Source organism: Anser cygnoides, chromosome 3, assembly GCF_040182565.1.
Source record: "Anser cygnoides isolate HZ-2024a breed goose chromosome 3, Taihu_goose_T2T_genome, whole genome shotgun sequence".
NCBI classification, from domain to species: Eukaryota; Metazoa; Chordata; class Aves; order Anseriformes; family Anatidae; genus Anser; species Anser cygnoides.
In genome coordinates, this window is record NC_089875.1 from 1,992,118 (window position 1) to 2,967,292 (window position 975,175).

General features: G+C 42.0%; 14 protein-coding genes and 9 long non-coding RNA genes across 66 annotated transcripts in view; 12 read left to right on the top strand and 11 right to left on the bottom strand.

The window, feature by feature from the left end:
• LOC106044706 (uncharacterized) overlaps positions 1–58,451 on the bottom strand; it is a 445,326-nt gene extending 386,875 nt beyond the window's left edge. The window contains exon 1 of the long non-coding RNA XR_010830788.1: positions 57,741–58,451. This is a non-coding gene — a long non-coding RNA (uncharacterized lncRNA). The remainder of the gene's footprint in view (positions 1–57,740) is intronic.
• An 80,515-nt stretch (positions 58,452–138,966) lies between these two features.
• Positions 138,967–169,870, bottom strand: LOC136790317 (uncharacterized). The gene is made up of 3 exons (XR_010829974.1): positions 168,666–169,870; positions 162,997–163,277; positions 138,967–141,648 (listed from the first exon to the last, which is right to left on the bottom strand). It is a non-coding gene; the product is annotated as an uncharacterized lncRNA (long non-coding RNA).
• A 14,840-nt stretch (positions 169,871–184,710) lies between these two features.
• C1D (C1D nuclear receptor corepressor) lies at positions 184,711–197,975 on the bottom strand. Of its 3 annotated transcripts, none has more exons than XM_048060734.2 (5): positions 197,842–197,975; positions 189,793–189,939; positions 188,413–188,479; positions 187,875–187,930; positions 184,711–185,290 (listed from the first exon to the last, which is right to left on the bottom strand). In XM_048060734.2, the coding sequence occupies exons 2-5, from the start codon at positions 189,937–189,939 to the stop codon at positions 185,114–185,116; spliced, it is 447 nt and encodes a 148-aa protein (XP_047916691.1). In that variant the 5' UTR covers positions 197,842–197,975; the 3' UTR covers positions 184,711–185,113. The 3 variants fall into 3 exon arrangements, with proteins under 3 accessions (XP_047916691.1, XP_013050351.2, XP_013050350.2); XM_013194897.3 differs by lacking the exon at positions 197,842–197,975 and adding an exon at positions 196,963–197,697; XM_013194896.3 differs by lacking the exon at positions 197,842–197,975 and adding an exon at positions 196,948–197,697.
• A 10,861-nt stretch (positions 197,976–208,836) lies between these two features.
• Positions 208,837–216,023, bottom strand: DNAAF10 (dynein axonemal assembly factor 10). The gene is made up of 8 exons (XM_066993399.1): positions 215,806–216,023; positions 215,525–215,625; positions 214,288–214,418; positions 213,731–213,832; positions 212,301–212,416; positions 211,976–212,110; positions 210,484–210,581; positions 208,837–209,727 (listed from the first exon to the last, which is right to left on the bottom strand). The coding sequence occupies exons 1-8, from the start codon at positions 215,998–216,000 to the stop codon at positions 209,520–209,522; spliced, it is 1,086 nt and encodes a 361-aa protein (XP_066849500.1). The 5' UTR covers positions 216,001–216,023; the 3' UTR covers positions 208,837–209,519.
• A 31-nt stretch (positions 216,024–216,054) lies between these two features.
• Positions 216,055–220,602, top strand: PNO1 (partner of NOB1 homolog). Its single transcript, XM_013194873.3, has 7 exons — positions 216,055–216,301; positions 216,390–216,539; positions 217,562–217,645; positions 218,243–218,303; positions 219,054–219,171; positions 219,682–219,752; positions 220,325–220,602. Exons 1-7 carry the CDS (start codon positions 216,140–216,142, stop codon positions 220,390–220,392), a joined length of 714 nt encoding a protein of 237 aa, XP_013050327.2. The 5' UTR covers positions 216,055–216,139; the 3' UTR covers positions 220,393–220,602.
• Positions 220,603–222,144: 1,542 nt separating this feature from the next.
• On the bottom strand, positions 222,145–260,201 carry PPP3R1 (protein phosphatase 3 regulatory subunit B, alpha). Of its 3 annotated transcripts, none has more exons than XM_048061016.2 (6): positions 259,963–260,201; positions 236,500–236,539; positions 228,847–229,023; positions 226,763–226,822; positions 225,616–225,800; positions 222,145–224,309 (listed from the first exon to the last, which is right to left on the bottom strand). In XM_048061016.2, exons 1-6 carry the CDS (start codon positions 259,963–259,965, stop codon positions 224,262–224,264), a joined length of 513 nt encoding a protein of 170 aa, XP_047916973.1. In that variant the 5' UTR covers positions 259,966–260,201; the 3' UTR covers positions 222,145–224,261. The 3 variants fall into 3 exon arrangements, with proteins under 3 accessions (XP_047916973.1, XP_047916972.1, XP_013050325.1); XM_048061015.1 differs by lacking the exon at positions 259,963–260,201 and adding an exon at positions 253,123–253,188; XM_013194871.3 differs by lacking the exons at positions 236,500–236,539; positions 259,963–260,201 and adding an exon at positions 234,656–234,885.
• Positions 260,202–260,240: 39 nt separating this feature from the next.
• Positions 260,241–319,506, top strand: PLEK (pleckstrin). Of its 6 annotated transcripts, XM_066993400.1 has the most exons (15): positions 260,241–263,877; positions 265,131–265,199; positions 265,478–265,607; positions 297,458–297,598; positions 298,088–298,159; positions 301,496–301,609; positions 301,974–302,085; positions 305,646–305,801; positions 310,917–311,098; positions 312,331–312,422; positions 312,718–312,902; positions 314,390–314,494; positions 316,043–316,126; positions 317,363–317,432; positions 318,317–319,506. In XM_066993400.1, exons 7-15 carry the CDS (start codon positions 302,038–302,040, stop codon positions 318,454–318,456), a joined length of 1,062 nt encoding a protein of 353 aa, XP_066849501.1. In that variant the 5' UTR covers positions 260,241–263,877; positions 265,131–265,199; positions 265,478–265,607; positions 297,458–297,598; positions 298,088–298,159; positions 301,496–301,609; positions 301,974–302,037; the 3' UTR covers positions 318,457–319,506. The 6 variants fall into 6 exon arrangements, with proteins under 6 accessions (XP_066849501.1, XP_047916956.1, XP_066849502.1 ...); XM_048060999.2 differs by lacking the exon at positions 297,458–297,598; XM_066993401.1 differs by lacking the exon at positions 265,131–265,199.
• CNRIP1 (cannabinoid receptor interacting protein 1) lies at positions 289,060–295,304 on the bottom strand. Its single transcript, XM_013194872.3, has 3 exons — positions 294,904–295,304; positions 294,146–294,290; positions 289,060–290,513 (listed from the first exon to the last, which is right to left on the bottom strand). The coding sequence occupies exons 1-3, from the start codon at positions 295,080–295,082 to the stop codon at positions 290,349–290,351; spliced, it is 489 nt and encodes a 162-aa protein (XP_013050326.1). The 5' UTR covers positions 295,083–295,304; the 3' UTR covers positions 289,060–290,348.
• Positions 319,507–330,945: 11,439 nt separating the features above from the next.
• Positions 330,946–333,611, bottom strand: FBXO48 (F-box protein 48). Of its 2 annotated transcripts, none has more exons than XM_048061017.2 (3): positions 333,476–333,611; positions 332,787–333,123; positions 330,946–331,404 (listed from the first exon to the last, which is right to left on the bottom strand). In XM_048061017.2, the coding sequence occupies exons 2-3, from the start codon at positions 333,087–333,089 to the stop codon at positions 331,243–331,245; spliced, it is 465 nt and encodes a 154-aa protein (XP_047916974.1). In that variant the 5' UTR covers positions 333,090–333,123; positions 333,476–333,611; the 3' UTR covers positions 330,946–331,242. The 2 variants fall into 2 exon arrangements, with proteins under 2 accessions (XP_047916974.1, XP_013050329.1); XM_013194875.3 differs by lacking the exon at positions 333,476–333,611 and adding an exon at positions 333,231–333,442.
• On the top strand, positions 333,609–378,049 carry APLF (aprataxin and PNKP like factor). Of its 5 annotated transcripts, XM_066993395.1 has the most exons (18): positions 333,609–333,784; positions 336,527–336,598; positions 337,806–337,969; positions 338,819–338,966; positions 339,803–339,929; positions 341,047–341,204; positions 343,926–344,314; positions 350,488–350,613; positions 352,987–353,033; positions 354,331–354,369; positions 359,305–361,083; positions 367,652–367,961; positions 368,945–369,092; positions 369,778–370,518; positions 374,436–374,582; positions 375,439–377,487; positions 377,561–377,724; positions 377,819–378,049. In XM_066993395.1, exons 1-11 carry the CDS (start codon positions 333,692–333,694, stop codon positions 359,508–359,510), a joined length of 1,569 nt encoding a protein of 522 aa, XP_066849496.1. In that variant the 5' UTR covers positions 333,609–333,691; the 3' UTR covers positions 359,511–361,083; positions 367,652–367,961; positions 368,945–369,092; positions 369,778–370,518; positions 374,436–374,582; positions 375,439–377,487; positions 377,561–377,724; positions 377,819–378,049. The 5 variants fall into 5 exon arrangements, with proteins under 5 accessions (XP_066849496.1, XP_066849494.1, XP_066849497.1 ...); XM_066993393.1 differs by having other exon boundaries at positions 375,439–377,724; XM_066993396.1 differs by having other exon boundaries at positions 336,527–336,583; positions 375,439–377,724.
• Positions 378,050–384,374: 6,325 nt separating this feature from the next.
• Positions 384,375–390,738, top strand: LOC136790316 (uncharacterized). Of its 2 annotated transcripts, XR_010829973.1 has the most exons (3): positions 384,796–385,581; positions 385,676–386,233; positions 390,151–390,738. It is a non-coding gene; the product is annotated as an uncharacterized lncRNA (long non-coding RNA). The 2 variants fall into 2 exon arrangements; XR_010829972.1 differs by lacking the exon at positions 390,151–390,738 and having other exon boundaries at positions 384,375–385,581; positions 385,676–385,906.
• Positions 390,739–393,378: 2,640 nt separating this feature from the next.
• LOC125182452 (uncharacterized) lies at positions 393,379–402,359 on the top strand. 2 transcript variants are annotated; one of them, XR_010829975.1, is made up of 4 exons: positions 393,379–394,751; positions 394,846–395,404; positions 399,322–399,468; positions 400,325–402,359. It is a non-coding gene; the product is annotated as an uncharacterized lncRNA (long non-coding RNA). The 2 variants fall into 2 exon arrangements; XR_010829976.1 differs by lacking the exon at positions 399,322–399,468.
• Positions 402,360–405,018: 2,659 nt separating this feature from the next.
• On the top strand, positions 405,019–406,164 carry LOC136790253 (uncharacterized). Its single transcript, XR_010829791.1, has 3 exons — positions 405,019–405,602; positions 405,676–405,839; positions 405,934–406,164. It is a non-coding gene; the product is annotated as an uncharacterized lncRNA (long non-coding RNA).
• Positions 406,165–414,477: 8,313 nt separating this feature from the next.
• Positions 414,478–416,544, top strand: LOC136790318 (uncharacterized). 2 transcript variants are annotated; one of them, XR_010829978.1, is made up of 3 exons: positions 415,381–415,982; positions 416,056–416,219; positions 416,314–416,544. It is a non-coding gene; the product is annotated as an uncharacterized lncRNA (long non-coding RNA). The 2 variants fall into 2 exon arrangements; XR_010829977.1 differs by having other exon boundaries at positions 414,478–416,219.
• A 7,968-nt stretch (positions 416,545–424,512) lies between these two features.
• LOC136790319 (uncharacterized) lies at positions 424,513–434,726 on the top strand. 2 transcript variants are annotated; one of them, XR_010829979.1, is made up of 5 exons: positions 424,513–425,291; positions 425,386–425,943; positions 429,861–430,007; positions 430,866–434,522; positions 434,596–434,726. It is a non-coding gene; the product is annotated as an uncharacterized lncRNA (long non-coding RNA). The 2 variants fall into 2 exon arrangements; XR_010829980.1 differs by lacking the exon at positions 429,861–430,007 and having other exon boundaries at positions 424,514–425,291.
• A 75-nt stretch (positions 434,727–434,801) lies between these two features.
• LOC106048675 (uncharacterized) lies at positions 434,802–510,983 on the top strand. Of its 14 annotated transcripts, none has more exons than XR_010829983.1 (14): positions 434,802–434,942; positions 435,048–435,825; positions 436,959–437,180; positions 442,786–442,943; positions 451,664–451,735; positions 451,865–451,977; positions 466,053–466,095; positions 468,167–468,371; positions 473,665–473,886; positions 500,602–500,779; positions 501,471–501,642; positions 502,982–503,100; positions 509,455–509,595; positions 510,375–510,983. It is a non-coding gene; the product is annotated as an uncharacterized lncRNA (long non-coding RNA). The 14 variants fall into 14 exon arrangements; XR_010829991.1 differs by having other exon boundaries at positions 434,805–434,942; positions 435,696–435,825; XR_010829985.1 differs by adding an exon at positions 467,238–467,390 and having other exon boundaries at positions 434,937–435,825.
• PROKR1 (prokineticin receptor 1) lies at positions 440,087–448,843 on the bottom strand. The gene is made up of 3 exons (XM_013200740.3): positions 448,573–448,843; positions 446,393–447,061; positions 440,087–442,409 (listed from the first exon to the last, which is right to left on the bottom strand). The coding sequence occupies exons 2-3, from the start codon at positions 446,881–446,883 to the stop codon at positions 441,713–441,715; spliced, it is 1,188 nt and encodes a 395-aa protein (XP_013056194.1). The 5' UTR covers positions 446,884–447,061; positions 448,573–448,843; the 3' UTR covers positions 440,087–441,712.
• A 399-nt stretch (positions 510,984–511,382) lies between the features above and the next one.
• Positions 511,383–558,017, top strand: BFSP1 (beaded filament structural protein 1). 5 transcript variants are annotated; one of them, XM_048060986.2, is made up of 15 exons: positions 511,383–511,458; positions 512,527–512,687; positions 514,548–514,652; positions 516,433–516,637; positions 522,631–522,768; positions 534,939–535,123; positions 537,672–537,857; positions 539,570–540,023; positions 545,322–545,382; positions 548,003–548,098; positions 548,952–549,044; positions 549,743–549,850; positions 552,381–552,601; positions 554,527–554,612; positions 556,619–558,017. In XM_048060986.2, the coding sequence occupies exons 8-15, from the start codon at positions 539,656–539,658 to the stop codon at positions 557,551–557,553; spliced, it is 1,968 nt and encodes a 655-aa protein (XP_047916943.2). In that variant the 5' UTR covers positions 511,383–511,458; positions 512,527–512,687; positions 514,548–514,652; positions 516,433–516,637; positions 522,631–522,768; positions 534,939–535,123; positions 537,672–537,857; positions 539,570–539,655; the 3' UTR covers positions 557,554–558,017. The 5 variants fall into 5 exon arrangements, with proteins under 5 accessions (XP_047916943.2, XP_066849510.1, XP_066849509.1 ...); XM_048060985.2 differs by lacking the exon at positions 511,383–511,458 and adding an exon at positions 511,538–512,068; XM_066993409.1 differs by lacking the exon at positions 534,939–535,123.
• Positions 558,018–560,643: 2,626 nt separating this feature from the next.
• On the bottom strand, positions 560,644–662,644 carry PCSK2 (proprotein convertase subtilisin/kexin type 2). The gene is made up of 12 exons (XM_048060992.2): positions 662,291–662,644; positions 643,440–643,544; positions 615,203–615,316; positions 613,419–613,527; positions 611,116–611,153; positions 592,573–592,649; positions 586,508–586,596; positions 583,507–583,682; positions 572,858–573,073; positions 571,454–571,554; positions 568,737–568,964; positions 560,644–564,148 (listed from the first exon to the last, which is right to left on the bottom strand). The coding sequence occupies exons 1-12, from the start codon at positions 662,483–662,485 to the stop codon at positions 563,662–563,664; spliced, it is 1,935 nt and encodes a 644-aa protein (XP_047916949.2). The 5' UTR covers positions 662,486–662,644; the 3' UTR covers positions 560,644–563,661.
• Positions 643,436–775,841, bottom strand: OTOR (otoraplin). The gene is made up of 9 exons (XM_066993411.1): positions 774,550–775,841; positions 773,942–774,081; positions 773,241–773,351; positions 768,763–770,095; positions 765,160–765,359; positions 717,136–717,347; positions 685,073–685,151; positions 667,517–667,633; positions 643,436–643,544 (listed from the first exon to the last, which is right to left on the bottom strand). Exons 1-4 carry the CDS (start codon positions 774,671–774,673, stop codon positions 770,048–770,050), a joined length of 423 nt encoding a protein of 140 aa, XP_066849512.1. The 5' UTR covers positions 774,674–775,841; the 3' UTR covers positions 643,436–643,544; positions 667,517–667,633; positions 685,073–685,151; positions 717,136–717,347; positions 765,160–765,359; positions 768,763–770,047.
• Positions 775,842–777,520: 1,679 nt separating this feature from the next.
• SNRPB2 (small nuclear ribonucleoprotein polypeptide B2) lies at positions 777,521–784,368 on the bottom strand. 2 transcript variants are annotated; one of them, XM_048061004.2, is made up of 7 exons: positions 784,218–784,368; positions 783,973–784,050; positions 782,218–782,390; positions 780,307–780,447; positions 779,125–779,178; positions 778,422–778,510; positions 777,521–777,908 (listed from the first exon to the last, which is right to left on the bottom strand). In XM_048061004.2, exons 1-7 carry the CDS (start codon positions 784,321–784,323, stop codon positions 777,749–777,751), a joined length of 801 nt encoding a protein of 266 aa, XP_047916961.2. In that variant the 5' UTR covers positions 784,324–784,368; the 3' UTR covers positions 777,521–777,748. The 2 variants fall into 2 exon arrangements, with proteins under 2 accessions (XP_047916961.2, XP_047916962.1); XM_048061005.2 differs by having other exon boundaries at positions 784,239–784,289.
• A 10,079-nt stretch (positions 784,369–794,447) lies between these two features.
• LOC125182453 (uncharacterized) lies at positions 794,448–812,084 on the top strand. Of its 2 annotated transcripts, none has more exons than XR_010829994.1 (3): positions 794,448–794,619; positions 810,068–810,102; positions 811,952–812,084. It is a non-coding gene; the product is annotated as an uncharacterized lncRNA (long non-coding RNA). The 2 variants fall into 2 exon arrangements; XR_007162277.2 differs by having other exon boundaries at positions 811,973–812,060.
• Positions 812,085–812,661: 577 nt separating this feature from the next.
• On the top strand, positions 812,662–952,718 carry KIF16B (kinesin family member 16B). Of its 7 annotated transcripts, XM_048060978.2 has the most exons (28): positions 812,679–812,879; positions 827,722–827,791; positions 828,773–828,886; positions 832,830–832,946; positions 837,092–837,189; positions 837,689–837,798; positions 838,441–838,583; positions 839,955–840,123; positions 840,281–840,412; positions 843,225–843,400; positions 846,236–846,301; positions 849,379–849,438; positions 874,678–874,797; positions 875,373–875,424; positions 876,658–876,795; positions 881,379–881,461; positions 881,656–881,744; positions 889,437–889,469; positions 889,804–889,857; positions 891,512–892,867; positions 896,389–896,547; positions 897,381–897,486; positions 898,020–898,070; positions 905,302–905,424; positions 912,326–912,415; positions 935,609–935,692; positions 950,492–950,629; positions 951,437–952,718. In XM_048060978.2, the coding sequence occupies exons 1-27, from the start codon at positions 812,833–812,835 to the stop codon at positions 950,591–950,593; spliced, it is 3,942 nt and encodes a 1,313-aa protein (XP_047916935.2). In that variant the 5' UTR covers positions 812,679–812,832; the 3' UTR covers positions 950,594–950,629; positions 951,437–952,718. The 7 variants fall into 7 exon arrangements, 6 of the variants coding, with proteins under 6 accessions (XP_047916929.2, XP_047916931.2, XP_047916935.2 ...); XM_048060975.2 differs by lacking the exon at positions 950,492–950,629 and having other exon boundaries at positions 812,681–812,879; XM_048060979.2 differs by lacking the exons at positions 935,609–935,692; positions 950,492–950,629 and having other exon boundaries at positions 812,680–812,879.
• Positions 952,719–975,175: the final 22,457 nt, after the last annotated feature.

The following is a 975,175-nucleotide window of genomic DNA, read 5'->3' on the forward strand; positions in this document are numbered from 1 at the left end:
CTTGTGTGTGTGGAAAAGTTGTCACAAGACACCTGCAAAGCCACATTCAACTTCACCACATTGTGGCTCAGCTCTGGAAGCAGCAATGAATGGTAGCACAAGCGGGTGGAGAGAGGCTCCTGGAGCCACCATCCCTCCTAGAAAGGCTGCTTTGCAGCAACAATTATTTGTGGTTTTGTTTGTTTGTTTGTTTTTCCAGGCCCTGATAAATGCACTGCATCTGCTTCTGTCATTCTGCTCTTCATCCCTGTTTTGTGTAGGATTTACAGTAAAAGTCCTCTTCACTTTTATTTCCTCTGTTCCTCACACATTATCACATACCCCAGACACAGATTTCTTCTACTGTGCCTGAATTCTTTCTCGTGTTTTTCCTGCAGTGCTTTATATTCCACTGGTCCACAACATTTGCCATTCTCAGCTGACAGGGAGAGGCAACTTTATAACCCAGGGGGGATATTATTTATCTGGAACTCATGAAATTACAGCTCAATACAATGGCTTTGTCACAGGTTTTCCATTCAGTTCTAGCAATATCACTCCAACCTTCTGGCCTTTAGACCTCCAGCAGCAGCAGCAGCAGCAAGACCCCTCCCTCAGCTCTTATTCCTGCTTCGTACCCAAAACCTTCAAAGAGCAGGGAGGCCTTTGATGAGATGCAAAAGAAGACTGACCTAAAGAGGGCTCCGTTTTCTGAGACGGTTTAATGGTAAAATTTAATACAATAAAACATAATCAGGGATACTCTGTAGCAGTCATCTTCCAACGATTTCAAGAAGCATTTTTGCCACTGATATAGCCAACGAGCAATGAACTGGGCTGTGAACCTTCCAGGCACTTTTCTAAGGACCAAAAAGCAAGCTGGCATGACTCAGGTTCTGTACAAATGTCCCCGCCCAAGTCCCACAGCAACGTTATGAAGCAGAGTGAGAAGAAACGTGCCGAGTGCTGTGCAGGCTGCTAAAGCCAGATGCTCAGAGGTGCTGAGTACGCTCAGCTTCCCATGACCCGAATGGGTGCAGGAGGTACTTGGATGCCTCGAGTACCGTGCAGAACAGAGCACCAAGTAAACCCCACTAACTCAACACCCTTGCATACATATGGTTTGCTGTTTAAACGTCCATTTCCATATTGCTTAATTAGCTGATTTTGAAAGCATTTTGTTAGAAGCTGTGCAAGGCACATTCCAGTAATGGGGATGTACTGCGGTTTCCAAGATTTAGTTCATAAAAGCACTGTGGTAATCCTAATATCCCAGAGACTGTTGACAGTACAGTAGTGTAATGTAGCATAACTGCCTAGTGGTTAAGGTAATGATCAGGTGGCATGTGACAGAGAGAAAGAGGGAGTGAGAACGAGCTACTGGCCAGGGAGGAAAACCACCATACCTCCTTTTTTCTCCTGGCACAGGTTTTGTCCTCAGGCCTGCCACTCCTATGCTTCAGACAACATCATTCTCTTTCTTTGTCTCCCTCCCACAACAGGACCTACATCCTCACATCTCCGCTGAGGCTTTACACCCTGCCCTGGCATTGCATGGCAGAAAGCTGGAGCCACTTTCCTATAGATCTAAGGAGACACCATCTCCGCAAGCACACGTTTTGACCCTCCTAACTCACGTTTCCCTTTAGACTACTAAATTCCCTTTACAAGCACGCTTATCCTTAGAATATGAACTTCCAGCTCCCTGTTCAGCACAGAGTAAGGGGGAGCCCTTGCCTTGTCTGAACTGACAAAACACCAGACATAACAGAGGAGGAAAGCAGGTGAGATAAATTAACATGCCCAATACTCGCATTAGAACAGCAACAGAAACTGTCAAAGTAGATCAGAGCACACCCTCACGTCCCTCAAGACCATATCAAAATTAACTCCTCTAAGAAACTATTCTAATGAGCGGATCAATTTATTTATTAACAAAAAATCCCGTTAGAGGTTAGGTTCTAGCCTGAAACACAATGATTCATATTCATTGTGCTATCTACTACTGATCTTCACACATTATATGGCAGCACACAACACACTCGTACTACCAGCAAGATTCCCTTTTCAGCACACTACTCACCGTCCACTCACAGTGGTAGTGTCTGGAGTGATGGATTGAGAGAGCACAGAGTCACAGACCATGGTGTTACAACTGCAGCAAGCTGTTTTCATCTTCCTTGCCATTTATGTCTGAAAACGGGATATTATTGCTGGGCCTGGACGTGGAAACTCAAAAGAAGTCTGGGGAATAGCAATAAGGAATGTTGTTTACTCAGCAAGATTTGGGAAGAAAGGAAATGATCTATTTTGTGAATTGAAATTATCCCCTTAATGAATTTGGCTCACTATTTCTAGTAAAAAAAATATCCATGCTTTATTTTTGTATTAAAAAAAAAAGTCAGCTGTCCAAAAGTACTGAACAGCTGTCCTGAAATAGCAGATTTTCCTGCATGTTTTTTTTATGATTCAGTCCATTCCGTAATTTTGCAGTGAGAACTGCAGACAGTTCTATTTTGCTTGCAAGAAATATGCACAATATGGCATGTGCCTTATAATCTTCTGTGATTAATGTATAAAAACACAGTCAGAACATATTTATACGAAGGCTTGTAGAATTATAGAGATTGATCTTGGTTTCCCTCACAGCCAATGGCTAAGGAGCACTTTAATCTGCTACAGGTGAAAAGGTAATGCAAACACTCTTGTGTTTACTTAGGACAGCGATTGGGAATATTTCATGCCATATTTCAAATACAAATACTCTTTGGCCGTCTCCGAGTCAAGGAAATATAAAGTCATTAGTATATGGTTTTCTACAATCTATTGTAAATATTAAAATTACACAGGTCATTTGACCCAAATTGAGATTTCTGCCTAGTTTCTTCACAATCTTGGCTTCCAAGGGACTGCGAGAGGAAGCAGTCTCCACCATGGCATCACAGTGCGAAAAAACCCACTCCATTATGAAGTGGGAATGGTGTTTCGGGATATTCTTGGCAGAGACTTCAAGCCACCAAAGGCTGAGAGCAAGAGTCTGCTGCCATTTGAGTCAATGGATAGCCCCCTTTGACTTTCAAGACTAAGAATGTTTTTATTGTTACATTAAAAAAAAAAAAAAAGCCGTATGAGAACAGTCTTGAATCTCTCATATTTGGTTAAGATCCTCACCTGCTGTCATCACGATTACCCGTTCAATTTTCACGAGATCCCTTACTAAGGGGTCTCTAAGGAAGAACTTGCCCATCCCAGCCACACTTGGTGTTCAGCAGCTTCATTATTTCACGTAGGCTTGGATACATTTTCATAGCAACAAAGAAAACCTCTTAGAAGGATCTAAGATGTTAGAGGCTTATGCAGATCCAGTCATTGCAGAGAGCATCTCTTTGGGAGGTTCACAATTTACTTCACACATTTCCTCTCAGGAGGCTTGAATTTCTTCTGCAATCTGAGCTCCCACGTCTACAACTACCCTGTGTACTACTTGTGGTTAATGTGTTACAGAATGAATCTCCATCCCCATCCCCTCATACAAAAATACTTTAATTTTATTCATATATTTAGAAAAAAATAGTCAAGGAATGCTTAAGCAATGAATGATGGGGTAAAACTCCAGCAGCAGCAATGTACTCATGCATCAAGAGGCATTCAGAGCCCTGACAGACACTTTCTCCTACTACTTCTCCCCCATCCAAACCTCACCATCCTTCCAGAATCCCCATCTGCTTAATCTCTTTTTTTTTTTGCCGAGTGCCTGGAAGGCCTCAAGTTTAGCAGCTTTTTACAGTTCTGCTCTGCAAAACCATGGAGAGAGACTGGAAAAAATGGAAATAAAATGAAACAGGAGAGATCAAAACAACCCCAAACACATTCTGGGTCAAACTGACATCGGATACAAGGGTTATGTCTTCACTGAAGTTAAGTACATCTTCACTTAGTTAGGTTTTAACTGCCTGGGCTCTTCCAGGCAAATTTGGCTCAGGATAAGACCTGAGATGAGATATTGCCCGAAGCCTAGAGTACCTTAGTTCAGCCTTGCAGTGATGAGGAAACTCTGTGCAACCAGAGTTACCTCCTGTCTACTTTGAATATTCAGTGACCCAAGTAGTCAGTCAGTCATGAACGGCATTATATGAAGCCTTGGGCATTTTTAATCTAACAGACTGAAAATATTGGGCAAAGTCTACACCCAGCAGCACAAGGTTACTGTGAGACATGAACTCCAGCTATTCATTCACGTAATGACTTGCCTCAGTCTCAGGTCAGTTGTATGAGAGTGGCCAGATACTAACGCACAGCAACGCAGGAGACCTGGGTGTAGTACCTGCCTTTAACAAGGACTGTGTGTATGCAATCTGCCCTCCAAAAAGTTACTACCTAATTAACTTGAGGTACCTGAGTTAGGAGCTAAGGATCCCCCCATGCTCAGTGAAGACAGACAAGTTTCCTGACGTAATCTGTCTGGCCCTTCAGCGAAAAACTGCTTTTCTCCCTTGATTACAGAGCAACTTTTATTCCTTCCTACTGTTGAGGGATAAGAACAACCCCATGGGTTTCTCTTGTCTACCTTGCAGCTGTTTAGAACAAAGAAGGATACAAACATCATTTATTCGTATCATCTGACAGACAGGGGACTTGAATCTTGATGGAGAAACATGAACACTAAAATACATGCTATCCTTAAGTGGGGGGAAAAACTGTCACTGGCAGTGGATTCAGCAAACTGCAAGTGTGGCGCTGGGCTGTGCAGCCACCCATCCTGTTCCAGCCTACATTACCTTAAAGACTTCACTAACTGGAGAATGATTGCTTGCTGGATAATCTTAATCTCCTCTGAGCAGGTAAAAGTAACAGCAGATATTGATAACCGGAATGCCTTCACTCCTTGCACCTCATGGCATTGTCTTTGCAGAGGGGGCAGAGATGAATGGGGCTATCCTTAAAACTATTTTTGTTCTTTGAAAGGTATCCCTGCTGCAAGAAGCTGGGGAGGACCAGAGACAGGCAGCACATGCCAGCTGAGGAAGTCACCACCTCCAAAAATCTCCAAACCCTCCAGTGTTCAAAAACAAACAAAAGCCATTATAAAAGTACCATTCGATACTGTTTCACGTAGGACTCTTTGCACAAGCATCCGCAGCGCTAGCCCACTTTGCCCTGAAAGAGCACACTTCTAGGCATTCAGACGTGGTGTTGGTATGCAGAGGGGTTAGGGAACAAAGTCAGATCAAAATATCATTTCATCCCTTGGGTCCACGAGCTATTGGCTGTGAATGTAAAGGAATTATCACACACGAGCTTACTTCTACAGGCAGCCTGGCAGGAGTGCATTCCCATTCAGTTAAAGATCCTTCACAGGGAGCAATAGAAATGTTCTTTTCCTTCAATATCTTTTCATTCTTTTTCAAGCATTTATACAAGTATTCAGGGGCTTAACCAGAAATGAAAGAAATTCATTATAGGTTATGTGTATTAAGAGGCTCTGGGACTCCTCTACCTGTCTGACTGTGCTAAAGATTTTGTTAGCTAACTTTTTTTCTTTTTTCAAAAACCTCTGGTTACTACCAGTAAATCCCAGGACTGGATTATTCTGTTCACCTGAAACAAATTCTGTTTTCACACTGCGAAGCATTCAAAGCATTTGAAGATGTATGGGATTCATTCAGCATATTTACCGAAGAATTTAGTTGTAATCACTTATAAACATCTGTTGCATTTTAGCTCAGTAAGTGTAAATAACAGAAATATAATGGCATCGGCATGTTGAATGCCATCTCTTGGAAAGGAAAAATCGAGTTACATTTCTCTTACCCAGCACTTGATCACCAAAAAAAAAAAGAAAGAAGTACAACATAGTGCTTGGAGAAGTGGAGTTGATTAATGGGCTAGCCTGTTAAACCATCTGCTCTTGAGGACCCAGTTGGAATCCCAGTGCCCCTAGCTGGGTCAGCACTTTTTCTGGTGCTGAGAAGAGACATTAACTCTGCTGGCCTTTGCTTTTAGGAAGGAAGAAATAGTCCATGGAATTTCATTTGCCTTGGAAAAACAGAAATACCTTCCCAGATTATGAACACCAATGTCAGCAAAGTTCAGTAAAAAGGAAGTGTTGGATCAGCATTGCCTAGGAAAAAAAAAAAAAAAAAAAGGAGATAATGCTACAACTCAAGAGGACTGAGTTCAAAATGTCTCTCTGGGAGCAGAGAATAACCTGATCGTCCTCAGAGTGGAGTGTCATAAAATTAAAAGGAGAAAAAAAGGGACCTGGGGCTTCTCTGAGGCACACTGAATAAATGTACTTCCTGACATTGTCTTTGATAGGGTCCGTATCAGCTTGTCACTTGGGCAAAAGGTAATGCTGGCCTAGCAATAAATGCTGTAATAATGTTCCAAACCCTTTGAACTAGATATCACAAAAGCTGGGGGCAGTCAAAATGCCAAATAAAGTTAAGTAAGCACAAGAGTGGAGGCCAGAGACAGATGCTGCGAGCTGAATGTCAGATCAAGGGATGAGATCAACAAGGTGCTTTAAGAAGGCATTTCCTGGTTAACTCAGGAATCCTCAGCAACCTTTGCAGTCTTTCATCCAAGCCATATTAAAAGAACAGAGCGTGGGTTTTATAAGGGACCCGGCGATGCAAATACATGTTCATTTGAACTCATCATACCTACTGGATTTGGTTTGGGTAGCTGCTCCCTCCCGTTCCATGTTTCAATTAAAGTTATAAATAGGTCACGGTGAAATCAGAGATTTCAGCTCTGAAAAACTGACCTAACATTTCGTTTCTTGTCGTCAGTGTTAAGTGCCTTACTAGATATACATTGCTAACAACTTCCTCTTTGCCCCCTACAGAACTTACTAAGTCTTTTCATCGGTAGCAACAATGAATTAGTAGCTCACTACTATTTTGCATGTGAGGAGTGCAGGAAGAATGGATGCAAATCGTACAAAATAGCGTTTGCTCCCATACAGAAATCAGCTTTACAGTCAAATATGGCCTGTATAAAATTGTGGTAATTCAGAGCTATGAACAACAAAAGCCCAGCAACTATAAGCAATGCAGGAACAACAGCTGTCTGGGGTACACTGCATCTTAAACATTGGCACAGGATGGGAAAGACTTGAGGAACCATGCCAGTAAGATTGCTAGCCCCCAAATCCCCAGCTCAGCGAGGAATCTCCCTGTGGCTTCCAGCAGGAACGTATTAATGCAGATTTTCCTCTAGCAGCCACCTGGGAACCGCATTTCCAAGGTGCCAGTGACATCCTACCAGTTTTAAACACGCTTTTTCAACTCCAGCTCTTTGACTGTCCTCCCTGCACTTTGCAAAAGGGTGAAAAAAAAAAATTGTAACTTTTGGGTAAAGCATTATTAGAAGGCCAGGATTCAGATGACGGCCCTACTGTCACCTTCTCAGGCTTAGTGTCTCTGGGCTGCGTGTAGTCCCTTACTGTAGATACCTCGCTTACACCATCATGATTGCTTCCACCTGCAGGCTGCAGAGGGAGCCAGGATCTGGTAACCTAGAAGATCAAGCAATATAAATGGCTTTTTCTTTTTATAGACATAAATACTATATGTGTGTTTGTATGTAAACACACCATGATTTTTCCTACTTGTTACTGACACACTGCCATACTGTACAATAGAGATGGTGGAGTTTTGATATTTCATTCTACATAGGCAGATATATGTGCATGTTTGTGTTAACATGATACATATGCCAGACAGATATTATGAATAAGGCAGCATTCTCCCAGATGGGAAACACCAAAAGTGGCAATTTTTTTCAACTTGAATGCAGTCATCAAGTACTCTTGCCTTGCCTTTCACAACACAGACAGAATCGTGATCCAGTGTTTTCAGACTTGAATGATTAGCCATATGTGTTTCACTGAGCACACTGAGCCAGATACCACCTCCAGCGCCCGCTGAAATCCATGCAGTTGCATCAGAGCAAAAGAAGAGAAAAATCTGCCTCTGTTTACTGAGAAGTATGCTATAGTGTTCTTACAATTGATAGTTTGTGCTGTTGGGAGCACAACATCTAACGCTGTTTTATGGTACATCTCTCCCCTAGTTCCTCTAGTCTTGAAAGCAGTGTAGGACATTACAGGAGAGAAGTACCAAAATCCGCTGCTCACCTCTCATCTTTCACATGCCTGCGTGTGTTGTGCTGCCTGTCACATGCATTGATCACTGTTCCCGTAGCAGCCCATGTACCAGCATTATTAGGTGAGTTATAGGGGAAATCTCAGTCCTGTTGTGCCAGGCTCTGTAGAAATACATTTCAAGAGACAGTCCCCAGCAATGAGCAATTCCAACAGATGAGATGAGAAATAGTGGGAAGGAGAAACAAAAGTAGAGACAAGATGAAATGATACATGCAAGAGTTAGAGGCAAGGAACCCAATTCATCTCGCCCAGTGCATTAATCTGAGGGCACTGCTCTTGCCTCCATTTATCTTTTGAAACCAGGGCAGAAGACAAGCCCTAGCAGGAAATTTTTTCACATTGAATGGACAGGAAATGTTAGAAACAAGCAGTAATGGGTGGCATCTGACTGAAATAGTCTTGACATACTGAACACTGTACAACATTAAAGTAATGTCAATATTTATTATACAGATATGTGTATTGATTGTGCAGTAAAATGATCCAAAGTAATATATGCTATAATAATAATTGAACTCCATTCAGAAAAAGAGCACTGACATGTAGAGAAGGAAAAAAAATTGCAAAAGACTATATCAATTTATTAAATTAGTTCATGTGGGCATCCGATTACCGAGCCAACAGGCATTAGTACACAGCACTAGCCATCTTGCATGACAAGAACAAAAAGAAACCAACGCCAAATTTTTAAAATACACCACTGCAACTCATTGGGATTGCCAGTTTAGAGCAGCTGAGAAATTGGCTGTGGCACTCAACAGTTCAAACTCTGTAAGGTGCCCTGTATCCTTTCTCACCCATTTGCCTTTTCTTACAAACGACTAATGAATTTAGAAATTGTTACCACATGACACATCAATGCAAAGACGGTGGTGTGGGTTAAGGAAAAGAATAGCTTGCTTTGGGATTTTCATTATCTCTGGTGACACTGGATTTATTTAACTAAGCTCGATGTATATTTAAGTCTACAAGTTCACAAGTTATCTGCGTAGTCTTCCTAGGCTCCATTTCGCCTAATTGCTGGTAACAATTCCAGCCATAAGACTGCTTATATAGCATATTTCCCACTGCTTCACCAGATGACTGATCCTTTCTTTCTTTTTCTTTTTGTTTTTCACAGAGGAATGATAATGTTCAGTATTGAATTAGTAATGAACTTCCAATTAAAGACTGTGAAACTGTTTGGACTTGCAAATATTTTTATGGGTACCCAGGTACACATTACCTGGGGTTGGACAAAGCCATCCAGCAGCAGTGAAACAAATTCAGCCTTTTACAAACCTGTCTGCAAATCCGACTTTGGTTATTCTCGTAACCCTTCAGTACGCACTAACCTTGTAAACATCTTCTGCCTTGCAGGAAAAGCAGCAGCGGGGTACCTGGGGAAGGGCCCTAGTTCTGACCCAGTTTGAAGCAGGAAGCAGCAGACTTGCCCTGCTAAATGTTTCCAAGCTGACTATAAGCTAGAAAAGCTTTTTATAACTCCCAAAAAGAACTGAGTGTTGTGCAGAGCCTCACACCCGTGCAGACATGCATCTCCGCACCACCCACACCTCTAGCTGTACCCTCCAGGCACACCTGACCTGCAGCCAGAGCAGCGACATGGGCTGTGGTTGACAACAGCAAACTCCACGCAAACAGCAGTTGACAGGAAGGGTCAAAAGGCATAAAAGTGATGCCAATGACATGCCTCAGAAACCTGCAAGCATACAGACTGGTTCAACTAACATTTAATTTTGGCCATCAGCCCACATCCAAAGACCGTATCTCTTTGCAATACGACAGTACAGAAGGACCCGGCTTACTCTGCCTATGCTCAGAGCTGGCTAGAGATACATCAGAAGCTGCACAGATGAGCCTTTAAAACAGTGCTGCGCCTAAACGCCTTGCTTCTCTGTGCCGTGCTTGTCCTGCCTCATGTCTGGATGGCACAGCCAAAACAAATCTGGCCTGGGCCAGCCAGATAAATCCTATGCTGCTTGAATTAACAAGACCCAATTCAACCTGTTTACTTAAGCTGCTTCTAGCAGTTCATACAAACTGCATTCAATACTAATACTAATATTTTTGCAATTGTCTCTAGATAAACCACTTCTTTGCTTTTTTTTTTTTTAAATTTCTGTCCTTTTCTCTTTTAGGAGCAGCTTTGTTGGGCTTGCCAACTGCTGTAAGCAATGCTTGAGAAAAGGTAATGTTGAACAGCCCACGGCAGATAAAAATTGCGAGGAACAAGACCATGGTCCATCTGTCTCTATCTACATGCCACATGAAGATGTGGGCAACAGTCAGCATCAAACAGAAGTAGCTCGCCCAACTTCACTGTCCACCTTTGTATGTTTTTCCTGTTTTATCCTCCAGGCAGAGGAGGAATTGGGCTCGGAGGCGGCAGCAACAACAGGAGCTCTGACACAGCCCTCCTGTCCCTGAAAAGGACAACGTTTCACTATTTTCTCCTCACCAGGGAAAAATGTTGGACTCTGTGACTCATAAAAATCTTACTGAATATCTGACTTTATAAAAGTATTTAATTACTGTCCCTTTATTTTTGTTGTATTTTCTAGTATGACAAATAGATAGCTAATGATTTCTTTTTGTCAAAATCTAGAGTAGATGATGGCCTTTGTGTTCAAAATACTTGGTTTTATTCTACTTTCTATTATCCACTGGGAGCTCTAAGCTATGTTTAAACTTCAGTCCCTGGACAACTTTTCCCAGCAAGAGGAAGAAAGCACTCTCCAAACACCACTAGCAAGACTCCTGGTGAAGCTGACCTACTGCAAAAGTTCCTGTTGACTCTATGCATTTCAGGCAAACTCCTGTTTCATGGCAATTTTTGCTTCAGTTACTGCAGCAGTCGCTGTAATAGACTCCTACAAACGTGTTCCCAAGGTTAGCTTCCTCGGGTGCCTGCAGCTGCAAAGAGCAGTGGGCCAGGCCACGGGGTGCAGGTGAGGAACGAAGCACCCTACACAGACAGGCAAAAAAGCCTCACACCAATGGGGTCTAGAGACAGCTCGGTATTTTGAGATTTCACTCGCTACACGGAATGGAAAAGAAGAACAGGAGGAGTGGGAAGAAAGCAGAATCCAGATGGAGAAAGGAAGCGGTTTGGTTTGGTTTTGAAAGAGCTTCCCTCCTCCCTGAACTGCAACGGGCTGCATTTAGCTCGCAGCCCTGTTTGCATGGTGCAGCTCCACTAATGATTAATGATGTGCCAAGTGGCTCACAGAAATTCAATTCAGGCCCACAGATACTTGTCAGTCCCCAAGGAATGAGAGCATTTCTTAAAACTGAGCCACTAATTACCCATGAAAAGATTCAGGTAGAAGAGCACACTTGACCTTAATATCAATGGCAGCAGTGGGTCTGGTTCCAGGGAGTTTCTTTTACTTCTTGAGCTTTCCTGCCTCAAAACTTGAAAGGCCACAGTCTAAGATCAGCTTCCACTCCTCAGTAGCTTCCTGAATTTTCCAGATGATATTTTGCACAATGACGTGTCATTTCACGTTGTATCAATCACATTACAGCATGTCACTTAATATAGCATGAGGCACCATGATTGACACAATCTGAGATGACTTGTCACAACACAGCACATCAAGTGGGACAGTTGGATGTTTCGGGTTTATGTACGTATACGCGCTGCCATCCAAGACGAGGGGGAGGCATGGGGACAGGCTCCCTCCTTTAAAAGTTTTATCAACACTTCCCATTGCGGGGATTGATAAACATCTATTCAATATATTGAAGTTTCTTCAGTTCTGTCTCTAGGCTGCCTCTACTACCAAGCCTGAGTTCGTTCCAACCCCTATTTATACTACCTACCTTCTCAAGACACAACGTACCCCGTTCTCAAGAACAGCCTTATTGTTAGGAAGTGGCAGAGCACAAAAACTCATTACAATTAACCACTTGTCCCTTGGTGGCATCTGACGTTAATTCAACTCCCAAACAATTAATTTAGAGTAACCTCACAAAGCAATCCCTAAGCAGCAGTAATTGGCTAATTCCCCTCTACTTATGGTTATGCTCATTATATTACAGACAACTTTAAATCAGGCTGTCATCGCTAGTCCTTGCTGTCACTGAGGCGATTCAGAAGGATGAGTTACTACACCCAGAATCCCTCATAATCTGTCTAAGGAACGCTCCGTCCAGGAGGGCTGGGAAGGTGGGAAATCCCGAGCCACGTCCTGCTGAGGTTTGCGAACATAAGCACAGCCACAAGGACAGCTGCAGAAATCACAGAACTGCAATTCCTAGTGAAGAATGAACCATTAAGAAAGGTGTTTGCCCTAAGATCCCTGGGCAGCACGAATAGGATTGGTTTGGCAAAGAGGTCCTTGACTGGGCACTGGGATTTGAGTTGTGTGTCTGTTTTCTGTGTTCCTACAGCTTGGCTGTGCAGCATGGCGCAGGCAGCTGCCAGCTAACTATGGCCACGAACAAAGTTGAGATGTGTCTGCACCTACCTGCAGGTAGCATGTTGTTCTGCCCCATGCTCCAAGTCCCCGTTTAATGAACAGAGATCGTACTTCACGGGGGGAGGGGGGGGGGTTGAAGCTAAAGCTCACAAATGGCTGAAAGATGCACTGAGGCTGTTGAAAGGCAGAGTACAGCAGGATTTCATGAGGCTGTTAAAGTAAACTGGATCTTGGATTGCTGCCACTTTTTGCATCTGGGGAGATAACTTAGAGTGGCAACGGTACGGCCAGATGTTGCAGAAGTCATACTTTAAGCTCTTTTCTGTGGCACGGTGTGGTGCTACATGGAGATAAGAGAACGTATTCTAAATACACCACCTCAGGTACCAGGAATGTATGTTCTATACAAGACAGTTCTGTCTTCAGTCAGAAGTTGTAACAAAAGCTCTGTGATTGACTTACCATCTCCAGCACGGAGATCAGGTGATTCTGCCATGGCACACAGTGTATCCTGACCTGACAAGCAGCTGTAGGGAAGCGAGACATGCAGGTATCTGCAGATATGCCATCTCAGATCACACCTGAACCGTGGTGCCCGGCCAGCATTGCAGTATCCTGTACTTGTTCTGAGGCTGCAGAACTACGCAGGTAAAGAAGGAAATAGCGGTTACAGTAGATTTGGATGAAACTTGCCCCTCAGAAATGATTCTTCATAATCTACATGCTTCAATTTTCCTTAATATGCCTCACCAAAATTTTCTGCAGCACAGCTGTCCAACTCACCTGTCAATATTGGGAGATATTTTTTGAAATTCAACATGCAAATAAATTCAGAAATGATTAACAATTTGTAAGAAACTATGTATCAAGAACTCCACTGTTCTGCCATTCTCATTTCTTCTAAGTACCCCATCTCTTCCTGCTTCTAAGCCTGTACATCCAGATGGGGTAGATGGCTCAGTGGCACAGGAAAAGAAAGTAAACTCTGCACAGATGAGACTGAGCAGGCCTCACGTTTCACTTGTAGCATTCCTAAACTGGGGAATCACAGAGCTCAGAAGCACAGACCGTGAAACGGGAGAAGAGACCACGTCCTTGGGTAGTTTTCACAACTCTCGTAATGTCCAGCTCAGTGTATCAGAAGCACCAGATACAAAAAACAGATGGAGCAGTAAGACTTTTTGTCTCCCTAGCTGTAGATTAATCAGAAGTTCAAAGGCAGAGAGGTCAACACAGAATTTTCTGACCTCTTCCCCAAAAGATCATCATCAGTCCTTTCTGTGGAGCAGTGCTCACCACTCCTGCTCTTGCCCCATCCCATACCACCTGGTCCTTGGCTCAAGGAAGCACTTGGTGCCACCCAGAGAGAGATGTGATGGCAAGATGGATGCTGCTTCCACGAGGAAATGCTCATCTTCCTTGTGTGGAGCCAAAGCTCTCAGTTTTATGCAATCCTTGCATGCTGCTTATTGCTAGGCTGCTTTGTATTGCGGGGAGAGGAGAATTGTTTTCAGAAATAGTTTATCCAAACCTCAAAGACATGAGGGAAGGAAATAAAGGGGAAAGGAATTGCATGTACCCTGAGAACAGCGAGTTAACAGCTGCATAAAGGCCATGCTGCTCTCCCTCTGCACCTCCAAGCTATTGCAGGTATATTAAGTCCCTTCTCCCCTAAGCTGCAGATTGATGAGAAACTCTCCAGTTTATAAAATGACCTTTTTAAGGAGTTGTGCCCCCCTGCCTCCCAGCTGCATCCGCTTCCTGCGACAATTCAGGAAGAAGCCCTGGATGAGGGTGGACAGGGGCAGCAGCAAGCAGAGACAAGGCGGCAGCTTTGGGAACACGTCAGCACCTCCCAACACGCCACCACGGTCTTCATTTGGCTAGGTGCACGTCACATTGCTTCTGGTGCTTACAGCAGTGACTGGAGGACACTCGGTGATCTTTCGCAGCAGCACTGGTCTGAGATAACTTGTTCCCCCACAGCTGTTACAGAGCTGGCCAAAGAATTTAGCAGGTTAAAAATAACGATGCAAACAAAAACAACGGTACCACCCCAGCCTCGGCAGTTGGATTAAATAAAATATGAACCTGTTATCACTACCAGGAGAACACTATATAGATTGTCACTCTCAGGGAAAGCACCTGAGCCCAAATCCCCCTGGAGCTCCAAGCCGGGTGTGGTGTGAAGGCCCCATCACGACAGGCGCTGACGAGCCATTGCCTTTCCCTGCTATCGCGTGAACTGAGAAGGGTGAGCCCATGCAGAGCTCATCTGCAGCATAAAACAATACTGATCCTCACTGTTACATGTAATCTGCACGTAAACATAGGCCAATACAAGATGACACACTTAAGAACCCAACGCTGTCCATCAGTGACATAATTCCCATTTATTTCAAAGGAGAACGCGGCCAGGTTTGGCCTTTTCAAATGTATCACCAGCCGAAGTGCAGCCAGCGCTGAGCACAACGCCTGCTGGTTGCTGAATTACTGCATAAGCCCCCAAATCGGCTCATGCGGTGCTGTAACCCAGTGCTGGAACACATCTGCTTGGTAGGTTGTTCCAAGCCAAGCCTTCTCCACCTGAAGTGTCGGCTCCCTGGGCCAGACAAGCAGTTACTTATTAAGGGCCATTCAGGTTTCGGATCAGAGAAACCCCCGAGCCAGAAAGCTCGTGGCAGAGCTGAGCTCCGGACCCTGCTCCAACGATCCTGTGAAACTTGATTTGAACTCGGCGTGAATGCTTCCTTCCATCCACACAGATTTGCAACCTGCGAGTTTCTACTTTGCATTTCTCGTCAGAACAAGCCCCAACTCTCCAAGCAATCTCTGGTCAGAACAGTCAAGTTTCACACCGGGTTCTCATTAAAGTATCACCCAGAACTCCTAATTTGGTGTGACTTTAATGCTCGCGGTTACTTGAAACCGATCTCATGCACATCAAAAGTGGGTCAAAGCTCCTTCAGCAGAAGAGTATTTAGAAAAGCAGAAGTAATGCCACAGTTTTTACTTAAGCACTGGATCATTTTTGAGTTGTTAATAACCTCTTTGCAAGTGCTTGCAGGTTTGATTGCCAGCATCTTGCACGGTTTTAGCTGAACTTAAGTGTGGCTCGTTATTCTATCCGTAAGTGCAAGTGCAGCTAATATCACACGTGGTCACAGGCTCCGCAGTGACCTCAGTAAAATTACAAATCGAGATTCAGCCTTCCATGAATTTTTCTACTTCTCCATATTAAAATGCTAACATCACTTCAAGGTCCTTCATATAGCTTAATTATGTACCTTCAGTCTGGCATAGATAATGAGTAAACGTATTGCTATTGATGAGCTACAATTATCACCGCTATTTCATTTATGTAATTTGATGGAATAATGGAACAATAAATTCTTCCTGGGGTAAACGTAATAAGGGACAGCTCTTGATGTTGCTCTAAAGGAAGGAAAAGACTCCTCTGCCAGCAGGAGCAGGATCTGCTCCACAGACAGCTTGCTGGCATGGAAAACTGACTTGAATTAAAACAGTTAACTTGAGCGATCAAAGTCATTCAGAGGGGAGCTGGCTGGAACAATTTTTAGCAAAATATTTTTTTGATCAAAATATGCTGTTTTTGTCAAAGCTGGAACGTTTCACAGAGATATCTATTTCAGAGAAGTTTTCAAAAGGAAGATCTCTGAGGCCTGGGCTAGACCGCTGCATCATGGGGAAGGAAAGAAATTGTAAACGCGCCTTCTTTCACAAAATTCCCTCCTGTGAAACGCTCGGGAGCCCTTGCCTCTGTTCTAATGATGCAGAAAAATATTTTAAGAGCTCAAAAGTTGTTGCAAACGCTGTCACTCTGGCTGGCTCCACACTGAAAAGCTATTGCTGGCTCTGTCTGCCAGCACTAAGTATTACAGAACTCGCAGTACGTTAAGTCGAGACCACCCAATGATACGAAATCCACATCTACAACACCAGCTTCGGTGAGAGCTTTAACATCATATCATGCACAAAGGGAGTGAGAAGGATAACATTTTCCTTTTTCAAATGTAAAATATTGTTACTCATTTCCTTTTTGATAGCAGCCCAACACAAGCAAATCAAACAGGTGTGGTACGATGCTTAACAGTGGACCAGCCGCAGAAGGAACCCTACTGATACAGTAACATCAGCCATGGCAAGGTACATATATGTATTAAAAAAGGCAAAACCTAATATGTAGTAATCATCTTTTAGTTTGTGCTGACATTTTAAGCACCTTTTTTTGAAGTGTACAAGAGTTGACACAAAGGACCTTGAAGGTTGAATGTAGGAAGCGACATTTGCATAATCAAAACATTTTTTTTGTGCTAAGAATTGCAGTGAACTTTCTCTTAACAAGGTCCTCAAGGGACCTTCCAAGGGATTCCTGGAGACAGCACCCATTCCTTCTCTCTTCTCCCTGCCTCACTGCTTCATTTTCCTACCATGCCTTCCTCGGCCTCTCCCAGCCCGCAGAGGAGCCCTCCAATCCTCCGGCACTTTCCAGTGACCTTTCAAGGATCGCCCCAGCGGTCTCCAGAGCTTGGTTCGCAGGCTTCACTGCTCCAAGTTTCCCAAGCTACAGCAATCACAGGGCACGATCTCATCTGCCACATTTCATCGCAAAACAATGAGCATTAACACTTTCATGAGCTTTTATGCATTATGCTTTTGCAAAAGGGTACACCGCAACAGCGGGGCACTCTGAGACAAGGCAAGAGGGGCAAACACGGGATTTGATGATCTACGTCGGCAACGAACAAAACTCCCAGATCCTTCTGGGGGAAAAAAAGCCCAGAAAATTTCAAAATGCTAAATGAAGTCATTTGCCTTGTATTGCATTCACCAAACCTGGACTTTTTCAGGACACAAGAGACACAGGTTTCAGAGGCACACCAGCTGCTTCGTTGACAAAGCCGTGTTGTTAGCTGCAGGGAGAATAATCACAGGAACCCAACAGATCATAACTCCCATGATAGGGGATGAAGTGGGGGTGGGAGGGAGAAGCAATTTTCTCGGCTAACCTTGTCCCAGGCCTTTAAGGGCTTAATAAGATCATAACCAACACCTTGAATTATATCCTGAAATAAACAGGTAGCCAGAACAGAACACAAAGCTCAAGATTTATGGGCTAATAGTAGGTGACCTTCAAGAGAAAGGTTGCTACAGGCTATACTCACTCAAGTCCTTTGCTCGAGCGGCCCCAAGCACGGAGCGCTAACCCCGAGGTGATGAAGGCGTGGAGCACATGCATCACTGGGAAGCCATCTCCGCTTCCAGAACAACCATAAATGAAAGAAATAGTACCAGGAGGATTGGAACTAATGAAGTCTGGTTTCTTTCTTATTTGGTTCTTGTGGTTGATTGACTTCTGTGTCTACGACAGCATTGAAGTCTGACTGAAGGCTTTCTGGCAGCAGGAGTATTATGAGATTCCTTCCTGTGTGGATTCTCTGGTGTTAAATAACATATGAACTCATACTGAAACCATGCTTTCAATAAACGCTCCAACAGTGCCTCTCTTCCCTATCCAGCTTCTTACTTTCCCCAACATTGTGGGAACTTGGTTACCTTTGAGCTTAAAACTCTTCTTTTATATGGGTGTAAAATGAACAACACTAGAGTTTTATACAAAGTGAGATAACGGGGGCACACAGACATCACAGAGTACAGGTAATCTTCATTCTCCTTCAAAGCTAAACTAAGATGATGACTGGATACATGGGAAAGATTTACATTCAGTGGCAGTGAGGGGAGCCAACTATGATGTTTTCTGAAGAGAGTAACAAGTTCATCTTTTAGACTCTTGTGAGTGACCAAGAGACACCAGACCCAAAGACAGATGATGGATTGTGGAAATATCATGAGCCAAAGGCAACGCAAAAAATTTGTTACGATGACCAAGCAAGACTTCCAATTGCCTGTGCAGAACTGAAGTACCTGCCTCGTGGCAGTCTGTGCAAGGCTAGCGAACAGATGCTAACGTTTCATTACTTCAGTGGGTTTCAACAACCCATGTTAGCAAACAGACTCAGACAAGGGCCATAAATGAACTTCCCAGCCCCCTCAGGCAGTGCACAGAGCCATGTCAGGAATGGGGCGCAAGAAGTATCAGGGCAGAGCAAAGAATTTGTGGCTTTCAGTTCTGTGATGAAGAACATCCTTCTAGTTTCCAGTCCCAGCTGTCTGCCACCTTTATTGAATAGGAGGGAAAGAAGAAGGCAAAAGGCATGCTGCAGACTAGGAAATGCTGGGCCAGACTGCTTCTCCCAGTGCTACTGAGCAGTATGCATCGGTGGCAGCAGCCTTTTCAGCAGTGCTGAGCTGAACCACAAACCTCTCAGCTCAGTTACAATCATGGACTTTACACAGAGCTAGGAGACAAGCTGCTCAATCCCAATCCCACTCTCCTTCTGCCTCGAGTCATCTGCAGATGTATCAGTCCCGAATGCCACTACGTGAAATCTCCATCAACTTTTCTGAAAAAGAAAAAAAGCTCAGGATGCAGCACCACGTTTTAAGAAACTGTGAGTAAATCCAGGGGTGCAGGGAGAAAAGCAACAGACATTGGTTAGGCAAGTGACTGAGTTTTATTTAATCTCAAACCTGTGCCGTAAGAAAGATGAAACAGCCTGTTCTGTGTTGCAATTAATCCCAAAGGTTAATTTTGTTGCAGGCACGCTGTAAACAAAAGGGATATTTATTTCAGAGCCCAAGTACATCACGACAGTGGGAACGCAAAGGGAAGGGCAGTTTGCACTGAGGATTAAGAGAAGGCTGCAAGACCCGGCGAAGCCAGCGCTGACAGATTCGCTTATTAAAAAGTGTAGCCTTGTGGAAGGGCTGCCATTGACGGCTCTGACACGGCTAAACTTCAGAAAAGCAGGCACAATTGGAAGACTGTGCTGTGGCAGGGACAGTGGGCTAAGGGGCACTTCTAATTTGTCAAAGTTGTATCTAATTCCACAGAACAAAGTTCGCAAAGAGAGATGAGCAGAATCCACAAATTATTGCTCATTCACCAAGCCCTGATGGAAAGATAGGCCAGCGCACAGATCGGGCTTTGTAGAGTAACCTGAGCCGCTCCAATCAACTTTGGATAATTCTGCCTTGTGGGCATAACAGTTTTCCTTGTTCCTTCTTTAATAGGATTATTCCTCGCAATATTAAAAAGATAACATCAGTGTCTTTCAGTGTTCCCATAAACTATTTCTAGGTATATGAGCGGATGCTTCAGGTGGTTTTGTTACTATTTCTGACATATATTTATGAGACGTAAAGATCTAAGAGAAGAATTTGATTCAAGTCTGACATTTGTTCTGTAAATAAACTAAAATCTCAAACTTCCTTTTAAGAAACAGAGATAGTTAAAGCTGATACAGTAAGAGCAAAGAAGAAGAAAAATTACCATATTGAGCATGACTGCGAGCCACTCCCTAAATTCATTCTACTTGCTTAGTCCTACAGCAATCCAGCTATGTTTGCAGTTGTAAGAGTTTTCCGTTTACACCAATGGATGGTGGATCAGGTGTTCAAACAGCAAATTCTCAGGCAAGAGAAGTAGTTAATGCATATAAATAAATGATTCCCCCAAATCAAAACAGAGGACATAGTATATGCTGTCACAGCTTAATGGCATTTTCAGAAGAACGAACACAAACGCCTTCACCTTTCTTTTCCTCTCCGAGGAAGAAGGAGAATTTATTATTATAAAATTCGCAATATCGTACTACATATTCATTTAGGGCTGAGCTCACTTCTGTCCTTATTTCAATGCAGCAGTCTACTGGTACTTTATGGAGGTAACACTGAACAGCATCAGTATGAATTCAATGAACTCAGCAACCAAAATCTGCACCTGCTTTGAAATCTTCAAAATCGGAATGGTTTGCAGCTACCTGACACTTTCACGAAATTAAGTGCTAGAGAGTTTAAAAAAAAAAAAAGAAAAAATAACCTTGCCCTAAAAGACTCTGTCTGGAGTGGTTTCAATTTATAAGGTACGCTATTTGAATGAGCTAATGCGTTATTCTTCACCTCATTTAAAGCCAAGCAACAGTGAGATGCCCATTTAACTTTGAATTTGTCTACACCTGGATCTCATACAGATTAATCTAACACAAATCTGGTGGTAGAAAATTACTGCTTACTGGGAGGCAGAACAAGTTTTGTCTGGCAATATGTTTCAGATCCCAGTGCTATTTACAGGTTTTCAGCAGCCTCAGAGGGCCCTGTATTCTCCCTACATCAAACAGACCACGGGCTGGATTCCTGGGATGCTATCCCCATGAGGATGACATATCAGCCTCTGCTTAATGCTATGATTGTGCTTAAAGGTGGTGCCCACATTTTGAAGTGTGACTAGTAACGCCAGGTGTCTCTTCACAGGCCCTTCAGCTTCGGATATTTCAAAGATATCTGAATTTCACTGTATATCACGCGACCAGTCTCACTTACGGAGCACCCACTGAACAACCTATAATTTAAGGGGACCAGATAAATCATAAATAAATGCATGTACACACACATTTCTTAAAAACAAAACAACAACAAAACTACAATGCCAGGAAGCCTCTGATAAAGTAACACAGCCTGTTTCACCTCTAAAATTGACCTCCCCCAAAACACACTCAATAAATTATTAAATTATTACTAGGTACACTTTTAGAGAGGCTCCAACCTCAGCCAAGCCTTATACACACACACACACCAACAAACTCCTGCTGTCTGAGAGGCAAGGACAGCCCTGCTCCTTTCCTCTACCACGAGACAATATATGGATCATGGTGCTGCCTTCCTTTCTTTCTCTTCACTAAAGTACCAGGGAAAATGAGGCTATAAATCTGTTTGGGTTTTGTTTATTTTTAATAAATACATGAATTTTAAGGCCAGACAGGACCATTTATCATCCAGATAATCATTTGACCTTCCCTCTAATGTAGACCAAAGAATCCACCTCAGGGACTTCTCTCATTCAGAAAGTCGTCATTTGAATATTCAATCTATCACATCTCTTGGGAAATTTTTCCACCGATGATTTAGCTTCGCTACTAAAAATGTGCATCTTTTCTTTAGCCTAAATTTATCTATTTTATACATCCAACTGTTTGGACCATGCCATACCGCTTTCTGCTAAATCAATGACTTTTATTGCGGGATACTGGGGGGGATACTGGGGACCAGGGACCACAACACAGCCACTTGGAGGCTTCCTCCTACGGAGGTGTGTGTGAACTCCTGAACTCCCCCTTGAATCAGATCACGCATTCTGCTCAACACATTACGAAACAACAAATGAAGCAGGTGAATTGGTTTTCCAAGGAATGAAGGCTCAGAACATCATCGCACGTAACTTCTTTCCCCTCCCCACCTTCCTTGCACTTTTTACAGGTTTGACTAAAACAACTCTATTCTTAATTGTGAAGATAATTAACCTTGTATTTCACCCTTTGGCACTTCATTGCTTGCACTCTTTGACTTGTCCCATGAGACAGCATCCTGAAAACATCGAGCACAATTCTCCATTGCACGTCAGTGCAGTTTTGGTGGAGATGACTGAGGACGTGGCTTGGGGCAGCTGAGGATCCTTTGGACTTCTGAGCACACTCACTATAGAGCAAGAGTGCCATTTGTGCAGGCTGGCACAAACCATCAACTACCAGACTTTTCAAAGTGTAAGTACAGGGAAATGAAGATCAGCACACCTTTTAAGGTTGTCCCTCCGTCCAGAGTCTGGATATAAAAATCCAGATGTTTGCTGCTGTACCTATGCACTTGAGAGCAGCCAGTACACTGAGTGCCTCCCGCAGGGCGCAGCCACTATCTGTTCACCACTCATGCATGCTGGCAGGTGGCAGGTACACTGCTCCATGTGTTTGGCTACATGGCAAAGCCCTTCTGGTAGAACTGCACTTACGAGGCCTCCAACCACCAGAAGAAAATTTGTCAGGCAGTGACTTGCTCCAACCAGTTCTCAAGAAACTTTCTGAAGGCAGCTCAGAGGTTATCAGTTGCGAGAGCAGGGTACAAGCTACGTAGCATCTCCTTAAATAAAAGGAGGAAATGAGAGGTTTTCACTTTAGGCTGATTCGAGTCTCAAGCTGGATTCGAGAGCTTAGCCACAACCTGTCCATATTTAAATAAGATTTTCATTTTCTCTCAAACTCTTTCCATAACTCCTAGGATCTTTTCAGAGAAGCCTTTCATGCCCTGGACTGACCAAAAGCTAAGCCTTCCGGGAGATGGGTTCAATCCCACATCCATATCACATTTTTAGGTGTGGGGAAGCTGCTGATTACAGCAATGGTTTTGGTATTGTTACGTCCTTTGTCCTCACCCCCATTAAGCTGCATTAAAAAAAAAAAAGCTCGTTAGTTTTTGTTTATAAATACACATTTTTGGCACACTGATTTTCAAGTTTTCAGAGTTTTATGGGTTTTTTTGTTTGTTTGTTTGTTTTCTGCAGCAAAGCTGAGGTTTGCTTTAGGTTTATTGTCTGTACTGCTTGTTAATCATTTGCAACCAAAACTTTTCATTAACTTTCCATTAACTATCATATTGCCCTTACAGTTTTTCAAAAAATCATTTTTTCATTACAGCTGCTTGAAAACCTGGCTGTTCTTCCGCTTTTACGTATGTAAACTACACAGACTGCCTCGAAAAGTGACCTCGATCTGCAAAAAATCCTATTTTCAATTTCAGCAAATGTTCCCAAGCATAGTCACAAGCCCTTTAATACTGCTTAAGGAATTTTGCTGTTTTGCTGCAACACATCTACAAAGAACAGCCATGCCATATTGATCTCTCAGACACCCATATCCCATGGGGCTTAAGTACCAGGAATGAAACATTCAACCTCATTCTGTATTCAAATGAAACAGGAAAAGAGAGCACAGGGGCAGCAGATGAACTCAGCCCACATGTGCAAAACCACACAATGCTGTGTTATTCCACTTTGGGTGTGGGTTTGGTTTGGTTTGTTGTTGTTTTTGTTTTCTTTCCAGGATGCAAGTAACTATGTTATCTGTCTCTCCTCCAACTTACTTTTTGCAAGAGCCACAAAAATGAAAATATTTTCTGTACTTTTGTTTCACAAATGACTTCTTGTTAAAAAAAATAAATTATAATTGCTCTGTGATAAAACCAAATTGATTTCTAATGTCCAAAATACTTCAGGTATTTTTAAAGCATTTTCTGAAAGCCTATTTTTTCCTGCTGCAAAAGGAAACACTTAAACGAAGACCAAAATGAGAAAGTCTCAACTGAGTAGGAGCAAGTGAGGGGGTTGTTTCCACTGCAGGATGGGGGCCATCTCTTCTGATCCAACAAACTGTTGGATCTGGGTAGAAGCATCACTGATGTCACGGTGTCTGCACCTAGCTGGAAAGAGCGCGGTCAGCTGCCCATGTTGCTGCCAAGAGACTGACAGCTCCCACCCTGCACCCTGTGCAGAGTTACTGGAGCTACTCACTCGTAGCTCAGGAGTGGCAGGGCCACGTTCATGTGGCACTTGGCCAGAACTTGTAAGCCATATGTCTCAGCAAAATTAACTACCACATCCACAGCACTTTACAGCGGTACTGCTTTTGCTTTGGAGCGATCTGCTAGCTCAGGAGTCTGCTTTCCATTACCCAGCATAGACATGCCCAGTGGGAAAAACAGAACTCTTCAAGGTGAAGAAGATGCCTTCTACGAAAACTGAAAAGCACCAGGTGCTTCCTTGGGTTCTGTGAAAGCAATCAAGTAGGAAAATGAATGAATCGTATTAAAGGTGCTGAAAATGTTACACTAGAAGACAAATCTCTGCTCTCTCTGCTCTCTCTTTGCACCATGAGCACCTCCAAGAAATTTCTGTGTTGTAGCTCAAGCGCAGAGACATCCTTTTTCTTTTAAGCACCATCCGCTTCAGAGAGAAGAATGAGGAATTCTGACATTTCTTGAAGACTCAGCAGCACTAGACAAAAGGGATGGTGATACAGAGAGACATTTATGGAAGTCACTGGTACAATCATAATTTCATAGGCTGGCTTCAAAAGCTCTTTTTGGGCAGACTTAAAGGGCCCACCGAGTCCTCTCAGAGGCTTTTACACAAAGAAACTCATCAGTTTGCTAGCATTGGAGGGAAATTAGAGCCCATATTGCTTCTGCTGAAATTTCTTTATAAACAGTTGTTGCCCATTTATTTATTGGTCTTTTGGAATTGACTTGGGAAATGCAGACCCTTGGGAGAGTTCACAATGAGGTAGAAGCATAGCAGCAGTAAGCATGGTAGTTTTTTAACATTATACGCAATATTTTCTTGATTTGAAGAGAATTCTGATTTTATGAGGGCTAGCCTTGTTTTTCCTCACGCTGAATAAAGTCATTTCAATGTGGAAATTTCTTTTTTATGCCTCTCCGCTACTTAATATGCATTAAATAGCTGTACTCTATGGTTTCTGATGAAAGAGAAGTCAAACATCATCTTAACACTTCTCAGCCAATATTGCTGCCATTGGAACAGAGCCCGAGCCTCTCACCTCTGCTCTCCTAAATAAACCTTGCTTCATGCATTAGGCGTTATGCAAAAGAGGCAGGAGCAAAGTCTCCTCGAGGTCACCAACATTACTCTGCAGAAAGAGGATTACTTGAAGAAGTGCTACACCGTGGAAGCCTCGACTCTTAATCCATGCACAATGCCAGATTTCATCGATTGAAGGCTGGAAGCATTTCATGTTGAAGATGAACACCGCACGCTGGGGATGGCTCAGCAAGCAGGTGTCTTTTTGCACAGTAGACAAGATGCGAGGCCTAAAAATCTCAGCTTCCACTTCAAGTAAAATAAAGCTTTTTGGCCTCTCAACTGCAAAAACTTGTAGCCTGAGCAGACACACAACTAACTTCACAGACATGATGGGCCCATAGGAGAGGTAAATCTGCTGGGAGCTGTGAGAGGTAGGAACTTACCGTGCTGCTGCGTTACCTCTAAAACCTAATTGTGCCCCTTTACGTGCCACTGTGGTCAACTCTCATTGCTGATGAAGTCCCTCAAAGGAGGAAAGACATCACTGCTCAGATTTGCACAGCCTGCCATCAGAAGCAGATCACTACAGTATTGACATAGCAGAACTTGGCAGAACACAGCTGCTTTTGCCCTCACAGGTTCCCAGCTCCACACACAGGGCAGGGTGGCATTTGCGTGATAATACAGAGGCAAATAACATCCTTGATTAAAACAACTTCACTGCCTCCATTCAAAAAAAGACATAACCTGACCCTCCCAGCTCCCATCTAATCAAGGAAGTCACCCAGGAGCAGAGGAATTTCTCATCCCTTAGAGTTATCCATGTTCTTGCAATGCAGAGGTCAGGCTGAGGCTTCACCCCACTGTGACCAGAGCAAAAAGCAGCTGCCAGCTTATTTTGGCGGTATTTCTCCGAAAGACTGTGCACTACCTTGTGACCTACAGCTCATGTCTGCTGTGTCAGTTCTGAACTCAGGAGGCTTCCATCCTGCCAAATGCCGCTGTCACCCTCCTTCATTAGTGCAGGGACAGTGATTACCTGAAGTGCTGGCTCTGACGACTAGGCTCGTGGATTTCTTTGGTGGGAGGAGCCCGAGGTGAGCTCAGGTTCCTCCCCATTTTCTTCTTCAGGACAAGCACCAGCTCTTCTTCGGTATCTGAATGGCCATTACATTTCTGGGGCTGAGATCTCAGTTGGGTCCTTAGTTATTTTAGTAATACAAATAAAGTATGTGAGTAGTGTGTGGTACTCTACAGATCGTTGTGGGTTTTGTTGTTGTTTTTTAAAAATATGTAACACGAACATGATGAATGAGGCTTGTATTATATAGGATAAATACACATATGAATTTACCATTTCATCACACATCTCTACTGTAACTATTAAACACAGCTGCTGTGAACATTTCCTATTGCCTTGCAGTATTTTGCAGTAAATCAAAGTAATCTGCATTACAGTACAAGGTTTCACTGCAATCGCAAGGAATTTTTCAATTGCTTCTCTTGCATTTCAACTGAGATCATTTAGCTGAAGTTATGAAACACGCATTAGCGATTAATGCTTCCAAGATTCCACATTACTGTCAAATCACTAATACATTACCTTTCATAATCTAATTTGTTCACACACTAAAATACACAGAACATGCAGAGCTTAGCAAATGGCCTTCTAAAATGTCACTTTTTTTTTTTTTTTGAATTATTCCTTAAAGGGAAAAGTAACACCCCTGCAAGCATCTAGAAAATTGTATCACTGCCCTCTGCTTTCGGCAACCTTCTTTCTGCCTTCTGTGCATCAGCTTCAGGGCCTGACAAGGCACAGAGCTGTGCACACTTTGCTCCGGTGAGACATCGTGAAACTTCCCCAGGCACTGACTGTGCCAACAGCATCCCCCACGGTGAAGCATGGAGAAATCTTAACAGACAGAACCAGTACACCAGGCATAAAAGGGCTGATCAGAACTGCCATACACCCCAAGTATTTCCTCTGACTTTTGGAGGGAAAAAGAAAAACCATCAGATGGTTCCTACCCTGCTTACACAGCAGTCAGCATTTCCAGTTTAAACTATGATACCTTTCGGTGTGCCAGGGTTCGGGCTATTGAACCGTTAGGAAGAAGGTGGATTGGGGAAAAGAATAGGATTTATTTAAAAAACTAAACATATGCACGCGTGCCCTGTGGAGCAAGCATTTAGGAAGCACTGGAAGAAAAGAGGTACGTGTCACAAACCAAGGCTGTCCTATTAAAAAAGTGCACAGCGGTACTACACAGTATGAAAAAAGCGAGAGAGCAGAGGTAAAAATTCAGGAAGAGCTGAGTTTTCAGCAGAATCAGAACTGCCCCTCTGAACCCATCATAACAGCTGATATTTCTTCATCGACTGGCCAAGGAAGAAAAAAAAATTGGGTTATGAAGTTGGCTGTAAAGAGGAGAAGGAGAGGAAGGGATGACCAAGCAGGCACTTCAGACATCCTCCTCCTCACGTCTCAGCTGCACGGAGGCAGGTGCGTCCTGGGCAGCTCTGGGAGCACAGAGGAGGGATGTCTGCTAGATGCATCAGGTTTGCTGGGACAAAGGAGACCCAGTAATGAGAAACGCGTTGACACCCACATAAGAGACATGAGAAACGAGCAGAAGACGGAAATAAGGTGGGATGAAGAATAGAGAGGAGGGAAAAGTATACGTATTGACCTAGAATGGAACAGGGAGAAAAAACAACCAGCCATTGTTGTTTGAAAGGGAAAGAAGGCCTGGGTATTCACAAGGAGATGGGCTGATGTAATAAAATGGTGGCAAAAGTGGTTACAGAAGATGAAATGAAGTACAGAGCTTGGGAATCGGAGGTTAACAGGGGCTCATGACTAACACAAAGCAAATTGCACAGACAAAGCATTTTCTCTCATCCAGCAGAGTTTTGATCAGCACTCTTATGTGTCCCCAGACAAGCAAAGATCTGCAGTCATCCTCAGCATAAAAAAAAAATAAAAATTAAAGCCACATTTGTGTAAAAGCTCTGACATAATTTGGTGAAAGCTCAAACCCTCTGCTTGAAATGCTCAAAGGTCTCCCAAAACCTCAGTGTCCTTAAGATCCTTCCCCCACCTTCTCTCTCCAGACAAAGTGCATGAGCAGTCCCAGCTCTTCCCAGGTCCTGCTGCTGACACCCGGGGATCAGCTTTCAGCCTGTGCTCAGAGAACAAAGTTAAGGGATGGCATTTCAGCAGCCCAGGCTGTACTGGCTTTGGGAAATCTGGGAGGGCATAGCTGGAGACACAGCACTGACTGGCACACGGGGCTGCCATACCCGAATTCGGAACTCTATGCATGAACAGGGGGGACATGCCTGTCTCTTCTATGAAATAGAGGTAAAGCCCTTGATGCCACTGCCCGCCGGCTTTTAGAGGCTCTTTATACACCTTTGGTGACTGAACGAGTGAAGCCAGACTTCTAGGTACAGATCGCTCGCTGTACATGGTACTCAATACAAAATCTTGCGCAGGAAGTTGGTCTTGAGCATGTAAGATTGCAACAGAGCTAAAAATAATAATAATAAAAAAAAAATTGGCTATATTCCTGCCTCTGCCACAGGCTGTTTTGACCTCGGCTCTCACCACCCACACAAGAAACAAGGTTTGACACCGCTCTGAAAACACAGCCATCGCTGCCGGGGCAGCGCTCTGACACTACGCTGCCGTGGTGCAATGGGATGGTTGGTTGGTTGTTTTTTTTGTGTTTTGTTGTGTGTGTGCTTTTTTTAACTGACTATTAAAGCTGTACATTCATATGGCATGTTTCATCACAGTGTAATTGCTTCATTTCTGTTAACAGTTCAGCCTGATCCAAGAGATGACTGCACTCAGCTGCTCTCGCAGCCCTGGCATGCTGCGGTGGCCTCTCTCCATGCATCGCCCAGCGTCCTCCCGCTAACGCGGCTCATCGCTTCAGCTGGTTCAAGTAGCAAGCATGAGATGGAGCCCCCAACACCCCTCATCTTCGTGCCTGCTCACCTTCAGTCTGTAATTGAACAGAAGGACTATAGATGACTCCTTAAATGACAAGTAGACAACATACAGCACAGAGAGACCTGCCCAGGCTGTCGGCTGGTGGGGATCGCTGCATACGGTGGCAGATCTGCGTGTAGGGTTGGGTCCTCGATCCTCTGCTTAATGGCTTCACTCGGTCTTTGACCTCAGCAGTACTGAGCACAAATAAAACCTGCACTAAAGACGGTGAAATATGGTGCCAAACTGACATTGCTGCAGGACAGCGAGGTAAATGACAGCAAGGGATAACACAAGACAGCCTGTAGGAAATAAGCAACTGTCAGCACTCATACGAGTGATAAAGATATATATTTTTAAGTGTGTATTTACACAATCTCAGATATCAGAAGCTGGAGCTAGCCACATCATGCTGGCTTCACAGTTGCTACAAGGGGGGAAAAAAAAAAACAAAATATTATTTCTTACAGAGAGGAGGCAGCAGTATAAAAATACACAGCCTTTTATTAGCTGCATCACCCTTGCTGTATCCCTGACCTAGGGATATTTGTACCTAATGTTTTCAGGGAGATAATTTTCACAGCATACCTCAGCTTCTTAGAATGCTCTCGGAGAGCAAAGTCAATCCTAGGTCACTATTCCAGTGTAGTTTCCTTTGTACTAAATCCTACTTTCAAGAAAATTCTCGCCATGGTTCAGTGGTATTTAACCTATCATATAATATCCAGGTTTACTGTGTTAGAAGAAGCAGAACAGTATTAAGCTTTTCCCACAAGCCTGTGATTGCATTTGACCCAGTAACCTGTATTAGATTAACATTTATTCTACAACTCCACAGCAAGCCTTGGACCTGGCTGAGCAGCAGTTTATAGAGGACACTAACCATTTTTACAAGTGGAGCAGGAAAAGGGAATTGAATCTGAGGGAGTAATTCCAAGCAAGTATGTTGCCGCAGCGGTTAAATTGTTTATACGAGGAGTTGGGGAATTACATCTGACTGACCTCTCTTTTTATCTGCTTAAAAGACAAAGTGCAGGTCTCCATGGCAAGTGCTAACTCCTGGGGAATGCAGTATAAAAATGCATCATGGCAATAGAGCCTCAATACCCACCAAGGAGGGAGACCTTCAAAGGAATGTAAGCAAGTTAAATTCACCAGGATTAGAAAGGTTTTCACGTTAGTCAGCCTACGAGCAGGTTCATAAGCATTCCTCCTAGACTTGCCAGACAAGTTGGGAGTGCAAGGTGGGGGGACAGGGGAGAGCATGTTGCTTTTTATTTATTTATTTTGCTTTGCATTAACCTTAACCTCATGCTAGTTTAGCCAGAATAGGATTGTTACTGTCAGCATTTAGAATAGAGAGGGCCAAATACTGCGCTCCATTGACTGATTAAATCCTCCGAGGACTTGAGTTCATACAGTTGAAACTGCTTCTAAACACTATTGAAAACAGGCTGTGTCTTAAAAAAAAAAAAAAAAAATCTGGCAGGAAAAGCACTAGGGCAGGTTAAGCTACAGCAGGAAATACACAGGTCCCTTCCATTTATGAACTCGGAGGGTCAGATGCTGGGCAGAAGAACTAGCATGACCAAACTTCATTGCACATGAAGCTCCCAACATACTTAAACATATTCTGCTTATTATCACCTTCATCTCATCTGCCTGTTATTCCACCAGTGCTACACAATTAGTAGTTGTGTTAAAAAAAAAAAAAAAAGTCACATTAGGAAAGGAATCAAGTGGATTTCCAATTACAACCCATTTCTCCAAGTCAAAAAACACTCAGCTGCTTGCAAAATGAAGTTTTCTCCCTGAAAATAGTGATGTATCTCAAGTGGTATAAACTCAGTCTGGGGTTTCAAAGGTTCAGCACTTAAAAATGAGACAAGAGGAGGGATGGGAAAAGAAAACCATCATCACCAGAATTTGCATTCAGGGGTGGCTTATAGATGCAATGAATGAACCCAACAAGGGGAATATATAAATAAAACCCCATATTCAGAAGTTCTAGCAAGCTAGACAAGAAGCTCAAAGAAACTGTGCCATCCATCACATCCCCTCATCTGCTGAAGACAAGTTTTCAGCTTGTGCAGGCTGCTTTGACTCACGTCGTTCTACTGCTTTGCAGCAAGGAGAAACTGCTGAGGGAGATCCTGTGAACAGACAGTGGTGAGCTTGTCTGGAGTCAGACTTGGCAGGATGTCACAGGGAAAGCTCCTAGCTTGGTGTAGGTTTGTGTATTTTACACAGGACACAGGCAGGCGCTCTTTGAAGTGCATAATTGTAAGTTAAAACAAATGAAATACCACTTAAAGGCAGGGAAAGGCACACGTGCTGGAACTGCACCCAAACCCTTACATCAGTTTTCTGTTCATCTAAGCCAGAGCACAAAACTTCCAGAAAGGCTGTAAATCCCAGATCCCAAGGAATTCAAAAAGGATATAAATTGTGACCTGTTTATGGGATATTTACCTCTGGTTGGTACGGCTGTTTAGGCTCAGCAGCACTGAGTTACTCTGACCCTATTCCATTCAGGAATCAGCCCAATTAAAAGCTGATGAAACTGTCTCTTTACACCGCAATCGATAGGTGTGATTCAGCAGCTGTCGGGGCCATGCTGTAACTTGGCACCGTGACAACTGTCCCTCCTGCACGGTCTCGTACCCGTATGACATCAAGGGCAGGTGGAACCTGGAGGCTTAAGCCTGTGAAGCTCCTGCTCCTTGCCCCAGAGAAATCGAGGATTTGGCCTGGGCTTTTCAAACTGCTTCACTCAGAACAAGGGAAGGGAAGAGGAGGGGGAAGAGGGGATTGGGAAAAAAGCAACGCCTAAGTGCACCTGGGCGCTGCTCCTAAAGGCGGTAATGAAACAGGCCTAGGTCTTGGATCAGAGTGGAATCTGCCCTCCGGATGCCACCTACAAACAGGCTCGAGCACATTGATGAAACTGTTCAGCTGAAGCGATTCCTGTCAATACGATGAGCGCTGGCTGGAAAGAACAGGCTATACAAATGCCCTACTTTAAAGCCTCCGCGCGAGGAGGAGAAAACAAAATATTTTTAAACAACAAAACCAGACAGTCAATCCTACGCAGTCTCCCTCCTTCCCTCAAAATAATCTCATCTTGCTCTCCCTCTTCCCATGCCTGGCACTCAGCACAGGTCAGCCTCCGTGGGCAGACGCGAGTGGAGGGAGCTGGTTTTAGGGAGCTATGTGGGGTTTGCATCCTTGCTTCTGCTTGGGCGCAGGACGGCTCTCAGGCCTTCTCCGCCTTCAGCTGCTTTTCATTTTTCACTGAGCAGCAACATTTGTCTGGACGCTGTAGAAAAGTGACTTTCCCAAAAAAATAAATTAAAAATTATGAGGGGAAGATGACAATAGAGAAAAGCCTCGCAGAGAGGGAGCTGCCTTTTTTCCACAGTACTTCCTGCTGGGGAGATGCTGCCTAAGTGGCAAAGTGTCATTATTCTTTCGCTACATGCATTCAAGGTCTGATCCTGCCCCCTGTGAAGCTGATGCCAAACTTGCCATTGCACCACTGGGCCCGGAGTGATGGATGCATTGTGGTGGTGACGGATGCAAATCACCATCTTGGAAACGAGTGGAAGAAATTGGTTCCGATTTAGCCTGTTCAGCATTAGTGGGAGTCGTAAAGCATCAGGAGAGTGCTCCTGTATACAGTGTGGGGGATTTAAAGTTCCTGTTAGAGAAAATGTGCTCAGGTAGAGCCATTTAGCAGTAGTCAGTAGCATTAATTACCTGTGTAAGACACAATATGGCATCAATGCAGCCTTTGGATTCTGTACCCCTCATTAACCGTTTCCCCATTAACCTTGACTGGAATCGCATTCTAAGCCTAAGTAGTAAGATTTTTCTTTTTATTTGTGAGCATCCCCATTTCATCCTTGAAGCTCCTCAAATTCTTATTCATTGTAAATGGTCCTGCTTGTAATAAAGTGCTACTGGAAGTATTTACTGTTTGCTGCTTAATTTTGTCCTCATGGAAGTCGACGGATGCCAGCTCCAACAGTAGTTAATATACCTTTGAGCACATGCTGTGACCTTTCTCCAACTCATGCCTGACTTCATTCTCAGATCTCATTAAACAGGAGAAATTATCCTCTGAAAGAGCAAAACCAGAAATGTGCAGATTTGCCGCAGAGCTACAGAGGACAGCTTGATTTAAAATGCACCGTGGTAAAGGGGAGGGAAGGCGGCGGGGGGAAAGCAAGATCCTTCTCATATTCACGCTCACAGTCATATAAAAATAAAGCTGCATTAAAAAGGAGCAGCTCAGAGAGCCGCTGTGTTTGAGTTCTTTTAGCCTCATTTCTTGGATGTTTTTAGTGTTTGCTCTCACTAATGCGAGCGATCTGAATGGAGGAGCCTGGCCAGTAGGATGCCAGGAATTTTCTACTTGTGCTCTGGCTCAAACACTGCACTGTTTGGAGATGCCTCTTGCATGTTTAGCACCGGAGGGCTTAAGTTCGCATGTGGGCACAATACACTACTCATATAGCTCCCCTCTTCTCCTATTGCAGAGCTTTATTCTCTATTGTCTGCTGTGGAAGCAAACACCCAAGCAATCCTGTTTTCTAAAACCCAACCAGGCAACTCTCCAAGATTTTCCCCTTTCAGTGAGTATACAGTGGTAGCAAGACACTATTTATGCATTGTCTCCCTAAAGCCTTCTAAACCAAAATTATGGTTTAGTTGCTGAAAGTCGAGTGTGCCTTGGCTGAGATACAACTCTGGGCATTCCAGCAAAAGAAAAAAAGCTGTTCCACAGTATGCTGGCCTGAGAGAGCCCACAGGAGAACAGCGAGAGCCATCAGGGATCCAGAAAATGTGGTCTTGGGCTGGGGGGACTGGACCGGGATGGGGGGGACATGACATGGAATGCAGAGTCTACAGAAGACCACAAGGACAGGCAGTGACTGCACTGCCTGAGATAAACCAAAAGCCTGCTGCAGAGAGGAAAAAACTCTTTTCTGTGTCCTCTGAGGATAAGGCAAGAAATCAAGGGGTTAAGTTACAGCAAGGGAGATGGGGCTTGTCCTTAGGAAAGGCTTTCAAGCAGTAAGAAGAGTCCCTGCTTTGGCAAAGACCGCCTGAGGAAGGGTGTCCAATTTCTGTTCCAGGAGGTTTTTAAGAACAGGTTTGCTGCATATCTGTCAAGGAGGGTTAGATCTAGTTGATCCTGCCTTGGGGAAAGAGACAAGGCTAAATAACTTATTGTCCTTTCTAGCCTCATTTGCTGGGGCTCAATGACACATCTTGCTATACTAATACCAACCAGTAAACTAGGGAGAATTAAAAAAGCACAAGCTTCTACTAGGGCAGCCCAGTAAACTCTTTGTATACAGAAAGAGTTTAATAGCACTTAAGTTAGAAACTTATTCTACAGATCCTGACCTGGAAGTCTGGAGGAGCCTTGATCCCTGTGAACCACACTGGGCTGCTTAGACCTGAGCAGAGCTGGGTGCTGATAATCGCTCCCCAGTTTCTGATTTCAGGCCCCAGGAATAGCACTGTAAGAAAAAATGGTGCTGTCCTTAGAAGACTTCCTATACAAAGAGCAATAATTGTCACTACCTGGTACATACAAGTGTAGCTCTACCATACAAAGCACGTAAGAACAAACGTTAAAAGCTAGAAAGTCCCAGCCTAGCTGGTAGCACTTACAGCGAGCAAAAAGAAAAATCTCAGCAGCTCTGACCAAATCCCGAATCAGCATAAATTCATTAGACCACTACTAGGATGGCGTTGTCACGTTTAAGCTAAATTTACCACATGTATCCACTGCAACAGTGAGTCAGTTATTCCTCCCTGTTTGCTGAGATTTTTGGTTGTTTTGTTGTTATTGTTTTTAATCACTTTTGCATCTTGCCAAATAAAAGCAGAAAGCTTTGGAGTATTTGCCAACCACTAGTACAGGTAGGTAAACAGATCTGAACACTTGTGGTCTCCTTCATTTGAAACTTGGCCCCTGGTTTTCCAAATAACAATGCCAAGGGAATAATTTGGTATTTTTAGCTGTCTTAGAAATATCCAGGCCTTGCATTTTTAAATACAGAAGGCAAGCTTCAGATTGTGCCCTTCTGATTCCATCAGCTTTTACTTATTATTTTAAAATGGCCTTTTGGGAGTGGGTTTTTTCCTCCCCCTTTATGATTCAACCTCTGTTTTCAGCACTGCTAGATCTGTTGCCTCTCCACAGAATACCTACAAAACAGATACACTCCCTCATGTTACCTCTGAAATACAAGTTTGCATTCAGCTGTGAAGAACATCTTTTGGGTACAAACTGCTAAATAAAGGCTGTAGCACCTCATCTTCCTTGAGATGCTTGCCACAAGAATGACCAAGTGTATTTTAATTTCCATACCATTAGGCCACTGCCAGCATTTGATCAACTTGTTCTTCTGTAACACTGGGACCTGACAGTTATACAGTTTGTACCACTTCTGGTTTTACTTAAGAGGTGAGCGCAGTTGTGAGCAGGTAACTATCTCATTATTAGAAGAATCACTGTAGTCCTGTGTCATCCTCATTGCTGCTAAGAAGAACATCCATGGAAAAAAAGGAGTATCAACATAAGAGACTTTGAAGAGAGCATATTCTAAGGAACACTGGAAAAAAAGAGCATATACACAGAATGAAAAAAAAAAAAAAAAAAAAGGAAGCCAGGGTTAGAAATAGCACATGAAAGTGACCTCTCTCAAGCCATCTCAAAAGAGCCAGAAAGGTGTCTCCTTGGCTCTACTTCTGTGAAGCAACAGCTACATCCAGTGGTCACTGGAGCTAATTGACACGGGGTCCTTGCCAATATCTTCAGAGACATGGGGTTTTGGGGGTGGGGGAATGTTATAGTTTTCAATGCAACAGCTCCTGTTTCTATTCTCAGGCCTGTCCTGTCCCCACGCAGTTCTGGTTTAACTACAGACGACAGCCCTAACTACCACGACCTGCAGTAATCATGTATTCTGCTTCTAATCACTCTTTCACACAGGAAAATCAATTCTGATTTTAACAGCCTCCCAGCATACCTTAAGGGAAGGTATTTGCCAGCGATGCATGTGCCAGTTCAGGGAAACCTTGTGGCTGCGTAAGGACAGCTTCCTGTTCTGCAGCGGAGTTTGCTCCATCCATCCAGTTCCATTGTCAAAACACCTCCCAAACGCAGCACTTCCAACACTCAACAGCCTGAAGAGGAAAGGACCGGAAAGGCTACTGCCAGCACAGCAGGGGCAGCCTCACCCTGGCAGAGATTGCCAGGTCAGAGCGGAGTCATCCCTGTGCAGCAACGCACCCAGCGCACAAAAGGAGAGGGCAAAGTGCCTCAGGGAATCCTTGTCTGAGCAGAGGCAAAACCAGTGACAAGGCAGCAGTGGTGTTCAAATACACAGCAAAGACAGGGAGAGACACTGCCTTGCTCCCCGTGCAGCATCTCCCCGAGTTGCCACTTCTGCATCCAGGCACAAGGCCGACAGCCCGTCCTTGGGTTGGGCGCCGCTGCTCTGCAGCACCCTAGCAGAAAGCCCAAGCAGCCCAGTGGTTACATCCTCCTGTCTTTCCCACAGCCGGCTTCGTATATTTAGTTTGCAAAGTTGAGAAAGGTATGCAAAGTGCCCATTTCAGGGTTTCCCAGCATGACAAACATAGAAGCTTTTTAGATTTGGCCTGCAGCACACATCAGAAAAGCTTAACAGCGTGTTTCAGAGCAGGAGCAGGCACTGCCTAACTAGTTCAAGAGAAGGAACCTTCTTCTCGTTGGTAATCATCATCACTCTTCCTCCAGGATTCTGCATGAGACAGAGAAAGATTAAGAAAATATTCTCCGTCTCATCACTACACCCCTCCAACTCCAGTGACACTCTAATTCGACTTGGATGGAAATTTCATCCTCCCTGCACACCACAAAACACTTTCGTAAGGAATGGAGCAAGTCTCATGCCTGTGAGGGAAACACTTTCCACTAACCTTCCAGGGAAAAAGGGGAAAAAAAGCTGTATCCTGTTACATTCCTTGCACACAGCTTTGTCTCCTACATGCTTTGATGCACCAGGAAAGGCAAATAGGCTTCAAGACCTTGTTAATTAAACTCTGAGCATCAACGGCAGCAGGGCTTTCTACGCAGTTTTGCTGGGGTGATGCAAAGTTCTGAGATGGTCGGAGGATCGAGATGCTGGACAAGAGGGAACAGAAAGCATGCTGTAAGAGGATGGACACGCACCAAGTACTGTTAAGGTACAGGCTGCTAACCAAACCCTGCCACATCAACTGGTATCAAAATCCTTTGGCTGTGTACCCGGGAGGGCAAGCGCTCACGTTTTGGAGGCTAACTGCATTCACTTGGTCCCTTTTCACAGTCATGCAGAAAAGTGGCTTTGGTCAGAGCCATTTTTTACCCCAAGGAGAGCACATCACATTCGGTGTGGGGGGGATGGCAGAGGGCAGGAAAAAGAACATGTAAGAACGGGGCAGGCAAAAAGCCCTACCTCAGCCTGTGGCCCCAGACAGCGTTATTGTTCCTTCCTGGCTTCTTCCACAGGAGCTCAGGTGTTTAGTGTTGCTCACCGCATTAACAGCAAAGTGCTGGAAGATTTTTAGGAGCTAAACACAGACTCGAAATGGATCAGAAGTATTTGTGGCTATTTCTGCTCAGTCACTCCATTGAAAATCGATTTTGTAACGTTAAGTATAAAAACATCCCTGTTGTGCAAAACTGTTACCTCCTCTCAGCTCGAGAAGCAGCAGCACATGATTTTCCAGTACCCAACGTGCAGGTGTAGCACACTGGAAATGTTTTGCCAAAGGGTGCTGTCTCCACATGCTCTTCACAAGACTTTTCCTCCCCCCAGAAAAGCCAAACAAAAAGAAAAAAAAAATCAATGGTGAGGCAGCAGGAGATAGGAATTTGTTGTGTGTGTACAAATCCAAACAGCACATAGCACAGGGACAGAAGAAAAGTACTTTGCTACCTGAGGGCGAAAGGCAAGCCAAGCCTTAGGAGCCAGCTTTCATGCTCGTACCTGATCTCCTGGGAATCGGCATTTAGGTACAGGCTCCAAATTTCACAGCTGCACTACCCCTTCCACCACTGCAAACCGCACTGGAGGAGGCACACAAAGCACCATCTTTCCTCCTCTATCCTCTCCCGAGGGAGGGGAAAAAATGTGGTCCCCATCTACCAGTTTCTATTATTATTTCTTTTTGTGCTCGGTCTGATTTGCCCACTTGGGGATACTTACAAGTCTGAAGAACAAAGCAAAGATGGCACTCTATTCCTACTCTGAGTGTTTCTATGCCTGCCTGCCCAGTGCTGTTAGGAATTGAAAAGGCTTCAAAAGTTTCAAAATACCCATGATACCATCAAGCCAAAACATTTAAGGAATCTAAATAAACCTCTAAGGTTCCCAAATTCAGCTTTGTAGTTGTGCCAGCCACAGGCTGCCAGCAAAGCCAGTCTTCATCAAAATCAGAAGAGCTGGAATCAACATTTCTTGTGAAAGGGGGGGGGAGAAAAAGAGAAATTAAACCCAGTGTTAACTGTTAATGTATCTGCCTTCAATAAATAATGTCAAAAGGATGCAGCTGAGTAGTTCTAGGAAAATTGAGAGATGTTTTGCCTATTAGAGAGTGCTCGAAACTAACAAAGAAATTTTTATACAAGCAGAAATCTGGAAAATGCAAGGGCTTAAGACCAAGGCATTGTTAACTCGAGAGAGGTGCATTCGCATAACTGGAGAATTTGCCTCAAAGTCACCTCTGCAGGGCAGCTGGGGGTGAGAAACAGAAATCGATCTCAGGGCTATAATTAGACTTCCCAAACGGGATGCCTTTTTGTTGCTGTAGTTGTTCTTTTGAAGAAAAGTAAGTTATTACTGGTCTAGAAGACATGAGCTTCTGGTGCAGTAATGGTCCCCCTTGTGTGGAGCAAGCAGTGGAGCCTCCTACAGCTGGAGCACAGCCACATTAACTCGACAGCAAGTGAGAAAGTGGCTGTGCCCAGCCAAAACACTCACGTCTTTAATGCCATACCCATTCCTGGCAGCAGACAAACACCCTGACGTTAGCTTTATCTGGATGCATTTATTTGAGAAAACAAGCAGGCAATGGTTAGTTTGTTGGTTTTTTAATACCTGATTTAGTCAGACATGAGGCTACAAAGGCAATGCAGGACTTTAAAAGGCTAAAAGTTCCTGCATTTGTTTGGCGTCACGGACTACAACGAAGGTTGCTCAGCTGTCAGGGTTTTGCCACTCCTGCTTTCAGACGGCACCCTCCTCAGGAGCATCATGGCTTTCATGCAAATGGAGACATCAGAAGAACATTCCCCTTAACAGAAGGGGCTGTTCTGGACAAAATGACTAACCTTGGCAGGTAGAAACTTCACCCAGTAGGACAAGGAGGGGAAGATTTAGGCTGGTCGATTTGCCAACTGATAGGATTCTTACAAAGAAGGAAGCTTTCAATACTTGGCAATTTTCCTGAAGCTTTAAATCACCGAAGTGAACTAGTTACATGACAACTTCACCTGCCATTTTAGAAGATGTGTTTCCAGCTGCCAACAACATGGGGACAAGGCTGAACACGGGAAGCAAGTGTTCCTGAAAGCACAACCCAAGGTTCAAGAGCATCATGACTTTCCTCACGGAGGAGCATCACCTCCTCACCTCACAATTTGCTGCAAGACAGCTCTGACTTCTGGCTGTACAAAGCTGAGAAATACCAACTATGTTTGATTTAACAATCCTGCAGTTTAAACATTTTTCAACGTTTTTCAAGTGCCTCAGGAACCAATCAAAAAAGCCAGTATTATACCTGAGAGGAGTTTTGAACCAAGCCATTTATACATTTTTCCGTATGAAGATGACTGACTTCCAACATTAACATACAATATTAATCAGGAAAAAAAAAAATTGAAGTCCTCTTTTAAAGTTGTCACAAAAAAGGAGTATGTCAAAAATTGTTTCCTAAAATTTCCTATGCAGACCGCTTTTTTCCCTGCAGTTAAAATGGAATTGAACTCCAAAGGTTTTAGACAGATCCAAAGGAGCTTTGCTTCCTCTCCAGGGGTTAATCCCCCAGCTCAGAGCTGTACTACCTGCAGACTCTTTGGCCTCACATCTCCCCTCACATCCTCCCTAGCACATTGGAGCAAGGATGAGCCTCACCAGGAAGCAGGTCACTGCTTCCCCCAGCCCCCTTCCCTGTTTTAATAGCATCCTTTTCTCCAGAGGAACAGCTTTCAAGTTTGATAGCTACTGAGGATTTCCAAGAACGGGGCTGTGCAGGAGAGATGCTAGGGCACCCGAATTCTGGAAGGTCTGATCCTCATGCAGGGGATGAAACCGAGACCTTCAGAATAATTAAGCAAAAGGAGGAAACTTAAACATGAGGAACTTTAGCACCAAGCACAGTCACCTCTTTGCTTAACATTAAGGTCAGTCACATCCTCTCAGAGTTAAGTGGCTCATTCAGATTCAAGTTCCTGATTATTTTGGAGCCTTCAATTGAAGAACAAAGGTTAGAGCACGCAGTCATGTCAGGACAAGAAACCATGGCATCTTTTTTCCTCTTGCTACTGCAGCGGCCAAGAATTTTTTTCGGTATAGTCTCTGGCAAGAGACAAGTAAACATGCAACCAGTTTTCATCCCTAGGGTTTACCTCGTTGACCCTCGTATGTGTAAATGAGCGTGACTATCTGGGCAAAGAAATCACACACATACTATTCTTACATGAGACTGAGGGATTTTGCACCAAGGTCTGGTAGCCCAGCAACTTGGTGGACTTACTTGCTATAATGGCCATGAATGTGCTGATGTTGAGATAATCCCTCCCCGGGCTACAACATCTTTTTCTTTACCTTCCCCTAATTCTTTTTTCCCTTTCCAGTTTTTTCCCAGCCTCGTTTTTTCCACTCTAGAAGACCATAGTCTTTGCCTAGAGCTGGACAACGCCTCCTTATTATTAATCCGTACTTTCATTTAGCTAATCTTCTAATTACCAGCATTAACATCTTGTCTAAACTTCAGTAGCTGAGCAATGTAACTTATGAGATTAAGTCCCATTTCTGCTTGAGAAGGGAAGAAAAAACCCCACCACCTTCTTGCATCAAAAGGGATTCCTAACCCCATGATTACCCTTGCCAACAGCTCAGAAGGGAAGTTTACACATCCTGAAGTACGCATCTGCCCAAACATACACACAGCCATCAGCACACAAGATAACGCAAGAGACAAGGAACACAGCTTGCGCCAAGGTCACTTCATGGTTGTTTTAGAGGGTGACGCTCCCTCTTAGGATTTTCTTACCAGAAGAAGAACAAAACTGATGTTAATTCTGAGGATGATTACAGCTGCTACCCTAAGGAATAAAGGGCAGTTTCTCAGCTTTACCCAATGTTCCTTTTTAATCTGCTTTATTAGTTGTATTAATGGCTCTGTATTTTTCCATTTAAAAAAAAATGAAATTAGTTTTTATCCCTGTCATACTTCAAGCCAGGCCCTCAATTCCCAGTCCTGGCTGCAGTAGAGAGCGCAGCAGAGATACAAGCCCTCTTTGGGCTTGTGTATCCTGCCTTGGGACCGAGCTGAAGATGTCCAACGCTAATGTGCGTGAGGCGTTACTGTTTGTACTAACACTCTCAGACAGAACCTGGAACAAATACCCCCTTGTGACAAAGGTGGGACACGTAATACACACTTACCATTGATTTACATGCATCCTGCAACCTACAGCAGCCCATCGGTGTGTGCACGAGGGCTTGTTTTACAGGCCTGGCTGAGCTATCTGCTGCAATCAGACACCAGCCTGCACTTCCAGCCCCGTGCTTTAGATTCCCTGTGCCCGGTCAGGCCTCTGAACCCAAGCAACATTCAGGCACTGTCAGCTTGACCTCCCTGGTACAGATGCTCATTGTTTAGGATCTTTATTTTGTGATGCTGAACCTATAGCCTATCCATTGTAAGCTGGAAGCTTGGTGTCAAATCCCCAGGTTCTCCAGCACTTCACAGAGCAATATTCTCATACAATACCTTGGTTCAGTGTTTAACTCTTCAGTGCCTTGCTGAAAAGGATTGTCTGAGCAGTAAGTTTTGCTCAGAAACAAAGCACTAGAGTCATGGACCAGGGCAAGAAATAACAAATGCTGACCTGTATCTTCAAGCGCCCATACTGCATATGGTCTCTTGGGTTGCATACAGTGTCCTTTAACTACCTTTCAATACCCCACGTCATTTTTTCAGTCAGACTCAAGCCTCTGGCCAAGGAGTTTGGCATGTCTTCCCCATCACGACGGCCTCCTGAGCAAAACAGACAGCATACAGTCAAATAACTACAGGAAAATACATTGGAGCTGGTGGACTCAAGTAGGCAGTTCAGATACGTATTAATTTAATCACAGCTTATAGCACAGAACAGTAAAAGCCCAGAGCTTCATGATGTGGCCTATATGCTCCCCTTGTGCACGTAAGTCTCATTAAAAGTTAATGGGAGCTGTGTGCCCATCGTATGGGAAGCATAAACTCTGAACAGCAAAATGCACCATACGTTTCCCAGCATTTCCCAAACAATTGATACTAGCTTCCCTCCTGCTGGAAAGCCATACCTGACAGGACAGCTGGACACAGGGCCTGTGGCACAGGACACACAGGCACTGAGAACTCCTCCTTATCCAGAGACTGACAAGATCAAGCAAGGCATGAATGGCTTACACTTTCTGAAAAACCTCCAGGAGTTTGCTATAGTTCAGAAAGAGATGGGAAAACACGTGATGTTTAACATCCTCTCCCCTCACACCCCATTTTTATTCTGTCCTACCCCCACTAAGAGAACCCTAAATCCTCCAGGCTTTGCATTAAAGCCCATAAAGCACTGCATTCCCTAAAGCCATTTCCACTCTGCTAGGAAAAAATAAAAATAAAAGTGACAAGACATGCAAAGCGAAAGATGTGGAGTTCCACCTGCTACTGACATGGCTCTGCTGGTAAAAGGAACGGCTCAGCTTTCAGAGCCAGCAGAACCTTTAATCCCAGGTGCTTGTAAAACAGGAAGGTTGGAAGAGACAATGGCGAGTCACTTTCTTGCAACTTTGTGGGTTTTTAAGCCCATTTAATCTACAGCATCACAGGACTGAAGATGCTGACTCAGCATTAGCCACACAACTTAAAGCCAGGCTCGCAGAGAGAAAGTCTGCTGGGAAAACATCTGCTGACCGCTTCCAGAACCCAAGATTCGAGCTACAAGCTGAGCCTTTGGTCTCCGAAAAGGTCAGCAGATATTCGCAATGCACGGTAGCTCTGCCTGCTCCTTCCTTGTGTTGTTTTTTTTTTTTGCTTCTTTACAGCACGCAGACTCCTACAGAATACAAAGTGCTCCCATTGTGCTGCAGTCTCTCTGAGCACTTTCTGCAGACATTGCTATGAATACAGTCAAGTGGTATTAAAGAAGTGTGAGGGAAGCTGGAAAGACGCCAGGCACGATGGAGAACTCAAAGTCAGCTTGCAGAGTTTGGGGAATAACTCTGTCAATTGCCACTTAGCAGAACACCAGGTATTTGTGCAGCATTTCGTTATTATTTTCAGGTTTGTCAGTCACGCTGTTCAGCACTCTGACTTGTCGTCAAATGAGTAGAAAAAGGTAAGTGGACAATAAGCATGTCAACTAAGTAAAGCCACCCCTCCTTTCAAAATAATAATAAATAGTTTGATCTGCTTCCAACTCCGATAAATAGCTTTCTCATTCTTATCCTGTCAACCAGACATATTGATCGTGAACCAATCTAGTAGGAGAATTCACCAAGAACCCCATTCAGAGCATGTAAGATATGCTGTCTCTTGCATAGAGCGCTAAGGAGAAATGAGCATTTTTATCTCTGAGCACATGTACTGCAAGAAAATGAAGTTTTGCGTTTATTCCCCAGGAAATATGGGAAACTCCATGTTTCTGTGCTGCATGCATAACATACCAGGTTTTCTGTATAACAGCTGGGTTTGGTACAGACCTTATTAAATACGACGCTGGCAGTCAACACGTGCTGCGTTCCCACATCAGCAGTAAATAGTGGCACAGAAGAAGCCTGCAAAATTGCATCCCCCTCCAATTCTCCCCTCCTTGTGGGCAATCCTGGGGACATCCACACAAACCAGCATTAACACCGGGAGAAGCCAAAGGAAGGTGACATGTTTATTGCTTTACCCTTAAGCTTATTCCAACTACTTGTTTTTAGGAGGTAAAAGCAGAGAAATTCCCCCCCTTATCTGCTCTCCTCGCTCTTCTGTCTAAAGCACTGCATGACCAGCTGGTAGAGAAGTCCCAAGTGAGCACGATGATTCCTTGCTGGATCAGATCTTCAACATCCCATTAGAGCAGACAGCCAGCACCTTCTCTGCCTTGAGTATGACCCTGCCAGAGGGTCCTATGCACCCAACGCATCAAGGTAGTTTGCAATACCTCCTCTGTGGCAGGAGCACAGCACATCACGGAGTGGGTAGAAGTGTGGTGCTGGGGCCTCAGCACTTGTGCGGGTCCTTTAACCAGCTGGAACCTATTTCACAAGTGCCTACAGAAGTTCCCAGAGCTGATGGGAAGCCAGTGCCATTATAAGCACACAGGTCAAACCTGCAAACCAAGCTGGTGATTTTTCATTTCATCTCAGCTTTACTGCACTGTGATTTATTACGATCTATTTTTTCCTTCTTCTGCCGGAGCTAGAGTCGGTCACCTGAAGCACGGGGATCACCCGACCACGGATGTTGGCCCTGGGGAACAGAACTGAGACAAGCCCACTTACGTTTGGGGAAAAAACAGTTTCATAAATGTAAAACACACACGAGGCAGAAGTGTGATCACACTTTTTCCATGTAAATAATGTCATACTTGTGAGGAGGGGGCCCTCAGTGATATTTCATGAATGGGCTCATTATGTTGCACCTGACCTACAGACATTTCAATTGCGTTTTTATTTTATTATTTTTCTTACTTACTTTTGCCTAATGAGTTGCTTATAATCAAATGCTTTATGATGCTAAATCTCATTAAAACACTTCATTCTGCAGGGGTGTAACATAAGTTTTAATCAATCTATAGGTGTTTGTACAGGAAGATCCCTCTGTGATATTTAAACATCAAGCAATGCCCCGAGTAGGGGAGAAGGGAGCTATCTGCAGGTATTTGCAGAGCCCCACATGGCCAGAGTCTTCAGAATAATTTAGGCTTTCCTTTTATCATCATCATCTCTTTACAAGTAGAAAAGCAAGAGCTGCGTTCGCAGGAGTGGGCCAGACTCCAGATGGAGGCCCTGTGGAAGAATTTGCACAGAGTCTAGGTTAGCTCAGATTCACGTTGGCCTCCAAGAAAAACATTCGGGAGAAACATTAAATCCTCTGAGGGGAAATATTAACAGATAGTCATGAATGGAAACTGATTATTAATTATTTTTTCTCTCTCTTTCTCTCAGTTTTATATTTTTAGTTTAAAATGTCATGTAAAGCCTGACTTTGATAAAAATGGCAGGAAATGTTCCTTGCTCAATTAAATTACCACAAAGACCAGCTTAACATCTGCTTGGCAAACCCTTCATAAATGCATGGCATTAATATTTAATAAAAATATCTATAGCTTTGGTTGGTACTGGAGACATTTCACACTTTGCTCACACATGGTGTTTCATATAATTATTCTCTAAAGGCTGTCACTTTAGTCCTTTAGCAAAAGGAAAGTTCCAAGGATGATTAAGTACATAAAGTGCATCTCCTAGGACATACTCTTCCTCCCAGAGGTCATTCCTCTTGACTCTTACATAAAAGGGAGAAGCACAGAAAGGAGAAAGGGGAGCCAGACTGGAGGAAAATAAGATAGATCTCAATAATTTCACCAGTATGATTTGAGTAAGTCAGTGTTGGTAGGTTTAAATGATTCTCTACAAAAGCAGAAAGCACTCATATGTAGGAAAAAAACACAATGTGATTCCTTACCACTGTTCAGTCAAAACATAACATACTCAGAGAGCTGCACCCAAAACCTGATTACTTATCAGCTTCATTTACATGAAGTATCATACACTGATGCATGCAAGACCACCATGCATCTGCCACACCACCTCAAAGCTACCCAAATCCTCTCAACTCCTTAGCTTCCAGCAGCCAAAAGCTGCAAAGTGTCCAACAATAAGAGCCTGCAAGACTTCCCAACCGCAGAGGCTACCCTGTGGCAAGGTCAGACTAAATCAAGACACTCAAAAGTGGGTGAGAAAATAGCAGCATTACCAGCACAGCTCAGTCCCCGCTTCTGGGATCGGAGCGCAGAAACAAACCCAGGCAGCCCCACCGCAGGGAGGCAGCAGCCAGCACTTCAGTGCACCAGAATATCCACACAAAGCCAACCTGCAACAAAGGGCAGCACAGGAGCCACATCAAGGATGAACAGAGGAGAAATGACACTGGACAGTAAGGCAAGCATTAGCCATCTGGTTTCAGGGTAACATTGAGGCCCACACAGTCCCAGGAGAAGACTGCACCATCTTCTTGCCCAGCAGCTGTATATAAATCCTACTGTGTTGTTCTCCATCTCCACCACCCCATTATAACTCTTGACACAGATGGTCACTCCACTAAATAACCCTAGATGATATACAAAGCAGACATCAGTATTGTGTTGAAAGCTGTTTGTATATTTGATATTCATAAGAGTTCTGGGAGGAAAAAAAAAAAAAAATCTACACAAAGCTTCCCCCCATGATCTTGGATATCTTGGGCACTGCCTGAAGATATCTCAACAGATCTGTGGTGTCTTATAGAAGTTTTCCAGCAATGAAAATAAAAACAAGCAGCTATATTTAAAACAAACAAAGATACACAGAACATCCCCTGTCTTGGTAGATTTCCTTCAAGGTGAGCTTTATTAACTAGTAGCTGCAAAATAATAATAATAAAAAGACAGCAGCCAATCACTCCCAGCAACAAAGTCTGAAATTGTAGCCAACTCAGTGCATTTCAGTGTTTGGCCAACACTCATTATTCTAAGACTAAAATCTCTGTGGAGGAAACGAGCACCCCTCGTACAGCAGGCTTTGCCCTGGGAGAGGACAAACTGCCCTGCATGCTGAAGGGGTACAACTGAATTCACATTCATCTTGTCCGGATGCTCAAGAGCATTTGGTAGAATACTCTAAAAAAAAAAAATCAGTGACTAATGAAATTAGGCTGGTGTCCATGGGCTTCCATTGCAGGACTGACAGAGATATAGATCAACCTTGCAAAAGGTTAAAGGGTGAAGACCTATTAAGGTACTGTCCAGGCTGTACTCATTACTGTTCTGTAACTACCTAATGGTACAGCAGAATCCCGTACGTACAGTAATCTACAGACATTATTCAGGAAGTTTGCATGAAGCATCTCCAGCTATTAACACTCCTCATCTCTTGCCAGAAAATGGGAAAGAAAAGAATTTCCTTACATACTTGGAAAGGGATAAGCCTCATCTTAAGTCAAGCGCTGCATTCTGCCTTCTAAAGAAGAAAGATTTTTTTTTTCCTGTGAATGGGAAAGATTTTCTATCAGGTGGCTCAAGGAAGTATAACTAACCAGAAGTGATGGGATGAAACTGAGCACAAGAGGGCGGGGGGAGAGATGGATATCTGGAAACATTTAGCAAAAGTAGGTATATTAGGCAGTGGAATAATCTCCCAAGGGAAATGGCTGAGCCCTATTGATCGAGTCTTTCTGAAATTACCTAGACAAAGAATGAAGAGAGAATTACAGCATGGTAGAGTCCCGCATCTGCGAGGAGCACAAGAGATGGTTTTCAGTAAGCCTCTTCCACCTCTCATTTCCGTGGCCCCCTATTTTGCCGAGTTCTCCGTTGATGGAAGTGAGTTCTGCCTGACAGTTTGTGGTTGGAGAAGGGCAGCCCAACAAAGCCCCCCGAGCCCCAACATGAAGTGCTCTGGCAGCCTGAAAGACTGAGCGCTCTCTCCGCCGGGTTGCCCAAAGAGGGGTACAGACTGCAAGGCAAAAAACGGATTTCAACGAGCAAGCACAATCTTTGCTATGAGTAAAGAGTCAAGAAGTTGAGACTGAGTTCAAAGAACAATGTGAAAGAATAATGTATTTTAAAGTGTTTGTGTCCCCTTTGAGTGACTCAGTTGTTTATTACCAAGTATGGACTTTACTGCCCCATAAGAAAGGCTACAGGGGAATTCAGAACTCAAAACCCATTAAAAAGGCTTATCAGATTGGAGCTTACCCTGAGGATCTGTGTAATTACAAAAACATTGCCATAAAACCCAACGAGGAGTAATAGAAAACTTAGATAAGCTGTAATGGCATAAAAGTTACAGGCTACATCCTTGACCCAAACAGATCAACACAGCTTTCTCCAGTCAGTGGAACCACAAGGATTTGTATCACTGAAAATCTGACCCTGGCTCGGGAGCCAATTCTGTCAATGCTACAGCCTTCACGAGCTGAGCATAATCAAAGCTGTCCTCAGCATGCTTCTTAGTACTGCCTTTATAAAATATGTGTGTGTGTGTATAAATAATAGTAAAACAGATAACAATTGCTCAAAACAAAGTTATGAATTCTGCTGTTTACTTTTTCATGGGATGTGCAGTTCAAGATTTATGCTCGATTCTTTTATTTCTTCACAGTTATCTGTCAAGGCCTGACACCAAATGCATAATTAGTTACACAAACCTTTGGGCCTGATTCAGTACGATCACTCTCGTCTTAGTTGTCACCGCTTTATGGCACTGAACAGCCTAATCCTTGGTTAGTATTACATACAGATGAACGAAGAAAAGATGTTAACAAACATCAAAAGTACTGGAGATGTACCCTAAACCCACCTTCCTTCCTAAAAAGGAGTTTGTCATGGTAAAACAAACACACAAAAAAAACAACAACTTTAATAAAAGTTAGGATCACTGAGTTATAGGACTAGTAGCGCATTCAGGTGCACTAATTTTGTTCACAATTTCTCTAGAGACCCTTCAACAGGGAGGCAACTTCCAATATTTACCATTCCTTAAAATGGCATTTTCTAAAGCTAAGTGCCCTGCTCAGCCTTATGGCTATTTTTCACTCAGCCTTTCTGCTTCCCCTACTGCATTTCCAGTGTTTTGCATATGGCTACATCAAAGCTAAGCATAAATAAAAGTTAACGTCCAAAGAGCTATTACATCCTATAACAGCACGCTTGTAAAGTGCATGTAAATAAAAAGTGACCTTTTATTTAAAGCTTATGATTTTGGCTCTGCAGCTTACAGATAAATACAAAAAGATTCTCAACCAAGCTGCATTGGAACAGAAATAAGTAGGAAAATGTACACAAGCAGGGCTGCAATTTCTGCAGACAGCCTCAGGCATGCATGCAGGAGAGGACTGGCAGAGATCCGTGTGGGCAAGGTGCAGACTTTCTCCTTCACCCTTCACCCCACTGACCAAACCAAAATCCGTTTCTTCCTTGCCTGGCGGGGAGCAGGGCTGGCCCACAGCTTTCCAGCAGCTGTAATAAAATTAGGCTTAGATCCACAACTGTTACTGCAAAGCCTGGCATACCTCATTTGCTCAAGGCAGTTGTTTTGGTGCTTTAAATGAGCATTCTCTGCTTCAAAGTTGCCTCAAAGCTGTTGTGTTCCCCAGGGATAAGGGTGCTACTTTTCCAAACACAGGGTCAGTTTGAGCAAAGCAAATTGTGAGGGACTCCACAATTCTGTGTTTTGCAACTCAGCTCATTCTCTATCTGTCCACACCAATTACTCAAAGTTTGGCCTTACCTGCTCCAAACTCATCTAAGTCACTCTACACTATTTTTCAGATGTGTCTGGCACCAACCAAAAAAAAAAATTTACTCAAGAGGGGCTGCCAGCTCTAGGGAGGGTAAAAACCACAGCATTTTTGTGTTAACTTAGCTTTGCATTTAGCCCTTCTTAGATATGTGAATCAGTCACTCTCTACATCACTGTCAAAACACCACGTGCCACTGGCAGCTCCAGCCGTGTTCGCACCATTTTCAGACCTTCAGCGGAGCCCAGGAAAGTGACATGCAACATAGCACGCTCTGCTGGACATCCCTCCCACAAATGTTTCCCCCAGTGTTCTGTCCCCCTAAACGTGGTAACGTTCTAATGATGTTATTGCTTCCTCACCTTTCCCCTCTGGCAGATTTTCAGTGTCTGACAACGTGCTGTTCTGCGAGACCTCCCCAGAGGAAGAAGTGCACCCTATTCTTATTCTCGTCAAAGTATTAAGGTATCAGCAATGACATCTTTTGTAGGACATTCCCCGTTAAGGTACTTAATGTTCACATTTTCAGTGAAATGATCAGACAGTAAGTCCAATATCAGCAGCATCTCCTCCTCAAGACTGCTGGTTGATTCCCCAGGATAACGTTAATGTAATTCTTTTGCTAATTAGAAGCCACAGCACATCAAGAAACGGACTAATGCGTTCCTGGTTCATAAAACACACAACAAATTCCTAATGCACTGTGATGTAAAAAGGCAAGTCACAGAAAGCTGACAAAGATGAAAGCAAGAAGAGATAGAAGCTAGTTTTCACTCCAGAATTTTCCTCAGGGAGGGGAAAACTGAATTTTACCACACAGAGCGCAACAGCTAAAATCCACACCACCCTGCCAAGAAAAAGTAACACAGCCACCTGGTAGACGGGACATGAGGTCCCTGTGGTCCTGGTCCCTGTGACGTTATTGCTTCTGCGCACTCCCACTGGTGGGACAGTCCTGGCAGCGTGACAGAGGAGGCAGACAGAGGGGCTACCCATGGCCAAGGGCCTCGCCAGGTCTCACAGTCTCCCTGGAGGACGTCATCTACAGCAACAGCTGTTGGCATCGCTGTCCCACTGCCCTGGAGACCTGTAGTGCTGAGCGGGCCTGGTGCCAGCCCTGGCTGTGCAAACTGCGAGGACCCAACACAACCACCACCCGTAACATCAGCACTGACGCGACGTGTCAAACACGCGTCTGTCCTGCAACGCCCCGTTGTGCTAACAGCGAGACACCCGGTGACTTGGAGCACAGGGCCTTCAGTCCCAAGAGCACTTGTTTTTTAGGTTTAGCACCACACATGGATTGAGTTGTGTAAAGCTTATTTTGGAAATAAAAGAGGGATGTAGCTACAGGGCCCTTGGACAATCAGCCCTTTATAAAGGGAAGGAGCTCACCTATAGATATTCAACTGTTAGGAAATGCTGGAGGAACTGCACTTCAGAGTCCTAGCTGTCAATACAACTTTGGAAGAAACCCTTGATTTCCTGCTCTTCCTGCCAACGAGAGGAAGACAAAGAAGTCTCTATCAAGACCTGAGGCAGCCAGGCTTACCAACAAGGTGCAGTAAAGCTGCAGCAGAGCAGCAAGGTGCCAGCGACACTCCTGCCTCTTTTGCCACAGCTCTTGCTGCAGAACCTGACCCAGAGAAATGAAGAGCTGCAAGCAGCAACGTGTGACATCCCAGGGGCACAGGGGACGTCAGCAGGGAGAGGCACCCTATAAAATCTCCTAACATGTAGCAGCAGAGCATGCTGAAAGGATAAAGCCAGGGCTGTCTGGGGCATCGTGCTTCTGTTTTCTAATGGTTATGGATTCCACAGAAATGCTAATGTTTACACTAAAGGCCCTCTCAGCAATATTCTGCAGCCTGAAAAACTCTTTATTTTCAGTTGTTTAATTAGTTAACGAGGTTGGGGAGAAGTCCATCTTAGGGATCGTTAGTTAAGACTTCAAAACGTGGAGATTGAAGACAATTACTGTCTGAGGGAGTAGCAGAACTTCCCCACTTGTTGGCCAAATGCATAATTACACCAAGCACAAGAGCTGCACCAGCATTTGTGGGACTCAAAGTCCAGTCCTGGACCAAGCAGGGTGCAAAAGTTCCTCAATTAAAGAAATTGTGAGGTGCACAGAACATTTGCGGTTTTAAACTATATTATGTTCAGCTAAAAGACAAATTGAAACATTAATATTGATTCTTCAAAGAATATTAATTAGGTGCTTCAGGCCTCTTAAAAAGTTAGAGGCTGTCTCTTTCAAATCTTTAACTTCTGCTGACTCTAATTAAGGCATTGTTTGCAACTTACTAAATTCCACTGAAATGGCGAGTCCTGCTCCTGAGAGGGAACAATTATTATAGACTATTGCCGTTTTCTTGCTCCTGTGCTACCAACAGTGTCACGTATATCCTTTTCATTTCCAGCGCCATAGCTACAGGCCAAAATCTAGGGTGAACATTTTTACAAGTCTGAATGACATGGGAGTCCCTCCAGTAGGTATTAGTGCAAACTTATTAACAAGGAAAAGAGCCTGATGGTTGTAAAGTAAGAGGAGATAAAGTCACCAGATCTATAGGGGAGAAAAAAGATGAAAGGCATACTTGCTGGTTTAATGGACTGATATAGGGTCTGCCTTGCAATGATTTGGAGGTTCCTTAAGTAGAGACAAACATGAGCATGGCACAGCAGAACCCATTTAGAAGGAAGAGTGAAGAACTGCCAGAGCAGAATTGGTGAGCCTGTGGTTGTCGTGTAGAAAATGAAGAAAGAGGCAGATGCCCAGCCTATCCCCGAGCAGCCGGTACCCCTCCCATCCCAGGGAAGTGGTGGCGTCACCGTACCTGGGGGGTGTTCAAGGAAAGGTTGGACGTGGTGCATAGGGACGTGGTTTAGTGGGTGACATCGGTAGCAGGGTCATGGTTGGACCAGATGATCTTGAAGGTCTTTTCCAACCCTAATGATTCTGTGTTACAGTGATCAGAGGCTAAAGCCTGAGCTGGAAAACATCATGTGGAATGTGTGGAACAAGGTAGATAAGGCTGCAGTTTGCCAGGTCCTGCATTTTTGCCACCTAACCTTACCCATAAAAGTGGCCTAGAAGAAAGCTGGAGAGGGACTCTATCAGGGGGTGTAGCCATGGAACCAGGAATAATGGCTTTGAACAAATGGAGGGGAGATTTAGATTAGATATGACGTGAGGAAGAAATTCTTCACTCGGAGCACAAAGCATACACGGGAGTTAGGGCTGAAGATGCACCCTGCTTCTGTTCTTTTCTGTTCTTGTAAATAATAGAATGAAATTACCTAAAAAAGAATAGAATGAAGTCACCTAAAAAAAACAGTGTTAAAAATAAACCCAGGGAAAAAAAGGATGGGAGGTGCAGGGCAGTCCCTGTGGCCGAGGGGCAGCCTTTCTCTCTGGCAAGCCAAAAGGCATGCGGGAGCCAGCCCCAGAAAAGTGGCCCTCAGCCCCCCCAGCCCTCCTCCTTGTCCACGTGAGTGCATCTTCCAGGCCAGTCCCAACACAGCCACCTTTGGCCGCTCCACCACAGAGGCTTGCTGAGGTCACCGTGGCCACCACTGCCCCGCCATTGCTGCGGGCCCTATAAAACAGGCCCCCTGCAGGTGGCCCACCATTCGCTGAGCATCTCGGCCCTCTGACTGCCGGCCTGTGCGGCAGGAGGAAGACTAGAAGAGCAAGGCGAGCAGCAGGCCTCCTTGGTGTGCGAGGACAGCAATGCCGTCTGGTGAAGCACCAAGAAGGAATGCACCTGAGCAGAAGGAGATGTGTCGTGGGCGGAGGGATAGCGCCGGTGGCACAAGAGACACCAGTGCCCAGGGGACTTCTGGCGCCCAGCCCACAGACAGATACAGGCAATACCATTGGCACCGCAACAATGCGGGGAACAGGCCGGCCCCTCAAACACCCAGCAACAGGGGGCCTGGGCCTTACCATAGGAGCAACGGTGATGTGGGGCGAAGGCGGGAGCATCGGGCAGACAGCCGCGGGGAGCAGAGGCATGCCAATAGTCCAGAGCACAGCGCAGGACCCAGTAATGGCCATAAGCCAGAGGGCAGCGTCAGACCCATGCATCAAGATCAACCTGACAGTGGCATAGGACCAAGGCGTGGGACTGGACGACCCCCTCGTTCGGCACCCTGGCCCGAGAACGTTCCGGACAGAAGGCATCCCGTTTGGGCAGTCCTGGGCAAAGACTGGCTTAGCCTTCTGCCCAACACCATGGAGCTGGATCCACCAGATGTGGAGGAACAGATGGAAGTGGATCCACCTCGGCCAGAACATACCTGGGACTACTGCGGCATGTCTTTGTGCTCTGCCATCCAAGAGCACCAGCAGCATTGCAGGAGTGTCTGGTGAGCCCCCTACTCATTGCTCAGGCTCCATCGCAAGCATTAGCTTGGAGCCACCCAACATCACGGACATCCCGCAGGCTTACCTGCAAGATGTCCTGGCAATAAACAACTCTTGCCAATTCTCAGGGGTTGTGTGAGTGCTTCTTTTTTTTGTTTTGTTCTGTTTGGGGGGGAGGGGGGAGGCGGGGAAATGGGTTAAAGTTGCACCAGGGGAGGTTTAGGTTGGATATTAGGAAGAACTTCTTTACTGAAAGGGTTGTTAGGCACTGGAATGGGCTGCCCAGGGAAGTGGTTGAGTCACCATCCTTGGAGGTCTTTAAAAGACATTTAGATGTAGAGCTTAGTGATATGGTTTAGTGAAGGACTTGTTAGTGTTAGGTCAGAGGTTGGACTCGGAGATCTTGGAGGTCTCTTCCAACCTAGGTGATTCTGTAATTGTTTGTGACTTCCCTCATCCAAATCCATGGAGTAGTTCCATAAGGGTTGTCAACACCATGCATAAGTGAGCGGATCTGATGAGTAGGTTGTTTTCTCATAATGACCCTGAACAGGCTGTAAAGGTGTTGAACCACTATAATGCATGCAACATGCCTAAGAGTCAGGCATGATTTTAACAGTACATGTTACATTTCCCTACTGGACATGACTCAGGTGAGAAAGTTCAGATTTAATTAAGCTCTGAGCTGAGTCTCTCTTGATAATTAAACTAATAGAAGTAAAAAAAAAATAAAACAAAAAAGCTGCTTGCCATGTCTGTCATCCACCTGGAGCAATTTGTCCATTATGGCCGTATGGCCACGTGTCAGTTTTTTGAAGAGGCATGGAAGGTAAGGCAGAGAGGTGAGTCAGTCCAAAACACGACGGCAAGCCATTCAAACGCAAGGTATGTCTGTGTAGATGGTTACTTCATTCTCAGATCTGTGTAGAGTTTATGCTGCAGGCCAGGCTGTTTATACCTGTAGCACTTTTTAATTATTAACTTTTTATAAACTATTTATGGGCAGAAATTTAAATTAAAGTACAAATCTAAACCCCACTACAGGAAGAAATGGAGTGTTCCAGGAGAACAGTTACTTTAAGAGTTTAATATGAACCTGCAGTTTCTCTGAAGCAGCTACTTTTAATACAGTCTGTACTTCCACCAACACACCCCACTGGTTTGCTTTTGCTACTATCAGCTACAGACACTCAATAGCATGTACAGAATCACAAAGCCGCTTGTACAAACAGACTCACACAGGTAGGTCTCTTGAGAGGATGTACGTATGAACCACATACTGTACAGAGGACAAAGCACAAAGCAGGAGTTAACTAAACTATGCTACTGTAAGGGCTGGGTAAGTAGGAGTGGTACTCAGCCAAAAACTCCAGTGAAAACACAATGAAACTCAGCTGGAAACAGACCCAAGAAAAAGAAGAAAGTGACTGGGGAAGAAAAATACTCACAGAGCAGTTTGAAAAAAGCACTGCTAACATCAGGGTTCTTGAACAGCAGAGCTGTAATAAGACTCAACAATGGGATTTCATTCAATTTCTCATTTTCCCAAAACAGAGCCGATGGGGGAATTAGGCTTTTGTCTAAGCCAGAATACAGAACTATTGCAATGAAGGTCAAAGAAGAACTAACAACCGTTTTGACACCTCTGGTTTCCTAAAGTGAGCTTAAAGAGTAGACTTTTACATGAATTTCAGCATGCTGTCTTTTCAAAGCCTCACTCTTATTTTGCAACCTGAGCTCTACATCTCACCATGAGCCTCTCGTCAAAAACTTGAAGATTTTCCAGCCTACCATTCACCCACTCCAACTAAGATGCATGCCACACAGAGTCGAGGCAGGGTTTTAAACTTCACAGGGGAAAACATTTCTAAAATAACGCTCGTATTAACCTCCTTTTTGTCTCTTTCTCTCTCAGTTCTATTCTGCATAGCTTAGAGAGACTCAAACTTCTCCCAGCTTTCTTATCTCCTTACCTGCAACTGAGGCCCCTGCTGTTTCTCTATTCCAATTCCTGGATTTCCTTTCTGACCTGTGATGTCATTTCTTGTGCTACCAGTTCTTCCCAGAAAGCTGCTTCCTTAATAAAGTGACTAAGAGACACACCTTTATGGTGCTGAAACAAAAGTGTAAATACAGTTTCTCAGGATTTTAGTTGTTTCCCCTCACCCTCCAGGTTTCAGGAACCTTTCAAGAAGATATCTCCTTGCAGACAGCAGAGGAAACAGCAAAGTAGTAAAATGGCAGCTCGTTATACTTGAGGAGATGAGAAGATGTAACAACTGCTACATTGCAAGGTTTTCTTAGCATTGTATTAAAGATCTGGAGAAACAAAGGTGTTTCTTGATTTTTCAACACCATCAGAAAAAACCCTCTGCGGTACTTACAGTAAGAAATGGGATTGCTAAACCAAAACCAAGTTTATTTGGAGGCAAGATCAACCAGCCTTGCTTGCACTGAAGTATCCTTTGGCTACAAAGGTACTGAAGTAATCAGGCTATTTGCAAAGGGAATTCTTACTCAAAATTAAAACTGGAAGTAAATTCAGCCCTTTAAGTGGATGGTTTTTTTGTTTGTTTGTTTTTGTTTTTTTTCCTCCATGTGACTTTTTCTGTAGATGCTTGGTACTCTTGTTTTGTTCTCTGGATCAAAATGTGATAATCAGAAAGATCAGTTGCCCTGAACAGGCTTCCACTTTGGTTTTGGAACACTTGCCAAACTTACCTTAAGTCAGAAGGCAGATTTTTTTTCCCTGCACTTTGACTGTCAGACCCAGTTCTCTTGAAAAGTTTTAATTACAATAGTTTTGTTCACTAATAACCATGGTTTTAAACAAACAAGACTTGATCTGTCCCCACAACTGAGCTGTGATTAAGTAGAACACACTTCATTTCCTATTACAGCAAACTGCATCACCCCAAGCACAGCACAGCAGAAACTGAATGACCTATTTAGCTGAAGTTTCAGGTAATCTATAATACAGAAACAGAAAATCCTGTTTACATTTTAACAACGTCATTATACTTTCAACGGCATTTGAGTCTGGGCATTTAGATCAGCACAGTGAGCTAATTAGGTAGTATGAGTAGCTACACCTACAGAGAAAATGTTACAGGATTTGGGATAAAACCTATTAAAATTACTGCCATCCTCCCAGAGTTTTCATTCAATTCTGGATGAAGTGTTTTGTCTTCCACAGAGCAAACCACAGTTCTTTTACAAAACACACTTTTGCATTTTTCAGAAGACTATTTCTCCAACAAGCTGTCAGGTAGTGCTGCGTGAATCATTTATTTTCAATTTGGCAACTGAATGAAAAGTAAAGTAAAAAAAGAAAAACCCTTCAGTTCAGGCTGAATTGAATTTGAATGGATTTAACTTTTATCTCACTGAGCCAACAAAACCAGACTTCCGAAAAACCCACACCATTTCACTTGACATTTCCCTTGAAGAAATGAAAGCAGGGCATAAAGAAGATCCAGACTCACCAGGGATGATTGTTCTTCTTTTGCAGCCCAGGACAACTAGCGAGGTGGCACCAGGTTGGGGTCACAGCCTCACTTTCACCCACGGAGATTTCAGCCCATCTCTCACTTCTCCATCTGCATCATAATAAAACAGAGAAAGGTAGAAAGATTATCCTCACTGTCCTCAAATGACATTATTAATGACAATAGTATAACATCAAAATTTAAATAGATCACAGAGAAGGACCTAAAAACAGGCCCCTCTACATACCTACCCTCAGCACACCCAGAGATATCCTTCTCTCTCTCTAGAAAAGCAAATCTCCTTTTTTTAAATATAGATGGAACTTCCCCAAGAAAGAGACCCAGGCCAAACAAAACCCCCAGCACAGTGTGAGCCTCCTAATTGCACTAAGGGGCCTTAACTGCCCTGGTGGGCCTCACCTGTGACTAGTAACCACCTGGCCCTGCTAGGGATGGACTGAGTGCATCTCTTCCCCTGGCCCTGCCCCATCGCTGTGTCCCATCTCACTGGCACCGGCCCCAGCCAGGTGCCCTGGGACTGAGCCCCACAGCTTTCCCCCAGCCAAGTGCCACGTGGAGTGACCCCACAGCTCCTCCCAGCCATGGGGCCATCCCCACAGCTCCAGGTCCTGCAGACCCTGCAGGATAGTACGGCCCAGGATGGCAGAGAAAAGAGTGCTTGATGCTATCGTGGAAAATTAAGTTATCTCATGCCAGAAATTGAAAAAAAAAAAAAAAAAAAAACAAAGAAGAAAAATAAAAGCCATGCTATTTTAAGTCTTCCACTCTACGGAGATTATATTCAGCAAGGTGCCTCTCTACAATTTGATTAGAAAAGTTTAAAAGGTCACAACAGACTGCAGAGTATTTGCAAACTGGAAACAAGCCGACTTTCAGAGCAAGGGCTAGAAATACCTTGTCGAAGCAGCCAGTCTTTCTTGCACCTAAGACATCAGAAACTATGGGCTGACGCATGGAGTTTTATGTCTGCAAAGCATTTTCTGAGCTAGCATAATTATATTTGAAGTTGCAGCATGATATAAACTGCTTTTAAGCCCCATAAAAAGCTTGTGGTGGTCTGCACAACAAATCTCTCTAGTGCTATAAGCCAGGTATTAGTCAAGAAAAAATGTTTTGTTTTAACCTTTCCCATCGAAGACTCAGAAATTTAATCAAAGTCACCCACTTTTTTCCATATGTATTTTTAATGTCGAGGACACATCACATGTCACGGGAAAAAATTTGCTGTCACAAATTTCAACTCGTTCTGGTTAAGAGCTATTTCTCTAGGAACAAGGGCCCCAACAGTGCTGAAAAAATACCTAAATATAGCCATGTGCAATAGTGAAATTTGCTCCTATTACTTCAGACTCCTGGGATCAAGACACCAGGTTAGTCATAAATGCTCTCTGACATTAAGTTTTCCAAAGACACCAAAGCTTTGACTACTAAACTATGAATTTATGAAGACCAGAAAACCCCAGCAGACAACACCAAATCTTTAGGTGAACGGAGGCAGTTCCTGTGATATCATTTTATTAGCCCCTGACTACTTTACAGCTCAGTTAGCAATGAGCATCCAAACTGAGGGAGCATCTCCACATTGGAAGGGATTTTGTCAAGAACTGTGTGAGCAATACAAAAAAGAAACATAGATTACACAAAGCTAAGTATGATAAACCAAATTATTCCACATCTTTCTGCAAATTTTCTTACTCAAAGACGAGACAATTTGCAAAGGTTTGTGTCATGACCTGGTGATCTGTTCAGCTTGAACAGGAGACGCATGAACGACGAAGGCAAAACACACGAAGCAAAAATACAGCCACAGAGACAGTGAAAAGCTCTACAAAGCTGGAGCTTGCTCTTGTGGACCACACCTATTGCTGCACATGTTCAGGGGCAAAGCCTGGAAGCCACTCTCTCTCTGCATCCTACTTGAGGCTTTCCATTTTGTGCCATCCTTGCTGCTGCCACAACACACTGCTGGTGCCAACAAGCAAGACATGCCAGGAAGCGTTTCTAGAAAGAGAAGACTTCTCTCAGTCCCAGCCAGCCAAGCCAAACGCCTGTGCTGGGGTGACCACAGCGCTGCTTGTGCTTGCAGGAGCCCCAGGGCCTGCCTGAGCCCCCCAGTGCTCTGCCACAGGCTGCTCCGCTTCATTTTGGGGAAAAGGCTTTCACCTGCAGGGGTAACGATGCTCCAGAGGAACTGGAGGACAGTTATAGGAAGATCAGCCTGAGGTTCCTGCCACTGCAACCCTGTAAGCACCTTGCCCAGGACATGCTCCACGCCTTTGACAGCCAGCCACCAAATAAAGATACTATCTGACCAGCAGTGAACAACCAGCTCGTTAGTTAATAGCCTGAGGGAATCTGAGGGCGTTTTATGCTCTAATACTCTGTTCATTAACTGTAGTAACAACCAATTTCAAGGTGATTATTGCTATTATAAGCTATGATCAATTTTTTAAACATGTTTCCATTTTTTTTCCCAGCCTAAAGCTGCAGCATTAGAGCTAGGGGAGCAGCTGTGTTGAGAATTAGACTTTTCCCCAGATTAATATCTGATTTTCCATCAAAGAGAATACAGGACACATTCTGTTAGGTTTCTAATTGTTTCTACCATAAACCTCCAGCATGCTGAAATATGATCTCTAATAATTTTTAGTTTGAACTTCCTATACATAATCCATCTGACTAGATGGTCCTCAGCAAAAGCCGTTAAAGCAATTTGTTTCACTTACGTAGAGGAATAAATCAGTGCTTAATTATCTGTGGTTTATTATTAACAGCACTGGTGAGCTGACCATATGCCATGACTTCATCTTTTCACACAGAAAAATGAGAATATACTGATTGTTTTTATTATGTCTTTCAACACCCAGTCAGCGTTCCAATGAAATGAAGACGGAGAGTTGTGCAATGTTACTCAATGATAAATAACAGTACGCTACCATTCTTTGCCCTTGCTTTTAAGATTCACCTTTATGTGCTCTATTAGTGGAAGTACCTACTAGCGTCTTTTACAGCAGCAGAAGGTTGTTTCCAGGAGATGTATGGTATGGAGCGTAGCACTTCTCTTCGTGGGCCTTCGAATACACTGGCTTCAAAACATGGCATATGTTCAACTCCAGAATACTTGAGACACGGTATGGATTTAATGTAAAGGCCAGAAAGACACACCTTCCTGATTTTTCAGACTTAATTGAGTCCATGCTGCAAACCCTTATGAAGTCAGTAGAGTACCAAATAACACAGGTTTTGATCCGCTGCCAGGGCAGCCTTCAACTCTTTAGTAGACACAGCGGCAAAATAAAACTTTCTTGAAAACATTACGGATTGATGAACTGCTTTGGCACGAGTCCAGCTGCACAGACTTTCCCTACTCCAGATAGACCCAGAATGAACCAAAGGTTCGTGGAGGCGCAGATCTCAGAACCAGGGCGGCAGGTAGGGGCACAAACCCAACCCAGCCAATAGCAGGTGTTACACACGCGTTGCAAAAGGAGCAGAGAGCCTTCAAGTTCAAAGCAAGCTAAGAAGTTGTTCCCTCTACGGAACAGGAAAAGACTCTCTTGCATCTGACACGCTTTTGGGAAAGGTAAAGATCTTTGAACATGCAGATGGAAGCAGACATTGCTCAAGAGCCAAGGAGACGCAATGTGACCATCAGCCAACAAGGCCAAGGAAATCAGGAAACACCCAGACAGGAGTCTGTCCCTTGGCCATCTGTGGTTTGGAGCCAGCCTCCCGAGCAGCACCTCCTGCCAGCTCCGCTCCAGGGGCTGTGAGATCCCGATGGGCTGTGGTGGGAGGTCTCCCACACAGGACAGGATGCGTCAGCCTCACTCCGACACGTACTGCTGTCATACACTGGGACACGAGCCCTGGGCTGCCTGTGGTTCACACTGGAACAGAGGTCAGCTGATACCCAACTCTTTTTTGGGTAAGAACAGTATTTCTGGACCATGAAAATACCCTGATCATCAACGGGCATTTCAGGGGGTCATGACCACCCAGATGTTATATCCTGTTTAGAGCACTACTTACCTAGGTCAAACTACAGATTGGGAAGGAAAACAAAAGTGCTGCAAATTCACTGGTTCATTTGTGATGATGGAGAGGGATGGGGGTTCATTTCAGCAGAGGAAATGGAAGCTTCCCACCTGAATCTTTCTCCAAACCTTGGAACTAAATTAGAACATCCCCAAATGTGGGACGAGGCTGTGACAAATCGTAGAATCATAGAATCACAGAATATCCCGAGTTAGAAGGGACCCGTAAGGATCATCAAGTCCAACTCCTGGCACCGCACAGGTCTGCCCAAAATTTTAGACCATGTGACTAAGTGCACAGTCCAATCGCTTCTTAAATTCAGACAGGCTTGGTGCAGTGACTACTTCACTGGGGAGCCTGTTCCAGTGTGCGACCACCCTCTCAGTGAAGAACCTCTTCCTGATACCCAGCCTAAACCTCCCCTGTCTCAGCTTAACACCATTCCTGTGGGTCCTATCACTGGTGACTAAAGAGAACAGGTCGGCACCTGCCTCTCCACTCCCCCTCGCGAAGAAGTTGTAGACCGCGATGAGGTTCCCCCCTCAGCCTCCTCTTCTCCAGGCTGAACAGGCCCAGTGACCTCAGACGCTCCTCATACGTCTTCCCCTCTAGGCCCTTCACCATCTTCATCGCCCTCCTCTGTACACTCTCCAACAGTTTCATGTCCTTTTTGTACTGTGGTGCCCAGAACTGCACACAGTACTCGAGGTGAGGCCGCACCAGCGCAGAGTAGAGCGGGACAACCACATCCCTCGAATTCCTATAGATTTGGGAAAAACATTTCCTTCCATGCATGCATTTTCTGTTTGTTCCCTTCAAAACTGGTTGCACCTTTGAAACAAATCGCATGTTTACCAACTCCCAAAACAGAGAGGAACGGGAACCACATCTCTTCTCTAACACCTTCAGGCTCCCCGTCCCACAGCGTCCCCATTGCAGCAGCGGCGAGCAACAAATTGCTGTTTCTGCAACATGATGGGGGCAGGAGACAGACAGGGCATTTATACTCTCCTCCCTGTTTTTCCCCACTCTGCATGGCCACCCTCAGATCAGGCACATTCAAGTTCTTCTCAACCTCAGGACAACAAAATTCAAATTAGCCCCCGCAGCCAAGAAGCCCTGAACCAGACACCTTAAATCAGTGCCCTAATCAGGATGCAGATGAACAGCCATGTGCATCACCATCTATAATCTCTGTACCTCCAGCCTGTTTGCTGTCACAAGTCATTCGTTTGAGGCTTCTGTGGAGACTTAAAGAACCATTTGCAACTTGTTTTGTTGCTTTTCTCCCCTTAATTGGCTCTGGATAAACTCTCAGCTGCCTGGGCAACTCCAGTCTTATGACAAGGGGAGGAACACGTTAGCCTTGCCTCCGGGCATGGCTTTATTTTCAGAGAGGAAGGCAAGAGGCTGCACAAACCCATGGCATGAGTAGCGATAGGCCTGACTTTGCAGGAGACTGGTAAATCTTCAGTTCTTTTCAGTGTGTTGAAGAGATTTCACCTGAAGTAAAGACACAACCCAACACCTGTAAGAAGTAATCTGAACAGTGTAGTTCATCCACAGAGCTCAAAGGGTGACATGAATGGAAATGGAATTCAGTACACCAAGGCACGATCCCATAGGAGGCACTGTAAACATGGGCAGACTGAACAATGAAGTCAGACAGGATCATCACATGGCTTACCTCAAGACATTTCAGCTCCAGAACAGCCAGCCGGTACACTGACCCCGCAAAGCATTTAAAACATGTGCACGTGTTTAAGCAATGGCACGCTGCAGTGGCAGTCTAAGTGAGACAACGCCAGGTTACGTGGGAGGCCACTCGCAGGACGAATACTCCCAAGCGCTTTGCTGGATCAAAGCCTGAGATGCCTGGCCCTCAGTACCTGTTCTAACCATCTTTCCTCTCTACACAGGCATTACGAATGAGATCTAGAGGAAGGATTTGTTCAGTAAATGGGAACAGGATTTACATGTGACACAAAGAGCTATTGCCCCAGCATCAGGTGTATGCAAGCTGTTTTTTCCTGGTGTTTTTTTTTTTTTTTTTAAGTATCAACCAAATGGAAAGGAAAAGGTTGTTTCTTCCAAAAACCGTCCGCTACCCATTTTTGTCAAATATTTTGCTGATCTCTTAATCATCACATTCATCAGTTGCTGGATTTCATCTCATTTTCCATGGCTCTTGGCACCTGTGTGTGGTACTACCGATTCATGGCAGCAGCATGTTCATCTCCAGCTTCCAAGCGCTGCTGGCCAGCACCCTGAACTTTTGGGTGGTTCTTCACTCGGGCAAAAAGAACAGTTTCCAGTGTAATCAGGTCATCCATGAGCAAGGGAAAAAGAGAAATGGAGATTTGTTAACACATACATGTAGAGGGGTGATATATCAGCAGAGATAGGGTGTCTAGGCCAGTTCCTCAGCTGGCGCAAATCACTGGATCATCAGTGAAGACCACAAGGCTGTGTGATTCATAGCAGCCTAAGACCTGGTCTTAATTTTCCTCAGCCCGGCGTCTCTGATTTACACTTGTGCTGAGCAAATGACACAGGGTGTCAAATGCTATCAAGCTGATTGATACTGTAAACCAGGAATAAACGTGCACAAAATACAGAGGCGGTGAAGAATCAGGCCCCGTGTATTCATTAACAGCCCTGCTTCCCACGGGACAGAGCTGATACACTGCTTCGCGCTTCCAAGTGATGGAGACAGCTTGGTGTCATTTCTGCTCCTGCTGAACACCCAAGGGAGTCTGAGTTTGTTCCTCCTCCTCCTTCTCGTACCCCACAAACTTCCTTGTTACACCGCTGCCCACAAGAAGATATTTTACAAGGGAATCTTCCAAATCTTCCCTTACATGCAACAGGCCAAGTCCTGCCCACAGCTAAGCCTTGCCAGCCCCATGTAATCAGATTTAGCCTTCCTCCCCGTACAGAGAGCGCACAGATGTGAAGATAAGTCTGTGCCGTATCCTCGCAGAGTGTGCCCTGTGGTTTGTGAAAGCATCTGCCAGCCAAAAAGAAAATCATCTCTGGTATTAGGCTAAAAATGCCTTATCTGGTGTAATTCAGTATGACGACACTTCAGTCAATGTAGATGGAGCCATTTCCTCCAGATGAGTATCTGGTCCACTACGTATAGATTCAGCTCTTAGCAGCCATGCATCCACTAATTCCCCTCCCATTTCCCAGCTATATTCTGATCAGCTTGCTTGGGGCTTTTTTTCCTCCTCTAGTAAAGCTTGCTGAAAGTGCCTCTGTTCCAGGGCACTCTCTTTGAAATATGTCTTAGCTTCCAAGGGTAATGAACTCTTTTATAATAAACGCCTAGCTATAATGTGAACAATACTTGGCTTCCAGGAACTGCCTTATAATTACACGGCTCAGTATTGCATGTCAGAGGTTTGCTTCATCTTTAATATTTTATGAAGAAATTCAGATTCTGACAGTAAAAGTATTTAACCCAGAGGACCTAGAACCCTGACTATTATTTTGTAAAGTAGCCATCCTGCTACACTTTCGTGGACCACCATTATCCCTGGTGCATACTCACACTCTTTGATACTCTCTAAGTAGACACAACCACATGCTGTCCAGATGGAAACCTGGCTGCATCATTACATTATATTGAAATAACCCAATACCACCTGTTTCTGCTGGGGTTTCTGCCAACGTTTTCCCATAAAACATTTATTTTGCTAATATTTTAGTTGGTCACCACAGAAGGACACTTGAAGCTAAAGATTTACCATGTGTGCAGCCACAAGGAAAACCCTTTAAAAAAAAAAAAACAGCAAAGCTCAAGAATAGCTAATGTCTATTGTTTAAAATGTGGATGATAGCCTAGGAACTAATAACACTCTGCAGGGACTGCAAACCAAACACAGGTTTTTGGCAGTGTACATCAAGTCAATTATCTTAACTGTGCTGATACTCACCTCTCATATAATTAAAGAAAAATTTTCATGCGTGGAGTGGGAATAATATATAATAACATTAATGAAAACCTGTCTGCTTTTTTTGTTGTTGGTTTTGTTATTGTTTCATATCGATCAGTAATGTTATAGAACTACCATTCTCCTTCACCTCCCTCCCCACCCCCCCCCCCCCCCAAATAAAACTGGTTATCCTCAGTTATTCTGTAGAAATCAGAGAGAGATTACAACTCCAAGCCTGCTTGGGATACTCAAATGAGATACTCTATAAAAGAGCATTAGGATTTCTGATCTGGAAATTATGTATTTACAGACATCTTACTATTTAAAAAAAAAAAAAGACAAGAACCACTTGACTTGCCAAAAGAATTTGATAAAAATATTCCTAGATTCAGGTCACTCAGGTACGTACCTTTTATTTTCCAATGTTGATCTCTACACATAAGTCCAAGCAGTAGCCGTACTTCATGCCAATACCTTTATCCCACTTACACAAAATTTTGTGGAAAGAACAAGAATTAACAATTCATCACTTCCAGTACATTATCTGGGGATCATTTCCTACTATCTTATTTTAATAGATTCAGTATTACAAAGGGAGAAGCAACAATGCCATGTAACTAGGATGACCAGTAGAATGCCACAAATAACAATCAGTAAATCAGCAATGGGAAATGCTTCTTAAAACGCAGTAGATCAGACACATGTGAGGTATTTGGCAAATGGCAGGCACATCACTAGAAATAAGGATTTGATCCAAAAAAAAAATATCCACAGAGCAAAAGTACCAGCTAATGTGGCAATTCACTTTTACAAATGAGAATTTCTTCAGCTGTAAGAAAGCTACTTTACAGGAGGGAAAAAGTACAAAGTGGAAGATATAGAAATGTGATAGTTTTGTTAGAAATTTTAATTGAATATATTTAATATAGCTCAACTATATTAAACTGGACAAGTAATTGATAAAACTCCACTGGAAAATAAAAATAAAAATAAAAGTAGTTAAAACCAGCTTCCAGTTCACTTGCTTGGATTAGTTCTAAATTTAGCCCTAGCCATTTTTATCACATCTGAGAAACGGAATATTTTTCTAGGTTGTAAAAGAACAGTGCAATTGAGGGGAAAGAAAAAGGGATCAGCTATGAGTTTGGCCCCGTTTTGTTTGTTCCTTTTTCCCTCTTTGTCTCTGTTACACATTCCTTTCCCCAATAAAATCCACCATTTATAACCAAATCACTGGCTGATGGCACAAAAGTAATTCAAATTTTTCCCTGTTTTTAAAAGCCAACTTATAATCTGCAGTCATTACCGTAATTGATTAAATATCACAAGCAAAGCAAAGTACCTATTTGACAGCTTCTATTCATGGCCACATACCTTCCCCGAAGACAGATAGATACATAATTAAGCGATCCATTTCTCTGCATATATGCTATATACAAAAGAAACTGACACACAATGAATCCTGCTAAGCTTTTGTTCAACATATGAAATACTGGATAATCACCTTTTTTATGAAAGCACTTGACCTTTAAATTGATATCCCCCCCCAAAAAGATGGTAATCACTGCTCAAAGAGATATTGAATGCACTGCTGCTAATCCAGAAGATCACTGCCCATTAGTCATTATTAGATTTTTTTCAATCTAAAGGTGAGCATTTGATTGTAACAAAGAGAAAAAGCAAATACTATTTAGGTTGCTGTGAATGCCTATACTCTTCTCTTTGTAAATCACAGTGACAATCAGAGTTATATGACTGACTGTAACATGAATATCATTTACGAATTTGATCCCTACTCAGAGAGCAGCTTTAAAAGCTTTGAATGACATAAAGCAAGATTATCAGTGACAGAGCTTTTAAATATTATACATGTTGTCTGTATCACAAGTGTTTTTCTTTAGCAGCTGATGAGTATTATGTTCTTCTGTATAATACATTGGAAATATATTTCTGTTCCTCTGTTCAGGAAAAAATATACGAAATATGTTTAAATGTAACAGATACACTGCACAGCCTTCTGGAAGGAAAAAAAAAAGCTATTTTTTCCTTTTATTGCATTTTAACTGTTTCCCTTTTTTTACTTTTTACATGGCATCACTAATCATATGCTGCATTCCAGAAATTCAATTTCACCTACAAGGACAACTAGATGGATAAAAACCTTGCTAGATGACCGTGCTCAGAAGGAACTTGTTATTGGGTCGTACTTTACCTGGAGGTCAGTGACAACTGGGTGCTACAGGAGCCTACCCTAGGACCTGACCTCTTTTACATCTTAGTCAGAGACCTGGAGGAGATGATGGAGAGCACCCTCAGCAAGTTCACCGACAGCAAAGTGGGGGGATCTCTTGATACACCCCCAGGCTGGGGCTGCTATCCAAAGGGACCCAGGCAGGCTGGAGGAAAGGGCAGGGAGGCACTTTGTGAAATTCAGTAAGGACAAAGGGAAAGCCCTGCCCCAGGAAGGAAGAGCCCCTGAATACGTTGCACACTGGGGACTGGCTCTACAGGTAAGAGATCCCTGGGGACAGCAAGCTGGGCACAGGCCAGCAGGGCACCTGGGCAGCATCCTGGTTGCATGAACATCAGCACTGTAGATTGGTCTTCCAAAGGAGACATCTCTTAAAGAACTCCTAGGTATGACCATCTGAAAGATGCAGGTAGTCTAAGTGTTGCTTTAAGACCTTAAATGCAAACACCTCATCCCAGATTTGTCCTACCTAATTACCTACAGGGCAAGTTTAACTGCTCAGGGTTCACCTATCTGCTACAGTCCCCTACCAGAGACAAGCACGTTCAGAGTGATCCAGTGCACGTAAGGGAGGAATCACCTTCTAAGAGCTGACTTCTATCCATCCACCGTGTGAGGATGAGGACTAATAAACCTTCCTGGGTTTTCTCAGACCAGAAGCTTATATCAGATGATTTTTTGGGCAAACAGATAGTAGCTGGAAAACAGTGAAACATTAAAGTATTTAAATTAGTCTTACTCACATACCAGTTTACACCAAGCACTATCTTCTGTATTCCTTCAGTATATAATGTTTCCTACACAAAATATATAACCAAGAGCAGATCAGAAACTGTCCAGTAAAAAGCTTCTCTGAGCACAAAATTGAAAAATCTTTATGAAGGGAAAAAAAACTACAGTCGGGTTTTATACTTGTTTATTTTAAGCCTTTTGAACTGCAGGGCTATTTCACAAAGGTATGTGTGACGGATTACCTATTGTTTTTTTGCATTAGAGCCTACATTTAACATTCTTGGGTTTGCAGTAAAAATAATTAGGAAATTCTTTTCATATAAGAAGACAACCTAGATAACCTTAAAGGTCTAGCCTTCATATCTGGTAATCTGACACTCCTCAAGCAGTCCCTTTCTAAGCAAATACTCCCAGGAGTCTTCATCACTGTTCTGCCAATGCCTGTGCCCAACCACACAGCCACCACACTCCGTTTGCTCAGGCCCTCTGCCACATTTATACGTGAAACCTGATACCTTCCCAGCTGTTGTTTGTAAACCAGAATGCAAGGCACAGCACATTCAAATTTGACACAGTTTTCCCCTGGGATATCTTTTGTTCCACCCTCCCAAACTCTGCTTTTAGGATGCACTGAAACGCTCCCCGCCAGCCAGTTCTCCTGGGTTGGCCATGGTAAGCATTTCCACAGCCATCTTCAGCCAGAAGCCAAATTCCTCAGGAGCTGGTGGAGCTGCAGGGGACCCCAACCTCCAAGCTGAGAGGAGGGTACCTGCCCGATCGCTTTCTCAGCTGAACAGAGGGAGGCAGGCTCTGACAGAGGGCCAGTATGTCTACCACAGGTGAGCTGCGTTACCCTACAGAAGCCTCCTGCCACTGAGCAAAGGTGGAGACCACAGAGCTCTGTCAGCTACACCTCCTTAAACAGCCAAAATTCAGTGACGCTACTTCTGTCCCACAGCTGGAGAAGTGACTGAGCTTGTGCTGCACGGGGCTGCTTGATGCTAACAGAATTTTCCTCCCTGCTCTTCACAAGAACTGGCACTCCTCATAGAAACACGTTTTCGCAATGAAGTTGATGCGCTATTACTATGTAAGAGCAAAATCTAGTGGATGATTTAGGTATAAGCTGCATGCCTGAAGACAAAATTGTGACTCCAAATCTTCCTAGGTATCTTCCCAGCAGAGCTGCAAGTTTCCCCTTGTATCTAAAGCTCTGACTCGGTGTGTGCAGGGCTTTCCCAGCCAGAACAGCTCAGAAACTCTCTGAAAGCAGTGGAAAAAAAAACACCAAACACATTTTTCTGGACTTGTAATGATAATTTGCTGCATGAGAGGTAATCAATATCTACAGATCCAAAGAGCACCTGGCACCATCGTGCTACAGCTGTTAAGAGTTCACCTTGAGGATAAAGCCTAAGGTGAAAGACCTCACCATCATTCGAAAATGATAAATATTCGTTGCATCGCCTCTTTCCAGAACTAATCATCATGCCTATAATTACTTTGCTTTGTCTCTTGTTGCTCTGTGCTGAGCAACAGAGCTCAGTCCACAGACTTGCCCAGGGCTTGCCCCTAATCTTGTAGGGATTCTTGCCTACCTCCTCCCTCCAAGTTACTCTTTTGTAACTTTTTGTGTGATGTTTCCATGGAAAATTGCTGCCATATAGACCCCCAAGCAGCTGATGAAGTGGTCTATGTGAGACATCCATAAATAAAGCTCTAATCTTATTTCATTTGTGACCCTATTGTACCAAGATCTCCATGATTAAAAATTTGCTTTAGCAAAGAGCATCATCGTTTATCTTCACTGAGGGCATAACCCCAAATGGGTACGGTTTGATTTCTCTCCTGTGAACAAAATATAAGCACCACTATTTTTATTGCATGTAATAGCCTGTGCTTCACCATGCTAGGTTTTACAAACATCAGGTCAGTTTTCACATAGAAGATGAGCAGAAGTTTCCATCTGCGGTATGAGAGAGATGGTAAAGGTGTTCTGAAAACTTCCACAGGAGAGAAAAAAGGAGAATCTGAAACAGATTTTTCATTTATGACTCCCTACAACAGATGATTCTGCATTTCATCATTTTATCCGTAACACTTCTTTAAGACTACCTTTACCTCTTTGTCTTTCTTCCCCCACAGACAGCTCTTGCTTAGATCCCACCTGAATTCCCCGCAGTCAGATCCCTTACAACTCACAGCCGCAAACATAAATTGAGTTATGCACAATGGAAACAAGAAACGCAGGCAAGCAAGCAGCCACAGTAAGGAGCACTCATTAAACTCTTCTGAGAGAGCAACTCAGATGTTGAAAGCACTCACAAACATGGTTTTGTTTGGAGAAATCAGCAGTACTGAGAGATAATGACGATGTTTTAAATGAGAACTACATATATCTATGCATACAGCTGGCTTCCTTTTTATTTTTTAACCGCACCTCACTCGGTTGAGATGTAAAATTATATGCAGCGATATGAAAAATGTAGTAATTTCCTGTTCAAAATCCCCAAAGAGCCCCTTTGCATTTAAGAGCAGAATGAAATCACCTTACCATGCTAATTTATTATTTACACCAGTTATTCAGATATTTGTCTATTCGCAGGAAAAAAATAAAATAAACATAGCTTTATTTTGATCCTAGAACACTTGTAAAACTTCCCTGGGAAAACATGGATGGAATCAGATGGAATAACATACTTGTCTACATTCTGATATCACTGTTGATTTTGTTTAAAATCAGATCTTCTGTGACCAAAAATGTCCCGTGTTTGCAGAAGGAGAGACTATGATGCTAAGGGGAGGTTTGCCAGGGTTAAAGAACAGTAGGTTTTCCACTCCAGATGTGTTAAGACTGTTTCATTTTCTTCCTAGGCCTAATGCATGATTCCAAAAACAAAACAACAACAGCAAAAAAAAAACAACAACAACAAAAACAATAAAAACTCCTTCCACAACCTTCATAGCCTAGGTGCTTGATTTTTAATGGGATTAATCCAGTTTTGGTGGTGCTTTTTCTCTTTACACTGCCTAGAGTGAGTCAAAACAATTATTCAGACAGCCTATCTTTTCAATAGCTAAGGCTGGAGCAATAAATCCCACCCAGAACTGAGGAAAAGGTCCAACCCAACTAGCAACCAAAGACAACAGCACCACCACTACTAATAAATGCTATTTGAAATATATATAGACAAATGGGCCACGTCACTGCTCTCCTCTTGTATAGCCCTCCAGCTACTGTCTCACAGCATCCAAACCTGAAAAGGATGGCAACAGGAAATCCTACTTTTGCATTTGGACAGAAGAAAAGAGCAAGCAGACCTTCTCAAAGGGACACAAGCAAAAATGAGCTAAACGCTTGGTTCCCACTGACTTTCAGCAAGAGCAGAACTTCTCGGTAGGACTGAGGGAAGCTTGACTGGAGGCAGCCAACAGAGTCACTGCAGGGTCCAGTTCCCCACGATACACACAAAAAAGAGCAGCAGAGATCAAGGGTATCCTTGTCCTCATGCGGACAACAGTGAACAAGTCCTCCTTTTGAATCCCTCCCAAAGCAGTCTGCAGAAAGAAACATTTAAGTCAGAGACAGAAAATAAATAGTTCTCCCCAGCCTCAAAACAAGGCTCTTTCCACCAGCTCATCACCCTTTATCCTCCTCACTGGATTACTTTTCCCATAACTATGTTGGCGATTTTAACTCCAACCTATGGGAACACCAAAGGGGTGTGTGTTTGTGTGTACACGTGCAGTGTATACACGCAATCCCATACCAAAAACCCAGCCAATGCCACGCTAGGATTAAGACTATCAAAAGGTACAGCTGCTTCAATGGTAAATAATGCTGCTAACGTTAACCCTAGCTCAGTGGCTCTGCTGATAAAACTCATTAGTCAGGCTCCAGTGATCCAGTCCACAGTTCCTTTAAGGTCACCAGCAAGAGAGAAACAAAAGTAAAAATGTAAAGGGCTCTAAAAACAGGCCTCTTAAAGGCCTGGAAGACACAGAAGATGCAACCTCAGGTCTCTTCTCACCATCAGATGAATCAAAGTTGGTAAAGAGATCCAGCTATTGAAATGTAAGTTTTACATAATGTTTTTGCGGAAGAATAATGCTTTGGGGGGAAAATGGATGCCACTCTTCCCATAAAACAAGTTAAAATAAATCCAGAGCCCATTTATTATTGTTGTTGTTGTTGTTACTGTTACTATTTGATACTGCCTGTAAGAACCAGCAGCTGAGCTAAGTACGGCACTGCTAACACCAGTGCCACTCTCACAGTGAGGAGCAGGTACCATGAGCTGAAGGATTTGGGATGCCACCGGGAACAGCCAGATGCTCAGGGCCACTCGGCAAAGGTTAATAGAATAAACGGGAAGCAAAGGCCAGTTGAGGGTAGAGAAAGACTGTAGGAAGTGGAGCAGGAAACAGAGCAATTACAGGAAATGCTCCGGATACAATATGAAATATTTATCTTTTCTGGTTCTTCTCATGTTTCCATATAGCCTCAGTAATCCAGACCAGGACCCTTTGCTTTAGATGCTATTTATTTCCAGTGATGAAAGCAGACGGTGTAAACTCTCCTGTAGCCTTGAAACACGGTTATCACATGGAAGCAGCTAAAAAATGTGACGCTTCAAAAAAGAGCTGTGCGGTAAGGCAGTTAAAGTCACGGTATAACTAGCCATGGATTGGAAATCACTTCACGTTAGCAATCTCACAGGGGATAATAATGCAGTAATGTTAATAATAGATCCATTAGGAATTCCCGGCTGCAAATGCGCAGCCACACATTCTGCTCCTGCCAGGGCAATCTCAGCTGAAGAAGGTCCCTCCCTGCTGCACGTACGGCCCCTCTGCGTAAAGGATGGGGAAGCAGCCACGCGGGACAGAGTTTGTGGGACCTTTCTGAAGCATTTTACAGATGACCTTTTCCAGGGCCTGATCCAGCTCCCACATGCTAGTAGATAGTAGGTAATAGATGTAACATTACTGGAAAATAGCAGGAAATAGAGCCCCCTAGATGTGTCCATAAATGCATTCTCATAAATGAAAACATGCTTTAAAACTCTTCTGTCCTTTAGCAAGTGCTTTGAACAAAGAGCCAAGACTTCCGCTCTCATCAGCGTGTTCGTATGTGCGGAATTTGGACTGATGTTACTACATACATGTGAACACACATACATAAGTCCTACTTCTGACCCCACTAAAATCTCCTTTATACTTACTGCAGGGCCAAGTTCTCCCCTTGGTTAGGCTGGTGTACCACCGAAGCACTCAGTCAACCTCAGTGGCCACATCCTGCCGTCATTACCAGTGCAACGCAGGAAGCATATACAGCGAAACACTGCTCTCCACTCCCCTTTTGGAGAATTTATTAGCTTATTTATTGATGTGCTGGCGATGGGGCCAAGACCATGGTGAATGCTTGTATGGAGTCAACACCTTTCTGTAACAGCAGGGTGAATGAGGAAATTCCTGGTTGTTAAACAGCCTCCATCTGTAATACCAGACTAAAACAATCTCTCAAGTAAATGTATTCCTTGATCTAAAAACACACATTTCAATTGTCTTCACTCTCCAAACACAAATGACTGTGTCCTACACTCATTTACAGTAGCGTTAATCCAAAATAACGCCACCAAGTCAGCTGAGGTACTCCAGATTTACACTGGTGTGAGTGAGAGCATTTGGCACCCAGTACCTATGGCTGTAGATCCTCAGCTGGTGGAGATCATTACAGTTCTTTCAAGTCAATGCCTCTGAAATTAATGTAGTTATGCTGATTTACACCAGGTGAGGATCTGCCTTGTGGTTTCTGGTTTTAAATTCTCTTCCTGTCAGCCGTCTCATTCCAAAATGGTTTCAATAGACAACTTCTAGCCAGAATTTCCTCTGCTATTTATAGGATTATCTCAAGAGTTTCTACGATAATCCCCATATTTCCATCTTTGTATCAGAGCCTATTCCAGCGTTGTATTACAGCCAAAATATTCACATATCCAGATGACACCGTTTCTTCCTCCTCTTTTCCCTTCCCTATTTGGGGTGATTATATGGAGGGGAAACAGCTCTCACGGCCAGATTCTCAGCTGGCATAAATCAGCATAAAATTGACATTAGTGATTTACATCATTTAGCAATATAGAAGAAAAGACAAAAAAGAAAAAAAAGAAAAAAAAGAAAAAAATGTTTTTACCAATGCAGTTTAAAATTAGTAACAGTTCTTTATAATAATATTGAAAGAATATTAAAATGTAACCCATATGTACACCTTTGATGTGTGTTTTATTGGCTCAGCTAGGCATCGTTTCCAGCTTGGAATGACAAAGCTTCTTGCTGTTTTGTTTAATAAAATCCTCAGTGATTCTGTCCCTAAATAGTCCATGCTTATTCAACATAATTCACCTCAAGTATACTTAAAATACAAAAACTAGGTCTTTCACAAACAAAACCTATTCTGTTGATTTCACGCTTCCTTTTCATACACCAAAATGTTAAATTCAACCTGTTGAAATAGGTCAGGTTTAACAGAATTTAAACTTGCTGTACAGAAGTGCCACAGGGGATCTATAGACATCAGTTCTCATTCACACTCCAGAAATCGTCTTACAGTAAATAATTTACTACCCGATTTCCTATCGATCCATCTAGTCCAGCTCTTATCTGTCATTTCCTAACGTCCACGTCCATATACAAACACTTTTATTCCTCTGCTGGAGAGCTAGACCTCCTCTATGCTGAGAGCAGGTCCTTGTAAACTAGCAGGCTCTGCTCAGCTATGATACCCTACACAAAGATCTTAATTAATAAAACAACCTGGATCAGAAGAAAGCTTCGCACACCGTGGAGAGAGTTGAAAAGTAGAACTCCCTGCAGGGACGGGCTCAGAGCCTGTGCAACCCTTCAGAGAATCAAAGCAATCTGCATCACAAGCACATTTACCCCGTACAGCAGCGCTTGCAGGAACTGCCACTATCTACAAGTATATAAGTAAAAACAAAAGAGGCAAAGCTGACGATTGTGATTTCCACTTGTTAGGCTTGACATCTTGACACAGTCTTTTGGGGGAGATCTGATAGCCAGTGGCAGAGACTAAGCATGTCGGAGAAGCTACGTATTACCAAAGGCAATACTGAGTACAGGCTCCTGCAGCTCTCACAGCTCAGCAAAATCAAAGCCTTCCCCCCCACCACACACATTTCCTTCCCCAGGGCCAAACGGGTTGCAGTAACATTAGGCACTCCTGGCCTGGAAATGAGTTGCTGTATGCTTGCCGGGAGCAGGGGGTTGGCGTAAGGGCAGATCTCGTTTCAAATAAATATGTTTCCTCCTTTCATTTCCCCTCACCTTCCACATTAGATAGCAAACCAGGATATCAGCATTCAAAGTCCACGTTAAAGGTTTAATTTTGTACAGTTTATACTACTTGAAATCAGGTTATTGCTTTATCTTTATGGAGATGAATCCAAATTGAAAACAGAAAACCTGGAAGAACTGTGTGGATGCCAGACTTACAAGAGCAGATACTTCAGTGCCAATAGTGTGGGTTCCCACTTGTAGTTTCTTACTCAGCCTAACGAGGGGTGAGCCACTACATGCAGAGAACTCCAGTGAGGCTGACGAGCAGTGGCCGATATGTTCCTACAGAAAAGACAACCATGGTCTTTCTGTTTCCTCTTTCTGCTGCTCCACCACAGGGTAAATTCATTTTCTTTTCACTTACTGGGACAAAGTCATTCATTCTGTTGGCCTGATTGGAGTGAGACCAGGGATAATTTGGCCAAAACCAAGCAATGACGCACAGCAGGATTATTTCAGGGTGTAACTTTTGGCTATGGTTGCTTTCTAAAAAATGTGTAATACTAGTCAATAACAAGACGAAGCCCAATATGCAAAATTCAATGTCATTTCAGATAAAGTAATGATATATAACACTGTATAAGATGTATATACTTCATTTATAAGCTGCTTCTCCTTAGAAACTGTTATGTAGCTAGATCATTATTATTAGGTAACGGGATATCAAGGATCAAAGGTTTGAAATCAGTAAAACTAATCCAATAAGGAAGATGGGGAAGACAAAGGGTAATATTGCTAGGCTGCTGTCTGAAGTGTGTGAGTCAAAACAGCTTGCCAGAAATGAGATCCTCAGAAATCCTTCTGAACTACAACTGAAGTAGCTTGGTAAAAGTCTAGTCTGGGATTTGCAAAGTGTATGTAGTTTTGGTATAATGCGTTATCTCTGAAAACACTGTGGGTAAAATCTTGATCCCACTTAAGTTCGACAGCCACTGACATCAGGGTAGCCAAGAATTCATCTCATGATAAAGGCCAAAGGGAGATCAGTCTGCAGTGTTGCTAAAATCCCATTCTTCATGTTCAAGAATCAAGTAAAAAGCTTTCTTTTCTCTGAATCTAAAATTAGTCTCTGGAAATACACATTCAAATGGCTGTGACGAGGTAGACTAAGAATTCATTTTCTAGTACTAGGTGAATAATTCATAGCAAATATCACCTCAAGTTTTAATGTTGGCTGTTTCTACCGACGAGTGATAAAGATTTGTCTGGAAGTGTTTAGTTGCTGCCACTTCTTCTAGGAGGAGGCAGCCACACAGAAATCATACGGCTTTTTTTTTTTTTTTCCTGCTCTCTGCCTGAATAAGAAGGTAAACATCTAAGCACAAAACTCAAACCTAAATTAGGTCATCGGGATTGACCTCTCCATTCATTACACAAGGAGCCTGGTCACTGGCCTTTCAGTTTTCGTATATGAGGAGGAGCTTCAAGGAGCTTCAAGGAGCTGCAGGAGCTTCAAGAAAATCTTACCATGTTTATAACGTTTCTAAGTGAACAGTGAAATTTGTTCAAAAATTTTGGACTACATGACCAAATCCATTTTTAGGTAGACTCACTCATTCTTCAACACATGTACACAAATGTAACACTGAGCAGCAGAGGGACACATTTTACAACTATCGTACGCAAAACATTTACAAGAATATTTACGCCATTTATTACAAGTGCACAGAAGAGATCACAGTGAACGAGGATGAACACAAACCTGCCTGTCTGGCTGGATCTTCCCTGTTATCATCCCACCTAACAACATGGTTGTGCCACAGGTATGCTACGATTCAGCAAGATCCAGCATAAATATTCATTTTTCCTCAACTTTGCACACTTACAGATTTAGCAACGAGCCCACAAAACCTACGTTTTTTTTGTTGTTGTTTGTTTGTTTTGTGGGGTTTTTGTTGCAGTTCCAAGACAGTGGCTTGGCTTATTGAGAGACTAATAGATTGCACCCAAGCTAAGGAAATGAGCCCACTAGCTGTGCAGTGAGTGTTTACGTGTGTCTAGGAGTACTTGGGATCCTCATCAGGCAGGCTTTGAAATGAGCACTGAAACCACCTCTCTTAGGCAGAGATTTCAGATTAATTCTCTCTAACAACTTGGTCAAGAAAAACCTCAGCCTATTCAGTTGCCTCTCCTCTCAGTTGCCCATAGCTACTATCCATGGTCAAACTACAATATTTTTCCTCAACCTTTCTCACCATAGGCAAGTAATTAATTCACAGAAGGTTCGTTAATTATGCAAACCAGATTTTTTAACTCTACAAACACGAGTGCCCTTTGAGAGAAATAACAATAATCCTAACCACTGAAACATCTGAAGAAAATCATACTGTATACGAAAGCATATTATTTCTAACAAAAATATGAGGGATTTCAGATTAAAGTACTTAAATAACTGTAAATATGCTGATCTGAAGAAGCAAAAGTGAAATTAAAATGAGTGCCTCGTATTTTACAGAAGCACAGACATTAACACCAGAAGCACGCAGACACTAAAAAAACATTCTCCAAATAACAGGGTCTGATACAAACTAGTTATCCTTAAGGCTTCTGGAAACTTGAAGTAAAAAGGATTCTCCTACTGATATGTAAAGTGCTACAAAAAAGAAAACAAAAACAACACCTGACAAAACCACATTGTCTCAACTAAGTGCCCAGAGGGATGGAAAGGACATTAATTCTGGTCCGACTGCTTCCTAAATGAGAAGGTTTAGGGTCTCTGGTGCTGCAGGCAGCAAAACCAGAGGGAGTGAAACAACAGCTCCGAACTGGCCGGAGGAGTGGGCTGGCTTGAACACCACCAATTTCTGCAGCCTATTTGTTAATCCTAATTACACTTGGATTTCCTTTGTGAGTTTCTTCTGGAGAGCTAACAAAGGGATCATTGTGTATGTCCAGCGATTGAACTTAATGTCCAGGGTGTATCGGCTAGTGCCACGGATCACACGGCATCGTTACGAGAACCTGCACAAAAGTGCCTTGCAAAGCTAGCAGCTATTCAAGGAGTCCTGCAAGGGAGGAATAGCACCGACATGCTAAGAAAAAGAACTTCTAAGCAGGACTGGTCAGGAAATATTTTTTTGTTCCAGCACACTTTTTTCTTTTTTTCCTTTTTAATTTTCCATGGAAAAGTAACATGTTGAATTATTTTTCATTTGGGTTTTTGTTTTTCACCACCGATTTGATGAAAAGTGTTTTACATTGAAGCAGCCATATCAGCTTTCCTGGAAAAAAACTGTCAAATTCTACTTCTAAGGCTGCATTTTTAACACGCTGCTATCTCATGACCTTCATAATATCTGATTGCAAGACTTAAATAATCAAACTACCATGGCATACATCTCAAATAATACAAACAAACATACAAAGTATGTATTCTGTCCTTCATGAATATTCCTGCAAATATCAGTCACTCAAATGCCGGTGGAACATGAGCACAAGAAGGCAGATTTTTGGCTGCTATAAATCAGCACAACTTCAGTAAGGTTTATGGAGTTACACACGTTTAGACTAGATTAAAATCTGCCCTCAAGATTGAATCACACATGAACACAGGCAAATCAAAATATGCTGTTTTTTAAAATTCGGTTACTCTGAAGAGAACAAGTATTTCCTCCCTTTGATCATGTTAAGTAAATGTGGTCCAACAGAACAGAATATTTTGTTCTTCAGCAGAAAATTTCACCCATTAAATAGCACTGGAGGCTGACTGAAATGCTCGGTGACTTTGCAACTCCAAAGTGGCCGGTTTTAACCTTTCGGGGTAGCTGCTGAGTTGCTGCTTCAATATGCCCTTGTTACCCCTGCATAATGCAACCGAAAAAGAGCAAACTAAAATAAACACAACATGGGCTGAAACAAAAGGCAATTAACCACTCACTCTTCAGTTCTTGGCGTTACTGGGCTGGTCAGGAAATGAAAGCATTGCTGTAGGAATTCGAAGTGGTGAATATACAGGGAAGGGGGTCAAGGTTTGGGGTGGCTTCCTCTCCCTTGGCACTGGGAAACCAGAACCTCGTATCACTGACCCAGCTCCGGATGCTGGCTAAGTGGCTGGTAATGGATGGAAACAAGAGAAAATGGCACTTCCTAAAGAACAACTAGAGAAAATACCACAAGAACACTACTTCTTAGGGTGATCCACAGCTGTATTTTGTAGAAAAATATCCAAGTGATGGAAAATGACCTCCTTATATTCAATTTTTTAACTATATGTAATCAAACACAAAATTGAGAAGCTTCTGGGGAAGTTAATGTTATAAGCCAACCTCAGAAAAATTCACATATGCGCACGTACAGCCCTAAACAAAACATACTTAATGCCACAGAAAGATGAAAAAAATATATCCTTATCTAGGATAAAATTATTCTTGTACAAATATGAGAAATTAGTCACATCATAATGAAAAAGACTGGAGGAAATCTGAAATAGATTTATGCGGCATCACACGCACCTGCTGAGCAGGGGCCCAGAAACCCAAGTTCACTTAGTTAGTCATTTCCTTGGCCCCGATCCCGCAGTGGGACTGTGTAGGACAGAGAGCTGCCAGCAGGCTGGGCTGGGTAAATCAGAGCTACACGAGGCAGCCACCACGATTCCCTCCTGCTCAGCCAGGTAAAGCATCTCCCTCTCAGCTGCCTCAAGAGGTTCCCTTACAAAAATGAGCCACGGCCTCACTTTAGGAGCTGCGATTAGCCTGCTGCATCTCCAGCTCTGTTCTCGGGGCTGGACACACACTGGCTTTGCGCGACCATTTCATCGGGGAGCTCAGAGCAGGGCTGGTATCCCAAGCAGGTACACGGTATGCCAACATACGCAGGGGGCTGGAGGAGCTGCAGAAGATGAACCCAACCATTTCATGTCAGCTGCCAGATTCCTATCAGATAACCCCCTGCTACTCCCCTTAAGCCCTTCAGCATGCTCAGAGTAATTTCTGTTTTGGACTCTCTCTGACCTTTTGGACAAAGGCAGGAGGAGACAGTGCGCTGCCCACCTGTCTTTTGCACAATAAAATGTTCATGGCTGGAGCTGGCCCTTTCATACCTCGGTGCCAGGGCCTAACTCACACCCTGGCCCCACCGTGGCCCCGTCTGGCACAAGGCAGGAGAGCTGACAAGCCTCACCGGGCTGAGATGATAATGTTTATCACGTCTGAAAGGTGACAGGATTTTGCTTTCTTCTGCGTGTGCAGCTCCTTGTCCTTGCAGGCTATGTCTGTTCACAGAGGATACTGACATGAAAACCAAGAACCCAGAAGTTTCTTTCTGCTGCTGGAGCATCGCAGGGTTTCAGATGCTTCCCACCACCACGCCTGGCCCAGGTCAGACCCCGTCTAGGGGCTGGGAGCCTGTTCCAGGTACACTCTGAGGTCAATGACATAACAGCAAGAGGATGCTTTTTGATGTAACATAAAAAAAAAAGAAAAATCTGTGTTTACCAACTCAAACTGGCATATCCCATCTCTAGGAACTGCCCATTTCTTCAGGAAGCATGTCCCATTTCCCCTGTGTTTCTGTGGAATAGCAGCAAATGAGTGCACAGTAAGCTATAATGGAAACGCTTCACAGACATCACAGATCCCAACAGAGGCACAGACAGCAAGAGATTGATTTAGCATTAGGTCATAGATGGTGGGAGAGAGGGAACACAGAAGGGTGGGAAGTCTTATTTCTGAGTTTCAAAAGGAGAAAAAAGGCGTTCTTGGACAGGACCCACAAGTGTACTGGGTTCAAATCCTTGCATTGCTCCAGCTAACCAAAACAGACTTCAGAAAAGTCATTTTATCACCCCCCATCTCAGTCCCCCTGCTGCTCCATGCAGATAACGATCCCTCCTATATCTGACCTTGTTGGAGACTTAGAAATGCTGCTATAATAAAGTCCAGACATCCCTCTCTGAGTGTCTTGCCTCATGTCCACAGTGTAATCTATTATCCCCAGTGAGAAGCCCTGGCCCTTTGGCAGAGCCTACCCCCAGCCTTCCTCTAGATACCAAATTCCCAACTGCAGCAGTCATCACTTATTTAAAGAGGGCCCTTCCTGCACCTTCCCGGGAAAAGGCTGTCTACCCCAAACAAGCTCCACTCAAAAATGCCCACCGCCGGCAGCAATAAGGAATTCCGTAGCATCAGGGCTTACCAGCTATAACATTTTGGCAAAATAAATGAAGACATCTCTATATTCAGGGATTTTTTTCTGCCCTGCTTGCTCTCATTTTCTGCGAAAAAGCGATTACAAACTAGAAGTCTCAATGATGATTTTGACCGATCAGCTGGAGAAATTTAGATAAATTTGGCTTTTCATGGACTGCAGCTGTTGTTCTTTTCAGTGCCTTAATGTAATTTATCATTCAAATGTGTTGGCTTAGGAATGCTGCTCCAGTTTTCCTCTACCTCCTATCATTAATCCTAACAGTATGAATCCAATTTCAAACGTTTGTTTCTTTTGTAATGTCCCACTTTTCTCCCCCTTGGTGTCTGCTGTGGTAGGGAGTTACGGTGTAGAGTCAGCTGCCATCTCTCTGCAGCTTTCATATACTTTCTACGATTAACGGAAGATCTTTCACAAACCCTGCCAAAAGGTTTCTCGGATGAACAGCGCCAAGGCAGGGCATCCAACTCACTGCAGACATGTTGGCTACGTGTTATGGATGACCCACAGCATAAGGGAAACAGACTAAAGCCAAATCAGGTAACAAAAATAACACCCCTACCCCTATAGAATAAGCAAAAAACAAGCAAAGCAGCAGTAAAATTTTAGGGCCCAATTAGAAAAAAGTGGGCTTAAAGTAAAACAGTAACTAACAAAATTCGTTCATTCAGTATGAACTTGTTCATAACCGACAGTTTTAAGGAGTAAACATACCTGGCAAAATGACACTGCCTGGTTGAAATTCAGAAGAATTTGATTATTAAAGATGACTATTTAAAGTTAAAAAGAATAAAGGCAAAAGCCCAACCATTTTACTTGCCATAATGCAATTCACTATGTGGGTAAATATGCATCACTACACGGTTTTATATCCACTTCAGAAGTTTGGTTATCATTCTTGCTACTTTATTTTTAATGCTGGGGAGAAAATGGGCTGTATTTTCTTTTCTGCATAACACGATACCTACAACTAGCTGCTTACCAAACTTTCACAGAATTGTTGTGTAATCACCAACCAAGTCACCGTAGACCTAGGCCATGTACCGAAGGGGGAATCAGGTCTCCGGTTTCTGTTTCACGCGTTGACTTGTTCAGCGCGAAGGCTTGAAAGGAAGCCAGTATCATCAGCCTGACTTTCAAAAGGCAGCTCCATTACAAGCGAATGAGATTTCTGTTCTCTGCATTTAAGTCATTTCACAATTCTAAGCTTAAAGCTCAAAATGTTGGTCTAGACTGAGACTGGAATACTTTGAAGACCGAGTATGTTTAGCCTCAAAGTCCCTTCCAAACTTCCCCATGAGAAGCAGAAAAAAAGCCCACTCTCTTTAGTGACTTTTCAAGTTTTCAATTTCAAGTTTTCAACTTGGAAAGAACTTCACTGAGATTTAAAAATATCTTTGTAACTCTTTTTGAATCGTTATCTTAAAGAACTCACACGCTAATTACCAAGCAGCAGCAATACAAACACGCCTAAGAAAGGTTCTTCTTGGGGTGTTACTGGTCCAGGCAGACGCATAAGGAAAAGGAAATTTCAGGAGAAAGTCTGAGGTTTTCAGAGCAGTTGTGAAAGCAGAAGTTCAGATAGTCTGGATGAGGTTCAGGTAAAATTAATTAGGTGAGCTGGAGAAGGAAAATTCTCTTAGCGCAAGCTGAGTGAAGGAAATTGCTCCTGTGCTTCAACAGAGCCTGGTCTGGGAAGTCCGCTTTCCCATCTATTCATCCCAGCTGGAGCTGAGCAGTGAGTGGAGGAATTTCTCAGTGCTCAACACAGAGCACTGGACTCTTTCAGAATTACCTATCTTTTTCTCATCTGAAACATGCTGCCACCAGCAAAAACATTATTTGTGAATGGGCCCATTCCAGGAAGTCTAGATCCAGCACCGATTTAAATCCTGAAGTCCACAGGTGTCCATGTGTGGATTTCATTCTTGAACCAGTCCTGTTATTAACATCAGCCACTGTACTCCCCCAAAAAAGAGAATAATTCTGCGCACAGCAGAGGGTGTGAAATCTGGTTTTCTATGGGTTTGCTCCCCATGGCAAGGTTCTTTCACATTCAGGAAGATATATGCTCTGATAAAAGCTTCTTCCAGGTTGGGGCATTTTCAAATGTTCTTTCATATGGACACTTTGGGATTTAATACAGCATGAGCTCAAACCACAGCCTTTTCCCCAGTGGAGATAACACCAAGGTCTCTCTCCTCTACCTGGCTGCCTTTATTTGACAAGACATGTTGGAATAATGCATCTTTGAGACTCCTTCTGCCACGTTTCATTGAAATTGTCCACTAGGTTGTTAACAGGAGGACAGAGAAAGATACATGCACTGAGAAAGCAGTATTGCTTAGTCTTAGATCTTCAAGTCAGGACTAAAGATGCATTCAGAGGAAAACTTAAAGCATTTTTCAGAAAAGTTTCCCTGAAGTCTACCCTGAGCCAGACAAACTGCTCTTGGGTTAGGAAAGATAGCAGAGACCATAGCTGCATCCTGGGGAGAGCACAAAGCCCATGCAAACAGACATCCAGAGCAAAAAGTGTTTGCTTAGCCCTAGACTGATCCAAACAATTCATTCCCACCACAAAGACTGCAGCAAGTGCACACACAGTTCAAAGCCCAGGCTGCAGCTTCCCAGAAAAACTGAAATGCTGCCAACAGTCCACTATTTCTTACCTTCCATTTGTATCAATAAAATGTTGGGCCAATTATTTTTATTAAAACCTCATCTCAAGTGTCCTCACATGGTATTAGGAGAACTTCCTGCTGCAAATTCTTGAAGACTGGGATTGCCCTTTCTAAGGCATGTCCTTTCCATACAGTGCTGATCTTAATGGCTCCGTTCATCTAATTTAGAGGTCTAAAAGTTCGTGCTACTAGTCCAAGATGCTGGCTGTAGTCAAAGCAAAGAAGCACCCACTCATGGGTAGATGGGATAAATATCTGTCAGAAATGCCACCTTCTGCAGAGGTTATGCACAATGGTCATGGGACACCTGTAAATAAAGCTAAGGTCAGCACTGTCTGTAACTCCCAATATGCTTGGGGAAATAAAAATTAAAAATAATTGGAAGTCTTTACCTGTGCCTTGGCTTCTATGGGGGCTGAAGATAGGTCCCCGCTCCCCAGTGGTACCTTACGAAATGATGATGGGGAACAAGCTGTGTGGCATTTCAGCTCCCACCTTTTTTCTCTTTCACCAACAGGGCACGATCACATTTGTCCTGGGGAGCAAACCCTGAAGCCCCTCAATGAAGCCCCCCTTTGCCTGAGCAAAGACTGCAGGCTTGGACCATGCCCTGTAGGTGAATGACCACATACCAGCCCCCCTCCAGCACTCCTGTTTTCAAGGCATGTGGGTACGAAATATGAAAACAAACCCTTGCAGCTGCTTTCTTCATGTCCCCACTGCAGCTGCAGGGAGTGGCTTTTCAGCTCTGTGTTGTTCTAAAAGCACTTCAAAAGGAGGCCAAAAACAACTAAATGCACTTTTGTTCATTTTAAATGTTCTCAGTTGTATTATCAATCACCAGCTGAGGATGTGTACAGACTGTCAGTCAAACTATGCGGCATAAGCCCTGTGCCTGCAACTTAAGTACACCCAGCGGCTCCGTGCTGGATGTCTTACCCCCGTGTGCTCTTATGCTAGAGTCCATATGCTACTTTTCCTCATTACTTAGAGTGAAATATTTCTATCCCTTGTTATTTAAAAATCTATATCTCCAGGTTAAGTTAGCTGATTGTTAATTGTACAAATGAAATGATCGATCCCTGCATGCAGGAGTTCGGCAGTAGAGAAACGCGTTAGCAGTAGGAATGTATGTCATTTACAGCTTGAGATTTTTTCATGTCACCACTTATATAAGGGGCCATAGTGTACATAAATATGAAAAGAATAAGAATCAGTCCCATGAAGTTCTTCCAGACACATTCTTGACCGATGGAGGGTCTCACTGGGACATACTGGAGAGAGGTAGGGATTTCTCCAAGTCCTCGTGTTAGCTTATTCCTCCACAGAATGCAAAAAAAACAGCGCTCAACAAACAGGAGGCTTCTCCAGAAACAGAAAATAAGCTCAGTTTTGAGCCTATGCTACTTATTTTTAGTTTCAACATTCACTCAAAACGTTAAGAAAGAATAAAACGCTGAGGGAGACAGTAGATAGACTCTCAGCTAGCCTCAATCAGCACTGAAGTCAATGCTAACCAAGGATCTTCGTGACATTGCCAAAACAAACTGCTCTGTGGCCAGAGAAGAAAGTGGTCAAGCATGCTTGATATGTCTAATAACCTCCCTAAACAATAGCACAAAAATGCTCTGCTAAGGGTATTTTTTATTCTCAGGGTAACTGAAATACACAACCTTTGTTCAGAAGTAATTGCGGAATGTTCTAAAAAGGACTTTTTAAAACTCAGGTGACTGCAGTGATTTGGGCTATTTTCTTCACTAGGGTGATGACTTGTATTACAAATGGCCTGAGCTTATTCCCCCAACTTTTTTTTATCTGAAGGAGAAAAAGCACAGGAGGCTGAGGAGAGCGCTAGAAAGAAGAAAGCTGAAGAAGCCTAACATCATGAAACAGCTGTTCTTTGTATGAACGTACACATTCACATGCAAATAAGGATAGTCAATACTCAGTTATGACTGCTGCAGACTTGGTATTAGTTAGTTCTGTCATCCACACAGGTGTAGATTAAGTATCACGCAACCTAGACAACCAAACCAAACACAAGTTCCAAAAAGCTACTCATCGGAGGGTGTATTCTGCATATAGCTCAAGATTTATTTCCTTAAATCATTGGGCAAGTATTTATAAACAAAGAACACATTTGCAATTGTCAAGACTAGCTAAGAAATAGGAAGGGATCACTAAATCAAATGATTCACCAGAAAGAAAAAAAAAAAAAGAAAAAAAAAAAGAAAAAAAAAACTGATTCACCAGCTCTGATAGTGCCAAAGATGACCTTTGCCTGTTCTTAGGTGGATTTGAGTTTTAAACCCTAAATAAAGACTGTTAAAACAGTTAAAACAGTTTTAAAAAACTGTTAAAACAGTTCCAATTGCTAGGAAAGAGGAGCACAAAGTCCCCTCTGGAAAGTGAAATTCACTCTGATTCTGTACATCTCTAGGAAGTCACTAGACCTTTGCATACGTAGCTACCTATGCATGGTTATAATAATGATTATTCAACGGGAATGGAGAGAGAGATGAGATTTATCTTGTTAGCATATGGAGATTGCTATGGGGAGCCCCTAATAAAGATATCTGCATAAATAAAAACTGCTGCTGTTTTCTATATTCAAGAATATCTTTAAGTTGCTAGATTAATGAATGGGGTATATAGTTCAATGTGGCTTTAGATGCCTCTGCTGAGATCTTGATGCAGCTTGATTCTTATCATCAACCTGTCTTCATCGTGCCGTGTTTCCTTTTGTATATGAAAAAAGGGAGGAATCTGCAGAAGCTATTAGGAACAGAGCTGACCAAGATCTTTGTCATGCCTAAGCGACTTAAGTTTTTTCTATTCCCAAAACAATTTAGGGTTAACACGGAGTTTGCTCCCCGAAGAACAGATGTGAAGATGCCTCAGCAAACATGATGCTTTTGAGGTGTTCATTTTGAGTGTCCTGCATTCAAGATCCGTCAAGTCTGACTTGCACACTGTACTCACATGGCCTGTAGACCCTGAACGAATGACCTAATTCTGGTTTTTAATTTCAGACAGAACAGCAATGAAATTGCTCTACCTACTAAGTTACTAACTATGACAGAACACGTCTGAAAGTGGTGTAGAGGAAAGGTACAATGCTGTGACTGCCTCCAACAGTCTTTCAGACATTGACTGTGCATGCAGGACTCCACTAGTTCTAGCTGGAAACACCAACATTAAGTACGTAGTTCCACATTATATGTTTCTGAGGGCTGTAAGAGATCCTAATGCACACAAATTAGATTCTTTCCTTCCCTTTTTTAGCTTTAAAAAACAATCAACCAATCTATCTTGTTCCTGCTGTAAATCAGCTTGAATCCCTTTCTCTCACTCCCTGTCACTTTACAGAAGCACATGGGATATGAAGGTATAACAGTGGACTGAAAAGTCTTTTAAACCAGCAGTGCATATACTTAAAACTTGTCCCTCGGCCAAAGCTCACTTTTAATAAGACAAGATCAAGCAGAAGTAGATGAGCCACATCTGAGTAACTCATAATGTTACATGCAGACTCTTCAGAAGTCTACACCCAGTGAAGGATGGAAAAAAAAAACAGAGTGGACCCTGTCAGAGTCCAGAAGTAAAAGGAATAGAAGAGAGGGTCTGCAGATGCTTTAACGCACCATAGGTTGGCACTGCAAAACTATGCCCTGTATCAGCAGTCTGCCTCAATTTAAAAGCAGGCATTTGCTTCTGCAAAGCCTTATGGCAGCTTTTTCACTCCGATATAAAATGTTCACATTACCAGAGCAGAAAATGTCCTTTTTCATGGGAAAAGCAATTGTTGATGCTGGCAATTGACTGAGGCTTCCAGCCAAGGGTTTAACATGGCAGCATTCTTTTGCCTTAAGTGGATTCTTGGACCCCTACTCTGTTGCAAAAGAGGTCCGCGTGGAATATGTGCTCTCCAGCCTAAAAATGGAGCTCTCCTCCCTCCTCCAACACAGGCGGTACCGCAGACTCTTGCTTAGCTGGTCTAACAGCTGGGATACAGCGTGGGTCCCCACCAGAATCTGATCACCTGAAATGAAAGTGTTAACATGTACTTGGAAGCAAGGCTGGTATTTTGTTATCTTTTTGCAAAGTGAATTCTTAGTTATGAACCGAAAGCATTACAGGGAAGGAAAAGGCCACTTGGCCTAATAAACTTTCCCCCTTTGGGGTTAGCTGAACACCACCTCCTTCAATCCCCCCCCTCTCTGTAGAAATAAAATATGTCTCCTTTCCTCCTGAACTCATTTATAAAAGCTTGATTTAAGGGCCTAACTTGGCAACATGTTCCATATGTCTGTTATTCTAGGAGCGTGCAGGCAGTGGGCCAAACGCCGAGCTCGTGCAATGGGCACAATTCTCCCTGCTTGCTATAGGAGTCGTACCCGCCTTTGCCTGGGTTTAATTTGCTCCAGCTTGCCTATGGTTACAGAAGAGGGCTGGGGACGAGGAAAGCTGAGTTGCATTCCCAGCTCTGCCAGAGGCTTGCCGTGAGACCTAAGGGAAAACAATCTCTTGGCTTTGTTCTGCCTCAGTTTACACAGGCTCTAAGCTACTCATCTACTCCAAGGGAGCTCTGTGAAGCTTAATTAATAATGGCAACTACTAAGTCCTTCAGAAGACAGGCAAGAAATACCATCCATACAGTTAGCAAAGGGACTGTCTCAAAACCAGGGCAGCTGCATACAAGCCCTGCCTTGCAGAGACTCCTAAATACAAATTCTTATTAAAAAGGAGGGCTATTTAAAAGCAAACCATGTTCTGGACTGAATTCTGCAGACTTTGAAGAGTACAGATAACTTTGCAAGCACAAACCGTTCCAAAGAAATCTGTATTATGATGAATAAGAATATGCATGGTGTTTACAGGGGCAGGTTCTGCATGACTGATCCTAACTCCATAGGAGAGTATTTACAGAAATCAAGCTGGTAGCATCAGATCCTGGAAAAAAAAACTGGGTAATAGCATTTACCGGTAGCTTTTTTTTCCTCCGACTATCGCAGGAAGCAAAGAGCGGCTAAAAACTTTACTGCCGTGAATTTCAGAATCAGATGAGATCAATCCTTCCCCCGGCTTATCAGTTCAGATGATGTTCTCTTATAAAGGACTTTAGGCACTGAAGTGAGACTGTTTTGCCATTCAGGTGTACCAGTGCCTGTTGCTTTTTCACCAGTGTGAGGCACCTCAGACGTGCCTCCCCCTCACCATAAAGAGGCCAACAGAATAGAGGAGCAACCGTGCTGAGCTGCACCCTTCCTGCCAACCCCGCTGCCATGAAGCACTTTGCCCCCTTTAACAGAGCTCCAACCACCCAAGCAAGCACTCAACATCACCACTATGGCCAGGCCACGTTTCCTTGGTGAGCCTGGCAGCGTAGAACCACCTAGGCTAGTAAGGAATTAGGGTCAAGCACCAAACCCCCATGCTTTGCAGATGGCCAAGAGCATGAAAAAAAAAAGAGGAGTTTCGTCCAGCTCTAAGTTTGCTTTGCACCCCCTGCCATAAGCCAAGGAATGTTTGCCAATGTCTAGCGCTGCTCCTTTTTGCACCCAGTGCCTTTGCAGGGGAATTGCATCCATCGCTCTGCTTGCTTTGGCAGCACCCTGCCTTGGGTTTCTGTGCCTACCTCTTGGCACAGGCGAGCAGCAAAGGCGCGTTTGGAGAACACAGCCCCACTCGCTGTCATGTTCATTCACTGTGCGGTGAAGGCAAACCCATTGTGAACGGACTAAAAATCATCTTAACTGTCAGCAGAAGGATTTACACAACTCTCTTCTCTCCCGTGAAGAGTGATTGCAGTGTGAAAACATGCTGTTCAGCCAGTAGTAGCGTTAGCTGTTTTCAAACAGAGCAAGCTGGGGGAAGAGGAGGGAGCTTAAAAAAAAAAAAAAAAAAAAAAAAACATAAAGAATTTCTTTTAGGCGAAGCCAAATAGACATTTACTGTAAATCCAACAGACCAGCTTTCCTATACTTTTTTTTTTTCTTTCACCCCCCTGGAAGTCCCTCCCCACAGGTGGCAGATATTAAACCCTGCGCACCTCCAGCAGGCGCAGCGTCCCATCTCTGGCGGTCTCAGACTGCCCTCTACAGTCTCCTCATCCCACCAGCTCGGCAGCTGATCCCCAAGCTAAAGACCTGCCAAATCTGTCAGAACTTGTGACATATTAAAGATACCAGAGTGTCACATATCAGGCAGATAAGCCAGTAATAGTGAGCCATCCGCTCAGGGAAACGGATAGCTCAGAGAGGGTCTCTCCACTTGGACTTCTCCGGCACAAGAGATGATCCTGCAATCATTATTCATTACTGTATCTTCTGCTGACTGATTCCTCCTTCATCCTTAGAACGGCTGGAGAAGAGAGTGCAGATCACAGCCAACCTCGGCGAGGGAAAACTCCCTGAGAAGAAATGAGTCACTGCCTCACCGCCCACTCCCCGCCCCAAGCACCTCTCACACATCCTCTTCCCCACCTGCCTTGGACACAAGCACAGCTCGCCTTTTTCTGGCCGGTGTTTCCATCCCTAATTACACTCCCAAACATCTTCGTGTTGAAGCTGGTGTTTAAGAGATGGCAAATGTTTGCCCTGGCCTCACGTGTTGGTGACTTTTGGAAGATACTGCTAAGTCCCTTGATATTCCCTCATTCCCTAGCATCGGGCTATTGCTAGGTGGCAAAGGGGGTGGGCAGATAGAGAGGAAAGATGCCTGATGATTTTTCATTTTTAAACAGAAGGAAAAAGGCCACACACCCTGCAACACAAACTTACTGCAGGAAGTGAAATGCCCCATAATTGGGACTCGTGGAAATGAGGTGAAAAGAAAAGCCTGTAAAACCATGCCCAGATACAACAGGCAACGGGCAAAAAGAAAGAAAAAAAAATACGCAGCACGCATGTGTGTGCGTATGTGTGTATAAATATACACACCATGTCTTCATTAAACCCAGTCAAAGTTTGTACACCTTCCCCATGGTGGCTGGCAAGAGCTCGTGTCCCAGAAGAATGGCTTTAATCTCATTTCAGACTCAATAATATAGTGCCAGATGTTCTTGGAAATCTATTTTGCCCCTGTACATTGTGCAATTAACCTTTCGGTTTCCCAGAGATCAAATTAGAGCTGTGGAAATGTTTCCAAACCTCTCTCTTAACGAGAGAAGCATGGGGTGTTTGAACCAACCGCTGAGCCATTTTCCCAGCCCTCTGCTCCTTTGGACGTGCCAGGAAGAATGTCAGGCCAGCTAGAGATGCCATTGTTTCACTTGCACCGAGGAAAAATATAAATAGTCCAGGCTAAAAGTATTTTATCAAGTTTCTGAGGCTAGAGCTTGATTATAAGCAGTGCAACTTGAAGGACTCTGTTTCTTTTGATTAGAGAAATTTCCTATGAATTACAGGCATATTTTTCCAGAAGGAAATATAAAGCACATTTCATCCAGAGGTATTTATTACACCCACAGCTCTGCGTTGCACTCTAACAAGCAAGGATGCTGGAAAGCCCGTGCCCAGTGAACTGACAACTTAAGGCCCTGGTCCAACAAGCAGCTTTTCTGGGGTAAGCTCATCTGTGTGTGAAAAGTGGTGCAAATGTGTGGTTATGCAGATTTGACTACAAGGATTTGCTCCTAAAACCAATGCCTACGTTTGGACGAGGCATTTATCACACCTGTGGCCTCAGCCAAGGTGCAGAGATGCAGCTTCTTACCTCTCTGGTGAACTCAGTGTCCACTCAGGGTTTGGGCAGACTTAGCTGAATTCTGATTTCAGTATTACCCAGACTTTTTTAAACTGTGGAGTGACTTAGCTGCTTTTCCATCCTATTTCTCAGCATAAAATTAAATGCAGGCTGATGAAAATTACAAAGAAAAGGGTGTTTATTTAATCAAAAAAACACCAAATGACTAAAAATTAACTACAAAAAATTTCCTACAGTGTCCAGGAGCAAAAATTGAACCTGAGATATTAGAGATTTAAAAGATCCCTGGCATGTACTTCTTATGAACCCAAGACATGAAATCTAGCAGCTACTTGATTCCATCACCTGGTATTTGCAGCCAGCCAGAGGAAAAGCAAGAGGGCAAACAGACAGGTAGCAACAGCTCAAGTGCACATAAAAGGCTGCTCAGTTTTAGGGTTTTATTTACTCACAGATACTGACAGGATGTTATTTCCATAGCTTGAGAGGGAAAAAAGTTTTTTGCTAGCAAATATCTGTTGTTTCTAAAATACTGACATAGCAGAACCTCAGTGTTTTCATTCAAAGCTTTCATTGTAGGCTATACCAATAGAATATGACCTAGGCATTAAGCAGAAAGACATGATTTTAATTGTAAATTAAGCTCAAAAATACAGGGAGGCAGATAAAATAGAAGAGCCTGAGCAGGAAAAATCTTTACCTTTTCAATTACAAGATGGATTTGAGGTATGTGTGCCCCTGTTTATTTATGAAGCCGCTACTATTGTTTTAACGTAAACAGGATTCAAAGTCCACTGGCAGCTAGGAGGGGCCAGTCAAAACAATTTCAAAGAAAGCTCCTTAGAACGGTGCTGTTCTATTCAGGGAAGTGGTTCCTGTATCATGACTGGAGCACTATTGAAAAAACAAACAAATATTTTTATTACAAGACGATAAAAGGGGCTGAATAGAAAAGCTGGCCAGATATGAAAACAAACTTTCACATATAAGGGCTTTTGATACACATGATTTACTCTGGTGACAGCAGGCCATGCTGAGAAGTGCTGAAAGCTTATTAATATTATACAAAAGACTTTTGTTTATCATTTGCTGGACTGCATGGGAGTTGCAATAAGCAAGCAGCAACATGGCTGGTGTCCTGTCTTCAGAGCTGCATAATGAGGGGAGATTTAGAAAACACTGCTGGAGCAAACCGTTGAAATAAAACCCACTTTCAAAGCCAAAGGATAGTGATGCTAATGTTACAAAGCACAGCTCTGAGGTTTGGAGCGTTGCAGGTTCAGCTCCGCACCCAAGAGATTCAATCTTCGTTTCAACCCCAGAGGAAATGCGGCATTTCCCAGGTAGGAGCTGAGCTGTATTGACTTGGTGATGCATACACCTTTTTGTTCCAATCACGCTTCTGAGGCAGAATTCAGTGCAGAGAGATTTTTTGGGGGATCCCAAAGGGCTGGGTGTTAACCGAGTGAGGATGGAGCCACGGCAGGGAGGCCATTACACGAGCCTCTCATGTCAGAAGTGGAAATAGGTCTCCAGGATTTCCACGTCCACCTGACATACATCCCACCCTGAGGTCTCGTGGTAAAATCCCAAATGGGTACAGAAAAAGAAGGTTAAGAGCCTCCGTGTGTGCCACCCTCACTCTGGCCTCAGGCTTGTTTGCATCAACCTTCTAAAAATACCATTTTCAGGAAGGATTGAGAATAGGTTCCTATTACGGGAAAAACCAACAACAATGTTTAGGATCAAGGGCCACTGTCTACATTTAGGTTACTCCACAGTTAATAGGACTTTACAAACTCCTTGGTTCCTATAGGACAATGACACCAGCCTACAGCACTGCAGTGGTCATAGTAAACCTCAAAGCCACTTGATATTAATTTAATTCACATTTGGTAAAGCGCTCGATAGGAATAGGAAGCCTTTTGTGATGAGATTTAAAATTCAACTGGGTGAACATATGCATTATTTTGTATGAGCACAAGACAACTCCTAGCTTTAAGAAAAGAATCATGCTAAAACGATCCAACTTCTTCTTATAACCTCACAAAAGCAGGTAGAAGTCTGCTGGAGTGGCTGAGTTAAGATTTCCATTTTCCTAAATCTCTGACCAGAGCACAGGTTAAAAAAATCCTGTAAATCCTTTTCAAAGTGTGGCCATTTTACTCAGCACTTCTAAAACACTGTAACAGGTAATTTTCATGGAAGAAATACTTTTTTAAAGGAGCTATGTCTGGGGATATCACACTGCAGATCAATTAGTAACATTAGTGTGGGTGACACAGCTCAGATCCACCTTTCCCAGAGGGACACAGGGACATCATTCAACTGGCAGTGTTGGGCACCGGATACCCTCGCAGGTACCAACCTGGCTTGTATCAGACAAGTAGGGAGGATCTTCACTGCCCTTCTTTTTTCCTGCCAAAGAGGATCCCTGGTTCAGGGCTTTCAGAGCACTTTCCCTGAGCTGAAGGACTCACAACGTTTAGTCACAGAGTATTAGTCACAGCAACAATTTAGTGACAGATTATTTCTTTTCCTGACAGATAAAGTCATGTGCAGGGCTTTAAAGGGAAAAAATATTCAGCATGTAAAAGTGATCTTCAAAAAGTCACCGTTTTCATTACAAGCTCTGGCTTCCACTTTTCAGCCGATCTTGATAAAAAGCCACCTGACACAAAACACGGGTTCCCCTACCCAGACCTCTGGTAGGTTCGGCACCTAATTCTGCCCCAGGCACCCGCAAGGCCACCAGCTGAAGCCAGCCCTTCAAACATCTCCCAGCTACAGCACTGGAACAGGGGGAAGATATTTGCTCGAGGCCATCCAGCCGGCCAGCACCGGCCACCCGCCACTCCGAAGTTCGGAGCCACATCTCAGAAACCGAGATGCCTCCAGCGTGACAACTGAGCCGTGCTCCTTCAAGTAAGAGCTGAGCCATGGTGAAATACTAGCAGGCCTTCACAAAGCTTTTCTGTTCACAGCCCATATAATTATGCTGTTCTGCGAATGAAGGGAGACTCCTTCTATAATGTAATAAATATGTCAATTTTTAAGAATATTATACCCGTTTCAAAGGGAGAGGAGGAAAACAAATCACTGGAAAAGACAGAAAATTGCCATCTTCTGTGTGAAATGTGAAATAATCTTGTGCCTATGGCCACTGCGATGCTCTGTCATGCAAGAAGCCCAAACTGGGTTTTGTAGGGGGTCTCCTTCTCTCTGCCCTGCAAGGGAAGCCATCTCTCTGCATGTCCTCCAGCTGGCACAGAAGCAGCAATTAAGGTACTCAGGAGAGATTCAAACCCTCTCATGAAGGTAGAGGGCTGATTTAACCAAGGAAGCAGAGCTCTAAATGGTATGCGAATAGTTATTAAAAAATGTCATGACAATAAGACTGTCAGGAGGAGTTGGCATATTTACAGCAAGAGCTATACCCCAAACCTACTGTCATTGAATAGAAATATTTACTTTACTTTCAGTGTTCTTCATATCATCTAAAAAAAAGGTGTTAATTAAGAAATAAAATGCAGGTGAGTTTATGTACAAGATTTCCTCACCTACTTAAGAAATATATATTTGCACAAGGATCCAAGGCACCCGACTGACTCCTCCCACCTTAGGATCTCCTAAGAATACAACTGTGGTTTTCAAAGCTTTAAAAAAAAATGAAAACAAATCCTATCAAGTTGATATACTCCTTGTATTAACAGATGTTGGGGTTTTTTTTGAGAAATCCCCATCTGAACCGATCAGATTCAACCCAGACAGTGTATGTACTGGAGATACATTTGCAGATACATTTGGTGCACAACAGAAAAGCCCCATGCTCTTCCTCCTTACACAGGAAATTATTAAAATGTGGAACAAATTATTTGTATGTAAATTATGTAAAACCTTAAAGGACAGCCTAGAGAGAAGAAAGGGGAAAAAGAACATGCATTTTCACATGCTTCAGTCCTGGGGCTGCTGGAAGGGAGCAAAGTTTAAGCCACACATGCATGACAAAAAGCAGATAGCAGTGGCTCCAAACATCTCAGTACAAACACTTGGGCTGTGTTTGAAAGTTCTGGATTCAGTGGGCTTTTACTGCTGCATCTGAGCCACGTAGCAGAGCAATCAGCACAACACGTCGGCGACCACACATGAGTATCTCTATTTCTGCTGCTTCCCGAGCAGGCCGTGCCCACACCACGCATCCCTCAGGTGTCTGGCAGCCAGGCTCTAGCAGACCTGAGGGCAGCAGCTTCGTCTCTGTCCCAGCCCCAGCCAGCGGCAAGTGCCCGTGCTGCAAAGACAGGAGCCCCAGATGCACGGGGGGGGGGGCTCAGCTGCTCCCTGCCACGGCCTGTCATGCCAGCTCGAATCCTGAAGGAGAAGAGGGTTTGTGCCACAGCACGAGGCTGCAAGCTGGGGCCATCTAAGTGGCATTAAACACCCCGTCTTACCACTCCGAAAAGGATGGGGACACCCAGTGGAGGGGATATATCCACTGCTGCTGAACCCACAGAGACACAGCCTGCAGACCTGTACATCTTAGTCACTATTTGTTCTCCCGCAGAATCCAACCTGTAATTAAAACTGTTATGCTTCATGAATTATGCCTCTTTTTTATTTGTCCACAGATGGATTACACAGACATCACTCATCATCACTGTTATTTATATGATGGTAATTCAAACAATTTCCGTCAAGATCCCTGACTGCAGCTGGTTAGTAGCATATCTTTGGAAATGTTTGACGTTGGAAGTCTGAACAATTTTGACTGGACACAGATACTCAGATTAAGGATTTGAAATTTCCTCCCTTTGAATAACCTCTGATATTCATTTAAACTTGCTGTTTCTGGGAGTATTTGGCCAAATTCATCTCCTGGTGGGAATATTCTTCTGTAGTGAATATAAAAGGGAAAAACTAATTTATTTTTAAAATTCAAATAAGCACGTGTGTATTATTTATCTGAGTTTATGCTGTTCCTCAGAATGCTCTTATTTCTCCTGGTTTGATCACAAAGAAGTCCTGAAATCTCAGAGCAAAAAGAAATGGGGAATAAAATACTTGCATCAACTTCAATTGTTCAGGCTCAAGTAGCAGGCTCAACAGGTATTTTATCAATTTACTGGGGTTTTCTTTGTTTTTTTACAACATCAACTGAAAATAAACTGTAATTTCATACAGAAGAAATGTTAAGTATGACCAACTCTTGGTTAACCACGGATAAAATATTCTGACGGAATTAACTGGGCTGTGAGAGTGGAGATGCTGCAGGTGGTTTCTCATTAGCCAAAATAAGACTGGAAGCACTCTCTGTGATCTCTTAGAGCTGGGTTAGGCAGACAGCTCAGGCCATATTGGACTTCTACACTGTTTCAAGGATATTTCTTTTCTCAGCTACATTGCTGCTGGAAGTATGTGCTGAGAGCTGAACTTACATGTATCTCTTGTTGCATCCAGTTTTCCTTCGTGCAGGTTATTCCAGCTCTTTACAGCATATTGCCCCTGGTAACCAAGAGCTGACTGCAAACTGATGGAGTGCTTTTGGCATTGCAGAATTTCATACACTTCAATTTGCATACAAAGAAATTATTTAACTATCGGGAATCAGCCTCGCTGCCAAGAGCATCCTAAACCAGAGCCCTCAGGGAGGGACAAAAATACACTGTGACACTGCTCTTGTTAGTCGTGGTTGGAAAATTCTGCCCAGGCTCCAGCTGCACGAGCACCACAACCTCTTCACATGTGACTGTAGCCTGCTGTAAGGCCCAGGAGAAAAATCAGCTCCAGCAGGAACACAGTTCAAGTCAGCTGAGTTTTGTCTGTCCTAAAAGCCATGGATCTGACTTAAATATGTTCTGGGCTCAAAGCATGAAGCCGGAAGCGCATCCTTTTGTGATTTTCTACTCCTTTCCAAAGAAGTGCTTAAATATTTGTTATGCTTCCTCTACATTTGTCCTGGGATGGCAGTTTACCAAATTCTCATCAACTTCCTAAGAGCATCCATTTCCTAATTAAGAGAAATGCAGTTTCCTGTTCTAAGCAACATGACCTCCTGGGGCATAATGGAGGACTTGGCACGGCCACCCCACGCTTGGCCCACCTGCAAGGCAGCATACCCATGCAATGGGGGAGCAGAGTCCAAAGCCCCTGCCCCAGACCCATCTAAACCCTGCACCTGAGCCAAGACTTGTGCCCAAGCCGTCTTGATGGTCCAGGCTCAAAAGAGAGGTTTAGACAGAACTGTAAGTTCATTAAGAATTATCACCCCTATCAGAGAGTAATTAACAGGAAGAAATCTGTCTTATCAGCACATTAAAAGAGTAAAAGCGATTAAGAAATTTAATTTTATTTCACTGTAAATTTCTATATATCAAAAGCAATGCCCAGACTTTCCACTAAGACACTCTGGTGTTAGCAACATGCTCTGGTACTGCATTAGTTACCAACTGCAGAATAGAAATCTCCTCCGAATTGAAATAAATAAATCAATAGATAAGCCTGCTTTTCTGAAGTGCCAAGTATTCACTCGGTGAAAATAAACAAACCCCCTTAAAAGAAGGGCCACGTGAAAGCTGAAACATAGTCACTGCTGAAAACGTAGGCCCTTATATCTAGCCTAATGTTAGGAGAGTTCCTGTTGCAGTGCTGTGAAGGACAGAGCCTTATCTGTCTGTGACAGCAGCATAACCTTTGTTTGACACGTTGACCTGACAGCAGCCGAGGGAAACACAGCAAGTTTAAGAAACTCACTCTGTCAGAAGTTGAGCAACAGACTGGACTTGGGAGACTTCGAATGCAAAGTGTTAATTATATCATCTCTGAGCATGCCATTATTAGGACTGCAGGGTACTCAATTAGCTCTTTTTGCCTTTTTATTTAATGGCATTACAGTATGATTGGTAACACAGACATCCCCACTGGCTGCATTGGTTGCACTTATCCCGCATGAAAACCAGAAAATTTGTAACATCAAATCTGGCCCTTTGCCAGATTTCTACAGGGCATTAGTAACAAACTGGTGAAGCTCATTAAAAAAAAAAAAAAAAAAAAGAGAGAGAGAGAAACCTATAACCATTAAAAGTCCATTAAGCAGCATGTCATTTTGTAAAGCTAAATAGCCCACAGTAATCAAAAGCATATGAACCCCAGCTGGGTTACCCGGCGAATTGTTTCGATTTAGGGGGGAGAATCCATCAAGAAAGATTGTTCCTAGGATTGGGTTGATTTTTCTCCTTCAGTTGCTGGCTCCATGTCCCATTATAATTACAGTGATTGATGCACCTTGCAGACAAAGGTGAAGAGTGACCAGAATAGCCCAAACATCTGCTCAATCCAAGCCGCCACTAGCGCGTAAACTGCAGAAAGGCGCATCACTTACAGTCATCCCACCACTGCTGACACAGGGAGCAACTTCTTTACTGTTCTCCTCCTCACCTGCGTCGCACATGGGTTATAAATTAGCTTTTCCCAAGCTCATGTCCTAAGTGAATTCAGAGGAGTCACAGTCATGACAGTGTGGCATGAAATCACTTGCTCGTGGATAGTCAACCAAGAAAACAAAAAAAAAAAAAAAAAAGGAAGAGGAAGATGGTAAGTCTTTAGTAACAGTACATGCACCTCCTCTTCCAATGACAAGGAGACATAGCCACCTTTTCCCAAAATCTGTGAGCAACGCCTATAACTCACTGCTTGGGGTAAGCCAGCACAAAGAGCATCGTAACACCGCAAACTAGGCATCCGTGTTCGCCCCTCTCTGCACCTGCTGTGCTTTGGTACCCTTAGAGTTATTTGTGCAACACTGGTCCTTAGGTGTCCACTCAGCATGGCACGGCAGCTTGCACCTAGGTGCATGTTCCAGTGAGACTGCTGAGATGCTTGAAATCCAGTATGAGCTAATAGCTTGCTGAAGGGGGACTTCTAGCTTTCTAATCCCAGCTGTTCAACAGAAGTAACTTCTCTCTACCTCATCGGAATGTAATTTAAAGCCTGATGAGTGCCCAAACCAAAAGGGAAGAAACTAATTTATCAAATGACACAGTTCTGCCACAACTTCCATTTTCAGATGGGTCTTTCAAGGGTTCTCTCAGGGCTTTTAACAGGGAGAACTTTTCAAAGCCACTCCATTTTCCATTTTTGGGGTGGGGGATGCAGAGAGATTAAAGGTCTCGTTGAATTGCAAAGTCCAGTTGACCTGAGTGCACCAGAGGAGCTCATTACTTTTTCATATGCAGGGTATTTTGGAGTAGCTGGACTCAGCCCTTCAATCTGTTCCAGGAACTTACAATTCGAACTCTCCTGGAAGCAGCAGCAGCTTGGAAATTTTTTACTTTATGGAATGTCCACAAAAGGTAGAGCCAGAACTCAGCCTCTTCATCCTGGAGAGTCGCAGTGTCCTTAAATGTTTTTACAAGACAGTTTTTTGGGTCTGCAATCATCCAAATGCATCATCTGTATCTAAAGATGAATTTGACAATCTGCAGCATAGGTTTCAAATCCATGGCTTCTCTGTAAAAGCATATGCAGCCCTCTAAGCACTATGTTTATTTCCACAAAACATCTCAGTTAAGCCGGACAGTTTATTTACACCAGGAGTCTGCTGCTGAAGAGCTTTAGACAGTACATGGCTGGACAGACAATACTCAAGTACAGCAGTAAATCATCCAACTGCTGAATTACTTCCAGTGCAATTCCCGTTGCAAGTAACAGGATGCAAATGGAAAAATCAAATGACATACTAAGATCAGGAGACTCGCATGGCATCTGTTTCAACCACTGGATGCTGTCATTGTAAAGCATAAGCAGGTATGTTTCATAAAAGTGCAGACATTAGCGGTTAAGAGTTGACAAGACATAAAGCAAGTCACTCACTCCTCTCTTCTTTGTGGCCTGATAGTGTGCAGAAAGAGCTGACTGAACTCAAAAGCTCTGACTATAAAAACCACGTTATAAGCTTAGAAGTGGTCATTTTTAGCCAACCGTTTCTATCCGTTGCAGGGCTACCCCAAATGAGTGCCCAGCACGGCTTTGCAGGGATGGCACAGCACCCAGCTATCTGGCCACCGCCTTGCAAGGGCCTTTCAATGCTTGAATAAAAAAAACAAACCCTTACAAGCAACCCTGGCTTTGATTTTTGTTTTGCAAAATCAATCTCAGGCAAAACAAATGGCTCCTTCAGCATGATCACTGCTTTGTTTCCAAGGGGCAACAGCCCTTGCCCCCCAGCCTATCATGATGACACCCTCCCTTTCCACTCCCCCAGCACCACTCTTGGACCCTTCCAGGCACGAGGCATGTGCCATGTGGCTGGTGCCCCTTAGGCAGGAGGGGAACAACATTGATTCCCTTTCCTCCACCCGCTCAGACATTTTCCCCAAACTCCTGGGTATGAGGCCTCTACCCCTAAGTCAAATTAATGGGGTAACAGGATCAAAAGTTATTAGGGAGGGACTTACACATAAACAAATGGAGGGACAGCTCAATCACAAACCTCATTTTCATAACAAAACAAAACAACAGAAGTATCCTCTATTTTGATCTACAGAACGTGAAGTTTTACAGTCTATTTTATTAGCTATTGAGGGAGGCAGTAACTGAGCTGTAAAAACTGCAATGAATGACACTAAACTGCTTAAAGACTGTTTGTTATAGGAAGCACACACATTTAAGCATGCATATCTGAATAACCCAGATCTTTTGCATCTGCAAAGTTGCAGTGGGAATTTCATGACTACAGGCCGCCTTATACCAACTTGACATACTGAAAAAGAGATGAAATTCAATAGGACAAGTCCAATATAGGCAGGAATAACTAACTGCGGGAATACAGGGTGGAGATCAACTGTTGGACAGCAGGTCTTCAAAGAAGCATCAGAGCGCTGCAGCTGATGTTAAGCAGGATGCGGTAATGTTCCTGGAAAAAGGAAAACTTCTTACTGGGGTTAATAAACAGAGCTAAAACGCCTAAGATACCTGCAGCAATGTGTTGCATCTCTGGTTAGTACTTAGCTGGACACTGGGTCCAGTTTTTAGCCCTGTATCTTAAGATACTGATCAACTGGACAGAAGCCAAAGACTGAGATTTGGGATAATTTAACCTGAAAAGCAGAAGATTCCGCGGAGATACAATAACATCTTCAAGTCCACAGCACGTTACTGCAATGAAGAAGGAATCATTTGTTGCTATGTGTTTGGCGCATGACAACAACCAGTGGGCTTAAACTGCTGCAAGAAAACTTCAGACTGGTATTTACAGTTGTAAGAATAGCAAAGCACAAGAGCTGAAGGCCCAAGAAAGCTGCAGAGCAGCTGCTCCTTGACATCTTTCAAGAAGATGAGACAGACATACCAGGTGTGACATGGGTTTAGTCGATCCTGCTCTGAGGTATGGAGAAATACTGATACTGCCTGAGGTCCTGCCCACCCCTGTTTACCAGTTTTATAATGGCATCAGCCAAAGAGAGGGAACACTATAAATACATTTTAAGTGTTGACTCTTTCCCTTCTCCACTCTTCTTTTTTTCCCCAACATGACTTGCCATCTCAAGATGAGATGGCTGCAACTTTGATTTGAATGTCAGCCAAAGTTTAAGATTTTATTTGAACTGAGCTGACTCTTCTCCCTTCCAGAGGATGAAGTCAACACAGCCAGCAGTATAAAACAAATGCTACAGCCAAATTAGGCCTATAATGCACAGAATCTAGTCCTGCAAATGTGATGCAACTTTACACCGAAGTCATCCTATTGGATTTGCAGAAAGCTATTTGTATTGTTGCAGGATTGTAGACATGATTTCTGCTTCTTCTAACAGCATACAAATGGGTTCCCCAAGCTCATTTGAATTCTGTACATAATCAGGATTTATCCCACAGCTCCACTGATTTGTGAGTTTTATGTTCCGTGGTTGTATTTACCTCTAGGGGTTTGTCACCTAATTCATTGAACAAGCGGAGATTTTAAGATAAATTTGGAAAAAATACAGGAGAAAATAAAACTCTGCTATCCTAGTGCACAAACAGTAAACACTAGCAGGGGAAAATGGAAAAATAAGAAGGAAAAAAAAAAGAATCAAACTGGATAACAAAGTTCTCAGCTAAAAAAAGAAAAAAAGGAAGCACTGGACAGAGATTTTACATGAGCACCCTAATACAAACAAGACTGATGTTAAAGGATTATTTAAACAAGACGGGAGAAGTTAGCACCAGTTAATGACAAGTTTGTTAGCTAACAGGCTGTTAACACTCAAACAAACTGGTCATTAAATGTGGTTACTACTTATTTTAATGGAAATTTATTAGAACCCTTATTTAGAGATTTAATGGGAGGGAGAGCCCCAGCATGCACACCTGGAGTCCTACAAATCTAAACAACGCAGGCTTCAAGCTGCTTTGCCTGGATGTGAAGCAGAAATTAGAAGTAAAACTTTCCCAGCATCGATGAGCGACTTTTCTCCAGCAATGTGATATTAGACAAGTTCCAATTCTCTGATAGCTTCCTATCTAACAAGGACCACTTGAATCTTCATTACTTTGTAGTGCCATTATGGTAAGTGGTTCTGATCTGTGTCCTTTAGAAGCCTATTGTAAATCTCATTATTATTAGACAGAACTTTGATAAAGCTCTTAACATTGCCTCTCATGTGTCTTCATCCCTTTGGAGTTTAGCAGAAGAAAAAAGGAGAAAAATAAAAACAGAAATTATAACGTATTAAAGGGGAAATTGAAGCAATGAAAACCTCCAGACCTCTTTGTTTCATTTCCACGATGAGTTAAAAAACACAACCTGTTCTGGAAAACACAGAAAGGGATCCCTAATGCAAAGCTGGCTACTGGTACACATTGTCAATAAAGCAAGTAGTTATAAGGAGAGAGCACACCATCTACTGGAAAAAAAGCACTGGACTAGGTCTGGTAGAACAATTATATTCCTAACTCTGCAACTGACTGACCATAAATTACTTGATCCTCTCCCCATCCCCTGTCATTTCACCTATCTCGATTAAACTGTCTTTTGCTGTATGGAGGGTACTACTGACCTGCCTGTATTCGTGTTCCCAACTTCCTCCGTGCTCACAGTCACAGAGAAAAGAGGACAGAGCAGGAGTAATAATACACTGCAAGCTGACGACAGACCAAGAAAGGATATGAGAAAGGGTTTAGGAGCTGTAAAAATTACCAGAAAAATCTGATTCAGATGAAGAGCCTCCCTTAAGTCACCAAATCACCCTCTGGAAGAGCATCCCTCCCCTCTGGCCACAGCAGGACCCACAGCAGGCTTGCCCTAAATGAGAAGCCTGAAATCAAACGGTGTGTGAACATCCGTTGTATGGCTATGCAGTGAGTCAAACCAAAGGACCTCCAAGCTCAGGTGAGGTCTCTAAACCGACTGTATCCTAAACATCCATCTCTTTAACACAGCTTTTTCACATATCTAACCCTCAGCTTCTACAGTCTCCCTTCTGATTAACAGCAAAGAAAAATGAAAGGGGTGGCATGTGGGGGGGAGAATTTTTAAGAAGCCCCCAAAGGCAAATACTTTCAATGCATCCACACACTTTCTGAGTAAGTAACCTGAGGCACTTTGGATCCAGTTTTCAGCAGAGTTGAGCATCCACAGTCCCTAGCTGCTCTGGGCACTCAGGACTTTGAAAAAAGGTGAAGACATTGGAGAGGACGGGATCCGATTACGGGACATCTACAGGGCTCGAGCCCTGCGAGACTCTTCAGGAATCCCTGGCTCAAGTCGAGCAGCGAGCCCATGGCAGAGCTGAGAACCGGCCCCAGGAGCTTGAAGCGCTCAGCCTGCAAAACTCCTTTTTCTCAACTTGCCATTTCTGTGATTTGCTCTTTGTCTTTCAAATATTTCTCACTTTCAACCTCACGGGATCTGACAGCCTCCTGTCTGAACACTCACATGTGCCAGACCCATTGTTAATATTATTTCATGAGGTATTAGGATTTCAGATGCATCTCCCTCGCCTCGTTTGCAAGAGCTTTTCAACAAAGACTACGGACATGTCTAAACTCCTAATATTTGCTTTGATAATACCATTTAAAGGCAAGTGGGTTGGGAATGGGAGAGAATAACTGATATTTTCATTTAGCTGCTGATGTGACTGGGATTTAGAGAACAGTCTGATTGATGTCTCGGCTTCATTTAAAATAAAATAATTAGGCTACTAAAATCTGAAAAGTATATTTTCATTTTAACTGGTCTGTGTGCTCAGCCCAGGCTCCAAGAAAGAACATGGAACGTTACAGGAATGGAAATGAGGGGTCGGAGAAGGAGAAATGATATACTGTAAATTAGAGGCAGACGAGGAAAGGATATGAAATAAGGTCTGGCAGAATTAAAATAATCAGGAACTAAGAGGAAAAACCAAGAGTTCAAAAAAAAAATGTAGAGTGTTCCATTTATCACCATTGGAGGAGGTAACAGAGGGTGGACAACAATATGAGAAGACAACCGAAGAAGCACAACTAAGAGACAGAAAGCAGTAGATATGAATAAAATGGGTACAATATTCATATTTTTTGCTCCTATGTCTAATAGCATTCAGGTCCCTGCTTAGTAGGAACGGTGAAAGATTGGCTGGGGGAACTGAAGACTCCCTGCTGCACAAAAGCAAGCTGTAGCATTCGACTTGCAAAAAAATATGCACAACTTCAACACCTTAAACCTCTAAATAGGTGCACTTTTTAGATACTGATCCTCTGCATCACCCTATCATTGTACAAAAGAAATCAAAATACTGGATATAAACAAAGTCAAAAGAATTTTGGATTTGGGTTTGATCTCTTAATTCCCTAAAATTCCAGACTGAGATCTCAACTGCGTACGAACTCAAAAAGGCAATCACATGCACCAGCTGGACTGTCCTAATTACACAATCACAGAGACTCTGACAGCAAGAAGTGCAACACAACACACTTTGTTGAGACAAAAAAGTCTTGTGTTTATGCGAAGCCAAGCTGCGGTACTTTACATCTGCACACACATGGACTACACAATCACAGCTAACAAGTTAATCATGTGGCTCAAGCCAGCCGCGGAGCAAGAGTTATAATTCCCGCTCCAGTGGCCAACAGCATCCTCGGGATTGCTAGGAAACATAACACAAAGTTTCCAGAAGCCAGGAATCTCAGCCAATGAGCTAAAAACAACCTGAAACAAATAAGTAATATCTCCTTTGGATCTTTACAATCACTCCCACAGTGTGAAAGCCTCATCTGACTGTGACAGGAAAGGGACTAAGCATTCCTTCTTCCCTGTAGTGATTACTCCATATAACTCAGTTTCATGGTTGCCTGCTCTTTCACACCTACCTTCCTCTGCAAGCCAGTCACCCATAAAACAGTATATGAACTGCACTACATTAGCTAGAGAAAAATGAGGCACTGGAAATCTGAGAGAAAGCTGAAAGAAATTTACACTAAGCAAATATTGCATACCCGAGGGACAGGGCTATTCAGAAGAAAATGCCTTTAAAAACAGATTGTCTTCCCCCTCCTCAGAGCTTAGGGTGGTTTTGTTGTTGTTGTTGTTTTTGTTTTTAAATAACTTTGCCATTCCCCATCCACCTTGTTCTCATCACAGAGAGGATGTTTTTTCCACATACTGTCTAGCACAGCTGGGTACACTGAAAAGGTCTGGAATAATTTTTCTGTTCTACTCATCGTAAGTGAAAGAAGTGAGGTTTGGGGTGTTTGGTTTTGGGTACTATTCCACAAGGCAGGTAAGGACCAGCTGGGGAAAAAACAGGAATTGCCTAAGAATGATCCTAGAAATAAGCCCAGAAAACATGCCTCAAAAAGAAAGATAAGATTTCTTGCCCTTGTATTCTTCTTTTTGTATTGCATATACCTTTTCCAGATAGTCACAAAACCAGAGCTACCACAGCGTGACTGGAGAGGAACAGGAAATCCATGCACCTGACAGTCATCTTCAGTTTGCTGCAAACATATCTACCCTGCTCAGCCTTACAACTGCACCAAGCACAGAGTGAGTTGGTAAGAGTTTTGTTCATGGAGGTCTCCAAATTCCTGTGCAGAATAACCTTTTGTGATCGTGCCATTAAGGTTCATCAGCTGAAAGGAATCGTAAGTACAAAAGGGATTAGAAGGTTTATGACAAAGCTTCCCTCTTTACCTTTTGCTTCTACCTGATGCACACACTTAAATCAATCGGTGTTTACAGCTATATCTCATGCAAGTGAAACAAAAGTCCACTTCCTCTCTGGCCTTACACATTTTGACTCTTAACACTATTCACTCAAAAACAATTCACAACAGTTTAAAAAACTGTAAGGGAGGTACATCAGGGAAATACAAAATAAAAGGAAGTACCACCCTAACCCCTATTCACATTAAAAAGACAGACTTTTGTTTCCGATTTGCTAACCATTAGTGGTGCATAAAAAATATGTGATTAGGAGCCTGAGAGTTCATATGGCTCAAATACTGTATATTGATGAACCACGCTGGAATGGAAATCAGATCAAAAGTATTCCTGTAGTGGCACTTTAACCTAACTGTTGACAGATGGAGAATGGAAGCAACATAAATGCTCTCTTTTTGTGTCAGCACTATAAAAATGTCTGACTAGCCCATGAAAGATGGAGATGAAAGCTTAGGCAGCCATTAGAAACTGTGCCTTACCTCAAGCAATAACTCATTCCCATGGTATTATGAAAATGGTTTTATTGCAGAGGATTACTTCTTCCCCTTCTGCAAAAATTACTGCTTATCAGCAGTGCAGAAATAAAGCCAGAAACTCCCAATCTTTTAAATTCTCCAATGCAATCTCCTTCCCAATGGTCAGGAATTTAATAAAATGTAACATTTGATTAAACCAGTTTGCATGCCTTTCTGAAGCTGACACCATTATCTGAAATACGGCACTTTCAAGTGTCCTGCCATTAGCTCACAGCAGCTTGATTGCCTGTTGCATTTATTTATCTGAGTATTAATGCTCTGCGAACGGTCTTGATTGGAATCCAAGCCTTTTGGCAGAACTGAATTGGAAATCAAAAGGAGGTTGTAAGGGCAGGAAGTAATTCAAAAGCAATGACGAATAAAGGGGGGTTGTTTGTTTCTGTTTTTTTTTTTGGGGGGGGGGGAAGGGGTAAAGGAGGAGGTGCATTTTTTATGCACAATGCATTTTGATTACTGCTTGTTCCTAAGCAGTCAAGCTCCAGTTAGGAAGCAAACCAAAACCAGGTGTATTTAAATTCAAACACTCAGGAAATCCCCAGGTTGCAGGATCTTCACCATCAACACAACTGGAAGCTGCATCAGTGTATCCCGAAGGAATCGCAGGCTCCCTGTGGTAAAGGAACTTAGCCTAATGCCTACACACTTGGAGTCAGTGCAAGGCAGCAGTAAGGTGTCAGTATCAGGTCCTACAATGCCCCCACAGTATCAGTGCCCATCAGAATGTGCAGCTGACATATCACGGTGGCTTTATCCAGATCTTGCTTGACACTCCAAAGCCGCTCTTTTGGCAGCTGCTTTCAGGAATCGCTCTCATAAACCTATGATGATGGACTGGCCAAACCTCATGGGATGGCTGCAATGAAAGAATGCATCCTCGCTTGGTTAAAATACACTTTTAGCTTTGCTTTCTTCTATATTTCAGGAACCTCTGCAGCCAAAAAAAATCTGAGCAAGTTTGGCCTCAAGTGGTGCTGACAGCATGTTGGCTAGGCTAGTAAGGCTATTCCCAACACTTTCTTCAGACAGCGGTGTGCGCGTGTGCACGAATGTGTGCATTCAGAGAGAAAAGCAGTGGCAAAAGAGGGAGATTCAACTCTTGTACATGACCACATGTGCAAGAGTACATGCTGCTGAGCAGCCCCAAATCACAAAATTAACAGAAAACTTGTTCTACAAACTTTGAGCAGCCCTGGCAGACTGAGAGAGCATATTTGCTCAGAGACTTACTCCAGGACTCAGAGGAAACCCTACCTCATAATTTTATGACTGCTGTCATCTTTCAAGTGACATACTACCAGAAGGTTTTGTGGGCTCTCTCAAGGCTTTTGGTAAGCCTCCCTCTACACAGCCAAAAGAAAGGCTGGAACAGCCCCCCAGCCCGTGGTGGGCCCCAGCATTTGCTCCTCAGATACTGACATGAACTTCTGCAAGAAGTTTATTCTGAAATTTCAGAGGAGACTTCTGAAAAAACAGATCGACTTTTTCTTCAGAGTATCGCTATTATCAAATGGTGCACGCTGGACATGATACTCTTTGCAAGGGCCAAATAGAAACCTTGCAAAGCAATTTAGCTTCCTGTATGCTTCTTTACCATTGATGTCTTTATCTAGAAGAGCAGCAGTGCTGCACTCCCTGTTTGGCAGGTATTGTTCTTATCAAGTGCTCAGGACGAGTACCCATCCATCCCTGTTTGTTTGTTTGTTTATTTATTTATTTATTTGCCTCAATGACACAGCTCTGAAGGCTTTCCTGAAGCTGTATTTTGGCCAGCCAGGTGACTCAGAGTGTTTGCACAGTAAAGGGGACGAGTTCATAATCCTGTAGCACCTGTACTGAAGTCTTTGCTGTCTTTTCGCATGAAAGCTCAGACAATGCCACTGTGATGCGCTCTCAGCAACTTAGCGAGGAAGGTGAGCACCAGCCCTGGAGCAGTTGTTTTCTCCAAAACTGTCTGGCCAGCTGAACTGACCACTCAGCTGTGGGGCTCCTGACTGATACAGAACTTCACACTCAGAGACCATTCACAGACAAATGTCATTTGCCTCTCTTACATATGCTTAAAGCTTGCCGGCACCTCCTTGTTAAAATGCAACCTGTCCCCCTTTTCAGCCATGTCTTAGCGATCTCAACATACAAAGTCAGTCTTAGAGACAAAGTTTTTCAGGGAGAGGGGAAAATATATTTTCATTTTCTATCTATCCATCCCACAAGGGTACTTGTTAGTTTAAGTTCAGCAAAGCAACATTAGTAGAAGTTTTATGTGCTAAATTATTTGTTTAAATCAGGAGGGACGTATATCCAGCATTTGCTGAGTCTGGCCCTTATTAGAGAGCTTTGCAGAGGCATTAGCCACATACACAGTCTGTGCATTTTAAATTTAAAATGACAGAGTCGCTGATGTTGAAAACTTGGTTACCTTGCTTGTACGGTAATGTTCTTACAAAAGTTTTTTAAATGTGCTTAATTTGCATAACACCATTATGAGTTACCCTGCCAGAGACTCATTTAATAACAATGCCATGCTATGGATTGACATGATAGCTTATTATGGCTTCAAATAATATGTAAATAATATTTAAATGGCTTCTCTCAAAGCCATTACTGTCAATCAAATAAATACCTATATTTTGGCTTCTCATTTTTATGTCCTTAACTAACATTAAGAAACAAAAAAGCAACTTATCCACAAAACCTGTAACAAACAGTGATTTTGCTAACAATCTACTTTAAACTGCCACAAAAACGAGACAGTTCGGTCACAGTGCCAAAGCTCTAATTTAGGTTGCCCTGTTGCATCTCAATCTTTTAAAGATTAATATTAATTTTGTGGGTTGGGATGACCACTATTAACATCTCTATTGGCCTGAGATCCATTATTGTCATTATATCAGCAAGAGAGGAATTCCAGCACTCTAAATAATCCTCATCGTTCACGTTTTACGTACTAGATCCCTCTGGCCAGAGTTCAAGGTGCCTTACAAAAATGGATGAGGGACCACAGTAGGGTTAGCTATCGTGGGGAACAGGCACCGAAGGGAGCTGAGCTTTCTGCCTGTTAGCAACTCATGGTACAGCAAGTGCCCTGCACAATTTTGGGGCAGAAGGAAACGCTACCCCTACGTACACCTTACTCACCTGACACTCCCTCCTTAGGCAAACCTTTGCTTCCACACCGATCACAGACACGTTGCAGATGGAAAGAACCATGTACACAAACCAAAAGGACAATTAAAAGAGGGCACAAAAGTCAGTACCAAAGCTAGGAATCCAGGTCTCCCACGGGTAAAGTCAGTGCTGTGTCCACCAAAGGGGAAAACCACTGAATGTATGAAACTTGCACCTACATAAAGTACAGTAACCCCAAATCTTGGTGGTGTATGTCAGCCCCAGTCCTGCCTCATGTGAAATCATGTTCTCACAGCTGTGTCCCTTTCTCTACCTTGGGCCAATGCACACAGGTGCTGAAAAAGTCCCAACAGCATGCATTTTATTACATTATGCCACAATTTTTTAATTCTGGCAAAAAAATAAAATAAAAAAATCACACACAACGATCCTCTGTAGTACAATTATGATGCTGTGAAGATTCAGTATCTTACCAGTGCCACATACCAGATCCTCGGCTTCATCCAGTTTGCCCGAAAACAGCTCAGTGTAAGCAGATGTGTCCAATCTAGGTGAAATTATTTTTAATAACTGGATTCAAATTAACATTGCAATAAAAACAGTCCTGTATTAGTCATGTTTACACTACATACATTCACTAACCACATACCTAATACTCTACAAAGATATGACTTTACCATATACTGAAGTAGAAAAAGTGCACAGGAAGTGCAAAACCTACGTCTATGCCTAATTTTAAGGGTAGGGAGCCTTTGGTCTTTCAGTTTCTCTGTTCTGGAGAAAGAAGCTATCTTACTCTTTTGTGAAGTTCAGCCACAGCTCCAGTTTCTCAGGGAGAAACTTGTCTTCTACCGTCACAAAAGATGGTTTTACTGACAAGCACACTCCTGGCGCATTCCCAGCCAGGAGAAAGCCCAAGCTCTTTAATGGCACCTGAGAGCTGCTCAATGTCTTTTCTGCCACTGAACTTTTTTCAAGTAACCTCGAGCAGAAACACTTGAAACATTGCATTTCATTTCTCCACCCAGGCAACGTGCTCCTCTACGCTATGAATAGGTTTTGAGGTTACATCACTGACCGTGACATGCGCCACTGCCATTCCATGAATGGTCCTATCAGTACCTTAGCTAGACAGTAACAATTAAGGCTAAAGCTGTAATTTTTCCAATGCTCTCTGTTCCTGAAATGCCTGCTGTAGCAATGCCAACTAGGCTGACCTTTCCTTACTGAAGGAGTAAAACCTGCAATTATCGTGCATGGACCAGCAAGACTAGAATGAAACAATTAGGAACCGCAGCACATCTCACATATGTCCTTACGTAGGAAAGCCAGCATTATTAGCATAATCACAGCCCGCTCTGTTAGCATTAGAGTTAAAACTGGAGAGGAGAAGCAGAGGGAGCCTGTTGTTAACGCAGACAATTCAGCCAGACAACAGTTGGCCTTAGTAATTAGCAAAACAGTGCCACTTTAAGAGCTCTCTTTGGGTACTCCCCAGGGAATTTCAGACATCAAGGCAGCTAATATGTTTTCCAAAAAAGCTGGCAAGAGCTAAAACCTGCAAAGCCAAATACCTTTGTGCAAGGAACCACTATCCTGAGCAAGTACCGTGCTGAGAAAAGCCTGGATTCACTCATTCATAAAAATGTTGCCAGCCTGCAGGTTTTACTGCAGGTCTATCTATCACTTGTGCTGTTTTGTTCTTCATTTCGAGCTCTGGGAAGCAGGTGATTATCAGAAATGACCATCTCACTCCTCTTTTTCTTTCTTTTTTTTTTTTTTTTTTGTCTTTTGGATGTGCATCTCCCACCCTTTTAAGGAAGAAAATCAAAAGTGTGAACTTTACAAGTCCAAGCACAAGAATAGAATCAAATAAACCTGCTTCATTCCTCTTAAGGAGCTTGAACAACGCAGGAAATTTTGGAGAGGAAAGGAAACTGAGATGTTGAAAAGACTTGAATCAGACCTAGAAATGTATTTGCTGGATAACAAAACTGCATCATTTCAGCAAATCCAGCTCCTTGCCTCCTCACACGTTTGAAGGGTGTCTCACTGCCTCGTGGTTCTCACGCCTGGCAGTCTGAAGCCAGCCCCAGCCCTGCCACGGTGCAGCTGCTGCGTGCTGCTCATTACAAGTCAGCATGCAAGCCAGGCCTACAGCAGGTCCCCAGCCTCTGCTTTTTAACTTAAAGGAGATGAAAGAATTCTTCTGGGAGAAGCTGTGTACTTCATACCGCATTACACTTACACTGGTCCACATTAGAATATTGAGAGCACTGTTGGTTACTTAGCATAACAATGCAATGAAGGCCGTTCATTATAAACCTGTCTTGGAAGACAGAAAGACCTGTTCTGCACGGGGCATTTTGGCTCCATGAAGTACATGATGGCTGCAGAGAAGATATGTCTGAAGTATAGCATACAAGAATAATAACCTTAAATGTTAAAAGCATATTAATATGTTACATCAGGGGAACTAGAGGAGCTGGAAAGCACTAGGAGCCTTATCACATGATAATCACTTGATAGGACACTACGTCCAGACACGGATAATTCACAGGGATTACGACTGCTCTATTTCCACTGTCAGGCCTGACAGGCAGCACAGGGCACACTGACAGGAGGAATCTGGTCGTGTGAACAACTCCTGAGTAATTAATCAGGGTCAGGGCAGGATCTGGTTTCAGAGAAGTCAGGCTTGTTACTGGCACTGCAGTTCAAGCTTCAGCCCAGCCCAGTTGTCCCATTTCTTCTGGTCATGCAAATCAAAGCACTGCTGCCTGATACAGAATACGGCAGATTTAAGTCATTTATTCTGTACACAGGCTGCTGTGCTTGTGTCTCCTTTTGGTCTAGCTCACCCATAAACAAATTGTCAAACTCTAAAATCTTCCCAGGATGTAGGACCAGTGTGAATCCAAGGATCAAGCACGAGGCTTGTACAGTAGTTTGGGGAAAGCCAGGTACAACCCAGAGTTTTCTCAGCCAGAAAATAGTTTCTCAAAAGAGGATGGAATATGATACATGCAGAGATCCCTGATCTCCAGGTTATGATGCCAAATGGTACCCAAAAAGCCTCAGAAGGTTACACTACAAGAGACACAATTGCAAAGAAGGTGTCAAAAGCCTAGTAAACCACATCGTGAAAAAAAGGCCTGAAGTTCCTGTCCTCGTTCTGCCTACTGACTCACAAGCAGAGGGAAAGGTCAGTGCATTAAAAGTGAGAAAATTCCAAAAAGAAAAGGAGCAGGATTTTTTTCAGCGCAACTTGTAATTGCACCAAATCCTCATTGTCACAGGATGTAAAAGCGGCCAAGAAGATTCAAAGCAGGGTTAGACATTTATATGGTTAATGAGAGTATCTACAGATATAACAGAGAAGACTAAGTGCTAACATATATTTTGGAAGGGAGACACAAAACCTCAGGCTTCAGGGTTTAAGCTAATCTAATTATTTAACACCATATCTTCATCTGCATTCTAGGTGCTAATGCAGTACATGCTGCATGATATTTAACTGCCTCAACAGAAATGTTTTCCTCAGCTTCTGGAGGTCCATAGTTCAGGCTTGGCTTGTTGCAGAATCGAAGCAAAGGCAGAGCAATCTCATTTTATCCCAAGCCTTTCTCTATACTGAGTGTGGCATTAAAAACGCCCTTTACATTTTTATGCAGAGCAGAAAACGCAGGCTTTGAAATTACTTTATATTTATCTGTTTTCTTCTTTCCTGGAACAGAGGATGGCTGCTCATTATACAATGTTTCTGTCTTGAATACTTCCATACTTACTCAACTTAAAAATCAAATAACTACCAAACAAGCAACCTGAAGGTTTTTCTTATTTCTTTGTCTTCATTGCATATGTTAGAACACACCAAAAACCAGGTGAACATCCACACTGTATAGTGTTAGCACTGCATTTTTTTTTAATATATATAAACACACACATTTATATAAATAAAAACTGCCTGTGAAGGTGTTCAGGCGTCAAAATTTCTGTGGTCAAGTGTCATAAATCTTGCATCACCAAAGAACAGCCTTCTGCCTCCTCTTTTCCCAATGCCACCAAAATACATTAATTTCAAATGTGTTTGTTCCCTCCTCACCCGTGTGAGCTCATCCCTTCATGACACCTTCTGACCTTCAGAAAATCAGCTGCTTCTCTGTCCCACTAGCCTGAAACGTAAAGCCCAGATCTCTGCAAAACTGTTTCCTAATTGCTCATCAATGATCACATTTATCTCCCAGGCAAGCCAGACTGCAGTGGTTAATGGTATAAATGGTATCTAGAGCAACAAGGACTGTGGTTCTGTTTATTTCAGAGCTATCTAAATGGAAGTCTACATTAGTATCAGTAACCTGAAGACGTTGTTCGCACAAGTTTTTAAGCCTGTTAAAACAATTTGTTAAACTTTTGGGCTCTGAAGTAACAATCTATTGAGACGAAGTGATAAAGAGAATAGCCATCACAGCCTAAATGAATTTTATACACAGTTAAAGCAACTGACATGATCAAGTGGGAGAAGGATAGCATAAGGCAAGAGTTGAAAAATAATTAAGGCTTTAACTTAATTCAATTACAGCAAAATGTATTCTTTAAAAAAAAATAAATCACATTTTCCAGTAATTCTGATTCAGTTAAATTTTTACAGTATATAAATAATTCTAATTATGCTCATATAAGGTTAGCTTTCCTGCATGCAGGCATTTAGAAAAATGTTAAATTAAATTATCTACATGCACTGGAAACGTAATACAAAGGATTAACTGAAAAGCCAGGAGCAGCAGGCCAACATGAGCAAATCTCTTATGTAATGTCTGACAAAGCCTAATACGAGCACAGAAATAGAGCTCACATTTTCCTGGGAACCATTCTTTTTTGTAGATGAACCATTTAATTATCAATCTGAGTCCATAAATAGACTCTTCATGTTGGAAGAGGGAAAGGAGGACCTGATGCAGATGCACCACTGTATGAAAAGAAGATCCTCAAAGAAATTTATCAATGTCACAGGTAATTAATTATAACTCCCCATCTACAGATGGGGATGGCTGTGTTTATCAGCCAGAATCTCCAGAATAGCAGGTGGTCAACAAAGACCCTAGTGAGTTCTCTGCTCATCTACCTATTTGTGACTTATCTGCATTACAAACACATGGCTTTAAATTATTCTCATTGGGTCAAAGAAATTCATTGTTGTCAAGTCTCATGTTTATTAGCGTAAGACTCGTGGTATCTGCTGGTCTTTTGTAAACCTCCTGTTTTGGCTGCCATGTGATTACACTTACGTTTAGGGAAGGCTGATTAACTTCTAATCCTCATTTCAAAGAGTAGTGTGAAAAAGATTAACTCCAAAGATTCAAACACATGAGAAGGCAAGTGCAGAGAATCCGAAAGGTAGTACTTTTAAACCTCCATGTTTGTTAAGCTTTTTGTGATATTTTGGGCATATAAATAACAGGGTGTAGAATCTTTATTTTAATCCAATCAAGTATACAATAGTACTTGCAGACCAACTGCAGCTTTACATACAAGTTTTAGAAAAGACAGTAAGCATACATGCACAAACACCAAATACTGAAACATATCTAGAGATCTCCCTAAAAACCTTAGCAAAGAAAAATTAGGCATTTTTAAGGTGTACAACCTTGAATTTCAAAAGAAACAGGCTAGGACTACAGTTTTCTTGATGTGAATGGACTCCTGTTCTCTTAGCATATAAACCATTGGGGTCTACTCCTGGGAACAGCTTTGAAAATATTGTGCCTCTCCTGTGGTCTTTTTTGAAACAAAGCATAGATCTCTTTCAGTTCTTTATGCATTACTCTAAAAATCAAAATAGTGTGATAGCTTGAAATGGAAAACTCTGGTCAGTACCTGTGTGTTCCCCAAATCATGTTTACAAATAACATGCAATTTCCTACTATCCGTGCTCTCAGCTATAAACATAGGCCAAATTCCTTGAATGCAACTCAGATCCACAACTTCCCAGGCAAAAATAGAAGTGTCAGTCACTGAGGCATCACAACATGCAAAGCACATTGTAAAGCACATTCTGAAATGGCTTCAAGGACCTCTTCTGCCATATGCTAAAATGATTTTCTCCATCAGCACGACAGAGGAGAGCTGATACCATGCAGTGTCTGGGAGGGTAGCGCTTGGCATCTTCCAGTATGCTGCACGGAATTGCTTCCTGAGAACTCGCAGAAATGCTCACGTAGGTAAGAGATGCATTGAGTTCAACGTGGGCACCTACATGAGGTAAGTTAAGCAAGAGCCTGTGCATTGGCAAAGTTAAGCTCCCAGTAACCCGACTGCCATTAGGAAAGCCTCAAGAGTAACTTGAAATACCATTCATCAAGTGGGAGCATAATGACAACTGGAGTGCTTACCTGGTCATTCAAGGCTCAATTTAATTAGCAGATACGGTCATTCACTTATAGCACTTGATGTCTGAAGCTGATTAAAAGAAAAAAAAGAAAACTCTGCACAAGAGCTTCATGACAGCAGAAACCTCTAAGACAGATGATAACAATACGTATGTATTTGGAGATTATCAGCATCTGAAATTAGTTTAGGTCCTTTAACTAATATGCTAGAAGTGTAATCAATATAAGAAACGTGTACCTAAGGGAAAAAGAAGCACAACCAAGCTTGTGTCAGCATGCGTCAGTGATAAGCATTCAAATTAAAAGACTTTAGGAACAAGATTTTGTGACTTTTACATGCAATGGACAGCATCTTTATCCTCAAACACTCTTATCTGTTACACCGTCAGTGTACCTGAGGTGGTCCTGGGAGCGACCTGATGTTGAAACAGCCCCTGAGATCTCATAACTAACGTCCATCTCATATTTGTAAGCACTTTGAAGTTACTCTCCAATTTCAAGCTCACCTGTCCATGCTGAAGATGAAAAAGGGTCCCATAACTCACCAGATGAAGGAGGCTAGCTCCAAAAATTTTGCAGAGCCAAACCTGGCACACCAGGGCTGGTCTGCACAGCAAGTAAGCCTGCTCTGGAAGAGCAGGATGCACCCCAGGCTCTCACCTGTCAGGTTTACCAGCTGGACAGCCCTAAACCCAGCCCTACTTCAGGAATCACGTACGTTGTTGGGTTAGTATCATTCTGACCCCAAGGCCAGGCTCAAAGACACACTGTGTGCAACAGTATAAAGGTAGTCACTGGGAACAGAATTCAGTATACAGCGTGGAAAAGGACACTTGGGAAATTTCAGCACAGGCTATGTGGGAACACCTTCATTTTTCAGGCAAGGCAAGGCTAAAACCACTGCCGTAACCTGCTGAACCTCACCGCATATGTCTCGGTCACAGATCCGTGGCAGGGAAGCCTGACTCAGCCATGGCATGGCTGCTTCACATTACGGAGACGCATGGTGGCTGAAAGTGCTCCTTTCTCCTCACCCAGAAAGGAAGAAGAACATAAGGATGTCTGTACCTGATGACCCACAGGATGCATCACACCTTGGGAGCTGAAACCCACTGAGATGGTTTTAGGGTGGCAAGGGCAGCCCCAGCACCCTACTGGGCTCCCAGTTCACCATCCAATCTCTTGTGAATCCATGGGTTCCCAACCATTTCCTTATTAAAACAGGAAACACAAGCGTGCCCAGATTTGAACATGAATGGACTTTAAAGGAACAAATGTGACTGAAAAAGCAATCACAGCAAAAAAGCATTTGCTTGCTCACCATTTCTGTTTTGTTAAATAAATAAGCAACATGCACTTGGGAGTGACATCAGAGCCAAGACCCCTGCCTAGAAGAGCTGCCAGTGTTACAGATTCTGCCCCGTTTCCTCCTCCACCCCCTCCTACTTTCAGGCCAAGTCTGCACCAGTGGGAACGACCACAAGTGCTGTTACAGTACAAGTGCAACCTTTCCTTTAACTAATAAGGCAGTACTAGAGCACTGTACGTCCCTCAGCTTCGAACATTAATTTGTATATTATTGTATAGAGAGGTCAACTCCAGGCAAGTATTAGATTATTTATAACTTCAAATAACTTATTTTGCAAGCTCATTTGCCAGATTTCCATGTGAGGCAGCATTTGATAGAAATATGGAAAATGGCCTGAACTTTAAATGACAAACAGATGAGAAGGTCCGACAAAAATCAAACACTTTTGAAGGCCATGTGTTTTCATAGGGAATATAAATGGGATTTTTAATTGATGTTGACTTCAGCTCATGGTAACATTTTGGGTGATCTCAATTAGTGGGGTTACAAAAAACAGTAAAGAAAGGAATTTGATTACAGCTAGCCCTGGAAAAAAAGAGATTTGGCAGAAGTACTCCCTCCATTTCTTAATTCAGGGAATAATCTCTTCTGCAACGTAACTGCCCACAGGCGACATATTCTTGCAGCCACCAGGCACAACGATGGCCTCCTAACCTGAAGATGCTGGAACAATCCCATTATCTTTTAATTACCGCTTCGCTGTTTGAGCTGTAGTGATTTCTCAATGGGTCTGAGTACAGGGCCAGCTCAGGACTCTGACGAGACAGGTTGAACTGGCAGTTCCCAGGAACACTTGCTATGTGATCTCACATCACTTGGATTTTCCGAGACGCAGCCCCCCAAACGCACAAGTGGGTATGTCCTCCTCTTACTGGGGTGAGATGAGGATAAATATATTGAAGTATGCGAGGTTCTCACGTAAAATGTTAATGAAGACACTATGAGTACAAAGGAGAGAGATTCAAACTTCCTTCCCAGCTGGCATCTGCCCGTACAGCAGTAAAGAAGGTTCACTGCTTCTCATTCAGAGCTTCACTCAGATCACCAAACTGTTTTTAACCTGGGGTTTTAAAGTATTTCCACTAACAAAAGTTAAATATGGTTTTTCCGGCTCAAGATGGATAGGCAAGATTGTTTTATTGCACTGTTAGAAAATCCTTTGTGCAGAAACAGTTTCTAAATGAAAACCATCTTACAAAAGTAACAGCTTGCACGCAAATGCACCACCAAAGAAAATTTTTTTTACCTATGTCAGGAAAGCCTTTTGCATCAGCTTTAACACATTTATCAGCTCCGCATTAAAAAGTACTTTTTCTTGGTTTGCACTGGGCAAGCAAATCACATTTAATCAGTTAAAAAGTACTTTTTCTTGGTTTGCACTGGGCAAGCAAATCATATTTAATCAGTCATAGTGCAAGTCATTTTTCTGAATCTCACTTTTCTAAGTAAGGCGTAGCACACCCACCAAAGAGTCTGATATTCCACAGGTGTGTAGAAAAAGTCAAGTCAGAGCCTTCGTCTGTGCTACTCATGAACCTGTGTTACTTATCACCTCCATTTGTGCCTTGGTGTAAAAGCTCTGAAAGCAGCAGAAATTACGGTGGTCTCAAAAAGTCAATTTGAACATGAGCAGAGTCATTCTTCACTTTAGTGTTCAACTCCCCCCTTCCCAACCAGGGCATCGCTTTGTGTTTCAACTCAGGGATGAGGATTCAAAAACAATGGAAAACAGTGAGAGAGGGAGAACAGGGCATCTAGTTTGACCAGCAGCAAGGCTTTCTTCACCTTTTCCCCCTTAGCATAACACCTTTCAGCTCATTCCACAGAACTTCAGCTTACCACAGCCTCCTAGACCTACACTCTGTCTTTCCAGGCAACAGTCCCAGCCCCAACTGGACACATTTCTCCTTGATGCTGTATTTTTGACAGGGTTCTTCTTACCAAGCCCCTGTTATAGCCATGACTTTAGACTTGAGGTTCTTCGCCAGGTTCTTCTGCTACTCGCATGGGCAGGAAGGCCTTTGCTCATTTGCAGCTGTAAAAGGGTAGCCACTTACATAGCATGCATGCAAATGTAAAATGAACAGAGATGCACTGCCTCCTTTGCTACAGGCCCTGCCAGCCACAGTTTATTTCAGTCTGGGGTGAATTCAGGCCTGTCACCAGCTTGCAAGGCCACAGAGACCTGCAGAGCCTCCCTACAGACTAGAGACCTGGGGATGAGATGTGCAATAGGGCACATGGATCAAAGCAGCTTGTTCCCCTCTTCCCCACTCAAGTCATTCTCGTATCACAGACATACCTGTGTTCCAGAGATTCTGAGGTACGTTCACTGTTAAACAAATTCAGCGGTTATTTATGACTCATAAATAATTATACCACTCCCTCTACTTCTTCCACAGAGATGGTAGCCAAAAAGCCTTTCAGGGTCTTTTAAAAGGGGGGTGGAAGCAACATTCTTTGCCTCTTGCAAACAGGGTGGATATTTACCATCTAAAGAAAGTGTCCAAAGAACTGATGAGAAATCCAGCAACAACTGAAGAGCCCCTGTTAAATGCAGTCCCACTTGGGAATATAAACTTTAGACTTGCTATTCATGCAGCTAATGCTTCATCACAGCGGATCTTTTGCTTTCCTTTTTTTTGTTGTTGTTTGAATTTGAAAGCTAGGAGATAGAATATCAGAACACCAAAGCATGATGTTCTGAAGTTATTTTTCTCATTAGGTTGTATGCTCCAGGATATAGTTAGATCCCCTAGAGATTTATCGTCTTTTGTACGACAATCAGAGGCCTTGAAAGGTGTGTAAGTATTAGTTTTGAAAACACATATGGCTTAGAACAAAGAGAAACAGACTGATCAAACAGCAGGGGCAATGTACAGGAGTTAATAATACAAAATAATTCTGAGCAGCGGCCAGTTTTCACAAAGCAAACATCTCAATGTGGATGCCATATTGTCAATTAGACTCAGTCATTTTCAGATGTAATGGGAAGTGGAATACAATATCTACATCTGATGTATGAACACAACTGTAAAGAATCAATACCATCTGGCTGCAAAGCATTTGGTCTTTTAGTCAGCAAAACCAGGCCATTCACACAATAAAGAACAGTTCAGACAATATGGGAACCTCAGACTTTTCAGCATATCATTTGCAGGGCAATTTTTAAAAGAGGAGACAAAGTTTCAGCAGTGCTTTACCAATAAATCTGAACAGAGGGAATAACCTCGACAAGGGCCAGAGGTTGAGGTGGAATCTGTGTTCCTTCAGGAAAGGTTTATGCCTTCACATGTGTTACATTACAGTCCAAATTCAGAGCCGTGTACGCGGGTCCAGCGCCAGGTCTGGGTTTGGCCCTGCATTTTCTCATTATGCTTGTCACAAGACATCAGAAGTAATCACACCGCACAGCAGTATGAATGTTAATAAAATAAACCTATGATTGATGAAGAACTTTATCCCAAAACATCAGCTATCTTAACTTGTATTTCATGGGGACAGTGGCATTAATTGTTTCCATATTGATTTAACTCTGTTTTGCCAGGAATTAGTACCACTTTTATTTACTAAAATTACTTTTCAGTGCCAATGCTTTTTATTTTTCCTTAATTTTTTCTTTCTCCCAAAGTCTTAGCTTCAATATTTACCTTCACTTTGAAAGGCTGGATAAAAAACTCTGCGCTTTACATTGCTTTCCCCAAGCTTTCCCACTGGCAAATTAGGCTGCGCTCTTAATGCTTTAAGAGAGCTAACAAGCTCTTGAAAACCTGGAAGCAGGTTTGGGTTTCTAATGATGTGTAAATCTAGGGGATGAAGGAACTGTGTCATCAAGCAGGAGATTTTCCACAGCGGGGAAGGAGTAGTTGGAACTTTGTTTGTCCAGTTTGGCGCCTACCGCTGCCCTAAGCTCTAGCTTGCGGCTCGCTCCCAAGAATTCACCTGGATCTTGGCTCTCACACAAGGCTGCCTCTGGAGACAAAGGGCAAAAATAACCACAATGGATAAAAAGCCAACCGGTTGAATTTAGGAAGGAATGTGTAAGTAATGCAGGACATGCTAATATAGAGCCAAATACCGACTAACTGTGAATTGGCTTAGCTCTGGGGAAGCTCATTCAGAAAGGACAATTACATAAGCTAAGGGTCTGAGCAGTACAGTTTTTTAAGCTTTTTTGTTGTTGTATGGAGAAAATAAATGAAGGGGTTCATACATTATGTCACATTCTACTGACACAAGTCTTAGAAGGACTCTCTAATCCCCGGGAAAATACAAAACTTAAAAATCTACACAGAGACCAAGAGCAGGCAGGAGTCAGGCCACCTGCCTTCAGGAAAACACAAAGAGAAAAAACAGTTTACCTGACTGCCTCCCCCAACTCCCAGGTGGCCTGACTGCATGTTAGCCACAGCGCTGTCCCCCCTCCTTCTTCCAGACCTCCATCACGCAGGCACTGAGCACCGCCAGGCTGCACCACGCAGCGAAGGCAGCAGACAAACAAACGCTCATACCTTTACGCTGGGCTGTATCCCACCCCACTGACTTCAAGAGGCTTCCACAATCTGTCCCATGAAACAAGCCTGGCTGCAATTCCTATTTTTAGTTACGCCTGACAAATCTTGAACTGCTGATATCAGAATTTAAAGAAATACATGAAAAACACTATTTTCCTTTTAAAAAATTGTTCTCCTGGGTCTCCTAGAGATAATAATTACTACTCTGCTCAGCTAGTGCTGTCATTATATCGCTCAATAAAATGGATCATTTTTAACTCTCAGGAGCATTGGGAGTGCCGCTACTTCCTTGTGTGAAAGTAGGAATGTGTCAGCTTTGTTTAGCAAATATAACATTTAATGTCTTTGTTCCTGGCATTCGGGATCAGCACTGAGCCAACAGCAAGGATGCAAAGTACACTGTGAACAGTCAGACTTTTAAAAGATACTAAATGTGTAAAAAAAAGAAAATCCCCCAGGTAAAAAGCAAACCTGAAAGATTTTCCCCAGAACACGCAAAACACAAAAGCCATAGCCAAAAACCCTTTATGCACCCCAATTCTGTGTTACGCCATCAGTCATTGTGCCTGACCCCAGAACGAGTGGCCCACATAGCTCTCACTGCAGGTGCCAGAAGACACTGCCAAACCTCTGACCATTTCTATCTTGGTTGTCAAGGAAATAGTCCATGCCCTACAGACAATTGATGGCAGTTCTCAGCAGCCCCCTTCTTCTAATAGCATTCATCATTTATCCCCCAACTTTATGAACTATACTGTATCACGTGCACACACGCACAAAGCCTCCTCAACGGCTCAAACGTGCAAACCATCAGTGAACAACCCCCAAGCCTGCTGACAGCTCCACAGAGGTGGCACCCAGACTCCACGCCAGGATAACCACAACCTTTACCCCATGCACAACAGCACCAGAAATACCCTGCTGATTTTCATGACTTTTTTTTCTAAAGTAATCCTTTAAGGTCTCTCGTCCTCCCAAAGAGTATGTCAGCCCTTAACTCACCTGTCCAGCTGCCAATATAAGCCAGAGTGGTTCCTTTTTTTCAGAGTCTGATGCCTGCTTCTCACCATCCCATTATATTACCTGTTGTTCCCCTGGACTCACTACCTTTTGCCTAGAAGTACATATGGAGTGTGACTACGAGTTCCGATGAGTCTTGGCCTTCTTGATGGTGGGGACCAACGTGGCTATGTGCTAAAAAGCTATTTGTGTACACAATCTGATCTCTTGAGTTCAAATTCAACTTGGTTGCTGTTTTAAACTACATTATTTGTAATACATGTCCAGGCAGAAAGAATTCAAAGGAAAAAAAAATGTTTTCTGAACATGTTAAAAAAATAAAAGAAAAGAATGAAATCCAAGAACAAACCTCTAGGATTCCCCCTGTGAATTTCTGCATATTTCTGTACAGAGGAACAAAGTTTCCTTCCTTCTGGAAAAAGGAAAGCCTTGGGCCCATAACTCTTCAGATTCCCCAGATCTGCATTAATCTTCAGCAAGCATACCCAGAAACTTGGGGCCTCCACGCAGTTTCTTCTCATGCTCTTCTTGGAGTCCATAGCAGCACAGCTTGGGGTAACTCTACTACTCAGCAGAGAAACAGGGCAAATGTTTGGTCTTCCCAGAGGAAATTCAGCACAGGTTTTTAAGGAACTCTGCAACATGCCACTAAAGTCTCCTCTCTGCTGGGGTTCGAGAGAGAGTCCTCTTTGGATGAAATGGAGTAAAACAAAACCCTGAGGATGAGGAAACCCCTCAGTTCCTCCCAGACTCTTCTTCCTCTGCTCAAACTTAGAGTGTGTAACTAAACCTCCTAACAAAACAAAAACAAACCTAGGAAAAAAAAAAAGAGGAAACACAGGAGACTGGCATATACCAGCTGCTTTATAGATCTTTTCTAACGTGCCCCATATTTATTCAAAACTGGTGTGCAACACCTGAATGCAATTCTTCAGCCTGACTATGATATAAGCAGAGCATTTTCATGCCATCAGTAACCTGATCCCACCCAGCTGGGCTGGCTCCCTGACAGCAGAGGCATTTCATCTTACTGCACAACCATGCTACATCTGCAAAGACAAAGAAGCTGCCATAAAGGGGTTCCCAACCACAGCAGAAGAGGGGCTGGAGGCGGGGGGGATAAGAGGGAAAAAATAAGACCGTATCTGCTGCACTCATGCTTAATATGAACACAGTCACAAAAATCCATCAAGAAGACGAAGAGGTTCTCAGATAGGGAAACTTGCTTGCTAACATCACACAGCCTGAACTTCTACCTGACTAAATGGCTGCCTGGCAACAGAGCACAGAGGGACTGAACTCAAGCTGCCAGCAGAAGCACGGAGCTGGCGAGCCCGCTCAGGCTCCGTGTCGTGAAGCCGCGTTTTCAAGATTAACAGGGCCAAAAATAGGCTTGGAATCATATTGCGCTTCACAGAAGGGTTTTACCAAACTCCTGAGCAAAAAGGGTCATATGAGCAGGCACCAGGGGATTTTATTAAGTCCCAAGAATGGCAAAGAGTAGGAAAAGAGGGTTTTGATTTTTCAAAAATCCTTTTTGTTGTCAGGAATTAAAAAAAAAAAAATTACTCTGATATATTTTTGCAGCTTCGAAAGCAGAAAAGGTATCCCATTTTACCATGCTTAGGCACCTATGGCAAAACTTTAGGCTTCATTTTGGCAGTTTGGAAACTTCCATCTTATTTTCAAAGTTGACTTAAGCAAATAATAATTAGTGATCTCATCTAAGTCAACAGCAAACTTTCAAGAATGCTCTCGTGTTCACAGAGAGATTTCTTCTTCATTAAAAAAAAATATGCGTTTTTTTTTAAACACTGTCTCATCTTACTTATTTTTTGCTGAGAACTCCAGTCCTGCAGATCCTCTAGTAAACCCCTGGGAGCCTGCCCTTGTCAGGGTACAAATGAGAGACCCGAGAGATTACAGAAGGGAAACACCCCAGTGCTCAGATACAAACAGGCATCCCCGCGCATCCAAGTCCCCCACTGACTTCAGGGCAAAGGAGACAGCAGATGAAAGATTGCATTAGCAATGATTTTCTGGATCTTCATATGCCAGGCTCTCTGGAGCTCATTGAAGTTAATGAGAGCACTGGGTGCACAAAACATGCAAGACATCCCCCTGCAGAAGGGAGGGAGGCTGTGGCCCACTCACTGCAGAGTTTCCTGTGTTCATTTGTTTATAGAGCAGAGTTGAGGTTAGTTCAGAAGAGAGTTCCTCATTTCCTCCTCCTCCTGCCCCTCTCCCTAACCAGATGTGACAATGTTACAATATTATTATCCTGTCAGCACCACAGGGGGAAATACAAATAAAACTCAGGGTGAAAGGAGAGCCAAAAGAAAAATAGATCCAAGGCAGCACCTTTCAGATTCACTAGCCCATCTCAGGGAATTGCAAACCTGTACAGCTGGGCTGCAGTTTCATTTGAAATGCCTGTGGGCAAATGCTTAACAACAACTTTTAGAGGTCCTGATGAATGCTATGGGTGATCCTACTGAAAACTGAGGAGCTACCTACAGCCAAGGGATGGGACGTGAACCACCGGGGCTGACAGGGTGAATCACATGCTACACTGAACAACCAGCCCCAGAGGGTTTCAGCATGCCGGTGCCCTTTGGCTCCTTACTGTCACTGGGAAAAGCAAACCCAGACTGGAGTTTGGCTATACAAACCACTGGCTTACTAGTTTCCCTTGCAAGTCTCCCACCACAGACAAGCCGGCTGGGCTTTCATCCAGCCATGGGAGCCACAAAAGAGTGCACAAGAGGAAATCTACCTAGCAAAGGAAACAGAGGAAGGAGACTGTTAAAATGAAATATGATTAAACATTCAAGATATGTAGAAGACTCCACTGAAAGGCTTTTGCGTCTGCTTACTATACTGAAAAAGTCAGAGATACCGTATTGAAAAAATCAGAGATACAACAGTTCTAGGGCTGTGTCTCGTGAAATTCAGAAGGTCACCCCTCCATTCCCTGCAGCCTTTCAAAGAGTTATAGTCACAAAATTAACCACCACCATCTCTGCTCGCTACATGCTGTAGCCAAAAGCACAGCATGGTCGATATTATTCTTCTACAATGCTATAAAGGTAGTCTACTGCTTTTCCCCCAGCTGGTAGACTGAAAGACACATGGTCATTGCAGAAAAAAAAAAAAAAAAAAAAAAAAAACTATTAGCTATCTGTAGATCATTTTTCTTCATTTTTTTTTCTCCTCCATAAAAAGACTGATAAATAGAAACTCTTGCCCGAATAAAGATTTGTCAAAATCTCTAACCCAAGAGGATAAAACTGCCTTCTAAAAAATAAAGACCTCACAAATATCTATCCTGCTCTACCCTTTGCCCTTTCACCCCCCAGATTCCCCAAGGCATGCTTCCACTCTGCTAAGGAGGAAAAGCTTCTTTCATCACTTCACATGGGACCAGGATTTGTCCCCACGTCCCTAGAAAGTACAGAAAGAGCTTTTAAAATGCTTATGCAACATACTGCTGAGAACTACAGGTCTGTCACCAGGTAGACAAAAATCTTTGAAATCTTCCAGCCAAACACGCAGGCTTTGGAGGACAAGTGTGTCTTAATATGGGGTCCCTACAAGAGCAGCATTACGTTCTTGCTTAGTAATGGTGTCTCCTGGCATACAGATGGATCTCTACTGGGGCTGATAAAGACGTAATTGAATTCTGAGTTCATGTTCATTCCAGCTCTCTGGGACTGAACTACAGAAACAGTTTCAAGCCCGAAGGTGGTTCGCATACCACTGCGGTCCTTTCATGTGTCAGCTCTGCTAAGCCACTGATTATGGATCTTGACAGACCCATTAATCCTCACGCAGGAAATTATCCTGTTTCTTCTAAGTTGTAAAATAAAGCATTACAGAATCACAGAATCGAAGGGGTTGGAAGGGACCTTGAAAGATTATCGGGTCCAACCCCCCTGCCAAAGCAGGCTCCTTAGAGCAGGCTGCCCAGGGAGGCGTCCAGACGGGCCTTGAATATCTCCAGAGAGGGAGACTCCACAACCTCCCCGGGCAGCCTGTTCCAGTGCTCCGACACCCTCACCGTGAAGAAGTTCTTTCACATGTTGGTGCGGAACTTCCTGTGCTCCATCTTGTGGCCATTGCCCCTTGTCCTGTCCCCACAAACCACTGAGAAGAGGTTGGCCAAATCCCTCTGTCTCCCACACCTCAGGTATTTATACACATTGATAAGATCCCCTCTCAGTCTTCTCTTCTCCAGGCTGAGCAGACCCAGGTCTCTCAGCCGTTCCTCATAGGGAAGATGCTCCAGGCCCCATATCATCTTTGTGGCCCTCCGCTGGACTCTCTCCAGGAGATCCCTGTCTTTTTTGTACCGGGGAGCCCAGAACTGGACACAGTGCTCCAGGTGAGGCCTGACCAGGGCAGAGTAGAGGGGGAGGATCATTCATAGAAATCATAGAAATCATTCATAGAATCATAGAAAGCATTCCCTTTCTAATGGAAAGAGCCTCACCGTGCACCTCTGCAGCTAAATGTGATGTAACCAGCAAAACATCTGCCTGGACTGACTTTGGTGGAGTGCAGTTTGAAACAAGAAAGACACCCACAGCTGTCAGCTGAGCTACTGGTTAGCAGGAGGGAGACGTGAGGGTCAGCTGACCTCTTGAAAATTAGACACTTGCTTTGACAATGTTAAAAAGGCCAGCCCAGATGATCTTTGAAGCCATTCCTACTTGTAGTAAGAATCTCCACAACAATCAGAGCCAAGCCTTAGAAGCCCCAAATTTCCAAGAGCTACGCCAAAATAGCAATATCTACGCACTGGTAACAAAATAACTGGAAAACATAGGTTGGGTTCATGCAGAAGGCTCAATTTTTTCTCATTGTGGACTCAATGCATTGCGAGTACTTTGAACACAAGCCCAGCAAAGCCAGCAGGAAGCTCTCCATTGCTCTCAACAAACAAGGGGACTGATTCCAGAGTAAGAGCTTGGAGCTCCTCTGCCCAAATGCACATTGCTACCCAATGCAGCATCTCCCCTCTCTCTTTTGCCTTAAGACAGAGGTAGCATAGACGCATCTCACCTTTCGGAAGGGACACATGCAATGTGCTGTACTTTACAGTGGTGCCAAGCTGCAATCCGATCACTTTCATTCTTCCACTTCCCCCCTAGCTTTCCAGTGTTGTTCTACAATTTGTGAAGAAAGCGTGTTGGTGAGGAGGCAGACAAGCACAGCTACCACCAAATGTTCAGTGTAGTTCTGTGAACAGCTGGCATGAACCAATGATCTCATGCAAAGTAAAGTTTAAGCTAGCCACAGAGAAGAAAGGACAATGTATCAAGTAGAAATCAGCAAAAATGAATAGGAGTGGATATATTCCCAGAGAAGAAAGTGCGTTGACTTTGCAAGGTGTTTAACAACCATGTTGGAAAGAGATGCCCTCTGGAGCACGCCCTGTACAGAGTTCCCTGCTGTAATCAACATGATTATTTGTCTGGTGTTAATACAGTAACATGTGGCTTTGCTGAAAAGTCCCTGGCTGCCTTTCAAGCTCTTGAAAAGACACCAAAGACTTTTGTTTTGATTGCAAACTATTTTTCAGCACCTCTGTGTTAGAGTGCCCACGGAGTCATTTGACAGGGCTGTGTGACTCAGGCACTTAAAGGAAAGAACTAATGTTAGATGCTAACACCCACGTAGGGACTTACAGACTTTTTAAAAAATGACTTCTCTTTTCCCCACCAAATTTTCCTGACACTTCCAACTTACTAAGTTACTGTTTATTTTATAAAAAGGCTGTCTTAACCTCAGTTTGGAATGAATGCATCACCAAGGAATCTAATGGTATGGTAGTGCAATACAATATCACTTCACAATACCCAACTAAAAGAAGCCACTAAATTATTTACAGTATGTATTCACAAAGTGGTCACATTTTCATGATTCATTTAAACCAGTACGATGTAACTTTTTTCAAAGGTGCAAGTTGTTCTCTCCAGGGTCATCCCCTCAAGATGAAACCATTCTTTTATTTTTAGAGTTTTATTGAGATAAGGTATTGAAAATTTGTCATTACACACTGAGCATGTGCAACCGGCGTCCCATGCTGACGACGCAAAGTGTTGACTGTTTGGCACCTAGAAAACTTACTCCTTCCATTTTAACAACAAATGTTGGGTACCTCTATAAGCATGATCCTTTTCCCATCAAATTCGGCAAAGTTTCTACAACACGTTATTATCAAGCATCTAGCAAACTGTTCAGATTAAATAATTCGAAGCTGAGATGGTAGCACAGAAAATATGGGAGGTGATTGAGAAAACCTGGATCTTTTCATGTGGCACTAAATCAAAATCACTGAAAAACAGTGTTGGTAAGGGTGAAAGCCTTATACAGCCACGGACACAGCAGAGCTTTCAGTGCTAAATGTGCTGGGAAAGGCAGAAGGTTTGAAAAATCAGCTCTTTGAACTCTCAGTGCAGATTTTTATCTCTGCAGAGAGTGCAGATTACCTGGCCAGGCCTGTAGCAGAGGAGCAGCATGTGCAAACAGACCCCTGTCAGCAGGAAATCAGGCCTGAGTTACCCAGCAGAGAGAACCCCCCTGCACTGTCCTGCCACATAATGGCAACGTGGCTTTTGTGGTTTTGTTTCCTGAGCTGGAACCTTAGCCTAAGATTTTCAGGGGAGTCTGAAGATCACCACCAAGTCCCACAGGAATTCAGCACTAAAGCACCCCTTTTATGCTTTTTGAAAAACTCAGCCACAGCTACATGGACAGTCCCTACACTGGAACAAGAAAATGGAGTCTAGGAGAGGAATTTTAACAAGGCACATTAAGCCTCAAGGAAAAGTGGTTATGTTTGGGATGGTCCACATCCTTTTATCAGAAAGAACGCTCATTATAAGCTGAAAGCAGCTTAAAAATCAGAAGTATCCAACGTACCAAACCAAATAAATGCATGAGATGCTCTGTCTATTCTCCAGTGCCTTGAAAAAGTTGGAAAAAGCGACAACATGCTTATGGTTTAAAAAATCTGACCATCTTCCTGTATTTAAACAAGGAAGTAACTGTGAGTAACTCTTGGTTTTGCTAGGGGCATTCACTGAGGGTATTCTGAGGTTTGCCTTACAGATGAGGAAACTGAGTCAGAGGGATTAAGTAGAGGGCCCAAAGCCACAGGCAGAATTCCCTGCCAGGACCAAGTTTATTAAAAGTCCCCTGCATCCACCTGACTTCCAGTCATATGATGAGGCCTCTGTTGTTTGTCACAACTACAACCATTTCGCCTGCTACTGTAAAACAAGAAGGATTAAACCTGTCAGCATTTACAGCTGGGATATTCCTGAGAATTCCTAACAAGAAATACCGATGAGGCAAACCATTTTATCCAAGTATATTTTTGTTTTGAAGCATTCACATGCTTGCACCAGTAAAAGCTATGAATCTACTGCAGGGAAGTAGTTTTCATGAAGTCCAACATGATTTCTCTGTATTGAAATCACATTGCTTAAAATATGAGCGTGCCATCTTTCAGCACCCAAATCCCTGCAGAATGGGACAGAGACACAGCTTTACAGAAGCATCATGTTTCCACTTCCAGCTTAACAATAGCTTAGAAGTGCTGGTATCCTGCAACGAAAGCCCGAAACTTAGTACAAGCAGAGAATCACAGACAAGAGGGTAAAGAGAGGCCACCTTATCTATCTGCTGGCTTCTCTCCAGGACCTAGGCCTGAAATGCCCTTTCTTCAAGACTCCCCCACTTAAATCTTCTTCCAGGCTCCTGCCACAAGAAGAAAATTAAACACCAGCTTCCCTCCCAAAACAATTGTAACGCAGTTTCGAAGGCCTGTATTGCAAACAGTGTAGCTCAACAGTAACAGAGAGAAAGTTTACAGGGATTCAAAAGCCCTAGGTAAAATGGACTTCAAATTGAAATTGCTTTCTGTTTACATAGACTCTGAAATCTAACTACTGAAATACTCACTTTCATTCGTTAGCTGAATAATCTTCCTTTATGAAAAGGAAAGGGGAAAAACCCTTGCCAAAATACTGAAGCCCGATGTATTTCCATTTCAATATATTTCAATGGTAAATTTCAGTCCTAAAAAGACTGACAGACAGGTTTATACCAAAACTGAGGCCAGGTCAGAGCTGCTTAGGGCCTGGTAGCTGACACAGCAAGCTTCTTCCCCTTACCGTCAGCAAACTTTCAGAGCTAAACACATTTGCTAGGGGCTGCAACAAGGCACAGTAGCGACCTGTGGGTTTAGCAAGAAGTTCTCTAGCACGTTTTACTTCATAAAATTACAGGAATGTAATGCTAAAGAAAAGAGTTAGTCCATGCCTGTGACTTGAAATATGACAAAAATACATTTAAACCATCCTTGACAATCTTTTGTCTTTTCAGCTCAGATAGTTACCTAACCTGATCCAACACCATTCCAGTAAAACCAGAGGAGTAATGCAATATGAGTAAGACGTATCTGCTTTTAAATGTCTAGAAAATATTCACAGGAAAACTGTCAAAGACAACTTAATCTAGCCTCCCAAGCAGACAAACAAGGAGGTTGATACTTGCTATAACTGCAAGTACTGAATAATGAAAATTAACCAGTAAAAAGAATCAGTCAAAATAAAGATTGCCCAGATAGGTAAGTTCATTTCCACCATGCAGAGCTCATTTCAGCACATTTCCTACTTATGCAGAGCTCATTCCAACACACTTCCTATTCAGGCAAGTACAAGCATTGTACTTCCTCAACTTGCCCTACTTGCCTAACCTAGACCAAACAGACTACACAGCTCTTTTTCCGTATTCTGTACTTTCTGCCTATAATTTCCAAGCAGGTGAAAACCACTTGGATTCTTTCAAAAGGCAGTTCTGGTTTCTACTTAAATTCCCCAGAACAGCCCAACATGATTTCATGGAAATTTCTGCATTTATTTTTCTCTGTTTTTGACTTTGCAGTTGAGATTTAACTCAACAGCAGAAACAAGCCTCTGACGTTTAAAATCCCAAAGCTGGGGCCTCCTCTTTTGTGCACAGCATTGCTCTGTATTAGTGAATATTTTTATGATCTATGTAAAGGGGCACTCACCACCTCCCTACTGATCCAGAACACCGCAGCCTCTGCAAAGCTCAGGGCAGGATTGCTAGGGAAGGAGAAAAAGTGAGAAAGCAATCTTGGTCTTTCACTGCTACTTAGTTTACAATCATGTATATGCAAATCCAGGCAGACCCACTTAAGGTAAGTCCTCATAAAATTCCAACAAGTCCCAAGTCTCCAACTGCTGCCTAATTCTCCCTAGCTCCCTGTTCTGTGCTCATAATGCTAGTTTTCCTCCCTGGAGGAGTTTATTTGACCATCCATTAGTACAAGAATGATCACACCAAGTCAGAGCAAGTAACTGCCTCCTACCCATCTCCACTAGTGGCCAGCAGAGAAAGCCCCCCGAAGAACATAAAAATGAGGCCCACATATAAATACTTCCCTACCGCATTCTCCCAGCCTCCAGAAATTTTCAGCTCAGGAACGTCTTGTGCCAGAGGTGGTTTTAGTTTTAAATGCTCTTATTGTTTTTTTTACCCATGAGTTGGTTCAGGAGAAGCTGCAACAATCTCAGTTTGTACCACCTCTACTGTGGTGGCTCGCAGAGGTCCCAGACCTTTCTTGCTTCCCCCAGTTTGCTGCAGTAGTGGTGATTAATGAAGCCAGCTGTGTAAGCTTCTCCCCCACACTGCAACTGAATATGACAGATGAACCTAAGGAGCCTGGCTGATGCCACACAGCATGGCTGACGACAGCACATCCGTATCAGCCAAGCACCATGCCCAGCTCTCCCCTAGCTCCTCTTACTACCTCTCAGCCACATGAAGAAATGCCACTTGAGTAGACAAATACTAGGGAAACTTGCATGCAAAACCCTGTTCTGCAGCTGGTTTGCTGCGTGAACATCAGCAAGGCAATTTGCGATCCTTTTTTCAACAGAGGGGCTCCTACACAGACTGAGTCAGAGCAGTTTGGCTCCCGCTTAAATTTCTCTGGAAAAATGTATTTCTCTTTGCTGAATTACAGCTGAAATCTCCTTTGAGTCCTCATCCCACAAAAGGAGATAATGCACTGAGCTGCCTCTCCAGAGGTGATGGGGAGGAAAGACATTAAAGTCTTCTTGTTCAAGTGTTCAAGTACAGTGTTGAAGGGGTCCGTATATGGCAAGAGCCCATTGTCTTTACAGACAGCAGCACCACTGTAACAGGCAAAGCTGGGTGGCGGGTGGCATCCTTGTTCTGTGAAAACAGCTGGATCTTTGTCACGCTCCCTCTGTGCTCCTACTTCTAACACGTGAGCAAATGGGCTCTCCCACTGTACACTTGAGACAAGAAACGTGTAAGTGCACAAGCACGCACATCTGATCACACCACAAGTGGCTGCCTCATGCTCAGACTCTCACATAACACAAAGCCCTGATTTTTCACACTTCCACCTGTGTGCTTTTTCTTAGGTATGGACAAAGTTGCAATGGATATGCCATTTGCCAAGCTGGGGTAGGCATGGGGAGGGAGAGGGCTGATGGAATGTGGGAGAAGGTACTTGCTTTAAGCTCATTTCTCCTCGTCCCTAGCGCTGATGGAATTGTATTCTGCACACACGCTGAAACATTAGCATCGGCTGATTTGGAAGGAATATTGGAAATGAAGTGATAGCAGAGTAAATGTCAATGCATTCAGTGTGACACAGTGAGCACCAGATCTTAAACAGCTTCATCATTGTGGCATTTACTGTATCCTGAAATAATATTAATCCCACTGTTGTCCTTCTTGATGGAATCATCCATGAATATGGTTTATGGGACTGGCCAAAGTGCTAATAGGTTAAAAGAACAACCTATCCAGTGTTCCACTAAATTAAGGTCGCTTCATGGGATTTAATGAAACAAGTACTGCGTGGGGTTTCAAAGGACGTTCCTGTAATTCATGTCTATTTAGGGCTCCTGCTAACCAGAAACCTAATTTCTTTGAGTAAAATAGGTTTTTGTGAAGCCTGGCCATGTGAAAAAAGCTTTAAAGGGCAATAATCAGAAGACCTCATCTGTAACACTTTGTTATTTCGGATCAGTGTTTTGAAAGTTTGGGGGATGGAGTTACTTCCAAAAAAAAAAAAAGTCAGTCTGCAAATCAATCAGAACAAATGCGTTACTGCTGCTTGTCTCTCAGAAATGCCTACATGGTTAGAGTGAGACCACGACACTATTAAGTCACAAATGGTATAGGGGCCTAATAGGGCACAGATCCTGCCTCACAGACTGAGCAAGTGAAATGGCTCCCGTTTGCCCAATGAGGAACTGATGCTGCTTGCCCACAGTTGGGCCACTGTCTCAGACAGAACTGTATTTTCTTCCCCAGTTGCGTATGTATCATATATAAGAAAACAAAGTCAGTATTTAGCATGAGTTAGTACAGATATCCACTATGGAACATAATAATAGTAAATTCAGATTAGTTCTTCTATTTTAAGGCCCTGCTTCCACTGTTTTTTTCTCGTGTCCCTGGCTCAAAGGAGCAGCTAAAGGACCTTCTACAAAATACTTTTGGAAGTCACCTTAAGCATGGATGAGGGCCTGCACCCAGCACTTAACATCACTGATCATCAAAAGAAAAAAATTTCATCTTAGCAATTTCTAGGTCTTTAAAGAGAAATACTATACATAGCAATTATTGCGGCTTGTGCCCGTGCTTTCAGGGTACCAAACTGAGGTTTGTAGAAACTAAAGAGCAGCCCCAGCCCCTAAGGATCTTACAGTCTGAGCAGTATTAAGTCATATCCTGACATTTCACCATGAAACAAAGACATGGTCAGAATTTAATAAATCTGACTACCTGTGCACTAATGACAATCCATGAAAAGGCTTCACTGGGAAGGGAAAGGAAGAATAGCTTTGTCAGTGGAGACAGCAGAAGGAATGAGAGACTGGCAAACTGTTTACCAGAAGCAAAATTAGGTCAAGACACCAGAGGTAATTCCCTGCTACTGTTCAAACTGGATCTGTAACAACCACCACAGGCCAAAAATTTGATCAAGGACATAAATTCACAGTTGCCTCGAGAAAAATTAGTCTTTCCATACTTTGGAATACCATAGTCAGTTAAGTACTCCTCGGAAGCCCGAAACAAGCCAAATACCAATAGCCACACTACATCTATGACTCGGATTCAGATCTTGTATCCAGTTTCTAGATTCTGGAAACAGACTGCTGATAACTTTACTTGAGCCAAGCACTAATGCTGACAGGTACTTGGCATTAATGTGTGCTGTCAGAAAAAGGAGGAGGCACAGTGTTTACATTTCCTACCTCAGTGATTCCTCTCAATGGCTTGAAAACTTCTACTGCTAGTGCAGGCTTCTTGCAAAGGCAAAGTCAGCAACTTTGACTATTGCATCAGACTTCTGCCAGCTGCAAAGGAGCTGGAGCTCTGCAGCCAAGCATGCCCACACCAGAACCTAGGGCCCCAAGCTGGGCTCCACTGATGCTGTGAGAGAAGCTATGGGGATGGCAGCTATTTCCAGGAAGAAACGCTAATCCTCCCCACACCAATCTTCCACCTGCAGCAGGGAAGGGGTGGCTTCTCTTTGACTTTCCAAAGATTTTATTCACAGCTTCACCCCATCACAGCACTGGTCCCCTCAGATAAAGCAAAACCTTCACACTGCCAAGAAGTCCTTTCCCTGCCTTGCCCACAACATTTAGGAGAGGCATGCACACAGATTTATGTTTATGGTTCACCAGTGTGCTTATGAGGCAAGGAAGATGAACCCCCAGGGAAAGATGAACCCTTCATTGCTTCCTGGAGGAAAAGGCTGCTACAGCACCTCACAGTGTTTTTAAGTCCTCAGAACACAGGGTTACAATTCAATGGGCTGCCCTACCTATAACAAATTCTTGAAATCTAATAGATACTGTAACTTTTAATTCCAGCAATCCAGTGCTCACCGAAAGCAAGCAACCTTGAATATCATGGTAGCCAAAGTCAGTGACCATACCTGAAAGAAGTCTCTAGACTCACTGCAAATATAGCGTGCTGTGCCTGCCACCCGAACTGTCTGTGCACACAGCTGCCTTGCAGGCAGGTTGTGTACTGACCTGTCAAGTGGGCCTGCACAGACGTGGAGACTTGAGGCAGCTGTTGGCTTCTTGCAGGAAAGTGACTTCTCTGCGTCTACTGAAGGGACAGCCTGCAAGCAAATGCTTTATTTGGTTTTCTCACCTTTGGAAGGAATAAGGTTCCTTCCTTCACATGGGCTCAACTTTTAAGAGCAGACAGGCTTAAGGGGTTAAGGAAAATAAAGTCAGAGATGGGTCAGATTGCAACAAAGGTTGTAACTTGAAAGAAGGTTGGAAAAAAATGCAACTCCAAATTATACTTTGTCATAGATCGTGTTTGTATTAGCCCTAATATCCACTACACAGAATCCTTCACCTTCACAGACATGATCCAGACCTTGGAGTTGTATCCTATGAGGCAGAGATTGACTGGAACTGAGACCAACATATATCTTGTCTGCATGACAGACTGAAACACACACCCAACACGAGAAGAATAAAACTCTCTCTTGACTCTGTCTGCATTGCAAAAGAGAGAGGGGGAAGATTGATTTATTTAAACAGTACTTAACTAACAATAAACACTATCAAACCAAAGCAAACTAATGCTCAGCCATTAAAGCATCCATTCAATGGACCATCTGTCATATTGTTAAGACCTTTAGAAGTTGTTTAACAAAATGTTAAATAAGATGACATTCAGCAGCACAAAATGCTTGACTGGCTAATGCAACAAAAAGGGGCTGGCCTGCTGGTGTTTGATATACTGCCCTGTGCTGCAGGCTGAAAGCTCTGGAGTGCACCAGGGGCTGCCAGGCTGTCGCTTTTTATCTCAGTGAATGGTGCCAGAAGAGCCCAGAACCCCCACAAGCTACAGGCCAGTGTCAGCAGCATCCCGCAGCAGAGAGGAAGAAAATCCCTGTAGATAGGAACAAATGTACTATGTAAGGAGAGAAAAAGCAAGCAGAAGAAAGAAACTGGCCTACAATAGTGAGAAGGAAGAAAGTCCTGTATTTTTGCTGACCCATGTCTGTTCCAAATCCAGATGGTTTTATTCCAGCCCACCTCATACGTTTATATTCTACATTTGAAAGTAAAGTTTGATCTACTTGCTGTGAAAATAGTTCAGATTGGGTATGACAGACCATCTTGTAAATATCTGACAGCTTTAAAGATGGATGCAGTCAATTCAGCAAAGATCCATGCAAGTTTTGTTTGTTTCTTTCTTACGTGAGAACAGATTTTTCTCATTCCTTTTTGGGAAAAGCTATTCTGATGCAATATGACTTTTTAGAAACTTATTCCATTGATGCCAGAGGCTTGTGCAGCTTCAAATCTACTATTAAGAGTTAAGGCAGTGCAATTGAGTAAGGCAGGAAATTAGTAGGAGCAGTTGAAGAATAGATAAAATGCTGCCCTGGAAAAGCCCATTTCCTAAGAAAAAGTCTTCCTTTCAGATTTGCAGATGGAAAAAGAAAAAAAAAAAGATGAGTATTTTAAGCTTAGACATCTATGAGTTTTCAGAAGACACTACTGTAGGACAGCTCCATTGCCAGAGGTGATGCTCCCCAGGCCAAAATGCCAGTAACAAAACCAAAAATCTGTGAGAAGCAAACAGCAGCATGTAAATGGCTGTTAAAAATAAGGTTACTCTACAATTTAAATCCTTCCCCTAGCATTACAAAACCTTTTTAAAGACTCAAGGCTTCACAGCATTACAAAATGTAACCCTTTTTCCACCGGGATGCTTTACTATACAAGGATTTTGTTTCCCATACACCCTACCAGCACATTTACCTAATCAGTGCAGAAAAGAGAGAACCCAGAACACCAGCCGGCAGGTTGAAACTTCCCAGCAGCTCATCACTGACAGTAAGTATGGAGGTCCTTGGAAAATCAGGCCCCGAGCATCACAAGCAGAGTTACCCCATACTACAGACTTCTGGGGTTTGTTTCAGCTTGGTGACAGCTAATAAAAGTGTGGTATTAGCAGGCAGTATGGAGCTGATATGCTAATGCCTAGATTAGCATCCACATAAAGACACCCTACTGTCACTTCAGTAGAGCAGGCAAACTCTAGAGGAGATTATAATCTAGAGAGCTTCCTCATGTTTTCATCAAGCTTCAGTGGTAGCCAAATATATATAAGGATGAATTACCATTAAAAGTAACCAAGATTTCTAGGTTAACTTACTGATTTGGCAAGTATTCCCTCTGAAAACATTCTTCTAATATAGTGTTATTTGATACATCAAAACTGAGACACAGCCAAGTCCTAGAAAGCAGGAATTCAGTATATGTTAGCAAGGCTAGATAAACACCAACTGACAAATGCATAGAGTTTACCTTGGCTCGTTAACGGATACTAACATTGTAAGCCTTGTTCATGCTGTGATTGATACACAGACTTATCTGTTACAACTAAAAATAAAGAACCAAAATCAGTGTTTTCTCTCCCTGAAGTATATTCTTAGAAAGAAAAAAAAAATGTTATTCCAAGCTGTCTCTAGAACCCAAATCGCCTGCCATAAAGGTGCTACTCTCACGTGGTGGCAGTGGCATGTTAAGTATGAGCCAGATGTGGACACAGTTTCAGCTTAATAGCAAGAGTGATGGGGAAACCACACAGCCCATTTTCCTCTCAAATGTCCTCCCACAGCCTTTTTCTGCCTCTGCAAGATCTATTCCAGATGAATAAGGGACCTGGGAAAAGCAAGCAAGATCACAACAGTGTTCTGGTGATGATGTGAGTAAATAACAAAATATATATTCACTCCTTTCTTGCTCAAGTTGAGCTGGCTGTGAGTAGAAAATACTTACAGGAACATCCCAGAATGATCATTTTCCAAACTAAGAGCTCTAAAGGTCAGTCTTCAGTAATACCAAATTCAAAACTACCGTAACTGTGTCACCTCTTGGGAAAGAGGGAGGACTCTTCAGCAAAACATATGGCAATAGCAGTTTATTTTATCACACCGCTGTGTTGTTTTGAAGTGAAGGAAGGCTTGTAGGAAGACACAGTACCTTTTATTAGACCATTTATTATTGTTCCTTCCCCGCCCTTTTAAAAGTAGTTTATTTTATGGGTTAGGAGTGACTAGAGCACAGAAAAGCGCTCTGCTGTAGTACTTACAGACAACAGAAGAGAACAGAGCAAGAGAAAAGAAAAAGGAAAAATAAAGAAGAAATAAAGTAAGACAGAGTGATCTATTCAAAAGATGGCGTATGAGTGTTTTATTAGAGACATACACTGTCAGTGTGCGGGGACAGGAGAAACAGTAAAAAGACTCCCTATGCAACTATCTGGCTACAGACTGATTCAAGGAGGCCACCCAGAACTCCAGCCATGTCAACAGAAAGATTCCCAGAGATGCCAGCCCAGCGGCTCCTGTACGCACCCTTTCAATCTACAGGGATGTGAATCTTCAAGCAAGAATGAGGAGGCTGTGACCAGTTTCAGACTTTCTAAGTCACAGTGCAAAGTATGTAGAGTTAATCACGTAGCTTTATTCTGCATGGTAAATATGCCAGCTTTTGACACAGAAGAGCAAGAAGAGCATTTTTTTCCCCTCCATTTTGAGAGTTATAAATTGTGCTGGCCTGCCCCCTTAGATATGTATGCCAATGAAAGCTTCCTACCTGCACGCTTACCTGAAAGACATCACACAAGGTAACGGAAGAGCGCCAGCATGTGGAAGCTGTGCTGCTACAACACCAGAGAGACCTGGCTCCCACTGCAGATTCTTTGCTCGCATGATCATTAGTTAACTTCAAAGAAGCATCTGACAACCTTCCACAGCGCATGAAAAAAGCTGAAAAGATCAATTACAAAAATGATTAGTATGCAAACTACACGCGGGGTTCTGGAGGCAGCTATTTCTCCGTAAGTGTATCAGAGGCCAAATAAAATCATCCTACCCTCTGTTTACAGCATAAACACCAGTTATAAAGACACCTTTAAGGATTTTAATTCTATTGGAAACACATTCCTCTTTTCATGCAATTATATTGTGTTGAAACATAAATGAAGCTTTTGAAACATGAAACTAAGGAACCTTATTATCCCATAAAAGGACAAATTTGCTTCCATGGTGAATTAGTCATCTAGCTAATCTACCTAATTCCTTTTCTTTAAAGCAATCTTGCTCTCATCAAAAGTTGTCATTAACTGTACCTGTGGTTTTTATTCCAGGGACAAAGTAGTACATTGTTAGAATTGTGTGTTAAATGCCTGTTTGAATAACATTCATATGATAGTTTTGCAGTTGTGGAACTAGGCAGGAACCCAGTACCTTCATTGTAAATACTATTTTCAGTGACCTATAAAGTGGATGTAACAGAACAAAACACTCCTTTATAAGAGCCAGGCTTACGGGTAGGATTGTGCCCTTTATAGCAATGGGTGGTTTTCCACCTTTAGAGAGAGAAAAAACATTTATCAGACTTAGCTCTTCTCTAAATAAATCAAGAAATCGGGTTTCTAAATGCATCAGGCAACAATATTCCTTACAAGTATGAACTAGAAGCAGCTGCACTGACATCCACAGAACTGCACCTATTAATAACAGCTAAGGATCTGGGCTATAATACCACGCTATTAAGGGCCAGTAGGTCTCATCAGTCCTCCCTTAAGGAAAAAAAAAAAAATAGAGATTGAAATACAAAAGCTGGAAACCAGCTACTGTGACTGTATCATCAGGTTCATCTTTCAGGCAAGTTATGTGTGATTATTTAACCTGGAGTGGCCTTGGATTAGCATGAGAGACTCACAAAACCTGCAAACTACATACCAGGTCATTCATCCATGAGCCTATTTGATTCACACTGTTTCAGAATTAGCAGAACACATGCTGACTTGGTACACTGCCTCACTGTAAAGGCATTAAACCAGATGTGCAGCAACCGATCGAGACTGCCTTTTCCCAAGCACATTCTTTCTTCCTGCTCAACTATTTGTTACAGAGCTAGGTCTGCTGAAAGGTTACTGAACCACGCAGCTAACGAAAATGCACAGAGATAGGAGCTGCATCGCTGACTGCAGGAGAATTCCTCGGGTCCACGATGAGCCACAGAGAAGCTGTGCTGCTGTTAAACGGCTGATTAGTTTATTCTGCCAAACATCTGAGAGCATCATTAGTTACACAAATGGCTTGAATTATGATCAAATGAGCTGAGTAACCTGCTGCCACGGAACTCCATGTGAATCCTGTTTTATCAGATCCCAACATGTGTTACGCAGTGCGAAGCCATGTCTCCTGCTCCACCTGAAGGCTCAGCCAGGCCAGGGCTTAAGAGTCCCCTTCTGATCTTGGGACCACCTCTCCTACTCAATTGTTTTACCTGAAGATTACCTCAGTATTTATTCCCAAGAGAATAAGAAGCATCAACACAATACTTTTTCAGACATCTTTTGCTGCTGCATTTTCACACACTGTTTGACAGCACATATGTGGATGCGTTGCTCTTTACCTTAGAAAAAAAAACACATCTACCTGATGCTGGAAAACTCAGTGGTGATGGAAAGGAATTAATGAGATCAGTTTATTATTTTGCTAAGACAGCACCAGGCTGTCTCTCTTAGACCACAGAAAGAGTACTCTGCACAATACCAGCCATAAGATTTACTCCCCTCCCTTACTTTTTGGCATCACCCTCGCAACCCAACCACTTACAGCAATGAGGCTCTGCCACAGATCAAGATACATCAGCTCAAACTAATTACAATGGCAAAAAATTAAATGCCAGTATTTTGAAGCATCAGTCCTCCAAGTGAGTAAATCCCTCTATTCCAGCAAATTAAAGTTTCTTGTATAAGCAGGACAGCCCTACCCTTCCTTTATAAGCCATCAGTTTCAAACGGTATTTCCTCTATGGGGTATATAAACTCTCTGCTCAGAGAGGAAAATATCCAGCTAGTATCACTCCCAAACGTGGGCATCTCCCATGTAGTTACTTTTGTTTTGTGAGACAGTTCACTAAACAGAAGATGGCCTGCACAAAATCAACAGAGAAAGCAAACTGCTGTTCTCAATCCAGGGACACCAAAACTTTTTTATCCTGCAATAGAGAATGGTGCTTCTATGCACAATTTCCTCCAAAATCATTGCCTAGACAGGTATCAAGAAATACAAAGAGGTACTGATGAAAGATTTCTAAGGATAGACATAAATCAGTGTTCTCTTCTTTCTTAGCTTTACAAGACTCAAAATTAATTGCTTCATTCCCACCTCCACGAGTAAATGGTTTCTAAAATCTGAAGGGAAGAAATGCATCACACAAAACCCACCGCTGCCACCAAGAACTGCTACACTCATTTAGCCATGACTGATCAATCAAGAAGCTCTGCAGACATTGGCATGCCAGCACTGTCAGACAAGAAAGAAGCATCCAGTTTCACTCCTGAGATCAGCAGAGAGCTAACCGGGCTTCACGCCATGCCCAAAACCCTGTCCAAAGACAAGCTGTTGGAGAAGGCACAGCACAGAGCAGCTTGGTCTTCGCATATCCTGGGACACGTGCACTGAGTGCACCGCAGAGTCGTGCTCTCTCACTCATACACATAAGAGGTGGGATGATCTGCACAACTCCAGCTTCAAGGGTTCTCCCCCTTCTTTTATTACCTCCTCCTGGTGCTGAAGAAGCTCTGCAGCAGTTTAGGAATGAGGGAGAAAGGAGAGCGTTCACCTCCATCCACAAGTACTTGGCTAACGGACACCATTTTGTATCTACTGCCTGTTTTTACACACAAATGTGTGAATCCCTGCAAGTGCACTGACAGAATTAGTGACCTGCCTCAGACTTATTGTTCCCTTTCTGTTTTCAAGCGGTTCATGCAGACAGCACCTGAACTATAAGCACAGCTACACTCGAGCTACAGCAAGCACCCAGTGAAATGTATGATGGTCGGATCATCAGATAAAATAAAATCACAACGAACACTGTTAGCTATAGTAACAATGAGCCCAAGATTTAATCACACTGCACTCATGTGACTGGGAATTTGCCAAGAGCTTCAAGTTAAACACATAGGTTCTGTAAAAATAAACTTTTTATTCAGGAAATTCCCATTTATTTCTTTTAGGATAATCAGAACAAAATTATCTTGTTTTAAGGTGGATCAACACTCGTTTGAGTTCACTTGACTTACTCCACTGCCTCATCACATCTCAGTTTTCAACTACTACATCACTGGTAGACCACGCATAAAGTGGTAACATATTACACTGGAAAATATACTAGTATATTAATAATAATGAACATGATAGAAAAGTATCAGTTTTCTTCTCCTGCCAGGAATATTTTTTGCTCAATAATATGCTCACAAATCATGTTTAAGTGCAATGGCCTTACATAACGTATGGTGAAAAATGTAAACCACAAATAAATCTCTTTTTTTTTCCTTAATTTTTTTTTTTATTATTTTTAACTCAATTCTTTCTGTATGAAGTTAAAAAAAATAGAGCCTCCATTGGATTTTCATGTCTAACAGCTGTAAGGGCTCCCAGCCCTTAGCAGTGAACTTACATGTCGTTAAATAAGCTGATTCATTTTCTGCCATGATACCTTTTCCTAGTGCTGACAAGGATGTACTTCACAAAAATAAAACCACGGACCTCCATATTCCAAACCACCACAGATCCCAAAATACTGGGTTTTGTCCCCACTAAGAGACAGGACTAGCAGGTAGAATTAGTCAACGGCTCCCTTTTGTACAGACTCACCCTTCTCAGATCTGCAGGATCACTTTCCTCACCTGGCTTGTACAATGCATTGCGAGTGAAATATGACTGCTTTCATTAATTAGAAAATATTAGCAGTGCTAAAGCCCCGATCTCCCCTCATGACAAAAGAAAAAGAGTGATCAACAGAATTATGTGCACATAAAGGTGGAGTAAAAGAACCACCATGCCTCGCGAATTTGGCACTAGCATATTTTGTGTTGTTGCTGCGTGTTATTTTATTTGGGGATTTACTACGATTTCTAAGGCGATCACTGCAACTCTGTGCTTTATGAAAGGACATCTGGATAAGGCACATATCCAGAATTAGTATTCCTCTTGTAGCAGAACTCCAGCATCTGTTCCATATGCTATTGTATCTTGTACACTGACTAATTTCCAGCAGCACTGGATTTTGCAGGGTTTACTACAGTGCTGTTAGATGGCTCATCAATATGTTCCTCCACTTAGAGTTCAAAAATCTACTCAGCATTATGACATATAAACTTACAGGTTTTTCTCTTCCAAGAAGCCTCTCCCTATTACAGTTCTGTGTACTGTTACTCCTGCCTGCGTTTGTATCCCTGTACTTACAGAGAGAGCAGCCATCAGTTCTTTTCCTGCAATGGTCTTAAAGAAGTCTTTGTTCCAAAGCTCCTTAATGGAGCCGTAAGATATGGAGGCATTTTACCATCAATAATTTGTTACTGCTTAAGGGCATATTTTTCCTGCATAGTGTTCTTTCGTGTTTTCTTTTTGATGCCTCTGAATGACCTGGAGTGGGAGCCCAGTTCTGAGCAACCTCTGATAAATTATCAGGGTCTAGATAGAGAACACAATGCTGGGGAGAGGTTTGCCAACAGAATCTCTGTGCCCATCATTTTTATGATTTCTTTTATATTCTTTTTGCCCTTATAAGAAAGTCTCATTAGATTTCCCAAACCTCAGGTGTTCTTTTCCAAGTATCTCCTTTTAGTTTGGCCAAGAACCAGAGACTTGCTTCCTTTTTACCTTCCACTTTCTTCAGCCTTTCCAGTTTAAGACCCTATGTTGTTTTTGACACATTTATAACTCTACCACGTATCTACGCTCATTTGACACCCACCAGTCTGTCCTATATGCAATCTTAGACACTTTGTTCTATCAAGTGTTCATCAACTCAACTTCTTGTCTTCATCACTCACTCTGTTGCACAAAAATTACAAGTAAGTACTCGTGGGTGTACTGAGATATTCAAACTGATCACTATCGCACCTACATCTTGTCTCTCCTGCTTGAAGACAAATCTTTCATTTACCATCCTTTTTCTTTTCTTTTTTCCTATAAGGTATTTTCAGAGGGATCTTTCAACTCCACCAGGGATTTTGCTGAGCAGTGAATCATAAATGACATTTACTTTCTCACCCACGTAGTATAACCTAAGTGCAGGTTGTCATTTTGCTCACCGGTTTCAAACTGCTGCCAAAAGATTTCTGAACCAGCTTGTCCACTGCTGCACCACTGTGAACGTGTGTTTCCCCCAGCCCTCCAAGGATGCCGTAACTATGACCGCACACAAGGAGAACACTGTACTCCATTTGGATTTTCAGTATATTTCTCCCTGTATTTCTCTCTGTATTTTTTTCTTACCAGTTCTTAGTCAAATTTATTTCCATTTGCTTCCCCCAACTGTTTTATGAAGCCTGTCTACTTCATGCTTTACGACTTCCTCCCCTTTTCACTGCAGACTTCTTCACCCTCTTGACAAACCCATTCTGGGAATGCAGCTTGTATCAAAACATGACCACTTCTTTTTTGCTAGTTTCTTTTGCCCTCAGGAAAAAAAAAAAAAGGCACTGTACATCCTGTATATTCATTCCTCTCACATCAAAACCTCCTAGGAAGTCTGGGAGTATCTTTACAACCCCACCTTGGGCTCTCTGGGTTGTGAGCCTATCCACAGCCAAAAAGTGATCTGTTGAAAACATGCACACGTGCATGCACACACGTGCACAAACCATCTGTGGAGAGAGTTAAAATGCCAACAAATTAGCAAGTAACTTCAGTACACCACCAGCAAGACTCCCAGTGACACACTGCCCTTCAGGATGCCGTCCGTTCTCAAGCTTTCACAGCCGCCCCACCTCACCCCGTGAAGAGGAAGGGTACCTGACAGCAATTCCTGCCAGCAGCAGCCACCTATGTTTCGCTCTCACCACTGCCGGGGGAAGCTGAAGTGCCTGACGTGTCTCACCAGCCTGAAGGCTCACACCTAATCTTGTTTTGCCTTCTAGCTTCCCTGAGGTCTGTGGCTGCATTTTCTTCAGTGTCTTTTTCCAACGTCTTGATCTTTGACTTGCTACTTCATTTCTAGATTACCATTAATTTTATTACTAAGGTAAAAGTGACACGGTTCACAGAAACTTAGAAGTCTTTCAGTTGCCTACTCAATTCCCCTCCAACCATGCATTCATAAAGCTGACGTTTAAATCTTATTTGTCAAGGTACGGGATGGTTTTATGGAGATCACCTGGGATTTTTTTTTATTATTATTACTGTTTTGAGTGCACCTGCTAAGGAAAAAAGTTCAGCAATGGAAGGGTTTTCACCTCAATATGGGGGGTGGAAGGATTATGTAAACAACTTGCCTGTCTGGAAAGAGGGGCTTTGACAGGTCCCGTGTTGTCAAATGACAATTGTGACTTCTTGCATTTCAAAAGTCACGCTCGGATGGTTTCATGTGAAACCCTCTGGGTAATAGTAGCCTTTTGAGGTTATGATATCTCTGGATGGAATTCAATAAAAGAAATTCGCTTTCAATTGAAGCACTGGAACACCGCCAGACAGCCCCAACAATGCGATACGTCTCCAAAGAAAATTGGACTGATCCCCCCCTCCTTTTTTCTCCTCCCCTTTCTATTTCTCTCTCCATCTTTATTTGTGCTTTTAACCTTGTTTGTGGGTTGCTTTTCTGATATATTTCCTCTCCCAATAAGCTTGGGATGCTGAAGCTTAAAAAAAAAATAAACACTTGGGACTGAAACAGTAGTAGCTAGTAATAGAGAGACACAGCCGCTCACAGCAGCAACGACAAGTCGCTCTCAATAGCTGACCTTTGCCATCTACGTGAAAGGAAATAGAATAGAAACCCCTGCTCTAGGTGAAGGGGGGATAATATTACAACCACCAGCTTCCTAGTCCTTGTTAATAAGGGCGGTTGATGTACTTAGTTAGTTAGTTAGTTTAAGGCCAAGGGATGGGAAAAAGCTCACAAAACCTGCCTGTCTGCCAGAGGCAAAAGCGTTGGCTTTTTGCTTGGGTTGTCACTCATTTTGCCATGGAATTGTATTATTTTTTTCCCCTTAGTTTGACAAGACTGTAATCGTCTTTCTTCTCATTTTTATCCTCCGAGCAAATTAACACGTGTGTAGTTGGGAAGCAGATGAAGAAGATGCATCAGCCTTGAATCAGCATTCATTTTCCCCAGTATTTTCTTAGTCAGTGATCCACCTCTCATATTGTTAATACTACACACGATTTTCTTTTGATTTCCTGTCAGGTCAAATGGGCATAGGAACTCCACAATGAAAAATAAAAAATAAAATAATACGAAGAAGAAAACACCCCACAGCTTGGAATCAGACTGCAGATCTGTTTGGCAGACTTTGTGCTGAAGTTCCTTGTGGTTTGCATTTGATTCACCTTGGGTTGTAAATCCCTTCTTTTGTCTAGGACCTACAGTGATTTATTCCTTCCATCAGGTAAAGATTTCAAAACCAGTAAAGTAAGAGCACTATTAAAGTTAAAAAATCTGACCTGGTTCCTCTCCCTACAGTGTTACTCATGCTTTTATCCCTCCAAAGCTCACAAGCTACACAGGTTCAGGTCTGGTCAAATGTCAGCTAAGAAAACAGGCATAGGAGAAAAAAAAATAAAAAATCAGAGAGTCACTCGTTCTCTAGGTTCTCTTTTCTGATCAGCCATGTCAAAAGAATGACAAGAGATGCATAGGCAGTCTTTGACAAGAGTTGTTGAACCAAATTCCTGCTTCAGAGTGGTCCTAGTGATCCACTTGCACTTTTAAGAGACTTGGCTGATTTCTGGCATTGAAGCTGTATCTAAAAGAAAAGCTTCTGGGCTACAAGGTTAGATCCCACTCTTTTCATATTACTAAATTGTTTAACTTTTTTTTTTTCTCTGTACATACTATTATTTAGCTGCGATAGGACTCATTTAAGAAATTTTCCAAGAGTGTTTGCAGACAGAGCTCCTTGCAAAGACTTTGCTTACACAAATCCAGAGTGTCAGCAATAACATTAACCATACCTGATCCCAGTTACCTGGAGAAAACAATTTAGGTACTGTAGAAGCAAGCAGATGGCAGCTCTGGATAAATTTGCATGAACAAATATTAAAGAGGGATTACAAGTCCCCTTCTAACACACAATATTTTCACGCAAAATTCTCAGAAGCACAAGGAAATTAAACAACTGTGCCAAGCTAACCAAACTACTCGGTGACAGAGCAAGGAACAGAAAGCAGGTCTCCTCACTTCCCCTCTCACACCCAGTCCTGAAAATACATCACCTCCGTAGAGCACAGTCTTGGTGTAACGGGCTTTCCCAGGGGCTGGGATATTAATGAGGTACTAAAATATTTAGGTGCGTTTACTGCATCTCATGATGTTAGATTAAAAGAAATCCTGCTAGCTAGCAGTCTTTATAGTCTCATTGTCTCAAGTTAATATGTAAATAAAATGTGCATGTACGTCTGAGGGCAATGAAAGTTCATGAAGTATATTCTGCTGCTCAGATATTTGACCTGTCTGAATTCAGAGCGCTAGGCTTGGGTATAGCATCCATTTGGACTCAGTTTTCTTGTTGTCACTATATTCAGGTTAAGGAAGGGCTTCAATTCCTTTCCTGGGTAGATTTACAAAAAACACCCATTTTTTTGTCCTTTATGGAAAAACTATCAGTTGTCCAGAACATCTTCTCCCTCTTTCGTCTTTGCAGGAAATACCATTTACTCACACGTGAAAACATGTTCTACCTGCCTCTATAATGCATTGGGGTGTTCAGTATACCACACGATATAAGAAAACAATAATAAATAAATAAATAAATAAATAAATAAATAAATAAATAAATGCAGACCTACATTTTAAAGCTTTTTAGTATTTGAAAGATTTTAACTTTGTTATGGAGTAAATCAAAGCTCTCTAGGCAGAGCAGTTCATGAGAAACTCATCTACATTCTCTCATTTACCCTCTCCGTTTGATTTTTTTTTTAAGAAAAGAAAAAACAAACACTTGTAATCAGCTTCTAAACACAGAATGCAACAGACTTCTGCTTTTGAAGCACTTCAGACGTCTACAATCTAATAATTATGCTTTCTTGTAGCATTAGCAGAAAAATATTCCTTGCAGAGTACAATGTAAGATCAAATCTGCAAAAAGCTACAGACAGTCTTCATTTAATTTTCGAAGATCCACCTCACTCCTACAGAAAGAGTTAAGAAGTTTCCATTATATCAAGGATATCAAGGCTGCTGATGTTCGTACTGACTTCAGAGGGAATACTCATGTTCGTGCACTTAGTGGCCATGCTGCAGTCACAGGTGTGGTGATCAGCTACATCTGTGCTAGCACAAAACTGGTCAGGTCTTATACCATTAAGGGCAAAGAGCAGCAATATGTTTTTTTTTAAGCTATCAAGTGAAAAACAGAATTCTGGCCTGGCTTACATAGATAAACAGACCAGCTGCACAGCTAGCAAAAGTATGCTAGTGCTGGTGCATCTACACACACTGATAATTCTTGGATGTAGGTACAGGATAAATCCTGAAGTATGGCATCAAGCAATAAATAGATGCAGTCTTACTGAGATGAGCATATTATCTTCTCTTGCCAACATGGATTTTATTAGGTCGGTTAATTGTATGGTAATAAGAGCTCCAACATCAACTCTACTATGTGACAATCCAAGCACTTTCCTCCAGTACAACTTACTTTTAACACGACAGAGTTTATTTTGATTGTCACCCAGGGTGTATTATAAATCAAAATAAACCACACATTTGCTTATCTGAAATAGCATCCACATTGCCAACTATTAAAATCACAACACACTGTAACATTAAAAGACCTTGAAGTCCAAGCCAAGAATTTCATTTTTACCTCCTTTTTTCCTTCCTTCCTTCCATACTTTAGGCTGTTAGCAAACAAGTTATTCTTGAAGCTGGGAAGAATAAAAAGCCTTGCCTAGAAAGTGTAACTTGTAATTTACTCCCTTAGACAAAGCCAAATTCCTTAGGAAATCAGAGCCATGAGTTCTAAGTTGTTCAGAAGTGAAAGGGTCCAGGAGAAAAACCTTTCCCTCTAGAGGAGAGAGTCCATACTAACCCAGAATCTTACACAGACATGTACTTACAGCATACAATAATAGTCTTAAAATATAAACATCTGGGAATTTTACAGTGAACAGAACTTAATGGGATATTAAGCTGGGTGTTTTGGCTGTGGTCTTAAGTCATTTCATGAGAAGAATTCAGATCCATCCCCTAAAACTTTGTGATTTAGGTGATTTTGCTCTAATGGACTGGATTACCACTTCATGATCCACTGGGATTTCTCATTCTTTTAAGATGGTCACCACAGCACAGCGCTAAGAAAATTATTTATTATTTGACAGTGATGCAGAACGTGCCCCAAGAGACCAATACTGGCACGGGGATAACAGGTCTGACTCCCATCAGCCTGAGGTGTGGGAGTTCCCGGGACCACTTCCAGCCCAGACCTCCTGCTCACAGTGTGAACGTTAAGGCTGACACAGTTCCAGAGTCTAACCTGAAAAGGAGTTTTTAAAAGACTATAATTACGTTTGTTCAGCCTTGCAAAGCCATTGTGAAAATTAACCGGGCCAGGCAAAAGTCTGCTCAAACCACACTCACAGACAGAACAGTGACAGTAAAAGACTAGAGAAGGAAAGGGAGATACCTACTCCTCAAAAATAAACAACGACAAAACAGCAAATCACTGCCTACGTAGCATAAGCATGTAAGACTTCCATGAGACCGTTCATTTTCCCTCAGATTTTGACAAGAGTATGATAAACCGTTAACTTTCACTTCTTGAGCCATGTTAAAGTCAACCTCCCCTTCTGAACAGGAAAATAATGCTCCCCCAGCAACACTGAGCTCCACATAAGGAGTCAAGTGCTTTTCAGTTGTCATTCCCACACTAAAAAGCTTGTAACTCATGCGAAGATCGCAAGAAACAGCAAACTCCTGCACAGGAGCATCCACGAAACAAAACGGAGAGCAGTCAAGAATCGTGTTTTGCAGAATAAGAGTACCCAGAAAAGAGGCAGGTTTTGTTTGGCTCTTAAAAGACCATCTGCAAAAATTACCACAAACCAAAACCTACCCTCTGTGTTGTACCGATACCCCTCTGAACGGTTTTACTGTCCTACACTGAAGGTTTTCCCGCTCCATCTAACAGCAGCTGGTCCTGCCCTAAGGTTATACTTCAGGTCTCTGGTACTGGAGGGCAGAAGAGACTGGAGCTACACCTGCCAGCAGCGCTGCCCCGCTGCGCTCTGCAGCCATGGACAAACAGCTTCTTCTTACCCAGCTCTGCCGAGGAAGAAGTTTCTGTTTCCAGACCCTCCTTCCCCCCCTCATGCCTCCACCACCATCCTCTGTTCAGTAGGCAGAGCAAGTAGCCACCAAACAGCAGTTCTACAAGGGCACATTATCACGCCTGTTTGCAAAAGCCAGCCAGAGAACCGCTCGTGTGCAACTCTGAAAGACTGGTGAAAGCCCTCATCTCCTCTACCAGCATCTTCTACTTCTGGAAAAAGGAGATCTCTCTACAGCCTGGAGTCCTCTGTGGTCAGAAGAGTCCAATTACAAGGTAGACATGCTCAGAAAAATAAAGAAGTAGTGACTTTCATTGGAAATCATGCTCTAAAAATCCCTTTGCACTTTTTAAATCTCTCTCCCGTAAGATGATTCATCTCACCACAAAACTCCTTTTTCATTTTAAAATTTATTCATCAATCCTCCCACTAAAAGCTGGAAGAAAGTTTTCCGTAAAAAGCTTTTTTTTTGTCATAATATTCTTTTCACAGAAAAGATCTCATTTTTGTTAAAAATGACAAGTTTGGGGGCTAAAGCAAACACGCACAACCCACCGGGATGGAAACCCAGTGAATCAGAGAAGAAAAAGCAACCAGCTACCAGCAAGAGTGGTTTTACTGATTACAGCCACTCCGCTCTTGACCTCTCAGCTCTGATCCTAGAGGACAGCCTACGAATGACCTCCAAAAAGATCAGCAAGAAAACTAAAACTTCTTCACACATTGGTTGCAGAAGACATAGAGATACCATTTATGTCTCTCTGAACTTCCTGTAAAGCCTCGCAGAGCCAACCTGCCTAGATAGCTGGCTCTTTCCCTCTTCCCAAAGTCTAATCACCTCACCATTTCTCCTACTTCACATCTCAGTTACTACATCAACCACCTTAGATTCACTAACATTAAAAAAAAAGGGTAAACCTAGTTGTCTTCCAAATGGTACTTTGCCTGAAGCTTGCTATTTCTAGATCTGCTTCAAAAAAAGGTGTTTTTTGTTTGTTTTTAACCCTTCCCAGAATCTATGCTGCTGTCCACCACCAACACCAGCTGTATAAGCCCATACTGGTACGAGATATTCCCTCTCCCCAGAATTTAACGTCAAATCAAGGTCTTAAAGCTTTCATCTAAAAAACAATCAAAAAAAAAAATCCCCCAAAGCAAAAGCAGACCCATCAGTCTGGGGATCCTGACTGTGCTCAGCAACTCTTGAGATAAAACTAGCCAGCTAAGGGATCTCCACCGAGATTTGCATACATCTGCTACCTTTTTAGACTTGGATGCCACAGACCAGCCAGTTACAAGGCCTAGTTACTAATTCCATTCTTGGGACACTCACCTACTCTGTTTCTCAGCATCAGTACGCTGGGTAAAGGTGTAAGCACAGGACAAGACAAGAGAAGGTGCTGCTCCCACTGACAAATATTTACATTAAGCCAGAGCATTTCACACTTATACCTCTAGGTATCTCTGGCTAAATACTTCTGTCAGAAATAGGTCTGCTGGTCACCTGATTAATAGCGCATTAACTCCACAATCTCTCTTCCATGCACCAGGACACCTAGTTAAGTAAGTCAGGCTGAATTAATTTCTGTTTCCATGAACATTGACTATTTTACTTATTTAGCTTCAGTGCTGAGCACAGAACTTCCAGCAAACCTTGTACACGAAGAACAGCCTTCCCTTGCCTTGTGCATTGAGGGCACATTAGGCAATCCTAAGGAACTAAGCAGGAAAACAACACTGCTGATTTTTGTTTTGTTTTCCTCTATCTTTCCCCATCTCCCTCCCAGCCCAAAATGCGAGCCGCAGGCATGATGCATCTGGCAGGGCAATTGTGGTCTGCAGTTCATGTGGATGACTTCAAACCAGGACTCATGAGGTTGTATCAGGGGGAAGGAAGAAGGAAAAAAAATTTAAAAAAAAAATATCACATGGACTTGGAACGTAAGCTGCAGATGAAAGGTTATCCTTCCCTATTTGTTATCGTGTTCCTTCAAGGGACCCTGACATTCAGTTTTTGGCCAGAAAACTCCCCAAGCTTAATTTTAGTGAACTCGTAAAACAGGGCCCTAGGGATTATACAATACTCGGTGCAACCTCTAAAAAGCATGAATGACTAACACAAAATGACAAATGAAAGGAAATTCCACCTACACTGTCTTCTTGTGACCAAATATTCCAGCTTGAAGGTTAAGTAATATCCCAAGCAGACCTGAGCTCTGGGCAAACGCTGTGACAGAGACATCATTTTCTTCCTGATCTTACTTCACTTGTTTTTAATCACTTTTGTTTCTAACAGAATCTGGGTCAAGAAAGGGGTCTGCATTGAATCTCACTAAGGTAACTCGTTGGTTTCACAGTTCAGATACAAACTACAAAGTATCACTTGGATCCCAATTCATTTATTGATAACTTTACTATCAAACCAGTTTGAAAGGGAGAGCCCTAGAACTCTTCAAGATACTTTTGTAATAACTCTTCTTAAAAAAACCAAAGTCCCCCAAATAACCTTTAAATGCAGAGCTCTTTTTACATGCAAACTCCACCATAAATATTGTTCTTGAACCAAGAACCAAAACCAGAGATCTCTTGAACTTCTACCACGAATCATTACGGAGCAGAAGGCAGCCACAGTATGCCACACACCCCTGAGATATTCTGGGGAGCTGTGAGAGAAGCAAGATTCAGAAGGTCCTAGGATTAGCGTTCTGGTTTTCCAGCTCAAAACACAAGCAGCCATCACTAGCTTGCTTCCTGTGCTCTTCGTTCAGGGTTCACCATCAGTTATGTGATGCTGGGGATAGACAGCTACAGGAGTTCTTGTAAACCCTGGGGCATGAAGTGGCTCTCTGTGGGCTTCCACTGTTGTTTTTGGCAACAAATGTCAAAATGGCACAAAGTCACCCAGGCTGGGCCCTATGCTAGAGAGATATCAATGTCAGCCCAAGAGATCTGGGCAACATGGAATACGTTTACTGTACACTCGTACATCCCCTACAACACAACTAGTGAGACAGAAGCAAGTGTTCATCAGGATATATCCACCAGCCACTGAGTTGCATGTTGTGTACTTTTCCTCTGGATCTAGGACTCAAACTGATTATTTTCTTGGCCTCAAAATGCTTCAACTTTGTTCAGCTGAAATCATCTCATGCAAATCTACAGTTCTTCATATTTCCTACCCACAGGTGGGTCAAAAAATTGATCTTGCTTTAAAAGAAACTTTATTGGGTTTTATTGACATTTTACTGGAAACTTTTCATTTTGAACAATTATTTACACACTCATTTTTGAAAGTCTATCTTGTCCTGCAAATACACGCACTCCCCCAAATATATAAATATTTAAGTGGAATCTGACCTTATCTATCCATTGTTTCAGCTACTAGAGCAAAGCCTGACTGAGAAGTTAGCTGAACAGTCATTACAAGAAAAAAGGCTCTTTGCTAGACAACAACTAGAGAGGAAGCAGCTTCACAAGCACCGAGGGCGCTTCCGATACAAACTGGGTGAAGAACACAATGGGCAGATCCTCGTCACAACCATTTTCCAACATTTCAAAATTCTTAGCATAGTCTAATGACTGGTAGGGCAAGGATTTTATTTGCTGATGAACCTCAAATGCCTAAGCTTATAAATAGGAAATTACCTACAAGCACTCCAGGTCTACAGAGAGGAAGGAGATGAGAAAATTGCTACAAATTACACCAGTGCTACTATGAGTGCATCACTTTGTTACAGCAGGCTGGGGAAAAAGCATCTGCATTGTCAAGGAAGAGCCTGCTTCTGGGAACTGTCTCTGCGCGACGTTGTGTCAGGGTGCAGGCTGAGGTACTGGTGCTCTCCAGGTACTTTCTCACTCAGAAAAAACAGAACAATGCTACCCCAGAAGGATAGGAGGATCACGCCCCAGTCTGTAATAGGTAAGAGTGAAGATTCAAAGACCAAAAATCACACTTCTTGGGGAGCACTGAAACCACCTTTGACAGGGGAGCACTCACCAGGGCTTCCCTGCACTGTAGCAAAAGCCAGAGAGGAGCAGCAGCTGCATGCTGCATGGGTTTGCTGTGTCCACTGGCACGCGGTACCCCTGGCACAGCCAGCACAGGGACCCCCTGTACAACAGCTTCGTGGAATCACAGAATCATTAAGGTTGGAAAAGCCCTCCAAGATCATCTGGTCCAACCATCTCCCTACCACCACTCTCACTCACTAAACCACAGCCCTAAGCACATCCAACCTTTCTTGAACACCCCCAGGGACGGTGACTTCACCGCTTCCCTGAGCAACCCGCCCCAACGCCTGACTGCTCTTTCCGAGCTTCGTGCTGTGCCAGTGTGTTAGACATTACTGCTGTTTTTCTTAAGAAGGCAAAGTATTTGAGAGTCACTCTGAAATTGTTCTGAACTCCTGGGAAGAATTTTATCTTTGTTAACCTGCCACCTGCACAGCGCAGGTATAACAACCCAGCTACCCCCAGACAGGAAAGGAAGCGAGGCAGTATTTTCCGGAGGATGGTTCCTCTTTAGGCACCTCAGCAGAAGAGCCAGACCCTCCACAACTCGCAGCATCCTGGTGCTCTAGCTGATAATGGCTTTTACAGCAAGGAAGTCCTCGGCTTTTGCTTGAAAAATACTGCTGCAAATGACACAGCAGAGAGAGCCAACAATAGTCCTCTGGGGACGTGCTGCCTACTGAACGCTGATGAAAATCCATCTGCCTGCATCCAGCACGGCCAGCTCTTTTTTCAATGAACGCTCTTCACTTAGCCAGAGAATGCGATAGGTGTGAAGGATGCCCTTCCTTCCAGGCCTTTCCTTCTATGCTTGGGCAAAAACCATAAGCAGACTTATTTAAGAAAAAAAGCTAATGGAAGCTATGCATCAACCGCAGCTCACCCAGGCTAACAGCCAAATGACTCTGTTTACTGTAACCTCTATGCCCAGAGAAGTTGCTTTTGTTCTTAAAATAGCATCAGTCACTGCAGAGTGGAGATGCAAGGAAATGGAAGACTACATATACGTATAGATTGTCACAGATCCTGGGGTTTGTACGTAATATACGTTTTAATTATACTTTTAATTGATTAGCATATTACTGTACTGCAGCTTCTGTAGATCAATGAATATATCAATATTAGGTGTTAAATAAGAATATTAAAAGGCTCCTCTAATGCATAATTTACTTCGTGGCAAAAAATCTCTTCCTCTCAGATCATTACTACTGCAAATTTGGAACCTTATCTGAAAGGGTTTCCCTAATGCATTTCCTAGAAATTAAATTATTCATACAAATATGATTTACATTATGATTTTTTAATTTGAGTTGAGTAGCACTGTGGGAATGTGCTATTTTCTTAACTGAATGAGAAGGAAAACTTCAGGGGAACACAGAAAGCTCTGAGTTAGAACGTATTTATTTTGATTTTGTTATTTGTATCCTGGTAACAGCACCAAAGTCCCAGCCCAGGCCAGGACCTCATGGGCCGGAAACTCTGCAGAGCCATCGTAAGAAAAAGGTCTCTGGCATAAAACAGCTTGTAAAATAAACATGATGGAAAAAGGGGAGGCAAGACATTGAGTATCATCATCCCCACTTTGAAGAACAGGGATGGAGATGTAGGCTGCTGCGAGGCACGATGACCTAAGCCAAGTGGTCTGAACGATGGCAGGAAAATGGAACTGGACTCCATTAAACCTTTAATAAGATATGATCATAGCTTACAAACGGAGTGTTTCAGGTACTAAAGGTCTCATTGATCTGGTGGAAAAGCCATGACAAGATCTAATGGCCAGATGCCAAAGCCAGGCAAATTCAAAGACACGAGGGTGACCGCTTCTAAAAACGGAAAGCAGGCCATTAGCTGCTACACCAGAACATCAGGACACGGTGACTTCTCTACCTCCTGGAGGCATTGAAACAGAGCTGAACGTCTACCTAAAAAGGCAGAGATGCCATACACCCTGCAAGCTGCAGGCCTCCTGCAAGAATCGCTACTCATATTGCACAGTCTGTGGTCATATTCAGTGTCAAACTCTTCTGGCTTTAACTGAGTCAAGAGCAAGGTCTTGATCTCCTCCAACCTTGGATCTCAGCTACTTCATCTCAGAGATCGCATAACCACTGAAAAGACACCAGAAGCTAGATGACAGAAAGGTGCCATCAACAGCCACAGGTGTGAAACCACAGTGTGGAAAAGGAAGCAGGAAGCAGGAAAGAGCGCAGGGGTCTATCTGTGAAAAACATTAGGCTAGTAGAACTTGACATTTCTAATACTGACAGCTGCTGACAAAAAAAAAAAAAAGCAAACAAACAAAACAAAACAAAACAAAAAAACACATGTAACCCACATTCCCTTCCTATGAGGTGGGAAGGAAGGAATTCCCTGTGCCATTCCCTGATTTTAAATTGTGAAGAAGGGAAAGGTCTGCAACAGCCCAGCACAGGTCTTGGGAATTCAAGACTGAAGTACAAATGAGGAATTAGCAGATGCAATCCATGTAAGTGGCAAATGATTTAAGCCTGCCTTACATATGGAACGGAGATGCCCACAGCGGGTCCCCAAACACTGTCAGGCAGTTCAATAAGCAAAACAATGTCCAGGGGAAAAATCCTGGCTTCAAGAAATTCAACAGGGGAGCTGCCATAGCAGCACAGTGTTCCCTCCCCATTTCCCTCCCAGAGGAATCACAAACCTGTTGCGTGACCTTGAACAGCCCTTTGCTGCCCCAGGTCTCTCCGTCAGCCTCTGCACGCCTTGGGGAGCATCGTGTGACTCTTGCTCTACATATGTGCAGTGCCTAGCATAGCAGGGCAAGAGGTCCTTGGCATTTCCAAAGTACAAATGCTGTGAGTAATACTATTCACAGACCAATCCTACTCCAGTAATCAGTCACTCGCCTCACTGTTCTACACAAATCCTGCTTTGGGAACAAAACTCACAGCAGTGCTGTACCAGAAAGACCTCCTCACATGCTGGTGACAGGTGTTGATCTCTTCTTTGTGCTGAACAGGGAACAACGTAACACCTCATGTGGTCTTCCATTACGCCACCCAACTCACAGGCATTGCATTCACAGAGTTTGGCCTCAAAACGGACAAGTTTCCTGCCCTATACAGAGCCCTTTTTTAAAGTAACTGTTGAGACACTAGAGGAAGGAGGGAAAAATAATATTGTAATAAGCAAAAAAACAATGTTGCAGATTGATTTGAGATCCAGCTTCCCATTAAATAGAAGCTTAGATACTTCCATTACAATAATATCACCACCTCAAAGGAAGTTTAAAAAAAAAGCACACACCAAAGCCTTGTCCTTTTTATCTGTCTCTATTATAACTGACCTTATTGGCAGAGAGAAATTACCTGCAAATGGCTTCGTGACCTGCCATTCATGCAGCCCACAGGAAAAAAGAGCGTGTAGTTTCTTTCAATACAAGGTTTTGAAAAGAGCTGGTCTTAAAATATTGAGAGTTAACTTTCCACTCCAGTACCTTGCAGCTCAGCTCTAAATAATGGCCACCAAACAGGAACAGGCGGGGAAGAAGAAACAAGTTTTAATTAGCTGTACAGTGAGGGTCTTTGTCCCACAGATAGATTTGATTATACTGCTGATAACCTTCTCAAGGCTTGTTATCACATTACACTACGCCATTCTTCTGAGCTGAAGAAATTTTCCACACACCCCAACTAGACGTAGCAGCACTGAAAGAATAATGTCAGAAGTCCCTTCCAGATATTTTGGTGGGATTTTTCTGTTTGACCGAGTTTGCTCAACTGGGATGGAGCCAGGAGAGCTCAGTGGAGCTTCAGAGCAGCGAGTGATATCAACACAAGCCTCTGCCAACTCCTTGCTTACTGCTTGTTTACAGGGCTTGTTTGTAAACCTCTTTCTGCTGTTTTCTTTACCCGGTACATGAAGTGCCTTAAATTAGCACCTGAAAATAGAATCTGATAGCAACAGTCCAACATACTCTGCATGAACTCAGAGAAGGAAGAAATTCCAGCACGGATATTACCAGACATGCTGTGACCATACCATCAACCTGCTATGATTACAAACCTCAAGCTTTCCACAGAACTGGGCAAGTTACGGAGGGGGAAAAAAAGAGGAAAAAGAATACAGCAACCTGTTCCCTCCATGGCCTCAGCCCTTCCACTACACTGTTGTGCACTTGTGAAAAATGTGCCTATCACTGTGCTTCACTCCCCATTGCTGCCGGCTCTCACATAGCACCAGGCAAGGAGAAAAATCAGAAAAGTGACATTGGAAAAAGAAAGGTTTTGGATCCAGCAGAAGGCTTTTGGTATGAAGACAAGTGATCCCGGAAATGAGCATACGCAACTTAGATCATTCATTTCCAGTTGCGGCACCAGCCAAGAACGAAGCCTTCCTGCTGTACTCAGATAAGTAGCTCTAATTTAGTAGGGCTCAGACAGCAGTCGTAAACAGCAGGATTCCTCCTCCCCTTCCAAAGCAGGGAAACCAGAAACCCCTTCACAAACTGTCTCCCTATAGGATACAGTAGATGTGATGCTCGTAGTCCATGCACTGAGGGATTAGTTCTAGCCCACAGCAGGACAGTTAAGCACAGGATCAAGCACTTCCATCTCTTCCTTTCACTACTACTAGGGTAGCTGGAGCCCTCAACGTGCTTGCGAGGGGGCTGGCTCCAGCATTTATGTCCTATCTGCTATAAAACTGATGGATGACAGGCTGCAAAATCTGGTAGGTTAGGTGATGAGCAGAGAACGAGCTCATATATAACAATTAACAAAAAATAAATTGTCGATAATATAAACATATCCTGAAGCACAGATGTAAGAGTCATCTTGTGTTTATACCCATGGCTTCACCACTCCATTGCCCTTGCCATGTCCCTGTGGGAAGAGGACACCACCGGGCAGAAACATCCCCGGACAAAGCACATACTGCTCGTGCTGACAGGTGTTGGTGCCCACTCATGTTCCTGAGTGGGATACAGGGAAAACTGTTTTCTCTTCTGTCCTCAGTTTGTCCAGATATGGATGTTCAAAGAAAGGAATTTAAAAAAAAAATAAAATAAAATACATCTTTGACTTTTTTCTTCATAGTTTGTGACAAGTTCCGGCTGCTGTTTAGCCCCGTGGCAGCAGACCTGTCACCACTGACCTTCCCCATACACCTGTTACAAGTCCAGATCCTTGCTGGTTCGCATACCTCAGCAGGAAAGTTGGGCACAAGTTTCCTCTCCTGGTCTCACCTCCCTGCTGGACACACTCCTATCTGCAGGCTTCCCACCCCACACTGCAAATGGCTTTTTTGCTAGAATTTAGTGGGGCACAAGCTCTTTGAAGGGAGGGCCCTGGGCTGCTGAACCAGCGGGGTTAGCACATGCCCCTCTCTTGTAAGGGGTGACCAGGACAGTTCTTGTGGGGACAAAGACAACACCGTGCTCCTCTCAGCTGGACTCTTCCTCTTGGGCAATGTGATGCCACATCTCTAACGGATGCCTGCTAGGCACAGCCTGCTGCTGACTGAACCCTGCTATTGTAGATAATACAGGGTGGTCTAACCTCAACAGCTGTGAGGGCCGGATTTGGGTTTACAATTCCCCCCCTCCCGCCTTCCCCACCGTGAGTTGCATCCTGCCTCTCCCTCCCCAGCAGTGGCTAGCCCTCTCCCGCCCCTGCCACTGCAGCGACTGCCGAGAGCAGCTTTGGGGCCAGTCACACGCTGCCTGCAACAAGGTGCTGCCACGGACCACAGCCTGATGGAGGCCCCGATGCTGGAAGAAACACATGGACATCTGCCCCTCCACTGCTTCCCTCTCCTCCCAAACGCACACACCTCCTGTCAACAGCAGCAGTGTTTTGCCTTTGTGTCGGAGGACAAGCTCGGCGGCTGGAGGGTGCAGTCATTGCTCCGAACAGCTGTTCTCCATCTCTTCCAGGGAAGAAGCTGGTGGGCCGGATGGATCAGTGCAGCAGCCTGGAGCTGGCCTGCAGGCTGCCAGTAGGACCACACGTAACACTTCCAGCAGTTGCGGCAAGCTGCTAGCGTCTCTGATGGCTCCCGAGCAATGCGCTGCTGCCCCTTCCACCAGGGGGCTTGTTACGAGGTACTCGCATCTGTAACACACACATAACATCTAGTCAGCCTTTATAAATTAAACCTTTATAATAAAGTCTTGTTTTCGCAGCTATTCTGAAGCATGAGCCTTCTCTTTAGGAAGAGGTTTTAAAGTTTTTTCTTTTCATGCAGAGAAAAAAGGAATCATCTCCCCCTTTTTCCTGCCCTTGCCTTTCCATTAATTCTTCTGCACAGCTCTGTCCATTTGTGTTAATTATTCCCTCAGTCTTCCCCTCTTCCTGAAGAATTAAAAAAAAAAAAAAACGTGTTTTGGAAAAAAACATAGATTTGAGCAGAATTCAACAGAAAAGCACTAGTCTCACTCAGATCATTCAGTTCCTGAAGCATCAGTTTGAAGTTGCCCTCCTCAGACCTATTTCAACTCCTTAGAGCAGAACTAGTGATGGCAAGTCCCATCATTCATTTTCACCCCAGTGCTATGCATATTTATTAATTTCTTTTAATAGAAATTGCTGAGATGAAAAAGCAAAGCATGCAGCTAAGATCACAATTACAGCAAATAATTAACCACTCAGGATTCAATGTACCTCTCCGCAAATGTTCCTTTCATATTAAGGCCTTTGGCAAATTGAGAAGTATAGTAAATCATACAGAAAAATAAGCCTGGTCATTGAGAGGTGAGGGAGAGAGTATTCAGCTGAAGCGTAAATTCCAGTTTCAAACTGAAGAATACTTTCTCTCAGCCTTGTAACACCACACAACACTTTCAATAAAAATAAAAATAAAAATAAAAATAAAAATAAATCAACTGAAACACCCCAAAAAGACACCATTTTGCAACATCACCTGTTGAGTGGATCTTCAGGTACCAACAACATTCCAAGATATCTTTAGGGACTCTGAATTCACCTATAAGAACTATGAACAAACTCCCAAACTACACTCCAGCTCAAGGTGTGAACCCTCATTCATGGGAAAAGTTACCAGGAATTCTCAGACTATTAGGAAATATTAAAGCCAATACTCTGAAACTGTTTCCAGTTATAGCCCCACTTCCACTCTTGCAGAAAAGTTCACCATCTGATATAATTTTGGTTAAAGGAAAAGAGAGCATTTTTTAGACTACTTCTTAACTATATAAAGCACTTTAAGATACCTTCCTCTCTCTCTTTTGCTCCAGTCCCAGTGGTTTTGCCTTTGTTTGCATTGCTGATTGAGCCTTTCTAAGAGACACTTTGACCACTCATTCAGTGCTTCACCTTCTCCTTACTTGCAGGATCTTTCTCTCCCATGTCAGAGGATGCTGCTTTGGCCTTCAGAAGAGGTTTGCTAGAAACTAAAACAATTTAAAAATATAAGTGACTGTCAAGCGTTAGATTAATACCAGAGTACTGGAAATCAGAATGTTGTATTCTAATTAGTTGGCAGGTAGTTCATGATCATGATAAATTTCATACTCTAGTTGACACATTTTCAAATGTTAATGTCCTCTAGAGGAATAAACTGTGTTGTAATGACTGGAATAATGGCTTCTGAGGTGAGCATTCAGCTTATTACAGCTTCAAGTCCTGGCACTCAGTGTACATAGGCGTTAGGTTATACACTCTACAAAAAGGAAATAATTGTGACTGTATAATGCAAAAAGAAGAGGTTTGCAGAAAAGTAGTTGTGAAGAGGATCTGAATCATGGGGAGAACAACTTCCTTCGTCAGTGTGAAACAATAGCTAATCAAGTGCTGCGTATAACATAGCAGACGACCGCTCACAGGCATCCCAAGAGCCATGATGCTCTGGATAACTGCAGCAAGTTTCTCAGTGGTTGTACAGTTTAAGCTGAAACCAAGGTTTCCTGGTGAAAGGAAGCTGAGGCAGATCGCACTAAGAAACAACAAGGAAGAGGGAAGTTGCGCTGGAAATTTGTCCCCGTGGCAGCCAAGAAGGGATCCATTCAGAAGCAACAAGGTCTGTTTTAAGAATTGCCATTTTTAAAATGTAACAAAGCATTGGTGAACTCTTGTCTTGTGAACGACATGCTCCTTATAAGCAAGGGTTTTAACTCCAGTTTCCTTCTCCTCTAATGCTCCCACTGTCTTGCCCCGCAAACGTGTGAGCAGACAAATACTAAAACTTGAAAGAGCTTAAATATTTACACAAACCATAACAGAGCTGGTGCAGAACCAGCATAACATCCTAGACTTCTTTCCTTCAGGTACAGAATTCCCCTGCAAGTACTCTCTCAATATCCAAATCTTCTCATGCAAAGCCACACAGTATTATTCCCATCTAACTGTCTACTTGCCATTGCAAGTGGAATTAACCCTACTTGCATCCACTGATGATCCCACGGCCATGGATATATCCCACTGTCCTTTTAACAGCGACTTGTGTTTCGATGCCAAGGACACCACAGTGATTTATGTTTTCTTACGACAAGCAGAAGCATCTGCTGAGCAGCAGTTGTGGCCTTATTTGCTCAAGTATTGCATAATCCTACCTTTGCCCCTGGAACGTCGCTTTAAAAATGTCCTCTGTCAAAAGCCACTCTGCAATCAACATTGCTGACCATGTGTTATTAATTAAGTAATTTTACAAAATTAGAAATACAAATCACATTGTTTTCAACCAAAATAACGATCTACCAATTATTCTGCCAAAAGAAATGACTTGTAGCTTTTGGCAGGTCTTTTCCCTTTGGCCATTGTTTTCTTAGTTATTAACAAGGTTACAGTTGGTCCTTTTGATTAAAAAGTTTTTTGGCCAGAATCACTGCTATGGGAAAACAAAACCTGAAATTCAATATCCTTCTAGAATTCTTTTGAAATTTGATCTCAGCACCAACGAGAGAGGAAGGTGAGGGGCCACAGGGGACACATTTTGTAACTTTTTAATTTTCTTTCCAGCTCAAGAGTCTTAAAGATGAGACAAACAGGACTGCAAAGCAAAAAGAAAATGTTTTTTGTTCACTTGTCTCCTTGTAAAGGTACTCACTGAATTACTTAGGAGCTGACTGTAACATAAAACCTTTAAAAATACAAATTAGACTTATGGAATATACAAAACAGAATAAGGCTACATGAGTGAGCTGTATCTCCGCCGTTCTTTCTAAGTAGAACATCCACATAGTCCTAGAAGGTCCTTTCAGCCCCCCTAAAGGAAAGTAAAACTCAGGACAACAGAATCCGTAACCTTCTCAAATTAGAAAAGAATCTTTAAAGAATATGTATAGTGAACAAAGAAATGTTAGAATAAAATGATAATTTTTGGTGTGACCAAAAAAACAACACAACAGATTGTAACACAACTAGATTCCAAGACAAGATGTGACACTGCTAAGCATCTTTCTAAAAGCAATCTTTGTCCTTCAGAACTTAGTACCACAGGTGATATGGAAGCAGTTTTGCGTTAGAAAGATTACTTAGAAGGTAACATATATGCAACAGGGCACTGCTGTACTCCCTCTGGGGGAAAGCATAGTCGCTATCCTTTGGCAAAATTAAACTTCCATGCATTTACATTACAAGGGACCTACAGAAATAGGGACTGGCTTTACCCCATGCGTAATACTGCAAGAGATAACACATTACGTTTTGATAAGAAGTATCAGGAAAAAAAAAAAAAAGACCTGCACTCATCTTGTCACTTCAAAAGAGGCTATCAAAACAAGCTGGTGAACTATTCCTGTCATATTTGTGAGTCAACATCATGCAGAGAGTCACAAGTCTGCAGTAGCAGAAACAAACAAAAGAGTAGAGTATTTCCAGGTTGCTCTACGAAGTGGCTTTTGCCAGGTTCCTCAGATTGCATGTTTGAACAAGCACGTTAAGCACTTCAAGCTTGGAAGATTAAGGCTCGAGTATAATTGACTAAACAATTGCAGAAAATGGCACACTGGGGTGTCAGCCCTGCATATCAGCAGCACCAAAGGATCAAACATACCCCTCTCCATTGTTTTGCTTTCTTGCTCCATCAGAGAGAGCAAATATAGATAATGAACCCAAACAGCAACCATGTGAAAACATCACTTTCAAGAAAAGACAGACTAGATCTTTCACAAGATAGACAAACTGAAGAGTTTGGGATTTTTTTTTTCCTCTTTTGCACATCTCTGACATTTACGGTCAATGATTTAGACTAATTAAACATCTGGCCCTAAAAGGAACACGATGTTAGTTGCAGTTGGAGCTCTGGCAAACAGCACACCGCTGTGTGGAAGTGACTTCAGCAGCTTTCACATTTCAACCTTTGCGATATCCCAGCAAAAGTCACGGCACAGCTACTGCTGGCCATCTGCAGACTTCTCCCTCCCCCAGTCACGCAGCTAGGGTAAATGCCACCTCTTCTACTCCCACGTGGTGCTTTGCCTGGCATGGGGGCAAACAAAAAAAGGTTCTTATTCAAGAAACCCTTTTCCAGAGCCAGTTCACTTTATACTTGGAAAAAAAGCAAACAAACAAACAGAAAAACAAGCCCTTCAAAATTAGTGCTTCGAAGGGGGACATTGAAAAACAAAGCCTCCTTGAATGTTCCCATTTGACTATAGAGATAGCAAGGCTAAAATTAAGTTGTGGAGTAGTCTTGCTTGACCTTAGAAGAGAAAGATCATGCATTTCAAGACTTCTCGCTATTAGTAAGATTTATGGAATGCTGCATCAGTGACGCTCACAGAATGTGCATTACATTTGGCAAGAGGCCTGCAATCCAGCCACTTACTTCCATCGTGTATTATAATGCAGAAACAGAGTCACACCTGCAAAGCCTATGACAAATGACATTTCATTAACTTTGAAGACTGCTGGATCGTTTTCCCAGGCTACATGTGAGCCGGGCCATTATAGTCCTTTCAACAGCCCATCATGAAAAGAAAGTCAGTATAATGTCCCAAATATTTCAGGGAGTAAATACTTCTCAATTTGTTAATGATAAAGTTCTGTGTCAATTAGATGTAATGGGATAAAAGCCTATCATTAGAGATCCTAGGCCACACAAATTTAGAATGGTATTTCCCACTGCTTGCTGTGTCACTTCCCTACCACCCTTTCTCCCTCTTTTACTTATTTAATTCTTTACTGTTTCAAGTGCCTAGCAGAGTGGTCCAGTACATTTCACACAACCCGCTTTCATGTCAAACAATCTTTCCAGGTATTTTAATTTCATTCCCTTGATGATTTCATGGGATCAACAAATCAAACTGCGAGGTTTTACAAACATGAAATGTCAACAGAAGAACATAGGATATAACACCTCGGCTGCCTTCTTTCCAGATAGAAGGATTCTCTTCTCCCCACCCTCCCTTAGCTTGGTTACAGCAACCAAACCCTACTTAAATCATACACGTTACAGATGTATTAGGACACCAATCCGTGCTGCTGATAGAGCAGGGCTTACAAAACAGCTCCTTGTACAGCACACGCCAGCGCTTTGCTCACCGTGACTTCTGTTCCCTGGAGTAACAGCACTTCTCTCTGCACCAGTGGAAGGAGAGGTGGGGATTACTCACATGTATAAAGCTAAGCACATTTTTAACAGCTTTACTACACCAGGGCTCAGGACTTCAGACAACACGGCTTCCATGTGAAATTTAATACAGCTAAGGCCTGCAACTGGATCCCACTAGTGTGTGAGGTGCTGTGGGCAACAGATCCGTGGGGTAATTCAGCCCCCGAGGGCATTAGCTGCGTCCCAGTGGCCTCACAAAAATCTTGGGAGCAGGACAGCATTTGCCCCAGCTCTCTGGTTGCTTCTCCAGGCTGTTTCAGAGGACCTCACAAACACAGGGGGAAAGTCCTGTGCTATTCCTGGCACAAGGAGAGAAATATTTGCCATCAACAGGCAGGTCCCCCTTCTGCCTGGCCAGAAGAGCTGCACACAGAGCGACAGCCTTGCTCTCCATGTGACTGGTCCATCAGTCTCCACTCCAGCTTATCCTGAGGGAGTCACCAGAACATCATGATTCCTCACAACAGAGTTAAACTGTAACTTCTGAAAAATACCAAGGTACACACAGATCACAGCTTATACAGATCACAGAGGGAAAACACCTGCACATCCTCCCTCAGAATCAGGGCCGGCCCTCTACACAATCTCGTTATACTTCTAGTTGCCAGAGCCACCTTCTTGCTCTGAGCCTTGCTCAGCCACGGAGGAATTCAATCGGGATTAAGCAACAAGAGCTGCAAAGTCTTAGAGCTGCGAGATCTCTGTCAGTGTTTGCTGGCTTCTCGAGGAATCAGACTGGCAACATTTGTAAGTGTACTGAAAAACTACACCTAGTTTGAAAGCAAACAGTACACACACACAAAAATGCACCGATTAGTATTGTTCTTCCTACTGCTGCACTTCACTTCCAGAGCTACAACCTCCGGAGCCAACTGGGGACCTACCTCTTAGGAGCACTTTAATCACAAAAATGCAAATGAGCTCAACAAAACGCAAAGCACCCATGAAGAGAAATAAAGAATCTCAGGTGGGAGTGTGGCAACACCACGCTGCTGTTCTCTAAGGAAAGCAAACTCCATGGGTAAAAGCACAGTTCGGCTATTGTAAACATGCCAAGAAAGTCCCATCCCGTAGTGTTCAGTACAGGAAGAAACACCTGAAGGAAGCCTGTCATGTCCAGCTGGCCTGTAATAATTAGTTCCTATTGTGTGATCCACTTAGAACAGCGTATGCTATTTTGGATTGATTCAGAAGCTGCTGAATCAAACACCACCACGATGATCTAAACCAGGTATTGACTGATTTGTGTCAGCATCCTGTTACATTGAAACTTATTATGGCAGGTTTCATCCATTTATTTTTCCTGTTTAGGAGGTTACGTTTGTATGTGTCTATATTACTATTGTATTTCAGCTACATACCCTACAGTAAATAATCTTAATGATCAAATGACAGGCTTCATCTCTCTCTGAGCAGAGTTCATCTGATTTATTAAAGTGACACTAGACATTTACTCAAGGAGTAAACAGAACTGACATTATAGGATGATCTCTGAGGGGAACACTCCAGGGTAAATACTGAGGAGAAGTAGTGGCTACGCATTCCGTTCCTTTGTATTTCTTGGCTAATTCTTTACTTTCTTCTTTTTAATCTCCCTATTAGTATTACAACATTATTTGTGATCTTTAGGCAACAGCCTCTGAAAGCGAGCCATGGTCAGTCTTTACAGAAAAGCAAGAATTGCTTTAATCCGGAGAAAAATCTGGAGAAGCCCAGGGACTTCTCGTCTGCAATACAGTCTTCTCAGGGAAACTGAATACCACCAACTCCACCGTGGGGTTCCCCACCTTGACATGCAGGAGTCATTGAGCTCTGGTCAAATCTCTGCACCTCATCTCTAGTGACACTACTTGACAACAGCAGTGCTGTCCTTCACCCCCAGTCCCCAGAAACATCACCCACATTTACCTTTTCTCATTAGGATCATGGTTTTGTAGCTGTTAAAAAAAAGCAAAGGGAAGCAGAAGAAAAGAAAGAAGAGGAACTATGTATCTGCAAGAGGATAACACTGGAAGATTTATCTTAAGAGCAGTGTTTTCTCTTACAACATACAGATAAAATGACACATGGATTGGAATGGCTCAGCCCAGCAAACCTGTCCCCCCTGTGAATGGCAGTAAGAAGCTGATTTGCTCACTCTGGGTAGCCAATTAAATTAAACTATAAGATAACTGTTCTGTCATTTGCACAGAAGAAAAGCACATCCTTCAAGTTTAGGACAACAAAATAGCCTGTTTCAAGACATGGCTCTGGTGACCATCCATCCCCACCTGTGTCAGTGCAGAAAACAAACCTTCCCAACGTACCGGAAGGACGAACTATTACGACAATAAGTAATTTGTAAGTTGGATACAAGATTTCACATTCAGAAGTAAATGGAAAAAAATCCTCTGAGATCCTGAAAGTCACACTCGTGGGCACAAAATGTTTTCAGTGCTCAGACTTCTGCAACCAAAATCAGCAGAAAAGGAACTGTGTTACTGTCATTTTTCAAATCACAACCAAGAGCCCAATGCAGTAACATGCATCTGAAGAGCAGAAACAAAATGTCAGCAGAGTGCCACTAGGGGCTTCTCCACAGTTCTCAGCTGGACACATAAGTCCTCTGATGGTCTGGTGACTGCTAGGGAGAAGACATCCCCTCAGAGGAGGAAACAATATCCACTGACATTACAGAAGGCCAGGTTAGGCAAGCAGTAGTAACACCTGCAAGGCAACTCTAGGTGGTCTACCAGCAAGCAAGCATTACCTCCTCTCACACCTTTTTTTGACAGATGTTTTGACAGTCCTTGAACAAAGCTGAAGCAGGGCCAAACAGCTCTCATTCCCTCAAAAAGGAAGTGCTTCTAACTTGTGCACAGTGAAGGAGAGAAGTTTGTAATGGACACCACTCAGATTACAGAAATTAAGAAATGCAGCGTAAATGAGACGTATCACTAAGGAAAATCCTTGCCTTGGCTACACCAGCCAACACAAGGATAAAGCCTGGATTACCTTGCTTGAAATCTCTCATTAAAACAAAAGTTTAGAAGAGCTCTGTCATGATACCAGTAACAGTGAAGCTGCCATAGCAGAAAGGCCACCTCTGGCACAACCATCATTTCCCCTCCCCTCACACCTAACCCCACTCCTTCTCATCCTCCCCTCAGACAACTGCGTGTCTGCCATTAAAACGGAACACAATAAGAAATGTTTTCTTCTGCTGTATGTGTAAGGAGATGCCTTGTCCTTGAGACCAGAAGGCTCGGGCTTCTCAAGCACCACTTTTAAGCTAAAACTTGGTTAAAATGCTGCAGAAAAACTGTAACTATTTAAAACAGTTCATCTGCAAACACTGCCTCACACGAGGGTCCACATCTGCGACTGGCATAATTCAACATAGTGCTCCTTCAGTCAGTAGTGATACAAGCAGAACTGATGGCTTCAAACTTAAGAGGCCTTTCTACCATAACCACTGAAGACAGCTGGAAAATTATATTTAGCTGCAACCAGCCATTTAACCTGGCATTGTCATTAAAAACGTCTGTTTCCTTGACTCATCCATCATCAAAGCATAATAAACTTGTAGTCAAAATGATATCACTTCTACTGTTGCTGCCAATCTTGCCTTAATGGATTTAATTTAGTAAAATTTGAAGAAAAAAAAAAGTTTCCATGTGCCTGCTGCAGACAGCAATAGTAACAATGGCTTCATAGGGACTGTGGAAAAAAAAAAACAATTCCACAATGGCAAAGTGTTCTGCCAACCGGATGTTGCTAGGGCACCGCAGGGTTGGAGGGACTTACCTTCACAGGGCAAAGCTGAACCTTCCTGCCCTTTCAAGGAAATGGAGCGAAAAGAGTTAATCTTTCCTTTTCCCGATTTCATTTTCTCTGCAACACATGCCACTGGCTGCAATCCAAGCCCAGGAGGGTTGTTTGCTGTAGTATCAGGAGGGTTTGTGGGGAGAGTTAGGAGGGTTAGGCCTCTGCACCTGTAGATAACATTGCAACATCTCACTTTGTAACGTTAATGAGATGGCATACTGATATTTATTCCCCTTTGGCTATTTGCCTCGTTCAAAAGTTTTGTTCTTTAATTTTCCCTTTCTTCCAATCACTCAGGATGACGGGCCCAAACTGAAGTTTTAGGCCTTTTCACCGAGCTTGACAAGTCCAATGGCTTCTTCCACTACGTGAAAATAGCACCCACTACAAAAGAGTTTATTTAAGCTCTGCGTTCAAGGCATGCACTCCACAGCTAAGATAGCGACTTTGAAAGCTCTGGTAGCAAAACCTATGCTGAAGTCACTGAGAACTCTGCTTGGGTCCTGACCGCAACAGATTGGTAAAATGGTATTTTCGGCACCTACAGACAGGTTTCTACTAGTGTTAGTCCTGGTGTCTCCATCACAAAGCAAAGCCAAGAACAGGAAAGACTGTAATAAATCAAATTTCACTCCAATGCGAGCAAGAGTGGCTTTCTATTTAAATTAAACCAGGACTATGACACATGAACAAATGGCTTTAAGTTGCTCAGGGACACCTTTTGACTTGAAATAAGAAAGAGGTTATTATACCAACAACTTAAATACAGAAATACAACTCTGTAACAGCCTTCTTGGGGCCAACAAGCCTAACCAGCTTTAAGGATGTTGAAAAGATTTTTTTTTAACCATTTTAACAATTTTTTTAGCAGAGGACTTAATGTCATGTCCTATTATTCCTTTCATTTTTACACTGATGCTCCTCCTGCATTACTCAGAAGTATTTTAGGAGGCAGCACAGGTATGGACAAATTGTTTATGAAGAAAAACAGAAGGGTGAAACGGAGGCAGGGTTAAAAAAAAAAAACCACCTTTTTCCTCAGTGGATGTGTATAATAATCTGTTTTCCCTCTTAAAATAAATAAATAAATAAAGAGCTAAAGGCTTTGGCAACTAGTATTCATTCTCTACTGGATTTCTTCTGGGAGCTGAGAATTTTGCATTCACACTCTGAGGTGCAAACAGGGAATTCATCTTGGGGCTCAGCCAGTGTAATATTATACCAATGGGTTGATTCAGGAGCAAAATCTTCAAAGAGACTCACACTGCTGAAATTCTGGAGAGGAAAAAAGGAATGACCAATATGCAAGTAACTACATGTGTCAATGGGTTGTGACTGAAGCTAAAGGACTTGACTTTGCATTCCTCCTAAATTCAGGGGGGAAACTGGGGCCGGAGGGGTGAACCACCAGAAGTTTTGTTCAAGGAATGTAAAACAGAACACAAGGTCTATTGCCCCCACTGGGATTTCACAACCACTTAATACTGGTTATTTCATTAGAGCCAAAGCAGAATCAAACCTCAGGTCTAAGGAAGCCCTTAAATAAGTCTTTACTAATGTCATATTATTTTAATGGTGTAAATCCACAGGAGTCAGTAGGGCTATCCAAGATTTACAGAGATATAAATGTAAGCAAGATTCAACACTTAAAATGTAAGTTTCTTAGACCTATGACATGTTCATTTGCTAGTCTAAGCAGAGGCATAAAAATCATCAGTGAACAGATGCTAAGCAGAGAATAACAGTGAGAATCAGATCTTGCCTCAAAAAGCTTCCCAAATCGATGTATAAAGAAAAGTATGTGTTTGGGGCTACTAATCCGTGCTGGTGAAAACCAGCATCATTCCAGTAACAGAGGAACATCCACTTTTGCTGGCCAAGGCTGTAGCCCTTGACTATCTTTTCCTTCCCACATGGAGGGACACAGCTCTAATCTGGATGGGGCTCTGCACAGATGTGCTCACCTCAAACAACACACCTGGCATGACACATCATGACACATCATGCCAGGTAGGACTGATAGGTGTTAACCAGGGAAGACAAGTCAACACATGCTTAGCCTTTCTGGTAAATCTGCATCACTTCATTCCTGAAGAAGAGCAAATCACCCTTTGGAGTCCACAGAGGAAGGCTTATTTCAGCAGCTGAGGTCCTTTTCTCCAGCCTACAGTTGAGAAATGCTGCCTTTTTCCAGTCAATATTTGCAATATATCAGGATCCTGAGGGGAAGAATAAGGACCTGATCTGCTTCTTGCTTACGCCAGGGTAAATTAGAAACAAACCCATCAGTGTTAACGGCCTTCCATGACTATAAAACAGGTGTAAGTGAGAGAAGAAACAGGTCTATAAACTCATCTGAATTTAAAAATCAATGTATTATTTTTCAATCATGCAAAGATTAGATTACATTACATACACACACGTATACAGTTTTTAAAGCCTCTCCAAGAAATCAGAGAGAAACTAAGCAGGGCATATGGAAATTTAACTGTGTGCTCATAAAAAGCTGCTAAAATCTGCCAAAGTTAAAAGACACTGTGCAGTCTACTATACAGCCTTGTTAAAAAGAAATAAATTTAAAAAGCTGCATTTTTAACTATGACTACCTGATGGGTGGAGCAGAAGCCTTACTTGTCTCAGATAAGCAGTATTTCTGTATTTTTAAATTAAGAGTTTGGGGGGAGTTGGATTTTTTTTTTCTTTTTTTGTTCCTGAATGTCAGGATCGGATTTCTACGGCTTTAAAAAAAGCGCTTCTTAGCGCTGCCTCAGGACTGTTTGATGTTCCTTTGCTGCCACCAAGTGGAAAAGAACCATTACGGCTAAAATTTTCACGAGGAGCCTAGAGTAGACACATGTGCCAAAAGCCTCGGCTAAATGTGCTTTCCTTTCCCGCTCTCCTCTCCCCGTTTTTACCTCAGCCTCTTCCTGGGCTGGAAAGGAAAGGGAAGAGGCACCTGCCGCCATCTTGGCCACATTGTCACCTCCGTCAAAAGCAACTGCGAGCACATGCTGGGCAAAGAGGCACTGATAAATATAAAAAGAGGAGCGGGGACGTAATAAGCACACGCTATCTCCACAAAACACCTCGAATGAAAGGCGTACGGAAGGGCCTCCTTGAGTATTCAATGTTTCCTCCGTAACATACCCTCCCTTTGCGTACTCACAGACCTGCTTTCCTCTGCTGGGTGACACGGGGACGCTTTGTGGGTATAAAAGGCGTAAGGGGGAGCAAATTCTCCTTTTTTCCTGTAGAGGGACCGAAGTACAGGGCGACACGCACCGGGAAGCAAACAGCGCCTCCCAGCCGCGCTGGCGTGAGTTCACAACTGGCCGCCATTTTAGGTCCCGGGCTGGGCGCTGACTGACCACAACATGGCGGCGAAGGGGCAGCTGCCAGGGCGGCCATGTGCCAGGAAATGGCCTCCCTTGAGCGCTGTGGTGATTGCTCAGCTGGGGCTTTTACTTATATCCATTTTGTTACACTAATAGAAAAAGAAAAAAAAAAATGTGTTTTTTTTTTTCAGTGAACCGTTTAATCTGCCTGTTGTGTTTGCCTATACCATGCATGATGCACCTATGTATTTAAACGAGATAGCTGATGCCAAAGCAGATACCATTGGGAATTATATTCCATGAAAGATAAAATCTGTCTATACTATTACACCACTGATGAATCAGCTTCTTTTTTGTTGAGATACATGAAGAGGAGTAAGGAAGAAACTTCTGTTTTATTGCTTTATGTCCAGGTGGATAGTTTGTGTCTAGGACTGCAGCCCCTGCTGGAGGGGCCTAGTGGAGAGAGCTGGGAGACATTTCTATGCAGGTGCTACAAAGGAATCAAGCAGTGCATGTTGGTTTCAAGGGATATATACACCGTTCACCTTTCCTTTTAATTTAAACTAATTTAACGTACTATAAGATGTTTTCCCTGTTTTAATAGATCTTGTTTTTGTTGCAATTACAGTCATTTAGGTAATATCACACAGATGTGCCCAAGGAAGCCAAACTTTTGAGAAGCCCTGAAGAATTTCTGGCAGTATTTCTTTCATTCAAAGTTAAGAGACAGGAGAGCCACCCAGTTGAATTATGTTGAAAGCAGACATAGGAAAAGCAGACAAAAGACTGAAAAAGAGATGAAATGGCCTTTAACCACAAAGGTAATTAAACAAAAGGATTTGCACACTGTTGTGGTGTAATCAAACTGAAAAATGTCTGCCTCTCTTTAATGTATATAAATAAGCTAACCTACTAAAGGTCTCAGATACACTAAATGTGGAAAAATGGCAAACTTCTAAGCTCATGGTTATCTGGTTCATTTTCCAGATGTCTTCCAAAACCTAAATTTTAAGATGCATTCTTCAGTTACGTCACAAAGAAATGCTCAGATAGCTTAAGAACATGGGGCCCACAGATGTGTTAACACACACAGTGCCAGCAAAGACACTCCAGTTAACACCAGCTGAGAATCAGCTCTTTTTTGTTTTATGTTGGTTGGTCTTTGGCTTAGATGCTTGAATAGAGGAAATCATTGCTAATCTTTGCCAGCTGAACTAGTAGCCACTGAGGTTTCTGAGGCCAGCAGTCTATCCAGTGCAGGCCTTGTCTTAAATGACTTTGAACCTCAAATTCTTTTTGGACAGAGATGAATTTACCACTGTGCTTTAACTTAAGGCTTGGCTTAGTTATATCTTGGCTTTTTGCTCAGAGAATGAAAGTTCCATGGGGTCAGAAGACTGCAGTTCAGAAGTCACTGTAGCTAATGGCAGAATCTAGTCTCTTTACCTTTTGAAAACCTGCACAAGCAAATCTGAGGGCAAAATCTGGTCCTTACTTTTTTTTCTGCTAGTACAACCTTACCTGGATGGCCAAAGGCAAAAAGGAAAACTGTTTCCAAGCTATTGTGTTCTTGTTAAACTTTTAAGTGGGCCAAATCATAATCTGGGCAGTTTGTCCTGGTTTCAGGAAGAAAAAAAAATCACTATAAGGAATGGGTACATCTAGAAATATTCACTTATGCCCAAAAATGACTCATCTGCCAAAATTCCTTTGTGTAATCCTGTATATAAGGGACGAGGTTGATTTCTTAGTCTTTAATGACCTCAGTGTCTTGTAAAAGAATGCCTGTAAAAAATAAAAAAATAAAAAGCACCACCACCAAAAAAAAAAAAAATTAAACGGACCAGAATTCAGTCTCCATTTTACCAGCTCAAACCTGGACTGGCTTCACAGTCTTTAAAAAAAAAAAAAGGCAAACAAAACAGTCTAACAACAGTAAAGTTTCTTTTCTTTTCGTTATTTTTCAAGTTGTGACAGAATACTTGTTTCAGATTTTTAATACATTTATCATAGTTAAACTTTGAAAAGAAGTAAACTTTCACTGGAGTTATATCTTAGGAAGGTGACACGTGAATGAATTCCATTTAGTTAAATTGATACGAACTCCAGTGTGATATTAATGTGAATTAAACAGATGCATAGGAAAGCATCGTTTGTCTACATTATTTTTTTTTTGAAATCTGAATAAAGCTACATTAATGCAGTGCTGTTGCAGAGTTGTTCAAGATCTGTAGTTCTTCAAATAAAGGATGTTACAGAGCCCTGTCATTATCTGAGATAAACTGGAATTTAACTGTAGAGCCCATATTCCTCTCAAAGCTGTTTGTGGCCTCAAAACTGTGCGGGGGGCTCATTAATGCCAGTGACCATGCATGGGAAAGCTGGAACACGTGTAAATTTAGAGCCAATTTCTACTATGTCATTTTCTGAGGTTTCTCTAGAGCCTTAATCTGGATAGATTTTCACGATTTTCACTGGGATAACTTTTCTCTTTAACCTCCTGACAATGTTTTTCTTTTTTTTTTTTTTTACCTCAAGGAAAGAAAGTTACAGCCTGTAGAAAAACACAGAAGTTTTAGCTAACCTTGGCAATGCAACCTATGCTTAAAGAACTACGTTTTTGAGCACAACTGTAAGAATAACTGTTCAACCTTTCCAGGAAAAAAAAAAAAGGCATACAAAACAGCCATGACAGAGACCAAACAATATAAGTAGTTAAAAGTTGGCTAAATTATACAAATCTGGGAAGAGATCATTATAATACAGAGTTAAGGCCCTTTGTGCAAGTATGAGTGGTAAGCCTTCTACATAATAAAAGACAAACAAGCTTAACAAACTCTGTCTCTGCATCAAGGAAGCCGCCTTTAACTAGCAGACAAACTTCACTGGAAATCAGAGACTTAAAATCAGCTAGATTTTAGTGCTGTTTTTGCTATACGATACATATAGACATGCATACCTACATAAAAACAAATTATGTTCTTTTGTGCTGGACTTTTACTGCTCTGTCTCTAACTAAATCGAGTTGAGGTGACTTACAGGAATAGAGCCTATGATGTTATACACAATCACCAACAGTAGCATTTCATTAATAATACACACTTTTGATTCTGATAAACACTGAGAGAACTGTCTGCCATTCAGGAGATGCATAACATGCAGGTGGATGTGTACTGTGTACATACACAGCAGCACCTCGTGAGATTTACTGCCTTGAGGAAATGTTCTCTCCATGGAAACATTGCACGAGAAAACATGTTTGGTCTTGTGTGTGAGTTGGGGAGTAGGTTTGTTAGCCCAGGGCAACAAATTAAAAAGATTGTTTATGCTGTCCAGCTTAATGATGTTTGTTACTAGGCATCTCTCCTTCTCACCGTTTAATAATAGGGACAGTAACTCTGTGCCTTCAAACAACAACAAATTTGTTGCCACAAGGCCAAAACCACTCAAATGATGAAGAAAAAATAAACATTCTAGAAGACAGAAGAAAATAAAATCTGAAACATCTTCATGAAAACGATCATTCATATCAAATGAGAGGATATCAAATACTACTGCTTTTCATGCAAGTTTACTTGTGTAACTCAGCAACTGCTTATTTACTGTAACAGACTGTGCTGGTAAAACACTGCTAAAATTTGTCCCTAGAATTGCTACTTTATAAGAGTTCATTTGCAAGCACAGCTAGACTCCATCTCTTTTTCTGCCTATTCTGAATTGTTGTTGTGCAAGATGTTTCACGAATTTCAGGTGATCCTTATCTTGGAAGTGATTTTGTTGATGTACTCTTCCGATAGCCACTCTAGGTACTTTAGAAATCAAGATTGGCTTGGTGTAAAGCTGGAACAGAATGAGACCCGTTTTCTATAACTTAATATGGTTTTAAATTCGTCCGTGGAATGTGTCCACACTAGACAGAGAAGAAGCCTCTTGGCAATACTGAATTATCATACTGAATTGCTTCCATCCATTTGCTGGGACTGCCAAATTGAAATGATGCATTTCAAGGCAACCCTACACTGAAAAGTAAAAGATAGCCTCTTAAATGTTCCATTTATAAAGCTTTTTATTCACAGTCAAATTTAGTATCCCCTCTGAAATATATCACTTTACAAAATTGATACCTTGCCATTACAAGATTTCCACGCCATATTCACTCAGCTTAGAAGTAAAAACAAGCCTTCTCTCTTTTCCCTTTGGTACAGCTGATGAAAACTGAGCCATTCAAGGTCTGCTTCTTAGATCACCAGCACTAAGTATTCCATAGGTCTGTAATCTTCTCCTAAAGGGAAGGTTAAAAGTCAGCAAAAAGGCAAGTTGTTAGGTCTATCAGTAAAATATTATGAATGCATCATATTGGAAAGCAGAAGTGGAAAAAAAGACAAACGCAAATGCTGAGGATGATAAGAGTGATCTGCAAGACAAAAGCATTCATATAGATTCTCCGGAACTCAATGCAAGGTATTAACACTCAAGCAAACAAGCAAAAAGAAAAATGGTGGTATCATGCTGCAGAACCTTAATGCGTTTTTTCCTAGTATGTGACAGATGATTCTAAAATGACAAATTGCATTATTTACTTTATATATCATTTCCCTTAAATTGCTGTAGCCTAACATTTTTTTTTAATCACTGCCCATTAAACTTCTAAGAAATGTGTACGTGTAGGGTTTTTTTTTAACAAATGCCCCGTTTCAGCACCTGTACATTATGGCAAAGGCATAACCTGTCCACATTTGGGCTGCAACCAGTTTAAATTATTTTGTCTCTAAATTGGAAAGTATCTCTTACTTTAAGTTTGCCAGACTTACTTTGCTGAACAAGCAGAACATCTCTGCAAAGTCTCATGATCACTTCTCCCATTATATTCTGATTTGCATATCACTAAAATGTTCGGCTGAAGTTAATTTTTTTCAACTTCCAATTTACATAAAAAATGGTGTGCTGTTGTTCCCTTACACCTCAGCTCTCTAAAGCAGCTGGTCAGCAGCTGACAGAAGCCTTGTTCCAGGTCAACTACATCTCTTCTGGGATTGCAGAACCAAATCCTCATCAACCCCTGGCCCATGTTATTTACTATGAAAACCAGGGTTTTTCTTTACATTTATAATGGCCCCAGCCCCAAAGTTTAAAAAATAGATTTTGGTCTCCCTCTTAATTCCAACGAAATACTTAAGCCTGAAGAATTAAGAAACTTACACTTAAGAATTGAGTTTATTTTTATAGCTAAGTTTCCAAGGTAATTTGATCCTTCTTCAGCTTTTATCATTCCATATAACTGTGTTCTGAGGAGATTTCCAATGAAACTGTAACATTAATACTTTTTGACAAGGCTTTATGCTAGTATTGATTTTTACAACCAGGAGAAATTAGGATGACATAAAACATTCGCTCTTGAGGATGTAGTTCTCCAGTAATAAAAATACTGAAGGAATAGAAATGAACACCAGTGATATGTTGACTTCCCAATTCATGACAAACATTTATAACAATGGGAATCAAATTTCTAGTAAGATTCCTCATTTGTGTGCAGTCACCGTAAGCTTTCTTACTGTCTTCGAGGAAGATCAAGAGATATTTTCTAGGAACAGATCTGCAGCAACTTCACACGGCTGGGAGCAGACAGTTTCTACAGTCAGCGACTTCTGTTTAGTTCTGGTAAAAATCTCTTTACATGGCTGTGACAGTTAATGACTTGGGAGTTTTCTCCATGCAATATTTTTCTGAGAAGCACAGGTGTGGTGGAGAGAGGAAGGGCTCTCTCATTAGTCATTTAAAGATAAGAAATAATAATAAGAAATAATAAGAAAAAGATAATTCAGGCTGAAAAAACACTTTGAGTAGGGGACCAGACACTTACTATGAAGTCCCAAGCCATAGATTTGATAACTGAATAATTTACTTTTCATGTCCAACTGCAGCAGTTCAATGAAGCCACACTTATTCAAGGACCGAAGTTCTTTAATGTCAGTGGAAATTCTCCCACTGACTTCAAAGCAGATTGAATCAATGACCATCTAATGACCTCCAAATTAGGTCACGCACAGAACTCCCATGGAAGCCCCCAAGTACTGTTTGTTACTTTAATGCAGTTATTTAATGCTAGCACTAGCGTGGCTTAAAATCTTGAGTTGCATTTTCATTTATCTTCTAGTTTTTCTTTGGTAAGCTTAGAAAATTCCCCAAGTGATCTTCTATCAAATTCTAGTCATAGCTGCTAACTTCTCATGCTCTTAGCAATATCACTGCTTTATTGTGGCAAAGACTAGAAAGCAAGAAAACTCCAAAGATTAGCAGCTAACGTATTAAATGCACATATCAAAACACATATGTAACTTTAAAAAGTAAATACTATTTTCACTTTTAACTTGAAACTTGAACACAAAACCATCTAAGTTTGACATCATTGATTATAGCCTCTGGTTCGTCCAACTACATACATATCTGTACCGTAAATTAAGATTTTTACAATTTTTTCTCATTGCATTGGTTAGAAACATTCCCAGAAGCAGCAATTTTAAGCCTTAATGTACTTGCAGTAGCAAAACCAAGATAGAGCAGGGAGGTGTCACATGTACCTTAATGCTCTCTTTAAATCCCTTAAGTTCGTTAATACTTAGTACCAGTAACTTATAATAGTAATGCTTTGCACTACATTTTTTTAACATTACATTTGCATTAACCAGTGCAGAATTGGCATTTCTGCACCATATTCTGCACATACAGCAATGGGACTAGAAATCTCCCAGATATTTTCCTAGACTTTCGGGCCTTTTCAGAACCATTCTACAAACTAAGATTTATATCCATTCATGCACACAGACTGTGTTCGGTCATTTCGTATTTGAGATGAAGCTAAAAGTATATCCTGAAGTTCAGATGTTCCTAAGAACACTTCAGTGATATATAAAAATACTTGGCATTCACGATCGTGTATTTCAAGCCTCTTTCTACTAAGGCCAAGAGTCAGTAACAGGACCACGGTGATGCTCCTCCATTTGAAGGGATTGTTTTCTTTGCATTGAAAAAGCCACAAACGCAGGCTTTGTCACCAGAACATCCATACAAGCCGAAAGCATTTGCAGAGTTACATTTGTAACACGTATATAAACTGGCTTATCACAAATGCCAGCTACCTGTAAAATAATTAATTATACTAGACAGATTTCTACCTCAGTAACTCTTAGCTAATATCCTTGCATTATTCTTGTTTAAACATTTACCAATGAAAGCTGTGTACTTCACTGGACACTGAATTACGATCCTTTTTAGAAATTAACCTTTTAAAAGAAAAGCTGTAATTGAGAAGCTTAAGAGGAAAATCATGTAATGGAAACGTCCTTCAATTCCCTTTTAATTAACAGCATTGTGCATAAATACAAGCTGATCTACCTGTTTCCTCAAGACAGCGTGCCAAAGTAGAAGACACCATCTCCCAGAAAATCTCTATATTATAGTGCTTGTGGCTTGTGCCACTTTATACCACTTCTATCCTATTTTATTACTAATTAGTTCATAGGAAACCTGTCCTCTAAATTAAAAAAAAAAATTAACTGTGTTTGAGATTGACGTTTTGAAACTCATGCTTTGCATATGAAAGTATCTACACCCACACAAGTTCAGAATTCTGATTATAATATTCTACAGGTACCATTTGCAGCAATAAGTTCAAAAGGGTTGCAGGACTGGACAGATTTCCAAATAAACTGCCCAAACCTAACTGAACACACCAAGAGGAGCTGCTTTACATGAGTATTGCTGTCTTTGGTGAGAACACACTTGGGATCTTTCATATTTTTAACTTCAATCGCAACAAAAGACTCATGAGTCTAATAGCACTTTTATTTTGCATAACTCTGACATTAACCTGTAGAAACAAAACAGTCTCAATTTTAGCTTTCAGCTGTCAAATGTTTACGGGTCTTTGACATGTATACGCACAAGTAGTCCTGTAGATTTGAGGCTGCAGTTAGGTACCTGCATGAGCATCTGTATAAGCAAGTTCTCTTTAGTTAGATTGCTTTAACTGGATTGAAGGAAGTGCTATTTATTCAAAGATTTTATTACAAACAAAAACGTGTAAATTCATACTAGTCACTGAAAAAGTTTCTAGAATACACAATTGAGTTTATTAAACTTGATAATCTTTTACCTTTAAATATTTATTATCGGACATTCAATGACAAGGGAACCTTCATTTTAGCACCTCATTCAAACTATTCCAGATTCTGCATTGCACGATGTAGTATGACTCTAAGGACCATAATCATCCCTTGTAAATCATTCAGCTTTCAGTACAATAGTAGGTGTACTGGATTTCTGGATTTATCTGAAGAAAACGAATATTTTGTAAGGCAGAAGAGTAGTTTGAACTGCACCAGAGAATGCTATCCCCAATGAAGATCTAAGAAATAGCAACGAATGACCACACTCCTATCACCTCACAGCACATTCTCTGTGTCAGCAGTAAGAGATGAGCACTGCAGACAAAATTCCAATCAAGTTCCTGCATGTGCTATTTCCTAATAGCTGTCCCCTGGCTGCTCCTTTGTTCAGCCCCTACAAAGAACCCTCTTGGGTTATGTGTTTTTTTTTCCATTGACTGACACAGGGGCTTAGAGAGGAATTCAGGCTGTTTACTCATAGCCCTTGAAGATCAGTTTCCTCAGAGGCAACTGAAGTAAGAGAATATGGCACAAATTCAAATCCAGAAGCCGAAAAGGAAACAGTTTAACACAGTGAATAAACCTTGCATACACTACAAATACAGCGTTTCACACAATGACAATGGGAAAGTAAACTTTTTTTTTTAAACGTAAACACCACAAACTGGACAGCATCATTTGAGACTGGTTTTAATATTCAGGATATTAAATACATATAAAAAGTGACAATCATTCAAGAGTAAAAAAAAAAATCTTAAGCATTATAACAAACAACACTAGTATCCATTAACAGCAAGTTTATGTCAGGTCATCATCATTTGAGTAATGAAATGTTACTTCTCTAGCGTCAAATGGCACATCTGATACATCAGATATACATATAATGGGATTACCTCAGTGATATGTTCTAGACAAAATACAATCCTGTATTTTTTTATTTTTTTTTAAGTATAACTTCATCAGGATGTTGCTATATAGCACTTCTGTTAAACTCATACAGCGTACAAACCACATTTTGGTAATTCTAGGCGTCTCTGATTATATGAGGATTTTTTCTATTATAAAAATTTAGTCCATCTTTCTCTTTTTTGCTTTAGCAGGAGTTTTGGAGGTACGTTCATTTTCAGGGCTTGGTTCCCACAGTGCATTTCTTACAAATCTGGAAGCTGCTCCTTTATCAAGTTTAGATGCCTTTTTCTTGTCTGCTATTTCTTTGACCTTGTTCATGTATGTTCTTATTCTCTCCTAGAAAAAAAAATACATTTCACACCATTCTTCCAAGTTTGCTGCTAAAGTGAAATCAATGAGTAGAAGCACTCTGCATGGCATACTTCTGTGACCATAATACACAGAAAAAAATCGCATCTTCTAAATACATATAAGGCTCTTTGCAAACTTCAGGCTTCCCTTTTAGCTGATTTTCCACCACAGATATCTACTGTACTAATATTTGCATGACATCCATCACCAAGTGTACATGAAATACTACAAATTTACAGTGAGACAATTTTATTTATCTTCCAAAGTGAAAACACAAGATACTGAACCTGATTAGGAATTTGGCCTAAGATTTCCAGCTGTACCAGAGGTTTCTTTCATGACCGTAAATAACTAAAAAGTCTGTTGTCTGTTTCCACTGTCGTTCCATAAAGCGAGGGAATACTTTCCTTTCTTGTCATCTTAGTCTATCATAACTATTTAATGCCTACACTTTTTTAAACAAAGCATGGCTCCGATTCAGCCGCATCCCAGTTTAATAATCTCATCTATGTACCCAATCATCCTCAGCCAGTTCTGCGATCAATAAACAAAGGTACTCTGAGGGTGTAATTAAAACCCTTTAAGATGGGAATCACCCTCTGAAGTGCCTGCTTCTCTCCACTAAGTAGAGGGGACACTGACACTAATTCTCTAAAATACATAACTTGGCTGACAGATTTCACATCTAGCTATTTAGTCCAATTATGGCCTTGAACCTCAGGGCCTTTAGGCGTTACTGTAATAAAAACAATAAACAGCAGTAATGTGTGTGTAAAGCACATCCAATTCATGTGTCAGGTAAAGCAACATATAAGTGTGGATTAATAGAACATTTATGGATACTGGTAACTAAATACATGCTGATAACCCACACAGCCACTGATAGCTTTTTTAATCAGGAACATAAGTTACAAAATCTACACTACAAAACTGATTTTCAGTTCTTCAGTGACCCATACAAGCAAATGATTTGTCAAAAAGTTGGGACGCTCTTTCCGTATCAAAAACCTAGCTTTAATGAAGACAGCCTTACAGAGCCCAAAATCATGACAGACTGCAGTATTTCTTTGGTGACTGAGATGGCTAATGAGAACAGGTGGCAAGCCTACATACATCGGCATGGGAAGAAGGAGCTGACAGATGTCAAAGTGGCAAAAGAAATGAACTCTGATAGCTTGAATGTGAGCTTTATTAATATCGTTTGAATTCCAGTGTACTCTCTGTATATACAGAAGGAGCAATTCTAAAAGCAAAACAATCATGACAGAACAGTCTTTTTTACTCCCTTTCCACACAAATAAGAACACCACAATGCTCCTGGAAGGAAGGAAAGCACATTCATTCACCTTCATACTTGTAGAAGGAAAAGAAACCTGGATAAGAATCTAGCCTATGATAATTCACTCATTCTTCAAGTTAAAATGACTGGCAATTGTGAAGTAAAATACCGGCATAAAATATCCACAGCAGAAGACTTACAATTTATTTTTAGTATAGCTAAATTAACACAACATTCAGACACTATATAATATAGGAGGAACAAGAAACTGATTGAAAGCTCGTGAAATATTAACTGATCCATTTTTTAATATGATACAGTCTAGACTACTGAAAATCTCACAAAATTAAAAATAGTATTGTTATTCAGCCTAGCTTTCCACATTTTTCAGTCCTATCTTCCATTGCCCAGGTTACGTAAGGATTACATTTTATCTAAGTATATGACAATTGCCCAGATTTAATGTTTTCATTTATACAGGAATTAAAATGTCTAGCTGTTAAGTTTTGATTTCCATTTTTTTCTTCAAGCTAAATGATTTTATTTTTTTTTCAAGTCAGCAGAATTTTCAAGATACCATGGTTTCTATACTGTACTCATGCATCTAAATGGAATATAGAGACAAACCTAAAAGATTTATTATAGGTTGTAAATATGTCACTAATGCAGAATTACTGGACAATACACATACAACTGGTGCCAAAAAAGCTTTTAGCTTTGTTGCTGAACTGGATTCTTTACTGCTGAGAAAATGAATTAATGGAGGACTTGGAAGGGGGGGGCTCTTTCCCGTCTCTGCTAGTAAATCAACCACACTATACTTTCAGAGTCATACAAAAGCAAGAAAAGGCAGCCTCAGAGATTAACATGATTCCAAGTATTTATAAAAAAAAATGCCATATTGGAAGTGATAAATTATTATCAGGCATGTAACATTTTTCCATTTAACAGATACAAGTGAAAAGCTATTCTGTTCTGAATTCAATTCTCAAAACAAAGGTGGGGAACAGGAAAGATAAGATGATGACACTGTTCATCGTGTTCTTATTTCAGCAGGCTCTACAGCAATGCTTTAAACTGTATTGTTGGGAACTGAAAATATGACTTCCTTAATTTAGAGAACCCAGCAGGGCATATGAACAGGCAATTATGTAACACTATGTAGCATGTGTGTGCTATTATGGCAATATACCAATTTTAAACATAGATTTAAATACACATTTATTTCTGTATGAGTTAACTGTCCTGGGAAAGTAAAGTATTGCAATGCATGCATTGCAAAAATCTTACCAGTTCTTGTTTCACTGGATGTTCCTTTGGATTGATTCCCTGAGTAGCCAAGTATACTACAAGAAAAAAACATTTTTTTTTGAAGTGGAAGGCTGTGATGACCAAGGGCACGGTCAATTGGTTATATAGGAAAGTGTAGTTTCCACATAAAATTATTAGCCTTGGTGCTAACTGTATGGTTAAGTATCTGATGCACTATAGTCATGAAATACTGCAGTTAAAAAATGCATATATATAATAAATAAATATACATAATGCGGTTAAACCTTGTCCTTTCAAGAAGGACTGAAAAGGTTGCCAACAACAGGAAAAAAAGGTACACAGATCTTCATGCATGTACAAAGTCAGCCTTTGTAATAAGCAATTTCTGATTTGGAATTTCAACATCATTTACCCCAAGAATGGCAGTAATTTGGGTCCTCAGGGTAATTACTAGTTTCTAATTATTTGGCTATGAAATATGGTTATTTAATGTTTGCAGCTGTCTAGAAAATGTTCAAATGGTGATCATTTGAACTATTTCCTATCATATACTTACCCCAAAACATTGAATTTAATGTGTATGCTGAAACCAAATCCAGCTTTACTTGCTCAAGAGGCTCTAACTAGAATAAAAAAAACATTTAAACATTAAGCAAGATGTGCACAGATTTTAGTAATATTCCCATTTTAGAATTGCCTATGAATGCATTCATATACACTGAATGAGCTTTTTTTTTTTTTTTAAACAACACAAGTTCACTGAGAACATATCCAAGCCTACTTTCCTGCCATCACAGAACCATTCCCTCCTCTTCAAGTATTCACATCATTTTTCCAGTTCGGTATTAAATGCCACAATCCCAGATAGCCAAAAGCACAAAATCGATTAGCACGTAACTCAGACTATTGTTCCCATAGTCAGGAAGATCCCTATTTTTTCCACAGAAACTTAAAATAGTTTCTGCTACCACTGGAATTAAAAAGAATGTCTTAAGATTGCAGAAGCTCAAATGCAAGTATGAACATTAACACTATACATGTTAGACTGTGTTCAACGCATGCTGGAATACTTAGGGCTGCACAGCAAAGGAAGAATAAAGGTAATGAGTTGGTTTATTTTTTCCCTTCAACTGTCAAAGTCAATTTACTGTTTTAGTCCTATAGGATTTCCAGAAACTCTGATAAGATCATTGTACAGCTCCCTAGTTCCAACATGGATACTGTCAAAAGATTGGTGTTGTCAAGACCATTTTCTTCATTTATTTATGTTAGAAATCCTCAGAGAATAAAGAAGTTCCCTCACATGTTAGCTTTTTCTTGCCTTAAAAAAAAAAAAAGGAAGTTACATGTTAGGTCTTAAATGTCAAAATACAGGCTTGTATGAGGTCTTCAAGCAGTACCTTCCTCTATCTTTATGTCCTGAAGAAAAACCACACATTTTACAGACTTGTGCTTAGAACACAGCTAGAGGAGAAAGCTCAGTTTTTCAAGCATCAAATTCTGCAAGTCTGGATTTCTAGAATCAGAAGATCAATTCTCAATGTTGCCAAATCATCTTTGCATCCTTCTGTATTAACCAAGTTCCATGAAGTTTATAGCGAAAAGGTCTCAGACAACTGTTAGTGAGCTCTTCAGTCCAGAAGAGCACTCAGCACGCACTTTCAGGAAGGTCAGGAATAAGGTGGAATGCCCTTTACCTAAACGATTTGCTGGTAGGATCATCACTTTCTACCTTAGAAGAACATGTATTTCATTGCTTCGTTTGTAACACCCTCTGGGTACCTTAGAAATGTAAGTTTCAAACATTAGGGTAGGGAGTGTCATATTTGTTATTTGTCTGTACAATGGCTAGCCAAACAGACCCTTTTATTCAATTCAGGTTCCAAACTACTCCTGTTTTAATAACAGAAAGGCTGTCAAAAGGAAAATGATTTACCTTTTGGAAAAGCTCACGTCTAGGAACAGACATCATCGTCTTCAGCATCTCATCTACAGAACTAAGAGATTTTTCAAATGTTTTAAGATAATCATGAATTTCAGTGGGGTATTCTTCTGTGTTAATATCATCTTCCGACATTTCCATCTGGAAAAAAGAAACAAAACTAAATAATCCTCCTTACAGACTCAAAAAGACTATTTTAAAATACAAAGTGTTAACATTTATTCATTAAACATTATAGAAAACATCTCCTGAAGAGTTCTCGCAAGTAACATCAGTGCTGACACAGTTAAAGGTCCTGTGGTTTCAGTGATATCTCTCAACTGATGTGCAGAACTGCATGAAGGAGCATTACAAATGACACGACCGTAGTACCTATTCTTGTACCAGCCCTAAACCAGTTTTTAACTTTTATGGTCTGTGATAGAAATTATTTGCTTGCGTAAAAGAAGTGCTCCATAAATCACAGTACACAGAGAGCTGCACCAAACAACAGGCAGAGCTCTAAGAAAGCAGATATAGGGCTTCAGCCCATCTTAGCAACAGACATTACTTCAGCCTCAAAGCGGTTATCCAGCACCAGTTATGTCAGGGTCAGTTACATCTTCCAATCCTAAATTTAGGATTTGGTCCAAGAAACTCTTCTTGTGGACCCTGTATCCAGTTTTTGGAATTCTCTACGGGGTATTATAATCTGCGATATAACTCTACCAGTAAACGATGCTGAGCTCATTTTGATTTCAGAATACTCTGCAAATCTTGAGGACGCATCTACGCAAAGCAACTGTGAGATCAACAAAGATGTGAAAAATCCCAGAGCTCTCCATTTTTGATCCCAGAATTCACGGTAACATGGCACGGCTACTGCCAAGCCATCTGGCTGCTGGCTTACGATCAAGATCTTTAATTCCTCTCTAATCATAAATCACTTATTATCTTGGGGAGTTGATGTTACTTAAAGCTATGTTATTTTCTACAGCTTCTACTGACTGAGCAATGATTTTTTTTTTTCAAATGTTATAAGGAAAGAAATGAAATACATCACTTTCCTGCCCATTTGTTGGGCTGCATCAGGAACAGTGTGAGCACCTGGAGCACCGCAGCCCCTTCTACGTAGGGTCAGTGTGATAATCTCACTCCCAGCTGCTGAGTACAGGGGGTGGGAGCATTAGTTGGAGAAACTGCACTTTGCAAGTTTGATCTATGAACACCAAGCCATACAGCCCGTGCAAACAGCAAGGAAACAGCAAACAGCTGTCACATCACTGGAGTTTGTTTTAGATAAAGATTTGATCTTTCCCTTTTCCTGGCAAGAGCTTGGTTTGTGTGAGAGAGGTTTCTTTTTATTTATGTTGTCGTCTGGAGGTCAAGCAGGACAAAGATTGGAAGGAAAAACAGTGTGGAGCTATTTTACTCAGGCTCGCCTACAACTTGTTTTTAACCACACCAGCGCGATGCCAAACATATGATCAGCCACTTAACAAGCCCATTTCCATTGCTGTTATTTTCATGGTTTAGAATTATAATCCTACTCGGCTGCATGACTTTTCATCCTGGTCAGAGTTTCAGAGTCAGTACAGCATTACAATATGAAGGTCCCCTCCCTACCCCAGCACATAACTCACTCCATCTAAACACCTTTTCAGTCACCTGCAGCTTATCTGAGCAAGAAAGCTGAGCTGAACTGACGAGATACTGTCACAGAAAGGCAAGATACCAATACAGTTATTTCTGCCCTTTATGACAATATTGTTTGCATTTCATTCTGTCCTGGCTAGCTGCACCCTTCTTAGGCTGACTGAGCGAGTCCACTGTCTCTGTTGCTATGTTGTAGTCTTAAAACGCAGCACAAAAACTACGCAAAGCTACAGAAGAAACTAGACTCTCCCAGCTGTTGATACAGTTAAGCCTGGTTAGAAGCTATCTGTCAGCGCACAGTTACTATACTTACGCATACAGGGACAGAGACGTAATCCAATCCATCAATATATGGGGCTTTACCATTCTCTCCAATCCTTTATCTACTATGGTCTAAATTTTATAGACATGCGTTGAAAACACTGACAAATTCCAACTTTTCTCTCTCCCTTTATCAGGACATCAGGCACCAGCAACTACAGAAAAAAAACCAGCAAACTCCTACAGCAGGAACATATCACCAAAACTAGTCCAAGCTTTTTTTTTTTTTTAACCACAGCTACATGGACGAAGAGGCACTGCAACATACATGACATTCTTCTCAATATCCCAAGCTAGACCTAAAGAATGAGGCAGAAAAACAACAGCAAGATAAAAGGAAAGAACAGATGCAGCCCAAAATACATTTTTCTGTGATTGCTGCCTCATGAATCAGAAAGAACTGCCCTCGTAACATGATGTATTTACTTGGCACTCAGCAAAGAAAGGGAAAAACCGCCTCAGCCTTCCATGGAAGAAGGCTGCACGTTACCATGAAGCCTACCACGCAGAGGCTAAGTCTACTGCTGCTGCCCTGGGAGAGGGAAGAGTCTGTTGGACTTGTGTTTTCTGTTCATTTCAACGGGAACTAGAGCCAGTTCCTACTCCTGCTGTGTAGGGACTTCTCTCTTTTCATTAGACTATTGTTTCAGCATTACTAATCTCTAAGCAGGATACATTACAGCGCTGGCACATGCCAACAATACAGCAGCAGTCAACAGCCTAAAATAGTTTTGAGAGCATTAAATCAACAAGAACAAACCTTACACTGCATCGGAAAACAAGTACACCAGAAAGTGTTTCTGCCAAAATCAACACACAGACTGCACAGTCACACCTGCTGAACGACAAAGCCAGGGATGCAAGGAACTGAGACCTATCAGTGGCTCTGTAAACACGCCTAAAGGCTACGCTGCCCTCAGTAGTTATGTTTCAGTGATTAAACCACAAACAAGATTTCCTCAAAGCTCTACAAGTGTTTCCCTATGCATTTTGAGCAAGCAGAATTTTAATTCAGTTGCTGAAGTGGATGTTTACTGCACAGGATTTCTTTGTTGGATTTCAATTGTATTTTATTTGCCACAGAGATCCGACTTCAAAAATTAGCCATAGTGCAAATATTAAGATAAGTGAAGATAATGAAAATATTTGCTGGATAAACATGTGAATAATGGAGAAAATTAGGGGAAATACGGATAAGAAAGCAGTTTCATTATCAAGTAATAACATAATGCAGAACACAAACTGCGGTTGTGTGATGGTAGTACTTTATAAGATCTTTAATTTTGAGAACAGAAAGGAAAGTTCACAACCCATAAGCATAAAATAGAAAAGGTCTACTTTGATTAAGGACACTGAAGTGTCCTCCTGTCCTTCATCACCAGAAGTGATGAAAAACATGGCATGACTTCATAACATCAACCCAAAATACCTTTCCCTTTTAACTCTGAGCTCAAAAATTCTCATGTAGTTTACAGGGAAAAAAAAATAGAAGAAAAGCCTAGAAGAAAAGAACTTTAAATCACAAAAGTAACAAGTTTTCTCATGAAGAGGGTTTAATTGCATTTAAGTCTGATTAAAAAGTGCCAAAAAATGAGTTTTCACAAGCGGTAATTCTCATTTATTCACCAACACAACTACATTTATGTAAAATTCTACTTAGAAAACAAGGAATATCTTGTTTTCTCTCCAGCTAACATAGTATAAACAGCAAGGAATACACTGAGCATTCAAAAGGGGAAGGGACGGAAATATTGGAAATGAAATGCATAAAAGAAGCATGAAAAGGGGAATGCAAGAGAGACGTCATCTTCTGCAGACTATATAGAAATGACTAAATGCAGTTTGCTGCAGTGCTAACATGGCTATTGATCTAAGATCTAACTGCATTAAATTCTGTGTTAAGGAATTTTATATTAAAAACCAGATGACTGCACACAAAGCAATTAGCAAAATTGTCTATGTCCATATTTATCTTCCAGGAGAATGAAGAGAACTCTGCAGACTCCTCCTTTCAAAAACGCACACCCATGGCTGGCATACAAAGGTAAGAAAAGGAAAAAGTAGAACTGTGGATAATTTGCAGGTGGCTTTTATGAATAATCTCTGAATTTACCTAGTGCTTTAGCACAAGCCTCAGAAATCAACTGCTGGATGGCTTTAAAAAAAAAAAAAAAGAAAAAAAAACATCACAAACATTCTCCCCTGCCCACCCCAACACCAAAATTGTATCTCTCATACTGAAAGACAAACTCTAATTAGGCCCTGGGTACACCTATGAGAGATTTCACTGAAGGTGCATGGTGAAGGTAATGGAAGCTACAGGCATATATCAAGGTGGCCACAGGAATCCACAAAAGGCAGAATTAAAATATGCTCTAAGTGTTAGTGTCACGCACATAGTTTTCACCTGCAATTAAAACTGCACGTTCAGGATAAAAATTACGTCTGAAATCGTTTCTAACAAGCAAACAAAAGACAGAAGTAATTCAGAATCCTTCTTCGCACTTACTATTGCATCTCAACACTTCATGTTAATTCTTGCCTTTTTTTTAAGCCCTAGGAGGCCTTATGTTCATATTGAGCTCAAATCTTTTACTTTTTTCAGATCATTCAGTTAACAAAAATCAGATGAGACTTTCCTCCTTTTCATTAATACCTGCAGGTTACATAAAGAAAACCAAAAGAAACCCAAACCCTTTCGATCAGGGTAGATAAAATGCTTTCAAACTTAATCAAATGCATTAGCAACATCAGTATGATCAAGCATCTCCACCAGCTCTCAGGATAATGACACTGTCCTCCCTCTCTTGAGTTCTGACTCACAACCTGCAGCAAATGTAGGTGATATACAAGCACAGCAGAGTCTGTCCCTTCTGCTCTAACTTTAGTTCACTGCCGCAGCTGTAGGACTGAGCAACAAGGAACAAGCACTTAGAATACAGAACAAGCATTTCAATTTAAATCTACCAGAGATGACAACAAAGTTCTTTGATTACAAACCTCTCTGGGGCAGAGAACGCCAGTTTATTTTGGACAGAGATACCCATTTTACTCCATGTTTGCAAAGCTGTAAGTACAATAGGCTCTGATCTGTGACAGGCTCTTCAGCATTATTGCAGCATAACAAGTCATTAGTTACCTGCTAGTCATCACTGTGTCCACAGATCTGTTTTGCTGCTGATGCCCTTCAAGCCAGCTTGGGGCAGCTGGAGAGCGCATCTAGTACAATTAGTCAGAGCACTCTTGAAACGCCAACTCACGGTCTTGTTTGCAAGAAAGATTTCCATTGCAAAAGCAACTAAGCCTACCATGAAATACCAAGTATGCACCAACAGGCTTATCTTGATCCCCTTAAGAATATCCCAACTCGAGCCATGGTAGCTCTCCAGCGTGCCCCTTGCACTACAATATGAATAGGCAACAACCAAGCAATCATTTTCAACCCCATCTCCAAAGCTAGGCTCCAGTCAGTGTCCCAGTGAGCACAGAAAAACCCTGCTAAACGACTCACAGCCATCAGGCTCTTGCTGATGGCACTGAGATCCAATTTCTTCAGCCTCAGAGGATCTGCAAAGTTTATTTTGCTCTGTCTTAAAAGACTATCAAAATTTCAAGGAAAGGAATATTGCAAGTGAGCCTTAACGCTTCAGCCCATGGGGGATATGATGTGAGAAATGGGGTATCTCATGCTGGCCCATATTGACTTCAGCCCCATTTATATACACAGAAACCGGCTTTGATATAAACCTTCAACTTGATCTGCGTGATTCCCAAAACATATTTATTCTCTGTGGAGTGTCATCAGCTGTCCTGGATTCCCCAAGGCCGATGACACAGTCATTTCCTCTGCTGGACAAATGCAACATACACTGGCCCTTGCTCAGCTCGAACCTGTCGGTACTCCCATCAGCAAGTACGACGATGACGACAGCTTTCTTTAGGTATGTCCAGAACACTTCCTTGTGAGAGGTTTTCTGAAGAGCTCTCACATTCAGGACTATTTTAGCACAGCTCAATTCAAGACTGGGACTTTAACGTGATGTTAAATTTGAGTGTCTAAAGTGGTCTCTAAAAAATACTTTTGGTCGCACTGAACCTCTGAAGAACTTCTACAGCAAACTGCTGTCCCCTTGCGTAGTCTGAACCACTCTGACAATTTATCTGTATTCCAATTTATTTGTTTGTGACAGCAATCGTCGCTTCTGTCCTATCAAACTCTCAGAAAATAACCAGCCTCCAGTCTGCAGCTGGTGTTGCACCAAGTGTAAACACCTCTAAGTCACGGTGTTTACTGCCACTTCCATCATTTGCTGCCACTTGTTTCCTCTAGACAGTAGTTCTACACTCTGTGAAAAAAGTACTTCCTTCCTTTCCTCAGAACTTAATTTCCTATATTTACACTCTATACATTACCTTCCACTACTGTTTAGGGCAGCGATCCTAAAATATTTTTGGCTGTTCATTACTTGACCACACTAACAAAACAGTTTGGTCAACTATTAGAAGCGTATTTACCCATTTTTGTTTGGCACAATGCAGTAACTGTGGGATGTTGTGTTATAAGCATTAGCTGACAATCTTATTGATGCAGCAGAAAACTAGAAAAAATCTTTTCTACCTATCCCCTAAACACAATTTAACAACTAATAAACTGACAAAAAGGAGACCACCTACTATCAGCAAAGAAAATGGATGTGCAGAAAATCACTAAAGTGAGTGAATAATACAGAAAACTAATCTGGGGACATGGAGTTTTCACAGGGAGAGAATTAAATAAGAAATCATTGTAGGATGGAGAAGAGATGCATGCTGGCCTGACACAGGAAGAAAGTGCATGGCAGTCACCATAGCCTGACACAGGAGGGAGAATAGAGAACTGGGAGAATAAAGGAAGTAGGGAAAAAGGAACCCAGCAAAACAATTTTCCAGCAGAGAAAAACTGAGCTCATACAAGTGAGTGAGGAGAACACTGCCTGTGTGAAGAGGTAACTAAATGTGGTGTGCACCCCAAGGCCCAGCAGGATGACACACAGCAGGCCTGCCTTAAGAATAGAGAAAAACAAATGCAGTGGGCAAAGGAAACTCAGACAAATGTAGTGAAATCTACAATCTCAAAGCTTTCCTAGTCCGTTACCACATCCCTTCGGCATCAGTTCTAGAGTTAACAATATAAAACTTCACCCTCGTTCTTACCCCTCAATCAGTCACCTTTATTTCTTCTTTCTGTGCTGCCTTCTCCAGCTCTGGTTCTGCAACCTGCAAACATGGTGACCAACACTATTCCAGCATCCTGTTTTATTTAAAGGACTTTATGCTTTTCTCTGTTCACCATTGCATTCCATACATATCCTACAGTTTTCTACCGGTGTTATTAAAAACAAAGAAAAACCTTTGCTAAGTGCTGGCATTTTATATAGAAATCAGATCATCTGTGCACATATGAAGAACCAATTAGAAATACGCTTATCAAAACGGCCTGTGGGATTTCTGCAAATTATCCAAATGCCTGCATTTCTGATAGGAAGCCTAAGAATGCTAACAAACACATTCATATTGTTAAAAATAAGGCATAAGCTAAAGTTTAGTTTGCAAGTTGAAGTCCCCTAGTAAGTCGCTAGTAGCAACTAAACTCCCAATCGTGATGCTGTGACACAGAAAGAGACCAGTTTCGCCTTCACAAGAGCAGGAGAGTTCTTTATTATAAATTACTCGCAGTTAACGATTCAAGCATAACCTGCCTGCCTACCAACGGGAAAAAGCGCTACTCAGCTATTTAAACCACGGCCTGCACGTGCAAAGCGTATCTTCCCTTTGAAAACCAGGCTTTTCCCACGGCAGTCACTAACTAACCACTAACTAACCACAGCTCCTCAAGCGGCGACGCTATTTTAGCGTTATTTAGCCTTGAAACGCCCTCCAAGCCCTAACACCCCACGAAGCCCCCCCCCCCCTCACGGCCGTTCCCTCACGGCCGTTCCCTCAGGGCCGTCCAACGGCCGCGCCCCGCGCCAGGCCCCGCGCGCGCCACGCCGCCCCGGGGGGGGGGGGGGGGGGGGGGGGTCCTCCAGGCGGGGCCGCCGCTCCTACCTCCGCGCTCCGCTCCGTCGCGCGGCTCTGACGTCACGCCGCTCTGACGTCACGCCGCGGCCGTTGGGCGGGACGGGCGGCCGTCAGGGCCCCGCCTGTGAGGGGAGCGGGGCGGGGCGGGGCGCGGGCAGCCCTCAGAGGGGCCGGGGGAAGCTCGCCTGGCTGCCTTGCCCTTCTCCGCTGGATACGGGCATCCTCTTAATTGTTTGACTTACCTCTCCGCGCTCTGATACGGCTGTTCTAGTTAAATCAGCGTGAGCCGCAAACGAGAGTCTTTCCCCTGGCCCCGTTGGAAGCGTATCTGAAGATCTTCAGATGTTGTTTACATCTTGTCATCGCCTTGTCCTCATGGAGATTGAGGTTTACGTTTGCGGTTTCTACCAAAAATGGCTGAAAAAGCAATTTTTTAAATATAACGTTAATTATGAAAGTAGCAAACGCAGGAATGCATTAAGAACCTTCTGATTGTATGGGGGATGCAAACATGGATAGACCCAGATACCACGGGGGTGAGGAGTGGTAGCCCTACTGACTGCAAATACGTCACCAGAAGAATATAACCCACTTCACTGAATTTTCATAACCATTTCTTAAAGAACACAGCCTAATTCCTTTACCTTGTCCAGTTTTCCAAGTACAACTACAGAACTGTGCACTCTGTGTAAAAGTAAATTGAAGAGAGATTCAGTTTATAAGGTTTAGAAATGCAACAGAATAAATGGGAACAAAACAAACAAACAAAACCAGCAAGACCTGAACTCCTAAATATAAAAAGTTTGCACTTCCAGACTGCCACGGTGTCTACAAGAACCAAAGAACACTTGCCATATGTTGAGTTAACTCCTACCTTTCTATTCACGTGTCAGGTTTGGAAACACAGAGAGGAAGTTGATCGATAGACTAATTGATTTACCAAATGTTAGGTAGGACATTTCTGCCAGAGTCATATTTCCTAAACCCTATATTTTCTTTCAATTAAAAGATGAAAGGAAAATGCAACACATGCTGATCAACGTCCAGATTCAACCGTTTGTAGATGATAACCACGTATAGCATTAATGCAGTACAGGTTGGAGCGTTTCAAATCATACAGTGTGGCTCTTTGTCGCCTTCTAGTGCTTTACACACGTTATAGACTTGCTACTGGCTCCAAATTGCTACAGATTTATGCTTTTGTTTGGGTAACGAGAGTTTGTATACTTAAGTGCCATAGATCTTGGAATTTCTAGAGGCAGTTCACTAAGAAGATTGCTAGGTATATATGTATTTGTTTTCTGCCTAAAATGGCTGCGATGCTTGTTTGTTTTTCAGAGCAGTGAATGAGGAGTTAAGGGTTTGTCTTTATCCCAGCCAAAATATGATTGAATACAGCTTATGTAATTCAGTTGTTTTATGTTGGTGTCACTGTGAAAGTATATTATGATTTTATGTGTGGATATCTATACAAAAATCTATCCAGGAAAAGCTATACAGCCATCCAGTACTTAATGGAAGCCATTTCATTTGAGAGGACTATGAATGATTATTGATTTTTCTCTATCATTCCCAAAATAACATAAAACAATCCTAAATATTTTCGCCAAAACAGTCAAAATGACAGGCATCTTTAACGTAATTACTCCTTTATTACGATTTATCTCATTCATTGCACACGCTATATATCGACCCCTTCAGAGTCAATGTTCTTTGCAGAGCAGACATGGAGGCCAAATCCTGTAGTCTCAACTTGGCTGGAACCATAATGCTTACGTGTAAGCAGAAGGATTTCTGTTCTGAGGTCACCTGCAGTATTCTCATCAGGACTATAATTCTTTAAGATAAACATGTTTGCTGTATTTAAGACATGCAGTAATATTTTATAAGCATTTCTTTCAAAATGCTGAACTGCCTTTTCACCTTGAGGGTGAGGCCCACAGATTTTGTGAAAAAGAAAGCTTTTTGTTGCCTTTCATGACAAGAATGAGGAACAATATCTGAGCTTTTTTAACAGAACATTTTTGGTAAACATATACCTAACGTGCATTTTCAATTAAAACGTGACAAATAAGAGTACCTACTCACCATATCAAGGATAGTGACATTGATGGGGTTATTTAAGTCACAGCCAAACGTCATCTTTCCAAGCATGACAGAAGCCATGTGTTTCAATATCAGCAGAAGCCCAGGGTGTCCAGTGACAACATAAAAAGACTTGCTGAGAATTACAAATAAATTGCCATTGTGCATTCGATTAAGCAGGCTTTTCACAGCTTAGGTGAAAATCAGAGCTCCAGAGAAACACAGATTTTGTACAGTCCTTATGTCAGACCACTGTGTTCAAGCTGCCCTAATGTCCTCGGACACCCCCAGTGCTAAATTCTAAGATTGTGTCAGCTTCAACAGTGCAAAAAAATGGTCTGCTGCAATCTGTTCATTTTTTTTTGTTCAAATTCTCTCCCTATTCTACTCTTTCTAATGTCTGTTGAGTCCTCAATTGTGTTCCTGTGGTTTGAATGATACAATTTACTAATTACGCTACTCCTCCTTTGGACATTATTGTATTTGAAAGCAAAATGAATCTCATTAAATTATACTACAATGATATTCTCCAGATTATCTGTAAACTTTATTGTCTTCTGAAACGTGCCTTATGATTAAAATCTCATAAAGCAGAAACAGTAACAGTGTTGCTCTGCATAGGTGGGAGCAGCTTTTAGTCACTTAGGGCAGCTGAGGCATCCCATGTTACTCTGAAGTGGATGAGAGGTGGTTACACCCACTCTCCCTTCTCAGCACCTTCCTCCAGGATCACTCAATAATCTGGATTGGCAGGCAGGCCATCCGTACTAAAAACCCTAGCTCAGCCAACCACGCGGAAAAGAGCACTGCACCCTTGCTGTTCACAAAAAGCTGGATGACATTGCAGCTTGGGAAATGATATCAATCCCGACACTGGCTCCATACTCCCGAGGAGGGACGGTGTGACAGCACAGAGCTTCACAGAACTCCAATCACTACAAGATGAACAGCAGAAGGCAGTAAGGAATGGCCCAATGCCATGGGCTGGGCAGGACGAAAGAGCCACCCAGGTGCAGCTCTGCCCACAACCATCAGGATTCCCAGCTTTGGCAAACCATCCTTCTGCCCTTTGTAGCTAACGCCACAAAACACAGCATTAGCAGTGGCTGTGCACACTGTGAAAGATCAGCAAGGTCATGGATGACCACCTTGTTCATGAAAATATTCACAAGGAATGAGATCTTCAGCCAGAGAGGCTGCACACAGACCTGCTTGTTGGACTGAGAGATGATTTTATGGACCCTGGCAGTGTTACACAAAGCCCCCACTTTGCACCCACAGCAACAGGAAAGCTGTAACAAAAAATCATCCAGGGTGCCTTGAAAATGGCTGGTGTAGCTGATGTCCAAATCAAGTTGTTTGTGCAGATGAGTTTAAAATTTCATTCCAACCAAAAATACACAGTTCTACTTCTGATCACTTAAGCCTGGGTCATGCTAAGCACCACAGCCTGAAGTACAAACCAACTGTGGCAACTCCAAGGCCCAGAAAAATAATGCCACTGAAAAAGCTCATACAGCATTTGAAGATGCTCATGTAGAAGACAAGATGAATACAAAAATAGTCAGTATCCTTCTGAGAATCTGGTGTAAATCCAAAGAAGGACGCTAGAAGCCACTTGTAACAAAAGGGCAATGAGTCACTGGCAGCATAAACATTCAAATAGTAAAAACAGACCAGAAACAAAGGGCAGTTACAACAGGCATCTACAGTCATCCTAACAAAGAAAAATAAAGGAATGGTATTACTTTGTCTTCAAGTCCAGCCTCTTCTGACACTAACTGCTCTTTCTGGCCTTTTAATGACTCTTAGCAAGAGCAGCAGAAATACTTCGTTAAATAATTTAGCCTAAGTGGATATTTTTATCAGGTGTCCACCACAAGCCCTTTCTATCAATTACTGGAAAGGCAGTACACGCCAGCACAGAGAGCATTCCCTTTTATTCTGGCAGTCCCTTAAACCTCCAGAGATTCACTAGCTGTGCTGAAAATGCCAAACTAATTCAGACTTAAAATGAGATTTAATTTGGTGAGGATACAGCTACAGTATTTTGAAACTAAACTGAGAAATGTTGTGCTACCTCTGGTCAGTCTGTAGCTTAGGTTTAAAAAAGAGTGTCTGTATAAAACTGTGCAACATCACATTTAAACTATTTAAAGAATGAGTTAGTCTGCACCTGGGTACCTGCCCTGCAAACCATTTCCCAACTGAAGTAAAGTTATGGCTCATGTCATTAAAAAGCAGAGTAGCAGAAGATATCTTTGAAAATTCCAGGTCAGGGCAAGCAGACCAGTTTGGGAGATCCTGGTCTTTGTACTGCACTAGTGTCTGAAGGCCTCAGCCATGTAAAGAAATTTCTGGGACAGGCATTTTGTGATTTTGAGGCCTGTTTCTCTACAATCTGTTCAGTGGTCAGACCAACAAATTACCAGAGGAGCGTGTAGCAGGAGTAAGCTCAAGCATCAGCATCCATCTGCTCACCGGTGCCTGCCTGCCTGCGCTTGCTGCTCAGCGGACGAGGGGTGAGTACCTGCTGTGTCCCTGGCACATCACAAGACAAACACTTGCAAAAGGGCAATTACAGGCAGCTCACTGGCACTTTTATGGTAATTTACGTCTCTGCCTGCGTTCTGCAGAGATCAGATGTATGCAGGGAGCAGGGAAGCAAGGCAGGAATAGAGAATTCAGTGATTTATTACAAGGCATACAGCGAGTTGAGGAAGATGCACCAAGATATCGGACCTGTCAGGTCTGTGCCCCAATCACTAGTGAGGAGTCTTGAGGCTAACCCCAGGGATGTCTCGCATCTTCAGGAGCTAAAAAACAACCAAACAAAAACACTGTAGCAGTGACACAGGACAATGGAAAAGAAGCGTGGCCTCAAAAATTTTCCCTGTTGTGATACAGCCTGCTGGACTTGGGGGTAGTGTATGTGGCACTCCAGGCCCAGGTGAACTTAGACTCACCTTTCAGTTAAAATGCTCTGGAAATGTCTTTTTTTTTTTTTTTTTCCTGCACTCAAATTAGATTAGAATGGCTTTAAACATACTAAACACAGACTCTTTTCCCTTTTGAAAACATAACATTTCTAATCAAAATACAGATGTAAAAGTACATGGAAAGAAGGAAACTGAGCTTGATGTAACTTTGTTTTAGGGAGGAAAAATAATATAATTCAATAAGACTAGCTTAAACTCTCTGATTAAAGCTTTTTGAACATAACAGATAGGGAGGCTGAGATCTCTGCTGAGATAAAGATAGTTAGCACAGATCAAAAGAGCTTGTGTTCATGCCAGCTAGATTAAATGACAGGATGTGGTGAAGTGCTGCGTACCGTATCTGGTTACTTCACGTATAAAGCTTTATTTGCTGAATGCAGATATATCTATTAGGTTACATGTATTTATATATGAAAACCAGAGAAATAAATGGAAGGCAATCTACCATGCGTGGAGTATTTGTTCTGATACTGTTCCAAGATTGCATTTTTTCCAATTAGTATGTAAAGCTATAATTTTTATAGCTGTCTCTCTCACTAAGATTGTAAAAGCAAATTGTATTAGAAATTGAGATACCTTTTCTAAAGGCATTAGCATTCCACCGTTCTCACTTCCTAGCTTCTGTGCATAAACTCAATAGAACCATATATTTCATTCTCCAACTTCATTTTAGCATGAAGCCTGGGACAATTTCAGGAGTAAATCAAAATTGGGACCCGAATTGCTGTTGTCATTTTAAAGGATTTTTTCCTTGGTATTTATTTACCTGCGCACGTCCCCCGAAGAGGCAGGACGCTGGGCTGGAAGGCTCTGGTTTAACCCGCTGTGGCTGCTTTTGTGTTTGTCACACGTTCTGCAACAGCAGATGTGTGAGGAAGAAAATGTGAATGTCAGGAAGGGAAAACGCTGATGGCTAGGAAGATGCCAGAGGCCTGTGCCACTGCGCGCTTCTGCGAGGCAGCAGGAGGGGTCTGTCTCCACATCTGCTGAGCAGGCAGCCCTGCCTGGTCGAGCTACACCAGCAAGAAACATGAAGGAGAAATTCTGTCAGCTCTGCAGGAAGATTGATGACTCAGAAAATGAAAGGTTTAGCATGGGATGCACCTGAACTGAGCAGATTTCATTAACTGCACCTACATTTTATTATTTTTCGGCAGTGCTGCCTAGAAACCTGAGCCTCGTGGTGCTCCAAGCTGGAAACCCTCAGGAAAAAATTGCCTTTGTTTCAGAAATCTTCCAATAGACAAAAAAATGAAGAGAGCAGGAGGGAAAAAGCCTCTCATAAACAGAGCGCATCACTAGCGTTGGAATATTTCTGATGGACAGATGCTGGAGCAACATCCCTGCAAAATCAGAGCCAGAAACAGCTACAGCTGCAGGAGAGGCGCACAGTCCCGTTATGCCCTAGGACATCGGGAAGGGGGTAAGAGGGCACAGCTTCCTTAGCCCCCAGCAAATCCACAAATAAGAATTTAAGGCTTTGCACCACACGTGGTCACTCTGTGCAAAGTGAGAACGAAGTCACGTTTACGCTGTGTTAATAGAAACTTTAACACACAAAAATAATAAAAATCGGGTCCTAAGTATTTTCTGAGACACAAACATAGCTAGCGGGGGGTTTTCATGTAGGCAGTCCCGACCTGTGAGAGGAAAAACTGGAAGCAGCTGGGACTCGGAGAACCTGTGCTTTACTTAAAGTACTGTGGGCCTTACTGCCATTCTACAAACTACACGTCCTCCAGCTTCAGAGTGTCTTCACTGTTTCATAACCTTAAAACCCCAAGCAACCTGGGAGAGCTTGCCTGTGTTCGTTTTATTTACGTTGCTGACGGGCTTTTTATAGTGATGAAAAACATTCAGGTTCACTGCCACGCTTAAGGTCAGGGTGTAATGTTCTGAGCAGGAAACATCCTGAGAGGCTGGCAACCTCGGGAGGCTTCTTGCACGCTGACGAGAGAGGAAGAAGCTGTTGTTGTGGGACGGGAAGCCCCGCGTGCGCGTTCCGGACAGGCTGTTCTTACTGACAGGCCCAGAGAGGGGAACTTGGAGTTACCGCCGTGTGGTTCTGTAGCCCCGCACACAGAGATGGTGACTGAGGGTGGGGAGAGAGTTCCTAACAGCCTGCGGGCCTGGGAGTACGGGCAGGCAGGAAGCAGACCTTTTGGAGGCAGAGAAAACTGGAGCAGACACATCTGTTCCGGGGACTGCAGCTGTACCCAGCTAACAGCGACGGGCTTGCTGTCTGGCTCAGAGAGCAGCCGGCGTAGCTTGCGATCCCGCTTAAAATCGAGCTGGTCTCCAAGGCAGGGCTGCCACGTGCCTGTTAGCAGTGGCCCCTGCTCACGCTGTAGTCCTGAATTACCCAGCACAATGGCTGCTTTATCGGGGTAACTCCTCAAATGCTGGCATGCTCCAGAAGTTTTCACAGAGTCCTTTTCTTTTATCTGATGGTTCTTTTGATGCTGGTTTTGAATACCTTCCATATCACGGGTGAACTTTGGAGAAGTCAGAGACAAGAGGTGATGTTTCATCTCCCTCACCAGCACACTGTACTGAGGCTTCCCCTACAGAGTTATCACTTGTGTTACTTTGCTTGAAATTCAACCCAAGGCATGGATAAGTCTTAATTTATTTTTTGGTGACAGAAAGTATATGCTATAAACCGCACATAGGCTACCTGCACAGAAAGCTTGGAGGGCTGTAATCTCCAAGAATCCGTATGAACGATGGAAGTCAAAGTAACTGATGTGAAAGAAGAGCCCCTGATTTGTAATAGCCAGGGATCTGGGTGGCACCTGATAAAAAACTGTGTAACACACACCTATGTTCTGTTTGCAGTCATGCCCATAAACAGGTTCTTCTCTGCCACGTGCGCATGGGGATGATTTGCACAGGAAGCAGGAGAGAGCTGCCAAGCAGGTATACTTAGTAAATGTGGTCGCTGATGGTAAAGCCAAACAACTCAGCAGCACATTCCATTCCCAGCCCCTGGACGAAGCAGGGGTTTTCCAGAGCATGCCGCGGTACTGCATCAGAGGGGACTCGTGCATTTCATCCCTGATGCGTTACGATTTTATTTAGAACACGCTTCAGCTCCCCAGCCTCCAGGCTGCGGAGGCAAGGTGCCAGTCTTCAGCAAGAGAGGGGGAGAGCTATAAATAGAACAGGCTAGGCCGCTATGGGCAGCTCTTGGTCTGCTTAAGTTTCTTGTTTAGCATGGGAGAAGCAGAAATTCAATCTGCTGAGGAGATGAAGCATAGTACAGGCACTGGCAGCAGCTCTTCTCTTCCAACCACTACCTTTCATTTTTTAGGTACACAGAAACAGCCACTCACCTTTCCTGAACAGGGGCAGCACTATCATTTGTCTACGTTTTCCTCTTAGTTTTTTGCAAACTCTCACCATGCAAGGCTGTCTCTTTTCCATGAAACAAGCAACTCAAGAGGGAAAACCATTCCTTCATTCTCAAAGTAACAAATAAAATGAATCCCATAATTAAGCACCTAGAGGTAGCACAAATTTAATCTTTGAGGCCCATGGAACACTAAGAAGTGTTTTTTAGGTTTTGTTCTTAATTACCGTTATCTAGGCTCACTAGGAGCTCTCCCTGAAGTTGCTTGTATAAGGAAGGAAAATTGCTGCTGCAGGCTAAGTATGTAACAGAAAATATCACCGAGAGCCTGGTCCTGCATTTGCAGTTGTTTGGTTTTGCTCACAGGTACCTACACTGAGAGCTTTTTCTTCCCTCACTCTGTACTTCACTCAGAATTGCTATTGAAGAGAAAAAACATTTTCCACAAACTTGTGCTGCCCAGTGTACCTTTCAGCGAGTACAAAGCATTTGCATGACAAAGCAAATGGAGCTCATCTTTAAACAATGCATTTTAACTCAAGTGCTTGAACTGATTCTTTGAAGTTCAGACCCCAGCTTTTCGAAGAAATCTGCAGCCAAGATTGCAGAGCAGTGGTTCCCCGTAATCCCTCCCACCCAAGATGCACACTAAAAGGGACAACATTTAAAATAATTTCAGGATACGCTCTCACTGTTATGCTATGTATGTAAGCAGATGGGATTACTTGTGTCAAAAAAAAAAATGTATGCTAAATATTACACTTGCAAGCAAACCATCAAGTCTCAGGAAGACAGCTGGATCTCATAAATCTTTGCTTTCTGCCAGAATCTTTAGCCTACATTGCTTGAAAGAGCGCTTGTGGGCCAATACACATCTCACGCTACGCAACCTGTCGCTTGCTTGCTGAGCCAGAATGAAACCTGTGTGTGTCCCTGCGCCACACCAGAGGTTAGAGCTGCATTTTTGACAGACGGACAGACCTCCTTAGCTCCTCCTCAGGGATCCTGAAACTCTGGACGCAACCTCAGCAGCTCCGGTGCCTGCCCACAGCACAGGGAACCTTCCTCGCTAGGCATCCCCACGGCTCTGGCCATGCAAGGCACCTTCCCACTGCCAACCCAAGCGAGCTGCCTCTTTCGTGGTGGGGCAGATCCCCACTGGCCAAATCTAATTGCTCTTTTACTAGAAGTAAACTTTTGTTCCAGTTAACATACCCAAGAGAACTCTGTCTCACTTGTATGTAGCTGGAATCTTCTAAGATCAGAGGCAAAGTGCAAATTTCTCAGTCCAAAGCTAGTCCCTTTCTGCCGCACATCTGCAAGACAGGGCTGACTGACAATGCACTGGCAATTCCGAGTCCTGTTTCTCTTAAATTTGTGATTTAGCTATCCCAATGCCAAGCCATTAGTGGGGGGGAGGGGAGGGATGTTTTTAGGTTTTGGAAAGCTGGTGAGACATGTAATTTATTATGAATACTTGCAAAACATACAAGCATACAAGTATAGCAAGGTCCAGCGTGGATCCATCAGCACATTTGGACCAACCTCGCCCTCTAGCATGTGACTCGCTGCAGCAGTGAACTCACCAGCCCCCCAGACAGAGGTAGCTTTGTAAGATTTCACGGCTATCCCCCAGCAGCTTGCGCACTCCTCACAGTGCAAGGTTTGTGAGTTTTCATCTCTCCCACTACCTCATCCTGGCTTTAGTGTCACCCTTCTGCCACAGCTCCTCACCTTTTGGGTCAGTTTCGGCTCACCTTTCCAATTTCAACAGCCTTTGGCTTCCACACGGCTTCCCCCACTGCCATTTCCTCTACTTTGATCTTCAGTATTTTGCTGTTCCCTTTTCTTCCTGCGTCTTGCCTGGAAACCAGCTGGTGGCAGGACCAGCACAGACACAGCCCTGGTGCCTCCACCCTCTGCCAAGCAGCCTCTAGTTGTCAGGAGCAGTCAGCAGAAAAAGGAAAAGCAGAGCAGACAGCTCACCTGGATTTGTCAGAGAGCAATTCCTCATTCCAAAGCCTGAGAAAACTGAACTTCTTCACAAATGGACACAAGGTCTCTTTCGCTGTTGGCATGGACAAAGTTTACATTTTTTTACCTGTCTGTTTTCAAAAACAGTTGAATACTTTTACCTGAAACTTGCATTTACACAAACAAGGCCAGACAACGAAAGCAACCAGTGAAATGACTAACGCTTGCTGAAATCAGGAAGCCCCCCACCACACACACACAGATAGAGGCTAAGTGGGTGTGCCTGTTAAAACGGCTGGCAGCAACATACACAGTTAAAATCAGAAACACACCGTGGATAAGAGGAATTACAGAGTTCAGGTGCAACTACAGCACAAAGCTACTGTGTCACAGCAGGTTTTGAAGAAATACTGAATGTTATAAAAAAAAAAAAAAGGTAGTGATTTGGCAAGCTTATAAATTTTCTTTCAAGAGGGAGGTTAAGTTTTAGTAACTTTTGCTGCAAAATGATGAACTTCTAAGTATTACAGGCTGTTCTTGTAAACCTACAGAAGTCTATTCCTTCCCTACATCTCCGAATGTTTGAATAACATATTTTGTTTATATCAAGACAACACTCCATATAATTTTATTTGTAGAATACAAAGTTAAAAACAGATATAAAATCAACAGAACATAAAAACTTGTTACAAAACCAAACTAAAATGGTAAAACAGTGCATTTTGCTCAATAGTTTAATTGCAATACGATCTTCAATAAGAAGTCTACTCAATTAAACCTGAATATTTTAGTATTCATTATAGTTTCTATCATGTATTAAAGAACTCTAAGTCACTTTAACAAATATTCTAATTACCAAGCACAAAGAGTTCCTATGGGGAGCACACAGTAGTTCCCATTGCACGAGTGCATATGGACAATACTATATGCAGAAGAGCCAGACCATTTAACAAGCACCAACAGATTTGCGCTGCAGTTAAAATGAACACAAGCAATTTCAAGTTATCGCTGAAGTTACAGGCTGCGTTAACACAAAGGCACATCTTGTTTTAACGTAAATTCACATTTCCAGAAGGTGAAAGTTGCGTGCCCAGGCCGCTTCAAGTCATCACAGCACAATCAGCCAAACAACTCTAAGTGCACGTATCTGAACTTTCAATAGAAAGATCTGGTTTCTATTTCTTTAATCCAGTTTTAATAAGGGAGAAATTAAATTAGAAACAGGAGGTCTCTCCCTCCCATATTTACAGACTGCAAACTATATTGCTTTCTCATCAGAGATACGAGTTTTCCTGTCAGACTTTGTTAAGCTTGGTAACTATCAGTACCCTCACAGTTTGGTCAAAGGCACCACAAACACACAGCCCCTTCTTGTCAGGGCTCCAGTCTAGGCTAGAGATCGGCTGCGTTGACAGGGTCACGTTCTGCAAGAGGCTGACAGAACCTGCCACCCCCATCTCTGCTCCTTCAGAATCCTTCTTTGAGCGCTGAGCAGGGTACTCGCTGGCAATAAGAAAAGTAAAACACGCACTTAACATTTACCGACACAAACACATCGTTATCATTTTGTTTGCAAAAGACCACACAAAAGAGGCTGTACTCAAGATAAGGCAAAGAAACATCTTCCAAATAATGAGCCATCATATCCAGCCATATCCATGCTACATCCTTAGCAAATATTTCATGACAAAACAATGAGGTAGGAAGTTCTGAATCCTGGCACGTCTCTCCTATAGCCCTTTATTTTTTAACAGTTTGGCTTTTGCCACGGGCAAGAAAATTTAATCTCAGAGCTACCCCTCTGAAACCTAATGCGCCTACTTCACATTCGGGACGATTAAATTATTTTGCTATAATAAGACATTAGGACAAGAATCATTACAAGTCCAGGTTTTCAATATTTTTCAAAGATGCAACTGCAACCATACAAAAACTTTAAGAAATCTATTTTCTTCCATTTATTACCATGTTAACTGAGGATATAATTAGATCTTGAACATGTTACGAAAATTGACAAGGGCAAAATTCACCTGTGCTGCTGTCAATCTCATTCTTTTAGGAATCAATTCAGGATTCCAGATTGAGTACTGACACCAAAATCACCATTTCTACTGTACTTGTAAGCAATAATTTTAACTTGATATTCTGAGCTTGGAAGCAGGACCCCGCTCATCATTTTCAGGAAGGTTCCTTCTTAAAACAAAAAAACGTTGTTTTGGTTTCTTATTCCCCGTTGTAGGCTGGAGAGTGATCACTTACTATTTCCAGAGATGAAGGCTCCCAGCTCCTCCGCTCGTCATAAATATATCTCTGTTCTGTGGTAGGTGCCGAACCTGCCATATGGTAGATTTGTGGGCCTAATAAAAAAAATAAATAAAAAAAAACAAAACAGCATTGTATAGAAGCCATTTACAGATGAGCTTCACAAGGACACAGACTCTTAAACAGGAGTCGCTTGTACGAGAAGACCCCATCCTTCTCACGGTGGACACTGGAACGTCCATTCTGAGGCCCCTTCCCCTCCTCCTGCCAGTCCCCACACAAAAAAGGCCGAGTCAGGTCCCCAGCGCGCCCCATTCCTCCGCAGAGATAAGGTGGCAGCGGCCCTACCAAGGCCACCAGGGATACTTCAGCTTCTTGAGCCATCTGAGCAGAGCTAAACAGAGGTGAAGTGGCGGCAGTTCCTCTGGAACCGTTCTAGAACTACTTGATTCCCAGGCTCTTAAGAGACATGGTCACCACAAGGGGAGTTTCAATGTCTGACATCTCTTAAAGTCATTATTGCAAGCGAACGTACTACAAACACTGTGCAAACACACAACACACACACCTACAATTCACATTTGTATTTCAGCCAGGGCACAGAAGATCACACAGCAACAGAAATCACCTGAAGAAAACCCCCAACACTCGTAGCCCAACCTTATGCGTATCTGCCTACAAGCATCCAAAAAGAAAAACTTAGATGCGGCTAAGGAAAGATAGGAAATTCCACTTTTATATTTTGATTATTACAAACGCTAATTCAGCAAATAATTGTGTTATCTAATCAAAGTACTTCCAACATCTGATCTGCTTTGCCTGGTGATGTGGAAAATAGGAATTTAAAGGTACTAAGTTGAAATTCAGATTTTTCTAATTTAGGCAGTCCTGGAGAACTTAAACTAATTTTATTTTATTTTTTTTTGTGGTTAAGTTCTCCACATTCAAGAGCCTCCAGGCCCCTACGGCTCCCCTATATATTCCTTTCACTCACCCTCAGTATACCAAGCCGAAAACATTTGGTTCTGAAGAAAAATAATGATTTCTGTGGCTCATACGAGGTCTTGTGACAGCAAGATAAAACAGCATTTGCAGTGGGCTCACGTTATTTTTGGATATATTTAAGATTTGAATCTGCACGCTCATCCTACTTTGATGTACTCCTCCACTACACAAGACTCCCAGACTAGGGGCACAGCAGCTGAGGGCACAAACTTGAAACTGCAACAGGACCCGAAGACAAGAGAAGCCCCTAAAATCCAGGTATAAGAGAGGACGCCTCGGTGAGCACTGGCAGGATGGACAGGAGCCCTTTTGCTGCTTGCACCTGGGCCACACCAGCCACGCCACTGCACAGCTTGTTCCCAGGAACCTGTGCACCTCTTACCTACCAAAGACAGTAATTTTAAACCTGCAGTGCTTCCAACAACTTTAGGAGCATATATTGCAAAAGTTTGTCTTGTTTAAGAAGTTATCTGTCTCCCCATACCTTCTCTGAAACAGAAGCAAAGCCTTTAGTTGGGTGCTGAGTCCTCATATCGAAAACGTGAAATTTTCCCTCGAGTGATGTAGCCACTAGCTTGTTCATATTTACATCTTTTCTGTCAAACTCCACACTGCAAACCTGGAAACGCATAAAAATAAATGTATTCAGCCTTCAAGTTAGCTACTGCTAAAAATAATATTTTTTGTGTGATTTCTAAATCTCTGGTTATCTTTACAACAACATCACCACCAACTTGGACTTAACGAGATCACCCAAAAACACGGATACACTGAAGCTGGAACGAAACCCTATTTTTATGGTACCTTACCCCATTCTTAATGTTGGTCTCCCATCGTAGTGACATGGTTTTTAAGTCAAACAGTTTAATGTCCCCATTGTCGTACCCAGCACAAACAACACGCTCCTCTTGAGTGTAAGCGTTACCTGGACACAGACAGAATTGGTTAGAATACAGAAACCCTCCTCAGGCTATAAATTTCAGATCTCGTAAGTCTGCAATTTCAGCTACATTTACGCCAGAAAAATATTACTATTGGAACAGTAAGATTGAACAAGCAGGCCAGTTTTCTAACCTGAAAGGTACAGAAAGCACAGCTTCAGAACTGGCAGTCTGTTTCTTTAAACAGCGTGAACAAATTCTTACTCCCCTGCTAAGCACTGCCTAAATTGCACAGACTGCTTCAGCTGCTGTAAACCACACTCCCCAGGCAGGACAATGGCACCACAGCACGGAGCAGTCCAGCTGATCACCAAACGGCCCCTCACGCGTGAAGTGTTTCAGGGACAAAACTCTTCTGCAGACACGGGCATTCAGGGAGGCCCTGAGTGTTACAGTAGCCCTCAGACGCACACCCACAGAAGCCTGCCTCCAAAACCTGACTCCCAGCAGACAGGCTCAAGGAGGCGCATCAGCGCCTGGGAGAAGTTAGCCTGCATGGACAGTGCGTAGCTCGGGATGGACCTGGCCTTGGCTCAACCACCAGGAACTCAAAAGCAAGCAGAAGAAAGTAAGAGGCCGCTTTTCTCTCCATTAGTCAAAGCAGAAGACAAAGGTCTCAATAGCAAGGAGCATTATAGCTGGACTTTCTTGCCAAGAAACGTCATCTCCCTACTATCAATTTTGTTATTATAACCCATGTACTTATTAGCAGTTTGTAAAACTTACTGCCTGAGTCTGGAGGCAGAAATGGAGCTAATCCAGAAATACCAGCCCGTGTACTACACAAACAGCTTGTTCTCTTCAAAGGAAAAATGCTGAGCCCAGGCGAAGCATCTCTGCTGTCTTTAATTAGCTCCTAGCTTCAAGGATTTTCTCTTAAATTAATGCCTTAATGCTTGACAGTTGGAATTACGCTACACCAGTGATCGGCTCTCCGAGCACTGCAACAGTTACAATGCATTAGGACAAGGTAGCTTCTCTGCTTTTACATTCCTAGACAAAAAAATTTTAAATTCCTACACCTAGGATTGTAAAAGTACCTAGGGATAAAGTGTGCACAGCTTACCTGTGAAGTGATTGACCAAAGACTGTGAGAAAATTAGGCCAAATCCAAATATCAAAAAACATACATCTTTGGAAAAACATATTAAAAACAGGTAATTTGATAATGTTGAAAAATAAAACCTGCTACTGACTCGTCCATACAAATAACTATTCCATAACACCTTGAAATAGTTTGATAATTGTCAAAGCACGGTCACTTTAGAGGGGGGAACAGTAATTATCTGGTATCTTACCAAATGCTACTGTCCAGCAGTCTCTCTTGCTCTCTCCCTGAACAGGCTCCATATTAGCCACAGGAGTGTCTTTCTGCCTTGGGTCCCACACCTTCACAGTCCCTGTAAAGCAAGAGAGGGGATTTTGTATTAAGGACACGCTGCACTCATTTTCCCAGGAAAGGCCTTTGCTCTTCGGCCTGGTCATTCAAAGCACAGGAGCATCTTTTTACATTCCAGAAAGCCAGACTGGTTTAGTGGATAGCAAAGCGAAACAAAACAGAAACAAACGAGAAGTATGCTAAGGATGTATGTTCTCTAGCTGGTATTTTGTGTTTATTCTGCTTTGCATTCCTTCTGTCCCACGCTCAGCGACAAGAGTATCTTTTGCTTCTCTATAGCTTCTAAAAGAATTAGAGATCACTTGTCCCAAACGAGATTCAAAAGACAGACTTCATACAAGAACCAGTTGCAACAGGTTTGTAACTAGTTCAGATGGCAGACTGTCCCCTGCCATCACAGCTTGCAGGCTGCTTTCTTGGAATAATTGAAAAGACTCGTAGAGGTCACTAACTCACCATCTCGACTGCCAGTCACAATTTCTGGTGCACCTTCCCCAATTCCTAAGCCACCTACACCATCTATACTGTTTATGATTTCCTTATGACCTTTCACAGAGTACACTGGTATTTCAGGAGCTTCTAAATTCCTAGGCAAGAAAGAAAAGAACAGACAATATGGCATTTACCTTAACAGTCAGGATCTGTATAAAAATTGAGAGGAAACATGAGCACAAAAGTATGTGAGCTCAATTCTGGGAACGAAAAACGGGTGTCAACGTTATGAACGCTTTTTTGATTCCTTTGGCTGCTTCTTTAGACAGGTCTGAAAGCTTTTGGTCAGGTCTGGATTTCTCCATTTGTAAAAAACAGTTGCGGATTCACCACAGCAACCCTCGGGAATGGGTTTTTATGCTGGGCTCAAAGCAAATCACGCTACAGATCAAAATGCTCCCATTAGCTTTACTTCCAGTAAGCATTTAGGGCGACCTCTCATCTATCCCCACCTAGCTCTGACAGCTGGCCTTCAGAGGACGTTTGCATCCACCTCTGGGTTTCGCCGCTCTTTCCCACTGATTCTCATCCTTGGAGAATCCCTCATGACGTTGTATTTTTAATCTCCTTTCAAGGAGGGACTAATCATAGAATATCCCGAGTTGGAAGGGACCCCTAAGGATCATGAAGTCCAACTCCTGGCACCGCGCAGGTCTGCCCAAAAGTTCAGACCATGGGACTCAGTGCACAGTCCAATCGCTTCTTAAATTCAGACAGGCTCGGTGCAGTGACTACGTCCCTGGGGAGCCTGTTCCAGTGTGCGACCACCCTCTCAGTGAAGAACCCCCTCCTGATGTCCTGCCTAAATCCACGCCATTCTCAGCATTCCATCAAAACAGAACCAACAGCTAGCTCTTTAGCAAATTAAATACAATAGTAATTTTTTTGAAGTGCTTTTTGGACCCTATTGCTTAATTGATGATTGACTTTATCTACAAAAGTTTATTATACAAACCACTGAGGGACCAGGAAAACCGATCAGGACCATAAAATGGACGCAGCACAGGCATAATGCTAAGGCCGAACGCAGCCTCTTACGGCCGTGCACCCACGCAGCAGCCTCTTTTACAGGACAAGGGCCTCGATGGGGTGCTTGTGAACGCAGGAGGGGCAGCACCGGCCGAACCGCTGCGCAGAACCCGTGTTTTTTGGGGAAAGCAGGCAGGTCGCCGTGCGGCCGGCGCGGACGAGGCTCGCTTACCACACGTTGAGGCTCCCCCCGAAGTCCCCGGTCGCCAGGTATCTCTGCTGCAGCGAGGCGGCGCCGAAGGTCCCGCATTTTATGGGCTTGGCCTTCTCGATCTTGCGAGGAAAGGACACGCTGCGCTCAGCGGGCTCCCCTCGGGGCCGCCGACCCGGCTCGGAGCGCGGCCGGAGGGGGGAAACGGGCGCCGGGACGCCGGGACCCCGCCGCCCCCCCGCCGCCCCCTCAGCGCCGAGGCGCGGCCGCCGCCGCCCCCCCGCCGCCTTCCCGCCGCTCACCTCGCGCAGCAGCTCCAGGCGCCCGGCGCGCAGCTCGTACAGCTGCACGACGCCGGTGCCGCGCGCGGCGCTGCCCAGGCAGAGGAGGCGCGCGCTGCGCGGCACCCACTTGCAGTCGAACAGCGTGTAGCTCAGCGCCTGCTGCACGTGCGCCACCACCTGCGGCCGCTCCGGCCCCGCCGCCGCCGCCGCCATAGCGCCCGGCGGGAAGGGGCGGGCCGGGCGGGGCGGGGCGGAAGCGGCCCCCTCGCGGCCCCTTTCCGGCGGCCGGCCGCGTGCGGGCGGGCGGGAGCTGCGGCGGTCGGGGCGCCGAGCGCGGCTAACGGCGGTCGCCATGGAGACCGAGGCGGCGGCGGGAGGGGACGGCTTCACCTCAGCCACCGGGCGGCGGCGGCGGCGGCGGGAGGCGGAGAAGAAGGGGGAGGACGAGGAGATGGCGGAGCCGCGGCCCCGCAAGAGGCCCGCCTTCCCGGCCCTGCCCGCCGAGGCCCTGGCGGTGAGCGGGGACGCGGGGCGGGCTCGGCCCCGGCCCCGGCGCGGCTTGAGGCGCCCTGCGCGGCGTCCTGACGGCTCTGTCGCGACAGGTCGGCGGCGGGGAGGTGCGGAAGGTGGCCGTGCCGGCCAACAGGTACACGCCGCTGAAGGAGAACTGGATGAAGATTTTCACGCCCGTCGTGGAGCACCTGCAGCTGCAGATCCGGTTTAACCTGAAGACGAGGAACGTGGAGATCAAGGTGAGGGGGTGCGGGGGGTCCCGGGGTGCTCCCGTGCGGAGCCCGGCGGTGGGCGCCGACATCCCGGCGTGTTCCGGGTGCTCAGCGGCTTCGCCTGGCTGGAAAACCCGCACCGGGGCTCAAAGTAAACTCGTTTAGAAGCAAGTAGTTTGTACAAGTAAAATCTAAAAGCGTTAAGGCTCTTCTAGAGGTGGCCTGTGTAAGCTGGCGGGTTTTTTGGGGGGACTTTTATAGAACATATACTTGAACATTAAGGAAGAGTCACAGTCTGGCACTGAACATGATTCGCAATGTGTGTGTTTCCCAGACATTGCACTGACTAAGTGCACATGTGGCGCTAAGGAGTCAGGTGACTTTTGAGGGGGCCACCAAAACTTTCAGTATCTTTGGCTTCTTACAGAAGATACAGGAATGTAGGTTAATAGTGTTTTTTTGTGAGTTATCCTGCCTTGCTTTTTCCAGTTTGTGACTACGCTTTTCTCACTTTTCCCTGCTGGAATCTGTAAATGTAGATGCATACACAATTTTTTCCCCTGGCAGAGGAAGACGTTGGCCAAGTTTTAGGACAAGAAGTGAAAGAATGCCACCTGACAGCAGATGCTGCTGCCTCTGCTAGGGTGAAAAAAAGTCTAAAACTTAAAAACAAAGCAAAACAAAAAATTTGATGCTTTGCCAGGTTGGTTTGTTCATGTTTCAAATATCTTGTTAATCTTTTTATTATCCCATATGTTTTATTGAACCTGTCCATGTTTTGTAATCTGCTAAAACATCTCAAGGCTACTGTCCTTAAAATAACTTCGCCTCAAGTTGTCTCCCACCATTGTCCATCTCTTCTCTCTGCTGTTCTGTGGTCTGGGTTTTGTTGGTTTTTTTTGTTTGTTTGTTTGTTTTTTGCAGACAACATAGAAGGGGCATTACCTCAGTGTGTCTTTTTTATGGTTAGCTTTCTTATCTTAAGAATTTTGAAGTCCCAATTCTGCTTGCATGTTCTTACTTTGCAAACTTAACTTTGTGTCTTGCAGACTTGTCAGGAGACAAAGGATCTCAGTGCTCTAACGAAAGCAGCCGATTTTGTGAAAGCATTTATACTTGGCTTCCAAGTAGAGGTGAGTCCCTAGCAGCTGGATTGGGAGGTTGGATGAACTTGCTTGAAATCTTTGGCTTCTCCAGAAATTGTATTAAGAAATGAAAATCTTCAGGGTGGTTTCCTATAAACAAGTTTGTTTGAAATTATGACTGAAGTGGAAGGCTAATTTCTGAAGCTAATTCAGAATAAAAAGGTAGTCTTCAAACAGCACACAAGTAAAATTGTGAAATGGAGGAAATACCTAGTAGTATATGAGCGTTCATTTTGCTTTAGTCCAAGCCAGTAGTCATTAATGTTCAAAACTCAAACTTTACTTCGAGAAAACAAAAACCTTTTGTAGTACAGAACAGTCAGGTTGTTGTCACAGGCTTGTACCGACGCTGGTGGTCAAGGTGGGTCTGGGTAAATGTGGTAGGGTCTAAGCACTTGCAGGGTTCTCTACACAGAATTTTTTATTTCTATTGAAAAGAAGCTGATCTAGCTTTAGCCAACTGTTGTTTGAGACATCAAATGGAGAAATATTGTTCACGTGATCTGTTGAGAAAGAAAACATAAGCTTGCCCTGTGTTGTGGTGCTGTAACACTCGTGCTGATAACAAATCTCTTAATATTCTAGGATGCTCTTGCTCTCATCAGATTAGATGATCTTTTTCTAGAGTCATTTGAAGTTACAGATGGTAAGTGGCTTCTGATGATGTTCCCGTAGTTGTGTGTACCATCTGCGAGTTCTTGCTGTCTCTTTCCCTGCTCCATTTGTGTCATTTATCCTTGCAGATCAGGAAAATCTTCATGTCAGTACATGAAATTGTCTAGGTACAGGAGGCTTGAAAGAATTGTCATTTTTTTAAATGATTTCCTAAGAAAATGCTCCAACTTTTCATCCTTAGAAGTATAGCACTTCGTCAAATTGTCCACTGATGTGACTCATTACAGGAATTATTTTTTTTTTTAACATAAAGGTCACATGGAGTGCTTTGGGGAATATATACGTTTTTTATTTTTTTAAACTGGAATGGGCTCTGTTCCTCCAAGTATTATGACAGAGAGGTAGGAAGTAGGCATCAAAGCTTTTGTTTTGCATATTACTGGGACTCCATGGAGCTGGCTCCAAGGAGAACAGCATCTAAACTTGATCTGCGTCACTTCTACTCACGTTAATCGTGTGCTCTTGCTTGGTTTCTTTCTTCAACGTTAATCGCCCTGTAAGACAGGGAATGCCTTCCATTGCAGATTTCTCTGACAGGCCTCACGGTCACGTATCACTGGATTTTTCCCTTCTAGTCACACAGGTGAACATAGGTAATATTTCACCAATAGTAAAATTGTCTTAGTATTACTTAAAGTGAGTTATTTCAGTCACTTGAACAAGGGAAGCGTTACAGAGGGATATGTACTACTGCTGTTTTACCGTTTTGTTCTCATTTTAGTCAAACCTTTGAAAGGAGATCATCTGTCAAGAGCAATAGGGAGAATAGCAGGGAAAGGTGGAAAAACAAAATTCACGATAGAAAATGTAACAAGGACACGAATAGTTCTTGCTGACTCGTAAGTATTGACTTCCTTCCTTCTAGACAGTATATTCCCTTAACTAATCTATCTTGTCTTCTAGGAACCACCATGGTTCAAGTTACTGTAAACTTTGGTAGACAATCAGTAAGACGAATGATTTAAGTAGCATTTTTAATGAATGCTAATTGAGTATTTGACCTTTTGTTATGGGAACAATGACACCAGCTCATCTAGTATTGCTTCCACAGTTGAAGAACTTCTTCCTCTGAGTAATCAAAGTTGAACCCACCAACCCTGCAACACTTTTTTCTCCTAAAGCTGCTATAGCGTTAAGCTTGCAAATTGTAAAAATCTATTTCTAAGAAGATTTAGAGGAGGACAGGTTCTATGGTGTAGTTTAATTACGGCTGTGGAAAAAGTAAGTAGTACACTGATCCAGAATTCTGTGCTGACTTCTGAACTCCTGCTTGAGCTATGTGCTATTAACTATGCAATCATGGAGAATCTTTTACCCCATTAACATTGCTCTAATTTTTTTTTTTTCAGGAAAATTCATATTTTAGGATCTTTTCAGAACATCAAAATGGCACGAACAGCAATTTGCAATCTAATTTTAGGTAAGTCCTGTTACTTAACCTTCTCCATTACAGGAAAACAGATTCTGCAGTTTCAGACTGCTTTCTGGGGGGCTCCTGGTGTGTCCACACCTGCTTTTGGGGGGTGGAGCTTGCTGAGAGTTGTCTGCTGCACTTGAGAAGGGTCAGGGGAAGATACTGGGAGGGGAGCTCTGCTCATTCTCAGTTTTCTTCCCCTTCCTTTGGCCAAGGGCTTGGTTTCTGGCTCCAAAGCCCTCTGCATGGTGCAGAAGGAAGATTTTTAGCTTTTTGCTACTGCCGGTGCATTCCCTGAAGGGTTCAGTGTCAGGGAGCAGTGCTGTTTTGAACGCACTGTCAAGGAGCATTTAACAGCCATAAAGTACAGTAAAGTGCTTGGTGCTGCTCTGCAGAACTGCTGCCAGCAGGACTGACGCAGAGCTCGCAGTAACCAACGAAGTAGCTAACCATGAGCATCCATCTTACCCCCTGGGCAGGTTCTCCCCACTAACGCAGACTTAAAGCATGCTGACAGGGGAGCTGTTTCTGTAACGTGTTACCATGTTTGCTGACTCAGTTTGTGCTTTCTTCTGCAGGAAGTCCTCCATCAAAAGTTTATGGCAATATCAGAGCTGTGGCCAGCAGAGCAGCTGAAAGGTTCTGAGGCGCAGTGCAGCTGCTTTACCAAGGACTGGGGCTGGGAAGTGTGCTCACCATACGCACAAGCTGCGCATTCATGGGGGCTGCAGAAGTGCTCAGCCTTGGAAGCCCAGAAGAGAAATGGGACTGTTTGTGCAGTCTGACTTTCTTCAGGCACACCATCTGATATGAACAGTCTTGGTGTTGAATAGCCATTAAACGCTGTTCTAAAACAGTTGTGTATCTAAAGTGGTATACTGCAGTGTGAGTGCCTGACTTTACTTTATCCTCAAACCAAACCACAGCTGACTCTCTTTATCCACATATTAAGAAACTGTTCACAGTACATCAGAAAGCCTTTGAGTTTTGAGCCAGAACTAATCAGCATAGTTGAGCATTCACAACCACACGTCATGGATCAGCATCTTCCTAAGGAAAGGTCAGCTAATACAAAGTTTAGCAACAGGCTGCTGGAAGACTGCTACTGCTGCAACACTGTCACAGAAAGAAACTGTATAAAGACTAAGAGGTAAAGAGCTTATTTGCACTTGATTCTAGAATCTGCACCTACCAGGATTCTTGTTCTGTTCTCACAAATGATGAGTGAGGGCAGCCTAGTGAGGCTGAGAACCTCCCGGTACGGATGCTGGGCAGTGCCCAGGACTGGAGCACCACCAGCTGTCAGTGCTGGACATCCTGCCTCTTAAAATGCTGCATGCAACAGAACAGGGAGCTGCAGTAACCATACTGAGTCGATTTATTACACAAGGGCCCTTTTCTCCTGCCTTCCACCAGCCAAACTTGTTACAGATCTTGCAAAATAACACTCAGCTTAGGTCTGTGAATCAAAACAGAAAGTGAAATGAGATTATCAAAAACATTAACGAGCAAGCATTTCTTTGTCCACATGAACAGTGCAGCATTTTATAGCCCAGCAATATCTTTACAGCTGAAATCATTCAAGCCTTCAGCTCCTGAGATTTAAGACTTGCTGAGTTACCTAAATCAGTTACCTCTGAAGTCCAAGCTATAGAGAAGAAAGAGCTTCCACTTCAAACAGCTCAAGGTAAAACAGTGCACTACCAACGTGGTTTGTTCAGTTGTTGCTTATGTCATTTATCTCAACTTGAAAGGTAAGAGGGGAGAGTGAGTCAAGGACACACAGAAGTGATAAGCCTTCCTCCTGAAGCAGGTACATGCTGATCCTGGCCGACCAAAAGCTGTGGAAGGCAACGGGGCAGCATGCAGAAGGCCCAGGTAACTTTGAGACTTTTTGAAGGCTGCCTTTTAGGACACATGAAGCAATGGAGGCAATGCAAAGAGCAAGAGCAAAGGACTCCCAGGCTGCTTCTGTAAAAGGAAATACCTGCCTACAGGGAGGGTTGGTTTCGCCAGCAGGGGTCTCAGACCTTTCCCTGAGAAAGAAGCTGCCTTTTGGTTTCTACCTATTTAGGTTAGGTTTTTTTGTTGTTGTTGTTTTGGTGTTAAACGGCTTAAAAAACAATCATTCCCAATTTAGTAAGATTTAAATAAGGTATTTTATCTCATTTGGGCATTTAACAAAGTTTCAGGTGTGCCCTTAAGAAAAACATTAAAGATTGGGCTCGAAACACGAAAAGCCTGGGAGTGTTCAGGGGACTGTCTGCACCCTGTGCCACTGACAGTAAGTCTTTAACAAGGAACAAAAAACTATGAACAACTTTTCTTTTTAGAGCAGGGTGCAGAGCTGCCCTAACTTTAACAAGAAGCATCTAGGTAAGTACTGAAGCACCCCAGCCAAGGTTCAAATATTTTATTTTATATTCATATAGTATGAAGGTTCTTATAGTTCCCACAACATATGATGTAGCATGCAGAGGAAAAACTAAACATTCAACGTAAATCATTTTTCCCCACACAAACTAAAAAACCTCATCCCTCCCCTTCCAATCCCCCTAAGGAAATAACGGTAGCACTAAATTTCTATAACGCCAGCCAAGATATGCACAAGCAAGTAAGAGAAAATCAAAAGCATTTGCTAAAATGTTTGTAACAAATACTTATGTACAAAAAATTCACAAAAGACTAGTTCCCCCTTGAAGCAGAGCACATGGCAGTTGACACTGGAACAGATACAACCACTGGCTGGGATTACAAGCCACGTACTGATCCAGAGGAAGAAAGTTACATGTAGTGGAGATTTTTGTTTTGAACATTAACATTTACCAAAGTTTGGCAACATTATCTTAAATTATGCAAATTATGTAAACAAGAGGAACATTTCAAATCGATCTACATGCAAAACTTCATGTCATGCAAGGACACCAAGCACCTGGATTTCTCTCTCACAGACAGAGCCCATGATGTGCAGCACTCAGTTGAAGGAACAGCTATGGCAGACAGGTGCTCAATAGAAGTAGGTTCAGACAACCTGCGCTTTCCACTGCTGATTATAAAACAATTGTTTTTAATAGAAAAACTACTATACAGGAAAGATGTACTGTCCTAAAAAATCTAGCAAATGTTTGTCTTCCAGCCAATAGTACCATTGCAGAAAAGGGAAGGGATGATATAAAGTTGTAAAACATGGCTCGCTACTTTTATATCACACAAATATATCAAGTTACCATCCATTACAAATTATGATATGGACAAATCTAGAAAAGAAAAAAATTCTCCAGGCAAAGGACTGGAGAACCGCAAGAGGTATAAATTTAGATAGTGTGAAGTTTTCCTCCTCTATGGCATAGGTTAACAAGATTTTCCCCCTGTATGAATCCTATATACATATATATATATTATATATAAAACATTACCAGTTATTTATGCTACCTGTAGTATTCTTTAAATGCAGAGGGGAAACTATCACTGTTGAAACAACAGAATTTAAATGGCAAGAACACTTTATAGTCTAAGAACTGTATAAAATAAGTAGATGGGAATCCTGCACACTTACGTAGGTCCTAATTTCATTAAGCTAAGCACAAGAGAAAATCATGAATGTGTCTAACACCTTGAGCAGCCGTATCTAAAATGAATCCAAAACAGCAGATGTGCACTAACCGTGGGACAGCTCTAACTGTTCCCGATCCCTAGGTGACAAAATCTAGTGGCCACCGAAGCGTTCTGCAGTTACTATACGCACATGAGGGCTAGTTCTTGGCAGTAGCATTAAACTATATTCTCATATTAAGTAGAATTGTACTAAGTTATTTAGCAAAGAGACACAGTCCCTGGTAATATATTAACAGGTATAAATAAACTTAGTCTCCTGTGTTACAAAAAATGTCATTAAGGTAAATTAATAAGAAGCAATGCTTTGTCAGCCAGTCAATATATAGAAACATCTGAACAGTCACAGGAAAAGGAAAAGAGTTGACCTAACACCCAGTTAAAATTTTACATTCTTCTACTATATATATAAAACTGTGTGAAATAAAAGTAAGGATGTATATCCATATATTGAACTGTTAATATTCTGCTTGGCACTTTGTACTCTAGTTTTGTTTCTGAATCAAGTATATTAAATTAAAGCCCACCTAGCTACTACATATAGAAAGCTACATATATATCTATATATAAATACACACACACATATATATATATAGATAGATATTTCCTTGTTATAAAAGATGAAGAAAAATAAATTAAAAAGCCAACCCCTTCCCTTTCTCCACCACACTGATATGCTCTTTCCATCTTTGCTGTCCTTCAGACTTTAAAGTGCTACACCGAGTTATTGAGAGAATAAAAGTTCAATAACACTTAGTTGGCTTCATGAGGCTCATGTTGGAAAATGTGGCTTCACAGAGAAAAATACTTCCATTTAAATACACAGAGAGCATTGCTGGACGTCTTGAGCAGATCTTCAGAGATGGAGAAGAAAGCAAAAGTGTTGGGTGGTGCCCTACAGAGTCACACATCTACCACCATCTTTTTGTGGATATCTAGGCCGCCTACAACCTGGGAGAAAAACAAGCACTCGTAAGTAGATAAGAATTGAAAATTGGCAAGACAACAAGCACACTTCATTCAAAAAGATGCATTTATCTCTATTATAATCACAATACTCCTGTCCTCTTCGATCTAATTTACATTTCACAAGCATTGCATGATACGCAAATTAATTAGGTATTACCCAAGGTAATTATATTATACAGGTTATACAATCATGTAAGTTACACCATCTCGGCTTTCTTCCCCCTCATCTCCTATTCTGACCTTGTATTATGCTGCTGCATGTTAACTGAAACGCTAACTTATTTCTAAAACATCCTATAAAACTGTGCAGCTTTACAAAGAGAAGCAAGGAGCAACAGCAAAGCAACACCCCCAGTTTTTAAGAGATGCCTTTCATCTGCTTGTCCTTTTTCAAGAGCAGCACTCAAGGGGTTACTCTCCCTGTAACTGACAAATCCCACTACCCTGGCCTCTGTAAAATCCCTGTGTGCTGCAGACCTGATAATCTCCCCAGGCTCTCTCCGCTCTGTGCAAAGATAAACCTTTCTCAAGAGTGATTTGGAGCAGACACCTAGTTTAGTGACAGGAGATTAACCTGAAGTTAACCTCTGCGGTACACACCTCTCCCCTCCAGCTACCACCTCTGAGAAAGAGGCTTTGTAAAACAGAGATCCGCTGTGAAGTACTCCTTTTACAGTTTACACATAATTTGAAGCATTTGTCTTCACTCAGACTTACATGCCTGCCCACTGTTCTTTGATTTTTCCAGTCTATTCTACTAAACAGCTAGAAACAGAACAACTGGAAGTGCTGTTTCTTTTTTAATCAAACTGTTGAAAACAAAGAAAACCAGGCTCCTACGACAAGCCAGTCACTTGCAAATCATCTTTAAATTTGCTATTTTCTACCAGCATAAGACCTGGAATCCAACACGTGTCTTCAAGCTAGCTAGCTTTGTCTCTATATTAAAGATTATTTAGGACTGGTCTTGCATTTAGTATGCCATAAAATAGCATAGAAAGTATTTTGCAAAAGTTGCTATTCTCTGAATGAAACCCTCCTCCCCTTCAGAGGCACTAGATTCAATGTGAAAATTGCATCCCCAATGAACCAATTCATGACTTACTCACACATCAGAAGACACGCTGCACTCTACTGAAAGCCAGAAGACAACGCCATCTATAATAAAGCTGTGTTGTGAGGATCTTTGGCCAGATCAGAAGAAACGTTCTGCTTTTACAACCTTACCCTTTATGCTGTTTACCCTCCTTTTATTTTAAATAAAAAGTTTTCCTTAGAGGTTACTTACAGCACAGAATTCTTCAAAAGATATTCTTCCATCACCATCCTTATCTGCATTAATTATGGTTTTATCTACAATTTGCTGTAACTGAGTGTCTTTGAGATTGTTCCCAACCATCATCTTCAGCACCTGGAAGAGCTCTCCATTTGAGATATACCCATCTTTGTCCATATCATAAATGCGAAAAGCAACTGCAGAAGTAAAACGTTAAAAAAATTTAAAAAACAACTTTCATCAACAAATGGGGTCAGAAAAGAGCAATAAGAATTTGTGTGCTTTGCAACAAGGCCGTGCAGGATTGTGTCATCACAAACAGAAAAACATACTGCAATTTAAGTGGGATGTACTTCTAACAGCTTTTCAGTTTCATTCTAAAAAAACATGAAACATCAGAAACAATAAAATGAACAGTATTACTACAGGACTTGGAAGAAAATATACTTTGGAAGTGTCAGCTAATACTGTTTTTAAGCCCCAACAGTAGAAGAATCCTATAAACACTAAATTGGAAAATCTTCACTATCAGAATTAAAGTACCCAGGTAGCAGTTCATTTGCAAGGAAGACAAAAAATTTACAACCTTCTAGGGAAGGAATGAATCAAAATCCCACCCTGTTACTTTGCTGCAGTTTGACATAGGACTGAATTTATTTTTAAACATTTAAATATAGCAGATTTCTTTCCTAAACCTCTATTGTCTCTTACGCTACTGAAAGCTACATCCACGACTGAGCCTCTCCCCTCCCCACACCAAAGTCTTAGGACGTGTTCCTGAGATGCAGTCCTCAAACAAGAAGAAATTAGTGCTGTTCTACTGAAGCATCCAAAAAGCCATCTTATTTTTATGCTCCCATAAAGCAAAGCACACTGCTAACAGTTTTCTGAAGTATACTTAAATATTATTTGCACTTCCCCCACCCCTGAAATGGGAAACAATTGAGGATACTCAAAAGGTACCCTCCTGAAACCTTCCATGAAGAAAAGAACACTGGCAAAATCCTCACACAAATTAAAGTGTGAACAAAAGCTTCCAAACTACCTTCATAATTTCCCACTTTCAAGAAGTATCTGGACTTACTGTTTTATCAATGTTAACTAACGAAAGTACATTTTTGAGGGCTCAGTTTTGTTAAGGAAAAATCAAAATACTTACACCTCAACTTCTGTTCCTTATCTCCTTTGACACTGAACTGGGAGACTCCTTCTATAAATTCTAAAGGACACAGCACAGAAAAACATTTACAAAAATAGTATGTTTTTAATAAACCAAAGGAAACAGTTCAGAAATGGAGAGATTTTAAGACTCTAAATTACTATAAAATCTTTAATACATTGCTTACACCCTGCAACACTTAAACTCACATACTTGGACACTGTTGATTAGCGGGAAGTACTTCAAACCCAATACTGCACTCACTGAACAGATTTTTCCACGTCAGTATTAAGTAATTCTGAACTATGTTTTCATGACAGTCTCATAAAAGCCCATCTACATCTCTACTAAAACTACTCTCCTGTGAGGATTCCAGTTGCAGAGCTCTTTTCAACAGTGGTTTCTTCACTTAAGGCAAGCATTACATGAAACTGAAAACTTCTCTATAACACATGCAAAACAATTTTAGATAAAAACAAGGTAAAAAAGAAAGTTTACATTATTTACCTATGAATTCATTATCCCAAGAACAAACTTTTGAGTTGCCAAAAAAAATAAAACTTTGAGATGTGATGCATCTGGATGAGTTCCCATAACTAGACTACCTAGAGCTTTGAATGGTGAAAGTGACAACTGTGTAAAACTGCAACTGTGGTACAGAAAAAACAGAGGTATGGCAATATAGCATTAGATTGAAAGGCCTACCGCAGCTTCAGCAGGTTTTGTGAAATTAAGTGAACAACTCAAATACTTGGCTAGTAATTTTTTCTTTCTTGAACCATTATGTTTCTGAAAGATTAAGAAAAACTCAGGTTTTTTAACAAAACAAGTTTCCTCACACTAGTAATTTTTTTTTTTGAGCTTCCATGAGACAGAAGTCAAGTGAGTCAAACTTGGCCAGATGACAACAGCAGAATTCATTACCGCCGATTGCAACAGCATGATTTTACTACACCGAAGTGATTTTGACAACTTCCTGTTCCCACCCAAGAGAAACAGCTCTTGGTAATTTTGCTAATCACAGCTCAATGTCACACACAATATAGCATCATCTTTCCTCACTGCCTGTTTTTCACATGGGATTTTTAACTGTAAAACAACACAGTTTTGGAAACAGATACAAAGGAAAAAGTCACAAAAATCAACATTCTGGTTACGCTGTAAGTCTCCCTACAGAAGTTTGAGGGGGTTTGTAAAGTCAAAATCTTTGTCATTAGTTTTTTCTGTGTTCGTTAACATGGATAATAATTTGAAAGGTCAGTCTGTCAGTATAAATGAGATTTATTAACTTTCAATTTAAAATAAAAAGCAAAAAATACCTGAACAACTTTTTCTAGTCATGATCTATAAGAGATCTGTAATAGCTTCAACACATGTTGGACACCATCACTTCCAAGAGTAAGATTGTTTTAACAAAGTAGAAATTAAGTTTTTTGACCTGCTGATTCTCTTAATCAGCAATGGTTAAGATAAATTAGCTAAAAGCTAAAGCTTTGGAAAAATCTATGTCAAAGCTCTTGGTTTTTGCCTTAAGTGTCTACCCAAAACCATTAAAAAAAACTCCTGTAAGGGAAGTATCAACAGAGAAATGTACATCACTTTCACAATTCGGAAAACTATTTTCAAAATACTTCAAAAGATATCTTGTAGCAAGTTTTGTGTAAAAAAGATATCTTGTAGCAAGTTTTGGGTAAGTACAATTCAAGCAGAAACACAGCATTTGCAATCTACCCCACCTTCTTTCATAATGTCTTTATACTTCAGATAGCACCATGACTGAAAGTCTGAATCAGTGCACGTAAGAGATACTTAATGAGTAGTCATAAATCAATAGGACCAGGAAAGCATATTACTAAAGACTTTGCTCTTTTAATCAATTTAGGCCGAACTGTTGCCCTAACACACCAGAGAATTTTTCTGGCTGGCACAGTTTTACTGGCACTCAATTTCATTAGGAATTAGTATCTATTTTGATTAAAAAGTTTTCTCCACCCATCCGTTCTCAACTGAAGTAAAATTTAATTTCCGAGTCTCCAGTTATTCTGATAAAATGCCACCACCTTTCAGAAAGCGCTGTATCTTACCTTTGAAGTCCACTTCTCCGTTGCCATCTGTGTCAAATATATCTATTACTCGCTGTACTAACGGGTTCTGTTGCAATTCAGGTAAAGACATGAACTCTTCCACACTCAAAGAACCAGAGTTGTCCAAATCAAGCTTCTTAAATCTCTTTCCTAGTCGTTTAATCTCATCAGCATCAACTGAAAGGAAAAAAAACACCTATTCTTAGTATTCTTAGCTTCACAGTAAACCCTTTGCCAGTTAAACCCAATGCATGTTTCTCCCTAGCTTTCTGATCAGCATTTCTCCTACAGTATTAGGGCCATCAAACACTTGCATGGAAGATTATAAAGATAATGTCAAACTCTGAAAACAAACACACGCCTTTTCATTTTATTTTAATTAAAACTTACCTTTTTTCCTCCCTGCACCAGCCATAATACAGTTAGCCTTGTGACTCACTGAACATCACATGCTGACACAACATTTTAAAGGATTGCGGATGCTTAGCTAGTTCTTAGTCAGAGAGCTCTTACAAATACCAGGTATAAAGAAATAATAAAAAAAAGACCAAATTTCCTTACAGGAAACTACCGTTAAGTTTACAGTAGACTAACATAGTAAGTTATGAAGACAGTTATATTAGTAAATATATTAGCACACCAAACACAAGACCTCCTGGCACACATGCCAAGTGAAGCAGGTTAGCAGTCTGGCTGCTGCCCAGCTACCACTCACCTACTCACTCATCACCCTGACAGATCTAAGATAATTTGTCTCTCCATCTCAAATGGGAAATAGACATGCATGTAGCCATAATATTCGTACACCTATTTTCTGTCACAGACTTAAAACAGGTTCAGGTTCTGCAGCAGTACCGCTTCACCTCCCTTCAAGTTTAAAGCAAACCCTTAGTTACAGCATATACCTCGTACCCTACTTCGCATCTGATTTCACCAGGACTAAAGCTGTGAGCATATAACCACTCCTTAAAAAAAAAAACACACCACTTGTCTCTCCCTGTCAGTGCTGAAAAGCTTGAAATTTTTTCTCCATAACAACCTAGAAATTTCCTATCAGCAGCTTGATTTAACTCACCGAAGTTAGTTCACAAATTACTCACCATGTTTGGGTATGAAGGAGGAACTGTGGTTCGTAGGAAGTACTAGAAAGTGACTAGCATACAACAAACCACAGCAAATATATCTTACAGCACCTGAAGGTTTCCAACTTGCCATACAAGTTTCTTTCCTAACATTAACAATCTCCTCAAAATTTCTTAGCTCTGTTTAATGCATTTCCTCTGATAGCAGAAGAAACTGTTTCGCAGCTTCTATGAGGCACAGACATACCACCTCACCCATTTCACATCACATTAATACCCTCTTAGGCTTTTGTAAAAGTGCAACATAAAAACAAATATCACTTAGACTTCCTGACATGTAAGGACTGCCAACATGCAGAGCTTTATGTTTAGAAATTGTAGCAGATTCAGAGACCAAAAGATTCCTCTACACCAAAGCAGTCAAACTTTCAATTAAGTTCCTTGGTATCAGTGTTTACAAATCAACCAATAAAGATATATGCATTATTTAGTAACAATATTTAACTTCACTTTAAAATATTTAAAAAGCAAATTCGAAGTATTATCTATTGTGTACATAATACTGTCCTTCTCTTACCAGATCAGTGAAGTGTCACTTCCAATCTTAATAAAAAAGGTAACACTGACTGAAATTGAACTATTGCTCCCTAAGCAACCTGAAATACTTTATAGTTCTGTAATTTCACAAAATCACAACAGAGAAAAATTAAAGAAGCAGTAATATACCTGATCTTACCTCCCCTGCCAAACAAATCAATGAGCTATGAATTGCAAGTTTTGAACCATTAAGTTACATTTAAGAAAACCACACGTATTCAAAAACAACTACAAAAAAAATACCAAACCAGAACACAAACAAAGATGTCTGAGCCAGGCCTGAAGACCGGCAGCCACAGCATCACTGCCTCAGAATGCCAAAGCAGCATTCAGTAGAGTCCTGTCTCATGACGACTCTAGTCCATTTCCTCGTTTGGAAGCTGAAGTCCATGGTATTTTTCCTCTTCAGTATATAAGCAAAGACCAAAAATGAAACCCAGAGTTCTGCCAATAGCCTGCCCTAAGTTGAGCTGATCACCTCATACACAAGTCAGTCCAACACAGCTTTACACTCGATTATTACACAAAAATGACACTAAAGTACTGGACCAGTTCTGCCATCACACTTACCTGCTTCAACAGATAGCAAAGAACTTCCACAAGATGTGCTAAGAAGGCAAACTACAAGGGTATTTTATCTTAAGCTAGTCTCTATCTTTTAGCAGGACCTACCAATATGAATTCAAAACCTACATTTTACTAGGACATTCAGAGACTGATCTACAGCACACAATCCTGACAACCAGTGCTATAACAGTGCTCTAACATCACCTGCTAAGCGTACAAACCGCTGTTAACCAGTCATGCATGAGACTTGAACTTACACAATCACAATACTTAAGAGGAGATGAAGCACTTTTCTTAAAATTTATTTTTTAAAATTTGAGGATCACAGTCAAGGATTTTAAGATTAAGGACAGTGAAGACGAGAATCAAAGATGCGAATACATTGGAAAGGTACCTAAGGAAACCACTCCAGAATGCTTTGTGTGTTTTGCTGAACACTGGCAAAGCAGCAACCACTCAAATCATGAAATCACAAGAGTCTCCTGACAGTTCAATTGCAGTTCAGAATGCAGATGCTGAGCAGAGAAAAGGGGTATTAGAAATTTCTCACCCCTGACTTTGACACATTGAAACAAGGGTTTGCCTGCACTGCAGAGCCAAGGAGGTTCTACCCTTGGGAGGGGCAGAGCAGGTCATGCAGGGACAGGGAGGTCAAAGAACAGGAGTAACGAAACTGAATCTCTGCCAAAGCTGGCCATGCGTAGGTTTTGTCCAAAGCTTTGTTTCTGGCAGCAGATACACCATGGATGAGCATACTGGGAGAAAAAATTTCACGGTAATCAGAGCAGTTATGGGAACAGGCATATTTCCTTTAACAGTTCACATGTATAAAAGCTGCTGTTCATCATGAACATATAGATAAAATCAGCACCTGCAGATCAGTTTCATGATTTTAATTTACTGAGCATTTCCCATCAGAACGATTTTTTCTTTAAACACACTGCAAGCATCACCTACATTTTCAAAAGACCTACCTTAAAGAGCTTATACACTTAAAATCATATTTCAGTAAATACTTGTCTTTATAAAATGGCTTTCAAAAAATCAAAAAATAATAAAACAGATTTTATTTTAATTTTTAAAGCCTTCTTTGAAATTTCAAGAGGTTTTGCCTATCCTTTTTCCTTCAGTTCAGTCAGCACCTGTGATAACTCTCTCTGGCTGAGCTGAAACATGTAGAGATTTTGTTTGGCTAGCTTTTAAGGAATAAAAGCAAACATTTATTGTAAGAGCAAATTCCAGTATTATCCTATGCATTTTTTGTTCAGACTTCCTCTACAAATACACACATACAACAGTCCTCACCTATGATGGACGTGCCCCCTTCTTACAAGGCTACTCTTTCCTTAGTATTTAGCAGCAGGTTGACTCTCCTAGAATTTCACATAGCTATCGCTGAAGGCCAGAGCAGTGAATTAAGTTATCAGAGGCTGAACAAAAATACTTCTTTCCTTCTTCTCTAAGGTCTCCTTACAGGCAACCTAATGCTGACACAAACATCCTGAAGCTCTACTGGAATGCAAGGCATAGGATAATCCTGATGAAGGTATTTGAGCCAGAAGGACTGATGGTGGCAGTAGCAGGCAGAATTTTACAAGACTCAAGCTCAGGAGACCAGGATAGAGATGAAAACACTGGGAAATCCAAGGAGGTCCAAGTCCACTGAAGTGTAAACAGGGTGATAACATCACTGAGCAGAATAAGGAGTATCAAGCTTTGTTTACATCATTTGAGGCAGAGCTTGCCTGTGACTCATCACAGTGGTCTGAGCTTCCTCGAGCTCTGGCTGCAGTGAGCGTTCCTCTAACCTCAAACTCAAGTTAGCCTTTTTTGTGCTCCACTCACCCGCTGACGTAAGGCTTCCTAAGCTTTTACACAGAAAAATATCCCATCAGCTTATCACTCGTGCCTGGCCTTACAGAAGATACTAACTAGCTAGAAATTATACCTAGTGATTCTTTTAAGAATGCTTTGCTCACAGCCCTGTAAAAAATAAAGTTATTCAAGTTTTTTCATAATCCAATTTGAATTTCTTTCACCTTTTAAAGAAATATCAGTATTTTCAAATGATTCCTCTTCCAGACAAGTATTACAATTCCAGAGGCAACAATACCTGCTTCATATTCTGAACTCATTTGCATACACCTAGGAATGCTATGAATCAGGTTAAAACACAAGACCTACATGCTTCCATGAAATGACATGCAAATAGATTTGCGTAACTCCATTTTAGTACAGCAGCTTTATCTTCTAGCTGGACACTCTCTAATATGCTGCTACAGACTATTGAATATACCACTCCTTTCCTTAACAGAGAACAACAGAGATAATGATTCATAAAGTATTTTTAAAAATAAGTTTGTTTCAAGCTGTTATTCACATCACTGATGCTCAAACAGTATTATAAAGGGCATTCAAGTGGCAACTCAAAAAGCCCCATTAAAAGCATATCTGAAGTGCATTGCACTCTACTTTGAAATAAGTTATTTCAGAAACATTGTTTTAGTGTTATTGCTTCCAGTCGAAGTAAAGGTGCACCTGCATGGTTAGTTTGCTATTAATGTGAAAGCCACAAGTAAAAGAATACCTTAAAATACACATCTCTTTAAAATCCACTAGATTTAGTGATATTTTAACAGGGTAACTGCTTGTGTCTTCAGAAGTGCTGGGCATTCATTGCTGCACAGTGCACTCCCCTGAGAAAAGCTGTACATCTCAGCAAAGAGGTGCACTTCTGAAATCTAAGTGTTTATCTAAATACTTAAAGATACACATAAAAGATTGGCTTTTCAGATACCCTTAAAATACTAACTCTAACTCATAACTAAAAAACTGAAGAGAAAATATGGTGACAGAAAGCCTATGTTACACTTTTTAAAATATCAGTAAAAATAATACTTTCCTAATGTTTCAATATCCTTGTAAAACATTCGAAAAAAGCTTTCTGTAAAGAGAACATTACTAAATTTGAAGTGTTTCCAGATAAAAAAATACACATTTTCCATAAGAATGGACTGCAGAGATCTCAAAATAAAACAGAGGTGAGAGCTTTTGCTGAAGGTCTAGCCACAGCCTTGTCTGGTGCAGGAATATAATGTTTCAGAGCAGCAACCAAGACAGCCATTTCAGTCTTGGAGATCAAATTTCAAAAAGATGACGCCCTTGAGAACACATTCAACCACTTGTCTTGTATATGCTTACACGCAGCTGGTCTAATCCTTTTCATGACTTCAGATGTGTCAATTACAATTTCTAAGTTAGAAAAGAGGTACTAGTCTCCTTAACCTAAAACCAAAACATAAATATAAAACTATTTTCTTCACAGTTTTTTGCTATGATATTTTTTTCTTGTGGATAATTTGACAATTTGGTTCAAATCAATTTTTTTCCATGTGAAACAGCAGTAGATTTTCAGTAATTTCTCAAACAGCACAGCTGAGAAAGTAACTTTTTTTTTTTTTAGGGAATCCAGCAATGCCAATTCACCTACAGAAAAATAATAGTATTCTAAAATGAAGGGTAGAGTAAAAGAAATATTGTAGCTTTGTTAATGGTATACATACCCTGCATAATATCCTGAATTTCCTTTCCATTACTGCAAACTTCAAAACAAAATTCTTATAACATGAGACACCAAGACAGCAGTGGCTGCAGGGCCAGGTAGGGGGTTATGACCCTGCCACCAGGAAGACAGCATAAATTTGTTACTGCTTTCAGTCACCCAGAAGTTTACCATTCAAAAATCCTTATCAAATGATCTTTAAAAACATTGTCCAGTCTGTACCCATGCCCCTCAATCCCTAGATCTTTCACTTTTACTCAGGCACGCGGAATCTTGAAGCACAGTGCAACCATTCCAGAGATCAGTCACAAACGAGAGGGACTTCTACACTAACTACATCTTCCCCACTGTTTGTAGTTGCGTTGCCCAGACAAGCAGTGACACGCTCTCTACCGTGAGAAGGTCCATCAGAGCAGAAAGTTTTAATTATGCAAAACCTCAGATTTACATGATATCCTCAAAATACTGTTTAACCACAGAATATAACAGAAATCATCTCCTCTGCAATAAAAGTGGGTAAACAAGCTCAGCAATGAACCTTTAGGTTAATAGTAGCTACGAATAAATAGAGCTTGTCCCAGAATTAAAAGTTTATAACAGCAACTTGCTGCTTACAACTCAGACAGAGATATGGCTAATAAAAAGTTATCTTCAAAGGTCAACTTGTCCCTAAGGAAAATCTGACCAGTAGAGCAGTAGCATAAAACCAGATGTAAGATTCAGAAAAAGACTGCTAATGTCTGCACTGCCTAGGAAGTTCTACCCACATATACGTACTTAACAAGATATATATTGAGAGCATAAGACCATAGTGCAGTGCTTTAGTGAAGTGGGTAAGATGCTCCTCATGTGCAAGTCTTTGCTAGCTGATGACAAACTAATTAACAAGGACATTCACTAGGCATTGAAGACTTGCAAGTTATTAGCAAAAGCCTCATTTCTCTGAAAAATGCTTAGAAAAAGATTCCTCTGCATATACTTACTTCACATTACTGTTTGACTTATGATGAGAGCTGGAATTCAGGTATGACTAGCATTGTGAAAGCAGTCTAGAAGTTAATTCCTAATTTGAAGGATTTTTTCTATTTAAAAACAAGAACTGATTAACCAAAGAATACTAATTCTATTAAGAGTTCAGACATATATGCACAGGCCTATGCATGGTTTAGTGCTGAACTAAAATGGTCAAGGAAAGAAAACAGTTAAAAATAAGTACATTCAGCATAACGCTGCCGGGACATTTCACAAGACGATCCTTTCTTTGGGCAGCTTTAGGCAAGAAATATTTTGGTATTTTTACAGGGTAGCCTAACCTCATGAGACAGAGCAATGAGTTTTATTGTCACATGGCCAAAAGCAAATAACACCAACTTAAGTGGCTTCTCACCTAAATGCCTGGCTGCAAGCGTACACAGGAAGGAGAGAAAAAAAATCCTCTTACAGCTTCAACCTCTCTTTCTCCAAGGGTGCCAAGACAGCCTAGGCAATATACTTAGCTCCTGAGATAGCACATACTGCACCACAAGCTGTTCCACAGCCCTGAGAAACTGGCATTGGGACCCACGGAAAAGCCTGACTGGTTGAACTACCAGTTAATGCTTCATTGTATGGACACCAGAATACAAAACAAACTTATGTTAGTTTCCATAGAAAAATAGAAAAAAGATCAGTCAAACAGCAAAAGCCTACATTTTTCAAAGGTAATCTTTCACCTTTTAATTTTTGCGCTTACTGTATAAACTGCATTAACTTTTCAAGCAGAAAATTCTGTAAATTCACATGAGAAGTTGTACATAAATAATATTAGCCTGTAACAATATAATGTAGTGGTTAAAAAAAACTTACAGTGCGAGCACATTTCCAAAGGGTAGCTTGCCTCATTTCCCTGCAACACAAAAAAGAACAAAGCCGCAATTATTCCCAGGTTCACTTAGAGGAACTATTGTAAGTTTCAGCACTGTAAATATCTTCAGTAATACAAGTTATCCATATTTATATATATATATATACACACACACACTAAACCAACAACAACTTATTTTATTTGGATAGTTCTATGTTACCAAAATATACAAAGTAATATAAAACCACTGAGGTTTCTCTCTCATGAGAGTTCCCATGAAAATATCATCAGTCCACATGATACAGAGTAGTAACTTCAACCCTATATTGTAAAAACCAAAACTGAAGTTGCCAATTACTTATAAATTATGCAAATGCTACTTTTCAAGCTAAGATAGGATTTAATTTCAAGACTTCACACACATGGAAGCTGCTTTACCATTTTATTTTAAGAACAAAATCATACATGTCCTTATGAATTGCCACGACAAACTTCGCCCAGTGAGCAAAAGAAAATCCCAGTATATGTTCTCCCCCTCCCCAAAATATTCACACAGGAAAAGTGATGGGAAAGTGAGGTTTACATGCCCAGAAATTAACTTTACATTTAAATATTATTTTGTAAGTAGTATCTTAATGTGTTCCTGCATTGTAGCTGAATGGAAAGTTAAACGCTAAGATTTAAAATCCTTGCTGTACTACAATATCCATAGCAACAAAAATTAAAACTTTATGGGGGTACAGTCACTTTGAACTTAAATCGTACAGAAACATACAGAACTTAAGAGGAAACCACAACTACTGTAACATGAACTCCAAAAGACAGTAGAAATAAATGCTGATATTTTTCCTCAAATGCCTTTGAGCCAGAGAAGATCGCAATGCACACATACTTAATATTTGTGGATTCAGTCAGCAAAGGAGTGACCATGTAGCTGAAGAGATTCACAACCAAACCTTATCAAAAATTATTTGAGGGAGTGTTTTACAGAAGAAAACATATTTAAGACGAGTATATAACACATTCTATTCATAAGTAGTTCTCTTTTGGTGTGGAGTGTAAGGGATTCCACAGCTGAGCTCTGGCGCAGAAAGAGTCCTTAAAATTATGCAAATTGTACACAAATTAAGAGATTACTTGACAGAAGAAAAAAGAGAACTACATTTAGCCTGGAAGCATGCGATTGCATTTCCTATTAAGGACAGAAAGGGGCAGAACAAACATCTCATGAATCTAAACATGTCTGAGAAGAGATGTGTTGGGTTGTGTGCGTTGTTTGCTTTTTTCTTTCTTTGCCTCCAGAACACACATTCATGATCCTTATGCCCCCATAACACACAAATCCTCTTGCTTCTTTAAAAAAGTTCATACCTTGCTTTATAAGTAGAGTAGCAGAAGAGAGCCTTAACATCTTCCCCAATGTCTACTTATAGCAAGTCAAAGAAGCAGAATAGGAACTGACAGGGTGGGAACAGTCAGGTCCCTAAACCTAAAAACCATGACTGAAATACTCTGCAAGAGCAACTTCTTTCACTGCAGCTGGGAATCAAAGAGAACGGTGCCACGTGGAAAATCTTGGACGGAACCCAACCAAAGTCTTAGAAAACCAGTGAAGACCAAAACAAGCAGTAAAAGCTTAGTGTATGTATGTGAATATAAAAAGGTGTAGGATTTAAAATCGAGGAAAGCAGAATTTTGAAATAAGAAGAAACAGGAACCAGGGGATCCAGCTAGGCTGCTCTTAAGACACGAGGCCATGAAGAGGCAAGAAAAACACCAGACTGGAAGGCTGCAAATTAAAGGAGAAAGTTGAATTAAAACCAGTGCACTTGTGCACATACACATACAATCAGAACTACATTAAAAGACTGTTCTGGGAACTTACATACTTGGTGAGATGTTGGGACAAAGTTAATTTCTAGTGCAGGCCACTGAAATCAATCTGGCTAAAACAGCGTAAAATGCTTCTAAAAATTGGGAAGGAATGGGAGTAACTTTCTTCAGTTAATTAACTAAGTATAATGTTTATAAGCAGTCTTACTATGAATCTAGATGCACATGCTAAGCCATAATCAAGTTATCTATGTGAAGTAGCCTACGAAGTGTTTGGAGAGTAGAGAAAAAAGTGATTCAACTTCAGCTTAGTTTTTCTGTGAAATAGTTAATGCTAACAAGAAATGTTATGAATACTTACCTATCCAGGACTGGAACTTGGATCTCTACAAAAAATTAGAAAAATCTAGTAAGCGGCAGTGCAAAGCATACATGACTATTCAGTATTTGCTGTATTTAAATAGGGTATTTTAAAAAGTAGTTACCTGTTTTTGATGTGCTGTGTTCACTTCACAGGAGAATCCAAAAATCCACTAGATTTTCAAAAATGTTTTAATCCCCCTTTTTTGGCGAGAATAGAGGCTCAACCTACTCATGCCACAGTTGAGATTCCTGTTTGCACACCTGTAAGCTGGACAAACACAAAGGTTTTCCTATGCACCAAAGACTTGTTCCTCACAGATGAGTTTAATGATTTGGTCTTGGGAGCTGGCATTTTTCACTGCATTTTGAAAAGCAGTAAAAAGATGTCCCTTATTTGTCTCCAGATACAATCAGTATGTGTTCAGACAGCACGGAGTGAAACGTAAGCCCTGAAACACACGTGCTAAAATAGGTCGAATATTTTCTTGCTGTTGAATGACAGATAGGTGGTGGGTAAGATTAAGGCCTACAACAACATCCACCTTAATGGCTTAAAACAAGCAGGCAAGTAAGCACAGCTACAGAACTTCATGAAGTATCAAATGAGCCCTTTAAGAAAAGGGAAAAAAATGGGTGTACATTGTTATTTATATGGTTTTAATGCAGAGTTAAGATTTAACACCACGTAGTATTCTAAAGAATGCTGGAAAATATTAGATTCCGCATACTAACAGAAAAATTGACGATTATCACATTTTATAATTATAAACCTTATTCAGCAAATGGACACTGCAGTGACTTTATTCCTAAAGTTTTAAGATGATACTCATTTATAAAGGCAAAAGTTATTGTAAAATCTCCGAACAGCAGCTGTCATTTATTCTCTGATGAAGTGATACTTGTATAATAATGTGTAGCGTAAAAGGTTCTGACAAAACTCCAAGATTGCCAATTAAAAAAACACATTATATTATTAGTTCTTGCTGCCAGATATATATTTAGCATACCTCACATAAGTGAGTATCCTGTCACGTACACCATATTAGCACATTTAGAGATGAGTGACGCAGCCTCTTGAAGAAACGCAGCTTGTACAGCATCAACACTCCCCAACAGATTTATTTGGCACCTACACCTAGTATAAAACATGCTTTCCCTAGCTGCATCTGGGTATTACTACCATACTGCTGGAGTTTAACTCTTTTCTCTTGAGTTACGTGATTAAAACAAGTGGCTGGAAAATGACTGATATTTTGAAATCCTTTTCTTTTTGAAACAGTCCTGAGACTTTCTTGAACGCTCTTAGATCCCTGCAAGTTCTTTCTTCGTTAACCACCAGCAAAATCATGACTCCTAGACCAAAAGAATTACCTATAAAGGAACAGTCCAGAGTCTAGTAACAAGAAAGCTGACCAAATTCTGAATGCTGCAGAAATATCAGTTCACTAAAGATGAATCAAAGCACACCACAGAAGTAACTTCAGAAGTTCGTATGACATGCAGTTTGCTCATTTAAGAAAAAAGCAAGCTTTGCAATTATATTCTCTACTAATCTCTCTTCTTTTGGCAGCTATGCCTTTTTATTGATTAAGGATAACCTAATGGCCTTTAGTCTTTATTTCTCCCATACATTATCCATTAAAAAAAATATGTTTCTTGATGTCTTTCTTCAGCAACTATTTCAAATAGTAATCATTCTCTCTTCTTGAGAACAATTTTGTACATGCTCCTCCACAGCAAGCTAGTTAAGGTCATTCTGTTCATGAAAGCTTCCTCTTAGTGAAAGACAAAAAGCTGTGGACAAAAAAAAGGAAAATTGCACTTTGCAAAATCAACAGCAGAAGCTAAACTTCACAGCTGAAGCTGTTCACACAGAAAAGCTTGTACACAGTAAAACATTAAATTGCATAACTGTTCTACATTAGCAACATTTCTAGACCTGTTTGTATGCAACTTGTCTGCACATCTTTTTGTCAAATGTTCAGGGGGTTAAGTGTCAGCCTTCAAATACTTTTCTGCTTTTATAAAAGCAGATTAAATGTATTTTAAATGCCAGCAAGCCAGTCCTAAAAAAAAAAAAGTCCTCAAAAAGTAAAGCATGAGTGCCTACCAGTACAAACACCTGCAAGAGGTGAGAAGCCAGGTTGTTTCAAAGCTTCTGTTTCCACAGCCAGACAACGAATGAATTCACTGAAATGTCGAGAATGAATTCAATGAAATGTCGAGAATGGTTTCTTCAAGGTTAGTTAAGTACATGCATAGGAGTAGCTGTCTGAGATCTGCTATTTCTTCAGCAAAGTACAAGTGCAATAGCTCATCCTTGCTGTGAATGGCCTTAAAACATGCCAACTGCCTTGATACTGCAGTTGACTGTTACACCTAAGTACCAAAGTCTCCCACAGCAACGTGTTCCTGCATTTTTTTTAATGCACAGGTACATCATGAGGTCTTGTCAACACTGCTATATGGTGAACTTCATTTGCTCCTGCATCTTCTAAATTACTAACTAGAATTTTTCACAAGGAAAAATACAGCCTGCAAATGCAACAGTTAACCAAGCCACACCACCTGGGAGTCAGAACTAGGGCTTAATCAAGATAATTAATTTCAATTATCAAATTACACAAAAAGCTGTTCTCCATCACTTACTACTACAAGTGAAGAGGAACAGGCACAGTGAGACTGCAGAGGCTTGTAGTCAGCATTTAAAAAAAACTATTCCTCCTTCACAAACAAGCAAAGTGCTTCTCTACCTCTTCCTCCTTATTCTCCATACCACCTAAATTAACGATTAATGAAAATTACCACCTGTTATAGAGAATTTTTCCTCCTCCAAGATCATCTTCCATATATTGCTGTTTTCCAAGCTTTAACAATGAAGAATTGCCAGCTTGGTGAAGAGTGGTTCTTTTTTTTGTTTTGTTTTGTTTTTTTAAATGACCATTATTTAACATGTTACTTGAGTTTTGGCTGTCATATAGATTGGCACTGTATTCTCCATTAACAACTAACAGGCAAGTTGGCAAGCTAATTTAAGACAGATGGTGTTTCTTATCAAGACCGCAAAAACTTTTGCCTGAAAAAAACATGCCATACATCCACAGTGGTTTAAACATATATTAAAAAAAGTTTCAGACAAAGCCCTAGAGACTTCAAGACACATTAATATTCAAGTATCTGAATTCATGATCAGAAAAGCATGCAAGATCTCACCTTTTATAATTTGTATATTTCATATGTGACTTATGAGAGCAATGAAAACCTACAAGGAGCTTACCAGAGCACAGAGGAAAGACACGCCCAAAGTTTCTGTAGACACCCCAACAAATCAGCAAGTATGGCTTAGAACAAGACAAGCAGGAATAAGGTACAACTGGAAAAAGCAGCAAGAACATCACCTAATAGAATATACTTTTTGGTTAAATTCAATGGATGAGGGTTTTTTTTGGTTTTGTTTTTAAACAAGTTACTCAACATATAGAAGTTGTCTTAGCCTGAGAGGAGCCTGTAATACCAGAAAGACCAACAGGTCAAGAAAAAGATCTTACTGATTATCACAAGCAAACTCGTAAAGATGATGTCACAGATAAGACTGCCAGCAAATTCAGCATTCGTGTTTGGTAATTAAGCCACCTTTTAAGGTGGCTTTTTCATTGCAGCCATTAAGAGTAAAAAAATCTACTTAAAATTGGGATATCACAGCATAGTTACTGGAAAACAATGACTAAAATTAAGAGCTGATAATAGGGCAGACTAACTGCCAAAATGTAGACATTAACATTTAACATAACTTGGTCGCTGCTACACAGTACTTGCTTCATATAAAAGTAACGTACTTGCTTTCCATAGAAGTCCCCCAGGCAGAGCCCTAACACTACCTCAGAATTAGAAGCTCTCTAGCACTTCTCCAAGAATATTGAAAGAATAAATCTACCCGAGGTCCTTTTAAAGCAATAATTTTGAGTTAGATGTTGTGATGCAAAAGAATTAAGTGAAGACAAGAAATCAGATGGCTTAAAAAGACACGTAAAAGTTGGAGCAACTCAAGAGCAGTGAGTTTCACTGTTTACTCCAAATTCTCAACCTCATTCCTGAGATTCTGAGCTACAGAAAGAATTAAACGCATAAAAATGCCTGACACCTGCCCCAATAAGTTTCCAAAATGAGGTATCACCTAGTGGTACTGCACTGGCAATCCTACGTTATTTTTCCAGGCCATCCACAAATCCTGTTACTCTTTTGAGGGGCAACTCATTTCCTTGCCCCTCTACTCATGGAACTAAAACAGTATGACAGAAGTTCAGGATGCATTACTTCCAAGCTGAACCCAACTCAGAACATGATTCACGGAACCTTCAAAAGAATTGGTATTTTCAGAGCCTCAGCTCTGCTTACACCTCTCATTTTTGTGCTCAAAGCTGTGGAAGAGTCCCTCCGCATATTTCATGGTCATCGTCTTCTCTGTCCAGAAGTCCAATATAGCACGTGGGAGTTGGCAACAATCTCATTTCTCTTCTGGCATTTGGACTGTCAGATCCGGCCTCCATGTTACATGTTGGTGTGAGCATTTAGTTTATCCACAGGAGCAACAGAAGGGATTAAGCAGCAAGGAAGTACAAGCAAGGAATTCTTACAGGGTATCCAGACAAGCAAGGAATTACAGAAAATAAACTTAGGGAGGGGAAAAAAAGGCAAGAAAGAAAATCATAAAAGCAACAGTATTGGTACCCAGTAAGTAGCACAGACCTCAAATGTGACAGTAAAGGACTGCATTCATCTGATACTTAAGAGTTGTGCTTTTCTGCTCTCCTCTGGGTAAAATTTCAATTAAAAAAAATAATGATTATTAACAAAAGCTGAACACCTGGAGTTACCATCAATGTTGAATTCACAGAATGGTATCAGTCATGGAAGAAACAGAATGTAGTCTTTACCAAAAAGATTTTGCAAGGTTTTGTTAGCAAGCTTTTTTTTTTTTTTAAACAGACTAGCATCCATCATTTGTTTCTTATTCTTTAGTAAACCAGAAATAAAGTATACAGAACTTACATCTACAGAAATAAACTATGAAGTTATGTATTGACCAAAATTCTCGGTACTGAGCAGTTCCTATGAAAAGTCATAAAAGGAAAAGTTTCCTAGGGATACAGAGATAAGGAACGGATTTAAAACCAATCAAGTTTTAGGATGTTCCCTAAGCGTTAAAAAACATAAACCAGACTTCAATAGTCATTTGCTTTTAAGTTCCTCCAACAAGTGCTTTTGGGATGCATTTGCTTTCCCAACTATGACTGCTGCCTATTAGGAAAATTGCATGAGAAATGGAAGTTACAGAAAGGCTATTTGTTCTAGTACAAAAATTTATTTTATTTAGGAATTTCTCTAATGATTCTTATTTCTTTGACTCAGCTACAACCCAAGTTCTTGAAGCTTCTCATGTTGAGGACACTACACCAAATGCATCCCACAATAAAGAAAAACAAACTGAAAACTGCTTTCACATAATGCTCGCATCTTAATGCAAAAAAGTACATATTTTTCAACTCTAAATTTGCCAAGGTACTGCTAATGTGTTCTCCTCTACTTTCTACTTAAACAACAGAAATATTCTCCAAATATTGATTCTACAATAGTTGAAAAAATTGTTAAGTATGTTCTTAACGGCCGAGATAAGAACTGACTTGTTAAATGCCTTAGAATGTAACATTTCCCCCCCCCACCACCACCACACACACACTGAATCTAAAAGAGAAAAAATGGAGGCATTTCATTTGGGATAAGAAAAATGAATATTCTCTTGCATTTGCTAGACTCCACTCTGAGACTACAGCATCAACTGTGACCTCTCAAATACCCACTGACAAGCATAACCATCATTCCTTGTAGCTGTGGTATTACTTCACTCAACACTTTCAGTTTAGCTGTTTGAATTCTGATAAACCTCTGAACTTTCTGCTCTCAGTTTTTAATCACCTTAATACAAATGAAATAATTATGAAGTTCCAAGGGACAGGTCTCACAGCTGTTGCTAACTCAGCATCTCATCTGAGCACTCATCAACAGCAAACATCAAGAAAATCTCAGGAGCATTTTGCAGTCAAAAAAGGGCACTACTAGGAAAAAAATGCAGCTTGTTTCAACTTACCTTTGGAAGAAGATTTCAGCTTTTAAATGTGTTATCTACAAAACAGCCAGAATTCATTAATCCTGCCTCTAAAGAAAACACTCAGTGACCTTCAGTACCAAAGGAATTCAAAAAAGATTAATACCTAATTCTTGAACATGGCATTTAAATTGCAGACATCAGAGATAATGAACCAAGGCAAAGGGGATTGCTGGATTTGGGATTACTGTAGGGATCAAGTCAGGTTAAAGCTGTTACAGTATTCTGGCATTGTTGTTCTTTGTACGAATGCAAATGAGGTGTGTTAGTTCACTTGGACGCATTTAAAAAATAAGTAGTATTATGAAAAACTTATTTCGGACACATTTTTTTAATTTGTTCACGATAAATCAGGTGATGTTTCTTTAGAAGATTGTCCTCTTGCTTGTACATCAGGTTCCACCACACACCCCCTCATTCCAAGGTGCAGCAGGCCAGGAAGATGGCACAGGTCTCAGGATAAGGCCACAGGTTACTCCTCAGTCACCACCAGCCGTGGCTGTGCTCAAGCTCTGCCAGTCATTTCAAGGGAAGCCACTTGTCCTCTGGCTGGCAGTTGGCCAGTCACTTCTGCTATGCTTTAAATCCTACGCTGTCCAGGGGTCTCCTCCAAAATGAGATATTAATGGCTTAAGGCCATCACAGGCAAGTAGCTATTCTAGGATATCACAGGGAAGCCCTAGACCAATGAAGCAAGAAGCGAACCCGATATTAGAGAGAGATGCTGTTGCCAAAACCTCTACCAGACAGGAAAACTGAAAGAATCAAGAGCAGAGTTAAAGAAGTTCAACCTTTAATATGCCCTTTTACTTTATTAGTGTCAAAGGGAAGATAGAAAAAATAAAGTATATATATTTTAAAATTTAAAACAAGTGGGTTTTTTCCTCTTTGAATTTGAAGCGTTCAGGACCAAAAAAGCAATCAAAAATCTGTCCAGTTATAGCAGGGACTACGATTTATATTCATATAAACATCGCGGCTTTTAAAATCTAAATATAATTACAACTTCACAGCTTTCAAAAAAAATCTAAGCTTTCATGATCTTGAAGGTAAAATAATATCTATACATGCACACACCACACTCATCTGCAGATAATCTAAAGGTGTCTCCAAGAAAAAACCCTGTCACCTAAGACATACCAATTCATAAAGACTCAGCAGAAATGCCAGAGAACAGTTCACAAAACCACTTATGCAGAACGCACAATCAGTGACAGAACAGTTCTACTGCAAAGTCCTTTTCCTAAGCCTGGAGGTAAAAATAATCCATCAGGTCTGAGGGTACAGTCAGCATCAATAATACACTGGGTTTGTGTCTACCCCCACAAGTATTCTTATGCAGGTTTGATATAGACATAAAAACCTAAAAAGGTAACCGGGTTGCTTTAAACTTAATATAACTCAACTGTTGTATCTTTGACGTGTTTAAGTTTTCTGGTCTACTTGAAGAACCCCCTGTAAGCATTTGTAAGATGTCTGGCAGGGAGATGATTAGCAGCACTGGATTCAAACATGCTGCTGTTTTTAAAACAAGGTAAGGCAGAGGCAAGATTGTACCATACATTAAGAAAAGTAACAAATAATCCTTGTTATTTGAAGTTGAAACCCCAATATGCATGAGTAATCAAACTCCCATACAAAACAACAAGATCTGTCATTGCAGAAACATACCTAAGTATCACAACCTGTAAATGAAGCTTGAGAGAAACACACTGACAGGAACACAAGTGGTAACTTCATGCCAAAAGTGAAATTTTCTCATAGCTCAGTTTCCAGCTACTACTCTTTAAAGGCAACAACCCAGTCTGCTTCGCAATCACTGCAGAGTTAGCATTTCTAAAGCTTGCATCAGTCTTGAAAATTCTCAAAAGCCTGTAATTTTCAGTACATAAATACTGAATCCTCCAAAAGACAAAGACAGGACATTTTCCCAGAAAGATGCTGAAGCAACTCAACCTTTTGTAGGGGAACAATAAGGTTCTGTCATTGCTACATCAAAGTTCTGATGCAATTAAGAGTTCACATTAGGAAATCTTTGGAGTAAGACAGGTTGGTCCTCCATAGCTTCTGGATAAGGCATAAAAAGTTTATGAGATGCCAATTTAATTGCTCTGATTACATTAACATATTGGTTGCACCCATAAAACTTCTTACAAGGTTTACTGCTGTAGCTGGGAACAGCAGAGACCTTCCAGGCACTCAAGTTCAAGCCACAGATCCAGAAGAGCTTGGCATGTTGTCCCTGGTTCTCCCCAAGTGACCACAATACAAGCCACTAGGAGGCTTGAAAACTTTTGGCAAACAGAGGCAATTGCTAGTGGCAAGCCAGATGTGCTCTCAAAAACATTAACGATTTTTCACAAGTTACAACTTCTGTTTTCAAACCACAAAATAAATCAGCTTTGCACTGTCCAAAAATTGTTAAGTGGTTGTATTCCAAACTGATACTCTGGATGAGGATATATACCCACATACCAAAACCTGGCTTTAACCACTCTTTCAGACACATTCACCATAACATCTTGAGAGAGGGTCCAAAAAAGACAGCACCAAAACAGCACCCCACTCTAGAAGATAGAAGAAATGATCAGAGTCAGAAAAAAAAAACTAGTGATAGATAACTGTGCTAACAATCCTTTCCATTTAGGAATGCTATCACAAAAACACAGGAAACAAACACATAAGGCTCTTCACTGAAGTTTACTCAATAACCATAGCTAAAGAGACCACAGCAGCCTTCTTTAGGGACTTAAACACAAGAAAGTTGCCCCACCAACCCACCCTAAGACACTGCCCTTACACAAGGATACCTTGTGCTACATGCCAGGGAAAACAAAAGCAAGACCCCACTGCCATACCAGAAAAGTTGTAATCCAAGTACAAAGCCTGGTAAAACACACAGAGAAGCCTACAAGGAAACAGATGTATCAATTACATGTTTGAAAACTACATAGATCTTCATGAATAACAAAGTTGTGTTGAAGAGTTTTATAGAGCATCTCAGGGAAGACTTTTTTTTTTTTTTAAGTTGGCAGAAGCTTGTAATTAACATCATGGGAGAAAGCAAAAAACACGACTGAAGATCACAAGTGACTGAAGTATCATTGGATTTTCACAGTTAAGGGTGAAGAAATGACAGTAAGGCACCAAATATGTCAAAAAATCCCTTCCAAAGCCAAGTACAACTTATACTTAATAGGATAATATATAACAAAAAAACAAAGCATAGCACATTGATCTTGTTCTTAGGGAAATTAGTGGATATAAATTGGCTATTAATAGTGATTTATAATCTTCTTTGCTTTAAAGCTTTGACTTATAAAAAAGACTGTTTTCTCTTCATTGGTGATTATGAACATAGGAAAACCAAGAAACTGCAAACAGTAAATTGCATGCACTTGTGATAGAATAACAACTTCCGATTTGGAAAAATTAAGTAACCTGTACAGCAAAGGAAACAAAACTTGATTCAACATTAGGCCAAAGTATGCGAGTATCGCTGAAAAACTGGACAGACTAGGAGAGAAGTCACACAGTTTTGACTAGTAATAAAAACCAGATCACACTTAAGCTATTATCTAGCATCTTACAGTCTGTCAAATGATGAAACAAAACTGAAGAGTCAAAACACCTGTTTTGCAGGTAAAATATTTAGTAGGTACTTAAAGCTCTTTCAGTGTCTCCCTTTCTCTGTAACAATCTGGAGACAAAAGTTTTTGTCCAAAGTAACCTCCCAGAAAACTGTCAGCATTCGAGACTTCCTCTCCAACTCAAAGCCATAAAAGAGTGGTCCAACAAAACTGAGAATTAATCACTGGCTGACCTACATAGAAAAATAGGAACAGAAGAATTACTTTTTATAAAGATATTAATTTGACCTAAAGCCATATTGAACTATAATTTGCTTTATAGAGATGCTCTCATGAGGCTGCTTTCAATTACGCCAGTTTAATTCTCAGCACTTCCAGGTACTATAAAAACAAGAAAAAGCCAGGGAGCTTTAGCAAACAGCTCCTCAAGAACCATCTGAGCAAAAACTCGGCCAAGTTAATTGGTATTTCAATACCTCCCTCCAAATTTACCAGAAATAGTAAAAAAAACACACCTTTAAAATGTTATATTACCTATAGTACTTCCAACCAAACTCTCTTGTCACTGGATCAATGAGAGCTGTACAAGTAGGTTTTTATCCTCTGAATTGTTTTTAAACATGCTCTAGTATGTTGTGGAAATCACTGTTATTTGTTACTATGCTTGGAAATTTAAAATTTTTAGAATAATTTTGAAAAAGTTATAGCTAAGCATTTTCAGTATCTGTAGAACCAAGAATTCTACCTCTTAAAAATATGACTTGTGACAATACAAATACAAAAAAAGCGAGCAAAGTTAACGGTGGTCCAGTCTTCTGAAGTTTCTGAACTACCTTAGTTTGCTTGTACCAAAGTCAGATATCAACACAAAGCCATAACTCTAAACATGCAGCAAGAAAACTGCTAATCATTAGATCAGTTTCACTAATACTCAAAGCTACAAGCATTAGGAAGGAGTAATAATACTTCTATTTGCAGAGGATTTTCCAAAAGCAGAGAGTGAGCTGTAGCAGTCAGAGAACTCCCAGGAGAGAAAACAAATCTTCCTAACTTTGGCAAGAAAAGGCTACAGGCCTGCTTGTGACTAATCAGATATATCTGAGGTACATATTAGACTGAGGCAAATATGAAAGATGAGAACCTAGCTGGAAATCAAGTGGAGCATGTTACCCTCTGACAGCAGACAAACATATAAATTAACTTATTTGTTCCCAAAACAAAGTTCCCTTGCCATAAACTTATCTGAACTGTGCAAGTGAAGACGGGATACTGGTATCAGAAGATCAGCTGTAAAGGCTTCATTTTTTTCATGTGGTTTAGACATAACAGATTCCTGTACTGCTGCAAGTTGTATTTGGAGAGCAAAAAGAAATAACAAAGATACATTCTATAACATAAACAAAAATAACATTATACTACATCTTGCAATAGCATACTGCTTGGTATTTAAGGTTCTACTTTGTATTACCATTTAATATAACTCCCTATTCAAGGAAATAGGTTAGAAATACTCAAAAACAACATGACCAAGGTATCTCTGTCTATGAACAGATCACTAAGTTTTTAGATTTCAACAGTTTATTCAGTAATGTGTTGACTGCAAAAGTTAAGGCTATGGGGCCAGTTGCATAGATATTTTGAAATTGATCAGAGAGGGCCTAGAAGAAAAAGAAAGCTGATGCAACTCTATAGCATAGGACAGCCTAGTAACAGTTTAACAGAGGCAAGTGTCCTTGAGCAGGGAGGTTTAAGTGTGAATTTGAGAGAATCATCAATTCACAAAGGCTATGCCACAAGAACTTAAAAGTTTCAAGAAAGTCACACAGGTCAATGCACAGTACTTAATCAATGGCAGTGAACGCACACAGGAACAAGCTGCATAAATAGATGCTGTCATCAGCCTTCCTTCTTGTTTAAGCAGCTTAGAAAGAGTTTGATACCACTTAGAGTGAAAAATGGAAGTCTGAGTTTGAAACGAGATGAGAGTCTTGTGGCTGGCCAGAAGGAGAGAGAGAAAATGGAAAGAGCACATCAAAAAAGATAAAGGAAAGTAGACAACTAATAAAATGTCCTTCACGATCTGTCACAAAAAGGGCTGAAGAACATTACGAAGAACTGAGTGAAGGACATGCATCTGAGAACAGAAAAGACACAGGATTTGATTCATGAACTGACAAGAAAACAATCAAGGAGGCAAAGACACAGAATTGGGCAAGATGTGCAAACCAAAGGAGAACCAGACTGTGCTGAAGAGGAACAGCTGCACACACAAAAAATCTGAAAAAGATTGTATTCCGGTATTCCTGTCTCTAATAGTTAAAACTCATCTTAATACTTATCTCTTCTTTCCAAAAAGAAAATAACTTCATCAGAACTTACAGCTGTCAGATACTGAGACATTTTAACAAGCTCTGGTTTGGTTTATGACACTCACGGATGCATGAAGAATTAATTCAGTAAAGAATAAAGATGAGTCATGGTTTGAAAACAGGCCCTACCAAGACAGTGATCCAATACAGAGGGATCAAAACCAGTATAATTAAAATAACAAGAATTTAACAAAACATTAAATAGGTCTTCGGGGGCATTACCATCTCACCTTCTAAGGGAATCTGCAGAATTTCTAGCACTGCTGCTCCAGCAAATTAAGAATTTATTTTCTGAAAGAGATGCACTGCAAATTTCCAAAGTCTTACAATTATGATTATTAGTCTTTCAGATCAAAGGAATGCAAACTGAAAAATAGTAAGACACAAAAATACCACACTGCTTTCAATTAAGGTTTTCGCAGCTAAGGAACATTTCAAAGCCTGACACAGTTTTCTTTGTATTACCCGAATGATGGATTAAATAATGATTTTTTCATATCATAATGGAGAGGTGATATCCATTCAGTAGTTACTTATGTGATACAATATTTGAGCACAATGAAAAGGAATATTTAAGGTTACGTTCCTCAGGGCAGTGACTGACTTGTTACACATTTTTATGCAAGGATATGCAAATATTTACCATTCAGTAGCAAATACAGACATCTAGCACCTTTAATACAAGCTAATAAAATGAGGGTACTCAACAGATTGAATGAGAGTTTAAACCCAGTTTCAGTAGTTTATAAACAATGATGGATATGTCAGATGTTTGGAGAATTATCCACAAATCTAACTTACTTTTGCTTGCATTTTTGTAAAGATTCATAGCACCCGGTGAAAAAAGATTCCTTCAACCTCTCAGAAATCAAAGCCCATTAATTGTTGTGACTAGCAGTAAGATTAAAAACAGCTGTCTCAAAAAAAAGAGTTGTAAACATTAAGTTGTAAACGCACATAAAAGCAAACATGAAAGTACGCACAAAGCGGCATTAAAAATTTACTGCTATTTATAGGGTCCACAGTCTCCCAAAATAAGCCAAGTAGACGCACCCCTGCAGAGCCCCAGTGACTTCCAGTAATAATTACCAGTTGCTCTGGAGGCTCACAATCAAGAATCTAGTCATCCTAGTCCAAAGCACAGTACAAATAATTGCATCCATCCCCCGAAGACTGACACAACTGTGCACGCATACACAATTTACCCACAGAACCACAAGCTACTGTGTTTCTGCTGCTTCCCATCTTCTCTCTTCAAAGGCTATGCTTTCTGAAGTTTACTGCTTGCAAACCTTAATGGAGGCATGTGATAAAACACTTCTAATTTTAAAATGAGTGTTTTCAGTGCTGTTTGAGAGATGTTGGGAAACATGGATTAATTGACTTTACAAAACAAACAACAGCACAGATGTTAAACAATACCCTTGAGAAAGAACCCAGAATAAAACCACTGCTAAAAATCCCTTGCTCAGACCAACTCTTCCAAATTCTCCTACAACCTTTAAGTGCTCTGCCCCCTACTAGAGAACAATCCAGCGCTGTCATTATATACAACACCTACATCTTAAAAACATCATCGGCTACATCCTGTCAATTTTAGTCCCTTTTACTCACATGACCTTTTGTTTTCTCATCAGTAAAGGGAATCTGACCACCTTCTAGCTAACTCAGGCCTCTCAAAAGAAAACTGTTCACAGCTGAGCTCCAGCAACTCAGTTTTAACATCAGAACTGCACTCTAATGTTCATGACTACAGAAGATTTAACTTACTAAACTTTCAAGTTTTACAAATCACTTTTGTCATTAACCTGATTTTTCAATACACTGTATGAAATATAACACCCCCCCCACGCGAATGCTTTAATCAGTTTCATTACTAAAAGAATCAAACTTTGTGTTCTGAGTAAAATACTTTGCCTTCCCAAGCAGGGAAAACTGCTGGCACTATAAACCCTAATCCATATAAGGAACAGATTTTTATCAGATACCCGTCTAATACAGTGACTGGAGTGCCAGTATAATCAACTGAAGACAATTATAGAAATCAAGTCTATTTAATTCACATGGATTTTTTCTTTTTGCTGTTTAAAAGTTAACAGACTACATATAATCAAGCTTTGATCTGTGAAATCTGCAAAGTGTCCTTCCAGCATTACCAACAAAACTGACGCATTACTGCTCAGACACCAAGGTGTTAAGCTTGTTAGGCAGTGGCCCAATACTGAATTAAAGTTCCCCAAGGGAACATCATTACACACTGAAAGTTTCATTACAACACTGAAAAAGCTGTTCAGTCATCATGCCTACCAAGCACGAATAGTTCTTCTTTGTAAATTCATGGGTCTGAAGTTGTATCATGGAGTTTGTTTCAACCCTGTGGAATTTGTTTCCAAAATGTTCCTTTTGAAGTTCTCTCTGCTAACCACAGTATCATTGAACTGAGGGAATTCAGGTGACTTGTTTCAGCTTCAGTGATGCTATCCAGAACCTATGCGGTCAGCAGTGAAACAACAGTTGATCTGGCTTTTACTACCTATTATGAAGAAAACAAAATACCTGATATATGCAGAGAAGCTGTTCACAAGAGGACATATGAGAAGACCTATAAGAAGACAGAAAAGGTACGAATACTGTAGCAGAGGTTTTCTTTCCCAAGGTTTCCAGCTACTTAAAATAAACAGTAAGAAGCCTCTGTATTTGTCATAGACATATTGAAGGAAGAAAGGATCATCTTTAAAAGCTGGGGAACTAAGATCATATTCTTGTGCAAATCACAGCTGAATTCCACTTTTCCAGTAGACTGGTTTCTTTCCAGAAACACATTATCCCTGGTTTTCATTTCTGGGCTTTCTATCTGTTTTCCTATCCCCCATCCCACCCGTTCGCCCCTTCCATCCTCATGCTCCCCCAAACTCTCCCTTAAGTTCTTTAGCTAAAAAAGTGGGAAGACATTTGTTAATGCCTAAGTTAGTTAAAGTAGGAAATGATCTAAAGTGCTTGTGAACTTCAAGCTGACTACATAAGCTTTTTAAAATAGACACAATATCAGCTTACTGGGGGAGTTCCGGTTCTTTGCCTTAACAGTTTGCTTTAGAATGTCCATCAACACAGACTTCACAAATATTCACCTGAGTATTAGCTGCCATAACCTGTTTACAGCTTGGAAGCCAAGATTTTTATTGGCACTTCCTGAGCAATGCTGTTCTTTAATCCAAAGCATCTAAATGACTTCTGAGACTTCTTAACATAGGTAAGAATTATTATTTCTATAACTGGGGGCTGCTCACTACTTGTGGAATAGAGTATCAATAGCAGGCTCAACTGATTGTGAAATCACAAGCAAGCCAGATACAGTCTCCAGCCTCTTTTGCACCACCTATGCAGTTTTCCCAAGCAGTTATAATAAAAAATGTGCTTGTGGCTCTGCTAGGTATAATCTAAAAGCAACATGAAACATTTTTATAGCCTTTCTGTATGTGCAAGAGGCCTAATAAGGTTAGGCACCAAACTAAAATTTTCTAGTTATGCATTTTGAAAGCTACTTAAAATGCCACCATTATTTTTCCCGATTTGCTTAAAAGAGCTTTCACCCCCAAAATGACTTCACTTGAAAGATGTGGGTTTTATTCTTAAAAAGACCCAAACACCCCCTCCACCTCCCACTCTAAAAAAACACTGCACAGACTTTTGCCATTCAACTTGTATATAACATCTGAACAGGAAGACAAGCCACAGTTTAACTCTGGTTAAACTTATCTTGATATTCAGCATTACTAAGGAAATAAGGTTTCACATGGTGACCAAAATAATCTAGTTACATTGTATGTCACAGCAGTATATAATGCTTCTAGCCTGTACTTAAATCATTATGAAATCGTGAATGTCTAGTCATTTAAGCTCACTGAGAACTAATCCAAGGAAACATCAGTGAAAATGCCCCCAGAATACTTGAACTCGTATACTAAAATATCTATCTATGCCAGATTAAAAGATGCTGGTCCATATCCAAGTCTGTCCCTCTTCATTCACCACAGCAAAGTAATCTTTGCAGCAGATCTTTTCTCGAACGGCTGGTGTTAAGATTACTTTACGCCATCGACATCTAGGCAACTGAATAGCTTCCACTGGATATAAAAGGTACATTTCCAGGTCTAATCTCTAAAAGAAAATGGCTAACACAATGTTACAAAGACACTTTAAGTGTATGACCGAAGTTTCAGGTACTGTGTACCATCAAATGCCTTAAACTAAATGGACAGTGTACTGCAAGATTCTTCGGGACTGCATGCAAACTAATCCACCAGCCCCAAGACCTCAAATTCTGAGCAGTTCATTTGATTTAGACTTAGCATTTTTTTCAGAACTACAAACACATTATCCACTTCCCAGATCACATATTACTGTTAACTTCTAAATAACAAAAAGGGCCTTGGATAAGTTATTACCCTGCTATTACCTCAACCTTTTGCATTTGTAGAACAAGGGCAATATTTACCAGCTTCGTGACAGCGCTGCAAGATAAGCTCTTACGGTCTTTGGGAAAGAAAGAACACGTGTAAGTAATTTATATAATCAAGTCAGCCAATAAAATTCTTACAGTTTCCAGAGGTAAGGAGTTCCAACTTTTTTCTGTTTTAATTAACAGACTTACATGCAAGTACAACAAGATACTTATTTTCTTGCGATACCCTGCACAGAAGGTTCCAGTTGCTTACCCTTTAAGCGCAAGCACTTTTCCCCTCCTCTCTTCTGATGTAGACCCATGCCTCTTCTCATCCCTTTCCCATCACTCCAATCTTTACTCCCCCATCCCTTCCAGTACTTGCTCCTCCAGAAGCAGAGGAGTTTGATCGTGACAAGGCCTTTGCACAGTAGCACCTTCCCTATTTCTGCTGATGATTCTGGGAAAGAACGAGCATGTAGGAAGCATGGGAACAAACAACTCCCTTTGCCTCTGTGGTCCTTCTGTAAGGAACACACAGCAATAATCAAGTTTAGGAGAAGAGGAAGAAAAATGTAAGCCAGATGAAAGAAAGGATGGAAAAATAGGGAGACGTGTTGCTAAATGAATTGGCTGCTAAACAACAAATAATAGTGCAGTGTAATTTTTCCCCCGATTAGCAATTTACAAAAGATACTACCCAGAGCAGGGAGAAAGAGAAGGGGCAAGGAAATCAAGAGCAAATGGCTTTCAAGAAATCATACATTAGCTCAAATTACAAAAAAAATAAGTTCTTCCACGAACACAACTTTTGGTCACCATTTCCTATAACTAAACCAAGGTCTTAATAACTTCATGCTCAGTCAAATCACCATTCAGACTTACATTTTAGGAAACGATACATTTTTCTTCAACAAAATTTAAAGAATCACAGGCAGTAAAAAAGGGAGGGAAAGGAATTATTTTACTAGCAGGGAAATCAAAGTAATGTTGAGAAATCTCACGCAACTTATGAATTATGGTAGCAGAACACCATAAAGCGTACCTACAGCTAAAAAAATTCCTCTATGATGCTGCCAGATAGGCACTGATATAACACCCAGCTAGAGGAAAACTGCAAAACCTTCACTGCTAGATTCATTTTTTCTTAACAGCATATATTATTACATCAACAAAAATTCGTAAGTATTTCTTAGTCTGACTACACCTCAGCAACTTTTTGCATGTCTACATGACACACAAAAATGAGAGAAACGATGAGGCAGAAGCAGACTGAAGAACAGTTTAGCATTAAAACACACATCTGCCTTGTTTCCCTAGAAATACCAGATTACTGACGCTGCTTTTTCTTGCAACACCAATGGGCAAAAGGCAGCCCCGTCTTTAACATACCAATAAAAAATCCTAATTTATATGTTATTCATCTCACTCCCTTAAAGCGTTAGTGCTAGCTCTGGTACCTTAGAAGATGAATAAAGTTCCTGAGGCATGCCCATCACACATCATTTTCCCTTAAACTACTCCATTTTCCCTCCTACGGAAGAGTTAAAGATTTAAATCTTAGATTTAAAGTTTGCACCTTGCACCATATAAAGACAGAATTCCACTTTGATTCCACTGGAATATTATAATTATTTTTAAAAGTCTTTCCTCCTCAATCAACAGTCTCTTCCTTAGCAGATCACAAAGCTAAGTAAACTCAAATATTCAAATTAGCCTCAAAAGGAAGCCCCTGAACACTTATTTACTGCCACAACAAATTCCTTTGTTAAGCAAAGTGGCTTAAATAAGCCTACCACATAATTTTTTCTTAAGACCTACATGTGAGCTTCCCATCTTGAATCCTAGATTATTCTACCTGTGGTAGTAGACCACCAGCAAGTCCAACACAATAGAGGGATTGCTTGATGGCCTCTCTGTTCCTACCATCCATGTCTGCACTCAGGCACAGACAGAACGATTACAAAACTAAAATGACTATCCAAATGCTTGTAATAATAGAAGTCAAATTGCGATTTGGCAGCAGAGTAGCTAGTTTTTTCTTCAAGAACTTATTTAGTACCTTTGCTGATAAGTAGTAAAGAAAGACTCAACTTGGTCTTCTGGTGTATTTTTGTTTCATTTCAGAGAAAAAACTTTTGGTGGTTCTTGGATTCCATAAATTAAAAACCCTGTTCTAGATCAGCCTCTGAATGAATCGCTTCATCTGGAGAAAATGCTCAAGTGCCAGAAGCACCACTACTCAAGTGAGTCACAACTAAGAAGAGTCTAGCACCAGCAGTGTCCAAATTTAAACTGGTCTCCTCAATTTCCCAAAGACTCTCTCGGCTTGCTAAAAAGATGTGTGCATTATGTAACATGGTTTGGGTGACTTCAGTACATTTCTGTCTTTTCTGTCCTACAAGTATAAAGCTCGAGAGCTAGATATGAACGAGGACCTACCAGAATACAGACGGTCCCAACAAAACATTTATCCAAATCCAAGATTGTTTATTAACATCTGCGCTATTTACCTTTTTCTAGTAAGTTTTGCTATGAGTAGTATTTTCTAAGCCAACTCTGACAGAAACAGCTCATCTGTATTACTTCTAGGATTACATAATGCATCATATTATGCTCTCTGCTTGATAGGTTATTTTAGAACTGGCTATCCCAAAACATCCAGAGCTATGTTCTTTTACTTACTAGGTGTTTATCTTAAGCTACCTACTATGAACACAACAATATGTTCACCTCTTGTTCTTCACTGTAACTGTCAGCTCCCTGGTGCCGCAAGAACACAAAAGAAAAGTTACTCCGAACTGCAAAAAGGGCTGCTCTATTGTAATTAACAGTTGAAACAAGATCTACTCTATTTCATCATTAAAAGTGAACTCCTTCAGTGCAAACATCCACAGGTAACAACAGTAGGAAGAACATGATTTTTTACAAGGCACCTAAGATCAGATGCTATTAGAAACAATGTACTGATACAGCTCTGGTCAAAACCTTCCACTTGTTGTTATTGCTTACTGTAGCAAAGAAACACCTTTACTGGTGGAGATAATATTCAGAACACCTTTTTCACGCATCTGTATTTACATGTGGTAATTGATCATATAGAAACACTGTTCAAGAAGTCAAAGTAATAACCAGCATGGCTATACCAGCAAGAGATGCTAATGCAGCTTCAGCTGAGGCAGAACAGAGGAAAAAAAAATGAAATTAATGATATATGAAAGTTAGTTTCATTACAGGTCACCAATACACACATGGACATCACCATTGAGCAACATTTTCTTTCCTTTTATGCATGTCGGCATGTCTCATCAGACAAGTCTTTGAGAGCAAAATTTTTACGAAAGACCCAACTAATTGCAGTATGAACCCAACCGTTGTGTGGAACATGATCACCGTTCATCTGTATATTCACAGCAGTACTAGCATTACTGCAACTATGGCATAATTTCTAATCATAACTTTTTTTCCAACGCTCAATCTCACTGATTCTTGCTCTCAAAATACAAACCTTCTTTTCTCGGCCTCATATTATTCTAAGTGTGTGTAAAGGTATTTGTTAAATACATTGCTTTAGTCCACAACTGAAAAGAAGCCCAACCTCTGCATATTTCAAAATATTTATTCAAATGTACATCTAAAAGACATTGAAGTGTACATTCAAAGAGTATGCCACCTCAGTTTTGGCTACAACTTTATTTTTTAAAGCAGAGACTGCAATCCCCTGCTTAAAAACAAAAGGAAACCCATTTCTGGCTCCTAGGCCCTGTGAGGTCTCATATGAAATGGTGATAAACAGCTGGCTTTGCTCTTTAAGAGTTCAGAATGGAAAAGCTTAAACCATCTGTATTTCTCCAGTTATAAAAACCCAAAATATTGCCAGAGCCTTCCTGAAGCCAGGGTACCGGATAATTTAGGCTAGGATAGATGTTTATTAAAAAAGGGCGTTGATTTCTTGGCAGTGGTGGCAAGCAGGAGACACCCCTAGTGTCGACGTAAAATACTACAGGACTCCATACTGTATCTCTGGATTAATTTTACGGCAGTAAAAGGGAAATTTAAATCGTCGTGATTAATAATAATAATAAAAAAACAGCAGAGCAGCTCAACACACACACACCGGGACATCCCACATTTCCCTCACCCGCAGGCTCCGAACACCACTGCCTACCGCATTTAAAGCTAAAAAGCCCCGTGTACATTATAAAGTGCCCGTCTCCTGCCATGGGCTACGTGCGTTGGAGCTTTCCGCCCTGCACATGAGGAGAAAAACGCCGCTGCAGCAACGGGGGCGGCTTGGGGGACTGCAAAACCAGCCCCACAGCACCCCAGGGGCTGAGGGGAGACCCCGGGGTGATGGTGGGGGACCCTGAAGCGAAGGGGAGAGGGACCCCAGGGCTGAGGGGGGCCGAGGGAAGGGCTGAGCCCCAGCCGGGGCGCAGCGGGGGCGAGGCGGCGGCGGCTGTGGGCGGCGGCGGGGGGGCCGCGCCCGCCCCCGGGGAAGGAGGGAGGGAAGGAGGGAGGGGAGGAAGGGGGAAGCCCGGCGGAGGACGTGGATGGCTCGGGGGCGGAGGAGCCGGCTCGGAGGCAGGGCAGCGGCCGCCGTCGCCCCCTTTCCCCCCCCTCTCTCCCCCACCCCGACCGCCGCCCTCCTCACACGCAGCCTGGAATATTCCGTCGGGGCGGGAGCGGGGGGCTCGGCTCCTCACCATGGCGGCGGCTGGGCGTCAGGCGCTTCCCCCCCCGCGGTCGCGAATCCACCGAGCCCCGGCCTCGCTGTCAGCCTGTTCGGCGTCGCCGCCGGGCCCGCTGCCGGCTCCCGCTGCCCCCTCACTGCGGCAGTAGCTGGCGCTGACCCGCAACAGCGGCGCAGGGAGAGGAGAGGAGGGAGAGCGAGGGCGGGGGCGAGCGGCGCTGAGGCTCGGCGGCGGGGGCGGCACCTCCCACATCCGGGCACCGCGCCGGGGAGCGCGGAACGGGGCGGGGCGCCGACATGGCGGCCGCGGCGGGAGGGGAGCACAAAATGGCGGCCGGGCTGAGGGGCGGGGAGGTGGGGGTGGTGCGGTACGCTGGGTTCATCCCCCTCCCCGCAAATAAAATAAAATGAAGTTTATATATATGCACGCATATGTAAATGATTATGGGGGAGAAGCTGGTAGCGGGGAGTCCAAGTGAAAGGTTGCTGTACTTCAAGGAAGGGGCTCGCACGAAGCCTTGTACTTCGGGTGTTGCCACAGGATGGGCTTGAGTGTGCTCCATGAGGCCCCTCGCTCAGGGAGCGGCCCTGTCTGTTTGATCAGGTGCTCTGTAAGGCCTCGCAGTTTCTCTTTGTACCAACATAACGCACCTCTATGGAGGCTCGTCCCCATCAGCTGCTGTGTAAACCTCCTTGCCAGGGCCCTCACTGCCCTAGCTTTCTTCCTTGTGGTACTCCTCTCCATAGAAAAGCAGGCAGGGACGTAGCCTCAGGTAGGCCTTCCTGACTGGGGCCTCCTCGTGTTCTGGCTGTTGCTCTCCTCAGGTTTTAGTGTAAACGTTGCGAGAGGTGCTCAGTATTTAACAGATTTTTAGGGAATTGTGTTTCTGTAAGACTAATATGTACTGAGACCAAATTAACAGAGATGCACTTTGATGAGGTAATTCTTAAGTGTTTACATATCTATCTGTGGTTTCCTTACCAGTAGTTAGGCTTTGTATCCTGGATAATTTACAAAATAAAATGTCTGATAATGTTGAATGCAAACTAAGATAAAAGATAGAGGTTTAATAACACCTTTGAGGCAAGATTTAGGGCAATGTAACTACTTGTGTAAGTAAGGCTGACCCACAGGGAATGATCTATCCATATTGTAAAGTTTCAAGTAGGCCAGAGGATGCCTTTAAAAATCTCTGTGAAGGGTAATATAAAATAGCAAATAAGGATGGGAGGATTTTACATTCTTATTGCTGCTTTTTGCTCTTCTCTCTGGCTCACTGTGTTGAATGTTTATTTTGGAGCACCATAACAGTGCATAGCACTGTGACAAATGAAGTGGTGATGTGAAAATAATAATTACATATAAAATATTACTGCGTTAATATTGCCAAAGAGTAGATTCAGTACCATGTTGATGTTATTTTTCAGGCATTTGATATTTGGCTCACGATAACCAAATGCCTTGCCAGGGAAAGACAAATCAATCTTGCCAAGTTCAAGGTGAATGGCAACCGTATTTGTGGGGAAAGGGGAAACTGGATTATTACTTTAAAACCAGGCTAATTTATTTGGACCATAGCTGAGCATGAGCTTCCCAGTCTAAAATAGTAATTTCCTCTTTCTTTAGCTTTATGGAAAAGGAACTGACTGTCTCATCACTCTTGCCGTGTTTGTGAGAGTTTGAGCTGGTCTAAGGCTAGCAAACATTACCTTAAAAGTTCCTGGACAAACCTAGAATCTTGAAATGCTGATGCGTAAATACTAAGAGGAACAGGGAATCTCCTGTACAAAAGCCTGTTCTAGAAGCTTAATAAATAATAAATAAAAGAATAAAAAAGAATAAAGAGTAAGCTAGGGAGATTGCAGAGAAAAACATAGCAAAGATGAGGAAATGAAGAACATGGCAATAAGTAAAACTAAATGGCTTCAAACACAAAGTAATTTGCACCAAAAGAAAGCAAAACAAACAGTAGTGCATAACTTGTAAGCTTTAAGTTAATAGGAAAACCAGAGAAAAGGCCTTGGTGATAAGAACCTGAGCCTTGCTGCAGTGAGAGGTTGCACAGTGTGAAATGGTCTGATCCAGGCAGGGAAGTTCCTGCCTCTCCTCAGACAGATAAAGGTGTGTAGGACAACCATTCTCCCGGGGAAAAAAAAAAATCTCGTTGCTAGGATGTCTTAAAATAAACATTTCTTAGATTTTTATGGAAAGCTAGACAAAAGTAATAATAATAAAAGTTTAAGAACTCCAAAAGAAAAATAAATTCTGGTGTCAAACAACCTTACTGCTTACATCTCTGTCAGTGCGGCCTTATCTAGCAGATGCAAATATGGAGTAAAATCAGCTAACTGAAGTTGGAAATGACTAGAATTTTTATTGCATACAGTAATGGGGCTAAAACAGAGATGAGGAATACAATACCTTAATTGTTACCTTTTTAGGTTTTGAGTAGAGACAGCCAAAAGCTTATGAAAATATAATTTTTATCTTGCTATGCAGTTAGGTTGTTGCTAGCAATTTTGAACCTCTAGATGCAGTACAAAGACATGCTAATTAATTTTTAATTCTTTTTTTTTCCTGTTGTCTTGACATGTCAAAATTACTTTTCTTTTATATCTGGCTTCTAAAAGATGTTAAAAATGCAAGATGGCATTTGTTAGTGTGTAGCTAAGAATCCATAGAAAGCCGTGACTTGCATTTAACACTTTACTATTCAGAAACGCAGACAACATAATGCATTCTTGCAAATAGCAATATTCAAATGTATTTTTAGAGTAAGTTCCAGGCAATGCTGTATTTTCTCACTTTCTGGCTTCTAATAAAGCTCCTTTGCAGAATAATTACAACCACTCAAACTAGGATAAGATGTATTTCCATGGGATGGAAAGCTGTTTTAGTTTCAGATAAATAAAGAAGTAAGTTAATTCTGTACCTGTTTAGGTTCTTCAGTGTCGTAAACAGTATTGATGTGGTTTGCATAGTGCTTGACCTGGAGAACAATTTGGTCTGGATAACAATTTCCATACCCCTTCTTATATGACTGGACTCTAGCTGCAGTTCTTTTCATAGCATGCTTTTAAAGTGCTGTTTGTGGTGCCTCATCTATCTAAGTTTGAAAAAAAAATAATAATATATGTATCTTTGATTGTTTGAGCATATCCTTTGTCTTGCCTCGTGCTGGTCTTCGTAAAAATATTCCTTACTTGCAGATGTCACAGGATGTATTTTGTATGGAGCATTCCTCTCTCTGCTAACCCAGGGTTAGGACTGCCACCTAATTAAATAATCTTCTGTCCTGACCCTTAAAAGGCCATAAGCAGCTTTTCCCAGCAAAGCAGGTGAACTCTTGGGACAGTGCAGTAAAGCTTGAAAATATGCCATTTTTAAGCATCTGCGTATTCTTATTGGCTCCAGTGGTGTTTTGTTTTGTTTTAAAATAATTTCTTATTCTCCTTTAATGATCTAGAAGGTAAAAAGGGAAGCTACCTTTTATGACCTGACTTGGAGGGAAAATACTTTGAGCTACCAGGGTTTGGGGGGAGGGCTATATTTTATCAGCAAAAGAGGAAGGCTATTTAGAGAGAAATAAAAACTACCCTTTCTCAGCATGTTTGAATTGCCCCAGTGCTGCAGATCCTGAATTGTTAAGTCTGTAAAACTGATGCACCATATTTATTCATCTCATTCCATTTGTAATAATGGATAGAATAATAAGCAAGTCTAAAGATATAATACTGACTGGAACTGACAAATAGATGGAAAGATAAAGTAGCTCTCTTGCTGTATTTCTCTTACACCTACATCTGTCTTTTCAGTTGAAAGAAATCAAAAGGAGTCTGCCCTTATTTTCTGGCATATTTGTGAGAGCGTATATAAATTGCTGAGATTTGGGAGGAGAGGAAGATAATACTTCTCAGATCAAGTAAGGTACAGTAGAAAAAAATGACCAAATAAAAGGGTTGGAGACACAGGGGAACACTGTTCTCTTTACCTAGAAAATGAAGAAGGGGACTTGCCTTAAAACCAGGAGAAAGGTGAGGGCCACAGAATCTTTGGGAAGCTGTGGGTTAAGGGTGCTTTTTGGTAACCTGTTGGGTCATTTTGCAGCACTGCAGGACAGTAGGTTTCAAATTGCTAGACCTGCCCTGTATGTGACGTTGTCTTGAGCACGTGTGCTTACTAAAACACTGAGTATTTCTGATCTGTGCATCTTGCTGCCCAAGGTGTTGTGGAATTAAATGTCCTGAGAGTAGGATTATTTCTTTAGGTATCCCTTTGAGCTCTTAGTGGTAATTAACGGCTCATGAGCAGTTGAAGTCACAGTTTGAAAATCACTGCATGTAATTTTTTTTCCTTTAATCCTAACTGGATTTTAAAGAGTGATCTTCTGATTTCCTAAACTTATTTGTGCTGCTGGCTAGGATAAGCTGGGGACAAAAATGCTTTCTGCATAGTTGCCCCTCTGCCTATGATTATATCACTGTATCAGATAGCTCTCTGCAGAACAAATATATGGAAACTATTTGCAAGGATGGCTGAGACTAAAAGCTTACATTTTTTTCTAGAGACTATACTGTTGGCATTATAATTTAATATGGTCATCTTATTTGTCTAGCAGTTGATAAGATTTCTTGATGGCATCAAGCTGTATCTGGGCTTGGTATAATTGACTTTTGCTTTTTTTTGTAGTTGTTCTGTTTTTTTGAGGGGAGTGGGTAGGGACATTTGTTCAGGGGAACTCTGATAAGAACAGTGAGCAGACTCCTCACAGCAAGTGGAGGTAAATGTTGCAAACACGAGTACACTATTTGATTTTTCACTGGTGTACTTGTCTCTCATGGGTGTAAAGAGTTGTTGCTTTTGTTCTAGGGATGTACATACACTGGTCTGTGTTGTGAAGGTGTTATCTTCCTGCAGTAACTGATTAGGAAGCAGATACTGGCCTGCACAGGATTTTAATGAACTATTAATGAACATAACTTCAATCTTGTGAAAACAATCACTTGAATTATCTTAAAGTGGTACCTGTTTTTATCACTGTCTGACTGATTCATATTCTGGCCAGTACAATTTCTGAAGGTGATGACTTAAATAACAAACAGACTGATAATTTAGTAGTGAAGCAATAGTCTGAACTGAAACAATACCCAAATGTCTCAATTTCCTTCTTTCTCTTGTAGCAGAGAGAAAACTGGGGAATTGCTTGCTTGTTGATCCCTTAATGAGTTGGGGACAACATTTAAATACCAGTAAGTCACATGACTCTTTCAAAACTAATCAAAGTAGATGTTACTGTCATATAGAACACCTTTTAGCATACCAGTTCGTGTTGTGGGGAGTTAAATTAATGTGGTATGGAGTTCTACATGTGTTAACTCTTTCTGTCATCGTGGAGGAATAAAAGAGTTGCATTAACAAACTCTGTAGTATCATACAGTAAATTGTGTCCGTTTTAGCTGTGTGTTTTTCTATAGCTTTGATTGCCACACGCATTCTCAGTTCTCATATAATCTGTTTTAATTTGCAGTGCCATCATCTGTGTGAAAAAAGAAGTTGCTGGAGTTTTCAAGAAAAAATGTGATGCAGCATGATCACATGAATTCATGCAAATGAATGCTTAAAGATCCCCTCAGCTGAGGAAATGAGACCACACTGTGGTAAGTAATATTCTCTCTTTTTCTGATCACTGTGCTTGTGTGATTCTTTACTGCATGCCTCAGTTCCATGCAGGGACTTTCTCAGGAGCATGTATCAAGGCCTGTGTGGTTTGTAGTTTCAATTTGAGAAACAGGAGGAAGTTAATCCTGTGTGCCAATTAACTCTGGCACAGGATGTGATTTTTTGTCATGGAAATTCAGAAGTGCATCTAAGAACTTGAGGAACTCATTTGGTGCTAATGTAGAATACCACCTATATTTTTATAGCTATGACAATTTTTACTACTTTAAACATGGCAAAACTGGTTTTGGAGATGCTCTTAAGGTTCAAAGCACCTGGTCTATCAACTGTGCCTGTCTGTCAGTGTTTTGATTGTCATTGGATACAACTTTTTTTTTTCAACTTTTTTTTTTTACAATTGTAATCTTCAGATACGGTGTCTGCAGCACTGGACTAAAAAATGTCCTCAGTTCCTCTTTGGTGGTGGGTGAAATTTCAGTCCTGCTCTGCTGCTTTCAATAGAAAAGTGAAGTTATTCTCTCTCTGAATGGGGTCTCCTTGTTTTGTTCCCATAAAGTAGGTTCAGGTTCTGAATCCAAAGTGTTTCAACATCCTTGTTTTCATCCTTTCACCCTGATGCTAGAAGGGATAGATTCAGTTGCTGAATACTTGGTGTTTGCATTTAGTATAAAACAGTCATTGAAGGAATAATTAAAAGATCTAGCTTCCCTGCATCATCCTCTTCCTTGAAGAAAAAGGAGTTATGAAACAACAACTGTTCTATGTGCAGTCATTATTGTTGCTGGGAGGTCTTGCTCTGCACAGAGGGTAAAGAATCCCTTTCAGGAATTATAACTTGTCTGGTCTCACTGTTAATCACTGTTAATCTGAAGATCTTGTGTGCTTTAAGTCTTTGGGCCTTCATGTTGCGAAAGATTGCCTAATGAAAAAGGGCACTGGTCAGGAGTGGGGTGCAGCTTTTCACTGTGGTACACTGTAAGTCATTGTGCCTCCTACCTGTTTGGCAAAGTACCATCCACTCTCTGGTTTGGAATGGATTTGTAACTTCAGTGGATTTAATGTCAGTTTCTGATCAGTCATGCTGTTGCTGAACTCTCCCACAAGAAGTTGCTAGAATGGAGATTTTCCTTTTCCAGAAGGACCTGCTGAAGTCAAAGACATTTGATCATATTTTCATATCAAACTTTCCTCAACTACTTCTCTCCCACTACAGACAAAAGATAGGCATAAGTTCCTAAGTAAATACCATGAAATTTTGGGTGTCTTAGTTATACAGTACTCTTTTTCTTCCGTCTGTCAATAGGGAAGAGTTCTGTTGTTTGCTTGGAAGTTGTGCTTTGTATTTTGCAGCCCGCTTCGCACACTGAGAACAACTTCAGGTTTTGTGCTGTAAAGACCCACCACTGGAATTTAACCACAACCTAAATAATTTCACCACTGGATGACAAACTCCTCAAATGTGCTGCCTCTATTGAGCTCTGTTGAGCAGCATATATAAGATACTCCAAGCAATACTTAATGTAAAATGTAGTTTCACTTAAAAAAGAAAAATGAAACAAAAAGCACCAAAACAGACAACAACAAAACCTCCTGTAAGTCTTGTCTGATGCAGGAAGAATAAGACCAGTAGCGGTTCTAGTACTTTTTAGCTGGTGGAAAACTCAACTGCATATTTTGTGGTGTAGATATATGTGTCTATAACCAAATGGATGTTTAAAAGAGCAATGTCACACAAAAAAGAACAGTGCATACTAATAATTATTTGTATAACTAAAGAGTATTGTCTCATTAGTATTGTGTTGGGAAAAAAAAGAAGAAAAAGTTATCTGGTAAAGAACTTCAGCTTCCTTATGCCTTTTCTCATTCATCTGAAGTTGCTGTGTGACCATTTGTGCAGACATAGGGATAGCTGGTAAAATTACCATGGAGAGTTGATGCACAGGTAGGTGAAGTACATAACTGTATTTCCCAGTGCTGTGAAGGCTCTGTAACGCATGTAAATCTCGGTATTTAAAAAAGCAAACTTGCTTAATGTTATAATAAGCATGTCACCTCTGAGTTATCCTACGACTGCACTGGACAAAGATTTACTGCAGTGTATCCAGTTCTGGTGGACCTGAAGGTAGTAGCAGCCTGTGGGTGAGACACTATCACCGCTCTGACGAGCCTTTCTAGTGACATTGCAGGTGTCCTTTCCCTTTTATGGCTCTCACCAATTTTGGACTAGGATAAACAACACTCTGTTGGCTTTTTGGTCAACATAATTTGCAGTTTTCTGGCTGATTTATGTTCACAGGAATATTTTGCTACCTTCCTGTTGCTACCCACCAGAGCTAAAAGTGTAGGCCATGTCTGGGAAATGTTTATGTTCTGGCCTTTTTTCAAATAGGAACAATTCTGAGAAACACCCCTCATGGCACAGTGAGGCAGCATGCTACGTAGTGATTTTGACATACATAGCTAAGAATAAATACAGATCATCAACACTACCTTGCCCTTCTAGATATGAACTCTGTAACTCTCGCAATACTTCAGGAGCTCAGCAGCAAGCTCCTGACAGCTTTCATTCCCTGTGCCTGGATACTGTAATCCTAGCCTGGGATGAAAGGGACTAATTAATGCCTCTCTACTAGGGAACACATGCTCAGTCTTCTACTGACTGAATGCAGTGGCAGTGGACTAGGTTTACCTTGGGGTGTGGGGGAAAAGAGAAAAGGACTGCTAGGGAGTAGTAGGAGGATGTATATAATCCTCTTGGGAGCAAACCCTGTGGTGCCTTTGCTGACCAGGATGGTCTTGATCAATAGCGTGGCAGATGCAGGTACATCTGATACAGAATTTGGCTGGCATGTATGGAGGCTTCCTCTTTTTCTTTCCACTCAGACACATAAATGGAAATCCACCTTTGCTGAACAACCTGCAGCCCTTCTTGTGTGGGCTGGTAGCTTTTTTTTTTTTTTTCTTAAGCACTGCGGTTCTGAATGCAATAAATAGAGCATGTTTTAGATGAATTCTCCAGGGAAGCCATTTTCATTATAAAATGGTTGTCAGCACTCAGAAACCTTTGAATATAGCCTAGAACTGTTTGTTTGTTGGAGATCTTGGGAGGTCAGAGCCTTTGAAATAGTTATGTGGAGTAAGCAGTGTTTTAAAAATAAAACCAAAGGCTTCCCTAGATCTGAGCTGTCCTGCTTTCAGAGCTTCCCAGTTGGTGGAAAGTCTGAGTGACCCTGTGCATGGTCTTTTAAAGAGGAAATGCTGCTAGCTGATCAAGGTCTATGAAAGTGCTAGAGAAAATCAGAGAATGTCTAAATCCAGTAAAGCTTTTGGTATTAAGGTAAAAAAAACATCCATCATCAAAGCAGTCAGAGCCAGAATCCTCTGAAGTGCTTGGGATCTGTGGATAAAGAACAGTGTGTCCTAATGTATCCTGTAGCAATATGTTCCTACCTGATGCTGTAGCAATGAAGACTACAGAACAGCTCTAGACATTCTTAATTGCATAGCCTTTAGTTTACACCCCATTAACTCTGTTCTGTTTTGTGGGATTACCAAGCACTAGAGTACAAAGTTTCATGTGGAGCTGGGTATTCCAAACCTTGATCAGGACTACAGTGATTCTTTACTTACAGCTATTAACAAACGAAGCATTTTAACTTCTGTGAGGTAGGTAAGCGTTGACCGTATGAATCCTGAGACAAGTTATTTAGTATACATGGTTTTCTGAATGTCACTTTAGGAACACCTCAACTAATGTTTTGTTCATGCCAGCAAGTTTAAATAGAGGATTTTTATCACCAGGTTTGTCACTCATTTGCTGTGTGACCTTATACATTAGGTATCTCAGGTGGGCACATAAACTTAACGGCCTCTTTTGCAATGGTAAGGCAATAGCAGTACTAGATGGAAGATTCAGAAATTCTTACACGAATATGTAGTGTATTTGTATATGTACCGATATTGACATAGTATAATTCACAATTATTTATATTTGAATGTCATGTACTTTATGTACCAACCATGGCATATTCAACATCACCTGATGTGTCTAGCCTAAATACTTTTCTGTGGGAAAAAAACAGAAGCGATTAAGGTTTCTTCTTGACTTAAAGCTTTTCCACAATATATTATTTCACAGTTTTAGGTTAATTTTTGTTCATCTGCAAAATCTTCATAAAAGATAAGCAGAATAGCTCACTAATAAAATTTCAGACATTAAAAAGTAGAAAAAGCTTAAGTTACATATTTTCTTTAATCCTACAGCCTGCATCTGTGGTGAATCCATTATTTTTAAGAAAATATACTCAGCTAAACTTTTAAAACTACTGTTCAGTGCTTAACTGCAAATAGGATCACTAGGGTTGTGTACCATAAAAGTTCAAAGACACAAAATATCAAAGACATTAGTAAGAAAACCCACTTCGAGGCTGTTGATCTGTACAATAAGCAGTTTACCTGCCTCTCAGCAAAACTGATAGCTTCTAGCATCAGTGTTCGGGGATGTCTGGTCCCTTGCTATGGATTATCCTGTAGACTTCAATGAATGCTTTGTGAGTTGAGGGTAATGCGAGTTTTCTAAGGATAAATGGAGATTGTTTGGCCTAGTTATTGTCCTTTGCAATGGCTCTCTGCTCCTTGTAGCTATCACTACTCAATTGATATGAGGATCTCTTCTATAAATATTTAAATATTTGTCACTTAAAAATCTTTGCACAGAAAGAGGCTAAACCATGCTGCTTGAGAAGGCTGTCTTTGATTCCAGTGGTCCCTGAAGAGACATTCAGATTCTAAGCTGAATTTCTTCACTCGAATACACACATTGTCTTCAGTAATAAATTTGCATACGAACTGGAGGAAGGAGCTTGGCCTATTCTTAGAGCAAGTCAAAATTACTCTGCTTCTTCATGAACAGCTGTACATCTTTGTATTATATCTTGCATATCAACAATGTATGCAAGGCAGAGAGGAAAGTCTTTGCCTTGGAGGAATTCACAGCCTAAATATGAAGGCTGAAATATTACTCAATGCCTTCATTAGGGTTAAGATCTCATTATTCTTCACTATGAGCTTATAATATGCAGGTAGATGCCAGGCTCCTGCTGGGCTTCAGGAAAAGAAGAGTATATGCTAGCTGTCATTGCTGCCCCTCTTACTGGAAGTTTCTCTGATACCATCTATTTGCATGAACTTGCATGTGTCTGCTTCCTAACTCAGTTCTTAAGATATTATCTGTGTTAGCTTACATACTTTATGTAGCTGAAGTTTGTCTAAAGTTACTTTGACAGTCATGTTGGGGAGTGAAAGCATATGAAGTTATGTTGGTGGACTGGGGAGAATAGAAAAAAAAAATCAGTGAAAGAAAAGAGTGATAGTAAGTGGCTGGGAGCAGAAGCCTCCTTACTTGCCCACTGTCACCAAAGCCCCACCTCCAACCACAGTTGTAGTTATTAACATCCATTGGGTGGGTAAAGCTGGATTTTATTCTCAGACTTCTGACACCAGTGTTGGATCTGGGTCAGGCTGAGATTCAGAGGGAGTTCAGCGCACATGGACAGGGAAGAGCTGGCAACAGATGGCATCATAGTGGAAAGAATGAGGCAGCTCATCAGCTGGCAACATTTCTACTGTGTTTTGCCAATCATTTGTTTTTCTTCAGGGAGGAATTCAGGGTTCGGTTAAATTTTGTCATTAGTTTTTATAGTCGTTAGTCCTAGGAAGCCATCTTGTCTACTCTGAATTTAGTATTCCTTAAGTTTAAAGCAATTTTAGATACCAGAGAATATAACTAATGATCAGATTTTAGGAGTGGATTTTCTTAATGAAAAAAAAAAGTCAGTTATACATAAATGATAAATGTGGCAAAGCATTTCCCAAAACCCAAGACAGAATGTTCATCTCTGTGGCAAATAGTTCTGCTGTAATTACTGATTCATAAGCTTTTGAAAAAGAAAGATACTCATGAGTTTAGGAACTAAGTATTTTAACTAGATTGATCTGTTTATATCAGCTTACTGCTTTTACAATAATCTGAGAGTTGGGAAACATTGCTTCTGTTTTGCAAGTAAGGGTGATTCAATTTAGTGGTTGCACAGAAGTAAACGACTCGTTCATTTTTGATTCAAATAAGAGTTACCGCTTAAGTTTTGTTAAACAATTAAATAAAGTTTTCTGTAATCATTCCCAGTTTTCGTAAGTGAGAAAGCACATAAAACCAAGCATTATCTTCCTCTCTAGGGAGTTAGGCAGTTTTCAGAAGAGCTGGGATCCTCTTTGTCCAATTTTTCACATGCTTTTTGTTAATTCTTGCTGTAGGTTTAAATTATTAATTTAGTGATCATTAAGCTTTAAAATGTTAATACATTTTCTTTTTACATCTGCTTTGTTAAAAAAAAAAAAAAGTAAATATGAATAGCTGCCTGTGAGAAGGACAACTATTTTCTTGAAGGGAGGATTTATCTAATTATACATAAACATTTATTCCATGCTCATCACCATAGTAACTGAGGCCTTAAGTCAGTGTGCTTTACTGAGCAGGGTTGCAAATACTGTCATGAGCCAAGGCCTGAACTTCTGTATGAAAGTGCAGTTCCTCAGCTGGTTGAGGCACAGCTAGTTCCTGCTACGCATTCTTGACCTCTTCCTTGTGCCAGTATTTGTACTCCTGTGGCTGCAAAAGCGGTGGGATCAGGCAGCTAATGGGACTGCAAAATAACCTCTCCAAAAATCAGCGCGTGCCGAACCAGCTTTCTGATCTGGCCGGCCGCACGGTTGCCTGAGCACTTGTGAGGCAGTGGGAAGGGACAAGAGCGAACAATTGTGAGAAGTGTGGGGAGAGACAGTGTCTTTCCCTGACAGCTACGAGTTAAGCTGATTACAAAGCTGCTGCTAGAGCTGCTTGTTTGGGGCCTGATGACGACGTAGCTGAAATCATTGGAAAACAGGTATTGGCTTGGGAGTTTGGTTAGTCTGAGTGAGGAAGTGATCTAACCCCTATTCGTTTTGAAGTGTTTTTGTGACTTCAGCAACACGTTCCTGAGCCAAGCATATCTTCTGCCTATATTGAAACGTTGCCTTGAGAAAGGAAAATGTTAAAGGGATGGAAATTCAATGTCTCACATGCTGACTTGTCTTCTGTTAATCTCTGAAAAGTGGCCACAGAATTTTAACAGGATGTTCACTTCAGGAGGTAGATCCTGCTCTGCTACAATCAACTTTATTTTCTTTTTTATCTTTTTATCTGTACCTAAACAATTGCTTTGAGGAAAGTCTCATCTTTTCACTGTAGCTTTCCCTGTAACAGCAGCAGAGGTAGTGTCTAGTTATTTCTGTAGCTTATTTGTAAATAAATCTCAGATGTATTAGTTTTTTGGCTGCTCACTCTGCCTTATAAAACATTGCAGTTGAATATGTCTTAGAACTACACTGTATTGAACAGAACTTTACAGACCAAGCTTTTAAAACATATTTATCCTAGAAACTTGGTGAGGGCTTTTATTTTTTATTTGCTACATTAACCAGGCCTTCATTTGGAGCCTTTGAAATCATGCTGCCATTTTATTTCCCTGCACGCTTCAGCTCACTTCACCATCCAAGGTCCTGATCCCATGGAGAGTTGCACACTCGCTTAACAATGTATGTTTCAAGTGCTACTGCTGATTTATTGCTCTTTGTGTGCTGTTGGCTGATTTGAGGACAGTCAGGTATTAGGCTATCTAAGTGACTTGTGCAGTATCTGCAAAAAGATAAATGATTTGCAGGTGTAACACAGCACTACAGTTAATCATGCTAGCAAACCACAGTGTGAAATGTGATCTTGTATAGCCATTTATAGTCTGAGTTTTTAAGAGCTGTAACTCTGCTTTTGGCTTGGTTAACTTCTGTGGCTGTTGTAGATTACATTTGCAATCACGTTGTTGCCAAACTTCCACTCTAACTTAAGGTCATGTTTACTACTGCGCAACTGCATAGTGAAGAGTTGCAGTAGAAGCAAAATAAACTTTAAGACTCTTGACAAAGCAGCTTAGTGTCGCTCTATGGGAGCCTGATAGCTAGTGGATGTTGGGCAGAAACTCAACTGACTGTAGACCAAAGCAGAATGTTGTTGGCAGCAGTTAAATTTTACTGCTTCATTATAGCTGATGTGTCCTTGACTGCAGCTCTAATAAAAACATTTTGTGCATGTTTTGAGTACTGTTTAAAAGAGAACATAGATATAAGAAAACAGGAGTCTACAGCTCTCCATATGTGGTGTTAGAACCGTGCAAGGTTTTCATCTCATAGCCAGATTGAGTGATCTGGTAGCCTCCTAGAAGATCTCTGCACTTTAAATTTCTGGCACTGCTGATGAAAAGAATGCTGTTGTTGGAACATTTGAGTTCCTTTTCCACTTCCAGAGAATGGATGCAAAGGCTAAATGTCTTTCTCGCAGATGAGGGTTAAGGTCTGTTAGCAGTGAGCTGCAATGGAGCTTACATTATGACTATAATAACTGTTGTGGGTTAGACATCCACACCCACACACTCCTTTTTGGTTAAAGTTTTATAGATAAAACTCAAATAGTTACTGGCATTCATTACAGCAAAGATGCATCTAAAAGAGAGAGAGAAAAAAAAGGAAAAACAAAACAAACAAACAAAAAAAGCCAGAGAAGGAATATCACTGCCACTGACATTTTGAGAAGCCTTCTTTAGCTGACTATAGTGAACGAGGTATACGCGATGACGGTGCATATGCCCTTCTAATAAACCTAAACGTGTTAGTCAATTTCAGCTGCATTTGACAAACAGATTTTTTTGGAGATAAAATTCTCCAAAATACTAAGTTCTGAGCAACCATGTGAAAACAGGCTGCAAAGCAGAGGAGACGGGGGTTTATTATTATCCCCAGTTAGGGGAAGAATGATGTAAAACCTAGTTTTCATTAGACAGCAAAAAAAATATGGAGAAGCAAGACCTTAATGTCCCCCTTGTAAGAAAATCTTCAACTGGAGATCTCAACATTTTAATGACCAGTCAACCAAGTATGGACTATTAATGTATGGGGAAACCAAACTTCTTTGTTTCCTGTACTGTGGACAGACTTTTTTTTTTCCAGTTTTTAGTTCCTGAAAAGTTGAGAGAACTGCTATTTCTGGGGGATGATTGTGCTAGCTTTTTGGTGTGTTGCGAATAAATGTGTAAAAGCTCACAAAACTATAGTAGAATTGGAGATATAATAGGATTTCTGGCCTGACTCAGTATGGTTTATGTACTGTCAAATCCCAGTGAACCCAACAGGGTCTGAAACCATTTATCACAACTGGACTGAGCCCTTTCTTCCACAGCAAATTACTTTCGCTTATCTATTTTTTAGTATTATTTTCCAGTATAGACGAGATTAAAGCTGTTTTAGTAACTCCGGTCCTCATGTGTATCAGGGAAGGACTAAACTACTAAAAAGGAATCAATTTTGGTCCTTCTGTTTTAATATGATACGTTTCAAATCTCAGGAAAGATTCCCATGTGCTTTCTAAGTATCTTAAATATCAGTATCTTTGGGGAAATTTTTAATGTTTAGTTCCCTATGCTTCTACTTTAATGCAGACACTTTTGCAGGCTCCTGCTCTTATTTAATTGTTGTGTTCAATGTATAGAAAGTAAGAACACTTTTGTCTCCACTGATGCTTCACAGATGCAAATTATTTAGAAATGGCAGCTCATTACAGAGAATGTTGCATATGCTTTCTTTCACCGGGCAGAGCAAATACCTTAAATAAAGCTGTTCTGGCTCGTAAAAAAGTTTAATAGGATTGAATGCCTTCTATAAAGCTTCGTACATGTTATGGTGATGTCCAAGCATCATGTGAGCATTTCGTGTTCTATACATGAGCTTCCAAATTCACGTATTGACTTTGCAGCTCCTGGGTGGGAGGCAATGTAGTTGCCCAAGTTCAAGTTTCACACTTGGACACCAGTCGAAGTCCTGGGAACTGTGATTTGTGCAGAAACTGAAGCAGAAAAGCCTTGATAACCATTCTGTTTCACTGTGCTTGCTTTCAGCACCTAGAGTGCAAGGCAGGAGTTAAATCATGCCCTCTGGAGACTGCAGTTGGATTCTCCAGTCATGTCCCTTTGCTTTAATTAAAATTGTGGTATGCCTCCTATGCAAGAGTAGCACAAAAAGGAACCATATTGGGATAAAAGATCTGGTAGTCATTATTGTTCAGGGTTTAGTAGATATGTAGTTTACAGGCATCATACCCAGCCATTTGTTTTTGCTAATTTGTAATGAGAGAAAGGGTTGAAGGCCATGAGAACCTTAGAGGGCCAAATGGTTATTTTAACCTTTCACCTTGTTAGAAAGCAATACTTAGAAGAGGAAAAAGTATTACTCTTCATGCTCGTGATGTTTATCAGTCTAATGCCTGTGAACCACGTTAATTTTACAAGAATGATACAGAGATAAGTCTACACTATTATTTAAAGTACAATCCTAATTACGAAATGCTTCTTAGAGAGAAATAGCTCTTTAGACCAAAATAGTTTTTGTAAAAAATTTTCTGTTATAAGAATGTCCAACTACTTGATCAAACAAGTTAAGCAGTCAATACTTCGGTTAACTTTTTTAAGGATTTCATTTCTGCTAAATATACTTGAAAACAAAAAGGTTTCAGTTGGCATGTGTTTTGCTAAACTTTATTTGAAAAATAACTAATTTTTTTCAGATATCTTTAATATTGGGAAACACTTTAAATAACAAGGGACAACTGCTCCCTTTTTGGAACTGAGACTCCTCTGATTCTTACATCTCCTCATGTCCCTTTTTTCTTTCAAGTCAACTAAAACAGATGGGTGCTTAGCAACTCTGAAATTCAAGCAATATATCTAAGTATCTGGCTTTGGCCAAAACATTTTGGATCTCTTTAAGAGTGATTACTAATATTGGAGTTAACCCAAGTAAGTCCTGTTTACTAGGCTCAAATTGTAATTGCCCACCTTGTACTCTGTCATTTGCCTTTTTATCTTAGAGTAAAATCTACACCAGTGTTTTGTGTTTCTCAGGTGCAGTTTCAAGTTGTAAGAGAATGATTCTTCTCAGGATCTTTAAAAGATCCATCGTTTCTCTTCAAAATGTGGAGAGGAAAAAAACAAATCATGAACGGGTGAAAATATTGATACCGTCTCTGTAAGCTGCAAGTCCTACTGAGCAATTTGATGTCAGGTTCACTTTAAGTTCTCATATTCAAGATGTGTCAAATGAATGCTGAAAATTCAGTGTTCCTCAGTAAGGATTTTTACTTGATATAAAGAGATGAATTACCCTTCCAAGATCATGTCTATGTTCCAAAATGTACCGCTGAGGATGCTTTTTTACTTGGTTTATATGTTCAGGCTTTATCAATATTCACATTGAACTTTCAGGAGGCTCTCTGGACAATTGATTTTATGAAACATCAGTAACAAGTAATTATGGTGGAAAAAAAATTGGACAACCAGGGTAGCTTTACACAGCTGTCCCTTTTCCCTCTGAGACTTATTAAGTGTTATACAAACAAGACTCTCTTTGATTGCGTTAGCTTGTATTGGGACTTGCAGTCTTTTCTCAAACTATGCCTGTTTTGTTTCATTATTAATAATCTGTTACCAATTTACATTCACTATATAGTATGATAATTTTGCAGGGTTAATCACCTGTGAGCAGGAGAAGTTTTGTTCTGAAAAATTACCCTGAGCACAGTGTGTGTGATCTGGGGGTCTGCAGATTGGATGTATTTTTTTCCAAAATGTTAGATAGGTCTTTGGTTAAAGAAGTTCGATTAACATCAGGTTATCAGACCAGAACTGTTTTCTGAGTTAACACCTAACCTTGTGTTTAGTTGACTGTTGCCTGTGACTGAATCTGCCTTTGCTGGTGTTGATTATGCATGAGCCAAAACACAGCACCCACGGTCATAGCATAGTTGTTTTTGAAGTAATAGCAAGTACTGGTGGCAGCGAAGACTTGCAATATTTTGGGGTGTTATTTCTTTGCGTGCCTGGAGGAGAGAGTTCTGAGCAGCAGGTGCTATTTTTTGTGTGCCTAGTCATAAATCAAGATGGTGAGACCTTTGGAGCAGAAGATGTATTTCACCTAATCCTTCCCACCGCATTTGGTTTCACGGAGCTTTGATCTGTGATTAGATCTGTGTGTATAGATCTGTATATATAGAACTGTATAAATAGCAGTTAGTTATTCATGGCAGAACTGTTTCTTAAAACACATACAAAACTGGGAGCTAGGTGACTAGGTTATCTCTAGTTTATAATGTGTTCTGAGTGCACAGCCTCATAATGCATTCTTTAACACAGAAACTGGTGCCCAGGCTTATTACCTATCTCATGCAAAATATGTTTACTCTGATATTTTGAAATTAGTACTGCAACAGGCCTCAAGGGCTCATTGTCCCCTCGGTGTGCTTGTGTTATTCCCACTCCTGACAGGGGGAATTAGCTATACACAAGAGGAGGAGGATATACCTACTGTTCTGTAACTTAGACAGCAGGGAATATGAAATTCTCTAGCTACTAGATGATGAGAACAGCACAGCTTAAGCATTGCTCCCTTTTGGCTTGTCACCTGTGATTTTCGTGATTTTTTTTTTCTTCTTTTTCGCTAAGGAAACAGTAGTGGAAGCAGCAACTGTGAAACCCGATGATAGCACAGTGCTACCTTGATAGAAACTGCAGCTCAGAGCTCCAAATCAAGTGTGAGACAGAATTCTGAGCAGTGGAAGCGAGCTGTTTATCTGCAGAAAAACTGCCACTGAGGTTAACCCTAGTGAAATCTGAATGTCACTTGAGGTTGGACTAGTAAGTGGTTTTCCAGAGAGAGGGTTGTTTTTGTTTGTTTCCTTTAAAATACATTTTCAAATTCGATTCAGTAATTTCAGTTATTAGGCCAAATGTCTTCTGAAGATGCTGTGTTCTTTGAGTTACTGAGACTTAGTGTTCCTCTTAGAGTGCACTGTCTGGTCAGCTGATAGCTTCAGTTGTTGTGTGTCAAGCTTGAGTCATTTGTCTGGACATAAACGGTGCCACTGGACTTGAAATTCTCATATATTCTCATATATTCTCATCTCTATATATTCTCCACTTTTTCTGTATTATGGAGAGGATGATGGGGTGGACTAATAGTGTGGCATAACACAGGGATCCAAGAAAGGGTTTAGCTTAGAAATGCTTGATTTTTAGTTTTTATTTTTTTTATTTTTTTTTTCCTCATCTTTTGAATCTGCTTTGCTAATCCTGCTTGGAAGCTGTCAGGCGTGGGGCCCTCCAGAGCTGTTTGGAGCTCCTACACATTTCCAAAATGAGAACTGCAAAAGAGCTCATCGTCTTTGCAAGAGAGAAGCTCCCTCCTGTGGAAGAGAGGAACCTCTGCACTGATTAGAAGCAGTGTTACAGCCTAATACCATGATTTTCAATTATTAGGGAGAAAAAAGGGGCACAATCTCTGTAGGTGTTTGCAGATGTTGGAATTCAGAATCCCCTTCCCTCTTATTATGTTTTCTCCAAAGCAAGTCCTTCAAGTTTTGTGTGAGCGTCTTTCTAAAAATGTTTATCAGTTATAGCTGGTTGCGTGTAGGCAGATCTGAATACTTTAAATGATATCTTGCAGCCACAGTGGAATCGTCAGTGTTAAAGGGAGCTAAAGCAGTAATTCTTATATCAAATTTTATGTATAAATACAAATTTATATTTTATATGCATACAAAAACCTCAGTATTTCTGAAACATCTGTGAATTCCAGTTCACAGAACTTGTGTTGTGTTTTGTGGGTTTTAACTTCTTTTTATTTTTCCCTTTCCTAAGTGTGATAATCTGTTCTGTATATCCCAAAATCTGTACCAAAGAGATTTTGGTTCTTGCTGCAATTGGGAGTCCCTGGTAGAAGACTCAGAGCTCCAAGCCCTATCTGACTTACAAAATACAGCTGTACCGCAAGCATAAAGATGAATTTGTGATGGAGGAGCTGGAACTAAAATTCATCTTGATACCAAATTTCTGTTAGACCCGGTATTTTACCTTTGAGATGAATAGGATTCATGCCTGTGATCCGAAGGTAGAAGGTTCTAACTCATTAGCAAAACCCTGAGGCATATGCTTCCATAAATGCTAATGTTATTCCCCTGAGAATGAAGCACTTTGGAGGGGGTGGGGAGAGACAGATCATTTAGCATTGCAGTGGAGGTTTACATTTATCATCTCAGTTTCATTGGCAGGTAGATGACTGAACCAGCACAGAGTGCTGATCCACTGCAAAAAAGGCTGCTGTCCTAAGATTGAGTATTGGGAGCCTGCTGACCAGCAAAATGATAAATTAGGGTTTTGTTCAAAGATAGCTGGGTTCCAGCTTGTGGCACATAGCTCTTAGGACATCACAGGCTTCTGACATTTTTTTTTCAACGTGCAATGGTGAAATGAAGTTTGGTTCTGTCTCTAGAAATTTCTGGTGCATCTGCTCATTTTGAGACAGTTTGGAGTTATCTGTGAAGTGGGGGATAGTAGCTCTTGTAAGAAACTAGTATCCTCTTTTATAAGAACTGTGAATGATGAGTAATTGGATGAGTAGTCCTCGTGGTCATGCTTGTCAAGAAATGCATGTGCCTGAACTTGCAGGAAAGCAGAAACTCCTCATGAGGCTGCACACAAGGAAGGCTAAAATCAGGGTAATGAGGGGTGCTGGGAGAAGTGCCAGGGACGAGGCTCAGTACTGCGTGAGCTCACTGGACCTCCGTCCAGCTGTGATCCACGGCTGTACCACGGAGCACTGCTGCTCCTCAGGTGTCAATTTGAATCCAGAGACACTCCACAGTAGCAAAGGGTTGCTTCTTTTGCATGCAGGTGCGCCTGCAAGATCGCAGGGTGTTTGAGTGGGCGGGGAGGCGGTCGATGCAGTCACGAGTGGGACGAGGAGTCTTTTTGATGTGCCCTACACCTTACATACAATTCCTGCGTTTTTCAAGATCCTTCGTGGTAGATACTTCCTCTTAGTAGCACCATCTAGCGGTATCCTGGAGTATTTTTTTTTTATTGCTGCTTTTTTCCTCCGGCAATTCTCGCCTGGCTTCTTAAACTGAAGCTTGTGTTGAGTACGCTTTGTCCTGCTCTTCCTCCTCCGCAGCCCTCCACTCACAACATTAAATGTTTTACATGAAAATGGAAAGAAAGGCTGAGATACCACACTGAGTTGCTTCGAGTTTTATGAAGTTACTTATCTGAAGAGAGTACGGTGGTTGAAACATTTATCCGTAATGCCAGAAGGGCTGCAGTATGAGTCAAACCATAAAATTAAAACACAAGAGAATCCACATGAGACGGACAAGAAATTAGATTGCATAAGTTCCACGATTCGTTCTGATATATTACTGAGAACAAAAGTCAATTTTTTTTTTGCTATGTTTTTAGTATTCACATGGCACTGATTTCTGTAAAGCAACTATGAGCTGAAAGAACACTGCTTCAAATCCCTAAATCCTCAGCAGTTAATTTTCTTTTACTGGAGCTGTGGGATTTGAAATAATGATTAAAAATACAGGGGAGAAAGCATAAGCAGAGCTGGGAGTTTATTCTTAGCTGTAATGACTAATAATTTGTAACTGCTCACACTAAATGAAGTCTTGTTTGAAAATGTGTGTATTGTGGATGAAACAATGTTACAGAGAAATGTTCTGAGATTTTACATTGATTACTTAAAGCATTGGTTTGGACTGCTTGATGTAGATCACAATCAAACCTTGTCCGTCCTCCAGGAATTCTGCATCAAAGGGGCTACACAGCAGGTAACTCATAACTGGTCTGAGATACGATAGTCAGCTTAGTTTTTTCACAGCTTCCATTGCGTCACTTAATTCTTCATTTCTATGATTTGTGTTAAAAGCCCAGCAGGTAAAAAAAGTAAATCGGCTAAAACTGATTCCAGCTTTTTTTCTCCTGGCTCTCTGGTATCAAGTAAAATGTTCAGTAAAACAAGCTTGAATCTCTTAGAGTGGGAGGTGTTTGCGTGGAGCTTGTAAAGAGCACATAAAGGAGAAAGGTTTCCTTTCCAACAAGACACTTGAACTTGTTGTTAACTTGTTTTTTGGCCCTGAATTTGTAAATGTCTTCAGAATTAGGGCTAATGTTCAGCACATCAAAACACTTCTTTACCTTGCTTGTGTGTGACCTGCATATCAGTATGTAAGTTCTTGCCATTTTTCTCTCCAGGTGAAAACTGTTTTGCTGGATGTATGGAAAAAGAGAAAATCAGGTGGCTATTTAAGTATTTGCTCTGTTTGTCCATGCATTCAAGGTTTGTAGCTTGTAGAAATGAAGAAGTTAAAAATAAAAGAAAACGAATATAGTCTTTAGAACAAGCAAATGAGAATAGTGATGGTGAAATTAGTCTCTGAATTATCCTGGGCTACCTCATGCTGTCTCCACAGAGAATACACTTCCTTTCTGTAGGGAGAGCGATGTAAAAAGGTGCTTCTGTGATCCTTGGACTTGCTTTAGTTGACATCACTGGCCATGAGAGGTTGTCCTGCTTCAGCAACATTGGTGTCTCATGTGACAAGAACAAAACAGTCTGGATCCTGGTTGGGTTACAGGAGTTCTCACTGTCAGGTCCATTAGAAGCCATAACCTAAGCCTCATCCTGGGATCTAATGAAGGTGGGAAGAATTCCCCTCATGTTGTAACGTCAAAGACAGGCTGCTACCCTCTGTACGATGCCTTCTGCAGGACTAACCACTTTGATTTTAGGACTCCAGTTTCTAGATTTTTCACAGCCAAGTGTAGGTTGTGTGAAGTACTTGTCAGAAGGTGGGTTGATTTGTCTTTTATTTGGAGCCAGAGATGTAAAAACAGGTATTGGGAGCTAACCAGGGAGAATCTGTGCCTTTTCTCCAGTACAAGGTTATTCTCTTCATAGTCTGTTCTGGAGAATCATCACAGCAGGGAAGAAGGCTGTGATGGTAACATGGCAAATGTCTAGATTTTGGTGTTCTGATGAGAATAAAGCTGGATGAGGTAGTTGGTAAGAGGTAAGCCTGGCCATGTTATAATATAGGTGAACATTGTGTTCTGTCCAATCTTCCTTATAAGAATATAGCAAGTCCCTCAGTCGTGTTGTACACATGGGTTGTTCACCAATGTTTCCTTTTTGTGGGAAAACAGGGTGGAGGAGGTGGAGGAAGGGAGCACGTCCAGACTTCACCCCGGTGTTGAATTTGGGTTCTACCCTGACCCAGGAGTTATACACACTCCCCAGTTTCCTTAGCTGCTTGTTCTTTTGGTTGTAGCTGTGCCTCATGGGAAGCTCAAAGGCTGCAGTGGTGCTGCCTGAACCAGAGCAGAAAGTGGGAGAAGGCTGGAGCACGGCACCCAGCCTGTCTGCGCTGTGCCAGCCTCACATGACACTCGTGCTCTGCGTACTTCCCGGTATTGCTGAGTGGTGCTGCCCCACAGGGTGTTTGTTGATGCACTCATTGGTATGCCCTTACATGCCTCTGTGGAGGATGTTCAAGGGCTCCCTTGCCCAACCCAAAATATGGTGCTTCTACACCCACCCCTCCGGATTATTCTAGTACAAGTCACTGAATGACTGGGGACCTTACAAGTTTCATAAATAGCTCCTTTCTGCAGAGCCTTTAAGGCAAATATGAGTAATAGATTGAACAGCAAATGGTAAGAGAAGAAAGCCTTCTCTCCCTCTCTTTCTCCTTTCTCTCCCCTTTCCCTCACTTCTCTCTTTCCCCATTACAGATAAAAGACAGACAGAACATTAGAGGGAGGTGAGTAAATTATGACAGTATTTACTAGCAACTACTGACTGCCTAGAGAACACTTTGGTGAGATGGGAGAAGTTACTCAGAATGACAAGTAATCAGTGGTGTAAGTGATTGAGCTTATCGAGCCAGAAGCTTACAGCTAGTTACTGGTGAAAGATGTGGGGAATTCTGTAGATTTTTGAGGTTAGCTGCAGCCCTAGCAGAATCTGGAAGGAGTATTGGAGGTGACTGAGATGGAGACTACTGAAAGAATTTTCTTCTGGTTCTCTTATATTGTTATATTTTTATATGAAGCCTCCTAGTGAGTGTGTCCCAACTGTCTGGGGGTTTACTGGAAGCAACATCTCAGTGTCTTTGTGCTCTGAGTCTCTGTCTGTCTGTCTCTCTGTTTCTGTAGTATCATGACTTCAAGTTCATGCTCCTCCACTGTTTTCCCTTTGGACATCTGGACAGAAGCTGGTGTCTAAGATAAGGCATGATCACACATAGATTTGTAGAATGGAGTGCATGGCAAGAATGTGTGCCTATCTGTCCTAGATGTGCTTTTTTTTTTCAGACTGAAAGCCACAGGAAGACCTGTGGGGGGCTAATACTCTCTCTTTGCTGTGCTGTTCAGATCATATGTCAGTCCTGGAGCTAAACATATTCCAGTGCTCCTCCTTTGCTTGCTTATTTGTGCCTGAGTGCCTCTGCTTCTGGCACTGGAGGGCTCAACTGGCAAGCCTAATGAAAGTTCTCAAAGTTATTTTTCCCAACTTCTCATTTTTACGGGAAGTTCGTGGAAAAAGATGCTTGGTTCATTTTTACTTGTAAGATTTTATTTTTAAAGCATGTAAGAATTGATAGCTGTTTTCATTAAAAAAAAACAAACTGCAAGAAGTTTTTCAGCTCTGCTAGTTCATTATGTAACTGATTTTTGTGCCAGAATGCAGGCACAAAATGTTAGTTGATCCCTAGAGGAAAGTAAAGATTTTATAAGATAGGGCAAATGATCTGTAGAGGAAATCTTTTCATGGTATTTAAAACAACCCCCTTGGAACTATTTCCTCAATGGATTATATTTCATTTGTATTAAGATGGTTAGGTCTGAGTTCTTACAGTTCTATTTTAAGCAAGGCCAGTATTAATCCACATTTTAGCCTGTTGGGACAAATTTGTCCCTTGTGTTAACTACATTCCTTACAGTGGAGCTCTGTACCTGGAGTGAATTTGGCACCTTTTCTTGGCTTCTTAACCATCTACCTCAAGAGTAGCAAAGTTGAGTGTAAGCGTGGTGCCTCTGAAAATAAGATCAGCATACTTATATATGACTGTTGCATTGTGCTGATAGACAAAACGTTGCCAGCCTCTTGAACATGGTTCAGTCTGTACCAGAACTAAAAGAGTCATGAAGCCATTTCTTCATTTTAATACCATTAAATCTTTGCAGTGCAGGCGCATAGTTGCCATACAGAACTGGGACAACTGCAGTTTTGTTTTCACACAGTGGTACTCTTTGCGTTATCTTCTCAGCTTGCTTATCGTGTAGTATTTAGGCAGAGAAATGTCTCTGAAGATAGAAGTAAAAATCATACAGATCGTTAGAAAGGGGGACACAACAACAAGCAAACAAACCCCACCAACTCAACATAGGATTGGCCAAGGCTCATTCTCTACAAAAAGACCCTGGAATTTGGAAGTACCTTAGGTTACTTGATTGGCCTAGCAACTTAGACTGAGTGGAAGATTGCCACCGTAGTCAAAATAGAATATGTTGTGATATTATAGAATCATACTGCCATTTCTCTGCAGACAAAGCCCTCTGGGGTTCACATTAAACTCATAATGATTTGTTTCCAGCTTCTGAGAACATCTCATCCCTATATGCCACAGTTTAACGTAGATATTATCACAGACATTATCACAGTCACTTCCTGACAGCAGAATGGCACCGGACCTTGCAGTAAGTGTGGAAAGAATTGGCAGAAGGTCCATCTTACCTCCAGGACAGTCATATGGTTCTTACTTGTGCTGTCTTAATTACCATCATCTGATAGTTTGTTATTGCTTCTCTATGAATTGTTCAAAGGCTGCAGAATTTACCTGATGGGGGCACTGGGTTATTCCTTACTATTTGGGATAAAAGGAGTAGCAGTGTTTGTTTTCTGTGGGGGAGAAACAAAGTGCATCAGGAGAACATGCAAAAGTTTCCAGCTCTTCACTTGTGTGTATCTTATTATAAAGAGGAGGTCAGTGATTGTGAGAGCACTGTGGTATGTAGTTGTCCGAGTTCTCCAGCAGCGTAATGGCAGGTGCTGCAGGACTTACACCAGTAACCATCAGCAGTGCTTTCTGTAGTCTAACTTCACTTTATTTTTCCGGTAGCTTGACATTCTCTTCCTATTCTACAGCTGGAATACGGTCTGTGAATTTCTTTGCCATGAAGAGGCAGAGAAGGTTATATGTAACCTATAAGGTCACTTACGTCACTCGTGGGATTATCCTCTGTGAGCAAATAGAAGTAATCTGTGTCCACTAGTTAGAGAAATAATCAAAAAATTCGAGGTAGGTACAGAGAAGGCAATGCAGGGAGAGTTGGCTTGGTTCTTACTGTGTTGGTGCAGCCTTGCCTTCCTAAGGCCAAAAGCCAGGTTTCACGGGGATTTGAAGCCTTAACTGCTGGCCTCAGGAAGAGGAGAAGAGGAAGCAGTCCAAAGAACACTGGTGAAAGCTGCCAAGCATGCAGCATGCATCCTGTGGGCAGGAGTGTCCATCTCTCCTAGTTCAAGACTAGGATTAGCTGCACTGCACAAACTTCCCAGTCCTTGCTTGTGAGCTTTGTAGAAGTAAGGGAAAACATAAATGCTCTAAGACTCGTTACACTACTGCTTTATGCTTCGGGCTTGACACAGTTACAGGGCAATAATTTGAATTCTGAAAGCCATGGCACTTATTTCAAACCTCAGAAAAAGATTTGCACTGACAACAGTGCCACGCTCTTATTTTTATGTGGAGGTTTCAGAAAAATTGAACTGTTCAAAATAGCACATACCTCAAAGTTTTACATAGCAAATCAGCCAGGTGCTCTTAAAGAAATGGAAACCAGTCTCTGCTGGCATGTGAAAACCTTGCATTAAAAAACTTACAGCTTCATTGTACAGCAGTTCCATTCACATCTTCTGTAGGAAGAATGTAACAAATGAGGCTTTCTGAAGCTGAAGCCAGTGAGACCTCACTAGCTTGTGTCAGTAAGGCTTGGAGACTTCGGCAGTATTATTTTTTTCAGCTATAGTGAGATGGTAGGAGATATCCAAAGCCTGTAGTAGTTGTGCTAAACAAAAAACAATGCACAGACTCTTATGATTTCGTGTAAGCCCTATGCCAGACTACAACCATAATAATCATGACTAATAACTTGCTCTTGGATCCTTTTACTCAGCTGTCTGCAAGTGCTAACAGCTACCTAAATATAGATGAAAAAGTAACTCTGGAAGGTTCAATATATTCATTTCAATCTTTCTTATGAAAATGAAAGCTGGAAACTTTCATGGAAACACAAGGGACAAAAGAGAAAAATCTTTAAGGCTTTCATGTAGAAAACCTTCAGGTATCAGTGCTTTGTGGTTTCAGCTGGATTGACACATTGTCAGCATTTTCTGACAGTGTGTTGGATAATTATAAAAAATATCTTTAAGCTTAGTATATTGTGTCCTGTTCTGAATTTTGGAGTTCTCTCAAGAAATGGAAATACTAATTAGAAAAAGGTGTGTAAAGAACAAACTTGTCTGGGGATTAAATGCTGCTGATTAAATAATGCATCAAACTGTCACAGCGACAGTTACTTTAGTTGATTACCCACAAACTTTATGAGATTACCCACCAGTTTTATGAATGTTTACCAGAGCTGTCCTGAATGTAAGATATTTCAGAACATTACTTTGAAGGAGTTTCTAAAGACATGGGTCTCTTTTACTAGGAGCAAATGTTTGTTGAGCAGGGGGAAGTCTGTGGGATTATGTTGCTTTACACGTGGAGAGTATCATTGCTGTCATCCTTAGCAGTATGAATACACAAGAAATACCCCACGAATAGTCTTTTTATTAGGCAGGAATAATGCAAGGCTATCAAGCCACATTTTTCCACACTTAAAAATCATGCAGGGGAGAAGGAAGTAACAGCTGATAAAAGCTATTTACCTTTCCCAATATAGCTGTTAAGCAGTCTTCTTCACCCCCCCCCCTTTTTTTTTTTAAATTATTTTACTTTAATCACTGCCACTGTCTCTAAAAGGGGGGCTTCAGTCTTGGACAGCAGTGTTCAGTCTCAGGATGTGGAGCCTGCAGGACACAGCTGGTCTGAGTGCTCTCTTCTTCCTTTTAAAAGCAGCTCCATCTGCCCTCCTTCTTGACCACCGTCTGAACTGAATTGCAGTCGACATGCTAGGGGCTTGCTGGGACATGAGAAAGAGCTGCCCTAATTGCCGTTAATGTAGACACGAGTATTTACCTTGGGAAAGGTGTGCTTTTGTTTAGCTGATGATAACATCCCTCCCATGTGAGCATAGGCTGGATTTGCTGTACCATTTCATAAATGCTGGAGGGCTCAGATACTGTAGGCCGAGGATTTCACAGAAGCTGAACTCAAGAGTTGTAGGCCTATCTTACACATTTTAATTGTAGTAGGACAAAAACATCTGCTAATTTATGTATCAAACACTGATGCTGATGTGCTTCTATGTACAAACAAAATATACCAAGTGTTGCAGAAGAAAATAATGCTTTAGTAGTGCAGAGGTGGAATTGATTGACAGCTGAACATTTGGTATTATTAACTATGTCTCTTGAAGTATTGTTTCAGAGAAAAAAAGGTTCTATAGAATCACAGAATATCCCGAGTTGGAAGGGACCCACAAGAATCACCGACTGAATCACCAACTCTTGGCTCCACACAGGACCCCACCCCCCCATCTCCAGGGTTGAAAGTGGCGGTTTTCCTCCTGTCATCGAAGATTTTAAACTGGACTACTTCATGGTGACTGTGGCCAAAATTCTTCTTTTCTGGGATGGAGGTGGTCGTGATACAGGGGTAGGCTGACTTGCTCTAGGTGACCCCTCCAATCTGGATGGGCCTTTGTCCACTTCATTTGCCTGTAGGCTAGGGAAAGTCCAGGACAGAAGTTAGCTTAGAAGACTTTCTAGAATTTCATAGCAATGAAATGTGCCTGTGTAATACTGCCTCAGAGCAGAGATGCAGCTGCCTAGCTTACTGCTCTGGTAATATATTACATCAATACTATGGTCAACCTTTTTTGTCTGTAGAAATTTACAAACAGTCAAGTTTTTTGATTAAGAATTCAATGGACGAAAAAAATTTATTTCACTTCTGTCCTAAATCTTGACTTGCCACACCATTAATGCAGCAAAATGCTGTTGATTTTGTTTCAGTTTCTACTGAGCACTATCACATTCACAACCTGCGTTCTAGCACATTGGATTTGTATTTCCTAGAAGGAGCAGCTTTGGGCACTGAACGTGAAGTGCCTCAGACTGAATTCTCAGAAAGCACTGAATAGGTACCTTCTGTCTGCTGTCTGACTTTTTAAAACCACTGCCATTTTTGATATAATATTTTCTGCTCATTTAGATGGTCACAGTAGAGAAAAATTTGTTTTAAGTCCTTTATTACAAAGATCAAAAGTCATGGTTACCATTTACATACACAATTTACAAATTATTCACAAAGGGAGTAACAGATATGCAAGAACTGACAGCTTACTTCAGCCCAAGTAGGGGATGGGACAGTATAGTTGTTTCCCTGGTTTATTTACTGAAAGAAAATATATATTTGTTTTCTTTGTTGTTGTTGCCTGTATATGTTAAACACTGACCTAGTGTTTACGTAGCACCTTTAGTCATAACTGTGCAATTGCTTACGTGCTTGTCCTTATGCGAATGAAGATACGCATTGGAATCTGCACTTCAGTCACAATAAGTGAGGAGTTTTTTTTGGCTGGAAATCCTGTAAATTTTGATATAATACAGCGGTCAGGCTTAAAAAAAAGTTGATTTGTGTGTTTTCACTGATTTGAGCAATATTTCATTAAAAGAAAACCAGAGATTACTATCAGAACTCTTACTGTGAGAACTAAATTAAGGATGGCTGCTGTATCTTTCAAGACTATATAACCTTGACATAGACACTAGCCATGTTGTTAGATGTCTTTAATACCACAACTAATTTATTGCTTTTCTTTCATTTAGGTTAGCATGTTTTATAGTGTTCTCTAAAGCTATTTCAGAGACTGGGAAAGTTAACATCAAAGAATGCTAATTTACCAAATCTCACAAAATAGGAAATTTATACCAGGGTATCTTACAGCACTTGACAAAAGAATTTCCAAATCCCTTGCTATGACATCCCTTGATACCAACAGTGCAGTAGCTGCCATTTATCTAAACCTACAGACATCCATAATTTGCACTTTTTTGCTGTCCACTGGGATGACATGGAAACAAAATTCCTGAAGGAGCACACTGATTTAGGAGCAAACAAATATAAATATGGAAATTTCCAACATGATAGATATCGCATCCAAATTCTAAGCAATAAAGCAAAACACTTCACAAAGGTTGTTACATCTAGTGGGCATAACCCAGATAGTTATGACACTATTATGATAGGATGACTTTCTACCCAGGAAAATATTCTTTACCATGATGCCTACAGTATTCCCAGGGTATAGATAAAGAATGTTGCGGATGCCATGGTAAACTTGAAATACAGTAATAGGCAAAGATTTCAGTGGCACCACCAGTACATACAACTGAGTTATTGGAACCTTACGGAACAAAGCGACGTTACAGTATGCCTTTGTTAAGGCTTCTTGCTGGTTTAAAAAGGTAGATTTTTTTTTTTTAAGGAGTTTGTCCAGCAGTATTGGTTGCACTTCTCTTCAGTGGAAGGTCTCTTTATTGATCCACATAAGACTGCGTGTTTCATTCGGTTTGCATTCGTACTCAATACTGCCAAAACTATTTCCCCATTGGCAGTGATCCCGTTTGTGGTAGTTGTAGAATTTGACTTGCCAGACTGTTTCAAAAACACCAATGTCGTTAAACTGTGAGGAAAAGGGAGCATCAGTGTTAGTAAATGAAAGGGGTGAAAATGTTCAAGTTCCCATATTCATAAACGTTACTAACAGCAAGAATCCAACCTATAATCCTTCTCAAGATGACACAGCAGTGGTGGCATGATGACCTCGAAGTGACTTTTATATACTACAGATCATGTAGCAGTGATCTGTAGTGAAATAGGCTATCACTTCAACCACACCTAGAGGCTGCAGTTAGGATAGGGAAGATTCCTTCTTTGTAGCCCTCTGTCTACAGTGCCATGTCTCAGTGTCATGGCTGAGACATGCTGCTATCAGATCACTTACTCCTCTGGGTTTTTGTTCCACGTTTTACATGAAACTTAAGCAAAAGTTCCTGTTCCTATGTTTCTGTAATTGCTAGTTGTACTGTGGTAGCACAGCTTTTCCAACTTAGATACAAGTACCAGAGGGCAGGAAGGAGATGATCAGCACACGTTAGTAGCTAAGAGTCTCTGTATTAGGAATAGTGAGACATTGACTGTAAGTTTTCTGTGCATGCAACTTAGTGAATAAGACTACAGCTATAGTAAGTTCTGTATAATAAGATCTTTAAAACATTTTTTTTCCTTTTAAAAATTTCCGTCACTCACTAATGACAGCCTCTTCACTTGACTCTTTTCCATTCTCATCATGTGCCTGGAAGCTGACCTTAGATCATCTACCTAGGATAATCACACTCACAAAGTCAGCATGAAAGCTCTATTTCGTAGTGACTCTTACTGAGTTGCAAGCAGAGCCTTTTGTACTCAGTTTTCTCAGAAGGGCATGGAGGTTTTCTTTTTGCTTGTTTTTTGTCTTTAATCCAAGATGTGGTTTGTAAGCTGCTGCTGCTCAATGGACATTGCTTTAAACCTCCCCCAGCCCACTGTGGTATCTTAAATTTAGCCTGACAATGGCAGGAGCTGCTGCGTGCTGACAGTGGAAGGTTTTTACTTGGCTCTAGTTGCAAGTGTTACCTTAAAGGAGTAGTTGAAATATTTCTGTCATTTCCTTTGATGAAGGCAAAATCAGACATACAAGCTATTTTACCCCTCTCAGCAATCAAAATCTTAATTAAGGATCCTTCATTATTGCCCTCTGATGGTAATCCTGAAACCAGCAGTAATACAAGATAGTAAAGGTGAAGCACATTGAATATTACTGGGCACAATCCACATGGAGAAATCCTCAGTAGAGAGGAGCACCAACCACCCTCGCCCGAAAGCTGAGGAAGAAAATGGATTGATCCAGAAGAAAAAAAGTGTTTCTTTACAAAAGTATTTGTAAAAGGTGATGTGATCAAGAGCAGTATTGCATTTCATTAATGTACAGAAAAATCTGAATTTCTAAAGAGATGAAGGAGGAAAACAAGTTGCTGAGCTACTCGGAGTAGTTTGTCTGACTGCTGTGGATTTCCAGGAGAGGGAAAGAATTAAATTGCAGAGCTTTTCTACTACCGTGTGCCTCCCCACAAGCCCAGTTCTTAGCACACGCAGCAACTCTGTGGCACAACGAACGTTCTGCATCCTCTGAGCTCCCCTGAATTCCTGTGGCTCCTGCGGCTGAATCCTGGCTCCTCCACTGGGCCAATATGTGGCCTTCCCCAGGGAAGAAGGATGTCCCTACCCTCGGGCAGGCTCAGCTTGGTGCTATAGGCAGGAGTAATTATTTAATTGCTCCCTCTGAATCTGTGTGCTAGGATGACTTGGTGGCTATTTGTTATGGGAAGAGAGATTTAGCTTCTTAATCAGTCTTGGTCTGATCTGACTAAGAATAAAATCAGACCAAAGAGAGGTATCTAACTTGGTTTACACCATTTGTTAGACAGTTTAGAGTTTTCTGGTTAGTGGGCACAAGTGAGCAGTCAGCTAACAGCAATGCATCCTCATTTTCTGGAATCCAGAAACAGGATTGTTGTTTTACATGTACATACTATGGCTGTAAGAGGTAAGACAAAGTAGGAGCACAAAAAAAGTTATGCATTTAGAATTTCAAAGCAGACAGGAAATAAATTTATCACTTTCATGGATATTCTGTCTTCTGGGCATTAAATTGGCAGTATCAGACCAGTTTCAGTCTATTCCTAATGTGAGTTCAGACTTTTAAGCTTTAAGTAGTCCTTTTCTCGCTAGGATATGTCAGGATCCTGCCTGTTACAGAAAAGGAAGTGGAGGCAGAACTTCCTCATAATTGAAAGAAATAGGAAAATGTAAAGCAAAGTACAATGAGCCTAGTTTTGAAGATTCAGGAAGTAGGTATTTGAAGCAGTTTTTGAACTGGGGTGCCTGAGGCTTGTTCCCTAAATCTGTCATAGCTCTGGCTAGCTAAGCAGCTAAATGAGGAGTTAAGCATGTAAATCCCTGTTGAGGTGCCTATATTTGATACTTAAAAGTATCAATTGTGGACTTCTAACTCTGTACTGAAGAACCAATCTGTCAAGATCAAACCCTAAAAGGGGTTGAGGACTTGCTTAACACTTGAAAATCCTATTAGTTTCATGGTTTAGTATATCAGGATTTGATTTGTAAAGCTACTGTTTGGATAGATATTGTGGCTGCTCGTTCTTATGTTGCAAGAAAACGGCCAGGAGCTTGTGTCTGAAAACCAGACCTACCTTCCATTATTTGGAATTCCTTCATTTGTGTTTTTTCGGTCTTAGTCTTCTCCATGAGAGAAGTTAAATTTCCAGATTTTTAAAGTTCATCTCAGTAATGCAGTTGAGGGTACAATCCACATAGGTATCAAAATAGAGCTGCCTCAATCAAAGCACGTGTGTTTTTGGGTCAGTGCCCTTTAACCTCCTGGTATAAACCCATTATGAAACAGAACTGCTATGCTGAACAAGTGGTTTCCAACAACCCTGCTCAGTGTCAGCGCTATACTGCTACAGCAACTCTCACCCTTCTCCTTCCCCCTTAGAAGAATATCACCAGCCTATAGTTTCTGTATTTGTTAGAGGTACAGGGAGTCTGCTGGTCAAAGTCATCCTAGGCGTTCTGTTTTCTTGGGTGTTAAAAGGAGACAAATGTATAGAGAAGAGATTAACATGGACAAATACTGCAGGGTAGCCTTATTAGGCTAAGATTATGGAGTGGTAACTGTTAATGGGACGTTGGTCCCCAAAGTTACACATTGTGTAATTGTCAGAAACTTTAAATTAAGCTGTTACAGTTCTTATCCAGAAGGGTATTGCCACGCCAAATGGCAGAAGATTCCAGAAGAAAAAACAACAACACAACTACAACAAACACAGTAAAGATAAAAGTTAAGAAGAAATCTTGAGTGCAGTGAACAAATGTGAGAAAAAGCTGAAATCTGAGAGGCTTGGAGACCTTGGTAGGGTCCTAAACTCGTAGAAATTAGAACAGGCCCTTAGGAGGGCATCAGCTGAAGATGACATACTGCTTCATTTCCTCTCTGTGGTACAGGAGCTGCAGAATAAACAGCACAAATCCCTCACAGCTGTAATCGGGGCGGGGAGAAGACTGATGGAAAGCAAAGAGGGCAGCAGCTGTGAGCAGGATTTGCCCTGAAATATTTCTCTGCCACGCCTTCCTCCATGGGCATCACGTCCCTGCAGGCCCCCCTCGTCGCTCTGTGCGCGGAGGACCACGTACCTGCATGTTGACCTGGATGGGCTGTCTCTCCCCGCTCTTGGTGTGGGGCACCCCTTCTGTGTCGTAGATCCCCGTGTAAGAGGCCACCTGAGCATCCCTCGATTTCTCCTCCAGTGGCACATTGACACCCCCAATGCCCATCGTCCTGCGAAGAGACAGGATCCGGCCTTTCAGCAGCCCTGCAGGCCCCTTGGAGCTGGCATGGGGGCTCACAGCCTGCGTGCCGGGGATGTGTCAGTGGTTTCAGCAGACCTGCAGGTGCTGCTGACTCACTGGGGCTCCCCGCCAAAAAATAATAAAATCAGGGCTCTGCAATCACCCAGGGAAGGTGAAAAAGGAATGTGAGGATCCCCAGGAGCTGGGGAGGGCTTGGGTGAATCCCTTCTCCGTGGATGGCTCTGACTGGAGGACATTTTCTCGTCTGCATCCTCCCCGGTGCCGGTCTCTGCTTTGGTGAGGTGCAGTGGGGCCGGGCTGGGAGCATCCCCAAGCTCCCATCCCCTTCTGCCCCTAGGGCAAACCACGGGGAATGAGGGAGAAAAGGAGCCAGGCCCTAATAAGCTACAGGGGGAGGGAAGGGGAAAGAAGCGACTCGCAAACTCAGGCTGTCTCTGGAGCCAGCAAGGGAACAGCTGCCCAGAGACCTAGAAACACGGCAGCGAGAGGGCGGAGAGGGAGAAATCACGGAAACCCCGCGCTGTCAGCCTGCCAGGAAACACTCTTAAACCTCTAAAAATAAAAGCCCTGGATGCACTTACGTGGCCTGGACGGTGCCGGGCCGGAGGGCCACGTCGATCTTGTACTTGGCCCCGGTGAGCAGCTTGATGGTGCGGTTCTGGCCGAAGCGCTGCCCGTCCACCTTGAAATACACGGCCCCGTCGTTGGGCTGGATCCGCAGCGACACGCTGATCTTCACCAGGCTGGGGATGTCGCCCATGGCGAGTGGCCGGGGGGGGGGGGGGGGGGCTGCCCTCGTCTCTCCCCCCTCCGCAGCAGGGCAGAGGAGACCGAGGCGGCGAGGGAGAGGAGGAGGAGGAGGGAGGAGGAAGAGGAGGGGCTGCCGGAGCCCAGCCGGCCCAGCCCTTCCCCAAAGCAGCGCACGATGGGTTTAGTTTGTCCTTCCCCTATAATCACGGCGCGGCGTCTGGGCGCCGGGTTCCCTCTCCCCCGCTGTCCCTCCCTGTCCCCTCTGTCCTGCCGTGTGTCCCCTCTGTCCCGTGTCCTGTCCCCCCCGTCCCCCCGCAGCCCCGTTCCCAGCCGGTGACCGCCGCCCCGGCCCGCCCCGTTCAGCACCGCGGCCCCGGACAGCGGCCCCGAGCCCCGGCTCCCCCGGCGCCTTCCCTCCCCGCCCCGTCCCACGCTTTCATTTCCACAGGAAAAAAAAACCACCAAAAAGGCGGTGTCAGACCGGCATGGCGATTCTTCATCTCCTTACCAATGGCTGCCACCATCCCTTCAAGGATCTGGTTCCAGCCTAATGCCCAGAGATTGCTTGTAGAGCAGCAGGAGGTTCAGGCACCCTTTCCATTCTTCTGCAAAGAATAATTTTTTTTTTTTGTCCTTTTTCATATTTGTTCTATTTACCGTTAAAACTGCAGCATTCTCAAAGCTGACACAGGATTTGGACCATAAATGTATTTTTTGTTTGATCGAATGTTACAACAGTTAATGATTTCATGAGGAGCATTGCACAGCTAGTTCACCTACATGTTGTGCTGGGCATGATATTTTCTTTGTTTTCCTAAAGCAAGGACGTACACGGGGTGGTAAAATGTAGTATTGTTAAGTCATATGGAAGATCTGGCATTACCCAGCTGCTTTTCGTTGTGTATGCAAGTTAGTTACTGAATTAATTTTTTTTTTTTTGTGTGACTAACGAGCAAAATAATACATACTGCTGAAAACTTAACTTCTACAACAAAAATCTTACTGTATTTGCTTTGATTAAGTATCCAGCTAAGAATAGGCTTCATAATTTGTTCAGTAAGCAGGGTTTCCACAAAAATAAGAGCAGGGTGTGATTCCTACATCCAAGAACTGTGTATATAGCAAGCTCTGTAACTAACATTCCACCTTTGATAGCAGTCATTGGTAGCAGGGATTATCCTATAGGAAAGTTGTTACATGATGCAGTCATTACTTCTCCCACTGAACAGTCAAGAGTGAAATAAATGCCGTTTCAAAACAAAGCAAAACCAAATCAAACCAAACAAAACCAGTTCTTTATGTATGATGAGGTAGCTGCATTATCAACATTAATATACGACAAGAATCTTATGGGCTTGGTGAGTCACCTAAGACTCTTGTATTGTCATAGGACAACTAATCAAAAAGTAGTTGCATTTAATCAAGTTCTAAGTTCCAGGAGCAACTCATCCCACAGTGGGGGCCTATGTTTCATCATAAGTCACTGAACTTCGTTGATTTATTGCCCAGATCTTTGCTGACTCTAAAGGTCCTCAAGAACAGACATCAAAAACTGAGTAAAATGAATCCCTCCAACACTCCAACCATTGTCTAGGTCAACAGTGAATGGTCTCGAAAATACCTTGGAAGTCATCAATCAAGTGGCGTGTACAGGTTTTCACATGAGGAAGCATCTGCGATATTTAGACAAATATAACTTTATGGCTCAAAAAAGACCAGGTGTGCATTTCTCCTTGGCTTGTTTGATCGTTGCAAGAGACTTCCCTTTTTTCATTATATTCTGCTGAGAATATAATTCTGCTGTGCTTTGTGGCTTGTTGAAAGTTTTGCTTGCAGCACTTCCCACTTCTGTAAGTTTAAATGTAATTCAGTAAGAAACCACGGAGGCCTTACACATGGGGAATCTGATAGCATCACTTAAAGCAGTGTGAAGAATAATGGTCATTGCCAGGGATCGGTTTCACTCCCCTCACAGGCCAGACATATCATGTTATAGTAAATTGTGTGTGGCTAAAGGCATTGATTGCAATTAGCTTCCCAAGTACATGAGAGGTCAGATCTATAACGAGTTTTTTTTCCCCTTATTATTTCTGCCTGCATGATCACCTTTCTCTGGGCACAGCTCAGGCTGTGATTTTATTCCAGACCACTATAGCAGAATAGCCAACACAAGGGAGAACTTAAAAAGCATTGTATTATGGATCATGTATACATAGGCTGAGTAACTGTTTTACTGTGTGAAAGTGAAATGTGGTGAGGGTGGAGCATTTATGCAGAAGCAGTTTTAAAAGTGAGCATTGTCTTTCTTTTTCTTGATCTGATAACTTCATGTGCCTTTAGTGCTTACATTTATATGATCCTACCAGATGTTCTTTATCATTGTAGATGACAGGGGAAAGGCTACCTTTCATAAGTCTTTCTGGGAGGTTATTTTTGTTGCTGCAGCATAACAACTGCCCTTAATAGTTGTGACCGGCTTCACCTGGAGTCTCCACCCCACGCCTCTATCTATGGACCCTATTTGAGGTCAGTCCTGAGCCTTCAGTCTTTGCCTAAGCTGTGTGCTGGTCTTAAGTTTTGCCACAGGCAATGCCCTGCCAGTTCTCATAGGGATTTTCTGTGGGTTTCAGGCCCTAGGGAGATGCTGGTCTGCATAGTTCCCTGGTATTACGTACTTGATTTTCTGTGTGGAGTAAGATAACTGCAGGAATAAGGAGGCAGTGTGCTTTTTGCTGCAAAAAAACATTTGCTCTGAGCACAGAGCAAATGTAGTGACCCTTACAAGGTTCAAAACTAAATATGTTGTTGTAGGACCTATGCCATGTTTTAAGTCATAACAGTATTTTTTTTCTAGAAGCAAATAGATAGGCATACGTGTCCTTCCCTTCATTATTATTATTATTCTTTTTTATTCTTTCAAGTCTGCTTTTTGTTTCTCTGGCATCTGAGACTTCATAGGCTATTATCCGGAGTCAGTAGGATACATTAAGCTAATTCCCTTTCCTTTGGGGACAGGAACACTGCAAAATTCCCATGTGCACTGATGAGCCCCTTAGTGCTCATGAAGAGGGTGGCGAGCTTCCTCAGGTGAGCAACTACCAACATGTTCATTCATCCTCATCTCTTTTCCTTCCAAGAGCTATGATGGTTGCATGCTGCAGCTTCATCTTTCTAGACATCTCTCTTGTGCCTAGGCCTTCTCTGCTTTGCCTGCATCGCTTACGTGTGTTGCTGATGGAGAAATACTCTAGGGAAGAGGTAAGTCACAGGTGAGGTTGGTGAGCATATGCTATGTGCCGGTCCAGTTTGCCTAGAAAACATTCTGGATAAGTCCATCTGGTGTCTTGAATCCACTCTAAATGGTCATTCTGAGTGTGACATGTCAAGTGCATGAACATTTCACTATCACTGTTTACATAGATCTCCCCATTTTCCATTTAATATATTAATCCTGCGGCATGGCTCTACAAGAATTAAATACGTGAAATGTGCCTTGAGGTCAGAATAAGATGGCTCCTTTATGACAGACAACACACAGCATTTAGGTCCCAAGGTGACAAGAACAATTCCTGCAATCTTTTCCTGCTTTCTTCTCTTCGATTCCTTTCTTAATACCATGCTAACTGTGAATGTTCTGGTTTGGGTTTTTTTTTTCGAGAAGTGGATGTAAAGCCACAATCTCTCGTTTGCTAAAAATAGCTGTGTGTGGTGCCACATGGAGTGAATTGTGCTGAGCCGTGCATCTGCCAGCTCTCAGTTTAATACTGTAATTCTTCTGAGATCTCTGCCTCTGAGTAGAAGTCAGAAAGGGTTTTACTTCTACTTGCAGCTGGACCTTTGCAAACCTTATGTTATCTTTTGCATGTAGACAATCATTTTGTTCACATAGCATTTGATTTAATTTCTCTGGGGAATCTGGCTTGATTTGCTGGAGAGATGAATGTTTCTGGAGAACTCAACCGTTCTGTAAGAGATGGAGTGGGCTTACAGCACTTAAAGAGCAGCAGGCAGATTTGAAATCCAGCCATGCAAGGGCTAGCACAGAGAGCAGCAAAGCTGATGTAACAAGCTGAAGAGCTGCCTGTATTCCTTGCAGACGACACATTTATTTGCAAAGGGATGGCTGGGTGTAAATGCCCATCAGTCTCTCAGCTAGATCCCTTGCTCACATAAATTCAAGTCATTGCTTGTTTTTAATGCTTGCAGGAGTGAGTCCTGAAGTGGCAGAAACATAATTTTCTGAGGAAGTATAGCAGCGAGATGTCTCTTACAGAAACGGTTCACTTGCCAATAAACTGAGCTAAGATATTCATCTGTGATCTCTGCTGCAGATTGTGTTGTTGTGGCAAATGTTTGTAATCTGCCATCACGCACCTTTACTTTAGGCAGAAATGGGGAGAACAGGGTAACTTACAGCAGATTTCCACAATTCAGGTTACAATCTTTTGCTGCCAGAAATCAGCCCTTCTGTGGAGAGCCAGAAGAATGCAGGCCTTCCTCTTCCTTAGGCCTGCTGCTGCTCTTTATGACCAGCTTGTTAAAGAAGATGTGCATCAGCACCGTGTCCTTCACACTGGCCGTGATCACTGCATGGTTAAGGACCATCTTGCTTTGCGCGAGTGATTTAGTTGATCAGCACATTTCTGCCTGGGGATGACAAAGCGTTGATTCCCCTGTGATGATGGGTGATAAATGTAACAAAGTCAGAAGGGCAAAAGGAATAGCTGAGCTTTGAAGATGAGAGAAACAATACAGAGAAATGTTATAAAAGTAGCTGCATCCAGCTAAAACTCAATGAAGATAATTTTATGCTTTGACAGTGAGTTGCTTAAGTAGCTAATGGTAAATTCTGGAGTCATTGGCTTGGTGCCACTGTATCTCTAATTTCATTTCACACATCTTCAAGGACTTTTCATGCAGGTAAAAGAGAAATTGAGCTTCCTTTGCTTAATGGTGGAGTCAGCATCCTTTTCTGTTCACAGTAAACCACTTTCTAGTATAAGGTCATACAGATGTTCTATCAAAGGACTGTCCCTGGGCATTTCATATTATCAGTTCATCACTGTAATCCTGACTAAGCATAAACACCAAACCAGCAGGAGCAGGTGGGCAGGGATGCCAAGGGGAAAATCTGTGCAAAAGCTGCCTGCAGAGAGAAAGACGCTGGCAGTTTCTTAGTCTTTGTTCCCATAAGCCCTTCCAGCTGGGGAAGGGGTTTCCTTTCCTCAGGACTAAAGGGCGGCAGCAAGGTAGACAAAGAAGTAAGAGCTAACTGAGAGCTACTTTGTGGTCTTTAAAGTTTACCCCCATGCTCTGTAGCCTTATGGGTGCGCTTTTTTTTTTTTTTTTTAATAGTCTACAAGCTTCTGAGTACATCAGGCATTACAATGGGCCTACAGAGATCATTTAAATAGCAGCTAGCAGAGAAAGGTTTGAGAAAATTAGAGCAGGCGGTTTGGCTGTGGAGCTTGTCTGGTAGGAGCCTTGTTGCAGCTTCACAAAGAGCTAAACAGATTGCTGACCTGATTCTGGGGCTCAGCAGAGCATGCCAGCTAGCAGGAGACTTCTTTACAGTGTATAAACTGTGCATCACTGCTAGCACAGAGAAGGGAGTAATCCAGTTTCCGTGCCCATGGTGGACAGGACAAGTTATAGCAAGTGGAAATCATTACAGGAAAATCTCAGTTCAGACAGCCAGGAGAAACATTTAGCAGTTGGGATAGTGAACGTTACAAAAGAGGGAGTGGACTCTTATCTGTGGGAAAACCAATAAATACGCATTGCTGAAGAATGGCTAGAGAAAGTCTCAGAGCTTTTTTTAATCCTCTGTTGTAGACCTTGTTGGACTTGCATACACTTCTAAGTAAAAGCTGGGACAAGACAGGAGCCAAATGGAGAACAGGAATTTGTCTGAGGAAAAAGTCACGTTTTTGGGGGGGGGGAATTTGGCAATGGAGCACTTCAGGACGCAGTGGCTATGGCCTGCACAATGCTGCTGTTGGGAGGAAGCTCCATGCCTTGTGCCTGTCAGGGTGAAAGACCTTTGCAAGTAGCAGGGGTGACAGATGAAGTAACACTGGGTTCATCTGTAAAGTGATACGGAGTCTTCCATGTGGGAGAGCACTTGGCAATGTGTCACTGCCTCCTGTGTCGCACCACCCTTCCTCCCGTATGGGAAAGAGGGAGCGTGACTGCTCTATACCAAATGCCGGAAAATGTTTTTGCCTTATCTTTTACCAAACATAGCCAAATGGGCTGTGTGACAAGTGAAAGATGCTCGTAGAAGGTGACCTTCAGTGGTGCTTCATACGATGTGCTCGTCTAATCCATTTGTGCTGCTTGACACCCAACCTCTGTGGGAAGCCTCAGCGTCAAGCCCCAAAACCTGACCACGTCTGATAAACAATTTTCTTGTATCAGCAGAGGGCGCAGCACGATTAACCAAGCGAAGGCTCTCCAGTTCACCGCCAAGCCCTACCTGCTCATGCACTGGGAGTCAGGCTTTAAAGATGGGATGAAGTAACGCTGGCAGAGCTGGTGAGTTAGAAACCTGTCTCTGAGATCCTTTTGGTGTGCGTCAGGCAGCCACATGGTACGCCACCCTCTGTTGTTTTCCTAGAGTTCATGTATTTACAGAGTGGGCTTGAGTCCTTGGGATTAGGCATTAAAATGCTTACTCAATTTCCCAGGACTCTGTCATCAAGGCTGGCAGTGTTTGATACAGTTGGGCGTTCTGTCATGCCGTTGCCTGTTCTGTCAGAGGCAGCCTATAAATACACACGTGCTTCTGCGTTTCCCTATCTCTCACCCTAAGAGGAAATGGGCTTGTTTTCATGTGATTAGCAGGCAGAGGAACTTGTGAAAGTGACACAGCTGTACTGTAAAAAACTCTACCCCACAGACTTTGTTGCCAGAGGAGCTTAACTGCCGTCTCTGATAGACCTGAGAGCAGGACCGTCCGAGCCATGGAGCGAGAACCAATGCGCATAAGAGAGGGCTACTTGGTAAAGAAGGTAAGGGGGTGGCTTTGGACAGAGGAGGAGGAAGCTGACTGAACGGGTTGTGGGACTATGGGAAAACGTACTTTGGTTTCAGTTACTTAAACAGAATAGTTTTTTTTTCCTATATTTCTAAAAAGAATGCAAATGAAAATAATTCCTTGAGCAATAAAACAGTGTGATGTTAGTGATTACAGAGGTACTTGCTAGCAGTTATATCTTGTTAGTGTCCTATGCGATAAGGTACTTTGCATTTATCGTAGATGTACCTCTGGGTCAAAAAGTCTTATTTTTATGAAGAATGCCTTTATTGGCAGCTTGGCAAAAGAGGTAACAGCTTGAAATGGCCACAGCCTACTGTACTGCACTTAATCAGAGTTAAACGTTGGGGATGTGTAGTGGTATCACAAGTCAGAGTCTGGCCTAGGGAGAGTTTGTGGGGCTGTGGGCACTCCTCTCCTCTGTGAAGGCAGTCACTGCCCCACTGCAACCTCTGCTCTGGAGTCTTTTGTGGTAGAGCCCACAGGATAAGGTCAAGATTTTTATGTAAATCTGTAGTGAGATCAGTCTGGGGTAAAGCAGTTCAAATTGCGTCAGTTCTGGGGCTCTGTGCAGCGGTGTCTGTGCTCATCAAATCTAGAATTTCACTCATTAGAGCTGCTGGCTGGAGGGGTCTCTAATCTGGGACCGCTGTTGCAAAAAGGTCATTCATCAGTCTTATTTCCACCGACACTGAAAGGAAGCAAGTTCATAAAGTAATCTCAAAGCTGCACCGATGCTGCCATGAGGAAGGAGACGACCAAATTCACGCACAGCAGGTTGCAGATCTCTACTTCTCATGGCCCAATTTGAGAGCAGGTGGCTCATGATCCATATTTCTCCATGGCAGGGGAGTGGCTGGAAACATAGACACTGGCGTGGACGATCCCGCGTTGTGTGCCTGGCTGGGTATGCCAGGGAAAAGATGCGTACAGACATGCCAGTATGAGTCCCTGCTGTTCCTCTGAGTTCTGGGTCCCCAAGAAGTTTTTCTGTAGGTGTTGCTAATGGAAAGTTGCAGCTGGGTGCTATTGCAATGGCAACGGGGAAGTGGAAAGTGTGCTCCTGTTCTCTAACAGCCTTGTAGTTGGCTCTGTCTTTGCAGAAGTGAGCTTATGCTGCTGGTGAGGAGCAGCAGTGTGCTTAGAGGGAGGCTGGTGGGCAAAAGGAGCAGAAGATGCAGATTGGAGTGGTACCAGCTAACATGGATCTGTCAGTGAGGCTGCTGTGAACTCCACAGCCAGAGCATCCAGCTAGGATGGGCATGTTCTCAGTTGCTCTTCTGTGCTAATTAAGTAGTCTCCTCCTCTTCTTTGTGCCTGTAAAGTGAAACTCTTGATCAGACCTGCCAGAGTAATCACCCGTGCAGCCACAATCATCTTCGAAAGGGGTGGAGGTGATTTTTCACGGATTTTCTTGTTATTTACATTAGGCTTAGGGGTTAGTGTTTTGGCTGGTACAACATGATCTCCGCTGAATATGGATTCAGATTTAAGAGTTGATCTTATGTCAGCTTAAGCCAATGTTTGTATATGTGGGGGACCTTGGGTCATCTGAGCAAGCACAGAAAACAACTCATTTTCTACTCATGTAGTGCTACAAATATTTAAAAAAAAATAAATAGGGAAGTTGCATGAGCTATTAACTTGGCTAATGATTTCAGAGGGCAGTTCAGGGAACACTCATCTTTATCTGCAGTCTTTGGAGCAAGGGAGATGATTTGTTTTTTAGTCCAGGAAAATCAAATCCAGCATCCTGCATTTGTCTTTCATGAGCTGTTTTATCTGAGACCGACATGACTATGTTCAGGCTTGCTGATTGTGTGGATCTGAGACTGCCAGTCTAACCCTGCTCCGCAGTGGCTTCCATTGACAGAGAATGTCAGAGTCTTCAGGAAGTACTGGACTTGTCTCTTTACAAGCAGAAGTATCGTAAGATGCAATAAACTGGCAAAAGGAAATTGCAGTGGTTCTTCTATTGGCTCACCATCTCGCTTGATTCCTTAGCAGAAAATCAACCTGTGGGTCAATTTGGGTTCTCCAAAAATGATAAATTCTTATGGCTCAAACAAAAGAAAACAGCATTCAATCCATATGTGGTATCCACATCAAGGTTGGACCGTTCTTTTAGTTCTCTGTTCATCTGGGTTTCCAGAGAGCCTCCAGCACAGCAGTTTACCTTCGGAAGGCAGCATTCACTTGTGGGGCACCTTCTGCTTGCAGTGAGTGCTGCAGAGGCTGGAAGCAGGTCCCATTCTCAGTAAGATCTTTGCTGACAGTTTTTCCTCTCCATCCTGTAATTGAACTTAAGGTCTGATTCAGAGTGCAAAAGGCCTTTCTTGAGAGCTAAGGCAGGAGAAAAAGGATGTGATGGTCAAAGGTTTCATCCTGGGGGGGAAGGAGGGAAAGACTCAGTGTTTCTGTCCTGTTCACTTCTGCAGAAATGCAAATAAAAATAACTCTGCCCATTTTAAAATCAAAACAATCCACTTGCACAGTGTGATAGTGGCCACCTCATTTCTGTCTGCAGCTTTAGCTCTGCTTAGCCACCATGGTAGGAGAGGGAGCATAAACCGAGGTCTCTCTTCGTGCCAGAAAGATAAAGAAATCAAATGTTTTTGGAGGATAGCCTCTGATTTGAGGCCTACAAATGTCGAGTGTGCATCAGTAACTCCTCAGAACTGTTGATTTTCAGCACATCTAAATGCTCATTTGGCTGAGCAGTAAGTCACTTGGGTGTCTGGGATTGTGACCGTTTTTGAAGCTGTCTGCAGGCTGGACCAGAGGTAAGCTAGCTAGGACACGACAGTCTTAATAATTCTAGCACTTAATTGTGCTCAGCACAGAGACAGGTTGTTCCTCTTTGAGGCCCTGTGAATTTTGCCATATGTTTCACTATACGTAGGATCTGGCCCTGGCTTTATTTCTGAATTTCTCACATCTAACTGCTGTGATTCAGAAACAGGAAGTAAAAGCTTTAAAAGATGAAACGAAGCACCTCAATTTCTCACCTCACCAGTTGGAGATCCGCAGCCCAAGGCCTATGAACTACTCCTTACCCTTACTGTTGCTTTCTCAAGTCTAGAAGTCCTCTGAGATATGTGCTTTCTTATCTGACAGCCAGGCCTCAAGAGCTGACTGTATTGTGGCATCAAGTCCTAAATACAGCACAGGAAGCCCAGAGTTAATGAGAGCGCCCTAATGGGTCAGTTCGCATCCGGAATTTTTGAGGATTGTTCCTAGTGTTGTCACTGGGTCATTTTGAAATCACAAACGTACGGAAAAGAAACATCATCTGGGGTCACGATGCAATTTTGGAAAAATTCACAGCAGAGGTGACTAGAAGGGGAAATAAACAGCTGTCAGAAGAATAACAACATTTTAACAGCATGGTGAGATGGGTGTGATTGTGGCTCATTATTTCCCTTGCGACCCTATAGTTATTTTAGAGTCAATCAGATGTTCCCTGGTCTTTGGTGGATATCATATGAACAGTGATTTATCAGACATAATGTACACCATGATTTATTGATGCAGGGCAGCATGTTTAATACCTGGAAGCCGATGTGGGTCGTGCTCTTAGAAGATGGAATTGAATTCTATAAGCGGAAGGCTGACAACAGCCCCAAAGGGATGGTCCCACTAAAAGGAAGCACTATTAACAGCCCATGCCAAGATTTTGGCAAAAGAACGGTAAGTATGTTTTTTTATAACAATGATTGACAGTATACTTGAACTCCTGGAGGCACTGAAGGGGCACAAGGCTGGTAGTTAGATTCTTTACATTTATCCTGGTGGTCACCTTCCCTTGTCTTAGAAGGTCGGAAGCAAGATTGGACTTGTGTAGAGTTTGAAAGGTGTGACTGTTTGAGTTAAAACTCAGGATATTTCAGGAAGAGCAATTCAGGCAGTGTTTTTTTTTTTTTTTTATTTCTAAATCTGTCAGAGCAGAGCTAAATTATATTGTCATGGGACACTTAGCAGCTGAATGGGACAACTTTTGTATTAAATATAAATTCAGCTGCTAAGAGCCACAGAATAAAATTGTGGAAAACTATTTCATGAGCAACAGAAAAAAATAATTATTAATTACTGAATAATAATTATCATGGCAAAGAGCCATGACTAGCCTATTTGAACAGGAGGGAGATAAATGCTGTGGTACAAATGCCCCCCAGAAAGCTGTGATTCCTGTTTCATTACCCTCTGGTAACTACCTGACCCCACGTATTTCGCATTCACATGATGTGTATTAATTGCACATTGCGTGGTTATGTGTAGAGCTTTTGTGTGTGACTAAGAGCTAGCTACGTGTATACTTGGGGAGAGAGAGGAAAATAATTGGGGGAAATGAGTTCGAATGATGTACACATTTGGGCTGTCTGTGGCTGAGCACAGCAAGCACATGGGTAAGGTCTAAGTTGGACGTATTAGAACAAGTACAGAGGAGGGCCATGAAGATGCCCAGGGGGCTGGGGCACCTCTCCTATGAAGACAAGCTGAGGGAGTTGGGGTTGCTCAGCCTGGAGAAGAGAAGGCTGTGAGGAGACCTTATAGCGGCCTTCCAGTACCTAAAGATATTTGTCAGGGAGTGTAGAGATAGTTTAAAGCCATTACTCCTTGTCCTAAAAAAGGTTAGATTAAGATTAGATATTCAGAAGAAAGTCTTTACTGTGTCGGTGGTGAGGCACTGGCACAGGTTGCTCAGAGAAGCTGTGGATGCCTCATCCTTCACAGTGTTCAAGGCCAGGCTGGATGGGGCTTTGGGCAACCTGGTCTGGTGGGAGGTGTCCCTGCCCATGGCAGGGGGTTTGGAATTAGATGATTGTTAGGTCCCTTCCAACCCAAAGCATTTTTTGATTCTAAGTTCTCAGTGAGACGCATAGATCATGATATTCATAAATTAAGAGTCTTATTTGAAAGAAAATAAAATGCAGGAAAATGCAAGCATGCATATTTGGTTACAGGGTTCCAGAAAAAAAAAATATCTGTTGGTGAAACAGGATTTCCATGAGCAAAGAATAATATATTTAGCCCTTTGATAACTTAACAACTCTCAATTTCAGTTTATTAAATAGGTGCTATAGACCCAGGAATTCCTCTCACAGAGAGTTTCCCCCAGAATCTGGGAGATCATCCAATTGCAATTCAAATAAACTTGCAGGCGGATGACTGAAAAACAAAACAAAACAAAAAAGAATCTCAGGGAGTGTTAGAAAAGTAGAAATAGTGTGAGAGAGTGCACTTCAGAGAGCACTTCATTCTCTCATATGTATAAACTGAGGAGAATTATCTGTCCTTCAGTTCTGTGGTGAGTGGAGTCAGGGTTTAGACCTGCTTGCTTTCTTTTCTTTCTTATTTTTTTTACTTCTCTTTTTTTTTTTTCTTTCTGTGCTCTGACCAATATTTATATGAAAAAATTATGTTGATTTTATGGAGTCTTTTTAGACTTCAATGTGTTAAGAGGCTCTTAACTTAAAAGCTCTGTTTGGGCCAGTACTCGCAGAGAAAAAGATTGCTGTTAATCCTGGGCTGAGTCAGGAAAGTGATGGATGTCTGCTGCTTCTGGGGACAAAAGGTTTTAGAGGACCATTACTGTGTAAATCCCACTGTGGGCAGGATCATCAAGAGCTGCCAGCTCTTCCGAGATCTCTGTAGGCACTGGGAGTTGTCCACGGAAGGAGACCATTATTGTGCCCAGACAGAATTTCATGACCATGCATCCCTAACCTGTCCCGCGCCTGTCATAGATGTTGCACTACCTGAACTGGCAAGGGAGAGCATCCAATTGATTCAGAAGCAGTTGAGATCAAACCCATTTACTCTTTCGTCTCCCCAACAGCACTGCCTGGCTCACCTGTAGGCATGGCTGGGCAATCCTTACTGTTTGACTCCTGCAGCTTTGCACCTGACCTTCTGCTTCAGCAGGCATGGCTTTGTGTCGGTGGATTGCCCGAGCACAAGGCAGGAGCTCTGCATTGTTGCACTTGACTCCACCTCTTTTGCAAACCGTGAATAATAAGGGTGCAGTATAATTATATCCAGGGCTAGAGCATGAGGTAGGACATTAAATAACCAAATAAAGGAACTCAGTTTATCTGCACACATTTAGTTCTAATTCAGCTAATTAAACTGTGTTCCTATATTATCTAAGTAACAATCTTCTGTACAGCTCTCCTTACTCTTTATGTGAGGTGTTACTCATGGGAAGGAGGGTACTGTGTTCAAGAGTGTTACAGGTCCTACAACATAATGCTAGAAGTAAAGCTTTTCTCATAAAGCATTTCTTTCCAGGCAGATTTTGCTAGTTTTTAGGTCCCACAAAGGCACTGAGATCAAATCAGTATTGTTCTGTAGTGGTTGCTTGGAAATGTCAGTAACAGTATCATCCTTAGCAATAATGAAAAGATAATTCACCAGCGTATGTGCACTCTACAAAATGGGCAGAGTCCGAAGTGTTCAGTGTCAGACCTGGGGGACAAGGCACCCAAAATGTCTTTTCATAAGTAAGATCTGCTGCAGAGTTTGAAGTCAGTAAAAGCGATACGAACGACTTCAGCAGGTGTTGGAGCAGATCCTCCTTGGGTCAGTGGGATGTTTATGCAAGCCCATAGACCAGCAGCCCTGGAGACATACTTTGTCTGAAAACTTGCACTGTTCAGACAGCCAAAACTGCAACATGCTCATCTGTACCAGCAATACTGTCACTGGGATTGTTCTGACAAGCAGTTACTGCCCAAAATGAGTGAAATTAATTTACTGCATGTATTCCTTGAAAATACACAATTTTTATCGTTGTATCTTAAATCTTACAGCTGTGTTTCACAGCTGAATTCAAAGCCTCTGCATTGCATACTACGTTCTAGTTGGTTATAAGGTAAAACGTACAGTTCTGCTTCTTATGTGAATTATTCTGGTTTGCAGTGGTTTGTGTACATTCATATCGACCTAAAACTAAACTTTCATTTCTAGCAAGACTTCTGTAGGGTAAGAAATGGGATCTTTCTCGTTACGTCAGTTGTAAGTTCAGTCTTACTCACTTAGTCCTTGCCCCAAATTGGACCCATCAAGCTGTGAGAAGACTTTTGTATTCATCTGATTTGATTTTGGCTTTTTGAATTGGAATGTGTCCCTGCCTTGAGGCCTATCTGAAACCTCACAGCACATCATCAGCACACTTGGTTTATTAAATCAATTGCAAAAAGCTGATGTTGGGGGGAAAGGAAGCGACCTTGGATTTGTTAAACAGATATATCCTGTTCACAAGAGGCTGTGACTGTATATTTAAAGATTTTATTGTAAAATGTATTCACCACTGTTCACTGTTGTCGATCTGTTTCATCACTACTTAATCTGATGTTAATTCTGCTCTATTCTTTTTCGCTTCTCCCTTGGCTTTCCTCTGGATAGCATTATCATGTATGGTTGCTCATAGTAGGATTCATTTCTCTTAATTTAGCTAAACTGTTGGGGTTTAGTGCAAGTTGATGCTCTAATTTTTCTCAAAAATACAAATAGATGTGCATCTCCAGAAAGAAGACTGGTCAGTTCTAGGATTGGAGACTTAGCCTTTCCACCAACTTCAGAGGAAGCCTGGATGCCCAGCCCAGTGGCCTAGGTTTCTGAAAGCTAGAGTTAAGAGAAGACTTGGAAAGCTCTTTCTCCTCATACTAGAAATAAAAACGCTAACTTTTCACTGTGTATCCAGTGCTTTGCAATTTTGAAATCTCCACAGTAGTCACTGGGACTTCTGTGTGGTTTCAGGACATCAGAATATTCTCCATTTACCAGTCTGGAAGATAGATATTTGGGATGTTCAGAACCATGCCATTTACAAAAGCAGGCTTCAGTAGACTTTGGTGTTTTGATGTCCATGTTTTAGATTCACTGCTTTCTGCCCTTTGATAATCTCTACTTGTCCTCATGAACCCATGCTGTTTGCTCCCTTATTAGCTTGATGTTTTTAGTTAGATGCCAGCTGAGTCTGTTTATTCCAGTACAACCAGAAACCTGGTTTGTTCCACAACTAGTGGAACAAATAACAGTTCCACTTACGGGGAGCTACATTTTAGAGGAAATGGAAGCCCTCTTGACTGAGTACTTAGATCTGTATTTTCCATCCAAAAGATCACTGGATGAAAATGAGATCAAACAGTCTAAACTTTTTTCTTCTTCAGGTTGGTGTTTTTTTCTGCCTAGACCTACCTTAAAAGATCTGTTCTCGCTTCTGGGGTTTTGGGGAATACACGCTTTCCATTGTGATCAATTTAGAAAAGCAGTGATCAGAAGGTGTACGTAAGGGTCAGATATTTCATCTACCTACCAAACCCTTAAAAGAATGCAAACGTGTTCAGTTACCCTCCAATGTGACTGTGTCCTTTTCTCCCTGTGTGAATCAGTACCTTAGCAGCATGATGCAGTTTGTTGTTTGTTTTAATGTTGTTGTTCTCCTCCGAACTGACGACATCTCTAAATATATTAAGACAAGTTTATGCCCGCTGTAAGCATGCAGGGACTGGGTATTTCAGTCTTTCAGCTGTTTTGAACTTCGCAAATCACCAGTTATAGCAGTGCCGCTCTCTTCTGCTGACAACATCAGGAATGCTCACTGGGAAGTAACAAAAGGAGTCAGTTACGTATACTGCCTGTCCGTGTTTTTTTTTCAGAATGTTTTTTATTCATCTGGCTCTAAAGCACTTTCTGTAGCCCCTTAGGCATAGGTAGGCGGTATGCCATGGTGATACCAAGTTAATCATATCCAACCAGCTACACCAAAGTAACGTTAAAAAACAATGTTTATCCTTCCAGTTTGTCTTCAAGCTCACTGCAGCCAAGCAGCAGGACCACTTTTTTCAAGCTGCCTACCTGGAAGAGAGAGATGCTTGGGTACGGGATATCAAGAAAGCAATTCAGTGCATAGATGGAGGCCAAAGGTTTGCCAGAAAATCCACAAGAAAATCTATCAGACTGCCTGAAACAATCAACCTGAGGTTTGTTCTTGTAGCTCTGCACCCCTATTTACTTCCACCTGCACCCAGTGTGGCATATGCATAACGTCGATGTGGAAGAGCTATAACCGTTTCTGCTACCTAGCTGGCTTCCCTTGGAGTCCTTTCTGTGTAACTGTTTTAGAGCATGCAGCATGATCGAAATGAGCTAGTGGTTAGAGCTCGGTAGATCATTTTAATACATTGACTTTCATCAAAGCATGTGTATTTGTCAAAGGATTCTACTTATGAGGAAGCTTCTGAGCACACTGCAGTGCAAAAGGAGACCCCAGCCGAAGTGTGATTCTTTCAGGAGAGGCATTTTTGTACAGTACAGAATTTATTTTAGAAATATTTTATACATTTGTTTGCTCTGCAGGCAAATGCTATTGTTAGCAATAGTTTTTGGATGGTGATGAGAGAGTGGTGCCTGCCAGAGGTCTTGGAATTTGTAAAGGGAAAAGAAGAGATAAAGAGCACATACAGAAAGCCATCTGCTTGTCAGTACTTAAAAAAAAATAAAAAATAAGGACAGTGTAACTTCTGTCTTCGCACAGTAAATACCAAAGTACAAGTGAGCCTACTGTGCTTCTTAAAGCACTGTATAAAACTGCACAGGACCAAGATCCAGCTAAATCTGTCTTCAATGGCTTCAGCAGCGGGATCACCCTGACTGAATAACGAACCAAAGGATTTAGCTTGTGACATTTAGTGTTTGTCCTACTCGTCATTTTAGAGCCCCAGGGGCAATTAGTTTTGAGCAAGTGAAAAGCAAGGGGGGAGAAGGGAAGTCAGACCAGGAGTCACTGAAGTTACTCAGGGCCTCTGAGAGCATGCGGGTTTTGGGGATGTCACAGTGTTTTTGCTCTGCTGAGGACCTTTGGGAGAACATAGCAAAGCACCAGGGCTGTGAAGCTCTGCAGAGGAGCCTCAGCAGTGGGTGTTCCTCTGTTCACACTGCAGTCATCACAAGCTGATACAGTCTTAAAATAGAGGTGTGGTGAGCCCTTTGTGCAGTTACTCTTCTGTTCCTACAGTTATGATAGGGAGGTGATGAGGCCTCTGTGCTTTGCACAGTAAACTTTTCAGGAGACTAAACTAAGTCATACTGTAGGTCTATAGAGATTGCTATGCTCATAAAATATGAAGACCCTGTGAAAGACAATGATATTACTGTACCAGCCGACTAAAGCTTTTTATTTGCTAACAGTTTCTGTGGTTCTTTTTATGCACAGTGCTTTGTACCTCTCAATGAAAGATCCTGAAAAGGGAATAAAGGAGTTGAAACTGGAAAAAGATAAGAAAGTGTTCAATCACTGCTTTACAGGTAAGAAGCTCTTGTTCATCTTTTCCATTCAATAAAAAGAGCACAGAGCTAAGAGTCTCAAGATAGATCAAAACAGCTCTAAGCTCTGTAGAGCATAGAGAAGTTTTAGGAAAAAACCTGGCAGAGGTCATCTTGACCAACAGGGGAGATGCTCAAAGGATGAAGCTTAAGAAAGTGTTCAGATATTGCCATGTTAAGCAAGAGAAGGAGGAAATTAAACCAGTGCCAGCAAGTATTTTTAGGTTTCTGCCCTGTCTTGGGTTGTGGCTGATAACGTTTATTTCTTTGTAACCAGGCACTTCTGTGATTGACTGGCTGGTGTCTAGCAACTCCATCCGAAATCGCAAAGAAGGACTCATGCTCGCCTCTTCCCTCTTGAGCGAAGGCTACCTACAGCCTGCAGGAGATACATCCAAGGCCGCAGCTGAGGGACTGTCAGACACCCCCTTCTTAGATCTCAGCGATGCCTATTACTACTTTGTGAGTGTTGTATTCTGGTTTTCCTTTGTCCCAGACTTGCAGATACTCTGCTCTTCTCAGGTTTGAGTTGGGATTCTTAAGTCCTGGAGGAAAGATTGTACAGAACTAGAGATCTATGTTAATTGTCTTTCTCTATGTGACACTCAGAATAAACTGTCTCACTTTAACATCTGTAACCAAGACAGTTCTTCTAGCGCTCTGTGTGAACCGAGTGCAGAGATTCTTCTTAACTTGGGTGTTATTCCCAGTAATTTCAGCACTGACGAGGACTTAGCCACCAGTTCCCCTGATGATTCAGTGGAGTGGAAGAGAGTAATTCATCATCATGGGGCTTCTCAGAGTGGCTCAAGCTGGAAACACATTTTTGTGCACTGAGCTGGCAGATCTGACTCAGAGCACAGGCATGCACGCACACACATAGAGCTTGCCTGTGAGCAAAAAAGCAAAAGTTGTTTTGTTTTTTTTATTATCTACCTGGTAACACCTGTGCTGGGTAGCTTACCCAACCTTTTCAAGTTGTTTCATATTCTGTGGATGGATTTGTAGAACTTGCAATACCACAATCGCAGCCAAACATTTTAAAAAATGTTTGGTTTATGAACTGATGCTAACAAAGGGTCTTCCTACTGTTAAGTAAAATGGCTTAAATATTACAGTTTTGTTTATACTTACCACATAGAATCACTCCATGAAAAAATGAATCTCCCCTTACTTCATTTGTTTTCCTAGAACACCTCTGTGGTAGGAAGACTCTACCTGTGCAGAAATGGAAGCACAGACGGTGCTGGTGAAGGCAGCCATGTGGCCATCACAGTTCCTGGCTACCAGGGACACTTCTCTTGATACCTCATGTGTAATTTGCTTGCTTTCAGCTTGCTTTTAGTTTGATTCAGTACCAATGTGGTGTGAGGAGGCTGCAGCAGGTCAATGTCTGACTTGGTGTCAGGTAAACAGTAAGCACAAAAGCTTACTACATGCAATACGTGTGGTTATTCATACCTTTATTCATACCATTTGAGCAGTGTAAGGCTTCAGTAACCAGCATCACAATTTATCTGGTGTGGAGAAGATGGCCTAGATGAGAGTTTCCTCTTCTTCTCAAACTGCAGGTGCTTGTGATGGATGTAGGGAACGGAAGGTTATATTGGGTTGGGGAATGGACAGCCTGGGATGTATTGGCTGTGCCAACATCGCTTCATGTGGCTTCGTATGAACTGAGGTAGATGTAGATGCTCCAGCTCTCTTCAGATGCCCTAAGACCTGGTGTAGTCCTATCTCATACTGAAATGCTTCCGTGGCAACTTGGAGAGGTCCTCAACTTTACAGGATGGTTTTCCAGTAGAAAAGTTGATTTTTTTTTTTTAATTTTTTTTTTTTTGGTAACAGAAACAGGGTGAAAGGATGCCAAAGAGAAGTCAGATTTGTATATATATATATAAACAGGCACCATTTGTGTAACTTCTGAATTTTCTCTTGTGGTCATGCAGCCAGACAGTGGTTTTTACTGCGAGGGGAATTCTAGTGACGATGATGTGGTCCTGAAAGAAGAATTCAGAGGCTTAGTAGTCAAACAAGGATGTTTACTGAAACAGGTCAGTATTGCACACCTTCTGTTCTCTCACTGGGATGATGATCAATGGATACAAAATTACTCTTCTACACCTAAAAGTTTTAAAGAAGAGAGAAAAATTAGCTTATGCCATGTCCGCATTTGACAGGTTTAATCTCTGTCCCTCCCCCTTTTTACTCAAAGAATCCATTTTGTAGCATGGCAGCAGGGCTTTTGTCCAGAGTTGCAAGGTTTATTGTTCTTAGTACAGAACAAGACAGCTTAGTGTTTTAATTAAACACGAGAGTGCTAAAGCAAGAGATGTGACAAGCAGGAGGTATTTTAGCAAGGTTATCTGCTTCCTCTGGAAGTTTGGTGCCATGAAGGAAACCAGAAAATATCTGTTGGGACCATAAGTACTTTCTGGTGGTGCTCACTTGTATTTCTCTTGTTCAACCACATTACTCAAAAGCAACAGAAGAAACTGGATGTGAGTCTTTCTGCTAACGTTTACCCTGTCACATCCACCTCTGTCTAGTTAGTAGGAACTTCTTGCAAACAGCAGTAGTTAATTGAGAAACTAATATTTTGAAATACTGAGAGGAAATGATTCACGACAGTCTCCAGCAGTTAATCTGGATTTGGTCACCTTCAGTGAACTATGGATCACTGCTAGAGAGTGTCACCGTTTCTGCAGATAATGTGTGTTCTCAAGACTGCAGCAAAGGATGGGGAAAACCTAGATCTGCTGGGAAGCGCTGTTACCCCAGTTACTTTGTGAATGCTGTAAAATTAGTAAGAAGGTTTCATCTTCCTTGGTCACAGGGGTTGATTTCCTGGGATGTCTCCCAGGCTGTCCTCCCTGCAACTTTTATGATTTCTCATCAGGCTCAGGCTATGAATGGCAGGATGTTTGCATTGGAGGGAAAATTTCCTGTCTTCTAGGAAGACAGGCCAGGACTAGATGAACTGGGTATAGTCCATGAGTGCTTAGGGTCCATGTGCCCAGTATGAGTCTGTGAGGCTGTGGGCTGGCCCAGACTGAGCTCTCCCAGAGCTTCCATGATGAGATCTCCCAGAGCTTGAAAGCACTTAAACAACACTGACTGGAGTTGGTGGACTATAAGCCAGGGCGTCTTGTTAATATGATTTGGATGTCTATACCACTTGGAGCTAAATCTATTTGCTGTCTTTCTGCTTGGTCTACACCTGTGTGAGAGGTCCTACAAAGGCTGGATGCCTCAGAACAGCATTGCTGGAAGGCAGCAAACTGGCAGGGAAGCTTCCTAAGCCAGCCAGCAAGGGATACTGTGGAGAAAGGTTAGGGTCTGAACCCTTCCTGCAGGACATATCGCAGCCATGTTTTGTGGCATTTAAACCTTGTTCTGACATCTCATGTGAATGTCATCTATGTTGAAGCTGTTGTACTTTGTGTATAAAAAAAAAAGAGAGAAGCCAGTGAATATTTCCTGTCCAAAATATTAATTTTTTCCCCTTTTGTATTCCCACGTTCTCTTGTGCATGGGTAAGCTGACTGCAAGCATTTGCAGGGAAAGCAGTTCATGACATGCCTCTTTTTTAATTTTTCTAGGGACATCGAAGGAAAAACTGGAAAGTGAGGAAGTTTGTTTTAAGAGAGGACCCTGCATATCTTCACTACTATGATCCTGCTGGAGTAAGATACATTTGTTCAACTTTGGTTTATTTCCCTGTTTATTTGGTGGTTTGTTTGTTTTTTTATTTTTTTAAAATTTATTTTTAAAGCTACATTCTTCTAGAAATATAAGTGGAGTATTTGCTTGGGGATGTGTGACGGAAAAGGTCAAGCAGGATAGTGGGGCTGTTTGTGCTCACACTACCTGGCTGCCTTCTGGAAAAGCAGAGGGAAGGATGGTTTCTGGGGCTGGCATGTGACATCCAGACCTGGGAACAGGCAGCACTGAACTGTTCTCTCACCTCTTCTTTGTGATTAATTAGAATTAATGTGTGGTCCCATTTGATTGAAGTGGATGAGGTTAGAAGAGCAAAATAAGACTATACCATCATTTTGCAGTTTGTAATCAAGGTGTTTTTTGTGTCAGACTGAAACATGGCATTTTGTTTCTCGTGTAATTCTTATGGATCAAGGCCTGCTCTGAGAAAGGAAGGGGCATCACCATAGACAAAACCTGACCCACAAAAGCTGGTTTCCAGATGAATTCAGCACATAGTATTTATTTATTTTGTCCAGCACTGCCACAGGAGCAGAGCTATTGTGGGTTTAGGTTCTCTAAGCTGTGTCTGTCCTGCTTGGCAGAAGCTGCCTAGATGCACTGGAGAATCAACGCTGAGGAGTGTGACTTCTGTTTCCAGCATCTTTCCTACTCCTGGCTTCTCCTCCCAAAAGGCTGAAGTGTGTCATCTCATAGGAACTGCTGGTTTCAGGCTTATGCCAACAAAAATGCTTCTTCACCCAATCTTTGGCTATTGCAATCCTTCTTCCTCAAGTGCAGAAAAAGACAAGATTGTAAATAAATGTATATCTGCTCCTGCTGCTTGTTTTTCAATAAACCACCACCACCACCAAAAACTTTTAAATATCTCTTCTTTATAACTAACCTGCTTTTCACTGTAACATCAAAGGAAAGCCTATAGCTGGCAAAAGGTTTATTATTTTTTTCACGCCTTTGCTCAGAGCATGGTAAATACTCTGCAGATCCTGAATTCCAAATTCTGAAAGATTTCCTATTTATTTGCAGATTTGCACACCCCCTACCCTCCATATCATACAGATTGAGGATACCCTGGTTTTCTCATGTAACATACAAAGTCACCAAATGTTTTTGTTTTCATTCTGGAGTTTTAGTCAGATATTGACATGTGAAGAGTTTCAGATGAGTTGTATTTCATTTTGATTTCTTATCTTTCCCAGGGAGAAGATCCTCTCGGAGCAATTCACTTGAGGGGCTGCGTGGTGACAGCAGTGGAAGATATGCCAGACTGTAAGGAACCTTACTGAAAGAGTTCTAAGTTTTGTGTTATAAGTTTCTAGTGCATTCTTTAAATCTGCCTGAAACCACAAGTGTTTTTTTTTTTTTAATTCAAAACCAATTTGGAATGATTCAGTAATTCTTCTAATTACTAGGCTCTCTTAATTACTGGAGGAGGGTACTGTGATAAAGGTAGCAAGTGGGAATCTTGTTCTTTGTCAGTTGTTCAGACTTGTCAAAATGATAACATGGTGTCCCTATGTTAGGATAACTGGCCTTACACAAAATAAGCTGAGTTCTCATTTTAATTCATGGATTTCATGTGGAAGCTTTACATTACAAATGGTTGTGCCAATTACTTGTTACTCTACATGTTCTGTTCCCTCCCAAAGCTAGAAATTGTGGGAACAGCAATGGTTAAGCATTGCTGCAAGGAACGAGAAGCATTCGTTCAATGCATTCTCTGCTCCACAGGAGAGGCAGGCTCTCATCCCCAGCCAGAAAGTCTGTTGGCATCTCAATGCCTGTGTAGGCTGTGCTACAGTACATGAAAAGAGCCAGAGATTTCTGACGTGACTTAAATGTCTTGGTTTTATACCTGGCAAAGCACTGGAGGGCTTGGGTAATATAAGCTCTCTGCAGGGCTGCAGATTCTTCCATGGTTGGACATCAATTGAACAGGGACTCCTGAAAGTGAAATGTGCAGAACTCACGTTTTTTTTTTCTCCAAGACAGTGACAGATCTCATGGATCCTATCTTGCAAATGGTTTCCAAAGGCATGATCAGGCACAGCTGTAGAAAGGAAGGCAATCTGTTTACAGAATGCAAAAGAAGAAACATTTTACATACAGGAGTTTATTCTCTCATAGCTGACTTCCTTATTTCTTCCCTGTAGCCAAGAAGTGTGATGTTGAAAACAACCTGTTTGAAATCATCACAGCAAATGATGTCCACTATTACTTGCAAGCAGCTTCATCCACAGAGCGTACAGAGTGGATCAAAGCAATTCAGGCAGTTTCTAGGACTGGGAAATGAAGATGATCCACCAGCCAGAAGACAGACAACTGAAATTAATTACTCCAAACAAAACAGGAATTTTAGCATTTCACTGAGAAAGCAGTATCATCTGGAAAGGCCTCCTGAGGCTTGTGGGTTGGGGGGGGAAGGGAGGGGTGGGTAGTAAGTTTCAATTCTATAGTGGGCACTAACAAGCTAACATTTTCCACTTCTGTTATGGTAATATCTTACTAAATTACAGCATAGAACATGTCACATTAGTGTGTGCTTCTTGTAAGAATTAGTCTACCTTGGGAAGGTTATACCTTAAGCCTTTCCCTGCTGCCACTGCAGACAGCAAGAATTTCACCATTACCAGGGGACAGAATCATGTTGCTGACTGTAAGGAGCTCCGCTAGTCACCTGTGATTCAGCCTGTGTTGTGCTTCAGTATCTTCTAATAATTCAAAGGCTTCTTCAGACAAACTTTACACTTTCTTCTTTACCAGCCAGTAGTTTTTCTACTGCCATGTTCTCCCATCCAAAGTAATATAATAGGTTTAAGGAAAGAAATTAACTAATTCAAAAACCTGAACCAAACCTTTAAAATCCTTTAGTGTTAAGGAAAGGGAGAATGCAGACAATTATGGAAATGAAACACCATGTGGAAAGCACTTACAAATCTGAAAGATGTAGAAGTTTCCCCACAGGAAAATTCTTCTCTTGTGGTATTTCAAACATGAAGCAATCCGTTTGTCTTCCATATCCACTTGATTTTGACCCTTGCTAAATTTCTCCATAAGAACCTGCTCCAGGACCATTGTTTTTCTTCATTTAGATCTCCAAAGCAGTTGCTAGGGTGTCATCTACTGCTGATATGACCTGTATTTGAATTCAGAATCGTGCAGGAGAAGGGAAAGGATCTATGCATTACTTGAACTACCAACTGAACTTCCAACTGAGGTGGTGGTGTTTAGGGTTTTTGTTTTTTAACCTACAGCAATATACTCAATGCTTGGCTCTGTGCCTGAGTTATATAAAAGAAACATTATTATTTTTGTAACTGAAATAAATGTTATAATTTGTTGATATCAGGTTACCTGAGCAATCTTTTTATTTTTTGTCTTACTGTATGCATCAAACTTTGAAGTCTTTAAACTTTAAGCAAGACCTGGAAGTCAAAGTAATACCAGATTCTGCATGTAGCCTGTTCCTGTTGCAGACGGATGTTCTGTGTGCAAGTAAACTTCACAACTTCAAAATTTTAAATAAGGTACCTTGAGAGTTCTTATTCAGATATCTTTAAAAATCAATGTGGAGCTAAAGCTTATCTTCACTTCTGTTTCATTATACCCTTATATGCGTGTATACAAGAAAAATAAGAAGCCAGAAGCTGCTGTCACTTCAGCCTAGGGTATTCTAATTGGTGTTCAAGGAGAAGCTCTCTCTGGTTCATTGAAGCTGTGGTGTCACACAACGTTTTTGGTTATTTTAGTTACACAGTATGAATATCTTTTGCTGTAGCTGAACTGTGCCTTGGTCCGCTGGACCAGCCTTGCGATACAAGCCTGTTGGGGCCTGGAGCTTAGGTTCAACGTGAAAACATAACTTTGGTGATCTACTTTATGCATTTAGGTCAATATAATTACCAGCACAATGGAAAGCTATAAATACAGTAACAGATCACTATGTAGTCTTACAATAAATTCAGGATGAATGCATTCATTTTTTATTGGGAGGAAAAAGGATATGAATGTATCATCTTCTAATTCACAACAGCAGCAAAAACAGTTCATACAGAGCAGGTCTAAAGAGATCTGAGCCTAATATGTCTGAAGGTCCTTTGCTTATTACTCTCAAACATACTAATGCAAGTACCTCTCCCTCTTGCCTAAGGAACTCCCTGTGGGTACATTCATGTCGTGGAGATCTAGTTTGACATTGGTCTCACATACTTGTGGAAGAACAGGCACCTCTTTTCTGCACCCCAGCACAGAGTTCCTCTGACACTGCTGAAACTCTGTACGTATCAGCTAGTGCAGTGTGATGAGATTTGGACCTCAGAGGACTTTACCAGCCCTAAAGGGAAATATCTTGGGTCTTAAACTAGGCTCACAGCTCAGGTGCCCTTTGTACTGTTTCTACCTCACCTGAATCCCCAATTTCTCTGTTTATGGAGACAATAGACAGTTTGGCCTTTATTGTTGTTTTTTTTTTTTTTAACCACAAAGTGCTTGGATTTTCAGAATTTACAGGCCTCGGCATATCTGTGACCTCAATGGTAGAGCACAGTGAATACTGGCAATTTGATTAATCCAGCAGAGTGTCCATTATCCTAAAGGAAACATGAATTTTGCTCAAGAAGCTTCTTGTCCTTGGGGTTGAATCTGGGTAGGTCTCTTGTAAGTGTGGTAGAGCACCCCGTGTGCCTCTCACTTGCTTGGATTACCTCAGGTAAATGATCAGATCCTGTTCTTTAATAAGCTGTGTTTCTCCTCAGAAATAACAAAGAAAATGCAGCCACACTGAGGCAGCAGGCTGGCACAGACAGCATCCGCACATCCATTTAGGACATCAGAGGAAATGGGCTTCTAGCAGGCATTTCCTGTATCTCACGCAAGCTGACAGGATCGCCGAAGCCTGGTCTGTCATTCTGAGGAAGGAAGCCTCATGGCGCAAAGATAGACTGTTTGCTCAGCCCTGCTTTCTTGATAATTGCTTTGTGGTTGCTGCTCATTTTTGCTTCAGAGCTCACTAACGCAAAAATACCCTACAGCACAGGAAAATGAAAAATAGAAACTCACCCAACTTAGCAAACAAGGGGTGTAACCGTCTATTAAAAAAAAAGAAGTTTTACTAGTTTTTGACCTTGTCACTTTTCTCTGGACCCAGTTAAGGGTACAGTTGCCCTCTTACTAGTGGTGCTTTCTCTGGTAGGCAATGGTAATGAGTATATTTGTTGAAGAGCTCTGGTGTTTGTACCAGACTATACCAATACGTTCTCTCAATATGGACCCTCAGGTGGTTCTTTTTAATATACGTCACAAGGGTTTAAACCTGTCTGTCTTTCTTGGAGAAAGATTGGAAGTTTATGTCTGATGCTACCCTACTCTCATTTCCTTCCCGTAAATGCTCTTATTTGCCTGAGACTGGTACTATAAATGACTCCAGACTGTTCTTTCTTTAAGTCAGGTTCTCACAAGTCTTCGCATGAATAATGAGCTTCATGTTCCAAGATGAATGTGTTCTGATGCGTTCTCAAAAAAATCACGATAAGAAAAAAAATACATTTCAGTAGGGCCTAGCCTTTTTTCTTTTTAGGGTTGAGGCACCTCTCTGATAAGCTTTTCACAAGGAATGAATTGGAGACACGTGTTAATATGGGGTAGTTTTCAAAGATGCTCCATTTTCAAACTCATGGCAGTGCTTTTGAAAATCAAAGTAGGTCTCTCAATGCCACCAGTAGTCTGACCTTAAGAATCGTGCATGATACAATGGGAATTGTCACAACCCTTGAACAGAATAAAGTCATTCAGAAGATAGCCACTGGAGTTGCAACAAGGTGACAAAGGCTACTCGAATAGATGTTTATGAGGAAAAAGGAATATTAGTTTTATGCCAGTACGATTTCCAGAGATATCAAAAAGATCTTGTCCAAGGGAATTAAAGGTTAAAAAGCAACTACAAGCATATAGATTATGAGGCCGGTCCAGTCACTCCGGAGATGTGGAAGGAAAGAGGCATATACTGAATACTTGCACTAGAGAAGAGAGAGCAGGCCTAGCACAAGGAATTAATAATTGCAAGAGAAAAAAAGGAGTAGACCTTCGTGTTCCATGCTTCCTCCACCTGTTTTCACCTTTTATTTAGATCATACTTCCACACACTCAGCAAATACTCTTTCAACACCAGTTCCTTTTCTCACTTTTGACATGAATTACTCTTGTGTCATAGACTAAAGGACAGCAAGAAAAAAGAACCAAACAAATATACAAACAAAAACATTGAGGAGAAGGACTATACTTATAACCTTCAATTACTGTAAGACATGTCTGATATCATCTACAATAAAGGTCCTCTTTTGCTAGTACTTGACTTGCCACAGTTTTCCCTCCCCAGGAATGCTGACCAAGCGTTTACTACAGCCAGGTTTTCAGGGATATTTATTAATTATGCATCCAAAAAACCACATGTAAACACAAATCTCCTTTTTCCATCTTTTAATAGAAAAATGAGTAAAGCAAACCACCTCTGCATACACTGAAAAAATAATATCCATAAGAACTGCAACAGCCTAAGAATCTTTCAGCCACAGGTGTTGCTTTTTCCCATAATCTGATAACCTCCCACCTCAGGTGGAGGTAGTTCTGTTTTAATGTGTTTATAGCAGTGGATTTCAAGAGCTTTTTACATCTTCTGTGCTGTGGCTTTCTCTTGAAAGATAAGGTTAGTATTATTTTGTTGTTAAATATCGTTAATCTTGTGTTTTTTTTACAGTGTATTGTCTTTTCTTCTGTGTGAAAGAATGAAAATGTATTTTTAGATGTATAACTGTTGTTTGTTCATGAGTCTTTAACATAAGTTTGTTCATAAGGAAGAGGGAAAAAATAGGTAAGGCTTCTGAGGTATAGCTTAGTACATACTATCAAGTTTTTCTTCTAGACGGGGTTTGTATTTGTGTTTGCCATGTTACAAATAATGCTTTAGTGCAGTAATACTGCTTGTGTTTTTATTTTTGTTTGTTTTTAGACTTTGTTTTATTACAAGCGTTAAACAACTGTTTGTTTTTTACTAATTTGTTCTCAAATGCTTTAGAAGGTTGTAGAGGTTATTTTAAGTTTAAACAACTTGCTGTAGAGGGGTCTGGGTAACTGTTGTCCTTTGTAATATGCCTCTATTTCTTCTGAGATTCAGGCTTGGATGATAACAAAATTCCTTAGATATCCTTTCTGGTGAAAACCAAAAACTTTTTTTTTTTTTGAATTATTATTTTGTTGTTGTTGTTCCTTTTAAACTGTAAAAGAACATAGGAGTGAACCTTAAAAAGCAAATGGAGTAGATAACAGTCCTATGCTGGCTTTTGTAGTCAGTATTTCTGCAAATGCCTTCAGTTTGCATTTCAAAAAGTGCAGATATTTTGCTTGTGAACTGTTGCGGTCTTGTTGATCTATAGAGGTTTGATTGTACTCCATATGAACTTCTGTGTGCAGCAGAAAGCTTGAAGCTGGGCTTCTAATTTTCCTCTCCTGTTTGGGTTTCTTGCTGCCTGAGAAGGGGGTATGTGCTGTAGTTTTTCCTTCTCATCAAACCGCTTCTCTTTTTGGAGTTAGGGGTTTGGTAGTTTTAGCAGTCTGAGAAAGCTGTGTTGAATTTGTCCTAGGTTAAATAAAAGTGGTATATATATGTGCTCTTACGTGTTAACAATATGCCACAATGTTCAAAGTGTTTATTTTCAAAACCTATAATAAAATAAAAAGCTTCTGTTTTGAACGACTGCTAGATTATATAAATAATTAATTACATACTTATATTACTTAGGCTGTATGCTGAGCATTTCTTAATTAAGTGCTAGATCTTCTCCCTTCAGCAGCAGGACATGGGGTGGAAAACTGTTCTGCTTCTTAGGGACTGATGTTGATAACGAATAAAGCCGCTTTCTCCGCTACCCAGCAGTGTGGCTGCTGAGCATCTATCTGCTATTCTTCTGGTTTTACTAGTGTGACAGTGTGGAGCACAAAGATGACTTAAAAAGCAAGCGATGGGGGCAGGATCAGTGTTCTGAATGCTAATGTGCCTGTGCCTTTCCAGATTTCTTTGCCTTCCAACCAGCTGTGGCTCAGCTGCTCAAGGAGAGCCTCCCTGTGTTGTGGAGCCCTTGTAATGCTCACACGTGGCCTCAGGAGTTGGTGGATTGGTGCCTGGAAGAGCACGTCTCTTGCCACCTCTTTGGAAACGTTCACTGGTAAAGAGGGAAATACCTTCAGTATGAGAATGAGACTTACTCCTGGTTGATATGCAAAAAGAATTTGAAAGGGAGCCAACACACAGCTATCTGTATCTGTCAGGCTTTTTTGTTGTTGTATGGGATGGTGAAGTGTGAATCTGACACGTGAAGATAATTTGAATGTGGTTACTTCATGACCCTTTGGCACTATACATCATTTTAGGATCTGCTTTATGCTTTAAAATGGTGGGTTGGTAACCTGAAGGCCAAGTAGACAAAAAACACCCTTGAAAATCTCTGACTGAAGGCAAGGTTTTTTTGTTGTTGTTCATTGTGGGACTTCACTTCTTGAAATAGAATTTCTGACTTGGCAACAAAATAAGTATTTTTCCTGGATTAGAACATAGAACTTCCTGCTTTGTGTTTAGAAATGGAACTGTGGCTTTCTCCACTGTGTTTCTGGCTCTGGTAGATCTCTAAGTTTTTTTTCTTGTTTTCCATTCTGTTTGGGAGAGTAACAGTGTATGAAGGCTGAGGGGAAAAAAAAAAAACACTTTTCATACTTCGGCTGGCTTCAATTTTAAGTGAAGTAAGGTATAGTAAAACTCTTCCCCTTCCCTACGTGTTCTGCGTCTAAGATGGCAAAACAATTTCCCTCTCATTTTCTATCCTGTTACAAGATGACTAAGAATGTGGGAGGAAAAGAATCAAAGGTAAATGCTGATGAAACTGATAGATTTTGCTAACAGTTGAAAGAGATGGAATTTATTATTATTATTTTTATTTGCCTTCTGTATGTTTTTCACCAAAATCTTTAATACGTCAGAGTTAAAGGAGAAGGGGAGAAAGAACTGGAGATCAAATAGTTTGATGATGATAATAAAAAAAATCCTAAACTTGATGCTCCAGTCTTTCCCAAACCCAGATATTAAAAGAACATAAAGAACTTAAGAGTATTACTGTTAGCCTCTTTATCAAGCATACAAGAATGACCTATTACAGACTATCAGAGAATTCACTACACAAATCAGAGTATAATCAGCTTTTTCATACACCACTTTCTACATAACAAGGAGAAGTTTGAAAATCCTGTAAGCACACAGATGTATAAAAAGCGAGGTAAGAAAACATCACTTTTGTCCTTCAGTGCTTCTGCTGCATGTTTACGGAGGTGTCCTGCCCTCAAATGCTTAAATTGCTACATCTCTCTAGATGCATTTTACATGATGGTAAAAGTATAATAACACACATTCATGAAATTTTTGAATAATATGAACTGTTGTTGTTATCAGATACTTACCACTCTTATGCAGTTTTCTGATTAATAAAAGAAAATACTTCATCTTTCTGTTTTATCAGTGGTAAAATAAGGTAATGCCTTTCTTCAAACTTAGTATTTAAGGAATGATTTTTTTTTTTCCCAGCTATGTTTACTGTTTCCCCTTTCTCCTCTTTCTTAGTTATTTTGAACTAAACTTCCTAGCCTAAAAAGGGTTAAGAGAGTTTGTGGCAATGAAACGCAATGAAATTCAGATACCTAAGCATAAACGTCTAGTAGTATTTTTAGATGTCCTACAATATACCACCAAATGGTCTTTAGTCACCCCTCCAGAGGAACAGAAACTTCCTCATCACCTCACATCTACTTACGGTATATAGATATTTGGTTGCCTCATGGGTCTCAAGTGTCGTCATAGTCTCCCTATTTAAGCATTTGAGTAATTCCCAGCATGATTATCTCTTAAGTACGTGTTGGTAGCAGATTTTCACATTAGTATGATTTTAACGAGCAGTATAACTGAAGGATAAAAATGTCTACAGAATAGTGGTCTTTAAGAATAAAGGTGCATTAGAAAAGCTGATTAGTTTGGTCAAAACTCTGTATGAAACTTGACAGTACAGCTGATAACAGCAATATGCCACAAATGGCTATATATAGTATCTTGGGAAGTGTTGTCATTGGATCTTCCTAGCTAACTTGTATAGAGTTCTTTTTTCTTTAGCATTGTCGTAGCTTCCACTATTTTTCTATTTAAAAAGTTCCTCAAATGAGCAGATGAGCAAAGCTTTTTTGGGAGCACTGTCACACTTCATTTTTTTTCAGCAGCATTATCTTACATAGCTGGTACATGTTTTCACCTTTCTCAGTTTTTTTCCCCCCTTTATTAGGATTAAAAGCTTAAGGTGGCTGGTTTGTTTGATGTTTTCCCTCTGTTTCCAACTTGTTCAATGTATACCTTCAATCCAGCCTTCCAGCTGAGTCTTCCAACAGGTAGCTGATAATGTTCTTTGATCTTCTGTATTTGGTATTCTGAGGTCACTGAGATGTTTAAAACAGCATTTAGTACCATGGCTAACAGATTATTGTGTGGCCCACTGTGTCTTGTGGCATCCCCATATTGGCAAACAGCAGTTCTTTCGGCTGCTATTTTTCTTCTTTTTTTTTTTTAAAAGAACTACACATGAAAACCAGCACATGTGGTTCTAACAGTTTTTTTTTAAATGTGGATCAAAAAAAAGCTTATGTTGCACCTGATTTGCATACTCCTGCAGGCTGGTTTTTATACACACAAACCTGCTTTGTAAATGTATGGCTGTTGAAAGTTGGTGGCAGTGATGAACAGGACAATTCTCAGGAGCTAGAAGGGACTGCAAGTAACTCTACTGGTATATAGAAATGTCCTCCCAGTTTTCATCTTGATACGTCCCTCTGAATTTTGCTGTCCCTGACCTCTCCCCTTCTCACCCTTCTACCCACAGTTGTAGCTTGTGTTTTTTTATGGCTTACCAGAATAATAGAAGTGGGACTGGCCACTTGCCCTGAGGCCTGAGAAAAAAACACCACAAAATAATTCTTAGGGTTGTTTAATGATCCGAAGCCCCTGCGAGCCTCAGCTTTAAGTACAGTGGGTGATTTTGTCCAAGCTTTTTGGGGCAGACTTCTCTGAACAAGCATTACCATGAGAAACAACGGCAAAGTGTCAGGACGCTCTTGAGAATCTGAAACCCCTCTATCCAAATCAACGTCAGGGATGGAAGGGTTCAGGACGGGGGTCAGCTGCTTCAGTGCATAAGATCTGTGAGAAATGCGATGAAGGCATAATGATGGGTGGATTTAAGCTTCGCTGCTCTGTCTTCAGGTGGGACAACTCATTTGGGACCTTCCAGAGGCGAACATGATAAAGATATGAAACGCTATTGCCTGCCTATTTGGAGAAACATTTTTCCTGACAAAATTCACTTAGAAATGTTATTGGTCTAATGAAGAAAAGTCCGTGTTAATTAAATGTAATGGTGCTTTCTTTTTCAATTAGTCTGAGTGTTAATGCCAGTGGCCCTAAGCCACATCCTGCACCATGATGAAATAAAGCCACACGTACGGCTCCTCCCTTCAGAAATGGAGCACTGCAGTAGTCAGTAGTTGCAGAGGAGGTTCTAAAACCACAGACATTTTGGAAATACAGAAATAAAGTATTTATCTCGGGGGACTTCAGGTTCAGCTTTGATGCTGGGTATTTTGATGTTAAGCTGCGTGCAGCAGCTGGAGACGTGTTGTGCAGCAGAGAACCTGTCTTTTCATCCTAGAAACCAGGCTGGTTTGAGTTGGGGTGCTGGGGGAGGATGTAGTATTTGCTCTGCACGCAGACTTCACGTACTCTCTCAGAAAGCCTCTTCTGCGGGAAAGATTGGAGGGCAGGGCGATGAAAAGGCGGTAAGGCCGTGTGGCTAAGAGGATGCCTGGGTGACGGGTGCCTGCGGCATCCTTCTGCAGCTGAAATCTCAGAGTAGCGGGGTGGTGTGAGTGGTGTGAGTATTTCAGGGAAGGTAGGTGGTGTATGCTAAAATACAACTTTCCACTTCCTCAGAAGCTATGGGTAAAAGAGTTTGGTAGTGAAGCAGAAAAAAGGCTTCACCAGCCACCTAAGTGTGAGGATAGCTGGTGCATGTCCAGCTGGCTTGTGCAGGAGTAGACTTAGCAGCTGAGAATGCCCTCTGGGGAGGGATACCTAAGCATTAGCACTAGTTTAAGCATTTTTGCTGGGAGCTAGGAGGGTGAAGAGGCAGGCAGGAATGACAGCTGGTGGTGTAGGAAGTGCTGCTGCTTGGAGCTATGGATGCTGCTGGGGTGTGTTTAAAGGAAAGGGTGTGTTCAGCCTCTAGTTGGGCTGAAAGCTGAGTAGGTGGTATGAGGGCAAGTAGGGGAAGACCAAAACTGATTGAAGAAGACCAAAACAGATTAAACAAAATCTCAGGAGGGAATTAAAACCTCCCTTAAGAGGGGAGAGGAAGCAAGCTTATTTTCATGAGAACTCATGCTTACTGAAAGAAAAGCATGTAGGAGATGTTCATGAGAAGTTTACGCTATTGCTGCTCCATGTTGAAAGATCTAGGCCTTGTCTAAGTGCATAGCTGAGTGCTTAACTCCTAACATGTTTAGAGAAGTACGGTCACCTGATTTGGACAGAGGTGGAGGCACGATGGATATTGGTAATTCCTGAGTTTGTAAGAGAATGGGGAAAAAGCTATAGCTAAGCGCATGCTCTGTGTTGGGGTTTGTACCAGAATAATTCTTCTATTTTAAAAATGTATATTTGTCTCAGGATACAAAAACTGATAGCTGATGTGTAGGGAAGGGACAGGAAGGAGGTGGTGATAAATAGCTGGGAGCTGAGGGGGCTGGGTGAGGAGAAAGGTGAGAGACTATTGTGCACTTCTGTATTACGATTAATAACTTGAGGTGATAAGAATGTACTGCTAGCATTATTCATAATTTATATGCACCTTTTTCATTTCTGGCTTTCTTGAAGTTAGGGACATGGTGAGCAGGGAGTAAGGCAGCAGTGTAAAAGTGTAAAAACTTTTTTTTTTAAACTGGGGTAACTAGCTATAGTCTTAGAGCAGAATAGCTAAAAATAAAGGAAGCAGTGTTCACAGTTCATTGAACTTTGCACTACACCCACCGTACTTAGCTCCAAATTACACTTTAGCCATGGTGGTAGTGTGAACTTTGAGTGTTGCACCCATTATGGTTAATGCTGCAGTCATCCCATGAGAACAGCGTCACCTCTTTAGGCAGAAAAGAGAGAGGCTATGCATCTTATAAAACTTGCAGCAACAGTGTCCACGGTTACATTACGTTATCCAGTCATCACATACCATGCAATGTTGTTGACAAGAACAGTGTCTCGGTTAGATTTTTTTTTTTACTGATGATTTAGAAAAGTCACTGCTTATGAACTGAAAAAGCTATTTTAATGGGGAAAATACAGGAAGCTGAGGGAAGTGGAACAGTTTTAGTGAATTCTGAATGTTCCAAACTAGAAAGGGTATCAAATAATATATTGTTCTTGGAAGCATTTTAAAACTACCCGCTTCACTTGGCTGTTCTGCTCTTCTTTGGCCTTGGTAAGGGCACCTACAAGAAATAGACTGTGAGCCTAGACTCTTACAAGAATGGGGGATAAAAATAAGTTTTCACTAGATAGCCTGCAGTGGTGAAATAACCGTGAGAAAATAAATACACGGAAATTGTAAACGGTTTTGAACTGTTGGGTTGTCTAAGTACCACCATTAAAAAACAGTATTGGATTTTAACCCAGAGGACGATGGCGTTTATTTTTCCCTGAGCTAAACTGCTCTACTGCTCCATCTAGTGTTACTGGGCCCTACTAATGGAAGAGTTGGACCTTGCTTCAGCAATCCTTGCATCTAGTGTAAGTGCTGGATCTAGAGCTAGTGAACCTCGAGTTCTCAGCAGGACGCTTGTTTGTGTGTTACCAGAAAGTCTTTTGCAGAAGTCTGCAGTAGTAAATTTGAATTTTTTCATATTAACTAAGTTTCATGAGCATGATAAAATTTTCTATGTAAAATTGGTCCTAGATCGGTCACTGAATTTTATAGGAATACCTGAAACCAATATGGACTCTTCCACTGTTTCCTAGTTACTCTTCAGTGCAAAATGTAGGTAGGGAAAGGTGACATGACATTTAAACCAAATTGTAATAAACTGCTTTTGTAGTTTTTTTTATGTTAAGTAATGTGATAGGCATATCTTTTCCTAGCAGCAATTTTTAAAGCCAGTGGCAAAAATCAGTGCTGGTAAAGCAGAATCGGTGTGGTGGGAGATCCTAATGCAGAACAAGATAAGTTTCTGAATGTTTTAACTATGTGAGATACCCTGACTACAAACAAAGTTGACTTACTATGTTTGAAGTCATAATTTTTTTTTATTCCCTATCACATTGTTATATAAGCGAAAAAAATGCATAGCTAATGACAGCAAGGCTGTTCATTAAGTGGCTGCTTCAGTCCTACCTGTTGCTTCAATCTTTGAGTCCTAATTCAGAAGTTCTACAGCTGGGTAATAGAAATGCAGTGCTGCGAAGCACCAATGCGTCAATGTGTGCAGGCTCAGAAAAGCTCTGTGAAGGCTCTGTCCCTTGATACAGACCCTGGGGATGTATCAGCTGAGGTGGCTGCCTACTCCTTTCCAATGTCTGGATTTGTCCTCCTCCCAGCCTTCCTTTATGGAATGCCATGTTGTGCTGCTGACATGATATACTGAGTGAAACACTTTTTTTAAAAAAAGTTTTTTTTTCCAAAAGAAGTGCAAACTGAAAGTACATTCAACATATTTTCAATAATACAGCAGAATATAAAACTAACAAACATAAAATTACGACTGAATAGTCTTATTTAGAATTTTACTTTTTGTATCAGTCCGTCTAATAAAGTGCAAATAAAAAGTATATCTCTCTTCTTCAGAGAAGTTTTCATCACATGCTTGCAAACAGAACTAATTTAAACACCAACATATTTACAGTTTGGCTGTCCATGAGTTGATGTAAGGTTCTTGAGTCGCAAGAAACTGCACTGGCTTCTCATCTCTCTAGTTCTGCTTCCAGGATTTCTCCCCACGTGTCAACATCCATCGGATACATGCTTTTCTCTGGCAAGTTGTTTTGTGAATGAATGTTACTGTATTTCCCACTCAGCCATTCTTGTTTTACTTTGCTTTTCCAGTAGTTTCTTAGTAATGTGATCTGATGGAAAAACAGACAGCAAAAATCTTGGAAGTAAACCAATTCAAGCTGCACTCAATATGAGTAAGTTTTACATTGGAAGAATAGTGCCAGCAAAAGGATTTGGAACATGTCTCTGGTACCTGGATGCTAAGCCCAGAAAGCTGTGCTGCTGCCAACAAGTAGACTTTGGTCTACTTCTATCTTTCTATCCTAAGTTAGGTAGAGAGTCACTTTTTGCCTCAATTCTTAGAGGGTGAAGATGATGGGGAAATGAAAACCCTAAACAAGAATTAATCTTCCTCCTTTCTCTTTAAAAGAAATGGCTTTCACTTTCTCTTCCTGTTTAGGTTGTTTATGACCTTTACCTCTTGCTTGGGCTATTAATGAAGGCTGGATTGGTTCTTCTACTCAGCCAGCCTTTTAGTGCAAGAAAATGCTAGCTCAGTGTATTTGTTGGAGGGGGATTTGTAATCGATGCAAAATAGAAAACCACAGGGGAGCCCTTTGGAAACTGTTGTGCAAGAGAGGAAAGATAGATACATTTGGAGGGCAACTGCTCCCTGCTCAAGACAGGGAGTGTTGAGAGTCCAGAATTTTTTTTTGCTCTTTTTCACAAATCCCCTGTTCCCCCACTTGAAAATGCCCCAGCTAAATTGAGGTGGGGATCACCCTTTAGCTAGCTCAGAGAAGTAGCCATTGCTTCCCTGATCTACTTCAGTTTGTAGGCTGGACTGAACAGTGACAGATCCTTCCAGTATGTTGAGCTCTTCTTGCTTCAGAGAAGCTGTAACTAGGAGCGCGTGTGTGTGGAGGAAGAATTCTAAACAAACTTCACCCAGCTCCTGCTAGCTCCTAGTTTCCTGTTTTCCTACCCTGGATTCTTTCTCCCGGTTGCACATTGCTCAAAATGTATTGAGGCAAAGCTATATGTAATGTATCTGCTTGTGAAGAATGATTTCCTGCAGACTTACTCTAATGAAATATAACTAGAGAATGTATACTGGCACACAGGCTATGTGCTTTTCTCTCCCTCTGCCCCTGTGTATTAGGATTTGGGCATTCTCCCATGTTAGGGCTACTCAGACTTTCTGATGGGATGAACAGACCCCAGTGTTGAGGTTATGCATACCTGCTGGGATGGGCAGCTTTGGGGCCTTGAGCAATAAACAGAATATGTTGAGTGGGCCAAGGGTGGTTCTGGGTAGCAAATAGGATAAAGGAAATGGGAAACTTATTTGTGTTTAACCAGGCTTCTAGTTGTTTGATTTCACTACTGAGCCACATTGGCGTTACAGGGGTTCCCCAAGCATCTTGGACAAATAAGAAATACTTATTTGTATGTCTCTATTATTAACCCCAGAGGCTTCTGAGTTGCCAGCACTGTCACTCATTAAATTTACCTTCCATGAGTATCCATTGCCTCGATCGCAATCAATCTCTCGCTGACAGACAGCTCTCACAGTCAAACAGTGATTTTTCCACAAACAGTCATTATTGTCAATAGCTTGATTCCAGCTCCTGCATGTCATCGCGGCGTTACACAGGCTGCAAATATCGAGCTCGCTGAATATCTGCAAGCTGACTTCGGGAGGCAGAAGGGCTACGAAGTCATCGGGACTTTCCCTTTTCCTCTTGTCAGGAGGAAGGCTGGCTGGCTCCCCACAAGGTAACGGCTGCTTGTTCCTCTTGGGCGTTTTCTGCATGCTTTTGACCTCTCGCCAAATCCAGCGGGTATGTCTGATAAGGAAAGCATAACAATGAACGAGCGGCCGCTGTGGAATGACCAATACTGCCCTGATGCCACAACAAACGCCACCAGCCCCCCCTGCGGGCCGCCTCGTCACCCTTCCAGCAGCCGCAGCGGGCAGGCAGGGGACCGGCCGGCCGCCCCGGCACGTTCCGGCCCATTTTGGCGATGGCGTCACGCTGGGGAGGCTTTCCGAGGGCAAACCGCCCGGCTGCTGCCGGTTTTTGCGGCCCTTCTTTGCCCCTCCTGCCCGCGGCGGCGCTGAGGGGCCGGTAACGCCCGCTGCCGACCGTTGGCTCCCCTCTGCCCGCGCGCCGCGGCTCCCCGGTTGTGTTTAAATACCTCCACCATCAGCCCCTTGCCGGTGCCCTCGCCAGGCGCTGCGCGCATGCGCGCGGCGCTTTACCCCCCCCCCCCGCGATGCATGCTGGGGATCGTAGTTCTCCCGCCGGCGGTGGGCGGAGCTCTGTGTGTGTCGAGGGGGGTGAAGCGCCAATATGGCGGCGCTCGGCCGTGGGGCGGGGCGGGGCGCGGCGCGCTGAGGGAGCGGCGCCTGCCATGGCGGGGGTGAGGCTGGCGCCGGCGGATGGGGGCTGCCCCGTGCCGCTGCCGCCCGGGGAGACGCTGCTGGGACGCGGTCCCTTGTTGGGAGTAAGTGAGGGGGCGAGGGAGGCTGAGGTGAAGGGAGAAGGGGGCAGCCCCGAGCGGGCGCAGCCTTCCACCGCTTGGGGTTGTTGTTGGGGGGCCGAGGCGAAGTGCTCTCCGTGCTGGTAGCAGCGCCCTTGGTTCGTACCTGAGGGGAAATGTTACTGCTGGGTGCTGCTGCTCTCCACGGGTGTGCTAAAAAGGACCCCCCCGGTCATCGTTTGGGGTATGGGGTAGGGAAACCCGAGGGTAGATCCCTCGGTTGTACATGGGAGTGAGGGGTGAGGTTGTCAGAGAGAAGGGCTCACTTGGGATGCTGAATATTAGGGAATTGAGGTGCTGGGATAACTTCTCAAGCTTTCTGTGGAGAGTCACTGTAGAATCAATAAAGCCACAGAGTCGCTTCTGCATCCCTAGGGGCTTCTCGTGGGCAGGTGCCTTGTAAATCTGTAAAGTGGGGTATTGCCACTCAGGTCCGGGTGCACTGCCCTAAATATCACACCTGTTACATCAAAATACCAAACTATGAGATTCTGGGTCTGTTCTCAGCCGGTCTGCTTCTCAAGTGCTTTCACTTTGTTTTCTGTGTAGTTGATGTTTAGAAAACTTGATTCAGGTTTTCACAAGCACCTTAAAAAGAAGAAAAATGTCTCTGCTTATTTCTAGCACAGTAGGGTAAGAAAAGGTCTTTGCAGCCTTCAGTAGTTTCTGTCATGGCAGTGGCATTATGTTTGATAGTTATGAGAGGATTTCAGCGCTATTTACATAACATAATTTGGTAATGTAAATTAATTAAGTAAAATCCTTTTAAAATCTGTTGCAGTTTATAGCCTTTTCTAAACAGAAGCTCCAAACCGCTGTACTGTTTCAGTGCTTTTTGGAGCATGAGTGTGACTGACTGTGGTGGACGCTCTTGCTGCTGTATAAGCAGCCTTGGCCTTTGCCAGGTCACAAAACCAACAGCTCCCCATGCTGTGTATGATGGAGATGTAATACTTCTGTGTGTTAGCGCTGACAAACAAAAGTACGTGGCTATTGCAGACTTAATATGTAGTACATCTTCTCCATATTCTGCCTGGAGGCAAAAGTGAAAGACTGCAGAGTAAGCAGATAACTCAGATGAGGACTTCAGGTCTTGTGAGATGTGCTTTTTCTTCCCTGGACAGAGATTTTTTTGATGCTGGTAGCCAAGCTGGCATCCCGCAGCATGTACTTGTGACTAGCTAAAGTTTGTATATGTAAGGATTGTTAAAAATGTTGGGTCAAATGCTCTAAGAGAATAAATACATGGGTAGTTGCAATATAGCCATTTTTGTGCTGCCTGATCTGTCAGATCCATAGCAAAATGATTATCTCTTGCGATGGCAGTTTGCTCTTTGGAACCTTATTTCCTTATTCAAAATGTGGCCAAGTATTACATTTTTGTGAATGAACCAGTGGTAAAATTACTGTGGTTGTTTTTGGGTCTGTAGTTTTAGCTGACTATTTTAAGTTGGTAGACTTTCTGGAAGTGGAGAATAACAAGAATTTCAGTTAAAAGCTACTGGTTCACTCCTCACATTTGAAGAACCAAGAGGTAACTGTTACTGAATGCTAATGCTTCTAAAGCATACTTTAAAGTTATTTAAACATCAGGCAAAACTTTTATGTGGCATAAATATATGTAGGTACAGGGTGTTCAACATGGGTCTGCATGGTCTAATAGGTAAAACTATTTGTATATGTAATCATCATGCTCCGGGCTATTAAGTTACAGAATACAGAGATGTTGACTGTTTATTTTACATGTTTTTTATTTTGTTTATCCACTTGAATATCTGTTTGCCTGTTGTTTAAATGTGTTTGTTAGAGATTGTAGTCTGAAGAGTGATCGCCTTTTCCGAAGTTGTTAAGATTTTCTTTGGGCCGTAGACTCTTATTTCTCAAAATTAGGTGATAATTTCTTTAGAAATAACTTTTGCTTTTAAACAATTTCCAGAGAGAACGTGTGTTTGGATAGCCAAAAAGTGTAAGTTCAGAGGAGCACGAACTGGTACCACAGGTTTACACTTGCCGGTGCTTTGTTCAAGTGCACTGAGAGCTCCGTTGCCTGTGGAAAGGGTGGAGGGAGCAAACACGGAACTGAAATTTCCTGAGAGGCACCTGAAAGGATCTGTTTGGGGCAGAGTTTGACCTCTAGTGTTTCTCTTTATGATGAAATGAAAAGTTCAGCTAGGCAGCTTGTGCCTTCTGTGTAATGCAAAACGCTGTGAAAGGGAGAACGATGACTCTGAAGTGGTCCTATGGTGGAATAGAACAGTAATTAGTGCCCCCCCCGCCCCCCAAATTAAAGAAAAGAGAGTGCAGTTTCAGTGTTCTCTCAGTTGAAAAGCATTTCAAGTCTGGTACATCTGAACTGAAGCTTGTAAAACCAGCTTCAAGCACCTGAGTGAGTAAACGGTCTCACTTCAGAGGTGCACATTTGTTGCCTTTGGTGAGAACTTGCTAAGAAGTGCTGGATTCCTTAGGCTTCTGATTCCAAAAATTGAATCTTAATGTTGTTATCCAGCTTTTAGCAGAGAGTCAAATTTTGGGAAGCTGCACTGATATCACTGTTTTAAAACAGTCTGGAGCAATAGAGTATATAAAAAGTGAATCCTGTTAAAACTCTGCTCAATTAGATCTGGGAACTTGCTCATTTTGATGCAAAAGGAATTTATATTGACTTTGAAGTACATGGTTCTCACAGCAGTTGTCTCTGCTTTTCAGATTACAGATAAGCGAGTATCCCGAAAACATGCCATATTGGAAGTGGTGGATGGCCAGGTTCGCATCAAACCGGTAACTTAAATCTCTCTGATTATGCGTATAGAGCCAACCTATAATTATACAATTTTAGATTTTCCTGTGATGTTATGCTTCATCTGAGAATAGCACTCAGTTCACCTTGCTCTCTTTTCGTAGTCCTTGTTTTCCCATTACTGCGTAATTCTGTCTGTAGGTAACGTTACTAACTTTCTCTTGCAGAAGAGTTGTTGGGTGAATTAAAAGAAAACAAAACACTGCAGAGGTTTGATCATTACTATGTAGTCCTGTTTACAATTTTGAGACAGGGATCCATTCTCTATACTGACTGCCTCTCTCTTCTTCAGAAATCTCTCTGAATTTACAGCTTTTGCGTCTTGATCAAAGCATGTCCTTTTTGCAAATAAACTCAGTTGTAATAAACCTAATCAAGCCGCCTTCTTTTTAAAAAATTGAAATGTTGGTACAATAGTTGACTTGTCAAATCTTTATATAGTTGCAGTTGATTCGGATGTTGTGCATAGGCTATACTGAGGTATGAGATATGATTGTGGTAGTTTCTGTTTTTTATAGATTAATGACTGTTTTGGTCACCAGTGCTGGGAGGGCTGAATCGAGCTGCTTTGGTATCACAAACCTGTTATTTGTGCTGTGGTTGGTGGTTCTCAGATTTGGGCATCACTTCGGTCCATGGCTTTTTCTCTGTGACTGCCTCATAGGATTTGAATGCAAATGGCAGTTCATATCCTTGTTCTCTAATCCATATAATGGTAGCCCTGCGAACTTGACCTGTGGCCCTCTCCTCTAGGGGAAACCTGCCAGGAGCTTGCTTACCTGTGGTGCAGGTAAACTTGAAAAGTAATAGGCAAAACACCAGTTCATGCAATCTTTTTTTTTTTTTTTTGTGGTGTTGTGCTCATCAGCTTGGATTGAAACTTTAGGGATCAATTGTAGATATTTAAAAACAAACCAAAAAAAAAAAAAAGCAGAACTATTTGAACTAGTTAGTGGTAACTCGTGTATCTGCCTTTTTTTGTCTTTAACGTTTCAACATTGCAGCATTGCTGTAGCTATTACTGTGGTATAAGGGCTTTGTTGTATATGACAGAACTGTGGGAGGGAGTTATAGAAACATAATGTACATGCTTTTTGTATTTTTGTATATTGTATATATGCTAAACATATGTACATGCTTTTTTAATCTTAAAAAAAAAAAATGCTGATTGTTCTTTCTATCTCACAGATTCATGTAAATCCATGCTTTTATCAGTCTCCTGAGAATGGTCGTCTTCTGCCGTTGGAAGCACATGAATGGCACTCATTGAAATTTGGTGATAGCTTTTCCCTACTGGTTGACAAATATATTTTCAAGGTCATTTCTGCTCATCCTGTGGAGAGCACAGTAAGGTATCAATACCTGCAAAAAATGACGCTGTTCTCACTAACGGCTTTTTCTTACCGTTAAGTAAAATCTTTCTCACTTAAGGTCTGAATAGGTATGCCCACAAACCATGAAGTCTAGGAGGTGAATTGACAAATGGTCTCAGTGCTAGAAATGTGGGGTTTTGGATTTGTTTTTAGTGTCCCTCCACTCAGTAAATTCTTTGAAGTGTTAAATTTGAGGATGAGTTGAACTTCTCTTGAAATGAAATATAATGGTTTTGAGTAATGCAAATGTTGCTTAACTTTAGCACACAGCAAACCGTTTTTTTCTAATATATGACCAATGGCAAATGTCTTAAATGCAGCATGAAATTGATCAAAGAATTTGAGTCGTTACGTCTGTAAAGTCAAATAACATTTTTGAATTCAAAGATGAAAGTGAGAAGTAAATGGAGGTAATTCGTACAAAAAAATCTGTGTTTCTTATTTCGTAAGAAGCACATAGCAATTCGTATTTAGGAGGGAGCTAATATAAGCAATTAAACTGATTTATAGTAAAAACAAATTCTAAGCTGTAACTTCAACTTCATCAAAGTTTTATCATGGCATTGACTATTACAAATTAGATACTCGGTCAACAGAAACACTACAGTAAGGATCAGCAATGATTGGAAAATTGTTCATTCAAAGTTCTTTCAATGGAAGTTAAACAAGAAGGTATCTTGATTTCCTTTGTTAGTTGATGCAAGAGTATGTTAGATTCTATTTAGAAGTGTATTCATGGTAAAAGTTCAGATCAGCCTCTGTTCAGGTTAAAAGTACGTGTTCATATTTATGATGAGTTTGTTCAACAAAATTACTTTGTTTTCTCAGAAACAATCCAGAGGTTGCAGAAGCAGCAGCAAGTGTTCATCCTGTTGAGATGTCCTGTAGTCTGTCATTAGTAGAGCCGTCGTGTTCCACCTCTGAGATGCAGGGAATTGCAAAAATAAGACAAAATGACTCTAATTCTATGCTTCTGGTGGGTCTTTAATTTTTTAAATATTTGCAAGCATGTGTTGAAAACGAAGCAAAGGTGTTTTCTAAATTCTTTTTCCTGAAAAGTGAATAAATTTCTATTGTGTATTTCTGTTTATGATGATTATGTTACGGCATTTTGTTCTCTGAAATACACAAAAATCATGTAGCTATTTCTACATGAAGATTTTGGCATAACAATATTAGAGCTGAACATAGTACTGCAAAACAGTCTTAAATTCTGGTCTGTGTATCAATAACTGCTCGCAAGTATGTTTGAAGGCCCAGGGTAACAAATGGCTCTTCTTCCAGCCAGGGTAAAAGACTCTGAAATTTATATCTGGAGATACTATAGTTAGACTGTAGATGCCTTGTACGGGCTGTGAGTGTACTAGCAGCCTGTTTCATTTGAATCATATATCTGTGATGGAGTGGTGGTGTCAAAATCCTAACAAATGCACAAGTAAACAGCCCTTCTGTTTTTCCCTGGCAGCCAGCATTTCGTCCAGCAAAATAGTGTTTTCAAAGCTAGCATTGTCTGTTGGTTTTATTGTTACTGAGTAAAAATGGCCTGCAGAAAGTCTGATAATCCCTCTGGCTCCGTACAGTATTCTTTTTCTTAAAGCTTCTGTTGTATATCCATCATCACTGTGCTAAAATAGGGATACGTTGGGCAACATCATTGTACAGTAGATAACAAGTAAGTCCAATAAATGTCAGCCCTTACTGTAGTAATCCAGGCTGTGTGTGAAGGACATAATCACGCACAAACTTGTGTTCTAGTTTTTATCTCCTCTTTTGTACCTAGTAAAAGGAACTAAACAGTAAATAATGTTTCAGGTTCCTCCTTGTGATGATGATGAAAATGAACAGTCAAAATCTATTCAAAGGAAGAGGGTGCTTCCGTCTTGGATGCTGGAAAGTGACCTCCTGGTTGAGAGGATTTCTAAGCCTGCAGTGAAAGGAGGTAGGTTTGCATGCCACTACACATTGATGCGCTTTGATCTCATTTTCTTAAATGATAATTGTGGTGGTAGAAAATACTAATTCATTACTTTATTTTTCCATGTTCTGTGCCTGGCAAGAGACAGAGACTTCAGAAACTTAATTCTGTTGTCCATATGATTAATGACAGAGGAGATGTAACAGGGCTCTTTCTGATTGTTGTTGTGTTTTTTTTTTTTTTTCCCCCTGGTAGTGTTTTTTTAATTATTATTATTATTTTTTGTTGTGTTTTTTTGTCTGTGCCAGGTAGTAGTACTCTTTCTGGACACCTGACAATGCGGTGTCCTGGTGGAGTCCTTTTCTATAAAATGTTTATGTTTTGCAAAGGGTGTAAATTCTACACAGTTTCTGTACTGTTAATTCCTGGCCTTTTCCACATACAAGTAACCAATTTATTCCATTGTAGTTTAGGTTCTCCTAATATCAGTTTCTTCTTTCTGAACGCGTTTTGCAGCAGATGGAAACGTAACAAAAATGGTATCATGGCCCTAGCTTTTTCCTGGCTGTATACGCAGAAGATACTTCAGCACAGAGACCTCCTTGTTTTCTAGGATATGAAGCGTTCCAAAGAGAGACACAACATTCACTTTCTCTGTCAGTTACTGGTTGATGAAATAATAAAGTATGATGTGATTCTCTAGGCAAGTAGGCATACCTTGATTCTACTATGTCATAATTAATTTGCTTGTATAAGCTGGTAATCTGAAGTGATATTTATATGAAAGGTCAGTAGTAAAAAGTCCTAGGGTATTTTGTTTACCATTTACACAGCAGGAGCTGATCAGGTTAATTGTCAGTCATACTGATACAGTTGGTCCAGAATATCCTTTGCCCCCTTTTTTCTCCAACAAGCTTTCTCTGAATTTTTTTCAATCTAAAAAGTAGTTTTTATTCCTGTAAGCAGAATTAAATTGGGAGTACAGGAAGTGGAAAAAATTGTGGAAGTTGCATGTGCAACTGCTGCTATTCCTCACACTTCTTGCCTGGTGTTCTACGCAGATATAAGTTTAGATTTCTACTGCAGTCAGGATTTCACTGTAGAAGTTGTGTTCCAAAAGTATTATTATTTTTTTTTTTAGGTACTAGAAAGATAAAATGCCAAGAAAGGAGAGAAAGCAATATGGAATCATTAAAATCAGATGTAAACATGCTGCAGAGAAAAAGATTAGCTTCTGAAATTGAAGAGAATTTGATAGATGAAGAGGAAAGGAGCTGTTTGTCCCCCCCTTCATCTGAGGTAACTTTTTGCTCACAGCAAAACCTGTATTTCAAAAATAAGAACCTAGTTGGCAATGTCATAGTGTAAGGTTGGGTTTGCAATGTTAATTATGTGTTCTGCTTGTGATTTGTTGTGTTTAACAGTTGTTTTTGAAATGCCAGTTCATTGGACAGCTCTGCTGCAAGGATTCTGGATGCCTTTGGAGACTTGGTAACAAGTGTTTTTCTGCGCTTCTTTCTTGGGACCTGGAATCTAGGTTGTGCATGTTCCATGGAAATCCCAGACTTTCTGCTTTACAGCAGGCGGCCTGAGGGGCATGGGCCAAATTACTGGTCTGCTAGCCATGCTAACTGGCTTGGAGTTTGGTTTGTTTTTATGGAGAACCCTTTTCAGCGGTAGGTGATAGTATGACACTGACGTAACGCAGTTGTGGACTTTTTCCCCAAAGTGGTGCCATTCTAACTGGTTAAGTTTTATGGCCAGAAAATTATGATACAAGCCTCATCAACTGCTAAATTTTGTAGAAAGGTGGCAGAATGTGTTTATGCTATTTCAACAGGAATCAAAAAAGGAAAGAAAGTTGTCTGAAATCCAGAATGGTCTGTGGTCATGAGCAAACAGACTTCAGTCCTACCGACTGGTTAATGAAGGCTGTATGTCTTCAAAGTAAAACTGCGTTTATGGACAGTTACATACTTACTGATAGTACACTGCTAATAATGAAAAGATGTTTGTCATTGATAATGATCCTCAAAACACCTTCTGGTGAGAACAAACTAAGGCTTTTACTGATTTTTAAGTGAACAACCTAGAGTTCCTAGCCTCTAGCTCTAGGATTGCCTTGATCTGTTATAGGATTTGATAGAATGCTATTCGTTTGTATGCTTTATCAGTTCTGACATGGACAAGTGGTGTGTTGTTGTTGTTATTATTATTATTATTTTAATCTTGAGGTTAATGAAATGATCTACTTGTGGAGAGTTTGAGCTTACCCGTCAAGGTAGTTTTAATATAACAGGATCTCTTAATCTGAAAAAGTGTTCTGAATGGTGAGCTTTGTTGGCGAGGAACATTTATACTAGCTGCAGTGCTGTTTTCTTTGTCAAATTGTAAGGTGAGTGACTATATAATTAATTGTTTTATTTAATAGGAGAAAATAAGTATGGCTTCATACTTAGAAACTGCAAAATTTCATAAATAGTTTTTATCTGAAGCATAGTGTAAGAAATTGCCTTCTGAGCTTTGTAGGAAAAATAATTATTACTTTTACTTGCACGAATAAGTCATAGAAAACTGAAACATTTAAATTTTATTATCAAAACCAAAATCACTCTTCTGCTGTCACATTTCAGCTGACTGAAGGAAATTTGCTGTAGGGCAAGAAGTGAAACGAATCCTAACACACAGTGCCAGCCATCCACAGATGGCAGTGCAGTCATAGACACGTTATAATGAGTGCAAGTAATGCTGTTTGTTTTTTCCATGATTACGAACAGTTTTTTAATGAGTCATTATAAGAACTCTGATAGTGTTGAATCATCTTCCTCTGTATGTCTAAGGAGAGTAAAGTATGTAGTAGTGAGAAGTCACTAGTGGGAGCAGCAAGTTAGAAAAAGCGTCGTTTTGCACCTGAAGGCTTACTTCCTAAATTGCAATTGTTTAAGCATTTAGTTTGGGAGCCTCATAAAAGTCATCTTTGTCCCTGAGTTGACTCACTAAATACACTGCAGTCAGGACCATTTGATATTAATGCTGAATTTGTACTTTCTTAATCACATTGCTGTTCATATATAATTGTCTTCAGTTGTGGTTTACATGTTGTCAGATTTGCATTGAAAGGGACAAGATCAAATAGAAAACTACCAGCTGACTTTCAGTCCCTGCCAAACACATCAGTGAAAACGAAGTATAAGTTTACTGGAGCTGGAACTTCAGAGAAGGAACTGTAGAGAGGATAAACCTTTGAATAGTTCCGTAGTGTATCAAAGTAGCTCAGCCTTCAATAGAGGTGTGCTTCCAGATAATGTCTTGGTTACTGGGACATTGTTTTTGTCTTGGTTATTTCTCCTCCTATTCTTTATTTGAAGCAAGTGTCTCTTACTTTCAGTGTTATATATACATATTTTTAATTTAAAATGCAGTATTTGTCAAAACTGTTATCTTTGCCCGACAAGCTTTTTTTATTATTTTGAAGTCATGAGCTGAAGTGTTGCAGATATCTTCGGGGAAGGATTAAGCTCAAGGTGTATATGTATTGGTTCCCATATATCTCTCATACACATTAAAAAAAATAATATTAATCTGTATATATATCTCCAGTATATTTTGGCACTTAATAATTAAAATTGATTCTCATACAGGAATGTTCTAGATTACTATATCCTCACATGTATAACCCACATTCATTTTTAAGGAACAGTACTTTTAATCTAGAGTTAAACTAAAATGCTTAGACTGTTTACAGGTTGAGGTGGTAAGAGAGGTGCTTATGCATGTTGTGAGGGAACCACAGCTGAGGATGGAAATTCTAGGATAAGTTTTTCTATATATTGTGTGTGTGATTTTTTAACCTAAACCTTCCATTTGGCAGCTGTGTGTAGCAGCTTTTTTGACTATGAAAAGTGGAGAAGAAGATTTTGAGAACTGGAATGACAACATGGGATAGAGTTTGACCTTAATGCTTTTAATTCTGAATAGTGTAAATTTTCAGGTTGTTCAAAATGTAACCTTGTTCCACAGAATGCATCTGGATTTCCTCTTGAGAGTACCATGGGAAACATGGAAGGAAATGGCAAGACTGAAACAAAAAAAACTGGAAGTGCTATGGAGAAAAATGATAGGCAGCTGCATAGTAAACGGTCTAAAACAACAGGTCAGATCTCCAATAAAACAAATAGAATTGAGGAATCAGAAAACAAAGAACAGATCACTGGTTCTACAAGCCAACAAGCTCTCTGGGGCAGGATTTCCCAATATTTTGGTGCCCAGGAAGGGACTCATGAGCCTGATGCAGATCTGGATTATGAGACTGAAATTTCTGATACAACCAGAACTGTAGATGCTTCAGAAAGCTCCAAACAGATCAAGCGTAAGAGGACACCTTGCATGTATGGAACAGGCTGTTACAGGTAAAACAAAATTAAAACTAGCTTAAGTTAGCATACTATTAAGAAGTAACTTATTAGCTGTGGAAGAGAAAACAAGAATGTCACTGCAAGGTTTGATTTGGGAAAAAAAAAGTCTTTCGGTAAGCATGGGACTGATAAGAAATAAATGGTGTAAATACAGCTTTAAAAGTGTAAAAGGAGGAGCCAGGAGGTCTTGTTAACTGCTAATAAAACCCAAAAGAGGGATGAAGTACTTCAGCAAATTACAAAACAAAGTGTTGTAGGAAATAAAAAAAAAAAAAAAAAAAAAGAGGTCCATTTTTAAAAAGAAAAGAAATAACAAACCTGCATGTACTAACCAAGTACAGGTACCAGCAGGGAAAAGAGGTGTAAATGGCTGCGGTGCCCAACATAGGACCTGTAGGCTTGTTTTATTAGCAGATAAAACTTTTACAGGAGAGAGTTGTATTTATTGAAGTAATTGCATGCTTTATGATTTGAATGTTTAAAATACTGTCTTATCATCCCCAAGTAATCAAAAATTATTTTTACTATAACTTCGCCAGTCAGGTTTTCTTGTTCAGCTTCTACTTGTCCCTGGGAATACAATAAGCATACTTGCATATTCCTTTTCAACCCCTACCTGGTCAGCTTCTTTGGTGTATTTCAAGTGGAAATCTTTTTTCTTCCCTGTCTAACACTCAATTTGTGGTGAAAGATCTGTCGTACATATCTTCCGTGTGACACAGATGTTCCAGGGGAATTCTAAAACATCGGAACTTAGTGTATGCACTCCTGCTAATTTCTTCTGCCTGGAAAAAGATTTGGAGCGCCACCTGTTGCTAAGTCAAACCTAGTGGTGGTTTTGAGGCCAGACCAATGGCCAGAGAACTGTTGTAGAAGGCAACTTCGAGCTCTGGATAAAACCACATAAATCAGAAGTACAAAAGATGAGGCTAATCCAGGAAGCGGCCAGTGGGCCCAGTGATTTTCAGGGGGCTTGAAGAGTAGGAAGACCAGTGACTAGCATAAGTAAATGTATTGTTGTATATGCTCAATGTGCAAATAACTTTGTAAATCAAAAGCTTAAAGCTGCTGTGTTAAGTCATGTCAAATTTCTAGTTTTCATGCATCTTTTTCATGTACCTCTATTTTTGCCTTTAATGAATATAATGAAAATGTTAGACAATTAAGCTGATCCAATAGTACAAATGCGTCATTTAGTTTGCCCAGCTACTTTTAATTCCTCTCAGGCTAGCTTTCCCACGTATGGGGGTTAAGCTGATTTAATGCTCTGATATACTGAATGATTTCTAACGTTTAAGAAAGGAAATTTTAGTTAAAGTTGTGTGGAATAGGAATCTGCATGTGCATGTTTGTTCTTAGGTCTTTATTCTAAAACTTTTGGCAGCAATACTTTCAGAAAGTACCACGTTATAAGAAAAAGCATGTCATGGAATAATACACAAGAAAATCTTACTCTGTAAGTATGAAGTACCAAAAACATCAGCTTTGACTTCGAGGAAACTTTATGAGATTAGCAAGTCATTTCAGTTACCTGTATTTTTAACAGAATGTGTACTTAAAGTGTATTGTGAATGGATGCTTTAAAGGAAATAATCTATAGCATATTCAATTTTTCATTGTGTAGCATTTTTCTTGAGCAAAAATAGTTTGAGTTCCTAAGGAAGAGGAGCTGCCTTGAGTGCTCTTTTGAGTACAATGGGTAGTTGGTTTCTGTCTCCATCGCTTAGCCCTGTGAAAAATATCTTTTAACACTATCTAACAAGCTGCTCTGCAGGGGCCAACATCTTATGTGAGTGTTGTTTTGGTAATTGTGGCATTTCCTTGAAGTTTTTTCTGGGTGAAGTAAATCTGTTTTAAAACAAACAAAAAAACCCCAGACCACCAACCCTCTTGAAATCCTTAGGCTTTGCAAATACTCTCCGGTCAGATATGTTTGTTGTTCGTAAAATGTTGTTTATTCATAGACTAAGTGCTCTTCAGAATTTGTCTTTATTTTATAAGCTCCTGTTAAGAGCACTTTTGGTAAGTGTGTAGTAAAACAGCCTGATCTGAAAGGGTTAAATGCTAGCTCTATTATTTTTATTGATTTCTCTAAGAAATACAAACATCTTGGAAATAGTTCTGAACCTGTGGCTCAGTTTACTAATTTATGGATTTGGAAACAATGCTTTTGAAAGAATTGAGGTTGATATCCACGTCTCATTCCAGAGATTCTTTTTTGTCATCGTATTTCAGTATTGGATTCTGCTTCTGAGATAGCCTGAAGCTTTACCAAACTGTAACAAACTGCTGTTACCGCTAGGAGGCGAAGTGCTCTGTGTACGTTGTACAAAACCGTATTTGTTGTCATGTGGCTAGCTTTTTGAATACTTTTCTTCTTTTTCCTGTCTGTTGCTTGCTTTTCCAAAGTTGGAAGAAGAAGGAATGTAAAACAAACAAGCAAAAGATCCAAAGCCAACCCCCTTTTTGAAGGGTCGCTTAGAAGGTGTGGTAGACCTTCATCACTGAAACTATAACCCACAATTCTCCATATTTTTATTCATTTGCTTGTTTGCACTACAGTGTTCTGACTAAATGTGTATAATTTTTTCCCATAGCTGTCAGAGCAGGGCACAATAAACCTTTGGATTTGTATGTGCATTGTTTCAAACATTTTGCTCTTTGTTTATGAAAACTTATTATTTTTCCTTTCACCTTAAACTTGTAAATCCAGCAGCTGAAAACTTGTATTTCTTTTTTTTTTTTGAGTTCTGTTTTCTAATAAAACTTGCAATTTGGAACTCAAAAATAGTACATGTGCACAGTTGTGGCATAACTTCAAGCTTGAATTCTATGGCTTTATAGCTAGTGCTGGCAATCCGTTACATCTTTTCTATCAGTTTCTGTAGTAGCTGAGAAAATAAACGTTAGGTGTGTCCTATGTGAATGGTGCCTCTGTGATTGTGAAAAGTGAGATATGGGAGAAACCCCATCTTCTGATTTTTAGGAATACTTTTAAGTTACTTTTGGTAGTTGCACAGATGAAAAGCTGTCCTAAATATTTCACTGAGCAATATTCGACTTGGGTTTGAGACAATTTCATTGATTCTTGTCATTTCTACTTGCATGGTTTTCTGCATTGCAACTTCAGAGCTCCTGTGAAGCATAGCAAAATTGCAGTAATTGTGGGGTGTGCTAATATGACTGTTTATGAGAATGCAAATCTGTCATAACTTTATTCTTAAAATATGCTTTTAGGCAGCATATAAACCTCAGCAACCTGGCTGCTGTTGGATCCACTCCAAAAGCTTTCTGGTTAGGCTGACATATTTGTACCTTCCAGCTTGGAAGTTTTTCTCTGCCATTTCCATAAGCTAGTGGATTCCAAAGAGGCTGCCAGACAATCAGTAGACAAGGGTGATGGCTGCAGGAGGCAGCGAGCTGCAGGTGATGACAGCTTCTTGGCCTTTAGCCCTTCTTGGCCGTTGTGTCCTCCCTACTTGTTGCTCTTGCTTTGACCTAATGCTGCTACTCCCAGCATACAGCAGGCCTTTCTCTAAACTGTTTTCCAAAATCTAAGCGTAAGTTGAGGGAGCAGTTATAGGAGCGCAACTCAAGTTGTAGCATATTTAGTTGTAATATCTAAATATTACAACAGGTTAAATATCTAGTGCCTAAAAATTCAAAACAAACGGAACGGAAGAGATGTGCACGTAAGCTTTAGATTTTTGCGAGATGGGATGCTGACTTTATACAAGCTATGCACATCTCTGCTTATATTTGTTTTGCTAGATATCATTGGACAACACATAGGAGTGGAATAAGCACAAGTTATCCAGGTAAAGGTAAGATAAAAGATGACGTTTGTACTAATCCTGAGCATCTGAAGTACAACATGTTTAAGATGCTCCATAGATAACACACATTTTGTGGAACATCATCTACCACCCCGAAGAATCGTAAGCCTAAGGATTTAGTAAGTGGGATGTACATATAAACCCCTTCATTTTTCTTCCTCCCTCTTCCCTTATTCTCTTGGGGTTTGTTTGGATTTGTTTTAATAAGGAGCAAAATAAGAACTTTGTTGCTCAAGTAGGTTTTGAAGAAATATTTTGAAAGGAAATGTGCATCTCCTAAAATACAGTAGTTTGTCTAAGTGGTAGCTATTAGGCCTTCTTTCCTCGGTGAATGCAATGAAATGTGTATCTTATCTTATTCTAGGAAAAAAAAAAAACACAAAAAATATTTCACAGAACATTAGTTGCTTCCATATTCCCTTGAGGAGATTAATTATGTCTCAGATGACTTTAAGTTCTTGCAAATTTTGCTATTAATTTAGCTTTATGCATTTAGAACTGAGAGCAAGTAAAACGATTTGGTTTCATCTCATTTATTTTTAAATGGGAAAAGAAATGAGCAGTCAGCTCCGTAAGGCCTGAATTTGGTATAAGAAGTGACATTTCCTGAGAACTCATGCTGGAATAAGTGGCAAGTAAATGCAACCTTGCAATGATTTCTAGTGAAACAGTATTTACTTATCCTGTAGGTTGCAGAAATTAACAGAAAAGACCATGATGAGAAAACTGTCACCTGTGTAAATATATCCAAGGGATGCTGTATTTTTTCATAATTAGTTCGTTGAAGAGTTCAGTTTGCTTTTTGTGTTCCTTGAGTGAAAGATACCAGGCAAATGGGGTCTAAAAGTATTGATATTAAATTTCTAATCCTATTCAAATGCCTAGAAGGAGGCCTGAATGGCTAGTAAAGCTCACAGTGCTTAACTAATCATTTTACAAAGCTGTAACAGAACAACTTTTTCTTGCGGTGGTAGTTGAAATGCTGAAATGAACATCAGCTGTTCCATATGAAGTTCGTAGCAGGTATTTGTGAATTTAAAGAAAAGAATACTTGTGAACAGTTGGGAAGCTCTATATGCAGCTAGCTTTTTCCCTGGCTTTGTTTATAAACGCAGCTGTAACAAGTATAAATTAAAACAGTAATTATCCTGCAATATTAAGTTGTCACTCGTCTTGCCTGAGGCAAGCAGTTCACTTTTATAATTTGCACAAACACATTGAAGATTATATACTCAGGGAGTTAGTATGGTAAATCACTGAAGTGTTTGTGGAAGTCTTTTGGAAAATCATTTTTTAAAATATCTCATATTCCCTGCTTTTAAAAGTTATGCTTGGAAAAGGTGTTCCTAAAAGAAATCATAGGGAAAAAGTAGGTTTGCTTGTAGTAACAGTATGTTAACTTTATAATTTTTGTAGTGTGTTCTGGTCTGTTACATGAATTTCTCATGAAGTCAGTTGTTTTTCTGTGTTCTTTTTATCATCACTTAAAGTTTTATAAAGCTAACTGTTCTCTAAGTGGCATTTACAGCTGCCTTGTCTTGTATGGTGTGCATGCAAACCTATTGACTAGAAGCAGTTAAAATGTTCTTTCAGTGATCTGTGTGTATTTACTACTTGCTCTTTGTGTAAGTGTTGTAGAACAAAAGGATGTGCTCTCATTGCTTACACTGTTGTGACTCAGCTTATGTGCAGAGCCCTTAGGTCCTAACCATACAAGTTCCTGTCCTTATTGCTCAGATTATAATTGGATACCTCAAAAAAAAGTCATCGTAGCCACGGCAGTCTTGACAACATGGTCAATGTACTGTCCAGTGGACATTAGGAGTAATGTGGTGGTGTTCAAGTGAGTAATAACTTGCATATGCAACAGAAGTAGTAGTTGAGACAGATTGTCTGAAGCTATACATAATCTCCCAAGTGTGCAGAGAGTCTACATTTCTGCAGTTACCATACATTGGCCCTTCTGACTCAAGTTGAGGCTTCGTTAGTAGCTTTATATAAAGCTTCTGTAGCTCCACAGTCAGCCACTGAGCAAGATTCATGCTGTATGATTACTTCAGTAGGTTGTGCATGTGTTGGAGATCTGAAAGGTAAAAACTGAAGGCAAATAGGAAAATTTCCATTTTAACTTCTTGTGGAGCATGTGCTGAGACAAAAATTAACTTCTGTTATCCTGAAAGTGGGTCTGCATAAAGTTAAACAGTAAAAGTTCCTATTTATGTAGTGATCAAAAAACGAGTTGCCACTTACTCAGTAATGCCATTCTTATTTCCACTTGTCATGTTTAAACAGAACAGTCAGTTCTCAATATACGTATTCATCTTTTTGCAGGAAGAATCCCATTCACTTTCAGCAGTTCAGTCACCCTAACGATGATGATTATCATGAAACAGATATTTTAACTGAAGGTAACGATGATAACCGTCCTGAATGTCCGTATGGAACCGCTTGTTATAGGTAAGAAGCAGTAAATAAATAATTTTCCATATTTTATAGAATAAGACTGTTCTCCCCTGGAGTTAGTGATGCTAGAGTAATGAATAATTCTTGATGTTAACTCGTGAGGGTAGTGTATTATTATGGCTCTTCTTAAATTCTTGCTGCTTTCCAAAGTTTACTGTGGATAGACTGCTACTTCCAGAGCAGCAAAATATTTGCAAAACATCTGGTAGTGATTTCAGCCTAGCAAACATGAATTCTTGACTTCTGTAAAGTATTCAGTAGCATAGAAATTGACCCTTTTCACTTCTCATTGTATAGCTAACCATTCTTTTACAAAAACAATTTATTCCTACGTGCTTTTCATGATCTATCATTTTTAGTTTAAAATTTGATAAAGCATGTAGAAACTATACAAAAGCTCTATTTTATTTTTATCAGTATTTGATAGAAAGCATAATTCAGGTAGCAGCAGTGTAGAATCCAGAATTCACTGTGTTGCACTTTCTTCTAAGCACTGCTGATTTTCTGAAAAATACAGTTTTACTATATTTTTTTCTTTACTGTCTAGATTTTACACCTTTATTTAGCAGATCTTAGAGCAGTTAGGTTGGAATGGACCTACAAAGATCATTGAGTCCAACTGCCTGACCCCTTCAGGGCTAACTAAAAGTTAAAGCGTATTATTCAGGGCATTGTCCAAATATCTCTTGAATACTGACAGGCTTGGGGCATCAACCACCTCTCTAGGAAGCCTGATTCACTGTTTGACCACCCTCATGGTAAAGAAATAGTTCTTAATATTCAATCTGAATCTTAATGGCTACTGTGTAGTTGGCACAATGGAGAAAAGCCTATTTTCTGAGGAAATAGCACTTCTGGGAGAGCATACTGAAACTTACAGCTGCTCTTAATAGAGATCATGTCTGAGCATTTTCTACAATCTCTTCCAGAAAGCATGATGATGATAATACTAAAGAGTGGCTTTATGAAAAGTAACAAAAAGAGGGTAGTTGTTTTTTTTAAAAAATACTATATTTAGCTAATGCAGAAAAAAAGTTTATGCCAGTAATGAAATTACCAATGTGCTTTTCAGCAGTGCAGTGGTTACTTATCCAAAAACAAAACACAGAGAAAAGACAACCTCTGTGCTGTATATAACTTCATGACTTCTTGATCTGTATTTAATTCTTTTGGGGTAGAGAATATGAGGCATTCATGAAACAATGCTAATTCTTTAAACTTACCAACAGATGAAGTTTGAAGAGTTTTCTTATATTTTTTGTTGTCTTTATTTATTGGCTACTATTTGAAGTGAGTGTAATTGAGAGAATGATCTAAACATGATGTCTTGATTTAGGATTGAATGGTCTGATACTGATGATAGTAATAAAACATTGAAATGGTGCAGAAAAAAACTGCCTATTTTTTTTTGTAGGAAGCAATATTTCCATTTTTCATTCAGATAAATATCAATGTGTACACAATATACTTCAGGTTGGCAGTACCGGTAGAATTATAAATCTGGTTGAAGTTTCTGAATTTGTTACAAGCAGTGATAAAAATAATTTTTTTTTTTTTTTAGCTGAAGAGTAACTTTATTCTGTTCTGTTGAAGAATAAAACACATAAGCAAATGGTTTTACAAAGGCAGTCTTTGTGGCAAAGGTATTTTGTGAAGTATATGCACACTGCAGTTATATAAATTCGTCTCAAGTTTCAGGGAGTGCCAAAGGGAGTGTCATTTTGGAATAGTGGTCTTTAATTGCTATTTATTTTCAGAAGCAGAAAATAACCTAACTGAACTGGTTTTCTTAAAGAGTTAGAAACATCTAAATTTTTGGAGCAAAAATAAATGGGATTGAAACTCTTTTAGCATGCAGTCCTGAGAAAAGCCTTGTAGTATGCTAACAAGGTAAGCACAACACAAGTTAAACTAAGTTAATTTCTTTTATCCAGCGTTGGATAAATGTTTTGGGAGGGGTGTGGGAGGGACGAATTAAATTGGTGCGTGTTGATTACCTGTGTTAGTCACAGTTTGAATGAGGGGAGCATATTTTGGAGGTCCAAGAGCATGTTGTCTTCAAATTTTCTTTCATTGCTCTGATGCTATTGTTTCTGTAGAAGACAATGCAAAGTTGCAATGGAACTTATTGGATTGCAGCAGCATACTGTAGAAAGGAGTAATTCTTCCTGTGGCCTTCCTGTGTGGTCCTTTAAGACAATCAATTCTTTATAAATGCTGCAATTTTCCCAAACTGTTTAATTTGCTGATGAGTTAATTTCTCGTTTCAGGACGTTCATTGCTTTCTGATCTATGACTATATGCACAAAATACCAAGGAGGTCTGGGCCTCCAGTGACAAATCATGCTTTTGCTGTTTTATTTGCAGGAAGAATCCACAGCATAAGCTGGAATACAAGCACACTGCACCTCCAGGTAATATCACACCTTGTTCAATAGAATTCAAAGTGCTTGTATGTGGGGGAACAAACCAGCAATGGATACAAAAATTTTGGATTACAATGCTGTAAGATACTGGAAACGAAAAACACTATTTGTAACTTACTCTGCATTGCATTGCACTCTTGCTGTTTTTAAGCTTGAGGTCTTGCCATTGTCTGTAATAAGGAAGGCTGCTTGGCCACTTCAGACTTGCGCTCACTTCAAGTGTTTATTGACTGAAGTGAGACAAGATAGGTCAGAGAATTGACATGGTTTGTATGCTCTTGTATCTTAGATATTGGGGGAAAAAAAACCAACGCCATGCGGCATCTAAATAGTTTCACGAATGGCTGTACATATACCATGTACATGGCATGCTGTGATATTACCAGATCTCTACCCTCTGTTCAGATCTGTAGAATAAGAATGAAAACTGGGAATATGCGTAGGTACTACTGAAGTGTTCAACATTTAGAATGGATACTGCAATAAATTATTTTTACAGCTTTTCTCCTGTTTTCTCCTGTCCCCATAGCAAAATATGTACACAGAAATGCTTCAGCTGCGAGGAGTGTTATATCTTGAGATTTCATTCTTGCTTTGTATTTTTATTTTGATAGGAATTTCTGGGGTAACACAATTTCTAAGTCTTGTGATGCTCTAAAGTAAAAATAGCAAGAATGCCTCCTTCCTTTAATATAACTAAAACTGAATTTGATTCCTTATTCTGAACTGTACTAGTCTTTCCTATTTCCGTAATTGTTGAAAAATATAGAGAGATTGTTTGTTTTGTGTGTTCTTAAAGAATTCAAATCGAAATTTGCATTTTTGTACTTTTTTTTGAGTATTGCACTTGGAGTTTTTTTCCATGTGAAATCCCAATGCAATAAAGAACAACTCATGGCAGTACAGTTATGGACACGTAATGATCATGTAGTTTACTTAAACAATTGGGATTATGACATTAGTAAGGAGAAATTGCATTTACTGAAGCAATGGTGTAAAATGCTTAAATACTTTGAAGTACTTGAATTTTTTGTTTAATAATACCAGTCTTAGTGAGATCGTTGTGGGGAGGGAATGGTTTATAATTGCAAGAAAAAGTTAATTTGGTGAATCTCTCAGGAATCATTCAATACAGAATAGTTTTTTGTTGGGGGGGGGGGCTCTTGTGAACATGGCATACTCATTGCAGTGTTCGTTTTAATAGATCGGTTGCTTATTCACAGTCTATGTGAATGACTGCTACTAGATTGTACTCTGTCCTCACTAGTAACTTTTATTTCATTAGGAACTGACAGACGAACCCGACAGCGAACTTCAAAGAATGGTTAGTATGTTCTAATTGTGTGAATGGGCGCATCCATGTCTACCCTGCTTTGTTTTTTGGGTCATTTAAAAGTCATGCAGATGATAATACTTACCTGAGGAAAAAACTATTATTTCGCTTCAGTGAAACCCTGCTTGCTTTTTTACAAATAGTAGTGCTGAAATTCAGTTTGTGCTAAGCTACCTGGATGAGCATACTTGTACTTCTCTGGAAGCAGACAGGAAATCAAACTGATGTTTCACCTTTGAAAAAGACATGGCTAAATTGTATGCTCTTTCCATACATACAAGGGTTGTAATTGGATAGAAGGACCTGATACTTCATATACAACTAGATAAGATTCTGTGAAGAGTGATTGCTTTTCAAACCATTATATATTCCTTCTGTGTTGCACTGTCCTTTAACTATCAAATAATATCTGTGCTAATGAGCTTTTCTTATATGTACTCTGAGGTATCTGTTTCAAGTGAGGTACTGTCTTGTTAGGGCTGAAGTGTAGAAGAAGGTTAATGCCTTCGAGTTGGGGGCAGCTTTTGCTGTAGACTACATACGTATCCTTCTTTCTTCAGTTTCAAGTCTTCAGTGGGGATTATGTAGTAGCACAGGCTCTCTTTATGATGTAAACTCTAAAACTCTATCCAAATATATCTTCTGTTTGCCAGCAGTGCACCTAGCTTGCTTTGCTGCTGTCAACAATGTTAATTTATGTGTTGCATGTGTACAGACTCCAGGTTTTTAAAACCTTCAGGTCTGTTTCCAGACTTCTTTTGTTTCAGCTTCCATGTGTGAAGCTTTCTAAAATAATTTAAAAGTGAGCTTTAAAGAGCAGTCTGAAAGTCTAATGATACTCACTCTTCACTTTCCTTACATGAATGGTAGATACCATGTGCACACCTCCCAGCAGGTGGCCAGTCAAGAATGGCTATATATAGAAAAGAGTTATCTTGTGAACTCATGAAGCTTGAACATGGAAGTGAAAATCAACTCTTCATACTAAATAAGAACCAGGAAAAAAATCATATTCTCCGCACAGGGAGCGAAAGGGAATTTGCTAATTAAAATACTGTTCTTAATGCTGACTCTTTTTTCCCCAAAGTCTTATTGACTAACTTGCTTAGTTCTCTTTAGGGCAAAGCTCTTAAAAGGTTAGACTCAGTAAGTTCTTATCTGAGGCAGCCACATTAAGCCATGCAAGGTCACACAGACAGACAGGGCTCCATTAACCTTTATTTCATGCTGTGTGGCACTGCTGCACTGTTGAGCACAGCAGAATTAATTTACATGCAAATATGTTTAAATTCCAGCAGACATGAAGAAAGGATACTGACTGTGACATTTGACATGTTTAGTTTTTAATGTCTTTAGGCTAATTGCCACCAAAGGGATTGCAAATTGCTTGTAGGGAATGAGATCTATGTTGTGAGATATAATCCAAGGGAGCTATAATGTAAGGGAGAAAGTAAGAAGAAAAAAGAGTTGGTGCTGTCACTAAATTGTTACTACTAAATTGACAGTACCTAGATGAATGACATGCTATTGCTGTGGATCGTGCAGCATTCTCTTGCACACTTCTTCCTAGTTTTTCCAGCAAGCTAAGCAACTAACTTCCAGATTTTTTTTTAAAGAGGTGGTCAGTAAGCTTGTCTCCCTATGGAGCCTATATTTCAAGAGAAAGTTTCAAGGTCATCTTTATAAATGTGGTATCAGAGAAAAGGCGGAATTGTGTTTAATGAGCTGCTTTGGGGGCTATAGGGCTGAATTAAACTGTAACAGAAAGAGGTGGAGTGTGAAGATATGGAAAGAAATGCATTATTCACTACAAGAACCTAAAAGCATTGACCTACAGGGAGGAAAAATATGGTATGCTCCTACGTTTTTAGGAAAACAGCAAAATACGTATTTTGATGGAAGTAATGAATACTTTGCCAGAATTCCTATTTCTATTGTAAAATACCACCTGAAGTGCTGTGAAAGTGAAGAATGGCTTTTCTTTGCTAAGTAGGTCTTGGGCTTATTTTTGTAAGTGTAATCTGAGAAGAGGGATTTTGTTCTTGCCATATTTAGCATCTTTGTTATGACCTTTCCCCCTCTGAGACGATTCATTCTGTAACACCATGGGCTGGGATTCCTATAAGAAATTCTGCTGGTATGGGTAAACATGGAAGCGATTAACTTCATCTGAAGACTGATGGACAACAAACCAGCAAGCATTATAGTGGATTGCAGCTCACATTGTCAGTTGGCATTTTCAGGATTTTCTGCTAGGTTGTGCACAGTCAATCGTTCAAAGAATGTAAATTTTAGGAATTTTTCTCAACTTCTATCTGTGGCTGTCACATGTACCCGACGTTATTCTAGGAGGTCATTCAGTGTCTCTATAACACAATTTACGCATAAAATAGTGCATCTTTGAGGGACTTGGCTAATGCTCTAAATGCTTTAGGAATCCTTGGATGAGAATTGCTAGAGATCATAAAACATTAATCAGACGATAACATAATTCTGGAATACTAATGTTCCCACTAGTGAAAAATGCAACTGATAGAGGATGGGATCTGACTACGCAAGATACTGGTGTTCTCTTTTGATCACCACATGCACACAGCTTGAGTATCTGGGGCTTTGACCTCAGGTTGCTAAGAAATACTTAGGGTTGACATAAAAATTAATCTGGACTGGGGTCTACAGCTGAGGAAAAATATGTATCTATAATTTCATATGACAGATAATGACAAAAATTGACAGAACGACAACAGACAAATTATCTTTATGAGATTGTTGACAGGTTATCTCTACGCAAGATAAAGGAAAACATACAGAGGCTGAGAAGAGGAATGAATATGGTTTTACTCAGGGATATGACTTAAGGACAGGATAACATGATCGGCATATTAATGCAGTGTGGTTAATGAGAAACTGTGCACACGTAATAAAATTGAAATAGTGAAAAAAGGGAGATAGTGTAAGCTTGTAGAACATGTTAATAAGCATGTCTATCAAAATCAGGAAGCAGTGGGAATAAACTTGTTGAAAGTTCACAGCTGCTGATAAATAAAAGGAGAATGCACTACTGCCATGGTAGTGTCTGTACAAAGCTGCTGCCAAATCAATGCTCCAAATAGCAGAATTGGTTTAAATGGGTGAATTTGCCAACATATTTGAACAATTAAAGAAATACTGCAAGACAAGCTGTCCAAAAAAAGCTTGGGAATGTGAAGCGAGCAGCATCCATTCCTTGTAAAGAGAGGTTTATTAGTCTTAGATTCCTGCCAATACAGAATATTGTGAAATAGTATGAAGGCAGAAGGCAAATGCACTGCAAAATGATAAGTTTTGAAGATAGAAGGTTAGAAGACTGTATAAGAAAATAGGCTAAGTGAACTGAGAAACAGGTAGGCTGCATTCAGCTTGGAAAAGAAGTGTTCAGTGTTTGGCATTTCCTTAACCCTTGTTCAGTAAGGAAGCACAAACTATCCAGTGTAGATCCAAGCTGAGAACTTAAGAGGTGAGGGGTCTAGCAGATTATTTTCTGTCACGAGAGCCTCAGGAAACACCAGGAAATAAAAGCTGTGTAAGATTCTCAGAGAATGAGAGTATAAAATAGCTTCTGTGTGTATGAATGAAGACAAAATGTAGGGGCAAAATAGCCATCTAGCAATAGTCAGACACCAAACAATACATCTTTCTTAACGTTTATATATAGAAGTAGGCTGCAATGTGTATTCCTTTTTTGTTGTCTTTTGCTTAGAAGGTAGATCTGATACCATTAATACCAGTGACAAAGGGTGTTTTCATTTCAAGATAAACAGAAGTTAAATAGTACTTAGAAACTTGCACACCCTGGGATCCAGTCTCGGGGTATATGTGGCTCTTGAAAATCATGAATAATGGGTGTGATCATAGAGACTAGAGAGAGAAGCCAGGAAGTTGTATGCTAATCAACTTAAACTCTGGTTTGGCAGTTAGGAGGCCATATACTGGTTTCAAAGTGGTAGTAGAAAATGTGGCCTCTGTTTACAGTTGTTTGAAACCAGCCTGGTTCTGTGACAGCTCTCAGAGAATTACGGTTAGAGACAACAGGTGAGTATTGTGTCTGATAGTGTTGCACAGGGAGCAGAGGATGGACATTATACTTGGACACAGTACATGGATGGGAGGACTTGCAGTCTGTGCCCTGGAGGGGACAGAGTAGGGACGCGGAATCGTTGTAAATTGGAGAGAGAAAATAAATGTAATTTGTAATATACTGTGTTCTGTGCAATGAAGGGTGATCAGCTACATCATTTCTTAGCTTTTAAGTAGTAGTTCTGCAGAAACAGGCCATGGGCTGTAATATGCGGTATCTTAATGCTCTTTTTCAATATTTTGAGAAACATAGCTATGAAAAGCGTTCATAGTGTTGATTCTTTTTTTTCTTATTAACCAGATGATTGTAGGTTAAGCACATAGTACCTTATGTCTGTCCAGAATGGTCAGTGCTTTACCTGGAGCTCTGTTTGGGCCGTGACATTGTGAAAAACACTTGTATTCCAGAAAAGAGTATCAAAGATCAGATGTACAGAAAGCATGACAGATAAGGGGAAAATCAAAGGTAGTGTAGCCTAGATTAAAAAAAAAAAAAAAAAAAAAGAAAAAGAAACATGAAATAAAACATGCTGCAAAGAGACAAGTAATAGGCTTCTGGCTTCACTGTGAAGAGAAATTTGGATTTAAGCCACTAGGGAAAGCTTTCTAGACAGATAAGCACTGCAGTAGGTGTCAGAGAGGTGGTAAAATGTTTCGTGAGTTTTGAAAATCTAACCGAAAATTGTCAGAATTGGTGCTTTAGTTGATTCTTTCCCTTTTAGAGACAGGTTAACTAGATAGTCTCTGGATGGTCTTTTTATTTCTACATTTGTGATTCATGAATATATTATTACTTTTCTGTCCCTACAGGAAAAAGGGCTTTGGAGGAAGACAGTGACAATGATGGTGAACCAAATGAATACGATCTTAATGACAGCTTCATAGACGATGAGGAAGAGGAGTGTGAACCTACTGATGAAGATTCTGATTGGGAACCAAGTTTAGAAGACAAGGATAATGAAGATGTCGAAACACTTGTGAAAGAAGCACATAGATTTGTTAAGACCAAAAAGTAGCTGCACTGAATAAAATTAAGAATGTCTGATCCAGTTATGTTAAAACTCAAATGTGCAAGGAGAGGAATTGCATTGAAAACTACTTTATTCTCAGTGATGTAGGCACTATAGGAAGATTTTAACAGGGCTAAGGGGATTCAGCAATACCATTCCTTTTGGGTGTATTTTGCGATATTTTTGTTTTATGAAGTGGTGGAGCCAAATGATTAAGCTCTGGGATTATATTGTGTGTCAGCTGCAGTAGGACTCTTTAAAAATAGAAATTTCTCAGTTATTTCTTCTCCAACACCATTAGGGTGTCAGTTTTAAACACAATTTTAAAGCTTTGTAATGCTTTGTCTTCCTGTGTTTGAAATAAATAGTGACATGAGGAAGTCTTTAGTTTTGCTGAAACACAATATATACTGGAATGAAGAGGAGCTAGACTTCATACCTGCCGTATTGCAGGCTGATTCTTGGCCATCACTGGGGAAATCTCTCTAAGCCATATTATGTGTCCTTTACAGTTAGTGTAACCTTAAATTTCATTAATCTGCTACTAGCTTTCATTTTAGATGTCTTTTATTTGATTGTCTTTATGTACGGTAGTTAAATACTGGTTATCTAAATAATTTCAGAACAGTATCTAAATGTACTGAACCTCTGCTCATGTCCCGGCACCAGTTATGGTGTATTTGCTCCACTTACAATACCAGTTTCAGTACATGTAAATCACTGTAACTGTGGTCAGTTAACAACAAAGCTGAAGTCTTAATGACTGTATTTTTGCACAATTAAACTTGTACTATACTGTGGGAAACGCTTGTAACTGTGTCTCTGTGATTTCTAAAGGCTGTGTTGGAAGATCTTGCCCTTTACAACTTTGCTGAGCTTGAGTTAAAACTTTTGTTTTTCAGGGCAGATGCCTGAAGCCTTGTTAATTTGGGGTGCTTTTTTGATGCATAATACTGAAATCCAGCATGGTTAGCATACTTGTTTGGCTCTGTGAATTTGCCTAATTATGATGGGATAATAGGCGTCCAAATATACCTGAACATATTAGTTGGATGATGAAATGCTTGTTGCAGGTGAACTTCAGGGAATATGTGTGTTCCAGCTGATCGGTTTTCTGCAGCCTGTCCCATGAAGCACTGCATGAAGAAAAATGCCATGGTCCATGGCTTCAGAAGAAGCAATGTTTGTAGTAATGTCCTACCTGTTTAATATGGCTTTGCAGTATTTTTAAAATACGTTTATGCAGTTACAGCAACATAGTTGGTTCTACCTAGTAGTTCTAGGTTCTATCTAGAAGTAGTTCTTGATGTTGCATGATAGGTAAAGATTTATCACTGATACCTAAGGACTGAAAAAATCATGGTGAAAGCTGTTGTATAAGGGTAACTGAAGTTAAGAGTATTTGCTGCTTTTGTATTTTCCTTAACAGCAGTATATATTTCTATCCTTCTAGATCAATGAACTGGTAACTGCAAGACATTTGAATATTGATCGAAACTACTCAGTTTGAGGTACAGATGAGACTGCTCAGACAATTACCAGACACTTAAATGTCAAGTTATCCAGTGTTGTCAGTCAGGTATGCACTACAATTTGGTGGACTGAGTCTAAAGCCACTCTGCCTATAGTTGATTCTGTAAGTATACTAGTACTGCTTTGGGAGGAATTTCAATCTGATTTGAATTAAAAACAAACAAAAAAGCAAGCTATGTCATCAAATGTTTTACTCCTTGGTTGTTAAAACAGAATGTGACAAATTAAGTTTAAAGCATTAGGTTAATGCTGTTATGGTTCCTTTGAAACCTCTTAAGTTATCCTGAGGCTTTGCTTGTTAGTCTGAGATGTAAGATAATTTGTAAGAAATGAAGCAGAAGCTTACCTTAATGAAAAATTCCTGTTTCTGAAAGAACATTTGAAGTAACAAAGAATGCAAAAGATAACACATACATTGACTCTGTATCTTTCTTTCTGCTTGTATTCCTGCCTCCATTCAAATTAAAAAATAATTTGCTGTATCCAGACTTAGTGAGGCAGAACTTAGTGCGGTGCAAAAAAGCTTTTGACTGGATATTGAGAAGTAATGATCCATGTCAGTAAAAGCCACTCAATCTGTAGAACTAGCAAAATTTTTCCGTAGCACAGATAAATCCTTTCTGGATATCAACTATAGTATTTTAGGGAACCATTGCGTTACTTCTCAGCTGGATGAAACTGCTTAGTCAAGGACCATAGTGTGATAGAAAATAGTATAGGTGGACAAGCAACAGGAAAAAATGGATGCAAAACTTTCTTCCTCCCCATCAACCCACCTGAAACCAAACCTAAAGTCACTGCACCTAGTTATAAGAAAGTAAAAGTAAAATGGTTAAAATGAAGCCCAGAAGAGACAAGCAGGAGAAATAAGATACAGTCAAACTTTAACAAGAAACCCATTAGCGATGCTTCTACAAATGTCATACTTTAAATAATACAGGTTGTTACTTCAGACTGATGTTAGTAAACATACATCCCTTTATAAAGTTAGTGCGTAGAACCCAATCTTTTACTGGATTAGACTGTCTTAGTCTGCACAAAATTACTACAGCCCAGTAACAGGAAAATGTTGTGACTTGTTATAAATGCCTTAGAGTAACATTGAAATAGCCGTGTTTTTTCCCCCCCTTTTTTTCTGTGGTTAAGTACTTTTATATTAATATACTTTCAATGACTTCTTTTTGAACTGTTTTAAGTTTTTTTCTAAGTTAAAGTTTTTTGCATGCCCACTGAAACCAACAGAGCTATGCAAGCCTGCCCTTGGAGAAGACATCGTCTGCAGTCTCACTCTGTGGGAGTGTTGCGTGATCACAGACTGGGAAAGTCTGGAGTGGAAGAATTCCTGCATTAGTAATAGATTGCGGGTGTCTTCTGTGTTCATGTATCATGTTCTTCTCAGAAATGGTCACCTTCACAGAAAACATCTTGCAATGTTCAGTACACTCAGCCATTAAAACACTTGTTAATTCCTAAGTTGAAACAAATTTGAAGATGATCAAATCATTAAGGGCAAATTTTCTGTTGCTGCTTTCTTCCAGCACACATGCTGTTAGAATTTGTGAAGAGGTGTTCTTAAGAATGCCTCTCTCCTCCTGTCTTGTGTTCAGCTGTTAAGTTCCTCCAAGTATGAATTGTCTTTGCATTTTTTTAAAGGAGCTGGATGAAATGGGCCTTCTCTTATGACTTTTGCAGTCCTTTCCTCTACAGTGCTCTTGCTCCACACTAGCATGATGCTTCCTAAAGTAGAAGAATCCTCCCTAACTGTATGGAGCCTGTTAGCATAATACAGATTTAAAAAAAAAAAAAAGAAAATTGCAGGCTGCGCCACTGGAGTAGTTTCACAGATTTTAGCTTTATACTGCTGCCAAGTGCTGTCCTTGGTCTCTTCCTGGCACAACTGCTTGTATGTTTGTGCTGCAAAGTGTTTGAGATGGAAGAAATCCTGCAAAAAATAGTTCATTTTAATCTGAATCATTAGCCCGATCCATTTTGCTGTGGGTGTGCAGTGGGAACAAGGCTGTATCCTGTAGTCTTGTGTTGGTTTACACCTATGAGCAATTTGTGAGGTGTGAGATGATAGTGAATTATTTGGTGTGTTCCTGTGCTCATTAGTTCAAACAACAGGCAAGTTTAAGAAAGTGAATGGTTATTGGAGAATTGTAGCTTACATAGAAGGATGTTGATACAAACCTTCTTGTAAGTATGGAAAGAAATCTCCACAATTACTTTGGTTCAGGGGCGGATTCCACCTATCGATAACTATGGGAAAACAACTGTTGTGATCGCACATCTGTTACAATTGTGCAATACAGGCTAAGTTTTTTTTCCAGGCAAAGGAAGCTCTCAGGATACACATTTTATTAAGCAGTGTTATGGGGTGATATTAACATTATTTTAATTGAAATTTCCAATAAATATACATTTCTAATCAGTAAGATAGCTGGTTATCTGCCCTTAGATGGAGATCCTAATAACTTTAACAAGGAACGTAAATCCTTGCTGTGGAATCTGATTACTAATGGCAGGATATTTCCCCAGACACTCTTAAGTATAGAGGAAAAGATAATTAGGAATTCAAGTATGTCTATCTGTACTTTAGGGGGGAATACATTATATGAAATAAGAAAAAAAAACTTTTAACTTTTAAAAATTGTCTGCTTCCATTGAAATTTTGTACTAAGTTTGCTGAAGAACACAGATTTGGCCTTTTCAGTTAATGCAGCTGGATATAGCAGCAGCCTGATACGGTAAGCTGACATGATGAGAAATACAGAAATCTGAAATGAATTGAATTAATTTTCACTAATGGATCCTGTTATTGCCTGAACTTCATAAGCGAATTGCTATTTGTATCTGATTCAATCAGTGACGTATTTTCTTTGGAAGCAGTACTGGTTCGTTTTCTTGAAATGATACAAAGAAGAGAAATGAATAAACTGTAAATTAATTTGAATGTTTAGATGGGCCTACACACATTAGGAAAGTGAATGAAGTTAACCTGTAATTGGCTGTAACAGTAGTAGCTTTAAAATGTCAATTGTAATCAGGCAGCAGTTTCAGTACTCTTAGGTATAATTTTGAAGTATTTCATTTCTCAGAGGTCATATGTGGTCTGATCAAGTTGATCTCTTACTCCTAATCTTCTTGCTGATAGAACAGCTGTTCTCTCCTCCAGTGGAAGTACTACCAACTTTTGATACCCAAGCCTCAACTCTTCCAGCAGCCTATATTTGGGATACCTCCGATTTTAAATTGCGTACCAGGGCTCCTGAGCAAAAATTCTGGCTTGGGTTTGCATCTTGCCTTCTTTTGTTGGAAAAAGATCATGGTTTTGTATTGACTTAAATCCCATCCAGTCTTTTCAGGTGAAGGAACAGCTTATTGAAACACAGTCTCTCAGTCTGTTCAGGATCTCTGAATTACTGCTTCTAATGAATTAACATATTTAAGTGAGCTCATTAAGTGAGGCCTTACATATTTTTTTTCTTTACTGATTTTTTTTTGGTACTTATACACGTCTAGTCAAGATGAATCTTGTAATTTTGAGACATAATATGGTTGCAATAGGTTTCCAGTCCCTAAAACTTCTCATGGCACTAGTATGAAAAGTACTGGGACAAAACACATTTTTTTTCCAAGCGATTCATTTAAGTACGACAAATTTAAGTGTACAACTCCATGGTTTTTTTGTTACCTTTTTCTCTCTGAAATGCAGACTCTATGCTGACCACCTCGTGCCACAAGTACCACTCAGTGGATTTGTGACTCTTATCCAAACACTGGAGAGTGATTTTGCTGTATCTACCTAATTTCCTACTTCTTTAGCCACAAGGTAGCCCAGGATCTGAGCCAAATATTGCATGTATGTATAAAAACTTACCTAAGTTGCAGATGTAAACTGGTCAGAAAACTGTGACTAGGTAAATAGCTGCAGAGATGGCAAGAGGGATTATGGCTGTCTCTAAAAGGGGTAGAACCAAAGCTACATAGTCCTCCCATTCTTAGGAAAATGGAACTGGATGAGATGGGCAGTGAGCAATTCTTTTCTGAGATACAAGGACACCAGTGCTAGATCTGGTTCAACAGGGCTTAGTAATTTAAATGTATCCGTGTATGTGTGTTTTACGTCTGTCTGTGCATCTGTTAATACCCTGCTTTCAGGTAAAATTCTCTCATTGAAACACATCTATCAGCATGGCGGCTCAAAATAGTTTTTCAGTTGCTTGTTTGTGTCAGTAAATACCAAGTAAATGCTACCTGAAATCAAACTCGCCTACAAAAGTGCATAAGTAGCCCCCCTACCACCACATAAATCTGGTGAAGAGCTAGTAGTATCATGCAGATGCAACTCCTGTAACATCATAGCAGCAAAGGACTGGTGCTGACATTGCAGCCTAAACACAGGGGCTGCTGCCCTGGAAACACTGATTCTCTGCTACTTAGGACAGCTACCTGTGCTGGTGGTGGCAGTCACCTCTCCAGCCATTGCAGGTGTCTAAAGCCTGTCTAATAAGTGCTCCCTTTGTTATGCAGAAGAAGAGTCTGTGGGCTGTATACCCATGCTGCCAGTTCAGGTGGAAAATACAGGGCAAGCCAGAAGAATATAGGTTGTTTCCTGTTTAATACCAACCTACCATAGTCATTCTAATAATTTATCTTGCTATGAACTCTGTTTTGGCACACTTTCCATTGTTAAAGTGTTCCAACCACTCAGGATAGAACTCTTCTGTTTTGAAAATACTTGACATTGTTTGTTTTGAAAGGCTGACAAGCTTTTAAAGAAAAAAGTTTTAACAATAGCAATTTTATCCCACACTACTTTTCATTTTGTTTAGCAGGAAGCCTTGAAGAGCCCATTCTTTGTTATTGGAATATAGTTATTGAAGTTAGGGCTTTTTTTTTTTTTCTGTCTTGCTCAGGGAACCAGCATATTGCTAAAATCAACTATCATAAATATTAGGAGTTGCCATGCCTTTGCAAACATCTGACCTGTTTTTGCTGATTGCTCTGAATACAAGAGAGAAATTTTTGTAGAATTAGGCAGTAGCAGTTTTCTTTCCTATTATAGAGCAGTTTACAACAGAACCAGTCAAACCATAGAAAAGTCTTTAATTTCTGCCAGGTGTCCCAGAGAGTTAACTTCATTGCCTTAACAGAAGATGTAGTTGAAGTGTGTGACCCATGTGACTTCAGCAGGCTTGAAATCTCATAGTTGTGTATTTCTGAAATGTACAGAAGGAAACAAGGAACTGTGTAACAATTACATGATTATCGCAATCTAAGCTGGAGATACTGTGAAGGATTTAATTATGAGAATGAGTGTGCAGATTTTAGGAATCAAATGTTTCTTTGGGGAAGAGTGTCTAAACCAACATCTTTGCTTTTAGTGGCACAAATGAAACAAAGTTTGGGTGCTTTTCATCTGGTTACTTAAAGCTCATTTTGGAGAATGATTGTTCTGTCAAAAAATTTGCATCTGATGAAAATACACTCTACAGCTTGAACATTTGACCATCATCTTCACAATGAATTGTCAGAGAACAAATGCCAGGCTGAGAATGAATGATACGTTTATTTCACAAATCATGTCTGAGCAGTGAACAGACTGAACCAAACCATTTGCAGACAACCAACAAGCAAATAATATAATGAATATGTACTCTACAATTTCTTTTGAATACTTTTCCTTCGTCTGTGTACACAAATAGAATTGCATTTCATCTTTACAACTAAAGCAGTTATCTTCTTGGATATTTGATAGATTTGTAACATTTGTGAGCTCAAAATTTGTGCAGCTGGTAGATAATTTAAAAGGTTCCTAACATTTTTAGACAAATTCAGAAGCACAAGTAACTTGAAAATAAATCCCCAGAGGTGTTTTGTCTGTTTCAGATTAGATTTTCAGAAAAACTCTTTACAAATTTGAGAAGGTGTGATTAGAGCAAATAGACCAGTATGTGCTGTTAATCTATGCTAATGAAAGCCGTCAGAAGATAAAAAGGAGATGTTACTGAACTCAGTATTGCACATAGTAGCGCACACACATTGTCAGTGTAACTCTTATACAATGATTACGGACTACATGCCAAACCATGCCTAACGCAAGCTATCACAACTGTGGCAGCAGTCCAACACATCTTAGCCATATGTCATGAAAATAGATGGGTACTTGCTAAGGTGACAGCTGAAGAAAAGCGCTTCTTATTAACTTCATTTAAAATACAGTATTTAATCATACTTTGTTGTTGTTGGAAGTGGATAAAGAATTTACCATTTTTTTTTTTCAGGCCTAAGGTGCATGAGTTACGGCGGTAGTTTGATGCAGAGATTACTTGGTGGAATCTTATAATCTGCCTATTGAAAGCAGTTAGTGTAGATGAGCAGAATCTTTCTTTTATTATTTCACTTGCTTCTGTCATAAACTCATTTTTGTTGTTCTTTGAAATTTAAATGAATGCACATGGAGATAAAATTGCTTAAAAAATTCCAAAGATGCCGGTTTCCCTAATAATGCTATGAGACAACATTTGTTACTGATCAACTCCTTTAAGTTTTGGAGTATTGTAATCCTGGTATTATCTTGCTTATCAAGCTTTTATTCTGTCTATTTAAAGGCTGAGGAAGTGCTCCTACAAAAACATTGTTCAGATGAAGTGAAGGCTTAATACTGTTATCTTTGCTAAAACCATCAGAAGACAAAAAGAAAAAAAAAAAAAAAAGAAAAAATCCTCAGATCTTTGTAGTCTCTACTGAATGGAAGGGTGCTGGGAGTCTTTCCCACTTGCGCAAACTTGGGCAAGATGCTTTTTTAAGGCAAAGGTGTGATGCTTTAGGAGGAGAATAGGAAAAAGCCAGTGTACCAAATACTGTGTTTCATATAGGGCAACAGTTCTCATTCCAAGTGCCATGGACAGAGCCCAACAGGTAATAACCTCTTCTCTTCATACTTCTTTTGCATTGGGTTATGTTTTGTACCATCTCACTAAGGGAAAGGGAAACCTGAAGGAAGAGCACTTCTGAAGTAATTGCCTAAAAGAAGTAAAAATCTTTTAAATAAGTGACTTTGATCTCTAGATCTAGCAAACTTACACTAGTATAAGCCTTAAATTCACACTGGCAGTTTACATGCAAAAAATGAATTGAAAGGAGTTGGAATCTTCGAAATACATTTGACCTTGGATAGAAGCAGCTTTTTCTCATATTCCACCAGGAGCAGGAACCAGCTGTCCTAATCAGCAAAATGGTGGGTAGAGTAAAATTGCTACCATTCCTTGTAGCTTGGAAATATATATCATTTTGGCAGTGGGTTGAACAAAAGCTTCAGTTATATTTTGTAGCAGTATATGGCTCCCCTGTGGAGCTAAGACCAGAAAGTACCAAGGTAACATCAGCTGTTCGACATCAGCAATAAATTTCACACAGTTGATTTTGCTTCTCTTTAGCTCCCCTGTGTTTCTTATTGAATAAAGTGTTTGGGATTCTTTACTAAAATAAACCAAGGACTTTGTTCAAGAACAGGTTAAAATTTTCCCCTTCACTTCCTCAGGATTGCAGCCTCATAGCTTCCAGTATTAGTAGTAAGCATGTCTACACAATTTAGTCTGATGGATAAAGCAGCTTTTTGTTAGCCTTTTCATATGCTTAATTAGAAGTGTTTTTTGTTTGTTTTTTGAACTGTACTTAATCTGAGAATTGTTATCTAATACAGCTATATACACTCCAGAACATAAATGCAAAGGCTTTTTCCAGCCAGTATATTGCCAAAACCCCATTTCCTTAGGAGTTCAGTCCTGCTGAAGAGACTGTGAATCCATAAATTCTTTTGAGGTTACAGGGAGGCTAGTAGGGATAGGAAGCAAGTTTATATTGATCTAAAATTGAAGGTAAAGACCTCTATTATTTCCTAGCTTACAGAATTTCATGATAACTGTGAAGTCCATAGCTGTGAAGACCAGAGCAAGAGAAGTGGACGTGTTATCATTAGGCTGTTGTGATCCCTGAGAGAGAGAGCAGCTATTCTAGAAGGGGACAGAGCACCTGAATTACATATTTTTGGTAAGTTGAAGAAAGAACACGTGCAAAGCATGTGCAGTTCATTCTTTTACTGGGGGCAAGAAATGGCAGAAGACCTTGGTCAAGCAGTATTGGGTTATGTGGGAACATAAATGCAAGAGGCTGATTTCATGGAGCTGTGAGTAGATAGATGTCTGCCTAAGTGGTACAAACAGATACTTGGAAACTTGAACTGAACATATCATCACCCAAAGTCTGGTACAAGTCTTCTGGTTGGTTGCCATCTCTCCTTTGTTGCGATCCTGTAACTACACCACCTGACTACAGTATTGGAGGTATTTTGACTTGCTCCTTTAGGAGCAAGATAATAGCACCAGTCTGACAGCAATGACAAAGGGCAAAGAGAAAAGTACCTTCAGACTTAAAATCAGTACTAAGCGTATTCTGATACTTTATTATTTTCTCCCTACTTTTGATATCTGTGTTTCTCCTGGTGTTGGCTGATAGTTGAAGCATGATGCCAGTGAGAGTACTCCAAGAGAGGATCATAAAAGTGGTCTGTTTGAGGAAACCTGAAATCTTGAAAAACGGGAGAAGTTTGCATCAAAAATCCTGTTTATGTTCCCTCTTCCTTCGGGTTATTTGAAAAGTAGCAGGAAGATCTATGACCCAGTTTCCCCCTACTTATTATTAGATCATTTATGTTGCTCCGATTTCTATAAACCAGGAAAAGCCATCCTTCTACTGATGCTCAAGTCAGAAAAACAGTTAAAATCACAGAAGGACTATGCAATCCAGACCAAAAATGGGGGTCTGAGACAACAGATAACCAGACACAACTGAAAGGACAGGGTAAGGACACAGTGATATTAAGTATTTTCTTCCTGCTTCCAGCTACCTGCAACTCAGGGAATGTGCAGGCTGAACTCTCACTTTGGTGTTCAATGCACTTTGTTATAGATGTTTTTTTTTTTCTCTGATTTCAATGAATAATTTCTTGGATTTCATGTTAATTTGTGGCATCTCCGATGTCTGCAGCCAGAGCGACAGATCAGCTGCATGAAGTGTGAAGAAGCACATTCGTCTGTTTGTTTTCAGTTTGCCAAGCGCTCATGTCAAATAGAGCTCGCTCTTTGTTGTACTAGGAGGTGCCAGGTGTCGTTTTTTCTTCTCCTCCTTTTCAGTCCTGCTGCTCCTTCAAACCGTTGAGGAGTTATCTTGCCTTTTGCAGTGGGTTTCCGTGGCAACGTTTAGGTAGCGGGGGAGCCATCGGGGTGGGTTCTGTGAGAAGAATCCAGAAGCTGCCCCATGTTAGGGAAGGGCCTTGCCGCTGGCCAGGGCTGGGCCAATAAGCGATATTGTTTGCGCCTCTGTGAGAGCAGACTGAAGAAAGGCAAAACAAAAAACCTGCTGCGGAACAGCAGCTGGGAGAGAGAGAGGAGTGAGAGACAGCCTTGCAGACGCCAAGGTCAGTGAAGAAGGAGGGGGAGAGGTGCTCCAGGCGCCGGAGCAGAAGTCCCCTGCGGCCTGTGGTGAGGCCCGTGGTGAAGCAGGCTGTCCCCCTGCTGCCTGTGGCGTACCACGGTGGAGCGGGGTTCCACGCTGCAGAGCACGGTGGAGCAGGGTCAGAGAGTGACCGAGAAGGAGCGGCGGAGCCAAAGTGCTCCAGACTGACCGCAGCCCCCATTGCCCCGTTCCCCTGCGCCGCTGGGGGGGAGGAGGTGGGAGGGGGCGGATGGGGGGGAAAAATCTTTCTCCCTCCCTACTCTGAGTCTGTTTTGCCCATCACGAGAACTGTTGAGTGATCTCCCCGTCCTCATCTGAGCCCTTGAGCCCTCTGCATCGTATTTTCTCCCCCTTTCCCCTTGAGGAGGGGGAGCGAGAGAGCGGCCGTGGTGGAACTCGGCTGCCCACCCGAGTCAAACCAGCACACCATAACACCTCAGCTAAATTCCCTTTGGTGCATCTGAAGCCCTTTCTTCCTTGTGCTAAATATATGGCCTGGGGAGAAGTTTGTTCACTTCTTCTTTGCAGCATCCTTCTGCGCATCTTGGTTCTGCCTTCTCTTGACATTAAAGAGTTTGTCCCTTAAGCCAACGGTTAACGTTTCCTTAGAGAGCATGTTTTCTAAAAGTCTGATCCCAAGAAGGATCCTTCTTGGCATCAGACTGACTGGGTTCTTTGGCTGCTTTCTGCTTGGTGGGTGTGTTCCTTGGAATATAATCCTCAGCAATAGACACAGTTTGAGTGGAAAATGTAAGAGTAGACCCCCCGCTCCGGCTGGAGCAGTTTTCCGTCAGCCGTTCCCTCTCTCCTTCTTCAAGCTGCTGATGGGAGCACGAGGTGGGAGGGTGTCGAAGGCTTTCTGAAGGCGATGCATGGGTGTCTTCCCTGAGCAAGGTGTTCCGCTGGCGGAGAAGGAAATGGCTTTGTTGTTTGTTTCTCACCATCTGCACTTTGTTGCAGTTTTGGTTGGGGTTGCCTAACTCCACGTAACCTATTGGATTCTTTCCTTGAGTATTTTTGCAGGAACGGAAATGTAACTCCTTAGTTCAAAGAGTGAGATAATTCTCCTGTCATTCGCTTAATTTTCAATGTCATGTAACTTTTCCTACAATTTGCTCTCACTGGAGGGCCCCAGCCATGAGCGCTCTCCTCTTAAGGCACCTCCAGCGTTAAGGAGAAGGGGAAAGACTTTGGGAGTGCCTTTTGTGTCTTCCCAGTGGGATGCTGATGCTCTAAACTTTTCTTTCACGGAGCGCGACCTGAATCTCCAAAAGCAAACACCACCAACAAAACAAAAACGAAACGAGCCCCACAGCTCTTAGTTTTCTTTATCGTCTATTTAAGCTATTGGAGAAGCAACTTTGTCAGTATGATGCTTGCATGGTCTTCTAACATTTGGGTTACCGTCCAGACTGACAGGAGGAAGACGCAGCCTTTCTAGATCCGGTTTGTATCGCTAAGAACCCCTGGTTTTGAAGATGACATCTAGCGGGAAGTTGCATAGTGGGGTCTTGTTCGACGTCTTCATCGACGACTTTGATGAGGGAATAGTGTCTGCCCTCCAGAGGTACGCTGGTGGTACAAAGCTGGGAGGAGTGGCCGGCACGCCAGAAGGCTGTGCTGCCTTTCAGTGAGACCTGGGCAGGCTGGAGAGCTGGGCAGGAAGAAACCAGCTGAGGTTTAACAAAAGCAATTGCACCTGGGAAGGGGAAGTGCATCTATTAGTCCAGGCTGGGGGATGAGCTGCTGGAGAGGAGCTGTGCGGAGAAGGACCTGGGGGTCCTGGTGGCCGACAGGTTTGCCATGATCCAGCAGTGTGCCCTGGTGGCCAAGAAGGCCAATGGGATCCAGGGGTGCATTAAAAGCAGCGTCGCCAGCAGGTCAAGGGAGGTGATCCTCCCCCTCTACTCTGCCCTGGTCAGGCCTCCCATGGAGTACTGTGTCCAGTTCTGGGCTCCCCAGTGTGAGAAACACAGTTGCAAGTTCTGAGATGTTTCTCACAATCTGGGGGCTTGTGCAGGATCTTGCCGCCTACCAGAGAGTTCTTGCCACCACAGAGAGGAAGGTGCACCCTGCTGATTTCAGCGGTTCCGTTGGGAACCGTGGGTTGTCTCGGGATGGCCGACAAAGGACCGAGACTGTTAATCTGAAGACAGGCTCTGTGAAGCACTGGGGAGAAGGGAGGCCACCGCAGACGTACCACAGACACATGTCAGACGCAGGACAGGCACAGGGCTAACAGCTGGAGGGAAAAATCAGCATTTCCAATTAATCCAGAACATCTCTCGAGTTCTATCTCGAAAGAATTGTTGGATTTGCACCCAGATGCCTAGAAAGACTGAAAGGGCCTTGTCCCTGATTGCTATTCTAGCAGCAACTGTGTCTGGATTGTCAAGATTACTAACAAGGACTGATCATACTCTGTCCTGGGAAGGAACAGATTTTGAAGTTGAGCTCCCTACACGTAATCCTGGCTACAATATAGTGTGTTATCAAAGGTGCCTTTTAAGCAACACTGATAGAAACCCAGGGGGCAAGAGGACTGACCCTGGGTGTGGAAATAGTATCCATGAAGTAAGGAATAATCCATACTGTATCGAATATGGTAGCTACGGGAATGCTAATATACATAATGCAGACCAGATACACCATGAGAATCCTGGAACCAGGTGGCCTGTCCCAAATGGCAAGGGGTGGTACTGGCTCTGTGGCCATAAAGCCAGGGAGGTGTTGCCCCTAGGACGGAAGGGAGCTTGCACCCTGAGGGCAGTAATTCCAAACGTAGCTAAGATTGAAGACTCTAAAAGCCAAAGCCCCCTTGAGACCCCACGCGGAATTAAGCGGACGCCAGATAATCCTCTAGTAAAAAGAAAGGAGGCATTTCGCAGTTTTGCAGGGTGGTTTTTACCTCGGTTAGGGGTGGGCGAATTAGAAAAAGCTATTGTAAATGTCCCAGTTATAACTGAAGAACTAGAAAATAACACTCTGGATGCAGTCCGGGCACTACAAAAAGAGGCAAGGAGTTTGCAAAAATAGTACTCCACAGTCGAATGCTATTAGATTTATTGCTAACCTCACAAGGAGGAGCATGCACTGTAATTAATGCTAGTTGCTGTATGTATGTAGATCAAATGGGAGAAATTTGACCGGTCTCAAAAACATTTGGGAAAAACAATAACACACTCAGAAAAACAAGATCCTGCATAGAGTGGCTCAAGATGACGCTTCCTGGGGATTTAGAAACGTTTGGGAGAAATTAACTTCGCGGTTACCTGAACGGAATTGGCTCAAACGACTACTTGTTGGTATTATAACAATAATGGCATTGTGTATCCGTCATCCCCCATGACATCGGAAGAAGAATATTGCGCCTTAATGTTGGAAAAACTCAAGAGTGGGGTATGTGAAGAGGTGCAAAAAGAACAATAGGAGTAAGAAAAGAAGAGGGGTGGAATTGTGAGAAACCAAGTAGTGTTTTTGCGACAGAAGGTGTTTTTGCAGTGGAAAATTGCACTAAGGTTGCGAATTCAAAAGCGATTGTGCGGCATAGCAGTGGGGAGTATGTTGAGCAGATAAAGGAAAGGTCCGCCTGTCCCAAAAGAAGGAGGATAGCTAAGAAAAACAGGATGAACAGTACAACATCAGGAAAAACCCAAATGACAGGCCCTCTAGTCACGAGAGAAGAAGGACAAATAAACAAAAAGGAAAAGGAGAAATGAACAGTCGGTCAAGTAAAATTGTGTATCTGTGGTACAGAAGTGCGTCGAGTAGGTTGTGAACCTGTAGTACTCAGCCAGTGAGGAAACAGGAGAAATCAGGTGTCGGGTAACAGGGAATATAAAGTTATAATAAACTTTTATTGTGTGCTTCCGCTTGCAGGACACCCGCCATTGCACTTGAGAATCACATAGCTTCACAGAAACTCATGTCTGCAGAAAATTATTGAGCTTTTTCATGCACCAGTGAAAAGGAGATGCAGTTCCGCAAGAAGCTGAAGCAAAAGCTCTGTGTCACTGGGGAGTTCTGGTGAGGAAGAAGGAGATTTGCGTTCTCACAGTGGATGGTTTGAACCGAGTTTAGTCCTGTGGGCTGTGTCAGCAGAACCGTCTTTGTTGTGTAGCCTTTGAGGAGTTTGAGGACTCCATTTCGTGTCTCTGGGCAGCACGGGGAAGCGGGCAGTGTACTGTGTGTCAGCGGGGATTCATTAGAGGAGGGACTTATTGACGGGCAATGTCAGTGTGCCCTGCACAATGCCGCTGCCGCCTTGCTGGAGCAGTTTGCGTGCTCCTGTGGTCAAAATGTGCCTCTCGGTGGGCCGGGGGGCAAGGCGAGGCAGAGCTGGAGGCGGTGTCAGGGAGGCCTCGTCGCCCCTGCGAGGCGCTGCGCCAGGCCTCAGCCCTGGGAGGCCGGCCATTGGGTGCCACAGCTCCATGCTGCCTAGCAACAAGCGCCAGCGGGCTCGCTATTGGCTGCGCCCAGAGGCGCCAAGGCAGGCGGCCAATGGGGCGGCGCCTGGCTGTGAGGGAGCGGAGGTGTCACAGCGCGGGGTGGGTGACGTGGTGCTGGGTGTGCTGGGGCTGCGGCACTCCGGCGATGGCGGCGCGCAGGCGAGGCGGGCTGCTTGTGGCCCCTGAGGAGAGCTTCTGCGTGCAGCTTTCGGTGTTTTCGTCACTGCGACCCCGGAGGAGTGCGTCACCGTGCAGCTTGTGGGGTTTTCTTCACCGTGGCCCTGAGGAGTTCTTCATCGTGCAGCTTTCGGGGTTCTCTTCACCACTTTTCCCCTGAGGAGAGCTTCGTTGTCCAGCTTTTGGTGTTGTTTTAACCTTGTTGCCCCTGAGAAGTGCTTCATCTTCCAACTTTGGGTGTTTTTTTCTTGTTCCAGGCCCTGAGGATTGCTTCATCGTGCAGCTTCTGTTGTTTTCTTCACTGCGGCCCCTGAGGAGTTCTTCGTCGCGCAGCTTTTGGTGTTTCTTCACTGTGGTTCCTGAGGAGTGGTTTATTGAGCAGCTTTTAGTGTCTCCTTCACGTTGCGGTACTTGAGGAGATCTGCATCGTCCAGCTTTTGGCGTTCCCCATGCCACATTTCCCCTGAGGAGTTCTTCATCTTGCAATCTTTGGTGTTTACTTCTCTGCGGCCCTGAGGAGTTCTTCGTCGTCCAGCTTTTGGGGTTTTCTTCACCACATTTCCCCTGAGGAGTTCTTCATCTTGCAACCTTTGGTGTTTACTTCTCTGCGGCCCTGAGGAATTCTTCGTCGTCCAGCTTTTGGGGTTCTCTTCGCCACATTTTCCCTGAGGAGAGCAATATCGTCTTTTTTGTTTTCTTCACCTTGTGGCCCCTGAGGAGTTCTTCATCGCGCAGCTTTTGGGGTTTCTTCAGTGCAGCCTCTGAGGAGTGCTTTCTTGAGCAGCATTTGGTGTGTTCTTCCCTGCGACTTGAGGAGTGCTTCTACGTCCACCTTTTGAGGTTCTCCACACCACGTTTCCCCTGAGGAGAGAGCTTCATCGTCCTACTTCAGGAGTTTTCTTCGCAGTGGCCCTTGAGGAGTAATTCTTCGTGGAGCATTTCATATTTCCTTCACGTTGTGGCCTCTGAGGAGTGCTTCTCTGTGCAGCGTTTGGTGTTTTCTTCAGTGTGCGACCACGAAGGAGTGCATCATCATGCAGGCTTTGGTGTTTTCTTCACAGCGGCCCTAAGGAGTTCGTCAAAGTGCAGGTTTTGGGGTTCTCGTCACCATGTTTTCCTGCAGGAGAGCTTCATCGTGCAACTTCTGGTACTGTTTTCATCTTGTTGCCCCTGAGAAGTGCTTCATCTTCCAACAATTGTTTTTTTTTTTCTCATTCCAGGCCCTGAGGATTGCTTCGTCGTGCAGCTTCTGGTGTTTTCTTCCGTGTGGCCCCTGAGGAGTTCTGCATCGTTCTGCTTTTGGGGTGCTCTTCACCACGTTTCCCATGAGGAGAGCTTCTTCGTTCAGCTTTTGGTGTTTCTGCACTGCAGCCTCGGAGGAGTGATTTGTTGAGCAGCTTTGGTTATTTTCTTCACTGCGCCTTGAGGAGTGCTTCTGCATCCAGCTTTTGGTATTTCTTCGCTGCAGTTCCTGAGGAGCGGTTTCTTGAGCAGCTCGTAGTGTCTCCTTCACGTTGCGATACTTGAGGAGATCTGCATCGTCCAGCTTTTGGCGTTCCCCATGCCACATTTCCCCTGAGGAGTTCTTCATCTTGCAATCTTTGGTGTTTACTTCTCTACGGCCCTGAGGAATTCTTCGTCGTCCAGCTTTTGGGGTTCTCTTCGCCACATTTCCCCTGAGGAGTTCTTCATCTTGAAATCTTTGGTGTTTACTTCTCTGCGGCCCTGAGGAATTCTTCGTCGTCCAGCTTTTGGTGTTCTCTTCGCCACATTTTCCCTGAGGAGAGCAATATCGTCTATCTTTTTTGTTTTCTTCACCTTGTGGCCCCTGAGGAGTTCTTCATCGCGCAGCTTTTGGGGTTTCTTCAGTGCAGCCTCTGAGGAGTGCTTTCTTGAGCAGCACTTGGTGTGTTCTTTCCCGCGACTTGAGGAGTGCTTCTACGTCCACGTTTGGAGGTTCTCTTCACCACGTTTCCCCTGAGGAGAGCTTCATCGTCCGGGTTTTGGAGTTTTCTTCGCAGTGGCCCTTGAGGAGTAATTCTTCGTGGAGCTTTTTGTGTTTTCTTCACCTTGTGGCCCCGAGGATTGCTTCTACATGTAGCTTGTGGTGTTTTCTTCACTACGCCCCTGAGGAGTTGTTCATCGTGAAGCTCTTTGTGTTTTCTTCACTACGGCCCTGAGGAGTTCTTCATCGTGCAGCTTCTGGTGTTTTCTACACTGCGGCCCTGAGGAATTCTGCATCGTCCAACCTTTGGGGTTCTCCTCACCGTGTTTTCCCTGAGGAGAACTTCTTCGTACAACTATTGGTATTGTTTTCACCTTGTTGCCCATGAGAAGTGCTTCATCATCCAACCTTTGGTGTTTCTTTTCTCGTTCCAGGTCCCGAGGAGTTCTTCATCGTGCAGGTTTTGGGGTTCTCTTCACTGCGGCCCCTGAGGAGTTCTGCATCGTGCAGGTTTTGCGGTTCTCCAGAGCACGTTGCCCCTGAGGAGAGCTTCATGGTGCAGCTTTCGGTGTTTTCATCTCTCTGCGACCCTGGAGGAGTACGTCATCGTGCAGCTTTCGGTGTTGTTTTCACCTTGTTTCCCCTGAGAAGTTCTTCATCTTCCAACATTTGGTGTTTTTCTCTCGTTGCAGGCCCAGAGGAGCTTTTCACCGTGCAGCTCTTCCTGTTTTCTTCACTGCGGCCCTTGAGGCCTTCTTCCTCGTGCAGCTTTTGGTGTTTTCTTCACCGAGGCCCTTTTTGGCATCTCCGATGTCTGCAGCCAGAGCGACGGATCAGCTGCATGAAGTGTGAAGAAGCACATTCGTCTGTTTGTTTTCAGTTTGCCAAGCGCTCATGTCAAATAGAGCTCTTTCTTTGTTGTACTAGGAGGTGCCAAGTGACGTTTTTTCTTCTCCTCCTTTTCAGTCCTGCTGCTCCTTCAAACCGTTGAGGAGTTATCTGGCCTTTTGCAGTGGGTTTCCGTGGCAACGTTTAGGTAGCGGGGGGGCCATCGGGGTGGGTTCTGTGAGAAGAATCCAGAAGCTGCCCCATGTTAGGGAAGGGCCTTGCCGCTGGCCAGGGCTGGGCCAATAAGCGATATTGTTTGCGCCTCTGTGAGAGCAGATTGAAGAAAGGCAAAACAAAAAACCTGCTGCGGAACAGCAGCTGGGAGAGAGAGAGGAGTGAGAGACAGCCTTGCAGACGCCAAGGTCAGTGAAGAAGGAGGGGGAGAGGTGCTCCAGGCGCCGGAGCAGAAGTCCCCTGCGGCCTGTGGTGAGGCCCGTGGTGAAGCAGGCTGTCCCCCTGCTGCCCGTGGCGTACCACGGTGGAGCGGGGTTCCACGCTGCAGAGCACGGTGGAGCAGGGTCAGAGAGTGACCGAGAAGGAGCGGCGGAGCCAAAGTGCTCCAGACTGACCGCAGCCCCCATTGCCCCGTTCCCCTGCGCCGCTGGGGGGGAGGAGGTGGGAGGGGGCGGATGGGGGGGAAAAATCTTTCTCCCTCCCTACTCTGAGTCTGTTTTGCCCATCACGAGAACTGTTGAGTGATCTCCCCGTCCTCATCTGAGCCCTTGAGCCCTCTGCATCGTATTTTCTCCCCCTTTCCCTTTGAGGAGGGGGAGCGAGAGAGCGGCCGTGGTGGAACTCGGCTGCCCACCCGAGTCAAACCAGCACACCATAACACCTCAGCTAAATTCCCTTTGGTGCATCCGAAGCCCTTTCTTCCTTGTGCTAAATATATGGCCTGGGGAGAAGTTTGTTCACTTCTTCTTTGCAGCATCCTTCTGCGCATCTTGGTTCTGCCTTCTCTTGACATTAAAGAGTTTGTCCCTTAAGCCAACGGTTAACGTTTCCTTAGAGAGCATGTTTTCTAAAAGTCTGATCCCAAGAAGGATCCTTCTTGGCATCAGACTGACTGGGTTCTTTGGCTGCTTTCTGCTTGGTGGGTGTGTTCCTTGGAATATAATCCTCAGCAATAGACACAGTTTGAGTGGAAAATGTAAGAGTAGACCCCCCGCTCCGGCTGGAGCAGTTTTCCGTCAGCCGTTCCCTCTCTCCTTCTTCAAGCTGCTGATGGGAGCACGAGGTGGGAGGGTGTCGAAGGCTTTCTGAAGGCGATGCATGGGTGTCTTCCCTGAGCAAGGTGTTCCGCTGGCGGAGAAGGAAATGGCTTTGTTGTTTGTTTCTCACCATCTGCACTTTGTTGCAGTTTTGGTTGGGGTTGCCCAACTCCACGTAACCTATTGGATTCTTTCCTTGAGTATTTTTGCAGGAACGGAAATGTAACTCCTTAGTTCAAAGAGTGAGATAATTCTCCTGTCATTCGCTTAATTTTCAATGTCATGTAACTTTTCCTACAATTTGCTCTCACTGGAGGGCCCCAGCCATGAGCGCTCTCCTCTTAAGGCACCTCCAGCGTTAAGGAGAAGGGGAAAGACTTTGGGAGTGCCTTTTGTGTCTTCCCAGTGGGATGCTGATGCTCTAAACTTTTCTTTCACGGAGCGCGACCTGAATCTCCAAAAGCAAACACCACCAACAAAACAAAAACGAAACGAGCCCCACAGCTCTTAGTTTTCTTTATCGTCTATTTAAGCTATTGGAGAAGCAACTTTGTCAGTATGATGCTTGCATGGTCTTCTAACATTTGGGTTACCGTCCAGACTGACAGTAGGAAGACGCAGCCTTTCTAGATCTGGTTTGTATCGCTAAGAACCCCTGGTTTTGAAGATGACATCTAGCGGGAAGTTGCATAGTGGGGTCTTGTTCGACATCTTCATCGACGACTTTGATGAGGGAATAGTGTCTGCCCTCCAGAGGTACGCTGGTGATGCAAAGCTGGGCGGAGTGGCCGGCACGCCAGAAGGCTGTGCTGCCTTTCAGTGAGACCTGGGCAGGCTGGAGAGCTGGGCAGGAAGAAACCAGCTGAGGTTTAACAAAAGCAATTGCACCTGGGAAGGGGAAGTGCATCTATTAGTCCAGGCTGGGGGATGAGCTGCTGGAGAGGAGCTGTGCGGAGAAGGACCTGGGGGTCCTGGTGGCCGACAGGTTTGCCATGATCCAGCAGTGTGCCCTGGTGGCCAAGAAGGCCAATGGGATCCAGGGGTGCGTTAAAAGCAGCGTGGTCAGCAGGTCAAGGGAGGTGATCCTCCCCCTCTCCTCTGCCCTGCTCAGGCCTCCCATGGAGTACTGTGTCCAGTTCTGGGCTCCCCGGTGTGAGAAACACAGTTGCAAGTTCTGAGATGTTTCTCACAATCTGGGGGCTTGTGCAGGATCTTGCCGCCTACCAGAGAGTTCTTGCCACCACAGAGAGGAAGGTGCACCCTGCTGATTTCAGCGGTTCCGTTGGGAACCGTGGGTTGTCTCGGGATGGCCGACAAAGGACCGAGACTGTTAATCTGAAGACAGGCTCTGTGAAGCACTGGGGAGAAGGGAGGCCACCGCAGACGTACCACAGACACATGTCAGACGCAGGACAGGCACAGGGCTAACAGCTGGAGGGAAAAATCAGCATTTCCAATTAATCCAGAACATCTCTCGAGTTCTATCTCGAAAGAATTGTTGGATTTGCACCCAGATGCCTAGAAAGACTGAAAGGGCCTTGTCCCTGATTGCTATTCTAGCAGCAACTGTGTCTGGATTGTCAAGATTACTAACAAGGGCTGATCATACTCTGTCCTGGGAAGGAACAGATTTTGAAGTTGAGCTCCCTACACGTAATCCTGGCTACAATATAGTGTGTTATCAAAGGTGCCTTTTAAGCAACACTGATAGAAACCCAGGGGGCAAGAGGACTGACCCTGGGTGTGGAAATAGTATCCATGAAGTAAGGAATAATCCATACTGTATCGAATATGGTAGCTACAGGAATGCTAATATACATAATGCAGACCAGATACACCATGAGAATCCTGGAACCGGGTGGCCTGTCCCAAATGGCAAGGGGTGGTACTGGCTCTGTGGCCATAAAGCCAGGGAGGTGTTGCCCCTAGGACGGAAGGGAGCTTGCACCCTGAGGGCAGTAATTCCAAACGTAGCTAAGATTGAAGACTCTAAAAGCCAAAGCCCCCTTGAGACCCCACGCGGAATTAAGCGGACGCCAGATAATCCTCTAGTAAAAAGAAAGGAGGCATTTCACAGTTTTGCAGGGTGGTTTTTACCTCGGTTAGGGGTGGGCGAATTAGAAAAAGCTATTGTAAATATCCCAGTTATAACTGAAGAACTAGAAAATAACACTCTGGATGCAGTCCGGGCACTACAAAAAGAGGCAAGGAGTTTGCAAAAATAGTACTCCACAGTCGAATGCTATTAGATTTATTGCTAACCTCACAAGGAGGAGCATGCACTGTAATTAATGCTAGTTGCTGTATGTATGTAGATCAAATGGGAGAAATTTGACCGGTCTCAAAAACATTTGGGAAAAACAATAACACACTCAGAAAAACAAGATCCTGCATAGAGTGGCTCAAGATGACGCTTCCTGGGGATTTAGAAACGTTTGGGAGAAATTAACTTCGCGGTTACCTGAACGGAATTGGCTCAAACGACTACTTGTTGGTATTATAACAATAATGGCATTGTGTATCCGTCATCCCCCATGACATCGGAAGAAGAATATTGCGCCTTAATGTTGGAAAAACTCAAGAGTGGGGTATGTGAAGAGGTGCAAAAAGAACAATAGGAGTAAGAAAAGAAGAGGGGTGGAATTGTGAGAAACCAAGTAGTGTTTTTGCGACAGAAGGTGTTTTTGCAGTGGAAAATTGCACTAAGGTTGCGAATTCAAAAGCGATTGTGCGGCATAGCAGTGGGGAGTATGTTGAGCAGATAAAGGAAAGGTCCGCCTGTCCCAAAAGAAGGAGGATAGCTAAGAAAAACAGGATGAACAGTACAACATCAGGAAAAACCCAAATGACAGGCCCTCTAGTCACGAGAGAAGAAGGACAAATAAACAAAAAGGAAAAGGAGAAATGAACAGTCGGTCAAGTAAAATTGTGTATCTGTGGTACAGAAGTGCGTCGAGTAGGTTGTGAACCTGTAGTACTCAGCCAGTGAGGAAACAGGAGAAATCAGGTGTCGGGTAACAGGGAATATAAAGTTATAATAAACTTTTATTGTGTGCTTCCGCTTGCAGGACACCCGCCATTGCACTTGAGAATCACATAGCTTCACAGAAACTCATGTCTGCAGAAAATTATTGAGCTTTTTCATGCACCAGTGAAAAGGAGATGCAGTTCCGCAAGAAGCTGAAGCAAAAGCTCTGTGTCACTGGGGAGTTCTGGTGAGGAAGAAGGAGATTTGCGTTCTCACAGTGGATGGTTTGAACCGAGTTTAGTCCTGTGGGCTGTGTCAGCAGAACCGTCTTTGTTGTGTAGCCTTTGAGGAGTTTGAGGACTCCATTTCGTGTCTCTGGGCAGCACGGGGAAGCGGGCAGTGTACTGTGTGTCAGCGGGGATTCATTAGAGGAGGGACTTATTGACGGGCAATGTCAGTGTGCCCTGCACAATGCCGCTGCCGCCTTGCTGGAGCAGTTTGCGTGCTCCTGTGGTCAAAATGTGCCTCTCGGTGGGCCGGGGGGCAAGGCGAGGCAGAGCTGGAGGCGGTGTCAGGGAGGCCTCGTCGCCCCTGCGAGGCGCTGCGCCAGGCCTCAGCCCTGGGAGGCCGGCCATTGGGTGCCACAGCTCCATGCTGCCTAGCAACAAGCGCCAGCGGGCTCGCTATTGGCTGCGCCCAGAGGCGCCAAGGCAGGCGGCCAATGGGGCGGCGCCTGGCTGTGAGGGAGCGGAGGTGTCACAGCGCGGGGTGGGTGACGTGGTGCTGGGTGTGCTGGGGCTGCGGCACTCCGGCGATGGCGGCGCGCAGGCGAGGCGGGCTGCTTGTGGCCCCTGAGGAGAGCTTCTGCGTGCAGCTTTCGGTGTTTTCGTCACTGCGACCCCGGAGGAGTGCGTCACCGTGCAGCTTGTGGGGTTTTCTTCACCGTGGCCCTGAGGAGTTCTTCATCGTGCAGCTTTCGGGGTTCTCTTCACCACTTTTCCCCTGAGGAGAGCTTCGTTGTCCAGCTTTTGGTGTTGTTTTAACCTTGTTGCCCCTGAGAAGTGCTTCATCTTCCAACTTTGGGTGTTTTTTTCTTGTTCCAGGCCCTGAGGATTGCTTCATCGTGCAGCTTCTGTTGTTTTCTTCACTGCGGCCCCTGAGGAGTTCTTCGTCGCGCAGCTTTTGGTGTTTCTTCACTGTGGTTCCTGAGGAGTGGTTTATTGAGCAGCTTTTAGTGTCTCCTTCACGTTGCGGTACTTGAGGAGATCTGCATCGTCCAGCTTTTGGCGTTCCCCATGCCACATTTCCCCTGAGGAGTTCTTCATCTTGCAATCTTTGGTGTTTACTTCTCTGCGGCCCTGAGGAGTTCTTCGTCGTCCAGCTTTTGGGGTTTTCTTCACCACATTTCCCCTGAGGAGTTCTTCATCTTGCAACCTTTGGTGTTTACTTCTCTGCGGCCCTGAGGAATTCTTCGTCGTCCAGCTTTTGGGGTTCTCTTCGCCACATTTTCCCTGAGGAGAGCAATATCGTCTTTTTTGTTTTCTTCACCTTGTGGCCCCTGAGGAGTTCTTCATCGCGCAGCTTTTGGAGTTTCTTCAGTGCAGCCTCTGAGGAGTGCTTTCTTGAGCAGCATTTGGTGTGTTCTTCCCTGCGACTTGAGGAGTGCTTCTACGTCCACCTTTTGAGGTTCTCCACACCACGTTTCCCCTGAGGAGAGAGCTTCATCGTCCTACTTCAGGAGTTTTCTTCGCAGTGGCCCTTGAGGAGTAATTCTTCGTGGAGCATTTCATATTTCCTTCACGTTGTGGCCTCTGAGGAGTGCTTCTCTGTGCAGCGTTTGGTGTTTTCTTCAGTGTGCGACCACGAAGGAGTGCATCATCATGCAGGCTTTGGTGTTTTCTTCACAGCGGCCCTAAGGAGTTCGTCAAAGTGCAGGTTTTGGGGTTCTCGTCACCATGTTTTCCTGCAGGAGAGCTTCATCGTGCAACTTCTGGTACTGTTTTCATCTTGTTGCCCCTGAGAAGTGCTTCATCTTCCAACAATTGTTTTTTTTTTCTCATTCCAGGCCCTGAGGATTGCTTCGTCGTGCAGCTTCTGGTGTTTTCTTCCGTGTGGCCCCTGAGGAGTTCTGCATCGTTCTGCTTTTGGGGTGCTCTTCACCACGTTTCCCATGAGGAGAGCTTCTTCGTTCAGCTTTTGGTGTTTCTGCACTGCAGCCTCGGAGGAGTGATTTGTTGAGCAGCTTTGGTTATTTTCTTCACTGCGCCTTGAGGAGTGCTTCTGCATCCAGCTTTTGGTATTTCTTCGCTGCAGTTCCTGAGGAGCGGTTTCTTGAGCAGCTCGTAGTGTCTCCTTCACGTTGCGATACTTGAGGAGATCTGCATCGTCCAGCTTTTGGCGTTCCCCATGCCACATTTCCCCTGAGGAGTTCTTCATCTTGCAATCTTTGGTGTTTACTTCTCTACGGCCCTGAGGAATTCTTCGTCGTCCAGCTTTTGGGGTTCTCTTCGCCACATTTCCCCTGAGGAGTTCTTCATCTTGAAATCTTTGGTGTTTACTTCTCTGCGGCCCTGAGGAATTCTTCGTCGTCCAGCTTTTGGTGTTCTCTTCGCCACATTTTCCCTGAGGAGAGCAATATCGTCTATCTTTTTTGTTTTCTTCACCTTGTGGCCCCTGAGGAGTTCTTCATCGCGCAGCTTTTGGGGTTTCTTCAGTGCAGCCTCTGAGGAGTGCTTTCTTGAGCAGCACTTGGTGTGTTCTTTCCCGCGACTTGAGGAGTGCTTCTACGTCCACGTTTGGAGGTTCTCTTCACCACGTTTCCCCTGAGGAGAGCTTCATCGTCCGGGTTTTGGAGTTTTCTTCGCAGTGGCCCTTGAGGAGTAATTCTTCGTGGAGCTTTTTGTGTTTTCTTCACCTTGTGGCCCCGAGGATTGCTTCTACATGTAGCTTGTGGTGTTTTCTTCACTACGCCCCTGAGGAGTTGTTCATCGTGAAGCTCTTTGTGTTTTCTTCACTACGGCCCTGAGGAGTTCTTCATCGTGCAGCTTCTGGTGTTTTCTACACTGCGGCCCTGAGGAATTCTGCATCGTCCAACCTTTGGGGTTCTCCTCACCGTGTTTTCCCTGAGGAGAACTTCTTCGTACAACTATTGGTATTGTTTTCACCTTGTTGCCCATGAGAAGTGCTTCATCATCCAACCTTTGGTGTTTCTTTTCTCGTTCCAGGTCCCGAGGAGTTCTTCATCGTGCAGGTTTTGGGGTTCTCTTCACTGCGGCCCCTGAGGAGTTCTGCATCGTGCAGGTTTTGCGGTTCTCCAGAGCACGTTGCCCCTGAGGAGAGCTTCATGGTGCAGCTTTCGGTGTTTTCATCTCTCTGCGACCCTGGAGGAGTACGTCATCGTGCAGCTTTCGGTGTTGTTTTCACCTTGTTTCCCCTGAGAAGTTCTTCATCTTCCAACATTTGGTGTTTTTCTCTCGTTGCAGGCCCAGAGGAGCTTTTCACCGTGCAGCTCTTCCTGTTTTCTTCACTGCGGCCCTTGAGGCCTTCTTCCTCGTGCAGCTTTTGGTGTTTTCTTCACCGAGGCCCTTTTTGGCATCTCCGATGTCTGCAGCCAGAGCGACGGATCAGCTGCATGAAGTGTGAAGAAGCACATTCGTCTGTTTGTTTTCAGTTTGCCAAGCGCTCATGTCAAATAGAGCTCTTTCTTTGTTGTACTAGGAGGTGCCAAGTGACGTTTTTTCTTCTCCTCCTTTTCAGTCCTGCTGCTCCTTCAAACCGTTGAGGAGTTATCTGGCCTTTTGCAGTGGGTTTCCGTGGCAACGTTTAGGTAGCGGGGGGGCCATCGGGGTGGGTTCTGTGAGAAGAATCCAGAAGCTGCCCCATGTTAGGGAAGGGCCTTGCCGCTGGCCAGGGCTGGGCCAATAAGCGATATTGTTTGCGCCTCTGTGAGAGCAGATTGAAGAAAGGCAAAACAAAAAACCTGCTGCGGAACAGCAGCTGGGAGAGAGAGAGGAGTGAGAGACAGCCTTGCAGACGCCAAGGTCAGTGAAGAAGGAGGGGGAGAGGTGCTCCAGGCGCCGGAGCAGAAGTCCCCTGCGGCCTGTGGTGAGGCCCGTGGTGAAGCAGGCTGTCCCCCTGCTGCCCGTGGCGTACCACGGTGGAGCGGGGTTCCACGCTGCAGAGCACGGTGGAGCAGGGTCAGAGAGTGACCGAGAAGGAGCGGCGGAGCCAAAGTGCTCCAGACTGACCGCAGCCCCCATTGCCCCGTTCCCCTGCGCCGCTGGGGGGGAGGAGGTGGGAGGGGGCGGATGGGGGGGAAAAATCTTTCTCCCTCCCTACTCTGAGTCTGTTTTGCCCATCACGAGAACTGTTGAGTGATCTCCCCGTCCTCATCTGAGCCCTTGAGCCCTCTGCATCGTATTTTCTCCCCCTTTCCCTTTGAGGAGGGGGAGCGAGAGAGCGGCCGTGGTGGAACTCGGCTGCCCACCCGAGTCAAACCAGCACACCATAACACCTCAGCTAAATTCCCTTTGGTGCATCCGAAGCCCTTTCTTCCTTGTGCTAAATATATGGCCTGGGGAGAAGTTTGTTCACTTCTTCTTTGCAGCATCCTTCTGCGCATCTTGGTTCTGCCTTCTCTTGACATTAAAGAGTTTGTCCCTTAAGCCAACGGTTAACGTTTCCTTAGAGAGCATGTTTTCTAAAAGTCTGATCCCAAGAAGGATCCTTCTTGGCATCAGACTGACTGGGTTCTTTGGCTGCTTTCTGCTTGGTGGGTGTGTTCCTTGGAATATAATCCTCAGCAATAGACACAGTTTGAGTGGAAAATGTAAGAGTAGACCCCCCGCTCCGGCTGGAGCAGTTTTCCGTCAGCCGTTCCCTCTCTCCTTCTTCAAGCTGCTGATGGGAGCACGAGGTGGGAGGGTGTCGAAGGCTTTCGGAAGGCGATGCATGGGTGTCTTCCCTGAGCAAGGTGTTCCGCTGGCGGAGAAGGAAATGGCTTTGTTGTTTGTTTCTCACCATCTGCACTTTGTTGCAGTTTTGGTTGGGGTTGCCCAACTCCACGTAACCTATTGGATTCTTTCCTTGAGTATTTTTGCAGGAACGGAAATGTAACTCCTTAGTTCAAAGAGTGAGATAATTCTCCTGTCATTCGCTTAATTTTCAATGTCATGTAACTTTTCCTACAATTTGCTCTCACTGGAGGGCCCCAGCCATGAGCGCTCTCCTCTTAAGGCACCTCCAGCGTTAAGGAGAAGGGGAAAGACTTTGGGAGTGCCTTTTGTGTCTTCCCAGTGGGATGCTGATGCTCTAAACTTTTCTTTCACGGAGCGCGACCTGAATCTCCAAAAGCAAACACCACCAACAAAACAAAAACGAAACGAGCCCCACAGCTCTTAGTTTTCTTTATCGTCTATTTAAGCTATTGGAGAAGCAACTTTGTCAGTATGATGCTTGCATGGTCTTCTAACATTTGGGTTACCGTCCAGACTGACAGTAGGAAGACGCAGCCTTTCTAGATCTGGTTTGTATCGCTAAGAACCCCTGGTTTTGAAGATGACATCTAGCGGGAAGTTGCATAGTGGGGTCTTGTTCGACATCTTCATCGACGACTTTGATGAGGGAATAGTGTCTGCCCTCCAGAGGTACGCTGGTGATGCAAAGCTGGGCGGAGTGGCCGGCACGCCAGAAGGCTGTGCTGCCTTTCAGTGAGACCTGGGCAGGCTGGAGAGCTGGGCAGGAAGAAACCAGCTGAGGTTTAACAAAAGCAATTGCACCTGGGAAGGGGAAGTGCATCTATTAGTCCAGGCTGGGGGATGAGCTGCTGGAGAGGAGCTGTGCGGAGAAGGACCTGGGGGTCCTGGTGGCCGACAGGTTTGCCATGATCCAGCAGTGTGCCCTGGTGGCCAAGAAGGCCAATGGGATCCAGGGGTGCGTTAAAAGCAGCGTGGTCAGCAGGTCAAGGGAGGTGATCCTCCCCCTCTCCTCTGCCCTGCTCAGGCCTCCCATGGAGTACTGTGTCCAGTTCTGGGCTCCCCGGTGTGAGAAACACAGTTGCAAGTTCTGAGATGTTTCTCACAATCTGGGGGCTTGTGCAGGATCTTGCCGCCTACCAGAGAGTTCTTGCCACCACAGAGAGGAAGGTGCACCCTGCTGATTTCAGCGGTTCCGTTGGGAACCGTGGGTTGTCTCGGGATGGCCGACAAAGGACCGAGACTGTTAATCTGAAGACAGGCTCTGTGAAGCACTGGGGAGAAGGGAGGCCACCGCAGACGTACCACAGACACATGTCAGACGCAGGACAGGCACAGGGCTAACAGCTGGAGGGAAAAATCAGCATTTCCAATTAATCCAGAACATCTCTCGAGTTCTATCTCGAAAGAATTGTTGGATTTGCACCCAGATGCCTAGAAAGACTGAAAGGGCCTTGTCCCTGATTGCTATTCTAGCAGCAACTGTGTCTGGATTGTCAAGATTACTAACAAGGGCTGATCATACTCTGTCCTGGGAAGGAACAGATTTTGAAGTTGAGCTCCCTACACGTAATCCTGGCTACAATATAGTGTGTTATCAAAGGTGCCTTTTAAGCAACACTGATAGAAACCCAGGGGGCAAGAGGACTGACCCTGGGTGTGGAAATAGTATCCATGAAGTAAGGAATAATCCATACTGTATCGAATATGGTAGCTACGGGAATGCTAATATACATAATGCAGACCAGATACACCATGAGAATCCTGGAACCGGGTGGCCTGTCCCAAATGGCAAGGGGTGGTACTGGCTCTGTGGCCATAAAGCCAGGGAGGTGTTGCCCCTAGGACGGAAGGGAGCTTGCACCCTGAGGGCAGTAATTCCAAACGTAGCTAAGATTGAAGACTCTAAAAGCCAAAGCCCCCTTGAGACCCCACGCGGAATTAAGCGGACGCCAGATAATCCTCTAGTAAAAAGAAAGGAGGCATTTCACAGTTTTGCAGGGTGGTTTTTACCTCGGTTAGGGGTGGGCGAATTAGAAAAAGCTATTGTAAATATCCCAGTTATAACTGAAGAACTAGAAAATAACACTCTGGATGCAGTCCGGGCACTACAAAAAGAGGCAAGGAGTTTGCAAAAATAGTACTCCACAGTCGAATGCTATTAGATTTATTGCTAACCTCACAAGGAGGAGCATGCACTGTAATTAATGCTAGTTGCTGTATGTATGTAGATCAAATGGGAGAAATTTGACCGGTCTCAAAAACATTTGGGAAAAACAATAACACACTCAGAAAAACAAGATCCTGCATAGAGTGGCTCAAGATGACGCTTCCTGGGGATTTAGAAACGTTTGGGAGAAATTAACTTCGCGGTTACCTGAACGGAATTGGCTCAAACGACTACTTGTTGGTATTATAACAATAATGGCATTGTGTATCCGTCATCCCCCATGACATCGGAAGAAGATCATTGCGCCTTAATGTTGGAAAGACTCAAGAGTGGGGTATGTGAAGAGGTGCAAAAAGAACAATAGGAGTAAGAAAAGAAGAGGGGTGGAATTGTGAGAAACCAAGTAGTGTTTTTGCGACAGAAGGTGTTTTTGCAGTGGAAAATTGCACTAAGGTTGCGAATTCAAAAGCGATTGTGCGGCATAGCAGTGGGGAGTATGTTGAGCAGATAAAGGAAAGGTCCGCCTGTCCCAAAAGAAGGAGGATAGCTAAGAAAAACAGGATGAACAGTACAACATCAGTAAAAACCCAAATGACAGGCCCTCTAGTCACGAGAGAAGAAGGACAAATAAACAAAAAGGAAAAGGAGAAATGAACAGTCGGTCAAGTAAAATTGTGTATCTGTGGTACAGAAGTGCGTCGAGTAGGTTGTGAACCTGTAGTACTCAGCCAGTGAGGAAACAGGAGAAATCAGGTGTCGGGTAACAGGGAATATAAAGTTATAATAAACTTTTATTGTGTGCTTCCGCTTGCAGGACACCCGCCATTGCACTTGAGAATCACATAGCTTCACAGAAACTCATGTCTGCAGAAAATTATTGAGCTTTTTCATGCACCAGTGAAAAGGAGATGCAGTTCCGCAAGAAGCTGAAGCAAAAGCTCTGTGTCACTGGGGAGTTCTGGTGAGGAAGAAGGAGATTTGCGTTCTCACAGTGGATGGTTTGAACCGAGTTTAGTCCTGTGGGCTGTGTCAGCAGAACCGTCTTTGTTGTGTAGCCTTTGAGGAGTTTGAGGACTCCATTTCGTGTCTCTGGGCAGCACGGGGAAGCGGGCAGTGTACTGTGTGTCAGCGGGGATTCATTAGAGGAGGGACTTATTGACGGGCAATGTCAGTGTGCCCTGCACAATGCCGCTGCCGCCTTGCTGGAGCAGTTTGCGTGCTCCTGTGGTCAAAATGTGCCTCTCGGTGGGCCGGGGGGCAAGGCGAGGCAGAGCTGGAGGCGGTGTCAGGGAGGCCTCGTCGCCCCTGCGAGGCGCTGCGCCAGGCCTCAGCCCTGGGAGGCCGGCCATTGGGTGCCACAGCTCCATGCTGCCTAGCAACAAGCGCCAGCGGGCTCGCTATTGGCTGCGCCCAGAGGCGCCAAGGCAGGCGGCCAATGGGGCGGCGCCTGGCTGTGAGGGAGCGGAGGTGTCACAGCGCGGGGTGGGTGACGTGGTGCTGGGTGTGCTGGGGCTGCGGCACTCCGGCGATGGCGGCGCGCAGGCGAGGCGGGCTGCTTGTGGCCCCTGAGGAGAGCTTCTGCGTGCAGCTTTCGGTGTTTTCGTCACTGCGACCCCGGAGGAGTGCGTCACCGTGCAGCTTGTGGGGTTTTCTTCACCGTGGCCCTGAGGAGTTCTTCATCGTGCAGCTTTCGGGGTTCTCTTCACCACTTTTCCCCTGAGGAGAGCTTCGTTGTCCAGCTTTTGGTGTTGTTTTAACCTTGTTGCCCCTGAGAAGTGCTTCATCTTCCAACTTTGGGTGTTTTTTTCTTGTTCCAGGCCCTGAGGATTGCTCCATCGTGCAGCTTCTCTTGTTTTCTTCACTGCGGCCCCTGAGGAGTTCTTCGTCGCGCAGCTTTTGGTGTTTCTTCACTGCAGTTCCTGAGGAGCGGTTTCTTGAGCAGCTTTTAGTGTCTCCTTCACGTTGCGGTACTTGAGGAGATCTGCATCGTCCAGCTTTTGGCGTTCCCCATGCCACATTTCCCCTGAGGAGTTCTTCATCTTGCAATCTTTGGTGTTTACTTCTCTGCGGCCCTGAGGACTTCTTCGTCGTCCAGCTTTCGGGGTTTTCTTCACCACATTTCCCCTGAGGAGTTCTTCATCTTGCAACCTTTGGTGTTTACTTCTCTGCGCCCCTTTGGAATTCTTCGTCGTCCAGCTTTTGGGGTTTTCTTCACCACATTTCCCCTGAGGAGTTCTTCATCTTGCAACCTTTGGTGTTTACTTCTCTGCGGCCCTGAGGAATTCTTCGTCGTCCAGCTTTTGGGGTTCTCTTCGCCACATTTTCCCTGAGGAGAGCAATATCGTCTTTTTTGTTTTCTTCACCTTGTGGCCCCTGAGGAGTTCTTCATCGCGCAGCTTTTGGGGTTTCTTCAGTGCAGCCTCTGAGGAGTGCTTTCTTGAGCAGCATTTGGTGTGTTCTTCCCTGCGACTTGAGGAGTGCTTCTACGTCCACCTTTTGAGGTTCTCCACACCACGTTTCCCCTGAGGAGAGAGCTTCATCGTCCAACTTCAGGAGTTTTCTTCGCAGTGGCCCTTGAGGAGTAATTCTTCATGGAGCTTTTCATATTTCCTTCACGTTGTGGCCTCTGAGGAGTGCTTCTCTGGGCAGCGTTTGGTGTTTTCTTCAGTGTGCGACCACGAAGGAGTGCATCATCATGCAGGCTTTGGTGTTTTCTTCACAGCGGCCCTAAGGAGTTCGTCAAAGTGCAGGTTTTGGGGTTCTCGTCACCATGTTTTCCTGGAGGAGAGCTTCATCGTGCAACTTCTGGTACTGTTTTCATCTTGTTGCCCCTGAGAAGTGCTTCATCTTCCAACAATTGTTTTTTTTTTCTCATTCCAGGCCCTGAGGATTGCTTCGTCGTGCAGCTTCTGGTGTTTTCTTCCGTGTGGCCCCTGAGGAGTTCTGCATCGTTCTGCTTTTGGGGTTCTCTTCACCACGTTTCCCATGAGGAGAGCTTCTTCGTTCAGCTTTTGGTGTTTCTGCACTGCAGCCTCGGAGGAGTGATTTGTTGAGCAGCTTTGGTTATTTTCTTCACTGCGCCTTGAGGAGTGCTTCTGCATCCAGCTTTTGGTATTTCTTCGCTGCAGTTCCTGAGGAGCGGTTTCTTGAGCAGCTCGTAGTGTCTCCTTCACGTTGCGGTACTCGAGGAGATCTGCATCGTCTAGCTTTTGGCGTTCCCCATGCCACATTTCCCCTGAGGAGTTCTTCATCTTGCAACCTTTGGTGTTTACTTCTCTGCGGCCCTGAGGAGTTCTTCGTCGTCCAGCTTTTGGGGTTTTCTTCACCACATTTCCCCTGAGGAGTTCTTCATCTTGCAACCTTTGGTGTTTACTTCTCTGCGGCCCTGAGGAATTCTTCGTCGTCCAGCTTTTGGTGTTCTCTTCACCACATTTTCCCTGAGGAGTTCTTCATCTTGCAACCTTTGGTGTTTACTTCTCTGCGGCCCTGAGGAATTCTTCGTCGTCCAGCTTTTGGGGTTCTCTTCGCCACATTTTCCCTGAGGAGTTCTTCATCTTGCAACCTTTGGTGTTTACTTCTCTGCGGCCCTGAGGAATTCTTCATCGTCCAGCTTTTGGGGTTCTCTTCGCCACATTTTCCCTGAGGAGAGCAATATCGTCTTTTTTGTTTTCTTCACCTTGTGGCCCCTGAGGAGTTCTTCATCGCGCAGCTTTTGGGGTTTCTTCAGTGCAGCCTCTGAGGAGTGCTTTCTTGAGCAGCATTTGGTGTGTTCTTCCCTGCGACTTGAGGAGTGCTTCTACGTCCACCTTTTGAGGTTCTCCACACCACGTTTCCCCTGAGGAGAGAGCTTCATCGTCCAACTTCAGGAGTTTTCTTCGCAGTGGCCCTTGAGGAGTAATTCTTCGTGGAGCTTTTCATATTTCCTTCACGTTGTGGCCTCTGAGGAGTGCTTCTCTGTGCAGCGTTTGGTGTTTTCTTCAGTGTGCGACCACGAAGGAGTGCATCATCATGCAGGCTTTGGTGTTTTCTTCACAGCGACCCTAAGGAGTTCGTCAAAGTGCAGGTTTTGGGGTTCTCGTCACCATGTTTTCCTGGAGGAGAGCTTCATCGTGCAACTTCTGGTACTGTTTTCATCTTGTTGCCCCTGAGAAGTGCTTCATCTTCCAACAATTGTTTTTTTTTTCTCATTCCAGGCCCTGAGGATTGCTTCGTCGTGCAGCTTCTGGTGTTTTCTTCCGTGTGGCCCCTGAGGAGTTCTGCATCGTTCTGCTTTTGGGGTTCTCTTCACCACGTTTCCCATGAGGAGAGCTTCTTTGTTCAGCTTTTGGTGTTTCTGCACTGCAGCCTCGGAGGAGTGATTTGTTGAGCAGCTTTGGTTATTTTCTTCACTGCGCCTTGAGGAGTGCTTCTGCATCCGGCTTTTGGTATTTCTTCGCTGCAGTTCCTGAGGAGCGGTTTCTTGAGCAGCTCGTAGTGTCTCCTTCACGTTGCGATACTTGAGGAGATCTGCATCGTCCAGCTTTTGGCGTTCCCCATGCCACATTTCCCCTGAGGAGTTCTTCATCTTGCAATCTTTGGTGTTTACTTCTCTGCAGCCCTGAGGAATTCTTCGTCGTCCAGCTTTTGGGGTTCTCTTCACCACATTTTCCCTGAGGAGAGCAATATCGTCTATCTTTTTTGTTTTCTTCTCCTTGTGGCCCCTGAGGAGTTCTTCATCGTGCAGCTTTTGGGGTTTCTTCAGTGCAGCCTCTGAGGAGTGCTTTCTTGAGCAGCGCTTGGTGTGTTCTTTCCCGCGTCTTGAGGAGTGCTTCTACGTCCACGTTTGGAGGTTCTCTTCACCACGTTTCCCCTGAGGAGAGCTTCATCGTCCGGGTTTTGGAGTTTTCTTCGCAGTGGCCCTTGAGGAGTAATTCTTCGTGGAGCTTTTTGTGTTTTCTTCACCTTGTGGCCCCGAGGATTGCTTCTACATGTAGCTTGTGGTGTTTTCTTCACTACGCCCCTGAGGAGTTGTTCATCGTGAAGCTCTTGGTGTTTTCTTCACTACGGCCCTGAGGAGTTCTTCATCGTGCAGCTTCTGGTGTTTTCTACACTGCGGCCCTGAGGAATTCTGCATCGTCCAACCTTTGGGGTTCTCCTCACCGTGTTTTCCCTGAGGAGAACTTCTTCGTACAACTATTGGTATTGTTTTCACCTTGTTGCCCATGAGAAGTGCTTCATCATCCAACCTTTGGTGTTTCTTTTCTCGTTCCAGGTCCCGAGGAGTTCTTCATCGTGCAGGTTTTGGGGTTCTCTTCACTGCGGCCCCTGAGGAGTTCTGCATCGTGCAGGTTTTGCGGTTCTCCAGAGCACGTTGCCCCTGAGGAGAGCTTCGTGGTGCAGCTTTCGGTGTTTTCATCTCTCTGCGACCCTGGAGGAGTACGCCATTGTGCAGCTTTTGGTGTTGTTTTCACCTTGTTTCCCCTGAGAAGTTCTTCATCTTCCAACATTTGGTGTTTTTCTCTCGTTGCAGGCCCAGAGGAGCTTTTCACCGTGCAGCTCTTCCTGTTTTCTTCACTGCGGCCCTTGAGGACTTCTTCCTCGTGCAGCTTTTGGTGTTTTCTTCACCGAGGCCCTTTTGGCATCTCCGATGTCTGCAGCCAGAGCGACAGATCAGCTGCATGAAGTGTGAAGAAGCACATTCGTCTGTTTGTTTTCAGTTTGCCAAGCGCTCATGTCAAATAGAGCTCGCTCTTTGTTGTACTAGGAGGTGCCAAGTGACGTTTTTTCTTCTCCTCCTTTTCAGTCCTGCTGCTCCTTCAAACCGTTGAGGAGTTATCTTGCCTTTTGCAGTGGGTTTCCGTGGCAACGTTTAGGTAGCGGGGGGGGGCCATCGGGGTGGGTTCTGTGAGAAGAATCCAGAAGCTGCCCCATGTTAGGGAAGGGCCTTGCCGCTGGCCAGGGCTGGGCCAATAAGCGATATTGTTTGCGCCTCTGTGAGAGCAGACTGAAGAAAGGCAAAACAAAAAACCTGCTGCGGAACAGCAGCTGGGAGAGAGAGAGGAGTGAGAGACAGCCTTGCAGACGCCAAGGTCAGTGAAGAAGGAGGGGGAGAGGTGCTCCAGGCGCCGGAGCAGAAGTCCCCTGCGGCCTGTGGTGAGGCCCGTGGTGAAGCAGGCTGTCCCCCTGCTGCCCGTGGCGTACCACGGTGGAGCGGGGTTCCACGCTGCAGAGCACGGTGGAGCAGGGTCAGAGAGTGACCGAGAAGGAGCGGCGGAGCCAAAGTGCTCCAGACTGACCGCAGCCCCCATTGCCCCGTTCCCCTGCGCCGCTGGGGGGGAGGAGGTGGGAGGGGGCGGATGGGGGGGAAAAATCTTTCTCCCTCCCTACTCTGAGTCTGTTTTGCCCATCACGAGAACTGTTGAGTGATCTCCCCGTCCTCATCTGAGCCCTTGAGCCCTCTGCATCGTATTTTCTCCCCCTTTCCCTTTGAGGAGGGGGAGCGAGAGAGCGGCCGTGGTGGAACTCGGCTGCCCACCCGAGTCAAACCAGCACACCATAACACCTCAGCTAAATTCCCTTTGGTGCATCTGAAGCCCTTTCTTCCTTGTGCTAAATATATGGCCTGGGGAGAAGTTTGTTCACTTCTTCTTTGCAGCATCCTTCTGCGCATCTTGGTTCTGCCTTCTCTTGACATTAAAGAGTTTGTCCCTTAAGCCAACGGTTAACGTTTCCTTAGAGAGCATGTTTTCTAAAAGTCTGATCCCAAGAAGGATCCTTCTTGGCATCAGACTGACTGGGTTCTTTGGCTGCTTTCTGCTTGGTGGGTGTGTTCCTTGGAATATAATCCTCAGCAATAGACACAGTTTGAGTGGAAAATGTAAGAGTAGACCCCCCGCTCCGGATGGAGCAGTTTTCCGTCAGCCGTTCCCTCTCTCCTTCTTCAAGCTGCTGATGGGAGCACGAGGTGGGAGGGTGTCGAAGGCTTTCGGAAGGCGATGCATGGGTGTCTTCCCTGAGCAAGGTGTTCCGCTGGCGGAGAAGGAAATGGCTTTGTTGTTTGTTTCTCACCATCTGCACTTTGTTGCAGTTTTGGTTGGGGTTGCCTAACTCCATGTAAGCTATTGGATTCTTTCCTTGAGTATTTTTGCAGGAATGGAAATGTACCTCCTTAGTTCAAAGAGTGAGATAATTCTCCTGTTATTCGCTTAATTTTCAATGTCATGTAACTTTTCCTACAATTTGCTCTCACTGGAGGGCCCCAGCCATGAGCGCTCTCCTCTTAAGGCACCTCCAGCGTTAAGGAGAAGGGGAAAGACTTTGGGAGTGCCTTTTGTGTCTTCCCAGTGGGATGCTGATGCTCTAAACTTTTCTTTCACGGAGCGCGACCTGAATCTCCAAAAGCAAACACCACCAACAAAACAAAAACGAAACGAGCCCCACAGCTCTTAGTTTTCTTTATCGTCTATTTAAGCTATTGGAGAAGCAACTTTGTCAGTATGATGCTTGCATGGTCTTCTAACATTTGGGTTACCGTCCAGACTGACAGGAGGAAGACGCAGCCTTTCTAGATCCGGTTTGTATCGCTAAGAACCCCTGGTTTTGAAGATGACATCTAGCGGGAAGTTGCATAGTGGGGTCTTGTTCGACATCTTCATCGACGACTTTGATGAGGGAATAGTGTCTGCCCTCCAGAGGTACGCTGGTGATACAAAGCTGGGAGGAGTGGCCGGCACGCCAGAAGGCTGTGCTGCCTTTCAGTGAGACCTGGGCAGGCTGGAGAGCTGGGCAGGAAGAAACCAGCTGAGGTTTAACAAAAGCAATTGCACCTGGGAAGGGGAAGTGCATCTATTAGTCCAGGCTGGGGGATGAGCTGCTGGAGAGGAGCTGTGCGGAGAAGGACCTGGGGGTCCTGGTGGCCGACAGGTTTGCCATGATCCAGCAGTGTGCCCTGGTGGCCAAGAAGGCCAATGGGATCCAGGGGTGCATTAAAAGTAGCGTGACCAGCAGGTCAAGGGAGGTGATCCTCCCCCTCTCCTCTGCCCTGGTCAGGCCTCCCATGGAGTACTGTGTCCAGTTCTGGGCTCCCCAGTGTGAGAAACACAGTTGCAAGTTCTGAGATCTTTCTCGCAATCTGGGGGCTTGTGCAGGATCTTGCCGCCTACCAGAGAGTTCTTGCCACCACAGAGAGGAAGGTGCACCCTGCTGATTTCAGCGGTTCCGTTGGGAACCGTGGGTTGTCTCGGGATGGCCGACAAAGGACCGAGACTGTTAATCTGAAGACAGGCTCTGTGAAGCACTGGGGAGAAGGGAGGCCACCGCAGACGTACCACAGACACGTGTCAGACGCAGGACAGGCACAGGGCTAACAGCTGGAGGGAAAAATCAGCATTTCCAATTAATCCAGAACATCTCTCGAGTTCTATCTCGAAAGAATTGTTGGATTTGCACCCAGAAGCCTAGAAAGACTGAAAGGGCCTTGTCCCTGATTGCTATTCTAGCAGCAACTGTGTCTGGATTGTCAAGATTACTAACAAGGACTGATCATACTCTGTCCTGGGAAGGAACAGATTTTGAAGTTGAGCTCCCTACACGTAATCCTGGCTACAATATAGTGTGTTATCAAAGGTGCCTTTTAAGCAACACTGATAGAAACTCAGGGGGCAAGAGGACTGACCCTGGGTGTGGAAATAGTATCCATGAAGTAAGGAATAATCCATACTGTATCGAATATGGTAGCTACGGGAATGCTAATATACATAATGCAGACCAGATACACCATGAGAATCCTGGAACCGGGTGGCCTGTCCCAAATGGCAAGGGGTGGTAGTGGCTCTGTGGCCATAAAGCCAGGGAGGTGTTGCCCCTAGGACGGAAGGGAGCTTGCACCCTGAGGGCAGTAATTCCAAACGTAGCTAAGATTGAAGACTCTAAAAGCCAAAGCCCCCTTGAGACCCCACGCGGAATTAAGCGGACGCCAGATAATCCTCTAGTAAAAAGAAAGGAGGCATTTCACAGTTTTGCAGGGTGGTTTTTACCTCGGTTAGGGGTGGGCGAATTAGAAAAAGCTATTGTAAATGTCCCAGTTATAACTGAAGAACTAGAAAATAACACTCTGGATGCAGTCCGGGCACTACAAAAAGAGGCAAGGAGTTTGCAAAAATAGTACTCCACAGTCGAATGCTATTAGATTTATTGCTAACCTCACAAGGAGGAGCATGCACTGTAATTAATGCTAGTTGCTGTATGTATGTAGATCAAATGGGAGAAATTTGACCAGTCTCAAAAACATTTGGGAAAAACAATAACACACTCAGAAAAACAAGATCCTGCATAGAGTGGCTCAAGATGACGCTTCCTGGGGATTTAGAAACGTTTGGGAGAAATTAACTTCGCGGTTACCTGAACGGAATTGGCTCAAACGACTACTTGTTGGTATTATAACAATAATGGCATTGTGTATCCGTCATCCCCCATGACATCGGAAGAAGATTATTGCGCCTTAATGTTGGAAAAACTCAAGAGTGGGGTATGTGAAGAGGCGCAAAAAGAACAATAGGAGTAAGAAAAGAAGAGGGGTGGAATTGTGAGAAACCAAGTAGTGTTTTTGCGACAGAAGGTGTTTTTGCAGTGGAAAATTGCACTAGGGTTGCATATTCAAAAGTGATTGTGCGGCATAGCAGTGGGGAGTATGTTGAGCAGATAAAGGAAAGGTCCGCCTGTCCCAAAAGAAGGAGGATAGCTAAGAAAAACAGGATGAACAGTACAACATCAGGAAAAACCCAAATGACAGGCCCTCTAGTCACGAGAGAAGAAGGACAAATAAACAAAAAGGAAAAGGAGAAATGAACAGTCGGTCAAGTAAAATTGTGTATCTGTGGTACAGAAGTGCGTCGAGTAGGTTGTGAACCTGTAGTACTCAGCCAATGAGGAAACAGGAGAAATCAGGTGTCGGGTAACAGGGAATATAAAGTTATAATAAACTTTTATTGTGTGCTTCCGCTTGCAGGACACCCGCCATTGCACTTGAGAATCACATAGCTTCACAGAAACTCATGTCTGCAGAAAATTATTGAGCTTTTTCATGCACCAGTGAAAAGGAGATGCAGTTCCGCAAGAAGCTGAAGCAAAAGCTCTGTGTCACTGGGGAGTTCTGGTGAGGAAGAAGGAGATTTGCGTTCTCACAGTGGATGGTTTGAACCGAGTTTAGTCCTGTGGGCTGTGTCAGCAGAACCGTCTTTGTTGTGTAGCCTTTGAGGAGTTTGAGGACTCCATTTCGTGTCTCTGGGCAGCACGGGGAAGCGGGCAGTGTACTGTGTGTCAGCGGGGATTCATTAGAGGAGGGACTTATTGACGGGCAATGTCAGTGTGCCCTGCACAATGCCGCTGCCGCCTTGCTGGAGCAGTTTGCGTGCTCCTGTGGTCAAAATGTGCCTCTCGGTGGGCCGGGGGGCAAGGCGAGGCAGAGCTGGAGGCGGTGTCAGGGAGGCCTCGTCGCCCCTGCGAGGCGCTGCGCCAGGCCTCAGCCCTGGGAGGCCGGCCATTGGGTGCCACAGCTCCACGCTGCCTAGCAACAAGCGCCAGCGGGCTCGCTATTGGCTGCGCCCAGAGGCGCCAAGGCAGGCGGCCAATGGGGCGGCGCCTGGCTGTGAGGGAGCGGAGGTGTCACAGCGCGGGGTGGGTGACGTGGTGCTGGGTGTGCTGGGGCTGCGGCACTCCGGCGATGGCGGCGCGCAGGCGAGGCGGGCTGCTTGTGGCCCCTGAGGAGAGCTTCTGCGTGCAGCTTTCGGTGTTTTCGTCACTGCGACCCCGGAGGAGTGCGTCACCGTGCAGCTTGTGGGGTTTTCTTCACCGTGGCCCTGAGGAGTTCTTCATCGTGCAGCTTTCGGGGTTCTCTTCACCACTTTTCCCCTGAGGAGAGCTTCGTTGTCCAGCTTTTGGTGTTGTTTTAACCTTGTTGCCCCTGAGAAGTGCTTCATCTTCCAACTTTGGGTGTTTTTTTCTTGTTCCAGGCCCTGAGGATTGCTTCATCGTGCAGCTTCTGTTGTTTTCTTCACTGCGGCCCCTGAGGAGTTCTTCGTCGCGCAGCTTTTGGTGTTTCTTCACTGCGGTTCCTGAGGAGTGGTTTATTGAGCAGCTTTCAGTGTCTCCTTCACGTTGCGGTACTTGAGGAGATCTGCATCGTCCAGCTTTTGGCGTTCCCCATGCCACATTTCCCCTGAGGAGTTCTTCATCTTGCAATCTTTGGTGTTTACTTCTCTGCGGCCCTGAGGAATTCTTCGTCGTCCAGCTTTTGGGGTTTTCTTCACCACATTTCCCCTGAGGAGTTCTTCATCTTGCAACCTTTGGTGTTTACTTCTCTGCGGCCCTGAGGAATTCTTCGTCGTCCAGCTTTTGGGGTTCTCTTCGCCACATTTTCCCTGAGGAGAGCAATATCGTCTATCTTTTTTGTTTTCTTCACCTTGTGGCCCCTGAGGAGTTCTTCATCGCGCAGCTTTTGGGGTTTCTTCAGTGCAGCCTCTGAGGAGTGCTTTCTTGAGCAGCATTTGGTGTGTTCTTCCCTGCGACTTGAGGAGTGCTTCTACGTCCACCTTTTGAGGTTCTCCACACCACGTTTCCCCTGAGGAGAGAGCTTCATCGTCCAACTTCAGGAGTTTTCTTCGCAGTGGCCCTTGAGGAGTAATTCTTCGCGGAGCTTTTCATATTTCCTTCACGTTGTGGCCTCTGAGGAGTGCTTCTCTGTGCAGCGTTTGGTGTTTTCTTCAGTGTGCGACCACAAAGGAGTGCATCATCATGCAGGCTTTGGTGTTTTCTTCACAGCGGCCCTAAGGAGTTCGTCAAAGTGCAGGTTTTGGGGTTCTCGTCACCATGTTTTCCTGGAGGAGAGCTTCATCGTGCAACTTCTGGTACTGTTTTCATCTTGTTGCCCCTGAGAAGTGCTTCATCTCCCAACAATTGTTTTTTTTTTCTCATTCCAGGCCCTGAGGATTGCTTCGTCGTGCAGCTTCTGGTGTTTTCTCCCGTGTGGCCCCTGAGGAGTTCTGCATCGTTCTGCTTTTGGGGTGCTCTTCACCACGTTTCCCATGAGGAGAGCTTCTTCGTTCAGCTTTTGGTGTTTCTGCACTGCAGCCTCGGAGGAGTGATTTGTTGAGCAGCTTTGGTTATTTTCTTCACTGCGCCTTGAGGAGTGCTTCTGCATCCAGCTTTTGGTATTTCTTCGCTGCAGTTCCTGAGGAGCGGTTTCTTGAGCAGCTCGTAGTGTCTCCTTCACGTTGCGATACTTGAGGAGATCTGCATCGTCCAGCTTTTGGCGTTCCCCATGCCACATTTCCCCTGAGGAGTTCTTCATCTTGCAATCTTTGGTGTTTACTTCTCTGCGGCCCTGAGGACTTCTTCGTCGTCCAGCTTTCGGGGTTTTCTTCACCACATTTCCCCTGAGGAGTTCTTCATCTTGCAACCTTTGGTGTTTACTTCTCTGCGGCCCTGAGGAATTCTTCGTCGTCCAGCTTTTGGGGTTCTCTTCGCCACATTTTCCCTGAGGAGAGCAATATCGTCTTTTTTGTTTTCTTCACCTTGTGGCCCCTGAGGAGTTCTTCATCGCGCAGCTTTTGGGGTTTCTTCAGTGCAGCCTCTGAGGAGTGCTTTCTTGAGCAGCATTTGGTGTGTTCTTCCCTGCGACTTGAGGAGTGCTTCTACGTCCACCTTTTGAGGTTCTCTTCACCACGTTTCCCCTGAGGAGAGAGCTTCATCATCCAACTTCAGGAGTTTTCTTCGCAGTGGCCCTTGAGGAGTAATTCTTCGTGGAGCTTTTTGTGTTTTCTTCACCTTGTGGCCCCGAGGATTGCTTCTACATGTAGCTTGTGGTGTTTTCTTCACTACGCCCCTGAGGAGTTGTTCATCGTGAAGCTCTTGGTGTTTTCTTCACTACGGCCCTGAGGAGTTCTTCATCGTGCAGCTTCTGTTGTTTTCTTCACTGCGGCCCCTGAGGAGTTCTTCGTCGCGCAGCTTTTGGTGTTTCTTCACTGCAGTTCCTGAGGAGTGGTTTATTGAGCAGCTTTTAGTGTCTCCTTCACGTTGCGGTACTTGAGGAGATCTGCATCGTCCAGCTTTTGGCGTTCCCCATGCCACATTTCCCCTGAGGAGTTCTTCATCTTGCAATCTTTGGTGTTTACTTCTCTGCGGCCCTGAGGAATTCTTCGTCGTCCAGCTTTTGGGGTTTTCTTCACCACATTTCCCCTGAGGAGTTCTTCATCTTGCAACCTTTGGTGTTTACTTCTCTGCGGCCCTGAGGAATTCTTCGTCGTCCAGCTTTTGGGGTTCTCTTCGCCACATTTTCCCTGAGGAGAGCAATATCGTCTTTTTTGTTTTCTTCACCTTGTGGCCCCTGAGGAGTTCTTCATCGCGCAGCTTTTGGGGTTTCTTCAGTGCAGCCTCTGAGGAGTGCTTTCTTGAGCAGCATTTGGTGTGTTCTTCCCTGCGACTTGAGGAGTGCTTCTACGTCCACCTTTTGAGGTTCTCCACACCACGTTTCCCCTGAGGAGAGAGCTTCATCGTCCAACTTCAGGAGTTTTCTTCGCAGTGGCCCTTGAGGAGTAATTCTTCGTGGAGCTTTTCATATTTCCTTCACGCTGTGGCCTCTGAGGAGTGCTTCTCTGTGCAGCGTTTGGTGTTTTCTTCAGTGTGCGACCACGAAGGAGTGCATCATCATGCAGGCTTTGGTGTTTTCTTCACAGCGGCCCTAAGGAGTTCGTCAAAGTGCAGGTTTTGGGGTTCTCGTCACCATGTTTTCCTGGAGGAGAGCTTCATCGTGCAACTTCTGGTACTGTTTTCATCTTGTTGCCCCTGAGAAGTGCTTCATCTTCCAACAATTGTTTTTTTTTTCTCATTCCAGGCCCTGAGGATTGCTTCGTCGTGCAGCTTCTGGTGTTTTCTTCCGTGTGGCCCCTGAGGAGTTCTGCATCGTTCTGCTTTTGGGGTTCTCTTCACCACGTTTCCCATGAGGAGAGCTTCTTCGTTCAGCTTTTGGTGTTTCTGCACTGCAGCCTCGGAGGAGTGATTTGTTGAGCAGCTTTGGTTATTTTCTTCACTGCGCCTTGAGGAGTGCTTCTGCATCCAGCTTTTGGTATTTCTTGGCTGCAGTTCCTGAGGAGCGGTTTCTTGAGCAGCTCGTAGCGTCTCCTTCACGTTGCGATACTTGAGGAGATCTGCATCGTCCAGCTTTTGGCGTTCCCCATGCCACATTTCCCCTGAGGAGTTCTTCATCTTGCAATCTTTGGTGTTTACTTCTCTGCGGCCCTGAGGAGTTCTTCGTCGTCCAGCTTTTGGGGTTTTCTTCACCACATTTCCCCTGAGGAGTTCTTCATCTTGCAACCTTTGGTGTTTACTTCTCTGCGGCCCTGAGGAATTCTTCGTCGTCCAGCTTTTGGGGTTTTCTTCGCCACATTTCCCCTGAGGAGTTCTTCATCTTGCAACCTTTGGTGTTTACTTCTCTGCGGCCCTGAGGAATTCTTCGTCGTCCAGCTTTTGGGGTTCTCTTCGCCACATTTTCCCTGAGGAGAGCAATATCGTCTTTTTTGTTTTCTTCACCTTGTGGCCCCTAAGGAGTTCTTCATCGCGCAGCTTTTGGGGTTTCTTCAGTGCAGCCTCTGAGGAGTGCTTTCTTGAGCAGCATTTGGTGTGTTCTTCCCTGCGACTTGAGGAGTGCTTCTACGTCCACCTTTTGAGGTTCTCCACACCACGTTTCCCCTGAGGAGAGAGCTTCATCGTCCGGGTTTTGGAGTTTTCTTCGCAGTGGCCCTTGAGGAGTAATTCTTCGTGGAGCTTTTCATATTTCCTTCACGTTGTGGCCTCTGAGGAGTGCTTCTCTGGGCAGCGTTTGGTGTTTTCTTCAGTGTGCGACCACGAAGGAGTGCATCATCATGCAGGCTTTGGTGTTTTCTTCACAGCGGCCCTAAGGAGTTCGTCAAAGTGCAGGTTTTGGGGTTCTCGTCACCATGTTTTCCTGGAGGAGAGCTTCATCGTGCAACTTCTGGTACTGTTTTCATCTTGTTGCCCCTGAGAAGTGCTTCATCTTCCAACAATTGTTTTTTTTTTCTCATTCCAGGCCCTGAGGATTGCTTCGTCGTGCAGCTTCTGGTGTTTTCTTCCGTGTGGCCCCTGAGGAGTTCTGCATCGTTCTGCTTTTGGGGTGCTCTTCACCACGTTTCCCATGAGGAGAGCTTCTTCGTTCAGCTTTTGGTGTTTCTGCACTGCAGCCTCGGAGGAGTGATTTGTTGAGCAGCTTTGGTTATTTTCTTCACTGCGCCTTGAGGAGTGCTTCTGCATCCAGCTTTTGGTATTTCTTCGCTGCAGTTCCTGAGGAGCGGTTTCTTGAGCAGCTCGTAGTGTCTCCTTCACGTTGCGATACTTGAGGAGATCTGCATCGTCCAGCTTTTGGCGTTCCCCATGCCACATTTCCCCTGAGGAGTTCTTCATCTTGCAATCTTTGGTGTTTACTTCTCTGCGGCCCTGAGGACTTCTTCGTCGTCCAGCTTTTGGGGTTTTCTTCACCACATTTCCCCTGAGGAGTTCTTCATCTTGCAACCTTTGGTGTTTACTTTTCTGCGGCCCTGAGGAATTCTTCGTCGTCCAGCTTTTGGGGTTTTCTTCACCACATTTCCCCTGAGGAGTTCTTCATCTTGCAACCTTTGGTGTTTACTTCTCTGCGGCCCTGAGGAATTCTTTGTCGTCCAGCTTTTGGGGTTCTCTTCACCACATTTTCCCTGAGGAGAGCAATATTGTCTATCTTTTTTGTTTTCTTCACCTTGTGGCCCCTGAGGAGTTCTTCATCGCGCAGCTTTTGGGGTTTCTTCAGTGCAGCCTCTGAGGAGTGCTTTCTTGAGCAGCATTTGGTGTGTTCTTTCCCGCGACTTGAGGAGTGCTTCTACGTCCACATTTGGAGGTTCTCTTCACCACGTTTCCCCTGAGGAGAGCTTCATCGTCCGGGTTTTGGAGTTTTCTTCGCAGTGGCCCTTGAGGAGTAATTCTTCGTGGAGCTTTTTGTGTTTTCTTCACCTTGTGGCCCCGAGGATTGCTTCTACATGTAGCTTGTGGTGTTTTCTTCACTACGCCCCTGAGGAGTTGTTCATCGTGAAGCTCTTTGTGTTTTCTTCACTACGGCCCTGAGGAGTTCTTCATCGTGCAGCTTCTGGTGTTTTCTACACTGCGGCCCTGAGGAATTCTGCATCGTCCAACCTTTGGGGTTCTCCTCACCGTGTTTTCCCTGAGGAGAACTTCTTCGTACAACTATTGGTATTGTTTTCACCTTGTTGCCCATGAGAAGTGCTTCATCAGCCAACTTTTGGTGTTTCTTTTCTCGTTCCAGGTCCCGAGGAGTTCTTCATCGTGCAGGTTTTGGGGTTCTCTTCACTGCGGCCCCTGAGGAGTTCTGCATCGTGTAGGTTTTGCGGTTCTCCAGAGCACGTTGCCCCTGAGGAGAGCTTCATGGTGCAGCTTTCGGTGTTTTCATCTCTCTGCGACCCTGGAGGAGTACGTCATCGTGCAGCTTTTGGTGTTGTTTTCACCTTGTTTCCCCTGAGAAGTTCTTCATCTTCCAACATTTGGTGTTTTTCTCTCGTTGCAGGCCCAGAGGAGCTTTTCACCATGCAGCTCTTCCTGTTTTCTTCACTGCGGCCCTTGAGGACTTCTTCCTCGTGCAGCTTTTGGTGTTTTCTTCACCGAGGCCCTTTTTGGCATCTCCGATGTCTGCAGCCAGAGCGACGGATCAGCTGCATGAAGTGTGAAGAAGCACATTCGTCTGTTTGTTTTCAGTTTGCCAAGCGCTCATGTCAAATAGAGCTCTTTCTTTGTTGTACTAGGAGGTGCCAGGTGTCGTTTTTTCTTCTCCTCCTTTTCAGTCCTGCTGCTCCTTCAAAGCGTTGAGGAGTTATCTTGCCTTTTGCAGTGGGTTTCCGTGGCAACGTTTAGGTAGTGGGGGGCCATCGGGGTGGGTTCTGTGAGAAGAATCCAGGAGCTGCCCCATGTTAGGGAAGGGCCTTGCCCCTGGCCAGGGCTGGGCCAATAAGCGATATTGTTTGCGCCTCTGTGAGAGCAGATTGAAGAAAGGCAAAACAAAAAACCTGCTGCGGAACAGCAGCTGGGAGAGAGAGAGGAGTGAGAGACAGCCTTGCAGACGCCAAGGTCAGTGAAGAAGGAGGGGGAGAGGTGCTCCAGGCGCCGGAGCAGAAGTCCCCTGCGGCCTGTGGTGAGGCCCGTGGTGAAGCAGGCTGTCCCCCTGCTGCCCGTGGCGTACCACGGTGGAGCGGGGTTCCACGCTGCAGAGCACGGTGGAGCAGGGTCAGAGAGTGACCGAGAAGGAGCGGCGGAGCCAAAGTGCTCCAGACTGACCGCAGCCCCCATTGCCCCGTTCCCCTGCGCCGCTGGGGGGGAGGAGGTGGGAGGGGGCGGATGGGGGGGAAAAATCTTTCTCCCTCCCTACTCTGAGTCTGTTTTGCCCATCACGAGAACTGTTGAGTGATCTCCCCGTCCTCATCTGAGCCCTTGAGCCCTCTGCATCGTATTTTCTCCCCCTTTCCCCTTGAGGAGGGGGAGCGAGAGAGCGGCCGTGGTGGAACTCGGCTGCCCACCCGAGTCAAACCAGCACACCATAACACCTCAGCTAAATTCCCTTTGGTGCATCTGAAGCCCTTTCTTCCTTGTGCTAAATATATGGCCTGGGGAGAAGTTTGTTCACTTCTTCTTTGCAGCATCCTTCTGCGCATCTTGGTTCTGCCTTCTCTTGACATTAAAGAGTTTGTCCCTTAAGCCAACGGTTAACGTTTCCTTAGAGAGCATGTTTTCTAAAAGTCTGATCCCAAGAAGGATCCTTCTTGGCATCAGACTGACTGGGTTCTTTGGCTGCTTTCTGCTTGGTGGGTGTGTTCCTTGGAATATAATCCTCAGCAATAGACACAGTTTGAGTGGAAAATGTAAGAGTAGACCCCCCGCTCCGGATGGAGCAGTTTTCCGTCAGCCGTTCCCTCTCTCCTTCTTCAAGCTGCTGATGGGAGCACGAGGCGGGAGGGTGTCGAAGGCTTTCTGAAGGCGATGCATGGGTGTCTTCCCTGAGCAAGGTGTTCCGCTGGCGGAGAAGGAAATGGCTTTGTTGTTTGTTTCTCACCATCTGCACTTTGTTGCAGTTTTGGTTGGGGTTGCCCAACTCCACGTAACCTATTGGATTCTTTCCTTGAGTATTTTTGCAGGAACGGAAATGTAACTCCTTAGTTCAAAGAGTGAGATAATTCTCCTGTCATTCGCTTAATTTTCAATGTCATGTAACTTTTCCTACAATTTGCTCTCACTGGAGGGCCCCAGCCATGAGCGCTCTCCTCTTAAGGCACCTCCAGCGTTAAGGAGAAGGGGAAAGACTTTGGGAGTGCCTTTTGTGTCTTCCCAGTGGGATGCTGATGCTCTAAACTTTTCTTTCACGGAGCGCGACCTGAATCTCCAAAAGCAAACACCACCAACAAAACAAAAACGAAACGAGCCCCACAGCTCTTAGTTTTCTTTATCGTCTATTTAAGCTATTGGAGAAGCAACTTTGTCAGTATGATGCTTGCATGGTCTTCTAACATTTGGGTTACCGTCCAGACTGACAGTAGGAAGACGCAGCCTTTCTAGATCTGGTTTGTATCGCTAAGAACCCCTGGTTTTGAAGATGACATCTAGCGGGAAGTTGCATAGTGGGGTCTTGTTCGACATCTTCATCGACGACTTTGATGAGGGAATAGTGTCTGCCCTCCAGAGGTACGCTGGTGATGCAAAGCTGGGAGGAGTGGCCGGCACGCCAGAAGGCTGTGCTGCCTTTCAGTGAGACCTGGGCAGGCTGGAGAGCTGGGCAGGAAGAAACCAGCTGAGGTTTAACAAAAGCAATTGCACCTGGGAAGGGGAAGTGCATCTATTAGTCCAGGCTGGGGGATGAGCTGCTGGAGAGGAGCTGTGCGGAGAAGGACCTGGGGGTCCTGGTGGCCGACAGGTTTGCCATGATCCAGCAGTGTGCCCTGGTGGCCAAGAAGGCCAATGGGCTCCAGGGGTGCATTAAAAGCAGCGTGGCCAGCAGGTCAAGGGAGGTGATCCTCCCCCTCTCCTCTGCCCTGGTCAGGCCTCCCATGGAGTACTGTGTCCAGTTCTGGGCTCCCCAGTGTGAGAAACACAGTTGCAAGTTCTGAGATGTTTCTCACAATCTGGGGGCTTGTGCAGGATCTTGCCGCCTACCAGAGAGTTCTTGCCACCACAGAGAGGAAGGTGCACCCTGCTGATTTCAGCGGTTCCGTTGGGAACCGTGGGTTGTCTCGGGATGGCCGACAAAGGACCGAGACTGTTAATCTGAAGACAGGCTCTGTGAAGCACTGGGGAGAAGGGAGGCCACCGCAGACGTACCACAGACACATGTCAGACGCAGGACAGGCACAGGGCTAACAGCTGGAGGGAAAAATCAGCATTTCCAATTAATCCAGAACATCTCTCGAGTTCTATCTCGAAAGAATTGTTGGATTTGCACCCAGATGCCTAGAAAGACTGAAAGGGCCTTGTCCCTGATTGCTATTCTAGCAGCAACTGTGTCTGGATTGTCAAGATTACTAACAAGGGCTGATCATACTCTGTCCTGGGAAGGAACAGATTTTGAAGTTGAGCTCCCTACACGTAATCCTGGCTACAATATAGTGTGTTATCAAAGGTGCCTTTTAAGCAACACTGATAGAAACCCAGGGGGCAAGAGGACTGACCCTGGGTGTGGAAATAGTATCCATGAAGTAAGGAATAATCCATACTGTATCGAATATGGTAGCTACGGGAATGCTAATATACATAATGCAGACCAGATACACCATGAGAATCCTGGAACCGGGTGGCCTGTCCCAAATGGCAAGGGGTGGTACTGGCTCTGTGGCCATAAAGCCAGGGAGGTGTTGCCCCTAGGACGGAAGGGAGCTTGCACCCTGAGGGCAGTAATTCCAAACGTAGCTAAGATTGAAGACTCTAAAAGCCAAAGCCCCCTTGAGACCCCACGCGGAATTAAGCGGACGCCAGATAATCCTCTAGTAAAAAGAAAGGAGGCATTTCACAGTTTTGCAGGGTGGTTTTTACCTTGGTTAGGGGTGGGCGAATTAGAAAAAGCTATTGTAAATATCCCAGTTATAACTGAAGAACTAGAAAATAACACTCTGGATGCAGTCCGGGCACTACAAAAAGAGGCAAGGAGTTTGCAAAAATAGTACTCCACAGTCGAATGCTATTAGATTTATTGCTAACCTCACAAGGAGGAGCATGCACTGTAATTAATGCTAGTTGCTGTATGTATGTAGATCAAATGGGAGAAATTTGACCGGTCTCAAAATCATTTGGGAAAAACAATAACACACACAGAAAAACAAGATCCTGCATAGAGTGGCTCAAGATGACGCTTCCTGGGGATTTAGAAACGTTTGGGAGAAATTAACTTCGCGGTTACCTGAACGGAATTGGCTCAAACGACTACTTGTTGGTATTATAACAATAATGGCATTGTGTATCCGTCATCCCCCATGACATCGGAAGAAGATTATTGCGCCTTAATGTTGGAAAAACTCAAGAGTGGGGTATGTGAAGAGGTGCAAAAAGAACAATAGGAGTAAGAAAAGAAGAGGGGTGGAATTGTGAGAAACCAAGTAGTGTTTTTGCGACAGAAGGTGTTTTTGCAGTGGAAAATTGCACTAAGGTTGCATATTCAAAAGTGATTGTGCGGCATAGCAGTGGGGAGTATGTTGAGCAGATAAAGGAAAGGTCCGCCTGTCCCAAAAGAAGGAGGATAGCTAAGAAAAACAGGATGAACAGTACAACATCAGGAAAAACCCAAATGACAGGCCCTCTAGTCACGAGAGAAGAAGGACAAATAAACAAAAAGGAAAAGGAGAAATGAACAGTCGGTCAAGTAAAATTGTGTATCTGTGGTACAGACGTGCGTCGAGTAGGTTGTGAACCTGTAGTACTCAGCCAGTGAGGAAACAGGAGAAATCAGGTGTCGGGTAACAGGGAATATAAAGTTATAATAAACTTTTATTGTGTGCTTCCGCTTGCAGGACACCCGCCATTGCACTTGAGAATCACATAGCTTCACAGAAACTCATGTCTGCAGAAAATTATTGAGCTTTTTCATGCACCAGTGAAAAGGAGATGCAGTTCCGCCAGAAGCTGAAGCAAAAGCTCTGTGTCACTGGGGAGTTCTGGTGAGGAAGAAGGAGGTTTGCGTTCTCACAGTGGATGGTTTGAACCGAGTTTAGTCCTGTGGGCTGTGTCAGCAGAACCGTCTTTGTTGTGTAGCCTTTGAGGAGTTTGAGGACTCCATTTCGTGTCTCTGGGCAGCACGGGGAAGCGGGCAGTGTACTGTGTGTCAGCGGGGATTCATTAGAGGAGGGACTTATTGACGGGCAATGTCAGCGTGCCCTGCACAATGCCGCTGCCGCCTTGCTGGAGCAGTTTGCGTGCTCCTGTGGTCAAAATGTGCCTCTCGGTGGGCCGGGGGGCAAGGCGAGGCAGAGCTGGAGGCGGTGTCAGGGAGGCCTCGTCGCCCCTGCGAGGCGCTGCGCCAGGCCTCAGCCCTGGGAGGCCGGCCATTGGGTGCCACAGCTCCATGCTGCCTAGCAACAAGCGCCAGCGGGCTCGCTATTGGCTGCGCCCAGAGGCGCCAAGGCAGGCGGCCAATGGGGCGGCGCCTGGCTGTGAGGGAGCGGAGGTGTCACAGCGCGGGGTGGGTGACATGGTGCTGGGTGTGCTGGGGCTGCGGCACTCCGGCGATGGCGGCGCGCAGGCGAGGCGGGCTGCTTGTGGCCCCTGAGGAGAGCTTCTGCGTGCAGCTTTCGGTGTTTTCGTCACTGTGCGACCCCGGAGGAGTGCGTCACCGTGCAGCTTGGGGGGTTTTCTTCACCGTGGCCCTGAGGATTGCTTCGTCGTGCAGCTTTCGGGGTTCTCTTCACCACTTTTCCCCTGAGGAGAGCTTCGTTGTCCAGCTTTTGGTGTTGTTTTAACCTTGTTGCCCCTGAGAAGTGCTTCATCTTCCAACTTTGGGTGTTTTTTTCTTGTTCCAGGCCCTGAGGATTGCTTCATCGTGCAGCTTCTGTTGTTTTCTTCACTGCGGCCCCTGAGGAGTTCTTCGTCGCGCAGCTTTTGGTGTTTCTCCGCTGCAGTTCCTGAGGAGTGGTTTCTTGAGCAGCTTTCAGTGTCTCCTTCACGTTGCGGTACTTGAGGAGATCTGCATCGTCCAGCTTTTGGCGTTCCCCATGCCACATTTCCCCTGAGGAGTTCTTCATCTTGCAATCTTTGGTGTTTACTTCTCTGCGGCCCTGAGGAATTCTTCGTCGTCCAGCTTTTGGGGTTTTCTTCACCACATTTCCCCTGAGGAGTTCTTCATCTTGCAACCTTTGGTGTTTACTTCTCTGCGGCCCTGAGGAATTCTTCGTCGTCCAGCTTTTGGGGTTCTCTTCGCCACATTTTCCCTGAGGAGAGCAATATCGTCTTTTTTGTTTTCTTCACCTTGTGGCCCCTGAGGAGTTCTTCATCGCGCAGCTTTTGGGGTTTCTTCAGTGCAGCCTCTGAGGAGTGCTTTCTTGAGCAGCACTTGGTGTGTTCTTCCCTGCGACTTGAGGAGTGCTTCTACGTCCACCTTTTGAGGTTCTCCACACCACGTTTCCCCTGAGGAGAGCTTCATCGTCCGGGTTTTGGAGTTTTCTTCGCAGTGGCCCTTGAGGAGTAATTCTTCGTGGAGCTTTTCATATTTCCTTCACGTTGTGGCCTCTGAGGAGTGCTTCTCTGTGCAGCGTTTGGTGTTTTCTTCAGTGTGCGACCACGAAGGAGTGCATCATCATGCAGGCTTTGGTGTTTTCTTCACAGCGGCCCTAAGGAGTTCGTCAAAGTGCAGGTTTTGGGGTTCTCGTCACCATGTTTTCCTGGAGGAGAGCTTCATCGTGCAACTTCTGGTACTGTTTTCATCTTGTTGCCCCTGAGAAGTGCTTCATCTTCCAACAATTGTTTTTTTTTTCTCATTCCAGGCCCTGAGGATTGCTTCGTCGTGCAGCTTCTGGTGTTTTCTTCCGTGTGGCCCCTGAGGAGTTCTGCATCGTTCTGCTTTTGGGGTTCTCTTCACCACGTTTCCCATGAGGAGAGCTTCTTCGTTCAGCTTTTGGTGTTTCTGCACTGCAGCCTCGGAGGAGTGATTTGTTGAGCAGCTTTGGTTATTTTCTTCACTGCGCCTTGAGGAGTGCTTCTGCATCCAGCTTTTGGTATTTCTTGGCTGCAGTTCCTGAGGAGCGGTTTCTTGAGCAGCTCGTAGTGTCTCCTTCACGTTGCGATACTTGAGGAGATCTGCATCGTCCAGCTTTTGGCGTTCCCCATGCCACATTTCCCCTGAGGAGTTCTTCATCTTGCAATCTTTGGTGTTTACTTCTCTGCGGCCCTGAGGAGTTCTTCGTCGTCCAGCTTTTGGGGTTTTCTTCACCACATTTCCCCTGAGGAGTTCTTCATCTTGCAACCTTTGGTGTTTACTTCTCTGCGGCCCTGAGGAATTCTTCGTCGTCCAGCTTTTGGGGTTTTCTTCGCCACATTTCCCCTGAGGAGTTCTTCATCTTGCAACCTTTGGTGTTTACTTCTCTGCGGCCCTGAGGAATTCTTCGTCGTCCAGCTTTTGGGGTTCTCTTCGCCACATTTTCCCTGAGGAGAGCAATATCGTCTTTTTTGTTTTCTTCACCTTGTGGCCCCTGAGGAGTTCTTCATCGCGCAGCTTTTGGGGTTTCTTCAGTGCAGCCTCTGAGGAGTGCTTTCTTGAGCAGCATTTGGTGTGTTCTTCCCTGCGACTTGAGGAGTGCTTCTACGTCCACCTTTTGAGGTTCTCCACACCACGTTTCCCCTGAGGAGAGAGCTTCATCGTCCAACTTCAGGAGTTTTCTTCGCAGTGGCCCTTGAGGAGTAATTCTTCGTGGAGCTTTTCATATTTCCTTCACGTTGTGGCCTCTGAGGAGTGCTTCTCTGTGCAGCGTTTGGTGTTTTCTTCAGTGTGCGACCACAAAGGAGTGCATCATCATGCAGGCTTTGGTGTTTTCTTCACAGCAGCCCTAAGGAGTTCGTCAAAGTGCAGGTTTTGGGGTTCTCGTCACCATGTTTTCCTGGAGGAGAGCTTCATCGTGCAACTTCTGGTACTGTTTTCATCTTGTTGCCCCTGAGAAGTGCTTCATCTTCCAACAATTGTTTTTTTTTCTCATTCCAGGCCCTGAGGATTGCTTCGTCGTGCAGCTTCTGGTGTTTTCTTCCGTGTGGCCCCTGAGGAGTTCTGCATCGTTCTGCTTTTGGGGTGCTCTTCACCACGTTTCCCATGAGAAGAGCTTCTTCATTCAGCTTTTGGTGTTTCTGCACTGCAGCCTCGGAGGAGTGATTTGTTGAGCAGCTTTGGTTATTTTCTTCACTGCGCCTTGAGGAGTGCTTCTGCATCCAGCTTTTGGTATTTCTTCGCTGCAGTTCCTGAGGAGCGGTTTCGTGAGCAGCTCGTAGTGTCTCCTTCACGTTGCGATACTTGAGGAGATCTGCATCGTCCAGCTTTTGGCGTTCCCCATGCCACATATCCCCTGAGGAGTTCTTCATCTTGCAATCTTTGGTGTTTACTTCTCTGCGGCCCTGAGGAGTTCTTCGTCGTCCAGCTTTTGGGGTTTTCTTCACCACATTTCCCCTGAGGAGTTCTTCATCTTGCAACCTTTGGTGTTTACTTCTCTGCGGCCCTGAGGAATTCTTCGTCGTCCAGCTTTTGGGGTTCTCTTCGCCACATTTTCCCTGAGGAGAGCAATATCGTCTTTTTTGTTTGCTTCACCTTGTGGCCCCTGAGGAGTTCTTCATCGCGCAGCTTTTGGGGTTTCTTCAGTGCAGCCTCTGAGGAGTGCTTTCTTGAGCAGCATTTGGTGTGTTCTTCCCTGCGACTTGAGGAGTGCTTCTACGTCCACCTTTTGAGGTTCTCCACACCACGTTTCCCCTGAGGAGAGAGCTTCATCGTCCAACTTCAGGAGTTTTCTTCGCAGTGGCCCTTGAGGAGTAATTCTTCGTGGAGCTTTTCATATTTCCTTCACGTTGTGGCCTCTGAGGGGTGCTTCTCTGTGCAGCGTTTGGTGTTTTCTTCAGTGTGCGACCACGAAGGAGTGCATCATCATGCAGGCTTTGGTGTTTTCTTCACAGCGGCCCTAAGGAGTTCGTCAAAGTGCAGGTTTTGGGGTTCTCGTCACCATGTTTTCCTGGAGGAGAGCTTCATCGTGCAACTTCTGGTACTGTTTTCATCTTGTTGCCCCTGAGAAGTGCTTCATCTTCCAACAATTGTTTTTTTTTTCTCATTCCAGGCCCTGAGGATTGCTTCGTCGTGCAGCTTCTGGTGTTTTCTTCCGTGTGGCCCCTGAGGAGTTCTGCATCGTTCTGCTTTTGGGGTTCTCCTCACCACGTTTCCCATGAGGAGAGCTTCTTCGTTCAGCTTTTGGTGTTTCTGCACTGCAGCCTCGGAGGAGTGATTTGTTGAGCAGCTTTGGTTATTTTCTTCACTGCGCCTTGAGGAGTGCTTCTGCATCCAGCTTTTGGTATTTCTTCGCTGCAGTTCCTGAGGAGCGGTTTCTTGAGCAGCTCGTAGTGTCTCCTTCACGTTGCGATACTTGAGGAGATCTGCATCGTCCAGCTTTTGGCGTTCCCCATGCCACATTTCCCCTGAGGAGTTCTTCATCTTGCAATCTTTGGTGTTTACTTCTCTGCGGCCCTGAGGAGTTCTTCGTTGTCCAGCTTTTGGGGTTTTCTTCACCACATTTCCCCTGAGGAGTTCTTCATCTTGCAACCTTTGGTGTTTACTTCTCTGCGGCCCTGAGGAATTCTTCGTCGTCCAGCTTTTGGGGTTTTCTTCACCACATTTCCCCTGAGGAGTTCTTCATCTTGCAACCTTTGGTGTTTACTTCTCTGCGGCCCTGAGGAATTCTTCGTCGTCCAGCTTTTGGGGTTCTCTTCACCACATTTTCCCTGAGGAGTTCTTCATCTTGCAACCTTTGGTGTTTACTTCTCTGCGGCCCTGAGGAATTCTTCGTCGTCCAGCTTTTGGGGTTCTCTTCACCACATTTTCCCTGAGGAGAGCAATATCGTCTATCTTTTTTGTTTTCTTCACCTTGTGGCCCCTGAGGAGTTCTTCATCTCGCAGTTTTTGGGGTTTCTTCAGTGCAGCCTCTGAGGAGTGCTTTCTTGAGCAGCACTTGGTGTGTTCTTTCCCGCGACTTGAGGAGTGCTTCTACGTCCACGTTTGGAGGTTCTCTTCACCACGTTTCCCCTGAGGAGAGCTTCATCGTCCGGGTTTTGGAGTTTTCTTCGCAGTGGCCCTTGAGGAGTAATTCTTCGTGGAGCTTTTTGTGTTTTCTTCACCTTGTGGCCCCGAGGATTGCTTCTACATGTAGCTTGTGGTGTTTTCTTCACTACGCCCCTGAGGAGTTGTTCATCGTGAAGCTCTTTGTGTTTTCTTCACTACGGCCCTGAGGAGTTCTTCGTCGTGCAGCTTCTGGTGTTTTCTACACTGCGGCCCTGAGGAATTCTGCATCGTCCAACCTTTGGGGTTCTCCTCACCGTGTTTTCCCTGAGGAGAACTTCTTCGTACAACTATTGGTATTGTTTTCACCTTGCTGCCCATGAGAAGTGCTTCATCATCCAACCTTTGGTGTTTCTTTTCTCGTTCCAGGTCCCGAGGAGTTCTTCATCGTGCAGGTTTTGGGGTTCTCTTCACTGCGGCCCCTGAGGAGTTCTGCATCGTGCAGGTTTTGCGGTTCTCCAGAGCACGTTGCCCCTGAGGAGAGCTTCATGGTGCAGCTTTCGGTGTTTTCATCTCTCTGCGACCCTGGAGGAGTACGTCATCGTGCAGCTTTTGGTGTTGTTTTCACCTTGTTTCCCCTGAGAAGTTCTTCATCTTCCAACATTTGGTGTTTTTCTCTCGTTGCAGGCCCAGAGGAGCTTTTCACCGTGCAGCTCTTCCTGTTTTCTTCACTGCGGCCCTTGAGGACTTCTTCCTCGTGCAGCTTTTGGTGTTTTCTTCACCGAGGCCCTTTTTGGCATCTCCGATGTCTGCAGCCAGAGCGACGGATCAGCTGCATGAAGTGTGAAGAAGCACATTCGTCTGTTTGTTTTCAGTTTGCCAAGCGCTCATGTCAAATAGAGCTCTTTCTTTGTTGTACTAGGAGGTGCCAGGTGTCGTTTTTTCTTCTCCTCCTTTTCAGTCCTGCTGCTCCTTCAAACCGTTGAGGAGTTATCTCGCCTTTTGCAGTGGGTTTCCGTGGCAACGTTTAGGTAGCGGGGGGGCCATCGGGGTGGGTTCTGTGAGAAGAATCCAGAAGCTGCCCCATGTTAGGGAAGGGCCTTGCCGCTGGCCAGGGCTGGGCCAATAAGCGATATTGTTTGCGCCTCTGTGAGAGCAGATTGAAGAAAGGCAAAACAAAAAACCTGCTGCGGAACAGCAGCTGGGAGAGAGAGAGGAGTGAGAGACAGCCTTGCAGACGCCAAGGTCAGCGAAGAAGGAGGGGGAGAGGTGCTCCAGGCGCCGGAGCAGAAGTCCCCTGCGGCCTGTGGTGAGGCCCGTGGTGAAGCAGGCTGTCCCCCTGCTGCCCGTGGCGTACCACGGTGGAGCGGGGTTCCACGCTGCAGAGCACGGTGGAGCAGGGTCAGAGAGTGACCGAGAAGGAGCGGCGGAGCCAAAGTGCTCCAGACTGACCGCAGCCCCCATTGCCCCGTTCCCCTGCGCCGCTGGGGGGGAGGAGGTGGGAGGGGGCGGATGGGGGGGAAAAATCTTTCTCCCTCCCTACTCTGAGTCTGTTTTGCCCATCACGAGAACTGTTGAGTGATCTCCCCGTCCTCATCTGAGCCCTTGAGCCCTCTGCATCGTATTTTCTCCCCCTTTCCCTTTGAGGAGGGGGAGCGAGAGAGCGGCCGTGGTGGAACTCGGCTGCCCACCCGAGTCAAACCAGCACACCATAACACCTCAGCTAAATTCCCTTTGGTGCATCTGAAGGCCTTTCTTCCTTGTGCTAAATATATGGCCTGGGGAGAAGTTTGTTCACTTCTTCTTTGCAGCATCCTTCTGCGCATCTTGGTTCTGCCTTCTCTTGACATTAAAGAGTTTGTCCCTTAAGCCAACGGTTAACGTTTCCTTAGAGAGCATGTTTTCTAAAAGTCTGATCCCAAGAAGGATCCTTCTTGGCATCAGACTGACTGGGTTCTTTGGCTGCTTTCTGCTTGGTGGGTGTGTTCCTTGGAATATAATCCTCAGCAATAGACACAGTTTGAGTGGAAAATGTAAGAGTAGACCCCCCGCTCCGGATGGAGCAGTTTTCCGTCAGCCGTTCCCTCTCTCCTTCTTCAAGCTGCTGATGGGAGCACGAGGCGGGAGGGTGTCGAAGGCTTTCTGAAGGCGATACATGGGTGTCTTCCCTGAGCAAGGTGTTCCGCTGGCGGAGAAGGAAATGGCTTTGTTGTTTGTTTCTCACCATCTGCACTTTGTTGCAGTTTTGGTTGGGGTTGCCTAACTCCACGTAAGCTATTGGATTCTTTCCTTGAGTATTTTTGCAGGAACGGAAATGTAACTCCTTAGTTCAAAGAGTGAGATAATTCTCCTGTCATTCGCTTAATTTTCAATGTCATGTAACTTTTCCTACAATTTGCTCTCACTGGAGGGCCCCAGCCATGAGCGCTCTCCTCTTAAGGCACCTCCAGCGTTAAGGAGAAGGGGAAAGACTTTGGGAGTGCCTTTTGTGTCTTCCCAGTGGGATGCTGATGCTCTAAACTTTTCTTTCACGGAGCGCGACCTGAATCTCCAAAAGCAAACACCACCAACAAAACAAAAACGAAACGAGCCCCACAGCTCTTAGTTTTCTTTATCGTCTATTTAAGCTATTGGAGAAGCAACTTTGTCAGTATGATGCTTGCATGGTCTTCTAACATTTGGGTTACCGTCCAGACTGACAGTAGGAAGACGCAGCCTTTCTAGATCTGGTTTGTATCGCTAAGAACCCCTGGTTTTGAAGATGACATCTAGCGGGAAGTTGCATAGTGGGGTCTTGTTCGACATCTTCATCGACGACTTTGATGAGGGAATAGTGTCTGCCCTCCAGAGGTACGCTGGTGATGCAAAGCTGGGAGGAGTGGCCGGCACGCCAGAAGGCTGTGCTGCCTTTCAGTGAGACCTGGGCAGGCTGGAGAGCTGGGCAGGAAGAAACCAGCTGAGGTTTAACAAAAGCAATTGCACCTGGGAAGGGGAAGTGCATCTATTAGTCCAGGCTGGGGGATGAGCTGCTGGAGAGGAGCTGTGCGGAGAAGGACCTGGGGGTCCTGGTGGCCGACAGGTTTGCCATGATCCAGCAGTGTGCCCTGGTGGCCAAGAAGGCCAATGGGATCCAGGGGTGCATTAAAAGCAGCGTGGCCAGCAGGTCAAGGGAGGTGATCCTCCCCCTCTCCTCTGCCCTGGTCAGGCCTCCCATGGAGTACTGTGTCCAGTTGTGGGCTCCCCAGTGTGAGAAACACAGTTGCAAGTTCTGAGATCTTTCTCACCATCTGGGGGCTTGTGCAGGATCTTGCCGCCTACCAGAGAGTTCTTGCCACCACAGAGAGGAAGGTGCACCCTGCTGATTTCAGCGGTTCCGTTGGGAACCGTGGGTTGTCTCGGGATGGCCGACAAAGGACCGAGACTGTTAATCTGAAGACAGGCTCTGTGAAGCACTGGGGAGAAGGGAGGCCACCGCAGACGTACCACAGACACATGTCAGACGCAGGACAGGCACAGGGCTAACAGCTGGAGGGAAAAATCAGCATTTCCAATTAATCCAGAACATCTCTCGAGTTCTATCTCGAAAGAATTGTTGGATTTGCACCCAGATGCCTAGAAAGACTGAAAGGGCCTTGTCCCTGATTGCTATTCTAGCAGCAACTGTGTCTGGATTGTCAAGATTACTAACAAGGGCTGATCATACTCTGTCCTGGGAAGGAACAGATTTTGAAGTTGAGCTCCCTACACGTAATCCTGGCTACAATATAGTGTGTTATCAAAGGTGCCTTTTAAGCAACACTGATAGAAACTCAGGGGGCAAGAGGACTGACCCTGGGTGTGGAAATAGTATCCATGAAGTAAGGAATAATCCATACTGTATCGAATATGGTAGCTACGGGAATGCTAATATACATAATGCAGACCAGATACACCATGAGAATCCTGGAACCGGGTGGCCTGTCCCAAATGGCAAGGGGTGGTACTGGCTCTGTGGCCATAAAGCCAGGGAGGTGTTGCCCCTAGGACGGAAGGGAGCTTGCACCCTGAGGGCAGTAATTCCAAACGTAGCTAAGATTGAAGACTCTAAAAGCCAAAGCCCCCTTGAGACCCCACGCGGAATTAAGCGGACGCCAGATAATCCTCTAGTAAAAAGAAAGGAGGCATTTCACAGTTTTGCAGGGTGGTTTTTACCTTGGTTAGGGGTGGGCGAATTAGAAAAAGCTATTGTAAATGTCCCAGTTATAACTGAAGAACTAGAAAATAACACTCTGGATGCAGTCCGGGCACTACAAAAAGAGGCAAGGAGTTTGCAAAAATAGTACCCCACAGTCGAATGCTATTAGATTTATTGCTAACCTCACAAGGAGGAGCATGCACTGTAATTAATGCTAGTTGCTGTATGTATGTAGATCAAATGGGAGAAATTTGACCGGTCTCAAAAACATTTGGGAAAAACAATAACACACTCAGAAAAACAAGATCCTGCATAGAGTGGCTCAAGATGACGCTTCCTGGGGATTTAGAAACGTTTGGGAGAAATTAACTTCGCGGTTACCTGAACGGAATTGGCTCAAACGACTACTTGTTGGTATTATAACAATAATGGCATTGTGTATCCGTCATCCCCCATGACATCGGAAGAAGATTATTGCGCCTTAATGTTGGAAAAACTCAAGAGTGGGGTATGTGAAGAGGTGCAAAAAGAACAATAGGAGTAAGAAAAGAAGAGGGGTGGAATTGTGAGAAACCAAGTAGTGTTTTTGCGACAGAAGGTGTTTTTGCAGTGGAAAATTGCACTAAGGTTGCATATTCAAAAGTGATTGTGCGGCATAGCAGTGGGGAGTATGTTGAGCAGATAAAAGAAAGGTCGCCTGTCCCAAAAGAAGGAGGATAGCTAAGAGAAACAGGATGAACAGTACAACATCAGGAAAAACCCAAATGACAGGCCCTCTAGTCACGAGAGAAGAAGGACAAATAAACAAAAAGGAAAAGGAGAAATGAACAGTCGGTCAAGTAAAATTGTGTATCTGTGGTACAGAAGTGCGTCGAGTAGGTTGTGAACCTGTAGTACTCAGCCAGTGAGGAAACAGGAGAAATCAGGTGTCGGGTAACAGGGAATATAAAGTTATAATAAACTTTTATTGTGTGCTTCCGCTTGCAGGACACCCGCCATTGCACTTGAGACTCACATAGCTTCACAGAAACTCATGTCTGCAGAAAATTATTGAGCTTTTTCATGCACCAGTGAAAAGGAGATGCAGTTCCGCCAGAAGCTGAAGCAAAAGCTCTGTGTCACTGGGGAGTTCTGGTGAGGAAGAAGGAGATTTGCGTTCTCACAGTGGATGGTTTGAACCGAGTTTAGTCCTGTGGGCTGTGTCAGCAGAACCGTCTTGTTGTGTAGCCTTTGAGGAGTTTGAGGACTCCATTTCGTGTCTCTGGGCAGCACGGGGAAGCGGGCAGTGTACTGTGTGTCAGCGGGGATTCATTAGAGGAGGGACTTATTGACGGGCAATGTCAGCGTGCCCTGCACAATGCCGCTGCCGCCTTGCTGGAGCAGTTTGCGTGCTCCTGTGGTCAAAATGTGCCTCTCGGTGGGCCGGGGGGCAAGGCGAGGCAGAGCTGGAGGCGGTGTCAGGGAGGCCTCGTCGCCCCTGCGAGGCGCTGCGCCAGGCCTCAGCCCTGGGAGGCCGGCCATTGGGTGCCACAGCTCCATGCTGCCTAGCAACAAGCGCCAGCGGGCTCGCTATTGGCTGCGCCCAGAGGCGCCAAGGCAGGCGGCCAATGGGGCGGCGCCTGGCTGTGAGGGAGCGGAGGTGTCACAGCGCGGGGTGGGTGACGTGGTGCTGGGTGTGCTGGGGCTGCGGCACTCCGGCGATGGCGGCGCGCAGGCGAGGCGGGCTGCTTGTGGCCCCTGAGGAGAGCTTCTGCGTGCAGCTTTCGGTGTTTTCGTCACTGTGCGACCCCGGAGGAGTGCGTCACCGTGCAGCTTGGGGGGTTTTCTTCACCGTGGCCCTGAGGAGTTCTTCATCGTGCAGCTTTCGGGGTTCTCTTCACCACTTTTCCCCTGAGGAGAGCTTCGTTGTCCAGCTTTTGGTGTTGTTTTAACCTTGTTGCCCCTGAGAAGTGCTTCATCTTCCAACTTTGGGTGTTTTTTTCTTGTTCCAGGCCCTGAGGATTGCTCCATCGTGCAGCTTCTGTTGTTTTCTTCACTGCGGCCCCTGAGGAGTTCTTCGTCGCGCAGCTTTTGGTGTTTCTTCACTGCAGTTCCTGAGGAGTGGTTTCTTGAGCAGCTTTCAGTGTCTCCTTCACGTTGCGATACTTGAGGAGATCTGCATCGTCCAGCTTTTGGCGTTCCCCATGCCACATTTCCCCTGAGGAGTTCTTCATCTTGCAATCTTTGGTGTTTACTTCTCTACGGCCCTGAGGAATTCTTCGTCGTCCAGCTTTTGGGGTTTTCTTCACCACATTTCCCCTGAGGAGTTCTTCATCTTGCAACCTTTGGTGTTTACTTCTCTGCGGCCCTGAGGAATTCTTCGTCGTCCAGCTTTTGGGGTTCTCTTCGCCACATTTTCCCTGAGGAGAGCAATATCGTCTATCTTTTTTGTTTTCTTCACCTTGTGGCCCCTGAGGAGTTCTTCATCGCGCAGCTTTTGGGGTTTCTTCAGTGCAGCCTCTGAGGAGTGCTTTCTTGAGCAGCATTTGGTGTGTTCTTCCCTGCGACTTGAGGAGTGCTTCTACGTCCACCTTTTGAGGTTCTCCACACCACGTTTCCCCTGAGGAGAGAGCTTCATCGTCCAACTTCAGGAGTTTTCTTCGCAGTGGCCCTTGAGGAGTAATTCTTCGTGGAGCTTTTCATATTTCCTTCACGTTGTGGCCTCTGAGGAGTGCTTCTCTGTGCAGCGTTTGGTGTTTTCTTCAGTGTGCGACCACGAAGGAGTGCATCATCATGCAGGCTTTGGTGTTTTCTTCACAGCGGCCCTAAGGAGTTCGTCAAAGTGCAGGTTTTGGGGTTCTCGTCACCATGTTTTCCTGGAGGAGAGCTTCATCGTGCAACTTCTGGTACTGTTTTCACCTTGTTGCCCCTGAGAAGTGCTTCATCTTCCAACAATTGTTTTTTTTTTTCTCATTCCAGGCCCTGAGGATTGCTTCGTCGTGCAGCTTCTGGTGTTTTCTCCCGTGTGGCCCCTGAGGAGTTCTGCATCGTTCTGCTTTTGGGGTTCTCTTCACCACGTTTCCCATGAGGAGAGCTTCTTCGTTCAGCTTTTGGTGTTTCTGCACTGCAGCCTCGGAGGAGTGATTTGTTGAGCAGCTTTGGTTATTTTCTTCACTGCGCCTTGAGGAGTGCTTCTGCATCCAGCTTTTGGTATTTCTTCGCTGCAGTTCCTGAGGAGCGGTTTCTTGAGCAGCTCGTAGTGTCTCCTTCACGTTGCGATACTTGAGGAGATCTGCATCGTCCAGCTTTTGGCGTTCCCCATGCCACATTTCCCCTGAGGAGTTCTTCATCTTGCAATCTTTGGTGTTTACTTCTCTGCGGCCCTGAGGAGTTCTTCGTCGTCCAGCTTTTGGGGTTTTCTTCACCACATTTCCCCTGAGGAGTTCTTCATCTTGCAACCTTTGGTGTTTACTTCTCTGCGGCCCTGAGGAATTCTTCGTCGTCCAGCTTTTGGGGTTTTCTTCGCCACATTTCCCCTGAGGAGTTCTTCATCTTGCAACCTTTGGTGTTTACTTCTCTGCGGCCCTGAGGAATTCTTCGTCGTCCAGCTTTTGGGGTTCTCTTCGCCACATTTTCCCTGAGGAGAGCAATATCGTCTTTTTTGTTTTCTTCACCTTGTGGCCCCTGAGGAGTTCTTCATCGCGCAGCTTTTGGGGTTTCTTCAGTGCAGCCTTTGAGGAGTGCTTTCTTGAGCAGCACTTGGTGTGTTCTTCCCTGCGACTTGAGGAGTGCTTCTACGTCCACCTTTTGAGGTTCTCCACACCACGTTTCCCCTGAGGAGAGAGCTTCATCGTCCGGGTTTTGGAGTTTTCTTCGCAGTGGCCCTTGAGGAGTAATTCTTCGTGGAGCTTTTCATATTTCCTTCACGTTGTGGCCTCTGAGGAGTGCTTCTCTGGGCAGCGTTTGGTGTTTTCTTCAGTGTGCGACCACGAAGGAGTGCATCATCATGCAGGCTTTGGTGTTTTCTTCACAGCGGCCCTAAGGAGTTCGTCAAAGTGCAGGTTTTGGGGTTCTCGTCACCATGTTTTCCTGGAGGAGAGCTTCATCGTGCAACTTCTGGTACTGTTTTCATCTTGTTGCCCCTGAGAAGTGCTTCATCTTCCAACAATTGTTTTTTTTTTCTCATTCCAGGCCCTGAGGATTGCTTCGTCGTGCAGCTTCTGGTGTTTTCTTCCGTGTGGCCCCTGAGGAGTTCTGCATCGTTCTGCTTTTGGGGTGCTCTTCACCACGTTTCCCATGAGGAGAGCTTCTTCGTTCAGCTTTTGGTGTTTCTGCACTGCAGCCTCGGAGGAGTGATTTGTTGAGCAGCTTTGGTTATTTTCTTCACTGCGCCTTGAGGAGTGCTTCTGCATCCAGCTTTTGGTATTTCTTCGCTGCAGTTCCTGAGGAGCGGTTTCTTGAGCAGCTCGTAGTGTCTCCTTCACGTTGCGATACTTGAGGAGATCTGCATCGTCCAGCTTTTGGCGTTCCCCATGCCACATTTCCCCTGAGGAGTTCTTCATCTTGCGATCTTTGGTGTTTACTTCTCTGCGGCCCTGAGGAGTTCTTCGTCGTCCAGCTTTTGGGGTTTTCTTCACCACATTTCCCCTGAGGAGTTCTTCATCTTGCAATCTTTGGTGTTTACTTCTCTGCGGCCCTGAGGAATTCTTCGTCGTCCAGCTTTTGGGGTTCTCTTCACCACATTTTCCCTGAGGAGAGCAATATCGTCTTTTTTGTTTTCTTCACCTTGTGGCCCCTGAGGAGTTCTTCATCGCGCAGCTTTTGGGGTTTCTTCAGTGCAGCCTCTGAGGAGTGCTTTCTTGAGCAGCACTTGGTGTGTTCTTCCCTGCGACTTGAGGAGTGCTTCTACGTCCACCTTTTGAGGTTCTCCACACCACGCTTCCCCTGAGGAGAGAGCTTCATCGTCCTACTTCAGGAGTTTTCTTCGCAGTGGCCCTTGAGGAGTAATTCTTCGTGGAGCTTTTTGTGTTTTCTTCACCTTGTGGCCCCGAGGATTGCTTCTACATGTAGCTTGTGGTGTTTTCTTCACTACGCCCCTGAGGAGTTGTTCATCGTGAAGCTCTTGGTGTTTTCTTCACTACGGCCCTGAGGAGTTCTTCATCGTGCAGCTTCTGGTGTTTTCTACACTGCGGCCCTGAGGAATTCTGCATCGTCCAGCCTTTGGGGTTCTCCTCACCGTGTTTTCCCTGAGGAGAACTTCTTCGTACAACTATTGGTATTGTTTTCACCTTGTTGCCCATGAGAAGTGCTTCATCATCCAACCTTTGGTGTTTCTTTTCTCGTTCCAGGTCCCGAGGAGTTCTTCATCGTGCAGGTTTTGGGGTTCTCTTCACTGCGGCCCCTGAGGAGTTCTGCATCGTGCAGGTTTTGCGGTTCTCCAGAGCACGTTGCCCCTGAGGAGAGCTTCATGGTGCAGCTTTCGGTGTTTTCATCTCTCTGCGACCCTGGAGGAGTACGTCATCGTGCAGCTTTTGGTGTTGTTTTCACCTTGTTTCCCCTGAGAAGTTCTTCATCTTCCAACATTTGGTGTTTTTCTCTCGTTGCAGGCCCAGAGGAGCTTTTCACCGTGCAGCTCTTCCTGTTTTCTTCACTGCGGCCCTTGAGGCCTTCTTCCTCGTGCAGCTTTTGGTGTTTTCTTCACCGAGGCCCTTTTTGGCATCTCCGATGTCTGCAGCCAGAGCGACGGATCAGCTGCATGAAGTGTGAAGAAGCACATTCGTCTGTTTGTTTTCAGTTTGCCAAGCGCTCATGTCAAATAGAGCTCTTTCTTTGTTGTACTAGGAGGTGCCAAGTGTCGTTTTTTCTTCTCCTCCTTTTCAGTCCTGCTGCTCCTTCAAACCGTTGAGGAGTTATCTCGCCTTTTGCAGTGGGTTTCCGTGGCAACGTTTAGGTAGCGGGGGGGCCATCGGGGTGGGCTCTGTGAGAAGAATCCAGAAGCTGCCCCATGTTAGGGAAGGGCCTTGCCGCTGGCCAGGGCTGGGCCAATAAGCGATATTGTTTGCGCCTCTGTGAGAGCAGATTGAAGAAAGGCAAAACAAAAAACCTGCTGCGGAACAGCAGCTGGGAGAGAGAGAGGAGTGAGAGACAGCCTTGCAGACGCCAAGGTCAGTGAAGAAGGAGGGGGAGAGGTGCTCCAGGCGCCAGAGCAGAAGTCCCCTGCGGCCTGTGGTGAGGCCCGTGGTGAAGCAGGCTGTCCCCCTGCTGCCCGTGGCGTACCACGGTGGAGCGGGGTTCCACGCTGCAGAGCACGGTGGAGCAGGGTCAGAGAGTGACCGAGAAGGAGCGGCGGAGCCAAAGTGCTCCAGACTGACCGCAGCCTCCATTGCCCCGTTCCCCTGCGCCGCTGGGGGGGAGGAGGTGGGAGGGGGCGGATGGGGGGGAAAAATCTTTCTCCCTCCCTACTCTGAGTCTGTTTTGCCCATCACGAGAACTGTTGAGTGATCTCCCCGTCCTCATCTGAGCCCTTGAGCCCTCTGCATCGTATTTTCTCCCCCTTTCCCTTTGAGGAGGGGGAGCGAGAGAGCGGCCGTGGTGGAACTCGGCTGCCCACCCGAGTCAAACCAGCACACCATAACACCTCAGCTAAATTCCCTTTGGTGCATCTGAAGGCCTTTCTTCCTTGTGCTAAATATATGGCCTGGGGAGAAGTTTGTTCACTTCTTCTTTGCGGCATCCTTCTGCGCATCTTGGTTCTGCCTTCTCTTGACATTAAAGAGTTTGTCCCTTAAGCCAACGGTTAACGTTTCCTTAGAGAGCATGTTTTCTAAAAGTCTGATCCCAAGAAGGATCCTTCTTGGCATCAGACTGACTGGGTTCTTTGGCTGCTTTCTGCTTGGTGGGTGTGTTCCTTGGAATATAATCCTCAGCAATAGACACAGTTTGAGTGGAAAATGTAAGAGTAGACCCCCCGCTCCGGATGGAGCAGTTTTCCGTCAGCCGTTCCCTCTCTCCTTCTTCAAGCTGCTGATGGGAGCACGAGGCGGGAGGGTGTCGAAGGCTTTCTGAAGGCGATGCATGGGTGTCTTCCCTGAGCAAGGTGTTCCGCTGGCGGAGAAGGAAATGGCTTTGTTGTTTGTTTCTCACCATCTGCACTTTGTTGCAGTTTTGGTTGGGGTTGCCTAACTCCACGTAAGCTATTGGATTCTTTCCTTGAGTATTTTTGCAGGAACGGAAATGTAACTCCTTAGTTCAAAGAGTGAGATAATTCTCCTGTCATTCGCTTAATTTTCAATGTCATGTAACTTTTCCTACAATTTGCTCTCACTGGAGGGCCCCAGCCATGAGCGCTCTCCTCTTAAGGCACCTCCAGCGTTAAGGAGAAGGGGAAAGACTTTGGGAGTGCCTTTTGTGTCTTCCCAGTGGGATGCTGATGCTCTAAACTTTTCTTTCACGGAGCGCGACCTGAATCTCCAAAAGCAAACACCACCAACAAAACAAAAACGAAACGAGCCCCACAGCTCTTAGTTTTCTTTATCGTCTATTTAAGCTATTGGAGAAGCAACTTTGTCAGTATGATGCTTGCATGGTCTTCTAACATTTGGGTTACCGTCCAGACTGACAGTAGGAAGACGCAGCCTTTCTAGATCTGGTTTGTATCGCTAAGAACCCCTGGTTTTGAAGATGACATCTAGCGGGAAGTTGCATAGTGGGGTCTTGTTCGACATCTTCATCGACGACTTTGATGAGGGAATAGTGTCTGCCCTCCAGAGGTACGCTGGTGATACAAAGCTGGGAGGAGTGGCCGGCACGCCAGAAGGCTGTGCTGCCTTTCAGTGAGACCTGGGCAGGCTGGAGAGCTGGGCAGGAAGAAACCAGCTGAGGTTTAACAAAAGCAATTGCACCTGGGAAGGGGAAGTGCATCTATTAGTCCAGGCTGGGGGATGAGCTGCTGGAGAGGAGCTGTGCGGAGAAGGACCTGGGGGTCCTGGTGGCCGACAGGTTTGCCATGATCCAGCAGTGTGCCCTGGTGGCCAAGAAGGCCAATGGGATCCAGGGGTGCATTAAAAGCAGCGTGGCCAGCAGGTCAAGGGAGGTGATCCTCCCCCTCTCCTCTGCCCTGGTCAGGCCTCCCATGGAGTACTGTGTCCAGTTCTGGGCTCCCCAGTGTGAGAAACACAGTTGCAAGTTCTGAGATCTTTCTCACCATCTGGGGGCTTGTGCAGGATCTTGCCGCCTACCAGAGAGTTCTTGCCACCACAGAGAGGAAGGTGCACCCTGCTGATTTCAGCGGTTCCGTTGGGAACCGTGGGTTGTCTCGGGATGGCCGACAAAGGACCGAGACTGTTAATCTGAAGACAGGCTCTGTGAAGCACTGGGGAGAAGGGAGGCCACCGCAGACGTACCACAGACACATGTCAGACGCAGGACAGGCACAGGGCTAACAGCTGGAGGGAAAAATCAGCATTTCCAATTAATCCAGAACATCTCTCGAGTTCTATCTCGAAAGAATTGTTGGATTTGCACCCAGATGCCTAGAAAGACTGAAAGGGCCTTGTCCCTGATTGCTATTCTAGCAGCAACTGTGTCTGGATTGTCAAGATTACTAACAAGGGCTGATCATACTCAGTCCTGGGAAGGAACAGATTTTGAAGTTGAGCTCCCTACACGTAATCCTGGCTACAATATAGTGTGTTATCAAAGGTGCCTTTTAAGCAACACTGATAGAAACTCAGGGGGCAAGAGGACTGACCCTGGGTGTGGAAATAGTATCCATGAAGTAAGGAATAATCCATACTGTATCGAATATGGTAGCTACGGGAATGCTAATATACATAATGCAGACCAGATACACCATGAGAATCCTGGAACCGGGTGGCCTGTCCCAAATGGCAAGGGGTGGTACTGGCTCTGTGGCCATAAAGCCAGGGAGGTGTTGCCCCTAGGACGGAAGGGAGCTTGCACCCTGAGGGCAGTAATTCCAAACGTAGCTAAGATTGAAGACTCTAAAAGCCAAAGCCCCCTTGAGACCCCACGCGGAATTAAGCGGACGCCAGATAATCCTCTAGTAAAAAGAAAGGAGGCATTTCACAGTTTTGCAGGGTGGTTTTTACCTCGGTTAGGGGTGGGCGAATTAGAAACAGCTATTGTAAATATCCCAGTTATAACTGAAGAACTAGAAAATAACACTCTGGATGCAGTCCGGGCACTACAAAAAGAGGCAAGGAGTTTGCAAAAATAGTACTCCACAGTCGAATGCTATTAGATTTATTGCTAACCTCACAAGGAGGAGCATGCACTGTAATTAATGCTAGTTGCTGTATGTATGTAGATCAAATGGGAGAAATTTGACCGGTCTCAAAATCATTTGGGAAAAACAATAACACACACAGAAAAACAAGATCCTGCATAGAGTGGCTCAAGATGACGCTTCCTGGGGATTTAGAAACGTTTGGGAGAAATTAACTTCGCGGTTACCTGAACGGAATTGGCTCAAACGACTACTTGTTGGTATTATAACAATAATGGCATTGTGTATCCGTCATCCCCCATGACATCGGAAGAAGATCATTGCGCCTTAATGTTGGAAAAACTCAAGAGTGGGGTATGTGAAGAGGTGCAAAAAGAACAATAGGAGTAAGAAAAGAAGAGGGGTGGAATTGTGAGAAACCAAGTAGTGTTTTTGCGACAGAAGGTGTTTTTGCAGTGGAAAATTGCACTAAGGTTGCATATTCAAAAGTGATTGTGCGGCATAGCAGTGGGGAGTATGTTGAGCAGATAAAGGAAAGGTCCGCCTGTCCCAAAAGAAGGAGGATAGCTAAGAAAAACAGGATGAACAGTACAACATCAGGAAAAACCCAAATGACAGGCCCTCTAGTCACGAGAGAAGAAGGACAAATAAACAAAAAGGAAAAGGAGAAATGAACAGTCGGTCAAGTAAAATTGTGTATCTATGGTACAGAAGTGCGTCGAGTAGGTTGTGAACCTGTAGTACTCAGCCAGTGAGGAAACAGGAGAAATCAGGTGTCGGGTAACAGGGAATATAAAGTTATAATAAACTTTTATTGTGTGCTTCCGCTTGCAGGACACCCGCCATTGCACTTGAGAATCACATAGCTTCACAGAAACTCATGTCTGCAGAAAATTATTGAGCTTTTTCATGCACCAGTGAAAAGGAGATGCAGTTCCGCCAGAAGCTGAAGCAAAAGCTCTGTGTCACTGGGGAGTTCTGGTGAGGAAGAAGGAGATTTGCGTTCTCACAGTGGATGGTTTGAACCGAGTTTAGTCCTGTGGGCTGTGTCAGCAGAACCGTCTTTGTTGTGTAGCCTTTGAGGAGTTTGAGGACTCCATTTCGTGTCTCTGGGCAGCACGGGGAAGCGGGCAGTGTACTGTGTGTCAGCGGGGATTCATTAGAGGAGGGACTTATTGACGGGCAATGTCAGCGTGCCCTGCACAATGCCGCTGCCGCCTTGCTGGAGCAGTTTGCGTGCTCCTGTGGTCAAAATGTGCCTCTCGGTGGGCCGGGGGGCAAGGCGAGGCAGAGCTGGAGGCGGTGTCAGGGAGGCCTCGTCGCCCCTGCGAGGCGCTGCGCCAGGCCTCAGCCCTGGGAGGCCGGCCATTGGGTGCCACAGCTCCATGCTGCCTAGCAACAAGCGCCAGCGGGCTCGCTATTGGCTGCGCCCAGAGGCGCCAAGGCAGGCGGCCAATGGGGCGGCGCCTGGCTGTGAGGGAGCGGAGGTGTCACAGCGCGGGGTGGGTGACGTGGTGCTGGGTGTGCTGGGGCTGCGGCACTCCGGCGATGGCGGCGCGCAGGCGAGGCGGGCTGCTTGTGGCCCCTGAGGAGAGCTTCGGCGTGCAGCTTTCGGTGTTTTCGTCACTGTGCGACCCCGGAGGAGTGCGTCACCGTGCAGCTTGGGGGGTTTTCTTCACCGTGGCCCTGAGGAGTTCTTCATCGTGCAGCTTTCGGGGTTCTCTTCACCACTTTTCCCCTGAGGAGAGCTTCGTTGTCCAGCTTTTGGTGTTGTTTTAACCTTGTTGCCCCTGAGAAGTGCTTCATCTTCCAACTTTGGGTGTTTTTTTCTTGTTCCAGGCCCTGAGGATTGCTTCATCGTGCAGCTTCTGTTGTTTTCTTCACTGCGGCCCCTGAGGAGTTCTTCGTCGCGCAGCTTTTGGTGTTTCTTCACTGCAGTTCCTGAGGAGTGGTTTCTTGAGCAGCTTTTAGTGTCTCCTTCACGTTGCGGTACTTGAGGAGATCTGAATCGTCCAGCTTTTGGCGTTCCCCATGCCACATTTCCCCTGAGGAGTTCTTCATCTTGCAACCTTTGGTGTTTACTTCTCTGCGGCCCTGAGGAATTCTTCGTCGTCCAGCTTTTGGGGTTCTCTTCGCCACATTTTCCCTGAGGAGAGCAATACCGTCTTTTTTGTTTTCTTCACCTTGTGGCCCCTGAGGAGTTCTTCATCGTGCAGCTTTTGGGGTTTCTTCAGTGCAGCCTCTGAGGAGTGCTTTCTTGAGCAGCATTTGGTGTGTTCTTCCCTGCGACTTGAGGAGTGCTTCTACGTCCACCTTTTGAGGTTCTCCACACCGCGTTTCCCCTGAGGAGAGAGCTTCATCATCCAACTTCAGGAGTTTTCTTCGCAGTGGCCCTTGAGGAGTAGTTCTTCGTGGAGCTTTTCATATTTCCTTCACGTTGTGGCCTCTGAAGAGTGCTTCTCTGTGCAGCGTTTGGTGTTTTCTTCAGTGTGCGACCACGAAGGACTGCATCATCATGCAGGCTTTGGTGTTTTCTTCACAGCGGCCCTAAGGAGTTCGTCAAAGTGCAGGTTTTGGGGTTCTCGTCACCATGTTTTCCTGGAGGAGAGCTTCATCGTGCAACTTCTGGTACTGTTTTCATCTTGTTGCCCCTGAGAAGTGCTTCATCTTCCAACAATTGTTTTTTTTTTTCTCATTCCAGGCCCTGAGGATTGCTTCGTCGTGCAGCTTCTGGTGTTTTCTTCCGTGTGGCCCCTGAGGAGTTCTGCATCGTTCTGCTTTTGGGGTTCTCTTCACCACGTTTCCCATGAGGAGAGCTTCTTCGTTCAGCTTTTGGTGTTTCTGCACTGCAGCCTCGGAGGAGTGATTTGTTGAGCAGCTTTGGTTATTTTCTTCACTGCGCCTTGAGGAGTGCTTCTGCATCCAGCTTTTGGTATTTCTTCGCTGCAGTTCCTGAGGAGCAGTTTCTTGAGCAGCTCGTAGTGTCTCCTTCACGTTGCGATACTTGAGGAGATCTGCATCGTCCAGCTTTTGGCGTTCCCCATGCCACATTTCCCCTGAGGAGTTCTTCATCTTGCAATCTTTGGTGTTTACTTCTCTGCGGCCCTGAGGACTTCTTCGTCGTCCAGCTTTCGGGGTTTTCTTCACCACATTTCCCCTGAGGAGTTCTTCATCTTGCAACCTTTGGTGTTTACTTCTCTGCGGCCCTGAGGAATTCTTCGTCGTCCAGCTTTTGGGGTTCTCTTCGCCACATTTTCCCTGAGGAGAGCAATATCGTCTTTTTTGTTTTCTTCACCTTGTGGCCCCTGAGGAGTTCTTCATCGCGCAGCTTTTGGGGTTTCTTCAGTGCAGCCTCTGAGGAGTGCTTTCTTGAGCAGCATTTGGTGTGTTCTTCCCTGCGACTTGAGGAGTGCTTCTACGTCCACCTTTTGAGGTTCTCTTCACCACGTTTCCCCTGAGGAGAGCTTCATCATCCGGGTTTTGGAGTTTTCTTCGCAGTGGCCCTTGAGGAGTAATTCTTCGTGGAGCTTTTTGTGTTTTCTTCACCTTGTGGCCCCGAGGATTGCTTCTACATGTAGCTTGTGGTGTTTTCTTCACTACGCCCCTGAGGAGTTGTTCATCGTGAAGCTCTTGGTGTTTTCTTCACTACGGCCCTGAGGAGTTCTTCATCGTGCAGCTTCTGTTGTTTTCTTCACTGCGGCCCCTGAGGAGTTCTTCGTCGCGCAGCTTTTGGTGTTTCTTCACTGCAGTTCCTGAGGAGTGGTTTATTGAGCAGCTTTTAGTGTCTCCTTCACGTTGCGGTACTTGAGGAGATCTGCATCGTCCAGCTTTTGGCGTTCCCCATGCCACATTTCCCCTGAGGAGTTCTTCATCTTGCAACCTTTGGTGTTTACTTCTCTGCGGCCCTGAGGAATTCTTCGTCGTCCAGCTTTTGGGGTTCTCTTCACCACATTTTCCCTGAGGAGAGCAATATCGTCTTTTTTGTTTTCTTCACCTTGTGGCCCCTGAGGAGTTCTTCATCGCGCAGCTTTTGGGGTTTCTTCAGTGCAGCCTCTGAGGAGTGCTTTCTTGAGCAGCATTTGGTGTGTTCTTCCCTGCGACTTGAGGAGTGCTTCTACGTCCACCTTTTGAGGTTCTCCACACCACGTTTCCCCTGAGGAGAGAGCTTCATCGTCCAACTTCAGGAGTTTTCTTCGCAGTGGCCCTTGAGGAGTAATTCTTCGTGGAGCTTTTCATATTTCCTTCACGCTGTGGCCTCTGAGGAGTGCTTCTCTGTGCAGCGTTTGGTGTTTTCTTCAGTGTGCGACCACGAAGGAGTGCATCATCATGCAGGCTTTGGTGTTTTCTTCACAGCGGCCCTAAGGAGTTCGTCAAAGTGCAGGTTTTGGGGTTCTCGTCACCATGTTTTCCTGGAGGAGAGCTTCATCGTGCAACTTCTGGTACTGTTTTCATCTTGTTGCCCCTGAGAAGTGCTTCATCTTCCAACAATTGTTTTTTTTTTCTCATTCCAGGCCCTGAGGATTGCTTCGTCGTGCAGCTTCTGGTGTTTTCTTCCGTGTGGCCCCTGAGGAGTTCTGCATCGTTCTGCTTTTGGGGTTCTCTTCACCACGTTTCCCATGAGGAGAGCTTCTTCGTTCAGCTTTTGGTGTTTCTGCACTGCAGCCTCGGAGGAGTGATTTGTTGAGCAGCTTTGGTTATTTTCTTCACTGCACCTTGAGGAGTGCTTCTGCATCCAGCTTTTGGTATTTCTTCGCTGCAGTTCCTGAGGAGCGGTTTCTTGAGCAGCTCGTAGTGTCTCCTTCACGTTGCGATACTTGAGGAGATCTGCATCGTCCAGCTTTTGGCGTTCCCCATGCCACATTTCCCCTGAGGAGTTCTTCATCTTGCAACCTTTGGTGTTTACTTCTCTGCGGCCCTGAGGAATTCTTCGTCATCCAGCTTTTGGGGTTCTCTTCACCACATTTTCCCTGAGGAGAGCAATATCGTCTATCTTTTTTGTTTTCTTCACCTTGTGGCCCCTGAGGAGTTCTTCATCGCGCAGCTTTTGGGGTTTCTTCAGTGCAGCCTCTGAGGAGTGCTTTCTTGAGCAGCACTTGGTGTGTTCTTTCCCGCGACTTGAGGAGTGCTTCTACGTCCACGTTTGGAGGTTCTCTTCACCACGTTTCCCCTGAGGAGAGCTTCATCGTCCGGGTTTTGGAGTTTTCTTCGCAGTGGCCCTTGAGGAGTAATTCTTCGTGGAGCTTTTTGTGTTTTCTTCACCTTGTGGCCCCGAGGATTGCTTCTACATGTAGCTTGTGGTGTTTTCTTCACTACGCCCCTGAGGAGTTGTTCATCGTGAAGCTCTTTGTGTTTTCTTCACTACGGCCCTGAGGAGTTCTTCATCGTGCAGCTTCTGGTGTTTTCTGCACTGCGGCCCTGAGGAATTCTGCATCGTCCAACCTTTGGGGTTCTCCTCACCGTGTTTTCCCTGAGGAGAACTTCTTCGTACAACTATTGGTATTGTTTTCACCTTGTTGCCCATGAGAAGTGCTTCATCATCCAACCTTTGGTGTTTCTTTTCTCGTTTCAGGTCCCGAGGAGTTCTTCATCGTGCAGGTTTTGGGGTTCTCTTCACTGCGGCCCATGAGGAGTTCTGCATTTTCCAGCTTTTGCGGTTCTCCACACCACGTTTCCCCTGAGGAGAGCTTCATGGTCCAGCTTTTGGTGTTTTCTTTACCGTGGCACTTGAAGAGTAATTCTTCATGGAGTTGTTTGTGTTTTCTTCAGTGTGCCCCCCGAGGAATGCTCTTGCATGAAGATTTAAGAGGTTTCTTCACTTCACGACCCCGGAGGAGTGCTTCTTCCAGCTTTTGGCGTTTTCTGCACTGCGGCCCAAGCGGAGTTTCTTCTTCGTGCATCTTTTATGTTTTGTTCATGGTGTGGTCCCTTAGTAAAGCTTCTTTGTGCAGCTTTTGGTGTTTTCTTCACTGAGCAGCCTCTGAAGTGTGCTTCATGGTGCATCCTTTGCTTTTTTCTTCATAGTGCTACCCATGATGACTGCTTCATCATGCAGCTTCTTGTGTTTTGTGCAGCATATGTCCCATGAGGAGTTCTTCATTGTGCAGCTTTCTGTCTTTTTTTGACCTTGTGGAGCCTTGGGATTGCTTATTTGTGCAGTGTTTGGTGTTCTTCTTCATGGTAATGCCCCGAAGAGTGCTTTATCCTACCTGCTTTCCTTTTTTCTTCTCTGCACTAACCCTGAGGAGTGTTTCATCGAGCAGTTTTTGTTGTTGTTGTTTTGGTTTTTGTTTGTTTGTTTGTTTTTCCCTTGTACTTCTCCTGAGCGGTGCTTCATCGTGCAGATGTGGTGTTTTCACATTCTGTCCCCTGTGGTGTGCTTCTCACTGCAGTTTTTTTGTTTGTTTGTGTGTTTGTTTGTTTGTTTTTCAGTTCTCTCCCTTGGAGGAGTGCTTTATCATCTTGTTTTTGATTTGTTTTACACTTTGTGTCCCTTGAGGAGTGCTTCATTGTTCATCTGTCTGTGTTTTCTTTCAAGTGCAGCGTTTGAGGACTGCTTCTCCATGCCGTCCTTGAGGAGTGCTTCATTGGTCAAGTTTTGATTTGTTTTTTTAATGTGTGGTCTTTTGAGGAGTGCTTCATTGTTATGCTCTTGTTTTTTTTTCTTCACAGTACAGCCCTTCAGGAGTGCTTCAGTGCATGAACATGGAGGAATCCTGCAGCTTTTGTGGTGCTTTACTCTAGGACTCCTGAGGAATGTTTCGCTGCGTGGCTGTTGGATTCTTCTTATTGCACATTTTAGGTGAGCTTCAGTACTTGGCCCTCAAGGAGTGTTTTGCTCCCTGTCATTCGGTGAGCTCTTCTCAGCAAAGCTTTCCTTATGTTCTTCATTGCACAGGCTATGAGGAGGGCTTTGTCACATGTCATATGTAGTTTATTTTTTTTCTTTTATTTTAATCTTGAATAAGGGGCTTTGTTGTTGTTTTTTTTCATATTTTTTTCTTCTTGTTAGATTTCTTTCTTTCTCAGGTTTGCTATTGGCATGTGATCATTACCATCTTTGATACTTCTTTCCTGTTATTGCTACTCTTTCATGTTGTTGAGAGAGGAAATCTGCTTGATTCTCTGTATTTGTTCTACGTATTAGTAATCCACTTGATGGTTCTGTAGTTTAGTTTGTGTTGCTTGATCTTGTGTTCTGGGATGTATATTTAAGGTCACTTTTTGAACTGGAGCATTCCAACTCTCCTCAGTAGAATAGGGTCATTTCATGGTAGTTTAGGTGGAATCTTTAGATCAGGGTTTCAAGAAAGGATATGGCTGAAGAGGATTACTGGTGAGCTGGAGAGGGCAGCGTTGTTCTTTTCTTTGTTCTACTTTTTTTCTGCCCTGTGGTGTTTTTTCAGTGCTTTCTTTTTTTTTTTTTTTTTTTTTCTTTTTCACCACAAATGGCATTGAGTGTCTGTGAGGCCTTTTCACTAAGGTGGCTGGTCTGAGCAGGGACATTTTTCAGGGCTGTGCATTGTGTGTGTGATGCTGTGTGGTAGAGGTGGCAGCTGGAGGGTGCTCTTGCCACAGGAAAGGCTGTCAGGCACAAACAAGTGGGAGCAGCATTAGAGCTGAGCTCCTGAACAGGTTGGTTCTCAGGGAAATTTCATGTCCTAACTGTTTTTGGACATGAAATATCCTATCTCTGGAAAATTTCATGTCCACCTAAACACCCCAGCCAGGGCTCTTTAGGCCATCCTCCTTTGGTAGAGTGACAATGGCTGCCGTTTCTGTTCCAGCTATTGCTTTATTGAAATACTTACTTGTTTTTTCTCAGTGCTTGTTGCTGACAGTAGCTGTTGTTTTCCTCTGTTAACTCTTAGGGTTCATCACTTTGGTTTCTGGTTACAGCTGTTTTTTTCTTTTTCTTTTATTTTTTCTTCACAGACCCAGTGCGACAGAGCAGAGACTGGATTTTATTTTGGTTATTCCTCGAGTTGCTAGTGCAGAATGAAGTGAGCCTGTGTTTGCTGAATAACTCTGCTTCCCACAGCCCTCATATCCTTCACCTGGGAGCTGTGCCATGGGGAGACAGCTGAACAGGAATCAGCCACGATAGCACCACATCTTTGCCTTTGCAACTAAAAATTGGAGCGAGTCACAAAGGAGGCAAGGTTGCGTGTGTTTTATTCACAGCATGTTCCATCTAAACTCTCCTAACAGCTCTCAGAAGGATGCAGCACCCCAGTCCCCCTTGGCACATCCCACCGCTCCTGCTGAAGCCCTCACTGCTGCCGTGCCACCGGAGCTAACAGGGGCAGCCGATGGCTACCCAGTCTTTACTGCCTCCCAGTGGGGGGGAGCTTGGGCTAGGGTGGCTGCTTCCCCTCCATGGCAGATGCTGCCTTCCTCCCAGCTAGAGCTGTTCTTTCTCTCTGTAGATATGGCTCAGGCAAGCAGAGCCCCAGGCAGGTGCAGGCCCTTCCCAGTTCCCTCGCTGAAGGTTGCCATGCAGCGCAGGTGAGGAGGTGTTTCTGCAGGGAAGGGCACGAAGCAGCAGGGTAACCCAGCCTGACAGGGAAGCAAGGGAGCACCACTAGGCAGCCGCGCTCCCTAGTGAGTGGAGCGGATACAAAAAAGCTTTTCTATTTATTTTTTTTTCTCCTCACACAGCTCATTTTAAGGAGCATGGGTCTGGCCTGCTCCCTCACTGTTCTGCTCAGACCAGGATCTGCCTGCCCCCCACCCCAAGGGAGTCACTTGGGTCAGGGCCTGTCCCTTTTGCATAGTTCTGCCCTGATAGGGAATTTTTTTATGTCTTTAAGGGCTCCTTTTAAGTGCAGTTCTGGGTGGCAGACCAGCCCTGCTCAATGGAGGGGGCCAGACCCTGTCACTCCCTAGACCAAATGGATTGTGTGGGGACAATAAAGCACCATGGTGTTTTTGCTCCCATGCAAGGCCCTTGGGCTTGCTGCCCTTGGCTCTCAGTTGCTGCAGCTCAGTCTAGGAGCAGACATTAGTCCCTGAAAGTGAATCCTGTGACCGGTTTCAGGGTGTTTGGACTTACTGCAGACGTGGGCTAAAGGCAACGCAACTGCTTGGCTGCTTGATGAGGGAATAGGGGACTGCTACCATTCCCCATTGGGAGGGCTGTGTCTTTCAGGGTATGCTGCTCACAACACATTCAGTTGAAGGCAAAGCACAGCTTTTCCTCCTGCCCCATCCAGTGACTGAGGCTGAAACACTGCTGGGAAAACATCAATGTCAAAACACGACAGTGTTGTGGACCCCAAAACCTAAATCCTCAACGGGGGCAGTAGCAGCTGCTGCTGTAGTGCTCTTTGCAGGCGACGTATGGGAACGCCAGCCAGGCCAGAAGAGTTTCTCAGCTGTGCAGTGACACTTAGAGGAGGCTGCTCTTCCCCTTGGCTCTAGGAGCTGGGGGATGGAAGAAGCAGGTGCAGAACTGAGCTATCCTGCTGAATTTCTACTTATATTTCCTCAAGACAGGATATGCTACAAGGAAGATAAAACCCTGCTTCGCATCCTTCATCCTGTAGCCTTCCCTGAGCACACAGCCCTTGGTCCAGACTCCCCCAGGACTGAAGCCTCCTCGGCCCACAGCTTGACCCCGTGTGGCAGGCAGGACCTCCAGGTTCGGGCACACCAGGCCAGCAAAGTGAGAAGACTTCAGGCAGCAGTTTGCTTTTGCTGAAAGCACTGCCTTACTGGGCCACGGGTGTGTCAGGAAAATGGGGCTCAAGGGGCACCAGCAGCCTTTTCCTGGTAATGACTGCAGGGAAACCAAGGCGCTAAGAATAACTGGCATCACTTGCTGAGAATCACTGGAAGAGGAAAGAAGCTGAGGCAGAGAGCTGCCTCACACGGAGGAATTTGTGCCCCACAGCCCTGCAGGAGTCTCCTGCGGCACAGTGCTGGTGGTTTTATGGCTGAGGAGCTCTGGAGGAGCCTAGCCAGCATGGTACGGGAGGGTTTACTGTCAAGTGACCACAGGAGAATCTAGCCTTGCACTGCCCTGGAAGAGTTGATGCCGGGCACCACTTACAGGAGTTACTGCTCTGCACCCTGGAGTAGTTTTAGTCTTGTGTGTAGAGCAGACTATTCCCTCCTACTCCAGGGGAAACATTGCCTTTTGTCCTGGAGAAGTTAATGGCTGCTATCCTGGGAAAAAATATTGCTGTGCATGCAATTATTGTTTGGCCTTTGAGGAATCAATTCTTGCATGACCCCGAGGAGTTACTGCTGAACAGCCGTGAAGGACTTTTTTCCATCACAGCCCACGAGGAGTCTATCATCTCAAGGCCCTGGAGGATGCTTTTGAGAGCTTCCCTTTGGAATTTGGGGAATTTCCTCTTGTGGGGCAACAGAGCACTCACAGCGATATCCAAAATGTTAAAGCAACTTTTTTCCCCCTAGTTTTTGCTTGGCATTATATTATTTGGTGGGCATTGTGCTTTTTGTGATAACTCCACCTGTGGTGAATTCCCAGATGTGGAAAATTGTTGGTTGTGTGGCTCTGCTCCCCTGAGAAGAGTCTAGGAAAAATAGGTGGAAGGATTATCAGGACACTAATAACAGGTAGTATTGCTGGCTACCCCCCAAATAGCTACTACAGTTTTCAGAAGATAAATGTGGGCAGATAGTTTCAGGAGAAACCGTGAGATTTCAGGAGAAATCCCAACATTAAGTCTCTCGATGATGTAATACTGCAGGTCTCTGGTCCTTGTGATTCCTTTGGCAGGGTGGGAAATGAGTGGATTTAGTACTTTTCCCTATTTCCCTAAAAGAAGTCATTTAAAAGAATGATTTCAGTAATGGCTTTCCCAAAGAGAGGAAATTATGAGATCTCTCCAACATTCATTTTTTAAGAGCAGCTAATGACAAGAGGATTTGAGCACGGTAATGGATTTGAATATCCTTTTGCCATTAAATTTAATTGGTTGGCCTGGCAGTTTTTCTTTAGCAGAAATGGGATAATTTGTGTTAGTCAGTTGGGTAGAAAAATGATGGCTAAGGGAAAAACACAGAAAATAATTCAGAATGCTGATATCGACTGTGTGTTTACTGTTTTATTACCAGGGTTTGCTGCTCACTTAATATTCACAAGTAGACAAATTATTTACAAAGGCCATTTACTCCAAAAGTAGGTGATGCCACATACTTTAAAACAGTAAGCATTTGTCATCACAATAGAAAAGACTTGATTTCAATACACAAAAGTCCATGATATTTTGTGTGTCATTCAAATGAGTATGTCTTACTGCTGCTGTCACCGGTTTTATCACAATTACCAGTTAAGAAATACTCATCCTGGAGCTGCACAAAATGAGAATAGTAAAAATGGCGTTGTGGGAGGCAATGCAGAACTTGCCTTGTGTTGTTGCCTCATATTTGACCAGACAATTTGCTACTCAACTCAAGCAGTGACCAGCTTGCTGAAACCTAGAGTCTGTCTCCATTGCTTGCAGTACAGATCATCTCCAGATCTTTGTATTATTTTGGCTGTACTTGCACTTTATTTTGAAGGTGTGCACAGACCTGGTGAGATCTCTAGGTGTGGATTTTTCCCATCAACCCGCTCTTCTTTTATATGTGTCCCACTGGAAAGCAGGACAAGTCCCATGAGCACGAACTGAAACACCTGAAATTCCATCTGAGCATAAGAAAACCCTTTCACTGTGAGGGCTGTTGAACACCGGCAGCAGTCGCCCAGGGGGGCTGTGGAGTCTCTGTCCTTGGAGTCAGTTAAAGCTCGATGGGACACAATCCCAGGCAACCTGCTCTGACTAACCCTGCTGGAGCAGGGGGCGGCTTAGGCAATCTGGAGATGTTGTTCACTACCTCTACGATTGAGTCTGTGATTCCATGAGGTGCTCAGTGACTCGTGGCAGCAGAAGCTGGCCGTAAGGTGCCTGGAGGTGAGAGAAGGGAACCAGTCCCTGTTACAATCCGTAGCTGTGCCGTTTCAAATACGTAATAAACAGAGCAACACTCTACAGAAAACTACAGGGTGGAATGCTGATAACAGATTCTTAAACCGGGTATCACATGAAGAGGCTTGAGGTTTTTGCTAGACTGCGAAGCAGTATTTAGCTTTGTAGGGAGTGTGCCTTTTGTAAGAGCATGCTACGCATTGGACAATAGAAAGCTGGTGGTCTGCAGACTGTGAGGAGCTTCTTCATGAGAGGTAAACTGAGAGGGTAAAGAGGGACGTGAAGCAAAATTGGTTTTCTTTGCCATCCTCCCTATCTTTTGCGTCACTGAGCAGAAGGAAAAGGACACCGACCAGCTTAAGGGTAGAATGATAAGCTCAAGAGAGTAAAAGGTTTCTATTAGGAAGAAACGAAGAGACATCATGGCTAGGAGCGGCAGTCAACTCTTCTGTCTTTGTAGTATGTTTTAATGCATTCATAGACTTTTTTGTTCTCCTTAAGTTTTAAACGGCTCTAAAACGAGTGCCTACATCCCAAATTTACAGAAGGGTAAACTGACGCATGGCATCAGTCTGAATTGTGGGATTATACAGCAGTCCAGTAGAAGGGTTCTGGTGGAAACCCACAGTGAGCTGCTTCTTCAGGCCTCTCACCAGTGGTGGGTATTCCCACAGAAGAGAGAGGAGCTTCCTTTTTCCTTTTTCCTGCCCCCCTCCAAAATATATGAGATTAGAAACTGCCTAAAACTTATTTCAGTTTTATGCAGTCTACCTCCTCTGTGACTGGCATTGCACTTGTTCTGAGGTCGAAATCTGTGCTAGATTTACTTCCGTTGTATGTTGATCTCCATCTGAGCAACATGATTTTCTTGAAGTACTTCATGGTATTATTTTTTACAGTTACAAAACACATTGTGTTTATCATGCTGTTACTCATGGCAATGCATTCAACTATGTAAAAAGCGGTAAGGTAATGCTTCTCTTTCACAAAGATTGTGGGGAAAAAGTCACGGACAATGGTGAAGCCATAGAAGGGGGCCCAGCAGAGAACATAGGCAGTCAGGATGCACATCAGTACCATTACAGTTTTTCTTCTGCATCGAAGCCTCTTTCTGATCTGTTCTGTCTGAAATCCTGGTACAGTTTTAAACCAAAGCTCTCGAGAGATCCTGGCATAACATAAGGTCATTGTAATCACAGGTGTAACAAATTCGATGCCAAAGATGAAGAGGAAGTAGGATTTGTAGTATATCTGCTGGTCAACTGGCCAAATTTGACCACAGAAAATTTTCTCCTGATTTTTTACTATAAATAATACAGTTTCAGTAGCAAAGTATGCAGACGGGATAGCTACAAGTATGGAGACGATCCAGACCAAGGCAATCAGGATGGTTGCTGTTTGGTAATTCATGCGTGGTTTCAGTGGGTGAACAATGGCCAGATACCTAGAACAGACAAATACATGCAAAGTGAAGCCTGGAAACACTGTTAATCAGAGCACACTTCAAAAAACAAGTGGACAGAATTAGGCAGAAGGAAATTTTGTGATTGTTAGACTGACATATTTATTTATAAGAGTTAAGAACAAAGTTGTCCAAAGTAGCAGTCTAGAACTAAGATCCTAAACCTGGACAGAAGTTCTGGAGAAAGTAGGTGAGGAGTCTGTTAAGACAGTGGGTACATGACAATCTGAAAACATGAGTGTACATTTGGGTGCCTGAGGGTGGTTTTAAGAAATCAGTCTTAAACTCCCATCTACTAATGAAATCAAACTGAGAAAAAGATGTAATTTAATATCACGAACCTTTCATTTTTTAACAGGGATCACATGTATGGAATTTGTGGATAGACTAGAAGAGAAAGGGAGGGAATACTCCTATTACTGACAAAGGAGGTAACACGATGTGCAGGTGGTGGTGTATCCGGGACGTGCCACGATACGGCAGCTCGAAATACTTTGATGAACAGCACATGTACAGGTCAGAGTTGAAAACATGCATTAATATCCACCTAGTCAGGTGCAGATAAAAGAACAGATATGTAGAAGAATGTTTTGCCTAGACATGTTTTGCCTATTTGAATAGCATTTCTTTTTAAACATACACAACAGTGTTTTTCTTTGTTAATCCATGGGGTGAAGAGTTGAAGCTGATACTAATAATGGTTACAGCTGAGCATGTTTTCCAGCCACCAACAAAGGACTATGTATCCATTTTCTGCTCATGCAAATTTTTGTTTATGTTGCTGGAGGTGACTATAGCTAATTAATCTTAAATATGCTGTGTTAGGTAATATGCCACCCTGGACAAGTTGAGTTAGGTGTTTGCAATCCTTACAGCTGTAAAGCTGCAAGAGGCACTGTGGTGTTTCATGAGGAAGTATGGAGAAGTAGAAGCACATTGCATGATCAATCAAGGACCCTCAATTCAGTTAAAAAGGGGCTAGGACCAAATGTCATTCACTCGGTTGTTTTTTTCATTTATTTTTGTCTAGTTAGATTTGGGAGGATTTTTTATTTTTTTAAAGAAGCTGTAGATGTAAGAAGAGCTTGTATTAGAGTGCTACCTCTACCCCAGAAAGACTAGGATGCTTCTGCTAAGAGGAATTTTTATCAGAGAAACTCCAGAGCTCTCAGTGTGATTGTGTTTGACACAAAGGACTGTTTCAAACAGTGGCATTACTCATTCATTCAGAGGTTTTTCTATCTGTATATATCCTATACATAGATAGCATCCACAGGATGTGCTTATCCTAAAATAAAATGGAAAGTCAGTGGAGCTTTTCACAAGCCAGATCTTGGAAGCAGATAAATTGTTCATTACTTTTAATACTGCAGGCCAGATGTCAAGGGACAGTAGACTTATTCAGCCTCATTGTGGAGCTGATAAATAAGTATTTTCAGATGGGGTCCTGGGGAAAGAAGGTGCTGGGATAACGTACGTGTATGCAGTTATAAGTATGCATATCAGCTCAGCAGAACGTTTGGCTGGATGAGGTAAATCTCTACAGTAGCAACTGGAGGGAGCTTTTGTGGTGGCTTTCCTGGCTGTCATTGCCTACCACACTTTGGCTGTCACTGCAGAGTGGTGCTGGAGCACACGAACTGGACTTAGATGGAACTGCCCTAAAGATGTGCTCCAACAATGTCCCTAAAACACACCAAGTGCCCATGAGCATTCATTCCAGGGGACCCAGCTAAAGTTAACCTCCCTGTAATATTTACAGCGTGGGCACTGGGCCCTTAGCACAAATTCTTGATCTTCAGATCCTCTCCTTTCACACTGCACTATTTTTTAAATATGTGTAATTCCTTTATGTTTTGTGCAAACAGACATCCAGAAAGGTGAGAGAGAGCCCTACCTTAGGGAAGTCCTGTAGGGCAGGATTACTCTCTCTATGTGAGCAAACCATTTAAAATGGCCTAAATAGGGGAAAAGTTTCAATAGTTAGCTACCCACATGACACAACCAACATGGAATGGTTGGTTGTGAAATGAATCAGCTTTCTCACTGTTTACCAGTTCAAAAGCTCACACAAAACAGGCAATAAAACCAAAACAATGTGTTCTTACAACAAACTTCAGTGATTAATCATTTCCAGGGTTGTTTTTAAAGATGTGTGGGGAGATATGCTAGAAATCTTCTGATTTCCTAGCAGGCAAAAGGGCACAATGACTTGTATTACTTCATCAACCTGGGATGCAGTAGAAGGGCTTTCAAAAAAAAAAATCAGAAGCTGAAAAAGATAAGTAACAGGAAATGGTAATGTGTAAATGACAATGTTTAGAAACTTAAGCCTGAGTCCCCTGGGCTGTGTAAAGGTTGTTGCGTTAGACACTGATTAAGGAATTGTTTCATAGGAGCTGGTTGTCCTTTCCCACACACAAGGCAAAACATCTCTGAACTTACATGGAGTCTTTCCACAGATTTTTGTTGACCTCGATGAAAGCTGAATCAGCTGTGCATGAGCTATATAACCACCAGCACGGTTAAACTGGTCCTGAGTTGTCTTTTGGGTCAGGTGCTAAAAACTAGGCAACACTCGACTAGAATATAAAATGGCGTGTAAGAGAAATTGAAGAAGAGCGTGTGTGGTGTGTGTGTAAATGCTATTATGGTGAACGGTGAAAAGTTCTTAAATGAATCATGCAGTGTGTATCTGATGAGGATATATGGAGATGTATATTATGTCCATACACAAAAAATGACTTATTTCTGTAAACAGTTTAGTCTGTGGGTCTCTGGCTTTCTGTGAATTTGTCATGTCAGACTTATGTCATCAAGAAGCTGATCCTCAGTGCTTGAGCCTGTCGGGGTCCGCAGTGCACAGGGCTAAGAGAACAGGAGTTGCAAGAAAGAATACAATTAAATGACATTGTTAAAATTCCTGGAGTGAGAGGCAAGCATAGAAATATCCCAGGATTGCAGCTCAAAGCAGGTAGTGCAGGGTAGCTTTGTGTTCTGCTCACACCATTATGAAGCGCTGTAAGAAAACCTCTGTGAGACTGCATTGGTGTAGCATTTTATCATTTTCTGGACGCTGCAAGCATCACTGTTTCATCATTAACATGGGTTCTGTAAATGACATTTGGATGTTTCCTGGCTCACTGCTCTGCCATCCTCAGAGAGGCGTGTAAAGAGAGAGGAGCGTGTTTTAATGGAGACGCATCCTGGTCACAGTCACTGAGTATGTGCTACTGTGTTGGAGCATCCAGCAAAGACATCAGTACTATCAAATGGTTAATTTAGCGATTGTTGGGTTTGCTCAGTAGGGCATGACAGAGAATAATAACCCTATTTGGCAAGCTAGATAGAAGTCCTATCTTTTATTCTCTTTCACACCAAAACAAAAGCTGGGAAAAATACCTCACAGGGAGAAAAACATACCCTGTAAGGCAATAACCCTGTTAGGAAACTTAGCTGCTAAATTCTGTATTCACCAGTCAACTATTTCTCTCTCTGAAGAATATTTAGTTCACTGTATGTAGAAAAGGTGAGACTGAGAAAGAAGAGCTGCATAGCCCAATAGTAAAGGTTCCCTAGAGATACACAGTTCGGTCACGTTTATATACTGCTGATGAACACCTTCCTCTCTGGACTACTGACTGTTTCTGATTTCTCTTTCTCCTCTTTCCTAAACTTCCTCCTACCACTGAGTCAGGTATATTTTTATGGAAAAGAATTGCTTTAATAAATGATCGTTCTTTTCACCTGAAAAGTTCAATCAGGAAATTTCCACTGAGTTTTCTCCGGGACAATCTCATGACCACATGTGAGTAAGTTGCTATGAAACAAGATAGCCAGGTCTGCGTAGTACCTACCTTGACGTCAGCACATCCTACAGAGCAGCTGAGCTTGTTAAAGACCTGGAAAATGGGACAGGCAATGTCAGAAGCCATCTCCTTGTGCAGTCATAGCAATCCACTTACCTGTCAACAGCTATAGCCAGGAGAGCATTGGTAGAAACATAGAGGGAGACGGTGCGTAGGTAGTTGACTGAAGCACAGAGGACGTGGCCATGCTCCCAGGACAGCTGCCGTACCACGTAGTAGTCCATCTCAAAGGGGCAGCACACGATGGCAACAATAAAGTCGGAGATGGCCAGGTTGGCAATCAGCAGGTTGGTGAGGTTTCTCAGCTTCTTGTAGCGGGCAAGAGCCGCGATGAAGATGAAGTTGCCGATGCCACAGACCAGCATGATGCCAACAAGAGCCACCCCGATCACAATCTTGGCTGCAAAGAAGGTGCGTGTCTTGGTCATGTCGTCTTCGCTGTCCAGTGGCAGGTCGTAATCGCTGTAACTGAAATTGAAAGGGAAGGAGAAATTTCTCAAGGAGGTTAAGTCCCCATCGTGGAGATTGTAGATCGCAGCGAAGTTGATGGTAGCATTTGGATTATGTTCATCTTGCTCCATGGCCATGTCTGTCTTCTTCTGACACGTGGCTTGTCTGGCCCTTGGTTTGGGGTTAGAAATACCCAGGGTGTCAGGGCACAACAGTGGCAGGCAAGAGACCTCATCCAAAGTTTTCTTGTGAGCAGTGAGTCACCTTGTCTTTGTCCCCAAGAGACTATAGAGCAACAGCATCATTTATCTCTGTCTGTGGGAACAAAAAGAGTAAAACATTTCCTGAGAGGAAATTACAGCAAAAATACTGTGCTTGGGGGAAAGTAATATCCACCTGATTGCCCTGCGGCTCTGTTGCTGGCTGCACACAGTGGGAAGAAATACCCTGTGAAAGGATGCTTCAATTATCGTAAAATCCCTAGAGTTGCATAATACACTGGTTGTTACACCCGGCAGTCTTATTTACCCAACGATGAAATGCTGTTTTCAGCACAGAGTGAAATGACAGTATAGCAAAAGTGTACAATCCACTTCAAACTTCTGCCAGCTTTCAAACCCACGGTGCTGTCATCCCTGTGCAAGGTAAAAAAACTAAAAGGAGATGACACCTCAGTTTGTTGAGCAGCATCCAATGTCTCTCTAGGGCACGGCTTTTGCTTTATGCTAGTTGTCTCAGTCAGGACAATGTGATAGACAATAAAAAAAAGAGAACTGATGTCCTGGCTTATAAATACATTTCTTAATTAAGTAAGAGTTGCCAAGATCCAAGAAAAGAGCAAAGCCAGCACTTTTTTTTGGCAGGTATTAATTGAGTAGGGGGGCCCAGATTTTCAGCCAGCATAATCTATTACTGCTTCTCCCAAAGCAGTGGAGTCCTGCCAATTTGCATGGACAAGACTTTGTCCCATGAACCTGCTTGTAGGGCTGTGCTGTGAACACAAACCTGCTGTTCACAGGAACAGCAGTTCTGACAGGTTCTTGAGGTGAAAGGGAGAATCTTCTTCAAGCAAGACAAAAGTGCCTTGGATTTTTGAAGACAGGGAGGAACAGGCTTCCCCTTTTGTACTGACAGTTGTTCCAAACATTAAAAACGGATTTATTTTCTGCACAGAGGAAAAAATCCAATCTACTCCCTAATTTTTCCTCTATTCTGTATCAAATTGATGAGAAGTCTGTCTTCTTGCATCCTCCTGTGCTACATCTGGTAATCCTCCAGCCAGACTCCCAGATGTCAGGACAGTCCCATCCCATCCCCCAGGAGAGAATCGAGGAGATTACTGCTTTTTCTGCATTACAGCAGTAACTCTTCAGGTCAGACACTCCTGAGCAATGCCTATCGTGGCTACAAGCGACAGTCTGCACAATTGTTGTCCTGCTTCCTTCCGTAGAACCACCCTCAGCCCCTGGTGTACCAAAGCTTAAAAAATTTTTGCAAAAAACTCTGGTTCTGTCCAGCTTCTGTCTCCACATTGCTTTTCAAACTGAGAGTTGCAGAACAACAGCATAACAGAAAGCCAAAGCCTGAAACTAAATAACAGTTCAAACAATTAACTGCTTTGTAAGACATCCCCACAGCTGCCTGGAAATGTGAACGTTCATAGAAGAGAGGTGTTAAGCAATTACTTGGACACAAAATTGGTATGTTGGTCAAAACAAGGAGCAGTATCTGTTTCAGACAGGTTTCTCTGCAAAATACCAGGAAAGATCTTTAAAATAAATGAAAATAACCACCCACAAAGTGACATAACACCATCAGCTAACTACCTGCAGTTGCTCTCATCCTCTTCGAGGTGTCTGGCACTCTGGGTATAGCCTCCTGGTTCCTCCCTTGCAAATATGCTGCTGCCACTGGAGCAGAGAAAGGATTACTACAGAAGCAGCCAAAGGACTTCGCTGAATGATCATTTCTCTCCCAAGCAGGTCTGCCCTGTAGCTCAGGGGGAGGATAGCTCTGCTGCCTCTGTGTATGCATCTAAAGCCTTTTCTCAGTGGGAGGCACCTTGAAGCTGTCCGTGCATTTCTAATTTTAAAGAGGCAGTACAGTGCAGAAACAATACAGCACAGCTCTCCTCACCCTTCTTTCCCCCCACTTTAACCCCCCTGAATGCTTGAATGGCAGAGCGTCTTTGTTACCAAATCTAAGCATGGAAGGTGTAAAAACCAGGTCTGCATTTGCTCTTTGAGTTGTCTCTGTGCTGGGCGGCAGCTACATCTACCTGCTGTGAAACAGAAGCAGCATACAGACCTCCCAGAGGAGAGGAGGGGGAGGAAGAAGGGTGAGCCCCTTTCCCAGGGACCTTTCTGTGTGGCTCTCTCGCCAGCTGTTGTCCTTAGGGCTGCTGCTGTGGCAGCTTCAGCAGAAGGAGGGTCAAACATTGAACAGCCATAAATCAGAGGACCTCTGACAGCTTCCTTTGCCCTCTAAGGGAATTAGTCAGAGTGGAAAAAAGTGGCAGTGAATCCCTAAGGACTTGGTGTCCTTTGCATTCTTGTTGCTCTGAAGTGCCCACTCCCTGGGCAGCAGTCCTCTCGCTTCCCAGTTCTCCGGGGAAGAGATTCCCAATTCCTTCCAGAAAAGGAAGTGCACAGCAGATCTCCTGTCCTCTTCTGTACCTCCAGTCGTATTCACAGTAGCCGACATTTTTCAAGGTGTGTAGCTGGGACACATTACATTGTCCCCAGTGGATGAGACTGTAGAAAGCTGTAGGCAGCCAGGAAGAGTGCAGAAGGTTTGCAGAGAACCTAAAATGTGATTTACAGTGCACACTCTTAAGACTCAGCTTTTGTGAGCTAGTGAGCACTTCTCTCTGGAAGAATTAACTAAAGAAAGCCATCTGTTAAGTACCTACAAATGTGAAATGTGTCTGGAATAAAAGAGCCGCTAATACATTTCTGCAGGACATTTCCAGGAAACCTGTGGAAGGCCACCTCCACTGTCTAGAGCCAGCATACATCATTAAGATTTTCACATCAAATACTTCATTTGGCTTTGTTTTGAATCAGTGTAGTAGGTGAAAAGCCACTAAGATTTGTTTAAAATACTGAAAGAGTCCAACCAAGTGAACAGTGAGGAAACTAGATACACTCTGCTGAATTCTATTACAATAAAATGTCTGAGTAAATAAAGGGAGAGACAAAATGAACATACCTTGTACATCAGAACCAGGTCTAAAGCATCTCTAAAATGGGCCACATAAACCATAACTGTCCCTTAAGAAAAGCTGGTACACTAAAAGGAGCTTTTGGAAGCTTTACATTAGGAACATGCGTGTTCTCTTTAAGACTTGGTTCAGCTGTCTCCCATTAAGTTATCTAGTGAGTCAATCAAGTAACATGATACCCAAATATTTATATTCCTTTAGGCCAAAACCTCAGCTGCTGTAGAACAGTCTGTCCCTGTTGACTTGAGGCAAGTTGTCGCTGGAGCCCTGATAACTGTAGCCCCTCCAGATGTGCACTTCGTGCCTGGTGCAGAGACTCTGCACAGCTGTTCATCCACTGTGCTCCAAATAATTGTGCTCAAGCTGTTTCTTAGAAAATACTTGCAATACTGTGAAACGATGTGAGTGGCATGTACTGTGCAAGGCGGGGCTTTGTAGTTATTGCATAGGAAGCGTTGAACACACAGCGAAACCCCAGGTCGTGAGAGCTACCCGTAAAGCCAAAGGAGCAGGCTGGAGGCTAAAAGCTAGGTCTGGGGCCTCAATACCTGGCCTGGTCACCTGTCCTACCACAGCAAGACCTGGGGAGGGATTAAAGCCACAGGACATGTACGGGAGGATTTCCCAGCTGCAGATGCTATGAAGTGTCAGAGGCGACCTTCCCAAAATGGCAGTCTCTGGAGTAAATGTGCACAAGGAGCAGCTCCCCGGGGCAGCCAGGCTGCAGCATGGCCCCGGAGCTGCCTCTGCTGGCTGGGAATTTGTTGTCCCAGCGCTGCCCAGCCCAGGGGCTTTGTAGCCAACAGGTCTCCTCCTCAGAAGACGGCACAGTTTGCTGTGCCTGAGAGTGTTCCTTCCCCACAGCCCACACATGACCCCCATTTATCACTCGGTTACACTCTATTGCATTTTTTTTCAAAGTCCCCATTATTTTGTAGAGTGCACGCAAGTCTGGTGGTGGATTTCTGCATATGAGTAGGTTTCTCCTTCATAGCTTTTATTGGGTGTTCCAGAAATTTCCCCCGAAGTGTCACCACATTTTAGCAGAGCATTTCCTGAGACCCCTGTTACAAGTCTGGCAAATTTGGTCTGAGAAACAAACAAACAAAAAAGTTGATTCTGAAAACTATCGTGTAAACAACTTACATTCCTGGGTTGGTTTGTTTGCTTTCATTAATATGTTCAGAGTTTGAATAGGGAAATTATTTGCAGGCTAAACGATGTAAAAAAGATTACATTGCAAAGTACTTGTTTAGGGGATTGCAAATAATGAATTTCTAAAACTAATATTTAGCCTGGTAACAGAGCTCAGGACTCTGGCCTTTTATTTTAAAACAGCAAATGCACCACCTATTGTCTAAATTTTCTAAATTGCTAAATAAATTGGACTCTGAGCTAGGTAATTAATCCTAGGGGACTTGCATAGGCTTTGCATAAATTATAACTGGAGTTTTACAGAGGTTGCTAATACAAATCAGTTGGTGAAATGCGACAAGAACCTGATCGAACAATAGCATCCTGCATCCTGGTGATGCTGTGGGAAAAAGAACAAAAGTTAGCAGCATGCACGGGTTACAACTGGCAGTGTATCTTTGCTCAGAGTCCCAGCCAGGTGCTCGGATGTTCCTGGTGTACTGTTATGGTCAAGAGGTCACTAGACTTGCTTACATAAAGAGTTGGGTATATTTTTCTAGTGTGTGAAAACATGCTTCGTGGTACCAGAGGAAAGTGACTTTGGGATGGAGTCTGCCAAAATGTGCACACAGGTAATCTTGTGCTCAGTTCTCTCTGTGTTCGACCCCATTAATGGGTTATGTCATCACGTTTCTTTCCTTTTACCACCTTTTTCCGCTTCCTTACTGAGTGTATCACTGCACTTCTCTTCTTTTGAGCAGGGGCAGAGCTGCTGAAGGAGCAGCAGAGCAAACTGTCAACAACCATACTGACACCCTGCGAAGACGGCTGTCACCGCTGTTGGAACAGCAGACATGGTGCTTTCATCCGAAAGGTCTTTTCCTTTCTGAGCTGCACAGGTTTCTGGGGACAGTGGCATTCAGGCAGATCTCGCAGCCCAATGGCACAAGGTTTAGCAGGGCTGCACAGAGGTTGCTCAATGCACAAGGTGACCCAGGGGCAATCAGCAGCTTTCTTACATTTAGAAGTTCCTCTCTTTTTACTTATTTCTTTTTTTTCACTTTTTAATTCTGTGTATTTCCTGCTTCCATCATCCCTGTTCCTCATTTTGCGATCACATAAGATGGTGCTTGTTTTGCTCAGCTCAGCGTGTTGATCTGTGAGAAGCACGGCCCCTGCTCTCGACAGCAGTCTATAAAAAATATAGACATAGATATAAGTAGTTTATGTTCCTAGCTGCTGCTAATCACCCCTTGCTAGAGAAGCTCATCTTACCTAAAATAAAAGTGACAGTATCTGGGGCAGTGCAGGGAGCAACCTAGGGACTGTGCCAAGTTTTGGTGCAGCTGTACTGTAGTGTGAATGGCCACAAAAATGTTTCAGTCGATAAGCACTCAACATTTGTTTAATTATTAGATATTACATGTTCTTTTTTCCTTTTCTTCTGGGTGTGTTAGGTTTTTTTTTTTTTTTTTTTTTTTTTGTTTGTTTGTTTTGTTTTTTTGTTATTCTTTTTTACTTTGGCCTATGCATGTCAAAAAAAACCCTTCTTTTGATCAGAAAGCCTCTGGAAGGCAAATGTTGAGTGCTTTTCTCCCCAAATTTTGCCTAGACACACTCATAGCTTGGTGATTACCGATGTCCCAGCTTTGGGCAGTGGTGGTATGCAGCAACGTATATCCTTGCATAACAGCAAGGCAGAGGGTTCCTGAGGCTGTCTTTGCCTCTTACCAGTCAAATTTACCATCTTTGTTCTCTGCTAAGACTCTTCCCACTCCCAGTAGTCCCCATCTGCTCTGAGGGATTGCTTAATTTTAGACTAAGACTGTCAAACCCATTTCCAGAGATTCCTGGAAAGCCACGTCACTACAAGTTCTGTTTGCTGTGTGACAGATGTACGAAAAAACAAAGATCAGTACTTGGAAACTTCTTGCTAATTGGAGAAAAGGTCAATTTAGCCTCTTGAAATGTTTTATTTTAGCATTGGCCTCCAGGGAATGTTAGTAAAATTACTTGGAATTTCTAGAAAAGTCTTTTCAAAGTCAAGAACTGGAGATTTTAACTGGAAATGGGAAGTTTTCTTCCGCTTCTGCCTTTATGCCTATTGTACAAAAGAACAGTTATTAGGCTGGGCTTACAACTGCAAGAGACAATTTTCCTTTATTTATAGCCATTGTTCTAACAGATTTAGTATGAAATAATATATAGCTCATCTAGAATAACGGTTTGGAAGGGGTTCTCAGAACTATATTCTGATTTATACCATTGCTCCCGGGCTGCACTGCATATACCCATGCAATTTCTGACAGAGGCTTGCCTGGCCTGTTGTTGTAGAAATTCTGTAATGCAGAGCTCGTGTCTTCTCATGGGAGACTGTTAAAAGTTTCTTAGCTGCACCAGTTGGAGCTTTAATGGTCCTGCTTTAAATTCTTCATTTTAATAGCTCTGATCCAGATCTAAGGTTTGCATTGGGCATCTTCCTCAAGAACTGGTTTACTTACACCCCATATTCAGGAGCCCTCGGATTTCAAAACATCTAAAAGGAGTTTAATATGTCCTCTATCTCAGTCAAGCTTGTCACTCCTTCAGATTTTCAGAGATGGTCTTGTTTGGTTTGGATCTTTCTCAAAGATGCACTTAATGCATCTTCGCTTTCCGTGGGTGCTATGGGCTGCAGAATGTGTTTGGAAAGGAAGCAGCTTTTTAATTGATGTGTTTCAGTGGGAGATACATCCTTTGGAAAACCTACCGACTTCTTTGTAGGCCTAAGGGGGAGAGGTCGGATGCTGCATTTCTTAAAAAATTTAACCCTCATCCATTACAGCTACAGTCTTAGATTCCAGCTAAATTGTCACCGCTTCCCTTTGTCACTGCTTTCTCTGCTGACAAAGCCTTTTGAATTGTATTCTCTTCAGCATCTCCTTTTTAATGCTCCTTTTATTCAGTGAACATCACTTTCTGTTGCCACAGACAATATCCTGCCCCTTCACTTCACCCCTTTTGAACATTGTGGTGGTTTTGCCATTGATATTTGTCACTGGCAGTTTGTCATTTCACCCTGAATTTTCATGTCGGGCAGAATGATTCCAAGGATTCCCTTTGCAATTCCCATAGCCCCACTTTACCTAAAAGACACCCTCCTTTTCCTTATGTCTACAATCTCAGCATAAACAGATACTTACAGACCAGAGCATGTTGCTGTGAAGCACTTTTACCGTTAGCAGCTTGCATCGTGCAGTCTGGTTTATACTTAGGCACATGCAGAGAGGGATCCTTTCTGCTCCATGTCCCTGGCTTTACCCCACAGCATGCCACAACGTATTTAAGGCTCATCCTTCAGTCTACTGTCTGAATCATATTTTGGTGCTTCATTAGAAAACAATAGTTCTTTTTTTCTCACAAGTTATTTGAGATTTAAATGGCCGTCAAGAGTTCAGTGTCAATCTGAGAAAGAGATTAACGTGCTGTGAAAGCCTTACTGCAGGTCACCTGTGCTGATTATTTCTGCACGTTCTTGAAATGAATTTGGGTCCAACAGAATAGTGCCTAATGGCAGCTTCATTTGAAGCGACTAAGAGCATGAAACCACAATCTTGGTGTCAGGATGAATCACGGAAAGCTGCTATCATACCTTATTTATGACTTGAAAAGGTTTTTATGGTTCTTCAATGCAGTGTCACAACTGCAGGGTCAAATCAGCCTTCTTCCCATAACATTTCTGAAGTCAGAGAGTGGCACTGGGGAAGCGATTGCGCTGACAGGAGATGAAAGCTATGCCTGCGTTTCCCAAACTCACTGGAGTTGAGGCAAGTCCATCGCAGGAGGTGCCTGGCCAGGTTTTGACATGATGGCTGTGCCCACGCCGCAGGCGCTGACTGCTGCGCGGATGGCAGGGAGCGCGACGGAGCAGGGCGCGTGCTGCTGCCTGCCCGTGGCTCCTTGCCCATGTAGGGGATGGGCGTTGGGGTCAAAAGGAGGTGGGCACTGGTGGGTGGGCAAATTAGAGGCAACAGGAGGTGGGAAGCGGCTACAGCTGTGTGGGAAGGGACAGCTCCCAGTTCCAGGACTGCAAGTCCTTGAGGAGTGAAGTGTAAGTAACATCTGGAGAAGTGGCAACGTCTTGTAAGGTACGCTGTGTAGGGACTACAGAGAATCACAGTGTAGCCAAACAAAGCCAAGAAAAACGGGCTGCTGAACTGCCATCTCAGCTCCACGGATTGATCAGCTAGAGTGTGATCTCTGAAAGTCTTTTAAAACGAAATACAGGCGTTCAGAGGCTGTTTGAGCACAGGCCTGGTGACTGGCGATACCAGAGTCAATTGTTAGGAGCTCACAGTGAGAAATAACATCCTGTGGTATATAATGCCCAGAGACCAGCATAGTAGATGTAATGCTATTTGGGAACCAGAGCACAAGTTAGCTGCTGTGGGGTACCCTCTGGAGGAGTTGCTACCTATGTGACTGTGGAGGGAGGCAGGGGAGATGAGCAGGTAGCCCCAGCGGTGTGTTAGCTCCTGCTCTGGGGCTGCAGCAGGATGGCCTGCTGCTGGACATCCTGCTACTTGCCACAGTGTTCTTCTGAGCAAATTTTTATTTAAATGCGATTGGAATTTTAAGCCCGAAGTTTTCCCAGAAGAGACATTTAATATAAGCCCAGCTGGCCTTTTTAGATGAAATTATTTATTAATCAATTTTTTGTCATTAGCCACCAGGAGGCACACCTGTAAAATCACTTTAACTATATAAAAAATTCACAGTTTCCCAGTCTCATAATTTATGTCATTTTGCTGCAGGGAGCTCGTTTTGAGGAGAAAAGGATGACAGATTGGATATTTGAGCACCACTCAGAAGGTTTTTTTAAGTTCATTTTCCTTTCAAATTGAGTAACCCTCTCTCAAATCATCACCAGATTCTTCTGTATCCAATCCCTTAAACATTTCCGTACCGCCAAAGGTTTCTGTCTTACCAATACAATATTCTACCTTTTGTTGCTTTCAGAAATAACTCCGTTTTCCAGGTCTGTAGCTCCCTGTTGAACCTGACACAGCCTTTAGCCAAAGATAAATACAGTGAAAGAAAGATGTTGAGAAGTTGTCCCCTCCCCTCTGGACACAGGGACATAAAGCAGTGTTCTTTCTGCCAGGGCAAATGGATTTTTTTGAGATTTCTGCATTGCTTTTTTGGGCAGAGGAACATTTTTTCTGCTTGTGTTTTTATTCTGTTTGGCCGATTGAGTTAAGAGGTCATTTGCTAAAACCCACAGGAAACTAGACCATGACTGAATTTACTTCAGCCCACTTAGTAGGGGAGGCACAGACATGATGGTGTGAAACACTGCGTGAAGGAGACCTTTGGGAGGCAAGGAGCCTACTTCTGTCCCCTCTAAAGACAAGCAGCTTCAAGTTACAGCATGGAAGTCAGAGGGTCAGTGCTCCCCAGAATATCTCAACTGCCTCTTGTCTTCAGGGCATAATTTTTTTACAGTGAAATTTGGCATCCTGCAGCCTCATCTTGTGCAGATCTGACTAAAAAGATTAAATCAGAAAATCTAACATCAGTGAGGTAGAAATGTGCCAGTCTGCTCCTGTGACATGAATGTTCCTCTTCAGCTGTGTTTGTACCAAGCATGGGAGAGCATGGATATGGCTGACAAGACAGCAGCAGAAGAAAATCTTCTGCACCATTTCTTCTGAGTTGGGGCAACTTAGAGCAAAACTGCTCTAAGGTAGTTTCGATCATTTTAATGGTCGTTGTCTATGGGTTGAACCTTGGCATGGCTGGGCAAGGTCAAAAAAATTCTGCAGATAAAATCACAGGCAACACAAGTTGTTGGACATTAACAACACTTCTGTGCTTCATAAAGGTGAACTGTCGAAAAAAGATCTAATCGGGAAAGGATTAAAAATTAATCAAAGGAATTGGATTGCCTGAGGTTGCTCAGGGGTGGTAAACCTCTTCTGAGGTCCCACAGGCAGGAAAACAAGTTACTGCTGAGCTAGGTGGGGTGGAGGAAGGTGGAAGGGGGCTTTTCTGTTTAAGTGTTCTGTGGATGCTCTGGTACCATTGTAAATCTAGTGTAGTTATTTTATGTTATGAAATGATATATTTGAAGCCACACTGATGCCCTCACTGCCTGTCAATGCCCACTTCACTCCTCTGCCAAAGGAAGAGACAAAACCTGTCTTTAAAAAATTGATGTGATTTAAAGTTTAAAGAAAAGGTATTTCAGCTCCTGCATGGCAAATACAACACAATGGATTTCAAGAGTGAGTCAGATGTTCTTCATGGGATTATGTTACCTAATGCATAAAGCATAAAACCTCCAAAGCTTGAATTTCCCGTAAGTTTTTGCAAGTTGTCAACGCTGGATCAAACATTGCTGTTTATCTCCTGAAAGGTCAAATTTTACTTTTAATGTGAGGATGGCTCGCAGTTCCTAAAATATCATTTCAGTGATTCTGGTGGAATTGGAATTAATAGAGCCTGTCAGGCTGCGATACAAACAGCTGAAAAATCCCATCCCTTCACCATTCATCAAACAGTGAGCATGAATTTGCTGTGGTGCTGAATTCAGTATTCAGGTATTCATAACTTTTAAATACTGTCTTCTTTTTTTCCTTCTTTTGGTGGGTACAAATGAAGAATGAATGGGACAAGGCTTGTTACACATTCCTCTCTTGTTCAGGGCAAACTACCAGGCCAAGATTTCTCAGAGCAGCTGGTGATGTTGGTCACCTTGAGGTGATCACTTCAAGGCAGGCAAAGGAAACACACTTTGTAGCTCTAGCAATGTAGCCTCTGCTCCGAGCAGTACTGTTTGAAAAAAAAAGAAACAAAAATCACATCTTTAAATTTAGCTCCTAAAGCAGAGATGGTAAAAAATCACCCCTCAAAATCACACACATTTTTGCAAATGTTGCTTCCATTCCAGTATCAGGGTTTTGCAGGTGCTAATGGCTCTCAGTGACCCTGACGAGCCTCACCTGGAGCCTCTACCTGCAGCCTCTACACATGGCCCAAGAGCCCAGTCTCAACTCAACCCTGAGCACACCTCCGTGCCTCCCACCAGGCATGCTATAGCTGTGGCTGCCTCCTATTTCTTCTCTGTCCCCGTCTCCTGGATGGACCTTAATTTATGTTGTAGCCTTGCTTTTGGATTTATCTTGTGCTGTTCTGAATAGGCTTTGAGTTTTTGCCTGGAAAATCCCCCTTTGTTGAAACTATTGCTTTGAGAAGTGTCGTTTGGAAATGTGGATTTCATTCTGACTGTTATCTGCAGACTCAAGAAAGACTTGGGTACCTCTTAGTTTCAAAGCAATCTCTTATGCTCTGTGTCCTGCTGTATGCTATGTTAGAAACAAATGTGAAGTAGCATGTATATGCTGGTTTTGGGAATGGCATTAAAATAGACAAGTGACAAAGTATTCTTGTGGAAGAATTTGATGCTTGGTAAAAAAGCAATATTCACAGTTATTTTTGAGATTAAGAGTTAGTAATGTTTTTTTTTCTCGTGTATAAGGAAGCTTAGTAAAACACATTTACTTGATGTTGCTGTAATCTGGCATGTAATTTTGCCACAAGGCAAAGATTCATCCCAAATCAATTCAAAAAACTGCACAAGAAAGAAAGAAAATATACTAAAATATGTCACTGTATGTCTTGACATATGAATCAAATCCCTGGCCAAGGGCAGGGAGCAGAGGTCAGATGTTAGCTCTGCTAGTAGTGTTAGAATGTAAAGGTCACAGAAGTTGATGGAGGCTCCATCAAAATTGTATTTCTGATAATCTGTGGACTCTCATAAGTGGAGTTTGGGAATAGAATTTAAGGAAGAAATTTTTTTCTTGGCTTGGTTACTGGTAGCTGTGGTTAATTTGCATGCTCCCTTGCTTTCCCACCTGTGAAATGAAAGGATAATGTCAATGTCCTGTGCAAAATGTTTCCATACCTGAATATGACAGGCACCATACAAGGCAGTTGTATTTTCATTTCTGTGAGCTGTCTAGTAAGTTTTACTCCTATTAAGTCTGTTTAATAAGTTTACATTCCCCTTCGAGAAAGGAAGACATGTTCTTTGTTGTTTGCATGTTCAGGGTGTACTGTGTAACTGAGCCTGACAAATTTGTATTTGGGTGGTAATAGTAGCAACAATAACATTCAACATTATATATTTGGATTATGGTGAGGGATTTGTCTATGGCTGGTGGAGCAAAGTAAGGTAAGGCTGGACAAGTCTTGATCTGGTGTGGGCAATATTGGCCTATGTTATCCTCAGGAAAGAACATTTGGCCTAGAAAGCAGTGGCTTAGGTGAAATGAGGTTATATTTGGCAGCAAATAGAAGTGGATAGCATTTAAATACAGTTTTTGGATTGCTGGAATACGAGAAAGGGAGATATTGATTGCTGGATGATACGCTGAATCAGACCAGCGTTGACCAACACATGAATCCATCTGTAAGCTGCTGGATCAGCAAATTCTGGCTTGTGCTAGGAGCTAGCATTTAAATTGATTTAACATTTATTTTCTAATAGCTAGGTACTACAGCAGCCAGAAATGTTTCTTCACTTGTTTTTCTATAATTATTTTGCCTGGGATAACAACGCACATTATTCTGTCCCGGAGATTGAATTTGCACAATTTGCAGTTGCTTCTGTAACTCTTTGCTTTTTTAAGGACTACGGAAGGAAATTTTCAGAAGCTGTTTTCTTTAAGCCCTTTGAGGTCCTTCAGAGTTTCAAATTATGTTTTTTTTTTTTCTCTCTTTTTTTTTTTTTTTCCTCTATAGAAATAGCTCTTTAAATAGATTTATCCGTGGATGTGATGACTGACCCCTGGAATCACTGTAAATACATTAGGAAGTAATGACAAGATACTTGCAGATGTAATGTTGTTCAGCCTCTGGTAATATGGTGAGTTGCTGAAATGCTGTGATATAAATGCCAGGGATTTGACAGTGTTTCTTGAACAAAGCCATTGAAGAAGACAGCAAAGATGTGAATTAGAAAGGAAAGGGATGAAGATGCAACAGAAGGACCTACAGATCTAGAATATTGTTCTGCTGTGCTACCCTCAATAGAAGGCGATTTTTCTTTTTTTTTACCCCCCAGAAATACTGGTCAGGAAAATAGCATTCTTCTAGCTTTTTGAAATATAGGAATTAAATTACTTTGATTGTCTGCAAAAGAGCTCTGATATAGAGGAATTTGGCTGCCAGGAGAACAAAAATCAGCCTCAGGAGGAAAACAGAGCAAAACAAGCTAGTGGCTGGGGACAGATTCTGCTCTGAATTTTATACCTACTAATATTTTGCTCACCATCAGAAGCTGCCTTTCCAAAATGTCTTGCTGTGCTTTCATATTTCAGAGCTAAATTCACTGTTGGGCTTTCTTCTCCATTAGGGAAGGCATATTCACAGGGAATTATTTATGTTTGGGGGAAGGAAATTAAAGAAGGTGTGTATCTTAATGTTAAATCTTATGCTCACTGAGCACCATTTTTACCATGAGAATAGCTTAAGCTAAAAACAACTTTGGACTGTCGAGGGCTTCTGTCAGTTTGCAACTTCAGGGCTGTTGCAACACAAACCAAATTACAGGTAATTGTAAAAGGCAAGCTTCATTAGAGCCAAGCAACCAAAAAGACAGAACAGACCGAAGAAAGTCATCTGCTTCTGTTGGGATTCTGATTAACTTGCTCATCTCTGGAGTGTTGTTACAGATATTATGTTTTCACAATAGTCACTAGATGTAGCTAAAAACTCAACAGTTTATTAAGCCAAAAGCAATGTTCCATGAGAGCACTTCAGCTTTTGGTTGTGAGTAGTTTAATATGTTTGTTTCATTCTTCATGATACTATCAAAGTGATCTTGTGGTTGGTCCCTCTCCACTTGAGACCAGTTTTGCAGCTTGCTGTAGGTCCCACCACACACAGGGTTTGGTAACCTTGGTGCTGGGCTCATCTGGTGGCTGATCTGCCACTGATGCTGAGCTATGGTGCGCATGCTTCATGGGTAGCAAACATCCCTGTCTGGAGGGGTCAGAGCTTGGTTGCTGTCCTCGGGCAGCATGAGGAAGGTTTTGGAAAGTCGGCAGTGAAATGTGTGCATTTCCATGACTTCAGAAATTTGCACTACCTATGTGAAAGTGGAGGAGTAGTATAAAGTATTGGAAAAGATTTCCCGGGGAATGGATTTGGCTTTAAATAGGATGGTTGGTCACATAGCTGATGCTCCAACAAGTATTGTTGACATGAAGCAGCTTTTATCAATCATGTTTGATGGTGCAGAGTGGTGGTGATGCAAAGCTAAAGGTGGCTCTGAGCAGATCTGTTCCAGTATATAATGAATGATAAATGCTGCTGAATGCAGACAGTGTGGAAACAGTGTGTTTTCTCTTTCTTGCCAGAGCAAATAAAATAGTGTCCACAGAAACCAGACCACTGGTCTGTTGTGTTTGTTCAGCTTCAAAACTGGTAGTTTTATAAACCTCTTTAGCATAGCACGGCTACCCCTTTTTGCATTGAATCCCTGAGGTTTCCCTTGAATCACGCAGGTTTGCATTAGGAAAGATCTAGGTGCTCCAGGATGATTCCTCACAATTGCTCATCTCACTTTGCCTATTAATTTAACAGCTGCACTCTGAAAAACATGTCAGCAGAACAGGACAAATTTAGAAGTTTGGAAGAATGTCCCAGTCCTGATCGAAGAAGGACTAAATCTAATTCAGCCTCCACATCTGTTTACGATGCCAAATAAACAGCTGTGTACTTTCAAAAAACACAGCAGGTCATAAAGAAACCATTTTGAAAAGCTGAATAAAAGAAATTGGAAAGTCGAGAAAGTGACTTTTTGAAAGCTCTTCAATTGACAAAAGAAGCGAAAATCATAGAGCAGAAAGAGAAAATTGTGTAAGCATTATTAATCTCAAAGGGTGACTTGTCAGCAAGTGAACTGCACGGGAGATAAATGTGGACAATGGAAAGTTCAATGTAGCTTATAAATGGGGACAAAATACAGTTCAGGCTGAAGTCTCAGAACCCCACTGGGGCAGATAACCCATGACAGAAGTTCTCTTCAATTAAAACTCTTAGTGCGCTACAAAGGTGACCTTGAAAATGGCAATCAGAAAAGAGATTTTGTTCCTAAGGTGCTGATAGCTCTATTACAGGGATTGTATCTAATGGAACCAAATGTGGTATCAATCATGCTTATGGCTGGTGGCACGGCGCCAAGCGACTGATTGTAGCTTTTTTTCTGGTCATGTGTTTGTTCCCCAGCTCCGGAATGTCAGACAAACCATTTGGGGGTACCTAACAGCATTTGGCTTTTCTCCATGAGTTATTCCAAGACTTAGAAATACATCGAGACCAGAGTACAGGGGTCTGCAGTTCCGCTTGCAGTGCCCTCTGTGGTGGATTCTTAGGGGCACTTCACAGCAACAGAGAGATCCCCGGTGTCCTCGCATCTGCAGTGCATTTACTCCTGTTTCCAATGATGGTGAGCACTACCCTGGCAGAGCAGCAGCCTTCTGTCCTCAGCTGCTGCTGCTTTTTCTTGAACATAATTAAATAGAGTGCAGACATAGGGGGAATCAGCCTCTAGAGCCATATTTGCAGCTCTGAATTAATTTGCAAGATAAGAAAGGAAATTTATAGAATCATTCCAACGCTCTCAGGAAAGATTAAGAAAATCCATGATGCTATGAAGTTAAAGCAAGTTGCACTCCTTCCCAAGGGCAGAGAGGTTTTTATAATGCTGTTGTATGCACCCTGTAAAATTAAGATAATGTTGATAGACCTGATATTTAAAATCTCACCAATATGTTATTCTTTTGAATTACTTTACTCATTTCCAACCTATATTATCCTCAGTACTGCAGATGATGGGTTTAACACATGGTGATCCTGAATATGCAGTAGTGATAAGGAATGTTGTAGGCACACTTACTATATTGAAAAGGTTGGTGTAGGGCTATGGGAATAAGGGGAGTGTTTGGTATGCTGAAGACTTTATCTCCATTTGCCTGTTTTCAAAAAGAAGGTTCAAATTTTCTTTGTACCTGAAAGAGGTTAAGGCAGGCATACATGCCAATTCAGAAGACTTAATGCAGGTTAAAGAAAATGGAGATAATCAGCAAATAAAATTTATTCTCTTTTGATAGCATGTTTCTTTCCATGAAGTGTTTTCCATGCTATTTAGACACCTGGCTGCCTTGTGCTGACCATGTCACAGGCAGGACTCTCTTATTCTTACTGACACCTGGCTCTGCTGCTGTGTCCCTTCCTCCTGGATGAAAAGCTTGCTGCTCTCTTCCCTGCCTCACTGTTGGCTCGCATATGGATGCGTTTAAAGTTAAATCTTGGCAGATAACATGGCCATCCATAATGCCTTGTCAGCAAGGCTTCTCCTCATGTTGCCTCTCTTGACAGTGAGTAGTTCAAGCTGGTTGCCACTTGTTTCAGGTAGAGAGAGTAGTATTTGTCTTCACCTGTATTTGTGGTTTGATATTGTTCCCTACCTGGCCTGGAAGCCCGGTTTGCCTGGGCGCTCCCTCAGGCTACAAGAGAAATGCCATTGGAGGGGGTCTGTGGGAAAGCTCCGTGGGACTGCTGTCAGTTTTGCGTTTAATCCAGTTGCCCAGCAGTACGCTTAGCACAATTAGTCACTTAGCGGGGCTGTGGGTGGAAGGACCACCAGTTGTTTGAGATCCAGTCTGTGCAGGGGCAGGGCAGACATGACCACAGTACTGAGACCTGATGGCTTTGGTCCCAGCCGCACAGCTGCGTTAAATGATGGATGGTCTTTTGTTGCATTTGTCCGTTCGGATAAGTATGATCGTGTTGTGACGGTGCCATGAGCACACAACTGGCTGAGTGGTAAAGGCATGCCAGGGAAATTATGCATTGAGAAGCTGTGCATGTGGAAAAAGTGCCTGAGGGAGTCCTCTGTAGCCAATATCAATCTCTTCTGGGCTGAAACGCCAGCAGAGCTTCTTAACAGGGAGATGTTATGTACCAGGATCAGAAAAGCTACCGCAAAAAGCAAACCAGGTACATGGGCTACCAGCTCCTGTATAGTTCCAGTTCTTCCCCATGGGCTGTACACAAAGCATTGAATCTGGTTAAAGCTGTAGTTCCAAATCCTGCACATTTAGTGTTTTCTGCCAGAAGGGGGAGAAACAGAATCAGAGCCTCGCTGAGAGCAGAAGCCTTCCCTGCTATGCCAAAGCCACGCTTTGTGCTTTTGTGTGTGCTCACCTGGGTGCCAAAGCCACCCTCCCTCAGCTCTGCCCGGGGTCCCTGCGTTCACTGCATCCCTGTGAGGAAACTCCCAGCCCTTCGGCTGTGGGAGATGTGGCAGCATGTGGGGTGTTTAAGTGTGATGATGTTTTTCTGTGTGAATTTAAGAAGCTTAACCTTCATCCCATTTAAAGTGTGAGGTGCCTATGTGGTTCTTCACAAAAAGCCTCAGTCACCTCCCTCAGCAGGTGTGTGTGACTTACTGCCAGGTAATTGCACCTTTTGTAACAAAGGTTGGTGACTCTAATCCCTGAAAATGCTGCTTTGGGAAATATATTTCAGTGGAATAACTCATTGAACTTCTAATTCATTGAAATTGCGTACAGTCTATTTTGATCCTGATTTAGTGGATTGTTTGGAATGGTACATGTCAATTTTGTGGAGCCTGGTGCTGTGAGTCCATTACTTTGTTTGTTCTGCAGCCCCGTGAGTGCTCCCAGGGAGTGTTCACATCATCAGTGTAGCCATTTCATGCAGGAAGGATCTTAGAGGATCTTGTGAATTTCATTAAATGTAAGATAAGCTAATCAGCTTTTCCTTCGTTAATGTACTGTATAAGCTAAATGTGCCACTGCTGTGAGTTTTATCTTGGACACCAAAAATATCTCTGGTAACACTGAAGCAGGACAATTAGTCTAAAATTTACACTGTTTGCTCCTGCTGCAAAAAAGACTAATGTCAGTGTCTCTTCTCTCTGTTAATCTGATCTGTGTATCTGCTGCCTCTCCAGTTAGCTTTTTTTCAAAAGTTAATGAGAGGAAACATTTTGCTTTCTTTCCCCTTGTAAAGATAAGCCTATTCTGTGTTTTAGAGCTGCCACTGTAGATTACTGGATAGTTAATCAAAGCTGAGGCTTAACACTTCAAATCCAGCTGTTTTTGGCAGCAAATGCTAGCGGGTCACTAAATGCACTTAGCCTAGATTAATATGCCTTAGAGCAATTCTCTTTGGGGAGGAAACAGTTTTCAAGTTAGCATTTATCTTCTTTTAATCATTGGTTTTCCTTAGACTTCTGAGATAGGATGGTTTTACAGCGCTCTCACAAACTGCCTGGCAGGTTGCTTGCAGCCCGTTAGACACTCAGGATATATTTTTATTGTAGAGGAACAGGGGCAAATCTTCAGGTGGCGTAAAACCATTATTGATTTGTTGCATTTGCAAAGCTATGTAGTAGTCTCTCTATTCTTAACAAAACATATGGCTTTTACTTCTCCCCGTTTCATTACTGATATTTCTGGAAATGTGAACAGCAGAATAGGGTTCTGATTTTTCTGTGGTTCAGGGCTGTTCCCTGGAAAACTTGCTATCTTTTAGTTAGATACCTGTCACTTAGTAAGGCCAAGTATGTCCTAAAATAAAATTTCAGCTTGTTAACAAGCGAGTATAGGCAGGGATTCAGCATTCACTCATTTCCAGCATTTGGGAATACTAAGGCTCACCTTTGTCACGTTTTATCTATGCTTATGAGGAGATAGGTTAACACTTGGGTTGCTGTGCCAAAAGAGTCTCTGATAATTTGCTGTGGGAGGAGGGTGAAAGGGGAACCAAACACATTAGAGTACCAGTTTCTACCTTTTTTTTCCCATGTTTTTATAGCTTTACCCTGCTACGTCTTGCTAAATAATTCCTATTGCTCTTATTCCTGTACAGCTAAAAAGACCAGAGTAGTACAGCATGAAAACCACAGATAATGGTATGAGTCCTTTCTTGCTTTCCCATGTCTATAATATGAAATGTCTTGCTGCTCCCTGCTCAGCTGATATTGCTACAGATTATTGGAGTGAAAAGCTGTAAAATAGATCCTTGATGATGCATGTGTCTGAATTTAATGGTTTTGAAGAGATTAACCTTGATCCAAGAGGAGTGACAACCTTGTCTTGATTTATAACAAGCAGTTATGATACTGGAGAGATTTAATTGTCTTTAAATGTTCTTTGTATATGTATTGTATTGCATTGGCTGCTGTGCTATTTGCAGAAAAATTGTCAGGATTTCTGTGAGTAAACATCTAGTGACCACCTCCAAAATAGATGGTTGGCTCTATCTAAATCTCAGTATGTATCTCAGTGGAGCATCCAATACAAATGTGTGATAGCTGCTAATGATATAACGTCTTTCTGAAGGCAGGTGTATATATTCAGAGCAGCTAAGCTCTGTTATTACTGTTCTGACCTTTCTCTGAATAAATCTCACTTTTCAGAAAGTCTAGGATTTCAATTACCTGAAATACTGTAAATGGAAAGAATGTTGTAAACTTGGAGGGGTTGTATTCCTTAGTAGTAAACAGATCCTAATGAAAGAGAGCATTTAAACACAACGTTAATGCTATGACAGCATATCTATTAATGATGAGTTTTGCAAGCATCAGAAGACACCTGTCCGTACTACTGCTGCCTGGCAGCTTGAATGTTCACTGAACTCTGATTTTAAATGGATTTTCAACTTAAAAAGCAAAAATAACTTCAACAGGCAGTAACACTAGGCAATAGCATTTTGTTTCAAAGCATAGCCTATTGTGCCATCTCTTCACAATTGAAAACTGCTTTTCTTTAATTCTGCATGAGTGTGCTGAGAAGAGTAGTAATAACTGAAGAATATCTTATTCCTGCTTTTCTTTAATTCTGCATGAGTGTGCTGAGAAGAGTAGTAATAACTGAAGAATATCTTATTCTCCTCAGATATGATGTGAGAAGCTATTATTAAATTTGCCATTTTCAAAAATGTCTTTTGTTGAAGCTTGGTGACTGGCAAATTGCTATAAAATAATACCAAACAGTTAGGAATGCCATCTATATTAAAATAATTTTATTGCTCTGTTCTCACACTTTGATTTAGCTTTTTAGCCTGATTAAAATGCAGAGGGCGAGGTGGCACATACTTAAGTTTGCATACTGATCCATGTTACCTGGAAATTAAATCAAAGATCAAGCCCATAGTGGATACGTATCATTTCATTTGCAGCATTGTGAGTTACTAGTTGCACTTCAGGTGAGCTCACATTACAATTTCCCTCCCTTCTGAACATCAGTTTTCTTGGCAAGAGGAATATGAAGTCACTGATTAGGTTTTTAACTTGGCTTTCCACCACCAGATGGATTTATCAGGACTGAAAGTCTGTTTCTGCTTTCTACTGTGAGATGCAGGGAGGAGCAGGAAAAAATAGTTGGGAGTTACTGGAAAATCATGGGTTTGTGGGGAGCCGTAAGGTACCCTCCAGATTTCCTGATGCTTGTAAGGGTCAGCATGTCAGAAGCTCTTATTTATGCGTCTGCTGATAGAAAATCATTGAAGATAAGGGCATCCCTCATCTTCCTTTGTAGCTACAGAAGACTCCCAGTTGTGCTGGCTTCCAACTGGAAAGTTCACTAAGCCTGATGACATCTGGCCGAAAGGCAAAGGATTTCTGGCACACCAAAATTATTTCAAACACTGTAGCAGTGTACTGAAAACATCTCACCTACTTTTATATTTGCTAGCTCTGAAATAAGCAGACATGTTAATACCTAAGTTTTCCTTATGCATTCTTCAGCATGGTTTCCTGAGGGTGGCTGGCCAGTATTTTAGTTCAATGTTTGTGATTTCAGCTTTCTTTGTATTATGTGGTTGCTCACTTTCCCTGTTAAGTAATTGACATGTGCTTCTCTTCACTGCCAAAACGTTGGTGTATCTCTTCCTTCCTGATCTTACTGCTCTTCTGTCAGTTTTGAGGTCCTTCTGCATATTTTTGCATCTTTGAGCTTTTTGCTTTTAACTCTCTCTTGCAGTTGACACCATCTGTATCACACTGCATAGAAGCAGTCTGTCTCAGAGCGGAGTGCTGAAGAGATGCAAGTGCAGAAAGCCAAATGAGCTTCCTCACCACTCACTTCACAGCCTGGTGACAGGAGGCCATGCCTGACAGGGATTTTATTCAGATGTAGACATCAACTGACAGCATTGGATATTGCAGTTGTTGCACACCAGGAAGAGGTCAGTTCTGAGTTTACCTTTTTGGTTTCTTTAGAAAACAGTGATTGGGATATATTGGAATTGAAGGTGAGTTACAGAACATTGCTTTTCACTAGCAATTGAGTTGCCAATAACTCTATCATAGACCAACGCTGCAGAAAAGCAGTTCTGTGACTACAGTAATACTTCAGCTACAAGCTACAGGTGAAGTAAAACTGCAGACAGTCTGTCTACAGAAGGGATATTTATGTTAGCATCCTTGGTAGTACTTAAAATTTTCCACATCAGAAGAAAAGCAGATTTTTAAAGGATGCACAGATGGGACTGTCTCACAGCTGGATGTAGGCACAGCGCAGTGTGTTGGCAATTCTGCCCCCCCGTGCAGTCAACAGAACAGCCCCTGCATCCTAGGGCAGGGCGCAGCTGCAGCCATCACGTCCCCCGTGGGCTGTGGCTGTGCCCAGCTGACATGCCCTGTGGTGGGGACCCAAGGATCCCAATATCCTGGCCAAGGAAGGACATGGGTGATTGTGAGGTGATGCAGCTGCACAGTGTCCTACATGGGGGTCAGTGAGCCTCTCATAAGCCTTTTCCACTTGGCTGACCAGAGCATGCAAACAGTTCATGTTCCAAAATACTAGTTTTGTGACAAAACTCATGAAAACGAGAAGAACTTGTTTCCGTATCTACTATTTGTCTGGACACAAGCCTATATTTTCCCATTCACTTGTTCTGCTCCCTTATAATCATGATAATCTTTGAAGCTGACTGAACTGGATTGCTTGTGCCTGTGCATGGGAAGCCCTACAGATTTTTGCCTGGATTTGAATTTGAGGGGATAAGAAATTCATGGGGGAAAAAAAATCTTGTGGTTTAAGATCATTGATGTTGCAGGGCACATGATTCACTGGCAATCCCTGTTTTCTGCTAGGCTCTGTGAATTTAACTGTGAGTTTATAGGATGTGGCTGTGTCTCAAGAACAGTGTCTGCAAGCGATGGAAATCCAATCTGGAAATGGCCTGCTTAAAAGTATCCTTGCCAATCTTGACTTCAGTAACTACGCTTATTAGTTCAGTTACTGCTGATGGGATTAGAGATGTTGCTAGCAGAAAACTTGCAATTTGCGAGGGCAGCAGTGCTGTTAGGAGGAAGAGACAGCCGCAATGGGCACTGCAATTCAGGATTTTTAGTGTCGTTTGAGCAGTAGACCACCTGCAGCAAAGCTTCCCTTTTAATCCATGTAGATGTTATATATTGGTGGGGGAGAATTTGTTTTCGTCCAGAAAACATTCAAAATGAATGGACCATCTTCACTAACTCTTATTAGAGCAGTAAGCAAGACGTTTCTTCATGGTCATCTCCTAACTGCTCCTGTACTCTTGCTTATCTGCCCCCACAGCTGTTAAATAACCTTTCCAATGTTTCACTTGAGCTAATCTGCAGCGTACACGCACCAAGAGATGAGGTGCAGTGCCCTTACTGCCTACCAGACCTGAACAGATTGCATTTTGGCACGTTTCGTCGGGGCTGATGAGCCCCCTGAGACATGCTGAGAAGCAGCCCTGGTAGCAAATTGATCCGGAATGGCAGCGTGCCCTCCTGTGCTCAGTTCTTGGCAGGCTTTTGCTGGGCTTGCTGGTCACCACGATGGATGCAACCTCCCTTTGAAAGGGGCAAAAAGTAAAGATTTCTATTTCTAAAAGGGAGTGAGACTGCCTCAAAGGCACTTGAATATTCATTTCCTCTTGGTACTAACAAAGAACATTGGCAGCGACTTGAAAAGTTCAGGCTACGCTCTGAACATCCAGCTTCCACTCCACAAAACACTTCTTTTTTTCATTGTATTGATGTTTTCTACTCAAAGCCTGTGCTTTTCCTACCTGCTGAGGATGCAGCTCGTGGATCATACTAATTTGCAGCGGAATGCAAGAGCTTCATACCAGTTTGACTCTAAGAACATCTTGATACCGATGCTGCTAAGCAGTTGTCATGCTGTTGTTTGCACAGCTGTAAATTACACAGCATTGTTCATTGGTATTGTAACAAGAGCAAATAGTCCAGGCTGTGGCTGCTGTGTATGTCTTATGTTTCTAAGGAGATGGGGCAACTTTCAAACCTAATGTAGGAAAGGCTTCAGAAAAACCTACAGTAGGAAAGACTCCGTACAGAGCTCGGTGCTGTAGCAGTAGAGACCCAGCAGAGAAGCAAAGAGGAAATCCAGTTGTCTCAGGGGCCTGGCAAAGGCCAGAGCAGCTCTGCAGCCATTGCAGCATTGGCAAGGATTGGTTTGTGACATATTCTTCCTTGCTAAAAAGGTGATTGGAAACAAGATGGGATTTCTATTATGCTCAAGTTGCTGCTGGGGCTGAGCTATGAGGACTGGAGCCAGATATGTAGGCTGAGAACTGGATTCAAGGAGGGGGACTAAGGGTAGAGAGGATGCAAAACAGAGAAGAAGGTCTTTAGAAATATCCCCAAGTATTAGACAATCAACAATGAGCGTTTAATCATCTGGTAATGTGAATTTGTTTTCCCAGGGAGGCTGAATTTCAACACTTCGTCTGCCCAGCCTGATCTTTTGTAATGATCTGATTGATTTTGATTACTTGAGATTGTCATGAAGGGCATGGATATGAATAACTATAACTTGAGTGTTTTGTCAGTTGGAGGAGATGATCTGTTTAGCTATGCAGGCAGAAGAGCAGCTCAAGTTTTCACATAATCAGCTGCTCAGATGCAGACAGCCTTAAAATTGTGTGTGTGCCAGATAAAGGCAGCTTGTTCTGTGCGTTCGGCATTTGTGCAGATTTTGCAGGCACGTGTGTGGAGGAAGAGCTACCTGTTTAATGAGGGGGACAGGAGTTACTGAGTTTCCTATGCTTTATTAATTTTTTTTCTTCCTGGGGGAAAGAGAGAGGACCATCCTCCGTCTGTTGACCCTGATGTCGTCTGACAGATGAGAAGTTTCAGGCCTTGCTGTTCAGAAACGAATGTTTTCCAAACAGCATGGGCTGCCATGCTACACGCTTTTGTCTTCAAAAACCAATTTTCTTCCTTAGTTAAGATGAGAGTATTTCAAGAAAGAATTCTCAGCCCTGAGGAAACTCTCAGGGCTTTCCTCTGCTAGGAAAATTCAGTGGCGCAATGTAACCATTGGTAGCTTTCTAATTAGTGAGAAAATTATCATTTTAAAAAGTGATTTTTTGGTATCTACAGGCAATATCTTTATTTCCGCTGTTGTTTTTCTCTTGCTACTGCCTTGTTTCTCCGTTAACGAGGATAGATTCAAATGAGTTTATCCCAAGCTTTCAGCTGGTTTTACAGGGCGTTTGCATAAAGCAGTGAACCACTTTGGGCTGAAAGTCTTACCCTTCAGAATGAATAAGACTAGAATGGTGCGTGTACTTTATTGTAGTTACTGTGCTATTTCTGTTGTTTTCACTCTGAACATCCTTCTACTGTGAAGGATACAGTGCAGTTTCTTTGACTGCAATTAATGCCTTTTTATCATTATGCCAGAAACGTACCCTAGAATGATTCTAAGAAGATTTAAGCTCATTTTTATTGAAGTTTTTGTCTTCTCCACAATTCATGACTATGAAATGCACATGAACTGTAGGACCATGCATCTTCTGCACTTAGACGAAGACAGCTTGTGCCCTTTGCTCAGCCACTACTGTTTTAGACACAAGATGGATGATAGGAAGGGGGGGAAGGCACGGAAAAGTTGGATCCCAGGAAATAAAAACACATGTTAAAAGTAGTTTCTTTTCTCAATATACACTTTTAATAAAACATTTGCAGGGTTTTTGACAGCCTGGAGTTCTTTGCACAGGAGAAGTCTGACTTATAACTGGATAAACATGTTACGACAAAAGGAAAAGGCTGGGGAATCCTACTGTTTTGGTAAAGTCTTTCTGTGCCATCCATATATGGTTTAAAAAGATCAAAAAAAAAAAACCAGTAACAAACTGAATAAAGTATGAACAGGAAAGATACAGGCAAGACCTTTCTTTTGAACTATTGAGCCACTGTTACAACTACTCTGAGACCAGTCTTGATCATTTAGAGAATTGTGCTGAAGAAAGGCAACCCCCGTTCCCCCCATCCCCCTGCCCTTTCTTTCTGGCAGAAGCAGATTGTGTGAGCTTGTAATTTTATTGATTTTCATTAAATAGCTGCTACAACGTGAGGAAACCCCTCAGAACAGGAGCTATATACCCCAGAGGCAGGAGGGCTGGTGGTTTCTGGGATACAGCTTCAGGATGGGGCAGTAATGGGGCATAGCAGCAACTTGTGTGCCCCATCAGGAGCCTCTTGACATGGGTGTCTGGCACCATTCGGCAGGGGTGTCTGGATTTAATAAATTCTGAAATATAATAAAAATAATAAAGTCTGAAGTGGCATCTTAGGTATTCTGGGGTTTTTGGGGTTTTATATTGGGGTTTTGCTTTTTTTTTTTTATGTTCTTTCATGGGCGCTAAAAACTAGATGGCATTTTTGCAAACTGAGTAGCACTCGGTGTGGAACACACTTGCTCATCAGTGAGGATTAACTCCCTGCTGAGCTGGCACGCTTTTCCAGCCTCTCTGCATGCCCAAGCGGGGTGGGCAGCCGTTAAGGGCAAGTCAGGTACGGGCTGTATGCTTTCCCATAGCTTTGAACGCATGGAGAGTGCAGCTGTAACGTGCACCTTGTTGCTGGAGGCAGATCTGCTGCTCCCCTTGAGGTCAGTGCAAACATGCTTCTGCAGGCTCAGGCTCAGTAATGTCAAAGAATGTCAGTGAAATAAGTATTGCAGGGACTGAGGCACTGCCTTTTATTCCACCAGGTGATGAACCCGAAAAGAGGCTAGCTTTGCCTATTCTGAATGTAACAGTTCCCAAATAAAAGAATATTGCAGCTTCTGCAACCCTGCTTGGGAAGTGAAGGAACCAATTTTAAATGACTGTTACACAATTTGGAAACTACTTTTTTTTTTTTTAATGATAGGCTTGTGAAACTTGTGAATGAGAAATGGCAAACTTTAACGCAGCCCCCACATATTCTGCACAATCCCAATTACAAGTCTGTTTTTTCCTGTAAATCTTCTATTTTTCCATTATCATTCAAGTATGCTGCATGATCATATAATTACATACAGATAGGTGCCAATTAGTAGTAATGCTACAGCAGACCCTTAAGTTCGTTTCTGACATGCATTTTTCCATTGTAGACATTCATTATTGGCATAATTTTTCTCAGTAACACCTCCACTATCTAAGTGACAGCAGTATAACTCACCAGTTTGATATTTCTGTTGCGTCTGTACAGGAAAACCTGCTGGAAAAGACAACCTATTATTTTAAAATTAGCATTGCTGAGTTCCTGCCGCGTGCGTGTGAAGTTATAGCAGAAACTGGAATGAGCAACACAGCTGAAAGCAGGTCCACAGCAAACATCAAAAGCCAGTCACTCAAGAATCAGTTGTGGGGAGCACCAAACCAAAATACTTTGCCTGTTTGAATACCTGTTGACACGTTTCTTGGCAAGAAGGTAAGAGTGTTTTTATATTAATTATCAACTAATCATTTGTTGCACCCTTATGTGTATTTAAATATATCCTCTGAAGATTGCAAACATGATGTCTAATGAGTAATGATGGGATTCAGTGATGTGCTAACACTGCTCTATAAAACTCAAATCTCAACAACAACAACAAAAATTCGTCTCCAGTTCTCTGGTCCAAAATGCTTACTACTTTTCTTCTACTAGAGGCTTCTGAAAATATGAGTGTTCTTTATACAGGATATTGAAATGTGCTGGAACAGGTGTTTTTTTCTCTAGTTATTTAGTAATGGTTGCCAGAGCAGTAGTAAACCTCAATCTGTTTGACATCAGTCATTCCTTCATAAGGCTGAGAATATTCAGGGGCAGAAATGTGTAAGATGTTTGTCAGAGATGTGCCATCCCAACTTCCAAGTCAGCCTCATTTCAGTAGGCACAGGTTGTTGCCAGGAATACATATAGAGGTATAAAAGATAGTTATAAAAGACCATGTGTTCTCAGGCTTTATTTGTACATCAAAAGGGTAAATAAATACTTCAGTTTGCTGGATGTCGGATGGATACATTTTATGCAAGAGCATCCAGAACTGTGCTTCTGACATGGGTTGTATGATTTTTCTTCCTAAGGCTTTTGATGTTTTATTTTGTGAATAATCAGGTAGCTTGACTGAAGATACAAAAAAAAAAAATAATAGTTTTAGTAAAAGGCTTGAGGATGTCGTTGTGAGGAGGATGCATACATAGAAATACTAATTACACTTCTTTTTGAATGAATATGTGTGAACAAAATCATTCCTTTCATAAGAGTTTCTAGTAGCAGAAGCACACAGGTTGTCAAAGTAAATGGATGGTTATGGATGTCATTTACACATTCTAAATGCTTCTCTGAGGTGAGTAAAGGTGCAGAACAGCTTCTGTTGGATACATTGCCGCAGATTCACAGGAACACCAAGGATAACCCTTGTAAAATTAGATTAAAAGCAGCCTGCTTTGAATACAGGATTGGTCTGATGCCCCTTCCAACCTTAATTATCCTATAATTCATGTTTATCTTATGTGATTCTTATGTGAAATCAAATTATGTCTAAAACAGCCCCATCACTCACCCAAGTGTGTCTAGATGCCTCTTTACTCTATCCTGCAGTTCTGCTGTGACACAGTTTCTTAAGTACTTGTGTAGGAAATAAGGGAACATAAGTATAACAAGAGAGCTTCTGTAATTTCTGAGTATGATAAGAAAGCAAGAGTTCGCGTTGCAGTGTCCAAGTGTTGTAGCCTAGTACGTGCCTGAGTTTTCTTTATATCAGATGTTACACAGGCACCATTACTTTGTGGAATGTAGGAAGGTGGTTTTTTCTTCTCAGATTGCATGTTCACTTGTGTCATATTGAGCCATAGCACCCTGCTCAGAGAAAATGTATTCTTGTGAGCCTTGGTTCGTGTGCCTGCAGCTTAGCTCCTTGTTGTGCAAACAGAAAAATGGAGAACCTGGAGGCAAACTTTGCTACATGTTAATGTAAGAACTGTGCTGAAATGTAGTAACAAAACACTTCGGAGTTAACAGATCTTTCCTAACACATCTAGTAACCCAGTCAAACATGGCATTTCCTAGCGAGAGAGAATATGTTGATGAATATAGCCTTCAAACCTGTGTAAGACATCCTCAATACCGGAGTGAATGCTAATTCTGCTTCAACCACAGCTGAGAAGTACTGCACTGGGTGATGGAGCACACTGATGTCTTAGCTCCTGTATCCATGTATGAAGTGAGCAGATTGCTTCACTCGTTTCTGGGGAAGTGAGCAGATTGCTTCACTTGTTTCTGCGCCCATCCCTTTCTGTTTAGCTGGGATGTGCTTGGGGCTTTTGCTGCAAATATACTCAGGACAGTCAGTACAGGATGCTGTAGGATAAGTCATATGTTGATACCGGGATAAGCTCATGTGGACCCATTTATTCTGTTCCTCGCAAGCTGCAAATTGCAGCACGTAGGTTATTTCTGGCACCTGCTCCAACTCCTTTACCTCAGTGCTGTGTTGATGTCTGCAGCATCAACAGATCTGCAGTTGCTTTTGATGACATACCAGAGAGGAGCCCTGGTTTCAGCTGGAGACCACATAAGACAGATCAGAGTTGCTAAGCAAAAGAGGTATAGCTTCAATTTAAGAGTAAAAAATAATAATAAGTAAATAAAAAATACCACTTGGAAAATGGTCAAATGCAGATTGCCAGTGCTTTCTCCACTGGCTTCTCAGGAGAGAAAGCTTGCCTCCTTCCGTTCTAGTCACCCAACTTAACATTGGGTAGAGTCGATGTTAGGATATGTGGATGGCAGCTCTGTCATGGCACTGTATCTGTTACTTCACTGGGGGGTTTCCTGGTGGGCAGTTTCATGCTACATGAGCAAACTTCCTGTGACTTCAATAACAAATCACCAAATTGTTTATTTTCTGTGGCTTTCCTCTCATTACTCAGATTAGAATATATGGCTTCATAGAAACACATGTTCTTTGTTCCTTCCTAGTCCTACGCGTTCCCGTTTGTTTAAAAAAAAAATTCCAACAACGCAAATCAGAGGGGGGGGGGGGGGCTGTAATTTTGATTGACATATGGGAAGGGGTGGGGGGAACAGAACAGGCACTAAACAAAAAGAGAGCATGAGGAAAGTATTGGTCTCTTAATGAGCTGGGTAGTACTGAAGCAGATGAGGGACTGTGCGGGTAAAGCTGAATAATTTACTTTACAGCAGTGGGTAGGATGAAGCATGTAAAAAAACTAATCTGCCTTGAGTCCCTCTGGGTTAAACTTTGTGCTGCAAATCAGCAGGCCTAGACTGGCATAAATTGGTGTGAGATTGGATGTATCCCTGGTCTGAAGGGCTTTCTGTCTGAATTGTGTGCTCTGCTCTGCCTACATCTCTTGGGAGTAAACTTGGTTATAAAATATATGGTGTAATTACTTCCTGCAAGAGGAGCAGCTCTGGTCCCTGCAGGCTTAGCACATCTGGTGATGTAACGCTGGATCTTCTAGCCCAGTGTTTTCCCTTTGGGATAAGGCACGGCCATTAGTTGTCTCTCTCTGCACCTTCTGGCAGTCTTTTGCCAAGTGCTGATGGTGTGCCTGCCTCTTCAGTCATATCAGTTGCTGAAACCCTTACTGGATTGAAACCCTTACTGAAAGCCATCTATAGCTGTGGATGGAACAGTTCCATTCAGTCTTTTACTCATGTAATTTTTGTGATTAATTCTTTAAGCAAATGTATTCGTTATCCTCCTCCAAAGAGATTCGAAGGAAACCCTACTTGAGTTATGACACTTAGTTCTCAAAAAAAATAAAGCATGACTTGTAGGGTTTTAACATACTTTCTAAAGTAGTTCTATGGCTCTTAAGTCTATAAATACTACATTTTTCTTTGCTGAACATCTCTTCTTTCTAACAGCTTTGCTGAAACTCGAGTTTTCTCCAGTTCTGCTCTCAATTCGCACACAGAGATCAAGCTCATGCTACAGTTCTTAAAACACCCAGGCACCTCAGCTGCTTTCCTGTCCAAAAAAAGCCCCCAAGAAAACAAACAACCCGGCAGGATAGCTGTCTGCTGACCACGGTTTTTATTCAGCCCTGCAGGTTTTATCTGTTCTTATATATACACAATCAAAATAGATGTAGGCACGTGAGGGGATTTTGCTCTTACTTGCATGTGTGCATATCTCATGCCTTTGGGGCTCTCTATGATACTCTAGTAATATAAGGGACCTTCAAACATTACTGCCTCATTTTGATGGATTACTATAAAATAAATGGCTTGAGTGTAAAGAAGAATCAACTTTGTTGTGATTTTAGTGCGAATCAAGTCAGTGTAAACTCATGGTAATCCTGTTCTGCTATTCACGTTCATGTAGTCACTAAGAAGGGACTTTTTGTTTCCTAAATGGATTCTTGCAGCCTCCGCCCTAGGAGCCCAGATCCCAGGGTGCTGTGCAATTTGCTACAACACTGGGCCCATGCAGTTTTTAGGGGAGATGAATTTTCTAGCAGAGTGTGCTGGAAAATAGTGGGATCAAATTTTGGAAGCTCCTTGTGGTGAGTGAAATATTTTTCTACCCTAAAAATCTTGCTCAGGAGGTTGTTGTCTCTGGACCTTTGTCTCCCGGAAAAATCAATGTAAGTTTTGGTTTCTTTCTAAAGCCCTTGGAGCAGTGTTAGGAATTCTGTGTGTGTTGGTACAAGAGTAATGAATAAGCTGGTCATCTTTTCCGTGCCTTGATGTCATCGCTGCTGCTTGAAAGTTGTTTGATTCAGAGACAGGAAGAGACTCATTTGTACACAAGCGCTCTGGCTTGATTTTGGTATGAAGTTCTTGTTTGGAAAAAAAAAAAAAAAAAGGCAGAAGGTCAATTTTAGGTTGTCTATTTGAACCATAATTTCTGGGCCAGTTTACCTGCTGCTTCGGAGGAGGGTAGCAGAATAAAAGGCAGTGGTAGAAGCTGTTCTATGTAGTAGGTGGACACCATGTTTTGTTGTGGCATTTGATTTTACGGCTTTGACAATAAAATAGCATTTCGTTATCACTTAATGTATGGAGGACCCTATGGGCCTATTTTTAATACTGAAACCGTTTGCTTCTGTCACAGTAAGAGCTGTCCTTTATATTTTAAGCAAGAAATAATATTCCTGGAAATTACATTTTAAATGATAAAGAACTGTAGGCAGATTGAGAAATCGTTCTCTAAATCTTTCTACTTCTATGCAATAAAAATGTAAAAATATGAAAAAAACAAACAAACAAAAAAAAAAAAAACAAAAAACTACAATCGTGATCTCTCACCCTGCAGCACGGTATTCTCTGCAGTGTAAGCTTCCACAGAGCAGCTTATTTTCTTCCACTTGGTAGTGAAAGTAAAGGGTTGGTTTAAATTAATTGTATAGAAGGCTGAAAAGCAAGCTCAGAGCTACTGGTACACTTATCCTGACTGTGGATGAAAACAGATTTTCAAACTTGAGAAAATAGAGTTTGCCAGGTTTGGTCCGAGCAGCGCTCCTGGGCCAGTACCCTGCCTCCAAAATGCCTGGCTTCCTAGCCAGGAGTAAGAAACCTTCTCTACCTTATGTTTTGTCTTGTGTGTTTTTTCTTCTTCCTAGAGCCTGGCATAAGCAGTAAGCTGTATTTGCATTCCAGGACTTCTTTTTGTTATTTGTGTTTAATACCCATAGATTTCACTTCATTATTATCGTTCTGAAGATTACAGTTAGAATGAGATTTGCTCCTCCTTTAAATCCCCTGTGTAATTCTTCATCTTTAGTGACATACTGAGGCAGGGAGTCCCATGTTATAACTAACCACTGTGAGAACAGACATTAGTGTTTTGCCTTTGGGGAGGGTTTGTGTGACCTGCAGACCTCATCTGTACCACATTTTTTCTCTTTCCTATATCAATAAACAACTTCTAAACAGGTGAGGAGGATAAAGCCACTGTCAAAGAACTAGTGTGTGTTTGCCTGTCTGCTCTCTGAACATCTGTTTGGTGGGGAAATGGGGGAGCCAGGCTGAATGCATGAGTATCAGGCAGCTAAAAATCCATTTTACATGAGCACGTTCTGTCTTGTTGGCTCTCTCGGTGTCCAGAGTCTGTGTTTTTGTTTGCGCGCACCTCGTCTTGCAGAAGAGAAGATAGGCAAGGGTTGGAAATGCTGTTACAACCACTTGAATGGCCTTGCTCCACTGTGTCCAACATTTGCCTGTCAGGATGCTGTTAAGAATTAGAGGGGTCAGAGAAAAGTTGAGGGATTAAATTGGCAAAAGAATGCTTCAGACTGGCCTGCAAAATGTGGGATGAGATAAAGAAATCAGCTGAGGTTTATTCCTACTTGGATAAAAGGTGTTACCGCCACAAGCAGGCTAAAGGTTAAAAGCTGGATTACAAACAAAGAAATGTTGGTATCAGACAGCTATCAGTAGTTAAACGTACCTGTCTGTATCTGTACCAAGTGCTCCTGTGCATGGTTAGAAGTGACCTTTATTTTCAAGGAAAATAGCTATAATGTCACTTACAAGTAAGTGCTGATATTAAGAATACTTCCACTTCTCCAATAGTTGCCTCAAAACACTTCTAGTCATATCTTGTATGAATTAGCCTCTGAATATCTAAATTTTCAAAAATGGATCTAACATTGTGCAAGGCTAAGATACAGACCAGTTTGCAACTGTGTTTATTCATTTAAAATGTCATTGTTTAAGCAATAAGCACTTCTTCCATCCTGCCTTCTATATGCTTTATAAGACAGTGTCTTTCACTTTGTGTTCACGTCGGGGGATTCATTATCATTGTGATCACAACAGCGATACCCTCTTTGTGTGAGAACAACAGCTGGCCGCAGTGTTTCATGAGTATATGCAGTTTAAAAAAAAAAAAGTGCAAAACAATGATTTCTATAGACCTTCCCCCTGCTTTTTATCATCTTTCAGAGGGCATTTCAATGCATTCCTTTCACATTTTCAATCCTTTATTTTGAAGAAAGGAAATCAGTGACATTCTCTCAGTTATGGATGTGCTGAGCTGACTTTAGCCAGAAAACTGGTGCATCAGAGCTGCACCAGGGGAGCTGTGCAAATCCTTCTCAGCAGCGTCGTTCTTCCACAAAAATCAAAACAATCCTCCTGATTTTGGAGACATCACTTCTATACTCCCTGATTTTAAACAAACGTGCTGCAGTACTTTGACTACTGACTGTTCTCTCCACTTGGAGTTTTATCAACAGTCAGGGGAAAGATGCTAGCTCAGTAATTAATCCACTTCGCTATGATACTTGGCCACTTTGGGAAGAAAATGTTACTGTTTAGACTAAATGGGTTTTTACTTAAACTGACTAGATTTTTCAAGAAGAGGCCAGTGCAGTTTCCCCAGGATCCACAGTGCACTAGAGCCAGCAGGAGGTTTGCTCCGACATAAATACTGTTCTAATCTTCTTCATACCAGCGCTTTGCTTGGTATGTTTCTCTGGCTTTGGGTGGTTTGAAATCAGCTTGTTTTTTCCTTCTTCAAGTCTTTGCATGAGCCAGATGTCAGTTCTGGGAGGCTGCCCTAGTCACATTGTGCTTGTCTTGAATGCCATGTTCTCTGTCAGTACTCTGCTGGAAGATGGCCACAAAAAGTTGGGATGAGCATAAATATTCTCTGAAAAAAAAACACGGAAGTATAGATATTTTGATCCTGGTTTATGTCTATGGTAATGTTTGGGGGTTTTCTTTCGAAAATATATATAAAGTTCATGATCTAGCACTGAAACTTCCACAGCTATTTAAGGAACTGTTTTAATGCCTTGTAGAGGAGTCTCAGAATCCTTTTGGGACTGTAGGGTATAACACCGGTATCTCATTCTCTAGAAGACGGCAGGTGACTTGTGTTGGCTTTCTGTAGTACCTTGAGATGGGGCAGTGACTGACATCAGATGGCTGCAGTCTTCCTGTCTACACACCACTGATTTGACCTGCTCTGCATGTTAGGATCTTGATATTACAAGTGCTAATGAATGACTAGGGGAAGGAAAAAAAAGGCAGTAGAATAATGAAAGAAAGCAAGCTGAAAAAAATAAATGCCTCAGGCAACATTTTATAGGGCAAAAAGTTGTAAAAAATTGATAGCCTTTCTTGGAAGAAATGGGTAAGCAACAATTGCAAGTGTTGTTTCAAGTTCATGGTCCATAAATTCAGGAGATTATTTTATTGGAAGAAATAATTTCAGCTATTTAGGCACCTTACTGGGGGTTACAGTATAAAAATACTTGCAGTATGCAAATGCACACACACGTGTGTGTGTGTGTATATATATATATGTAAACTGGAAAGGCCTGCCAGATAAACAGCAGCCACTGAAGAGCAACAAAAATAAGAGGATGCATGAACAATGGGAGGAAGATACCAGAGATCTAATGAACTAAAAGTAAAGCGTCTGATATAATTATATGAAGAATGCTTGTTTTTCCTCTTGTAATTATGCTTGAATAATGAAGGCTGCAGAGTCTGCAATGAAATTGGGGAGTAAATAACAGCTACTTTCAAGAAGGGACATGATTTAAAGCATAGTATTTGATTTAAATAGTCTCTTTCTCAATTGAGGCACCAGAGAAATAAACCACAATCTGTTCAAGTCAGAGGGACCAGATCTCTTGTTAGTGTATGCACCAGTATCCTTGCAATTAATTTCAGGGCAGCTGTTTTGATTTATTCCAGCTATGTTGTGCAACAATCATGGAGGCACTGGGCTGCCTCACTTGCATGGAATTGCCATTCATGTCTGGGCTTCAGTAAATCATCATCAGGCATCCCAAATGAGGGAATGGGGTTTTCTGTGTGGCCTTTGGATGGGAGGCTGTGGAGAGGGGAGAGGGGCCAGGCAGTCAGGAAAGGATGCGTTTCTCCTTTTCCTCCCTCTTCTTTGAGTCAAAATATTCCTCCACCATCACCAAGAGCAGGCTAGCTGAAGAGCAGTTACTGAGTAAGGTTCGGACAGCCCAGGGACTGCTGTACTGAGCAGTCAGTCTGGAAATTGCTGTGAGGTTGGTTTAATTACATAAAGATGCTGCTGTGATATACTAGGGTTGTTAGAGACCCAATATTCCCAGAAAAGAGGTTGGTCTTTAAAATCGAATGACTAAAAAAACAATTCAATTAAAGTTTTAGCACTTCTGGGAAGGGTTTTATGATGTAGCCAGAAACACTGGGTTTACTTCATCCTGATTCTTTGCCACCAAGCGCTGCCTTGTGGGGACTGATGTGTGCTCAGTGCCCCCCTGCAGCCCACACCAAGCAACTTTGGCACCTCCTGCATGGGTCCCAGCTGTGTCCCAGAGGCCCCACCAGTAGGGGAAAGCGGGACCCATCCTGCTGGTCCCTTGGGTGCTGCTGGACAGGCCTTGCCTAGCCTCTGTTTCTCACCTACACCTCATGTGTGGTGGGTGAAAGTGGTTCCTCTAGCCTTATCCGCCTGTCAATTGGATGTCCAACCCTGAGCAGGCTGTCCTAGGCTGCACATTTCAGCCAAAAGTTCCTGTCATCCCATAGCAGTCCCTGTCAGACAATGAAGATGGGAGCACCCCCGTGAGCAGGGTGACCCCAGGAAGGCAGGCTGATGGTTTGGTGAAGAGGTCCAGCCCCAGCTGGCGGCGTGCTGCTGCAGAGCAGCTGAGCTGCACATGTCAAGATACCTCCCTGAGCCACTTGGGCTCTTTTCTCTGCATGACGGTAAGGTATGTAGGAAATGGGTCTGCTGGAAGCTTAAATGCTATATTTAGTGCTTAACAGGAACAAGGTAAGGTTTTTTCCTTCAGAAATGTATGAATGGTATTTACCTCTTCTTCATTTCTAAGGAGGATGACATTTCTCCTGGGGAACTCTAAAGGCTGAAATGAGCTATTTTAAAGCAAAAACGTTTTTCATCTTCCATCTACTTATCAAATGCCACTCAAATATAAGAAGCGGAAGGAGCGACATGCTGACAGTGGAAAAACCTCCACCTTTCAAACCTCATGATCTGCTTAGTACCCAAAAGCTCCTCTGTCGTTCCGTGGCAGCACATAGTGCTGCTTTAAGACTGAACATTAGAATATATATATTTTTAAATTACCACCTCTTCTCCAGCTGAACAGGAAAGCTTTTAACCACTGTCACTGGGGCTGAAGGCAAAATCAATACCTACAATTCTTTGGCAAGGTGCAGCTTCTTCCACTTTGCTTTCTAGTAAATCAGAACCTTACAGCCATTTTCTTTTGCCAGTTCAGGATTTTAACATTTTCTCTCTTATGCAAGAAAATGCACTTAGCCTTACCGCAGATCAGGACAAAATGAGATTTACTAGTTGGATCCAGCCTTGCCATGGGTGTTTATGCTAGCAGTTGTGTCAGACTAGAGGTTTTCTATCTGACTGTGCTGGGAATTACAGCAGTTGAAAAGGTGTGTGTAGAAGCGAAGCTGTCTGTTTAGGCACCCCCTCCTCCCCTCAACATTTGCTCCTTTAGTGTTTCTCTGACAGCCCTTTTGTGGTGTTGAACTTTTGCGAGAATGCAAGCTGGGAAGCTTGTCATCAAATGGGCTTTCAGTGTAGAAATGTTTGTAGCTAGAATTATCTAGATCTCAGATTATAAGGATTTAAAAGGGAGAATAAAAGGGATTTTTGGAGGCTGGAATATGTAGATTGTTTGCTGGAATTTCTTGTGCTGATGAATTAATACAACTGCAATACTACGACTTAATGATAATACATGAAAATAAAATCCTAATGAAATTTGAAGACCGCTTAACAGAAGTGATCAGTGCTGCAAATAAAAAAAATGAAGCTTATGAATCAGTGATCCTAAGGCAACAAAATGAATATGTAAAATCTATAAAACACTGACTGTGCTTAAGGGCTCTCTGCTGGCTTGCTGGGCTCCTCAGGGTGGAGTTCTGGCCTCTGCAATCCTCCCACTGTCAACACTACTAAGATGAACAAACAAAGCTGCATTGCTATAACAGCAAAGACTGCTGAACATCTTTGTATTTCTGTGAAAGATATCCAGCAGGGCTAGCAAGTGTTAACTGGGTCCGATTTAACTTGAGTCCAGTCTGGCAGATCAGGTAGGCATGAGTGCATGTTGACACAGAGCTCTCAAAATAAGGGACATTTGTTGCACATGTTCTTGCATAGTGTCCTCATCTCCCTTCACCAAAGAAATGCCATTGACATGCTCTTTCCACTGATCTTCCCACGCAACAAAAAACCTTGAGCATTGCTGGGGGAAGCAAGTCATCTGAGCATGCAAAAATAATATAGTGTATTCTGTGGATTTGCATTTCATTCCCTATTAGAAAACCACTAGCTTTAGTTTTTCTGAATGCATTTAAAGTCTTCTTTTTTTGACTTATAAGCACGTTGAGGAGTATTTACTTACTAGAAGTGTAATGTGCTTTTGTAGTTTTCTGTTATGACACCTGCCAAAATATTGAGAGTATTTTGAGTTGATATTTTTCACTTACCCAGCCCCAGCAGGAGGTATGCTAGTCCTGCTTCATACCTAGTTGTGGAGGTTCAGGGAAAGAATAACGTAAATATTTATCTACTGAGTAGCTATAGTATCCTCTATTCAGCATGAGCTGACCTTGATTTCTAAAATTATGTTTTAAAGAGATACATTTATCTGTTGTTGGTGTCAGTGCTTTAAGTACTTCTTCATCACAATAGCACCAGGGAGATGGTACTTTTGGCTTCTGTCAATGAACAGTTTAGCACTTTCAGTGAGTATGTGAAATCATAAATGGCCTCTAGAGAAGCTACTTGTGTTCTTTAATTCTCTGATTACTCATTAGCCTTCGCATGGGTGGAGCAGGCCCTAATGTCCCAGAAGGCAGGAACACTGTGATAACAGTCAGAACAGATTGTGCGAAATGCAATAAATGGGTGCTCAGAATGGAAAGGTCAGAAAGTGTGATGCACTTGTGACTGCTGGCCCCTAAATTACCTTTGGAATTTCAGCCTCTGCATTGCTGAAATACGCCTTTTTCCATTAGCTGAACTGAAAGCCCTTTGCCAGAATAGTAGGTGCCAGGGCTTTGCCAAATTCGCCGACATTATAATGCCAGGCCTATGAATCCCCTCTGGGCAGGGTTTGGGGATTTGTCTGTCCTGTGGAGATGAGGGCACTGGAATCAAGTGCCAAAGCCCTGCTGAAGGAGGGGCTTTCTGGAGCATCCCTACAGTCAGCAGCTTTAGGAAACCACTCCTGGGCCTAGCGCTTCTGACACTTTCCAGGAGCTGTACGCAGAGACTCCAAAACCTGGAGCTACATTAAAGCTGTATGGCCCAGGACACTTTCCTGTCTTCTAATCCTATGGGGTCAAGGAAAAACCTGCTCCTGCCCTGGCCACACCTTCTGCTTTTGTGTTGGGCTGGTTCCCAATCTGGGCAAAATTAAAACTGGGCTGTGATGTGTACGGAGGTGTGTACCTGGCAAGCAGCTTGGACATGGTATTGTGAGGGCCAGGTGCTGAAAAATCAGGTGCAATGGAGAAGACCTTGCACATAAAACAGGAAAACGAATCTCCTTCCACTAAAACTGTAGCTCCCTCTGAGACAAGGAAATGGACCTGACTGGTGTGTAGAAAATGAGTTGTGAAGAAACATCCCTGCGAAGCCCTTCGTTGCCTCTTCCCTTTTCAGACAGTGTCTAACCCGTCACACAGGTTTGTACTTCAGCTGCATTTTGCCAGTTGTTCTTGCAGATAAATTTCCCCAGGGCTGCATGGGGTGAGGAGGAAGGAGCAGAATCACATTGTTTTGATTCCTGTGATGTGCTAGGGGTACTGGCTGTGCCATGCTTTATGATACAGATTTAGAGTTTGATGGGCTGTAAGGCAGCAAAAGAAATGGGTTTGCAAAACCAATGTCTCCTTTGCACTCAGCAGTGCTTCCTTCCCCACCGGAGCAGGCAATGAGCAGGCTGTGCCCCAGCAGCCAGATGCAGGCAGCAAACCTTTGCTCTACACAGATGCGTGGGCATCTGTGTAGGGCTCTAGTGTAAATCCTTCATACTTCTTCATTTCTTTCCAGAGCATCTAGGTTCCTCAGGCACTTAGTTGCCATAGTTTAAAAACAACAAAGCCATTTAAACCCCCCAGAACACACTGGCAATCGGTGTGATTCAGGGTCTGCTGTTGTTTTTGAGAAGGAGATCTGAATGCCTTAATCATTGAGGGTTTACCCAAACAGGTTCCTAATGAAGAGTGCCCTAAATATCCTGGCAGAACTGGACTGAGATGCTGAACAATGGACTCTCTGCCTGATATAAATCATGCCTTGGTTTTCCATGAAAAGTCTAGAACATAAATAATAGCAGCCACAAAAATCAGGGAGCATTGTATCTCCCCGCCTTGCCCCTGCAGTATGTTCCCTTCTGGGTAAAGCAGCAGACATCCATTGTTAGCCACCGAGTCAGCAGTATGTGAGGAATCTGTCAGAAACAAAACCGTTCTGTGCCCCTAGCGCTGCCTCCAGTCCTTACAGCTGGCTCTGATCTTCAGCAGACACAAGCATTTTGAGACTGGAAGGGATGCTAACATTACGGCATGGTTATTTTTGCAGGGCCATGCAATGTTATGGTAGTTACGTCTCAGTGAGCGTGGATATGCCAGCCTGGGAGTGCCCCAGGTCTGCAATGCCATGGTGCTGCAGAGAGGGGTTAGCTAGGGCCAGGTTATTTCACTTCTAAGCAATTTTACTTGTTTGTGTGTGTTTATTTCAGTTCTACTACTATACTTTTTTTTTCCCCCAGCTGAGCTGCTTGCTAGTACTGTGTTCAGAAATAAGTGTGCAAGTGATAAGGGGTCTTGCTGGGCAGTGGCAAGTCTTGAATCCCATTGAAGAGTCATTGAACGAAGTGCACAAATAATGAGACCTACTGTTCCACCCTGTATGCGCTATTAATTCGTGCTTTGTCTCCCCAGGAAGTCGTACAGGCTGGCGTCAAGAACCAAAACCGTTCAGGATCAAGGACATCTTAGGCAAGTCTTGCAACAAGTAACGTTGCAATAAACCCAAGGCCTCAGCCTGGGCTTCCCTTTGCAGAGGGGAATTTCTCTGTGCTTCAGCTGCTGCATACAGAAGGTGCTTGTGTGGCCCATCCTGAGCTGGGGAAGGGGAAAAGAGCAATGTAACTAGCCTTTGCATCCACTGTAGTGGAGAAAGCCAGTGTTACACTTGCAAACCATGTTTCTCTGAGGATCACTGAAAGGTAATAAATCCATCATTCATTGTAATTTGGGCAGACGTGTTACAGCAGCTGCCTGCGGCACCCTATCTCTGTGGAGGGAGCTGGGCTAATCTTTATAAAACCAGCTTTTTGAAAAGTAGGAATTATCCCTAGCTAACATAATATTTAGTTTCAAAACTGTCACTCCTAGCAGATATCTGTTTTCTAACCGTTCTATTAAATAAGTCCTTTCTCCTCTTCCATTTCAAATGGATTACTTTCATTAAATGCTTTCACAACTTTTTTTTTCTACACAAATCGAAAGACAGATCCTGGTTTCTTTGGAGACCTGTTAAACATCACAGACCACATATTTTTTAGTTTCATATTCAATAATGTACTTTTGCATATTTTTAAGAGAGTAGGCAGAAGTATTTGCCTTATTTTATTATGTTTTTAATGGAAGTGAGAATTTATTGCTGAGCATTTTCATAAAATGAAAATAAAAAAAAAATCTGACTAGGCTTAAACATTTTACTTTAATTCTGCTGTTTCTTATTTCTAACATTTACCTTCCTTTTAAACAAAATGTGATTTAAAAGCAGAAAGTAGAATTTATCAGAAATGTGAAGCTGTAGGAATAGTTTCTCTTCATAACATAAAAAAAAAAAAAAAAACAAATAAGAAATCCATCAAAACTGAATTTCGCCAGGATTAATTTTGTTAAAAAGCGATGAACACCTGTCAATAAAAACTATCTAGTAAGAAGGTAGAGACCAGAAAAAGTACTGCAACTTTATGCCTGTACGTATACCCCTTGTTTTCCCATGCATGTTTCAGGTGCAGTTTTCCGTGGGTGGGAAAAACTAGGGTACACCCTGCACCCTAAAACATGGGATCTGATGCCATTTGATTTAACAGGCTGTTGTAGCCCAGTGCACTGCTGGGGGTCTCCTTGGCCATGATCTCCACCCACGTAGGAGCACGCACCCTGTGCTGGAAGGGCCCCTGTTGCCCTTGGTGAGCATGGGGTGAAGAGGTACGGAGCAGCACTAAATGAACTGACGAGAGCAGAGCACTTAGCTTTACCTAGATGCCGTTCAAAATTTCTAAGGTGTTGCAAAATATGAATTAATCTTTGCATTCACTGACTAGATAACTATTATTGCTATTACAAAGCCAGCACTGGATAAGAGCCATGGTACAGTTATTGCTTTTGCTATCTCTCTTCCAGATGTAGGACTTAGTCCTATCAAGTGGCAGCCTTCTCCATTAATGTGAAGCTTCATTTTACATCGGAAAAATGGGAGATTTCAAAAACATTCATTGGCTGTCTAAACTGCTCCCACTGAAGTTCTGCCAACGCTATGTGCTTCAGAAAATTAACTGGAATGTTTTATACTTCAGGCGTTTTGGCCGGTTATGAAATAGGAAAAGAAAACACGAGAAGCAACAAACTGCATTGCCAACCCAAATGGCTTCAGCAAAAGTCTTTAGTTTATTTGTCAGTGCACTCTTTTAAAAATCTGTGACAGATTCATTTTTTATTTAAACAGGGCAGAAGAAAATTTAAGCTTCCAGTCCTTATGGCTGTAGGGGAAAATGTCATTATTTTTTTAGAACGGTTTGTTAGATTACTTTTTATTTTTCAGTTAATCTCGTGGCTTTTGGGAGGAGTTCACCTCTTGACTCTTCAGATCTGGTAATTACTGTGTCTGGAGAGGGACAAAGAAGCTTGCCCGACTTCTTTGTCATCCCTGAAATGAGGCAAAGACGAGTGCTGCAGGGCTAAGACTGAGAGGCAAAATGAGGAAGATTGAAAGTGGATGTTTAGTCAATTTTAGTCAATCTACCTGTATTCAAAATGAACTACATTAAATGCAGTAACTGTGTGATGGCTCCTGACCAAGGTTGGCTCTTTAATGGTAATCTAGACTTTAAGGGATTTGGTTTTTTACACCTAATGAGTACAAACAGAAATCACCTCCCCTGCCACATGTATGAGGAAATGGAGGTGTCATTGAATAAAGGAGTTTTGTGAGACTCCGCTTGCCTTTCTGCTGCAAGAGTGTTTTGCAGCAGAGCTGTGTAACGATGAGTTAGAAGTGCTTCTCTGTTCTCTCCTTCTTCAGTTGAAATTCACTCCTTTGGAAGACAAAGATAGATATAGCCCATATGGTGACTGTCCTATTCCAAGGCAGAACAGTACAAAAGGATCAACATTTACATAAAGCAGCACTGTTACTGGTTGCATTTCTAGTCTCTAGAAAGTTATCCATGTCTGGGTTGTTTTGCCCTTAAAATTGCAGGCTGCGTGTGCAAACAGATATGAAAGTTTATATTTGTGCAAGTGGAATCTTACTGAAGAATGGGGAAATCTACATTTTTTTCCTTATATTTTAGCTGTCTGTATGACCAGGAGGCTGATTTTGTGTAACTAGGGGATGAATCTTGCTCCCATGTGAGTGCATGTACTAGACACTGCCACAAGCAGTGAATCCTGATGTGTGCAGGCAGCTTACAGAGCACTGACCACATAGATCTAAGTATTCTCTAGAGACGTCTCCTTGCTGACGGCTTATATTCAACATCTAAGAGAGACTAAATTGTGGAGCTGTATTTATGGAGGAAGAAATGTAGCCTCATCTTCTGAAGCCATTTCATTGAGTAGTTCTTTGCTTTTCTCTCTTTAGAAGTTTGTTGCACACACTGTTTGGTTTTGTGCTTTGACATCCTGAGATTTAATACACATCTCGAAGCTACCCTTTTTTTTCCCTCCATCTGTTTCTCTTTCTCTGCCTGGCAGGTTCAGATAACAAACGTGCAGAGTACCGTTCTATGCCATAATGCCATGCTTCTACTGTTGAGAGCTCATTTTTTGTTTGATTTCTGGTTTCTGTGGTTACCATCTAATGGAGAAAAACACAGCAGGAACATGAAGAATAACATACAATGATGTCAGATAAGCTATTAATAGCAATTGTACAATTTATGCTTTCTGTGCCTTGAAAGTACCCAAAACATTAGTTTTCCTCAAATACCTGAATCAGGTTGAGACTATTATTATTTTTTTTGGTAACTTTCTTTCTCGCCTTGCTGCATGTAGTCTGCTCTGCAACTTCATTGGGTTGCTGGGTGGTTGCAACTCATGGTAGTGAGACGAAGCATCTTCCCTGCCTCAGGTCTCCAGGGAGTGCCTCTGTAAGGCTCCTCGGCAGCACAGGCAGCTTGAGGAGCAGGGCATGTTGCCCATGGGTGGCACAGCTCACCTTTGCAATCAGCTTTGCAAGCTCCAGAGCACCAACAAAGAACCTAAACATTTATTTAGCAGTCTAGAAATTAATTTAAAAACTTAAAACCTTATCAGCCTGCAAGAAAGTTAGAATTTTCTTTTTCCAGAGACAGCCTATTGTTTAGTGTTGGTCTGCAGTACTTTGAGATGCATCCTTGGTGAGTTTTGGTCTTCTGGAAACCTGAATTTTCCTCTGAAATCCCTCCTAAAGAGATGCCATAGAATGCCTGGCCTCTGATGCAAGTAAATACTAAATAAATGCATCAGATATTGAGCTCTCAGTCACTCTGTAGTTACCCCCAGAAGGGAAGGAAAGGGCAAATACCTCTCACGTTCAAAGAGTTTCACAGTTATTCTTAGGTGAAGCTTCTCTGTTTCTCCTGATGGGAAATCTCACTGGAAGTCAGGAGATGCAAGCACAGGAATTCAATCTATTTATTTATTTATTTATTTTGAATAAAAGACATTAGAGGTATTCCTTATTTTGTTGTAAGCTGAGAACTTGAAGGAGTAGGTGAAGTTATGCTGCAGACAAAGCTCATAGGATGAGGTACCATCTTTGTGAAGGAAAGGCAAGAAAATGAGCTGCTCCATTTCTCTTGTAATGCCTTCCGGCATGGCCCTCTGCTTGATGGGCTGAGTTTTGACTGTCTTTTCGAAATCTCATGCAGTACGAAGAAGTGTACTGCTTTCACCATCTTTCCCCAGCTCAAAAAAAAAAAAGGAGGATTCAATGTGTATTGATCACGACATTATTCATTACATGTGCTTTCAGGCTTACTACATGAGGTCAAGGGAACCAGGAGCAATGGTGCTAATCACCGAGCTTCCAGTCCTGCTCTAACAATTTTACTGTTGTCATTTGCATGTAATTAACATTTATCATGGTATTTTAAAAGATCACATTAATCAGCTAGGAAGATTTATGGTGTTTTCCAGGATCTTTACCATCAACATTCACAATTAATTATTTTGGTATTTGATTGTAGACTTTTTTCTTGGCAGATCAATAAGGCCAAAGGTAACACTTCAGTGGCAACAGTTTTTCTCCCTCTCTGCTTTCTTCCTAGATCAAAAAAACCTGTGGAACGTCTTGGCCACAGACTCTTGTATTTATTGTGATTTCTTTTCTTCTATTAGCCTCCTAATCCTATCTAAAAATTGAGCTGAAATATAGTGGTCATTTGGTACATAATACTGCAGTCAGCTTCCTAACCCGGACAGATGTCTGTTACTGCTGTTGCTTTTATAAAATTGCTTGTTCCACTTGATTCCTGATAGTGCTTTAATTCCTGGTGAATTATTTTCTTTTGTATGTGTAGGTTTTTAAGTTCAGGAAATTAACATCCATCTGCATATTTTGATTCTTTGTTGTATAATTCGCTGGTTCACTTTCGCCAGTTGCTCTTTGCAGTCTTCATTACTGCTGGCATTTCTTGGCCATTATTCTCTGTATAATTGACAACATATTGATAATACTCATAACCTTATGTCAAGACAGCAAATGTTATGGCCAATAGGTTTATCTCTCTGCTATCTTCCATGCACCACAAGACTTCTCAGTATCCTTTTGGCACTCTTAAAATTTGTGCAGCCTCATCTTTACCCATTTTTTTCACGACCCAAGTGGGATGCTAAATCTAGCTTAATTGTAAATCTTACTAAATCTCAGCGATAAATGTTACAAGATCAATTTTTTTCCTCTGGTTGCATTACCATACAGCGTGCAGAGCATATATGTAAGTATTCCTTTGAGTCATAACTTCCATACATATTTCTTTCATAGTTCTGAACATTTATGTAGCACTGCATAAACTGCAATGACTGGAGATATGAGCTGAATAGTTCAGGTATGGGAGTGCAATTTTTTGGTAGTGGGAGCCATGTTAGAAGGATTCCTAAGAGAAATGAATTTTAGCCAGATGTTAGAGAAGAGAAGGGGAGCATCTGGCTCACCAGTGATCCATGTAGAACAATGATTTGGAGGGTCTTTTCATCGCTGAATCTTTCTATACTTAAATCACAATTTTATCTAGGGAATCTGTCCTACAATGTTGTTGATTTGTAGGCTGCTCACAGTGTTGAGACCATCTACCCAAGTAACATAACTGTGATGTAAAGAAGTGCTGTAATTCCATTTTTCGAACAGGGAAACAATGCACCCACCTACACTGCAACAGATGCAAATCAAGCGCTGCTCAGTAGCAATAAAACAGAAGATGTTAAATGTCTTGGGGTATTGAAAACTTCGTAGGAGAGGCATCTGCTTTCAGCTGGGGGCTCAGCCCTGCCAATACAAATGCCAGATACTTGAGGGAAAATATATTAACACCTCCACTAATGAGAAAGATTGCAAGGTTTACTAAGAGGTACAAGTTTGCAATTAAAGCAACAACAAACTCAGAGGCAGTGATGCCTTCTATTCAAATGGTGTCAGAACTGGTAAGTCCAAAGAAGCATATCCAGACGTAGTCACAGGCACCTGAGCCATTTTCTTCAGCCCCTGAAGTCTTTAGTACTGGGAGTTAGATGTGTGTGTGACCGTTGATCTATTATTTCACAGATGTGATATTTCAGTCCTGCAGTTCCTGCCCTTGGGTCTGCTTCTACAAGGCCTATTTTAGGAATGGCTTTTGAAATTTTATGTTTCATAGTGCGGGGTAGAAGGATGCTTATTTTACATTTATCAAAAGGAGAATCTCTCCCACTTAGACATGAAAGAAAAGAGGAAAATGTCTTTCCAGCATAGCATATGATTTAAAAGTTCACAAGAAGAAAGTTCTCAAAGCCCATTCAACTTATCAAAGCCACTATCTGCAGAATTTGCTCTAAAAGCTGTGTAAACTCTGAGTTAATTAACTCAGAGATAATTGACAAGCCAAGTGATGTGTTACTGTGGCTACACAGCTACAATGGTGCGGGGGTAACTCGAGTATGCTTACTTCAATGATGGCACTGTGGAGATATTCACTAAGTTTATCAAAGCTGTAAGTCTCTACTGGATACTGTAAATTTATCCAATTTCCTCTGTTTCACATTATAAAGTATATTTTCTGGAATCTGAATACCTTACCTGAATGCCTGCCTCTGAAACCTTCTCAAGATGGCAGCAGCATAAGCACTAGAGCTATTCCCAGGTAGTAATTCCTTGTTTCAGTTAGACAGTCATCTACTTAAACAAGGGGATTAATGAAGGGAAGAGGTTAATGAGGACAAAAGGTGGAAAGGATTTGTGTAACAGGTTTGTACATTGTTGAAAAAGTTAAAAGAACTTGTCTTTATTCCCATTATTTATTTCTTTTTACCTTAAAAAAAAAAAAAGCTATATTTTAAGGAAAACTAATATTTCCATGAAATTTTTCAGTTCTTTGAAACGTTTAATTATTCTTGAATGCCTTGATGGTAAGTCTTCAGTCAGCTCTGACTATTGATCAAGTGGCTGAAAGCCAAGAGTTATTTACTGCCCAAGTGTTACTTAGGCCATAGCACACAATCAAGGGTTTTATCCCAATTATACCCTTTGGGATGATAACTTTGGAGGAAGATTGTGCCATTTGAATCCATAAATAATGCACTTCACCATCTTAATGTTGCGAACAGGGGCACTTGCGCTGAGTAACTGCAGACTTCTGAGAAGTGGCTTTGGGGAGATTTTCAAAGATGCTGTGAAGGAGGCAGGCATCTGACTTCTGGAAGTCAGGTGACAAGTGGGTGTCGTCTGAGCACAAACATACCTGATGCCTGGTTGCTTCTGGATTGCTGCTTTTTGCTGAGGACTGCCGTCGCCTCGTGGTCTTTCACTGCTCTGGAGCAAAGCAGGGACTCAGAGTCACAGCTGCTGTGTGGACCTTCCATGTGTCCTGGTGAAGGGCACTAACAGCCTTTGTCTTGCTAGACTTGTGTCTTTTTGCACATCCCTGCAGGCTGATAGTGTTACAGGAAAGGAAACTTTCCTGGGCTGCTTCCCTCCTTGCTCAGAGCAGCCCCGTGTCGTGGTGGAGATGCAGTTATCCCCGTGTCAGGCAAGTCACTCACATCATGTTTTCACAGACAGAGCTCAGGGCTTCACAGAGCACCATCCCCCTCCGGAGGTGGTTGCTTTCCCCTGCCCATGCTCCTGGCTTTCTGGGGGTCATAAGCTACTAGTAGTAGTATAGTCTTTTTGCTGGCATGTCTGAAGTAGCATACACAGTATTTCTTGAATGCAATATAGGATGCACGTTCTACTTTGCTTTTCAGACACTACCATTTATAGTGAGGTGCTGAAAACTCCTTGAAATTTCGTTACCTGGAATTGTCAATAACTGAAATAACAAAAGACTAGTAAAAACTTCTACCAGGGATGCCACATAGGAAATAAATTTTACACCTGTTGTTATAATTTTTAAAAACAATGTTCATATTCAGTTTGTAATTTCTTACCTGGTTTTGCTTTATATCGATCAATCAAAGCTTGGTATTGATGAGATCTAGACAAAAACAAGAGGAATTGTTTTGTTTGTTTTGTTTTGTTGTGTAGATTAAGGTAAAGCTTTTCTGCTTATGGACACTAAGAGAAATTTGCAAACGGAAGAGCCCAAGCAAGACCTTACTTTCAGAAGTCCTGATCATCCCCTAGTCCCACTGAAATGAGTAGGAGCAGAGGGAAAAGCAGTGAGAGACACTTTATTTTTCTGTGACCATAGATATGTTTATGAAGAACTGAAATGAGGCTTTAATCATTGTAGCTCTCTTTCTGCAGATTACTTTGAGCTGTGTCATGCTGAGCATGTGAGTGGGTGCCTGAGAGTGCAGGACAGCAACAGCTTTGTGCCCTGAAGCGCTCTCCTTTCCAGACACACAGCACAGCTGTAATTCCCAAGAAGAATTTCAGAATCGCCTCGGTCCCTGGTATTTTGTTTTCCTCCATGACATTCTTAAAGAAATGCTAGCAGTTTCTTCCAAGCTTTTTTATAAATTTCTTGTTAGTGAAGATATGAGGACAGGTTTTCCACTTATCTCTTTTCCACTTCTCTTAACTAGTATTTCTGACGTTGGCCTCATTTCACATGTTCAGAAGTTACAAAGAAAGCTTAGGAATTATCTGGAATACCAAGACAAGTGTTGGGTTGATTTACCACACTGTGCCTGTTCGCATCTCCAGGTATACTGTATTCGTAGGCTGAGTTATTACCTATTTCTAGCTAAAATATTCATGAGGTGTCTCTGAACGGTTTCAGAAGTCATTCATTATAGATTCAGGTTGTGGCTAGCAGTCTGTATTTACACTTGACTTGATGCACAGCAGGAAAACTTCTCCGCAGCTCAAGAGAGAGAGTAAACCCAGATGCTGCAAACACAGGCAAGGTACGGTTCAGACATAATCCCCTGTGGAAAACTCCCTTTGCTCCCTTCTTGTGCTCTTCCCTCTGGTCTGTGGTCCTTGCTGGATCCTCCTCGTATGGCCAAGCACGAACTTCAGGAACAAATGAAGTCTTCTGGGGCAGGAAAGTGCAAAAAGAGAAAGTAAAATAACAAGGTAAAAAACAACTGATATCAGGGGACAACAAATAACAACAATAAAGAGGACGGAGCAGCCCACCTCTGTGTTCACAATTAGAGGGTATTGACCTACGCAGGCCTTCACTTTGACCTCTGTTATCTGCTTTTTATCTGCTTTGTTCTGTGTTGGATTACTGTTGCCGAATTTCCCTCGGTGCTGAGCAGACTGCCAGCCTGTAGAGGGCTGTAGCAAAAGCCCATGATTCTGCCGAGATGCTTGTTGGGAGAGCCGTGAGTGGTGCAGCAGGGCAGGAGTACCACATTTCCACCCACACTAGTCACTCTGTTTTTATTCACTGTTTTCTCATCAGCTTGTCTTCCTGACATCAAGATGCATCACCCAGATACAGTCTTCCTCGTAGGTAACTTCTCTCCACTACTAATATTGTGCATCTCAAGTCCTCCACAGCCAGGAGGCTCCCAAGGGGAGACTTCGTGGGCTGAGGGGTATCCCTGAGGGTCCCTCTATTTTGGGGGATGCTAACAGGGCACAGGACCTCCCATCTGCTCTCAGCATTGCCTCTTCGGGTTCTGCTTGATGTTTTCCCAAACTCTGGGGCATCTCCTGTGCTCACAGTTTGAGAAGTGAAAGGCTGAGTGAGCCCTGAGATTAGCATTTTCTGAAGGGGATGGGAGAGGAGGGGCTGCTGGGAAATAGGTAGCATGAGGTTTTCTCAAAGTTCTGCTTTTCCAGTATCTGTTCTGTGCATCTCACGCCTCGGGGCTGATAGTCCTGACCTGTTTGTGACTCCTGAATTCACAGAAAGGTTTTAAAGTACATTTTGCAAGTGGCTTATTGGGTAGAAATCATTAAAGAGACTTGAAGGGTGCTTTTCAAGAACACTCCTATGTGTACCCATAATAATTGTTTCAGTTACCTTTTAAATTGCTCGATGTAATGACGGAGTCAGTGGCTCAGAGGGAACAAGTGAAAGGTGTTTTCTACTTGTCTTTCAGCACAATAGAAGTATTGTAGAGGAATTACATATAAATTTCCCTAATTCCCCAGGTTTGCCTGTTACTTTGATTAATTATCTGTTACTTTAACAAACCAAAAGCCGTGCCCCTATGCAGGGTTCTGCAAACTAGAGCTAACCACAAAAGCTTGGATTAAATGGATTTTAGCCAGCTATTGCTTCAAAAGAAAATGAACCATTCTTGATTACTTCTCTTTGGGCACAGGTACCTGCAAGTCATAAAGAAACAAGGAAAGAAATGAATTTCAGTTGAGACATCTGAAACCCTAATCTTCTAGACAGGTGATTGTTGCTGAGGCCGTGAGGGATCTGTATTATGGTTATCTGTTACCATTTGTCCTACAGAAGCAGCTAAAAGCCTCGACTGAGATGAAAAGCCAAGTTCTGTGCTAACACCTTGAGAGACAGCAGCTACCCTATCAGATTGATGGCTTAAGCAGAGATGGGCAAATAACACAGCAAATGTGGAAGGAGCCTGTGGGGAACATGGAGATATTTCCTGCGTGGAAACATGGCCTGCTGAAGAGCTGAGTGCTCCCTGGGAGGTGGTTTGGCACCTTTTGGTTTCCATCTACCAACATTTCTCACAGTGCCGCTGAGGCACATCCTGCCATGATGCTGTGCTTACTGCTGCAGGAAAGGGAGTTGGAGGGTTGACTCCGTAAACGCCTCCCTCCTCCAAAAGTGAAAACTGCAGCTTGCTGCCATCACTTTTTCACTTCTGCTTCCACTGATTTAAAATCTAGACAAAGTGTTTGTCTGCTCAGGGGCTCTAATTAGCTTTTAAGTGCTAGCACTTGAAAGATGACTGTAATGTTTTCCAGTTTCACGTGGGATGTCAGAGGGGTTCTCTGTCAGACAGCTGCTAGGAAGGTGTTACCGTTTAGGAGTGGGTGATACTCATTTTGATCTTTATCACACCAGAAAAATCCACAATTTAGCTCATTGGGAGGGAATGAGTGAAGCATCAGTGATTAGTTGTGCCTGAAATAGGTCTAGCATTTGAATCTGACTGTAATTGCTCACTTGCTTTTATCCTGTGCTTGTGGGCCACTTCATACCTGCATAACATTATAGCTCAAACAAACAAACAAACAAATTGCTTCTCCTTGCACTGGGAAAGCACTGCAGAAATCTGTGAGGAAGGGTGTGGACTTGCATCAACCTGAGGAAGATGTTGTTCTCTTCTAGTGTGAATGTTAGTTTTCAGATGGTAATCACCATTGTAAACTGTTTTATTCACCTACTGTTGGATGGCAAAATCAACACGAAGAAATAATAAAGCAGCTGAGACCAGATGAAAAAACTGTAAAGATGGAGTGAAAGGCATAAATCTAAACTGTGTACGAGGAGTTTTTTTCTTCAAGAGAAATACTTGGAAACTGGAGAAAAAAAAATCAAAATGCCCAAAGCTTTTGTATTGAGTAAGAATTAATTTGAACCACTAACCAGACTTGAAAAGATTGTCTTTTACTGAATTGAATAAATGCTTCAGGGTTTGTTTGTTTGTTTTCCATCTATTATTGCTTTGACTTTGGTTAGCAAGGACAGTGAAATGCAAGACATTTAACTAAAGTCTGTTCCCATGAGATAACCAGCTTGCTTACTCAGTTTCAATTTTTATATAGTGTGGAAAAAGCCAGCTGTGCTCACCTTGCCGTATTTAGTTGATATGTATTACTGAACTATCTTTTGCTACATACTGCTCTCAATAGAACTTGGTCCCTGGTGACCAACACACTCTATAGTTTAAAATGGTTCTGGATACACACAGCGAGCTTCTGAACCCTGGGGATCGCTCCAGATTAGCAAGAAGAAATATCCGTTCGTGTGTTTTCAACTTCACATCTACAAAAACGTCTAAGTGCAGACAGTATAATCCATTATGTTAATGAGTCAGCTTGACAGAGAGGAGGTATTCACCTTCTTAGTGTGATGCTCTTCTGATGTGGTTCTTTGCACAGCTCCAGGAAGTCCTGCTGGATTTGCAAAGGTATAAACTGTGACCACAGTATAGCTTCAGATCTCTGAGCTCGTGTCTCAAACTGATCTCGATCCCTTTCCTTTAGCAGAATGCAAATAAGTTAATTGATCATCTGGCTTATTTCTTACAGAAAGACTGCTTGCTTGTGTGAAGTGATCTATCGCTTTGTTACCCTGCGGTGATCTGACAAAAGGAGTAGAGCTAGACATTTCTCATCCATTTATATTTAATTAGAAATAGCCATTAGCAAGTTTGGGACTTTCAATAATTATGTATTTCCTGGTTGCATTTATTTTTCCTTATGATTGCTTTCCTGTAACTCCTATATTAACCAGTAATGATATACTAATTGATTGTGAGGTTGCAAATAGATGGTCAGAGCTGGTGAGTGCCTTTGATTCAGTAAAGTAACAACAGGACTTCTGATAACTGAGACGCTGCATAATACCAAATTTTTATGTGTTTACTCATACTAATTACACGCTTTTGTTTTGGTACTTCAAATGGCCTTAATGGACCCTAATAACTGTCTTGGAATAACATATTTCTCCTGAATGCCACTTAGAGTGTCAGAATCCCAGCCTAAACTGCCTGCTCCCCAGATTTGCCCTATCTAGAAAGTTCATTAAAACATTGAATTCAATTCTCATAAATTTTAGAACAGTGCATTTTTATTTCAGTAAATGCTAAGCACCACAAAGAGGTATGTTGCTGTTAGTTACTCCAAATCAGATGGGTTTGAATACCCATCAAAAAACAATTTGCGCTCATTTTAAAACAGTGTGATAATGAATTGCATTAATTGTTAATGTTCACTTTCAGTGTCATTACAGAACACATCCTAAATCCTTCCCCACAGGAAAACTAATTGGCAGTGCGCACTAAGAGAAGAAATTCAAGAAGACTGAGTACAATTATTTTTTGTAATGGCTCATGTGCCTTTACTTACTTATGAGAGTGATTTTGCTCCTGCTTTCACCTGATGGTTTCTGCTCACAAACCACACTGATAACGGTTTCCAGGAGAATTTGAAATAGAGCTGTCCATTATGAACCTGTTTGGAAGGGCTGAAATTCACTAAAGCAAAATCAAGAATGTTAAAAATGTTATGTTTTTGCTAGAGGTCTAAAATTTCAGAGGTTCATTGTAAACAACTTCTCTAAAACAGTTTAGGCCTATGAAAATCTTTTGCAGAAGCTCAAGTTAGATCCCTGGTTGACAGTACTTACACCCTGCCTGTCTGAATCGATGCTGGTGGTCAAAAAGAAAAAGCCTGGGGAAAACAGTGAAATGTGAATGTGAGAGGCTTCTGAAAGCAACTCCTTGTATGGAACTGCCAGATCCAACTTACAGACTTCTCTGCAAACCAGAGGTCAGTCATTTGGGAGGGCAGATGGGTAAGGGAAAAGACTGAATGACATTTGGAAAAGGAAGAGAAGGTAGAGTAATGAAACAGTGGATGAAGGAAAATAAAAACAAAAGATGAAAAGATTAAGGTTCCAAGAGAAAAATGAGTGTCGTGAGCACAGAACTCTTACACAGCCGACAGGTACCTTTAAGGCAAGGATTTTTGTCCCTTCAGTTAGATGACAGAGGAGAACTATATGAAGTAAGTAACTAAAGAGGGAAGTATGGGTGAACACTCCCAGAAAGTATTGTAAGGTCTCTTCCTCGTGGAGAAAATACAAGGCAAATTTGCCTGCTAGCTGCCTGGTGGCAGGACAGACAGGCAATTTCAGAAAACTGCCTTAAAACAGCAGGGCCGTAGGCTGCTCTGGAGTGTTGGCCTTCACATTACTTCCTGTTGAAACTGGTCCACTTTCCAGGACAGAATTAGATATTTGCAGAGCAGGCCAATATAATCTTTCTTTGATTTGGTTGTTTATTATCATTTATTAGCTTTTATTAACACACATAAAACCTGTGTGTCCCTGTCTGCGGATCAACTACCCTGAAAGCATAGCAGTCAGCAACACAGCAAGACAGGCGTGCCTCACTGCCGGTAGTTAACAGAGTCATGCTGGTGCCTAATTGCTTGTTATGGTTCAAACATTTGTTTGCAGACTGCCTGAGGAGTCGTAGACAGGGACACCAGCTACCAGATCCTTGGCGATCAAAGTCTTGCTGCCTGTCAGGATAGCAGATGCTGGTGTAGGCTGCATCTTATTAAGGGAGCCTCGTCAGAGTAGTCAGCCTGCAGAGAGGATATCTACTACAAACAGCAACAATTCTTGGGTAGGTGCATATGAAAATCTCTTCAGTCTTTTGCAGCTGATTTACACTATCTGAAGGCCCTGCATATTCTTGATCTAGATGATTATTTGTACTCAGTAGGTTAAATTCGGAGGTAGGGTATGAGTTAGCTGAAAGAAATGGGGCATATTCAGTAGGTGATGTACTGGCACACCATTGAGTTTGTGAATACACAGAAGTGGCTCATATGTGTAACTCGAAGGCATTCCTACTTAATTTTGGGAAAATGACACCTGGAAGATAAATGACCAAAGGAGACAGAATCAGCAATCGACAGTGAACGCTTTCTCCAGTATGTACCATGATCAGATTTCAAGTAGGCTGCAACTAACCAGACATCATAAAGGCTTTAGCAAAGGTGTGAGTAACGCTGAAGCTCTGCACCATGAGCAGCACAGTTTTGTTAACAAAGGAGAGGTCAGTAAGATCTGCAGGTGTTCAGTATCTTGTGGGGTCTGGCTTAGGTGCAGCTTTGGAACAAACAGACCAAATTCACTCAAGGGATTGACCTTTATCAAGCACCAGCAGCCATGTCTTCTCATGCCAGAAGGCAAATATGTACTGTTTAAAGATGCCAGGCACATAATACATATAAGATACTTTGCTCTTCAAAATGAACACAAACATTACAAGAGAGGACTGGAGCTGATTGTTATTCAGATGTTGGCCTGGTAGAGAATCAGTTATTTTCCACTTCAGCTTAGTGCTCTGGAACCTCGATATGCCTAGTTCCTGCTGTTATTACAGGCTGAGCTCAATGTGAGTGTGTGCTTATGCCTACACTGAAACAGCGCAGAGGTACTACTACTGGAAACACCATCAGGCCCTCAAGATGTGCTAATACCTGTTTTCACATTTTCAACACCTTTCATTGGTGACATGATATACCTAAGGCGTAACTCAGCCAAGAATTTACTGGAGGATGGTAAAAGCATCACAGGGTACCTGTTCTCATACTTTTCTGCCAGCTGTTGGTCTTTGTGGTATACAGAATAATGGACTAATTGGCCTGTGAGCCCTTTTTTGTCCTTAGTTGCACTCATGGTCAAGGCACTCACAGCCTGTCTCTCCTGAGAACATCAATAATACTTTGCTGTTGACAGCAGCTGAGGACAACAGCAGAACAAAATATGAAGCATGTCCATTAAAGCACAGGACACAGAGTGACAGGCAGATAAACGGCTCAATTCAGCCTGCAAATTTCAGAGAACTCCCACAGGAAGCTACTGCTCCCACCAGAGCTGCAGCTTTGGGATGGAATTCTTTGTTTTACACTGCATGTGAGAAATATGGGTTTTATAAATCAGATCTCTCCCACCAGATGACCCAGTGGCCCTATCCTGAGGGTTTGATCCTCCAAAAGGACCCACAAGGGAGCTCCAGTTTGACTGCCAGGTCCTAGTGGCGTTGAGGCTGCAGATTCTACACTCACAGTTCATGGTAAGGAATTCAGTGGTAAATAAGAAATTGCAAATTCATTTCCTTCCTCATGAAAAAAAGAATTTCAGTTGGCTTTCCTCCCTCTCCTTCCTTGGATGGCTGCAGCGAATGGAAACGTTCTGCCTTAGAAATAGCATCTTCCAGCAGATCTGACAGTACTGCCAAGTTTTTATCAAAAAAGAGCCCTTGGCATAGATGAGAGAGCTTAGCTGCACCACTAGCCAGACAACCTCATGTGCCTTCTGCTCTGCCTTTGGTACCTCTTGCCACACCTTTTGACCACATTTCAGCTAATGCAGCTATGAATTTATCAATGAAACATCGCTCAGACAGTGCATCTGGCACCAGGAGATTGATCTGAGCCTGTTCAGTTCACAGAAAGGAAAAAAAGTGTAGGTCTGCTGCAAAAGTTACAGCTCATGTACCAAAGGAGAGGGAAAAAAAAGGATCCTCAGTATGGGAAGGGGGACTGGGGAAACTGAGCTGAGCCAAAGACTCAGGGAGAATCATAGAAATACAGAATGTCTTGGGTGGGAAGGGACTTTAAAGATCACCTGGTTCTAACCCCCCTGCCACGGGCAGGGATGCCACCCACTAGACCAGACTGCCCAAAGCCCTTCTCTGGGTACCTGTTCCAGTGCCTCTCCACTCTCTGAGTAAAGAATTTCCTCTTAATGTCTGATATAAATCTCACCTCTTTTAGTTTAAAACCATTGTCCCTTGTCCTGTCACCATCTGCCAAAGTAAAAAGTTGCTCCAAACACACTGGAAGGGAGTATGTTGAGGGAAGGTGGTGATGAGAGCAAGAGAGAGAAAGGGGGTGAAGAGGTTTTAAAACCTTCAGATTTATGCCCACAGAGATAAAGCTTTTAATAAGGTTGCCTTTTAGCAGCACAGTTTTATTTTCCTTTAATGGTTTGCAGTGTGTTTATTGCTCTGAACATGGCAGCCATAAGATGCCGTGTGTGCCAGGGCTGAAACACAAGTTAAAATAAAAGGCAGCTCACCGAATGGTCAAGGTTACAGCAGCTGTTTCCTTGTGATTGCTGCTTCACTTCTAATTAGCCCTCAACCAGTTTTAAGATCATTCTCGGCTATGATTGCATAGATTTGAGAGGGTTAAAGAAAACACTGTGACCTGCTTCTGCAGGACCTGTGGTGCCCTGCAGCCAGCGCTGAAGTCATTGGGAACTGTAAGCAATCACTGTCCTTTGAAAAGTCCAACATGCAGCCTTCAGTGAGTAAATTAAGAACAGACCCCTGAGCCCAGCTAAGTCACAGGAAAACTGATCTGGGGAGAGCCTTCAGCTATGCATGTTGTGAACTAAATTATTTAGGTCTTATGCTCGGGAGGTTTTGCTCTCAGATTTAGCAAAGCTGGAATAATTGTAATTTCCTGGTTTTAATTGTTGTTTGTTTCATTTTATCTTCAAGTTGCAAAGTATGTTTCCTAGAGCAGTCGCTGGCCAACAAGATATTCTCCTTTTAGAAAATTTGGTCTTTGTAGGAATTTCTCAACCTTTCTTAAGTGCCTGGAATGAGATTACTGAGAATTTCTCAGGAGAAAGAGTGGAAATCATTTGTGAGCACAACCAAAGGAGGAAGAAAGAGAAGCTGTGACTTGAGGCAGTGGCAGTGGCAGGAGGGAGGTGTGCTAACACCTTTTTGGCAGGACAGGCAGGAACAGGAGGGCAGACCAGCAGCTCCTTCAGAGTACAACTCCCTGTGAAATGTAGTTCCCTTCGTAACAACATGAGAGCAGCTGTGCTCTCATGAACCTGTGGTTCAAGGCCAGCATTGTCCCCAGCAGTGGCCATTAAGCAGGTACCTAGAAAGGAGTCATGACAAGGCTAGGGTAAATGAGACTATCCCCTAGTTCTCTTTCTACTTTCAGCTTAGGGAAGTTTGTGTGCAATTGCTAGTCTGCTTAAGATATCTCAGTGCATCTCTGGCTTTCAAGCACATGTCCAGTCAATTAAAATGATTTTGATATTAAAAACAATGTGGGAAACAAGAGGTACCTGAAAAATGTTAAGGATAGGCTGTGAGTGCAGAGCTTCTAGTAGGAACAGCCAGGAACAGAAACCCCTGACTAAATCTAGGTTTTGCTTTGGTGGAGGGCTACTTGGGTCGTTTCACAAGGGTTTGCTCACCAGACAGCAGTGCACCAGTTCCACATGTGTGAAGGGAATCAGCTGCTTCACATCTAGATGCTGCAGTTGTACAATGCAGCCAGGTGCCAAGAACTTCAGAAGATGGTAAAAAAATCCAGACTTTCCCACAGGAGTACAGAAACTAATGAGATACTTCTTCTTTTCTCCCCTCTCATGTTTAGTTCTAGGAGCAAACTATCCAGGAAAATACCCATTCCATTCTTGCTTTCTGTTCTGTGAACAGTGACCCTCGTGTAGGTGTAAGAAGTGTTTTTTACACAAAGAATGATAACTTTACACTAGAGCAAATCAGTACAAAAAGCACAGAACAGGAAAGAAAATCCAGAGTTTTCAACAGCGACTGGCAGTCAAGGTAAAAGTAACTGAAACATTAACAGATCTTCCCAGAAAATATATTTGCTGTTGCCACACACACAAAAAAATGTTCGCAGAAACAGAAGCAGTTATTCTGTGTTCAGTGATTCTTAAGGGGGAGAAAACAAAAGAGAGTGATCCTTTATGCTAAATCCTGCCCTCCAGGCTGATATGAGCAGGCTGTCGGACCTGAGCAAAGCCTATGAACCTTATCAAGAGTGGACTGTGATTGTACCTCAAATGAATCCATGTGTTTCTCAGCAATTATTAGCCACTGACATACTAATTTCCAAGAATTTTGCCACCTAGGATATACAAGATTGAAAATGACTCCTGCATTATTAATGCATTTACTGAATGCTTTACTGTGCCATGCTTTGCTTAACATGAAGGATATAAAAGGGGAGCTCTGAGATGGAAAATTGTAGATGGCTAGCTTGGAAGATGCAGAGAAGGTGAATCTTAATTTTAAATAATGATGTCTTTCTTGATCCTCTCTTTGATCAGGTAGCTTTGACACAATGAGCTAAAGCATGTTAATATTTGAGATCAAAACTAACAAGTATTTGAAGTCAATTTTTGCAGTAAGTTGTTGAGAAGGTTCCTAAATAGCTTATGGTAGACGATATATGATGAAGGGAGTGAAGACTGATTTTTGTGCCATATTACAAAGATTATCTGGCTTTATCCTCCCTCACAGCCTTACGGGTCAACTTTCAAAGCTCTGGGATTTTTCAGTGAATTATGCAAGCTTCTTCCATGTGTCTCTAGACATCTGCCAGCTTTGGAAGTGTAGTTATCACATCAGACATGTTGATTTGGCACAGAAATCCTCCTAAATGTGTCAAATTCTGTGTTGAAATGAATAAGCAATTTGTCTTAAAAGGTGCTAACAGAGCCTGTCTTGCTGACCCCTCTGAATTTCCTGTCTGTACTTCCCTCTATAAAAGCAAAACAAAAGAGAACAGAAAATGACTCCTATGCATTTTTCAGTAGTTGGTACGATGTCTGATTTTTCCATTGCCTTTTTAAAATGACAAATACAATCTGTTCATACCGTGCATCTTTACAGAAGCCATTCCAGCATAAGTTACCATATTTAGTCAAGAGTAGACGTGAAAAGACTCCTGCTAACAGCTACCACCTTCTAGAAACAACAGCCCATAGGTTCTGATCCTTTTCACTTGAAGTGGCTGAAAATTGATCCAGCATTCACTAAGATTTAGCCAATTCACAGGGAAAGAGAAATTTAATGCACTGCATCATTCCCTGCCTTTCAGATCCTCAGGCGTACTTTATATCAAAAAACAGATTATCAGGCTTTATTATTATTATTCACCACTTGCATTCACAGTATGCTTAATATCCACATCTGTGATATAGGGCCTGTGGCAGTGAGTAAGATGACAGTCCATCTGACAAGAGGTTACAAAGAATAGAAGTGGCCGCTGGGTACAGATCTCTAGGAAGTATAGGAATAACGGGGGGAAAAAAAGGCATACAACAGACACCCAAAACAAGCCATTTGGAGCCCCTTTTCAACCGCCTTGGAGATGAATTTCCCAAAGCTGTAATTTTAAGCCTTATGACTGCCTCCTGCATCCTTTGCAACACACATTTTAATGTATCCCAATAAACTGGAAAGTTTTCATTCTTTCTTTCTGCACCTGCTTATTAAAATACGAAAGGCTGGTTCATGTAAGCGTTTTGAAAAACCACCAGCTTACCTCATTATGGGCAACTAAGCTGTATCCAGATTGTTTTACGTGTTACTTTCCAGTCAGATATAAAAATTTCCCTGTGGGACTCCTTTTGCAGGGGCAGCCGTTTCAAACGTGACAGTAACCTTTGTTTGTGCAGGATGGATCTGTGTGAGGTATGTTACGTGTGCTGAGTGGTGACAGTAATTTTGCCGACAACAGAGAAATGAAAGCTCCAAAGAAAACATCAGTGACAAATGTGCTAGAAATACAAAATACCAGCTGGCTGGTCCTCCCTGAAGGCAAACCTTTTATTTAAATTAAAAGGTCTTTCTTTTTAGGTGGCCCGTTTATCTGTCATAATTTGACAGTGTGTATAAATGATCCGAATTTATGTTTCAGAAGATAATTGCCTTGGCATTTAATCTCTGCGTCATCTCCTAAATCTTCCCAACACTTAACTGTTCTGTTCTTAGGCAGGTTCTGTATCTCCCAAATAAAGTGGTGTTTTCCCTCTCATAGGCAGTCACCTAGTAGCTGCCACCAAGGGAAAATACCTGCTTGTAGTGCAAGGTTAGCACAGCAAGGAAGAAATACAGCAGACAGGCAATGAGGCTTGCAAGGCGTTTTGGAAACTGTCCTGTCAGTACTTGAGGACTCTCTCCAGCACACTTCCCACACGGAGTGAAAAAAACACCCTTCTTTACAGGTTCCTTTGATGCTTGGGGAGCTGTTTCTGTGTAATGGGTGTCAGAAACAGCCACAGAGGTTGACCTCATGTCAGTCCTGGCCATCTCCTGGCCATCTCCTAGCCATTCACCTTCAGGCCCTCCCATATTCAGCTAGCTGTAAGGGAGAGCAGAACGGCTGCAGGCATAGCTCCGGGACACCTAGCTGCTTTGGGATGGTGCCCAGCACTCTCCATGGTCTTCGTCCTGCCAATTCCTCTCTAGTTCTCAATGATGAGATGTCTGATCGGGTACAGAAGGTGATTAAGACTGCTCCTAACTAGCAAAAAAAACCACAAAACTTGCACAAAATTGTTTGGCACCAAGCACCAAAAAGGTTAATTGCCTTGGCTTTAGGCAGTGAGCATAAAAAATAAATAAATCTGTGCTACTACTCTCAGGAGACTCAGATAATTTGATAAATAGTGTCAGTAACTGAGGATCTAAGCACAGTGGATAATGTGATATCATTGACCCGTGCAGGATTTGTGCCATGAGATAATTCCTTACACTTCATTATTTTGCTATCCTTAGGTTAACAAATTTCTCCTCTAACTGCCCCCCCCCAAACAAACAAACAAAAAAAGGTAATAGAAATTTTTCTAGGATTTCTTTTGAACATTTTGCAGTCAGTAAGAGTCTGGCTTTCAGGTTCATCATATATTTTATTCAGCCCTCAAATTCTCTGTGCAGAAGCCCTAGGACCATCTCATTTGTTATCTTAAAATAGATTACATTTTGAAAAATATTTGGTGCTGACAGGTGGGGTTTGACATTCAGAACTGCTCAGCCATTGTGTAAGTTGTTTAGTAATGTAGCAGAATTTACAGTAGTGCTCAGCTTTGAGCATCTGCAAATGTACTTTTTTTTCTTTTTCATAGGAACAATTATGCTGCTCTGAGGTTTGACAATCTGGATCCTTTTTGAAATGCCTCAGTTGGTGAAGCTGGATGATGAAACCCCAAAATCTGGCCCAAAACCTGCTGTCATTTTAGATTTGCTTTTTAAAGCAAGCAAGATTGGTGGGATTGTTCCAGTAAAGTGTTTTTTTTTTTTTCAGTGTAGGTAGGATATTTACGTTTAGGAAAGTTTAAAAAAATACTGATGTCTCTTGATACTGTTAAGTCCAAAAATCCCCTTACAGTTCTGTAATGTCATAAACCCTCCCTATTCCCAGGTGCTTAAATCATTTTGTTATCTAATATAAAAACATTTTTGAACCTTTAGCACCAAGTCTCACTGAAAGATATTGGGATTCTTGGTCCTACATGATTTTTGGAAAACGGAAGTCTTGGAAAATATTATTCCTGTAATTCTTTTAAATACATGTTACCAATTGCACTTTTCCTTCTTTTTTGTCAAAGCCTTTCTTTTGTTCATATTTGTGCTTTTCTGCAGAAAAAATCCAGGACTGGAATTTGGGGTTTGGCATCTCCTGCTAGGAAGCAGCTGTATGTCCTTTGCACATCTGTCAAGGCAGGCTGGAGAGATCTCCAGATCTCAGGACTGTCCCAGTAGATTTTGCTCCTGGAAATTTTTGTAAGTAGCAGTGATATATTTCATAACAGTACGCTTTTATTTGTCTGCAAATTTATCCTGACCCTTGTCTGCCGCTGTTGAAAATCACTGGGTTTACAGCTTTGTGCAACAGGGTTAGCTCAGGGCAGATCTCTGCAGTGCAGATGACGTGAAGATTTAGATGTGTGAGATGTTCATGGATGTGTTGCACAGAGGGGATTCAGGGATCTTCACAGCTTGGGCAGCATCTGCTGATTTTCTCATGCCAGCAAAGACACGAGGATTGGGAAATGGAGCAAACACATGGGGATGTGGGGAAGGAAATGGAGAAAATTAATTGGAAGCCCTTTCTCTCTCTCCGATTCCTACTGCAAAGAAATGCTGGTGGGGAATACTTTCACCCCATATGTGATGAAGGAGTTGTACTGAGTAACTGCTAATTCTGCTCATAGTTCTTACCCCATTTCTTAGCAATTCTGCCAGGAGCTGCTGTGCGTGCAAGCAGTGAGCTATCAATTTCCTGCTGTAAAAGAAAAAGAGCGTAAGAATAAATTTCATTTTGCGCAAGTCCGTTAATCATCTGTTAGTGGATTTTCCCTCCTGACTCGCTTCACTGTAGCCTTTGGCTTCTCTTTGCTGGTTTTCTCCTACTTCTTCCATTGTTATTGGTAATTGCTCCGGTCTGCTGTGCTGCAGGGAAGCAACACCCAGTCCAGGGCAACAGGATACTGTTGCTTGTCTCTCAGCCTTGCCAGGGAGTTCCAGTTCTGAAATAGAAGTTTTTGTTTTCCTCTAACTAGGGTGCACTTGAAAAGTTCAGCCTTTCAGCCAGCCTGGGATGGGACTATTGCCCTGGATGGCAGTACTACGTCAGTGGGAAGGAGCTGGGCTGTGGCGACTCTGATTTTCAGAACTGCACACAGCTTTTGCTGACTGAACTCAGAAGCTGATGGCCAGGCAAGTACATACAGGAGCTTAAATTATTCCTATAACTTTTAAAGTTGTTCTGCTCCCTACAAAAAGCATCTCAGAAGCCACAAAGTGGAAACGTTCAAGTTGACAACCCAGTTCTATTAAAATCAGTGCCAAAATTTCCACTGACTTCCTCTGCTTCAGCCAGGGTCTGTACTGAAGATTTCAACCAGAGTCTGTTGCATGCTGATACACACGATACAGCTTTCTACTACTCAGATTTGTTGTTTAGGAAACGTGTGTCTGTTCATTGTAAAAAGAGCATTGTAAAACAGCTTAAACTATTTAAGATACTTCGGAAAGCCTAGGTTGCTGTTGGAACCTTATTTCTATAATTTTTGTTAGCATTCAGTTAGTTCATATAACATTTAAAAAAAAAAAGAACTTTGACTAATTTTCCTCAAAATTCTGGTTCTCAGGAAGATATTCTGCTGTTTGAAAATGATTCATACTGCTTTCACTGAGAATGTAGAAACTTTGCAGGCAGAAAAATAACAACCAAGGGACACAGATGTAAGCAGAGCAGCGTGTTCAGAATACGTGGCCATGCAAGACGAGAGCCCAGCCCACAATCTCTGCTTTTTTCCCTTTTATCTGAATGATTTTAGTCTATCAGCAAGATCCAACAGTTCATGATATGTTTCCACCCTAAAATGCTCCCCCAAATACTCTTCTTCTAAAAGGCAAGGGTAGTTTTAACAGACTGTGTTTGGGGATCCGCTTCCTAATGGGAAGGATGAGATCTTTGTATCGAGAGCTCTCCTGCTATTGCTTTATTCTCACAGCATTACTGTACTTCTTAGCAGGCCTCTGAGCTCCTGACTAACCAAATGCATTATCTGTCGTACTACAGATTTATTTTTGCTGCAACGAACAGTGATGCTCTGTTACGACCAGCCCAGGCTAGCAGCGGTAAGAGTGTTTCTGTTAATTGAAAAGACACTGATCCTACTCTTCTGATGAATTACTAGCACACGGTCTACAGTGATCACCTCCTAGATCACAACATACCCCTGTGAAAGAGGCTCAGTCAGCAGCAATCCATCTCTCTTCCCGGCAGTACTTCTCCCAGGTCGCAGGTTTGAGGAAATAACCCCTAAAGCATGTGATACTGCCTCTTTTGGATCAGCTGGAATAAGCAATACTTAAGGTAGGGTAGTGCAAAGGTGGCTCAGCTTCAGGAAACACCTAGTTGAACCCAGCAGCCGCAGTGTGGTGGCAATGACCAAATGACAGCAACCTTACTAGGAAGTCAGTTCAACTAACACCACTGCAAACAGCAAAATAGCAGACAGCTACTCAGCATGGGAGGGAAAAGGAGGAGCAAATGAGACTCAGATGATGGTAATTAACATTTGCCTGGCAGAGAGGCATTCGGTTGGCCCAGCAGTTGGAAGCTCTTTATCACAGATAAAATCCCAGTGTAGGGGTGGGACAGTTCCAGATAAGGCAACCTGTTTCTTGTGGTAGTGGGGAAGTATGCCGCTGTTCTGTGTTGATCTATGTGCTACAGTATTCATAGGTAAATAATGTGTTTGGTTTTCCTTTTCAGAAAATACATGCTTTGGGTTGTAGTTATGAGAAGTGTACCTTGGACTTCTAACATCTGTTTATTAGGAAAATAGCATCCTTAGTGCTGGGCTAGAAGCAAAATGAATATTCTTATAGTACATACTTGGGAAATTGTTTTTTAGCATAAAAACAGATTTGGAATACCAGAATTTTTCTTGTTAAACCTATGATTCTTTTGGGATCTCCCCCACATATGTAAGATTAATTTTTAAATGTTGCTGTAATTACCTGCTTTTAATCTTGTCTTATGTGTCATTACAAGTAATAAATTGATCAGAGCTTGATCCTACCTATTAAAATTACAGGGTTACTTTTCCATAGGCTTTGATAAAAGATGAATGAAGCCTTCCTCCTAATCTCTCAAAATATTTTGAAAAACTTCCCTCATTGATTCCTGCTTATGAATAGGTAAAACAATGTATTGAAAGCTGCTGGGCAGAGCTCTGCTGTGCTGAATCTGTGGCAAGCTTCAGTAACACAAATATGATGTTGTCAGGCCATCACCGTAACTGGCACTTCTGCAGTCACACAATAGGCTGAAAACAAAATCCTCATCTCTGGCATCTCAGGTACTAGCTTCTTTTTCAAACGATTCTTTCTTTGTAAGTCATTTCTTTGCCCCTAAAAACTCCCCTGATTATCTGTTACCTGCATTTGAAACAAACAAGACTATTTTTCATCTGTATGACTTTTATCCTGTATTCAAAATGCTTGCTGATGTAAATCAAGAAATGGCACACTTCTTGGAGTTTGAATATAGTGTTATCCTGGGTGTGGTTTATTGAGAGGAGAGCTTCAGGGTTCAGTCCTGCTCCTGGTCAGCTGGACCAGCTCCTGGGGCAGGAGGTAGGAGCAACCTAGGCAGACCTCAGCTGCATGCAGCCCTCATCAGCCTCCTGTCCTTCTGCTAGACAGCCCTCTTAGTTGGTGTTACACTACATGTATCTCTTTTAACAAAATGTAGCTCCCTGCCTGTTAGTAAGAAGGATAAAAAAAAGAAATGTCTGACTTCTCCTCAGGTCTCACCTCATTGCTCTGCCTTATTTTTATGGTTGGAATATCCCATCATTTTCAGGATGGATTTACATCCTTGACGGCACACTTAAGCACACAGCTATATATCTCCAGTCATATATGCCATGAAAGAAAGTGGTTTGGATGTAATATCAAGGGTGAATTCACCTGCTGTTACCTGTATATGAGCACGTTATTTGCTGTTTCATATTTATAAAGCAACAGCATTTAGCAGGCACTGTTCCTCACTATTAACTAGCATAATTATTTATCGCATGCTCCAATGTGTGACTCGTTTTCAGCCATCACCTCTGGGAGGCAGTGGCACAAGAGTGAAGCCCCACTGTAGTGGGTGCCTGTGTTTGATGCTGCAGATGCAATGAACCGGCTGGGTGCAGGATGGGTCACCATGGCTGCGTCCTGCTCCTGCCTGCTGTTTTCCCTGTGGGCAGCTCTGCCCTTTATCAGCAGAAGCTGCTGTCCAAGAAATGTTTGTCCACCAAAATGTTCCTCCACTATTGATTTGGTTACAAAAGCTATTTGCATTTTTGATTGCTGCAAGGGTATGGAGTATCCATGTCTGAGAGAGGAGACAGGTGAAGTATCCCATTTCAGAAGCTTCCTAACTCTGGTGGTTTCACTAGTCCTTATTTATTTTTAATCCCCCCACACTTCCATTGAAAAAAAATCTTTATACCTGCCTTCTTGGTTTTTCCCATCCCTCATTTCTGAAATGGCAAGCTAGCTCATCTATACTCAGAGTTAAATACAAGCGTAAACTCCACATCTCTTTTGATGTAGCACTAAAGGAGTGAAGGTAAATTGAATTCAAAGTAGTGATCAGAAACCACTAAGTGTCTCTGAGCATTTTTAAGCTGTGTTTTCTTTTTTTGGAATAAAATCTACTCTTACAGAGTATGGCACTGTAATTGACTGATTCCCGAGCTAGAGTGACCATTAATTTCTATGCTTCTGGGAATGTAAAACTGAAGAAAGTGTTGTTTATTTGGATATTCGTCACATGACTTGTTATTGTACATTAAACATTTTTATCTTTAAAATAATGGCTAAGCTATTATCAGCCACAAGATTCCCACTTCTCGGTGTAGTTCAAAGATTGGGACATAACTGAAGTTCTCCCAGGGTGACACTGAAGACTTAGAGGACTGTTTGCAGTGGGAAGTATTCCTGTATGTCTGTGTTACACACACACACACACGCACAAACAAAAAAAACCACCAACAAACACACGCCTCTTAATTCCCAGACAGTATTCACCAAGCAGTGGAGACTAGTGGTGTAGTCCTTAATCGCTCACACCAGAACTGATGGGAGTGGGTAAGGGTCCACAGAGGAGCCACGGATGACGGATATGGATATATATATATATATAATGGATAGTCTCTATATTGCAGTTTTTGCTGTTGATGTTACTCGGAGCCTAATGCTGAATTCTTGGAGTGGCTGGGACAGGGAGTGAGGAGAGAAGGAAAGGAAGGAGTAGCTGAAACAACATAAAGGTACTTTAATATTTTCTCCAAGCTAGCAGCCTCCTCTCCAAAAATAGGTTGTATAGACACTGTGAAGTCTGGTTTGCTGATAAATCAGGCCTGCCACAAACCAGATAGTGTTGGAGACAAACCATCCATCTGAGACAGTCCAGGGCCAAGCTGAGCATCAGCAGGGCCGCATGGAAATGCATGGGGTGGGACTAGTTAGGCCTGCCCTACTGCTCCTGCTGTGGCAGGTGAGAGGGAAAGGGGACTGAGCAAACAGATCAAAACCATGCTGGAGCCAAGCCCAGAGGAGAGGATGGAAGGAAACAGATGGAGTTGGAGGTTTTGTAGGATTTGGTTTGGGTTAGGTGCTGCATCAGTGCATTGTAGAAACGTGTAGCAGAAGATGGCTTATTTGCTATTTTTGTTAATGTAATCTCTTCGCAAGGTCGAAGATATATATAGATATTTAATCTACCACAGTATTAAAGTAGTTATTTGTAGTACTATGGCACGAGTGCCTGAAACAAACCCTGCTGGGCGCTGCTTACTCCCTGTCCACTCCAGCCAGGAGCTGCTAACCTGGGCAGGAGGTGGCCCTGACGCCCATCTCTTCCTTTTATATTCGTTCTCCTGAAACAGTTATGGGAAATTGCCATGCAAAAAGGCAGCTTGGGTTATTCTGCCTGCAGGCCAGGGCTAGTCCCTGTCTAAGGCTCAGTGTCTGTTGTGGCATGCAAAGCGTATGTCACTGCTCAAGTATTTAGGCACACAGTGCTCTAGCAAAACTCACGAACAGCATGTGTGATCTTCAGTGTGTCAGGAACAGGGCAATCCCCACAGAGTGGGGTCAAACACAGTAGCACTCAGAGCAAGCTATTTGAGTCAGGTAGATAAAAGAAAAGGTTACTTTAATCAAGGGATTGCCAGAGACAAAATACTACTTCTGTGCTTTCGACATTCTCCTTTTGCAGCTAAAGAATATTGGCTGTCTGTCAGTTGTCTCTCCTTCACCTCTTTATATGATATATGGAATTAACCCTGGGTGAGTTTTCCCTTCCCTCTCCTCATCCCTCAAAGCAAGGGATGCTTAAAGACAGGTTTATGTGAAAGGGCCACTGCAAAGGCAGTGTGCTAGGTCACCACAGCTACCTCACTGTGGAGTGACTTCCCTACCAAAATGACTTCTCTTCAAAATGACTTCTTACCTTCAGAAGCAAGATGGCTGAGGTAATACCTAAGGCTCAGCATTGCCCAGATGGGAAGCTCGATGGGAGACATCCTGTAAGAGTTTCTGTCTCTAGTAAGCTAGATAGGAATCTTGGTTTGTACAACTTACTTTGTAAATTTTGCACCTTTTTGGCGGCGTGATGATATGTTGATTTGGTGAGGGGAATTTTTTGTTGAGGTAAGTGAAGTTTGTGAAGATTGGGTGATGAACGTTGATGAACTTTAATAATTAAAAAGCAGTTTTGCTTTCCAACATCCAGAACGCTTTGTACATCTACAAGGAGCTGCAACTTTTGAGCAGAGGCCTTATACGAGTCGGAAGCTTTCCTGAGCCCAAGCAGTTATTGATGCCAGCTGGAGCTCTGGAGAGGCACTTCTCAGAGTTAGTTTGGCCAAATACAAATAAAAGTAACAGACCTGCCTCCTAGGCCCAGCTTTAAGGCAAAGCCCCCCAAAACACCAGCCTTTTTGCCACTGGAGCACAGTTTGCTTCTCCCTAACAGCAGGCTCAGCTCACAGCCCTTTGCCACTGAGTTTCTGCCATCAGTCCATGCCTCTGCTTGCTTTCTTACAGACTTCCTGGACCTGCAACTGCAGCAGCAAGCCAGGACCCTGAGGGCACTGACAGCTACGTTATCCTGAACAGCCTCACCTGGGGCTCAGCCACACCTGCTGGCTCTAATTGAGATCAGCTCTGGGCATCTAGAACCTTCTCAGAGCTGTTGGGCTGATGCTTCACCACCTCTGTCTGCTGGATGGACCTCAGCCAAGCCAATGGTGTAAGTCTCTTTAATGCTTGTCAAAGGGCTTTGTTCTGGGGATAGAGCTGAGCTGTTTTTTTTTTTTACTCCCTTCCTGCTCAGGTTTAGTGCATTTCAGCACAAAGCTTTTCTTTCAGCCTGGTGGTAACTCATCTGTCATAGCAGTAAAACCTTGTGAAGAACAAGGACGTGAACCTGGTGGGGGTAATCTCCTCTTTCTGGTAACTCATCTGACTGCCTTGTAGGCGTTTAATAAGGTGCATCAAAGAAAATTGCATAAATTGGTTGCTGGTGAATTGTGAGCTGTTATCTTCTGGTAACATCTGGAATCCCATGGCAATGCACACTGCATTAATATCCAGTTAACTGGGTAACCACATTGTTACCCTGTGTGGTGTGTGGCAGGCAGCTCAGCTACAGCAGCGCAGGGTTTTAGTGATAGTCCACTGATAAGCCCTAATTAGTCTCATTTCATTGAAAGAATGTGCTCTAACTTTAATTAAGGGAAATAGGACAGTCTGTGCAGTTTCCAGAGGTCCTTTTGTGACTATGGTGTATAAAGAGCAGAGAGTGGTGAGGTGGTTTTTTTTTGTGTTGTGTGTGGGTGTTTGGCTTTTTTTTTTAAGGGCGTGTGTATGTTGTAGCAGATTTCTCTACCCTGCCTTATTTTTCCCATCTGTAACAGAGAGACCCTGCTCCGAACTGAGAGTTAAGGTGAAGTCAAGTCATTCATTCACTTTGATAGATCAATGTGCATCATATATTATATTGAAACCAAACATACTCTTGTTTTAAGGGGGGAGGGAAATACTCCCGCCCCTTAAAAAAAACAGCAAAAACCATATGCTTGGTCTTCCAGGGGCTAAAGCTGGAGATTCGAAGTCTGGGGATCTGAAAGTAATAATCTGTAGTGCTTGGATAAATGAATTAATGATGGGCATTTACAAAAGTAAAACTCATATCCTGATAACAACCCTGGAAATGAAGGACAAAGATGGCAAAAGAAGCAGTTGCAGCATGATGAGGATAAGTTATTTTCTTCATTGGGCTCTTGGGTGCTGAATTATTCCCTAATGCCAAGTCTGCTGTGGTTTTTCTTGATTACCATCCATAATTATGGACTACCTTACCACATCCAGACATGCAACGGTGATGTTCTTCTCCAGTATGTCTGGCAGGAGTCTGATTGCTGAGCATCAGAGGTCTGTGGCTGACCATAGTGGGCTGAGCACATGCAGAGTAGGGTTGAAATGCTGTAGTAATTAACGATGGGTTAATCATAGTTACTGCAGCTCTGGTATGAGGTTCTCATGCAATGGCAAAATTCAAGGAAAGTAAAAAGAAGCAGATCTAAGCTCATTTGTTGGTAATGCAGTTTGGATAAGAAAGAGAGTCTAGTAAGCACAAACTCCCACTGTTCTCTCTTCTCTCACCACCTTCCAGAGCTGATTTGAAGACAAAGCTATTGGTGTAACAATAACTTCCTAGTTTACTTCTTAACACTGCAGTTCAGCTTGACTGTTTTCTGAGTTGTGCTTTTATGCCAATATGAAGACTCAAATGAAGTAGTTTGTTCGTAGCAATGAGAAAGAGGTACAGAAAGTAATGTGAAAAACATTCCCAAATTTTTCTTAGAGAAGCTGAAAATTTTCCAATGGAGATGCATTTCTTTTTCCTGGGGTAGTGGAGCACGGTCTTTGTGTGGCTGCTGTCCTGGCAAAAGCAGCAGGCAAAACCACAAAGTAAAGGTGGCACCCGAGCAAAGAAAGCAGGGGAAGAAGGTGGCATCCCCTACGAGGCACACAATTATAGACCCTGGAGCAGAATTAAAAACAAAGGCATTTGGAAGGCTAAGTCAAAGCGATTTTTTTTTTCCTCTGCTTAATCGAAGAAATAAATGACGCTGCAGTCACACTTTATTTAGTGGGCAACATTTGTAAGGTGTCTGAGTGGCTCGAGACAGTGCTGTAGTTACTGCATTAATGAACGTTGTGAAAACTGGGTTCAGCTAAAAGTAAACTAAATGCAAATTTTTGCTTACAAGTGCTTCATACAGACGTGAATATAAATGGGGACAGACCTCTCTGCAGAGGCCACATAAACTAATAGGAATAGTGCTGTCAGGAAAAAAATAATTGTGATATCTGACAACTGCCTAATGTAAAGTAACATCTGCTAAGTGAAGAGTTACGACCTTGCTGGTGCCAGCCAGCCACACAACTGGAGAATTAATTCTGCAAGTTGTTGTTCCAATGGTGGGACTGGTGTCCGGAAACATTAAAACAAAGAGCACAAATCTGTTCCAACAGCGTGAGTGGAGTCGTCATGAAACATGAATAAGGCTGTGCTGGCCCTGCACACGCACCGAAATGCATCATTTAGGAATGTTTTTGTTTGCCAGTGCCACTGCTGATGGCAAGCTTTGTTCCACACCTTGGACAGGAACAGCAAACCCGGGTGTTAGGCTCTATGTAAAACACTGTCTACCACACACTGATTGCTTTTGCACAGCAGTGAGCAATGCGTGAGGTTAGCTGGGTGTCAGAAAAACGTCTCATGTTACCAGTAGCACTGGGAGACACGAGGCTTAAAGCAACCTCACATGTCACTGGGGAAGCGTGTTATTTCAGACGTGCAGGTCTCCTCCTCCTGCAGGAGGACACAATGAGCATGAGCCCAACCTGTTGCACCTGGAGACCCTCTTTACACGGGCATGCCTTTGAGCAGCTGCTCTCGCGCTTTGCTTCGGTGTGGAGTCAGTCACCACACGTTTGCCCAAATATTGCTTGTCATTATGTACGTGTCTGTCCACATAATGAGTGCCTTTTGAGTGTTAATAATTCACTCCGCACCACACTCTTTCTAAGGAGTACAGTGCTGCAAAGCTTCCTGCTGGTTTCTTGGCAGTAGAAGAAACAGACTGTACACAAGGTAATTTAAAATACTGAGCTTTTGGAAACCATCAGTGTTTGCAGACCTGTTACTGGCCAAAACTGAAGGTTTGTGGCTGTTAATACTGCTGTAATAAACACGAAGCAGACAGCAGACCAAGAGAGAGTTTACACAGGGAGATAGGGAGGAGTGAAAGCAAGTGCTTTCTGCAGCTCTTGTTCCAATCGGATATTTGACAAACCAAAAGCAGGGGAAAAAAATCACCCAGGCTCTCTGAAGTCAGCATGCAAATACTTTTGTAGCTGAGGGTGGGCCTCAGTGACCACTTGGTGTGATCACGGTGCTTTAGCTGAGCACAGGCATAGATTGGTGCTGTGGAAATGCACAAGACAGCAGCAGTGTAGCTGCTCAGTGGGTGGACATCTGCTGTTAGGCTTTTGGCGCAGTAATTAGCAACCCAGGTTTTCAGAAGTGCCGAGTGCCTGCTGGCTTCTGTCATCGTTAGGTGTTCAATGCCTTAAAAGTGTTTTTCAGCCTAGCCCTGCATCTGGAAATCCAAGTGTTGGCAGCAGTCTGCTGAACACTCCCCCTGGGGGCTGATCCCATGATCCCAGTATTGCTGTAAGAGCTGGAGGTAGGGATGGCGTGCTGGGGTGCAGGTATATGCACACAAGTGGGCTTTAATATGAGGACTTAACATGCTGCTCTGCCATGTGACTGTCATCATTCAAGAAGGCTGCTTCAAAAGGCTTTAGCTACTTCTCTTCATGTCCTGTCCTGCTCCTCACAAGAAGCTTTCAGCTGCGGTGCTCTGGCTCCTATAGTGGAGAGCTGGATAAACCATGAGGTTGGCAGGCACAGATGCTAGAGCATGAACGTCCAGGGAATGTACTGATAAAAACTCAGCGCCATTCATTCTTTGACAGATGCTTTTTGAGAAAGTCTGGTATCAAAGATAACAGCAACTCTTCAGCAGAAAAGAACAAGGAACCAGTAGCTGATTTGACAGTTTGGGGGCATTTGTTGGTGTTTATGTTTCAGACAGAAAACTCAAATGTGGTGAACTTCTTAACAGAAGAGGAAGCCAATAAAAGGGAAAGTAGAGGCTGGTAACTCAATACAGAATATTTTTCCTACCGTTTGACAAGTTAGATCTCTGTTGTTAAAGTTGCTGAATATTTCTTGTTAGAATTCTCTAATTGGACCTGCTTATAAGCCAAGCTTGAAGTATTTGGGGTGAAATTTGCTGCGTGGAGCTCTATCCTGAGCTAAAAACTAGAGCAAAATTAATTTTGTTGTTTGAAACCTTTTTTTTTTTTTTTTTTTTTTTTGCATTACACAGAATAAAGAGCTCTGAAGGTTTACAGGCTGGGGGGCCTCTCAGTGTTTGTTTGGTTTTTTTTTTTGTTTGTTTGTTTGTTTGTGATAGCTAAGTTGAAAGCTCATGGTGTCCTTGAACACTTCAAAATCTGTTGATGGCAAAAGTTATGACTGAGAAGGTATCAGTCCAGCTTAGCTTTTCCTCTGTGTATAGAATTAAAGCTATAATGAATTGTAATGCAATTATGAAAGCTATGGCTCCTGGATACCTGGTTGTGACACTGTTAATCAAACTGGAGGTGGAGGGCACTCAACTGTGAGCCAGGGCAATTTATTACACAAGGCAGAGATGGAATTAGCTATTCTTCTGGTGTCTCTGGTGGTTATATCTCCTCTAGTGAATGATGAAGAATGGAATTGTTAATGTGAAGTCACAGATTTTTGAAACAGAAGTTGTGGATTTTCTTGCACCTCAGTGGCAAGTTGTGAAACTGCAGATTTATTTCTAAATTCTTACTGATATTTAATATTCCCTAATATCTTGTTATTGTTCTCCCAATAATTTGGACAGTGAAGTAAATGTGTTGCTTGCAGTCCTGTCCGAGGCGTATATTAAGATAGTGGAGGCAGTTACGTATTTCAGCATAATGCAGAATTAGAAGTGTTTCAGATCTTAAAACTGGAATTCAGTTAAGAGTTCTGTTCTTCTAGCCCAGGCACTGCAGGATCTCATTGGTTTTGTGGAGAGATGACTAAAGGTAGGGGAAGCAATTATGAAATACATAAAATTCCAAGTGAATTGGATCTCAGTTCTTTGGGCTTCTTAATGAACCACAGCCTTAATGAATAGCATTAATAGATCTTGCAAATGAAAGAAGCAAACAGCACACTTTTAACTTTATCACATCTCAGACTAGTATTGGACATAAATGCTTTTATTTGTTAGCTACATATGCAATGAATGGCACCTTTTGTTCTGCCGGTTATCTTCTTTTATGCTGTAGTACCAAAACTACTGCATGTTCCGCCCCCCACCCCCCCCCCAAAAAAAAAATGGCGAGTAAAGGAACTACAACATCAAAAATTTTTCACTGAAGATGATCTCAAGCAGAAATCTTAACAGTTATGCATCAGTGTTTTCACATCTATTGCACAATGAAGCATAGTATTTCCAGTATCTCAGACAACCCTGAACTTGGAGCTACCGCTGTCGTTTTGCACCAGTTCGTTGCTCTCCTAACCCCACGGTCCCTCCAGCATCCTTCACAGCTGTAGTAAATTCTTATGTTGAAATAATCCATCACGAAACACCCAGGGTGTTATTCAGGTGGAGACCAGTGCAATGGAGCATTAGGAAAAGTATGGTATTGTAAAGTCAAACATGAAAGGCTAAATAATGTCAGCCTCAGTCTAAAGTGGGTGGGAATGGAGGTTAAGAAATGTAACAAAACTTGATTAGAAGGAAAGACAAAGTAACAAGTATTAACCTCAGAGTTTAAATTTTTGGTAAAGTTATAAATAGGTAAAAGTGAGGTCCGTTTGTATGAATTATCGGACACCTTTGATAGGAAGTATTTGTACCTGAGCTACTTATAACTGAATTTCAGTGAATTATTTTATGCAGTAGCTCATGAACTATTCACGTTGACTGACACAGGAGCTTGTTCTGATGTATTGGTTAATGGCTGAAAGACTCAGCGAAGGATGACAAATGTCAGATCTGAGCTGAGCTAAAACATCTCTAGAGAGATGCTGTGGAAAAGGGTAATATCTCTTGTTCTTTTTAACACCTTTCCTAGCAAACAAGATGAGAAAAAGTGGGGTGAAACTGCCTGGAGATCTTACAGTGCACCTACTGCTACAAATGGAAAAGTTCATCCTGAAGGAGGGAAGGAGTGGCAGAAGATAAGATCAGCTTCACACACTCTGTGGAGGAGGTGGGTGGAAACAAAAGAAAGGAGTAAGACCTGGGAAGTTGCAGAAAACAGTAGGTGCAGATTTACAGATCTTATTATTGAGCAGAAGGGAGCGGGAGATGCTGAGAAGCAAATCTGGTTCTTTTTCATAAATATAAAACCCACGTAAATCAAATAAAAATGCCTTGCGGCAGACAAAAAAAGTGGGAGGAAACAGAGGGCTGTTTCAATGGTGGCTTCCTGCATGGATCACGAATTGTCCCAAGTCCCTCTATGTGCAGCAGTCTCCCTGCAAACAACAACTATTTCTGACTATTTAATTACCAGGGAAATACTGACAGGCTGGAGGATATTCTGGGAAGAGGAATAATTACTTTGAGAGTGCTGGGGGGGGCGGGGGGGGGGCAGTGAAAATGGTCCACGTTGAAGGCCTGGAGGAGAAGGGAGGGAGGCAGATGCCAAATCCCAGATCAGCCACCAGATCTGGCTCCGTTTTGGATAGGAATATCCTCCTTAAATACAGTCAGTATTTTCTTCACTGCATGATAGTGTCAAATTACTCGCAGCTTTTCAGTATCTTCCTACTTGCTTTTCTGTCATCACTGCATCTGTTTGAAAGTGTCTTGAAGATGAAGTTATTTCCTGGAGGATTTCTTGTATGTTTTTTGCCCAGCAGTTCATCATTCTTATCTGCTGTATTGTCAGGAGGCAGCTTTTTTATTGTTGGTTTGTTTTGTTTTTCATTTTTTTCTGCAGGTTTTATTAACTAGCTCCTGTCAAGTTGTGACATTTTACTTTTCTAGAAGCTTGACTTTGTTTCTCTTCTTATTATCATCCAGATACTTTTTTTTCCCGTATAATTTATTTCTGAATTCCTCTCTCAATCTTCACTTGACAGAAAGGATGCAATAGCACTTATTACTCCATTTTAAGTCCCCTCTTCTGTATTGAAAGAAAGAAGAATATTCTAATCTCTCTCCACTGCTAGGTAATAAAGGAAGCAAAGCCCAGACATGAGTTTGTTTGAAATATGTCTTCTTGTAATGACACGTCCATCCAGATGCCGTTCATCAAAATGGAGACATCCATCACATGAGAGGCATGTCAAGCCAGGCAATAAGCTTCTTGCATTTCAAGTGAATGTGTGAATTTCCCACCCGTGTTATGGGGTCACTGCATATTTTTCCAGAGAGGACACAGATCGGATTATTCATCTTCTCTACAGACCTCCATTTCATATGTGCAAATTGTTATTGGTTGCCCCTTACTGCTCCGAACATCCAACGCTCATGTATCATGTCCCAGTCTGATGCTTATCTCAGTTACAAATGGGAGGATACTGCTGGCTCCCACTGAACTTATCAACCCTGTTATTACTATCAATCTTTTTCTGCAAAACTGTCAGCTACCTAATTGCTCCTCATCTCACACTTGGGCAGATGACTATTACAAACTAAATGTAGGATCTCTGCCTTTCTTTTTACACTTTTTTTTTCAGTCCATCCCTGCAACTTTGTTCTAAATTTTGTCCTTAATAGGGCTAGAGAAACATGTTCAGATTTACATTCCAAATGAGAACTTTGAGCAGAATCACCACCAGAAAAACCTAATTAACCAGAGAGTGTGCTTGAAGAACTGACATTTCTAACTTTTTATTTAAATAAAAATAAAAAACAAGAGGCAGTATTGCTGCTAATAACAAGGTACATCATTCTAGGGGATGAAAAAAACCAACCATCCTTCAGTCATCTGCATTTTAGATAGCTGTCTGAAGTTAAGGAAACAGAAATAAAGGCCTGGTTGATAAAGGAACGTGTACTTGGAACAAATCAAGTTATGTGTGAAAAGATTGGAGAGGAATGATGTTTCTGAGAAACCTATGTGTATTGGCTTTGTTAATGAAGTTTGGAGTCATGGTAACACCTTTGTGCTTCATGAGAGTCTGATTGCAATGGCTGTTCCAATTACAATATGTTCAGCCATTTCAGCAAGCAGACACTGGAGTAGAAATGCAACTCTGTGTGTTGATTTAAAGCAGCGGAGATCTGAATTATGCTATTGTAAGAGGGTCAACTCTTGGACTTTGTAGCAAAGAGTTCACTTCTAAAAGAAAAGAATATATAGGCAAAAATACTGTTTTGTTTTTTTTTTTCAACAAAAATAAATGTAGATGACATAAGTTATCATGTATATTGGACCATTGCTATTTGTGCAATTTCACTGCACAAAGTTAGTATGTCATAGAATATTTCTATCTATATATTCTTTTTTTCAAAATCAGTGGTGCAATCAGTGTCCTTTTTCTTTAATTTGAAAAAGATGGGGAAAAAATTTTGACTTCTGAAATCATCATATAAGGTCCCCATTGATAGCTGCAGGAGAAAAGGAAACACTAAATGAGGTGTTTACTAGCTTACAATTCCTAATTTTTGGTACCAAAGGTTATTTATTGTTGACAGTGTTATTTGTTTTCAGAAGGTTTAATTTGTTGTGATTTGGGGTTTGTTTGTTCTTGGAAAGGAATCGTTGTATTAGCATGGTAATTGGTAGAAGAGCTGCCTGAGGCTGCCCTCGTGGTATGCCCTCAAAGGCAAGCTCCAGATCTATTCTCTGTAGCACCTTTTGTTTTTCTGTCCTTTCCTGATTTGTGAGGGTGTGAGCAGCCTTGGAAAACACAGTTCCAGGAAAAAAATCAAATAACAAAACCTCACTTCCATTCCACCTGAGGCAGCAAAGCACCAAAAGGTTACTACTTAAAAAATAGTGGTATCAATAGGGAGATGCTTGTGATACCAAACAGACACTGCCAAAAAGGGAAGACTTAAATGGAAGTATAGTTTTCTTTTTACAGAAAGCCACAAGAAGCATTTTCTCACACACAACTTGCACATAACTTGTGCCTAAATCCTTGAGGGGAACTCAATGGTAGCCAAAAAGCTGATCAAATGTGAATAAAATCCAATACCTGCCAGGGCTATTTACCAGCTAGGGCCAGGCAGGCTCGTGTGCTTATTGTCCTGGAGTTGATGAGGACTAAAAAGCAGAAGTCACCTGGGATTCATCTTCAGCATTGCAAATCCCTCCAAGTATTGAAGAGCAAGCTGCTTTTTCTCCTTGCCCCTGAGACACTTCTCTCCCTTTTGTAAGGTATGTGGAAAGATGTGAGCACACCTGCTATCTGATGATGGTCCTTGTAAGTTCAAAGGGAATAATAAGCAACAGGTGAACTGATAAACAAATGCAGCATAGACTAGTGATAAAAGACACAGTAACTAAGACTAAAGCTGTTTATTCAAAGTTGGTGGGCACTAAAACTACAGGCATGGCCTCAAAGAAGTTTAATCTAGACTTTGTAACTGATAAGAAGAGGGAAGTATGATGAATACATGGTTTTGAGATAGTCAAAGGGCAGCTGTGGAAGTATGCTTTTTTTTTTTTTTAATAATCTTTGTGACCCAGAGACACTTAAATCTGAATATGTTACTGTGAACAACGCTAGCCATAAAAGGGTGTTTGTGATCAAAGATGCCTTGTAGATGGTTGTGCCATCAGTAACACTGTATTTGCAGGAATTACTATGTGTTTGCATGCAGAGTGACTCCGGCTTGATTTGATTTGAGCCCTGCTTCAGGAGCAGCTAATAAATCAAGAGTAAGGAAAATACAATCTGCTGGTGTGGGCGTGCTGCTCATTTCAAGTGCATCAGACTCTGGTCTAAGTAGAGGGGGAACAGAAAAAGACTGCAATTACGTGAAACATCATGCTGTTCTGTGCACACTGGACAGGGCACGGTGGAGGGAATAACGAAATTCAGCAATTGTTACAAGGGATTGAATGCAGAACAATCCTGCTTTTCGCAAGGGCAGGGGATAGCCTGAGGGACGGGTCGCTCCCAGATGACAGTAGGATGTAACTGCACCCGATTCACCTCTTCCTGCCTTACACAGCCCTCCAACACTGTATTCACCATGATTTGGATGCCAACATGTGCAAAACAGTTTGGTCTCATGCTATAAAGCGTGACTGGCAGTGGCTTTCAGTACAACCCTCTCCTTTGGATACTTGGAGCAGGAAAATCAAAAAACTACATCTCATGTCACTTGCAGGCCTTTTTGCTGCAGGCTTAATCAAAAGGGCACCAGCTCTTCCACAAAGCATAGGGGAACAGCTGCAAAATAGGAAAGATTCCACATATTGATGTATAAATTTATATTATTCTTCTGCATGTAAAATAATATACTCTTTTATATGAGCAGAATTTTTTCCTTTGTCCTTTATCTTTACAGAAAATCATCCCACCAGACAACGTTTGGCACTTTTTGGTTTTACCTCATTCTCTGGTAGAGAGCAGGAAACCTCACTCCTGTTAAAAGCAGAGAGAGATTTTGCACACACAGGCTTTCCTTTTCCCAATTTTCAGTCTTAAGAACCGCTGTGCTGGAATCAATTCTAGTGTCAATAGAGCTGCTCTATGCTAGCACTACTTTCACTTTAGCCTTAGGTAATTCTAACAGAAAGCAAGCCTACAGCTCAAAAAGTGCCCGGCGGGGTGTATTTACCCACAATTTAAACAAAAAACAGGAAGGGGAGCCTGCAATTTTTCCTGCTGAGAAGCTGGACAGAGCAGGGTCAGGCTGGCAGCTGATGCCCACGCAGTGGTGACCCAAAACATCGAGCGGGAACCAAGCAGGAACATGGCTTTGTGCAATGTTCACACAGATGACTTCTTCCAGGAACTGGGGGTACCGGCGGCTACACTGTTATTGCTAAACACAGTCCCTGTTTTGTTCCTTTATTTTATTCCTTCCGTGGTAAAATATTATTGCGTTCTGCCAAACCCAGGAGAGCAAACTGGGACAGTACATATGAAATCTCCGTGTATGTTCGGGCCCATTTTTGCCATCCTGGAGCTAGGCACATTTACATTTTATGACATTACCTTGGAGCTATCTGGACGCAAATTGACAGTTAAACATAGCTGTGGGCAACTGACTTTAGGTGCACAACTGCAGTAAATAATTTAGAGTAATTTCTTTTGCTATTCTGTTATGTCAGGTTTTTAACATTTGTAAGCCGTTTAAAATGAAAAGACATACTGTGGAGTTTGTTATAAACATGCCTCAAGATGCCATTTAGAATAATTGCGATGCTCCAGCCCTGCACAAACCTTTCACAGGGAGGAGATAAATATGCTTTATTGAAACAGGAAACATCCACAGTGAAGGCCAACATTTATGTGACTGCAGGAAACAGCATTAAAATCACTTCTTTCAAAATTCAATGCCTTTGGTGAATACACAGCCTCCACTCCAATAAAATTTTGCCTGAAGTGCTGGATGCTGAGCTCAAACCACTCAAAGAAAAAAAAGTCCAATCTATCAATTATATATGAAAATTGGAGTTCATTACTTAGTGACTCAGTAGTTCAATAATATTTCTGTAGGAGAATGCTTGGTCCCTGCTTGAAGGTCAGGAAGTGACTGGGAAATAAGTGCTCTCTGAGTTCATGGGACATGCTTCTTTTTACAAACAAACTTACTATACTGGAAAACAGTGTGTGTCTATCCTGAAGGGTGTAACTGGCTATGGTGTATGGTGGAACCTGGCTTCCTTACAGGTTTTGATTCTGGCATTTCCCCTTCATAGCACTCAGAAATCTGAAATCTACTCTCAGAACTGCAAGACGTTTACGTGAGAAACACTATGGAAGAATATTTCAGCTACTAATCTTTAATTGCTGTTGGAATTTCATCTAGATAAAAGCCAAGGAAAAATTGTATTCCAGTTTTGTTTTTGCAAAACCTTTTAATAGTGCCAGAAACGTTGGAGATGGATCACAGACGATGTCACTGCTACTCCCACTAATATCTATTCTGTGATTTATATTCATCTTGTGTAAAATTGATCTGAAGTCTTGGTGCTTTCCTAGTTTCCAGACAGAATGAAAAAACGCTTTGCAATGGTAGAAGGAACCAGATTATGGAGTGGAGCAGTTCAGTTCAAACCAATCCCAGTTAGTTTGGGAAATTTCAATGAAGCTGTTTAATGAATTACATGGGACATTGTAAGGAAGAGTGTGCAACAGTGCCTGATTCCTAATAATTCATGAATTTACAGTAAAACAAACAAACAAAAAGCTAATAAATGGCGTTCTCTCAAAAGATTGTAGCCATACTTCTACATAAATTATTTTATGGCATGAATTCATTTTTTACATAAAATGGCTTGTACCTGCAAAACCAGTAGTAACATTGAGAGTGAAAAGGAACAGAATTCAGCAAATGGAGTTATGGGTTGTGGGTCAGGGAGTTGTGGGAATGTACAGCATTGCTGTGGGGGTGACAGTAGCAAGGTCGATCAAGCAAATGCAGCAAAACTACACGTGGAAGGCTGCGAATAAAAGCAGCAAGTCCAGCCCTGAGCTAGAAAGAGATTGAGTTTCTGAAAGCAAACGATAGGATCAAAACAAATTGTGCCATCCTAGAGCAGAGAGCGCACGGATGAGGTGGTGGGGATATGCTAAAAATACGTTATGCGAAAAGGATAAATTGGTACAGACACCTCAAGACAACTGGGAATATGTAACTTGGGAGCAGTCTGTTCAGATGCACAGCAGGAGCTGGAAGATGAGGGAAAGGCAGATAACAAGTGACATGAAGCGCGCCCCTCCCGCTCCCAAGGACAGCGGGTACGACAGCGACAGCTGGGACCTGGCGTCAGCGGGAGGAGCAGCACTGGTGTCTGCAAACCCCAGCCCAGCCAGATCCTTCCACGGGTAGCCACAGCCGAGGACTACAACAGGAGAAGACCTGAGAGCTCCCCAAACAGCAGGGAGAATTTGTGGCGCCATCAAGAAAATGGAATTTAATCCAGAAGTACACAATGCTTGGAGTCCTGTCTTTCAGCTGACACTGGGGACCTCTCTGTCCCTAACACAGCTCCTTTAAATCTCACAGAAGGTTGCACAGTAACAACCATGTCCTCTATTTGTGTTAGGGGATTGCAAAATAACAAGGTTTGTAGGATCTGGCAGTGAACCCAGAGTAATTCTGCATGGCTGTGGTGGAGAATTTGTCTCTAGTGATTAGGAAACGTTTCTCTGAATGCTGATACGATGAATTTGGAGTAAATTATAACCAGTTTCCTTTTGTCAGGTGCTGGACTCTGATCGATTCCAGCATAGATCAGGGTGCAGTTCTTTCATGTGGGCTGTTCGTAGCACAGACTTTGCTCCACGAAAAACACATTGTCAGCGCGGGAGGCCATTGACTAATGCTGCAGTGAAGGCCAAGTGACATTTTTCATGCTTTGGAAAGCGAAGGCAGGTGGCGTTAGGAGCATTACTTCATGTGATGGCGCCTCCAAGTTCAGCACGTCTGCTGGGGTGAGCGTTGGTAGTGGTGAGGGCAGGCAGGGCAGCGAGGCTCCTCTGAAACAGGACCTCCCCTTGCCAGACACCTCTGCATTGCTCCCCTGCTCCCCTAGTATGCTCTGCGTCATGTATTTAATTCAACCTGCAGGATTTTGACATTTTTGCCTTTTTTTCTCCGCCACCCCCAGAGGACTGAAGATCATGGCCTAGCTCTAGCTCAGAACCAGTGCTCGTGCCTCTCGCATTAATTCAAGAGGCAGCCGGTCCCTCAGCAGCTGCAAAACGCTTTAAATTGACCCGAGGATTTATTTGCATAATGATTTGGTCCATTTTGTGCTGAAATCAGTAGCAGCCTTCTTGGAAGATAATAGCTTTTTGAGCCTCTCTCTGCACCTTATTAACTTGATGTAGGCAGGCAGCAGACAATGTTCTGTGTTTGTGTTTGTAGTCTCAAGCTGGATGATTTGTTATGACACAAAAAGTTTCTGTTTTAACATATTGGGCATTTTTTACATTCTGGAAGATTTACGATTAGCAAGTATTCACAGAGCGACACGCATTTAAGTCTAATCAGGGAAACAAGTAATTATTTTTCTCAACGCTAGAGCAGCGATATGAGTGTGTTTTCACAGTGTGACAGGCACCTTGATAAACCCAATTAGAGAAATACTTGTGTTCTGATAGTCTGTATTTACTCACATCTCTGACCCTGTAGGGAAGAGATTTTTTCTCTTTTTTTTCTTCTTTTCTTAAAGAAACAGAATTTTGTTTTTTACTTTTGCCCCCCCTCTCTCTGGAGGACCCCAAGAAGGAAGGAAAACTGTGGTGTTTTTCACTGCTGAGAGGATTTTTCCTGATCCTGACTGAGTTCATTTTGGAAGCGTGATCCAACTGACAGCTGCCTCAGATTGGCACTGCACTTACTGCTGCTGGTGCTTAGATGTAGTTGAGACTGGAGGCTCGTAGACAGCCAAAGGTACTAGCAAGGGAATCTCCAATGTCTCAGGCATGTGCATGGGTACAGGACAACCTCGATGAAAAGCAGCACAACACTTAAAAGGCTAATTAGGACCGTGACCCTGGAAAGGCATTTCCAGTACTGTTCATTTAGGCTGAAGCTAGAGACAGACGAAGGTATGCACTTCACATTGTAAGTGCTACTTCGGGGTTTTCCAACAAGTGCTTTGTTTGCAAAGTACAGTGGCTTTACAGTGTGTTTTAGAGAGATGGCGAGGTGCTTAAAGCAGATGGATCATAACGGGCTGTACTAAGACAAAGGAAAAATAAAATCAGAGTGCCCATTTATTTGTGAGGTGAGCAGGCAGCAATCACCAAGCAAGAAGATCCTGGCCATGATGGCTCTTCCCCCCCCCGCCTCCAAATATCTGCACACCGCAGAAGCACGTGCAATATTACGTTGCAGAAGTGCCCCCCTGCTCTGCCTTGCAGAAGAGCGGTGATGGTGTTACAGACCGGTGCGGAGCAGCTGAGGGTGAGAGGTTTGGAGGTGAAACCCCATATTCAGGTCTACTTCTGCTGTCGCCTTCTTTGTGAGGAGCTGTGAACCCATAGGGTGGCCTTTTCCTTTTAATCCTCTACCTGTGTGCTTGGGGGTTCCTTAAAAGCTATACCCCAGTGATGCAGCTGCAAAAAAGACCTTATAACCTGTTGGGGTGGAGGAACATCCGGAGAGCCTAGGAAACACCCGTTGTCCCCAGGTGCTCTCTTCAAATACCCAGAGACCAGTCAAGCAAGGATTATCATTGTACCCCAGCAGGAACCAGTCAGAAACATGCTGGGAATAAACAGGACCCTCATATTTTTACTTAGTTACTCGTGAATGCCAGTGGTTAATGCTGGATCCATGGCCAACTTCTCTTCTCTGCAGGAAATCAAAGAAGGGATGAACAGGAGACTTTGTAAATGGCTTTATCACATGGAAAACCTTGGATTTATGGTGATAACTGATGTGCTTTTTTTTCCCAATATGCATCAACCTGATTAATTTCATTCTATATTTATACTTGCGTGTCCTCTAATCTGTCATGCCATAGCAACAATAACAAGCTGATTGCCGCACCATTTCCATCAACGTCAGTGGCACAGAACAGATGTATTGTTGCTTCAACAATAGCAGAGGCTTCATTTCGGAAAAATATCACTTGGGCCTTTTACTCCAGTCACAGACATTATCTTTTGTTTTCTGAACTTGTAGTGAAGGAGAACTAACAAAGTGTTTTATAACATTTTCTGTTTAATGGAATTTGTGGTAAGCAGGATTGAAAGGCAATACAAGCAGAAAGGGAAATACTTTTGTTTTCAGCTTTCATTTGCTCAAAATTCCGTAATTTGTCCTTCTGCATCTATTACAATGCTCTAACGTTTCTTCTTTCATTTTCAGTGAAAAGAAATCAGGGAAATAGTAGAAGAAAACATTACTCATGTGCCTGGTGTTTTGCTGTTTTGAGTGGTGTTTTTTTAAAAAACTTCCTTTAGTTTGATCCATTTTGCTGCAGTCAGTGGGCTCTCAGTCTCCTGTCCCCAAGACACAAACCTCTGCTTTGCTTACTTTTCCCTCTCCAGGTTTCAGTTTGTTGCTGGACTGCCTTTGATAGCTGTGTGAGACTGAGTGGTTGTCCGGACAGGCAGCACAGGTTTTAAAAATTGCTTTTTGAATTAGAAGCTGTCTGGTTTGCTTTTGTAATGATGCATAGAAGACATGATCTTGTAGAAATCAGCCCTGCTCGGTACCTTTCGTTACGTATTTGCTGCCAGAGAGAATTCAAGTATCTTAGCTCGTCTTGTTCACTTCCAGAAACTTAAGGCAGGATTTTAGCAGTCCTTTGCTGCATATTCAAAGGGAGAAAAAGAAGAATCAATGACATGTTTTTAGAATTCAGTTTTCTCTCTGCTGAGAGTGTGTAATGCGTCATTTCAGGTCTGTGTGTTCAGCTCCACACCAGACCTTGCTGAGAAGAAGCATCTGCCAGTAACGCAGTAAGGCAAGCAAACACCTCCCTGAACAGAAACCATTAGGAAAAAATCCCCTTTTGCCAGGGTTCAGAGCATGGTTTCCCAGGCAGGAAAAAGGAGGAATGGCTGCTGTGGCCAGTGGCAGGGAGGAGATGCTGTGCATACCCTGGGGAGGGAAGGGAGTAGTGCCTGGCCTCCCTCCCCCCCTTTTTTTTGGCCCATTGGGGCAGGAGGGGCTTGTTGGCTCCGAATGCCAACATAACCCGGGGGCAGGTGATTTTGATAGCTGTGAGGATCAGAGACAGCTTTTCAGATTTGCCTGTGCTGGAATGCATGCGGCTTGTGGTCCCGCTCCTCTTCCTCAGTGAAGGTGGCTGAAGGCCCCCACCTGCCTGAATACAGGGCTCACACTGAGCCACCCCAGGGCAGGGGCAGGGATTCAAACTGTCCTCTGCTTCTCTTCCCAGCCTGCTGGAGGCTCCCAACCCCCTTTGGCAAGCCGGACTTGCCATCACCGTCACTTCTGAGACATAACGAGCTCGATGTCTTCATCACCGTTAAGTGATGTCTTCATCGCTTCCCAAACACTGCATTGCCCACGCCGCACAGCTGTCTCATACCAGCCCACAGCCAAGGTTTCTCCTTCTGACCCCTTTCCAGGCTCTTCTCATCTCCCCTCCCCAGTTCTGCTCCTTCATTCATTCCCCAGCTATCTCCTCTGGCTCCTACTCTTATTGTTCTGGTACCAGAATTCAGATTTATTGCCTCAAGTGGAGTCCAGGTTCAATGCAACTGCCTTTTCTCATTCTTCTTTCATAGGAAATCAAACAAACACCCTATCAGAAAGCTCAGACTTCTACTCTGTTTTGTTTTTCTGGGTGGAAGGAGAGGCCCCCTTATTTGTCACGCACACCACATCCTTTATCTCCCTTGTATCGCACATTCTTCAGGGCAAAACAGTCATTGTGAAGTATATTATTGGCCTCATCAACATTATCTATTGATTATTTTTAACCCCAAAAAAAGGGAAATGTGGGGAATGTTAAGTTTGCATGGAAGATTCTGGGTTGAAATGCTAAGTTTCTGGGAGACATTCCGAAAGATAAGAAATGTTCAAATGAGTTATTTTTAGTTTTGAAGTACCAAGAAAATCGTCAGAGCATTTTACTTGATGTTTTCTGAATCAAAATCCTAACAAACAAATGCCATTTCTACAATGACAAAATAGGTATTTCTGATTTTCATCAATTTTTCTTCAAAAAATTATGTTCTTCCAAATCAGCAGTATTATAAATAACGAGGCACAGGGAGAGGGCACATAGTATGGCCTAATGAGGGAAGCTGAATGCCAGGAGGAACATTATGTGCAATTAGGTCAATTTTTTTTTCTCTTTGTTTTGCCTTCTTCAGTACGACTTTTTCTTAGGAGTCTGAGGTCTAAACAGCTGTCATCTTCCAGAGGCCTCATTGCTTTATGATATATCGTCCTTTGCTGTTTTGTACATTATTCAGAAAAGGAAACAAACAAAAGCATGTGGTTAGATTAAAAAGAAATGGGAAAAAGACATAAAACCCCTGAGAATTTACCCCATTTTCATCTTTGATCCTTTATTTGACTGAAAGGATATCTTTCAGAGTGGTGTTTTTCTCTGCTTGACAGCCAAAATGATGGAAAAAAAATATATATATAGCTTTACTTGGTCAAGCTTGTCTGTCTGACACTGGAATTGGGAAACTTCTGCTAATACAGACTTGCCAGAAAGAAAGTAGGCCAAAAATTTACAGCTGGTTTTAATTTTGTTCATGATTGCCATAGAAAATTATCGGTGTCGTTTTCTTTGATCAGATTCCTCGTATTAATGTCCAGCCCTCTGAAGACGACAGACAGACACCTGGTGTGTGCAGCAGATCTCGTGCTGACCTGACCTCGCAGTGGGAGCTCAGCGAAGGACTTGTCCCAGGGCAGCTGTTAACTTCAGGGTGTTTTCCTGAGCTCGTTTCAGGCAATGCATGTCCTCAGCAATGCAGCAGGTACACAGCTTTATAGCACCACATGCACCACCCTCAGGGGACTGATCCCAACCCCACTGATGTTTGGTCTCCTTGAGCAGCAGCTTGTTGCAGCATGTTTACTATTGCAATAAGGGCAAATCCCAGCTTGTTTCAGAGCAAATTCTCTGCAGGAATCACTGGTGTTACCGAAGTCAGGAACTGGCACATGCGGTACCGAGTCTCCAACCTGCAGCCTGCTCCTGCTGTAGGACTACAGCCCTCTGGTGGTAGCTAATCGCATATTTTGTGGAGGGCTGCTTAACAGCTCTGAGCCCTGACCTTTAAGGTGCTGCCTGCAGGGATATGAGTATTCCTGATCTCCGAGTTCATACATGAAACATGGCACTTTTTTTTTTTTTTTTTCTGAATTCCCTTGGAAACAGGTGCTATTCTGCCTGACTTGCAAATCCTGTCGGTTGGACAAATGTCCTGGTTTTGAGAGCAGTCATATTTAATGTTAGTTGATACACCGGGCTAGGCTTGGTGCCCTTGCTTAACTCGACTAGGGAAAAAAATCAAAAGGACAGGGTGCAAGTCAGCATTCAGATGTGTTGCACCACACTGGAAATCGCCCACCAGAGAACAATTTCTAAAGCAAATAGACTGCATATAAAGGTCCTTAAGGAATGGAAGGGTATAGCTCTCACATACGACAGGGAGAGACCTCAGAAATCATTGCCAGGGCCCTGGGGCACCAACAGGCCGGTAAGGAGCCCCTTGTAGTGTCCTGAAGATCATCAGTAAACTCTCAACCTTCCTAAGATCAGATGAACAAAATGTCCCTCAATCCTGAGTGGTTTGCTTAGCCTGGTCTTTGAAGTGCTCCAGTGACTGAGATTTTGCAGGCTTTTATTCCGATACTTCATTATTCATCCTGTTAGGCCACTTTCCTCACAACTCATTCATGTCTTACATTGAACCGTTTAAACCCATTATTTCTTGTCCTATTCACCGTGGATGTGAAAAAGAAAAGAAATCTGCTTTTTCAGTGTAATGGACTCTTTCATATTTGAAGATATGTCCCTTTGAGTCTTCTTTAAAGCTGATCGGCCCAGATTCATTTCATCTTCCTCATTGGTCACGTTCACAAAGAAGATGTGCTTTGAACGCCTTCACTGCAGCTCTTTTCAGCCATGCGACGTGACGTACTCGGACATGGCCTTTGGAGCATCAGTTCTCAAAATGAAAAATAACCTCAGTTGCTGTCTAATGAGACCTTGCTGTGCAGTGCTCCTGATGCATTTCGTTAGCACACCCTGCTCTGAAGTTTCATTTTGGACTACAGGAATAGGAAACTTGGGGCTATTGGAGTCAGGCTCTGCATAAAGGAAAGTAACTTCAAAAGACAGCAAGAGAGAAGTGCGTGCCTCAGCTGGGCTGTCCTGGTAGAGCCTCGCTGGTCTGTGATCGGTTCATAACAGCTGAATAGACAGACCAACAAGCTGTCATACTGTTACTAAGAAAATAGTATGCTGGAAGGATTAATTTGAAATGCCTGAGCTGTCTGTGGGGCTGTCTGTGGGGATCTGCTTTGATTCTTAGCCTTGACCCACTGATGTTAAAACGGTTTCCCCCATAAGGAAAGGAAGCTGGAAGTCCCCCAGGTAAGCCACAGGCAGCACAAACTGAGCTGACAGACCACAGATATGGCTGGACCTGTTCTTAGCAGGAAGACAGGATTCATTTAGATTGTTTTGTTTGTTTCTTTCTTTCTTTTAAATTGTTTAGATTTAGCATGAGAAACTTGTGTTGGCTTGGCTGAGCAGTAAGGCATACAAGCAGGTTGATGGCACTGGCAAAATGTATTGTGCAAAGAGATATAGCTAAGTTAGAGTGTGAGGGAGTTTATGGCAATACAAGCAATTAAAGAGGAAACAAAAGACCCACCGTACCAGGGGTTCATTGAGCTGTGCAGCAGTAGGTAAACACTTGTTCTGGGGTGATGATGTACCATACAGCGTGTTTAAACTGCAAGGAGCTAGCCTTCAGATTGTGTCCTCACAAGAATAAGACACACGTATTCTGGAGACAAAGAAGGAGAGATACAATTTGTTTCTTGCTGTTCTTTCTTATTTGTATTACAGGCATCAGGTAAAAAAGGTTACATATTTTATATAGAAGTGATTTTTTATATGCACTCACTGATAAAAATCTAAAAAGCTTCCAGGCGGCAATTTATCAGAGGTTTCACTAATGCATGTGTACCTAATCTTTCATTCTTTGAGCCTCTCTTAAGTGGGAAACAGCATGCAGGATCCCTGTGTAAGAAATTCACCTTGGTGGTCCATTCGATAAGTCAAATAATTCAGCGCATAACAGGAGGAGATTGATTTTTCTGTGTTGTTTTTGACATTCTGTGTTTGAAAGGAAAGAGAATAACAATTGCAGTGTAAGCCAAACTGTTTTTTTATTCTTACTCTTATTATTTATTCTTATTCTTATTCTTATTCTTATTCTTATTCTTATTCTTATTCTTATTCTTATTCTTATTCTTATTAATTTTCTTATTCTTATTGTGTTATTCCAGGTTGTGTCACACTGGTTTGCTGCATTTGAGTGATCAGAAGCTCTGCGGAGGCCGGGGTGTCTCGTGAAGTTGCCTAACTAAAAGTCAGAGCCTCTGTCACAGAGAGTCAAGAACACAGAGCCTGAGTCACGTAAGCTTGCTGTGGCCACGATAAAGATATATCTCCAGCAATGGCAGCAGCCCAAGGTGAGACCTTACTGAGTCGGGCATCCCACCTTAGAGAAATACGTGCTGTAGCAGAACTTGAAATTTTTGTGTTTATTACCTAAGGAGTTAAGGTGCATGGTCAGCATGGAGTCAGTGTTGCCTCCAGCCTCAGAGGGAGGATTGGGATAGTACTCCCATAGGTTATTACTGTTCTGAAATGATATCGAAAGCTCAAAAAACTCTTCCCCTAATAATACACTGCCCACAGACAAGCAGCACGGGCTTTCTGATCCCTTCTGGAAGACTAACTTTGTAAAAAGGTCAGCAGCTGCTACATTGTTTAGCTGGACAGGCTTGTCCAGCCAAAGGGCTGCAAATACTGACCTTTGTGCTGCTGTATGAAGATCCCAAATGTTTCTAAAAATATATCCCCACTTTGATATTTCTGTAGTTGAGAGGCTGTGTGTAGAGCTGAACAATGCATGTGCAAAGCCTACTTTGATTTTCTGAAAGATCACTGGGTCTTTCCCCGCTGCACTTCCAAACAACCTGAAGCAAAAAACTTCCAATGGACATTTTGTTCCCTTAAATGCAGATCTGATAACACAGGAGCCAAATTTTGGAATCACCTGAGAACCCAGCTTCTCTCTTCACCTCTGCACTTGCTGCTGGTGAGGCCACCCTCCATCAAGGTTCCAAGACACACGATCTAAATAGTCATATTAGACGTGTCCGTTAAAAAATAAAGAGCGACTTTTACACAATTATTATTTTAATGTATTATCTTAATATATTATTTTAATGAATTATTAACAGAGATCTTAGTGTTGGACTGTCTTGATGCCAGGCTTTTTGGCTGTGTGTATAGGTGTGCTTCTGGAGGAACAGGCCCAATAAACAGTATTTTGGAAGGGGAAAGACTGAAAAGAACTGCTTGAGGAAATACATCCATCACTTTCAGAAAAACTAAAGCCTCTCAGGCGTATGAGATTCAGTTACAGTGGGGGTGAAGGGATAGAAGGAAGGAAAGGTGGTGGCTCCCCCTGAGGTAACTTGGTGTGCACCACGTCACAAGAGGACATTACACTTAGCTGTTCCCAAAGAAGTTTGAATCCCAACAGGGCTCTTTTAGCATGGGACTCTCGGTACCTCCGTGCACCTCCTGCTTTGATGCCCCTCATGCCTCGTAGAAGTAACATGCAGGAAAGGCTGACATAAAGAGCTGTGAGGTGAGAACCAAGGGCCAAATCTTGTGCTTGGAGCAGGAGTCATACCGAATTTTATATACCACCATGTCATCCTAAGCAACTGCAAAACTGTCAGATAACAAAAACCAGGCAGTGCCACCAACTCACACCAAAATCCTGGCTCAGCAGAAGGCCTCTCTGCACTGCCTGGGGACAACAGCAAGGACAAAGCTCTCCCCTGTAATGCAGCCACGACAGGCTTTGAGCTCAGCCTCTGAAACTGCAGAGCACTCATTTTGTTGTCCGTGGATAATCCCCCAAGCAAAAGCTGGATATTGCTCTCTTTTATTCTGGCTCTGCAGTTGCAATGCTCGAAAAGAAAGCCCCTCGCCCCCCACCTGCTGCTCATCTGAACTGCTTACACTCAGACAGGCAGCCCTAAGGCGGGGCCACTGGCATTTATTTAGCTCACTGCTGCAGACCATGCCCTTAGTGCCACAAACCGCCCTGGAGACAAGTCTTAATCGTCTGGGGGGGTGATTATGGTCAATTCTTCCTCCCCAGACCCCCAGACATAAATCAGATCCAAACTGGAGAGAGAGGCAGGCACGCAAGAGGGGACGCCGGCACCACACAGCCCCCCCAAAGCCATGTACAGGAGCAGCTTCCTCCACGAGGTCCGCAAGAAGTACGAGCGCTCGGACGCCTACGATGAGCTGAGAGGCTCCCCCGAATTCGACAGCTTGGCCCAGGCCCAGGGCCTGGAGAACCTGCAGGAGCTCAACGAGCGCTTCGCCAGCTACATCAACCGGGCACGCGTGCTGGAGCAGCGCAACGCCATCCTGCGCAAGCAGCTGGAGACCTTCCAGTGCATGGACGAGCTGGTGGGCTTGGACGAGGCCTTCGCCGGGCAGAACGAGTTCAACCGCCAGCGAATGCGGGAGCTGGCGTCCGACCGAGCCAAGCTGGAGCGGGAGGAGAAGGATGCCCAGCGCATGCTCGATGAGTACCGCAACAAGTAAGGCTTGAGAAGGGAGGAAAATAGGTAGTGTTTGTTTCTGTAGTTATGTCCTTAGGACAGGTTTGGTCACTAGCTGCTTCTCTTGCATGGGTGATGTCTCTCCGTGCGTTTCAGACTTGTGGCCGGGGACAGCATGTAGGAGTTGGAGAGCTCCAGCTCTGTGTTTCATGGCCTTTCCAGTCGGCCTTCCCTGTCTGTAACAGCAGGTCTTCCCCGTGGTACCTGTTGGATGCTGGTGCTTGGAGGGCTGTGCTCCGAGCTGCAAAGAGGGAATGGCCCAATTAGAAAGCAAACATGGCTCAAAGTGAGCCTTGTGTCTGAGCAGCACAGAATTAGGAGACCCCAGACATCTGAAACACGTAAGACATCTCCAAGAAACTTATTTACAGGTGTCATAAGTCACCTGGGCCAGTCTGTGCTAGCCACTACAGATGTGGATGAAAAGAAAGTAAATATTTTTTTTCCTGGTATGTGAAAGGGACTTGCCTAATTACCCTCCTCTTTTTCCTTGGATCCCAATAGTTCTGTCTTGTACTACTTAAGCAATACCTGTAAGAACAGTTTTTCCCTAACCATCTCTCTTTAACGTCATTGGCACAATAAACCAAAGGGCAGGAACATTAAGGGGCTGAGGCATCCAGGTGCTTCCAGACACGTGTGGTCCCTTCTCTCCAGCAACAGCCAGTTTTGGCTATGTTGCTTAATTAAGCGTACAACAAGACTTGGTGAGTGCTGCTGATACAAGGACTGCTCACAGGAGAGAAGGGAAAATTTGCAGCAGTGTAGAGGCTGAAGTGGAACTTTTCATCTTCCCCACCAAGAAGCGAGGGGTGAATTCTATATAACACACTTTAGTTTAGAAACCCTTCTCACTGACAGTGTTGGGAAGGAGAAAAAATAAATATTTTCAAGAAACACAGCCTTGGTAGAAGTACTGCTGCTCCCAGGCAGTGCTCACTGCACTCACCAGAAACAGTTTTAATAAGGGAGAGGGTGAATCAGCAGGAGCAGCACCGCGTTGCTGCTGCAGATACACATGAGTCAGTGGAGATTTCATCCCTTGTCTCCGTCACAGACTTTTTGTCAGGCCTTGGCCAAATCACATCAATTTTCAGTCTGATCCTCTACGGATTTCCTCTGGACTAGTAAGTGTCAGATGGTTTGTCCTTCCCTCTTGTTTTTGCAACCATTTTGCACAATTGGAACGAGCCAGAGAGCAGATGCGAGACAATTGACGTGGTGACCATCTGTGTCTTGAGGCCATGGTTTGGTGATACATCGCACTCAGGAGCCGTACAGTCCTAATACACCCTCACCTGCCTTCTGAAGCTCTGCATGCTGCCCAGCACACACCTCCTGCTCTGCTAGATGGGGCACCTGAGAAGTTCATCAGGAAAATGAGCCAGATAAAAAAAAAATTAAATGTTATCTGCAACCCAGCTCAGTGACCTGCCACACAAACGGCACCTGGGAGCTGGGAGCTACAATACAGAGAGAGAAATGCCAAATTCCCGTCTCTGCTTGTCATCTGACAGCACAGGACAGCCTGTGCAGGGGTGCTGAGACTTTACACTGGAAATGGTCAGGAGTGCACGACTCCGTGTTAGAGGCTAATAAGCACCTGATGAAGTAGTTTTGTATTCCAGTAATCGTGAGCAGGCAATTGAGCTATGAGCCAGCGCTATAATTTACCTGTCTGCTGTGATACTTGTTCATTTGTTCTCATTACACAGCGTCGGTGAGATTTTGACTAAACTCAGTGCTGGCTGCATGGTAGTTAAAAATATGTGCAAACTGTGTAGAAAATATCTTTTGGTGGATCCCTGTGTCCACCTGGGCAGTCTGCTCAAAGCCATCCCGATGGCTGTGCTTTCAGCTACTTGAACTCACAAATAGGCTCTCTAAACAGCATATGGGAGCAATAATTGTGATGTTAGGGCCTTGACATGCTCCTGAAGCCAGAATTATTCCCGTGCTGCAGACCTCTCCCACCCTGCTCTATGTTCAGCTGGCAGCACGGTGCTCTTGCTGCACTTGCAACTTAGGGGATTCTTGAAAAATTTAGGGACATAAAGCACCTACTTTGGCACGTTGGGAAAAATGAAATCTCTTAGAGTGGCACGTTGTGTACCAGTTATTGACAAATGTCTGGGCTTTTCACTAACGTAAAAAATGTTACTCTTGCAACCCATTCATTCACTCACATTCACAGTTTGGGAAGTAGATTTACAGCTATAACCAGACCTTTTAAAGCTACATTTAAACACAGTAGGCGCTGGGACGACTGTGTCTTTGAAATTAAATGTGCACAAACCAGTGGAAAGTAGATCTTATGTTTAAATTTATTTTTAAGTCTTCTGTAGCCACATTCATAGCTTTTCAAATTAACATGAATAATTCAGACTGTGCCAGCGGATAATTCTTTCTCTTGAAGTTGCAAAAAAGCTTTGCTAAGAATTGTTTGGATGCAGCTCATAAAAGGGCTAATTATGCTAATTTTATTGAGCATCATTATTACAGCAGCATTACATCTGTCTGTGGGAAAGGACTGTATTTCTCTCTCCATGAGATCCGGAAGGATACTGAAACCCAGGTTTTAGCACCCTTGACTGAACAGGATTAATTAACTTCAGAAATTAAAAGTCTTGCTAATCGATCATTTCATTTAGAATGCATTCAGTGCTAATACTGTGGGTTTTGCCTGTAATACAATTCCCCGGAGGTTGCTAGGCACAGAAATTGGCACTTGGCTCTCCCATCGGCGCGGTGCAGTGATGCTCAGACAAGCTGACACCCTCTGGGGCCGCCGTGGGGACCCAACACCGATGAGAGGTAACGAAACTCGACAGCTGGGGTGTGCAGAGATGTGGGGACTCCATAGCTGGTGAGCATGGGCAAAGCCATCTTCAAGCCCTGTCAGCAGGGATTCTCTGCACTGCCACCGCTTCTCTGGTGGTACGGAGAGTTTTATCAGCTGCAGGTGAGGAGGTCCTGCCTCCCTCCATCTACTCCTCAGAGTGCTGAAATCTTGCACCATGGCTGTGAGCCACTCAATAGCAGCTTCTTGGTAATGCAGGTAGCAATGTGTTCACAAACCAGCAGAGCAGAGCCTGCACAGGGCTCATCCTAGCTTGCAAGGTATGAAATACAAGCATTATTAGCCTGTCTGTCATCTTTGTAGGACCAGCATTTGCAGTCTGTGCTCTCTTTGGCACCCTAATTTCTGCTGTTTCTGTTGAGAGAAGTCTAGTGAAGTGCCTCGGAAACTTTTCAGTAGACAATTTTTCAGCAGAAAAGTTTTGTCTTGGCTTGTGGCAAGCCAAGAAGCTTCTTCCTATATGGCTGAACGAGTTCAGCAGAGTTCAACAGCGAGGCAGCATTTGTTCCCTCTTTATATTGAAGGCACAGGCTTGACACCAAATTGAGTATCCGGCCACTGAAGCTCACTAGGTGTGTGTCTTGTGAATGTTTTCTCATTGAAGGGAAGCCAGCCCTTGCACTGCAACAGGGACAAGGTCTAAACAAAAAGGGCCTTGCCCTGCTCCATCTTTCAAGAGCAAACAGAACCTGTTTGTCGGCTGAAGCTGGGAGAAGTTATTTACAGCATTGCTGGAGCTGTGCTTCCCAGGTGAAGAACCAAGCCTGGCAGCAGGCTCCCCTCCTGCACGCCCAGTGGTCTCACAAGGCCAGCACCTGTAACCGTACAAGGGTTCAAGGGGCTTAGCAAATGTCTGTAAATCTGTAAGTGCCCCAGCAGAGAGCTGTTAACCTCAGAAAGGTGAGGTAATGGGAACCTTCACAGCTCTGTTCTGCTCTGTTTGAACCTGGCAGCCCCATCCACTCCATTTCTTTTCCCCGATGCAAAAAACAATGAATAATGCTTTTTCTTAACACAGTCCAAGAAGGTTTATTGCATCCCTAAAACTACCTGACTGGGTGAGAAAGATTGTTTTTTTTCTTTTCAAAAATGCAAATGAACCTCATGGCTCTGAAGGACCAGGAAAGACTGGCCAGCAGCCATCTAAGAAACATATGACCTCTTTAAACATCTCCAGTGAATTACTCGAACATGGAAATCGGGTTTGAAGCAGCACAGTGCTGCAGTTTTTTAGCCATGGCACTTACACACATTTCAGCATCACAGGGGCATGTACATTTCATCTTGAGGGCTCTGAAGCACTTCTAAGAGGCCTTTAGCGCTTTTGCGTTGAGCTTATGGCGTGCATTGAAAATCACTTAAAAGCAGTCCTTGTTCCAAGAGAAATCACGCATTACTAACTGTATGTGCAGCTGAAGGCTGCCAGGTGGACTGATGGCTGTGTGACAGAGCAGGTATTTGGGTTGTTTGAGAATGAAGGAAAACAGAGCTGAGTATTCCAGCCATTGGAAGAATTTTTGAGTGAGGACACAGGAATCAGCCAGATTGGAGCAGGCCTGAAAGGCATTAGGACTTACACCCTGGCACTATTGTGTTTTTTTCTCTACTACTAGGAGTGTAAACCCAGCATTACAGTGCAGCGATACATTTAATTTTCACAAGCTTCCACAATGTGCTTTATCCTTTCCCAGTTGCCAGAAAGTGTCTAAGTTAATGAAGTTTTCCTTGTTGTTTTCCTTGTCCTTGCCTTTTCCTTGCACACAATTTATAAGGTAGAAGATTGGTTGGAGGTGAGATACTTAATAAACAACAGATACAAAGGTAGTCTTGCTTTTGAAGCTGAATGTTTAGTTGTATCCTTGGAAGTGAAGCTTGTGTTACTACAATTTGACAAAAAGACGTTTAATTTTGTTAGAAGACGGCACTCGGCAGAGGAGGCCTGGCAATTTGTAGGAATGATGATGAAATGAAACCTCATGGGATTTATTTGCTTCTTTGTTGTTCACGATAAGAATTGAAAAGTCCAGTGACCAGCCCAGGTAACATTATGGGATTCAAAAGAAGGGGAAGTTGGGAATCCAGAGCACCAAGTCAAACCCTTTCCTTTGTTCTGTCAAGTTCTTCCATCGTGTTCCTGGTCAGATCCCCTGAGTGAGCCCTTCCTGTTGGCTTTCCGAGTCATGCTGAAAGAGGTGGGAAAAACATTGGCTGTTCATTCTTCAGGAGATAAAAAGAAAGGAGATCGAAGAAAAAAAGAAAAAAAAAGTAATACTAATGCATAAATAAATCTTCTGGCCCCATTCAAGGTTCATATTTCTCTTTAGTGTTAAGCATATATTGTGCATGATAGTGCAAATAAAAATGCAGTTTGCAGCAGGATGTGCCACTGAACTTCATTGCCTTTGTTCTGTTTGCAGGTACAGAAATGAAGGTGAATATCAGCAGAAGCTAAAAGAAACCCTTGAACGACTCAATAAGGTAAACCTGGAAAAAAGGAAAAGGAAAGGTCTTCATCTTTTTTTTTCGGTGGTTTCATTTACTACAGCAAGCTGTTCTGAAGTCTGTATGACCTTCTTCTTCTGAAGAATTGCCTTAGTTCTGCAAAATAATTTGGGAATATGCCTCATTTTTTAGACCATTCTGAAATTCTCCTTCTATCTCATAAACCTTCCCCCTATTTTTTGACTGCTTAGGCACCACTGAAATTTTTGCTGGTGTCTAATGCTTTTCTAAGCCTTCAGGGACCTTTAGCTTAACCCAGTCGGGTCACTAAGTGGACTCCATTCTTTCCTATGGTCTGTTGCCCTGTAGAATCCTAAAGAGCAGGAGCTGATTTCCCTAAATAAGCACAGTGTTTTAGTTGTAATTACACCCATGGGGGTGTAGATTTTGGTTCGAGTTTTGTGTAAAGCTAATTCTGCTGAAGATGAGAGTTTTGTTTGAGAGAGTTGCTGCTGGGATCAATACAGCAGTGCAGCAGCTATCTCACATCAGCAAAGACCTGTTTGATTAAGATGTAACAAAAGGGCCGACTTAAAGCAAATTGCAGGTGCAGATGTTAAACTTTTTCCTTTCCAGGCATCCCTCTGGGCTTCTTTAATTAATGCCTTACTTACCAGTGACTTTCAAACCTGTGGCAAGCTTTCATGACAAGCAGCATCACAGGAAGAACTTCCTCTGCTGAAACAATTTCAGTTTCCTTCCAGTTTGTGTCTGTGGTTCTCTGTGGGAGAGAACTGGGAGAGAAAGTGGAAGAAGGACCATTGCAGAGATAGTATGTATCATCCAAACTGCCTCCTGGGGAAAGCCAAAACAGTTATCTGAATTTGTTTAAAGCAAATATAGAAAAGATGCTATGTTAAAACTAGGAATGGAGGAACAATTGCAATGAAAGGTTCCTTCTTTATTTCCTTCCCCTGTTTTGCTGGCTTTTGGCCCCTTTCTCCTGAGTAAGCTCAAGTGGAGCTTTCTGTTCTGCTGATACACTGTGCTGTTGTGTTATAAAGCATCAGCAGTGAAACGAGTCTATTTGAAAGCAAGGGAAAAAAACAAAAAAAAACCACAAAAAAAAAAGTATTTTCCCCTTTGAACGAACATTGGAAAGCTGAGTGCTGCTTTTGCTTATTACATGCAGAAATATTTGCTTACCTAGGGGCCTGGGGGCTTTTTTGGCTCCCCACAAGCCTCCTAACATCCCCATTGTTGTACTGATCTTCTTTTCAATAGGACAGCAGAGGAGTGCAGAAAAGCAGTGTGCGTTCGTGATGACTGGCTCCAAATGTGCTGGTCTGGATTAGTTGCTGTCTCACAAAGCAGGGAGATGGCTCTAGAGCACAGTGGGTCCATGGGTGGCCTTCGAACGCGTCAGCAAGCCTGGCTGGGAGGCTCGGCAGCATAATGAAACAGCTAACATCCACACATTTTTGGAATAGAGCATGCTGTGCATGTAAAAAAAGAAAAATCCCCTTCTACCAGTCACATGCTGCGCCCATAGATTTTTGTGCTTTATTTTCAATGCATGATCCACTCGCTGAGGCATAATTCCAGGTGGTAATGACGTACGTAATTTTAGAGGGACACGTTTAAATCCTTTTTTTTTAAATGTCTTGCTCTTAAAATGCAACATCTGGGGTGACACTCACTGAATTCTCCCTAAAATTTTCCTTTCTTAAAAAAAATGGGGGCTGGGGAGGGACCACCAACCCTCCTATTCTGGTACAATGTCTTAGAGCTCAGTAAAGACTTTACAGCTATAAAGCACTGTAGTCAGAATTTGTATCCACCAGTTTCAATTGGACAAACTACACAGTCATTTCCAGTTAGGTCTTCTGTGAAGTACATTGAAATTTTCTTAGAAATAACGATTGTAGCAACATCCGAGCTACCGTGAGTAATGCAGATTGTGAAATTCAGACTTCTTGTTCTGTTCTAGTCTATAGCACCGAGGTCAAGTTTGACTCTTTATATATATATATATATATATATATATAAAATTACACACATATATATGTGCATATGAATATAATAGAAACTTCTGCAGCAAAGTGACTTTTTTGGGTCTTACTCATCTGTCATTTTTAGTTCCAGAAATGGGTCCAAACCATTTGTGATTTGTGAGAACACACCAAAAGGAGAAGTGAAGATAGTTTGGACTAGTCCGTTTATTTCATAACAGATTTTTTCTGGGAATAGTAAAAAGGTATCAAGATACTTTAGGTCTTATCATAAACACTGGAGAAATCAATGCCTTACTCTGCTGATGCCACCCATTTAAAACTCATGCCCCGTTGCAAGATTTAGCATCACACAGTGGTATTTCATAGTGTCTATCGCTTGGCTCCCAGCATTCATAAAGCATATGGCAAACGTATTTTAACACTGCCAATGCTAAACTGCATTGTACACTATTTGTGCAGAAAAGCAGGGTGTGCAGTGGGAGAGCATGGTGTACAAAATGCCTGTTTGTTGGTTTCATAGCCCTTCTGTTGTCCCAGTAGGCTTCCCATACCCGTGCAGGTCGCTGCACTCGTGGGACGATTCCCGCTGCAGGTACGTGGCACTGCAGCTGTGGGTACTGAGACGTGTCTCTGCCTTGCAGGAAGCGGATGAAGCGCTGCTGTGCAACCTGGAGCTGCAGATCGAGTCCCAGTTCCTGCAGGATGACATCAACGCCACGAAGGACAGATACAAGAAGGTAACTGGCTGGATTTGCCATCTCTTTCAGGTCTTTCCTCTGGACACACGTGTGAAGCTTTGCCCTTCTCCATGGTCTGTTCCAGTGGCCAATTAAAGCACATCCAGTTTGTGTTTTAGTGCATAAATGCAGCACTTTGTATATTCAGTGATCACAACACACTGCAGTGGGGGATGGATCCCAAGGGCTGGATGGCTGCAGGTGTCCAAATTGACTCACTCAGGGTCCAACATAGACAGCTGTAGCAATGTTTTGCATTTGTTGACCTGTTACCATGATTCAACACAACAGGCTGGTCAAGCTGTCTTACATTTCATGCTAAGAAGTCTTGCTTTCATAAGAGAGGGTTTCCTGATCTTCTGGGTCAGCATTCCAGTTAATCTGTGGCCATAAGCCTGTGGCCAGATGATTAAGCTTCAGCCAGCTTTAATACATGCAGAACCCTTCTCCTTCTTGGTAGAGCTGCAGGGCTTTGTACCAGGCCAGGGTCCCATCTTTGCCACTTTTAAAAGCAGAGGCTCACTTTTTTGGACCACATGCAAAGGTATCTTTTGGTCCTTATTTTGCAAGTGTCCTGTAAAATTGGAAATTGCATAGTCTTTAAGTAAGGCTGTGAAGTATATTGTCACTTAGACAGATGCCTGCAATGTATCCCAAATGTGCTGAAACTCATAGCACCTGCAGTTGAAATCAGGCCTAAAACCTTGTGGGAAAAAATAAGTCTTAACATGATCTGAACTTCTCTCTGTTGAAAGAACTAAATATCTAGGAATAAGCCCCAGAAATGTAGAACATTGCAGGAAGCACCTTGCTATGACAACTGCTGATGAAAATGTTTTTTATTTCACCCCAGAACCTTATGGAAATCCAGACCTACGTCAATATTTTACAGCAGATCATCCAGACGACCCCTCGCGTGTCCCCCATAACCACTGGTGTATCTGAGGTAAGCATTGCTGTCAGTAAACACATACTGCACAGTCTGTACTAAGTAAAAAAGGATCTACGTTTATTCTTAAAGCCTTACTGATCCTCTAACTACTTAGCTGAAAACTGCAACAACTGTGATTAAATACTGGATTCTGAATAGGAGAGAAAACCTAACTGTAGTTTTGGAAAACTGAAGTGGGCAGGAGAAGAGGCACTGTGTTAGTCGGGTGCATGCCAGCACAGGTATCAGCCCCAGAAATGGCTGGGTCAAAGGTGGTCGAGTAGCTGTGCCTCCTGTCTGAGGAGGAGCTGGCAGGACATATGAGTATTTGCAGACAGTAAATCTTGTCCGGAAAGGGCAGGACATGGTAAAAATTTGTAAATAAAATAAATTGCTACGGACAGGATGAAAACTCGGTGATTCTTGCCAATGTGAGTGGCTATGCTCACATTTATTAGCTGGAGGAAGATATGAACAGCTACATCCATAGGGTCTAATTTCAACATAAGACGTACTTTTACAGCACTGCCACATGATGTCTTTTATTCTTAAAGTCATGCCACAGGGCTTTACTTGAGGTTCACTGATGAGCTTTCTATGTCTTTTGCCATTTTCTAATTGCCTTTATGGTTTATTTTCTGTAGCAATTTCTTTTGTCTGTTTTTAATACAGTGAAACTTACGTTCCTGTACACATTGTTTTCTTCCAACCAGGAAAAACTGGTAGCAGAGAGGAGGATCCCTGTTCTACAGAGCCAGCTGGAGGAATACAAGAGCATCCTCTGCCAGCTACAGGCACAAAAATACAAGCTGCAGACAGAGGTACTGCCATAGCTAGCCATAAACACAACCATGATTCTTTAAACTCTGCTGTTTCTGTGGCCCCATGGTAAAATCTGAGCGGCCTTTAACAGGGTTTTGGGAACACAGAGGAGTTGGAGACCTGGAAATGTGCTTTCCTTTTAGTTTTCCATCTGTTCCTGCAGATGTTTCATTCTCATTCTCTTGGTGGCCCAAATTTTTGGGTTTAGATGGCCGGGCAGTGCTGTGCAGTGGGTGTTCTGGCCACAATGAAGCCATCTCAGCTTTAGTGGAGCAGCTGGTGGGAGAAGGTTTCCACATCACAACTAGATTTCTGTGGGATGGAGTCAGCAAGAGGCTGTGGATGCAAGGCTGGTCTCACTTTCTCACTGAGGTCAGGCTGGAAGTTGACCCCATGAAAAGTGATAGGGGATCTTCGGGGCTCTGCCCAGTGCTTCCCAACAGTGCCACATTGAACGCTGAGCTTGCTGTGAGAACAACAGGGTAGATTTGGTAGTCAAAACTGAATGTCCTTTGACACAGGTGTCCAGCTATGTTTGGCACCCTGCATTCATCCCTGTCACTAATGAGCAATAAATTAGCACCTGTCCTGTGCTTAGAAACTACCAACAGCAAAAACATCTGCTGTCTGCCAATTCCTGATTTGCAGAAAATGGCTGCCCATTTCTTATTGCGTATTCATTTTTCTTATTGCTCCTGCCCGTCTCCCTGACAAGCCTGCCGTAAATCAGCCTTCCTCCTCCAGCCAGTGTCTGAGTGAGCAGTGCCAAGATGCAGGAGGCGAGGACAAAGGATGCAGGAGAAGGAGTAGCAGCTGAAGGCTGCACTGAATAGAAACCAGCCTTGTAGGATTGCAAATGTCAGATCTACCTTGATGCAGCTGAATGTTTTCTCAGCAGATAGGGTGGGAGAATGACCACCTTATACCCTCCAAGTGCAGCTTCTTTTGTGCCCCAGGCTGTCAGTCCTCTGTATGTGTGGGAAGGGGTGGTATAATGGCATAAAATACCTTGTGGTGGGATTTTGTACTCCTCTAGATGGCTGTGGCAGCAGCTTTAACTTCTTGGGCATAACTTTTCTCACTAGGGTACATACGGACAATGGTACCCCCAGGTCTTTTCCTCAGTCTCTTACTCATGTCTGTTGCTTTGTTGGAAAGGACAAATGCGCTCCAGCGAGGGCAGGAATCAATTTAGTGACAAGTGAGATCACAAATCAATATAGAGGCAGGAGGAGAAAATCACCCTTCTGCTGGCAGATGAAGAGATGTGCACTTTGGGGAATTAATCGTGCTGCTTTCAAAATGAAATCTTCGTGTCCCATTTAGCAATAATTTATTAATTGATTCCTTCTCACACTTTGAGATTAAAAGAGTGAAATATACGAGTGGAAGGCAATGACATGGTTGCTTGTGACAGCAAAGGCTGGATCTGATGATGGAGTTGTCTCTGAGGGCCTTTGCTCTCCTGTTTCCGAACACGACAACCACGTGGCACCCAGGTTATGGACTCCACCTTGTGACCACTGAATGCAGAAGGGGTCTGTACACCTGTTGGTGCACTCTGACACCACAGTATAAACAAATTAATGCCAAGGGACTTACCTCCTAAATTCAGGCTCTTAAAAGGTTTTTGAAAATCTTGCCTGTAACATATATGGATCAATCAATTATTAAAGAATCCATTAGCCAGTTATTGTCCCATTAGCTTTTTGTGAATGCATCTCTTTAAAAAGTGTTTGAAAAAGGAAAAAGAAAGTCCCAAGTGATAAAGAAACTATGATAAATAGCCAAAAACCAGCAGATTAAAGCAAGAGCAGAATTACACAGTCAAATAGCTCACCTGTAAATCCTGTCCCTTGCTTTTGCAAGGAACTCACGCCACCTCCTGGTTAATGTGCACTCCAATGACTGCTACTTAGGCCTTACTGCACAGATTTTTTTTTCTTTGTTTGTTTGTTTGTTTTTCCTACAGTCAAAAAGCCCAGGAATTAAATTTAAAAGGGTAGCTTTTTTTTTTTTTTTTTTTTTTTTAAGTAATGATCCTTCCTTATCCTCCAGTGCTTGGTCTGTGGACCGCAGTTAAGGAAGAACAGGTTTTGCCCGCACACATTTTCCCAGCTGTTAAGCTCTTTCTGCCTATTCAGAGATGAGAGACGGCTCCTTTTTCTCTTAAGACTCTGCCCGCTTCTCGCAGGCTGTCCACAGTGAGCTGTAGTTCGTGCAGTGAGATGTCAGCCAGCCCTGTGCATACAGGGAAGGAGATATCACACAGCTATTTCCCTGCTTCAGACTGATCTTGTAATTCTTACTGTGTAGCAGGAGACTAGGGATAGACGAGGGGATGGGGATGTATTGGTTTTGAATAACTAAACAAACGCAGTGAAACTGTAAGTCAGCAGCGCAGCATCACACAGCTCAATAAAGCTGTTTATTAACAGTTAATATCTGTTAGACAAAATACCTGTTAGGTGGGGATGCCAAATAATTTAGAGCTGATTCTTTTACTCACTCACTAACTTTGTTTACTAGACAACCATGCTGGAGCAAGCGATTAAAAACACCCAGGAGAGTTACGACGACGAAATTCAGCTTTACAATGAGCAGATTGAAAACCTCAGGAAGGGGATAGAAGAAGCCGAGAGGACCTTGGAGAAGTACACGACCGACTGCCGCCAGCTGGTGATCTACCAGCAGTCCCTAGAGAACGAGCTGGAACGCTACAAACGCATCATCGAGAACGAGGACAGCCGGTAAGGCTGGGTTTGTACACTGCCGAAGGGTCTGGTGATCTCTTCCATCTCATTTGAAAAAATGTCTGTTCAAGTGCAAATGTCCTGTAAAGCAAAGCACTCCTCACAGCAAAGCCACTCTTCAGGCAAGGGAGGAAAAGGATAAAGAAAAGTGCAGGTTGTGCTTAAATCTACCGAGGAGCACTGGCTCCCTCTAATGTCACCCATCAGCCTCACAAGAGGAAAGGAGCTGGGCTTTCACAGCAGTGGCTGGTGCCACTTGCACGGGCTGGTGCTGCAGGGCCAGATCTCTGGGTGCCCAAACCACTGCCCTGAGTCATCCAGAAGATGCAGGGAAGGACACTAATTTATAGCCAATTCAGTATTTCACACGTGGGCAACAGATTTTTAATCTAACTTCCAGCATCTCATTTTGGACAGTGTTTTGATCAGGAGTATCCCATTAGGGTAATTCTCAGCACTGAAAGTCAAGATTTGGCTCTTTCTCCTGACTGCGAGAGGAGCTGCAGCACTAAGCTAGACACAGAGATCTAGATATAAGTGTCTGCATGGTGTGTATGTCCTCCCTCCAGGCAAAAATCTTCTCTCAAGTTCTGGCAGAGCAGACTTGCACAGGCCACAGATATGGTAACTGGTTTGTGTATAATCCAGCCTCTCATTTTTAATTTTTAACCCTTAATACTACCAACTCCTCAAATATTTTCCAAGAAAGACTGCTCAGTTTTCCTCTTGCCCTTCTGAAGTCAGGTGTATGCAGGTGATATTGTAAATGCCACCAAATCTCACATTTTACTGGCCAGCATTTACAAGGTGATGGTGTCATTTGGAGAATGCATCCTGTGATGCTTCCAAAGAGGCTGTGTTGTTCAGGAAGGATTTGTCAGAAAAATCACATCCATTTCAGATACCTCAAAGAGAAAAATCCCCACTGCACGGGTACCTCTGAAAAGCTTGGCCATAGGAGAATCTACATTTTACCACTGGAGCCATTTTTTTCATTTGAAATAAAGTTATTTTAATGCTTTAGAAGTTAAATAACAGATACAAATGTATGTTGGAAGCTACACACTAGGGCAAAAGATGGTGTATTTCTCTGAGCGACTCAACCAGCTCCGGGGTAAAAGGCAGACAGAGCCACCTCACTGTGGCTGACTGAAAGAGCTGCAGGTGCACCTTTGCATCCCTTTTGTAGCACTGGACTGGAAGCTGTTGCAAAAGCGTGTATGAATTGAAGCAAATTATATAGGCCAAGACTTTTTCCATACGCTGACAGGCTCAAAACACACACAGTCTGACTCACCTTGTGGCTTCTGATTCCTCTGTTGAAGAGGAGCTCAGCATGAGACTAGCTTTTTATCAGTATCTTGAATCTTTATTTTTTCATCACTTAGAGACTTACTAAGTCTTTTTTTCCCCCCACAACAAAGGGAGACGCTCTTAAAAGTCATAAAAGGGAAAACATTTGGTGCCTGTTGATGTGTGCTGTCTGCGTTCTCCCTCACATCGAAATGTACGGCCGCTTCCTTGGGGGCACACCCCTTGGTTCCTGTTCTTGCTGAGGTACAAGTGGGAGGCAGAGGCACAGCTCCTGCTGACCTACAGGTCTTGGCAGGCCTGGAGTGACTGTTTGCCATCCAAAATCTCCCCATCCTTTTTAAGTGCTGTGGTAAAGTACAAACCTGTCGCTGTGGGTTTTTATTACCTGTGTACTGCTCCCGACTCCTGCTGGTGGAAGCCAGCCTGACTCCTGTGAAGGTGCTGTGGCTGTACTGATTCCAGACAAGGAACGGGCTCCTGTTGCTCTCTTTAACTCCTCACCCAGAGAAATACATTTCTTTAATCTCCATGTTTCATTTTGCACAATTTCACTTGCTCTTGATGGAAAAGAGGGGAGAGGTCTGACTGATGCGCGTCTTCTCCGGCAGGTTAAACTCTGCTATAGCAGGAACGCCAGTCACACTCTTCACGCAGATCTATAGACCTGTCCAGCCTCAAGCTTCGAGGGGAAGAGGTAAACCTGTGCCACGTCTTCCTGTGTCTGTCAAGAGCAGCATCTCTGTAATTTAAGCTGTTTTTTCATTTGTCTTCCGTATGAACACCAGCCGCGACAGCCTGACTCAAGGCTTGCTCAGTAAATGCAGCAGTTTCAGCTTAGCTCAGCTGGCTTTGGGACAAGCTGTCAAAGGCCAAAGCCACAAGCAAATGTTTTTTGGTTTTTTTTGCTTATTTTTGCAGTTTTCTACTTATGCCAATCAATAGAGCAAAATCAAATGCAATTGAAACTGTGCAAGGAGCTGGGGTATATTTTGCTGGCTTGCTGCAAGTTGTTGTCCCATACTTCAGTCATGTGCAGGCAGCATCAGGACAGGGGTAGTGCGGCAGGCCGGTGGAGGACGCTTCTTTCATCCTGTTGATGGCCTGTTTTCCTCTGGATGGGGTGCTTCCTCTGTGCTGTAGGATTGCCTGTTAGAGTCAGGATGCTTGTTCCATTTCCCAGTGACGTGGGAATGGCCAGGACTAAACAGAGGGGATGGCTTAACAAAAAGGGGAATTTGTTCATAGAAAGGGGAGTTTGTAGTTTGTTACAGCACACAGCATCGCTCATTATAGCTTAAATCCAAGGTTGCTGGGTTTTTACTGGCAACAAACCACCCCTGAGACTGAAGATACACTGTCTTTTGTTGAATTAGGGCTGGGTTTTTTTTGGAGTGCAGGTGTAATTCGTCTAACTGTCCTGTGAAATGTAGCAGTTTTAAATGGAATGGGCCCATAAGGCATGAGGCCAAATCCTCAGCAGCTGTATATAACTGTTGTCCTGCTGAGGGTTGTTTTATACCCGCTGAGTATTCAGCCTGTCTCGAACCACACCTCTGCGTGTTGCCTGCAAGGCTCACAGGGCATCTTACGTGCCTGTACCTGTGACACTTGCCAAGCACAGTTGCCTTGGGAAGGCATCTTAGTATTAATCTGTCCCCGTGTTCCTTAATTCCCAGAACCAACCTCTCTGCCTCCTCTGCTCTAGCTGCTCATGCCATGGATGTCAGTAGCCTCCTTGTGCTCCTGCTGCTCCTGAGCTACGACAGGGCCCACGGTTAGTGACAGGCGCAGGAAATCAGAAATAATGGCTGTGGGCAGAGGTTTGCCCTCCCCGTGGGCCTGGATCTGAGCATCAGAGGTCAGAGAGGCAGCAATGTTGCTCTTCTGGCTGGGTGGCTCCCAGCTCCGCACCCACTGCTGCTCGCTGCTCCCTCCTGATCCGCCTCCCTGCGTCTGCCCCCATCCCAAATGGGCAGGGGGTGCCTGGCTTGCTCTGAGTCCCACTGGGACCCAAAGCTGAGGCGTCCCCCTGCTGTCGGAGGCCCTGCAGGGGACACCCTCAGAGCCTGCCTTCGGGAACACAGGAGGAGCTGGTGCTGGTGCTCACCTTTCCCTTCAGGCCTGGACTGCTCACCCAGCCGCTCTGCACGCAGTGGGAAGGTTTTAAATAAGATTTTTGGGTTTCCCCACACTCCCCCAAACCCCTCGCAGCTTGTGGAGTTGTATGAAGCCAGGCAGTCTTTTCCCGCTGACTCCCACTGCGGGGCTGGTGCTCTGACTTTGGGCACGTGGCTTCAGTCTCTGTGTCAGGAGACGAGGTTTGCTGTCCAGCTCAGGGAGCTGCCATGATGCCTGGGAGGACGGTGCTGAGCCCAGCTGCGGCAGCAGGCTCTACATGCTGGTGCTGAACCCTGATACAGGCCTGGCGACAGGGGAGCGTGCTGTGCCGCTGCCTTTCGTGCTGCAAAGTCGCCGTGTCCTCGCGCTGTGTGTGGAGGGGGCTGTCTCAGATGCGAAATCGCTGCTTGGCTGAGAGGGGCCGGGTAAAGAAGCAGCTGTCCAATGCGCTAGGGGAAGATGTGCTCACATTTTGCTGCCTTCAGTCTCCACCTACGGCAGCGAGGGTGAGGGATGGCTTTAGCGTTTGCAGCATCCGTGCTCAGCACTGTTTGTTGTTTGCTTTGTTTTCATCTCCCCTAGATATCACCCAGGCTATGCAAGAGATTGCCAGTGTAAAGCCCAGACAAAAAGCGCTGACAAAGAAAATTTTCAGGAAAAAGGAGATCATGTCTAAAGACATAACCGATGGCCTCTCACCTGAAAAAATGTATGGAAGAACTCTGGAAGTTTTTGACCAAGATCAGATGGAGTTCAGGCACGAAGGCTCAGTCACATGTGAACCTGGGCAGGAGGGATTAAAACTTGTTGAAAAAGAAACAGTCCCAGAGGATGTACCTGATGGAGCCCAGATAAGTAAAGCCTTTGATAAATTGTGTAACATTGTGAGGGAGAAAATAAGAGTTCACAAGCGACCAGAAGCTAAAACTGATTCCCATCCTAAAGGGCGTTACGTGCTGGTAACAGGGGAGGAAGGCTATGAAGAACCTTGCTTCTTGTCCTCCGTTCCGGCTGGGGGAGGGATCACAGTTTCTACCAGCAATGGGAAGGTGACAATCAGCGGTGATGTGGAGCCCATACCAGAGCTGCCCGAACCTACTGAGCCATCAGAAAAGAGGGATGTCTGTGAAAGGAGGGAAGAGTTTGAACCCCAAGATAAACTGAAAGAGGAAGAGAAAGAAGACATGTTTGAATGGGACAAAAGAAGAGGAAAAATTGAGCAAGTCACAAAGTATCCAGACATCTCTGAGCCTGAAACAACTCCTTCCCCTGGTCCCATAAGCCCGACAGAGCCAGGAGTCCTTCGAGAGACGGAGTATGACCGCGAAGATAAGCAGGACCTTCTCTTCAGGGAAGCGGGCTTGCCTGGCTCCATGAGCTATGAGAAGGTGGAGGTGGTGGAGTCCATCGAGAAGTTTTCTGATGACAGAATTCAGACATATGAAGAAACAGCAATGATCGTGGAGACAATGATAGAGAAGACAAGCAAGAAGAAAACGGGTGACAAAGGCTCTTAAGTGACATGCACCCTCGGTAGTCAACTTGTCTGGCGTAGTTATTAAATGATGTATTCTTTTTTCCTGACCGAATGATACAGTAGTGAGAGTTTTGCTGTTTGGTATGGACCAGATTGAGACTTTGATGGCAATCCTGTCTGATGTAGGCTCGCCTTTGGTGTAATGACTGTGAGAACACTCCAGGACAAGGAGCAGTAGGCACATTCTGTGTGACTTATTTTCATGATTAGGACAAGTTGAAATTAATTACCATTACGGAGTTGCCTGGCTTTCCAAAGTATCCAGGGCAGGTTGCCAGTGCATATTCCCCTACTGCTCCTCTAGCTGCCATAAGATTCCTTCTCTCTCAGACAGCTGCAAATGTTAACTTGAAACATCTGGTTCCTTTAATAAAAGCTTTGCCTTCTACAGAAATACCCACTGTGGGTGTGTGTTGCCTTTACCGTTGCACGATAGGCTCCACTATTAAAAGTTACCTGACTGGGTATGCAGGAGTCCTTCCAAAGGAGGAGCTGGAAACCTGAGTTTTGTAACCTATTCCACACCTCTCTCATTTACAGTCTTTAACTAGAGGTGAGCTTGGCAGAATGCTCTTTTTGGATATGAAGAGAAACTCTCTGTGTTTGAAATAAGATCTTACTGCACATCTTCTCAGAATAAAAGTTGAAGTTCCACCAAAGTAAAGCAAGGAAATCCCTTATAAAATACACTAAAAGCATTATTTTTCTTCCACTAGCACAATTAAAGTATTTAAGATTGCCAACAAGCTTTTGAGCAGACTGCAGACAATTCAAAAGACTGCTTTTTGGTATTTCCTTGTTTGGCATTTCCTTTGACTGTAGCATTTTGCAGAGTTTAATTCTGCTACGTGATCCTGTTGCATCCTAGTCACCTGCAGCACCACAGGGAACAAGTGGTGCCTTCCCACGTCGCCATTCCTGGAGAAGCACAAAGCAGTACTTCTGTAACATCCTCCACAGATCCTTGACTCAGGAAGAAAAAAAGAAATCCTTGCGGATATGCTCATGTAGAGCATGATATAAGCTTTGCTGCAGTAAATCATTTAAGTCTCAGCTTGACTTTAGGTTTAAAAAAACCAACGAACCATTAAAGTAAAGTACCCATTGACATGCTTTATTGGGTTGGGCTCTGCACTTTTCCTTCTCCTGCCCCAGCAGAGTTCTTAAAGTTTTATTTTCAGCTCGCTGCATTGTTAGGGTTTTCCTTTATAGCTCATTATGCCAATCAGCTGGGGAGGAAAGAGCTGGCTAGCCTGAACTTCATGACTGTCTCTCACAGCCAGTGAGATTTTCCTTCAATATTGTTATTTTCTCCTTAGTAACTTCCAGTGCAGGTTTAGTATCGCACCTGTTGTGGCTGTTCTGTCTGGTGAAACGGCACCTTATTTCTGAACCAGGGACAGGTGACCCTACAGTGTCACTTTTTAAAGTCAGGATTATTTTTGGATGATGTTTTATTGAAAAGCTGTGGGAATAGATGCTGGACATTTCTTGCTACAGGTTTTGGTGCTCTTGAGTATCTTAGCACTGTAAATAACTGCGTAGAAGGGATTTATCAAAGCATGCACAGGCTGCGCTCTGGTGAGCTGGGAGCAGCTGCTCAGCATTACCCCTGCTGGAAGCAGGTTGTGACTACTGCAAGTACAAAGTCATCTGCAGCAACAGGAAGTCTGTTTAATAATTCTGTAACAAAACAGGATGCAAACAGATTCATGCGGCATGTAGCCAGAACTGGGTAAATCTCCAACCATCTTATTTCACTGCAGTACAGAGAACTTAATGCTCAGAATATAAAAAAAAATCCTTTAGTCGATGGAAAGGAAGCAGTATTTCAGGAGAGCCTGAGTTAGGTACCAGAGGTGTGACTGTCCCCTGCCACTTCCAGCTGTTCCGTGCTGTCCTGGCACGCAGAGGTTTTTCTGATGCCAGTAAGCTCTGGTCAGCAGCTGCTCAGTGTAAAGGGGCTTCCGCGGCACAGGAGTTGGGCGGCACGTAGTGGTACTGCCGGCGTTACGCGCTGCGTTGCACCAGCAACAACGTGGAGGTGCAGGACTCAAACTGAGCTGGTGCTGTGTGCCACTGACAGCAGCCTCAGGGGAAATCAAGGACCACGAAGACCTAAGGCCTAAATGCTGAGCCAGTCGCTGGCCTGCCACACACAAACATGGCAGTGTCCCAGTAGGGCAGCAGGTGACGGGCAGATCCTCATCGTGAAATACAGATGGCAAGGATATAGAAAAAGACTAGTACACATTGTTTGCAATGACAGTGCTGGCAGGGCTGTTAAATCTCCTGATACATGGATTAACCACCGCTTTAAATGCAGTTTCTCAAACACTAAAATGCTGAAGTGTAACGATGAAATACTTCTGAGCATCTGCTCAGTAAAGCCTGGGCTAAGGCACAGGTTCAGACAGACACGTTCCTGCCCCAATGATAAGAGCTAGAAAAGGAGACTCCTGGCCATCTTTTATTACTGCAGAAAGGGTAAGAAATTATATTTTAAAACCACACACCCCCTGTGCTATGGGATTATGTGTGCTTAAAAAGTATCCAAAAGCGTAACTGGGAGGTAGGGGGGTAGAAGGAAACCAGTTTGTTCGTGGCTCAAAGTGCTCCAAACAGCAGAGAAGAACACTGCTGTGGCAGGTCCTGTTGTTTCCTCAGGGCCAGAACTGCCATTGCTTATGAAACACAGTGCAAAAATGTCACTGTCCTCCTGAGCATCCACCCCCTTCCCCAGTGAGAGCAGCAGCACAGCCTCATGCGCTTGCACAGCTTCCCTTGGCGCCTGGTCGAACCACGTAAGTAATGCCCAAGGCTGTTCCTAGCCTGTACCCGTACTCTCCTGTGCCCCACCACGTCACAGAGCTAACATAAAGCCTGTTACCCTTCACCTGTTGCTATCAGCTGGTTCACAGGAGTGTGTTTGTTTTCTCAAGTCTCCAACACAGGACACAAATTTCCTTATCAGTATGAAAAGTATAAAAAGCAGAGGGTTAGGAATTCAGCCCACTTATATCAGCTTACCTTCCACGTACTTATGGGTAAGCAATGATGATAGGACCTGCCAGTTTACAACAGCTCTTTATTTTACTCAGATTATAAAACATCATCACAGGGCGTTAGTTAAACAATATTCACCTGTTTCAAACCATGAGCTTCATTTTCCCCTTTATTATAAATACTAACAAATTAACTTTATTTTCCATCAGCAATATCATAAAAACTTAGTCTAACTGGACAAATTTTTTTCAGCAATCCCCTGATGAAAAAATCCTGAAGAATTTGCAGTAGATCTCTATATTGTATATACACTTAACTTTATATATACTTATATCAAAACTCACCATTCTGTTTATCATTGTTGTGATCTTTCACTTAATATACTATGTCAACATTATGAAAATATGAACAACCATCTAGTTATTTTGTTGCTATATAAGATATTTAATGATGAAACAGCCTTGCAAAATCACATGAATGCAATGGAAAGGAATGTACACATTCATTTAAGATTTTTCACATGGACTTTTCTGATTCCAAAACTTTTTCCACATTTTAGAAGTCCTTCAGTAGCTTCCAGTTCTCTGTTTCTTTGAACACATAAACAGAAAAAGTAACAGTGTGTGTATGTATTAGACATTACATACCATATGTAATTCTGTAGATATTTGTAAGCAAATATATGTAACATACCCTGAATATACATATTGTATGTAATGGGGGGGGGTGGGGGGGGGTGGGGGGAGAGGTACCACAGGAGTGTTCTATGCATTTGGACATACAGGAGTATGCATAAATAGATATATATGGTAAATTCTTCCCTCTGCTATGTATATGGTGCTCTTTCTGAGAATTCTGTGCCTTCTCTGAAAACCTACTGAAGTCAGTGCAGTCCCTTCGCTTCCAAACACCCACCAACAAACCTGTCCCCCCCATTTAACTTCACAGAGTTTGGGGCTATGCCTCATAAACTCCAGTTCATGGTTTGAAGTAGGCCCATCTCATCCTTGGGGTAATTTTTAAATCACCACGTTGAACGCAACTGACACTATAATGTGTTTGAACAAATACTAAGAGCACTTCTAAAATAAAAATTACACAGTGCCTGATTCTTCTCCTGCTGAAATCTGTTTTATCCAAATGTGACTTGATTGTCTTAACGGACTGCTGCGTGTAACAAAGAACCTGTGAACGGTGTGAGACTGCTTGTCTTGGGCGTACAACGTAATTCACATAGACTTCAAGTAGGTTGAGTTATTTATTTGCATTTGGATTTGTAAAGGAAAGAACAGGCCTTGTGAAAGGATAAAAGATGGATATTCACTTGAAATAACAGAATAAATTATACATTCTTCAATGAAATGTATGCACCATATAACCTTTGGGTTGCATTTTTGATTTGTTAGATAAATATTTACTTACTGAATACGTTTCTACCACTATGCACCTGATTACCCAGGAAAACGCTTATTAAAACACTTTAGATGAATACTCTGTATATTAAAAATACATAATAAAACTCTGAAACCAGTCACTGCTAAAAAGTAGATCTTGGATCCTCAAACATCTTAAGCACCTGCTTAAAATTAGTATTTGAGTAGGTCCTCTGATTTTACTGTGAGTGCCTAAGCATTTGCAAAATCAAGACCCTTTATTATTCAAAGGTTCAATTTGGGATCTCACACCTGAGAACATGTAGTGGTTGTTAGCATGAGGCATCCCCCTTGAGGGAACGTTATGTCTTGTGGCAATAGCCAGAGCAGACTCCATGGGCAGGAGAGACTGAATTTACTCACATATGAGAAGTGAAAGTGGGACTGACTCTTTAAATGCCAAAGGGCAATGATTACTGACAAATCTTCCCAAACACACTACATTTTATTTCCCAAGAAGGCCAACTTTGCATTACATGTAAATAATGTAGGCATATTTTTCGCCTTAAATATATTTGTATAACACAAAAATAACTTTTTTTTCCTTTTTTTTTTAGTGAAATATGATTAAAAAATTGCCCTGGGACTGAAGCTGCATACTACAAATTCTCCCACAGCAATTTACTGACAGCCAGGTTGTAAACCCCAGAAAACAGGGGTCTGTGATTGGAAATGCTGACTCAGCCTCATATTCCACTATGCTGTAGAACAGAGCTTTCAGTATCAAGGTGAGCAGATAAACTTTTGCACACAGGTTGCCAGAAATCTTGCAGCTCATTCCCTATGTGCTTATGCTGCTGTAAGAGATGGTATATTGATTTAAATTGCCAACATTAAAAACAAAAGCCAAAAGTAAACTAAACAACAACAACAAGAACAACAAAAAACTTGAAATTTGTGCTTCTAGAATGCCCTGACCCTGTTTGCAATGCACTTCTTGTCACCTGGCTTCAGCATCACCTGACCTTCCTTATTGCATGCTCGTTGAACCATTCCGCAGCTGAAGTGCTAGTGTGTACGTTGTGTAGGTGTATATACTAAAGAATGCTCTGAGAAGAATTAGTTTCTGCAAATTGGATGGGTAATTTTTCTTCATCTGTGGATTATTTCTTTTTATAGGGTCTAGTGCTACTTTGGTTGAACCCAGTGGGGAAGGTCCCACTGAAGTCCATGATGCAAAAGGAGCTGTTAGACATTCAAAGACCTCTCCAGCCAACTAAACTCTTTGTGATTCCCTCACTCACAATAATTTTTTTAATGCACCCATTATCACCAACTGCCAATGTTAAAATTCACTCTTTTTTTTTTTTTAATACAAACAACATGTATCACAAAAATATGAAGGGAAAAGCCATAAACGTGTTTGCAGGTATTACCTATTTGTATGACACAAAAGAAAAATCATTTACAGTCACAAACTGTACATAGTATTTGGTGGGGGACAATATATTTGTGGTTTAGAGTAAAAAAAGGATTGCTTCAGTGGTAATTAAAATAATTATTGACAAGATATAAGACTTTAAAATCAAGAAAATGTGATAATTTGGCTACAGAGACGATCATTGTAATATGTCTAACACAGAGGTTTGGATAGTAGAAAGGTGAATAGAGGGCTCTGGGAAATGAAAGACACCATCATGCAGAACAGACTAGTTCTTGCTCAGTATACTCTTCAGGCTTCTCTCCACTGCTTCATCTAATTCTTCTTCCAGCTCTTCCTTCTTAGACATGGCCAGTTTGGACTGATAATCTTTTACTATTTGGTCTATATATGGTGCACTCTGGGTCCCATGCAGCATCAGTGTCCACTCCTTCAGCACGCCCCGCTGTGGCTCACCGCCGACAAACCCAATCTCTAGGACCCATGTGCCTCTGGGGTCTTCTCCCCAAGTGTGTGTGGTCATGAAAGGCCATTTGTCAAAACCCACCTTGGAGTCGTCATCCCTGGGACGCCGGCTCAGTAGAATGGATTTTGTTCCCATCGGCGAGGTCATGTTGATGTTGAGGTCTCCTCGCCTAGTTGAATTCACAGTTATAACTGCTTGGACGTGTTCAAGGTAACGGACAAAATTCTCCTTCCCCTCACAAGCATCAGTTGTAAGTGTGAGGAGCAGCTTGCCACTTGGTGGTATCTTTCTGCAGGTCAAAAGATAATTAAGCAAATGAAAAGGATATATGCAGCATGACATGACTTATTCTAAAACCAATGTGTTTTGGTGCCTCACAGATGGAAAGGCAAGGAAATAATAGCTGCAAACTTAGCCAGAAAGAAAATATTCTCTTTTTAAAAAATGGTATTAAAACTGTAGTTTGAAAATACGTTATGAAATGTACACCTACACAGTGAGAGAAAGAATACAATTAAGAAGCATATACTGCTATTTGAGAAATGCTAGCATATATTTAATAGCTGCCTCTACCGATCACTGCTATATTGGGTAATTGCACAATTAAGTGTATAGTCAGTTAACGAGCCACGGGTGGTTGTGTCAGTCACCCTAAAAGACGGCAGAAGATGACTTTGGAGTCGCAGGAGCTAGTTGCATGGAATTTCAGTGCAGGCATATTCAAGTCTGGATCCTTGCTGTGATTTGGAAACAGACACAAAGGTTGGACCCCACTTTCAGCTCATTTGGAAAATATTTTTTTCCATGAAGATTGCTGTCCTTGAACTGCTCCCGTACAGGAACACACAGGAAAAAAGTCACACTTGTTTCCTGAGCTCCCAGAGTGCCAAACCTTGAGTCATAAATCTCCTGGTTGTTATAAGTCAGTCCTGAGGAAGGTGAACTTGTAAGTGAAGGACCATTGTCCATGTGAGGGTGGACATACGAGTTGTACCAAAAAACATACCAGATCCACAGATGGAACATAGGCTCAGTCCTGCAGCATTTATTTTGCAAGGACTTGTCACCCAGTGGAAGGCATCAACGCACTGAGCTCTTTTGCTGGCAAGCTGCAGGCACAGAGGATACAAGGCCTGGCAGCTCCCTAGCAGGAGCATCAGGCTGCCTCCCGCCCGCTCTGTGGAGTCGCAGCTGGGACTGAATGAATGGTCTCAGCTGCAGCTGTCAGCAGGGCGAGTGCCACACAGAAAGGACCAACATTACCCTGGCTTGTGCTCTGGGCTCCCCACATGCCGGGCAGACAGCAGCATCGCCCCAGCACACCTCCAGCGCTGCCAGAAGAGGCGAGAGCATGCTGGGGGAGAGCATGTTGCTCCGGCGCCTTCCCAGCTCTTGCAGCGGACCCCAGCAGCCACTGTGCGCTGGGCAGCTCTGCTCAGGGCCCCGGGCAGCCCTGAGGATGCTGGTGCCTGGCCCACATACTCCAAATACTCCAGTCACACTTTACTAACGCTCCCGGTGCTTATGGCGTCTCCGTGACATAGGTTTTGCAGTAAAATGAGGAGGAGTGTCACTTTTTAAAAGGGTGTCCCCTTTTAAGGGACGCTGGCCGAACACTGTTAGTGGAATGCCTTCTTTTCAAAAGAAATTTCAGTATAAATCCAACCTTTCCCCTTGCTACTGAAATAGTGCAGTCTTAAGAGAGCAGTGAAAGTGTTTCATTCAAGCCTAATTTCCAGGAATTCTGTTCTCCCTGAGGCGAGCTCCATGTATTGCTCAGTGCATCGCTAATTAGCTCAGGCATGTCTCAGCCCCCCCCCTTTCATAGAATATAGGCTCCTTGGGAATACTTGCAGTATAAAAAGACATTCATGCCCAGATCCTCAAGGCATGTAAACACTTACCTTAAACTGAAAAAAAAAAAAAAGGTGGTGTTCTGAATTTAAGGATGCCCTGCTGCAGAAGCTGGTTTAACGTAAATATTGTATAGCTAAAGTATCTGAACACACCAGTACAATACCCTCAAGATACATTTTGTGTCCTGCAGCACAAGAAAAATGCACTATATGCCAGCCAGAGGTGAAGGATGTAATCTCACAGTTGCCATATGCTTGAAATTTCTCTGCATGGGAAGCAGCATCCTCAAAACAATCTGAATTGGCATCATCTCACAGCTATCTCACACAAGGGACAACACAAGGGACAGCGCGTTGTTAAACAATGCTTCATTCTGAGAACTGTGATAAGTGCTTTGTATCTCCTGCAGCGAATGAAGGAGGACCCCACAGTGCGACTCTTTTCTATCTATCAACACCAAAATATCAAAGAAATAGGAGAACGCGCAGTGTTACCACTCCATGTGCTTTGCAGACAGCCTGACAGCTTCTCTCCATCTTTATGAGGGCTGCAGTGCAAAGTTAGCTCACTGAAACATGTGAGAAAAGGCTTGCTCCATTTGCCCCTTTCTATTAACTAGAATACAGTGCTCTCTGCTTCACTAGAATAATTACTCTAGGCAAGGTGAATTTCCCAAAAGAAACTCAAAGAACGAGGGGGTGGGTGAGCCTGCCACAAAAGGAGCAGAAGAGAAGACAGGTTTTCCACCCTCGGGGTACCGCTGCCCAGTTGCACCATGTGTGTTTGCCTTCACTTGGAGCGTAGGACCCAGCTTCAGAGATGAGTAGGGGGAGCTAACTGCCTTCCAGAAGCTCGCTCCTGTGCCTCTGTTCCACAGCTAATGAGCTATCACTGATTTAATCATCTTTGTATTTCCTTGGGCCAGCCACAATCATAAGATTTGTCCTTTTTTTTTCTTTTTCTTTTTGCTGACCCAACAAAAATCCCTTCTCAGGGAAAGTTCCCATTGCTAACAAGCATTTCTCCAGGCAGAAGAGACATGCTGCACTTTCAGTACTGATTCCTCCACCACTCTGCATGTTCCAGGCTGTAGGTAATTTCCTGCCCTGCTTCTGCCAATCAACAGTGCTGCTGTGGCACACACCTCTGTGCCACTATTCATCTACCCAAATATATAGGGAAAATATACATTTATATATCCAAATATATTTAGCTATATAAATACATACAGAATACTTACAGTAAATGTTGCTGCAGCAAGACCAAACTGAAAAAATAGATCAATTGTTTATGGCAGAAATGGAGTTTTCATTTCCAGAATATCTCTGGAGGCATTAAAACTTCAACAGTTTTATTTACGGTGCAGTTCAAAAGATATAAACTTGCAAATCATGATGTTTATTACCTGCTGTCAGAGACGTTTGCATGGGTGGACATAAATACTATAGCAGCACCATTAACGTACAGATACATCACATATAGGGGGCACCCATACCGACCTCATGCTAAGCCTTTATTGCAGTATCAGGAGGTTTCAGCAGAGACTGACTTGGTTGGAATAACTTCTCTGCTGTTGTATGCTTTTAAAATCTCATCCTCACTGATGTCTGTGCTGTTCTGGGCGCTGCTCTCAAAAGACACCAATACAACCCTGTGTACTGCTCAACTCAAGTTTTTGGGGCAGTCACAGCTCTAGGAGGGCCTTACGACAGCGCCAGGTCTTTGGGACAGAGGAAATGCCCTTCCATCACCCAGGGAAAGCAACTCTTTGGAACATCCCATGACCTTTTCTATCCGACACTCCATTCAACAGTGGAAATGGGACAGAAAAGCGAAGGCAGGCTGACTGTAGTACTACTTATTGCCCAGCTCTGGTTCAGTCTATTCCCAGCAAACCTCAACCACACTGCCTAATGCATGCAGCCAAACCTCCATAATGAAACTCGTCCTCTAGAGTGGACATTCATTTCAAAAAAATGGGGCCACACCGAGATAAATGAAATGCCTTGTCTTTGCAAACACCATCAGTCTGCATTTAAATTAGGAATAAACTAGAGATAGCTCAAATTTAGCTTCGGCACCCTCTCATTTGTTTCCTACCTATAAGCATACATAGGCCAGGTAAATTAAAACTCAGATCTCAGCTGTAGAACCTTGGATCCTGCAAATGCAAACCCATCTGGAGGTTGGGGGCAAACTTAAGTCTTTGCCTGGCTGAGCTACCTACTAGGGCAGCATTTTGATTTGATTTCTTTTTCCAATAGAATAATGATGCTTTCAAAAATGGCACCGAAACGTCAAATTTCAAATGTTAAAGACATAAATTGGCCATTATTAGGTTAGTATTTCAAACAATTAAATTGAACTATAGCTGTTGTAGTTAATTAGTATTAATTCATTCACTTGTTGACTCATTCACTTCAGCACACAAAGGTAATCAGAAAATAATTTGACTACCTAGCCTGCAATTAGTGATTTGAAGAACATAAACCAAACACGGTTAAATGAGGTAATGTTGAAACTGAATCACTGCTACCTGTAGATGACTGTTTCAGTCTTCTGCAGATAAAACTGTCTGCTGGAATCGGTCACAAGGAGATATGACCTGGCTGACAGATATTTCATGTGGCAGCAGTTTATGTAATTTATGGTGCCAGCTTCTTGGGTTTTCCCTCTTGCACAGGCTGTTTATTCACACAAACTGTGGCGTAAACACACCTGTAAGTACTTAGGAGAAATGGATGCTGCTATTAGCGCTACTGGCACTCGCAGTGACACTAAAGATCAGCTGTCCTATGCGCTCAGTTTTCCTCCAGCAAACCAGGAATTGAAAGATCATGTCGTTCATTTTATCAGCTTACTGAAATATCTGGAATGCTACTGATAATGTTAAGCTTTCTTAGAATAAAATGTTCATTATGTTTCTCTGATTATCTTGTTCTTTGTCAAGATATTTGCCTGCCTGCGGTCTCTTCAGTGCTGGCAAGAGACAAACCACAAATACCAGACCATACACTTACTCAGGCTCCTGTATTGACCCCCCAACACAGTGGAATCGCTCGGGAACGGTCTTCCAGTCTTTTGCCATCTTAACCATCGCTCCTGCATCTAGGACACCGTAGCCAAACAAGTGGTTGAATTCCAGCCCAACGCCATTTCTGCGCCACTGATGAACTTCATCGTGGAGCTGGTTCCTTTTGGAGGTGAGGACTGTCAGATGCTGCATGTCTCTCCATGTCAGATCCAAGCTGTGGAAGAGTAACATGATACAGTTCCCACAGATATTAAAGAAACGCAGTGTGTTTGAGTAGGCCCTTTGGTAAAATTTGCTTCTGTGAGTCACACATAAATTGTATCTATATACATATCAGTAACAAGCTTCTGATGATTTCAGTGGGCAGAGGAATAGGTTTTAATTGTGTAGCACTTCCCCAAAACTACAAAGTCATTTCTGACAGCAACTGCTTTCAACTACATGTTAAATATCTACCATGTGATTTTTAAGCTAATAAAATGGGAGGAATATTATACGAGATGATAAAAATAATACAAAAAGAAAAGGATGATGACACAATTTAGTCTAACCTTCCTCTTAGATCTTGCCCTCTTTTCCTTGCCTGCTCCTGCTGCTTTTCCCATGGACCTTCCAAGGGTCACCCAGAGAAGCTCTGATCAGATGGATGAAGGTGGCAAGCTATAACGACAAGGTCTTGCTAATTTCAGCAGACTGTGAATATGGGTTATGGGCTGTGGGGGGTGCAGGTTTGCACTGCGAGGTATGATGGAGGCTCGTCACCAGTGATATACTAGCAAGGATGGAGGCAGTAACGTAACGTTTGTCTAGATTCCATGATCATCCTTCATCATCAGCTCTTGTCTTCCTAGATTTGCAGTGATTATGATGACAGGAAGGGCACTTACAAGTTATTATTCTGGAAGCTTTAGCACTGACATTCTAATTCTACATAACTAAAGCTATTCCAGTTGTTTTATGATGAACTCTTTCAACATTACAATGTGTCTGATTCAAACCATCAACCCCAAAGGATCAGTTTTTCAGCTTTCTGTGCACCAAGTAATAAGCATGTGTGCATGCTGAACGTACACCAGAACAGCCAATTACTTTCACTTCTTTGAGGTGACACAAGGTAGCTGAAAACCAGAGATCACTTGCATCATTCTTACTGAAACCCTTTAAGAGTTGCTATGTGTCTTAAAACTGTACTTTCCGTTTCACAGATTAGCTAGTTTTTAGAAACAGTCAGATATACATGAGCTGGGAAACATTGCAGGAAGAGGGAAATTGTTAGCCATCCCTTCAACTCATCCAGGGTAACCCTGCACAACACAGCAGAGCAGTAATAGAGTCAGGCTGGAAGGAGAGAGGAGACACTGACAGTTCTTCATCTTTTTCTTTTCTGTCTTCTCAGCAAAGGCTAGAAAACCAAATGCAGACTGTAAGTTAGGCCAATTTTTACTCGTGATTTCTGCTTGTTTGGCAAGATTAATTAAGGTCTTCAAGAACAGCCCAAAAGAAGAGGAGTGATCATCACTGAGGTACTAGGGTTGTAGTCCAGGTTAAACATGCAGTGGTCAGGAAATTCATTAAGTCTGAAGACTTATTTTTATGGCCATATTAATCTATTACACTGTGGCTGTCCCACTGAATAAATTCGATAGTAGAAGGATTGATCATCCAAAGTTGAACATCTGGCATGTTTGTTTGGTGTGAATAAAACCTGAAAAATGAGACTTAGTCCAAGTCATTCTCTGAGCACAATTGCTCTGCTAACAGTATAAACCTTGTCTCATTCTTCTATATAAAGCTGAAGAAACCTATGTACACAGTGTTCAGTTTGTGCCAAGATTACAGCAACTGAAGCTGTATAGCTGAGCAAATGTTGTCTCACTTCATAAAACGACTTAACACAAAGTAAAAAGATGGTGTAGGTTATTGTAAGAAAACCTTTTCCTCATCATTAAAAAAGATGATGAATAAGAGGTCTCCAATGTCATGAACAGCATGGAGAAGGTAAACAGACAATGGACATTTATTCTCTCACATAACACAGCAATTATGTAGCACAAAAGCAAATTGCCAGCAATGGGGTAAGAAACAACAAAGGAAGCATTCCTCACTGCTGCCAAAAAATATTATTACTGTAGAATTGATTGCCACTGGATGATACAGGTGCCAAATACACAGACAATTTGAAAAAGAATTGGACAAATTCAAGAAGGATAAATCTGCTTGCGGCTGTTAAAATGGGATAGGCTGACTGCTCCCTCTCCAAACAACTGATTGCCAAAGCTGCTTGGTGAAAGATCACTCTCAGTCCCTGCTTGGTATTGTTGCCCCGTGGCATCTGTCATTGCAGACAGCAAGTGGGACAAGATGAACTCCCATAGGTTCGTTCTTACATTTTTGTAAGTTGGGCGTTCCCCACTGGACATGTGGAGAAACGACATAACCTGTCCCTCAAACAAACCCCTGGAAGCTGTGGATGTAGCGGGCGGGCAGAGGGAAGTCAGCCAGAACGTACGCGGCCTGGTGTATGGCTCTGGCAAGGCTGTAGCTCCATCTGTAAGTTACCAGCCGCGTCTCTGCTGTTTCAGGCAGCTTGTCAGCTGCTCGTTCTAGCAGCTGTGCCACAACCAGCTTACATGATGAACAATGTTAAACAAACCCCAGGCCCCCTCCTCTCCAGAGCTCACAAGGAATTTCTTAACAGCATACTTAGCCTCCAGGGCCAAGGCGAACACTCCGGCTGCTTCAGGGGCAGCTGCAGACGTTCCTGAGTGACGCAGGGTGCAGTTGCCATACAAGTCTGTGGTAGCCTGCAATGATATTAGACTTAATTACTGAAACCAGCTAGGCCATTTTCCTTGCAGCTACAGACCCAGAAAAACATAGAAAGTGGAGTTCATGTCCTTGTCCTTCAGACGAATTGTGTATTTGTTCCCAGGATCTGTTTTCTTCTTTAGACTTGTGTATAAATTTAAAAACGTGGTGAGAGACAGTTACAGAAGGTGGGAATGCAAGAATAAATTACAATGTAGGAAAACAATGTTCATTGCCACTTAGGACTTATATGGATATCACTTAATTCCTATAAACACAGTTTAACCGAAGGCCTTACGTTTCCCCATGGTTATCATGCAAGTTGGAAACTAGAATTGGTAAGAGCACCGAGATTTCTAACATTTGTGCAAGTCCAAAGCCAGGACCAGTAACAGGCTGCTGCCTTCTATGCAGATTAGTCCCTACAAGAGACCTGAAGGAAAACTTACAAGTAAATTTTCTGGTGATAATGAGAAAGGTGCCACAGATCATTTCAGCTGACACCAGCACAGTGCCAATACCAGAACAGAAACCAGTATTTTTCCTTCTGCTACTGCACACCGGCCTTTAGGATGCTGCAATGGACAAAATCTTTGGGGTTTGAGACAGGCCACGGAAAATGTATAGCTGCCTTTGGCAAGGGCTGACCTCGAGTTACCACCCCTCCATTTGTCACTCTGAATTGGACTAAGTCCTGGCTACGGTGGAGGTGCTGAAGAGCAGTGATCAGTACAGTGGAAGAGAATCTCAGTTACACTCAAACACTGCCTACTTTCCAGTAGTAACTATGGCCCCAAAAAGGACTTGAGCATGATTCTCCATGCTGCTCTCACTATGAGACTGTATCTCTGAGGGTAATCTGAACCTCCACATTTCCTCTGTAGGTGACTGAATGTCTGTCTGCTCTGTACAGCTTCCAGTGCAGCAGAAGTCTGGTTCGTGACTGCTCTGCCAGCACAATTAAGGATGATTTCAGATGTCAATGCTTTTCATTTAGATTTTTACAGAGACCTTTTATCACACTGTCCTCTGGAAAGAGGGCAATTGAACTTTTAAATCTGGTTTCTGATAAAGGAAAGCACCAGCGATATGAAGCTCTAAGATATGGAAGATCATTGCTGTCCTCAATGTTAATCCCACATCTCCTCAGCTGACAGCTCTGACACGATCACATACTGCAGATGAGAAAAATATCCATCTCAACAAAGGACCATCTGCTGCTCCAAAGCAGACAGAGTTGTAATGGGTCGTGGGAGTGCAAAAAGACAGCAGCGACAGGACAATAATATCTGGACTCACCACACCAGCCTCCGGATTTCTCTTCCTCCCGTTACTAAAGGTGGAGGCTAGGGTTGAAGAGCAGCTTTCATCATACAGAGCTGTCCGTCCGTCATTTATAGCGGAATTGATGGAGATTGTCCACATGCTTGATGCATAACCATCACAGTTACAGTCATCGTAGCTGCCCCCATCTCCAGAAGCCCAGACATAGATGCTTCCTTTCCCGCCCCGGCCCTGTGAAAAGGGAAAATTGACCCTTTTAGGTTAAATTGCAAATAGGAAACAGCACCCAATTTGAACAGCACATCTAATTGTGAAGCTAGGCATCTCTAAAGGAGAAAACTGGTCCAAACAAAATATACATCAACCTTAAGCTGAAATAAAATGGACTTCTACAGGTTATTAAATCTAGTTAACTGGCAGCCACAGCCAACTGTGCAACTTCATGCACACAGAGCGTTTCCATTTATCTCCTGTTTTTCTTGATGCCCTGAAGGCTTCTGTGCCAAATGCTAAGACATTTTATGGATTCATTAGCACTTATGTCAAGGCCTAAGTGCTATGAGGAAGGTGTTCTTTTAAAAGGGATGTAGGTCCTCTCAGACACTGGGCTTGTAAGATCCAATTAGGTTTGGGAAATGGCTAAAAAACCCTGCAAAACTGGCACCTTTTTCCTCTCAATAGATTTTTCTCCATAAGTGTCATTGTCTCAGAGTTGTTTTTCTGGCAAACCAGCTTCTACCACTGAGTAGAAAATAAAGTTATGAAATCATATGAATCATCTAGAGAAAGAAAGCCTACTGAAACCACTGCACAGTCCAGAGATGGATGGGAGAGACCGAAGTTGAAGGGCAGCTATAAAAACTCTGACCTTCCTGTTGGTTAAAGGAAAGACATTTGTATCCTCTTCCTCATTTTCAGATAAAGAAGTGGGAAGGGACCAACGCAGCTCCTTCTTCTCAGCCCATGCTAAGAGAGAGGTAGAGGCTGCCTGGAAGAGCGCGAGACCTGAGAACCCCAATACCTGGAGAAAGATCAGTGCCACTGAAAGCAAGGCTCGGGGCCCCCACCAATTCCAGCACAGCCACAGCTTTTCTCCCTGTGTTTTGACTAATGTAATCCAATGTTTACTTCCAACAGCATCACAAGGGTGCAAGGCCTCAATTTAACATTCTGTTTACACAAGTTGGGCAGAAAATGAGAAAAATTATCTTCTGGCCTCTTCATTGTCCAGCAGGAGACGGAAGTTAAGGAATACACAAACGTAGCAACTTGCAGTGGTATTTTAATAGGGAACCTTTTCTGCAAGGAATTTAAATCAAATCTGAGCTCCCAGCAGTAGCTTCTATTTTTCATCATACCCCACTGAACAGAGCAACCTCATTATTTCAAGCATGTTAGTGAGTCGCATTATAATCTATTGAATTGCACAGCAGGTTTGCTGCCACTGGGGTACATAACATCTCAGGACAGAGATTTTCATAATAAAGATGATAACTATGAGAAAGCCTACTGAAATCAGCCTGAGAACTCCCACAAAGATCTAAGATCAATCATTTGTGTTCTAAGGGAAGAGGACACTGTTGCAAAAATACATAAAAACAAAACAATTCCAGCAAATTATTAAAAAAAGCAAAACAAACAAGCAAAACACCCTGCACAATGAAAACAGTTATGCTTTTTTTCCAATTTTTTATATATCCCATCTTGCACTCTGACTGCTGTTACCTTACAGAGCCCAAATGTGGTCTCTGGACTCGCTTCCCAGGCTACATCACAAGCTTGCCATTGTGCCCACAGCCCCCATCACAGCACCTTGCCACCATCTGTGCCTTTTGGACAGCCTCAGGGGCAGCTGGAGCACGTTTCCGTCCATCCCCAAAAGGCAGGCTGCTGCCCAGCACAGAGAGCAGGTGGCTGCAAGTGCCAGAAACAGGACATTTGGCATGTTATGGACCCGTTCTTCAACAACTCTTTCTTTCCAGGGAAGAAGGGAGATGAAACACACCATTTTCATGCAATAAATTCACAGAAATAGTTTGGTACCTAGAAGTTAGCCTCTGCCACATTCAGCGTAGGGAAGCAGACTTGGCCCTGCCTGCCAAATTGTTCCATGCTGCCAAAAGTGGGAATTGCTGCAAAGCATTACCCCCCATGGCTGGGGTTGGTGGCAGAATGGCATAAAACAGGCAAAACAGATGTTGGAGGGGTCGGGTAGAATCCAGAGAGGAACTGAAATCTGGGCTTGAGCGGGGGCAGGTTTTATGCATGCAATTAGTGTAGTGGGAGAATGGTCTTAGGATATCACTTCTAGAGCAGTCACATCCACAAGCATGGCTTAGTGTTGTTGGTTTTTTTTAAAGGAAAAAAAAAAGTAATTTACCTCTTAACATTCTAATTTCAACTTCATTTCCCTCTTAGCCAGGACCAGAAAGAGAAGCAATCAAACGCTATTGGAGTAAGCTGATGGCAGTCCAAGTGCATTATTTGCAATAATGCTTAGGACTTGTTTGCTTACATTTCCCGCTGCCAGACCCGCAGTAGCTGGATAGCTTGCACAGGCAAACTGTTGCCTGTCCTTAAGCACTGTTCCAAGTACAAGGCAGAAATATACGGCTTCAGGGCAAGTGAATTTTCAATTCTCTGGATGGTATTTGTCTAAACCAGAAAAATCTCAGTGGGGTCAATTATGTGTCACATTCAAAGCCAGCTGAAAGCTCCTATTCGTATCTCAACCTTAAATGAACCTCAAAAGTATCAGTGGTGTCACTCAACTTAGGCTGCTGTACATTTAGACCAAAAACGACTGGAGAAGCTGCCAGTAATGTACGGTAGAAACACCAGAGGGAGTCTGCAGGAAGATTTAGGAAGAAGAGGGAAGACTGCAAGATAAGATACATTTCAGAGAATCTTTCCTCCAGAATCCTGTTAAAACTTGCTCATTTCCCCCAAAAGCAATGCAGAGCAGGCAGTCACACTTCTGAGCCATCTGAAGCTGTAACTCACGCTTAGAGCCGAAAATGGATCTCAGTGCATTGGGGAGTAGCCCAAAAGAGGCCCACATCTCAACTCACACTAAGCCAGAACTAAATCCTGGGCAAGGCTAAATGCTCAGAAAGTCACAGACAGTACTGAGAAGCACTCTCCGCAGAAACAGCAGGCTTTCTATTTCCAGTGCTCTTCGTGGGATGCTGTGCTACCGACAAAAAATATCTCTGTGAAACTTTATTACCCATTTTCTCATCTTCTAAAGAGCATAATCCCAGTAAAACATCTTTACTCAACTATCTTGCAAAAGTGAGCTGGCAGGGGACTGCAGGCTAATTCATTTTAGGTAACTTGAGGTACATCTTGGGCTCTTTTTCCCTTGTTATTGTGTTCATTCGTCACGCTTGCTGGGCGAGTGCCTAAGCCAGTGTTTCTCAGTTTTGATTCCTGGATCACACTTTCTAGATAAAAACTGGCGGTATTTGACAAATAGATCTCCTCCAGCTTCCCTGACCTTTCCTGTCAAGGCTGCAAGTGCTCGTGTGAGTAACAGCTGGGCCTCTAACACGGCACAGCCTCTGCTTTGGCTCCTCTCATTTGTTTCCTCCAGAGCCTGGCCGCTGGGGTTGCTAAAGCTGGATGGAAGGAACATCGTGGTCTTTACAGCACATTTCTGATGCAGACCCTTCTCTTTGGCCTAATCCTTCAGTCATAGATCGGGATCAGCACTAAGTTTCCAAGCAGGACAAGCATGAAAACACAGAGCAGACTCCTGCCACGCATCACGGAGTGCCGTGCAGACGGAACGGCAGCAGGGTTATCCTGCTCTAACTGGCTGCTGCTGGTGGCCCTTGGCTGGTCTGTCTCACCCCGGGGTGTTCGGTGAGGAGGGAGGACAGGCTGTTCTGGCAGGACCAGGAATACCCTTCTCCTTCTTCATGGCCACACACTCGGCTGTTATGCAGAGGACGGCCATTACTTGGAGCTGCGTTTCAGTCAGGCTTCCTCGTGCTTTCATCTCATATTTTGTTGACTTCAGTAACTGGCTGACTGGTTTCTCCTAGCAGACTTCTAAAACTAATTGGGTCAAGTAATTATCACCCAAGTACAAAAGACTGTTGCATATCAGATAGTCAAAGAACTGGGCCCTATAATTGTCAAACCCTAACAAAATGCTTTATGTAATTTACTCCGGTCTTTATTAGGTCACAGAAGAGTACTAAACTCCCATCCACCAACCCCCAATTAATTGTGCAAATGTTAATACTTCCTTTGGCTAAAAATAATGCTTGAGCAATTTTCTATGCCTAAATTACTGTTGAGACTGGATAGACTTCTGTTATCCAAGAGAAACGAATGAAAAAATACAGTTTTGGTGAAGAGAGACAGCAGGGAAATGGGGAGGGAACTTGGAAAATGTTGAGAAAAAAACTTTTAACTAAAAATAAAATAAATCAGCCTGCTCAAACATTTCTTCTTTCTCTCTCAAAATTATTCTCTGATTTAAATTTGATCTGCTTCACTAAAGCGAGCAAGAACTCAATGACCTGTGAGAATAAGCAAAATACTTCAAGTGAAATGCTCTGGCTTGGCCTAAACTAGCCATGCCTTTTTGATCCTGGGCTGTGTTCTGCAAGTGATAATGCATTGCTCTAGTCCAGCAGTTCTGCAGGCCTAATTCTGGTACTGCTATCATAGGTAAAAACCAATCACATCTTCTCTTCAGTAGTTCTGAGCTAGACTTTCAATAGGAAAAAGACTTTAAACATCCAATTTACTTTCCACCAGCGGTGGTGCTGGTTTCTCTGCGCAGACTTCCCAGTGTGCGTGATGCTCCCTGGCCTCACAGTTTCACCTGTGGTTCTTGCAGCGCTGTGCAAAGGTTCCCGGCCTTGCTGGGAGGCAAAGGCACATGGCTGCTGAGCTGTGGCACAGAGATTAGGCAGAAAACATTCCTGGGGTCAGTGAGACAGCAAAATCTACATTTTGAGGCTAAATTAGCATCTTGTTTCCTTAGAAAAACAGTAATTTACATGTCAATAAAGACTATTCACATTTGGAACTTAGAAATAGTGCCATGTAGGCCCACGCTATTGCAATACAGCAGCTTTCTGCTCTTTACATGAAAGTCATTTGACTCTTTATGAAGGGCAATATTTAACCCTGTTGTAGGAACACATGAAGCACAAATGTTACAAGAGCCAAGGTCCTCAGGTGACCAAGGCATCCCTGAAGCAGACAGTATCACAACAGAAATCAAGGGCACTTGGGATTTGCTCCTGTCCTGTCCTCAGAGAGGCATGGCCGTTCCCTGAGCCATGGCAGGAAAGCAGATGGTCACAGACAGATCTCCAAACCCGGGCCATGTACACAGTGAAAGGTGGTGTATCCCAGCACAAGGTCAGAAAAGCTGGTCAGGCTGTTTTACCAAAGCCTGAAAATCCCTCCTACCTGATAAATGGGGCAGCTTCAGAATACCAAACAGATATAATACACTCATGTGGGGCTATAATGTGGTTTGATTTCCAGACACAATAGCGATATGACAGTAAAGGGCTCCCAATGTATAAAGAAGCTTGTAAGGCTTCCTTAGAAATGGAGTAATCAGAAGGCTGCCGTATCATAAACTAATTCCCCTATCCTCGCTTGGCTGTTCAGCCGATAAAATAAAGTTAGAGGCATCTAACTGCATATACTTCAATAACACGCTATCCTCAACATATTTCAAACACGAATGCAATGTGCGTGGCCTTGAATGGAGGCAAGTGAGAAATATTTCATTTTTAAAGCTGTCCTTTCTTCCTTCATTGGTGAGCCCAATTACAGAGCCATGATGAGACTATAAATTCTTAATATTGTTCCCTTGGCAATTTATACTCGTGCAGCATTTTCTTAGGTAGTACCATATTATGGAAGCAATAACACTTGCACCAGCACATGCACAAATGGATCATGGCTTATGTATTCTGGTTGAGCTGGCGAAGTCTCAAGAAATTAATTCAGTCCATGAGCAACTCCTTGCAACCTACTAATATAAAAGACTACATCAAAAAAATGCAATAGATAGGGACCAGCTTAGCTTGATAACTTCTTTTTACTGCTTTAAATTTCTATTGCTGAAGCTGGAAATACTGAAATCATAAAACAGCAAGAAAGAAATGCTTTCTGGGTGTTGCATTAAAGATGGGATGTACCCATAAAGCATGGGTGGAATTAGTTCTTGAGCTAGTTTCCTCTTCCTTAACTTACAGTATTAGATGTCTGCTGATATAATTCTGGATATAAGGCACCAGAGAACAAAAGTCCATAATTAAGAGAATTAAGAGAGTTGTGCAACCACTGGGATGCCATCTACTGTCTCTCTCTGCCCCCCTCACCCCAAGTTGTCTGGTCCTCAGGACAGGGAAGCACAGGTCAGACAAGGGAGATGTAAATCACACAGCACTGCTCCAGCCAGCCCTATCTATAAAAGGCTACTACAGACTCACTCCCCCTTCTCTGAAATGAAAGAACCTCTCACTCGGATGATATAGCTAGCTGTATTTGGCACTGCTGTATTTGGGCTGCTTAGTCCCGGGTCCAACACCATGGTTTCTTGCTCTGCTCTGAATTTCAGTTTGTATTTCTACATCTGCAATAATACCCCCCCATAGCTCATAGAGAAAATACACATGCAAATGTACAACACATTAGGGGCAATGCAACTGAGCATATAAGCAGCCTGGTCTCGGTGCAGGGGAAAGCTATCTCAGGACAGCCCAGAACAACGTTAAGCTGGTGTCTTCCTGAGGCTGTAAAGAAACTTATACCTTTTGTCTAGATGCCATAGCCTGCTGCTGTCCACAGATGGCGTCTAGAAGCCAGATAATAAAATCTCATGACATAAATCCATTGTAGCTCCTGGCAAATGTGTCTAGAGAAAGAGCGAGCAGCAGCACATGCTCTCTGGACAGTTCTTTCACCAGGCACAGCAGCGTTTGTCCCTGAGCCGGCTGCAGGCCACCCTCATGGATATCTGACTCGAGCACAGACTAGTGCGGTCTCTTGTCACAGCTGGCAGCCAGCACTGGATGCCTTGCAGCCCAGGGATGTTTGCGTGTATGAAACTATTTCAACCTGTACTCTCAAGTGCCCATGGTGAGCTCATTTATCTTTGCAATGCAACTACCACTATTCGGTGACCTGGTCACACTGCAGACTACTGACCCTGAACAAAAGTCATGAGATAACACAGTGAAGAGCAGATTGTGTGAAAAATGCTTGGGATCACAGCTAAATAACAAAAAGCAGTCTGAGTTCGCTTCCCAACACCTCCTGATTGTGTGTATTACACCAACACCAAGTTCTCACACGTGCCATCCCATTGTGTTCAGCCGTAGAAGTGCAATTAGTAAAGAGAGCCCATAAAGGAATTGCCAATGTGATGGACAGATTCTCCAGGCCTTAATTATACTATTTACTGTTACCTTTATTTATGCTATTTATCTCACAAGTGAAGATAATACTGAAGTGACAGTTTGATTAAGATAGAAGGTAAGAATGATCTTAACAAATGCCAGGAATGGGAAATGGAAGAGAAAGAAGGTTTATCAGCCTTAGCCCATCTGGTTATGAATGCATGCCTTCAAGCCATATAAACAGACATAAACAGACACACAAACGAGAAGTCTCCAAGTTTCTGCAGTTATCATCACGTTAAAATCACCAGGTGAGTGTTTACCCCAGGCATCCCTGCAGCTCTGGAAGGAGGATGCCAAAAGGACAAGACAGTGGAATGGAGTTTGGGGAAGGATGAAACCCTTGTGAGTCTCTCCTTAAGCTGAGTTCCCAAGTATGGTGGCAACAAGGCAGATGTTACCACTGTTCATCAGCTTGGTTAACTGCATATTCCCCATAAGAACTTCATATCACTCCCAATTATTTTTTAGCTTACTGCCGTAGAGGCAAGGATATTGATCTTGCTCTGTGCAAGAGATCTTACATTTCCTTTCAGGACATTTGAAAGTATGGCTTTTAGTTTAACAACACATTTTTATTCTCAGCATGTTGCTTCCTTCCTGCCAATATTTCAGCTTCATCACTAATTCATGACCATCACTCTGGTGAGAATCAGCCCTAGACTAAGAAAAAGCGTTCCTACATTTATTTGTCTCTGTTTGTAAAAGATACCACTTTTCTCTTTAATAACAGTGTTTTGTTTTTTTTTAATTCTGAAAAATGATCATAAATTAGATTTACATTTGGCCAATAGAGAATTTGGTCATAGACTGTAGATGTAAGCTAGGTAGAATGGCAATACATCAAAGGCTTGTCAGTCTTCCTTTACATGCAGGGAAGCCTGTAGTGGGATTTTCAAAGCACTGTGGAGAGTACCCAGCATCCACTGAAACCCTGAAATATCCTGGGAAACCTGGCTCTCCATGAAAAGAAACTAGAACAAATTACACCCCAAAACTCTTCTATGACAGGAAAACGTAATGCACATAACAAGGGTAGATAAAGCTGTGAGCACAATGCGAAGGGATTTATTTGTGGGGAGCTGTCTTTTTTTTTGTGTGTGTATTGCCAAGAGATAGCTGCGACACCGTCACTGTAAAATTAAGTGTAATCATTCCTCAACAACAATTTCTTTCTTAGGTAGAATGCAGTATTATCCCTTCTGCTCTCCAATTCTGCAATGGCTGTTTGACAGAACTGTTTTCCTAATGCAGGCTCGTCTGTTCATTTTATGCTTTCTGATATGGTATGAGAGCAATCCTTCCCAGAGGGCAGCTCACCATCACCATTCTGTCTTAGCAAGCATTAACCCTAAGTTATCCCAGGGTCCTTCTGACCCTAATATTATAAATTATTTCTTAAAGAGAACTGCAAACACATTCAAGGGGAGGGCATTAAAAAAGTTGTATGCCCAACACCCCCAGGTATGGGACCATGACTAGACAATAAAACAACAGAGAAAAATCCCTTCTCTCACGCTGAACATTACAGAGGTGTAATACCAGTGCAACTCCACAGCCGAGAGAACATGATGACACAACAGCAAATTAATTGAAAACTCTTTTAAATATCAAGAAACCGAAAAAAAAACCACTAAAAATTAAAACCTGCTTCTCTTGAGAGGGTAAAATCTCTCATTTTTGATTAGTTTGCAATACCCTGCCTGGGTTATTCATGCCTTTTCTGTTACTTTTTAGACTAGTTCTTCATGGAGCAGAATAACAAAAAAACAGGACAGGAATTTTTCTATAGCCAGATTCTCTGCTCCAACCAACATTGGTGGAAGGACGACCAAGTATCCATTAACTGTAAGACACAGAAGTGTTGCTAAACATAAAACGACCATGTCACACATCAATGAAAGATTCTCCCTATGACAGGAGTATTTAAGGGGATCAAGAAAATCTTTATGGAAACTCTAGACAGATGAAAGAAAGGTATGAGAAGAAAGCCAGCTTGTGTAAGTTGACTTCACGGAGACTTTGAGCTGGTCAGAGGTTTGTAAAGTTTATACTACAGAACTGAGAAAACTCAGGAGAAATTCGTGACAGGTCTTCCTGAGTTATTGGAGTATGTTGCCAAATTTGTAGGCAAGAGCATGAAGATGAGCATGAAGATGCCCATAATTCATGTTATAGGCAAAACATTAGAGTCTCAGGATCTGAGACTGCTTTGGATGCTTCACCACCTACCACTGCAATAGATTTAATTATCATGTCACCAAACATGGTACACTGAATGTGTTGTTCACAGGGAGGTGGTGATGAAGAGTGGGTGAAACTGGCACAGGCAAGAGGAAGAAATAATTTGGATGGAAAATGAGTAATTGCAGAGCTCCCACACAAAACCACCCCAGATGTTCTGGGGAATTTCAAATCTTTTCATTTTGGAAACCCAACTATAATCCACAAAGAGAGAAGGCTCCTTCCCTACAACAGCAGGAGTAACTGTGGTTGTCACAACTGCATGACACCAAAGAGAGACAAGAGACATGCAAGTTTTGGGTTTTTTTTGGACTGTTTTTGGACTGTTTGTTTCTTTTTTAACTTGTGGCATGCATTTTACCTGACATTCTAATATAGTATACATTTAATAGATTCCAAGATGCCATTGAGTGTCTTTGACAAAAAACAGACTGTCCCTGGAAGGAGCTGAAAGGATGGGAATAAAACAAGGAGGTTCCCACTACTGGGGAATAATATTACTCCACAGACAGGGTGGTACAATCACAGCTGTAATTATGATCACATGAGTGATCTGTGTCCGAAATGACAATTAAACTGGTAGCACACCAAAACAGACAACGTGACGTCAGTAGTACAGCTGGCATCTTTCAAAGCAGGGACTATTTACAGGCCTCTGGAGCCAGGATGTGATCAGGCTCTTCCACTTTGACTGCAATAGCATGTGAAAAGCATATGTAAGCTGACTGGAGAAAAATACAGTTCCACGCAGGAGAGCACAGTATCCTGAGACTGTGCAGTAAAAAAAAAAATCCCACAATAGTGCAGAGAGAATGTCAACGGACCTTCGAATATACTGAAAGTTGGGATAGTTTACACAACTGCATTGTGCTCTGTAACATCTATCGGAGGATCAGGTACGCCCCTGTCACTGGTTTCAGTACAAGTGTGTACATACCATTCTGCCCCGATACCTTGATTAGTTAATAGGATTGTTACCTTGTTCACACCATCCGCCATCGCTTGCAGTGTTAGCTCTCTAGGTCCATCCACAGTCTTTCCATTATCAGTTGGTCCCCAGCTGGCACTGTATATATCTATGACTTGGGGCATATGACTGATAGAGGAAGCCTCAATAATGTCTGTCATAAATGGCTGGTCGAGCATTCGAATACCTGTGGATTTAATCAGCATAAACATGAATTATGCATTACCCAGGCCAAGATGAAAGCTCAGCACCTGGTAAGTCCCCCAGTTACGGGTATTTTCACGCATTCAGCAATTCTGCACTCGTCATTCACTTTTCACCAGGGTGTGTTTACCCAGCAGGATGCCAGCACTTAAACACCCAGCCGCAGCAATGCAGTGTGGTCCAGAAAGAGAGAACTCCTTACTGCTTTCTAATTACAGAGTATCTTTCACCTACTATTTGAAAACATTTGTGTTCAGCAATCTCACTTTGAATATTATTTAAATACTATAAAATGCTATTTAAATCATAGTTTTAAGTTTGTTTTACCCCAAGTAAAACCACGACACAACTAAGGATAAGGATTACCACCACCACTCAACGCCCTGTAATTTATACTCAGTGATGTGTTGACATTTCATTCGTTTTTCAAGTCATTTTTCTGTTTAATTTGGTTCTTCTCCAGAATTTAATCAGGAAGGGGAAAGATAGTACACCATGATTTCCTGGAAAACTATCCATGTCTCAACATACAGACACAATAGTAAAGCATGGCCAGTATTTGTAGGAAAAAAAAAAAATAAAAATAAAAATAAAAATAAAAATAAAAATAAAAATAAAAATAAAAATAAAAATAAAAATAAAAATAAAAATAAAAATAAAAATAAAAATAAAAATAAAAATAAAACCTGCTTGCTATAACCCATATCGCAGTAGAAATTGAGTTAGAGTTTATGCGATACGATCCAAGGACATGTCGACTTCATAAGATGTTGGAGAGCTGGCCATAAGCAAGCCAGAGTGTATGACGAAGATGGCAGTGCAAGCCCTTTCATTCATCATACCCCTCACAGGCCAGTCGCACTGCTAGCTAACCTCTCGGCCTTCGGATGAGACCCGAGTAACCAGAGACACATTCCAAATCTCATTTATAGCCTTGAGTTGAAATTCAGTGTTTTTCCCAACAGCTTCGGGACAGAGATGTGACAGAAATCAATACCACAGAGCCAAACAGTGTGCACAGCAGTGGGGAGCCTGTTTGACAAGCCAGTGCTTTCACTGTATTCCATACAAAATCCGTGTGCCAAATATGAGGCTGGGAAGAGTGGTGTTTGCCAAACAGGCAAGGTATAAACTTCAAATGGAAAACTGACCAAAGCTGAATAATTCCTGATCTGATAATTCAATCTAGAAATGATTAAGTGAACCTCAATGGCAGAGAAATCCCCTGACATGCTTGTAAATTGAAGGTCTGCACTGGAACCACAGAATTAATGATTGATCCTGTGGAGACAGGGGACAACAACAAGGGGAGCCAAGCAATCTGGCTTGACTTCTGGGAAAAAAAAAAAAAAAAGAAAAATAAAAAATAGATATGAGAATGAAAACACACATTTCCCCAGATCACTGCTTACTAAATTTCCAGTTCCACCTGCAAATGTGATCCCGAATCATGTCAGGTGCAGACTGCCAACTCAATTAACTTCTGATTTTCCACTGACCACAGGGTGGTGCTGTAAGTGCACACCGTCTTCTTGTAGAAAAGGCTAGCGTTCCCAAAAATCAGTGGGGATTCTGCTACGAAGGGGGCAAATCTGAAAGACTATTTGTAGGCTATTGGTCATGAGAAAAGGCCTTCACCTCTTGATTTTTAAACAACCAGCTTGAAGCTGTAGATTTTACTATTAATACAGATGTGAACGTGATGAAATCCCATGCCTCAAATCACATTCGTCTAAAAACAGTTATTGCCAGAATGTGAACTCTGTAAAATGTCCCATCTGTGAAGGAGACATTGCCCCTGCTGAGGGAGAGGGAAAAGCACTAGACCTGCCTGGCCAGTTACTAACTCTCATATGACGTTTCTTGGGTAACAGCTTAGCAAACATTGCTTGGTGTCCTTCTAATGTGGAAGTTTGGCTTTGGATTGTGCAGTGACAGGCGAACGTAGCCTTCCCCAGACTCTTCTGTCACAGCAGCGAACTGGGGACTGGGCCAGCAGAGCAGACCTGCCCTTGCACACCCACTGCTAACCTTCCCCAGGACGCAATGAGTGCATCCACACTGGAGTTGTTAGTGTGGATTAGGGAATGAAAGTAAAATTCATAAGCAACCCTCTCCACTTGCTGTGCCCTAGTTAACATCATGGAACAATCTTTCAATGGGAAAAATGGATTTCTTTAGGATGAAACTACACTGGCACATGCTGTCCAAGAGCTCAACTCACTCCAACCACTGCACTCAGTCTATCAGCACAGACAAAAGCTAGTTTGAAGTAAAAATACCCAACACACTTGAGGTGTGAATGCTGGGTGCTAAGCACCACCCAGTTCACTCTGTGCCTCTACTCCTACCGTTCTGCATCCCTTGTTATGAGAGAGGAAAGCAATGACTGCAGAGATTCCCAGCGCTGCAGGGCCTGTTCTGTGAAAGCCTAAAGAATACAAACGGCATGGGATTTGCCTTTTCAAGTCCAGTTTCCAAGTGCAGCAGAAATTTGTATTTTACCTCCTGCAAAATGAGATTTGTCACAAATGATTCTGCAACAGTGCAGGGAAGGAGCACTGCAAATGGGTGTACAAATGGGATAACATAAGGAGGAGGTGAACTGTTCCTCTGCAATGTCATTAAAGAAGCAAGGCCCTTAGATGAGAAGACAAAGCCATGGAGAAATTCCTCTCTCCAGCTGCTGTGAGAAGTAATAAACACGTGGTCCGCTGCCAGCCTGCAGTCCTGTCCTGGGCAATGCTACCTGTCCCTGCAGGAGCAGTTTTGCCTGAGGAGCATTTACACCTTGGATTGTGACTGTACCTGCCACCTTGGAGTTGTACGCGACTCCCACACCACAGATGTTGTTGTTGGCAGCAGCAGACACCTCTCCTGCACATCTTGTCCCGTGGCTGCAGAGGGGAAAACAGAGACACCATGTGAGCCCCAGCTAATTCGGTGGTCAACTGCATGGGCTGAATGAAGATGCATCACCCTGGTCCTGTTTTTGCCTCATTGTAGGCAGGTCCCAGAGCTTCAGAGGAAAACCCTTCCATGGCAAACTACCGAGCGCTGTGCTAGGATCCTTGGATGAGCTCATTCCTTCCTGAAGCACAAATAATCAATTTTCCCTCTGCAGTATGAATGATGCTTGCTCTGAGGTTAACATGCATACTTATGCTTCATTTAGTCCTAAAGTTATTCAGCCCTTTTCTTTTTAACTCTGGCTGTCAAATTCTGTCTTGTTACCAGCTATTAGGCAGCAGAAACAGTCCCTTGAAAGAACAGTGCAGAAATAAGATCAATATTAAGTCCTGTATTTTTGTGACTAGGCAGCGTGACACCTGTTATTTTGAGCCCCACAGGACAAGGTCCAGTTGCCTTTTTGCTCTTCAAATATGTATCAGGAGCATATCCCTACCCACAACCAAATGCTGTGCAAAGAGGTGGTGCAAGATCAAGCTGGAGCAGCAGAAGAGAGCCACATGGGTCACTGCATTCCTCGGCACCAGAGCTGTGGCCTGGCTGGCCAGACCCAAGGGCACCTGTACCCTCCTCTTCCAGCCCCTAATTCCCACGAGAGCCACAAGCAGACAAGGGGCTGCAGCTGTCAGCTCGCAGACCTCCTGCTTTCAGCTCAAATGGGAAATGTCTCTGACACCGAGGTCCAGGTTCAGGCTGCCACGTGGCGTTTCAAGAACACTTGGCATCTCTGAAGTGCTTTACAGCTCTTAACGGAGACCCTGAAGCTGCTGGTGGCTTTGAGGCAGGCTTGCAAGAAGGCAGATTGCATTTTTCTTTCTCCTAATTCATCACAGAAATTAAACCACAGAGAAGATACATAAAGGCAATATAATATAGTTTTAAAAAATAGCACAGCAGCAGAGCAACTAGCAAAATCTATGCTGATGACAGTTTTTTTAAGATGGTCCATCAATATGAATCCTTCCTACCGCTCACATCCACCCCTCTGTGCATCACAGCTGGCACTGCTCCTACAGCATGCTAAGGATTCATGCAATTAGCTGTGCTGTGTTGTGAAAGCTATACAGAGTCCCAGATGAACCACCCCTAGAGGCAGCAGGATTGTTTTCTTTTAATCAGCTTTTTTCTCCCTCTCTCCCTTTAAGCACCTCTGGCAAAGGTGAGTGTAAAATTAATAAAGGGGTGAGAAGCATCACATCCCTTTTACTGCTGCACTTGGAAGAGTGTGTTTTTCAAGGTAGCTCCAAGAAAGAAAATGACTGGTCTCATATGGACACAGTGTTGTGATCACGATCTCATGCAAGTTCCTTTTACAAAGGGGGGAGAGGGGTGAGTGATACAGACTTCTTATTCAGCTGCTGGAGAAATTTCTTTCAACATTCAAGCAGGTTTTCCCTCGTGCCCTTGTTCAAGGAACTGTGAAAAAAATATACGGTTGCTAGGCATTCGTTATCTAGTCACCTGTGGGCTAGCTCGAAGCCACAAAGCAGAGTAAATGGCTTTGTTAAAAAATTGGCTTGACTGAGGCTGGGGCACAAAAAAAAAATTATTAAAAAAAAAATGGTGATGCTGTCAGGTGAACTCTGTATCACAGAAGAAAAAACTGTATTAGGGACCGCCAAAAGGTCCTTTTCCCTACTTCTCTTCTCCACCAGTCTGCATGATGGAGCCTGCAAGCAGACCTGTTCCAGCAGCTCAGGGTTTAGACACCATGCTGCTGACTGGAGGGAAAAAAAATCACATGCGAGTTACTGCAAATGCATTTGGTTGAATTATTAATGGCAAATAACAGACTTTTCAAATCTAGCCCTTTTTGCTGTTCATGTATCATTGATAAACCCATTGTGGTTTCTATGAAGTGACCTGTGTCATGGGCCCAAATCACAGCTTCTCTCTCCAATGGTCATCTCATCACCAAATTTCAATCTTTAAAACCAGGGGATAAAAATAATTAAGTCACCTAATACTGCAGCCTCTGAGCCTTTGAGTGTTTGCAATGGGGAAGCACAGCAGGAAGGGGGGCACTACTTTGGGAACGTGCCACTCCACCTGTATCTAAACATGCAAAGAACCAGCAGTAGTGCTGCAGCTCTCCATTACTCGTGTGGTAACGCCGCAGGTAGAAAGAGCTGTTATATCCCTTTGTATGAATTCTCAATTATTGCGTGGTTTCCAGTGTATCGATTGAAAAACTGAGGAGGAGGGGAGCAGGTGTTTTTACCCTTTTAATGAGCGCTGTCTGGAAGCCAAGGGGAGACTCAATGGGATTTTGTTTGAATCCATAATAAATAAAGGCCTTCTTTTTTCTTTAACATCTGAAGAAAACAGATTTCCAGATAGTAAATAATTTTATGCCCAGCAAACTCTGATCTGGGTGAGAGAATATATTGAATACAGAGGCTACAGGAGTGAAAATAATTATTTGTTATTTATGTCCCGGCAGAAATTCATAATCTCGGTGCTGTGAGATGGGGAGCCTTGTGCACACTCACAACGAGAAGTCAGAGGGCTGTACAGCGAGGCCGAGCTATCCCTGATGTGCACAGGTACCTCCACACGGCACACTGTGGTCCCTGCCAAGCTCCCGAACGTTATGTAGGAGTAGGTGGTGGAGTCACAGCTGCTTCCCAAAGTGGGCACCAGAAATCCACTCTGAGTGCTGTGGGGCTGCCTCTGCTTTTGGGAACTGGGCTTGGTTCAGGTTCCTTCACTGCCCTCACTGCTTCTCACGCTCCAACACAGCCCTGCCCTGTGTTGCACCCAGCGTCCCCCATCCCAAAACGGCGTTCTCCTTGCTGCCTTGGTCCCCAGGCTGTGCTCTGAACACAGTCAAGCAGAAAGTCCGGGGAGCATGGGAATAAATACCCTTGCCGCCCAGCCATCTGCGCGCCTCTGCTGGGAACAGCAGCCAAACTGCCTGCCTGCAACTCCCTGCCCGAAGCACCAAATTGTCCCCTTCCAAAACCCACCCTGCTTGGTTTCACAGGCCAGTGGCTCTTAGATATAGAGGCCAGAGTGCTTCCAGCAGCCTTAAAAAGCACCAACTGGAAAGGGAATCTGTACTTAGAAGCAGAGCAGCTGTGATTAATGAAATACTCCATGCAAAAACCTCTCCCTTTTTTCTTAAAGTCTAATGCTACTTGGCACATGCAGCTGGCAGCTCACAAAAGCCCCTTGGTTCATCTTTTTTAAAAACAGCCCTCCGCTTCTTGTTCCACAAATCACTTGAATTGCTTACACAGAAACATATTCTTTATGGAAAAAGGAATGCCACGCTATCCTACTTTGAGTGTGATCCCCCTGCATGCATAAAATTCAATGGGAGATACATAACTTACTGCAAACTGAGCAAAATGGAGCCTTTATTGGCTTCTTTGAATGGCAGTCCTGTATAACTACTGTCTATCCAGATGCACCTGTGCAGTTACACATATGGATAGACAGACCGTCACAGGCAGACAGTTGTAACCTCGCTGTAATAACAATTCAGGAGTCACAAGTCATGACAATAGCTTATAGATGGGCACATCAGCTTAATTAACAATATAGCATAGAAATCTGCAAAGGAAAACAGCCACAACTACTCCTGAACAACTGGACACAGTGTGTTGGTTCTTGTTTTAGTCTGGACAAAACATGAAATCTCACATCTTGAAGACTTCCTGAATTGTGTAGGCAAGGAATGGACTTGGCATTGAAACAGTCTCATCTCTCTGTCTGCTCAGGAAAAGAAACAGAAAGAGAGATTGCAGTTCTGAATACCTGCATCATGCTGTTCTCAATAATTATAGATCAAGTTGCAGGCGACTGTGCTGCTTACTCTGGATTCTTCACTTGGGTGCCTGAAGTTAGGCAGAGGAATCTGGGGCCAGAGACCATAAGCCTTGTTGATTCCAGGATGCTCCAGGCCTGTTTAAAAGACTTTAGGAGGTAACTCTGTCTGCAGTGCCACCTTGCCGAACATGTGAGGACCGCAAACTGCGCCCTGCTATAAAATATTTGATTGCAGCACAACTGGTGTTAATGGGGCTTGGCAGAACACACTTAGTTTTATGAAGTTCCACACTGAAAATGACACAATCTACCATTACCCACTAAAGCTAAATTTAATTTTCCTCTGTGCTGCTCCAGAGCTAAGTGATATCTTTCTCCTACAAAGATCCTTTGCATAAATAAAGCAAGAAAGCTAGCAGACCTTCACAAATTAGAGCCCTAGTCTTTCTCTGACTTTCCATTCACTAATTGGATTCATGCTAGTTTAAAAGTGTCAGATGTCCTTTCCTGAAATGAAGGAGAAATATCACTGGCATCTTGCTTTTGCTGAAAAATGGCAGGACTATAAACGAGGACACCACAGCTCCTAAATCTGTTTGATCCATTCCAGGAAGCCTGTGTCTGAGGTGGAAGCACAGCTGCTCCACATCTTTGTTGTGCCACCCTGACTGAAGTAAAACTGATTTCTTTAGAAACAGAAACAAACAACAACAAAACAATCTACATCCAAAACTCAAGAGGCCATTCATGCAGCCATACTAAGTTAGAGATGAAAACCACATCAAATAGGTCTAATGTATTTCTATAAGCACTATGACTGAGCCCTGAAACTCTTAAAATATTCCAACTTCTCAGTGCTGCTGTTATATAAATGCTGATGGCATCAATTACACTCAAATCTAGATGACATTTGGAAACTTCCTTGAAAATACCCTGAAACATGTTTTGCAAATTGAAGCCAGAACCTGTCCGACACCCTGGCGAGTATGCTGAAGAGCCAGAGATGCTGGAAGCTGAGATCACCAGGTACTAAACACACCTTATACGTGCGCCTTGGACTCTGCACCCTTGACTATGTTAACATCTTGCTAGGAGCAATTTTGTCTGGCAGAGAGGGCATTTTATGGGATAGATGCAGAAGCCAGAGATTTTTTATTTTATTTTTTTAAGAACTGTCAACATGTTTCTGTTCTATTTTAACCAAAAATGAGTTTGGGGAAACAAAAAGTTTAAGTTTCCTGAGATCTGAAGCCTTTTCTTTTGGGCCATTCATATTAATACCATATACCTTTGAGGACCAGACATTCACGAGCTGAAAAGTGGTTAGATTCAGAACATACTGAAGGAAAAGTGGGTCTTGGACAATCTCGCTGTGTTAGGGAGAAACAACACAACAAACATAGCTGCACTGTTGATTCCTGGCTTAAAACCCAACAGAACAGGTTCCCAGTCAATGGTGCATGGACTTTAATTCCTCCAGCAGTCTGAAATATCTCAGAATCAAACCCTTAAATGCTGTCCATGTACACTACCCTTAAATCATAGTGAAAGGATAGATGTTTCAGAACTTATGTAAAATTTAACTGTTTTCAAGCTGGTTATTTTACATCACACTGCTTTTTAGTCTTAGTTTACAATCAAGTGAAAAAGCTGTTCCCTCCCCCAAAGCCTTTTCCTGTCAGGCTCCAGTTGCACAAAATTCCTCCTTGCCGCTTACTCTCTTTAAAATTAAATAGTGGTCATACTACATCAGATGCAATAGATGGGAAACCCATCAAGACTGCATTAAACCTACAGAGCTGGGTTATCATAAAGTCATAGACTAGCTCGCAGAAAATTTTATGTGGCTGTCACCCATACAAACAATGCAAATATATACTCTTCTGAAGCATCAGCTTCATCTAAAAACATAATGAACCATTTATAAACTGCTTATGAACCACTGTTCGACATTATCTAAAAAATAGAGTTAGAAGTAATCTCTAATTTTTAAGCTGTAATGAGATTGAAGCTTCTGTTTTGGCAACCACATCATTTAGTAGAAAACAAACATTCCACAAATATCAGCAAATACTTATCATTTCCTCTGCAAACTGCAGTGAATGGCAGGTCAATTGGAAGCCATTTACCTGTTAAACCAGTCATCTGTGTAGCGGGGATAAGGGTAGGGATCATTACTGCTGAAGTCGTAGCTGGCTTGGGCATTCTGCAAAACACAAAGACATTCAGGGATTTAGCAGAAAGGCAGACATGCAGGGCAAAGTGGGACACATTGCAGGAGCTGGGAGTCATTAGTAATCTTTGTTCTCTTCTTCAGCCTCTGAGATGCATTTGGATGCTGGTCCCTGTAGTGCTGCACATTTCCCATACCAGAAAGTCTGGGGAAAGATGCTCTTTGGGGTGCAAAACCTCCGTTAGTATTGCCCTACCAGGGTGGCTTAGCGTGATGTGCTGTGAGACCTCAGGCTACTTCTGAAGCACTGCAGGCCACAGCTCTTCTGGTCCGCTCCCTTAGCACTGGGGATCCTAAATAGCTATTTTCCAAAGACAGTTTCCAAACTGAAGACCTCACACTGTAAGTAGTGATGACCAACTGACAGTAATACCTTAGTCAATATATCCATGGAAAACTTCATTAGGTGGTTTATGTTTTTATTTCCCCTTGGAAAGAAAATGTCATCCTTTCTCTGATCCCATCCAAGATTCGGCAAGAGCCCTGATTGGTTACATTTCAGCGAGCATCAGCTCAGACACTGGACACCATTTCAAAAAGTACTTTATCCACCGGGATCTTAAGTACAGCTTCAGGTTAATTTGACCACCTCACCACTATCTACATGCATATGTAAGTGTTAGGTTACTCAGTGTGGCAGGAAAAAAATTAAATCCTATTTTTCAAACAGTGATGGAAATTACCAGACACTTGGGATCTTCCATCCTATAATTATCTTTTAAAAAGTAATTTGCATTACTAAGACAAGCAGATTTCTACAATCATTTCAATGTCTTAGAACAAACTTCTCAGAATTCAAGCGTGAAAACTATATTAACGGTCAGCACATACATCTGAGAATCCCGTTCGTGTATTTTCTTGATCCTTCAGTTGCTTGAATAGCTTCACAAATGCAGCTTTCAGGCCCTTCTGAAAGTGCCATCCCATGCCTCTCCTTTCCATATAATCTAAACCATTCATTATTTTGCCCCATCAGCAGCATAAAGGACACTCAGCAACTTTTCGATGCTATATTTGAGAACCAAGTGGAAAGTTTCAGAAAGTCAAGTGCCATCTTCTTTCTTCTCTCTCAATGAAAACACATAAATAAAGGGTGACTGAAAATTAAGCTTTTAAAAAATATTTAGAAGCTTCCTCTCAAGTGTATGATCACAGAGTTTATATTTTAATAAACACCATACTCAAGGAACAGAATTATGTTAATTCTTAATTAATATGTACGTACATTCTTTGTAAGATTTGGCTGAGCGTGCTATTGAAGATAATTTGAGACTCGTGTATGAATAGCTTTGCTCCTAAAAACATTCCCCTTGAGCAAATTCTGAGTTCCAGGGGTGCAGGAATAGGCAGTCCATTGGTAGCACCAAAGTCTTGGGATTTTAGATTCAGAAAACCCAGCTCCCAAAAACTCTTCTGCCAGAACGAAAGAGACAACGCTGTCCTTGTTCCTCGGAGGGCATAACTAAGTATCTTTCCAGTCACTGCACAGTGTTTTTTTGGGTCATCACTTCAGAAAGCCTGGCTCTTTTTACTCGGTATGGACAATATTCTGTAGTATTTGAATGGAGTGCAGGTTTGCAGAATGTCAATCACACGGTTCGATGCTGTTCTCCTGCTCAGATATATCTGAATCCCCTTGTGAGTATCTTTATTGATCTCTCAGTATCTCTAAACTAGGGCCCTCATTTTCAGCCTATAGCTGAAATTATTAGAAGGCATCTTAAGCCACAGATTCTCAGTGCTTCTGAGTCTCTGTGCTCAGGTGTATGTTTAATTTACCTCTTTTAATTAGCTCAATTGCTTATACTGCATTTGAAAGGCATGGATTTGTATGAGCGAAGAGTAAATAGAATATGACTTTTCAGCCAGGGAAAGAAGGGGAATTTGACAGTGATCTATAAATCATGAATAGCACAGAGAAGGTGGACAGGGAGTTATTGAGTACTTCTCATAATGCAAGAACTAGCGGGAATCCACAGAAATTACCAGAGGGAAGATTTAGAAGCAGCAGAAAACAGCAAGAAGTACTTTTCCACAGAACATGTAATGAGTTACAAAATTCATTGGCCCCCAGCAATACAGAGGTCAAAACCCTAGGAAAAAAAAAAAAGAAAAAAAAAAAAAAAGAGCTTAAGACAAATTAATGGAAGATAAATCTGGAAAGGGTATTAGCTGCTGTGCTTCCTCCTTCTCCAACAGTCCACAAAACAGTGAATGCTGGAAGCCAGGAGGCCACAACCTGGAATGACACAGCCTCTGACCTGGTGACCGTACTGCTCCCCCAGCAGCCCCTCTTGGCTGTTGTTGGTCCTTGGCTAAATGGCTCTGGGCCTCTTGCATTGCCCCCATATGTGCCATGTCCTGTTGTACGGCAGTGCTGTGCTCTCCGGTGTCACAGAAGCTGAGGTACTACAGCTGGTGTTAACCGTGAACATGAAGGGAATGTCACCAGCAGCAGCTCACCTGGCTGGAAGTAGCCTAAAGCTTTTGGGGGTCACTGTGGCAACCAGAACAAAGTCACTTCACCTTTCTATTCCTTTTTCCTGGCTTTCAAAGTGCTCCCAGGTACTTCTGTTAAGTGTAACCTGTATTCCTGTAACTACAGCTTGGAATAAAGCACGATGCTGGGGGCACAGCTTACACTGGGGTGCAGTAAATATTGCTACAGTGACAGACAGTACAGAAAGGTATCTGACCTTGTGCTAAAGAACAGTGCTTGCTAAGCAGGTGCTGCAGCCCAAGACAGGCAGAAGCAATGTAAGAAGTAATAGATATCTTAACTTGGGCTGACTACTTCCCCTTTGTGTGGTTGCAAAAGGCTGTTTCTACCATAGTGGGAATTTCAGAAGTAACACCAACCATCCTTTTGTGGGATATGACAAGTCACACAGGAGACCGGGGATGCGCCGCAAGTGGTGGCCTGTGTGACAATGGCCTTGCGGCACAAATGTCCCCTGCCAAAGCAACAGAAGGGGTTTGCTATCTGCAGTGTCCAGGGGAGCTGTGACAAGTATTTGTGCAAGGAGCAAGGTTTCATGCGACACCTGGCAGTAAAAAGAAATGAACATCAGTAAAAGGAAATGAGCTTGTTAATGGAAGATCCTGTCCTGTTCTTTGTTAACAAGCGCAGTATCTACTCCTAGCAGGACAGGCTGGAAAAATACCTCCTATGGTAAAGTCAAAATAGAAACAATTACTCTTTTGGAGTAATTTAATTAGAAGATAAAACCTACTCTGTCACAGAGTCTAGTCTAGGGTTGGCAACCTTTGGAGAGAAATGAATTTCAATCACAAATTAAATAAACTTTTTATATTACTGCCTTGGACTAGACATGTCCTGGAAACTGTGCAGACTGCAGATAACTAAGCTTAGTTCCAGTGATTTGAGATCTTTTTCACATGGGTATGATATAACTGGGTACTAAATGTAATTACGTCAGTATATTGCCAGCTCCTTACTCTGTTTTCACTCTAGAAGTATTGTATGGACAAGAAATTAAACTTAGTTGTGGGATATTTTCCCTCCCTCACCTGGAAAGAACGCAGCCCTACTCACATAGGCCCTAAGTTCAAAGAGGGGCTGGTAAGGCTGATTTTTCAGGAATACATCAGACACAAAAGTGCCCTGTGGAAGCTATCAACCACTCCTGACTTTGTAATTCCCCTGTGCAGAGAATTATGGACAGAAAAGCCCTTCTAACTGTGCAGATATATCACTTGTGTCCAGAGTGGTGAGAGGCAAATGGATTCCGTGAATGATTCAGCCCAGCATGCTGCAGCCTGGATCTCTGCTCTACGTCCCATGTAGCCACCTGTCAGACTATGGAAAGGTTGCTTTAGGCAGGCTAAAAACAAACTTGTGCAACACAAATCCTGTAGCTCTTATTCACTTGATTTTAGATCACTGCACTCAGAGGAAAAAATATCCAGTGTAGCAGGAACCATCCACAAAGTGCAAAATTAAGAAGAATCCTTGGAAAGAAAACAACTGCTGACTGCAAGATTTATCTTCATTAGGGTCTTTGAGAAAAGGCAGCAAGTTTCAGCTTCATGGACGAATATTCCGCCCACACTATGAAAGCAGTAGAACTGGTAATGAAACAGCAGTGACAAGTACAAATGGACTGTTTCAAGTTCCTAATTTAAAAGATCAAACCCCAAAGTATCTAAGCAAGAACCCAATTTGTTGGGCTTTTTCCTTCTTCCTCCCCCATCCCCCAGTACAACAAAGGATTGAAAAACGAACTGCCTCAGACCATAGCCAAAGTGTTTCATCTTGTGTTTTGGGAAGTGAATATTAAAATCTGTCATCTGCCATTCTCTTCCAAAGGCTGGAATCCCCAGCATGCAGCTAGGGGCAGTTCATTGCCAAATCAGAGATGAGGTAGCAACCAAAACCAGTGCAAATGAGGATCTGCAGCAGCACAGTGAAATTAAAACATTTTGCCTTTCAACTCAGGTGGTTCAGTTTTCCAGTTTTAATGCCAAACCAGTATGACAGCAGGTATTTCTCGTAGGCTTGAAGTATCTAGTATTTAGTTATCAATATCGATGGCAGCTGCTCAGTTGTTTTTTTCTACCATCAGTGGAGACAATCAGCTCCAGGGAGCAAGTCCGTGCTGTCAGTCTTCGGCACGGAAAATAGACTTGGGCATAGCGTTAGAATGTGATCAGTCCTATCCCTCCTGTTCAGTCAAAACCAGTTACTTGTTGCAAAGAGAAACTGATGTTTATCTGTCACCATAATTATATATAAACAATGACTATTATATAAGAGAAATGGCTGTTTTGCTACTAAAGAGAGGTATTATCTTCTGTTTTAAGGCATATCTCTTCTTTTGCTTTCTAGCTTTGTGCATCTCTATCCCCAATAAGATGCTAACAAATAAAGAACTGGATCAGATGATGAGATTCTTTCAACTGATTACTAAGTAATGCTTCATCTACCATGATACAAATAGATTACTTTTGCCCATGTATAAAATTCTGCTTTCCTTAAAAATAAGCTTTGACTGGCATTTCCAAAGAATTGCCTTTTACTTTTTAAAATACATGCAGTACAATCTTCTTTGTAAAACATTCATTCTGTAAAATATGACAATAACTGTAAATCAATTGTCCCATGTGTTGCTCGGATCTGTAATAAAATTATATATCTTGAATAATGCAGGAAGCTCATAAATTTTTATATGGCTTTACGAGCCTCTAAAGAGTAATTCACATAGAATTCTCTTTTTCTCCTTAATTCAAGAAATTTGCCTATGATCACATGAAAATACGTGAGATAAACAATTAAAGACAAATGTCCTGCTGGTCACAATCTGATTCTATTTATGACGCTAAAGCACTGGCGAATTTAGCCCAGAGATTGGATCTTTTTGAACAAGAAAAACATTTTTAACGCAGGTGGCATCTGGTCTTACCCTCTTCAAGCAACTCCAATTCCTTGGAGATCTAAAGCAGAAAGATACCTTTTGCTCGTTCAAGCTCTTTACTGATGCGAAGAGCGAGCAAACCCCTGGGCTCAGATTACAACATATAACATCTTTGAGAAACAGTACTAAAATAACACTGAACGTCATGTGGTGGAAAAATGAAATTCAGTTTTGTAGACACAAGCCTGAGAAAATGGAATACGCTCACCATGAGGCAAAAGAGGAGGCGACATGACATTTTGCCTAGGAGGGGTGCTATAAGGCTTAAAGGTCATTAATGAAAAAGTCGTGATTGCCAAGTCAGTAGTCATACAGTTAGCATCCCCTCTCTGCCAAGGGAAGCCTGCTGTTCTAGCTCCTGGTTGGTTTTGTTTGTTTTGTTTGTTTGTTTGAAGTGGGAAATAAAATCCACAACTTCCTCAACAGCTCTGCTTCTCCATGAACCAATTTATGTGTCCCATATTACCATCCAGCAAATCCAAAGCTGCATTCAAGACATTGTCAACACTGACAATACATCCACAAAGTAATAGGTTGTGTTCAAAAATATTAACAATAAAGAGCGAATTCACTGCCTGCGAACGCTGTCATCCCCCTCCAGAAGCATAAGCCTTTTACCCAGTTCTTACAGGCACATCATAGAAGGAGGAATATTCAGCCATACCTTGAATAATGAATAAGACAGCGACACGCTTTTCTGCCATCCTCCTTTTAAAAACACTCACAGAATAATAAATCAGGGTATCATTTGAAACAGACAGAGCAGAGAAGTATGCTGGGTCCTGAATAGTATCCAAGATGCCCATGAACTGTCCTTGCATTCCAGTTCCAGGTATTCATTAGAGGCTCTGCTTGTCCACAAAATGAGCAAGAACATAGCACACCACAGTGGTGATCTCACAACACAAAGCAAACCTGCTGCAGCCAAGTGGACTGCACCACCACAAAATCCATAATTTAAAATAAAAAGGCATGAAAGATTCCTGGAGTAGAGTTCTTGGATGCCCTTCATTTCATGTGTAGCTAACATCATTCTGTTGTTCCTCATTACTTTGTCTTACACATCTAGACAAGTGTGGCTTTCCCCATAATATTTGCTGCATAATGCTGGTGTATTAAAATGGAGCAGTTTTGGAGGAAGCTCTGATTTTGGTGAAATGATGGATGACCCAATTTGTCTCCACAAGTCATTAGTCTTGCCCATCAGCAGCCTGTTAGCTGCTAAGGAAACCACTTTCTAGCCTCCCGGATCTATTAGGGAGCTGAGAAAGCTTTCTTTAAGTGGACATTTATGTAGTTACCACTGAAAAAAACTTCTACCTCAATTTCCTTAACACTCAAAAATTTGGGGTTAGGTCAAAAACTAAACTAGGGAAATCACAGCCAAAAGAGAATAAACTGACTATAAACAACACGTGACTGCTGCTTAATTTATAACAGTAAACCAAATGAAAGTCTAGATGTTTTCAGCTAAACACCATCTCTCTCTGTAGCTGGTTTTTGCTACTGCTTGGCTCAGAGGTATATAGTCAAACAGGACAAAAAATAAATCACAAAAACTCAGAGAAAAATTAGGTTGGGCAGTTGTGTTTTGTTTTTTTTTAAGAATGGAGATTTTTTTTTTTCTTGTAAAATTTCATAAATATATCTGGCTTATAGAAATACCCTCCATTTTCTCTCTCCTGCATCTTTCCATGGCATAGTAAATAGCTTAAGAAATCAAGGCAGCCATAAGTCTTTATTAAAAAGCAAACAACCAAATGAACTTGTGCTTATAATAATGAGGCTACTTCACAATTTACCTCTTGGCATTCTTAGCTCGCTCCACGATTTTGAGGATGATGTGGAAAAAACCTGAAGCTCACTACGAGTTGTTAATTACTTACAGTCAGAGCTCTGAAGGGAAAAGCATATTTATGTACAAAAAAAATGCAACATATTTCTGCTCAGCCAAATTCCTTAATTTTCAGAAGGGATGCACAAAAATCTCTGAGATATGCAGGGGACATACTGAAGGGGTACTGAATATTCACACAGAGACACAATGCAGAATACAATTAATAAAATAAATTAAGACTATTAACTACAGATAATGATTTTCAGGGCAAGTGGCAAATTTAAAGGTTTAATGTTTCAGCTTATGAAATGAGCTCCTTGGTTTCTATAATTCGGGGGTAGGGTGTGTATCAATAAAAACCATGGCATCTGAGTAGCTAGAGACATAAAAGCCTTTGGATTATTTTATCATGTTAACAAATACAAAAAGCAAAATGAATTTTACTGAAAAATACTCTGAATGCACAGTCCAGCTGGCTTCAGTGTTCCATCTTATTAAAATCCTGGTCCACATTCCCTTTCCAATACATGGACTTTTTCCCCCTTCAGACTACTCTTGTTCCGTATTAGCGTGACCTACTGAAGTTGAGAGACTAATAGAGGTATAAAGCCAGCAGCAGAAAAATGAGGTTCAGGTCCATTACTCTTAGTTATAATCCTGTAAGAAATAGCTGACAAGTTTATTGGTACATCAAATACGTGTTGGGTGCTGAGCTGCAGTAAGGTTGTGTTTGCAGATCTGTGATAGCAGCCAGCACTTACAGCCTCTTTGAGGGATGAGCTGGAAGAGAAGGGGAGCTAAATTCTCTTGCTCCTATCAATGGGCTTGATCCAAAGCCTTCCAAAATCTGCCACAGGCTTATCCACCAAATACCATAGGCAGGATTTGGATCACACCCAACATAAAGGCCACTTTCTGAAGTGCCACGTGGTGGATAAGGGACAGTTTTTTCCATTGGTGGAAGAAAATCTGCAGCTCAGAGTTTGCAGTACTCAGCACTAACTCAAACACAGGTCTTTAGCATGACATAAACAGGGTGAAGAGCTTGTGCTGCATTTGCTCTCCCAGCAAATGCTTCCCTGCTGCCGCACGTGGCCAGCAGGCACTGACACCCACATCACCCTCCACACAGAGGCATCACAGAGTCGGTAAAAGCCGATCAATTATCAGCAATGCTTCCAGCAAAGTACAGAAATACTGGACATATGGTTATAATGGCACTCATAAAACAAAACTGGCAGGCTCTCGAGGCTGATTGCTTTAACCAGTTACACCAATCATGCTGTTACAAAACAGACAACTCTGGAGAATATGGAAATCAATGTGCCTTCGATGGTTTGGGGAGTTGGCTACAACAGACAGACCTAGCTGGTGGTGCTTGTGGAGAGGGAGCGAAGGGGAGGACTGGGAAACTACTCTGGTTATAACAAAAAACCTGAAAGTAAGCACAGACAAGACAGACAAGTGTCTGTTTGTGGTGGTTTTTTTTCTTGTTCTAAAAGGTTTCTCAGCTGACAGAAGAAGCAACTCTTAACAAGGGCTCAAGCAGTGTTTCACCTAAATCGCATGGATATGGAAGATGACAAATGGACACAAGAAAGGCATTGTAGGTGAATGAAAAGGAGGTGAAAAGTTTGGAGAAGAGATTTAGAAAACGTAATGCAAGCCATTATCTCCATGTCTTTCATCACAAAAAGCAAACAGGTTGACTTACATGCCTTAGAGTTAAAAAGTCTTGAGGATCTACTCTTTTTTATTCCAGTTGCATGCTGACCTCGTTAGTGTAGTTTAAGAGCATCCCAGGGGAGTATTCATGTGACTAATATCCGGCAAGACATGCTGGGTTCTCAGGGATCTTAATGGACTAATTTATATGCTTTTCCATTAATTAAAAATCATTTGCATTGTTTATTCTGTGTGAAAGTCAGTGAAACCAATGGACAGCTAAATCCAAAATTTCAGGGAGAGAAGGTAGGCTCTTCTGGACAGATATTCTCATGTAACACTACACATACAATATATACAGTGCAGCCATTTATGCTTTTAAGTAGTACATGATCATTCCAGATTCTTCTCTTAAAGATTATTATGCTTGATTACAGCTAATGTTTCCACAGTAATTTATTGGATACATAAATTTAAAAAGTGTCCTAGACATCATTAGCTGTCTGAATGGAAGATTCACAATTACATCAGTCAGACATGCTATCACTGTTGACTAATTTTGCAACTGAGTTAAGTGCCACACTGAATTAGTGATTTAGTTTCTTACAATAAGCAATTCTAAAACACATGTGCTGGCATCAGAATCACAAAGGCCTTAAACAGAGCAGTCTTTTGTGCTCTCCTTTGTACATACTCAAAGAGACATTTCCAAATGTGCATTTCCAAAGATCCTCAATCTCTGTAAAAGCTTAAGAGCAAGTGTGACTGAGGTATGCACTAGCATATCCATTTAACTTCCACCAAACAACAGCTACACAACATGGGAAGTAGCAGAAGTTTCATCAAATAGAAGCTCTTGTCCTGTAGTAAAAGATGTTACCCTGGGCAGTCACGTTTCTACAGCTTTGGTATCCTTATTTGCTCAGTTGAAGCTAGGAGGCCTATATCTCTTGCTGTGATCATTAACAAAGCAATGCACAGTGGAAAAAATATTGCAAAGCTGTTGTTTATGCAATCTGCCAAATTTCTGACTGCTCTGGACTTAATGAAAAAACTACCAGTGACTTCAATGAGGCCAATGTATTGTCAGACATCGTGCACTGCTATTGTGTTCCCCTGTAAGAGATGTTCATTATGTTTATTGCTTCTGTTGGGAATGCAACAGAAATGAAGAAAATTATATTTAAATTAAAGCAATCTGAAGTAGGGCAGGTATTTAAAAAAATCTTAACTGCCTACATAGCATACGAGAAGATCTACTGAGAAGTAAAATATTAATACAGAGAACATAAGTACATACAACAAAAATCAAACAATGCAAAGCAAACAGCTGCGTCAAGATGAAGTATCGGGACAGACAAAATTGAACTAATTTCAGATGAACCAAAATAACTTACAGGCACAGCAAAGGAGAGGTATTTAATTACTGGAGATCATCTGCATCTTTATCTACCATACCGAGGCTAGCATGGTTTTCCAAAAGAAAGCAGGCTCCCGAGCTTCCCTGCTCTCCTCTTCTGGAGTCTTATCCCAGTTTGGCTTATCCAAAGGGTTCAGCAAAAACTCTCTCTCTAAAACCAGTTGCATGGTTACTAATTAACAGTGGATTTGGGAAATCCAAAATGTAAAAATTAAAAAACTGCAAACGTATTTTTTTAAATTTTCAACTGAAAATGTGGCATTTTCATTCTGCGGAATTAGAAGCTCCCTATTTTATTTTGTTGCACTTTGTTGTAAAATTACATGGTGTGCACTGCCTCCTGGGAACTCTGTATTTGAACCTGTCCTCCCAAGTGGACCATGCACCAGAGTGGTGTTTTGTTGCTGCTGTTTTATTTCAGTGTATTTCAGAAGCCAAATGTTTAAAGTGAGGTTGAACTTAACCAAAATAAAAATATTTACTGTTTATAAAACACTCATCTCTGCTAGCAAAAAAATACTGTTCTAATTGACGATTTCTGGCCAGCTCCAAAAGCGAATTTGTCTGCAGAAAGGGAGGTAATATAAAACCAAAACAGAACTATGCCAGGTCCCTCCATGGCTAACAGTGAGGACTGACATCTTTTCTCTACTTTTCTTGTCCAAATAAAAGAAGAAAATAATTCCAGAAAAACTTACTTGGAGAAGCCCAGGAGGGAGGCACAAGCCAATTTCAAAAGCACCTGCCAGAACTGATGAAGGAACGTCCTTATCTGTTCTCTTCCACCCCCGTGCATTTCTCATTTCAACAGTCTTAGTTTACTTTCCCTGGATGATGCCTCAAGTGAAAATTAATACCACTGCTTAATGATTAAAGTGATTAGCCACCTTGCACTTTCTCAGTGTGCAGCTGATTAATTAAGTACAATGATTATAGAGAAAAATAAATGCTGTGGACAATGTGTGGTCTTTAGCTTGCGAAGTGAGTATCTTTGGCACCATGTCACATCGCCTGTACACCAGCCATGCATTTAATTTGACAACTATCCCTTTCAGGTGGTTATAATACAGCAGAAAGCTGGACACTTTTTGCAGCACTCATTGCTTTGAAAATAATCTCAGGCAAATGCAACTGCAACGCATTAGTATCTTTCCTACTGTAAGGGCATCGTACCTTGAGGAGATTTTACAGCCAGTTCAGAGCAGCAGCCTGGAGGGGCCCACGTCAGTGGAGCAAGGCCAACTCCAGCTGTACAGCAGGTGCTAAGCACTGAATCCCAGAACTTTCCAACTATTTGGGGTCCAGATCTCCTATAATGGGCTTTAGCAAAGCCATAAAGAATCATAGAATCATAGAATCATAGCCATTAGTGAATGAATCCCAGAATCAAAGCCATTAGTGTAACATCTTTCGGTATGAGAAATCCTGTTTTCAGCTACAAACATGGCTCCGTGCATGCCACAAGTCGTCTACTGCTAAGGCAATTGTGCTTCCTTCACAAGTTGCAGCCTCCTCTACAGCAAAAGCCTCTGTCTATGTCCTCTGGCCACATGAAATGATATGGAGGAGAAGGAGTCTTTAAATTCTTTTGGCTCTTCCATCTTTTTAATTGAGTTGAAAGCTAGAAGGCTTTGATAACATCTGTGATTACAAAACATTTTTCTCTCTCATGAAGTAAGAAGACACCGGTGTCTCCTTTACATAGCAGTGTCTCTCTCCTCTTCTCACTGACCATGTAAAGTGGCTATCGGATAGAGGAGAGGAACTGTACCTTACTTAGCCTGCAGCATATGAGCTCCACTGTCACACGTACCTGCAAAAACAGCTACTGTTGGGAGCAGGGGAGGAGGAAAGGACCGTTTGAGGGACCTCATTATGTTTTCCAAGACGTGAAACACTCTCTGTATGTGGTAACCCAGGCCAGCCTTCCAAGTACATAGAGAACCTCATTTGCCCGGCTGATCTCATCAGAGGAGGCACCCTTTCTTTTTCAGCCTTCCATATGTTCAGAGAAAAAAAACAGATTGCACAGAACAGAGAGATGAGCCCAGACACTGATCCTGCACAGAATAACAGAAAAAATTGCCAAGTCTGACACAGAGAACTTCATTCTCTTCCCAGTAACTTCTGATTTATGCCAGTGAGACATCATTGTCTTGTGTGTCTTTAACGATCATCTTCCAAACACTACAGCCAGCCTCCTAGCCACGTGAGCAGCACAAGCAGAAGGCCACCGGTTTCTGTTGCTGAGGCATCAGTCAGCCTGGCATTTCAACACTTGACCCATCCTTCCAGCTTGGCAAGAGAGAGGTTCCATTTCTCTGCCTAACAATTTCTTGAAATTTCTGCCACAATCGACTTCAACAGCACCCATCAGGCTGTGCTCGCTGGATTTTCAAAGCATTAGTAGAAGCATGTGATATGAATTTATTCCAGATTTTAGTGGATACTTTTTAATTGCTACGCTAGTGTTTATTTTAGAAAACCTATTAGCAAAAAAACCCAATCCCAAAGCAACATAAGAAAAAAAAAATTGAAAGAAAGAAAGAAACCAAACCATCTGAAATTCAATTAGCAATGCACTGAACCATCTGAAACAGCTTGTTCTTCATTTTTTGATACTGTAAATGTTATTTTGACATTGCAATTAAAAATAGGTACCAGCAATAATGGCCAGCATGCAGAATTTGCCCATAAAATACCTTTGATATATTAGCAGTAAAGCTTTATTGGCATTAAGTGCATAGTGTATGTGCTCAATAACCCTTTGAAATGTACTAGGAAATCGCAGTGCAACTGTCTCAGGCTCTTTTGAAGATCTTGCTGTAGGAATCAGATCTCATAACACTGACTGAAATCACTCACTGACGCCAGGCAGGGAAGAACGGGACTCTGCTATGGTTTGGCTTTAAGTTCCCTGTGGATCCCCTGGGCTGATATTAACAGTGCAGAGCTTGGGAGCTTTTCAAGGTCTTCAGAGGGTTTCCAACAAATTTCTGTCTTAGAAGGGCAATGTTTTTCTTGCCACCAGTTATAGGTGAACTGTTTGACTTGGGCATTACATCAGCTGGGATTTCAGTGGGGCAGATCATCAGGGTCAGAGGAGCATGGGTCAATAGCTGTCAACAGAGCTTTGTTAGTTTACAAAAACCCACAATTAGGCCCAGGGATTTTAGTGGAGATGCTGATGACTTACCCTGGCAAATCACTGAGATCAGGCTCACAGCCTCCAGAACAATTTGTGTGCCCTTTTGGTAGCACACAGGGAGGGCTAAGGCACACACGGAGATTCATGTTAATGAAGGAAACACAGACTTTCTAAAAGAAAGAAGATCCTCTATGCCACTGCTACGCTTCACTGCACATATTGCAGTGTATACTTTACTGCCTGTACTATTTCTTCCTTCTTTTGTGGCTGTAAAAATTATTCAATGATGCTTCTGTTCCTCTAACAAACAATGGAAATTGCAGGTCATAACAGAAGTAGAACATTTCCCTGCTTCACTGCTTCTATGATAAGGTAATTATCCCAAAGATATGCTTCTGTGTGTCTCCCAGCAGGGCAGGAGGAGCTGTTATCATATTAGCTGGTGACAAGTAACCAAAAGTTGTGAGGGAGACTGTTTTGTCTTTGGAACTGTAATCAAGTGGAGAGAGAAGACAGGTAAGTCCACCAGGTCTTCACATTTCAATACAAAATGTGTTAGATGACAGAAAACATCATTTAACCCTGGGGTAACTCCAGAAAGTCTTCCCTCATTCCTTGCACGAGGCCTGTTTTGCTCAGGAAATCCCTTCCTGCGTGCAGCTTGAGTGACAGCTGGTAAGGACCTTGGTAGATGGAACGTAAGGTGTGCCAGAAAGACACATGTTACAGAGGAGAAAAGACACAAAGTTATGGGAAGGACAGCAATGAAAACACTGCTGGGATGACTGCATGTTTTTACGCATTTTACATCTCTATAATTCTATGGATTTCAATTTTTTTTTCTTATCTGAATATCTTATATTACTACATATCACTAAGAACTGCTACATGATTCACATTTTACAAGTAGCAATACTTTCTTTTTTAAAAAAGTTTTCTATTCATATAGTCACCTCCACTTTTCCCACAGCAAATGTTCTCTCCCTCCCCCGTTGTTTGTTTTTTTTTTTAAACAAGCTTTTAGCTTCAGGCAGAGTTCAGACACTGAAACCAGCAATTTTTTAACTCCTGGCCTGAGTGTCTTGGTGGGATTCTGATTTTCTTCACTGCCGCTAATCAGGGATACATCCACGTGCCTGAGATGATCAGCTCCCCGCTGCTCCAAGTGGGATAACGCAGCTACACTGACCTTCACCAGCAGACACGGGGCCAAGTATAAGAGCTCCAGAATACAAACCGATGTGAGGGAGAGATTAGCTTATATTTATGTTCATGGCACAAATCGCCATTTGCTCCCTTAGGTTTTGCTTTAAAACAATGTACCTAAGTTTGTCATCTACACCCCAGCAACTGCTGTTCTCCTCTTTTATTAGAGGCATCTAATATGCAGCCCTTGTTACTTCACTTTTCTTTCTCACTCAGATGCTGTATCTTAGAGAAGCCAATCCTGAAAATTGCTGGCTTTATATGCACAGTCTGAGTTGAAAGAAAAGCATGGAGTACATTAGGCTTCAGCTTTTTAATTATCAGTTCATAATGAAGGGTTCTCTTTGTGGGAAAAAATAATTTCCTGAAGGCTGAACCTCTGCAGGGTTTCCAAGGCTTGGAAGAAAATATCGATCCTTTGACAATGAGCCTCTCTGCATTCAGAGAGCAGAATGGAAAATTCCAGCTTTGCAATAACCCGCTAATTCCCAAACAGCAAGTAGCTGTGCTGCAGCTTGCTGGAGGGGTGCTGGGAGAGCAGTCCATACAGACCATGAACACGCATGCTCCTTCTTAAGTATATAGAATCGTTTAGGTTGGAAAAAAACTCTAACTTCATCTAGTCCAGCCTTTAACCTAGCACTGCCAAGTCCACCATTAAACCACATCACTAAGCTCTACATCTACATCTAAGTTTTCTGAAGACCTCCAGGGATGGTGACTCAACCACTTCCCTGGACAGGCTGTTCCAATACTTCCCAACCCCTTCAGTGAAGAAAGTTTTCTTAATATCCAACCTAAACTTCCACTGGTACAACTTAAGGCCATTACCCCTTGTCTTATCAGCTGGTGCATGGAGGAGACAGATCCCTCCCTTGCTATAGCCTCTTTTAAGGTAATTGTAGATTGTGATAAGGTCTCCTCTGAGCCTTCTTTTCTCCAGGCTAAACAACCCCAGCTCCCTCGGCCGATCCTCGTCAGACTTGTTCTCTAGAAGCTTCACCAGCTTCATTGCCCTTCTTTGGGGCACCTGGATGTCCTGTCATATTTCGTAAATGTTTAAGAAAAAATATAAAATGATTTTTGTCTTTAGAAAGCACTTTCTGTTCCCTGACCCCATTATGTCTAAGTGCTAACCCCCCATTAAACAGTTCAAGCAGGAAACCAGCAAGTCAAAAACATAAAAGCCAAATTAAACCGAGTAACCAAAGCCAAGTGTTTATACTTGAAAAATGCTAACGTGCTGAAAACACCACCTTTGAGAGACTTTCTGATTGTTCCCAATTTTCCACGAAGATGAACAGATATTGCCACGGCATGTAGGCATGTACACACCAGAGACACATAAGCTGTAGGCTTTTAATTTCCTAAAAATAAACAATGCAACTTAAAAGAAAGCTGCCCCAAAGTGCAAATGCCAGCAAATGCCAAACTTGTGGTACAGGAACCATGCGAGGGTGATTGCACTTGTTATGCTGGCCTGAAGAGAGTTAACAACTCATTCCTAAGAGACCAACTTCATTCCATTTTTTGGTCTCAGCTAATCTTTCCTTCAGCTGAATTTAAGTTCTTGTCTTTAGTTCATGCCCAAATTCCTGCCTACTGGGAAAAAAGGCCCCCATGGCCTCTGAGACTCAGTAGACGCTATCAGAGCAGGCTCTCCTAGGACTCAAAGAGGCCTGCGTAGCCCTGCAGGGAGAGGAGGAGAGGCAAAGCATGGATGAACCAAGCCCTGCAACCACTGTGCTATGCTTCGGTGGGGGAGGAGAAGGCAGATTTTTGCAGCAGGAGCAGGAACAGCCTTGCCCACCTCTCAGACACAGCCACAGCAGCCGGCTTTGTGTGTGGAGGTGCCAGCAGCTTTACTGGTTACCAAGTTTACCTTTTTACTGTTTACCTTGCCCATAATGTACTAATTTATCAGTACATTTCCTTCCCATGTCCTCTGGTATATTCAGCTCATATTTTTGTATTTCTGTATTAAAAACATTTGACTTATTATCTCCTTTAAGACTGTGATCTTTCAGATGGGGCTTCTGCTGCTCCTTAAAGGATTATTTGTCTCACCAACCACTTGTTCCTCAGTCTTTTCTCCCCTGTGTCTGGCTATTGATCTGCCCTGCCCAAGCCAGGACCAGCCCTGCATTTTGCATTGGACAGGCAATCTTCTTTTGTCCCCCAACAGCCCAATCATTGCTCCACTACAGGATCACCCTTTGCTAGAAATAAAAAACACTGTAATACTAAGAAATCTATTTTTACTTTCTGGGCATGATCCTAGGTTCACTGTTAAAAACAGAAATGTTCCCAATTGACATTAGATCAGATATGATAACACAGGTTTAGCTTGTTTATTTGAAACGTGTTTTTTAGGAACAGAATATTCTCTCATGCTTTGTTCATGCCTGCTGCTGTAAAAGCAAGTGAGTGAGTAAAAAGCACATTCTGGCCCTAGATCATAAGCTAAAAACACACATGCGGAGAAGAATTCCTGCAAAGACAAAGGCTATCTTTTAATAACATCTTTATTTGTATCAATTTATGGAAGCATTCTACTGAGTTATTTCTCTTGGGTGAGGATTTTGCAGTTAGGGCACAGGTTTTTAATTGCCTGCTATCAAGTTAGTAAGCCAGTTCATACAGAGTGCACTTCACCTCTGCAGTAAAGATTTTCTCAAATTTCTTGTCCAAAGTCAACACCTTCTGTATCTATATAACCTCCACCAAAGGTGCTTCGATGTTTACTACAAGGAATGAGCTTTCATTCTGTGTAGTTTTTATTATTTTCCAAATTGCAACAACTAATGCATAGAAGAATTGTCTTAATCTTTCTCATTTTGAGCTGTTCTTCCAGAATGGCTCATGTTTTTACCAAAATTTCCATTTTTTTTAAATTTAATTGCAATTAAAAACCAAACCATGCTGTTTAGCTGAAGAAGCCTTGGCTTCTAGTGAGAAAGCCACTGACTGCAAGAAAACAGCAAGACCTAACGCAGAAACATTGCAAGCCTCTGGGCAAAGAGCCACAGCTTCTTGACTGTCACTGCCAGAGAACTGCCTGAAATAACAAGGGCAGCCCACAGTGTGAGGGTGCTGGGAGCCCTTGTAGACACCTGGAGACCGGAGCTAGTGTCAGTGAGGGGCTGCGGAGAGCCAGGAAGAATTAAGAAAGATAAAAAGCCTCAAGTCTGAAGGTAAGCCTGAGGTAGGTTCGAGAAACAATCAATGGACAAAGCATGTGCTGATAATACACAATCTGCCCTGCGTGTGCTTTGGAGCACTGGACCAAATCACCTGTTATAAAGAAATTAAGGTGTTCCTGGAGGTTTCAAAACCTAATAAATGCTGGAGCCATGGTGAACAATAGCAGCATTGCCACAGCCCACAGCTCTGTGGCCCTCCAAGTGTCAGGTGCATTCTGCATCTTAACAGCAGGATTTAGAGCCAATTCCCAGGTTACTCATTTCTGCCCTAAATCCAATACTGCAAACTGCAGCTTATTTAATGTGAGGCAGCACTGTCATTCCTGCACAAAAAGCCTTGTCACCTTTTCATTCCTTGCACAGGCAGTCCCATTTTTATTCTGCTTATTTCGATGTGGAATGTATCATCTGTAAGATCAATAGTTCAGATGTACTGTTATTTTACTCGTTTAAAATTTTGTAGCAAAGAGGGATCATAATAATAAGAAAATCCACGTTTTACAGGAAAGGTCAGCATGTACTTACATAATTAGAGGCAAGATCAGGATGCAGATAATCAATTCCTGCAATAAAATAATGACAGATTACAAACCAAAGGTTAACAGTTTCCAAAAAATATTTTCTAATGATCACATAACAAAACAAGAGTCCTTTGCAACCACAGGAAAACAATCAAGGCAAATAATGCAATTGACTGAAGTGCGATTCCAATTTTTACATGTTGACTTAAAAATTGCAGCATCATTTCTGATGCAGTCCCAGCTAGGAGTTCTAAATCATTTATGTCAAAATCCAGGTGCCAGTTGAGAAGGGGTGCTCAGTGACAAAATTTATTGGCCTGTTTTGTAAACTAGATCATATTTGTTTAGTAAGACTAGTTTAAATAACAATTTATCTTTATACAAAGTGCTGTGGGTGTCAAAGCATACCAAAACTATGAACGTCAGCAAGCACTGGATCAGTACAGAATATAAAAAAGGAGTAATTTAAACACTGAAAATGATAAACTAAGTAGACAGAAAATTACCTAAACTAGACCTGGGGAGATCACTCAGGCAAACGTTTGACTACGTGAATGACAGGAAACATGTTGGATTAGACTGTTTTAGCAAATATCTGGACATAGGTTGCAGTCTGAGGTGTTGGCCTCATGAGGTGCAGTATCATGACACTTAAAAATTTAGATTGTGAGCATTCATACACATGGTTTAAAAAAGCTGACAAACCAGAAATTCAAAACAAGTCAAATATTCACTAAGAGCTCGTGGACTTATCTGATTCGGACCTAGCACTACAAGCACTGAAAAACTCTTCCAGAAGGAACTCTTAAGTCCCCTGGATCTCTAAGCAAATCAGAGAAGAAAACAAAAATACCATACCCAAAGCTATCAAGAGCACGCACACAAATAGAAACCCTGATATTTTACACTGCATGAAATTAAATGGTGGCTCTGCACTTTGGTGGTATGCTAACGCCTGTAACAAGGCAGTGGTGCGGAATATGCTCATGCTACTGCATTAAATCTTTCCAAAGATGGCAAATATACATATCCCCGTGGATGGAATAACAGAAGCAGCAGATCTACGCTCACATGGGATAAGCTGACCTATTACATATCCAGTTAAAATGTACAAAGAAAAGGCCACTAATCTCATGTTACATTTTGAACATTAGTGCTTCCAACCAACATGTTATTACATGGTCAATTTTATCTGCAAAGAGAATGGCATGTTATTGCTATTGTTCTGATGAAAAAATTACCTCCCATTATGTAGGGTCCTTAGCATTAGATTTGCAAGAAGGGACCCTTGTACCTGTGGAAAGCCTTGTTGATCTAAATGGGGGATGGGCAACAGAAGTCTCAACAAAGAAACATTTTATTCAGGTGCTCTCTTCCAGATTCACTGAAAGAGAATACAAGACAAAATACTCCCTTCTCTAAAAGCTATATCTGATGGGCTAACACCTCTCAATAGCTTTATTTGACCTGAAGCTTAATTAGTTTGTTGTGATTCCCATTATAGTCATGCCCAGCCATTCTGAAAGCAAAGTCCCGCTTCTGTGGGATCAGTAAAAATGTGATTTCTCATGACATCAATATAACAGTGTGTGAATCTACTTTTGTACTTCCCCAAGAGCCCTGTCTTAAGAGTGAGCAGATGAGGAACAGAAATGAATGAGGACACACCTCAGCTGACCCTAGAAAACATACGTGGATCCAGCCTTTTTATTTATTTTTAATATTGTTCAGCCACCATAAAAATAAAATTTTCAAAATTTAGCCCAGAGAGAACTGATGAACGACTACACAGAATTCCTGTACGTCAGCAAGGAATCCATGAGTAAAGCGGCTGTGACTTCAACTGTATCTTTTATCTTCATCTTCCCTGAACTTAGCCTCAAATTAGTAATGTATTTAATATGCAGGTCTTTATTGACATTCAGCATGAAAGTGTTTAATTATTTCAGCTGTCAAGTATGACTTTGAGAATAATGTAACCCAGAAAATGTTTTCTTAAGTACTTTTTGCAGGGCAATTATGTCCTCCAGTCAGTGCCTACAGAAGTCAAGGGGAGTCTTTCCTTTGGCTTAATGGTTGTTATAGTGTGCCCTGGAAGACCTCTGTTTGATAACAGCAAACTGCTTTTAGTGCTTTGGATATCCATGCCTCTGTATCCCTATTGAAGACTTTGTAACATATTTTCCCTGAAGGTTGGAAGTCTCAGCACTATAAGCAATCCATTATTACTTTTTAATCTTTTTTTGACTTTGATTGCATGGGAAAAGCTACTTTAAAATATTAAATTAGCATGCAGTCTTCACTTACCGTCATCCATAATTCCTATGGTAACTCCTTTCCCTGTGTATCCGAGCTCCCATGCTTCAGCTACATTAAGGTCAAGTCCAGGAGTCCCATCTGCTTGACCAGTGTTAATCTAATACATCAGTGAAAAAGAAGAATATTTTTTTTACTTGATATACACACTACGACAGCCACTGATTTTTTCATTATACCTTTGCATGTATCTTTGGTATGCAAAATATGTCCAGTTTGCTTTGGGGTACACAGCTATATGTAATCATATCTACTGCAATAAAGCAGGGATTTAAAAAAAAAAAAAAAGGTGGTAATAGTAAATTCACTTCTTTGTGGCTTATAAGATTTGGTTAAACCCTGAATCTGTTCAACCCAAAGGAGGATTTTTCTACTCAAGTATGTCAGGGCAGTGGGTCAAGCTAGCAAAAGTTACTACAGTAGTTTTACAGAGGACTTTTTAATGAGCAGGTAATGCTTTTTCTCTTGAAAGCGGGGAGCTACTGAAAGTCATGACCAGTGGGTTTAGTGTCAGAAATGACTTCTTTGGTAAACTAATTAGGCCTGCTTTGAGCAGGAAGGTTCAGCAGATGAACTTCAAGGGTCCTGTCCAATATTGTACGTGAATATGATTGTACGTCGGGGGAAAGGGCAATCCCCTCTGTCTTCAGGCACTAGTCATGTTTACCAGTCTCATTCACAAATTTCTCAAGTTCCATGGTAAACATAATATGGATGCTGCTCTTCCAAACGCAAAACTTCAACTTTGTGTCAGACACATTGTATCAAAGTGCATTTTAGTGCACTTTATAACCTAAAACCTACATGCATAGCTTGATAAAAAATATGGTTATTTTTATCACCGCAACATTTTGATTGACTGAAGTACCACAAAGAAGTGAATTAATTCACACTTTAGTTTATTATTCAGTCAAGGATGAAGTCCCATCCATGCTAACAATGCCTTCATTCATCTGGCAACTCTCATCTTAGAAAAAATTAACAGACATATTTGATGGATTCATAAAACATAGGACATGCATTAAAAGGAAAGAGAACAGGAAACACTTTTCATTAGCAAAAAGAGACATCTTAAGTGAACAAGATGGTATTACATTTACAAAGTATTTTACCGTAAATAGGTTGCAATGTCAAAACACCAAAGTTACTTTATCACATTTTTAAGAGAAAAAATATCTTTCTTAGCTAATTTTATGTAAAAAAATATTTTTTAAGTCTAAAAACTTCTCCTTGTAAAATGGGACACATTAAAAATGCAACAACTTAGTAAAACATTAATTTATTTTGACATTGGCCTAAAGCCCAAATTCATCACTTTTCAGATGCTCTGCTTTTGACAGAAGAAAATCAATTAAACAGTATTCAAATTTCTACAAGAAAAGTAAAACCTCAACTTTTTCTAGTTAGTACACTAGAACTTTTTGTTATAATTCTGTAACAATGCTTTACCTGGCGACAGCTCAAAGACATGATTCATATGCAGTTTTAGGGGTCACATCAGCACACCAGGAATGCCCACAGGACACCAATACAGTCCTCTTTCAAGCCTTCTAAGGATCTTTCCATTGACTGAAATGAAATTTAGCTCTTGAAGTTTGCTGGGTCTTCCCAGCATAAAAGAGGTACAGTTAAAAACAACAGGCCAGTGTCTTGGATCCATTCCCAAGTTCTTGTGAGAGAATTGGAAAGAACACTTGCAAGACATTGCAATGGCATGGAAAAAGTTGAACGCCAATTATTTAGTTAGGATTACTGTGATTTTCTTTCAAACTTACCAGATACCATTGCTTTGTAAATAAAGGATCATTCATGTTGATGTCAATGTCATTGATATCTCTATATCCTCTCTTTCTTCTGCTGAAGCCTTCTTGTTGCACGGCTTTCTTTACCTGGAAGGGTTAATTTTTACAACATTAGCTCAATGTTCTTAACTACAAAGATTTTTTTAGCATTGTTTTCAGGAGAGAGAAGGCTTATGAAATCACATTATTTGTGTGTGTGTTATTTGTTCAAACCTGTGGCTGATTTCAGTTGAAATTTGCAAAGAGGCAGAGAGCTCAAGGGCTAATACAATTCTTGGGAAGAAGATGTAGAGGAGAGACACCCAGAAGTGTCCTACCTGGAGGAAAGCTAAAGATTGATCGCATTTTAGATACCCGAGAATCTGCACAAGAAATAGTCCCTATTCAGACATCATTAGTGTCATGGATCTTCTTGCCATGCTTTACTTTCTCAGAGCCATCAGAATCAAAACCACTGCCATTATTTGATGACAAAATTATTTAACTAATTCCCGACATGACTGTTCCAAGCTGCAGGCAATTGATAAAATGAGGATGCATGTCTGGGCCATGATGTCTTTTACTTTTTCAGATTTTAATCCACGTATTTTCAGAGTATGACTTTTTTAGAATATACCTCTTTTGCCTTTCCTGCAAAAGAGATTTGTTGGGAGAAAAGTACCTGGGGCTGTGTGTTCCCATTGTACTTCTGAGGTTCTCAAAAACACATCTTACCGAGCCATTCACTTTCAGGGATTATCTTTGCAATAAATAAGTGATAAATAAATACATTGGCAAGAAAAACTAAATGAGAAAATGCCACTAAGTGGACAAGACTGGTCAAAGTGTAAGACATGAGAATACTGGTTATGAAACACAAGCAGACACAGTTTTTTAGAGATATTTTTTATGAACTGCAAATTCACGTGTAAACATAACTAAGCACTATAGAAAACAAGAAAACTTACACAAATACCTTTGGAGGCAGAAACTACAAATGTCAGACCATAATCATCTTATTTGTACCCACGTAAAAGGACTCTCCAAAAGGACACCACTAATCGGTTGTAATTGTTCCAATATCTGTTAACACACCTTGCAGACATGCTCTCAAGTCTGGCATACTCTGCTTGGCCTAACACCTAGAACCAAGACAGCATGATAATCCCAGCATCTTGTTAAAAAATCATCAGCAGCATCATAAAAAAATCCATCCCTCTTGATCAAACAGAAAAGCTGAAAATCATTAATTGGGAACACCTTGAGAAGCAGAAAGAAGGCAGCAAACAAAAATTAACATTTCCTTAGGCATTTAGTTTAAAAAAAATGAAAAAAGCAACAACAACAACAAAAAAAACACAGTTATTAAAGAAATCTCCTAACTTATGAAGCCATTTCTACATGTGTGGCTTTGGCATTTCTGATTAAGAAGATGTATACAGGAGTTACCCTGCTGTGTCACAGTAACTCACGTAGTGTCAAAATCAGCAGAGGAGAAATTCATCCAAAGGCTAAATCAGCCCTTAGATCAGTTGATTCATTCTTAGAGGTGTCCTTCTATCTCCGTTAATTAAAGCGGGAGCCTCAAAAGACAGCGCTCAGTGAGGTGCCTAAGGCTGAGATGAAACTGGGATCTAACTGATTGGAGCTAAAAGCTGTTTTCCTCGCAGCTACATTGCTTCATTATAACCCTGAAAGCCTAGTACCAATGCACAGGGAGCAGGCTGAGGCACCGTGTACCTGACCCACTCTGACAGAGGCTACTGGAAATCACTGATCTGCCCTAAAAGGCTGTATCAATGTTTCTAAAAGTCTACTTGTGTGAATTCCAACTCCTTAGCTAAAGGTACAAAATGATAAAATACTAAATTGATAGCTTTCATTTCTATGTGTTTCCATTACTTGTTCACATTCACTAAAAGCAGAGAAGACTGAAAAGAAAAACTAAAACAAAATAAGCTGAAAAGAGGACAGTGATTAAGCAGGAACCACATGAGGTGTACTTAGTGGTGCCAGGTATCTGTATAAAGAAAGGTATAAGCACACTGTTTGATACCTCTAAGATAAGGCTCAGTGATGCCATGGAGACAACAGAGCAATCACCTGTCATTATGCCTTCCTCCGTTACCACCCCTGCCTCTGTGCTTGCAATTGCAAACCCCGAGCTGTCACCACATCAAATAATTACGAACAGAAGCCAACCCTCACTTAGAGGGATGCCAGAGAAAAAGATTTCATGCGTTCGTGCTCCCACGCAAGCTTGCTGGCTCTGCAGGACCTGCTGCATTAAGGCACTGAATTAGGATGTAGCACAAAAGGAATTCTTCTAATTAAAAAGCAAGGCTTTGGAGCCATGGCTTTTCTTTAAGACAAGCTGGAGGAAGTGGGGAGCAATTTGCAGAAATAGCACAGGCTGGTTTCACTCTTCAGGATCATCTCATTTGTCAGATTTGTTACATCGTTACAATAAAATATGATTTGTTTCTTGTATTATATTACATTACATTATATTATAATTCTCTGAGACAAGGAAATATATATGAAAAGGAGGTATAACCTTCTCTGAACTGAAACCCCTCTACAGACTGTTTTCTGAATATTTTACATGGAGCTATGGTGTACAGGATATTACCATCTAAGGAGTAACAGTCTCAGAAAGCCTGAGGCCTCTTACACTACAGAAAGGTTTTTCCACCTAAGTTCAGTAAAGGCGGTAACTCACACAATTGCATCCAGGAAAGATCAGGCTTTCCTGTCACGAAATGGGTTGAAAGCCTTTGGTAAAGTCCTGGTACCTTCCCATTCTCCAGAGCTACAGACTGCCTCATCAGTCGCCTTGTCTAAGGATCTTACCCTGCATGAGAAGCAAGAACTTGCCTGATGAAAATGTGGTCCCAAGATCTGGTAACATCCATATATTCCAGAAAAAATCCCCAATCAAGCAAAGTTATCCTGGCAAAAGATGACACAATTCCAGTGATTTCAGTGGAGAACTGCCCGTTTAGCAGATAGCTGATTTGAGTGAATCCTAGTCCTCTTGCCAACAGGGTATCTCGATTAGAAAAATAGCGTTTTTCCTCAGCTGAAAACTTGTGCTTTCATCCCTAGCCTAGGGAGACTAGGTCTAGAGAGGGACCACATCTGATTTTGCTTCTCTCTTAAAGGTTTCTTCCTAAAGAAGAGCAGTCCTTCCTGTGTTATCAGAAACATAAATGCATTAAATATCATGATGCAGGTCGTATGTTTTAACAGTACATAAAAGAGAGAGCTTAGGATCACATCTTTGCATGTGGAATGGTGGAAAACCATTGAAGAACATTCTGATAACAGCCAAAATCCCATGTACTTCTGTCATGATCAGACCTGGAATCCAGCCCTCAGTTGGATCCACAATGCACCCCCGTGTCATCTTTCAAATACTTATTTCTCTAACTGAAACAGGAAAATCAGTGTTTGTAAGATGGACTTTTGATAATAGCATCTCTAAAGGATTTGAGCCTGTGAAACATGATGCTTATTAGAAATTAGTGAAGGAACAAGATTTCCTTACAAAACTAGCCTGGTTTTTACTGTCTCAAATTTAGGCTTATTTGTCAGCAATAGCAGCTTGTGTTTATTTCATTCCTAATTCATTTATTCCTTCTTCATTATGATACAACCTTAAATAGTGATCAAAATCTGAGCATATATTTTATTGGCACGTGACTAAATCATGCAAAAGTTACTAGATGTGTCATTATCAGAACGAAGGCCATGGATCAAAGAAGGTAGTCCATGGATGATACGACACTTACAAGGAAGAAAGGTTCAAGTATTGATTTTTAATATACTTGTACTTATGCATGGTGCATAAAGTCACTTGGATGATAATAAACCAGCAGGATACTGATGCAGAACAAATTAACAAAATAATCAATTGACTGCAATACTGCACCGGGAGGGCCAGAAACCACAGCACTCTAACTGTGCTCCATGCTCCTGTGAATGCCAAGACAATCAGCTCCTCATTTTGAAGGAACAGGGTTAATTGTATTGGTGAGCTCCTGCAGTTAAATGACTCTGTTATACTGAGCATAAATGACAGATTTACTAAATTATACCAGTGGGTATAAAAAAAAGTGGAACAGTGCACTCAGCCCCCAACCTCAAGAATCAAGAACTTCGGAACAGGAGAATTCAGGGCAAATTCCAGAGGAAAAAGACAGTCCCAGTGATGACATGCAGTAGGCACGGCTTGCATGGCTGTTTTAAAAAAACATAGCAGTGAGATGATCAAGGATGACCAGAGGATATGGTGGATCTTTTTTCTTTAAAGGCTCAGGGTCAACACAGGTGTGCTCCTGAAGATGAAGGATGAAGCTGAAAACCAACTGCCTGTATTTTTAAAGAAGTTAGGCTTAGGCCCTATCAATTGTGCAGAGGAGCAGTCTTCCATGAATGAAGGTGGCTCAGAACAGCGTGTCCAGATACCTTAAGGCATCATCCAACAAGCCTCCTCCAGCTAGCGGAAAGCTGTCCTGACTGTTGCTACCAAAGAAACATGGTGACAACAGAAGATGGAGGCAGAAAAATTCAAGTGAGCCTGAATGATCTAAAGACACCTAGCTGTCTTTAAAAAGGAATGAGAATGGGATATCAAGCACCTACAGCAGCTTGTCAGGGTCTTGGCCACACATGACATCCCCTCTCTCTGATTTCAAACCCCATACAGAGTTAATGTGTGCTTAATTTTCACCTCTGATTTCTAAGTAAACACAGATGAAAACATTTAATTTTACTGTCCACTCCATCCATGTAAAATAAGAGAGAGATGTCTGTTAGAGAAATATTGATCCCATTCACAGAATACATGCTCATCACCTGTACTGTCCAACAGATGCTTGCTGGTTGGTTGGAAGCTCTGAAGACGTCAAAGAGTACCCATCTCATATGCTTCCATGTTTTTCCTAAAGACTCAAACTAGTGAAGATTTGTGAGACTGACCACTACAAAATAAAAAGAATAACGCTGACCATCCTCACTAGGGAAAAAAATGTACAGACCTACTTGAACTGTACCTATAGTCAGATGAACCGAACAAAACCAAATGACTTTTAAATGCCAGTGTGGGTGTCCCTGGGAATGGATGTGGCCAAGTATCGCTCCCAGATTATGGTGCATTACCCATTCTCAGTCAGCTAGACTTTCAAGGACTTGGCTCCCTGACAAATAGAGACAAATCTCGAAAGCAGAGCGCCTGTTGCCTACTCTTACCAAATGCATTTCATTTTTAGACCTCATGGTTGATTCTCCAGTGAGCAATGGGAAGCTGAGCTCTCTGCCATACAGTCGCAGGAGCTGTTTGTGGCTGAAGACACCCCAGGGGAGGGTCCAGGGAGCGATACCAGGGCTCCCAGGCAGAGCCAGGATCTCAGCAGCTCTCAGTTTAGAAAACTGAGACTTGTTCTTCAAAGTACACATTGTCCCTGGTAACAAAAATGCCAGCAAATTATAAAGAGAAAAGTGCAGAGCACCAACACTAAAGGATTCCAGCTGCCATTTTCAGATTGATATGTATTCTTGCGCATGGCTTTCTGATCAAAAAACCTGTCAAATGCTAAAACTAGATATTTGAAAATAAATCTTCAGAAATCTTTCCCCACCTGCTGCATCCTCACAGAAACGGAAGTGTGCTCTAGCCTTCTAAAGATCTGCCTCCCGCTCGTGAAAAACAAAAAAGCAAAACAAAACAAAAAATATTTTTTTCTCCCAGTAATACCAGAAGGGACTGGTTTCCAGGTGTAGCTAGCTAATGCAGCCATTAACCGATAACGTGGGGTGGTAAGGCTGTGAGACTTCATCTGGCCATGGTGCTGCAGAAAATTGATGCTTTTTGTCTTGACATTGTTGGATTCATTCTCTTGATTTTAAACCTTCGGAGCCTGTTTTGAGGCACGGAGAGAATAAGCAGAGATGTCAGGGAGCTTGAGAGTGTCACTAATCACCCAGTATTTACTAATTAAATGAAAACCTCTCCTCTCAAGCAAGCTAATAATTTTCAAAGATTCTCACGAGTCTCTCATAGCAATGAGTACGTAGCAATGGGTCCCTGTCGGTAACCGGAGGTGTCTCTGGTGCATAAAAGAGTCTCCAAGTGCCTTCTCTACCTACAATCATTAGTCCCTGGGGAGTCTTGTGTATATGGATTCTTTCCCCTGGCTATCCTGCCCCTCCTTGGTAGGTGCAATAAGAACAGCTACACCAAAGCTGTAGCAGCTGTTGAAGTACAAGGCCTTTGAAACAGAGTATTTATCAACACAACCATACCTGTGATTTCTAAACAAAAGAAACAGGAATAAAATTGGTTTTGATATCCAAGATTTCATGAAAGTTAATAATGCATTTCTTTCCATTAAAATACTGTATTATTTTTTGTTTTATACATTTAAAAACGGGTATTTTCATAATGACTAGCATAGACAGCATGAGAATTGCTCTGATATCTAGAATAAGTCATGTTCACTATAAAATGTGTCCATCTTTCAATGTTCTTAGCCATTCTTCTTCCACCTTGCTGCCCATTTTTTATTTTGTTACTAGCTAAAACAGTGTCATCACATATCAAGGACCTGCTGCTTTTTTGGTTTATTAATCTCAGATGTTCTGCAACAGTCCAAGAGTTTTCCGCTTTCTCTAACCAGCCCCATTTGACTGCTCAAATGCTTCTGAGTTTATGTAGATCATCAGCAGATACCAAAACTTCTGGACACTGAGGCTGTTTCCAGTCATCACTCTTGGGATGTCTTCTAAGTTTTTCCTGGCTCCAGCTTGTGCTTATTGAACTTTCTTCTCCACTCTCTGGACACGTCACTGCAAAAACGTCATGCTCCCAGTAGCACAAAACAAGGGTTAAACACTACCGCTGTTAAACTCTCCAAAGAATGACCATTTCTCACTGCCTCACATAGCAAAACTTGGCATACTTGGGGCTGCTCACTAACTTCTCTGCAAATATTGCTGAAAATTATAACAACAGAGGAACATCCATTTAGGAAAGTACCACAGAAGTTCAGCATCAATCAGACAACACTAAGACATTCAAGTAAACAGCATCAACTCAAGGGGTCCACTCAGGCAATCAACCTTTCTTGATGGAAACACAATTTAAAGAACTCATGTATCAACCAAGTTCATATTAAAATAAAAAAAATAATACATAAATTCCAGAATCAACTTGCTTCTGCCTTTCTTTGTGACCTTTCATTTTCCCGATGTTAGTTCAGTGCTTGGTAAATAAGGAGCTTTCAAAAATAAAAGAAGGGAAAAAGAAATCAATATTTTTGTCCATTTAGCAGGCCTCTCACAGTTCAGTGACATTCAGGAAGCAGTGAGTAAAGAGACAAGGGATCAATGTGTAAGAGGAGGCTGCAGATCATATTCAACCTGCTCTGCTAAGCAATCAATAGTGCTCCTCCAGCTTCTACTTTGAAATGCAAGTGAATTGTTTAGACTGCAATGTAAAATGAATGCTGAGTATAGATGGTCTGCAAAGGAAAATGCCAATTTGGTAAAACTGAAATTTTCGTAGGGTCATGCCCTCTTTGACAAAGTTGTTTTTTTCTTTTTTTTTTTTCTCAAAATAGAATTTATTGAGGGGAAAGAGTAAAACAGAGAAAAAGCCCTGGCTATCTTGATATCCACTGCACAGCCTCAAGAGCAAGCAAACTCTGATTCACATGGCTGCTGTCTCCTCAATCTGGCATGAGGGTCATAGCAGGAACGGTACTATTGCAGGTGTTGGCTATTCTAGGAACACTGTTCTTATTTCCATTTTTTTCAGTGCTTAAAAAAGCCAAAATGAGAGCAGGAGCATTTCTGAAATCTTAAGGTGTTTCCAAAGGAATAAAAAACTGTTTGTTATCCTACCTGGAGAAGCTGACATTACACTTCATGGTATATAATGACAGAAAAGTCAGAGTAATTTATATCTCAAGCAACGTCTCTTTGCAAGACAGCTACCTCAGTTATAAAATCAAAGATCGCTGTGAGAATGAAATTCCCCAGAGACGGGATGCAACTGCTTGCATTAGTCTCACCAGTGGGTCACGCTGCAAACCACAGGGACATTTTATCAGCAGCATGCGGGCAACTTTGCTGGCTCAGCAGTTACAGCAGGCCACGCAAATCAATCAGAACAACCACATCTCCGTGCAGGTGGAAACAACAGCATGCCTGGTGACAGGAAAAAAAAACTGGGCCCCATGCATGTAGGGCACTCTATTTACTGCACACCCTCCCTTCTTAGCTGCAAAATCAGTTGCTGCAAATAAAAGCTCTCCCTTCTCTTACATCCCTTAGCCAGTTCCTACAAATAAATGTTTTTTAAAACATCATGCTTGAAAAAACCCACCTTATTCTTTCTCCTCAACAGTAAAAATCTTTTCAGGGACTTATTTTCTTTTATAACTAAGGCCACCATCAGTCTTTCAGCTGATACAGCAACCTCAAAGTAGGTCTAAGTTGTATTTGCACTCTCTCTACGGTGTAAAAAGGTTTTAGTTTAAAAGGCCCAGTTCATCTTTAAGATTGCAGACCATTTGGCACTGAGAATGGCTTTTGGATATATTTATGCAGTACAAAGAAGAGTGATGCTCACATGATGCTGAATCTTCTAATTTAATAATTTCCTCTTTGTTGTCATTCATAACTTCGGTCTGTTTTTTAAAACCCTGGGCACCTCTCCAGCAAAGGACTTTCTTCCTGCTCCACAACAGCACACTGGTCCTACAAGGAGAGAAGTACTACACAGCCCACCTTTATATCACCTCCATTTACAGATCCTGTTAGTATGGTTGCTGCTCCCACACAAGCAATGAATATGCTGATACATCCCAAGAGAACCAAAGTGCTCATAGGCTAAAGATTCTCCTAATTCTGTTGATTTTAAGATAATTTATTTCATGAAACAAATCTCCAGTTAAGTGGGGATTGCAGGAAAACACCACTTGGAGAAAATCTGTTCAGTTTAGTCCATATGGGAAGACTCAACAGTTAAAATTATTCTCTTCACTCAAGTGTATCCTTGACCCACCCTGAGGCAGAAGAGACTTCTTGCAAATGTGTGAGTATTTGTGGTAATGCCCAAACTCATTTCCAGTCTTAAAGCATCATCTGTTGCAGCTTTACCTCTAATGTCATGCATTTTCTTTCTAAAGATGCCAATTTGCGTTACAGACGCAAAGTTTAAGTGTGCTCCATATGGACGGCCTAAAAGAGCCTTTCAATATGCCTGTGTAGGTACACATCGCTCCTTAGGGAAACCAAGTCAGCAGGGAACAAGACCTTAAAACAAGTCTACGGCACGTACTGGAAACAGCCCCCCTTATCTCCAACCTGATACCTCGATTTGCACTTAAAAGCTAGCTTCTGACCTGTGTCATAACTCAGTATTTCCACTTCATTCTCCACAGCCTCCTTCCCACTCAAATTTCATCTAACAGCTCATCACTCGCCTTGAAACATCTGCTTGGAAAAACACAATACACGTTTCTGTCACGGAATTACTGGCATGGATTATCCCCTTCCCACGTCAGCAGTAAATATGCCATATTGTCACACTTGTTGAAGAATTACATGTTGCCCTGTCCTTTATGTGAGGATCTATTTTGCTTTCCATGGGTACAGCTTTTCTAAACAGCTTCTGATTAAGGGGAAAAAAAACAAAAAACAACGCAACATTTTGGTATAGCTGCCCCCCAGGCTCAATGTCAGTATTCAGTTGTGGTAACAGTGCTGGGAGCTGTTTGGGGTTCCTCTCTCATGCAGCGGGGCTTAGAGTAAAAGTCAACTTCAGGTTCCTCTGATGTTTCTCGCCATTCCGAGCAGATGGGTCCTGTTGGATCCAGTGGCAATGAAAAATCATCATACGAAAGCATTGCCAGAATCTCAGCCGAAGAGCAGCTTCCCAGATTAAACACTGTATCATGGCATTAGGAGGGAGGGGAGGCGAGCTTATGTCAATGCCATTGTCCTATATACAGTCAAAAACCAAGCCCAAATCAATTTGACTGAAATTCATTTCAGAAAGTTTGAATTAGAAGTTGGTTAAAACTAGCTGTGATTCCTCAAACTCATGAGGTGAACATGAAGAAAAGTTGGCTCCATCCTACAGAACACAGGTGTTCCCAATCCTGAGTTCAGAAAGGGCACAAATGCCTTTTGATTTCATTTTCCTGGCTGCAATCCCCAGAGTGTCCTGAAGAATACAATCCCATGCTTTTATACCCTTCTCTGCGTTGTCATTGTTCAAAACAATTCTCCTTTCCCTATCCCTTCTATTCTGTGAGCAAATGTTGCACTTTAAATCTGTGGAGAATACCACTCTAAGAGGCATCTGGTTTAGCTGCAGCAGAAGGCAGCACCTCTGTGTAGGCAGAGGAGGTTATCACAAATGGCCATGCTCTTTCAGCAGCTCCTGCAGTCTCTGCTCTGACTCAGGTCCCCGTTGCACCATGCCAGCAGGTTGCCAGCACTGCTCCTTGCCCAGCGCTGTCAACTCCTCCCCAGCCAGGTGGTGCTGACAGCTGCAGAAGGCCCACTTAGCTTTAATAAAAACCAAGCCTAATTTTACAAAGCTGCCTGCCTGCCTGGAGTGATATAGCAACAACTGTCAAAAGGTCAAAGCTTATTCTAATATTTCAAACCTGTAATACTTAAACTTCAAGGTTCACACAAGCGCTAGCGATATATTAGTGATCCTTTCTTGTCCGTTTGTAACGCCTTCCAAGCTCCATTGCTACCTCAACGGAGATGAAATACGCGATCACACAACACCGACCTTCCTGAAGTGCTGCCTGGTGGGAATTAGACGGGCTGCACAATGTCTTCTTTCAGGAAATTTCATAACTAGAAACCAGAGACAAAACAGAAACCAATCTCATGACAGAGGGAAGCCACAATTACGCAGCTGCTCACATCCATGTATCTGCTCTTGCACCCAGCAGCAGCGCGGTTTTGTGTAGCACAGCTACCTTTTTATTCTATTACCATAAATACACCGGGCAGAAAAGACAAGGGAGCTTGCTCCCATGAATGCCTTTCCCAGCCCACTAGGAAGTAACTGGAATTTGTATCGATCGGGCTGTACGCCGTAAAGCTTGCAATTGCACTTTTTTAGCTCCTAGATTCAGAGGCTTATGGATCCCCATCACAAAGCACGCTAATAAAATCAGCAGAGGTTTATGTATTGCTGCTGCACAGCATCGGGTCAGCAGCGTATTGCTGCCAGTGACAGGCCATCTGCCACAAAGGATGCACCAAAACAGAAGGGCTTCCACAGACCAATTTCTGTACTGAGAGGAAAGGCAGGAAAAGCTGGGAAATAAGGGACTGGTTTGCAAAACAGTCCACGTCCTATGCATCTAGCTTTTACCCCAAACAGTTTTTAATTTGATACTTTCCAAGGAGTAACCTTGATGGTTGTCATGACACCCTGTATGTCAGAATCCTTTCTTTTAACCTTCAAATGCTTTCCTTTGATTTCCACCAGGGAGCTCGCAGAGAGCACAGCTGCAGAGCTCCCCGGTGCTTGGCACCACGGAGCAGGACCAAGGCAGGCAGCTCGCCACCGGGGGTTCTCCCACCTCACCCCAGGACCTGGCTGCCACAAACCGTCCTCAGGTTGCCGGAGAGACAGGGCAGGGGAAGTGTAGGCTGCATAGTCCCATTGGGTTATCTCGGCAAGCCCTTAGCAGAGAGGCTTTTTACATAACTGCCTGTCCCACCGGCTGCTGGTCAGGCTGCTTTCTAAAGCACATCTGCACAATTAAAATTATTTTCAAAAATCTTAGAAACAAAGGAGTTCTGCCTAGATTGCAACGTCTGCCTGGTTCCGATTTGTCACAGGTCCCTCTATTCAGCCATCACCTACAGCACACAAAAGTGGCCCCAGATGACCACAAAACTCATTATTCATTGGAGTTGCATGTGCACAGCCATGGATTTTGGTGCCAGAACCTTCCCTTGTCCCCACTGGGTCATAGCACAGGCTGGTTTAAATGAAGTGCTAAAATCATCATCCTGCTACACATTCTTTAAACTGCTGCTGCTTTTTTTTTGGCCAGGAATGAGGGAGTATCTTTACAGTGAGGTTATTAGCATAAAATAATTAGACTTTGGAGTATATTTTCCTCCCAGAGCATGTACATAATTCGCATTAATATTTATAGGAACCTCTATCCACACTCATTGAAAGGAGGCTGTACCTCAAGGGAGTGAGAGTCTAAACCCTAAATATGTTTTTGCTTATCACTGAAGATTTCCATACACCCCTGTAAACTGCTATCCTCATTATCTACTACTTACTCTTCCTAGTTTATTTCCATTGAGACAAATTTTTAACAAATCACGGAAGAAAATCATTTGCTCGGGCCTCACACAGCAGGCAATCAAAAAATGATGCATGCAAATTCTACGGAAATTGCTCTTTGTGTCCAAACTTTGAGACCCAGTTCACATTATGGTTTCCATGGAATAAATGGAAAAGCTTCCTTGACGAAATTACATTCCTTTGGTAGGAAAAGCGATGACTCTCTGGTTAATGCTAGCAGTGCCTGCTGCATGCCCGTTTACGGGCTCTTCCTAGTTCCAAGTAGCCAGCATTAATCTGGGGTATGGCAAGCACTGAAGAAGTGGCTTGAGACTATCAGTGCTTCACAGAGTAATGGAAGGGAGATTTGGGGAAATAAACTCCTACAGCAGAAGGATCGTCTTTAGGATGGTTTGAACGGATACCTAGATGGGGATGTAAAATTTCATGTGTCTTGGACCGCTGCAGTCTAAAGTCTGAAACATCCAGTGCTAAACGACACAATCACAGATTTAGCAAGCTGTAGATGATGCAATGACATCAAAGAGAACGTCTCTTCTTCTGGGACCTTTCCTTTAGGAGAGAGGTGCCTACAAATGACCATAACAAAAGGGAAATGATGAACAGTGAAGTGCTGCCAAAGAAACAGCAGGATTACGTAAAGAATGGAACTGCCAAAGTCTTGGCTCAAAATGTCATTTTATGAGTCTGCAGGTAACAACAGCAGTTTGCAAAACAGGGAACAATGAAAAAATAGAAAACAAGGTCCCTGAAAAGGACTGAAAATTACAACCACTTCCATTTCATCAAGGCCCAGCCCAATTGAAGTTATTCCCTCATTTCACCTCACCCCATGCCACCCCAGACTGAAATGCAGCTTAGATCAGAGAAATGCCCTAGCTCAGAAACAATCGTTTTCTTTGCATGGTATTTTTTAAAATGCAGATTCCTTTCCCAACAACAGCTATTCGTCTGAGAAGAAAAGTGGCAATGGTCAGAAGAACAAATAGTGAGGACGGAGGAGGCAGGACTACCTAAACTCAGAACACCGCTGAGAAAAACATCGGGTGAAACCACCACGGTGGAACAACAGCGCACATTTATTAGCTTCTTGGCTGAGATTCAATTCTCCAGAAGTGCAAAGACCCAGGTTCCATCTCTTCTTGCCCAACAGTAAATACAGACTCACTCCATTTATTTCAGTGAAATTACTTCAGATTTTCACTGCTGCAAATTGAAGCAATGTCTGTATCTTGTGTTTAACACCATCCCCGCGAGGAGAAAAACTGTTAAAAGCCTCCCTCCAGTTGAACTCAAGCTCCGTCATGCTGGGCTGAACTCACGAGGACAAGATATTATTCTTCGCTTCAAGGGCCAATGTCTGTTTCCAAAGAAATAACCAAATCGGAACACAACCCACCGGTGAGGAAAAGATGCTGAAATACTGAGGGGGAAAGAGGGAGCAGGGGTGCTGAGAGAAGCAGCACACAGAGCCCGGTCAGTCAGTGTGTATTTCCAGACAGGTCCTCTTCAGCATGTCCCTCCTGGGGCTTGTGAGGGCTCACCACAAGTGTCTGTGCCCAGTTCCACAGAAATGCTGCAAAAATCCCGGTGCGATCCCCACTTGAGCCATGTGTTGTTGCTTCATGTGCTTCTTCTCCCTCCCATTTACGCCAGGTACCTTCTTCCACAGTTGCCTATAGGTGCTGAAAACTCTCCAGGGGAGTTTCTCTTCTCTGTGTTGCAACTCACCATGAAGGCAACTTTTAGACAGGCGGAAAGCACGAGCCCCTCATACCTTACACAAGCATGCAACGGAGGTCATGATTTGATCAGGGATGAAGGAAGCAGATGGTTATTTTGTTTGTTTTTCCCTAACATCTGTTATGTAAACAGAGTCCTGGAAAACTATTGTCTTGTCCAGTAAAATAAGTATCTGAGGTTCTTATGGAAAATATGTCTGAAAAGAAAAAACGCCCTTTCCTGTTTGTCAACCCTCACAACAAAAATATAAAGGCACAACTGGGATGAAATGTCTGCTATTTGTCCCCCTCTTAAGTCTCCTCTCAGTTTAACTTAGAACTTGATTAAAAAAAAAAAAAAAACTGAAGGAAATCATTCTTCACGTCTTTCATCCAAATCACTAGTCAAAGTAGGTAAACGGCTGCTGTTTTAATCAGAGAAAACACAGTAAAAGAGGTTTCAAATTACCTCCTAAAGGAGATGAAAACTATTTTTCATTTCATTGCACATCTACATCTAAGGGTAATGTGCTCAGTGGAGACAGAACCTCAGCTTGGAGGCAGTGCTAAAAAGACGCCTTGCCCTGGTGTTACACTGCTGCTGCTGGCAGCTGGGGCAGGAGAAGTGGAAGGAGCTAAATGCCAGCTTCCTACTTGCAGAGACCCAAGAGAACTCCGAATTCCACGAGCAAACACTCTAATAAAACCTATGCAACACCTACACAACCCTAGTGCTGAGAAATCACTGATACATCTCTCTGACAAACCACCCCTTCCCCTGCTGAGCAACACGTTTCTGGGGAGCCTGAAGTAGCACAAAGACACCAAGCTCCCTGGCTTTCTGCTTCCATTGGAGAATACAAGGGCTCGGGGGCTGGATTTTCTCTTCTGGAAAATGCTGTAGCTATATATGTTAAATGGATAAATTGTAGCGTGTTCAGCCAAATAACTTGGGCTTAGTTTATATAAAAAAAGGAGTTACTTATTGAGCAGCAAAGAATGAAAATGTTATTTAGGTTATGGTCTCCTGAGCACAAAGACCCCTTACTCACATCCCTACTAGGCTGGAGGTGAACGTGCTTTCTCCATCTGCTGCTGCTACCCAGGACGGAGATGCGCAGTCCTGAGAAAAGCTGGAACGAGCCCTGGGGAAGCAGGGACAGGAGCGGAGGCAGGACCACTAGTGCCGCATCATACCCAGGGACAAATGCCTCCATGCAACTCTGTTATTATTTTACGCTTAGATAGCCTCTAGCACATTAATTTCCCTTGAGCCTCTAGATCGTGCATGTGGAAACACTAAATGACAACAGTAATTACAGTTTAAGGTTACTGTCCTTTGTCTAAGTCTTTCGGGCTTCAGAGGATCTACACTAATCTCTTGTTTTTTATTTTTTCCCCGCTGTTCTCATCTCAGTTTTCTTATTGCCCAGGTGCTGTAAAGACCACTGAATACCACAAATGGCTATAATCCAACCTTTTTTTTCTTTTTCCTTCCTTTGGAACAGCAGACTGCATCTGGAATCTACTCGTGCTTTTGTTCTGCTTTGCTATATGCTGTTTTGGAAACCTTAAAATCCTCTCTGTTTATTGCCAGCATTTGTAAAATGGGCATAATCCATATCTGAAGCATGTTTTGAAACCTGTAGTTAATGATTAGTTCATTATATACTGTAAAATACCACAAATTATTTCAGATGGACAGGCTGATCATTTCAGTGGGAGATCTGCAAGTACAAAATCACCAAACCAGTCCTTTTCTCAGTCGTCTATTTTGCAGGCAGATATAAAGTATTTGGAAAGATTTATTGGAAAGATTTAATTTACTTTCTGGTTTAGGCTGAATTATTCATTGTTTCAAGTCAGACAGGTAATTGACCTTGCACACACTTCTTAAGAACAGTGCTAATAAGAAAAACACAATGGGTAGATTTTCCTGACAAACAACATTCTCAGGTAGACAGCTGTCTTTACTGAAAGATGTCCTTTCCTTGTGCAAAAACATTCAGTGTTCCACAGCTAATGGCACGACACAAGTAACTTCATTTCCACTCATGCTCCTAAAAGCAATGTCCGTCTTCATACCTTCTAATCCCAATCTGAAATTTGCGTTTCTTTCATACACTCAGATTTTTGTCAAGCTTCCCCGACATGCAAAAGTGAAAACATTTCATAATTAAATTCCAAATTGCTCCAAGACCCGCATATACCACCACTGCAATTAAACAAAAAATATACATATTTTTTTTGCTATGGCAAGATGCTGCAGAAGAAGTTTCTTCCTTCGATGACGATGAGTTCCCCTTTTCTGTGAGCAGAAGATGGCTGCAGTTCTGGACAAAAAGCAGGTGCTTGTTTCAGAGGCTGTCCCGTACTACCTACTTGTCCTTGCATGAAATGCAGTTTTTACATCATTATGGAAAATGGAGTCAGACCTATGGATATCTGGAAATGGGATTTTCATTTTGATGGAAATACTGAAACTGAAGAAAATCATCAAAAGTGATCACAAAACAAAATCCTACAAAAGTTCCAACTGGAAATGTTGAAACAAACTTTTAACTAAATGAAGTAATTTAGTGCAATAAAATATTTTTGACTGATTCATTATTTTGAGTATGAAAATGTAGGCTACGTTCCTGTTACTTTGTGGCTGCATGATCAGAAATAAAGCCATTGAAATTTTCATTTTTTTTTTCTCCTGTAGGAAAATAATAGTAATTTTGGTTTGATTGCCCTACGGAAAATTTTTCTTAAGATTTTCTTATAACACGCCTTGCACAACTGGGAAAAAGATCCTTGAGAATTATATGGTATGAATATGGTTATGTCAGGAAACAAGGGGAAAAATATTTAATATGCAGGTTTCCCTTCTTTTCAGAAAACAAGTAGTCCAGACAGAAATCCTCTTCCTATAGCAATCAAGGGAATCATTCCAAGAAAAGCTCATGAAATAAAAAAAGAAAAAAAGTTCCAAAAAGAAATAAAATGGATTCCAATGAACATTTTCCCGTGATAGCATCACAGTTCATAAAAGAGAATAAAGAAAGCACTGTTCAATTATGGTAGTGTCTCCTGGCCTTAGAAAATCAGAATTTTTGTCCAAACTGTCAGAGATTGTTTGTTGCCCCACAGTATCAGACCCATACAATGTGATAGGCAGGCTATTACAAGAAAAGTTCAGCCTGTTTTGAGATGGAGAAAATAGCAATGATGACGGTACTTATAGGGTTTATAAAAGGTACCTCACATTTCTCAGACGCTCTGCAGATGCTGCCTAGCATGCAGTTTCACCAAGCAGAGGGGCTGGGATAGCAGCTGCCAGCCAGAGCCAAGAGCTCCTTGGTTCACCAGGAAGCAAATGCCTCCAGGCACAATGACGCTGACTTTGGTCGAACCACGTGTAGGACAGAAGCGATCCAGCAGCTCTGCAGGGGAAAGCTGGCTAAGCACCAGGGAAATCAGTGGAGTAACACAGAAGATACGCTCAGGACTGAGTTTATCATATCTGCTAGATGACAAAGCCAAGTTAGATAGGAACAAATGTAATCAATCACTCAGCCTCAGCCTTCAAGACAAAACACAGGGCATCTTCTCGCCACTGAGGCTTATTTGATTTTCTGCTTTTTGACAAGGATGCAATCAATGCACCTGGACCTCCTCCAAAGATAAGAAAGAGGAGAGAGTGTGTGGAGGTGGCGAGGAAGAAGAGAACCAGCTATTAATGCTCAGCATAGCACTGCAGTGTTACATAAGCTGGAGCCAAGCAGTAATCAGCTTAGCGTAAGGCCAGTAGCATAGAAGAAACAATTAGATCTGGCAATCCTGGTTCTTCTGTGAAGACTTCAAGTTTGCAAGGCTCACGGACCCATAACTGTGTATTCCTATGTACGAAAGAATAAAGCTTGCAATCAATGAAGGTAAAATGAATGGAGACACACGATTTACATTTATGAAATATTAACTCTGTACGCATAGTAAGAGTGTATTTCTTCTCAGCAGTAGCCGTGTATCAATATAGAACATAAAGCAGTATCTTTACTTAAATGAGGCCATTCAGATATCATTTCATGTAAGCAAAGGTGTAATATTGACCAGAGCCCATTTATGACAGTGTGGAGCTGATATTATAGACCTAAGGAGGAAAAATAAATAAATCACATGGCGATGTTATGGTATTTAGTAGTCTTTCCACAATGTTTTGTTCTACCCAGTCCTGTCCTACCCCTCAGCATGGAAGTTTACAAGGCCAAGAAGCATTATGCAACTTCATCAACCCATGACATACATATTAGCATTTTAATTACTGTTGGCTATTCTCAGACGTTCGAGGCATCCATTTTACTGAGAAGCCATGTTCCAATGCAGCTTCAAATAATTACTGCAGAAAACTATTCAGAAACAATTTAAATTGAAACCTTTAATTCATTTCCATTCTATCTCCAAATACTGCAATCAACTTTCTCTGACCTTTTTAAACTCTTTTTTGTATTCATGGAACGCATCACGCATGCAAGCAATGATTTCACAGATGTATTTATAAATCCTTGGTGGCTTCTGGACTGTTGAGTTTGTGGCAAAAAAAAATTAATCGTATATTTGGGATACAGCACACATGCTTTGCAGATCTGGAAACACAGAATGCTTGTAGCAACAGCGTTTGGAACAGATTGCAAAAAACCAATAGGCTGAAATGCCATTCACAAAGGAAACACTCATCAAATTTTAAACAACAGTAAAGCAGGTTAAATGGCATGAGCGGATGCACTACATATTACATTTATTATGCGATACATTAACTTGTACCATTATATCAATTCTTTTAGCTCAAGCCTCTTAGTAGAGAGGGCTTTTTATTTTGTTTTTAAACATCACAGCTCCTTCAGATATCCCAGAAACTACACCAAGGCAAAAAATGTTCCAGTCTTATGTTGCTTTTGATTTAACTGTTCATCCTTGGCAATAAGTACAAGGCAGTGCAGTGAATGTCATATAAAATTAATGGTTCTGTACATCTCATGTACACATAAAAAGTCTGTTTTAACAGCTGATTTACTGACATCAAGAAAGAATAAACTGTTAGAAATTATTTTTCTTCCATTCTTAATCTGCTGTGGCAAAGTCTAAAATACATGGGCATCATATGCTATCAATAGTACAATATTTTGACTAATTCTAGATTATTCCCAATGTATATGTCAACTCATTTATTTCCAGTCTTTTAAAAGGATTTAACTCTCATGCAGTTTTCCAGTCTCCAGTATCCCAAATTTTGTGTTTGGATTAGGGATTTTCCAGAAGAAAATAGACTACGAAATGCCTTGTATTGTTCCTGGGGAAGTTATAGTATACGATTAATTTGTTTACAACAAGAAAGTACAGCTGTACAGTACACAGGCTCTCAAAACTTAAAGCAAAGTTAACCCTGAAGACGGGCTCTCGCATGGCAGTCTGGGTTGTATCACAGCTTGAGCATTGGTGACTTGGGAAGGGAGAGCACGCATTGCACCCTACCTTTTTTGTCATCACCAAGCACGAGCGCTCTCAGACTGCAGCTGAACTCCTCCGAGGCACTCCCGGCTGTCCTGAACTGAGCCTTGCTGAGAGCAAGGAGAGGCATCAGCGTCAGCATGTGGGGCCAGTGCACGCCAACACAACTGCAGCCTGGACAAGGCCGAGCAGCAGCTGCCTGTCTGCACCTCACCAGCACAAGCGGCGTATGTTCTCACCACTGCTTGCATTACAACATTAAACAGACCCCATCAAAGAGTGAAAGCTGCAAGCTGCACAGGCAAATAACAAAGGCAATGCCCGTTCTAATGCTCAGACTGTTCTTGAGACAGGAAACCAGAGGGAGACAGAAAAAGCAGAGCGAGACTGGAGCACGAGGGTGCTGTCAAGAGAACAAAGATCAGAAACGTAACTAATGCCAACTCAGCAATTTGCAGGCAGCAGAGGGGAGGCTGAAGGTGGTCAGCTGTCTCAACAGCTTTCTAAAAATTACTGAACTTCCCACGTGGCTACAAATATTTCTGAGGGATAGAGCCCACTTTATCACCTTACTCCATGTTATCCTGAGCATCACTTTCAGCATTACAAAAATGATACAACATGGGACTGGAAGCAATGCCAAGAGCTCATCCGAACCCTCCCAGGCCTGGGGCAGAACCAGCCTGAGCCCGTTCCGACGGCTGTCTGACCTTCACTTCAAACCCCTGCTCACGTGGACTCCACGGCCCCCATGCACAAGGACTGCACTGTGGCAGTACTTTTATTTTTGGAAAATTCCACGGGAGTCTGCAAAGCATCGTCTCCACTTACCAGTCTATTATCTTGCTGTACTTTTTTTTCTTTCTTTCCTAATAGCAATAGTTTTAGCTTACCCTGCAATTTTAGTTATACAGTATTTCCATAAAAACCACATGCATGTTTGAGCTCAGTGTCATTTTGATAGTCTGTTATTTTAATATGTGGAGCTAATGGTCCTTTTTCATACAATATAGCTATACAAGATTTCCAACTTTCTTTAATGCTGATGTTGCTGGATTGATTTTTGCTGTTCCCCTCCCATCCCCATAAATGCTTTTCTAGTTGCAAAGTAATAGGGCAATTCAGCGTAGCTTTTACATGGGGCTGGATATAACTGCATTCGCTCCACTAGCAAATTGTTTGAAATATTCTATTTTCTATACTCAGCAGTGTTGTGATGGTTTACATTAGAACTGCATTGCACATCACGGAAACAATATATAGCCTACATACACAAGCCAGCAACATTGCACTTAACATCAGGAATTCAAACTTGGAAACCCGAAATTCTTCACTATATGCTCAACAGACTTCCTCAGAGGTGAAGACAACTCCTGCATCAACCTAAGTGACAGCTTAAGTGTCTGAGTGACTCTAGGCCTCAGTACTTTTATAGATTTCTTTTTACTCTTCTTATAGAAACTGGCTCTTATGAGGTATCTCCTGATATCTCAATTAAAGAGCAACTATGTGCCTTAAAGCTGGAGCCACTGTTGGTCAACTCTGTGAAACAGCTGCACAGGACTTTCTGTGGGCTGTTCATTTTCATCCAGCTCTTTCTGGGCACGTACAGAGTTTATAAGAGGCCGGGGACAGCTAGAAATAGGACCCCCTCAGGTTCAGTTTTCAAAAAGCAATCATAGGGAATTTAGCAATCACTACTTGCAGTGACAAGAGCCATGCACTGACAACAGTCATGAACCAAATTTACTACTTCACTGAATTTTCACTTTTCTTGGAATGGCAAAGATCATATGACACGTCCAGCAGATTTCCTACTGTTACTTAGCTTTGTCCTACTGGCTGTGATTGACCACTATCTGCAATTTGTCTAAATATCATAAAAGCAAAATGTTTTATGTAAGTGGTAAATTCTCTCAGTAACAAGACATACACCACACCACTTACCAGATTATCTAATATATATGGATGACTAGAGCTCATTCAATAATTTTTTCCCTCCTCTTATAATGCTTGCCTTCTAGCTTCATTATGAATTAGAAGTACAAAATCTTGGAAAAGGACCCTGACCTGTATGGGAAAGCAAAACAAATACAGTTCAAGAACCCGTCAAGCTGAGAAAGTTGTTAATAAAAGAATCAGGCCTCCCCCTGAACCGCAACAGACTCGCAGAAGCCCTTCCTCACATGCACTGGATAACGTGCAACACAACTTACTACAGGAACAGATAAAACAGTGATCCATTCATGGAAGACACTGTCTGTTTTCTGCCCAGCATGCTTCGTGTTGGCAAAGATGTCTTCAGCTCTTGTTTGGTGATCAAGCTGACAATGCAGTTTTAATGAATAGCGTGTAAGTTGGAGGGTGGCTGGTTTTGTTTCAACATTGGAAAGAAGATATTTCCTCTAATGAGTTTTCCTTGGTCGTTCAATATTTATTACAGGTACTTAAACAGAGCTTTTATTACTTAATGTTCCATTTCCTTCAAAAAGAATAACACCAATGCTTGTGTAATACTGCCCAACAGTCTCATAAAATTGACAGCAGTTCCAAACTTTTCTTAGGCGTGATCCTACCAGCAGCATGTCAGCCTAGTCAGACCATGTATTAGGGCAAAACTCCAAAGAGCCTTCGCTGGGAAGTCTGTCACCTCTACCATCTGCAGCACCAATTTACATAAAAGAGTTTTTTATCCTGCTATTCTCTCTATCCCTCTGTCCTCACACACACATCCACACCTCCCTGTGTGGCAGAGAACTGGCCGAGGGACCTGACACTTTCCCCCCAGATTTGAGATGGGGCAGTAAGTCTTGGGCATTATGCTCACTTTATATGATGCTGCTCCACACAGAAGCTGAAAGCTTTCCACAGATCTGGGGTCACTGCTGTGGTGAACTGCATGGAAATTAATCCCTCTGCCTGCAAAAGGGGTCATTAGCAGTGCACAGGCCAAGTGCTGCCCCTTTCCTATGGGATGGATTTGGGTACTGCTGCACCTTTGCTTTTGGGAGGGAGCCAGCTCTCTTCTCAGAGACAGGAAGCATCTCAGGATACCTTCCAAGCTTTGTTCAGGAGCTTATCAGGGAAAGACAATACTGGTCACTGGACAAGAAGTTGGGAAGGCAAAATGGGGGACATGGAACAGGACAAGAAGCCAAATTCTGCCATTTTAATAAATATAATTAGAATGTTATTGCTATGTTTCGGGGACAGAATTGCCTGTCATTGGTACCAGAAGGATGGTTACATCTCCATCAGCAGTTACAGAGATCTGACCAAATCTGCAAGGAAAGCTACAGGGCAATGGCTCCTGCTGCTCGCAGCCCCGGGTCACTTTGCTCTACGCTCACTGGAGAACTGAGGAAAACTGGCTTCTGATCTCATCAGGAACATCTTGACTTCTGCAGAAGGCAGGATCTGTGCTGGCATCAAGTGGAATGGGATAAAAGTCTCCCTCTTTAGCTGATGTCAAGCCTCTCACTACTGCTGCCAGAAAGGCTACTGAAAGTTGGCTTATGCTGCAGTGCCACTGCTGAGGGCGGCTGCCTGCAAAGCAGCGGTGGCTCTAACCAAGCTGCCAGCTCTCCTTCCCCCCGTTGGAGGTGACCGCGGATGAAACACGCAGGCTATGGCAGCACAGGGCACTTCTGCCTTCGTGCAGCAGGCAAGTGGTGGGGCAGCGAGGGAGCTGGGGGCCACGTGTCCCAGCACAACAAAAAACAGAGAGCCAAAGAGGAGAAAGGAAGATAAGACTACTGAGAGAGCCGACAAAGACTAATGAGGCTGGTGAAGACAAAACCCAGGGCAGCACAATCAGTGCACCCGAGGCAATGGCCCAACCAAAAGCCAGTCACATTACGGGGGCACAGCAGGGAGCTGAGGTGAGGAAGGATATGGAAGGTTGTGATGTATTTAATTAAAAGCTTGGATCTTCTGCATTTATAGGTCCCTTTGCTTCCCTTGTCTCATGACAGCAGCAGTTTGGGAGTACTGGTAACCCTGGGCATCCAGAAGCTGCGCACCTGTACCGGCACGTGCATCAGCTGAGCCTCCCAACCTAACCCCTTTCAGAAAACACAACAATTGCCATTCCCGGGATGTTTATTTCCAGAGAAGTCATCATCTAAGTGCCAAACTCACTCACTCTCAGTGGAAGATTTTCATTGCACCTTCCCCCTCTCCACACATATATATTTATTCCCCTAGCACCAACACAGATGCACTTGCATATAGATATCAGTAATGGGACTCAGCTCTGCTCTGTATATTAAAGCTGCTTTCTTGAGTGGGATTAATCTTGGCAGCTGTCTGACAGGGGAGACTGTGTGGGAGGAGAATGGTTTTATCTAAAACTTGAAAGAAAGCAAAAATAATCTTTGAGAGAACAAACTGTGTTTCAACTCTTGCTCCTTCAGTGGAAGACTATTTACTAACAGAAGATACCCAACAACAGCAAATATACAAAAGTATGGCTCTAAAAGGTAACGTAAGGACTGTGTATTTTTTCTTTCCTTTTATTTATGTGGCCACTTTTCAAAATATGTATTAATAATATAGCTTAGTCTTCCTATAGAGACCCAGAATCTGAAGCAGTTTTGAAAATGAAAATGAAGGAAATCCCGTGGCTTTCTTTCAGCTATGGTGCAGCAATCCCAACCTGCTTTTGCTGTACTTTCAAAAACAGGAAACCTGACGAACAAGACAGTATGAAATATCTCCGTATTTCTGATGTATTTCTCCAGAGCAATCACATTGCTGAAAGGTCCCAGTGCTCTACATAATGATAAAAAAGTTTGCTCTTACAGAAGCTGTATTTCCCCTTGCCCCCAGGGAAGTTTCACGTGGAAAATGTCACCTAGCTATAGCTGCGCTGTTCCCTGTGCTCAGGAGGCAGCGTACTTTCACGTCAGTGTGGCTGCTCTCTTTTCAGTCCCTCAGTCTACCCCTGGGCTTCTCCAAGTCCTCCTCAGCTCAAAAGCGAGCTCCATGCCCAATCACTCAACTGTTTTTCTGACTCTGGGCTCTTGTTCCAGCCTGTCCCACTTATTCTCTCCTCACCTTCATGCCAATGTCTGGTCCCATGCTGCTCTGGCTCCTCACTGGCTTTATGTCACTCCTGACCCTTGTCCCTTGCTGCCACCCTGTTATTTCCTCCTCCCACAGGCCAGAGCAAGGACTGCCTCCTTGCTTGCAGCTCCAGGGTAAAGAACAGCAGCTACTGAAGTGAAGCATCCCAATCAAACCAAGCCTGATGGCTGACCTTTTGGTCTGAGAAATTTCAACAAATAAAGGCAGATGAAAATGCAATTTCTCATCAAGAGTGCTGGGTATCTTTCTGCTATGTCTTATCTCATTCAAAGTTTCAGCTTTCATGTGTAAACATGTTAAAGAGGATTTTTTTCTTTCCCAAAACCTATTCAGCCCCAAAGATATGTAAGGAAAAATAACAAAATACAAGTGCACCTGCAAAATATGGAAATTTGCAACTGATGCAGAAGAGTTGTTTCTGAACAAACCTCTGCTGGCAGGTTCTCTGTACCTCACAGAATGCTATTTCAGTAACAGAACAGCCTCCCTTTGAGATAGTTCAACGCACTCTGGCATTTGCCATCTTGAAAGTGAGGGTCTCTGGAAGGACTCTGCTGGCAGCAAAAGCCACAGAGCTTCATGCACCTGCACCTCTACCTCAAACAGCTCAATAGCACAACGCAAATGACACTTTCATGCATGCCCTCACCTGCTGCCGCGCTGCTTCAGGCTTCAGCAACACTAATGTATCAAATAATGTCAAATTAATCGTATCTGAGGCTGTTCCTCAGAATGAATATTCAATTTTACTGGATCTCTAGGAAGGCATCTTAATAACGCTACACGCCCGCTCTCTTGAGAGCGATGACTTGCCATGCAACTGCTCCTCATGTTTTGCAGATCTCCAAATTATTTTGGTAAAAGCATGCAGCAAGTGTTATGCAAAAAAAAAAAAAAAAAAAGCTTTTTGAAGCATTTCAAAAGACATACAGAGCATGAAAATGATGCAGTAACCTGTTTGCATAGAGCTCTGCCATCTATCTCCCCAGACTCTTGAAAAACTGACATAGTTCCTCAAGGGACTTCCTTGATTAAAGAACATTAATTAATTGAGCGAACATCTGTGCTGTTTTTCAACTAATAATTAAGATTAACTAGGAATTGTAATCCCTGTAAAAGTGAAAAGTATACAGAATAACTGTAGCCCTCTTTCTCACAGAATTTGGGTAGGGATAAGCAACTGCAGCATGTGCTGTAGCGGTTCCTGAGAGGTTTGTAAGGCCCTGGGGTGCAAGCAGTCAGTTTGCTTCCTCGCTAGCATTTTATTTTTGGCTTCATGTGTTAACATATTAACCATGACAGTGCTGACATCTGTTGCTAAGTAAAATTGAGTATAAATGGTGTAGAAAGCTGCCATTAAACTCAGAAATTATTTTTGGAGTTTGAAATTAAGTACTGTCAACACAACTGATGTTTTCACTTATACACAAAAATGACAGGAATTTTAATGATTTCTCCAAACTCCATATACAAAAGTAAGAAGGAAAATAAAAGTAATTTTTTTAATTGCTCTCAAACTATATTACAAAAAGTGACCGACCTGTATGATATCATAAGAGCTCAAGGACTATCTAAGTGGGCAGAGTAAGTAGTAGGGCTAGGTGAGAAAGTGTCATATCACTTGTGGAAAGGAAATGTTGTTTCCATCCCACTCAGGGCTTCCATCTCCCACCGCAACTCACGTGGTCAGGATACACCCAGGAGCACCCTTTTCCTCACACAGTAGATATTCCTAGTTAGTTAGACTCAGGGCTTTATTACTGAACCCAAGGAGAGCCAGGGCATTGGTATGCAGCACCAGAAAGAAGTGGAGATTAACAGCAAAAATGAGATTTTATTGCACATGACAGAAACAACTCAGAGCCTAGAGACCACAAATATCAGATGATTGCAAAAGACAACACTTCTGAAAGAGAAGACAGACTCATTTAAGCTGTTCTTAATAGCTTTTTGCTACTACAGGCACTAAGTCTAGAGGTAGTCAATGGAATTGCCAGTCTGGAATTGGGATGGGACCGCTCAGCCATCTAATACTGAGGCTGCAATGGGAATTGGTGGGTTCATACAACTAGCATATAAATGTTTGTTAATTTTTCAGAAGTTTACGGAAATATTTGTTTCTGGTACGGACACACTCTGGACAACAACTGTACTCAGCCAGTAGCTTGCAATGCACTCCCTCAGCTGTATGCCTTTTCTGACATGGCTTTTAACAAGATTGGTACAAGGTAACGAAACACCTGTCTCACAGTACATTTGCATAGAATTCACTAATTGTACATGGTTTCTGAAAGGTTTACTTTCTGATCCCTGCTTGCTAAACAAAATGAAGGAAGCCTGAGAATTTCTGTTCTCGGCAGGCTGAACGGGTCTCTTACTCATACCCCTCTGACTCCAACTGCTACCAGCTTTAGAAAAGGGCGCGAGGAAGAAATACAGCACTTAAAGACCAGCAGCAGTCCCAAGGAAGCCGCCTGCTCTCAGCACCTCAGGATTAAGTAAGTGATGGGGACAAGCAGCATTGGAAGCTCTGTGGTTCACTCGCACAGCTCCCAGCCACAGGAGCAACTGGCCACGTGCATCTCCACTGGACCTGAGCCCAGAACCACTTGAAATTTCTGCACAAGTAGGAAAATTAAGTTGGGAATTCAACTAAACTTGCTTCCTGTGGTGTCACAACAATTACAATCCTATTTAACTTCTTTTTTTTCCTCTTTTCTTCCTACTTATTTTTTTTTCATTTTCACATGTTCCAATAACATATAATGTCTGGCAATAAAATTCTGTCTGGATAAAATTATTCCCCCCCTATTTTTGTTGCTCACAGTGCAGAGAGTTTAAAGCCTACTGAAGGATTAAAAAATAATCTATTTGCTGTCATGATATCATTCCTCAAGCTTATCTACTTTATTTGGGCAGTAAATACACTTTTTGTGCTACCTGGCCCCACTCCAGCCCAGTATTATAAAAATAAAAAAGAATTTGCTACTACTAGCCCTTGTCCTGAGGGGTTTACGCTTCTGCAAATTGAACATACAACTTGCAGAATGAGAGCAGGAATCTCTAAAGAAGTACTTAAGTTTGACAGCATACAACCTCAGAGCATCCAGGGTGTGCACTTTCCCTAAGAAAAAATCCCCGCGTGACCACAGAGGAAATGTCGCAGTTCACACCATAAAGTATTCTAGGCTGGATAACCCAGGGACCAGCAGGAAGCAGGAGGCAACTGTAAAGGGGACGTACCCTTTACAGCCCCTTTCCAAAGCGCAGGTACAGAGTGCACTGAGATGCTCTGGAGGCTATGGCATCACTTAGTCTTATTGGAGAGGGGATATGTCTCTGATAACGTGGAGTATTTGTAATGTTACAATCTTACAATCAGACAATAGCTGAGCATGTTTGGAGGTGTGTGCATATGGCAGTCACCAAGCTTAAATAAAGCACGTAAAAAGCACGTAGGCATAACAACAGATTTGATTTTCATCTTGAGCTCAAAAAATAGGCTGTGTCACATGGGAAAAAAAAAAAGTGAAAATAATGGTGAAAAAATGGAAAAAACACTTACCCTGGAGTCCTTTTCCAGGTGAAGCTTGTGTTGAAGACTGCGTCTTCTCCTGGCCTTGGCAATGCCATTGTGATAGAAGAAGTAACCAGTATCTAGAAAAGGGAGCTGAGGAAAAGAGAGAAAAAACATCATTAGGTAATGATGTTACCTAACAAGAATGACACGGAACATTTTTACCTGTGAAGTGACTCGGAAGTCTGTAAAACAAGACTTGGGAAGTTACACCAAAAGGCCCAAGGCACTCTTGAGAATGTCACTTCCAAGTTACTTTTGAAATGGATGCCCATCAGCAGTAAGGGTCTTTGCTACAGGTTGAGGATGCGTAACTTTACTTGCACACGCTTGGTACTACTTTCACTTGAAGTTTAAGGGCAGCAGTGCCAATATTTCTGAAGGGCTTCCCAAATCGCATCAGGATAATTTCCTACTTCCTGAAAAGGCCAGAGTAAAAGAACAAAATGAACTTCAAATGATTTGAAACTATCACAAGCCATCCTTCAGCAATAAGGCGTTACACAAGTGCTTTCCTCAGCCATTATAATGCCCTGAGCTGATGCCATAAGCAGTAACGCAGAAAGCAGAGTGATTTCTACTCTCTGGTATTTGGAATTTCTTCTGGACAATTTAAAAATGGAATACAGAAAGAACACCAAGAAAACAGACAGACACCTGCACAGTGTCAGGGTGGGAACAGTCTTTCACAGCTTTAAGAGAGAAACTTTTTATTTAAGACATTTAGGCAACAACCAAACACCTCCTGAGGGCCTTCCAGCCCACCTAAGGCAGGTGCCAGGGAAGAAAGATACTCTTCCTTTATTAAAAGCACCTCTCTCTGCACAATTGGCAGAGAGCAATCAGGAGCCTAGCAAACACTTCACTTTGAGAAGGCGAACAGACGTTTCCTTAAAAGAGTAACATACCACTTCCAGAAGTCTATTAGAAAGCTCCATTTGCATCTCAAATTCTACAGTTTTTCCTCATTCCAATTTAACAGGGACAATCTGGCTGAATGTTTAAATCTAAACAAGTAACTGCACATTCTTAAGCTAAGCTTCTACTTGTAGAAGTTGGGGAAAAAAAAAAAGGGCTCTTGTTCAGAAGTTATATGTTAATGCTGTGAACATTTCAACTTCAAACATTAGATTACCCTGAATGTAAAGTAATTACTTAGAAGACATATTCCAGAACCACCATGACAGCCCTGTCCCTCTCTTTTTTATCGTCTATACTTCATAATAATGTAAACCTCTTACCAGGAGCTCAAATTTCTTTACTGAAAAGCTGATGCTGAAGTCTAGACAGAATATTCATTGTGAAAACCTGGGGTAAATAAGGGCAGCAGGACCTTGCTGTCATAAAAAAAAAAATCTACTCCTGTATATGGGTATATACAGTTCACAGATATAATTCTCCTGACGTGAAATTATCTCCTGTTTCATTACATTTATCTGTATGGCTGCTGCAGTTCTGCAAATATATTTTGGCATTTATGTGGAGTGGCGTGGGAATGGAAGTTTCACAGTGAATTCTGAAAGTTTTACATTTGGGCACATTCCAAAAATGACTAAGTTTTTATTTCTTCTGCAAAGCCTTCTTTTTAGGTTATTTCAGACACTCGATATCAATGAAATCAAAGCCTTTCATTTTTACTTTTCAAATTAAATTTTAAATGCAAATTTTTGAATTAAATATTAATACAAAGTAACTTAAAAAAAATCAAAGCATTCTGGTCTGATAAAAAGTCCTGCTTTTACGTGCATATAGAAGGTCAAAGAGATTTCATCAAAATCATTGTGGTCCCTTGGAGCTGATTTGCAGTGGTGTCTGGAGAGCTTTTCCGGGCAAATAACCAGAATGTTTTGTATCAGCTCCATACACATGTGAAGAACAACGCAGCCGAGTCAGAAGGAGAAATGACACTACAAAAAGCTCACAAGGGGCCACAGAAGTCTCCAACACCTCACACCCACCCTCCTAGCCACACCTATTAAGGCTCAAAGGCTACCTGGTTTTAGCTCTTTTTAAAAAAACAAAACAAAACAGGTTTGTGTTCTGTGTTTGAAAAGCCTAAACCTGGTGTCTTCACCAAACAGACAATAGGGTATTTCCATAACGCAGTTTGTCAATAGGTGTGACTTTCCAGAAAATGGCTCTTCCTCCATGTAGGATACATTACACCTCAAAAATAAGCAGGAAAAATCTTAGTAGTCAGATCGGTTATGGCTTGAAATACATCTAGCTGTGCTAACCATTACCGTGCAGCAGAAGCTGTGGTCCAATTTCCCTTCTAATTCTCTCAGTGCAATCAGGCTGCTTTCCTTCTTTGTATCTCAGTATCAACCACTCAAATCAATGCCAGTCAAATATCAATGTTTTGTTCTTCCTTTAAGGAAAACTCTTAGAACTACTGAAGATATCTGGAAATATATGACAAGTATTTGCTGTTCATTTTCAGTGCAGGGCTAGTTTCTATTACCAATTAGAATGAAGAAATCTATTTTATAGTAAACTTTTAAAGTCAACGTGTTCAATTCTGGCCATATGTGAAAGCAACTACAGTTCGTATCACAACAGAAGAGACCAGATTCATGGATAAAACTGTGGATAAGCTCGAGTCACTTAATTCAGACTCTTCTACTCTTTCCACAAATGTCCCAGTAACCTTTGGGAAACTCAGACGTCTGTTTTATGATTTGCAGTTTTCACACCTCCTCAATGGAGTTAAGGGAGGGTAGACAGGAATGGAGCTAAGGGAGGCAATATCTGACGCAGAACACGATCAAACACCACAAACTATGAATTCTTAATAGCAGAAACCAAGAGATGGGCAGGAAGAATCTAATCTCTTCAGAAAATCCTCAGAATTAATGAATGTGCATGCAGGAGAAGTCAGATGCCAGTAAAGCGCCTAAGATGTCGCCTGCTTTGATGAGGATTTTGCAACGAAACCTGTGAATAGCATAAGCAGCCACAGAAGTGCTCCATTTATGATAAGCTCCTGTTACTGGCCCTGTAACTTCTCCACAGCAGCCAAACGCCAGGACACAGGGACCTCACAGCAGGGTTCACGATCCTGCTATTAGCTTCTCTGGGAGGTCGGCACTCATTACGAGCTCTACAGAGCAAGATGGACGCTGAACAAAATGAGGGGAAATGAAAACAGAAGGGCTCACGAGCATTACCAGCTCCAAAGATTCACCACCAGCAGCTACTCTGTAATATGCTCATAGTAAAGCTGGGACTGTATTTGAGCAAAATCCCTTTCAGCAGCAGGCTGTGCACATAACATGGGAGAATAACGCACTCAGCCTTGTGGCTCAGGCTCTTTCTGTAAGACAGGAACAAAGCTTCCTGCCCTCGCAGAAAAAATAGCAATTCTGTAAGATAAATAATTACTGGAAAGCACTTGAAAATTAACGCAAGGAGGATTATTAAGAGTTAGGAGAGGGTCTACAATTGCCTTGATGTATAAATATGGCCCAATACAAAGAAGGACTCTGAAAACCTCAGGAATTATGGGCACTTTGTTACTTGCCATAATTTGTATAAAATTACTGGTGAAAAAGATAGAAGCAAGAAAATTCACAAATTCAACACAGCAAGGGGAGCAAGCTCTCATACATCAGCCCATTTCCTCCTTTTCTTTAGCTTTGAAACCGCCTTGACGAAGTACTACCTAAAGTAAAGACAAAATCCTGCTTAACCTCCTTCCTGAAAAGGATGAGGACCAGAAAATTACTTATAAAATTTCAATGCTCAACTAAATGGAAGAAAGAAAATAACTCTTTAAATGGGAGAGTCTTATCTAGAAAGACAAATGGCTAGGATGTACCATTCAGTATAGAAGGAAGCAGGGAATGCTTCGTGTTGTGTACTGTTTCAGTGTACCTGTGGCTCTGAGGAATCTCTGCTTTGAACAGATTACTGCTGCAACGGAGCTGTCCAGGTGCAATTGTTATTGAAATAAAAAGAAGTTAAACTCATGGCTCCCATTCCTGCGCTCCCCTCCTTTCATTTGGCAGTCTTTCCTGAGCAAGACAAGAGAGGAGGAAATTTACTCTGTGTTAGCCATGGGCAAAGAGACTGCAAGCAGGCAGCTTGCACGATTCTCCCCTGCCCTGCACTGCTCCTGGGCGGCTGCTCCCTGTTGCTGCCTGCCACCAGGTGACTGCTCCTGGCGGGGCTCAGGGGCTGCACCGCACCACAGCGATACGGAGGAGAGAGAAAGGCAGTCTGCTGCTGAGCCCCGGCTACTCGTCTGCTCCAAGAAGGAAAAAGCAGGCACAGGGCAGCCTCTTCCCCACGGAGGCCTGATCCAGGACAGGGCAGCAACCAGCTCTGGCGGGGCAGATGGCTCCCGTCCTGCTCTATCTGCTTGACCAAGAAGGTCCAACTGCATTTCTTGTTCAGGCTTCTCTTGCACAATACACAATAGCACCAGGCATAATTTTGTCTGTCTGAAAGACAAAGACATCAAGATCAGCTGCACAGCGATGCCAGGGTTTAAAGAAAAGGAGCCACAGAAAGCCTGAACTCAGACCACCTCTTGCTCTAAACCGGTAGCACCTGGGCCACCTTGGGCAGAGCTAACCCTGAAAAAAACTGCAAAAGCATCAGTGTAATCTGGCCAGGGCATATCTGTAGCAAACGTGTATTGAAGCACCAATAAATGCTAAAACTAGAAGCTTAAAAATACTGACCAGAGCTGCCAGCGGGATCAGTGTTTTTACCTGGCACTCGGTGAGAGGTCCAGCATTCACAGCCTGTCAGTACTTTTAAGAGGTGACAGATACAACACAAACCTAAAGAGGAACCTTGGCTCCCAGGCTTATCTTTCACACCAAATTTTACTGCCTCGCTTCAGGGCTCTATTTTGCAAGTCTCACAAGCAAATTATGGCGCATGCAGGAAGCCCAGACCAGATCAGACAGCCCCAGCCTATTTTAACAGGACTGATCTCTGCCCAGACTTCACAGGCAGCCTGTCCTGCTGCATCATGTAAGAACATCCCTCCAGTACTCCTCGAGCTTCTCATCTGGCTTCCAGTGGTTTCTCCCTGATACCACATCATCCTAAAGCAGCTTACCTGAACCTATGGCTAAGGTTCCTCTCCCAAGTTACCAGTGGAGCCAACAGTCCATAACAATTCTGAGCAAAATAATTAAAAAATGCAATGTTTAATAACAGTTACCCCAGGGTCACTGTTCTTGATCATCACCGAATTCAGTGTAACGGGATCTGTAGGCGAGTAAGATTCACAAGAAGTCCTTATTCAGGCAGGCTGTCTGAGACCTTCCTGGGGGCTCCTTGCCTGCACAAATATGGGGCTAGGCATGTGGGGACCCAAACCAATGCTAGTGCTGAAGAAATCCTTTGTCTGCTCAAAGGAGAGAAAAAAATAATAATAATAAAAGATAATAATAAAAAAATCTATCCAGCCTCAATTTAAATAATAATTAAAAAAAAGTATACTAACACAAAGCATCTCTCCTCTACTGAGCCTAAGCACAGCTCCTGACTTTAAAAGAGGCCATAAATCCGCACAGGTGAGCTCTTTCATCCCATTACTGCTCAGTAATTACACCAACGGAAAATGCAGCCTAAACCTGGCACAAGTAAATGTGTTGGGAGCCTTCGTGGGCCCCACAGGCTCCACTCCTTCAGCTGCTGTTAGAGTTGAAGTGCAACAAAGTGCCTCACAGCAGAAATTAGAAACCTTTTAGAAACCTTTTCATCCCAGTCTCACCAAATGCACTGAGGATGCTTATAAATATTCAATATGAATTTTTCAACTCTCTTTCTCTCATTTTCCCTCACCCCAATTAGCATTAGAAATCGTTTTACTTTTAAATACACAGATGGGAGCTCAATCTGAAGTCAAAGGCACTCACTCACTATAGCGACGAGGAGCATGTAAGGGTAGAGCCAGCTAGAAACACAGGCAGCCCAAGGCATGGAAATAGCACAGAACAAAGCCCGAACAAGAAAGGATTAATTCAGATGTTGGTGGAGGAGAAGTGCGACACAGCACAGAGGACTGAAGCTGTGCCAGAGCTTGCTCAACGTGCAATCCAGTCCCCTGTGTCCCCAAGGCCCCAGGCGAGGATTTCACACTTTCTCATTAGTTTGTTGTAATTACTTAGGAGCTTCAGCCGAAGGAGCTCAGGTGGAGCTAAGGATCCACACATGCTCTGAGCAGCTCGGGAAGCTGGAGCAACCAGGCCAGGCCCGAATGCTGTGACTCAGTCTGCCTGGCCCACTTCGCGTTGCACCTGCGTCTCCACCCAAGTAATAACGAAGCCTAATCATGCTTATCTTGGCAAATCGGGCACGTGGAGGTGTTAGCCACAGCTTCAACACTGCCAAAACATAAACCTCCTATTAAAACATCCCTCATGTAGAAGACGATCTCTGTGAAACCAGGTGATTAACAGAGTTCAACATTTCTCCTACAGAGTAATTCAGAAATGCCTGGCTTAGTTACTTAGAGATGTTCTCAGCTCTGTTTCGCGTGCATCCAACCACCTCTCAGGGGAAACAGCTACAGGCAGCAATAAGAAAGGATTGTGACTACTTGGTTGGAGAACATTGATCTGTTCTTCCTTTGTCCTGAAGTCAATGGAAATATTGTAATACACATGGTAACAAGGACATGTTATTGTTTTTTAGGATATTGGTTATCCTGTAAGAACATGACAACATTGCTTAAAAGTTATATTTAGTCTTTTTCAAGCCAGCAATCGTGTTTTCCAATGGTTTCTGAAGTGTTATTTCCTCTAGAAACATGATAAAGTCAGCTGTGTGGTATCCAAACGCTGCAGAATATATTCCTTTGGATTTTTTTTTTTTGGAAATCTTTTCTCTAGTCCTTTGGCATGCAGCAACCACAAGGTTAAATAGTCTTCCTGATAGCTGGACATGAATAAGTGCAGAGAAATAAGCAGAAGAAATTGAACCAGTTTGGGGCAGGAATTACGCTTACATGTCCAGAATGTCCATGGGGAATTCATCTGAGCTCCCCAGACAATTCACAGAAAAAAAAAAAAAAAAGAGGCACTTTCAGAGCATGATTCATCTGACCTATTTCAGGTGGCCACATTAACTGAGCAGAGCTGTGCCCCAGGAGCTTCTCTCTTGCTCCAGAGACCATAAGAGAAACACAGCTACACGCATTCAGGTAGGTCGCTTCTGATGTTCAAAGTCCAACTCTCATTTTCTCATTAGCTTTGTTCTCACACTAACAAAAATAGTGCTTCCAGGTGCTTGCAAGAAACTGCCCCATTGGTTTGTTTTCAACTTTGTGATACTTGGAATTTGATTTGCCATTGAATGACTCATAGAGGCTTAATGTTTTACTGTATTTATGTCACTGTTAAGTTTGTCACTGAAGAGCTTCATCCCACAAGCATGCAACAGTAATCAGTGACAAGGTTGGGGATTTGCTGTTAGTTTTATCAGCGAATTGGACAAGCCATTTCAGGCTTTTAAAAGAGTCATTCTAGCTTATGTGAATGGATCTGTGCATTTTAGAGAGTTTTATCCATTACTCCCCAGTAACCATAAAACACATTATTGATTCTACACGTGCATTGCTGAATCCAGCTAAAGCAGGATACTCTTCAGATTTAGAGAAGGATGTTCTTGCTTACACAATAACATTGCACTGTCTGGATTGATCCAGATCATCACTACTTGGAGTTGGTGATTGTTACTGTTGGGTGGAAACGCTTAAATGAAGGCCTAGCAATCATTACGCCCTCATATGTCTTGTGCCCTCATATGTCTTGTGAGAAGAGGAGCACCTCAGGCAAGTCCAGGCACTATGTTTTATGACCACAGGCCAACAAAACTTTTGCTGTTCACACTTGTCTCCTATTTGGAGCAATGGTGTAGTGCCTCTGGATATCCTGGCATTCTTGCAAGGCTCTTCTGTGTTTTTAAAGCATCCACCAAGACAGTAGTATTTTGTGAAAGTTTTCACACCCCAAATATTCTTCACACCAAGATCATTCTATCTACGAGCTTTTACTTTGCTTCTTCCTTCTACACTGTTGCTTCTCATGGTGGCAATCTGTTGCAGGACAGAGCCAGTGCTAAGACATCCAGGACGTGAGTTTTCAGTTCCTTGCAGCTCAGCCCCGGCCAGTGCTCTGAGAATCTGTGCTTCCAAGATGCTGGGCAACCCCTGTTTCTACTATTATTTGTAGAATTTCAGGCAATTACAGCTGTAATTGTCTTGTTTCAGTTGCATGTAAAATGGTATGGTCTAATAAGTACTTGTTTACTCATCTTATTTATTGATGGGATTCATTTCATTAATGTTTGCACAGCACTACTGAAACTATAAAACACCAAGTGCCATTGTCCACGTATATTAATGGGTATGTCTAAACATACGTATCAGGTACCTCTTTGGCAACAGGTATTTAGTTAATATTTTAATATCTTTAAATAATACATGATGGAAATCTCTTCTTCGTATCAGCACAACTGCCTTAGGGAAAAGTCACATTATAATAAACAACTTGACTTAGTTACAGTCTGCGAATTTAAGTTACCGTGGTATATTTCAAACAAAGCTGGTCCAATACTGCTGACAGCAATTAGCACTACTAGCAAAGGTTGTTTTGCCTCCTTCCTGATCTACCATGCATCCCTCTGTCCTTTTAAGCACGTAGCCAAAAAGACTGACTACTCTTGTCACACGGGGACCTGGTGTAAGATCAGCTCTAAGATCACTGACATAAAACCATGAAATAGAAGTTTGTTATTTGTGAAACACAGCATTAAGATGGAGTGTGCCCCTGCTGAAAATTACTGATACTTACATCTCAGAGATGGAGAAGGGGCAAGACATGGCTACTCACAGACACCCTGAATTTCAGCAAAGCACTTGAGCATTATTTTTTAATCTATGTCCATGCAGCAAAGTCTGTAGGACAAATGTGTGCAAGTGCTCAGCTAATGTAACACCTAAAAGCAAAGTCATAAAGTCAGACTCTAATGAAGTAGTGCTATAAAAGCAGCTCAGACCAAAATTAGTTGGTTACTGACAAGAACGACTCAAGAAAGCACAGAAAAGGTGAATTGCACTAATGCAAAGATGCTAGTCCTTCCCAACACTTAAGGAAGATTTGTAGCTCTTTCTATACAAACCTTTTATTCTTTTCTTTTTTCTCCATGTCTGTTTAATGCTAGGCTGACAAGCAGTAGCCGATTGATAGAAAGTGCTTTGCAGGGAGGTTTCTGTTGTCAGACCACACTGAAGAAGCCTCCCAGCTCCCAGAGAAACAATCAATTCCTGGAGAAAAATATATGCTTTATGGGAGAGAAGCTGATGGACAACAATCAGAAATAAAACTGTCACATTAAAGTACAGGAGGGCATGCTGTTTTTTGTTGTTGTTTTTAAAAAAAAAAGAGACTTAAGGTAGTAGGCTTGAAAATAGCAGTTCAAGGAAGCTTTAAGAAAAATATTTTCAGTGGAGCTAAGGAAAACAGGAATTTGGGGGCACTGCTGTTTTCCTTGGTTTTGTAAAGTTCTTGATTACATTAATGGAAAGTCATGGTCATTAATCCCTGTTGTTTGAAGACCCCGTCAGATATGAATTAGCCCGTTACACCACTGTGAGCTGGAGACAGCTCACCTCAGCTCCAGCATGCCACAGCACGGTCATCACTTTGCAACTTGCTGCTCTCAGCGGGTTCAAGAGCTCTGTATTAGATGGTGCATAAAGGAAGAACCAAACCTGCCTTGAAGTTAGTGGTACTGTTGAGAAGGGAAGGAAAAGAGCACCACCACCTCTTCCCCTTCCTCCCAGGACCTACCTCCCTGACCTTTCGGCCGGCTGTGCAATGAGCCTCTTTACTGTTTGTTACTGCCAAATGACAAATGACAGAAGTTTATTGCTGGCAGAAATTGTGGTCAATCCAGCATGTGTTGATATGTTATCATTCTTTATTACATCAGTCAGGCAAGGCAAATATAGGTTTTTAATTAATTACTTAGCATGTTTCAGCCTTTAGAGTCTGGAATACTGGCTTCTCTACCGAGGTATGATATATTTAATGTGAATAAAATATGTTCAGTTAGAAGGGAAGAAAAGGGATTTTACAGAAGGAAATTGAGTGTCTTAATCCCATCAGAAGGAAGAGAGAAAAACATCCATATCTGTTCTGTCTGGGATTTATTCTGAACTATATTTAAGTTGTATGAGAAATTGAATGGTTTTACAACTGATAGAAGAAAAGTCTATTTGAAGTTTGGGGGCTTAGATGGTAATATAAAAATTAACAGGCTGAGATGCTGTGAAGATCAAACATCAGATGATGTCCAGACCCCCAACCATCATTCCACTGATGTTAACAAGTGATTTTTTCAAACCTGCAAACGCGTTCAGGTTCCTATTTGTCATACTTCACCCAAATTCAGAATTGACGATTGTGTTACAACTGGCTCAGAGCAACTTCTAAATTGCTAAATTTCATTGGCACACATTTCTAAAATTAATTGACACAGGGAAGCACAAGGTCCCTGTGGGGACTGGTTAAGGTTACAGCGAATTCACCACGCCTTGGCTGTAGCTAAAAGCCTCAGGCAGAAGCTTCTGCCGTGCTCGGCATTGCGCAGTAAGTGACAAAGGCAGTGTTCAGCTGTACAGCTGATTTCAGACACACCAATTAATTTCACCTGTGTTTCATAAAACATGGACAGGCAGAAAGGAGGATCCTCTGCCATCAGGAAAGGGGAGCCTATATCCCCCCTCCTTTTTTATTTTACTACCCATCTAAAATATTCACCTGTTTAGTCCCAGTTTGATACCGAATACCCTTCTAATAGAGTGCAAGTTTCTCTACTTAATAATAAGTAAATATATAGTTGTTGGGCTTTGGTTTTCAAAATGCAGTTGTATGCTCTACGAGAAAGCAGGTCTGACATGTTATCCTTTTACTCATCAGGTAAGCAAATAACCCAGTTCAGTCAGGAGTATTGGGAACGCACTTTTGCTGACTGGTTTGATGCAAACACTGAGGTCACTCTTTCCATTTGCTTTCTGTGGACATAGTAGTTAGGAACGTAAGATTTACACAGAAGTGTTGTTTGAGAAGGTAGATAATACACGACAAAGAACGTTACATCCCACTTTACTTCGTGAGTGAGCAAACTAGAGCCACCACCACCTAGTTTAGTTTATAATCCCTGTGTGCAGATGGTCCCTTTTCAGGTACAAGCTCAGAGGACCTGCCCAACACAGCCAGTGCTCAGTCAAGTTTGCCTTTTGAGCAACTCCATGTCCTAGCTGGACTTCATGCTGCCTGATAAACTGCCTGAGGTGGCCATACTGAATTTCTCACAGTGCCGAATTCAGCTCTCCCTGGGGCAGCTCGCTGTGTCCCAAAGCACAGCCCAGGAGCTCTGAGCTGAAATAAAAGCTCCATTTCAGTGGTGGAGGGTTAGCTTTTCCAATGAACTTACAAGAGTTAAACACAGAGCTCTCATCGATTCACAGCAAGAGCAACAAGACAGCAGACGACTTCGGGTTACTTGGAGAAATCCCCTTCTGACAAATAGCCGAGCAGTTCGGCTTCCTCCCACCAGAGGCCAGTGATAGATGGAAGCACTGCGCTGCTCGCGGCAATATTTATAGCCACCGCACAGCCAGCGTCCTGTAGAGACCTGACCCATTTAGTTATTTGAAAAAGTTGAAATGAAAAGAAAAATGAACAGGGCTTTCTAACAACTAGGACAACACCGCACGACCAAGGTAGACTTCAGGTCCACACACCACAGCAGGGTCAGTCACCACAGCTCTTGTGGAAACTAGCCACCCATCCTACAGACTGACCTGCACAAGAGGGTTTCCTAGGTATAATATTTTAATAAGAGCTGACAGAATTTCTCTCTCATTTTCATCGGTTTGGCTTGATTTCCAGCTCACAGAATTTTCCACAAACACACTCACGTCTCAGGGATCACTAACAAACTATCTACCAAATAAATTCTCCATGCATTTCTGCAACTTCTTGTGAAGTGCTTCACGACGAGCATTTGGAACTTGAGTTACACAGATTAATTTTAATTGGACTCATTCTAAAGATGGATGAGGGTACGGGTCACTTGCAATAAACACGGGAATCCCACAGTTCACCTCAGTGCTTTCTGGAAGAACCCAGCCTAGCAGCACAGTCAGCCTCTAGGACCATTTGCCTGATGATAAATAGATGCCAAGGATGCTGCAGGTACTCAGATGGAAGCACTTTGAGCTGGAAGAGGATTGACAATTTATTTATTTTGGTCTAGGGATTTGATCTGGATTTGAACACCCAAGCTAGAAACAAAATGCTCTACCTCACGCAGAGTAACCTAAACCATCTGGTTCTGGCTGTCACACAGCAATAAGATCTGGCCTGATACCAAAAACCAACCCTCCGAGACAGCTTACTATTTGCAAAAGCAGTTATCATTTTGTTGTGCAGCCCTGCAGCCTCAGGGCTGGGGACAAATTTGGCTTTGGTGTAGGCAATAGGAACAGATATCCCTATCGCCTCTTAGAAATGGCCACCAGGCTGCTCTCAACACCTGGAGACCCTGCCCGGAGGAATGCCAGCATCAAGTAGAGTCCTAGGCAGAGCCACAGCATACAGGGTCCTAAAGTTAAACACATGCAGGCAGTTAATATACCCGTGTGATGGAGCAACCAGAGAGAGCCTGGAAGTCATCTGCAAGAGAGCTACCTGGGCAGAACTAGGAGATGCTAGGCTGACAGCAGGGTGGCCTAGTGACAGGCAGTGACACCATATACAATAGATAATCATTATTTATCTATTGGTAACATGAAAATACAACTCAACTATACATTCCACAGCACAGGTCAGAAATAGCTAAGGAAGTGGCAGACCCGAAGCAAAGGAACCAAAGCAAGAGATCCATTTCCCATATGCCAAATCTGTCTCTCCTGGTGCAAAACCTGAACCTACTCTTGTGGCACAAGCCTCCTCATGCCATCATGGAGGCTCACAAAGGAGAGAAATAACAGGGAGCCGACATTGTTGCATGTGACACTTTAAAGGGATTTCCCAAAACTAGGAAAAGGAGCGTCACTGGTGTGAGGAGATGCACCAGAGGGCAACAGGCTGTTTCCTGCCATGAGATTTCAACAAAGAACTCCTTATGGCTGCTCTGCTGGTGGCTCCCCCATGTTACTTACTCCCCGGAGCAGGGACTTGCAGGAAATGAGCTGGGGACCACCAGGAGTCTCTGGGTCTTGTGGTGCTGCACCATCCTGAATGCGCTGGCTCTGGTCTGGTGTGCAGGCAGCTCTGGCAGGAGCCTGCTCTCCCTTCCACGAGGCAGGGAAGGGGCAGGAGGCACTGCTGGCATCCAAGCTTTAAGCCCCAGTGCTCCTCAGCAGCATAAGGCCCTCACACCCTGAGCTGCATCTCGTGGCCGAAAGCCACCCCGGTACCTCCACAGCACACCATGACAAGCTTTCATGGGACAACGCTTGGGCTAGGCCACAGGCTGGCACGCACCACGCTGCTCTGGTGTTGGGATCACAACATCTGGAAACACGGCTCTCTTCTTCCTATGTTTTCTCTTTCTATTTTTCTCCTTGACACTGGCAAAGCTAAATGTAATTTAAATGAAAACAAATAACCGCACATCCCCAGTCGGGCTGCAGCACTAAGAAAACAAGCGAAAAAAGAATTACTAGCAGCACATTTCCTGGGTCTCTACCACATGTGCAATTTTGCCAATGAGTTCAGGCAATATGGAATAAATAAAATTATAAATGCAGGCAGCTTTATAAACAGCTGCAATTTTGTATCTTTGTGTTTACTGAGCTGTAGCTCAGTTTTACAAAACAAACTTATCTGTAAAGGTAAGGTTTAACGTGCGTGTTTTGCCAAGGAACAGAATTGTTCCATGTATTCAAAACAGTAATAGAGCAATTACAGCAGGGATCTATAGCAGGAGAGTCTGACCTTCTTGTTTTACACTCGGAATAAGTACTACAAGAAGCTGACAAGGTAATTATTTTAAACCTCATACAGAAGGCTCAGCACCAACAAGGAGCTGGTTTGGGTCCTGCCAGAGGAGGAGCTCGACAGGTACTGGCTTGGGGATGTACTTGAGTGTGTGTTTTACATTCTTTGTGTTGATAGCTTACAGCTTTCGCATGCATAAGCAAGTACATTTAAGTAACGTGGGATTTTTTTATTTAGCCAGCTGAAGTGCTTGCTCCTGGGGCTCTTTCTGCATCCAAGGCAGAATGCAAAATAACAGGAAAAAAAAAAAAAGCACCGATTTGAGGGGAATACATTATTTCCACATATGAAGCAAACTCTCTAGTGCCACAGCATAACTCTGACTTAATTCCATGAGCACTGCTCTCAGGTGTAACAGCCAGGCCCACTGACACGCCACCTGCACTCCACACACGAGGAACCCACAAGGATCCTCCAAACCCAGCTGCTCTCTCCACGGTTCCTCAGCTCCTGCCTGCCAGGGTTTTTCTGGAAAAGGAAGTTTCCATCATCTCCCAGCAGCGTGCCTTACCACAGCAGGATCAAACTTTTCCTAGTAGTTAATTGCTTTTTGCCCTTAATTTGAACACATCAGCTCAGAGTGTCCCTTGGAAACCGGAGCATTTTCTTTATGGTGAGGAGACCTATTGGAATCTCCGTGGTGCACTGTTAGCATTTGCACGAAATTTACTTTTTCTTATCGTAGTTATACAAAATCGCAACACTCCTAGGAAATTAAAGCTTTTGGTTTCCTTACAAAATTTACATTGTACCTTCCGTTTCTAAAAAGGTTTTTCTGTTGCCATAATGAAGAACTGCTTTGTGTGAACAAACATCTTTTCCTCTAGGCCAGCAGAAGACACAAAGCTAATTCATTATTAAACGTGTTAGTGCATGGAAACGCTGCAGTCTAAGGCTTGACCTTGAGTCCTCAGGCTCCAGTGGGCCCATGTGGGAGGCTGGGCTCCCAGCTGCCTCTTTGCATGGGATGCCCCACTGCTGCAGCATCTGTTTCCACATTAGATGCAGAAGATGGGGGCTACCAAAGCAAGAAATCTGGCTTGTGTTAGGTCTTGCTTTCAATAAATCTGTGTTTATGCAACGTAAAAACACCCAAGCTCCTGGTCTTTCATCCAGAAATTCATGGCCAGCTCCAGAAAACTTGGTCCTCAACCAGCAGCCTCCTAAGCAAAAATGGGAAGCAGAAAAGTCAAAGCAGCAAGAGTTACCTGTTTTTTGCAAGATTTAGAGGGAGAGGTGACCAGGTGATAAATACCTCAAGGAAAAAAAAATAGACAAAATTTAGGGCACATGAGATTCCTTATGTTTTGAAATCCAAGTTTGGTCTTCACTGTAAAATCTAAGGCCACTGAATGACAACCTTTTAAAATCCTTCACCGCAGTGCTACCAGAAGGGGAACATTTAGCTACGGTCGCAATTTGTAGACTATCAGCCTCAGTGTTGCTGATGAAAGGGAAAGAGATGCCTAAACTCTGATCTGCAGTTATGAGACCTTTCCAAATGCTTCTTCCAACTCCCCTTGGTAGAAAGGATTTAAGAACGGCAAGGGCAAGATCAAAATGTGGCTTTTTTTCAGCCTGCATTAAGAAACGTCTTCTGGTGGCAAGCATGCCAGAAGGAAAAAAAAAAAAAAAAAGTTGTTAAGTTGTTCCTTTCCTATTTCTCACTATTTAAGATGATGTAGCTATTAGGAGACTGGCTCCTGACTGCTTAAAGATGGTAAGACTAACCGTGTTAGTTAGCAAAAGAACATGCTTTATCACGGTATTTGTTTCACAAGGAATTCTTTGTTTCACAAGGAATATAGAGAATTAACGGCACGTACAAATGGATTGAAAAATGGCAAATGTTAAAAAAATCAAATAGCACAATTAGAGCTACAGAAGCCTCTACTGGGGATTAATTCAAGGAAGGTTAAGGAAAAATTGGGCAATGTTTTTGAAACTGTGTCTCACGGTAGGGTCGTAGATCTAAATGTAGACACCTGTTTACGTGAGCACTGAGCCCTCCTTAATCAGTTCAACAGGTGCTGAATTTAAAGCCCACATTTCAGCCCACCTGAAATCTTACAGCAGATTTAGAACAACAGTAGGAAACTCGGCCAAGAAATCAATTAGAGAGCGCATTGCGCAGTTCATAATATTAATCTTCAAGGCAACGTTTCCTCTCGCATTTCTGCAGAAATCTCGTTATTAAGTAGCTGTGATATGTACTTGTGCTGTTTGTTTGTCATCAGGCAAAGCCACGTGCACTAAAAATGTGTAATTCAACAATCGGCTCCCATGAGGTCATGTTAAAACACACCTATGATAAGTAACAAGTACAAAAGCAATCCCTCTCATCCACATCTTAAATCCACCCAGACAAGAGCTCAATCTGCCCTTGTGCCCCTGCTGGGAAAGTACCTGCACTGAAACAACGGCAATAGTTACAGCTCTTCTCCAGTATGGGTATGGGTAACTGGACTGGCTTTAGATAAATAACTCAGTGTATCACCCGAGCTGCACGCGTGGTTGAAGCATGCAAAGCATCACTTCTCCTTGCAGTGTAATTTGTTTCCTGATATTTTCAGAAAACACGGGCAGTGTATCTGTCTACACATGGTCCTTTCCCAGAGGGTGCCACTAACAGCTCTGTTTCCATACGCGTGCGTGTCCACGGTCAACTTCGCGCACTGTCGGTACCACCATGAAAGCTGAGTCTGCAGACTGTAAGCTGAGATGCCAGACAAGCCCGATGACAGCAAAACAGATCAGGAGGCTCTTCAGTACTGAAGAAACACTGGAGTAGACGGCACAAGCTTTTATTGATGCCCGACTATCGCCTCCCAAGCCCCGTTACCCATTTCCCCTGCAGATTGCTATCAGGCTCTAATGGATTATGCTCTGACACAGCCAGCTGAGCGCCAAACCCCGCAAACTCTTCCCGTTCCCTAAAATTGCTGCCTTGCAGATAGTAGGGTGCTATTTTCTCTTGCGCTCGTGGGGGCGGGGTGGGAGGCTTTCAAGCTTTTCAGGGACCGGGATGATGTAAGCTGGAAACCTCTTGGGACAGCATGTGCACGGTACGGGAGCCACAGCCTCCCCTGCAGCTCACGCACATCTCGCCATAGCTCTGCTTGGCTTCGCTTCTACAGCCACCCAGGGCAGGAACAGCCCCCCCACGGCATGCACTGGGCAGCGGGAACTCTCCTCCCACGCACCCGAGGGACTTCCCTCCAGCTCTCCCCGGGACGAGCTCCAAGATTGATTTCCATGAGGAATCCGTATGCCTCCTAACGTGCTCGAGGAGCCCTGGGGAGGGCATGGCGGAGGGGAGAGGACTGTCACAGCCCGGAAGCAGCACTTCTTCGTCCTACAAAACCCCGGTCTCCTCCCTGAATGGGTCACGGGATCATTTCTGAGTATCTAGCAAAAGTAAGAAGAAATCCAGCTCTGCAGCAAGGTATGCTCCTCTCCTCCTGAGGCCCTATCAGACTGATATCCCCAGGATAGCAGGGAGGGAGGGAGTGCTGACAGAGGGTAATAAGAAGGGAAAAGCATCGACCAAAGAGCCACGTCTAAGAAGTTTCATGTAACAAGACCTAATCCCCACAACAGATCCTTTTCCAAGGGCAGCAGCAGCAGCACAGCTCCAGCACTACCGGGACAAGGCTGTCAGCCCAAAACAAAGGCATCTTAGCAGCAGCAGGAACTGGCTGCGGTCAAAGCAGCACCAGTCTTGTCCCCATTTCTCTAATGAGCCCCCAGCGGAGTTGAGACAAGGCAGCCTGAGGGAGCGAGTCTCACTTCACATGCTTTTGAGATAGAGATATAGGTATCTATGTAAATCAAGGGCTTAAATCATTTCACTCATTCAAGTTCAGCACGCAATTCCCATTCGCTTCCTTAGATGTCAGAGCAGTCTCTCATTGCATAACTACCAAAAAAAAAAAAAAAACAACACACACACACACACCAAAAAGCACCAAACAAGCAGCAGCAGCAGCAATGCTCACACAGCCTGGTTTCCCTCCGTGCTCCTCCCAGCCGAGTGCTGTTGGGCTTTAAGGCTTCCAGGAATTGTCCGGACCAGGGCACTCCACCGGCCTTTCCCTGTCTCCCCCAGGTCTGACTGCACCCTGAAGTGTTTAGGGCTCTGCTCGCTACCTACACGGAGAGGTCTGCAGGGCAGCAGGGCTCCCCAGGAGCCGGGCAGAGCCTCCCTGCCACGGCAGCTACCTGGGGCTTCCTCGGGAGCCCAAACAGCCTCCACCGGCACTTGAAGTTTCCCAACTTGTGTTAATTAGCGGCAGGCACCGATAGCTTATCAGGCTCGACACCAAGCAGCTTCTTTGGCACGGGGACGCCCTATTTCTCCGTGAGAACAACAGGGATAAGAAGGAAGCCGCCAGCCTCACAAACTTAAGTGTCAACCCCCCAAGAAATCTTCCATTTACATCGCACGCGAGCTCTCCATGGAGATGCAGCTCCAATTCTCGGCGGCGCTCGGGGCGGCTGCGACTCCAGCCGGGCTCCGGAGGCTCCATGGGGGGGGCCCGGCCCCGCAGGCTGGGAGCTCGGCGGGGCTGCTCCCGCAGCGAGCCCCAGGGCAGCGAACTAACGGGAGGCACGGGGGGGACCCCGGCTTCCCAGCCCGGGCGGCTGCCGAGGAGCGGTCGCAGCGGCTCCGGCACCGCTGCCCCTGACCCCGGGAACGGCCGGGCTCTGTCCCCTCCCTGTCCCCGGGCCACCCCCGGGCAGGTCCAGGAGCGGTCCCCGGCTGCTCCGCACCCTCCCCGCGCCCCCCCCCCGGGGTTTTACCTTGCGCACCCCGCCGAAGCCGTGCTCCGCAGCCAGCCGCTCGGCCTCCGCCTGGCCCCCGGCGTGCAGCTCCACCAAGAAATGGTTGGTGTAGACGGCGGCCCGGGCCGGGGAGCCGAGGAAGAGCAGGAGGAGGAGGAGGAAGAGGAGGAGGAAGGCGCCTCGCAGCAGCGGCGGCGGCGGCCCCGCCGGCATGGCCCCGCAGCTAACCCGCAGCCCGCCGCGCCGCGGGGAGGGCGCCGGCAGGGTGAGGCGGGGAAGCGGCCGAAAGCCGGGGGGTGGGGAAAAAGCGGGGAGAAAAAGGGGAGAAAGAAAAAAAAAAAACACCACACACACACACACACACCAAACCACCCCACCGGGAGGGAACGGGGCGAAGCGGAGCGGGAGGCGGGGAGCGGCCGGGCTGCGGGGGCTGCTCCGGGGGCGGGAGCGCGCTGCCGGCTCCGCGGCGGCTGGAGGGGGGGCACCCGCCGGGAGGGGACATCGCCGCGCTGCCAATCGGGGCCGAGCCGGCCCCCCCGGTCCCCCGCAACCCCCCCGGTCCCCTACAGCCCCCCCGATCCCCCCCAGTCCCCTCCGTTCCTCCCCTATTCAGGGGGGCCCCCCGAAGGGAGCCGGGGCGCAGGGTGCCCGGGGAGGTGCCCGGGGGAAGCCCCCGGGGGGGCGGACACGGGGTGGGCACGCAGGGGGTGCCCCTCGGGGGGGTTGGGGGGCACAGGGAGGCAGGGACCGGCCCGGGGGGCTTTGGTGGGACAGCCGGGGACGGGGGGTGGCGGGGGAGGGGAGCGCTGTGAAAATAACCCGCTGCTTTCACGGCTCCGAGGGAGGGGACGGAGTAGGGATGCTCCCAGCAAGGTGTGTGCCGGGCTGTTTCTGCAACTGGCGGCGGTGATTTGGCTGCAGAAAGTGAATTCTTTGCTTGGTCCCCTGGGGAGGGCTCGGGACACAGCGAGCAGGGGAAGGCAGGGCCACCTTGCGACCACACAGCCACGGGGTTGCTGGAACCCAGCCCCAAAGGGCCCGGCCGAGCACCCAACTTACAGCAGTCCGGGGAACAAAGGCAACCAAAAATCACCAGCAGGAGTCTGTTCCCGTTATCCTCAAATGCTTTAGAAAATGACAGAAAAGCCGACCGCGTGATTGTGAATCCAAATGAGCATCGGTTTGCCATGACAAATTATTGATTTCCTTCTTCTGGATTAAAGAAAATCCCTATTCAAACAGAAGGGAAATGGTAACTTGGAGCCTGATCCAAAGCCCATTTAAATCAACAGCAGTGCTGTAAATGAATGACTGACGTTGGGGGAAAAAATCAAACACCAGGGAAAAGTAAAACATTGGAAATGGCACGGCAGAGAAGGAAAACATCTTTGCAGCCTCATTAAGAGCCTATGTCAATAGAATTCTGCTTTTAGATACCTATTCTCAGCACATGCAGTTATTAAAAACAACTTTATATGTTATTTCTTAAAGCCGAGCGGTGTTTCCATCAATGCTCAGCACACTCTCCCCCAGCACCAAGGCTGCCCCTGCTGCGACGGGTTTCCAGGTGACTTGGGGCCAGCGAGGCTCTCCGATCAGCAACACCTGCTGGCGACAGCTCGCCAGCCAAGGCAGGCCCTACTGGTTTCCATCCCCAGCTGTTCCTCGCGACCAGAAGCTGAGGGAAATTAAAACAGAAGCAGCAGGGAGAGATTTTCTCTGCTTTAAAATTTCCTGTGATTCTCTATATATTTTCTTCCCCCAATCTTTCTTTGCTTGTTTTGCCTCTTTCTGTTTTGTTGCCAGCCCGCAGAGAGAGGCCCATCAATAACAAAGGCAGCGGAGCAGCCCTCCTGGCTCCATCAGTCAGCAAGACAAGAGCCTGCCACGTGCAGGACCCAGGGCCGTGCCAAGGATCTGGGTGAGCAGCGTGACCACAGCAGTCACAGCGCATCTCCCGATGTCCCCTACTGCCAACCAAGGGTACGGCTCCACAAGTCAGTGCTGCCGAAGAACGTGCGTGGTGAGGAGATAGCACCAACTGGTTCTAGCTTGTAAACCTCGTAACGTTGAGCTTCGACAGTTCTAGTTATGTTAAAGAAAGCCCCAAAAAAGAGATCAGATTAGGAAAGATCAGGTTAAAAAGTCAGATCTGAATCGTTCCAGGAAAAGTCAGTTCAAAGATGCCATTCACACAAAAATGGTCATCTTGAGTTTGTGATTGTAGAAGTATTAGACCAGACATGACCACTGGGATTTCTAGCCTAGTACTTTATGTAAGCTGTAGGACTTTATTCATTCTTGCTTGTGCCCGTATTCCTTTTTTTTCCTTAATGTGACAAAACTTGAGTTAAAAATCAAGACTGTTCCTTTACAGCCATTGTGGAGATGTTCCAAGTGATTGCTTACAGCCATTTGTAAAAACAAATTGTAACTCTGCCTCTTTTTAAAATACTAATTGGTCCCACATTGACATCTAGATAGTGTTTTTGTTACGAATTTGTCTGCTGAAGTGCTGAAATTTTACCGAACTTCTCCTCTCCAAATAGTAACTTCAAGGTTGTGATGATAAAGCATCTAGCTAGCGCTCCCTGAGTCTCTTTATGTAAGGCACATTTTCCAACCCTTCAACAATTCCCATTAAATCTCCTTGTTCTGTGAGCTATAACTGCACCAGATATTTCAGCAGGGGCCAGGCCAGTGCTAAATGGATGGTGCATCACGTTTCTGTCCTTGCTGGGTACCCAGAGTTTCATCAGCCAAGGAGCCCGTTCAGTCTCCTTACCGCAGACACTCCCTAGTGCCCAGCAGAGTACCTGTGCTGACTTACACACCGCTCTTCTACCTCAAGCCCTCTTCAGGACTGCTGCTGTCTAGGACAGGTTATTACATCCAGCAGCATGGCCAATGATCTTTGTCCCTAGATATATATATATATATATATATATATAACTCCACTTTATTGAAATAGATAGATGAATAGATGTCATTTACTTGCAAGCAGCTTTCCAAATAATCCAGGTCAGTCAGCACTCCTCCCTTTTATGGTTTATGACTTCCTTCTTTAACCTACAAACTTTATCAGTAATGAATATACATTGATGTACTGGATTTAGCAAGGTCTTACAAAGATCATTTCTTGGCCCCAGTCCTCTGGAACATCTCCAGAAACAAATCAACCTCAGCAATGATTCCCACTTTCTAATCATACTTAAGCATTTAATCAGTTTTTAGTCTGCTTCGCAAATGCCATTTTGATTTTGTATCCAATTTATTCACCAACATGTCGTGCAATATCAAGTGTCTCCCAGATACAAGCAATGTTGTAGATACGATGGATCAAAAAGCCTGCATATTGTTTTCCCAGCAGCATCAGTTTGTTCAGTAAAAGAGACTAAGTTTCCCCATAAATCTTGGCTCATTTAACAGAAGGCTAACAAACAAGACTACTAGTTTTACCAGTCAAAACTAAAACAGTGCTAAATATATATATATATAAAATGAGTTTAACATTTCTAGTTCCCAAATGTGTTGCTGGCGACATAGTTAAGCAACATTAAATCATATCCCTGTGACTATTTTACAAGTAGTTGGCATTCAGTATGAGGTCAACATTTATAGGAGGTGTTTCTCTCCTTGAGGACTGCACAAGATACCATGCCAAAAAGGCCAGTATGTCAGAGGAAGGTGGAAGAACTCATTTTCTCACCGTGGAAGTCACTGAGTCCTAAGAACAAGATTCACATTGCTTACATCTTCAACTGGTTGTCCTAGCAGGAGTGCGAACAGTAGCATCCTGAGGAGGTGGCAGCAGAATGTCACAATAATTGAATCTCACAAGGTATGAGTGAATCGCACGAGCATCCTTTTGCACAAGTTTGTGTCTCCCTGAAACCTATCTTTCTGAGGCAGTGAACTGAGCAACCACCATGCTTTAACTGGACTCTGGAGCAGGCTGAAGGATAATACTTAGATGTGGAGCAACAGAAACGGGGCTGAAAGGGTATGAGGAGAGATTTCAAAGGGAAGAATTGGATGCCTAATTTATAAAAACAAAAACATGTCTCTAAGAGCAACAGTATTGCTTGACAGTCGTATTTAGAAGTTACTAGGATGGGAAATTAGCAGATGTATTTGAAGAAAAGCAAGTAGATCCCTATATTCTCTGCATATCCAGAACACCAGAGTATTTGTGTAATTAAATGTACGGTATGAGGAGAACAGAGTGCAATGCTATCAGAAATTTCCCTTTGACCCACTTCACCTAAGCCAAATCAGCTAAAGTCACTTCAGAGTGATTCCAGAACAAGAACGCTAAAGCTATGTCTGTGTGGCAGCCTTGCTGTTGATCATCTTGTGAGAGCATTTAAGAGCAAGCTTTACACCAGCTTGTTTTGATGCTGAGCAGCACCCAGGTGAGGAAAGCAAAGCAGACCACAGTAAATTAGCCCAGAGAGAGCATGGCTACTACTGCTCCACTTTGGGCTGATTGCCAAGTCAGGCATGACTGTCTTGCAGAGGGTTTTCATAAAACACATCTGGGCCATTTGAGCACAACTGTGCTCAAAAGACTGCAAATTGATGAAGCCAAGCAAAACTGGTGTTTTTGTGAGGAGGTTCTCGGTTAAAGAGGTTGGGATAGTTGTCTTTGATAATTTCGAGATCACTTGCCCTGCATAAAAATACCTATCTCAACATTTTCATTGCTGTTTACTGCAGGAATATTACTGTTATAAATACATTAACGACGACCGCATTATTTACAGTCTAATGGCTTCTGATTGCTGTATGTTATGTTAAATGTGGTTAGTGGAGAGAGAGGGCTACAGCAGGCACCACTTCATATTTAAGGTATGTGAACCTAGGCAAGTCGGCAGCCACCAGACACAGGAATGAAGAACCAGGCTGAAATGACTCATTCCATCACTTTGTGGGGCTGTACGGACCTTGCACACTTAAAGGATACCTGAAGACTGGAAGCCTAGACCACACTTTTCTAATGACTTAGACTTTAAGTTGCAGGCATAATCCTCTCAGCACACGTTTATCTATACCACTGTCATACTGCCTAGCATCTGAGCGAACTGGAACTATGTGCACTAATTTAGTGACATGATAATGCAAATAGTAAAGAAGAGTATCGGAACTGGTTTGGGGCATTAATTGACTGCAGGGCAGGTGGGCTGAGCAGAGAGGTGCAATTTCCTCCCCAGTCAGTTTTGGGTTTCTTCCATTTATTACCTCTAGATGTAAGGAACAACAGAAGGGCTGGTAAGCAACACGGTGTCTGACAGGCAGAAGGTGAAAGCCATTGAGATGAGCAGTGAAAGCAGCCTCCTGGGCTTACAAGTTTGCAATCTGAAACAGAGAGAAATAGCTTATGTATAAAATACATGGTCACAAAACAGAAAAATAAAGCCCTTGAAAAAAAAAATAATGTCTAATTGAGCATTTGAATATGTTCAAGTTTAGGCACATGCTGAAAGCTTGATGGATTTCCCTGGGAATACAGCATGTATGTCTGTTTGCTAAATGGGAATACGATTACCCATGTGCTGAAGTCGTTTCCTGAATCTGACTCTTAGCCTCTGCTTAATACCCACATAGACAAATGTTCAGCTTAGGCAGCCATGGCAGAGAGGTACTAAAAGTAATGAAAATATGTGGCCCATTTATATTAAAAGGATATGCTGGTCAGGCTTACCAGGCTTGCTTGGGTTTTGTGCTACCGAGTTCTCTGCTGTAGACAGAGTCTGTCTGGAAAGGAGGTCTGTGCAAACGACATTAGAGAGCTACAATTGCTCAGCAGCAGAGTCAGTTTGAAGCAGATGGTCTCGGTGACATTTTAGGAGATAATGGGTGAAAGAAAGCTCCAAAGTGAGACCTGGAAATGCTAGTGTACAACAACAACAACAAAACCAGCAGCAACAACAACAAAAAAAGCAGACTCGAGGGGAAAGGGCAGAAGAAAGTAAACAACATCTCTGAACCATGGGAACGACTGGGAGAAAGGAAAATGGCTGGATGTGTGCAGTTAGGGACAGAGATCATGCGTCGGAGGAAAGATCGAAAGTGGAACTCAAAGAGAACATTGAAAGATCCAGAAAAATGGTCTCCAAGAAATCCACCTACCTGGGTGATAAAATGTTAATGACTTACTAACAGATCTGTTTGCCTCAGGAAGGGAGTGCTGGGCAGCTCCCAGCTGTGCCCCATGTGAATTACAGAGAGCAGTACTTGCAGTTCGTTCCACTTTCTAAGCCTTAGCAGTTGTTCATCTCTCTGATAAAGAGGAATGGGTGACAACATGCAGCTGTGGCACACCTAATAACCAGCTCTTCAGCTTTGCTGAAGTACTAACTTGTAAATGTTTGGCTATTTTATGGCTGAAACACAGGACAACACTGCAGTTTATTGCAGTCAAAACCAATATTCAGCATTGACAGTTGTCATGACAATTTTGTTGGGTAAAAACCAGATGCTTGATTCTTAATTAATGTTGAAGAATTTTGGCTTTATTGTTGTCCGTTTCATTTTAGATTTAATTCGTTGAAACATGTTATGCTCCCATAGCACGCTTAATAATTGTCATCTCAGTAGTGAGCAATCATCAATGTGAAACAAAGATATACTTTCAGAAACTTTTTTAACATTTCCACCTACTAAAATGTCAGGGTTTGTTTCCAAGCAAGAACAAAAACTAGTTAGGAAAGCTGTGATTTTTTTAAAAAATATTCTTACATTTTTTAACTCAAGTTCTATAAAAGAGTTGTGATCACAGAATAATTCAAGAAGGCAAGACTGAAAATAAAACAAGATGCTCCCATCTGAGTTGAGAGCTCTCTGTGGGCAGAGTTAAGGTTGCTTCCATAAATTACAGATCTGGCACCACATACTCAGGTAAATATAGTGTCCAACTTTATCTTCGAGACTCCAAGATTCAAAAGGGTAAATCAAACTCTTTCACAATTGACTTTGCTCTCTTTGTTGACAGGAAAATAATTACGAAAAATTCATTGTATAAATGTCCTTCAGAACTTACAAAATTTCTCTTTCTTTTTCTTTTCGAATTAAAGCCTTGCAGCCCACTGAAAAGCAGAGGCAAGTATAGACAATCAGTCTTAACTTGTAGTCTACAGTCTTCAAGAAGTCTCCATAAACATCTTGGAATGGCAAAGATTAAGTTTATCTTGGTTTTGGTTTGAGTCTGATTTTATTTTAATTTTGCTACATCATCAGATTGTAAGGAGCGAGAACCTGTTTGCCACCAGAGCTACAGTCCTGCCAGGGGGAGGCCTTCAGAGACTTCTCAATAATTTGGTAATTCTTTGTGACCCTGAAGTGTCATCAGTGTTCAATGGGAACGGAGTTGAAAATAGTTCAGCATCCAAAGGGAGGACTTGGGATTCAGCAAATTTCTGTTTGAATTTCAGTTTAGAGAGTGCAACAATGCCAAGGAAAGAGGAGAGGCTGACACTTCATTTGAATTCAACAATTTCAAATCCCAGACAAAGGGCTTGGGATGGGAAAGGAGGAAACAAAAGCTCTGGTCCTTACCACAGATTAGTATTTGTACAGCTGCCTCACCTAGATTCATGACAGGAAACTGGTGTTGTTGGAGTCACAGACCACCATTTAAACCACAGCAAGAAAGAAAAGCATCGTGTTCCCTGCATGCTTATTGCTGTTTCGTCCAAACAGCATTTTGGCAGGTTCTTTTAGCCAAGTCCTGCCCAGGCTACTCTCAAAAACCATCCCCGTGGCGATACCTCACATGACAAAATTAAGCAACAGGATCACCAACATCATGAAGGGTATCGCAAGACAAAAATAATCTCAGTGGGAAACATATCAATTCAATCTTCTTATGGCAGTGCACAATGTAGAACAGTCCACATAATTTTTGCTATTAAAGGGTCACAGTAGCACAGCTTAGATACTGAATAACTGTTCTGTTACCAGAAAATATAATAATGAAAAGAAATATGAAAAACAGAAAAAATGAACACTGAGAAAAGGAAAGAAAAGCCTGCAGTGTTCTATTTGCAATGTAACAATGATGCATCTTATCAAATCATGCCATTGTATCTCTGCATAGGCTCCTCTGTGTGATTATTGCTGAAATGTGGGAAGAAGTACATCCTATACTCTATTGATATAGACTGTAGAACATTAAGCACTGAATAAAAGATTTTTATTTTTTTAATAAGGAACAGATGGTCACCTCATTCAAGCAGCTGTTGAGGAAAAAAATGATTTGGTATCAGGCATCGAAGGCTAAAAATGTTGAGATTCAGACATAGTTTCTCCTGCTAAGGAGTGGCATCAGCATTCAGCCACCAAGTGGTGTAAGGTAGGAGAAAAGAAGCAAGGCCGAGAGGGCTCCTCTTGGGCAGCTCTGCCCGCTGCTCTCGATGGTGTACAAGCCATACCAACAGATCTCAGCTGGTGCTGAGCAGAAGCTCTAACCATGCCTCAAAGCCTTTTGGATGTCCGTGTTTATGCTAACAAGTGGGATAGCTGAAGAGTACTATAAAGGAATAAGCATCTTAAAGCCTGTGAAATTAAAATTGAGTTATTTCAGGAGACTGTATTTTATCACTAGGTGGCATTGCTCTAAATCTTTCAGTGCCCGTCTTCTGAGCTCTTTACTGTATGGGTAATATTTAACAGCAGCTGAAGCATGCCGGTTGCACAGAGGTGCTGCCAGCCATGCTGCTGGAAATGCGTACAACGCTTCAGTGAATCTATCTGGTAAGAGATTTTATTCTGACTTTGAATTCAACTCTTTCATTTACTATAGAAATAAACAGTCCATAACCAGATGTTCAGTTATTCTGACCCAAAACCTTAGCCTATTCAGAAGTGTTTATAAAATGCTCTCAACCCCTTCTGATGGCATCCTTCTTCCACAATTCGCTCTAACAAATCTTGCCACTGAGGACAACACAAGTTGTTTTCAGCCCATGTTCAAGTGCCATCCAACAGTTATAAAGCCAGTGCTTTTCCCCAATTCACTGCACTGCTCTGTTGACTCATTGGCCCATGGAATTTGGAAAAAATGAAAAAGGCTAAAAAGTTACTTTCGATTTTTTTAGCTTTAACTGTTGAATGGTCTGTGAAAGCTGTTAATGGAAAGTCTGGTAGCATGAAATACAGGAGTAAAAAGCATGAACATTTTTGTTATCTTTACACTTGAATAAAGTTTTCAACAGCATAGAAGTGATACAAGAACTCAGGGCTCCATTTTGAAACAACCTTAGCAAAGCCTGTGTCCAATTCAATTTTGGAAACCACTGAAATCTCATTCTGGCTTCAGTAACTAAATCCTGTGTATTGAATCTGGGGCTTATGACCCAACAAGCATTGCTACCATATCCAGAAGAGGATTTAAAGCTTCAAAGATGCAAAATTTAGCCACGTCCAGAAATGCCATCCTTAAACCCCCCTAGCGTCTGTAATTACCTAAAGCATAGACATGGCAAAAGGACTGTTTATACACTTGATTTTTACATATCACTGGACAAGAAATATAACAAGGTCTTGGAAAAGGGACTAGGGGCCAGAACTCCTCACTCTTAGCTGAGGACCACAGGCTCCCACTGAGAAATTATGATCCTTCCATGTTTACATTATTAAGGGATACCAAGCGGGGACATTCTGCCTCACACAAGAAATCCCCGCAAATTTACTGTGTTAACAGCTACAGCTTCTGTACTATTGCTAGATTTTCCTTCTTGTCCAAGACAAACCCTTCAATAAAACACATTCCGTTCCCTGATGGTTCTGTCCACCAATTTGATGAGCTGATTTGTATTTGCCTCTGTTTCAACACATCAGCTTCATTGTCCGCACAATGACCCTTCCCGTTTTCCTGAGCTCAGAGCAGTGCCAAGTGGTCAGAGCAGCTCCATGAACAGCAGTGCGTGCGTCAACCATTCTTGTGCCAGGATTGCAGTGATTAGCAGCAGTCACACAGTTCAGCTTTAGGAGAAACACACGACCATTGCAGTGCCTTTTAAACCATTTCAGAGCAATGACAGAGTGCTTTTTAGCAGAGGAAACCAAGTCAGTCTAAAGAACTATTATTTTCATTTTCTATACTACACAGAGTGTTTTTCCAGAAGTTCATGAATTGTTTTATAAGAGCTTTTTTTTCTTCCTTTACACATCTCCTTCTGTGCCCTCTCACCCTGGTAGATGAACACACACAAGCACCTTCCAGCTCTGGCCAGTGAGAGTCTCGCAGGTACTATCAAGGCACTTTTCCCCGATCTCTGAGCCCGTGCAGCCTGTGTTTCAGCCACTGGGCTCTCCAACAATTGCTTCAAGTCCTTGTAATTGGGTACGTGTAGCTGTTCAATCAGATTGATAACACTTACTCATCCTCGCAAAGCACTTGAGTTCTAGGGATGAAAGAAGCTTAGCACTAATGGCGAGTATTGTCTTTAGCCTACAATGGCCTTGAATTCAAGTCGGGGAAAAAAAATATTTTTTTTTTTAGCAATTTAACTGAATCAGTTTAGAAAGAGTTTAGATAAAATCAGTGAACCTCTCTGATACTGGCTCTTAAGAAAATGTGTGTAAATCAGTTTCTGAAGCACACCCAGTGGGAGCAGGAAGAGCTGCGTGCTGTGCTCTCAGCCCAAGGTGCGTGGCTCTGCACTGGTGCACTGCTTGCCCAGGAGACACCACTGATGTCCTAATAAAACAGTCCTCCTGCTCTCCCTTCTCTTCTGAAACATATTCCCTGGCATGTACAACCTGAAAGTAGAGTCACCTCCTTCAGGAAGGGTCCAGGAATTTTATTGGTTTTTATTATTGTTATTATTATTTTCGTTTTCATCCAATCCAGCGAATGCTGGGCATTGATGAGACTCTCATTTCCACTCCTGCTACCTTGCAGGCACCATTTCTTCCTGAAATAGCCCCGTGTGGATAGATAGTATCACTCATTAGTACATACATTGAAAATCACACATTCAGTCACTGTGGCCAACAGGTGACTATCACAGCCTGACACTGCTGGATAGACGTGGGCTGCGTGTACATGATATACTATTGAGGAATAATTAAGTAGTCTGTTAATAATCTTAAACATGAACAGAGATTGATATTAATATATTAGGCATCTTAATAAAACTACCCATATATTCATGATAGATGATTATGCTGACAACGGGGTTTAAAAAGAAAAACATGATGATAGAATGCCCTCAGCAAAGGGAGGTGAGCTCTGGGGTTCAAACAGATGAATTAAGGGACTGAAGTCTCTCCCAGGTCTGCCACTGACTTCCTGTGCGATAACTGGAAAGTGTTAGACTCTCACCTACAAAATGGGGACATTTGTATTAATTTGGAGTATCTAATTTAATCAGGCAGTCCAGTACTGGAACATTTGCATGAAAAATTATGACGAAATGCAAAATCCCACATTTGCTCCCTCCAGAAGCAACTGACTGGACTCTACAGGGCCCATAATGTTTTGGCAGAGAAACAAGATTTTCTTTCTCAAGAACAGAGCATTCTTAGCCATTTATCCTCCCTCCCAGCTGCCTGTGTAAGGTCTGGCATTTCCCTGCTCAGGAAGTGATTCCATTTATTTCTGCAGTATCCCTCAGGAGAGTCTCACCAGGACTGAGCACTGAAATGAAAGGTCACCGGGAAACCTAAGCAAAAGTGAGCTGTGATACCACAGCAGCAGGAGAGAAGGATGGCGTTGTAGCTACAGGCCCATGGGCTAATTGCAGATTTCTTGACCTCAGAGGATTTGGCTAAGATGTCAGATCTGAATTTCTCCTATTGAATGTACAAGGTAAAGTCAGGCAAAAGCTAGGAGCTCGAATGCCTTCTGGAAAGAAAACATAATTAGAACATTGTGGGAACTACTCACGCATATCCAAAGCAAATTGTATTTTAAAATCAGTATTTTCTGCAGGGTTAAAGTGAAGCAGTGTTTGAAATTCTGAAGTATTTATCAGCTGTCTTTCTACTGACAGTTATTGGTAATTATTAGTTACCTAGTATTTCAGACAAAAACAGAGTCTCCCTTTAGTCAGGCATTTGATAAGCTGCACTGGGAATATTTGGAATAAAGTGAACAATTCTGGTCAGACAGATTCAAGAAAGACTGAAATTACTGCAAGTATCAAAAAATAAACAAACAAACAAACAACCTTACCACCAGCAATGAAGACACTTGTGGGAACAAAGAGTCAACCCGAAGGTTGCAAAGTCTGGCTGTTATTTTTCAACCAAACTAAGCAACAGAAAAGAAGAGACTGGGCTGCTCCAAAAAATCACGGGATTACAGAATCACAGAAAATACATCCTGGGGAAAACACTGAGAAGGAAAGGACACAAGACCAGGTGCAGTATTGTTATAAGAGCAAATGGGTATTAACCCATTGTGAAGAATGATTAGACCAAAAATTAAAAGATTAAGCATTAAATGGAAAGCATTAAAGGAGTGAGGTTTATAGATGGAAAATAGGTTTTAAGGTGCAGCCTGCTAAGTTTATGAAAAAGGCTATGATGTGGTGCATTCAGCAAGAAGGGCTTGGTATTGCTAACCTGGTAGGGGACTCCCAGTTCTTTGTCCTAATGTTTCTCTTAAAATAAAACAAAATAGAAAGGCAGGGTCATGTAAGGCAATTTTTCAAGAAACACACTTAAAAGCAATCTGCACTGAAGCTTTGTTCCCCTGGCTGGTTTGTAAGAAGTTTGTTAAACTTCCCCATTACAATTAAAACAACTGCTGTGACTACACGGAGAACAAAGGCAAAGAGCTAAGAGTAGGCATTTTATCAAAGGTTGGCAGATTTCTGAAAAGGCTGTCAGCAGTGCTTGGAGGCTAATGGATAAATTACAAACCCATGATAGATCATAACTAAGTTCTGTGGGTTGAGCAGATGCCAAAAATGGCAGCCAATTTTTTTGGACTACAGAAACTCTCCAAGGGCAGACGGTTCCCAACAGAATGTGTTACCTCTTGGCTCGTAAAGCATGTTCTATAGCACATACCCCTCCAGCAGGATAACACCAGTATCATTCCCAATGAAGTTTGCCAGTTCTACCTACATTAGATTTAGGGTCACTATTGGCAAAAATCCCCAAATACCTGGTATGTCTTTACCTGACCTGCTATACGAAACAGTACAGGAGACCTAAGTGCTCCTGAGTAAGTGATCTGAATACGACTGCTCAGGTCCTTACTGCACCTCGAGGACCTCCTTGGGAAGGAATGGCAATCCCAGAGCCTCTTGGAAGAAAAAACTGAACTGCAGCTCCCATTCTGAGCTGCCCTGTACAACAACTCTGCCTGGATCCATTAGTGCAGCAAGAACGATGTGCTGGTCCTCTTGTTCCTCAGAGCCAAAAGGAACCTGGAGAATGCAGTGGTTTTAAGGTTTCCAGAGGCTTGCAGCCATGTTACCATTTGGATACGGTCAGGGCAATTACACCCTACCAGCTGGCCCTTGCATGTTGTCCAGGAAAACGTAGAGGTGGGAGTAATGAAGGAAGAGGGGTGAGGCAAGGGGACTATAGAGAAAGAGTGTTAGAGAGAAAGGAAAAGCAAGGAGAGAAGGCAGTGGAAGTATAGAGTGGGATGGAGGAGGGTGGGTGGAGAAGTGAAAGATGGATAAATCAAAAGCACTATGTAAAAGAAAAATGGCATGAAAGAGGGAAGAGACAGGAGAGATGGGGCCAAAACCCATGCAAAGCCTTACCAGAACAGTGTGAGCAAATGCTGTGAGAAAAAACGAAGCTGAAAGGACATGTGAATGAGATGTTCTTCTCTTTGTCATGGCCAAAGGAAACCCTCTGCTTCTCGTCTGTCTCCTTCCAGGTCACTTCCCTGCAATAACTTGCTTTTCTCATGCAGCTGACCAGCAGTCTAAATATTCATCTCCACATGTACTGATTTTAATATATGGCATAGTATTTTGCAAAGCACCTAAAGCCAGCTCCAAATATAACAAACCGTACTGCAGCCATTAATCACCTAGCGCAGTCCCTGCACATCTGGAAAGGCTGCAATGCAGCACCACTACAGGCACCTTAAAGCCTCTACGTACAAATCCAACTGGTGAGCAGTCACTGATTTATCACACAGTTCCCGGAAGCCACAATGAGGTTGGGTCTGCCTACTAGATCCAGCACACAAATTCCTGAGAGGTGACTTGAATTACATCTAATCTTCGTTGCGATATGTAAATGTTAAGGTGGGAGATGCTTCCACTCATTAAAATGAACTAAATTGCCTCATTGCAGGAAGAGAGAAGATGCTGCATCAGCCTCACCACACAACACAACTCCTGCTGAGGTCAGCAGAAATTTCACTGCTGCAGTAGAGGCAGAATGGATTGCACTTCTGCACTGTTTTCATTTGGTAGCAAACATCTATAAAACAGCCTGTGGTCCAAAATATGCTTTCACACAAGCCTGGTGTTCCCTAGTAGGGCTGTTTATGTGAACAGAATTTGGCACTTGCTGTCTTGGGCAAAAGGGTGCAAATTTACTTCTCGTAAGCCCATGTTATTTCTCCAACACCTATTTGCTCCTGGCTCCCAAAAGTTGCCATAAAACAGAAACTATAGCTTCTTTTTTTGTGAAATGGCAGAAAAGTGGCAGTCCTCCCAGCTGCAGAGCTGTGAAAAAATGATGGTTGTTAGATATATTCTTTCTGTGACAGGACTTTTACAGTAGGAAATTAGTGTGAGTATGCACAATCCAAGGGCACTTCCTCAAAGATAGCAGCTGAAAGCAGCTTCTGTTGAGAAACAGAACAGAGTTTCTCCTTTAGCAGAAGCCCTCCCTGTCTCGCAACAAATCCCCTAAGAATCATTGCTACAGACCCTGTCCTTCCTGGGGTACCTGTGAGCAACCATCTGGAAACACCGTGCCCCTCTTCTGGCAGGCCGCCCTCTCTCGTGCTGTTCCATGGCTGAGGGGACACAACAAAAACTCAGAGGTCTGTTCCTAGGAAACCGTTCATCCAGCGGGGCTGTGGACTCTGATCTGCTAATACTTTGTTAATTTGTTTCTCAAGATTACAGGAATCCCCCAACTCTAACTACTTCTGCCGGACATGCTCTCTGCTGCTTGTATTTGAAGAGCTTGTGTGTGCCAGAAGCAGCTGTCTGAACTTAAAAAAAACAGAGCACTTAGACATATCTGAAGACACTAGTGGCACAGTATTCCTTGGCTCTCCCTTGGGCTGATATAGCATCAATGACATTTTTTATCTAGGGGTGTAATGAGATGAAACTAAAGATTTTTCTAGATTGGTGTAGTATTTTAGCGACAGAACTAATGCAATGAAAAGTAAAATTCAGGCATGCACATAAAAAAAAAAAGAAAAAAAAAAAATTGCTAAGAGCCATAAAAATAGTTACACAGAGAGTTTCAGTCCTTATCGGCTTGTTAATACCTCCCCACCCCCAAAAAAGCTATGATTTCAAGTACTTCCTAGAATCAGGGTCCCAAATGCAGTAGGGTACATGAGCAGTTTGTCTTTCAAGGCGACCAAGGATGTCAGTGAAGGCAGAAATTGCCTATCTACTTTCTGAAATAATTTTATGAGCTAATGTGGTCTGACCGATCATCTCAATTTGAAAAACAGAGCACATACATCTGCAGAGATGGAACAGATGCAAAGTGGGCAGGTAAATCATTTTTACCTTGAATCACACTGTGTTCCCACTGCGAAGTGATCTTTCAATCTTACCGTTTACTTACTTGCTTTTTCCCCCTGACACTTTTGAGCGCAGAGCAGGCTTATAAAACCACTATGCGTCCTAATGTTAATCAGCAACAAAAGCATCCAAAGCCGACGGGTAGGATGCTGACCAGCAGCATTCAAGTTCTAGGGTTCTGAAATAGAGACTAAATTTACCAACGATTTTGGCTCCAAGATCCACCCCAAGTGCTATGTTCCACTTAAATGAGCAACTAACGCCGAGAGCTTTCAGAAACATTTCTCCGAAGAGGTCCCACGGATAAATAAGAAGGCTGACCCAGGCTGTTAACCCTACCAATAAGGCACTGTTTATGGGGATCATTAACGACATAACAAATAGCAGAAAAGAAAGCACAAAGCATTGGGCAAGGGGAAAAAGGTGAACAATTTAGGTAGCCTTTAATGTCTGATGCCATAAAATTTGAGTCCTTGCACACAGCAGGAGGTATCTGACATTTTCCTCTTCAGAGATTAGCACTTGCAGGTATTGATTTAAACTAGGATTTATACCATGCCTGTCATTTTTATGAAGGGCACAATAAGAGAGATTAGCAAGAAATTGCCAGGCACACCATCCTTAATCAGCTGCAAACTGTTTTCACCCTAAATCGGCAGGTTTGTCAGGAAAAGCAAAATGCACACAACTAAGTGAGGCAGCAGGAATGGGCATTCAGCAAGACAGAATAAAAATAGCGACCAGAAAAGGGTGCCATTAGAGAGCTTTATCTTTTATTTTTAATCTGCAACAGATTCACATCTCATGTCACCTCTTTTTAAATCTTATTATATGGTTTGCATTAGAATTCAAGTTCCTTCTCAAACACCAAACTCCCTGTGCCCTCTTCAGGGCACCTGAGCAAATCAGAAGGCTGACAGGCTAACTTTTAATTACCTGAGTCGCTTACTGGAGGCAGACTCAAGTAATATGCTTCCCCTCTCCCAACCCAGCAGTCTTCCATTTGCAGATGTAAGTTTAAAAACGCTCTGCATAAAGAAAAAACCCACCCAGCTCTGCGTGAATGAGACTTGAAGGTTGAATATATCATTAAGAATTTCTTTAGCATGAATAGAGGTAAGTGCCTCAGTCCTTTTGGTTCTCAGTAAGAGCTGGGCACCTACCTTACTCTCAGTGCAATCCCAAGTGACTTCCAACAGGCCTTGTTCCTCTAAACCATTCTGAAAACTCCAGCTTTGCCTCTCTGGCAGTTATGGAAACAAATGCTACAGCCAGGTGTATTTCAATTACGAAGGACAAAAGTTGCAGGGAGAAAATATTACATTTTCTGCTTCTCTTACAGTGCCCAAACCTCTAAATTAAAAGCAGTAAAATGGGTGCCTCTTTCACCACTGAAGTCTGCTTGAAAATTGCTTTCCCATTCAGCCTGCACTCTGGAATTCAAATTATTTTATTCTAAATGTTAGAAAGCACCAGAGGTTCCTGCCTCTGTATGAAATGGATCTATATTTACAAGAACTATATCTTTCTTGATAGGATTTAGTTCTGCATGGCCCTTTGTTGGCTATGCTGCCCTGATAAAACAGAGCTGTTTCTGTTAGGGTTAGGTTCAGGCAACAAGCACTGCACAGCTTTTTTTCACTCTCTGCCTGGATGAGCTTAAAAAAGCACAATGCTGGTCCCTATGAGGTGCAAGTAATCTCTGGAATGGTAAAGAAAAAATGGACATCTTCTCTACTGTGTCTACAACTAATCAACATTTTACAATTGCTTTTTAATGCATTGAAGCATCTCCCTACCATTTGTACTGCCTTTTGAGTTTGTGTTAGTGATTAAAGATGACCAGAAATGTATCTGCTGTAAAAAGAAAGCCATGAAGCTGGAAAAGCGAGAGAGCTGTCCATGCTGCTTGGTGATCACCAGGGCTTTACAGACACACCGTCTCAACTGCTGTTGCATCTCCGTAGAGTGTATTAACAGCCCCCCAAAGCTGCGCCTGTGCTTATGTCAGCAGCCAGCTCTGGTTCAAGATTTCTTCTCATCACCAGCTAAAAATGTCTAAGGCTTCTTCTATCACAGGATTTGAGGAGCAAGAGAAAAGGAGGGCAGGGACAGAGACCCAGAGCCGCAGTGGGATGCCTGGCTGGCAGCTGGAGGAGCGGGCTGCAGCCACAGCTACTTGCCGCCCCAACCCGCAGCTTCGCACCTGCGAGCAGCAGCAGCCAGACTCACTTCCCAGGGCTCTTGCCCAATTATAAGTAGGGAGACCTTCCTGCATTTTTTTCTCTGCAGCCTACATTTTGAGAAAACTGCTCTCCTCACCTACACCTGTTTGAAGGAAGCTCTCAGAACAGCGCTGTCAAAATGCAGGACACCTCCATGGCCCAATGGGGCCAATTTATGATGGCCAATTTATGATATGAGGATCCGACCAGCCCTTGTCTCTCATTTCTCTGCTACTCAATCTGTATTCAAAATGTTTTGCTATCAGAGATTTATCTTACGAAATAGTAATACCATTCTGGTTTAGTGCCAAGGCTGGGCTAGGGGATGGCAATACATTAATGCTCCAGGTAATCAGCTCAGCAACTTCCAACTGTCAGTCACAGCTCTCTGAAATTATCCTGGCAATAGTACATGCTTTCAGATACGCTCACTGCTCATGCCTTAAAAACAGCATGCAGCAAATGTGAGACTTACTTTTCTGTGTACACAATAAGTCTAAAATAATTCCAGTGATCCAACCAACCAGTCAGAAAATGATTTTAGGTTTTGTATAAACGTCTATTGTTAAAGCAGGGATATACAACCAGCTTAGGGAGAACCCAAAAAACGTTTTAACATTAAATATAACATAATCAAACTAGAAAATGAAGATTACTGTTGTGTCCAAGGAAAACAAAATGTTTCTGGAAAGGAAAAAAAAAAGTTTATTTTCGTAGGGCTGTACTTTTAGTTAGACCCCACTGAATTTACTGGAGTGGACTTTAAGAATAGTATAATATGGGAAATCATCCACACCACACAACCCTCTGTAGGTTTAATCTACAGAGAGCACAAGGTTTCATTCTCTGCTTGATGAGATGGGTCAGCTCTAATTCTTACATAAAAGAAGTTTCAATCCAGCTTTAGGAGAAGAAAATTCCTGCATAAACAAGCCTTTCCCTGCAGCATATTTAATATTTCCTTGATCTCTTCCTACTGCCAAAATAGTTTATGGGATTCACTGTGCCTCAGTCCAAGAAAATAACAGCTACAGAAAGTTTGCTTGTGGTAGAAATACACTCAGCATTGTGATGGAGGAGAGATCAATATAAACAAGAAAACAATTGTTCATTGATTTTTTTTTTTTGCTCACAGGTGCTTATCCAATTACCAGTAACTGGTATGTTTGTATATACTATGACGTAAATCTAAATCTGTCTATCGCAGACATCTAACTCAAATAATATTTTACAACGACTTAACTGCAGCTTTGTGCTCCTTCAGCATCTGTCTTCCTCCTGAAGGACTGTCTCCTTTCCTAGGGTTGCTCTCTTCCATTTTGCTTTCCAAGTAAACAACCTCACATGACACCTTATTCATCAGCCACTAATGGTGGAGAAGGTGAACGTGCTTGCACTCCTGATTTGCTGCTCTTCTTGTCAGGCAGTATAAAGAGACTGAAGGCAACAGTTTTTGAAGCGCCAAATGGTTAACTTGGTGATTTGCAGTATGTTAGAAATTGTCCTTGCTTTTGCATATTCCACTGACACAGCAGCTGCCTGGCACCTGTAATCACCTGCACTATGTTCTTAGTTCTCTGAGAGTAGCATTGACTTAGAGTTAGCCCTACCACTAAAGTGCAGAGTCTACCGGGGGGTGGGGTGGGATGAGTTTTGGTTACAGGTGGCCAGAAATCCCCCCCAAAAAAGAAAAGATCCTCACAAAATTGGAAGAGCAAAGAATTTGTTCTGCCCTGGGGAATGTGCTGACCAGTACCATTTCACATGCTTCATGCTGCATTCGACTGTATTTTTCCAGTCTAGTCTGAAACATTCTTAGTTTAGGTTGAGACTACTTGAGCTTCCCTACACATTCATCCCAGCAGTGGGATGACTGCTCTTCAGTGTTTACCTTTCGATTACCTGCCTCCAACATCAACTCTGCAAGCAACCTGCCATTCACTGAAAACACACTTGTTTTCCTGTTCACATGCATGGCAGCTTTTAGTTAATGTGTCCCCAGACCAGAGAAGCCATCAATGAAATACAAATTTGTTATGCTGCTTGAATTACAGTTCAGGCTAGCAAAATTAAAAGAAAACAAAAAGCTGAATGCTGTCCCACATTGCTCTATAAGATTAAAGAGAATTAAAGAAAAGCCCCAGGGTCAGTGACATTGGTGTTCAGCAGGAACAAGTACCTAGGGAGCTGCAGAAACTGTTAGCACTTGGGAATCTTGCACAATTTCCCACTGTAGAAGGTGAAGTAATCAATCTATAGTCTATGTGCCTTGCCCAGCCCAAGAAAGGAGAGAGGAAATGGGAAGAAAAATGGTCAAGCCCTGAAATGTATGATGTCTAGGATATCTCAAGAGAGCTGATTCCAGCGGAGCAGGTCTTGGGGAAGAACATGGAGCTGGCATTCAGGACAATGGGTTTTTACTCTGTCCATGCACAGAAAAAGACATTTTACCTCTCTGTTTCCTTTCCTATAACTTTGTCTGCCCTACTGATTAAGATTGAGAAGCTTTGCATATTTACAATTTGGCACTCTGATCCTGAGCAAGACTACGAAATGCAGCGTGCCATAAATAAGCATTATGTTATGCAAATGACACTGGCCTGGGAGGTCACTTCACATGTTGGGTCAGAGATCTCATTCCCACCACGTTTCAGGATAATAGCCTTTCCACAGGTAGTCTCATGGTCTGTTGGCCAAAGCAGACCTGACTGAGGTGAAACAGGGGCAGGAAGGGGTCAAAGTCCAACCTACAGTTCGGACCCTTTTATTTAAAGCAGAAGACTCACTCACCTCTAAAATAACCCACTAAAGCACATTCAGTATAGACTAAAGATTCTGTTCCTCTTCAGTCCAAACAACGGATTTGGTCTATTCCAAACAAAAGGGGTGTCTTCAAACAATACTATGAGAAATTTCTGTAGAAGTGCTGGATATATCTCTAAGCAGAAGCTCTTTCCCCAAAAAGGCAAGAACAACTTAGAATTCAACACCAACTGCCAACTAGGATTTTTCATTTCTTCTTCAATACAGGCAGAAATGACTCAACAAAGTGAAGGAATGAAGAGGAGCTGACGACTACCTCTTCGTGCTGTCTGTTGAGGCAAGCCCAGTGCAGCCAAGGTAGCAATCTGCAGTCCCTCGGGTGAGCACAAAACAGATTTATAAACCTGTTTCTAAATCCTCTTTCCTAAAGTTCCCCAAGGAGAAACAGAGCTCAGAAAAGCCCTTTACTTAATAAAAACCTTTATCCAGGAAACAGTACACTGTGCAAGACCATACATCACATAACATTGATTCCTGGTACTGATAACCTAAGATGAACACTTTGCTCCGTTTGCCTTTAATATCCTTAGGAAACCTCTTGGAATGGGGTAAATCATTAAGGAAGGGGACTCTAAAAATTTGCACCTGTACACTGTTATGTAGAAGCCAGGAAAGTTGCTTCTATATAGATGTATCTGTATGTACTGTGTCTTTATATCGATCTAAAAATATAAAGTACTGATACTTCTTATTAGTTGAGAATGCTAATGCAGGGGAAAATGGCACGTCTTTATTTAATATGTTATTTGTGGAGCATATCTGTGTTACACTCACCATCAAAACAACTGCGCTTTGTAGGCAAAAAAGCCATGGGACACATTGTGGTGATGCACTGCAGAAAATGGTGAGAAGAATCAGCTCTGCCCAGCTCTGGCTGATTTATAAATAGTTTTGGTGTTCAACATGATAAAGGGACTTATATTTTATGTTTTAATGAGAGAAGGAATTAATTTTCAATGGACTTGGGGACCTGTGTAAAGATTACCTCAGAAGGGTAATTTAGAGGGTTGATTTGATTTCCATCTCCTCCTTTGATCCCACCTTTTTATTCTCAGTCCCCTCCATGTCAACCCCCTTCCCCACGTTTGGCATGCCATATATGCTTTTTGATCCCTCTCCTTCTACACCTTTCCACAAAGTGTAACTCCTCATTTAAATCTGGCTCATTTCTTGACATGACACAGAAAGGTAAGCCAATACATTTTAGATGAAATTCAATGTCCACACTATTGCAATTTGTTTAGTAGCTATTCATTAATCTATTAAGAAAAACGGGACCTACTAAGAGATGCAGACTGAAACTTTTCCAAGTGTATATTAAACAATTTACCCAGATCACTAACAATTTTGCAAGATCAATAGAAAAAGGGACTTACAGAATCAATATCCATTCCCTCTCTCTCAGCTGTAAGCCTGGAGAGCAAGCCATATTAAATTTAAAGCTAACCTGATCTAGGCATCACGCTCCCCCTCTAAGGGCAAAGAATTCTGTGACATTTGGAAATGGCAGCTACTTACACACCATTCATTTTTCAGTAGCATCCATTTCAAAGTGATATCATTACATGAATGAGCTCTACCTACTGCTTGTGGAGAGCTTTGCCTGGGCTGGTTTTGTTTTGTTTTTTTTTTTCTTTGCAAATGACTGTGTAGTATAAAGCTCTGAATAGCATGCATTTATGAATCTGAGTCTAAGTGTGCTGCTATTTTCCCAGGAAAACTGTCATTATAAAAACAGCCAGCACAGGGCCTCATGGCACTTAACTTCATAAGACAATTGGTTTCATGGAGCGAATACCAGCAGCTGCATTATCAAATAACCTGAAGATTGAGCTGGAAAAACAATAAAAAATGGATCTCAGTGTGAGATGCGGGAGATGGAAAGAAATTAATCTTTGGAGCTCATCTTGAACATCAAATAATATAACTGACCAATGAAAATCCAAACTGAAATCTTATTATAGCTGCACATACAGACAGCACCTGAAATCAGCACCTATTTTTATGAGGTAATGTAAATACACCCATAAGCACTAGAAGACTGATCTTACCTCATAGTTTCCAGATCTGGTATTTAGCCCAAAGTCTTTTAAAAGTCTTCCCAAACTTCATATATTAGGTGTAGACTATCTGCAGAGAAAAAAAAAAAAGAAAGAAAAGAAAAGAAAAAGAAAACAGACAAGCGTAAATATACTAAAACCCAATAAAAATGCAATGTTCCCAAGTGTATACATATTTCATAAGCAACACAAAAACACTCTTTTTAATGCATCCTGTAGAAAAAGAGAAGGTTTCAGTTCCTTGCCCTTACTGCCATGAATATTCAGCCTAATTTTCTGTCTCCTCTTAAAATATTAAGCTCTGAAAAGCAAAAGAATACCTCAGAAGATGAACAAGTGATTATCTTGAGATATCTTGAGATAATCAAGGGACTTAACAGTGACCTTGGTTCTTTGTTCGTTGTGAATTCATCTATTCTGCCAATGGTTCATTTTAGCCAGTTGGTAACTTGTTAGCTATAAATCCTGCTTAATTATTTCTAGCTAAAAACAAACAAAATGTTGATTTGGCATTAAACAAAATTCATCTAACAAAGCTTCCATGAAATTAAACCTATTTATCCCTTTGTCTGCTAACTGAACCATCAGTGATTCTTTCTCCATATACTGCACGAGATTTTAGCTATTATTCTAAGCAAATGAATTCAGGACAAAAATAGAAACAGCCATTAAAAGATAATGCTACTGGGTAATTCTTGCTTCTAGCTCTGTCTGAGTATATAAGCTTAAGATCTTCATGATACTCCAATCAAGCTGAATTAAATGCTTTCCAAGTATAATTTTGTGCTATATAAGCTTGTCTCATTAAAAATTGTGGGGGGACAGCCTTGTGACTATGAATTAAAATATTGCTGAGACTGCTTTGTGAGTACCAGGCAGGCTGTTTGTACTCTCACATTCCTTGTTTTTACAAATGAAAGAAAATGGTAATCAGGGTTCAGTACATTTATCCAAAACCTCCAAAGCAGAACCTTCAAGAAATAATAAGGCATCAAGCTGGCCTTGCAGAAACCTCTCATGCCCCAAATGCAGCAGCACTGACTGTAGTTCAAGGTGTCGAAGTGGCAGAAAGTGACCCTTGATCTGTACAATAGCTGCCTAATAGCTGCTGTTGTCAAAACAGTCCTAAGGGATTATAAATAATTATCACCTCCAGGAAGATGTTTCTTACATGTCTCCCACTTAACCTTAACTTGATTATGAGGCTGTGTGGTGGTTTTGCAAACCTTGGTGATCTGAAACACTGCTCTGCACAAACAGGTTTTCGTTTCCCAGTTAAGTGAACCTAGTAAGCAGCTATTCTGAGGTTTCTTTTTGTGGTAGGGACTCTGGGACCTGGGATGCCAGTTTTCATACTGCTACCGAAAGTCCCATGTCTATTCAAATGGAGTAAATTCCCCAAAGCCACACGTAGTTCAAGCCAGGAAGGTTTTTGTATGCAAGGCTCCTGATGGTGATCACAGAATGGCTGTAGAGCAAAATACATACCCCCTGACCAATGGGATTGTCCTGCTGGTAGGGCAGTAAATCAGGGCTTCGAGTGAGCAGCATACTTGATCGTTTTTTTTTTAGTTAGTTTTAAGATGAGGGTAACACAATAACTTATTGACTTCTTTCAATCCACTTTGTACTGTATCTAAAGTGGCTATGCCTGCCATTCTGTCTCAGGATTTTCTGGTTCTCTATTTTGAATGTCACAGCCAAGTCAAGACTCGGTGTCAGGAGAATGAACATGCAGTCACCTGTAGAAGAGTTAGCTCTGACAGATATTCTCTGCCTGTTGGTTGTCTCATCAAAACCATATCTCATCTCACCCTTTTGCCCTCAGGGATAACATGACCTCAACAAATGTCAGCTTCATAGCAAAACATTTCTGAATACAAATGCTCAGCCTAGATACAACAAACTCCACAACCCCAAGATGTGACAGAGCCGGTAAGTGGTGAACAACATCCTGTTTGTTGAGGACTTTATTAAACACAGGCTCTTATCCACAACTGAACTTGCTTCTCATAAAGTGGTTCCAATTTGCTCACTTCCTTCAAAACCTTTTAACACTTGGCAGTGCATACAGAGTCAGAAAATTATGGGGATGGAAATGATGCTGTGTCAGAAATGGTGTCAGATGAACAGCAGCAGGGTACCTCATAGCCACACTCACTTTTGCGTGTTTAGCAGAACAGGGAACTAGAGCTGAAGGGCTGAGAGCTGTTGATACCAAGTTGGTGGCCGTACAGAAGATGTGTATGATGATGCACAGATGCTTCCAAGTCAGTCTGTCCTTTCCTTTCTTCCTATTTCTCCCGATTTGTCCAATCCAGGCAAGGAGGTACTCATAAGCTATCTGGCTGTTGGAGAACAGCAACTGAAGTGTTATACCAATGCTCTAGCTCAGCCAGTGCAGCTGGTCAGGTAGGTGTGATCAGCAGCTCCAGAAGTGACATTCAGACCACTCTTCTCAAAACTTTTCTCCTGTAACGTTTGCCAGTTCAAATACTACAGCTTAGTAATGACCTCCCAATCACTCCTCACTAATTCTCCTCTGAAGAACAGTACAGTCTAGAGCAGGACTTCAGCAAAACACCTAAAAAAGGATGGCAGAGAGTGTAGCTTTTCACTGCTCAGCACACTGCTGCTGTGTGGCTGAGTGCTCTCAACCCCTACAGACCAACCTCACACAATCACCATGTCCACTTGTGCTTGCTACCGCCACGTCTGATCGCTGCTTCTCTACGTACAGATGCAGTTACAAGCAGGAGTCCAAGCTGTAACAAGGAAGAGATGGCCACTTCATCACAGCATCCGCACAGAGCTGACCACCACACATCAGTCAGCCATCAGGGCTGTTCTTGACATGGTCTCTGTATTGCTCTGAGCAGTAACAGTACGCTCAGCTTCTAAGCAGCTGTGTTTAATTGGAGAAGAATTTTAAAATCTCACTTGCTGTCAGATACACAAAATAAATCACTAAAAGGCAGGAAAACAATTAATGGAAATGGGTTTTCATCTTTCCATGCTGAACCGTGGGGTAGATTTAGCACATTTTGTGGAGCAACAGTGTTTAGAGAAGCCAAAGATCTGGTCCAATTTTTTGTGACTGATCCTTGGTCTTAATTTAATTCCCCAGAGCTGCACGGGGCTGAGGATGTCTCTCTTGCATTTACTGTCAGGGACAAAAGGGCTTGGCCCTATAGCCATGCTGATAATAATGTCACCTGTGATAACAGCATGATTAAGCAGGTACAGACATCGTACCTTCCTGGCAAGCTGACTTCTCTTTCCTCATGAAAGCAAAGCACTTGCTTCAGCCATTATCTTCAACACAGAAATTTATCATTTACTTCTCACATGCTTTTCAATTTTCTTGACATTTAAAAACAAAAGTACCTCTGGCCTTATTGGCTCCCCCCCCCGCACCCCCCACCCCGTTAGTACCCGAGACACAGCTCTGCTGACTGGGCATTCGACCTTCTGCTCCCCTGAAATGAAACGAAGGCTCTGCGGGTTCGTTTCCAAGGCAACCCCTTTGGATATCTGCACGAAGTTACAGGCTTTGGAGGGAACTTGCGAAGCTGCAGAATCCCTTGCAGGAAGGACACCTGCAGCTCGCTCTTCGGGGCTCAGGTGCAAAGGGCCAGACCCAACACGGGTTTAAGCTCTACCAAAGTCCTGTAACATCCCGACCGGATGAATGTGACGGTCTAAAACGAGATGAGCTCCTTTGTGTGAAACTAGCAGAAGCTTGCATCCTGCTAGAGAGGATGAGAAATCTCTGCTAAACACTGTGCCTTCAAAGATACTGAGCAAAACAGACGACACAAGCAACATTTCTGCAGCCCAGGTGAGAGCCCTACCTGCAGAAGCATAGAATAGGAACAGAACAGCTTTGCAGGAGAACAATGCAACTGCAGGGAGCAGCTACCTCTCAGATGTGGCTGTACAGGAGGTCCCAGTGGGAGCAGAGGTTTACTGGACGCAATTCCAGAGGGTAATGGACACGTTAGTGAGAGCATCTTTTAATTTTCTGTGGAGGAAAACCAAGGTAAACATGAATAAATTACTCTGAAATGACTGAGTGCCAGAGCGCTCAGGATTTAACAAGGGAAAACTGACTGCCAAAAAAAAAAAAAAAAAGAAAAAGAAAAAGCAGTTCTATCTAAATAAAGCTCCAGTTGAGCAATGCTGAAAACTCCAGGGCATGGCAAAGAGAAAGAGTCTCTCTGGTGAGGGTTGGAAAGCAGTTATATCAAACATTGCTGCAGGTAACAGAAGTCATGAAAATGAGAAACAGATGAGATCTTCATTCCTGGTGGTTTAGTCCTTATGTGAACTCCATGGGCCAAATATAATTCATGAAGCCAGAAGGATTTTCTATTACCATAAAAAGAGACTATTGTAAATTAGTTGTTTAATCCCGTTATTGTTATTCTTGCAAGGGAGGGACCACATACAATTGCAGTTGGTAATTACTGCAACTAGAATCCACCAGTGTTTCCCATTGTAAGCTGTTGTTTTCTGTTGCTTACAACTTTGTCAAACTGCCAAAATTGCAGAAGCAACCTTATTTTGGCATTTTAATATTTACATTTTGAACTTAGAACTGCATGAACTTACCTGCATTTTCTAAGAAAAGGCTGGGTTTGGCTTTGTCAGAGAAGGCTCTGGCTTTGTCTGAGAACACAATGGCACATCCACTGCAAAATCAGGAAGCCTGGTGATACAGGGGAAGGATAAATTTCTGATTTATTCAAGGTTTCATTCCTGATTCTACAGCAGGGCTTCTGTGCAGTTCTGCGTGGGTGAAACATCAGACTTGCCTGCATTCCCAAGGTGAAATGGGGCAATAATTCTTCTTCTCTACCAGCCATTGTCTGTGTACAGCTAAATAAAACATTTTTGGCTTCTTTCTTTGTGAGGGTGCAAATCCCTACAGCCCACAAAGGGTGAAACAGGAGGTAGTTTGGGAAATGCCACCTCAGCCATAGGTGTACCTTCCCGATGAACACTGAGATCCTGCTCAAGATGATGAAATTAGCAGTTTTGTGCCCAAGCTAACTGGAAGGAGCCCATCTCAGCAGTACTAGCAGGAGATTAAGTGCTCCAGAGAGCTCCAACAGTGGCTGCGGGTGGCACCGAGACGCAAGGGGCAGTTACACCTGCAGGGTGTCCAGAAAAAACAGCACATGCCTTACACTCGGAAAGGGGCAGCAGACCTGGCAGTCTCAGGATCCTGAGCTGGAAGAGGGAAAGAGATGCTACCAAAGTCAGCCTGAGTCCTTGGACTGACTGTTGTTACACCCCTTAGTTATGGCAAACATGAAGGAGCACATCCCTGCTACATAACAGCAGCGACAGCTCAAACCTTGCACGCCTTGCTGCTGAATCTTTTTCAGGAGCACAACTCTGTCCTGCTTCTTAACGCAGAGTTGCAGGGCTTTCCAAATAATCACCAATGCAATTGCTCCTGGACACAAGCTCTACTCCTTGCTGGAAAGTGCTTCAGCCATACGGAAACCTGCCTACCTCTCTTGAAACAAAACAAGACATTTTAGGACGGGGATGCTCTGCATCAATTCTTGTTTAGCAAATGCATTCTTGATTATTTATCTGTATTATTCTTGATATCTTTCAAACATTGGAAATATTTGCATCTCTGCAGACTAACTGCATCAAGGCCTCAAGTCAGCTAAGTGTGAAAACAAATCTTTACAGAAAAGAACATATTGTTCCTTGCAAGAGGTTTCTGACTTTAAGGGCATCTAGAAATAGCAGAACCAAGCCATCCCGAGTTATGGTGATTTTTTTTATTTTTTAATTAGTAGCATATTTGATCTATTCCTATAATCATCTTTGAGAGTCATTTGGGGGTTAGGTAAAAAAGATCTGTAGTTATAAAGTAGATTGTCAAGTCAAATTAAATTGAGTAGAGCCTAGCCATCCTCTGCTGCTGTTAGCAACCTTCAGTCATGCTTTCTTTTGGTTTTCATGTTGCTTCCTCCCCTTAAAGGAATAAAACCAGCATCTTTCACTACCAAGGGAAAATATTCAGTAAATGCAGTAGCCTCCATTCTAACTAAATCCTGATGTTAGTTCGCCCCAGCAGTGCACAAAGACCATCAGCACTGCTCCTGGTGGACTGTTAATTGGGTTCTCTGTCTTATTACACTCTATTACAGAAGCGACTGTAATCAAATGGCTGTGTACAAAGAATACATCACTGACCCACTGCATGCAATTTTTTTTTTCTGAGATGTGCTCTTGTTTTTTCACCAGCAGCCACCGTTCCCTAGAGGTAAACAGAATCTGCACTATCAGACGGCACCTGAAGGAGACCTGTTTTTTTTTTTTTTTGTTTCTTTTCTTAAAGCAAAGAAACAAACAAAACACAACAACAACAAAAACACAAACAAAAACACACAAAGCAGATATTTCTGAGGAAGGCAAGCAAAACCAGCAGAGGAAAAGTTAATGTTAAATTAAAGAGTGCTGCTTGCATAATGGATGGTGTGTCTCATTAGAAATCTTTAATTGCTTTTCACCATTTGGTCCAGGTATTCTCAGATACACAACCAACCTTCCAAAGATTTCCCTCGAGAGCTCTGTGGCAGAGCTGAGGCTCCCTCTGCCACCATAACGGACTACTCTCCTTTTCACTCTCAGGCATATTTTCAATGCCAAAGCTAAGCTGCACCAAACAAATGCAATATTTAAAGCATGGATACAGTCCCTAGGTTTAGATTTCACCTCTTTCTGGTACTACTGACAGACAACCATTCAGAGCCCTTTATAATCTTAAGAGAAACTTTAGCATCAGGAAAGCAACAGATTCAGCTGGAGAGTGAAATAGATCTTGAAAGGCTCACATTTCTGGTGCTTGGACTCAAAATCACTTGCAGACTGACGAACAAACACAATCTTTTTCTCCCCTGCGCAATATGTAGTTTAATTCCAGAGCTCTCCACAACAGAAGGTTGCAGAAGCCAAATTATAAATAGGTTGAAGAAATTAGACTCATTCATCATTGGTGGATATTAATCAGGATGGCCCAGCCAGTCTCCCAGTCTGGAAAACAGTACTCACCACATTGCCAAAGGATAGAAAGAAATATGTACGGAAAGATATTTTAGGCACATCCTGTTTTATATAGTCCTTTCTGGAGTTTTTCCCAGTGTAGCTACTGGTTGAGACTATTTACAAGGCTAGATGAACTTTTGGACTGATCCAAAAAAGCAAACACAATGCCTCTAACACAGAAAGACTAAAAACTCTAAAATAATTTGTTTTGTTTGCCCGCTTTCCAAAGTTTGAGCAGAGGAGGTGATCTGCAATTCAATAAAATTGTACTAACTTTTCTGACATCTGCACTGAAAGTATCTAGACATTTTACAGTGGTATCATGACACAAAGAAGATCATGGTCATGTAAGTTATCTCATCCTTCCTAGAAGCCTTTCCTGATCTAATGAAAAGCAAAATTAAACATGAAGACAGGTGAAGTATGTAAAGAAAAAAAATATCTGTATCAAATTCATATGCGGTGCAGAGCTGCTGAAAGGTTTGCACTACAGAAGCAAACCCAAAACTTTCACCAGGAAAGGAGTGAGCTTCTTTCCATTTAGCTCCCATTGCAGCTACAAACATGTCTCAGCAGTCCTTTCAGATTTGCTTTTGCCAGCTATCTTAATGGCAACGAAGGAACTACAGTTGTAGGAACCGTCTTTCCTTGTGTGTTGCATTTCTTGTGCTGCATTTCTGAAGACATTATCAAGTCACAAAGAAAGAAAAACTCATGCAAACTGCCTTTGAGTTAGGCTGGGTACAAATCCAGTGTCCAACATGAGAGACGGTGGGTGTAATGTATTTTATAATACTGCTTTAATGCAAAACATTGACAAAAAGACCTGAATCCAGATCCTTAAGTCAGGGAGAGAGAGAGATGCTGTCTCCATTGACATCATCTCAGAGACTGATCCATGGACTTGAAAAAGAGCTTGACTGGGATCTTTGCTCTTGGAAACTGCAGGAACAGGTACCCCAGCAGTGCACACTGACCAGGCTGTAGCTGGCCAAAAGTGGTTTTCTTCTTTTTTTTTTTTTTTTCCCTCCAAAGCTTTTTGCTAGGAAAAATACAGTAACAAAAGAATGGCCTGTTTCTTCTGCAGCTGTGCATACAGCACAGACCTCCTTCTCTTGTACAGTCGGGCAGGCTTGTTCTGATTCAGCAAACAAGCAAATAAGAAACAGCCATAGGGGAACAGGAGAAAAAGCACAGGCTGTGCAAAACTCTACCAGAAAAGCTGCGTGGGCAAATACCAAGAACAGAGAAAGCAAACAATATAAAAAGCAGTAATACAACTAAGAACATACAAGGCAAATATTAGCTGGAATTATTGCAAACTGAATGAATAAGATAGATATTCAGAAGAGTGTATGGAGAGCATCCCCTGCCTGTGCTCCAGGGAGGAGGAGAACGACCCCACAGAGCCCAAGCTCTTGTTGACAGTAAGTCTGCCAAACAGAACCCAGTCAACAAGAATAAAATCGCCAGACGACGACACGAGGCCTTGCTAAAAAGCCAAATGGCTTTTTTCATGAAGGCACTGGAGAACTATAAAATTTATGAAGTGAAATTACAGTGGTATGAAAAGAATCAGTGCTATTAAGCAAATTGTATGCCAGTAGGGAGGGGAAAAACTTGCAGGGAAAAGAGGTGAATGGAAGTCACAACAGGCAAGGCTTATAACAAATATCACATACTCCCCTAGCGAGCATCGCTACATTCCTGAGCAGATGAAGCAGGCAGTGGTGAATTAAGCTAACCCATGCCGACAGAGATGGTGGAGGGGCACTGCTTTATTTACAACCTTTTCATAAGGCAGATGATAGATGGAAGCGCATTAAGGCATGCATTTGGTGGATATGACCCGTTAGCATCATCACTCTCAGATTTCAGCTTTCTCTGGATTGATGACTTAGACTCATGGACTGTTTTTATTAGAAAGGAGCTGATCACCCATGTAGCCTCCTGAAAAGCATTCTGCATGTTTTACATGGAACATTTAGAGTATGAATGCTTAAGCTCAATACATTTTGTCAGTTCTGCTCAGAAAATTCTTGGGTAAAACTAATACGAAACCCAAACCTTTCTTTATATTGCATTATATTGCATTAAACAGTCCAAACCAAGACAGTACAAGTCTTATCACAGCATAAAGCTTGTGTACAATAGAGCACATAGCTTGTGCAAAGTGACAGGCATCATTAGAATACACTTTAAACATTCATACGCTTGGATTTGTGATTATAAGGAAAGAAATTCTTCATTTTTTAGCTTAAAACAACTGCTACCATCATGCATACTGACCCACTCTAACACTTCGTGAGAGACACTGCTATGTTCAAATCACCACTTCTCCTCTGCCCTCTCCATCATTTTTTATTGGCTCAGACCAAAGTTGTTCGTGCTGTGAGGGAACGCCCCCATCGGCTCACCTCCCATGGCAGGCTTTGTGTCCGCTCAGCTCCCAGGCTGGCTTTGGGGAGGTGAGGGTAGGCCTGTGAGCTCCAGCAGGACCACGCTACCCCACAACGAGTCAGAAAGCACGGCTAAGTTTGGCTTTCTTGGAAACGAAGAGACCACTGCTTGCTCTGCCAAGGCTCCCTTAGCATCAACACTGCTATTGTATTTGGGGAGCCTGAGACGGCAAGGCTTCCCTTCCACTTTATTTTTCTTCTGGTTTCTCTCAGCTGGTGGGTAGTAACATGCCTGTTTCTGAAGCAGAGAAAGCAGATGTCGCTTCTTTCCTTGCTGCGACAGTAATCATCTAAGAGGTTAAAGGCACAGACTCCATTGCTGACATTCATTTTTTTCAGTATATACAGGACCTGTCTCTTCTTCCCATGGTATCTCCTCTACCTTCCTTCCATTCACACCACCCTGCTTACTCCTCTGCCAAACTTTCCCTCAGGACTTCTCCCTGACATTCAGGCTCTCCAGGCTCCCTTTACCTGGTTCATTACTGATGTTAGATCCTTGCAAAGCTTTATTATTACTATTATTATTATTATTATTATTATATTAATAATAATGTTTATTTATTCATTTTTTGCCAAGCCCAGGGCTTGGCACTGGCTTCCTGGCTGCAGTTGAAAGTACTGGGTGCCTTTTCTGTTTCGTCTGCAAAACAGGTTTAATAAAACTTGCACTCCTTTGTAAATTGCTTTATAACACAGGGATAAGTGCTACATGACAACTATGAATTACAATTACCTTATCACTCCACCTTTTGGTGCATACACCCACTTGCTCTGGGACACTGCAGTCACGCATAGACACCGAGAGGTAGGTAGAGTCATGAGCTTGGGCCAGAACATAAGAGCATAGCAGTCTGAGACAGCTGGTGACCGAGATGCTGTCACCAATGCCATCCTTGCAACGAGCACTGCCCTGGGCAGAGCTGTCTCCTCAGTGAAATCCCTGTGCTATATGGAAGACTGCTAGAGAAATTGAAAGCCGACATGAAATTTCCCTAGAGCTTGGTAAGACAATGAAGGAGGAAAAGTTTCAGTCAAAAACTGTGGAGTTAAAGAGATTTAACTGGACATTTTAAATCAATCTTTTTTTTTCTTCTCATTTTAAGAATTCAGTTGAAGCTTATTTTCCCTCTCCACATCAAGCAGCATTCTTCTGGGACAATGGAAGCCTTAACATGAGAGGATTCAGAGGCATTTCTATTTATTTTGTCACTAGTATGCTGGGGTGAAAGCACAGGTCTTGGGGCATTCAGTAGGCTCCATTAGATATGGCTGCTTTAAAACATGTTCTGCTTGCAAGATTAGCACTGAACAATGGCTCAGTAGCAGAGATTAAGATACAGAGAGACAGAAAGATGTAATATTTAGTGAGGTCTAATATATATTTGGTTTCTGTACTGGTTTAGCTCTTTTTGTTAGCTAACAGCAGCATCTATTACCAGACCTGCACAGAGAAGATGAATAAGTTAAGGCCTTGAAAAACATATGTGTGTCCTTTACGATAATAAGAGATTTCTTTCTTGTGCGCTCTACTGAGCGAACAGATCTACCTACCATGTCTCAGCTGTGAAATATTAACTATATATCACCTATTTATGACCTCCTAAGGTGGAGAGGAGAAAGGAAAAAAGCAGGACAGAAGATGTTCTGGTTTTGATCAAATTCTGATGCTTTGTGTTTGTAGGCCGTTAGTCTTAAAAAATGGTTTGAATATTTACAGACCAAGTGTCAGCTATTTGGGACCCACTGACTTCTGTGGACTTTGGATAAAATTCTTTTTAAAAACGCGGTTTGTGAGAAAGGAATTAGAAATAACATCTGGTATATTGTCAACCATTAGAGTGGCAGACAGCACATGTTAAAAACGGATGGAGTTGAGGAGCAAGAAAATTAAGCAGCAAAAACTAAAAGATGAAGTAACAGCTTATTTTTCATTCTGGAAAGGGTACAAATAATAAATATTTATGAAAATGAAGTTTTGCCTATTAAATCCAGCAAAGGTCTGCCCTCTGAATGAATAAATATACACACAGTAAAAATGGCTGAGATCCAGATTATTACTTCTTAACTCCATTGAATGTTATCTGCATGATGCTTTCTTCTTCTCTGTCCGACAAAAGCAGCAACACTTTGGCTGCTGAAGGCCCAGCAAAGTATTGCCAGATTGTCTAACAGGTGTAGCACCACCTAGCTCTGACACCTAGAACTGACATTTTTGTTTGATAGCAAGAAGTTTTCATTAGTTTTACCTTCCCCAAACACAACCTATTCCCTGTCCCACTGTTTCTCCTCTCTGATGGTAACCGCAGCTGAAGCTTCATAGAGGATGGGTTCTCCATATCTAAATCTATGGTATTTCCTTTATCTCTTCTCTTTAGGAAGATTTACTCCAAATGACAGGCTTATTTTCTCTTGTACCTGCTGGAAAATCATTTGGGTATATGTCTTGCTTATGACTTTCAGTGTCCCATTCCCCTGCAGTGACACCACAAACACTGTAAGCTGTCAGTTCAACATTTCTCTTAAGGGTTTTTCTTCGGTGGGACACCCTGATTTTCCCAACAGCAGTGGAGGATTTACTATGGCGTTTGTTTTCATCATTATCTATTCTTCTTTCCACTTGTCTTTATTTATTTCATGATGCCTTTAATTGCATCTAAGATCTAGATTCATCCCTCTGCTATGCCCGTCTCTGTTAAGAAAACTTTGCTCAGCTAAGAAGCAGGCAGGTAACCAAGACTTAGCAAGCACTGATCCAGTAACCTTGTCTGCTGAGATGTTCAGTTAGTGCCTGAAATGACCTTTGCTTTGAACATGCTTTATTCTAGCTCAGAAAGATGGTTCTGCTGCCCATTTCAGTATCACTAACCATTTTCATATCTTTATTTCTATACAAAGTCACAATGGGTTATACTGCCCAATTGCTCTGTCTAGTCTCGCAGCCACCCTCCTCTTCCTTCACAAACGGAAAGCTGTTCTACTTCACACAGCATTTCCAGCCTTCTGCTTCTTGTCTGACTCACATTAACACTTCAAATAAACCAGTAACACCTTCTTTCAAGTTAGCAGGACTTTTCAAATCTGCAGGAATTTTTAAGACGAGACAACAAGGTGGGTAGATTTTTTGTTTGTTTGTTTTGAAGTGCCCGCAGCTTAGATGAGGCAGTGAATGGATACAAATTATTCCAAGTGCTACAAATAATTGCTTTGCATACATTTGGGAAGTGAAGAGTACCAAATCTCAGCTAGAGTAGGCTTTGGCTCAGTAATGAGCTGAAAGAGGCAACAATTTCCGTCATTCCTCCTAATCTCTCTCAACATTTCAATCTCTCTCATCACGATACAAACAAAGCCCAGCTGACCAGGCCCCACAGATATATGTACCAGGGTGATAGCTTTCCTGCAGTGAGTTCATGTTAGGTGGCTTTGATCTTCAACCAACACTATGCTCCAGCACCAAGGTCTAGGAATTTAAAGTTTGGGACCATATTCAAAACAATGAGTAATTATTGCCTGTAGTTTAGAGTTTGTTTTGTAACAAATTTTAATCATTAGTCATTGATTTAATTCTGATCATGGACTTAGATGGAATCCTATCATTTGCCAATGCCATTACACAAAATGTTCTTTAAACAGCATCTTTGTAACACAGTGTGATGTGAAAGCATTCAAAAATAACTGCTAAGCTCAAGCAAACGTGCAAATATCAAGTGCTGAAAGACTGAACTAAACACCCCAAATTTGGTCTGTTGGAAAAAGAACTGAAAACTCTCAAGACTCATCTTCTCTGCTTCCTACTTCCAAGTGAGTGATTTTTGTGCCACTTTTACATTTTTGGGTACTTTCAGTTCTGGTCCAAGTCACACCCCAGAAATTCTGAGAAAACAAGAGATAAAGCATTCATCTAGAATGGTATTCATCATTCATCTAGCATGCATTCATCTAGAATGGTATTAGTAGAGAAAAACAAAACAAACAAACAAACAAACAAACAAAAACATGGAAGAACTCTCCGCTATCATTGACAAGAAAGTTCTGTAGAACAGAAGTAGTTGTGTTTAAAATGATAATAAAAACTTACGTGCAATGTGATAGTCCAGTTTGGTTATCAAGTGAACTTTGATGTCCATTCATAACTGACTGTGTTGCAAGAGGAAAAACAAATGGAATCACTCCACTTCTCAGAGAATTTGTACCATGGGAGCATGGAGCGTTTCACATACGCTGTATTTAAAATAGTCACTTAAATTAAAGGAAACAATGTCAGCAGCAAAAAAAGCTCCTTATTGCTCCCTGTTTCCTCATGGCTTGTGATTAGGGTCCTGCAGGGAGGTAGGTCTTCCTTGTCCTGAAGAGATGCCCCAGCTACTGAAATAGCTCTAACCCCAAAAGAGGGGTAGGATTTTTTTGTGTTTATTTTCACCCTGCCTGCCATTTATCATCAGTAGCCACCATATCCTAGTTGAAGAGAAAAGCCCTGTCTGCTCTCTCACTGAGTTCATGCCCTCTTTGGAAGAAACGCAACCATTAACAACTCCCAAAATAGCAGGAGCCATTTCCAAAATCATACATACACAACAAGGAAAGGACTGCCAACCTACTCAGGTAAAACTGGCCTGATGGTAGGTAAAGAGGAAAACAGTAAATCAAAAAGTCAAAACCTTAGTCTCTATTATGACGGAAGAAAGAGAACAAAAGTTAGTTGCCTGCTCCACCTTGAATTCTGGGTCAAAAGAAACACATTGACAAAAAATTAAGACAAGACATTTACAGTTGCTATAAGCACACATTTATACACTGTGTGATGATGTTTCATTTTACAAGCCCCTATAAAATTACTCAAGGAAAACTCAATTTTAATTCAGTGGTGGACTGAGACTGATGTATTGAGCACCTATTTATCATTAAAACAGAAGTAGATGAAACCAGCAAAGCAACTTATAATTTTTTTTATTTTTATTTTTTCATAACAACTCATGTTCCTGTCCCTCACACATACGGTTTGAGGATTCACGTGGACAGCAAGTCTCAGCCCCAAAGATCCAACCTGAAGGGAAAGGAATGAAGGAAGTGAGAACAGCAGCTGAACTGTGGTAGCAATTACTGCAAGCCTCTTAGAGTAATGCAAACCCTATATTTGACTTCAGAGAATGGCTGCACAGCAGTGAGAAGTATTGGCCAAAAATGCTGTTGGAACTATAAACATGACACAGCTGCAATGAGAGGTTGTACAACAATCTTAACTTGAGAAATCTTAAAAACCTATCCAAAGCATCAATTAATGTGTATGCAGCTTTCCAATTAACATGTATGCAGCTCTCCATCACTCGAAAAAAGAACTGTGCGAAGAATTGAGAGTGAGGGATGGTTTTGAACTACCTGATCTTTGAACAGTCTAGGAAGTGGGAAGACAGAGAGAGATAAAGGTAAGAAGAGTCAGATTAAAAAATAAACAAATGAATTAGTGACAGTCAAAGTAAATGTTGAGAAAAAATAGATGTGACTTTATAAAGATCAAGACTAGAAACTAGAAACTAAGGATGTCAATTAATAATGGAGGAGCTGACTCTAAAGACCTCAAAATTCCACCCTCCCCGTTTTTGCTCTGTTTTCTAAACTCTCTGTCCTTAACATGAAATAAATTATTTGCACAATTTTAGTAGACTATATAGTACTTTGTAAACAACCTACTGATAGCTACATTATAAAGAAATTCTAAGAAAATGTCAGGATAAGGAATCAGTGGTATCACTTGAAATGGCCCCTGGGGAAGGACAGCCATCCAAGCACTGAGGCTGATTATATACTCCCATTTCTGTTTCAGAGTATCAAAGCTGAGAATCATACTGTCCTCTGTTTAGATCACGTAGCAGGCTCAGGACAAGATGAATTTCCTACTGATACTATGTTTGAGGAAATTGCTCATTGCGTGTTCTCTCAGGCTGGATGCCAAAAGGAAATTAAAGATACATTGGCCAACTCAGCTGCTGTGCAGTAACAGCATCTGAAAAATACAGCTCATGATCTTTGCCATGTCAGGGCAACCTCTCTGCAAATGAAAGCTAATAAGATTTGGATTGAAAGGAGCAGTGATATAGAGTTTTTAATGTCTGGGACAGACTCTCAGCTGCTGGTATGGCTGTAAGAGCCAGGATAGAATACTTACTGAGGACCAGGACCCACAAAACTGTCAAATTTATCACCCTCCTTTCTACTAAATGATTTGCAACAGTGAAGGAAAATGCTGCAGCTTGCTGAGGAGCAAGATTTTGTCAGCATTCAGAACAATGCCAATGTTTTTTAAATGGGACCTTTTTGAACTGGTATCAAGTCAGAGCTTTCTGACAGCTGATTTCATTTGGGCAGGGGTATGAAGGGAATTGAAAAGGAAGCAGTGTGGTTTTTCTTCCATAGATGCAATCTTTCTTTAAAAATCCCTCTCAGATACATGTGACTGGACAATCTGTACACAGCTCTAAACAAAAATATCACATTATACCAGCCAGCTGTTGAAAAAGCAGCAGACAACAAATGACTAAATTATGCATCCACTTGGAACAAGGACACCTGGATCCTCCTGCTTTCACATCACTGCATTCCTCTCAGAGGCAAAGCTTCCTCTGTCACAAAGATATTCAGCAAGGTCCCTGCCCTTTGAGATGCTGAACACTCTGTCCCAGTCCTGAAAAACACTCAGAGATCAGAGTAATCCTACTGACTCATTCACATCTCACATATTCTCAAGGACAAAGACAGAGCACTCCATGACATCCAGACCTGAGCCCATTTTCTGTTGTGCATGGTCTATGTCACTGCGTCCTTCCCATCACTGCACCACTGACAGCCACCGACTTTTGTGTTGCTACTCCTGCAGAGCTCCCTCAGTGAAAGGGGAAGAAGTCCAAAGCATATTTGTGCTCCCTTGGGATCAGCTAGACATTTCTTCAAATGATGCTGCAGTCATTTGAATTTCCCCTTGAAATCTGTTCTTGGCTACTGTCCACGAACAAGTATGATTTGCAACTTAAGCCCTCAGATAACTCAAGTGTATCTAGAATCCTAGAGTATCCTGAGTTGGAAGGGACCCACAAGAATCATCGAGCCCAACTCCTGGCTCCACACAGGACCACCCCAAAATCAGACCTTATGTCTGAGAGCATTGTCCAAATGCTTCTTGAACTCTGACAGGCTCAGTGCTGTGCCCACTGCCCTGGGGAGCCTGTCCCAGTGCCCGACCCCCCTCTGGGTGCAGAACCTTTCCCTAACCCCCAGCCTGACCCTCCCCTGTCCCAGCCCCATGCCGTTCCCTCGGGTCCTGTCGCTGTCCCCAGAGAGCAGAGCTCAGCGCCTGCCCCTCCGCTCCCCTCGTGAGGGAGCTGCGGCCATGAGGTCCAACACAAAGAAATATTTAGTGCACTTAGTCACATGGTCTGAACTTTTGGGTAGACCTGTGCGGTGTCAAGAGTTGGACTTGATGATCCTTAAGGGTCCCTTCCAACTCAGGATATTCTATGATTCTATGAATCTATGATATATTAAAAAAAAGTGAAGGGGAGATGGATTATCATAGATTGCCTCCTTCTTACTGTCTTAGCCACAACACTAAGTGCATTGCAACGTACTCATACAGTGATACTTCTGTGCTGGACATGCCACTTATAGAGAGCACTCCACTTACTTTACAGCAGGGTTGGAAAGAACAAGCTTTTTAATTTTTATTATTATTTTTTTCTTTTTTTGAAACAAAAGAAGGAACAATATCAATTTCAAACCTGCAGGGGCAGGCTGGAATTTGTGGCCAAGGAAAACCTTCTGCCTAGTCCAAAAGGAAAGGTCATTTAAAGCATAAGTTAAGGCTACTGCCAGCTTTATCAGGGTCGCTGACAATAACCTCTGTGAGAATGGGTCTCAGATGCAGAGGGAGATGTATAAATATTCTCCATGGTTACAGATTTCAAACCTAGTCATCTGAGGAGTGAATGCCTTTGTGTCCATTTAGTTTAATTAGAACGGAAGCTTCTTCAAAAGCAAATCACAGATTCTGTTTAGATCACAGCCAAAAATTCCAATTAGGCTTTCCATAACAGACCATGCTTCCCAGAAAACACAGCATGTTAATAATGAGAGCAATAAGAAACAAGTGGAACATAAAGAAGGTATATATTCAGCATGGATGAAGGCTGGGCTGCTGTAATATGGCCAGTGTCATTAAAAAAAGGCATAGGTCAATTAGAAAATGATAAGAAGTCTAGAAGATATGACCTATTAGAGAAGAAGAAATTATGTTGAGTCTGCAGAAGAGTCATCTGAAGAAGGACATGAGATGTAAAAGCATTCAAATATCAAAAATCAGTCACAATAAGAGAAAGAATCAAACTGAGAACTTGGAAGAACAATCCACTGCAATTTACAAAATAAAGAAACCACAACTGTCTCGGAAAATCCTGTGAGCCAAAATGGATCTGGCCATGCTTTTGTATGATGACAGCATCACGTATGCTTATCCTTTTCTTACTCCTTCTCAGGCACCTTGCTGTGACTGCTGTTGGAGTCAGATTGCTGTGTTAAACAGACCTTTGCTCTGGACCACAACAGCAGTTCTTGCAGCCTTCTGTGCTCTCCATGCCCACAATGAATATAGGACAAAATGTTCAGGCTTAAATCTACACAAAGGAAAATTCAGGCTAGTTAAGAAAAGAAGCACAAGTCTCCCTACCAAAAAGGGCAGCAATTCTTCTGACTGATTGCTCAGAGAAAACACAGGATGTCTATTGCAGGAAAATTTTTGTTGTATTTTATAATTTTTTTGTGTGTGTGTGGAACAATGGAAAGAAACTCTTGTCATGATGGACATGGATCCTGCATGTGGAGAGAAGAATGGACCAGACCGCCACCAAACTTTCATTCGTCTTATGATATGAGGATTTAATATTGAAAGGTTGTTAACCCACCACCCTCCCTCCATAGAAGGTCTGTACAGTGGTTTCAGAGACCTGGGCTAGCTAGAAAATATCTTGTAGAAGCATACCTCTTCTATCATGCTGCGGTAATATTTCCTAGGTGGACTGCTAATTAAACAAAACGTAGGGAAGACAGCTTAGCTACCTGGGGCTAGAGCTGGGATGGTTATTGAGCACTGAAGAATGTATGTCTGCCAACTGGCTCCATGAACCTTCTCTGCATGCTGAAAATATCTTGCAAACTCGTTGCTAGGTGCTCTGCTCCTTGACATTTACATGCTTGAGCAAAAACACATCTGCTGTTTAGCAAAACGTCATAATAAATGTCATTTTTAAACATTGTCTGCTGCAGTTCTGATTAGCTCGTAAGCAAAGCATTTGCATCATTTCAGTTCTTAGAGGTAGGTCCTGTTATGTGACAGTCAAATACAGGCTGACTTTTAAAGTGTTGGTGGGCTGGTGTAGCCACTTCTAGAAAACAAGTTAAAAAAAATGTACATTTTACTGACAGAAATACATCAACTTAAAAACTTAATCAAAATAAATGGTTTTGTAGGGATATTCCTACTAATTCAGCACTTCTAAATAATGCAAGCTAAAAAGAATGATGTGAGAGAGCTCATGCAATCCATTACATTACCTAAAAATAAAGAATATCTTTTGATAGACATTAGCCTAGAGCTCAAGTAAAGAAATACATACTCTGTGTCTGGTCTCTGGTTCTGGCAGCTACACAGAACAACATGGGTTAACAGTAGCTTATTCTCCCAGTATGGATTTTCAGGTGACAGAGGAGAACAATGCTACTTTTGTCCAGTTGAGTTGTTACATGGGATGTCTCTTGCCTTTAGTAAATGGGCATCTGTGTGTCCGCACAGAGGCAAACAGGTAAACAAACACTACTCGGTGCCTTTCAAAGACTGAGCCCTGTAGTTTTGCTGGACTGATAAAATGCAGACTCATATAACAGAATGCTGCAAAGTGGCTTCTTCTTGACAGCTCCTTACGTCAGTTTTGAATGGGGGAAGACATCACTTGTTGGGCATGTCAGGGACTCGCTGCTGTTATGGCTGGCTGCAGCAGCAGCACAGGAAGAGCAGCCCCTGAGGCACTGCCCCAGGGAGGAGCTGGGATGAGAACGGTTAGTCCATATCCCATCAACTGCTGCTGAGCTGCAAGAAGCTGTGAGAAAGGCAAATGGAAGAGCAGGTCCTCATTTCATCCCTGCTGCTGCTGTTATATAAATAAATCAAGAGAGCAGAGGCTTTCACCTCTGAATCCAAGCCTGACTGACAGTGATTGAAAGCCTTTACCGGGATGGCTGTTCAGTGACAAGGCATGAGGGGAGGAGGTTGAGCAGTGTGACACTGGTTCCCGGGAGGTGGATGTCAGCATCGCAAAAGAGACTGACAGCCACCTCCTGACAGCAAAGGAATGAGAGATGAGCATGCTACAGGAGTTTTGGGCACCTCACATCCACGGCCCCCACAGTACGGTTCTGAGAACAGCACACCTGGGCTAGGTTTGCAACCTTCAGCCCATTCTACTACTGGAGAATACGAGAAAGGAACAGGTCTTGGCTCACATCTTCTGGGAGAACAAGGTGACTTCAGGCAGCCTATTACAGACTGATGTGAAGGACTCAGAAGTCGTTAATAATGCTTTTTGTGCTAGTTTGGCTTAACTTCAATAACTGAAATCTTCTGCACCACTGCATGCATCAAACCACCCATTAGCTGATCAGATTTGAACGTAGCGACATTGAGGAGACTAAGCACAAGGGCCAGATTTGTCACAGTACAGAGGTTAAGCTGAAGAATCCTATTACACACAGAAATGTATAAATAGACATCTCACCACACGACTACATGCAGCATAAGGTTGAAAAACTCAGAAAAAATGGTCTTGAGTAAGTATGAACTTGGCTTAAAAGAGAAGGAAGAAAAAGTTTTTATGTAAATCAGAGATTCTGGGAGACAGAGATGGTCATGGTTAACATAAATCTGTTCTAAATATGAAAGGTCATATAAACTACTTGTCAGTGCAGACTAGGTTTTTCAGTTCATATCTTGCAGTACTTTGTGGTTGATTTCAAGATCAAGTTCTCAGAGATGACAGACAATGTAAGAATTTCAACTTGTTTCTTGCAAGGAAAAGCTCAAAACTTGGGCAAACTCCAATTGTAGCCTGTGGGCCTAAACAAAAGGAACCTCCCATAACATGCAGGGCAGATAAAAGGCACTGTAAACATAACTATGGTGAAAAACCACCAGTGCTGAGATGATGCTGACTCCATCGCTCTTGCTACCATGCCTCTGGCTCAGACATTCTCTAGAAGAAAAGTCACCGTTGCTGGTGTAACGCAGGAAGCCAGCTTTGCCTGGTTGCCCATGCCAAGCCCAAGGAAGGGAGACTCAAGCATCTTTCATTCATCCTTTAGCCACCATGCATGGACCCCATCCATATGCTTCAGCCATGCCGAGTTGCTCAGTTCTTGTGAAATGTACTTCTGCAAGAGGGAAGAGGAACGATAAAGACCATCACTCTGGTTTGCATGTTCAGAGGATTGCAGCTGTGAAAAAGATCAGTGAACCTGCTCAAGGATTCCCTGTTCTGGTGTCTGTAGAGCAGGCACACCGCCAGTCATCGTTAAGTGATGTATTTGCCCTGGAACCTTACAGCTCAGTCTGTTGTAACAAATCTAACAGTAATAATAATGCAAACTTCCACTTCTGTCATAGCAGATGAAAAAAAGAAGTGCTGATAATCTGAGAAAAAGGTTTATCAATACATCTGACAACACGCATTTATAAACAATACACATAATACTAACAGGCATTCAAGTGACTTAACTGCATAGATCTGTTAATTAGAATACAAACAGTTAGCAGGGGAGGTCTGTTTCACAGCATCTGATGTTTATGCATGTTTGGGGGGCTATTTTTAAAAAGCTGAAGGCAGAGTACGATTATTTCAGGAACATTTCAGTGTGCTGTTTCTCACAAAGCCTAAGTGATTAGTGCTGAGGGTAATTTGTGTGGAGGTGTTTATCACCTTTGTGCTAGTATTTTTTACTACAGTTTTTCTATTAATTCAGCAATTTGATACTCAGCTGACATACTGAGAGCTGATACAATGGAAAAACAGATATATACTATAAATAAAGACCAGCTCAGAGTGGGGGCATTTGACTGACACTATGAATCTACTCTCACTGAGACAATATGGTGTTTTTGGCTGCTTTCTGGAAAGACAATTAGCAGCAGAGAGCTATGTTAAAACAAGTCTAACTAAGCATAACAAAAATAAGTTAAATTTCTACAAGTTATTGAAGGCCATGTATTTAATAAGCAGGGTTGGGAGGAATGGGAAAAAAAAACTGAGATTCAGGATTGAATTCCTACCTTGTGCCATATTTTCTCCCTATAACTCTAAAATTTCATAATAATATAGTCAATTATATAATTGAAGATTGATAGTTTTGTCTACACAACAATTAAACATGAACTGGATTCATAGTTTAATATTAAGAAATGTGTATCCCATTTGGAAGGAAAAGAATCCTATATAAATTTTTGTTGTCACAATCCCAAAGATTTCCTTTATTATGAGAAAGGAGGACAGAGAATGGATATGATCTAGCACGAGCGCTAAAGAAGCCTAAAATTAAGACTGTAACTTGAGAGAATTACAGAAGTTCTAAATGGTACAATAGCCTTCCATGAATCAAGATCCATTTTAAGCAACCCTCTTCAGAGTTAATGGTAGCTGTTAACCAACATGTTTTAACTTATTGTAAAGACAATTCCAGTAAACCTTTCAGACTCATGTCAAAATACCTTATTCAGATGAACTCCTTAAGAAGCTGAACTACACTAGAGAAGCTGACACTTGGATAACACCAAAAATGGAGTTTTCCAACTCTAATGAAGTTTTCTCAGAGGCACTTCAAAAATCAGCTCCAGCGTTTGCAAAAACAAATAAACAAAAAGCATATTTTGTAAAGTGAGCCCTGGAGAGTGCTTGTCCAGTTACCGTAACAAAGCCTGATGCTTATAACTCATTCCTTCACACCACCTATGCACAGAATCTCACGGAGGATGGACACAACCTTCATTCCATCTGTTTTAGTAGAAGCACAGCAGTTACTGCTGTGATTCTGCACTGTTTAGCTGATGTCAACTTTTGGGTCACTCTTCTGGATTACGTTGCAGGCGACAAAAGTTTAGAAACTAGGAATACATCGTTCACGTTTTGGTCTATGTTTAAAGCAAAAGCCCTTCATTCATTCTGAGGTTAATGTATCACATGCTGGCAAATTCCACTTTAAAACTGCATTTGCTGTTACAGAAGATCTGGCATCTTCGATTCTGTGTGCAAACAGATCTCTAAAAAGCACAGAGCTCCTCAGAAATGACTCCAGAGCTGACTACTAGACTGTGTTGCAAAAATCTGACATTCATAGAATAAAAATTGGCAAAAAAAATTATTGCATTAAAGCATTACTTGTTAAGTATTTCATTAAAAAAGAACTGTTATTTGGAAAGATCTCTTATCACTTGGGAATTTAAAGTGAAAGAAAAGAAATAAGCAATGCTCCTGGGGCTTTTAATATAAAAATATTCCCCTTTAAAAATAGTTTACATGAGCTTGTCTGTGATGAATAAACCAGAGACGTGAGGGTAATTTTTATCATTTTAAATAAATATTTTACAAAGTGTTAGAAAAATATTTTTCTTTTATAAGTGTTCTGCTCTGGCAATTTATTTTTCTAATTCACTAAATTAAAATAGAGAATAGGTCAAATTATCAAAACCTAATTTGTAGTGCAGAGATCACAGTGAGTAATCTTGCTTAATGAAGCTGTAATCAATGTCTGAGCAACTCCATTATTAGTATCATTACGTTATTTACTTACGCTCTGTATTGCTAAACTCTTCACCATAAACAATCTTCAAAAAGCAAACCTGCATAAGCTGAAATGTGTATTACTCCAGAGTTTTGCAGACAACCTCTTGTACGGGTGAAGTAGCTCTCATGCAAGACACGCAACATGAGATCCGGAAGGTCAGGCTCAGACACTGGTTTCAGTCAGCCTGCTTAAGAAGGTGTCGGTTATGCCTTTTTAACGACACATGCAGCTAAAATAGAAAATAGTCTAACAGCAGTTAGAGTTGTGATGGGAGTTCATGCTTGGTAATGGTAATTATGACAGTTTTTTTTCAGGAGAATCACTGCCTGGACTATTTTGTACTGACTGTGAGACCCTACAATACAGCCAGCCTATTCTCCCTTTAGAAGGGATTGCACTTGTGAACTGCAGGGTCCTTTTGGTTGAAACAGTCCCCCTAAACCTGCCCTGAGAGCAACACAGGAAATTCCAATGTCAGCAGTGAGAACAGCGAAATCCACTAAACAGTTGAGAAGGTCTCAGGACAGTGGCTCTGAGCCCCCCAGGGCAAGGGGTCCCCACTGCCACCCTTGGAAACAGGTTTTAATTTGTACTTTCCTGCTGTGGCACATGGGCAGTGGCTTTAAACATTCCCCATGACAATCACTTAGCCAGCAAATGAATTTCTCTGCTGTAAACAGGTGGTGTCAGTGCACCAAGTAAACCCATGGTTTCCTAAGCTGATTTCCTAAACCTGGAATCTGGTAGTTTCCCAAATTCCTAATGTTCCCTGTAGCAGGAAGGGAGCAGCTCTGTCACAATCGTTCACCAAGTCCCTACTACATTATCATTTCACCCAGTGCCACCTGTAGGTCACCCAGAAGACAAAAGGTCTCCCCAGCACTAAGAACAAAACACAGACAAGGACAGGAGAAGTTGCTTAGTGCTGAAACTCCAGAATCAACTCTTCTAAAATATAAACCCATCAAAACATTTCCATATGCTTTTAAACCCCTAGGAGCCTCTCTTTACCAAGTTAAAAAAGATGCAATAAAGTTTGTTTTATATATTAAAACAGATACTTTCATTTTAATAAAAAATGCTCTCATCAGCTTTGAATTATTTTGTAGCAATAAACTGATCAAGGGCTTAAAAAAGGCACAGAAGTCCTGCAGGTTTATGGAAAAGTAATTAAATGTCTTCCTCAATTAACCTCAGACATGAGAGGTAGTGCTTATTTCATGAGAGTCAGCTTTACCTGGTGATATAGGGGCAAAGTAATATTTCTTAATCTCCTAAAAGATCATCTTATTCCAGTATCAGAATCTATACCCCGTATAGTGATAAGAAAATTAAACGTTATGCTAGAGATATGTGCTTCTCAGTATCTGCAGTCTCTGTCTAGATGAATATTAAACAAAGGCTAACAAGAAATGGAAAGCAATTACAAAGCCTTGGAGACAGATCCCTGCTATACAGCACTGGAATAAATTAGCTGGTTTCAGCTGAAGAATACCACACAGACGTCTGTGATGAAGAAACAAATGTACCGACTGAATTTCACTTCTGGAGAAGTATTAACAATCCACTTCCATTGCAGCCTAGAAGTAACAGAGCTCTGCCTTTGCTTGTAAAACTGCATGACCACAAGGTTTTACGGGAGCCCACCCATTCAGCACATTTCAAAAAAATAGCCAGCGATGCCTTTATAAATTAACAAAGTTTGGTTATCTATCACTAGAAGACTTCGTGTTGTTGCAAACTAAATCTGCAAGGTGATTATCTGGTTATTTACTCTGTGGCCTATACATAACCTTCATGTTTATGCATAAGCTGCTGTTCTGACTCCTTCAGGTTCATATGAAAGGAATTAATTATCGATGGAAAACGAGAGGTTTAAAATTGAAGCAGAGGGTCAGATCTTAAACTGGCAGGGAAAAGCTCAGCTCTGTTGATAGAGTTTAGCTGTCTCCAGTTAAACAATATGAGGAAGTGCTCTGTAACCGTTTCAAGTTCACCAAAAATGTCAAATCTGAAGGAGATGCAGGGGGAGAACAGCCCTCCTTTCATTCCAGACAGGCAGACAATGCTACATGTGAACTTTGTGTTCACTGATGTGATAGGAATATTACGTATGGACTTATTTTGAAATCACAGCTAGTGTTACGTGCCATAATCCAGTTACACTGATGCCAAGTTTTCCCCAACCACTTTCATTTTCCAATGCTGTGTGACATTAAGCACTGAGCCACGACAGAGATCTAGACTAACAGATCTATGGGCAAATATTATTTTATTTGTAAAAAAGCATTAATTTAGAAGCAATACAGATAAAGCAGAGATCAATTCCCTACAGCTTTGCATTAATACACACAGCCAACCCTTTCTTTCTAAATGCAGGACATTCATATTCTGGAGTTTGCCTTCTTCTTTCAGGCATTCGGGTTTCACACTCCCAGCAGACAGCTACAGAAACTACAAAGATGGGAGGGATTATGAAGCTGGAGTCAGATTCATACATAAGTAATCCAGCGTAGGGAGATTTGTCACATCCCATCTATGCAGTACTGCTTTACACTATGTTAAAGGGGTAAGAGCTAATATTGAAGTGTCCAGCATTGTCCATAGGCAGCAGGTTGCTCTCTGCTGAGCAAGATTCCCCTACCATATCCTAGCAGCTGTCCTTTACGTGAAGAGCATCAAGATGAATAAACATTCCTTAGCATAAAAATATTCCTTAGCTAATTTAGCAAAACTGAAAATGAAGATGCTGTAAACATGACAGAATAATGCCACTGGCACATCCGTCAAGCTGCAATGACCATTAGAAACAAGCACTTTATGAAATGACTTTTTAATCAGAAAGATTCTAAGAAAATAGAACATAATGCCTTTTCAGTTGGCTTAAAAATATAAGCATTTGATAGCCTCATTTTTGTTATCTGATTTTGTTCTGTATCCTACTATAACCACATATCTGCACCTACAGATACGTGATGCTTCACTCATAGTAAGATGGCTGCAGAGGATGAAGCATGGAAGTTTACTGCTGCCAATGACTGTGACAGAAAAGCAAAAGTAGAGCCAAAGAAAAATGCAAACCAAACCAGAATCCAGCTAAGGAAAAACTATTTCTTCTATGAGATGTGGAACTACTTTGAACCTGCTGTTTCAGGTGTAAATTACACTCCTGTAAATTGACTAAATGTTTATCCAAATTAAGCCTACTTAATGCAATAATGTTGTATACTTAACATCTGCTGATGTCAGTAACCATAACTGGCCCAAAAACGTTTCATTCAAATGTTAAACTGGTGCAGCAGAACATTGTTTTTAAATTCACTATTGTAACAGAAGATGCTTAAAACAAATGTGGTGGTGAACAAGCGCCCTCTTAAGGGCATTTGGTAAGAATAACGTTCCTTAAAAACACTTACATAACTTAGAAGTTTAACGCTGAATATTTCCCAGAAATAAAATGGCAGCTTCTGACATTCCCCATTCCCAATATTTTGAAAGTGCTGTGAAAGGCTTAGAAATATTAGAGTCCTAGTCACTTCTTTTTCTAAGGAAAATCAGTCACTGAGGGTACAGAGTTAGCCAAAAAAAAAATATATATATATATACATATATATATGAAAGTGGTCTTTCTAGCCTATGGTACTCACTCGCTCACTTTTCCTAACAGGAATTGATACCGGGATATTTTCTCTTAGAGTGTATGTAAGTAGGGGGACAGTAGAATAACAGATTTAGTCTTCTGAAACCCTGTAGTAAGACAAAAAAAGAAATCTTACTAACTACTGATGTTGCAGATATCAGTAGGTTTTCCTGATCATATCAACACACCGCAGACTGAGAGGAAGAAGAAAGTCAACGCCTTATTTTGTGTATGCAATCAATAATTAAAAAAAAAAAAGTGTGACAGACACGAAATTGTCAGAATAACTTGAATACTTCTCACACTTTTCAGTGTAGATGCCTTTTCAGAAGAGACCCAGCAGCAAATGCAGAAAGCTGGTACGAACGCACGCAATTCCCAAGCCACCAGCCCAGTCGCACACTGCCACACCTACGCACGTCACCTTCTATTGTCAGCTGCCTGCGGCTCCTCAGACCACGCATACTGGATAAGCACTTGCCGAGTGTGTTACATAAACTGCTTTCATTTCTCTGATCAATGATTTTTCTTCAGAACATGCTTGTTTCAGGAACCCCTGCTGATCAGATGAGTAATCATCAACAATGACACCACAGTGAAAATTAATGTTTTACAGATTTAAACTACTAGGTTATAGAATCACCGTGGAAATAATAAAAATTACCCTCCCATAGGTGTTTTCACTTATACGAGCAAATGTTACTCAAAATAGTTTTTGAACAATTGTCCAGTTCAGCAGAGCCAGTCATCACAAACAAGAAAAGAACTAAAAAAAAATCTGGTCTTATTACATCTAAAAAGATTTCAGAGCAAAAAAACTTTACAGCAGCATGATATTCACTGCTTGCCTGTTTGATTTGTGCAGGAGATATTCACAACATAGTATGCAACCAACTAGTCCCGTGATATTGTTTTGCCATTGCTAGTAACAGGCTGGAAGCTTTGTGCCGAGTTTGCAGGGCCCTGGGACTGAGATTTCCCACGCTTGCTCTGCCTAAAGGAGTTTTGTAGATGTACCCAGATGTAGCTGCTGGGTAGCGCTAGCAGCAGAGGGGACACTCTGCTAGCTTTGTGCCTTTTCTCTCAGGAGTCCTAGTCACAGCTCCAAAATTACACTGCTGTGGAAGAGCTAGTTTCATTTGCCATTACTCTCCCCAGTCTCTTAAGTTAAAAAATACAAGTGTTTTTTTTTTTTTTTTTTAAAGTCTGAGTTGTACTAATATAATTCATGTCACAGAACTTAAAATACTATTTTTTTTATTTTTTTATTTTTTATTTTTTGCAACTAGGACTCTACACCCAATTCTTCCCTGTGAAGAGCTTGAGCTAGAAAGGAATCGTCTTCAGGAATCTGAAAAATTGTTCTACCTGTTTCTCTGTAAGAGAGGACTTGGAGAGTTAATAACTTCTAAAGTGTGTTCCTTGTGCCTTTGTAATTGTCTCTTAACTCTGCATCCATTACCGCGTAGGTATGCCCATCTCAGACAGAAGATGGTACATTCATGGCTTCCTCTTCTGGAACTACGGGTTAATTCTGATTAAATGTCTATTCAGCAAGGCATTACTGATAGCCTGATGTTATCCTTCCAACAATTATGCACAAGGAAAAACGAAGTTTAGGAGATGCAAGTAAGAAAAGAAAGGCAGCTGGAAAAGCAATAGGTGTAAGTGACTAACGGACAATATTGCTCTGAATATATTCTGAGGAAACTTGCTATTCTTGCTGAAATTTGCTCCAAGAGATGACATTCTCTCCCACTCCCCCACACACTCATTTGCATTTTACACACAGGTCTGACCAACAGTAACTGAGGAAGAGATATACTGTTATAGACAGTAAATGTGCAAACCTGACCTTTTCTCTAATTGGATAATGTCTCCTAAGACATTCGGAGTCTGATTTTGTTCTCCATTACATGGATGTAAATCAGGGTGAGTTTCTTCTAAGATCAGAAGTGTTATATTCTTAGCCTTTATGCCTTCTGGTGGTCTATTACACAAAAGCATGCATGTCTTTTAGCCATGGATAGCTGAGATACATGTCTGTTTGCAGCAGGTTGCCACTAGATCCTAGGTGAACCAGTCATCTTGATTGAGACAGAGGGTCAGATGGCAGTAGACGCTGAAGGTAAAAATGGATTTGCTCAGTCCTTTTATCATTAGTGATATGACGGGCATCTACGCTGCAGCTTGGTTGTAGGTAACATGGCCTACAGGAACATTGCTGTATCAGGAAACCTATTTATGAGCATTCACATTCTTCAGGCAAATTTTTAAAGATTAGGTCCTGAAGATAATAGAAAATTAAAAGACTTTTTAAGAACTGATGACAATTAGCCCCTAAGTCACCTGCACTGCTTAACATCAAAGTTTGTCTTTATAATCACTAGCTATAGACATAAAACTAGCACTATAATTTCAGACAGAATTCCCAGTTTTCTTTTGGGAGGAGGCTACCTCCTGGCTATAAAACTGCCAGCACACTAATGAGAGGCTTGGGAACAGTGTCTAAGAACGTGAAAAAGCTCTCTTGCCAGAATTCAGCAGCTCTTATCTCCATCTCAGCTTTAACCTAGAAAAAAAATGTTTTTGAAAAAGTGTTCCAATTAACTCAAAAATCCACCAAAACAGCATTTTTGATCAAATAGATGATGAATTCTGATGCACAGGGAAACACTTTTCCTAGTTAGTTGCAGGAAGTGTTGCAATAGTCATTTTTAATGAGTGAAAAATAACAGATTCTGTAGAAGCAGACAAACCACTGAAAAAATGGAGCATGACTGAAATCCTGGTCTATAAGCTTGCAGAAGAATAAACATCAAAGCATTTTAGGGCATTAGCAAATGAAGATGGATTTAATCAAAAGAATATTTACATATGAATAATATAGCTTGTTATACATTTAGAGCCCATCAATGGAAAATTAAATTAATTTGCAATGCAAACCAACTGGGTCAGCTATTGAATGCCTCTATGAATGATGAACACCACTAATGACAGAACTATATTTAATTGGTTAAAAAAAGCCTTAGTTCTTTTTTGGCAACTGCTTATTGCCTAGTATCAAGATTTTCTAATGTCACTGTACAATTGGTAAAGAGACCATTAAGAAAAAACACAGCAGGTTATGATTTTTATATTCTCTTGTATATAAATGGGGTTTAGCTTAACCAACAAAAAAATTCAGAAGAACTAGTTAAAAAGATGTGAAAGCTTGGCAAAACTTGTTCATATCTGCTCAAAGAGGGCATCATTATGTGGAGACAGAATTTGCCTGGTGGCATTTCTATGCAGCTAGCAGACAGACCAATGATGATTGAATGGGAAGGAGAGAAGAACGGACTCTCATGTCCCTTCTCCACCTTCCTGTCTTTCCCCATTTGCACATTTAATGTATTTGAGGGCACTGTGATGAGAGGTTTTCACTGGTATGTGGAGGAGCACAACGCACAGACTTTGAAGTTGCAGAAGGAAGCGTGACATCTCAGTGGAGACAGAGAGGTGGGAGGCAAAGAAGCAAAAAAAAAAAAAAAAAAGGAAGTAACCCATCAGGTAAACAGCCTACTGTGCAAGCACCTGAGTGCAAAATACCTCAGAAAGAGAGCACACTAAGAATTAGAAACACCATCCAGATGAACCAGCTCATCTTCTCCCACAGCAATCATCCTTCCATGCTGATCACCTTTCCTCAGAGTGATCCGGCAGATGCTTGATAAATATTACATATTTGGAATATTTACACCAAATTTTGCATTGAACATTGTTGTTTCCACCTACTCCTTCACTGCTAGCTCACCAAACTTCTAGTATATAGAGATAAAATCTAAGAACGACAGACAAACAACAAGTTTCTTTATAGAGGTTTTCCTACAGGTTGAAATGAGGCACAGAAGTCACATAGTAGCTGGCTACTGAGAGATCAGTGCTAGAACAGCTTGCTGTCTGCAACAGCCAATGTAAAGACTAAAAATTACACAGCTCATGAAACCAAGTGTAGGTAAAAGATCTTCAGATGCCTTTGCTTCAAGTAATAGCTTTTTTTTTTTCATGCAAATATCAACGTGTCCCCATATCTTCTCCAAAATCCAACAGATTCCTGAATCTTTTAGCATGCCCAGAACTATGTTTTCAAACTGTTTCAAGTGATGTGCAATGAAGGCAGCCCAAGATTATCCTTTCATTAAGATTTACACTAAGGCAAATATCATAAAAATAAACATTATCAAACATCAGGACATACTTTATATTTTCCACACTGTAGAAGCAGATATGGCCCAAGACATAAGACTGCCCCAAGATTAATTGTTGTAGCAGACAATTTATTAGTAGAAAGATTAAGATTTCATATCCCAGTCTTCTGGGGTCATCATATCTTTGTTTCAAGGAAATCCACTTCAAGAAATGTTCCACAAATATAAGAAGCAAGTTACAAAGGCACAGCTTAGTATAAAGTGTTATCAAGATATGTCAAGTTTTGGTTGGCTTATAATCCATGTTTCTTCATGTGGTGTTTTCTTGCCATTTTTACAGGAAGGAAATAAAGTCACTGGTGTGTTAACGGCAATAAAAGCCAAGATTGAAGGCACAATCAAGAAAAAAACTGAACACTGTGATCACTTCAACAACAGAACTGTGCATAAGCTTCTACTGTACCTGCTCTAAAAGTGTCTCCTAAAGCAACATGAGCTAACGTGTCCAACTACAGAAATATCACTCTGAATAAAACAGCAAACACCCTCCCCCTCTAAATAATTATACCTTTCATTCATCAGTGAAACACCATGGTTAGGATTCACAAGAGCATATCAGAAAGCTGTCTTTTCTGTGTTCTCCCATCTGGAATCTTTTAATATCACCCACCTTCTGGTGGACTTCTTTCTGGTTAGAGACCCAATAATCCTTTACTGCCACCCGTTGTTTCAGGGCTCCTCGTGGCTATTTCATGACCCTGCCAGAGCGCCACTGGGTTGTTGTTGTTTATTATGGGGGCAAACAGTTAGCACTAATACCTGTGTGTGTGGCTGCACGTCCTGTGATAGGAGGCATCTCCTCCCTTCAGAGGCTCTTGTTAGAGGAATGCAGGAGCTCAAATTTGGTGTGCAGAAGGAAATGGAAATACAGTCCTCGGCAGTAAGTTACACGTGAACTCGATACCAGTTCCACTCATCCATGGCAATCAAAAGTTGCAAGGAGGCTGCTGTGGAGGCCTCTTTGTCCGACCCTAGGATATAAAAGGAAAGATGAAATTCCATTTTGTTATAAGTTATGTCAAAAACCGGTACTTAACAGTAGAAATTATGATTTTGTCAAAGCCCTCTTTGAGTAGGCAAAGTTCTGCTCAAAATCTATGACGAAATTCCCTCTGGTTTGAAAAAACAAACTCAAGAACATATGCATTTAAGTACCTTGAGACTGCCAAAACAGGTAAAAGTGCAAGGGTTTAGTAGTTCATATGAATCTCTTGATAGAAACACTGTTGCCATAACAACAGCATATTAGAAGGATGGGGGAAAAAGCCAGAAACACAACTTTAATAATGAAAGAGATCTAGTCTTCAGTCTTCTTTATTATATGCTGCAGCTCATTTACCACAGCTAAATAAGCACAGACTGCACACTACGAATTTCAAACCAGCAAGCATCTATTTTCTTTGCTACTCCTCACCTTTATCATATCTAAACACTTCAGAAAGCATTAGCCGTTATAGTACCCTTGTGAGAAAAGTGGCTTTATCACTGCTGGCTGGCATTGGGGTTAGTCAATCAGAGTACCAATTAACCTGCCTAAAGTCCTATTAGGAACCTACCGCAGAAGCAGAACTGTGTCCCACACCCTGAAGTGACCACACGCGACCTTCCCTCTGGGATATCTTTTCCCAACATCACTGAGCAGATAGCTCGGCCCTCTCCCAAGACTCAGAAAAAGGTCACACGTGGATATTTTGGTAACAGAGAAAGTGCTGTACGAAATAACCGGTGTAGTGAGCATTAAGGATTCCCTCCTGCATTTGTTCTGATTACAAAACAGACTCCCAGCTTTCACTAATAAAAGCAAAGATTTCCTCATTTGCACAGGCTGTACTTACGTGGAAGCAAATGCCTGGAATGGGATTTCTGTTTAAAGGGACAATGGTCTCTAGAGCAATTTGCAAAGCAAAAATTTATCATCTGTATGACATTGCCTGGAAAAATATGTCCCTCAATGCCAAGGATGTAGAACTACTGGTAAATGTCTTCTTTTTCTATTTTTCCACATTTTCCACACACACCCTCCCTCCTTTCTTATTCCTCTGAGGTCTGAATTACCATACTTCTTTATTTCCCCAGAGTTCCTACATGCTATTATTATTCCTTGGATGCATCTGATTCAGAGCCCTGCAGCTTGCTTCCTGACAGGCTTCAGCATAGCCTTTCATTCCTGACATGGGAAAAATTCTTATAAAGGCTTTTTGATTGATTTTAAGAATTTTACATGGTGCAGAGAGAGCTGCTTTTTAGCCATGACCTATTGTACTTTATCAGCCTTCTCTCCTCATGTGTATTTAGGATGCTGTAAAGATTTAAGCAAGCTATTCAGTAAGCTTCTCTTAAGTATTCCTTGTGGCCACGGGAGCTTCAACTTTGGCATATCTGTCTTGCGGTCAAAAAACTAGCTGCCAGGTGGTGCTGAAGTCAATTCCATCGTGTGTTTCTGTTGTTAACACTGCAGTATAATATCGTGCCGGCAGGTAGTAAAAGCAGGGTAAATAATGCCTTTTGCCCATAACACACTACTATGGTGCTGCTGCACACTGCCATGACAGGGAAGTATTAGTCAGTGAGAAGGCACGTAGTGCCCAGGACCACTTCTCACGTTCTCTGCTCCCATTCTTCAGAGCAATGGGAAGTCCAGGTTCAAATTCCTGATCCTTCTGAGGAGTTTTGACCCCACGTTTCCCAGCTCGGAGCACGCGTACTGCTCCACAGGGCTTTATGGGTGGAGAGGGGGGCTGTACGACTTGGAACAGGAGGCCATGGTGCTTGGATAGGTTACGGTCCCTCACTCCAAAAGTACTTGTGTGCCCACCTACTCTCCCCTGAAATACAAATACAGAATCAGTACAGCAGTGCCCAAATCACTGCACCCAGGTTAATATGCAGGGGCAGAGGGCTGGCAGCAGACCCTTCCCCAGATCTCCCTCTCTGTACAACAGGCAGGGGAAGCTCCGCAAGATGCCACGGCCCTTTGCTGTACTCAGCTCACCCTCCTCAGATGTTCCATTACTGCTGTGTAAAAATCATATTACAAAGTGAGGTAGATAACGCCACAAAATCAGCTGGCAAACACTGTTCTGGACTAGCACAGGCTTTCAGATCACAGCCTGGAATTTAAGTAATAGGAGCAAGTCCTTTATTTTTCTAAACTTTAACTTGGGAGAAATTTTACCAAAGAAAAGAATCGCCAAATGCTTTCTCCTGCAAATGGCAGCAAGCCTCTTGATTTCTCACATCATTTCCTTGGTTGATCTGGTCACTCTCCATGGGTGATGCTTTAGAGAGCAAAGCTCTGTTATTTTGCCGGAGTTAGGTTTCCTCAAAATAGAGCACTGCTAAATCCTACATTTTTCCTTTGCTGAGAGCTCCACAGGAATCACTAAGGCTAAGTACAACCACCTAAAGAAATCTCTTTACAAAAATGTTTGGATCACTGTTCAGAGATTTTCAATTTCTTGTGTACACTGAGGCTCGCTTGAGGTCACAGAGCATTTGTTGTCAGAGCCAGCTTGGTCTCCTTTTTCTAGGCCCCTAAATTCAGTATGTACAGGATTTTTCAGCTGTTTTTCACTCAGTGTAAGATTTAGCAGTGTAGTTTACCTAGCTATTGCTACTACACTTGAACTTACCTTGTTCGTGTCCCTTCCTCCCCTCCCCCTGTTAAGGGTGACGAACACCATCGAGGTCCTGCAGCAGGCCAGGTGTGATGCCACAGCTCACATGCTCACAGTCTAGATCTCCAGTTCATGAAATTTACTGAGAACTACAGTGCTTGCTCTGAACTATACACTGTCTGGGATTTCTGGAAACTGGGAATAGCCTACACATTGCTTCAGCATCTTTATTGACATGCTTTTGTCAGTGTGGCAAAGTAAACACGTTGCAGCAGGATGACAGACCTTTGTGCAGTGAAATTGTCTCTTTCAAATCCCTTTCAGCAGGAACCCAAGTGCCAAGGGCAGCAAATTGTTTATCCCTCCTTGCCACTTCTTATGCAGCATTGTCCTGGAGATACACTCACATGTCGGCCCGTAACATCTCCCCTGGAGCTTGGGCACAGCGTGTTCCCACTGCAAAGAATACCCTTCTCCTGACCCCGATGAATGATTACGGCGGAGCTCTGATTCAGCACTACCTTTCCTGCACTGCATCATTAAGCTGGAACACAATAAAATCGCCTCTGCCATCCTCCACTATTCTCAGCAACCTCCACCCTGAAAAAAACTCATTTTCTGTTTCCTCCATTTAAAAACATCTCTGCATTTCACAATGGAAGCAGACTAGCCAGTTTATTCTCCTCCGCAGATTCACTTTTACATAATATCCTTGTCTCTTCCCAGATAATGAAAATCTTGATGCTAAATATCCAATCTTGCAAGCTTTATTCTTCTCCAGAAGAAATGCCTAACCTCATTTCAAGCAGCAGTGACTGAAGTTCCCACCTGAACCCCTATCACACTCCAGAACAATTAAGTCAACGCTAACTAATTACAGTTTTGTCCCCTCCTTACCATGAATTTATCTAAAATGCTAGCTTTCTGAAAGATTTCCTCCAATGACATAACATGCAATGTATAAAGGAGATTAAACATTCCACCATTATACAGAAACAGTGAGCAATTATTATTCACTTTCAGAGTCTTCCCAAGGACGACCCATAAATAGTGTGATGCTTATAAAAGGAACGCACAGGTCTTGAATTTCCACACAGACTCTCCAAATTTACATCCACAGCTCCCCTTTTTAATATAAATTCAACCAGATTTCATAACAGTTTTCATGTAGATCGTAGAAGGGTGCCAACAGACCAAATTAACTCACATTTGTCATGCCTCCCTCATTTACACCTACTCTGAGCTGGGAGAATGTTAAGACGTGTGCATTGGGGCTTACTGTAAATGTCAGTCACCAAAGTGCTTTGCTCTGTTCCCAGAGCAATCTGAGACTTTAAAAAACAGTGAGTTCTGGCCTCTTGTTTTCCCCTTGTACCTTTAAAAGCAATAAACCAACTGCACAATGCAATAAGGAAACTCAGAAGGTCACAGTCAACAGAAGGATGGTTCAAAGCTATTGCTGTATCATTATCAACACCTGAAAGGAGCATTAGCATGAAGCAAGCAGTGATTAGAAACACCCTTTCCTTATCCTTCCAAAAGGCTGCCTGTCCCTAGCGTGAGGAAAGGCACGAGATCTCCATTTCATAAATAGGGAACAGAGACCAACAAATAGATTTCAAAATGAGCGATTCTCTGCAAAAGTTGTGCACGTTTGTCAGTCCAGCACACGAACAAGATCTGCATGCAAGAACCAGAGGTTCTGCTGGAACGCTCCTCTCAGACTCCCAGCTGAGAGGGGATATACAAGGGGGAACTCTCAAGACTCAGCGAACAGACAGCAAAGGATAATCACAGCACTTGAAAAATAAATCACGCTTTCAGCCTGATTTGTCATGTTCTACATGATGTTGGTAACAAAGAAGAAAATCAAGTTAAAATGAAGGAAGCATGCCTTACAACATTAGAAAAATGCAAGCGTTATTGAGTTTTGCGGAAAGAAACATCGGTTACTTTGCCAAAATTGTCTTTGATGGAAAAAAGAGAATAAGCCTCAAACCCCAACAAGGAAAAGTGACCAGTCATTTAAAAGCTTCTGAACCAATTCAGAAAGGCATAACACAAAGACAGCATATAGTACTGTGCAGGTAGATAGAATGAACCCCAGGAGAATTCAAAGAATTCTCAGGCGCATTCACAAGCCTGAACCCATCAGACACCAGTCCACAAGCACTAATCACCTTCTAACATTTAAGAACAAAATAGGAGCTGGCAATCTGCCTGAAGAACTATGGGTATACTGTTCACTAACACTGCTGTGTAAGTGTGCATCCTGGGGAACAGAGCATAGGTCCCCACTCCCATGAAGCCTGGAGGTGCTTTCTTCCTCAGCAGGGACCAGGGCAGGCCTGACAAGACACCAGAGGTGCTCCCTCTCACACCAGGCCCTGAGATCAGATTTCCACACTGGAGGCCAGCTCCTCAGCAGCACAGATGGAAGCAGACCTGCCTGGGCAGCGCTGACTTTCTGGAGGTGCAGCCCCACGGGCCTCGGAGGCACTCTGGCATCGAGAGTTTGAGATAGGAGCTTTGCTTCACAAGAGGTAAGCGTCCAACATACCTCTGCATGCATGGAGGAAAGGAGGTGGTTTTCATGGCAATGCTCCTCTTAAAACAGCTTGCAGTTCATCCACCCCGCTCTTCTCTGCCCCATATCCCCAGCATGCCTCACTCCCTGTGCGCATCAGGGCACTTGCAGGATGAGCGCATCACTGCGCACAGCTCAGCCCTCCCTGCTACCCATGGGAATCCTGCAAGTAGAGGGAAGGCAGAGGCCTTTGGGGACGTGCCTGATTTTTTCAAACAAAACGAGCAATTAGATACTGAAAGCCCCAGTGGGCAAGAGAGGATGGGGATATTTTAACTGAGCAGTAGTTCCAACTTTGGATGTCATAACACAGTAAGACACAATGGTCTTGATACCCAGCCTCAGGTCCCTACAACCATTGCTTTGACAGTCTCAAAGCATCTCCCTTCATCTCACCTGTTCATTCGTACTAGTATACAAATTCTCTCACTCCTCTGTTCTGTTATTGGTAGGGGGCACTAGTTGTGCATAAGGGTAAACAGAAAATCCCTCCAGTGTCTGGTTTCATAATAAAGTGTCTGAAGCTGTCCTACAGAGCACATTTTGGCACAGCTCGGTGCAGACTGGCAGAGAAGAGCAGCCCTGCTCTAGGATCCAACACGCACAGAGTAGCTCCTGGGTCAGGGCAGCTTTGGCAAGTTACTGCCACAGCACCTTTGCTCTGTTGGCAGAAAGCAGGTGTGTGGGGAGGAAAGGAGGTGGTCTCCTCTGCAAAGTACATTGAGACCTACTGCTGGATATAATGCTATATATTATAAAGCTGGTGCCTTCTACACAACGATCTGCAAACCTGATACTTGTACAAAGCAATGCCTCCCTCCCTATAAGAAGCACGTGTGCCCCAGTCTTATTCGCTGTATGCAGAGTTACAACTTGTTACCGCACACAGTTTGCACTTTATTTCTTAAACTGGCTGCAACCGAGCAGCAGCGAAGCTGAGACTGCCGGAGTTCACATCACAACCCTTTCCCTCCCATTGCCATCCTGTTTCTAGTCCCTCACCTACCTTCCAGTAGCAGTACCACAGGATCTGCTCCACTCTCTCCCTCCACTCCCAATGACTCTTGCCTTTATTTCAAGTTACATGAGGAATAAAGAAGAGGTTTGGTTTGTTTGTTTGTTTTTGCAAGCAGCTGTGTTTTTAAATGAATCAAAGAGCCTGGGTGTGCAGGTTGCAGGCTGTAGATAGAGCAAGACCCTCTCCCAGTCTGTTCCAGTGACTTGGGATACAGAACACGAGGCAACATCAGGCAGGATCCTGCTACCTGCGTGATCAGCAGCACCACAGAGGCAGCTGCTGCTGCCACCCCTTGCCTCACTTCTGGGAGGCACCAGTGCTCACAGCAGAACAGCAAAGCTCATATCGTATGGAAACAGCTCCAGTAAGGCACGCAGCCATCTTTACAGGGAATTCATTTTCAACTATGAATTTCTGATCTTGCAGCATTGAGCTCTAAATACCAATGCTGTAGTGTGGGACAATCACCTCTCCTCCTTCTTCCTAGTCACATAAAATATTCATTACATGCGTTTAAGACAGACGAACTATTGTCTAACAAAATGACCAACAGCAAATCACAGCTGAAAGCAAATGCTAACATACTAGTTATTTCTTTAACAAATCAGTTGGCTTTTTTTTTTTTTTGTACGTTGAGTTTACGAATGATTAGCAGTAAACAAATCTCACCCCAGCTTTCCACAGTATGAGATCACAGAGGTGGTATTAATCAGTACAGTCAAAGATCACCATGAAGATTTTTTTCTCAAGAACTTGCCTTCCAAAATAAAAGCAACACATCCTACAAATACGAGATGTGCCTTAGGTGGCACCACATAGAGAAACTGGGTACTCTAGCTTTATAATCTACAGTGGTAATAATGCTGAGTAATTAAGTACAAAGGTGTTGTCTGGGACTGGAAAAATATGCATCTGCTCCCAAATCAGCAGATGAGACGTCAAAGACTTTCTGTAAATTATTAAAACTGCACAAAACAAGATCTGTGACTGTACTCCTTCCTACTCATCTTATGGCACTGCAGCTCCCATCCAGATTTGATCTTTCAGACAGCACAGCCACAGCTATTCTGGAAAATGTCAAAAATATTCCGTATCTCCTTAACTTCAGTAAGAATAATACAGTATTTGTATGCTGTGTCACGATGACCTGTAGCTTCAATCTTGCAAGAGAAAAACCATAAATGGAAATTTTAACACTCTAAAGAAACTTTGTTTGCAATTTGCTTTCAAGCAAAAAGAATTTGTTGCATGAATAACTTTCAGAGATCTCAGTTAAGGGCTGGAGGGACAAAACATCCAATCTACATTTACACTGAAAGAAGAGTGAAATGGAACAGATGAAGGCTTTTACTGAAGACAATGTTTACCTTTTTGTAATTGACACCTCAGTTCTACCTTATGCTTTTCAGAAGTTTTACAGTACAATCTAAAATTTAAAGGAAAAATAGACAAAAATAAGACTTAGTTTTCATAAAATGTAGCACTAAGGATCACATTGTTTTTAATTTACAATTCCTCTAAAGAGACTTACCCCATGGAGAAATTACATGCTTATACACAACAGGAAAAGAGTATGCTTGACAACTCATCTGCCACAATAAAATCTACATCCTCCCCACCCCCCTCTCATGCAGAATTCCCACCAAAACTCCTGTTTCAGTGTCATAAACTGTCATGCATAGGGAAGTTTAAAGCAGTTTGCAAGAACTTGCAACTTTGCATCATGAAGCTCTTCTTCACTACAGAATATCAACTGAATTGGACAGGAACAGGCAGTGATATGTCCTGTTATAAAACCTTTCAGGACACACCACTAAAAAAAGCATACAGAGAGCAGAGCAGTGTCTTTAAGTGACAAGTTCAGAAAAATCTCGATGTTGCTCCCCATTTCTGCAGTGCAATGTAAAAATATTTGCATTCAGTTCCACCCACTAAAAAAATACATGCAAAAGAGCCCCATGTATGATGGGAGATGAATTACAAGGAAGAAATAGCAACAAGAAGAGTGTTGATCTATGCACGTGCAATAACAGTATGTTGTGTTATTCTGTTAACCTGATATTTAAGAGCTGTTCTACCAATGTCCAGCACAGGTATGCCCAAAGCAGTACGTGGCCTGCTATGACACCTAATTATGAGAACTTCCAGGAAATAACTTGGTCTTGAAATTTTGAAAGTTTGATTGACAAGTTTGCTGTGTCCTGCACCAGTCCCACACTGCAAATTAGAGTTGCATTTTGCTAAGCTGAGTTATGCTGAGCGTGACAACTGCTGCAAGAGCTCCTGACGTCACACAAACTGTTTATATGAGGTCAGATTCTCCCAGGGGACAAAATTGACATAGTCCACAGAGAAAATCAGAACTGAAGCTAATTTATTTATTTATTTATTTTAATTAGCAATGCACCAAGGGCTAGTATTTCTCATTCTTGAACTGAAAACAACTTTGAGTGCTAAACAAAAGCTGTTTCCTCAAGTCACTTTGTATTCTTGTTTCTACTAATCTGCTGTTCTTCCTTACTTCCTTCAGTCTAAGGTAGGCTTTCTACAGGATGGAGAAAAACATGCAGTCCTTTCAGTTGCATTTGACTTCTCCCCCTCTTTCAGAAATTGCCATAATTACTAATTATGATTGTGCACATATCAGCATGTTTTCTTAAGAACATTTTCTATGTAAAGAGATAAGCTAGCTCCCTATCTCATGCACTCGCCTACACTCCAACTCCATTATGAAAGTAAACATACATTTTTCAAAGCAGATGACGAAAGTCTTGGGTCCCATCCCCAGGCAGCCACACTTGATAAATTACCAAATCATACAAGCTTTGCCTAGTCTGTTTGCTTTACTGAAAGTAGTTTATTTTTAATATTAGAGAAGGAAAATATGAAAAGAAAAAAATCTTATTAAATAAATGCAATCTGGAACTAGATTATTGGCCCTGGACAGAAAAGACAGTATGAGATTTCTGTATTTCAGATTGGAGACCCATTGGTTCATATAATTTTGTTTGCTAACATTCAATCTTTCCATATGACCTGATGTGAGAAAAGAGACTTTGGTACGGAAAACAAAAATATCTACTTAAAACAACTATTCTCTGCACCTATTCCTAGCACAACTTTTGATTATGGTAGTGTTTTTCAGATCTAAGCAAGGAGAAAAGAGTACTTAACGTATGCTTAAAAATAGTAATTAAAAACATATTGAGGAAAACAACTGAGCAGTATAAACAGTGAGGGAAAAACATCCGGAAGATAAATGCTGTGTTGGGGGAGAAATCCATGAAGGTCCAGTAGTCTGAAGTTATCTAATGTGCAATATTGTGTATATCTGCAGCACTTTCAGCCCAGACGTTCCTTTTATTCCATTTCTATTCTTGCACAGAATAATATAGAAATATAAGCTATTATTGCAAAGGGTATTTACAAATACAAGCCTATGCACAGAAGTATAGCTAGAGTGATTTAAGTTGTAAGACTTCCTGATTCCAATCAGAGATGGGAAGGTATATTCTTCTGCTATATCCTTCTGCTTCGAGACAGAGCCCATTGGTGTCCATGGGAGCCCAGATTTCATTGGGTGCTAGGTTGGACCTACAGTCATGATAATTGCAGTAGTACAGTAACTGCCACAAGTCATTGTTATGCATTATTTGCTTACAAGCTTTAATTGCATCTTCCACTTGGGAAATGGTGGCTACACGTGCTGCTGAAGCAAGCAGAAAGAGGAAAATTAACTAAACCAAAAGGCACGTTCATGTTTTGACCTTCACTCAAAAGTGTTTGTTTCTCTGCATGTACCTGGGCTTTCTCAGTGACTTACTAGCAAACACTGACTCTTCAGAAGCTGTCTTTATTTGCAGCTTTCATAACAGCACCTATGCGACTGGCTCTCACAAGTTCACTGGGCCATTTACACCTTCCCCCAACCTTGCAAATAGGACTGCCTTTGTTGTGAGGAAGCTCCCTCATGCCTTTTCCTCTGAAGCAATAGGAATGGTTTGAGGAATGGTTTGGCTGTGACATTCAGTCTGTAAATACTTTTTAAATACACCAGGATTTGCCAAACAGTCAAGACTTAGCAGCCCTCATTTTCTCTTTGTTTTCTTTTAATAGAAAAGAAAGATGCAAGGTAACATTTGCCATGAGACACACTTAACTGGAATTGTCCATTCCCTCAAAGCACTGCTAAGGGAGGTCATTCAAATAGATTCCTAGGAAAGGTATTTAGAAACTAGGGTTTAACGACTCAGAAAATGTGAACAGCAGGTCGAACTTCTGATCAGAAGACCTAAAAGCTAAGGAGTTATTCTCTTGGAAGCTTACATGAAGCCCTAGTGATCAGAGAGACTTTTGTCCTTGACCTCAAATGGCTTTGAAATAAAATTCTGAAAACAAATTTGAAACATTGTGGTCTACAAACAAGAAGGAATTCTGCTGTCCCTGCAACACTTGGATGACGCACGAATCTAAACACGTATTTCACTCTGACTTTTAAGAGCAATATTCTAGTTTCCAACAATTTTAAGATGTGATACTTGGCAGACAATGCTGTTTACCAAGTTCTGAAAATGTGCTGCATAATGCTCGCTAAATAGAAAAACACATTTTACTAATCAAAATCAGGCTGGATTGTAATATTGGTTTTTGACAAAGCATTCACCACTGCAGAAATCTGCACCTCTGCTCCTCACCTTCTATAAGCTCGTGTGAAGTACACAGGTAAAACAAAAAGCACCTGTATTTCCAAGCTCCTTTAAGGAACTTGGCTTCATTGAATGTTTTTCAAAGGCAGAAAGAATCTGCAGTTTTTCTACTGACTTTTCCCAGCATAGCAGAGACAAGGTTGTATAAAAAGACTACAGAGGTCAACTAATGGTCACACTCGCATTTCTTCCAGTGATGTATCTAAATGCTGATCAAGAAAATCCTGTTGAGTCTTCATTCTCATTCTCTTAGTCATCTCTTAACTTGTTCTTACTCTTCTCAGCATTATAAAGTCACTTGAGTGGAGGAGGCTGAGAATATGAATGTTGGTTATGTAGAAATAGAAAAAGAGAAAGTGATGTTAGAAAATACAGGAGATTGGACAGGAAGAAACTGTGACAGTAGTAAACCATCAAACAAGAACAGGGTAAGGTGTACTGAAGGCTGGAGTGGTTTCCAGCGCTTCCTGCGGCAACTGCAGCTGCCACTGCTGCTGTGTACGGGCTACGTTGGCAGAATGATGTCTCCCACAGACCAGGGCACTGGAGATCATCTCCCCCAGGTCATGGATCAAAAAGCCATACTTGTCCCTATGCACCTGGGCACTGAACCCCAGCTAGCACCAACCAGCCTGTCAGACTTGGAAGGCAGCAGCCCAGGATGTGTACTAAGGAAAGTTAACCTGGGAACCTGGGTGAGAGCACAAGAGGTAGAGAAAGAAAGGGAGGAAAACCCAATCAATATTTCAATAGCTAAAGGTTGGCACCATATTCTGTAGTTAACTTTTTTTTTTTTTTTGTAGAAGTAATATCATCTGTCAGTTTTCTTGACAGCCTAATTCTTTCCTAATTCAATCTTGTTAAATTCAGTGCTAAAATTCTGCTGATGGCATTTTTGGTGTTGCATTTGGAGGGAGAGAGGATGGTTTTGTTTTGACACAGAGAGAATATAGACACAGCTATTTTTATTTTAAAGTTGCCACCATAATGATATGAGTAAGGAAGTAGATTCTGTGCCTTGCCTGTATTATTCTACAGTTTTCTTCATAAGCTGCTCAACCATTAGAATTGTCTGGGGGCAAGTCTGAGATGGCCAAGAACTAAAAGATTTAGGGGCTCATCCCAGCAGCCACCCTGCAAAGATCACACATCACCGTCCACCTGAAGACATCTTAGAATTCTCAAAAAAGACTGCCTTGGGCTCTTAAAAATAAATCCTGGTGTCTAAGGGATACAGCCACAGTGCAATCAGGCTGACACTCAAAGCCCCAAGACTATAAACAACTCACCCATGGGCAGATAAAAAATGCAAAGTGAGGAGATGGCCAAAACCGGTTTTAGAGGTAACAAAACAGAACAATTTTCCAACAAGTGAAATACACTTCACGTATACAGTAAATTGGAATGTAATGTGGAGATGCAAAACAATCAGCAAAAAGCAAGGCACAAAAGGCTGTTAGAAAACATGTCAAAGTATACCACGTTCCTCCTAGGGATGGATTTGAGAGGATCATAACTCACTGTAAACCCTTCACTCTATCCCAAGCCAACCTTAAAACCCACAGATACCTTGGAAGGGCAAGTATAACACAGAAACGGTGTGGACATGAGGAAGCTTCAGTTATTTTCTCCTAGCAGTTGTTAAAGCACAGCCCCACTGGTGTTCTTGTGCTGCAAAATTGTTTTGAGGAGAGGCAACACAGCAGCTGTCTATATAGTGTGGATTTAAAAGATTCATTCCTCAACCAGCAAGCAGAGCTGAGAAAGATCTATTTGGGAAAACCTTCAGAGACCAGAGGAAAAGCTGAAAAGAAGGCTTGAAAAATCATTTCTTCCAGATGAAAATGACATCAGCACTGATATGTGAGGAATGGAAGGCTGTAACATCAAGCGTTAAAGGAAACCTACAGCCATTGCTCTCAGCCCAGCAGGCTGAGAGTCCACAAGACAGAAAATCAGCTAAAACCATAAACAAACTGTCAAGTGCAAGGATTTTTTCTTCCCTTTGAAAACAAAATCAGGAAAAGGACATCATACTTGGAGCTTATGGGTAGCTATCTTCAGAAAAAGGATTAACTAGTGAATGACAATTATAGTAAGTCTTGTAAATGCTGTACTGCCCTTTCTCCATTTTGTTCATACCAAGAATCTTTTCTTATTCTTACAGACTCAAGCACTGGTGATGATGAAATCATCACCAATTTCTGCCAAGTGACAGTATGATAGCCAAATCAGCAATCTCATCTAGTTTTATTTCCCAGTTTGGACTCACAATTGTTTGTTATCAGTAGGGCATAGGGAGGCATAAAACCAGCATGAGAAGGGATCATAAATCCACAATTAAACATCAATGAAATCTGTATTTGGTGGCAATGTGTTTGTTGAGCTACTAGAAGAAAGGCAAAGTTAGCATATTCATTGACTACAAAAAAATCCCAAATGGCAGAAGATGCCATTTGTGAAAGCCAGGCTGGAAAAGGGCTCACAGTACCACTTTCCTAGCTACAAGTCTTTTCAAAAACAGAATGTTTCAGGGGTTGTTAGCTTTTTGTGAAAGATGGACTACATGGAGGCCACTGACATCAGTACCTCGTGCGATATTTCAAGGGTTTGATGGAGACCTAAGGTGCCATAAATAAGTAGTTTCTCCTGAGACTGTATCTGTGCCTCCTCCCACCCTCCTAACTGCCACAGTAGAAAGCAATTTACTAGTTTGACAGACATGGCCTTGCTAAAAGTAAAAACAAGGAATGTTTTTAATCCCTTTTGCAAGATGAAAGGATCAGGAAGAGATCAAGAGACCCAAGATAAAACCCACAAAAGGCTATCTGACCTCAAATCCTCCATTCAGCTGTGCCACACAACTATTTCTGATTTAAAATCAGGCATCTGTCACCAGCACAAAACACAAGGTATGCAGCCACAGCACAACAGATCCACTACTGTCCGGTTTCCCGGGACACATCCAGTAGGCAGGCTGTGTCACATGCTACCCAGCTCATTTTCATGACTGAGAACGACCTGTTGTGAACATGAAGAGCAAATCAGCACAGCAGAACTGGGCAGCGATGCCAGCTCTTGCCATTGATTTCAGACTAGACCCTGACAGGCACTCCAAGCACCAGCTCCCAGGGCTTTGAATAAGCTACTTCATGAAGTTTTACTTTAGAAAAAGCTAAGATTTATGCCAAAAGGCTATAACTGGAAATAGCCTCCACAGCAGTACAATCATAGTCTTTAGCTTTTCCTTGATGCTGATTCAAGGGGGACGGAAATTTCCCGATAACCCTTTATAAAGCTTTTTCTTTCCAATAACAGAACTTCAGTCATTTCCACTGACTGGCAACTTCAATTGTTTAACTTGAACTCTTACCCGCACCTAATTTCAAAAGGTGAGCATACAAAATTTCCTAATATTTAGCTCTAGAACTCCGCCAGAATTCAGCACAAAATGTCCTAAGAATTGAGTCCATGAGTTCTCCTTGCTTCAAAATTCATGGGGAGGAAAAAAAAAAAGCCTTCAAATCCCTACAAGTTTAAGATATGATAAATAAATGCAAAAACTGTCATGTTTGCAGTACTTCATGTGCTATATTTAATACTGAAAAATACTAAAACCTCACCTAGTAGATTTATAGCTTTCCAGCCCACATGCCCATTTTATGCTTTTTAATTTATAACTTTATAAATTGACCATTGCCAGGGCATGAACATTTTAGCATCCTCTTTATACAAAATGGACCAACATCTGCAAAGAAAGGCACCAAGCCAAATTCCAATATAAAAGAACTCACATAAATGTCATGGTGCCCCCTCAACAAGGGCTGTACTAAATCCTCAGTGTATTTCTAAGCAGCTTTATGTTGTGGCTCGATTATTTGATAACTTCTAGTACTTGCATTCCTCAGAACTTATAGCAATCATTTAATTTACTTATACTTCTCTTGCCTTTTACTTACAACCATATTGAATGAAACATTAGCCAAAAACATTAACAAATCTTTAGTTTGTAAACATGATGAAATGAGCTGCAAGAGAAGGTATCTAGAAGAGCACAGCATATTTAAAAGAAATTACTACTACGTGAACAATCAAGCACTGGAAGATCACACCGTAAGACTCATTAATGGACTTGAAAAAGCAGGTATAAGACCCAAACACCTGCTCCTTCACAGCTTAAAGCCTAATAAAGCCTAGGGCGAATCCACTGGACTTCATTCAACTTCTACAAATCCTGAGAGCTGATGGACCTCACAGAGCAGAAATAGCAAAGTTATCCAACTTCCTAACAAATATGGAGATGAACACACCTCCCTAGACATAGATAGAACTTATTTTTCTTCTAAACATGCTATTCTACTCACAGGAAGATCTGTGATTCATCTTAATCTTAGGAAATGTAAAAATTGCCTGCATGGAATGAAATAGCAATGCTCCTCTGTCAATTAGATCCCATTTTTCTGAGCACACTAATCAGAACAAATGGCCAGATGTTTAGATGAGCCCCATCTGGTTTGGATTCACTGGCCAAAGAAAAGTAATGCAGGTAAAACAGTATTTCCTTTTATTAAGTATAAAGAGCATTATTCATCCAAAATATATTGAGAGAAGTATTAGGCAGATATTTTCTTCATTTTGCTAAACCCATCTTATATTAGCTTGACGTCATACGGCCTGTCATCACCACAATTTTTACCATAGCAACCCATTATCCTACATGTCACATGAACTACACTGAATGTGGCACTGTCCCTATGCATATGAAGTTTTAATTTAGAGCAGTATTCAGTGCTGCCAGCTAACGAAGTGCAGTCAAAGAACTCCTCAGAGCACGAGGAGATACGTACAGGGTGTACCAAGGCAATTTATACAGGGAGGTGTTTTTGCAGACCCACAGGGTGGGAAAAACATTAGTTGTACCTCTGAGCTTAAGTTTCTGGTTACATTTTCTTAAGTCTTGTACACACGTTCCTATTTGTAATGGAAAGATTTGCAGAGGAGTCTCAGAGAGACGCCAAGGACTTCTATACACACATACACACAGGTGGAAGAGCACAGCTCCTCTCTGGGCACCTAAACAACAGGTCATCAGCAAAGCCTTACAACACTCCTGAAAACTCAGCTGCCTTATTCTATTGCTCACAGGAAGTGGACAAATTTTACAGCCTGAGATGCACGTTCAGCTGGATCTCTAGGCTAAAATACACCTCAGTAGTATAAAACAAGCCCTGGGATTAGAAATCCAAATCTTGCAAAATATTAGGGATTTTTTCCCCCATCTGGCACATCTGGAAGAAGACACAAGCAATTATATGTTTTCAAAGATGATGTGACAGGAGCTGTAGAACAACATATGCTCAGTGCTGGCAGCTACCAGAACAGAATCACAGAATGGTTTAAGAATTGACAAGGCATTTACTTGAGCTCAGTATTGTGAGTATTTCCAACCACCTCACAGTAGTTCACTATGCTCATAGTGGGCTCATGGTGCCACTGAAGGAAGACTGAAAGAAAAAGTCAAGGACGGCCACAAAAAAGTGAATACTTAACCATGACAGAAGAAAAAGTAAAACATTAACATGGACTTAGCGTCTAGTAAATGCTTGGAAATGGAAATTACTGCACAGAAACAACATTAAGCAATTTCAATATTTTCTGACTTTTACCATGGAAAGAAAACTCAATTCCCACATACGGCAGGCAGGATTTCATATTATGCCCATAATGCAAAGGGTTGTACCGCTGAGTAAAGAACACAGCATCTGAACCCATCCCTGGGGAGTGGGTGGAAGGGGAAGATGATCCAAGTAAACAGGTTGGTTAGTCTGACCTCAGTGTAAGGTTTTAGATCAAAATTGTGAGAGGCGAAAAACAGACAGAATAAGCAATATAAAACACAACAGAAGGTGTAATTGAAAGGGGAATGCATTCCCACACGGTCATTTAAAGAACCGAAAGCAGAAGTCTGAAGTACGATCCCTAGGTAGCATCTCTTCTGACCTTCCATCCCACATGAACCCTAGAGCCAGTGAACTCATTTATTTTTATTTCCTATGCCCCCAAGTGGAAAGTAAAGCTTAAATTTTTTTTTTTTTTTTTTTGTGCAAATTCTCAAAGAGCAGTCTCACACTAAAAAACTATGACTCCCTGTTGCCAGGGAACCCTAGGGGCTTTTTGTTGCTGTTAAGCTTTTTTTCCTTTCCAACTTCTCCTTCTTGATCTTATTAATCACAGTACAATCCACAATTAGTAAGTTTAGACAAACGCTCTGCATTTACAGGGGGGGAGAAAAAGAAACACCTCACTCAAAAGTTCACGCTTGGAGACGTGCAATCCCCTACAACAGCATCTCACTGCTCAGACTCTAGGGGTATCAAGCGAGCTTCAGCTTAACTCCAGAGAAACCAGAGATACCAAACCAGTAAGATTCAGATCAGAGCCCACGTACCGGATAAAAGAGAAGATAGAAAAGCTGAGAGACACTAGAACAGATTTTAAAAGTATCAGAAGACGTAAATACAACATTGAATTACACATACTGCATATAAGACAGGACCACCTTGATCTACCTAAAATAAATCTAAATGAAGAAAAGCTCCCAGGAAGTGCCCTGCTGCTACTTCATCACTGCGTTGATCCACATGCCTTCATAGTCCTCCAAGAAGGGACAGCTAGTGCATTTAGACCTGTATTTTCTTCTGAACCTCCTCCTCATTTCCAATTCCTAGGCCCTTTTACAGGTAGCTATGTGTAGAAACATACGTGAAGTTAATTTGTGTTTCCATTTTCAGCTGTCTTAAATATTGACCATAATCAGATTCCGTGCTAGCTTTTTTAGTAAGTTATGTAGCCTTCAGTTAAGATCTGAAATTCAATACTGTTCATATCCAGTTTTACCTAAAAGCTGTATCCAACGAGTCTCTTAAAACTCCATAGGAGTCTTAAAAAATGTTTGCTGCCCAAAATAAAATAATATATTCTTCACAGGTAGTTTGCACCCTCAAAATCTGGTGCTCATGACAATGGGGCAGAAATTGCTGGTACTGAAGTTTAAGATAAGTCTCTCCAGTTCAAAGGACTGAACACCATCCTAGCTTTCTTAAAGTGATCCCCACAGTGGTGAATAAATTTTACTATTCTATAGTTTACTAACATGCACAAAAATTTGCTGCATCTGGACAATACGAAATACACCCTTAGTAGTGGTTTTGTTTGTATGACAGAGAAATGACTGTGTCTGAGGAATTCTTTTACAGAACACATGCTGAAAGTTTACCTCGAAAGCAGACACTTCGCTCTGACTAACGATGACATCTCTCTTGAAGTAGCAAAGACATGCCCTTTCAGCTCTTTGTAAAGGCTCACACATTGCCACAAATTTAATAAGACAACCAGATCAAAGTGCCCTTAATAAGCTGAATTTCAGCACTCCTTGAAGCTCAGGAGAGCAAGGCTACATCTACAAAATGGCAGTGTTACTGATTTAGACTCTTCTCCACCAAACGCTGATTTGATATCATCTAAAGGGTATTTTTGCTTTGTGCCAATTTGTGTCAATGATGCCACAAGGAAAAAGGAAAGCACAAGATGAAAACTATCAAGGAGCAGACAGCTTTTCTGAAATTGAGAATACAATCTGTAAAGGAAGCCTACAGCAAAACAATGAATTTGTTTCTCCCTTGGCCACAGCTCTATAGTAGTAATACCTTCCAGAAGCAAAAATAAGACTAAATTTGTAATTATGGTACTTAAGGTACCTTCCTGCTGATGAAAAGCACTGGCAATTTACTTTGGCACTTCAAGTACTCAGGAGCATCTATCCAAACCTTTGTCTGGCCAGACTGCATTCAGAGTGCTAAACCGGAGCATCAGGTGGCATTTGGGCAGAAATAAGAGAATGTGTTTCTCTTGGAGTTAAACTTAATTTAAACTTGATTAACTTCAACTTGATTTCTCCCTATGCTTTTCCATCTGTGTGCAGAACATGATGGAACAGCCATAGGGGGAAACTTTAGGACAGTAGATGCTTTGTTCTTTTTCAAGGTACAATGGATATAGCTTAAAATAATATTTTTGATAATTTTACAAATCCTAAGAATGCTGAAATCTGTTCTTCAAAATATACCAAATTAAAGCAGCTTGTTAATGGCTTTAGAGACTAAAAGGTCTTGTACGCTCATAATAAGCACCATATCTCCATAGCAGAGAAACACCCAAACATTTCCCCAGTAAGGACTTCTATATTTTAGAAGCATTAATGTGATTTTGACTTTTTTTTTTTTTAAAGGCACCATATGGGTATTTTAAACTTGGTCCATAGGCAGCGAAGACGTACTCTATATTGTAATGTTCAAGAGTTTAAATACCTTTGTTTAGTTGGAGATCTTCAAAGCTACCACCTAAAATCAGTACCATCTGGAAAGTTATAATGCCTTGCTAGACTTCACAGCAAGACACTGCATGATATAGAACCTGGGTGAGACCACAGAAAGCAACAGTACAACAGCCACTGGCATGAGGAAAATGCTTATCAATAACTAGGCAAATCAGAGTGACTTGACATTGCTATTTTAGTGATAATCCACACCCCATGAATGTTGGCTTAACTGTGGTTCTTGCAGAGCTTTTCCTAGGCTAAGATCTTGGCTCCACTGAAGCCAGTGGCAAAGACCACTGGAGGTGACTGAGCCCAAGATTTCGTCATCTTCATTGATGGTTTCCCAGCCACCAATGTTAGATTTATGAAGGTAAAAATGGTAACTCTTTTGGAGTTCACACTAGTGACTTACATTCCATTTTCCTCAACTTGTGTTTTAATCACAGAACAATGCTTGTTTCACAATATTCATCTCTAAAATGCAGCCCTCACCATACCTTACTTCACTTCTCTTAATTCAGTTATTTTGTTTCTGTGTTTGGTACCTTCCCCAACTGCAGAATGTCATGTAATAATCTTATCACAGATCATAGCTGAAGCTTAAATACTAGTACCAGATTTTTGCAACTTGTCTCTCTTTTCTGTACAGGGACAATCTATTTTATCTAGAGTATGTAATTCAAAATTAAATAAGGGAGAGAAAGTGGCCTGGTACAAGCACAAACTGCATTTCCTTTGGTTTTCTTGTTTATGGATTTTTATAAAATATGGGCATATAGCATATAAAAAACAAAAAAATCCAAACTGTCCTTGATTAGCTTTTCTTTGGATTAGGGGGTGGAACATTTGCTTTGTTTGGTTTTATTTATTAAAAAATACTGATAGTTTCTCAAATTGTTACAGGAAGGACTCATATTTGAATCAGTGTAACCAAGGAAATGGAAACCTTTGAGGACAGGATGAGTGAGTGGCATTACTCAGATCTGCTAAATGCAGAACAGTCATACAGAAAGTGTTTTCTCCTGGTTTCTTAGAATCTTCTCATTTAATAAGCATATTTTATCACACGTTCACATGTGTTGTTGCTGCAGTAATAGCTCATCTTTGCTCAAGACACTGTGATGACAGCACTGTCCCACATTTTCCATGCTAATACAAGTCACCAAGCGATATCACAAAATAAAAAAGGTGAGTAGTATTTTGTATATTGTTTTCCTACCACACTAATATAACAGATGGAGACGAGAACTACATACAGATACATGAAATACATATGTATTCACTGAATCTTGCTATAACATGACAAAAATATCAAACCTGAATTTCCTGTGGATTTTAACTCAGTTGTGACCCTTTAGAAGTGTTTGGTCAAAGCCCAGAAGTACAGAGGCTGCCAAAATTTGCAGATTTACACTAAACAAATCCAAGCTATTAGCAATGCCTGGATTATTAGTAGATGCAATCAGTGATCAAATCACTCTGTCTTTTCCCAGCTTCTAGTAGACAACATAACATGGAGCCTAGATGCTAGTCTTGGCTGAACACACAACAGAACTCTGAAAGCATTTAGTCACACATTTCTACTCATACACCCGAAAATCAGGTCCATACTGAGATAATCGATATGCCAGCCTACAGTTTTCTGCTTGGAATACAAAATCTGTCTGTTAATCCATTGTAGACAAAAAAAAACATTTTCAACACTTATAAAACAAGTAGATTTTAACTGAACTTTATTAAAATGAATAATTCTTCATGATCTTCTATTGGGAAAACAGGGTGCAGGATAGTCTAGACATGATTAGCCATTTCTGTGTACTGTTTGCTTTGCCACTAATGCCCTAGTGGCCGCAAGTTTTCTATGTTATTGCAGAGAAGTGCACAAAACTGCTGTGATCCCCCAAAGAAAGATCATAGAATCACTCAGGCTGGAAAAGCCCTCTAAGATCATCTAGTCCAACCTTTTACCTAGTACTGACAAGTCCACCACTAAATCGTGCTACTAATCTGAAGTCTGCACGTTTCTTGAAGACCTCCAGAGATGGTGACCCAATCACTTCCCTGAGCATCCTGTTCCAATGGTGCAGTAACTGGTCACACTGAGAGGCCTAACTCTTAGAAGAGATCAAATTGGTTTTAATTTTGCTCTGGAAGATACTCATTGCTTTTAAGAGAGTATAGACAAGCTCATGAAAGTTGTCTGGACTTGACAGAACATATAGGAGTACGCTACTGATACAGATGGTTGTAAACTGCATTGGGATTGGGAACTTGCAACTACAGTAAAATAACAGTAAAAACCTGCTAGCATCTGCCACAAGTACAAATTAAAGCAGGGCAGCTAGGCTAGAGTCAGTATAGATTTAATGCCAAATCATTGATATGCTTCCCCCCGTGGAGATTTACAGAGGTTTTTTCCTTCTTTCCATTAGTAAGGACTTCAGTAATTGCAATGACACTGCAGAAAACATACAGCGGCCATAAATTAAACACTGATGTGGAAGCTTGGATCTTATTAGATCCTGTTGCAGGAACAGTGTTCTATACCTCCTCGTTAATAAAAGGGTAACACCAGAGTACTCTCAAGGCTTAAAGCTTCCTATCTTAAAGATATAGTAAGGCTTCCATTAGCTAGTACCCCCCTCTGTTTCTACTGATTGGTGCTAACTAATGGCAAGTATAATACTGGTCATCAGCCTTTCCCCTCTTTTATACTAAATAACCTCTAGTCAAACACCATGCTACCACTTATAAGGACACTCAATAGAAGATCCTCAGCCCCAGCAAGAACAGTGGTGGATGTCTGGTTGATCTTATTTCATATCCTTTATTTAGACCCTTATCCTATCTAATAAATAATTACAGATGGCCATCATTCTCTCCTCTGAGTTCATTTAATTAACAAAGCTTCAAAACACCCTTGCAAAATACAGAAGAGCTGCTGCACTTGTTCAAAGGCAGAAAACCAAGATGGGTCCCTGTCCCTACCAGAGGTGTGGGCATACCCAGGCCCCAAAGAATGGTGGGTGGTGTGTGTGTGTGTGTGTGTGTGTGTGCACGCGCGCGGATATCAGCTTTCATGTTCCCATCGTATACCACATGCATGGAAGCTCAGGTGCTTCACAAAAGCCAGCATGCTCAGGAAGAAGTCAGCATAGACTGTAAAAGAACATGATGAAATGAAATGAGATACTCAGGTACTTTCAAACAGTATCTCTTCCTGGGGAACGTGCACCTTTCCGGGAGCTGCAGAAACAGGTCTGTTTCACCTAGCATTCACATTTGCACAAAGACTGAAAAACTATTCAGGCACTGCTCTCCACAGAAGAGCCACTACTTTCTTTAGATGTCAAACAGTTTCTGGAGACTGAAAGAATAATTAATGGCCATTCTTATGCTCTAAATATATATGTCCAGGATACCCATCTCACCTTGGCTGCCAAACAACAAGCACACATCGTTTGTACTCTGGACAAATAAATGAAAAGGGCAATAGAAGAGTGTTCCGGAATTTAATTGAACCTTGTTCATCTAAGCTGAAAAAGTCATTCCAGTGTTGTCTGTCAGCTCTTCAGGGAAAGCTTCCTCAGCACCTTCCCTGTCTTTCAACTCCAAGGAGAGCTGCCTCCCCCAGGACAGGCCCCTCAGGCTGATTCCTGCTCACTTGCTTCAAACATCTGCTAGCTGTTTGCAGCTGAATCTGTTCATTCTAGTTCACTGGAAAACGTTTATTTTTCCAGCATGAAGCAATGCAAGGCAGAGCATAACTATCTGAATTAAGGCTCTAGTGCACTTAGCTAAGATACGTACTTAAATTGCAGGGAACAGAAATGATGTTTTTGATGACGTACACTAGCTGCCCTCATCACCCAACTCATGATAAGCACTCATCACAAACAAGTTTACCTTCCTCCCGCAAACATTTACCCATTTTCTATTTCTGCTCTATTGCTCTCTGATGAAAAGCCAGCACCTCTAAGCAAACTGTAGCTCAGCAGCTTGCAAGTATCTGCCCAGAAGTATTTCTTATTTACCTTCTGCTATTGTATGAATACCACACATGTACCAAGACCAAAATTTTACTTTTAAAGATGCTTTTACATTGTCTTAGAAGTGAGCTACTTTTTGAAGAGCTACAGGGTCCCAGAGTCCTGACAAAGCTAAAAACAGAGGTAGAGAAAATTGGCTGGAACTTGCATAACTTCTAAGCTCTGGGGATGTAATGAAGTGAACAGTCCTTAAGGAAAAAGAACAGATGATACCTCAAACTTGTTCCAAAACAACATCTTCAGCTCCAGTCACTTCTTTCAAACAAAAGCTTCTTCCTTGTTCACTCTGCAGTCAGAAGAACCATCCCTTCCCAGGCTTATTCAAAGCTGCAGCAAGAGCCAGTCATATTCTGAGAGAGGGAAGGTACACATTAATGCTCTTCCCAGGGCAATATGTGTCTGCTCTGCCCCACAGTTTTGATATTCTCTTGCAAAGAAGAGTAGATCCATTCATTTAACAGAAGTGCTTTTGATCACAAGACTGCCTGGTATCATAGTCTAGCATAGCTCTCTTAATTTCAGTAGAATTTGGCTGATTTGCTCACCAACAATCAGACTGAAACTTCTGTAAACCCTTATCACTGACTTCAGAGTTTTCTAGATGAAAGAGGGATACCTTCAGATGGCTCCAAAATTGAACGAGACCAAAACAAAACCAAGCCCAATGGGACAAAACCAGAAAAACCATAAACCCCCAATGTTGAGTTCTTTTGTAAATACTCAATGCCCAGCACAAGACACCAGTTCCAAGTACTGCCAACATGTCAAATGTTTTACTAGCAAAGATAAGAAAAATGCAGATCCAGGCCAATCCACCAATTTTCAATTAAAACACAAGTTACAAAATTAATGGGAGGACATGAGGAACTTGTATGGCGGAACCTGCTTTTTTTAAAAAAAATCCATACTACCAATGACTTAGAGTAAAATAATGCTTAGCAAAATGCCTTAATGTGAATATAAAACTCAATGTGCTGACCAGGATGATTGTGGGGTGTATGTCGGGATCTCTGTTAAAATCGTATTAAAGGCTTATAATCTGGAAGGGTTATTCCTCTGCAACCAGATATAACCCACAATCCATAAAAAATGTTTTCCTCAAAGAAAAACACAGTTCAAATGCTTAATTAAAAATCAAGCAAAAATCAAGACACCCCTACAAGAATATTTCAGGATTTAGAAATACAGAAGATAGGAGATGGAATTGGTGAAGGAAGGAAGAAAATAGAACAAGGACGGTCAGAAAGGCAAAAAGAAAGTCAGAAGAACAAAAAGAAAAAAAGGTCACAACATGGTGAAAAAGGTCACAGGGGGAAAAAAAACGTGAAAAGAAAGTCAGGCATTTAGGAAAAATAAGGTCTGTGGAGACTGGCAAAAAGAAGGTCACAGAGGAGCACAGAAATGCATGTCTGAAACCACGAGGAATAAGAGGGTCAGAGATTGAGAAAAGGACCACAAAACTGAAGAAGTTGGCAAGCTGGAGAAAAAATCAGGCATGGAGAAAAAAAGACAGTCAGAGGGATGAATAGGAGAATGTCAGACAACATAAAAAAGATGGTTAAAGAATGCAGAGAGAAGATCAGTGAAAAGGTCAGGCGTGGCAAAAAAAATGAAAAGAAGGTCACGAGGACAAAAACAAGGTCAGGGAAGTCAGCAAAAAATGTCAAAAAAAATCATAGAAAGGAAGAAGTTAGAAAAGCTCAGAAAATGAAAAAGCCAGAGAAAATCAGAGAAAAGGGAGATTGGGCAAAATCAGATTGAAAAAAATGAGAGGTCAGGCACAGGAAAAAAAAAAAAAGCTAAGGGGGAAGAGCAGAAAGACAGTCAGACATGGAGGAAAAAGAAAACTCAGATAAATTCAGAAAAAAAAAGTGAAGATGAGAAAGAAGAAGAGAAGAAAAGAAAAACTCATCAGAAGGTCAATAAAGGGGGTCCATCAATGATGAGAACCTAACTGACATTACATCACGCATTTAGAAAGCATTCAGAATGGTTTAGTAAAGAATGCTGGTCTGAGTACCAAAGTGAAGGGGTTGATGTATCTTCTGGGGTTGAAGAGACCCAAGGAGATATGTCAGAGAGGCCAAGTCAATGCTAGAATAAGAAGAAGGTCGGTCTTTTTTCTAAGATGTATTGGAGTGGAGCGTAGAAATAGAAGTGAGAGTAAAGATCTTCCAAGAAGGTTGGTGAAGAGGACAATGTTAATGGACCACGTTTTTGACCCTCTCCTGGACCCCCCATTTCCCGGGCCCTGAAGAACACACATGGAACAGGTCTAAAGGAGGGCCATGAAAATGATCCGAGGGCTGATGTACATCTCCTGCGACAAAAGGCTGCGAGCTGGTGGTTATCCAGCCTAGAGAACAGACCATCCCCACCCCCCAAAAATACCACTGAACAACCACCATGAAGATGTAGCCGGAAATACAAGTACACCCTTGAACAAGAGGATGGGTATATCTAAAATCCTGGAAATTTCATCACTGAAGCTGAATTTGCAAAAGCATCGCTAGAGCACCCATTGTTTGAGCTACAGCTCAGGAAAGGACAATTTGAAAATGTTTACACTCATAGCAATATTTGGATTGTAACTCAGTGGGGTAGGATTATTTTCTATGTCTTTAGTCTGATGAAGCAGCCCTGCTGCAGAGCTAGAGTCAGTTCCATTGGTTTTTTTTTGGGGTCATGACTCATACAATGAAGGTAGGGATGACACCACAGAGAAATAGTTTTACCTCCTTCTCTCAAACTTTTTTATCCACTGCCTGACAGCATGACTCATTTAACATCAAGAGCAAATATAATAACTTTTATTCACTGAAAAATAGTTGTATTTCACACAGCTGCCTTTAATGCCAAAAGAAAGTGGGAAAATCTGGACTGGTAATTTGGTTATTTACGTAGTTACACAGAAATTGTGCACAGATCTCCATGTTTGTGACATTTGTAAGAGTCTGACCTGTAAAAACAAGTTCAACACCAGCCGAGGCATAGAAACAGTTTTCACATATAAAGATGTTTTATTCCTGGAGAAAGCACCATCGCTATTCTTCCCACACTCAGTTTTTCAGAGACCGATCAGCACTGTTTGTGCTGGAGGAAAAGGTAACACATACTATCTCAGGAGAACTCCAATCTTCAGGCCCACTGATAGCTGATTCACATACATCCATCTTGCCATTTAGCCTAGCTCACAGGGCTCATGGGTCAGCCTGTCATCAACGAAACAGGGCCTTCAGAGACAGATCCAGCTCTCTACAGCACAACACAAGAGAAAGACAAAGAGGTGTAAGAGCACAGGAGGTCAGCACACCCTGCTCACTTGGGCTGTTTCCTACAGTCTGTTCTAATGGAGTTAGTGAAGCTCTAAAATTCATTTAAAGCACTTAAATGTCTGTGCAGCTCTTGGTATAGAGCCCATAAGTTTGTCAGTATCCAGACTTTGTAACGTGAAGTTGGAGCTCAGCAGAGCATAGCATCAAACCCTTCAAGTCTAACCAAGAATTAGAGGCATAAGAAAAAGTAAAAAATGACAGAAAAATCAAAGACCATATTACAGCTGACCATAATGCAATAAAAAAAAAAAAAACGAAACAAATCAATGAAAAAGAATTACCTTTCAACAACCTGTCAGATTTTGATCTACTGCAAGAAGACACCCACAAAACTTCTCAATTCCTAATGGAAAAAAATGACTGAGCTGTTATCCCAGTCAAATCTGAACTTAAATTGTCACTGGAGAACCGATAGGAATCGGTTTTCTGGGCTATTTCAAGCAAAATGATACAAACAAAGAAGCCATCTTTTGCTTTCTTTAGCATCTACACGTTCCTAGAAAGTTTCCTCTCTCAGAAGGAACCATATATTGCTGTAGCTCACAGCAGAGAATGGAAAGTCCCAGCACAAAAGCACAAGAAGGGGCATCCACGCTTTGTTTAAGGGTAGACTACAGTACAAGTGAAAATGGCTTCCAGGAAATGGCTCTTCAGAGCACATTTACTATGCTATACACTTCATTTATCTGTACTATAGAAAAATATTCTTCAGCCAGGCTACAGCAAAGTGTCTTGTTTGCTTGAATTGCAACCAGTGACAACTAGAGTACTCGCATTAACATTCGCTCTAATCGTTTTTCACTGCCTACCCTTTCACACACAGCTATTAATTTTTGTATCCCCCTCTGATTAATTCTGTAAAGTGATCAATGACATTCTTACTGTTTAAACAAAGAAAAAGTGCCTTGGTGCTTCTGTGTCTGTACTTTAGCAGCTTCAATGGAAAGTCTACAAGCTGGCTTTTGTTTGCTAATTACTTTAATTTGCAGCGTGGATAGAAGAAGGGTTAGCACATGGCAGATAAGGTTTACTCTAAACATGAAAGGAATCACATGGCAGAGCATTCAGGCCCTAGGTGAATGGTTTCCATGCTCTTTAATGAATCAGAACAGTCTCAGCCATAAATTACATTTTCAGAACATGAGTACGCGTGTCCCAGGTCCTATCCGCGAAGGAAAAGGGCCTCATTGACACTGTCCCCCACTTGCTTGCATTAGAAACCAGTTTACAGTGGAAATCTTTTCAAAACACAACGCAAACAATTGTTTCCTAACACCTTTCTCAATGACTTGCTCTGCCTACGTTTTCCCTGGTATTTGACTTCTGTATGCAGTCATCTAGGAATCTGTGCAATGATGCAAATTAAGCATGAGGTAAATGCAGAGCTTCTCCATAGGGGAATACTCACTGCAAACTTGAAACTTTGCTTTTGTTTTTTAAGCTAAAATCCTGAATGGCCGACATCACCTTGTCACAAAATGCAACACAGTGAGATGAGAGGCAGCAGAGTTCAAGGTATAACAGACCCTACTGTCAGTGGGAAAAGGCTCCTACCTTATCAAAGACAACTATTTACATATTCAGTACAGCAGAGAAAAAATAAATGGGTGATTTTTGCCCCCTTTCCTGCTTTAAAGTAGACAATTTACGGTTTGTATAAAATCAGATAGGAAAAAAGGAAGATGGTTAAGGGTGCATACTACTTTTGAATACACAAAACATTCAAAACCTGCCCCACAACCACACATTCATTTATGGCGTGTAATTCTGGTGCAGCAATTTGCGACGCACCACAGCATAGTTAGGTCTACAGCAATCTTGGCGCTTCTTTCAGCTTTTCCAATTCCTGACAAACATACTAGAAGATATTAGCAAGGAGACTGCGTACATGTTGTCTGATTTTTGCCTGTACCTGCTGGGAGGTAAGACCCAAGAATGCTGCTTGCTGAGCAGTTGCATGGCTTAGCCTCAGCTGCCACCCAGTGGTTTCCTGCCCGTCCTGCGGCTTACCAGTGCTGAGTTTCCCGGTCAGTTTAGCTCTGCAGAGTAAACATTTTTTTATCTTGGAAAAGCCCTCACATACAGCAGAACATAGAATTGTGCAGCCATCAAAACTCATAACAAAAAGTCTTTTGCACAGACCCTTTTCTACAGTCCCAGCTGCAGCCAGAGGGAGATTTCATGGGGTGCTCAGTTTTCCACGGCTTTGTGCTGCACACACAAAATAAGCCGTATGTATATGCTACCAAACTCATATATGCTACGTACCAGCAGAAACCACCGCCATTTCTCAATATGATTTTTGTGTAATGATGGTTTTGTGGCCTGCTTATTTTAACTCCATTCTAGCCCTTAACAAACGCAGATGAGCCAAGATGCCAAGCTGCAGCATTCAGATGTCACTCCACAAGGATTCAGTATTGCAAACCCAAGTTTTGGTTAACTCCTCCTACACACACATATCAGCTTCCACTAAGATTCCTACGTAAAACTTCATTGGATTTCTGTTAAGAAATAACATGCTTATCCACTGGGTCACAAAAAGCTGATCGTCACCACAGAGTTAAGTTTCTGAACCATCACCTTTGCAAAAGTCTCTTGTGCCCAAAAGACAAACCTGTCTGCTGACCATCTCTGCTCTAACCCTTCCCCACACCTTTTGTATCCTGGGCTTGCCATCAAGTCTTCATGCTTAGATGTGATGAAAATCCTACCACGGATTTGTAGCTTGGGCATGCATTGCCCAGCTAAAGCCCATGTTGGAAAGTGTCCCTGATGCCTCTGTTGGAGCTTGGAATAGTGCCTTCCCCCTTCTTCCCATCCCTTCACTGAAACAAGCCAAAAAACAGAAGCCAAGAAAACCCATTGCTCAAAGTTTGTGCATAAAAGCTTTTCTTTCTCCTACTCCTCCCTCACGCAGACCAAAACCACATTTGGAGGGCACTAAGCAAGGACATTTAGCAAGCAGAAAGCAGGAGGCCTTTGCTGGGAAGAAACAGCAGGAAGAGCAGCCCTCCAAAAGCAGGGAGATCAGTGCTCAGTTGATCAGCTGGCAGCCCTGCAGCTTTGAGGGAAGGGTGAACATGAGGGAGTTGTTTCATTTCAACATAACTGAACTCTATGAGACTTCACTTTCATCTTGGCTGATGAGACCAAACTCATTAGCTTGTCAGAAACCGCAATCTTGGTTAATGCCTTTTTTGGGCCACTGAAAAACAGTGAATGTTTATTTAACAAGATGGCAGTTTACAACCAGGATTCATTAGAGGTGGAGTGATGCAAATTAATTTTTACAAGTTTTTTCACTTCCCCATTTGATGTATGCTGTGCCCCGAACGGTGTGCTGCTTCCTAGTCACTGCTGTGGCTGTGCAGTGATGGGATTGGCACACCCTGAAGTCAGTCCTGAGGTATGTTTTGGATTCAGAATAGAAGTGAAGGAATGAAGCATTCTCCCCCACTAGTTATAAATGCACACAGTGAAAACAATCTTCTGTAATTTTTACACATTCACTCAACTCAGTAGAGCATTCTTCAATGCCCAGCACAGCTTAATCATGACCTTCTGAAAAAGGTGTCCAGTCAGAGAGTCGTAGAAACAGCTAATGCAATTTCTTCTCTGAAGTCCTCCCTACAAACGCAACAGCAGTCAGTAGCTACCCTCTGACTCGCTGCTGAAGCAGGAAAAGCATGCTGTGCTACATACCCACTTGGATATCCAACAGAGCAAGCTACCAGTTGTGCTTGCATTTATTTGGCCTGGAAGAAAGGGGTGTCAGGGTGGGTTTACACAAGGGTCAACTCAATGGACTATGATGACAGCAGAAAGCCAAAGCTACGGACGCAAGCACACTTGAAATAAAACAGAAAAAAGCACCTTTGAGGGCCAGAGTTATTGTGATATTCTTCCACCCAAGGCCAAACTATCTTGCCCAAGATGGGACTTCTTGGTAAAAAATAAGTAAGAATAGCCTTCAACAAAATGATCATGATGATTTCCTTCTAAGTTTTTAATCTTGCAGCAAGCAAAGCAAGATTTAAACTGTTTTTCAAACAGCGTGGTAAGAATCCCAAGCTACAAAACAGTCTTAAACACTTTTTTCCCTTAACATTTAAAGCACTAGAAGGTTTACTTGCATATTGTAAGTCAGACTTCTGACAGTTACGAAGTCTTTGAAGGAAAATTCCTCTTCTCCACCAGGAGATTCCCAACCAGTGCCTTTGTCCCAGACTTCATACTGCATTCTGTCTTAAGTAAGGTTCTATAGATATATCATATTCCTTCCTCCCTTCCCTATCTCCCCCGCTCCCCAACTGACATTTTTTTTTTTTTTGACTCTTTGACCTCTCTCAGCTCACACTAGATAATGCCTCCTATACCAGAGAAATGCCTTCGCAAGTAGAAGACTTCTTGCTTTAAGTAACCACTTCTTAAGACCATCTGTACAGATGACTCAGATTTGTATAGGTTGCTTGGTCAGGACACCTTCTGACAGAAAACAATCAGCTGTTCTGTATATTTAACGCATTGCAGTAACTGCCTGTACAGATATTATAACTGCAGCCTACTATCCAACACGTTCTTGTTCCACATGAACTGTTCTACAGTTTTGGTTTTAAAGTCGGCATGTAAGAACTTTTCAAGTTCCACCCCTTTCTCCCTCCCCTCCAAATAAAACTCATCCTTCCTGCAATGCTATCAAGAAAGCCTTGTACACCTGACCTTCCTCATTGTATCCTAAATAGTTAGTGCTAATGAAGTAACTGCATTCATACTGATACAAACAGTTTAATACATCTCCAGGGTCCTTTAAAAAGAAATCGGTAAAAATGCTCCACTCTAAATTAACATGCTGCAAATTACCAAGAAGATTAAAATACATACCTAGTTCTGAAAATGAAATTACTAAATGGGTGAAAGCCAATCTACCTAAAACCTAATGAGTGGCAAAGAAAAGAAAAAATAAGGGGCTAGCATTTTCCTTGAGCAAAATCTACCCTGACTCTGGAATCTACAAGTGACATTGGCTGCTGCAATTTGCAAATAATGAAGCAGAGGAGAGCAAGCACACGAAGTCATCTGCCACCATCTAATCCATATGCATGAGCTCCCAAGCTAGAAAGAAGGTTCACTGCATATTAGTAAGTTGTGTAACTATATTTAACAGCTGTTTTCCTACTGCAGACTGGGTTTTCCAAACCAGCCCACAGAACAAAATCATGTCAGGTACTCTATAATTTTTTACGTGGCTATAAAGCCTGTATTTTCAAAGCAGATACACTTTTCAGTTATACACAAATTAGCACTTACCAGTTAGCTGTGCAAACAAGGCAAGCTCCAACAGAAGAAACTTATGTCAGCACCAAGTAGCTACACTATGCATATCAACACCATTAACCTCTTTATATGCATTATTTACATACCCATGCTTAGCAGGTAAGTTTAGAGTGCACAGGTAGTGACAAATAGTCTTACTAAATGCAGTATGTGGTCAACTGCTCAGTTTTATACAGGATTGTAGGGATTTTTCCATCTGTATGGACACAGGAAAATAGCCATACTGACCACAAACAAAGCGCTAGATAATTTTTTTCCTTTTTCCCCCATTTACTATGCTTCTTCTCTTCTTAATTTTAGCCACTTTCAGCGGGTGCAAGATACTAGTGCTGAATAGAGTGAGCTGGGCTTCAACAGCAAAAAGTACTAAGCCAGCAGGAGTACAGCAACCACTGTGCAGCAGAAACACTGTTTTGGGTGTGCAATTTCAAGAAAATTCTTATGATGCATCTTAATTACCAGGAAAGTAGTAACAGTAGTAATAGCTGTGATGTAGCACGAGAATGTAACAGAATATGTATAGAGACAGTATGTTTAGTAATCATAGACATAGCTGCTCAAAGTCCTCTGCTATATGTGGAAATGCCTTGCTCACCTCTCCCCCCCAAAAAAAGTTTATACTACGAAATAAAAATACAGCTTCATTGCTTCAGGCATTGAAACAGTGCTTGACCTTGCTCTATACTGATATGAATGTAGCGAAGCCAAACTATTTGTTCAACTTTTAATCAAATGAAACCTACCAATGGCTTGCAAATCTTACTGTGAGAATGGTTTTATTCACACAAAGATTTTCATGGCCACGGAACTAAAACCAGAAGTTTCACTCTAACAGAAGCATTTTTGCAATAACCCCCATTCCTTGGTCTGGTCACTTTCTGCCTCATGGTGCAGAAACAGATTAAAGTCATCCTCAATTAGCATTCACCTCCCCAGTGAAGTGAGACAGAAATTTCCTCCTGACATAGCTAACATCTACAGCAACCTCCCCATGTTGCACGTTGTGCCAGCGGTCAGTCACCTTCTCCAAGCCAAGCCTGAGACACAGCAAGGCAGACTGTTGAGGGCAGCTCTCCCAGCCATCTATGTTTCTGAAATCAAAGGGTTCTGTGAGCTCCCCCAATACTTTTCTATGGTGAGAAAAAAAAAATAAAGCCACTCATTTAGGCCACACAGAGCCACGTTTCTCCTAGGTAATAAATTAAACATAGCTCCTACCAAGACTGCAGTGGGTAAATTGCATACAAGTAGTTCTAAGTACAGTTATCACCAACTTCCATCCGGATGCGACTACCTCTACTTTCAGCCCTTTGTCTCACTGCCTTGACTCAGCACAACCAACTCTAATGTCTTGCCTTACACGCCAACACATCTATTCCCTGTCCCTGATAAACCCAGGTGCAACACTGTCATTGAATACTCATCCCTTACATTTCACTTTAGATTTCAACATTACATCCCAACCACAAAATTCAAAACCACTTTTCTCTCCACTCAGTTTCCCATTAACAATCTCCCTTTCTTTTTTTTTTTTTTGCCTCGATGCCTTACTTCGAATTACACCTACCTTGGAATCCTCTTGACTGGCTTCCTTGTCTTCTCACTTTCAAAACTGTGCATAATCTAACTCACACACCTGACACATTGATCTCTCTGTTTTTTATTGAACTGCTTATACCACCATCAATAGGTGGCCTGGGCCCTGCACCCAAACAGCTAGAGAGGTGTGTGGTACATTTTGTCGTACCTTTGTCTTCTCAATTTTCAGCTGTCAAGTAAAAGCATGAGCAAGGAATCATTAATCTCCCCCCGCCCCAGAATTAATTCTCTGCTTTATAATTACTGCCTAAACTTCTCTTCTTTAGGGAGGGAAGGGGGGAGATATTGCATATCTATCTCCAGGAATAGAATTCATGTGAAGAAACTATTGTTCCAGACTTCAGAAAAACCACACAGCATTTCTTTCAACCAGATCAATAAGTGCATTTTAATTGTCAGGTTTGTTTACACACAACTGTATGAGCTGTCAAGTCCCATCAGCGCGTGATGGAAAGCAGCTAGCCACCCACTCAATGCCATGCTGTTGACGTGTTTGGCATCACCTCATCTAACGAGTCTTGACAGCCCTGGAGGCAGCAGCCCTTCTTTTTCCCTACATGCAAGAGTCACATCAGGATGGAAGTGGGGATAACTGTATTTAGACAGAACTATTTGTATGCAGTTTACCCACTGTTCAAACAAACAGCTCAAGATAAGCAGTAGAATGCTTCACTTAATCTCAGTTTCAAGTTTTTGCTCATATAGGCCATTTTAACTGTTTGTATAGAAAAATAGTCTAACACTGTCTTGTCCCTCAAATGTCTGTAGTGTTTTATTCAAAGCCATTGACATTGCATTTAAACCCATATAACTGTCCATATATAAGTCCAAGATCAATCACTCCCTTTCAACAAAAGTTTCTGGGCACAGGGCTGAGGTGCTTGAACACTGAGGGGCAACAGCATGCGATGCTGCAAGGAAAAAAATCTCTGCAGATACAAGACAAAGAAGCTTTTCCAATACCACATTAGATACTCCACAGCTGCAGAAGAAAGTTCTTTGCCTAGACACAATAATCTATATCAGCTGAATCACTGTAGAGATGAACTTGAGTTTGTTAGAAGGCCTCTTCTATCTAGTGCGCTGACAATTGATAACTTGGACTGAGCAAAATAAGCTCTTTCCTGAGAATTAGTTCAGTGTCCTAGAAATGCATTAACTGTGTCAAAGTCAAGAGCGCAAAACCTCAAACTCACCAAGATAGAAGCAGGCAGCCACAAAGTCCATGTCCAATCCACAGCCCCAAGATCCCTCATGCCACACAACTCTGTGCACACTTCTGCACAGAAGATGGACAGATTCCAGCCTCTTTCTTCTCTCTCCGAGGTGCTAAAACCTGAAACTCCTGCCTTATCTTCTTTCTTTTGCTGCTGTTCCCTGTTGGTACTAACTTGAAACTGGAGATAGAAGAGAGAAGGTGCAAGCAAGCCTTATTCAAATGGAGAAGGGAAAGAGGGCAGAAGGCAGCACTCCACAAAGCAAGCATCAGAGCCCTTCTATTCAAAGTTACCTTTTTATTTGCTATTGCAAGACAAACCGACCAGCTGTACATTTCTCCTCTCCCCACTAACACTCCATCCCCTCCAAGCCCCTATGTTGGGTGAATCCCTAGAATTTTCTTTGGTTGTAACAGACTTGCCTACAGGAATGTCTGCTTTCCATTCGTGCAAGAAAATGGACAACAGTGACTTCACCAAAAAAGCTCTTAAAAGCAGACAGCTAGTAAATAAAGAGGCACTAAACCCTGTGCCCCTAACGTGGTGAACACAGTGCTACACTCACATTCAGTTATATCTAAATAAATCAAGCAAAGCTTCTCCCAAAGGAGCCCAAGAAGGCAGTGAAGCAGTAATAAAAGAGCTGCATGAAGACTAGCTGTGTATCAGGCTCTGGAGTTGACCAGAGTGAGTACAAGAGGCACTTGAAAGCCTGGCAACACTGCAGTGATCCTTTCACGTTATTTTACTATCTACAAATCATGGAGGTAGTACACAAACAGCTGGTTAACAACCACAGTTCTTAGCAGAAGTGCACAATGGTAGCAGCTAGAGGTCTCCTTTTCAGTCCGTACACGACATACCTCGCTCCAGCCACCACCTTGGTCACACTCAGTGGATCCCAGCTGCAATGCTGGTGCACACACACATACCAGAATGACAGAGCAGTGTGTGAAAGGGGACCAAAAATAAAACATCCCCACTAGCAGCAGCCAGGCTGTACCACAGACAGCTCCAGCTAGCCTGAAAAGGGCTCTGCTGTTTGCAGCGCTGAGGACAATGGGAATGCAGTCCTCACAAACAGCCATGTGCATGCCAAGTAGGCACGTTCAAGAAAAAGATATTGGCAATAGATGGATAGCTAAGCCAGATGGAACTTTTTCATGTAATCTTCAGGAGCACATAACTGCTACAGCATGGACCTACATGGATTTAACTTTAATTTGGTTAAGAAAGATGAGCAAGTTAGCACCAGAAGACCTTAGCTGAATGCTTCAGTCTATTATCCTGACAAAAATGCATTAGTATTTTCCTGCGTACTCAGGGGAAAAATCAATACTAAGCTAGCTAACAGCCAGCGTGGGGTAAAGCATGGGTGAAGACAGAAGATGGCTCTATCATGCATTAGCATGATAGAGCAATCTGAATTGCAAAACTCAGTTGCATTTTAATTGCAAAGCTACTTTTTTTCCCCCCAAAAAAATTGTACCAGGTGATGTTTCTACTTAGCCATAAATATTGCTTGCGTGCATGACAGCTTCATTTCAACAACAAAATATCCACAGGGTATGGAGGATAAGTACATAGAATACTGTAGGGTTGGCAGTTCCTGCATGCAAAAACATTGCCCAATTATCACAGCTGCTAAGACTTAAGAAATGATTACAAATCTAAAAGGTAGCTTTAGATTAACAAAGAAAACAAGAATTTTGCACTCTACCCTAGGGCACAAACTTTTTTTTTCCCCAAAGTATTCAACAGTAAGTAAACTTCAGCACACTGCAACTGATTATACTTGAGTTTCTCCACAACATCAAACCAGAAGTTTGCCATTTTCACTCATAATTAGAGAATTAGTCTTCTACACATTGGCCCTGTAACAGAATTGCTGCTCTTTTTCAAAATCAAGATGCCATTAAGCCTGCATTTAGAAGAGTAATGCTGCTTGGGGATACTGCTACATACAGTTAAAAGAAAAGAGACTGGAAAACCCCAGAATCTTAAACCAAGGACATCTAGGACTTCTTGTTGACTTTTACTGCAAAGACTTGCATTTTGTGGCACTTCGTGTCACAGAAGATGCCTTGTGAGCCTTACACTGCTGGACCACACTGGAACTTTGCACACTGACACCTGGGCTTGAGATGCCAGCTCTGTCTGCCGCAATTGTTTTTTGCAAGACGAGAGCACCCCTCTCCATGCAACAGTCAGCACTAGAGGGCCCACCGTGGCTGCTTAAGCAGCTCAGACAGCCCAGCAGCAAAACTGCGTATCAGTATACTGTAATAAATTGGCTGATGTGTTCTCAGAAAAGCAAAAAGGCACACCATCAACCAATATCTTGGAATTATTTCCCTTCACTTAACTGTAAATATTTTACACTAAATGAAACCTCAGTAATGTGTCACTCCAAATTATAGCTTAGATTACAGAACAAACAAACCAACCCTAGAACTACTATGTAAGAAATAGTCTTCTCTGCCCACATTCATAAGACTTGGACAACAGAGATCAATCTGTTTTTCTACAGAACTACATTGCGTTGTTCCTCCTCCAGATGCTTTGAAAAACACATCTTTAAAGCCTGTTTCAGAATTTCAAGATCCAGCCTTAAACAAAAACAAAATTATGAATGATTAGAAAAAGTGGGAAGGCTTTTTTTTTTTCTTCATGGAACCTGCCAATTCAAAATATTTTGTTCCCTTTGCTGTTTCCCTTTTCATCTTTGGTTTTGTTTCCTTGCATTTCCCAGGCCCCATGAACTTGCTTGTTCTTTCCTCTTCCCTGTATTTTCATGAGCCCAGGTTTAATAATCACACTCTTCCTTGGAAGCAATCTTTTTTTCCTCCCCACTAGAAGTGTTAAACAAGTGCTTTCAATCTACTACTATCCCAAATGATTTTAAACAGGAAGGGCAGCTGAAGACAATTCTTTCAAGCATTGTAGCAGGTGATGTCAAAAATCTTGATTTTCTATATAAATACAACCTAATCCAGGATCAAATGTATATACACAAACATCTGTAGGTATTATCTTCACTGAATTTTACATTGGAGACTTCCAAAAGCAGGATGCAAGTAACTTGTAAAACAGTTTCAGTGATTTTTCCCCTCACTCACTTGGCCTCCCCAGCATCTACAGACCATCCCTTGGGGAAAACTATTTCCATTTCATTGACATACAATAAAAAAAAAAAAGTCACATTGCTTGTGTATGCAGAATCCTAGACAGCTACAAAGAAAATAGAAAAAGGACTTTGAAATAACCACCACCTCTCAGATGGAAACCTGAACAGATCAAGAGAAAAAGTATAGTATAAAAACATGACATAACCAATGCAAGACATTGAAAAGAATGATTTAATAAGACACCACATTATCAAAAAAAGCAACTGGCAGTTCATCCTCTAAGAATCTATGATTTTGCTATATCAAATGCAGATAGCCATTGACAAGTTTCTTTAATCTCAGGTACATAGTGGGATGGTCAGAAAGGAGGCTTCTGACAATTTAAATGAAGTGAAAAAAATTTGCAAGCATTTTGGGTAATAAACATCTAAGGCTTCACTCAAGCCCTGGTAAGACCAGAGCACTTCACCACAATTTCCTTGTCTCCTCCGTCCCACCCAGCAACATCCCCAGCTGCTCCCACCAGTCAGTGAAGCATTCATAGTCTACATTCCCCTTTCCTTAATCCCTTTTACAGAAGAAAAAAATGAGCAGTGAAGTCAACAGACAGTTCTGTCATCTAATGTGTTATGTATAAAAAAAAAAAAAGCTACTTCTCTTGTTCTGAAGAGGCCACAGCTTGTAGGGGTCTGACCCAAGTCAGTCACCCACTCCCACTGCTGCTCCAGGAATGGTGTTGCATAGGGCTTGTCAGGGGCAAGATCGTGGTTACAGAAGGGTGCCCAACTGGATCCTGCTATGATCTTGCTATATCCTGTAACAGGCTTCCTTCTGCATCAGGTGTTTGATGGAAAGATCATTAAGAGATCTTTCCATCTATAAGAGGCTTATCAGCCCTTATACTGCAGAGCCCTAAGTTAATCTCCTTGAATTAAAATCAATAGTGCTGCTGAGACTGATGCTATGACATAATTAGTACAGGCTGAAAGGAAAAGTATAGGCTGAAAAAAAAATATCACACAAAGGAAAGCTAGAGAGAATATAAAAGAAAGCGGCAGATACCTAGGCCCCACTATTTAAACTGAAGACCTCCAAGCCTCCTTCTCCTAGATAGATGCTGGAGGAGACAAACCTGCACATGAGTGAAATAGACTTTCTGCAAGATTTACAAGCAGAAGAATAGTGCAGTGCTAGGAATTACAGAGCCATTAATATTACAGGAGCCTGCAAAGTCATTCTAAAGCACCCACAGGTTAGAGCAAGGTAACTACAAACCTTCAGCAGCCTGCTTACTGTAAAAGGTTCAAAAGCAAGCCTTTGCTAGTGGGTTTTGTGTCCAAAGATACTTTGTCTCTGTTCTCAGATACCAGTTCAGACTGATTTCTGTTCCATTGTCTTGAAAAGCTTCAGCAACTGCCATTTCCAGCTTCTCACAGAGAAAGTTGCCTCTTCGGCTCCATCAAGTTCTACTGAACATAGTAAATACAAGCCTTAGCAGAAAACAAGTTGTGAGGGATCCTCTAGAAAGAGAACTGAAGCTGCATATACCAACAAGTCACTGACACTCAGATGACCATCACAGTTCCATGATGCTGCTGCAGGCCATTCTGTTGCAGTCCTTGCCTGCACATCCCCTTGGAAGTTTGCTGTTCCCCTAACATTGCACTATTTCCATAGATCTTTGTGTCAGGAACGTCAGACCAATGGTAAGAGTGAGGAAAACAGATAAAATGTTTCAGTGGGCTGGGTCTGGCTTTGTCTAGTACCGAAAGAGATTAGGTGCCCTATGTCTGCATGTTTCCAGACTCTGGGATCAGGAACCATTTAGTCTGTGAGCAAACCACCAGTTGTGACACAAGCCCTTTTCCCCACGCTAGGACTATTACTCAAATTCATAAGCTATAACTTTAGAAGTTCACTTAATACTGGCTCCTAGAGAATTTAAAATAGAATGCCTTGACAGTGCAGCTCGGTCACCAACATCACTTGGATTTACAAAGAGAAAAGAACATACTGCCAACATTTTCCAACAGCATTTGAGTTAGTACTACCATTACTATCAAGTCTACAAGGCTCAGACCTTCATTTGTACCCAGAAAGATTTTTAGGCCTCTAAACTTAAACAAGAAGGCCACCTAGAGCTCAAGGCAAGTACTAAATCCAGCTACTCTAATAAAAACAGATATGCATTTGTGATTTCAGTTGTTCTACAGTATTACTCTGTAGAGGATAGACTACAGACAGCATTACAGAGGAATCTTAGGTATGAGCAAAATGAAGCATTATGCCTGTAGCTAAGTTGCTTGTGACTGGGGGAAACCCAGGACATTCCTATGTTCTAGTACTTGAAATAAAGCTGACTTCCACAAGTCTTACTAGAACAGTCTCTGCAGCCATAGGAATAAAAAACAGCCCAGAAAATGTGTCTTTAAGGCAGTTCATGTCACAAACTATTCAGATAAACAAACAGCCTGTTTAATAAATGTTACGATTCTTCAGCAACAGTGGAGAATATCACTGGCTTATTCTGGTGCAAACCAGACCAAATTGATCCAATAACCATATTCAGTGTTGTAAAGTAGTCTCAGGCTAGCTCACAGTTGAATAGTGGTGCCAACCTGTCACAGAACAGATGACAAAAAATTAACATATTCCTGAATATTGCTTCAAAACAAAGGCCCCTGAAACAACCCACTTTAGTCATCAGCAACCAAAAATCTCTCTTCCTCATTGTGTATTACTCACAACCTTTTGTGCTAACTGAGCAGAAGGCTTCTGTAGGATGAAGTCCTTACCCATTTTCCTCAAAGGAGATGAGGAACTGCTGACCAAGAGGTGTAACCTGTACCTGAGCACATCACAGTCCAGGATAAAGGTATCACTGCAGCTCCACCACAGTCTGTGGCAACAGACCAACTAAACCCAACAACTTCTACTCTAAGGCTTAGTCTCTGAAGAATTGGATTAGCAATTTACACTGCAGTCTCAGTAGGCGAAGATCGTGAATAATCAATGCCTCCATGCAGAAGAACAACCTATTTCAGACTGCCCTTTCTCAGAGCTGATTTTTCAGTGCCTCTGGTTCTGTTTTATACATGGGAAACAGAGCAATTTCAAAGTTTCAACAGGGATGAAGCAGGAAGCAGGAATGAAGCAGGGATGAAGCTCCCCACCCCCCCACCCCCCCCCTTTGAAGCACTAAAAGCTTTTACATTCAACCGATTTTTCCTCCTTCATCACTTAAAATCAGGAACAAGAACAGTTTATTTTAAAAAGTACCTGGCAGGATTAAAACAAAAGCTTTCTTCTGAAAAATTAGAAGGGGTGGCCAACGCTACCTGTCAAATCTTGCTAAAAGTTGGGCTTGCAGCCAGCTTTGTGAAGGCATTTAGTTTTCTGTCTGGTGGTAAAATCACTTGGAATCTCTTCCCTGAGGTGTTTTACGAGAAAAGTAGAAGAGGTCAGCTTATATGCACGTCCATTTTGGCACTTCTAGTTAAGAGAAAGTGCCAGCTGTAGAAAGTTAAAGCAAACCTATTTGAGGATGTGCTTGAGGTTAGAAAGAGGGGTTGATTGTATTCCTACTGCAGTTCAGACTGCAGAACCTACAGGATGCCAGTGACAAGTGCTGGCAAAGAAGGGCTTGGTATGGAACCTGTTCATGTTATGGCATGTGCAGAACAAGCTATGCCTTGAAGGAAGCTAGCTCTTTGCATGGTAAGGGGACTGAGAATGGTTCTGTCATATCCCACAGCAATTTTCACTGAAGCACTACTGACATTGACAAGAGACCAACGACCTTTCCTTGCCTGCGGATATCAGAGGACATGTAATATGTTCTTAAAAACTAGAATAGGGATTTCATTTACATCACTTTAGCATTACTGGAGAATAAATTTGATAGTGTTGTCAAGTATGATAAAAGAGATATGAATGCTAAGTCTTCTTTAAAGCACAGGCTAGCAAAACTATTTAGGTTTACCATCATTTCTGTTACTCACTGAACTTCTTTTCCTAGTAAAGGCAGGATAGCAGGTAGGTAGTTCTGATGATGTCACTGCAACCCCAATGTCAGAGTGCAAGGTGCAATCCCCCCCTCCCCCCCCCAAGGGAGGGTGCCAAAACCGGCAGGGGGTGATTTTTACATATGTGTTCCAGGCTATCAATGGGAACAGACAACTACAAGCAGCTTCATCTTGTTTTTAAAGAACTTACCAAAAAAAAAAAAAGAGAAACTTCAAAGCAGCTGACCCCACAATTTCAGAAATAGCAGACCTGTGTGTCTGCAAGCAGATGAAGAAACCAACAAGGCTGGCTTATGACTGGAAACCACACGGCAGATCACACAGAGATGACCATGGTGTCATGCAGCAAGTACACAGAACCCTGCTGCTTGAAGTTGCACTGCAATCAATACAAACTGAAACCAAAGCAATGAGCTCCATTACATCATGAAGACATCGAATCCATGGTGCACTGCACCTCCCACAAAGAGAAAGGCTTTAAAAGATGCCAATCTTCCCAATCACACCAGCTGCTCTTCACACAATGCCAGCCATCAACAGCTACCAAATAAAACAAAATGAGAAAGCCACTGCCCACACCCTGCAGTCAGGGGCCTCTCTACTGCAAGATTTAAGTTTCAGCACAGCTAGAGCCAAAATACCACAATCAGCTCAAGGTAAAACAGAGCAGAACTGCAGAAGTCACAGCATGAGGAACACTTAAAGCAGCCTATCCATCACTTGCTTTTGCAACAAACATAGTCTTAGGGGTATTTAGTTGACAGGCAGAGGGTGGGAAACAATCAGTAAGTAAATTTGCAGGAAGTCAAAATAAGGATTTTTCCACTACACTTTTTTAAACTTCTCCATAAACTGTAGCAGCTAGGTACTAGTGAAAGATGGCTTTTCTGAGAAAGTTCCAGAGATGTCCTGCAATACTCCTTATGTTCACTAGTCATATTTGGAGCAACTCCCCTAAGTGTCTTAACGTTAACATTTACTCAAGTTGTATAAACCCTCGACAATCAAAACACTGAAAACAATTCAATCGCTTCCTGGTGCCCAATTTTGTCTAACCCCCACAAATGAAGCTAAACACATGGAAGAATTTGCTCAGCAGCACATTATGACTATTCACATGCACATATGTATGTGTGCTGCAAACAGCAACAGATGACCCAGCTTAACAGCCTGAACTGAGATTTATTAGCTTACTACCATGGCTGTTCCAAGTATCCATGAATAGCTACTAGCTCCTGCACTTTCACCCTTAAAACAAGTGAAGAAACCAAGGTATTGTGAACAGAGCTCTGTAGCTGGAACAAAAGGTAGCAGTTCAGGCCCTTAAGAACACATAGCATCTGCTAACACTTCTACAGTACCAACCAGAAGCCGGCAAAAGCATGTTGGACTTATTCTGGCAGAAAACTATGTCTCACCCAGGGAAAAAGGGGATGGTAATGCCTTAGGGAGAGAGATTTCACAGTCTTCCCTCTATTGATTAGGTTTAATAACATAAGGCTCTCTCTGTACATGCAGCTTTCCCTGTTGAAAAGCGTGACACTTGGACCACAACATTCTGACCTTTTCTCCTGAGTTAACAGCATGATGCACAAGTCTGTCTACACTGTAAAAGGCAGAATAAGGAAGATATCCTTGAGCTAGCTAAAAACAAGCTGCAGGCATTAGAGTTATAACACTACAATGCTCTGCAAAAGCTGTTTATTGTGTTGAAAATAGGGCTGATTTACACTAGGTACAATGTCACTCATGTGGCCAAGCATTTTTGAGCCACACCCATAATTTGGAACAATGCAACTTGACATTTTTTAGGTAGAATTAAGTCTGGTATATGCTGAGTATTCTTGCAAAACACAAAGTGGAACAGCAGAAATATACTGCAGTAGATTAATCCATGGTGGCTGGGATGAGCTTTGAAAAGCAACCAAGCAGGCTTGTGAAAGAAGAATCCATCCAGAGTTACCAAACGCAAAGACATCATCTTTGGTCCGAGGTGCATGGTGATCAACCTGTCACCTAACTCAGGATGGCTGCATTCATCAATGCACAGCCATGATTCCCATGCCTGTTCCCCCAGTTTGGATCCTCTCCCACATCAGGTCTGCCTCTCTCAGCTCTTGAGGAGTTCCAGTCTTCTCTGTGCCCCGGTATCATCCAGTCTCTCACTGCTTCCTTTCAGTCCACAGTCCTCTCACCCCCATCGGTATCAGTTGAGCCAAGAATTTTCTGTATGACTAGACTGCTACATTTGCTGTATTCTTGCTTTGAGCTACAGCCACCTTTCTTAGTCCATGAACATGGCAGATAGAGCACCTCTCATGATTGTAAATTATTTCAAATAATTACTATTGTATCTTCACAACCAAATGTCCCACGACTCCTGAGAACTGAGCCCACGTTCTAATATTCACTGTCTCCTACACAGAAAAAAAACAGGCTAAAATACTAATTTTAGCAAGATGGGTTGTACACCAAGGTGAAAGGGCAACACCACAGTAAGAGGTCAGGTTAACTATACAGCCAAAGACCTGGGAAACAGTTCTGTAGCAGAAATGGAAACCAATTACAGTTCTCAACTACTTGAGTGAAGTCTGCTCCTCCAGGGATTGCTTAACCTCTCTACTTAAAGAGTTTCAGAGGAGCTGCAGCCCAAATCAAGAAGTTTTGCCAGTCTCTGCAGCTCCAGTTGTACAGTACCAGGAAGACACATTAAAGACTTTATCATGACTTAGCATCTTCTGCTGCTACTATTGTTTTGCGTACTGCTACAATCCCCAGAAAGTTATTACCTCATCTCTCTTCTCAAGATTGCTTTGCATTTTGAATCACAGGCAACTTTTTTTTTTTTTTTTGAAGAGGCAATAGAAAACGATGGGGATATTTACAGATATCCTTAAGGCAGACATCTTACAATTTCTCTATTTCTCTATTCTCTATTCTCTATTTCTCTATTACTCCTTCTAGACATCTCACAGAACTGCATGTGGAATATTGCAAGGATCCATTTGCATATAAAATACAATGCAAAGAAATTTATTGTTTTCATTGGCATCATAATCAATACATGATGAAAAATATACAAAATTAGACTGATGGTACATCAGACCAGTGCTTACAATTTCACCTTTTTAGCTCTAATTGCTGCAGCCTGCCTAAGGTAGAAGAACCCAGGTGCCAAGCTAGTTCATTTAGTTTACACCAAGGAGTGTCCCTGTTCACAAAGAAGTGTAAACAAGAAGGCAGTGGTAGGTTATACCACCTACAAGAAGCCAAGCATTTGAACAGCTACTGGATATTTCTCTCAATGTGAAGATTTTCAAAATATGCTAGAACTCAGAAGGAAGTATGAGGTTTTCCTTCCATGAAACTTTCTTAATGAGAAACTTCTCTATTCTGCATGAGAACTAGGAACCATCCTATTCTGACCCCAATAGCTGCCCCAATAATCTTCAGAAGTAAAGACAGCTAGTCAGAGTTTCAACTACCAGGAAGTAGAAACAGGAATTCACTGTATCGTGGTTGAGTATCCAGACCCCTAGGTTATTACACATGCAAAGGGCAGTCTCCACCTCTGCTTCCTGAAGTCCCAGCTAGAACTTGAACAACCTTTAGCCAACCAAAAATCACTGAAAGGTGTAGATCTGTAGCAAACTGCTGACCAGCGTGGGCTATACTCCCTTACAGCCACTAGGGGATGGACTAGCTGCCCTTCTCTTCCATACTGTTACTCAAAGGATATACATACGGGAGGAAAAAAATCTAATCGAGTAGAACTGAGTACTATACCCCCAAACTTAGTACATCCCTTAAGCAATTTTCCACACTCCTGTGTGGAAAAAAAATAAATGTAGCACAGCAGTTTCCTGTTACGGGAATCTGCTATGTCTCAAAAGAGTTTTTTGGAAGTCCTCTAACAAATATTAACAACACTACCACTGCTGTTTGAGGGCCTGACAACAGGCAGCATTTTACTGAACCACACACCAAAACAAGCATTACAGTACAAAGGGGAGAGCTGTCTTTAAACTGCATTCTCACTGCTTTGTTGCATATGACAAGCTTTACAATCTGTGCAATGGTTCTTCAAGGCTAGGTGTTCTTTTGCATTTTACAGTCTTCAGAGACGTCGACACCTTCATCTAAGTGATGCTGAAGAACTCCAATATTATGTGTATATACATATATATTCAGTGCTATTTACTAAACATTCATAGAGTTTTACCTAATACCATATATTTTGAGCTCCTGCTTTTCACAGGCTGGCAGTATAATTTCAGTCTGAGCAGGAAAAGCAATCAGCTTCACACTGGTTCCTTGTGATTTGTACTGACATAACACTACTCATTCCAAAGCCATTTTTTCCACCCACTCCTAAAAAAAATCAGCTATTTCTAAACCCAAAAGCCATTTAGTTCCATAAGTCCATCAGTCACCTCTGAGGGCTGGGGACAAAGCCATATCACACTGGTTCTAGACAACAAAGCAAGAGTGGGAGGCTGTAAGGGAAGAAAACCCTGCAGACATGTGGCTAAAGATAAATCATCCCTCTTTCGCCACCACTCCACCCCCAAAAAAAACATCAACTAAGAATCTTCCAGCCTAAATCAGGAATAGTGTAATAGCAAGCACAATTTGCAGAATCAGCTCAGGCCCAAAGACTAGCAATATTCTCCAGTTACTCTTTTCCTTACCTTTCTCTGTCACATGTACCCTAGAGCAGGCGCAATTCTCACCTGTTTATTCACTTGAGGTATAAAGTTCCTCATGAAGAAGCTACTGCTACCTCCACCTGCTCTGACAGCTCAAGTATTTTTAAACCATTCCTCTACCACCTTTTGGCACATCCACACTGGCATTTTGGTTTGAAGCACAAGCCTGCCTTTCCAGCAAAACCTCTCCTCCATTTCCTCTTAAGGTGCAATGCAGAACACCTTTTCTCACCACACATTTACTGTGTTCTTCAAGAACAAGTTGTGCTCCTGGTGTTAAACCTCTAGTTGCATCTCACATTCCATCGCCAGGGATGTGTGGCCACAGGACCAGACTGGAGAAAACCCACGCATCAGTATAGAATAAGAATCATGAATTTGCCCAGAGAAGTTGCGGAGTTTCCTTCTCTGGAGATATTCAAGACCCATCTGGACGCCTATCTGTGCAACCTGCTCTAGGGAACCTGCTTTGGCAGAGCAGTTGAACCCGATGATCTCTGGAGGTCCCTTCCAACCCCTACAATCCTGTGATTTTGTGACTTTAGGGCCAGCTACACTTCCCACTACGCTTTGGGTCATGCTACTTGCTAACGGAGATACAGCTTAGCAGCACCCACAGTCTCACTTCATAGCCAAGCCCAGCACAAAAATCCTTTTTGTACTACTCTGTACTACTTTTTGTAATACTCTGTAACAGGAGCTCCTAAACCTCATGGTCATGAAAGGTTCAAACATCAGAAAGACTTCTTGCAAAAAACAGCACAGGCGAAGCAGAACACAGGCAACCCCATTTCAAGTGAGCGAACACCACTTCTCATCCTCTCTTTCCTTTTAATCCTGCATTCACATTACCTATCAGCCTGAGCCCCATTCTCAGCCTATATTCATAGCCCCTGCCTTCCCCTGCTCCCTCCAGGGTGGTGATTTTCACAGCTGCTGTTGCTAATCACCCTTTGATCCCAGCCAGGGCAGCAACGAGCCCTTCATTAGCCTGTACCAGGGCAGCTGGGGATGTAGTTTTACCCTCCTCCAAAGCCCTCATGCTGTGACCCAAGAGCAGAAAGGAACTTGGCACGCACCTTCTCTGCTGCCTGCTGCTTTCTGTCACTGAAGGTTGTTGCGCCGAGTTGGCCAACATACTGGTAACACCACCACGTTGTGGCACAGGCGCCTCGCACACTGTCTCTGCCGCAGGGCCAGCTGCACTTCAGGAACACGCAGTGCTAGCGTTGTCAGAGTGCATTGGCATGACAAAATTGCGGTTGCAGGAACACATTTTCTGTGGAAAAAACACATTGCAGGAAAGCCCTTAGTGAACTTGTCATCTTTCATAAGCCCCGAGGCATGTTTATCATTTGCAGAATAGATAATAAGATGCTTAAATCAGTGTATATAATTAGGAGAAAACCTCCAGTGTAAAAGGTTAGTGCCATCGCAAGTACGAATTAGATAAGTTTGTTTAAATCCTTCATAAACTCAGTCATCCTTATTGTTACCAGCAAGCCAAACCATAAACCTGGCCAGCTGCTGTAATTTGAGCGTGTTCTGCGGAGAGCCAGTGGGATGGCACGGGGCCACCAACACGATTGCAGAGGCTGGGGGAGCTGGACTTGCTCTTCCCGGGATGAAACAGCTTCAGGGGGACATAGAAACAGCCCCCAGCAAATACAAGGGGTTTATTAAGAGGATGGATTTGGGCTTTTTATTGAGGAAATGGAACAATGGACAGAAATTGGAAAAAAAAAATAAAATAAACAGGTTTTAAATAAGGAAAATAATTTTCATAAGAATAATTATGTGCTGGAATGAGAACCTGTGGAGGTTTTCATGTCTGCCCAGGACTCCGAGCACTCTGACGTAGATTCAAATGGCCTTGCTCGGGCAGGAGACTGCACAGGAGAGCCCTGGGGGCCCTTTGCGGCAGGGATGTCCTTTGAGACGCTGACCAGGCGAGTCCTGCCTGCAGGCAGCAGAAAGCAGCCGCTAGATGTCACCCTGCGCTCACTGAACAACGCTGCTCCCACCGGCAAACAAGGATCAAATCGCCTCGCAGCGGGGAGGCTTTCTTAATTACAAGCTTTTTAGTTCAGGTAATGACTGGGGGGCGTTACACTTCTTCAAAACCAGCCTTGCTGAGAAATACACAAGATTTTGGTTTCAAAGCTTCTGGATCGCCACCCAAATAGATACCATGAGATCACAAGTTAAGCAGGGTGGTTTAAGACCACATCAAGAGTCCTCCACAGTCTTGTTTAAAAACAAAACTTAAAACACAGAACAAGCTGTGAGTATATTTCCCCTGTGCTGGGATAGAACGAATGAAAATAGACTATAAGATCTTCTCATATGGCTAGCACACACTGCATGTAAGATATTTTGTACATTTTACTAAAACAATAGTAGAGAAATTGCTGTGATTTCTATAAGGAAACTGCGAGGGGAATAATCACTGTAGGGGAAAAAGAAAAACTAGAAAATCAAAAGCATCCTCCACTGCCTGCTAGCATAATATTGATTCTCCTCTCCTTCTCCTGAAAGTCAGTTCCTGTTTATTTCAGCCAGGTACGCTACAGCATGAACACTTAGGGGTCTGAATGGCAAGCTGTGTTGTTCTGAAACGAGCTTCACCTAGGAATGTGAAATGCAGAAAGCAGATCTGTGTTCAGTGTCAAAACTATCGATCTTTAACTGTCAGGTTTACATTAATAGTGCTGCCAACCTCAAGTACTCAAAAGTTTTCTGCAGACATCCTGTGCTCCCTTGTCATTTCTTCCTCCCCCAGATCTCATTGTACAAGTCTGGGACCATTTTGTTTACTTTTCGTGCCAGTGCTGTTAAGATTATGGTTGTCACACTTCCACACCTTTGTGACGGGCAGAAACTTAGACTTTGCTTTAAAAACAAGAGATTCTCGAGCAATAATCAGGTCTCAACAGTGGGAATTTTAAATTAACCAAACTTTGTGAAATTTGCAATAAAATAATGAAAAATGTCATGCTGAAAATAGAGCCAAGCACTGATTTAAGTGAATGAACAACAATGGAGACACATTGTGCATCTTCTCTTGAGAGAGATGAGTATGTCAGACTGCAACGTCTCCACCCTCCTGAGCAGAGACACCATCTCTTGCAAAGTGAGTCTACCCAACATACTTTCTCTGTGCAGGATTTATATAGTGAAGAGATTGCCCTCAGAGAGGCAATGGCCATAAAGATCAGGAATTGCTGCATTTGTTGTATCACATCCCTGGTGACTAGTGAATGAAGTCACAATTCTCCTTCGGACAACTTAAAAAAGGATCCAGCCAATAAGTTACATGATGAAGCTACAAATTTATCTAGTCTGTCATACCAGAGTTCAGACTGTAGCATAGGTCACCAATGCTTGTGAGATGACAGTTTTACACAAAGTGGACATATAAAACAAATACCTATGACATTGTGCAGACAAAAGGTGCTATAAAGCTTCATTAAATTGGAAACCATCCAACAGTCACACATTAGAGACTGAACTCAGTAGACAAGTAGCTTCATCAGTACAAAGCTTCTTCAGAGCTAGATGCTTTATGAATACCACACAAAGTGAACCCTTACCTTACTTTGCTCTGAATTAGGTTTTCAAGTAGCAAAGACAGACTTTGATGCCTATTGCAGGCCTACTGAGTTGTTTTTTTTTTTTTTTTATGCACAGAAGAGATGACCACAGAACAGTGTCTCTAAAGAGAGCCAGGGAAAAGGCAAAAAGAAATAAATAGCCACTGTCCACATTCTGCCACCAAGGCCTCAGACTCGCCATAAATGGGAAAAGAACAACAACAACAAAGAATAATAAGAATAATAATAATAAAAAAAAGCATCGCAGGTTGTTTTTCACTACTAGTCCAAATGTTGTCCTTTGTGCAAGCTCAAAAAGGGAAACGTATGTATACCTACTCCCTGTTGTATGTGTCCTGTACAGTAAGAATTCTCTTCCCTAGTTGTGTTGCTGTCCTGAAGCATCCATAAGCTGGTTGTGGAGTCATCAGGAGCTGAAAACAGTTATGTCTGCAAGCTTTTGTGTACAAGGACATGGGTTAAGGATTATGTGCAATGTCTAGGGTTATAAACACTGGTCTCATCTTGTACCACACAGAGTCCAGTTCTGGCCTGGAGCTCCTGCACTGTAAATGAAGAAGAAGGGATAGTGCCTTTGTGGAGAAACGTATATAAAGCTTTCAACAGCAGTCTCTTATACATCCATGCAGAACTGGGTATGTTAACAACTCTAAGGGACCATCTGAGATGACTTGAGGAAAAAACATGTATTTTCCAATAACAATTGCTAAACATCACCTCAGCATTTTTGTTCATGTGCAATTTGATGTTTTGCTTGTTGTTTGCAAACATCTGCTGCTCTGTGTACTCCTCATGTACTCGTGGCTTCTAACATACGCCCAGGGTAAGATGCATTAGGCCTATCTAAAACAAATGCATACAAACACCTTGTTTGGAAATCTATGCTGAGTAGGAATGACCCAACTCAAAAATTAATTACATACAGATTTGTTGGTTTAGAAAGTAACTATGTGCCTCAGCTTGCAGACAATGCTTCTAGAGGTCTTTGAGAAATACAAATACTGCTAATCCTAAAATATTTCTTCACTCAACCTCCCCACAGTCATGAAATTTCACCTAAAAACTCACTTTTTTGAGGTTGAACCGAGTGCATAGGGGCTAAATACCAACACTACTCTCAACCCAGGCTGTGTTTAACGCTTACAAGTGACACAAGCTCTTGCCCCTCTGGGGGGCACTCAGCCGCAGCGGCTCCTCACACGGCCGCCTTGTCCCCCGGGTCAGAACACAGAGCCCAGGGCTCCTGTCACCACCGCCTTGTAGCAGGCGGGGCAGGGCGCGGGCCCGACGCCATGTTGGGCGTTACCCCCAGGCGGTGCCCCCCTCCCTCCCCTCAGGCGCCCGGCGTGAGGCGAAATGGCGGCGAGAGCGGCGGGCTCTGGCTGCCGCGCCGCTGGGCGCCAACTGCCGTTACCCTTCTGGAACGTTCTGTGGTGGCAGCGGCGGCCCTGAGGGAAGCCCGGAGGTTATACAGCAAGAAGGGGCACCCAGTCGGATTTACACTGCGGCGCTTCACACAGGGCGTACCCCTCTTCTGTAGCACCATTAACATGCTTGTTTGTAAAAATTAAACCACGATTTGCTCTGACTTCACCCGGTTCCAGCAGCGAGGCTGTCCGTGACAGCCAGCCTGGCCCTGGCAATAAGACTGGGAGAGACAGACAGGGAGCAGCAGGATGCCTCCTCCTGTTCTCACAGTAAGAACACTGCTTGTGTGTTTAATATTTAGGGAGGCAGCAAGGTTTTCTACCTCACTGCTTAGTGTGGCGAGAAGAAACGTGAGGCATTCAGGGCACTGTGCTCTCTTCAGGTTGCAGGAGGCCCTGGGCAGTCCCAGACTGTCCTGCAGCCCAGAGCCATCGTTCCAGCTTGAGCAGGCTCTCTATTAACACCCTGGACTGGTAACATACTGTTCTAGACACAGTAAAGCCCACCTTTAGTTACTATCAGTTTCTCCAGCCGAGGATAGTGCTTGCAACAAAAAAGATGAACAGATGGCTCAACAAGAGAACATATTTTTAATGTTTATTTAATACATAGTATAAGGTTATGTCAGGAAAATGCAGGTCAAGATAGCACATCCCATTTTATATATAGCATATTTATGCCATTCAGACATACAATAATTCAAAGGCTATTAGGTTTATTAACAAGCAAAGAATATGCAGGTAAAAAAGATCTAAAGAATAAGACCTGTATGAGACCATTCCTCCTACCCCAAATAACTCCCTTTAAATCAACTTTTGCATTTGAAACACTACTTATCTTATAAACATCTATTAAAAAATATGCATGTTCAGTGAGGGGGTCCATGTTTCTTTGTCAGCTTTTCTTGTAGCACCCTAGAGATAACCTAGCCATCTTCAGCACTATTCGCAGATTCGCAGAAGAAATCAATGTCCTGAAAAAGAGTTAAAAGGAAAGATCTTTTGATATTATGGAAGGATTAACATTCTTTTATCATCCCCCAAAGGTAGATAAGTAGATGCAAACACTGAATGCACTGTAATATACTTAAAGTATGTTCTCTATAAATTAACTTCACAGAATTCTGGAGAAAAAAGTCTTTTTTTTTCTTTCAACTCCTTTTATGTAGTTGGGATGATTTGTTCCTGCCATAAATCTTTAAAGTGAATTAGGCAATACCATGTTCTTTCTTATTTCAAACGGTTCCTTTATCTTTTTGTTTTGTATTCCCACATCCATACTTGGATTTATTAAGAGTTGTAGGTAACCCCTTATCCTTAACTATTCCTAATCATACATGAAAAGGACACCCTAAACAGACTAAGGCTGTTACACTTCCTCCAGAGAAATCCAACTAAGAAAATAAATGCCTTTTTTTTTTTTTGCTTGAAAACTTCCAGCAAGCGATACGTTTTCACAGCATATTGCTTTCATCTAGCTTTCTGCTAGCATTTTACATAGCCATGTAAATCTCATCTTGATTCTACTGTAGAGAATTATCACCTCATGGTGCTGAAACTGAGCAACATATACATTAGATCAACCTATCACATGTACCTGTCCCCTGGAAGCAGAAGACAGGGAGCTGTTTCAGAGCAGATGCTTACTGGTAATAAAAGTACTTTCATCTTAGCTAGCAAATGGCCAATTTTAAGTGATTGAGGGAAGGCAGGCAATCCAACACCACTTTGTAGTACACAGTCTATTGTATTGAGTCTGTTGTATTCAGTGCAATTCAGAAGTAGCAGCACTGAGAAAAACATCTTCCAAGACTTGTCACTTGAAACAGCCACCAATAGGCATGGATTACCTAACATTGCAAAAAGGATGATGATGGAAGTTCACAAGCCCAAGGATTTATTAGGAGGGTCTGTAGCTGATGGCATACATTGACTCTAGCTGTGACAAGTTACTGTTTTGGGGAAAAAGACAGATACATAAGGACCCCCGTGCTAATGTCATCTTTTGTGCTCCTCTCCACTGCAGCAGGTCCCCCTTCAATCTCCTGGCTTACTCAGTGCTGTTACCAGGCAGGTGCATGCTGATTGATCATTAAGCTTTGGCCATCATCAGGTGCCCCAGTGTAAATGAAACAATACAGTAAAGGAGTAGGAAAATAGTGGCTGGAGAAGGTGGTTCTCATACCACTGGAAACCATTTCCTGAGAGAACCCATGGTAGCAACAGCCCTGAGCTTCACAGGTCCAAGACCAGGAAAGCAAGGGAAAATATTGCCAACAGCTTAACGTTGAATTATTGCCAATAGCTCTGTAACTGAAGGGTTACAGAGCTGCAAGCACAAGACTGGCTAGTGACTTGCAAATGGCAGGCTGGTGGCATTACAGGCATATAAGAGCTGTGCAACACTAGCTCTTGTATAAAACAGTAACTTTTAAAGGATACTTCTGGAGCAAGTAGTGTTGCCCATACAGATCGGTCAAGGTGTGCTGTAGGAAGTTTTAAATGTAATTTTGCAGTCAGACCCTTTAAGGTCATGTTTGCAACATACAACTGAGAACAGAGGAAGAAGGAAAAGAACTGCTACAAGTTTTTGTCACAAAATTCCTGCACAGCAAGAATATGAAATAAGGATGAAATGACTGTGAAGCTCAGTGTCCTTAGTTCTGCAGGAGGGTTGGATGCAGAACTTCTACTTGCCAATTAAAGTTCTGCATTGCAGCCTGGCAATGTCCCATTCTGGACCCTCAGCCAGCCTGCAAGCTAAGACATCACTTTAACCTGCCTCTGCTTCCAATTCAGCTTGCCATTCAGCAGACTGGCTGTCATATTGTTGAGTAAAGAGCTTAGAAACATATTTTAGTCATTCTTTCATGTTCTGTGACTAATTGCTACAATGCTTCTGGGCCAAATTCAGAATATTCTAATATAGTGTCAAGAAAAGCAATCACTTATTTCAAGATTTGCATTTGCTCATATAAAAGTTGTCTGACATTAATAATGCAAATCCTAGCAACTATTAACGTGAAACTAAGTTCTTCATTTCACTTATTTCCTGTGTTAATGAAACCCACCTAATAATCCACAGCTAGGATTAAAGACTCCATACACGATTTCAAGACTGACGCACTAATCATTGTATTTTGCTGTACACTTCAAAATAGAATGTAACTAAGTATTCAATATTAATGAAGGTAGTTATTGGAAACTTACCATTCAATTTGTTTTAAGCACATATGTAGGTTACCAGTAATGTTACTTATAAGTCAGACCACAGCAGCCTTTGAGAAAGGACCCTCCTCTTCCACTCTGCTGTGGAATGTGTTTCAGATCTTCAGTAAAATTGAGAATTGTCTGCTATATGACATACTACTGTACACAGTCAGGGAGAACCATTCTTTCAGAAGAGCAGCCTACTTAAACACGTTTCCAATGGCTTTGCAATTCAACTTTTTGTTACATGTACTAATAACTTCTGCTATCAGACAGCAAGCATACTCTTCTCATACACATACCATACTCTGAACACAAAGTTTTAATTCTTTAAGTTGCATCCAACATTTTAACCCAAGTGACACTGCTACTATAAAAACAAGAACTAAAAAATACATCTTTCTGAATGAAGAATGGAAAAGCGAGTTTTCACATACGGTTGGTTACCAGGGACCTCCTCTCACTGAAGTGGGAGATGTTCAGGAAGGTAAAATTAAAGTTTTCTACAAAAATGGCAATCAATGTGCACAATTAATAGAAAGTGGGCTTGTACACGTTAGTAAAATATGCAGCACAATGTCCAGATTCCAAAAAAGAAGAACATTTGCAACACATTGCAAGAAGCTTGGGTGACAGGCTGATGTGGCCTTGAAGCAGTACCATTCAAATCAATAGGAACTCTAATAGGATCAAGGCCTCAACGCAGCATTTGTGATGTCTACAATATCAGAGCTTATGTTAGGATTTTATTGAGGCTATTTGCCTGTATAAAGGCCCAAAGATCGCATCCCTAAGCATCTGTGACGCGCTACAATCAACTGCCACAATTATGATTTGTTTTTACAGCAAATTAGCATTACACAGCCAAGTATAATTATGCAGCCAGCTGGGCTTTTGCAAATTCCTTACCGTTGTAGGAACTGTCTTATTTGCTTCTTGATAGACATGTTGTTCTGAGACTAAACTGCTAGGGAAATAACCAACTGTCCCCATATGGTCTTCATACTGTTCTCCATAAACCTTCAAGCAAGGAGATGCATAATTAGGTACCTTACAACCGTCCTCATCTGGTTTAAGCTAGTTCATAATTTAGTCAGAAGCAGTTACTAACAGTGCTTTTTACTCTGGTTTTGGATATCTTAGTTCTCCAATTAACCAGCACATGAAATGAACAATTAACTTCCAATGTAAGCATGCATTTTTGGAGTAAAGTAATATCACCTATAAGTTATCTGTATTTTTTTTTTATATATAATATACAAATACAGCTGATATTTATCTTTTCTTCCCTTAAATTTAAGAGTTGTATGAGCAGCTGTGATAGAAGTTTTTCTCCTCAACAGTTTCAGCAAGCACCCACAGAAAGGAACTGTTGAGACACTCCATTAAGGTTCAATGCCTAATTACTGTATAGTTATTGAAGATATTACATTATCAAAAAAAAGAGCCCTCAAGACTCCTCAATCAATTTCTTAAGTTTGAACACCCACTTTGAAAACTAAGTTGTTACTTCAAAACCCACACTAGCTCAACATTAGCATCCATTTATTGACAAAAGTACACATTAATCTACTTCTGGTTTGCTCATAGACACAAGAATCTCATCTTACACTTCCAGCCCAGAATTCTCCAGATTCTTTTTCCTTCACTAGTTTTGAGTAAACATAAATCAACTGCCCTTTTTTAATATTAATGAATCTGCAGTCTGGAGCATTATAATCCTCTTCTGCTCTGACAAGGGAAATGGTGTCTAGAAAAAAAAAAAGATCAAGAATGAGCTGGATGAATTTAAGGACATACTTTTACAAAGAGAAATATAAATATATGATGCCTGTGGATGCACACATGTAAAACTACTTCTACAGACGCAAGTAGGTTACTCTGAAATTGTCTGCCAAGAATTTGTCCTGCTTATCTTTCCATCTCCAGTAAGCAAAGTAACAGCTTAAGAATGTGTGTTTCATCAGAATGGGAATCACAGTCCTCCTCTTAACACTTACCTTTCCATCAAGTGAAAAAGGTCCCTCACGAGATTTTTTTTGCAGTAAAATGGGATGTGATGTTCTCTATCAATCCTCCCACGTTGCTTTAAATTGACAAACCAATTTAGAAATGAGCTAAACAAGCAGAGCAGTTTTCTGTCCAACTCCATCCAAGCTCCACAGTTGCTTTTCAGAATATATTCTCTTCTAATTTCAATTAAAGCAGGATTACTTACAGACACAGTCGTCATCAGCACACAGCTTCTTGCTGGCAAGTTTATCCATAAAAATTCCAGTTACAAGGGGATACATTAATCTGAGACACAGAAGTAAGATAACCAAATAAACACGTTGTGTCATTTTTTTCTTTGCTGCAGCACCTCCCAAATGTGGACTGGGTCAAGCAATCCATATCTTTTATGGAAGAACGAAACATCTGGACAAACATCCCTGGCCAATGGGAAGGGATCAAGGGGACATTCCACTGCTACAGGAGGAGCTGCAGGCAGGAGGAAAGCCTCAGGTTCCACTTACAAAACAGAATCCCTTCCCAAACCCATTCTGGGTTAGCATTTCAATGAGCAACTGTATTACTTAAACATTCTTAAGCCTTCCTGTAGTCATTCATAAGCTTAATCTTACCTCAAGCAAAAATTGTCTGAGAATGAAAAATTAAGTCAGACTGCGATAAGCAGGAAAGGAAATCACATCCTTTCAAATTCTTGAGTCCTTTATTCTCATGAACACTCACTGACAAACCGTCTTCCCTGGACCATAAACTCACCACAACAGAAATTTCCTTGTTACAGCCTACAGACAGGCCCTATGAGGACCCTAAAACGTAGGTGCAAATATAACCCAGTAATTAGGCTTAGCAAGTCAGCCATTTAAATTGGTGGTCTAAAATTCAAGCATTGCATACTTGTATAGGCAAGATTTATTTTCCATGGGAAGATGCAGAAAAAGAGCAAACTACGCAGGTTGTGCCAGGATAGTGGCCATCTCACTTCTATTTAAACAGCTGATCTCAGTTGAGATTGCAGATGCAAGACACTAATACCGTGCCCACAAGCTGACTTAAAAGGTGCTTGTTATGTCTTAGAGGACATCCAGAATTGATCTAACTTACCAAAATTCCATCATAACATATATGTAAGGAGAAAGAAAGGAGTATTATAATTAAAACAGACGCGCACACACAAAGAAAAAACTGAGTTACTAGACTGTAAGCTGCTCGCATCACAGCTGTCATGCTACAAAAAGCTAGTTTGGATCGGTCCTTAGAAGTGACCAAAAGCAAGTGTGTGAATTCCCCAAATGGTACTCCAGTCCATCAGTGCTCTGTGATTCACAAGAAGGCCTAAAGAGCTACCAGCTGTACCGTCTTTCAGACAACTGTCATCGAATAAACCCATTATCTTTTAAAGAATGAACATCTTGCTATTTCTAACATCACCCTTATATTACAGCTGACTTAACAACATTGTCCTCTAACCTGCCAGCCCATTACTCCTTCCTCCAACCTCCCATACTTTTTTTTTTTTTTTTATTTGCAGACAGCTCCACACAAACCCTTCTAAGTGAATCAAGGTAGTGTGTGGCAGTATCCAATGGAGTCTCACATAAATGAAGTAGTGGAAGGCAAGAACAGCATCATTAATACCTACAAAATTGCAATCGAAGAGGAAAAAACCCAAGGTTAATGACAGAACATAATCCCTTTTACTCTTTACAGGTACACAAAAAAGTTTCCCTTGCAAGTGCTCTAAATTTGTGAATTCACTAAAAAATGAAAAATGCATATACAGAAATATGACATTAATCAGGACCGCTGGAAGAGGTATCATCCTTCACTGTCATCTGAAAAAAAGATCAATTTGTTTTGCAGATCTCGTGCAAAAAAAACACAGCACTTTGTCCACAGAACAGTCTTAAGTCAAATCTCAATCTTCTCAGAATAACAGAAAAACAGTATTCTGCAGCTAAAACTAAGCCCACACAACACAGGTAGGGACCGCATCAAGCCATGGTAACAGAGGAAAAGCTACAGCCACCAGCATACTCCCTCCTTTTCCAGTTGACCCACTTACTCTGGAAACAAAAAAAGCCTCAATGCTTGCAATGTAGCTGATATGCTAATTTGAACATTCTTCCTTGTAGTTTCTGGTCTTAACATCAGGTACTCTAACACTTTCCTGAACCACTTGTGAAGGAAATCGTGCTAATTCTGTCCCATTACATTTTTGAAAGGGTAGTTAGGGGGTATTTAGAGGCCTCGCAGAGAAAGAATTTAAGAATTGAGGAATGGTGCAACATGACGAGCACAAACACATTACCTTTTCCTCTCAAACACGGATCTCCAAAGGTCTGATAGAAATGCTTCTAGACATCACCATGCAAAACTCACTGTTCCACCAGAAATATGATAATACTTTAAGTAAATTTCATTATTCTCTTAGCCTAAAATATCTTTCTAGGTCCTCCTTCACCTCAACAAAGCACTCCAGCTCTTGAAGCAATTTTTTTTCCATGTAAATATTTATAATAGCTATAACTCCCAATACTGCATCTGATTAATTCTCTGCATGTAGTGTATTTCATGTCCAACAAACCCCTTAACTGTTTTAAACAAATGGAAAAGACCTCAGCAAACCACACACATTAGGACATGCATTTTGAAAAACCCATCTGTCAGACTGTCAGACACATCAGCAATGTCTTTGTAAAGAGTAAGAAAGCTCTTCCTAAACCATTTATTAAAACTGCTGGTAAATAATGGAGGATTGGAAAATAAGCTTTTATGGGCCCTCTGTACACTTGCTTCTATTACCAGCCATCGCTGCAGAGACAAAACCAAAGAAGTTGAACAATGCTATCAAATTCTAATCAATGTCTACCAGTACCTGGAAAAAAAAAAAAAAAAGGACTCCAATGATCTGTTGCTTTTCAGTGAGAGTAATTTTGTCTTAAGACAAAGATAATGCCTTAATGCCTTGCCTTAAGACTTAAGATAATGGTACTGAGAACTGAGTGTTGCATTCTGAATATGCTGACATTTAGTATTCCTGCTCATGCTTTTTGCTCTGAAGAGATGGCTATTTTTCCAACATTCACTTTTGAAAAACGAACGCCACCTTAAAAGTAGTTAAGCCAATATAATTGGCCCTGCAAGCCTAACAGATTCAAGGAAAGACAAATTCAAGGAAAAACAGTGTGAAAACAGCATGAACTGTATTTATTTTATAAAAAACGGTATTTTAGCACAAAAGTTTACTATTCAACAGATCCACGGAAGTCCTGCAACTGGCCCAACAGCTGTGGCCATTTTACACAACAGTCTTATCTTTTCTGTAGAGAACAGCAAACATGCTAGCTGATCAAAGTATCATCATGATCAAAAAATCAATCCGAAGAAGTCCTTTAAAGAGTGTCTGGTTATTTCTTAGCATAAGTGATTTTCATGGCATGAGACGGAGTGATTTTGAATCCTTGGAGAGCGTCTCGAGCAGCTCCTGCTTGACATTCATTTTCAAACTCCACAAATGCAATGTCATGGCGCCCAGGCACTAAACGTACTTCTTTAAATCCAGGAAACCTTTAAAAGAAATTGAAAGAGTCAGATATTATTTCCTGGTTTGATAATTTATCTCTCTTCAGTAGCCTTAGGCCTTACCATATACATCTACTAGTATAACAATTACTACTAATAAAAGATTCAACTGAAGAATTTTTGTATGTCCAGTCCTCAGAACTATGCCTCACCTAAGGATCGTTCTGTGGAAGTAATTCAATCAGTCTTGCACACATGCAGAAGCAACTAAAGTTAGTTTTGAAACTGTTGCTGATATTGTAAAGTCTTTCATATTGGTCACTAACTCAAATCCAGTGCAGACTGATAGTAGATAACTTACACAATCAAAAGCAACTCAAAAGAAAAAAGAAAATTGCACCTGCTTTCTGCACCAAGACATCAGACCTGACATCTGTAATCTTGGCAGTAACACAGAAAACTGAAATTCTTTCAAAACCTCTTATTTCTAAAAATCAACTTGTCAACTTAGAAAGCATAAAGATAACTGAAGGACTCAAAGGAGAACTCAAAACTTACTGATTGAATAACATGGACAGCATCATCTCATTTGTTTCCTCGGGCAGGTTATTAAGGAAAAGGATATAGTTCGGTGGGTTATCAGGCACCTGCAACAACAGAAGAACAATGCTCAGCAGATTATCCACAGCTGTCCGCTCCTCTGCAATCTATTTGCATTATCATTTGAACTAAGACTCACACATCCTCAGTTTTTACTCAGAATACTGCTAGTTGGGCTTTAGGATACCTTCACGCAACATGCAGACAAATCTCTGTTTGTTTTTTCAAACTGTCTATCTCACAGTGATAAAAATTTAGAGAGTCTCTCGTTTCCACAAAAAAATCACATTAATATATATTCTTAGACATCTTATTTAAACTTCATAGCTCAACAGTTGATGCTGCAGTACTCCACCATAGCAGGTGCCTTACAACTACCCGTAGTGCCATTTTTGATTATTCAGACCATCCAAGATACCTGCGGGGGAGGTGATGAACCTGGGCCCTCCACAGCTCCCTCACTGGTAGAGCAGTTGGAGGCCACAACAAACACTCTGTTCATCTACAGACAACTTAACTACTGAGTTTCTTTGAGCAACTGAAAAACCACACAAAACATTGGTTTTACTATAGTGTTCTACTAAAATATATTGATAAGAAACCCCGTTAGTTTTTAAGCTTCAGAATCTTTAACAGATTTGGTCACAAAAACAAGCATTACCTGCTGATTCTGTGGTGAAGTCCCAGGGGCACTGGCTGAATTTTGTGTTGCTCCCTAGCAAGTAAGTACAAAATAGTTTTTAAAAGATATTTGGTTAGAAATATATAAACACACATCACCACATTCCTATACAACTCAAGCAGTATGTTAAGGCTGGTGCGTTTTGTTTTATGTTTTGATTTATTAAACCGTAATCCAAGGAACGTTTGTTGTTTATGAAATACCTGCTGTAGGGAAACAAAAACACATGCATTTCACTGAACCCCAAAACCAGACAATGAAAAAAAAAACCATCTAACTAATGGCGATGTCAGCAGAATCACTACTTCTCCACATCATAAAATTCAGTTTTATAAGACAAGAAGTCGTTCTGAAAATGAAGGCCTACACAGGATACATTTACTAGGAAGAAGACAGATGTTCCACTGAGGACACCAGTTTAAAAAGGATACCTTAAAGCTACTACCATTATCAATAGAAGCACTTAATTCTTCCTAAGAGATTTGTATATAACCATTGATTTTGAATAAATTGTGAGAAAACTGAATATTCTACTTGGAAAGAGTTGTTTTCTATGATCGCTCTGATCTCTCCTTAATTGTGTCTTAGCAGGAACACTAGTGAGGTAACACAATATTCAAACCCTGCGCCTCGGTGTTTTCTACTAAACTTGAGGACATACGTGACTAAACATTATTAGTTTATGCCAGGACCACCCTTAGTGGAGATATATTCCAAGCCAACTCCTTCCCATCTAATTGTAAATGGGTAATCTTTTTCCCTTTTAACTATTTGCCATTCTACAGTGTCTGTAGTGCAAATAAGCATTTAAACATTGAAGGGAAAAGCTGGTTGAGCATTTGAAGCTAACCTTAAAGCCATCTCTCTCGTTAGTTGTTTTTAAAAATAAAAAATACGTTAGTTTCTACTTCAGTTTACTGTACTTTTGCCCTATATCTTTTTCATCTGAGAACAGGAATGAGAAAAAAAAATTATAAAAAAGCAGTAAGGACTATGTAATCACTCTCTCTCCTGTGGCTTCTAGTGAGTGATAGAGAGCAGTAGGTATCAACAGACGATTCAAAGAACTGGGAAATACTAAAAGACAATAATTAGCCTTCTGAAGAAAAACCTAAATAGCTTGCCCCCCCCCTCTCATTTTTTAAAACAAAAACAGCCTACCTGGATAACCTTTTTATTTGCTGCATTTGCTGACTGCTCCAGAGATTTGGCCTTCTTCTTTTCCTTCCTTTTTTCCTTATCAGCAAAAGTACCACGCATTTTAGAGATGATATCAGAGTCTGTTTTTGCATACTGAATACGCTTTTTAAAAGAAAAAAATATATTTTGTTGTTTATTATACTGAAAATCTTGTAGCAACTTTGTTGACTGTGTTCTACTTGCACTACTGACAGGGTATTTTTGTAGAAACTCGTATTAAAAATACTGTTGTAAGTTGTAGGTATGCTTACAGAGTACGTAATCCTCATAATTAATTCTGATCACACCTAAAGAACTTTTTTAAGAACTCAGATGGACCACGCATAAGAAGAAATTACTAATTTTACCTCACTCATTGGAATCGGAACTCTAATCAGCTAATAGCACCTTTTTAATGTCTATCAAGGTAACAGCTGTACAAAGCTATATAACGTCAGTTAACAAAACTGCCACCAGATGCTATTTAAAAAAGAGTGGTTTAAAACATTTGGGGGCAGGAAGGGGGGTGTTAGGCATTAAGACTCGACAGTAGTTTCTCAGATCTCTGCAGAAAAAATGAGTTCAGCAAAACTAAGACAAAAAAGAGAAGTATTTGCCTTAATTCAACCTGAATTGCATGAATTGTGTCAGCACCACAACAAAGGCATTCCGACAGGGGAATCCCAACGCCCAAATTCAGGGAGGTAAATGGATTCAGTTAGAAATTTACAGCTGGCGTAACATTATATATGTAAATGTGTACACACACGTGTGCACACATTTACAATCTTATCACTTACTGGAGACTACCTCAATACAGAATTACACAAGCCAAAGATTTTTTTATGCTTTTGTATGTTGCTAGATGTAGTATGCGTGCTGCAGTCAGTATTTAAAGAGGAAAGTATGCCTAAAAAACTAATAAATAAATTGAGGCTTCATAAGCTATTTCCTGTTAAGTTTTACAGAGCACAAAGCTCTTTAACGGCAAACGACAGAACTAAGCTTGCACAATTCCTCGTTAAGGATTTTGTTAGATAATCTGAAAGTGTTAATGAAACAAGCTTGCGGCTCAGCAACACAACAGTCTGTGCAATCCTTAACACTCAAAGCCATGACCTGAAAGCCAGTATTAATACATCCATCTATCACTGAAGTCAAGTGGGCCATTTGAATGTATCATGCCTCAAATACAGTTGCAGAATTAGGAGATGCGTAGTCATCCAAGCAGGCAACAACAAAAACGTGTCAACCGTTGTGCCATTCTGCCTGTAATCAAGTACATTATTAAATCAGCTTTTCTTGAGCAGTAGTGCATTTGCATCATTGAAGCGGTACCGAAATTCGGTCATTTGACTTGCTAATTTGATGTATGCACAAGCAAAACTATTCAACAATTTCAAAAAAAAGATATTACTGACCACACCTGCCAATTTCTGGAAAGTAAAACTGTAGAGATCTTCACCCTACCCCGTTGCCTCAAAATGGAAGCATCATAGTCTAACTATGAACAACTAAAGTAAGCAATAATTATTGTATCAACAGAAAGCACCTAACTTCAGGAACATTACTACAGGAATTTTATCTGTTCAACAGAAGACATGATGTGTAAGCTGGAAGCATTTCAGATCTTGAAAACTTCAACCTACCATAGAAAAACATAAAGCCATCATTTAAGACATCTAAATGCTAAGTTCAGCCTCACTGTACTTTAACTACTGTCTCTCCAGTCTGTCCTCAAGCTTGCATAAATATATCTGTTAATCGAGAGAGGACATCACTGAATAATGGCATAATTAAATGCAACAGCTAATTCTTAAGGTGCAAATACCCAAACATTGCATCATACCACGATACATTTTCTTTATATAAAAAAAAAAAAAAATAACTTACCATTGGTTTCCCATAAAATGGAAAGCCTTGTAGTTGTCTCAGAGCATTGGTAGATGATCCAAGTTCTTTAAATATAACAAAAGCCTGTCCTCTCATCTTCATAGTCTTCAAAGCCACAATGTCAACCACATGACCAAACTGTGAGAATAATGCATACAAGGACCTCTTCAGCTCTGTTGACATGTTAAAAAAAATATAATCAGTTACATATAAATGTCTGCTTCTAGAGAGTTTGCTGTCCTTTAGGGTCATTTCTGCCACCTTGATCTCACTGTAATAAGTTATATGAGCTTAGCCAGAACTGCTGCACAAGTGCAAGTTGATTTGCCTGGCTTTTACAAGTTGGCATATAATGCTTGGTTTCACATCACAAGCATTCAGCTAGCAAAGAAACTGCACCTCCATGCATTTTAACTTCCTCAGAAAGTAAAAATTACAGGAGGGTACAAATGCACATTCTTGTGTATACATATATATACACACATATATATACACAAACACACTCGAGTATGATATATTACAGCCATCAAAGACCAATTAGCGAATCAATACTGTCACATGGAACAGTAAAGAGGTATGACTTAAGAATACTGCAAAGAGCTAATCAAAGGCTAGATAAATTTGGACTCTTAGTTTCTAACTGTTTAATCAATTCTTTTAAGCGCATCAAATATTTTTCATATTCTATATATGAATACATTTTTGTACGATCACACTGTAACTTGCAGTTGCCACGGATTTATTTTTACTATTTAAAGTCACGTGACACGTCAAACTAAACTTTAATCTTCTCCAATTAAGCTAAATATATCCTCTGTATTGCATGATTATTCTAACTGACAAGTCTTACACTTGAAATATTTCAGCTACATAAGAGCACTGCCTCTTGGTTATTGCTGTTGAGACCTGATAATGCCAGCCCAATATCACTTTTTCTAGCTGCTCTTGACCATCCACAGCTCTATCTACATAAAAAAAAATCAAAATCAACAGGAAGCCAATTAAAGCAACTTATGAAGTATGATACCTTCCAAAAGCAACAGATTCATAGTAAAATACAAGAATGCAGCTTGCTTTATCAGCATTTTTTGTTTTCTTATCAAAATTTTTATCTTTAAATAACTTTAAAAATGTACTTAAAAATGGGATTTGCAGGCTTTATTGGTAATTTGAAATACTGTATTTAAAAATTCTAACCAAACAATTTAATAATGGACACTTACTAGGCCATAGGGCACTTAAAACGCTACAAATAAATCCCTAACGTTTACTTTATTCAACAGAACCATCTTGACACATCACTTTATTAGCAAAGCTGTTTCCACTTCCAGACCATTCTCTGCAGCACCCAGAAGAAGCATTTGAGCAGTGCATGATCCAGCCGCTCAATCCAAACAACTACAATTAAATTACCTTTGTCACTTGAGATTATGAGCTAAGCACGAGTATTAAGAAACGGATGGTTCTATACAATGAATACAGAGCTAGATAAAAGCATGAGATTTTTCATTTGTTTTTTAAAGCACACTGAGGAGCTGAGATTCCTCCACAGGAAGCTGGAGCAGCTGTGAGGCAGTGTCTGCAACGCGTGGATGCGCAACAGGTTAGTTGTGGCGCCGATGCTGACAGGCGAGGCCCACCAGAAGCACGTCAGGGTCCGGGGGGCTCAGCCCCACCGCCGCAGGCAGCCCCTGGCAGCCCGGCCTGACCTTTACCACGCGCCTTCCCACCGCGGCGCTCCCCGAGCAGCGGTACCTTCTTTCTTGATCTTATCGTTTATGTTGTTGATGTAAATGGTGTGGTTCGGCCTGATGTCCATCCTCCGCAACGCGCCTACAACAGAGCGCACGCACAGCCGTTACCGGCCGCAGCCCTTACAGCCGTTACCAGCCGTTACCAGCCGGCCCCGCCCCCCGCCGCCCCCCGCCGCCTCCACCGCGAGGGCGCCGCGCAAGCCCCACAGGGCGGCCCCGGCCCCGGCCCCCTAGCGCGGTACGCACCGGTCGCCCCCTGCCCCTCACCGCCTCGCTCCGAAATGGCCGCCGCCGCCGCCGCGCGCAGGCGGGGCAGCCGCTCCCGGAGCCATCGATGCGCCGAGCGGCCCATGCGCGGGGCGGGGAGGGGCGGCCGCCGGCCCGTCAGGCGGGTGGCGGGGCGCCGCCGCCATCTTGGCGCCCGTCAGAGCCGGCGGTGGCGGGGGAGCGGAGCTCCGTGGGCTGCTTCAGTGTCGGGGTGAAGCTGACAGAAATTGGGGCTTCCTCAGTCAGCTTCTCCCTTTATTGTGTTCTACTTGAGTAATAAACAAACCTAACTGTGATTTTCGTGTCTTCTCACTTAGGTGATGGGGCAGCTGTGGAGAACGAAGAGAAACAACACCTAAAACCACCTCTTAACAAGCATCCATTAACTAACAGTTGTTTTTAGATTGCCTTTTCAATATCCAAACTATCAGAACGTTTCATTTCTTGAAAATACTTTTAAAATCCCTGCGGTGGTGGAACCTGGGGATAAATAAACAGAGAACAGATTGAGGTTGCAGCCTTTGAATGTTTGGAATAATTTTGCAGGCTGCATATCTTCATTTCTATGAATGAACAATGATGCAGTCTGTTCCAGAAACAACTTCAAGTCGTGAAAGTTTAACCTGGTTGCATATCAAAAAGTTACCGGGGAAAGTTAGAATCCATAAGAGACTTCGGGTTCAAATTAAACTATATTTGGAAAGGTCCACGTTGACACTCATTTCTTTGTAAAAAGACAGGGCTATTAGGGAGCTGTTGTTTCAGTTGCTTGTCAGGAAAAGTGAACGCATTAGTTCAGATTCTAGAGTTTTCCTGATTACAAAGAAAATCTGTTATTGAGGAAGCTTATAGAGAACAACGTGGATTAAAGTGAGTTAATAGCAAGAAAGAAGAAAAAAAAGAAAAAAAACAACAGCACTTGATTGAGAGGTTTACTGGTGGAAGAGAACAGCATTATCTTTAGTTGCATTGCACGGTATGGGAAATGGTGCCAATAGAAAGCTGTGTGCAATATATACACATCACAAATTAAAATGATGATAGCAGTTCAAAGCACGCTTTATGGTCCATTTTAGGGTCCTTCTCTTTTTTTTTATTGTCATATAAGTATTTAACAAAAAATATCTTTGGAGTCCAAGCATGAACAATTTATTAAAAACAAACTTTTTTAGAGAGGCTATGTGCTATTTTATGTGTTGATCAGCAATACAATCCACATAACTCATAATTTAGTAACAAAGTTCAAAACTACTTATTTGTTATTGAATCAATGTAGCTAAGGGAATTTGATTTTCTCCTGGAATCAAAAACATTGACATATTATAAATGACTTTATTTTAAAGTCTTTAAACTGTTCATAAAGAAACTAAAGAAAACAAACACACAAAAAACCTCAACCTGACACAGAATAAGGAAGAATTCACGACTTCTATAATTCTTCCAGTGCAGTGTGCCACACTCATACATGCTCAGAGTCACTTTAAGCACTGCTGATTTATTCTTGCAGAATGTGAATGCAATAAAGCAGAAAGCTGTGCCTTTCCTTTCCTGCTCTTCAGGTGGGATTTCAGCCTGACTGCTGGTTCAATAGAAGCAACATTCATTTCTCAGGTTGCCTCCCCCACCCCTCCCCAAGATTTATTTGGATTACTTTTGTTTTCTTAATCTCCAGGGAGGTACAATACTCTTGTATTCACTAGCACAGTTATTTGTTTAAAAGTCTCTGAAAACTTGGAATATTGTAAAAATTATTCCAAGTTTCTTAGCAAGAACGCCCATAGCAACTTAGTAAGGAGTTATAATACATCACCAGTATAATGTGCTGGAAACATACTTCCAACTCTTAACAAGTAGCCGCTTTCCAGAGACTGTCAAGCGGTGCTGGAGAAGCAAAGCAGAGAAGACAGGGTTCTTGAAAAATCATAGTATAGTAGCCCCAGCTCTTCCCTCTTCCTGCCCTTTGCTCAAGGTCAATGAAACCTAGCATTTCTTTATTATTGCTGTTGTTTGTTATGACACCTGTAATAAAAATCCTTTTTTTCTTCCTTTTCTAAAAACAGTTCCTCCAAAGTAAAGTACAACAATAACTAAGAGCTGTGAACAGTGGAAATTTCACTCCTGGTTTTAAAGTGTCGTGCAGTCCTCACAGCTTTGATGGGGTCCACATACACAAAATGATGCTTCAAACTTGTCACGGTAGTTATCTTGCCTCATTAAGACTGTAGAATTATTAAAATAGTTACTAAAATTTATGAGTACAGGAATATTTTTGTCTCAACGTGGAGGGAAAAAAATAAACACATGCTACAAAGCATGCACGTGAATGCTTTGTGATGTGGCTGGATTTGTCTTTAGTATTTTGGTTCCACCCTTTGACTGATCTGTTCTGCTGTGTCAGGCATGATAATATAGCACATTGCTAAACATTGGAAAATGGACAGACACAATGGACAAAATGTCAGGAAATATGGAAATTCCCAAGCAAGTACCAATGTACGTTAGTGGTGTGAGCATCTGCAGAGTCAATGAAATTCATTTCTGCGTGAAAACTCACATCTAAGGCATAAAAGGTTTTTTGAAGGTTGAGCAACTTTCAGATCTATATTCAATTGGAAGGTGCAAAATAGAAGGTATTGTGTCCTGTAAATCAGTGGCTGCTGTGCCGTTACGCTGACTGCCATCCACTAGTGTAAATTGCCAGAGGGAGCTGAGGAGGCTGCAGTGATTTACAGATAGTTGTTCAGAGGCTCAGGATACATGATTTCTAAACTAACAAAGCAAAGGGAATGGACAACATGATGGCAGAAGAAATTTAGTATTGACAAGCGTGTGGCAAGGCACTTGGAAAAGAATCATTTGAACTACACAGTGAAGTTCTGAATTAACTGTAACCGCTCAGGAAGAAGACCTAGATGACCCTGTCTGGAGGACAATAAAACACCCAGAGGTAGGAAAAGAAGCAAACAAAAACACCACACAAAAGGAAAAATAATGTACTGCAGTTCCCTTAATAAGGCTGTTTCATAATCACTGAAAAGATGCTTGAAGTTACTCCTGCTTGATCTAAAACAAAACCCCATATGTTCCTCTGACATTTACTATTAGCAATTTATATTTCTAACTATTAAATACACTGCCTGATAAGCCTTTCACTTACTGTGTGACTTAGTCAAGGAAGCTTCATCAACCAAGAGCAGAGTACACCATCACAACCAATTACTCCTATTGCTTCAGAGGAAGAGTGCTCTATCTTGATTATAATATGTAAATCTCTGCTTCTTCTCATGACAACATCACATTTCCACCTTACCAAGCCCACAGGAAAAAAACAAACAAACAAAAAAAACAAATTTCTTTATAATATATTCTATTTTATGACAATAGAAAGCAGTTGTATTGCTTTAAAAGAAGCAACTAATTATCATGGTTAAATGAGCCAGAATTAAATTTTAGATTCTTACCATTCATAGCTAGTTATAACCAGCATAAGCTGTGAAAGGATTACTTTTCACCTTTGTGTTTTATTAACCATACTGAAAAAAAAAATTAAAAAGTCAATTGAACTTAGATGAGGACTCAACAGGTCACAGAACAAACCTCTTTAACAAAGCCCCAGTGCAACCTCACTAATGAATTAATTGCTCTGTTCCCCATCTCAGCTTGGTTTCTTCAATTTAGTGGTCAACAGATGACAGCAATTATCATTGCTATATTAATACCTAAAAGTTTCAGTTAATATTAGGGCTGTTGGAAGCCAGCAACAGCTGCCTCCTTCAATTCCTCCAACCCACCCAAAGTAAAGTAAAAAACAGAAAGGAAGGGTCCATATCCTAGAGAACTCACCAAACCCTTAGTAGACTGTTTAGTTTCTTCTGTGGTCATACACTTTCTAGACTGATCTTTCCTTTATCAGACAGCCTTTTCCCCCTTCTCAGACCAGTTGTTGTTCCTGGCAAGTGTAGGGCTTTTAGACTACTTCAATTCCCATAAGAAAAATAAATCAGAAATTACAAGTATATTAAACGCCACCCTTGTAAGAACAGAGAATTCCTTGCATTTACTCTATTTAGTGTTATGGTAATTCCCAATTCACTGGGGCATGCTAATATACTGAAAAACACGAAACGTGGGTGGTGTTTTTAATTTCATGCAGATGGCTCCAAATTAGGATGCTTGGGTTTCCCTTTTATTGGTAGTGATTGGTGGCAGCATCATCCGTCCTCACTAACTTTTTGTTGAGAAGAACAGCAGCACTGGTTTGTTTTATAACTCTGCAAGAACACACGAATTCCTTTCCTTTTTCTTTCAGTTTGGGTTAAGTTTTTAGTTTTACTGGAATCAGCATACTAGTACAGTACGTGAGGTGACTAACATTATTTTGGCATTTTAAGTTAAATTCTTTTGAATCCCACTACATAGGAAACACTGTAGTATAATGAAATCAAGACTGATCTGCATGGTTACATGAAGTTGCCTCATTTTTTTTCCTTAATCTCACAAATAGCCAATTCTCCACTGAACATCTTTACCCATGTCGATACAAAGCAGTTTTAGCTACAACTCTTGCAGCACCTCCCCAGTGCATGAACTCCCAGCTCACCAGGGATTTCCTGGCTGCAAAATCAGGAAAAGAAACAGAATTATGGTTTCTCTGTGCAGCGCACCCACAAGGGATACTGGGCACAAGAGGGATGGGCTCTCACAGGGCACAAAGTCTGGCCAGGAGCAGAGGTAGGAGGCTGGGAGCTGGCTGCAGGGCATGACTTGCTGCAGAGCCAAGCCTAGGCGGCGCAGGATGCCCCGTACTCCTGGGGGAGCAGCCGGGGAAGGCACCGCTGCCTGTTAGAGGGGAAATGGAGACCAAGGGTCTGGCTTGGGCTGTCAGGGAGCAGCAAAGGCAGGTTCACAAAGAAGGGCAAGCCCAAGAACCACGTACGGTAAGGCTCAGCAGGGGCACCGTCCCATGGTGCCTGAACAAGACGAGCAGATCTGGCGACAGCAGTGAGAGTTGGCCACTACGTGCTAACCAGCGGACAAGTGAGGAACAAGAAAAGGTCTCAGATAAGTCTGCAAGTCTGGATCTGAGATACCTGGCCAGACACAGCTGCACCACAGCTCAGGCAAGGACCAGAGGCAACAGACTGGGTCTAAACACACCTCCCACACAAAGACAGCCCTTCTTGCAGCAGTCTGAGCCAAAGTCACAGCTGCACCATGTCAGAGCTGGTGTTGAGCACAAGCAGCCAAACACCTGGGAGGGATGTGATGAGGGCTGTGATGCAGGTTACAAACACCTGAGGGACTGCTGATGGCGGAGCCAGAAGTGTCATGTGCAAATGGGTGCTGCAGAAGTTGTCTGTGCCTCTGAGCTGGCAATGAACTGGAAGTACAAGGCTAGGGGTGATGTTTGTGATGGCCTGGGTAAGCTGTGACAAGGAGGTGATTAGGAATCTTAGGCTGCTCTAAGTAGTTTTGGTGGGTTGGAAGCTAAAGCAATTGCTAGGTATGGTGGTCTCAAGCAGCTATTGTTACTGCTCTACTGCTGAAGAAACTTTTCCATAGATGAGGAGAAAATACAGTATGCCCTGGATGGAAGGACAACTTTCCCCTTGAAAAGACAGATTGACTACAAAACTGAGACAAGCTTGTCCAGAAAGAGGGCCTCAAAAGCAGAGAGTTTGTTACCTCGATCCTAACTGAGGGAAGTCTGTGTAGTTGAGGGTTCTCACAGCACTAGCAGCTTGCTATCAGCATCAAGTGTGGGGCTTTATGGACCATAAGATCCTGTAAAGAAGCTCTCAGATTTCCACAGCTTTTTTTTTTTTTTTTCTCAAGCCAGCTCAGCCTTGAAATTGCTAAGACCCATGCCAGCATCAAACTATGAAGCCATAAATAAGCTTGTTTATTGTAAGTCTTGTGCTTAATAATTCCTGCAGCTTAGGCAAACAGCAGTAGTAAGCCTCTCTAACAAGTTCTGCCTGGGCTTGTGTTGAAGCTCTGCCAGTTCTCCGTGTGGATACTAAGAAAGCCTGAGAGCTATTTTGATGGTTTCATTCCTTCAAACATTTATTGACCTAAATCATTTAGTTCTCAGTAACAGCAGGCACTGGGGAGCTGATGGTAAATCATACCATCTCTGGTACTTGAGTTTAAAACTGTAAATTTACCATATCTGGTGGACTCGAGCAGGCCATAAATTCTTCTAGTGTTCCTAAAGCTTGACTGTCTGTGGAAAAGGCTGCTCCTGTTGTGCTGCCTTGTGTTTGCAGCCATGCTGGGATGCAGAGGGCCTTTCGGTGCCTATTTCTCATTTAGCTTTAGCGTGGTGTAGCCCCTTCCAAGTGTTAGGGTTCTTGTATGCCACACACCCTTAAAAATATATGTATGGTGTAGGTCGAGAGCAGTGTCAAATGGGGCTTCGATCTTCTTTCCGTCAGAATTCCACCCTGGAGCAGCTCTGTGTGTGCATTAGCTTCTGAAAATACTCCATTCCAGCAAGGATTTACGCTGTCCTGCCTTCAGTAATGTAAGAAATAAATCTTAGCTCCGTGAGATGAGATTTTTACCTCTGAAGGAATAAATTTCTCACCTCCAAAGAATGAAATGAGAACGGGTGCTTGGATATATATGAATGTACGGATCTGCTGGCTTAAAATTAAGTGTGCAGGTGGATTAAGACAATCCTTCCCGCTGCATTTCTGCTTACAAAGTAAGGCTATACAATATTCAGCAGCCAGCATCCTAAATCAAATAAAATTTTCATGTTTTCTGACTGGAAGGTAATTATTCCACATGTAGCTATTGTAATCTTTCAAGAGAAAAGTAGCAGTGACAAAAACCCAGACCTGTCCCAGATCTCCATATTGATAAACACTCTTTGGAACCGCTCTGTTGGCAGGCGTAAGAACAGGAGTTGGTCTGTTAGTACCTCAGCACTTCTGTTTCCAACCAATATAAAAAAAAAAAATAAAAATCTACAAGACTTTGCTGCCAGCCTGGCTGGCTGGCTGGCTGGTGTTTAATAGTGCTACTCCATCAGGGTTGGAGGGAGACCTATTGTGAATAGCAACAGTTTGTCCCAAATCTGTCATAAATTGTCAAACCAAATATTTTCTAGTCAATAACAGTGGCTGAAAAAGTTCTGGATTAAGGCAGTGTGATTTAACACATAACACTAGGAATATTTTGAAGGAACTTTAAAAGTCAGGTCGCCACGGAGTATGTAATTCCTAAGCAAGGCGTCTTATAGGGGGGAAGTTCTCTGGTGCACAGCGTATCCTGAGCCGCAGTTGGGATCTCAAGCTGTCATCTCAGCTTGACTGGCTCACAAAGTTGGAAGTATGCAGACAAATGTTAAACAATGCGTTCCACAGTTTTTAGCCCTAACGTCCAGTCTGTGGTGGTTTGCAAAGGAGTTTTTGCACTGGCAGGAATACGTTGAAGTAGTTTTGTGGCAATGCGATGTATCTTTGGAGGTTGTCTTGCCCTTTTATACGTCTGCAACCTCCTCCCTTCATCGAGAGGAGACATTATGAAGTTTGAAGTTACAAATCTCTTATGCAGAATATGAGCCCCACAAAGTAAAGGTAGTTGTTCATCTTGGAGGGAGTACATTTGAATCCAAAACTCATCTTTAGGACAGAAGCAAGACATTAAGCTCTTTATGTTAGTAGGAACATGAGTTTTTCTGCCTGGAACACGATTCAACAGAGCAGTCAACCATTTCTTTAGCTTTGAAGATGCTGAAATGGACCCTGGGTTAAAAAGAACCAGTTCCCAGCCTGTCTCTAAAAATAGTTGCTTAGGGCTAAAATCTGAGTTTCCTTTCTGGAAGGATCCTGGGGGATTCTTGCTGTGGCCAGATCTGTTATATGAAGATCCAAAGAGACTCATCCTCCCTTCTCAGTTGAGTTCTTCCTACTCTTAAGATTTTCAGTACTCAGTAGTGTACCCCAGGCTCTCATATTTTGAGAGGGATTGCACTCCCCTTAAATAATATGGGAATCCCATTTTTCTGTCTCAAGGGTGAAAGGTGTAAGGCACTTATAAATCATTGCAGATTGTGGTTGTTGTCAATTGCCATGTAAATTAAGGCCATGCAAGTACCTTCTACTGTTTCATCTTCCCTTTCATTTGTAGTCTGGTTACTACTAAATATTACATATTTGGTGAAATGTCCTAAAAAAACATTACTTTTTAATTTTAACAATCTTTTTTTTTTTTTTCCTAAGTCTGCCAGTAGCTGACAAGGTAGGAAGATATGCTTTTCTCTTTCATTCTTATGAAGTTAGAGACAGTGCCAATTTAAACCGTGACTGAGGCTCTGCAATGATGCAAGTCTATCTTACTACTTCAAATTCAGTGATGCAACCTGAGTTTACATTAATTACCTTTCAAGGATTCAACCAATTTAAAGCTTCTGGACAATGACAATTATCTGAAAACATTCCTACAGCTTTATTTTCTTCATTTACTTTTGTTTGCTATCCCATCTCATTCAAAGCAGTCAGGACTGGTTTGCTTCTCTCTTCTCTGGAAATTTGCACTAGGAACCAGTGTTAGAATCAGAATCCTGATCTAAGAGCATGATGAAAAACTTTGCACTCCAAGTTGGAAATGGGAGAGGAAATTGTTCCTGTATACTTAAGAATTGTACTCAAACAGCTGATTACACCTTTTCTTACACCTTAATAGATGCTTACACCTTTTAAGGGAAAACTTTAAACCTGAGAAGCAACAGGTAGTTTTCTACGTTTCCCTTGGGGATAGTGTACTCTTCTGTATTTTGCTTCTATACAAACAGTTCAAAATTTTAAAGTCATGTCAGTCATACAAGCAAACAACCTTGCATGGCATTACATGTTCCCCCCCCCCCCCCAGATAGATCAAGCCCTGAATGCAAGACCAGACAAGTAAATAATGCCAGCATGTAAAACTAACTTGTAAATACATTACTTTTTTGGCATTTTTTTTTGGCACTTTGTGGGGCTTAACTGTACTTCAATTGAAGAATGTCTTCTGGTATGAACTGAAATTATACCTCTATGCCACAATATCTCAATATCTTTTTTTTTTGGGGGGGGGGGGTGGACAGGCTGGCATAATTCCTTGCGGACACCTGAAGGAGTTGCAAAATAATAAAATTTAGGTGAAGGAAAAGTTTCTTCTCTTAATTTTTGTTGTTGTTGTTTTCTTTTTCCATACAGTCTTAAAATGAAGGTCACATTTTCTGGCCTTTGGCAGATTGTAAGCATGCTGGAACACTTCACATTACGTAGACCATATTTGTCTGAAATTACAATATCGTACCTATAGTCTGCTGCAGGCTCAAAAGTAGACTGTGCCTCAGGTACTGTTTTATGCCTTTGCTTTTGTTACTACATCCTGGTAAGTCTTCAAAAGGGAAATGAAATTATCCTATACAGAAGAAACAACATACAGAAGAAACTTCAGTTGTTAGGGCCTGAATTCTCACTGAAACCAAAGGCAGGTATCTTACTGACTAGAAGAAAGAGTCTTTAATCTATCCTGGTTTGTTTACTAACGAAGGAGCATGAAAGAGATGCATGTTCTTGTCTCTGAAGAGGAGGTGAAGGAACAGCTAGTGCAAGGAACACAAAAATTGGTTGTGCCAGACTAATATGTGGTTGTATGTGAGCTTGGAGACTGCAACCATCTTCAGACTTCCAGATCTAGAGGAACACTTTGGCTGCAGCCTAAAAGCCACGTGTACATAAGCTCCCCTAAGCCAGTCAATCTTCTTCCCTTGACCTGCCAGGAAAGAGCGATGTAGGCATGGAACCAAATTAAAGCCCAAAACTTCAGCCCAGTCCTTGACCTGAATAGCGAGTGAGGATCTGGATCCTGGCATTTATACGTGATAGTTTATATGCAGCCAAAGTAAATACTGTAGTCAGAGGTCATGGGGCTAGATTTTAAAAAGTCCTGCATAAGGAAGAGATCTCAGAAAAGCAAATTAAATAACATTAACGTCAAGAAAAGTAATTCTGATTGCTGTATTCTTTATCTGTCATGACTAGACAGACAAAAATCTATGACAGCAATTTTGCCTTTAAGGTCATTTCCTTTATTTATTTATTTAATTTATTTTTTTTTCAAGAGGCTCTATACTAATTTTCCTCACAGAATGACTAACAGAAATATGACCCTTGTGCACCTTTTGTAGTTAACTAATTAGGTCAACTCTAACCACTAAGCCCCTATGTCAGGTTATTTCTATTAGTGATAAGGAGCAATTGACCTTAAAACATTGAAGCCAGGTAGATGAGCCTGTTCCACAAGGTTGTGGATTCTAAGCTCCCTTCCTAGTCCTTAAAAACAAACGAACAAACCACAACCTCAAAAGCTCAATTGCATACAGGTAAGACTGACTTTGAAGAATGTTCTTAAGTATTTGTTAAGATTGAGCAACAGGCTGCGTGAAAAAGGTGCCTTAATGTGAATTCAAATTTTGCCTTGTGGTAAGTAGAAAGAGGTTTGGATAGATACTGGTAGCATTGTTGTTACTTTCACTAGATGGAAATTGTGAAAATGTGCTGTTCATAAATGAAATGCTGTTTTTGCAATATGCAAGTCAAAAGCCTTTAAATTACTAGAAGTTACAGTTTCAAGGAGGTAACTTTAAAGAAAGAAACTATTGTTGGATGTCTCCCCCTGACCCCCTCCATAGATTATCTCCCTGAAGAAAAAGAGTGAAAAGTGTAACTGTTAATAGTTCCTGAGGTAGGGTTATGGGAAGATGTTTTTTCCCACTTGTTCACTCTCCCTTTCTTCTCCTCCAGGCGAATTATGGTAGCTTTCCAAAACTTTGAATATCCTTGGGACGTTCAGACCAGCATGTTCTTATCGTTGTGTCTCCTGAATGCACTCCAGGTTTTGTCTAAGGTTAAACAAATACTTAAGAGTGTCATCCAGAGATCTGTCCTGTGGCAGGGAGAGTGGGGAGGATATGGGCAGGTATCTAGAGGAGTGGGCACCTCCCGTGCTTTGGAAATTCACCCCTGAACAACTGAAAAAAAAAAAACCTAAAATACTGGTGGAGTGCTTGAGAAAGGTGTGTCATTGCCCTGGCAGTACCAGACATCCACAAATCAGTGCAACGTGTTGGGGCTTGGCCTGTGCCTACCGAGCTGCACTCAATGCCAGTATAACCCCAGTGACAGACCCTGTGGCCACTTCAACCCCTGAGACAGGCCCGGCGGCTACTCCAAGCCCTAAAACAGGCCCCAAGGCTGAGCCAGGGAAATAAACTGTACCAGTGTCAGTTGCACCCCTAACCAAGATGAAAAAATGGTTTAGAGAGTCAGATCATTTAGAAAGCAGAGAAACTCCTGCTAAGACTAGGTATGGAGAAGATGAGGCCAGGCCATCGGAAGAACAGGAGGATGAAGATGTCACAAAAACCTTTGAGGCTAGTAGTTTTTTCAGATAAATGTGAAATTGTGATCTTACGGTTGCTGTCTAAAGGGAGGTCTGTGTTGCTGCCAAAGATGTGATTTCCAGCACAAGGAGACATTTCTGCTCTAGCAGCAATTTAGCTAGCTCTAGTAGCAGTAGCATCATGGTGACAAGAGCCCAGAAAGGTGACTTCTGCAACGCGACCGGTGATCTCGGGTAGTGGAATGGCAGGTTTCTCTCTTTCCGATACTTGATTCAGGTATGCACTGAAGCCCTCTAAGAAGGCATGGAGAACTGTGTCTGTAATGTAGACAGGAGAAGTGATAGTTGAGCCACTTGCTGAGCCTCAGCTGAACAAGATGACAATCTCCTCCCTCACTGCAGCTTTTCCCTTGGCTCTGCTGCAGCACGGTGGCTATTTTCCATTTGTCCTTCCAGCCAGATCTTGGGCTGCTGTTGTTACCTTTTTGCCCACTTCCACTGCTACCTTTGTAACCGCGGTTTTTACTGGGAGAGATGCCATAAGCCCTGCTGAGCCCAGGGCGGTGTGGGCATCTCCTCAGCCTGAGAGCTGCAGGGCAGGACCAGCAGGCAGAGCTGAGTCTGTTTCTGTGAGTTTGTCAGTGAAGGTATACCTATTGGGTAGCACTGCCTTAAAACACACTGCCTTTTCCTATATGGCACCCCCAAACCTGGAATAGCATTAGAAATATAATGCTACCTTTTCTACGTTACGTAAAATCTCTTATCTAAAAATGTAGAGTTGTGTAGTCTTTTTCTGTTTGCGAATTGTGAAACCTTTTGGTTTTCTTATTGTCTGGGTTTTAACTAGTCCATGGGTTATGGAATAGTCGTTGCTAACACTGCGTTATAAATCAGTGTTAAACATTCCCAAGGAATATTAAACCTAAATTTTGTTCACAGAAAACAAATTTCCCCTCTTCCACAGAAAATGCTGTAGTCTGTCCTATGCACTATTAATAATGTTGAATAAAGCCCCAAATTCTGCTCCCACTCTCCTTTACCAGGCTTGGGCTCGCAGCAAAGCCTCCCTCTGACAGTCTCCCTCCAAGCACCAGACGCTGGTTTGCAAACAGCCCTAGGAGGGACAGCTCATAGCTTCTCAGCTCTGGCAGCTCTGCCTCTAACCTCCCAAAAACAGAGAGTGTGAGTGGGAACTGGCGTCCAAAACATGTCTGGGAGAGTAATCAGTTGTACTTGGACTTTATCATGCTGCATCCTTGCCTGCTCTTTATAGCTAAGCAGCAAGCAAGACTTGGGACTGTCATTGCCCTTTCAGACTTCAGCAGATCTTGAGCTCTCAATTTCGAGCAGTCTTGCAATGGAGAAATCCATACCCTGGGGAGGGAGTAGCCTGTTGTTTAGCCTAAGTGGGTATATCGACGAGGAGAGGATGAATATTGCTCCTAGGTGTCCAGCACTCACGTCTCTGTACTGTGTGTGACTTCTCCAGTCCTTTGTGGCTGTAAAGGTGTTGTCTCTTGCCCCTGTGTACCAAGACCACACAGGGCACGATTGTGTTATGGCTCATCTGGTGGGGATTGGCTTCCAAAGGACTTGCCGAAGAATAAAAACTTACATTTTTTGTCGGATATCTGCTTATATGCAAGAAATGTCCTCGTGCAACTTGGCTCCACAGCCACTGAGCCTGGGTAAGTCAGCTAGGGCTGCTGTCACCCCAAGAAATACTGCTAGGCAGCCAGATTATATGCCCTGAACCGTTTCTTCAGGGAATCCATCTTAAACTCATTTTAGGCTAACACAGTCAGAGCTATATATTACATAAAGGGGCTGCTAACCCTTTATATCTGCTAAGTGTGATTGAAACACATTACTCACAGACTTTCTCACTACGTGGACAGTTTTATCCGAGAAAACAATCGTTGGGGGGGAAAAACTCCCTATGCAGACAGTCATAGAACAATGTTAATGACCCAGAAGGTTTCTTTGCCCTGACTTTAAACAAGAGCCAGCTGCCAGAGGGAAAAGCACAGAAAATTGTCGGTTCAAGGGTGTGCTCAGATTCTTCCCCAAGATAAAAAAATGTTGCCTTAGGACTTTGAAGTATTAACAATATTGACAGCATCAATGCAAACCTCTGTATTGGTTCTTTGTCAATAGTGTTTTTTCTTGATAATGGGACTGTGCAATGCATCTTCTCTGTATCTGCGTGCTGTAAAACTGACAGCAGTTAGGCATGAGCAAGCCCTTGGGGAAGGCAGGCACAGTGCACGGAGTGTGTTCGTTTGTTAAATGAGCACTGCAGTATTAACTAAAGCTTCACCAGGGCTGGGGAGGAAGGCTGTAAGGAGTGGGGGGTGAATGATAGATCCATCTGGGGCCAGATGGCTGCAGATACTCTGCATAACCTGAGACAACCAGCAAAGCAGGAATGAAGGAGAGAAGCCTCGTATTAAAATACTGGCAGAAGTTCTCTGTAACCGAGAATGAGGATTAGTATTCTTTCCCTTTTTTTTCCATGACCTTCAAAACTTGTCCTAATGCAGGTGATGCTTTTGGTTATCCATTTTCTTTTGGCTTTTTAATCTGTTCAGGTTTCCTAGACTGAGCAAGGGCTTGCTGGTGCATACTGCTTCAGCCAACAACTGCAGCTGAAAAGAGCTGCTGGTGCCCAGCAAAGTTCATGGCATGGCAGAAAGGCAAGAACCTCTCTGTGCAGCCCCAGTAGGTACCATCACACTGCTGCAGGAGGGCTCTGCCCCTTCCTTTTCTCCCCATATCAGCTGCAAGGATTTAGGCTCAATTCAGAGCCTCCAAAACGGCAGCTGACTAGGGGGAGGAAAGGAAAAGAAGGAAGTCTGCTCTATTTGAAAACACAAATGTGCATTTGAAAGTTTATGCGTTGTTGGTCTTTCTCATCCCGTGCCTGCTTGGACTTCAAGGAGAAGTTGCTTGGCAAGGGAGCAATCCTCTCTCGTTGTGCATTCACAACGGTATATAAAATACAACAAGCGTCTCCATCTGCTTTTCTGCCTTTAGTTACTTCTGCCTTAGTTCTGTGCTAAAAAGGCTTGAGAGTGGTATCACTCAGATAGAAGAAAGTGTAGCAGCTTGTTTTTTGTCTTCTAGTCTTTATATTAATGAAATGATACCTCTGCTTAGAAAGGGAAATACTAATTATATTCATTTCTAAAATAAATGTCTTCTATCCCCAGTACTAGACTTCTCACATGACCACACATTCATCCTGTAAACTGGGAGGAAAAAAAATCCAACAATCAAACTATCCAACTGATAGAGCCAAACGTACTGATAAAATCAGACTTATTCTTCACAATTGGAGCAGAAATGGTATTGTTATATTTCTGGGTGAAATAATATGCTATGATTCCAAAAAAGCTGTGTCTAGAAAGAAACAGAAGTGATTTTTAGATAAAATCACATTAATAATGCTCTTCCTGTACAGGAAAAAAACCCCATGATTTGTGTTTGAGTCTGATATTCCAGGAGCTGATAACACTGATATGCTCATTCATTTCTGCAAGGCTCTCAGGAAATGTCTAGAGGCTATATGAATAAGAATTGTTAGCATTCATGAAAGTGCCTGGGTGCTTTGTTGCCAGGAAACTGTAATGAAAGTATAGCAATGCCAGCTTGATGATAGGGATACGGGGCTGCTGCATTAATCCTGTGTTTTGCAGACACGAGATCTCTATCATTTGCAAACATGAATGCGTGCACAGGCTGGCAGGGATTTTTGGAAGGTCATTTCACTAATAGTTTTCTAGAAATGAAGAACATTTAAAAACCCCATCCAACAACAGCATCACCCCAGAGCTCTGAAAAATGTCTTCTGCTGCTTCACATGCAGTTTTATAGGGTGTTGTGCTTGTGCATAAAGTTGCTCCTGGTTGCTCCTTAGATGTGGGGAGTATGGCCATAGTGACTTGCCTCTGCAAGGACCAGGGACCACCAGGTGTTAGCAGTGGTTAATAAGCAGAGAGATGCTCGTATTTTTACTACAAAAGGCAAAGGAGGGACCTAGTCAATTAAGAAAGGGCTTTTCTATACAGGCTTTTGTGTGAGCAGAATTAAGAAAATATCTTTGAGTCACAGGATGTAATGTAACGTATAGGATTTTACCAAAATATGGAGGGTTTTTGTTTTTCCTTCTGCCTTATTTCCTGTTGTTTGCTCAGTGGGAAAGACATAAGGTTCACATCTACATTTGCAAGAGGGTAGTTTTTTTAATGGTCTGTCCCATACAGGGAACTTTCTGCTGTCCTGCTGACTTTCAAAGGATTAACATCAGTTCCTAGTAAGGGTAATGAATTCTAGTAAGGTTTTGAGTCTCCTTCTTTGTCTTTTAGCAGTCATTCAGCAAAATGTGTTTAAATTTGTGGAAGAGAAGTATAGTCAGCTGTGGCAAAGACTACAGAGAAGTTGAAAGTATGTTTTTTAAAGCAACAGCTTTTTCTCACTCTTGTCTTTTGTCATTAGGCTGGGATTTTCAAAGCGGGGAAAAGCCCTGAGAAATAGAGAAAAGTTCACAGTGTCCTTGGGCTCTGCTGGAATCTGCTGCAGGAGACTTCTTGCAAGTTCAAAGGGCTGATTATAATGGAAGTCCGAGGCTGCTTTTAGACTTTCTATTCTTTAATCTTCAGGGAAAGCAATTTTTGTGTATGGCTCTTCTAAAATGACTCCATACATCTTTTATAAATACCCGGTGGAAAGCACAGTTCAGCTGGATCAGTATGCGGGCAAAGGACGTCGGCAGCAGCTGCGGGTCTCCTTGCTGCGAACAGTGCCCATCACCCCGGAGAGCTGTCTCTCCTCTCAGCAGCTGGACTATCATTGCTGTCTTTACTTGCCGTCATTTTGAAAGCAGCAGGCCGACATCTTGGTCTTAATTATTCAAATAGCACCTCTTAAGGAATGCTTAAATAATGAGACTTCCCTGAAAAGGTAATGCAGAAGTCGTGAATGCTGCAGTGAAAGGCAGCTGCTCGGTAGCGCACAGAGAGGCTATTTGTAGCATCTCTTTGGAAATTAGATACTGTGATATGACATTTCCTTTTAGCAATCTTGGGAGGCTCCTCCAGTGCTGATAGCAATCATCTCCAAAGGAGGAAAAAAAAAAAGCGCCCTAACCTCTGGTAAATGTATCTCTTGAGGGAAGCAAAACCAATCTTGTGAGAGGTATTGCCCGGCTTCGGAGGGAAGGAGCCTGAGCGAATGTGCCCGGCGTCTTGACCTTTCCAGCTAACGGGACGTGAAAATGCAGAGATGAAAGAGGCAGAGCTTGTCCATCAGGTGGGAGTTTCTAACAGAGAACAAAACAGCCCCAAAGCATTGTGTTTCCCTTTGTGTTAGAGGCCTCGTCTAAACAGATTCAGGGAAAAAGTGAGATGGTTCCCTGGAAAACTGATGGCCCTGTGAAACAGGTAATGGGTATAGCTGCTGCCACTCTCTGACAACAAGCGCTTTCTTGCCATGCCTCCCTGTTTCCCCCCAATTAGGAGGGATTCTTTCATCAGGGGGATGAAATCTGACCTTGAGCTGACTGTGGTGGGTGGAAGCCTGGCAGATGTCTGTGACAGAGCAACCATCAGTCAAAGGGATGTCTTTTGGGACTGATAACTGAGAGATAACTTTGGACTGTGTCACAAACGGGGTGGCTGAAAATTGGGATCCTTATTTAGCTTGCAAGCACTGTCAGTGTCCAAGGCATCTGATATTTCGTAGGCTCTTGAGGATCCTCACTTAGGGTCAAATCACTCCTGTCTTTAATCAGCCCTACCAGCCATACTAAAACTTGCTAGCAAAAGGTCCCACACCCAGGAAGAGCTTATCTACGTTAATTTGGAAAAGGCCACTTGCTGTGCTAAATTCAATGGTGTGACAGAGCATGGACAAAGTGCCTGCTGCAGAGGTGCCCAGCCACCCTTTTCCTGCGTGTTTCTCTCCCTGTTTCCGTGCTTGCTTTGAAGCAGGCCCTTTGGTTTCGTCCTGCCCTTGCTGTTGGTGTCAGCAGAGCCACAGCTGCTGGGAGTGGAGGGATGGGCAGAGCAGGAGCAGAGCAGCCCATGTCTCCTGCTGTCAGCGTGCAGGAACATCTCGATTGCCGCAGCTTTGCCATGTGGGATTAACATCATGTCTTTGGCCCGTGTGTAGATATGAGGAGTTTCATTTCAGCCTTTGAATGGTAAATACACCTTAAAACTGCACTGACTGTAATTTCAGTACTTTACTAGAATTAATTTCATGCATGAGCAGGTTGCTTTTTGTTCAGAGGCAGGACACATTTTTCCCGAGCATGCCAGACGGGGCTGCTACATGAGATAAAATGCCCACATGCCATTATATTGTCAGTCTTCCCCTCCTCGTTAAACAGGGGAGGGATTAGCTGGGGGTGTGCTGGGAGCTGCTCTGCAGTTTTCCAACATGACCCACGCTGAGCAGTGGCTGTGCCCTCCTGATCAGTCTGTGGGACCTGGGTGTTCAGCTGAGTGTGTGTTGTTGGTAAAACCTCTGTTCTTGCTCGCTGACTCGTAGCATTACTGCAGGCATCTCCTTTCCCTTCTTTCTTGCCATCCTCTTTTATCCCCCTTCCCTGTCCGGGCTGCAAATTCCTTGTGCAGAAGGAGCCGCGCTGCAACACCGCCCCTGCAGTGGGCTTTCTGTCTTCACTGAGTGGGTGCTCCGGATGTTTTATATGGCAGCGTGAATTGTTATTGCCAATAAGAATATCACCATATTTATCCCAAGGCAAGGAGGAAAAACATAAATTCTCTCTGGCAATGCTTATCTGAAAGTATGTGTACAACAATATCCCATGTACATTTTCTAAGGATGCCATCATCATTATAGCAGCAGTGATGCTTCTTATATCCAACATAAATGCTATCACGGGTTTTTAATGCCGTCAGGTATCACTGAAATACTGTATTAGTGTTCTGTGTGTTTATACACAACTTTTTGCTACTCAGGAAAGTGATATTACTTTAAATAATTGTAGCACTGCTTACACCTCGTATCAAACATGTAAACTATAGCAATTGAAATACTTAAACATAATACTAAAAAGAAAATTCTGTACCTTAGTTTTTCTTCTGTTCTGAACTCTAGTGAAGAGTGGTGACTCTTTAATGCAGTGATTATATGGCAGATCAGAAATGTTTCTAGTGCTTTCTTGCTGGAACCATAGCTCAGCGATTGAAATGCAGCTGGCCCCTCTCCAACAAAACCCTTCTGACTGTGCTTTTAAAACAGATGATTCTTGCTGGAGCTCATGCATGAGCATACAAGATCTCAGTGGCTGGCTTTGCCCAGCAGTGTTGTATCAGCTAGGGAGATGGTGCTAAGCAGAAAGGTAGACACTTGAAATTAAGAGCAGTTTTAGGGTTCTTCACTCTGCTTTGACATTGCTTTTGCAGCACAGTACAATTTATCTCCACACCATTTTTTTTTTTTTAAGAGAAATATTGGCTACTAGAGGGAGAATAGGTTGTGTTTGCTCTGGACATGCATGCTTCTCATTCATGTTAAAGACCTCTATATGCAATTACTGACACAAAGCCTGTTTTTCGTGTTATGGTCTGTGTGATCCTAATCTAATTTTATCTCATTGAAACACAATGAAGTCAAAATTACAAGCTGTAGTTTCATTAAAATACTTAGTTTGACTTGATCTGAGTATAGATTACAGCAACCATCGTCTAATGCACTTTGCAGTTATTATTAAAAAATAAATGATGTTACAAGTTGAAGAAATAATTGATAATAAACAAGTAATCTCTGCTCAGTAAAGGTTATTTCTAAAAGAAACTAGGACTGGGTAACACTGGCAACTTGGAAGAGAAAAAACCTTTCTGGTAGTGTTTAGCTTCTTGCTAAATTCTCCCTAAAACACTCTTTTGTAATATATGCCACTTCCCAATTATTATTTTTAGCTGGTTGAGCTGTTCAATGCACTTGTCTGAACATCTCCGTTTCTGCTCGTGGACAGTGAACGAGATCCGTCCCGCACTGCCGAGTGAGGAAGAGTGGTCAGTGCCTTCTGAGGGCTCGGTACCCGGCACACCGTGAAGGGATGCTCTCTTTGTGGGGGTCGATCTGCAACTGAAGCAACATGGGCAGGGATTTTGGAGAGCACACCAAGCTCTACCTACCCAGCTCTCTTTCAGAAGAGGCCAAGTCCTGCGGTCCTTCCTCCTTACTCAGGCCAAACCGGCCTTTGAGACTAATGGCAGCTTTGCATCATGTTTATTTTTTCTTGGGGGGGAAAGCAGAGTCAGTTCTATACATCTCCAGGGGCTTGGCAGGAACTGCAGGGATGGATGTTTGCAGTGGGCTGCTTGTGCTGCCCCCCTGGCGGGCTGAATCCTCCCTTGTCCACCCCAGACGGGAACACAGCTTGCATTCATCAGCCCACAGCTCTTCTCGCGCTGGTGCTCCCCATATGCCCCTTTCTTCAGAAGAGGACCGCCTGCCCTTGCCAGCCCCAGGTAGCGATCTGTCACCACGCGCCTGCCTCTGTTTGCTATTTGTGTTGTGGCCTTCTCTTTGGTCCCTTGAAATTCTCAGCGTGACTCTGCCGCTGCCACGCTGGGCAGGAGACTTGGCTCGCTGCTGATTGCTTCGAGCCTTATTAGAAAGCCGGGTATGTTTATTTTTCATGAGCAAGTATCAGGAAAATGGCTTTTCCGGAGCGCCTAAATATTTCATTCCAATCGAGTGGAATCCGTAGATCCTTTGAAGATGTGTGTTGTCTTTGAAGTACCTTCTGAAATAGTTTTCTTATGGATATTAGCATATTCAGCAGTTCAGGCCTACACCATCTCCTTCCCCGGGGGTTACAGATAAGGCTTATCTTCAAAAAGCTGACCTGTACTCAGACTATTTTTCTACCGATCCTAATCTTAACATTAAATACAAGAAGGCTTCGCATAGAAGCACTGTATTAGGAAATAAATGTGCACTATACTAACTCAGAGCGATCTTTCTCAGTGAATTTGGCTTGTCCAAATCCTCTAAGTGTTTTCTCAGGGAGCGTTATTCCAAGAATGCATTCGTCTGTCTTTCCCTGTAGATATTGATCACATTGTACTGAGGTCAATACGAGATTTCTCAATGATTTTCAGAATTTTACCTTAGACTTCATATCCATTTATATTTTCCTAGGTTCCAGGTAGTTTTTTTGTTTGTTTGTTTTTGGGGGCTATAACAACTTTAATTTCCACTGGAATTCCATTAGCTCCTAAAGATCAGGGAGCAAACAGTGAAATAGAGGCAGCTATGCTTTTTGTGCCCATGACCTTCCAGCATCCAGACTCAAGTGGCTGTTGACTATCAGTTGCCCTCAGCCTGTAGTGTAAGGTGTTCACTAATTCACATCCTCGGCCCTTCTAGGAAAAGGGAAAGGGAGCTTCTGCCTGAGTAGGAACAGAAATAACATGGGAAATACAGAATGAAAGCTGAATTATTACTTTCTGTATGACATCAAGCAAACCTTTTGTGGCCTCCAGAGAAACTTCACAGAATCATCTAGGTTGGAAGAGACCTCCAAGATCACCGAGTCCAACCTCTGACCTAACACTAACAAGTCCTCCACTTAAACATCTCACGCTGTTTAACTTATTCCACACAACTCGTGGCCTCGTTCTGCAGCCTGCTGTTCCCCAAGGCTGGTACCTGGAGGACCCTTTCCTGCCTTAGACCTAGATGCCCTGACAGCAGCCGTAGCTGATCCCTGGGCCTAGCAGGCCAGACGTGCACCTCGCAGCTTTTCTTTCTTGCTGATGAGGCGGTCGCCATCAGCATCCTCTGTTCTGAGGCTTTGGATGTGAGATGGCAACAGGTAGCTGCTGAATCTCATGACTCATTGAAAAGCCTCAAAGAAAGCCCACGCAGCCCCACGCTTCTTCCCTCTTTAATGCTAGCTGTGGAGAAGACAATTACAGCAATAAACGCTTCTGTAAAATGGGCACAAAGGGGAGGATTCCTCCTCCACAGAAATGCTTTTTCACACTTTTTTCTTTAATCTCTATAAGGAGAGACTTGAAGTGCGTGGCTATTTTTGGTACCGAGCAGTGACACTTCTTAACTCAGTGGCACCAGCCAGAGACAGCTTACGTGTTAATGTGTCGTGTAAATCCCAGGGTGCCTCCGAGAGAGCGTCTCTAAACACAGCATTGCAATAATTCATTAGAAGTTATTAGAGATTTCTGTGGCTTGCTTATCAAGTGCTGTCATATTACCTTTTGACATAACAGATTGCCTGTGTTAATTGAATGATGTAACAGAAAACAGAGCAAATGGAGAGCTCAGAGGCTGCCACCGTACATGAGTTGTAAATAATAAGAACTTGATAGGGAAAAATTATCAGAACATCTCCCTATTATATTTAATAAAGAAACAACAAATTGCTACGTTCTTGGTTGGTTGGGAAAAATAATGGATTGAACAATAGACAGTCTCATTTCTCTTTCCAACTGTGCAGAAATTAAATGTCAACTACAACCACTTATTCTTCATTTCTACTTCTATGTACCATACTTTTTGTCAGGCTTCTTAACTGAAAGTGAAGGGAGAGGGGACAAAAACAAGCTCATTTCTGAGAAGCCAACAATACATTTAAAATGCTGGAACGTACTCTGTGAAACTCCTGAGTGCTCCTTGTAATGAGAAAAGTTTCGGGATAGGACGAACTTTTCCTGTTGTGCAAAGCCATCTCTCCTTAGTAGTATAAAATAGAAACTGAGAGGCTGTGTTTCCACGGGTAGGATTTGAGGTGACAACTGTATGTCAAAGGGGAAAGTGGTTTCCTGTAAAATATATATGAATGTAAGCACTACATTTGTTTCTCTGTTCTTATGTACTTCATGTGATTATTCCCACATGAAGTAGGTTTAAAATTCTTTGAAACTAAAGGGAGATGAAAAATGCAGGAAAAGGGAAATCAATTTGCAGAAGAATAAATGAAGCAATTAGCAGTAGATTGAAGGAGCAGAGAGGCAGAGTGGTGGATTCAGCTCTAAGCTCTGGCTGGAGCTGTTCTGGTTCAGCTCTGGGTCAAATCTAAGAGAACTTGGAAACGGTGCCACGTATCCAGCAGTTTGAATGGTTGCTTCTTCCAGCTTTGGTTTGATTAATTCTCCCAGATGGTGAAATTCAAAGGTTATTTACAAATTGCTACCTCTTTTGTGCGGTCCAGAAGAGGATTTGATCTTGATGCTCAACCTGGCAAGCTGAAGGAAGTGATCTCTGCTCCAGGAACTGGGCTTTACTCTTGGTTAGGTGAGCACCATGAAGCAGTTGTTTCCCTGCTGCTCCCACAGAGCATCTCACTGCCCCTTGTGCGGAGAGATGTACTCACGCATCTTCTCTGGGAGACGCCCAGCATGGTGCAGTCTCTACTGCAGCACTAACAGCAGATCCAGAAGGAGCCTTACAAGCAGCACTGCTCACTTTCTACGTGCAGAAAATTCAGCTGCCTGTACCCAAACGCTGCATTGGCACTAACTCACCACCCCCCTGTGTGTTCAGCTGCAGCCCTTTCCCCACTCCTGCCCCTGCAGCAGCTCCTCCTTGCCTCCCTGGCTGCAGGACGAGGTGCTGAGGATGTCCCTGGGTTTGCTTCTCCAGCTCCGTGCAAGAGCCAGGAGCTGCTGGCTGGGGTGGGTCCTTCTCCTGCTTGGGCAGAACTGGTCAGCACAGTGTATTGAGCCCTTCTCCACTGCTTCCCTGGGACAGAGGGAGGAATTGTCTGGGAAATCCTCTGCACCATCCAGCGGGAAGCATGTGCCAGCTTTCTGCTGGAGAAACGAGCTCAGGCAGTTTTGGGCACAGATGTTTCTCCATGCTCAGTATGGCTGTTAGCCCTTTGCACCCTCTCTCATTTCACAAAGGTCTGCATAAGGGGTATCAGCGAGGTCAACCTTCAACCCAGCCACCCATTTCTCTTTCTGCTCTGGCAAGGAATCCAAATAATCCCAGTGGATGTGCTTCCTGCAGTGGAAATGGGCTTGGACAGCAGCTGCTCTGTGCTCACTGATGTCCTGTGCAAACAAGTCTTGGTGCAGCCTCCAAACACGGTGATGGGCACAGGGCTCTCCAGGAAGGGGGGCACCTGGGGAGGAGGAAGGTGTTTGCCAGCCGTGACATCCAGCTGCTGGATGAGCCACGAGCAGGAGTTGTCGTGTTGTGTTGTATATTGTCATCGGTATCGCAACCACAGTGGTCAACGGGAGGGATGCAAATAAGAAAGACATGAGGGAAACGGGCCCACTGACACTTAGAGCTTCACAGGGCTTCCCAAACGGTGGCCAGGACAGCACTCAGCCTGGCACACAGCCTGATGTGACGCTGGTCACTGCTGCCACCGCTGGCACTGGGTGCTGCTGCCTCTGCTGCAATTGCTGCCACTGCTCTCCCTGAGCCACTGGGCTCCAGGTGACCAAAATCTGGCTGCCAAAAACTCCCGGCTCCAGCCTCAGCTGCTAGCAGTGCCCTGCCAGATGGGCTGGCTGAAGGACCCCAGCATCCCCATCCCCAGTGTTTCATTGAGAGCAAAAAGGCAACTGTGTGAAAGAGCAAAGGGGAAGGTGCCAAAATCCAGCACTGGTGGTAGCTCATTAAAACTGTATGGCTCCAAAGGAGAATTTCAAGCTGACAGCTTGATACTTATTTACTTGAAACTGCCTGCTGAGCCCTGCTGGAAATTGGATAATTCTCCTTGTTTAATGTGGATTCGTGCAGCACTTGGTTTAATTCTTAATAGAGTGCAAAGCTTTCTTTTTCAACCATCGGGGGATTCCATTTGGATGCTCCACCAGGAAGATATGAAGCATCTTTGGCAGCCCCCAAGGGAGCAGAGTGGCAGCCACCACATGTAGAAGTTAGCCAGGACAAGCGCACCTGCCTGAATTGAAGCATCATCTCGGGGACGGCCACCAAAGAGTGACAGCAATGGCACTGCACACCCACTGCAGACCTCATGGAGGGATGCGTGCTGCTCACTTTTGTTTCTGCAGAGTTCAAAATGGAAATGCACAGGTGCATGTTTTGTGCCAAGCGGGTGTGAATACACACCTGAATGTTAGCTAGAGAATGAGCCCACAGAGACAACGGTATGTGGATGAGGAGGAGGATATCAATGGGTAGGGGCAATGCTGTTTGCTCCTCATGAATTTGACAGCACAATGAGAATCCAGCAGCCTGGCCAGGAGGACAGTTCCTGTAGCTGAGATAAAGAAGTTCACAAAAGTCTCAATGGGGAAGGCAGAAATGACAGCTAATTCTGCATGGCAAGGTAGATTTTAAAAGCACCCCCAGCCTGTGGCTCACCGTGCCAGGGAGCAGCAGGCCTCAGGAGGAAGCTGAGTGTGTGTTCTTCCCCGAAGACTTCACAGGAATCAAGAGAAAGATAACTTGCCTGATGAATTGATCCGTAACTGTGACAAGATAATACCTTGTTCCCAAACAATGGCCACAGAGGACCCTCATGTCACTTTGTGAAATCGGTCTCTTTAGTGGTGACAGCTTGGCTTTCTGCATCAAATTAGTAAATACATGCTTAGAGTATGCAGCTGAGTGGGAGCTCACAGCAAGCTCCCCACAAGACGGGGAGATGTCTGTCTGTCTGTCCCCTCCGTTCGGCTGCCAGCTGAATGGATATTTCAGCAAGCTCAGGTAGAAGTCATGGTCACCAGCATGTTCTCAGAAACCTATTTCTAAATGGGATAAAAAAGAGGATTACAGCAGGTAGGTTGTCACCACTGGCCAAGCTGTTAATTGCTGCCCTTTGATGCTATTTGCATGTAGAGGGAATAAAGTGGGAAGTACTGGGCGAGTAAGGGAAGCTGGGCATAGTCATGGGAAGGGTGCATCTGAAGGGTGTGAATGAATGAATTTGCATCACTCGTTAAAGTCCAGACTATCATTTTCTGGCCTTGTGACCTGTTTTACAACCCCAGGAGACAACAGTGTGTGCCTGAGGGCATTTCTGAGTGAGCAGATCCATTGCAAGAGGTCAATTACACCAACCAGGAGCAGAAGGAAGTGCAGAAGACTATGGTCAGGAGTTAGGTGAAGCCCAGTTCATCTCCTTTGGAGACTCACAGAAACACCATAGGTCCCATCTCTGAGTCCAAGCCCAATTTCTACAGCAGGTGGAACAGGCTTTCCAAACCAAGCGTGAAAGGTAGCAGAAACTCTTTGTGGTAACACAAGGAGGAACCTTGAAAATGCTTCATTAACCATACACAAGTGACGTCTTTACTAAATGCTTTTATGCCAGGGAAATAAAGGAGTATTTGGGAATGTGTGTTCTTGGGTTTGGTTTGGATTTTTGGTTTACAAACTTTGACACTGGTTTCTGAGTGTAAACTATTTAATACTTAGAAACTGACAGCTGTGCTTTCCACCAGGTTTTCAAGGAAAGGAGGTTGAAACGCTTTTGTGGGTACGTATGTGTGCCTTTATATTTGCTTTTTTCATTGATATCGACACACTTATCTATGAATGGAAGTCTCAAAAATATCACATTCTGGCAACTTTTGTAAGAATCAGACTGTGTATAGAGTGACTTCCCTAAAGGCTCAGCCTTCTTCCAAACATCCACCAAAAAGCTTAATTACAGGACGCATCCATAAGGAAGCAGACTTCCTGCTGGATCCCCATCTTCTACAACTAACATGGTAGTTACTGAAATTGCAAAAGATGTTACGTGCTTGGTATGAGAATGTGTCAGACTGAAACAACATGAATTTCAAGGCAAATATTAACTCATTGCTGAACAGAGCCATTAGAAGGGAGAGAGCCACAGAGACAGAAATGGATCCAAGGAGCAAAACTGTGCTCCCTGTGGATGTTTGTTAAAGACGGGCAAGTAGTGCAGGTGCTGAGCATCTCTAACCAGAGCAATATTTAACTGAGGGCTGCTTAGTTATACTGAATGGACTAATCTATTCCACACTGTTTACGCCACTTCCCTGGCCATAATTTGTGTTGGATTGAATTGCAATCAGAGTGCAGCCGGGGAGATTTTGCTGCTTTACCCTGGGTGCGCTGCACGTGCATTAGCTGCTCTGACTTCCATCTGTAATGGAAGCTTCCTATGGAAAATGGGAAAATATTTTCCATTTCATGGGAGGATCTGCCCAGGTGGGGAAGCTTATTGCGTGCCCTTATGGCTGGCCTTAGGATGCCTCGAACAGCAGCATGTGGAGGCGTGGTCAATGAAAGGTTGTACCAGAGGCCTTGCTTTGTAGCTTTGTTGGTCAGAGCTAGCAGAGGCACAATTGTCTGAGAAGAGTTAGTAGATGCTCTACAAATTAGGGTACATATTCTTTCACTTTTCTAGGATCTCTGGCTGATGCTGAAAATAGTTATATTGTATTTTATTATTTTTACCATTGTTTTTTATTCTTTTATTATGCATGCATGTATAGGTTTATCTACACACACTTTTTAGCTTATTCTTCTGTTTCTAATTTGAACGTGGTATTCACTGTCATCTCATTGCACTTTTTCCACGTCCTCCTTAAAACTTTCAACAAAATTCCAGCAGTGTGCCCAGTTCCTTCATGGGGGGTCCCATGCTCTGCCCATCTGGCTCACATGCTGTGTTGGCTCCAAACCCCTTCTGTCGTGGCTTTCTGTGTTCCTCTGTCTCTCTTCCTAACACTCTGCCAATGCCTTTAGGTTTTACACATGGGGCCCGTCTGTCTCTTCCTTTTCCTAAGTCATCTCATTAGCCTGCATGACCCTGGCTGCCACCTACGCTAACCACTCACTAGCTAATGTTTCTCTTTACCTTGCCCTCTTAGCATCCCACTTGGAGCCTCCCCTTCCCTCTGTTTCTTTGACACCTGTTCCTACTGCTCTGCTCCTCACACAACTTCCCCTGCATGGGCCAGTGCTCCCAGAGCCGGTGCCGTGTCTGCCAAGTGTGGTCCTTCTGCCATGGGACCTCCCCAGCGGATGGTGGGGACTTGTGGCATTTATCTGATTTACTTGGCTAGCCCAAGTCCATGTTTTTAGCCCTATTCCTGTGACTCCCCCGTCTCATTCCTATTTTTTGGATATGATCAGCTGTTATGATGAGTCTTCACTGAAGATAAGGTTTTGGGGTGTGAGGCCTTCTCAGGCCAATAACGCTGCAATGACTGACTGTGTCCATGCAGCAGATGTCTCAGTCCTGTGTGTAGCTTCCAGACAGCGACAGCTTCAAACAGACCAAAATATGTATTATGTATTGCATTATTACTTTTAATCCTGCTTATTTTGTTGTTGTTGTTGTTGTTCTTGAGTGTCCTGCTGCCCCCCTGGAGCCAGTGCTGGAGGAGCCCACCTACCTCGCACTCATCCTCAGGAACTGTGCCAGCACCAACAAGGGGGAACCATAGAGGCTCTGGTGGCTATGGCCACGCTGGGTTTCATCCCTGTTTCGGCATGGCAGTGGGGCTCCTGCTGGGGGCTGCTCGCAGCTGGTCCGCTTGCGGCTTGGAAGAGAAAACGAGGAGAAAAAAGTTACCAGTGGAAATCTGTAGGGATGTGTGGATGTGGACGTGTAGATCCATTTATCGGTGCAGATCTCTCTGGTTGTTGTGGATGTATATTTATGGATACAGACCTCTAGCTATTGTGGATGTATAGATCCGCTTATGGAAAAACATCTCTGGCTGTTGTGGATGTATAGATACATAGATATATGTTGCGGATGTACAGACATTGACAGATGCTGGCACCAATACTGTGTACAGATATTATAGTCATCTGTGTATCTAGCCATGAATCCACCCAGATAGCCGTGGGTGGGCAGTGTGGCGGGCAGGCCTGCACCACCCGTGTTACCATTACAGCTCTCTGCCCGCACGGCTAGGCAGGCTTTGACACACACACAGAGCCCACCAGCTCCCGGCGGGAGGCCTCGGGCGGCGCCCTGCCCTCGCCACGAGCAGCAGCCACCCGCGGCCGCCCCTCCCCACCCTGTGCCCTTCCTCCTCCTCCTCCTCCTCCTGCCCTCCCGAGGGCGGGCTGCAGCAGCGCCCTGCCGCCGCTTGTTCCCGCCGCGCCCCCGTAGCGGCCCGCCGGGGCAGGGCGGCGGCGCCACAGCGACATGGGCTAGGCCGCGGCCTGCCTCGGGCCCGGCGGCACCGGGCCGGCAGCGGGAGCGCGGCGGGGCCGCGCCATGGCGTCGGTGAAGGTGGCCGTGAGGGTGCGGCCCATGAACCGCAGGTGAGCGCCGGCCCTGCTGGGGCAGCCGCGGCGGGCAGAGCTCGTCCGCCGCTGCTGGGGAAGCAGCGCGGGGAGGCGGCCCCGTGGCGGTGAGGTTGCGGCAGGCTGCGAGGGGCGATGCCGAGTCGGCTTCGGGTAGCGCGGGTCGCTTGCAGGGAGCTGGGGCGCCGCGATGGAGCTGGCTGTCGCAGGCCGGCGGTGCTGGGTAATCCCGTCACCAGCACCCTCGCGGGTTTCACTCACCCACACGCAGCGATGTTCTGCACCGGCACGTCGCTCGTCCGCAGCGGGTCCCCGACAGCAGGCAGCGCGGGGCTTGAAGGCGCGGGCAGGACTTGCTGGCGTAGCGTTTGGTAGCGTGGAGGAATTCAGTCCGACCGTCGTGTGCGGAGAGATGGAAAAGAGAGGAAAGGGAAAAAGGCAGGAGAGGAGAGGGCTGGTGGTTGTGGCAGGCACTGGAAGCAACGCTGGTACCGCGCGAGTGGAAGTCGGCGAGCGTCATCGCAGAGCAGCATTACGGTGACCCTGGACCTGCCGTCCAGGTGACACGTGAGAGGACAGCTCGAATGGGGCTAGACCAGAGCGCATACCTAGAAAACAATGAAATTAGTTTGTGGTACAATGGAAAAGAAAGAGCCAAAGAGCTGGACAGACAGGGGCCTGCTGTGGTCAAAGCAGCAAGCCAAGAAAACAGTCGCTGACACCACGTGCTGAGTGGCAGTGAGCGGGCTGTGGAGAAGCTTTTTCTGAAAGTTTCTGGGAAGTTTTCTCTGACTGAAAATAAGCAGTAGAGAGCCTCCCTGTTGAAATTGCTCAAACCTTGCCATGTGCAGGCCGGTGCTTGATGTTCATGGTACGTATCAGGAGGCTGGATTCAGCGCCAGGGGATATTGCGCCCAAGCCCTGACTTTTGGATGCACGGTTGCTGTTCCGCGTGGCACCGAGCAGCACCTCAGGTGGCTCTGGCAAACGGGAGCGGTGCCGGTGGCGCTCATCTTCAGGCAGTGTCGCACCGACGTGCTCGAGGTACTGCCAACACGTGCTGTAAGCTGGGCACCCACTGCTGTCCCCTGTTGCAGTAGTGAAGGTATTGTGAACCGCAAGACAGGGGCAGCAATCATGTTTTTCTTCTTGGTTTCCTTTGTGTCTTCGCTTAGCTATGCTTGGCTGTATGGGTCGTTGCTGTAAGCACGGCAGGATTTCCTAGAGGAAGGGCCTTGCTGACAGCTCAAAGGGACTTCCCAACTGGGTGTTCATTCTGCAGTGCTTGCTTCCAAAATCTTTAACGTGATACTGTATAGAGTTAAATGTGATTTCATGTGTGTCTGTAAACTTGCTTTGGTTTGTTCTAAGCTTAGTCATATAATACAGCTTATTTCATGAGTCATTTTTAATTAGAGAAGACCGAGTTAATGAACAGTTGTTCAGACTCCTGCATTATGGAGCAGTTGCACTGTATGGTGTCATACCCCTGCTAATTGTGTAATAAGCCATGAACACGGATCTTGGAATGAATCATGTGGCAGGGCGGGGGTTGTTTTGGGATTGCTTGCAGTGCCATGGCTTTGATGACAAGCTTTGATCCTTTTTTTTTTTTTTTTCCTTTCCCTTCTCCCGTGACTTATTTTTGTTGTTCTCTTTCTTTGGCTTGACCTGGAAGGAATTTGTTCATTTCAGTATCGTTGTCAAAGCGCTTGACCATTCTTCTATAAACAGTTAACATCCCAAATTGATCACACAGAGGTTACCCCAAAGATTTTTGACTGTATCTCTGGATAATGTAATAAAAGTGGTGTCTAATTACTTTACAGTTACTGCTTTGAAGCCAATTGTGAGCATGAGCTTAGAAAGTTCAGTTACTTTGTGAATCTCCGTCTAATCTTTCCTTTCCCTAATTCAATATACAGTTGCAGTGACAGCCTTTCAGTTCGTGCTGACATTTTAATAATTCTATAAAACGTGTAAAAACCTGTCAGCTGGCTTTAAGACTACGTTTTCTTCATAGAGTAGAAATCTGCAGGGAGCTGAACTTGGGGTGTTGGTGCATTTTGCTCTGGAAAATTTATGATTTTGGTCATTATTTTACAGGTTCATTTTTTTAAACCTATCATTAGAAATATTTGTTTATTGTCCTGTAATTTGGAGGACTTTACTGGAGGGTCCTGTACCGTGGTCTCAAAAAATGTAGTTTCTCATTGAGATTCTGTCAGAATGGCCATTTTCTGTAATAAATAATGGGATTATAGAGAAAGCACTTTTCTGGTTGTTTACTGTGCACACTTGTTTGGGCTACCACTTACTAACCATTGTCTTCCAAATTTGGCATCCTATTAAGTCTAATGTAATTCTATCTCTGTTCTATGTTCCCTTATCTGCATAGTTCAAATGAATAAGTTGCCTTACGTTCAACTGTTTAGAGTCGTTTAAGAAGAATGAGGGGATAATCTCTTCGTAGCTCCATTTTACATCGTTTTATTTGCGTGAAAACAAGAATTAAATTAGTATTTGGGAAAACCACCTTTATACTTTTTTTTTTTGGGGGGGAGGGGGATGTCAATTAAATAAAACCACCTAGAATACGCTGATTAAATAAGAGAAGATGTTTTGATATGTAATAAAGCGAATGGTATCTGAAAGAATCAAGTTGATATTACTAATTATTATGCCACCTCAGTTTCTTATACCTGGCAGCTCTGTTCTGTTTGGCTTTCAATTCATGAAGTAATGGAGGAAAACAAACCTTTTTTTTTTTTTTATGCTTTTTATCTGTTTCTTGGATTCACATAAATTAATTACTGAATTTAATTAGTTGAATAAACTAAGTAAAGGTCATATGCAGCCTTTCCTGGCTTTGCACTGCAGCAAGTTCTTCCTCCTGCGTGCTTATCCACGAGGATGCTCAGGGGGCTGGAGCACCTCTCCTATGGAGACGGGCTGAGGGAGTTGGGGTTGCTCAGCGTGGAGAAGAGAAGGCTGTGAGGAGACCTCACAGCGGCCTTCCCGTGCCTAAAGGGGGCTACAGGAAAGCTGGGGAGGGACTCTTGGTCGGGGGCGTAGGGATACGACAACGGGGGAGTGGCTTTAAACTAAAAAAGGATAGATTTAGATTAGATATAAAGAAGAAATTCTTTACTAGGAGGGTGGTGAGGCACTGGCACAGGTTGCTCAGAGGAGCTGTGGCTGCCCCATCCCTGGAGGTGTTCAAGGCCAGGCTGGATGGGGCTTTGGGCAACCTGGTCTGGTGGGAGGTGTCCCTGCCCATGGCGGGGGGTTGGCACTGGATGGACTTTGAGGTCCCTTCCAACCCAAACCATCCTGTGGTTATCCAGTGCTGTCGATGTTTTTAAACATTTATTTAAATGAACTTTGTAGACTTTCCCACAGCTCCGTTATTATTTCTAATGTAATGGAATAGGATTTCCAATTTGATTTTTCGAAGCGATCAATCTTTAGCTCTCCTTAGATTTGCTCTACAACCTGAAGTGGCTGATGGGGCTGGCAGAAACGTGTGGTCAGGAGCCGTGGTGCTCTACCTGGTTGTGCCGTCGCTCACAGTTACTGCACGAGGATTAACAGCTTCTATGTTTGATAGTGGTGAGACACAGAAGATGTTTTACTGCTTATAGAAGGCTTTCGTGTGACTCTGGGACTTGTTTGGATTAAAAGCCATGCCAATACTGACAACTTAGTTGTGTAGGCTGTAGTTGTATATTAGCCATTACACATGAGGCTGTCCCACTTGGTTTTACATTTTTACGCCTCTCAGTTAAGTCGAAGTAACTCTTCAGCTTCAGGGCTGGAGTCTGAGTACCCTGGGATTTATAGGACCAACATTTTATTATCTTTTAAAAATAACTCCTTGCACAATCCAAGCCTTAGTATCAATAGTAGAGTTTTCAACAGCTCGAATTAATATAGCACTGCAAAGGACAGAGCTATAAAGTAAGGGGCTTCATTTTACAAGAAACACATGACTAGAGTGTTTTTAGTGGCAGCAGTGATAAACAAGTAAACAACTAAGAGCCAGCAGAAATTGTAATTTGTATTCCTTATGTTTCAAAGTGATTTATGTGGGAGATTATTGGGAGTGTGAAAGTTCTTCTTAGCTATCCATGCTTTTTGGAATTGAGACACACGACATATAAATGGAGAATATATTACAGGATTTCTAATGCAGGGAAGAGAGGAATGCATTGGTGTCTCTTAATAAATTGCTCTGGCTAAAATACATGTTACTGTGGGTATTTTTCATTTTCATGAATTTATTTTATCAAAACACTCCATCTTTATATTTAAAATATCAGTATAGCAGGTAGAGTAAGAAAAGCTGAAATGATTACAAGGAAGGACACCAACAGTTAAATACTGTGTTTGTTTCTGAATTGCCTGGTGAAATTTTGCTGAGTCTGTTTCTGAGCATTGATCACCAGTTGCGGTTCATAAGGGGCACCAGAGCGATAGGAGAAGCGTAACTCAGAGCTTAAGTACGGCCAAATGGCGCAAAACTATCACTTTTTAAACGACAATACCAATGAGGATAAGCCATTTGTCAGCAAGCAGAGTTTGCTATTTCTTATGTTAACTCTTTGAACTTCTGTTTTAATAATGGTGCTTGTGACTTATTATCATGTACAATTTCCCTATTATAAAAAGAAGTTGAAAAATCTGTAAGGATAGGTGAGGCTCTGGTGTGCCTAGAGTGAGTGTACCTCTCTCTTGCCTCATCCTTTATCAGTGGGGGAGCCTGAATTCAGTAAAAATCGAGTTTGATGCCAGGTTGGCAAGACAAACTAACTGTTCTGAATGTGACTTTTCACCTTGCCATTTTTTACATCCAAAATCTTGAACCCATTTAAGGACCTCCAGCAGATTTTTCCTTCGGGAAGGTTGCCAGAGTAGAGACACTTCTCTCCCTGAAAATAAGGCGTGTGTGTGTGTATAGACCATCATCAGTGTGCTATTTCTTTTGTAAGTGTTGGACCAGTGCATAAAGGTGTAGGCTGAAGTCTGAGTTCTTGTATCAGGTAAAGTTGATACTAAGAGATCTTGGAAAAAATCCAGTGGTTTTGTACAGTCTATTTTCTATTTATTATCTCATCTTTTCAAGAGAAGCAAACAGTAGAAATAGCTTTATCCTACAACATGGTCATGTTCATCTTTTCAGGATAGGTCCCATAGTCATGGGAGAACCGGAGAACCAGAGAAATGAGCGTCAGCATGGCAGTGTACACATCTTCTGTCCCTAATAATTGCTGTCTTTTAAGTGACCGAAATGAAGATGCACTTAACAGATGGGTAATGTCTGGCAGTGGCTTGATGATACCTGGTGGGTACGGTCAGGTTCCCAGGTGGGGTTAACGTGGAGAGAACGCAGGTTCTTTGGGCATCTGCAAATGGTGACGTAGATATCTATAACTATGTAAAAATGCCCTCAAAGATGATGGAAGTCTCAGCGATGGTAGCTTGTGACTGTTACTGCGGTCTGTCATTTTGGAATCAACGTGCAATTGAGCTAACAGAGATTGCTGGGAAACAGAGGTGCTGGTATTGTGGGGCTCCTTTAAATGTCAGCTAAGGGAATTATGCTTGAGGACAGGACGTAGTAAGGCATGTTATAAGGCTGCAAGCAGACCTTTTGAAAATGGGGGAAAGGCTGGAGAATTTGCTGTTGGAGCAAATGAATTTAGAAATTACAGCTTGTTCATAGCAGAGCATTACCTTAAACTTTTAAGGACTAGAAAAGATAAAACGGAGAAGAGAGTAGGGGGCTTACAGAAAAGTTCAGGTTATCAGTGGCAAAACTAAGAAGGAGGTGACAGAAGTCTTATAATCAATATAGTAGCATGGGATATGGTTGTGGTTTAAGGTTTTTTTTTTTTTGACTTAAAGGTAGTAAGTAGTAGGTGCAGAGTTCAGCCCTGGCCCTGTAGGAATGGAAGAAGCAGCAGCCGGGAGTGTTGGGGGGGAAATGCCAAAGGTGTTTAAGTAGTACAGAGAGCTTTGCAAGTGTAAAACAGAACAGTTGCCCTCTTCAAGAGCTTAAATAGCAAACATCACAGGTTTCCTAAGGGGTGGTGAAATGTGGTGTTGGATGTCTGTTATGGAGCAGGGTCTAACGAGAGTGTGGCCTTTGCTAAGATGAGAAGTTAATGCCAAAGAGAGACGGCAACAGCAAGGATGATTGTTGGCTGGGAATTGGGATGCCACAGGTCAGGATATTCTAGAAAAACTTGTTGGACTCTCATTGGGCTTTTCCACAATAAAAAATGTCAGCGCTGCTGAAGCAAGCTGAAACTTAGGGGTGCAAGCAGTAACGAATGCCAGCACTCCGGTGTTTTGTTTCTTCAGAACTTCTCACCTATGTTAAAGTACATGGTCTTTGGACATCAGTGGCTTGTGACTTGTTTTCCTCTTCTTTCTGAGCCCTTTTCCTCGATGGTTAATCTTTGAAGCTTTTCAGCAAGCTGATGAATTTGAACTTCTGAGTGTGATCAGAGTTCAGCTCTTGCTTGCATGTACCTCACGTGGCCAAACAGAAGCTGCGTTCTGTGCTTCCCCCGGTGAGCCCCTGTGTCGGTGCCTTTTTAAGTTCAGTTTCTAGAAGCTCATTATCTGAATTATGTTGGAAAAGCTTAACAAAACTGACTGGAATCATTGATTCAAAAAATATCGAGCTAAATGTGTACTTCATGCGTTATGACTGCTGGAATAGATAAGGAGATGCAAATCTAGAAATATTTGCAGGGCTTAAATGTTGAAAAGAGGAATTAAATATTTAGTTACGGCTTCTTCGTAGTATCTTGGGAATAATGGAATGAAACTAAAAATGCATCAGCTTAAGCTGTATCCAGGGAATTACTGCTAATGAGATAGTTTAGGTTGTGGAAGAGCCAATCTCCCAAGGGGAACGAAGGCCCAGGCAGTTGGGAAGAGCTAATTCCTTTGAAGAAAGTCATTATAGGATGTGATCTTGCGTGAATGGGAAGGGGAGACTAGATGTAGATGACTTAAGTAGCTCCTGCCTTTGCCATTCTGCCTCTGGCTTCCTCTGCAGAGGGCCTTACACGCAGGCCCAAAACAAAACTGAGTACACTGTCTTTAAAGCAGCGTCTTGCCATTTTCATTGATAAAGCAAGGTGTATTGGGGAGGGAGAGCCCCAGCCGCAGAGCTTTATCCTCGCAGCAGCGAGTGGCAAAGCGAGAGGTGAGCTGAGCACTGCAGAAGGTGCTCGAGCACAGTGCTGTGTTCGCGTTACCTGAAGAGTTAACGGCTGGGACCGACAGCTTAGCCTGCATAAACCAGGAGAGAACAGGAAACCCACACAGTGCTTCTGTTGATGTGGGCTCATTTTTCTGTCCTTTTCGGTGCTTAATGCAAATGCTTCAAAGTTTTTCAAGCCTGAGGGATTTGTCACAATCGCCACCTTGTTCCTTCTGTTGCCCTCCATGGCATGAAGGAACAAAGACCTTCCAGTGCCAGCGTGGCTGGAGCACAGCAGGAGCGTGGGCACGTGTGGCAGCAGGGTTCAACTGCCCTCATTTACAATTTCTAACCCCCAAAGCTTTATGATCTTAAGCATTTTGAACTTGAAAGCCTGGCTTTAGAATAGCATTTCCTAGGTCATTGAATTCAGTATTATCGAGCACATTACCAGGTTACCTACATGTTATATCACTAAAATGAGGAATGATAAAATGTTTTCAGACTCTGCTTTTTGTTGAGAGCTCCTTGAGACCAGCAGAGAAGGGCGGTGAGTCTCTGTGTTGTAACTTTCCTAATGAAACAAAGCAAGAGAAAGGTGAGTCTGTCGGTTTCTTAGGCTCTGTTTATTTGAAATGAAGACTGATTTTTGAATAAATGGGATTAGCACTCAGCAGTTTTAACCTAACTGAGCTCTTGGACTAGAAGGCTCTCAGAAGTCTGAGTATCTCTGAAAGGCAGGTATTGTTGGAGAGAACAGCTGGCTGAACTGAAGAGCAAAGTCCTTTCTTTTGCAGCAGCTATAAATACAAAGCCGGGGTTATTTATTGAGAGAGGGTTTTTCAGAGTTATCTAACAGAAGGAGAGCATGCATGGCAGTAGGCATCTTAATTGCCCATGGGCTAAAGTTCTTATTGTTGAACACTCAGACACTTCAAATACTGGCTTTATGAAGGCTTTCCTCCAAAGTTTATATGGTAAATATAAAGCAACAGAGAGACGCGAAAACCTGGAGTGCACCAGTCATTTTTCTGTATGCTTATGTTTGGCAGATATTTGTACTTAGGTAACTGAAGTCATTTGTTTTTCAATCCAGATTGCTTGTGTGTGCCTCGGCTAAGGGAAGGAGTGACTGAAGAACAGCCTTATGGATTACTTGGGAGCCTAACAGATGTGTGAGGTCAGGCACAGTTTGTCAGTTCTGGATCTCAAATTAGAGGACCCCCTACCCCAAAAGCCAAGGACACTGCAGGGAAGCAATCTGCTTTCTTTGAATCAGGCTTTGCTGTACACAAGAGGTTAAGTCAATACTGTCTTTATGACTTGGAATAGCAGCAGTAACAACAGAAGGAATCAGAAGAGACAGGATATTAAAAGCAAAGTAACATGTGGCCTAAAAGCCGAGTCATAGAGAAACTTTATAGTTTCATAATAATGGCAACAAAATTCCAGGATGTCACTCAAATCAACTTGGTGTTGTGTGAGGTTAGTCTATGTTGCTTCTGCTAAATAAGCAATTTTGCTACATTTTCCTGTAGAGTGCCAACAGAGAGGTGTAAGAGGGGGTTCGCATGTGCACGGCTCAGAGCCATGCAGGACAGGGAACTGGTGAGGCCATAACCGAGCCTGGTCTGGCACTCCATCTGCACAGACAAAACTGAGAAGTAGCCATCGAGATAGCTTTCTGGTTGAGGCTTACATATTGTTCAGGTTATGTGATCATTGATTGCGGCATGTGTGGATACAGTGATTTTTTTAAAAGCTAGCTGTTGCTAGTGGTTAAAAAATTGCTTATGTTGATACCTGCTAGGCCTGAAGTCTATCTATTGTGCTGTTAAAAACAAATGTAAAAAGCAGGTCAGGTACCTGATTTAATGCAGTGACCAGTCTGCAGGTGTTGCCATGAGCGTGCATAATTTTCCAAGAAAAGCTAGATATTATTGGACATAAGACAGTGCAAGGACACCCCTATGTTCATTTTCCAGGAGAGCCTTCCTGCTGTAGATTAAACTACTGCTTTTCAGTATTGTTGGTGAAATTTATTGTTATGGCTAAGGGCATTTAATCTAGGTTGTCCTTCATACAAGAACTGATACGTGCGTACTAGTATATAAACTAAGGGAATATTTCTGTTTCGTGAGTTGTACAATATTTGTCCTGTTTCTGCATTCTCTGTGACTGAGTTTGTTATTCGGGTTTCAGCTGCATTGTGAAAAAAAGTTCTGAGAGTGGCAGAGCTCTCCTTTAATGATCGGCAAAGTTTGCCAGCTCTTTTTATAAAGTGGTATCACAAAAGGGAATGTGGGTATCGTCTTAAGCCAACAGTCTGCACTAGCAAAATACTACGATTACATTGACCACAGAAAAATGGGCTTCATGACAGAACTGCTGCCTTTTTTTTTCTAAAGTCTCAAGTATGTGTATCATGTCTTTGTCTTCCTGAAACACAATTACAATCATATCATAGCAGGCTGTTTATTTAAACTTCAATCCCCAGGATTTTTTCTCTGCTGTCTTCTTGTCAGGCTGCTTGAGGTGAGGCAGAAGATGTCGTGCAGCCTGTCTGTCAGTCAGTCGGTTCCCATGTCACAGCTTTTGAATCTGCTGGCCGATGTCATCCAGACTTGACAGCTTGGTAGAGATCTCCAAGGTGACGAAATGGTGGTGTTCAGAGAAAATGGGAGGTGGTGGAAGTCTGTAGAGCTCTCCCTGGCGAGGGGGAGGCTGCGGCCTGTAGCAGCCGTCAGAGAACCCACTGGGCACGCACCCTCACCTGGAGCCGAAGGACACCTGCCTGCATGCCTGACGCTGTAGGATGTGGAGTTCCTATCTTTGAGTGTGAACGTGGTTTCAGTCGTGTAATTCTGAGTCTGCGGCCTTCCTTGTCAGTCAGCAGCACTGGGCCGCTTTGAGCTAAGGAAGGCCGGGCTAACGCTGGGCTACTGCCCTGCTGTGGAGAGGGCGCTGGTTTTTATAGAGTGCGGTCGTGTGGCACTGGTGGCTCAAACCACCAAAATCTTGGGTTTGAATTGGATGTTTCATATGCGGACCTCCAGGTTTGTTCTTAACCTGAACCCGCATATGTTTTTAAAAAAACCACATTTAAAGAAAACGCACTTTCTAAAAAACGATTCGATAAGCATTGAGGAAGCGAATAAACAAAAACCTCTGGAGAGCAAAAGGAAAATTAGAAATTGTGTGATAGTTTAGTTTGTGCTGACTTTTCCTGTAGTTAGAGTAACAAAAACATCCTTGTGTAGTGGGCTTTTTGTTTGACACTTTAAAGCATACAGTTGAATCGAATGTTCTCCTTTCAAGAGTTCCTCAAACAAAGGAAAGTACTCTTGGTCTGTGTGATTCAATGAGACATGAAGGCGCAACGTACGGTTAGCGTGTTACCAAGCTACAAGAAAAAGCAAAGTTCTTTCTGTGACACATTGTGTTTGTTTTGTAGTTAAATCTACCTTGAATTCTCCTGGTTGTGAAGCAGCCCTCATGCTTTCACATCGTGAGCCCAGAAATACACCTGGGCCGTGAACAAGCAGAGTGGTAAAATAGGAAATCTGTAACGTCGTGCCTCAAGTGGGAATGTAGGAAGCAGGCACTTGGCTGAAAAGAAAAGCCATTGAGCATGGTTGAGTTGCTTTAACAAGCACTCAGACTATGTTTTTGAGTAGCTGAAAAACAAAATCACACGCTCGCTCTTTGATAACCCCGTTTTCCAACAGGTAGTCCATTAAATGTCTACAGTAAAGTGAATTTCCAAGACATATTTTACAGGCCCTCTTTTCATTTTGACACAGATGCTCAGCAGGCAGTTCAGGGAGTACCTGTATCCTTGTCCGTGCAGCCTTGGAGGCCTGTTGAAGTGGGCTTTAGAAACACTGTGATGGAGAAAACTGATGGCACTTTTTGTCCCGTCCTTTTTGGTTTTCCCCTCCAGTCCCCTGGCCAAAACACTTCTTGTTTTTTCTGTTCTTTTTCTCAGAGTCATGTCTGTCGGATATTATGGTAGTCACAACTGATCACTGTGGTATCAATTTAATGGAAAACATATCATGATTTTCTGACAGGATAAGCTATAGTAAATGCTCTAATGTCTGAATAATACAGAACAGGTTATTAAAAAGCCACCATTTGAATAACTTAACCTTCCAGTGAAGGACCTTAAGGATGAGCTTGGAAAAAGACCAAAGGCATTTTGCAACTTTGTAATAGGGTTCTTCCGAAAGCTTCCCTTGCTCAGTGACATTTGAGTTAAGAGTGCATTACCGTGTTCCACTCCTTCCTGTCTGTCTGTGGGAGGACCCTCAGAAAGTCTTGTGGAGGATGAGATGAGTGACTTAACGCAAAGAGGTCTTTGAAAGTTGCCTTGAAAGCTGGAGATACTGCTCGTGTTTTACTGCATTTGGACTAGATGCCCATGGAAGTGCAAAAACTGCTCAGGTCTTTGCACTGAAAATATGCGGGGAATATAAGGGAAGGAGGGAAAGAAACTCACCTTAGAGGTGTCTACATTGCAGATTGTTCCATGAAGCTACTGTGTTTTGACAGGGCTGCTGAATCATCTTCAGGTTGGGGCAGTTCTTCCTAACTCACACAGAAAGAGGAATTACTGAAGCTTTGCCCAACTGAAGCATTTATCAGGTTATCCCATTAAAAGAGATGTATGCAGGCTCTTTTGAACATACCTTGGTACTGAGGCTGGTATGGTTTATATAAAAATAAAGCGACGGTATTATTTGAAGAGCTTCTTCTGATGGCTTCTTCTCCCTTTCCCTTAATTGTTAGCTGACTAGCTAGCTGAATTCAGCAGTAGCAGAGGGTCAGTAGCAGCACTGAGGTGATGGATTTCTTGGTATCTGTGCCAAAAAACTCTCCTGCTTGATCACGCTGCCGTTTGGTGAGGGACCAAGGGATCACGGGTTACACGTTTCATTCCCTTGTGATCCCGGAACTCCACGTGGTGCCTGAGCCAGCAGCGAGTGAAGCCTGCAGGCTGGCCCGAAACACCACTCCGCAAACAGATCAGGCTTCAGGGGAAACAAGTCATCTTCCGTCACCAAAGCAGTAATTGTGAACTAGTTTTGGCAGCCGGCCCCTCGACATTGCCTTGTAATGGAGGTTGTGGGACTTGCGGGGCAGTGCCTTTGGTTATCGGCTGGGGCTTGCCTCTGGGCCGAGCTGGTTGCAGCCAGGGCCCCTTCCAGCCCTGAACGTATTCGGGAGGGTGCCTAAAACTGAAACACACTTGCTTACAGCCTGAACCTTTAACTGAGGTGGAACTCGCGATCAGAACTTTTTGAAAGGGATTCAGCCCCTTCTGAGCTGCATGAAATGGTTACCTGGAAGTGACTGGTGTTGGACAAGCAATTTTTTTTTTATGGGATCTTCTCAAGCTCTTTGTGTTCAATAAATTATACTCAACTGTCTGATAACAAAGTGAAGCTTTAGTTTTTGATTTGAATGTTTTCTCCTGTCAATTCACCCTGCTTCTTTCAGGTTGGCTCACTGACTCAGATAACAGTACTGCTTCAGGTCATTCTCTCCCTTTCCATACAAAAATGCAAAATAATTTTTTATTATTGGCTGGTGCTTTACTAGCCCCATATTTATTTATTTATTTATTTTTGTGGCTTTGGAATCCTTATTCCTTAATAATATTTAGTGATACTGTCACTGTTATCATAAAAATTAATGATTCCAGGCTTGTCAGAACAGTGGGGCGGCTGATATATGGGTATTAGATGTTAAATATATTTTTCAGTTTTTCACTGTTAAGTAGCTTAAGGTTTGGTAATGTGGAGAGGCGGCTGGGTGCAGCAAAGAAAGCACAACCACATCTTATTGTTTCCCCTTGGGCACCTCAAGCATGACGGAGCCCAGACAGAAAGCAGGAGTTCTGGCACAACCTTCTGCCCACGTGGAGTTCTTCCAAACTTCCTAGAGGAAGCAGGTTGCTAATTAGTTGAAACATTTTTGTGACACAATAGACCGTTTAATTGGGCCAAGTTACATATTACACCTTCTCTCACCAATTAGTTGCTGACAGGTAGGGTGTGGGGTGGAGGTGGGGTGAGCAGTAGCTGTGCACGGCTGCATTACTGCTCTGACAAAGCCTATTTCCTGCTAAAAGGTACCACTGGAAACTTCTCCTTTCCCTGTTTATTACCCATAGTTGTATTTTAGTATTTGAGTCTCTTAAGTTCAGACCTAGTAAAAGATAATGAGGATGACTTGTAAATGACTGAGAGGCATCTCTAAAAGTATGCCTCTAATGTTTTTCACTGGTAGATCTAAATTCAGTTGTATAATTATTGCTGCAATTATTACAATTATATATTTTATTAGCTTAGAAAATAACTTAATGTGTTGATATTTAAGTAAGCACTTTTATTTGCTTAATCTTTATTCATTAATGTAGATTTTAAAATAGGCTTTGCTTTTCTTTAGAATTTCTACCAGAAAACTGACTGTGGATAGAGGGTGACTTCACAGTCAGCTGATGAACGTAGGAGAATTAGGTGGTCCAGCGCACCATGGAGAGGAGAATGTCATGTTAAAAAGCCCAAACTCAGTTCTTTTGTTAATATGAAGAAGTTTCCCTTTCATTTTTAGGTTGGTGTAAGTGGATAGCCAGCAATTGCTGAGATGCTGTGCAATACGGTAAAGCCGCGCATTACTGCTTTAAAGCCCCCTGCTGGCTTTTGTACCAGTCAGCAGTACCCATTTGTCAGGTGCTTTAGCAGGTGGATTTGGAACAGGCGTGTCTGTTAGCATTTGGTGAACAAGGTTTTGTATGATATATAGCAGTCTTCCTCTTTTTGTTTTTTTTTTTTTTTTCTTTCATGTGCATGTTTTTAGTAATACAAGAGGTTGTCATTCAAGAGCAGCCTGTATTACTTTTATGAGGAGGTGTGATGAAAGCCCATCTCTAGCAAGCAGGTTGATACATGCAGGTTTTAGACACCGAGCTAGCAACTTTTTATGCCACTTTTGGAAACATTCAGAAACAAATAGTGAGATACAGATTTGCATGCATGAAAACACTGCTGCAGAAATGGACTGCTTTTCTTCCTGGAATCATGGTGCTATGAGAGGCAGCAAACCTGCGTAACACACCTTTGGTAGGAGAGCCTCTCTCCTACACTGCCATGCATCACATTTCAAAAAGAAATTGGGTGCCCACTTCTAAGAGTTTAAAATACTGGGAGTTTGTGCTTTTAATATTTAGGCCCTGTTACCTAAACCATATGGGTAAATGGGTACTAAGATGGTAAGAGGTTTATCTTGCAGTGTTCTGTTTCAAAATTTTTTAGAGCCACATGATTGACTTCACTGACCTTTGGATCAGACTACTTCAAATTAAGAACAAACCACTGAGTTGACTTGCAGAGTTAAACTTCTGAAGTAGATTTCCCCAAGCTGGTTGTCTGCTTTTAAGTGAAAGGATTTGGATTTTGAGGCAAGGCCAAGTGCTTCAAATATATCACTAGAAAAAAGTAGACATTGGTCACAACAGTCAAATATGGATTCATTTGATTAATTAACTGTGGCAAGTAACTTATTGAATGGAAATATTACTGTGGATGATTGTGATATGCTCTATTTAACATACTCAAATATTGTTTTTACTTTCAGGGAGAAAGACCTCAATGCAAAGTTTATTATTTCAATGGAGAAAAATAAAACAACAATCACCAACTTAAAGGTGGGTAAACACAATTTAAAGAGGGAAATTCTAACCAAATAGCTGCCAAAATATGGACAAAACAGTGATGCTCACAACACTATGGAGAACAGCCCTTAGTTTTGGAAAAAGTGTTGAAGTAATCCTTAGGGGAAACGGATTAAACTGTTTCTTTCTGTACCACGGTTTTCTGTTAACGAAACTGTAGGATGTATCTCATATGTTTATTTTTCTGGTCATTACTTAGCTGGAAGAAAGCCTACAATAGAAGAAAAGTACATGCCCACTAGCTATTAAACCTTCGGTTTATCCGTAGAAGCAGTCTTTGAAAATTTCCATGAAAATGAACTAAACCCAAAGTGCCTATCACTTGCTATAATATTTTGATGGTGTATTTTAACATTTCTGTTACCAGGAGAAATCACGCACAGCAAATAGATTTTTTGCAAGATAGCTTCCAATGACAAATATATGAAAAGGAATTTCAGTGTAGTTTGTTTAGATAGACAGATTCAGATAACTGTGAACATTGCTGAAGTATATTGCTAACTGTCATGTCTTGAGCAAGATATATGTAAGTAGCAGGTACGTGATGCCATTTTAATTATGGCTTCACACTGAAATGCTGTTCACAGTGCAAAGGTCTCTCTGGATCCTACTAACTACAAGTGTATGATAATCCCTTAATATAATCTGTTTTTCATACACAGGATTGATTTAACTAAACATAAATATTGTGACAAGCATATACTGCTAGGAGCAGTACGCTAAATTCCAAAGGATTCCTGCTATGCTGTCCTGTAACACGATTATTGTTACTTACGAATGTGATATATCTGCTGCTAATTTTTTCACTGTTAGAAAAGCAGGCTAACCTGTCATTACAGTAGTTTTAATGTCTGTAGCCTGATGTTAAAATTGCATTTGGATTGGTTATTATAAATTGTTTTTAATTATTTCGTCAGCATGGATTGTATTATCTCTTTATTTATTTTTTAATAGATACCAGAGGGTGGAACTGGAGACACAGGAAGAGAAAGAACTAAGACATTTACCTATGATTTTTCCTATTTCTCAGCAGACAGTAAAAGTCCCAGCTTTGTTTGTCAAGAAACGGTAGGTTTTTTCAATGTTAATAAGAATTTTGTTTTCCACCCACCGCCCTTTCCTTTGTGGTGAAAGCATTATTGAAACTTCTTTCCACTGGAAGTGCTTCTCCTCTAATTTAGAAATTCCCTAGATGCCTGGGAGTTTGGATTTTGTTTTCTTTTTCTTATCTAACATTGTTAAGTGCTGTGTTGTCTAATACAGCAGGCTAAATGCCTTCTTTCTGGTTCTCTTGTCTGACGTGTCTTGTAAGGTCAAGCTAGAAAACCTCTCTGGGCTATTTTGTGGGAGGAGGCACTAGATTTTTTTTTAAAAAGCTTCTTGTAAAAATCACTTTTGAGAAGCAAACATATATCTTTAATTCAATTAGACAGAAACATTCTTCGTAGGTAGTTGAAATGTTTTTTTTTTTTTTTTTTTTTTTTTTTGTCCAAAGGACTTGGTACACATTGAAGAACCTGCTTGAAGAAGATTGTTTCTTCTCTTCCCTTGAGTATTTAGCTTAGGAAAGGACAAAATCACCTTTCTTCCTGCATGCTCAGAATAGAAAGTCTAACTTTGAGCAATAACCATAGCTTAGGTGAACAGGTTGGCCCTGCCTGACCTTGCATTTCATGTGAGCATTGAACCCCTTTACTGTTTCACATCCCCATTTACTGAGTGAAGTTGAAGTGTTCCATTATTGCTATATTCCCTTTTCTTTATCTTCTCTTTTGAGTCTGTCTTTCCCCTTAAAGTAATGCAAGGGTTTGCTGAATATACTGTAAGCCAGCTGACTACATCCCTTTTTGGTATGTACCTTATCTATTCTATAATCCCTAAATTCAGGGATATTAGAGTGGCTAATCCTAACAAGCCTCGGAATTAAAATTATTAAGAAGAAACAATAAGATGTAGTCAATTTTAAATATTTATAGGAACGGCAAGCTGTGCTGATGTTTCTAATGACTAAGCTGTTTAATAGGGAATTTATACTTGACATTTCTCTTTAACCATTAGCATAAACAAACGATCATGTTTTTTCCTGAAAACTTGTTAACTTCATAAGTCAATACTTAGTGCTTAATCTAGACATTAGATCACATACTCTTAAACTTTATTTCTTGATGATGACTGTTTAACATTTTTTGCTGTGTTTTCTGAAATATCAAGAAGTGTATCTTTATTTGGGTATTCATGTAGGAATATCCTGATTGCTTTAGCACTGCTGGAAACTCAAGAAGAAGCATATTTGCACACAAGGCTTGGAACGCTAGTTTCTAGTGAATAGTTGAGTAACTTAAGGAAAAACATGCTTATATAGGGATAGTTGCAGCAGCCTTGAGCAAAATATATGTACGTATCTATATTAACATAAGTGTACATTAAAGCTGTGAGCTTTATGGTTTATAGTAGGAGGATGTTAACAACAAATCCTAAACACAGCCTAGATGTCTGTGCTTAGTATTCTGATGTTACAGTGCGTGCCTTGATCCCAGCCTGCCTCCTTGATCCTTGCAGGCAGGAATGGTAACTTCTCTTGTTCAGTCAGAAAAACAATGTTGTCCCATTATCAAGTGTTGTGTTAATTACAGAGTATGCAGCACGTTGAAAACAAAAGGAATTCTTGAACAATGGGAATGCAGTTTCTAAACAAAAGCTGCACAAGCTATTGTTTTGGTTGTATTATTCATTTCATATTTAATTGGAAGACTTTGTAGTTTAGCTCTTATCAAGTTGCTGCAGAATTTCCAGTTTACTGCACCAGTGCTGTGGAAGACGGGCGCCCTTCATTCATGTTCATCTTGCTGTGGAATAAAATTGATCTTGATTGTTGGTAGTGTGCTTTGTTCGTGACTGTTAATATTTTTCCATTTGAATGGCAGAGAAATAACACATGAAAGTCTGTCTAATATTATGTACCCCATTAATATGTCTTGTAGATGTGAAATACGCTTTATAATTCAGAAATTAGAATGGGAGCGGCAGTTTACCATCAAGCAACTTAGTTTGTATTCATGGAAGAGAAACGATTAGAATATTGATGAGCTTACTGACCTTCTGTGACAAAACAGTATCTCAGTGATTGGGTCCTGACGAAATCCCATCCTAACAATGTATTTTCCTCTGACCTGTACGTAAAGTCTGTGTTCAGACAGCTGTGTATAATTGACTATCCTATGTACTGCCTCAAATTGCTTTGCAAGGTATATACAATTTTTAAAAGGGGAAATACATAAAGCTGACAAATAGGTGTGGCTCTGACTTAAAATTGTCTGGAAAGATGGGAAAGACGAAACCACTCTGGAAAAGGTTTCCAGAAGCTTAGAAAGGAGGAAGGAGGCTTTTTCTCATGATACAGCAAGAAGGGAGAAAGTAGTGCTAGTTTTCTGGATAGATATGGATAAAAATAGTGATATGCATTTTCATAAAGCCTGGTATTTATGGCCCACAGACATTTTAACAAAAAGGAAACATTTCAGTTTTTGCTGTGAGTGAAGGATGTGTAGGGAGAAGCATTTGGGGAATAATGATCTTATACCTCTGTGCCTACAGGAAGACAGTTAATGGTAGCCTGTGCACCCTGGAGGAACTGTGGCTAGGCCCAGACAGTGCTGCAGGACAAAAATGCAGATGGGAATTTGAGGAAAGCTGCAGTCAAAACAGTAGTGCATAAAGACATGGTCCAGATGGTGAAGTAAAAATTTGGACATAGGGAAAAGGGAAAAAGGGAAAAGTCAATGTAGCTGGTACTCAGGAGGGAGAACTCTACTGAGTTGCTACTTTTCAAATGACAAGAGAAAGGGAAATTGTGCCTTGGCTGATCCATGTACTCTTTCTCTTTGACAAGTATAACTGATTACAGCATTGTGTAGTCTCTTTGCTCAAGGGAAGGTCAAGTTAAGTATTCTATAGGCACCCTTGCAACTGAGCATTAATAATTAAAGGAACTACCTGGCATTCCTCCATGAGGAGTGGCATAATTATAGCAAGTGTGCGTGTACACTATTCTTTATTAATAAGGACTTGGACACCTTGGTTGATTTATACCACATATACTGAGGAGTAGTAGCCAAATTGTGTAGCTGTTTCTATGGCTTCTATGAGATTTTTTGAAAATCATTTATGGATTAGGAGACCCGTTTTCATTGAGGGAGAAGTTGCACCAAGTGTTACTTGGGCCACCGGGGGCACAGATGGAAACAAGGAGTAATGATAATGAAAGGCCAGGTATCTGGGGGGGGGGAACTGGAGGCAGGACTGCAGAGGAAGGTGGTGAAGGCATCTAGGGAGAGCTGAACTTACTGGGTGAGAACAGATCAACCCATATTATGTGATGGCGAGGATGGAGTGTTACCAGTTTCAGACATAAATGTTGGGGGTAAAACAGAAAAAGGATTACTTACCATTATAAAAAACATGCTTCCTTATTTGCCAGAGTCTAAATTACAGCAACAATCAAAAGCCAGTTAGAAAATAACAGGCCATTTTCTTCTTACACTTGGTTAAAGTGTGCGAAAAAGAATTCCATCCCAAAGTACTGATAGGATCATTGAAACATTTCCTTTTGAGACCAGGGCAGATATTTATAGGACATGCAGAATTGGCAAAGATGCTAAAAGTAAGTAGATATTAACAGTAAGGAAAATTGAATGAAGCATCTGAGATGAGCTTAAAAAAATGGAGCTATAGAAAGGAGAAGTATTTTTTTATTACTTCTGCATGTCAAGGTGATGTCTGACAGAAAAACAAGTAGGCAATACAGTGTTATGCTGTTGTAAACTAAACACAATAAAATTTAGCTATTTTATTAGAAGTACTTATTTTCAGTCATAGTAAATATCGCTGGTTGATGGCCATAGTTTATAACGTGGTACTTCAATATTATTGTTTAATATTTGTTATGCTGGGCTGATGACAAATTTTTTTCTCCAAACTTCTGTTGTCTTCAAAAAACTTTCTTTGTTTTTAGGTTTTCAAAAATCTTGGTACAGATGTACTTAAATCTGCTTTTGAAGGTTATAATGCTTGTGTTTTTGCATATGGACAGACTGGATCTGGGAAGTCCTATACCATGATGGGAAATGTGGTATGTATATTTTGCAAATGTGCATTTTTATTCTGTAGCAATGCATTGAAATTGTGCTATTGCAAGTGCATGCATTTATGTTATTACTATCACCGATCCGCTCTGTATACTACTGGTTCCCCTTGTATCTGAACTTCTAGTAGTAGTCAGAGTTTTTAGAAGCTCTCTTTCTTCTACACATAGATGTTAACAGTTGGAAGAAGTTTCTTTAAGGGATGCTTTGTTATATTGGACAAATAACAATCATTTCTGTTGTGTAACAGAACCAAACATTTCAAATGCTACCATTGATTTTCAATGTCCAAAAACAGATACTGATTTTGAGTAAATGAATGATCAGCTTTCTGAAGAGATCTGGTTTTTAGACCTCTTTTGAAGGGTTAGGAGATTGAAACGGGTCCTTGACCCTCATTTCGAAAAGGGTATCAGGTAGGGAGTAGAAACTGGGGATGAGTTTGAGTTTGATTTTAAGGATTTCATCCTGCTTAGCACTGCCGTAAAGACCCTGGAAAAGGCAAGGTGTGATAGGAGGGATATTGGGTGGTTTTTGAGTAAAGAACAGGAGTAGTTTCTTGCAGCTTCCTCTATGATTGCCCGAGGATGCAAGAAACTGATAAAACTCTTGGGAGTGGAGCAATTTAAAGGGCCGACTGATGAAGCCTGTTTGCAAGGCAGCTTCTATGGGTTTCATTCTCCTGTAATCCTTGGTAAAAATATAACAGGTCTGTTCCCAGCAGAATTGAAAAGGGGAATATTGCCTCTTGTCCTTCGTTAGATCACTCTTTGGAAATGCAGTGAGATTGGCCACTTTGCACCTCCTTGAGTTTAGGATAGTAAATTATCTGTAAATATTTCTCTTTCAGTTGTCAGAGAATAAGTAGCTTTATATTCAGCTTCAGTATGGTGAACAGAACAGACTTTTGTAACCAGAAAAGATGTTATGACCTAGATGTGGATTTCTGTTTCAGAATTTTTTGTAAGTGACATTTTTATGAGACTGCCTGACTATATGTAATGACCGTAATCATCAAGACATTTTGCAAATGAATAGGTGCTGAAGTTTGTTTGACATTATTCAATAATAAAGGTCTAATCTTCTTGCCATGATACATAAATACTTTAATCTGGTTTTGTACAGTGTGTGTATAAAATACACTCAGCCGCCAAGTTAAATGCTTTAAAATTGATGGCCCTGTCAGAGACACTACAGTGTTGTAAGAAAACTTGAATTGGAAATAAATTTTCTTTTCCCTACTTCTCCTTAACAAGTATGAATTCTGTTCTCCTTTTGCTTTAAGTATCTGCTGTTCTTGGCTCTGGAAGGCTGCTTCTGTAATACTGTGTGCAGCAACCGTTTTGAGAAATGTGTGGACCAGTTAGAAGAAGTCTTGAGCAGAGATACTGAAATGGTCACAGGTTTATAAAACATGATCTGTCAGGAAAGTCTGGCTTGCATATGCTGAAAAAGGAAGGCTGTGGAGGAACAAAAGTCATCTAAGATCTGAAAGGCTGCTGCAGAATAGAAGGGAATGTTTTTTTTCCCCGTGTTTAAGGTAGATGGGAAAGCAGCAATATGCTTAAATTGCCATGAAGAAGTTTCTGGTTAGATAGCACAGAAGGAAAGCAGGCTTTTAATGAGAAAGTTCGGCTCTGGAGTGAACAACTTATTTTGGTTCTACAGGCTTCCATGCCTGGAAACTCTGTAACCCGGAAAAAAAACTGTCAGGGATGCTGCAGATGTACTTAGTCCTGCTGTGGAGCTGTAGGGGGTGAAAAGGGAGAAAATGTTTAAATTTATTTCCTAAAAAAGAATATACATTCTGTAAGATGTGCACTTTACTGACAAAGTATTCTGGGAATTATGTGTTCTTCCTTTCTTGCCACTGTATCACTATGGTTGAAGTTACTCAATTAGAGCTAATATTTCCTATTTTAAGACTTTGCAGTTGCTAAAATATGTCAGACACTAATGGCTTGCCTAAAACTTTGTGATGGATCTTTCATGTTTTTTTCCTTAAGCTTTAATTAAAACTATTCAGGGGTTTCCAAGCATGAGATGAAAGAAATGTCTTATTTTTTCTCTTCCTATGTTCAAAAAGAAAAAAGAAAAATGTGTGGGGAAATTCCAATACTGCACCCAGAAATTTTAGCTGGAGTAGAGGTTGATTACAAAGGCAACTCTCAAAAATAAGCCTTATTAACTTGTAAATTTATTTTTTAAACAAGGTGTAGTCAGGTGAAGGGCTAGATGTGATTGAAAGAGAGAATAGAAAAATATTTTGAAGAATGAATGCTGATTTGGGTAGGACAGAGCAGCCGTCGTTAAGATCTTGGAGGAAAAGGGAAAATGGGGGGGGAAGTGAGTAATGATTTAAAAAACAAACAACAACAACAACAAACCACAACAACAAAAAACTGGATGAAGAACCAAGAACCAGTTAGGAATACCGTCTGAGCAAAGGAAATAAGATGAGGAGCTCAGCTGTGGCACTGAAGAAGGTGCTGAGGAAGGATGGGGCCAGTGCAGGAGCAGGCTGGAGTGAGCTTGAGCAAAAAGGGTCAGATTTTATTTCCGAGTAGAAGAGAAACCTTTGCCTGTGCAGCACTTGTCTTGCCAGGATCTGGTACGGATGAGTCCACTGTTTCTGTGTTTTCCTGCAGCCAGGTATCTCTAGAATCCCATCAGGCAAATTTTTTGGGGTGCCTGAAGTGCCTGGACTATTTTCACATGGGATGTTCGTTCTAGTTTGTCCTACTTTGCCTCCTGCCTAATTACAAGGCCACTAACTCTGAGGAAGAACGGTTCTTGCCTCAGCGGTACATAGAATTAGAATTAGTCCATCGCATCATATCTCTTCTGCTTTTTGGGACTGGAGGCAAATTGTAGGTGACAGACTGTTTTGTAAGCTACTTCTGTTTGTGTGTCCCTGAGCCCAAAGCTCATATGTGTGTCTGTGCCCTCTCCCTTTGTCCCTGGGAGCCAAGTTCACTCATTTCAGCTCTGGAGGGGCGTTAGCTGCTGTCTTTCTGAAGTGCTGGGGAGGAGGTGGGCTCAGCAGGTAGGTGGTTATCTCCCCGGTGGGACCCAGCCCTGCATGGGGACATGGAAGCTGGGAGCAAGCAACCACTTGGCAGCTGAAACCAGAGCTGCATGGAGTTCTCCCTTCAGCCCTCTGCTGCTGGGGAAACCCGGGCTTCAGCTGGGGAGGGCTGCTTGCTGCCTCACAGCGTGGCTGGAAAGGGCTCTGCTGGAGCAAGGGGAAGAGGAGAGCTCCACGCCAAGGTTCTGGAAATCTCAGCTATGCCAACTGCTGGCTCTCATGTAACAGCGAGGGGACAAGGCTCAATTATCAAGCAATGGCTTAACCTGGAAGGTGAAATCCTGCTGCTGCTGGCTGCTGCGGTAGCTGAAGTGGCAAGGACCCCGTAATGGTCGGTTCCAGCCCTGCCAGTAAAGCATGGCCTGTAGGGATCCATGTGAAGGGATGAGTTTCTTCAGTTTGCTTTTTTAAACTGAGCACGTTATGCATAAAAAGTCTTTAATTGCATCCAGAGCATCCAGTTGAGCATCCAGAAGGTCAATGCTAAATTTAATTTGTCTACATTGTGAGATGTAGTAGATATAGTTCTAATTTTGTTATTTCATACTAATTTATCCAGAGGTATCTTTTGAGACGGTGGATGGACTGTGAGCTGGGGATTGGAGGTCTGAGTGCGGGTGGCTCATGGATAAATGTATATAGATCATGCCATTCACTGCAGGTGTTGCTGAGTCCATAGTGAAGTGGAATAGATGGAGGAGTTAGAAAAGATACTCTTGAGATAAGGCAGTTCATAGGTTGTGTACAGTCAGTTTTTTGCCTTAAGCAGCCAGGGTTATTTGAACTAAGAGAGAAGGGTGACGTATAGCCCGATAGCAAAGAATTGGGCTAGTATATGCATTGCAACACATGCAAAGATTAAAGTAGCACGGTGAATGCAGTTGAATAAACGGCAAGACAGTATTTGCCAAAAAGGTTTTGTGTCCCCCTCCCGCCACTGTTTCTGGATGTTGAAGCTCTCAGCTAGTGATTTGGGATTTTATTTTTGAAAATATATTGTGCAGGCATGTATAGCCTTGGGAATAAGAATTGTTGTTGTTGCAGGGTGATGCTGGCTTAATACCTCGGATTTGTGAAGGATTATTCAGCAAAATAAGTGAAAAAACAAAGCGGAATGAGGCATCCTTTCGAACAGAAGTCAGGTACTTCTTGGCACATTAATAGTTTGCTGTTTCATCAAACTTGTTTCATTTGGAACCATTGTGTTTTGCTTATCTCTGAGAAAAGTATGCTTCTCTGATAACTTTCCATGCTTGGCCTCAGTCCTATAATTGATTTTTGTTGGCAGTCATAGTCGAAATGCGCAATACTTCAATCTACAACTGTATATTTTGCTTTATTTACATGGTAGTGAAAATGCCTTTGCTATTAGAGGGCATATTTCTTATTTTACCCTTTTATTTAAGGCTGTCATTAGTTGCTCTTGATCTTGCTAATGTACGTTTTCTTTCTATTTCTTGTTCTTGTTTTTTTTTCCTCATGATACAAGTACACCGTAGTCATTACTATGTTAAGTGACTCTGAATCTTAACTTTGGATTTGCTTCTCCAGGCATCTCATCTTGCTTTCAAACAAGCTTAACATGGCTTTCCTTGAAAGAATCTTGAATAAGCCAGTGGTTTTCTGACCTTTTTCTTTCAGTTATTTGGAAATTTATAATGAACGTGTGAGAGATCTTCTCAGACGGAAGTCATCAAAAACGAATAATTTACGAATACGAGAACATCCAAAAGAAGGGCCATATGTTGAGGGTAAAAACCCTTTCAGTGTTTTGCACTGAATATTTTATTACCTTTATATATTTTAAAGTGTTAGATCTAATTGCATAAGGCTTTTTTTTCTTCTACAATATACATGACAATGGATACAGAACTTTGCTTTGATATAAAACCAATAAAGGAGAATAGCCTTTCATTTTCTATCCCCACCTGCTTTCCAAATTCTAAGATTATTACACCTGTACAGTTTTTATCTGTAAAGTATAACATTTTAAATAATGCTAATAAATGCAATTAGTTTTAAGAATTTGTTGAACGTCATTTACAAAGCTAATGTTTGAGATGGAAAGAACTAATCTAATTGTCTTAATCCATCTTCTGCCAGGGAAAGGTTCCTGTCTCTTGAGAGATTATGCTTATGCACTGAATACTTTAGTAAGATTGTATAATTTTTTCTTAATTTGCTGTAACTGTGTAAGTTCTCCATCGTTCACACAAGGCCCTGTTCCTTTCCTTAAGAGTGGTAAAAACAAGCATAACGATAAACACTGTAATTGCATCAGTGCTTTATAATAGTGATAGTAATCCTGCCATACCTAGACTCCTACCTGAATCCTTTCGTAAAGAAAGTCAAGTGCATGTATGAGCATAGTGTAACACCCTACTTCTCTTTAGATTTGTCTAAACACTTAGTGCAAAATTATGCTGATGTAGAGGAACTGATGGACGCAGGAAATATGAACAGAACTACAGCAGCGACTGGGATGAATGATGTCAGTAGCAGGTCTCATGCCATTTTCACAATCAACTTCACTCAGGTAAAACAACCGTACATTAGTGTACTTGAATTCAGTAACTTATATAATAATTAAAAAATACAGTTTTCAAATCAGCAAGTATGGATAGATGATGGCTGTATGTTTTCTTCTGACAGGGAAGGTTAAAGGTGTGAAAATAGAGTTTTGAGAATTGGAAATATCTTTATCAGTGATCATACACAAAATTTACAGTGCAATAAGATTACTTTGACATTTAATAGATCTTGATTTGGCTAGGAAATTCAGGCTAAATAACACTGAACAGTTAAGGCACATTTCATGACTGCTGTGACAGAAGATACGGCTGAGGAGAATGTTCTGAGTGACTTCAGCAAGAGTTGGGCATGAGCTGCTTTTTATGTTTTTATGCTGTGATGTTATCCAAGGTTTACAAAAAAAAAAAAAAAGTCTTGTCTGCATGTCCTGTCTCTATGACCAAAATCAGAGAGAGTAGAATTGTTTTCTGAGCGTTTTCTTGCTGACTCTTCCTCTGTTACTACTGGAAACCTATTTATATGCCTTGATTTACTGATGGAATGATGGAGAGACTGATCGCATATTTTCAGAGCATAGTGGTATTTTTGTTTGTACTTTATGTCTATATACTCTTTTTCTAATGATACCTGTTCTTTGTCATTGTTTTGAGGAGGGGTTGGGGAGCTTTCTAGACAGTCCATGGGTAACTTGCTGGGAGAAGGTAGCACAGAGATGGTTTGCTCTCCTGATGGAACTTTGTGTGTCTCCACCCCAAAGCAAACACGTGCAAAGTGGCATGCACTAACTGTTCACTAATGACGAATTGCTCATCACAAAGCTTATAGAAGAGGGTGAGAGGCAGACAGCAAGATTTAAAGATCTTTGCTTGCTGTTGCGTTGTAAAATAAGTCTGAATCTATTTATACAAATTAAGATTAAAGTTGGTTGGAAGTCTCAGTTAAAAATCATAGTGTAAAATTGCAATTGCTACTTACTTGAACTTGGAGATGGGGGGGACAATGTGAGTGTAGGTGTATCTGTGTGTGGAATGTGTAACTCTAAATGTTAGTTGAAAGCCAAATAATATGAATGCAGCACAAATGTTTACAGTGCATCAGGTAAATACCAATTCACAATTGTCACTGCATGTGCATAAATGGCTTGAAAGTTGCAAATATTACACTTTCAAGAAATAGCTACTTGTGTGGGAGTTATGCAGTGATTCATGATCAAATGCCTTTTTGTGGCACCTCTAATACACCTGTCTTCTGATGTTGTGCTAATGTAAACAAGTTAAATCATGACATGAAAAGGCAATTAAATTGATTTCAGTAAGATTTCAGAATCTGGTAGCTTAATGCTCTAATGCTTTTTTTTTTTTTTTTTTTTTTTTAGGCTAAATTTGATTCTGAAATGCCTTGTGAGACTGTTAGCAAGATTCATTTAGTAGATCTTGCTGGAAGTGAGAGAGCAGATGCCACTGGTGCCACAGGGGTTAGATTAAAGGAAGGAGGGAATATTAACAAATCTCTAGTTACTCTGGGAAATGTCATTTCTGCCTTAGGTAAGTCACTGGTCTTTATGCTTGGCTATTTGGGGTTTTTTAATTGTTAAGTACTGTTCTGCTAATTTACAGTTTTTATTTATACAAATAGTGGCTTAGCACATAGCAGTTATGTATTTTCATATATGGTATTTTTTTTCCTACCCCCACATCACAGCTGATTTATCTCAGGATGCAACAAATCCTCTTTCAAAGAAGAAACAAGTATTTGTGCCTTACAGAGACTCCGTGTTGACTTGGCTGTTAAAAGATAGCCTCGGAGGAAACTCTAAAACTATAATGATTGCCAGTAAGTGTTTTTAAATTACTTTTTTGGCATCCTGAACAGTTCATGCTTAATAGGATTAGCTGTAAATATTTAGATTCCAGATGCTTCATTAAGGCAGAGTGTTATTTACATGTTTTAATTTTTTTGTTTCTTTCTTTCTTGCTGAGTTTTCTAGTAACACTCTGCTTTTACCTGTGCTCTACAGAACATCTCTTGCAGCAGTAAAACTGTAGGTGGTCTCATTGTGTATAAGGGGGCCATCTAGTTTGTTCAGTAATGTCGTGAGCAATAGCGGGGATGTGTGTTGCCAGAACTTGAGAGTTTGATTTCCATACCCAGATCATCTGTGTGCATATATCACTGGCTACTTGGTCACAAATGTAACAAGGCATCCAGGTTGTGTATGTACTGTCATTAGGTATAAATAAAGGTCATCCAAGTGTATGTGCATAATGGTTTGCATCTGCTCTGACATCAGACTCATTGTCATATTCATCTTTAACACATGCACAGTGTAACGATAATCTAATCTGACCAGTTAAGCTTCAAGTAATAGCTCTTGTGGCTTATTTGCATTCCATACAGCTCTGTTACTTGTGATAAATGCTCAAACTGGGATCTAGATCAAGTCTTGTACCAAGACTTGTACGTAAGCCTGTCCTCAGTCCTCCCCAGGTCGCAAGCTTTCATCCCCATTAAAAAAAAAAAGAAAAAGATTTGTGTGTCTAGTCAATATTGATGTGTGAATTCGTCTGCTTTTTTAAAGCCGTGTTGTTTTTGTAGTGTTAGTGGCAGAACAACCTGGTCTCTTTTGACATTCAGTGGATTAGAATGTCATTTTTATTTAACCCACTTTTTGAGGCATACAGCATTTTAACTTTTTGTCTAAATTTAATTATTCACGATCAGTCATGTTACAAACTTTTTTACAGCTTCCTTTTTACCCATTGGAAGCTCTTTAAGGATCACTTGTTTTAGAAATGCACCTATGGCATAACTGCAGTTTTTTCAATAAATTGTAATGGGAGTGCCAGTTCCAAAAAAACAAGTGAGGATATTTAAGGGGAGGGGTGGATTTGGGATGTCAAAGATGTAAGGTGTGAAGAGACGAGCAGCTCTGAAATTTCTCTTCCTCCCCTGTTCAAATGAGATGCAGTTTAACTGATAGAGTCGTCTTTTGGGAATGGTGAGGGAGCAAAGGTGAGATAGTAAAATGCAATGGATCAAATTCTGGTTCTTCACATGCTTTGCTATAGGCAAATTCTCTTCTTAGCACTTCTTTTGTTGCATGATTTTGGGGATGTTTTTGGAATCCGTGCTGCTTTCTTTCCTGAGACTGATCATAGTATGAAAAGAGGATCTTGGACCAGATGCTGCTTTGTTCTTCTGGCTGTTCAACTAACACTGTGCTGACATGCTTCTTGATGCTTTCTTTCAGTTACACGCTTGACTAACTTGATGTTTTCTGTTGGGAGGGATGGGGAAGAGAAGTTTTAGAAACACGGTGAGCTTTCAGTGCCTTTAGTAATGATTACAGTGCACAGCTGCTTTTTCAGCTACTTCCCCATCTATTAACGATGCATCTGCTAGGCAGAGTCCTGATGGTTGATCTCGTCTCCAGCAGTAACTCTACCGATAATGTGGCTGAATCACCTAACAGAGCCTGACAAGCTGTCCAGATACGTTTGGTGTACCTTTTCTTTAACTAAACACAAAAATGCAGGAAGATCATCTCAAACTCTAGGAAGGGATCTTATAAAAACATGTCCAATTCTGATTTGTCATGTTTCTATAAGATATTGTAACATCCTTTCAAAAGGAAAGTAATTGAGTACTGGAAAGGAGACAGTAAATAAAGTAGTAAAGTGAGTAGTGTGAGCTAAGGGAAGTATACTCTGTTGCTAGAGCATCTCCCCCTAATTCAGGCAGTATCTACCACAGAGAGTATTTATTACTGTTGGTAGAATGAGGAAGGACAGAATATTGGTTGCTTAATTATTTTTGAGGCGTTTTCATTGCCTGATTCTTCAGGTTTCTTGTTCAGTTGGATCACTAAGACTTCTGATCTCTCATTGCTGAACGGTGTTCCCTTCTATTTTTTTTTTCCTCATCTATTGGGATGAAGTAAAGTATCTTTTTTTAAATTTTGAACATCTTATATATTAGGAAAATTATTTGAAGGACAGCATTAGCACTTTCATTAAAAATCCATTATGTTTCCAGGTAGAGTTGTCTGCAAAAATCATCCTGTTTTTCCTTGATGCCTCAGCTAAGTGATAGTTCTGCATGCTGTCAGACACCTGCAGCTCAGCAGAACAGGTAGACTTGTAAATGGGTGATAGAAGCTCTTCTCGTTTTTGTTTTTATGTCTGCTTTTTGCATAAATGCTGTTTAATTTCCTTTCAAAACTTGAGTAAACATACAGTTTTTACCTGAAATGACTTTTCCATTACATGATTACATTGATCCTCGACAAAATACTTGCTGGTTTTCTTACTGTTCATGCAGAAATTCATGAGAGCATCTGTAAAGTATTCATACAGCACGTTTACACTTCACATAGAGTTGTAAATATTAAATAGATTGACAACAAAATTGCTTTATAAATCTTGATCGCTGGACCTAATTATTCTAATACAGTGTTTAATTAAGCAAAGTTGTATTGACGTGAAAGCAGTGGAGCAAGATGAAGAGCTGGAACAAATTGTAGCCGTAGTGGTTATGTATTTCTGTCTCTTCCATGTTAACTTTATCCGACTTTTAAACTATAAGCTAACTTTACTAAATGAAACATATGGTGATGGATAAACTGTTTCTGATTTCATCTCCTTAGCTATTTCACCTGCTGATGTCAATTATGGAGAAACTTTAAGTACACTTCGCTATGCAAATAGAGCCAAAAACATCATCAACAAGCCTACTATTAATGAGGATCCTAACGTCAAACTGATCCGTGAGCTGAGAGCTGAAATAGCCCGATTAAAAGCCTTGCTTGCTCAAGGGAATCAGGTTAGCTTTACTTAAAATTTATGTGTAATTTTCCTTGAGTTATAACATCTATTTCTAGAATGTAATGAGATAATTATCTTTCATTATATTGATTTGAGTAAACAAGCTCTATGAGGCTATGAATGAATATTATTTTCCTGATTGAATCAGTTTCCATATGGCCAGTAGATTTCCTCTTTTAACATAAGGGGGAAAAATTGTCAACCTAACGCTTCAAGTTTTCTCTTAATATAATCAGACCTTGATTGCAGTGTGCTGTGGAACAGGTACTCACCACAGCCAAAGGAGACTGAGCAGTAACATTTGCCATGACTAGTCTGACGGACTGAAGCTGTACTTTAGTATCTTAAAAGTAGCAGAAGGTATTAAGTACCTTAAATCCCTAAAATGTCTATAATCCTGCATTTTATATTTACAAGAATTGGAATGGCATTTGTGTTTGAATGCATGGTACATTAGAAAGCATGTCACACGCTAAACGTGAAAGTATTTTCAGTGACGGTCTAAGAAAAGATTTATACTTTTTACTTGAACAGACTGGAAACTCTCATAGTTAGATTTATGTCTTAGATAAGGGAAGACAAAGAACTGCTGAGGGGCTCTGTCTTCTTAGACTGCTAATTCTTTTCTTCCAGTAAATACCAGGTTCCACTTGTGTGTATGTAATACAGAGCAGAGAAAACATGAATGATATACTAGTAAATCCAAAAAGATAAAAGCACAGGTCTTAGATATTTTTCTCACTTTTCTGATCTTGGTTTGTAAAACTTGCAAAGTTTATTTGATACCAACTGCTTACTTAACCTTACTGTTTCTGAAGCAACACATGGTGATTATGATAGAGGTTATGAACAGAAATAACGTACCCATTACAGACTGGGAGTTCATATGGCCAAGAAATGCCAGTGGTTAAAAGCTATATTGTTTTGGGGTTATTTTTATTGTGAGGAGGGATTCTGAACTTGATTGCCTGAACAACCATTGTTTTGTTTTAAAGCATGCTAATTTGGCTTACGCTTGCAGTGTTGAGTCACTGAGCTATTTGATTTGAAGAGTCAGAAAATGCACTGTTGTTGCTGTTTTCCCCATGTACTAGGCAAGCTGACAAAAATAAATAAATAAATAGTGCTGAAATAAATGTAAATCTTCCCTAAGTCTTAAAGGATAGTGGTTGATTCAAACTTGTGAATAAACTCAAGAAATCTAAGGCATTGGGATTTATCAGATTTGAAAACTTTCATCACATCAGTACAGGTTATTGTCATAACCATCCTGACCAGTATAAAGCCTCTGCATACTGGAGTATATCTGATGTACTTATGGGGCTGTTCAGAATGAAGCACAGTTTCTCAGAAATGTCTCACTCTCTATATATACAGAATGTTGGTTTGCTTTAACAAAGACCTTTTGTTGTGTCTCCTCTTTCCCTACCTGTAATGACCAGCAGAGTTTCTCTTTTGCATGGTGCTATTTCTTGTACTTCTATCAGTATTGGCCACTATAAACATGTGCTGCACAAGCCCAGTTAAGCTTAATTTCTCCTCTGTTTTCAGGGTGATGAAACCAAACTAACAATAAGGAATATACAATCACTCAGGCCAGTCATCTCTTCTAAATAATGCCACTTGAGATGGCTAGATTTAATACTCGAGCAAATATGATATCGGAATACATCTGAAATGATACTTTAGATTTATCTCTAGAACCGAATTTTACTTTAGATAGGCTGTGCAATGTGAAATGTCAGTTCAGCTCAGACTTGTTTTATGGAAGTTTAATACTTCAGCTAGATTTCATTGTATAAAAGATTCCCTGAAAAAGGGGATGGGACCACAGTATGAATCAGTAATAGGTATTGTAGATGACTGAAGCTGAGAGCTTTGCTTTGTTACAGACAATTAGAAAGCTCTTCATGGGTTTGAATTACTGTTCTACTTTTGTATTTCTTTTGTATTCGTTAGGAGGGGAAAATGAGTTTTTGTTCCCTGGATTGTGTGATCACTTTCATTTTCAAAATAAGTTTTGTTTTAGAGTTAAGAAAGTAGATATAACATAGACCCTTTTGAAGATCTAATGCTTTGACCTAGTTCAAAGCTGTAACACAGAGGATATCACAAAATAAATCTGGTTCAGTTCTAGGATGTGTGGGGCACAGCAGAGAACTTGCTTAAGTTAATTAAGTTAATTGTGATGCTTGGTAAAAAGCGAAGTGGTGTTATGTATGCACAATAGAATATAAAAACCTGTATAATTTCTTCTGTAATCTTCCTTTATATTCCTGAAGTGCTGTATTGCAAATGCTTCTGTAGATCACTGAAGATACTGGTACCCAAATACAGTGCTGGATTCAGTGTGGGAGGTCATATAACAATGAGTATTGCTTGTGTGTGTTGTATAGTAATTTTCCTTTTCTAAGGCCAGTTATCTTTATATATTTTTTAATAAAAGATAAGCAGTAAGATATTTCTTATAGCAAAGTCATCAAATGTTGATACATCATAAATTTTTATGTTTAACAGGAATATAGCTTTAAACTTCAGGAGTTACCTGTTATAAACTTGTGTCTGGTTTCTGTGTGCGCATGTGTGTGACAATATGTATCCATAGTGAATGAAAACAGTACACCTAAAAAGATGATTTGTATTCAGAATATCTGCTTTGACAACATTTTGATTACTCTGTTTATAGTATTTTAAGGTAAAATGGTATACATTGGAGTTCAAAATATTTCATCCTAAATAATGAAAGAAGTCGATCAATTGCATTTCTTTCGATTCTGCCAGAAAATTCTCACTGTTTTTCTAACTTGATACTGTGTATTTTTTACGATTTTAGATTGCTCTCTTGGATTCTCCGACAGCTTTAAGTATGGAGGAAAAGCTTCAGCAGAATGAAGCAAGGGTGAGTTATTTCATAAATCAGTTTGACAAAATAAAATAAAAAAGTGGTCTTGATGCAAATGATAGTCATTTTCATTTTTTTTAATAACGACTTAATTTTTGCCCACCAACCAGCATTTCCTAGTTTTATTTTTTTTAATTATATGTTAACTTTTTTTTTGTCTTAGGAAGGTAAGATAACAGATTACAACTAAGAACAAATGATGTGTCTTGGATATTTATATTATAGTTCCCTTCAAGTAAAGAAAATATTTGTTCCTTGGCCAGCTTGCCCTATTTTATTAAAAAGAAAGCATGTTTGTAGGTAGAACAGGGGGGTAAAACTGACTGCATTATGTTACTAAATCAGACTGACAAAGCATTCATACAATAAATATTTTCCAGGGAAATGGTCAACTTGCTCATGCTTTCAAGTAATCGATAATTTATATTGCAGGTTATGTTTTCTGGAAAGTTTCAGTCTTTAAATCTGGAATGGACACGTACAAATATGTTTGGTTTCTAATTAACTGTCTTTCTGGGGGAGTCTAAGATCTGGGTGGATGTACTTCATGGTGTGCCTCTATAATAATCCAGCCCAGTGCAGAAGCTGGGAAGAATTCCTAGACAGTTGAGATTTATTGATAGGGTCCAAAAGAATATAAATGTAATGGCACTCGGATTTCTTGAATTTGCAGTCATTCACTCTTTGTCTTTTTGTGTTAATTCTTTTCTGTCTACTTGGCTGTTCTTAAAGCTACTACAAACCATTAAAAAAAAAAAAACAAAAAAAGAACAAAAGTATTACACAGTTTGGAAAAAGAGGGAGGAAAGAATTTGGAATCATTCAGCTACATGGCAGTGAAATTATTTACTGGCATATTTACTTCTGAGTATTGTCAACAACATGCTAACCAATATATAGATACAGATGCCTCTAAAAAATAGGGGTTTCTTAGCAGGGTTAAATTGTAAGGCTTTCACTGGTGCTGCTCAGACCTTTACAATCAGAGAATCAATGCACTGCTTTCTGAGAATCCTGTTTTGACTGAAGTAATTGGTGGTATAGTATCTGTTTGCACTTCTTGGGATTCTAGTTGGTAATGCCAATTTTAAAGAAATGTCGAAGTACTTTTCTGTGAAATGATTCTTCGAAAATAAACTTCTTGATAAAAATGTACAACATGTATTAGTGTGAACCACAGCTACAAAGCAGACTCTAGGCTTCTTCATAAGCCAAGTTTCTTTTAGGAATGTATTTTGCAACTCTGTAATATATGCAGGAATCCATATTGTGTTGCATTCAATACTTCAGGTAAAACCTACAAAGCAGTGATAGGAGCCTTCAAGTTGTAAATATTTTTTTCATATTAATATGAGGCATTTAAAATGTCTTCAGCTGAATCAGAAGAGTTGATGGTAGTGTTGGTAATGTAATATGCTTTTATTTTGTGCACAAACACAAAGCTTTTATCTAAGAGTAGGGAGCAATATGAACTGCTGGATATATGCTAATTAGAACGTTATTCATGCCCTGACAGTAATCACTGCTTGTCCTGCTCATAAGTGTTGGTCCTCTGCATGGAAAGTATATTGAGCATATTTTATCTTTTGTCAACCTCATTAGAAGGTTATGTGATTACTATTTAATGCAATTACTACAGTCACAATTACTGAAAAATCTTAGTAAATATTGCAGTGTTTATAGCTTTTTTATAATTGAGTGCAATAACTAATTTGTTTATACAGATCTACAGATTTTATCACCATATTTAAATTATCTGACAAATATATAGTGGCTTTCTTTAGCAAATTGATTTGTCCTTGTATAAGGACAATTTTGAATAACTTTCTGTTGAATAAAAATTGCTCTGGCATGGTAATTAGACTTACAATGGACATTCTTCATATTTTCTGTTTCGGTTGTTTTCTGTTTTAACATTCTGATTACCAGTACTAATAATGCACTGAAAAATGTGTTACTTTTCTCTGTTGAAATTTTGAAATGTAAGTAGAAATGAGATAAATTTCTTTAGTTCTTATTGATTAATTTGCACTTGAACTGCAAAGATAGCTCGGGTGGTAGGCTATAGGCTACAAATGGAGAGTTGTTTGGAGGAACAGCTGAAGACCTTTTTTTCCCCAGTGGATTTAAATATAAAGTATTAAAGGGACGTAGCCATTGTGTTTTTCAGCGTTCTGCATGCTGAAGTGAATTTAACTAATAAAGGATTGTGTACGTTTTCAAAAGTCTATATGTTAAATTCCTACAAAGAAATCTGGTGATTTCAGAAAATGGAAGTGTGTGTATGCATGTGTGTGTATATATACATACATATTTATATATGTATGTATACAAACACGCACACACATAAATTTAATATGAGTATGATTCCAAGTCAGCCAGAGCTTTGAGGCTGATCTGCCTGAAGCACCTTCTATACAGCGCCTTCTGAAAATTCAGAAGGGCTTTGAAATGCAAAGAGCCTTTACTGGTGTATATAAGCTATGAGTTAGGCAGCTTGGTGAGCAGAAACAGCAGGGCAACACAAGCATTGATACACAACGTTTTGCCTGCCTGTAATGCCTTTGCAAGCAGGTCCTCACTTCAGTGCTGATTTCCTCCAAGTGTGTGACTTTTCTGTTGCAGCAAACTTTGCTTTCATTCTCTCCTGAAGGCTGTCTGTCTGCGTCTTCCTCTCATGCATGAGGCTGTTTGAGCCAGAACATGCCTAGCTGAGATGTAGGAAAGAAGCTGTCTTCCTGTCATAGTTAAGGGACCATTCTGCTGCAGTTCTTTTCGGGACTGACTAGGCAATTTTTGAAATTATTCCATTTCTTTGAAAATACCTATCATTATTTGAAGTGGCTATCCCTGTCCTTTGTTTCATTTTATATTATAAAGAAGAGCCTTCTAGTTTTCCTTTTTGAGAGAGAAAAATTGTATGGTCACTTAATGCAGGAGTAATAGTTCTCTTTTAAATATTTAAGTATTAAACTTGACAATGAATTCCACTGATTTTTAGTACTTGTGTAAGAATTTATTATCAAGAGCTTTGGAAAAGATGTGATTTTTCAGATATTTGTTTTCTTTTATAGGTACAGGAACTGACCAAAGAATGGACCAACAAGTGGAATGAAACCCAAAATATTTTGAAAGTAAGGCAAATACATCCTTTTTCAACCTGGCATTTGAACTAATCTTAGAGTTTTTTCCTTAAAAAAAAAAAAAAAAAAAGTTCCTGTGATAAGTCACCTTCTTTGGCTTTTTTAATAACACAGAACTTTCTCAGACTTTTCACTTAATTTTTTTCTTTCTTGAGAACTTCCAAGAGCAAAGATTCATGCAAGGGGTGGTATTTGCGAATTAGACTTTACGTAATATTAATAAAAAGCACAACTCTCTGCTTTTTTCAGTATAAAACACTTTATTTATTACAAATCTTTAAAATACTGAATGGTTCCATCGCAAGGGCAAGTGGATCCCCTTAGTTTTTGTGTTGTATCAAGACCTGCGAATAATCACCTTTTAGGTTACACTGGGTATCTCAGTGAATGCAGTGCATGTGGATACAGATTTTTGCATTGGCCTTCAGATTTGTTTCAGTCAGGAGGAGTATGTAAAGTTGAAAAACAGCTTTCAGTGGGACTTCTGCAGTTGAATATCCTCCAGTAGGTCTCCATGAAACAAAACAGATGCATCTGAGCTAAGTGTGCTGTGGAGTCTCCAAGGACAGGGATTTCTGCAACTGATTCACATAAGCTGGCTTGCCTGCACTCTTTATATGACTCCAGACTACTTCTGGAGCAGTTAAATCCACGCAGTGCTCTCTTGCATTTTGTAGATTTAGTATAGATCCGAGAGGGCAACTTAGAGACTACCATACTGTGTTTTTGCATGATGTAGACTGAGACTCTCGAGTTCTCTGCGTATATCTTTGCCTCCATACTGTCCGATTGTACTGGTAAGTTTTTATGTTGGTGTTTGGCTCTTGATGAAAGTGATATTCTGAGGTGATATTTTAATGAGTTACTTCATGATTCTGTACATGTACGCACACAGAGTGATGAATCCCATAGTTTCTTTTTCCACAACATTCACCAGCTTCTTTGCCAAATGTTTTATTTGTTCTGTTAAATAAAAATATGGAAAAATAAACCTTAAGCTTTCATGCCTTGCTGTATATGCTGTGCATATGCTTGTTCAGAGTGCAATTCAAGCACGCATATGGGAGTATTTTTTTTAATTCTCCTTATCACTGACCTGAGACTTGTTTTTGGAGTTGATTTTTGCTGTATATCACTTTTTAATTGTTAGTTTATTTTTTAAGTTCACCTCCATGTCTTTTATCTGACTTCCAAGTAAGTCAAATGGCTCCATGCTTAAAAATAAAGCACAGATAGCTTAGAGAACAGAGCAGGGCTGGTAACTGCCTAGCAGATGGCATGACAGAATGGACTGTTTAGTGTATGTCCAGATATTGAACTGGGAATTACCATTTGCATATTCCTCAGAGATGTTTTGGGTCCAGTTTTACATTATTCCTCTGTTTTGTTATTTTGAAGCATCTATACAGATATACATCTATATAGAACTTTGTTAATCTTCTCTTTACTCAGGTTTAGATTGGAGAGTTCATTGTTACATGGAGAATTTGTGAATTGAAGTTGTGCAATTATGAAGTCAACATGATGTAGGTAGCACGTGGAAAGTCTTTATACCTTAATGTTGGAAATGCGCTGATTATTCCACAGAAATTACAGGATTGTAAGAGGCATTAATTGAACAATTCAAATAAACAAGGAAAAGCCGTGTTTATTAAGTAGTTGAACATAAAGGACTTAAAAACCCAGAAGCTGTAATTCTGCTTTTCTGGTACTGAGCTTTTGTTAGTTTAATTCACACAGCTTCTGTATTTTGCACTTTTATGTGCTGATATTTAGCATATAAATATAGCTTATATTTCACTTTTGAGTTAAAGGCAATTGATGAAACTTTCTTGGCCCTGAAAAACTGAAAATCTGCAAAAGTTTTCATGTCCTTACTGCTTTATTTTGCACCATTTTACTGAAGCTATCTGTATTTTTATTTGCTTCTTGTTTAACAATTCTTGAGATCCCTGCCAGCATATGAGTGGGAAAGAGCTTTTTGGAACTTTGCCAAGCTGAGTAGCAGGAAAGCAGATTTTAAACTAGAGAAAGCAGTGGTGTTTCTTGTAATAGACTCCTTTAACTTCACTGGCTTTTTTGTTTCTTCATTCATATACCACCTCTCACATGCATGGGTCATACCTTGGGTTTATAAAACTAGAAGGTCTTGGTGCACTTTTAGAAATGGGATTGTCGTCATGTGCCCACATCACCACAGTCACAGCTGCAACTTTTTCCGTGCCATAATCTGGTTACATTCAGAATATTCTTTGTTAAGATCTTTAGAATATCACATTTGTATTTGTGTTTAAAATCTGCTTCTCTTTACCTTCCTCCCCCTAAGTAAATAAGTATGGTATGTAGGACATTGATGCTGACTGTGTGGAGGAGTCTGGTAATTTCTTGCCTGTGTGTTGTTCCTTGTCTGTGTGATTTGGGCTTGGTTAAATGGCAGTTCTATTTGGGTTGCATTTATTGGAAGATTGTCTGAGCTGTGCTTGAGCAGATGAGGCTTGTTTGTTGTTGTTCAGTGAAAACATTTAATTATTTAATGTTCTTCCTGCAGCGCACTATGGCAGACTCTAATGTTGAATTTGTTCTTTTCTAATCTCTTTGTGATGGTTCAAAGGTTCAAAAAATTTAACCAGCTTGATCACTCTTCAGAATTACTTTGAACCTTGTCTTAAATTATATCAGTGACAACTAAATGCTACCTTGAAAATACAGAACATTCAGAATGGAAAACTCTATTCAGACAGGAAACACTGAGAACAAGAGAATACCAAGTGAAGGCAAATTTTTGATTAAAAAGTATCTGACAACTTAAAGTTCAAATATTTCAGTCAGTACAGTTCCACGTGTGCAGCTGAGATGTACATCCAGGTATCATTCATTATTTCTGCTTGTAGCTTTTAACATGCTTATTCCCCTTTTGATGTTTTGTCTCTACGTAGTTCACCCGAACTTATGGTTTCCATGACAGGGTTCATCTTCGTGTTGAGGACGTTGAACCATTCCGTCTGTAAATGATACCAATTCAGAGTTTGGTGCCAAGTCTGTGTGACTGAGTGCCATTATCAGCTCTGAACATCGTTTATAATCCTTCGTATGTACTGCTGCCAGAATGAACTTGTCTTGGACTGGCGGTGGTAGCAGTGATAGTGTGCTCTTTCTTCCATGCATTTGGAAGAAGCCCTTTTTTTGTAGGGAGATTGTCTGGGTTCATATAGAGTCTGAACTACTGCCAAATCACAGCTGAAGCCGAAATTCTCCCGCTATCATAATGCAAAGATTAAGACACTGCATACATTTTAAGATGAGTTTAAAAAGGGGTTTAAATCTATGCTAATTCATATGAAGTATCCTTTACTGTAGCATGGCAGCTGCTTGGAGGTCTCTGTCTAAAGGGACAAGCATTGTTTCCAATGGTGGTGTTTACTTCCATACTTGACCTCCTCACTATAGTATAGCGTGATACTCTAACCTTACTAATCTAGCAGTTGATTCTGTTCTCTATCCCTCTTTTTAATCAAAGGCAGGATATTCTAATGCTTCATAAATAGGTAGAGTGATGGTTGGCATTGGGTAAAATACTGCATAGTAAACAGAACTGATAGTGTTTGATTTAAAGCCTGTAGGCTTTGGGTTATTTCCTCAAATGTCATCAGTTGTCTAAAGAATTGCACTTTACAAGACAGTACTGCTTTGCATCGCTTCTCTGTCTTCAGGTGTCTTGCAACCTCAGCACTTGTTTAACTTTAGGATTTTGCTTTCATCTTGCTCTCATTGAGTCTTTCTCTGAATTTTTCTTCCATTAATGTTCTTCGATGCACATCCGTGTGAAAGAGGAGGAGGGAGGAAAAGCTTCTCTTTCCCTTAGCTTAGTCCTTTTGTATTGTTCTGTTAAAGATCAGTCCTGGGGTCTATAATTTCTTTGGATCGTTTCTAAGATGTTAAGGTAGCCTGTCCAACTTTTGCTTTCTTTCTTTGAGACTTTAATTGGTACAAAACTTCTTTTGATGTGGCAGCTATATATGACTGCGTGTGTTGTCATTCTTCTATTTTTCTTTTACTGGCATCTTATTTTTTTTGTTATCTTCTGTGCATGTTCCAATTTCTAACTGTAACCTTTAGCAGCTTTTATATTAATTTTTTAAATGTGCACGTCTTTATATAATTCTCCGCTGTTTTCTTCCAACTGTCTTTTAAATTTCTTCTCCCTCTCACTGTTTGTATAGAAATTGGTTTAATACTTCTAGCGTTTTCCTTCTTTGATGCCATTCTTACCTAGTGTTAAGGTATTCAGATGCTCTTTTGTGTGTGCATGCATGCGTTTTAAGTGGATTTAGTTGCATTTTATTTCATTATATTGTTGTTTGATTCTAATCATGTCATTAGCTTTGTGTAGGAGCACTCAACTGATGTCAAAGGATGCAGAGATCTGTCTTCCCAGAGTCTATGAAAGGACAGAGTCCATTTTTTTTCGTGTGTGTGTCTAATTCTCATGATCAATAGTTTAACTAGTAGCTGCTTCTTATGGCTTTGTCTGGTTGGATTTAGTGACATAGCCTCACTTTAATCAATAATACTAATTCTGCTGCAGTACTTTACCACGTTGTATAAATATGTTATTGAGCACTGTCTATTTGATCTCCTTCTTTTTTGTGCCCTTTGGTTGAGTATCAGTTAATAGTACATTTTTATGTACTATTGTTTTTCCTACAAAAACAATTGTTTTTCCTACCTAGGGAAGAAAACTGTTGCTAATTGTGTCCATTTGTAAGCATTAATATCTACTGTTTTTTTATATTTGTTTTAGCTACATATGCCTTTTTTGAGGGAGGTGAAAAACCCACTTAAATTGCCATTATGAATAAATGCAGGCTAATACTAAACACTTATTCTAGTAGACATTTATCTAAACAGGAATTTATTATCTTTATGAATCTTGGCTACATCCAGCAAAGGCATCAGGAAACCAAAACTGAAAGTAATTATGCTGCTCTGTGTAAGGTATGGATTAGGGTGGCAAAAGCTAATAGATTTTGATTTTAATCATTTCCTTTCCATGCTGGCTTGTATACTGGAGTGAATTCTGTCAAGAGCAGTCTGTTGTATTCTATAGAAATTCTGCATTACTCGGCACTTACTTGCACTTTCAGATAGTTTTTTTTTTTTTTTTAACCCTCACTTGCCGAATGGTATTTAAGCACATTTATCTCAGTTATGTTGCATATAAGGATAGACATATATCGCAGTTTCCTGTTTTATGCCGTTTTGTTAGTTTATATTAACTTTAACTGTTTTGGTCCTTGACTATTTTGGGTCCTTTTCTTCTTCTCACGTTTCATGTCCTTCCCCAGTACTTTGCCCCTTGAGCATTTGCTTTCTGCATTCTTTCCTTTCTCTTCATTGTGCTTCTTGAATTGGCCTCCGCTAACTTCATAGCTTATTTCTGTGCTTTACTCACTTTAGCAATTCAGTCATGTTAACCTAAATCTTGTCTGTTCTGACTTAACGGGTCTGCTCATCTTTATCCTCACTGACATCTTTCTCACCTGCATCCTTCTCTGTAGTGACTATTATAACAAGACAGGCAGCAAGCAGGGATAAAATACAGATTGAAGGACTTTCTTTCCTGTTTTAACATGCTCAATCCTCAGGTGAAAAGTGCTTTCAATTAATTATCTGCAACTTCAACATAAAATCCTCCTGTCTAAATCCACTCTGACTGTAGAGTAGAGAACTTGTGCAGACTGTTGGGTTCTTGAAGAACAAACTCTAGATTTTTTTTTTAAGTACTTTAACATCATTAGTTAATGGTAGTTCGTGACTCATGACGTGTTTCAGTGGTTGTGACACTTCCCTATTCAATACTTTTAGTAATCAATAAAATCTTGTGGGTACTAGAACATTAGGACCCTAATGCATAATCTAGTTGTCCTAGATCGCTAATGAATAACTGAATACAAAATGAATAATATATTCATTGTACATATATGTATGTATGAAAATTATCAGACAAAAACAACAATTTGATATTTATAATCATTTCTATCACCTTAATTATTTTACCATTGGGTACTGGAAAATCATATATTATGGAAGTTTTTACAAAAGACACCAGTATATACTTTAATCCTGCCCTTGAAAAGTATGTGTGACTCTTTGAGTCTTCTTGGATGTGTGCTTTTGGAACACAGGTCCTAAAATGGTTATATTTATAGGTCAATGAAAAACAAAAGGAGTTAAAGGAATGGTGTGCATTTATATACAAAATGATGTATGCATGATACCGTGTTTAAACTGTTCATTTTCAGCTTTGGCATATGTGTTTGTTTGTATGTTTGGCAGGAATACCACTTGTTTCTAAGGATTTTTCACATTTCAGTTGGTGAATCATTTTTGTAAAATTGTTGCTAGTTAGATGTGTTGGTGTTGCATTTTGGTTAGAATGTGTGGTGTTGGCTGTGTCTAAAGCATAGCTGTATACTTTTAATGAGACTTAAATCTGTATTTTCTTTTGAACAAATGTTGTTACTTTATAACTTCTATTTGTCATCTGTATTATACAAGACTCTTTGCATGCTTCCAGTTTTTGTTTCCTACTTTAGAAGCTATGTCTCCTGCTTGAGCTTTTTAAGGACGAGGTTTCAAGATCACTGGCAGGAAGAATTTAAATCAGACGTTATTCCTGGATTTGTTTCCTTTTTTTGAAAAGTTGACAGAATAAATAGAATACGAACTCTAATCCGAAGGTTGGTTGTTTTGTCAGGGCAACCCCTCTACTCAGCAGTTGCATAATGTATATACATTTATCAAACTGAATTTATAAAACTGGATTTGTATGGAAAGGCATGAATGCACATTTGCGTTAAACAGCCTCTTATATTATGCCTAATACTGTTCCCTTCAGCGGGATTGTGAATGTTGTGAAGAAGATGATATTAAGAAAGATTTAAAAGAACTGATGTTAATGTTTCATGTCTGTCTTTCTCATTTGGAAATCACACAGATAAGAGCTTCTGTTCCTCTAGAAGCCTGTTAAAATGTGGTTTTGTTTTTTTACACTAGATGTCACTGCAGATACAAAAATCAGACGTTTCTACATCCTTAATTGCGGTTTAATTCAGATATTTTAAGGCAAAATGATTTAAATGATTTGCAATATCTTGACTTTCATTGCTGTGCAGATGTACTAAAATAAGATTATGAGAATGCCAAAACATTGGTTTAAGAACAAGTCCTGAAGAACCGGAGTAACTGTTTTGACAGAAATTGTTCTGAACAACAATTCACAGGTGGGATGAAGTGTAGAGTGATTATGTGCGTTCAAGATTATCACAATTATTTGTCAGTACCTTTTTCAACTCTCTTTTTCAAACTACTGTGTATCTAGAATGTTTGACAAATCACTTTAGCTAAAGCCTTTAAAACACTTATTTTCTCAGCTTTGAAGCTCTGATAATTTGGGGATAATAAAAAGCAGGTTCTGAGAGAGGTAGTTCCTGTTATTTGGCCAACTGGTACAGTTGAAAAACCAAACGGGCTTTTGGACATAGATCCAGGCCACTTCATCTATTTTCTTTCTCTTTTAATGTATCTTAGAGTTGGAAAAAACAGTTAGTTAAGTTTCAGTTAATTTAGTAATTTTTTTAAAAAGAAAGTTGTCTGATAACAAGGAAACGTTTATTGTTATTAGTCCTTGTACAGTATTTAACTCCTGCCCCCTGTGTCATGACACATAATGTCTGATTTAGTTGTCGGGTTTATTAGCATTTGTTGTCTGATACCTGTCCCAGTGCTTTGTTTGTTTGTTTATTTCTCAAGTTTAGCAGTTATTGGCTGTAGTTGTAGTTCATAAAGTCATCTACTCTGGTAATGAGATTTAAAGTTGGGGTACATCGTAGTTATTAAATGTCACTTCTCTTCCTGCCTCCACAGCCTCTGCATACCAACTATTTGTTTGTTATGAGTTGGTTCACAGAAGCAGGGACATGAAAACATATCATGTTTTTTGCCAGTTTAATGAAATTAATATATTTATATGCCAGGATCTTTACGCTGTTGGTCATTACACAGACTTCTGCGTTGGCATTTGAATTTGGACAGAGATCATCCAAACAGGATATATGGTTTCTTTCAGCAGAAAACAGACATTGTTTCTGATACTATATTACGGATCAGATGCCGTTATTAAATGAAGATTATTTCTTCATCAGATTGCTCCCCTTGCTTAAGTCTGATCAATATGTGCAGGTTAGTGTAGACTGAGAATAAAGAAGATAAAAAATTCTATAAAAGCAAACAACCCAAAACTTTTAAAGGGAATATATAGTTGTCTTGAGGTACACATTGCTTTTTCTTCAGGAGAGCAGCTCTCATTGCTCTTCACTCACCAATGATTTGTTAAAGTGCTTTGTCCACAACGGCATTGGCTTGCTGTTGTCAGAGAAAGGAAAAAATACTAAATTGGGAGCTGGTGCTACTGATCTACTGTAGCTCTTTTCCTAATAGAAACACTATTGAAAGTGTCCCAGCCACCTGGGGAACACTGAGTGCAGCAGTCAAAAGTAGATTTCAAAAGAAATAGATGTCTGATTTCAAGTCTGTCTTTGCCACCTGTGTTCATCTTATTAAGAAACCTCCTTTCTCTCATGTAGCTTCTTTAGCTGCTTGCTATGCCTCTGTGGTGGTCTGACCACTTTTAACTTTCAGTTTCTACTAAAAAGTTGCAATCAAGAGTTGCCTAATGCTACTGATTGTTTTTTATTTCACTTTTAAGCCATTTTTCCCCACTTGAAACCACCTGGACCATCAGAGAAGCACGGTTGGGGGCTTCAGCTTCTGAGCTCACCAGCCGTGGATTAAGGCAGGCTTGAATAGTTTGGTTGATCCTGGCTGTGCATTCCAAAGGAGGCCCTCTGGTTTCTAGGAATAACCATACTCCCAACTATTTTGCTGCCATCCTTCTCCTTACAACTGGGCCCCCGCATTTGTAGATTATCCGGGCCATACTTAGCTTTAATCCATCCCTAGGGCTTGTAGGCAGTTTTCAAATGAGAGGGAGTCAGACAGAGAGAGTTGCTTTTGAAATTCTTTCTACAGCTCAGATGCCACTTGTTCAACAATTCCTCCTGGGCATTTGGTCTGCTTTTCTATTAATTTTCTTGTGGCAGGAAGGGGAGCTAAATTGAAAGCAGAGGAAGCTTCTGATTTAGCCTGCAGAAAAAAGAGAAGAAGAAATAAACCCTGAAAGCTATTTCTTCTAAAGGATCGGCAGAGCAGTAATGAGAAGGAGCAAAGACAGAATGTAAATTCCTTGTTGGACTTGGTTATGGGAGGTTATAGAAACATTCTTACATCAGGATCTTAGAAGAAGGCAAATTTGTCTGATACCTTCACAAAAGAACTGTTTATAATATTTGTATGGAAGTAAGTATTTGATATGAAATACTAGAACCGCTTTATTCCACGTTGTTTTGCCAGCATGTTTAGGAGTTTATTACTACATGATTCTGAGAGCTTTGAATACATGGTACTGCTGTGCACGTGACTTAATGTCTTAATTGGCAACTGAGCATAGCCTTGATTCATACAGTCCTACTGCTGTAGGAGTGGTGTGTTTGCTCTTTGTTCTTCTTCTCAAGTACAGAGACGATATTTTTAATGAAATCCACTAAGATGTCTCAAACACAGATGGCAGCACAAATCTGCTGCTATTGCAATCAGACTGTCTTCCTGAACAAAGGAGAGGACAGGTTCATTCTTCTGGCTGCCATGCGTCTCTCCAGTTTCATTTATTCTGTACCTCACTAGCTGGGTTGTGAGGGACAAGAACGCTCTGGCAACCAAGCTGCTTTTTTTTTTTTTTTTTTTTTGCAAAAGATTTTGCTATTGCATTGCTAGTCTAGATTTTTTTTTCTCTCTTCTTCCTTGGTACTTACTACATACTGTTGTCCATTGTCCTACTCCTTTCTTCAGTTTCTTTCAGTAGTGAGGGGCACGTTTTAGCCGTGGTAAGGGACTAATGGATTTAAAGTAATCTGCAGAAGTAGAGATGATGTTCTAGGTAAATAAATAAAACAGAATTCCAGAGAAGTGAAACACTTCCTTAATTTTCCCATCCCTCAAGAAACACAAACAAGAAAATAGCTTTTAAAATGAATAAATGTATTAGCTAGGAGACTAGTCTTTTTTTCCTCTGCAATTCCATGACTCATTCATCATCCAGCTTGAGCAACAAATGAGGTAGGAGTCCTGTAGATAATAGTCTTGTTCACTGCGTTCTCTTGATTCATTCCCAGAGTACAGTCTGTAGAATGAATTATTCACAGGTCCTGTAGACAATATATGATCGTGTAATTAAAGACTGTATCATAATGCATAGGGGAGAAGAGCCTGAATTAAGATTGGCTGTTTCTTTCTATTCCAGCCAGGCCCTTTCCCTTCCTTAGATACCAGCCTGGAGAATACTGAGGGCAGAGTTGCTTTCTCTTCGCTAGAAGGTACAGTACTTCCTGCTAGGAAACATCAACAAGGGCAAAAATGTCACATTTTCTCCTGTGATAGTCAGCGTTGAAAGTCAGAGATGTAATTTTCCTTTGAGATTAAGATACGCTCAGTGCAGTCACAGGTAGAAGGCTGTGAAGAGGTGTACCTGTCCTGCTTCAGACACAGCTTACCTATAAAATACTTCGTGTGCCTCATTTGTTGAAATAGAAGAATAGTTGTCCCTTAAACTCAAGTTGGTGAGGGCACAAACCAGCCTGCCGCAGATGCTTCAGCGTGGAAAATGGCAGCTTTGATGGCTGAAGCTTTATAAGCCCCTGGAAAACAGGATTTTACAGACGAGTGTCCAGGAAGCTTAAGCAGCCAAACAGGCATCTATACTTACAATTAGCCAAATCCCGCAGTTCTATTCAGGGACTTTTTCTCTGATGTCAGTAGCAGTTGTGTCTGTACAAGATCTAAAGCGTCAAGGAGCAGGCATTTCTACCTGTTGGATTTGTCCTGGTAATTACAGGAATGAAGGCCAAGGTTCCTGAAAAATTACTTCGAATTTGCCAAGGCTTCTAATGAAAATACTTAAATTGCGTTAAATATAATGGTGCTTTTGGGTGCCACTGCAATAATAGGATGTCCGTGTATTAATACATCGCTGCATTTCCATGGTGAACACAGGGCAACCAGTTTTGAGGGCGAAAGAGAAACAATAAAAAATGGAAAAGGTAAGCTGACGTTAGGAGACTGGTAACTGCTCAAGCAAGCTATTCTTATTCTTTATCCTTTAAAGGAATAGCATCATTAATTTTCCATAATTTTAGCTTCACTATGTTAGCAGTTGCTCATTTGAGTAGTTTTGTATCTGCCTTTTTAATCGACATTCATTTCAGACAGCTATTGATGCCTGTGTGGGCTGCTGCAGGAGCACCTGCACTTTTACAGTAAGCTGTTCACAACAAAACTACAGTTTTCTGATCTCGGTTGTTGCAGGCTTTTTAATGGGTTTTCTTGATTGATGAGGGTGGTGTGGCCTAAAGCTCTAGGAGATGGTGAAAAATCTGATTAGAGAGTTTCTTCTCAGCTGTGGTTTTCTTTGTGGTTTTTGGTATTAGAAATTTCTTCCCCTCGCAAGACCTAAGTGTCTTAATTGTACTAATTGTACTGAAACTGCCTTTGGTAGCCAGGAGGATGGTGTTATTTCTTTGACCTGTTGACTGGAAGGAGCAGGCTTGGTAGGAATTTGTGCCGTATTTAATATGGGTATGCATGGGAGAATCAATATCACCTTTCATAATTAATGATTATATCAATAATTAATTTCTTGCTTTTAAAGGAAGGGCATATTCCTTAATTTTCAGAACCATTTTATTGAAGTCCTGGGATAGTACAAAATGTAGTTTGGCTTTTCCACAGATTATAGAACAGATGCTTCATTGCTGGTGGTATCATCCATATTTCCTCCTCTCATCCCTTTGCCTTCCAAATCGTGTCTACTTTTATGGCAGGTGATTGATAATTTTTTTTTGTTATTCCTGAAACTGCATCTGTGTCATGCTGAGCATTGTATAACGTAGGACAGACAGTTGGTATTGTACGTACAACTTTATAGAATACAGAAAAAGCTTAAAATGTGCTCTAATGAGACAAGCAATGTCACTGATACAATACAGAAAAAAACCTGCTTTTCCTAGTTGATATGTCACTTCAGTGGGAATTGCAAATATTTCAAAGTTGTTCTCTTGCAGCAGTGGTTTGTTTTTTTTTCTCTTTTTTTTTTTTTTTTTTTAAACTCTGGGGCTAGACACAATTAACTTTCTCTCAGCTGCTGCTCAGTGTTTTGACTTGGCTGCTTCTTTGTGGCAAGATTTTGTAAGGGAGTGGGCCTGCAGAGTAAGAAGAATATGCATGTAACCAGTTTCCCTCTAGAACTTAAGTTAGACAGTCAGTTCTGCTTATCCCCCCATCTCTTTAGGAGTTACTACTAGTAAGTCCAAACCAGTTTTCAGTGTGTTGAAATCTCCCCCAATCCCCTATCATTTTTCATACAATTCATACAATCGTGTTGACAGTAAATGTTTTCTCATGCTTTGCTGTGGAAATTCCTCGTTTGTCTTCTATTCCTTGAGTTCCTTGAATATTAATGATACTTTTTACATTCTAAGCCATCATAACAATAACGTTCTTAATGTTGACATTTATAATACTTACTGATGTGCATTGCTTTCTAATAGTGGTAGGATGCGTACATGTGTGCTAGTTGTGTGGGAAACTGTTGAAATGTCTCTCTCTCTCTTCCAAGAGGCAATGCAACGTTCAAAAGGAAGAAGTGGGTCTGTCCCATCTCTTCAGCATGTAGTCTTCAGCAGTAGGGATAATTTAACCCATCAGTGCAAATACAAAAAGCTCTCTGAATATAGCAGTGTGGCTTCCAGATCACTTTTCTGCCACTGTTATTGTAGGTTTTCCAGTTGGTCAGGCAAGGTGGCTTATTTATGCAGAATACTTTTTTTCTGGTATACTCGCATTTACCCCTCTGATTATGAGGATTTTATTGAGGCAGACAGTATAGAGAATACTCAGCCCTGACAATCTAATGTAACGTAATACTGTTCTCTTTCTATTCTTAGCCTTCCCAAAAGGAAATAAAAGGCCAAAGTGGTGGGTGGGTGATAGGTGATGGTAGGCCAAGAAGAGTGGCTCAAGAAAACGCCATCTTTTGAATCTTTCGAAAAAGGAGTGATTGGTCTTTGCTGTTTTTCAGTTGGATGCGGGGGTGCTTGTTTTGAAGAGTAATTTCTTGTTAGGGGTAACTATTTAAACTTTCATATCCTAATCATGATGGGAAGCTTGTTTGCTCTAAAGATCAAGGTAAGCTGTTCAGAAGCTTCTAAAAATAAAAAATAAATAAAAATCAGAGTACCTAATTGTGGATTATGTTTTTGCATGAAGAAATTATGTCCTTTTTTTTTTTTTCTTCACCAACAGTGGGATCTACCTGTCATTTGTATTTCTGCAGCTTCTGTGGTGACAGCTTTTTAATGGGGACTCTGAGAAAACCAGAGCTTGAAATACTGATATGGGAATTCCTCTGCAATATTCATCTATTTGCTGATTAGATGCTGCAGGAGCACTCTGAATTTTGGGGAAAAATTATACTTGGGCTGAGTGACTTTCAGATAACCAAGAATTACCTGTGATGAGTAAGGAAGAAGAGAATATGCTTCCAGTTTTCTGGTGTTCCTTTGAGTTGTTAATTGACCCCTGTATGAAAGCATGCATCCATTTGTCTTTTTGGTTGCATATACCTACTTAATGTTTGCAAAGAAAGCTTTTATATTGACAAATGCAACTGATAATGTGGCAAATATAACATTGGACTTCTGAGCAGCTGAAATGTGCATGTTTAAGCTGCCCAGTTGAATTAGAGCAACACCCACCCCTTTTACCTCTATTTATGCAGTGTTTAATTACACGATCACATCACAGTTTCCCATTATTTCTTTCTATGGTTTCAATCAATAGAGAGAGAGTTCCAAAATCAGTCTAAGTTAATGAAGCATTCAAATGAATATTTCCAACACCTAGTCCTCTTTTTATTGAAATAGTTAAAATTAGACCCATTACAAGGTCTAATTTAACTTTTGGAAATGTGAAACACTATTGGTGTCTGGGCTGTCTCAAAGGCTTGGGCTTACATAATAGACTTTCTCTAACCACAACGAATAGAGGGTAATTTACTTGCCAGTCATAAAGTTATTGAAAAGTGCTACATTGTACTCCATACCAGTGCATAAATCTTTTGTTTTGAGCTCATTTACTTAATGGCAAGAACTACCTCGCACTAGATCTAGGACTTTGAGGTGCAGTAACATCTGTCAGAAGTCACTGAGAATTCATGTGAGAGGCAAAGCTGCCATGACGCGCAGCATTTGTGCACTGATGTTTGGAAATCTCAGTATGGTTATAAAAATATCATAAATCTTTGCTGCTGGAGAAGGAAAAAGATAATGTCATGCCTCCTTTCGTGAACATGACTTTCTTTCTTATTACTCTGTAGTAGCTCTGTAGGCCCATGGAGGTTTTTCTGAGAATGCAAGAAAGATGATGGTTGTCTGAGTTAGGATTCAGATCAATCAGTGAAGTGCAAAGGTCACTGGTAGCATCTTGGGGTTTGTGTGGATTGCTTTGAATTTTCTCCGTAAAGACACAGCAGGTTTATATCCTTAAATGAAGTATTATTTTCTGCTAATAGCTGGCAAAGCTGTGCTAGTATACTCTCATGGGCTAAATGGACCCTAAATTTTAAAAGTGTTCTAACCTGAGAAAACTTTAGTCTGCCAAGAATGCCATAGTATACCTTAATCTAGATTAAGAAGATTTCAAGAAATCCCTTTACCATCACCCCAACCCTTTTTTTGATTACTTTTTTCTATTCAATTTTAGTTGACATGACCAAAAATGTGATTGGGACTTTTCCTTTCAGTGAATATTTGGAATTTCTGTCTTGGCTCAGGAATAGGATTTAAACATTATTATTTTGTTCATTAGATCTGATATTTCTTTTGGCCGTAGTGTTAGGGACTGGTGCTGGATTATAGATTTCACCTCTCAGGTAGATTTTATTTATTTAATTTTATAGGACACTTCCATTTGATACAAATAGTACATGTTTCTGGTGAGTATATTTTGAGGATTATGTTATCTTGATTAAGATGACAAGAGTCATCTTCCCTCTTCTCCTTTTTTTGTGTTTATTCTCTTGATTCTCTTTTTTTTAAATGGATGTTTCTGTCATGTTTGAGGTGTATATTATGTGATTCTTTATTGTTACTGATTAAAACGGGTGTCCTTTTATTATGTTTACACTTCAAGCATTTGGTGTTCCCTCATGCTGTTCCTTTAAAAGCAGTTAAATGACTGTATCAGGATATTGTGAAACAGAGTAAGTTGTTCATTTATATTTTGTTATTAAAATTGTGAAATAATGTAGCTTCATTAGCTAATTAATGGGCATAGGCATTTCCTGTGTCTCATCTCTTCTGACATTCAGTAGTTGTACAGTAAATGCTGCAATTTTGAGAATTCAGTTCAATTGACAATATATTGTATATATATATGTAGACAGTTTTTATTTACATATTTTTATATGTTCTTAAACAGATCTTAGATAAGTATAGAATATGTTATAAAATATATCTTACACTTTTAATGATATGATTTATGTTTGTGTTTATGTAGGGTTTATTTCACTGGAATTTGAATTAGAGAAAGATGCATATAGTTGCTAAGAAAAGTTTAATTCTCCTGAATGGACCAGATTTTCAAAAGAAGAGTATCAACAAACATAGCCATTTTATGATGTGCAACCAATTACTAATGACATTTGTGTCAGCTTAAAGCACCAATATTTTATGCTTTGGGTATACAAAATAAAATTGATAGTTTTAAAAGGGCACTTTATTCTGTCATTTTGTAGCATCCTCAGATGTTTGACTTGAGATCAAACAGAATATATTTTTTTTGCAATTTCTGACCTTTTAATAGTCCTTTAATTTGCATTAAAAACTTGACGTAAGTGACAACTTGTGTTTGCTGTCACTGACCTAGTAAAAAGTAGCACATTATTTCTGGGGGAAAAAGTAAGGTGATAATACCTTCATCAACTACCAGAAAAGTCATTATAAACTTCGTTCTCAACATGAAGTGAAAGAAGAAAAGTTTGTTAAAATGCTACCTAGTGGAGCTAAACATTTAAAGCTAAATCAGATGTTAAATTCAGAACTGCTACTTTGACCTACATTCATTATGCTGAAGTAAATTGTGGAGGAACTCAAAGCCTTGACTAATATTAACTGGATTGTATTTGCAGGGTTAGTGAGGAAATTTAAGAAATGCTTTACTTCTGAAGATTTCTTTAAAATGGAATACTTCTGCCATATGTCTTTCAAAGTTGGAACAATTTGTTTTTAAAAAAATGCTTTTAATATAATTCTTGCCTTTTCAGATAATATTTAAAACATTGTCTATGATCTTGTGGTAGTTTCTACAGCTAGTTGTTACTACTTTGCCATCTCAGTACACACTGAAGTCTGTCTGTGATCTGGTCCATCAGTGACCCATGCTAGAAACAGCTGTAGGACTCATTCTCATCTCTGTGCCTGTCAGTAAAGCCACCTGGCTGTGGGACACACAGGAAAATGTTTCCTTATTTAGCTGGTGTGGAGATTAGACCTTAAAAAATGGTTGTAGCGAGGATATGATAGAAGAGGAGAGGGAAGTCGGTAGTGGGAGCTCATTGTTGGCCCTGATCATCTTTAATCTTCTCCTTAGGAGTATTAACTGGTGAAGTTTGTTGATAATAAAGTTGGGAGACATCATTTTTCTAGCAGAACATCTCACAGAGGACAGGATGACTCAGAATTAGAATAATAGAAGGGAGATTGATGGTAGATACTTTGAAGTGCTGAAGCATGGGGACTAATAAGAACTTGAAACTCCATGGAAGGGGGGGAGGACAGCATGAGACTTCAATGTCAAGAGATAGTACAACACCAGCATGAAAGACAAATGAAAGCTTGGAAGAATCAGATGTTTTGTGTAGTGAGTGAAAAATAGAGATACCTGACACAAGCAAACCTGCATATTCATGAGGAACACTGCATGTAAATCTTCCCCCAGACTGGGGGATGAGAGGCTGGAGAGCAGCCCCATGGAAAGCAATCTGGTTAATGGCAAGTTGAACATGAGCCAGCAGCGTGCCCTGGCACCAAAAGGGCCAACCAACCATATGCTGGGGTGCATCAGGCACGGCACCGCTAGCCGCTCGAGCAAAGTGGTTGTCCCGCTCTGCTTTGCCTTGGTAGCCTCACCTCGAGCAAGGTGTGCAGTTTTGGGCGCCACAGTATAAGAAGGACACCAAGCTATTAGCCTCCAAAGGAGGGCTACAAAGGTGGTGAAAGGTCTGGAGGGCAAGATGTGTGAGTAGTGGCTGAGGTCCCTGGGTTTGTTCAGCCCAGAGCAGAGCAGGCTGAGGGGAGGCCTCATAGCGGCCTGCAGCTCCCTCACGAGGGGAGCGGAGCGCCTGATTTCTTCTCTCTGGTGACAGGGATGGAGCCCAAGGGAACACCATGCAGCTGTGACAGGGGAGGTTCAGGGTGGGTGTTAGGAGAAGGCTCTTCACTAGAGGACTCTGGAACAGACACCCCAGGGCAGTGGTCACAGTACCGAGCCTGCCGGAGTTCAAGAAGCATTTGGACAACGCTCTCAGACATAAGGTGTAATTTTTGGGTGGTCCTTTGTGGAGCCAGGAGTTGGACTTGATGATCCTTGTGGGTCATTTCCAACTCAGGATAGTCTATGATACTATCATCTTAAGGCAAGGAAGATGTGTCCAGATGAGAGATGCAGAGAGTGGATGTGTTAAACACCACAGTATGGCCAGGCTGGTCAGGTGAAAGGAGACGCTAAGTGTTTGGCTTGTTAAAACGGCAGTGAGGAGAGGGGATACAAATGCTGTCAGTAACCATATCAATAAATAAATATACCAGAAGAAAAATAATTATTTCAGCTGAATGTCAATGATGATGCAAAATACGGGAGTATGAACTATTAGTAAGTTCAGATAGAAAACTGTTGAAAACAATTTCAGTTATGCAACGGATGAGAGCCTGAATAGAATCTATCAAACGTTTTATTATGGAATTTGGGAACTGCACTGGTAACATAGGAGGTCACTTTCAGTTCATCCTTCTGAGATAGGAGGAACATTGCTGTCGTTTTAAGCAGAGGTAAAATTCCTGAAACTTTGTTTAAACTACAGAATTAATCAAATACGTTTTCTCGTCATCTGTGGTGAAAACTGGAAATTTCACTTTTTTTTTTTAGTGTGATCATGTCTTAATATGGAGTGCAACTTTAGTAGTGTGCCATGTATTCTTTACAGTACATAACAACGTCCCCTGTATACAGTATTATACTGTTATATAATACAGGATAATAATTAGCATGCCGTGCAGTTGAGAATTCAGAGGAGTAGTCCATCTGTTTATGTAGCACTTCTCTTCCAGAAGAATGAAATCCAGAATCATTCAGATAATTTCTGTAAATAGAAGTCTATTTGCAGTGTATTCTTCTTAAATATTGCTATTTGTAATCCACTAAAAACCTTTCCAAGAGCTAGGACTGTATGATTGCACTTATTAGTGGTAATAAGCTTTCAGTGGAAATTAAGTTAGAATGTTTGTGTTTGGAAGGGAAGAGAAATATGCGTAGATGGACCTGGGCCATGACTTACAGCTGTTTTTATATGAGTGTAGTGATCCTGTTGCATAGTTGAGTTTACAGGACTGGCTTTTGTCAGAGCTCTTATGCAGACTTTGACTTGGTAATAGGTTGGTGTTTTGCAAGCATTCGTTTGCTCACCTGAGAGTGCACAGTGGAAATGCTTGGTGGGTTTTGCTTCAGACATGAGGCTTTAACAATTACATGAGTCATGAGAGTAGCAGGCAAGGTGAAGTCATCAGACATTTTAACGAAGGACAGTTACTATCTACCAACACCTTATGGAATTAATATATTTACAACAACCTTTTCAAGGCTTCCATCAGAAAATTGCATGTTGGAGGATGGTCTGTCTTATCCAAATAAGTAAAAAATGTTCCCTCGTTGGAAAAAAAGCAAAAACGGGGGGGAGAATGGGGGAGTGTAGGCAGATAATGAAAAAGTATGTTTTCACTTTCATTGAAAGGTCTCATATTTTACAAGAGTATTTGATTAACACATCTAAACACATAAATGTACCACTGTATGGAGGATGACATACAAAAAATATAAGCATCACATATCCCAGTGTCAAATCTGGAAAAGTTTTAAATTCTGAAGATAAATTAGACTTCTTTGAGACACATAGATGATGCATACAAGAATATGATAATATTTTGTTGATATGAGTTCCTGATTATTTGATAATTTAGTTAGTGTGTCAAAGCAATACATTAATGTGGAAGATTGCAGAATAATTTAGCATGTGTACTTCAATTGTTTGATGGCAGCTCTAGTAATTTCTTCAGCAAAACAGTTCCTGGGTTTATTCTATAAGACTTCCGTGATCTATAATTTAGCTTGTTCAGCTTTATGATACAATGACAACCTTCATCTCTGTGCAGAAAGGATTTACAGGTTAACAAAATTTAACTGAAAATTTCTTTCTGCTAGTAAATTAGAGTGTAGTTTCTTTAGTCATTCGGATGGTGAGTGACTGAACACAGGTTTTTACTATCTAATGCAAATGAATGTTGTGAGTTTTTTCCATTAACAAGACATGCTGTGCCCTTTGGTTATAAAATGTAAAGCTATGAATATAGGTAAAACTTGTATTGTTGCTGCATGTAAGAATTCAGAAAGCTATGTGCTATTAAAAGGGGGAGGAGGATATATATATATATATAAAAGACAATACATTATCCATAGATGTGTTGAACTACACCTTGAAGAAATTGAGAAGAAAAAGAGGGCTAGGTAAAGAAAGACATCCAACCTGACAAGAACTGTAGGAGTTGCCACAAATTGCAAAGGTAGGGAGAGGGCCAGGGAAGGAGGCATTTCTCTTCATTCAGAAGTGCTGCTGTCACGTTTGCCGCTTCTCTGCAGACATCTCTTGAAAGGTAACTCTCTGAAAGCAGACGAAGCTGCATAATGAATCATTATGTGATTTTTGTATCACAAAATTGAGTTTAAAGTATTAAGATCCTATTCCTTCAGAACACAGGAGAAAAACACTATTGTATGAAACAAAGCAGTAAATGTTAAAATGTTTTCTTATGTTGTTTTTTATGCATAAAAGCTGAAGAACTCATTGCTCTAAGGATTTTTTAAAGTCAAAAATCAGTGGGATTCAAAAGAGACTGGATTTTTATTTGTAACACAAATTTCTAAAGTGTATTTACTGGTAATATACTTTAAAACACTGGTAAATCTGGTTTTAAATTAAACTTTAAAACATTCTCATCCTTTTTGCATTAGTTAAAGATTATACTGGATCAGACTAAATGCCCCTGTAGGTGAATTCAGATTTATGCAATGGTGCCCACTATTGGAGCATAAAACAGCATGCAGGATAATAATAATCCTTCTCCAGAAAACTGTCTATGTTTTCTGTGTCTGCAGTTCTTGGAGTTAGGTGTTAGATACCCTTGCACAGTCATCCACATTCCCTCCTTTCCTTTTCTTGCTGTTCGTCCAGTTTTTCTTGTACCTATGTAAATTATTCTTGTCAATGGCATCCTTCAGTTTAGCAAGGGGTTGTTTTTCATTTCTGATCTGCTGCTGGATAATTTTATTTTCTACTCCCTAGTAAAGGAAACAGCAAATGAGCATTGCCCAATGGGGACTTCTCCAGCTTGGGTTTTGTATGCTTTTCTCATGGTGCCTGTCCTACAGTTACACCTTGTTTTCTATTTTCTGAAAGGTTATCTCTGGAAATGCAAGCAGTGTAGCCCTCCTACAGCACACATGCATAAACTAGCTTTGACTGGTGTATGTGTGTTTTTTGCTGTAACTCAGGAGTTACTCTGCTTCCTGGATTTATCAAAAACCTCTACTGCAGAACTGGAATTGTAAGTCACCTTATCTTTCACCATTCTGGGATGGAGATTTTATAAATTGCTTACTTCAGTGAGTGAAGTCCTGTTTTTTTCACCCGTCTTGATCATGGGATGACTGGCTGAGGATGTTACATCCATGTTTCTTACTGCCTCTGTTTGAGTAGCCTCTTTAATTCTGTGTATCTGCTGGGTTTTAAAATGCACATTTTCAGGTGCCTTTGAATTCTGAGCAATATGGAATATCTTTTTCTGTAGGTATGAAGCATTTGTTTCCAGTGATTTAAAGGGAATGCAAAATATAGTGAATACACTACTGGAGGAAAACCAATTAAGAATTTCCTTTGTGTACAGTTTACATATATATTTCATAGGGAGCTTAGTGTTAGTGCCATGGCACTGAGGATCTTCAGGCAGTTTTGTGAACCCAGGACATAATAGCATATTTTCAATGAAATCAAATGCACCCAAAGTACCTGTTAGTGTAAGAATTTGCTCTAGTATATAGTCTGGTTAAATATTAATGCGAAGAGTTTTGTCATTGCACATTTTTACCCATAACTTCTTTAATTTGGTATTATGCATTTTTGCATAATTTAAATATAGACATCTGGACAATTTACTTAGCTAGCATAATGTGTTTTACTGTAAGTCTCTGCACAGTGTACTCTCAGAACTGTGTGCCAGAAGTTAACTGTTGAATATTTAAATGAAAGAACTGAGATTTTGCAATGGAAAGTGTGACACAAATTAAACTTCACCAAGCAGTTCTGTTCATTGAAAGGACACCGTACTAGTTATGCATGCTTTCTAATATGTGCTGGGCCAGTAGCAACTGGAAACAGCAAAGGTTTTGCTTGTTTTACTGTATTGGTAGATTGGCCAAGGAATATTAGAAGTGTCTTTTGGGCTCACTTTCTTTTTTGTAATTCAGTATCCTGTTGGTTAAAATCCAACAGGAATGTGATTCCGTTTTTGTGTGTGTTTGTATGCATATAAATGCACTGAAAGAAATGTTACGTATCCTAATGGTTCTTTGTCGTGGGCAGTTGTATATGGTGAAAATTAACTTACAGGGTCATACAGGTACTTTACACAAACACCATGTTTCTAAAGTGCTGGCATGTATCTTAGCTGTGAGCTTGGAGATGCCTCTAGATCTGGTTAATAGAGCAAATGTAACACAAGGGTGTAGAAGGTATGAGTTTCCCTAATAGCTCTCCTAGCTGCCACCAAAGTGTTACTGAATTTATTCTATCAGGACGTTTCTGGCTGCTGAGTCAGAGCTGAATTCCAAGAGACCATCGTTTACACAAACAATATAAATCCTTTTATCTTTACTGTGACTCGGGAAGTATTTCCTTATGTACTGACTCAGAAATTCAGTCAGAAAATAATTCTACTCTTCACATGAGTCCATTTGGTCTAGAGGCTTCTAAAGAAGAAAACTTTTCTCCGCACAGAGCAGCCATTTATATTCACTGGAGTGCTCCTTTGTGTGTAATACTTGGCTTGCTTTATTTTCCACAGTTTATGAATGCATCTTAAATACAGAGGGAGTACATGTACACTTCTCTTTTCAAGGATAATTCAAGATAAGACGCATGCAGTACATGCGAATTTTTTAAATTGTACCTTGAGGCTTTCATACATTTTCTGAATTAGTACTTTTTTAATGGGGACAGTGACCTTTCCTACTCCTGTCATTTTGGCTTATGGATTCACTGCTTTTTAAAGTTGTGTTACACAAATGAAGGTGAATCAAGTTGCGGATCAAACCTAATCATTTCTCTGCCTTATAATAGCTTACAGACCTTCAATTTATTTCAAAAGAGGTCCTTCCTCCTTTAGATGTGTCCTTCCTATGCCATCAAGGATGAAAGAGGGGCAATTTGGCTACTTCTTTCTGGCCTTTTTCTCATCTTTCTTTCAATGTGAGAGAACGGAGTAATAAATATTGTTGAAAGAGTTTCTATGATTTTGGTTTGGGGCAGAAGTTCACAGTTTGGAGTTTTCGTTTGAATCTAAAATTAAATTTTCAGCCACATGATTAAAGTTTAGCAGTTGTTCCAGGTAACTGATTAAGATTCAGGATTTTTAGTAAATTGTATCTGAAGATAAAACGTAACGGGCAAGAAATATTCAAGAAAAAAAAATTGCACTTAATCCCACTAGTCTGTTGCATTTATTATAATGTTTCCGTCAATAGGATGTATTCTATGTATGAATGGTAGTCATTTACAAAGTAAGGATTTAGAAACTCAATTAATTTGTGTTCTCTAATTTTAGACCTGAATAAATAAGCAACACATCAATTTTAAATCATAATTATACACGCTCTCTTTCTGAATATACTAAAAATGTATTAAATATTTAAAACTGGAGAATGAAGCGTTTTTTTCTTCATTCTTAATTATTTGTGATAGATTTTTCTCACCCAGCGATCATTTCTTTGCCTCCTGGGATGCCTGTTTTTTCCTCAGTCCGGGATGTTAGTAAATGCTTTGTTATGCTGGAAAAAAATGTTCAGCTCTTAATATTTTATCAATTCCATTGGGTGAAAGGTGCCAGCAGTTGTGTGAACAGCCACCCGTATTCACTCTTTTAAGTCATCAGCCTTGTCGTATAGGAACGTTATAAATTATGTATAGCAGTAGATGCCACTCAATAAATATTTAATATGTGATAGGTATTTTGACTGAAATTACTTTTCACTTGAACAATGATTTAAGCTGTATTTTTTGGTTTTATGAGGTGACACTTTTATAATATCAAGGAATAGCTGGATGCGGTTTGAATGTCAGGGAGCTGCAGGGCAACGTTAATCACAGCTTTTTTCCTTTCTTTCTGAATGCTGGAGAACTTCTTAATTCGCCCGTGACCAGGGAGGGATTTCCTGGTTTTCTTTCGGAGTGCTTTTAGTGTGTTGTGTCGCCATCTCATTTTGCCCAGGTGTTTGCAGTCACAAGAAAACTTTTTAGACAGTGTCAATATTGGCGACATTTTATACTGTGCAGGAAAATGAAATATTACATCTGTTTTCTTCAGATTTGTCAAGTTGCTGTACTTAGGAAAATACATACAGCAATCTCTGCTTTTTCGTACAAATACTGTAATGTCTTGGTTGGCTCTGAAGGATGCATGTTGATGACTTGGAAAAGGAGCAGTAGTCGTACTGTTGTCAGAAAATTTGTTTTCTGTATTTGCTGGCACCAGGAAAAAAGTGTATGCCTCATAATACACAGAAGTGACACTTGCTGCTGCTGCCTCTCCTTCCTGAGTTGTCAGTCTTCCTTGGCTCATAATGGTTCAGTTGTTTAGGTAGTAAAACTGATTCACTTTGAAAGGCAGTCTGTGTACATGTTCACAGCCTGTTGCTGTTAGCTTTGAGGTCTAAGAAATCAGTAGGATTTGAGTTCAACTTGCAAAATAAACTTCTTGAACACTAAAACCTTATTTCAAAGGTATAGTTAATTTCTTATTTATTGCATATACTGATGAGTACAAGGTCATGTTTCTTTTGAGTTTTTGAAGCCTTCCTCTTGTACTCCTGTTGAATGATACTTTACCCTACAGGTGATTGCAGAATGTGGCCAAAAGGAATTTTGGAGAATTAAAGTTTTGTTCTGCAAATATTTCCTACATTTATTTACTATTGTCACTGCTTCCATTACATTGCATGATGTTTTGTCTGCTTAGGCTTACTAGGTTTTCAGGTGCCTGGGATTTTTATTGCATAAGGTTCAGTTTATTTAAAGGATTGCTAAAGCGCTTTCAGTTTTCTATTCCTTAGCCATACTGAATTCTGTGTAGTTTCAAATTCTTCTTTCTGTCATGCAAGGTGGTACGTAGCTTGCTTTTAGACAACATTGCTTTGTTATTCTCTTGATTGATCTCCCTTATCTGGTATAATTCAGCTGTTTGTCTGGCTTCTTTCAAGTAACAGCTTCACAGATTTCCTGAATGGCAAGCTTGGAACACTCACTGGAAATATGAAAGTTGCATTTAGAATGTTAGGAAAAAAATCACCAAAAAATAAGCAGGGTTTATTACAGAGGATAAGTTACTTTAAGCGTGGTTTAGAAAGCGAATGAAGAGTGCTATTTCTTGCGTATTTTAATAACTATACTGTTGTCCTTTACAGGAACAAACGTTGGCTTTGAGGAAAGAAGGGATAGGTGTTGTGCTAGATTCTGAACTGCCTCATCTAATTGGCATTGATGATGATCTTCTTAGTACTGGTATCATCTTGTATCACTTGAAGGTAAATATACATCTGTGTTTTCATAGCCTTTATATGCCTTGTGATTTTTCAGTAGACAAATTGTAGTAGTCAAATAGTAGTCAAAATATAGTGCTCATATAAGTGTTCATTACATCTCACCACTATGGAAAGAAAAGCTCTTTACATTTCTCTGCTAGAGTAAGAAAAGCTCTTAGGAGGTTATAATTCACTGAATTACATTATAATAATACCTGTTATTTTACTGTTTAGGTTTATGTAGACCGGTTAACCAGAGATAGGTGCTTAATATGCTTATCTATCTATATTAGTTTTCCATTTTTCTGATTGTGAAGCCTGACTTGAAATCTAGATCTATGTTAAATGCCTCAAAACTACAACGGTGGTGCTATGCAGGACAGTTGAAACTTACATTTACTAGTAACATTGTATAATAATGACTGAAAGCATTCTTAAAATACAAGGAAGAAGAAATCAGGTAGTATGTTTAAACATGTATTTGGTCCAGAATACTCTGAGAAAGTAGAAAAATAAAACATCTGTGTGTGTGTGAGAGAGGGAAATTTCAGTTGAAAATATGTCTCTCTTTTAATTAGGAAGGCCAGACATATGTTGGCAGAGAAGATGCTGTGACAGAACAGGACATTGGTATGGAATTTTGCATTTCTTTATTTTCTTTCTTCATTTTTTTCCTCTTTCTTCCAACATCCCAATAGGTTAACAGAGCTGTATAATTTTTCTTTTTTTTTCCTTGTAGTTAATTGTTTATATGTTCTTGTGTATTTTAATTTTTAGAAAATTTATGAAAACTAAATTACATGGGATTTGCTTCAAAAAGCATGTCTTCTGAAATAGCTTGTTGGCTTCAAATCTATTCATATACTTGTTACTAATTTATTTCTTGCTACTTTTGAAAGAGCCTCCCGTAAAAATACCATCCTTTTTCATACAGCACCTGTCACAATTATTGCACAATCATTCTCTTAACCTTTGTATAAAGACAGTATTGCTATATTGTTATATCTAAAGAAGTCTTTGGACTTTAGATTTTAGAAGAAAATTCTGAAAGTTAATGAAAAGTAAATAGTCTTCTTGTGCTGATTTTTCTTACTTTTTATTAAAGCAACTCAATGCCATTACTGGACTAACCTGTCACATCAGCTACTTAGAGGTAGTTTAATCAAATAAGCTACATCCTTTAGTTCTCAAGTGAGAAATTGAGAGACAAATAACATAGTTTTGTGTATTTCATTTGGTCAAAAGATGCCTGGATTAAAATTTATATATAAATTCCATGAAATTCACATTGCTTTGTAAGATTAAGCAATATGGGTAGAGATAATCGCACATTACTTGAAGAAGAGATGGAAAGTAGCATAACTGATGGATAAGTGCCTGAGTGTAATAGAATATATAACCTTATTTCAGCCTTTCTTATTGTCTACAATTGCATGTTTTATCCTATCTATTCAGACTTAAGTGTAGCTGCTTTAAGGTCTAGAAGCTTTTATGATTTCCCAGTGAAACTAGCCAAAAAAACCTGTCTCTACAAATATGTAAACTTTTCTTCACTGTTTTCCAACAGAACAAAATAAGCATTTACTAATCTGGTGCCAAAACACAGGAGAAAAGAGCATTATGTAAAACAAATCAGAAAAAAAACACTTCTATTTCCACTACAGTAAAACAAGAAATAGGGTCAATGTTTAAGGAATGCAGGAGGTCGTGAATGAACAAACAGAACACGGTCTGGGGGGTGGGGGGTGGGGAAAAAAGAAAAGATGCTTGCGAATATGTAACAGTCTGTCCTTAATAAATCACTATCAGCATGCAAATTTTATTAGTTGTTAAGAGACTAATTATTTTTTTGTGTGTGTTTAGTTCTTCATGGTCTTGATTTGGAAAGTGAGCATTGCATCTTTGAAAATCTCAATGGTACTGTGAATCTTATACCACTGAATGGAGCGCAGTGTTCTGTGAATGGAATTCAGATTACTGAGGCCACGCACCTAAACCAAGGTATTACCCAGCACAGTATAGTTTTCCATACAGCATCTGTTTATTTCTGGCAACACTACTGAAAAATCTGTGTGTATATGAAGAGATTACTGTTTAATTTTAATTCAGTTTCTTCTTATCTGCATCCCAAAGTTATATGGAGAGCCATGGAGTTTTTGTTCTGTTACAGAACTGCTATGTGGTGAAAAGAGAATTATTTACTAATTTGAGCCACTTCAGAATCTTGAGTATGAACTGATACTTGCTGTCTGATTTCATTCAAAGTTTATACATAAAGTGAACTCCGTGGAAGATAGCTTAGATTGGTGTGATATTAAGAAAAATAATACTGGTCTCTGCATGACTAAAATAACGTCAGAGTTGTTTTTTTTTTCCTTCTCAGGGCTTCAGTGCAGTTCCACTTAACACTCTATTGCCAAATCCTCTTGGGTAGCAGGAGATTTAGTTGGAGTATCTGTTAACTACAGCTGTAGGAAAGTGACAAAAAGAGGGAGGCTAACCCTTACAGATGAAGTTCACAGGATTACAATTTTAATATAAAAGCTTTAAAATCTGGAAATGATTGAAAGCAGCTGGTACAACTGGGAACAAAGGTGTATTTTGTTGGCTTGGAAAGGACGGACTAACAAGTAAGCTGAAGAGTGCTGCAGCAGAGGTTCTGGATATTTTATCTTCCAGGAGCACCCAGCATACTTTCCCATTTAGCTATGAGTTGAAGTCATGTTGAGAAGTGAGGTTGTAACACAGCTCAGCTGCTTAGAAGCAATGCCACTTTAACGTTCCTGGACAAAAGCTTTCAGGATAAGCTCATTCTAACAAATGAGGAACACAGTGGACAAAGTAGTGCTGAACAAGGAGTCTTGCACCTTTTCAAACTCAAGTGCTGCAAGATTTTGCTTTCAGAAAATAGTTTTGTTATGGCCAGGGGATGTTGATTCTGTGAAGTGTATATTCATGTGAAATAAGAGACATTCAGTTGTTTCTGTTACAGATACAGAACAAAAAAAAGAAAGCCCAACTCCTTTGTCCTGAATCTGAGTAACTCCTATTGATAAATTGTTAGGACATTGGCATTAATGGCAAGAAACACTGTTCACACGAATTGTGCTTGCAGTGGCTCATCTTTATTTTAGCCTACTGCATTTCCAAGGCATTATAGGTTTGATTGGCCTCAGACGAAGGCAGAAGTTTGGGTCCTGTTTCCTTCTTTCAGGCATATGCAGCAACTTGATTTTTGTACTGTGAAGAGTAGAACCATGTTTTTTTTTTTTTATTATTATTCTGAATTTCTGTCTAAAGAAATTTGCAACTCGGAAAAAGGGGGGCAGGGAAAAGGGTTGCTTTGAATTACTAAATTTTGAAAAACAGCTGCACAAGCGGATCTGTAGACTGTGTAACCAGATTGAGTCTGAAAGAAGGATGGCAGCTTTGACATCAGGTGGGCAAAGCTGATGAAATAACTGGTTTAACAACTCGTGCACAATACATCTCTCCTAGCTGTGTTAGCATTTAGTCTCACAGCATGAAATGCCAGCCTCTTTAAATATCTGCTTTAGGTATTGCTGATTATCTACTGATATATTTAAATGCTTCCGTTTGTGACAGTCTAAAAAATTCAGCACACTTTCAAATGAACAGTTATTAATAATAGTTGATAAAAAAAAAAAAAAGAGGCATGGTAATTAATTACCACTTCCTTCTTCAGATTACTTCCACTGTTTGTGAATTCTGGCTAATGTGGCCTCTTGAGTAATGCAACTTGCTATGATATTTTGTTTTTCTAAAGAACATCTGATAGGATTTGTAAAGGTAATTGAACAAATACTCACTGGAGTTTGTTCTTTACCTTAAATTTATCCTCAGTTTAAAATGAATTTTCCATTTTGAGGCCAAACTGCTAACCTGTCTGTAGTTATTATCATTTCTCCGTGCTTGTTTTTTTACAGTTTGTTAATACAAGTAACTTTTAGAATCAGAAAATAAACTTTTAAAAGTTAGGAAGATCTTAATTATGGATACCTTTGTTTGCACAGTTCCAAAATACTGGTGTGTGTAGATGAGAAGTGCTTGATGGTATTTGAACATACATTCTTCATACTTGTTTCCTATTCTCTGGTCACTTTTGTGTTGGAGTCAACCAATTAAATTACCAGATCAGAGTTCCATAAATGATAAAGACTGTTTTTGAATGGTGCTTGTTGTTCTTAGTACTGTCGGTGTATTTGAGAAACCTTTTTTTCTTTGCTATTTAACATTCCAGGAGAAAAAGAATTGTTGCTTAGAGTAAACAAATGAAAAGCAAACCCCATAGCAAAGCCAGTTATGTTTCCATGACGACATTTATGCTGCACACTTGCATTTTGATGGGGAACTGCATTGTACGATAACGGACAATCTAACCTGATGCTTAGGAAATATTTGACAGTATGCTTTTGATCCAAAGTTTTTTTTCCTTGATAGGTTTTCATGTTGCTGCATATCTAAGTTCTGTCAAGTGGGAGTTAAGATTGTAGTTTTTCCTTATTAATATAATAATAATTAAAATACTATATCAGCAAACAGATAGAGGTTCCATAATGCAAGAAGTGGCATCATGAAGTAATAATGCCTATGACATTCTGGGATAAAAAAGAAGAATGTAATGGGAGAAGCAGAGGAATTGTAGTTCCCCTTCAAATCTGTGCATTGACCATAATGGTGTACTAAAATGGGCAACCTGGCTTACGGGAAGATGTCTCTGTCTGTGGCAGGGGGTTAGGAACTAGATGATCTTTAGGGTCCCTTCCAACCCAAACCATTCTGTGATTTGAAGTACTTCACAAGTGTATCATGTGACGTGCACATACCCCTTTTCCTTCTTCCTGTTCAGACTTATGCTAGGCTCATCATCGTATGATTTGGAGAAGTACTTAAAGAAAAACCTAGTTGTAATTCATATGATCCTCCATCTGATTTTGAATGTCATGTGCTGCTGTTAAGCCTCTTCTACCTGTTTTCTTTTAGATATGTGAAGTTAGGAACAAGTATCTTTAGCTGAATTCATTCTGAAATTTTTAATAATTTACTTAACTAACTTCTACCTAGCAACATGGCCAAAAATGTTTACAGTTATTTGTGTCTTCATTTGAAAGTAACTGAAGGAATTTCACTGGAATCGTCAATGTCTCCTCTGCTAAAGTAATGAAAACGTCCTTCCAGGCAGCCAGCAAGAGTGGAACAGAGAGATGTTTGGCATGACTGTGAGCGTGTGAAGACTTACCCCTTTCACTACAGCAGTCATGACTAGCAGGGACCCCTTTTAATATGCTTACATTTAAAAAAAATTAAATATATATATATATATATGTATATATACCCAGCGCAGTTCTTCAAGAAAGGGTCAATCAGCTTCTGTCATAAATTACAGAAGTGGTATCAAAATGACTTTGCAATGCAAAGCTACATACAGATCTATGGAAGGTAATTCTTCTTAATGTTAGTCTGAGGTGGACTGTTCTTATGGTCCAAAATTGAGGTGGTGTGTATACAGCAAGAAGTGATATTGTGACTATAGTGCCTCTTATCATTGAAATGCCAAGACTGAATGACCTTATTTAGGTTGGTGTTCCTAATTAAGCTAATTTTAAGAGAGGCACTGCTTATTCAGTACAGCATTTCATTCTCAGACGATAACAATTTGTTTGTAGTAAGCAGTTGTAAGTGCAGTTTTTTTCAGGTTTTAAGTGTAATCGAATCTATTCTCTTTTAAAAGTGCCTCACACCATTCGACAGATAAATGCTTGATTTTGTGGTGGTTAGTTTGGAAGACTTCGATGTTATGACAGTAGTGAGACATCACTGACAATGTGCTTTTTAGTGGGAAAGTATTAATCTTGGTGCTAGTGTCTTTAAAATATTATAAGAATTGCCCAGAATCACATTATATATGACCTGTACCGTAGCTGATTAAATACGATAATAGATGTGCATTGAACAATATGAATTATTCAAGATTCTTTCCTCAGAAAATAACTATTGGGTATAAAAGACTAATAAGCCTGTTTTGATTGATGACAAACTTCAGTGTTGTTCTACATAAAAAAGAAAAAGGTAAGCGAGAGTACAAATTATGAAAAAGTGTAGCTTTCAGTTTAGGTTGATTCAATCTTGACTTCGATCAGAAGTGGATGAATAATGATTAGTTCGTTCTTAGTCACATTTATGGACATTCCCATGGTGTTTGGTACCTGCTGGTAGCCTCCAAAGTACCACTGTTGAAACGTATAGGTCAAACTGGGGCAGCTGCTATGACTGCTTCCTCTACTTATTCTTTAAACTAAACTGCATGAACATGATTGACCTTTGTGTGCATGAACATATATTTTTTTTTTTTTTAGGTAGGAAGAAGGAGGAATAAAATATATTTTATTTTATTTTATTTTTATTTATTTTTATTTTATTTTTTATTATTTATTTTTATTTGTTTTTTTATTTTTTTATTTATTTTATTTTTTTATGTGCTTACATATTGGATGACAGAAAAATTATTTGGCATTTCCTGATATAGTCTGTTGTCAGTAAATGGTGTGTGTTTTTCTCATCAGGTGCTGTTATATTACTTGGAAGAACCAATATGTTTCGCTTTAACCACCCCAAAGAAGCTGCTAAACTAAGGGAAAAAAGAAAGGTGAGATAAAATAAGTATTTGAGTGAATTTCAACCTCTTCACAACTTTACTGCTAATATAGACATACCTTGAACATTGTAGATTTGCTTTAGTTTTGCTTCACATATAATACTTCATATTTCATGAAGTGAAACAAAAAAAGTTTGCAAGCACAGCAGTGTTTGTCTAATATATATTTTATGGTCTGTTGTTAGAGTGGACTGCTGTCTTCCTTCAGCTTGTCTATGACAGATCTTTCAAAATCTTGTGAGAACCTATCAGCTGTTATGCTTTATAATCCAGGGTGAGTATATTAAAAAATGTTCTTGTTACAATTGCACCTGTTCTTCATTTTAATGGTTTGAATATTCCAAATGGCAGTAAGGGAAAATATTTTGTTCTCATGTTAATAGTATATGCGTACTAAATAATGAGCTTCTGAATGAGGTGAGAACTTCTAAAAAAAATGTTATTTGAACTAAAAATTCAACTTCATGCTAGAAAATGGGAATTCAAGTTCATGCTAGAAAATGGGGTAAAAAGACACCGAGAAGCTTTCTATCCAGCTTAAAACTTTCCTTTACCTGGGGTCTCACTATTGAAATACAAGAACCGTAACTGCACCAGCAAACAGCCCCACTGACAGATCTGACATGCAAGTTTTCTGGGAGAAAAGATCTGGTATTCTAACGAAGGCAGTTCAGCACAGTAATGACATTGCAAATTTGCATTTATGCTTTCTTCAGAATTACAAGTTAACTATTTTTCATAAGAAAAATGAATTGTAAACTGAAAATTAATTAATTAGTATAAAACCAATGCAGGCATAAGAAGTCTGGAAAATTCATGTCTTATGTTCTTGCTTATGTACCTCCTAGTAGGTGGCCAAGTTAGGATATGGAAAACCATTTTATTATATGGTTACAAGGAAATAGAGTACTTATTGTAGAGAATCTGCTTTAATATCTTTACCAGTGTTGTTTAAGTGACTTATAGAGAATTGATGGTGTTTTTGTTCTTTTTTTTTTTTTTTTTTTTTTCAGTAGCTAGTGCCTGTGTTTTTAATTGAGAGTGAGATGGGATGCTTAAATCACCTATGTGCTTTTGAAAAATTGGCCATAAATTGAATTACAAGCTTGGATAGTACAGCTCTATTCCTGAGTTTTACTGGGGGGTTGTTCTTTATCTGTTAGAATTTAGGAAGATCAGATGGGTAATAATAACTTCAAGTTAAGCAAAGTCTTAAATACTGTGAGTATATCTAATACCGTTGCTTCAAATTCTGTCTTTATTGCTCTTTTGCCAGTAAACTACCTGCTGAGAACTTGAAACAGTGAGATAGTTGTTCATAAATAACATACTTTTTTCAGACAGAGAAGAAAGAGAAGGTCAAAAAAAAAAACCAAAAAACTGTGCATGTATATATGTATATTTTTCTTCCTGTTTCTTTAGCCTTTTCAAATAGTTATTGAACTTGTAGTGACAACTGCTAGAATTACATCTTCTGAGGGCCAGGGAAAGTTCTATGAAAGTTCCTGGCTGTTCTTTGTTACCTCTAGTTATTGATCTACCTTGGCCTACAGTGGGTTTTTCCAGTCTAATGGCATGACTCTGTTTAAAATACTATTATGAATAATTGTATCATACTGCACAGTGCTGGCCTTGACTTTGCAGTCAGTGTAAACCAGGACAGATTGTTTCAGCATTGCCTCATGTTTACTCTTTCAGATTTACAGCAAAATATAATGGCATGGGCATGGCCCAGTTGAAGGTAGGCTTAACAATGATTTCCCTGCCCAAGGAGCTCATACTGTCTTCAGATAATGCTAAATCACGTCTTGTAGAAGGGAATTTTCCTGTGATTTGTGATTTCAGCAAGAACAACAACAACAACAATAAACGATAAATAGAAGAGTTACTTGATCTAGGATGGAGTAGTTTGCTGCAAATTCTTTTTTTCCCCCAACCTTTTGTGCAATATAGCTTCTTTTTTCATTGTCAGTTCTTCAAATATCTTGCCTTGCTTTCCTGGAACTCAATTAGTATGACTAATATAATTAAATTATCAATGTATTCAGCAATTTTTAAAAACTCTACCCATCCAGCACTTCTTCTAACTTGTATTTTGCTTTTTTGGGTGTGGTGAGAGCTGTTCATGTTGAAATTGTGGCTCAAGTTAGGTGAAATACCTTCATATGCCTGAACACTTTCATGCCTGTGTGCTATTAGTCTGTAAACTATGAGCAGAGGGCTAATTATTAATATTGTCCTGCTCTTCTGCATCCAATTAATCTTTGTGGATTGTCTTGCAGGAATGGATATTTTGTCTTGCTTAATTTCTAAGCACAAGCAAGCATTATACTTAAGTCTCACCTTACAGGAGAAATGCATGACTGTTACTTGTGTGTGAGCAATAGAACCTATCTGTTCCAGTTGTTGTTACATACATTTGTTTTTTGAAGTGAGGAAGCTCATAGTTGCATATTCAGAATTTAAACTCTTATCCCTGTCTTTAGAGGCTTTAACAAAGTTTAAAACAATATATGCCATACCTAATAATATACATTGCCCACGCAGTGCAGAGGCGGTTCTCATTCTAATAGATCAGTGATTTAAAAAAAAAAAAAAAAAAAAAAAAAAAACCCACACTCAAATATGACTGGTTTTACTGTTTTTATGACTTCTGCAATGACAAAGTATGTTCTGAAGTTTGTACTGCTGTTTAACTGACCATTGGTCTTGTAAATCAGTAGAAGAAAGCATATTCCATAATTGATGCATCATTGTGGACAGCAATTTGGCAATAGCAGCTTTTCAGCTTAGGCTGTGGTTCCATGATAATTTTAAGCTTGTTTATGTTGATGCTAAAATTGTTTGCTTTCCATATCATCCACTGTGACAGTAGTGTTTTGTTTTTTTTTTTCCCTGTGATGTTGTGAGCTTGTCCAAAGAGGTGTAATTCTGCAGAATATGTCACTTCAAGGGAAACAGGTGGCTGGGGTAATTGCAAGTTAAAGAAAACACGTTTTGAATAAAGCATTTCCCAAGCATTTAGGACTCAGTCATATTCAAAGCCAATGGCACCATACCCATAAAGCGTTAGCTTGCAATATAGGGTGTGGACTCCTTCCTTTATTCTGAACCTTTATTACATTGGGCTGGGCTGTAGTATGAGTTCCTCATAATGTAATGGCATACTGCTCACCTTCTGTGCAGAGCTAGATTCAGTAGCAGGCCAATTTTTTTTTTTTTTTGGGTGGGGCTTCTGTAGATGACCAGCATTCTGCCTGCTGTTAATTTGGTAATTCAAGCTCTTCTTTTCTTCCAGTACTGATAACCTAAAGGCTGGTAGCTAAATTTGCAATTTCTGTAGGTTGCAATAAACCTCTTGTAAAGTCTAGTATCTTTACCAATCAATGCCAGAAGAGCCTGTGGGTTATTCCTTTCAGTTGTGATAACAACAGATAGCAGATAAATGACAATTGCTCCGTGTGCGTGGCTTTAAGGTCTACATAGGTAGCTGGCTGAATTTTCTTAATTTCTGGGTATGTCATTAAAGGCTGTCCAATTTGAAGCTGTATGTGATCTAGACCTATTTCAGAGTCTGAGAGAAAGTAATAGTACCTGATTTAAAGTACGGTGTACTTATAAATAAATAAATAAATAGAACTTAAAAGAAACTTGTAATGATTTGTAATAACTCTTAAAGCACTTGGTTTTTCTACTAGTTTTTCTACTAGTTTTTGTACTCTGCTTTCAGAGCACGTTAATGCTTGTTATTCTAAAATGAAGAAAATGGGACAGTAGGGAGAGTTTACACGCTTTTGAAAAAGATTCAGCTTTTAAACAGCAAAAATACTATTACTTCAAGTTTTGCCTTTGTTTTGCAGTTTGAACTACCACTAAAAACACTTAATTTATTCTTTGGGGAGGAAAAAAAAAAAGCACCAAAACCCACTTATCCCTGTCATGCAGGGTGAAATTTAGGTGCATTACCTCTGGCGTGCATTCCACGAAAGCTTTCCCCAGATTGCCCCATGCTGGTACCCGAAAGGTGCATCCTAAATATTAAAGCTCTGCTGCTGCCTGTGCCCAGAACTGCTGCCGTCTTGGGGAGCCAAGCTGGTGACACCTCTGCTATACCTGCCCCGGGTTTTCCTCCGTTGAAAGCGAGGGTCTCCATTGCTGAGCTTGGAGTCATTCTCCTTCGTGGCACCAGAAGTCTTTCAGATCCTTCTACACAATAGCACAACTCCAAGGAGCGGATTGTCCATCTGTGTCCCTCCCTCCCTCCTATGCAGGGTAGGTGACGGGTGTTTTACCTTGCTTCACTGTCCCTAGTATTTTTAGGTCTTGAGTATTTTGTCTTATATTGTAGAAAATTCCTTCCTAATCTGGTGTTTTTCTGGCAAGGAGATGAATGTGTTTATACTGTTTAGGTTAAGTGTTGTCCAAATTAGCAGTTGATTTTTAAACCTATATTTTCTCAGTCCCACTACTTTTAGTGGTTGTCACTGAGACATTATGCATAACAAGATCTCTACTGTATCTTAGACAGTGTGTCTGGTAATGACAGCTAAATGCTGCTTGAGTAGAGGAGTTTGCTGCACTTTGTGTTTCTTTCTATATGGTTCTATTCTCTAACTTCATTTGTTTTTCTTTAAAGGAGATATCACGCAGGTCTTGCTTATTTTATTTCTTTCCCATGTGAAAATCAGTGATATCTTTAATTTTATTTTTTTTCAGATGGGTGGTCTGTGTGTGCAGCTTTTGCTGTATTTTTTTGTTTTTTGTTTGTTTGGCTGTAGATTTTCCATATGTGGAGATAGTTGCATAAAACTTTGGCTTGCTGTGCAAAATCCTTTGTTCTGTTCATTCCTAGTCTTTGTCTTTAATCCAGTGTCATGCAACGCTGCTTCAGGTAATAAGCTTTGGATAAAACAGTTCTGCTTGTAGATCTGTGTTGAAGATTTCATTTGTGGACCTTCTGTAAGGTATATTACACTGTAACTCTAAAACCACTCATGAGAAACCTTGATTTTGTCTTGTCTTCAGCATGTTGGGTTTTTTAATTAATCTCATAAATTGGGCTACTGAACAGCATTGTACCATCTTTGTAGTCCTGATAGTACTCAGTCTTTCCTAATAGATGTAGTACCGGATCACACTTTTGTGCTGTGTAAATTAAGCTATTGTGGTATTGTACTAGTAGAACTGACTTCCTTTTCTCTGCAGCTTATCTACACTGTCCTTATCACTAGATACTCCACATTTTCCAGGAAAATGGTGACTATTTAATTCTACACTGATCAGATTAAGTTCCTTTGTGGTAGATCTACAAAAGAAGAAAGAGTAGATTCTAGTCCTTAATATCTGTATTTTTTTTTTTAATTTCAAGCTAATATTTTTTTTTTCTATTCACAATAGCGCTCACATTAATAAAGGGAGTAGAGTTTATGAGAAAAAATATTTTTATTAAGGATATCCTAATCCAAAAAACATCAGTCTTGCATCTGTGCTTTGTAAAACTGGCAGTGATTTGTTACAGCCAATGATGTTATTGGGGATGCTGAGATTTTTTTTTTTACTAGCTTCTTAAAGAAAGAAGGCTTCTGCAATCATTGACTGCCTGTTCTGCCTCCTAGTTCCTCTCCTGTCCTGAAACACCTTTGAACCCATAACCAGTTTGAAGCAAATATTACAGAGGTAGTTGTCTCAAAAGTAATGGATTCCTGAACGTGTTGATAAAATGGGCAGCCAGATGTGGAAAACATGCATCATTATTACCCCTGCAATAATAAAGTCTGCAGTGTGAGCACGGTTGGTAGAGAACAGAGACGCTGAATATCCGTGTGGGAGGAGAGCCTTCAGTGGAGCTCAGACCATCTTAGGCATCACCGAACCTAAATAAGCAGCAATACACAAGGCTGCGTTAGGCCGTCTGTTCACAGGACTATTTTTCACTTGTCTAAAATTCATTAAATATAAATTTTTAGAGCAGCTAGATGTAGTGTTTGGAAGCTGCTGTTTGGGATGTTGATGGTGATCTGTATTTGCTTTGGGAAATAGCCAGTTACACTGAAGAAGAAACTGTTTCTGTGTAGCTCATTCCTGTCTTTTCTGAACAACCCTTTGAGCAGCTCTAGTTTCATTTCAGTGTAAGATAAAACTTATTGCCTTCACATGACTGGCGAAGGTGGTAGAGATGCTTAATCAAAGAGAAAACCAGGGAGTTTTCACTGCTCACGTGTTTTTTTATCAGTGATTGCTATGATGGCTCACTTTCCTTGTATAAGATCTCTATCAAAAGCCAGTTACCATTTTTATGTAGATATAAAATATGTTTGCCAAATTATGTGTTTTATAGAAGTGTCACAATATCAAAAGATTTTGCTCTGGGTTTTTGAATTATGTCAGCAGATCTGCAATGTTTTACTTCACTGTGGCTTAACTAAGCATGGGAATACTTGTAAATCGTCTCTGCCAACTCTCCTAGCATAGATGGTTTACATCTGACAGTGCTTAATGGGAATCTGCATTTCCAGACTCCAAATCCCTTGGCTCTATATTATTTTGGACTGAAATAACGATGAATATAGTGACAGCCAAGCCCTAGCTAAGAAGTGAGAGCTAGCAGCTATGAATTCCAGAGGCAGACTAGCTACAATGAGGGATTATCAGGTATAGCTTAAAAAAGAAGAAAGCTTAGTAACCACTGAACAAGACTTTTGCTTTCTGAAGGTCTCTTAAGATTGCTTTTGTACTTGCTCTTGCAGAACTTTGTGAATCTTGCACTACTACTACAGAAATTGATGAAATATACTTAAGTTATCTCTCCTTGTGCTGTGGCATTGAGATAGCGCCTACAAGATCCCATCTTAGACATGATCTTAATGTAAATGTAAAGGGGTCTTGGTGAGAAATTTATATGAAGGCTCTGAATATCTGGAGTTGTGTATAACAATCTAAAATGGGGAAAAATGGAATTTTTTAAATTAGTGTTTCTCCATTATTCCAGCGGTTAGAAAGATGCTTCTTAAACACTTTGGAGTCAAAGTTTACTTGAATTGTTTAATAAACATTACATTAGTGTTGTATTTTCCACATGTTTCCAAGGATAACTCCTTTCAGACAGTTGTATGATTTTAGAAAGAGATATTAAAATATACCTTACATTTAAAACACATGCCTACGTAATTGAAGTCATGATATCTTAAAGTGCAGTTCCTCAAATAATTGAAGTTAGCTTGTGGTGCAGTCTTGCATTTTTTTTCAGCATTTCTCTCACCTGTGAACTTCTTAAGATGTAGCAGCTCTGAAATAACTGAATATTTGTGTATTTGGTTGAGTACTTCAGCTCATATATAGGTTCTTTATGCTTAAAAAAAGCACAGAGACTATTTCCTTTGGAAGATTGCCTTAAAGAATACAAATCTTTCAAAGGAAATTAAAATAAGAGACTTCTGTACAACTGTAATAAGAGCTGATATTAAAAAGACAGAAAATACTCTCTTGTAATTATTCACAACCTTATCAAGCTAAACATATTAAAATCTCAAAATATTTTAGATAAATGGGCTTGTATTGTGTTCTGTCCATGAATGTTTCACTTCACAGGGGTATGAATTCTTTTCAGCCTCACTCATCACATCATAGTAATGCTTCTTTTCTTGGGAGGAAAAGGAAGAATTGCAGGCATATGCTGTAGCATAGTTCCGTAGCTCACTCCCTTCTCAGAATTGGCCAAGCTAATAAACCATAGGATTATGAGCATCGATTAACTATCATTGGCACTTGTAAAACATGTTTAGAAAGAATAACTATTTAAATTTTACTTTGAATTGTAGTGTGATTGACTGTTCCATGAATCTAACCGATTTAACCTCTAATAAAACAAACTGTTGGTGATGTTAAAATAGTCTGTACTGCTAATATGTTTTTGCTATCAATTCCTCTCTTAATTGATTGCTCTGTTTCCCCCTACCTCCCATGGCAGTCTTTTCCCTGTAAAAGGACCGATCTGTTTAAGGTAGAGAAATTCAATTCCTATGTATTGATTGCCATGTCCGCATGTAGTTAACTTGCAGAGGCTATGCTAATCATTTGTCGTGTTTATCTTAACTTTTTAAATGGTCTTTTTCCCCCAGAAATTCATTCACTTTTCTGTTTGTACTTAAGTGTCAGACAGCATGATACCTAATTTGTAACCCTAATGAAGGAAATACTTTCTTTTACTGTAGAAAGTAGTTTTATAAAACTTTTCATTTGCATCATTGTTATAATAATCATTGTGAATTACATAATTGTGTATCTTGCTCTTATATATTCAAGATTTTATTTTTTTTTTTTTTTTCCTAAATAAGGCTAGAATTTGAAAGACAACAACGAGAGGAGCTTGAAAAATTAGAAAGTAAAAGGTAACGTTATTCTCTGGTCTTTAAGTATACGTGTTTGTATATAAGTACACACACATGTGTATATATATAGAGAGAGAGAGAACGTTGTGGACTCATTTAAATGATTTTGAATCATGGTATTAGTAAGTAGGGTGTCCTGATATAAATATTCTTATCCCTCTTTCTTTTTTCCTCTGAAAGTTTTGGCATTTCCTTTAAGAATTGTCAATTCTTATGGATTTGTAACCAGGTAGACAAGCTTCATTGCAGCTAACAGTGATCTTTAGCAAAGGGAATACCAAACAGAAAGATATATAGAGAGTGGACAATATAAATGTAGTATATTATATTATTCTTGCTCTTAGGTTTCATAGCGTTATTTTAAAGATGACAAATGAGGCTCTTTACCTGGATCTTTTTTACGCTCCAGTCACTTTTGGATTGAATCTTGATTAATCTGTGAACTCTGCTTCTTGTAAATAAAGCTTCTACGATGGCATGGGCATGCTAATAATACTTATCAGAATGCCATTTAGCAATCAGTTCAAAACAAAAAATAAAGCATTGTTACCAGCTGGAGAGCTAAGCTGATTTTTCTGGCTCATCATATCTGCTAAGATTTTACAAGTAAGAGATCTCACCTTGTTGCAGATCACAGCACTGATTAGATTCATAAGCTGAAAGACATTTTCTGCCTTCTCCACTTCATACTGCTTACTCAGTTTTGAAAGAGTTTTTATATAGTCGGACCAAGTTAATTAAACTCAAAGTAAATACAAAAAACAAAACAAAACACACAAATCCAACCCAAACTCTGAGCAATTGGAAGATTTCTTTCAGAAAATGATGCAGTAGAATCACTGATCTTATCCTCTTTGTTATGTTGATAGACTTTGAATTCAGATTGCATTGAAGTTGCTTTGTTTGTCCTCTAATCAATCAGATTTTAACTTCTCCCAAACTAACCAAGGGACTATAGGTTGTTTCTATGTGTATTCAGGTGATTGTAGTATAGGGGTAACTGTGGCATCTTCAAGTCTCAGTCTTTCCTCACTTGGATTCCATTAGAACCTTTAAAAGAGTTATTGCATGGGCCATACTTTGTCTTAAATTTGTCTTTCAACTCCATCTGTTCCTAAGCTTATATTCCCGTTTATCAGAAAATCAGTTGGGTTCACAAAAAGAGAAGACATTGTTTCAATTCATCTGTTGACTCAAATTTGGTGAGGCAAATTTCACACCAAGTCCTTTTATTAACTTCTGTTTGTGTGAAAATAAGTGTGCATGCGTAAAAATATATATGGTTATTTTTCACTGTGCGCTGTGCGTTCTATCAATATTTTTATTGGATTGGATAAAGCTAATATAGTCTAACGTTATTCTACCAACATAAATGCTATCTAACGTATTTTCTTAGAATTTAATGTATCCACAACATTACATGTTGAAATAAATTATATGAATCTGTGCCATTTTCTCAAGGATTGAGTTACTTCTAAGAAGTATAAGATTTTAACCTGCAGCAAAACAAAAGTATTAAAAAATATATATATAAAATTGTGGTATGTGCTGCAAAATCTCTGTCCAAAACTTTTTAACTTCTAAGTGATATATTGTCTTTTGGACAAAACAAACAAAAGAGTTTGATATATTTCATGTAAATGTTTTCTTGTAGGAAACAAATAGAAGAAATGGAGGAGAAACAAAGATCTGACAAAGCAGAACTTGTAAGAATGCAACAAGAAGTAGAGTCACAGCGCAAAGAAACAGAAATAGTACAGCTGCAAATTCGAAAACAGGAAGAGAGTCTGAAACGCAGAAGTGTTCACATTGAGAGCAGGTTAAAGGATTTGCTGGCTGAAAAAGAAAAATTTGAAGAAGAGAGATTGCGGGAACAACAGGAGATAGAGCTTCAAAAGAAGAAACAGCAGGAAGAAATTTTTGCCCGTGTCAAAGAGGAATTGCAGCGCCTACAAGAACTTAATCATAATGAAAAAGAAGAGAAAATGCAGATTTTCCGAGAACTAGAAAAACTTAAAAAGGAGAAGGATGAACAATATGTTAAGCTGGAATCAGAAAAAAAGAGACTTGAAGAACAAGAAAGGGAGCAGGTGATGCTTGTGGCTCATCTAGAAGAACAGCTTCGAGAAAAGCAGGTCATGATACAGCTCCTGAAGAGAGGGGATGTACAAAGACTTGAAGAAGAGAAAAGAGATCTTGAAGATATCAGGGAATCTCTTTTGAAAGTCAAGGAAGCCCGATCTGAAGGTGATGAAAACTGCGAAGAGTTAGAAAAAACACAGGATAGTTTCATACAGTTTAAAAGGAAACAACTAGAACAGTTGACTATTTTGGAAAAAGATTTAGTTCAACAAATGGATCACCTAGAAAAGGAAATTGCACATGAAAAAGTAGCTGTAGAACACTTAAAATTTGCACAGGAAGAACATGTAAATGTAAAGAAAGATGATGAAAACTTTGCAGATGCTGTGCTCAAGGCTGATGAATTTGACGAGATAAAGACAGCGGAATACAGGCTTCAATCTAAAGTACGGCAGCTTGAGTACCTGAAGAGTAATCATTTGCCAGCACTGCTGGAAGAAAAGCAAAGAGCTTCTGAAGTCCTCGATAGAGGCTTCTTAGGATTAGATAATACTCTCTATCAAATAGAGAAAGAAATAGAAGAAAAAGAAGAGCAGCTTGCACAATATAGAGCTAGCACAAATCAGTTGCAGCAGCTTCAAGAAACATTTGAATTCACAGCCAACGTAGCTCGTCAGGAAGAAAAAGTTCGGAAGAAGGAAAAAGAAATCCTTGAATCAAGGGAAAAACAGCAGAGAGAGGCACTGGAACAAGCTGTTGCTAAGTTAGAAAGGAGGCATTCTGCTTTGCAGCGTCGTTCTACAATAGACTTTGAAATTGAAGAGCAGAAACAGAAACTTGCTACCTTGAACAACAGCTGCAGCGAGCAGGCAGGTCTGCAGGCTAGTCTAGAAGCTGAGCAAAAAGCCCTTGAACAAGACCGGGAACGGTAAGTGTTACAATAGCTTCAGTTTTTAGGACCAGCGATTCACAAAAAGTAAATCATTTTTATCGCTTAGATTTTGAGAGGGCAACTTTTTCTGTGTCCCACTGTTTGAGTTTCTTATTGTTTCAAGTAGTTTGCCCAGAATTGAGATTGCGTATTGCTTTTTAAAAGATTCTTGCCTGCTCATTGATTTCTGTTTGGATATTTGACCCATCCCCTGCAGTATAGTACTTGCATGAGCCATCACAGCATTCAGTTAAGTTGTTCTTACCTATTTAGAAAGCTCAGCCAACCCCATGCTCAGCCCTTACAAATGCATGTACTATTATACAAGTTTCTTTTTATTAAAATATTTATGTATAGCATTTTGTTTCTTTATTGGTAGCAAGCTATATGGTGGTTCAAGATTTGTAGATTGATAGTCAAGGTAGATTGCCAACTGTCTCTCTCAGCTGATGTTGTGTGGAACACTCCTGGTATTCCAACTAAACCAGTGTAATGTTTAATGTTTTGTTACTGGCTTTAGGGGTAAATAAAGTAGACTAGCCATATATCTGTGTAAAATTTGTTGGTGTTTTTCAAACTTATTTGAAAATACACAGCTGCTTCGATACAGCCCTGTGTTATGACAAACCCTTTTAGGTATAGAAGCAATGTCATCAGCAACACATGTGATATTTGGAACTATAGCCTGGTATTTGTGCTAAGTATAGAAGGCTCAGAGGAAAGTGTTTCAGGTAAGGAGGGTTCTTCCTTCGCAGGAGAGGAAGAATTTTTTTATTGTGTTTTTGGCCCGAGCAAAAATCCACTGGGGTTATTGGATTCAATCCATGCAGTCTGGAAGAAGGGCAAAATTAGCATTTTAAAAAGGTGTTGTCTGATTTGCTAACAGAAGAGCTTGAAAACTTGTCATTATTGGTGAAAGAATGATTTTGTTTTTCTTGAGGTAGAATTAGATTTGCTTTTTTTTTTAATATTCCAGTGATTACCTGATTCTTCTTTCAGAAGCACTTCAAACCAGATGCTTGATGAGAAAAATCACCAAAAACATACTTACCTATAGCAAAACTGATGAACTCTTCTGTATCTTGTTTATTTTAAACCGTTATCAGGAGATAATAGTTCCTTTTTACACCCTGACCTTTAGGTCACTCTTTCCACATGTAAAGCTACGTTGTGTGGATTTTAGTTAGGCTTTTTCAATACCGAGTTATCATTTTGTTGTGGCTCTTTGCCTATATTTTTCGTAATTGTCTTGAAGAACATGTAATCTATTTTTCTACACTGAGCATCTCGCTTGAATAAAGCCAGCTATAAACAACTGGAGGTTCCACAAAAATAGACAGCTTCTTAGCTAGCCCTCAAGATATTGCTGGTTTGTGTAATAAGTGGGAAAAATATATTGTCAGATAGAAAAATTAGATTAGAAAAAGATTCCAAAGAAGTGAAAAGGTCTATTTTTTTTGTTGTTGTTAACTTTGAAGACCTCTTGCACAAACTGAATAAAACTTTGTAGTCATTCAGTGAGGGGCCCAGGGGCCTGAATAATTTTGTTCGGACTGTCATTTATGCGCGCACAAGGAGAGCTAGCTTTTTATGAATGTTGTAGCAAAAGAAAATCTTAAGATACATGATAGTATGTTAAATATTTCAGAATATTTACATAACGCTTGTGCACAAGTGTTCAAGTTTACACTTCATAGTAAATAATGTCTTGGACCCTAGTAAGCATATGAACTGTATGTGCTGCTTATTATTATTCTAGGTAATATTTTGTAATGGTGTGCTTCGGAAAAAGAGGTTCAAATCTGTTAGCTATCTAAAAATGTTTAAATCCAATATCCATCTGAAATGTTCTATGCGCCTAAGTCCATCATAACTGGATAAAATGTTTTTCCAGTTTGCATAATATGCCGTCTCAAAATCCTTTCGCCTACAAGGATGACCCCCAAAATGATAACTTGGAGCTAATTCATACTGGAATTATGCACCCGCACTTTGTCTTTATTGGCAGAAATTTGGGGCTGTAGAATGAGCACAAAGCAACTTCAGAGCCATCTTTGAGGCGATGCGATGCATCACTCAAAAGGGGCAAGGAGCAATTCAGTGCACTTACTGGCGGATGCATCGCACAGCTGGATAAGCTTATAACTGTAGGAAATGATATCTTTTGATAGTAGGATGTTTACAAATGAAGAGATAAGCTATGCTCCCTTAATATAATTGTGATTTTTGTGGTTAAATTGATTTTCCATAGATGCAAACACTCCCCCATATCCATCAGCCATCTCCCATCCACTTTCCCTCAGGATGCAAGATTGTTTTGCTGCTAATCAAAAGAAACAGATGGCTTCTGGCTGTGCTGCAGAAAGTACTCTAAAAATGAAGTAACAATTCAGCCTGCTTTACTCCTGCCTAAGCCACAGCATTTGTACTCACTCTTCAATTTTCAGTTTTAACCTCCAGGAAGGAATAAAGTAGCTGTAGCATTGTACTTCAATTTTGATATTTGTAATTGCAGTTAAAATGTTTGAATCCCTACTTTGCATGCTTTCCACTCCTTTTGCAGGAACTTCTATTCTTTTACTCTTTAATTTTCGAGTAACCCGTAGAAAAACAATTACCTTTGGAGACAAAAGTTGTAATGGAAGTGAGGAAGATTATTACTTTGTTACTAATCTAATCTCAGATACATTATAAGTGAAAGCTATTCTGCAGATTACTTTGTCATAATATAGTTTAATTTGACTAAATGATAAATATTGCAAGAAGTGCTACTTATTTTATACCAGATGCTTCAGGCATTTTTGGTCAAAAATACTGTATCTGATTTTACATATTCTATTGCGTGCATAAATCTGGCTGATACAAAATTTATTCGTTAGAGGAAGTGAGGAGGTTTCCATTTCAAAAGGTGACTTATAACGTATGGAAAATAAATACTAGACTTTTGTTGGTAAATTTTCAAAAATATATATGCAGAAAAGAATAGCTGAAAAAGAGTAAGATTTATATGTATAGTACACAATTTTAAGATTTTCTTATAAATATGCCCTTCCACATTGTTGTCTTGAGTTGTTGTTGTTGTTTTTATTATTACTGTATTTTGTGTTACTTCATTTTTTTCCCTATTTATTCGTTTACTTCAACCTAGAAGCCGAATAACTGACATAATTGGTAGAGTTCTGTAATGAGGAGAGTTTTATTCAAATGATCCCATTAGATAAGTTTAGTCTTTCTGAATTAATATTTAATGTGCTGAGTTAGATACCACTTGTGTTGGAGGTTTATGAAGTTGTTTTATTTAGCTTAGCATTGCTGTTGGAATGTGTTTTTTGAGCCATCTTTATTTTCCTATCTAAATATGCTTAAAGAACAAGTAGTATGCTCTTATCTTCATAGATATTAATAGTTCAGATATAACATGTTTCTCAGTGTAAGTACAGCACATCTTTTAAGAACTGTGGGAATCAGTGGTACCTTAATACAGACAACATGAATTACACTTTAAGATGTCTTTGTAGCCTGGACCAGGAAATTCAGCAGCTGAAGCAAAAAATTTATGAAGGTGATGGTGGTCAGAAAGGAAATCACGGAACATTAGAAGAGAGACTGTCCCATACCAATTCCCCTACCAGCCCAGCAAAGGCACAGCCACCCTCTGCTCCACTAGTTGATGATAGGTAGGTAACCTGTACTTCTACAACTTGTTGATATGAAAAGAAATATTTTGAAAGTTCTGTTCTTCTAGGGTTGAACTGGAACTAAATTCTGTAACTGTACCTGAAGAGTAGTCTGGAAATAAAATTATTTTGCTATACTTTAAATAACCAGCAGACTTATCCGTTGCTCTTGTGCAATTTGTTTTTCAGTAGAGTTTTGTGAATCTCTAGACATAAATGTATTTAAGTTGGTTTTGTGTTTACACTTACTTGTCTATATGGTATTGCTTTATGTACAGTAAAAGTGACAAAGTAAATCATATTAAGCCTTTTTTAACAAGACAGTTGCCCACAGTTATTTAAAATCTATTATTTTTCCTCTTTGTTCTTTTTACACTTATACATGAAGTCATTAATACCAACTTTTGGATCATTCTTTCTGTTTGAAGACCAAAAGTTGCCTACATTGCAAAATTGATAAAAACAAACCATTAAGTAATAAAGATGCAACCCCAGCCTTCTATTTCTTCCTCATCCGTCTTACCCTCACTCCTACTTGTGCATAGAGTTTTATGCAAAGCAGTGTCTTAACCTGTGGCCCATTGAATTGTGTAATTGTGATAACAAATTTGTTAACCTTTGTCTGTTAAATGAACACTTGCTCAAAAATCCACATTCCTTGAGGGATAAAGATGGTCTCATGTTAAGCCTGACAATTAAGCAATTAAGAGTTATGCAGTGTTTAGGGTTCCTAAGTGTTTCAGAGAGTCTTTTAACTTGTCTTAAATTTTATCTAAGAATATATATATATATATATATATATATTTTGCTTCATGCTTTGCTATGTCTTATAGGATAAATGCCTTTATTGAACAAGAAGTGCAGCGAAGGCTCCAAAATATTCATCATAAAGCTGAGGATAATGATGGTACCCTGTTCTTGTCTACAGAAAGTTTTAAGGTGAGCAGTGACTGGTAGGAAATCCTGACCTTCGATGTACTGTGTGTAACCACTGATTTTATTGTTGTTCAATAATTTTCATGTTTTCCTGCGCATACTTACCAAAAAAATAAATAAAAAAAATCAACCAGTAAGTCAGGGCTATCAGTTTTAGATTTTGCTGTTCATATTTTCTAGTGGCTGTATCATGTTCTATTCCAGTTCTTTTCAATGAGGATTATGTAAATGGTAATAAGAAGCTTGCAGGTGGAATCACGATTTTCATTTTATAGCTTTAAAATACATGGATAAAATTTCCTTCAGAAGAACTGTAACCGTTTACACTGGAAACAAATGCTCATTTAAAAACTGATAATCTGATTCATCTGAGGACTGGCTTGATTGACTTCTATGCCAGTGGTTTAATAAATATAAGTAAGAAAACAGTTATTTTTAGCTATTAAAAATAACTCTCTTCCTATAAATACTTTTAAATGAACTTACACAAGAAAGGCACTTTATTTAATAATAACCTGTACCTTTTTTTTTCTTAGGATAATGAGAGACTTAATAATGGCACTGTTCAGCGCAAGCTGAAGTATGAGGTAGGTCATAATTTGTTAGAATGAAGTGGTTGCCTTAAATTATGGCATGCCCTGTAATTAAATTTCTTAATGTTTAGCTGCATAATTAGAATTTTGAATTCACAGCAAGATTAATGGCTAATAGAGACAGCAATTTATTTTTCTAGCTTGCAATTAGAGTGATTTTTTTTAGGTTGGGCACAGCTTTTTCCTTATTTGAAAGGTGTGTTGTTGTTGTGGATGTTTCTTACTTGCTTTGTCATGATCTTGATTTGGAACAGTATCCCTTTCCTGATTTTTAGAGGATAAAAGCATTTAATAAGGAGATTGTTTGAATTCAGAATACCACTACACATTTTGTGACTCATCGTAAACTCGCTACTGTATGGATGTTTGTGATGATAGCAGTAGCATTGGGCAAATTTACCTGAATGTCATGAAGGATTACTACATGCATTCCTAAACTGAGCTTAGACCCCTCCCACTGTATTCAGTTGCTTAACTTGTTTGAAGTGTTGTTAATTACTTGACTCAGAGAGTAATTCCTAAATAACCTTACGGATTTAAACCTTAATAGGAGGAGGACTGCAACCCCTCTCATTTGGACTTTTTTTTTTCTTTTGGACTTTTCCACTGTTATTTTTAAACTATCTTGGACTTTTGACATTATCTTGTGCTTGTTTTTGCACGGTCTTGGATAGTACAGGATTCCTTTTTTGTGCATGTGTGGAAAAATAATAAAGGTCTTATACATTTCTGCATTGTCCTTTGACTTCCCCATGTTTTTTGAGTAAAACAAATACAAACCAAGTGAAATGGATACTGTAAAAAGGAAAAGCAGTGGTGGGCTGGGAAGATCAACCATTCCTGAATCAGACCTCAATCAGTTTTGTTTGATTTTTCTCTCTCTAATTTCGGGAGATTATGCAATTGTACAAATTTTGGATGATTGTACAAATGTACTCAAAATCAAATCTGAATTAAAGAAATTTTCAAATCAGAAGACTTTTAAAGACGTTTGTTTTCTTCTTTTGGCATTTTTAACAGAAAAGTCAACAGTGGCAGCCACATTATGACTTTCCATTTATTTCCAAAGATGACAAATGTGCTTCTGAGTTGCTTGGAGAAAACACAGGAGTAACAGATCATAACAGACAGAAGGAACATACAGAGATGTGGAATTTCTTTTCCAGGCTTGGAAGAATCTCCTTCCCCTTTACATCAGAAAAGGCATTTGAGAATGAAAGGGGTAATTCAGAACAGGAGAGCTTTGCTTGTCTCTGTGACACTGAAAGTAGTTTAACTCACTCTGAAAGTAGTAATACTTTAAAGAGTAAGAACATTCCTTATCAGAACGTTTTATCTACTTCTTTACCAAGTCATGACTTAAATAATGTGGCTTACTCACTCTGCAAGTTTGAAAATTTCAATCATTTTGACAATAAAATAATTACTTCTCAGGATTGTGACAGCTCAAGAGCTGAATCTGATTGTTCCCACTTGCAACAGCTGTCTCCTTTAGGATTCTTAATGTGTGCTAATGAGCAAGCTGGTTTTAACAGCACATCATGCCTTGTCTTTTCTCAGTCTAACATACACTCTGGAACTTGTAAAGAAAACAGACCATTTAAGACAGAGCAACGGGCAATGGAAGACCAGTCTAGTAGTTCTCAGCTTCCAAATGAAAAAAACTCTGATTTGATCTCTTCCACTTTGATAGGTTCTCATTTGGATGTCAGACCAGAAAGTGCCTATGGTCTGGGATATGTTTTCAGTAAGCTTTCCTGCCTTTACAAAGATACAAGCAGACAGCTGCTCAACAGTACCTTGGTTTCTAAACAAATTAAGGAGTTGGGAAGTTTGTGTGACAAAAGTGAGAGATGTGCACAAGCGGTATCATTAATAAAACGTCTGCCACTTATAAGAAACTTGCAAGTAGATGTATTCTTCAAGTCTGATATGAATCAAGATGTATCCCACTCTAGTGATGACACCAAAGCTCATACTGAAAATTTTCAGCTTGAATCCCCTGTGCAAGAGAATGTCATGATGTGTGGAAGCACAGGAATCTCGGATGCCCATGTGAGAAAGCCCACTGAAGGATGCGTATGCGGTTGTAAAAATGAAGAGCTGGAAAATAGTCTTGTGTTAAGACAGACATTTCTGCATTTTTCTGATGTCTTTTTGAAACTCCAGGTCTGTTCTCTGGAAAAAGTGCTCGAATTTTTGACCTGTGCCCTACCTCAAATTTGTATTAGTATGGAGGAGTTGAAAGGTATCTTTTGGCTCGCTGTTAGCAATCGCAAAAATCCTGATCCAGAACCTGCTTGCTTGCTCTTGTTCAGCTCTGTTTTATATGTTGTTGTTTCATCAGTCAAGCAAGACATCTGTCAGAGTTCCTTGTCAATATTTCATGAGGTTCCAGTCATCGCAATAAGGGAGATTCATGTTGGCTTTGCTGGACAGAGTGTGAGTCTTCTTTCTGCCGAAGATGATTTGCTCACAATATTTACTTATAACAAGCACTACACTCAAAGAATTTGCCATGACATAATGAGCATTTTGATTTCTACAACGGAGGATGCTGTTTATTTAAATCATCAGCTCTTGAAAGATGATTTGATGCGGATGTCACTTGACTGGACGTCAGAAGTAAATGACTTAGTTTTATCAAATGGAGTACTTTTGACCTGTAAATTCAGAACTATATTAGCCGATCTGGCGTACTTACTCCATGAAAATATGGGATGTATTAAACCTTCGTTAGCTGATATTCAAGTAGTGCTGTATGCCACTGTGAAAATAGACTGTGCTAAGCAGAATGTGTATAGATCTCTGGTTCTTACAACTACTCATATAGGTCTCCTAAGGGAAAACAGTATCTTTTATCCTGCACCTAACCTTTTGGATGCTTCATGCCAGCGATCACAATTTGACAGCCTTCAGTTGTACAGTTTGAAGGATATTCGATGTGTAGTTTTGCCAGACAAAGAGAATTTCACGAAAATTGAGCTTGTGTTTTCTAGAAGGAGCAAGGTTGGATCTGATTCAGGAATTGGTTTTTTGAAATACTGTGAAAAAGAAATAAATACTCAAATGACAGTCATCCCATCAATTCTTCAAAGCAGTTTGCATATCCCATTGGAAATCTGGAAATTAACATTCAGTTCAAGTGAAGAAGCCATTTGGCTAATTATGCATCTGACTAGGTGTTGAAATCGAAATACATTTAGATACATTCAAAATAGGAGGCTAATGAATATTGATAAAATACTTTTTTTTTTTTCCCATCAATAGGCAAAAGAGTCCTTTGAGCCTTTAAGGGAATACCTTAAAGATGTGTACACACATCTTACCAAAAATCATTATTACTTGATTGCTTACTTTTTGTGTGTCTCTAATATGCTGTATGTACATTTCCTTGGGAAGGTGAGGAAATTAAATGGTTCTGTTTTAAGTGGTATTGGATCAAAACTATAATTACAGCTGTGTCTTCTGATTTCCATTTTGGCTGTTGTTTTTGTCTTCCTCCATCTCCTATCCGTCTTAATTAATGTCTTCTCCATTCCTCCTTGATTGCCTTTTCCTTAATCTTTCTGAGTATCTTTGTTTTTTATGCTTCTCATCTATGTCGTGCCCTTGATCTCAATGCTTCAAAACATTTGCAATAAATGTGTCTGAACCATAAGGTGCATTTAAGCCTATGGTACACCACTATGTGGTGTTAATAGTAAGGATGCTTATGGCTTTCATTCTTACAGTTTTGGGAAGAACACTATTGGCAATTCTTTTCTGCTTTAGAGTTTCACATTAGGATTAATATGCTCTTCGATTAAAGTTTGTCGCAAGTGCAAAATGAGTTGTGTGGCATATTTTAAGTCACGTAGGCTGAGGTACCAGGGATTGGTAGATTTACCGCCTCTCTTTTCTCTTGGGTTTCCCACCTTTGCCTACAGCCAAGAGAGTGTAGGCTACATGGAAGCAGTGAGTCAGACGAACAAAAACGGAGAGAACATCCAATACCCTTTTTCAATTTCCACTCCTCACACCCCGCCACCCCACTCTTCTCTTGCAGAGAAACAATATATGGCTTTTTTGAGTCATTCCTATCTACTTTGTCCAGGCAGTTAACTTGTACTCTCACGAACAGAATGCCTTACAGTCCTTTGATATGAGTGCTTAAGGAAAATGTGATGTTAAAATGAAGGAGGTTAGAGGGTGTAAACAGACGTTATGCTTTGGCTTGTTGACCTTTGGTCACATCACTATAACTACAGTAAGACAGCCGTTTCAGGTTTATGATTTGTGTACATGTTTCTTGTGATGTTAAATGGATAGCTAGCAACTGGGGATACTGCCTGAAGGGTGGAGTAAATTTAATCCTAGAATCATCTCCATGTAATGTGTCAGATACCTGGCCTGAATTTCCTCACTTTCTCATGTTTACCAGTGGGGTTGATGATGCTGTGAGACTGCATCTCTTTCTGGCTCTTTAGTATCACATACCAAAAAATAATGAAACTATTGAAAAAAAATAGATTTCCCCTTGTCAAGGCTTGCCTCGAGCTCAGTAAAAGGTTACTCCTTCCTTGTTACTCTTAGCCGATATTCAAAAAATAAAGAAGCCATTGTTTCCCATCTTTTGTTTTTTCCCTTGCAATGGGAGCTGAATACCTTTGGATCCTGTTGCTTGAATGTGCCATCTGCCTTGTTGGAGGAAGATGGTCCTTGGCAGAAAAAATGGTGGCATCTAATCTGAAATTCTAAATGCTGTAAACATATTGCCAGGAGAGGTGTAATCTTCTACCAGACAGTTAGACTTCAGTCTCCCTACTAGTATAAGAACGTTTCCCATTTGTTCTTACCATACATTAAGACATGATAATGTAATTCACTTGACGCTTAAAAGGACATAACTTGCTTTGGATGGGAAAGTTGTGGCTGGAAAGATGAAGGGTGGTTTGGATAGCAAGTTGTGTTATGATTTAAAAAAAAAAAAATCACAACTTTATGCTACCTAAAGCAATTCCAAAGATGAGAGCAAAATATGTCATTTTACTTTGATGTATAGTTTTTGTTTTTAACAACAAATATATGTATATATATACACACACACAAATATCTCACAGACCATGGAGTAGACAGTTGTGTTGGAGTGGAACATCACAGCAGCTCACTTAGAGAGTGGCTCCCTTACTCACACTGTTAAGGCATTTCTTCAGTCTTGCTGAAAGTAAACTTGAAGCGTGGCACTGTCTGTGAGGATGGTCTTAAATCAAGGCTGCTAAATGACAGCAATTACTGTAACTAATTGCTTTTCAGATGATACCCCACATTTTAAAAAATGTTTGTGCACGTTATGTTCCAGATAACATGGTTTTCTCCTTTGTTTTGAAATCTAACTTGCTAGATATTATGCATTTTTATGGAAAAAATGACTTCAATATCTTTTATTCCACTGTAAATTAAACATACCATAATGATGGATGTTTATCACTATCAAAGAGTTATTTAATGTATTAGGACATGTTTTTCACAATACATTGTGTTTGAAATTATTCTTCTATTAGCTGTAATAGTTTCCTGAAAATGATTGCCAATAAATTATGTGTTGACAGAGGTGGTTTTAAGAGTGACTTTATGGTTTTCTTGTTGTTTTAAAATGGATCATATTGTTGTCAAGGCAATGAACTCCTCTTTCCCCCAAGGAAAGAAGTGCTTACATTTGTACACTCCGGAAAGCTGAGATTTACTTGAAAAAGCTAGTAACTTGGGGAGAAGTGAAAGAAGAGCAAAATGGAGGGAAGAAAAAATTTTGTTATGTAAACAAAGATCGTTTAAAAAAAATCCATTCAAACCCAACCTTTTTGTTTTAAATTTTCAGTAAGGAAGAATATTTGTGGAAAACAACTTCTAGCTAAAATCAGTTGATTGAAACTAAAACTCACCTCCTTTGTATTTTCTTTTCCAATACTATTAATGTTATCATTAAGGAAAATGACATTTATAATTGACTACTAACAAAATAATGAGATAACCTGTCTTCTCAATAACCTGATGAGGATTTTAAAAAGTTATCTGTAACAGCATTCAGAGGGGCATCTACCCATGGTTTCAATTTCACTGCTGCTGTTTTCAATAGTATCATGAAGTATAACGTGTACTTGGTCACCGAGAGTTGCTACAGAGAGGCCAAGTGTCACGAAGCAGAACTGTGAACCGCATTCACATTTCTGGATAGTATTGGTCAAGACTGAAGGATTTTGACCAAGCAGTATGTCTCATGGTAGTTACTAAACTACTGAAAGTCAATGTTGAGAATACAGTTATGGATGAAGTGATGGATAGCATCACTAAAAACAAATATGTAGCGTGGTCATAAGTTTAAAGTGATAGTGTTTCAACTTTTTTTAACTTATATTTGCAATGGTGTTGTTGCTTCTTTAAGTACAATTAAGGTTTTCAGACCAAGTACTTTCAATTGAGTTAGTGGATGACTTCCCAAAAGGCAGTTCCTACTTTTATTGCCTACAAATGGTTATGCTACTTTTTGGACACTGTCACTGCAAAACATTGAGCTTTTCAATTGCAAAATTATTTTATTGTTGACAAAACTTCACAATTAGAAATCCTACCTGGCTGTTAGACCAATGTACCTTTGTTACAAGTAACTCTTCACAGCTTTGTTCAGACATTGTAAACTTATCATACTTGAGTTTTCTATAATGAGATTTAAAGGAAATGGTAGGAAACTGTTTTGAGAGTGGATTACTAGGTTATTGTTTAATTGTAAAGTGACTTTAGATTTGTCTAAGATCTTTCTTAATTGGCTAGATACCCTGCAGCTTTGCATATTTGAAACAGATTTTTTAATATAAATACATATGAAAAATAAAGGCATGATTCATATATGTATTTTTTCAAGGAGGGTTAATAAGTCTTCTGTTTTTCTTTATTTTTGATATCTAAGCTGGAAATGCCTTTTGAAAGAGTAAGCAATATTGTAAAGGAATTTTACCTCATATTTTTCATGCATAACAAAATGCTAGGGCTTGCTTATAAAAGCAGATCCAATTTGTTTTCAAATAATTCCTTCGTTTTCAAAATAGTTTCTGCCACCTCCATGCTCTCTTCTCCCAGCTCTTCTGGCTGCGAATGTTTTCTTGTTTTTAGTGAAGGTTTTTTTTTTTTTCTTCTTTACGTAGTGATTTTGGTTTTCCTTTGTTCTCCCTATTTGGTATGCACATGAAAGCGGATGGTCTGTCGTTCTCTGGGAGCAAATCCAGATGACCTAAAGGACCCAATTAAAATTAGTATTCCGCGCTATGTCCTGTGTGGGCAGGGAAAGGATGAACACTATGAGTTTGAAATAAAGGTAAGTGCTTTTCAGTTGCTTCTCCTTAATGTTTTGTATTTGTACAACAGTAGCATCATAGTAATAATAATAACAGAAAAATTTTTCGTTAAAAAAGTTAGCTGCTAGTTGTCTTTGTCCAGCCATTGGTGTTCTCTTTGACAACATCACAGTTAGCAAAGGTGGACCCAGCAATAGGAAACACACCTGAGAACCTCCAGATTCCAGAAATCACCTTACTAACCCCAAGGAAATGTATTCCAAATGTGCAATTTTTGTCCTTTGTCTAAGTGGCCTCAGTACTGTGAAATATGAGGGGTTGTGATAATGGGGCATGCACAATACAGGATACTCTCAAGACAAGTATTTTCCAAATGGATCAGTTGTATGCAGCAAGTTGGTGGTCAGGCTCTTGGGATGGAAATTTCCAGGTCTTACTGAGATGTAAGCGGAAGGTATAGAAAATTATTAGACTTGAAATACTTACCTGTAGTAATGAGAGCCTAATTTAAGTATTTTTCACTTATCCACAACAAAAGTTCATTTCATTTCTGGCCCTTGGTTGTTCTGATTCTTAATTTACAATAGGTCTCCCTTCTCCAAACTGTTATCTGTTTCCCCTCCATTCTAGTGTCTTTCTCAGCTAATCTCCTGTGCAGAAATGCTGGAAAAAATGCATATTCATTATGTTTCCTCTGGTACTAAGCCAGTATTTTTTCAAAGCAAGATGTGAAATCTAATTGGAAATGTGCTCTGAGTGCATGTGGACACATAGCATAACTGATGTACATGGCATCAGAGACTGAATTGGCAGCCTTCTTCACTGAATGTACTGCCAGATGCTTCATTAGGTGGTGAAAGTTGGAGTGACCTGCCTTCATAGTGTGCAAGACTGTTTTTGAGCTATGCTTATGGTCTCTTTCGCAAAGTCTTTCATTAAGATGGTCAATTTTAGCTCAGTTTATGCTAATTAAATTTTCACCTTGAAACACACTGCACTGTTTGTGGATGGAATACTTCCTTCTGCCTTCTGAGTGTTGACTTTGCTGGGGCCAGTAAAAGCCCAATAGCCATCAGAGATGATGAGAAAAAAGTAAGTGCATGTGAAACTTTCCCAAGAACTGTTCTAGTTGCCAACTATTTTCAGCAGATAAGATTTACAAAACTGGATAATGGTTAGTAAAGGTAAAAAAAAATAAAAAAATGTTTTGTACTTTTAGTAACAATCAGTGGATTTCTTTTCCAAGTACTTTTCCTTCATCCCTAAAACCCACAGAAGCATGTGCAATGTCCTGGGATAGAGGGATAGTTAAAGAATATATGAAGGAAGACTTGAACTTATTCAGAAGGAAAGGTAACGGGGAAAAATTTAAAAGGAGTGTGATTCTTAACTAGAAAAGAACAGGATGATGTCTCAAGAACAGGTACAAGTGCTTACGAAACTAGGCTTCAGCAGTTGCTTGTGTTTTGTTGCCATGAGGAGCAAGGCTTGCAGACTGACCTCTGATGGCATGGAATGACCAGATGCAATCCTGTGGCTGAGAGCAGTGTATATGGAGCGGCTGTTCTCTTGTGTCGTACTCGTCAGTATCATCTTGCTGTTTCTCCTGTGCCATTTCTAGGCTGCCTATGAAAGAAACTGCTGCTTAAATAACTGCTTTGATGAAGTTCGTAGCAAGGAAATGATGACATACAGAGTAGGGAATGGGCTATCACTTTAACAATTGTATTCCATTGCTATCAACTTCCTTAGAGCAATATTTTTATTGCAGCTCCTATGGACCTTAATTTGGCAGTCTTTGGAATATTTCTTACAGTTATTCCCTTACACAAATCGATCAGCTGTGTATGCTGCTTTTCATTTGCCTCCAGATCTATGTTACACTGGGCTGCTTTTGCTGTGGTCAGGATTTGGCTCCAAGCTACAATCTGCAGAGCTTCCACAAACTTTTCTATGTGAAATGTTTTCCTAGCAGAGCTTATATCTCTGATCTGTCTTTCTACAGGCAGGGAGGAAAGAATGTGTACCTCTTTCACCCCTTCTTGACGGGTCAGGGTGCAGTGTCAGTTGTTGAAATAATTCCTTGTTTTAGCCCTGCTTTACTTTGCTCAAGTTAATTTTCAGGTGATGGCATATTAGATTGTACGTCAGTCTCGGGAAGGAGCTGGGGTGGTGTTCATCTCATTCCCTTTGCCGCTATCCAAATGAGCTTTCTTTACCAAGGTTGCTCTTGTTGGAAATATGGGTAGCTGACCTGTTTGCATGTAACAACAGAGTTACCCGACAAAGAGTCAAGAGATGATGGAGTTGCATTGTAAGACGGTCCCCAAACCTTTGAATCATATCTCATACATATCTCAGATGCGTTTTTCCATCAGCAGATGTTTCTAATCGTTGTAGATAAATGCTGGCTTATTGCTGTATAGAGGAACAAATCTGAAAAATATTCTATGTAAGTTTCTTCTCAGGACATGAAGTAGTATATAAGAGGTGAAAACGTATCTAATATGCTAAAAGAGTGGGAATAAGTTTTACACTTCTTAGCAGTGTTGCGGTCAGTTCATAAGTCTTCCAACCCTGATATACCATCCAAAAATAATTTTAGTGCAGGTGCAGCATCTTGTCCATCTAGACATATATAACCTTTGAGAATGAGCCAGCAAGGTGCTCTGTCCACTCGTGTTCTTTCAATGGATATGTCAGATTTCAAGATATTGAGCAAGGCCCATGAGAACCTATAGGAGAGAATTTGAAATAGAAACAAAAACATTCTTTATTAGATTTAAGTTAGCACCTTCTTTTACAGCGAGAGAAATCGTGGAGCTGTTTATGATCTGCTATTAAATATTCAATATTAATGGGTAAATTTCCAAATAAACTTCCATTTGGGCAACAGTTTTATATGCAGTCTTTAAAGACGTGCTGAAGCAGTGGTAACTTAATCAGATCTAAACATAGTTATCATAGACCTGAATTAGAATACCAGAACACTGTTCTTATGTTCTTCTCTTCCTCTCATGTTGCTGTGATACACAGAATATTCAGGCAAGGCCACAGCAGAAACAGCATTTGAGAAGATTTTCTACATTGTAAAGATTGTTGGCATCTGTTTCAGAGAGTACCTCTGGTTACAGACAGCACGTTTGGAAGGCAGAAGGAGCAGCAAGGTGGTAGGGAAGGGGGAACCTCCAGCTCGAAGACACAAGAAGGTCTCCTGAGGGCAGGTGATGGAAGCCAAGCCAGGAATCAAGCACAGCCCTGCAGGGGGTCCTTTGACAAGAACCAAAGTTCTGCATATATAAGCCTTCTCATTTTTATTCAGCTTTCCCTAGTTGTTGTGACTCCTTTCATTTTCTTTATCCTGTTTGATATTTCATCAAAACTGTCTTTTTCTTGTGTTTTGAAGTCTTTCAGTCATTGTTGATGTGTTCTCTACAGAAGATCCGGGCAGATGCACCCCAAAGCAGTGTTGTTTTGTTTTCCAGATCCATTCAGCCAAGTGCTGTGGTGGGTCTGCTCAGCATGTTGATATTTTTGGTCATTGTTTTCTCCTGAGCTCTATGAGCTATTGTAGAATTTTGGAGTAAAGCAGAAACAGTGCTCATTATTACACAGCTCTTAAAGGAAAAGATGCATGCCCTATGTGGACCTAAATTAGAAAAAAACTAACAAACCAACAAAAATAACAACAACCAACCAAACAAAAAGCCCAGCCTTCCCTCAACACAATTGAACTAACATATTTAAAGATTGATCAAAAAAAGTTCCAAGAAACGGGTCTGGATAAATTCCTTAGTACATTGCAAGTTCTAGATTTTCATATGCTGTATTCATAGATCGCATAAGTGTCCAGATAAGAATGATTTCAAAACATCTTGCAGATTTACTCAACTGTGCATATTTTAATTAAGAAAATACTTTAACTGCTAGTAAATTACAAATAAAAAGTCAATGGCTATCCAAATTTAGTTTACTTGGTATTGTTCAAAAGATCTACATTTGTCCTAGTCCCATATGTACAGAGTTTATATTATCTGTCATACATCTTTATTAAATAGGGGGAAAGGAATCCCAGACCAAACTGGCTATATCAGCTGTAGGATTAAAAGACCGTGTTCTAGAAATGTTACTGCTGTGTCGTGTGCACTATTATTCTCCTGTTTATATGAGTGGAGTTTGGTCCCATCTGTTTTAATAACAACATTACTGTGGAGCTTTGGGGAATGGCTAAGATTTTGTTAAGCTTTGAAATTCATTTTCCAGTAATATCTGCGGTATGGAAGGGGAGAATGGCTAATGGCATCTCACCTGAACAAAGGGGAAAAAACCATCATTAGCAACAATAAAATTTTGGAGTGTGTTTACTTGCTAGTCTCATACACGAAGTGGGAAAGTAAATGAAGAGGACGAAGGGAACCAAGTCGAGCCAAGCCACCAAACGCTCTAGAGAGCAAGCATCAGGCTCTAGGCAGTGCAGATCTGTCTGTGGCTTTGCTGTTTTCCTTCCTGTGCAGCTCTAACAAGTATTCCTGAAGAGGTAGTTAAAACAATTGTATTTATTAGCTTCCCTTAAGAAGTTTAATAAAATCGGCTGCAGGCAGTTAGATAAATTTGACACTGCCCCATTGCCTAGACGTCTGTCATGCACACACGACTTCGCTGGCAAGCTGACATACCTGCCCTTCCCCAGGCTTTGCAGCTGGAAGACTCGTGGATGTGTTGTGCTAGACTGCTCCCCTAAAGGCACGCTTCTGTGAAAACTCTAGGGAAAAAAGAGGTCACTTCTGCATTGACACTGTGTACAAATGAAATCCATCACAGCAGAATTTCACAATTCAGTTGGCAATACAGAATTAAAGCAAAGCAGAAATAATGAGTCGCATCTTTATTTTATGATTATCCGTCGCATGCTAATGTTTACTTGAACATTTAAGTCACAAAGCGCTTTACTGAGTTCTGAGTAATTACTCAGAACAAAATGGTTAATAGGTTAATCAAGATCAGCCTAGCATGCATATTCCTGAATCGCTACTCTGTTTGTAGTTAAACCTGCCTATGCATGTTAAATCCATTCACTTGATTTGTAAGGCTTGAGACATTGCTAACAGTCTACTGAGGGAGGGAAACTGCATGATTTTTTTTTTATGAGGGAGTATAGACCATCATGCAGACATCCTAGTAGCAGTCAAGTTTATTGGTGACATGAAAGATGAATTTTATCAGAAATGATGAATTTGCATTGAGGAGATATGCTAGAAAAACATACGCTTTAGAACAGACTAGTTCAGTTGGAAGGGACCTTCCAAGATCATCTAGTCCAACTGCTATTTGTGAAAAGCAAATGTATATTTTGAGAAGTCCAGTTTTGTTTACGTATCTTTTTAGCTAAAAATTGGAAAACAAAACAAAACCTGGTTGCTGATGTCATATGACAAAATATGTTTTGGTTTCCAAAGCACTTCTCCCAGTTTCACTGTTCTGTATGCCCCAACAAGGGCAGAAGAAATGGCGAAGGGTGTACCAGAGATCGGCTTGTTGAAAGCCTGAGTTAGCAGCTGTCAGCAATGTTCCTTGGTTGCTGGCTTCCTCTGGCTTTCTTGTCCCACTTTCATTTTATCCTACTTAGTTATCCTGGTCCATTCCCGCTTTCCATAACCCTGTAACTTTGTGATATGCTCAGCAGTGAGGGAGCTGTCTGTTCTTTTTAGGAGTCACTTTATTATTAAAAGCCAAGCCCATGTCTTTGTAAAATGCATTTTATGAACATACTTGTTTTTGATCTTCACATGCAAAATTGTTGCTAGACAGAGGCCGTATCTTATATTAGGCCCATTGGATTTAAAAACAAAAACAAAACAAAACAAAAAACAACAACAACAAGCTTTCAGGTGTAGGCAATGCCAGCTATTTTTCTCCAGCCATGTTAGTCAGTGTAGAAAAATGCCCACCTCTCCCTGTAGCATCGTTTCGTGATAGCCTTGGATCATCAGAGCTACAGAAGGGCTTTGTTGTAAAATCAAAGGCTCCAGTCATATCACTTTTATGACCCACTTAGAGATTTCCTTCATTACACCTAATTTCAGGCAGTGAAAAAATTTTCTTTTACTGAAATTTTTATTTCACTTTTGCAGTTCCAGTGAGGTTTTGGTATATAACTGATGGCAAATGTGGGTAGTTGGATTGCCTTCCTCTTTGGAAGTTGCTATGTGCTTTTTCACAGGAACATTTCTGTTAATTTTAATGAATTTTCTTGTATAAATGGGATTTTCATCAACATACTGATGATACAGGCCCAGAGTATTTTCAAGGAATATCTTCTACTGAAAACCTATATATATAGGTTTATATATATATGTATGTATATTTATATGTCTATGTTTATATATATAATATGTTTACCATACAAATTGGAACGACGTTCTACATGGTAATGAACTGTGTGTATGAGAAACGTATTTAATGTATTTGTGTGTATCTCTATATACATGTATGCATACACATATGAGAATATAGGAGTTTATATGAACATACAGAGAGGCTACACTACACTCGTGCTGGGTGATATTCGTTAGTGGAACACCCACTGATTGTAATGCTGTGAGCGTCATAACTGCACCAAGGAGTGATTGGGGATATTTTAATGTGTTTACAGACTTGTCAAACCACTCTGGAATGTGGAATACGTGTGTTCAGTTTTTAAATTTGCAATCAGTTATCCTTATTTTAAAAACAACAAAACAAAACAAAATACTCTGTCAGTGTAATAAAAAAAAAAAAAAAGTAAACCTATAAAAGCCTATGGAATTTAAGGAAACTAAAATCACCCATTTTAATCTGATAACCTTGTATACTGCACAGTGTCTTGTGTAGTATGCTGTGTGGTTTTACTTCTGATTTTTCTTTTTATATTATCTGATACAGATAACAGTCCTGGATGAGACGTGGACAGTATTCAGGCGGTACAGTCGTTTTCGGGAAATGCATAAAACTTTGAAGTTGAAGTACCCAGAGGTAAGTCTTAGTAATTGTCCTTTTGCAGGAAAGGCTGGAGATAGAGAATTGAAAATAAGTGTTGTTTTTTTTGTTGTTGTTGTTTGTTTGTTTTTTTTGGGGGGGGGGCAGCGGAGGGCAGTAGGGTTGGTTGGTTGGTTTTTGTTTTTTGAAAGATACTTACACAAAAACATTATTCTTAGCCATATGCTTCTAGTAAGATTGGCAAGCCCTTTGGTAGTTTGAACCTCCAAGGCTGCTAGAGCAAGGATGGATTGTTGCACGCTGTTGCTACAGTGAAAGCTGCAACTAAATGTGCTGCCTCTAACCATTAATTCCCTTTACTGCTGACTGGCGTCGTTCCCTGGAGGTTGCTGTTTTGTTCATTGCAAAATACTTGCAGTCATATCATGTCATCCTGACAACTCCTCATTTAAAAGAAGTGCGTTGTTCCACAGATACCCTTTTGTAATAGTGGCTTCCAGGTTTCTGCAAAATGGAAAATTGATCTTTCTGACCACCTTTGAGACTTTGAGCATTCAGGATATGAGGAGCTGTGCCTGACAGAGCCTTAGTTCATTGGAGTGAGCGTTTGTAGAATTACGATTTTTGGTTTCCACATCTAGCTTTTAATTATTAATACTTTGCTTCCTTTCTCTTTGTTCCATTTGATATTAGAAGAAATAAATCATTCAAGTGAGTGAAGTGATCCTGATTTGAGAGTTGTCAAAAGTAAAGAAGCCTGGGCTGTGTGTTCAAATGCTATGTAGTAATGCATTAATGTTTGAGAGAGCACAATGCAATAGTGTGGGAAGGCTTTCTTGGTCTACCCTAATGTATTTTTAAGCTAAAAACTGATTGAGCATGGGAAGACCTTGAGATTTAAAGAGTAAAATATCCAGAATCTGTGTCTTGTGGAGATTCAGAAACTTAAGATCATTTTAATTCCAAAAAAGAATGAAAACCAGAATTTGAAACTACCACACACCAAGTATCTAAAGAAATGTAAACCTAAAGAAAAGAAAATTGCAGTCATCTTTTCTGATTGTCAGGAAATTTTAAAAGGGCAAAATGAATTATGAAGAGAAAATTGAAACATTCTTTTTCTACAAAAGCTTTTAAGAATATTATTTGTGAATGAACATCACGGTGATATTTTTGATCCAAAGAAGTTGCTATTTCCTCTTGTATGTCAGAGATCTAGGATGTCGACACTAATATCCTAGCTACCCTAATATCCTAGCTTCTGAAAAGATGGCTAGACAGTCATCCAGGTGAAATAGAAAAGGGTTACCTGTATCCCTCTGCAGACTGAGCTTCCCCATTTAGGAAAATGTGTTCAAGTAGTCTTTTTCAGAGTCCTGATAGTACATTGAGGAACAATTGTATTTGACTTTTTCAATTATGTCAGAGGGAGATCAACTTCATTGCAGCTTCATTACATGTAGTAATCAGATTCAGGAGGAATCCGATGCTCTTAAAGCTTCTATTAAAAAGTCCTTTGTGCTGCAGCATGTTATTGTCAGCTTTTTGAATTAAGCATTTGTGACTCACAGGCTGAAAAAAGTCATGCTTTTTGGTGTTACAGCGGGGAGGTTTTTTTGTTTTATTTTTTTCTGAAGAAGCATAATAATTTAGGAGTGGTATTAGCAGGTCAGAAAAAAGGCAGTAATGCCTTCTGCAGGTTTCTTACCAGCTTTGAGCAAGAGACATAGGGGCCCTGGTGTTATATTACCTCCGTGCATCTCCTGAGAACAGTTACAGGTAAATAATTCTTTCCCAAATACGGAGAATATATCCTTGAAATAAGCGTTTTTATTCTTTTTTGCTTCTTCACTCTGTCTGCCGTCATGCTGGCAATCTCAATCTATTTCCCATTTTAGTGTGCTGATTTCTTTCTTATTGGCTTTTTTTTGTTGCCATCTATCTGGTCTTAGGTAAATTTACTGAGATTAACATCAACTACATTAACAGAATTATTGGTTTAACTATACAGATAATTAAATTTCTAATTTCCATGTAGGAGATTCGTTATAGTATGTTTTACTGAGTTATCTGTTCCATTCTCAACAATTTCTGTGTAAGTCAGAGCAAATACCAAGTCTTACAAGTTTGTCAATATAGCTTTTGCTAAAATATGGTGCTCTTTGGAGAAGCACATTAATGTGCTTTGGCTTCTAATATGCTTGAAAGAAATGTTTGCTATGTTACTTTCTGAAACAACAGATCTGTAGCTTTATTAGCATCTTCTTCCAGTTTTTATTTAGCCTCCACTTTAAAACAGTCTCGGGTAAATTATCAGTCAGGTTCAATATGCATATCTTTGCTAAGTACAAAGCATTCTAAAGTTCAAAAGAAGAGAGGTAAGTGTTTGATCGTGTCATCTACTGCGTTTGTGGTAGTTTTCTCCCTGTCACTGAAGTACCTGTTCTGGAAACCCTGTTCCCTGCAGCACTGATGTTGTCTTCTCTGTTTTATACAGTACAGGCTGTTGTGTTGTGTCCACTTCTGCTTTGAGACTTTGAGGCCCCACAAATAAATGGCAAGTTTGTTGGCAGAAGAAACCTCACTAATACACAGCTGGTTTCTTCTGCTCGTCAGCATTTCCACAAACTATGGTGCCTTTGTTTGTTGGAGGGGACAAGCACATTGTGACGGATGAAACTTATAATGTTGTGCACTGGAGTAAACACTTGGTGTTTGTTTTCTTTGAAGGAATTTCATTATCAATGTTACGTATGTGAATGATCGATGGTTTCCATATTTTTACCTTTTTAAAATAGTCTTTATGATAATTTTGGATTGGTTTTGCAAAGTGGGTAGGAGTTCAGTTTGTGCGGCAAATTGAAAGTCATCTGTCTCCTGCTGATTTGTCAGTGGCTTAATTTGGCATTCGTTATGACACTAAAATACATTTTAATACCAAACTTGGCAAAGTTGCATTCGTAGTTACTATATTTTGTTCCGAAGAAATGTGGTTCTTAAAAGCAATGTTATCAGAAGCCATCAGAGATGCTTTTTATTTTGCATCGCTCACCTTCCAACTCTAAATTAATATTTATAATGAACAGAGAAAATACGGTGGATGGTGCTTAATATATGAGTGTCCTGCTTTTAGAAGTGAACTTTACAGCTCATTAGTTGCTTGGCTGTGAGTTACTACATCAGTATTTTAATAATTTGCTGATCTTGCATTTCATGTTGCTGTCACTGAATTCCCAAAGGAATGCACTGGAAAACTGATTTATTGGGAAGGCTTAAAAAAAAAGGGTCTGTCTTTTCAGAGGCAGAAACTGTCTGTCTTCCAGTCTCAAAATATATTATATTTTATATGCCTGCACATTTCTTGTTATGTAAATAACTGGATGGTGAGAACTGTGTATCTAACTGAAATGTGTCACGTGCAAATTCTGAAAGACTGAGGAAGCTGAAGTAGGGTGAGATTGTGCCAGAGGCAGATAAATACCAGCATTTTAACAGTCCCTGTGTGTGTTTGTTTATTTATTTATTTATTTTAGGCCTACACAATTGCCATTTACCCAGCTACACTGCTAATTTGTTAATGACATTCTGATTATATTTTGAAATTTAATTAAGACCATACCTTGGTTTTCACTCGCAGTGGTCTGTGTAATGAATGTACTTTTTGTTTGTCATCAATCAGAAACAGGAGCAAATGGGCTCTTTAATTGAGATATGAGAACTTCCAGTGTAAGATTCTCTTTTTTTCCTTCTTCATCTTTTCTTAGAGGTTCACAATTTTGAAGTTGTACTGGAGTGCTGGTTTCTACAGAAAACTTTTCCTTCCTGATCCCTGCCTTGATGAGAGGGATGCTCTCTCCTCTCTGCTAGTTCTGCAAGTTTGAGTGTTGTAAATCTGTGATGACCAGTGCTCCCAATTTCTCACCGCTTTCTTGTCTCTTCTTTCTTTCAAAGGACAGTAGAGGAACAATTGACTATTTATCATTCCTTACCTGAATCCAGGGTCGGTGAAGGGCTCATGCTTGTGTGGGTCCCCTGTTCCCACCTCCATCTGGGTAGAGAAGCCAGGCTTCGTGGGGCTTTCATTGTTGGCTTTGCTTACAGTTTCCCATCACTCTTCCTGAAACTTTTCGCGTGCGTAAAAATCTCTAAATGGTGTTAAGGGAAGCACCTAGTATCAAGACATTTCTATTCTTAATGATGAGTCCCTGTCTTAAAATATTAGTAAATTCATGCAGAGATTGCCAAAGAGCAGTTAAAATGTATATTTGCATTTATAGGTTCATTCATGAAGATAAGGATGTGTGTAGGCAAGATTTCTAAAGTGCTAAAGCTGTTGACTTCTAGTCCATATAACAGAATGTAATAATTTGTGTATTTGTATATGATGTATGGAGGTCTGAATATAAGTACATATTCACATCTATCACTGTCTAAAGCACAAAAAGACTGGTTATGATTTTTGAAGGATTTTAGATCATAATTGAGCCAGCTTCGCCTTCCACTGGTCTGCTTTTTGTCATGCATCCATTTGGTCATGGAATATAATATCCACATCCAAAGCAGCAGGAATGTCTAAATAAGCTTAAATCTTCGATCCAAAGTTGCCACCTGACCTGCGTCTCTCCATACGCTGTTCCCAGCCAGGGACATGAGTGTGCGAGATAGATTGCAGCAACGCATAACGTGAATCTTGAAGTTAGGATTGCAGGCTGCTGTGGGAATGTTGCTTGGATGGTTGGGTTTTTCAGGAACGTTACGTATGGGACAATAAAGATTGCATTTTATAACCATAAGGTCAACATGCTGTCTGTCTGGTTTCAATTTTTCAGTCTAGATGTCTGGAGGAAAGGCTGGTATCGGTAGTGTCAATGAGTCATATGTATTCTTTTACTTCTGAAGAGAATATCCTCTTCTAATCAGAAATCTGTGTAGCAGAATATAATTCTGTTGGAGCAGACTCAATTGTAGGTGTTAATAGACTCTTGCTTTGCATAAGAATTGTATGAAACTCAAAGAGCAGAAAGTACTTCTCAAGTTTGTCAGAAATGGTATGTAAACGTTTTAGAATATATATTGAATTCAAATTATTTGTTGCAAGCTTATTTTCAAAATATTTTAAATATTTCAGGCTTTTGAAAGTCCAAAGTAGTTTGCCTTTTTTACTAAAAATATTTTTTATTTCAAAGAGTTGTAACAAATGTTTTGTATCTCAGTGAATCCAGTTCCTGTTTCATCCAGCCATGCTGCCTGCAACAACCCAACTTTATGTAGATGCATGTTATTAAAATACGACACCAATTTTCTAATCCTTTCTAAAGTTCTCTACTCTCACTTATTATTGGGAGTAATTCTGCCCTGTAGTAATGAATGAAGAGTCACGAACTGTTTATTTAGCCGTCACGGACTGATCTCACAGTCCTTTCCTTTTGCCTCCATCCTCTTCTTTTGGCTGACCCCCAGAGAAGGAAAAGATCTTCACTTTCTTTTTAAGTGGTCTGTACCTCTGTTGCTCTTGATAAGTAATAAGTGGAAGAAATCTTCAACATGAAATGCCAGCACAGTTGATGGTAAGGGAATGAATATGAGGTGAAGACACTGATTTTTGATAATCCCAGATTCTGAGATTATCAAAAGGGTCACTGAAAGATAAATACAGCTTTTTGGTAACTTTCAAGACATGGTTAGTGGAGTTTTTGTTTGTTAATTTTGTTGTTGTTCTTTTTCTTCTGATAGTTATAAAGTAATTGGGTGAGCTCTGTGTATTTGTGTAACAGTTTTAAAAAATCTTGTCTGAGATGCAGAATTCTACCAGCTAAGAGAGAATACAGTTAGAGAAGTTAAACCCAAACCAGCACTAGGCCGGCGTACCTTGTGCAGAGCAGTTAGGGCAGCTTTTCAGCTGCGATCTTAGCTTTCTGACTGCTTCCACTTTCTGACTTGTAACTGTGCAGCTGTAGCATTTCATTAAACGTAAAACTGTGTTAATCTCCTGGGGTTACTTCAAAAGGGAAAAGGATGAGGAAGCAATAACTTCGAGGCACTTGGCTTGCGGGGCTGCTGAGCCAGTTGCTATGTAACTGGTGAGTTTCTGGAGCTTAGGAGCTGCTTTGGCGGCAGAAGACAAACGCTTGTTGCATCACAGCTGGTCTGCCAGAAACTCCACTGGTTTTACCATTGGATTTTGTCATTTACTGGTGTGTCAGTAACTGTATACTTAATATATAAGATTTAGGTTGTACATGTGTATTGAATGCAAAATTCTGGACGCCTGTACGTTTCTGGTGTTCAGTTGTAGCAAATGGAACAGCACTGTGGCTGTAAAAAAAAAAATAAATACAAAAAGAAAAAACAAACTTCTAAGACTATTTAAAATGAATTTGTTCTGAAATCTTCAATGCTTATGCCAAAGGCTTGACCCTGCTGTGACCAAAGTCCCAATCCTTTCACAAGTTCAGTGATTGCTGAGATTGATGTTTAGAGACTCGCGAACAAGAAGCAAGTTAAAATCACAGGTTTACATGCTCTAGAGAGCAGGGTGTAGCATATAGTAATGAACATGATGGTACAAATCTTGCTGCAAATGTTATCTCATTATTTTAGAAAGTCTGTTTTTTCCTATATGTGGATTCTTAATTCAGGTGCTTTCCATTTCTACAAGCTCCATGTCTCTTAGTGAGCATAGTATATAACAATATTTTAAGATTTATTTTGCATTTGAAAATTTGACCCAGTGAAAAAATGAACTTGTTGATGCTTTGTGGCTTGACTCAATGGATGCTTCTGGATACTAACTGTCAGTCTTGAAATGACTTATTTTTTAAATAATCAAGAATATGTCCTGTAGGTTTGTTTTTATGTAGGAGAAATGCAATAACAATGGAAAAATGTAGTAAGAGTAGTAAATCTAACATGCTAATGCTAGGACAAACGCTAAGCATATATAAGCAGTCTAACAGTTGTCTTTGTCTTCTTTCAGAGAACTGGATATTTGAGCACAGGTTAACATGCAAATTGTTTGCAACACTAATGTGCTTTTAAATAGTGAGTGCCATGATGGGTATTAGAATAACACATCTGGCAGAATTATACTTGTATAGAAAAGCATACGGAAAATAGTTTTTGAAAAAAAGATCAAGTATTGGCAGACCTTATTTCTTGCGTTCTTGCCCAGGACTTTGCTCTCCGTAGTAATGTATCTTTCCATAAATATTGAAAGAAAAATATAGTAGTAATCTTTAGAATCCATATCTGTATGTAAACCTTATAATACTGTTATACAAGCATGTGATTATAGCCTTCACCTTTATTCAGTACAAATTGCAGTAATTATGGTATAGATAATTTTAGATTTTAGCATTTATATTCTTGTCACCTCTAACAGCCAGGAAGTACAAACACAGGAAGCGTATTTTGTCACATACACTTTTTCAGCTCACATTGCTAATTACATTATGTTCAGAGAATTGTGAGAGCCTGTAGGTTTGTATACATAGTACTGCCATGTCAGCCTTAGCTTGCCATTAGCTACAGAAGTAACTGAAGTGGTAGATCCCTAAATGCTTCATCTGGCCTTTCTTTCTGTAGCGTGAGACTTTCTGCTGCTGCTGTTTTTCAAAGAATTTTTAGCACTTTGCTTAGTATGTCAGTCTGCAAATGTATATGAACAGGAGAATTTGTTCCCACAAATGAAGTGTAAAAATCATCCCTGTTAACCACATCATATAGTTCATTGCAGGTTCGGTTGTGGGGAAGTGTATTTATTCCATGTGGCCTGTCTGAATTCGTAGTTGCCAACCGGGACATGAGCATCTGAGGCATAGCAAAACCACTGGCATGGTTGCTTCCAGCATACTATACCATTCCCTATCAATTTCCAGTGGGAAAATGAATTCAGCGTCTGAATTTTGCGTCATAAAACTGAATTTGAATGTGTAAGAGCCTTGTGAAAGCCTGCCTTTGGGATTTATTTGCAATAATTGTTGTCTGGTATGCTAGATTTGTGCAGAAAAGTTTTCTTGGGTTGGTAGAGGCAGTTCTGCAGAAGCAGTTTCTCTCTATACCTCCTCCTTTTCCCACATTCCCTGCTGTGGTTTGGTCAATGATAACTCTTTTTTTTTTTTTTTTGGTCTGTCCTGAGCAACTAATGAAACCTGTGAGTTTCCAAAGAGTTCCGTGGGAAAATGCCATTGGCTTTATAGGTCTCCAGATAAATTCAGCACAAGACAAGATTAACCTGCAGGCAGAAATCAAATGCCAGGTTTCACTGATTGTGCTATGCAAAAGTCTTACACATTAACATCATAGGAATTGAAAAAAGAAGAGTTTGAAAGGGGTGAGTCCTTCATCTCATAATTCATGAAGCATTTGACGGGATAATTGCTTTGATTATTTGATAATCTGATTTTCAAAGCTCTGCTCAATTATCTAGTGAATCTGCATGGTATCAAAGTATTCATTTTGTTTTACCAGTAAAATAATTCTGGATGGATAATAGCTGTCTGTGAGAGAGGCATGCCTCTAAGAAGAACAATTCCTCGACAATTTAACTAGAGTTTTACTTGCTCGCTAAGATTCAGCCATTTTTAGCTGCTCCTGAGTGTCTGTAGGCACTGGGAATGCCTTAGGCTGCAACCCTGTCTTTCTATTTTCTGCATGCTTAGTGAAAGGCAGAGAAGAGGATTGGAGTTTTGGCTGTTCCTTTCTCTTTTTAAAGAATTGCCTTACTTTGGAAGACATTAAGACTTGTGCTCCATTAATCGCTAGCTGTTATTGACAGTCTAGCTATCTCCTAACAGTTTTGTGAAGAACAACTTGTTCTCACTTGTTGGTCAGGGATATGTTGCTAGATTAAGTAGACTTTTCAAGTAGAATCCTTTTGGTTTCAGTTGATTTAGGATATGACTCAACTGTAACTCTGGTTTCTGTGAACATATCCAGGCTACTTTCAACCAATAGCGTGGATAGTAGCAAAACCTGTCTGCTTCCAGCTATGCTGCCAGTTGCATTTTTTCCTTAGATGTATAGATGGTATTACTGACATAGCTGGAGTCACGAAGTTATTAGGATAATTTTAATTCACCACCTGATCAAGAGGATTATAACAAGTTTCTCTTGAGGTTCGCATGGCAGGGTTTGGGCAGGATATTACAGGATTGTCCTCTGTTCATTTGAAACCTCAGGGACAATGAACAGGTCGATATAGGTTGCAGGTGCTGCTGCATACTGAGAATATTTAGATGTTTATTTTGATTTTGCTGTATTAAGCAAATGAGTGAGTTGTTGTCTAAATCAGATTAAGGTACAGGTGATTTAACTGGTGGAGGTGCCATTCAGATAGGGCTGAAGTAGTCTGAAGGACGGAAAATCTCTTGAAAAATCGTTTTCTGCCTCTGTATTTGACAACAACAGATGTTGGGTGTTCTAACATAAGCTTATGGCTTACAGTTTATCCAGCTGCTCTTGAAGAGTTGAAGAAGAGGTGTATTTTATGCTGAGATACTGACTTATTGTCCCAGCTTTTGGGATATAAAGATTAAAATGAAGCATGGTTCCTTGCTTCCATAGACCATATTTGCCTTTGCTTTAGAGATGAATGTCTTCACTTAGCTCTTGAAAGCATCTACTGCAAGTCTTCAACCCTGACCATCCCACTAGAGGATCCTACACACCTGCCAGAGAGCAGCAAGATCGGGGCTAATCCACGAGGAAAGGCAAGGCAGGAGCTTGGGGTGGCTGCAGCACAGGCAGCGGGGCCTAACAGCCCCGGGGGCAGTCCAGCAGGACCTGAGCAGGGAGCTTGTAAGAGTGTCAGACATCATCTAGCAAGAGCAATTAAGAGGTCAGGTCCAGGGTCCATCCATAGTGGACCAATGACTGGTGAAACATCAAGGGGGGACTGACTGTAACAGCAGTGATCTGTTGCAAATATCCCCCTTCTTACCATACAGTGCTTTAGGTAGAAAGGTTAAAGGGTGAATTGCTTACCATAAGAGGCACTTCTTACCTGAGGGTCTTTTGTAAATATTAGTTTATCTTGTTCTGCTAATGAGGTTTAGGATTTGCTATGGTGAAAATAGTGTTCTGTTTCTTATTTAGAAATGAGTTGGCTTTGGAAGAAAGGAAGAAAACAAATTTCTTGGCCTTGCATGGCCAGTAATACAGTTTGTTTCTAAATGAGCGACCTTGGGTTGTGTGTTCACAAGGAGATCTTCCTGTAAGGCTCTTGGGATGCTTTCTTGACTGCTGTAAAGTAAATAAATAAAAAATAATAATAATGATAACCTGGAAGTGTCTTTTACCATCTGTCTGTGCAACACAGAGCATAAAGAAGGCTCCGTCTTACAAGAGAGAATTTTCTATCCCACTACAGAGCCCAAAGCAAGAAAGCCCAAGCAGTAAAATTTATTAGACATCCCTGCGTGACAAAATCAATAAAATACAATCTCTTATGGTTTAATATGAAAATATACCTAAAGAAGCAGTGGCTTTCAAGAAGAATATTGAGCTGGAGATACAGAATTGAAAATGTCAAGGAGAAGAAAAGTAAAGGTAGAGGATGCAGTCTGGTTCACTATAGGGCTAATTTCAGAACCAAGGCCAGAAGTAATAGTGCAGAGGGCGAACTGTGTGGTCTCCTTTAAAAGACAAATGCCATTATGCGGATGTCTGTGATGCAAGTGCCAGTGAGATGAAAAAGCACACCTTTCTGTGGGTTCAGAGCTTTGGGAGCCAATGCTAAAACATGCAATTAGTTCGTAATTATCTATAAATGGTTATGAAGCTGTGAATGATAAAAGGAATCAGAGCTACGTTTCTGGCCAGTCTCTTCTGAACCGAAGCTATTATTTTCTGTCATACTCGGTTCTATGTACTGTTGGCATTAATGATACTTTAATGACTTGTGGTGTACAGTGCTGTTGGCAATGCTGAGCTGAGGTTGAGTGTAGACTGTATTTTTTATGAAATACTTTAAATTTCTTCCAGTCTTCATCTTAATGCTGCATGTCCTAGTCTTATTACGCATTTTTTTCTGGGGAAAAAAAAAAGCTACAGCAATGATTTAGCAATATTTTAAATCCTTAAATTACTTGCTGCACTTTAAGTTCTAACTCCAATTTTAGTTTTTTTGAATTGGAGTATATAGCAATACACTTCTTAGGTCAGCCCAATTTTTGACTAGTACCAAAGTTGTTATTAATAGTAATTGCAAACTACTGTATTTCAGGGGTTATTTACATATTTGGAGCAACATAATTGCCATTCTGATTGCACCTTATGTGTTGTAACTCATTGTTATGTATGTTGGATAAAAACCAACACCCTTACAGTCTTGTACCTTGCCCCTGCTCTCCAGGGTTACTGAAACCTGTGTAGGTGCAGCAGCAGCATTTGTACTGCCTCAGTGGTGTAGGGCCTGCTGGGGACACAAATACCGGTCTTGTAGAAATCGGCTAACAGAGAGTAACTGGGAAGTTGCTGACGTGTCCCAGCCCTGAATACATGCAGTAGTTAAACATATCCCATCTTCGACCCCCCCCGATAATGATGCTGACTTCAGGATCGTGGCATTTTAGTCAAGCGTGTCTTGGAGCTTTTGCATATGTAGGGTATACGAGGATCTTGCTTTGTCAGCATTTCTCATCAAGTGTGCGATGAATAAATTGTGGTATGCTCGGAAACAAATATACATCCTCAGTCACCTCCGTGACACTAGGATCTCAAGAGGGTAATGAAACAGTAGCAGTGGTCTTTGTGGTCCCCATAGCTGCTTTTTCAAAATCCTTTGAAAGCAGCCCCCTAAAAATGTATCTCTTGAGTTTATTGCATTTAGTTATCAGTCATTTTAAGCTTCACCTAGTGACAACGCTGATAGTGGGGGAAAATCCCTAATTTGTATGAGGTTTACAGCTTGTTTTTAATTCTGTGATAAAGCGGCTAGCTTTATAGTGTCTGTAAGAGTAGATATAAGTGAAAATTTATGTATAATCTATGTGGCTATAAACCACTCTCAGTCTTGGAGGGGGGAGTCGGTAGTTGCTTTTAAACTTCCCATTTGCGTACTTAGATGGCTCTTTCTCTGTTTTTTATCATTTTAAACGACACAGAAGGCTAGCTAACTTCTCCTTGTAATCAGTCCTGTTTGTTGTGAGAGTTGCAGCTTTATACCTGTAACAAATCAAATGCAGAGGCACACTACGTATTTGTTTGCAGGTATATTTCTCTGTGACAGCTGTTCTTTAAGACCCTGAGATCTGCCATTAATTTTGAGTAGTCAGGAAGGCATCCATCTAGTCAGCAGTAGAAATTACTGCAGCTCTTTGATGAGTTTTCATTATTAGCATTTCTCAAAGGCAAGGGTGACTGAAATTTATGGCATCAGTTGGTCACACGAGACGGGGATGTTTCATAAACGCTGCCAGATGTCACTGAGATGAGCTCGTATGCAAGAAGCAAATCATTTCTGGAAGAGCTGTTAAAACTGCTACAGTGACTTCTCTCTGAACGTGCTCCTGTTGTGGAAGCCAAAAGGCACAGTGGCTTCTTGGGGTGCAACCTGAGTGTCCTGCGTGGGGAGCGGCCACGGCTCTACCCAGCCCCAGCACCCCCGTGCCTGCTGCCTGTGCTCTCCCCTGGCGTGCTGGTGCAGGGACGCCGCCTTAACCTTGCTAGAAATCCCAGCGGGAGGATAATGAATCAAATCCCAAATTATTTTTGAAAGGTAAATAAACCCCGTACAGAGCACCAGAAAATTCCTTTTTCTTCTTTTTGAGAAGTGGGATTTGTGCCACATGTTTATGAAGATAAATCAATGTGTTGAGCTTTGAAGATGTGACCTTGCACACCCAGCAGTTGTTGCCATTTCTTTAAAGAAATAAACAAGCACCATGACCTGAAACTACACACAAAAAATAATGGTTAGTTTGCAAAATCGCAGGCTAAAAAGGTAGAGAGTATGTTTTCAACTTGTCCGTGGGCTCTGTAGGTCAGCACGTACCTTTGTGTTAGAACATGGTCTGCCACATGGCACTGGTATTCTTCCCCAAAGATGTCTATCTTGGAATAAGGAATAGACAAACAAGGGAGCAAAGCCAAGGTAGCAAGGGCACGGCATATATGTATATTTTTTAATCCAAAAGATATTTTCCAAATATATCTGAGAAGCATATTTAACTATTTTTCATTTGGTTTTGGCTGGTGTACATGTGAGATAACTATATCCGTTTGGTTGATGTATGCTGTCTCTGCACCTTCTTATTCTTGCTACCTACAGCCTGCATAGGAAACTTAATGCATTTTATAGCCACCTGGGCCAATTTTTGTCCCTCTTCCCTTTGTTAATAATTCTCAGCTACGCAGGTAGTGGTTTACATTTAGAAAGATGCCCTGGCCATATTAATTTCCAGTTTTCTTAAGAGATTAAAATTCCCAGAGAAAACAGCGTAGTTTTATAGTGCTGTGAAAGGTTTGCATGAACAGTGATATATCCTATCACTCATTTTTATAGTTTTGTAGGTATTCTGTATTTAAACGCTATCGTACTGCTTATAATGAACAAAACGATGAAGTAATTTGTCAAATATTATATTCTGCATCATTTATGGCTCTATTTTGGTGTGTTATTATTCCGACTAGTCTAAAAATTGCTTTAAGGAAAGTAAAAACACCTCTGTAATGCCAGGTAACTTCATTGGCTGCAGTTAATTTGATTTTCTCAATAGCAGGCAGTAGACTAAATGGAGTTAAAATAATGCAATAAATAGTGGCATCCACGTCTCACCGTAGCTTCAAAAAAGCGTATTGAGTCTAGGTCGACCTGCTTGAGAACTCTTGAACAGTTTTGGTAATTACGGATGATTTTGATAGACAGGTGGGCTTGATTCAAAGACGGTGAGCCACAGTCAGCAAACTGCAAAAGAGAAACTTGTGGTGTTCAATCCCACTTGGCAATTTTGCATCGTCAGAGGGAGGTTTTGGGGAAGTTCACAGGAAGGTGAATTTCTTTTTTGTGTACTTATCCCTCTTCAGTGATGAAATTGAAATGTTCTTTGGAGATGACCGTCTTTGAGGATGGTAGCTGGAAAGGATGCCAGGAAGATCTTAAAACTTCAAAGAGTTGAAATTGCTGAGAAGGTTACCCAGAGTTAGAGATATCAGGGTTGTGGGAACCTGTGCATCCTGAGAAGGTGCTCATGGACTGGGGACTGTAGAGAGGATTGTCCGGGGGGATAGTCATGGCATCTAGACTTTGAGGGATGTCAGAAGAGAACTGCATATGCTTATGGGTGGGAACGTAAGTGATAGTGCTTCTCAGCATGTCTTAGTGCCAGTGTTGCAGGGCAATGATAGAAAGCAGGAAGAAAATATTCTTCTCATGCATGTGGGCAAAACAGCTTCCTTTTGGAGAAAAGGTTGTTCTGTAAGAGGATGGGAAACTGGATTGGGACATAAATCGTACTTGAGACAGAGAGAAAAATAGAAACTCCAGTGCATTGCTCTGCAATACAGTCTCTCGTGTTTTTCAGGAGGAAGTTATTTGCTGACTGATTTATTTAGGATTTTCAGGGTAGATTCCCTCAAGGGAGGAGGGAGATGCTCATTCCTCCGTGCACGTCTGAGTGAGATCCAGACGTTGCAGCCTGTAGCAACAAGGAGAGGTGAGAACGGAAAGCTGGAAACCTGCAGCTCCAACGGAGGAGCTGAGAGACAGCAGGGACGGGCCTGGAGCAGCTCCTTGGGTCTCAGAAACACTGCAAAGAGCTGGGGAGCAGAGGGGCCGGAGCAGAGAGTGCTTCCCTCCAAGCTGGTGAAGGACTGGCTGTTAGGCTGGTGCCAGGGGCCCTTCTGTGGGACTCCTCTGCAGGATCTTGTGGGTAGGAAGAAAGTTGCGTAAAAGCTTCTTCCAGTTCTGTTCCCTGGTCACTTGAGTTATCTTTAGTTTAGGAGGTCGATTATCCTTGTTTGCTTGTTATAGTAAGTGGTGGCTTTGTTGCTGTTTAAAAGCTGCTTATTCTCTGAGGAGTTCGCTGTGTCAGAAGGTTGACGTGAGTCCACCTCAGAGCTTTGGCGATCCATAGCTGCTCAGGTGTCCTCTCTCTGAGATTTCAAATCTCTCCTCTCTTCTGGCAGATAGCAGAGAAGAAGGTATGGGAGTAGGAAATTTGATGTAGCAAATGGACAGTGGAATAAGAAAAAAAAATAGGTAAAGCATAGTGAAAAAGACAGCAATAATATAGAGACGTCCTGGGAAGCAGAGAATAACACATTGGAAGAGAAGTAAATGGAAGTTAAGAGAGAAAATCGGAAATGGAAGAGAAAAATAAGTGACAAATTGAATATCCAGAAAATAAACCTATGGTTACTCCCTCTCCTCAGTTAGTTGACAATGGAAGTACTGTCTTTAACCTTCCTGTCCTCTGAGGGCATCACTTGCCTATTGCATCTGTATCAGTGAAACACTGTAGGGTTTACGTGACTGTGAGCTACGTTATTATTTTTTGAATAAGGGTAAGTTTAGAATTTTATTGGCTCACTTTTGGGAAAATGTCATTTAAGCTTCAAATATTTTGAGCTATGTAACTTGAAAATGTGACTTAAGTGGCTTTTAATTAATTCTGTTTGTTTCTTTTTAGTGAACAGTACATGTTCAATTGATTTGTTTTTGATCTCCATTAGATTTTTTTTCAGAATTTATAAAATAGCCTTTAATGTGTTCATTAAATGTTCGCTATTTCCCTTTGCTTAAGCCTGTCCTATGAAATTGTATAGAAAAGGTGATTTATTTCAGACAAAATACCAGTAAAATACAGAAGCTAAGCTTTTTAAAATCTTGTTGCCAAATTTCTAAATATTTAGTGCAAGTTCCTAGTTAAAAATACAGCTTTTGTCCAATTTCTTTAGAGTCTGGGAGTCTTAGTACATCTTGAGAAGTTGAGGCTTAAGTTACTTTGTTTAAACTTCAAAAAGTGAAACTAGGACAGTTTTTTCTTTCATTACTCCCTGCAAAATCAAGTCTGGTGCAGCTGCCACACTGGCTGCAAAACCGTGCCACATTCTTCTCTTTGATTTTTCTCATCTGTGACAGAGAATTCTGGTACAAAGGATCAAAAGTCAGACATGCCCTTTGAAAAATGAGAAAATTCAGAGTTGTAAAAGTAACATGAGAGTTAAAGAAGACTGACTTTTTAATTTAATAGTTAGCATTTCCTTAATTTTCTTTTTTTCCCCCTTTTCCCCCATTTAAATATATCAAAACACTGAAGTACAAAGAGAATTTGGGATGAAAGATTAAAGATGACTCAGCCTCCATCAATGTCTGCCCTGTTTTTCTTCTTAAAAAAATCTTTTACTATATTGTAGGCACTAAAACATAGATTTTACCCACCAGAAATAATGAGAAGTTTCAAATCCTGTAGATTTTTGCTTGATGTAGGAAAATGGCACTTTTTTTTTTTTATGTTTAGGCAGCATAACACTTTGAACAATTTCACGCTTCAGAAGTGACAAGCCTACATGACTGCGTTATGTGGTATTTTACTTTGGTCCACTCTGCATTGAAATACCATCTGCAAAGTACTTTGCAAGACTTGCATTAAGATGTTATGTTCCACTGTACCGTAAAAGCCCTAAACCGAATTAAATCCAGCAGGTCCCTAGCAAACTTCCATTAGTGTCAGTGAAGAGTTTCCAGCTGAATATAGAGGATACCCTTATACTGCTGACAGTTTTGTATCCTAAAGAGCGTGAAATGAATATTCCAAGTCCCAGGCAAAATCTATTACTGTATCAGAGCTTTCAGTTGTACTCTCCTGGTTTCCAAAAGGCCAGTCCCCAAATTTGCATCTCTTTCTGGGTCACAGTAGTTGAAGGCTATGAAGATGCATGGTTTTACTTTAAAAGTGTGTGATTCCGTGTATGTGTTTATAGTTATATGCTTGTCCTGGAGTTAATTTTCTTCTTAGTAGCTGGTATGGTGTTGTGCTTTGGATTTAAGATGAGAATAATGCCGATAACACACCGATCCTTTAGTTGTTGCAGAGCCATGCTTAAACAGAGCCAAGGACTTTTCAGCTTCTGGTGCTGCCCTGCCAGCGAGGAAGTTGGGAGGGGACACAGCTGGGACAGGTGACCCCAACTGGTCCATACCAGTGCATGCTAAATATTCCATACCACACGGCATCCAGCTGAACAATAAAACTGGGGGGGTGGCTGGGGATGGGTGGGTGCTTCTCAGGGGGGCTGGCTGGACATCTATCAGCAGGTGGTGAACAATTGCACCGGGCGTCATTTGTTTTGTGTATTCTTTTATCATTATTATTATTTTCCTTCTTTTTCAGTCCTATGAAACTGTCTTTATCTAAACCCACAAGTTTTACCCTTTTTCTGATTCTCTCCCCCATCCCACTGGGGTGCATGGTGCTGAGCTGCCAGGTTAAACCGCAACAGTGCTGTTGCCAGAATTAGGTGAATCTTACAGTTGTATATAAGAAAATACAGGTGACTAAAGAAAGGGCACTTGCTGTTCTGCCAGCTACTCTTACCAGCATTAAATGCTTGATGATAACCTAGTTAAAACCAGTCTCTTGGCTGAAATGTGAGAGCAATACAGGAACTGAATAATCTGTTTGTGATTTGCTAGGATAATACTTGGTTGGTCTGAAGCACCTTTGACTGGAGGATTGGACCTGGGACTGTCTGAATTTGATTGCATTAATCTCACAAATACTATATCTTGGTAGGTAGGTGTCGTTTCTTGGAGATGAGGTTGCTGAGACACAGACAAATAACATGCCCCCAAGTAATACAAGACCAGAAATAAAGCACAGCCATTTTATTTATTAAAAAGAAATTAGGGAATAAATTGCAAATGACTGTTTGCCTCTCCTGAAGTCTGCTACTGCCTAGCAACAATTGCCAGATAGGATAAACATCATTAACTGTAAAAAGTTCAATGCCTAAAAGACATGAGGAGTGCTGATATGCAGTCTTGAGGTCTCTCTGTACTATTTTAAAACATTATCTTTTTTTTGCATTTGGGGCCTAAGGGTAGTCCCAGTCTTGCCCATGGTATGTATATGCATACATGTGCCCACTGGTTTCTGTATAATGCAATTTGTGTTATTGTGGTGCTGTAGTTAAGTGTGGTAGGGAAATGCTTCTGCAGCCAAAACAAAAATTAGAAATCTTGCATACTACATGCAGAAGCTTCTCAGGAAATCATTCTAGCTCACTGTTCCTGTCAAGCTGGGGAATATGCCCGTTTATTTCCCCTGACAGAAAACACATCACCTCATCAGCAACCCTAGAAAATGACAAAACATCCAAACTGAAGGAAAAAACTGACTGCCAAACACTTTCGTTGCCACTGCAGGAAGGGGGGGCTGGGAGAGGAGGGCCATGCTTCAGAAATTTCAGGAAAGTAGAATAATTTACCTTATCACCTGTAGTGTCCCGCGGTTACGCTTTATATTACTGCAAAACCCTCATCTCTTAGTCAAGGTGTGACCCTTTAAGAGTACATTTGAGCTAGAGGGTACGTGGTCATTTAATTTGAAAAGAATAATTGATACCTCTGAATCTGGAGAATGTGAAATTCTTTTAGTGTTGGAGCTGAGGCAAACGTCTCTGTGCAAAATCTATATACCTACATATATCTTACATACTGAAGTAGTAAGAACAAATGCAATTTGATCACGTACTGTGCTGTGTGTATTTACCTGTAGCAATGGTAATTTCATTTGAAGTTACCATGTAGCTTCTTGAAGGCTTTGTAGCACTACTAATAACAAAATTTGATGAATTTATTGAAATATTCACTACTGCGATTTGGCTTAAATGAGTGAGGTATGAGAAACTTCAGCTGAATTGTTGATTTTCTGAATTGCACACAATTTGCTTCATATTCTGAGTCTTCCTGTCAAGTGGCACATCATGGTAGAGAATATTTATAGGAAATTATGGCAACATTTATCATTGCATCAATATATTCATATTACTGGACTGCTTTTTTTTTCTTTTTGTAAGTGAAAATTACGACAAGATGAGAACATTTTTATAATCACTGCATATTTCTGGAACTCTTGCACCAAAGTATTTTTCCCTCACACTGAAGGACTAACTTTATAAGACATTGACAGAGATCAATGGTCCATATGTAAAAGTACATTACTTCTGGTAAACGTATTAATATTGTATTTTTATATAAATATACTACAATGGATCAGCTTCCTATGACAGTGAAATTACACAGCCACATAATTACATAATCCACATTGCTGCATAAACAGTTCTGGTTCTTATGTTGCAAAGATAATCTTCAGACTGTGAACTGGGTGAAAACTGGTGCTGTGATGTCTGCTTAAGCATTTGGACAGTCTGAAACTAGAGCCTAGAGAGTTTTGGATGTCTCCTTTTTGTTTTGATGGGTATTAGATTCTGCAGTCTGTTTCTGCTGTAATGGCAAATGAGGAAAATTAAGTTTGCAGTGTATTCTAAAGAACACATTTGCTTTTGTATCTCGTGTGATATTTGGCATATAGTGGAGTAGGACATATTGGAACAATTCAGAGCTTCCAAGGGTTGCTGAAATGATGATGAAGTTTACGGTTGGAGGTTTTGCTGCCATGTAGTTGCGAGGTCATCTGGCGTATGACAGAAGTGGCCTGCATTTTGTTTGTGTGATGGGCAACTGCCAATAGTTTGGCCAAGAGAAGAGCCAGAGAACCCTTGAGAAAGACAAAGCAGCCAAGCAGGGACATGGAGTTATGCCAGCAGACCCGAGGTTGCGTACCTTCTGCATCTAGCCCACGTAGAAATGGTTACTGCAGTAGATAATTGGTTATTTGTAATGTGTCCTGTGCAGGATGTAAAATCTTTCCAGGTACATACATGTATGTGTAGGTATATTCTGTACATGTGAGTATTACAGACATAAGTAACATGCATACGTGTTCCAAATACAGTTTGGCACAGTGGCATTCTGACCTGGATGGTAAGTTTTTGTTGCATATAGCTCACCAAAACCAAATTATTTTGGTCCAGATGTTGATCAGCAGTGAAATAATGATTTTCGTTTAGGTTCAGTTGTAACTTGAGGTGTTTTAGAGCCAGGTTTACTGGCTGAGGCCTTTCTTTTATGTATTAGATTTGTCTGTGGTAATGGACTTCTGTTGTCTGGGTTTCATAGATTTGTGCATTGGCATGATTTGGAAATTAAGGAACGTTAAATCTATGTGACCAGTTACTTTTGTTAGAATGAGTTTCATAGAATCTCAGAATGGTTTGTGTTGGAAGGCACCTCAAAGACCATCCAGTTCCACCACCCTGCCATGGGCAGAGACACCTCCCACTAGACCAGGCTGCCAAAAACCCTATTCAGCCTGGCCTTGAACACCTCCAGGGATAGGGCATCCACAGCTCCTTTGGGCAACCCGGTCCAGCATCTCACCGCTCTCATAGTAAAGAATTTCTTCCTAACAGCTAAGCAAAATCTACCCTCTTTTCATTTAAAGCCATTGCCCCTTGTCCTATCTCTACACTCCCTGACAAAGAGCCTCTCCCCAGCTTTCCTGTAGGCACTGGGAGGCTTCTGTAAGGTCTCTTTGGAGCCTTCTCTTCCTCAGGCTGAACAACACCAACTCCCTCCGCTACATTTTCATAGGAAAAATGCTCCAGCCCCTTGATCATCCTTGTGGCCTTACTCTGGACTCTTACCAAAAGGACCACATCCTTTTTGGGGGCCCAGAGCTGAACACAGCACTCGAGATGGGGTCTCACGAGAGCAGAGTAGAGGGGGACAATCACCTCCCTCGCTGTGCTGGCCATGCTTCTTTTTTTGAGGCCCAGGACACTTCTGGCTTTCTGGGCAGCAAGCGCGCATTGCTGGCTCATGTTGAGCTTCTCATCCACCAACACCCCCAGGTCCTTCTCCTCAGAGCTGCTCTCAATCCATTGTCCACCCAGCCTCTATTTGTGCTTGGGATTGCCCTGGCCCAGGTGCAGGACCTCGCACTTAGCCTTGTTGAACCTCATGAGGTTTGCATGGGCCCACCTGTCAAGGAGTTTAGCAAGCCTGGCTGTTTTTAGAAAATACAACTAACCATTTTTCTCCTAAAATATATTCAGAAAGCTAACAGCTTTGGAAAACACTTCAAAGGCCATTGCCCATCCCAAAGTTTTGTTGAAGTAGTCCCTCAAAACCTGTTAAAATCAAACTTAATTTAGATACAGAAATCATTCTTGGTTTCAGATGTGATACCTTGCTTTGTCTCTACAGAGTATTTCTGAGGAAGTGGTAGCAGTAGCTTTTTTTCATTTGTACAAATTGGCCTTTTCTTGACAGACACTATTTTAAAATTCTATAAATAAAGTATTTATTAGTAAATAAATTCAAAAACAGTCTTCCTAGAGCCAGGAGGGGATTGTGGTGGTAGTTGTTTTACCTTGTTTGTTTCTAGCAGTTACATGATTCAGTACTACTTAATAAAATATAATTTCTGCAGGGGTGGGATTTTGAAGCCCTTGAAAATATTAGCACTGATATTTCTGTATAGGTTAAGGAGTGAGTAATGCAGTGAAAATAAGTCCCAAGGACATAATTACAGGATACTATTTGGCTGTGTACTGCTTGTCCTGCCAACATGAAGAAGCAGGCACACAGAGAAGAATATGATTGGAAAAACTTGAGAAATATAATTGGGGCATGTTGGCAAGACTGATGCAGAACAGACATCTCTTCTGGTGCCCCACATCACTTGATATCGCTCATTTGAAGGTGTCTAGACACTTCTATAAAACTATCCAAGTCAGAGTTTAACCAGACAGTGGGAATAAATTATTTGTATTGCAGAATTCCTTTGTATTTTAAGAAAGGTTACATTCAACGTTAATGATGAAGCTCCTCATTTAATTCGGTATACTTCTGCTCCTTGTAACCAGCCGTAGACTCTCTACAGTCCTATATGTGGTGATATACTAGAAAATGATGCATCTTGTTTATTATTTCAATATCATCAGATAGCCTGGGGAATTCATGCAAGAGGCATTTTTTACACAGGGGTTCTGCCTGCAAAACAACTCCAGCAATAGCACTGTAAGGTTGCGTATTTCCATCTTATACCGTGAAAGCTAGAAAGAAATTGTTTTCAACTGCCTTAAAATGCAAACACGGACTACGTGGAGAGGACTTGCTTTCTTGTACATCGTTCCCAGCAGCAGTGGTTTAGCAGACAAAGTTCATTGGTATGTGTTACCGACTGTTGAGTTGTATGTTTTCCAGATACAGCTGGCTGGAATTAGTTCAAATGTTTTGTTTGCTGATTTACAGGAAAGGAATAAAGTTCCCTTGCTTTCTCCTCTACTAGAGTGGCTTGCTACAGTTCCTACAGAATGAAAAAGAAATGGAAAAACAGCTTTGAACACCTCTGTGTTGAACTCCTAAAAGGACAGATCTGAACAGTCATTTTTAGATGTTCTGCTCCTGCCTTGTTTTCATTTTGATTGTGTTAAATAGGATTTTGTTTGTTCATGTGGATTCTCTTTACAAATTAAACTGTTGCCTTCCTGCCTGGACATATATTTGAATGCATTTGAGCTATGGTTGAGTTACAGCTCAGGAAGTCCCTCTTGCTATCATCAGAGCTGCCATCACAGTGGATGTACGTGCTCTTAGCCCGTCCCTGTTGTGAAGGAAGCTGTCACGGTTTAAGGCTCCATGGAGATTCCTCAGGTTGTGCGCAGGTGTCAGCTGGCACCTAGCAGTGCTGCGTTCCAGAGCATACTTCCAGTGATAGTTTTTAAATGCAAGGATATTACATTTATGATCTAACATAAGAAAAGATGAACAAATGAAATGGCAATACAATTGGAGACCACAGTTTTTAAGAGACTGAATGCAGTCTTTTAAAAAAACTTCCTGAAGAGATCTTTCTACCTTCTTAGTAGGTGTTAAAACATTAGATTCAATTTGCAACTCCGTAAATGTGACAGTCTAATTCCTAAATTTGCTTTCTGTCACTCACATATGAACAAAATGTGTTGTTATTTCAGCTGTGCTACAGACCAGATCATAATACTGTCGGTAGAAATGTATAATGGGATATTTGCTAATAGCATATACTGTAGCTCATGAATATTTGACTTTTTCTTCTTTCCAGACGCTTTGTAGTTTTAAAGAGAATTTTCTCATTTTAGCCTGTCATTTATGATGCCAATTCATCCTTTAATATCTTCTAGCTTGCTACTTTAGAATTCCCTCCGAAGAAGCTCTTTGGAAACAAGGATGAACGAGTGATTGCAGAAAGACGGAGTCACTTAGAGGTAATGGCATCTTCCTCACAGCATTCTGAAGTGTATTTAGGTGGAGTACTATCTGCTTGACCAGCAGAAACCACTCCCGTACAGTCATAGTTAAATAGCCTACTTGTAAGTACGAAGTTACTTGCTGCTTCATTTAACACAGGAGATGGCAGCAGTAGATTGCAAAGTAATGAAATATGCCTTTAAAAAAAATTAATCCTAGTCTGGAAAAAAACAACTCTTTGGAGATGTTCACAGGAGGTACATTTATTTAGTGGGGAAAGGTTGCGGATGAGGTAAGTGTTCACTGTAGACAGATGGTCTCTGTGCAAGACGAGATTAAAAAAAACTTGCTGCTTTAAATGCAATTTGTTATCTGAAGATTTACTATTTTATCATGGTTACTATATCCAAATATCTCATGACAGAAGGAAAGTGATATTTAGGCATCTCTGAGCTTTATTTTGTAACCCAGCTTGGAGTATATTTTTTTTCTTTGAATTAGTTTTAAAGCTTCATTTTATGGTGGACAGAGTTACTGAGTTTGAGGGTTTGGGGTTTTTGTTTGTTCTACAGTGCTGTGTGGATGGCACAATTTTGACTCCTATCGCACTTTAGGTCTTTATATTTCCATGCTAATGCGCATATTATTGCAGCCCAGGGGCAGCAGGTGGGGTTTTGGGAAAGAAGAATAGGTAGGAACAAAGACTAAACCATATACCCCACAACTGTTTTGTAGCCACATGGGGATTACCTGATCATGCAAGTCGTAAAGAATTACTTTCTTTGTAGAGCTGAAATAGCATTAAGTAGAGCTTTAGAGAAATTAATATAAAAGTAGATTGCTTCCAACTGGGATATTTTCTGGCATGTTTTGATTTTTTCTATGTACTTCACCTTTTCTTTGATCCAAAAACAAAACATCCTCCCACTGACTTTTGATGTGAGGCTGTCTTACATATAGCACAAAATGTAATCTGTTTTTTGTTTCGTGTCCTCCATAGAGGGCATAAAGGCATGGCCGCATTCACGTCTAGTACTCAGTTTGCATATTTTTGTACCAGTAAGAAATTTAATCCCTTAATCTTTCTGACCTTTCATTGATTTCCTAACCGACTTTATTGTAACGTTTCTGAATGTTAAAACTGCTGTGTAGAGTGATGCTTTGATCACAGTCATGTAGTATTTATGGCTCTCTATGTAGCCAGTTTTTAGCTTTACATTATGTTATATCTATTTTAGCTAATTTAAGTCATTTAGAACTGTATTACCTATATATTTTGCAAATACTATAATAAAAATATATGAGCACTGTTTACATGAATATGTTTTGCCATATGCTGGGTAGTACAGTGGGCCATACCACTCAGTAATCTTGGCAAATCAGTCAGCATTGGAGAAACTCTAGGTCTCCAATGGTCAAGAGAAAGTTATATTGAGGACAAGGAGCCAAGTAAATATTACCATTCCTGACATGAGGAATTTGATGGAATGAGCTTGTCGTCATTTCCTGAAAATAGCAAAAATGCCTGATGTTTGGACCTCTACTCCTGGTATCTTATACTTTTTTTCGTTGTGCATTTTTGCAGTAGTTTGCTCTGGCTTTGCACTGAAGGTCAGTAGCTGGTGATCTTCAGCTAACATAACTGCAGCCTCCTTGCAAAGCAGTGGAAGAAACCACCTAACTAGTGATTGTTTCCCATGAAGTCTTCGAAGACTCAAAGCACATCTTGAATTATACTGGGAAACTATTTGGCAGACAGAGAATGTGTGATAGTGCACTATGGCACAGGCACCGGTTCTATTTAAAATGCCGTCTGTTGCTTTCTCATCATTTTCAGTCTGGGGTGAACTTTGAGCATGTTTCAGTAGACTAACCTGAAAGTAGTAATGGATGGATTGCCTCTGTAAGGGACATGGTTTCTTGGCCTTTTGAACAGGGCACATTTCTCATGTGGAAACTGGATCAGGTAAAGGGTGAGGAAGTCAGACCTTGATAATGAGCAGAAACATGGCTAGCATGCATTCAGTTGGTTTTCGTACCCCATTCTGTGCCTTGATTTGCTGTAAACACTATGCGATGGCTTGTAGACCTTGCAGGTGATGTTAATCTAGTAATTGTATATAGTACAAAAGCTTATTTGATTGTTTCCCATGGTTAGGCAAGAGTTAATGACCTAATACAGCAGTTTTAATAAAAGCAAAGCCCATCTTCTAGACCAAAAAAAATTGTGTGTTCTTACCTGAAGTCTGAGCTGACCTTATTGACTAAAAATGTATGACAGTCTGACAAATACCAGTCTAATAATAGTGTTCTGAACAAATTTTCTGTGTTGTAAGATCATTAGTAGAGCTGTCATCCCTGTGGTGGACAATAAAGAAATTAATCTCCTCTTCCAGTTTCTGTATTAGATCTTTGCATATCTTGAATGGGCTTTGTGTTGTTTTTCCTGGACTTTTTAGATTAATTTTGGAGTGGGATAGAACAGCTTTGACTAGTCCAGCACGTTCCTGAGCAGCATCCCCTGAGGAACAGCAGTTTCTTGTTCTAATTTACATTTTTTCCAAGTACGCACATAAATGAAATTTCAAGATGCAATATGCACCTCTTTAAGGGATAAAACAACCGAGGCTGTCATTTCAGTTCAACAGCCCGTCTAAAGTGTGTGCTGAATCGAGCAGTTGGTTACTGAAATGGTCTCGTAGACTCTTCTCCTTATGTCAAGGCTAAATTGCAACTCACGGTCTGATCTGGGAAAATGAGGCAGTTAGACTGGGAGTTGCAGGAGCAAAACTACTCTTCAAAATTAGCTAAATGTACAGCAGAGAACTACTTCTATTGCACGCATCTAAACAGCTACTGTAATTGCCTCTCTTTGGGTCTAGTCAGGGAAATTTTTCTTGTGCCTAATTATAAAAGCATTTGCCCAAAACGTCCTTTGTGGGACCTGTAGCAGTTTAGGAAGTTTTTTTTTTCCTACACCACACCTCTTGGGTTCTAGCCACAAGAGGAGCAGAAGTACTGAGAATAGCAGGAGGGCTTTTGTGGCACTGCTCAGTGCAGCTAGAATGGGGGAGGGGGTATTGGGTGCTGCTGGTGGGGTGTTGCTTTTATTTATTTATTTATTTTTAATATTGCCACATAAATTACCTTGCTTCAGCTTTAGTTCAGAAGTGGGCATGTTACTTCATTGTAACAGGTATGATGTTAATTTGAGTAGAAGACTCCAGAAAGCCCCCAAATTATGAGGATTGTGATTTAAAATCACAATGAATGCAAAGTTTAGGTAAAACATTAAGTTACTTGTTTATCCTTTTTATCCTAGCTGGTAAAAATGCTTAATAACCAAAAGCTTCACAGTATGTTGTTGGTAAGAAAGCACATTATGCATATTTTTTTGTGTGTGTGAGATGAACCTGTAGAGAAAAAAGTCTTTGATCTCTAGCGTGATACATATTTGCAAAGTAAACACTTTTGCTTTGGTGCTTGTTGGTAGAACGTAAAGTCTTTTGACCAATATCTCACATTTCCATAGAGGTTTTGAAAAATAACAGGCAAGTTGGCACAGGGTTTTCACCTATACATCATGAGAGAAAGCACCTAACCTATGTTTAAAATTACCTATCCTAAGAGCCTTGTTGCAATCTATTAATTTAGTATTTCATCAGGGACCTGTTGCAGGGCAAAACTCTAAATTAATTGTTCCACAGTCTAAAGACTGTAATTTCACTTCAGAGCCAACCTTGCTTGATTAAATCTGCCTTAAATGAAATAGCCAAGAATTCTTTTGATTAAAGTTAATGAGTAGAAGTTAGTGTGTATCTATCCTTTCATGCAATTAGAAACCAGTAAATAAGGATATAGGATCCTTTTTTTTCCCTGGTGAAATCAGATGTATACCTCCTTTTCTAGTTTATAAGCAAAAACTTTGTAAAGGAAGCACATGTCATAGGAGAGATATAATTCAGTGCAGGTATCTGTTTCCATTTTATCTGCAGAATATCTTTTATTACTGGGGAAGTTACTAGGTCTGTGGATGACAGTAAAAAGTTTTCCTGAAATCCCCACTGCCCTGAACACTGCATTTTTGTATCATAATCATTCCCCTGCTTATTTTTTCTTCTTCTCTTGGACTCATGCTTTGTAGTAGTAATGAAGGTCAGTATTAGCCCTGATCAACCATTTTGCAGCTAGGAAAACTGCACAAGTAACTGTCTGAGCTGACATAACAGATGGGGTCATGTTTCCTGACCCCTTATTCAGAAGTCTTGTAGCCATGGGCCCACTAACCTTCTTCTCTAGTCTTGCTTTCATCAGTGTGCTCAGAAGAGCATGATTGTTAAGCTGACAAAATTCCAACAGGCTGCTGCTTAAAGGCAAACAAAACAACCCCACAACACAAACCTCAGCCTGTCTCCTCTCTGTTATTGTTTTTCACTCTCTGTCCCCACTGCTGCGTTTCCTCAGGTATGTTTAAGGGGCAACAGGCAAAATCCCTGACTGGCGATGCACCAGCAGACAAGCATGATGGTTGGTAGGAGGTGTGTTTCCTTGTGCTTCTCCTTGCAGAGCTCAGGGAATGAAAATAAGTCCACCTGTACCAGCAGAGTAAAGCAAATCCTCTTTGAGTTTTGAAGGAGCACATACATCTTCCTGGCATTGTCTCTGCCTTTTTTTAATACTTTGAATCTCTTTAAAAGATTGACATGCTCAATTTATTTAAAATTAATAACACAATTGTCCTTAACCTCGTAACTTTCTGGTGTCTGATGATGAGTTTATCAATGATAGGTGTTAATGCAAGAGGCAGAAATAAATCTTGTATGAACTGCATAATTCAATTATCCTCTCCAAGCTGTAGAACTGGCTGGTGAAAGCATCACAAGCACTGAACTGACTGAACAGAAATATTGCTGTTTCCTCTGGTCAAAATTAAGCTTCCAAATTACGATTCTTTAACTTAGAGGCCAAATGCTCTGTTTTGTTTTTAATGTGTATTATGACTTGCCTTCCTTTGAAGGTGATAATTTCTAGGGTTTTCTGTACACAGCTCTGAAGCTAGCCTCTCCAACTTGTCCCTTTGAAGTGGGGTTCTGCTATTTTTGCATGACTCCAAGAATCCAGTTCTTAAGGAAAACACACATCAAACATGAATTTGTTATTGTCATTCAAATGTATTACTAGTTTCAGAATTAACACCTCAGTGGCAACCATCAAAAGAGACATTTGAGAAAACATCTCAAAATACTTGTCCACAGATTTGGGCAAACTGAGTATGTTCTAGCCAGTTTAAGTCCTCATTTCGTATGGTTTTCCATAGAGTCATGAGGGCAGAAACATTTTAATGAAACTGTAGGTGATTTGTCATCTGAATATTCAGTATGAACTTCATGAGTACATCCCACCAGCCTTTGTTTCACAGTCCATGCCTTAACCTGTTTAACTGAGACAACCGGCTTCATGGTAGTTCCAGGTGAACTGGAATTTCTATTGGGGAAAAAAAAAATCCTATCAAGTGGGTTCAGTAGGAGTTTCTGTTTCTGTTTGATTTTTCTTGACGCTGACGCCAGTCACAAGGACCTTTCTAAGCTACTGATTGTGTGTCAGTTCAAAGTGATTATTAAAAGGAAATTATTAGACTCCAGTATCAGCTTACAACAACATCCCTAATACCAAAGCTTTTTAAAAGAGCTTTAAAGCCAGCTGCTCACCAGCCTGGCTCTTGCAGATTGCATGTTTGCCTCTGACAGTGCAGTTGTAAATACTGTTCTTAGAAGCATCTCAATGAGATGGGCTTCAGAAAGCACGCAGAATGTATTTGATAATCATTGAAAGATAAAAGGAAGCTTTTCCTTTTGTTGCAGATATGACTGCATACCATACAACTGCTATTGCAAAAGCAGACTGCTGCAAATGTCAGCATTTGATAATCCTTGAGAAGGTTGTTTCATACCTGTAGTCTGAAGTACAGAATGCTACATCTTAGAGTGATGATTTTAATTTCCCAGCAGAAGAGTAGGGGAATGCAAGAGGATGTAATAGGAGCACAGGAAGAAAGAGCATAGACCTGTCCACAAAGAGAAGAGCACATGTGTTTGGGGAAGGGGACCAAATTGTGAGTATCAGTTAAATGAAATCCACGTCAAGGACAATTTACTGGATTAGGTATATTCAGTTTGCACCAAGAGCCTTTCATAACCTCTAGTAACTGTTTAAAAATATTTTTAAACAAAACTCTCTGCTTTTCAGCAGCAATACTGAAGTCTTGCCTTGCTTGCAGATAGTAAAACTTTGCAGTTAACTATTCGAGAACAATTTCCCATGTCGGGTTCGTGGCCTTCAGTGCGTCATTGGGACTGCTCAAGGCACCTGGCTTCTCTTCTTTGAAGTGGCAGCCCTTGCAGAGCAGCTGTAGAAACTCTCAGCAGTAAAGCGTTTCATTTCATCTGTTTTTGGGTGTCACTGCTTCTTGTGCGAGGCTGTGTTGGCTTCAGAAAGTGAATAATGATTTTAGTTTTACTCATCGATTATGTTCTCTACATATAAATAAGTAGAGATTAGGATTTTGCATGTGTCAGCAGTTGATCCCATACCAATAAAATCTTACTTTGATTAAAAATCATAGAATCTCAGCCAGGATGATAGCAAATGAAAGAGGCTAGTTTTATAATAGCAATAGAAGAGAAAAACGATAGTTTGGAAGAAGTGTAAGCTTGGATTGTTTTCTGAATGTGTTCAGTTCAAGCTCTGATCAACAGGCTGCTAGACACAGAAGGAACACTAAGCATAAGCAGCCCCTTGGTCTCATTTGCTCAAACTCAGCGGCTCATTCAAGATCAGTTCCGAAACCCTGTTTTGCAGAGTTTGCTAGAGGTAACTCTCATGTAGTGTACATACCCCCTTACAAAAACTTCGGCATTTGTTTCTTCAGATGCATAACTTCAGGTCCCTACCTCAAAAACTGGATCTTTTGTGATAAAATGTTCATCTCTGTTTCAAATAAAGAATTAAATAGGATGTATGCAACTCATGGGCTGTTTTTCTTTCCTTTTAGAGTATCAAAAAATAAGAAGGTATGTTGATGATAGAATCGTAGAATGGCTTGGGCTGGGAGGGACCCTAAAGATCATCTAACTCCAACCCCTCTGCCACAGGCAGGGACGCCACCCACATGATTTAGTTCAGGATATGTGACAGCGTATAGCTTGAACTCTAGTTTAGCTCCGCATCGCAATGTGTTTTACTGTCAGTTCTGAATAAATTTCCCAACATCCTGCTACAAATCACATTTTGTAGTGGTGCACCTTGATCGGTCTTCAGTAATGGCTCCCCACCTCCAGATGTGAGTAGATGAATAAAAGGAGCGCTCGACCAAGGACGCTGGCTTGAACTCGGTGCTATCCCTTTTCAAAGCAAGCGTATCAGTCATCCTCCAGCATCTGATTTCACCAAAGGAAGCAGAGGGTGATGCATGTCAAGTGCTTTGGTAGCTGTTTGCCAAGGCCACTCCAGCAGATGACACGCTGTCGCTGCTGGCCCAGGGATGCGTGGTAAAATCAATTCCGTTGTTATTCTTTCTGAATAGGTTTTGACAGGACTTGTTTTGACTTGTGCTCCGGAGAAAAGATTGGTTTCCCTCACTAGCCAGGCCGTTTACTTCCAAAAGAAGACTCACGCTGATGGAGCACCTGTAAATCATAGTCCTTGCTGGCTTCCTTTTTTTTTTTTTCCAGCCTACAATTCAGTTTTCGTTGGGGCTACTTAAAGCCCATGAATATAAGCTTTTAGCATGCAGACGTTGTAAGAAATATTAAGTCCTGTGGATTTTAAATGAATTTCAGGTAGAATAAGATTGTAATTTGGGATGTGGACTGACTTCAGCAGTTAATTCAATTGATGCAGCATAATAGTAATTCAACATAATGTGCTCATGCCATTAGACTTGCACAGAAAAATGCTCTAAATAGCTATAATGAATAGTTTGGATTTTGAAAACCTAGGAGAGCAATTTCACCTTGAATCATAACTGGCATCTCTCGGAATGCCTGTGCATTACAAAAATTCAAAAAGGTGTATGCATTCAAGTAAATTCCAGTGCCACCCTGGGTAAAATTAAATTTTAGTGGCACTCTAACACTTCTGGAGATGTAGTGATAAAATCTGCTCTCACCTAGATAGCTACGGAGGAAACTGTAACCCTGCTTCAAGGAATCTGCAAAACACTGTGCATAAAAACATAGGGAGAATTTTCCAAGGGGCTGAAAATGCAAGTCTTGTGTGGTGGTTTTTTTTTTTGTTTTGTTTTGTTTTTTAATTGGAATTTAGGTATTGGAAGAGCTTGATTCTTACCGGCTTAGTTCCAAAGCCATTTAGGTACCTCTAACCATGCCCAGAGGGTGGTGTGGGTAGTGTTGCTGCTTTGCTCTCAGCTCTGGGTTAAGTCCACTGCCAGCACGGGTTGCTGCAGCATTGGTGGCACTGCTGTGACTTACACGAGCCAAGAACACAACTCTCCATAGTTCACTTTTGTAGCTCCAACAAAAGCGACAGCTAAGCTCTTCGCTGTCAAAGGAATATCCTATTTTTATAGATCCAGCACTTAGTCATGTTAATATCTGGGAGCATTATAGGTAAATCCGTTCCACAACAAAAGAGCTACATTCCATTTTTTGGTAGGAGCTTTCAGTCTTATCTCCTCCTATCTAGCTCCTTAACAAACAAGTTGGGTCTAACAAGTTAAGAGTTTACATACGCGTATCACAGTCAAATTGGCAAGATATTTGCTAGCTTATTAAAACAAACAAACAAAGACACAACTGGATTTGCCATACTCCTACTATCTGTGCTAGGAGAACCCCCTAAACGCTGGTTTCTTTGGAAACATCGCCAGCTGAACCCTGCTGCCTGTTCTGCAGCAAGTGCTCTGCTCCCTAGGCAGCTGTTTGGCTGCTGCTTCTCCAGCAGCACTTGCTCCTGTGCTTTCAGGTTTTCTTTCCTCCATCGATAGGAGAACGTTACAGTGAAGTCCCTCAGGGAGGCATCTGTAAGTTTAACAGGGGTGTGCTTCTGTTCTGGGGGCAAATTGGTGGTGTGTGGGGTGGAAGTTGTATGTGTAAGGTATAAGGCATGCAAAGACAGGTGGGGTGATGCTGATTGGGAAGGTCTTCATTTCTGCCTGACTACTCGGTGTTATCCGTAAACAGTCTTGCCTCTGATTAGGCCTAATCAAAGTGAACAGTAAGGGTTTGATTAAAACGAGTCAGTCCTTTATTCTTCGCTTGTATAATGTGAATCCAGTTAATCCAGCCCTGAGCCTAATTAATGTTTGCCAGTCTGAAGCAGACAACCCTCCCTTGAATAGTCTGACTAACGGTTGTGACTTGTCATTTTTAAACATTTGTGAATCTGTCTTCATTCCCCTGAAAAATCGCCTTGTGCTTACACAAGCCATGTGAGACTAGAACAAGGTCTGTGGTACCTACGGGACAGATAAATTCTGGAGGCATTTGTTATCTCTGACTCCTCAAGGAAGCTCTGCAGAACTTTGATAGTGTCTAGGACTGGAGTTTTTGTAAGGAGAATCCAGCCACCAAGGTCTTTCTGCAAAAGATACTGGCCCAGGTGATCATGTCATAATTTTAGAAGCTTTTGTTTCAAATATTTCACAGCAATAAGATCCTTTAGGCAGAAGGTAGTCTCCCAGGCGCTGAGTCTTTTTCTTACTGCTATGAAATCACAGCTGCACATAAAGACCTGGGGGGTGTGCAGGAGATGAATGTGTACGGGTACAGAGGTGACATCAGGTACTTCCTGAAGGGCCTGAAATATAACTTCAGATACAGGATATCATATGCTGTCCTGCTCACATATTATACTCAGATCTGCTTTATGATATCTCACCACATATGTCAAGCTGTTGGGAAAAGGAACTGAAGCCCCATATTTTCTCTTTTTAAATACAACAACAGCAAAAAGCAAAAACAAAAAGCAAACAAAAAAAATCACAGAGGACCAAAATGCTTGTGAGTAATTATATCTGGTGAGTGGAGAATTGAATGAATCTTGAATGGCTGGAGGTGAAGATGTTAATCGTAGTTTCTGTATGGTCCCCAATACTTCTATGCCGTTGTACTCCAAAGCAACGGCACCTCGTGTTTTATATTCTTGCTGTCTGCCAATTCTTTCCCTGCTTGTTCATATTTAACAAATCCAGAAATTGATCTGAAACTACTTTTAGAGAGCAATCAGAGCATTTTGCTGGCAATTACTCACACCTAATTAACCAGTTAGCCTCAGGATGTCCCTAAGGGAAGGGGAGATCGTTTTAGTGGCAAACGCAAGGCAGAAGCTTCGCTGTGATGAACTGAGCCGTGTCCTGGAGGACCAGGCTGTCCTTGCAGACCACAGAGGGAGCCTGCTGGGACTGCTGGCTGGACAAAATGCCTCGGGTTGGACAGCGTGAATACCCCTCGCTGGATAATGTCGGCATATTTGGCATACGAGAACCTGGTCCCTTGGAACTCAGTTCCTGCAGAAACTTCCAATATTTTGGCTAATGGCTTTCCCTGCCCTCCACTCTTGACCCAGATAATCCAGTCTTGTTGGTGTTTAAGATGTGCGTGTCCCAAGTGAGGCAGAGCTAGCCTAGCTTGCCATCCTTTTGCCAAGGGTTCCTTTGTTCTGCGCTCTCCCTGTGGTACGGCTGGTTGCAACCACAGCTGACCTCCCTTGGCAGCGTGCTGATTCCCTCTAACTTCTGCCGGTAAGGAGAAGGAAGGAAAAAAAAGCCATGGAAGAAGGCGATCCAATGAAAAGTTTGAATCCTATTTTTTTGGGCAGACCTGAGATCCATTCTCTTCAGATTCTGTGTATAGTATCGCCGCAGACAGGGCCCTCTGCCAACCCCAAGTTGCCACGAGGCACCGTTTCCTGTCAGGGTCGTTTAAGCCAGGCTTTTTTTCTTTGCCGGTAGGGATTGTTGTTCGTGATGAGAGCTGGCGTTTCTCTAGCGTTTCGTATTTGAAAAACCACCCTGGAAGTCTTTTTTTCTCTCTTCCCTTCAAGACACCAGTGGAATGGTCTAAAATAAAGAAAGCTGGTTAATTTGGGAAACAGTCCCCAAACGCTCATTTTCCTTTGCATGTGTCCAACAATTTCCTTCTAGGCGACAAAGGCAGGAGATAGGCTCTTATTTCTACACGGTGACATGGGGCTCCCTTTGCGTGCTTTCTCCTCTGAGCAGATCTTTGGTTTTGTGATGGCAGATTGGCAGCTAAGCACACTCCTGTCTGCTCATTTGGGACCAGATTCTTCCTCAGGAATATCAGGCTTTGGTGAATATTCCATTTGAAATCGCTGGGACTAATTGTAGTACAATACAGTTTTTCAGAGTCAGGGAATATGCTTCAATCTGTCTTTTTTTTTGTAATCAGCTATCTATCCTATAGAAAACAGCTGTTGATACCTGCATATGCTCTGCTCTATGAATAATTCAAATCAAGATTTGATTTAAAGCTTGCAGCACTTAACACTAGTCAACAGAATAATTACGTGATTGGTGCCAAGAGAAACTAGCATCTCTATTAAAGGGAGAGAGGAGCCGATGCTCAAAGGTAGATGAGCAAGTTAATTATTCCTGCCTGTGCCACTGACGACCTTCTGTGACCTTGTGGCAAAGATTTTCACTGTCAGATTGATGTGTAGGTGTTGAAGGAAGGGTGGGGAGAAGAGGCTATTGTTTCAAAAATCTCTGAAGCCTTGTGAGGCTTACCTTTATTCCAGTTTGTGGTGCTTTTAGGCCTGTCAAATATTAGTGATATTTATTATGCTAATTGTGAAGTGTTATATTTAAAGAATTTACGACACTGTTTTTCTGGGTGAAATTGGTAGAAACTGCAGTAGGGGAAGGAGCTCAAAATTTTTTCACTTTCTGGAAGTACCAGAGTTGATGACTTTTTAAACAAACCAAAGTTTAATGAAAAATCCAATTCTTCCTAAGCTCTGCTATTGGTCTCGGAGGCTGTCACTGTTTGTAATGGATTATGAGAACAATGTCATTGAACTGAATTCCCCTTCAAAATGCCACAACTGAAAGGATGATAAGAACGTTTTCACATTCGAGAAAGCTTTTTGATTGTAATAACTTTAATAACTTTAAATTAAGTTATGGATTTATATTAAAATGTATAAAATTATGAGGTCCCCACATTATGAAGTAGTGCAAAAATCATTAGAATGACTTTGCTGTGCTGATGGATCGAGTCTGATCACTGGCCTTCTGCTTAAGTAAACCTTATTAAAGTAATAATTTTTAATAAGCTTTCAAAATGGTTACCGTTTTGCCATTTGCATAATGAAACTGGAGGGAAAACTACTCAAATCAGTAGGTGGGCCTCACACCGTTCTCCAGTCTTGCTTCGTTTCCAAGCACTCAGAATCCAAGTTGAAAATTTGCAGGTATCACTGTCATAAATTTTAAGTTAAAGGTCATTAAGGATATAATGCATGCCAGGAGAGGAAAAACACTGCTTCTCCTAGTTTGGATTTTTTTTTTTTCACCTGGCTTTTTGTCTCTAAAAGTTTGGTACATGTCAAGAATATTTTCATTCTCTTAACTGCTGTTCGTGGATGTGTGCTTAAATGGAGGAACCAGCACAAACTGTTTAAGTTACCCATTTTCCATTCCTGTTATAATGCCAGGGTCCTGTGCCCTCACACTGAGACGTTTACAAATTTGTAATTAGGATATTTTCCAGCAAACCAACAACATAGCAGGTTGAACGCTATTAGTGAAATTAAACTCCTAAGTGCATTTTGAAGAATACTGATTACCAGACTAAATAATCCAGAACAAATGACTAGTTTTGAAAGGCTAACAAACAAAACAAGTAAGACAAGACTTTGGAAATTTTTGTAGCATTTACTTAGCTTTTTCTTTCAAAGTTAGTCATGCAAACTTTGCAAAAGGAGGGTTGCTATAATGTGGTGCCCCATTTCTGGGGTGATGCTGTTTAGATGCTGTTGGTGAAGTGCAGGTAGGATGTCGCAGCATTAATTTATATAGAATTTGTACATGTTTCTCTGATGGCACTCTGAGCTTGCCAGCATCAAAGACTCTTTTTTTTTTTTCTTTTAAAGGGAACACATCAAAAGATACCAGAGTGCATCCCACCTAGTTTTAACTCAGCACAAACAACAGTGTTTTTCTGTAAATAGAGAAAAATCGTATCTGCTGCTGGAAATGGATTTAATATAAAAGCTTTGAAAACAGCTCTCCCCCTGTCTGTTGTGTCCCAGCAGAGGAGACCATTTCATCTAGCCTTGCTGCAGCTTCCAGTGACTTCCTGGGTTGCAGCAAAGTCCGTGCCAAAGCCCTTCTGGATCCCTAGGAAAGTTTTCTCTCTGTTGTCACCAGTGTTTGGTGTCGACGTGCCTGTCCCTCTCTCTGATTGCTGTGACCCTCATCCTCTGCCTATCCTGGCTGAACTAGGGATGCTTATTTCCACATACCAGTAAGGAGCACTCTTCCTTTTCTCCTGACACACTCTTCGACTTTGTCCACACTGCAGCACGCAGGGCAGAGCAACCTTCCTCCTTCCTGCCTAGCCGCAGCCCTGTAATAGAGGCATACACACTAGTAATTGTGAGAACAAACACTTCTGCCATCAATCACTGTTTGCCATCTACGGGACTTAACTCCTAGCCAACGTATCTCGACAGAGCAGCCTCAATTTCACTGAAGCAACAGCTTCTTTGTGTCAAGGGCACATCGGCTCTGCGCTGTGCTAACACATCAGCATTGCAAACAAGGGCGAATGCAGATATGGGATTTAAAAGAGGGCTAATTTGTTCGGAAATGGTTGTTGAAGAGCACATAATGCAAAGCCATATGGCTGAGAACCTTCATACAAAATGAATTCCATCATAATCCGGTAGGGTCTGCTTGTTGCCATTTTCCCAAGTATCTTTTTCATGTTCAAAGAATCTGTGATATTCACTGAGCAACTCTTGCATACAGATCCAGGAAAATAGGTATACCTGCTGTTCCTAGTGTTTCCCTGTCAGATAAGTACACGCTTATAGCAGAAGGATTTTTTTTTTTTTTGTTCACTGCCATTGGAGCTATCATGCCAAAACAATGAATAATGGCTCTACAGCAAAGGCATGACAGTCAATTATCTGGCCATACATACCAAGGTGAATGCAATAGGTCTTATAATGTCTCCAGTGAGAAATTTTGGTACCTTTGAGCCTTCAGTAGCCATAAACTGAAATTACTGCAGTAACTTTTCAGCACAGTGCTAAAACTCTAACAGTATGCTTTGTTTTACATTTGATTTTCCACCATATTCATCCTTCAGGCATTACTGGATTGGGACCTTTTTAAAGGGCCCTACTTTGTGAACTAATTATGACAAATGTCGATATGACATCTGTTGCTCACTTTAAATTACCTCTTAGTCTGCTGGAATTCATCTTGAAGGCATTTTTGTAATGAATTTTTTTCACGAGCATTAATACAACCTGTGGGAGATCTGAATAAAAAAGAAAATCTACCAATCCTGCCAAGAGAATAGCTTATGTGCCAGCTGCTATTTTTTGTTGTTGTTATCCCGCTTTCTGTGATATTAATACAGCTGGTTTCCAAGGTACTTTAAATAGATAACAGGTTGTTATATTATGGAGAAATTCTCCTTGAGAAGAAAGTGAATAATTAGGACCGCTTCCTGAACGAACCTCTTTCATGACCCAGAAGTTGCTGCATTCAATGACTAAACCTTGTGTTTTTCATAGGATATTTGTGGCGTTCTGTCTTACAGATGTACTTCCCGCTGCACCCAGGATTAGTGAATAATTTCTCAGGTTATCTTCTTCTGTGGTCAGTCTGTAGCAGAGCAAAGGAGTTTATCCCTGTGTTCTAGATGAGATTTCCCATGCAGCTATTTGGGTGACATTCGGTAATTATTTTTTTTTAGCACCTGTCTGATCAACATTTTACCTACAGTGTTTTAGTTCAAAGTTATAAATATGGCTTATTAAACTATGTTAAATGATTGTAATAATTCAACCCATATGTGAAGGGAAACCCCATCAGGTTTGTGAAACCTAACTTTGTGTTAATGTACATCTGTCACAATTTCTGTAGATATAAATGGATGCGAGTCGCGCAGTGGTTGGTGGATATTAACTTCTGGGAAGGGGAATGCTTCTTATGTGTCAGACTTCTTAAAAAATAAAACATGTAGAGGGCAACTCCGTGAAAAGATGCTGTTAGGTTCTGAAATGTTATGGAAGTCATACAATATTTGTGCAGATGGCCTTGGTCAAAACAAATCCTTTTCAATGCAGGGTTCATAAAGGCTTGATGAGGGAACGATTTCTGAAGTCCTTTTGTGTCCATATGTAGTGAAATTCCTGCAGAATAGATTTGAGGCTTGCACCTGCTGCAGTGTTTGGTAATGCTAGACAGCAGTATTAGCAGGTCATGATTAGCAGAAGCGTCACACGAGTGCAGAATAAAACAGCATGCTTGGCAGGGAAAGCAAGTGGGAAATAGTTTTTTTCTGCTTTTCCTGATCTTAACGTGGACATGTCAGGAGACATTTTTAATGGATGGATTTCAGTGCTGGTGATTATTAGAAGGGCTTTTCGTAGTCCATGGAGATATTGTTTTAGTCTAGATTTTTTTTTTGTTTTTTTGTACTGCTGTTCATTTAATTCTTCAAAGTGGTTGTAATCATGATATTTTGCATTTTGTTCCACAGAAATACCTCAGGAGCTTTTTTGCTGCAATGCTGAAATCTCCATCATCTCCACTGCACATTGATAAAGTGGGGTCAACTCTGTCTAAACATACCATCTGTGAATTCTCACCCTTCTTCAGGAAAGGAGTTTTTGACTATAGCAGCCATGGGACCAGCTAACTTGCCAGGACCCTTGTGCCGGAGGAGCACAGACAGTGGTGCCTTCACTCGTGGTACAAGCAAAATGAGGGGGAAGAAAAAAGGGTATCTTCTTTAATGCCTGAGAAGTTGCATCAAACCAACTCCAGCTAAAGACAGCTGTGCCCTGACGCTAGCTTTTGTCCTCTGCCACTTCGCATTAGTATGAGAAGTGCCTGCATTTTCCTGGCATGGGGTATGCAGACATTGTTGTGTGAGTTGCTCTGTTAATACCGTATGAAAGTTCTGACTCGTGCTGGGTTTGGATCAGCTCCTCAGTGGGAATGCTTCCCTCACTTCTGCTCAGACAATTTGTTATGGTCGTGTGAGATCATCTCGTGTTGTCTGTGCTGGTGTGTCACACTGACAGGGTTTTTGAGCAGCCTTTCGGTTTCTGTCCAAGTTGCTCCTTAAAGAACATTGCCTCTTTTGATTCCTTATAGCATACTGTGGCATTTAAGGTAATGCTCATACTCTGCTGTTGTTTCTTTTTTTTCCCCAGGACACATGTTATAAGTATTTGACTGTACAATTGTATAGTTTTTCTCAGAAGAATTTAAGGGCCTGAGTGACTTGAATGTTTACAAAATATATACAGGAGAAAGAATATCATTTAAAACCTGTAGAAGTCTTCCACGCTTGGTTATTTTGAAGCAGAATAAATCACTTGCCACTAATTAAGAAGTAAAGGAAGCAATAGTTAACTGAAGAATGCGGTCAGCATCTTTTCACATTTTCTAATTACCTGGACCGTAAGTGGATACTGTGCAGTGTACAGAGCGCAAAGCTATGCATAAAGCTAATGCAAAGTGCTATATTTCTGTTTTTGAAAAACAGCTTCTTCACAAGAGCATAACACTGTAAGACCTCAATTTTATTTGCATCAGTTAAAATTTACAGGATTTTACTAACAGTACTTTAAAATTACTCAGGATTTATTCAGACTTGCACATGTATATACAGGTAGAACTCATTTTATATTGCTGCGGATCCAAAAATATGTATACACTGTGACTGGAATTGGGTACATGTACATGTTAATGTATAATTGGTTGTATAAAAAGCAGAATAAAGTGGCTTTCGGTTATTAAAATGCATAATGGAAGGTAAGTTTTGTGTGCCATTTCTTAGGAGTATGAAGCATTATTTGGGAGTTGCCATCATTGACCACTGGTAGGTCTTGGTAATCAAACTATTTCATGGTTATTAATGGTTATTAATAGTTATTAAAACCTGAAGCAACAACACTGGTAACATTTTTATTTCATGACCTAAATTATAAGAACAATAATGCTTTACATTTAATACAATGAATAAAGACAATTGGATTCCATTAGTAAGACTAACCTGCTATGATAAGCGTTTCTAATTAAAAAAAAAAAAAAAGATTAGAATGGATCATTAAAATTTTGAGAGTATTATAATTATTTTGATGTTTTTTCACTGAAAACAGCTAAAATTAAGGTAAAATTTCAAAGCCACCAAAGACCTATTGTCAGTGGGGATACCAGGGTAGACTTAAATGTCTCTGTGTATATGTGACTATCTGAATACCTTTTAAATATCTGTCTCTTGGGACTTAGGCATCGTAATAATTTAAATTGGGAGCCAGGTTCTTAGGTGACTCATTCCAGTCAAACCTGTTGATTCCCAGACTGGTTTTGCATCCTGTATCCCAGCTGTTCCCGGTCTTCCTCAAGCACTTCCACATGGGAGTGCTAACTTCACCAGCGCATCGTCAACAAGAGGGACCCAACCTCACTGTCCTCACCGTGCCCTGTGCTTGTATTGCACCTCTCCATTTTCTCCCAGCACCTTTCTGTGCATGTATCATCCCCCTGACCAGGATGCCACGTCTTCATTTCCAGCTCCCTTTCTCCTTCAGCCTGCCGTTTGGCTTTGCTCACACTTCCCAAATCAGAAAGTCAAGGTTGGACGCTTGCTGGGTGTTCCTGTGGTAAGCTGGGTAACTGGAGTTTGATGTTGCTGCATGCAATAATGGAAGATTGGTATTTTCACTGTGTTAACTCCGATGGCCCATGTGAGTGCTTCACAGAGACAGAAATTGGGCATGATACTGCTGGGTTTTGTAGCAGCATGGGAACTTCAACCCTAAATCTCACAGCAAAACCAGAAAGTCTTTTCTGTCTCTCCTGGCCTGGCCTGCTCCTCCTCCTGCCTCGTTGCACTGTGATACCATAAAGAATTAATGCTGAAGAGTTTTAAAAATTGAATTTTACATAACTGTCTGTAGAGCATTATTTCCTGTGTGCCGCTTCTGTGATAGATCCTGGCAGGGCAAGAAATGGCAGGCTGCTTTATCTGCTGTGCAAAACCAGTTTCTGCAGATTTTCTACCTGAAAAAACATCAGTAGTGCCAAGTGCTTTCCCGCGGCAGCCAGTGCAGCGCCTGACAAGGGAAACTGTCATGCCACACAGCAAACACTAGCCTGTGAGAAGGGCTGAGCACGCAGGACTCTCAGAGGTAAGTCACATGCCTCATGTCAGTTTGGATTTGGAGAACCTGTTTAAGAAAAACACAATTGGACTGAGAGTTAAGTCGAGTGAAAAGTTGAATATTCGTATTTTTCACATGAGTTCAAAAGACGACTTGTGCTCGGTTCCTGTCTACAGTACAAATTAATTCAGGGAGGACCAGATGCTCTGGTGGTATAAATCTGCCAATAAGGTGGCTAATTTATGTTGGCTAGTTTATCTGGCCTGCAGCGTTAAATGTGTACATTGCAAATAACAAAGTAAAGGCCGATTAATCACTCCATTTAAAATGTCACCAAGTTAAAAGCTAGAGAAATGCAAGTGTAAGCATGCAATTAGGACGGCAGCCTCAGGCTACCAGCTTTTCCCACCTTCTTATATATTCTTCATCTTGACCCAGAGTTTAATAAATGATTGCAAGGTACAGCTAGGCTATGAGGCATCTTTTAATGGTATCATCACTAAGAATATGATGGTTTATAACCTACAGTCTTTAAGCCAGGCTGTGTCTCTTCGTAAGAAGTTTTCAATAGAAGTCGAGATGTATGTTGAAATTACTGGCTATATACAAGATGTCCTAACTGCATTCCTGCATAGTTTTCCTCAGGCTATAAAATTGTCCATTAATTCTGCTTTCAAGATATTGTCACTTTCAGAAATGAAAGTGACTTTTGTGGAAGAGTCATCTCCAGGGCCAGTACAGGTTTTTCAGAGTGCCTCTGTAATTGTGCCTGTGGGCTCTACATCAGCGAAGTCCTTAAGCAAAAGCTTAACTTCTGTTTTAGGACTGTTTATATATAAAGCCAAGTGTTTATTTGTGCTTTACTAACCTGAGGCCATTGTTCTTGCCTTTGTAACTGAAGTTGTGCCTCCGTTTGAGTCATTGGACCTCTTGGCTCATAACCTCGATGACACTGCAACAATTTTTCATCGATAGGGATGCACAAAAAAAGGCGGAAAGACACAGAAGAGTTGGTGCTGAACTATTTTTCTGCATGACAACTTGGTCAGGATTCCAAAAAACTCTAGGCAAAGCCGCCTTGTTGGTCTTGACCCCCCACTCCTTTTAACTGGAAGTGCTTTTCCTCTGAATATGCTGCTGCTTGTAGGAAAGAGGTGTTAGAGCAGCCCCCGAAGCCCTGCTGCTACACAGCTCCTGGCAGTCCCCTGGCTCCACAGCAGCCCGCAGGGTAAGTTCGAAAGCTGATACCCAGCTGCTGCTGCGGGAGATGGTGTGCTTTCCTGATCCATGTGAAGATCTTTGCAATTGTCCTAAAAATGTGAAGAAAAACAAAACAAAACAAAAACCTCTGTAGAACTTGGTTGATTACTTCAAGTTTTTTGTGGTTGTTGCAGATAAAATGAGGAACTGAACTAAGTAAAATGATAAGAAAAACGGGAAAAAATGTAGGACACTGTGAATGTGTTGCTCCAGACATTCAGACACAATCTTTCCAGTTTAATCAATGAGTCTTTAAAAACTATTGCAGAATTTCCCATTTATTGTCCATGCGAACCATCCTGTATGAGAATGAGCAATAGGTTGTACTAGACTGTGATAAAGCTTGCAATTTTCTAGTCTGCCAGCTCACTGCTTTATCTTTTCACTGAAGCTCCAAAATCCTAAGAAATGAATTATTTTAACTTAGCAAGATTCTTATGTTCAGCCCCAGGTTTGTTTTTTCTCTATTTCCTTAGAGCCTGGGGGGACGGGGGTGGGGGTGGGGAATAAAGAAAAATGTAACTTTGGATAAGTTGAAGAGCAAAAACGTTCTGGCTTCCAGCCTCTTCACGGGAAATAGGTGTTCTTTCACAGGGAGGTCTTTATGAGCAACTGTCACCTGTGGAGTTGCAACAGGCCTTAAGATCTGGTTAAAGGGTTGAAGTCCTCATGTTTTTTGGCAGACATGTGAAGTACATTTTTGATATACTAGGTCTTTTTTTTTTTTTTAATATATAATTTTAAGAGATTGGTTGCAGAACAGAATGCTGTAATAAACACACTTCTTTTCAGAACGGTGACAACTAAATGACTTGGATGCAGGAATCAAAGGTATGCTATGTAAATTTGCTGACAATACTAAATGGGGAGGAGCTGTTGAATCTCTCAAGGGTGGAGGGAGATTTTTAAAATTTGGGAGTCGGGGAGGAACCTTGTAAAGTGATGGCATTAATGTTTGATAAAATGGAAGCAAGATTTTGGAATGGTGCATTCAGCCTCATGTCTCTACTGCATAAAAGGCCTTAGCAGCAAAAAAATGCATTAGGGAAGTCCTAGTCTTTATTTCCATCTTCTTCTTGATAATTTCATTTTAACTGCTGATGTTTTTCTCCAGTGCCGTGCTGACAGCTGAAGTGTCAGCTCCCCATAGCACAGCTCACACGCTCGCAGCGTTCCAGCAGCATTTTTGTTACTGTTTTTAAGAAATTGGTCTGTTTCTTGAGTTTCCCAAGCTCTACAGACTTTTTCAAAGTCCCTGGCAGTTTCTTTTGATAGCTTCTTCTATCTTCAGATAACAATTTTGTCCGAATGGCTTGTTCTCATTCTTTGTAAATTTTCGATTATTTCCTTTCTGTTTTCCTGCTTTACAGACAGTTTAGAAGAACGTGTTGGGAAGATTTGAAGAAAAAGAAAAGCCTTTTTTTCTCCCCCTCCCCCCCCCCCTTTTTAAAGAGGTAGTTTTCTCATCTTCTGATCTAACAAAGTGGAACACAAGTTCTTTGATCTTTCTACATATTTGAACTTCTGAGCCTTCAAAGGTCTCATGCTACAGCTTCGGGGGCATTACTGTACTTTTTTATGATCATTCCTATATTCTTTTCTATTGTAATTAACATTTGACATGGGCCATTCTTCAAACAACGTGTTTGAGGAGAGGAAACCTTCTGCCTAATGATACCTCCTTGTTTAGGTCAGGAGGTCTTAACTGGACTCTGCTTTTTGTCACCATCGCTGCCAAACAATGTATTTCCTCCATGTGAACTTGTTTTAAGCCTTGAGAGAGGAGTTGCCTCTGTGGTAATCTGTTTTTCCTTAAGATGGAATGGAGCTCACTGACTGCGGCAAGATTTTAGTCGTGATCTGCAAAAAAATCAATGTCCTTGTTTTTTTGGTATTGTGAACTACATCTGAAATCAGGATCTCAAAAATGAGGAGAAAAAGAGATTGTGCGATTTGGGAGCTCTCAGTGTGTTTTCAGGACATCACAGTTATCTCTTATTCTCATACATGGATAGCTAGATGATGCATGGGTTGGAAATTACTCCTTTTCATGGTGAAAATGAGTATACTGTTAATGAGAGCTTCAAGAACTGGTCTCTGGAACTGAAACCAAGTATCAAATCACCTGTTGTTCCCATTGTGTTCAGCCGGCAATTTACTGTTGCAAAAGCAAGGCATGGCCCATTTCTGTCCGTAACTTTCTCTATTTCTCCTCATTTTTGTATCTGAGCAACACGAGAAGAGTATTGGACAGCGCAGAGGTAATAACACATTGAATGTAAAGCTTAGCATAAGACTGTGCGATGGATTCAATATCTATCTCAAGTTGTCCAGTAACCAGATCTGTCCGGTTATTTTCAATTTTTGAGCTCAGAAGTGTTTGTTAGTGCAGTGTGGATGAAGCAAACAGCCAGTTCCGAGAAGCGAGCACTTCCAGGAGGCACAGCAGACGCCCTCCGTGCTCCAACACAACAAGGTTGTTTGGCTGCATGTGAAATCAGACTCTCGGACGGGCTTCCAAGCTGCCCGAGCATATTCATTCTGGCACCTGCTACCATAAGCAGGTGTTCTGGTTTATGTGTCCAGATGAAGCTACCTCTTAACATCTTAATTACGTTCCAGACTTTGACTTTATCTGTCGTGTGAGTAGCACTGGGTGTCGTTAGGAAAAGCAATGGAGAATTTAGGTATGCAGAAAACATTGCAAGAAAATTAAAAACAAAACAACCACAAAACCTATGTGCTTGTTCTAGGCATACGTGTTACACTTTTTTTAACCTGTGGTAACAATAACATTTGCATAGCGTTATCTGCTCTGCTGAATGGAGACAGAATTTCTCAACTGTAGCAGGCACACCAGCAAATGAGAGCATCCTTCAGCACAGCAGCGCATTTTGTATGCCAAAGAGTTTCAGTTCCCCTGTTCTGTGGTGGTGGTAGCGCAAGACACGATACGACAAAGCAGAGCGTACCAGCGAGAAATGCTGAGGGCTTCTCAGTCTGAACTGGGACTCCACTAGGGTACGCTGGCTATGTGTATTTCCTTCTGTGTGACCTAAATCTTGCATGGTGTTGCAAAGTCATTCTGAGAAGTTTGGCCTTTGCGTTTGGGATGAGATTTTACACGACAAGTTTTGCTGCTTTAGTAATGCCTGTCTGGCATCCTGCACCTTGCAGGACAAAAGGCTTGTAGCAATTTTCACTACACCGTTATTAAAGCAGTTGTAGTATCTTTCCAGCAGGAACTTGACAAGGCTGTTAAATGAGAATGCCTAGGTGACATCCTGGAAAAAGAGTGCGAGCAGGATCTTCTTGCGTTGAGTGATTTCTTAGCCAGGTAGGAGGGGTTGGGCTGTGGTTATTCAGGCTTCCCAGAGCTCTCTGCTGAAAAATTCATTATCAGTATCCCTCTCCTCAGAGATGTGCAGAACTCAGAATAGCTTAATTTGTTCTGCAAGCTTGTGGTTTGTCTGCACGTTGGCCAATATTCAGTGTTTGGGTGGACGTGTTTTCTTGTGGTTGGTGCCCGCTGAACATGTAGGAAATCATCGGTGGTGGGAGGGTAAACGCAAGGCAGAAGGGGGCAAAGAGAGGAGCTGGTGTCGCTTGGGCACCTCAAGAGCTAGGTCTGACACCATGTCCCCATGTTATCCAGCCAGAATCAAGTCACTTGAGCTGCTACTTTCCCTTTGCTCTGGTGTAGTCCTGAGGAAGCTCAGCACTTGCTGACCACTTCATACGACTTTTGCACAAGTCAGGACGAAGGAGCTGCTCTGGCTTTTCTTTGTGGGTTTCTAATGGCGTTCAGTTTCTCCAGTTCCTTTGCTCAATCTCTTTTTAGAGTAAATCATGTTCAGTTCCAGTTGTTTTGGAGATTAAATGTATGCGTTGTGTTGATTCCTTTTCACTCCCTTGGTGTAATTTTTTTACTGTCCCCTTACGTATTGCCAAGTGGTGGGGGGATAAAAAGCTGAAGTACCAGCTTGTTTTCATATTTCCTCTCTGTTCTTCCAACATTATGATGTTCAAACTCCTCGTTTTCACCTTCACATAGAATTGCACCTTCAAGGACAATTTTACACTCTGGTTGGTCTCCAGGTAACCTAAATTTTTCATTCCTTTATTATTAAGCCTACACTTGTAACTGAAACTGAACTCTCATCCCTTTTCAAATTAACCCCTTGGTGCAAAATGTCAAGGATTTTCCAACTCTATCAAATGGAAGTTACCGAAGCCAGCAACCTATTGACACCAAGGGGTTAACCCATTAGCAACTATTTAATGTCCTCGGCTTTAATCTACGGAATCACAAGTAGTGCTGTGACTTCCTAACCCTGCCACAAAAATGTCCCAGAACTCATATTATTAGGTCTTCTATTCGAGGATAGACTTGGGAGAAAACCAAACAACTTTACAGCTGTAAATGAAAACAAATAAAGGGCCTGGAATTGGAAACCAGAAATAATTAAAAAAAAAAAAATGCATCCCATGTTAACGGCCCTCAAGGCAAAAGCAACTCTTAATTACAAGAAATGCAAGGGGAAAAAAATCCTCAGAATACATTTATCCTCTGTTGTTTGTTCCACTGTTCCCTCCTGCCTTTCTCCTTAGCAGCCTCCTGGGGTATTACTGGGGATGGGATCGGGCTTCTCTAAGGGAAAACTTGTCACAGCTGGGGCCGTGGCACCAAACACTGGATTTTCTGCGAGGAGATGGGGATCCTGGGGTGTTCAGAGTGTGGGAGAGAAGGGTCAGCCCCAGGCTGCTCGTGGGAATCAGGGGGTGAGATGGGAGGGAGAGAAGAGCTCTGGGATCGGTGTGGCTTTTTTCCAGAGGCTTTTTCCTCTTGTGTCTCTCTCTGGTGTACTCCCTGTGCTGTCACGTTGGGATGCTGAGGTGTACCCCGACACACGTGTCAACATGCACACGAGACTGCTGGGACAAGCACGGCTGCTCTCAGTAAGGACACGTGGATGCTCCGGAGAGCCGCTCCAGGACGTGAGAGTGGAGGAGGCTCCGAGGCATCCTGCCGCTCCTGCTCCCCGTGCTGGAACTGTCGACAGATGGCTCGCATATTTGAGAAAAAATAAAGCCAGGATTTCTGCAGATGCGCAGGGTATCCCGGAGAGCCCCTCCTTGCCAGCTATTAGCTCAGGTAGCGCAAATAGACCAGGGAGGAAGAAATGAGCTTTCCATCTGACTCCATCACCAAATGTTCCGTCCCTGTAGCACGTGGGGTGGGAGCGAGAGCCGTGGGCAGACGGTGAGGAGGACCCCAAGGGTACGGGACGAGCACTCTTTCCCCAGCTTGCTCCCTGCGCTGCTTGGGTATGGACCGGGTTCACAGCTTCATTTTATGGGCACATAAAACAGATTAGTTTAAAAAGCAAAGTGTGCGTCCAGTGTAACAGGCAGATAGGTGAGGGAGTGTAGGGATTGAGGATGGGGTGGGGGGTGAGTTTGGGTTTGCAGAAGCTGGTAAATCTTTGGGCATTTGGGTTTTTGGAGGAGCGAGCTCAAAGTAAGATTTACGTGCATGGTTTTCTTCCTTAGGGAAATGCCGATTACCTGTAATTGTACAATCAGTGAGGCTGGAGACTGGCAGTCTCACCTTGTGTGTTATTCCAGATACGCTGCTTTCCTCTTACCATTGCCTGGTTTTTCTTCTACAGAAACATCTTGACAAGATATTGCAGCAGTTCTCCAGACAGATCTGATAGTCCACCTCTGCTGTGGAGGCTTTAGAAGGTATTTGCTCAAGGAAAGCATGTTCCCAGAACCACCAATTCTGTGAAAATACTAAATTAGGATATTAGTTATTAAATTCTACTACACAAATTACCATTTATATCATTATAAAACTGTCTCTACTGAGCAACCATTTTTATGGTGATGATCCTAGTATTTACATAAAAATTGCAGTACACAAGGTAAATTATGTATTCCAACCTGCAATTTTTGCTGAGGATTTGCACATGCAGAATAAATTATTTTCTCCTTCTTAAACAACAGTAATCATAAGTAGTGTGCAGAAACATTCATAACCGTGGTCTCACATGAAAGATACTTTTTTTTTTCCCGTAACCTGCTGTAATTACAGCGTACATCAATTCCACCATAGGTAGATACACCAGTTTTTTTCCTCCCCTTTTCCTCATACAATTTTAATGACTATCCCTGCTTAGAATACAACATTTTAAATTAAAAAATTAAAAATTTAGAAGTAGATAGTTTCCCTGACAACAGCGACAGCAACATTTAATTCCCCCCTGTGTCATTTGTAAATAAATACATACAGTTGCTGATACTAGTGAGATAATGTGCCTGAGGCTAATTGTGCCATTACAAATATTTTGAGCCTGAGTTTGATAATGCAGGTCGTGGTACTTAAATATGTATGAACTGAACTAATTTAACCTTCTTGCTGCTTACCAGCATATCGACAAACCCGTTCTTAGTGGGGCCATGTGGACATCGCGAAGCAGCTGGATTATCCGGGGTTGGGTTGTGGTGTTTGGGTTCTTTGGGATCTCCGGCAGCAGCCATGGGGAAGAGGCTGGTGTGGGATCCACCTGTGTTCCTAAACTAGCTCCAGGGCTGCTCCCAGGACAGGGGGAGCTGTGGCTGGGTGGGTTTTGTTCACAACCACGAGTGTTCTCTGCAGAGCAGCCGCACTGACGGGTCGTGCCGGCTCCGTACTTTTGGCGCTGCAAGTAATGAGTCATTAAGATAGGGAAAGATGAGAGGGGAAAAGGCCAAGCTCTTCAGTCTAATTCTCGTATCTTGTCCTGTGTCTGTGTGAGGAATTACTTAATTTTACAAGCTCCCTGTGGGCAAGATGTTCTGCCTGCCCTGAACTCGGCTGTCAGCTCCGTCCTACCAAGCCTTGAGCTCAGCTCTAATGCACAAAGTCCTTTTAATCCACCACCCCCCGCCACGAGCACTGCTTTTATGCTCACGACTGCTGGTTTAGCCTGTAAGGAGCTTTGGCCGGCCTCAGAGGTGCTGTGCCTCTCAAAGCAGCCCACAGCTGGAGGCGAGGAAAGCAGGCTCCTCTCCCCTCTGCTCTGATTTCTGGGCTGAGCCTGGCTGGGAGGAGGAGCGCCTCCCGCAGGGCTCTGGCTCCGTGCCCTCCCTCTGGCTGCTGGCAACTGAACGCTTGTAGCATCGCTGCAGCGACGGGCTTGGCTACTGATAGACTGAAATGCTTGAGGAGCAGGTTGTCAGAGGTTTCTCTCTGATTGTCGTGCTCTTTTATAGCTAATTAAGCAGGTGCTGAGCCAAGTGAAAATTCACCGATGCGCGGTTAGGGCTAACCCCACCTCCAACGTTAGGAAACCCGTAAGACCAAATTGTGGTCAGCTCCTTTTTGGTGTGGTGCAGCTCTTCCTCCCTAAGGCCTCCCAAAGGCTGCAGCCAGTGCAGCATATCTGAGTTTGCTCGGGCTCTTTGGTAGCTGGACCAGTTGGTTTTCCTCCTTCCATCAGCAAAACCTTCATCAGGACTGTCGGGGCTGGCTCACATCTTCAACCCACGTATGCCAGGGCTCAGCTGAAGCCAGTGGTGCTGCCATGTTTTATAGAGTCTGAGGCACTCGCTGTGTGCTGTGGGGAAATATAATCCTGAAAGTGGCGTATTTTAGGGGATGCAATTTCAGCAGAGCCGAGCAGTGCTCCTGCAGGGCTCTTAGCCGGGAAATGTGCTGCCACGAGTCACCTAATAAAGCTCAGGGCAAGGTGCCATGGTGTACCGTGATGGAGGGGGGAAAGCAGACATAAAGGGAGAAGAAGTAACGAGAGAGAAAAGGCTGGAAAGCCACGCTATCGTGGTCTGAGTCACCCTAAAAGGATTATTTTGTTGTGAGTAACAGGGTCCGCAGTTCTGTACTGAACTGGAAGAACCGTGTGCTGTCCCAGTACAGCAAACTCTACTTAAAGCTTGTTTTAATGTGCTGAAATAATGTTACACTCAGTAGCCTTGGTCTGCACTAGTAATTAATGTGAGTGCAATTAATCTGAGTGGAGATGACACCTTTTGTCAGCACCAGGTAATCCTTTCTAGCAAAGGTAAAGCTGAGCAAGCAGTTGAAAGGGAAATCATTAGCAATATTCCTCTGTGATAGCAAAGTTTGTCTTCACACCTTGTTACTTCCATAGATGGATGAGCTAAATGCAGAGGGGAAAAAAATAAAACCACAACAAAAAAAAAGCCCTTCGTGAGCAGCTGAAGCCATTCTTGCTGGTTGAAAGGAAAGCTTTCCTTTACATACATTGATATTTCTTCAGTGAGATGCTTTGATGGCCCCTGAGGGATTTAGCTCATCTCACAATAAAAGTGGAAATTAAGGGAAGTGTGCAATTTGTAAGACAATCATATTGTTTGAACAAAGATTGGCTACAAGTGCTTTTGCTCAGATTTATCACATTTAGGCATGTTTATACCCATTACTTCTTTTCCAGAGTCTCTGTCAGAAATATGGTCCCCGTTTGGGCACCACGCAGGACGCAGCTCAGGGCTGCTTTCCATGGCCCGGCCAACCAGCGCTGCCTGTGGCTGTCTGGGGAGCTCTGCAAAAATGTCAATTAGCCATAAAAGTTCTGCAAACAAGCATTATGCCATCTCCTTATACCTCCCCTGCTGCTGCTCACAGTCGCACAGTAATGTCCAGAGCTAAAAAAATGGATGTCGTGGGCTTCTGCTGCTGTTGCTTCTCCGTCGCTGTAAGTTCGTGGGTTTGTTTTCCTGGACGCATCGTCCCACGGAAGTTTGGATGTCAAATTGAAAATAGAGGAGTTAGCCATTGGTAGCCTTTCTCAAGGGGTGTTTTCCAGACTGGAGTGCCTGTGGTTTGCATCTAATTCCACTTGGGCTCAGATGCCTTTGCTTTCAGTTCCTGTCTGCGCTTCTCTCACAGGCGGTATTTCTGCAGGTGACTTGGGAATCTCTTAGCTCCCGGGTGTCATCCACACAGCTCGGAAGGGCTCTGCAGGCAGTATTTTGTATTTCTTTCCACAGTTCTTATCTATTTACTTTTTCCTGCAATCCCCTTGATTTTAAAATGGAAAATAACACATTTCTGAGCAGCGCCTGTCTTTTCTCCAGGGTAATTAACTCCTATTCAGGGTGCTGCATAGCTTGCCCCGTGAGGGGCTTTGTAACCCAGAGAGGCTTTCCAAGCAGAAATCCCTTCCCCGTGTGCCCTGAGGGGAATCTGCTATGGATTTGCTCTATTTGTGCAGGGTAGAAGGAGTTAGCCCAGAAATCTCACTAGAACCACTGTCATGCAGGTGCAGAGGCAGCTGTGTGCAGTGAACCACCTGGGAAAGGGTGGCAACAGTGACGATCACATTGGTGACAGCCACGTCAGGGAGGTGAGAATTAATAGACCAGTTAAACTGGGGCTGGGGAACATGCCCTGTGGCAGCTTTTCTGGGACCTTCTGCTTCTCTAGACCTCAAGTGAGTTCAGGAATTCATCCGAGATGGTTCCCCATACAGCCTCCAGGTCTTCTGCAGGTCAGCTGGATGGATGCAAGTCCTTATTGTGTGGGGGAAGCACAGGGATAGGAAAGGTGAGCAATGGCTGGTACCTGAGGAGCTTTAACCACGTCCTCTGGTACCAACTTCCCATGTGGAAAAAATAACTTTTACATGCTGTGATGTCTCGGTGGAATTTGGACACTTTGGCTGGGGAGGGCAGTCTGGAAAAGCATGTTTTGGTGTTAAGGGACAAGAGAAGGGTGTGGGTTAAACCCTTCTTCCGTTAGGCATGTGCTTGGATAGCAGATGCTGTGAGACTTCCCAAATAGCACCCACAATGCTGGTTTGAGTCTTTAGGTGCCTTTTTCCTACCCAGACCTGGTGCATGTCCTAGCCCAAAGCTGTGTATCTGATGCATGTGATCCCCATGGCATCGAGCTGGTCAGGCAGCGCAGCATTTTGGTTGCAAGCTGACGTGGGCTTTTTTGAGCACTGTTAGCAGTCGGGTGCAGTGCAGATCTGGTGTATATAGCGCTTCTTTGCATGGAATTCTTCCTTCCGTTTGAAACAGTCTTACAAAGTCAGTGTGCTCCAGAGATGAAGGGTGCTGTGGGCACACCCGTGCATTTTGCTTGGCTTAACTCATTTGTTCTTCTAATCGTTCATTATCCAGTCGGGAGCAACTTCAAAGCGCTGCTTCTCAGCGAGCCACATTCACCCCCCTATCAGTGAAATATGCCTGAAGCCCGTTTCCTGCAGCACTTACCTTTTTTTTATTTTTTCTTTTTAAATGTATAATATTTCAAAGTTGCTTTATGATTAGACCAAGATCACTAGCAGTTGAATCTGTCATGATCCAAAGGTGTTTGAGGGCATATTTTTCCTAAACCAGGATGCCGGCATGAGGGGCTCAGCTGCAGAAGGCCTCCAGGTGCTCCACTGCTCCACGTAAATAAAAGACTAATAATAGATGTTTTCATTAACAAAAGTGTAGACCATAGCTTATGCAGCCCTAATCCTGGAGTAATTAAATGATTGGAGAGCAGGATGATTCATACTGACCCTAACAGTGCTCAAAGGGTTCCTTCTCTGTGTGTCTGAATGTGTCTCTAAGAACAAATTTGGTTTGTTATATCTCGTAAATAATTTACTATGCTCTTGCTAATAAGCTACTTTCATCCAACTGGGAAGGAAAAAACAATTGATGTATTTGGTTATCGTGGTATGCCGCACAAACCTAAGGCTGACTCAAGAGCATGTAAAGAGAGGGGTATGAGAGCTATTGGAAGAGCTTTTTGGGAAAAAGCAGTTCAAGGCAAGAGGCTCTGCATGGGATCGGTGACACAGCTCTGTAGCGTTTTTTGGTGTAGTGAGCTCCTGCTGCAAGTCGCGTGGTTTTGGGGGGTTACACACACGCACGCTCCCCACAGCTTTGGGAATTCTCCAGTTCCGTGGGCATATCAGCTTTCATCACAAAAGCATTTTCTTTTCTTTAGTCCTCATGGCTGCAGAAAAATGGTCACAAATGTGACCCTGCAGGCTCAAAAACCCAACAAAAAGAACTCAAGTCGACTTGAAATTTATCTCGTGATTAATATTGGAGCTGACTTGCCAATTTATACTACTTGAAAGGCCAACTTAAATAACCTGTAGCATTTATATACTACCCTTCAGATGTGGATTGAAAAGCCCATTCAGATGTGAAATTCTGTCCCTTGTGATATGCCTGTGATAGATTGTTACTGTGAATTTCAGATAATTCGGTCTCATTTTTCTATGGTGATTTTTCTTAATTCTGTCTCACTTTTCTGTGAGTGATTGACTGTAGATATATGTGTTGCTCTCTCTGGGACCCATAGAAGCCTGCAAAATCCAGTGATTTCACTACAAAATCATCCAGCTGGGGAATTCACCTGCCCGAAAGTTAATCTGGGGAAGGGCGTGTGTACAGAAAAGAACTGACAACTGAGAGGTGATATTAAGATAACCTAGCAAGGAAATCCCCCAGGATGCGGCACTGCTGCAGAAAAGCAGAGCAGCTCCCCGTATTCCCCAGCTGAGCTGGCTCGTGGGTCCTGGAGAACATACCCAGCTCCTGAGCAAAACAGAGCGCCCACCCTCCCTCTGCTTGCTTTTGGAAACAATCTTGCCTTGGGTAATTCCAAGCTGCTCAGAGGTAAATGTGCATAGGGATTGATTGTTACTTGCAAGAGAAATTTGGGGAAATTCTGGTGGTGGATGGCAGAGGGTGATGTAGGATGCAGGGGTGTCCTCGTGATGGCCGTGAGCTTGCTTTGTGAGTGGAGGCGAGGAGTGGGATCCGCAATCGAAGGGCTCTTAAAGGACCTGCAAAACAGTGCCTGCAGAACCAGCCGGTGTTGATGGAAGCCTCTGCATGTCTGGAGCTGATTTGTTAGCATGAATTTGCAGCATCTTCTCTGCGCCTCAGAGCATTTCAGCTGAAAGCACTCAGAACTAAGCTCTTGTCTTGATTGGGCCGGACTAAATCAAATTGCACAAAAAATCTTTTTTTCACTGTAAACTCTGGAGAGGCCTTTGTGTGTGCCTTTGTGTATTAATAAATACCTTCTCGTCAAGGCTGGGGTGGTACCCACGTGTTAGCTGACCCAGGAAAGCTCACAAGTGAGCGAACCCAGCCTTGCAGCTAATCCTCCAGCCAGGCTCTCTTAGCGTCTCATCATGTAACTCTCCTTTCCCCGCTTGCTCAGAAATAGCAGGCATCATTTTCCACTGAGAGATAATTTGTAGGGCAGGCAAGCTCACAGCAGCAGCAAAACACCCCCAAAATCTCATTGCTCTATGGTAAATGTAGCACCAGTTGCTCATACGACGGTATCGGCATCTCTGGCTCTGCTGTAAATATTTTTCCCCTTGCAGTCTAGGAGGAAATATCCCTCTTGCATAGGCATGACCTGGCGATGTTTCAGTCATGTACCCTGTGCAGGTCTCTTGCCAAAATCTTTTCCCCTTTTGCCTTCCAGCATTGTGTTACACTCCCTGCACACGCTCACGTTGTGCATCCCCAATAGAGTAAATGTTTCAGTAATCCCCAAATGCATGACCTGCTCCTGGCAATATCGAGCTTCATTCCCCTTCATTTTTTTCCCAGCTCCTCCAGGTTTTCTAGCTCTTCACATTTAATGCTATGATCCTCCTCTGTGTTGATAAAGCCTCTGATTTGTAGTTTGTGTCTTACTTCCCTGGGGACATCTCTGTTCAGCAAACCTGTTGCCTCCTGCTGTCCCTCAGGTGTCCCAAACGCAGGCGCTGGGCGGCAGCTGGGGGATTTATGCAGCGATGCTCCAAGCATGTGTTTGAGGAGCAAGAATCAACCCACCATAATGCTTCTGGAAAAAAACTGATTTATGAGAATATGCATTTAAAAAAAATAAAAAGCGATGTGTATTTTCAAATGCATTACTTGTTCTGCCAGCATTTGCTTACATGTGTGCCTGTACATGTGCATGTAAGTGCAAGTCCACGAATAGCCGTGTGTGCAAAACGTTGTGTGCAGGGGTTTGCAGGACTGCGAGGCGGTTCCCCTTGCAACCAAATGTGAGTCATGGCTTTCATCGGCTGCGCTCGCATCGTGTGCCCACCTGGCAAACCGTCCAGAATGTGTTTGGGAGGGGAGATGTTTAATTCATGTGTGAGCGTAATTAAAGCAGATTCAGTCTGCAAAATCAGCTTGGCAGAGTGCTCCGATTACTGCCTCTCTGCTGCTCTCCCAACTTCCTCCTGGATAAAAGCACGAGGCAGAGCTGGTGGGAGCCGGGCAGCCCTCCCTTCATCTGCTGAGGTGAAGCCGTGATTTGACCACCCATCAGAGGTGAAGAATATCACTGACTGGATCAGATTAGAGAAAACACCACGGAGAGCAGCACAGCTGCCAAAAAGATGGGAGCAGGATAGTTGGGAAGGCTGGCGTTATTCTCCCAGCAAGTGAATGAGATGAGATGAAAGAATGAGATCAGTGAGCAGATGAAGCGCAGAAGTTGATCAAATCCTCAGACTTGGGAAGGTTTACCTGAATCTCTTAAAATGCAGCAGGTTTTCCTCACTGGGACCACGCGAACAGAAGTGTGATTGACAGAGCAGCCAAGCCTTACACCTAAAAGCAGAATTAGAAGGGCATGAAAAATAAGCCAAATCAGTGCTATTAACTGCGAGGGTGCTAAAAGGCTTTGCTGTCCTGCGAGGAGCAAACCACCGCAGTTGGTGTCCAGCCTGTCAGCCAGCCTCGGAGCTGAGAGGCGTGTGGACAAAGGCGGGCGCGTTCTGCTTAATGTTTCCGAACGGTTGGTACAAAAACCTGACTTATATTTATTGAGACCCTCTGAATCCGTTCTTCGCCCTGCGAACAGAAGCCAAGATTTTTCACTGTAGTGCCGTTGGTGTTGCTAACCTCCGGGGCTGTAACCGTGCCCTTGATCCGTACAAGGGGACTGTAAATCACCAGGCAGTTCACACACTGCCAGGGTCTGAAACCAACGAGGTGCTTGTATTTTCCCCTTTCCTCTTGTATCAGCTAGACTTTCCTTGGAGTTTTATTTTTTAGTTTCTTAGGTCATCTCATTATTGCTGTATGTACATTTAAGTCAAAAATAATGCTTTGGAATTAGCATCGAGAGGATACCCTGCGCTTTCATGAGAAGACCATTAACACGCACAGCAAGGAGTCTGGCATGGGGATTGATAGAAATCAGAAGTGGGATTGCTCAGGAGGGGAGGCTTAATTAGCCTGCAAGGTCTTTCTTTAAAATTCCTATAAAATTAGAGACCTGCTCCAGGAGCTTATCATGGGCTGTGAAGTCATTCAGGAGCTTAAGGGTTTGACCCAAATTTTGTCATCGTTACACCTTAAAGAGATTGCAAGGTGAAGTGCAGGAAAGCCTGGAAGCTGAAGACATCTTCCAAGAAGTTGACTCAACTCCAAAAATACTACAATCAGAATCTCCTCCACTGCAGAAATATGGAGGCTTTGAAGCCAAGTGTTTGGTTTAGGACAGGTACCTCTGAAGTAGGGCTTTGCTCCACTGCATAGCTGAGCCTGGTATGGAAAATCCAGGAAAATAAGACTGAAGGCTAATTTCCCAAGTTGATGTGTTGAAGGGGATTTAACTGGAGGCTGCAGATGAAAGGCCAAATTTGTTTAGTTGCTATCTCCTGGGAAATTAGCAGAGTCTTTGAGGAATGCTGTAAACCTCTAGGCAGGAGCTTGCTGTCTCTCCAGACACTTGGCAAATCAGCTTTTTATAATTTTATGTTGTGCCTAAGAATCTAAATGGGAGAAAATCACGTTTGTGAGAACACAGCAATGCCTTGATGCACAGGGGCAGCAGAGCTTGGGGAGCACTGAATGCCAACTGATGGGCTGGAGAATAGGCAAATACATCAAGCCTCACGAAGCCCAGAATACCAAGTGATTTTTTTTTTATTTTGTGTGCATTTGAAGAAATCAATTATTTAACCAAAACACATTGCAATTTGGTTCAGTCAGATAATAGCCCTGAAATTCAGAGGCTGTGAATTTTTGCATGCTCCAGGTCTTCGGGTCCTATTTCTCTGTGTCCTGGTGTCCCAGCGGGGCACGGAGCAACCCGAGGAACTGCTTGACCTTAAGCCCCTTGCCAGCGGCTCAGAGCAGCAGCTACAGGCTAACAGAGCAAAGGTTGCCTGAGATCCAGAACTGGAGACCCCACAGGAAGACCTGGAAGTCATCAGACGCTGAGCGAGATGAGGAGAGGAGTCCGCCTGTGCCAGCAGAAATGCGGGGAGGTGCTTTCAGACCGGTGCCAATTGATCTGCCTTATCCCCAAGCAGCATTAGTCTGTAGCCTGCAGACTTACCGCGCTCTGGCTGGGGCTTTGATCACACAGAGCACAGGAAGCCTTTTTCACTTGCTCGCCTTCACAACCAGGTGCAGGCTTTCCTGCTCCGAGCCTGTGGCAGTGCAGCACCCTGGGCAGGAACCACCCCACAAGCACCTTCCCCCTGTACCTGCGAGTCCTGCTGCCTCCCAGCCCGCCGGACCTGACAGCCTCTCCTAGCAAGGTGCTTCGCCAGTTACAGCCGTGGTTAGGCTGCTCTCCTCTGCTTCCCACCCAAAGTGGGTTGTTGGTAGTTGGGTGCAGCGAGCGCCTTAGTTAATTCGCTGCGTGCTGAGGGATGTTTATCACTGCATAGCATATGCTCACATTTCCCAAGTATTCTTTTGCCCCAGAGACTTTACAAACCCTGTCTGTTTTCCTGATTCTCTGAGCCTCTTTCTCAAAATCCCATTTTTAGCTGAGGGAGGCTGCTTTCCTGGCCATTCCTGGCACCTGGTGCCACCACTTTCCCCCCACTGTAATAAGTGCTTTCTCAGTTCATCTTCTCTCTCTCCCAAATCTCTTTTGATAACATCAACTTTTCTTTTCTCTTCCAAACTTTCTCATTTCTCTCCTTTGCACATGAGCTGCCACTAGCTAGCCTCGCTACCTCTTTGTCTCTTAAAGACCACCTGCACTATGCGGGTGCGTTTTTGTTTTTCTTTTTTTTTTTATTCTGGTTGTACAAACACGGCAAGCAGGGACCAGAGTGATGTCAGCCTTGTGTTTATACAGAGAGGGAAAACCTCAGCCAGTGTGGCAATTAGAGAGTCGATGAGCTGATTGATTAATGCCCAATGCGAGAGCTGTGCAGAAATGTTCGCACTAAGCGCTTACCATTAATTATTCACCCTGCCCGAGCAGACCTGAGCTCCAGCTCAGCGTCGCATGTTGCAGGGAAGCTGCAGAGCCTCCTGCAGGCGGAGGAGATGGGCAGAGGTGACGGAGGAGGTAGCATCTCATGTTTTACTGTCTCCTGCTGCCGCGGAGGATCTCAGGAGGGTCAAATAGCCATTTTGCTTCTGCATTTTCAAGGCATTTTGTTGCAGAGAAAGATTTATTAGCTGGGTAAATGTTTTACATGGGCCTTTTCTGGCAGCAGCAGTCACAAGTGGGCTTTTCTGGCATGCTTTTCTCTTCCCTACTGTTAAGAAAAGACAGCAGTCCTGTAAGGATACACGTGTATGCTGAACTTCACTCCAAGGAAAGCACCACTCGTGTTGGGAGGGCCATGGGGACAAAGCAGAAATAGGGGACTGGGGCTGACATACGAACAAATTTTTGTATGTTCCACTGCTCCAAGCCTGAAGAAAGAGAGATTACTGGTGTCCGCTGTGGTGGTTTTGCCCAAGTATGTTGCATTCTTCCTCCTGCTGAGAGCTGGCCACCACCCACATGCTGTCCAGAAGCAGCACCCTAATGTATACAAGCCTGCAGCTGATAACACTGTCTTTGCATCATAGATGAATACGATATGCATAGTCACAGCTTCGCCTTGGCTTCAGGTACCCCTCATGCAGCTCTGGCAGTCCCACAAGTGCCTGCTGTGCACGTCTGGGGAGACAAACACCATTGCTCTGAACATCCCCCCTTCCTCCTCTACCCTGGCTTTTATCACAGAGCGTGACGCCACGTGGTGTGGGCAGTCCCTTCGGTCACCCTGGGCTGGCTGTCCCGGCTGTGTCCCCTCCTGCTCCCGGTGCGCCCACAGCCCCCTCGCAGCAGGGCAGCACGAGGAGCAGAAACGTCCTTGGCTCTGTGCAAGCACTGCCCTGCAACAACTGAAACATCAGCGTGTTACCACCACTATTTTCATCAAAAATCCAGAACGCAGCATCATACGAGCCTCTAGGAAGAAAATAAACTGTCCTGACCAAAGCCATGGCAGCTACAAAGAATGGAGTGGGGTGCAATATGGCCAGCCAAAGGGGAGCAGGTACTGGGGGCAGCGAAGGAGCCCACCTGCAGCTCCCTTGCTTCATCGGCACCTCCCAGCTCTTTGGAAACCTACGATGGTCTCTGGTATAGATTATATTCTCCCCAGATGTGCCCCAGGCTGATGGGATCCCACAGTTTTTTAGATGTTATGTTGTTGTAACATCCTTATTAATATCTGTGACCTCATCTTAGCCTGCTCTGCAAGAGTTTAAAAAAAATTAAAATATTCGAACCCTTCTAATGGGTGAGGTAGAAACTTCATTGACTGACTTACCCAGGAGAGATGTGTGAGGCTCATCGCACCTAAATTAAATTATATCTTGAGCACCTTTCCTTTGAGCGCTGTCATTTTCCTCCAAGAGGCTGTATAAATTGCTTTTTCACTTTATTTGATGTGGCAAAAAGCCAGAACTGGGATCTATCGTTCTCCAAATCCTGAGCAGTGGTGATGGGTCAAAGCAATCTAACATGAAGGTTATTATCACTGAGTGCACGGGGTAGCACAGTTGAGGAAAATAATGTATTTGCCTGAATTAACACCCAAGTTCATCCTGGCACAGAAACTGTTCTCTCTCTGGACTTCTACAACTCACGGAGGCACGGAAGTCCTGTGAACTTCATTGATTATCTCAGTCCTTGATTTCCCATGAGCCACACCGAAGGCAAATTACGTTTATGGTAGAAAGTGCCCCTAAAGATTGTTTAAATCTTGATACTAATTCTGTTAATAAAATAGGTGGGATGAGCTCAGGTGGTACTGGCTGAAAGTTGCCTGTGTAGTGAAACCATACAGGGGAAGAACTTTGACTCACTCATGGAAAAAGGGGCATTAACATCAGAATTAGCTTTTTTCCAGTCCAAGTATGTGGGGGAAGAAGATGACGCTGGCCTGTCATTTTAATTTTTATTTATTTATTTATTTATTTGCTATGGAAAGGAGCTTTGACTAGTTGGTTAAGATTTTAATTTTTTAGTATGTGTACTTTTATACACGGGTATATGTATTCACATATATACATATGCTTGATTCCAGTAAGAATCTGACCTACAAGGGAGTTTGGGGTCTTAACGTTTGAGCTGAAAGAGGTTAGAGTAATGCAAGAGGAAATGATTTCTGATGCCCGAGTATTTTTACTAATAATGCTTTGTGGTTACAGCGTGGTTTATGTCTTTTAATGCACTGAAAATACTGCTAGTCTCCACAACAGCTGTGAAGTCGGTGAGTGTTATTGCCCTATTGTTGTTTAAAACTAAGGGATTTTTCTTGGCGTTTTCATAGCTCTCTATGCTGGCAAGAAATGTTATACAGTAATCGAATCCAAGCCTGCTAGAAACAGAGACAAGGTGGCCACTAGCTGCTGAGCCTTGGATCGGACCCTAGTATTTTCTTGGAGATGATTTGTGCAGAGTTCAGTCCCATTTACGGCGTGTTCCTTTCTGGTTCATGGGCCTGTTTGGTTTTGATTCAGCAAAGGACTAGAGCTAAGCTAAGATTGCTCGTCCCTTCTCCATCCCAGCTCCCAGCCAGGGGCATGCTTCTCAGGGGACGAGGGTTTGGCTGGAGCTGGGAAGCGACGCTGCCCCTGGGCTGCTTCTCCCCTGGGTATTCTTCCTGCTCTTGGCACAGGTCCCACCCCACCCCGGCTCTTGGATGATCAAAGGCATTATCTATCCTTGCGGCTTTGCAGCACCTTAGGAGCATTAGCAGAACATAAATCTGTGCAAGTTGTCTCCAACCGTGTTAACAGCATGGAAGTGCAATTCGTTTTCAGGCTGTTGCTGGCTACCTGCCATTGGGGTTTATGATTTGCATGGGGTTGATGGACAGCTTGTGAGTCCTCTGGCCAGTTTTGTAGCATCGCTTTGAATTTCAGGGCTTGCTTCCCTTTCAGAGTTCTCCTGCACCTCCTCTGGCAAGCTTTCCCAAGGCTGGCAGCTGACTGGAAGGAGGTGGGGAAGATTTTCTTCTGGTCTCTGTTAATTTTTAATTAATCGGTGAGGTTTCTTTCTGGCTTGGGTTCCTTCTAGTTTCAGTGCCGCCATCTCATTAATTGCAGCCAGTTAGCACAGTGGAGATGCAGCCAAGTGTCAGCTGGTATGTGCTTTTTGTCTCTCTTGTCAGCATAATTAGAGGGTATCCGCCGACTATCGTGTCGCTCAGACGCTCCTTCGTGCTGTTCCCCCTGGTGTGGAGCTGTGTTTCACGGCCCTTTGACAGAGCTTGAGCTTCTGCAGTGGGGTGAGGTGGGTGGGAGCAGGGTACATGCTGGTCCTAAATACGGACTGGGCTTGGGATGTAACAGCATTGCTGGGGAGGACTTGCAGGCTGATGGCAGCGTGTTTCCTCAGCAATCTGGGATCCACTCCCCATTGCTCTCAGCTTCGTCGTAGTGAGACACACACATCGCTGTGGTGTGGCAGTTGGGGTGTGTTATTGGCACCCCGGGAAACCTTCTCTGGCCAGCACAAGGAACATTACGGACAACAGCAGGGTTAGGAGGTGCAGAAAGCGCCTCTGTGTGGCTGAATGCTTGTC

What these genes read in the sequence shown, in the direction of transcription:
- PCSK2 (XM_048060992.2), bottom strand. Translation starts at nt 662,485, where the DNA reads ATGCCGGCGGGGCCGCCGCCGCCGCTGCTGCGAGGCGCCTTCCTCCTC. An exon ending in TTACAAAGCAATGGTATCTG is followed by an intron (nt 613,528 to 615,202) that starts GTAAGTTTGAAA and finishes CTGATGTATTAG; the next exon opens with ATTAACACTGGTCAAGCAGA. An exon ending in TGGCGGATGGTGTGAACAAG is followed by an intron (nt 573,074 to 583,506) that starts GTAACAATCCTA and finishes CCCTTTTCACAG; the next exon opens with GGCCGGGGCGGGAAAGGAAG.
- CNRIP1 (XM_013194872.3), bottom strand. Translation starts at nt 295,082, where the DNA reads ATGGGCGACATCCCCAGCCTGGTGAAGATCAGCGTGTCGCTGCGGATC. An exon ending in CCCGGCACCGTCCAGGCCAC is followed by an intron (nt 294,291 to 294,903) that starts GTAAGTGCATCC and finishes GTCTCTTCGCAG; the next exon opens with GACGATGGGCATTGGGGGTG. An exon ending in CCATCCAGGTCAACATGCAG is followed by an intron (nt 290,514 to 294,145) that starts GTACGTGGTCCT and finishes TTTTCCTCACAG; the next exon opens with TTTAACGACATTGGTGTTTT.
- BFSP1 (XM_048060986.2), top strand. Translation starts at nt 539,656, where the DNA reads ATGTACAGGAGCAGCTTCCTCCACGAGGTCCGCAAGAAGTACGAGCGC. An exon ending in CTCGATGAGTACCGCAACAA is followed by an intron (nt 540,024 to 545,321) that starts GTAAGGCTTGAG and finishes TTCTGTTTGCAG; the next exon opens with GTACAGAAATGAAGGTGAAT. An exon ending in CCCTTGAACGACTCAATAAG is followed by an intron (nt 545,383 to 548,002) that starts GTAAACCTGGAA and finishes TCTGCCTTGCAG; the next exon opens with GAAGCGGATGAAGCGCTGCT.
- C1D (XM_048060734.2), bottom strand. Translation starts at nt 189,939, where the DNA reads ATGGAAATGTCGGAAGATGATATTAACACAGAAGAATACCCCACTGAA. An exon ending in ATTAAATTCAATGTTTTGGG is followed by an intron (nt 187,931 to 188,412) that starts GTAAGTATATGA and finishes TTTTTCTTGTAG; the next exon opens with TATACTTGGCTACTCAGGGA. An exon ending in ATCCAGTGAAACAAGAACTG is followed by an intron (nt 185,291 to 187,874) that starts GTAAGATTTTTG and finishes TTTTTTTTCTAG; the next exon opens with GAGAGAATAAGAACATACAT.
- KIF16B (XM_048060972.2), top strand. Translation starts at nt 812,833, where the DNA reads ATGGCGTCGGTGAAGGTGGCCGTGAGGGTGCGGCCCATGAACCGCAG. An exon ending in GAAAAATTAGAAAGTAAAAG is followed by an intron (nt 889,858 to 891,511) that starts GTAACGTTATTC and finishes GTTTTCTTGTAG; the next exon opens with GAAACAAATAGAAGAAATGG. An exon ending in AGCGCAAGCTGAAGTATGAG is followed by an intron (nt 898,071 to 899,096) that starts GTAGGTCATAAT and finishes CATTTTTAACAG; the next exon opens with AAAAGTCAACAGTGGCAGCC.
- PPP3R1 (XM_048061015.1), bottom strand. Translation starts at nt 253,173, where the DNA reads ATGATACAACTTCAGACCCATGAATTTACAAAGAAGAACTATTCGTGC. An exon ending in AGAAGAACTATTCGTGCTTG is followed by an intron (nt 236,540 to 253,122) that starts GTAGGCATGATG and finishes TTTGTGTTGCAG; the next exon opens with GGAAATGAGGCAAGCTACCC. An exon ending in TAAGGAACAGAAGTTGAGGT is followed by an intron (nt 225,801 to 226,762) that starts GTAAGTATTTTG and finishes TTACTTCTGCAG; the next exon opens with TTGCTTTTCGCATTTATGAT.
- FBXO48 (XM_048061017.2), bottom strand. Translation starts at nt 333,089, where the DNA reads ATGCAGAAAACGCCCAAGAGGAACAAGCAGCCGTTACCTTGTGGGGAG. An exon ending in GCAATGGATACTCATGGAAG is followed by an intron (nt 331,405 to 332,786) that starts GTAAATTTAATG and finishes TTTTTCCATCAG; the next exon opens with ATCACATTACTAAGAAACTA.
- SNRPB2 (XM_048061004.2), bottom strand. Translation starts at nt 784,323, where the DNA reads ATGGGCCGCTCGGCGCATCGATGGCTCCGGGAGCGGCTGCCCCGCCTG. An exon ending in CATTTTATGGGAAACCAATG is followed by an intron (nt 780,448 to 782,217) that starts GTAAGTTATTTT and finishes TCTTTTAAAAAG; the next exon opens with CGTATTCAGTATGCAAAAAC. An exon ending in CTGTCCATGTTATTCAATCA is followed by an intron (nt 777,909 to 778,421) that starts GTAAGTTTTGAG and finishes TTTCTTTTAAAG; the next exon opens with GTTTCCTGGATTTAAAGAAG.
- DNAAF10 (XM_066993399.1), bottom strand. Translation starts at nt 216,000, where the DNA reads ATGGCGGCGGCGGCGGCGGGGCCGGAGCGGCCGCAGGTGGTGGCGCAC. An exon ending in TTGCTTCTGTTTCAGAGAAG is followed by an intron (nt 210,582 to 211,975) that starts GTATGGGGAGAC and finishes TTTTTTTATTAG; the next exon opens with GCCCACAAATCTACCATATG. An exon ending in AGCCTTCATCTCTGGAAATA is followed by an intron (nt 209,728 to 210,483) that starts GTAAGTGATCAC and finishes TCTTATTGCCAG; the next exon opens with CGAGTACCCTGCTCAGCGCT.
- PLEK (XM_066993400.1), top strand. Translation starts at nt 302,038, where the DNA reads ATGGAGCGAGAACCAATGCGCATAAGAGAGGGCTACTTGGTAAAGAAG. An exon ending in AAGATTTTGGCAAAAGAACG is followed by an intron (nt 305,802 to 310,916) that starts GTAAGTATGTTT and finishes TTATCCTTCCAG; the next exon opens with TTTGTCTTCAAGCTCACTGC. An exon ending in AGTGGAAGATATGCCAGACT is followed by an intron (nt 317,433 to 318,316) that starts GTAAGGAACCTT and finishes TCTTCCCTGTAG; the next exon opens with CCAAGAAGTGTGATGTTGAA.
- OTOR (XM_066993411.1), bottom strand. Translation starts at nt 774,673, where the DNA reads ATGACACAACGTGTTTATTTGGTTATCTTACTTCTGTGTCTCAGATTA. An exon ending in TGCTGATGACGACTGTGTCT is followed by an intron (nt 774,082 to 774,549) that starts GTAAGTAATCCT and finishes TTTTTTTTCTAG; the next exon opens with ACACCATTTCCCTTGTCAGA. An exon ending in ATAAGACAGTTCCTACAACG is followed by an intron (nt 770,096 to 773,240) that starts GTAAGGAATTTG and finishes ACTCTTTTTCAG; the next exon opens with GACATTGATTTCTTCTGCGA.
- PNO1 (XM_013194873.3), top strand. Translation starts at nt 216,140, where the DNA reads ATGGAGACCGAGGCGGCGGCGGGAGGGGACGGCTTCACCTCAGCCACC. An exon ending in TACTTGGCTTCCAAGTAGAG is followed by an intron (nt 217,646 to 218,242) that starts GTGAGTCCCTAG and finishes TTAATATTCTAG; the next exon opens with GATGCTCTTGCTCTCATCAG. An exon ending in GTCATTTGAAGTTACAGATG is followed by an intron (nt 218,304 to 219,053) that starts GTAAGTGGCTTC and finishes TTCTCATTTTAG; the next exon opens with TCAAACCTTTGAAAGGAGAT.
- PROKR1 (XM_013200740.3), bottom strand. Translation starts at nt 446,883, where the DNA reads ATGGCCATGGAGCAAGATGAACATAATCCAAATGCTACCATCAACTTC. An exon ending in CTGGCTATAGCTGTTGACAG is followed by an intron (nt 442,410 to 446,392) that starts GTAAGTGGATTG and finishes TGTCTGTTCTAG; the next exon opens with GTATCTGGCCATTGTTCACC.
- APLF (XM_066993393.1), top strand. Translation starts at nt 333,692, where the DNA reads ATGGCGGGGGTGAGGCTGGCGCCGGCGGATGGGGGCTGCCCCGTGCCG. An exon ending in TATGGAACCGCTTGTTATAG is followed by an intron (nt 350,614 to 352,986) that starts GTAAGAAGCAGT and finishes TTTTATTTGCAG; the next exon opens with GAAGAATCCACAGCATAAGC. An exon ending in CAAGCACACTGCACCTCCAG is followed by an intron (nt 353,034 to 354,330) that starts GTAATATCACAC and finishes TTATTTCATTAG; the next exon opens with GAACTGACAGACGAACCCGA.